This window comes from Schistocerca cancellata, chromosome 8 (assembly GCF_023864275.1).
Source record: "Schistocerca cancellata isolate TAMUIC-IGC-003103 chromosome 8, iqSchCanc2.1, whole genome shotgun sequence".
Lineage (NCBI taxonomy): Eukaryota > Metazoa > Arthropoda > Insecta > Orthoptera > Acrididae > Schistocerca > Schistocerca cancellata.
The window spans coordinates 152,545,409-153,698,841 of NC_064633.1; the positions used below are offsets into that span (position 1 = coordinate 152,545,409).

The window sequence follows — 1,153,433 nt, forward strand, 5'->3', positions numbered from 1 at the left end:
AGTGGAGGTGTGGGCTGACACAGGTCACTATAATGTATATTGCAGAAGTGAAGCATTGTGTTCCAACAACAGTTAGTCCCACGACAAACAGAAACTGATCGTTGCAGCAGTTTTCATACATTTGGTGCAGTGTACTAACACAAGATGTCAGGCATAGACAGAGGTGGTAATACGTATTGCTAAAAGCTTTTGCATACCCTTAAGTTGGTGGTAAAAATGCTTCTCAAGGACTACAAATGAAAGTTTATTTTTATGGCAAGTATACTTCTCAAGCCCCTTCCAGAAACTAATTTGGTGGTAGCCATGCTTACCAAGAACCATTAAAACATGGATGTTTGGTGGGATATATACTTCCCACAAGTCCTGAAGGTTATATTTCGCAACAAACAGAAACTACGTTTACATCTACATCTACATGGCTACTCTGCAATTCACACTTAAGTGCCTGGCAGAGGGTTCATCGAACCATTTTCATACTACTTCTCTACCATTCCGCTCTCAAATGGCGCGTTTGAAAAAGGAACAATTAAATCTTTCGTTCGAGCTCTGATTTATTTTATTATGATGATCATTTCTCCCCACGTAGGTGGGTGTCAACAAAATATCTTCGCATTCGAAAGAGAAAGTTGGCGATTGAAATTTCGTAAATAGATATCGCCCCACAGAAAACCGCAAATCGCGTAGCATATCAGTGACACTCTCATCCCTATTGCGCGATAACATACAACGAGCTGCCCTTCTTTGCACTTTTTTGATGTCCTCCGTCAATCCTACTTGGTAAGGATTCCATACCGCGCAGGAATATTCCAGTAGAGGATGGACAAGTCTAATGTAGGCTGTCTCTTTAGTGGTTTTGTCGCATCTTCTAAGTGTTCTGCCAACAAAGCACAGTCTTTGTTTCACCTTCCCCATAATATTACCTATGTGGTCGTTCCAATTTAAGTTGCTCGTAATTATAGTTCCCAGGTTTTAGTCGAATTGACAGCCCTTAGATTTGTGCGATTTATCGTATACCCGAAATTTATCGGATTTCTTTTAGTACACATGTGGATGACCTCGCACTTTTCTTTGTTTAGTGCCAATTGCCACTTCCGCGCCAACAGAAGATCTCTCTATATGATTTTGTAATTGGAACTGATCGCCTGATAATTTTACTAGACAGTAAATTACAGCGTCATCTGCAAACAATCGAAGGGTGCTGCTCAGATTATCACCTAGATCATTTATGTAAATCAGAAACAGCAAAGGGCCTATGACACTACCTTGCTGAACGCCAGATATCACTTCTGTTCTACTCGATGATTTACCGTCTATCACTACGAACTGTGACCTCTGGGGCAGCGGACAGCCACTAGATGCCAGGAGCGTACAGAAGTGGTAACACGTATTCCTTTAAACGCTGGAAAGTAATACATTTTGTGAGAAGTATATTCCTCATGACACGCGAAAAGATTTTATCATTTCAATTCTATTGTCATTCTGAACTCTACGTTTGTTACAGCAAATACTGAGCCACTATGACTTGCTCGCTAGCTTGTCCTGTATGTATCAGTTCTGGTGCATTTCTAATCCCTCCTTATTATAGTGGGCACGTTACTTTGTGCTTCTAAAATAGCGTGCACACCTCGAACTAATTTATGAGCATAACATGATGTCATAGGAGCAACGACGCATATGACATAATCTGTTACCAAAAAATCATCCATAAAATACTTGAAAATGACCTAAGGCCGAAATTGTACAATCGTACAGGAATTAAAGAAAATGGCAGCTAAAGGCAGCAAAAATCACTCAAAAAAAATACGTGTACTACTTGTGAGACAGTTTAACACTTCACATATTTCTCGTTATTTTTGAACTAAGATGTTCGCCATATTGAGTTTTTCACCTATGAGTAGATCTTTTAACGTAAATGTATAGTAGTCGAATTCTTCTACATATGATTTGTAGACTAGCGAAAGCTGTAAGCCATACTTATACCTGAGAGACATTTTTTTTCTTTTGGCAGTACCGTGGTACAAACCTTCTTTTAAATAACTGATAATTTCTGGTTAGCCTAAAGGCCATAGAATATATTCCTTTATTTTGTGTTATTCATTGAAGCTTAGGCATCTGATGACCTTTGTATTCACTCATTAGTTGAAGCAAACAACAACAGCCTACTTAGTTCCTCCCAACATAGTATCAGATAGGTTTCAAAGCAACTCAGTGCAACCGTACAAAGAAGGAAGGAAAAATTAAACAGTGGGTTTCTATTCGTAAATTGCATTCGGCTGTTGATCAAATAGAAAAGGACTAGGACCATGACCCATCGGGCCCCCCTTTATCGATACTGCTGCTCGCATTGCTCGGAAGTCCCCGACTGTCAAGAGTATATGGGATCTAAGGTTCCAGGAGGACCACATTCATCTCTATACAGGATCTGAACGGCCCCGTGCAAATAGCTGCGTGTGTGGAACCTGCCAAGGAATGGTTCGTGATTGTAATTTTTATCGTCATATGGGTCCAGCAACTGCCTTGTTGTGGGCGATGGTTGTATTGTAACCCGTAAGGTACCCGATACAAGCACCTTTCGTTTAAATGGTTCCAATGGCTCTGATCACTATGGGATTTAACATCTGAGGTCATCAGTCCCCTAGAACTTACAACTACTTAAACCTAACTAACCTAAAGACATCACACACATCCATGCCCGAGGCAGTATTCGAACCTGCGACCGTAGCGGTCGCGCAGTTCCAGACTGAAGCGCCTAGAACCGCTCGGTCACACGGGCCGGCCATTTTATTTATGTAGTCATTTTCTTGGATAGCAGATGTACATTTCTGATATTGGCTCTACCCTACCTCAGAGGCCTACATGATGTAAGCTTTCAACAAGACGATGCGAGACAATCTGCTGTCCGTGCTGAAGTGATACACCACAATACAGTGGATGGCTCAAATGGTTCAAATGGCTCTGAGCACTATGGGACTCAACTTCTGAGGTTACTAGTCCCCTAGAACTTAGAACTAGTTAAACCTAACTAACCTAAGGACATCACACACATCCATGCCCGAGGCAGGATTCGAACCTGCGACCGTAGCGGTCTCGCGGTTCCAGACCGCAGCGCCTAGAACCGCACGGCCACTTCGGCCGGCTACAGTGGATGGTCGAGGGGTATCCTAGCTAGCACGTTCTCAATAACTCTCACCTTTTGAAAACATCTAGTCATGCCTTAAATAAACACTAGCCCGCCAGTAGCTGACAGCTTCTAAGTAGCTCTGTTATTGTGTTAAAAAAAAAAAAAGCACTCCGTCTTCAGGCCACGAGTGGCCTACTTTGAGCATCCGACCTCCGTGTCTTCCTCCGAGGAGGATGCAGCTAGGAGGGGCGTGGGGTCAGCACACCGCTCTCCCGGTCATAAGATGGTATTCTTGACCGAAGTCGCTACTATTCGGTCGAGTAGTCCCTCAACTGCCATCAAGAGGCAGAGTGCACCCCGAAAAATGGCAACAGCGCATGGCGGCTGGATGGTCACCCATCCAAGCGCCGGCCACGCCCAACAGCGCATAACGTCAGTGATTTCACAGGAACCGGTGTTTCCACTGCGGCAAGGCCGTTGCCCGTTATTGTGTTAAAACAGCACGGAAAAACATACCCGTTGCATTTACCGGCGTACTTGCAATACTGAGCGGGTTATTCAATAGCATTAAGGTTTGTACAGCAGTTACGACAGAAACACGTGGCAGCAAGAAGCGGCTCCGCAATCACCATCTGAGCCTGACATTACAACGGAACACCGCCCGGAGCGCTTCGAGTGTTTAAACGCCACTGCGCAGATCGGCTGCGTGCACAAGGAACAGTCTGCAGTCGCAGCTCTGTTACGGCCATCGTGTTACCAGTCAGTAAGTAACAATCAGCAGCGGACGCGCCTCATTGGAGTGAAGCGAGTGACGGCGCCGTTGTGTCCGCGCGATTGCGCCGTGGCCCATGCCGCGGCCGCCGTTCGTGCCTCGCGCCAGTTGCACGCCTCGTGCGAGCCGCCGCCGGCGCCAACGCCAACGCTTCCGGCCCAGAGGCCGTGCGGCCGCGATTCCTTTCCCCGCCATGAATTCCGTATTAGCGGCGCGCTGCACCAGCTGCGGCGCATTAATTGCGTCGCGCTCGCTGTAATCCGCTCCTCGGCCCGGCTCGGCCGGCTATTATGTGGACACAGCCGCGTGGGACACGCCATCCCGCCTCGTAATGGCGGCCTGCAACGCCCCACTGGTGGACGAAACGGCGCCGCCGCAGCCGCAGTCGCTGTCGGGGCAGGTGGCGGGCGGCCGGGGGTCGCATCGCCACAGCGCTATCTCAACGTGGCTGAACCCCCCCCCCCCCCCCCCCCCAAGGCAGGGACCCAGCAGGCCAACTGTCTGAAGAGTTGAAGCCAATTTTTGTTTCCAGCAGAGGATCAAATAGGTAAAAAGACGAGGTCTAGTAGAAATTCGTGGGTAACAGAAGATATATTGAAGTTAATTGATGAAAGGAGAAAATATAAAAATGCAGTAACTGAAGCAGGCAAAAAGGAATACAAACGTCCCAAACATGAGAACGACAGCAAGTGCAAAATGGCTAAGCAGGCATGGCTAGAGGACAAATGTAAGGATGTAGAGGCATATGTCACTAGAGGTAAGATAGATACTGCCTACAGGAAAATTATAGAGACTTTTGGAGAAAAGAGAACCACTTGTATGAATAACAAGAGCTAAGATGGAAATCAACTACTAAACAAAGAAGAGAAAGCAGAAAGTTGGAAGGAGTATATAGAGGGTCTGTGCAAGGGTGATGTACTTGAGGACAATATTATGGAAATGGAAGAGGATGTGGATGAAGATGAAATGGGAGATATGATACTGCGTGAAGAGTTTGACAGAGCACTGAAAGACCTAAGCCGAAACAAGGTCCCGGGAGTAGACAACATTCCATTAGAACTACTGATAGCCTTGGGAGACCCAGTCCTAATAAAACTCTACCATCTAGTGAGCAAGATGTATGAGACAGGCGAAATACCCTCAGTCTTCAAGAAGAATATAATAATTCCAATCCCAAAGAAAGCAGGTGTTGATATATGTGAAAATTACCGAACTACCAGTTTAATAAGCCACGGCTGCAAAATACTAACACGAATTCTTTACAGACGAATGGAAAAACTGCTAGATACCGACCTCGGGGAAGATTAGTTTGGATTCCGTAGAAATGGTGGAATACATGAGGCAATACTGACCCTACGACTTATTTCAGAAAATAGACTAAGGAAAGGCAAACCTACGTTTGTAGCATTTGTAGACTTAGAGAAAGCTTTTGACAGTGATATCTCGAATACTCCCTTTCAAATTCTGAGGGTGGCAGGGGTAAAACACAGGGAGTGAGAGGCTATTTACAATTTGTACAGAAACCAGATGTCAGTTATAAGAGTCGAGGGACACGAAAGGGAAGCAAGGGTTGGGAAGGAAGTGAGAAATGGTTGTAGCCTATCACCGATGTTATTCAATCTGTATATTGAGCAAGCAGTAAAGGAAACAAAAGAAAAATGCGGAGTAGGAATTAAAATCCATGGAGAAGAATTAAAAACTTTCAGGTTCGCCGATAACTTTGTAATTCTGTCAGAGACAGCAAAGGACCTGGAAGAGCAGTTGAACGGAATGGACAGTGTCTTGAAAGGAGGCTATAAGATGAACATAAACAAAAGCAAAACGAGGTTAATGGAATGTAGTCGAATTAAATCGGATGATGCTGAGGCAATTAGTTTAGGAAATTAGACGCTTAATGTAGTAAATGAGTTTTGCTATTTGGGGAGCAAAATAACCGATAATGGTCAAAGTAGAGAGGATATAAAAAGTAGGCTGCCAATGGCAAGGAAAGCGTTTCTGAAGAAGAGAAACTTGTTAACATCGAGTATAGATTTAAGTGTCAGGAAGTCGTTTCTGGAAGTATTTGTATGGTGTGTTGCCATGTATGGAAGTGAAACGTGGACGATCAATAGTTTAGACAAGAAGAGAATAGATGTTTTCGAAATGTGGTGCTACAGAAGAATACTGAAGATTAGACGGGTTTATCACATAATTAATGAGGAGGTACTGAATAGAATTGGGGAGAAGAAGAGTTCGTGGCACAACTTGACTAGAAGAAGGGATCGGTTGGTGGGATATGTTCTGAGGCATCAAGGGATCACCAATTTAGTATTGGAGGACAGCGTGGAGGGTAAAAATCGTAGAGGGGGACCAAGAGAGTAATACACTAAGCATATTCGGAAGGATATAGGTTGCAGTAGGTACTAGGAGATGAAGAAACTTGCATAGGATAGAGTAGCATGGACAGCTGCATCAAACCAGTCTCTGGACTGAAGACCACAATAACGATAGTTATTATTTCGCTCTCCTCGCCTCATACATGTGGTTGTTTGTGGGCTGTCAGCGGTACAAAATTCCACTCTTCAGGTAAGAGCTTAAAAAAAATACAACAAACACGAACTAAATATCAATTCCTATATACCTCGTTATTATAATTAAACTTTCTCTACTTAACATGTTATAGCAAGGAAATTAATTACTGTACGAGTACCACACTTGGTAGCATTAACGTCCAGAGTATTAGGTGCATGATTTCAATGCGTCACATCGCCACCGTCCAATTCCGACAATGGGGGCCAGGTGCCGCAATCAGTCATCGTGATTCATAGTCTCACACACACACTTGACCATTCGCAGTGCACCTGGACAAAAGGAGTAGGGCATTATTGGCGAAGCTCTATTATCAAAACAGCAGTGATGCTGCAGCCGCACTTCGAGGTTATCGCCGACTGAAAGGATTACTAAAGGGTCCTCTTTCTCCATCTGCTGTGTGGAGCATGATGAAGAATATTATACTCCAATTACACTATTACAAATTTTAGCATAGAATTTTAAATTTCGTTACAGTTATCACAGTAAACGTTATATAATTATTATGTTTGACTAACATGAAGACAAATAATACCACGGAATGAATGTTTTTCTGACGTCAGTCAGCCCAGTGAAAAAACATTTAATTTTGTTAAGGAAGGGAATCATTTAAGCAAATATTTACGTGTTACTTGAAATAGTCTGTTAACAGTGGAAACGTTTTGAAGAAATCTACACCTTGTCATTCAGCAACTGATTTCCCTACAATTTCATAGCTTCATTACACTGTGTCTCGATATTAATCAACACATAAAGTGCCACATACTCGTTTGTGGTAATTAACAACGAAAAATAACTTTTCCTTCTTTAATGTATTTTTAGCAAGACGATTCAGCACCTTCGCAAGAACAGACAAACGCAGTATCAAATCTCATAGCTGTATCACGTGACTTCTATCGTTTGATGCTGGCGACTTGCCTGCGCTACGCACAGATACTCGTATTCCGTAATTGTGACCACGGATATCAGACAACTTCAGAAGCAGAAAATGAAAGATGCCAGCGTACGTGGGTCGTCAGGATGCGCCACGCAACAGAATGGGCGAGTCTAGCATGCGAAGTTCTACGAGAGGTTAACAACGTGCTCTGTGGAAATCAACGCGGCGCTGTTTTAATGAGGGCGTTCCACGCTTGCTACAGAGCAGAAGGACGTGGCTTTGAAAACTACGGCATCGAAAAACTAGTGACAAAACAGGTCGACTTTTGACGTGACGTCATTGAGCAGCTCTCATTGCGAATGCGATATTACTTTTGATAAAATCATATAGGTACACTGGGTCTGTGCTAAAAATAAGTCGTATGAATGGATACCAATCACTAAAATATTTCGAATATATAAAGAGTGTCCGCCTACAAAGCTGACAGATGATATATATTATTCTACAAATCCACAGCAAGAAATTCTCTAAAATGCGAAAATTCAATCCAGTATTTTCGTTTACAGGTCGTAAGCAGCTAACAGAAATCCGTGTTGATCCAGCTTGTGTCTTGCGCACTTTCGTTCAGCTTCGTATAAATTAAGGGTGAAAACATTACTGACAGTGCCTCGTTATGAATGCTGAGAACTGTCTCTTCTACGGATTACTTTAGGCACAAAAAATGGGGAATTCGAACTAAGATTTCAGAAATGGAATAGAAACGGAACTGGAATGCGTACCAGTGATTAGCTACACAACTGACATAACCCTTCCGCTTGCAACTACGCAAGATTTAAAAAAAAGACAAATGATGAACAAATTGGGAAAAATACTTAGGACAGAATACTAATTAAAATGAGCAAACCCAGGAGGTGAGCGATGGAAAATAATAGATAAGAGCGTAGATCAAATGTTGTGGTTCAGGTCTCGAACACCGTATAGCTGCACAACAATATTTATTTTTTTAACAACTGGATCCCTTTCGAGTATCGTATTGTTCCATTAGGACGGAATAAAGTGTGTGTTTCTTTCACAAAAACGTGAGCTTTATAAAGACACTTAGGTTATACAAGGTGTTTGAAAAAACTGTCGCATAATCCTGCAGGAGATAGTACAGGTTAAAACTGGAAGAAAAGTTCCTATACTGGATGTCCGGAAACCAATATCTGTTGACAGTTGGAACAGGCCATTCCCTCATTACCATCAGTCTGATATGTGGAAGGAGACACTATAGGCACGGCTGCATATGGTTATCACACATTCTGACACATCTTTAAGCCCTTCTTTGCACTATTTCAAGAACACCTCGCTCCATTCGGAATGCACCACGTGCATTGGCCGCGAGCGTCTGTAACATCTCCACATTGTAGATGAGTTAGGCATACTCCAGTGCCTATAAATGTCCCGCTAGGCCGAAATCTAATTGATTCAAGTACTATGAACTGTGAGGTCATGCTGCCGCACCTCCCCGCTCAAGCCATCGCCTATGAAACGTGCCAGAGCGGTACTGACGCACAATCAGTAGAGAATGGTGTGGTGCACTGTCGTGTTTCTTACGTTGTGTTTATGTGTCACCTAATGATGAAAAAGAATATTTATATCAGAATTAAGGGGTCTCTCTGCAGTATTTAAAATCTGTAATTCCAGTGCCATATTACAATGTTGTTGTTGTAGTGGTCTTCTGTCCAAAGACTGGTTTGACGCAGCTCTCCATGCTACTCTATCCTGTGTAAGACTGTTCATCTCCGAGTAACTACTGCAACCAACATCCCTCTGAATCTGCTTGCTGTATTCATCTCCCGGTCTCCCTCTACGATTTTCACTCCCCACGCTTCCTTCCAGTACTAAATTGGTGATCTCTTGATGTCTCAGAATGCGTCCTACTAACCGATCCCTTCTTTTAGTTAGGTTTTACCAAACATTTCTCTTCACCTAATTCTATTCAGTACCTCCTCACCACTTAAACATCTAATCTTCAGCATTCTTCTGTAGTACCCATTTCAAAAGCTTCTATTCTCATCTTGTATAAACTGTTTATTGTCCATGTTTCACTTCCATGTAAGGCTACACTCCATAGAAATACTTTCAGAAAGGACTTCCTGATCTATAAGTGATGTTAACAAATTTGTCTTCTTCAGAGATGCTTTGCTTCCAATTGCCAGTATACGTTTTTTATCCTCCCTATTTTGACCATCACTAGTTATTTTGCTTCCCAAATAGCAAAACTGATTTACAGCTTTAAGTGACACATTTCCTAATCAGATTCCCTCAGCATCACTTGATTAAACGCGACTACATTCCATTATCTTCGTTTTGCTTTTGTTGATGTTCATCTTATATCCTCCTTTCCAAAGATACTATCCATTCCGTTCAACTACTCTTCCAAGCTCTTTGCTGTCTGTGGCCGAATTACAATATCACAAAAAGCACTCCATCTCCAGGCCACGAGTGGCCTACCGGGACCATCCGACCACCGTGTCATCCTCAGTGGAGGATGTGCTTAGGAGCCGCGTGGGGTCAGCACACTGCTCTCCCAGACGTTATGATGGGATTCTTGTCCAAAGCCGCTACTATTCGGTCGAGTAGCTCCTCAATTGACAACACGAGACTGAGTGCACCCCGAAAAATGGCAACAACGCAAGGTGGCCTGAATGGTCACCCATCCAAGTGCCGACCACGCCTGACAGCGCTTGACTTCGTTGATCTCACGGGAACTGGTGTATCCACTGCGGCAATGCCATTGCCCACAATATTGTAAGCAAACCTTAAAGTTTTCATTTCGTCTCCCTGGACTTTCATTCCTACTCCAAATATTTCTTTTGTTTCCTTTACTGCTTGCTCAATATACAGATTGAATAACATCAGGGATAGGCCACCACCCCTTCTCAACCACCGCTTCCCCTTCGTGCCCCTCGACTCTTATAACCGCCATCTGGTTCCTATACAAATTGTAAATAGTTTTTCGCTCCTGTATTTTGCTCCTGCCATATTTAGAATTTGAAAGAGAGTATTCCAGTCAACATTTTCAAAAGCTTTCTCTAAGTTTACAATTGCTATAAACGTAGGTTTGTCTCTCCTTACATCTACATCTACATCTACATCTACATGATTACTCTGCAATTCACATTTAAGTGCTTGGCAGAGGGTTCATCGAACCACAACCATACTATCTCTCTACCATTCCACTCCCGAACAGCGCGCGGGAAAAACGAACACCTAAACCTTTCTGTTCGAGCTCTTATTTCTCTTATTTTATTTTGATTATCATTTCTACCTATGTAGGTTGGGCTCAAAAAAATATTTTCGCATTCGGAAGGGAAAGTTGGTGACTGAAATTTCGTAAATAGATCTCGCCGCGACGAAAAACGTCTTTGCTTTAATGACTTGCATCCCAACTCGCGTATCATATCTGCCACACTCTCTCCCCCTTAACGTGATAATACAAAACGAACTGCCCTTTTTTGCACCCTTTCGATGTCCTCCGTCAATCCCACCTGGTAAGGATCCCACACCGCGCAGTAATATTCTAACAAAGGACGAACGAGTGTAGTGTAAGCTGTCTCTTTAGTGGACTTGTTGCATCTACTAAGTGTCCTGCCAATGAAACGCAACCTTTGGCTCGCCTTCCCCACAATATTATCTATGTGGCCTTCCCAACTGAAGTTGTTCGTAATTCTAACACCCAGGTACTTAGTTGAATTGACAGCCTTGAGAATTGTACTATTTATCGAGTAATCGAACTCCAACGGATTTCTTTTGGAACTCATGTGGATCACCTCACACTTTTCGTTATTTAGCGTCAACTGCCACCTGCCACACCATACAGCAATCGTTTCTAAATCGCTTTGCAACTGATACTGGTCTTCGGATGACCTTACTAGACGGTAAATTACAGCATCATCTGCGAACAACCTAAGAGAACTGCTCAGATTGTCACCCAGGTCATTTATATAGATCGGGAGCGGCAGAGGCCCCAGGACGCTTCCCTGGCGAACACCTGATATCACTTCAGTTTTACTCGATGATTTGCCGTCTATTACTACGAACTGCGACCTTCCTGACAGGAAATCACGAATCCATTTGCACAACTGAGACGATACCCCACAGGCCCGCAGCCTGATTAGAAGTAGCTTGTGAGGAACGGTGTCAAAAGCTTTCCAGAAATCCAGAAATACGGAATCAACTTGAGATCCCCTGTCGATAGCGGCCATTACTTCGCGCGAATAAAGAGCTAGCTGCGTTGCACAAGAACGATGTTTTCTGAAACCATGCTGATTACGTATCAACACATCGTTCCCTTCGAGGTGATTCATAATGTTTGAATACAGTATATGCTCCAAAACCCTACTGCAAACCGACGTCAATGATATAGGTCTGTAGTTCGTTGGATTACTCCTACTACCCTTCTTAAACACTGGTGCGACCTGCGCAATTTTCCAATCTGTAGGTGCAGATCTATCGGTGAGCGAGCGTTTGTATATGATTGCTAAGTAGGGAGCTATTGTATCAGCGTAATCTGAAAGGAACCTAGTCGGTATACAATCTGGACCTGAAGACTTGCCCGTATCAAGCGATTTGAGTTGCTTCGCAACCCATAAGGTATCTTCCATTCGTCTTCCCTGGTGAAGGAATTTCGGAAAACTGCGTTCAATAACTCCGCTTTAGCGGCACAGTCGTCGGTAACAGTACCATCGGCACTGCGCAGCGAAGGTATTGACTGCGTCTTGCCGCTTGTGTACATTACATACGACCAGAATTTCTTCGGATTTTCTACCAAATTTCGAGACAATGTTTCGTTGTGGAACCTATTTAAGGCATCTCGCATTGAAGTCCGTGCCAAATTTCGCGCGTCTGTAAATTTTAGCCAATCTTCAGGATTTCGCGTTCTTCTGAACTTCGCATGCTTTTTCCGTGGCCTCTGCAGAAGCGTTCGGACCTGTTTTGTGTACCATGGGGGATCAGCTCCATCTCTTACCAATTTATGAGGTATGAATTTCTCAATTGCTGTTGCTACTATATCTTTGAGTTTGAGCCACATCTCGTCTACATTTGCGTAGTCAGTTCGGAAGGAATGGAGATTGTCTCTTAGGAAGGCTTCTAGTGACACTTCATCAGCTTTTTTAAATAATATTATTTTGCGTTTGTTTCTGGTGGATTTGGAAGAAACGGTATTGAGCCTAGCTACAACCACCTTGTGATCACTAATCCCTTTATCTGTCATGATACACTCTATTAGCTCTGGATTGTTTGTGGCTAAGAGGTCAAGTGTGTTTTCGCAAGCATTTACAATTCGCGTGGGTTCGTGGACTAACTGCTTGAAATAATTTTCGGAGAAAGCATTTAGGACAATCTCGGAAGATGTTTTCTGCCTACCACCGGTTTTGAACAAGTATTTTTTCCAACTTACCCTATCTTCTATGAGAAGCCGTACGGTCAGTATTGCCTCGCCTGTTTTTACATTTCTCCGGAATAGAAACTGATCTTCTCTACCAGTTTTTCCATTTTTCTGTAAAGGATTCGCATCTGTATTTTGCAGCTGTGCTGAGAGTTTGGTAATTTGCACACCTGGAATTTTCACACCTGTTTTCTTTATAATTGGGGTTCTATTCTTCTTGAAGTCAGAGGTTATTTCTCGTGTCTCATACATCCTGCTCAGCAGATGGAAGAGTTTTGTCATGGATGGCTCTCCGAAGGTTATTAGTAATTCTAACGGAATGTTGTCTACTCCCGGATCCTTGTTTCGACTTAATTCTTTCAGTGCTCTGTCACATTCTTCACGCTGTATCATATCTCCCTTCTCAGCTTCTCCTATGTCTTCTTGGGTTTCGATAACACTGCCCTCAAGTACATCTGCCTTGCACAGACCATCTATACATGGTGGTTCATTGATCGTGACCGGGCCTAATATCTCAAGAAATAAGCAGCAAACTAAAAACCTACAAAGAACGAAACTTGTCTAGCTTGAAGGGGAAAACCAGATGGCGCTATGATTGGCCCGCTAGATGGCGCTGCCATAGGTCAAACAGATATCAGCTGTGTTTTTTTTAAATAGGAACCCTAATTTTTTATTACATATTCGCGTAGTACGTAAAGAAATATGAATGTTTTAGTTAAACCACTTTTTTCGCTTTGTGATAGATGGCGCTGTAATAGTCACAAACATATGGCTCACAATTTTAGACGAACAGTTGGTATCAGGTAGGTTTCTTAAATTAAAATACAGAACGTAGATACGTTTCAACATTTTATTTCGATTGTTCGAATGTGATACATGTAACTTTGTGAACTTAACATTTCTGAGAACGCATACTGTTACAGCGTGATTACCTGTAAATATCACATTAATGCAATAAATGCTCAAAATTATATCCGTCAACCTCAATGCATTAGGCAATACGTGTAACGACATTCCTCTCAACAGCGAGTAGTTCGCCTTCCGTAATGTTCGCAGTTGCATTGACAATGCGCTGACGGATGTTGTCAGGTGTTGTCGGTGGATCACGATAGCCAATATCCTTCATCTTTCCCCACAGAAAGAAATCCGGGGACGTCAGATGCGGTGAACGTGCGGGCCATGGTATGGTGCTTCGACGACCAATCCACTTGTCATGAAATATGCTATTCAATACCACTTCAACCGCACGCGAGCTATTTGCCGGACATTCATCATGCTGGAAGTACATCGCCATTCTGTCACGCAGTGAAACATCTTGTAGTAACATCGGTAGGACGTTACGTAGGAAATCAGCATATATTGCACCATTTAGATTGCCATCGATAAAATGGGGGCCAATTATCCTTCCTCAAATAATGCCGCACCATACATTAACCCGCCAAGGTCGCTGATGTTCCACTTGTCGCAGCCATCGTGGATTTTCCGTTGCCCAATAGTGCATATTGTGCCGGTTTACGTTACCGCTGTTGGTGAATGACGCTTCGTCGCTAAACAGAACGCGTGCAAAAAATCTGTCATCGTCCCGTAATTTCTCTTGTGCCCAATGGCAGAACTGCGCACGACATTCAAAGTCATCGCCATGCAATTCCTGGTGCATAAAAATATGGTACGGGTGCAATCGATGTTGATGTAGCATTCCTGACACCGACGTTTTTGAGATTCTCGAGCAATTTGTCTACTACTGATGTGCGGATTAGCCACGACAGCTACTAAAACACCTACTTGGGCATCATCATATGTTGCAGGTCGTGGTTGACGTTTCACATGTGGCTGAACATTTCCTGTTTCCTTAAATAACGTAACTATCCGGCGAACGGTCCCGACACTTAGATGATGTCGTCCAGGATACCGAGCAGCATACATAGCACACGCCCGTTGGGCATTTTGATCACAATAGCCATACATCAACACGATATCGATCTTTTCCGCTACTGGTAAACGGGCCATTTTAACACGGGTAATGTATCATGAAGCAAATACCGTCCGCACTGGCGAAATGTTACGTGATACCACGTACTTATACGTTTGTGGCCATTACAGCGCCATCTGTCACAAAGCGAAAAAAGTGGTTTAACTAAAACATTCATATTTCTTTACGTACTACACGAATATGTAATAAAAATGGGGGTTCCTATTTAAAGAAACGCAGTTGATATCTGTTTGACCTATGGCAGCGCCATCTGGTTTCCCCCTTCAAGCTAGACGAGTTTTTTCGTTTGATGCTTATTTCGTGAGATATTTGACCCGGTCACTATCAATGGACCACCCTGCATATCTCTCTGCTTTCCCTTCTCTGCAAAATTATTAGCTGAGACTGTTGTAGCGCTAACTGATTTACACTCTTATACTGCGAGCCGATGCACGAATAAATCAAGCAAGATGGACAAGCGTTTAATGGGTGACTGTAAAGACCAACGAAACTGCGTTAGCCATTCTTCGAGGAATATATAAGGGACAACTGTTGAGCTACGTAAGTCATAGGGTAACACGGAAGAGTTGTATTCACACAGGGTTTCTGTGATTTACCAAAATTATTCATTTGCCTCACATTCGAGCGACAGTTAATAAACAACTTCTGCATACGTACCCCTTCCATCAGACTTCACATATGCAAAATTTGGTTTTTGGCCCTTTGGTGTATGTTTCTAAAATATGAGAACTTGAGCGTAGCAACTGGAAGAAAAGTAGTCGGTGGTTTTTTGTCAGTTTGTTGATGTCACTATAAAATAATATGCTAACATGTTCTTTGCGGCGTATTAATCAAAACATCCCAATAAAATGTGTCAAATTGTTCTCTTCACTGCAGCTGTGGTAGGCTCAAGATACAAAAAACCAAGATTTTATGAGTTTGGCACCAAAGCGACGCCACATTCGCTGAAGCGGTTGCATAGCTGGATACTCGAAGGCAGGAAGGGGTAAATGCTGTCAGAGACGCATGTCACGAGAAACGAGATTTGCTCGACCACTTTCCAACGGACCAGGTTTTTCTTTCCTAATCTACCATGTCTTAAGACATATGATTAAACTTTAGAACTCAAAGTCCTACATGGCTTATTATAAGCCTCTTCACTCAGAAAATCGGTCTAAAAGTCCTTACCAACTTCCTTATATTCGCAGTGAGACTGACATTAATGTTATCTTGCTTGCAACCAAGTAATTAGTATTTTATTCTTACGTTAATTACTTACTCTCATTTATTTTAAACGCACCGTTGCTTTAACAAAACGGTTTGGAAGACACACGTTGTTGGATAACAGGAAACAATTCAGTTGATTATTTCTGGTTATGAACTGAATCTAAAGACGCGGGAGTGTCTCTTTTGGTTTACGGTACCTAATCAGCTAACAAATAATTACAGTGTGCTTTGGCCTATGTAATTCACAGGTAGTCTGATCCGAAAACATAAAAGACGCAGCAAATGACCGTTAATCTACAGCGCTACTGCCTGCCTGACTTTGCTTCTTTTGTAATATGCATTGGGGCAGTATAGTACATACACTTAAGATGAGAGACAACACTTAGAGTTGCAGTTTCCTTCTGAGAGAGTGATGAAGTTAAAAGCACTGTGAAAATTCTTGGTTTCAGAGTACTAGCTGTGACAGAATCAGGTTATATAAGTTAATTTTAATTCTGAAAAGTATTGCCAATACTACGTAAATAAGTAACTTTGGAGAACTGTAATGGTTTCTTAAACTACGGGAAAACAGTGTTACTGTAATTTTGATTTCCACTCTAATCAACTGAAATAGTGTGCACATTTTACTGTCATGTCTCAAAATAAATTTACTAAACTTCTAGCATTTGTTCCGCTGTGTAGTTACTGACAATGTAGAATCTGAGCAACAACAACAGTTAAACTTTTTTTTTTTTAGACAGAGAATACCTACAACCTCTCTAACCCAAGCATAGCTACAGTTGCCTGTCAACTTTTTATATGGGCATGTACAGTAACTTTAATACGAGTAGGCATATGACTTCGTAGACTCACTGAAAGACAACTAATTCTCTATGGTGTTAGGTTTCAAAAATTAGACGCTGTATATCAGATACTACTACATTTAGCTAGTTAACCAGACATGTGTCTTAAATTTAATTATCTTTCATAGACACGAAACTAATTACTTTTTCTGTTAGATACTTTCAGCAAATTCCTTATTACGTTACTTGCTGTCTCAGCAAGTAAGAGCTGTGTGAAAATAACTACTTTTTACTTTAATGATTTACAATAAGTGTTGTCCTACTAAAAGGCTGAAGACCTTTAGTTTAAGAGTCGTGGAATCATACAGGTTCAGATAATCACTCAAAAATTTGCACACTATTCTCAATCGCTGTTAAGCAATACTAACATTTTATTCGTTATTTACATATATAAAGTTCGGTGTAATTAGATGCAGGGTTGTATGAATTTTCATTAAATAAAGAACATTGACGACCTTTATGTTTTACATTATTAAGGTAAGCAAATCATTGAGGAAATCTTGATAAATTTTTTTTGTACATATCAGCTGCATAAATTGAAACGTCCCCTTAGAACAATTTCTGAATTACTGTGCTGATAAACCTCTTACACTATTTGCTTTTCAAACAGCTGAGCAAAACTGAACGTACTCAAACATTCACTAAAGTGACACACAATATTTTTTAGCGCAACGCAATCTGACTTTCAAAAATCCCTACAAAAGAATGGCCCTGGCTAACATTAACAGGTTTTGTTTTATTGCAGTATTTTGCAAACAAAACTTTCTTTGCTTCTTGGAGATCTCCCTTCATTCATCATTATTCCCAAAAAGACCTATATATACTTTCTTCCTGTATTCTATTCATATTTCTTTCAAAATAATTATTTCTGATTGTACAATACTCATTTTGGCCCAAATCTTTTTCATATAACTTCGCATTGCATTCTTTACCTATTCTCCATAGTCAGTTTCTTATATAGTCTACCCCTCTTAAGCTAACTTAAATCTACTGAGCTCAGATGCTAAACTAAGGGATGAGGCAATGCAGCAGCACAAAACAATTAACGCAAACATCAATGAAAAAAATGCAGATTTGTGAAGCAAGCAGCATTATAGAAATTAGCAAAGCAATTGCAATATTACAACTAATATAAGGCAATGTGCAGCAAACAAGAAAAATAAGTCCATAGTAAAACTGGTTTAACAGTGTAATACAATGTCAAATTCAGTAACATTATGCCTGGCAAACAGCAGCAGCAAATGAAATAACTTATATCTAAACATGACATAGCTCAAGCAGAAAAAAATATTACACTAAAGACAATAATGCAGATAAGGGAAATGTATATTCACATCTTAATGTCTATGTAATGAAAGTGGTGCACCACAAGAAGTTACTCTACCAAAAAAATTACCAAGTAGTTGAAAAGAAACTTCCGTATGCAATGCCTGTGAAGGGAAATGTCTTTTTATGCTCCTTAGTTTTTTTTAATAGATCATAAATTTATAATTGAGTGGATCTGTAGGCATGAAATAACTATATTAGTACATCTATTAAATTTTATTTTAACCAATGCTGCAGTGCAGCTAGAAACTAGATATTAAACGAAATGAGCAAATATGTACAAAGGAAGGCATGAAACATCATTCATTAGCCATATGGCATTTCATAAGGTAGTAAAAAAAATCTCTCAACTAGAAAGACAGTAGTCATAATCAGGTGTATAGACATAAAATATTTCTCGTCATTTTATTAGACATTTCAGTAAATATAATAAATTAAGAGCTCCACAGTGTTATCATATGTTTTCAAGTTTGAGCGTGTCGTATTTAGGATGCTTTCTACAAAGAAATGTCAATAGCGAGGATAATGGCCTCCTTTTTTTTTGTCCACCTGAGCCTCTGAAAGGCACACACTAATGGCTTTTTTCCAGGTGACTGTCGCGCAGCTGTCCACGTAATGCATCTTGCCCACGACGGATTACGTGAAGGTCACTTAACTTTCTTGCCAAAATATTTATGACACCAGTTTCCGCTACAGTGACAGTCTCATATAAAAATATTTCACAGGTCAAGAATTTGCGTTACAAATCTGTAGAAACAAAATGCTATTGATATAACAGTGTCCAAAAAATTTTCGTCGGCATTGTAATACATTCACGCATGTACATACATTTCATAACTCTTAAAGTACGATTCTTGGTTTCCAACAATCTTTTTCACAAACCAGAGTCCCTAAACACTACTCATTATTCCTTACCTTATTTTTCGACACTTCTTCAATATTTCATCATAACAGATATGTAGCATAATCAAATAACTCATATAGCATCAGCTTATTGATCATAAACATACCGCAACAGCATAATACACATAGTCATCGTAATAATAACATCATAACACCTCAGTCAACTCTCAAAATCGTCGTAGCTTCCTCCAATAAATTCAAAACCTAAAAAAATTCACTGCTCATGTCAAAAGTGTCATCTACCTCAAACGTACTTTAAAAATCATGATCTCATACCAAATACATCATTCAAAGCTCTCATAATATCACAATGGTTCTGAAAAAAATATGAACAGTTCACAAAGTACAGACAAAATACAATTTTGTAAGTGTGAAGTTACCCAACTGTGTAATTGCGTAAACATGTGTCACTGATGTAGTAAAAAAAATGTTTATCTCTCAGTTAAATGATCAAATAGGTGTGTAATTTGTGTGTTAGAGAAATATGGTACCGATGTGTAAAGTTGTATAAGCAAATACCATATTAGCTAGGGCTCCTTGTGCTTGCCAAACGCATGGTACACAAAGTAAGCGTGTACCCCCCTGAGGATTAATGTAATTATACCCTCAGGTGTTACAGATAACAGCAATGGAATGAAATGTATCACAGAAAGCTTTCTTTGCAATTCAAAAATCTTGAAAAATAAATGGTTTAAGTACAAAATTAAGCACTCAAATGTGTGTCCTGTAGCGCTAAATGTGCGTCTTGCTGTAAGACAATTCTGTTGAAGTGTCGTGGTTATCGTCCTCTGAAAGCAAAGTTCTGCTGAAGTCAATGTACTTACTTCATCATAAACGAAAGTGAAATGCTTTGCGTATAGATATCTTACTTATTACGCTTATTGCCGTGATGAAGAAAGTACTGTGCTGTAACGTATTGTTGTGCTACGGAAAAGGCTGTCTCCTTGTAGCTATACCACAAAAGTTACTACTAAAACATGTTTTACTTTACAGAAGAATTCAGAAAAACTGTGCAGATATAAAACAGATACACCGCAAAAGCAACATTGTAAATTGTCACTCATTAGTAACGTCGTGATATAATCGTGTAGCTGTCATATAAACTAACCACTGTGTCATCTGGTATCTCTCAGAAAGTACTTTAAATCCAGAATGTATTTTCAAGTAAACCAAAATGTTGCATTAAAATCTCGTTAGCAGTACAGGTACATGTTCTAAGTATGTCAGCCATATGGTTGTTACGTAATCGTGCAACTAACAAGCAAGAATGTACACACACAATAACATTGTGTCGTCTGTTCACTGTAACAATGCACTCGTAAATACTGTCTAAATATGTTCCTCAGTGCTTTTCGTCAGTGAATTTGCACCGGCAACATTCTCATTTTGAGAAGCGGAAAATGTGTCTTGACTCATTTGAGAAAACGGTGACAACCCAAAACCTTTGTCTACAGTATTTGCAATATTGTGTTCTGTCATTCCCGATTCCTGAGGCGAGCTGTTGCCGACCGATCGATCGATAATGCTTCCCTGTTCACTACCTGTTTCACTGTCTACACCATTATTTGACGCCCGCTCCATTTCCCTATACACAGTTACCAAATTACTACTTTGAAATTTAATTCATTACATGGTGGCGTTAACACACTGCTTTTGTTCTCACTGTTATTTCTCAGTTTACTTTGGAGCCTAGTATTAAGTTTTTCACACGCCATTATAGTCACAATATTTCACACGACAATACAGAAAAACACAATTTGAAGAGCAAAAATAAGGGAACACATTAACATAGCACTGAAAATAATATCTAGTTAATTGTAAGCGCATTTGCGAAATACTTGGTGCAAATCTACATGCATGCCACAACTGTTTTACTGTACAAGAATGAAAAACTACAACTACAAAGGAAATTCTCTCTACAATTACGCGCTAGCAATAAACAAAGGCTGCACTAATTGCACAAACTACAAGAAGAAATCAGAAGATTCCAGTGAGGTATCCTCAGCTAAGGGTCGACGTATGAAACGTCCCCTTAGAACAATTTCTGAATTACTGTGCTGATAAACCTCTTACACTATTTGCTTTTCAAACAGCTGAGCAAAACTGAACGTACTCAAACATTCACTAAAGTGACACACAATATTTTTTAGCGCAACGCAATCTGACTTTCAAAAATCCCTACAAAAGAATGGCCCTGGCTAACATTAACATATACCTTTCACAAATCACTTACCTCCCAAAAACCTCGTTACTCAAGCTACAGCAATAGAGCGAGCGCCACTACTGCCAGCTAAATAACAGATTCAAACTACGGAAGGCACTAACTACTGATAGGCATAGTTAGCAAATGAAAGATTTTAATAGAGAACAAACAATGTATTTACCTCAATAGTGTTCAAAAGTCATAATGTATATAGCAGTTCATGATATCCAGTATTACAAATTTCAAAACTCCGCCATCTCTCTCCTCAAATCCACCACTGCTGGCGGCTCACCTACAACTGTGCAACGCTACGCTCTGTTCACATCCAGCTGCCCAACACTACAATGGCAGACAACAATGCAAACTAGCCACAGACTGCACACATCACAGCCAGTAATTTTCATACAGAGCGCTGCGTGGCGTTACCAATATAAAAACCTGAACAGCCTACTTACAAAATATACAATTTACTGGTGCACTGATAACCGGTTTCGGACTGATTCACCCATTCTGAAGCCATGCACCCTACTATTAACCGTAACTAGTTATGCAACGTAGGGACCGATGACCTTTGCAGTCTGGTCCCTTCAACCCCACAAACCAACCAACCAGTTATGTAACGTGGCGCCAACTTACACGAATAGCTTTCTACAAGGAAGTCAAACAGTGAGCAACTAATACTCTCACTAATAAGAAAGCCTATGTGGCTACTGTTACACCTGAATGGGGCAAATAACTGGTTGTGTCGTTCAGGTGTTCATGGAGTTTTACTCCATGAATAGCGAAAATATGGTAAGCAATAAGCTTTTTTCTTGCCATTATTTTGTGGTGGGAGCGGGGGGGGGGTGTAATTTTTTTTGGAAAGTGCTCTAATTCCCAAAATCTGGATGAAAATAGGCTAGGTAATTTGCGCGCCGTGAGTTGCGCTGCCTCAGAAAAACGCAGTTTTCCTTTTTCATTTGTAACTTATTGTGGTAAATGTTAAACGTAAGATTATCCCTTTTAATGTGTGCGTCTTAACAGTGGTATAAATTTTAATTTCTCTCAATAATTAAACGAAATATTAAAAGTAAAATTTGTGTTGCCCCCGGAAGCCCTTAACTGGAACTAAACGACCGCGTGATCGATTTAGCCGTTTGGTAGCACAAGAGTACACAGTCCACTAAAAAAGAAAGTGAAGCACCAAGATGACGTTGAATGTCAGAGGAACTTCGCACAGTTACACATCGTTCACATGTCACTCCACCAGCAGCCATAATGAGCATAACATCGAAACCTGGATGGTAGGTACTCAGAGAGCGCACAGGATAAGGCTACGATTGTGGATGGGGCCGTAAACAGTTACTGTGAGTTGCACAATCAAACACACAACTTTATTTTTCTAAGAACCACTTATTTACACATTGCTTTAAAAGATCACAATTAGACAATACCGCTGAAGGCCTACTAGAGATGTTAACACTACACGTCTGACGGACAGCTATAATTAAAACACGCCAATAAACAATTTTTTCTAAGAAAGATAGTTATATTTAAACTTATAACTGAATGACCGAAAATCTAATTAAAGAAATATTAACTTATTGTACGGCTGAAGGCAACAAACAAAAACCGCAGGACTGCTATGGTCGCAGGTTCGAATCCTGCCTCGGGCATGGGTGTGTGTGATGTCCTTAGGTTAGTTACGTTTAAGTAGTTCTAAGTCCTAGGGGACTTACGACCTAAGATGTTGAGTCCCATAGTGCTCAGAGCCATTTGAACCATTTGAACCAACAAACTAATTTGAAACAACGGCTGAAGACCTGAACAACAAGTCAGACAACCGTTTAAAATAAACCACTTCCTTCTTATAAAAAAATTTACCTTTAAAGAATACACATGGCTGAAGGCCTTATTAAAAGGGGTTCACGTAAATTCTCAGCACTTAAATCCTCCACACATAACATATCAGACAACTATCGGCTTAGGGCCTGAATTATAAACAACTTCAGACAGAACAAATTTTAAGGAAAAAATATTTTTTTTAGTAAAACCAATCTTCAAAATTTTAATTTAACACAGCTGAAGGCCTTTATGAAAAATTTAAACAGAACTGAACTAATAACGGCCGGAGTCCTCACGCAATACTTCAAACTAAAATGAAAATCGCAATCTAAAACAAACAGAACAATTGGTGCTCAGAAGTGTTCTGAGGGTTGACCTGTGACGGTAGCTCAACCATGAGTTGAGATAAGACAGGCAGCCAAGAGCTGAAGTTAAATAATCGGATGGCAACCCAATCTGTGCATGGCCCAAGGACCGACCAACAATTTAACTGATTTCCTTCCATCCGACCAACGGGACAAAGACGGAAAATATCGGCAGAGGACGAGGATACGAACGGACGAGGATACGAACGACACTATGTCTTCAGAGACTGGAGTCTAAAACCAGCCAAGGGAACAATAACCACTCTAAGCAAAACATGAACCAAACAACTTAAAAGGCTGCCAAACTACATGCTGCGCCAGACAGCATCAACATGACGAGGAAAGGCACACTGCCAGAAAACTACACTAACGACTGGGGCAGGTAACTGTTACGATAACGGCTACAGGGCAGAAAATACCGCTGGTGCACTTCGCTGGCAAGGGACAGTCAATCTAATAATTAATTACAATATAGGAAGATGGATGCAAGATTTCGCCAACTCCAACACATCATACATTGCTGCTAGGGGCAGGGTGCCCAGGGAGCAACAACCCGCAAATGAACGAAGAGATGTCACAATAGTTGAGGTTTCATAAGAGGTTAACTGATCACTCAACTTCAGCGTCCACGTTCGGTGGGCAACGAACTTTGTAGCTCTCGCAGCTAGCGCCTCAATATCCGACAGCGCGCACGCCGTCAGCGGTTCCAACCTAGCCTCGCGCTGCGGAGACTTCCTCGCTGCTCCGTCTCAACCGACTAACTACCACACACACTACCACCAACACCCAGAAATACTAGCGGTCTCAACCAAGATAGTACGAAAGTATTAGTATCGATAAGTGCTGCTGCTGCCACTCAAGGAAGCAAGCCAGTAACTACGTTACGAAAAGTAATTGAGGAAGAAACAAGACGCCACTCGATGTGGCAAAATGCAAAGAACAAACAACATGAACGCGAGCCGCACACGAGTCATCCATCGTACTTTTTAATTATTCTTACACCTATTTTAGACGTTTTAGCCATATTTTTCATCCCTCTATACGGAATATGTATTACTACTGTTTGCAGCGGAGAAATACTGAAGATGGTCTCAGGAACGGGCCGAAACCACTCGCTAACAAATGAAAAATTTGAAAACGTGATCGAGACTTTTTATTTGGTTGGATAGCATTTTGTACAGGTCGCTGTGCTCCAGTTATAGATATTTTAAAATTTTAAATGGACAGTTGTAATTCTCTGCGACAGGTAGAACGGTCGCCAGAGTACATTGTTATTTGTGTTTATTATTGTAACTAGGCCTCATTGGGTACATAAGTGTCGTGAACAGTGTCAGATGTTGAGCAATCATTGTGAAGGACACGGAGATACCGCGTACTGGAGTGAGATAGCGTTACCAGCAACTGCTAGAGTTTACATGGAGCCTCATTCTGGGTTTCCATATGGCTACAAAAGAGGATCGCCGTATTGTGCACCAAGCACATCGTAGCCCGTTCACATCCACACGTGCTATCGGAGAACAAGTAATGGAGTCCCTGAATCATTAAGTGGCATACGTCACCATTGGTCGGCGACTGGTAACACTTAGATTACGGAAGTAGCGTCTCAGGTGTAGACTGCCTCGCGTTTGGAGTAGTGTCGTGGTCGGGAAGCATGGATTGCTGACGAATAGTATCGCCTAGTGCTCAGTGATGAATGACAGTTCTGTGCTGTCCTAGATGACCATCGTCGTTATGGAGGCGATATGGAGAGGTACGATTCGTCCAATGTTTTGGAGAGGTACAGCGGTGTAACTCTTGGCGTTATGATCTGAGGAGCCATCGAGTATTACTTCAAATGACGGCTCACAGTGGGTGAGGGAACCCTGACGGCAAAACGATACCTCAGCGACGACCTGTGACCTCAGTGCGTTACTTCTCATGCGACGGTTTCCTGGTGTTATTTTTCAGCAGTACAGTGCTCGTCTGTACATGGGATGTATCTCTAAGAACTTCCCGTGTGATGGAAGATGTACATCTACATCTACTCTGCTATTCACAATGAAGTGCCTGGCAGAGGGTACAATGAACCACCTTCATGCTGTCTCTCTGCCATTCCACTCTCGAACGGCATGCGGGAAAAACGAGCACTTAAATTTTCCCGTGCGAGCCCTGATTTCTCTTATTTTATCGTGATGATCATTTCTCCCTATGTAGGTGGGTGCCAATAGAATGTTTTCGAAATCGGAGGAGAAAACTGGTGATTGAAATTTTATGACCCCTTCGCAACGAAAACGCCTTTGTTTTAATGATCGCCACTCCAATTCACGTATCATGTCTGTGACACTATCTCCCCAATTTCGCGATAATACAAAACGAGCTGTCCTTCTTTGTACTTTTTCGATGTCATCCGTCAGTCCCACTTAATGCGGATCCCACACCGCACAGCAGTACTCCAGAACAGGGCGGACGAGCGCAGTGTAAGCAGTCTCTTTGGTAGACTTGTTGCACCTTCTAAGTGTTCTGCCAGTGAATCGCAGTCTTTGGTTTCCTCTACCCACAATATTATCTATGTGATCGTTCCAATTTAGGTTATTTGTAATTGTAATCCCTAAGTATTTAGTTGAATTTACAGCCCTCAGATTTGTGTGACTTACCGCGTAATCGAAATTTAGCTGATTTCTTTTAGTACTCATGTGAATAACTTCGCACGTTTCTTTATTCAGGGTCAATTGCCACTTTTCTCACCGTACAGATATCTTATGTAAATCATTTTGCAAGACATTTTGATCATCTGATGACTTTACAAAACGGTAAACGACAGCAGCATCTGCAAACAATCTAAGACGGCTTCTCAGATCGTCTCCTATGTCATTAATATAGATCAGGAACAATAGAGGGCCTCTAACACTTCCTCGGGGAACGCCGGATATTACTTCGGTTTTACTCCATGACTTTCCGTCTATTACTACGAAGTGTCACCTTTCTGACAGGAAATCACCAATCCAGTCGCACAACTGAGGCGAGGTTCCGAAGGCACGCCGTTTGGTTAGAAGACGCTTGTGACGAACGGTGTCGAAAGCCTTCTGGAAATGTAAAAGTATGGAATCAATTTGACATCCCCTGTCGATAGCACTTATTACTTCATGAGTATAAAGAGCTAGATGTGTTTCACAAGAACGATATTTACTGAATCCCTGCTGACTATATGTCAATAAATTACCAGGTGAGTCCCCGACAGAATATGAGTGGGACCTGTCGCAGTGCCAACAACCAAGGACGTCACGGGGCAGTACCAGCACAGGCAGTGTTTACTCAAATACAAGGGCTTGCTGAAAAGTATTGCTTACGAATTTCTTATGTGAAAACCCTTAAAGCTTTTTAAGTAAAGCGTCCTGTATTAACAGTCTACATCTGCATTCCTGCAGTTTGTTCATGCCGTGACGGTGGTAAGTTTAACTTTGTTGATGGAGCCACAATGTCACCTCTGCTTGCAGCGCTTCATCAATACCAAAGTGAAGTCCTCGAAGGTGTCCTTAACGTTTTGGAAATAGCTGAAAATTGGATGAAGCCAAGTCGGGACTGTATGGAGAATGATTATGACAGTGAACTCAAGTCGTCGAAGTGATGTAGATGTCGCAGCGCTGTCTGGCATTGTCATGTTAAAGGAGAGGATGATGCTCCATGTGGGACGAATGTTTCCTGCGGTTAGAAAATTGTTTACGGCAAGTTGCTTCTCACACACCGACGTACTAAAGTTACACACTGTCATGTTACAGGCTCGATTGACAGAGGGTTGCTAATTGCATCAGAGAGACGGGAAAGTCGACCGCGTAATATGCATGACATGTAATACCGCAACCGATAATGAAAACGGAATAAAAATATAGGAGGCGTCACTTTTCAGCACGCTCTCGTACATAACGTAATACAAAAATACCAAACACATAACGTTCCTAGACAGGTCTAACCTAATATGAATAACATTTTTCTCTCACTATAATCAAATGAGGATCTCTAAATACAGCTGAAGACAAGAGTAACCTTCCTGTATACGACTCTAAAGCACACTACTGGCCATTAAAATTGCTACACCTAGAAGAAATGCAGATGATAAACGGGTATTCATACTACTAGAATCATACTAGAACTGACATGTGATTACATTTTCACGCAATTTGGGTCCATAGATCCTGAGAAATCAGTACCCAGAACAACCACCTCTAGCCGTAATAACGTCATTGATACGCCTGGGCATTGAGTCAAACAGAGCTCGAATGGCGTGTACAGGTACAGCTGCCCATGCAGCTTCAACGTGATACCAGAGTTCATGAAGAGTAGTGACTGGCATATTGCGACGAGCCAGTTGCACGGCCACCATTGACCAGAAGTTTTCAGTCGGCAAGAGATCTGGAGAATGTGCTGGCCAGGGCAGCAGTCGAACATTTTTTGTATCCAGAAAGGCCCGTACAAGACCTGCAACATTCGGTCGTGCATTATCTTGCTGAAATGTAGGGTTTCGGAGGGAACGAATGAAGGATAGAGCCACGGGTCGTAACACATCTGAAATGTAACGTCCACTGTTCAAAGTGCCGTCAATGCGAACAAAAGGTGATCGAGACGTGTAACTAATGGCATCCCATACCATCACGCCGGGTGATACGCCAAGATGGCGATGACGAACACACGCTTTCCAATGTGCCTTCACCGCGATGTCACCAAACACGGATGTGACCATCATGATGCTGTAAACTGAACCTGGATTCATCCGAAAAAATGACGTTTTGTCATTCGTGCACCCAGGTTCGTCGTTGAGTACACCATCGCTAGCGCTCCTGTCTGTGATGCAGCGTCAAGGGTAACCGAAGCCATGGTCTCCGAGCTGACAGTCCATGCTGCTGCAGACGTCGTCGAACTGTTCCTGCAGATGGTTGTCGTCTTGCAAACGTCCCCATCTGTTGATTCAGGGATCGAGACGTGGCTGCGCGATCCGTTACAGCCATGCGGATAAGATGCCTGTCGACTCCTACTGATACGAGGCCGTTGGGATCCAGCACGGCGTTCCGTATTACCCTCCTGAACCCACCGATTCTATATTCTGCTAACAGTAATTTGATCAATGTCGCGATACGATAAACCGCAATCGCGATAGGCTACAATCCGACCTTTATCAAAGTCGGAAACGTGATGGTACGCATTTCTGCCCCTTAAACGTGGCATCACAACAACGTTTCACCAGGCAACCCTGGTCAACTGCTGTTTGTGTAAGAGAGATCGGTTGGAAACTTCCCTCATGTCATCACGTTGTACATGTCGCCAACGGCGCTAACATTATGTGAATGCTCTGAAAAGCTAATCATTTGCATATCACGGCATCTTCTCCCTGTCGGTTAAATTTCGCGTCTGTAGCACGTCATATTCGTGGTGTAGCAATTTTAAAGGTCAGTACAGTAAGTGGAGCTAACGCGTTGCTACCTTCACCGTGTCGGAGCGAACACAATTTCAAACTTTTCCTGCACCTGAGCTGTAAGTGCACAACTGCAGAAGACTACCCCCGTGGAATATCTTTGAGTTCTGCAAGTTCTGTTTCTCTTACGGAGAAAGTCCCAGTTCTTTTTAACTGTTCCGGAAATTTCCCTCTGTGTGACGTCAAGGTACAGCATGGCTTAATAGCTAATAAAAGCGCCTTTCCAGTTGCCTGGCTATGTGTTCATTTACCGCCTGCTTGGATCGCTTTCGTGTCCCGTTATAAATCAGTCTGTTTGATGTGTGTCTCTTTTCAACCACCAGTAACTCTGATAATTAGTTTGCGGTTCTTTCTCAGAGGGCAGAGCGCAACTGGAAACTTGGAGCGAAAGCATTTGATGTCGTAAAATTCACCAATTGGAACTGAAACGCTTACTTGTGTACAATTATACAATGTAGATCATTATTAACTGGAAAGATACAGTGTGTCGAGTACAGCAGAAAATGTTTATTACTGTTGCCAAATTTACGTCTGTTGTTAATACTAGTACCGCCAGAAACCAATAAGCTGATTTTTTGTTTGTAATCAACATCACATATTCTGTAAAACACGGAATTGTACCAGTTACGGGGATTTCTTCCTGTTCCGTTCTCGTAAGAAACGTGAGAAGAATGATTGCTAAATATCTCTTTATGCCGCATAACTGCCCTAATCTGTACGTTAGCGTTTTCTACTTGATGCATACGTACGACTCTGAAGTATATTGCTAGGTTCTTCAATCTACTCTTTCTTGAAACTTTCTAAATAAACTCACACGGGAGAATTGATATTTACCTTCATTCCTCGGCAAATTGAGGTATTTTTTATAAAGTCGGTGGCGCTCTCCCATGAATCAAACAAACGTGTGACCATTTGTGATGCCCTTCTTTGAGTATGCTCAGTATCCTCTGTTAGTCATATTTCGTACGGGTTCCACACACTTGAGCGGTATTCTGAAATGGGAAGCAAAAGTGTTGGTTAAGCTGACATTTTTGTAGACCGACTGCTGTTTTCCAATATCCTGACGTCTTTTTCGACAGCTATTTAGTCAGTGTTATCATTCAGTTACACATCCGTGCGCGTTTCTATACCAAGATTTTTGTAATAGTAGACTGATTAGAACTGTAACTCATTGATATTGTTGTCATGGGATACTACTTTTCACCATCTTCGACGTTTCAAACAAACTGACAATTTGTGCGTTACTCGGAAATCTGATCAAGATCTGATAATATTCGTGTAGTTTATTTCACACAGTACTTCGTTATAAACAAAAGTCTGTGGTTACTATTAAATTGGCTACCAACCCACTGACGTACAAAATGAACAGTAAGGGGTGGATTACACAACCCTGCGATGCGCCAGAAATTACAGAAATTACTTCTACTTGCTCATCACCAGGCAGACCGTTGATGATGCGAATCTTGTCTTACAGCGTGGGAAAGAGGAAGACGCGCTGTAAGTGTCTTCGTACGCAGTACTTTTTCTCAGACTGTAAACCGTTCGTGGAAAAAGGATGGTGGACATTTCTCCAGATTTCGGCTTACTTGACAGACCAATCCCAGCTAGCCACAGAAGTGTTAAATGTGCCCTGGTCACACAATTTCTTTTTAAGGATAGTAAGTCACATCAAATCTATAAGTTGTTCTACAAAGCTTTTATAACAGAACTTTCATGTATAGCCATCACAAAGCCGTTAATATCTTTATTGCCCTTCCACTAGTTTTAGCAGTATATCATCGTCTGGCAAACTCAACAACTAAGTTCTGTTCTGGGATAGATCATGCCTTACCATACTGCAGGCCCACTTACTTCCACGGGACTAAATAAAATCCTTTAAAATTATAGCCTTGTGGTATCCTACATTTTAAAAAATTTAGTCTTCCAGACGACGAAATACTGTCGAAACTTGTTGCAATACATAAAGAGTTCATTGGCATTGTGATAGGTATACGTAAAAAACGTCCATGAAAGCAAACGTTTACTACATTATGTTGGAATTATTTCAAGCGTTCAAAAGTTGTGCATTACTTACTGCTACCGGCACTCCCACAACTAGAACTTAAATATCATCAAGACACTATTCAGCCTAGCGATCCCTAATACTATACATTTGTCAGCAATATAATTCGTTGTCAGTTCTTTGTACAGTTGACACGTGAAAGAACGACGTCTTACCTGTATCGATGCTAAGTACATAGGGTGAACATGAATAAAACCGACGAACTGTGGGGCCACATTCCTGACTGGAAGTTGAGGAAAGAAGGTCCTATGGACATGTGCCCGGAAATGCATCGTTGCCACGGTAGATGGTGCTGATGAATCAGTCTCTCCTTCGACGTGCCGTGTGTTTCCCGTATGTTGCTGGCTGTGTGATTGACGTAGCAAACTATGAGCAGCAAATGGTCTGGTATACATTCGGAAACAAGCAGAGATCGAGCTTGTGCATGACTAAGCAGCTGGAAACAGTGGAGGGGCAAATGGCTCTGAGCACTATGCGACTTAACTTCTGAGGTCATCAGTCGCCTAGAACTTAGAACTAATTAAACCTAACTAACCTAAGGACATCACACACATCCATGCCCGAGGCAGGATTCGAACCTGCGACCGTAGCGGTCACGCGGTTTCAGACTGAAGCGCCTTTAACCGCACGGCCACACCGGCCGGCAGTGGAGGGGCAGCGTCGCTATACCAAAGCAAGTACCATTACAGACGCCAACAACATCACGCAACGTTTCAAGCCCTTTTTGGTCGTTGGATTCTTTCAAGTAGAAGAACGGGGGAGGCAACTGGATGTGCAAACATGAGATCTGGAGGAGCGGATACTACAGGATATAGGACGAACCGTAGTACAAGCTCCAAGCAAATGACCCGCCGACTTGGTGTATGCCAACGTGCGATTATGTATACACTGCATTACCACCGCTACTATCTCTATCACAGGCAACAAGTACGACGATTATTAGCAGCGGAAAGCGTTTTGTCGATGATTCTTGCACCAGACCATAACAATCATGAGGTTTCGGTCATCAGTCGTCTTTATCGACGAAGCAACCTTTACTAGAACTGGCGTCTTCAGTCCGCATAATTGTCATCTGTGGCTACAGACACGGCACATGCTCAGAGGTACTTTCATTCGTCAGTCAGCGCCATATATATGGTGGCAATGATGCATTTCCGTACACATGTTCATAGAAGCTTTCTACTTCCATTTCCAGCCAGAAATCTGTCTTTGTACTTTGTAGGTTTTATTAATATTTACCCTGTACTTCATGTCGATAACATTTTTTTCTCGTATACTATGTCGAATGTTGCATGGGGGCTTAATTATGTAAAATGCAAATATTTTTAGTAGCTGTCTGTCCGATTACGCAAGTCTCGTAAACGGATGGCCCTGACTAGTATTATTACGCAATCTGACTGCTTAGAATGACAACAAAGAATGTAAGAAAATTTTCGTTAACACAGTTAATTAATTAAGTCCCCAGAAACTATAAAATCTACGAAGCCAACATAGCACAAGTGTAGCTGTTCTGTGTGTGGTAGTGTGACTCAACGCACATCTGGCACGGTTCTTCTTCAACAAAACAAGAATTTTTAAATACCAATTATACTGACGTGATAAAAGAAAATTAGAAATACTATAATTGCGCAAGAAAATCAGAATTACACTAATACAAGAACACACGCCAGATGCTTTGTTGACTGAACCTGTAATGAAGCATTATTCAGGACACACAAATAATAAGAAAATAAAAAACAGTAGTTAGTTACCTTAATTTATATTGACGAAAAGCACTCAGATCATTACAATATCTCCATTGGAACAACATCTGCTATCTCTCCCATCAGATAACTGCATAAACATGGAACAACACTCTCCACTACCGCATCTCACTCTGACTTCAGCTACAACCAGTGTCCACCACAACTTCTCGGCAAGAACTGCTTGCCACTACCTCTCAATGAGCACTGCCAGTGGAGGCGGCGGAACAATACTCTCTCTGGCGCGATTTTTGGCGCTGTGGCTCAGTGTAGCCACCTTTCATATGCCCTTCCTCCACGGGCTAGAATTTGATGGTATTTTTGCCAGCATTGGTGGTGAAAATACCACCAAATTCGTCAAAAAAAAAATACAGACAAAATAAAAGATAATATTAATACGTAAATATCATATAACTAGATAAAATTTTGGCTTTGCACTGACCTTTCAATAGCCTAATATATAAAATACACTAAGCAATACAAATTCTTTCATACATGTGACTTTACATAATAGTTTACAGAAATATCATGTGGTTAAACAATTCAATCGATAACGTCAGCAATGACGAATATGAGCAAGTAAGAGTCTTATAACTTTTCACAAACAGTAATACACAAAAAATCAGTTCATGTGGTTAAACAATTCAATCGATAACGTCAGCAATGACGAATATGAGCAGGTAAGAGTCTTATAACTTTTCACAAACAGTAACACACAAAAAATCAGTTAATACAAATATTCACAACAAGTAGTTCACAGTTCCAGCAGTAGCACCCAGCACTGTTGAATAGGTGCTGACAGCAACAAGTGACATCATCTCAGTAGAAGCAGTCCATCAGTGGCACCCAGCATTGTGGAGTAGGTTCAGACTCCAACGGGTGACATCATTTCAGTAGAAGCAGTTCATCAGTGGCACCCAGCATTGTGGAGTAGGTTCAGACTCCAACAGGTGACATTATTTCAGTAGAAGCAGTCCATCAGTGGCACCCAGCATTGTGGAACAGGTGCAGACTCCAACAGGTGACATTATTTCAATAGATGCAGTCCATCAGTGGCACCCAGCATTGTGGAACAGGTGCAAACAGCAACAGGTGACATCATCTCAGTAGAATCATTCCATCAGTGGCACCCAGCATTGTGGAACAGGTGCAGACTCCAACGGGTGACATCATTTCAGTAGAAGCAGTTCATCAGTGGCACCTAGCATTGTGGAGTAGGTTCAGACTCCAACAGGTGACATCATTTCAGTAGAAGCAGTCCATCAGTGGTACCCAGCAATGTTGAACAGGTGCTACAGCAACAAGTGACACCATTTCAGTAGAAGCAGTCCATCAGTGGCACCCAGCATTGTTGAGTAGGTGCAGACAGCAAGAAGTAACATCATTTCAGTAGAAGCAGTCCATCAATGGCACCCAGCAATGTTGAGTAGGTGCAGACAGCAAGAAGTAACATAATTTCAGTAGAAGCAGTCCATCAATGGCACCCAGCAATGTTGAGTAGGTGCAGACACCGACAAATGACATTAAACAACTATCACTGATTACACTGTTCCTCAGCACAAATTAAACATGTCCTAGTGGCACCAATCATGTAGAAACAGTACAAGTAACAGTCCATAATTTCATCACTACTCAGACAGTTCAAGCATGAACAATAGTTTGAATACAGTTACAAATGCTTTTACAATGCTCTTACACTAAACATACAAATCATAACAAACACACAAATGATATCAGATAATTGTTATATTACTATTACAAATACACAAACATCAGTAAACCTATAATATTTATGGGTGTCACTGCAAGCCACTACAAACAAATAAAATGATATTTAGGAGATAGGTGGGTAGGATTAGGAAAGGAAAACACACAAAACACACTCACTCATCTTTCATCCACATTAAGTACTACTGTGTAATTGTATAGTGTTAACTGTCTGAATCCACTTCTGTCAAATTTCATGTTCATCATGTGTATCAAGTAGTAGTAACAGCAATGTATAACAGTCAATAATAGTTAAGTCAACGTCATAGTCATCATGTCAAGACCAATGTTTGCCAAGCCAGATCAAAATGTATGGTTGCTGAACAACTGTCAGTGTGCCAAGATATGCAATGCTTCCTCTCTCCAAAAAAAAGTACATTCTGCTTAGTGATTTAACAAAGTGTGTGTAGACAATCTTCCTTCCATTTTAGTGTTCTAGTCTGCTATCTTCATCCTCCTTGTTCCATATAGACCAACAACAAAAAAAATATGCACCTCACTTACTTTACCTCTTATCCACCAAAGCTCCAATCAACTTCATATAATCTCAATACCTCAATAATACCTCTTCAATACGTCGACATATAAACCTTAGCACCAATATCATTTCATTTCCATAACAACTCTTTCCTCAAGTCAGTCTCCTCGAATAAGTACAGATAAAATCCTAATGCAAACCTCCTCATCCCATACAATCCGAAGACACACTGTCAACACACAACCTCTGTGTAATCCATCTGACCAAAATCTTCTACTCATTATGAATTATAAACAAAGAATGCATACATGACCTCTAACAGACTTAGTTCGAATAACTCTCAGTAATTAAGTACGATTACGGAGTGTGAATGATGCTAATATTTCACAGTGTGTACACCACTTCAAGAATTGTGGCAAACAGAAGCAAACATGTGGAGTATTTCTTGTGTCAAGTGTCACTTCCTATTTCAATAGCTCACGAAAAATGCAGTGTAATAACTGTGTTGGTACGTCATGTCGTTAGCTTCCTTCCTATTGGCATACATTTATACAGCTTTCATAAAACCTCTAGCTCATGTGACTTCTATGACGTTTCTTGTACTAAAGTCGCTCGTCGAATTACTGCAGTTCATTTTCTTATGTTAAAAATATAAGGCACTGAGCGTAAGCAAAACAAGCTGCAGCGAGTAAATATACCAGTAGAGAACAGAATGTCAACAAGTGGATGCAGCACAATTCTTACAACGAGGCTCTGCCAAGCGAACAATCTGTAACTAGTACCATAGTGTAACCTAAACTCTATGTCCGTACACTGTACATCAGCATTGCTATATACCAAATTAAAGTATAATTATGACAACAAGCAGAAATGTGTAAATGTGCAATCCATACGCATAGCAGTAAACATATATCTTACGTACTAAACAGGTCATTAGCATCGTATCTTAATAAGTAAACATGAAGGCGCAAGCAGATAAATCACAAAGTATAACTTACATACCTAACCACATCAGCACAATTAATCAGGTGACAATTATAATTTAAATAAATAGGCACAGCAGGCACATAATTGAAAATATGACATCAGTGAAAAAGTAGTGCAGCCAAGCGATGCATAATATACACAAGTAACAATCCAGTTCATTAATAATTATTGTCAAAATCAGTTAACGTACGCAAGCACGTCGCTTCACAAGTAATTTCATAGAACATGAAATTAACACAAAGTATGAATCACGTAATCGCGCAGCAAATTACGTCTAAGGTACGTACCTAAGTGGAAATATGTTACCTGAAAAATAAACTCAATTAATAATTACCTTTTTAGTTTATTACTTTCTTCTTCGAAATGACATTTTTCCTGAAATTTTCTCGATAGCAAGTCGTCTCAACGTCGGACACGCACAGAATTTACCTGAAGTTCTTAAATACCTTATAGAACCGTATCCTGAAAAATACTGAATGTTAATAACAGAATTTATCAAGTCACTATAGCTTTATACTGATTTTATTCGGAGAAATTAGACTGTGTATTTATTTACGGCTGTCAGTGCATTCGCACTGAGCGCTCGATCAGCTGTAGGCGCGTGACGTAGGAAGTGATTGTTTGCGGTCAACGACTGCCCTGTGCGGCGCGCAGACTTGACTGTTGCTTTGAGTATATGCCGCCGCCAAAACACAGCGCGGTGTCCTTGTACTCTCCGCATGTTTACATGTAGCTGTTAGTTTCTCACCCCGCATGTTTACATGTAGCTGTTAGTTTCTCACCAGTATGTCATTCTACAAAAATTTTTCAAAAGTATATCATTCCACAAAAATTTTAACGTTTGATATATGATGTATTCCTTTAGAGCGTCGTGACTTAAGGGTTTCTACTTCAACAGTGTTATCATGAATAATTTTGCGAATTCTATTTGGGCCGTTATAAAGCAAAAAAAATTTCCGACACAAGCCTTTTCCTTTGTGAGACAAACGATGAGACTTAATTAACACCTTCTGACCAACTGACAAGATTTTTGAACGACCAGGACGCTTAGCTGATTTCTCCCTTCTAGCAGCCGCAGATGCAATATTTTGTAGAGCCAGTTTGACAACTTCAGAATGCCGCAGTTTCCATGTAGGCGGAAAAGGAACGATTTCAGAAATGCGATTTGTCGGTGCTTTGTTTTTTAATATCAGTATAGGTGGTAAAGAAGTTGAATCATTAAGGAGTTCATTCAGAATGTTTTGAAAAATATGAAGATACTGATCCCACGTTCTGTGATTCTGATGACAATAAAGACGACACAATTTATTGATTTCCTTCATCCATCTCTCTGAAGCGTTAGATTGGGGGTGAAAAAGTGAAATGAAAATTGGTTTAATTTTACGACGCCGTAGAGTACGAAGCCAAATTTTAGAACGAAACTGTGATCGATTATCTGATATAACCTTATCAACATGACCCACTTCTTTAAGAAAATGGTTAATGAAAGCATTAGTTTGCTTAGAATGACAACAAAGAATGTAAGCAACTATAAAATCTACGAAGCCAACATAGCACAAGTGTAGCTGTTCTGTGTGTGGTAGTGTGACTCAACGCACATCTGGCACGGTTCTTCTTCAACAAAACAAGAATTTTTAAATACCAATTATACTGACGTGATAAAAGAAAATTAGAAATACTATAATTGCGCAAGAAAATCAGAATTACACTCTAATACAAGAACACACGCCAGATACTTTGTTGACTGAACCTGTAATGAAGCATTATTCAGGACACACAAATAATAAGAAAATAAAAAACAGTAGTTAGTTACCTTAATTTATATTGACGAAAAGCACTCAGATCATTACAATATCTCCATTGGAACAACATCTGCTATCTCTCCCATCAGATAACTGCATAAACATGGAACAACACTCTCCACTACCGCATCTCACTCTGACTTCAGCTACAATCAGTGTCCACCACAACTTCTCGGCAAGAACTGCTTGCCACTACCTCTCAATGAGCACTGCCAGTGGAGGCGGCGGAACAATACTCTCTCTGGCGCGATTTTTGGCGCTGTGGCTCAGTGTAGCCACCTTTCAATGTGTACCAAGTTGGTCTTAAACTGCTGCGGAATGATGCTTAGATGTCTCCACCAGCACATCCCACACACAACTCTACCTCCCGAAACACACTCACACACACACACACACACACACACACACACACACACACACACACGCATCATTATGGTGCTTAGTAATCATAAACTAGTTATAAGGGTTCTATGCACACAAGCATATCGTGTATTTAGAACATTCACTGATTCGCAGTACACTTCGTTGACTAGAGTAGTAAAAATATTACACCTTTACAGTGAAAGTTGTCTGTTAAAATCACAACTTTCAGTATTGAAATGCTTCTGCATAAGAAATCGCAGTACTGGGCAAAGCTGTATGCTGTCCCGAGCGAGTGGTCACTGACATCATGACTGTCTTTTACACACACAGAAGAATGCTAGTGGGAATCTCTTTGACGCACCAGATTCCATGATTAGTTGGGAAACGTTCGTTTTGAGGAGATACGAAGGTTAGATTTGTGCAAGGGGACGGAAGATTTGTACGAGTATGATAAGACGCCGCAAATTTGGGTACAATTATAATATGTTGCGCCACCACCCAGCTGGTGAAGCAGCAGAGACCTGTGATTGTCTCAGTAAAAAGAAGTCACAATAGGATGGCTCAGGAATTCTCAGTACTAGGTATTCTTGCACATGAAAACATATTCAGCACGATGACATTGCGGCTGTCGTTACCCGGGGTTTCTGAAAGGAGAAGCTGCGACACCATTACGGCGCTTCTAAGGCTCTAAACTTGCTGATACGATGGGAAATCGTGGGCACGGTTGCTCAATGGACGCGTTATCACATCGATATCGTTAATACTTAGAGAACAAAAGCACTGCATTCTGAACGACAGTAGCAGACCAGGGTTGCATAACCGCTAAATTCAGACAGGCATTCTCAGTTATTGCCACTTGCTACTCTCAAGTGTAGGCCAATGCCAGTTTATGAGCCGAGACGAGTAGCAAGCTGCAACCACCAGACTCTTCTTCATTAGCTGCAAGCCGCTGCCTAAGCTAAGTGGTTCAAATGGCTCTGAGCACTATGGGACTCAACTTCTGAGGTCATTAGTCCCCTAGAACTTAGAACTAGTTAAACCTAACTAACCTAAGGACATCACAAACATCCATGCCCGAGGCAGGATTCGAACCTGCGACCGTACCGGTCTTGTGGTTCCAGACTGCAGCGCCTTTAACCGCACGGCCACTTCGGCCGGCGCCTAAGCTAAGTCTGAATGTGGCCAAATTAGTGCCGTTCCACCAGGGGACCACCTGCTGGCTGCTGTCACCTGCCGTGGCTATCTGTTGGAGGATGGCTCGGGTTGGAAACAACTAGCTGCCCAGCCATCACTACCCTGAGTGAGCAACCACTGTCATTGTTCATTTTTCTGAGCAGCTACATGCAACATTGTGAGCTGCCAGCATCACACTTTGTAGTCGAAACTTCTGACACCAAATAACAGCAACAACGAATGTAGTGGGAAGAAGAAGACACCGTATTAAAACTCGTCCAAGATTTCCAAGTGATTTATTGTTTACAACTACGGTGCCTCATCCCCCTCGGTTTGCGTCACTGGGTCCCGCAATGTTGAGGACACCACTTCATTGTCTGTGAAATGGCTTGGCGCAGAATGGCTGCCTCAGCGCCCCGTGCTACGACCCGCTGTGTGTCGGCCTTGGACGGCCGCGGAGCTGCGTCGACCTCAGGATGCGCCAGCGGCCGACTCAGAGGCCTTAAGCCGTCGGCACACGGACCTTGCTGCCGAACGTTAACGTTGAGCGTGCCAAGTTCAACGTGCTGCTGAACGCTCAGGAACGGTGCGACTTGTGCATACGGTACGTGGGCCCCAGCGTGGTATACGGTATCGCGACGCACTCTACCGGCAGTTGTAGGATGTTTCCAGTTCGTAAATCACACTGTTTACTTAACGCGCGCGCGTAAAATTCCCACGTTAGCTCTGTTAAAACGTACATTTCCTGCATCGTCCACGAAAAGGAAAGTACCATGTCCAATAAATAACGACACAGGCTTGTAAAAGTTCCATTACAAACAGTGCGGTACTAATTTGGTTCTTGGTTATTTCATCATTCCCACATTTTAGTAAAACCCCAAGGTCAGTCTTACATGAGGACTGTTCCTATCCCCCAGTTTCAGAGTCTTTGCAACATGTGAATTACGAAGCGTAAAAGAAAAAGGAGCAAAATATCTTTATACAAGTAGCGCAAACTGCCCTGTAGATTTAGCCAATCGAACAAAGTCACCCCTCAAAAAATGGTTTACAGAACATCAAATATTCTAATATATATTTATATTAAGCTAATAATAAAGTATCAGAACCCAATTAAAACGCTAATGTTAAGAAAAAAAAATACGGAAGCGTCGAAACGCGAACCGCAGCCCCAATTAACACATCACCACACGACACTGACGCTACTCATTGCGCTACACGAACAACATCCGGCAATAGTTCCGTTATTTTACGTTAAGCGTTGCTGAAAACCTTAATCGTAGATATGTTACTAACTGAAATTTAATCATAGGAAGTTGTACCAAGAACAATGCGTTTTCGGTGGATCTTCAGTGCGTCCCTGCCCTCAAATAGCCTGCTCTAATAATACGCAAATTACACTACTTTTTTGCCACGAATATGATGTTTGTCATTATTTTATTGGAACGAATCACGCAGTTAACAACGGGTTTTGCAGTGATTCTCAATTTGCTGGTTCCCAGAAACGGCATATATACATATAGGCTTGAAATGGATGCTAATATAGCGCCTCACAACTCTGTACTGAAGGGAGACGGCGTGCGTGTGACGTAGGTGGCGTTGTGCCATCTCATTGGTCAACGCTCAGACGCACGCTCAGAATATCTGACATGCCAGATATTGCTCTGCACGTTCGGAAAGAATCCCGAACGTGCTATTCCACGCTATGGCGTCAGAAACTCGGCAGGCTCAACGTGTGCCGACGGCTTTAGCCTCTGCCACCTCGGCGCCACCTGCTGCAAGGCGACCCACGGCGCGCTCCCTCGCCGGAATGGCTAAGAATGGGGCTTCCGAATCTGCGGCCCTCGCCCTGGATGTCTCCGGTGCCTGTTGGGAGCTAAGACAACTGCCCGCATAGCGAGCCGTGGACTGCCGCTGGCTGGCTACGGACCGCTTGTCGGTCTCAGAGGGTCGAACCAGCTACCCGCCGGGGACTGGAACACTGGCACCCCATCTGCTGCTGTGTGTAGCCAGTGGTGTGACACGCCCCACCATCCAGGAGAGCTGCCATAATTGAATGCTTAATCAGTGAGCAGGCACCTACTTATACGTGGCTGTGCACCTCTGTTTTGCTAAACGTGCTGCTCTGTGTCACATGCTCATAACACTTAGGTTGGCCAATGGGTCCCCTTCTGCTTGTGATGTGCGCCAGGAAAACCGCTGCGTGTACTTTTTCCGGCGGTTGTACGCCCCTGTTGCCTCTGTTTTACTTCGCAACTGCTGGTGAGCGTAACTCGCTGTAAACTGGCCTGTGCCTGGCTGTAAATTGTGCGCTCCGAAATATTGCACCAAAACTGACCTTTCCTATCCCAAACGGTAATACCATTACATACTATAACCACTGCGCTGATGCATGCCTCTGTGAATTCTGCCATAATTTGTGGGAAGATGCCACACACTAACTGTGTGATGGGTTGCTGCTGAAACCACCACTCGTTAACTGGCAAATTCCAGCTTGTATCACTGACTGACTCTCAGTACAGTTGTCGCTGTGTAGTTTGTTATGGAGTAAATAGATTATTTGACAATATTATTGTCATGACAGACCATCGGACAACCATCTGCACCAGATTCACTACTGCAGCTATGGTCAGAGTGGTGAGCTGCACTCATCGCCCGTTCCACTACAGGAGATGTCAGAAGTGCAGCATAGAGAAACACCATTCATGCGTGAGGAAGTTGTCTCTGACACTGCTACAAGTGGTGAAAGTCGTTTTGAATCCCATGGGCTGCTGTATCGTTGACGTCATCGTCAGTTCCAGCATGCAGCTTCTAAAATGCGGTGTGATGAATGAACTTTTCCTCTGCAGTTCGTGTCCAAGAGGAACGGTGGAGAAGAAAGAGTAAAATAGAAACCTGAGGGTGTCATCTGTGAGGCTTGAAGTACCCACTGGTCTTTCACAGGTCCGTGGAAACTGTACGCGAGAGTGGCACGTGGCCAGTGTGGTGTACACAGTACCATCTATTCGGCCACAGCACGTCATGTGTGGAGTCAGCACCAGTTAAAAGTCACGTGTGCAGTCATTATGATTACTGTGCTGAGCAGCTTACAAATTAACATGGTTTATGGAGTAGCAGTGTGTTGCTATAGGGTGGGGCAAAAAAGAGTGGCCTGGAGAACAGAGTTGCAGCAAACAAAGGAACACATCAAAGATCAAAGGAAACGAACTACAGTGCCAACATGCCTATACGAGATGTTGAAAGTGACTATATTCGAACAGGGTGGAGCAACGGTCCACACCCTGGCCAAACCATGGAGCCCATTTACACAATCTTTATGCCTGACTGAATTCTCAACAGAGGTCAGTCTGGTCGTGGCCTTAGCTGGCCACCCAGGTCACCTGACGTGTGCGGTTGATTCGTCCAGTTTAAACAGTCCTTCGTTAGACTCGACTATCTCCAATTTGGTTAACCTCTCCACAGGCAAGAAAATGAACAATAAGTTGGCATTCACTGGTGACCCAGAAGCAGCTGTGAGGATGCGTTTGACGACAGATGAACAACTGTCACAGCTGACCAAGTTGTGCTTAATGTGTGGAGTAAAGATTTAAGTGACGTAGCACGAAGACTTAAGGAATGCGCGTACAATCGAGCAGATTAAGGAAGGGCTCGTGTAGCGTTACTAGAAACCAAACAGTACCAGATTACTTCATGAAAAGCCGAATGGATTGTCACAAAGGCGAAATGAATCGTTAAAAAGCTTCTCGACAGGATAGGGAAGAGGTGACAGGGAATGACAAAGCGAAAGAAGTTACTCTTCAGAAGACGGAGCATTCGGCATAGGGCGCTTTCCTAAGGAGGATTCTACTTAACGTGTCGAGAAGGATACGTAGAGAAATCCCGAAGGACCTGGTGCCGTCAGCAGGGCGACCGTAGATCTAGATGATACACACATAGTGACAGTGGTACAGGGAAAAGGATGTATCTTCTCTGAGGGCGTAAGACGTTATAGGAACGTTGGCATTCGAGCCAAATTCACAGGCAATGTCGCCGAGTACAATATAGAATACGAGGAATGGTTGGCCACCAAGACTAGGATTACAGAAACAGAAATCGAAATGGGAAAGGATGAGGTCGATAACAACTCCAAATCAGCTGGAGAGTTTTCTTAGCAAGTTTCAAATTATGAAGTCATTTTCAGAGGCGGTGAGCTGCTTGATTGGCGTGAGTGACGCTAGAGAGAGGAGGACAGGAGTTATTGGTGGACACAGAGGATCACAAGTCTTTAGTGTGTCTCTTGGGTACGAGGAGTTTAAATCACCCCCATCATACGTTATGTGGGACAGGAAATAACGATGTGGACTCGTTATGTTTAGCGATGTTGTGAAGGGAGCAAAAAGTATGTTTTCTCGATACTCCAACATATGGTCAAGTGGGATTCGTGAAGGTTGTAGACAGACACAAACGCAGTTAGCACTGGAAAGGTGTCTATCGATTCGTTAGGCACTAAGTGATTCACTGTGACGAATGCCAAAAAACTACATGTAGCAATAACCTCAGGGACAACTGGTACCAATCCCAGTTGCAATTGCGGCATTCCACCAAATTGGAACCCACTCTTGGGTTATGTTCTCGAAGTCAAAAAAAAAAAAAAAAGGTTCAAATGGCTCTGAGCACTATGGGACTTAACTTCTGAGGTCATCAGTCCCCTAGAACTTAGAACTACTTAAACCTAACTAACCTAAGGACATCACACACATCCATGCCCGAGGCAGGATTCGAACCTGCGACCGTAGCAGTCCCGCGGTTCCGGACTGAGCGCCTAGAACCGCTCGACCACCGCGGCCGGCTTCTCGAAGTCCACAAACTGGAATCTATGGATGGTGTGCACTGATTACTTCACCTTCTGTGCTGTCAGTAAAGCTCTGCCAACTAATGAAGCTCCATAAATTGCTGTGTTCCTTGATAAACATCATTTAGAAGCATGGAGTAAAAGTGTAGATCTCTAGTCATGGAAAAGTTATCCAGTCGAGACTAACACGAAAGATAATTTGACGCTGCAATGTCATCCACTTCCTATCCAATCATCCACAGACGAATGGCTTCACAGAATGTTTTAATAAGACGTTGGCAGGTATGCTGTCGATGTACACTGACGTCGAAGAGAGAGTTTGGTATACAATGCCTCCCGTCGGGACACTCGAATACAACACAGTGAAGTAAGATACTACAAGCTTCACTCGGTTCTTGTTGTTATAAGTTCGCGAGGCAGAGATGAAAATGGACGATAATAACGTCATGAAGCTCGTCACAAGGGTCGAAGAAGCAAGGGCACTGGCTCGGAGGAAGAGTGTGGACGCACAAGAGAAAAAGAATCAGCAGTCAGTAAGCTGCAGCCCAAGAGGACTGATACGGATTTTTATCTTTGTGGGGGATGTAGGACTGTTAGAAAAGTTACTAAACCGATGGTTTTGGTAGTATTGTATCGTTCGCCTCTTGTTGGATGTCACATATTAAATCGAGGACTATGGTCCTTCATCTAGAAGACAAAAGCGTACAGACGTATTGCTTGTCCTTCGTATGAAGGCTTGCCACAGTCCAGAAGGTCAGACAGACGAAAGGAGTTTCTAGGAAACTGAAAATCCACCTGACAATCGCGAAGCTTCAACGGGAGGAGTCACCTCTGATGCTCATCATAGTGAAGAGGGTTTAACAACACGAACAGCGCCACCAAGAGGACCATTAACAATATTTACATTTGGGGTGCTGTAGTCGACTGCCGGCCGGAGTGCCCGTGCGGTTCTAGGCGCTACAATCTGGAGCCGAGCGACCGCTACGATCGCAGGTTCGAATCCTGCCTCGGGCATGGTTGTGTGTGATGTCCTTAGGTGAGTTAGGTGTAATTAGTTCTAATTTCTAGGCGACTGATGACCTCAGAAGTTAAGTCGCATAGTACTCAGAGCCATTTTAACCATCTGTAGTCGACTTCGGTGAGATCATCTGAGACAGCAGGTCGTTATTTCTCCGGGACTGGGAGTAATGCAAAGTTTCTGGTGTACGCATTGCGGCGTAGGGGTTACTTTCGCTGCTTGGCGTGCTGCAATTCGCCGTTTTAAACCCGACCACTATCATTCGTTTCTTATTTATTGTTCATCATATCTGAAAGGTTCTTGAAATATTTTATGTGTGTAATGTTTGTATATTGTGGAATATTCGGTTTTGTATAAATAGCAGCATTTTCAAGTATTCGATGTCTGTATAAGTGGCTGCACTTACCGACAAGGAGTACAATTCAGTTCTGGCTGTATGATGGTGTTCATAATGAACATACTTCCTGTTCTAAATAATGTACTTAATTGAAAACTCTGTGTGACTATGACGTGACAATATCTTACGATGAGGTGAAATAAGTACTATCAAATTATTTTTACTAATGGCATTTTTCATTACATTGTATATCTTTTTCAGACCAACAGTACAGTTCATGTAATAGCTACTGTGAATATGAATAATCTTCACAAGGATTTGAAGTCACTTACTTTGGTCTAGAAAGGTGTCCGTTAGGTGTCTATTACTGACGAACACACTTTTTGGATAACTTACCAGGATCGTTAAAAATTTAACCGCTACTAAAGTTCAGTGTGAATGTCCGTAAGTCACTTACAGTACCAAATAATGCGAGTACTAGAACAATCTGAGTGCTGTATGAATTCAGCGCAGTAATGCAATCGTTGTAAACTCGTGTCCTAGAACGATTTTTCTGTTTGATGATATTTTAGTACAGTAGCCTAAGAATTATCATATGCACCTCAGTGTACTGAAAATTTACATGTTTAGTGACAATTTATATCTTATCTTTTAAAGGAATATATGTTAAAGATATTTTTGACCTATTCCACGACTATGAGGGCCATTTAACTTGGTATCTCTGGGAGATCCGTTAGCATATTTGCTTTTTCTTTGTAAATATTTAGTGCATAATCATGTTCTTCTGACTTGTTCATCATCCTGGAGGATTTCTTTTCTGTGGATCTGTTGGAACGGAAAGTATGTCCAGTCCAATATTTGTAAATAGAGAACATTTTTTTGTTTTATTTTGTTTGTAACTGTGAGGTGAATTTAGTGTTTTGAAGTGTAATGTGGAAAGCTGTATTGAAATACTCACTACAAAATTTTCATTATATCAAAAAGTTAGTGAAACATTCCATAAATTAGATGCATTTAATAGTCTTGAATCTACAGCGTTTAAAAGTTGCTTCGCTGACTCATTCGAGTTGGAGTTGTGTCAGTGCAGTTGAGTATTCCTGCGCAGTTGCAGTCTATCTTTAGTCAGTTAGTAATTGTAGTACCTTTAATGAAATTCATTATACCGAGTTTTTCTGGCTGTTGCCACAGACAGTTTAATTACAATGGTAACAGGAGCAACCTTGTTTCCCAGTTCAATAATTGCAGTCAGCTGCGTTGACAAGTTGCGATTTGGTACAGTGAAGTAGAGTGAACCCTCGTTAATGCTGCTCTCGAGTGATATTTGAATACAATTTGGGGTCGAAACATTTTCACATATCTTTAGTGTGTTAAATACAGTGCTATAGCCATGTTAACGTCTCAGAAATTTATTTATTCAGGAGAAACGTATACTGGAAACTTGTGACATAAAAATTGACCCCTGGATTCTGAAATGCTTCATGTTAATTTTATTGATTGTTTATTGCTTGTAGCCGGCCGCGGTGGTCTAGCAGTTCTAGGTGCGCAGTCCGGAACCGCGCGACTGTTACGGTCGCAGGTTCGAATCCTGTCTCGGGCATGGATGTGTGTGATGTCCTTAGGTTAGTTATGTTTAAGTAGTTCTAAGTTCTAGGGGACTGATGACCACAGATGTTAAGTCCCATAGTGCTCAGAGCCATTTGAACCATTTATTGTTTGTAAACAATCATATAGGTTTGTAAATTCATTCTTTGTTGTGAAATATACTAATGATTCCACAGGGACAATACTGAGTGTTGGTCTTATGGTGCTACAAAAGTTTTTGTGACATAGTGGAAGATTATTTCTACATTGTCAGCTGTTTGTTTTATGCTTAGGGTGTTTGTGTGTAATTCAGTGTGATATTCGTACAGAAGACTGGTTATTATCTTAGTTCTTTCCGTATCCATAAATAGATGAAATTATTAAAAATCAGAGCAAGATAAGGAACAGTAGGTTAGGAAGGACATTGGATAGGGTTGGGAGATCTAGGTTGGTGGTGGAGTGTGGCTATAGTGATATATTGTTTCTGCTGCTGCTCAAGAGCTTATGTATCTGTGATTTTTTTTTGGGGGGGGGGGGGGCTTTAGGTAATCAAGAGGAAGTGCTGTATGTAATACTGATTTTGTAACATAGGAAGCAGACACCGAAGGTGTGAGTTGAGGGGCAGGTGATTCTGTTATGGTGTTACCAGTTGAATCCATTAGTAGCTGTAATGTTTTACCGAATAATTTTGACACTCTTACTGCCTAACATGTTCTAGTTGAATAGCAAAATGCCATTTCAGCTCAAAAAATAACCTTCTTTTGATCAGGGATTAATAGTGTAAACATACTGAAAGGAGGCTACTGTGATGTGGCACCTGAATATGCTAATAATACTAATGTAAACTAAAATGAGACTATTATATTATAAACGATTTAAGTCTCTGATAGGCTCTATAAAGCGGATCGCTGACTGTGCGCGATCGCAGAGCCAAAGATACTGCTTCTTGTCTGACATAGTGCGAAAGAGGTTGAAGGAGGCAGTTTTTTGTGGTGTGCTCTATGAAACCACCAAGTGTTAGATTATATTGTGAAATTGCTAGTACAAGTATTCCTGGAAATAGAAACGTCGAAGCAGAAGTCTTCTCGCATGCAAGGTAAAGACTCTCGTTTTGCCATTGCGTTAGTGTAGATGAGTTGGCTGATAATTTGTAATTGTTGAGTATCCCCACAATGTACGTAAAAAGATGTTATGTTTCTAAGATTTCTTAACACATGTATACCTCATTTGACGGCCTGTAATTGCGCTCTTTTAATGACGTTAAACTATACTTGCTGCATAAATCTCATTGTTGTGATTCAGTTACTAAAGAGGACGTAAATTTACTGAGTAATGTAATTTCACTTGTCAGATGTTTGGAAACCCAAACTTAACTTCGAATACAATTTCACTACTGAAAAGTCAGTGTTAGTAATTCCCCCGAATCAGTACCGCCTTCCTATCCAGGTCATATGTTTTTCAAATAGATTGAATTTTTTTAAATGTTTTCGTTTATCAGCCAAAAGAATTTCATGTACATTTCAAAGTATTACGACCAACATTGCACACCAATGAGTCTATAGCTAGAATTTTTTTTTTCAAGACAGACCAGAATATATCGCGTTCCACCGTTGCTGCTTCAGAGGTAAGCTAATTTAATTTATTTCTTATGCGCGGAGCGACCAAAGTTATCAATTTTTAACAGGGAGAGGGCTCAGTGCCAAGAATGTATTTTGCAGTGACTGTATTCTTTTATTGGTACTGGGAGTTGCATCGCCCAGTCAGTTCATGTAAAGTTTCTGCTAACAATAAAACAGAGTTAGTACACCACTTGCAGTTTCAGGACGCTACACGATAACTTCAATTTTGTATCCATTCCGCAGTCACGCATTCATTCAACCATTTATATCAACGTTACAATATTAATATGCGGAAACTATTGACAGCATTTCAGTGTGTTTGAGAGTGTGTAGCTCTGTCAGTATATGCACGAATAAAAGTCAAAAGGGCACATTGTATGGAGTCTGGTAAAAGACTTTCTACCTAACGTTGCTCCTGTGACTTTTTTGTTGATACCGTTTCATACTGAATTACACAGCTTAACATTTTGACTCGGGATAATGAGATGAAACCGTTCCACAGCTTCCCATAAGAGGAACTCCACTACTGTGGAGGTAAACGCTAGACTATCCAACAGAGGGTGTTCAGGACCATTCTTAATGGGTAATAATAGCAAACATATAATGTGTGTAAAACGTTTCGTTAATGTTAACTCAGGGGTGAAACATTGCTAGAACAAATATTTCCAATGCTAATTTTTCTTGTTTTCAATCAGAGGAAAATATTTCATCACACGCTTCTTTGCCGTAGAAAATTATAAAATGAATTAACTTCCTCTTGTGACAGGTATTGACACACTTGCATTAACATAAAAATTTTACAGTTCATTTAATATTTATAATAAATTTATAAAAGTAGAAAATCGTCCCGTATGCCACCGCTCGTACTTCTTCTCCTCACCCCTACCATTGCAAAGCTATTTTATACTTGTATTTTGAAATCATTTCCAAGTAAATTAAGGTATCACTGTATAGTTCTGCTGCTGAACCTGTAATAACTGAGCTGGCATCGAAATAGACGTCTAATGCGTCATTTTATTATGGTAATGTGTTTTCTACCCACAACGCTGGGCAGTCACTGCAGGTTCAGCTTTCTCCAGTCCTACCGGTTATGTGCCATAGTCTTCGTAGCTGTAAAGATGCTTTTACATTGATGTCGTCATTCAGATAATATGTTCTTCCTCTGATCCTACTTTTGCCAGTCGCCATTCCTTCTAGTACATCCTGTATTATTCAGTTTTCTTTCTCATACACACAATTTGCTCAAATGGTTCAAATGGCTCTGAGCACTATGGGAGCTAATATCTGAGGTCATCAGTCCCCTATAACTTAGAACTACTTAAGCCTAACTAACCTAAGGACACCACACACATCCATGCCCGAGGCAGGATTCACACCTGCAACCGTAGCGGTCATGCGGTTCCAGATTGCAGCGCCTAGAACCGCTCGGCCGGACAGGCCGGCCACACAATTTGCATATGGTTTAAATCGGGCCGGGATTATCTTGGAGAAGAAAATTAAAAATGACAAAAAGAAGAATACACTATCAGCAATTAATGTGGCCTGCAACAATACCTTGAAAACCTACAATAATAATAATAATGGAGCTAGCAGTAAATGCCATGCATTAATTCTTTTCAAGGAGAAAATTTCGTTCGCGGATTGTTTGCAGTGCCCCTTCTACCGCCACAGCAGCTCTTATATCTGCAGCCAGGGGCTAAAACATAGCGCCTCTCTTGTCTTCATTAAATTCACAGATGAGTGGAATATTATTGAAATAAACAGAGGGCATTGCTCTCCGCCCATTTTCCTGTCCTCTTCTCCGCGCATATTAGCCCTGTCACCGGTTCTCCCTTTCAAGGAACAGGACGCTTGTTCTTGGAGGAGAACCGTCCCCTCCCTATTCTTGCTCCGTTCGCCTCTCGCCATCTTCCACCCTCCGTCCCATTCGTTCCGACGCAACGCAGCGGCGCAGACGGCCTGGATCGGCAGGTTTGTCCGCGCGAAGTCGACAAACGTCATTACTTTCTTCCACACAAAAAGAGGCAGATGAAAGCCGTACATGGGACCTTACATACAAGTGGCAGTAAATTAATATTTACGCCCCGTGGTGTGGAAGACGGATGGACGAGAATGAGGAGCTATTGAAAGAGAGAGAAAGACTGCGAGGAAAAACAGGGAGGTGAATGGAAATAAAGCGGAGGGGGTGCAGCAGACTGTCTGCGGGCTTTCCCCACGCCTTCTCGCTCCTACACTACGGGCAGCGCCTCTGACCACAAACAGGGTTCCGTGCGCCTCACAGCGCTCCAGCCACTCTGCAAACCGCGGCCTCGTAAACGCTCGTTTCTTTTGTTCAGGCGGGTGAGAGAGCTTAATGAAGGACGCGGGCGGCCGCCGGCTCTGAACGGGGCGGCCCTCCAGAGGAAAGCTGCACTCCGTTTCTTGTTTAAATTCTTCCGTCCTGTGAAAGGCGCCGCTGTTACTGTACTTTTTTTCTGCGAAACAAGCGTTATAATCGCGCAACATACTTGTCTAGCTCCCGTGAAAGCAACATAGAAAATGACGTTAAAATTAAAAGGAACGACGTGGTCGAGAGAAAGAACTCATTTTCTTGCAAAACTGCGTTTGATATTGCGGGGAAAGAAAATGGAACAATGTCCTTTGCCACGGCGACTATAAACGTATATCGTATATCGTTGAGATAATCGTCTGCCTTGGCAAAACAAGTAACGTACATGCGCTCGGAAACTTAATTGAAGTGCGTATGCCGGCCGCGGTGGTCTAGCGGTTCAGGCGCTCAGTCCGGAACCGCGAGACTGCTACGGTCGCAGGTTCAAATCCTGCCTCGGGCATGGATGTGTGTGGTGTCCTTAGGTTAGTTAGGTTTAAGTAGTTCTAAGTTCTAGGGGACTGATGACCACAGAAGTTAAGTCCCATAGTGCTCAGAGCCATTTGAACCATTTTTTTTAAGTGCGTTATTAACACGCCAGCAATGAAAGTTGTAGGACAGTTGTAGTTTTACTAGTCTGTGTCTCACAATTCGCCAAGGTAATACAGACTGGTGTATCTGACAGGGGCCCCATGTCTGGTGTATCTGAAAGGGCCCCATGTCTGGTACCCAACAGACAAACAATTTACCGTTTTCTTGTAAAAAACCGAATACAAACTAGTAAATTATTTTTGTGGAAAACAACGTACTGAGCATTTAGTAGGTCCATAATTCACAAGAGATGCTGAAAATGTTCATCACAAACTTCGATAAACAACTGAGCACGTCTCAACATGTTTCTGGAAGTTTTTTTTCCAGTTCGCTTAATGTCATTCTCGCATTGCATTACGAATGTTTGTTTTCAGCTCTTCAGTTGGGTGCGGGGTGTCACTGCAGACTTTACCCTTAAATTACCCCACCAACAAAAATCACATCTGCATCTACATCTACATCTATATTTATACTCCGTAAGCCACCCAAAGGTCTGTGGCGGAGGGCACTTTACGTACCACTGTTATTACCTCCCTTTCCTGTTCCAGTCGCCTATGGTTCGCGGGAAGAACGACTGCCGGAAAGCCTCCGTGCGCCCTCCAATCTCTCTAATTTTATATTCGTGATCTCCTCGGAAGGTATAAGTAGGGGGAACCAATATATTAGATAACTCATCCAGAGACGCACCCTCCCGAAACCTGGACAGCAAGCTATACCGCGATGCAGAACGCCTCTCTTGCAGAGTCTGCCACTTGAGGTTGCTAAACATCTCCGTAACGCTATCACGCTTACCAAATAACCCTGTGACGAAACGCGCCGCTCTTCTTTGGATCTTCTCTATCTCCTCTGTCAACCCGACTTGGTACGAATCCCACACTGATGAGCAATACTCAAGTAAAGGTCGAACGAGTGTTATGTAAACCACCTCCTTTGTTGATGGACTACATCTTCTAAGGACTCTCCCAATGAATCTCAACCTGGCACCCGCCTTACCAAAAATTAATTTTATATGATCATTCCACTTCAAATCGTTCCGTACGCATACTCCCAGATATTTTACAGAAGTAACTGCTACTAGTGTTTGATCCGTTATCATATAATCATACAATAAAGCATCCTTCATTCTATGTATTCGCAATACATTACATTTGTCTATGTAAAGGGTCAGTTGCCACTCCCTGCACCAAGTGCCTATCCGCTGCAGATCTTTCTGCACTTCGCTGCAATTTTCTAATGCTGCAACTTCTCTGAATACTACAGCATAATCCGCGAAAAGCCGCATGGAACTTCCGACACTATCTACTAGGTCATTTATGTATATTGTGAAAAGCAATGGTCCCATAACACCCCCTGTGGCACGCCAGAGGTTACTTTAACGTCTGTAGGCGTCTCTCCATTGAGAACAACATGCTGTGTTCTGTTTGCTAAAAACTCTTCAATCCAGCCACACAGCTGGTCTGATATTCCGTAAGCTCTTACTTTGTTTATCAGGCGACAGTGCGGTACTGTATCGAACGCCTTCCGGAAGTCAAGGAAAATGGCATCTACCTGATAGCTTGTATATAATATTTTCTGGGTCTCACACGAGCGCTGTTTCCGGAAGCCATGTTGATTCCTACAGAGTAGATTCTGGTTTTCCAGAGCAAGAAACATGTTTTAAAATTCTACAACACATCGATGTCATAGATATAGGCCTATAGTTTTGTGCATCTGCTCGACGACCCTTCTTGAAAACTGGGACTACTTGTGTTCTTTTCCAATCATTTTGAACCTACCGTTCCTCTAGAGACTGGCGGTACACTGCTGTTAGAAGGGGGGCAAGTTCTTTCGCGTACTCTGTGTAGAATCGAATTGGTATCCCGTCAGGTCCAGTGGACTTTCCTCTGTTGAGTGATTTCAGTTGCTTTTCTATTCCTTGGACACTTATTTCGATGTCAGCCATATTTTCGTTCGTGCGAGGATTTAGAGAAGGAACTGCAGTGTGTTCGTCCTCTGTGAAACAGCTTTGGAAAAAGGTGTTCAGTATTTCCGCTTTACGCGTGTCATGCTCTGTTTCAATGTCATCATCATCCCAGAGTGTCTGGATATGCTGTTTCGATCCACTTACTGATTTAACGTAAGACCAGAACTTCCTAGGATTTTCTGTCAAGTCGGTACATAGAATTTTACTTTCCAATTCACTGAACGCTTCACGCATAGCCCTCCTTACGCTAACTTTGACATCGTTTAGCTTCTGTTTGTTTGAGAGGTTTTGGCTGCGTCTAAACTTGCAGTGAGGCTCTCTTTGCTTTCGCAGTAGTTTCCTAACTTTGTTGTTAATCACGGTAGGTTTTTCCCGCCCCTCACAGTTTTACTCGACACTTACCTGTCTAAAACGCATTTTACGATTGCCTTGAACTTTTTCCATAAACACTCAACATTGTCAATGTCGGAACAGAATATTTCGTTTTGATCTGTTAGGTAGTCTGAAATCTGCCTCCTATTACTCTTTCTAAACAGATAAACCTCCCTCCCTTTTTTTATATTCCTATTCACTTCCATATTCAGGGATGCTGCAACGACCTTATGATCACTGATTTCCTGTTCTGCGCTTACAGACTCAAAAAGTTCCGGTCTGTTTGTTATCAGTAAGTCCAAGATGTTATCTCTCCGAGTCGGTTCTCTGTTTAATTTGTAAGTAGGCTGTTTATGTTTTCTTATTGGTAAAGAATATGTAAGTAAGCTGTTTATGTTTTCTTATTGGTAAAGAATAAGCGCTCTGTATGAAAATCACTGGCTGTGCTCTTTGCAGTCTGTGGTTAGTTTGCATTGTTGTCTGCCATTGTAGTGTTGGGCAGCTGGATGTTAACAGCGCATAGCGTTGCGCAGTTGGAGGTGAGCCGCCAGCAGTGGTGGATGTGGGGAGAGAGATGGCGGAGTTTTGAAATTTGTCATGAACTGCTATATATATTATGACTATTAAGGTAAATACATTGTTTGTTCTCTATTAAAATCTTTCATTTGCTAACTATGCCTATCAGTAGTTAGTGCCTTCAGTAGTTTGAATCTTTTATTTAGCTGGCAGTAGTGGCGCTCGCCGTATTGCAGTAGTTCGAGTAACGAATATTTGTGAGGTAAGTGATTTGTGAAAGGTATAGGTTAATGTTAGTCAGGGCCATTGTTTTGTAGGGATTTTTTAAAGTCAGATTGCGTTGCGCTAAAAATATCGTGTGTCAGTTTAAGCACAGTCTTGTATAAATTATTCAAAGGGGACGTTTCATATGTCGACCCTTAGCCTAATATACCTCACTGGAATCTTCTGATTTTTTCTTGTAGTTTGTGTATTTAGTGTAGCTTTTGTTTATTGCTAGCGCGTAATTATAGAGAGAATTTCCTTGGTAGTTGTGGTTTTTCATTGTTGCACAGTAAAACAGTAGTGGCATGCATGTAGATTTGCACCAAGTATTTCGCAGCTGCGCTTGCAATTAACTAGATATTATTTTCAGTTCTATGTTAATGTGTTCTCTTATTTTCGCTCTTCAAATTGTGTTTTTTTGTGTTGTCGTGTGAAATATTGTGACAATAATGGCGTGTGAAAAACGTAATACTAGGCTCCAAAATAAACTGAGAAATGTTCAAAGTAGTAATTTGGTAATTGTACATAGGGAAATGGAGCGGGCTGCAAACAATGGTGTAGACAGTGAAACAATTAGTGAACAGGGAAGCATTATCGATCGATCGGTCGGCAACAGCTTGCCTCACGAATCCGAAATCACAGGACACAATCTTGCAAATACTGTAGATTCAGGTTTTGCGTCCTCACCGTTTTCTCAAATGAATCAAGACACATTTTCTGCTTTTCAAAATGCGAATATTGCCGGTTCAAATGCACTGCCGAATAGCACTGAGGAACACGTTTCAGACACCAGTGCACTGTTATTACAGTTAATGCAACAAATGGGACAAAGGCTACAATAGTTAGACACAACGCTTGAACAAAATCAGAAACAAATGGGACAAAATCTTCAAAAGTTAGACACAATGGAACAAAATCTTCAAAAGTTAGACACAATGGAACAAAATCAGAGACAAACACAGCAAAAGCTTCAAAAGTTAGACACAATGGAACAACACCAGAGACAAACACAGCAACAGTTAGACACAATGGAACAAAATCTTCGGAAGTTAGACACCACACTTGAATAAACACGTGAAGATTTAACTACTGAGTTACATAACATTGAATCGAAATGTCAAAAAGTCTGTAATGACGTAAAAACACAAATTTGTAGGCATTTTCAACCTATTTTTTCGCGGCATGAAAATGCATTACAGAATCACGAAGCAGCCATAAAAGAACTGCAAACTATTGTTCATGAAAATCATGAGACCCTGAAAGCTAAAATTGACTCAGTTGCATCTACCGATTCGGTTATGCAACTTGCAAAAACTCAAGAAAACTTAAAGGATACAGTAGATACTCTGAAAATTGGTTCAGAAAGACACACTGAGGAAATGTGTTCACTATCGGAGAAAGTAGCCGAACTTTCGGTTCAGGTCACTAACTTAACTACGAAGGTAGATGATAATCTGAATGACACAAAACCGGTAGTCTTTAATGACACAGAAGAGTGCGAACAAATTAGGAAACTGAAACAAAATCTGAATCAAATTAATACGCAACACCAAAGAGAAATCCGGGAAGTACAAGATCAGCTGACACAGGTAATACAAGAATTATGTATTTCAGAGGACACTCGCGCTCCAATACGGGAAGAGGGACATAGAAATACGGAACAGCCACAAAATTATAACACAGGGCACTTCGGAAATTATGAAAGAAATTGGCAAGGTACACCGAATTTTGAGATGGAACCGCCGAAACGACGTAACAATGACCGACATGCGACTCGCCAACATCATGATTTTGATTATAAGCTGTTTATTACTACACGTAAATTCAAAACGTTTAAGAATTCTGAAAACGACATTCATCCACAAGCGTGGCTCCATCAATTCTCTCATTGTTTTCCTCCCAACTGGTCATTGGAGCACAGATTAGAATTTATGTGTGGCTACTTGGAGAATGAACCAGCTGTAAGAATGCGATCAGTCATTCACGATTGTCACAGTGAAGGAGAATTTTATCATGCCTTCCTCTCAGCGTATTGGTCTCAAGCTACACAAGACCGAGTAAAACATAGCACCATAATGATGAAACGTTTCAAACAATCTGAATTTTCCAGTCTTATGAAATATTTTTAAGACATGTTGCATAAGAATCAGTATCTTTCAAACCCATACAGCCCCTCAGAACTCATCCGCATTTGCTTAATCAAACTGCCTGAACATTTACGACATATTATTTTAGCAGGACGTTGCAAAGACGACATTGAAGTTTTTCAGGGACTGTTACAAGAACAGGAAATTGACACTGACAATCGCGGAACGCGAAAACAGGAGTACAACAATTACAGGTCACATCTGTCACAATTCCGCGATGACAGAAATAATACACAACAAGGCAATTCTTATAACGTAAATCGTGACCAAAGCAGACACCACCCGTATGACAACCGTTGGCAGAGTAGTAATAATTACAGGGAAAGATCACCTCTCTGCAGTAGTGACTATCTCAGAGACAATCAGAGAAACAGGCAATATGGGAACCAAAATAATTATTATCAAGGGAGACAGAATAACTTTAGACGCAACGGTCCAGCGCGCAGTTAGGACTCAGGGAGAAATTCTCCACCACGTGACCGACAAGAAAGAAACTATGGAATCTACCGACATGACGACAGACGATATGATCGTAACGACAGACCTGAACTGCATCAGAACTGGCGGGATTTAAACAGAGCAGGGCCCTCTCGTCACGGTGAATTTGTAGAAGTCAGGTCTCCAAATCCCAATAATGACGCGCGCCAACAGAGAGACCATAGGCAATGACTCATACCGCTGGCAGCCACAAAACGTACGTATGAAACTGACGACGCCGCTGCTGTAGCTAGTAATTACGTAAGAATGGAAGACATTAGAGACATCTTACTCCAGGAACACGATGTAAAACATAACAACATTGCATATCCTGTGATTCACATCACAGTAAATGACGTAAAATTTACGGCAGTACTTGACTCTGGCAGTCCCATTTCAGTAATTAGTGAAACAGCTTTTAGCAAGTGCAACAAATCGAACGATTGCCCCACACTTCCGTTACGTAAGATTAAATACAAGGTGCAATCTTTGGAAAAAGTGTAGATGTACGCCAACAAACCAACTTAGAATTCTTTTGTCAAAGCCGCAGCTTCTCTATGAACTTCCTTATTGTTCCATTATTGTCGACGGAAATTATATTGGGAGTAGACTTTTCGAATGAATACAAAGCAATCTTAAACTTTCACAATGCTGAAATAAGTTTAGAGAAAAAAGATAAGTCAATAGCTTTGAAATTTGAAGATTGGCTCTCAAACCATGACGAGGAAATTAATCGGCTTTACCTTCTGTTAGACAACAGTTCGGAATTTTCTACGGAACTAGACACTCTGCAAGTGCTGACAGGGATGATATCGACGGCATATTTGAAATTAATGAGTTAATTCAGAATAAAACTCAAACAACTGAGAATTGTAATGACACTGATAGGCAGGACCTTTTTGAGATTTTACAAGCACATTCCACAGTTTTTACTCACAAAACAGGAACAATCAAGGGATTTCAATACCAATTTCGTGTTCGTGAGCATACTAAATTTTGTGTTAGACCATACGTAATTCCAGCACATTATAGGGACCATGTTAGAACATAAATACGATCTATGCTTGATGAGGGCATTATTGAGCCTGCAGTAAGCTCATACAACAATCCGTTACATGTTGTTGAGAAGAAAAATGGATCGATCAGGCTTGTCTTAGATTCGAGACAAATCAATACTATCATTATTCCTGAAACAGACAGGCCGCAGACGATGGAAGAACTTCTTCAAAATTTTATTGGTGTAAAAGTGTTGTCTTCCATTGATCTCAGATCCAGCTTTTATCAGATCGAACTTCATCCAGAATGTAGAAAATACACAGCTTTTCTTTGTTTCGGCGTTTGTTATCAGTTTCGAAAACTTCCTTTGGGTTTGAATATTTCTTCGGCAGCATTCATTCGCGGGCTAAATTCTATATTACCTGAGTTCTTAAAACGTCACAGCACCTTATATGTGGACGATATTCTGATAGCAGAGGCCTCATGGGAACAACACAATCGCATCCTCAACAGCGTGTTACGTATTTTTGCAAAATCTGGAATTAATGTTAACTTGGAAAAGTCTGAATTCGGTAGGTCAAAGGTGAAGTTTTTGGGACATATTATTTCTTCTGAAGGCATTCAGCCGCATCCTGAAAAGTTAGAAGCAATCAGAGCCATTCCAGTTCCATCCACAAAAAAACAAGTCCGCAGTTTTCTAGGTCTCGTAAATTTTTACCGTCGTTTTCTGAATATGCAAATTCTTGTTACACCAAAACTTTGTTCTCTCACTGGAAAAAATACTATTTGGAACTGGGACGAACAAGCACAGTTGGAATTCAATTCTTTGAAAGAAGCGTTACTTAATGCGCCAATACTAGCTCATCCAGATCTGTCACAAGATTTCTGCCTTAGCACGGATTCTTCTAAAGTCGGTCTTGGTGCCCATTTATTTCAAGAAGCCACAGAAAATGACACTCCTGTTCAGAATACCATTGCTTTTGGTAGCCGAGTGCTAACGAAATCTGAAAAAAATTATTCCGTTGCTGAATTAGAAGCTTTAGCTATCGTTTGGGCATTTAACAAATTCCGTTTCTTTCTTTCTGGTAAGCACGTAAAAGCATACAGTGATCATCGTGCATTACAATTTCTTATGTCTTCAAAATTAAATCATGACAGGTTAAAACGTTGGGCATTGTTTCTGCAAGAATTCCGCTTCACAATAGTCTACATTCCCGGCAAGGAGAACATTGTTGCGGACGCGCTGTCACGCGTACCGGCTGGGCTTGCGAAAAGTAACACAGAAGGCAACCTCGAGAAAAATTTCAGTATTCTTTACATTCAGAAAATCGCCTTTGAAAACTTCATCACCACATCTTTAAAGGACATTGCTCATGAACAAGATAAAGATCCGATTTGGAAAGGCATCAAAAGTAAATGGCATGAAAAGACACACACTCAGATTCGGCATTATTATCTCGTTAGAAACAACATACTGTTCAAACGCTGCACTGTTGATGACAAGCTATGGGTACTTTGTATTCCTGACGATTTTGTTAATAAGCTCATTTGGTACATTCATTTCAGCTACGCACATTTTGGCCCACGAAAATGTTATCATATTCTTCGAACGACTTGTTATTTTAACAATATGGAAAAGCGAATTCGAAGAGTCTTGTCTATATGTAAACTTTGTCAAAAGGCGAAACCATCTACTATCTCCCATCGTGCTCCGCTGTTTCCTATCATTCCTTCTAAATTAAAAGAATTTGCTGCTGTTGATCTCTTGGGACCGCTTGTCAGAACATCTAATGGATTTGCGTACGTTCTAGTCGCTGTTGAACTTACTTCAAAATTTGTTTCTTTCACTCCGTTACGTAAAGCCACTGGACGGTCTGTATCCAACGCCTTTGTTAAAAATTTCTTACGTGAAGTTGGCCACGTTGCTAAAGTCATTTCAGATAACTGACCGCAATTCAGATCTGCTGTTTGGTCACGCATGCTTCGGAATCATAAAATCAAACCTGTTTTTATTTCATTGTACTCACCACATTGTAACCCATCTGAACGGATTATGAAAGAAATCAATAAGCTTTGCAGACTTTATTGTCACAGAAATCATCAGCATTGGGACAGATATTTACACTTATTTCAAAATGTGCTGAATGAAATGCCTCATGATTCCACTGATTTACCACCTACTCTTGTACTAAAGGATGAATAACCACCAAACAGAATCAGAGAGCTTGTACCTTTCCCGAATACACGTAAACTTCGACACAAAGACATAATTGATTTGGCTCTTAAAAATATAAAATCTGCAGCAGACAAAAGGAGAAAACTACACGGTAAAGCAAATGCAAAGAAATTATATATTGGTCAGAAAGTTCTCATTAAAGCTCATTCATTGTCACATAAGAAGAAACACTTGAGTCACAAATTCTTTCTAGTTTACAATGGACCTTACTGAATCCGACGTATACCACATGATAATTGCGTTGAAGTTGAAACTCTGCGTACTAGGAAGAGTACAGGTTTACACCACATTTCACATGTAAAACCGTTTATTGAAAGATAATCTGCTTTTTAACTTTGTCTTTGCCATAAAACGTTTCACTATGCATTGTCACACTTTGAAACTGTTATCATGCTACAATGTTTGAAGTTAAATATCCAGTCAAGAACCAAGGGAACTAATTTAAATAGAAATTACGAACGCATTGTTATTGTGAACAGACGTCACAGTGTTATTGTGTGTGTGCATTCTTGCTTGTTAGTTGCCCGATTACGTAACGACTATAAGGCTCACATACTTAGAACATTTACCAGTACTGCTAATGAGATTCTAATGCAACATTTTGGTTTACTTGAAAATACATTCTGGATTTAAGGTACTTTCTGTGAGATACCAGATGAGACAATGGTTAGTTTATGTGACAGCTACACGATTTTATCACGACGCTACTAATGAGTGACAATTTACAATGTTGCTTTTGCGGTGTTTCTGTTTTATATCAGCACAGTTTTTCTGTATTATTCTGGAAAGTAAAACATGTTTTAGTAGTAACTTTTGTGGTATAGCTACAATGAGACAGCCTTTTCCGTAGCACAACAATACGTTACAGCACAGTAATTTCTTCATCACAACAATAAGTGTAATAACTAAGATATCTATACGCAAAGTATTTCACTTTTGTTTATCATGAGGTAAGAACATTGACTTCTGAAGAACTTAGCTTTCGGAGGACAATAACTACGACACTTCCACAGAGATTATCTTACAGCAAGAAGCACATTTAGCGCTACAGGACACGTATTTGAGTGATTAATTTTGTACTTAAATCATTTATTTTTAAAGATATTTGAAGTACAATGATACAAAGGTTTTCCGTAATACATTTAATTCCATTCTTGTAATATGTAACACCTGAGGGTATAATTACATTGATCCTCAGCGGGGTACATGCTTACTTTGAGTACCATGTGTGTGGCAAGCACTAGGAGCCCTAGCTAATATGGTATTTGCTTATACAACTTTACACATCGGTACCATATTTCTCCAACACAGAATTACACAGCTACCTGATTATTTAACAGAGAAACAAACATTTTTTTACTACATCAGTGGCACATGTTTACGCAATTACACCGTTGGGTAACTTCACACTTACGAAATTGTATTTTGTCTGTACTTTGTGAACTCTTTATATTTTTTCGGACCCATTGTGATATTATGAGAGCTTTGAATGATAAATTTGGTATGGGATCACGATTTTTAAAGTACGTTTGAGGCAGATGACACTTTTGACATGAGCAGAGAATTTTTTTAGGTTTTGAAACTATTGGAGGAAGCTATGACGAATTTGAGATTTGACTGAGGTGTTATGATGTTATTATTACGACGACGATGTGTATTATGCTGCTCAGGTATGTTTATGATTAATAGGCTGATGCTATATGAGTTATTTGATCATGCTACGTATCTCTTATGATGAAATATTGAAGAAGTGTCGACGAATATGTATATGTATAATGAGGTAAGGAATAATGAGTAGTGGTTAGGGACTCTGGTTTGTGAATAAGGATGTTGGAAACCAAGAATCGTACTTTAAGAGTTATGAAATGTATGTAAATGCATGAATGTATTACAATGCCGACGAAAATTTTTTGGACACTGTTATATTCATAAGATTTTGTTTCTACACATTTGCAATGCAAATTCTCGACCTGTGAAATTTTGTATATGAGACTGTCACTGTAGCGGATACCGCTGTCGTAAATATTTGCGTAAGAAAGTTAAGTGACCACCTGCACGTAATGCGTTGGGGGCACCCAGCTGTGTCAGACGCCTGGAGAAAAAGCCGTTAGGGTGTGCCTTCCCAGAGTCACAGGTAAAAAAAGGGGGGGAGGCCATTATCCTCGCTGTTGACATTCCTTTGTAGTAAGCATCGCAAATACGACACTCTCATTACTTGGAAAGCTACTTACATCTGCACACCTGATTATGACAAGCGTCTTTCTACGAGAGTTGAGAGAATTTCTACTAACTTATGAAATGTCATATGACTATTGAATGATATTTTTATGCTTTGCTTTTCATAGTTGCTTATTTCATTTGATATCTAGTTTACAGCTGTGTTGCAGCATTGGTTTTATAAAATAAAATAAAATGCATTTGCTAATGTGAACACTTTCTGTCAACAGATCTATTAAATAATAATTTTGTGATCCACATTCTTAAAAAAAGGAGCACTTGGAAAGGAAAGGACAATAAGAAGGGACTAGTAACAGTAACTGCATACATAATATTCTTTTCAAGTACATGGTAATATTTTTTTTACAATATGTTGTTGTGGTGCACCACTTTAATTACATAGACATTAAGATGTGAATATACATTTCCCTTATCTGCATTGTTGTTTTTACTGTAATATTTTTCTGCTTGAGCTATGTCATGTTTAGGTATAAGTTACTGCTGTTTGCCAGGCATAGTGTTACTGAATTTGACTTCGTGTTACTCTTCTAAGCTAGTTTTACTACTGATTTATTTTTCTTGTTTGCTGCACAGTGCCTTATATTAGTTGTAGTACTGCAATTGCTTTGCCTATTTAAAATTTTTGTCCTTGATGTTTGTGTTAATTGTCTTGTCTTGTATAAATTATTCAGAGGGGACATTTCAAATTGCTTGAGGTAATTTTCGGATAGTGCACTCAGTATAATTTCACTTGATGCTCTGTCCCTACCACCCGTCCTAAACATCTGAGGGTCCCAGTCTATATCTGGTAAATTGAAATCTCCATCTAAGACTTTAAAATGCTGAGGAAATTTATGTGAAATGTATTCCAGATTTTCTCTCAGTTGTTCTGCCATTAATGCTGTTGAGTCGGGAGGTCGGTAAAAGGATCCAATTATTAACCTTGTCGGTTGTTGAATATAACCTCCATCCATAATAATTCCGAGGAACTATCCACTTCTATTTCACTACAGGATAAACTACTACTAACAGCGACAAACACGTCACCACCGGTTGCATGCAATCTATCCTTTCTAAACACCGTCTGTGCCTTTGTAAAAATTTCGGCAGAATTTATCTCTGGCTTCAGCCAGCTTTCCGTACCTATAACGATTTCTGCTTCGGTGCTTTCTATCAGCACTTGAAGTTCCGGTACTTTACCAACGCAGCTTCGACAGTTTACAATTACAATACCGATTGCTTCTTGGTCCCCGCATGTCCTGACTTTGCCTCGCACCCTTTGAGGCTGTTGCCCTTTCTGTACTTGCCCGAGGTCATCTAACCTAAAAAACCACCCAGTCCACGCCACACAACCCCTGCTACCCGTGTAGCCGCCTGTTGTATGTAGTGGACTCCTGACCTATCCAGCGGAACCCGAAACCCCACCACCCTATGGCGTAATCACAGGTGGACGGGTCGGGCGATCTGGGATGCCATATACAATTGATAAGTGCACATTCTTTCTCGAAGCTTCATGGACGTACGACATTGGAAACCATGAAGTACACGCCGTAGCGTCATCTTGCTGGAAAAATGCATACTCTCGTTCTTGCTCTGGTAGCTGCGCTAACATTTCCGTTGTATACACTTGAGAGTTCCCTGGGATTGTCTGTTGACGAATAGCGTGTGTTTTGAGATTTGACGTACCAACTAAGCTGAAACCATGCTTCTTCCGAGTTGTAGTAGGGATTTCGACCCAGATAATCATCAGCGTCAAGGGTGGGTAACCATTGACAATAGTGTTTTCCTTGCGCATAATCCGTAGGTTTTAATGTTTGCATGCGAAATTGCTTCAACGTGTTCTGACATATCGTTCGTTCGATTTTTAGTTTGGAGGATAGACGGCTAGGTGATTTCCGTGGACATCTTAACATTGTCTCGTGAACACGTTCAGTATTTTCCGCAAACAAACCTTGTTTACACTTTACGTCTGGCGTCAGTGGCTCAACCTGTTGCTCTAAATTTAGTGATCAATTTCTGCACAACTCTTTTTGCAGGAGCAGCTGTCTCTGTAAATTTTATTGTGAACCTTAAGCGTTTTAAACGATTTATGGACAAAAAAGTTTCAATAATAAACACTCTTCTTTCCATTTAAATTGACTAAGATTACCGGTAACAGTGACGGCCGCGTGAGCGCGTATACCAACCGCGTGAGCCACGCGAATTCCACACGCCTTCAACTCACTTGCACACAGGCTGCGTATTTGCACTGTGCGCATCCGCGATGCGCATCGCTTAGCACCACAAATTTGAGTAAATCACGAATAGAAAACACAAATATAAATTACTATCTGCTGTGCGTGAATAACAAATCTTATTCGAAACATTATTCACTTGTACGAATAAAAACACTTATTCGTCATCTGTGAACGAAAAGCGTTAAGAATAACAAATATCTCTGAAATCAAATTGCATTTATACCTCCAATTCCTTGTCATTTATTAAGCGAATGCACTTTAGTTCCTTTAAATTAGTCTTCAGAACAACTCTTTCTTTGAAACGTCCTGTCAGCATCAGAAACTTTATTTGATTTTGGAGATTTACCTGTGACACTAAAGAAAATAGGTTCTACGGATGCAATGCACTTCTGAATTCGTCTTTAATCATGACTTCAGTTTATGATTTTAAGCTCACAATCTTCTCCAGCAAAAATTGAGAAATTGCCAGTTCCACTGTAATTTTTGCCAAATAACTCGTGATCCGATTTCTTAGACATTTCTTTGGCTACTATATATCTGAAGTTTATCGTAGGCCTAACTTGTTCATGGACAGCAACAGTGGTGAGTTACCTCGTTTTAAATCGTAAGAAAGACTTTGCTGCAAAAATTGCAACTGGAAGAAGACGAAAAACGTGTACCAGTCGTCTGCTGACACTTTCGCGATACACAAGTTGCAAGTACGCTGTAATATTACGGACTCTTCTCTGTACCCGAACCCAGTGCCTCTATATAACCAAACAGATGGACGTCGGGTCAAAAAACTATTCCAAATTCTAACGGAAAGCTCACTCAGAGTTAATCGTAAAACTCTTTGGATGACTCTGCACATCCACCAGCATTCCATTAACGTTTTAGGAGCCTTTTGATTAAAAATCTGGTGATGTTAATCGTTAGGAACCACTTGCTTGGTTCACTCATTTTGTAGCACTACAACAACGACTTGCGTAATTATACTAAGGAGACGCGCGTATCCGATAGTGTTATCAACCTAAGGTTTTGAAGATTGAGAGCTTTTGTCGGCTGCGTTCTCATTGTGGCTGCTTATGTATAGTTCTTGCGCCATGCCAGCAGTTTGAAGTGAAGACCTATTGGCAGCTGCAGAGACAAATGAAGGGGGCCGGCTTGGCAGTGTAGTAGCGTTGTAAAGGACTACGCAAGCCACTTGCGACAGCCAATAAAAAACTGACGCACAACGTAGCCCCTGTTACTCTGCCACTGCGACAGCCAGCTGGCTCCGCGCTGCCATTTCTGAGCAAACTGTCTCGTGGAGAACTTATATTGCTATCTTCACTCTCTGTGCACTTGTCGAAGAAGCCAGGCCTTCCTTACATCCTGAAACAATTTCATAATGGCTTTCGAAAGCGTGTAGGATCTGGAGGAATTTGCTGTTCTGGATGGACGTACAACATCTTCACATTTAGAGTCATCCCTTTCCGGTGCATTATTTCGTAAAACACAGCATATATTTACTACGGCAGTTATAATTTTGCGAGGTGGCGGGGTGGAGAAGAGTTTGTACCTCTTTAATTTAGACGAATTTTGCATGAGAACGAGACATGCACTCGGCCTCCTCCTTATCTACCAGCTAATTAATTATGCGCACAACGGTAACGGAAGGAAATGATGGTGGACACTGCTAGTTGGTAAAATAAGGAGTGCACACTCACAATAATCTAATAAAAATTGTAATCTACTCAAAAAAAGAGAACTTCATCAAAATAAACAGCAGGAAATGGGATTCTGCATATATCTACGAAATGATATGCGGATTAAATAGTACAATGAGATTTATTATACATCAGAACATAAATGCACACAAACAGTAGGTTAAAGGAAAGGGTATACTGAAATACTATGAGAATAAGAGTTGGCTCCAGACCAAGGGGTTCCTACTCTCTGTGATGCAATAGATTGACGATAATGACTGGAGGTCCTCATGAATCAAATATTAATTTTCCGACTACATAGCAGCATCGTAATCAGTAGCGAGAGCTGAAATGGGATCACACGGAGAAACAAGCAAGGTGGACTTGTAGCAAAGTAAGCGCGCATGCTGCTGAGGGATTCAGTATAAAATTGATAAGGTCCTACAATGCAAGAGCCACAAAATACTGTACCAGTACCGAAATCTGCAGCACGTCGTCGATGGGCAGCGTCCTGATGATGTAGGCGCCGACTTCTGCCGTGCAGCAACTCTGTGTCAACCCCTGGCCTCGAAGGCTGTCCAAGAATTTTAAGTTCTTCCGAAAAAGAGCGACCAAGTCGCAAGATCGTCCGACTCCAACGAAGATCAGGTCCCGAATCCCCCTGCGTCAGCGCAATGCAAGAGTGAAACTAACATTGCTCAACTCCCTATTCTCGAAAACCGCGAATCAGCATTCAGTTCTGATTCCAAAATTCCCCCACACTGTCTCACAACATCATTCGCGCCAATAGCGACCGTTCCCTCCAATTTCTAGCAGGGTTTTATGACGTCGCCTCAGTTTATGTTGACCAGTCATGCCTCTGCTATTCAGCTGAGGCCACTGAACTTGCTGTTTGACCGGCTCTGAAAACAACCTGCCTAGACCACCTCTCATCCGGCGCCAGACAGTCGCACCCAGCAGGGAGTGGTCCACAAGTATTCTCAGAATCAAGAGGACAATGCTGTCAGTCGGTGCAAGTGTTCTTCGTTCCGGACGCGCCGGAACGGTAAACACAGAAACTGCGGCGACACTCAGACGTCTCGCAGGTCGTTTCGCCCTGCATACAGTAGGCGAAACTCGACCGACGTCAGTTGTTCCGCCAGGCTCTTAAGCCTATCGTATGAAACCCTCAGAATTCAAGGAAGTGCAGCCCCCAACCGGAAATGCAGTGTGCTGCGTCCTCCGATGCTTGCCTCGCACAAGCCACCCAGGGAAGTAACCCAACATGCACAGGAATCAAGTGAAAAGTATTTTTTGATTTCTCAGTACACTTTCATTACAATAACCTTATTTGGTCTGTTACTACCGTGCAATGACATAGAACATTAATAAAATTTATGAAAATGAGAGGCGACATGCAAAAGAGGGCATGGAACCTCTCAAATTTATCTCGAATATCCAGTGGGTTATAAAAAAGTCTCTATTTGTATGCTAGAGTTCTTTCTTCAACCGCCTAGTTCGAGACTCCTTTCTCCATAAGGACACATTATACTTTCATATATACCAAATGCCTCGTCTTCCGCAATGACGCATGGCATCGGTACTCCCTTCTTTGATTGGGGGCTTTTGTCTGATATTTGAAAATATTTACTAATGAGATTTTCATGCAAAACTGATTGCATAAAAATAGATGAGTCAGAGTATTTTCCGTAAGTTTCAACATCTGTATAAGTGAACTTACAATCAGCAACCCATAAAGCAAGTAAACCAACTGAAAAATAATTTTTATATTAATAGTAAATTATGTTAGTTATGAGAAAAAAGGCATAACATATTCCACGTCCATCTCGCTGAGCTGACTGGTCACGACTGACTGTCAGCTGGCTGACTAAATTGTCTTCTGAACATTGCTGATGCCTAGTGAGTTATAGCACAAACTACTGAGGCCATCCGCCAATAAGCATTTCTGTGTTTCATTTGTTACACTGTAAAACAAGAAAAGCTGTGCTCAACTTGAAGGATGGTTTCAGCACTGCAGTTGCTTGACTAGGCGTAGTGCTGTGCCCTTGACTTCCTCTCATATCTGAACAGATACAACCAATTAGAGGGGGACCTACATTTCAACATTTACTCCGAAATACGGTGAAACTTGACATGGCATTATTGTCATTTTCACCCTGCAGCGGAGTGTGCGCTGATATGAAACTTCCTGACAGATTAAAACTGTGTGCCGGACCGAGACTCGAGCTCGGGACCTTTGACTTTCGCGGACAAGTGCTCTACCAACTGAGCTACCCAAGCACGACTCACGCCCCGTCGTCACAGATTTACTTCTGGCAAAGGTCCGGCACACAGTTTTAATCTGTCATGAAGTTTCATTATTGTTATTGTTAAGGGTGAAAGAAGAACAGAAAAAACCTTAGGAGCAACAGGGGATGGAACCCTAAGCCCACGTTTTGCAATCTGGAACTAATGTAACTGAGCCACAAAGGCACATTTCTGGAGATACCACCAATAAGTTATTTATAAAACAGAAACTGCACTGAGCCAGGTGAACAAATACTAACTCTGTACAAGAGGTTACCAAAGAAAATATAGTGAGATTAGCGTTATTCGTTATTTAACCTACAGATAATTTATTGGAGAATAAATTTTTGTTTGGATGATGCACTTATTCGGATAATTATCCAGAAAGAAATCTGTTCCAATAATATCCATCTCTTTTCACCTCTACACCTTACGCTTCCTTTCTCTTTCTGTTCGTATTATCAAATGTGATGAAACCTATTAGTTCATTTGCTCGATTTAGCCACGAGCGCCGATGGTGTAACCTAATTGAAGTTATTCGCTAATTGTAAATAAAGTTGACAATTATAGTCTCTTTTCACAATCTCAACTTAAATCTTTTTACTTTGTTCTGTACATAATTTGTCTAAAAGTCAGTGCGATTTTAGTAGCTGACTGAAAGCCAACATTAATTTGTAGACTATTATTTCATGGAAATACACAGTTTCGCAACTGAAACAATGACCTCCAATAACATTCAGTTTTCACTTTAATTTTCGTTGTACTGTTGTAACACTAGGTGAATTTCAGGTATACAGCGCACACCTTCTCCATAGAAAACATGGAAAATCGACAGCTAAAAAGAAATTCTAATTGTAATTGCATTTGAACACTTTCCGGGCCCACTAGTGTGATTACGTTGTGTCGATGCTGTGTAGGTAAAGTCTACGTTTCCTTACCCTCATGACAAGGCCAGGTGGCACTTGCTCGTCACTCAGTGAGTGAGGACCGCGTGGTAACCGAGTGAGTGAACTGCTGCCGCATGGTTCCGCGTGCGCGTGCATAGCGAGTGATGTAGACAAGCGCTACTGATGCGCATTCGCCACGCGGCTGCAGTGCTCTACTATGTGATCGGCCCGTTCCATATACCCACAAATTGTTACACTCGGGTATTTTATGAGCTGACTGATTCCAGTATTGCAACTATAGGACACAACTTTCCTGTTTTTTCTTGTGAACTACACATTTCTACATTTCTGAACATTTAACACATTGCAAAACTTTGAGCTCTTATGAAATCTGAGCAAGACCAGACAGATTTTTTATGTAGTTTTTATGGTGTCGCAAGCACAGCACGCACCACCAGCCAGCACCACAGCCGTCGACAGGTCGACAACCAACTCAATAGTCGGTGTGTAGCCCAGCGACTGCCGCATCAAGAAATCGCAGTGGTGACACCGCCAGAGAAGTGGTATGCCGCGCCACCAAATCAGCTCGATTACCGAGCAGACCGCCTTCTACTTGTGTACACCGCGCCGTATCGTCTGCTTCTAACGAGTCCAGGCCAACACGTCTTTAGTGATCATTTTAGTGGAACAAGGACGGTTTACTGCCTAGCCTTAGCCCCTGTAATAGTAGTTGAGCTTCAGGATCTACTGCCTGAGCGCTACGGTCGCAGGTTCGAATCCTGCCTAGGGCTTGGATGTGTGTGATGTCCTTAGGTTAGTTAGGTTTAAGTAGTTCTAAGTTCTAGGGGACTGATGACCTCAGTTGTTAAGTCCCATAGTGCTCAGAGCCATTTGAAGCCATACTGCCTGAGGCGATTTGTAAAAAGCTATTCGTCAATAAATGTATGTCTTTTTGTCACTAGTCATTATGTTTCAGTATTCTCTTCATTCTCGTCTCATACTGTTTCCCTAAGCGTACCATAAATAGCTGAAGCTGAGTAAAATCTGCTTCTGTGATTGTATCAAAAGTATGACAACACAGCTGGCGATGAGGAGGGAGCTATAGGTGGCACAAATCAACGATTTTCTGACTGGCCACGCCCCAGCGGTCCTTGAAAACGCATACACATTAATTTTGCTGCACCTTTCTGGAACGCACAATGGCTTATTGTATTGGACGCCTTTGGTCAGAACCTTTGTGATTCCGATGGACTCTGAGGTCAAACAGTAGTGTCGGAACACTTACTGCAATATTTTCCATCGACAGCTTCCTGGAAGTGTTAGTGTCTGACAACGGACAGCAGTTCACCTCACAGAAATTTGAACACTTTTGCTCTGCCAACAGTATTGTTGAACCTGTGACCAAAGCGCCATTCCACCCATAATCAAATTGTGAAGCTGAACGTTTCGTGTGATCATTCAAGATGGTCAGATGAGTAAGTTCCGTGGAACTCACGGGAGCAGGCCTTGCAACTGTTCCTGTCTAACTACCGTGCGCTGCCGCGAAATGGACCTTCCGTGGTCGAACTCCTGCACGGCTGCCTGCATCTCACCCTGCTTCACCTGTTGCACGCAGCCACAAGGAGTACTGGTCAGTACAAAGATTCTCATTTACAGATCCACGACGCAATACCTTTCAGGGCCTTCTGGCCGGTACAGCAACGGAAACAGGGGACACTTTCATGTGTCCTTGGACACATCATATGCTTGGTTTCTTCTCCCAGAAGGTCTGTGACCGAAAGGTATACCGGAACTATATTCCCCCTCTGAGACTCAGTGATCCTGCCGTTGCGTTTCGTTCAACAGATTCAGCAAGCAGTCAGGAGCCAGGGCCGCGCCTGTCTATCGCCGACAGACGGCATCGCAGCCCGAGGCGCTTCCCATGGAGGTGGACGCGCCTTCATAAACGATGCCGACCCCGGGTGTAGGCGCGCACCCTCACGGCGGTTTGCCAGGCATTTCCGCGGGTCTGCAGCTCGTGGTCGTGCGGTAGCGTTCTCGCTTCCCGCACCCGGGTTCCCGGGTTCGATTCCCGGCGGGGTCAGGGATTTTCTCTGCCTCGTGATGACTGGGTGCTGTGTGCTGTCCTTAGGTCAGTTAGATTTAAGTAGTTCTAAGTTCTAGGGGACTGATGACCATAGATGTTAAGTCCCATAGTACTCAGAGCCATTTTGAACCATTTCCGCGATGCCTCAGAGCGAATGCTGGGGCGCTGATTGGAGCCTGTCACCGGTTTCAGTCCCGGCTCCCTCCACATCTGCTGCGCCTGCACCCAGACCATCCCCTTGCCTCGGTTCGTGCACAGTACGCACCACTACTGAGCAGCACGGGCGTCGATAGGTCGATAGCCCATTCCAGAGATGGTGTACAGACCAGCGATTACCGCACCAAGAAGTCACAGCTGTGATGCAACCGGAGAGGTGACACAGCTCCACGCCAGAGGCGTCAGTTCCAAGTCAAACCAATTACCGTGGAGACCGCCTTCTAGTTGTTTGCTTCGCACACCATCGTCTATCTCTAGCGAGTCCACACCAAACTGTCTTCAGCGAACATTCCAGTGGGACAAGAATTGTTTACTATCCAGCCTTAGCATCTGGAATAGTAGTTGAACTACACGATCTGCTGCCTGAGATGATTTGTCACAGCAGACTATTCGTCAGTAAATACACTCCTGGAAATTGAAATAAGAACACCGTGAATTCATTGTCCCAGGAAGGGGAAACTTTATTGACACATTCCTGGGGTCAGATACATCACATGATCACATTGACAGAACCACAGGCACATAGACACAGGCAACAGAGTATGCACAATGTCGGCACCAGTACTGTGTATATCCACCTTTCGAAGCAATGCAGGCTGCTATTCTTCCATGGAGACGATCGTAGAGATGCTGGATGTAGTCCTGTGGAACGGCTTGCCATGCCATTTCCACCTGGCGCCTCAGTTGGACCAGCGTTCGTGCTGGACGTGCAGACCGCGTGAGACGACGCTTCATCCAGTCCCAAACATGCTCAATGGGGGACAGATCCGGAGATCTTGCTGGCCAGGGTAATTGACTTACACCTTCTAGAGCACGTTGGGTGGCACGGGATACATGCGGACGTGCATTGTCCTGTTGGAACAGCAAGTTCCCTTGCCGGTCTAGGAATGGTAGAACGATGGGTTCGATGACGGTTTGGATGTACCGTGCACTATTCAGTGTCCCCTCGACGATCACCAGTGGTGTACGGCCAGTGTAGGAGATCGCTCCCCACACCATGATGCCGGGTGTTGGCCCTGTGTGCCTCGGTCGTATGCAGTCCTGATTGTGGCGCTCACCTGCACGGCGCCAAACACGCATACGACCATCATTGGCAGAAGCGACTCTCATCGCTGAAGACGACACGTCTCCATTCGTCCCTCCATTCACGCCTGTCGCGACACCACTGGAGGCGGGCTGCACGATGTTGGGGCGTGAGCGGAAGACGGCCTAACGGTGTGCGGGACCGTAGCCCAGCTTCATGGAGACGGTTGCGAATGGTCCTCGCCGATACCCCAGGAGCAACAGTGTCCCTAATTTGCTGGGAAGTGGCGGTGCGGTCCCCTACGGCACTGCGTAGGATCCTACGGTCTTGGCGTGCATCCGTGAGTCGCTGCGGTCCGGTCCCAGGTCGACGGGCACGTGCACCTTCCGCCGACCACTGGCGACAACATCGATGTACTGTGGAGACCTCACGCCCCACGTGTTGAGCAGTTCGGCGGTACGTCCACCCGGCCTCCCGCATGCCCACTATACGCCCTCGCTCAAAGTCCGTCAACTGCACATACGGTTCACGTCCACGCTGTCGCGGCATGCTACCAGTGTTAAAGACTGCGATGGAGCTCCGTATGCCACGGCAAACTGGCTGACACTGACGGCGGCGGTGCACAAATGCTGCGCAGCTAGCGCCATTCGACGGCCAACACCGCGGTTCCTGGTGTGTCCGCTGTGCCGTGCGTGTGATCATTGCTTGTACAGCCCTCTCGCAGTGTCCGGAGCAAGTATGGTCGGTCTGACACACCGGTGTCAATGTGTTCTTTTTTCCATTTCCAGGAGTGTATGTGTGGTTCAAATGGTTCAAATGGCTCTGAGCACTATGGGACTTAACAGCTGTGGTCATCAGTCCCCTAGAACCTAGAACTACTTAAACCTAACTAACCTAAGGACATCACACACATCCATGCCCGTGGCAGGATTCGAACCTGCGACCGTAGCAGTCGCGCGGTTCCGGACTGCGCGCCTAGAACCGCGAGACCACCACGGCCGGCTAAATGTGTGTGTTCTTGTCACAAATCACTATCAGTGTTACAGTGTTAGTGTTTCAGTGTCCTCCTCGTTCTCCTCTCGAAGTACACTACTGGCCATTAAAATTGCTACACCACGAAAATGACGTGCTACAAACGCGAAATTAAACCGACACGAAGAAGATGCTGTGATATGCAAATTATTAGCTTTTCAGAGCATTCACATAAGTTTGGCGCCGGTGGCGACGCCTACAACGTACTCACATGAGGAAACTTTCCAACCGATTTGTCATACACGAACAGCAGTTGACCGGCGTTGCCTGGTGAAACGTTGTTGTGATGCCTCGTCTAAGGAGGAGAAATGCGTACCATCACGTTTCCGACTTTGATAAAGGTCGAATTGTAGCCTATCGCGATTGCGGTTTATTGTATCACGACATTGCTGCTCGCGTTGGTCGTGATCCAGTGACTGTTAGCAGAATATGGAATCGGTGGGTTCAGGAGGGTAATGCGGTACGCCGTGCTGTATCCCAACGGCCTCGTATCACTAGCAGTCGAGATGACAGGCATCTTATCCGCATGGCTGTAACGGATCGTGCAGCCACGTCTCGATCCCTGAGTCAACAGATGGGGACGTTTGCAAGGCAACAACCATCTGCACGAACAGTTCGACGACGTTTGCAGCAGCATGGACTATCAGCTCGGAGACCATGGCTGCGGTTACACTTGACGCTGCATCACACTCAGGGACGCCTTCGATGGTGTACTCAACGACGAACCTGGGTGCACGAATGGCAAAACATCATTTTTTCGGATGAATCCAGGTTCTGTTTACAGCATCATGATGGTCGCATCCGTGTTTGGCGACATCGCGGTGAACGCACATTGGAAACGTGTATTCGGCCTTGTCATATCGGCGTATCACCCGGCGTGATGGTATCAGGCGCCATTGGATACACGTCTCGGTCACCTCTTGCTCGCATTGACGGCACTTTGAACAGTGTACATTTCAGATGTGCTACGACCCGTGGCTCTACCCTTCATTCGTTACCTGTGAAACCCTACATTTCAGCAGGATAATGCACGACCACATGTTGAAGATCCTGCATGGGCTTTTCTGGATACAGAAAATGTTCTACTGCTGTCCTGGCCAGCACATTCTCCAGATCTCTCACCAATTGAAAACGTCCGGTGAATGGTGGCCGAGCAACTTGCTCGTCACATTACGTCAGTCACTACTCCTGATGAACTGTGGTATCATGTTGAAGGTGCATGGGCAGCTGTACCTATGCACGTCGTCCACGTTCGACTCAATGCCCAGGCGTATCAAGGCCGTTATTACAGCCATAGGTGGTTGTTCTGGGTACTGACTTCTCAGGATCCATGCATCCAAATTGCGTGAAAATGTGATCACGTGTCAGTTCTAGTGTAATATATTTGTCCAATGTATACCCCTTTATCATCTGCATTTCTTCCTAGTTTAACAATTTTAATGGCCAGTAGTGTATTTCCCTCAGGGTATTATAAATGGTTTAAGCTGGCAATGAGTAAAATCTGCATCTGTGGTTTTATCAAAATTACAATACAACAGTTTTTTTCAAGTAGTAGCTAATTATAAGTAACTGCATCATCAGCAATAATTATGACGTTACTCGTAACATTGCCTTGCCACACAGTAATTCACAACATGAACAGTTAGCCGTGGCGACTCAATCCGGTCGATCGTCGACGTTTGATCTTTGCCTGCTTTCGTGAGCGGTAGGCAGGTGGCGCCCGCGTTGAGACAGTTCTGCTGTGGCGTGCGTAGAGAGTCATTAGGCTTTGTCGACGGCGAGCTCTTGAGTGTTGAGCTGCTCGGCAAGTGATTGGTCGCTCTGGAAGTGTGCTAGCCTCCATTGCTGTTGTCGCCCTGGCCATGGTTAAAGATTAGTGGTGCTGGGCCTCCCTGATGGCGGAAAATTAATTTTATCGTTGCTTTTGCGTTGTGGATGGAACTTAAATGGTGGAGCTTTCCTTTGGTACTCTTTAATGGCCATGATAGTTTGCTATCTGCCAAGTTCCAATGACCATCTTCTGAATTTTTGTTGCCGTAAAAGATAACGGAATTACCATTAGAGTTGCCAGGTGCTTGAGTCACGTTTCTCGTAATTTACATTTTGGGAGTTTTATGTAGCTTTTCCTCACAAACGAATGGATCTCCAATTTGGCATGCAATTGGTAATAATATAGCGAAACATTCTTGGATTGGCAAATAGGATTTTAAATCCTGTGTTTAATATTAATCAAATCTTGTAGGAAAATTTTTGAGTTGTGTTGTACCTAGTGGAATGTGTGGTTTTAAGTTGTTTTAGTTATTGTCAAGCTTTGACGACACAAGGATATAATGTGACTTCATACATGGGTCGTTGTGGACCTGTATAATAGTTGTCGCTTACACCAGTTGGGATTGGCAGTCTTGTTACACATGCCAAATTGTAAGCTGCTATTAGACCTTTGGTAATATGCATCCTAGGCGTTAGCGTAACCTTACTTTATTTCATTCTCATTCGTTGTTTAGTTTTTGCTAATCTTAGCAGACTACGGACTCTATAGAGGCAAAGATTTGATCAAGGAGCTTTGACACTGTCGATATTGAAGGAAATCGGTAACAGGAGTATCCGTGCAGCTGAAATTATTGTTACTCAGTTTGAAAATCAGGTTAACCTAAGAGGCCAAGCAAAGTAAAAATTGCTTGAGGACGTAGAGGAGAATGCATATGGTTTGCACTACTTCACCCAGAGAAGGTAAGGCCTAATATAAACACTGTCATATCTTTGAGTCAGAATGGAGTTCGTTGGGTTGTTTGGGGTAAGAGACCAAACAGGTCATCGGTCTCATCGGATTAGGGAAGGACGGAGAAGGAAGTCGGCCGTGCCCATTCAAGGGAACCATCCAGGCATTTGCCTGGAGCTATTTTGGGGAAATCACGGAAAACCTAAATCAGGATTGCCGGACCCGGGATTGAACCGTCGTCCTCCAGAATGCGAGTCCAGTGTGCTAACCACTGCGCCACCTCGCTCGGTTTTGAGTCAGGTTTCTGGTACTTTTCATTTTGATAGTTTGATGTAGCTTTTCCTCACAAACGACTGGGACTCAAAATTCGCATGCAGTTGGCAATAATATAGCGGAACGTTTTGTGGAAGGAATTTAATTTACTACAGTAGTAAAGCATTTATGTAAGGGAAAAGCCCTAACATTTGGTACTTGTTTTCCAGATATTTGGAGAGCTGTAAAAATCCAGAAAAAGAAAATACTAGTTTTCTTTCCACAAACATTTTTAAACGCGGTATATCAAAATTTGTACAAAATACATTAATTTCATTCTGACATATTTTTCAAAATAGAAACATTTGCACTCAATTTGTTGAAAAAAATTCAGTTGTTTAAAATTTCAATTATTTAACACCATATACCTTCAATAGGCATGAAAACGTACGTACGAGTGTTCCAACTTAAATAGTGGAAACTATTTATTCACAACCGATACAAAAGAGTTACATGTCTGCACCTGTTACTGTTCTTCAAAGTAGTCACCAGCGTTGTGTCGAGCGGTTCTAGGCGCTCAGTCCGGAACCGCGCGACTGCTACGGTGGCAGGTTCGATTCCTGTCTCGAGCATGGATGTGTGCAATGTCCTTAGCTTAGTTAGGTTTAAGAAGTTCTAAGTTCTAGGGGACTGATGACCACAGCTGTTAAGTCCCATAGAGTTCAGAGCCATTTGAACCATTTGAACCATTTGAACCAGCGTTGTGTGGAACCCGTTGCCAGCGATGTGGAAGGCGTAGTATACCGTTAGCAGGCCCGTTCTGTTGATGGTGCGAATGGAGCGGTCTAAAATTATGATGATTCTCGTGTATGGCTGTGATGGTGTTATCTTAACGCATTACGTTCCTCCACGGCATTCATGGTCATCAATGCACAGTATTACTGTTCGTTTTTGGAGCATCACCTGTGACCAGCTTTGCGAAAGAAGCGGCGGCACTTTCTGCGCAACCCACCCATCATTTTGCACAACAATGCGCGGGCGCATACAGCTCAAGTTGTGGCCGCTCTGTTCGGTCGACGGGAAAGGAAAATACTGTACCATCCACCGTACTCCCCGGACTTAAGTCCCTGTGACTTTGATTTGACTTCGAAGATGAAGGAACCACTTCGTGGCATTCGCTTCACAACTGTTCCAGAGATTCGACAGGCAGTAGACCGCTCCATTCGCACCATCAACAGGCTCTGCTAACGGTATTCTCCGCCTTCCACATCGGTGGCAACAGGTTCAACACAACGCTGATGACTGCTTTGAAGGACAGTAACTGGTTGTAAATAAACAGTTGCCACTATTTAAGTTCCGACCCTCGTATGTACCGAACTACTTTCTTTAAGAACTGCGCCAAATTTAGTTTGCTTTGAAAGCTTTAGACTTTACAAGGGTTTTTTAAAGTGTTACAATTTCGCATACGCGACCCCTTAACCTAGTTCGTGCTTAAGTTCTTCACGTATTGCTGTTCTGAATTAATTGCGATGCTGAAGAAACAGAGCTGTACAATCAAATACTTTAAAGGCTACGATAACTCCGAGCCAAATGAAGTTTGTTCTCTCTAGTGCGTCGCCTGATTTCTACACGTAAAAACACGTCTGAGAAAATGTCGGTCAACCGAAGATAGTGCTTAAATCGACAGCTGGCGACCTCAACGCGATATGGAGAGACAACAGCGAATCCGCAGTAATCCTTACGAAGCAGCGAAATCCCTGAAGAGCTGAACGTTTCTCGTCTAGCAGTTCTGCTACCTCCGATCTGCCCCGAAATACGGTGCTATGGTTCGCAAAAGTGGAAAGTGTAAGCAAGTTTCTGCTAGGCTGGAATTACAACTGAAGTGACAAAGTCTGCACTCGGGTTGCAGCGTCGCAAGAAGACTGGATATCATAAGTACTTACCCTGAAAGCTACAGATCGAAAACACTCACATTACTAGTGACATCTTAGTAGCAGAGTGGACACTAGTTCCGTTCTCGTCGATCCGTTACGTATACTGTGGGGCAGCAGGTTATCACAGCAGTTGAAGACAATAGAAGTGTGACAGGACATACCGTTAGAAGCACGTGGCGGAGCACGACGTCCGGATTCAGAAGGCCATCATTCCAACACAGGTCAGTGCAGCTACAGCACAGTGCAACAATACATCGTCACATTGAGTCTGTAGCGCGCGCAGACAACGATGCACTAGAAACAAAAGTGGAGCCATTGTGCATACAGGTCAGCACTTTTTTGTCTCAAGGCGTCTCGCAGCGATCAGTGGTCATGTTGGTACCATCGACGATTAGGCGATCAAGCAAAGAAATGTACAGCTCAATATAGCTACCCAAATGCCAGTGGCGGTCGGTCCAAGGTACAGCCAACCGTTCATCGTTACTTAAGCACCTGTTTATCAGCCGACGTGCTCTGGTCTGAAGGTCCTCATCGATACTGGTTCCGATTTAAGCATTCTTCCATGATTCTCAACGTGCCCCTGCAGGCCGCTATAGCCAAATACGGAGCGGAGGACATGGAGTAGAACCTAGGATTACATGGTCCGTTCACCTGGTGTTTTACCGTCGCCGGAGTCACAGTGGTGATAGTCGCAGCGGATGTATTGGCCTACTATAATATCCTCCCAAACATGGGCAACACTCGACTGGTGAAAGACATCAGCGGGCTAGCTGCTGCTGGGTTTCGATACAGTACCATCTGTCACAGTGGGAAGCTGATACAGGCGCATGAAGGTGAGTACGCTGTTCTGCTGAAAAACTTCCCGAACCTGACAAGACACCAGCTCCCCATAACAGATTCAATGTACACTACTGGCCATTGAAATTGCTACACCAAGAAGAAATGCAGATGATAAACCGGTATTCGTTGGACAAATATATTACATTAGAAATTACATGTGATTACATTTTCACGCAATTTGGGTGCATAGATCCTGAGAAATCAGTTCCCAGAATAACCATCTCTGTCCGCAATAACGGCCTTGATACGCCTGGGCATTGAGTAAAACAGAGATTGGATGACGTGTACAGGTATAGCTGCCCATGCAGCTTCAACACGATACCACAGAGACGCGTATTGTGACGAGCCAGTTGCTCGGCCACCATTGACCAGACGTTTTCAGTTGGTGAGAGATCTGGAAAATGTGCTGGCCAGGGCGGCAGTCGAACATTTTCTATGTCCATTCAGGCCCGTACAGGACCTGCAACATGTGGTCGTGCATTATCCTGCTGAAATGTAGGGTTCCCAGGGACCGAATGAAGGGTAGAGCCACGGGTCGTAACACATTTGAATGTAATGTCCACTGTTCAAAATGCCGTCAATGCGAACAAGAGGTGACCGAGACGTGTAACCAATGGCACCCCATACCATCACGCCAGATGATACGCCAGTATGGCGATGACGAATACACGCTTCCTATATGCGTTCACCGCGATGTAGCCGAACACGGATGCGACCATCATGATGCTGTAAACAGAACCTGGATTCATCCGAAAAAAATGACGTTTTGCTATTCGTGCACCCAGGTTCGTCGTTGAGTGCACCATCGCTGGCGCTCCTGTCTGTGATGAAGCGTCAAGGGTAACCGCAGCCATGGTCTCCGAGCTGATAGTCCATGCTGCTGTAAACGTCGTCGAACTGTTCGCGAAGATGGTTCTTGTCTTGCAAACGTCCCCATCTGTTGACTCGGGGTTCGAGACGTGGCTGCACGATCCGTTACAGCCATGCGGATAAGATGCCTGTCATCTCGACTGCTAGTGATACGAGGCCGTTGGGATCCAGCACGGCGTTCCGTATTACTCTCCTGAACCCACCGATTCCATATTCTGCTTGGATCTCGACCAACTAGAGTAGCAACGTCGCGATACGATAAACTGCAATCGCGATAGGCTACAATCCGACCTTTATCAAAGACGGAAACGTGATGGTACGCATTTCTCCTCCTTACACGACGCATCACAACAACGTTTCACCAGGCAACGCCGGTCAACTGCAGTTTGTGTATGAGAAATCGGTTGGAAACTTTCCTCATGTCAGCACGTTGTAGGTGTCGCCACCGGCGCCAACCTTGTGTGAATGCTCTGAAAAGCTAATCATTGGCATATCACAGCATCTTCTACCTGTTGGTTAAATGTCGCGTCTGTAGCAAGTCATCTTCGTGGTGTAGCAATTTTAATGGCGAGTAGTGTAATAATATGCATCATACTGAGACAAACAACGGACCACCTGTCTTGTGCAGATCAAGATGTCTAGTGCTTGATCGCCTTTCCGTTACTGTAGCAGAGTTCGACACTACGATGCGCGAAGGCATGATTAGACCCATGGTCCTTTGCCTTGCACTTTGTGCCCAAAAAGAACGAAACTTGCCACCCTTTTGGAGGTAACTGCGACCTCAGCGCGAGAACAGTACTTGATAGGTAGCCGGTGTCGTTACATGGAGACGATAACCATGCTCTGGAGGTGCGACCATTTTCCGCGCCTTGGATTGCACGTAGATGTAGGCGCAAATACCCGTGGCCGAGGATGATATTCCGAAGACAGCAATAATAACGCCTTTCGAACTTTTTGAATGTATGTTTGTGACATTCGGACTGAGGAACGCGACGCAAATTTGGCAGAGGTTTGTGGTTTGGCTCCTGCAAGGTCTTCCATCCCGCTTCGAATATTTGGATGCGGTGCACGTGTTCTCAGCTGACAAGAAAAGCACTGCCAACACCTGCGAGAGTATTTACCCACCTAGAACATAATTATGTTGTTCTAAATACAGCTAAATTTGTTTTCGGCTGTCTGAAGTTACCTTCTCGGGACACAAAATCTCCTCAGACCGTTCTTTACCGCTGACTGAGAAATTTGAGGCATACTTCTGGTACTGATAATATAGTAACAGACAGTCTTTTGCACAATACCTATATCGCTGTACTCCTTTTACGGTATATCTTTTATATTCATCACATAAAAGCAGTGTATCCAACTTCTCCTAATTCGTGTACATGTCTGCATGCAACATAGGTCGGAGCAGAAATGAGCGGCCTACAGTGCTGACTAGTAAACAGGCAAATACGTTGACTGCACCGCTAATACCGATTCCGGCATCAGCGTCCTCACATTTAGGACATTTCTTGAATTTTTTTACGACTAGTTCCAAGGTAAGGATTAACAAACGCTATATGACTGAATTTGTCTTCTCAAGACGCGTCTAATGCAGTTACAAAAAGTATATGTTTCCACTTGAGAAAACGTACTTGCTTTGATACCTCCGTTGACGCCAGCGCTAGAAACGTTAACCAAACAAGATGTGCCCCTCGAAGGCTCTAACATTTGCTGAGTATTAGATCACGTCATTTGGAACAATTTTTGATGAAGAAGTATTTGATGACGCTTCATGACGACACTGAGGGTCGTTTCAAAATTGACAGGTGAAGGAGCATACACGTTCAATGTAGTTGATACGTTTAATGTAATCCTGTTATTTACGCTGAGTGAAAAGTGGTAGGCTGAGCAAAACTGAAGTTCCTAATTCGCTTCTAAAGTATCTTGCTCCGCTTAAAGACGCCCATTCTGTTTCTTGTTGAAAATCTATCAGTTTACTGGTGTAGCTAGTACACTGCATACCTGGTTAGTAGACACTGTTGGTCCGGTTAAATATCGTCGTTCCAAATCCGGTGAATACTAAAGGAGTATTAGGGTCTCTGAGACGCTTCAGTGAACATTTCTTTTCGAACGAAAGTTGCTGCCCCTGACGTGTTCTACGACCCCCAGACATCCGTCTCAAATACTTTGATTTAGCTATCTTTCATCTTTTCTTTGAATTTTTGCTAACAAATAACCCTTTCTTGTCATCTGCATACAGGGTTATTTTTCCCATCGTGTACGATTCCAGGATTTGATCGATGAGAGGAGACGGAACAAGAAAGCTCTAATGATCTCATGTCCGGGAATCCGTGGTTACCATGCTAGAGCCCATTTATTCAATAATACTTTGTTACAGAGACTGCGGTCTAATAAACGCTTGCCATAATGCCACAGTTACAGTGTTGTTATGATCTTCAGTCCTGAGACTGGTTTGATGCAGCTCTCCATGCTACTCTATCCTGTGCAGGCTTCTTCATCTCCCAGTACCTGCTGCAACCTACATCCTTCTGAATCTGCTTAATGTATTCATCTCTTGGTCTCCCTCTACGATTGTTACCCTCCAACGCTGCCCTTCAATACTAAATCGGTGATCCCTTGATGCCTCAGAAAATGTCCACAAACCGATCCCTTCTTCTAGTCAAGTTGTGCCACAAACTCTTCTTCTTCCCAATTCTTTTCAATACCTCCTCATTAGTTATGTGATCTACCCATCTAATCATCAGCATTCTTCTGTAGCACCACATTTCGAAAGCTTCTATTCTCTTCTTGTCCAAACTATTTATAGTCCATGTTTCACTTCCATACATGGCTACACTCCATACAAATACTTTCAGAACCGACTTGTTGACACTTAAATCTATACTCGATGTTAACAAATTTCTCTTCTTCAGAAACGCTTTCCTTGCCATTGCCAGTCTACATTTTATATCCTCTCTATTTCGACCATAATCAGTTATTTTGCTTCCCAAATAGCATAACTCCTTTACTACTTTTAGTGTCTCATTTCCTAATCTAATTCCCTCAGCATCAGCCGACTTAATTCGACTACATTCCATTATCCTAGTTTTGCTTTTGTTGATTTTCATCTTACATCATCCTTTTAAGACACTGTCCATTCCGTTCAACTGCTCTTCCAAGTCCTTTGCTATCTCTGATAGAATTATAATGTCATCGGCGAACCTCAAAGTATTTATTTCTTCCCAATGGATTTTAATGCCTGTTCCGAATTTTTCTTTTGTTTACTTTATTTCTAGCTCAATACACAGATTGAATAACATCGGGGAGAGGCTACAACCCTGTCTCACTCCCTTCCCAACCATTGCTTCCCTTTCAGGTCCCTCGACTCTTATACCTGCCATCTGGTTTCTGTACAAATTGTAAATAGCCTTTCGCTCCCTGTATTTTACCCTTGCCACCTTCAGAATTTGAAAGAGAGTATTCCAGTCAACATTGTCAAAAGCTTTCTCTAAGTGTACAAATGCTAGAAACGTAGGTTTGTCTTTCCTTATTCTTTCTTCTAAGATAAGTCGTAGGGTCAGTATTGCCTCACGTGTTCCAATATTTCTACGAAATCCAAACTGATCTTCCACGAAGTCGGCTTCTACCAGTTTTTCCATTCGTCTGTAGAGAATTCGCGTTAGTAATTTGCAGCTGTGACTTATTAAACTGATAGTTCGGTAATTTTCACATCTGTCAACACCTGCTTTCTTTGGGATTGGAATTATTATATTCTTCTTGAAGTCTGAGGGTATTTCGCCTGTTTCATACATCTTGCTCACCATATGATACAGTTACAGTAAGTGTCGTTTTCTGCTAGAGGGTGGTACTGTTCCTCATACGTCATGGTTCAAAAAATTGGTCCATATGTGAGCACTATGGTACTTAACTTCTGAGGTCATCAGTCCCCTAAAACTTAGAACTACTTAAACCTAACTAACCTAAGAACATCACACACATCCAAGCCCGAGGCAGGATTCTAACCTGCGACCATAGCCGTCGCGGGGTTCCAGACTGTAGCGCCTAGAACCGATCGACCACCTCGACCAGCTAGATCATGGTCTAACGCCCTCTTCTGCAATAGAATCTGGTAATGCTGTGACGTGTTGACTTCTCTTGCTGACTCACCTTATAGTGGATGTGATACAGCGTTGTACAGAACGGCTCCGTATTCGAATTGATAGCTTGCCGACATGGTGTTTACTTACGGCAACGCAAATGCAAACGGGCGGCGAGCAGCAAGGCTGTGTCAGGAGACCTATTCCCAGCAACAACCACAGCATTCAATCTTTGCAACAGTGTTGTGTTTCGCCGTTTGCCTGATAAAGGGTTGTTTCAGGCAGCAGGAAATCACGAAGAATGTGCCCGACATGTTCGAACACCAGGTTTGGTGGATTAACGCTGTGGAAGGTGACGCCGTGTCAGTAACAAGCAGTTGGTCGGCCAGTACAGGGTAACACAGACAACCGTGTGAAACATTCTCCATGACGATTGTTACTACCCTTCATCACTTACAGCGTGTACAGGGCTTACTAGCGAAAGACTTTCCACGTTGGGAGCAGTTTTGTCATTGCTTTCTTCACCAGGCAACCGCGATTCCCAGATTTGTGTCATCCATCCTATTCACAGACGAGGTCACATTTACGTTGAGTGCTATCTTCAACTTTCATGACAGTCATCTGTGGGATAGTGTGCAGAATCCCCGTGATGACAGCGAATTATCAGCATCGGTACAGCTGGAATGTGAGGCCGGGGTAACTGGCGACCGTATTTTGTGACCATTCCATCCACACCACCCAACAGGCCGGAACTATCGGCGTTTCTTTGCGAGTGACTTTGGCTTCCCTGTTGGCAGACGAGAGATGGTTGATTATAAAGGTTATGTGACTGCTACGTTATGGTGCTCCAGTCCACTTCGCCCTTAACGTCCGGACGCATCTCAATCGTGTTTTCCTGGTCGATGTATCGGTCGAGGGGGTCCAGTTGCATGGCCTGCTCGTTCATCGGATCTCAAGCAGTACGGTTTGTGGTTATGGGGACATCTCAAAAGTATCCAGATGTGGAGACACTGGGTCAGTACATTCATGCTTCCTTTGACACTGTTCGGATGTAGCCTGGCCGGCATAAACGCATGAGACAAAACATGCTACGGCGCGTACACGCACGCTGTGAGGCATATGGAAACTATTTTCAACAACTGGCTGCATGGTACAGCGCGTATTAGACCGCAGTCTCTGTAAGAATGGGTGACTGAATAAATGGTCTCTAGCATGGAGACCATGCATTTCCGGACATAAGTTCATTAACTTTTTTTGTTCCGTATCCTCTCCTCGACCAAATCCTGAAGTCTGTATACGGTGGAAAAAATCACCCTGTATAGTCATAATCGACCATCTCCTGACCTGGGAATTTTCTGGTACCTGTTTCCCTACAATTTTTGGTCTTGATATAAATACCTGATATTTCATCAGCGTATACACACATATAAAACACTGGAACTAAGTATATTACTGGAAATAAGTATGGAGGATAACAACGTCGTAAGGTAACAATTGATTACATTTTTTCAAGTTTTAGTTTAATGCAAAAAGATTTATTTAGAATACAACGGGGAAATTTAGTATTCATTTTATGTTTTGTGAGTCAACCTGAATATCAAGTCAAACACAAACGTGTACAGTAAAGGAAAAGTATGCTGTTTAGCCGGCCGGTGTGGCCGTGCGGTTAAAGGCGCTTCAGTCTAGAACCGCGTGACCGCTACGGTCGCAGGTTCGAATCCTGCCTCGGGCATGGATGTGTGTGATGTCCTTAGGTTAGTTAGGTTTAATTAGTTCTAAGTTCTAGGCGACTGATGACCTCAGAAGTTAAGTCGCATAGTGCTCAGAGCCATATGCTGTTTATGTATACCATTCAAGACTACTCACAATGAAAGTCAAAACTGAGAAGTACGCCACTTTTGTTAAGTCCTGAGTATAAAACCAATAAATGAACCACTTTCCAGGTAAATACAATCATTTTTAATACTAACAGTCTACTTTGCAAAAACTGAATAGCCGCGCGGAGTGGCCGCGCGGTTAGAGGCGCCGTGCCACAAACTGCGCGGTTTCTCCAGCCGGAGGTTCGAGTCCTTCCTCGGACATGAGTGTGTGTGTGTATTGTCCTTTGCATAAATTAGTTTAAGCAGTGTGTAAGTCTACAGACTGATGACCTCAGCCGTTGGGTCTCTTAGGAATTCACACACATTTGAACATTTTTGAAAAACCTAATACTTTTAGACAGTGCGTAGTGTGTACTGTTTACTTCTACATTGGTGTTTCATGTAGAATGTATAGATAACTGATAATACTTTAACTCTCTTTGAGTGAGTACTGAATTGTTGTTGTTTACTCTAACACCAGTCAATACTTCCTATAGCGATACTGAGGTATTGATACATCTCTGCGAGCTTACCGAACTAGTGGTATCGACAGTGATACCATGAGTATTGAAAAAAAGTATCATTACTTACTCAGATCAGTAGCACCAAAATGTCTCTCTTTCCTCTTGCTACTCTTAGTAACATTTAAGTTTTCTCTCGCTATTTTTTTCCGTTCAATGGGTCCACAAATTTCATGCAAACAATTAAAAATTTGTACAAACTTGCTAATATAGCTCTCTTTACTACCTTTCCAATAGCCACAGCTTATCGAAATAAATACTTTCGTACGAGTGAGGGTCAACGACTGTCATCACTTCAGTTCTAGTCGTCTTCGGGTAGGCAGTGCCGCTTAGTACGCTCGCTAGCCGCAAGACGGCACCATTCTCTTGACATGTGACAGTTTTCAGCATTGTCACAACGGTTCTCTTTTGCCCTTTTACGATGTTAACATAGCAGCGTCACATTCCGTTTTCATAAACGAAGAACAGCATTCAGTAACCCCTTTTGTTCGTTTTCTGAAAGTAAGTAAGGATTACACGTGTTCTGAAATCTACAGGGTGTTACAAAAAGGTACGGCCAAACTTTCAGGAAACATTCCCCACACACAAATAAAGAAAAATGTTATGTGGACATGTGTCCGGAAACGCTTAATTTCCATGTTAGAGCTCATTTTAGTTTCGTCAGTATGTACTGTACTTCCTCGATTCACTGCCAGTTGGCCCAATTGAAGGAAGGTAATGTTCACTTCGGTGCTTGTGTTGACATGCGACTCATTACTCTACAGTACTAGCATCAAGCACATCAGTACGTAGCATCAACAGGTTAGTGTTCATCACGAACGTGGTTTCGCAGTCAGTCCAATGTTTACAAATGCGGAGTTTGCAGATGCCCATTTCATGTATGGATTAGCAGGGGGCAATAGCCGTGGCGCGGTACGTTCGTATCGAGACAGATTTCCAGAACGAAGGTGTCCCGACAGGAAGACGTTCGAAGCAATTGATCGGCGTCTTAGGGACCACGAAACATTCCAGCCTATGACTTGCGACTGGGGAAGACCTAGAACGACGAGGACACCTGCAATAGACGAGGCAATTCTTCGTGCAGTTGACGATAACCCTAATGTCAGCGTCAGAGAAGTTGCTGCTGTACAAGGTAACGTTGACCACGTCACTGTATGGAGAGTGCTACGGGATTACCAGTTGTTTTCTTACCATGTACAGCGTGTGCAGGCACTATCAGCAGCTGATTGGCCTCCTCGGGTACACTTCTGCGAATGGTTCATCCAACAATGTGTCAATCTTCATTTCAGTGCAAATGTTCTCTTGACGGATGAGGCTTCATTCCAACGTGATCAAATTGTAAATTTTCACAATCAACATGTGTGGGCTGACGAGAATCCGCACGCAGTTGTGCAATCACGTCATCAACACAGATTTTCTGTGAACGTTTGGGCAGGCATTGTTGGTGATGTCTTGATTGGGCCCCATGTTCTTCCACCTACGCTCAATGGAGCACGTTATCATGATTTCATACGGGATACTCTACCTGTGCTGCTAGAACATGTGCCTTTACAAGTACGACACAACATGTGGTTCATGCACGATGGAGCTCCTGCACATTTCAGTCGAAGTGTTCGTACGCTTCTCAACAACAGATTCGGTGACCGATGGATTCGTAGAGGCGGACCAATTCCATGGCCTCCACGTTCTCCTGACCTCAACCCTCTTGACTTTCATTTATGGGGGCATTTGAAAGCTCTTGTCTACGCAACCCCGGTACCAAATGTAGAGACTCTTCGTGCGCGTATTGTCGACGGCTGTGATACAATACGCCATTCACCAGGGCTGCATCAGCGCGTCAGGTATTCCATGCGACGGAGGGTGGCTGCATGTATCCTCGCTAACGGAGGACATTTTGAACATTTCCTGTAACAAAGTGTTTGAAGTTACGCTGGTACGTTCTGTTGCTGTGTGTTTCCATTCCATGATTAATGTGATTTGAAGAGAAGTAATAAAATGAGCTCTAACATGGAAAGTAAGCGTTTTCGGACACATGTCCACATAACATATTTTCTTTCTTTGTGTGTGAGGAATGTTTCCTGAAAGTTTGGCCGTTCCTTTTTGTAACACCCTGTATACAAGGGTTTTAGCGTTATACGGGAACAATACTTTACCACGGCAAAGTGTTTATGATTGAAGTGAAGTGTTCAAAAGCGGCAGAACAAGCGTAAAGGACGAGAAAAAAAGGAGAATCCACTACTAATGCCCACACTGAGAATTTACCTATTAGTCACGCTTCTGCATATGACAGCCGTATTAAGCTCAAATTTGATTTTGTGCTAGATGCAACATGAAACAACTGAATGAAGAACATGAGCGCAGTACTGGTGCGAATGTCAGCAATGACTAGACCGGCATGCTGTTTTCGGAGTTAAGATGAAACGAATCATCAGTGAAGATGAAATGTAAGCACGTTGCTTTGAATTATAGAACAAACGCCAAACTATTGTTTCCAGTCAAACACAAATTCGAGAGTGAATCTTATGTGGGAAAAGTCATGCTCACAGTTTTTTGGGATGCATATGGGCCAGTTCTGCAATATTATCAGGAAAAGTAGTCAACAGTAAATACCAATCGTTACTCTAACAAGTTTCGCTAAGAGCTGGAAACTGAGAAGGTGGCAGGGACAAAATACAGGGAGGGAAAGCTATTTACAATTTGTACAGAAACCAGATGGCAGTTATAAGAGTCCGGGGGCATGAAAGGGAAGCAGTGGTTGGGAAGGGAGTGAGACTGGGTTGTAACCTATCCCCGATGTTACTCAATTTGTATATTGAGCAAGCAATAAAGGAAACAAAAGAAAAATTCGGAGTAGGAATTAAAATCCAAGGGGAAAAAATAAAATCTTTGATGTTCACCGATGACATTGTAATTCTGTCAGAGACAGAAAAGGACCTAGAAGAGCAGCTGAACGGAATGGAAAGTGTCTTGAAAGGAGGATATAAGATGAACATCAACAAAATCAAAACGAGGATAATGGAATGTAGTCGTATTAAATCGGGCGATGGTGCGGGAATTAGATTAGGAAATGAGACGCTTAAAGTAGTAAATTAGTTTTGCTATTTGGGGAGCAAAATAACTGATGATGGTCGAAGTAGATAGGATATTAAACGTAGACTGGCGATGGCAAGGTATGCGTTTCTGAAGAAGAGAAATTTGTTAACATCGAGTATAGATTTAAGTGTCAGGAAGTCGTTTCTGAAAGTATTTGTATGGAGTGTAGCCATGTATGAAAGTGAAACATGGACTATAAATAGTTTGGACAAGAAGAGAATAGAAGCTCTCGAAATTTGGTGCTACAGAAGAATGCTGAAGATTAGATGGGCAGATTACATAACTAATGAGATGGTATTGAATAGAATTGGAGAGAAGAGGAATTTGTGGCACAACTTGACTAGAAGAAGTAATCGGTTGATAGGGCATATTCTGAGGCATCAAGGGATCACCAATTTAGTATTGGAGGGCATCGTGGAAGGTATAAATGGTACAGGGACACCAAGAAACGAATCCACTAAACAGATCCAGAAGGATGTAGGTTGCAGTAGGTACTGGGAGATGATGAAGCTTGCACAGGATAGAGTAGCATGGAGAGCTGCATCAAAGCAGTCTCTGGAGACCACAACAACAAGAGTAATAATAGTAATAAAAGCCACCGGGGTTTAATGTAAAACAGCGCTCTGTCTTTGCATTAGAAAACCATCCACATATCACCGCCCTCACAGTTCACGCTCTTCAAAAGATTCATTTCAAGGTGTTGGATCATCTCGCACAAAGACCTGATCTTGCCCCATCAGATTTAATTTCTGTGGTCCACGTAAAGAAGGTTTTATTCACAGTCAGTTCATCTCCACTGTGGAGGTGGAGGGAAGAATATGTGGCTTGCTACTCAAATGATACACGCTTGAGAGTTATGGAAAGCTTGTATTAAGATTCAGCTAGTGCATTGAAAAGTAGTGAAACTATGTTGATAACTGATGTCATTGCAAATTTTGTATTGTAGCTGTAATAAATTAGAGATGTACTGTGCAGACTTTGACTTACCCTCGTAGATTATACAAATGCTTCATGAGATACGAGCTGTAGACACATGTAGAAGGTGTACATCTTCGAAGTCGTAGACGTTTTGTATTCCATATCTCCCACCGGCCGTACCAATGGCATCACAGAGTTTCGTACAGTTTCAGCTGACAAATCGACTTGATTAGTCGACGGATGACGAAGCCGCTTCGCAGTTATGGGACTGCATCCACAACCAGCGCCACCTGCAGGGTCACCCACGGCCCACGTTTCCGCCACCACTCCCAGGAGCGGGCGTGCTGCGCCACAAACAGAGCCAACCCCTATCCGAACTCGCTCGCCGCCGAGTCATAAAAATAATGTATGGCGAGGGTCCCACCATTTGTCAGGCGCGTTCGACAAGAGTTTCAGCGGCCATAGATATAATTCTTCTTTAGAGTGTGCCGACTGTAGTGGGCCCGTGTTTGGTCGGCAAGCAACTGGCCTGTGAGGGATGAGTTGCCGGGCCGAGGTGAAGGGGGCTACACCCACCGCTGCGGGGAACTGAGCCATCTAAGGAGGACTACCAGAGGCGTGAAGACATTTTTAACGACTGCATTTTCTAATTCATTTTGCACACTTTAATGTGGAGGTAAACGACAAATGATTGTGTGGGGACAAAATAATTATCGAAAAAGAAGGAAGGCAATTATCTTTTGCACATAGTAGATTTCGTCTGTATAGACTGCTACTAGAGCTTATTCTGAATCTTTCCATTTATTTCTATGTCTTTCTATATTCCTCCGTCCTGTCCGTTCGCATTTGTGTAGAATTTATGGTAGTTTATCCTCCAACATAATAACGCGCTCCTTACATTTCCTTCTGTAGTCTTCTACATTTATAGACAGAAATCCTAACTTCGCCGTTATTTCTGCATTGCTATATGTCCCCGTATACATCTACACACATACTCTCCAAACCACAGTGGAGTGCAACACTGGCGGTATGTCCCATTGACCCTTTTCCAACTATGTTCAGGTATGGAGTGTGACAAGAATGTATAAACGCCTATGTGCGTTCTGTAATTTATCATATCTTGTCCCCACGATATCTACGTGAGCGGTACATACAGCGTTGTATAATATCCCTAGATTCGTCATTAGAGCCGGTTCTTCACACTTTGTGAGCAGACTTTCTCGAGATTGTTTACTTCTATTTTTAAGGGTCTGCCATTTCAATTCTTTCAACACCTCTGTGACACTCAAACTCACCTGTGACTGTTCGAGCTGTCATGCTCCATATACGTAAATTGTCCATTATTGGGTACGGGTCCCATACACTTGAGCAATACTGTAGGACATGTTGCACGACTGATTTGTAAGCAGTCTCCTTGGCACACTGATTCCATTTCCCTCGTATTCAACCAATAATCCTATTTTACCTACGGCTGAGACCATGTGATCCTTGTATTTGATGTACCTATAAAGCGGTAGATCCAGGCATTTTTATGAGTTGACCGATTCTAAATACGACTCATATGATACTACCTATTTTTTGGTCGGTGATGTGCGCAGTTTCACTTTCCCGAACATTTAAACTTGTGCAGAAGGATATAAACGTGTATGAAAAAAAAATTTAATCAGAAACTTGATAAAATCCCAAAAGAAAAGCTCAAATATTTTATAAGCACTTTAACCCAAATTGTTCCATTTTAAGTTTGATCTATTCATTTAAAAATGAAATCTACTCTTCCCATTTTATTTTGCGCTAAAAGACCAGTAATTTTCTCCTTTATTTATAAATGACAACTGAGGAAATTTTTCTCCATTGGAAGCACTGCTGGCGCCAGTGTTATTTTGTTCGTGCTGTGGAACCCGCTCCTTCGTATTGTGGACGTGATATGAGTAAGTGGTCGTAATTGTGTTTTGTTGACCGATGCACTCAGAGGCAGTTAAATTTTATTATTATGGTGAGACTTTTATCGTCGAACTATAAGATGGTGTGGAAGAGTTCAGCTGGCCTAGTTAAATGGTGTCCGTTATTTTAAAGCTTTCTCAGAAGTTTTGCTAGTGTTCTGTGTTTCTTGTAATCAAATGATTTTATGTTGGCGTTTTCAAAGCCTGCAATCTATTAATACAGTTTTCCATGTGTAAAATGCTTAAGGCCAAAGTTGCGAATTTGTCAGTAGAGTGACATGTTCCTTTACACGCTTACCCATATACCTAATCAAAGGTTCAGTCGAGTGTTTCTATGTTTCAGAGTTATTGGGATGTCTTTGCGATTCGCACAAAGACCTTTGATTGTGCCAGCGCCTTGGCGGGGAGTGAAATGTCATACGACGTCTAGGCCTGGCAGTGTTTAAGAACTGGCCAAATTGTTCTAATGGCTCTGAGCACTATGGGACTTAACTGCTGTGGTCATCAGTATCCTAAAACTTAGAACTACTTAAACCTAACTAACCTAAGGACATCACACACATCCATGCCCGAGGCAGGATTCGAACCTGCGACCGTAGCGACTGTAGAGCCTAGAACCGCTCGGCCACTCCGACCGGCAAGAACTGGCCACTACCGGAAGTTGTTCACATACCGCCTTCCAAAGTTTACTATTTATCTTCCTCCCGCCAAGGCAGCTTAAGCTGGTAGATATATGAATATATATTATATGTAACCTGTTCTTATACGAACCTTTATCCTTAAATATTAGCGACTGGCAAATGGCTCAACATTTAATGGCATAGCATCTGCTGAGTTCCTTGCGCAGCTATTTCTAGTAGTCTCTTATTAATACGTCTGAGCACGTGAACATTCATTTTTAAAGATCAATCTTTCTGTTGTAGTTTTGTACGCAAGTGTTTCCATCATGTTATGTAATTGTATCGTAGCTTGTCACTAGTGTTGAAGTGTCATTAAGTCACCCTTTATTGGTAACTGTTTTCACTGTATGTGTTTTGAGGGAAATCCTATATGGAAGTTTGAATTTCTGAAAATTGTCAGTAATTCTGTTTTCTTAATAAGGGAAAATAAAGCGAGGGGTATTAGTGCCTAGCAACATTTCGCATGTAATTGAACTCTTAACAAATGCTTCTTTAACGGATTGAAATAATAAGTTTCTAAGGGTATTTTAGTGAAGAATGTTTTAAGTGTGGCCACCTTAACGCAATAACTGGTTTCAAGGAGTCTGATGAAGTAGCTATCTGAAGTATTTGATAATTCCTATGCTTAAGATTTCTATAAATGCCTGGTACATAAAGTTTTGTATAACTTTCTCTTAAGGGACTGTTTACTTGAGTACAGAGTACGTTGGGTTTCTATCTGTATTTGCAAAGCTTTATCTAGTGGCTCGTCCAATTTAAAAGGCGTAATGTCAATAAACTGTCTTAATTATGAATTGTGTATACCAACCATTAATTCATCCCGTTTCCTCTTTTATGGTATCTAAGATATGGTGGGTAAGTGTCGTATGAACAACGGAATCCACGTACCACGCATTTCAAACGTGAGTGTGAATTCCTAAGGCACCAAACTGCTAAGATCATCGGTCCCTAGGTCTACACACTACTTAAACTAACTTACTGTAAGGACAACACAAACACGCACACACACACACACACACACACACACACACACACATACACACACATGCCCGAGGGAGGACTCGAACATCCGGCGAGAGGGACCCAGCGATCTGTGACTTGGCACCTTAAACCGCGTGGCCACTCCTCGCGGCGCAAGTTCGTTTCATTTGCCGAATTCGTAGTGTATCGTACAAATGCTTTTTTTTTTTTCTTTTCAGTATTGCAAAGCATTATTCTACTTCCGATGTAGTCGTGGGAGATGGTATGAGGATTTTTATCAGCTTCATTTCACCAAGGATATTCTACAGATTATTTTTCAACGTAAATTTCAGGAGGTCAATTAATTTGCAATAACCCTGAGTATCAGACCTACAGCCGACTACTTTAAGTTCGGTTTGGAACTTTTCTTTGTCACTCATTGGGTAAGTTTCAGTGATCAGTACTAATCCCTCGTACCATGTTCATTCTTAAAACTAGTGAAGCATTTCATGTTGAACTATGTAGAAGGTACTGTTTAGTGGCAGAATATCTGTCCACGAAATATTTCACACTTTATTGGCTTCTGCCACGAGTGTCTTTGAAGGATTCTCTCAGTACTTTGTGTTTCTGAATTCTAAAATAACTGTTTTGAAGGTTGTCACATATTAACTAACGTTAGACACACTAATTTCTCGAGATTTTGTTTGGTTGCAAATTATTTCAACATGAGCCAACCTGATGAAACAGCTCAAACTAAAAGTATCACCATTCAGTTATTTTGAAATTTTTCTTGCATCTGGAAACACTTGACCTGCTTTTTATTTTTGTATCTTTTCAGATATTGGTGGATAGCTACTGATTTTAAGCTTCTGGGTTCCATTTTATTCAAATGTAAAGAAATAATGAAAGATAAGATGTTATCGATAATATGAAGTGGAAACAGGTGGCGCTGTACATGAAACGCCATTGATCTGTATATTGCCTCTATTTTTTTCTGTTAAAGTTATAGTCGTAGTTTATTCATCAATTTCAAAATAACTTCGTTTATATAGATATTAAAAAGTACAGGTGATAAACTGAACACTTGTCTTACACCTACAATGAAGCTCTCATCAATTACTCTCCATGCACTCTCTTTATGGCTTCTATTACACATTTATTGAAATCCCTGTCGTCTGTATATTTGTGTGGAACAACTTACCTCTTTCTTAATGACATCTATAAGGATTACATGTGTCCCTATACTGTAGCCTGTGTATTTTCAACGATATGTCGTTTTTATATATTTTTTTCATTAACATTTGTAAATTCATATGCCTTTCTGTTTTGCAAGAAACTCAGTGTTGTATAATAAATACATAAGAAATTTATAACTTAATATCAAAAATATGACTAATTAAAGACATTTTTATGACGCAAAATATTGAAAACATCTAAATTTCCAAAAAGTGAATAGTGAAATAAAAGTTCCATTTTGTCCTCTTTTGGTACCAACATTGTCGAGGTGTATGGCCGCACAGTTGTTCGTAGTTAGCATCGCCTTCTAAGAACAGAATGGCTGGTGTGGTCCAACCAGTATACATGATATCAAAAATACAAATTGAAACTAAGAAAAATTAAATTGATGATGTTTTGATTAAAATCAACTCACTGAATCGATAGGTATTTGCCACGAAATATCTGAATTGTGGATCTGCAACCACAGTACAATAAACTTATAAACAATAATATTCGCATCCAGCTAAATCACAAACAAATAAAAATTATTTGACGCCTATTCCAAATCAGTCTGCAGTGCATTAACATTTGTTCCCTTCTGAAAATAATGAAGAAAAGAATTTTAGTTTCGTTACATTGCAAGAACAAGGCACTTAGAACGGTTTCTTGTATAAATCGCGATAAACTGAAGAAGTCCATTGCGTTTTGGCTCACAAGAAATGACATACCACACCCAAATACTCTGCAACCGAATTAAGCGGCTATCTATCACTAGCTAATTCGCATCGTTTCGGTAATAATTTCATCATTTATTCCCTCGAAACTAGGCAGCATGCTGGCAAATTAGAATTCGTGCGATGTGATCAATAGTGCCCAGTAGGAACTCTTGCCCAGTTCTCTGTAACCGAACACTGACGTTAACCCGCAAAAAAGTAATGTGAAAATATTTTTAAAAATATATTAACAGTATTGCTTTCGCAAGCTAAAACCTATTGATAGCGAAAGCTGCTAACCCTTAGATGTTTCAGGAGTATCAGACTATTTCCTGTGTCTTTTCATACCAACTTCAAGGAGTGGATGAGAACAGCATTTTTCATTCAATGGCTCTGAAAGCTCCGTAAACACAGAAGAAATCAAAGCAAAAATGTCTGATTTTTTCTGGATAGTTGCACACCTGGCACAGCTAAACACTTTGGAACATAACTTGTCTCGTGTAATATCACCTCAAAATTGCAATCATTTCCCCAAGCACTAATTCACAGTTTTGAAATTTGATGCCGTAAAGAATTTGTAACGATGGTTTTGGGTACCAATGAAATTGCTTAGAGGATTAACGTGACAGCATTTGCATCGATCAACATGGCTGATAAAGCATTAACCAATATCACCCAGACGACATTTATGAATAGTTTCAAGACATATGGATTCGTCATGGAGGAACAGCGTCATCTGCCGCTACAGTTGAACAGAATACTGGACTTGGTCTTCCACGATACATGGTGACTTCCTCTTGATTTAAGACAAAATCTGACATTTTGATGATGATGTACACGCCTGTTGTGCCCTGACTGACAGAAGCAAAGTTGACTCCATGCAAATAAAATCATCTTTGTAAACTTAGCGTTTGTGCATTCAGTAAACGGAAGGAGATTAGAATGTATTTTTAGCTGCACATGACGAAGCATGTCACTAAAGCAGATATGGGCCACTGATATTTTACTTTATTTCATTGTAAAATGATGCACTAAGTACTAAAAGGTTTAATATACAACTGTGTCTTTCATAACAAAAACCAACAGAAATATTTAAGATCATACAGATTTAAGTGATACATCTTCACAACAACCATGTCCTTTACACAAAAAATATTCAGCATCAAATAGGGAAAGACATTATTTATGTAATACGAAGCATTTTTTTTTAATTTTTTAATTTTATGACTACAATAGGTTATACTATCTCTCATTACTCCCTATCTCGCTTTCATTCCTCGTGTAAAATGAAGGAAAAATGATAAGTAAAGAAAATGTGATTAATAGTGGGTAAAGAAGTTCTTCGCACTATACCCAATAAACGTTGATTGGAAATTCCTGTTTCACTTATACGATAGAGCTATGTATTCGCAACATGGTAGAAAACTACACATAACAGCTAGCAAACTTACGGTTTAGGAACAAGGAATGACTTGCAGAAGGTGTAGCCTAAATTACGATAATGGCTGTAACTGGAACTGCGACGTGAGATACACTCTGTACCACAGACAGTGTGGTTGTCCAGCAAACCGAAACAAAGGAATCCCATCTGTTAGAGCTCTGGATCGACAAAACAGGAGATCTTTGAATTATATTATAAACCTAAAGATAACGTGGATTACACTTCCAGTCACGACAAGGGAAATGGGAAAATTTCTTCTCTCTCTTATCGAGTACCATATGGTAGCCTTATCATTGACAACAAAGAGAAGACCCATACATAATGGAAAATCAGAATCAGTGAAACGTAATACTTGCACCAAATGATAGAACCAAGCTGTGAAGCAAATATTGGGAAGTCTGAATCCTAAAGAATGTTCAACCCCATCACTTGGAACTCCGTGACATAACGAAACGTCTTTCAGATATGGGTCAATTACACCAACTAGCGCAGATAAATGACAATAAAGAATCTAAGCAAATAAAAATCAATAACCACGTGAAACAGGTAACTGACGAGGCTACTGAACATAAGGATATATTCCTCCCAGTACTGACTACTTAGGAACACTACAACTGCTCAACCAGGAGCATGCACAGACTACCTACTGCACACAGACAGTCCAAAGTTACACTCACACAAACTCAAATTTAACATTGACATAAAGTGGTTTCTGGTCATTCAAAGATTTTTCGTTACCGCGATTGATATGGTTCTAAGGGAGAGAGATAAATCTTAGTATCTTAAATGAAGGCGACGAAATGAATGAAACAGGCTTATTTCTGATTGGAACGTCTTTAAACTGAATTCTCAGTAATTCGAACCGTTATTCAGGTGCCATAACTTGAGTTTAACGAGAGTCTACTATACTAAATAATTCGTACATTTCTGTAGTTATTTGGCAGTTATCAGCTGCCTTCCAAGATATAATGGAGCCGTTTATGGTCTCGTGTGCCTCCTATCAACTGAAATCGTGCACGTCTTAACTTAGCAAAGAATGCTACAGTGTAGCGCTAGAGAGCGCGGCACGGCCCACCTACCAGATTTAAGAGCAAGTCTGCGCTCTGTCAACTTGAGGCACACGGCTGATGTTTCGACCTTCACACGCGTTGGAGGAGCCGAACAATCTATAGTCTGAAGGATCGGCTAGCGGCAGACTGATGGCAGTTGCGCGTAAAATGCTAAAAGTTTTCTACTCCGATCCCGGCAGCCCGAGTGGAGCAGGGAAGAAAATTTGATGTGGTGAGAAACACATTAAAACAAAACGGTCGTTGCTAGGATGACCGCAGTTAACATTTTTGGTTTAACTTTCGTAGCTTCATTTGCTGCTTCAGTGTCATTGTAGTTTGGCTCTGGTTGTGTTTTCTATTATAAAGGAACGTTAAAAATATTTCTGTGAGTTACTTTGTGTGGATTACATGGACATGTTATTACAAGCCGGTGTTCTCCCAATGTTTGCTCTGACTCGGTTTAAGAAGAGTTTATTTGAAATCTCGTTTTTTCAAAGTGTTACTGGAGTCAGCCCAAACAAATCTTGCTCATCACTTCTTTCATACCACACCTAGCGTCCGCGAAAAACATCGGTTTATTTCCCATTACCAAAAAAAAATAAAAATAAAAAATAAAGAAAAACAAAAAATAAAAAATTTAAATAACTTAAATCCGAATTTGACGTCCCCATTCAATAGAGCGATCCAAAATTACTCTAGTGCGCCATTCTTTCATCAGTATGTATTAACAGGAGCAGTAAAACACGAAGAATAATCAGCACATCAGCAGCGACTGAGTAGAACATCTGCGTTGGGGTAGCAGTCAACGCTAACCAGGGCAGCGCTGTCGCTGCTGGAATATTGGTTATTCTTCGTATTTTACTGCCTCTATTAATACATATCGACAAAACAACTATCGCAGGAGACAAATTTGGAGCAGGTCAGTCGAACGGACGCGTAAAATTCGACTTTAAAAATCATGTTGTTTGTAATGGCAAAGAAATCTACGCTATCCATTGGCGGTGGGCTCCGCATGTCTTTCTGTGTGTGTGTGTGTGTGTGTGTGTGTGTGTGTGTGTGTGCGTGGTGCGCGCGAACGTTCGTAACTCTAATTCCCAGTAGCACGTCCTCTGTCATTGATGCATACCTGTATTCGTCGTGGCATACTATCCACGCGTTCATCAAGGCACTGTTGTTCCAGATTGTCCCACTCCTCAACGACGATTCGGCGTAGATTCCTCAGAGTGGTTGGTGCGTCACGTCGTCCATAAACAACTGCCAGCCTTGTGGCCGAGCGGTTCTAGGCGCTTCGGTCCGGAACCGCGCTGCTGCCACGGGCATGGATATGTGTGATGTCCTTAGGTTAGTTAGGTATAAGTAGTTCTAAGTCTAAGGGACTGATGACCTCAGATGTTAAGTCCCATAGTGCTAGAACCCATTTAAATTTTTCGTCCATAAACAAACATTTTCAGTCCACCCCAGGCATGTTCGATAGGGTTCATGTTTGGAGAACATGCTGGCCACTATTGTCATTCACAAGATTAGCACGATGAAGGCGCTAATTGTTGTCCATGAAGACGAATGCCTCGCCAACATGCATCAGATACGGTTGCACTATCGGTCGGAGGATGGCATTCACGTATCGTACAGCCGTTACTGTGCCTTCCATGACCACCAGCGGCGTACTTCGGCCCCACATAATGCCACCCCAAAGCAGCAGGGAACCTCCAACTTGCTGCACTCGCTGGACAATGTGTCTAAGGCGTTCAGCATGACCGGGTTGCCTCCAGACACGTCTCCGACGATTGTCTGGTTGAAGGCATATGCGACACTCATCAGTGAATAGAACGTGATGCCAATCCTGAGCGGTCCATTCGGCATGATGTTGGACCCATCTGTACCGCGTTGCATGGTGTCGTGGTTGCAAAGATGGACCTCGCCATGGACATCGGGAGTGAGGTTGCGCATCATGAAGATTGAGTCGTAACACGACGTCCTGTGGCTGCACGAAAATCATTATTCAACGTGGTGGATTTGCTGTTATGGTTCCTCCGAGGCACAATCCGTAGGTAGAGGTCATCCACTGCAGTAGTAGTCCTTGGGTGGTATGAGAGAGGTATGTCATCGACATTTCCTGTCTCTCTGTATCTCCTCCATGTCCGAACAACATCGCTTTGGTTCACTCCAAGACGCCTGGACACTTCCCTTGTTGACAGCCCTTCCTGGTACAAGTTAACAGTGCAGACGCGATCAGAACGTGGACCGTCTCGGCATGGTTGAACTACAGACAACACGAGCCGTGTATCTCCTTCCTGGTAGAATGACGGGAGCTGATCGGCTTTCTGACCCCCTCCGTCTAATAGGCGCTGCTCATACATGGTTGTTTACATCTTTGGGCGGGTTTAGTGACATCCCTGAATATTCAAAGGGACTGTGTCTGTCATACAATATCCACAGTCAACGTCTGTCTTCACGATCTCAGGGAAGAGGGGTGATGCAAAACTTTTTTTGACGTGTGTGCATACAAATTAGTTTGTGCGCTGATCTGGTTAGGTTTCTTGTGTTAGCATTGATAACTATAGGTGGCTATTCTACAGTGCATCATTTACAGTTAGTCCCTTTGGTGGCCACAGTTTTTCAACGTGAAGGTGTATAATGTCAATAGACTGACGGAAAAAAAAAATAGCAACATAACGCATGAACTGTGCAAGATAAACAGAAGTTGATAGTCATCTTGTGGTGCAGTTCTTCTTGTTGTCTCCGTGCTTGCTAAGAAAATGGGATGAGTAGTTCCGCCTTATGCAAGACACCTTTTTTCTTTTGTTTCACCCATACATGTTTCAGCACTTTTGTGTTATCGTCAGTTGGTTCTATTTTATCATTTGTGTTGTTTACAACATTATGTGAAAGTTGCATTGATAACTTAATTGGCGAAAAGTGGGTGTAAGCATAAGTAACATACCTTACATGATGTTATTGTCCATTTATTTTGGTAGCTGTTCTGCTGCACAATATACGACTTGTCATCTGCAAACAGCAAAACGGAATTTATTTTCTGGTTGTTATACATTTACGAACGGAAAAAAGACTGTATCACGTTTTCTTTTTGTAACTTACAGTTTTGCAGTTGTGGTGCGTTCTCCTGTGTTGTTGGCGAAGTAAATAGGCTTACTTCTTTGCCTGTGCTCGAGTGGCAATGCACTTTTTCTGATTACTCAAAACATAGGCGGAGTTTTCGCTCCCATTACGTGTTGTTGTGGCTGTGTGGCGTTCATTTGTTTCGTAGCGTGTTCTGCTGGGTGAGGCGCACGAGTTTGAATTGTATTTGGCGTTAGTGGTGTGTGGTTTGTGTGGGTTTGCGTGTGTGTAATGTGTCTGTTGAGTACTGGGGCAGAGAGAGAGACAGAAAGAAAGAAAGTTGATAGGTATGTTTCCACATCTGGAAGATGATGTCTAATCAAATTTCGTGCCAGTCACGTAAACGTTCCGGCAGTGGCGCCACTACGAAGATACAAATCAGGTTTTCTTTTAATGGTGCAACGGTCGAGAACGTTAGTTACCTTCGTGATTGGACGAGGTGACATAATGTCAGTCAAAAATGCCTTAAAGGCGACAAAGACGCCGTTATCAGCACCACATTGACTTTGAAGAAGATTATGTAATAGGGCTGCAGGAAGCTGGATGTTTCTTCGGTGATACTGTAGAAAGACTTGGCAGGATTAAAGACACTGTACACGATTGCTGGCAGCGGTGGTCACGGAAATATACGGTCGCAAGAAGACCGGGCTCCAGTCGGCCCCCTGAGGGAAGGCGATCATGTTCGGCGTATAGCTGTGTGTCATCTTATTGCATCTGCAGCAGATATTTTAAGCCGCAGTCGGCACCGGAGTAACACAGCAAATTGTTGCAAATCGGTTACAACTCCGAACCAAATTAGTTACAACTCCGAACCATTCCACTGATTCAAAATCATCGCGAATAACTACGTCAGTGGTGGCAACCGAGAGCTCATTGGAGGGCAGTGTGGAGATCCGTGGTGTTTTCTGATGATCTCTGGTTCTGCCTATGTGTCAGTGACGACCGCGATTGGTTAGAAGCAGGCCGTTGAAGGCCTGCAAACAACCTGTCTGTGTCCTTGACACACTGAACCTAAAAATGTAATTATGGTCTGAGGTGCGATTTGATATGACGGCAGGAGCACCCTCGTGGTTCTCCCACGTACGCTGACTGCAAATTTGTGAGTCAGTCTGGTGATTCGAACTGTTGTGCTGTCAATCGTGGACAGCATTCCAGGCGCTGTTTTCCAACTGGAGAACGTTCGCCCACACACGACTGTTGTTACCCAACATGCTCTGCAGACTGTCGACACGTTGCCTCGGCCTGCTCGATCAGCAGATCTGTCTCTAACAGAGCACATATGGCACATCGTCGGACGACAACTCCAGCGTCATCCACAACCAGCATTAACCGCCCTTGTATTGACCGACCAAGTGCAACAGGGGTATAAATCAGGCCCACAAACTGACACCTTTATAACATAATGCATGGATATTGTATGTTTGCATTCAACATTCTGTCAGTTACAGAGGTCATTATTGTACCAGAATTTCACATTTACAATGGCTTTTCTCGCGCTTCATTAACCTGTGATCATTGAATGTTAATCACTTAAATATGTTACGTGGTCAAATATATTCTACAAATTTAATGTCTCCATATTAATTATTTATTGGTGTTGCGATTTTTTTAAGTCTAGCTATTCTAGTTAACATTAGCAGCTCTTTAGGATTAACCCATTTTTATTCGTCATTCTCAAAGGCTTTTTGTAGATACAGCTACTCTCCTAAGAATTCTCTGTGTGATAGTCTGTACTAGTCTGCTTTTGTGTGTGTTTTATCTGCTTCCATGTTTCACGAGAGTATTTCAGATATTTTAGTTGCCATTTATGGACATTTAAAGCCATTGAAAAATTGTAAAATGTGTCATCTGATCAGACGTGATGCACATCAAATCTTGTAAAAAAATGGGGTGCACTAATTGTTGTTTGAAACATTCTTTTAGCGTCCATGGAGCACGTGAATCTGCTTTTTATGTACTTGTGTTAAATCTGACGTCAATGAACCTGCATAAATTCTAATGTTTTCTGTAAATAGCAGCACTGACCTTGAAGTAATCAAACTACTTTTTTCCTAAGCTATCGGTCATAGAATCGTCTGTGTAGCACATTTGTTTCCTACGGCTGAAATATACATAGAATCTGTCCACACTAATGCAACTGAATATGCCTAGGCCATGCAACTAAGATAATACATAATGACTTTACACTAATACTTGTAATATGAAATAAATATTAATATGTGTCACGAAATATATATATTTCTCTGTAGCATACTGCAAATGCCAATCTCTACCCTTTCATTACAAATTTCCTCCTCGCCAACGTTGTGGGGAAAATGTACCGTTTGTCGCGTTGACATACAAACATCTTTGAGATCTTTGTGATCTCTCAAAGTCCTTTGACTGTGTAAATCATGGAATTCTTTCAGATAAGCTAAATCATTATGGTTTGGTGTGGCAGTGCACAAATGGTTTACTTCATACTTAACTGGAAGAATGCAGAAAGTTGAAATAAGTGGTTCATGTAATGTTAAAACAACAGCTGAATCCTCAAACTGGGGGGCTATCAAGTACAGGGTCCCACAGGGTTCGGTCTTAGGTCCTTTACTGTTCTTGATATACATTAATGACTTACCAGTCCACAATGAAGAAGATGCAAAGTTAGTTCTTTTTGCTAATGATACAAGTATAGTAATAACATCCAAAAACCAAGAACTAAGTGATGTAATTGTAAACGATGTTTTTCACAAAATTATTAAGTAGTTCTCAGCAAACGGACTCTCTTTAAATTTTGATAAAACGTAATATATACAGTTCTGTACAGTAAATGGCACAACTCCAGTAATAAATATAGACTTTGAACAGAAGTCTGTAGCTAAGGTACAATTTTCAAAATTTTTAGGTGTGTCCATTGATGAGAGGTTAAACTGGAAGCAACACACTGATGGTCTGCTGAAACGTCTGAGTTCAGCTACGTATGCTATTAGGGTTATTGCAAATATTGGTGATAAGAATCTCAGTAAATTAGCTTACTATGCCTACTTTCATTCACTGCTTTCGTATGGCATCATATTTTGGGGTAATTCATCGTTGAGCAGAAAAGTAATCATTGCTCAAAAACGTGTAATCAGAATAATTGCTGGAGCCCACCCACGGTCATCCAGCAGACATCTATTTAAGGATCTAGGGATCCTCACAGTATATATATTTACTTGTGAAATTTGTTGTTAATAATCCAACCCAGTTAAAAAGTAATAGCAGTGCGCATAGATATAACACCAGGAGAAAGGATGATCTTCACTATGCAGGGTTAAATCTGACTTTGGCACAGAAAGGGGTAAATTATGCTGCCACAAAAGTCTTTGGTCACCTACCAAACAGCATCAAAAGCATGACAGATAGACAACTAACATTTAGAAATAAATTAAAAGAATTTCTAGATGACAACTCCTTCTACTCATTGGCTGAATTTTTAGATATAAATTAATGGAAAAAAATTAAACATTAGTGTCATGCAATATTTTTTGTAATGTAATATCTTGTATAGACATCTTTTATTAACCTGACACGTTCCACATCATTACGAAGTGTCGTATTCATGATCTATGGAACAAGTATTAATCTAATCTAATCTGTGACAATAGAATTCACATTGACATTGCATTCTGGCTACGTCAGAATTGGTAAACCGCGGGCTTCGTCGTTCGTCTTTCGGGAGCTTGCCAAGTTTCGCACTCCTGACAGGCATGGCTGTTGAGTGGAGTGAAGCTGCAAGTGCAGAGCGCCAAGCTGAATTCCTTTGTTCAAAGTGTTGCTTTCTATTGTTCATAAGAGCTACTCATACTAAAGGCCTTCCAGTTCTTTTGAAACTGAATCTCTGTGTTTATATAATAACTTTTGAACCTGATTTCTGCCCTCGAATACACCCCACACGCTGAACATGACCCATTAATACCGCAGTCGGACTACTAATGTGAAGTTCTGGAGATGACAGACACTTCCGCAAAGCGCATCGAAAACAGGGGCGTTACTCAGAAGTGACATATCTGAGACTGGAATTAGTACATTGGCTGCAAGCACCGCACTACAGTGTCTGAAAGTGAAATAAATTGTGCCATATAGGTGAATTTGTGCAACACTGATGTCTTTGTCATTTGTGTCCTACACTGCCTACTAACCTGAAATACTATGGTGTTTCGTAGTGGGAGAAACAAGTGCCGATGACGCCACCTCTGCCACCGTTTGTCTCGAAGTACTGGTCACGTTACCTGGACTGCTGTGAAGTTCTTATTAAAAACAGCTGTAAGTGCAACTTCTTTGCAGATACTAATATCAGTGAACGGAACATATCTTACGAAGAAAGTCATATTAATTCACAGGTGGAGGTGTGGGGCACATGGTGGACTTCGTGAATAAAGGAAGAGGTGACAGTCAGTGTGATACCGTGTTTCTCCAGTGATACTTACATGTATGGTTCAGGCTGGTGCATAGTATTTCCGTACACCAGACGACTTCCTTTGTCGCCATTTCTACATACCTTGTCGAAAGAGAGCACATATGTGTGTAAATAGTGTACTGTACATGTGTGAACGATATTCATATTAATATCTTTACACGCTATAAGAAAAAGAGGGCTGTAATGGAAGTAAATTATATTACCCTATGGTTCAGACAGAAGGACCTGTCGCCACTTGTGGCACATCACCCAACATATACACAAAAACTGATACAAAATGTGTTATTTTCACAACAGTCATAACCTCGTTTCTCCAGGAAATACATTTATTCAAAACTGACAAATCAGTCAATTAAAAAACTCATTAACGTTGTTTATTGTACTGATCATTTCTGTTACAGATATGAAAATACAGTCATACAAAATACAACTTTCTAGAAATTTTCTCGTATAAAGGTACACACACATCTCAAGTGTAACTTAGAAAAGGTAGACAATGTCTTTTAAAGGAAAACAGAAGAGAGAGATAAAAGTTCACGTCGAAGATGGGTAGATAATATGAAATATCGCTGTCAGAGTGGTGCCTAAGGCGGATATTTGGATGCCAACACATTAAGTTGAAATGTTTATTGTACATCATAGAAAGTCTTCTTTGATTCTTTTTAATATCATCTCCCTTCTCCACTTAGCATTTTCTTTTATTGTGCTGAGAAGCTGCTTGAGAACAATCAGCAGTTATGCCTTAGTGGCACATGCGAACTTACAATGCGAGGAAGTCTGTAGAAGCACTAAACGTTACACAATGACTCAACAGTTGTTTTCGTTCTACTGAACAAAATTTTCAAAAGAGTTTTTGATAGAGACATACTCTTCATTTCGTAAGGAATCTACTTCAGTTCTCACTAGTGTCGTATTTAAACTCTAGTGTACCACACTACAGCTCAAGAACTACGAGGCCCGTTCAATAAGTAATGCAACATTTTATTTCTCAGCCAATGTCAGCTGAAAAAATGCGGAATTTGCTGTGGCATCAGGGAATATTCCTACTTCAGCCCCTGTAGTTTCATGAAGATCCGACAGGTGAAAGCGCTGTACGTAGCCATCAAAATGGCGTCTGTAACGTATTTGCGTGACAAGCAGAGAGCTGTCTATGAGCTTATTTTGTCGGAAAACTAGAGCATCGCAGATATTCATAAGCGCTTGCAGAGTATCTAGGGACACCTGGAAACAATGTCGAGCCAAGTTCTCCAGTCTTCCACCTGAAGTCCAGCCGCACACAGCTGTGACTCCTGCAATGTTGGAACGTGCGGACACTCTCATTCTATGTGGTCGACGAATCACAATCAAACACTTCGTTGCTGAACTGGCCGTGTCTGTTGGTAGTACTGACACTGTTATACTCCATTTGCGTTACTCATACGTGTATGCCCGATGGGTTCTCGCCACCCAACATAAGGTCATAAAGAGCAACGAAGGAACATCTGTGTGGAGATGCTTGCGCGTCACGAGGCTGACAGCGACCATTTTCGATGCAGTTATTGATGCAGCCCAAGGCTGGGTCTGACGCTGACTAGTAGAGTGGCAACACGCAGGCATATAGGTCCTCCTAATGATGTAGAGTAAGACCGTCGCACTTAACGGAGATTATGTTGAAAAATAGGATTTGGAGCCAAAAGAGTGGGGAATAATGTAATGTACTGGAATCCTGAACGAAACCAACCTGCTTTCAAGAAAAAAAAGAAGTGTAGCATTACTTATTGAACGAACGTGGTATGTTATTTAAATTGCTTATCTGTATGCAGAACTGAATGTTTTCAGAATATGACTTTGGCAAGCAGTTGCATGTTTCCAAAACAATTAAAACGCCTAGGATTGTGAACTAGAGCATCTGCTAATTGGAATTACTCTCATAGCAGAATGCAGTGCATTTATGTACTCGTATAATAATGCTACTCGTATTGTGGTAATGATTTTGAGAACATGCCATAGATATCAAGAAGCTGGAACAAGAATAAACTACGACGTAAATATTTTGGAAGCGAAACTCATTCAGAAAGGCAACATTCTAGGTAGAATTTTAAACACTCCAGATAGCAAAAAATTCTGCACAGTGTTCGTACTTATTTGATGGGCTCTTTTCAAATCACCAGACTACCATTAACACAAAGCATCGTTGAAGATACCACAGATGATACGAATTATGTGAGTCTGTAAATTTATTGTAGATTCTGAATTCTGCCGTAGGTACTATCTGTTACCGTCTCAGTGGCGGACAGCTCGTTTCGTTCCAAAAAATAGTGGTCTATGATCTGTGACTTGTACAAGATAGGTTTAGTATACAGATATTAGTTTCGAAACAATCACCACAGTGTAGAGGAATTTTCAGGACGATCAAATACACTTTCTAACACAAGTATCCGTTTCGTAACGCCTTCTGCACTGCCACTACGCAGACTGTATCTAAAATAAATGCTAGGAACTATTTTTGTAGCAATGCCTTGGCTGGTCATTATATAATTATGTTCTTTTATTTTTATGTTTTCATGAGGAAATTGCATGATTACTTTGTTTCAATAGGTTTCGACTAACCGGTAGTCATCAACAGACTGTCAACCGGTAATCATAAACAGACTGTCAATAGATAAAAAGAGGTAACAAAAAAAACGATTACACTATCTGTAAAATCTGCGAAGTAACTATCTACTTAATTTTTCATCTTTTGGGCCAGCAACGTAATATATTTGTGATAATGACATGTGCTCGTAATAAGTAATTTTTATCTACGACAGGCTGTTTCAGTTTTATCGGCATTTTCAAGTGCGTCTAGATTGATGTGACGTCCACTTATGTTGTTAGTGGACTGTCTTATAACTCTCACTGTGTGAATAAGATGGTAAATGATGTCAATATGTTGAAAACATACAACATCGCCAGAATGGAACTGTCAAACTACTGTCACATTGTAATTAACATTTGATTTTCAACATATCGACATCATTTACTTCTTAATCAAACAATGACAGTTATGACAGTCCACTAACGACATAATATGGACGTCACATCAATGCAGACATACTTGAAAATGGCAAACAGCCGAAACGGTCTGTCGTAAATAAAGATTACTTATTATAAGCAGCTATCTGATGCACCGGCTTTAGTAGTCATGTCGCTATTTACGTAATGATAAGAAAGAATAAAATCACAACTGAAGACACATGTTACAAGCGGTTTCCGTTGCGTTGTCAGCAACCCTGAAGGCAACGGTAGGTAAAGCTCGAGGTTTTTTTAGGAGGTGTGAAATCGTCTCGTTGTCTACTGGTATGTGCCTTCATTCGTAAAAGGAATATTTCAGTCGGCACATTTTATATTTACATCTTATTCTGCAGTTAAATGATGTGATTGTGTCATAAAAAGCTGTAGAAGATAAAAGAACGTAATCGGTCTCTTAATCTCTATTCAGTATGTCATATTTCCTCAAATTCTAGAATTATAATTCAGTTTTGCACTAACACTTACAGACCACTGTTATTAACATGCTGTGCCATGGTTAATAAAGACTGTAATGAATTGCGAGGATAAATTTGTAGGTATTATCAAATGCGAATGCAACTAAATAACGCGAAAGAAGTCTGCCAATAGATCGGGAAGCCAGTGTTGCCTAACAGCCAAACTATTCCGCCACTGATACAATTTTCTAGGAATTTACGTGTACAAAGGTCTCAACGAAGCTGTAATCTACATGGCAGATCATGTCTTTCAATAGTGAATAAAAAGAGGGAGGCATGTATATCATCAAGACGCTTCGATTCCGCGACATACCGCAGTCACCTTAGCACCTTAACTGTGTTGTTTACATGTACAAGGTTATCTTGACAAGTTAATTTGACATGAGCGAATTTCTTCCTTCACTTTTTTCTCGTTATCGTACTGACAGACACCTGCTCAACAACCAATATTTAAGCCTTAGATTCATATGTTTACACAGAAATAAGTTGCGAAACAATCACCACAATGCAGAGTATTTCCGAAAAGGATCATATATATGTTGGTTTTTATTTCGTAATGAATTTTTAACTGTCAATATGCAAATCTTGTCTGCACTTAAAGCCAGTATCAATTTCTGTAGCAGGTCATTCTAGAATTGCAAATCAACTTTTTTGCACTGTTACAAATGACTGTTATCAACGTGTTGCGGAGGCAGTTAAGAAATATACCAGCGAACTGCGATGCTAGTGTTTCAGTCATGTCGCACGCGAGAAGTCAAGTAAAGGACATGACAGAGATCTGTCATAGACGGTGAAGTCAGTGATGGCTAGCTGGCAAAAAATATTCCACCAGCAGTGTCTTTCACAGTAAGTCAGCGCCGAGCATCCACTCCAAGTCACTGTATGTATCAGGCCGACTCAGCGGGACGTTGGTGCAGACTTCGACGTCTCAGGAGGCTGTGGCTATCGCCCAGGAGCGCCACCAGCAGGAAACGGCGACGCCGAGAAGCGCAGAGGCCGGCTGCCCCCACAGCCGGACAGCGAATGACGTCGACCCGGCGCCCTGCATCGCTTCTGTGTGCTCACCTGCAACATCAGCAGCAACGGTTAAATGTGACGTGATCAGAGAGAGGGATACATCTATCCAGTATTTAAAATTCCTAGAATTTTGTCTCAACGATCTTTCCCATTTGAGTCAGTTTCGATCTACAAGATCAACATCAGACACTATGTGATCAAACGTATCCGGACATCTGGCCGAAAATGATTTACAAGTTTGTGAGGCCCTTCATCCGTAATGCTGGAATTCAATATGGTGTTGGCCCACCATTAGCCTTGATGACAGCTTCCACTCAATCAGGTGCTGGGAGCTTTCTTGGGGAATGGTAGCCCATTCTTCTTGGAATGCTGCATTGAGGAGAGGTATTGATGTAGGTCGGTGAAGTATGGCACGAAGTCGGTATTACAAAACATCCCAAAGGTGCTGTACAGGATTCAGTTCAGGACTCTGAGCAGGCCAGTCCATTACAGGGGTGTTATTGTCGTGTAACCACTCCACCATAGCCCGTGCACTACGAACAGGTGCTCCATCTTGTTGAAAGATGTAATCGCCATCCCCGAATTGCTCTTCAACAGTGGGAAGCAAGAAGGTGATTAAAAATTAGTGTACGCCTGTGCTATGATAGTGCCACGAAAAACAACAAGGGTGTAAGCCCCCTCCATGAAGAACACGACCGCATAACACTACCGCCTCCAAATTTTACTGTTGGTTCAAATGGTTCAAATGGATCTGAGCACTATAGGACTTAACATCTGAGGTCATAATTACCATAGAACTTAGAACTATTTAAATCTAACTAACCTAAGGACATCACACACATTAATTCCCGAGGCAGGATTCGAACCTGCGACCGTGGCGAACGGGCTGTTCCAGACTAAAGCGCCTAGAAACGCTCGGCTACTCCGGCCGGCTTTACTCTTGGCACTACACACGCTGGTAGATGACGTTCACCGGGCATTCGCCATACCCACACCCTGCCATCAGATCGCCACATTGTGTACTGCGATTCATCACTCCACACATCGTTTTTCCACTGTTCAAACGTCCCATGTTAACGCTTCTTACACCAAGCGAGGCCTCGTTTGGCGTTTACCGGCGTGATGTGTGGCTTATGAGCAACCTCTCGACCATGAAATCCAAGTTTTCTCACCTCCCGCCTACTTGTCATAGTACTTACAGTGGATCCTGATGCATTTTGGAATTCCTGCGTGATGGTCTGGATAGTTGTCTGCCTATTACACATTACGACCCTCAACTGTCGGCGGTCTCTGTCAGTCAACAGACGAGGTCGGCCTGTACGCTTTTCTGCTGTACATGTCCCTTAAGCTTTCCACCTCACTATCACATCGGAAACAGTGGACCTAGGGATGTTTAGAAATGTGTAAATCTCGCGTAGAGACGTATTAAACAAGTGACACCCAATCACCTGCCACGTTCGAAGTCCGTGAGTTCCATGCAGCGCCGCATTTTGCTGTCTCACGATGTCTAATGACTACTGAGGTCGCTGATATGGAGTACCTGGTAGTAGGTGGCAGCACAGTGCACCTTATATGAGAAACGCATGTTTTTGGGAGTGTCCGGATACTTTTGATCACATAGTGTATCTGCCTTACTAGACCAGTATATAAAATGTAAAATATTGTAGCCAAGATGGTGTAACATGACAGCCTATTGTAAAGGGAAGCGACACTCCATTCAATAAAAAAAAAAAACATGAGACCGCGAAAGCACAGGCGGCGGCTAAGATCGTGCCATATTGGTGTTGACAGCTGAAATCAGCTTGACAGGAGCAAGTGGTGGGCCAGTTTCACACTGTGCTCTACAGATGGGGTTTCACAGACCGCTAAGATGACCGCGTAACTTGGAAAACCCTACCGTTGAGCAGCACAATGGTTGCTATGGCTGCTTTTCGTGTCTAGTGCAAAATTGAAGCTTACCTCAAAATTAATCATTGTTGAAACATATGTGTCACTGAAGAGCCGGTAGGCTCAACTGAAGCGGAAAAGATGGATGATTACGCGTGTGAGCACGCGCCTTCGATATCCGCATTAGTTTATAAGTTATTACACTCCTGGAAATTGAAATAAGAACACCGTGAATTCATTGTCCCAGGAAGGGGAAACTTTATTGACACATTCCTGGGGTCAGATACATCACATGATCACACTGACAGAACCACAGGCACATAGACACAGGCAACAGAGCATGCACAATGTCGGCACTAGTACAGTGTATATCCACCTTTCGCAGCAATGCAGGCTGCTGTTCTCCCATGGAGACGATCGTAGAGATGCTGGATGTAGTCCTGTGGAACGGCTTGCCATGCCATTTCCACCTGACGCCTCAGTTGGACCAGCGTTCGTGCTGGACGTGCAGACCGCGTGAGACGACGCTTCATCCAGTCCCAAACATGCTCAATGGGGGACAGATCCGGAGATCTTGCTGGCCAGGGTAGTTGACTTACACCTTCTAGAGCACGTTGGGTGGCACGGGATACATGCGGACGTGCATTGTCCTGTTGGAACAGCAAGTTCCCTTGCCGGTCTAGGAATGGTAGAACGATGGGTTCGATGACGGTTTGGATGTACCGTGCACTATTCAGTGTCCCCTCGACGATCACCAGTGGTGTACGGCCAGTGTAGGAGATCGCTCCCCATACCATGATGCCGGGTGTTGGCCCTGTGTGCCTCGGTCGTACGCAGTCCTGATTGTGGCGCTCACCTGCACGGCGCCAAACACGCATACGACCATCATTGGCACCAAGGCAGAAGCGACTCTCATCGCTGAAGACGACACGTCTCCATTCGTCCCTCCATTCACGCCTGTCGCGACACCACTGGAGGCGGGCTGCACGATGTTGGGGCGTGAGCGGAAGACGGCCTGACGGTGTGCGGGACCGTAGCCCAGCTTCATGGAGACGGTTGCGAATGGTCCACGCCGATACCCCAGGAGCAACAGTGTCCCTAATTTGCTGGGAAGTGGCGGTGCGGTCCCCTACGGCACTGAGTAGGATCCTACAGTCTTGGCGTGCATCCGTGCGTCGCTGCGGTCCGGTCCCAGGTCGACGGGCACGTGCACCTTCCGCCGACCACTGGCGACAACATCGATGTACTGTGGAGACCTCACGCCCCACGTGTTGAGCAATTCGGCGGTACGTCCACCCGGCCTCCCGCATGCCCACTATACGCCCTCGCTCAAAGTCCGTCAACTGCACATACGGTTCACGTCCACGCTGTCGCGGCATGCTACCAGTGTTAAAGACTGCGATGGAGCTCCGTATGCCACGGCAAACTGGCTGACACTGACGGCGGCGGTGCACAAATGCTGCGCAGCTAGCGCCATTCGACGGCCAACACCGCGGTTCCTGGTGTGTCCGCTGTGCCGTGCGTGTGATCATTGCTTGTACAGCCCTCTCGCAGTGTCCGGAGCAAGTATGGTGAGTCTGACACACCGGTGTCAATGTGTTCTTTTTTCCATTTCCAGGAGTGTATAAGTTAAATTACTGAATTGTAAAAGTGAATATCCACCAATGTATTATACGATTGCAACAAACGAGGAGTCTATGGATACATCTCGTAAACCTGTATCGCACTGTGATGATCGATTCATTGAAATTATTTACATATTAAATTGAGAGGGCGAATAGTGGATTTGCACAATTTAAAACAGCTTTCCTTACTAAACAAATAGAGACACATTAAAAATAGCAGCACTACTGCAAACTCTAGGTATATAGAAATTACTGAATGTATAATTTAAATTGTTTGTTAATATTTACACTTATAAATCCGGAAACGAAGGAAAACCATAAAAATTATTGTTTATAAATAAAATATGTTAGACAAAAGAAAACTGATAACAGCATAATATTTCTCGGAAAACTTCCGTGTGATTGATGTATCTTATGTGTCTATACATCGTCAAAAGACTAGTAGAACTGTATGATACACAAACATAAATGACCTGTACTATAGGGTCACCATCACTATACTTTGCTCGCTGTTGATGATCATGTACACTGTCGCAAAAGAAAACTGGTACTACTTTTAGAGGTTTCCAATTAACTCAGAAGATAATATTGCAAGATATGGAGTACATCAAATGATTGCATCTACAAATCAACAGCGCAAGCGGTTCTGAGGTACAAGGTATCTACCCATGCTGGAACATGCATTTTAGTATATGGTGCTGACTTTGGCATCCTCTCGACAATAAAAATGCCAAATACTAATCTGGAATACGCTATGCCACGCCTGCTAGACCCGATCACGCAGTTCTATAAAAGATGTTGGTTAACTAATGACGCAAGTCACTTCTCGTCCATTATTTCTCCCCACTTCATCGACTGGGGACAAGTTCAGAGATCGGGCTGGCCATGGAGGTTACTGCGAGTCTTGCAAAGCAGGTTGGGTTTCACTGAAACATCACATCACCTTCCCGTTGCAAGAACGGCAAAAGAACGCGTCTAACAACATTCTGCACGTACCGAAGGCTGGATATTGTCCCCTCCAGAAACAACAAAGGTGAACGAGAGTCGTATTTTATCGAACGCCATACCAGAAGGCCTAGGAAGGGATCAGATGGGGCCAGTTTGTCTTGGATTAATGAACTCTACTAAACAGCGCTCAGTAGGTGAACATCATACGTGCAAAAGACCATCGCTTGCAGGCAAAATCTGCTTTCATCGCTGAAGAACACGGCGCGCCATTCCATCTTCCAAGAGGTCCTCTGACGGCACCAGTCGAGCAGTGCACGTCGATGCTGTGGCCTGCTTGGAAGACGGGACCCATTCCTAATAACCAGTTTGCAACAGTTCATGTTGACACGTCTGGATTCACAAGCCCTCTTATCTGTACTGTGGTAGCTGCACGATCTGCCACTAGTGCCCTTAAAATACGACAATACTACGGGCGTGAGAATGTACACGTGACCACTGATAGCAGCGTCGTTGCACGACTGACACAGCGAGTCCAACTTGTGTGACAGTTCTTCGAAAGGATCGTCCTGCAACTTGGAAAGCCACGATCAGACCCTTTTCAAACTCAATGGTTTGACTGTAGGACGTAGAAGTCTGTCTCCATGGCATGGTTCTCCGGTTTGCTTCACACGCCTGCACCGCACCAAGTCTTCTGGCTTTGAGCATTCCCCATTAAGGGGAAGACAAAGATGGCATTCGGGTAACTCTGCCATTACGCTACCTGTTGAAGAGTGATGCTGCAACCATTATCAGTACATCCACTAAGTGGCACATATCGTCATCGAGTCAGATTCGATGTCGTACTTCCATGTTTACCAGCAATGTAGATCTAAACCGATTATAAATTTTTTTTAAAAATTGCTGCTAAAGACTGTTTTATACTCTGCAGAGGGATTGGATCCAATAAGGTTCTACATCTGCACCCTTATTTTAGCTATATGGTGGAGGGAATATCCTACACCATTTACCTTTCGCCCCTTCCCCGTCCCCTTCTCTAATGGAGCGTGGTGACGTATCATGAATATAGTTAGACCAAATGCTGGGGGCCATTAAAGTGTGCTTCCTATAAACAGATCAATACGCTTACATGTACATTTAAGTAGTTGTCATTTGTGTGCTGATTGAGTGCTGGATACCAGATACCTCGGAATGGCATTAGTAAAATGATCTCTCCCTGCAACATTAGCCGACTCCTGTTGCTGTCGGCCACATGACATACACACCTCTCATCCCTTAGTAACTACATGACCTTAAACACTACTACAGGAGCTAGCCTGTCAAATTTCCTTTTTTAATAACACTGGTGGAAAGATATGGGTTCAGTTAACCTTGTGTGGCATTCCCACCGTTTTGGTGAAGCGTTTGCTACAACATTTCATACAAGTAATTCTATAACCATACCTCCACTCACGAAATTATTGATACTGGTTATCACATATTTCCGAGGTAAAATGATAACACTGGATAAAGCCGATAGGGCTAAACAATATCTGACGTAAGTAAAACATCTAGAAATTGATATAAAACCGTCTTAACAATGCCCCAAATAAACTCCGTCACCCTGATGCACCTCATCATGTTTTTTTTCGCTATCCAAAACTCAGAAGCGAAACGTCTTTAAGCAGAAACCGAACACTAACACCATATAACATGAAGGAGCACGATATACCATAATTTACAAGCTAGTTACAGTTTAATAATTGAATTAGCCGGTTAATAGATACAATAATGAAAAGCCATCTGATCTGAATAAGGTCTCTATTGAAAAATTCATTTTGGGCTTCAAATGTAAAATCGTTTGTACTCCAGTCAACTAGCCCAAAAGTAATTTACCTTCTCTATACCATTAATACCTGTTTATAGGGTCGCTGTTTTTCAGAAGTACGCAAATATCAATTTATTTTATAGGTGGTAGAGATACTTCATAGCTATTAACTTCGTTGGGTACTGATTGTAAATATGGAAAGTTTTATATCCTGTTGAAATATGTTTACAACTTAATTTTTTGTTCTACGAGATAAACGGAAACTGTATACGAGTCAGAACAAGTAAAGATCCATTGTAGTTTGCATTCTGTAAAAAATACTGACATATTCTAAGGAAAGTTAGGGAATGTCCAGAAATATGATACACGAGGGATGGAACTTTAATAGTGGCAACTATTTATTTACAGCTCGTACAAAATAGACACGTGATTCAAAGTCTTACTGGCCTTCAAAGTAGTCACCAGCATTGCGTATAACTCGTGGCCAGCGATGTGGAAGTCTAGGACACTCTTAGCAGTGCCAGTTGTGTTAACAGTTCGAGCGGCGCGGTCTTTTGACCGACGTATTTGTAGCAGGTCTGAAGCGAATGACCGACGAATTCCATTTTTGGAACACAACCTAGGACCAGCTCAGAGAGAGAAGTGATGACACCTTCTGCAGGACCTGACCATCATTTTACCGGACAATGCTCAAGCACGTACAGTGCAAGCTGTTGCTCACATGTTTGCCTGATGGGGCTACTAAGTGCACCTATACCACCTACTGCACTCCCCTGACTTAAACCCTCGTGAGATCAACTCGATTACTAAACTGAAGGAAACACGTCACGGCATTCTCTTCCGAACTGCTACAAATTCGCCGGACAATAGACCGCGCAACTCGAACTGTCAACACAATTGGCACTGCTAAGAGTATCCAACGACTTCCACATCGCTTGAAACGGGTTATACACAATGCTGATGACTACTATGAAAGTCAGTAAAACTTTGAAACACGTATCTATTTTGTACGAGCTATAAATAAATAGTTGCCACTATTAAAGTTCCAATCCTCGTTAATTCAGACTGCAGATAATCATATGGATATTATTATTATATGGAATATTGTGAAACAGAATAAAGGACAACCAGTCGTTGCACAAGATACAATTAAATTAAAAAACAATGTTTTCACTGATGACTCACAAGCTGTGAGTATTTTTAATAATCACTTTCTAAAAGTAGCACAAAAATAGGATTAAATGGTAAAATGAAGAAGCAACAGAATACATTATAAATGTTATTCCACAAAACTGTGAACAACTATAAGTATCACCAACATCCTTAAGTGAAATTAATAGAATTAAAGAAGTTCTCAACAAAGCTCGTGTGGTGTTGATTGAATTTCCAATAGCCTTCTTAAGATCTGTTCTAAGTAATGTTCTTAATTAAACACATAATGTATCACTGGCACAGGCAATTTTTTCCAGACAAATTAAAATATGACATTGTTAAGCCTCTGGCCGGCCGGAGTGGCCGATCGGCTCTAGGTGCTACAGTCTGGAACCGCGCGACTGCTACGGTCGGAGGTTCGAATCCTGCCTCGGGCATGGATGTGTGTGATGTCCTTAGGTTAGTTAGGTTTAATTAGTTCTAAATTCTAGGGGACTGATGACCTCAGAAGTTAAGTCCTATAGTGCTCAGAGGCATTTGAAGCATTTGTAAAGCCTCTTAATAAGAAAAACAACAAATAAAATTTAAATAATTACCACTCACTTCCTTTACTGACGTCTTTTTCCTTTATTGACGTCTTTTTCCAAAATATTCGAGAACGTAATGCGCTTAAGACTGGACTGACATGTGACTTGAAAGAATTTACTTAGCAATCACGTTCTGGATCTCAGAAGGGTGGCTCGACTGAGAACGCTATTTATACATACACTCACCAAACATTATAAGCATTACACAATAAAGCATCGGCGATTTGTATTTTTTGTGATATTTCCTAGACGTTTAACTACAAAGATCACGTGACATAAGTTTTAGAGAATTGATGGCTTTGGAAACAGCTGCTGTAAATCACACTTGACATACAGAATGCAAAAATAATAATTGAAACCGTATTGGAAGGAGAGCAAAATTTTAATGGCTGGTAAGAAATCATGAACCGAGTCCCAAAAGGTGTAAACTTGGATAATCTCCTATTTATTATTTATATATATTATCCAACTGACATCTGTCAAGCAGAATTGACACTTTTTTCGACGTTAATGTTGTTGTAATATCATTTCCCCAATAACGAGAAATTTCTGAGAAGTGGTAAAGCAGGCTTTAAATCTAACCTAAATTGATTTAATGTGGACAACTCCTTATACTCCATACATTAGGTTTTATTTAAGACAGGGGTGGCAGCTACAGCTGAAGGAATCGGTTTTCGATTATCTAGGGTTTTTTTCGTGCCAGTTTTAACCTCTTGAAACCACTCAAAATAACCGTTTTGAGAAATAACCGACTTTCACTGTTTTATTCCTGTTATTTCCTAAAGTGAACGTAGAAAGCGAACAAAGATCGAAAAATTTTGATTCTCTCAGTTTTAAGATAATTAGAATCGAAACATTAAATGAAATACACAAATAAAAGAAAACGCACTCCGTCCGCCACAGGCTGCTTTTCTCGAAAAATGAAAGGTGGTTGAATATAACCAAAAAATTATCAGAATTTTCCTACTGATTCTAATTTCCTGAAATTCTGCTAAAAAATAATATAGTAATCGGGAATCATACCACTATTTGGGCATTACGAATAGTTAGTGCGAAAGGGTGAAAACTGAGGTTGAAGATCTATTTCTCGTGTTAACGTGTACGTTTTCGGTGGCTACAAACATACAAAGGCATATTGCGTAGACACAGGCAGCAGATCAGTTACTTCCTGTTTTTATTGTATACTATGAACGAATTGTTGTTACATTTTTAATTTATTAATGTAACCATAATTTCCTTCCCCTTTTATTATTTCGTAGGTACGTCACTTCGGCAACGACAGAGAGAGACTACAGTATAGATCAAATTGGGGGGGGGGGGGCAAGTCTTGCACGCTGCACATAGAGACATACATTAAGCAACGACACACTGCAATAAAGACATTATTGTCTCAGTAATTCTGGATGAATTTTTATCATGTGTGTTTGTTGCTCTTTTCTGACGGTATTGTTATTAAAATACCACGGATCGCTTTTCCCATTTCCTATAATACCGCAATATTTCAAACAAATGTGAATTATACGAATAAAAATTTTTAAAAAATGTCTGTTTAAAAATGATAAACCGTACCACTAGTGCTATGGCTAATTTATAGTTCTGTTTTTTGCGCGGCTACTAGAAAAAAATAAAAAACACCTGTTGCAACTGAGACCAAACAAATACTGAAAACTAGCGGTTATTCAGAACTGAAATACCAGCATTGGTTTGAACCGGTCGGTTTTTCCCATCCCTAACTTAAAATTTGTCAGCCTTTGGGTAAGGAAACAAGTTTCTAAGTAACTTTACATGAGTAGGAATGGAAAACACATATGTATGTTAATGTTAAAATTAATCATGTATACACTTCCTGTCAACTAACTTATTCCACGCCATTCCGATAAAAAAAATAAAATAAAATAAAATAAAATAAACTCATTCAGATAATCTATGGAGCATATAACTAATTAAATTTCGACAAGCCAAGTTACCTTAGAATTTTCAGAAGAAAGAACTGTGTGCTCTCTAGTCATGATACTACGTAATAGTTTACCAATAGTTCGCCGAGATCCGTGTTGCAGACCTTCCTCCTCATTATGTTAGATTTAAAAAAATTTTACTGAACAACAGTCATTTTATAGTGAAACAAAGTTATTGCCAATTAGTGTAATCACAATGTATTTCATTAAATTTTTAAAGGACAATGCATTGGTGTGTTTTTTAGAACGTGTAATTATGTTGTGTCCTATATTTTATAAGTTGCGAGGACGTATGAGGTTGTACAAATACGAATTTGTTTTAGCTTTTCCGGTGGGTCTCTTTTATGAGTATTAGTTTCCACGTCGCTTATTTCTTAAATATTTATTGAAATGAAAATAATACTGCTAATATGTGAAAGAAGGAAACATGTCTGATTGCAGTTGTGTTCAATGATTTTCAGAAAAAATATGTTAGTGATTAACATAGGTACATCAAAACGCAATCAAAAATTACTCGAGTGTAGGCATTAAGAGTCTCCTTGCAACTGGCGGACGTAAATGCCTAAACTAGAAGTTTTCTCTAATACAGCGATCGGGGACGGATATTTTGAGGGTAAGAAAAGTTTTTCGTATACAATGATTTCAAGTTTTCTCTCGATTTCGTTTTAGAGAAAGAAGAGTTCAGTTTAAAATGCCGTCGAAATGGCGGCAATTAAGGACAGGAGACGCTCAAAATAGCAATGAACAGGTGGAACTAGAAGATCACCTTGTTAGCTTGAAGTAAGAAAGGAAAGCACGAAGATCTAAATTCAGGTTTTTGGACTGGGCTTCGAACAATGCCCCTGTCGACAGTGTCTTTGTGTAAGCCACTACACAAGTTTGTAGGGTGGTTGCTTCGTTTAGATAGACTGAATCGACAATACAGGACAGGAAGAACTACCTAAAGCTTGCACCTCTTTTATTTCGTGAACGGTTCAAGATATCGTAAAGAGGTTTACGGTAAAAGATAATGCAGAGAGGTAAGTAATTTTTTAACGGAATTCAAAATCTCTTAAAATTGAGTGCAATACTACAACGTTTGTTAGTGTTCATAGACTGAGTCGGCAGTACAGGACAACAATAACTATCTAAAGCTTGCACCTCGTTTATTTCGTGAGCGGTACATGATATTGAAAATAGGTTTACAGTGAACGATAATGCAGGGAAGTACGTAATTTCGTGGTGTGGGTAATACTCTTAATTCTTGAGTCGACCGAGATACTCAAGTACGTTTGATTTATTTACATAAAACGATGTCCTTTTTTAACGGCATTCAAAATCTCTTGAAGAAACGAGTGCAATAATACAATGTTTGACGATGTTCACGTAGAAACGTTTCCAAAAGAGAGAGCCTCTAAAGCGGAAAGTCAAGACAACCGAAATTTGCTATTGCAGTGTAAACGCAAACAAGGGGGTTTCTCATGCATGGTTGCTTCGTGAAAAGCTGTGAACAGATAGGCCTATGCTACAAAGATAAAACGTATTTTTTCTAAGCTTGTTTTATACAACAGAGAATAGTGATATACACTCCTGGAAATTGAAATAAGAACACCGTGAATTCATTGTCCCAGGAACGGGAAACTTTATTGACACATTCCTGGGGTCAGATACATCACATGATCACACTGACAGAACCACAGGCACATAGACACAGGCAATAGAGCATGCACAATGTCGGCACTAGTACAGTGTATATCCACCTTTCGCAGCAATGCAGGCTGCTATTCTCCCATGGAGACGATCGTAGAGATGCTGGATGTAGTCCTGTGGAACGGCTTGCCATGCCATTTCCACCTGGCGCCTCAGTTGGACCAGCGTTCGTGCTGGACGTGCAGACCGCGTGAGACGACGCTTCATCCAGTCCCAAACATGCTCAATGGGGGACAGATCCGGAGATCTTGCTGGCCAGGGTAGTTGACTTACACCTTCTAGAGCACGTTGGGTGGCACGGGATACATGCGGACGTGCATTGTCCTGTTGGAACAGCAAGTTCCCTTGCCGGTATAGGAATGGTAGAACGATGGGTTCGAGGACGGTTTGGATGTACCGTGCACTATTCAGTGTCCCCTCGACGATCACCAGTGGTGTACGGCCAGTGTAGGATATCGCTCCCCACACCATGATGCCGGGTGTTGGCCCTGTGTGCCTCGGTCATATGCAGTCTTGATTGTGGCGCTCACCTGCACGGCGCCAAACACGCATACGACCATCATTGGCACCAAGGCAGAAGCGACTCTCATCGCTGAAGACGACACGTCTCCATTCGTCCCTCCATTCACGCCTGTCGCGACACCACTGGAGGCGGGCTGCACGATGTTGGGGCGTGAGCGGAAGACGGCCTAACGGTGTGCGGGACCGTAGCCCAGCTTCATGGAGACGGTTGCGAATGGTCCTCGCCGATACCCCAGGAGCAACAGTGTCCCTAATTTGCTGGGAAGTGGCGGTGCGGTCCCCTACGGCACTGCGTAGGATCCTACGGTCTTGGCGTGCATCCGTGCGTCGCTGCGGTCTGGTCCCAGGTCGACGGGCACGTGCACCTTCCGCCGACCACTGGCGACAACATCGATGTACTGTGGAGACCTCACGCCCCACGTGTTGAGCAATTCGGCGGTACGTCCACCCGGCCTCCCGCATGCCCACTATACGCCCTGGCTCAAAGTCCGTCAACTGCACATACGGTTCACGTCCACGCTGTCGCGGCATGCTACCAGTGTTAAAGACTGCGATGGAGCTCCGTATGCCACGGCAAACTGGCTGACACTGACGGCGGCGGTGCACAAATGCTGCGCAGCTAGCGCCATTCGACGGCCAACACCGCGGTTCCTGGTGTGTCCGCTGTGCCGTGCGTGTGATCATTGCTTGTACAGCCCTCTCGCAGTGTCCGGTGCAAGTATGGTGGGTCTGACACACCGGTGTCAATGTGTTCTTTTTTCCATTTCCAGGAGTGTAGAAGAGTCAACTATGACTGTCGTAAATAGAATTTTATGCTATCATCTAGAGTTCAGAATTGGTTTAGAAATCTATTTAATCTATTTTTTTACGTACTCACCTTTATATGCACTGCTTCTAAGGACTTTGCCTTGAACTATATCCCGTTTTCGTATCCCAAATATGATTGAGAATTATCGGAAATTTTTAGAGGGTTTCCTCCTCCCTCAATCTGTTTTTCCTTTTTGTTTACTACAGACATTCACCTTTATAAAGTGATTGTTAATTTTCTTAGGACTATATGGAAAAATTTGTAGGTTTTGTTTGTATATTTTCATTTTTATGTATTGCTTATGACTAAATTTTAGTCTTAGTGTGAAATGATCAATCGAGAAAGCTACTTTACTTGTGATTGTTCAAAGATTTGTTAAGTATCAGACTCAGCAGGCTCAACTTTTATAGCTGTATTCATGCATTTATGTATTCTATTTTTCTTCTGATTTCCACCAATAACACCTCCTGCAGAAATACATCACACTTTCTTTAAAAAGCATCCTGCATTTATGGAGAATCGAAGCCTGTTAAGTCATTCGAGAATTGGGCCAAGCTGGCTTCATCGTCCTTGCTTACCCTTTCAAAGAAACCTCTATAGAGAAAAGAAACTGACAGATTATTGGATTAACGTTTACAAGGATGCCTTAAAACAAATAAAAATGTGTGTGGTAACTTCCAGTACAATTGTTCTCGAGGCATCATTTGCTGTACGATATACAGTATTATAAATATTCTTCAGGTTCATGCTGCAATTGACATCTTATTAACACGATATATATTCATCACAACAGGACTCGTTTAGGGCATTTTTTGGAATTTTTAAGTGCTCCTGCAATGACTGTACAATTTTTATAATATTATACAATAAAAATATATTGTTTTACGCGTATGTTGGTTGGTGTTCGTTATAGAACTTACGCTACAATTTACTATTATGCTATAACTATATATGGCGTATTTATATATGAATGGATGTTCACGTTTCAGTCTATTATGAAACAAACGTATATGACGTACAAATATGTTCGATGGGGATGGCTTGTGCTACGCGTTCTTCTCCGCGGATGAACATGCTGTCGTCCTTTATAAAATACCTTACAGCAGGGTACAATGTTGTCACAGTAACATTTAATGCGCGTCACGTTCTGCGTAGCAGTCCATCAAGACTTGATGAAGTGGATAACAGCTGCACACAGAAGCCGTTTGCTGTCAGTCAGATCAGAGCCGTTGATCACACAGAGCGAAAAGTCGTGCGATGAAACTGACATGACAGCTGCGTGGCCTTAACGATAGAGGCAGAGGTTCCCTTTGTCATGCCAAACAAGTTGCTGAACGACATACAAGCGTGTTACCAAGCTCGTGCCACTGCACCGTCCGGAAGCGATTACTGACAGAAAACCGTTTCGGAGAGACCTTATTGTCAGCAAACATGCGAGGTTGCAGCAACGTCACATGTACTAGGTCCTGGGGTGCACTTCAGGCAAAGCCAGTTGCCGTAAAGAACAAGGAGCTGTAGCAGGGGACTTAATGTGTCGTCCAGACAGATGTGCGGGGCTACATTCTCTTCACTTCTCTCTCCAGCAATCACACGCCTTTATTTACACAGGTGTGGCGTAACACAACACATTTCTCTGTACAGCTTCTACTAGAACGCAGTCCTGCATCTACATCAGAGACAAAGTAATAAAATAGTCAGGGAACTAGGGCAGGGAAGAAGACGCAGGACTTCTTCACCGCAGCTCAAAGCAAGGTCGTTAGTGGATGTGGTTTGTCAGTGCCTTCCTCCGACCAGTTATGAAGCGTCAAGTGAGTATCTGTGTCATCTGAATGACTATAATGAGTGCTTGGGTCTGTGTGATTGTGGATCAAGAGAAGGGAGAGCGGGAAACCCGGTGACTGTTTCTCTCGAGTAGCACTAATAGAGCTGCCGAGCTTAAAACTCCCCATCCTATGGACAATCATCAGCAGTGACACATGATTTCACTTCAAGAGACACTGCGGGGATGTTTGTAGATTAATCCAGGACGTTGACACATGAATTTTATGCCACCACCCCTGTTCCGCTTGCTGGCGAATCGCGGAGAAAATTTTCCGCTACCAGGATTCGAAATGGCTTATTTCCGAGTTCCGAGTCGGGTGTCGTCGCGCAGGCTTGCGTTAACGACCTCGGCTACGGACTCCGATCTGGACCTACCCACATACTTTGCAAATAATTGTGAACTGCACGGCAGAGGGCACGTAGCTCATGTTTTTCTCTTCTCGTTAAGTCGCCTACGGAGGTCGGGAAAAATGACTCCACGAATACCTCTTTGCATGCTATAAATATGTTACGTCCACAGGATGCTTCTATTCTTCTGCACAAGAACAGAAGCGTGGTAACAAAAGCGCTTACCCAAAACTCAGTGCAAAGAAATGTCAGCAGGCATGTGGGCTCTCGTGCCCAATCTATACCTTATTGTTCTATGGAGACGATAATTTATGGATTATAGCGCTCCACAGTGAGGTCATCAGCGCCCTTGCTTTGATTTAAATAGAGAAAAGCTTGGTGAAATTCTATTAAAAACTAACAATAAATTGGAAAACTCAAATTGTATACACACACAAGAACTGAAAATACAACCCTGAGCTGATGAAATTCATAATAGCCATCGGCAGTTTTTGCTGCGTTTATTGTGATGATAGAAGGCACAAAAATAAAACAAAAGATGACTGAGGGTAAAATAACATCTAAATAACAGAGGTACTACGGGAATTGCGAGAAATAAAGTGACGGAGACGTTTTGTTTGCAAATTTCAGTGGAGTGTCACAGGAAAATTACAATTTTTTTCTTGGGAAACTTAGAACTTGGCTCGCTAGGCAAAATAATGTAATGCTTAATGCAATTTCTACAGCGATAAGGCTGGTAATTACGTTAGCTGACAATTGACGATCATATACCTATTGAGCTATTCATTTCGTATTTCAAAACAAAGCACGCCAGGAAGTAGGGGTTGATAAGCAGTGTTATTGGCGGTTATGTAAAGCTTAGTTAGCTTTCATTACGTTATTTATGTGTTTCTTCTCTTCAAGTGATGGACGTATTCAGTAGTGCCACGTTAACTTCTGACTGTATCTGTTAGGTGAAGAAAGATTTATTGTAAAGGACAGAAAAAATGAATGTGCTGTATATAACGTAAGGTGATAATAATACAAAATTTGATTTATGTTACTATTTTTGGAGAGAAAAACTGGAGCTGGATGGTCGGAATGATTATTGTCGGCTAGTTAACTTGCTCAGAGCTGAGAGGAAGACCACCCGCTTCCCTAAGTCATGCGTTAAGATATCAACTGATTAGGCTGTTTGGTTTTTATAGGCATTCCCTGCCAACACTGTACCATTTTCAAATCATTGTCCACTTTGTTAAGCATAGTATTGTTCAAAACAATGTTATGCGTGAAGATCACGCAAATTTTACTCTGTCTTTTTGAATATACACTATATTTCATTCTCATATTGTTGACTTGGAATATATTCCATAGCAACAGTTTCTCTCCACATCCCCCTGCTTAAAGCAGGTTTATCATTACGCATTACCACGTTGCATAGTATTTTATGCAATAGGTTGAATACTGTTTGGAAATTTTATTTAAAAACAGAAATCTAACTTAGCCGCTACCTGCTTACTGTTTGGTCTTGCGCTGTCGAGAAATCTGCAACGATGTTCGCAAGACACGAAGTAAGTCAGGTAATTGTTTTGCTTCATTTGTTCACTTACTATAAAGAAAAGTTGTATTTAACCAGCTGCAGTTCAATTCATATTAGGTTCTGTGTAGTCAAAGGTTAGCATACGATTGTATGTAGGAAAACAGTTTGTGGGTACATAGTTTGGTAATATCTACATTGTTTATACAGTGGAAGGTAAAGTTGGGCTAAATTTCATATTGAAACACATAATTAGAACGTCACTCAGAGAAGATAATAGATCAACATCTACAGATTTAACAAATTGTCAATGTCATATGGCCAAGAATCCACTGTCATGGAGGTTTTATCATCCAAATTTGTAATTTTTTCTCAGTCTTTAGTTACCTTCATTTCAGTTTTAAGTAGTCTGCTGAGAAGATGTAACTGTGCCATCCTTTCCAATGGCTAACACGTCGGGCTCCTCAGTTGTTGAGGTATTAAGTAGCCAAAGCATGAATATTCGTCCACAGTTCATACGCACTTTTCAGAAATTCATGGCCAGTTTATTCTCTTTTTTCCAACTTCGAGACTCATGTTGTTGTTTGCACTTTAATTTTATTTTTAGTTCTCACCTAGTCAAACACGTACTAGGTGCTCAGGGCCTCACGTCTCAAATTTTTGCCCAAACAATCTGTAGCACTTTGTACACCAAGCCCGAGCATAGCTCTGGCCACAACTTTATGTTACAAAGACCGCGTCCGAGTATAGGTCGCGCTGCCATTTTGTAGACGCACGAGCGAAAACTGGACGTATTGCACATGACAAAAATGTGCGGACGTGTCGATATTTGTCCCTTGACTGGTGTTGTCGTCTATTGCAATCTCTAGAATTAATCCGAAAGAAACTTCAGCGAACGTAACAGGTGTTGGCGGCAATGGCTGAGAAAAATTTGATCTAATTGACATAATTTCATATGGGTACGCGTTAGGTTCTGCAGATTTCCGCAATTTTATTTCAAATACGTCTTGTCTGTTGAGTGAGCAACAAGTTTTGGTAGCTCAAGTAGGAATAAATGGATCAGTAACTCACATTGCATCTTTTTTGGAAGGATATTATATTTTCATCATTATTTTAAAATTTATACTCTATCAAAGAACTGAAGGTAATATGAAAAATAAATACTGAAGATTGGTATTTTTAATATATGAAAAATAAATACTCAAGCATGTTATCTTTAGTATGTATTATTCCTGATATAGCAATTCTACATGTGCCAATAAAGCTTTAAGTAACGGCATAAAGCTCCGGTTTACTGAGCACAATATTCTTCTAAGCGACTGGTCTTCAAAGCGCTGGCAGTGGAATTCCGTGTTTCCTTTATCTCTGTAATCGTCTATAAACTTCAGCGAAATTTTTTTATACTCAACAGACATCTTTGCTCATAAATCGCCTTAACGCAAGACCACAACACACTACACGGCCGAACAAACAAGTGCACCAGTTTCCAGTCGTCTGCTATGCAGCGCAGTAGATTCCTACCAAACCCGGAAAGCAAACCACTATTACATCTGCCATTTCGAACAAATTATTTGTACATGCTTGCGATCTGAGATATATAAGCGCATGCGCAGCGTTGAACAGGTAAATGCCATCGAGTGCGCGCACCTTTAATCTAATCTTATCCACACGATCCCTATGGAAGCGTAAGTCTGCATCTGAGGAGTGTAATCTGGTCAAAAGTTTCCGGATACCTATTAGTGGACTTTAATGTGGGGCGTGTCTGGGTGTTTTAATTTTTATGGAGGAATGGCAAACCACGGCTCCCCAATAGCCGAAACCAGAGATAGTAGTGACGTTGGACTCGGGGACCTGTATCGAAGTCGACCTTGTAACTCATCCCAAAGGTGTTACATGGGATTCACGCCGGGACTCGGTGCAGGCTAGCCCATTTCAATAATGTTACTGTCCACAAATTACTGCCTCATAGGTGCTGCTCTTTGATAGTGTCCAATTTCTTGCCCATATAAACAATCTTAATCTCCAAACTGTTCCAGTACTGTGGGCAGTACACAACGCTGTAAAACGTATTATATCCTTCCGCCTTAAGTGTTTTCGTAAGCGCAATAAGGGAACCACATCCCAACTACGAGAAACGACTTCATACCGTAACACCACCTTCTCCATACTTCACTGTTGACACTACACGCTGGTGAGCCAAAACATTATGACCATTTGTTTAATAGCTTATTTGTCCGTTTTTGGAACTAATCACTAATTCTGCATATCAGGCATCAGACAGTTTGTTGGTAAGCGTGAGGAGGTATGTGGGGTTGATCATGTAACTCGAGTAAATAACGGGCCGCTGATGTGCGTAAGCGGTGATGGCGCCCGACAGCAACCCAGATAGTTCGATAGGACTCACATCAGACGATTTTGTTTGCCGAGGCATCAAAGAGAGTTCACTACAATGTTGGTCAAATCACTTTAGTACGTTTCCGGCTCAGAGACATGGACAATTATACTGCTGTATAGTCGTCGTGGAAGATATCAAGCACGAAGGGATGCAGGTCGTTCGCAGCTGCCAGTATGCCTTCGATTACTACCTCAGGTCCCATGCAAGCGCAGGAAAATGTCTCCCTTAAGATAATACTGCTCCCATCAGCAGGCGTCCGTAGCGCGCTGCACGTTTCGAGCCGCCGTTCGCCTCGATGACGGCGTTTGTGAAGACAACTATCGACCTAGTGTAACAAAACTGTAATTCACCCAAAGACCCGACACGTTTCCGTTGACCGATGGTTGAATCCCTTTGATCCCGTACCCACTGCAATCGTAACTGACGATGTCTTTGGGTTAACATGTGGTCTGCGGCGGAGCTCCAACAACGTAGCACGCACCAGCCTTGCGCTCTTTCGGCAGATATGACACATATCACCACGTATCCTATTTTACCGAGAAGGCTAGACCCCGAACCGCACGTTCTGTGAAGAGTCGTAGACGTCCGGTAATTTAGCACCTAGTGGTAGTTTCACTGACCTATCTCTTCCCGTAGATGCTCACCACAATAGCAGGTTAACATCCGACCAGCTTCTCTGTTTTTGAGATACACGTTCACAGGCTATGCGTAATAATAATATGCCCTTTGCTAAACTCACTTGTTGTTCTTGTTGTGGTCTTCAGTCGTCTCCATGCTACTCTATCCTGTGCAAGCTTCTTCATCTCCCAGTACCTACTGCAACTTTCATCCTTCTGAATCTGCTTAGTGTATTCATCTCTTGGTCTCCCTCTACGATTTTTACCCTCCACGCTGCCCTCCAATACTAAGTTAGTGAACCTTTGATGCCTCAGAAAATGTCCTGCCAACCGATCCCTTCTTCTAGTCAAGTTGTGCCACAAACTTCTCTTCTCCCCAATCCTGTTCAATACCTCCTCATTAGTTACGTGATCTCCCAACCTTATCTTCAGCATTCTTCTGTAGCACCACATTTCGAAAGCTTCTATTCTCTTCTTGTCCAAACTAGTTATCGTCCATGTTTCACTTCCATACATGGCTACACTCCATACAAATACTTTTAGAAACGACTTCCTGACACCTAAATCTATGCTTGATGTTAACAAATTCCTCTTCTTGAGAAACGCTTTCCTTGCCATTGCCAGTCTACATTTTATATCCTCTCTACTTCGACCATCATCGGTTATTTTACTCCCTAAATAGCAAAACTCCTTTACTACTTTAAGTGTCTCATTTCCTAATCTAATTCCCTCAGCATCACCCGACTTAATTTGACTACATTCCATTATCCTCATTTTGCTTTTGTTGATGTTCATCTTATATCCTCCTTTCAAGACACTGTCCATTCCGTTCAACTGCTCTTCCAAGTCCTTTGCTGTCTCTGACAGAATTACAATGTCATCGGCAAACCTCAAAGTTTTTACTTCTTCTCCATGAATTTTAATACCTACTCCGAATTTTTCTTTTGTTTCCTTTACTGCTTGCTCAATATACAGATTGAATAACATCGGGGAGAGGCTACAACCCTGTCTTACTCCTTTCCCAACCACTGCTTCACTTTCATGCCCCTCGACTCTTATAACTGCCATCTGGTTTCTGTACAAACTGTAAATAGCCTTTCGCTCCCTGTATTTTACCCCTGCCACCTTCAGAATTTGAAAGAGGGTATTCCAGTTAACATTGTCAAAAGCTTTCTCTAAGTCTACAAATGCTAGAAACGTAGGTTTGCCTTTTCTTAATCTTTCTTCTAAGATAAGTCGTAAGGTCAGTATTGCCTCACGTGTTCCAACATTTCTACGGAATCCAAACTGATCTTCCCCGAGGTCGGCTTCTACCAGTTTTTCCATTCGTCTGTAAAGAATTCGCGTAAGTATTTTGCAGCTGTGACTTATTAAACTGATAGTTCGGTAATTTTCACATCTGTCAACACCTGCTTTCTTTGGGATTGGAATTATTATATTCTTCTTGAAGTCTGAGGGTATTTCGCCTGTCTCATACATCGTGCTCACCAGATGGTAGAGTTTTTTCATGACTGGCTCTCCCGAGGCCATCAGTAGTTCAAATGGAATGTTGTCTACTCCCGGGGCCTTGTTTCGACTCAGGTCTTTCAGTGCTCTGTCAAACTCTTCACGCAGTATCTTATCTCCCATTTCGTCTTCATCTACATCCTCTTCCATTTCCATAATATTGTCCTCAAGTACATCGCCCTTGTATAAACCCTCTATATACTCCTTCCACCTTTCTGCCTTCCCATCTTTGCTTAGAACTGGGTTGCCATCTGAGCTCTTGATATTCATACAAGTGGTTCTCATCTCTCCAAAGGTCTCTTTAATTTTCCTGTAGGCAGTATCTATCTTACCCCTAGTGAGACAAGCCTCTACATCCTTGCATTTGTCCTCTAGCCATCCCTGCTTAGCCATTTTGCACTTCCTGTCGATATCATTTTTGAGACGTTTGTATTCCTTTTTGCCTGCTTCATTTACTGCATTTTTATATTTTCTCCTTTCATCAATTAAATTCAATATTTCTTCTGTTACCCAAGGATTTCTATTAGCCCTCGTCTTTTTACCTACTTGATCCTCTGCTGCCTTCACTACTTCATCCCTCAGAGCTACCCATTCTTCTTCTACTGTATTTCTTTCCCCCATTCCTGTCAATTGTTCCTTTATGCTCTCCCTGAAACTCTCTACAACCTCTGGTTCTTTCAGTTTATCCAGGTCCCATCTCCTTAAATTCCCACCTTTTTGCAGTTTCTTCAGTTTCAATCTGCAGTTCATAACCAATAGATTGTGGTCAGAATCCACATCTGCCCCAGGAAATGTCTTACAATTTAAAACCTGGTTCCTAAATCTCTGTCTTACCATTATATAATCTATCTGATACCTTTTAGTATGTCCAGGATTCTTCCAGGTATACAATCTTCTTTTATGATTCTTGAACCAAGTGTTGACTATGATTAAGTTATGCTCTGTGCAAAATTCTACAAGGCGGCTTCCTCTTTCATTCCTTCCCCCCAATCCATATTCACCTACTATGTTTCCTTTTCTCCCTTTTCCTACTGACGAATTCCAGTCACCCATGACTATTAAATTTTCGTCTCCCTTCACTACCTGAATAATTTCTTTTATCTCGTCATACATTTCATCTATTTCTTCATCGTCTGCAGAGGTAGTTGGCATATAAACTTGTACTACTGTAGTAGGCATGGGCTTTGTGTCTATATTGGCCACCATAATGCGTTCACTATGCTGTTTGTAGTAGCTAACCCGCACTCCTATTTTTTTATTCATTATTAAACCTACTCCTGCATTACCCCTATTTGATTTTGTATTTATAACCCTGTAATCACCTGACCAAAAGTCTTGTTCCTCCTGCCACCGAACTTCACTAATTCCCACTATATCTAACTTTAACCTATCCATTTCCCTTTTTAAATTTTCTAACCTACCTGCCCGATTAAGGGATCTGACATTCCACGCTCCGATCCGTAGAACGCCAGTTTTCTTTCTCCTGATAACGACGTCCTCCTGAGTAGTCCCCGCCCGGAGATCCGAATGGGGGACTATTTTACCTCCGGAATATTTTACCCAAGAGGACGCCATCATCATTTAATCATACAGTAGAGCTGCATGTCCTCGGGAAAAATTACGGCCGTAGTTTCCCCTTGCTTTCAGCCGTTCGCAGTACCAGCACAGCAAGGCCGTTTTGGTTAATGTTACAAGGCCAGATCAGTCAATCATCCAGACTGTTGCCCCTGCAACTACTGAAAAGGCTGATGCCCCTCTTCAGGAACCACATGTTTGTCTGGCCTCTCAACAGATACCCCTCCGTTGTGGTTGCACCTACGGTACGGCCATCTGTATCGCTGAGGCACGCAAGCCTCCCCACCAACGGCAAGGTCCATGGTTCATGGTCCCTCACCATCACCAGACTTAATTCGACTACATTCCATTATCGTCGTTTTGCTTTTGTTGATGTTCATCTTATACCTGCCTTTCAAGTCAGTCCATTCCGTTCAACTGCTCTTCCAAGTCCTTTGCTGTCTCTGACAGAATTACAATGTCATCGGCGAACCTCAATGTTTTTATTTCATCTCCATGGATTTTAATACCTACTCCGATTTTTTCTTATGTTTCCTTTACCGCTTGCTCAATATACAGACTGAATAAAATCGGGGAGAGGCTACAACCCTGTCTCACTCCCATCCCAACTGCTGCTTCCCTTTCATGCCCCCCGACTCATATAACTGCCATCTGGTTTCTGTAAAAATTGTAAATAGCCTTTGCTCCCTGTATTTTACCCCTGCCACCTTCAGAATTTCAAAGAGAGCATTGCAGTCAACATTGTCAAAAGCTTTCGCTAAGTCTACAAATGCTAGAAACGTAGGTTTGCCTTTCTTTAATCTATTTTCTAAGATAAGTCGTAGGGTCAGTATTGCCTCACGTGTTCCAACATTTCCACGGAATCCAAACTGGTCTTCCCCGAGGTTCAAATGGCTCTGAGCACTATGGGACTTAACATCTGAGGTCATCAGTCCCCTAGAACTTAGAACTACTTAGACCTAACTATCCTAAGGACATCACACACATCCATGCCCGAGGCAGGATTCGAACCTGCAACCGTAGCGGTCGCGCGGTTCCAGGCTGAAGCGCCTTTAACCGCGTGGCCACACTGGCCGGCCTCTTCCCCGAGGTCGGCTTCTATAAGTGTTTCCATTCCTCTGTAAAGAATTCGCGTTAGTGTTTTGCAGCCGTGACTTATTAAACTGATCCTATCTCAATGGATTTCCCCATTTGCAGCCCATATTTTGGCTGGGGTGATGACCCATTTGTGTCTGCTCCGCTGACATATTTCCGTTACCGGGTCACGTGCCGGCAAAGGCACCAAGGGACATCCAGCATCGCGATGGGCAGTAGTCTTAATGTTTTATCTGATCATTGTACGTGATGATAGGTAACTGTCTACAGGAATTCGCCAAACTCAAACCTTTCCATCGTATTGTCACAGGATATAGTGGTACTCATCCTTCCACAACACTCTTGGTAGCCTTTGAACGGTTGAAGCCCACACTGGCCGTCTCTGAGCTCTCCTGATCTACACGTTCGGCTGTTAATGCATCTCTACTGCCAACACAATACTCCCCGCCTCCTTTTATAGTGGACATCAAGTGGTCAATTCCGCATTCATAAGGGGTATCTGGATACGTTTGTCCATGTAGTGTATTTTCAGTTAATACTGTTTCTCATAAATTTGTTAGCAGTCCTTAGGGGGATAACTGGCGCCTAACTTCATCTACCAACTCAGCTTCTTCAACATTTTCGTGACAATCTCCCATGAGTCAAAAAAGCCTGTGACCTACACGGACGCTCATAGGTTAGATATATTTATACAGTATGTATCATACTAGACAATGGAATCTTAGGCGAAATTATCGATGTGGCGAGAATCTCTATGTTGTAACGGTGACCGTAACAGTCGCGGGGTTGCAGTGAGGAGAACTCGGCGGGACCCGCGGAGCGGCCCGCGAACAACAACACAACGGTAGAGGACGGACACGACCAACGAAGGACCTAACTACACAACAAGAACGGACAACAGAGTCACGAAAACCAAAAAAGACAACTACGTCCACTCGAAAAGGAAACACGAAAGTCAATACGCTGTCTAATGTGAGCTGGTATGTCCTGAGACATACGCTCGGTTAGACTGGCAGGCTGAGTTTCTTTTTTTTTTCCTTTATTGATTTTTCAATTCCCCCCGAAGGGGGCGGGCTGACAACAGCTTAGTACGCTGCTCTACAGCCTACAGACTTTTATTTTAAAAAACGGAATAAGAAAAGAAACAAGAAAAACAGGCGATAAAACGGTGAAGTCAAGTGTAAAATGGCGGAAAAATGCGGAAAGTTAAAACAGAAAGCAAAAGGGGTTGGCAACGTTAATAAAAGACACAGGAATCAGACAAGTAACATAGTACACAATTAAAAAACACGGCGACAGTCTGGTTTCTGTTTGCAAGAGATAAAAGGCACACCCAGCGACAGTATGATGGCCGTTCGCAACACTTCCCTAAAAACACAACACGGAACACTCACTGTAAAATACTCACTGTAGAACACTCAATGTAGAACACTGCACAAAGATGACACTCCCGAGCCAAAGGCAAATGGGGGGGGGGGGGGGACCTGGAGGAGGGGGAAGAACAAGGAGGGAGGAAGGGAAAAAACGAAAAAAAGGGGGGGGGAACAAGGAGGGAGAGGACTACTAAAGGGGGAGAAGGGCAGACGCGAGAGGGAATGAGAGGAGGCATGTTTTTTGCTCGAGTATCATGTTGTTTTTGGAAACCCAGAATCTACTATGTAGGAATCAACATGGATTCCGGAAACAGAGATCGTGTGAGACCCAACTCGCTTTATTTGCTCATGAGACCCAGAAAATATTAGATACAGGCTCCCAGGTAGATGCTATTTTTCTTGACTTCCGGAAGGCGTTCGATACAGTTCCGCATTGTCGCCTGATAAACAAAGTAAGAGCCTACGGAATATCAGACCAGCTGTGTGGCTGGATTGAAGAGTTTTTAGCAAACAGAACACAGCATGTTGTTATCGACGGAGAGACGTCTACAGACGTTAAAGTAACCTCTGATGTGCCACAGGGGAGTGTGATGGGACCATTGCTTTTCACAATATATATAAATGACCTAGTAGATAGTGTCGGAAGTTCCATGCGGCTTTTCGCGGATGATGCTGTAATATACAGAGAAGTTGCAGCATTAGAAAATTGTAGAGAAAAGCAGGAAGATCTGCAGCGGATAGGCACTTGGTGCAGGGAGTGGCAACCGACCCTTAACATAGACAAATGTAATGTATTGCGAATACATAGAAAGAAGGATCCTTTATTGTATGATTATATGATAGCGGAACAAACACTGGAAGCAGTTACTTCTGTAAAATATCTGGGAGTATGCGTGCGGAACGATTTGAAGTGGAATGATCATATAAAATTAATTGTTGTTAAGGCAGGTACCAGGTTGAGATTCATTGGGAGAGTCCTTAGAAAATGTAGTTCATCAACAAAGAAGGTGGCTTACAAAACACTCGTTCGACCTATACTTGAGTTTTGCTCGTCAGTGTGGGATCCGTACCAGATCGGGTTGACGGAGGAGATAGAGAAGATCCAAAGAAGAGCGGCGCGTTTCGTCACAGGATTATTTGGTAACCGTGATAGCGTTACGGAAATGTTTAACAAACTCAAGTGGCAGACTCTGCAAGAGAGGCGCTCTGCATCGCGGTGTAGCTTGCTCGCCAGGTTTCGTGAGGGTGCGTTTCTCGATGAGGTATCGAATATATTGCTTCCCCCTACTTATACCTCCCGAGGAGATCACGAATGTAATATTAGAGAGATTAGAGCGCGCACGGAGGCTTTCAGACAGTCGTTCTTCCCGCGAAACATACGCGACTGGAACAGGAAAGGGAGGTAATGACAGTGGCACATAAAGTGCCCTCCGCCACACACCGTTGGGTAGCTTGCGGAGTATAAATGTAGATGCAGATGTAGATGTAGGCAGAGGAGGGAAATGTAAAAGGACTCGGGGGATAGAAGGGGGCAAAAGAGGGGAGGTGGGGAAGAAAGAGGATGGAAGGGGGGGAGAGGGAGCCCTGGAAAAGGACAGAGGAAAGGAGGGGGAGTGAGGATCAGAGTTGATAGGAGGGATAAATGGAGGGAGAGAGGGCACCATCGAAAGGAGATTTTGGGTGTAGAGATGGAGGGTAGGGGGGACACAACAGTGAAGACGTGGCATGGGCGGGGATGGGAGAGGAGAGGAGCAACCAGGAATGAGGGGGTTCAAGGCGGCGGGAGGTGTAGAGGATGCGGATATGTTCGAGGAATAGGAGCAGATGTGGGAAAGGAATGAGATCATAGAGGATCCGCGTGGGGGACGGGAGGCGTATACGGAAGGCGAAGCGGAGTGCATGACGCTCAAGGATGGGGGGGGGGGGGGGGGGCAGATATCCAGGCAGGACTGGCATAACACAGGATGGGACGGATTAAGGATTTGTAGGTGTGGAGGATGGTACAGGGGTGCAACCCCCGCAGGCTGAGTGACAGGCAGGCGCTTACGTACTCGATCGGGGACGCCGCTATTGACCGCTGCAACCACGTGTTCCCTCACTCTAAATGCGGCCCAGGATTTCTAGGGGTCTTCGACGTCCGTCACGTCTGGCGGGGATTCAAATTCAGCGGCGCGCGGTACCAGACTCTGTATACTATATTGTATCATCTTTGTTTCGTCTTGTGATGGGAAATCAACTTTTAGTCGTTAGTATGCACAGTGCCTCCACAGGGGAAAAATTAATAGTACAGTGTTGGTTTATTTTACTACTGACTATGTAGTGTGTTTTATTGTGGATGTATGAATACATCCTGTTTAATCATTTCGTTATACTTTTGTGTCATTTGACGACACAGTTTTAATACTATCTTGTAGGCTGTTACAGTTAACAGTAAGTGAGTATCCAACACTATACTATGACTTTTTCCGCGAACATTTACATCACTCAGCGTTGTAGTGATAGTTAAGTAGCAACGTAATTAACCTGCTCCACAAAGTAAAATTGTATGAGGAATAAGATAACTATTTTTTTACAATCTACATTAGCTAGAGGAGTACTTTTTTACAGTTTATCCTCATATGTATCTTCTAGGTGTTGAAAAAACGAAATTTCTAAATCTTTTTTGTTTGCTCGAATATTAATTTTTTTCTGTATGAACCACATTAAAAAAATTCTTCCTTTTATTGCCAATAAATAGACTCACGCACTTTCAGTACAGAGTTTGTAGCACTTGCACTGAGTGACATTTGTACGGAGTGGGATTGTGTTGACATTTGCACGGAACCGAGGGCAGTGTAGGCGGTGGACAGGGTGTTCCAGAAGTAGGATACACCCGTCTGTCCCTCGCTACCTGCGACGTGTTCTGGGAAAGGCCAAAGCCGATTTGCTGCACAGAGTTCCCTCTCCCCGTAGCAGTCTTCAATTTTCAGAAAAAAAATTTCTACTCACAGTCTTCTTGGGGAGGTGCAGCTGCAGGGATATCTGATTGTAAGCCAATGCCTATCTTCTTGGAGCTTGGAGCTTGTTGAGCGTACTGAACAGGACTTTATGTATTTCCTAAATTTATGTTTACACAGTCAACAGGCAAAGTAATTGATTTCCAGCTACTGGTTGTCAATTGTTTCGCTTCAATTTTCCTGGAAATCTTGCAACTTGTTTTCCCATTCTGAGTTTATGCCACGTTCGGAGTAAAGATGTTTTTGTTTGATGGTGACGGAAATCAAAAATTATCTGCGGCATATTTCACTGTGCCATAGGTCGTTGTACAGTCGAGATTTCAGACAGTTAGACGTACCTGTGATTCGTATACAGCGAAACCGTTTTGCTATCTAAGAGTAAACACTACAAAGATCTGAAAGAGCCACTTATTTTTTTAAAATGAATTTAAATTTTAGGTTGGAATCTTCCCTGAAATTGGAGAGTAGCTGTTTCTGCGGGGATGAAAAATAGCATGGTGGTCTTATTAGGAACTTCAAAGCGGTCAGACACTTCAACATCGAAGTATCGGTGCAAGATGCCTAGTCTATATGTTTACTGCATGCGATGGTGTCATGTACATTACAGTTCTACTAATCTACTTCAATACTTTGTACACAACGAAAAAATCCAGTTTACAGCAACATTATAAGAGACTTCATGCAAAAGATTATGGACATCTAGAAGGCGAACAGCGGGAAGCCGATGTAGAAAAATTAAAAACCTTTAAGAAAGTATTCATCGAATGGGAGCAAAGAAGTAAACGTGTCAATAATTTTCCCAACATTTTCATTATGAAAATACATTTTTGTTTTCAGGAGGAACTCTCAACGAATGAATCTATAGTTACATCGAGTTACCATACTGTTTTTCAGCTTGAAAACGGTTGCGCAGTTTCACTGATTTTCGGGTTATATTGACTGTGTGGAAACTCTGATACAGCTGGAACTTGCAAACTTACACACTTAGAGTGTGACGTTTGCGTTATTAGTTTCATAGTAAAACTAATCTTGTTGACTTCTGTTGCCTCAGTGTAAATTTTCACGACTTTCCAAGACTGCATCGACCATTACGGCGATGTTTAGTCTTACATGTACAAGCTGTTCTTTTTCACAATGAAGAGGACAAAATCCATCCACAGAAGCTTACTGGCAGGTTTCACCTAAAGAGGTTGTCTTCTTATTTGCATTACTCGGTAAGTGGTGCCAGACATTGATCTTTCAGTGAAAAGCAAAATAAGCAGTATTCATTAACATTCTGTGTTTTTATATTTAACATTTAAATAAAATGGTAGCGAAGTATAAATTTATCAATTTTTATTTCGTTCTAAACCAGTAGTCACAATAAGGCTACAAGAGTCGTAAGAAATACCATGTTTCTCCCTTAGCTGCCCGTCGTTCTTTTGCGTCATCAAAATGTTAAAAGAGATGTCGAATGTCATTCTCAGTTCTTATTATGATGGATATCATTGTCAGTTCTCATCAATACCACAGTCTTGAAAATAAATTTGCCACGAAACGCGCTAATGCGTTACCCTGACGCGATACATGGTTGCTCATCACTGTGGTGTGAGCGCGAGCCAGCTCGCGGAGCAAGTGCACTGAACTGCTAAACTCCTTAGTGTACCTCTACCTGTGAAAATCCGCTTAGCCTGACAGCAGCCCCTGGCCACGTGTACGCGTCACTTCGTGCAAATGTCACTCCGCGCAAGTGTTCCAACCCCTTCAGGACCTACATATTAACTGTTTAATCAGTTATAAAATGTATGAGAGCTCTAATTTTAGTGGAAATTAGAAACGGTACATTAAAATGCGAAAACGAAGCTTTCGGTAAACTGACTTCAAAGTTAAAACAGCCCCGCTTCATAGCTAAGGTCTTAATCTTCAAGTGCGTCCTGGAACCTTCTCACAGCGCCTCTCTTCGCCTGGAGTAATTCCTTTACTGAACATTCGATACAGTAGACTAAATTTTGTAGGATAGCCTGATCTAAGTCCAACATGGCACTTACCCTTTGGGAGGTACCAGGAAACTGCGTTATCTCAAGACCCTAGCAGCTTGTAATTTTGTATTGTTGAAAAGATGCCACAGAATCATACAAATCAAAATGAACTATTTTAATACCCCCAAACATTATTTTTGGGAGAGTTTCTCTCATTACACTTCTAAGATTAACATCAGACAGATCGCTGAAAAGAGGTTTAATTTCTTCCATTACAACTGATGATATGCTGTTATGATAACTGCAATTATGTTGTCTTTCTCCTGTTATACTGATGCCAGATGATCTCACCATAAAGACATAGTCCTTCACTCGGGTGCTCACTTTGCAGAGGCCTTGTCAATAAAAGTGTCCATAGTATTTTCCTCATAGGTTTCACCACATTTGTGATTTGTTTGATTGTTAGACCACAACAGTTCTGAATTTATTCTATTACAGCGTCTGTCATATTCCCTTTACTCTCTCATTTTTTTGCATGACAGCTTTTTTTTTTTCTTCCATTGTCATATTCAGCTATCTAAGTCTAGCTCCCATTCTTTTTTGACTCACCTCACACACTCAAGCTTCTGTATCCCAAAACTGTTTTCATCTGGTTTGCTTTCTAAAACTAAAGCTTTTGAACCACCTTCCCCCCAAAACTGTAAATAACGTACATAATTCCACCGAGAAGAGTAATCACATTTATTCTCTACATAAGAAACCTCCATACCACCACCCCTGCCTTACCCGAGTAATTTGGTACACACATGTCACCATGTTCATTATCCAGTTTGATAGAACAGTGGCAGTATTTTAACATAACTACCTTTCCAGTTATAACACTTGTAGCTGTAATAATACCATTGATGGATGTGTAATCCCTTTATCTACCATGTACCATCGAAAACGAATGGGAGGATGCAGATATTGTCATTTTTTAAATGCCCTGCTACATATTCATGTATAGTTTTTGGACTATACTCTCAGCTGCAGTGCTTAATGCATAGTACACGTCGATTTTGATGGTAGTGTAGGGAGATTCATTACGTGCACCATACAAGACAGCTGCTGCTATTCTTCCCTTACGGATACCTGGAAGTCCCTAATTCTAACCTTATACTCGTACTACATAAACTTCAGTGCCACTGATTATCACTGAATCAGAACTAGAAAACATTTAATTATCTTTACATTCATAGCAGACCGATATGTCTTTCAAACCGAAGAGAAAGCATTGCATTATAAGACTTGTCTGAACACAATATTCAAGAACTTCAGATAATTTACTTATGTTGATTATTTCGAAAACTTCCTTGTCCTGGCCAAGCATTTTATACATATTTTCAGCATCTTCAAGCTTTCTACTACAAGCACTAGTACAAGAGTAAGGTGTACAACTTACACTGGGGTTCTGTGGACCAGCTACGTTGGCACATCTTGGTTCTTCCGCTGTTGAATACATTGAACATTGTTTCCCATTGACTTTAAGCTGTTCTTCACTTTCTCCCCGCAATTCACAAGTTTTGAATAAATTTCCAATGGCCCTAGTCATCCAACACTAGCCCTAGTCATCCAACATGCAAACAATAAACGAGAAGGTCCTCTAAATACTACTCACATACACCATATTTAAACAAACACTGATGTCAGAGACGTAAACCGAAAACTAGAGATCATCTTTTATACGCTGGCTAATACTGAAATTTCGTATGTATCACATACCACACAAACATATTATTGGAAAGTATGAGTCTTGAAATAACGTTGAAAGAATGTTATCCAGCCAAACACGAGAGTCTGCAAGCCATGAAAGCGTGCTTCACCTCGGAAAAGTTGTAAATTAATTATTATAATTCAAGTAAAACCATGTGCAATACATTTTAAAGAGGAAATCCCTCAAAATGTTCCCTGTCAACGAAAATCCGATTCCAGATACCCTGTAGACTTTTACGCACAAATCACAGCTATATTTGACAGTAAGTAGAGTGCATCCACAGGGAAAAGTGGCACGTGATTGGTACAAGTAGACGAAGATCAAAAGTGTTGGTATATTTTACTGTAGACTATGTACACTCCTGGAAATTGAAATAAGAACACCGTGAATTCATTGTCCCAGAAAGGGGAAACTTTATTGACACATTCCTGGGGTCAGATACATCACATGATCACACTGACAAAACCACAGGCACATAGACACAGGCAACAGAGCATGCACAATGTCGGCACTAGTACAGTGTATATCCACCTTTCGCAGCAATGCAGGCTGCTATTCTCCCATGGAGACGATCGTAGAGATGCTGGATGTAGTCCTGTGGAACGGCTTGCCATTCCATTTCCACCTGGCGCCTCAGTTGGACCAGCGTTCGTGCTGGACGTGCAGACCGCGTGAGACGACGCTTCATCCAGTCCCAAACATGCTCAATGGGGGACAGATACGGAGATCTTGCTGGCCAGGGTAGTTGACTTACACCTTCTAGAGCACGTTGGGTGGCACGGGATACATGCGGACGTGCATTGTCCTGTTGAAACAGCAAGTTTCCTTGCCGGTCTAGGAATGGTAGAACGACGAGTTCGATGACGGTTTGGATGTACCGTGCACTATTCAGTGTCCCCTCGACGATCACCAGTGGTGTACGGCCAGTGTAGGAGATCGCTCCCCACACCATGATGCCGGGTGTTGGCCCTGTGTGCCTCGGTCGTATGCAGTCCTGATTGTGGCGCTCACCTGCACGGCGCCAAACACGCATACGACCATCATTGGCACCAAGGCAGAAGCGACTCTCATCGCTGAAGACGACACGTCTCCATTCGTCCCTCCATTCACGCCTGTCGCGACACCACTGGAGGCGGGCTGCACGATGTTGGGGCGTGAGCGGAAGACGGCCTAACGGTGTGCGGGACCGTAGCCCAGCTTCATGGAGACGGTTGCGAATGGTCCTCGCCGATACCCCAGGAGCAACAGTGTCCCTAATTTGCTGGGAAGTGGCGGTGCGGTTCCCTACGGCACTGCGTAGGATCCTACGGTCTTGGCATGCATCCGTGCGTCGCTGCGGTCTGGTCCCAGGTCGACGGGCACGTGCACCTTCCGCCGACCACTGGCGACAACATCGATGTACTGTGGAGACCTCACGCCCCACGTGTTGAGCAATTCGGCGGTACGTCCACCCGGCCTCCCGCATGCCCACTATACGCCCTCGCTCAAAGTCCGTCAACTGCACATACGGTTCACGTCCACGCTGTCGCGGCATGCTACCAGTGTTAAAGACTGTGATGGAGCTCCGTATGCCATGGCAAACTGGCTGACACTGACGGCGGCGGTGCACAAATGCTACGCAGCTAGCGCCATTCGACGGCCAACACCGCGGTTCCTGGTGTGTCCGCTGTGCCTTGCGTGTGATCATTGCTTGTACAGCCCTCTCGCAGTGTCCGGAGCAAGTATGGTGGGTCTGACACACCGGTGTCAATGTGTTCTTTTTTCCATTTCCAGGAGTGTATTATGTATTGGTATTCACGGCAGGTGATACTGCTGCATACTAATGCTTCTCTTTTAAATATTTTGTTACACTTTTATGTTCTGTACTTTTCTGTAAATTGGATTTTTTGTCCTTTGACACCACACTTATTAGTGTCATGTAAGCTGTTACCTAAGTAACTTTAAGTGAGGATACGAAATTGTATTTGAATTTTTTTAGCAGTTTATGGGCGCTCAGCGCTGAGGTTATCAGTGCACACTTACATTTTTCACAATATATGCGTTACATGGCATTTTAGTGACAGTCAATATCAAACTTATTTCGCATGTTCTCTCCCTTGGTAAACTGGACACTCCAACGAAGTTGAGCTGAAGATCGAAAACTTTGCTAATATCGAATTATTTATCAAGAGCACTCGACGGTTGAAATATGACGTTTTTAAATACTTATGGCCTATGGGGCCCCCCACCTTCACATATTCATTCTATACGTTTAATAACCTGTTAGTCCCATATGGTATTTAGCATTCTCCTTTCAGGACTCAGTGTATTTTCCCAGCGTCCTGCCAATGGAACAAAAACTGCTACTGCCAGCGACTACGTGATCATTCTGTTTCATATCTATACAGATTGTTCTACCCATTGTGATAGGAATTGTGACTCACTGATGATGAATTCATAGGCATACTTCCTATTTTTCGTTTTGTGAAATGCATAATTTTACCCTGAACATTTAAAGTAAGTTACCAATCTTTGTACTACTCAGAAATTTATCAACTTCTAAGTGGATATTTGTGCAGCTTTTTTCAGTGTACGAGTAGATAACTGAACCGTCTACGAAACGTCTGGGGTTACTATTAATATTGTCTGCCGCGGTATTACTACAGAGCATGGACAGGAAAACTCCCAGCCCACTTCATTGGGGCGTTACTGAATTTACTTCCACTTAGGTGATAAATTTTGCTTCGCTCTACGCGCAGAGATCTGTCGCAATAGTCAGCACAACTTTCCACCGTAAATATTTGGCGCTGGGATTTGAGGGACGACCAATCATGCATCCAACAGACATTACAAGATGCTTGAAACCATCACTGGCTCACTGCACGTGTTAAGTCTCAGGAGAATGTTTGATTAATCGTACGACATCGTGCTCGACGACGCATGATTTATGCTTGTGGCTACAAGTATGTGCGTTCAGTTTAGTTCAGTTGCATCTTTTTTGGATTCATGATGAGAGGTACATCTGTAGACTGTTGAGATGTTTTCTACCTTTTGCTGCTATCATGTTCCTTAGATCAAGTTCGACCTAGCTCTACTTACACCATTCGCGGTCTTAACCTGATCAACGATGGATGACTTCTTGGATGTCGAGCCATTTCCTCCTCTGGCGATATTATCTTTAATGGTTATACTTCGAGGTAAGACTTACGGTAAGCGACTTACCGTACCAGCTCGAATTCGTGCTACAAAGCGAGTCTCTTGCCAGTTTGTTTTAAGTAATCAGTCTTTCGACTGGTCTGATGCTGTCTTTCATCTTTCTCTCCCTCGTGCAAATCTTTTAATTTCTACTTAACTATTTCATCTAGCACCCTCTACAACCTGTTCTACGTACACTTGATGTGCATCTACTGCCTCTCTATCACACCTTATAACTCTAGGTAAACTATTCCTAAATACCGTAGCAGATATTCCACTCACTTATACTTTTGAGTATTTCTTCATTTCGTACTTTACCTGCCCACCCAATGTTTAACCTTCTTCGATAGCTCCCTATTTCTAATGATCCTAGCATGTTTCTCTTCTGTAGATTGAAACACGGCTTCTGCCTGTGTTGCCTTGTTTCATAATTGTGCGTTCAGGCGCTACATACCAGACATCGTGTCTTTACAGAGTCAGGGCACTGTCATTTCAGAATGCCAGCAGGTGTATCTTTGCCCTGCATGTGTATCTCGGTCGCTCTCGAATCTTTGACTTCTGTCAGCCAGTCAGGACGCTGGCCGCCAAAATTCAATGACAGAGCGGCACGTTGAAGAACAAAGCCGCACTCCCACTTCCACTTTTTGTTCGAATGGGTGTAACATAGACGCTTGTTTTGTGTGGATAGAGATGGCTGCTTTCGATATGCTGTTTCAAAGAACTTAATGAAATAGCTGCAAGCGTTGTGCATTCAAGTTTCACTTACGTTGCTGGAATTTTACATGTGCTTTAAAGCTATGCTTACTCAAAATACATTCTCCTGTTGCGTGTTCATTTTCTTTACTGAGGGAACTTAATATTCTTTTATCGTCAGTTCGATTTCACATGAGCCAGTATCCAGTGAGAGCTCACCCATCCATGCACACAAATGACTTGTAATCTCTCTCTCTCTCTCTCTCTCTCTCTCTCTTTCTATCTCTTTCTTTCTCTCCTGTAAAAGCACAGCAAACATTTTTCTAATATTATTTTGTTGGTTTGGTGAACAATTATGTAAACATCTGACTTTTCATATCAGTATGATGCGTCATATTCGCCCATGATGTGTTGAAGATTCCGTATAATTATTTCGATCATAGTAATGCTTATCGCGCACTCTTGGCATATGTGAATTCGTAGCTTGATTGACTTTCCTTTGTCTGTACTTATGTCCACGTGCCCCCACCTGTTAGCATTTACATTACAGTTGTTTCTGGAAACCAGATCACTTTATCACGTACTGTGTTGCTCTGATGGGCAACACAATGTTATTATGCACCGCTTTCACTATTGTCTTCCTTAAAAATTTTTCAGCATAAACTCAAGGCTACCAGATGCGTTTTACGAGGTATTTATGTAGTTGTACAAGTGGCAACAAAAAACTTCAGATCGAAAAGCATGCCAGATCATTTATTGCTAGATTTTTTCATGCCCTAAATAATACAGGTGGGAAGCACATTTGCTCTACACAAGCTGATGGTATGCGGAGGTTCCACCATATCACAAATGTTGTTGTGGAATCTATTCTCGTTTCCAGGAGTCCGTGATAGGTAATTCTGGGAGTGTTTTGAGAGAATAAAACGTGTTCAGAACTTCTCTTGAACATTGAGTTTCAGATTTCCAAGATACGGTAGTCTTTCATGATTTCTGACGTTGAGCACCACACGTACACTTACTGCAACTTCCTCCTCATTTCAGTATCAGTATCTGATACACGTACAGCTATAGCATTTTAAAAAGCTTTCTTTGTCTATTCCAGAGCACTTCAGATATCTTACCTACAATACTACGTAATCTTGCTCTCAATATAGGAGATTTTTTCACTTCTCCCGCAGCTGGTCCGTATAAGTAATTCTTTATTTGCTTTTAACCTATCTTCGGTGCCTTAAGTCATCGATCTGTTTATCCTTATAAGCATTTTCATGCTAAATAAACACTACAATTACAGCTGCTAACCAGATCTACAGTAACATTTTCACCGTAAATTTGAACGTGAGGTATTCTCGGAAGAACTTTCAAACATGCAATGCTAGGAGGCTACTGAAGCCTAAATTTTCTGGCTCTTAAAGCAACCTGTAATAGCTTCGACGTCGGTGGGATGTTAAACCACAGTCTTGCAATTAAATATCCTGATGTGTATAACACCTTTGTGAAATATGGTTTCATGTCATGGTTTTCAGTTTTTGACTCTTCAACTGCTGTCTCGCGTTTCACAAAGATGTTTGGGAGACATTTTACATCACTCATAGAAGAGTGGTCGAAAAGATTGGAAGCTTTCGAAATGTGGTGCTACAGAAGAATGCTGAAGATTAGATGGGTATGTCACGTAACTAATGAGGAGGTACTGAAAAGCACTGGGGAGAAAAGGCCTCTGTGGCACAACCTAACCAGAGGAAAGGATCGGTTGTTAGGACACGTTCTGAGACAGCAATGCATCACCAATGTAGTACTGGAGGGAAGTGTGGGAGGTAAAAATCGTGGTGGGAGGCCAAGAGATGAATACAGTAAGCATATGATGTAGGCTGCAGTAGATATTCGGTGATTATGAGGCTTGCACAGGATAGAGTGGCATGGAGAGCTACTGAAGACCAAACAACAACAACAAATGATGAAAAACGCCTCATACAAAAGTATAACGCAGATGTTGCTACTGTCTCTAGGTATGTCAAAAATTTGTTCTTAATTTTAACTAGGGCCCGAGTTAGGTTTCTTCTTGAAATAAGCGAATTTTCGTTCCAGAAGTTGCAATTACAATGTTTTTATGAGAGGAAATGGCAACACGCGGGGGGACGAGAAAGCTGGATTCCCATTAGCGTATTTCCGGCGGAAATAGTCCAATTCACTCTATGTCAAAAGCCAAATAATTTAAATAGACTACATAGCGTATAGGTAGAGATTGTGAGGGGGTCACCGTCTGTCGTTGGGCTCCTTGCGGTTCTCCTCTCACCAACAAGATGGGATAATGATGACTTCTACACGAGTAATACAACTAGGGTCTTCCTTGGACTGACGAACACGCTTTATCAGAATAATTAATGGTTGCTGATGTCTTTCGTATGAACTATTTTGGCTCTAAACCATAAATTACACCCAACTTTTCTAGTTACATATCGATTAGCTAACCTAATCAGTATGCGTCAGCATGTATAACACTTCACATACTGACGCGAAGCTCAACAAGGAGACAAATGACTCGCTGCAGACGCTACGTTATAGCAATAATAAAATAGCCATTTGCTACGAGTGGACTTCTAAAATACAGTTAAAATTTTTATGACAGGCCAAGTTACTTTTATTGAATGCTGGAATTTAATTTTAAGTTGCACAGGTACATGGGATTGTATTTCAGTCGGCCGGGGTTACCGTGCGGTTCTAGGCGCTACAGTCTGGAGCCGGGCTACCGCTACGGTCGCAGGTTCGAATCGTGCCTCGGGCATGGATGTGTTTGATGTCCTTAGGTTAGTTAGGTTCCATTAGTTCTAACCTCTAGGTGACTGATGACGTCAGAAGTTAAGTAGCATAGTGCTCAGAGCCATTTTTGATTGTATTTCAACATAACCAACGAGTCTCTATAAACAACGATCGGAGCATTTTACCAGTCTTTGAATCCTCAACATGGAATTCTGCTTCTTACACACGTAGTCATTTGAGAATCACTGCGCAGCTGTCCTCATCGTTGGAAAATCCCTTTCCCCCCAGGTGTTCCCGAAAAGATGGACATTGCGCAGTCCACGGTGTGGTGGATGGTTCCAAACCTCCCATTGTCGTGAAGGAGAACAATAACTTCGCTTGATATTCCAATCCCCTTGTTCTTATAAGCCGTAATGCATGCCGCTTGTGTAACAGTGATCGCGGAATCCATTGTCAGCACAATTCCCGTTACTGTAGTACCCGGCCGGACTGGCCGTGCGTTTCTGGGCGCTACAGTCTCGAACCGAGCGACCGCTACGGTCGCAAGTTCGAATCCTGCCTCGGGCATGGATGTGTGTGATAGGTTAGTTAGGTTTAATTAGTTCTAAGTTCTAGGCGACTGATGACCTCAGAAGTTAAGTCGCATAGTGATCAGAGCCATTTGAACCATTTGAACCTGTTACTGTAGATGATCATGGACGATGGAACGACTCCCGTCTATTGCGACGTACACCTGGTGATCAACGTCGGCTATAGTTACTCTGCCACTGCCTGGAATCAGTTCTACGATTAGCTGTCCACTGTCGCTTGTGGTCGGTGTCGATGGTTTTCCTTTCTGATTAGCGTCGTCACGTCCGTGTGGCCTTGCTCCTGTTGTTGCCATCATTTCACAATGGCTTAAAGCTACATTACGTTTGGCCCATATACCACGAGAATTCCGCTATGAACCTGTGTGAAATTTAAACGTTTAGCCTACAAGGATCGTACTCCCTCACGCACTTCTCCTTTGGAGTATATTTGCAGCTACCGCGCTATTTCATTCACACACACCGATGCACTGTGACTGCTGGAAACGCGGAACATGTATTCCCTCCCGACAAAGTTCCAGTCTCGTTGCGCAATGCTCTTAGAGAGGGGACGACATGTGTAGCCTATGTTCTGAGGTCCCAACATACATTGCCATGTTGTTACAGTTACTCATAAGCAATAATGGTACAATATTTTAACGATTATTTCATTTTTAATGGGTTTGGCCTACTAAGAATCAAATTAAATAACTTATGTCTTCTTTCTTTTCTAGTTCCTTTCTTTACAGTAATTTTTCATTCTTTCCAGATGTTTTTCTCTTCTTCTTTCTCTCCATACTGCACCTGTCGTTTTCTTTATTTTCTCCTGGAAGCCTTTGAAATCTTTTACTTTTGCCCTGAGCCTTTCTCGTTCTCCTATTTCTTCCTCCATTATTTAGATTTCACTCAGGTTTGCTTTAACTTATTTTATTTGCGTCACTGATGTTCTGGAGCTTCTGTCAAAGAAGTTAAAAGTTCTTTTTTTTAATCCTGTTTTCATCAATCCCTTTTAGGTGTCCACAGAATGCGTCTCTTCTCTTCCTCATCGTGTCTATTATTTTTTATATGAACTGCTTTATTACTTCTTCATTTCCATTTTCATTTCCATTCTCACATATTGGTCCCAAGATTTTCCTCTCATTGTTCTCTACTTTACCTGATTGGTTGTGTTTAACGGAAGGCATTGTGATGCACAAAGGCATTCTAATTTAAAGACAGTATTGCCATGCCGAAGTTTGGCGTTTATACAGATACACTACCGGCCATTAAAATTGCTACGCCACGAGGATGACGTGCTACAGACGCGAAATTTAACCGACAGGAAGAAGATGCTGTGATATGCAAATGATTAGCTTTTCAAAGCATTCACACAAGGTTGGCGCCGGTGGCGACACCTACAACATGCTGACATGAGGACAGTTTCCAAACGATTTCTCATACACAAACAGCAGTTGACCGGCGTTGCCTGGAGAAACGTTGTGATGCCTCGTGTAAGGAGGAGAAATGCGTACCATCACGTTTCCGACTTTGAAAAAGGTCGGATTGTAGCCTATCGCGACAATGCTTCTCGCGTTGGTTGAGATCCAATGATTGTTAGCAGAATATGGAATCGGTGGGTTCAGGAGGGTAATACGCAACGCCGTGCTGGATCGCAACGGCCTCGTATCACTGGCAGTCGAGATGACAGGCATCTTACCCGCATGGCTGTAACGGATCGTGCAGCCACGTCTCGATCCCTGAGTCAACAGTTGGGGACGTTTGCAAGACAACAACCATCTGCACGAACAGTTCGACGACGTTTGCAGCAGCATGGACTGTCAGTTCGGAGACCATGGCTACGGTTACCCTTGGCGCTGCATCACAGACAGGAGCGCCTGCGATGGTGTACTCAATGACGAACCAGAGTGCACGAATGGCAAAACGTCATTTTTTCGGATGAATCCAGGTTCTGTTTACAGCATCATGATGGTTGCAACCGTGTTTGGCGTCATCGCGGTGAACGCGCATTGGAAGCGTGTATTCGTCATCGCCATACTGGCGTATCACCCGGCGTGATGGTATCGGGTGCCATTGGTTATATGTCTCGGCTACCTCTTGTTCGCATTGACGGCACTTTGAACAGTGGACGTTACATTTCAGATGTGTTACGACCCGTGGCTCTACCCTTCATTCGATCCCTGCGAAACCCTACGTTTCAGCAGGATAATGCACGACCGCGTGTTGCAGGTCCTGTACGGGCCTCTCTGGATACAGAAAATGTTCTACTGCTGCCCTGGCCAGCACATTCTCCAGATCTCTCACCAATTGAAAACGTCCGGTGAATGGTGGCCGAGCAACTGGCTCGTCACAATACGCCAGTCACTGCTCTTGATGAACTGTGGTATCGTGTTGAAGCTGCATGGGCAGCTATACCTGTGCACGCCATCTAAGCTCTGTTTGACTCAGTGCCTAGGCGTATCAAGGCCGTTATTACGGGCAGAGGTGGTTGTTAAGGATACTGATTTCTCGGGATCTATACACCCAAATTGCGTGAAAATGTGATCACATGTCAGTTCTAGTATAATATATCAGTCCAATGAATACCCGTTTATCATCTGCATTTCTTCTTGGTGTAGCAATTTTAATGGCCAGAAGAGTAGATTTCTCGTTACACAGGTGTTTTGTTAGTTGAAAAGCCATGTCCATTTGCCTTGCCCTTGCTGGTTACCTTCTTTGTCTAAACCATTTAGATGTATTATTTCAGCTAAAATATTTAAATTTTGTAGCCATTTCTATTTTACCATAAGCAGTTTCCACATATTCTCAAAAGCCCTAGAGTTTCGCCTACAAGTTAAATTTTGCGTTTTGTATTTCTTAGTGTGTCTTCTATGATTGCCACTGATTTATTGTCAGCTCCAAGCTCTTTCAAGGTGCTCAGTAATGTTTTATTTTCATATAATTAACTCACATAAAAATACTGACCTAACAATTATGAACATGCAAATGTAATGTTTAGTAGTAGGATGGCATACAGTCTGAACCCCAGCCCTATCGACAAAATTGTGGGGTTATTTGGGATGTTTTTTGAGTGCCCTAGTTCAAGGGCTCCGAAGATTTTGGTGGCTCGTTAAAGAGAAACTGTATTTCGTTTGATTTCTTACCTCCATTTACATGTGTATCTGTACTGAACTGAAAATATCTGCACAACAGAACAACTGTCGACGGTAAGGGTTGTGTGTCTGCACTGCCTCTTCTTTCATTAACTCAGTTTACTTGGTGTAAACAACAATAATGGCCACTTTACTTTTCATCCTCAAGCTTGCATTCAATACTGCCTTGTTCAGTGCCGGACTGGTTTTTCCAGAAATGTTAGCTCTATTTTAACAATGATACACTCCTGGAAATGGAAAAAAGAACACATTGACACCGGTGTGTCAGACCCACCATACTTGCTCCGGACACTGCGAGAGGGCTGTACAAGCAATGATCACACGCACGGCACAGCGGACACACCAGGAACAGCGGTGTTGGCCGTCGAATGGCGCTAGCTGCGCAGCATTTGTGCACCGCCGCTGTCAGCGTCAGCCAGTTTGCCGTGGCATACGGAGCTCCATCGCAGTCTTTAACACTGGTAGCATGCTGCGACAGCGTGGACGTGAACCGTATGTGCAGTTGACGGACTTTGAGCGAGGGCGTATAGTGGGCATGCGGGAGGCCGGGTGGACGTACCGCCGAATTGCTCAACACGTGGGGCGTGAGGTCTCCACAGTACATCGATGTTGTCGCCAGTGGTCGGCGGAAGGTGCACGTGCCCGTCGACCTGGGACCGGACCGCAGCGACGCACGGATGCACGCCAAGACCGAAGGATCCTACGCAGTGCCGTAGGGGACCGCACCGCCACTTCCCAGCAAATTAGGGACACTGTTGCTCCTGGGGTATCGGCGAGGACCATTCGCAACCGTCTCCATGAAGCTGGGCTACGGTCCCACACACCGTTAGGCCGTCTTCCGCTCACGCCCCAACATCGTGCAGCCCGCCTCCAGTGGTGTCGCAACAGGCGTGAATGGAGGGACGAATGGAGACGTGTCGTCTTCAGCGATGGGAGTCGCTTCTGCCTTGGTGCCAATGATGGTCGTATGCGTGTTTGGCGCCGTGCAGGTGAGCGCCACAATCAGGACTGCATACGACCGAGGCACACAGGGCCAACACCCGGCATCATGGTGTGGGGAGCGATCTCCTACACTGGCCGTACACCACTGGTGATCGTCGAGGGGACACTGAATAGTGCACGGTACATCCAAACCGTCATCGAACCCATCGTTCTACCATTCCTAGACCGGCAAGGGAACTTGCTGTTCCAACAGGACAATGCACGTCCGCATGTATCCCGTGCCACCCAACGTGCTCTAGAAGGTGTAAGTCAACTACCCTGGCCAGCAAGATCTCCGGATCTGTCCCCCATTGAGCATGTTTGGGACTGGATGAAGCGTCGTCTCACGCGGTCTGCACGTCCAGCACGAACGCTGGTCCAACTGAGGCGCCAGGTGGAAATGGCATGGCAAGCCGTTCCACAGGACTACATCCAGCATCTCTACGATCGTCTCCATGGGAGAATAGCAGCCTGCATTGCTGCGAAAGGTGGATATACACTGTACTAGTGCCGACATTGTGCATGCTCTGTTGCCTGTGTCTATGTGCCTGTGGTTTTGTCAGTGTGATCATGTGATGTATCTGACCCCAGGAATGTGTCAATAAAGTTTCCCCTTCCTGGGACAATGAATTCACGGTGTTCTTATTTCAATTTCCAGGAGTGTATATAACAGTATATATGGGTTTAGTGATGAAGAGAATATGCACCTTGTGTGTGGAATCATTGAGCGCAATGGAAGAGCGACCGAATGTGCCAGCATCCGTATCACAGCACCTTTGCTTTTGTAACATAGGCGTCTTCGACAAACCGGATCTGTCCATGTTAGAGTGATTGCTTATTCCAGACCTATTTCGCTGCAGTCATGGTATTTTCAGATTAAAATGGTAACTGGGGCTGCAAACCTAATAAATTTAAATTACGTCATTACAAGCTAAAGGGCCACCGTAGACCACGAGCATCTTATAAAAAATGTTCAAAAAATATCCCTGGATAGCCTCCACATTTTTGTCACTGGAGTCCTAAGAACGGTGTGCTCTACTGCCACATGGATGAATTCATATTTATTACACTGTCCAGAAACTAAAGGCGTCTATTTCGCTTCCGCTTCCATGGTGACTGTGATGTTTCCGAGTCTGCTGTTGAGGTGTTGCAGAAATTAATTCAAATATTTTATTGTCTGCTTCGTCGTTTGACCGGACGGCGAACAAAATTTGATGCAGTTCCTGTGACACCTCTTCAGTATACATGGAAACTTTAAATTCACGATGAAAGTTGATAAATTTCATTGTTAACTTTCCTTAAAAATCAGGAAATCTAAGGAAAAACTTCCCACATTAAGCGCATCTCTAAGACGTAATTTTCGTGTAAAGTGTTTACGCACTGTCAAAGATCACTCTGCATCGTACCGTGGAATGCGGAGCATTTAAGATGCGTTCGCACCGAAGAGACACACGACTGACTCTCATTAGCAGAACCGACGAACAAGAGATGTTCAGTTTATAACAGATAGAAGTGCTGTATACTATCGATGGGTCAACGGATGCTACGATCAAACAAGTGATGGTAACAATGATACATGAAGGTCTCATCAAGCATTACAGCGATTACCGGTAAGTTCTATGTAGGGATACGACAGTTAAGGCCCAGAACGATGTAGAGAACGCACATTATAGACAGCACTAGGAATCCGCGCCTGAGGTCGCTACTATCACGGCTCCACAACTGATGGGATACAACTTGTAAAATACGAAATTTCATAACAAATATGGGAGTGACTATTGACTACTTCTACTGGATGGTGGCCAACGTCCTTAACGCAGTCGTAACACCTCTTCCCATCAGATCACTGAAGTTAAGCGCTGTAGAGATTGGCAGGCATTTGGATGTGTGAGCGTCCGGCACTGTTGAACGCTGTTGGTGAAGGGGATGCACTAAGCCGTTTGAAGATCAATTGAGGAGCTATTTGATTGAGAAGTAGCGACTCAGAATCATGAAAACTGCCAACGGACAGGAGAGCGATGTGCTGGCTACATATCCCTCCGATCTCCACACCCAGCAACGCCTTTTGGCTGAGGATGACACGGCGGTCGAACGGTACCGTTGGGCCTACCGTGGGCTGTTCCTATGGAGCGTTTTCTACCGGATGGTGAATGTTGCAGGGTAAGGAATGTAACATCGGTTATGCCGCAAGGAAGCATAATGGGACCTCTAAGTTATTACACCAATCAAATGGGATCCCAAATAATACCACGTTCTCTAACAATCACGGAATCAGATCTGTCTTTAGACAAATTACGCACATGACGAGTACAAACACATACAAGTTTATCAATAAAATTACATCCTTGGGCGTAGCAATTTCAGTTTGAGTAATCGTAAACGTCCTACATAATACCACATCTCGACGAGGAAATCTGCACAAACTCGTAGCTAACGAATGTAGTGGAGAATCAACATGGACAATAGCAACAGTAAGCCGTGCTTCACCAGGTACAATCAGAGCATCAGTTAAAGCAAGATCAACTCGACCACCACGGATTACACTCTGGCCGTGCAAAACATTAATAATCATCGACGGTGAAACGGTAGTTTCGTTTTCGGAGGAAAGCAATTGCACCTAAGGTCAAGAGGAGATTACGCCCTCGCTACCATGCCCGAAGGACTTCCAGTCGTCAGATACGTCGGAAAAGTAAATTTACAGAATATGAGAAAAGGTTACGTTCAGTGTTGTATGCTGTTAAAACTATTAATTTTCCCTTCTCTGTAGTCTTTAGTTACGACGGTGGTAAATTTTCTGATTCAATTCAGAAATTATGGTGCGAATAGAACTGCTAATAACGAAACGAGAGTCCGAAATATCTGTACAACCAAAAGGGCTCAGGCGATGCCTCCCTTTTTTTGTGCCATCAGTCTTCCGACTGGTATGATGCGGCCCGCCACGAATTCCTCTCCTGTGCCAACCTCTTCATCTCAGAGTAGCACTTGCAACCTACGTCCTCAACTTTTTGGTGGATGTATTCCAATCTGTGTCTTCTCTAGAGTTTTACCCTCCACAGCTCCCTCTAGTACCATGGAAGTGAGTCCCTGACATCTTAACAGATGACGTATTATCCTGTCCCTTCTCCTTGTAAGTGTTTTCCACATATTCGTTTCCTCTCCGATTCTGTGCAGAACCTTCTCATTCCTTACCTTATCAGTCCATCTAATTTTCAACATTCGTCTGTAGCACCACACCTCAAATGTTTCGATTATCTTCTGTTCCGGTTTTCCCACAGTACATCCTCAGAAATTTCTTTCACAAATTAAGACCTATGTTTGACGCTAGTAGACTTCTCTTGGCCAGGAATGCCCTTTTTGCCAGTGCTAGTCTGGTTCTGACGTCCTCCTTGACCCGTCCGTCATGGGTTATTTTACTGCCTAGGTAGCAGAATTCCTTGACATCAACTACTTCGTGACCATCAATCATGATTATATTTTAACTAAAGTTCAGTCTTGATCACAACACTTATGTCTCAATAACACAGGTGACCGGTTTCATTTATACCTTCAGACCCATGGTTTCCTTGGAGGATGGTAGGCGGAGCTCTCCTCAGCTGCTACGAAGTCAACTGACTTCGTAGCAGCTGAGGAGAGCTCCGCCTACCATCCTCCAAGGAAACCATGAGTCTGAAGATATAAATGAAACCGGTCACCTGTGTTATTGAGACATAAGTATTGTGATCAAGACTGAACTTAAGTTAAAATATAATAATCTATTAATCACTGTATTCCAAAAAATGTTTACCAAAATTGATCAATCATGATGTTCAGTATCTCGCTGTTCTCATTGCTGCTACTTCTCATTACTTTCATCTTTCTTCGATTTACTCTCAATCCATATTCTGTACCCATCAGACGGTTCATTCAGTTCAGCAGATCATGTAATTCTTCTTCACTTTCACTCAGGATAGTAATGTCATCAGCAAATCGTATGATTGACACCCTTTCTCCTTGAATTTTAATTCCTCTCCTGCACCTTTCTTTTATTTCCATCATTGCTTCTTCGATGTACAGATTCAACAGTAGTGGCGAAAGCCTACATCCTTGTCTTACACGCTTTTTAGTAAGAGAATTTCGTTGTTGGCCGTCCACTCTTATTTTTCCCTCTTGGTTCTTGTACATAATGTATATTATCCGCCTCTCCCTATAGCTTAACCCTATTTCTCTCAGAATTTAGAACATCTTGGACCATTTTACAGTGTCGAACGCTTTTCCAGGTCGACAAATCCTATGAGCGTTTCTTTATTTTTCTTTAGTCTTGCTTTAATTATTAACTGCAACGTCAGAATTGGCCCTCTCGTGCCTTTGCCTTTCCTAAAGCCAAAATGATCGTCATCTAACACATCCTCAATTTTCTGTTCCATCCTTCTGTTTATTATTCTTGTCAGCAACTTGGATGCACTAGCTGTTAAGCTGATTATGCGATAGTTCTCGCGCTTGTCTACTCGTGTACTGATCGGAAGTGTGTGGATGATATTTTTCGGAAAGTCAGACGGTATACTGCCAGACTCTTACATTCTACGCACCAACGTGAATAGCTGGTTTGTTGCCACTTTCCCTAATGATTTTAGAAATTCTGATGGAATGTTATCGATCCCTTCTGCCTTATTTGATTTTCAGTCTTTCAAAGCTCTTTTAAATTCTGATTCTAATACTGGATAACATATCTCTTGTTCTATCACATCAGACAAATTTTCTCCCTCACAGAGACCTTCAATGTACTCTTTCCACCTATCCGCTTTCTCCTCTGCATGTAACAATGGAATTCCGGTCGCACTCTTACTGTTACCACACTTGGTTTTAATTTCACCGAAGACTGCTTTGACTTTCCTATATGCTGAGTCAGTCCTTCCGACTATCATTTCGTTTTCGATTTCTTCACATTATCATACAGCCATTTCCTCTTAGCTTCCCTGCACTTTCTATTTATTTTATTCTTCAGCGACTTCTATTTCTGTAGTCCTGAATTTCCCTGAACATTTTTGGGCTTCCATCTTTCATCAGTCAGATGAAGTATTTCTCTGTTACCGACGGTTTCTTTACAGTTGACTTCTTTGTACCTCCGTTTTTCTTTCTTTCTTTTGTGATTGCGCATTTTAGAGATGCCCATTCCTCTTCAACTATACTGCCTACTGGACTATTGCTGTATCTACAGCCTTAGAGAACTTCAAGCGTAACTCGTCTTTCTTTAGCACTTTCGTATCTCACTTTTTTGCGTATGTATTCTTCCTGACTTATCTCTTAAACTTCAGCCTACTCTTCATCACTACTATATTGTGATTTGAGTCTATACCTGCTGCTGGCTACGGCTTACAATCGAGAATCTGATTTCGGAATGTCTGTCTGACCATGATGTAATCTAGATGAAATCTTCTCGTATCACCCGGTCTTTTCCGAGTACATCTCCTTCTCTTGTGATTCTTGAACAGAGTCTTTCCTATTACTAATTGAAATTTATAACAGAACTCAATTAGTCTTTCTCCTCTCTCATTCCTTGTCCCAAGCCCGTATGCTCCAGTAACCTTTTCCTACTCCTTCCCCCTCTACTCCAGTCCCCCATGACTGTTAGATTTTCATCTCCCTTTGCGTTTTGTATCACCGTTTCAATATCCTCGTATACTTTATCTCTCCATCTTCAGCTTGCGACATCGGCATGTATACCCGTACTATCGATGTCCGAGTTTGTTTGCTGTCGATTCTGATAACAATAACCCTATCACCGAATTGTTCACTGCATCACACACCCTGTCCTACCTACCTATTAATAACGAATCCTACTTCTATTATACCATTTTCTCCAGCTGCTGTTGATATTACTCTATACTCATCTGTTCAGATATCCTTGTCTTCTTTCTATTTCACTTCTCTATGCCCTATTATATATAGACTGAGCCTTTGCATCTTCCTTTTCAGATTTTCTAGCTTCCCTACCACATTCAAGCTTCTGACATTCCACGCCCCCACTAGTAGAACGTTATCCTTTCGTTGCTTATTCGTGTTTTTTCTCATGGTCATCGCTCCCTTGGAAGTCCCCTCCCAGAAATCCGAATGGGAGACTGTTCCGGAATCTTTTGCCCATGGAGAGATCATCACGACACTTTTTCCGTTACAGGCCACATGTCCTGTGGATACACGTTATGTGTCTTTCATGCACTTATTTCCATTGCCTTCTGAATCCTCATGCCGTCGATCATTGCTGATTCTTCCGCCTTTACGGGAATTTCCCACCCCAAGGGCAAGGCAATGCCTCTGTCCGCCCCATCGCCCTTTTTGACAAGGCCGTTAGCAGAGTGTCACTTCTTATGCCAGAAGTCTTCGAACGCCTATGCTGATTATTAATCAAAATTTGAGTGGTGGCGGGTTTCGAACACGGGACCGTGGGCTTTATGATTTCGAATCAAAAATACTAATCCTAGACCGAGATGACATAGTCAGACAGTATTTGTCACAGCACGTTACTTAGATGCGAGGGTTGCCCTTGAAACTGTTTTCAGTATACAGTACGTCAACGATTTATCTGACAGGATAAGCAGCAGTTTAAGAGAAAAGTATCTTCGTTGGACGATCGTAAGAAACTTCAGGAAAACTGGACAATATTTCCATTTGGTATAATGAATAACAAACAGGTCCTTATAAATATGGACAAATTTACGACGTCGCGCAGAAAAGTAATGCTTCCAATTTTTTTATCCTGTTCTCAGTACCGGTTGAAGTGTTACGTGCCCTGCGTATTGCGCGACTTTCCCGCTTCGCTGACCCAAGTTACAAATCTCGTCCGCAACAGGGCTCCGAATTGAACCGTGTAACATGGAGATGTGTAACATAACTATTACAGAGCTTGAGAAAAAGAATGCTGTGATTGAATTTGACTACTGATAACGTTCCTGCTATTGAAATCTGTGGAAGAATAAAACCTGTGTACAGTGACGATTATATCAAAATGGTTCAAATGGCTCTGAGCACTATGGGACTTAACATCTGTGGTCATCAGTCCCATAGTACTTAGAACTACTTAAACCTAACTAACCTAAGGACATCACACACATCCATGCCCGAGGCAGGATTCGAACCTGCGACCGTAGCGGTCACGCGGTTCCAGACTGAAGCGCCTAGAACCGCACGGCCACACCGGCTGGCCGACGATAATATCAATAGTAATGGTTGGTTGGTTGATTCGGGTGAAGGGAACAAACAGCGAGGTCATCCGTCCCATCGGGTCAGAGAAGGATGGGGAGGAAGTCGGCCGTGCCCTGTCAAAGGAACCGTCCAGGAATTTTAGTGAATCGATTTAGGGAAATCACAGAAAACCTAAATCAGAACGGTTGGACGCGGGTTTGAACCGTAGTCCTCCGTAATAGAAGTTCAGTGTGCTGAGCTCTGCGTCACCTCCGTCGGGGACAACAGCAGCGTACGACGCTGGTGATGCTAACCTCAACGCATGTGACAAGAGCTCGGAGTGGACGATAGCGTACGGCAATTGACGAGGCTCTTCGGAATCAGGTTGATGAAATCATCAGAGAAAATTGTCGGATTCCACAGATATAACTCAAAGATGTGTGTGCCATATCACGAGAGTATGTACATGCCATCACTGTGGAACTGTGGCACAGAAAAATGCGCCCCCTTTGGTGCCTCGCGTGCTTATTTCTGAAGTGAAATGGAGGTGATTGGAAATATGTCAACAGTTTCTTTTGCATGAGGGTGATGGGTTCTTTACAAACATTGCGACAAAAGATGACAACTGGGATTATCATCTGACGCCGAAAACAAGAGAGCATCAACGGAGCTCCACCACAAAGGATCACTAATTCCAAAAGAGTTCACGACCATAACATTAGAAGGCAAACGCATACTCACAGTGCTCTGGGGTGTTCATGGTGTGGCACATTTTGAATTCATGCGTAAAGGCGTTGCCATAAACAGTGTAAGGCGGCGTGAAACCCTCAGGAAATTGAGAAGACGAATTCGAAGAGAATGTACCACCCTCTCGTTCAGCAAGATAAAGCCAGATCATACACGAATGCTACGACATCTGCAACAATCCGACGCCTCGGTTTTAATGTCATCGATCATCCTACATACAAGAACGTCTGGATCTCGTCCGATTTTCATCTATTTCCAGAACTTAACGTACACCCACATGAAGCGATGCCAGCAAAGGTGAGGTCGTGGCTCCGTTGGCATAGTCAAACATTCTACAGTGACGATATCAACAAATTGGTTTCTCTTTGGGAGAAATGTGTTAGTCGCCTGGGTGATTATGATGAGAAATAATTATGTAAACATGAAGAATAAGGGTTCTGGATATTAAGAAATTTTTTTTATTTAAAAAGCGTTGAGAGGTTTCACATACAAAATTGGGAGGAATTACTTTTCAGCACAGCGTCTTAAAATAACCTCTGTAACAAAGAAGAGAATCCAGCAGTATTTTGACTACAAGATTAGTAGAGAACATAACATCGTATAATTATTTAGATAGGATAGTAAGAAGCGATACTCAATGGGACTGCCACATAAAGTCGGTATTACGGATGGTGAACTGAGGTGTTCTGCAAAAGTATGGTGTGTCTGTAAAGGAAATCGCATACAAGACGCTGGAACAGCTCCATCAGGAACTCTTGATGAAATTATACGGTAATCCTTGCAAGAAAGATGACTTAGTTTTCCGGAAAACCATTGGGCAGATTTTGGTAACACGTATTTCAAGAAGGTAGCGTGACCATTACGCTGTCATCAACATATATCTCGCGTAACTATAGCGAGAAAGAGATATGAGCGATTAGGACAAGCTCTGAGGGATATAGGCAGTAATTATTCCCTCGTACAGTACGCGAGCAGAACAAGAAAGAAAATAGATAGTATGGTTGCCCTTCGCCACGCACTACGCAATGGCTTACGGCTTGTAGTTGCAGACGTTCAGTCGTTAGAGGACTGTCGTTCCAGAAGAAGTAAAAGGCAGCTTCCGGAAAGAACACGGAACTTATCCTGAAAATAACAAACAGAGAAAGTGTGAAACATACCGACAAAATTACGCTTCTTCTCGGCTTATAACACGATAAGATTTCATTAGTGTGTTGAGTCTGCACTAACCTTCCGTTTGGATACAGAAACATCGCCTCTTCCTCAATAAGTCTGAAAGATTAAACAGAACTGGAGCACTTGTGTGAAATGTAATCGACAGCTACAACGCTAGCTGCTGACGGAAACTACACGATCTGTGTGGCATGAAGACAATCGTTAAGTACCCGCCAACTGAATAAAAGAGTGGTTAACAGTGATCGATGTCGTGACAGTTGATGAGAAATGTTTGAAAGTAGAAGCATAAACTCTCCAGATCCGATGAGCGTTCGTTTAGACGAATTGAAGACCTCTCGCATTTGAAACAAACATAGCGCACGCAGCAGAAAGTTCATCGTCTGCAGAGAGAGAACAAGCGAGGTTATAACTACCACAGTATATCGCCACTGTTTTCCCGACGTATCATGTTGCATGGCCACTGTGTACTAGGAAAGACGGAGGTTGGTGTTTCAATGTGAGACTGCCACTAAATTACTAGACAGCCTTGAATTTTAGTATATGTTCCTACTGAAGCATTCGGTAGTTAATCGAATGTGGTCCTAGAATTAAAAACGAATAAGCCTTGTAAATGTTGTATGCAGGTGAGATGAATGTTATGCGAGAATTAAAGATGAATCAGCCATGCAAATGTTGCATATAACTGACATGAAAGCTAGTTTTAGGAATATTTTCATCGTATAACATAGGAGGGTAATTAACGCGGTTTTGATTAAGACAGATGCAGACTTTTCACGTATTATTCAAAGAATTTTGACAGTAAGAGCAGAAGAAAACGGGATGCGGAACAATAACATTGCTTTCATCTTTCAATGAATTTTGGTAAATTTTCCGGAATTTAGTACCATGACAACCAATTTCCCTCAGTAAGTGTAATTCTAGATCTAAGAATAATTTACATGATAAATAAATTTTTGATAAGGCCATTTTTATGTAAATTGTACTGTACCCGAATTTTGGTTGCAATAGACGTGATCTACGTAGAGAATTATGTTCTCAAGTGCAACACAAAGCCTACATACTTCTCTTCTACCGAAACGTGTTATAGCTAATGATGGCATTAATTGCCAGGTGGTTCGCAAATCAGCTGACAAAGAGCAACCTAAAAAGAAATTGTAAACACAGTCCACCTCTTAGTGTCTCACCGGATGAATGTATTGTAATATTAACTAAACGTGAATGACCAAGAACTGCTATGTTAACAACAAAACAGCACAGATCTATCTGATGACTTTATGTCGATGTATCGATGGTTATCAAAGCACGGAAAATACATAGGTTACTGTTTTATGAATCCCTGCAATTACTTCTCTGAGTGGAAATAAATCACCAAACACTTGATAATGCCAAGAGAAGTGGAGATATTAATGTCTTAACGACACTGAGACAAAATTCTCTCAACTATGTTACTGTAAGCTAATAAGATATCCCTCACTTTTCAACCACTTCTTCTGTTATCGTTGCTAGGAGCTGACTGTGGTAACAGATGCTCTATTGGCGTTTTGTATGCAACACTCGACCTGATTATGTTTTGGTAGCGTCTTGCGGGGCCAAGCTGTTTACATTTGCTTCCAGAGATAATGTCAGCACCCCTGATGATAAAATGTGAGCAGTCTCCGAACATGTTTGAAAATAAATATCTCGCTGTTGTTATCTCTTGCGTCTCAGTATGGAATACCCCTTCCACGCTACACTGAATGATTACTCGATGCCCCAGCTAAACTTGCTGTGAAGTAACAGAATCTCAGTGATTTAATTGACTACATAATACTAGTAGCAAAGATCCACGGGACAAGAATTTTGTTTCATGAAACTGAATTCTATTGAGCTGCTTCCGTTATGAGGGCGCATTTCTGAGAAGGCAGTGCTACCAAATTCTTTTTACATCCATCGAAAAGTGTATGGGATATGATACGCCCATAAAAGATAACATTTGGTCTCAGGGTTCTTCAGATTTGTAATACTCCTTATCTGTGTTGCCGAGTGGCAAATTTAAAATATCAGCATAATATAAGTTAAAATGTAAATTACTTAAGTCAGCTCTTGACACTTACCTTGGAGAAAGTCGTCTAAAGCTTGGATGTTATTTAAAACTTGCAGTAAATGAGAGCTAGATTCGAGTTACGAAGGAACTAACAAAATCATATTCAGAGCCACCTGCGAAGATGCGAGAAAGTTATTCTGACACTGTTATATACTCACTGCATTCGGTTGACTCACGTCTTCTTGTTCCGGACCAAGGACTTGACTGTACACAAGGCTTCTTACACAACATACAATAAAGCTTATACTTTAAATTTTGTGTGCTCACTTTTCAAATAACAGTTTTTTACGGGCGCTAGTAACCTCGACGTACAGCTACCTGAGTCGCTTCAACAACAGTAACAACTAAACAAGACGGGGGGAAATACAATTAGTTTCACAACATACAGAACTCTGAAAAGTAATTCCAAATTAATAAGTAAATCTTTCGTGATATATCTAATGAATCACTGACAAAGGGAATTTTCCAGACAGATTAAAATATGCATCTGTTCAATTTTTATATAAGAAATCTGACAAGAGCAACTTAAATAATTATCGACCTCTTTCCTTACTGACACTTTTTTCTCAAATTACTTGAAAAAGCAATGTAGTCAATAACAGTCTCACATTCAGGTAGAAACAATTTATTTAACGTATCATAGGAGTTCAGAGGAGTTACTCGATTAAATATTCTGTTTGTAGATCCACTCACCAAATATTACAAGACTTAAATAACAAAATATCGCCAGTCGGTGTTTTTGTGGTCTTCCCAACTTGTTTGATTGTGTAAATCATGTTACGATCTTAGAAAACATGTCCTAATGAGCTGATGTCCTTACACACAAATGATCTGAATTATACTTAACGAAGAGAATGTAACAAGTTTGAGAATAATTTAAAGGAAGACCCACAGAGTTCCATTTTGGGCCACTCCTATTTCTTATAAATGTGAAGGAGCTACTATTTAGCATTCTACAAGTAATACTGGCACTTTTTGTAGACGATTCTAGTGTTATAAATAGTCCCATTACACAGAAAGCTACAGAAGAGATCGTTACATACGTTTTTCAAAGCATTATTAAGTGGGTGTCTGAAAAAGGGATCCAAATTTAGGGGATAACACTATATTCAGCGCTGTACAACAAAATAATACAGCTGTTCCACAAACTGATGTAGTACATGAACAGGAGTCACTAAATAAGACAAATGCAGCAAATTATTTGCTGAACACATTGTTGAAACTTAAACAAGAAGAAGTATATTACCGAGCTTCTCCAACAATTGAGTTTAGCCAGTTTTGCTCTTCGTATAATTGTTTGTTTCGGAAAGAAACGAATAAACCTCTTGATATACAGGGTGTTTCAGAATTCATGTTACACACTTCTATAGGTTGTAGAGGGGACTTAGTAGATCAATTTTAGGACCCCATGACCGGAAACGTTATCCAACGAAGCTACAGAGCGGCAAAGTTACAGATATCGGCGTCTGTAGATGTACGCATATAGGGGGACATTCCGTGATGATGTTCTAACTTTCAAGGATGATGGAGACGGATAAATGTATCAATTTGAGGTCAGGGTACCTGGCCGGCTAACGAATGTGTCGAAAGTTACAAGCGAAAATCTTTCTGATATCTCTGACTGTAGAATGTATGTAAGAGTATTGTTATCGCTAAGAATGTAGGGTATGCCACTTTAAAAGGTGGCAGTATGGGCGAAGACAAGGAAAAATGTACAGTAAACATGGGCTCGAAATGAATAGCTGAGAAGCTATGAGTAGTTGTTCATCTACGCTAGCTTGAAACACTTCTCCTGTATTGAACAGGTGATCATAGCACTTTTAAGGCATGCATTTTAGAACGCATGTTCAATGGACATTTTTTCTGGTTTTGGTCCGTACTACCACCTATGAATGTTGCTTATCCTACAATCATAGCGACAACGGTACCGGTACATGTATTCCACCGTCAGGGCTATCAGAACGAGCCGGCCGTTATGGCCGAGCGGTTCTAGGCGCTTCAGTCTGGAACCGCGCGACCGCTACGGTCGCAGGTTCGAATCCTGCCTCTGGCATGTATGTGTGTGATGTCCTTAGGTTAGTTAGGTTTAAGTAGTTCTAAGTTCTAGGGGACTGATGACCTCAGATGTTTAGTCCCATAGTGCTCAGAGTCGTTTGAAACTTTTTTTTTATCAGAACGGTTTCCACTTACCTTATCCTTTTCAATCATCCTTGGAAGATTGTAACTTCATCGCAGAATCACCCTGCACGTACATACATACATTTATTTTTTATAATTTTATTACCCGTTATTAAAACTGTCAGTTGCTTCGAAAGGAGTTTGATATGCAGCAACAAAAATATGTGATCATTTATCTGACAACACGAAATGTCCGACTGGAAGCAAATCAAGGTTTAAATATAATCTAAAATCATTTCTCCTGGAGAGTTTCTTCTGTTCGTGGACGAATTTCTGTTTCAAAACCGGTAGCCCAAAGAAAAACATCAACCTTCTTTTTTAAGTTCAGTTGTGTACACTGAAGCGCCGAAGAGACCGGTATAGGCATACGTATTCAAATACAGAGATATGCAAGCAGGTAGAATCCGGCGTTGAGATCAACAACGCCCATACAAGACAACACGTATCTGGCGCAGTTGTTAGATCGGTTACGGCAGCTCCAATGGCGGGTTAACAAGATTTAAATGAGTTTGAACGTGGTGTTATAGACGGCCCACGAGCGATGGGACACTGCATCTCCGAGGTAGCGATGAAGTGGAGATTATCCCGTACTACCATTTCAGCGATGGGACACTACATCTCCGAAATAACGATGAAGTGGGGATTATCCCGTACTACCATTTCAGCGATGGGACACTGCATCTTCTAAATAGAGATGAAATTGGGTTATCCCGTACTACCATTTCACGAGTGTACCGTGAATATCAGGAATCCGATGAAACACCAAATCTCCGACATCGCTGCGGCCGGAGAAAGATCCTGCAAGAACGGGACCAACGACGATTGACGAGAATCGTTCAGAAGTGTAACACTTCCGCAAATTGCTGCAGATTTCAATCCCAGGCTATCTACAAGTGTCAGCATATAAACCATTCAACGAAACATCATCGATATGGGCTTTCGGAGCCGAAGGCCACTCGTGTACCCTTGATGACTGCACGACACAAAGCTTTACGCATCGCCTTGGCCCGTCAACACGACATTGGACTGTTGATGACTGGAAATATGTTGGCTGGTCGGACAAATCACGTTTCAAATTGTATCGAGCGGATGGACGCGTACGGGTATGGATACAACCTCGTGAATCGGGACCCTGCATGTCAGCAGGGAACTCTTGAAGCTGGTGGAGTCTCTACAACAGTGTGGAGCGTGTGCAGTTGGTGATATGGAACCGTCGATACATCTAGATACGACTCTGACAGGTAACACGTACGTAAGCATATTGTCTGATCACCTGAATCTGTTCATGTCCATTTTTATTCCGACGGACTTCCAGCAGGACAATGAGATACCCCACACGTCCAGAATTGGAAACACTCTTCTGAGTTTAAACACTTCCGCTGGTCACCAAAGTCCCCTGGCATCAACAATCTTGACCTTCCCTGGGATACCTTGCAACATGCTGTTCAGAATAGATCTCCACCCCCTCGTACTCTCACGGACTGTAGACATCACAGCAGGATTCATGGTGTCGCTTCCCCTCCAGCACTACTTCAGTAATTTGTCGAGTCCATGCCACGTCGTGCTGCGGCACTTCTGCGTGCTCACGGAGTTCCTACATGATCTTAGGCAGGTGTACGAGTTTCTTTCGGTCTTCAGCGTAATTGTACGAGTAGGGCTGAGAAATTAAGTGTTCATTAATCTTAACTCTAACCATGTATTCTTATATCCGTAAATTGACTTGTTCCACATTATCTCCAAATGATCTGCGGCACATGTAACTGACTAACTTGAAGATGAAATTTGGGACACACAGCTTACATTTACAGGACGTCACTTGTCACTGTGTAAGAAAAGGGTGTGTATAATTATGGAATTGTGTGATGATCGTCCCAACACGTTTTCGGTTTGAGCTCCGTAGTAGGAATCATTCGATACTTCCAGATCTGATGGCTGACCAGAGGAACAGCGTGTGGAACCGGCCACGTATAGTGAAGCTGCCTCAGATGTTACGCACGCTCATTTTCCCGCACTGATTGACACGTTTTTAATGTCACACGGTCCGTTTGATGTGGCGTGGACTGCGGGGACGATCGGCGACACAAAAGTTACGGTCCCAGACCGGGAAGGACGCAGCGCATCCTTTTTATGAATGGCTCGCGCCGCGGGTTGCCAGCTCGATAAAGCAACTCCCGCACTGACTGATGAACTTAGAGACCGCAGCGCACACTGCAAAGCCCCATATTTCTCCGCGTGCGGCGGCCTAATTTATCGTAGTTTATTGCTCATTCGGTTCTCGTAGCGGCCGGAATGAGAGCGAAATACGATCGCCTGCGCAGTAAATGATTTATAACCTGCCGCGCTCGCGGGCTCTCCTTCATTTTTCTCCTCGTCTCCGCCTCGTCCCCTCCTCGCCTCCTTCACTCGCTTCTTGTTTTCCGCTAGAGACTAGTTATGAAGTATCCACATCTTTCGTGGGGAGGACACGGGGGGGCGGTCGATGTGCGGTGAAAATTCAAGAAGGCGGAAAGATATATGTGCACACATTTTGTTACGAGGGCGCATTATTTAAATTTGAGGAGCGCTAGCGGTTACCACGTTGCTAAAGACAATAAAAAAAAGCGCTCTCGAGCGGAAGAGCAGATGAAAGACAAAAAAAAATTAAAAAAATAAAGGGTTGCCGCATCCCGGGGCCATGGAATTCGCGTATTAAAATCTCCTCTCCGTCGTTCCATGATGCAAGATAAAGACTGACTGCAAGATATTGGTATTCAGGTTCCGTAAGTTATGTCACGCTTCAGATTGCATGATGGTTCATAAATCGTCTGGTAGGACTGGAATCACTAGCAATATGATACTTGGCACAGTGTCTACCAGTTTCATTTGTGGCTATGAAAAATAAAAGTCATGGATCATATTTACGGAATCAGTGTATTTATTCATAATAGTCTTTCTCTGAATCAAAACTTAGCTGAAATGGTTTTAAAAGTATTTTGAAACAGTGAGTTGCATTTAGTACTGCAGTACGATTTTCTTGGATCTCCTTAATTACGTCAAAACTGTGTCCTTTCACTGCCAACTTTAATCTGGGGAACAACCAAAAATCGGCTGGGGTCAAATCCGGGAATACGGTGGATGATTCAGGACTGTGATTCATCCACTGTCCAAAACTCGCGCACAGTCACCGCTTTGTGGGCTGGGGTTTCGTCCTGGAGGAGCAAACAGGAACCTTCCTCTCGGGATTCGGGTCGAATTCGAGGAATTCTTGCCCACAAACGTTGGAGGACCCAAAAAACTTGATGTTGTGATAGTACTCCATTGGCATTTTCCGACGAGTGTCAGGCACATAGTGTTACATTCGTTGTCAGGATGCGTGCTGCAGCAGCGCTTTGATTTTCCGAATCTTTTAAGGATCGTTAACTCCGCAACTCGCCACGAGATGGCAGTGCAGTTTGGAGCTGGGACACTGTGTAGTTAACTGCAATGGGAACTGCTGCTCGTTGGTCGATGCTGCTGTCCGTAGGTATGCACGATGACTTGAAAGGGCTCTCCAATTGATGCAGGGAGTCACAGCTGACCTTGTGACCTTGAGTGTAAAGAATCTTAACTCTTCCCACATGAAGTATGGTATCGGTAAGAAATCTCCATAAAGAGTAACAAACGTAAAATAATAGGAACACTCGTCGAGAACAACTTCAAATAAAGTGTGTACATAAAACTAATTGTAGGAAAAGTAAATACGTAGGGCCTCCACAAAGTATATTACACATGTCGTCCGACGTTAAGACCAGTGCCTAACAAGGGTGGCACATTGTGAGAAGAGAGTACACGTTCCTGGTTTCCTGTAGACATAATTCTGCTGCGATTACAGATAAAATGTGCCTCACGGACTGGAAATCTAAATGGCGTGGCAGCTGGAAACGTATTCCAAAGTTAAATGCGCAGGACAGTATGATAGCTGGATGCCACATGTCCAATTTGCATACTTATTCACCGTGAAACACTGGTGATATTTGAAGTAAATGAAATATCGCATCCAGCCATAATGAAGTGGTGCCAACAATAGGACCAAGGCTGCACATACAAGAGTGATCTTCATTGGTAAGTCCACATCTTGCACCATTTTCTGCTAGCTGAAAGAACGCCTGGCTGAAGGACGGTTGGGGGGGATGGGAGTTGGGGGTGTGATGTGGAGAATGGCTGGCTGAAAGAACGGTTGGGTGGGGGGGGGGGGGGGACTGAGAGGTGAGGGAGTGGCGGGTGAGAGGGTAGAGATTATCCAACGAAGAGGACTAACACGCAGCGACCCTCGCATAATTCCGTGTGCAAGGAGGGGATTTCCGTCGTCGAGGAATTGAAAGACTGATCGTTATAGACACTTGAGGAGTATATTGAAAAATAAGGTGACGTATGTGTTTCATTTAGAATTGTAGTGCAGTATTCAAGACAAGTTACTTAACCTGGCTTCATAATGTGTAAATTACTTTGGAAGTTCTCTCTTATTAGGCTGAGCCCCACTCCCGCAACAGTCCTCCCACCTCCCCACCCCCCAGCCGTACTTTCAGCTAGCAGAAAATGGTGCAAGATCTGGACTTTCAAATCAACATCATTTAGTGGTGCAGTTACGACCGTGCATAAAACATCAGGTAGTAAATTTTGTGATGTGTTTGGGGAAAGACTGTTTGATGCACAGAAAAAAAAAGTGGCACACTGATGTGCGTAAATATTGAAACATCAAATATAAAAATATCTATACGCACTTCTACTCGTTACACCGTGTCAAACGAGAACTGAGCACGGCGAGAATATCGGAGAAATGACAGCTCGTACAGAGGGTTACCGAAAATCTTACTTTCACATGCAATGTTCACGAATGGAACAGAGAAGGGATGAGGTCGGTAGGGGCCTAGGTGGAAGTTGAATGATGTTTCTGTTGTGGTCTTCAGTCCTGAGACTGGTTTGATGCAGCTCTCCATGCTACCCTAACCTGTGCAAGCTTTTTCATCTCCCAGTACGTACTGCAGCCTACATCCATCTGAATCTGCTTAGTGTATTCATCTCTTGGTCTTCCTCTACGATTTTTACCCTCCACGCTGCCCTCCAATACTAAATTGGTGATCCTTTGATGCCTCAGAACATGTCCTACCAACCGATCCCTTCTTCTAGTTAAGTTGTGCCACAAACTTCTCCCCAATCGTATTCAGTACCTCCTCATTAGTTATGTGATCTACCCATCTAATCTTCAGGATTCTTCTGTAGTACCACATGTCGAAAACTTCAATTCTCTTCTTGTCTAAACTATTTATCGTCCATGTTTCACTTCCATACATGGCTACACTCCATACAAATACTTTCAGAAACGACTTCCTGACACTTAAATCTATACTCGATGTTAACAAATTCCTCTTCTTCAGAAACGCTTTCCTTGCCATTGCCAGTCTACATTTTATATCTTCGCTACTTCAACCATCATCAGTTATTTTGCTCCCCAAATAGCAAAACTCCTTTACTACTTTAAGTGTCTCATTTCCTAAGCTAATTCCCGCAGCATCACCCGACTTAATTCGACCACATTCCATTATCCTCGTTTCGCTTTCGCTTATACCCTCCTTTCAAGACACTGTCCACTCCGTTCAACTGCTCTTCCAGGTCCTTTGCTGTCTCTGACAGAATTACAATGTCATCGGCGAACCTCAAAGTTTTTATTTCTTCTCCATGGATTTTAATACCTACTCCGAACTTTTCTTTTGTTTCCTTTACTGCTGGTTCGATATACACATTGAACAACATCGGGGACAGGCTACAACCCTGTCTCACTCCCTTCCCAACCACTGCTTCCCTTTCATGCCCCTCGACTCTTAAAACTGCTATCCAGTTTCTGTACAAATTGTAAATAGCCTTTGGCTCCCTGTATTTTACCCCTGCCACCTTCAGAATTTGAAAGAGAGTATTCCAGTCAACATTGTCAAAAGCTTTCTCTAAGTCTACAAATTCTAGAAACGTAGGTTTGCCTTTTCTTCATCTTTTGTAAATAAGTCGTAGGGTGAGTATTGCCTCACGTGTTCTCACATTTCTACGGAATCCAAACTGATCTTCCCCGAGGTCGGCTTCTACCAGTTTTACCATTCGTCTGTAAAGAATTCGCGTTAGTATTTTGCAGCTGTGACTTATTAAACTGATAGTTCAGTAATTTTCACATCTGTCAACGCCTGCTTTCTTTGGGATTGGAATTATTATATTCTTCTTGAAGTCTGAAGGTATTTCGCCTGGCTCATACGTTTTGCTCACCAGGTGGTAGAGTTTTGTCAGGACTGGCTCTCCCAAGGCCGTAAGTAGTTCTAATGGAATGTTGTCTATTCCCGGGGCCTTGTTTCGACTTAGGTCTTTCAGTGCTCTGTCAAACTCTTCACGCAGTATCATATCTCCCATTTCATCTTCATCTACTTCCTCGTCCATTCCTATAACATTGCCCTCAAGTACATCGCCCTTGTACAAACACTATATATACTCCTTCCACCTCACTGCTTTCCCTACTTTGCTTAGAACTGGGTTTCCATCTGAGCTCTTGATATTCATACAAGTGGTTCTCTTTTCTCCAAAGGTCTCTTTAATTTTCCTGTAGGCAATATCTATCTTACCCGTAGTGAGATAAGCCTCTACATCCTTACATTTGTCCTCTAGCCATGCCTGCTTAGCCATTTTGCACTACCTGTCGATCTCATTTTTGAGACTTTTGTATTGCTTTTTGCCTGCTTCATTTACTGCATTTTTATATTTTTTTCCTTTCGTCAGTTAAATTCAATATTTCTTCTGTCTCCCAAGGATTTCTACTAGCCCTCGTCTTTTTACCTACTTGATCCTCTGCTGCCTTCACTCCTTCATCCCTCAAAGCTACCCATTCTTCTTCTACTGTATTTCTTTCCCCCATTCTTGTCAATTGTTCCCTTATACTCTCCCTGAAACTCTGTACAACTTCTGGCTAAGTCAGTTTATCCAGGTCCCATCTCCTTTAAATCCCACCTTTTTGCAATTTCTTCAGTTTTAATCTACAGTTCGTAACCAATAGATTGTGATTGTGGTCAGAGTCCACATCTGCCCCTGGAAATGTCTTACAATTTAAAACCTTGCTCCTAAATCTCTCTCTTACCATTATATAATCTATCTGAAACCTGATAGTGGTACCGTAAGTTCCCTCCGCGACACACCATAAGGTGGCTTGCGGTGTACAGATGTAGATGTGCGATGGTTAAGACAGGATTCATATTCGAAAGGACCCAGTTCCCTTCACATTGATTCAGATTCCCCGTTGTTGCCGTAAATCGCTTTAGAAAGCTTCTTTCTCCCTCTTTCTCTCACTCCCCCCCCCCTCTCTCTCTCTCTCTCTCTCTCTCTCTCTCTCTCTCTGCCTCTCTTCCAAGTTCATTGCTAAAAGCGCACCGTCTCTTCTGAACATGACGTCCAGAGGGTGACCTTGGACCTTCCCTTATCATTCTTTTGTCACAGAGAACCCTTGCTATACCCTACATACGCGGCTATGTATGTACTCCGTAAGCCACATTGTGGTGTGTGGAGGAGGTTACTTTGTGTACCGCTGTCACTTAACCCCTTTACTGTTCAGTCGCCTAGAGTGCGCGGGAAGAGCTCTGCCTCCGTGACATCTCCAAATCTAAAATTCTACTTTCACGGCCTTTTCGTGAGACTAAGCAGTACACTAGTTTTCTCTTCAATGATCGTACGCTCCCGAATTTGGACAATAAGCGGCACTGCGACACACGGCTCCTCTGCTGGAGTAGGATGAGGAAGATCATGATGGTTTCGCGCTTACTAATCGAGCATGCGACAAAACGTGCTGCTCTTCTTTGGATCTCTATAAAAGAAGCTTTCATTAGGTGATTACGAGAGTACTGTCAAAATAGTAGCATCAAGATTCTGCACAAGACAGTGAATGTGAAACTTACCCTTCAAAAATTAAGAATGACTGCTGGTAATCTTCTACGTTATTTGATTTTCAAATAGCTGATCAAAACTGAACGTACTCAGTTCTCTCTTTACTTATTCTGATTAACACTAAACTGACACACAATATTTTATAGCGCAACACAATCTGAATTTCAATAATCCCTACAAAACAATGGCCCTGACTAACAATAACCTATTCCTTTCATGAATCATTTAACTCACAAAAATCGTTACCCGAACTATTGCAATAAAGCGAGAGCCAATACTGCCAGCTAAATAAATGATTCTAACTACGGAAGGCACTAACTACTGATAGGCATAGTTAGCAAATGAAAGATTTTGATAGAGAACAATCAATGTATTTACCTTAATAGTGTTCAAAAGTCATAATACATATATCAGTTCATGACATAATGCCTTACAGATTTCCTTTTTCTGGGGACACACTTCCAGATCGTCCGCTCTTAAAACTCGACATCTCTCTCCCCACATCCACCACTGCTGGCGGCTCAGCTGCAACTGCCCAACGCTACGCGCTGTTCACATCTGCTCAACATTACTCAAGCGAATATTCAAACAATGAGTCGAAGCAGCCACAGACTGCACACAGCGCAGTCAGCGATTTTCATACACAGCAGTACGTGGCATTACCAACATAAAAACCTACACAGCCTACTTAAAAATGTCGCAAGAAAATTTTTACATCTTATCGTCTGTCCTAATAATTTAGAACTTTCCTTCTACAATATTTCATCACATAGCGATAATAAAATGTAGTTTTTTGGAATATACTTAAAGGAAGAAGGGAAATTAGTAGTTAATCTGTTGTTGATGACGAGGTAACTGTAGACGGGACCAGAGTTGCGTGTGATATTGTAAGGACTGCGATTTGCTAAGCAAAACTCCTTTCTCTGTAAGCAAGAACTGATGATGCAACCTACCCTGTTGATTGAAACATTCTCCTCCCATTTTACGTCCTTCACAATATATTTACAAGGCGATCACAGGTGTGCAGACACTAAGTGGACGCACCATGAAGGAGTTACGCAGATTGGCCACAAATTGATATTCATACAGTTATCGACGGAAAACGCAAAAACTTTGGCGGCCGATGGATGGACGTGTAACGCTGCAGCGCTGTTTCATCGCACAGCTGGCAAGGATACTAAATAGGGTACAAAAGTTTTCCCAGTTTCATTTCGTGCACTTAGTTATTCAGTAACTATGCTTAGTAGACAGGCGCGTGAACCATATATGCAGATGTCAGCACTTGAGAGAGTACCTGTAGCTGGTCTCACAGGAGACGGTTGGAGTAATCGGCGAATCGCTCGACATGAGAATAGTAGCGAAGTCACTATGCGACGATGTTAGCTGAAAGGGTGGAACCCAGTTTGTAGCGGTGTCGGGCACATTCGGCATGGAATCTCATTGACTGAATCAGATTTTCAGTGATGAGTCTCGCTTCGAGCTGAGCCCCAAGGGCAGCGAAGATGTGCCTGACGGCACCATGGAGACTAGTGAGATACCAACTTCACAGTCACCCGCCTTACGGCGGGACAGTTGAGTGATGGTCTGGGGGCCATTTATTTTCATAGAAGGACCCAATTTGGTTTTCATCAGCGGCAGCCTCGCATCATAGCGGTACTTGGCGACGTTCTATGTTTCGTGAAAAGTCATCCTGGGCTTAAATTTCAGCAAGAAAATGCCCACGTGCTCAGGACGAGTGTTTCTGCTGCTTTTCTTTGTGCTCACCAAACCCTACCTTAGCCACCAAGGTCACCGGACCTCTCCCCAACTGAAAAAGTTTCGAGCATTACGGGCAAAGCCCTCCTACCAGCTATAGATTTTGACGATCTAGCGCATCAGTTAGGGTATGTTGATAGTTATTACTTTGGCTCCGTTTGACTACAGCTGAATGAAACAAATTTTGTGCTATAATTGCGTCACCTTTATTCTTTGCAAGGCACCTTCAATGGCTTTCAGCGACAATTTGTTTTTCTAATTCCAGGCCACTGAAGATGTCTTGCAAAGAATAAAGACGAACCGCATATGGCACAAAAATTGTGTTTCATTCAGCTGCAATCAGACGGTCGCAAAGGGAAACTTATCAACATACCGTAATATTGCCTTGATTTGTCTGTTAGTGTGGGAAGTTACGTTGCGATGTCGCGAAATGTGGAGCACCGTACGTTCGCTTTCCGAAAAAAATGTCTGTGACGCAGACACAACGTGGATTTCGTACCCATTTTAATATTCCGGTCCACTGACATGTTACAGATCACCGCATCGTTTTTACATAAGTTGAAATCTTATGTAAACATATTCCTGTCATCACAGTATGCACGCCCAAAAACATCGAGCGTGTTAGCGCATCTACGATACAGAGCCCTAAACGGTCAGTTTGTGTGCATGCTTTGACTTTAGGGATTAACGAGTCAACACAAAACTCAGGTATGTCAGCAGCTTAGTAAAGGTCATTATGAACACCATGGCATCTCTTATTAAACCATGCTTGAAACCATAGTTAATTATGGGAACGTAATACTTCTCACCTCGTTAGCAAACAAAACTGTACGTGCTGGTGTGACAATTAGATCAGAGAGCTATGTTATGGTTCCCAAAACTCCTACGTCACAGGTGAGCAACAGAAGAATATGTTTCCAACAAGATCGTGCAACTACACACACAGCTCGTAATTCAATGGCTTACTTACGGGATCAGTTTACAGGCCACCTTATATCCATATATAAAAATCTTCACTGGCCTTCACGCTCCCCTGATCTAAGCTTATGTGACTTATTTTTGCGGGGATATCGCACATCCCGCACACTGTTAACAGTCCACATTGCCTTGAAGATCGTAAGTCGACAATAAACGAGGAAATCGGTTTGTAACCCACGTCCGATGTTAACTGACGTTAATCGGAGTTTTTGGAACGGACTATAATCTTGTATAAACATAAATACTCAGCGACTCAGCCAAGTGGTCTTCACAGCATAAGAGAAACCATAAAATTCCCAACCTATACTGTGTATTTTTGTACCAATGACTAAGCATGTCTTACATGAAAACTATGTGCAATTCCCATGGAAAATCCTGTATTATCGACATGAAATGTAGTCATGGATAATTCCGCAAAATAACTCTTACTGTCAATGTGGCCATGTAAAGAGAATATCCTTTACACGTAGACTATATGAATACCACAAAAATGACTTCTTACAACGTTTAATCTGATATTATTCAATGGTATTGCAATTCTCTTTCAACAAAGAAATATATGTATGTTGAAAATAATTGTGAAGTTTTTCAATGAATGTAGCCTTGCCCTACAAAGTGCGTGAAATAATGACCTGCAATCATAAACACAACAAAATTACGTTTAGAAAAAGCGCGTCAGGTATTATGTAAGGTCAGACACTTATATTTTTCGATCACAGTTACAGGAAGAGGCCAGTAGCGTACACGAAAAAATGAATGCCTTGTGCAAACGTAACAAACTAACAAAATCAGTTAATAAAACGCTGTACATCCAAAAGTAAATTACAAGGGCACATAACTATTAAATTACATGCATGTGTGTGAAATCTTATGGACTTAACTGCTAAGGTAATCAGTACTTAACCTTACACACTACTTAACCTACATTATCCTAAGGACAAACACACACACCCATGCCCGAGGGAGGACTCGAACCTTCGCCGGGAGCAGCCGCACAGTCCATGACTGCATCGCCGTAGACCGCTCGGCTAATCCCGCGCGGCTACTATTAAATTAGGGAACCGAAATTTCACAGGGAGATCGACAATTAGATATTCAGCAGTGATCGTAGATGATCGACTTTCGCCGGCCGAAGTGGCCGTGCGGTTAAAGGCGCTGCAGTCTGGAACCGCAAGACCGCTACGGTCGCAGGTTCGAATCCTGCCTCGGGCATGGATGTTTGTGATGTCCTTAGGTTAGTTAGGTTTAACTAGTTCTAAGTTATAGGGGACTAATGACCTCAGAAGTTGAGTCCCATAGTGCTCAGAGCCATTTGAACCATTTGATCGACTTTCAACCACCACATGAAGTGGCTGATGATAGAGTGGAACTTCTTTTAGCATACTTCTGAAACAAACTCAGCAGAATTTAGGCTGCCTCTAGACCGCATGAGAAAGAACAGTTGCTCACTGTCTGTGTTGATTGCTCGTTTCGTGGCAAGCGTAAGACGCGCTCAAGGAGAGAAAAAGCGGAAAAAGTGGAGTTCTTGTGAGATAGACAGGGACTTTGAAACACGTATGTAACATAGCAGCGATGGTGAGGCACGTTAAAATCTTTGACCAGAGAGCCTACAATCGTGGTTAGTCTGCGCTTGACCGCGCGAGTGTTGCGAGCAGTATGCTAGTAGTCGTCGTGCTGTACGCTAGTAATCGTCATGCAGAGCAGTCGGTCAGTAGTAGCAGCCCAGTGCGATTGTGTGATGTAGTCTGTCGGCAAGACTGGTCAAGATGCTGAATGAGGTATATTGTTAATTAAGGTAATCATCAGATAATGTAAAGTTTATTTATTGTAATTAATTTCCAACAAGTGCCCCAATAATAATTTTGATTTCAAAAGCAATTTTACAAAAAAATTTATTTAATTGAATTAACGATTTCATTCCACTTCCCTTAAAGAAAAGTTTCAGTTAAATTTAAAAAAAAAGGAATATTATTATTTGAAATGCAGTTCCTCCAAGCTGTGCGCAAGAATAAGAGCAGAAATTTGACTAGCAGTTACAATGAGGTAAGAATTTAATTCGGATTTGCACAGGGCCAAAGACCGATATTTCGGTTTAGTTGAATTTTCATTATCACTGAGATTTTCTTATCACTGAATCGACTTTCATTTTTTTGTGAGGAGCTTATACTTGTGTCAGATTGCTAATTTTTGTTTAATTGTCATTGTCAGTAAATTTATTTGCTGGGAGATTACGTTAGGTTGTATTCTTGTTAACATTCAAACTATTGTCCGGTCAACATTTTTGTGGCAAGGTTTCTCTTGGCTCCATTTTTATTAAATATTGTCATACGAAATTTTCTGGGGAGGTTACAACTTTCAGCACCACATCGGTAGGATCACGTTCCATGGTGCTGGAAATCTATACTGTAGATATCAGAGTTACATACAGTACTGCAGTCTATTGGTTGATACTGGGAAAGCCCATAGCAGGAAGGAATATACGCCACAAAAGCCAGCTGGGAAGATGGGAGGTGAATGCCGGGCACAGGGAATTGGACAACAGTGACAAAGGCCGTAAAGTATATCATTCCCCATCATCCGAGAGTAGCTATAGATGGGCAGCGTGGCGTATAAATCTCAGTCAAAGACAAAAATTCACTTGCGGGGAAGTGAGATCCCCTGAACACACAGTACTAGACTGTAGATTGTTTGTACGCGTGAGACATACTGGAGAAACACACGACAACTTACACAACACGCTTATGGACACAGTACGGTGAACTTACGTAAATAATGCAGTCTCAAACACAGTTGATAACGAGTGCATGAAGGTTCTGCTTTACAGATGACGAAATAGAAGGGCGCGAATGAATAAAGCAGACACTTAGGATGTAAACTTAGTGTAGATAGTTAGTCGTCGGATTTTAGCCAGAACTGCACATATTAACTCCCTAATGAATACAGCATACATGTACGTCTTCAGTACTAGACTGCAGATGGCTGTACACCTAATTTTCATTACACAAATAATATTGGAACACCATATTTAGATTTACACATGAACAATTGGTGATAACGTTTCTTCTGTTAAACATTGTATGCATTATAGATGTGGAACAGTACGACTCTGATAAACTTTTTCAGAAATGAGTTCAGTCATCCTCCTTTGATGATGGTAGAATTTTCGTTTTCTCAGTACGGTCTGAAGTCGTCTAGCGACACGTCATCGGATGGTACACTTTTTAGTAATGGTTCCAAGCGTTGTGGTGCTCGTCGAGTACAGTTATTTGATTCCATACGACTACTCTTAGTGCACAAATCATTTTACAAAGCATTGTTTAATCCTTTCATGGTTACAATTATTTTGCATATACTTGATAAATAAACGATCAAAACTACCTTTCTTCGTGATAAATAATACACTTTCACTACTAAAATATTTTTAAGCTGACTGATCTTGAAAACCGGTGAAGTGGGACACATTGTCGCACGTACCTAATTACATCCATGTTTTCATGTGAACCTAGAATTTTCAGAGTTAAGTACTTAATTTGTGAACGATTTTACGAAATCACATTTATTCTTCTAAAATGAAAAACATTAAATATTGCACACAGTTGTGCATCATCACATTTGGAGATGGCTTTGACAGACTACATACCAATGTTTTCTACATTTATGTAGTTTTGAGTGGCATGTACATCCCACTACTTACAATTACGTGCAAGTCAACAGCAATAGTGAGGTATATAGTAATGTTTCAAAACAATGCCTATGATTAATAAGAAAACACAAGTAGTTACTTCAAATATTCCAGGAATGGAAAAGAGAGGAATTAGAACTCTTTTTCGTGAATCAGACGCAATGTGCCATCTCTAAGCACACGCGGGCCTATTTGATCCCCTGCAGCTTACTGTATATGCATATCATGGTGCGAAGTATTTTTTCCATGTTACGAAAGCATCTCGATTCATGTTAGCACAAGACAGATATAATTTGTAGACGTCCAAACGCTCAAAACTGCAAATTACTTTAGTGGAACATATCTGCCCAATCAAAAACGGGGGAGTTAAGTCCGCTGGTTACGTTAATCAAACAATATTTCACGTTTTGCCACTTAATACGCAGAAAACAAACAAATAGAACTGTTTTGGTTTCTTTATAGTGTGTAAAGTACATGAGAGTTGTGACAAAGCTTGTGAGGTAGCGTTCAATTAACATAACTGGCATACATAAACAATGTTTCCTAAAATAATTTATGAACTAGACGTAGAAAATACCCACCCCCCACAGCCGATTCCTTTAAGAATAGAACTTTCACGGCTTCATACGTCTGATTACCTTACAAATGAGTTAATGTGCTGAATAATTGACATCAAATCTGTGAAAACTTTATGGTTGAAGACGCAGTATCCTTATTATATTGGTTTTGTTAGTTTCAAATTTGTAACCATTGAGTAATGAAAATGTTTATAAATGGTTTGTAATTAAGTTTAAATTTTCTTGAAAGTCGCTAAGTGTTCTCATTGTCAAACAATGGATGACTACAGTCTGAGTAATCTGGGTTCCGCTTTAAGAAAAGTTTAGTTTATCACGCATCACAGTGTTTATGTCGTCATATTTCCTGAATTATTTGTTGTACAATGATAATTACAGTGGTGTACGTGGAAGCTGTTTGCAAAACATGCGTGAACATAATTAGTAATAAAGAAGAAATAAATTAAAACGTCGTGTCTGATGCAAAAGGTTTCGAAGTATGTGTAACGTTTGTTGTAAATGGATAATCTGCGCACTTTGAGTAATGTTGCCTCAAGATATAGACATTGTTCAATACTTAACTAACAGCGTTAATCCTTTAAGGCAAGAGTAAATCTCTTATTAGTGGATTACGACAACGTTTTAAATTTTTAAATTCGGTCAATATTTATAAGAAATAAGGAAAAACATTTTTATTGTCTCCGAAAGCCGACATATGGGCAGCTTGCAACTGGTCTTGAGCACCGTCTTATGCGTTTAGTGATATAGATAGTGAGCCAGAAACACTTTCATTCGTAGGACACTAACCACACGGCACTGTAGTACTACGCGCCATGTTGTCGGGAGTTAAGTTGTGATGGGGCAGTGTTCTGTGTATCACCGAATTGCGACGATAGAGGTACACTCCTGGAAATGGAAAAAAGAACACATTGACACCGGTGTGTCAGACCCACCATACTTGCTCCGGACACTGCGAGAGGGCTGTACAAGCAATGATCACACGCACGGCACAGCGGACACACCAGGAACCGCGGTGTTGGCCGTCGAATGGCGCTGGCTACGCAGCATTTGTGCACCGCCGCCGTCAGTGTCAGCCAGTTTGCCGTGGCATACGGAGCTCCATCGCAGTCTTTAACACTGGTAGCATGCCGCGACAGCGTGGACGTGAGTGAACCGTATGTGCAGTTGACGGACTTTGAGCGAGGGCGTATAGTGGGCATGCGGGAGGCCGGGTGGACGTACCGCCGAATTGCTCAACACGTGGGGCGTGAGGTCTCCACAGTACATCGATGTTGTCGCCAGTGGTCGGCGGAAGGTGCACGTGCCCGTCGACCTGGGACCGGACCGCAGCGACGCACGGATGCACGCCAAGACCGTAGGATCCTACGCAGTGCCGTAGGGGACCGCACCGCCACTTCCCAGCAAATTAGGGACACTGTTGCTCCTGGGGTATCGGCGAGGACCATTCGCAACCGTCTCCATGAAGCTGGGCTACTGTCCCGCACACCGTTAGGCCGTCTTCCGCTCACGCCCCAACATCGTGCAGCCCGCCTCCAGTGGTGTCGCGACAGGCGTGAATGGAGGGACGAATGGAGACGTGTCGTCTTCAGCGATGAGAGTCGCTTCTGCCTTGGTGCCAATGATGGTCGTATGCGTGTTTGGCGCCGTGCAGGTGAGCGCCACAATCAGGACTGCATACGACCGAGGCACACAGGGCCAACACCCGGCATCATGGTGTGGGGAGCGATCTCCTACACTGGCCGTACACCACTGGTGATCGTCGAGGGGACACTGAATAGTGCACGGTACATCCAAACCGTCATCGAACCCATCGTTCTACCATTCCTAGACCGGCAAGGGAACTTGCTGTTCCAACAGGACAATGCACGTCCGCATGTGTCCCGTGCCACCCAACGTGCTCTAGAAGGTGTAAGTCAACTACCCTGGCCAGCAAGATCTCCGGATCTGTCCCCCATTGAGCATGTTTGGGACTGGATGAAGCGTCGTCTCACGCGGTCTGCACGTCCAGCACGAACGCTGGTCCAACTGAGGCGCCAGGTGGAAATGGCATGGCAAGCCGTTCCACAGGACTACATCCAGCATCTCTACGATCGTCTCCATGGGAGAATAGCAGCCTGCATTGCTGCGAAAGGTGGACATACACTGTACTAGTGCCGACATTGTGCATGCTCTGTTGCCTGTGTCTATGTGCCTGTGGTTCTGTCAGTGTGATCATGTGATGTATCTGACCCCAGGAATGTGTCAATAAAGTTTCCCCTTCCTGGGACAATGAATTCACGGTGTTCTTATTTCAATTTCCAGGAGTGTATTTACAAAGACAGACCCTATGACAGCTTCACTACGCAACTTTCGCCGGAGGTCTGGTCTACGTGACGCTCTTAGCTGCAGTAGTCTGTTGCTATAGGTATCGAAACGGCATCAAAACGAACTATGGAGGACAGAAAACCTGTGCCATATCTCCGAGCACATTGTCGGTCGGTATTTTTTTCAAAATGGTGGCCACTCTGCAACAGTAAATTCTGAGAGATACACTGACATTGCAGACATTTCTGCATTATGAAGTCAGTCTCCATCGTTACCAGTGGTTCCAGCAAGATGGCGCCACAATCCAAACGGCACGTCTTCTCATGAAATCTTCTATTAAATGTTTCCTCGTTTTTCGCTTTGGGACCATATCTGTTCTGGTCGTTCTCGTGACCTGACAGCACCCCATTATTTTTCATGGGACTATCTTAAACAGAAAGTTAATGAGCAACGCCCAATCAGTACCGACGAGCTAAAAGTTCAAATTCGTGAGTGCATTCGAGAAATTCCAGACGACATGTTGCTACGAGCTATGTTACCTCTTCCACACAGGCTACAACAGTGTGTTATTGACACGCTGAACATTTACCAAATGTTATTTTCAAGAAACAGCAATACACAGTTTCTCCATATAAAAGAGTGTATATCTTTATCTACAAATAAATATTTAGAATTTCCTGTGAAATTTTGTTTCATTTTCAAACCTTTAGGTGTTTCTGGCATGCTCTGTACATACTATGGGATCAAAAAGCCGTATATCCCTTGAAAATAAATTTAGAATATCATAAGGTTAACTTTATATTGGAAAGCAACGATAGTGTTGGAGAGCATAAACACGATAAAGCTCACAGCATTGCATGCACTCACATGCTATTAGCCAATAAATCCATAAATAAATCCATAAATAAATCAGAACAGTTTTGGCCCCTGGATATCACATAGTAAAAAATAACAACTAATAAAAAAGTAAATAACGGTTAAGTTAGTGAGATGTGGTTCGTCAAAAAGAAGGAAACGCATATGGCACAATAAAAGCAACCTTTCATTTATTTGCAAGAGATGAAGCACGTAGCAAAACTACATTGGATAATTCAGTGATGATGTCACAAACTTCCAGGAATGGTGGAGAGGAGTATATGTACCATTTTGAGGTAAGGGACCCTGGTCCGGAATCGTCTGAGTGGAAAGTTATAAGCGAAAATCGTTCTTATACCTCTAACAGTGGAATACATACACTGCTGCTGTTCAAAAAAATGGTTCAAATGGCTCTGAGCACTATGGGACTCAACTGCTGTGGTCATAAGTCCCCTAGAACTTAGAACTACTTAAACCTAACTAACCTAAGGACAGCACACAACACCCAGCCATCACGAGGCAGAGAAAATCCCTGACCCCGCCGGGAATCGAACCCGGGAACCCGGGCGTGGAAAGCGAGAACGCTACAGCACGACCACGAGATGCGGGCACTGCTGCTGTTGTTGCTAAGATTGTAGGGTAGTCAATCCCGACAAGCACTCAGGTGCAGAGGCTGGCATATATTGTAATTCAGCTAATGGCGTTCTGTGTATGACATGAGCATTCCTGATGTATAATGTCTATACTGCAGTAGACTGCAGACTGTGAGACTGTGTTTACAAGCTGGGGTATGGAATGAAATTTCCACTCTGCAGCGAAGTGTGCGCTGACATGAAACTGCCTGGCAGATTAAAACTGTGTGCCGGACCGAGACTCGAACTCTGGACCTTTTCCTTTCGCGGGCATGTGAACTACCAACTGAGCTACCCAAACACGACTCACGCCCCGTCCTCGCAGCTTTAATTCCGCCAGTAACTCGTCTCCTAAATTCCAAACTTCGCAGAAGCTCTCCTGCATACCTTGCAGAACTAGCACTCCTGGAAGAAAGCTGAAGTACTATCATCGACCAGCCCTAAAGGAATGTAGGTGTACCCGGTGACGGAACTTGCAGTAATGATTTTCGTGCATGGGCATGTAGATGAAAGCAGCAGAGGAGCAGAAAGGTTATAGATGACCAAATATTCGCGTAGGCGACATACAGCTCATCATGACTACAAGACAGTTGAAAAGATTACGTGAAACACGGACGGAGGAGGAGGACGAACTACATGGACTCCTGACTCAGAAAACGCAGCGCTTTCTCGAGTGAATGAGGCGCCTGCAATAACCATTCAATCACTTGCACGTGAAATGAATGTTTCGCAAAGTACTGTGCAGCTACCTCCCTGCCATGTCTAGAAAGTGTGTGCTTTGACTCCTGCTGGCTTTGGACTTCGTGTCGTGTGGAGCCAGTGGTTCGTACTGCGACGTACAGTCGATCCTCACTTTCGTGCATATATACTTTTCACGGATGAAGGCTGTTTCACTACAGAGGGAATGCTAAATAGTCGCAAAAGTCATGTTTTGGGGATTAGAATCCCCATGTTACAGCTGTGAAGAGTCAGTAACACAGATTGTTATGCAATTTTTGGGCAGGCATAATCAATTCTTACGTACTAGGCCCGTTTCTTTTCCCTCCCCACTCAAATGCGCCAGTGTACACAGTGATTATCGGAAGTACTACCTCGGTTCCTGTAACATATTTCACTTCTTATTAATAAACGGTTGTGGTTAGAACGCGATGGAGCCTCACTTCTCCTTGTACTGACGGGTCGTGGACATCTTCGGTTCAGACATACCTTGAAAAACGAGTTCTCGCCCCACTTGATTTCTTCTCATGGGACCATTTGAAAAGTCTTGTATACTACACCCCTGTCGAGACTGGAGACGATCTCCTTTCAGTAATTCTAGCTGCCTGCCTCACTGTTCAATCGACACCGTGGGTGTTAGAACGGGTACCTTTGTGAGACGATGCCATGTCTGCACTTGTACAGGGAGATTCCATTTTTAACAACTGTTGTGTATGCAGCAGCTTGTGAAACTTCACTAGGTAACTGGAATTCAATATTATTGTTTCTTAGGATTTTCGGTCCCTTTGACAACACATTAGGTGCACCGTTACTATTCCGTCAACAGGGATATTGGGGAGAATTTAGAGGAAGTCCTGTATGTTCTGATCAGGTTGACACCCTTAGTTTGAGCGCTGCGCGAGTCTAAGACGGAAATTGAGTAGATTTTCACTTATTGCTTGCGATTCGGTCGTTTCCGGGCTGGGGTCCCTTACTTCAAAATGACACATTTACTCTTCTCCAAGTTCTCTGAAAGATTACAACATCATCACGGAACCAGCCTGTAGAAGCAGCTAACTAGGGAAATTTCTCGGCTCGAATATGAATTTGTGTTTAAACATTTGCATACAGACCCATCGCACATTTATAACCAAGCTTGCAACAACGGGTGACTGTGTTGCTCTTCGCTTGTTCAAAATAGCGCTTGCAATTTTGGAGGAAGGGTTAGCATGCTAGTAAACCAGTTAAGTCAGAAAGTGGTTGAAGTGTTTAATACGCGTGTGTCTGTATTGCCATACATATATAGTAAAACTGAATGAAACCATTAATATTTGGAATATTTTAATTATTGTGGCATCCAAGTTAAGAAGGTGTTATCCAACGGAGAAGGTGTATGGCAGAATTATTACACTTTTGCAAGGTTTCCGGTGGATCTGATTATCCAGAAACATTAATATTCATTTGACTGCTCAACTGAATTTACATTGAATAGCATAGTTGATGAAGAAAAGAGCTTTACAGACAATAATCCGATTAATGCTCAAGATTGTTACTGGCAGTGGCGGAAACAGTACTCCACAAAGAGAAGGAAGGAGTTCTGATGAATCTGAACATCCACCAGGAATGAAATCCGATATTGTTAGAATTTTATAAAGTTTTCGGAGACACGTCTTGGACGTATTTACGGTTATCATACAGCTCCACGTAAAGTTGAGAATTACAGCCCGTTATTGGAGAGGCATCCATGTGTAAAAAGTTTATCAAACATGAAAATATTATGAAATCCATTTCGAGGAAACAAGGCAATAAAGAACTGGAGGTATAGCAACACGTTCTATCCCAACTTTACATAAGAAGAAATGAAGGAAAATGTGTCTGTTACTAGCACTTGAAATTTAGGGCAATGTAGAAAGTAAGAGGAACTGGGCACAAAAGTTTAAATGTTCTGCATTTTCCATAGCAGGTCTCAAGAAAGAATACCGAATGTTCCGCACACAAAGCACTCACAGGTAGACCAAGATAAACGCCGTTCTCAGGTCCGTTTTAAAGAAGAATTAAAACAGAAAATTACCTATTTCGCAATACAACATCTGATCAGTTTGGGTTTGGTTAGGAAATAACTTCTGGTGTCACACTCTCTTAAAAAAGAAATAGATCAATAACTGCCTTGGTCCAGTGTGCACACAATACAGTTCACAGTTACACAGTAGATGTTTGACCTTGAATGAGTGGACATCTAACAGGAAACTGTATATTTATCTTCAGGAAAAAGCATTCGGCTCGAAAGTTAAAAGGGCTATTAAAAATAATCTTCCAAAAAACAGACATTTAGAGGCTATCACAACTGAGAAAATGTCGAAAGACCATTTAAAATCCTTTCCCGTGAATGTTGTTAATGTCGTAAACAACAAGAAGTGTCGAATACTTTGGCGCCGACCGCGGTGGCCACGCGGTTTAGGCGCTGCAGTCCGGAACCGCGCGACTGCTACGGTCGCAGGTTCGAATCCTGCCCCGGGCATGGATGTGTGTGATGTCCTTAGGTTAGTTAGGTTTAAGTAGTTCTAAGTTCTAGGGGACTGATGACCTTAGATGTTAAGTCCTATAGTGCTCAGAGCCATTTGAACCATTTGAATACTTTGGCACTCTTGGAATGCTCACAGGAACACAACAACATTTAGGAGTAAAGGCTCTAAATGCAAGATCATTCCGCCAAAAATAACAAAATACGTACAACCTTTGGATGTATATTTCTTCTGGCGATATAAAATATATGCAAGAAGGATAACAGATTCTATAACGACTTTCTTCACTGACGTCGACATTAAATTAAGAAATGGAATTCTCATAATGATAATAGATTCTAAATGTTACAACCATGTGTCTGCTCCAGTATGTCAGCCTATGCTTCAATATTCCTGGTAAGCGGGTGGGTACAGTACTCCCATACATGTTGCTGAATTCAGGAAAGTGATTCAAATGGCATTTGATTTTGCGGCTCACGAATGTGATTCTTAGGACTGTCCAGATATCGCTTTCGTCAAATGTGCCTATCATGATTCAGTATTTTGTTTCATGCATTTTGTTGAGGAACCTTACGTACATTTTTAAAGTCCTATTGAGGGGAAACTAACAGTAACAGAGTCTGATGTTTCAATCATCCGAACCACAAACGTAGAGCTTTTGAAAACTAAGTGCAAAACACCACGGTGTCTCGATGCGAAATCGTACCGGAATAATGGAACTGCCCAGACTCCGTCACACACCCATTAAGATTGGATGTTAAATTTTAATTGCCCAGTGGGATAGGTGTCTCAGAAATGACCCTAAGATGGGGCATTGCCATAAAACCCTACCGAATTGGTGTTTTCACTCGATCGAAAAATAATAATAATAATTATTATTATTATCTGAAGGAAACTACAAGTTACTTTAAATGGAACAGAATTAAAACTAAACTGATGTTTCATTGTCTTCAAAACAATGACATAGCATAAGATTCAGTGAGGTGCCAAACAGAAAAAGTGATTGCGATAAAGGTATGAGACAATTGTGGGAGTACTACCGTCTCATAGCTGCACAATCAATCACTAATACGAATGCAACCCACCAAATGTTTTAGTTACTCCAGTGGATGACTGAATAGTAAATGAAAGCGATACTAACACTGGTATGAGAATTAACGGTGTGTCCCCTTTTGCGAACATGAACGGCCACCTATCGTCGATGATGAAGCATATTCTCACCCACCAATCTGCTGTTCCGGAAAGTCGGCCGTGGTTAGTCGCATGTGAAGAACCACAATCACCCTCGTCGGGACGACGACACCGTGAAGTCCCATCCAACGTCTGAAGTTACAGTTCTCGGTTTCTAAAACCAGCAACCTTTAATCTCCTATTTCCGAGCCCAGGGTGTCCGTTTTCACCTGTTCCTGCTCCCGACTCGGCTGGTTACTTTCCCCGTCAACAGCGTGAAATTCCCAACACAGAATATCTCTATACGCGCCAGCTGGTTGTAGAAATTTCCGTCTGACGTCGGTAGGCGATGGGGGAATCAAAGAGTTGTCTACACACTTCTGAATATCCAGAAGCCTAAACAATGTGACGTGAACTCTGTGAGGTTTCTCTTTCCAATGCGTAAGCCCAGACATTCCAAGGCTTGCGATTTCTCACCATAAACTATCGGGTGGCAGCCAGTACTTGAGACTATCTTCCACAGAGCCGAACCGTGCGGAATACCGTGAACCCCGTTGACGGAGGACTTCCGGACGCGCGCAAGCCGAAACAAAGCCTACGAATGAATTTAACTGAAGTTAAAATCTTCCGGGTTATTAGGCTGCGTCATGTTTCTTCTAAAATGTTCGGCGTTTCGACCCCCCTGCTGGGATCTTCCTCAGGATCTTTTGGTGTCCACTACTGCTAGAACACTGTCAGAGACGAGTGTCGCGTCCACTTATAAAGGGGGAATTTTTTTGCGTTCGTGCTGGAGAAGTGATAGTATTGGTTAAAATACATGTGGCTACCATTGGTGGGCCATAGTAATAGGCTAATACAAAAAAAGGGGCGTTGGTAGCTCATCTCCTGTGGATACCATTGGCGGTCATCGTCATTGAATAGATAGGCACTGTTCCACACTTATGCTGGAGAAGGGTTATTGGTTGAAATGCCTGCTACCGCTATTGGTTGGTCGTCATCAGTGGCTAGATTCAAACGGACAGAGCAAGATAGGGGGAATGTTTACCCAAAATATTATTGTCAGTCGAGGTGACTTGCAGCGCGTTGATTATGCCGCTCACACACCGCGTCCGCGTGTTTACTTCCTTGATGGCAGGGAGCCACGATGCCGGAAGCCTATAGCCGTCCTCTCTATTGAAATTAGATGCATTCTTAGAAATTTCAACCGTGTGAGCGGCATAAACAACGCGCTGCAAGTAACCTCGGCGGATAATAATATTTTGGGTAAACATTCCCCCCTCTCTTGGTCTGTGCGTTTCGAATCTAGCCACTTATGACGACCAACCAAGAGCGGTAGCAGGCTTTTCAACCAATAACCCTTCTCCAGCGCAAGTGTGGAATAGTGCCTTTCTGTGCAATGACGATGACCGCCGATGGTATCCACAGGAGATGAGCTACCAACGCCTCTTCTTCTGCATTAGCCTACGACTATGGCGCACCAATGGTAGCCATATGAATTTTAACCAATACTATCACTACTCCAGCACGAACGCCAGAAACTTCCACCCCCCCCCCCTTTTATGAGTGGACGCGACACTCGTCTCTGACAGTGTTCTAGCAGTAGTGGACACCAAAATATCCTGACGAAGATCCCAGCAGAGGGGTCGAAACGTCGAACATTTTAGAAGAAACTTGACGCGGCCTAATAACCCAGAAGATTTCAACTCCAGTGACAACGGCCACGAAAGCCTGCAGACTTACATAAAGCCTACGAATGCCGAGTGGTCTCCCGTGTCGCTCTCTTTGTTCTGTACTAACTGAACGGCTCTTACGCATTCTTAGAATCGAACTACAAGCCTCGACCGACAACCACTGCTCTTTTATAAAACACATTCCCCAATATTAAATAACGTCATGAAATTTTCAACACGATGAAACATAAGTGCCCTGTCTCGCAGCAGTCGTGACAAGGTGCAGACGAATTTAGCATATAAATGGAAGGAGGCAAGCCAGATGGCTTGTAACCTTCTAATTGGAACACCAGATTCCTGTTAGAGCCGACAGAGTTCCCTTGTAAGGGCGACTTAAAACACGACAGAATAGTGAGTGAGTAGTTGAGGTGTTGAGGACGCACCCAGCATGACGGTGAGGGAGACGGTGGCGGGCCGCGCTCCGGGCGGGCGACACGTGTAGCGGCCGCTGTCCGCCTCGGTGACGCCGGCCACCGTCAGCCGGCTCGTCACCAGCGTCGGGCCGCGCTCCGTCTCCAGGCTGAAGCCGCCGCGCTGCGCCTGCCAAAGGAACGACACCGTCACTCGTCTGCAGTCGGATCTCGCATCGACGACGAAGTCAGCGTACCTACACACCTCAAGAGAGCTGGCAAGAATCTCAATACCGTGCTGTGTGCACTGTCACTATGAGGACAGGATATAACGTTAGGGTCAAGCCATCAAAAACCAAAGCTGTATTAGTGGGTCATTCTAGACTCTTCATCAACAAATATCGGAAATCTTTAACCCTAACTGGTACAAATATAAAGTACGCCCCTTCAGCAAAGAATCTAGCAACCATAATACACTACTGGCCATTAAAATTGCTACACCGAGAGGAAATGCAGATGATAAACGGGTATTCATTGCACAAATATATTATACTAGAGCTGACATGTGATTATATTTTCACGCTATTTGGGTGCATACATCTTGAGAAATCAGTACCCTGAACAACCACCTCTGGCCGTTATAACGGCCTTGATACGCCTGGCCATTGAGTCAAACAGAGCTTGAATGGCGTGTACAGCTACAGCTGCCCATGCAGCTTCAACACGATACCAGAGTTCATAACTGGCGTATTGAGACGAGCCAGTTGCTCGGCCACCATTCACCAGACGTTTTCAGTTGCTGAGAGATCTGGAGAATGTGCTGGTCAGGGCAGCAGTCGAACATTTTCTGTATGCAGAAAGGCCCGTACAGCACCTGCAGCATGCGGTCGAGCACTATCCTGCTGAAATGTAGGGTTACGGAGGGGTCGAATGAAGGGTAGATCCACGGGTCGTAACACGTCTGAAATGTAACGTCCACTGTTCAAAGTGCCGCCAATGCAAACAAGAGGTGACCGAGGCGTGTAACCAATGGCACCCCATACCACCACGCCAGGTGATGCGCCAGTATGGCGATGACGAATACACGCTTCCAATGTGCGTTCACCGCGATGTTGTCAAACACGGATGCGACCATAATGATGCTTTAAACAGAACCTGGATTCATCCGAAACAATGACGTTTTACCATTCGTGCACCCAGGTTCGTCGTTGAGTACACTATCGCAGGCGCTCCTGTTTGTGATGCAGCGTCATGGGTAACCGCAGCCATGGTCTCCTAGCTGATAGTCCGTGCTGCTGCAAACGTCGTCGAACTGTTCGTGCAGATGGTTGCAGTCTTGCAAACGTCCTCATCTCTTGACTCAAGGATAGAGGCGAGGCTGCACGATCCGTTACAGCCATGCGGATAAGATGCCTGTCATCTCGACTGCTAGTGATACGAGGCCGTTGGGATCCAGCACGGCGTTCCGTATTACCCTCCTGATCTCACCGATTCCATATTCTGCTAACAATCATTGGATATCGACCAACGCGAGTAGCAATGTCGCGATTCGATAAACCGCGATCGCGATAGGCTACAATCCGACCTTTATTAAAGTCGGAAACGTGATGGTAAGCATTTCTCCTCCTCACACGAGGCATCACGACAACGTTTCACCATGCAACGCCGGTCAACTGCTGTTTGTATATGAGAAATCGGTTGAAAACTTTCCTCATGTCAGCACGTTGTAGGTGTCGCCACCAGTGCCCACCTTGTGTGAATGAAAAGCTAATCATTTGCATATCACAGCATCTTCTTCCTGTCGGTTAAATTTCGCGTCTGTAGCACGTCATCTTCGTGGTGTAGCAATTTTAAGGGCCAGTAGTATAGATGAAAATCTAAATTGGACTTAGCACGTAACTGTATTGTGCTAGAAGGCGTCAGTATCTCTCTGTGCCCTAGAAAAATATAACAAGCTCTTTCCTCTTGACCTGAAAAAGAAACTTAATAAGGATTTATACCACCAGTTGATGATTACAGCAACGTTATCTTGCAAGACTTTTCTCAGGAAAGCTCAAGGCGCCTGGAATTGCTTATGAGTGCCTTTGTTTATGATACCTGTGATGTTTGACTTTTAAATCACACTTCACCGTAACATACACATCTATCCCGGCAGCCTCCAGACAAGCGCAAAAATTTCGGAACTATCTGCGTTCTCTTCTGTCTCATCAATGCTCTGCTCGACTTTAAGAACACAGCGGAAACAACCGTTCCCATCAGAACCAAATCCTTTCTGTCAAACTCCATCGTTCAGTCACCTTCTAAACGTCCTTCTCAGCAGCGGGATTACGACTCTGGAATAACATCCTACATTATGTTAGAGAACTAAGTAACTTCCCCAGCTTCAGAAGACAGGCAATGACCTACCTACTAAATCAACAATAACGCTCACAATTCCCTATACGCACACGTTACCCTTCGTACACCCCATATTGCAATATAATCTTCCTCATTTCCCAGTATTCTTAGGAGATGAAGTCTCGTAGAACTTCCCTTTCCCTGAACTCGCTATTTCAGAAAGTATCTATTTCGTAGACATATAAATTCTCTATTTATTTGCCACTATCATTATTGTTATTAACGTCACAATTATTGTCATTTTATTATCACCATCATTATTAGCTGCTGCAGTTGCAGTATACAAGTAATGCCAGTATTAACTTTGTCAGTACATAGTCAGTATAATTTATTCACACTGCCAAGGCAGACACCGAATGGTTCTAATCCTAAATATCATACAAAAACTGTTATGTTCTTAGATACTATGATATACTATAAACAGTGGGTGTGGAATCCTGGCCCGATGTAAGGGAGGCCCTAATGACCCTGATCAGATTAGGTTAAATTAATAAATAAGTATGCGGAGAGAGCACAAACACTGATTTCGCTGGTGTGTACTAGGAACAAGTACTTACATATCCGGCTGCTAGGGTCGCTGGTTCGACTCCTGCCTTGGGCATGAATGTGTGTGATGTCCTTAGGTTAGTTAGGTTTAAGTAGTTCTAAGTCTAGGAGATTGATGACTTCAGATGTTTAGTCCCATAGTGCTTAGAGATATTTGAACCATCTTACATATCCCGGAATGGGACATGAATAAGAAGTGACATTTCAAGGAAACACCCAACATCTGCAACTGCTATACTGCTTTGGGGATCACAAGCACCAAATATGGGCACAGTTTTCAAAATACGGAAAAGTACCATGAAAAGGATGACTATAAATTGCTGTTGCGGATTATAGCGACGCCAAGAAAATTCTGAACAGGGCATTCCACTTAACATCCTGAAGTCATGCGGTTGATGCCACATCAGGCCAGCAAATGCCACACGTATTATGTCAATGCCACGTCATGCCAGCAAATGCCACACGTATTATGTCAATGTGTTGGGAAGACGATGGTATGAACTCGTCGACGCAACTTTACGCCAACCAGCGGTGCATGCCCTCACTGCCAAACAGCTTATACGTAAACACGGCTTTACTTATATCCACCTACGAAGCCATCGGGCACATTCGAGATAGTGACCGCAATCAGACGGCCACCCTGACGTTGGACTCTTTAGCATACGCTTCGCAGTCCGCTGTTCATACTCCGAGGTCCAGTGTTCGATTCGCTGTGCCTTCCCGTCCCCACGCTGCACACCTCTGCCTCACACCGCCGGCTACGCCGACCACAGTCGTTACGTCCTGCAGTAATGCCACGCTTCGTTTAGCTGGCCAAAGACTCTATGCAGAGGCTAATCAGTATGCTGTATCCTATCAGCATACTTAACCTTTGGTGGCGTCCACCGCCTCTACTATACCATTACGGAGAGATCATCGATCGATGTGAGATAGAGGTCAGAAATGAGTTCCATATAAACGCTTTCAACTCACTAGTGAGTAATGCACCGTCACCAACAAACTCACCGTCTCCGCGTGCCGTAGACTCGACTCATGAGTCTGCGCTGCAACGCACTCGTAACCTGAGTCTGTTTTCGGGTTCAAGTGGTCTCGACTCACTCAGAAAGGAGAACGAGTACACGAGTTCGCAAGTACAACCATGAACTAACGGCATGCCAGCTACATACGTAACCGTTTTGAAAGAAAAAATTCCACCATTAAATTGTAAATTACTGTTCATTTATTTCACACATTCATGATTTCGGTTTTATGACTATTCTCAACCGCAAGTTGAAATGTCACAAAATGCCCGACGTTTCTAAACGACATAAGCAACTACAGGACATGATGATCATTACATGCGAATTAATGATTGATAGGTTAGCAGTGAATGTTGGTCTCTTAGTACGAGGTGCATTCAAGTTCTAAGGCCTCCGATTTTTTTTTCTCCGGACTGGAAAGAGATAGAAACATGCGCATTGTTTTAAAATGAAGGCAGAACATCGTGTGACGACAAACCGAAACAACCTCGGGCTCGCACAAGCCGGTCTGACGACATGATCGAGAAAGTGGAGAGAATTATTTTGGGGGATCGCCGAATGACTGTTGAACAGATCGCCTCCAGAGTTGGCATTTCTGTGAGTTTTGTGCACACAATCCTGCATGACGACCTCTAAATGCGAAAAGTGTCATCCAGGTGGGTGCCACGAATGCTGACGGACGACCACATGGCTGCCCGTGTGGCATGTTGCCAAGCAATGTTGATGCGCAACGACAGCATGAATGGGACTTTCTTTTCGTCGGTTGTGACAATGGATGAGACGTGGATGCCATTTTTCAATCCAGAAACAAAGCGCCTGTCAGCTCAATGGAGGCACACAGATTCACCGCCACCAAAAAAATTTCAGGTAACCACCAGTGCTGAAAAAATGATGGTGTCCATGTTCTGGGACAGCGAGGGCGTAATCCTTACCCAAAGGGCACTACGGTAACAGGTGCATCCTACGAAAATGTTTTGAAGAACAAATTCCTTCCTGCACTGCAACAAAAACGTCCGGGAAGGGCTGCGCGTGTGCTGTTTCACCAAGACAACGCACCCGCACATCGAGCTAACGTTACGCAACAGTTTCTTCGTGATAACTTTGAAGTGATTCCTCATGCTCCCTACTCACCTGACCTGGCTCCTAGTGACTTTTGACTTTTTCCAACAATGAAAGACACTCTCCTTGGCCGCACATTCACCAGCCGTGCTGCTATTGCCTCAGCGACTTTCCAGTGGTCAAAACAGACTCCTAAAGAAGCCTTCGCCGCTGCCATGGAATCATGTCGTCAGCGTTGTGAAAAATGTGTACGTCTGCAGGGTGATTACGTCGAGAAGTAACGCCAGTTTCATCGATTTCGGGTGAGTAGTTAATTAGAAAAAAAATCGGAGGCCTTAGAACTTGAATGCACCTCGTATATGATGATCAGGTCCCATACTCCGAGGAGCGTAGGGAACGATGCGGGAGACCCGCTCGGCCGACTAGGCAAGGTCCTAGCGGAGGTGGTTTGCCATTGCCTTCCTCCGACCGTAATGGGGATGAATGATTATGATGATGAATACGACACAACAACACCCAGTCATCTCGAGGCAGGGAGAATCACTGACCCCGCCGGGAATCGAACCCGGGACCTCGTGCCCGGGAAGCGAGAACGCTACCGCAAGACCACGAGCCGCGGTTTGTTTGTAGATACGTTTACGTAAATTAAACGTATTTAGAAGACAGCTGTAAACTTGTTTTAATATGAAGTATCTATTCAGAGAATCGTAACATTAATACATTAACAAGAAAACTGAAGAGCCGATTTTTAATATTAATTACCCAAGAAGGCCAATGAAACTTACATAATTCGAAAGACTCTTTGCCACAGATCTTCACAAATTATTTGTGTACGTAGCCGCTAACAGTGGTGAAAGGAAATAGATGTTTCTATATTCGTATGTCTGAAGATATCCTTCTATCATGCATTTAAATATCCAATACGTGTACGTTGACAGCTGAAGTGCTACAAAGTTCTGCCCAGCATACCGATGAGGTGGTATGGTAGAAATAACACACAGGAGTAACAATGTTTCATGGAATCACATTATAGCGATGTTGATGTTTGTGTGGTTAATTTGCAGTTAACATACACATACCGGGTAGCTACAATGCGGCAGTTGCTAGGTCCATGATGTTATTAGCGGTGGAAATCAAAATATCGTAGTAATGAAGCATGTAAATAACGTTGTATATTGACGTAGTTGTTACGCTTACTTTCATGCAAGAGAAATGTTGTGGTTATTTGCCACCATTACCATAAAATTCGATGTAGGTTCCTAATTTTTAGTTTCTTCATTCTGGATGACTTCAGACTTACCTTATTTTACGGAAGCTATGTTTGTTTTATGCTATGACTAGAAGGAGAACGCTAACAGGTCGGAAAGAAAGACTCAGAGCCAGACAGACACAAATTTTGCATAGAGAAAGGAAGAGTAATGCGGACATTTATAATGATAATTCATTGTTTTATTGAACAATCATAATATTAACATATGAACTCCGAAAATTGGAGTACCGGTTTTTGAAATTAATTATACAAGAAGCTGAATGAAATTTATACAATTTGAAAGTTACTTTGCCATAGATGTGCAAAAAATTCATGTGTGTACGTAGCCGTTAAGAGAGGTAAAACGCAGACACATGAGAAAAGAGAAAGTTTTCCTCTGTCTCTCACCTTGCTACCAACTTTTACCACGCGTACCAGTCGGGTGCAATGCTACAGACAACACACTAAAGTAACAACGTTTCGTGAAATCGCATTCTAGGGACTCTCATGATTTCATGTTGTAGATGGTTCATTTGCAATAACACACATATAATGGCAGCTAAAATGCCGCAACTCCTATTTCGTTGATGTTTTCTGCAGTGGGAAACGAAATTTAGTAACGAAGTCGTCGGGGGCAACAAACGTTGTTTATTAGCGTCGTTTTTTCCCCTTACTTCGGCCTAACAGTAAACAGAACTGATTTTGTGTTCGTTTGCCACCGTCACCACAGAATCCCAATTTTCAGTTTCTTCATTCTGAATAGCTACTACTTCCCCTATTATACGGGAATTATATCTGTTTTAGGCTATACCTCGAAGAAGAACACTAACGGGTCGTACAGAAAGACTAAGAGCTAGAGAGACACAATAAAATTTCACAGTTTTACGTGGAGTGTATCACTTTCAGACATGATTATATTATCATAGATCAGGTCCACTGACTCTATTGGTCGAATTTCTGGCACAGGCGATTCTAGTATCTAACAATTACTTTGACATATACACACTTCCAAAGCGTTACTTTCAAAGTACCAGAAAGCACAACGTGAGGATGAAGTGTGATTAATTATTAAAATAAATTTAAAAAATAAAACTTGACAGAAACATCAAAGAATGAACCAACCATTAACAATTGTTTAATAAACAAAGAGGGATCACGAAACAGTCATAAATGAATAACGTAACCATAAGAATTTAAAAAATCATTACCATGAGATCGAATTATTGAAACTAAAATAGAAAGACACAAAGCACCCTCACAAACAGAAAAAAAACTAGAAAAACAGGAAAAAGTAATCATAATCGAAATTAAGTAAGAAAATATTAATTAACATTATAAATGAACAATAAGCTGCACAACACGCTGTTAGTCCATAAACACAAGTTCCTATGACCAAATAAATACAGACGCGCTGTTTTGTCACGTGGTTATAACACTTACGTTGGTCTGTGCCCAGTTTACGCTTCACGCAGCACATATGTTTTCTCATGGTGGAGGAGGAATAAACAAGAAGCCCCTTATTGTGTTTCCACTGGACGAAATTTGTACTTTTTCGTCTAAAGCATGGACTATGTCACGAAATTTATTCCAGATAAAATTTCTTCTGTAATAGAACACGTCTGCATTTGTATATTTTGCATCAATAAGTTTTCGTCTTATACCCTTTACACTCTTACAAGACGCAGATTCGTTAAGGGCCATCTGATCCCTGCAATCGGTCATTTCGCGTTGTCACTGATGAAAGGGTCCTGTAGCCACCTTTCATTGCCAACTCTCGTAGTGGTCAAGTCGGCAAAGAGGTTTCCGCTACTTGGGAGAAATCCACCTGCGTTAAGTTGGTGGCGGAAATGGCATCCTGGGGTTTTCCGGTCCACGCGGAGCGTGGAAGAGGCTGGAGAAGCGGGAGGCAGTCTGCCGCCGGTACGGGAAGCGTACACAGCTGTGCTCCAGTTGAAGAAGGGTGAGTTGGACTGACCGCGTGGCGCGTTGTCACATAGAGAGGGGAGCTTTTAGCTTTTGGTCACGAATTTCGTCTTATAAAGATTTACTTGCTGGGTTGCAGCAGGGAATGCAAGGCTTTTGTAGACTTTCAGTTTGATTCCCAATGCAGTCTTGACTTTGATCCGTGAGAGGAACGCAGCACAAGGGAGTTGCATATGTTGAAGTGCCCTCGGTTCAGTGTGAATGTTTATGTGCCTACAACTGTGTGTGTATGCTTCTAATCTTTTCCAGATCTTGGTAATTTTTGTGTATTTGTGAATTTTCTATGTCTCATGTGATTAAAATTTGGCCACGGTCCATAGAAATTGTCTCCGCGGACCGAGTGGACACGCGAGTCTGTTATGAAACGTGTAGTATTTCACAAGCAATTGTACACAGTTAGCATGCAACAGCAGTCTATAGATGCACTACATCAATGTTTTAAGGAATAAATAATTTTGCCTTCAATCTTATCTTGTGTACCGATGTTACGTCGCCGTTACCTTCGCCATTTACCTCGTAGTTTTCCTTGTTGGCCCACCTATAGCGTTTCCATGTGCACAGGTGTAGTGATTAGTGTCCCTTTTTTTATCTGAAACAAATGCTCTGGAATAGATCGTGTTTTCACGAATCTTGCTGCAGGCTGCACTTACGCATGGTGTTCACGCCCTTTTTACTTTACTCAATATTTGATTCACGGGAAGAATGCCTGGATCATATTAATAACTACATCCCATTCTTTATCAATGACTTTACAATGAATGTTCTTTTGTGAGTTTTTCTTATTAATAAATTAAGTAATTCTCCGACTCAGTGCTACTTCTTCTTTGTCGTGTGGCTAGAGTTGGTGGCGACCCTATCTTTTATATTGATTTCAGTGTCAAGTAGCATTTTCTTATTCAAAGTGCGCGTGGCTCTTTTAGCTATCACGATACATTCAAAGGGCGCTTCATGCTTCTTGCACATAGCGTCATTTTATTCACGCTACTTATATTCACGCTACTTACACATGGCTTACCCTGCTCACGGATTTCGGTAAACCAGGGAATCTTCTGATGCGCAGTGAGGATTAGTTATTTTCGGTTGGATGTGCTAATTGGTATATTGTCTTTCTGCACCACAGAATTTGTTTGAATTTAAGACATAGGTGTGCATTTTCTTCCATGTTTTATTTTGTTTATGTATTACGGTATAGATATTGTGATTTAGTATTCAATTGTGTTACAAGTGTGGGTTGACTCTTGTCCTGTGGCGTGTATCGGTGTCATATAGTAAATCTTGGGTGCTTTGTGGGAACTGTGAGTCCATTAGGAGACTTTGGCATTATTCTTGTTGTATTTTGGAGCACGGAGTAACTACCCTTATGATGGAGACGCGTAGCTGTTCAGGGAGCCGATATCGGAAAAACCTGCCAGACAATAACCCTGAACAAGGACGAGGTCAAAACGTCGAGTCCGACCGGGAACGAAAGGCGGAAAACGCAAGTACAAGTGTTGTCCATCCTGAGCCCGCCGTAGTGATTTCGAATCATTCGATAGATGCAAATTCATTACAGACTATGCTACGGCAATTACTAGACAGTAATAAAAGGGATATCGAGGAAGCAAATAAAAGATTGAGTAGTGAAATAGTACAGGGTGTTGGGGAGAAACTGGCGATCATTGACCAACGCATCTCCGCTTTAGAAGAGGGGCAGCAAGTCATTAGCAAGCGGTTGATGGAGCAAGAAGAAAGGTTCGCTGGGAATATATGTATGGTAGCAGAACAATGCCAGAGTGAACAAGCGGCTCTTGAGTCCCGAGTAGGACAAAATTCCGCCAGGGATCTCCGGGCGTTAGCAGAACAATGCCAGAGTGACCACGCGGCTCTTGTGTCCCGAATAGAGGACACTGCGGCTAAGTGCCCGGTCCACCTTAGCGCGCAGGTAGAAACCCTCAGCCAGGCGATAATAGCTCTCAAGCGAGAGCAAGGGCTTACGCAAACAAAACAAGACACGGCCCACCGAGAGACGCGAAAAGAAATAGCCAGGATCTCAGAGGCAGTGGCGCGTAAGTCTGACAATAATAGGGAAACGATTACCTCGTCATCAGCGGATGCAGACGAAATACGGTCGATAACAAAATGTCGGGGTGGACAGTGTGAAATAAACATACAACAAGGAGGGGTTACCGAGGGAATATGTGAGCGCATTGCCCGTTTAGAACTTCACCTAAAAGGGTTAAAGGCCCATGAAGTTGAAAGAAATGAACGAAAGGGCCATTATTCCGACGATGATTCCGGGAACGATGGCGAATTTGATCATCGTCATGATCACGGATCTCGTACCCGGTGGGAACGGCGCGGATCCCCTCAGGAACGTTCGTCAGCGGAAACTCACGAATTTGACTTTAAACATTTTCTGACCGTGAGGAAGTTTAAAGTCTTCCGTAACTCGGCTACGGGGATTCACCCGCGGGCCTGGTTACAGCAGTTCGAGTTCTCCCTCCCTCCTACGTGGCCCAGTGCGCACAAAATAGAGTATATGTGCGGCTACCTCGAAGGTGAGCCAGCGGCGCGGATGAGGTCAATTGCACGCAATTGCTACACTGTTGGGGAGTTTCGTCATCACTTCCTGTCGATATATTGGTCAGTGGCAGCGCAAAGTCGTGTAAAACACGGACTCATTATGCTACCAGAGTTAAACAGGTCAAAATTCTCCAGCCCTGTGCAGATGTTCGAGCACATGCTGCAGGCGAATGAACATCTTGACGATCCTTATGGACCTGCAGAAATTATTCGTATTTGCCTGGGAAAGTTTCCAATGCAGTTGCGGCACGTTATCCTTGCAGGGCGATGTAAGGATGACGTAGAGGGTTTTCGCCATCTTCTTTTAGAGCTTGAGTGCGATGCGAATGGCACCACGCAGAATTACGGTCAGAGCGCCTACGAGCAGCGGCCGCGCAAGCGAAGCCGCAGCCGTAGAGACAGGTGGCAATACAGACGTAATGGGTCGCCTGAGAGTTACAGAATGCGCGAGCGTTGGCAGCGTCGCGACTCCTCATGGAACGCGGGCAGAACGAACTATGCCAATGGTCATCATTCGCCTAGAGGAAATCAAAGACACCCGTGGGAGTATAGAAGATATGGTAATGAGCAGAGATTTAGGCGCAATTACAGCGGACCTAGGAACGGTAGTAGTGACCGGCCACAGAATAATTATCGAACAAGCAACAACAGGGGTGCCGTAAACAGTACGGGTGGTCCGCCAGTGGGTGTTGAAATTCGTCCCGCAAACCCGCGGCACAATCCGACAAATGCCTCTAATCAAAGGGATCAATGACTGTTGGCTGGCTCGGTTGGCGTCAAACTTAATGAGGACCGGTGCTATTGTTGATACTGATGTGCATTTGAAAAAGGAAGACGTTGTTATGGAAGATTTGTTGAGGGAGGGCCACAGTATTGGTGTGCCTGCGGTAAACCCAGTCGTGTCTGTTTAATACATTTACAGTGCATATTTTCCAATGTTTTGATTCACTCTGGTGTGATTAAAATTAAAGTGTATATTTTCTATTAGTTGTAAAGGGTCCCCAATATGTGTGTAGTTAATTGTTATTCTCAGCAGAAAGGAGTAGTGTTGTGCAGCTTCAAAACGTCTGAATGTGAATGATTATGAGGCTCAGATGAAGCGTTTCCTATTACAGTAAGATGGCTTTTGTTTTTGATGACTAAAAAGGTATCGGGCGTATTGACGTGGCGAGTCATTGGAAGTAAGGTAATTCTTGATGATAAATTACAGTTTTAGCGTTCTTATTCCCCTTAGGTGAGCATGATTCAGTGAGATTTGTTCAAATGTACTGCGATGTTAATGAAGCAACTTGGTGACTTGTAGGTGAAGGACTTGTGTATGAAGGGAGATTAATAGTGTTTGATTTTCAGAGTTGCCATCTTATAAGATATTTGGAAAGTGTAACTTGCCGTCACATACTACTAGGTACGGTTGAAGACACCAGGGTGTGAAACCCCAGAAGATGTATATGGAAACAGCTTATAAACTCAAGCAGCTTGATATTTAATAGAGAATCAATGCAACTACCTCCAAGCTAAAATAACATGACGGTAGGTGAGGACCCCTGGGGACATGTGGTGAGTAAGTGTGTAATCATTATGAGTATCTTATGATAGCAGTAAGTTGGGTACTCATGGCCCTGGACAATGGATTTCTTTTGACAGTATTTTTTAATGTACTTATAGGACGAAGTGTTTATGTGTTTGCTAATAGGATAGGATGATTTTTATTTTCATTTTTATGCCCACTGATCTTTTGCATTAGTCTGATGAATAGATGTTGAAACATTTACCATTCCAGATGTGACTTGAATGAACCTTCTGTGTCTCATTAATCATAACTTTTATTATGCAATGTCCATAGAAAAGAAGTCTCGGAAATTTTTCATAGATCAGCAAACACGTTCTGCAAACCTTGGAGGAGCAGTCAATGAACAACGATATGGGTATTGGTGTTGAAAGGAATATTTTGTTTATATGTGGGAATTGTAGTCGGGCTATATAGTGATGGTGACTAGTACGAGCTGTGTAGATTGTGTGTGAGAGCGTAGTTAGGAGCAGGTAGAGTTTTGTGTCTGTAGCTAGCAGCGGCGCCAAATCCTATCCAAATCCTGACCAAACCTTGTACAAGATCTACCCTGAATGATTGACAGCAGATGTAATGCTGGAACTATATTTTATAAAAAGGATTTTTTGTTTGTTTGAGTATTGATTATTTAATTTTCTTCATTGTTTTTTTATTAGTAATGTTAAGAAGGCCCTTTTTGTCAAGTTAATTTTGGGCACTATTCCATGTATTGATAAGGAGTGAGAAACTCCGAAGATTTTGTGGTAATCTGTACACATGATATTTTGTAACGATCCCTGTGAGCGCAGTTCTTAAGTGGGTGCAAGGCCGCCTAGGGAGCCTCCGCATCAGAAAGCACAGGGCTTGGTCCACCGGAGGCGTTGCCGAACCCTGGTATCAACGGCGAAGCAGTGATGCGGCGAGCGGTCACAGCTGTTTCCCCGTCAGAGGGGAGGGGACGCTGGTCTTCTCCCAGGCGCAGGCTCACACTGGAGTCCGCAGGCGTGTCACCACGGCAGCGCCAGCTGATGGCCGGCGTTCCACCCCATGCGCTAGTCATCTGACAAGCGAAAGGGAAAGTATGACGCACACCAGGCGAGGCCGCCGATCCCTGAGCGCCGCTAGTCCAGACGGCTGCTGCGGTGAGGTAACGCCCACTGCCCGGAGGGACACGGGTCCCACCACTGACGCATCAGCTGAGACGGTGCAAAGAGGTGATAAGCGGGTCTCGAGCCCGACACCCGCACGAGTTTACGTCGACCTCGATGCGACGCAGAAGAGCGCGTGTCTCTCCATTGACACGACAGGAACGGGGACGTGTGTCGGTAAAACACATTCCTCCACAACACACGGACGACGACCGCCAAGCCGCCTTCTCGATGATGAGGCAGGGCCCACAAGTGGCGATGTCCTGCAAATCTGCAACGCAGAACCATCCCACAGTATGGACGCAGAGGGTGGAAACGGGCACGAGGCAACGTCGCGGGGTGCTGTCTAGGATGAACAACCTGGGTTACAACGGACGTTACAATCAACGCCGCTGCGAACTCCCCAGTTCAGTGTTGTGGTCCCCTAGTAGCTTATCCTCCAAGTCGCCTTTAGAAGAGACGCCCACCCCAGCACCTAAAGAGAATACCCAGTGAAACAACCATGTGGCGAAACTGAAAAATGACAGCGTGTCAACGAGTTGATTTCTGGATGTGTTTTTGTACTCATGTCTTATTTTCCATAGGTGATTATTTACCAGCTGTCATACCACTGGGTTCATTAATGATTTTGTATCACAGTATTTGTTGTGAATATTGTATTTTGCACTTTCACTTGCATGTCTTTATATATGTCAGCACCAGATGATACTGCTTTGGTTCGTGATAATGATTTTGCATCATTGTATTTGTTTATATATTTATATATATTATGTACCTGTTCACCTATGTCTCTATGTTAACTTTTGATAGTTGGTTAAAGCAATTTTAAAATAATATCTCATGGTTGTGGTCGTAATAGGTCAGATGACATGATGTTAGCGTAGTATATCACGCTTAATTTAATTTGTTCTGTTTGCTTTGCGGACCGCATGAGGTCACAATTATTGACTAAGGTCAGATAAAGCTCACTTGGATATAAGAGATTAATCAACTCCTTTGTACTGCTGTTTACTGTTGCAATTGTTACTCGTTAGGGTATGTTTGTTTCGAAGACTGTTGGCGAATCTCCTAGCATGGCGAGAAAATTCGCGGCACAGTCTTCTCCGGGACGTTTGGGGTGATGAAAGGGTCCTGTAGCCACCTTTCATTGCCAACTCTCGTAGTGGTGAAGTCGGCAAAGAGGTTTCCGCTACTTGGGAGAAATCCACCTGCGTTAAGTTGGTGGCGGAAATGGCATCCTGGGGTTTTCCGGTCCACGCGGAGCGTGGAAGAGGCTGGAGAAGCGGGAGGCAGTCTGCCGCCGGTACGGGAAGCGTACACAGCTGTGCTCCAGTTGAAGAAGGGTGAGTTGGACTGACCGCGTGGCGCGTTGTCACATAGAGAGGGGAGCTTTAAGCTTTTGGTCACGAATTTCGTCTTATAAAGATTTACTTGCTGGGTTGCAGCAGGGAATGCAAGGCTTTTGTAGACTTTCAGTTTGATTCCCAATGCAGTCTTGACTTTGATCCGTGAGAGGAACGCAGCACAAGGGAGTTGCATATGTTGAAGTGCCCTCGGTTCAGTGTGAATGTTTATGTGCCTACAACTGTGTGTGTATGCTTCTCATCTTTTCCAGATCTTGGTAATTTTTGTGTATTTGTGAATTTTCTTTGTCGCATGTGATTAAAATTTGGCCACGGTCCATAGAAATTGTCTCCGCGGACCGAGTGGACACGCGAGTCTGTTATGAAACGTGTAGTATTTCACAAGCAATTGTACACAGTTAGCATGCAACAGCAGTCTATAGATGCACTACATCAATGTTTTAAGGAATAAATAATTTTGCCTTCAATCTTATCTTGTGTACCGATGTTACGTCGCCGTTACCTTCGCCATTTACCTCGTAGTTTTCCTTGTTGGCCCACCTATAGCGTTTCCATGTGCACAGGTGTAGTGATTAGTGTCCCTTTTTTTATCTGAAACAAATGCTCTGGAATAGATCGTGTTTTCACGAATCTTGCTGCAGGCTGCACTTACGCATGGTGTTCACGCCCTTTTTACTTTACTCAATATTTGATTCACGGGAAGAATGCCTGGATCATATTAATAACTACATCCCATTCTTTATCAATGACTTTACAATGAATGTTCTTTTGTGAGTTTTTCTTATTAATAAATTAAGTAATTCTCCGACTCAGTGCTACTTCTTCTTTGTCGTGTGGCTAGAGTTGGTGGCGACCCTATCTTTTATATTGATTTCAGTGTCAAGTAGCATTTTCTTATTCAAAGTGCGCGTGGCTCTTTTAGCTATCACGATACATTCAAAGGGCGCTTCATGCTTCTTGCACATAGCGTCATTTTATTCACGCTACTTATTTTCACGCTACTTACACATGTTAAAGTTAATGTGGCAAGAGAGTGAGTTAAAGCCAATGATGCAAGCTGAAAATAATTTTCCTAGTAAAACTGCTTATTAATGTGTTGTTGCCAACTTCAAATTCATCCGAAACAATGACGTTTTACCATTCGTGCACCCAGGTTCGTCGTTGAGTATACTATCGCAGGCGCTCCTGTCTGTGATGCAGCGTCATGGGTAACCGCAGCCATGGTCTCCTAGCTGATAGTCCGTGCTGCTGCTAACGTCGTCGAACTGTTCGTGCAGACGGTTGCAGTCTTGCAAACGTCCCCATCTCTTGACTCATGGATAGAGCCGTGGCTGCACGATCCGTTACAGCCATGGGGATAGGATGCCTGTCATCTCGACTGCTAGTGATACGAGGCCGTTGGGATCCAGTACAGCGTTCCGTATTACCCTCCTGAACTCACCGATTCCATATTCTGCTAACAGTCATTGGATCTCGACCAACGCGAGCAGCAATGTCGCGATACGACAAACCGCAATCGCTATAAGCTACAATCCGACCTTTATCAAAGTCTGAAACGTGATGGTACGCATTTCTCCTCCCTACACGAGGCATCACAACAACGTTTCACCATGCAACGCTGGTCAACTGCTGTTTGTATATGAGAAATCGGTTGAAAACTTTCCTCATGTCAGCACGTTGTGTCGCCACCAGCGCAAACCTTGTGTGAATGAAAAGCTAATCATTTGCATATCACAGCATCTTCTTCCTGTCGGTTAAATTTCGCGTCTGTAGCACGTCATCTTCGTGATGTAGCAATTTTAAGGGCCAGTAGTGTAGATGAAAATCTAAATTGGACTTAGCACATAACTGTATTGTGCTAGAAGGCGTCAGCATCTCTCTGTGCTCTACAAAAATATAACAAGCTCTTTCCTCTTGACCTGAAAAAGAAACTTAATAAAGATTCATACCACCAGATGATGATTACAGCAACGTTATCTTGCAAGACTTTTCTCAGGAAAGCTCAAGGCGCCTGGAATTGCTTATGAGTGCCTTTGTTTATGATACCTGTGATGTTTGACTTTTAAATCACACTTCACCGTAACATACACAACTATCCCGGCAGCGTCCAGACATGCGCACCAATTTCGGAACTATCAGCGTTCTCTTCTGTCTCATCAGTGCTCTGCTCGACTTTATGAACACAGCGGAAAAAACCGTTCCCATCAGAACCAAATCCTTTCTGTCAAACTCCATCGTTCAGTCACCTTCTAGACGTCCTTCTCAGCAGCGGGATTACGACTCTGGAATAACATCCTACGTTATGTTAGAGAACTAAGTAACTTCCCCAGCTTCAGAAGACAGGCAATGACCTACCTACTAAATCAACAATGACGCTCACAATTCCCTATACAGACACGTTACCCTTCGTACACCCCATATTCCAATATGATCTTCCTCATTTCCCAGTATTCTTAGGAGATCAAGTCTCGTAGAATTTCCCTTTCCCTGAACTCGCTATTTCAGAAAGCTTATATTTCGTAGACATATAAATTATCCATTTATTTGCCACTATCATTATTGTTATTAACGTCACAATTATTGTCATTTTATAATTACCATCATTATTAGCTGCTGCAGTTGCAGTATACAAGTAATGCCAGTATTAACTTTGTCAGTACATAGTCAGTATAATTTATTCACACTGCCAAGGCAGACACCGAATGGTTCTAATCCTAAATGTCATACAAAAACTGTTATGTTCTTAGATAACTATGATATACTATAAACAGTGGGTGTGGAATCCTGGTCTGATGTAAGGGAGGCCCTAATGACCCTGATCAGATTAGGTTAAATTAATAAATAAGTATGCGGAGAGAGCATAAACACTGATTTGGCTGGTGTGTATTAGGAACAAGTACTTAGATATCCGGCTGCTAGGGTCGCAGGTTCGACTCCTGCCTTGGGCATGGATGTGTGTGATGTCCTTAGGTTAGTTAGGTTTAAGTAGTTCTAAGTCTAGGAGATTGATGACTTCAGATGTTTAGTCCCATAGTGCTTAGAGATGTTTGAACCATCTGAACTTACATATCCTGGGATGGGACATGAATAAGAAGTGACATTTCAAGGAAACACTCAACATCTGCAACTGCTATACTGCTTTGGGGATCACAAGCACCAAATATGGGCACAGTTTTCAAAATACGGTAAAGTACCTTAAAAAGGATGACTATAAATTGCTGTTGCGGATTATAGCGACGCCAAGAAAATTCTGAACAGGGCATTCCACTTAACATCCTGAAGTCATGCGGTTGATGCCACATCAGGCCAGCAAATGCCACACGTATTATGTCAATGCCACATCATGCCAGCAAATGCCACACGTATTATGTCAATGTGTTGGGAAGACGATGGTATGAACTCGTCGACGCAACTTTACGCCAGCCAGCGGTGCATGCCTTCACTGCCAAACAGCTTATACGTAAACACGGCTTTACTTATATCCACCTACGAAGCCATCGGGCACATTCGAGATAGTGACCGCAATCAGACGGCCACCCTGACGTTGGACTCTTTAGCATACGCTTCGCAGTCCGCTGTTCATACTCCGAGGTCCAGTGTTCGATTCGCTGTGCCTTCCCGTCCCCACGCTGCACACCTCTGCCTCACACCGCCGGCTACGCCGACCACAGTCGTTACGTCCTGCAGTAATGCCACGCTTCGTTTAGCTGGCCAAAGACTCTATGCAGAGGCTAATCAGTATGCTGTATCCTATCAGCATACTTAACCTTTGGTGGCGTCCACCGCCTCTACTATACCATTACGGAGAGATCATCGATCGATGTGAGATAGAGGTCAGAAATGAGTTCCATATAAACGCTTTCAACTCACTAGTGAGTAATGCACCGTCACCAACAAACTCACCGTCTCCGCGTGCCGTAGACTCGACTCATGAGTCTGCGCTGCAACGCACTCGTAACCTGAGTCTGTTTTCGGGTTCAAGTGGTCTCGACTCACTCAGAAAGGAGAACGAGTACACGAGTTCGCAAGTACAACCATGAACTAACGGCATGCCAGCTACATACGTAACCGTTTTGAAAGAAAAAATTCCACCATTAAATTGTAAATTACTGTTCATTTATTTCACACATTCATGATTTCGGTTTTATGACTATTCTCAACCGCAAGTTGAAATGTCACAAAATGCCCGACGTTTCTAAACGACATAAGCAACTACAGGACATGATGATCATTACATGCGAATTAATGATTGATAGGTTAGCAGTGAATGTTGGTCTCTTAGTACGAGGTGCATTCAAGTTCTAAGGCCTCCGATTTTTTTTTCTCCGGACTGGAAAGAGATAGAAACATGCGCATTGTTTTAAAATGAAGGCAGAACATCGTGTGACGACAAACCGAAACAACCTCGGGCTCGCACAAGCCGGTCTGACGACATGATCGAGAAAGTGGAGAGAATTATTTTGGGGGATCGCCGAATGACTGTTGAACAGATCGCCTCCAGAGTTGGCATTTCTGTGAGTTTTGTGCACACAATCCTGCATGACGACCTCTAAATGCGAAAAGTGTCATCCAGGTGGGTGCCACGAATGCTGACGGACGACCACATGGCTGCCCGTGTGGCATGTTGCCAAGCAATGTTGATGCGCAACGACAGCATGAATGGGACTTTCTTTTCGTCGGTTGTGACAATGGATGAGACGTGGATGCCATTTTTCAATCCAGAAACAAAGCGCCAGTCAGCTCAATGGAGGCACACAGATTCACCGCCACCAAAAAAATTTCGGGTAACCACCAGTGCTGAAAAAATGATGGTGTCCATGTTCTGGGACAGCGAGGGCGTAATCCTTACCCAAAGGGCACTACGGTAACAGGTGCATCCTACGAAAATGTTTTGAAGAACAAATTCCTTCCTGCACTGCAACAAAAACGTCCGGGAAGGGCTGCGCGTGTGCTGTTTCACCAAGACAACGCACCCGCACATCGAGCTAACGTTACGCAACAGTTTCTTCGTGATAACTTTGAAGTGATTCCTCATGCTCCCTACTCACCTGACCTGGCTCCTAGTGACTTTTGACTTTTTCCAACAATGAAAGACACTCTCCTTGGCCGCACATTCACCAGCCGTGCTGCTATTGCCTCAGCGACTTTCCAGTGGTCAAAACAGACTCCTAAAGAAGCCTTCGCCGCTGCCATGGAATCATGTCGTCAGCGTTGTGAAAAATGTGTACGTCTGCAGGGTGATTACGTCGAGAAGTAACGCCAGTTTCATCGATTTCGGGTGAGTAGTTAATTAGAAAAAAATCGGAGGCCTTAGAACTTGAATGCACCTCGTATATGATGATCAGGTCCCATACTCCGAGGAGCGTAGGGAACGATGCGGGAGACCCGCTCGGCCGACTAGGCAAGGTCCTAGCGGAGGTGGTTTGCCATTGCCTTCCTCCGACCGTAATGGGGATGAATGATTATGATGATGAATACGACACAACAACACCCAGTCATCTCGAGGCAGGGAGAATCACTGACCCCGCCGGGAATCGAACCCGGGACCTCGTGCCCGGGAAGCGAGAACGCTACCGCAAGACCACGAGCCGCGGTTTGTTTGTAGATACGTTTACGTAAATTAAACGTATTTAGAAGACAGCTGTAAACTTGTTTTAATATGAAGTATCTATTCAGAGAATCGTAACATTAATACATTAACAAGAAAACTGAAGAGCCGATTTTTAATATTAATTACCCAAGAAGGCCAATGAAACTTACATAATTCGAAAGACTCTTTGCCACAGATCTTCACAAATTATTTGTGTACGTAGCCGCTAACAGTGGTGAAAGGAAATAGATGTTTCTATATTCGTATGTCTGAAGATATCCTTCTATCATGCATTTAAATATCCAATACGTGTACGTTGACAGCTGAAGTGCTACAAAGTTCTGCCCAGCATACCGATGAGGTGGTATGGTAGAAATAACACACAGGAGTAGCAATGTTTCATGGAATCACATTATAGCGATGTTGATGTTTGTGTGGTTAATTTGCAGTTAACATACACATACCGGGTAGCTACAATGCGGCAGTTGCTAGGTCCATGATGTTATTAGCGGTGGAAATCAAAATATCGTAGTAATGAAGCATGTAAATAACGTTGTATATTGACGTAGTTGTTACGCTTACTTTCATGCAAGAGAAATGTTGTGGTTATTTGCCACCATTACCATAAAATTCGATGTAGGTTCCTAATTTTTAGTTTCTTCATTCTGGATGACTTCAGACTTACCTTATTTTACGGAAGCTATGTTTGTTTTATGCTATGACTAGAAGGAGAACGCTAACAGGTCGGAAAGAAAGACTCAGAGCCAGACAGACACAAATTTTGCATAGAGAAAGGAAGAGTAATGCGGACATTTATAATGATAATTCATTGTTTTATTGAACAATCATAATATTAACATATGAACTCCGAAAATTGGAGTACCGGTTTTTGAAATTAATTATACAAGAAGCTGAATGAAATTTATACAATTTGAAAGTTACTTTGCCATAGATGTGCAAAAAATTCATGTGTGTACGTAGCCGTTAAGAGAGGTAAAACGCAGACACATGAGAAAAGAGAAAGTTTTCCTCTGTCTCTCACCTTGCTACCAACTTTTACCACGCGTACCAGTCGGGTGCAATGCTACAGACAACACACTAAAGTAACAACGTTTCGTGAAATCGCATTCTAGGGACTCTCATGATTTCATGTTGTAGATGGTTCATTTGCAATAACACACATATAATGGCAGCTAAAATGCCGCAACTCCTATTTCGTTGATGTTTTCTGCAGTGGGAAACGAAATTTAGTAACGAAGTCGTCGGGGGCAACAAACGTTGTTTATTAGCGTCGTTTTTTCCCCTTACTTCGGCCTAACAGTAAACAGAACTGATTTTGTGTTCGTTTGCCACCGTCACCACAGAATCCCAATTTTCAGTTTCTTCATTCTGAATAGCTACTACTTCCCCTATTATACGGGAATTATATCTGTTTTAGGCTATACCTCGAAGAAGAACACTAACGGGTCGTACAGAAAGACTAAGAGCTAGAGAGACACAATAAAATTTCACAGTTTTACGTGGAGTGTATCACTTTCAGACATGATTATATTATCATAGATCAGGTCCACTGACTCTATTGGTCGAATTTCTGGCACAGGCGATTCTAGTATCTAACAATTACTTTGACATATACACACTTCCAAAGCGTTACTTTCAAAGTACCAGAAAGCACAACGTGAGGATGAAGTGTGATTAATTATTAAAATAAATTTAAAAAATAAAACTTGACAGAAACATCAAAGAATGAACCAACCATTAACAATTGTTTAATAAACAAAGAGGGATCACGAAACAGTCATAAATGAATAACGTAACCATAAGAATTTAAAAAATCATTACCATGAGATCGAATTATTGAAACTAAAATAGAAAGACACAAAGCACCCTCACAAACAGAAAAAAAACTAGAAAAACAGGAAAAAGTAATCATAATCGAAATTAAGTAAGAAAATATTAATTAACATTATAAATGAACAATAAGCTGCACAACACGCTGTTAGTCCATAAACACAAGTTCCTATGACCAAATAAATACAGACGCGCTGTTTTGTCACGTGGTTATAACACTTACGTTGGTCTGTGCCCAGTTTACGCTTCACGCAGCACATATGTTTTCTCATGGTGGAGGAGGAATAAACAAGAAGCCCCTTATTGTGTTTCCACTGGACGAAATTTGTACTTTTTCGTCTAAAGCATGGACTATGTCACGAAATTTATTCCAGATAAAATTTCTTCTGTAATAGAACACGTCTGCATTTGTATATTTTGCATCAATAAGTTTTCGTCTTATACCCTTTACACTCTTACAAGACGCAGATTCGTTAAGGGCCATCTGATCCCTGCAATCGGTCATTTCGCGTTGTCACTGATGAAAGGGTCCTGTAGCCACCTTTCATTGCCAACTCTCGTAGTGGTCAAGTCGGCAAAGAGGTTTCCGCTACTTGGGAGAAATCCACCTGCGTTAAGTTGGTGGCGGAAATGGCATCCTGGGGTTTTCCGGTCCACGCGGAGCGTGGAAGAGGCTGGAGAAGCGGGAGGCAGTCTGCCGCCGGTACGGGAAGCGTACACAGCTGTGCTCCAGTTGAAGAAGGGTGAGTTGGACTGACCGCGTGGCGCGTTGTCACATAGAGAGGGGAGCTTTAAGCTTTTGGTCACGAATTTCGTCTTATAAAGATTTACTTGCTGGGTTGCAGCAGGGAATGCAAGGTTTTTGTAGACTTTCAGTTTGATTCCCAATGCAGTCTTGACTTTGATCCGTGAGAGGAACGCAGCACAAGGGAGTTGCATATGTTGAAGTGCCCTCGGTTCAGTGTGAATGTTTATGTGCCTACAACTGTGTGTGTATGCTTCTCATCTTTTCCAGATCTTGGTAATTTTTGTGTATTTGTGAATTTTCTTTGTCTCATGTGATTAAAATTTGGCCACGGTCCATAGAAATTGTCTCCGCGGACCGAGTGGACACGCGAGTCTGTTATGAAACGTGTAGTATTTCACAAGCAATTGTACACAGTTAGCATGCAACAGCAGTCTATAGATGCACTACATCAATTTTTTAAGGAATAAATAATTTTGCCTTCAATCTTATCTTGTGTACCGATGTTACGTCGCCGTTACCTTCGCCATTTACCTCGTAGTTTTCCTTGTTGGCCCACCTATAGCGTTTCCATGTGCACAGGTGTAGTGATTAGTGTCCCTTTTTTTATCTGAAACAAATGCTCTGGAATAGATCGTGTTTTCACGAATCTTGCTGCAGGCTGCACTTACGCATGGTGTTCACGCCCTTTTTACTTTACTCAATATTTGATTCACGGGAAGAATGCCTGGATCATATTAATAACTACATCCCATTCTTTATCAATGACTTTACAATGAATGTTCTTTTGTGAGTTTTTCTTATTAATAAATTAAGTAATTCTCCGACTCAGTGCTACTTCTTCTTTGTCGTGTGGCTAGAGTTGGTGGCGACCCTATCTTTTATATTGATTTCAGTGTCAAGTAGCATTTTCTTATTCAAAGTGCGCGTGGCTCTTTTAGCTATCACGATACATTCAAAGGGCGCTTCATGCTTCTTGCACATAGCGTCATTTTATTCACGCTACTTATATTCACGCTACTTACACTGTTCCTTTACAGCAGGTCGTGTACCGTCTTAACAGTAAGTTACAACTAGCATTACACTCGTGCATGCTTGATCAAGAGACAACGAGACGACGAGTATGCCGTGACAGCAGCGCCACAATTTTCATACTTGTCATACACATGGAACTACCGCCGGTATGAAGAAAGCCCGTTAGCACTGATGTAACAGCGGTACCATGATTTTTCAAGTATGCAAGCTGCAACATGAGACTCGTACTCGCTACGTTACTCATCTCTACCGCGAAGCTGCGCCACCGAACGAGGTCATGTATACGTATCCGCTCTCGCTTGTTGAACGATAAAGAGTTTCTACGAATGCTGCAACAACCTTCACCTCCGACGGATTCCTGCAGTCTCTCGGCGGCCCGTGAAACCCACAGCGCAAAGGTGCGACAGCCGAATGCTGTCCTGACAAACAAGAAGAACGCCTCCTCCCTCACCCACCGTACTCGTCAATACATACCATGCACCTACACCACGTTCAAAGTATTGTAAATACGAGTAATTATTATTATGTCAGCTCTTGGAACAAAAGTCACATGTTACTTAGTTTACCTGTCAAAATATACCTGAGACGCCCTGCTAAACCCGCAGGACAGGTAGTTGGAACTGTGGAAAGGGGCCAAAAAGGGCCTCTGTCATTTACGTTCGAACACATATAACTTTATTTGACCAAACATTACAGTAAAAATTCTTGAACTTAATTATCGGCGGAATGCTCCCACTATCTTATGCCTTAAGGGCACAACCACTTTAGTTAGAAATAAAAAAGGCTAAAAGCCATTAACTAAAAATTCAGATGCCAAAGACAATATTTACAATATTTAGAAGGCAGAAGCACTCGCATAAATTCTATAATTTGGCTGAAGGCCCCAAAATCTAACACTTGAAAAACAGCAACCTTAATTTAAAGACAACTGAAGGCCCATGATTTAAGGTAAAATTAAATTAAATTAAAAAAAAAGGCAGAAGGCCTCCTTCAATTAGGCTAGGGCCCCAAACAGTCATGCTCGAAAGACAAGGATCTTCAATTTTAAAACGGCTGAAGGCCCATGACTTATAATAAAACTAAAAACTTTTAGTACGCAGAAGGCCCAAGCAATATATTTTAATCAGGATGAAGGTCCTAACAGTCTAACACCTGACAAGCAAGGAAATTTAACCTTAAAGCGGCTGATGGCCCAAAACTAAAAACACCACTAAAAACAATTCAACTTTAATTCAAATCCTCGGCTATGAGCCATACAAATACACACAACAGAAAATAAGAAAAGGCAGTGCAGCTAACGGCGCTCAGAAGTTTCGGGGGTCGGGCAGCTCTTGAAATACTAACGATCACTAAAGTGAGACAGGCACTGGCTCCAACCATTCACGATCCGACGACAACGCAACCAACAGACAGTCAACGGACCAACCGAGAAGGTAACTTGCATTCCACTCGACCAGCACATGACTGGGAATTCAATGCAAAACGTAGAAGGCATGGCTGCCCACAACCAAGCATCCATTAAGCTGTCAACCTACACACCATGCTGGACAGCGACAACACGGAGAGGAAATGACAGTGCCTGAATTTACGTCAACGGGCAGGGCAAGTCACTGGAACGTTAACGGCCACACGGCAGAAAATTCCGCTGGTGCACTTCAATTGCAAATAACCAAACACAGTTAGACTCCACCAGACGGTGTCTAAACCTTCGCCAACTCGAACACACACGTTGTTGGTCGTGGGAATGTCCCAGCAGCCAACTACGAAAACCAAACGGCACAATGTGAACAGTCCTGACTTGCTGGTAAATTAAATCCAAACTCAACTTTCGTGTCCAGGGTTGGTGATCCAAGGACCTCGTAGCAATGGGAACAGCACCACACACTCCGACACTGGGTAGAGACTGCCAGCGGGCTCGGCCAAACCACGCCCCGTGGAGATTTCCTCGCTGCTCCACGCCAATCGACCGACTGTCACACATCAACACGGAGACAGCACTACAGTAAGTGAGCAGTCGACACCATGAGCTACACATAGTTTCACGAACACTTGCACGAAGAACTAGACAATACTAACGGCAGCGACTGTGCAATAACAAGGACGAATCACGAGTCGGCACACGCAGGCAACCCATAAACGATCGCCGGCCAACAAACATGTCGTCCTACAAGACGACCGACCGACGACCAACCAAGGTGGTCCGCACTCAAGTGATACGTATCGGTAGCTGCTGGGCGAGTCATGGCTGTCCGGACCTCGCAGCCCCGCCCGACTGAACTCCTGCCGAGTCCTAAGTCAAACACTGCCACGTCCGAACTGCAGTGCTAGCGCCTCCCAACTCACTGGCAGATCCGAACTACGAACACACGACAACAGGGAAGTAATAGCAGTCAGCAAAGATAATATGCAAGGCTCATATCGAAAAGCGCCGCTGCTGCCACTCACGGGCAAGCAAGGCGGCAACTGAGTTACACCAATAATTGAAATTAACATAACGAGGTGGTAGTAAAGTAGAAACAGGATGTCAAATGAGACTTGGCACGGACACGAGCCAAGCACGGCTCAATACTGCTGTACAAAACTTAAGGATGAAAGTAACTTTCCCATGATGTGTCGCTGTCAAGTAGCATAGAGCAAAGAAACTTGTACAGTACACAGAAAGAAGTGCAGCAGTACAGTACAGAAGGTAACCCGGAGAAATACAGAATGAAACAAACGGAAATGGCAAAAATGGGTCAAATGGTTCTGAGCACTTTGGTACTAACATCTATGGTCATCAGCCCCCGAGAACTTAGAACTACTTAAACCTAACTAACCTTAGGACATCACACAACACCCAGTCATCACGAGGCAGAGAAAATCCCTGACCCCACCGGGAATCGAACCCGGGAACCCGGGCATGGTAAGCGAGAACCCTACCGCACGACCACGAGCTGCGGACTACGGAATAGCAATGTCATTCAAAGAAAATAATTACAGTGATGTTACTGCGATTCGTGATAGTCTCCTCGGCATTATCGACGGTGGGACATGCTTCTTAACGGGGTTTTTCATCACCACAGATGGAAATCATGCTCCGCATGCTCCCACGCTGGCCTCAAAGTTGTTAAGGAGTTGTTGCGGTAGGGGGTTACGCTCCTTCAACGGAGCTGTTGACAAGTAGTGTATGGTTGTTAGTGCATATATAAGTGCTAATTCTTCTTCTCAACGCGTCCCATACGTGCTCCATTGGATTTAAGGTGACGGAACGGGCAGGATACTCTATTAACGGAATATCCTCGCGTTGTTCCTAGAATTGCTACGGTCGCAGGTTCGAATCCTGCCTCGGGCATGGATGTGTGTGATGTCCTTAGGTTAGTTAGGTTTAAGTAGTTCTAAGTTCTAGGTGACTGATGACCACAGATGTTAAGTCCCATAGTGCTCAGAGCCATTTGAACCATTTTTTCTGGCCGTAATAACGGCCTTGATACGCCTGGGCATTGTCAAACAGAGCTTGGATGTCGTGTACAGGTACAGCTGCCCATGAAGCTTCAACACGATACCACACTTCATCAAGAGTAGTGACTGGCGTATTGTGACGAGCCAGTTGCTCGCCCACCATTGACCAGACGTTTTCAATTGGTGAGAGATCTGGAGAATATGCTGGCCAGGGCAGCAGTTGGACATTCTTTGTATCCAGAAACGCCTGTACAGGACCTGCAACTTGCGGTCGTGCATTGTCCTGCTGAAATGTGGGGTTTCGCAGGGATCGAATGAAGGGTACAGCGCCGCGCGGGATTAGACGAGTTGTCTCAGGCGTTGCTGTCATGGCCTCTGCGGCTGGTCCCGGCGGAGGTTCGAGTCCTCCCTCGGGCATGGGTGTGTGTTTGTCCGTAGGATAATTTAGGTTAAGTAGTGTGTAAGCTTAGGGATTGATGACCTTAGCAGTAAAGTCCCATAAGATTTCACACACATTTGAACATTTCTCAAGGGTAGAGCCACGTGTCGTAACACATCTGAAATGTAACTTCCACTGTTCAAAGTGTCGTCAATGCGAGCAAGAGGTGACCGAGACGTGTAACCAATGGCAGGCCGGCTCATAAGCCAGTATGACGATGACGAATACACGCTTCCAATGTGCGTTCACCGTGATGTCGCCAAACACGGATGCGACCATCATGAATCTGTAAACAGAACCAGGATTCATCCGAAAAAATGACGTTTTGCCATTCGTGCACCCAAGTTCGTCGTTGAGTACACCATCGCAGGCACTCCTGTCTGCGATGCAGCATCAAGGGTAACCGCAAGCACGAACTCCGAGCTGATAGTCCATGCTGCTGCAAACGTCGTCGAACTGTTCGTGCAGATGGTTGTTGTCTTGCAAACGTCCCCATCTGTTGCTCAGACGTGGCTGCACGATCAGTTACAGTCATGCGGATAAGATGCCTGTCATCTCGACTGCTAGTGATACGAGGCCGTTGGCATCCATCACGGCGTTCCGTATTACCCTCCTGAACCCACCGATTCCATATTCTGCTAACAGTCATTGGATCTCGACCAACGAGAGCAACAATGTCGCGATACGATTAACCGCAATCGCGATAGGCTACAATCCGACCTTTATCAAAGTCGGAATCGTGATGGTACGCATTTCTCCTCCTTACACGAGGCATCACAACAACGTTTCACCAGGCAACGCCGGTCAGCTGGTAATTGTGTATGAGAAATCAGTAGGAAACTTTCCTCATGTCAGCATGTTGTAGGTGTCGCCACTGGCGCCAACCTTGTATGAATGCTCTGAAAAGCTAATAATTAGCATGTCACAGCATCTTCTTCCTGCGGTTAAATTTCACGTCTGTAGCACATCATCTTCGTGGTGTAGCACTTTTAATGGCCAGTAGCGTATTCTTGTCTCCGTCTTCCTCCGCAGTTTTTATCCTTTATAGCTCCCTCTAACACAATGGAAGTTATTCCTTGATGTCTTAACAGTTATTCTAGTATCCTATCCCTTCTTCTTGTCAGCGTTTTCCATATACTGCTGTCTTCACCGATTCTCTGGAGAACCTACTCATTCCTTGGTTTATCAGTCCACCTAATTTTCAACATTCTTCTGTAACACTACTTCTCCGGTTTTCGCACAGTCCATCTTTCACTACCACACAATATTGTGCTACGAACGTACGTTCTCAGAAATTTCTCCCTTAAAATAAGGCCTATATTTGACACTAGTACAATTCTTTTGGCAATGAATGTCCTTTTTGAGAATGTGTGCTTTTTATGTCCTCCTTGCTCCGTCCGTCGTGGGCTCCTTTTCTGCCTAAGCAGCACAATTCATTAACATCATCTGCTTCGTGATCACCAATCCTGATGTTAAGTTTCTCGCTGTACTCATTTCTGCTAGTTCTCGATACTTTCGTCTTTCTTAGATTCACTCTCATTTTAGTACTTCATTCTTTCCGGTGAGCTGGCCAATCTGTGTATGGTTTTGAGGTGGTTTTCCATTTGCCTCGTCGAATACGGGTTGGTTTCCGTTATTCCGCCTCAGTTACACTATATCGGTAATTGATGCGCCAACAAGTTCTCCACGTACGCGTACACCACCATTAATCTACCACACAAACATAGGGGTTACACTCGTCCTGTGTTAGACGTTCCCTGGTTCCCGGGAGTCGAACCGCACAATAACCCTGAAAGAGTGGTTCGGTGTGGGGCAGCGGAGAGGTGAAGTATAGTGTGTCAGTCATCATGGGACCACTGCGGTGGGGACGGAGCCTCTCCGTCGTTTCTTGTCCCCTGGTTAACATAATATACAATACACATAAGTAACAAGGCAACAAATGAGAAACGTAACGCATCCAGGAACATTGTCGAACATTATCCTGTTGGTGATCCACGTGTTATGGTGAGGGCTGCACCGGCGTACTGACGCCCAAATCTTTGAACACGGTACACTCACCTGTCAGTGATGTTTTGACACTGTACTTCTTCGCCATGTGCGTATTTTCAAGGACGCATCCAGCACTGTGTTCATTGTCGCGGATGAAAAGGCATGACCGCGTCAAACAACGCAGGTGGAGTATCACTTGAAACGAGAGGATATTCGGTGATTGTACTGGCCTTCCCGTTTTCCCTGTTTACAACCCGTGGAGCACTAGAGGGACGCCTTAGCGAGACGTACCGTAACACATCGACATTCACCAAAGGTCATTCAGCGGTTGTCAAACGAGCTGGTAGAGGAATCGATCACTCTACCTCAATAACTTATCACCAACTTCGTGGCCAGCATGGAATCACGTTGTAGAACATGTATTGCCGTTCTAGGCAATCAAGAATAGTGTCTCGCGTTTTGTAATGTCCAGCGGACCGTCGTAAAACGCGGTGGCTTCATTGTTCTTAAATGTCTTTTAAATGAAAGTGTCATTTCTGTTCGTCTCAATGTGTATTTCTTCCAGTTACCTTACGTAATGCACTGTGCTGTACTGCAGCAATCATCTCTATGTATGGTCCAAGTTTCGTGAAGATATGTTGCTTCGGACTGATACATTATAAGAAATTTACTTTCGTTCTTAACTTTTGCACACAAGTGTAGCACTAAGAGAATGCCCGCTGCATAATGACGCCCACGTCGAAACTGGTCACGATCGATATAGTTATGATGAAGTGACAGCCCTATGCGAAAAAGATCACTGACAAATAATATCGATAAGAACAACATCTACGAGTTAACTGTATCCTTTACTGGTATTTAATGACTCCATTCCTCTTTGAATTTAATCTTGTAACGATCGTCACTTACGCTCGTTCACGAAAGTGTCTACATGTTGCAGCAAAAATGGTTCAGTGGTGTTGAATGAGGTATATAACGATCCAGATTTCAAATTTGTGAGATACATTTCCATGGTAAACAGTGTTTGTTTTGAGGAACAAGAATCAGGAGTATTATATGTATTACTACAATAATTCGGGAATATCAGATATGTTTAAGAATGGATGAAATGCGTACAAATGCATTTCATTAGTTAATAGTAACATTTATGTTTACTTTGTGCCTTAAGAGTAGCTAACTGCAGTCGGTATATGCCTCCTAGAGTGGCGCCTGCTCGTCGCCAGCTTCAGCAGACTGCCGTGGAGTGAGCGGTCTGATGATGACCAGAACAATAGTCGAAACCGGTTACCAGTAAACAAATAAAAATCTTTATGCAGTTTGTACTGTTTTCTTAAATAAAAAACATTTAACGTAATAGCTGACTTTCGAGTAGAAACAAGATAAAATGTTTCAAAACATTTTGTATTCTAAATGATTTCAAGTTCTCTCTCTTTGGTCTATGTCTTATCCACAATAATATCGTATATCATGTCCTAAGTTATGAAATTTCTGTTCCCAACAGTTCTTATTGTCCACGAAGAAACGATCATTTACGATCAACGCTTACTGCTCCCTGTGGTGCCAGTCTGTTCTTTTATATCGATTACATGATGACTGAATGAAATATTAGAGACTCTGTATTGATTCACGGTTGAAGCTAGACGTGAATGTAAATTTGAGCACAGAGTTTCTCATCTTTATTCTTAAAATATTTCATCGTGATTTGTGGACTATAGTAGAAGTTGCCAACCAGTGCCTACATCAGGTACTTCTGATAATTAAATCTGTATCACAGGTCCGTGTAATTACTCTTGGATTGGATGATTACCTATGTTTTCCCTTTCAAAATTAAATTTTATGCCATGTTTCACGTTGGCAGTTAACGATGCGGCAATACAGAGAGGCTGCAGTTCGGTGACGAGAATAATTCAGTTATTATTACTAACGATTTTTGAATTTTATCCACGCCAACAGCTACCTGCACAGCCTAGCGAACTTTGTACTAAAGAACAAATAAAGTTCATTTAATTTCAGATTAAAGTACTATTGTCTACTACGATAAATTCTTACTTATATTCTTTAACAGCCTCTCGGTTTCGCACATCCTACGACGCTTAACATTGTTTTAGAATTAATCTAAATCCAAGACTGTATTAATTCATCAGTTGCTGCGAACTGAATCGGAATTGAACCTTGCAACACTCCTTCACTATTTCTTTTTTTAGGAGTATCACAGGTATGACATGTGAAAATGTATCATGTTTCGCTTATCTTCCTTTGAATGACCAGTGGCTGTACGACACACTACTATGCAAGACATAAGCATAGTCAAGGATTCAGATAATATTTTCTTATAAGGAAGACGAAATTTGTCACATGAAGCTATCCAAAACATGCAATAAATAAGATTCGAAACCTCGTCAAAGTAAACATAATATCGAAACCGAGAAAAATTTTCCACAGGCACAGAGAGTTAGCAACGGATACGGTTGCATCTAAAGGAGAAACGCTCTCGTCAGACACACGGCTCTTGTGTAGGATAGTTCAAGATCGTTCGTAGTTCTGCCCTCTTTCCACATCGTGCCTATTATTGTTCTGGCATCCACTTTGCCTCCTGACTAATGTGCGATTAGAATCATTCTCTGAGTTTTTGTCTCTAATTAGAAAACAGCTAATCGTAATTTAAGGTGACACGCAATTGTATAGGCTCTCAGTAGTAAAGGACCTACATTGTCCAACCGCATTAATGTGACCACCCCTTCAAAAACCGAATAACCATCTTTTCGAGCGAGACTTGAAGGAAGAGAATCAATGACATTTTGCAAGGTACTGGCAGGGTGATGGATCCATGCCGATTCCAATGAAGTGGCCAGCTCCGATAGGTTTCTCGGTTGAGGATCCACGGCGCAAACAGTGCGATCGGTATGGTCTCAAAGATTCTCGACTGTATTTAAATCCGGGGGGTCTGGTGGTCAAGTGAGTCCGGTAAACTCATATTGGTTCTCTTCGAAACAACGCACGTACAATGCGAACTGTGTGACTCGGTGCATTGTCCTGGTGGTAGATACCAATGTACCGGGAAAAATGAAACTGCATGTAGAAGTGCACGGTCCCCAAGGATAGATGCATACTTGTGTTGATCCATTGTGGCTTCCGTAATGACGAGATCAACCACTAAATGCCACGAAAATATTCCCCAGACCATAACACAGGCAGGATGTTTGCTTTCGGGGCAGTACAGGCCAGCTGTCATGTGTCCGATGGAGGATTCATTTGTAAAGAACAGTTGTGGTCCTGGCGTGCAAATTTGAGCCTTCGTTGCAAATGAACTGCAATCAGCATTGGTGCATGAGCCAAGCGTTTCTAGAAGGAATAGTAATTTCATGGTTCATTCCTTATCTCTCTACATTTTGGGTTAAACTAGCCACAAAGATTAATTTTAATATCCTCAAAATGTAAAAATGAAGAAGTAATACAAATTAATGGAACATATCTCAAGCATCTCTGAAATGCTAGTGGTAATTAATGAGGCGCTATCTCTGACAAGACTTTGTGTAGAGCATCACCAGTCCTCCTCCAACACAGCTCACGGGTTCATGCTGTCTTCCAGCATTTCGATATCTTATCTTTCAGCGGCGGTGGGATACCACATTTGCCGTCCGCTATACTGGATTTTTCGAAATTATATTACTGTGTTACGATTATACTTCTGCCACCAATGGCAGTTTAAGGAGCAGGCATTTTTACTTCGTCTGTTAGAGAATTATGTAAATTATATTCCGTATACTTTCGTTTATCGGTTTATGAAGGTGGTTTGATAAATCTGATTAAAAAAAAAAAAAACAAGAAGAAATGCTTGACTCGTAAACAACTCACCTTAATTCTCGACATAGCCTCCTTTGAGGGATATATACTTTGTCCAACGATCCTCCACCTCTTTCATCCCATCAAAAAATAGGTTCTGTCAGATTCTGCAAAATACAGATTGATTCCAACTACCACTTTTTGATGAAAATTTCTTCCCAGCAAGCCTAAGGTTCAATTTCGGAATCAGGTAAATGTCATTCGGAACTACGTCTTGTGAATGGGTGGGTGAAGGACCAATTCAAAACCCAGTTCATGCATATTCACCATTGTCATCGCTTATGTTTGGTGCATCATCCTGGTGCTAGAGCACATTTTTGCGTGCCAACCTTGGTTTCTTTCAGCCAACGCAATTTTCAAACGGTTTATAATAGGGTCCAGTTATGGTTATGCCCTTTTCCAGGTAATCTATCACGATTATTCCTTGGAAATCCCGAAAGCAATGGCCATCGCCTTACCATTTACAAACTGGTCTTTTCCTTCTTCGCTACAGTCATTGCTCATTATTCTGACGGCCGTTTTGACACTAGTGTGCACTGATGGAGCCAGGTTTCATCACAGTCCCAAATAGTCGCAAAAAGTCTTGCGGATGATGATTAAACATCGCGAAACACTGTTCTAAATGTTGTGCCGGACGCGCTTTTGGTCGGCTGGGGGAATCGCGGCTCCATTCTGCACATAGCTTCCTCATAGCCAATTCTACATGCACGATTTTTATGCACTTGCTCATTTGAGATGCCTAGTCTCAAAAGTCTCACGAATTTCTCTTCGATGGTCTTGCATTACCATAACGTGGGTTCTGTCAATGGTTTGCTTTGTAGTTATCTAATTGTACTGCCGGATTCCGTGGTCTAGTGGCGCCGGCACGGTAGCTCAGCGTGTTCGGTCAGAGGGTTAGCAGCCCTCTGTAATAAAAAAAACTGAGCTAATCGATCAACAACGAACTTAAACGGATGTCTTACGACATCCGCCCCGAGCATATTCAACGAACGAAAACGAACAAAATGAGATTAAAAAAAAAAAAAGTGGCTAGCGTTGCTGACTCTGGATCACGGAGTCTCGGGTTCGATTCCCGGGCCGGGTGAGGGATTTTCTAAGCCCGGGGACTGGGTGTTTGTGTTGTCCTCATCATCTCATCTTCATCATCATCATTCACGTCACGGGATGGTGACAGGAAGGGCATCCTGGTACCTCTTACATTAAGCATGCCAAATCCGCCATTAACCATGCCGACCCAGCACACATGTGGGACAAAGGCACTAGGAAAAGAAGAAGAACCCTAAAGTAAACAGTCTTTAATGACACTGCAGAGTCTGCGTGAATTTCGTCAATTTCTTCACTCCAACCCTTCAAATGAAAATGTTTGATAACAGCACGAAACTCGATTTTCGGCATTTTAAATCGCAGTCAACATACTGACAAATACAGACGGCTGTCAACAATGAACTGTACACCTTCAATAGAATAATCAAGCTTACCAACCATGAAGGCACAAGAAAAATGTTCCATTATTCCTGGGAAATTTACCAGACTTATCAAACATCATCGTATGTTTTGTATTTTTGATACAGAGTTGTAAAGTTTGCTCTTATTTACGTAGGTACAGACTAACTAAGATAAAAGATAAGATGGAAGATACAGTGTCCTTAAGCCTTTCTGGACGTTTCTAGCATGTGAGTTAACACATTAAGCTCTTCTGCGTAGACTACAGTTTCCGGTGTCCGAATCTACCTCACGAATCGTAACATAGCACGTTAAACGGAAATGTAGAAAGCAGAATTACAACTTATAAGTTTCCCCAAGACGACCAAATGTAAAGGTGGGGTACTTTACTGCCTGATTAATTTACAACTATATGAAAATAAGATGAAGATGTTTCTTTTTCACAAATGTCTCTTCACCTGATCCGTTCTTAATAAGTAGGGAATATTAGTACCTAGTTCTTCATACCGACGCGGAAAATTACTTTCGTCGTATTAGAAGTGTGAAAAATAGTTTAAATATTCCAACGTATCCTGTAGACCTGGAAACTGTGCAGAAAAATACAGGATGGATGTCTCTATAGGCAAACATACCTCGTATGGAAGAGATGCTAGCAGTAAAAACATCGCTTGTATGAACTATATATTTGTACTGGAATGTCACGTATGCATCTCCTCGAGGTTTATAAAACGAACGGAATGTAATAACGAACGTACTAGAAACATTCACGTACCTTTACAGGCGCTGTATCTTTAACCTGTCGAGTTCTCTTTTGTTGATATGAAACGTAACTTGTAAGCCCCATATTGCTCTGCTTTTTTTCTAATGGATGTGACACATAAATACCTCTCGGACAAAGATATTATTATTTGAGCTGACATATGTTTTACCTTACAGCAGCCAGATACTCTGACGTCATTTATGAACTCAGCATGTCAACACAGAGAAATGGCCAGCAACATTTATATAGCAAACAGAAAGCTCGCAGGCGCTTGCTATACGATTCCACAAATAAGCAAAATTTACAGAATGGGACGCACTGAGGCAAGTTCACAATCCTGCATAATATCACTTCTGTGTATACGTAATATACGTCGCAATATCTGTTAGCAAACAACATTGGTTAAGAGAACTTATTAAAACTTGTTGTCCTATCTTCACACAATAACGTAGGAGGTTAATGTGACCACAGCGGTGTTAATTAACGTCAACTGAGCAGTGTCACTTGCAACAGCAAGCGGTGGTGAGACTAGGTTTCACACACTCAGTGTGGGAGGAAAGCAGTTCTCCATACAGTGGAAGCGAATCTTTGCACGGAAGGTGAAGTTACTCTGGCAGTATGTTGTTGGATCTATCTAGAAAACCGGTATTCAATGAACGCTGTGCAAGAAGGAATCGAACAATTATTGTTCAGCACCAGAGCAAAATTAATCAGCATAATAGCGTTTCTTTGGTTACATAATAGATTATGATGAGCAATACCTCTCTTTCAAACAGCACACTATGTTTTTTATTCCGTAATCCATTTCCTGCCCTCAAGATCTATTCAGAAACTCATAACAGTGAACCGTTCACGAAAATACGTTATTAAAAACGTAACTCAAATCTGATGTTGACTCTGCAGGTATTCGGGGTAACGTATTCCTTCCACTTCCTGGAGCTGACAGTAAACAAATGGAAACGCAACGAAAATATTCGCCGGTTACGCAGACAACCGTCTTCAGTTGAAGGTCTGTGTGAATACAATGTAGACCAACAAGGAGAAGGTCGAAATGCTACTCACTTGTGGAACACGCAGGCGTAAGTTAGACGAAAAGTAATGCAATACTGTTTTCTTATTTACAAAACGGGTACAACTAGTTCAGTACTGTCGTACTTTTAAACTATGTAGTGTGTACACTAACGGCAGTCCTTGATTAAAAGCTGTGTTCTCATTAGTTGAAAATTTTCGTTTCCTGAAGCTTCGTAACAATAGTCGGGAAGGCAGACATTCCGTACAGTTGTTTTATTGATGGTATTTAATTCACATGATCGACTGTGAAATTGTAGAATTTCATTTTCAGACGTAAAATACGCAAAACATATAACAACATTGAATATAAACCCACTAGCGTCCGCTGATTCGATCGTGTAGACAGTGTGGTCTGCATGGATATTTTTCTTTTTTTTTTCTTGTAATCGAATTTTTATATTATTCAGCAAGTGCAACACCTTCTAAGCTTTTCACGCTAAATAAGTTCACAGAAGCACAGTCTTTGCCGGATAAACCTCTGACTAAAAAGCGATTCAGGTAGCTGGAGTCCAAGATTTTTCTTAATCATGCCTTTTGTGTTCTTTTGGTGGTATTTCCATAGAAACTTAAACTGCTAGTACATATTTCTTAATATCTAACCGAGAAGTGAAATACCAATTTTCATATGCAATAATTCAATTTTTTTTAAATGTAATGAAACTTTTCATAAAAAATTTCATTCCCTATTTTACCACATTGGTGGCTAAATTATCAAAAATGCTGAACACGTACTTTTTTATTTCTGACTGGGAAAAGCAAACAGCAGTGTCGCAGTTCTATCTTGAAACTTACCTTCATAGCGACGTGTTTTGAAAAGCCGTTCATCCCCTATTTCACACTCTTAGCAGTGTTATTTCGAACAATCCCTTCTTAAATGATAAAATCAATACCCGCTCCAAATTTCAAGTTTCTCTCCTTAGCGGATTGCGCCGGCCAGTGATGAATCAATCTGGCCCTATTCCACCGCCTAAGGGATTGAATTTTCAAAACCAGTGAGAAAAGGTATTTTTTTATTTCTGAGAATTCAAATACCAGTTGTCAATGATGCAGCTTTAAAAATGTTTTCGCTATGAAATATTTTCATAAAACATTTCATGCCCCTATTCCCCCCCCCCCCCCCCTTAGCGACTGAGTATCGAAAAACAGTGAAATGTGTATTTTTTATTTCTGACAAAAGAGCCAAAAACAAATTTTCATAGAATAACTTCAAAAATGCTTGTATAATGAAATATTTACATAAATATTTTAATCCCCTATTTTGCCCCCATAGGGATGTCATTTCCAAAAACAGTGAAATCTCTATTTTTTATTTCCGACCCGGAAGCCAGATTCAAGTTTTCATAGAGTTAACTTTAAAAATGCTTTCACAATGAAAAGTTTCAAGAACCCCACTTAGGAGTTGAATTTCCAAAAGCACTGAAATACTTACATTTAATTTCTAAACGGGAAATCAAATACCAATTTCCATAGATCTAGGTTTAATACTACTTTAGTATTTATTTAATAATGATTCGTTTTCAAAGAATCATTCACCAACTTCTTTACCCCCATAGAAGCTAAATTTCAAAAAGATGCTCAAACACGTATTTATTTATTTCTGACAGCTACCAGATAACGATTTTTGTACACCTAGCTTCACAATTGTCTTTATAGCTACATGTCTTCTAAAAATTTGCCATCCTCTGTCTCACCGCCTTAGGTATGAATTAAGAAAAATTTCTTCTTAAGCGGCTCCTATAGTAATAAGATCAACACCCCCGGCAAATTTCAAATTACTATCCTCAGTGGCTTGGCCTAGGCGATGATGAATTTGTCCGTGAGTCTGTCAGTCGGGATACTGTCCTTTATATATAGATATTGCACTGTAAAACATCATCACAAATGTGTGCAACCAAAACGATTTATTTATTTTGATTTTAAGAAAATGTATTTGTGGTTCGAATATGTACAGGGTGGTCAGACACAGTCTGAATAGCTTCTAAGGGTGTTGCACGTTGTACTGAGAAATATTAGTTAAGAAAAAAATTCGATATGTTGCGGCGACTCCCATTTAATTAGTACTGACGATGGACAATCTGGTCGTTGCGCACGCAAATTCAAACAGTTGCACCCAGTAAAATGCTGTAGTGCACAGACATCTGTTGTTCCGTGAGTTAACACTAGTTGAAGTGCGCATTGCGAGTTAAAATGTGCCTTATCTCGCAAGTGGTAAATTTAAGCACGCTAAGTAAAAGCTACGTTGTTCAGTTTGGGAGAACTAAACAAGGAACACGTTTGGCGACACTGTCTGTGGTAGACCTGACTTGTTAACTTCAATGTTAATTAAATCGGAAACGGAGCAATGTATCGATTTTTTTCTTAACAACTTTTTCTCAGCCCCACCTTCCCTACACCACCTTTACAAGCTTTCCAGACTGTTTCTGGCTACTCTGTAAAGGAATTAACCACATTATGTTACATTCAGCCGGCCGCGGTGGTCTAGCGGTTCTAGGCGCGCAGTCCGGAACCGCGCGACTGCTACGGTCGCAGGTTCGAATCCTGCCTCGGGCATGGATGTGTGTGATGTCCTTAAGTTAGTTAGGTTTAAGTAGTTCTAAGTTCTATGGGACTGATGACCACAGATGTTAAGTCCCATAGTGCTCAGAGCCATTTGAACCATTTGATGTCACATTCCCTCACTAAGCGAACAAGCAAGAAACCAATGAAACTAAAAGTCTGTTGTTCTTTCTACAGGAACACAATCAAAACATAGGTCTCTTATCATAAAAGGAGAAACATATGTTGTCATGTCGATATGTGTTCAAAAAATGGTTCAAATGGCTCTGAGCACTATGGGACTTAACATCAGAGGTCATCAGTCCCCTAGAACTTAGAACTACTTAAACCTAACTAACCTAAGGACATCACACACATCCATGCCCGAGGCAGGATTCGAACCTGCGACCGCAGCAGTCGCGCGGTTCTGGACTGACGCGCCTGGAACCGCTCGGCCACCGCGGCCGGCCCCTTGATATGTGTACAGTGACAGCCATGGAGCAGTCACAGCATTAATAGAAGAATGTATCGGTAAAGTAGTGGTTTAAAATGTATTATCAAACATCGAAAGTATCCCGATTTGTCTGCCATCTATGTCGTACCAGGCAATGTGCCCAAAAAAAGACTACAAGTGTTACCAGATACAGGAACCGAAAGATACTAAATATCCACACGTGTGGGCTGTTCACTGCGTTCAGCACATGTTGTTCTTGTTGTTGTTGTTGTCTTTATTCGTAGTTTGATGTAATTCTCTAGGGTGGTCTGTCCTGGTAAGTCTCATGATCTCTGCGGAACTACTGCAACCTATATCCAATTGAAACTGCTTGCTGTAGCAATAATTTCGATTCCCTCTACAATTTTTATGCCCTTTAATTCCCTCCTTTACGGAATTAATTGTTTCCAGATGTCTCCCAACGTGTCCTATCCATTGATGCCTTTTTCTAGTCAAATTGTGCCACGAAGTTCTTTTCTCCACAATTCGATTTATTACTTCTTCACTGCTTACTTAATTCAACCATCTAATCTTAAGCATTATACGGTAGAACCGCTGTTCAAAAGCTTTCATTCACGTAATTCATTTAAAAACGGTAGTTACAAACTCAACGCATATTCAGTGTTTACAAGGTTTGTGTGTGTGTGTGTGTGTGTGTGTGTGTGTGTAAGTTTGAGGGTTCTGGCATAAAATGTTAGTGACAAAGACATTCATATCTTCGTCTTGTCTACAAAGCTGCTGTAGTTCCTCGGTGACACTGTGTGCTAGATCTTCTAGGACCTAATTAGTGAATGACAGTAACACCCCGACGGTCCTACATGTCTCACTTTGGACTGGAGGACTTAATTTCTTCAGCTCTTCTACAGAGTATGGAAATTCGGAGCCCCTTCCACAAAGCCTTTTATTTGACGAGAGGTAAATTAACTCTTAGAGCGCCCACCCACATGCTGGGAGGTATTTTTGGGGCTTGTAATTGGCTGTTTCTGAGCCTCTTGTGTATGCCGTGTGGAACGTACCAGACTTAAAAGCGTCGGCGTACGGGTGGGTGAGTCTCGCCCACTGGACCTTGCTTTTTCTAGGTCCTTCTACTCCCTCGGCTTGTTCAGTTGCGATGTGGTCGCTGTTCAGCCTCTCTGTTCGCACACTGGTACAAAGTACAATGCCCTAACACTGTGTGATTTCTTCTTCTTAGTGCCATAGACTTGTAGTGCGTCGGCTGCTCACAGACGGCGTTCCCTTGCTTCTTAAACCAGATCTTCAAAGTTGTTGATGCCAGTCCATGTCTTGATATTCTGTGACCATGATTGCTTGCTTCTACCTGGTAGGCGCTTTCCTTTTATTCTGACTTCTAGAATTAATTGCAGAAGTTAGTATTTTTTTCCTCTCATAATGTGTCCCAGGTACGAAGTCTTTGTTCTTTTAACTTTCCCTATTAGTTCTCTATCCACTCCGTCTCTACGCAGCACTTCAGCTCTGCTCACGTTCTCAATCCATGGTATTTTTAGTAATCGGCGCAAGAACCACATTTCTGTTGATCCAGTCTCTTTACAGAAGCTGCTTTTATTGACCGTGTTTCCGCTCCATAGAGTAGGACGGGGATAACATAGCATTGTACCACACGTATTTTCAGATGAAGCTGCATGTCTGTGTATATCAGCACATTTCGTAGCTTTCGGGACGTTTCTCTGGCAATCCCACAGCGAATCTTAATTTCGTCATCACAGTCAAGTTTCGAGTTTATCACAGATCCTAGATATTTATATTTGGTTACTTTCTCGATTTTACTACCATTAATGACTAGGGACTCGTTTCGACCAGGGGTTCCATCATCTGACATTCATTTAGTTTTCTTGGCATTTATTTTGACACCAAAATGCTGACGAGCTTTATCTATTTCTGTAAGTATTTTCTGTAGCTCGACTACGGATGGCGCAAACGTGTGACTACACGAGACAATAATCGAAGACAGAACCAAAGTAAATAAGGTACAACGAGTAACATAATATGTACTTTTTACATTTTGGCGCTGCCTTTATCTGTTGCCATTGCGACACTACTAGAATCCGCTTCACTTCTCATCTCCCTTTAGTTATAATTATTGCTTGTAAGTACCTCTTGAATTAGGAGAGCTGAGTTTTGCCTGTTGTATACAACGTTCAAATACACTCCTGGAAATTGAAATAAGAACACCGTGAATTCATTGTCCCAGGAAGGGGAAACTTTATTGACACATTCCTGGGGTCAGATACATCACATGATCACACTGACAGAACCACAGGCACATAGACACAGGCAACAGAGCATGCACAATGTCGGCACTAGTACAGTGTATATCCACCTTTCGCAGCAATGCAGGCTGCTATTCTCCCATGGAGACGATCGTAGAGATGATGGATGTAGTCCTGTGGAACGGCTTGCCATGCCATTTCCATCTGGCGCCTCAGTTGGACCAGCGTTCGTGCTGGACGTGCAGACCGCGTGAGACGACGCTTCATCCAGTCCGAAACATGCTCAATGGGGGACAGATCCGGAGATATTGCTGGCCAGGGTAGTTGACTTACACCTTCTAGAGCACGTTGGGTGGCACGGGATACATGCGGACGTGCATTGTCCTGTTGGAACAGCAAGTTCCCTTGCCGGTCTAGGAATGGTAGAACGATGGGTTCGAGGACGGTTTGGATGTACCGTGCACTATTCAGTGTCCCCTCGACGATCACCAGTGGTGTACGGCCAGTGTAGGAGATCGCTCCCCACACCATGATGCCGGGTGTTGGCCCTGTGTGCCTCGGTCGTATGCAGTCCTGATTGTGGTGCTCACCTGCACGGCGCCAAACACGCATACGACCATCATTGGCACCAAGGCAGAAGCGACTCTCATCGCTGAAGACGACACGTCTCCATTCGTCCCTCCATTCACGCCTGTCGCGACACCACTGGAGGCGGGCTGCACGATGTTGGGGCGTGAGCGGAAGACGGCCTAACGGTGTGCGGGACCGTAGCCCAGCTTCATGGAGACGGTTGCGAATGGTCCTCGCCGATACCCCAGGAGCAACAGTGTCCCTAATTTGCTGGGAAGTGGCGGTGTGGTCCCCTACGGCACTGCGTAGGATCCTACGGTCTTGGCGTGCATCCGTGCGTCGCTGCGGTCCGGTCCCAGGTCGACGGGCACGTGCATCTTCCGCCGACCACTGGCGACAACATCAATGTACTGTGGAGACATCACGCCCCACGTGTTGAGCAATTCGGCGGTACGTCCACCCGGCCTCCCGCATGCCCACTATACGCCCTCGCTCAAAGTCCTTCAACTGCACATACGGTTCACGTCCACGCTGTCGCGGCATGCTACCAGTGTTAAAGACTTAGATGGAGCTCCGTATGCCACGGCAAACTGGCTGACACTGACGGCGGCGGTGCACAAATGCTGCGCAGCTAGCGCCATTCGACGGCCAACACCGCGGTTCCTGGTGTGTCCGCTGTGCCGTGCGTGTGATCATTGCTTGTACAGCCCTCTCGCAGTGTCCGGAGCAGGTATGGTGGGTCTGACACACCGGTGTCAATGTGTTCTTTTTTCCATTTCCAGGAGTGTGTATACACACACCTCAAAGACAAAATGAGTAAATATAAGCAGCTAAAGATTTATTATTTAATGAAATTAACTGTATTCGATTTACAATTTAATCATGCCACTGATATTGAACAATAGCGCATGTACTGTATATACACTACGTGATCAAAAGTATTCAGACACCTGACTGAAAATTACTTACAAGTTCGTGGCGCACTCCATCGGTAATTCTGGAATTGAACATGCTGTTGGCCCACCCTGAACCATAATGACAGATTCCACTCTCGCAGGCATACGTTCAGTCAGGTGCCAGGTTTATTGGGGAATGGCAGCCCATTCTTCACAGAGTGCTGCACTGAGGAGAGTTATCGATGTCGGTCGGTGAGGTCTGGGAAGAAGCCGGCGTTCCAAAACATCCAGAATGGGTTCTCTGTGCTTTAGGTCAGGACTCTGTGCAGGCCAGTCTATTACAGGGTTTTACAGACGTGTAATCACTCCGCCACAGACCGTGCATTATGAAGAGGTGCTCGTGTTGAAAGATGCATTCGCCATCCCCGAATTGCTCTCCAACTGTTGGAAGCAAGGATTTTACTGTTGACAGATGACGTTCACCAGGCATTTTTCATACCCAAACCCTGTCATCGGATCGCCACATTGTGTACCGTGATTCGTGACTCCACACAGAGTTTTTCCACTGTTCAATCGTCCAATGTTTACGTTCCTTACACCAACCGAGGCGTCGTTTGGCATTTAACGACGTAATGTGTGGCTTATGAGATCCCGCTCGAGCGTAAAATCCAAGTTTTTTCACCTCCCGCCTAACTGTCATAATACTTGCAGTGGATCCTGATGCAGTTTGGAATTACTGTGTGTTGGTCTGGAGAATAAACTTGGTACTAATGGCACTGCACAAAGTGTCATACTAAATGGACCTATTTTTCCGTGGATGTCGAGTTAATTTCAGTCTTGATGCTGGTCTAGATTGAGACTTAGCATCTATTCCACATTTCCAGGTCTTGTAAGCGATGACATCTCGGCCGGCGAACGATTCCAATCCAGGCATTCTCACATCGGACAATAGCTAGAGTAAACCATCCACTTCCAGTACTCCCTGTGCCAGCATCAAGACTGAAACTAACCCGACATCCACAGAAAAAAATATGTCCATTTAGTATGACACTCTGTGCAGTGCCATTAGTACCAATTTTATTCTCCAGGCTTATTATGTGTTTGTAGACTGGCATGCGATGGTGACGTTGACGATAAACACGTAGACGAGGCATAGTGCTTCAATTCTGTTGCAGATAGATCTCACAGCGGAATGATTCCGCTGGCTTGCACTGCCCGCTTATATTCCTATTTTTATTCTCGAGGCTTATTATGTGTTTTGTAGACTGGTGTGCGATGACGACGTTGACGATAAACACGTCGACGAGGCATATTGCTTCAATGCTGTTGCAGATAGAGCTCACAGCGGACTGATTCCGCTGGCGTGCACTGCCCGCTTACATAGCGACAGAGTGACCTTGGTGTATATACACTTTAACATTGTCAGCTTTAAATTACAAAGAAAATAACGCATGACAGTTGTGTTAATAATTAAATAGCACCCCGTTACTTCCTAAATGAGTCAATCATTGGTTTCATCCTTTTACAGTGCATTTGTAAATCTCAACATATGAATGAGATGAAAAGAGGTCTCTGATATGAGCTACAGTATAGAAACCCCTCTCCTTCACATAATGGACAAAGCCTGTTACCAATGTTAAGACCTGACGAAACTACAATCATCCAGTGTAAATTTGGGTTCTTTTATTGATCTGGGAGATGATGGAGTGGAACAGTAATACATGAAATTTTAGCAGACTTTATTATAAGAAAGATAAAAAGCTATACTTTACACAATCCTGTCTTCGAATATTAACGCATCCTTTCATTCATAAATTTCTTCTCTCGATGTACGAAGTTCAATTAGTTCAGAATGGCAGTTCAGTCTCAGAGAAGAGTAACACATGTGCTCTACCCAGACAATGTTGTCTGTTGAATGTGAGGTCACGAAATGGGCAGGGCCTACTTCTGCTCGTCTGCATTTCAACCGCCTTGCGGTGACGCTGCAGAGATGGAAGAAAGGGTGTGGCTTTATCAGCACCTGCTATTCGTCGTTGCGATACATCGATATCTTCTGAGGTATTGATGCGAGTTGCCGACTTTGATATGGCACCACGGTCTTTGTAACACACCGCAAACAATGTCACAGTAGTACTTCACATACCTCTAACTCAGTCCGACGTGCAGTACTTCGCACTTGGACATCAAGCGGCAGCAGTGGGACGGAGGGAGTGACAAGCAAGCAGTGCGCGCGAAACTTAAAATCTGTACCTTCGGAAGGTCGTAAATTATCACTGTCAGCATTATGGACCAAATTTTGGTGCGGAGCCGATTGCTGGGGCTGATATCTTGCACGTATGGTCTTTTGCCCTTAAAATATGAAGTCGAGTCGGAGATGTTTACTTGGAAGTAGCGACCATACCCTTTATCGATTTCTAATATTACCGAGTTGTACCATCTCAGATCGGCGATACAATGTTTCAAGTAGACGGCTGCTTCGATTCTACCGAACCCCATGTGAAGCTCAGAACTGAAAACTTGTCCACGCTCATGAAATACACCACTAGCCCTTAAAAAGGCAACGACATTAAGATGGCTTGCAACAAAGGTATAATGGGCAAAAGCGTGCTATGTGCTTCGAAATGTTAACACAACAAAACTTTTTTTTCTTTTGAGAGAGAGAGAGAGAGAGAGAGAGAGATAGCTTTTGGACGTTGGTTGTCTGTGACAAGATCGTATGTCTCGTGCAGTCATGCGATAAGGGTACCACAATGTTTCAGAAGCCGACTGTCCGACATTATATGAGTGGAATCTATAGGTTCGCGAGTGCCATACTGACCGTCAAACAGGATATTTATGACCCCACGCCACTAGCGCCCGGGAAGAAAAAAATATTGTCCACAGGGCCGTGTAGGGTCGTTTAGCCACGTCACTTATTTTGAGTCGACAAAGCAAGGCACGTATCCACGCCGACAGAGCGGCGACGTCTGGAGCGCCACGGGATGTCAGCAAGACTGCCATTGTTGTGGATTCCTTGGCAACAGCAATACTGTGCGCGACAACAATAGACACGAGAGTCGCGCCACTTCGCCTTTCCGGAAGGAGACTGACTCCTGTTCATCACGATGGATGTATCCGTGTCTGAGGATCCGAGCAAAATACACTACTAGTCATTAAAATTGATACACCGAGAAGAAATGCAGATGATAAACGAGTATTCATAGGATAAATATATTACACTAGAACTGACATGTGATTACATTTACACGCAATTTGGGTGCATAGATCCTGAGAAATCAGTACCCAGAACAACCACCTCTGGACGTAATAACGGCCTTGATACGCCTGGGCATTGAGTCAAATAGAGCTTGGATGGCGTGTACAGGTACAGCTGCCCATGCAGATTCAACATGATACCACAGTTCATCAAGAGTAGTGACTGACGTATTGTGACGAGCCAGTTGCTCGGCCATCATTGACCAGACGTTACCAATTGGTGAGAGATCTGGAGAATGTGCTGGCCAGGGCAGGAGGTCAACATTTTCTGTATCCAGAAAGGCCCGTACAGGACTTGCAACATGCGGTAGTGCATTATCCTGCTGAAATGATACAACTCGATAATATTACAAATCGATAAATGGTATGTTCGCTACTTCCAAGTAAACATCTCCGACTCGACTTCATATTTTAAGGGCAAAAGACCATACGTGCAAGATATCAGCCCCAGCAATCGGCTCCGCACCAAAATTTGGTCCATAATGCTAACAGTGATAATTTACGACCTTCCGAAGGTACAAATTTTAAATTTCGCGCGCACTGCTTGCTTGTCACTCCCTCCGTCCCACTGCAGCCGCTTGATGTCCAAGTGCGAAGTACTGCACATCGGACTGAGTTAGAGGTATGTGAAGTACTACTGTGACATTGTTTGCGGTGTGTTACAAAGACCGTGGTGCCATAACAAAGTCAGCAACTCGCATCAATACCTCTGAAGATATCGATGTACCGCAACGACGAATAGCAGGTGCTGATAAAGCCACACCCTTTCTTCCATCTCTGCAGCGTCACCGCAAGGCGGTTGAAATGCAGACGAGCAGAAGTAGGCCCTGCCCATTTCGTGACCTCACATTCAACAGACAACATTGTCTAGGTAGAACACATGTGTTACTCTTCTCTGAGACTGAACTGCCATTCTGAACTATTTGAACTTTGTGCATTGAGAGAAGAAATTTGTGAATGAAAGGATGCGTTAATATTCGAAGACAGGATTGTATAAAGTATAGCTTTTTATCTTTCTTGTAATAAAGTCTGCTAAAATTTCATGTATTACTGTTCCACTCCATCATCTCCCAGATCAATAAAAGAACCCAAATTTACACTGGATGATTGTAGTTTCGTCAGGTTGTTCAAAGTGCCGTCAGTGCGAACAAGCGGTGACCGAAACGCATAATCAATGGCAACCCATACCATCACGCCGGGTGATACGCTAGTATGGCGATGACGAATACACACTTCTAATGCGCGATCACCGCGATGTCGCCAAACACGAATGCGACCATTATGATGCTGTAAACAGAACCTAGACTCATCCGAAAAAATGACGTTTTGCCATTCGTGCACCCAAATTCGTCATTGAGCTCACTATCGCAGGCGCCCCTTTCTGTGATGCAGCGTCAAGGGTAACCGTAGCCATGGTCTCCGAGCTGATAGTCCATGCTGCTGCAAACGTCGTCGAACTGTTGGTGCAAATGGCTGTTGTCTTGCAAACGTCCCCATCTGTCAACTCAGGGACCGAGACGTGGCTGCACGATCCGTTACAGCCATGCGGATAAGATACCTGTCATCTCGACTGCTGGTGATACGAGGCCGTTGAGATCTAGCACAGCGTTCCATATTACCCTCCTGAGTCCACCGATTCCATATTCTGCTAACAGTCTTTGGATCTCGACCAACGCGAGGAGCAATGTTCCGATACGATAAATCGCAATCGCTATAGGCTACAATCCGACCTTTATCAAAGTCGGAAACGTGATGGTAAGCATTTCTCCTCCTCACACGAGGCATCACGACAACATTTCACCACGCAACGCCGGTCACCTGCTGTTTGTGTATGAGAAATCGGTTGGAAACTTTCCTCATGTCAGCACGTTGTTGGTGTCACCACCGGCTCCAGCCTTGTGTGAATGCTCTGAAAAGTTAATCATTTGCGTATCACAGCATCTTCTTCCTGTCGGTTAATTTTCGCGTTTGCAGCACATCATCTTCGTGGTGTAACATTTTTAATGATCAGTAGTGTAAACTTTACCTCACTGCTTTCGTCATCGTCATACGGGCCTAGCACTTGGCGTAATAGCATCTGCTGACAATATATACACAACACCATAATGTCTGCTTGTCGTAGACGGTAATTTGGACAGCAGCCACTGTATTTCTGACACGTTGAGGTTGAGAACTGTGCCTTCTCTTGGAGGCTTTCGTGATGAATTTTCTCAACATGATAACTTAACACTGTATATTATCTGTTGTTTGTAGACGCTGATGTAGAAGGTCTTTGACACTTGCCCTGCCAGTACTTCTTTCAGATAACCCACGGACAAAACAGCAGGTCACTGGTGGCCAATAGGCTGGCACAGCGACACTCACAGTCAGTAAGATTGATTAACTCTGGCACGGAGCAGAAGCAGCGTGGTAGGACGACGCACTCGTGTCTCTCATCCAAGCTCGATTACCAGCGGAGGTGTCAGAGATGGTAGCTCTGTAAACTAGCAACCCACAAAATCACCAAAAGGTTTAATCATGCATTCTTCCATAAGTAAGGCAGTATATTTTCTTTCTGAAAGCAGGTTAGTTGTATTAAGGATTCCTATACACCATATTTATCCCCTCTCTTTTGACTACTTGCCCCTATTTTTTAACATAATCTTCGTCCAATATGACGGGCTTGCGCTACCTTCCTGGGAGGACCAGTGTCCCCGCATAGTGCCACTGTATTAGTCAACGTCAGATACAATGTCCTGCTGCTTCAGTAACCTCCCCATCATCCATGTACTGATTTCCGTGGAGTGTATTTAACTGGGCCAAACAGATGGAAGCTGGAAGGTGCAAGATCCGGGCTATAAATTGGATGAAGAAGAACACTCTAATGAAGTATTGTGAACTCATCTCAAGTGCGCAGACTTGCGTGAGGTCTTACATAATCACTAAGAAGCAAAGTTCGTTTGCACTTTTGTGGCGACGAAGAAGCTGAAGTCTTTTTTTCAATCTCTTGAGGATAGCACAGCTATGTGCGGCCGGCCGCCACGCGGGATATCGAACAGGTTTACACGATCTTGTGCTGACGATGACACAGGCATCGCCCAACGACTCACCCTGCTTTTGTTCACTGACTGGTCTGCGTAGACGTTCTACAAGAGCCTATGAATATTTACGAGGATCTGATTTTACTCCGAAAGAAACTCAATGACACATCTATGCTTGGAACGCACCTCCGTTACAGATGACATTTTGAAGGCGTCGTCACCTGTCGGAAGTTAATGAAACTGTAGGGGCTGAAGCAGGAACATTGCACATGTCCCACAACAAATTCAGCACGTTTTCAACTGAAATTGTCTGAAAAAAAATGTGACGCATTACTTACTGAACCCCTCTCGTACATTGTATACGCGAAGTAAATAGTATTTCGTTATTTTCTATCCTTATTGTTGCTGAAATTTTAATGAGCTCCATTTTTAAGCATTTCCGCTCTAGAGAAACAGACTTGTGTCATTTGACATGTTCTAGATGTCTACAGAACCAGTCAGCTGACTCACGCTTCTGAATTACGAAGTCTATGCTACTTGGAGGGTTGGGCACCCCGAAACACCTGTCGAGCTGCTACTCCTTTCGAAGTAAAGAGTTGGTTTTGTATTAGATTTCTTTTTAAAACAAATGTTGAGTATAGTCTATTGAAGTAACTTGTAAAAGTCACATTTCCACACTGCTAGATATTAGAACTGTAGCAAATAATGAAATTGTACATACAAAGTACAAAGAAAATTGTGAAAATAAATGATAAAATTTGTAGGTAATTTAGGAGACTACAGAATGCGGAAGTTGCACTGAAGAGCCAACGAAACTGGTACACCTACTTAATATAGTGTAGGGCCCCGCAAGCACGCAGAAGTGCCGCAAGACGACGTGGCATGAACTCGGCCAACGTCGGAACTACTGCTGGAGGGAATTGACACCATGAATCCTGCTGGACAGTCCATAAATCCTTAATAGCACGAGGGGGTGGAGATCTCTTCTGAACAGCATGTTGCAAGGGATCAGATATGTTCAATAATTTTCGTGTCTGGAAAGTCTGGTGGCCAGCGGAGGTGTTTAAACTAAGAAGAGTGTTCCTGGGGCCACTGTGTAGCACTACTGTACGTGTGGGGTGTCGCATTGTCCTGCTGGAATTGCCCATGTCCGTCGGAATGCAAAATGGATATGAATGGATGCAGGTGAGCAGACAGGATGCTTACGTACGTGTCACCTGTCACAGTCGTATCTAGACGTATCAGGGATCACATATCACTCTAAGTGCACACGTCCCACACCATTACCGAGCCTCCAGCTTCAATATTCCCCTGCTGACATGCAGGGTCCATGGGGTAATGAGGTTGTCTCTATACCCGTACACGTTCATGCACCAGATACAATTTGAAACAAGACCTTACTCTTGTACCAGCTTGAATGCATGAGCTGTTACGCTGGCTGTACGATAGTTCTCTTGCGGTCGTCGGAATTGTGTGGATGACAGTACTCTGACAATCTGATGGTAAGTCGCCAGTCTCATAAATTCAACATAACATCTCGAATATGCCCTTGGTTCCCACTTCCGCTGCGGATGTTGGGAATGCCGAAGGAAAGTTACCTGCCCCTTGAGCCTTTTTGATCTTAGGTCTTCCAAAGATGTTTGAAACTCTGCGTCTAATACAGATCTTCGATACTGATTCCCGTTCCTCCTCCTATCACGTCAACACATAAATCCTCTGCTCTTTTTCCCACGTTTAACAGTGGAATTCGCACTGAACTCACAGTGTTGCCACCCTTACTTTTAATTTCACCAAAGGCTATTTTGACTTTTGTGCATGCTGAGTCAGTCTTCAAATTTTTCGTGCAAATATTTCGCCTTAGTTTCCTTATACTTCCTGTTTATTTCATTCCTAAATGATACTGCGGTATTTTAGGCTCTCTCTGAACATTTCTCTACTCCTTTGTCTCTCCGATCAATTGAAGCATTTCTTCTTAACCAAGGTTTGTCCGTAGTTATCTTCCTTGTACCTATGTTCGTCTGTCCAGTACCATGATTGCCGTTTTTAGAGATATCTCCTCGTCTTTGACTGAACTCTCCAGCGGGATGTTACTTATTGGATCCACATCCTTAGAGAACTTTAGAGACGGTGCATCATTCTTCAGTACTTCACTGAGGAATGATTGGCCGTGTTTGATGTTCCCTACTGATACTTCCACACGATTCTACTAAACTTCAGTCTACCCTTCATCAACACTAAATTGTCATCAGAGTACGCATCTGCTCCCGAGTATGCCTTACAATACGATGTCTCATTTCGGAATCTCTGTCTGACCATAATCCAGCTGGTATCTCCTCGTGTTTCCGGGCCATTTCCAGGTATACTTCCTATTGTGATATTTTAACAAAAGATTCGCTGGTATTGGTTCAACTCAATTAGTCTTCCTCCTCTCGCATTCCTACTACCCAGTCTTTATTGTCCCGAAAGCTCTCTTCTATTCCTTCCCTACAATCGTGTTCCAATCCCTCATGAGTAATAGATTAGCATACCACTACATACTTAATTACCATTTCATCTTCTGCTTGCGACGTCGCCATGTACACCTGAACCACTGTCGTCAGCGTTGGTTTGCCGTCAGGTCTGATTAAAGCAACCCTATCATTGAACTCTTCACAGTAACTCATTCTTTGTGCTGTATTCCTGTTCATAAAGAATCCTCTCTTTGTACCATTTCCTTATGATGGTCTTACCGGAAATCCTTATCTTCTTATGTAAGTCGACTCTTTCAAAGAAAAAGACAGCAACCAGCCTTAATTAACAATGCTATTTATTTAATTAAATGGTCCCGTAACCGGTTTTGAACTGACAGGTTCATCTTCAGGCGGCTCTTCACAAGATGGACATTTGTTTGAAGTTTACATAAACTTTTTGCTCTTTATTCTACCTTTTCGTGAAAGATTCTTGTTGTAGGTGGTGCCCTACGGTTGAAAAAACGTCAGAAACCACGTATTTAAACGTAACTACCCTTTACAACAAGAGAACACAATGTAAACAAATATTTAAGACTGCACACACACACACACACACACACACACACACACACCGAAAAGTTTTTTCCGTATGAAGTCAACACATTCAGCAACCACTTCCTCAGGAAATGTTACGTAAACGATATTTTGTAAGAATTGTGGTACACAGTGAACACATTATTGATGAGAAACAAATATATGTTACGACAGTAGAAATTATATTAACTTATAACATCTATTTGAAAGTTTGCATAAATTTAGCAAATGTATTTATGTGAGACTGATCAGGCTGCTATGTTTTAGTGTCGTGTTTTGTTGGATTACTTTTATTGAATTAATGGCGGCATGTTGTTGTGAAAAGGAGCAATGTTTATTTGTGTTTTAAATTGCGGTATATGTGAGTGAAGTTTTGTAGAAACGCTATGTGGGCTAACTCTGTCTGTTCATTGAGGAGATGACGCTGTGATTTGCGTTAATGTATATATACTTCTATCCATTCGAGAAGATTCATATGGCTACCTTTCTCAGCATGATGCATTATTTGGATTTGGTTTTCAATGCTTTTTACTGCATGCATGTTGAGAGTCGTGTGCATTGCTAATGTAGATTTTGACAAGTTGTTCAAATGAATGGCACATAAATGTTCTTTGAACATAATCTCAAAGATTCTCCCAGTTTGTACTACGAATGAACAAAAGGAGGGGCAATTCTGTCAACTGATTTTATATATACATGATCTTTGTGTTGCAGGTTGTTATTCCTTAAGCTGTGAATGGCTAGCTACTGACGTTTATAATTCATGTGGAAGTTATATTTGTGTTTGTGTTTTTAAACATATTTATTTTGTAAGATATCCTTCTTAAAAAAGGAGCTGAGACATATGTTCTGTTGCTGTCTACCGTCTTTTGTGTTAACTGCATAGGTGTCTGATATGAAGCTTTGTTGTTTGATGTTTTTTTGGATTTTTTGTGATAGTTCATCAATCGTGTGAGAGTGAAATCCATTGTTTGAAGCTATGGTTTTGATTATATTAATTTACGTTTTTCAGCTTGTTTAAGAGGAATTTTATGTCGTCGATTCAATGTGGACGTAAAATCTGTCATTTTATGCTGGTCTTGATGGAAAAGTGAGCTATTGATGTACACATCTATGACTGTTCCTAAATTCTGTAAACTTCAAAACTGTGTTTCTGGCTTTTGCTGCTGATTTTTGATTATAAGAAATTGGTGCTGTTACTAGATTCATGCTCAACACTAAATTTAAAATTATTATGCATGCTGCTCGGCTTTGTTGCTAATGTGTCAATTTCCTCATTCGTATTGTACCATGGAAAAGAATAATGGTGTCATCCATGTACCGTTTTAGTAGATGATTTTGTTGTTGATGTGACAGTTAGCTTTGAAAAAGTTTACTCTGAGTGGTTTACATAAATCTCTGCTAACTACCCAGCTACACTATTACACACTCCCAACCCATAGTTCTATTCGTATATTTTGTTATTAAAACTGAAGTTGTTATCTGACAGCACCAATGTAAGTAACTCAATGAGATCATAGATTTCTGCCATGCTCAGTTTCTTACGTTCCTGATCATATTTATGGTGTTCAAAAAATGGCTCTGTGCACCATTGGACTTAACTTCTGAGGACATCAGTCCCCCCTAGAACTTAGAACTACTTAAACCTAACTAACCTAAGGACATCACACACACATCCATGCCCGAGGCAGGATTCGAACCTGCAACCGCAGCGGTCACGCGGTTCCAGACTGTAGAGCCTAGAACCGCACGGCCACTTCTGCCGGCTCGTGAATACAAGGCAGCAACATTCCAACAAGTAACGAGGGGTTTTCGACGTACGTACTACAATGTGTCTGATCGTTATGAAGGATAGTTACATTGTGTCTGATCGTTATGGAGGATAGTTACTTTAAAATAAGTCTTTACTAACATCGATTTTTTAACGTAGACTACAACAATCCCAAGACTCTTTCACCAGAAGTGGGAACAAAGTGCGTAAAACTAATATAAACTTTGTCCACATGTGCCTCTTGTGAAGAGCCGTCTGAACATGAGCCTGTCGGTTCGAAACCAGTTACGGCGCCATTTTCTTAAATAAACATCATTATAAATAGTGGATGGTTGCTGTCATTATCTTTGAATGAATCAGCCTATATTTTGTCCACAGTCATAGCCTCAAAATGTCAATTTGCGACAAAATATCCCTATCTCTTATTCATTTCTCTTCAAGGAGCTACGGTATACCTTGACTAACCATTTTCATTTCCGTTTTCCGATTTTCTAGCTTCCCTACCACGTAAAAACTTCTGACATTCCACCCTTGGAGTAGTACAAAGTTACACTCTCGTTGATTATTTCATCTTTTTCTCACTATCACTTAGCTGTCCCCTCCCAGAAATCGAAATGGGACACCAATCAGGAAGTTAAAATATGTGCACTTATTAGAAGGATGAGCCCACACCCATCTATATTCCTGGCAGCGAATTTAAGCTCCAAACAGACCAGTAGTGATAAATGAAGAATGTATTTTAGTAACTTGGTGGAGACGATTTTTGTCTTTGAATTTATGGAGTCAGTGGTGCTGCTCAGACGAAATCAACTGTCTTACGTAAAAGTGTAAACACCAATCACGGATTGTGGAGGATTACGAGGAAGCACTAGGAGAGACCTATGATCTTGAGACACGTGATGAGTATGTCTAGCTGTTATAGCCAAGAGATGATGCTGATGATGGTACTGATTCTTCCTTCAAGCAGCTCCTCATTTAGCCTCACGATTCTGAGTGAACCCCATTCCAAACCCTCCTTTCGATCCAAGGAGGCATCGGGAATCGAACACTTCTACAGTGAAGGCAGTGACATTAACAGTGCAGCTACGGAGACAGTCTTGTCCTAATGTAGAACATAATTTCTTGCGTATTTTGATGCTTGTTGGTATGAATTTTGTCGTAACTTGCCACTGCCTTTTACAATGACGCTCTTCAGTTGGTAGATGTTATGTACACATTTTTCTTACCTGTGAAGTAAGCTCCAGTAATTTTCCTTCTCTCTCGACTAAGAATGAAAATTTTACTCAGTATTATTTTTAACCTTTAACTGTGCTGGTGGGGCCTGTAAAACCACATGATATTTTGTTTTATAATACTACTCGAGTTAAACACCAGGTATCGTTGAGGATTTTCGTGATCTTGGTATACATTATAATTTAACCGTTGCAGAAAGTGGTGTACATTGTTGCTGCTCAAAGGTGATACATCGCAACTTTTAATCGTTTGGGTTCCACCAGCATGCATGTGTAAGATGTTTTTCTGTTACTAGTTAAGTAAATCTTTCAAAATGTTAACTTTAGTTTGATGATTTATCTCGGTATAAATATTTAGCCAGCTGCTTTTTTTTTAATTTTAGATGCAATTTTTTGTACCATTAACAAGTTTCCAAGGCACTGCAGGTTGATTATCAGATGGAGGTGTTACAGGTACATTATATCGAGGACCAAGTGTAACTGGTGACGCTGTGGTGATGTGGATCGGGTGTGCAAATGTAGTATTTAGCAGCACTTGGCTTCACAGCTATTCACTGAGTGAAACCACTGGATGTAAATAAAATGAATATGTATACAATAAATCTTTGGCCTGAGATGCACAACACTACAAAATAAATATTTACAAATACAGATAATGTGTTTAACAGAATCCTGCTAACTGCATTTGCTTTCCTGTATCGATAATATACAAGGAATATGGCTTACAAAGGTACACGAAAGATAAACAGTGAACTGTTTACTGTGTAATGAAAGAGTGAATGAGTTACACAATGAATGAGTCACAGAATATAATAGTTGTTACAAGACTGAAAGACCTGATTTATGCAGGAGGATCAATATTTCTTATTATTACCTTTCTTAGTGTTTTGGCTCGAGGAAGTCTTGGAAATTTTGGAAGAAAGAGTTCTATTATTGATTCTGTTTGTTTGTTAAGCACTTTTTGAAGTGACTGTAAATGTAAATCTCTAATTGTTCAAGGGGTAAATCTGTAACGCTATTCCAGCATTGTGTAGAACAGAAAGCTTGTCACTGATATCACTAACAGAGTGTTTGTGATGAGCAACGTGTGATGAAAAGCTGGACTTATCTAAGTTTTCAAGTCGAAGGGAATCCATATATTTTTTCTAGTGGATTAAAAAATTTCTGCCTGTTTGTCCTATACAGAAGCAAGAACTTGAACACATCAGCACAGATAAGGGCTAAGGAAATCCGTGTAAACAGTCTTAAATAATTAATCGTTGTTGTTGTTGAGAGATATGATTTGATATAAAATAATTAAGTTTCATTTACTTTTTTTTACTACTGTCGGGAGTTCACTTGATTGTATGAGTTCCTTTTGTGAGAAATAAAAGGGAATTTTTGCTTTATATTAGATCGGTCAAGACGGAGAATATTGAAGATACGATGCGATGACTGAGTCTAAACCGAAGAAGTAATTAGATCAGGAGACACAAATGACCACTAGAAACTGTAACTCAATAATTCCACTATTCATCTTAGTTCACCACTCCGGTGGAGGGAAAAATGAGAGAAGGAGGACAATCGAGAGAGAAGTTCACAGTTGAAGTTAAGGTTGCAGGAGGCACGAGATTACGAAAAGTATAACAAACAAAAGAAGAAAAGACATGCAGGGAATGCAGAGTGAACGTTCAGGGAATATTAATTGCATCTGTCGTTCACCTGCTGTTCATAAGACTAGCTTAAAGTTGTAATGATGTAGTTACAATCTATTTTTTATTCTCTGCAATAACACTAATTTCAGAAATAAGTGACAAGAATATTTAATTTAAAATTGTTACTGAGTGATGGGAGAATGACAACACATGGGGAAAAGTTATACTATTAATATTTTTGAAAAAAACATATTTCATGCTAAGAACTTCTGAAGTGCCACCTAGCTTCGAGTTAGGGGTATGTAGTACACAGATGACTCTTGTGGTTTAGATGCAGAACAATCACCTAAGAGGCAGGGAAACTGCAACATGCATCAGTCTGTGAGGAGCAGCATGAAACTGAATCATGCATCATCAGCCTTCTATCCAGACTGACATGTTTATATTTGGGCCAAGTGAGGACCTCACGACTGACATATTTTAAAGAGCTGTTGGGGAGTTAATATTACCGCCACAGGTAATAGATAATGATACTCATGATATCATCTGATTTTCAGTTCAGTGATCAATAGCTCATGGATAGAGTGAATACGTATGATAGTGCAGATATTTACTTGCAATAAATTGCAGTGAGTCACCATTACCTGAGAAGGCCGTGGCAGAGTCATCCAATGTCATGCAGAGCAGATAAGAGTTGATGAGGCGCTGAGCTGACAGTGTAAGGTGTCAGGCAAATCCAACACCTTCCATTAAAACCCTGACATGATAAGCAAATCCAGTAGTATGTCACATAGCTCCGAATAAATCGTGACATTAAATTAACCAAAGTAGTACGAGCAACGAGTGAGCAAATGGAATACCACAGACTAACACAAGAATGCCTAAATGCATGTCATACCTTCCCACCATGAGACAGACGCAGTTCCGAGGGGAGAAACGAGAACAGAAGCCGAGAGCAGAACCGTGTTAAGCTGGAGGGCCCTACGATAAGGGACGGACGGACACCCACGTCGCCAGCTAACCGCTAGGACCACACCACCTGCAAGTTTTAGCGTGAGACTTTTTCGCGTCTCTGTTACGTCAGGACCACCCCCCAGCCAATGTTAAAAGCTAGAGCCCTCCAGAAGAACAGTATAGATCTTACGATAACACAAAAAGGGCTACACCACCCGCAAGTTTTAGCATGAGACTTTTTCGCGTCTCTGTTACGTCAGGACCACCCCCAGCCCATGTTAAAAGATAGAGCCCTCCAGAAGAACAGTATAGATCTTACGATAACGCTAAAAGGACCACACCAGATGCAAGTTTTAGCATGAGACTTTTTCGCGTCTCTGTTACGTTGCAAACTTTAAAAACATTTCCCCACCACGAAAAGTATAATGTTTCTCATTGGATAGACAGAATTTTTGTAGGCGGAGCTTAAGGTTAACACTGAGACCCTGATTGGTCAGATGAAAACACAGCCAGATAGTTTTTTTTTTAAACCAACTTCGGTAAATTGTAGTAAGGGTAAGTTAGGACAGGTTGCTTCGGAGACAGCGAGCTGGACGGAGCTGTGCCGGCCATCGCCCCCTGACGAACACCGACAAGGTAATGAAGGCACGCGATGCCGCATAACAGCGCATAAAGCTTCACTGAGAACTGCAGAAGTCTCATCTGTTACACCCCCTTTTTGCGTAATACTAGTGTCGATCGTCAATTAAAGCTCATGGTGTTCACATTTGCCACTTGAAGGAAAAATCTGAAACGCGATGATTTTTCTGTTATATAGTTATTGAGAAGTCACATCAGCCTCTGTAATTTACGACAAGTTAGATAAGTAATTAAAGATAATTGAGGGTCACTCTAGACCATTTTGATAGTTTTCTCTCTTGTGAAACTTAATTTAAACCTAGATTATAGATGTGATATGGCATAGGTCATCCTTCGATCCAGTGTAGAACTTGGAAACCCACTCAGGGAATATTCGTTCACATTTTTGTTGAACGCAGTTGTTTTATACCATCCTGTATTAAAACATTTCCTTTTATCAATAGTGCAATTTATAAACAATGTTTTGTGAGTAGAATAAAATTTCCAATGGTAAAATTAACTGCTTTTTCGACGTTATTTTACCAGCTAACTAAAAATAGGAAAGCCTTGAACCCCTTCCACTAAATTTAGTTAGTATTAAGATTCTTTTACAGGGAGTGCAGTGGAGCTGACGCTGAAATCATTAAGTATTTGGTTATATCATCGCTAGTCTCACTGAACTCTTCTGAATTCTACATGTCATGTGTGGTCTGACGTCTCCTTACCATCAACAGGTCCCAGGTTCAAACTAGTCAATTCCCTAAAAAAACACGCTCAGAGCGTCGTTGCGTGAAAGTGGTAGGGACACACGATATAGAACAAACAGACACCACGCAGAATTTTAGAACAGAACCGAGGTGCATGACCAGCAGTTTTTCTCAAACAATTTTACAGAACCTGTTCAGTAACAAAAATTGATTTCTACAATACTTGTAGTTTTAGATGACAGCCTCATTGTGTAGTGCCCCTCATCTCGCTAATGGCCACACTTTTTGTGATATTCACATTTAAGTAAGACAATGCACGAAATTCTACTACTTACCAATGAAATTCTACAAATTGCCGAATTTTCCATTTGGTTCACATTACGCCACATGTTACTTTTTACAAAATTAAGCTAACAATTTGAACTTTTCTTTAGTCCTGTGAGGAGGACTCTGTCTCCCTACAACTTCGATAAAATGAATTTTACGTTGTGTGTTCTTCCAGTCGCATATTCCTCATACTTAGTAAACCAAGAGATAATGAATCCAGATTTTGGCAAATGATAGCACATAAAATGGATAGTATTTTGCCATATGGTCAACAACGGAACCTTCTTATCTATCGCGATATAACAGAAGCTACAGTTTTTATTCTATTGTTTTTAAGCCAGTACCGCAATTTCTGAAGAGTCATCGACAACTAATGAAAAGAGAATTTTCTAAAATGAAAAACATGAAATTCCTCCTCTTATATGACTTTAAACTGACACTCTGGAGTTTTATGTAAGTTATTGGCCTCTCTGATCGTCAATTGCTTGGTTAATAAAACATCCAGTTTCAGGATTATCTCGCAATAGTCACTGCAAGGTGATTTTGTGCAAATTGTAGTGTGTTTTAGCAAAAGTAGCAAAATTAATCATGTCAAGAAGAGAAATGTAGCCCTTACTGATAACTAATAATGCTTTTTCAAATGAGAAAAGACTAATATTTCAGACAACAATAAATGACCAATTCTCTTATAGTTATGGCAGGAATCCTGTAAAACACTATATTTTTAATAGTGAACAACTGAGACTAGAACATACCAAATCCTGGAGCTCTTACCACACACTTCGATGACTTACTGTAACTTCCCAGCAATTCGTCAAAGAAAATATGACTAATGAATTAAGATACATTTGTAGTATATCCTCTCCTTCACTCTGCAAGAGATAAGTAAGGAAAGATTATACACTATCTGCTGCAGGTTTTTCATATGTCAAAGATAACTGAAGTGCAGATATAAAATCCTTTGATAAGTTCCAGTCCCAGTTGTTCACCATTAAAAATATGATGAGTTACAGGATTCTGCCAAAACTGCAACAGAATTGTCGATTTGTTCTTGTCTGGAAAGTTAATCTTTTCTTATTTGAGGAAGAATTATCATTTACGGATATTGGTTAATTTCTCTCGTTGACAGGTACAGTCTTACTTTTTTGCCAAAACGCAGTACTCGTATAATTTGCACAACTCCATCTTACAGTAGCTATTGCGATGGACGCCTCAACAGAAATGCTTATTAAAATGGTAAATGGCGATCAGAGAGGTCAATAACTTACGGAAAATTTCATTGTGGCGGTAAAAGTAATGATGAAGTTTCAGTTTTTCGTACCAGCAGTTCTCGATTCGTTAGCTGTCGAAGACTTAAAAAATTTCGGTACTGATTTGAAAATAAATAAATAAATAAAGACAATAGCTTCTGCTACATCGTCGTAGATGAGAAAGTTTTCAGTTCAACCATTGGCAAAATACTATCCTCTTTAAATTCTACTACTCATAACAAATGTCGTTTCTATGTCTCGAATGGCTTACAAGAGATTATGAACTTTATGAATATTTCATTATAATACAAGTGCATTCGAAAGTGAATGCCCTACATAAAATCCATTTTCTTAAGATTGGAGATAGATAGAGACCTCCTCTCAAATGTAAAGAAGAAGTAACATATGGTGTAATATACACGAAACTAAAAATCATAGGAACCTCTATTTACCAATGCAAATTTCCAGAATTTAGCACAGTGTCTTGTTTAAATGTATCACAATAACTATGACCATTAGCGAGATGATGGGCACTTTACCACACAGTTGATATCTAAAGCTTCCAGTGACACAGAAATCTTTTTTTTTTGTGTTACTGAATGTATTCTGTAAAATAGTTTGAGAAAGATTGCAGGGCATGCATCTTGACTCCGTAAGCATAGCACCTCACCAACTCTGGCCCTCACCGCATGACATCACACAGCCACACCATGGGCTTCTCTTTAGGTAACGTTGAGTGAGTGCAGTTTCCTGTTATAAATTTCTGTGTGCAGCTGATGACTTTCATTTACTCTTTAGTTTTTCTTTTTAGTATTCTTTGGAGCTTAGTAGCACATGGAACAGTGGACCGTTATTGTAGTATGCAGAAGCGAATTCTAGTGCTCCAGTTATGACTTTTATACTGCCAACTCAGAATTTTTAGGGGATTTTTATTTTAGCCCCCCTAGAACGGCGGCTCACCTGAGACAAACAATAAAAACCTTAGAGTTCGGGAATCAAACCGTTTTTAATTTTCAGCACCAAATTAAGTTTTTTGGGTAGGTAGCTGCCGCAATGTTCTGTATGGCTCCATCTTAATTAGGCGCTTATAGAGAAACTATATACTTTCCACAGGAACCCGACACTGTTATTCCATGAACATTCCAATTTTTTGATTTGCATATCAGATAAAGGTCTTAACTAGTGCAACTTCATGTATTAAAGGAATTGATATGCCGCGAATAACAAGAGTGATTTTTTAATGCATGTGTTTAAATACTCAGTTACTTGTGTTGTAGATTCTGTTCAATATCTTGACTAAACGAGTTACTGCCACCATTAATCAAATCAAAAAAATGTTCAAATGTGTGTAAGATCTTATGGGACTCAACTGCTAAGGTTATCAGTTCCTAAGCTTACACACTACTTAACCTAAATTATCCTAAGGACAAACACACACACCTATGCCCGAGGGAGGACTCGAACTTCCGCCGGGACCACCATTAATCGACGGCACTTACATTTGTAGGCCATAAAGCAGGGTTGTCTAGAATGATCCTGTTCTTGATAAAAACAGGACAGTTGTAGTACTAAGTAGCATGAAATGCTGATGTTAATGGTAATGTGAGCATGGAGCTTAATAGCAGCTTACTACAGTATATCAAAAGACAAAGAGTGAAAGTGTTCCAAATTAAAGTATATTGCAGTGTACATGGGGCCTCTCAAACCCATCTTTTGCGTAAATAAACATTTTCACCCCATGATCGCTTTATATTTCAGTGTCATTGTGCTACACTTCATCAAGGTCATAACCGAATATGTCCTTGTAAGAATGAGCGCTGAGAATAGCTTGTGGAAAGCTACAGGAAGGAGTACAGATTCTTGACCATCTATCGAGACATGAAGGATTTCTGTGTAGGGTTTGTCAATCGATAAAACCTATAGTATATGATAATTTACGTACAGAAACTAAATTGTAATTCATGTCTGCTGTAAGGGCAACATAGCAGAAATATGCAAAGAATAGAAATTTATTGCTAACTAGGCTGTCAGCAATCATAACATTGAACCACTTGTTTGCTGCATAGCACAGGAAAATACATACGTATATTTTTTTATTATCTATCTATCTAATTCTTTTATATCGATTCCCTCTATTCATAGAATACGTCGTGTTTTTGACATATTTTGAAGTTGTTACAGGTTGTAACTGATTACGTAGATACCACACCAGACCAACAATAACAATAACATTCATAACAATAATAATTAATTAATGGTAAATAAATAATAATGACGCTGTTTGTGGATAAATAAATGTATGTCTATAGACTCAAATTATATAGCACGTTATCGTTCAGCCTCATACGCAAAAATCAGTTTTTTTGTCTTTTAAAACTCTTAGGAAAGATTCGCAACATTGTACAGTTCATTCATGCACCCTGTAATATACCGATACGCTCCCGCCCGTCCTTTCACTAATTAAGCGGAGTACCATGACGTCACTGCAGGTTGTACGTGGCACAGTTCAGGAGAAACATACGAAACGCGCTACCACTCACCGATTGCCGTGTAACACCATTCAGCCCGCCCTCAATCCCCCGCCTCCCTCACTCTTCCCCCTGCTACTCCCGTGACCCACCATAACAGTCCCTCAAGTTGCCAGAGACAGTTGCCACCGAGCTTCCAACTCCACCGGTTTACAATCTAATTGCCGTATAAATTTCCAGAGCCCGGAGCGACAAATAACGCAATCTACGGGCGTGATAAAAAGTTTTACAGCCCCGCCGTGACGAAGGCGGTCCTAGCCTATTTATTGCGTTATCGGGCAGCGCCGCCATTAACGACCCGGCCGCGGCCAGTGTCTCGCGAACTCCTCTCGCCGGGCCACAGCCCCGGGCGCCGGCCGATAACATTCGATAATGGGGGAGCGCGCATTATTTTTCATCCGTGGCCCTCCAGCCTCGCACCGCGGGGCGAGGAACACTTATTGCAGGAAATTAAATTACGTGATCCGATAAACTAGCGCTAGGTAAATTAAGTAAATCGCATTTCGTGTACGTGATCCCACCATGGTTTTTTTTTATTTTTATTCCCGCGAGATAAAAAGATCATTGATTGTGTGACCTGGAGAGGTGCGAAGTCCTGGAGAAGTGAATTAAGGCAGTGAGTTCGTGTGGAATTTCCAGTCAGTCGCTGCACTTTCATTTAGAGGTCCTGATTAACTGAGAATGAGCCCACTCAGGAATGGATATTTAAGCCGTCTGTATCTGAAAGCTCATATAACGGTGCCTGTGGCTGGCAGTCGAAAGGAGAAAAGACTGGGGTCTGACATCCCGTCGCCGGCAGGGTCATTAGAGACGGAGTACAAGCTCGAGCTACGAGAGAAAGGTGGACATGTCGTCATCTTTATCTACATGACTACTATGGAAATCAAATTTACGTGTTTGACAGAGCACTCACAGAACTACTTTCAGACTGTTCGACCATTCAATTCTCGAATAGCACTTAGGGTAAGTGAGCACGAGAATACTTCCGTGCGAGCTCTGAATTATTTATTTAGGATGGTCAGTTCTCCCTGTGTAGGTGGGGGACAGCAAAATATTTTCGCATTCGGAGGAGATAGCTGGCCACTGAAATTCTGTGAATGCATTTGCGCCAATGATTCTAACCCCAAATCGCGTATCATATTCGTGACACTCTGTTTCGCGAAAATATGCAACGGGCTGTCATTCTCTGAAATACTGAGATGTCCTCCGTCAATCCTATCTGAAAGGGCCCGTACTGCACAACACTACCCCAGAACAGTCCGCCCCCGGGAGCTGAGTGGATTTGCCGGCACGGCAACTCAGCGTGTTCGGTCAGAGGGTTAGCTGCCCTCTGTAATTAAAAAAAAATGGGTTAATGAATCAACGACGAACTCAAACAGGTGTCTCGCGACGTCCGCCCCGAGCAAATACAACGAACTAAAAAGCGAACAAAATAAGAATAAAAAGAAAAAAGTGGTCATATCAACATAATGTCAATCCTAAGCGCCCGGGTTCGATTCCCGACTGGGTCGGAGATTTTCTCCGCTCAGGGACTGAGTGTTGTGCTGTCCTAATGATCATCATTTCATCCCCATCGACGCCCAAGTTGCGAAAGTGACGTCAAATCGAAAGACTTACACCCGGCGAACGGTACACCCGACGGGAGTCCCTAGTCACATGATATTTATTTTTACCCCAAAACAGGATAGCTTTAGCAGAATTGTTCATTCTTCTAAGTGATAGGGCCGCTATTATTTTATATATACATAAATGATCTGCCACTGTGAGCAGCAATCTACGGTTGCTTCCTGATGACGTTGTGGTATTCGGGAAGATTCGTCGTTGAGTGACTGTAAGAACATACAGGATGACTTAGATGTACTTTGTACTTTGTGTGATGAATGGCAGCCACTTCTACATATAGAATGTAAGTTAATCCAGATAAGTAGGAGAAATAAACCCGTAACGTTCGATTACTCAGTCACGTTGCTTAAGCCTAGAACATTGAAGGAGGGGGGTTCGGGGAAGTGTTACCTTGCTGCTAAGCCATCTTAAATCTTACGACTCAACATTTCATCCAAAGGAAGTCATAATTTACAGTTTAACCACTACTTATCTCCAATTATAAGGTCTCCAACGGCGCAGCACATAAAAAATGAGTACAAACTGTCCTGTTTTACACCCTATACTGATAATACCACATTGGCGGGAAACCCATATTATTAACAACTGCATTCGTAAATTTTACGATGGTTTAGTAATCTAGCCCTTAGGTTCGCAAATTATTTTTTTGTCACCCATTGACCCAGGTGTGGTATAAAAGAACACTATATTTAAATAACCATAAAAATTGCATTCAGCAGTTTCAGTGGAACAGTTCAGTTTGGCATCTAAAGGGTTACATTAATGTCACGTAAAAATATATACAAACATGCTTTAAACATCATTTTTACGGAAAGACACATTTAAACGGAAACTGCACAAATGAACATAATATTACGTATAATGTTAATGCTATGAAACCTCAAATACCCTGCATTCTGAATTTTACTTTTGCTACATTTTTATTGTTTATTATACATGTAATAGTATAAACGTAAGAAACTCCCACAAAGCATTCAAAAAATTAAATCTACACTAGCACATTTTACGTTTCTTCGTTTCCTTCTTGCAGTGGGCGAACACTGGTGCGCACCGGCTCCATAGTACGACGACGTCGCAAACATCTGAGGCGATACAGCTCACGTTTCAGCGGGTCATCATACAGGTAGGTGGTGGAGCTTTGGAGATTAATTAGGAGAACAATACTTTCCAGTCATATTTCAGGTGGCGCCTCTCTTCAGCAAAATAATGCATCAGCCTATAGCTGATGAACTGTTTGAGCAACACTCCATAAACATGAGAGTCCCACTGCCCTCACTTCCCCTCCCCTCTTGCTCCTCCTTCTCCGGTTACCTGACCTCGACCTACTTAGTACGGCTGAGGCGCCAACAAGCGATACGTACGCAACTTGCGGCCTGATCTTTATGAGCTGCGATTGGCAAATAGACAGTCAAGGTTCATGATGGCTACCCAAACGCTTTTGGTTTTTAGTGCACGTTTATGCCACGACATATCGCTGTCGCCATCAGCTCGATAGGGAGAACAGTAGCATGTACCTACTAGGTAGGTCTAACTCATTTTCTCATAAGAATTAATTATCAGCGCCCACTTAATTATTTAAGCTGTGTATTCCTGTTCAAAATCTCCGTGATGGTAGTCAATGTAGAAATGAGTGAAGTTTATCTTACATTTAGAACGATATTGTGAAAACAACAAAGGGAGCAAGTTTATGCTAATTAGCATATTCATGTACATCCCTACCGCATTTAAAACTAAATCATGATACATCAATAAATGTCGCCTTGCGGTATGTGGTGGAGGGACTACCACAGATCATAGCTCTTTCCTCTTAGCCATACACTCCGATACTACTGCTTATTAAGACCTTTATCAGGCGTACGACTCTCTCCAGCACACAGCAGAGATTGTTTTAAACTCTCTCACGGTAATTTTAATGATAAACACTAACTATAAAGTAATTTTACTATCATGAACATAAAAAAATTCAATAACTTAAAACACTTTTAAAAAACTATTTTTAACATTTTACGTAATGTTCCATATTTTGAAACTGTTTGGCTGAATAGTGAACAGCTGGAGTGTTGCCAGACTGCCCTCTCAGTTCTGCAGAAGGAAATATCAGGAAAGAGAAAAAATAACGCCAGGAGACAGTGCACTCCGAGCAATAGTGTATAAGTATATCGTTCTTCAGCTAGCTGTCTGCTCGCTGTCACTACTGAATCAGACACCGTGTTCTGATGCGCTTGGTTCTACATCTACGTGATTGCTCTGCTATTCACAATAGAGTGCATGGCAGAGGGTTCAATGAACCACTTTCAAGCTGTCTCTCTACCGTTCCACTCTCGAATGGCACGCGGGAAAAACGAGCACTTAAATTTTTCTCTGCGAGCCCTGATTTCTCTTATTTTATCGTAATGATCATTTCTCTCTATTTAGGTGGGTGCCAACAGAATGTTTTCGCGATCGGAGGAAAAAACTGGTGATGGTAACTTCATGATAAGATCCCGTCTCAACGAAAAACGCCTTTGTTTTAATGATTGCCACTCCAATTCACGTATCATGTCTGTGGCACTAATACAAAACGAGCTATCCTTCTTTGTACTTTTTCGATGTCATCGGTCAGTCCCACCTGATGCGGATTCCACACCGCACAGCAGTACTCCAGAATAGGGCGGCAAGCGTAGTTTAAACAGTCTCTTTAGTAGACCTGTTGCACCTTCTAAGTGTTCTGCCAATGAATCGCAGTCTTTGGTTTGCTCTACCCATAATATTATCTATGTGATCGTCCCAATTTAGGTTGTTTGTAATTGTAATCCCTAAGTATTTAGTTGAATTTACAGCACTCAGATTTGTGTGACGTATTGCGTAATCGAAATTTAGCTGATTTCTTTTAGTACTCATGTGAATAACTTCACACTTTTCCTTATTCAAGGTCAATTGCCACTTTTCGCGCCATACAGATATCTTATCTAAGTCATTTTGCAAGTCGTTTTGATCATCTCATGACTTTGCAAGACGGTAAATGACAGTATCATCTGCAAACAATCTAAGACGGCTACTCAGATTGTCTCCTATACCGTTAATATAGATTAGGAACCATAGAGGGCCTATAATACTTCCTTGGAGAACGCCAGATATTACTTCTGTTTTACTCGATGGCTTTCCGTCTACGAACTGTGACCTTTCCGTCTACGAACTGTGACCTTTCTGACACGAAATCACGAATCCTGTCCTACAACTGAAGTGATACTCCGTAGGCACATAGTTTGCTTAGAAGACGCTTGAGAGGAACGTTGTCGAAAGTCTTCTGGAAATCTAAAAATATGGAAGAAATTTGACAGCCCCGGTCAATACCACTCATTACTTCAAGAGTATAAAGAGCTAGTTGTGTTTCGCAACAACGATTTTTTCTGAATCTGTGCTGACTATGTGTCAATAAATCGTTTTCTTCGAGGTACTTCATAATGTTCGAATACAGTATATGTTCCAAAACCCTACTGAAAATCGACGTTAGTGATATAGGCCTGTAATTCAGCGGATTACTCCTACTTGTATTAGTGTGACTTGACCAGTTTTCCAGTCTTTAGATACGGATCTTTCTGTGAGCGAGTGGTTGTATATAATTGCTAAATATGGAGCCGTTTTATCAGCATACTCTGAGAGGAACCTGACTGGTATACAATCTGGACCGGAGGCCTTGCCTTTATTAAGTGATTTAAGTTGCTTCGTTACTCCGAGGATATCTACTTCTATGTTTCTCATCTTGGCAATTGTTCTTGACTGGAATTCAGGAATATTTACTTCGTCTTCTTTGGTGAAAGAGTTTCGGAAAACCGTGTTTAATAACTCTGATTTAGTGGCACTGACATCAGTGACTTCACCGCTTTTATCGCGCAGTGAAGGTACTGATTGCGTCTTGCCACTGGTGTGCTTTATGTATGACCAGAATCTTTTTGGCGTTTCTGCCAGATTTGATTGTGGAAATTATTAAAAGCATCTCGCATTGAAGTACGCGCCATATCTACTGTCACTGAATGTGGCTTTCACTGAACTTGCAAGAAATGGACAAAAATGTGGAAACACCAAGAGGCACAACATATTATCATGCGTAATACGGTAAAGGGAAACCAGTGAAGTTCAAAACAGCCTAGAGTCACCTACACGTCCTGTACGGTTTTCAACGAACCTCCTGCAAAGGAATGGCAAGTTCATTTAACGATGATGGAGGTGGATCACGATCAAGCGCCGTTCTCTCCGAAGTCGACCACACGCGCTCAGTAACTATGAGGTCTGGTAACTGCGGTGGGCAAGGGGGATGCGACAATCCGCGTGCTCACGAAAGCAAGCCTGAACGATGTCGTCTAGGAACACAGCATCACCATTGAGGAACAAAGCTTGTACCATGGGAATCAGCCAAAATGGTCACATAATCCTTGACAGTAATGTGATCTTGTAGAGTAATCATTTAGCACACGGAATAACACGATATGGCTGCCCAAACCAATATCAAAACCCTGCCATATTTCACTCCCGGGGGCTAAACTTAGCCAGAAGTTGGAAACACCGTGAAAAAGACTCATTCGACCAAATTTCATACTTTCGTTGGTCCACAGGTCAGGTTTTACGTCTCCGGCACTATGTTTTTCTGTTACAGGCATTTGCATGACTGATACATGGTTTTGGAATTACTGTTCATCCTGATATTCGCAGGTAATGGAGTTACCTTCGCAAGTGCGACATTCACATCTTCAGTGGCTTTTGCAGCTATTGGCCTCTTAGTTTTCGTTGCAATCCTCTTAAATGACTGTCACGTTCATTCAAAACATACTTTCGCCTATGTTGTGATTTAGCTCATGACGTTTTTCCACTTCCGCTGCATGCAGTACTAATTTCGACACGATGCCTCTGAAACACCGAACACTTCGACTACCTTGCTTACGTACACATCCACCATACGTGCGCCAGCAATAGGCCAAACCTTTGAATTCACTTAGCTCCAACATAATGCACTCCCAGTTACAAAGAACACAGTTCTGACGACAAATGAAACTTGAACGTGCTGTGGACATTACACAGGAGCAGTTAGTGGTCAGATACAACAGCACAAACCACAGGCTTAGCTAGCATCTGTATTCACATTCAGGCATGCGTTAGAGATTTACCACTTATTTCTCTTGGGGGTCATTGAAAGATAACATATAATTCTTATAGCGAATATTTGCTGTAAATTTAATGAAAAAGTAGTATGCGGAGATTCAAACCAGACGTGTAACACCTGACAGATACATGGAGGATTTTAGCGAAACTTTATTTATTTTTTAAACAATCAGGTAAGTTGGCACGCTTGTGAAATTATATGCTAATTGGCAGTTACAAGAAAATATAATTTACTCAACAGTGATAAAACTGACATTCACTGAGGTGAGAAAAGTCACGATATAGCGATATGCACATATACAGATAGCAAAATCACGTACTCAAGGCATGAAACGTTACGGAATTCACTACTCTTAGATCCACAATGTCAAGAGTGTGTCGAGATTACCAAATTTCAGGCATTATCTCTCACCTCGGACAACACAGTGGCCCATGGCGTTCACTTAACGACTGAAACAAGCGGCGCTAGCGTAGAGTTGTCAGTGCTAACAGACAAGGAATACTGCGTGAAATAACAGCAGAAATCAACGTAGGACGTACGACGAATGTGTCTGTTAGGACAGTGCCTCGAAATGTGGCGTTAACGAGCTATGGTAGCAGACGGCCCATGATAATGCTTTTTATAACAACAGATGACAGACGTTAAGGCCTTTGCTAATAGCACGACATCGCCTTAAGCGCCTCTCCTGGACTCGTGACCTTGTAGGTTGGACTCCAGACGACTGGAAAACCGTGACATGGTCAGAAGAACACCCATTCTAGTTTGTAACAGCTGATCGTAGGGTTCAAGTGTGACGTAGACCCCTCGAAGCCATGGACCTAAGTTGTCAAAAAGGCATTGTGCAGACTGGTGGTGACTTATGGTGTGAAGTGGGTCCTCTGATCCAACGGAACCGACCATTGACTGTAAAATGGTTGTGTACGGATACCTGAAGACCATTTACAGCTGTTCATGGACTTCATCTTTTCAAACAACGATAAGGTTTTTATGGATTACAATCCACCATGTCACCGAGGGACAACTGTTCGCGACTGGCTTGAGATGAACATTTTGGATAACTCGAGCAAATGATTTGCCTACCCCGATCACCCGATATGAAACCCGTCGAACATTTATGGGACATAATCGAGAGGTATTTCGTGCATAGTATCTTCACCGGTAACACTTCCGCAATTATGGACGACTGTAGAGGCAGCATGGGCCAATATTTCTGCAGGGGACAGCCAAAGACTCGTTGAGAACAGGCCATGTCGAGTTGGTGTACTACGCTAGGCAAAAGGAGGTCCGACACGGTATTAGGAGATATCCTATGCCTTTTTTGTCACCTCACTGCTACTGCTCACACGGTTTTTCGTTGATGCAATTCGGCTCTCATATCTGTAATATTAAACCGTTCGCAACAGAGACAATATTGAGTAACGTACTCCCTGACACGGAAAAGTAGACGAGAAGGGGTTGCGAGACTCATGCTGCTCCCTAGTTTTCTGACAAAATGAATATGTTCGCATCTGTGAGAATACCACGACAAACGGAGTGTTTAGCTTCACCAGAATAATGAGAACTCAATATTACACGAGGCGTCCAACAAGGAGGTTCTGCATCACTGAAATTATTCCCAATAAGGAAATGTTTATTTTACAGTAACGCTTTTGCATTGCCATATTATAAGTTACCTGCTTTGGCTGCCTGGCGGTAGGAATAAAGTATAATCTGTCAGATTACTTGGGAAATAGTTGAATCGCTATATATAAAAGAAAGGTTCCCAAGGCAGAACACACTGTCATGAAATAGGTGTGGGACGCACTGTGGCTGTACATCCATTACAATTTTATCTGAATCATTTTCTATTAAATATGAAGAGAAGGTCTACTTCACAAGCTACAGAGGATAATGATTTGATTTATGGCCTGCAACAGAAACGACTTGGCTTTTAGTTCAAGTTTCTGACGATAGCGCTCCGATAGTTTGCTTGAATGATCGTCGGCAAGCATATATCAGTTTTACTGTACCAGAATCAAATATACTCAAATAATTCGGAATTCAGCATTCAAATTCTTACACTGCGATAGTAAATGGGTTAGGGAATCGTTATTTAGAGTTCCGTAATTATCATTCGTATTTCGAAACGGTACATCAGACCATCAACATTAAATAACACAAAACTGGCTCCTGCTAATAATTTACCGTGAAACAATGTTGTATTAGCGAAACGTACATGTCATCATTTTTATATACGAGCGTGGCCAATACCGCTAGCATTATCCGGGTACTGGGACTAGGGGCATATAAAAATAGCACGTTCGCTTACATATTCTGTGAATCACTCAGGACAAACACTCCCTTATAGTTCTGCGGCATGCAGGGATTTGAAACGATACCAGCAAAGGGGAAGTTGTAAGTTCTCGAAAACTGTTATGTTTCAGAAAACACTGAGTTTAAACATTTCCTACTATTGCACACAACTGATTAATAAATGCGTGAGGGAATCCCATTCCACCACTGGTATTACAGATGCCGACGGATTGTCTGAAGGCCATGTGGCCGTTCATCACTGCACTATCACAAACAAACCAACTAAAATTCCGATACTTGTTGCCCTACCGTTCGTACTGTACCCATAATTTGAGTGACTGAAAGTCCATCTAACATAATTATCTTCATCCAGTAAAATCCGTGCTGTGGTACACTTTACCCCAGCGATCGTACAAAGGTACGAAGACTCCGAATTTCTAATTCGGCAATATAAAAGCAGACTATAGATTGCAAACCCATGTGAAGTGCGTTAGTTTGCGTTGATTATTCCCATAAACTGTGAAACGGTTTATTGCAAAAGTGTTAGTTAAGCGCGCCCAACGGTTCAGTACGCAATGCAATGGCACAAATAAATTAAAAGTTCTGATCCACACACATCTCTATACTGAAACATCGACTAATATCTAATCGCTGAAAGAAAAATTATTAAGCAACCTAACAGCGCAGTAAAGTAAGAATTCGAATATCTTCATCATACCAAATAAAGAGTGGAGCGTATCTGTGCATCTGTATTTTGTAACATACCTATCAAGTAAGTTACAAAATTGACATTGTAACATTTGTAAGAAATTGTATCGTCGAATTGCAGCATAGCGAGTTTGCTTTCATAAGCTATATTAGCGGTGCTAAAGCCTAAAATACACAGTTGAACGCTGTGGACTATTCGCCAAAACGGTTTTACGTTAACTTATAAAGGGGTTATCACTCTTTCGGTTTACCAGTTTTAGTTATGATTTTTTTCATTACTTTAAGGATCAATAGTCTGAAACTAATAAAGTATACATAATTAGGCTTTTGAGTTTTAATTAATCATGTTTGACTTTCTTAAAAACAAATATTTAACTATTTATTCATTTGTGAAGTAATCGGACGCTTCAGGCTGTTTTATACATGGAAGAACCATTATGTAAAGGGTAAGAGGAAAGGTAGGAGGGGTGTCACAACCACTAAAATAAACTGGAAGTGGGTGAGACATGCAGACAGCTGAATGAATCGAAGCTGAACCACTGAATTTCTGTGCCGGACACCTCGAGAAAAGCGACTACACCGTGACAGGTGGGTGGATGACATTATAGACTGAAGCGACAAACGTCATGATAACTCCCCACATCATGTCGCTCTGCGTTTTGCTCAGTGTAGGCCAGCAGCTCGAAGTCCCATGCAGAAATATTGACTATGCTGCCTCTTTAACTGTCCGTAATTGCGAAAGTCTTGACGGCGCAGGATTTTCTGCACGAAGTGACCTCTTGACTATGTCAAGTAAATGTTCAATCGGGTTCACGTCGGGCGTTCTGAGTGGCCAAATTGTTTGCTGGAACTGTCTGCAATGGTCTACAAACTAACCGCGAACAGCTGACATGGTGCATGGTCATCCATAGAAATTCCATCGTCGTTTGGGTAGATGAGGTCCGTGGATTGCTGAATATGCTCTCCAAGCCTAGCCAAACATCATCATTTCCAGTCAAAGATCGGTTCAGTTGGGCAACAGCTCAGCCCAGACTATTATGGAGCCACAACCAGCTTGCACATTGCATTACTGAGAACATAGGTCCATGGCTCCTTCGAAGTCTGTGCCGCACTAGACCCCTATCATCAGCTCTTACCAACTGAAATCGGGACTCGCGTGAACATTCCATGGTTTCCCAGTCGTCTAAGGCCCAAAAGGTATGGTCATGACCCCAGGAGAGGTGCCGCAGACGACGATATGCTGTTAGCAAAGTCACTCGCGCCGGTCGTCTGCTGTCATTGACCATTAAGGCAAAATTTTGCCGCACTGTCCAACGTCCCATGTTGATTCCTGCGGTTATTTCATGCAGTCTGCTTGTGCGTTAGCATTAACAACTCTACGCAAGCGACACTGCTCTCGGTCGTTAAGCCATCGGTCACTGCAATCTCCGTGGTGAGAGGTAATGCCTGAAGTTTGGTATTATCGGCATGTTCTTGACACTGTGGATCTCGGAATATCGAATTCTCCAACTAAGTCTAGAATGGAATGTCCCATGCGTTTAGCTCCAACTGCTATTCTGCTTTCAAAGTCTGTTACTTGCCATCGAGCAGCCATAATAAACCATTTCAAGTGAATCACTATAGTACAAATAACATCTCCGCCATGTACGCGATACCACCAACATTTGTATATGGGCATATCAATATCCCATGCTTTCCGTCATTTCTGTGTAATACGTACAGCCATTAAAATTGCTACACCAAGAAGAAATGCAGATGATAAACGGGTATTCATTGGACAAATATATTATACTAGAACAGACATGCGATTACATTTTCACGCAATTTAGGTGCATAGATCCTGAGAAATCAGTACCCAGAACAACAACCTCTGGCCGTAACAACGGCCTTGATACGCCTGGGCATTGAGTCAAACAGAGCTTGGATGGCGTGTACAGGTACAGCTGACCATGCAGCTTCAACACGATACCACAGTTCATCAAGAGTAGTGACTGGCGTATTGTGACGAGCCAGTTGCTCGGCCATCATTCACCAGACGTTTTCAATTGGTGAGAGATCTGGAGAATGTGCTGGCCAGGGCGGCAGTCGAACATCTTCTGTATCCAGAAAGGCCCGTACAGGACCTGCAACTTGCGGTCGTGCATTTTCCTGCTGAAATGCAGGGTTTCGCAGGGATCGAATGAAGGGTAGAGCCACGGGTCGTAACACATCTGAAATGTAACGTCCACTGTTCAAAGTGCCGTCAATGCGAACAAGAGGTGACCGAAACGTGTAACCAATGGCACCACATACCATCACGCCAGTATGGCGATGGCGAATACACGCTTCCAGTGTGCCAAACACGGATGCGACCATCATGATGCTGTAAACAGAACCTGGATTCATCCGAAGAAATGACGTTTTGCCATTCGTGCACCCAGGTTCGTCGTTGAGTACACCATCGCAGGCGCTCCTGCTGTGACGCAGCATCAAGGGTAACCGCAGCCATAGTCTCCGAGCTGATAGTCCATGCTGCTGCAAACGTAATCGAACTGTTCGTGCAGATGGTTGTAGTCTTGCAAACGTCTCCATCTGTTGACTCAGGGTTCGGGACGTGGCTGCAGGATCTGTTACAGCCATGCGGATAAGATGCCTGTCATCTCGACTGCTAGTGATACAAGGCCGTTGGGATCCAGCACGGCGTTCCGTATTACCCTCCTGAACCCACCGATTCCATATTCTGCTAACAGTCATGGGATATCGACCAACGCGAGCAGCAATGTCGCGATACGATAAACTGCAATCAATCCGACCTTTATCAAAGTCGGAAACGTGATGGTACGCATTTCTTCTCCTTACACGAGGCATCACAACAACGTTTCACCAGGCAACGCCGGTCAACTGCTGTTTGTGTATGAGAAATCGGTTGGAAACTTTCCTGATGTCAGCACGTTGTTTGTGTCGCCACTGGCGCCAACCTTGTGTGAATGCTCTGAAAAGCTAATCATTTGCATATAACAGCATCTTCTTCCTGTCGGTTAAATTTCGCGTCTGTAGCACGTCATCTTCGTGGTGTAGCAATTTTAATGGCCAGTAGTGTAGATCCGTATTCCTCAAGTGAAATGGCTGATGATGGTGTTGTCGGTGGTGGTGACAGCAAGTGTGTACAGTGAGGCCTCACCTGCAGACTGATGAGCCGGCCGTCGTGCAGCCAGTGGAGTGGCGCGGCGCCCGGAGAAGGCGTGGACAGGGCGGCCGCCTCGCAGGTGAAGGTGACGGTGCTGCCCTCGCGAACCACCTGCTCCGTGGGGCCCAGGATGCGGGACTCCGCCGCGCCTGCGCAGTAGTAAAGAGTAAGGAAGGCCATGTGCTGAAGTTACTTATTGGGATGCATGCGAAAGCATGCGTATCTACTATGTTTCAAAACGCCGCTTATGAAAACGGGAGTTTCCGCAGCTCATACCTCGGGTTCTGTTGGTGACAAAAGACAGGGGTCTAGTGTTTTGAATAGACCTTGAACTAGGGACTGTTTGTATCTTAGTACCATTACCTTACAGTACAGGGACAAATTTGAATCTTGTGAACTTCCTCCTGCTTTGGCGAGTGGAGGAAATCGTTTGTCTCTTTTTGCGTTGAATCTGGTCTACAGCGGGCTTTACGGGTCTTGTAGAGACACCATTAGTTCAAGGGCGGTTTCTCGTAAAACTCCACAAAAACGGATTTTTACCGTATTTTCGCCGTCATCATCGGACCAAAACCCAGCCGATGATTCCAATATGGCTATGCACACAAAATGGCTGAAATTTTTACGATATCCCCATAACATCCCAATCTCGAGCAACCTTGAAAATTTTCTTAACGTCTTTATCCATTTCCAAAAAACGGAGGTTCAAAAGTTAACCTACTTCTATATGTAAAATCCGTTATGTAGCGAAATAATAAAACATCGCAACAATTCCACAAAATTTAACAGTATAATCTCTGAGAATTTGTTTAGAAAATACATCTTACCGTTTAAAAAAATCTTTATCCGTTATCGAGAAACATCTCCAAAAGTGGTTTTTATTCTAACAAATCCCAGCACCTGATACCGAGGCAGCTGTACACAGAAAATGGCTGTAATTTTTACCATGCATTCCTAAGATCCCAATTTCGAATGACGTTGAATATATTTTGGTGTCTTAATCCGTTTCTGAGATACAGAGGTTCAAATTTACCCTAAATGCACACTTAAATACGTATGTAAAGTGCGGTGTGAGGCGAAAACGTAGTTTATAAATTCACGTAGCACTGAGAGTTATACCGAGCGGGGTGGCGCAGTGGTTAGACACTGGACTCGCATTCGGGAGGACGACGGTTCAATCCCGCGTCCGGCCATCCTGATTTAGGTTTTCCGTGATTTCCCTAAATCACTCCAGGCAAATGCCGGGATGGTTCCTCTGAAAGGGCACGGCCGACTTCCTTCCCAATCCTTCCCTAATCCGATGAGACCGATGACCACGCTGTCTGGTCTCCTTCCCCAAACCAACCAACCAACTGAGAGTTATGGTGTAAAGTGTCTCTTTTATCAAAGTAGTTATCAAAGTCTGTTATCAATGGAAGTAGGTTACGGTACGCTTGTTCGCCCACTGCTTGAATATTGCTCACCAGTGTGGGATCCGTACCAGATATAGAGTTGATAGAAGAGATAGAGAGGATCCAACGGAGAGCAGCGCGCTTCGTTACAGGATCATTAATAATCGCGAAAGCATTACGGAAATGATAGATAAACTCTAGTGGAAGACTCTGCAAGAGAGACGCTCAGTAGCTCGGTTCGGGCTTTTGTTGAAGTTACGAGAACATACCTTCACCGAGGAGATAAGCAGTATATTGCTCCCACCTACGTATATCTCGCGAATAGACCATGAGGATAAAATCAGAGAGATTAGAGTCCACACAGAGGCATACCGACACTCTTTCTCTCCACGAGCAATACGAAACTGGAATAGAAGGGAGAACCGATAGAGGTACTGAAAGCACCCTCCGCCGCACACCGTCAGGTGGCTTGCGGAGTGTGGATGTAGATGCAGACGTAGATCAGGGAACCCCACGTTGTGGTACTAATGGACTTGCAAAAATCCGGTCAGAGATGCGAAATTAGTTTTGAATTATTTTAGAAAATGCGAATATGTTCGTGACTCTCCCTGTACAGAGGGGTTCCAGCTGCTTAATTCTATCTTTCTCAGCGTCTTTAAAATTTTCGCAAAAATTTTGGTATACTAATATATCCGAGCTTTTTTCATACTGAAGGAGAAGAGGACACTGTCAGTGACAAAGAGAGGGAAAAGTAATATGTAGGGTGTCCCATTTATCTTGACCACCCTAAATAACTGTTTGCCCAGATGCAAATTACAAAATGTTTCAAGCAAATGTTCTTTAGCCGTCAGAGGAACATCAAGCAGCACGATTGCCTTCGTTGTAGCTTTGTTTTTTACAAAGATGTGAACAGCGATATGACTTTTTTAAACGGCACCCAGCAGTTTTTATTCGGTATTTCATTTCCTCTCCTAAAGATCTATTCACAAATGTAGCATAGTGTACCATTCACTGAGACACAACATTATTAGTTGCATAACACAACAGTGACGTTGACGTTCCCAGCGCTTAGGGCAGGTACTCGGGGTAATGGAACACATCCACGTGCTGACCTTGACAGAGGACAAATGTATACATAAGTAGATTGCACACCCGTCATTCCGTCAACTATCGTCAGTTGAAGAGTTGTGTCAGTAGAATGTACACCAGCGAAGAAAAGGTAGAAAAGCTACTCATCTATGGAGAATGTAAGTCAGCAGAACAGCAAGTAATTGCAATACTGTTTTCTTATGTACAGGTACATTTAGTACAGCAGTTTAGTCCTTTTAAATACTGTTGTGTAGAGTAGGCATTCCGTAAAGGCTGTCCTTTCTACAAGCTGCGTCGACATAACATTTCTTTTATGGTTGTTGTTGTTGTTGTTGTTGTTGTTGAAGGTAGGCGAAACGCTACGCAGGCAGCGAAGGTGTACAGAGAGCGATATCCTGACAAGAACCCACCTTCCCGATGGATGTTTTCTCGTCTCGTTGCGACGCTTCAGGAAACGGGAAGTTTCAACCTACGACAACACATCGTCGTAGCACTCGCACAGACGAAGCTGCCGCTGTTACTGTTCTTGCTTCGGTTGCTATGAATCCACGAATCTACATGTGAGTACACGACAGCTCGAACACGAGATTGGCATTCCTGAAACTAGTGTACATGGTATTCTTACACGTCACCGGTTCCATCCTTACTATGTACCCTTACATAAAGAATTGCATGGGAATGATTTCCAGAATGGACACAGCAGCAAATCCTCGCCAAACCCAACTTCTTCTCCAATGCTCTATTTACCGATGAATGTTCCTTCTTAAACAAAGGACAGGTAAATACAAGGAACATGGATTATTCGTCCAGCGACAAGCCACGATGGCTTAGACAGGTGGAACATCAGCGTCAATGGAGGGTTAACGTCTGGTGTGGGATGCTCGGTACTACAATTATTGGCCCTTATTTCATCAATCTTAACCTAAACAGCACAGCGTATGCCAACTTCCTCAAACGAATTCTTCCTGCTCTTCAGGATGAGGTGTTGCTAAGAACCAGAATGCTTATGTAGTATCAACGCGATGAATGTGCAGTACATAATGCATTGCGTGCACGTTGTGTTCTGAACAGAAGATATCCTGCCACATGGATTGGTCGAGGAGGAACAGTTACTTGGCCTGCTAGGTCTCCTGATTTCAGTCCTCTGGACTTTTTTCTTTAGGGATGCATTAAAGTCTTTGTCTATCGCAATACTCCAACAACTCCAGAGGATATGCAGGAAGGTATCGTGCTTCCTTGTAATTCTCTTCAACAGGCAACACTAGAAGCAGTAAATAATCATTCAACGAGTGCACCAGTGTATCGGTGCCCAGGATCACCACTTTCAGCACCTTTGAATGGTCTACTCCTGAGCAATGGTACAGGAGAGTCAAAGTCTCTTTTGTGTTATGGTTTTACTTGGTTTTCATTTGCTTTCTGACAACTCTAGCAAGTGGACGAGTTTGTGATCCCAGGCTCAAAGCCAATGTTGTGTTATGTAATTAATAACGTTGTGTTTCAGTGAATGGTACACTGTGATACATTTTTGAGTAAGTCTTCAGGAGAGGAAATGAATAACCGAATAAAAAATACAGAGTGCGATTTAAAAAAGTCATACCGCTGTTCATATCTTTGTAAAAAACAAAGCTACAATGCTGATTGATGTCCCCCTGACGGCTTAAGACCATTTGCTCGAAACATTTTGTAATTTTCATCTGGACAAACAGTTATTTAGGATGGTCAAAATAAATGGGACACCCTGTATACTGGAAGATAGTGGGGAGTGATTTTGTTATACGAAGAGCGAAGAAAACAGTGGCATTTTGGGAGAAAGAAAGGGTCACAGGGGCTCTGCAACACAGTTGACAGTGGCATAACTGTGGTGTCACCGCCAGACACCACACTTGCTAGGTGGTAGCCTTTAAATCGGCCGCGGTCCGTTAGTATACGTCGGACCCGCATGTCGCCACTAACAGTGATTGCAGACTGAGCGCCGCCACACGGCAGGTCTAGAGAGACTTCCTAGCACTCGCCCCAGTTGTACAGCCGACGTTGCTAGCGATGGTTCACTGACAAAATACGCTCTCATTTGCAGAGACGATAGTTAGCATAGCCTTCAGCTACGTCATTTGCTACGACCTAGCAAGGCGCCATTACCAGTTACTATTGAGATTATGAATAATGTACCATCAAGAGCGATGTTCACCATTTATGGATTAAAGTTAAGTATTCCAGCAGTAACGTACGTTTTTTTGCTAAAGTCTAATTTCCTTGTCCTGTTCCGGACCTCACGCCAGTCTGCGTGAGCTAAAACGCGTGCCTTTCGGCTTCCTCTAGTATACCGGGTTGGCTCTCTTGCCAACCCACAACAATAACAGTGCTAGGAAAACAGTGGAGGAGTCAGTACCTGGGGTATGGGGGAAGAGGGAGGAATAAAGGAAAGAGAAAGTGGGTAAAAGCCAGTGATGATAAGAGAGAGTATATGACAATGACACCAAGGAAGAGAGAGATAGTAACCGTGAGAAAGACGGCAACCGTATTAAGGAAGGATTGAGATAGCAGCAGTTACAGAGGGCAAGAGGGAAACAGTGGCAGTGAGACGAGACTTCAGTATTAGGACAGAACGAAGGAGACTGTCCATGACGCACCATACAGTGACAGAGAGACACAAATAGATAATAAGTTGGGTTGAGTGAGTGAGTGAGAAAGTGTAATTGAGAATGGGTGGGTATGAGGAACTTATAGCGATAAACCAGTGGGTGTGAGTGAGTTAGAGTTAGGGGAGCTTGTGGGAGTTTGAGATCAACTTCATGTTAAGGAAAAGGGATAATATGTTCGTGTGCCAAAATATTAAGGAAAACTTTTAAAGGTGCTGAAGAATGTAAAATTTCGCAGTTGGTACCCTACATTTCAGTCAGAGACTTTTACATTTTTGCAGTTTTTGTGCTCCGATGGGAACGTTTTTCGGCTGGTCGTGAATATGCGTAAGTGTCTATGTAGTATGGCTTAGACCGGAAAAAGACAAGCGAACGAACATGAGCCAACAAGAATTATCTCCTAGGGGGAAACGGTCAGCGAGCGCTAGCAAACGGCATTCGATCACGTTCGGTTCGAAATCACTGGTGGTCGCTCATGTTCCGCCGGTGCTCGGTGTTTTAACGATCCATCAAAGGAAGTTAGTGTCCTCTCCGTTTCGGTGTTATCAGCACAGACAGCTGTCGAATTGCGTACGAAAGCTACTTGGTTGCTGTTGAGGTGAGGTGTGTGAGCAGTGGACTCATGTGAAAAGACTATAATGTTGATGACGGAAGAATGGAAATGTCATAGGTGCTTGTGGGTTCCAGGGGTCCAAGAGATCCACAGACAAACGCCGAAGAAAAAGAAATATGGTTGGTAGAGAAATGTCGATCACTCGAAGATCCAAGTTGGTACGCGTGAAAGACGATAAAATTGCATTGATTCCATCAGATGGGACGAATTAATAAGCACAAGGTTAGAATCTCATTTTGTTAAAGGAGAGGAGCAACAAGTTTCCTTGAAAACAAACTAGTACAAATTAGCGTCTCTCATTCTGACTAAAATAGAAAATTTGCGAAGGACCTAATCAATTTCGTTGCTTACACATTTGGTAGCAATAATTACATGTTGATTTATCACTGTAATTATAAAAGTTTTCTACGCAATAACAAAATAAATAAATATAGTTTTGCCCGCGATGAAGCTATTTACACTCTACCAAACAATATAATTTATTTTATCACGTAGTCTGTGTGATAGCTTACGTGTATATTTCACCTCTCATTAATCACGCTCTATTGGCATTATCTTCTTTATATGTACGTTAATCAAATTCTTGATGTATTTCGCGCATGCTACTGCTAAAGTAGCTGTTTAAATGGCATACAGTCAGTAAATATTTCCAGTTGCTAATAACCAATGTGTAAATGCCGAACTTTCTTCACGATCCACGATCGGCTCTAGTCGCTCCGTCTGCGTCTACAATCGTCTGAGACGTGCCCCTTTCGGTCCGGCGCGCCTGGCAGCAAGCTGATGTCCCGTTTTCCGTCTGGTGCACCTGGTGCTCAGTCTAGGATTCGCTCCCCCTGTCCACATTCTCAGTTCCTCATTTTGTTGAGTTCTACTGCTGCAGCCACTGTACTTCAGCAACTCCAGTGCCGAATCCCAGACTTCGCTGAGTCGCCATCCACTGTCACGATTAATGAGATTTTCTACCACCCACATCTCTATCGCCTCTCTGTTCCAGTATACAGGAGTCTGTGCCAAAATCATCTTTTCTTCGTACATCACTGCACGCTTAAGTTTCAGACAGTGCTCGACAACAGACACTTTCGTTGTCTCCCTCACAACGAATCCCTTGAGTGCGAGATCGCAAGTTCAATCTTTAAACAGTCTCAGCGGAAAGTGTTTTGTTAACAGTTATCACAGGATAAACATTAGATGGTTATGACTCCACCATATGTATCACGAGGACGACAGAAATTGAGTGTCCGGGAGGTGCTACGGGATATAGTTCGCCTGCTTAGCTGGGTGGTAACGTGCTTGCCTCCCATGCAGCGGACCCGGGTTCGATTCCCGGCCGGGTTGGAGATTTTCTCCACTGGTGGACTGGGTGTTGTGTTGTCCTTATCATCCTCAGCACCGGGACGCAATTAGCCTAATGTGGCGTCGTCTGCAATAAGACTTGCACTTGGTGGCCGAACTTCCACAGATGGGGCCTCCCGGCCATCAACGCCATACGCTCATTTCATTTCATTATGGGATACGTGTATGACACTTCACAAAATGGACATCGTCGACATTCAAGAAATATTCAAAACAAAACATTAACTTGCACCATGAACCCCGAATGAAAAGTGGCGTGCCACAGTGATCGCAAAGGTTGGCATCTTCAAGATCGAGTTACAAACCGTGCAGGACATTCCGCTACGTATCCTCTCTTAAACGATGCATACAGAACCACATTTCTGTAATGGGGTGATGAGAACTAATGGAACGTGACGGTGTGAAACCTAATGCGAAACAGTGTCTCGTGGTGCTTATCGTGAAACTGGCTGTCCTTTAAGGCGAAACTGCTGTTAGAGCGATAATATGTTTCATAGGCACGGAAAAAATAAACATCCATAGGCAGAATTTGTCCAGTGGTGCCAAGTGGCATGAATTGCAATGACCACACTTTTCAGGAGCGGTAGTTTGCTCTAAATGAGTATGGTTTTTATACGCGGACCAGGAATCAAGCAAAAACAAATTATTTTGACCAACTATTGGGCAGAAGCAGTGCTCATACCATGGCTGTAGTTGTCTTACACCCATTTTCCCATGTTGCTTGCTGTGACGTAAATGTCCCCTCCAAGATCGCGCACACGAGAAAGAATCGCACGGGGCAGAGCACCTCCAAATTCTGTCAGTACAATAAATAACTATCCAACCAGTTTACCATCCACATTAATAGTCGACATAATTTTATACGAATATATTGAGGCTTTGATGTTAGTTGATCTTTATACAAGTCTCTTAGTACCTCTAATTTCCAGATTCCTTTAACATACATTTCCTCTTCAATTTCAAATTGGTCGGAGTTGAATACAATTTCCTTACTGAACGTTTGGATCAGTTTGTTTACGTTATCTACAAATTTTCGGGCGGATCCCACAGTTTGCTGTGCATAGTCAAGTGAAGCTTTGTTTGAAATTTCGTTACCTTACGTCTTAGTATTCTGTAGCACTGGTTTAAGTTATACATCGATCGACTGCTTCCTTTGAAATCACTGTACATAGGGCGAGCGAGCATCCTTTAAACACGCAAAAACCAGTGTTTGCAACAAGTGCCCCGTGTCCTCCCTTGATTATTCGTAGTTTTTCTGATGCACTACATAGTTATATTGCTGCGGAATTATTCGAAACATGTTCTTTTTTTTAATATGCTGCGGATGACCTTCCATGTACGTAATTATGTTTAGTACTAGCACCTTGGACAACGATTGCCTTTACTACGTTTCATTGGGGACGGGATTTGTTGCTTCTTATCCAACATGGTTGATGGACGATGGGGCTCGACACCTCTTTCAGTATCGTTATCAATGTACTCCTCATGCACTCTGTCCGCCCAGTCGAGCGTTATGACACCACACATTCCACTAACTCATCTTGCAGAAACGTTAATATTTCATCTGCCACTTCTTTCGCATACTGTGAAATTCTTTGGATTCCTTTCTGACGAAATGTCAACATTGGAAACTGTTATTGTAGATATTATTCAATGTTTGCTGGTTTATCGTTGCCACTAGTCTGCTTTGTATCAACACCACTAGCACTGCAGCAGTTATTCGTCGAACAAGCAGTTCAACTACGTTCCGTAGCCTCATGCTGTGATCATCATTGGGTACCTCCAGTCCCACATCCCGTTCCCATTAACAGCCAATATTGTGATTGCATGGCAGATAATTATGTGGGGCGTCGGATGACGTAAACGTCATTTGCCTTTAACTATATCTCGCTCAAGCGATTCAAGGGGTTCCTTGTCAGCCGGCTATGCCTCTGATGTTCTTCGTTTGTGATGTCCACTGTCCTAGTTGTTTGGACAAATCCACTACATGCCATATTGGCCAGGTATATTATAAATTCCTGGTTTTCGTAAACAAAGGTCATCTTCAACATATCCCAGTGTACCTACCAGAGATTTCTAACAGATCACAGGGCAAACCCGAAGAAGGCCACCTCAGTTACGAATAATGAGGGTAAACAAGGTATGTGTGTGGTTGGAAGACTTCTTAAATAATAGGACCCAGTATGTTGTCCTCGACGGCGAGTGTTCATCGGATGCAAGACTATCGTCAGGAGTGTCCCAGGGGAGTGTGATAGTACAGCTGTTGTTCTCTATACACGTAAATCATTTAGCCGACAGGGTGGGCAGCAATCTGTGGTAAATTGTAGGTGATGCCGTGGTGTACGCTAAGATGTTGAAAATCAGTGACTTTAGGAAGATACAAGACGACTTAGACAAAATTTCCATTTGGTGTGATGAATGGCAGCTAGCCCTAAACGTGGAAAAATTTGAGTTAATGCGGATGAGTAGGATCAAACTTGCAATGTTCGGGTACAGTATTACTAGTGTCCTTCTTGACACAGTCAAGTCTTTTAAATATGTGGGGGTAACATTGCAAAGCGATATGAGGTGGAACAAACATATGAAAAATGTGGTAGGGAAAGCGAATGGTCGACTTCGGTTTACTGGGCGAGTTTTAGGAAAGAGTGCTTCACCTGTAAAGGACACCTCATATAGGACGCTGGTGCGACCTATACTTGATTGTAAACTGTCGAAGCTGCGTTGGTAAAGTACCGGAACTTCAAGCGCTGATGGAAAGCACCGAAGCTGAAATCGTTATAGGTACAGAAAGCTGGCTGAAGCCAGAGATAAATTCTGCCGAAATGTTTACAAAAGTACAGACGGTATTTAGAAAGGATAGATTGCATGCAACCGGTGGTGGAGTGTTCGTCGCTGTTAGTAGTAGTTTATCCTGTAGTGAAGTAGAAGTGGATAGTTCCTGTGAATTGTTATGGGTGCAGGTTACACTCAACAACCGAACTAGGTTAATAATTGGCTCCTTTTACCGACCTCCCGACTCAGCAGCGTTAGTGGCAGAACAACTGAGAGAAAATTTGGAATACATTTCACATAAATTTTCTCAGCATGTTATAGTCTTAGGTGGAGATTTCAATTTACCAGATATAGACTGCGACACTCAGATGTTTAGGACGGGTGGTAGGGACAGAGCATCGAGTGACATTATACTGAGTGCACTATCCGAAAATTACCTCAAGCAATTAAACAGAGAAGCGACTCGTGGAGATAACATCTTGGACCTACTGATAACAAACAGACCCATACTTTTCGACTCTGTATGTGCAGAACAGGGAATCAGTGATCATAAGGCCGTTGCAGCATCCCTGAATATAGAAGTTAATAGGAATATAAAAAAAGGGAGGAAGGTTTATCTGTTTAGCAAGAGTAATAGAAGGCAGATTTCAGACTACCTAACAGATCAAAACGAAAACTTCTGTTCCGACACTGATAATGTTGAGTGTTTATGGAAAAAGTTCAAGGCAATCGTAAAATGCGTTTTAGACAGGTACGTGCCCAGTAAAACTGTGAGGGACGGGAAAAACCCAACGTGGTACAACAACAAAGATAGGAAACTACTGCGAAAGCAAAGAGAGCTTCACTCGAAGTTTAAACGCAGCCAAAACCTCTCAGACAGGCCGGCCAAAGTGGCCGTGCGGTTCTAGGCGCTGCAGTCTAGAACCGCGAGACCGCTATGGTCGCAGGTTCGAATCCTGCCTCGAGCATGGATGTGTGTGATGTCCTTAGGTTAGTTAGGTTTAACTAGTTCTAAGTTCTAGGGGACTAATGACCTCAGAAGTTGAGACCCATAGTGCTCAGAGCCATTTTTTTGAACCTCTCAGACAAACAGAAGCTAAACGATGACAAAGCGTAAGGAGGGCTATGCGTGAAGCGTTCAGTGAATTCGAAAGTAAAATTCTATGTACCGACTTGACAGAAAATCCTAGGAAGTTCTGGTCTTACGTTAAATCAGTAAGTGGCTCGAAACAGCATATCGAGACACTCGGGGATGATGAAGGCATTGAAACAGAGGTTGACACGCGTAAAGCTGAAATACTAAACAACTTTTTCCAAAGCTGTTTCACAGAGGAAGACCGCACTGCTGTTCCTTCTCTAAATCCTTGCACAAACGAAAAAATGGCTGACATCGAAATAAGTGTCCAAGGAATAGAAAAGCAACTGGAATCAGTCAACAGAGGAAAGTCCATTGGAGCTGACGGGATACCAATTCGATTCTAAACAGAGTACGCGAAAGAACTTGCCCCCCTTCTAACAGCCGTGTACCGCAAGTCTCTAGAGGAACGGAAGGTTCCAAATGATTGGAAAAGAGCACAGGTAGTCCCAGTCTTCAAGAAGGGTCGTCGAGCAGATGCGCAAAACTATAGACCTATATCTCTGACGTCGATCTGTTGTAGAATATTAGAACATGTTTTTTGCTCGAGTATCATGTCGTTTTTGGAAACCCAGAATCTACTATGTAGGAATCAACATGGATTCCGGAAACAGCGATCGTGTGAAACCCAACTCGCTTTATTTGTTCATGAGACCCAGAAAATATTAGATACACTCTCCCAGGTAGATGCTACACTCCTGGAAATTGAAATAAGAACACCGTGAATTCATTGTCCCAGGAAGGGGAAACTTTATTGACACATTCCTGGGGTCAGATACATCACATGATCACACTGACAGAACCACAGGCACGTAGACACAGGCAACAGAGCATGCACAATGTCGGCACTAGTACAGTGTATATCCACCTTTCACAGCAATGCAGGCTGCTATTCTCCCATGAAGACGATCGTAGAGATGCTGGATGTAGTCCTGTGGAACGGCTTGCCATGCCATTTCCACCTGGCGCCTCAGTTGGACCAGCGTTCGTGCTGGATGTGCAGACCGCGTGAGACGACGCTTCATCCAGTCCCAAACATGCTCAATGGGGGACAGATCCGGAGATCTTGCTGGCCAGGGTAGTTGACTTACACCTTCTAGAGCACGTTGGGTGGCACGGGATACATGCGGACGTGCATTGTCCTGTTGGAACAGCAAGTTCCCTTGCTGGTCTAGGAATGGTAGAACGATGGGTTCGATGACGGTTTGGATGTACCATGCACTATTCAGTGTCCCCTTGACGATCACCAGTGGTGTACGGCCAGTGTAGGAGATCGCTCCCCTCACCATGATGCCGGGTGTTGGCCCTGTGTGCCTCGGTCGTATGCAGTCCTGATTGTGGCGCTCACCTGCACGGCGCCAAACACGCATACGACCATCATTGGCACCAAGGCAGAAGCGACTCTCATCGCTGAAGACGACACGTCTCCATTCGTCCCTCCATTCACGCCTGTCGCGACACCACTGGAGGCGGGCTGCACGATGTTGGGGCGTGAGCGGAAGACGGCCTAACGGTGTGCGGGACCGTAGCCCAGCTTCATGGAGACGGTTGCGAATGGTCCTCGCCGATACCCCAGGAGCAACAGTGTCCCTAATTTGCTGGGAAGTGGCGGTGCGGTCCCCTACGGCACTGCGTAGGATCCTACGGTCTTGGCGTGCATCCGTGCGTCGCTGCGGTCCGGTCCCAGGTCGACGGGCACGTGCACCTTCCGCCGACCACTGGCGACAACATCGATGTACTGTGGAGACCTCACGCCCCACGTGTTGAGCAATTCGGCGGTACGTCCACCCGGCCTCCCGCATGCCCACTATACGCCCTCGCTCAAAGTCCGTCAACTGCACATACGGTTCACGTCCACGCTGTCGCGGCATGCTACCAGTGTTAAAGACTGCGATGGAGCTCCGTATGCCACGACAAACTGGCTGACACTGACGGCGGCGGTGCACAAATGCTGCGCAGCTAGCGCCATTCGACGGCCAACACCGCGGTTCCTGGTGTGTCCGCTGTGCCGTGCGTGTGATCATTGCTTGTACAGCCCTCTCGCAGTGTCCGGAGCAAGTATGGTGGGTCTGACACACCGGTGTCAATGTGTTCTTTTTTCCATTTCCAGGAGTGTATTTTCCTTGACTTCCGGAAGGCGTTCGATACAGTTCTGCACTGTCGCCTGATAAACAAAGTAAGAGCCTACGGAATATCAGTCCAGCTGTGTGGCTGGATTGAAGAGTTTTTAGCAAACAGAACACAGCATGTTGTTATCAATGGAGAGACGTCTACAGACGTTAAAGAAACCTCTGGCGTGCCACAGGGGAGTGTTATGGGAGCATTGCTTTTCACAATACATATAAATGACCTAGTATATAGTCCCCCCCCCCCCCCCCAACCATGGACCTTGCCGTTTGTGGGGAGGCTTGCGTGCCTCAGCGATACAGATGGCCGTACCGTAGGTACAACCACAACGGAGGGGTATGTGTTGAGAGGCCAGACAAACGTGTGGTTCCTGAAGAGGGGCAGCAGCCTTTTCATTAGTTGCAAGGGCAACAGTCTGGATGATTGACTGATCTGGCCTTGTAACAATAACCAATAACTGGTACTGCGAACGGCTGAAAGCAAGGGGAAACTACGGCCGTAATTTTTCCCGAGGACATGCAGCTTTACTGTATGATTAAATGATGATGGCGTCCTCTTGGGTAAAATATTCCGGAGGTAAAATAGTCCCCCATTCGGATCTCCGGGCGGGGACTACTCAAGAGGATGTCGTTATCAGGAGAAAGAAAACTGGCGTCCTACGGATCGGAGCGTGGAATGTCAGATCCCTTAATCGGGCAGGTAGGTTAGAAAATTTAAAAATGGAAATGGATAGGTTAAAGTTAGATATAGTGGGAATTAGTGAAGTTCGGTGGCAGGAGGAACAAGACTTCTGGTCAGGTGACTACAGGGTTATAAACACAAAGTCAAATAGGGGTAATGCAGGAGTTGTTGTTGTTGTGGTCTTCAGTCCTGAGACTGGTTTGATGCAGCTCTCCATGCTACTCTATCCTGTGCAAGCTTCTTCATCTCCCAGTACCTACTGCAACCTACATCCTTCTGAATCTGCTTAGTGTATTCACCTCTTGGTCTCCCTCTACGATTTTTACCCTCCACGCTGCCCTCCAATGCTAAATTGGTGATCCCTTGATGCCTCAGAACATGTCCTACCAACCGATCCCTTCTTCTGGTCAAGTTGTGCCACAAACTTCTCTTCTCCCCAATCCTATTCAATACTTCCTCATTAGTTATGTGATCTACCCATCTAATCTTCAGCATTCTTCTGTAGCACCAAATTTCAAAAGCTTCTATTCTCTTCTTGTCCAAACTATTTACCGTCCATGTTTCACTTCCATACATGGCTACACTCCATACAAATACTTTCAGAAATGACTTCCTGACACTTAAATCTATACTCGATGTTAACAAATTTCTCTTCTTTAGAAACGCTTTCCTTGCCATTGCCAGTCTACATTTTATATCCTCTCTACTTCGTCCATCATCAGTTATTTTGCTCCCCAAATAGCAAAACTCCTTTACTACTTTAAGTGTCTCATTTCCTAATCTAATACCCTCAGCATCACCCGACTTAATTCGACTACATTCCATTATCCTCGTTTTGCTTTTGTTGATGTTCATCTTATATCCTACCTTCAAGACACCATCCATTCCGTTCAACTGCTCTTCCAAGTCCTTTGCTGTCTCTGACAGAATTACAATGTCATCGGCGAACCTCAAAGTTTTTATTTCTTCTCCATGGATTTTAATACCTACTCCAAATTTTTCTTTTGTTTCCTTTACTGCTTGCTCAATATACAGATTGAATAACATCGGGGAGAGACTACAACCCTGTCTTACTCCCTTCCCAACCACTGCTTCCCTTTCATGTCCCTCAACTCTTATAACTGCCATCTGGTTTCTGTACAAGTTGTAAATAGCCTTTCGCTCCCTGTATTTTACCCCTGCCACCTTTAGAATTTGAAAGAGAGTATTCCAGTCAACATTATCAAAAGCTTTCTCTAAGTCTACAAATGCTAGAAATGTAGGTTTGCCTTTCCTTAATCTTTCTTCCAAGATAAGTCGTAAGGTCAGTATTGCCTCACGTGTTCCAATATTTCTACGGAATCCAAACTGATCTTCCCCGAGGTCGGCTTCTACTACTTTTTCCATTCGTCTGTAAAGAATTCGTGTTAGTATTTTGCAGCTGTGGCTTATTAAACTGATTGTTCGGTAATTTTCACATCTGTCAACACCTGCAGGAGTAGGTTTACTAATGAATAGGAAAATAGGAATGCGGGTAAGCTACTACAAACAGCATAGTGAACGCATTATTGTGGCCAAGATAAACACGAAGCCAACGCCTACTACAGTAGTACAAGTTTATATGCCAACTAGCTCTGCAGACGACGAAGAAATTGAAGAAATGTATGATTATATAAAAGAAATTATTCAGATAGTGAAGGGAGACGAAAATTTAATAGTCATGGGTGACTGGAATTCGAGTGTAGGAAAAGGGAGAGAAGGAAACGTAGTAGGTGAATATGGATTGGGGTTAAGAAATGAAAGAGGAAGCCACCTGGTAGAATTTTGCACAGAGCACAACTTAATTATAGCTAACACTTGGTTTAAGAATCATGATAGAAGGTTGTATACATGGAAGAACCCTGGAGATACTAAAAGGTATCAGATAGATTATATAATGGTAAGACAGAGATTTAGGAACCAGGTTTTAAATTGTAAGACATTTCCAGGGGCAGACGTGGACTCTGACCACAATCTATTGGTTATGACCTGTAGATTAAAACTGAAGAAACTGCAAAAAGGTGGGACTTTAAGGAGATGGGACCTGGATAAACTGAAAGAACCAGAGGTTGTACAGAGTTTAAGGGAGAGCATAAGGGAGCAATTGACAGGAATGGGGGAAAGAAATACAGTAGAAGAAGAATGGGTAGCTTTGAGGGATGAAGTAGTGAAGGCAGCAGAGGATCAAGTAGGTAAAAAGACCAGGGCTCTTAGAAATCCTTGGGTAACAGAAGAAATATTGAATTTTATTGATGAAAGGAGAAAATATAAAAATGCAGTTAATGAAGCAGGCAAAATGGAATACAAACGTCTCAAAAATGAGATCAACAGGAAGTGCAAAATGGCTGAGCAGGGATGGCTAGAGGACAAATGTAAGGATGTAGAGGCTTATTTCACTAGGGGTAAGATAGATACTGCCTACAGGAAAATTAAAGAGACCTTTAGAGATAAGAGAACCACTTGTATGAACATCAAGAGCTCAGATGGAAACCCAGTTCTAAGCAAAGAAGGGAAAGCAGAAAGGTGGAAGAAGTATATAGAGGGTCTATACAAGGGCGATGTACTTGAGGACAATATTATGGAAATGGAAGAGGATGTAGATGAAGATGAAATGGGAGATAAGATACTGCGTGAAGAGTTTGACAGAGCACTCAAAGACCTGAGTCGAAACAAGGCCCCCGGAGTAGACAACATTCCATTGGAACTACTGACGGCCTTGGGAGAGCCAGTCCTGACAAAACTCTACCATCTGGTGAGCACGATGTATGAGACAGGCGAAATACCCTCCGACTTCAAGAAGAATATAATAATTCCAGTCCCAAAGAAAGCAGGTGTTGACAGATGTGAAAATTACCGAACAATCAGTTTAATAAGCCACAGCTGCAAAATACTAACACGAATTCTTTACAGACGAATGGAAAAACTAGTAGAAGCGGACCTCGGGGAAGCTCTGTTTCGATTCTGTAGAAATACTGGAACACGTGAGACAATACTGACCTTACGACTTATCGCAGAAGAAAGATTAAGGAAAGGCAAACCTATATTTCTAGCATTTGTAGACTTAGAGAACGCTTTTGACAATGTTGACTGGAATACTCTCTTTCAAATTCTAAAGGTGGCAGGGGTAAAATACAGGGAGCGAAAGGCTATTTACAATTTGTACAGAAACCAGATGGCAGTTATAAGAGTCGAGGGACATGAAAGGGAAGCAGTGGTTGGGAAGGGAGTAAGACAGGGTTGTAGCCTCTCCCCGATGTTATTCAATCTGTATATTGAACAAGCAGTAAAGGAAACAAAAGAAAAATTTGGAGTAGGTATTAAAATCCATGGAGAAGAAATAAAAACCTTGAGGTTTGCCGATGACATTGTAATTCTGTCAGAGACAGCAAAGGACTTGGAAGAGCAGTTGAACGGAATGGACAGTGTCTTGAAAGGACGATATAAGATGAACATCAACAAAAGCAAAACGAGGATAATGGAATGTAGTCGAATTAAGTCGGGTGATGCTGAGGGAATTAGATTAGGAAATGACACCTTTAAAAGTAAAGGAGTTTTGCTATTTGGGGAGCAAAATAACTGATGATGGTCGAAGTACAGAGGATATAAAATGTAGACTAGCAATGGCAAGGAAAGCGCTTCTGAAGAAGAGAAATTTGTTAACATCGAGTATAGATTTAAGTGTCAGGAAGTCATTTCTGAAAGTATTTGTATGGAGTGTAGCCTTGTATGGAAGTGAAACATGGATGGTAAATAGTTTGGACAAGAAGAGAATAGAAGCTTTCGAAATGTGGTGCTACAGAAGAATGCTGAAGATTAGATGGGTAGATCACATAACTAATGAGGAAGTATTGAATAGGATTGGGGAGAAGAGAAGTTTGTGGCACAACTTGACCAGAAGAAGGGATCGGTTGGTAGGACATGTTCTGAGGCATCAAGGGATCACCAATTTAGTATTGGAGGGCAACGTGGAGGGTAAAAATCGTAGGGGGAGACCAAGAGATGAATACACTAAGCAGATTCAGAAGGATGTAGGTCGCAGTAGGTACTGGGAGATGAAGAAGCTTGCACAAGATAGAGTAGCATGGCGAGCTGCATCAAACCAGTCTCAGGACTGAAGACCACAACAACAACAGTATATAGCGTCGGAAGTTCCATGCGGCTTTTAGCGGATGATGCTGTAGTATACAGAGAAGTTGCAGCATTAGAAAATTGTAGCGAAATGCAGGAAGATCTGCAGCGGATAGGCACTTGGTGCAGGGAGTGGCAACTGACCCTTAACATACACAAATGTAATGTATTGCGAATACATAGCAAGAAGGATCCTTTATTGTATGATTATATGATAGCGTAACAAACACTGGTAGCAGTTACTTCTGTAAAATATCTGGGAGTATGGGTGCGGAACGATTTGAAGTGGAATGATCATATAAAATTAATTGTTGGTAAGGCGGGTACCAGGTTGAGATTCATTGGGAGAGTCCTTAGAAAATGTAGTCCATCAACAAAGGAGGTGGCTTACAAAACACTCGTTCGACCTATACTTGAGTATTGCTCATCAGTGATGGATCCGTACCAGATAGGGTTGACGGAGGAGATAGAGAAGATCCAAAGAAGAGCGGCGCGTTTCGTCACAGGTTTATTTGGTAACCGTGATAGCGTTAGGAGATGTTTAACAAACTCAAGTGGCAGACTCTGCAAGAGAGGCGCTCTGCATCGCGGTGTAGCTTGTTCGCCAGGTTTCGAGAGGGTGCGTTTCTGGATGAGGTATCGAATATATTGCTTCCCCCTACTTATACCTCCCGAGGAGATCACGAATGTAAAATTAGAGAGATTAGAGCGCGCACGGAGGCTTTCAGACAGTCGTTCTTCCCGCGAACCATACGCGACTGGAACAGGAAATGGAGGTAATGACAGTGGCACGTAAAGTGCCCTCCGCCACACACCGTTGGGAGGCTTGCGGAGTATAAATGTAGATGTAGATGTAGAGTTTGGGATCTGTACCAGGTCGGATTGAAGGAAGACATGGAAGCAATTCGGAGATGGGCTGCTATATTTATTATCGGTAGGTTCGAACAACACTTAAGTGCTACTGAGATGCTTCGGGAACTCAAATGGAAATCCTAGGAGGAAGGCAACGTTCTTTTAGAAAAACACTACTGAGAAAATTCTACTGCCGCCAACACACATTGCTCATAAGGATCACGAAGATAAGGTATAAGAAATTAGGACTCATATCAAGGCACATAGGCAGTCGTTTATCCCTCGCTCTGTCAGCGAGTGGAACAGGAAAGGAAATTACAAGCAGTTATACAGCTTATCCTTCGCCACGCATCGTACGGTAGCTTGCGGAGTATCTGTATAGGTGTAGACGTGGATAGCATTGATTCATTAACTGTACGTAAATGACTAATTACAAATACATGAAAAGAGCTGTAACTGACAGCTGAGACTTATCTTTCTGAATTGCATATTTATTATTTTTTCTTTCGGATTTATTTGTTTTCAGAAAAGCAAACTCATTGGCTATGTCACTGATATTAAATTTAGCAGCTGTGTCGTATTCTGTAGACAAGATGGCTCAATTTGACAACCTGTTTCCACTCTTATTCAACCCTACATATCAGTTTTTAGTTCTGTGTAAACTTAAATGAAATGTGATGCGTTCACAACATGTTGCGGTCACTGGCACTGTCATAAATGATCTACAAGCTATTTCGATTTTTGGATAAGTATCTTTTAACGCATACTGTGAAAAATGTTCCCAATATCACAATGGGAAGCCGAGTCAATGATCTTCAGTAGCTCATTCGTCTGGAGCTTAGAAGCAGATATTTCTTTAACTAGCTCCAATATATCGATATCTTACTATATATGGCACCAAAATCAGCTGCACATTTTTAAAGACAAATACAGAGCCTTCATTGAAACCATTCTCTGACAGCTGATACAGTGATATATATATATATATATATATATATATATATATATATATATATATATATATATATATATATATATATATATATAGGACACCTGCTTTCCACTTCGTTTATCATTCTGTCAAATACTCTGTGCACTCTGTCTAGAAACAGTATCGTTCCAGCCATCAGCTGGCATAAATCGAAAGCCTTCGGTCCAATGGCATATTTGCATATTTGCTTAAACATCCGCTCGCTGACCACTGAGACCCTTAACACCACAGCGAAATAAGAGAAAGAACTCCGTTGGTGAATACGAGCGAGTTGTGCAGGCGGTAAACGTGTCGCCACATAAACCATGTTAGCAGTATACAATGGTGCGCAAAACTTAAGGACGAAAGTAGCTTTCGCATGATGTGCAACTGCCAAGTAATGGTAAAAGATCTGACGCTGTTCAACACCGTTACATGCTCTACCAGGTGTGGAGAACAACATTGAAAACGAACAGCACTAATGAACTCTCGTGGCCGTTCTACCTGTTACAGCGAATCGACACTAATCATTCATACCCGCTAGAGGTTTATCTGTATACCAAGGTACACTGATATTAATTTTCTTTGTATTAGTGCGCACTATATTTTCTCTGTTAACAGTGAAACTACAGCTGCCACACCTCGTCGTTTACATCTCATGATGATGTGCCCAAAGGATCGTAATGCACTGCACTGTAAGGACCGCAAGGTGTTTGGTGTACCTCTATTAGACCTAACATTCAGCTAACATTCAGGCGAATGAAATTTGCTGCAATGTACTCTGCTATTCTGGTGCATAAGTATAAGAATAAAGGGTAAAATATTTTTAAAGTCACTATATTTTCATAATATTAAAGAATAACACCTTCATCGTGCCATTCCTGTTGTAGTCCCTAGGTGTCTGCTGCATTACGTTTCTGCGGCTAACTACCCCTTTACTATAATTTATGACTGTGTGTAGCTCGTGTAGCTCTGCAGTCTGAGACCAACCAATCAGCAGCTTGTTTTCTTGGATATCTGTAGCTGTCTCGAGCAAAGAGTATTATTTCGCAGTTTTTTAATTGCGTTCTTTATGTGTGTAGAAACTTGGTAGGGTAATGAGTGCCACTGTTATTTACCATGACAGGTGGACCATTAATCGCAGTAATTCATCCACTTTTGACAGACTTCTGGTTTGTCTAGTCCCGTTATTCGTAACGCAGAAGTAGAATAAGGTACTTTGTTGAAGCTGTGTCATGTGGAGTAATTGAACGTAAACAAAAAAATCACGAGAATAAGAGACATAGCATGCAATTTCGTGTCACCATGACATATGTTACACACAGTTGTTCAATTAAGTATTCGAAGCAACCAGTCGAGTACAGAAACGCAATTAAGTGCAAAACCAATTTAATGAAATCGGAAGTAATGTAACACTAAAAATTTCATCCGTTGTCTTAAATTCTTGGATAAATGTTAAATACCAGAAATTAATGCGCCTTAACGGTATAAACAATTGTATTACGATATAAACAATTGTATTTCATGCAATGTACTATAGCTACCTGCTTAGCTTTTGATGTAGATTTTCTGGCAATATAATTTTAGCTCTCAACTGCAAAAAGCGTTCTTCTTAGTTTAAGAGGTTTCCCTTGGCGCTGTTATTCTGAAAATATTTTGCTCTGAAGCTCTTTTGTTTACTTAAAGTTTTTCTCCGCATCTTCCAAGAAGTGCGATATTGTGTTTACAATGCGTCTCATGTATACAAGACAGCTTCTTCGTCAGTTAGTTTTTCTTGCACAGTCAAAGGGCCAGTCCACAAATTCATTATTCTTTTCATACTGGGTGTGTTCTCAAAAGAGTGAACAGTGGAATTGTTAATGTTGTGAACAGTCCTTAAACTGGATGACAGTAGAAAAAACGTAGTCTTACGTTTAATTAATTTTTAAAATTTCTATTCGTTTCTCTGTTTTCAAACTTCTTACTGGGTAAATTTCTAGCGAATTCAATTATTGGAAGCTGTCGGGAGGAAAATTGAGCAGTTTCCTTAATGTTCAGTTAGCTTTTTTTCTATTGTATACGACAGAACTGTGTATCCCTAATCGCCGTTATGAAATTTCGTAGGTTCATGTGCAAACAGGGACTGCAACATTTGATCAAATGTCGTACTGTATAAAGTTTCTGATATGATCCTGGTTGCTTTGAAAGTTATCAATCGTAATCAAATAGTTCATGTTCATATGGTAAAACTACTTCATTGCACATTGCTGTACAGGGCAACACATTCCAACTCCTACGTTCAGGTTCGACCCGTTATTGGTGGAGAGCAGCAGCGAGCAACTTACTTTCGACAATACCGTTATTGCATTCAAATACTTGCGGAAAATCTTCGCTTTTGACAGATACCAGAAGATTCCGGCAGTAGTCTTATACAAATGGTGACTCCCTGAATATTCTGAAGCAGCCGTGTGCTGTCGATAAAGGTATGGTTGTTGTAGCTAATCATAGCTTAAAGTCCAGAGTTAAAAGGTACAGCGAAAATATTTCACTGTCGGAAACCCTACATGCTCATGAAACGGTAGGAGAGAAATAATAAGAAAAGATGTAGTCAAAAGACTCATATCAATAAAATAGCGAAAGCCTTTGCAACCGCAATGTCTTTGCAGAAGTTATTGCAATAACACATAAAGTCTGAAAAAACTATCGAAAAGACTTCTCACCTGTGTGCGTACCCGGCTTCCACGTCCATCCGGTGTCTGATGAATACGGAGAATCACCTTGATTTTGATTTGGTTCTGTAACAGAAATGAAATGACAGCGTTAAGTGAGATCTCTTACAGTAATTATTGGTGATCATAAATTAGAGCGACGATTCCTGTGAAATAAAGACTTCATTTTATACAACGCAAATGCTTAAAACAGCCTGAAAGCTCTCAAACGTGTAATCCATACACATACTGAAATTAAGGTATTTCTATGAAACAATGAGTTAGCATAACGACATTTGAAATAATCTGAACAACTTTGGAATTTGTACTGTAGCTGCTGTATCGATAGTGCCATTTCCAGCCTAGTAGCTGAATGCAGTCCATTTCACTTAAATACGGTATGTTAACAGGGGTATTAAGGGAAGTAAGTGCACGTACATACTTAGGTGCGAAGAGCCATCGACAATATCTCATGTGGTTGGAACTCAGAAATTATTCATGTAGGTGACTGTTTTTCAGATGTGGCAGAAGATTTTTAGAAAACTATCGCTGATCACTTCATCAGAAGGTTGAAAGAAGCTTAGTTTGCTAGTTGTTTTCGTTCATCATCAGTAGGATATATCACAATAAACTGGGACAAATTATTTTACACTCTGTTTAGTACAGTTCATATTGGCTACCTGCTGTCATTTACAAATCAGTACAAATAACAATTAAACCATTTAGCTTAGTCACAGCAGTATATCGAATCATGTAAGTTAAAAGTTGCTAAATAACAAATCTTCTATAGGACAATATCGGCTGTCAAGAAGATTGATTTTCATCTCGATTTCGAGATTTATGGAAATAACTTTGGCAACAGCAGTATCCAGCCCATTTTGTCGTGAAGTCAGGTCTAATGAAGACAATTTATACTTTTCAGACGAATTACAGACGCTGTAATTTTTGTACTTAGGAACATAACCATGATCGCACCTGAACGTTGCAAGGAACTTATTTGAGGTAGGAAAACATTCTTAACGATGAATTATCTCAGAATGTTGTTCTGTAAGATACTACCGTATGAAAATAAGCAAAGTGCGTCTATACATTGGTTTGTTGCTCTACTAGGCTTGTAATTACTTCAAAAGAAAATGTGAGTGAACTTATTTATTTAGGAAACTCCATAAAGTAGTTTTAAGTGTGAAACCTCATGAATAGGTCCACTCAAAAAAGATTTTGCCCCAGTTACTAAATCGAGTATTTGTGCTACGTTTATCAGTGGTGTTGCATTATTGTAGCAAATTAGAGCTTATGATCCTGAGTCATATTTTAATCATTGAGCACCTGTTGTGTGATGAACGTCTCCACGAGTTAAATTAATGTCGGATTGGTGCTTAATGGTGCACACTTTCAGTTCCCGTAAGTGTACTTTTGACACTGTTGTGTGGCAAACGCATTGAGAATAAATACTGCTTTAGTCTCCAGCCTTTGGAGTATCCTGAAACTTCCTGACAGGCTAAAACTTTGTGCCCGACCGAAACTCGAACCTGGAAATTTTGTCTTTCGCGAGCGAGTGCTCACTCAGCTGCAGATTTAAAATACATTCTGGAAATTATTTCCAGTATCCTGTTCAAGAAATAAGCTCTTGATTAACTTTTCCGGAACCGCGCGACTGCTACGGTCACAGGTTCGAATCCTGCCTCGGGCATGGATGTGTGTGATGTCCTCAGGTTAGTTAGGTTTAAGTAGTTCTATGTTCTAGGGGACTGATGACCACAGATGTTAAGTCCCATAGTGCTCAGAGCCATTTGAACCATTTTTTTGCTCAGAGCCATTTGAACCATTTGATTAACTTTGGTGGAATAGTGTATGCATGCATAGTGGAAGTACACATATTCTACTGCTAGTTACAAGACCAGTTTATTCCCTAGCGCTCTGATTTCTCTACAGCTAGTGTAGACACTCCATGCAAGATCGAGCAGTGGTTAAATAATTTTTAACATCTACAGGAAAAGTGAGGACTGTGGTTTCACTAAAGTACTAGAGAGTCACCATACTGTTTCCTCCCGTTATTAATTTCCACCATTCAATAGTGGTGAAAGTGTATGAACAATACATGTTAAAACTGAAGTTATTATTCTAACACACCAGAATGAATAAAAAACTGGTTTCAATCAAATTCGGTATTTATGAAATTAAAATTCTCTCAAAAATTCGTTGTCCCTGCCAACCTTCCAGCAGATAAAGAGAAAACATTCGTTGAGTTGTTAGAAGGCCATGACCAAAATGTTTCCATGTGTAGTACTCGAGGTCGTTTACAAGAAACCATTAGGCCTTTCTACCCTTTCTTCAATCGAGTTTATTGGTTAACATTTGTCACTTGAAAAACAGAAAATTCAACAGTAATTTTTAATGAAGTTAGTAGCTTATAATCTAATTACTCATTAATAATCTAAGCTTCCAAAGTATCAACATGGAACGCTACAGTCATTGTAGTGACACGTGGACATTTAGTAAAAAAACAGCTTAGGTTGCCCAGTGGGCAATACAGAGATACATAATGGGAATTATAATGAAAGACACGAAATAATCGGATGAGCCATTGAATAGAAAGGAATCGGTGTCGTATTTACATGTATGTGGATAGTGAAATGAAAATAGGGTTATCATGTTACCACGTGAATTGGTGGTAGGCAGACCAAGTAAGTACTTTGCTGAACTCCAAGACCAAGGACAGAACCTGGTTGAAGTTGAGGGGATAGCTTTAGGTAAAACGACGGGGCAACATGGCGGCTCCTAGGTGAAACACTCTCAGCGACATTGACTTCCGTTTGACCTTGGCTGCAATCAAAACGTAGCTAGATTTTGATATCATTTGCCAGACATACACAGTTATATTAATTCAAGTGTTCCTATTGATTGTATGGGTACAGCACAATGCATTTCGATTTTTCGTTCATCATTCGATATCTTGTTTGCTCATGTCTATCAAAAAGACATGTATACGTTCTGTAACGAAATGAAACCTATCCTTACTGCAATTAACAACACACTCCTCCTTCAAAGTCCATAGAAATCAAATTAACACACACACACACACACATACATACATACATACATACACAAACACACACACATGTACCTCATTATCATCACCACTGGAAAACTCACATTCACCAGGTGAGTTGTGAGAATCAGAAGACAGCTCCGACAATTCCGTTATCATCACATCCGATAGTCCTCTTCTCCGTAGCATTTTCAGTTTGTAGAACAGACAACTGTTATAAAATAATGCACCAAACCAAACATGTGCTTATCACAAGGAGGACCGTTGAAAACTGAAGAATAACAGTGCGAGTCAATAATGGCAAATGACGTAAGAGACGCAGCGCAGACAGACATCCGGTTGTTGAAAAATTGCTTTTGACCGCACGAACATGCGATGCCCTTATGGAAGGAAACTTTACCACAAAACCATAGGTTAATTTTAAAAAAAAATTTCCAAAATTATTACCAACTTGACAAATTAGGAATAGTCGTAATATTTAATTAAAATAAAATTTATAGTTACTAGTAGAGAATATATTAAACATCACCCAATGGTAGGTAAAGGGTTGAGCCACACCACAGTTTCACATTCTGGTTGTCACTTATCTGCCGTACTTCGAAAAGTGGTTTCGACGACTCCCAGAACCAGATATTATTCCTTATTTACTTTACCGAAGACGTGAAAAGTTGCTTCACCGAAAAAATAAATTGTGTGAAGGCAATCACAGTCTGCATTCACTCATTCCAGAGTGTTTCTGGAAAACAGCAATTTTGGCTGCAAATCTTGCAAGAGTTGCACTTCGTACGCGAAGAAATAAATACTTTTTGTGTAAATTTTCACGATAGTGCTCTGTGGTATGCGTGTTTCTCTTGAAACATAACGCGTCCATCTCTGTGGACTGCGTTGAAATGCTCTACTCACAGTGTCAACAGTGCCTTCACTCACTCCCGGGGTACCGCTTCTTTCTTTGTCAACAACTCACACGCTTCTCGCATCAAATGGCTCTGAGCGCTACGCGACTTCTGAGGTTATCAGTCGCCTAGAACTTAGAACTAATTAAACCTAACTAACCTAAGGACATCACACACATCCATGCCCGAGGCAGGATTCGAACCTGCGAACGGAGCGGTCGCTCGGCTCCAGACTGTAGCGCCTAGAACCGCACGGCCACTCCGGCCGGCCTTCTCGCATCCTTTGATGCTCTTCACACCTGGCAGATCTCGACCACAGGGACTTTGGAACTGTCGCTGAGCTGTGATAGGCGAGCTTGTTTCATAAAGCTACAAAACAAATTGCGCTTTCCCTGCATAGACGCCATTGTGACAACAGCACCACTAAATTACGATACCCGTAACAAGAGAGGGAATACACTAAGCAGATTCAGAAGGATGTAGGTTGCAGTAGGTACTGGGATATGAAGAAGCTTGCACAGGATAGAGTAGCATGGAGAGCTGCATCAAACCAGTTCAAATGGCTCTGAGCACTATGGGACTTAACATCTGTGGTCATCAGTCCCCTAGGACTTAGAACTACTTAAACCTAACTCACCTAAGGACATCACACGCATCCATGCCCAAGGCAGGATTCGAACCTGCGACCGTAGCAGTCGCGCGGTTCCGGACTGAGCGCCTAGAAACGCTAGACCACCGCGGCCGGCCATCAAACCAGTCTCTGGACTGAAGACCACAACAACAACAACAAGAGATGCGGAGAAAAGAAATAATATACTGCGAAAGGTGGAAATAAATCAATAAAAACCTAAAGAAGGAAGGTACCATTCGGAAAAATTCGCGGGGACAAGTGCAATTGAACCCATAAAAAACTTAATGCATTAATCTACCACTTGCATCAACTCGCATAGCCATATAGCCCACAAGTAATGTTGTGTGATCTCTCAGAGTGCGGGAGAATTTTCGGACTCGCTCTCCAAGGTCAATTCGGCCGGAATGTTTCTGTACCCCACACCCTTCCCTAAATCACCAAACCATCAATGTTTTACTGTCGGTTACATTATCGCCCTATTTGTTTCTTTGTTGTTGTGACGTGTCGGGATTTCCGAGACTGCGCCACATGAACTGCGAACCTGTTTTATTCAGGGTAGTACCGTAAACCCGTCTTGAGTCGACCGCTCTCTTTCGTATTTTTGACACTACATCACAGACAAAGCGACCTGAATTTTCACTGAAAACAGTGCCTAATATCTCACAGCTAAGGGATCGTTTCCTGTTTGTTGTTTTCTTTTCATTAATGTCCACGGCCACTGAGGAAAACACATTTTAAGCTCCAATCGACTCAACCCAGTACTGTATGTTAAGTCGACCACCATATTAAAACTACACGTAAAAGAACGTTCGCACACATTTCGGTCGATATCGGCCTCCCTATTTGATTATTTGTTTATTTATTTGTATTGCTTAAAAGGACCTTTAGGAACATAAAATGTGGACAAATACATTTTGTTACGTGCATACATTACAAAGGTTGTCCGCCCCGTTAGCTGAATGGTCAGCGTGACGGATTGCCGTCCTACGGGCCCGGGTTCGATTCCCGACTGCATCGGGGATTTTCTCCGCTCAGGGCCTGGGTGTTGTGGTGTCTTCATCATCATTTCATCCCCATCCGGCGCGCAGGTCGCCCAGTGTGGCGCGGAATGTAATAAGACCCGCACCAAGGCGGCCGGACCTGCCCCGCAAGGGGCCTCCCGGCCAATGACGCCAAACGCGCATTTCCATTTTTACATTACACACCTTCATGTTCATTAATTTAACAGAAAATATTTAATTAATTCACAGACATAATATTACGTCAACCTAAACACAGAGTTATCACAATTATTAATGAACTAATTAATATAAAAACACTCAAAAATACAGTAAATGTGGTTTACATTTCTGTAAATACCTAATTAATATCATTGCCCAGCAAAGTAACAGCAAATTTTAAAACTTCCATAACAGCGACACTTTCTTTTCTTTTTGTTTGATCATACTCAGTAACAGTCACATGCTCTGCCTCAGGATAACTGAGCTGGAATGCAACCAACATTTTTTTTTTTTACCTAAAATCTTCAATATACGCAAATCCCCAGGTTTTGGGTCATCGAAATTGTCGCTAATTGTCTTCCTCTTGAACCCATTCATCCGACAAATCTTCAATGGAATGCTGTCCGTCTTCATTGTCGCCAAATGTCTTCCTCTTGAACCCATTCATCCGACAAATCTTCAATGGAATGCTGTCTGTCTTCATCACTATCACTGGAACCATGGGACGCTGTGAGTTTTTTTGTATATATATATATATATATATATATATATATATATATATATATATATATATAGATTTTTTTTTTTGCATGTTGTTTCAGTGACTTTCTTTCCACTTAGCTTCTCAGCTGACTCAGTACAGAAGATTTCTTCATTTGATTAAGATATTCTACCTTCAGTACTGGTACTGGCAACACTATTTCCTTCAACGCTATTTCTTCGTTCCATTTCAACTTTTCTTTTCGTGGCAAGACAACAATGGTTTTCGAGACAGAACGTAACCACTGGAGCTGTTCTGCCTTATCAGATGCCTGGTCGACTTTGTACTGGAAATTTAAATTTAAGAGTAATTTCAATAACATGAGGAAAAATTTTTGCTGTAATATTTTGTTGAGCTAAACTCATTCAATAGAAATACAATGGTTTCGTATTTCAGTAGAGCTTAAAAAGGTTAAGACATAGTACTTTTTCATTATTTTTACGGTTTGTGACTGCGTTATAAATCATAAAGGACACACAATATGTTCCGCGGCATCTTGCAAGGTCAAAGAGGAGATAAAATTTCTTCAATTCCATCGTTGTTGCTGATGCAGCAACCAGTGTCAGATTTGGGATAAAAATACAATCTTCGTAACGGAGGTTTTTATTTTCAAATTTCGATGAGGCGTTTCGCTTGTGGTAGGCATCTTCAGATTATATAAACTGGTCACAGCGCACACCGTCAACAAAAACAATTACACGATGCGAATACAAAGGCAAAATGAGATTACGACATCTAACAGCTGAAAATCCCCAGTGACTTTCGAATGGGTTGCCATGCTTAGAAGACGCCGCACAGTTTAGGAACAGATGGGCAGTAGAACTTTATGGAGCGAGAGTGCATGTATGAGCGGTCCCGTTGACAAACATAGAATGCTATGTGATTGAAATTACAAAACAAAATCATCCGCAGGCAAGTCTATTTTTATCTCAAATAGGAGATCTTATCAGTTAGCTAGCAACCAGCAGCGATGACTTTTAGCTTATTGTGTTGGTATAAACAAGTGAATTTACCAACTGTAGACAGTGATCGAATCTAGAACCACTCCTGCCCCCTCCAGGACGTCTCCAGATAGCTCTATGGTGCAAAGTGTCGATTTCAACAATCTTAAGTTTACTGAAACTTTGTCGGTGGTTGGTGGAATATATCAGTAATACGGATCAACGATTTTGTAATAGCCGGCGGCCACAACTCTTGTAGCGTACAAAAGGATCATTCAGAGAAAGAACTTCAGATTAACGGTGGTGGAGCCGTTTATCCAGTAAAATACTTAAAGTGTTATTTAAAATCAAATGTGTTTAGAGTGGTGGTGGAGAAAAATGTAGCACAGGATATCAATTCTGCAGACTTTATTTTTGTAGATGGAGTGCAGTAAATGTGCAAGTTTAGTTTTATATGAAAATTCACTTTCTACGGAGCTACTATAATTTTTTGGGATGTTAAAGTCGGTTCTCCAACTGCTTAAAAAACTGAATAAAATGTTGTGAATTTCTATGATACTTTAGTAAGTAAAATACTGCTTTATTTAGTGCAATAAAATCAACAAGAAGTATTTAAACAAAATGTTCAAATGTGTGCGAAATCTTACGGAACTTAACTGCTATGTCATCAGTCCCAAAGCTTACACACTACTTAACCTAAATTATCCTAAGGACAAACACACACACCCATCCATGCCCGAGGGAGGACTCGAACCTCCGCCGGGACCAGCCGCACAGTCCATTATTGCAGCGCCTGAGACCGCTCGGCTAATCCCGTGCGGCAATATTTAAACAACGCTTAAATAACTGAACAAATAAATTTTATGTAACCTAAATAAAAATTTTCAAATGATTGACATCTTAAATCTCAGTTAAACAAGGGGACTCAGAGACAACACCTCATACTACATATTACAGGAAAGTCACGTGAGTTAAGGCCTCGCACAGTATCTTATAAATAATATTTGCAATCAGGGAAAAACTTTATGCTCATCCTATACTTCTCGTTTCAAATAATCGCAATGAATACTTGACAAATGCTTGACATTTTACGTTTGTAAGAAGATAATAAGTATATTTATGTTTTTCTCTTTAGCTTCCACTTGATTAAAAAATATACTGCTCGTTATATTTAATCATAAATTTGCGTTTTCCTCTTTTCTATTTTTCTTTTTTGTTCTGATGGTGACCATTATGGCCGAAACAAACTGACTGTAATACGCTTGCCACGTGCGACCAACACATATGTGATTATTTTGATTCCGTGTGGATCCGTAGCCTCGACGTGTTTAATAAAAGAATACATTGAGCGTTGTAGGCTGAACTATGCTTTACTAAAATCTTGCTTACAGCTGACTTCTGCTGTGAGCCATTATCAAGCACTTTTACTATGTCTTGTATTACAAACCGTGCAGCCATCGTAACATACCGTAAGTGCCGCAGCCTGACACTCAGTATGTTACGATGGGGTACGACTTCTGGTTTTATGTATGTGACGCAAAGCAATGTGAATTGCACGATGTGTAATACATGACATCATAAATGTGCTCCATAATGGCTCACGGTTGAAATTAGCTAATAGCACGATTTTAATAAAGCGCAATACAGCCTAGAACGGACAACGTATTCTTTTATATAACATTTGTGTATGAAAGAGACCATACGTTTACACTAGCAATATTGTGGACTTCCTCCCAACACATCCCACTTTGTACAATGCTCTCGTAACAGAGAGAGGAGAACAGTGAGCGTTAGGGGAGGCCAGCAAGAAAACGCGGCTCCACGGCTGCGGATGATGCCCGCCGGCGAGAGGCAAATCGCATTACGACGTCGAACGAGCGGCTGGACCCGGCGGCCACCTCGTGGTGGCCGATAAATATCAATATCACGGCGACGCAGGCCTACTCGCACGTACTCCAGTTCAAATTATATTACACTCCGCATTTCCATAATGTTCTGCCCTGTTCGCAGTCAGCAAATCTACAGAGAAGCTCCCACTAGCACCTCATCCTAATATTTCTCGCCCTCACACTCATCACTCTCTCTGTCTCCCCTACTCTTTCTTCGCTCCGCATCTCTCTCTCTCTCTCTCTCTCTCTCTCTCTCTGCTGCTCTGAAATGCTCTCTTCTCGCCCTTACGGAGCATCCGCAGCCGCCGTCTTCGCCAAATATACGACACTGTGTCGTAAAAATAAGCGTAGAGGAGAAGGGTGGTGGGGGGGGGGGGGGGAGGTGGAGGCAGCCAGTTGCTGCAACTTGGCCATTGCTCAAGCTTACAAAGTCAACAAGATTGCCGCCCAGAACTGCTTCCTAGGCCCTGCCCCCACGCGAGGAGCATTTCCCTATTCCTCCGTCCTAGGCCTGACCCGAACTCCTGCGCTCTAAAAGGAATGATAGGCTGTTAGCGCCCTCGTAAAACTTTTTACCTCCTCTTTTTTTTCCCCCTTTGGACGCCTCCAGACTTGTTTTTCGCCCTTCAGCGAAACCTTTCCGGTCCTAAGTCGCGAGCACTTTTATTACGAAAGGATTTTTTTCCCCTCCTTGCGCTTTAATTTACTCACTCCTCGGGAGACCAATCTGCTTTTATTACTTCAGCGCTGAATAAAGGCGATAGGCTCGCAGCGCTTTCAATTAAAATTATTATTTCCTTATGAGCACCCAGTTGTCTTTTTCCGGAGTCTTACAAAGGCTTTGTTTTTAAGCCAGACGCATATTACGTTTTACTTCTGTCACACTTTTGTAGCGAAATATGTAACTTGTGCAATTAAATACGTTTTTATCAACCCTACAGCATTAATTTAATATGAAAAGGAAAATAAATGCATGAAACTTTCCTGGGAGATTAAAACTGTGTGCCGGACCGAGACTCGAACTCGGGATCTTGCCTTCCGTAGGCAAGTGCTCTACCAACTTTTTTTTTTTCATTTTGTTCGTTACTGATCGTTGTATTTCGTCGTTGCGGACGTCACATGACATCCGTTTAAGTTCGTTTGTTGATCCTTCCACTCACTTTTTTTTTTTTTTTTTTTTTTTTTACAGAGGCCAGCCAGCTCTCTGACCGGACGCGCTGAGCTATCGTGCCGGCGCCAACTGAGCTACCATGACTCACGCCCCGCCCTCACAGCTTTACTTCTCCAAGTACCTCCTCTCCTACTTTCCAAACTTTACAGAAGGTCTCCTGCGAACCTGGTCCCGAGTTCGATGAAGATAATAGTTGCTATGACAGTATTTGCCATAGTATTAATCTGCGAACGGGTAACATTACAAGGTTTCGGACGATTGAGATTCCGCAGTAAGCTGACCATCCATAAATACAATTTTTTTTTCTGTAAGACCGACGTCGAGGAAGAAAACAAAACAGCACATTGTTGTATATACGACATTTGTTTAAAAGTATATGTGAGGAAAAAGAATATATACGGGAGAAACGATTTAATTAATGGTTTACATGCCTTGCTCTCATAGTTAAAACTTACTGCGAGAAGGAAAAAGAAATCGCACATTTTTACAGCACAGCACAGCATTTTCTTTCCCGCAGTCAGTTGTAACAGAAAACGGGTACATTACCAGTTTAAATATTTACACGCTTCCTCCTCACCACCCCACGGTACGGGTCTACAAGTCCCACCGCCACACCTTCACCTGCCCATGTTAGGCAAAATTTTCTGCCTGACTCATGTGGTACTATCACCGTCAGAGGGTGGTACGGGACTACAAGTCCCACCGCCACACCTCCAAAGTGAATTGCAGTGACGCAATCACTGCCCTGTGGAAATTTACTGCCTCACCAACACAGTTAGACCGCAATAGACCGGTGATGCTGTATTGTAACATATCACCCCGGACTACAAGTCCATTTAAAAAAAAAAAAAAAAATACACGCTTCATCCAGTACAATTGTTTATCAGAATATCGTGTAAATATCTGACTTATATTGAACAAGTAGCTTTCCAGTCTTTGGTCACAAAGGGTTGTCATAAAGTAGTAGCATAAATACAGATTATTCAAGCTTCTGGGGAAACTGGTTCTGTTTGCCGCAGTACCTGTAACATTACTGGAATAATACTTCATGTTTTTGATTCAGTGAGAAATGGTTAATTTTATGGAGTGAACTGATATGTAAATTTGTTCGTTTTATTTCCAGTCACTTTCGGTAGTCTGCAGTTTCAAACCGCTGCGTGAAGATGCAACAGTTATAGGAACAGCTATTATTAATTCAATTGTTCCGTTAGCAGCAAGGCAACAGAGCGTCGGAACTCTTTTAATGGAGTCAGGTGGTAATCTGGGGCCCCAGTTTTCCCTGGGTAGCTTTAACAAAGCCCCTTAATGTGGAGGTTCACCCGAGCCAAATAATACAAAAGCAAACTTAGTTTTTGCTAGGCTATAGCCCTCGGGATTCTAGACTATCCAAATACGTTCAAGTAGGAGCCGCCTCTCTTTGTGTGTCTCTCACTCTCTCTCCATTTTTTTCCAAGGAACCGCCACATTTTAGAACAGATGGTATAACAAATATATGCAGATGCGCATTTTCTTCTTTTTAAATGAATGAAACTGTATTACTATTCATTTGTTTTATTTATTCACAATTATAATAAAATATTTAATTCTCAGAAATATTTCATAAAACCATCTTGTGGCAACATCTCGACGAAGCAACCCGTGCTCATGCAAATCGGCTAATATGACATTAGGCTCGGAGGAAACTGAAAGTAAATTGTCCAATTAATGACTGATCATCGTGAAATCAGTTAGTAAAGGATAGACCGCTGAAGGAAACCGCAGAATGACGGAAAAGAGGACTTCACATCTACTGTGGAATTTGGAAGCAAGCATTTCATGACTTGCAAGATAAATCGTTACAGTGAAGCTTTAAGATGTTAAAAATGTGAACAGATATGACTCTCCCTACATCTCATGCAGACATAGATCGGTCTTACCACATTGTAGCTGTTGGTGGCAAAAGCGCTGCACTCTCACTCTACTATAGCACCAGAGTATTTCCTTTTAAGTTGACGTCGTTAAGTTGAAGAAATGCAAAGGAGCTCTACCATGCGACCAGGAGGCAAGAACAGTCAGATGAATTGTCTGACTACTGTGCGACGGCATCCGTCAAAGAAGTCTTGCTTTATGGCGTTTTTCGTTACGAGCTAGCCCTGACTTGATGGACTCTAATGCTTATGAGCCCTGACCACTAAAAAGACGTCTCTGAGAGAACAGGCCCCCTTCCTTAGATTATGCGTAACTTGGTTAAGCAGTTAAATTCTTCCTAACAGTTTCCTCGGAATAAAGTCGTTTCTCACTCTTCCTGTCTCTTTCTTCAGCCAATAGTGAAGCTTCCTTCCGGCATTACAATGCTCTCAGTCACTGTGGGAAAATTTTCCATATGAAACAACGTCTATTTTTCTTGTATTCATAAACAAATTTTTGTGTAAGAGCTGCGCATTCAGCGTCTTCCCACAGTTTTCAAAGACTCGGGGCTTTCTCTTCACCTGCGGGGAATTACTGCTTTCTGGTGTCCGGCCCGAAAGCCATTTCTACGTTTGACGGACAATAGCGCTTTCTGCTAACGTTCCTCCTCATTCCATCTCATAAAACATTTTCGCAAGTGGTCGCAATAGGAGGCTCTCTCTTTTGCGGAATTCATACGGCGGCGCCGCTGGCGTCAGGGAAGAGCCTGGTGAAGCTGGCACCCGATTTTCAAGTTACGCACTTTTTTCTCGGATTCTTAGTATGTATGCCATAGTTCTAGCGCTCTCTGTACGAAATTTGAATAGTGAATTTAACGAAGAAAACAATAGTAACTGGAAAAATGTTGATCTTGTAAAAAAAACTGTCACATTAGCGCAAAAAAAAATCAGATTTTAAAATAGCTCCGGAGGAGATCCACCAGGAATGGTAATGACTTTTTGTGCAAATAATAGTTTATGAGATATCTGCAATAATGAGGGACCCATTTCCACAACATGTGAATATACAATTTTTTCAGAGTTCTTCGTACGTATGCTACGGGTCTAGAGTTCTCAATTAAAATTATTAAGAGTTCTGAGGAATTTTGCCAAAAAAAAATACGATTACATTTCTGAATAGCTCAGTAGTTCTGAAGTTCACAAACGATTTTCGAGGAATATAAATTTTTTTCAGAGTTTCTAGAATGAAATTTTCACCCTGCAGTGGAGTGTGCGCTGACATAAAAATTCCTGGCGGATTAAAAGTATGTGCCGGACCGAGACTCGAACTCGGAACCATTGCCTTTCGCGGGCAAGTGCTCTACCATCTAAGCTACCCAAGCACGACTCACGCCCCGTCCCCACAGCTTTAATTCCGCCAGTACTTCGTCTCCTACCTTCCAAACTTCACAGCAGCTCTCCTGCGAACCATGCGGAACTAGCGCTCCTGGAAGAACGGATATTGCGGAGACATGGCTTAGCCACAGACTGGGGGTTGTTTCTAGAATGAGATTTTCACTCTACAGCGGAGTGGTGGAATTAAAGCTGTGGGGACGGGGCGTGAGTCGTCCTTGGGCAGCTCAGTTGGTAGAACACTTGCCCGCGAAAGGCAAAGGTTCCGAGTTCGAGCCTCGGTCCGGCACACAGTTTTAATTCGCCAGGAAGTTTCATATCAGCTTCCACACAAGCTGTGTGAGGACAAGATATCTAATAAATATCGTTGCCCCTTAATTGGACAGAGAAAGAAAATACAGATGAATTTCGGAAATGGTTGGAGGACATTTGGCGGATAGGGTGCAAAAAGAAGGAAAAAAGAAGACGACGGCGTCTGTGCACTCAACGGTGTGGCCCATACATCTGGAAAAACAATCAAGTGAATCATTCCAATTACGACCAACATGAGCGGCAGTCTTCTAAACAAGGGATAGAGGGCAATCAATATTGACGTTGTGACGATAGATGTGCTCAGGTCCTGTCGGGAGGGGGAGAGGGGGAGCGGGGGGGGGGGGGGCGCCACCAAGAGCAGGTAAGAAACACGGAATCTTTGGTAGAAAGGAGAAAGGAGAGAGCAGCTTGCTGTTTCAGGATTAGATATAGTGAATAATTAAGTGATATAAGCGATACGGTGTACGAAAGTTTACCTCTCACACTGTTTTGTTTATAATTATTGTAAGTAGATTATTCAAAGCCACCAGCACTTGTGTACGATTAGTTGTCGATGATGGTTTGTGTGCGAGTATTGTGTGTTTCATTCTTACGTTTCCAGGCATCTATTCATCTATCATTTTGTCTAATTGTAGCGTAAGTGTATTTGGTAAGAGTATCGGTGAGAAGGCAGCCGAGAGCTATGCTGGGTGACAAAAAAATTGTTCAAATGCCTCCAAGCACTATGGGACTTAACATCTGAGGTCATCAGTCCCCTAGAAGGTAGAACTACATAAACCTAACCAACCTAAGGACATCACACACATCCATCCCCGAGACAGCATTCGAACCTGCGACCGTAACGGTCGCGCGGTCCTAGGCTGAAGCGCCTAAAACCTCTCGGCTACAACTGCCGGCGCTGGGTGACATTTGGGAATAATTAGGTATTTTGTGTTCGTAATTAAATTCACGAAAGAGAAGGAGATACGGTAGGGAATTGTGTGTTGATGTCACTCACCAATGTCTGGGGCATATGAACATGATAGATCATTATGAGCTATATCGAGTATTTGCATCATGTCAGATGGCTGCTGCAAAGGATACAATACGGATACTGATCCTCAAGTTCCGCTTCGTACTTCCTAGTCGTTATAACTGCCTGGTCATAGAATAATGATAGTGTTGGATTATGTGCTCTTTCACTCCGTCAGTTCCGACGAGCGTTGAAGACGATAACTTATGCATAGGTATTGATGTCATCACCAACGATGCGAGTGGGCGTGAATATCTTGAGTTGTACGTGTCTGGAGTCGTTTGAAGTCAGCGAACGTCCGAACGACATGTTGTTCAGTGTGAACAGTTGTTTGTGTTTTTATAGATGCAAGGGTGATGCATGTTGAGGTGGCTAATGAGGTTGTTTGCCAGGCGACGTATGATACGGACGATCGATGACTACGGGAATAGCTGTTGCGCTGCAGATCATCCAGATGTTCACCAGACTGCAACCATTCGGTCTCCAGCGACAGCTTGTGACAAAATACCAGGTATAGTGCTTCTTAAATTTGTTTTGTTTGTTTAATAGCTTATGGGAGAGGATCACAGAGAACCATAGAGAGTGTAGGATGCATTGCATACCAAAGAAATGATGAAGTACATATATGGTGGTCATACTACACGTATTGGGCCTAGAGTTGCATTGACTGGAGTATAATTGTCTTCAGTAATGAGTCCCTATGACTAGCGAAGACGTGTCTGGATACGCTCCGAACAGCGCTGGGATACCAACCCGAGTGTTACCCTTCAAACGTCCCCAACCAGGAGTAATAGTCTGAGGTACCGTTTATTTTCATAACAGAACCCCTTCGACGGTCATCCCTTACAGTACAGTGGTACGTCGACGATATTCTACGCACCGTTTTGTTGTCCTTCATTGTAAGCAATCCTGGGTTTACATTTCAGCAAGAAAATACCCGCCCGCACAGGGGGACAGTTTCTACTGCTTGTTTTCGTGCTTTTCAAACCCTGCCATGCCCAGAAAGGTCGCCATACCTCTGGAGCATTATGGATAATGTTCTCCACCAGTTAGGGATTCTGACGATCCAAGGCGGTCCATTCGACAGAATTTGGTATACTGTTCCTCAGGGGAACATCCAAGTCTATGTACTAATCCCAAGGCGAATAACTGCTTGCATAAGGGTCAGAGGTGGACCACTGCGTTTGTCCAATTTGAATAAATCGTCCAATTTTTCAGAAATTGTTATCTTTGTCCACACATGTAAGTCACATCTATCGATTTCCCTCCTGTTCGCATAATTACCTTTATATATATATATATATATATATATATATATATATATATATATATATATATATGTGTGTGTGTGTGTGTGTGTGTGTGTGTTGTTGTTGTGGTCTTCAGTCCTGAGGCTGGTCTGATGGAGCTCTCCATGCTACCCTATTCTGTACAAGCGTCTACATCTCCCAGTACTTACTGCAACCTACATCCTTCTGAATCTGCTTAGTGTATTCATCTCTTGGTCTCCCTCTACGATTTTTACCCTCCACGCTGCCCTCCAATGCTAAATTTGCGATGCCTTGATGCCTCAGAACATGTCCTACCGGTCCCTTCTTCTTGTCAAGTTGTGCCACAAACTCCTCTTCTCCCCAATTCTATTCAATACCTCCTCATATGTTATGTGATTTACCCATCTAATCTTCATAATTCTTCTGTAGCACCACATTTCAAAAGCTTCTATTCTCTTCTTGTCCATCGTCCATGTTTCACTCCCATACATGGCTACACTCCATACAAATACTTTCAAAAACGACTTTCTAACACGTAAATCTATACTCGACGTTAACAAATTTCTCTTCTTCAGAAACGCTTTCCTTGCCATTGCCAGTCTACATTTTACACTCTCTCTACTTCGACCTTCATCAGTTATTTTACTCCCCAAATAGCTAAACTCCTTAACTACTTTAAGTGCCTCATTTCCTAATCTAAATCCCTCAGTATCACCCGACTTAATTCGACTACATTCCATTATCCTCGTTTTGCTTTTGTTGATGTTCATCTTATATCCTCCTTTCAAGACACTGTCCATTCCGGTCAACTGCTCTTCCAAGTCCTTTGCTGTCTCTGACAGAATTACAATGTCATCGGCAAACCTCAAATTTTTTATTTCTTCTCCATGGATTTTAATACATACTCCGAATTTTTCTTTTGTTTCCTTTACTCGGGGGGAGGCTACAACCCTGTCTCACTCCCTTCCCAACCACTGCTTCCCTTTCATGTCCCTCGACAATTCTAACTGCCATCTGGTTTCTGTACAAATTGTAAATAGCCTTTCGCTCCCTGCATTTACCACTGCCATCTTTAGAATTTGAAAGAGAGCATTCCAGTCAACATTGTCAAAAGCTTTCTCTAAGTCTACAAACGCTAGAAACGTAGGTTTGCCTTTCCTTAATCTTTCTTCTGCGATAAGTCGTAAGTCAGTATTGCCTCACGTGTTCCAACATTTCTACCGAATCCAAACTAATCTTCCCCGAGGTCGGCTACTACCAAATTTTCCATTCGTCTGTAAAGAATTCGCGTTAGCATTATGCATTTGCATCCGTGACTTATTAAACTGATTGTTCGGTAATTTTCACATCTGTCAGCAGCTGCTTCCTTTGGGATTGGAATTATTATATTCTTCTTGAAGTCTGAGGGTATTTCGTCGGTCTCTACATCTTGCTTACCAGAAGGTAGATTTTTGTCAGGACTGGCTCTCCCAAGGCCATCAGTAGTTCTAATGGAGTGTTGTCTACTCCTGGGGCCTTGTTTCGACTCAGGTCTTCCAGTGCTCTGTCAAACTCTTCATGCACTATTGTATCTCCCATTTCATCTTCATCTACATCCTTTTCCATTTCCATAGTACTGTCCTCAAGTACATCGCCCTTGTATAGACCCTCTATATACGCCTTCCACCTTTCTGCTTTCCCTTCTTTGCTTAGAACTGGGTTTCCATCTGAGCTCTTGATATTCATACAAGTGGCTCTCTTTTCTCCAAAGGTCTCTTTAATTTTCCTGTAGGCAGTATCTATCTTACCCCTAGCGAGATAAGCATCTACATCCTTACATTTGTCCTCTACCCATCCCTGCTTAGCCATTTTGCACTTCCTGTAGATCTCATTTTTGAGACGTTTGTATTCCTTTTTGCCTGCTTCATTTACTGCATTTTTATATTTTTTCCTTTCATCAATTAAATTCAATATTTCTTCTGTTACCCAAGGATTTCTACTAGCCCTCGTCTTTTTACCTGCTTGATCGTCTGCTGTCTTCACTACTTCATCCCTCAGAACTACCCATTCTTCTTCTATTGTATTACTTTCCCCCATTCCTGTCAATTGTTCTCTTACGCTCTCTCTGAAAATCTGTACAACCTCTGGTTTAGTCAGTTTATCCAGGTCCCATCTCCTTAAATTCCCATCTTTTTGCAGTTTCTTTAGTTTTAATCTACAGTTCATAACTAATAGGTTGTGGTCAGAGTCTACATCTGCCCCTGGAAATGTCTTACAATTTAAAATCTGGTTCCTAAATCTCTGTCTTAGCATTATATAATCTATCTGATACCTTCTAGTATCTCCAGGATTCTTCCATGTATACAACCTTCTTTCATGAATCTTGAACCAAGTGTTAGCTATGATTAAGTTATGCTCTATGCAAAATTCTACCACATGGCTTCCTCTTTCATTTCTTACCCCCAATCCATATTCACCTACTACGTTTCCTGCTCTCCCTTTTCCTACTGACAAATTCCAGTCACCCATGACTATTAAATTTTCATCTCCCTTCACTACCTGAATAATTTATTTTATTTCATCATACATTTCCTCAATTTCTTCGTCATCTGCAGAGCTAGTTGGCATATAAACTTGTACTACTGTGGTAGGCGTGGGCTTCGTATCTATCTTGGCCACAATAAAGCGTTCACTATGCTGTTTGTAGTAGCTTACCCGCATTCCTATTTTCCTATTCATTATTAAACCTACTCCTGCATTACCCCTATTTGATTTTGTGTTAATAACTCTGTAGTCACCGGACCAGAAGTCTTGTTCCTCCTGCCACCGAACTTCACTAATTCCAACTATATCTAACTTTAACCTATCCATTTCCCTTTTTAAATTTTCTAACCTACCTGCCCGATTAAGGGATCTGACATTCCATGCTCCGATCCGTAGAACGCCAGTTTTCTTTCTTCTGATAACGACGTCCCCTTGAGTAGTCCCCGCCCGGAGATACGAATGGGGGACTATTTTACCTCCGGAATATTTTACCCAAGAGGACGCCATCATCATTTAACCATACAGAAAAGCTGCATGCCCTCGGGAAAAATTACGGCCGTAGTTTCCCCTTGTTTTCAGCCGTTGGTAGTACCAGCACAGCAAGGCCGTTTTGGTTAGTATTACAAGGCCAGATCAGTCAATAATGCAGACTGTTGCCCCTGCAACTACTGAAAAGGTTGCTGTCCCTCTTCAGGAACCACATGTTTGTCTGGCCTCCGTTGTGGTTGCACCTACGGTACGCCCATATGTATATATATACTGAGCTCTTTCTATCTTCATTTCCTCTCAGTTAGTAAGGTGCTGATGTCATGTTTTTTGGTATTGTTTTGTGTGTTTTGGAAGGCACAGCGCGCTGGATTTCGGACTGAAAGGGTAGTGATGTAGTAAAAAGCGACTATTTTGCTGCCAGCCGAGGCTGAAGATGCAAGTGTTTTTTTCGCGGGAAGTCGGATGCCGGAGCCGGCCGAGGAGGGTAGCAAACCACTGTGCGTTTAACAGCCGGGCGCTGGCAAAGTAGCCGGACTGAAGACGGAGGCGACTCTAGCTTCAGGAGAGCGGCAGTTTCTCTTTTTTTTTTTTTTTTTTTTTTTTTTTGCAGATAGCATTTTGAAGATCAGCATCTTACGGCTTTGAAAGAAACACGATTTGCCCAAAATAACTGCCTAGCCACGTGAGCAGTTTTCTAATTTCGGAGTACTTCTGATGCGAGGCTCATTGCTGGATGCGAAAACCGCGCTAATGGTAAATTTGTCCGTGACTCACGGAGACGAAGCTGAAACAGCAGTTTCTTAGATGTAGAAATGTGTTGTGTAATGTGATTGGCATTTTATAGCGACATGCTGTCTTTGCGGGATTTTGTCCGCCCAAAGCAACACCTCTATTGGGAAGCCGTGCATTAATTTTCCGCTACGGGCGGACGTGTAAGGTTTGGCGGGAAGAAATAGCCGGGCGTAAGATCTTCCAAAAAATTTGAGAGTCAGTGGCTACACATGAAATGGAGAGGATTTGAGTCCTTGGGCAGGCGCGCTAGTGAATGCGTGTTTAGAGTTTTTCCAAGACGTAGAGTTGTGTGCATCGTGAACCTATCAGCCACATGCGATGGAGACAGACAGCAGCGCGCATCCTAGCAGACGCGTGGGGTCCAGAGTTGTTGCATCGTGGTGCGCCGCCCGGCCTCTACCGCCGCAGAACCATTCGCACGATGGCAGCGTTCTGTACGGCCGTCAGCTGGTGAATAATTACAGTGAGCATAATTAGCAGCACCGGCGTCATAGGGCAGTTTCTTGCTCCGCACTTGTGGAAATCAGTGCGATCAGTGTCTAGGGTACAGCATTGCTGTGGTGGATGTATGAGTTTTTCAGCTGCTAGCTAATCAACAGTCACTGCTTCTCGTTAAGGGCTAACAAGATTCGAGAGTAAATTTCAGACCGCCATTAGCATCAGACGGGCATTTTCTTGTTGGTCAAACTAACTTTGCAAATGAACATATCCATCTAGAGTTTGCATAAACATTTTGTAAAGCATTTCACATTCCATTCATGATCTCTGCCAATAATTACGTTTTTATTGATTAAACTAGCTTAGCGCCCGCTGCAATACTTCTAAGATTTCACACTAAATAATGCCACATTATCATGGACTTTTCCGAATGTACTTCTGACCAAGAAGCGATTCTGTCAGCTGGAGTCCAAAGTTTTTGTTAATCATGCCTTTTGCGTTCTTGTGGAGATATTTCCATAGCAAACATTTTTTAATATCTAACGGAGAATTGAAATACCCATTTTCATAAATGTAGCAGTAATTTTTTAATATAATTAAATATTTTCTTAAAAATTTTCATACCCTATTGCACTCCCTTAGGCGTTGAATATCCAGAAACACTGAAACACATAATTTTTATTTATGACCGAGAAGTCAAACACCAATTATAAAAGATTTAGCCTTAAAAATTGTTTAGTAATTATTTATTTTCAAAAAACGTTCACCAACTATTTTACCCCCTCAATGACTGAATTTCCAAAAATGCTAAGCACATACGTATCTTCTTATTTCCTGACTGAGAAACCAAATACCAATTTTCGTCGTTCTGGCTTCAAAATTCCCTCAATAGCGACATACTTTCATCCTCTATTTCACACACCCGAGTCGAATTCCGAGCAATCACTTCTTAAACGACTCCTGCAGAAAAAGATCCACACCCTTTCCAAACTCCAAAATTCTATCCTTAGCATTTTCAGCTGGGCGATGATGAGTTAGTCAATCGGTCTGACCCTGTTACACCCCTTTAGGAGTTGAATTTCCAAACACAGAGAAACATTTACTTTTTCATCTCTAGCCGAGAAGCCAAACACAATTTTTCAAAGACTTAGCTTTAAAAATGCTTTCGCAATGAAATATTTCCATAGAACGTTTCACCCCCTGAGCGGTTGAATTTCCCAAAACAGTGACATGCCTATGTTTTATTTTTAACAGAGAAGCCAAGTACTAATTTTCATAGACTTAGCTTAAAAAATGCTTGCACAATGAAACATTTTCCTAAAAAATTTCATCCCCAGTTTCATATCCATAGGGGTTGAATTATTACTAACTGAGAAGACCAATTTAAATTTTCGTTGATTTAGCTTTAAAATGCTTTTATAATAAAATACTTCAATAAAAAATCACATTCCTCGTTTCAAAAACAATGGTTCAAATGGCTCTGAGCACTATGGGACTCAACTGCTGAGGTCATAAGTCCCCTAGAACTTAGAACTACTTAAACCTAACTAACCTAAGGACAGCACACAACACCCAGCCATCACGAGGCAGAGATAATCCCTGACCCCGCCGGGAATCGAACCCGGGAACCCGGGCGTGGGAAGCGAGAACGCTACCGCACGACCACGAGATGCGGGCTTCCAAAAACACTGAAACGCGTTTTTTTTCCATTTGTAACCCAAATACTAATTTTCGTAGATATAGCTTTACTTTAGTTGTTCTTCAATAATGATAAATTTTCAAAGACAAGCTTTCACCCAGTATTTCAGCCCCACAGGGTTAACTTTCCAGAAATGATGAAACAAGCATTTCTTTATTTCTGACTGAGAATCCAAATACCAATATTCGAAGGTCAATTTTCAAAAAAGTCCTTCATCCCCTATTTCATCCCCTTAGCGTTTGAATTTCGAAAAGTTCCTTCTTCAGCGACGCCTACAATATACGATCCACAGCTTCTCCAAATATCAAGTTTTCATCCTTAGCGGTTACGGCTGGGTGATGATGAGTCAGTGAGTCAGTCAGTCAGATCATTGCCTTTTATATACAGAGATTACAGTCTTAATCGTGAGACCACCATTCATATTAAATAATTCATCTGTGCAAACCTCCACTTTAGGTTCTACGGCCAGTGCCTTTAATAATTAGCTTTATCCATTAACGTTGTGCTTACCAATTTGTAGTTTACACTTAAAGGCGTGTTCTAGTATTATTTAGTTTCCTGGGTCAGGGCACGGTTACACGCGGACGATTCACATGTGGACAAGCTTTCCAGCACGCTCTGCAAAAATGTTGCCGCCAATGAACTGAAATGCGTCTGCACTTTGTCTTGGAGCTCATCTTTGATTTGGAATGTTTGTCCTCCTAGACATTTATTCAGTTCAGAGAACAGATGGAAGCTACTCTGCGCTAGTTCAGGCCTGTACAGTGGGTGATCAAAAAGTCCCACTGAAATTGCTTAAGGAGGCGTTGGGTTGCGCCAGCAACGTGAGGACGGGCGCTGACATGGATCAGAACAATTTCAGGGTCAGCACGCGTCTTAAGTTGTTTTCAACGTATTTACACAAACGTCGTTAAGTTTCACAATAAACAGCTGTACTAAGCGTAATCTGGCCTGCATGATTTCAGCAAACATCATATCGTTTTGATCTCAAAACACGGTGGCCATAGACTTTCGAATTTTAATTTTTTATTTGAACTTCTGTTGCTTATTTGATGAATTTGAGCGTCTATTGTAGCTGAGGTATGGTTTCGCGTGTATCTTATGGAATTTCTGTTGTGCTATTCCCTTCTGCCTACAGGAAACGAAACACGCTTCTCTATTTACATTTGGTGTGAGAATCAACTAAAGAGGCCAGGTACTAATGCAGCTAACAATAAGCCATACAGCTGAGCACATAATGATTTTGAATCCTGGAGTGACAGAGCGCGTGGGGTGGGAGAAGTACAGTCGCTTACTGCTCACATCAGCCTCCTCCGTTTGTTCGGAGTTCATGCTCTGAGATTGGGAACTGAAAAAAATGACCCTCGTAAGTTTACTACTCTTTACTCTTTATGTTCATAAAATGAACGAGGTGAAGGAAGCACCCTAAATTAAGGAGATTATGTTGTTAACAGTCTTTTAATGACTGTATCGGTCATAAGAAATACATACTATGAAAAAATCTGACGAACGAATCTGTGTCTTCTAGTAGTTGGAGACCTGAAATGACAAATCAACGATACCGGAATGAACACTGAAAAGGCGGTGTTGGTCGAGAAAGTTATTGACCTTCCATTTAACTTCCAACAAGCAGAATTGGTACCTTTGCAGACAATATTAGTGTTACAGTAAAGCCCATTAGAGAGATTCCTTCGTCTAGACAGGTTGTGCCACAAATTCCCTTTTTCCCAGTTGTATTCAGTACCTCCTCATTACTTACTTGATCTGGCCATCTAATCTCGAGCATCCATCTGTAGCACCACATTTCAAAAGCATTTGTTCACTTCTTGTATAAACTGCTTGTAGTCCGTGTTTCACTTTCGTACGTTGCTACACTACTTACAAATGTATTCAGAAAAGATTCCTTACACAAATCAATATTCGATGTTAAAATATTTCTCGTCTTCAAAAACGATTATCTTGCCCTTGCCAGCCGGCTGCTGTGGCCGAGCGGTTCTAGGCGCTTCAGTCCGGAACCACGCTGCTGCTGCGGTCGCAGGTTTGAATCCTGCCTCGAGCATGGATATGTGTGATATCCTTAGGCTAGTTAGGTTTAAGTAGTTCTAAGGGACTGATGACACCAGATGTTAAGTCCCATAGTTCTTAGAGCCATTTGAACCATTTTTGCCATTGCCAGTCTATACTTTGTATCCTCTTTGCATCGAACAGCATTATTTATTTTGCTGCCCAAATAGCAAACCTCATCTACTAGTTTAAGTGTGTCGTTTTTCAATGTAATTCTGTCAGCATCACCTGATTTAATTCGACTAAATTCCATTTTCCTTGTTTTTTCTTGTTAATGTACATCTTGTATCCCGCCATCAAGACAATGTCCATTCCGTTAAACTGCTCTACTAAATACTTTGCTGTGTCTGACAAAATTACGACGTCATTAGCAAACCTCAAAGATGTTATTTTTTCTCCGTGAACTTTAATTTATATTCCGAATTTTACTTTGGTTTCCTTTGCTACTTGCTCAACATACTGACTGAAAAAGAGCAAAAGTACCTAAAATTAATTTTTTGTGTAGCCCAAGAATACACTTCTTCGATTTCAAGTTTTCATCCATACGTAGACCCAAGAATTTGGAGCAATCCGTTTTTTTACTGACTCTCGTTCGTGTGGAACATCACTTGTTGGTATGACTATTTCTTGTACATAAATGAATAGAGTGCGTTTTCTCAAACCTTAGGGGAAGTCATTTACCCTAGGCTGAGCTTACCACAGTCACGCCTGTGCATAGTATTTAAGTTTGCAATATACATGCCGTGTTGTGGAATAAGTTCGATGGGTGAATACTGGACTACCACTGTCTCCGGCGGTCGCTAGCTGCACAGACAATGCGAGGGGAGCGTGCTTGTAACGAATTCATCTTAGGCTTGCATGTGTAAGATAAATTGAGATACTTGCGTGTGGAATATTTTCTAGGCGGACTAGCTCTGTTTAAGAATGGGTAACTAAACCACTGTTTCGGGTGGATCTCGTGGTCGTGGTTGCAAGAATAATGAGGTGTAAGGCTGCTTGTACCATATTCATGTTAGGTTTGCGTGTGTACTGATTAGTTACAATATCTTGCTAGTGATAGGGTGAAATATTCTTTTGGTTTGTGTGTAGTAGTTAATTACAATATTTTGTAAGTGATCGTGTGAATTATTTGTCTCTATCGCCCAGGAACGTTCCAACGCGAGTAATTACGCCACTGCTCTCACTGCCAGGAGACGGGCAATGCGCGAGCAATGTACACACCGTTCCTGAGGAATGCAAATAAATATAGGAAATGCGTGAATGTATAGCTATTAAGATAATAATCGTGTAGAATTTATTGAGTCAGGGTGGCAAGAAGGTGAGTGAAAGATAGCACTGAATTTGTCTGTTGGTTATCGCACTAGAGTATGCGTGAGGTATGTGCGAGGGCTCCACCCCTGTCTGTGTGTGTAATACAGCATAATGCGTGTGAACGGGTTTGTTTGGATGAGAATAGACGTTGGGTAACTTATTTTATTTATGGGATTAATTTTCTTGTGGAGTCACCTCTTGTGATATTTGGGTGTTCTTCGTAATCAATGCTGTCTTGCTACGTTTAATCAGTATCGTTAAATTAGAGGAAATTTCATTGTATTTTATTCTGAGTATGCGAGAATGTGTGGGATCGTAGAGTTGAGACAAAAATCGTCCCAGTCACTAAGTAATGAGGGCACATCCAGACCCATATTTTCCTGTGCAGTTCACATATTCGTAGCAGACCATTTAGACTTAATTTGAGAGGAATTGATAACGATTGATTAGAAAACTGTGAGGTCTGTTTCATGGGTAGTATCATGTTACGTTCAGTAGCATGGAATCATTTCACATACATGTTGATTTCCCTCCAAAAGTAGGCCTTTAGTGTGAGTAAATAGCCATGTCGTTCAAAGAACATGAGTTGGAGCGTCAATATTCTTTTTCCACCATTTCACATGGGTCCGTTCCCACCATTATGCCGTGGCGTACCGTCATTATTCAGAATTTCTATGATTCATTTAGCACTTTGGAATATCTTCGATGTGTAAATGGGATTTGGACCAGGCAAAGGCTACATTCACTAAGTGGCTCGCTGAGAATTGCCTTCATTATTATTTAATTAATTATTTGCGTTACTCGTGGCCTAGTTCAATTATAATCCATCAAAAGGAAGTGAATTTGTCATTAGTCAGAATTTATGATTCCATCGGCGTACTCACCTCTCAGTGTAATGAGGTGAAGAATATATGCCGTTGTGCTTCAATTACAAACTGTGACTTGTGACTAGTATATGATGGAAGGTCAAGCTGAACAGTTCTGGTTCATTTATGACCTAAAATCACTACGAGAAAGTAGCAGTTCCTTCACTCAGTAGCCGCGAGAGCACTCTTTGATTTTACTTTTGCGTACTGTGAGTTACGACTATTTTCGCTGGACTCTTCTTACAGATTGCAGAGCGACAAGTGAGGGCTTGTTAACGATTATTAGAATAGGAATAATTACGGGGATTTTAGTCAAAGCTCCATTATTGTGTGGTTTTGTCTTTGGGTCGGTAATGGGTTCTTGAAGCACTCAAGTTTCCTCAGGACAGTCCGCTTATTAAAAACCTGCTCCGGAAGAACATAAAAACTGGAGGATAGGAGAAATGCCACAAGAGGCTACAAGAGAGCCGTTCTACATTACGAAATTTCGAGAGAGTACTTACCGGGAAGAGTCGGACAACATACTACTTCCACATATGTCCCGCGAAATAAACATAACGAGAAAATTCGAGAAATTATAACTAATACAGAAGTTTACCGACAGCCAATCTTCCCACACGCCATTCACGAATTTGGGGGATTATTTAGTGACACGAGAAGTACATAGGTGTAGATGTAAATGGGAAGGCATTGTCTTGTTACAAGAAGCTTGGTTGCCATCTATATAAAAGAGTTACGTATTGGAATACGCCACGTGAGACAAAGTATTGTGTCAAACATTTATAGTGTTTGTAATATTAATGCTTACGTTTACTCGTTCCAGTAGCACGTCTGTTCACCTAACGTAAACGTGCAAATTCACCTGTGAGCCAGTGGTTCATGAGAGTCTGACACATGGAGATTCAGAATGCAGGACCAGCCTTATAAAATGAACCCATATCGAAGAACACCTTTTCGTATCAAATCGCCAAAAAGAACTTCGTACATATGGAGAATCGTTACATATTTTTCCATCATAAGCGCATTCGAGCTTATCACAAATGAAGGTCATTCTTTTAATTTAATTGTAGTTTCAATTTGGAGTGTCTTCTCCATTTGTTTTTCAGAACAGTAGCCAGCCGCGGTGGCCGTGCGGTTCTAGGCACGTCAGTCCGGAACCGCGTGACTGCTACGGTCGCAGGTTCGAATCCTGCCTCGGGCATGGATGTGTGTGATGTCCTTAGGTTAGTTAGGTTTAATTAGTTCTAAGTTCTAGGGGACTGATGACCTCGGATATTGAGTCCCATAGTGCTCAGAACCATTTGAACCATTTTTCAGAGCAGTATAAACAAATAATCTGAAATTACTGCAACTCCAGTACAGTAATGCTTGTTATGGTTCTGAGCGAATGAAATATAAACAACAGCTTACATTCCGACATACAGTATGAATTGACCAAGAAACATTTTGTTTGAAAAAGTTGAGTAGATTCGTTTTTAGCATTGTCAGTATTACTTGACAACGTCGAAGAAAGTTAAATCTACAGTAGTCAGCTTACAAATATAACGCACCATAATTTACGTAATGTAGTAAGTACTGAGTCAACAATTCACCATTGTATGTGTCGATTTGTGTAAAATAAGGCACATTTTCTTTCGGGTAGTTTTACTTAGAAAACACAATGTGAGAATAATAAAGCTGCCCCAAAAGGGTTTTCCGCAATTTGTGACAAAATAATAAAATGAGCAAAGAGACGCGAAATTGCACCGTTCGCTCGCTGTGACACTGGAAATAGAAAGATCGTTGCGGCAAAAATTTATAATAAAGTCTTTCGGCTCTTTACTCACACACATTTTCTGTTGTGCCTTAGTTAAGCTTCTATGCTAACTTGAGCATGTTCAATCCTATTGTTGGTTTCTAAAATAAGCGACATTTTCAATGCGTGCTCACGATATTTATCTCTAAAATTGAAATGCGACAAGCAGTCATGCAAGTAACATGTTACCTCGGATATCTGAGAGGAACCGACTGCCGCCTGAAGCATACTTTACCTAAAATTACTGAAGCCGTTTCCCGCAGAGATGGTGCAAGGCAATCTGTTGTTTTGATACCTGTCCTGAGTTTTGACAAGAAACGAAATACAAACACAGCTGGTGAAACAATCAACAAAGGGCTAAGGCAAACAGCGAAAAAACTGGAGCAGCTCGCCATGACTGTTTTCGGCAGAAAAAAAAGAGAAGTCTGAGAGGGAAAAAATGCCGTATTCATTCACTCTGATTTTTCTGCGGTTTCCTGGATTTTGAACAAATAGAAAACAGCACTCCCTTTATGCATATGCCTGATTAAAATTTCCCTCTTGATATAGGCTAAATGCCATAAATTTAGTTGAAAATCTTTGCATTCCCACTGTCAACAAATGCTGTTTGTTAACTCAATGAATGCGATCTAAAATATAGGTAAATAGTGAAGCGTAAACTCCTTTTCATTTTAAACTGTTCATTTACTAGGGGGTTCCATTAATTCGAATTTTGGTGTATTAACTTCTTCACCTATAGATATATCCCCCGCTCTTTTATTTAGTTTGGGTCATTACGTGGTTCAATATTCAAGAAGAGAATTAGCCTATACCACTGGACAGAGAAATGAAGCTCATTCCTCATTAGTCTCACTTATGGTAAGGATGTAACTTCAGCCTGCCGGGGTGGCCGAGCGGTCTTAGGCGCTACAGTCTGGAAACGCGCGACCACTACGGTCGCAGGTTCGAATCCTGCCTCGGGCATGGGTGTGTGTGATGCCCTTAGGTTAGTTGGGTTTAAGTAGTTTTAAGTTCTAGGGGACTGATGACCTCAGAAGTTAAGTCCCATAGTGCTCACAGCCATTTGAACCATGTAACTTCAGACAGTGTCTAATTTTATTAGAGCCAGCATACTCGTCTTGAGAAATACAGCAACAGTATTCATATTAACGATAATTCTCATTTATTGTTCAGGGTCAACTGCTCATTTTTAATTATATTTAATGCTTCGATCACTCTGGATCATCTTCAGATCCAAGCTAAGTAAAACTAAATATGTACCACATAAACGAAAAACTTTCAAAATAATTTTTATTTTTATATTTTCGAAGAAGACCTTATGACTTTACACTTTCTCACTTTCAATATCTTAAGATACTAATTTAGTATTCGTTACTTTAGTTTTAAATTTTATAATCCATTATTTTATCCCGATTTTATTGTTTTGCGCATCCATTTTGGTATTTTTTAACTTAATTGACTTTTTGCAAGTTTTTTAAAAGACTTTCTCTTATTAAACCCATAGCATGCTTTCCAGTGCCCCTTCCCCCTTTCCTTGCCTTTTTTTCCCGTCTCTTAATCCCTCTCACACCATTTGGCAGTTTAACTATTTTATGCCGTTTACAATTTACATACCCATTTTTCTACGCTATTAGTGTTTCAACGAGAATTTCACATAATTACACGTTCTATAATGTTAGCACGGCCCCTCCTGTTAAACTCATGACACCCCTACAATCCCCTCCTGCTTCCTTTCCCCTGTCCCAATCACCCTCACTCCATTTCCCCGACCACACCCACCCCCTCTCCACTACCTTCAACATACGATTACTTAAAGCACTGACCGCGATTGCAAAACACAGTGCTGTGATATGTGGTTCTGAATAGAAAAGACGGGTTGCTGACGTAAATATTTAGATCACGTCTACATTTATGTACAACTTTTTTCCTTTTTACTTGTTGTAAAATATTAGATCATACATATTTATTTTTACATTTTTTTAGATCTAAAGATGATGCAGAGAGATAGAAACGTGTAATCTAATATAAAATGTGAACCGAGACGGACCAATAAACGAAAATAATTTTAAAACTAATTACACATTTAAAGTCAGGAGCGGATGAACGGGCTGGCAGAAGTGGAGCAGTGATTAACACACTGCACTCAAAATTGGGAAGACGATGGTTCAAATGCTCCTCCGCACTTCATAATTTAGATTTTCCTTGGTATCCATAAAACGCTCCAGGCAAACACTGGGATGATTCCTTTGAAAGGGCATGGCTGATTTCCTTGTGTCCTCTCTCGTGTTTGAAATTATCCGAGTTTGTGTTTCGTCTCTAATGATATCGATGTCAACTATAAGTTAAACCCAAATCTTCCTTCCTTCTTTCCGGATGAAAAGTGGCGGAAGGTGGGGTGTCATGGGGGTCACCTGGAATCTACAGCTGGTCTCGATGAACTGCAAGCCACAATTTTGTGTTACATCTACATATACATCAATACTCCGCAAGCCACCTTACGGTGTGTGGCGGAGGGTACCCTGAGTACCTCTATCGGTTCTCCCTTCTATTCCAGTCTCGTATTGTTCGTGGAAAGAAGGATTGTCGGTATGCTTCTGTGTGGGCTCTAATCTCTCTGATTTTATCCTCATGGTCTCTTCGCGAGATATACGTAGGAGGGAGCAATACACTGCTTAACTCTTCGGTGAAGGTATGTTTTCGAAACTTTGACAAAAGCCCGTACCGAGCTACTGAGCGTCTCTCCTGCAGAGTCTTCCACTGGAGTTTATCTATCATCTCCGTAACGCTTTCGCGATTACTAAATGATCCGGTAACGAAGCGCGCTGCTCTCCGTTGGATCTTCTCTATCTCTTCTATCAACCCTACCTGGTACGAATGCCACACTGCTGAGCAGTATTCAAGCAGTGGGCGAACAAGCGTACTGTAACCTACTTCCTTTGTTTTCGGAATGCATCTCCTTAGGATTCTTCCAATGAATCTCAGTCTGGCATCTGATTTACCGACGATCAACTTTATATGATCATCCCATTTTAAATCACTCCTAATGCGTGCTCCCAGGTAATTTATGGAATTAACTGCTCCCAGTTGCTGACCTGCTATTTTGTAGCTAAATGATAAGGGATCTATCTTTCTATGTATTCGCAGCACATTACACTTGTCTACATTGAGATTCAATTGCCATTCCCTGCACTATGCGTCAATTCGCTGCAGATCCTCCAGCATTTCAGTACAATTTTCCATTGCTACAACCTCTCGATACACCACAGCATTATCTGCAAAAAGCCTCAGTGAACTTCCGACGTCATCCACAAGGTCATTTATGTATATTGTGAATAGCAACGGTCCTATGACACTCCCCTGCGGCACACCTGAAATCACTCTTACTTCGGAAGACTTCTCTCCATTGAGAATGACATGCTGCGTTCTGTTATCTAGGAACTCTTCAGTCCAATCACACAATTGGTCTGATAGTCCATGTGCTCTTACTTTGTTCATTAAACGACTGTGGGGAACTGTATCGAACGCCTTGTGGATGTCAAGAAACACGGCATCTACCTGTTAACCCGTGTCTATGGCCCTCTGAGTCTCGTGGACGAATAGCGGGAGCTGGGTTTCACATGACCGTCTTTTTCGAAACCCATGCTGATTCCTACAGAGTAGATTTCTAGTCTCCAGAAAAGTCATTATACTCGAACATAATACGTGTTCCAAAATTCTACAACTGATCGACGTTAGAGATATAGGTCTATAGTTCTGCACATCTGTTCGACGTTCCTTCTTGAAAACGGGGATGACCTCTGCCCTTTTCCAATCCTTTGGAACGCTAAGCTCTTCTAGAGATCTACGGTACACCGCTGCAAGAAGGGGGGCAAGTTCCTTCGCGTACTCTGTGTAAAATCGAACTGGTATCCCATCAGGTCCAGCGGCCTTTCCTCTTTCGAGCGATTTTAAATGTTTCTCTATCCCTCTGTCGTCTATTTCGATATCTACCATTTTGTCATCTGTACGACAGTCTAGAGAAGGAACTACAGTGCAGTCTTCCTCTGTGAAACAGCTTTGGAAAAAGACATTTAGTATTTCGGCCTTTAGTCTGTCATCCCCTGTTTCAGTACCATTTTGGTCACAGAGTGTCTGGACATTTTGTTTTGATCCACCTACTGTTTTGACATAAGACCAAAATTTCTTAGGATTTTCTGCCAGTCAGTACATTACGCGTGGTAATTGTCCAAATACTCGATAAAGATAAAGCTTCATCGGAGATTCCGTATCAAACTCCTCCTGGTCACTGTCCATAAAATTTCTTAAGTAAGTCGCCAAAGTACGCCTGAAACTGACAGTGTGTAAATAAGCCACCCGACATTAATTCTGGGTCTGAGACCTACGGTTGTGTGATTTTGTAACGTAGGGACTTTGTCAAGTACATAACGCACTTGGTGAGACCACATCTGTCCTGACCCGTCCCCACCACAAAGGAAGAGAGGGGAAAAAAATTAATCCATTACCTCTGACCACAGATTCGGCTCCCAACGAAATTCCGAGTAAACTGATACCGAACAGAGACCACTCGGTCAAGTAATTAACTAGTCGTCAATCTTAATTACGCAGTTAGTGCTATTAAACTAATTTTCCCATGTCCGCAGACACTAACGAGGTATTGTCTGCATAGATGATCATCGATTCAAAGTGACAGGTTAATTCTGACATCATCGTTTATGTAAAATAGGAAACGCTTAAGACGGCGAAATCTAGCTTGGTTCCCTGGCCGTTATATCGGATCGTCGTTGAGGCTACGCGGTGGCGGAAACATAGAAAGTCTCCCGCTTTCTGGGAATCCGTTAATTTTGGCCAACCCAACTTGAATGTACGAACTTGGCCGCTCCAGTTGACCAGAACGGCAGGAACGGCAGAACTGTTAGGTGGCTACAAGGCCGTTCTGTATACTGCGGAGGTGCACAGTAATTCAGAGATCAGTCGAGTGCATGCCACGTCGTGTTGCGGCACTTCTGTGTGCTCGTGCGGGCCCTACGCTATATAAGGCAGGTATACCAGTTTCTTTGGCTCTTCAGTGTATAAACTGTGCTATAACCAAGCACAGTTTATTATTTGTTATGATGACGACGAACGAGTCGTCGCCAGTGGTGACTGGTGGCCAATGCTAAATAGAAACATACAAATCACAGCAGGTTTGTCAATAACGTCAATAAGGTGCTGGCTGCATGGTCTGGGTCTACAACGACTAAAATAATTAGAAGTTGTTGGTAAAAAATAATATATATTGTACTTAACTGGTTGTACAGCACTCTTCTTGGCTGCATACATATAATTATAAAAAATAGCTATTAAGGCCTCACTTAGGCCTTGTTAGAGGTTACTTCCTATCAGCTGAAGGCTATGCTACTTTGCTACTAGACGTCCAGAGCAAGAGTGGACAAGAGCTCGCTAGAAACTTGATTCAAGCCGCGGATCGGCGTTAGGGGCGCTGGTCGCGACTCGCGGGTCCAACGATACGAATACCGACCGCGGTCGATAACTGCAACCCCTAACAAGTGTGGTATCGAACGTGGTACCATATAATTGTCCAAGTAAATTTTATTTTTATATGACACCAGTGACAAACTGATGGTGTTATTATCTGTCATCATGATTTTGTGTTCAGTTCATAGTGTTAATATCTGTTGTCACGATTTTAAGTTTACCTATTATAATGGTGTAAATTCTTTTAAGAACTTTGTGATGGTTCGCCGACCGAAACTAGTTGGTAAGTAAAGTAGTGTATCAGCAGTTTGAGGTGGTTATCATGACATTTTTTAAGCTCATAGAAAATGTGGGGGACTGCTTGCAACAGCGACACAGCAACCAAGAAACCCACCTCTTGGTAGCTATTGGGTACCTAATCTTAAATGAGAGGCTTCATCCTGAGATGGTGTGCCTGCAGAACTGTGAGACGTCTTCCCTAGCGAAAGTGAGGCTATAATCAGCACACAGTATGAGCATGATGTCTCATGGGGTTGTCTGATTTTTAGTTCAGTGCCCTTACGTAATTAGTTTTACAGTAATTAGGTGCTGACTGTACTTTATTTCAGTTTTGCTGCAATTCAGCTTCAGCTTCGTCGCACTTGCTCCTCCAAAATTTGCAGAATCTTTTCTGGTCCCGAAGCAAACAAAATAATGTCATTGAACCGTGGTAAAAATTGCTGTTTTGAAGAGCGCGCCGCAGCGCGTAGTGTGAAGCAGTCGCCCTCCGTTTCTGGCGGTGGCGCCGCTGTGGCAATCGCAGCTTTGGTGTCTCCCTCTAGCAGGAAGGGGGAAAGGTTGCCTGTTCACGTGCATCTAAGGGGCGCCAGTCGGTCAGTCTGGGTCAGTCTCTCGTCCCCAGCTTGCTAGTCTGTCTCTCGTCCGCATTTGTTAGGCAGTTAGTGTCTGTCGTTCGGATCAACCTTTAAAGCCATCAAAATGAGAGTCTTTCCACTCCGCCAGTAAGAGACTTCAGCGAGTGGTCGCCCGGTCGGCGCTTAGTTCCTTCATATGAGTCTGCGCGTTAGGCCGCCAGTCTGCTAGAGTTTGCTCAGGCAGTGGTCATTGGCGGTTGGATCGTTCGGTTGGTCGGTCGCGCACTGAGACACAAGATGACTTGTCCGTCTTGAGCGACGGTGCATGTGAGGTCGCCACGTGAGTGCATTGGGCCGCGGCATATAGCGAGGGGTAGTGGCTTCGCGGTCGACACGAGAGACAACCCACGAAATCAGTCTGGCCGGTGCGAGCTGCGACGCCGTGAGACGGGAGATCGGCGCACCTTCCTGCGTCCGTTGAAGCGGCTACCAGCGGACGGTTCGGGAGAGAGATTTAGGGGTGCTGCGCCAGGTCTTCTAGAGAAATCGCAGTTTATTAGAAGTTAAGTAATTGGTGATATCTTGTTTGATTTATTGTTAAATTGTACTTGTTTTCTTGGTGAGGTCACCAGCCGTTTTGCTTTGGGGTCGTCCGACCATTCTCCGTTTGCTCACTCGCGGGAAGGTGGTTTTTTATAAATAGGGTGGTCCGTTTTTCCCTTGTGGAGTAGGGGTGGGTTAGGGCAACCTGCAGTTCTGGTTGTTCGGTAATCTCCCTATCAATCTACCGTACGTTAGTAGCTGCCTCTGGCATGTTTGTCGGATTTGGTGTGTTCACGAATTTATTACTTGTAGTGTAACGGCCTAATACCTGAAATATGTTTTGATCTTTGGAAACTTTGATATTATTGCCTATGATCTTGAGAGGTGGTATCTGTTTACTGTAGAGCATCTTAACTATTGTTTGGGCTACCTTGTAGAATTTTGTATAAGGTTGCATTTCATGGGTTTTTATTTAAAAGATCATTTTAGTATATAAAGTTGCCACCCTTTCACCGTAAGATTTTTTCTTAGAAGTTAAAATCAAGTTGCACCTACGGTGGCAAGGTTAATATTTTAATTGTTAGTGTTTTGTACCATTTCCGTCCCTCCTACGGGGGGTGCATAGTTTGTGTGCTTGTATTAATTGTTAAAACTCTTAGTTTAAAGTTATCTGGTGTGTTGCAGATTTGCACCAGTGTAGTCTTTCAGAGGCTGTTGTGAGCGGTCGTAACTACGGCCGTGTCAAAAGGGAGGGGGAAGGTTCTCTGCCCGAAAGCTCATACAGTCAAAACTTGTTTCTTTCTGCCTCGGAATAAATTGTAACTTTGATATGTAGAGGGTGCTTTCTGATTATAATCTTAAATCTGTTTCTTTTAAAAAATGCTTTTAGGCACTCTTAAAGTGAATAAAATTCCCATTTGTTAAAAGGAATTTGGTTATGATTTCATCAGTTACTCCTTGGCAACTACTTCCATGCTTATATAGTGTGATTAAATGTGTTAATGTTCTTTATGAATCGCTAGTAAATAAAATAACTTTTTTAAGGGGCTCCGGAACGCCCTATACTTGCAATGTTAAAATAACGCTTATAAATTACATCTTCCCTCACAAAGTATTTGAGGTAGGAAGTTGAACTTTTTACAGATTATTTATTGGAATATGGGCTACAACTTAACACAGGGATTTTACAAAATTTTAGTTCAGTTATTAAAGATGATTTTTTTCAGTTGTAATGAAAATTCACAACATTTTTTTGCAATTCTTTACTTATATATTCAAAAATATACAGTTTTTTGGAAAAAGGCTGTGTTAAATTATACAGAAGGTACTGTGTAACATTTTTTTCAATTGTAATGAAAATTCACAACATTTTTTTGCAATTTTTTATTTATATATTCAAAAATATACAGTTTTTTGGAAAAAGGCTGTGTTAAATTATACAGAAGGTACTGTGTAACATTTACTGAAAGTTTGAAACAAATATGTTTGGAAGATCCTTAGAAAACATGTAATTAGTATGAGAAAATAAAAGTTTTGGGAATCGAGCGACAAAGATTGGATTAACTTTTTAGTGCATTCCAGGTCCATAGGATGGATTATCTTCATCCTCTGCAAACTCCTCCTCCAGCTTCCTCTTGTTCCTCCTCCTGTTTACTCTTGCTTGTATTTCTAAACTCTTTACAGCCCTGTCTGCAGCCCGAAGGCGTTCCTTGTCTAAAGCAAGTATCGCTCGTACCATGTTAGAACCTATCTTCATTCCCATATTTCTAAATACCTTGCACCTTACAATGTTGCCATCCTTCAGAGGATTTCTAATAACTTTACTTTTACTTATTATTATACTTCAACAAAACAGAGACTCAAGAAACAGAATTAATTACGAATATTTTCGAGATAACGACAGAGTAAATAAACATGAAACAATCGACAATCACACCATCGATATATATTGAACCATCACAGGTTAGCCACAACGCATACTTTATCTGACATCACTAAAATGTACCTGATGAACACGGACTTTAATAATAACACCATTTGACAGCAGTTTAACAGCGCCACAGTGGGTCACGCTCATGTAGAACACATTTCAAAAAAAATTTAAAAATAGTTGTAGTCTTCGGAATTGAATAAATTATATATCTACTAAAAGGTAATAGTCTGCAGATTCAGAAAACGCAAAAAAGTAAAAATTGAACTTTTCATGATTTTGAGCCTTTCCGGAGCCCCTTAAGAATATTCTGTGAAAATAAATGACAGTTCAGTCATCTGCAAACGGAAGGGCAGACACGCGTGCCGCGCGCCTACCTCTGACGTGCAGGTGCACGGGCAGGCTGAGCTTGGGGTCGGTGTTGACCTGGCACTCGTAGCGGCCGCCGTCCTCGTGCCGGACGCCCACCAGCCGCAGCGTCCACGAGTCCGGCTCGGAGCCGTGCAGCACCTCGAACCGCGAGTCCGACGTGTACGTCAGCACGCCGGACGTCAGGATGTGCAGGTCCCGCGACCGGATCCACGACACCTGCAAGCAGCAACAAACCAGCACTGAGAAGTGAGAGGCGCCAGACATACAGTGAACTTCTGGTGGTAATTACATGATGTTAGAGATTATTTAAACTTCCACATTCGCTCTAGCCAGCTTCGGAATTCTGAACTTTCTCTTTCCTGAGTAATCTGTGCATGCGTTGTAGACATACCACGTGGCTTACGTCAATGCGGTCATGCGAGACACAGCTGGCCCTCTTTGTGCACGATATACAACAGGCTCTAGACACCGGCTCCCAGGTTGTCAGCTCCAAGCATTCACCGCGGGACACAAAGATATTGAGCATCTTTGGTCGGAATTTAAAGGTATTGTCCACCATGTGCTAGAGAATTATGCTGACAGTTCAGGTAACGTAACTGATGATGAGAAACAGAAGGCCGAAATTCTAAACCTAGCTTTCAAAAACTCGTTTACGATAGACGACTGCAATACCATTCCCCCTTTCAATTATCGAACAAACGAAAGGATGGCTGCATAGTGTTTAGTGTAGCTGAGATTGTAAAACAGTTAAGATCCTCATACGCCAGGATGGCATCTGGCCCAGACGGTAACCCCGTAAGATTTTATCTTCACTATGCTACAAATACAGCACCATTCTTATCCGTCATCTGTCAGAGATCATTGGAACGGCGGAAAGTTCCACGAGACTGGAAGAAGGCAATCTAAAAAAGGGTAGAAAATCGGATGCACTTAATTACCGGCCACTTTCACTGACATCGATTTGTTGTAGTATCATGGAACATATTTTGTGTTCAGACATAATGACCTTTCTAGACTCTGAGAAGCTCATCTGCAGAAACCAGCTCGGTTTTAGGAAACAGTGGTCATGTGAGACACAGCTGGCCCTCTTTGTGCATGATATACAACAGGCTCTACATACCGGCTCTCAGGTTGATGCCATATTTCTCGAATTTCGAAAGGCGTTCTACTCAGTTCCGCACTGTCGCTTGCTCCAAAAAGTGAGCGCTTACGGTCTATCCGATGACATTTGCGTTTGAATAGAAAGTTTCTAACAGGCAGAGACCATTATGTCGTCCTGAATGGGGTGACTGCAACAAAAAGATACGTAACTTCAGGTGTGCCTCAGGGCAGCATAGTAGGTCCACTGCTTTCTACGGCTTACATAAACGATCTGGTTGATGGCATTGACAGCTCCATTAGACAGTTTGCCGATGATGCCGTAGTCTACAGGAAAGTAGTATCACACGAAAGTTGTGAACAAATCAATGAGGGTTTTCAGAAAATCAATGCGTGGTGTAATGACTGGCAGTTATCAAATCGTTCAAATGGCTCTGAGCACTATGGGACTTGACATCTGAGGTCATCAGCCCCCTAGAACTTAGAACTACTTAAACCTAACTAACCTAAAGACATCACACAGATCCATGCCCGAGGTAGGATTCGTACCTGCGACCGTAGCAGTCGCGTGGCTCCACACTGAAGCGCCTAGAACAGCTCGGCCACAACGGCCGGCTGGCCGTTATCTCCCAATATTAGTAAGTGTAACTTACTGCTTATAACAAAGCGAAAATCCCCATTAATGTACGAGTACAAACGCCCAGTCTGTGAAAGCAGTAACAACCGTCAAGTATCTGGGTGTGACTATTCGAAATGATGTCAAATGGAATGATCGGATTACACAAGTAACTGGAGTAACTGGCAAGGCGAAGTCTAGATTGCCGTTTATTGGTAGAATCCTGAAGCGATGCAGTCCTTCAACAAAGGAAATTGCTTACAATACGTTAGTTCGTCCAGTCTTAGAATATTGATCGTCTTACCTGTTGGGTCTGATTCAGGAGACTGAGAAGGTCCTAAGAAGAGCGCCAAGATTCGTGACTGGTACATTTAACCATAGCGAGGGCGTTACAAATCTCATAAAAAGTTTGAAGTGGGCACAGCTGCAGGTAGACGACGCGCTAAAAGGAAGGGGCTGCTCACTAAATTCCGAAATCCGATCTTCGCCGAGGATGTAAACCATATATTATTACCACCAACTTTTAAATCGCGCAATGATCATCATAAGGGAAATTAGAGCTCGTACTGAGGCGTCCAGAAGTCGTTTTACCCTCGCGCGAACCGCGAGTGGAACAGAGGGAGGTAAATATGACTTTGGCGCGAATTGTGCCCTCCGCCACACACCGCTTAGTGGCTAGCGGAGTATACATGTAGATGTAGAATTAAAATGACCAGTCGACCCGATGAGGGGTCAGATCGTAGTCCAACCTAACTATAATAATATAGTTCGGCAACTAACCTTGCTAGTAGTCAAATCGTGGTGCATAAGTTCGTAGCGTTTTTTTTCTTCCTTTTTTTTGGCATGTTGGTATTCCGGTTACAATGGGCTCATTTATCGACTATCATTTCTTGTTTTTAGTTCACTGTTAATGTTTAAGTTTCCATATTGTCATTTTGTCATTTGGAGATAACGGATGGAGATATGGTCGCTGGAAAACAGAGTGACATGTGTAGAAATCGGAATATTACAGACATATTCTTCTGTTTGAGTTCAGTAGAGGGGTGGCAGCAGCAGAGGGTGCCAGAGACATTTGCGATGACTGCAATAAAATGGTCTTCTCTTTTTAACGAGGTTGGTTTTGACATTAGTGACGCTCCATGTTCAGGAAGAAATTCTTTTAAACGCATTAACTGACAATGATCCAATTCAGTGTGCTCGAGAATTGGCAGATCTGATGAACTGTGATCATTCCATCATCGTTCGACTATTTCATGCAATGTGGAAGGTTCAAAAATCATTGTATAAGGGTAACGCATGCTCTAAGCCAAAATCACAAAAATCAGCGTGTGGCCGTAAGTGCATATCTGCTTGTTTGTCATAAACTGGCTCGTGAACAACGCCGACCATTCCTATTCTGTATCACTATTGGTGACTAGAAGTGGTATCTGTACGCTAATGTAAGGGAAAGAAGAATGGCTGTGCCCAAACAAAACAGCAGCTCCCCGTACAAAGAACTGCGCTCATGCACAAAAAATAATGTTACGAATATGGCGAAACAGTGACGGTGTGGTATACTACGAATTCCTTCCCTGAGGTGTAACCATCACTGCTGACATTTATTGCCAACATTAGATCCAAGAACAACGCCCAGGAAGACTGCCTGAAGCGGTGCTACTGTGCGATAACGCCCACCCGCATTCTGCTACACTGGCAAAAAAGCACTATATAGGGGTTCAGCAGGGAAGTCATTCCACACCATACTTATTCACCAGCCGGCCGCTGTGACCGAGCGGTTCTAGGCCCTTCAGTCCGGAACTGCCCTGCTGCTACGGTCGCAGGTTCGAATCCTGCCTCGAGCATGGATGAGTGTGATGTCCTTAGGTTAGTTAGGTTTAAGTAGGGTACTGGTGACCTCTGGAGCCGTTTGACCTTATTCAGCAGATCTTTCGCCTTCAAGTTTTCACCTTTTCCGCTCTCTACCGAGCAACTTCCAAGGAATTTCCTTTTCGGACGAAAATGCGCTCCTCAACATCGCTCGACGACTTCTTCGCCTCAAAACCAGGTGATTTCTACATTCACAGAACCGAAAACTTACCCCAGCTTTGGCAAACTGTTGTAAATAGTGAAGGAGAAGATATTATTGTTGATTAAATTCTCTGTTATGTATTTCTGTTATGTTTACTAGTCTCATGGAAAAACGCTAAGAACGTGCGCACCAGCTACATAAGGTCATGTCCCTGAGGGCTAGATGTGTTGGCGGACTATGCTGCGCTCGAATACGTCTGCGCCCATAAACGCCCCCCCCCCCCCCCGAATACGTCTGTGAATACCTTCCTAGCTCAGCGGTAGACAGAGTTCACATCTGTGAAGGCGCCGAGTACAACTAACGTTAAAGGAGAAATCCTGCTCTTAATTTTACGACACAAACATCTCAGTAAACTTCCACACTAAATTGGTCAGAAATAGCTCCCACTGGTATTTGTATACAGTCAGTACTTATTGCTATAATGCTAGTTCATATTTCCATAAAGTCACTTGTTATCACTGTAAACCAATTTTGAAAGAGTCGAAAAATATCAAAGAGTACCGTAAATTATGGAAAAGTTATGGAAATATCGAAAAATATCTGAGGTACTGAAAGAATGCGACAAGTATCGAAACAACAGAAAATTATTGAACAATATGAAGGTACCGAAAAGTATCAGTATTACTGAAAATATTATAAAGAATTGGAAACTATAGGTGCAATACGTCGAAATACTGTTTGTTGCATCAAGTCACACAGCTCACAGACGGCGACGTAAGTGCTTCTCGCATGCAAGTTGACTCAGCAAAATATAACATGCTTGGAAATTGCATCAGCAATTCCTTGAACGCATATGTGTAGACGTTAGCGGGTGAGTAACAACTAAAATTATAGAACGATCTTTTCTCAATTTAGAAGCTTTCCAAAATTGCTACTCTGGTTGAGCGGTAAAGGAAACTAGGAAATTTTTGGAAGATGACTGCCAACAGCCGTTAAGTAATGTATAAAACACATATTTGAACCAACAGCTGTTTTTTTAGCCCAAAATCTACCGGTTTCGGTCTTGGACAATCTTCACAGTTGCTATCCAAAGATAAAAATAATTTTATGTAGGTTACAGGAATTGTTAAAAGCTTTTTATAACGAAGTGCAAAATAACATGAATATTTACAAGGGTTGAAGTGCTTTATTCCACTACATTGCATTAGCCATTACTTAGAAGTGTAGTGTATGCCATGAATGTAAATATTTGAGACAGGACTTTCACAGCAAACATCCAAATTCTAAATCTATACAGGGCAGTACTATAGATAAGATCAGGACTGTAAGTATTACTTATACAAAATATTGAGAAGCTGGTCAAAGATCTTTAAACGAATATTTTCGCCATGTGGTATAAAAATATCTCGATGACAAGATAGTTGGTAATGTAGAAGACTAGACTATCTTTGGTGAATATCTTTGGTACAGTGTCATATGTAAACAGAAAACGAAGTTGCTATGCCCAAGCTATAAGATAACATAGATGTTACAACACAAGGTAGTAAACATTATAAAATCCTAATGTTACGCGATATCCTATTCATTGCATGTACCTGATGAAATGTATACAAACAGAGGTGAATTGTATCATAAATGTAATGGACATCGCATTGCAACATTAAAACAAGCTAAAACACAGTGTTCAGAAACGGGATTAACTGTCCCTCAGTGTTTACATGCTTCTAAGCTATAGTGGTGAAACAATTACTGTTACATATCGCCCATATTTAAAGGAAATCATCATACATAAATAAGATTTCGTTGCTGTTCTTAACTGGAACCTTAGTGTGTGAGTAATGCCAGCATCTTAAAGACGAGGAGAGGAGTAAATAACAACAGCATAACCAACTGTGCACTTAAATTTGCCTTTAAGGAGTGCTGATAATACATATACATAGTAGTGGTAGTGATGAGTAATATTCTTTAAACAGTGTAAAACTTTAGCTAGAGGCATTAGAGGCTTAGCCATTGAGTATACATGTGTAGTACTTATTTGTCTGCGTGCATATGGACGATTGTGGGGGTGTGTAAAAATAGTACGAGGAAAAAGACATTAAAGTGTCTCAAAACATCATAAACATCTGCCTTTCGAAACTGTTTTCCGGAATTTACTCCACAATACTTTTTTCTCTGGGTAGCAGCAAAATATGTAGTGCCTCATAATCGCCCACACTCGCTTTATGACTTATAAACTGAAGTAACTCCTTACTTTAAAAGCACATCACAATCTGATCGACAGAAAAGTGTTTTCCAATACAGCCAGGCGGGTTCAGACTTGTAAGGTCGCCCGTCTATGTCATTTCCAAAATATGTTGACCAACTTTTCTGACACCCTCTACACAATTTGCTAAAACTATCACATTGAAACATCAGTGTGACATAAAATTTCGATTTACATATTCTTCCATCATATAGCACGCTCTCTAGAAAGAAGTTTCTCATGTTTAAAGCTTCATGAGTTGGAAATAACAAGAAAACATTTCCCCGACAATGTATAGTTTAATTTGGTCAATACCAAAAGCGCGTTTCCATATCAGACTGTAACCCACTAAACCGATTTGTTGAATGAACATTTGTTATCAACTGAAACATTCGAAAGCTTGATGACCGATGGAACAATAAAGAATTTGAATAACAAAGGGTGTGCGAGGTGTGGTGTTTATTTAAATATAAGACATTGGAAGATTACTCAGACTTACACTTCAAAACCGATGTCTCGCTATCGGCCGATGTCTCTGTGAATTTCAGTCCACTTTGTCTCAAAGGTACGAACTCATTGAGTGACTTGACCCGGTTTAACGTGGGTGCTTTGATAAGAGTTGTTAATTTAAGTTGCAACTTATTATGGAAACAAAACAATTGCACTTCTTTTGCGTGGCTTATTCGTGGATTTGTTCACTGTTCGGTACTGTTCACTGTTCACACTGATGCGCTGTTGCAAACAATTGGTTCATGGCTCTGTAGCGGCACCAACGTTCAGAATAGGGAGAGTTAGTTTTGTGCGATATTCTGAGCACAAGTTACTGCCAGGTGCGGGCCAGGTGGCAGTGAGTTACGCATACAAACAGTTGCGAAGTAGAATAGAGACCACAGGGCCATCAAATAGTTTAAAGAGTATACGTAGCAGTTTTGCATGTCACAAGTCACAGGCAGAAGGGGCCCACTGGCCAACCTAGCGTGTTATGAGTACGTGACACGAAGCGGCGCACTTGGCAAAACAGAGGCGCACAGCCAGGTATAAATAGGTGCCGTTTTCTAACAAGATTCATTCAAGTGTGGCAGCTCTCCTGGACAGCGGGGCGTGTTACACCACTGGCTACACGCAGCAGCAGACGGGGCGCCAGCGTTCCAGTCCACTTTGCTCGTTGCTATGACAATAATGTACAGCTCGATGTTAACAGGCTACAGTTGGGGAATACTTACCACTCTCAGATTCTGTATGGATGTCTGTGGACAATCTTGATGTAAAGAGAGTACCAGAGGGATAAGATATAGTTTACGAGTACATTTAGAATTAGGTCTTGAGTATCCAGAAAACAGCCATGAAATTCACTCCAATCTACGATTACGCCCAGAGAAAACGATACCACAACTAAGCACAACAAGCCAGTATTTCCACAAAAGGTGATTTCCACATCATATTAAAAAATTATGAATGCAAAAAGCGATTTCGAAAGGCTTATGCAATAATGTGCGCTATGTGCTCCTACCAAAATAGTTTGAGAGACCACTCACAGATAATTTCATAATTTCTTTATGGCCTCCACTCCAGTTCTGTCCTCAGCAGCGTTATTCCTCATCGTAATCCAACTGCAGCACATCCATCATGTTAATAGAAATGTTTCAAGTAGATGTCTAAACTCGAGGAAAGTGTCCACCTTTGCTAACAAGTTGAGAGCACTTCGTTCAATATGACACCCCTGTGGTAGCTATGATAAAATATTTCCTTCTGATAGCTGCAATTATATGGTCCCAGTGCACAGTCAATCGTCTGACGCTGTCATGTAGCTGGCATCTCTTCCAACTTGTGAGTCCACGTGGTTTGTTTCGATTAGCCCAGCATGATTCACTTAACGTCCAACACTAGGTATTCGGAACCCGTCCACAATTCGATATATAAACGAGAAGCGATCCTTTTCCATCCCAATAGTCAGCAGCAGTTTGCCAGCGTGAAGCTGAAGTTCTTAGTTACCAAGTGGTTATAATTAAACTTTCCCTATTTAACATGTTATGACATGGAAATTATACGAATGCCACATTTGGTAGCATTAATTTTCACAGTATGGGGTGCGTATTTCCATGCGTCAGAGCGACACCGTCCAGTTCCAAGCATTGCCACCAGCTGCCGTGATCAATCATTGCGATTCATTGTCTCACACGCCTGACCTGTCGCAATGCACCTGCTGACGTGTCACCATGAGCTCGGATAAAAGGAGCAGGGCATTATTGGTGAAGCTCTATTAAAAAACAACACTAATGGTTCAAATGGCTCTGAGCACTATGGGACTTAACATCTATGGTCATCAGTCCACTAGAACTTAGAACTACTTAAACCTAACTAACCTAAGGACATCACACAACACCCAGTCATCACGAGGCAGAGAAAATCCCTGACCTCGCCGGGAATCGAACCCGGGAATCCGGGCGCGGGAAGCGAGAACGCTACCGCACGACCACGACAACAGTAATGCTGCAGCTGCACTTCGAGAATATCGCCGGCTGAAAGGATCATTGAAGCGTTCTCTTTCTCCACCTCCTGTGCAGAATATGATGAAGCAGTTCGAAACAAACGGAGAACTGGGCGTCGCTCCGGGAAGGGACCGACGACTGGTTGCACGGCAGGTGGTTGATGAAATCGCTGTTGCTATGGCAGACAGCCGGCCGGTGTGGCCGTGAGGTTCTAGGCGCTTCAGTCTGGAACCGCGTGACCGCTACGGTCGCAGATTCGAATCCTGTCTCGGGCATGGATGTGTGTGATGTCCTTAGGTTAGTTAGGTTTAAGTAGTTTTAAGTTCTAGGGGACTGATGAGCACAGATGTTAAGTCCCATAGTGCTCAGAGCCATTTGAACTATTTGAGTTATGACAGACAACGCTGCGCGCAATTCCCGATCGTCAGGCAGTGCGCGTGCTGTGTCACGATAGTTGAACATCCCGTGGTCCATTGTAAGGACGATGCTTCGAACCGTTCTCAAATGGTATCCGTACAAGATTGAGGTCGTACAGGAGCTTGCACCACAAGACGCACAACGACATGTTGACTTCACCCTTTACTTTCTCGCAAAGATTGAAGTTGGCGAGTGCTGGCCCTGACCATTCTATGGGCAAACAAAGCTCATATTTCTCCGGCGGGTGAGGTAGCCACATAGAACTGCCGAGTGTGGGCATCTTCACCTCCAATCACTGTGCATGAAGTTCCTCTGTATGGTGAACGTGTTACCGTATGGTGTGGCTTCACGGCTACGTTCACCATTGGATCATTCTTTTTTGAACAGGCTGGCGCTCAAGAGCCAAAGACGTGCACTGTGAGAGGCCAGCGTTACTGCGATGTGCTTCCCCAGCATGTCATACCCGTCCTATAGGAGAGAAACGCATTGAACTCAACAGCTTTCATGCAAGATGGGGCCCCACCGCACATCGCTCGTGAAGTTCGCCTGCTTCTCCGAAACACATTGGGAAACGATGGAATTATCAGCCGATCGTTTCCAAACTTGGCCAGCACGATCAGCTGGTCTGACTCTGTGTGAGTTCTGGCTACAACAGTAATGGTAGCGCTATGTAATGGTATGATGTACCGTAGCAGTACATTAAAAGCGATTCAATTGAATTGATTCTGCATTATTTCTCCTCCCCATGTCCTTGACATTAATGGTACCAAGTTTAGTCCTCGTACGGTAGTTATTTTCCGTCTAACAACGTGTTAAATAGGAAATGTTTAATTATAACCACCCGGTAGCAGATTTGCCTGACAGCAGAATTCCACTGATCGCTGCTAATCGATAACTATGGCGAGCGATGCAGTTTCCATTGCCCATCAGACCGCAAGCCACGAAATTGTCCTATTTTTGTATTACAGCTCTACAGCTATTACAGGTACCCTCTGAGCTCACTTGCATATTATTGCAATCCCGCTTCTCATGTCTAGTGGGTTGCGATGCATTATGCTGACAGTGGTAACAACGGCAGTGCCACTAACTCTGGAAAAACAGCCGTAATCGCCGTGTTATTCGATTCGTATTGGTATTCTTTGCCTATACTCTACGTCGCTACAGCAGCTGCAAAGCTATCCTGTTACTGCCAACAGCGGGGAAACGTCCTTCACCATCCTCGAACTTCAATACTCCACACAATACGGCTCATTTTATCTTGGTCGTTATTTAAGACATAAAATGTTATGGCTGCAGCAGCGTACTTAATCATGTTGTCTCTAGTATTCTATAGAATCGTGTCGTATTGTGTTAGAACATTATATCTTTTATGGACGAGTGCTGTACTTCACTAAAGCTTCCTTACGGCACTACGTGGGAGCGTCTTAACTATTACTAGAAGACTTACTTCCAATATCTCAACTGATGAACCGATAAAACTATTTCGGTAGCCAGCTTTTTATTTGACATCCAGAGATATAACAGTATGAAACATTTCGAATTTTAACGTTTGGTCTTCGGGTACTTGTACTTGTCAGTGATATTCACCCAACGATTCGACACCAAACTCTATAATTACGAAATTAAGTGAAACAGTATGACATTTTTAACACATTGATAGAAATTTAGCGTAACTGTATTTAATTCATTGCTAAACAAATGAAAATAGATAAATATTACCACATTCGCGCAGCATTTGTTGTACGTTTGGTGAAACCTGTCCTGCTTGGTGTTCCACTTTTCACAAATGATGATGCTGTAGCAGAGTGTTGGCTGTTGCTACAGTATAATGCCGGCCAGTACGTTGCGTTTGTCCGTTTACCTGTACAATCAACTGCCACCGTGTCCTACATATCTTCGAGTCTGTCCTCTGTCCCTGGTTATTTTATGCCAAAAAATTTGTGAAACGTTGCTGTTTGTGGACAAGTATTTCGCAGGCCTCAGAAAGACGCATACGAGAGGAGTCCAACAGTAAGCCTATGGCATAAACGTGCCAAAACCAGTCTACCCAAGTGGAAATGCTCGTTTAATGAAGATTGAGATTCAAGTATCAGAACACTGTTTAAAAAATTATAGTCAGTGGTCTAATGACGCCGACCGAAACGTAATGGAAATTTGGAAATTTGTGGTAAGGTCTTCTGGGACCAAACTGCTGAGGTCATCGGTCGCTAAGCTTACACACTACTTAATCTAAGTTACGCTAAGGACGACACACACATCCATGCGCGAGGGAGGACTCGACCCTCTGACGGGGCAGAGCCGCACGTACCGTGACAAGACGCCCTAAACTGCGCGGCTATCCCGCGCGGCCAAACGTAATGTATTAAAGTAGTTAACAGCAGTACAAATACTTCACGACATCAGAATCCCCCCTCCTCTCCACCCCACAACATGAACTAAAAGTCGGTTATTTTAGAATTTCACATATTTCATACGATGACGCCGCTATACACTCAGAAAGAGTTTAATGAAATTAAGAGAGCAAGTAGTCAAGTACACTTTGAAACTGTATCTAGTAAGACTAAGATAGCGTATTGTCAATAAATCTAAATGAAAACTGAATAAATTAACTATGGTGTCATAGACCGAGTCCACGAGGATTTATATTGCGGCAGCTGAAGACAATCAGTGGAAGAACAGAATGAGAAATAAACAAAACACTAAAGTACATGAAATGAGTGACGATAATGAAAATGAATGCCCAACCAGGACTCGAACCCAGATTTCCCGCTTTACGCGAGCGGTCTCATTAACATCTTTGCCTGCCAGTGCACAACTCATGACCAGAGCCAAAATTTCATATGTCGTCGTTATTGCGTCATAACCAGTACTCGTACACACACTATGTAATGCCCATACAGGGGAGGACATTTTAATTTAAAGCTGCTGCCCTGTATCGGCGGATAAATAGGATACTGCATGCATGCCCGAAGCAATACTGCATCGTTCTTCTTAACAACACAGGCACTGCAATATCGAAGACACTAGAAGTTGCCGGCAGTGCTTTTGGACAACTAATTAGAGTTTAAAAGTAATCCTCCGCTATGTATGAGGCAGAAGTTTTGTAAACACAATATATTATAGTTTTCGTTTGGAGCAGTGATTCCTAAGCTTAAAAAGCTTAATATTTCCTGAGCAGGTAATGCAGAGAATCATGTGAAGAATTACTCGGATAGACAGGAAAACAAACTAGTAAATATGGAACAAGCTGGAGGGCAATATGTAACTGTTTTTGATGCTGCTTTCTGCGCTAGTCTATCCTGAAGAAGTCTCACCATTTCTGCTACCTAAATGCCCTTGAACCTGCTTACTGTATTCAACCCTTGACCACAGACAGTTTTTCCCACGCACACTTACCTCCATTACCTACTACATTATTCCTTGATGTCTCTGGATTTGTTCTATGCCTTCTTTCAGTCAATTTCTGTCGTCAGTTTCCTTCCTCCACGGATAGATTCAGTACTACACAGTTTTCGTCGTAAATACCCAACCTAATTATTTTCATTTTCTGTAACATTACAATTCTAAAGCTGCTAATCTTTACTGTTTATAATCCACATGTCACTTCCAGGTACGGCAACATCCAAACAAATTCTGTAAGAAAAACACTTCCTACTACTTAATTTAATAGCAGAAAACCTTTTCCAGCCATTGCCGACCTGAGTTTTGTGTACTGTTTAGTTTTATATCATTGCTGCCCGACCAACAAAAACTATCTAATAAAAAAATGGTTCAAATGGCTCTGAGCACAATGGGACTTAACTTCTGAGGTCATCAGTCCCCTAGAACTTAGAAATACTTAAACCTAACTAACCTAAGGACATCAAACACAACCATACCCGAGGCAGGATTCGAACCTGCGACCGTAGCGGTCGCGTGGTTCCAGTCTGTAGCGCCTAGAACCGCTCGGCCACTCCGGCCGGCACTATCTAATACTATCTAATACATCCCACAGCACCACGTTATATAATTTGTACTTCTGTTTCATAAAATTTGGCTCTTTGAACTATAGTTTATTCTCTATACACGTATACTTTTGACCCAATCTATCTCCAGATGAGCGCGTATAAATGGTTAACCTTAACCAGACGTACGCAAACATCGCAGTACCTACAACCTGCGACACCTCACTTTAGTGAAAACTAACCCTTATGCAGAGATGGCAGTATACCTTTTGAGTTGGCCATCATACCGGCGTGGGCGTGGAGGGGCTCCACCCTTAAAAAAAAATCTCTACAAGTTTTAGATAACTTTACTACCTGTACTTTATTGCGGGTAGCCTAATAATTAGAAACCATCAATTCTTCGCCACACTTTTCAAAAGCTTCTGTCTAATCTAAAGATACTGAAAATATTACTTTGTCCTTCTTCCAAGATATTGTCTTGATATCGCTACATCTTTCTGCAACCAGCATTTGTCTTCCCCCAGGCTGGCTTCTACCAGTTTTTCCATTATTGAATGGAAAATCCGTATTAGTGTTTTGTAACCATGACTTCTAAACAGATGGTTTGGTAATACGTAATTATCACTGTAGTTACGCTGATGGCCATTAAATTTGCAACACCATGAAGACGGCATTCAATAAACATCAATTTGACGTGACGTACAGTCCACGCTTGGATAGGCAGCTGGTTAGCAGTTCAGTGCTACAGCACAAAGTAGAGTAGTACCGTTGTGACCAGAGGAAACTACTTTCGTCCGACCATAACTGTGATTTCTTTGACTGCTTGGTGAAGTGGCTCATAGGAACTGTAACTTATGAAATATTATTTCAATTTATTATATTAATTAATAAAAGATTTACTTAACTTTGACACATGTCTATGATATAGGAGTACTGGATAGTTTACAGCTGTCATTGACTAGCAAAGCATTACTTGACGTATTAATTAACAAACTGTTCTCTTGGGTACAAAATTCAACATTTATGAAATTACTTTTTCATCAGGAAACTTCAACTCTCACTATATTACAAGATGATGTTCACTGCTGTTGATGTGGTCACGAACTGGACCGAGCACTTCGGTGCTTTTCTCTACATTGACCTCCGGTGCGAGGGCGCTGCTGTGCTACGAAGGGAGGCGTGATCTCTAGGAGCGCCTCCCATACGTCACTGCGGATTGCTGCGAAATCTCGCTAACGTCTGTGGTATCGATTCACGCTGCAGACTTTGGTGTAGCATCATGGTCTCTGAACAATACCACACAGACAACCTACATTCAGTGCATAATAAAATACATACAGTGAGTTTCCCAAACAGAAGTAGAATTTTAAAAGTTCGGTTTTTCTCAGATTATTCTGTTGTGCCCCAGGTTAAGAACTAGAAACTTCTGGCTTTATTGCTCAGACTTCGACACTGACAATATCATATCGGGACTGTGGTTTATCATTGCACAATATTGATTCTCAAATTCCTCAGAATTCCGTGATCGTCATGCATACATAATATATATGGACTAATAACGGTCTTACTCAGTGCCATGCAGGATCTCAGTGGTCTTGCGCGACTAGCTTCCAAGGGGAGAGAAGTATTGTACAATCGGCCATGTACACTCCTGGAAATTGAAATAAGAACACCGTGAATTCATTGTCCCAGGAAGGGAAACTTTATTGACACATTCCTGGGGTCAGATACATCACATGATCACACTGACAGAACCACAGGCACATAGACACAGGCAACAGAGCATGCACAATGTCGGCACTAGTACAGTGTATATCCACCTTTCGCAGCAATGCAGGCTGCTATTCTCCCATGGAGACGATCGTAGAGATGCTGGATGTAGTCCTGTGGAACGGCTTGCCATGCCATTTCCACCTGGCGCCTCAGTTGGACCAGCGTTCGTGTTGGACGCGCAGACCGCGTGAGACGACGCTTCATCCAGTCCCAAACATGCTCAATGGGGGACAGATCCGGAGATCTTGCTGGCCAGGGTAGTTGACTTACACCTTCTAGAGCACGTTGGGTGGCACGGGATACATGCGGACGTGCATTGTCCTGTTGGAACAGCAAGTTCCCTTGCCGGTCTAGGAATGGTAGAACGATGGGTTCGATGACGGTTTGGATGTACCGTGCACTATTCAGTGTCCCCTCGACGATCACCAGTGGTGTACGGCCAGTGTAGGAGATCGCTCCCCACACCATGATGCCGGGTGTTGGCCCTGTGTGCCTCGGTCGTATGCAGTCCTGATTGTGGCGCTCACCTGCACGGCGCCAAACACGCATACGACCATCATTGGCACCAAGCCAGAAGCGACTCTCATCGCTGAAGACGACACGTCTCCATTCGTCCCTCGCTTCACGCCTGTCGCGACACCACTGGAGGTGGGCTGCACGATGTTGGGGCGTGAGCGGAAGACGGCCTAACGGTGTGCGGGACCGTAGCCCAGCTTCATGGAGACGGTTGCGAATGGTCCTCGCCGATACCCCAGGAGCAACAGTGTCCCTAATTTTCTGGGAAGTGGCGGTGCGGTCCCCTACGGCACTGCGTAGGATCCTACGGTCTTGGCGTGCATCCGTGCGTCGCTGCGGTCCGGTCCCAGGTTGACGGGCACGTGCACCTTCCGCCGACCACTGGCAACAACATCGATGTACTGTGGAGACCTCACGCCCCACGTGTTGAGCAGTTCGGCGGTACGTCCACCCGGCCTCCGCATGCCCACTATACGCCCTCGCTCAAAGTCCGTCAACTGCACGTACGGTTCACGTCCACGCTGTCGCGGCATGCTACCAGTGTTAAAGACTGCGATGGAGCTCCGTATGCCACGGCAAACTGGCTGACACTGACGGCGGCGGTGCACAAATGCTGCGCAGCTAGCGCCATTCGACGGCCAACACCGCGGTTCCTGGTGTGTCCGCTGTGCCGTGCGTGTGATCATTGCTTGTACAGCCCTCTCGCAGTGTCCGGAGCAAGTATGGTGGGTCTGACACACCGGTGTCAATGTGTTCTTTTTTCCATTTCCAGGAGTGTATGATGACACACCCACCTCACGTTCCTTTATTCATGAAAACGACTTGCTTGCAGCAAGACAAGTATCCACATGGACACTTACATGACGTCTGCAGCACCATGGTTCGTCAGCATGGAGACTGTTGTTGGCGCTCCTCTTGATGCAATACCAGAGAGTGACAGACTGACGGTAGTGTGTCAAACGACAACACTCCTCGCATGAAAACCATCACATAGTAATTTCCCACGATTATGATTCTGTGTACTGCATCATCCATGTGAGGGGGCCCCTAGGTGAACAAACGTTGCCAGATTCCTCTCGTCTTTGTCATGTAGGCACACCACCACGCATGTTGGCATGGGGTGCCCTTGAGTTTGCGGTGTCATCACTTCCGGCTCGTATAGCTGGGAATTTGAACAGCAGATAATATACCTCATTCGTATTCGTAAACGTCTCTGAGATGAATACAAACGGTGTATCATATGGTCCAGCTGTGCAGCCAGAGTTAGCATAAGTCCATTCCTATACTGACAAAATACATAGAGAGAGACTGATTTCCTGTAGAAAATGGATCATTCTGCACAAGGGTACAATGTACTTCTCTCACACTGGGAAAGATCAAATACACTGCTGGCCATTAAAATTGCTACACCAAGATGCAGATGATAAACGGGTATTCATTGGACAAATATATTATACTAGAACTGACATGTGATTACATTTTCACGTAATTTGGGTTCATAGGTCCTGAGAAATCAGTACCCAGAACAACCACCTATGACCGTAATAACGGCCTTGATACGCCTGGGCATTGAGTCGGACAGAGCTTGGTTGGCGTGTACAGGTACAGATGCCCATGCAGCTACAACACGATACAACAGTTCATCACGAGAAGTGACCAGCGTATTGTGACGAGCCAGTTGCTCGGCCACCATTGACCAGAAGTTTTCACTTGGTGAGAGATCTGGAGAATGTGCTGGCCAGGGCAGCAGTCGAACATTTTCTGTATCCAGGAAGGCCCGTGCAGGATCTGTAACATGCGGTCGTGCACGGGTCGTAACACATCTGAAATGTAACGTCCACTGTTCAAAGTGCCATCAATGCGAACAAGAGGTGACCGAGATGTGTAACCAATGGCGCCCCATACCATCACGCCAGTATGGCGATGACGAATACACACTTCCAATTCGCCGCGATGTCGCCAAACACGGGTGCGACCATCATAATGCTGTAAATAGAATCTGGATTCATCCGAAAAAATGACGTTTTGCCATTCGTGCACCCAGGTTCGTCGTTGAATACACCATCGCAGGCGCTCCTGTCTGTGATGAAGCGTGAAGGGCATCCGTAGCAATGGTCTCCGAGCTGATAGTCCATGCTGCTGCAAACGTCGTCGAACTGTTCGTGCAGATGGTTGTTGTCTTGCAAGCGTCCCCACCTGTTGCCTCAGGGATCGAGACGTGGTTGCACGATTCGTTACAGCAATGCAGATAAGATGCCTGTCATCTCGACTGCTAGTGGTACGAGGCCGTTGGGATCCAGCACGGCATTCCGTATTACCCTCCTGATCCCACCGATTCCATATTCTGCTAACAGTTATTGGATCTCAACCAACGCGAGCAGCAATGTCGCGATACGATAAACCGCAATCGCGATAGGCTACAATCCGACATTTATCAAAGTCGGAAACGTGATGGTACGCATTTTTCCTCCTTACACGATGCATCACAACAACGTTTCACCAGGCAACGCCGATCAACTGTTTGTGTATGAGAAATCGGTTGGAAACTTTCCTCGTGTCAGCACGTTGTAGGTGTCGCCACCGGCGCCATTCTTGTGTGAATGCTCTGAAAACCCAATCGTTCACATATCACAGCATCTTCTTCCTGTCGGTTAAATTTCCTGTCTGTAGCACGTCATCTTCGTGGTGTAGCAATTTTAATGGCCAGTAGTGTAGATGCGTCGTCCTGTTGTACCTGCATCCAAATTTCCTGCAATTCTCGAACTGTCCGCGTTCTTCCTTAGTGTGAAAGATGGCAGGCACTTCTTGGTGTGTACGGGTCGTGTGGGTAGAAGAGCTGAAACACATCTGGTTTTGGTGCTCTGAGGTGGGCAGAGGAACTCTGACACTTCAAAGAAATTAGTGACCACAAATAAACACGTTATTGCACTGCAATGCTTAACTAAATGATAATTAAATCAAGACCCTAAGCTGTCGACAGGCGTTGATATACATCAACGGGGACAGTTGAAAATGTGTGCCCCGACCGGGACTCGAACTCGATATCTCCTGCTTACATGAGCCACCGAGGGCACAGAGGATAGTGCAACTTCAGGGATTTATCCCTTGCATGCTCCCCGTGAGACCCACATTCCCAACTTAATGTCGCACACTACAATCGTAGTGCCCCTGCCCATTACACTCATTACTCACGGCAGACAATCCTACCGAGTCCCGTAAGAGTTGGGGCAGTATGTGTGCATCCACCACAGAAGAAGAAGGTCAATGGCAGACACGTCTGAAAAAATAGATACCGTCTTCATATACACTTGACTAAGGTTGTACAGCAACTCGTTGGACGCGCTTACTGACAGATACAACTAAGCAGTGGCCTGTCAAGGTTTACATTACTGAAGACAATGTCAACAAGACTCTGTCCACCCTGGGCGCCATACTGTCAATCACAATAGCAAACACTTGTCCCTATGAGCAGGCTATAGGCTACTCCACTTGTAGACTAAGTCTGTCACGCTGATCTCCACTATGGACTGTAGTTACGAACTATAACTTTGAAACTCCAACTAGAATTGTCGTACGCCAACCCGAACATGAACCCCATTGCTGCCTGTGGATGCCGCGTATCACAACGCGGAAGTCCACCTCATTAGTGGCGGCGCGGAGATTGCTGATTGGGCCGCGCCTTTGGTTGACGACAAACTTCAAAGCGTCGCCCGTGGCGCCAGACGGAAACTGTGTTAGCGTGCCATCTCCGGTTGCGTCCATTACCGGAGCCACAAGACTTCTGGCCCGTCCATCTCCCCCGACAGAAGGCCCTTTCATTTTATTGATTATGCAAAGTTCAGTTATGGGTTGAAGGCTAGTCTTTTACATGCAGATACGAGTAGAATAACTGAGCACTATGTACTCGAATAACGTGATATTCCAATTACTTCAGGTTGTGGAACTCTCTTCTTTCAGATACTTCTGTCTGCCTTCTGTTTCGAGGCCACTTGGTACAGCTGAGGCACGCAGCTAAGGGGTACGTTAGCGAATCGAGTGAGTCGTACCATTTCTTGGAAGGGCGGGGGTGGGGACGGACAATAGCGAATATTCTGGGCACTGAGGTAACCACTGCACGGGGATGGCCAATGGCCGATGGACTGGTGACTGCAGGCGTTGCCTCGCAGCAGCTGTTGTATGATGTCTGAGAGCATGTGGCTCACTTTCTAGTTTGTTCCGGCCGAGTCACCCAGTTGCCTTCTCTGAAAGACATTTCCGGTGGCGTGTTCTGATGTTCAAATGGTGCTTCTGTGCGAAATGACGAGACTTCAGCTATAACGCCAGCACGTTTTCTTTGCTGGTCTTCCTAGAACTGTATATGCATCCCTGCAGGATATATGACCCTATGGCACGACACAGAGGCTGCCTTCTTTACACATTGTGTTGGCGGATTTCCTTGCATACGGTTTCCTGCGCGTGAAATCTATGCTCTCGGTGATTGGTGGGCTAGCTGTGGCGTCAGCTCACGTTTTCAGGCTTCGTTTACTCTCTAGCAGGAAGCTACTCAATTGGAGGGTTTTGCTTAACTACACGGGTGATGGGAGTCCAGTGCACTAGTTTCGGAGATGTTCCTTGCTTGGTTTGCTGTTCAAACAAGATTGGTATTTATGGGCTTTTGGCGGTCTCAGCACCATGCGTTTTGGTGGATGGGAAGTTCTCTTTTGAAGTGAGTGAGTAAATACACTCCTGGAAATTGAAATAAGAACACCGTGAATTCATTGTCCCAGGAAGGGGAAACTTTATTGACACATTCCTGGGGTCAGATACATCACATGATCACACTGACAGAACCACAGGCACATAGACACAGGCAACAGAGCATGCACAATGTCGGCACTAGTACAGTGTATATCCACCTTTCGCAGCAATGCAGGCTGCTATTCTCCCATGGAGACGATCGTAGAGATGCTGGATGTAGTCCTGTGGAACGGCTTGCCATGCCATTTCCACCTGGCGCCTCAGTTGGACCAGCGTTCGTGCTGGACGTGCAGACCGCGTGAGACGACGCTTCATCCAGTCCCAAACATGCTCAATGGGGGACAGATCCGGAGATCTTGCTGGCCAGGGTAGTTGACTTACACCTTCTAGAGCACGTTGGGTGGCACGGGATACATGCGGACGTGCATTGTCCTGTTGGAACAGCAAGTTCCCTTGCCGGTCTAGGAATGGTAGAACGATGGGTTCGATGACGGTTTGGATGTACCGTGCACTATTCAGTGTCCCCTCGACGATCACCAGTGGTGTACGGCCAGTGTAGGAGATCGCTCCCCACACCATGATGCCGGGTGTTGGCCCTGTGTGCCTCGGTCATATGCAGTCCTGATTGTGGCGCTCACCTGCACAGCGCCAAACACGCATACGACCATCATTGGCACCAAGGCAGAAGCGACCCTCATCGCTGAAGACGACACGTCTCCATTCGTCCCTCCATTCACGCCTGCCGCGACACCACTGGAGGCGGGCTGCACGATGTTGGGGCGTGAGCGGAAGACGGCCTAACGGTGTGCGGGACCGTAGCCCAGCTTCATGGAGACGGTTGCGAATGGTCCTCGCCGATACCCCAGGAGCAACAGTGTCCCTAATTTGATGGGAAGTGGCTGTGCGGTCCCCTACGGCACTGCGTAGGATCCTACGGTCTTGGCGTGCATCCGTGCGTCGCTGCGGTCCGGTCCCAGGTCGACGGGCACGTGCACCTTCCGCCGACCACTGGCGACAACATCGATGTACTGTGGAGACCTCACGCCCCACGTGTTGAGCAATTCGGCGGTACGTCCACCCGGCCTCCCGCATGCCCACTATACGCCCTCGCTCAAAGTCCGTCAACTGCACATACGGTTCACGTCCACGCTGTCGCGGCATGCTACCAGTGTTAAAGACTGCGATGGAGCTCCGTATGCCACGGCAAACTGGCTGACACTGACGGCGGCGGTGCACAAATGCTGCGCAGCTAGCGCCATTCGACGGCCAACACCGCGGTTCCTGGTGTGTCCGCTGTGCCGTGCGTGTGATCATTGCTTGTACAGCCCTCTCGCAGTGTCCGGAGCAAGTATGGTGGGTCTGACACACCGGTGTCAATGTGTTCTTTTTTCCATTTCCAGGAGTGTAGTTCAGGCATAATCTGGAAATTTCGTGGACGTGCTTCTTTCGAAGACTTCACTCTAGAGTCCTTTGATCGACCTGCTGCACAGCTGGCGTGATCACAGCATTGGCTTCCATCTGGTGCAGCCATCACCAACATGCATGGCGGCAACAGTAGTGACAATATGCGCAGCTCTGGCATTTAGGGAATTAATAGGGCGTTCAAACACTCCTTCTGTAGCAGACTCAACAGTACCAAGGCTGCAGTATGAGTCAATTGTGTGCGTTCCAAAGTAGTCATTTCCGAGTGATCCGTTACTGGTGCGTAGTAAGGTAATTCAGGTCTGATCTTGTTCCCCTCAAATACACACTAGGTTGCACAGTAATTCACAGAGAGCAGTAGGGGCCCGTGGTGAATCCTGACAACCATACAACCTCGGATTTCACTTGTACTTGAAGTTTAAGACTAATGATCATTAAATATTCGAGCGTGCACTCACTATTCACATTAATGCACCTGATTTAAATAAATCTTACTGCGATGGAAAGACTTTATGCAACTTCAGTACTGAAACATAGTTTCTATACCTGCACCCTAATCACAGATTTTAGCAGATATCAATTAATTTTTCTAATAAATATTATTGTGAACTTGGTACAACTCAAGCAGCGTTGCATGAAGCCAGCAACTAAATTCATGTCTTCAAATACTTGTGTAAAGTGCGCGTCATTTATGTTGGCGGCCGAGTTTAGGTTCGTTAGCGTAACGGTTAAGGTATTGGGCTGCTATGCGAAAGATTACGAGTTCAAACCTTGCGCTTAGTATTTTCATTATTTAAAAACAATATCGAAGTGCCTTACTTCACGAATTATATTCGTTTGAATGCAATTTTTTGAAATTTGATTTTTACACGTCTTCTTGACTGATACCTTCCCCCCATAAATGACTTAATTTTGTTTCGATGTTCAAAAAATGGTTCAAATGGCTCTGAGCACTATGGGACTCAACATCTTGGGTCATAAGTCCCCTAGAACGTAGAACTACTTAAACCTAACTAACCTAAGGACAGCACACACACCCATGCCCGAGGCAGGATTCGAACCTGCGACCGTAGCAGCCTCGCGGTTCCAGACTGCAGCGCCAGAACCGCACGGCCATCGCGTTCGATGTTCAACGCAGTTATTATGCTGCATTAAATGTGGTAAACCATTTCACGAAATTTTGAAGAGTTTGCAAAGGTAGATGTCCATAGCATATACTTTCCTTATGGTCGATTTTAGTTGCCACAATGTTGAGAATGAAATGTGGACATATACCTAAATTTCATATAAAATTTACTGCATAACAATATCTCATTTAATTTAAGTACGACATAGGTGTCTACTGAAATATATTCCTCTTCTGCAACTGTAATAAGGGACTTATTTAGACCAGACGCGTTTCTCTCTTTTGAAGCATCTTCAGTGGACATTATTTTGTCTCCTCCATTGCCAAGTCACCTTTCGTAGTTTTGTGCTGCGGTAACACAATATTCAACGTTTGTGTTGGCTGATCAGTGTTTTAGCAAATAAATGATGTTTGTGTGTGTCACACACAAAAATTATATTTGACATAGCTCAGAGCACTTCACTGATAGACGGTATATTCAAGTCCTAATGTTTTTGTAAGTGCACAGTTTTATTTAATGTATTTTGTCTACTTCCTTTTGATTGATTGAAGTGCTTTAAAATAAAGCCAAACGCGCTCAGTGTAAATAAAACTTTTGTTACAGTCGCGAAAGACGGAAAATTTCTCAATATTGCATACGACACCTATGTGGTACTTAAATGAGCTATTGTTATACAGTAAATTTTATATGAAATTTAGGTATCTTGTCCACATTTCATTCTCAACATTGTGGCAACTAAAATCGACCGTACGGAAAGTATACTCTATGGACTTTTACCTGTGCAAACTCTTCAAAATTTCGTGCAATGGTTTACTATATTTAATGCTGCATAGTATCTGCGTTGAACATCGAAACAAAATTAAGTCATTTATGGGGGGAAGGTATCAATCAAGAAGATGTGTAAAAATCTAATTTTTGGGCCAAATAGTTTTTGTGGAATCGATTAATAAGAGTGTCAAAGCAGTCGGATCACGATGTGTCTGCACAGGCGAGCAGTGCAGTGACAAAATCGCGCACAGCGCGGAATGCAGGGAGCACGTCTCTGTAGCAGCGGAAGGGTTAATGCGGCCGTGGTGGCTTTACTTCATGAACTGCGCGCTCCCCCCTACACGTAAGCTTGCGAACTATGCTATACTATGGCGCTGCTTCTATTGGCGCGTGCGTCGTGTGCAACTGGCAACGCAGCAATCTCCTGCGTATGGGCGGGCATGCGCGAGCCGCCAAGATAAAAGAATTGGACTATGGTCTATTCATCTCAGACAGACTCAGGCTCCTTCCTTGCGCTTACTTTCTCCTCTAATATCACTCTCTCTGTGTGTCACCCCTTCGTAAGTAGGACTGTGGTCCATTATGATTATGTCTTGAATGACTACACTCTTCGAGTCCACCTACACCAGTTCGATGACCTATAGTACTTGCGTTTTTTTTTTTCTTATAATCCTGAAGATCATCACGCGTCATTAGGTACTATAGGCGATTCTCTGACGAACAGTCAATCTGTGGACGTTGATGTTGCGGCTTGACTGAAAGGTGAACTAGAGTTGAGCGTGCTCGTAGTCCCACTGCCAGTGATTGGTTCAAAACCATTTTATATTGACTCTTGTGTGGGTACATTTGGTCTTTTCTGTGCTGTAGAAGCTGCTGATTCCGTCTAAATACCACGTCTCTGCTGCGTGGACATCCAGAAGCTCGTCTACGAATGTGAAAATGGTCTCGTGTCAGATGTTGCCAGCATCGATTCACAAGTAACTTGGTATGTCCAACTTGTGTGAAAATTCTCCGAGAGCGACATCGAGACACTCGAAAGGCCACAATGTGAATTTTCTGAAACTCGTTCAGTTGGCTGCCGGAAGCTCGAGTGCGTCTCTGTGGTATGGTTCCCGCTGGCTCCGCACCGTTGTCACTGCAATGTAACTGATAGTACGAGGGCAGTTCAATAAGTAATGCAACACATTTTGTTTCTGAAACAGGGGTTGTTTTATTCAGCATTGAAATACACCAGGTTATTCCCCAATCTTTTAGCTACACAACACTAGTTTTCAATGTAATCTCCATTCAATGCTACGGCCTTACGCCACCTTGAAATGAGGGCCTGTATGCCTGCACGGTACCATTCCACTGGTCGATGTCGGAGCCAACGTCGTACTGCATCAATAACTTCTTCATCATCCGCGTAGTGCCTCCCACGGATTGCGTCCTTCATTGGGCCAAACGTATGGAAATCCGACGGTGCGAGATCGGGGCTGTAGGGTGCATGAGGAAGAACAGTCCACTGAAGTTTTGTGAGCTCCTCTCGGGTGCGAAGACTTGTGTGAGGTCTTGCGTTGTCATGAAGAAGGAGAAGTTCGTTCAGATTTTTGTGCCTACGAACACGCTGAAGTCGATTCTTCAATTTCTGAAGAGTAGCACAATACACTTCAGAGTTGATCGTTTGACCATGGGGAAGGACATCGAACAGAATAACCCCTTCAGCGTCCCAGAAGACTGTAACCATGACTTTACCGGCTGAGGGTATGGCTTTAAACTTTTTCTTGGTAGGGGAGTGGGTGTGGCGCCACTCCATTGATTGCCGTTTTGTTTCAGGTTCGAAGTGATGAACCCATGTTTCATCGCCTGTAACAATCTTTGACAAGAAATTGTCACCCTCAGCCACATGACGAGGAAGCAATTCCGCACAGATGGTTCTCCTTTGCTCTTTATGGTGTTCGGTTAGACAACGAGGGACCCAGCGGGAACAAACCTTTGAATATCCCAACTGGTGAACAATTGTGACAGCACTACCAACAGAGATGTCCAAGTTGAGCACTGAGTTGTTTGATGGTGATCCGTCGATCATCTCGAACGAGTGTGTTCGCACGCTCCGCCATTGCAGGAGTCACAGCTGTGCACGGCCGGCCCGCACGCGGGAGATCAGACAGTCTTGCATGACCTTGCGGCGATGATGACATAGGCTTTGCCCAACGACTCACCGTGCTTTTGTCCACTGCCAGATCACCGTAAACATTCTGCAAGCGCCTATGAATATCTGAGATGCCCTGGTTTTCCGCCAAAAGAAACTCGATCACTGCCCGTTGTTTGCAACGCACATCCGTTACAGACACTATTTTAACAGCTCCGTACAGCGCTTCCACCTGTCGGAAGTCAATGAAACTATACGAGACGAAGCGGGAATGTTTGAAAATATTCCACAAGAAATTTCCGATTTTTTCAACCAAAATTGGCCGAGAAAAAAATGTGTTGCATTACTTATTGAACTGCCCTCGTAGTACCGGATTTGAGATGCATCACTAACTCTTGCGGGTTTCTCCTGCAACCAAGCTCTGTATGCACACATCAAAAAATTTCAGAATTCTAAATTTATGATTGTGCTTACATGCTTTCTTGTACCAATTTACACGTTCTTGCTTCATAATAATATAAAGACTACATCGTTCCCACAGCGGCAGGTCTTATTCTGCAGCAACCTCAGCATTTTCTTTTAAAGCGTAGAAACGAGGTACTATCCAAAATACGAAAATATCCCAACAAAAATCAGAAATATTAGTTCTTAAATTCCAGCATCACCTATGAAATAGTGCTTCTATGCAATGTTTCCAACGATTTTCATGGTGTTAGAAGCAGCGCTGGAAGTCTGCTGGTTGACATTAATTACGATTCGGCTTGGATCTCTTCTACGGAGTCTTTGAACTTCATTTTCGGGAAAGGAAAACATGGCAAGGCGCTAGATCAGGCAAATAGGGTAGTTGAGGAGCAATTGTAATGTTACTGAATGCCAGGGACTCCCTGAAGTGCATGACCACAATGCAGCAACTAGTCTTTGCTCTCCCATCTCTCAGGCCTTTAGTGTCTGATATACTCTTCTGTCTCCTCAAGACGTCGCAGTCTGATCATACGGAAGAAATTCCTTATGGGCACTTGAATGACTTTCATGCTGCGAACTTCACATGCTTTTCTGGAAGGCGGAGAGGATTATGTCTTGCTCTAAGAAGATTGCTGTTCGCTCTTTTGTTTGAGGGTCATAACCCTGCGCCCATGATTCACCAGCTGTTATGGCTGTGGACAGGAAATAGTGATCCTCTCGAAATGTTGTTTGCAGTTCCAAGTACACTTGAACACGATGGTCTCGTTGGTCGACGTTTTAAAATGAGGAATGACGTCGCTGGATTCGAGTCATGCTCATTTCATCAGCTAGAATCAATTCAATGTCCCTTATGAAACCCAACTTTGCCACAAACATAATGAAATGTCTGACTTCTGTTCCTTTGGATCACTTCACGCACTTTCACTATCGTTTCCGGAGTTGTGTACCGTAACGTTCGCTCACGAAAGTTTTGTCATCCTTCACAGCCTCCCTGCTTTTTTTAAATGGCTTAAGCCACTCAGATATTCTTGTTTTGCTCAAAGCTTGCTCACCAAGGTCCGTCTCAGAGTGCAGTGGCTTTCAGCGTCAATTTCGTGGAGCTTGGCACAAAACTGAAACGAGATTTCTTTCATTCAAATCGGACATTTCGGAATTTGCAGGTACAATTGACCACGGTGAAAGAAACCAACGAAAACGTTCACACCGATGCACTTACAAAGACGCTAAGTGCCAGAGGCGACTGTCGGCGAAATTTCGTGATACTAAATGTTTGGGCGCAATATTCAGTACCTCGACGTCTGAGGTAGCACCTCGTACAGAGAATACTATCATCCATTGCCAGACGACATTGAATCCATTGCCAGTAGACCCACTATCAACCAGGTGGAATACGCTTCCATCAGTTATTCAAAATGACAATGACAATCGCATTATTTATTTTGCCACCAACCGGTTTCAACCCGCGATGGGGTCATCTTCAGGGCAATTTACGCCATTTGGTCGCTCGCTGGACTCGTCACTCTGCCTGTGCACGGTTGGTAACTATCATAGTTGGTAACTATGATAATCATTCTCATATATGTCAAAAAATAATATATTACAAACGATATGTTGACGATATTTTAATATTATTTGACGGCACAACAGAAGAAATAAATAACTTGACAGAAATAATGAACAGTATAAATCCAAAACTTATGTTTACAGTGGAACACGAACAACATAGAAGTATTAATTATCTGGATCTAACGATTTATAACGATAATGGACAGCATACCTCATACATCGTAAACCGACCACTACTGATACAATAATCCATGCCAAATCATGCCACCCAATGAGATATAAAAAAGCATTTCTGTATACGATGATAAATCGGTTAAATAAGATACCATTAATGCCAGAGCAGAGACAAAAAGAAATCAACATTTCAAAACAAATAGCTATATCCAGTGAATACGATGTGAATGTAGTAGAGACAATACAAAAGAAAATACAGGCACAGCGGCCCAAAATACCAGAAAAAAATTTTCTCGATATCCGATAAAATAAATAGACTATTTAAGGAATCAGACATTACGATAACCTTTTCCTCGAACATTCTAGCAAATAACAGGAGATTCTTTACATCGGGCGTCGACAACTAACCTGCAAAGACTGTAAAAAAAAATCTACATTGGACAGACAGGGAGAAATTTTAAAACTAGGTTCAAAGAACATACCACGGTATATATGGTAGTTACCAACTATGATAGTTATCAACCGTGCACAGGCATGGTGACGACTCCAGTTAGCGACCAAATGGAGTTAATTGCCCTGAAGATGACCCCATCAAGTGTTGAAACCGGTCGGCGGAAAAATAAATAATGCGATTGTAACTCTCAAAAAAATGGCTCTGAGCACTATGGGACTCAACATCTTAGGTCATAAGTCCCCTAGAACTTAGAACTACTTAAACCTAAGGACATCACACACACCCACGCCCGAGGCAGGATTCGAACCTGCGACCGTAGCAGTCCCGCGGTTCCGGACTGCAGCGCCAGAACCGCTAGACCACCGCGGCCGGCTGTAACTCTCATTCTGAATAATTGATTATAAGTAAATTAATCGCTGTCTATCTCCATACAACTATGTTGTCTTAAAATTTATACGTTGCCATCATTTCTAAACTGGCATCGCTTCAACTGGTATTAAATAGCTTGTTTTCTGGCGGTGTTTTGTCGAGATTTCGTCGGGACCTAGATAAATCGATGAAACGTGAAGGGTGGAAGGTGTCGCTGGACCTGTGACTGAAGGAACGGGCGGGCTGCGCTGCGGCCTGTCCCACTGAACAGCTGCGCAGAGCCGGCGCGGCGGGCTGCAGACCGCGGCACCGGGGTAGGGCCTTTGTCACCCAGGCCCGCGGCCGCACAAAGGTGCCGTGGCGCGCATCTGCGGAAGACTGATGCGGGCTCTTTGTGGCCGCTGGCGGTGGGCGGTGGTGGGCGGCGGGGTCGGCACCCTGACTGATAGCTGCGCTAATTGCCGCCCACGCCGCGAGCTCTCTGCCGGGTAAGCCGCGGCGGCACCTGTGGTTACGAAATCCACGGGGAGTCTACTAGCGGCAGATTCGACGTACAGCAACTGTCGGGCAGAAAATTGAACCTCTTTGCTAGTCCACCACAATCTTGGAATGATGAATTCTGACGATAACTTTAGTCCAAAGACCAACTTTCGGTGTGTGGCGAAGAGTACTTTAGGTACTATTATCTCTCCACTCGCACCCCTAAATCCCTGTTCTCTTCGTGAATTAACCTCAGAGTGAGCTCTAATTCGCTGTAAATCATGGTACTTCCTGTAGACGACAAACAGTTTGAAAAATTAAGCCGGCCGGTGTGGCCGAGCGGTTATAGGTGCTACAGTCTGGAACCGCGCGACCGCTACGGTCGCAGGTTCGAATCCTGCCTCGGGCATGGATGTGTGTGATGTCCTTGGGTTGGTTAGGTTTAAGTAGTTCTAACTTCTAGGGGACTGATGACCACAGCAGTTAAGTCCCATAGTGCTCAGAGCCATTTGAACAATTTTTTGAAAAATTAAACTCTTGGAATAAGACACGCCTAACAGCCTTACCAGTGAGGGTCTCACGTAAAAATAAGCTAAAAATGAAGCGATAAGTCTCGAATCGACAGTTTTAGCTGTGGTGATTGATGACAATCCTGTTGACATTTGGTAACCAGGTGTGTGGGCTGGTGGCAGGAAGAGGCGAAATGAGAAGAAGGCTCTGGACCACTTGGAGAAATGTCAACCGAACTAGACGCACACATAACTTATTCTACGGAAAATATTATCTTGGGAATGGTATACAATTAGCGCTCCTACGCTTAGCAATGGCAAGGACACGATATGTTAGCATAATTCTGGAAAGCGTTTAAAAATTTCAAAAAAAATTCGTAACTGCAAAGGAAATCATTATTTCATGGGGTGCTTGTCTTTATTTTTAAATAATTATTTATTTCGTTAATAGTACGCAGCTGATTTCACCCTCTTCGGCATTATTAATACACTGACGTGACAAAAGCTATAGGATAGAAATATGCACACACAGATGCCGGTAGTATGGCGTACGTACGGTATAAAAGGGCAGTTCATTGGCGGAGCTATTATTTGTTCTGTGATAATCCACATTAAAATGTCTCCGACGTGATTACGACCACACCATGGGAATTAACAAACTCTGAACCCGGAATGAAATATTCCATCTGGGAAATCATTAGGAAACAGAATATTCCGAAGTTCGTAATGTCAAGAGTGTGCCGAGAACACCAAATTTCAGGCGTTACCTCTCGCTGCGGACAACGCAGTAGCCGACGGCATTCATCTTACAACCCAGAGCAGCAGCATTTGCGTAGAGTTGTCAGATCCAACAAAGAAGGAACACTGAGTGAAAAAACCCTCAGAAGTAACTGTGGGGCGTACGACGAAGTAACCGTTAGGACATTACGACGGAATTTGCCGTTAACGGTCTACGTCTGCAGACTACCTACGCGAGTGTATTAGCTAACAGAAGTCCCTCCGATGGGCTAGAGATCACATCGGTTGGGCCATAGACGACTGGTCAGATGACTCACTATTGGGTGGTGAGAGCTGACATTAGCCTTCGAGGGTGGTACAGACCCCACGAAGCCATGGACCTAATTTGTCAAATAGGCACTGTGCAAGACAGTGGTGAATCCATGATGATGTGGGCTGGCTTTAGATCCAATGGACTGGGGTCCTCTAGCTCAAATGAGCTGAACATTGACTGGAAATGGCTATGTTCGGTTACTTCGAGACCACTAGCACTCATTTATGGACTTCCTACTCCCAATGAACGGTGAATTGCACAATCCGAGCGAATGGCTTGGCCACCCAGATCGTCCGACATGAATCTCCTCGAAGATTTATGGGGCTTCACAGAGAGGTCAGCTCATGCACAAAATTCTGCACGGGCAAGGCTTTTGCTATTATGGATGGCAATAGATGCAGTGCGGCTCAGTATTTCATCATGGAGAATACAACGACTTGTTGAGTCCATGACACGTCGAGTTGCTCCACTACGCCGGACAAAAGGAGGTCCAACACGATTTTGGGAGGTATCCCCTCACTTTTGTCTCCCCAGTGTAATAAATAAGTTATCACACTGGTACAACGACAAAACCAGAACTTGCGTTGCGTTGCACTTTTTTCATTTTACATACGGATTTCAGATTCACGGTAGCCCGTACCTCATACAGTGTTGTGTTCCTTCTCAAAATGTTTTCATTAAAATTACAATTGATATAGTTCAATCGCTGAGAGCGCAAATTTGACCTCTGCCAGCCACCCTGACTAAATGAGTACCATATGACTGAAAACTTTAAAATGAAAGCTTTCGTCAATCGGAAACTTGGCTTCAGCACCGCAGTGCTTTTCTAGGCATGGGCGTTATTGGAGACGGTATGCCGTTGTCTTCCTCCAACTTCGAACTGACATACAGCTAACTGTCTGGGCACCTATATTTCAACGAGGATGCCGAACCTTAGTGCAGTGCCAGGGGGAGCAAAATCAGCTAACTGATAATAATACGGAATTAACTAATTGAAAATAATGATTTGAAGTGTTAAATTCAGCCGGCCGTGGTGGCCTGGCGGTTCTAGGCGCATCAGTCCGGAACACCCGGCTGCTACGGTCGCAGTTTCCAATACTGCCTCGGACATGGATGTGTGTGATGCCCTTAGGTTAGTTAGGCTTAAGTAGTTCTAAGTCCAGGTGACTGATGACCTCACATGTTAGGTCCCATAGTGCTGAGAGCCATTGGAACCATCGTTTAATTCAAAATAAAAGAACGAGCAATGCAGAAAAAATTATTTATTTTAAGAAATTTACAACTGCTGTCAATCGATACGTACAAAAGAACTTCGAAACGTATGGCTTATTATCTACGACAAAATTTTTTGGCTGTAGAGCACCTTTCGGTCTTCTATTTTAGGTGCTGACTGTGGAAGTGGTGACGTTTTAGTATAAGTCTGTAACGTCTGGAGCAATTTCAACTAATCTTGGTGCGTATATGACTTAATATCTGGAAAATAAATTACGGTTCATTAAGATACCTTAAGGGTGGTGCGCGGGTGTGAAATGATGACCAGCGACGAATTAGGTTCATGAGGGTGATGGGAGCGTTTGGAGCGGAGAGGAAGGTGGAAGAGGAATGTTAAATGTAGTTGTGGAATAACGAAAAACTAATTTAAAGTGACTAATATTAATAGTGTGTCCACAACCTACGGGGTCGTTCGCCGATTTGTGGCAGCTGTCATTAGATTTCACAGCCACTGCAGGGTAGGTCTGCGAAAGATAATTATAAAGCGAAAGATGAGGGTACGTTTGAAGGAGGAGAGTGCTAAAATTTTCTCTTTCAAACAGTTTGAGGTTGGAGAAGCTAATTTCACGCTCTAGTTCTTTTGAAAAATAAAACTGCCTTTCAAAATGTTCAAATGTGTATGAAATCTTATGGAACTTCTGCTAAGGTCATCAGTCCCTAAGCTTACACACTAATTAACCTAAATTATTCTAAAGACAAACACACACACCCATGCCCGAGGGAGGACTCGAAACTCCGCCGGCACCAGCCGCATAGTCCATGACTGCAGCGCCCTAGACCGCTCGGCTAATCCCGCGCGGCAACTGCCTTTCAATTTTCGCAAAGTTACTACATGCAGGCTACCAAAGTTTGAACTGCTTGCGTGAGTGAGCCTTTCTCGTAGCTACATATGAAGATGTCCACAAAATAAACAATTTCATACTAACCATGCTGCTAGATGTAGTCACTGAATGCAAGCCTATCGTCACTGGAGCAGATTCTGATTAGGTCATTGGTTTCTCAGCCGATTCCCTAACAATGCTTAACTCTGTTTTATTACCACACGCCGTCATTTACTGAAAGTGGGATTTTCGACTCAGATATCGCAGTAGCACAAAACTATGTATAAAGAAAGCACTGTCCAATTTAACTGAAGCGACAATCGTAACATGAGAGGAAGAGGATGAAGAAGTCTTTTTTCTCACAGATACTAGTCCTCCCCACCGAAGTCTTATCTTTAAGAGATCACTTCATAGTGACTGGTTTCATAAGTAACATGGTGTAAATCTGACATCGCCATGTTTCTCGCACGGATAAATTTATTTTGCTTGCTTAAAAGAAGATTCACACAATAATTTAGTCTCGCACCTGGAGAGGTAATCTTATTATATAGTTTATATTCAAGTTTTGTCTCACGTTAATATTATAATGAATCGGAAAATATTCTCCTTTTTTAATTTTTATTGTTTAGTTATACTTCAAAATATTTAACTAAATTCATTTCAGTTTTAAAAAATAGGCGCGTCTCCATTTCTTCTCGCGTAATACGGCACCATGATGCGTAAGTAACAATGCTACGCCAACGCTAGGATCGTCCATTCCTCTAACAAAGCGACGAGGGCCTGGTACCTCATAATAGCGGAATCTTCTGACTGAAAAAGAAGGAATTCTGGAACCGGCAAAAACAGGAGCTAATAAATCAGAGGAATTAACCGTGAACGCAGAGGTCCGAGATAGCAACCTCATTTAACGTCAGTAGCGCAAAACTTGCATTGTGTCTACGAACCAGCGACCATTTCTGCGATTCGCTAAGATACTTTTAATGGTACGTTACCTGAGCAAAACAAAAGCCTCACTTCGTGAGTGAGAGAGAAAGAGGCACAAAATGAGTGACCGGGAGAGCAAGACAGCGGGAGAGAGAAAAAGAGAGAGAGTAAATCGTAATGACAAATCGCGTTGTGGCCGGGGCTAAACGTTCTCATTATCTTCCAGATATACGAACTTTCCCGGTATTCCTGAGCGTGGGATTTCATCAGAACAATAAAAGCATTCGGTATTTCCAACAGGTTGCGCAGTTCCCTGCAGACAAAATTCAAAGCACTGCTAGGCACTAAAAACTTGCAATCTTTCTTCCTGCTTCTCCCCCCGTCGTTAAATATCGCTGGTGGCCAATGAAATGTTGAATCTCAGGTCTAAGAGACAGAGGCAGGTTTAAATTAAAACCAACCCAGAAGTCGTGTACCTATCCTACGAAGCACGATCTAAGGATATTAATAAAGAAAAGGAAGTGAGAAGAACTTTCGCAATTTGGAAATAAAAATTGCAAAATCGACTCGATAATTGTAGGAACGGATCAAAAGTCCAAAAGAAATGAGATAAACTGCGTTGTTTTTACAGACGATTTTTCAATGTTTTATGACACTCTAACAGCAGCACTCTATGAAACCTTTAGAATAAGAAAAGCCAATACAATTTCAGAAGTGGAAAAATATTCATCACAAATATAAATATTTACTAAAACACTTGAAAACAGAAGTAAAGAACTAGGGCGAGTTACTAGCAATTTAACGAATCCATACATCAGAATGAACTATACAGCTATACAACAGATGTAAGAACAGGTAAAGTCGAAAGAGAATAAGATTTAACTAATAACATCAACAACAAATATACTACTGTAGAAATACATAACTAAAATATTATATTTAACTAATAACATCAACAACAAAAATACTACTTTAAAAATACATAACTAAAATATTATATCTCGGTGGTGAGACTGGAATATTCATATGCATGTTGATGATTAACGATCAACTATAAGCTGGAGGAAGTAAGCCACGCGGAATGGCCGCGCGGTTTAGGGCGCCATGTTACGAACTGCGCGATCCCTCCCGCCGGAGGCTCGAGTCCTTTCTCGGGTGTGGGTGTGTGTGTGTTGTTCTTAGCATAAGTTAATTTAAGTAGTGTGTAAGTGTAGGAACCGATGACCTCAGTAGCTTGGTTCCATAGGAATTCACACACATTTGAAGATTCGAGAAAGTAACGAGACCTGAAAGACAGGTTAGCAGAAAAATAATGAGTACAATAAAAGTAACAGACTGTAAAAATGAGAAGAAATGAGGATATCTATCAAAATACCAGAATGAATGACTATGTGAAGATTAACCTTCTTTGCGCACTTCTACCGAATTAATGAGAAAAGGTAAAGAAAGGGAATATTTCTGTGTATCTGGAAAAAGTAGTCATAAACAGCATGAATTACCTTTATAAGAAAAGAAATGGAAAGAAGCGAAGTCCAAGAATCGGATAAGGAAATACATTACCTGGAAAATCAGCACCGAAACAGCCGTAAGCTTCAACAAGAGATGGAATACGGGAGACTTTACAGGTATCTCACGCCAAATACCCGGTAGTTATAATTAAAGTGCAGCTACTCACAGGGGTCCATTGTGGGCTGTAATAATCATATGGCAGCGAAACTTGGTAGATATGCTAACGAGTTATGCTGGGAAACAAATTAGTTCCAACTGTGACCACCAAGAACAAATCTGGCGCTGTACACTGTTTGTATGACGGTATGACACCCAAGCCTGTAATTTGACGAACCATTACGTGAGTGAACACTATGGCTGTTTTATGTGAACGGCAGCAATTGCAGTGCTGCATTGAGAGAATATGACGTACCGGTACTGAAAGGTCTGAGGAGAGGCCAGATTTCATTACATGGTTTAAAGCAAATGATAAATTCGAAAATGCATGTGAGCTTGGTGGGGCACATGGAAGAGCAAGGCCACCTATTCCGGTGGAAGTTCGTGTTGCTGTTGCGTAACTGAGCATGCAGTACGTGCCCGGATAGTGTTAGAGCTCGTACAGTGCCAGGGAAATTGTTCACCCTATGGTCAAAATTAGGGAAAGCTTTGCTGTACATCCAATCGGTGCAGCTGAAACCTCATGATCAGGAGATTTGCTCTTTCTGGCACAGATAGAAGTTGATGACACGTGGTCTGGACTGACAAGGCACATTTTACACTACAGGGTGCAGTGAATGCACAGAACTGCCGAATCTGGGGTAATGTTTGCCCACAACGAGCCATTGCATTCGCCGTATGTGTCTCTGTGGTGCGGATTCACAGTCAGCTTTACCTTTATTCTCGGTTCGTGTTTCTTTGAAGAGATTAACCGGGGGGTTCTGTCACATGCACGGTGACGTCTGCACGTTACGGAGACCTCCTTGTACAGCATGTGAGGGCTGCTTTGGAAAAGCGCAGCTGTGTGAAGACCACTGTTTTCATGCATGACGCAACACCACGTGTCGCTCGCCCAGTGAAAGATCTCCTTAATGCAAACTTCCACAAACGTGTGGTCTCCAGAAGTATTACAGGTGCATGGCCTGAAAGTTACATGATCTGAGTTCTACATCTACATCTACATCCATTCTCCGCCAGACACCTGACGGTGTGTGGCAGAGGGTACCTTGAGCACCTCTATCGGTTCTCTCTTCTGTACCAGTCTCGTATTGTTCGTGGAAAGAAGGATTGTTGGTATGCCTCTGTGTGGGCTCTAATCTCTCTGATTTTATCCTAATTGTCTCTTAGCGAGATATACGTAGGAGGGAGCAATATACTGCTTGACTCCTCGGTGAAGGTATGTTCTCGAAACTTCAACAAAAGCCCGTACCGAGCTACTGAGCGTCTCTCCTGCAGAGTCTACCATTGGAGTTTATCTATCACCTCCGTAACGCTTTCGCGAGTACTAAATGATCCTGTAACGAAGCGCGCTACTCTCCGTTGGATCTTCTCTATCTCATCTATCAACCCTATCTGGTACAGCGCCCACACTGGTGAGCAGTATTCAAGCAGTGGGCGAACAAGCGTACTGTAACCTACTTCCTTTCGGATTACATTTCCTTAGGATTCTTCCAATAAATCTCAGTCTGACATCTGCTTTACCGACGATCAACTTTATATGATCATTCCATTTTAAATCACTCCTGATGCCTACTCCGAGATAATTTATGGAATTAACTGCTTCCAGTTGCTGATCTGCTTTATTTTAGCTAAATGATAAGGGATCTTTCTTTCTATGTTTTCGCAACACATTACACATGTCTACATTGAGATTCAATTGCCATTTCCTGCACCATGCGTCAATTCGTTGCAGATCATCCTGCATTCCAGTACAATTTTCCATTGTTACAACCTGTCGATATACCACAGCATCATCCGCAAAAAGCCTCAGTGAATTTCCTATGTTATCCACAAGGTCATTTATGTATATTGTGAACAGCAACGGTCCTACGACACTCCCCTGCGGCACACCTGAAATCAATCTTACTTCGGAAGACTTCTCTTCATTGAGAATGACGTGCTGCGTTCTGTTATGTAGGAACTCTTCAATACAATCACACAATTCGTCTGATAGTCCATATGCTCTTACTTTGTTCATTAAACGACTGTGAGGAACAGTATCGAACGCCTTGCGGAAGTCAAGTTCATGTGACTTTTGGCTCTGGGGATATCTAAAAGCACGCGTTTACCAGGGACACTTTCGATATCTACCTGATCTGAAATCCAGTATACAGGAACGCATGTTCTCAGATTCCACCGGAACTGGTGCGAGCGGCTGTTGATCGCGTCGTTTTGAGGATGCAGTATCTTACCGACGTCTGCGGTTCTGACGCTGAACAAATTGTGTAGGCGTTGGATAGTAACAAAATCAACAATATACCTTTCTTAATTGTTTGTCCTTTTCTGCCCACGTCCAGTTTCTAATCCATTACATATGGAAACATTTTATACGTCTTTGTTGCATTCGCAGCGCCACATCTGTACCTGGTGGCCAAAACTGGAACACACTTTTCTTCAGCCTAGATCGGTTCTGCATTAACTCATTAGAATATCTGCCAAGTTTCGCAGTGATACGATTATTACAGCCCATACTGGATCTCCATCAGTAGCTGCTCTTTAATTACAACAGTAGCGCGAATATAGAAAGAGCCACGAAACTTCAAATGTCATTCAAAAATACATGGAAGCAGTACAACAAACAGTGCATAGTGCAAAGCGAAACTGCGAGACTTCTTTTACCAGAAGCGCTTTACAGGATGTTTCACAGTCCCTATTGAAGGCTTCTAGGGGCTGTAGAGGGAACTTTGTAGATAAAGTTTTGTTAAGGATCCATGTCCGTAAATACAGGGTGTACATGAAGTCTGGGAACACTTTCAATCAGTTATTGCACAAGAACTATGTCATACATATTGCATTTTGAAGAAAAACTCTGAAAGGTCTTTTTTTTTTTTTTTACAGACATTCGATATCTGAACAATGAGTGACCTGGCAGACGTCAATACTGTAATCGTATTCTTGCCATACCCATCCCAGTGTGGCATCGTCGGCTGTGGCAGTCGCTTCCCGTATTCTCGCCCAGAGCTCTGCTACATCACGTGGTAGAGGCGGTACATACACCAGATCATTAACGTGTACCCACAGAAAAAAGTCCCGCGGAGTGAGATCTGGTGATCGGGGAGGCCATGCTATGAAACTGCTGCCCCTTTCTGTAGCACGGCCACGATTCATCGATGGAGCAGCTCCGCGTTCAGGTTCTCACGATCTTCACGATGTAAATGGGGTGGAACCCCATCCTGCTGAAAGATGAACGAGGAGTCCGATTGCATTTTAGGCATCAGCCATTGCTGCAACATGTCCAGTGAAAGTGTTCGCGGCGAAGAAGAAAGGCCCGTACAGTTTTAGACGTGACAAGGCACAAAGAACATTTACTTTTAGGGAATCTCGCTCAAATTCAATGCATTCGTGTGGATTCTTTGCACCCCAGTGACTTCGCCGCTAAAAACTAAGCGATCAACAATGCCATCCTCATTCAATTGTTGCAACTGCGAACAAAACTCAGTACGCTTGTCATCAGTAAACACTTCCGGGCTAAGTTGCCGTGGTCGATCTGTAGAACTTCTTCTCCCTGACGTTTCGTTCTCAACTACGGAGAACATCTTCCGAGGTGAGTCGACAACTGGCTGCTAGGAGTTGGGGCCGCCGCTTATATGGAGATCGTATAGGGCGCCACCTAACGTCACGTGGCGTCGATGTGTAGCTATCTCTGGCTATCGTCTGTTCCCTCGATTGCAGGCAATCGATTGTCACGTGATTGATGCAACGTCGACCGCCATATCTTGTCCAATTTTAATCCTTCTTCTTTAAGATTAAAATTGCATTGATGTTTGTGGATTTCAATTGCCTCTCTATACACACGTGGGTAATAATGCGACGTCCTCGCTAGCACGCTTGTCTCACCAAATTTTATTTCGTGATCTCCATCCTTAAAAACATGTTCCGCTACTGCCGATTTGTCGATATGTCCCAAGCGGCAGTTTCTTTTGTGCTCCGTCAACCGTGTATTGATGCTTCTTTTTGTAGTTCCTATGTAAACCCTGCCACAAATACACAGAATTTTATATACCCCAGGGGTGGCTAGGGGGTGACGAGCCAGTCGTCGACTCACCTCGGAAGATGTTCTCCGTAGTTGAGAACGAAACGTCAGGGAGAAGAAGTTCTACAGATCGACCACGGCAACTTAGCCCGGAAGTGTTTACTGATGAAGACGCCGGCCGCGAAAGCCTACATGGGATGATTCAGTACGCTTGTCTTTGTCGTCGTCATTGAGCTTCTGCACTAGCTCCAATCTGAATGTTTCATAGACAGCTTTTGTCGCAGGACTTCCCACACTGCCACTGGAGCCATTTCGAGTTCATGGGGTGCACAACGCACCGATTTATTTGGACTCCTTATGAATGTCTCTCGAAAGCGCACCACATTCACTTCACTCACAATGGGACGTCCGCTTCTCTTTGCCGGGCACAGGCAACCCGTCGTAACGAATCTGTTGTGCCAGTGGTAAATGGCCTTCCTTTTTGGTGGCTTCTTACTATACTTGGTTCTAAACATCCGTTGAACAGCTGTAGTATACTTGTTTTTGTAGAACTCCACAGAAAGCTCGCTCCGCACCTGAACTCGCCATGTTTGCGACTAGCGCTGACTATCGGCAAATTACCAAACTACGCTGTGGCAGTATACATGAAAAAAAAAGAGCCTTTCAGGGTTTCTCTTCAGATTGGCGTATGTATGATATCTGTACAATGTTTGGTTCTTGTGCAATAAATAATGGAATGTGTTCCCAGGCTTTATGTACACCCTGTACACTGTTTCAACGTTTAATAATTGTGAAGGGCCGATCACTATCTAATCTCCCGTTTCATGGTACGCACACGCGCGCGTAACAGACAACGACCTCTGACCGGTGTGCCCTACAGGAGCCCATGGCATGGGCAATCCTTCGAGTACTCGACGTCGTTCCTAGGGTACCGGTTTCTCGCAGCTGTTGCTATTGTCAAAAAGAAGAAAAAAAAAACGCTGTGTGGTGTAATTACAACAGCGACTATCGACGGCGCCCTCTTCCCACTTTGTGTGTACGTACCGTCAAAGGTCAGATTTGAAAGTGATCCAATGTTCAAATTATTTTGCATCCAAACGACAAGTTTCTGGACTTGGGCTTTTCATCAAAGTTTTATGTACCAAATTGCCCTTGCTTCTCACAGTAATTACAAGTGACCCTGTACAATAACTGTTGGAGGGCATCGAAAAGTTGCATCCAGGTAGTGAAGTGCACAATACTCCAGGAAACAAGACGCTTCTAAAGCTAGTACGCAAAGGAAAGTGGACATAGTATACCTGAGCCACTGCAATTACTTAAGGTTACTTAGAAACTGTCTAGTACTTGTCGCCTGCTCCACTTTCTTCCGTAATAATGAAAAATGTCTTTCTTTCTTCATTCCATCTACTCCCCTCTGTCTCACTTTCTATTGTTCTTATTTCTCACTATTACTATTATTATCTTTCTGTAATACTACGTGGAGCTGTTTAATGAGTTGCTGTAAAGTATTAATTCTTTCTTCCATGTATTCCGATTCTCTCACTTTCTATTGTTCTTACTTCTCTCTCATTACTACCATTAGTTTCTTACTGTAATATTACGTGGAGCTGTTTAATGGATAGTTGCATGCATTAATTAATAATAAGGTATTTACCTTATAGCTAGTTCTTAAAAGAAATAATTGTAGCGTAGTACGGCAAGTAACAAGGTCACTAGTGTAACTTACGTAATCTCGGAAATAACAGGGAAAATGTATGTGTTTATTTGTACAAATTTGTTTCACAATGTAAAGCATAAAAATGGTCTTTAGCTAGGTGATGGACCAACAACGAAGAAAAAAGAATGTGGTATGAGAGGCACAACCTCACGTGTCTCTCCTCACCATACATCAAAGGGCACAGAAATTACACCGGCCCGTTGGCCGAGTGGTTCTAAGCGCTTCAGTCCGGAAACGCGCGACTGCTACGGTCGCAGGTTCCAATCCTGCCTCGGGCATGGAAGTGTGTGATGTCCTTAGGTTAGTTAGCTTTAAGTAGTTCTAAGTTCTAGGAGACTGATGACCTCAGATGTTAAGTCCCATAGTGCTCAGAGCCATTTGAACAGAAATTTCCTAGACGCAGGTCTACCAGTATTCTACACGTGAGCTATGCAGATAGGTCAGCTGAACATGCGAGTAGCGGTACACGTTGATATACATCCACTAAAGAGAAAAAGTACATAGAAAATCGCAGCAAACGTCGCATTCCGCTTCCCCATGTGGCTCAGGATTTGGGTGGAGTGGAGTTTGACTGCGGGTTTGTACAAGCGAGCGCTTATAATTAAAATCTCCTGCATTATGTAATGTAAAAGGTGTACAAATTTGCTTCCGCCGTTTACCGATAGGTGGCAACAACGGGAAGTAGCGATCCAAATAAATAGATCGCAGACGTCAGACAGTTAGCTGGGACCTCCGTCAACATAACCTCTTTCAAACACTAGTCGATTTGTGTATACATTGTAAAGTTTTTCTTGATTGAAAATGTCAGTTTACGAACTTGTATCTCGTCACTTACTGGAGATGTTACTGTTTTGTTTCAGTATGAATAAAACAGCGGCTGAGTCTCATCGAATGCTCTCAAGTACGTATGGTAAGGACGCTATTAGTGAAAGAACGTGTCGTGAATGGTGGAAGAGAGAATGTTTTCGAAGATGCAGAATTGGAGACATTGCTGAGTGAAGAATTGGTACGAATAGTAGGTGTGACACAGAAAACTATTTCAAAACGTCTCAAGGCAATGGGCATGATTCAGAAAGAAGAAACGTGGGTCCTGTGTGAGCTGAAACCAAGAGACGTTGCCCTGCGTTTGTGAAATTGTGAACAGTTGCTTCAGAGTCAAAAACTCAAGGGATTTCTGCATCGCATTGTGACCGGGGACGAAAAATGGGTTTATTACGATAACACTAAACGCAAAAAATCATCGGGATATCCCGGCCATGCTTCCACGGCGACGGCCAAACCGAATATTCACGGCTCCAAGGTCATGCTCTGCATTTGGTGGGACCAGCTCGGCGTCGTGTACTACGAGGTGTTAAAACCAAATGAAAGAAGCACAGGTGCTCGTTATCGAACGAAGTTAATGCGTTTGAGCAGAGCATTCCCTCTGACCATCACCTGTTCAGATCAATGGCGCATGGCCTGGCTGACCAACACTTCCGATCTCAGAAAGAAGTCCCAAATTGTATCGATTCGTGGATCGCTTCAAAGGTTGAACAATTTTTTCGACGCGGGATTCGTACACTGCCCGAAAGATGGGAGAAAGTAGTGGACAGCGATGGAAAATACTTTGAATGTAACCAATTTGTTTCATTAAAGCCTCAAATGTTGGGGAAAAAACTGTGGAAGCAAAGTTGTACACCTGTATAACAAATTTAGAGCGCATACGACTATTAAGCCTTTGCCTTTAATTTCAGTGTCAAGAACGACAATTTCAGAAATCTAATTATAATAAAGATCAGAGCAATACGCATGTCCAACAGAAATACAATAAGCTTATCTCACGATGACAAGCAACAATATACGACAGCACATATTCTAAAATATATCCATACGTTATATGGATAAAATAATCCTGCTCGGTCCATTGTTTCATTAAAGCCTCAAATGTTGGGGAAAAAACTGTGGAAGCAAAGTTGTACACCTGTATAACAAATTTAGAGCGCATACGACTATTAAGCCTTTGCCTTTAATTTCAGTGTCAAGAACGACAATTTCAGAAATCTAATTATAATAAAGATCAGAGCAATACGCATGTCCAACAGAAATACAATAAGCTTATCTCACGATGACAAGCAACAATATACGACAGCACATATTCTAAAATATATCCATACGTTATATGGATAAAATAATCCTGCTCGGTCCAGAATGACTGTACAAGAGAACTCCTAAAAAAATTACAGCATGTTTCTGCCCATGATTAAGTTTACAAATGGGCACCAAAAACAAAAACAAACTAGCTTCTGCCGATTAATAACTCTACTAGAGCGCACTGAAATTAACAAGGTAAATTAATATTTTGCGAGCCACCGCAAACTACCAGAACACTCATCTCCAGCGGCGGTGAAATCAATTGTGACGCAATACATGGCATACCCACACGGAGCCACTGAGGTAGCCGCTTGTAATGTCGTGTGGGGTATATTGAGGAAGAATAAAACAGGTCTCTTGAAAATCGGTAGTCGTCTGTCATGGGCGAAAAGTTTTTCCAGGTCGCCTGACCTCCATACTGCTGGATGCAAGAGGGACGCTATCCTGCCTTGAATCTAGCTTCGACCAGTATCTGCCAGCTGGCAGGTAAAATGGATCCCTAACGCTTTCGATTTATTGCAGAGTCCCTGACACCACTCGTTACCACAGTTATCACGGTGAAGGTACTGCTATACATTCCTCGGCTGGCCTCTCAGGGCTGTAAAATAAAGTGTACAGAAATTCGAATACCCACCGAATAAACTCGAGCACATGCTTCAGTTTCACTAATAACTAAAGTGCTGTTTCTTCTTCTTTCCCCTCTTCTGTGTGCCTGTTTGGTAGTTGTCCTGTCTTCTTATTCTCCCAGAATCTCTTCATGAATTCACTACGTTTTTCCTTTCAGTCTTCTGATCGTTTCTAGCACGTATTCTGTTCGGCTTCTCCGTAAATCTGGTGTTCCAAAGGCTCGACCTTTTCTCTGTAATGTTCATATCTAGTAAAACTTCCCTAGATTTTCATAACCAGCTGCTTTGACATTCTTTGGATTAGAATAGATATAATTACAAGAATCTGAGTATGGAGTTTTTGAAGTTAGTTTTTTTCGTTTTGCCGGCTGTGGTGGCCGTGCGGTTCTAGGCGCTGCAGTCCGGAGCCGCGCTGCTGCTACGGTCGCAAGCTCGAATCCTGCCTTGCGCATGGGTGTGTGTGATGTCCTAAGGTTAGTTAGGTTTAAGTAGTTCTAAGTTCTAGGGGACTTATGACCACCGCAGTTGAGTCCCATAGTGCTCAGAGCCTTTTGAACCATTTTTTTTTTTCGTTTTCATGCAATGGCATGCTGTTGTTCTCTTCACGCAAATTCAATTTCATTGTGTGGGGTAACATTCACAAGGGCGCAAAACGTAAGGACGAAAGTAGCTTTGTCATGGTGAACCACTGTCAAATAACATTGTTCAACGAAACTTTGACCATGCATAGAAAAAATGCTACAGTATGGCACAGTGGGTAACTGGAAGAAACACGCAATGAGACGGACAGAAATGCCAAGTCTATTCAAAGACAATAATTACGCAGAAGTTTACGTGATTTATGATGGTCGCTTGGACATTACAAAAGTGTAAACTGGTTCTTAGTAGGGTGCCTGATTATTACGCACAGCAGTGCATGCTCTGCTGACCAAAATGTTTATAAGGAGTTCATGTGGTAGGGCGATCCGTGCTCCATCAGCGTGGTTTACAACTACTGGATGGTCACTGGAGCATTTGGACGTGGCTGCAATACGTTTCCTCAACGCATCCCAAACGTGCTCAACGGGATTTAAGTCGGGCGAACGGACGGGCCAATCCATCCGCCGTGTGTCCTCTCGCTTCAAGAGTTCTTCCATCTGCACTGTTCGATGCTGCAGCGCATTTTCGTTCATAAAAATGGAGTAAGGGGTGAATGCACTGCTGAACAGACACACAAGGGAAAGGAATACAGCGTCACGATAATTTTGATCATCGAATGTGCCGAGTTTAAAGATATTCAGGTCAGTACACTCATGTAACATTATGTCCCTCAGCACCATACATAGCACCTAGACCCCCAAGCGATCACGTTCGACAATATTCCAGTGAATATTACTTGTTCCTATCTCTCGCCATACTAGGGTACGTACAGAATCAGACTGAATTTGCTTTCATCCGAGAAGAGCGTTGACACCAATTCTCGCAGGTGCAGTCTCTATGCTCCTGACAACCACTGAAAACATTCCTCCCGATGGGTGGGTGTCAGCGGATAACAACGCACTGGTCGTCGGACACAGAGACTGCCCCCACGCACTCGCCGCGCCACTGTGCAGAGTTACATTAGGTGCCTTCCGGTCATGTTAAATGCGGCTGCAATTCCACTCACCGTTTGATGTTGGTCCGTTCTTACTTGGTTCACAATGCTTCAGTCATATGCAGCTGTAGTTTACCGTGTTTGTCCATCAACTTTCCTTCGGGCAGCAGTGCCTGCGGTTCGGAAGCTCATCACGTACGAGGGTAGTCAACAAAGTAAGTTCCGTTTCTATTTCTATCCGCGGCAGCCCTACGGTTGCAGTTACGAGCATGCGTGGATGTTATCCTGGCTCGAGGTGAAGACTTGTACGCCATTTTCAGATCGCTGCTGCCGACGTGTGCTTTGTAGTGCTTCTTTATAATGTCAGCCGTAATTGAAAACGCCGCCGCGTGTGAAATCAGAACTGTGATTCGTTTTCTAAATGCAAAGAAAGTTAAACCAAAGGAAATTCATCGGCAAATCTGTGAGATTTACGGACAAAATGCTATGAGTGATTCAATGGTTAGAACATCGGTCAGACCGTTCACTGGAGGACGTGATCAAGTGCATGATGAAGAACGAAGTGGACGCCCGTTTGTGGTTACTGATGAAATGGTTCACACAATTGAAGAGAAGATTAAGCACAGCCGCAAGTTTACACTTAGTGCCCTTGCTATTGAAGTTCCGCAAATCTCACGAACACTAATTCATGAAATTGTTACAAAAAAACTGAAATTTCGAAAACGTTGCTCACGTTGGATACCCAAAATTCTTACTGAACAACACAAAAAACAACGGATGGGCAGTGCACCTCAGTTTTTGACACGTTCTTCCTCGGATAGTCACGGGTGATGAAACTTGGGTATTGTACGACACCCCTGAAACAAAGTGGCAATCAATGGAATGGAGGCACACTTCATCCTCAGCGATGATTAAGCCAAAGCAAATCTTGACACCTCGAAAAGTCATGTGCGCCGTTTTTTGGGACAGAAAAGGCATTTTGCTGATTGATTTCTTACTACGGGGCCAAACAATCAATGCACAAATGCACATGGTTAATGCGAGCCCATTAAGAAATTGCGCCGCGCAATACACAACAAGCGTCGAGGATTACTGTGAAAAGGTGTATTTTTTTCCACGATAATGCCCGACCTCACACGGAGAATGTGGCCAAAGAATTCTTACGAGAATTCCACTGAGACGCGTTTGATCATCCTCCGTACGGCCCGGACCTCTCTCCTAGCGACTTTCATCTCTTCTTACACCTAAAATCTGTCCTTGTTGGTCAACAGTTCAACGATGACGAAGAGCTGAAAGAACATGTTAACACATGGTTGAATACACAGGCGGCAACCTTCTATGAAGAAGGCATACAAAAACTTGTGCTACGCTATGACAAGTGCCTACAAAATTTCGGAAGCTATGTAGAAAAGTAGTTTAACGGTTCATTTTTGTGCAATAAATATTTTTTCTGTATCTGTACACATTTGTTTCATACAACCAAACGGAACTTACTCTGTGGACGTACCTCGTAGAATGCTGTGAGCAATAGCAAACTCCTCAGCAACACTCGTCACACTTAGTTCTCGTTCCAGTTTCCCGATGCTCCTTCCCCGTGTGAAGTCATCCAGATGCTGTCTCTAGACTGTCTCTAGACCGTGTTGTAATGAGGAAGACCACCGCAGAGCTGATAGATACATACTTCCACCATTCCGTCAACTGCCTCGTGTTGCGGGGTCAGTCGCCTTTGGCGCTACAGTCAGGCGGAACGTAACGCCATATGATGTCCAGCTTTCTGAACATGCAGTGTCCGTTCCAGATTCGACTTCGGATCAGAAGACAAATGAAGTTTGGAAACGAAGGGAAGCTGACGGTTCATTGGGCTCAGTTACGTTCACTCCTTTCCAGGTTTTGAACGGTTCTTCTCCTCCAGGGCATGTCACATCCTTCTGCTCTCGGCAAGTTGTGGGTTGGTCCACATGCCATCTTTTGGATGTGTGTGAGAAGAATGATTCTATTACCTTCTAAAAAGGCGAATATCAGATTACACTTATCCTCGTAGACAGGAGCGCCCTGAAACTCTTGGCTCCATTTTGCCGTGAAGAACTCCTACGAGGGTTATGTCAAAAGCTTTTGGCACAAATTCAGAAATATTTGTAAACTGGACATTCCTGTAGAAGGTGACGGTGTGTAGCCTACCTACAGCTCCACAATCACACATGGGTTGCTCTTGTTTCCAGAATTCAATATGGATAATACAAATACGGACGGTGTTGCGCCAGACAGTGTACAAGAAAACAGGCTGGTTCTACAGCTTTGCAGGTTATCGTTACCCAGCACTGGACTGGCTAGTTAGATGTACTGTCGCCCGCTTGTTACAACACTTGGCTATTGCGACTGCTGTCTACATTAGCCTGCCCAAGGCAATTCAGTCAGGCAGCAGCTGTGTTCCTTGCAGTTTACACTTTAACTACGCGCTTAACATGGCGGCCTCATGACTTTTAGGGTAGGCAGTCCAATACACTGGGCCACAAGCAACTGTACAAATATTGTGAGACTTGCCTCACTTGTGCTTTTTGACATCCCACTCACACCACGTGTCCAACTATTCCACTCGTTGTGAGGAGGGCGCTGACTGCAAAACAGACGATATCGCTCAATCAGTTCAATGGAATCTGACATTGTCAATAGTGTCTACAGCGAGGTTTTAACGATGAGAATTCCACCTCACATTTCTGCGACATAAAAATCAGTAATTCAAATACACTGACGTTGTCGTCTACAGAAAAAACAGCATTGATGTCGTTAAAACATTTTAGGCTGTCGCTCGTAGTGATGCAGAGGCATTCGCTCAGTTGCCTGTACTTCGAATGGTCTATGCACTTTAGTCTTTATGCACTCATTTGATAATGTACAAAACGGAATTGTGAGTTAAATTATGCTATTTGGTTGTTAAATATAAAAGTAAAATGAGCGCAAGAAATAGCTGTGACATTAAATGGTTTTTTTCTCTCGTTAAGTAGCCGACTCTTGAATTTTAGCGTGATCACTTTCCCATTAAAAATGATGGCAGATATGAAGTCCAGGAACCTATTCGATTCTATCGTGTCAAGCATTTACGATATCGTACTCGACGATCGTCGAGTGAAGCTACACGCATTAGTTGACATTGCAAAGCCCTGGGAAGGGTGTGTCCCTTAAATGTCGATCCAGTATTCTACGAATTGTTAAGGATTATTTAGAGTCATTTAATAGAAATCTCAAGAAACGTGTTTTTGACTAACCACACTCGCAATTCGCAGTTTTGTATTTAGGCAAAAGATAAGCATGCAGGTGAGGCCAGATACAACGAAATAACTGTAAGTAAAGGCAAAATATAGCAATGAAATATTTTAGCGCAACAAAATTACGTTTATACACCGTTCATTTGCTACATCTTCAACCAAACTACGAAATTAATTTTGTTGCAAACGGCAAAGCACACGTTAATGTAAATAAAGGTTTACATAAACCGACGTTCTGGAAAATAAGATAATAGTCACAACAGACATAAACCGTAGTTTCGTACAATGACTAGTAGTTAAAAATACATTTACATTTTACTCTACCGTACTGGATACATGCACCCACTTATGATGATACAATGGTGTTGCAATATGTTGGAGCATTTAAAGGGACTTTTTTGCAGATAATGAAAACCTGAGATCCCTTAACGTAGTCTACAAACACGGATTCAAAAGTATACGACGATTATCGTTTCTGACCGTATGGGCCACTCATCGCGTACGTATATCGTTTTTGGGACTTTTCTAATAACATATTCCGGATGAGGTTGTATGCAAATGTCTAGGCAATTAGCTCTATGTTCGTTTGTAATCCTTTCTAGAAAGTACTCAGAATATAATACCTCATTTCTATATTACGTTTACCTTTGAGTCACTGGTTTTTAAAATGTGCGCTAGGATGTATTTCTGGGATGGTACAGGGAGATCTCCACTACAGCGTTGCTCTCGGCACCATAATGGCCTCCGTGTGTCCTCACCGAGAACGTACAATTTTTTAGGATGCAAGTACCAATAAAAACACATCAAGAGAGATATTTTCAGAATAATGTTGTTTCATCGCCCAAAGGACCTTCAATGATATTTGCAAACCTACCAACTTCTCGATGTGTGTTCTACTGTTTATTACATTTATTGTGGAATATGTATTGTGATACAGACAGAAATTTCACTTATACAAATGTCTTCAGGGTAGCAGTCTGCTGTTGCACCTCCGCATGATATTTTTCCGTCCTTAAAATAGAAAGGAAGGGAAAATGTTGCTTCGTGTTTGGCTTTACGTTCATTAGTCCAGTCGTAGGATAATTTCTATAATATCGATATCGCCCGCAGCGTGTTTTTCAGAAATTGACCTTTCAACATTCTAAGGAAGAGTTGATTCATCGAGCCTGAATAGTCGTGTACGGTTCTGAAATTATTCTTTCTTCAACATCTAAGAGCAATGAGTTAAAATAATTTTAAAATTTAGGAGATACGGCGGAATAATGAAATGTCTCGCGGGAAGGAATTCACAAAGTCGACGTCGAGATCGTTAAAGCCAAAACTTGGTCTCATTTGGAAGAGTAAGATAGAAAGCAGCAGCTTTGCACTTATTAAGAAAATTTTACGTCATTCAGTCACGCCGATAGGTCAATCATCAACTACCCTATGCCTTCACAATAAAGACAAAAGAAACCATTTTGAATTGCGTTGTTACGGCGTAACAGGTCACCTTGTTGTCCCATTGCAGAAAATAATATCAGCGGCGGTTTCTTTAATTTTTTTACCACTGTTTTTATTTTCCATTGGAACGGAAATACTGTTGTCTATAGCGGTGGTTTGTCGAAATTTTCTATCGAATGCCCGTACATATACAAGTTAGCAGTATATTTATTGTGCTAATTAAGATAATGTGATAACGTAGCACTGAGGCTTGGAAAAACTGTTTTATATGTACTTGCACGTGAGCTTCATCTCAACATCACCTACGCGTGCTTTTCGGATTTCGCCGACGCCCTATTTCACGTACATCTACATCTACATCCTGCATTTCACAGTTTAGTGCCTGACAGAGTGTTCGTCAAACCAGCTTTAAGCTACTTCTCTACCGTTCCACTCTCCAACAGAGCGTGTGAGCTCTAATTACTCTTATTTTATTATGATGATCATTTCTCTCTATGCAGGTGCGCGCTAACAAAATATTTTCACACTCTGAGAAGGAAGATGGTGACTGAGATTTCATGGTAAGACCCTGCCGCAGTGAAAAACGCTGTTGTTTTAATGACTGCCACCCTAATTCGTGTATCGTATTTGTGACACTCTCTCCCCTATTGCCAGATAAAATAAAGCCAACTGCTCTTCCTGCGTCAGTCCAACCTGATGCGGGTCCCTTACCGCACAGCAGCATTCCAGAAGAGGGCAAACAAGCTTAGTGTAAGCAGTCTCTTTACTGAACCTGTTAAATTTTCTAAGTGTTCTGCCAATAAATCGCACTATTTGGTTTGCTTTCTCCACAACATTATATATGTGATCGTTTCAGTGGGAGATATTCGTAATTGTAATCCCTAAGCATTTAGCTGAGCTTACAGCCTTTAGATTTGCGTGATTTAACGTTTAACTGAAATTTAGTTTACTCTTTTTAGTGTTCTTATGGATGACTTCACACTTTTCATCTTTTAGAGCCAATTGCCACTTTTTCTCCGCTAAATATCTTGTCTAAATCATTTCGCAATTTTTTCGATCATCTGATGACATTACTTGACGATAAATAACAGCATCATCTGCAAATAATCTAAGAGGACTACTCAGTTTGTCTCCTAAATCATTTATGTACATCAGGGACAATATAGGCCTGGGGAACGTCAGATATTACTTCTGTTACGCTCGATGACTTTCCGTCAGTTATTACCAACAGTGACCTTTTTGAAAGGAAAACACGAATCCAGGCACACAACTGAGAGGTTACGCTATAGGTACGTAAATTAATTAGAAGTCTTTTGTGAGAATCGGTGTCAAAAACCGTCAGGAAATCTCTAAACATGGAATCAATTTAATGTCATTCATTATCTCGGGAGGAAAAGGTGCCAGTTGTGGATCACGAGAACGATATTTTACGAATGCTTGTTGGCTATTTCTCAACAAAACGTTCTCTTCGAGGTGATTCAAAATGTTCGAGCACAGTATACATTATAAAATCTTGCTGCAAATCAACGTTAGCGATATGTGTCTGTAATTCAGGTGATTACTCCTGTTTCCTTTCTTGGATATTGGAGTGAGTTGGGCAACTTTCCAGTCTCTGTATACGGATCTTCCTAAGAGAGAATTGTTGTATATGGCTGCTAAGCAAGTAGCTATTGTACCAGTATACTCTGAACGGAATTTGACGGCATACATTCCAGACAGGAAGCCGTAAGTGTTTTAAGCTGCTTCGTTGCAACAGGGGTGCTTCTAAGTTCCTCATTTGACAGTTGTTCTTGATCCGAGTTCTGCAATATTTTCTTCGTCTTCTTGTCAAAAGAAATTACGGAAAACCGTGTTTTGAGTTGTATGGATCCTTTTAGAATTAGGGAGCAGGAGAACTAATGTCTGACGAAACTATTGCATGAGAGCCTTCTTCACCAACACAGTTATGAATGGCATGCATGCTCACGCAAGAAAACACGTTTCCCACAAAACAGAGGCTCATATTCGGACCTATGATTCCAAAATGGCGCTCTACGAATAATCTTACGCTCGTTACATACGTGGTGGTCATATAATAGCTCCTACTTTAACCTAGCTATAAACTTGGATGTAGGAGTCTCGTTGACTGAACAATTACAACAGAAGACGCCTGTTTTTCAGTAAAGCACTTAATATTATGGCTGAACATGGGCTAATTGTATGAGCTTTCCTCTGTAACTGCTGTGAGTACTCGGGTACAGCTCTTGCGGAAAAGATAAATGTGGTATGGTAGGCACATTTTCGACAGCACACGTGCTGTAATTCTAACAACTGGTTAACGACTAACGACCACAGACACACATTAATTACCACGGAATCAAATTTTGTAGTGTTTAGTGCAGACTTAAACCAAACACTGTTTAAATAACGTATACTCCCTGTTGTGTTACATTCTGTGCGTAATTTTCCGCAAACAATCCAGTACGCATGGATGCATTACTTAGGTGACCAAACTGACATGTGCGCTAAGCGTGTTACATAATCACAGGTTTGTAGGCGCACTCGTCCTTAACGCTCAACGGTTACGTTTTATGCTTTACAGTGAAGCTTACCTTCCTTCATATGTTGCACAGTTCTACGTTAGTTTTTAGATCCTATCGTTTCAATGACGTGACCGTACTGGTTTAGCAGATAGAGCTCTGGACAGCGATCCTGGAGGTTCAGGGCTCTACCCTAGTCCCAGGGACTAGAGGTTATTTCTCGTTCCAGTCCCTCCAGGACAGCCCCAGGACAACTTAGCCTGGTGTCACAATGAGTGCCGTGTATTTTTCCTCCTGAGTAAAAGGTGGCCGGGACGAGGGAACCACGTATCCTCTCCCTCTTAGTGTCGCATCGAGTAGAAAGGGTGCACCCTGCCATCAGTCAAGACGGTAACATACTCACAGGTTGCTCCACAAACGTTTAGTTATCGTTTCACAAGCAAATAACGTGCAAATAACGTGCAAATAACGTGTCTTTTAGGTTGTTTTAGGTCTATCTACCGTCTTTGATACGCTTTCCTTTTTTTTTTTAATTCTTGGAAATAACATAGGTCATTTGCACATACAAAGTGTATTTTCAATGTGCCACTTCAACACATAACTGAATAACGCTCTAATATGTCTCTTCAGATTATACCTCGTACGGCAGTCGTCTGATCTGCTGATTTCCAACGTTCAACACGTTGGCAATACTGAAAGAGTTTCTGGAACACCCTTATAGATGTCACCATACGGCTAAGCCTAAAGAAATCGCGTCTAGTTAATGCTTTTTTGTAGTATATAGAGAGAAAAACGAACTTCTGAAGTATATACACGGTGGTATGTAGCGTCCCAAAGACTGTATTAACATACACTAGATAGCAAGGTACGAAACGTTTTTGTCATTTTAAGAGGACAGGCGGTTTAAGGTATTAGACTGTAGGAAAAAATGTTGTCCGTCGAGATCAGTACTACTATAGGTGGTGATTCCTGATTAGTTTTGTAAACAATTCCCCAGCACCTGGAGTAGATTCAAAGAATCAAACTACATAAATGAGATGACAGAGACTGTGATATGCCAAACGTGTAAGTTTACAGGAGTCGTGCAAAGAACCCGGGACAGTTACAAAATAAAACCGGGATCTGTTATCACCAAAAACGTAAATGGTGTAATTTCTGCAGCACATAATGACTGTTCTCGCAAAATAAGAACAATCTAAAAAAATTTCACTTTAAACAGATCTCAGAGAAATAGAATAATACCGAAGTCATGTATCAGGATTACATTCAGTAAATTCAAAGGTTTGCTTTTATTCGACGATATATCGCACCGATGGCCTTGAAAAAAATGATTAATGTTGGACCCGGACCATATATGCCAAACAAGATGCGCTGACGTACATTGCCTTTAGGGCTGAGTAGAAGTAATAGTTACTCTGGCAGTAACACGATATCGGTAAATACCGTCACCAACACTCCGCATAATCTGTTTCACATATTCTGATCATGGCTTTCCGCTACAATTTTTTCTTTCTACCACTGCTTATACACTCCTGGAAATTGAAATAAGAACACCGTGAATTCATTGTCCCAGGAAGGGGAAACGTTATTGACACATTCCTGGGGTCAGATACATCACATGATCACACTGACAGAACCACAGGCACATAGACACAGGCAACAGAGCATGCACAATGTCGGCACTAGTACAGTGTATATCCACCTTTCGCAGCAATGCAGGCTGCTATTCTCCCATGGAGACGATCGTAGAGATGCTGGATGTAGTCCTGTGGAACGGCTTGCCATGGCATTTCCACCTGGCGCCTCAGTTGGACCAGCGTTCGTGCTGGACGCGCTGACCGCGTGAGACGACGCTTCATCCAGTCCCAAACATGCTCAATGGGGGACAGATCCGGAGATCTTGCTGGCCAGGGTAGTTGACTTACACCTTCTAGAGCACGTTGGGTGGCACGGGATACCTGCGGACGTGCATTGTCCTGTTGGAACAGCAAGTTCCCTTGCCGGTCTAGGAATGGTAGAACAATGGGTTCGATGACGGTTTGGATGTACCGTGCACTATTCAGTATCCCCTCGACGATCACCAGTGGTGTACGGCCAGTGTAGGAGATCGCTCCCTACACCATGATGCCGGGTGTTGGCCCTGTGTGCCTCGGTCGTATGCAGTCCTGATTGTGGCGCTCACCTGCACGGCGCCAAACACGCATACGACCATCATTGGCACCAAGGCAGAAGCGACTCTCATCGCTGAAGACGACACGTCTCCATTAGTCCCTCCATTCACGCCTGTCGCGACACCACTGGAGGCGGGCTGCACGATGTTGGGGCGTGAGCAGAAGACGGCCTAACGGCGTGCGGGACCGTAGCCCAGCTTCATGGAGACAGTTGCGAATGGTCCTCGCCGATACCCCAGGAGCAACAGTGTCCCTAATTTGCTGGGAAGTGGCGGTGGGGTCCCCTACGGCACTGCGTAGGATCCTACGGTCTTGGCGTGCATCCGTGCGTCGCTGTGGTCCGGTCCCAGGTCGATGGGCACGTGCACCTTCCGCCGACCACTGGCGACAACATCGATGTACTGTGGAGACCTCACGCACCAAGTGTTGAGCAATTCGGCGGTACGTCCACCCGGCCTCCCGCATTCCCACTATACGCCCTCGCTTAAAGTCCGTCAACTGCACATACGGTTCACGTCCACGCTGTCGCGGCATGCTACCAGTGTTAAAGACTGCGATGGAGCTCCGTATGCCACTGCAAACTGGCTGACACTGACGGCGGCGGTGCACAAATGCTGCGCAGCTAGCGCCATTTGACGGCCAACACCGCGGTTCCTGGTGTGTCCGCTGTGCCGTGTGTGTGATCATTGCTTGTACAGCCCTCTCGCAGTGTCCGGAGCAAGTATGGTGGGTCTGACACACCGGTGTCAATGTGTTCTTTTTTCCATTTCCAGGAGTGTATTACCAAGTTAACTGTTTCTGAATACTGTAGCAGACGTCAAACTCTTTTCCTTCATCTTCATACATTTTCGCCCCAGTACCTGTTTGTTTCACACGTTTACTGTAAGCATTGGTAATGTGACACTGCAGAAGAATATCAAGAAAATAAGTCAATATGTACAATAAGCACAAATAAGTCCATATGACGCAAAAGATATTACCAGAAAGTACCACAGAAGTGTGGGATATATACGGAATCTAGAAATAGTCAACAACGGGAGAAACGGGAAGATATTGCTTTATCTGTTGGACCATTAATAAGCAGAACTTTTTGAACTTGACAAAAAAACTGACGCTGCAAATTCCAAAAGCAAACTGGTCGATTCAGTACAGTATATATAAAAAATACTTGTTAAATATTACAAGAACTTAGTTAATGATGCGGCATATTACGAATCTTAAATTATTTGACACAATTTCAAACGCTATCAGTAAAATACAGTTGTGTCGAGACGAGATATGGAGCAACCCAGTAAGTTCTGACTTTAACTCTCGAGTTTTCACTCAAAAGCTCATCGTATACAGAAATAATAGTAATGTAAAAGTACATCTGAACGACAGCTTTCTCCATTGTGACAATCCTCCAGCCAACCGATCCGGGAGAGTGAAATATTTGCTTGCGCAGTCTCAAAATATGAGATCCACCACACAACGTTCTCAAAAATTTCTCAGTTTACAAACACGCCCATACACATTAATCGAATGTGTCCAGAGTGTAAACATGCATCTGTTGCCACGCCAATCGTACTGCTTCGGCGAGTAACGGTGAAGAGCTGTATAATTCCCTTCTCTGCTCAGTTGTGTTCTAATGCATGCGTAGTGGCAGTTTTCGAGAGTCGCGGTGTCTTTTGAAATGTTGCCCCTTTGACAATTACACGAAGCATTACTCAAGCTAGGGCCGACTTGATCAAAAATATAGCTTGAATAAAATAACCTTGCGATAGACGTCTGTGGAGAGCTGTTACCAGTAACGTACAAATCACTCCGAGGTTTGGCTCTTAACCCCTCCAGCGGATGTATTCTTGCCTCGCCTGGCAAGGCACTGCATGCACATGGATCCTGAGAATCACCTGAGGTTGGCTACTTTCTCACCCTTGCGCCTTCACCTGCTTTAATGTCAGTCACAAAGATATCTTCAAATGTGTGTGAAATCTTATGGGACTCAACAGCTTAGGTCATCAGTCCCTAAGCTTACACACTATGTAAGTAGGCTGTTTAGGTTTTTATATTGGTAACGCCACCTAGCGTTCTGTATGAAAATCACTGGCTGTGCTGTGTGCAGTCTGTGGCTGGGTGGCATTGTTGTAATATTCCCTATTGTAGTGTTGGGCAGTTGGCTGTTAACAGCGCGTAGCATTGCGCAGTTGGAGGTGAGCCGCCAGCAGTGGTGGATGTGGAGAGTGAGATGGCGGAGTTTTGAGAGCGGGTGATATGGACAGAGACAGTAAATTTGTAAGACTGGATGTCATGAACTGATATATATATATATATATATATATATATATATATATATATTATGACTTTTGAACACTATTGAGGTAAATACATTGTTTGCTCTCTATCAAAATCTTTCATTTGCTCACTATGCCTATCAGTAGTTAGTGCCTTCAGTAGTCTGAATCTTCTATTTAGCTGGCACTAGTGGCGCTCGCTGTATTGCAGTAGTTCGAATAACGAAGATTTTTGTGAGGTAAGTGATTTGTGAAAGGTGTAGGTTAATGTTAGTCAGGGCCATTCTTTTGTAGTGATTATTGAAAGTCAAATTGCGTTGCGCTAAAAAATATTGTGTATCAGTTTAAGCACAGTCATTTATAATTTTTCCAAGGGGACGTTTCAACTACTTAACCTAAATTATCCTAACGACAAAGACACACACCCATGCCCGAGGGAGGACTCGACCTCCGCCAGGACCAGCCGCACAGTCTATGGCTGTAGCGCCTCAGACCGCTCGGCTAATCCCGCGTGGCAGTCACAAAAGATATTTTGAGTACACACTGATTAGCCAGAACATTATGACCCCCTACTTAATATCCGGTACATTCACCCATGGCACGAATAACAGCAGCGACGTCGTCGTGGCTTGGAAGCAATGAGCCCCGTAAATTTCGGAGAGGGGGCCACGATCTCTGACGCCATTTCCAGTCACATCCCAGATGTTTCCGATCTGGTTCAGGTGTAAGTTGGGGGTAGGGGGCAGCACATGAATTGGAACTTGCCACTATGTTCCTCGAACCACTCCATCATGCATGATCTTCTTGAAAAATGGTGCTACCGTTGGGAAACATGATCCTTATGAAGTGGGTGTAGGTGGTCTGCAATCAATGTACGACACGCCTTGACCATCATGGAGCCTTGCAGAAGATCCATTGGACCGATGGATGCCCGCGTGGCCGGCCGCGGTGACCGAGCGGTTCTAGGCGTTTCAGTCCAGAACCGCGCGACTGCTATGGTCGCAGGTTCGAATCCTGCCTCGGGCATGGATGTGTGTGATGTCCTTAGGTTAGTTAGGTTTAAGTAGTTCTAAGTTCTAGGGGACTGATAACCTCAGATGTTGAGTCCCATAGTGCTCAGAGCCATTTGAACCATTTTTTTGATGCCCAGGCGACTGTTCCACAGAACATAATGGAGCCGCCGCCAACTTGTCTCTGTCCCGCAGAACATGTGTCAAGGAGCTGTACTCCTGGAAGACGACAGGTACGCTCCCTCCCGTTGGCATGATGAAGAAGGTATCGGGATTCATAAGACCATGCAATACTTTGCCACTGTACCAACGTCCAGTGCCGATGGCCACGTACCCATTTCAGTCGTAGTTGCCAACGTCATGTTGTTATCATTGGAACATGCACGGGTCGTCGGCTGTGGAGTCCCGTCGTTAGGAGTGTTCGATTCTCTGTGTGTTCAGACACATTTGTTCTCCGTCCAGCATTAAAGTCTGATGTTAGTTCGACTTCTATTAGCCGCCTGTCCTGTTTTACCAGTCTGCCCAGCCTACGACGTTCGACATCTGTAATGAGTGGTGGCCGCCCAAATCCACGATGTATCGGCGTGGTTTCACCACGTGATGAAAACACTCACCACAACACTGTTCGATTACCCGTGAAGTCCTGCAATTTCTGAAATGTTTGTGCCGAGTCTCTGGGCCATCACAATCTGCCCTCGGTCATAGCCAGATAGATAACGTGCCTTCCCATTTCCTCACACGGACAGCACACTCACTGATACTACATGTACCATGCGTGTGTCTCACTAGCAGTCAGTCAGGTGACGCTGCTGTCACTTGGATGCGTTTATATGGATAGTAGATCGGTGCTCATAATGTTCTGGCTGATCATTGTACAAGTATAGCCATGCACAGTGAAGTACGTGGAACAATTTGAGCATAGAACAAATGAACATATTCGTATTTTTGTCATGTATGCAGATTGCTGTACCTCATTAAGTGCAGTCATGAAGGAAGTAACACGACGACGACGAGCAACGAGTCCAATATCTGGAGCTGCTCTGAAATATCTGTAACGGCCTGGGCTGGATGGCCACTACAGTGGATGATGGAAGTGAGCTAGTAGCGTCGGGAGCCCGTAGTTCAACACCCTAATCGGGGTAGCGGTATGCATTTTATTAGTTAACACAATAAAAGAAGAGTAATGACTGCAGTGGCAATGCTACTCAGGCGTTTGCTGCAGGAGGTAGATATGGTTGAGGTGAGATAAGCACACGGCCTGCGGCATCCACGGTCTATGAGGACGCCAGAGGCTCAGTGGGAATGCTGATGCGATGTGCGTGTAGCTGTGTCTGCCTCGAGGACCCCGAAGAGGAAGGGTACTCTCAGTAGCAGTGCCTCCCCTTGCAGACAGAGACGGACAGCGACAATATTCCCGTACAGGTGAAGGTGGCTGAGTGGTTACTGTGTCCTTGTCTTGAACAGTAGCTCTCCGGGATAGGGGGCTGGTAGCAACTGGAAGTATGCGCGGAGGTAGTCCCACAGGCTGGAAGGAGCTAAATGCACAACATCGGACTCAGAGCCAACACTGGACCTGCAGTTACTGGAGACCATGTCTCATGGTGGTTGTCTGTAGATTCATGTCGACTCATAGACCTGCTTGGACTTCTACTCGAAGCTTGTGGCTCCCAGACTGCTAGCATTTGTCCAAGAATCTGCGGTATTTATACGACATGAAACCGACCAAAGATAGTTATACACATGTGGCAGAAACTGCCACCACGAGGCCCATCGACTGCCACCACCACTGGGCCAGACGAGGGGCCAGTGTCGTAGTAGTAGTTACACGACAGAAAGATAAAGCCACTGCGGCGCGGTGGCCTGATTACTTCACGCTCGGGCTGTAGGCTCTGTTGGGACTATGCGACGAGAATCTGTTCCTTGGCACAACCGTGGTCACGCCGACCAGCATCGTGGCCTCTCGTGCGATGTCGTCGAGTATCAAGTGCGATGTCTTCGAGTATCAAGAGCTACGCAAGAAATATCGACCACTGCAGAGATACTGCACACTAAAGTGGAATCACGATGAGGAAGCCATGTCTTACGTAATTTCGAGGCGCCACCGTCAAGCCTCCACCCTGAAATAGCGTCGCCAAAGGCAAGGAGGACAGTTTTGTTAGAGGTCGGATCCTGTCCACTTCAAGGAAGTTCCTATCGGAGCCGCATTCGGGAGGACGGCGGTTCAATCCCGTCTCCGGCCATCCTGATTTAGGTTTTCCGTGATTTCTCTAAATCGCTTCAGGCAAATGCCGGGATGGTTCCTTTGAAAGGGCACGGCCGATTTCTTTCCCCATCCTTCCCTCACCCGAGCTTGCGCTCCGTCTCTAATGACCTCGTTGTCGACGGGACGTTAAACACTACTATCCTCCTCCTCTTTTTTTTTCCTATCGGAGCAGCATCATTGTGCTTGTAAGTAGGCTGTTTAGGTTTTCTTATTGGTAACGCCACGTAGCGCTCTGTATGAAAATCACTAGCTGTGCTGTGTGCAGTCTGTGGCTAGGTTGAATTGTTGTCTGCCATTGTAGTGTTGTGCAGCTGGATGTTAACAGTGCGTAGCGTTGCGCAGTTGGAGGTGAGCCGCCAGCAGTGGTGGATGTGGGGAGAGAAATCGTGGAGTTTTGAAATTTGTAAGACTGGATGTCATGAACTGCTATGTATATTATGATTTTTCAACACTATTAAGGTAAATACATCGTTTGTTCTCTATTAAAATCTTTCATTTGCTAACTATGCCTATTAGTAGTTAGTGCCTTCCGTAGTTTGAATCTTTTATCTAGCTGGCAGTAGTGGCGCTCGCTGTATTGCAGTAGTTCGAGTAACGAAGATTTTTGTGAGGTAAGTGATTTGTGAAAGGTATAGGTTAATGTTAGTCAGGGCCATTCTTTTGTAGGGATTATTAAAAGTCAGATTGCGTTGCGCTAAAAAAATATAGTGTGTCAGTTTAAGCACAGTCATGTATAATTTTTCTAAGGGGACGTTTCACATGTCGACCCTTAACCGTGGATAACTCACTGGAATCTTCTGATTTTTTCTTGTAGTTTGTGTAATTAGTGTAGATTTTGTTTATTGCTAGCGCGTAGTTGTAAAGAGAATCTCCTTTGTAGTTGCAGTCTTTCATTGTTGTACAGTAAAACAGGTGTGGCACGGATGTAAATTTGCACCAAGTATTTCGCAGCTGCGCTTGCAATTAACTAGATATTATTTTCAGTCCTATGTTAATGTGTTTTCTTATTTTTGCTCTTCAAATTCTGCTTTTCTGTGTTATCGTGTGAAATATTGTGACAATAATGGCGTGTGAAAAACGTAACACTAGGCTCCAAAGTAAACTGAGAAATAATAGTGACGACGAGCGTAGCTTACCAGCACCACTGTGTAACGAATTAACTAATGTTCAAAGTAGTAATTTGGTAATTGTGCATAGGGAAATGGAGCGGGCTGCAAATAATGGCAGACAACAATGCAACCTAGCCACAGACTGCACACAGCACGCTGCCCATTCGCCGTGACACAGCCCGTGTAAACCGTCGGGGAATGAAGAGACTACACCTCCCGTGAATTGTGCCTAGGTGCCAATAGTATCAGTACTGTGTCAACAACTGTCGACGAATCTGTGTTTCCTAGTGAGAGTAGTGAAGCCAGAGTATGGTCAATAGGAATGTGTATGAATTTGCCACTCATAGTCGTGGCTCATTTATTGAACCGCAAGTTTATGTGTGCAGTTTCATAGCTAAATGCGAGCCTCGAGAGCAAAGATAAGTGTTGTTGTAACTAATAAAGTATTACATATGCAGAATGTTGCAATTAACTGTATTGTTACTAGCGATGTCGGTGTACAAGAAGACTGACACAACATCTTGTATTAGCCACAGTTGTATCATTATTTTATTCAGCCATGCCAAAAAATAGTGGCGACGCTCCACATCTAATTTTTGCCTTTTATTCGAGATAGTGTTTAGTAGCATCTAGCAAGATGGCGCTATATAGTGATAGTTAAGGGGGCATATTAACAAGGGGTTACAGGAAATTATGAGAGACATGTTTTGATGAAAATTAGCACTGAGAATCTCCACCGAACAAAAATTTTCCCTACTTTGGCTTCACATCAACGATCCATACTTTCCAGCAAAATTGACTTAGATTTCCACGTCTATTCAGTGAATAGAATTATAATCATTTGGTGAATCAATCCAGTCACCGAGTCATGAATGCGTCCTAGTGAGGACATGACGATTCGGGACGGTACCTAGAATTTGGCCGGCCGCGGTGGTCTAGCGGTTCTAGGCGCTCAGTCCGGAACCGCGCGACTGCTACGGTCGCAGGTTCGAATCCTGCCTCAGGCATGGATGTGTGTGATGTCCTTAGGTTAGTTAGGTTTAAGTAGTTCTAAGTTCTAGGGGACTGATGACCACAGATGTTAAGTCCCATAGTGCTCAGAGCCATTTGAACCATTTTTGAACCTAGAATTTGACTAAACGCGTTTTCCTATGCAAAGATTGAATTAAAAGATAGAAGTCAGCCGAACGATAGGGAGAACCGGATGACAGATCAGATTCGATAAGAATCTTCTCACAGGTTAATAGTTATTTCCCCATATTAATTTCTAGCGACCAAGTGTCGCATGCTTATTCTGTTTAGCTCCCAGACCATCTAGCTTAATCACATACGTCCTGACTCCATGCCACCATACCAAGTACGCTCTGGTTGGTGCGAATATTTCGTTGTGATGCATTCGTTACACTGAGGGTGACACACGAAGTGATTCGTGGCTCCTTAGTATATCAATTGTTCTAAACAAACTAACCTAAAATCATGGTCTAAATACTTCATGAATGTCCAGTACTGAACGGGTCTCTCAAGATATTTTGGAGTATATCTGAAGATTAATCACTACTAGTTAACCCGACACATGATATTCTGTCCCACCTTCCATTAATTGGTTTGTGATCATTTTGTGAATTTGTGAAAAGTTATCGGAAAAACATGGACAAAGCAAAAATTAGAAAAAAGATGTTTCTAAGTGATCATTGTATCTATTAACAGCAGTGGCCATCGATATTCAGTTTGTGGAGGAAACCTGGCGCTGAACGTGTTTGTGACAATCGACTTTGTTCAATTTCATTCCGCTCTTCGCGTTGCTCTGCAGTTTGATTAGATCGAAAACTCGTTTGGTTCGTAGCCTTGCGAGATATAGGACCTACATTGCACTGTCTTGTTGGTAGCATTGTAATGCAACTCAATTGTCATTTCAGTTCAATTACGATAATATGTACGATGCGGATAATAACAATTCAACTGGACAACTGATTCACTTTGTTGTTACTGTATAACCGCTTGCAACTGGCATAGAAATAAAATAACTACATTTGCTGAACGAATCGCGAAACAACAAGAAACTGAAAACAACTATAATTTTATTTTACTTTAGGCTGGAATGATTTTTGAATATTTTTCTCTGGAACTTTTTTCAATCGAAGACATTCAGTTAAGTTATTTCCATCCCAGGAGCATAACAAACAACTCAAAAGAAGAAACAACCAAATATGTCATTCCCATTGTCGATTATTTTCGAGAGTTCATTACAAAATCATGATTTTCGCACTTTGTCCGAATTTTTCACATTCCTTTATAGCTGTCTCTTATTTCTTTCCTGAAAACTTGTCTATGATCTTAACAGCCAAAAACAGTTACGCATATCCATCGTTCAAGTTGTGAATTATGGTTTTGAATTCATACAAAAATCTCATAGAAAAACTATTTCTGGTTTTCTCGAATTTTCCAATTTTCCGGGAAACTTTTCCAGTTTTTCTACCACTAAAAACCGTATTCCGAGAAAAGAAGTAAACCAGATAGTTCCAGCATTCTCAGTTGATGCTCTTAGCAAAGAACAGCATTTCTTTTTTTGTTTCTGTAGATTAATAAATGAAAATAATCTTGATTGGGGGTCAGACAAGAGGACAGTCCCCTCTAGTTTTTTCACCGAGCGAAGTGGCGTAGTGGTTAGCACAGTGGACTCGCAGACGGGAGGAAGACAGTTCACACCCGCGTCAATCCATCCAGATATAGGTTTTCCGTGATTTCCATAAAATCGCAGGGACTGCTACGGTCGCAGGTTCGAATCCTGCCTCGGGCATGGGTGTGTGTGATGTCCTTAGGTTGGTTAGGTTTAAGTAGTTCTAAGTTCTAGGGGACTTATGACCTAAGATGTTGAGTCCCATAGTGCTCAGAGCCATTTGAACCATTTTGAGCCATAAAATCGCAGATGCCGGGATGGTTCCTGTGAAAGGGCACGGCCGCTTTCCTTCCCCATCTTTGACACAATCAGATCTTGTGCTCCGCCTCTAATGACCTCGATGTCGACGGGACGTTAAACCCTAATCTTCCTTTGTTTACTTCCCTCTAGCTTCCACTATAGTAGACAGCTAGGGGGCAAGTACACGTACCTCCTGTCAGAGCAATTTCTCACGATTGCTGCATCATTCCAGCGACAACTGTACTAGCTGCGTCATCCTACGTGTGACGTCATACATCTGATATTGGAGACTCGCCCGACTGTAGGAATAAAGTAACCGCTCCAAGAGCCAGTAACGCAACAGTACAAACCGGCGTAACAAAAGGAGCCGTGGTAAGTAAGCGAGTATAGGAACGCGGACTTCACAAGAGGAAAGAAAGGGAACAGATAGGGGCCGGAGAAGTCGACGTTCGCGGAGCGGGAGCTGCAGCCGGTGAGTGAATTACCGGGAGCGGGGGCTGCTCTAGGAATGTGACAAATGGAATACTGCGAGGATCTCGCGAGAGCCGGGGGAAGCCGCCGGCTGGCATTTTTATTCGGCGCGGTGCCGCGCGTCAGCCGCAGCTGCCAGTGTCGCTCTCTCCGCAGCCGCAGCAGCAGCCGCTGGCTTCGCCCGTTTCCCTCCACTGCGCTTCCGGCTGACGCTGCCTCCAATTCACGATGTGTGCGCCGCGCCATTTCTCCACGGGCTTCTCCTGCGCGCGCTGGAGCGACGGCTCGGTGCGCGCCGAAAATGCCGCGACCCAACCCCAAACCACTCCCGCGAATAACGGCCACTGCCGTCACCTCACTGCATCACGAGATCGAGTAGTGACTGATTCCAACATACCAGGCGCTTCGTCCCGCCGTTCGTACAGGATAATGCACATCTACAGGGTGTTTCCGTATGGGCGTGCATAAAGGTAACAGGACATAGAGGATGCTGCACTGAACTCTTTGACGTGGGTAACCTGAGGTCGGAGAAGCCAACTTAAGGATATAATAGGAATCAGATTACTGTGTAATTTTTTTCTACGTTAGTTGCAGTTACCTGCAAATACCACCATTCATACAATGAACGCACAAAATTTTGCATTAGTTGCAGTTACCTGCAAATACCATCATTAATACAGTGAACGCACCGTTTGTAATGTATCCCAAAATGTGCTGAAACTCACGACCATCAACCTCAGTGCAAGCATCCTGACAAATATCCCTGGTATGTTTAGAATCTTATCAAAGGCAGCTACAATTCTGATAACTAATTCCATCTACGTATCCACGGGGGTCTCATACACAAGTGACTTTATATATCCCCACAGGAAATAATCAAGGGGATCCGGATAGGTGACCTCGCAGGTCATGGAATAGGACCTCCCCTTCCGATCCAGCGACAATGAAATACAGCACTGAGATGTGAGACGCCCTGCTAAAACCTGCAGGATAGGACAAGTAGTAGGAATTGGGGAAGGGGGCCAGAATGAGCGGCTGTCAGTTACACTCCAAACATAACACTTTAGTTGTCCAAACATTACAGCGCAACTTCTAAGCTTGACTATCGATAGAAAAGGGCTGAAGGTCCATGAATTAAATACCACTGCCAAAAATACTCATTTTTGAGTCAGAAGGCTTTAACCTTAAACAGTATTTAGGGCCTAGCGATGTAAGATTAAGTTTTTTAAACGCGGCTGAAGGCCGATATCTTTAAACAACGTAAGTACAATAACCTTTCAATAGGCAGAAGGCCCAAGCTTTATGACCAATAAGAAACCTTACTCAAAAACGGCTGAAGGCCTTTATTAAAAAAGAAAAAACCTGCAACCAATTTTCCAACGCAGAAGGCCCAAAGCTTTTAACCTTCGATAGTATTTAATCCCAGGTGATGTAAGGCTTGATAAGTAAGAATCCAAAATTTTAAAGCGGGTGAAGGCCATTATTTTAAGAACAATACAACTACGATAAATTTTCAACAGGCAGAAGGCCCACAGCTTTATCCTGAATGAATGTAATACTAGATAAGTAAGAATCTTAAATCTTACAGCATCTAAGGGCCGATGCTTAAAAAAAAAAAAAAAAAAAAAAAAAAAAAAAAAAAAAAAAAACAATACAACTACAGTAAATTTTCAACAGGCAGAAAGCCCAAAACTTTATCTTCCAAAATGTAATACTTGATAAGTAGGATCCTTAAAACTTAAAGCGCCTGAAGGTCGATGCTTTAAAACAATACAATAAATTTTCAACAGGCAGGAGGCCCAAGCTTTATCTTCAGACAATGTAAGACTTGACCAATTAAGAAAAACTCACTTTTAAAACGATTGAAGGCCTTTCATGGCTTACTGCATCATGACTTCTTAATAATCAAGCTCGTCCTCCTTGTTTTCTTCCAGTAAATAAAGAGTGTACATGCAAATAAACAGCACAATACTTGTGAATTTGTACGCATGTTAGTTGTAAATAAGCTGAAAAACAGTAAGGCTAGACAAAGCGGTGGAAAAGTTTACTTCCATATCTCTTTAAGCTGGATTCACTTACCCAGGTACCCTACCTCACACAATGTAGGCTTTCACGACCGGATGGTACTGTTGTTGATAATTCTTCCGGGTTATATGGCCGTGGTCCATGGAATACTTCCATGGACCACGGCCATATAACCCGGAAAAATTCTCAAGAACAGTCCCTACCTCATACTGTTCAGTGGGGCATCCTCTATGTCCTGTAACATTTTTGCTCGCTCTTACGTAAACACCCTGCATATTACTCAAGGCAAAGGTAAAGGTAAAGGCTGCAGAGAGACAGTTCTGACGTTGCGGCTAGCAGTGCGAGCGAGACTGATGAAAAATGTAGACACGTTCATAGCATTTGCAGCGCTGTGAGACGTTCAAAATTCTGAGAAAAACAGGATAACGTATTGGGAAAGAGGGATAACGTAGAATATGTACAAGAACCAAAAAGGAACACTAAGAGTCCTAGACCAGGAACGAAATGCTCGGATTGAAAGGTGTGTGGGACAGGGATGAGTCTTTCGCCCCTGCAACTTATACACCGAAAAGCAATTATGGAAACAAAATAAAATTTTAGTGTCATTAAAATTCACGGTGAATGGATATGAATGATAATATTTCGCCGATTGGTATCCTGAGTGAAAGTGATAAAGTACTATAGGATCTGTTGAATGGATAAGCTTAAGTGTTGTGGTACGAGTGGGACAGTGCACAAATGGTTTAATTCATACATACTTAACTGGAAGAAAACAGAATGTTGAAATAAACAGAACAGATAGTCTACAAAAACCAGCAGAACACTCTGACTGGGGAGGTATCAAGAATGGTGTCCCACAGGGCTCAGTCTTGGGTCCCTTATTGTTCTTAATACACTCCTGGAAATTGAAATAAGAACACCGTGAATTCATTGTCCCAGGAAGGGGAAACTTTATTGACACATTCCTGGGGTCAGATACATCACATGATCACACTGACAGAACCACAGGCACATAGACACAGGCAACAGAGCATGCACAATGTCGGCACTAGTACAGTGTATATCCACCTTTCGCAGCAATGCAGGCTGCTATTCTCCCATGGAGACGATCGTAGAGATGCTGGATGTAGTCCTGTGGAGCGGCTTGCCATGCCATTTCCACCTGGCGCCTCAGTTGGACCAGCGTTCGTGCTGGACGCGCAGACCGCGTGAGACGACGCTTCATCCAGTCCCAAACATGCTCAATGGGGGACAGATCCGGAGATCTTGCTGGCCAGGGTAGTTGACTTACACCTTCTAGAGCACGTTGGGTGGCACGGGATACATGCGGACGTGCATTGTCCTGTTGGAACAGCAAGTTCCCTTGCCGGTCTAGGAATGGTAGAACGATGGGTTCGATGACGGTTTGGATGTACCGTGCACTATTCAGTGTCCCCTCGACGATCACCAGTGGTGTACGGCCAGTGTAGGAGATCGCTCCCCACACCATGATGCCGGGTGTTGGCCCTGTGTGCCTCGGTCGTATGCAGTCCTGACTGTGGCGCTCACCTGCACGGCGCCAAACACGCATACGACCATCATTGGCACCAAGGCAGAAGCGACTCTCATCGCTAAAGACGACACGTCTCCATTCGTCCCCCCATTCACGCCTGTCGCGACACCACTGGAGGCGGGCTGCTCGATGTTGGGGCGTGAGCGGAAGACGGCCTAACGGTGTGCGGGACCGTAGCCCAGCTTCATGGAGACGGTTGCGAATGGTCCTCGCCGATACCCCAGGAGCAACAGTGTCCCTAATTTGCTGGGAAGTGGCGGTGCGGTCCCCTACGGCACTCCGTAGGATCCTACGGTCTTGGCGTGCATCCGTGCGTCGCTGCGGTCCGGTCCCAGGTCGACGGGCACGTGCACCTTCCGCCGACCAATGGCGACAACATCGATGTACTGTGGAGACCTCACGCCCCACGTGTTGAGCAATTCGGCGGTACGTCCACCCGGCCTCCCGCATGCCCACTATACGCCCTCGCTCAAAGTCCGTCAACTGCACATACGGTTCACGTCCACGCTGTCGCGGCATGCTACCAGTGTTAAAGACTGCGATGGAGCTCCGTATGCCACGGCAAACTGGCTGACACTGACGGCGGCGGTGCACAAATGCTGCGCAGCTAGCGCCATTCGACGGCCAACACCGCGGTTCCTGGTGTGTCCGCTGTGCCGTGCGTGTGATCGTTGCTTGTACAGCCCTCTCGCAGTGTCCGGAGCAAGTATGGTGGGTCTGACACACCGGTGTCAATGTGTTCTTTTTTCCGTTTCCAGGAGTGTATATATTAACGACTTGCCACTTTATATTCATGAAGATGCAAAGTTAGTTCTTTTTTGCTCATGATACAAGTATAGTAATCACACCCAAGAAGCAAGAATCAGCTGAGGAAATGCAAATAATGTCTTTCAGAAAATTATTAAGTGGTTCTCTGCAAATGGACTCTCACTAAATTTTGAGAAAACACAGTTTATACAATTCTGTACAGTAAATTGCGTAACACCATTGATATATATAGACTATGAACGGAAATCTGTTGCTGAAGTAGAATACTCAAAATTCCTGGGTGTGTGCATTGATGAGAAATTGAATTGGAAGAAACACATCGATGATCTGCTGAAACAGATAGGTTCAGCTCGTTTTTCTATTAGGGTTACTGCAAATTTTGGTGATAAACATATCAGTAAATTATCCTACTATGCCTATTTTTATTCACTGTTTTCATATGGCATCATATTTTGGGGCAATTCGTCATTAAGAGAGAAAGTATTCATTACACAAAAGGGTATAATCAGAATAATAGCTGGAGCCCACCCAAGATCACATTGCAGACATTTATTTAAGGAAGTCGTGATATTCACAGTACCTTCGCAATACATATATTCAAATATGAATTTTGTCATTAATAACCCAACCCGATTCAAAAATAACGCGAAGTGCATAGCTACAACACTACAAGAATGGATGATATTCACTATTTTGGATTAAATCTCACTTTGGCACAGAAAGGGGCGAATTATGCTGCCACAAAAACCTTCGGTCATTTGCACAAATAGTATTAAAAGTCTGACAGATAGCCAACCAACATTTACAAGCAAAATAAAATAATTTCTGAATGACAGCTCCTTCTACTCAGTAGATGAATTCTTAGATAAGAAGTAGTAACTGCAAAAAAATGTTGTTGTTGTTGTGGTCTTCAGTCCTGAGACTGGTTTGATGCAGCTCTCCATGCTACTCTATCCTGTGCAAGCCTCTTCATCTCCCAGTCCCTACCGCAGCCTACATCCTACTGAATCTGCTTAGTGTATTCATCTCTTGGTCTCCCTCTACGATTTTTACCCTCCACGCTGCCCTCCAATACTAAATTGGTGATCCCTTGATGCCTCAGAACATGTCCTACCAACCGATCCCTTGGCTCAAAAAAATGGCGCTGAGCACTATGGGACTCAACATCTTAGGTCATAAGTCCCCTAGAACTTAGAACTACTTAAACCTAACTAACCTAAGGACATCACACACACCCATGCCCGAGGCAGGATTCGAACCTGCGACTGTAGCAGTCCCGCGGTTCCGGACTGCAGCGCCAGAACCGCTAGACCACCGCGGCCGGCACGGATCCCTTCTTCTAGTCAAGTTGTGCCACATACGTCTCTTCTCCCCAATCCTATTCAATACTTCCTCATTAGTTACGTGATCTACCCTTCTAATCTTCAGCATTCTTCTGTAGCACCACATTTCGGAAGCTTCTATTCTCTTCTTGTCCAAACTATTTATCGTCCATGTTTCACTTCCATACATGGCTACACTCCATACAAATACTTTCAGAAAAGACTTCCTGACACTTAAATCTATACTCGATGTTAACAAATTTCTCTTCTTGAGACACGCTTTCCTTGCCATTGCCAGTCTACATTTTATATCCTCTCTACTTCGACCATCATCAGTTATTTTGCTCCCCAAATAGCAAAACTCCTTTACTACTTTAAGTGTCTCAATTCCTAATCTAATTACCTCAGCATCACCCGACTTTTGTTTCCTTCACTGCTTGCTCAATATACAGATTGAGTAATATCGGGGATAGGCTACAGCCCTGTCTCACTCCCTTCCCAACCACTGCTTTCCTATCATGCCCCTCGATTCTTATAACTGCCATCTGGTTTCTGTACAAATTGTAAATACCCTTTCGCTCCCTGTATTTTACCCCTGCCACCTTCAGAATTTGAAAGAGAGTACTCAAGTCAACATTGTCAAAAACTTTCTCTAAGTCTACAAATGCTAGAAACGTAGGTTTGCCCTTCCTTAATCTAGATTCTAAGATGAGTCGTAGGGTCAGTATTGCCGCACGTGTTCCAACATTTCTACGAAATCCAAACTGATCTTCCCAGAGGTCGGCTTCTACTAGTTTTTCCATTCTTCTGTAAAAAATTCGCGTTAGCATTTTGCAGTTGTGCCTTATTAAACTGATAGTCGGTAATTTTCACATCTGTCAACACCTGCTTCCTTTGGGATTGGAATTATTATATTCTTCTCGAAGTCTGAGGGTATTTCGCCTGTTTCATACATCTTGCTCACCAGAAGGTAGAATTTTGTCAGGACTGGCTCTCCCAAGGCCATCAGTAGTTCTAATGGAGTGTTGTCTACTCCTGGGGCCTTCTTTCGACTCAGCTTTCAGTGCTCTGTAAAACTCTTCATGCACTATTGTATCTCCCATTTCATCTTCATCTACATCCTCTTCCATTTCCATAGTTTTGTCCTCAAGTACATCGCCCTTGTATAGACCCTCTATATACTCCTTCCACCTTTCTGCTTTCCCTTCTTTGCTTAGACCTGGGTTTCCATCTGAGCTCTTGATGTTCATGCAAGTGGTTCTGTTATTTCCAAAGGTCTCTTTAATCTTCCTGTAGGCAGTATCTGTCTTACCCTAGTGAGGTAAGCCTCTACATCCTTACATTTGTCCTCTAGCCATCCCGGCTTAGCCATTTTGCACTTCCTGTCGATCTCATTTTTGAGACGTTTGTATTCCTTTTTGCCTGCTTCATTTACTGCATTTTAATATTTTCTCCTTTCATCAATTAAATTCGATATATCTTCTGTTACCCAAGGATTTCTACTAGCCCTCGTCTTTTTACCTACTTGATCGTCTGCTGCCTTCACTATTTCATCCCTCAAAGCTACCCATTCTTCTTCTACTGTATTTCTTTCCCTCATTCCTGTCAATTGTTCCCTTATGCTCTCCCTGAAAGACTGTACAACCTCTGGTTCTTTCAGTTTATCCAGGTCCCACCTCCTTAAATTCCCACCTTTTTGCAGTTTCTTCAGTTTTAATCTACAGGTCTTAACCAATAGATTGTGGTCAGAGTCCACTTCTGCCCCTGGAAATGTCTTACAATTAAAACCTAGTTCCTAAATCTCTGTCTTACCATTATATAATCTATCTGATACCTTTTAGTATCTCCAGGGTTCTTCCATGTATACAGCCTTCTTTTATGATTCTTGAACCAAGTGTTAGCTATGATCTAGTTATGCTCTGTGCAAAATTCTACCAGGCGGCTTCCTCTTTCATTTCTTAGCCCCAATCCATATTCACCTACTATGTTTCCTTCTCTCCCTTTTCCTACTACCGAATTCCAGTCACCCATGACTATTAAATTTTCGTCACCCTTCACTATCTGAATAATTTCTTTTATTTCATCATACATTTCTTCAATTTCTTCGTCATCTGCAGAGCTAGTTGGCATATAAACTTGTACTACTGTAGTAGGTGTGGGCTTCGTATCTATCTTGGCCACAATAATGCGTTCACTATGCTGTTTGTAGTAGCTTAGCCGCATTCCTATTTTCCTATTCATTATTAAACCTACTCCTGCATTACCCCTATTTCATTTTGTATTTATAACCCTGTAGTCACCTGACCAGAAGTCTTGTTCCTCCTGCCACCGAACTTCACTAATTCCCACTATATCTAACTTTAACCTATCCATTTCCCATTTTAAATTTTCTAAACTACCTGCCCGATTAAGGGATCTGACATTCCGATCCGTAGAACGCCAGTTTTATTTATCCTGATAAGGACATCCTCTTGAGTAGTCTCCGCCCGGAGATCCGAATGAGGGACTATTTTAGCTCCGGAATATTTTACCCAAGAGGACGCCATCATCATTTAACCATACAGTAAAGCTGCATGCCCTCGGGAAAAATTACGGCCATAGTTTCCCCTTGCTTTCAGCCGTTCGCAGTACCAACACAGCAAGGCCGTTTCGGTTAGTGTTGCAAGACCAGATCAGTCAATCATCCAGACTGTTGCCCCTGCAACTACTGAAAAGGCTGCTGCCCCTCTTCAGGAACCACACGTTTGTCTGGCCTCTCCACAGATACCCCCCCGTTGTGGTTGTACCTTCGGTACGGCTATCTGTATCGCTGAGGCACGCAAGCCTCCCCACCAACGGCAAGGTCCATGGTTCATGGGGGGGGGGGGGGTAAAAAAATGATTATTATTATTTTTATTTTGCGTAAATAAAACTTATGTTAAAGTGACACATTCCACATGATTACGAAATGTCGTATTCATGAGCTATGGAACAAGGATTAATGTATATATGTATGTATGTATGGAACAAGCAAGCTGGATGTGGACTGAGAGTAAATAGAGTAAATCGAAGAAAGGCGAAAGTAATGAGAAGTAACACAAATGATAATCTCGAGAAACTTAACATCATATTTGGCTCGCACGAAATAGATGAACTGATGGAATTATACTGCCTAGGAAGCAAAGTAACCCTTTAAGGACGAAGCAAGGTGGATGGAAGATGCAGACTGGCACTGGCAAAAACGGCATTGCTGGCCAAGAGAAAACTGCTCATATCAAACATAGGCCTTAATTTGAGGAAGAAATTTCTGCGAATATACGTTTAGAGCACAGAAGATATTGGTAGTGAAACATGGGCTACTGGATAACAGGAACAGAAGAGAATCGAAATGTTGAGACGTGTTGCTGCAGAAGAAGGTTAAAAATTAGATGGACTGATAAGGGAATGGGGATGCTCTCCGCAGAATCGGCGTGCAAAGGAATATCTAGAAAACACTGACAAGAAGAGACAGGATGACAGGACATCTGTTAAGAGATCAGACAATAACGTCCAAGGTACTAGAGGGTAGCTGTAAACAGAGAGGATGGATTATATTCAGCAAATGATTCACATCGTAGACTGCAAGTACGACTCTGATACGAAAAGGTTGCTACTGGAGAGCAATTCGTGGCGGACTGCATCAAACGAGGATGACTCAAAAATAAATAAATAAATAAACGACTATGATCCGCCATGATTCGAATTCTGTGTTATAAAGGCCAAGAGAACTACACTATAAATTAAAACGTAGCCATAGATTCGCAGACAAGCAAAAACCAAACAGAATCAAAATGAGTTTGAAGCGTTCAACAAATCCTAAAACATTTTGGCCTTATGTTAAATCAGTAAACGGATCGAAGCCATCTCTCCAAGCATTCTGTAACCATAACGATTAAGAAACAGGGGATGACACAAGAAAGGTCGAAATGCTAGACGTCTTTTTCCAGCACTGTTTCACAGAAGAAGATTGGACTGTACTTCCTCCTTCAAAACGTAGCGCGAACGACAGAATGACAGATATATAAATAAGCGACCAACGGGTAGAAATTCAACTGAAATCGCTCAACAGAAGAAAGGGCATTGGACCTGACGGGATACCAATTCGATTCTATAAGATGCGATAAAAAAGTTTCCGTTTGAGGGCGTTGCTAGATCGACACCGATGGCGGTGTATAAGCACCAACATACAGGCAAGGGATTAGCTGAAAACCAACGTTGTGAATTGGTGCGACAAGTTCCGACCTGGGAGATCAGCCTCATCCAATACGGACAACAGGTGGGCGGTTGATGATGCGACCAGGGCCGACAGGTACATAACCATTCGTATGCTGACAAAGGATCTAGGTATTAGCTTGGGTAGCGTGCATTACGTTAACTGGCATGAGTTAAGCTACCGTAAGGACTGCAGCCAGTGGGTACCCCGGCGTAGAATGCTGCAAACAGGTTGGCTGTTTGCCTGAGGCAGCTGTTGAGTTTCACTGTTGAAGGCAACACGTTCCTTGAGGGAATTGTTGCAGGCAACAAAAGCTGGTGTCACCACAGGGAAAATCCGCAGCTCGTCGTTTAGTGGCTAGCGTTGCTGCCTCTGGATCACGGGGTCCCGGATGCGATTCCCAGCTAGGTTGGGGATTTGCTCTGCCCAGGGACTGGATGTTCCTGTTGTCTTCATCATTTCAACATCATCGTCATTCGTGGCAGTGGCTAGTTTGGCTGCATAAAAATTGGATTGTGAAAATATTGGGAATTTGTATGGGCGCTGGTGACCATGAATTTGAGCGCCTCTCAAACCAAACACCATCATCATCACCAAAGGGAAAGGGAGTCGAAATCGTCGACGATGCAGTGGCGTCATCCATCGTTCTCTTGTCCCAATAAGTTCAAAAGCCAGCCTTCTTTTGGAATGGAGATGCTGACCTTCTTCTTTTATTACCGGGAGCCATTTCTTATTGCTTCATGATAACGTCCATCACCATACCGCTAATGTCGTAACATAGAAGCTACGTCAACGCAAGTGGGAGACATTCGAACATCCTCCCTATAATGCTGATCTCAACCCTTTGGTCCCCTAAAGAAGGTCTTGAAGGGTCGACGATTCCTGTCGGACGAGGATAATCAGTAGGCAGTTATGGACTTCTTCACACAGCAGGACTGGTGCTTTACCATATGATTCGTCGTGAGATGACTGCCTCAACTCTCACGGCGATTTTGCCTAATAGGCACACCGATTCTGGACTGCGTAGTCTTCGAACGGAAAATTTTTTATCGCTACTTATTTATAGAGTATGCGACAGGACCTGACTCTCTTCTAGCAGCAGTAAGCGTAGATCTCTGGAGGAGTGCAGCGTTCCTAATGATCGGAAAAACGTACAGGTCATTCCAGTTTTCAAAAGAGGTCGTCGAACAGACGCACGAAACTACGGGCCTATTTGTCTCACCCTCGCGTATTATGACATTTCTTGAGACCGAAAAATCCTCTGTAGAAATCTACATGGATTCCGGAAACAACGACCTTGAGAAACACGGTCCAGTCTGTTGGTCCACGAGACCCGAAAGCAGTAGATGCCGTGTTCCTTGACTTCCAGAATTCGTTCAATACAGATTCGCAGAGATGCCTAATCAACAAAATACGAGCGTACTGAATATCAGACCAACTGTGTGACTCACCAAAATGCTGTCATAATCTGCTCATTAAGAGGTATAACGCACGTTAAACACCAGGTGAAGTATGTCTGGCAGCAGCGTAACTCACAGCGTGCAATTTATCCAGACTATATACATTCATTGTTTGAGAATTAGAGCACTTAGCGACTTTCTACTAACTGTAAACATAATTTCAAACCCTTTTGAAACTTTTTCTTGTTAACACACCTCACAAAATAATGACAGGAAACAAATATGTTACTTAGTACATTTTCGTTCATCATGTTGTAACACTTCAGCAAGACGTTTTAATTTTTTACTTTTTAAGAAGTAATTTCACTGACAGTATATATACATTTCATTGAATGTACTTGTAAAGTTACATCATTAAGAGGAACAGTTCAGGTGGTATGACGTTTTCAGTGGTCATCAAACTTTTTCACTATAGAGACGACAAAGATATTGTGCGGCGGCAACTGGGACCGCATATGTACCGATCTTATTGTTAATAGTTAACCTACTTAAATTAGTACGTTATGAGACCCCAATAGACTAGCTACAGGAAGGGCGCGATATCTTGGGCACGATATCTTGGCCGCCGCCCCCAAGTACTGATCGTTAAAAGTCGTCACTGTTCGGAAGATTTCTCTCTGCGATTGTCCGTTTCAGACTGCTGCCACCGTCAGCGATCCCAACGTTGTGACATAGTATTTGCTGATGATGAGACATCATCATCAATATTTGCAAAATGTTTTGCACGTCCTTTCTTTATCCACTGCACAGTATTGCAACAGTTTTAGTTAATTTAATGTTCCTTGCTACAAATAAGTAACGCATTTGAGGTATGACTGTCTCTGTAATGCGCATTCACAAATCCTGGTTACTTTCGTGTTAAACGTAATACCATATCAGATGTTTGTAACAAGTCGCGAACGTCCATGAATTGTCAGTATCGGAAGACAAACAATAAAACATATCACCTCACATCCTCTAATCCCGCAGTGCCGCTCTACTTTACCTACTGCCCCGGAGGTAAGCAGTCAGCCTTACATAGCTCACGGCCGAAATCACCAACGTCAATTAAAATTAAGCACATCTTAAAATATTACGTATTAAAATATTAGCAACTGAGCAGGAAGACAACGCTCTCAAGAATCTATTAACGTTTGCTGACATTTTTGGGTTGGGCTGTTAGTTGCTGGATGCATGTTGTTACAAAATACGAGTGAGAACTGCGGACAGCACGAATACTTACTTGATTCGGGCCGCATGTGGCCGGCGGGGCGCAGTTTGACGACACTGCTCTTAACTATCGTGAGTGGGGCTTATTGTTATTTACCAATGTGCCTTGGGTAAGAAGAACCTTGTCAGATCTGCTTTTATCTAGATTCGCACCTGTACGTATCGACCGCCACGCAGCGTCAGTGCCGGCCGCGGTGGCCGTGCGGTTCTAGGCGCTTCAGTCCGGAAGGGCGTGACTGCTACGGTCGCAGGTTCGAATCCTGCCTCGGGCATGGATGTGTGTGATGTTCTTAGGTTAGTTAGGTTTAAGTAGTTCTAAGTTCTAGGGGACTGATGACCTAAGATGTTAAGTCCCATAGTGCTCAGAGCCATTTGAACCATTTGAACTTTTTTGAGCAGCGTCAGAAAGCCGGCTGAAAATACGAGAGTTAGATGAAAATTCAAGTCAGAATCGGGTCGTCTGGAGTATGAGCACACCAATAAAACATATGATTACACGCATTAATGTTTATTACATCAACATTACTAACAGCCTAGAACAGGATTAGTATAGCACTGCAAAAGTTACAACATCTCTAATACGTTGCTAGTTTTAATACATTGCTCATATTAATTCTATCAATAAAAATCTGAAAACTGTAAACGAAACATAAATTAGCTGTACATTTTGTGGCCAGAAACGAGCTTCAGCACCGCCACCAACTACCAAGAAGGCGTACCACTCCTCTTCTTTCATTTCACCATATCTTCATGAGAAATGCAAGCTAGCAAACCCCCTGTGCATGCGAACATACCACGTAGCTCTGGGATGTGAGGGAGAATCCTGAGCAGATGGCACATTTGGTAGGTTGGCAATCCTTAAGAAGCGTCAGCCCATCGCAGGTGGCCAACCTCCCACCCTTTGCACGCCGTCAACTTTTTCTATCACTTTCTACTATCAGCTTATACTCAGTTCTACTTTGTATGTCTCAATCAGACTAAAGGTGCCACTTCTCTCAATTAAACGTTAGTTTTAATCAATGGTGTATTACTGTTATTTCTTTCGTGTGAGTTACTGAGAAAGAACTTGGCGTGAAGTTATTGCCCACTGGGAGAGCCGGAGAACCGTTAGGTGCCGTTGCTGCGCGTGTAAATCTGCTTACATCAATGTTCTGGCTTCCAAGGTAGACATTTCCGAGAATCAGCGGTCTCTTTGATCCGCTAGTGGTTGCGACAGCCGCTTGCCGCACCTCCGCCTAGCACGTAATACCCGAGGCAGAGAATCCCTTCACCTAGGTTCTTTCATTCACTTTAATTGTAGAATGAGCGAGTTTAATTGTGACAGTATCCATGAAAGAGTATATCCACTAATAAAGACGCAGACCGAAGAATTTTTTTTTAATTTTTTTCGTTTGGGGATTGTCGGTCTTCCGAGTGTTATCATGCGACACACCATGAATTCCTTTCCCGCGCAAATCCCTTCAACAAAGTGTGTCGCTTGCTCTCGACGTCCTCGAATTACACTGCCAGAAAAAATTTGAACACCTGAAAAGAAGATGCCGATTTTTATACGATGACGGCGGGTGCCACAGTAGGGGACAGTAGATATACTGATAATGGTTGCAACGTCGTCCGCCAAGTGTAGTAGCATAGCTACCAGAGCGCCATCTGTGTCTACTCTTTGTTACGGAATGCTGACAGCCAGAATGTTTAGCGCTGTAGTGCAGCCATGCTTCTTACAGCCGACTGAGCGAGTATGAAACAGGTCAGACTGTGGCCGGATGGTCCTTTCAGAAAAGTGCACACAAATCTGACGTGCTACGTCAGTTGTGCAACGATACTGGTATCAGTGATCACGTGAACATTCTCACGCCCATAGACGAGGTTCTGGATGTCCACACAGAACAGGCGCCAGCCAGGATCGTCGTATTGCAAGGGAAGCAGCGGCAAATCGTGAAGCTACCACAGCAGATGAGAGAGGTTGTGAGCCCAGAAGTGTCAAAACGAACTGTTGCGAATTAGTTATTAGCAGTAACACTACGGGCACGCACACCTCTAGCCCGTCTTCCATTCAAGTCACGACATCGACGTGAACAGCTCGAAGGGCGCCGTTAGAGGATCACTTGGGAGATGGAATGGCATGCCGCAGTCTTCAGCGATGAAAGCAGATACTGCTTGCCTGCGAGTACAACGTAAACCTGGTGAGAGCTTGTAACAACAACGACGTTGTACTATTGTACATATAAATAATATTTTTTTTCCATCTGATGTTTCGATAAATTAGTGTAATCGATGTTCTGATTTCAATTTCTTTTTGTTTCATGTCATTGTGTTAAGAAAACTGTAAACGATTTTCAATGTGAATAGTAATGTTTATGTCAAATTTCAAGCAATATTGTAATACAATTGAAAGGTAACAAATGTTGAAACTGTTGTAACATGTTTAAAGTTGTAATTGTGCGTCTGGTCCATACGTAGGCAATGTATTAGGATATGTAGAATGCAAAACCTCGGGTGAATACCCTGTCTGTAAGGGAGCGGTTAAAGGTGGGTGGCAGGCGAGCGCGGGAAAATGCGCACGGGCGCTGCACGGCATAACGGGCTCAGCAGTGGTAGTCGGAGTTGGGCATTGGTCTGAGCAACACGTTCTGGAGCGAAGAGGCTCTCCTGGAAGACGCAGTTTCATTGAGCCTCGGATGTGCCGTTCCTACGCCCATACAGCATGGCAAAATTCCATAGGCACTAAATGGAAAGCATTGCGACGCTAAGAAGAATTGAAGTGCCGATACATCAAAAGCCATAGGAGTGAGTGTATGTATGCTCTGTGCCTCGCCATCTCGCCGCCTACCAACCGCCGCATCGATACGAACGGGTTGAAACTTTTAGTACTGTATTCGTATGGACGAGTGTTACTTTTGTTCCATATTGTTCAATAACAACTTAAATTTTACCAGAACTGTCCTATCATGTAATTATCCTCACAACTAACCTTGACAGGGTCCTTTCCAAATGTTGTGCAATCCGAGGGTCCCGAAATGAAAAATTAGAGGTTGTGTTAATAATAATTACCTGCAGACCTAGCTATGTTAGAATGATGTTTAAAGAACTGTTTTGTTAATGAACCTATAGATGAATTACGAAGATCTGACAAAGTTGGAAGATAATTTTGATATTGATTTAGTAATGAAGTTTAATTATTTCGAGACAGATATAATGGTATGTAAATGAGCAGCAAATAAGATAAAAAGAGTAGTAAATAATATATTGGAAATCTTGAGCACATAATGATTTCAATAATCAAATTTTTTAATACAGTGATCTTAACAGTTTCAGGGTCCCCCCCACCTTTTTTTATTAATTTGAAATTCTGAAGTGTTCTACACTGATTTGACCAGCAAAGCTAAAGTCAACATAAAAACCAAAATTTATCAGTGTTTTATCTTTATTAAAATTGACATTTTGTTTGTGGGTCGAAATTGCTATTTCTGGGGTAACCTATGCCTGATTTTAATCAGATCAATAGACAGTACGAAGTTTTGTAGTAAACATTATAGTGTAGTGTTATGTATTTACGGTTTATCCATAACAGTACAGAAAGTGAAATCATCAGTTCAATAGATTTTCGGTGCTAAAATTTGCCATATTATGCAGTGTTATTACGTGTCGTTTTGCATGAACGTACATCAACTTGTACAGGGAAGAAACTCAGTTAATGCCTAATTAGGCTGGCGACCGTATTATTAACAATTTGGTAGCATCTTCTGTGTTGTTTCTTGTCCGTCCTGACGTGTAGTTGCATTTCGGACTTGCTTGACGTATCATTGTTATTACTGAGTGGGTGTAAGTCTGATTTGCCACCATTCAGGTACACGCGTTCAATATCTATACGAAAATCCTTTATCATAAGGTGAAGCCCTTCAACTTACCATAGTACAGACTTTAATAAGTATCGTGTGCCCCGTGCGCGCGTTACAAGCTGTTCCGTAGAGTGGATTCGTCCATGACACACTGGCCCCATCCGTGGCCTTATTGTGTGCGGTGTGATACGCAATAACTCTCGTTCATCTTTGGTGGTTCTGGAGACGATCTAACCAGCGCTCGGAACGTGCAGAATGTTTTCAAACCCGCTCTTTTGCTTTTCATTCAACAGGAAGATGATATGTTGCTCCGACAGGATAATGCGCCACGACACACTGCCCGTGAAACACCACGTGATCTGCAAGACGTGCAGAACTTCCCTCACAAGCAATATCTCCGAACTTGTCTCCGATCTATCACGTGAGGGATATGATGGGACGAGAAGTGGACTTGTGGATTCACTCTTACAGAACCATGTAAACACGTCGAGCCGGCCAGGTACATCGTACCCCACAACAGTATTAGCCATTTGTAAGATCGACTGGATGTCCACCACAGATCCGCTTGTGCTGTTGATCTGTAAGTGTAATGATTTCATGTACTCCATATGCACTGTTGCAACAATCTTGAATAAAATGGGAACGTTTTTCGGCAGTGTATTTCTTGGGTGTGTTCCAGTATCGGTCTCCTCCTACAATTTTTAACTCTCTACAGCCCCCTCCAGTACCACGGAAGTTGCATCTCATCACATCTATCATCCTGTCCCTTCTTCGTGCTAGTATTTTCAACGATAATGCGGAGAACCTCCTCATTCTTATCAGCCTACCTAATTTTCAGTATCCTTCTATGGCACCACATCTCAATCGCCTCGATTCTCTTCTGTTCCCGTTTTCCCACAGTCCATCATTCACTTTCATCCGACGATGTGCTCCAAACATTCATAAATAGAAATTTCTTGTTCAAATCAAGGACGATATTTGATACTGTAGGCTTCTTTTGGTCAAGAATGCCCTCTTTCCCTGTGCTAGTCTCCTTTTTATATTCGTTGCGCTGTTTTGCTTCCAAGGCAGCAGAATTTCTTAGCTCTGTCTGTTCCTTGATGGTATCTTTCTCATTTATCTCTGATACTTCTCATTACGCTGATCTTTCTTCGGTTTTGTTTGCAGCTCTCGGCGCTATTTTATCTTAAGCAAGCCGTGATGTGTTATTCCTTTCGACACATCGAAATTAAACCCATAACCAGTTTTTAGTTGCCATACACTTCTTTATTACAAACACATGCTCTTAATGAAAATAACAGTAACAACGATTATAATAAAAGGTGCCTGCCCTACAGAACCACCAAGAGGTCTCAGATTAAGTTAATCCGTTTAAGTCTGATAGACACAGACTTTCAAGAATTACTCAACAAATTTTCACTAATTAAAACAATGTTCATAAAACGACCCTTAATCAAATTTAACTGACATAACGGAATCACACAAACCTTTTGACATGCTTCATGACTTACGTAGAAACAGACTTCCACATAACTCATATAAAATTCTAAACCTGTTTCCAACAACTAAGACATTTTCCATGGACTGATCTTAAGCAATTCTAACAAATTAAAAGTATTATCAGATTAATACACTCAACTAGCCTTCTCTTTAGTATTACTTACAGGTACGAGGTTCACATTTCATCCCCAGAATATAATAATAGCATATTAAATAGTCTTAAAATGTGACCGTTTCAATATTATGTTGTAAATTAGCGATGGACGCGAGCAGACAGAAAGGTTCTAGATACAGGAGATTCTCAGACCAGAAGGTGAAGTAGAACTACACTCAACTTTGAGCTACAACTAAGCTTCCAGAAAACCACAACGCTCCACCGGAAAGATGGAATTGCAGGACACTAACAATGTAACTATAGACACCGATCCAGTTCCTTAAATTTCCCTCTTCCACCGTGATACCCCAATCGGAGTTTGCTCGCGTCGACCACTGCCGATTATCTGAAACATAAACACATCAGCGGCAGACAATATTCTGGCGCATCAGGTACACAAGACATATCTGCCAGCCGGCCGGGGTGGCCGAGCGGTTCTAGGCGCTAAAATCTGGAACCGCGCGACCGCTACGGTCGCAAGTTCGAATCCTGCTTCGGGCATGGATGTATGTGCTGTCCTTAGGTTAGTTAGGTTTAAGTAGTTCTAAGTTCTAGGGGACTGATGACCTTAGAAGTGAAGTCCCATAGTGCTCAGACCCATTTTTGAACATATCTGCCCAACTGTTTATAAACATATCTGCCCAAATGGTTATACACGGCACAAAATGAACCCCAGGCAGAACTAACCTACGTGACCACTTGCCAAGTAACGGCTCTTAAAATCTGATTAGCCAGTTCTCTAGAACAAACAAATAAAATAATAATATAGAAAAAGGAAATAAGGAAAACTATTTCGGCCCGCTCTCGAGCGCCAGGTACAGACTTACGCACTGCTTGGTACGACCTCTAGATACGCATTAAGCGCGGTTTCATGTCTAATTGTTGAGTGTAGCTAGCACTCCCTTAAATGCCGTCACCATATCAAGCGGCCAGACCAAATACAGTGACAAGTAACTGAAACAATCATGAGAGTCTTCAGTGCACTCGGGTATTCAATTAGCAAGAACAGTACCCACCAAGGAACAATTGGGCGACTCCAGTTCATTCGCGTTGAGTAACATGTAACAGACGCGAAGGAAATCTGTTCTTCAAATCTCAAGGAAATCCCAATCACCGTCGGCAGCGGATCTGCATTCCAAAGGCTAAACACGCCGCAGTAGCTGCCCACGCTCCTCCGTCGTACCGACTCGGCCACTCGCCACCCTGCATACATCCACAGCCCACACGTCACTGTCGCTCACACAGCTGATACCCGAACTCAAGCCCCGCCAGAGCGCGCGCGTCACAGCTAAATAGCCATCCGCCAAGGATGCGAAGAAGACAAGCACGCATCGAAAATCGACTCACAACGATCGGGATGACAATCGATGGAGACTGGCGCTAGCAGCGCGCCAGCTCAAGTCGTTTCATGTCTGCCTTACTACTACTACTACCTACGTCCACATGAACCTGCGTACAGTAAACAAAGCCTTGGCCTCTTCCTACAATTAATATTCACCACTCCTTTCTCTGTTACCAGATTAATTATTCATTGAAACCCTGTAAGTATCTTGTCAACGCATCCCGTCTTATAGTCACATTGTATCTTAAGTTTCTACTCTCCCTACTTACATTCCTCCACTAAGCGTACCAGTTTAGATTCTAGTATCACATGTTGAAATACTTTGATGTCCTCGGCCAGGCAGATTTTGTAAGGAGGAAACAGTGGAGCACTCCTCGAAAATAGGTGGGAATAGTGTCTAACATGCAGTTTTTGTGACAGTGAGCTCTGTAGTGCTATTTCCAGAGTATTCGGGAAGACGATAGTGCTGGCCTCCAAATTTCTCTAAGCCTTAACGCAATTTCCGGGATGGTTCCTTCAAAAGGGCAAGGCCTTCGTTTTCTCCTTTCTATAATCCTAACATACGTAAGTCACGTATGCGCATACCGTGCTCGCCGAATTCATACTGAAAGACGTCAACCGATATATATATATATATTTTTTTTTGGATTAATAGAGTTTGAAGATGGCAGCTTGGTGTCGAAACCAGTGATGAGAATATCATATATTTTAAGTGACTGTGACTTAATAGATTATTATACAAACAATTTTTATTGTATAATGCACTACACTTAAAAGTGATACAAGTAGATGACACTATTCTTCAACATAGTTATAAGTCTCTGTAAGCAAGTCTCACTTGCATAATTCTTCTGACAAAGTGCTAATATTTTTTTGCGTAATGGCTTGGAGTGGAAGGATTTTCCGCGCAAGATATATACCAGCTTATAATGATCATTGTTTTGCTCCTGAATATGGCCATGATAAGGATACTTTAAATTGTTCACAAACTGTAAATATTCGATTACTCAACGATAGAAATCTACTCTTTGGTCATGAAGCCATAAAATAACTGCTGTGTATACGTCTGGATCGTAGAAAAAAAATCTCATTCGCCCAGATGTTTCTTCAGCTTGCCGAAAAGATGGAAACTGCATACTGCAATACAGGATCAGAATCACCTAAATCTGTGGGCCTTGGTCGAGCTGTTGGCACTATGTGACTACGGCTGGACGCGGCACTGCATCTGGTCCGTATACTGCCATAATTTCACTGTGAACCTGTGTGCAATTTAGATGTTTTCCCCACAAGAATAGTACTGTCCCTCCTACTTTGAAGTAAGTTTGCTGATGCCGTGCCATTCCGCTCGCACATAATGTCACACCTGTTATTCTTACTCTTCATCCCTACAACCGGAACATGTACTCTCATCCGTCAAAACGCTACTCTTGTTGTGTATTGACATGGCGTGGTAGGACATGTGTAATTTACTTTCCGCGTAACACGTATGCAGGCAAATAAAGCTCTTTGTTTTGCTGCTGAAAATAGCCGTGATGCGAATGCTTTAATCCGTTCGCGAACTGCAATCAACGGTGTGTCTGTTTGTGTGTGCGCGTTCGTGCGTGAGTGGGTGTGGGTGTTGTATTTTTACATTTGTAAATTTTATTAAACATGTCAAACTTGATTCCGGTTATGCCTCAACCAAATGAAAGTAAACAGGAAAAAGATAATGTGCAAGTTATAGTTATTCATCCACAGAATTAATTTCCAGTTCCAATACGCAGTTAACAAGAAAACACTAATTTTATATTTCACAATGCTCGTATGCATCTGCTTCTAGAAGTTTACTCTGCAAACCACTGTCAAATGCCTGTCAGAGAGCAGTTCCCGTAGTACCACGTATTATGTTTCCTTGCCACTCCATACGTCTATCGAGCGCGGCAAGAATAACTGGGCGCCCTGCGAACCATGTAGCCCAATCTTGTCTGCGCTGGCCCCTACAGTAACAATATATAGTGTGCCGTAGTTTACTCCTGGATCTCCCTCTTGACTGTGGGTCTTGGAGCTTTCTAAGTAAGCTTTCTTTGGATATATGGCGTGTTTCTTCAATCATATAGTAGTTCAGGTTACAATGAACCTTGACTCCGCGGAACCTTCGCATGTTAACTAAAATGTTCGATTCCATACTTATTGAGTGCAGACTTGATTAAAATTGTTACTTAAATTATATATTTCTCACCTGAAGATATTTCTGAACATATTTTAGTAACAAAAAACTATTTTTCTGATGATATATTTTTATTATTCATATCAATCCACTTCGTAATATCGATCTTGTACCACGAAAATTAGTAATCAGAGTTGTCAACTTAAATGATCGAGAAGCAAATTTATTGTCAAGATAACATTGTTACGCTTCAATTTACATGCAAACAATCTTTCTGCCTTTGTTTATAATTTGCTTTGGGCACATATTGCTCACTGATCGATTATGTTCTTAGTATGATTCAAGGAAGTTGAACAGTGTATAGTATTTGAAATGTGTCAAATATGTGTTGGTACATTATGTTTCAAGAACATGCAACTAAAAAGAAGAAAACGATTAAAGCCAACATAATGTGTCAGCAGCTTGTCATTTAAACGACCCTGGACAAAATATTTTCAGTGGGTTGTACAGGAACAAAGAACCCGTCCTGACACTGAGACCAACATTCCAAGATAAGTACTATAAATACTGCACATATAATGCATTCGCTTTCACTATCCATTTTAACGTTGTTTAAACTATGAGACAGTTATTCCAACCTAATACTTGTGCTTCGTAATATATGGGCTATAGGTAAGCTAGTGCATTACAACATTTTCTAAAAATTTGGGCGACGCTCTCCCATGGATCGTACCAGCGAAGTTTTTGAAAAACGTAGAGCAATGCACTCAGATCAAACATAAGTTTGCGGGTTTAGCACCTTCACAAGTTCATATTTGCAGATGGACCCTGAAGCAGCAACCATAAACGTGTGACTGGGAGAAAGTACAAATCATGTTTAGTAATAATAAGGAAAAGAGAACGAATACATGGAACTGTGTACGATATTCCTTGACGTCAATATTTTGGAACGCTAGAACACATTCTGAGCTCGACTATTATCACACTCTTGGAAGACGCTTCCCTTATGGAGTCAGCACGGGTTCAGAAGATACCAGTCATGTGAAACAGAGACAGGAGTGTTAACATACGACATCTGATAAGCAAAAAAGGCAGGCGAGTAGGGATATTGGACCTGCCTGTGGATCTAAAACACGTTCAACACTACATGACATTGTCGGCATATAACTAAGGCACTATGGTGTATGTTCAGAAATGATGTGATATTCTCGAACATTGTCTAACTGATGACGTCCAGCACACTAGAATGAACAGGGAGTTTTCAACAGAAACAAATGTAATGTTTCGTGTGCCCGAGGAAGCCTATATGACGCCCAATGTCCTAAGTACAGTATCCATAAATTGCGAGCTGTTACACATTCAATACTTTCTTCCACTGTATCGTTAGAGTATATTGTCAAGAAAATGTAGCAGGACCTCTTAGTGTACTGAAGGACAGAAGTCTTTGAGCGTCAACAAACGCCCGTGTGACAGAGCGGAAACCCGATAGCATCCGATTACTACGCTACAGGTAAATTTCCAGCGCCTTTTACATTATTTGAATATACTTGGGTTATACGAGGGTCACTCCAAAAGAAATGCACACTATTTTTTAAAATACATCTTTTATTCTACATGTTTGAAAGTTTTACAGTGTGTAGAGACATCCTTTAGGAACAATATTTTCATTCCTCTACATAATTTCCACCCCTCTCAACTGCCTTACGCCATCTTGGAACCAGCGCCTGTATACCCGCACGGTACAATTCTGGACCAACCTGTTGGAGCCACTGTTTGGCAGCATGCAGAAGGGAGTCATCATCTTCAAACCTTGTTCCACGGAGAGAGTCTTTCACTTTCCCAAGGAGACGATAGTCACATGGAGCCGGGTCAGGACTGTAAGGCGGGTGTTTCAGTGTTGTCCATCAGAGTTTTGTGATCGCTTCCATGGTTTTTTGACTGATATGAAGCCGTGCATTGTCGTACAACAGTAAAACATGCTGTTTTTGCCGATGTGGTCGAACACGACTCAGTCGAGCTTGAAGATTCTTCAGTGTCATCACATATGCATCACAGTTTATGGTGGTTCCACTTGACATGATGTCCACAAGCAAGAGTCCTTCGGAATCGAAAAACACTGTAGCCATAAATTTTCCAGCAGAAGGTGTGGTTTTGAATTTTTTTTTTTTTGGTGAATTTGCATGATGCCACTCCAATGATTGCCTCTTCGTCTCTGGTGAAAAATGATGGAGCCATGTTTCATCACCTGTCACAATTTTTCCAAGAAATTCATCTCCACCATTCTCGTACTGTTCCAAAAGTTCGCTGCATACAGTTTTTCTTGTTTCTTTGTGAGCCATTGTCAACATCCTGGGAACCCACCCTGCAAAAACCTTTTTTAACGCCAACACTTTCAGTATTCTGCAAACACTTCCCTCCCCTATCCCAACGTAGCGTGACAATTCGTTCACTGTGATGCGTCTGTCAGCAGTCACCAATTCGTTAACTCTCTACACATCGTCTGGAGTGTGTGCAGTACGAGGCCTGCCGCTGTGAGGACAATCCTCAATACTGCCGTTTTCATCACGTAACCTGCTTGCCCACCGACTAACTGTACTGCGATCGACAGCAGCATCTCCATACACCTTTTTCAACCTCTTGTGGATGATTCCCACTGTATTGTTTTCACAGCACAGGAATTCTATGACAGCACGTTGCTTCTGACGAACGTCAAGTGTAGCAGCCATCTTGAAGACATGCTGTAATGGCGCCACACACGGGAACAGGTTGAACTATGTTTGATAACAAGCGGGAAGGATGTATCTACACACTGGAGAACTTTCACACATGCAGAATGAAAACTGTATTTTTACAAAAATAGTGTGCATTTCTTTGGGACTGACTCTCGTACTACGAAGAGATTTGAAGCGAAATGAACATACGAATCAGTAGCAGATAAGACGAATGAAACACCGAAATGTTGGAAGAGTACTGCGAAATTACAGTGTATCTATTGACGAACTGGCTAGTGGAAAAAATCTGTAGTATTGCTCCAAAACTCGGAGTTCTTACCAGTTACACTTGACAGTGTACATCCAAGGTATTCAAAGATGTGCTGCGTAGATCTAACTCTTATGACAGTACTGGGTGCTACCCGTAGGACGCTGCGCGGAAACCAATACGCCCGTGGGCACACTTCGGTCACTTTTTTCAGACTGTGCGTCAAATAGGGTATGAGTTTCAAGCTATAAGAATAAGGGAGGCCTTGGGATGAAGACGAAAATTCAGTGTGCCGTTTAGCAATTCAGGCTGTTGTGCCAGTAGCTCTGATGAAACTCAAGTCTTCCAAAGTTATGGTAATGCAGTGCTTGACCAGTTCAGTCACTGCTGCGCATTGTCTGTACTGCAGTTGGTTATTGCAGTCTTTGCATGATGACAGATGGATCCTGAAACACTCATTTTTTCTGATGAAAGGTCACTGCATTTATCAGGGTGCGTGAGCCCAAAGAACAATCGACGCAGCAGTTCCGAAGAATCTCAGTACTTAACAACAAGAGCCTCTACATCTCATAAAAACTGCAGTTTGTGTGGCATTAGTGATACACGAGTTACTGTACCGATCTTTGTCATCATCTCACAGCCTATGATAGGTTGTTGTTGTTGTTGTTGCTGCTGCTGCTGCTGCTGCCGCTCTTGTGGTCCTCAGTCCGAAGACTGGTGTGATTCAGCTCCGCAAGTTAGTCTATCCTGTGGAAGAAACTTTGAATAACTGCCGACACCTACATCCATTCTTACTTGATCACTACATTCTCACCTTCGTCTCCCTGTGCAAATTTTACTCCCCACACTTTGCTCCAGTACCAAACTCACAACTGCTTGATGCATCAGAACGTGTCGTATTAACCAGTCTCTTATTTTAGTCAGCTTATAGTATAAATATCTTTTGTTCCCCTCCTTTTGTTACCCGATACACCCATCTGATCTTCAACATTTTTCTTCATCTGGATTCGCAATGGCGAAAAATAATTTTTTTTTATATCTATTAATATATTTTGCACCTGGCGCTGTCAATGTTATTGTTATTCTTCGTCAGTACTACTTATTCACATTGTCTCTAGAAACATTCAGATCGTTTTTAATCGTTTTTAGTTATGTCAATGCTGTTTTACTACTGTCGTATTAAAATTATTATTATTGCTTAGTTAATTACGAGGGTCGTCCAATAAGTAACAACCCAGATATTTTTTAAAAATCCATTAATATGCATAGGCAAACGTCCTTGTTGGTGCTCCACATTTGATGTTTGCTCTGTGCGCCGGTGAAGTTTCGAACCGTTCTGGCAGATTGCAGAACCGTAGTACAGGGTGAAAACGGCGCCTGCATACGACTCACGTTACAGGCAGCGTGCTGTTATTGAATTCTCGTGTGCAGGAAAAGAAACGGTGGTGAACATCCATAAATGTTTGTGTGCAGTTATGGCGATACTGCAATTGATAGGAGTACAGTGGGCGATGGGTAAAGAACGTTACAGCCTCAGGAAATGCAGGAACAGAGCTTTATGATCAGCCACTCACGGGATGTCCTGTCAGAGCCACTGCAGCAGACATGCTGAATCGTGCGGATTTCTTTGGTCTGCTTGAAGATTCTGTACGGAGTACACACTTTGAAGATGGCGAGAGTGTCAGCCATGCAATGAAAGCATTGCTACGCCTACAGAACAAGAGCTTTTACCAGCAAGGAATATCTGCTCTTCCACAAAAGTGGTTTACGGCCATAGAACGTGACGGAGACTACATAGAAAAAATAGGACATGGACAAGACATGTTGATGTATATTGTCACAAAATTCTGACTCTTAACATTAAATATGTTCTGAGAAAAAAATGTGGGGTATTACTTATTGAATGACCTTCGTATGATGTAAAATAACGTATGTGCGTGAAACTAGGTCCGACTTAGGAGAGCGCCCGAGAGCGCTGATCTGACCAGGTTAAATAAATAAATAAAAATAAGAGCTTTTTTCTGTAGCAACACATTTCAAATGTTTCTATTCTCTTCTTGTCTGAACTGAATATCCTCCACGTTTACCTCTGTACAACGCAACACTCCAGACAAGCAGGTTTACAAAAAAAATTCTTAACACTTATATTAGATGCTAACATTTTGTTTCAGGAAAGCTCTCCTTGCAATAGGCAATAGGTACTTTATGTTCTATCTAACTTCAACCAGTTACTTTGCCAAAATACAAAAATGCGTGTCCTGTTTTTTGTGCCTCATTTCCAAATCTGTTTCCTGATAGATACCAGAATGTGTCTACTATTTTTAGTGTCTCATTTCCGACTCCATTTCTATCAGCATCGCTTGATTTAATTCCGCTGTATTGCCCTTGTTCTTCTGTTATTCATGCTCACCTTATAACCTCTTTTCAAGACACTGTCCTTTCCGTATATCTACATCGATATGACTGCTCTGCCATTAAAGCTTAAATGTCTGGCAGAGGGTTCATTGAAACACCTTCAGACTACTTCTCTACCCTTCCTCTCTCGAATACTGCGTCGAAAAAATGAACACTTACATCCTTCCGTACGAGCTCTCATTTCTCATATTTTATTACACTGCCATTTTCTCGCTGTGTATATTGGCGTCAATAAAATATTTTCGCATTCAGAGGAGAAAGTTGGTAATTGAAACTTCGTGAAAAGATCTCGCAACACTGAAAACCGCGTTTGCTTTATCGGCTGCCACAGCAACTCTCCTATCATATCCGTGGTAGTCCCTCCCCTATTTCATGATAATACAAAACGAGCTGCCGTCCTTTCAAATTTTTCGATATCCTCCGTCAGTCCTATCTGGTAAGCAAAACTCCAGCAGAGGACGGACAAACATAGGCAGTTCTTTAGTAAACCTGCTACATCTTCTAAGTGCTCAGTCAATAAAACGCACTTTCTGGTTTGCGTTCCCCAGGACATTACCTATGCGATCATCCCAATTTAAGTTATTCGTAATTCATATGCTCTCCCGAGTCCTTTTCTGTCTCTGATAGAATTGCAATATCAACGAGACCCCTCAAAGTTTTTAGCTCTTCTCCGTTAACTTTAATTCCTTCTCCAAAATTTTCTTTGATTTCTTTTAGTGACTGCTCAGTGTGCAAAATGGAACAATATCGGAGCTATCTGCAACCCTGTTTGACTCCATTTTCAACCACTGCTTCCCTTTCAGGTCCTTAGATTCTTGTAACTGGAGTACGGTTTCTGTGCAAACCGCACATAACTTTTCACGCCCTAAATTTATCCTTACTATCTCTAGCATTTCTAGGAGTCTACTCCAGTCAACACAACCAGAAACTTTCTCTAAATCTACCTTCCATCTAACTTCAGAGATACGCCTGACGCATTTCTAGGTTTCTCCGAAACGCGAACTGATCTTCCTCGAGGTAGGCCTCTAAAGTTTTTCCATTCTTCTGTAAATAATTTGAATCCCAGTTTTTGTAACCATGACTTATTACACTAGAAGTTAGGCAATATTCATTAGGCAATATTCACACTTGTCAGTACCTGCTTTATTCGGACTGGAATTGTTACATTCTTTTTAATGTCAGCGTGTATGGCTGTCTCTCCCAAGAATTTGAAAAATTCTGAGGGGATATCGTCGATTTCAGCGGCCTAGTTCCGACACAGATCGTTCACTACTATGTCATTGTCTGATAGGTGTGTGACTGATGTATTATGTTGGAAGCTTTTTAGAGACAACTAATAAAAAGAGTTACGATAATCCTACTGCAATGTGTTTTTGATCATAGGATTTTTCCAGGTTCAACTTCTTTATCAAATGCACACTGCAGTAGATAGCGAATTACTGACGTGGAGCGCCTGTCATTTGTCATTCGATGCCCCACACGTATGTCTGTGCAGTTCTGTTAGCAGATGCTATCTGCACATCAGTCTATAGTGCTAAACGTCGCTACGATTTTCTCCGACTTCTTTCCAACGCCGCTCCTAAATTGTATAACATACATTTGCGCAAGTTAACGAGCATAACAAACGAGAGAAGTGGTCTATACGGACGCTTCTAGACAATAATATTTCCCGCACTCCATTAGCGAATGGAATGACACCGTGGGTGGCTAATATTGGGCACTAATAACTGTTCATCCTGTTTCAGAGAATATATTTAGGTTCAGATCACATTTAAAGTTTCAACTGGAAATAAAATGTGTTACTTAGTGTATTCTGAGTGAGCTGGAATAATTAAATACAACTCGTGAAGAGTTACAAGAATTGGCTGCAGAATAACAGATTGTTAGCGTCTCACAAAAAAAAAAAATATTTTGATTTGTCGAGCTACGAGTCGTCATAGCGACGACAGAAAGAGAAAAAAAATGACCTTGTGCATGCGCAATACATCCAATGAAGTCCTGTGGCAGACATCAACCGACTCATTGTTACTCTGTAATAGTAGTGTGGTAAGTGAGCCACTGCTGGTAATTCAGGCTGTAGCTACCATGACAAAAAGGTACTGCGACTTTTCCTGGTGCGCCGATGGTACACGACGAAGAAAAGAAATTACGTCCACATAGAAGCTGTGGCAATTCCGGTTTCCTTTTGCCTAATTTCGTATACAAACAACGTAACGAGAGGCGTTTATTTATTCTTGATCAGATATCTTGTCTCATAGGTAGTAGGTAGTCATTAACTAGCGGCGTGTATCAAAAGGGAGTGGGAAGGGTCGGAATTTGACTCGTATCCGTTCCTCCTATCGTCCTTATCTCGGTAGATCGAGTCACACCTAAAAAAACGTTGAAGGTGTTTATGTAAATAGCAACGGCATCTGAGAATCGGACAGCAGCGCTGGTGGCTGCAGTCCTATTGTTTCTTCTCTGTGGACAGCACTTCGGAGCTGATTTTAGTGGTTTTTGACGTTGCCGCACTTGATGGATTCTAATTATTCCTCATTTCAGTAAGAGAACCACAAACCCTTAGGAACATACGACCATGAGAGAGTTGCAAAGTCTTTGATTGTTACAAGTACCTTATGACTGCCAGCTGAGGAAAGGATTAGTGAATTTCCTTTGTGGTTGTAGTCGAATCTAAATTTACATGAACGTCTATGCTTCGCACGACACCGTGCGCTGCGTAGTGCAGAGTACTCAATACTAGTATTATCGAGTTTGTTCCTACGTTCCTGTACGGAAAGAAGGTAAAAATGTCCGTCTTTATGTCTCGTTACGCTCCCTAATTTATCTTAAATTCAAAGATCCTTACGTGAGATAAAGAATCGCGGCATCAGAATTTTAGCACACGAGTTCACGAATAGTTTCCCTAAATTCTACCAGTTGCGTTTCGAAATTTTCTTAGAGAGCATCTCTGTTACGGCGTACTGGCTTCAGTGATATGCTATGATTCCAGTAGCTCGACTCTAAATTTGTTCCATGCCTGTTTGTTTGAGAGAGGCTGCAAGCGCTTGACGACACAAATTGGACCTACTAATAATCCGTATGTGAGTTTCTCTATAAATGAACTTCACTTTCTCGGAACATTCCCTTAAAGTTAAGAGTCCCAACCGCTTTCCCTACTTCTGATGTTTCGTGCCTGTCCATTTTCGAATTACTTTTTACTGTTACCCAGAAGTTTACGATTATCTACTGGTAATAGGATGTTATCTGGCACATCCTACTTGTCACGAAGATAGGATGCAACGTCAGAGCTACGAGTACATAAAAGACAGTGATACTCAACATAGAATTAGTGGCGAATATACAGTTTAAGACCACCTTTTATTGACTATGTGTTTGACTTAGCCAAACTAAAGACCTTAAAGACAACAAGTATTTGGGACCAAACCCCCACCTGTGTCTATTTCCCTTCCTCTGTTACAATTATATTTCTTTATACTATAGTCATATAACCAGAATGCTTTAATATTGTGGGTATTTCATTGTATACTGTTTTAGCATTATTCAGTTTGTAAATGTAATTCAATATTCTTGCACATGTGCACTGTTGTTAGTTTATCATCAGCCGCCGTGGTGGCCGAGCGGTTCTAGGCGCTACAGTTGGAACCGCATGACCGCTGCGGTCGCAGGTTCGAATCCTGCCTGGGACATGGATCTGTGTGATGACCGTAGATTAGGTAGATTTAAGTAGTCCTAAGTTCTAGGGGACTGATGACCTCAGAAGTTAAGTCCCATAGTGCTCAGAGCCATTTACCCATTTTTTTATCACCAGCCTGCATTATAAATAGCGATCTGTGACTTACTACAGCAAAAACCTACAACAATAATTTTGTGTTAATGTCAACCTTGCATTATCGTGTGATGTTTCGTACTGAAATGTATTTCTCATACAGTGGCATCTGTTTAAATTGCAAATTTATCCACTCCCAACTTCTCTCTCTATACAGTAATACCACACAGTACCAAGTAAAATCCACTAACTATTGTAACATATATATGATATGCAAGTTTCTAAGGTGCCATTCTTTGCATACTAGGCTCTTTTGTGGTTGCTAGACAGTTGCTATCTGTTAGTGGCCTAGAAATTTGAAAACAACATTCTAATTTTTTTTAAGTGCTACACAAACAAAACGCATTTTCTTTGCTTCTCATCTGTAAAAAACTTGCAGTCCTATATAATGAAGAGGATGGCAGACAGTATTTGTTGAATGAAACACTAGAAAAGATTTCTATTCCCATCCTCTGTGTTTGCACGCACAAAGGAAGCATACAAGTACGGACGCCAGAAACACAAAAATAAATAAATAAGTAAAAGTGGTATGTTTTTCTGGTACGCCACAGAGCCCTTTATCCATAAAACTCAACATTTCGCACAATCTATGTTTGAATAATATCGATTCTACTGACTATATAAACAAATGTCGCTGAAGAAACTATTCCGTGTAACAGATTGTTTTGATCATCTGATTCACAATACTCATAAACGACGTATCATTTAGCACAGAGCTAAACAGCTGCTGTACACGATATCCCTACTAGTAATAAATCTACGAAACCAACGAATCTGATTGAACACGCCTCTCGAAAACTGCTAGCCGAATTTTCCTTGAGTTTTCGCGGGCACCTAGAATACAGCTTGGGGTACCGTATAGGCTTAATTTCATCAAAATTTGATCACGGAAAAAATATCTATAAGTATTATAAAAGAGTATGTATGTATGTTCCACATCTCCTCCGAAACCACCAGACCGATTTCAACCAAACTTGGCACACAAATCACATACTGTCTGAAAAGAACCGCCGAGGGGGAAAGAAGCACTTACCTATCCAAGGGTCGGGGCGGGGAGTGAAGAACAAAAACAAGTGTAGGCCACGTGGCGCGAACAGTCATAATTTATCCATCCAGTATTTGAGAACAAAAACACTTAGTCACTTGCAACAAGATTTTCACATAATTGAGAATCTTTATGCAAATTACTCTCGCTGACATCCCCCACAAAATAATGAAAGAAAAAAAGTTTATCGCTTACTACATTTCCGCCATTCATTCTCGCATCAGGCAAAACGATTTAATTTATTGCTTTTTTGATACTAACTGTATTCCCGACATATTTTGCAGGCAGTGTTCACATACACTGCTGAACATGCCTTCAAAATTATATCACTGTCCGACACTAGTGCAAGCTATATGACGTCAAAAACACTGAGATGCGTGAAAATCTGCCCCATCACGCGTGACGTTTAAATTTATTATAACGAATCCGCTAAACTCGTTTCCTTGAAATTTAGTAAGGAGCTAGGCTCATTCCTGAGGAAGAATATGGGCTACCTTACGCAGTGTACAGTACAAGATAATTATTGACTTGAAGAGTACTAGGCGGATTAGGGAAAATAATTTACTCTTTGAAAAAGCGTTCACCTTTAGGCTTTTGAACTTTATCACGCTTGTGAAAATGCTTTTATTTGTTGATAGGTGCTGCGCGATACGATTGAAAGTAATGAATAGAATGCCTGTTGAGTCTTCAGTGTTTTTAATACGTACTTCCACACTATTTGTTGCACAGAGTACACGTTGTATAACGTTTAGCTACTTCAGTAGCACGATGCATAGAACCGCGCTCCCGCCCCTGCCCCTCTGTATGCACTGTTAGGTTGCATGTGAAACATGTCGTGGCAGAGAACAGCGTTATACTGTCACTTTGACTTTACGGATTGGACTAATGCAGTGTGAATACACCGAAAATTATGAAGTCTGTCCACATGTCGCCCTTCACGAGTGTACATACTGCTCCATTCCTTGAAAATCTACTTTTCGATGACGAATAAAGGAACAACGAACGACCACATAGCAACGTCTATTTTGGGAACTATAGCTCTGTAAGTACTTCATGTGCTGCTTCAAGCAAATGAGTAGCTTTTCACCAAATAATACCTCGTTTATGATCCTTGTGGGTCTACAGGTCGTAGCTTTCTGGTACATAGCACTGCTTTCTCTGCGAACTGTGTTCGTGTAATCTTCAGATTCTTTAAACTCCGAACATCGGTTGTGCACAGATGCAGAGTTTTACGGCTAAATGATATTGATGAGTCGTGGAACAGAAACATCTCCGTATTTTAAAATCATTTTTATTCGATTTTAGCCGTTCTAGATGGGATACTTCAGTTGTGAGAGATACTGCAGCAATTTGTTGTAAGAATTCGTACCAAAACTGACGTGTTTTCAAGATATCACCAATGTGCCGGTGCCTTGAAACACCTCATTTTCAGAACTGCTAAACTTTAGCAGAAAAACCACCAGACACAGCTCTTCAGCTTTGTAAACTGTATACCGGTATGGCAATGCTCAGTGCAGCGGGCGACGTACAAAGTGCTCTGGCATCTCACAGGTTACCGTTTCAAACCACATGAATGCTTTGCAAGGTTAAATTGAATGTTGTGACAACCTAAATCCCGTCCCGGTGTGAATATGACTTCACTATCTGTCACTTAAGACTGCTACTAACAAAAATGGTTCAAATGGCTCTGAGCACTATGGGACTTAACATCTATGGTCATCATTCCCCTAGAACTTAGAACTACTTAAACCTAACTAACCTAAGGACAGCACACAACACCCAGCCATCACGAGGCAGAGAAAATCCCTGAATCGAACCCGGGAACTGCTGTTGAGGAATTCAGTATAAAATTGATAGGTCGTACAATGCCGGGCCGCAAAATACTTTATCAGTCCTAAAATCTGTGGCAGGTCATCGGTAGGCAGCGCGTTCTGATGATGTAACCCGGGAACCCGGGCGTGGGAAGCGAGAACGCTACCGCACGACCACGAGATGCGGGCTGCTACTAACAGTCATTGTCAAGTGACGTACATGGTAAACATTAATAATTCCGATAAACTGTAGGGACGGATTCCTGCCTGGAAGTGGAAGAAGAAAGTCCTATAGACATGTGTCTAGAAATGATGTAGTGCTATATGCTGCTGTAGAATGAAAGTTCGTCTGACCAAATGCCGTGTGGTCCTCGTGTTTTTCAGGCTGTGTGACTGACGGAGCGTACTGTAAGTAGCAGAATAAGCATCCTCACACATGTCAACGACATCACACAAAATCTCAAACCGTTTTTGGGCGTTTCTGCTCTCATGGGTCCTTTCAGATAGACGAACGTGAAGGGAGACGGTGGACTGTGCATACACCAAATTTGGAGAACCAGGTTCTACAGAATATTTAGACAAACCCTAGTACAAATTCCAAATAATTGGACCACCAAACTGCTGTAAGCCGAAATACAATTTTTTATACCCTGCATGACAACCGCTACTATCCCTGTCACCTGCAACGACTACAAGGATTATCAGCAGCGGATTTCCCTCTACAGAAAGGATTTTGTCGGTGGTTTTTGCTTCAGACTATCACAATTATGGGATTTCTGTCAACAGTCCTCTTTACCGACGAAGTAATCTTTACCAGAACTGGCATCGTCTATCCGCATAACCCTCCTCTGTGGGCTACAGACGATACGCGGGGAATGGTTGAAATGTCTCATCAGTATCGCTTCAACAACAATGTGTGGGCACTACCACATACTGGGACCGGTTACTATTGCACAACGCCTCGACCGTAGAACCTACCTGGACTTTCTGCCGAACATTCCGCCTGGGGTGCTTGAGGATGTGCTTTTGCCAATACGACAGGTTATGTGGTTCGTGCATGGTGGAGCACCACCCAGCTTCGCATTACAGTTCGCGGTCACCTCAACGACATCTTCCACGAACGCTGGATAGTACGCGGATTCCGTGTAGCATGGCCTGCTAGATGATCTGATTTAAACCCCCTCGATTTTTACTTCTGGGGCCATCTGAAGAGCGTTGTGTACGCTGAACAGTTCATGACGCGCACACCCTTCGTCAGCGTCTTCGCCGGGACGTGCGAAAGAGTCTGGCAATGCATGATGCAATGTGTGTACACATGTATAGCATTCCATTGACGCCAATTTGAACATCTATTGTGGCGTGAACGCGATGCTCCTCTGTACACTGTTCCGGGGCGATTTGTTGTTGTACGCACGCCGTACACTTAAGGACACATGTTCATAGAACCTTTCTTCCTCTGTTTCCGGCGAGGAATCCGTTCCTGCAGTTTATCGGTTTTATTAATGTTCATCTTGTATTATTGACCATCTACTAGTGACTAAAATAACGGCATATTAGAGATCACACAGTAATAAAAGGAAGAAAAAGTGTCTACATCAGGTGCCCGTAGTTGACAATTGGGAAACATTAGGTTTAGAGTTGGTGTTTCAATGCCTTAATCTCTTCTCGCACAAGCCATTTCAGCATACTTCTATCTCTGTGACAGGGCGGTTGCGTCTTACTGCCATTAGAACCGGTACTGGACAAGAAAGATAGTCACGATGACATGAGTTTGAATAATGGACTCACCATCAAATCTAACGAGGGAGCCTATCAAAAGGATTAATAGTCACAAGGAAAACTATGATGCTCAGAATGCTACTGCCCACCATGCGATCATCCATTGGGGTTTTATTGGCCGGTTTTTTTTCTCTCATATCTCTTGTCAGCAACACCCAGATATCAAAAGGTCATGTGAAACAGAGAACGCTTCATTTCCAAGAAGGCGAACAACTGCAGCAGTGGAGCAGAGTCAGACCATTCCTGACGATTCACCATGGTCAGTACGGATCGAAACCCCCTTTGCCTCTTTCACATGTTCAAATGTGAGTGAAATCTTTGGGACTTAACTGCTAAGGTCATCAGTCCATAAGCTTACACACTACTTAACCTAAATTATCCTAAGGACAAACACACACATCCATGCCCGAGGGAGAACTCGAACCTCCGTCGGGACCAGCCGCACAGTCCAAGACTGCAGCGCCCAAGACCGCTCGGCTAAACCCGCGCGGCTTTGCCGCTTTAAGAGACCTATAAGCAGCGGGTTTTTTTAACCATTGTTATAGTTGTGTTAGTTGCACCAGTAGTAACAGTAGTAGTAGTAGTAGTAGTAGTAATAACTTTCTGTCTGGTATCGATGGCTACGATGCCACAATGTAAGTGCGCTCTCGTAGGTTGGCACTACGAGAGAGGACGAACAACGCCGACCACAGCGCCCTCTATCCGGCTCTGTGCAGCTCTACGAGCGCCGCTCCAGATTCAACCCATTTGATCACGAGCAGACGACCGACCAACATTGTCTCATTTACATAGTGGGCGAGCCACTACATACACTCCTGGAAATTGAAATAAGAACACCGTGAATTCATTGTCCCAGGAAGGGGAAACTTTATTGACACATTCCTGGGGTCAGATACATCACATGATCACACTGACAGAACCACAGGCACATAGACACAGGCAACAGAGCACGGACAATGTCGGCACTAGTACAGTGTATATCCACCTTTCGCAGCAATGCAGGCTGCTATTCTCCCATGGAGACGATCGTAGAGATGCTGGATGTAGTCCTGTGGAACGGCTTGCCATGCCATTTCCACCTGGCGCCTCAGTTGGACCAGCGTTCGTGCTGGACGTGCAGACCGCGTGAGACGACGCTTCATCCAGTCCCAAACATGCTCAATGGGGGACAGATCCGGAGATCTTGCTGGCCAGGGTAGTTGACTTACACCTTCTAGAGCACGTTGGGTGGCACGGGATACATGCGGACGTGCATTGTCCTGTTGGAACAGCAAGTTCCCTTGTCGGTCTAGGAATGGTAGAACGATGGGTTCGATGACGGTTTGGATGTACCGTGCACTATTCAGTGTCCCCTCGACGATCACCAGTGGTGTACGGCCAGTGTAGGAGATCGCTCCCCACACCATGATGCCGGGTGTTGGCCCTGTGTGCCTCGGTCGTATGCAGTCCTGATTGTGGCGCTCACCTGCACGGCGCCAAACACGCATACGACCATCATTGGCTCCAAGGCAGAAGCGACTCTCATCGCTGAAGACGACACGTCTCCATTCGTCCCTCCATTCACGCCTGTCGCGACACCACTGGAGGCGGGCTGCACGATGTTGCGGCGTGAGCGGAAGACGGCCTAACGGTGTGCGGGACCGTAGCCCAGCTTCATGGAGACGGTTGCGAATGGTCCTCGCCGATACCCCAGGAGCAACAGTGTCCCTAATTTGCTGGGAAGTGGCGGTGCGGTCCCCTACGGCACTGCGTAGGATCCTACGGTCTTGGCGTGCATCCGTGCGTCGCTGCGGTCCGGTCCCAGGTCGACGGGCACGTGCACCTTCCGCCGACCACTGGCGACAACATCGATGTACTGTGGAGACCTCACGCCCCACGTGTTGAGCAATTCGGCGGTACGTCCACCCGGCCTCCCGCATGCCCACTATACGCCCTCGCTCAAAGTCCGTCAACTGCACATACGGTTCACGTCCATACTGTCGCGGCATGCTACCAGTGTTAAAGACTGCGATGGAGCTCCGTATGCCACGGCAAACTGGCTGACACTGACGGCGGCGGTGCACAAATGCTGCGCAGCTAGCGCCATTCGACGGCCAACACCGCGGTTCCTGGTGTGTCCGCTGTGCCGTGCGTGTGATCATTGCTTGTACAGCCCTCTCGCAGTGTCCGGAGCAAGTATGGTGGGTCTGACACACCGGTGTCAATGTGTTCTTTTTTCCATTTCCAGGAGTGTATTTTGCCTGTTTAACTTCTGTGAGCTTTCATACATCCGGCTTCGCACCTACGTGCTCCTCAGTGCACAGTTAGGTATTCACGTTATTAGTTTGTTGAGATATAGTAAAACCACTTTTAAGTTAATTACAGTACCGAGAATTTTACCTCACCCGCTCCTACTCGCTTCCTACATGCGGCCTACTCTTCAGTTATCAGGAGCAGACCCACGTGCGCACCTTCGAACTAAACTTTCGACTCAGAAGTCAATGAACTGTGGAGCTTCGGAGATCCCTCAACTAAAATTTACAATATTGATAACAACAGTCCATCGACGGTTTACTTTCACCACTGAGACACGTGCACCACTCGGAAACTTCGATGTTTACAAAGGTTTTGGCTGATTAAAACCGTATACCGGATTGAGACTCGAACCTGGAAGCTTTACCTTTCGCTGGAAAACGCTCTACCGATTGATCTACCCTTGCACGACATACGAGCCTCCCCTCACACCTTTATTTTCACCAGTACCTCACTTCTTCCTTCCAAACTTCCTCTACACCTTGTGGAACTAGCTAGCACTCCTTAAAAAAAGGTCGATCTGCTTGCCTTTTACCAACTAACTTTTTTTAAGGGTTAGGAGCTATGAATTTAGATGTCACACAGAGGCAGTGGTTGTTATGATGCACATCTTCAATTTCCTGCCTGCTATTTGGCGCGCGAAGCTCTAACACAACATCTGTGGTGGAACTCTCAGAAATATTTCACAGAAAAGATTTGCACTTTATTGACATCATTCGACGTGCAGGAGAACTAACGACCTTTGTCATACCTTACTAATACCAGCGAAATTGGCGTTCTTTCTGACGAGAGGATGGGCGGTGACACATATCTGCAAAAATGGTATACACTGGGGGAACCTTACTCTCACAACATTGTTGCGGCTTTCATTGTGACATACTACCTGTTAGTTTCCATGTTTCATTGATTTTTATGCCCTTGTTGCAGCACTAGTCGTTATCATAGTGAAAGATTCAACCCCATTCCTGGTAGCACACGAGATGAGAACACATTTCCTTGCTCGACGTCTGTTCGCTACCAACAAAGAACGGTGAATCTTTGACAATGTCATCCACTCGTACTGGCGCGACGTCAGAAACAGAATTTTACAAACATCGGCTGAAGATACCGATACGATAAAAAACAGGCAGTACGTTAACACTAGCCTCGATTCTCATGCCGTGTTTTCTTATTTCCGTAGCATGGCAGTTGCTCGCGTTCTTAGCGAGCTGAATTTGTCCTGAATTTCCTGCGTTCTTAGCGAGCTGAATTTTCCCTCGGGTCGTTTCAACAAACGCCCAGCGATTGCTACTATCTGACCAATAATGTGAATGCAGAGAGGGTCAAAAAGATCGAATTTTGGTTCGCACACAATTACCTGAGTAGTCCTTCAAGAAAAGCTGTGAGTGGATCTTTGTGGAAACTGGTTTCTAGACGTTAAAAGGGAACTGAAGTGCGAATTAAGATCTTGATTTGCCGTTTAGCGAGAGAGAGACTGCACTTTAGGAGATAAATGTCTCTGCTGTCCTCAGTGTCTTCTGCAGCGAGACAACGCCCCAACGAGTCGCCTGACAACCAGTGACGGCATGCACTTCATTGTGTTGCAGGCTTCCCGCAGTTTACACCGGTCAAAAGGTGAGCAATGTGTACGAGACACGTAGTGAAAGGGGCTATAGGGATTGGACAGAATTATGGAAACCCTGCGAGAAGTTCATGACCTAAAATGAATGCCGATGCTAATCAAGCCTGCAGGTTTCGTCGTTGTATTTGATCACGGTCGACACTTGTGTTATGTCCACAGCCCTTTACTAGAGTCAGTCGTGTTCTGAACAATTTTCTGTGGGGTTATGAGTGCAATACATTGGAGCTGAGAGAATGCTGACATGCGAAATTCATACGTTCTCGTACTGTGAGTCCTTCGGCAAGCAAGGGAGACATCATACCAAAGATATACACCGCATACAAAGCGGAAAAAGCATCATCAGCTAAGTAGGAATTCGGGTAAAAGAGAGTGTTGAGTGATCGTCACACACTGTCATTCAGGAGGCTCTGAGCACTATGGGACTTAACTTCTAAGGTCATCAGTCCCCTAGAACTTAGAACTACTTAAACCTAACTAACCTAAGGACATCACACACATCCATGCCCGAGGCAGGATTCGAACCTGCGACCGTAGCGGTCACGCGGTTCCAGACTGAAGCGCCTAGAACCGCACGGCCACATCGGCCGGCTCATTCAGGAGGATTGTGACGGTAGGTAAGAGGACGACTGCTGCAAAAGACGCTGGAGACCTGAATGTCACAAACGCGAATGCTGTCAGCACCCAAAATAATACGAAGGGAGCTCCATAAGCAGAGAATTATAGCATGAGTTGGAATTCCAAAACCACTTATTAGTGATGCAAATGCCCGCAACAGGAAAACTTTGTGCCAATGCCACAAAACTTGGGCTATGGAACTGTGAAAGAAAGTCATTTGGTAGAGTTATTCTTGTTCCACGCTGTTTCCATCTTCTGACAAAGTTTATTTCCCACGAATGAAACTTCGCGGCGTTCAGTGATGATTTGGGTACCGATACTGTTGTATTCTATGGGACCTATAATTATTCTACAAGGTCCCATTATTGCTATTTTTGCTGATCAGGTCGATCTCATGTTACAATGTTTGTTCCCCAATGACGATGCTGTGTTCCAAGATGACAAGGCCCCTCTTCACGAAACTCCCATCGTTCAGGCCCGGTTTTGTGAGCACGAGTTTGAATTTATTCATCTTCACTGGCCACCACAGTCACCATATCTCAATGTTACTGAGCCAATATGGCCTGACTTGGCGAGAAGGGTTGGTAATCGCTATCCATCTCCATCACCGTTATGTGAACGTGCCACTGATTTGCAGGGAATATGATATAATACACTACTGGCCATTAAAATTGCTACACCAAGTAGAAATGCAGATGATAAACGGGTATTCATTGGACAAATATATTATACTAGGACTGACATGTGACTACATTTTCACTCAATTTGAGTGCATAGATCCTGAGAAATCAGTACCCAGAACAACCACCTCTGGCCGTATTAACGGCCTTGATACGCCTGGGCATTGAGTCAAACAGAGCTTGGATGGAGTGTACAGGTACAGCTGCCCATGCAGCTTCAACACGATACCACAGTTCATAAAGAGTAGTAACTGGCGTACTGTGGCGAGCCAATTGCTCGGCCACCATTGACCAGACGTTTTCAATTGGTGAGAGATCTGGAGAATGTGCTGGCCAGGGCAGCAGTCGAACAGTTTCTGTATCCAGAAAGGCCCGCACAGGACCTGCAACATGCGGTCGTGCATTATCCTGCTGAAATGTAGGGTTTCGCAGGGATCGAATGATGGGTGCAGCCACGGGTCGTAACACATCTGAAATGTAACGTCCACTGTTCAAAGTGCCGTCATTGCGAACAAGAGGTGACCGAGACGTGTAACCAATGGCACCCCATACCATCACGCCGGGTGATACGCCAGTATGCCGATGACGAATACACGCTTCCAATGTGCGTTCACCGCGATGTCGCCAAACTCGCATACGACCATCATGATGCTGTAAACAGAACCTGGATTCATCCGAAAAATTGACGTTTTGGCATTCGTGCAGCAAGGTTCGTCGTTGAGTACACCATCGCAGGAGCTCCTGTCTGTGATGCAGCGTCAAGGGTAACCGCAGCCATGGTCTCCGAGCTGATAGTCCATGCTGCTGCAAACGTCGTCGAACTGCACGTGCAGATGGTTGTTGTCTTGCAAACGTCCCCATCTGGTGACTCAGGGATCGAGACGTGGCTGCACGATCCGTTACAGCCATGCGGATAAGATGCCTGTCATCTCGACTTCCGTTGGGATCCAGCACGGCGTTCCATATTACTCCCCTGAACCCGCCGATTCCATATTCTCCTAACGGTCATTGGATCTCGACCAGCGCGAGCAGCAATGTCGCGATACGATAAACCGCAATCGCGATAGGCTACAATCCGACCTTTATCAAAGTCGGAAACGTGATGGTACGCATTTCTCCTCCTTACACGAGACATCACAACAACGTTTCACCAGGCAACGCCGGTCAACTGCTGTTTGTGTATGAGAAGTCGGTTGGAAACATTCCTCATGTCAGCACGTTGCAGGTGTCGCCACCGGCGCCAACCATGTGTGAATGCTCTGAAAAGCTAATCATTTGCATATCACAACATCTTCTTCCTGTCGTTAAATTTCGCGTGCGTAGCACGTCGTCTTCATGGTGTAGCAATTTTAATGGCCAGCCATGTAATTTCTTTGAAACCACACGAGATCTGTATTTATCAATTACGAGACGGGTACAAGCTGTTCTGAAAGCTAACGGTCTTCCTACACCGAACTGGGCATGTTAATGTGTTCTGTCTGTGGTGTTTCCGTATGTTTGCCTCTCCCTATATGTCTGCACCAGCATAACAATTAAACTAAGGTTTCCCGCTTTCATTCTGCCGTGGTAACGACCCCTAGCGACCCTCAATGTAGCGCAAGCGAATATTTCCAAATTCGTGACTGTTCGACAAGTTTTGCTACTATTAATTGAAAATTTGCTTTTATCTACTTTCATTTAAAGAGGCATATGCTTTTGGTGTCTACTAGAGTGTACTTTCGTGATATTGTCTTAAACAAGTGATGTTGATTACCTACAAAAATTAATTCCTTATCATTTTTGTTAATCGATACAAGTAACCCTCCCCCTCTGCTCCAACGTTCACTAAATGTCTGCTTTCTAATTAGGTCAGTAGTGTCTTACTGTAGACTCTGTGCTGCAGGATTCCGTTGTCGAACCACTGTCTGCAGTGATCTCGTAAGTTTTGCTGTTTCAGGGCAGCACACAATAGCGCTACGCTGGAACAACGGAAGTTCGAATGAGAGACAGCACCACATATTAACTGCAATTATAACAAACCTTAATCGCAGTTCCAGTGCGAACTTCTTCATGCATAAATCCCGCGGTGTTCTACTACTTGACAGTTACCAGGGCACAATCGTGTATTACGTAGTAGCGTTTCTAAACTTGCGTACTGTGGATTAAAAGAGCATACGAATGAGTCACATTTGTTCTCTTTCAGACTGTTACCGATCAGCGAAGACCCACAATAAAAATCTAAATGGATTTAGAGCTAATAATTCATGTGATGTCAGAGATCTCGGCGAATTTCACTGACAAATTCTTCTCGCGACGTCAGCTGAGTAAACATGTCGATGTGTTACGATGTTTCGCGAAGGTTCTTCAACTGGCAAATGAGGAAAGTACCGAGACATCGTTACGCCTCGACCAGATTACTCAAACGGTTACCAGAAATGAACTAGTTAATAATGAGATGGTGTTAATGAGTTTCATAAATGGAAGCAGCAGCCGATTTATTAGGTAGGTCAGAAAAAAGATAACAGGGTCGCTTTAGAGCGCTGTACATGGTGAAGTACCATGTGGTTATGTGATCTTACTATGTTGATGTAACTCATGCCAGTGATGTGGTTTGAGTGTGTGTGCCAATAGGTTCTGTGCAATTAGCGCAGTAAGATGGGACGATGTAGACCCGTGACGCTGTGAAGGAAAAGAGTTACTGTGCTTCTACGTGCCCACGAAGTGAAAGCGAAGAAGAATTACCTGATCTGTTGAATGGAACGAACAGTCTAATGAGTACAGAATATGGATTGAGAGTAAATCGAAGAAAGACGAAAGTATGAAAAGTAGCAGAAATGAAGACAGCGAAAAACTTGACATAAGGATTGATGGTGACGAAGTAGGTAAACTTAAGGTATTCTGCTACCTAGGCAGGAAAATAACCAATGCCGGACGGAGCAAAGAGGGTATCAAAAGCAGACTAGCACTGGAACAAAGGGCATTCCTGACACAGAAAAGTCTACTAGTATCAGACATACAGGTCTTATTATGAGGAAGAAATTTTTTGAGAATGTACGTTTGGTGCACAGCATTACGTGGTAGTCAAGCATGGACTCTGGGAAAACCGGAACAGAAGAGAATCTAAAAATATGAGATGTGGTGCTACATGAGCGGTCTGAGGCGTCTTGTCATGGTCCGCGGGGCTTCCCCCGTCGGAGGCCCGAATCCTCCCTCGGGCATGGGTGTGTGTGTCGTTCTTAGCGTAAGTTAGTTTAAGATAGATTAAGTAGTGTCTAAGCTTAAGGACCGATGACCTCAGCAGTTTGGTCCCATAAAACCTTACCACAAATTTCCAATTTGTGGTGCTACAGACCAATGTTGAAAAATAGGTGGACTGATAAGGTAAGGAATGAGGAGGTTCTGCACAGATTCGGAGAGAAAAGTAATATGTGGAAAAACACTGACAGGAAGAAGCGACAAGAAGATAGGACATCTGTTAAGACATCGGGGAATGACTTCCATGGTACTAGAGGGAGTTGTAGAGGGCAAAAACTGTAGCGAAAGTCAGAGGTTGGAATACATCCAGCAAATAACTGAGGACGTAGGTTGCATGTGCTACTCTGAGATGAAGGAGAGGAATTCGTGGCGGGCTGCATCAAATCAGTCAAAAGACTGATGACTCAAAAAAAAAAAAAAAATGTACCCATGTGTTGTACGTGGCCACATCTTATCGATGACAATCGGCCTCAAATTCTGCTGTCAGTGAGTATAGGTTCGTCTCGATCAGTTTCCGAGAGAATACAATGAAGAGAGTTGCATGCAATGTATTGTTGGGTACAGCGCAAAAACCCGTCGCTGACACTGGCACATAGAGCCTCACGTTTTCTGTGGGCCAAAGGACTTGTGATTTTGCCTCTTTTCATACAACACAAGGTTTCGTGTGTTCGGATGGCCTAACGATGCGCACCTGCCGTGGTTCGATGGTGTAATTTAAGTCGTAGAGGTCTCTGCTACCTTGAATTGGAATCACTTATTGAGGTTACCGTAAACGTGAAATAGGATGCTTACTTCAACATTCCGTTCTATATTTTCATGACGAGTCTGCTGTGGACATTTTCCAAGAGAACAACAGCTATTTTGAAAGGTCTGTTCGCATATGTTTTTTGGTTGAACACCCAAGAACTAATCAAACTCCAACTGTCAACCTAAATCACCCGTAGAAAATATCTGGGACCATGTGGAAAAGCGGGTGAAATGGCACAGTCAGAATCAGTAGAGTTTGGCGTCTCTACGGAATGTTACCATTAGTGAGTGGCTTCAGCTGAATATAGCTTAATGAAGGCACTTCTGGATTCCTGTCGTCGCCGTATTGAGGCCATTATCAATGCTGTCGTGATGTCTTCTGCAGGTGACAATCTTTAGTACTGCCAGGCTTCTTTCCACTACTTGCATGTCTAATAGCAGAAAGGTTGGGTATATGTTCAAGATGTGAAAGTTGCCATCATCCTCCTATAGCCCTCTTTTGTATGTACGAGGTGTGACTGTAAAACAACGGAACTGATGCTGTCACAGAGAAAGTACGCATGCACCAAAGAGGAACAACCAAAAGCCTTCAAGTGTAAAGCCTTTTCTGTCGAATGGGAATTCTGTGGTATATGTAGACAAATCATTGTGGCGGTGGCCTTCGTTTGTGTGAAATCTGTTATTTTGTTCTGCCGGAGTAATGATAAGTGTAATAACCAAACAACGAATTATCGTGTATTTTTCACATGAAACTTTGAAAAACTACTACTGGAACCTATCCATAACTAAAAGAAGTGTATGCTGAAGACTGTTTACCACGTACGAGAGTTTTTGAGTGCTTCAAGCGTTTCCAAGATGACCGAGAAGACGTAGGAGATGACTCACGTCCGGGACGCCCCTGACAAGCAAAAAAATGATGAAAATATCTAAAAAGTAGGTAATCTGATTGATCTGACCGTCGACTGATCAAAGTGTGGGAACTGACAAAGAATGCGGAAGGCAAATTTTACATAACCATTATTATCAGAAAAGTGTAAATCTGTTGGTGAAAATTCTCACAATAGAACAGAAGGAAACTCGTTAAAATGTTTGTATTGGCACTTTGAATGACGTTCAAAATGATCATAATTTTTGTGACAATGATAGCATGTGACGAATTTCGGTTTTTCAGTTATGAGCCAGAAACTAAGCGCCAATCTATGTATTAGAAGAGCTGAACTTCAACAAGAGCGGAAAAAGCTCGAATGAGCAAGTCAAAATTCAAAGCGATGATGATTTTTTTTGACAGTCTTAGAATTGTTTATCTTCACAAACTATTATTCAGCACTGCTGCCCTAATGGTCTTGCGCATCTCTGTGAAACAATGAGAAAAAAACGACCCGAACTGTGGAAGAACAAGTCATGCGTTGCTCATCAAGGCAATACATGAGCTCATAACGAATTTTGTGTTAAGAGGCATTTAGAGAAGAGTAGCATCCCATTGTTAGACCAGTCACCTTATTCGCCTGACCTAGAACCATGTGACTTGCGTATTTCCCAAGGTCAAATCTGCATTATAAGAAACAAGCTTTCAGTATTTCTAGCAGTGGAAGGAAAAGTGGCACGCGTCGATAAGGAAATCACAGAGGAAGGCTTGCAGCAAAGTTTCCATCAATGGAAAATTAGCAGGGAGCGTTGTAGGGATAGTGGAGACAAGTATATTGAGGATGACAATAACTAAATAATATGTTTTTGAAATAAAATTTTTAACAACAGTAGTCCCGTTAGTTTATAGACATACCTAATATGCGTCCGCAGCCGATTCAAAGTTTCTACAATCGTTTGATTACATGGTGGATCTATAAGACTCAGCGACAGCACATAAATGATGAAACTATCGCCTGCGGAAAGTAGAACTGTGAAAAAAGAAGCATAATAGAAGCAGTGAATGGTCCAAGCAAAAGACGTATAACGTCGAGCGTCCTTGAATAGCAGTGGCATCGTGGTTGTGTCGCCACGGTGTGGGATTTCGAAGGGGAGATACGTATTCAAATGTCCCTCCTATCCTATTTTTCCACAAAATTATAAAATACCCGTCCGGTAATTGATGTGGCTGTTCGCCGTATTCAAATTTGTGTCTGCGTCATGGTGTAACGTCGGTTTGCAACAGCGAAGTGTACGGAAAGAACCTCTAGATGTGCGTTTCTCCTAAGTGTTCTACACAAGTACCACATGTTATGTATGACTCCTGTGTTCCGTTTTCTAAGTTTTGACTCTTTAATTTCTTTGTTCATACTCGTTTGTTCGTTGTTTTCATTTCCGTGAGAGGTCTATGCGGAATCTCGACTGCTCTCACTATTCATCACATTTACTTGTAACGGAAATATATTCTTACCACATGGCCCGTATCCTATAACCAGTATACAGCATGTCAATTGCCAGTACTATAGACGGAGAACAGGCACGTCACTGACCGGACGAAAGTTCATAATTTTGTGAAAAAAAATTTAGGCACGGGAGAGATTTGAACATGGATTTCCCGCTTAAGTCCGACATCATGACCACACAACCACGACAGTGCTGTTCTTACATTTCACTCTATGTTCATATCTTGAGATTGGAGCATTCACTGTTTCTATTTTGGTTCGTTTTTCACAGTTCTGTATACCTTTTTCCCGTTTTCATGCTTGACTTATGTTCACTTTTTGACGGGCTCCGCTGGTTCATTTTACCACTAAATCTGAGGGGCTTGGGGTGGAGAGTTACCCTTGCTAGCACCTTCAAGAATAAGTAAGCAAAATTGTACTACACACGTATGACGACGTGTCTTAGTATTGTCAGGAGTCGAAGACAATGTCAGTAGATTCCATCCTCCCTATAAATCAATACGAAACAGGTCACAGATACCCAACTAGACATTTTAATATCTATATTATAACAAATAAGTCCTCGTTCACAAATATTAAGTCAAAATTGACCAGGTTTCGACGCTAGTATGAGCGTCGTCTTCAGAATTAAACTAACTGTTCTATAACATAACAGGTATATAAGACATTAGTTTAGTGTGTACTGACTGGAAAGAGATGCAGTACTTACAAGTCACATTCTAAAAAAAATCTAAGCCGGAAAGGCGACGTCATGAAAAGTTTTAAATAAGATAAGATGGCGAGCCTCTAAGGGCTACTCGTACCTGAGTGAACACGTGTTGCAACAAAACTGAGGTGCCCACGTTAGAAAGTGTGGGCAAGTAAACATGGTGTTGCTACGAGCTCCATCTAGTAGCCGCAGGAACAACTAGGCTACTGTAGATTCAAAATTAGATACATGAAATTGTAATGAAGCTGATTCAGGCATAAGGTAATCACTAATAAAAATAAGATGAAGTTACATATTTATCTGCTTTAAACAGAGGTACACTTTGTAACGTAAAAAAAAAGTCAGTTATGACACACAAGAAAACAGCAAAGACGTAACAGGAAAATAACATTTCGGCAAACTGCATGAGGAAATCTGAATCAAAGATCAAGTAACGGCTTTATGTAGTCGAAAATGTTTTTATTTCGCAGCTGCAGCTGTTCGTTGAGAACGAGGCCATCATGACGAGATAGATGTTTGAAAATCTCCAATTCCTCTAAAACATCTAACCTACGCCCCTTCTTTTCGGTATGCAGAATATTGCTATCACCAATGACTTTAGGCGCGTGTCCAGTAATTGCGAGATGATCAGCAAAGGATGAATTTAGGGGAATGGTGCCGTTCTTTCTCAAAAGATGTTCTTTACATCTGATGGTAAAATCACGTCCAATTTGCCCTATATAATAGGAGGAGCAGGTATCACAGATGATCTTATAAACGCCAGAATTTTCTGTAGGGGAGCGAATCGATTTCAAATTATGAATGAAGTTTCTCTTCAGATTGTTATTAGTAGAGAAGGCAACATTGCAGTTGTATTTGTTGCGAAGCATGCGCTGAATGTGATAGGAAATGGGTCCTACGAAGGGAATACAAAAACGTTATTTTGGGTTAACTTCAGCGAATGAGGTGTTGAGCGTAGTAGTTCTTGCAGTTTTCTTTTTGAGGATATCGTCCACTATGTTAGGCTCAAAAATGGCTCTGAGAACTATGCGACTTAACTTCTGAGGTCATCAGTCGCCTAGAACCTAGAACTAATTAAACCTAACTAACCTAAGGACATCACACACATCCATGCCCGAGGCAGGATTCGAACCTGCGACCGTAGCGGTCGCTCGGTTCCAGACTGCAGCGCCTAGAACCGCACGGCCACTCTGGCCGACACTATGTTAGGCGTATATTCATTTTTGACTGCTATGGTTTTAAGTAAATTAATCTCCTCATTAAACTTTTCTGTTGAAGGTGGTATAGAGGTGGCTCGGTGGACGGCAGAGTGAAAAAAGGCCATTTTTTGAGACTGTGGATGAAAAGAGGAAGCAGGCACGATTTGGTCAGTATACGTTTCTCTTCGAAAAATATTGAAAGTGATGATATTGTCTTCTATTGCAAGCGTGTAAATAATGTAATTGACGGTTTTCGTTTTCGAGTTCAATAGTGAAAGAAGTTTTTTCATGGAGGTCGTTAAAAAGTTTAAATATGTGATCAATGCTATCGGCGGGTCCGCTATAGATGACTAGAATATCATCAACGTATCTTGTGTAAGAAAGGATACCTAGTGAAGCAGCTGAGAAACTTTTCATGACGTCGCCTTTCCGGCTTAGATTTTTTTTAGAATGTGCTTGTAAGTACTGCATCCCTTTCCAGTCAGTACACACTTTAGTTTATTAATGTCTTATATACCTATTATGTTTTAGAACAGTTAGTTTAATTCTGAAGACGACGCTCATAGTGGCGTCCAAACCTGGTCAATTTTGACTTCATATTTGTGACCTAGGGCTTCTTTGTTCTAATATAATTCTGACATGGACACTGAACCTTAGCAGCTATGTTCAAAGTTTTTTTATTTTAATATCTATTCTGAGCGAATCAAATTTATTTGGAATAGCTGTTCCACTTTCTGTTCTTAAAAATTACTTTTCAGCTGATTGGGTGCCACAGGGCGAGGGGTGAAGGTGGACGCAGCTGGCGCTGTTCACGAAAGGACACGCCCACCTCTCCATGCGGGCAATAAATTTCGTAGCAGAGCGGAACTGTTGTTGTGGTAACACTGCTGCCTCCCACCCTTTTTAGCCCTTTTATTTTTTGGTTCTCCCCGTCCCCCATCCCGCTGCCGACCGGTATTGGAAATGTCCTCGCAAGCAGTCGCGTTGCGTTCCTGGACGGCAGGATCGACGCTTTCCAACAGTCGCCAAGCGCATGGGGGAGTGGCAGAGGGGAAGTTAGAATTTGCGAGAAGCAGCCAGATTTGGCGCAGGGTGAGGGGTCGTAGTCCTGGAGCTGCCCGATGGGCTGCGAATTGAATATGTGTCAGCGGCTAAGGGTGTCACAGCCGAAGAGTAGGTGCGAGCAGAGCGTCAGAAATACGGACGAAAACAAGACACAGAGGAGGGAACGGGAGAAACGGAACTGCCTCTCTCACTCAACGCAAGTACCGTATCCGCTCACAACATACGATTTCTGGTCAACACATGCGGTAAAACGTCGCACCCGCGTGCATCCAACGAACGATTTCCCCTCTGCGTCATGCGTCACCTCACTCACACGTGTGTCCAACCGAAATTTTCCTGTTCATACAATGTCTCCCCTTTCCGACGACACAATTTACTTGGGGCGCCACTCGCAATAAACTTGCAGTTTGCGGAATGAACTGTGGGAGGATACGGACGGAAATGTGTGTAAGGGTAGGAGCGGAGAAAAATATATTCTGGCGAGCTCGGTCTTTACCGGAGTTACGAATAACATAGCCACACCCAGTTGAGAGGCATATGTTTTTCTCTTTTCATCCATTTCGGTCACACAGAACGAAAGAGAAACGCAGCGTTCTTGCAGTATTTCCAGAAGAATGCGAAGCAACATTTAGAAGTCACGTGGCTGAATGAAGAGAGCAGTAATTTACACATCAATATGGCCACCATCTATGTTGGAAGTCTACATGCAATAACCACTCATAGGTGGCAGGATGCAGCACTAGTAGTGAGGAGTACAGTCGTAGACATAAAACCTGGCCGGCAAGCAAGAGTCCTTCAAAAAACACCATAGCCATAACTTTTCCAGCAGAAGGTGTGGTTTTGAATTTTTTTTTTCCTTGGGTGAATTTGCATGATGCCACTGCATTGATTGCCTCTTCGTCTCTGGTGAAAAATGATGGAGCCATGTTTCATCACCTGTCACAATTCTTCCAAGAGATTCTTCTCCACCATTCTCGTACTGTTCCAAAAATTCGCTGCATACCGTTTTTCCTGTTTCTTTGTGAGCCACTGTCAACATCCTGGGAACCCACCTGGCACAAACCTTTTTTACGCCAACACTTTCAGTATTCTGCAAACATTTCCTTCCCCTATCCCAACGCAGCGTCACAATTCGTTCACTGTGATGCGTCTGTCAGCAGTCACCAATTCGTTAACTCTCTGCACACTGTCTGGAGTGTGTGCAGTACGAGGCCTGCCGGTGCGAGGACAATCCTCAATATTGCCGCGCGCTCTTTCACCACGTAACCTACTTGCCCACCGACTAACTGTACTGCGATCGACAGCAGAATCTCCATACACCTTTTTCAACCTCTTGTGGATGTTTCCCACTGTCTCGTTTTCACAGCACAGGAATTCTATGACAGCACGTTGCTTCTGACGAACGTCAAGTGTAGCAGCCATCTTGAAGACACGCTGTGACGGCGCCACTCACGGGAACAGGTTGAACTAAGTTCGAAAACAAGCGGGAGGGATGTATCTACACACTGTAAAACTTTCACACATGCAGAATGAAAACCGTATTTTTACAAAAATAGTGTGCATTTCTTTTGGTGTGACCCTCGTATGAAGTGCCCTAACAACCCAGAAGATTTTAACATCGGTGGTAACGGCCACGAATGCCTGCAGCCTTGAAGCTGCGGCTGTTGTTCGAGAGATGAAGTCGGTGATTTTGTTTCCCAGCATGCTGTGAAGTTAACGACGCCTCACGCTCTCCTGGCCTGCCTGGGAAGTGCGCAGGACAGACTCTGCGGCCAGCTGCCCGGCTCGCCTAGGCGTGATGTGCAGACTGCAGCGCTGAGGCCGTAGTTTCCAACTCCGGCGCTATTCGACCGCAGGGGGCACCTCTGTCTGCTCCAGGCCGCCACTAGGGTCGTGCGCGCGACAGCTTACGGCCGTCCGGGTCGCGGCGACGACCGCACGTGGGTTTTTCTTCCGCCGCGCCGCCGGGTAAACGAGCGAGGACCTTTAACTTCCCCACTCCGTATTTCTTCTCGCAGGGAAGCTACCACCCCATTCCTTTGCACTACTAACTTTTAATCAAGTTGCACAGTCCACAAGTAGAAATGGTTATGGCGCTGAAGAAATGATGATGAGTTTCAATTTCACGGAAAAAAATCGTTTTTGTTATTGTTTTCTGTTCCGAGCTTCAGATCAATGATTCTCTAGCTGCTGTAATAGGTTACTAGGATAAACCTGCCGCATTCTACTTTTAAAAATCAATTATGTTTAGTATTTCCATCACTCGTATACTCCAGGACGAACTTTTCGTTGTTGTTTATCTTATATGTTTGAGAAATTTCATAAGAAATAAAAGTTGGAGAGTATTTAAAATCAACTATTTCTTTTTTTCTAACTGGGACGTAAAACAGTACAGAACATACGTGTTCTCAGTAATAATGCTAGATGAGAAACAATGTAGTTTGTATAAGAAGATGAGTGAAAACTACAGCTACTAGTTAGAAGTTATTTTCATGAATTATTATTAGACTATTAGATTGCCGCACGGGATTAGCCGAGCGGTCTAAGGCGCTGAAGTCATGGACTGTGCGGCTGGTCCCGGCGGAGGTTCGAGTCCTCCCTTGGGCATGGGTGTGCGTGTTTGTCCTTACGATATTTTATGTTAAGTAGTGTGTAAGCTTAGGGACTGATGACCTTATCAGTTAAGTCCCATAAGATTTCACACACATTTGAACATTTTTAAGCCGGCCGTGGTGGCCGAACGGTTCTAGGCGCTACAGTCTGGAACCGCGCGATCACTACGGTCGCAGGTTCGAATCCTGCCTCGGGCATGAATGTGTGTGATGTCTTTAGGTTAGTTAGGTTTAGGTAGTTCTAAGTTCTAGGGGACTGATGACCTCAGATGTGAAGTCCCATAGTGCTCAGAGCCATTTGAACCGTTTGACTATTAGATTAACTCCTGCATTACAGCTATTTGATTTTGTTTTGGTAACCCTCTATTTCACTTAACTGCCACTGAATTACACTATTTGTCACGATATCTGGCGTTATTCTAGCCATTACTCTTCCGAATATGTCTAACTACACGATTAAATTCCACGCTCCAAACTACAGAACGCGAGTTTTTTTTTTTCATTATTTTGTGACGAACCCTATTTTCATGAGTAGTTCACGGTCGGAGACTTAAAAGGTGGACTGTTTGAACTTCGAAATATTTTAGCCAAGAGAATGCCATCTTCATTAAACCGTACAGTAGAGCTGTATGTCACTGAGGAAGATAAAAGAGTTTTAGTTTGCCACTGCTGTCAGCAGTGCCTCAGTATCAACATAGAGTGGCCATGTTATCTTGTGTTACAAGGCCGCATCACTCAATCATTTGACTGACAGTCCTGCAATTACTTACAAGCTTCCTGTCTCACTACAGCAGTCACACATCAATCTGAGCTCTCCACAAACAAAAAGAGAATAAAAGTGTGTGGAATTTGGTTTTCAATGAGAACGTTGATCGCAGTGGGAAGATGGAATTGTAGAGGAAGACTAAGGGTTAGCTACAATAAACTGGTTTAAATGCAGTAGTTATGAAGAGATGAAGACACTTGCACAGAGTAGATAGCGTGGAACAAACGAGTCTTCAGACGGAAGAGCACAGCTACAACAAATTCTTAGGTAGCCCTTTTCGGTATCGTGTTTACCCTCATCTGCTGAAGGCGACATGCGTCTCTTGTGACATTATTGTGGATGGTATTGATGTTATCGTGTCAACTGATCGCAGTAGAGATAGAATTCAGGCTCTGTATGTAACTTACTTTCGATTGTAGGGTGGGACGAATTCTTCTTCCACTGAGGCACTCAGCAGTCAGTTATTATTGCAGATTTAAGAAACAGACATTATTTGATGATCTCCAGAAATTAACGTTAAAGAACATATGTCCGTATAACAAATAATTTTTTTCACTGTTATCCTGAACTCAGCGTACAGTTTCGTAAGTAGTATTACCGTTCGCCTCTGCGCTTTGACTTAGCACTGAAATCCTGTTTTCAGCTGGAACTGTTCCTCGGTGACAACGATGTTGAGTTGTTACTCTGTTTCAGTCTTTGGTTCTGTAACAACCTGTCTTCGTACATGTACGCCTCCAGTTTCCAATCTCCGACGCTACCCCCACGATCTTTGATGCTGACTGTGACCTTCTATCTAACATTAACAGTCATAGATTGTAACTGACATACTCGAGACTTAAGTAAACCGTATTACAATATGAGAAGTACCAGGTGCATTAAAACGTAGACATAGCCAGAAACACTAAGTCTCACAAAGATAACCGTTTTGTAACCACAAACACAATTTTGATCCTTCTACTGGCACCAAAGTCGGTGGTAATAATTGAAGGTACAGTCGCATTAGTTACAGTTTTCTGCTACACTAAGGTCCAAAAAGATCCCTTCTGTGTTGCCTACCGCTGACGGACACAATTTTGTAACTCAATAAGATAAATAAGGCGGTTCTCAGTGGATTCGTCGAGAAAAGGAATATGCGAAATAAAATTACTAGACAAAGGCACAGGATAATAGGACAAGTGTTAAAAAGTTATTATGTAAAGAGAATTGTAGTGTAATAGGGTTATAAGAGAGAAGAGAAATTAGAATGTGTGTAACTAAACTGAAGATGCTGGGCTTAGGTGCTTCTGTGAAATGTGAGATTCGCACATGAAGTTGAAACGAGCCGCATCTACCCAGACGGAAGGTAGATACACGCTCTCTACAAAAGCATTCTACTCAGGAACAAAATCTTACTGGAAACAGTTTTTATATTCATATAACAGAAACAATCTGGATCCTGAACAAACGAATATTTGTAAATCCACGTAATTATTTTGAGGCCCGAAACGTCGTGCTCAAATGTGCACTAAAATGTTGATCCATGTTTGATGCATGTGAACGGATTCGTATCAGTGCTGCTGCACGCTGCTTATTTCTTCCACAAAGACAATGATTTTTCAGAATAATCATATCTTGCACGTTGTACAAAACATCATTGTGGACTCACATTTCTTACTGAGACCTCACAATACTTCTGACACACATATACTGGAATCATGTGCGCCGTCCATTGTGATACGCATTGATATTAGTAGATAAAGTAAACGAATATATATATATATATATATATATATATATATATATATATATATATATATATATATATTTTAAACTATGATACAAATTGGCTACATGATTATCCATATTACTTTGTCTTCTGTACTGATCTAGTTTTTAGTCATCAGTCTTCTGGCTGTTTTGATGCGGCCCGCCACGAATTCCTCTCCTGTGCCAGCCTCTTCATCTCAGAGTAGCACTTTCACGCTACGTCCTCAATTATTTGCTGGATAAAGTCCATTCCCTGTCTTCCCGTACAGTTTCTTCCCACTACAGCTCCATCTTTCGCCACAAAAGCTATCAAAAATGGTTCAAATGGCTCTGAGCACTATGGGACTTAACATCTATGGTCATCAGTCCCCTAGAACTTAGAACTACTTAAACCTAACTAACCTAAGGACATCACACAACACCCAGTCACCACGAGGCAAAAGCTATCCCCTGATGTCTCAAGACATGTCGTATCATCTTGACCCTTCTTCTCTTTCCTTATATTATCTGTCCATGTAATTTCGATGATTCTTCTGCTGCAAGAAATCTCAAATGCTTAAATTGTCTTCTGCTCCTATTTTCGCACTGTCCATGATTCATTACCATACAGTGCTGTGCTTCCTCAAAATAAGACCGATACGGGATCTGGAGTTCAACTACTATGTTTCTTGACTTCTTTCGAAAAGATTGTCATGGCTGTCGACCAAAGGTGAAGGAAAATTCTTATCTCAGTTTATTATCAGTAAGTTAATAACTCAACAAAAATATGGCACTGTCCTAGTCTCAAAGCGTCGTGAATCAATGATACCGAAGGCAGGCAATTTTTAAAGTGCTTTGGTGTGATACTGAGCCGTCAGAAAAGCCGCTACCACGCAAATTTAATAATCAGTTTTAACGTCCTGAAGACTCGTTACGTACTGCTAATTATTCCACAGTCCGAGAGACGTAACGAGAAAAACACGGCAGTTGCGTATATTAGCCGCTGGCAGAAATATTTCCGGCCAGTTCAACCTGTAATTAACAAAGCGAGGGTACAGAAAATCAATGTCGATTTTGGACCATGAAAACACTCCAATTTTTGAAACCGTCTTATTGTCAAAACTTTCTGAAACACCACTTTTTTCCCTTCCACAAAGATACTTACACATACAGCTATAGTGATAATCGCATCGAAAAATTAATTCCCCCGGCAGACGACGAAACGTTCCACAGCAGTCAGTAAAACTGCAGAATAAAGATAAGAAAATGATTATAATTTTATCATCTGAACTTTGCTCGTCACTAGAGCAATATTAATTAGACGTTAAGGTAGCTACACCGAAACTTTATTTCAAGGTAATGTAATCGGATAGTAACTATTGACAAGTCCACGTTTGCTTTCTGTTTTTGTACTCCACAGGCCACCAAATGATGGTTCAAATGGCACTATGAGCACTATGGGACTCAACTGCTGTGGTCATAAGTCCCCTAGAACTTAGAACTACTTAAACTTAACTAACCTAAGGACATCACACACATCCATGCCCGAGGCAGGATTCGAACCTGCGACCGTAGCGGTCGTGCGGTTCCAGACTGTAGCGCCTTTAACCGCTCGGTCACTCCGGCCGGCCACCACCAAATGATGTTTGGCAGATTGTAGCTTATGTGATAGAGACACTGTGGTTTCTCTGTATTCCCTTCGTGGAAAGATGCTATCGGTGAGCCTTATCAGGTCGTATTTCTCTGAGGTTACCGTCGGTGAATCATGGCAGATGTATAGAGGCGAGAGTAATACGTTTATCGTATTGTACCGGAACATGCGCTTTCAGTATTTAAATCCTCTGTACAAGGAAATACTGACCCGACGACTTATCTTAGAAAATAGATTATGGAAGGGCAAACCTACGTTTCTAGCATTTGCAGACTTAGAGAAAGTTTTTGACAATGTTGACTGGAATACTCTTTTTCAAATTCTGAAGGTGGCAGGGGTAAAATAGAGCGAGCGAAAGGCTATTTACAATTTGTACAGAAACCAGATGGCAGTTATAAGAGTCGATGGACATGAAAGAGAAGCAGTGGTTGGGAAGGGAGTGAGACAGGGTTGTAGCCTCTCCCTGATGTTATTCAATCTGTATACTGAGCAAGCAGTAAAGGAAACAAAATAAAAATTTGGAGTAGAAATTAAAATCCATGGAGAAGAAATAAAAACTTTGAGGATGGCCGATGACATTGTAATTCTGCCAGAGACAGCAAAGGACTTGGAAGAGCAGCTGAACGGAATGGACGATGTCTTGAAAGGAGGATATAAGATGAACATCAACAAAAGCAAAACGAGGATGATGGTATGTAGACGAATTAAATCGGGTGATGCTGCGGGAATTAGATTAAGAAAGGAGACGCTTAAAGTAGTAAATGAGTTTTGCTATTTGGGGAGCAAAATAACTGATGATGGTCGAAGTAGAAAGGAAATAAAATGTAGATTGGCAATGGCAAGTAAAGCGTTTCTGAAGAAGAGAAATTTGTTAACATCGAGTATAGATTTAAGTGTCAGGAAGTCGTTTCTGAAAGTATTTCTAGGGAGTGTAGTCATGTATGGAAGCGAAACGTGGACGATAAATAGTTTAGACACGAAGATAATAGAAGCTTTCGAAATGTGGTGCTACAGAAGAATGCTGAAGATTCGATGGGTAGATCACATAACTAATGAGGAGGTATTGAATAGAATTGAAGAGAAATTTGTGGCACAACTTGACTAGAAGAAGGGATCGGTTGGTAGGACATTCTGAGGCATCAAGGGATCACCAATTTAGTATTGGACGGCAGCGTGGAGGGTAAAAGTCGTAGAAGGAGGCCAAGAGAAGAATACACTAAACAGATTCAGAAGGATGTAGGTTGCAGTAGGTACTGGGAGAGGAAGCTAGCACAGGATAGAGTAGTATGAAGAGCTGCATCAAACCAGTCTCTGGACTGAAGACAACAACAACAACGTCAACAAGTAAATACACAAAGTTTCATTGCAGCATGTACCATTGTAGTTTGTTGGACACTTCTGTAAAACTCTCACTTTAACTAAAAAAATTTGGTGGGTTAGAGTGGCTCTTCTTTGAATGTTCACTGTTACAGCATGTTTATATATGGCAGTATATTGCTGGAATGACACGTGTCATGTTTTATTGTCATACTTAGTCGCTGAGTGGTTGGAATGGCAAAGGATCTTCATTGACGTCAATTCTCTCACCATATACTGGAGGTAGTTGCGTGCAGATCTTTCTCTAACTTTCGTGAATAGTGAATCCCAGATAGCGCCAATGACCGGGAACCTAGTTTGTGAAAAAGTGAATCGCAGTCTCGTATTGTACTCAGGATCGACCACACTGTTAATTCAATGACCAGGCATACTGACTAAGCAGCTGATCCCGCGGCATTATTTGGAGTCTTGCGCACGTTCTGCTGTTAAACTCACTGTCGTCCGAGAGCTGTATTTCCACACAGAATGTGTGGTCCGGTAGCCTACACTAAAAAATCAGATAACAGAGGCACAGAGGGCTTGAGTACGGCCGACTTGGAGAGCTTAGCAAGCCAGGGCAACTGAGAGTAACTGTTTGACAAATCAATTTTGATGTCGGGAGGCAAAGTCCTTCACAGAAGTGAGTGATATGAGGCAGCAGACTACCTGCGGCTCCGAGAAACGTAGCGGCCCTGCTCTTCATGTGAGATAGCTCACCATTTCTCACAAATTTTGGAACGACACCTCTTACTGGTTAATAGCAATAATTTAAGAGAGGGGAGGAGCTGAGAGCTGGGTTCCAGATAATACACAACATGGAGCCAGTGGTTTGGCTGGAGGGACAACTCGATAGCAGAGTGGGGAAGTCAGGTAGGCTTAACAACGTCAGCCAGTTCTTAAAAAATTGAGTCCTTCCACAGGTTTACATTGCAATCTCGGAAATGGTTTATTTACGACCGTACCGTTGGCCAGAGTATTGTAAAATCATCTTACTGGCGCACGGAAAGTTGTGCAGGTGAAGAAGCGAGATTTAGTCTAGAGAACGAGTTGAATCCACTTGTTTTTCAGCGGGCAAACCAGGAACCTTCCTTCCTCAGTAGCACCGAAGGACTTCACTTCCACCAGCAGCACTTAGTAGCAGATCATGGTACACGCCGTCTTCTGCTCAGCGGCTGGTATAGTTTGGTGAAATTCCACGAGCTTAGGCAAACGGGTGAAGGACTCAGAAATTATGTGTAGACGCAATGATGGGAGTGAATAACAGTTTAGAATCTTGTTTTTTTTATGGTGAGTTTGAGGCTACATTCAGTTTGATTTAGTATGCATGCTTAAGTTGTTGATTTTTTTTTCGATTTATTCACCCAGTGACTGAACACGCACAATGAGTTCATATTTTCACATATAATCTATGAGATGACGACCTCATATACTCCCTTATATTCTGGCCTTGTTTCATGTGAAACGCTCGTTTACCCTGTGTGTTTGCTGTTTCTGATCCCCAATCAGATCTTATAATTTAATTTATCATAAAATAGTAAGACATCCTGTTTCATTTAGTAATTAGACGATCTACTTGGCATCAATTATATGGTGTATAAGGGGTACAAGTACACATATTTTTGTGTATAGTACCTTAATATGGACGCACTCTTAATATGGACGCACTCAGTGTGTTTTCAGTTTTCTTTTCTCTCACCGAACAACCGAACAGTCCTCCCTCAAACACCTCACAAACCTTACGGGCTCGTGTTTTCTGCACGGGCATAACTGATTCCGCCTGTCAGTATAGACTAACCATTTTGCGTCCACGTGTCCACACTTGAACACCTGACCTGCTACCCAGGGGAAATACAGGGTGATTCACGAAGATATGCAAATATTTTAATATGGTATTCTACAAGTAAAACTAAAGAAAAAAGTTCATAAACATTGACCAGCAAATTTTTAGTTACGGAGTTACGGCTAATAAAAGATTTTACCTGCATTTAGCAACTTCGCTAATATAAAACCATCTCAAAACTGTACGAGGTTAAACTAAAGCACGATTTTCCTTTATTTTGTTGTTATTGGTCTGGTGAATCTATCAGCATTACTTGCTCGCATTGTGAATGCAATAGAGGAAATTAAGAAAACCGTGTGAAACTGAAAGAGCAATAAAATCTGTTCATACACGTGCAGCTAAATGCGTTGAACTCGGTGGAGTCATTTTTGAACATTTATTGTGAATGTATTGTGAAATTGTATGTACACTGTACAACTTACCTAACACTGAGCTTTGTTCTCTCCCGTTTAACATGATTTCACGTGTGCTATTGTATTAATAAAAAACAGATTATCTGACACATTCATACAGTTTCAGTTAACGTTATTACCATCATTTTTCGAAAAATAAATTCTCTACAATTTCTGTTGAAAACTTTGTGCAATTGTCTGGAATTTGAAAAATAAATTGGGCCAAGTAGTTGATAAATTAAAAATATTACGGAATTACTTCTTTGCTTCTCTGGATGTTCTGGATAGCTAATGCAGATACACGTCTGGGACATGTTTTATTAGATTCACCAGATCAGTAACAACAAAATAAATGGAAATAGTTCTTCACTTTAACCTCGTACAGTTTTGCGATGGCTTCATACTATCTAAGTTACGAAATCTGGGGCAAAAATTTTTTCTTAGCCCTAACTCCGTATCTAAACATTTGCGGACCTATGTTTATATGAACTTCTTTCTTTAGGTTTACTTCTAGAATAAAATATATAAATATTTGCATATCTTCGTGAATTACCCTGTAGAAGCACTAATGAATTGTTTTCTTTTTCACATGTATTTGGAGGTACTAACCATCCTAACAACATATACCTTGTAATAGCTGTAATTATTAGTCTGAAAATGATGTAAATACTGATGTAATGTTGTTCAGTGCAGCGTCCTGTGTCACCAGCAGAAAAATCTGCACTTACATCCGTTACAAAATGTGTGTATTACCAGACGGTCAATCCTTGACGCTTGTTTCATTAGGGCCACACTTTTTAAACTAATTTTATCCGTTTGGCGTAGTTCATTCAAATTACATGAGGCTATGGCTGATTAATACACAAAATAACCTCCTTATCACTAGTAATATAATTCGCTGGTCGCCGATGTGCGCTAGCCCTGTTCCCTATTGGAACCGCCATAGCCAGTATCTGATGACAGGCAAAAGAGGCTTTTCGTTCGGCCTGAAGAAAATGAGTTGGATTTTTCCCAGTACTCTTAAGTGGATGCTGGTCTGAGCATATGATGCCGCCTCGAGGTCGAGTAAAGTATCGACATCGCCCGGTAGTTTCCTACGTTGCACAGAAACTAATGAGAGTCCTGCAGGAGGGCAGCCCCTTACAGAAGCACAGTTATCTGAAACACGAAATGGTCAATGCGAATGCCTACTTTTCTGTCCATGATTCTCACTTGCATAAACACCTATGTGTTAATTACCTAGTGCAGTGGCTTTGAAGACAGCAGAATCGAGGCAGCTTTCGTGGCTTTTGACTTGGCAAGAGGTGAATCCTCTTGGGCGGAGTGTTTTTATGTGGTTAGCACCTCGGAAGTCTGAAGTTATTGATGCTTCATGAACAAAAACGTCCTAGAGAGGACTCTAAAGTGCGTTCCCATGGGCGGACGTCATAATACTGCTTAACCAATTTGCTTGTTTTTCTCTGCGAGCATTTTGAATTAGTGAGTGTGGACTCGTTCGGTAGAAAGAGGCCTCGGAGCAGAGGGTAGAGATATTAGATAAATGGAGATGGTGTTTGTAGTAACCAAAACCCACCGCGGGAACGCCTTGGGCTGCGGATCGGAGCCGCCAGGGGGGCAAACCGCCGCCGGTGGAGCGCGCACCACCGGGTAAACAAGACGAGTCGGACGACAGACCAACGACAACTGACAACAACTGAGCACGACCGAATATGACCGACACAACAAGGAAGAGATAAACAACAGAGACTTGTGGAAACCACAACACCAAACACCAACAGTAAATCCACTCGGAACCAGAGCCAGAGCCAGAGCCAGGCAAATGTCAACACCGAACAACGACCAGAACGCAGTACCGCCGAGATAGAAACGTAATCCAGAGCGAGTACCACACTGACTGGACTAGGGCAGAGCGGGTCCCTATATACGACACCGTGAGGAGCGGCTATTGGCCGCTGTCTGCACGTGGCGTAGCGGTGGCGCCCTCGCTACGCGGAATAGCCGCCGCGGACGCGGAGCCCTCTATGGGCTGACAATGTCCATTTGTTCTGGCGCGTGTTAGACTTCCGCGGTGGGAGGTACTAGATCCCTCCCCCCCGAAATTGGTGCACAGGGGCGGAAATGCCCCAGACGATGCCGAGCCGGGCGCAAGAAGGGCACGGGTTGTGAGACGTCCGGAGGGACCACTGGGGGAGGGGAGGGCAGACTGGCTGCGGCATCCATCAAGGTGTCAGCAGAGTGCGTCTCTAGACACTGGCGAGGCGGAAGGGGCGTCTGCAGAGCCGACGAGGAGATGGAGGTTGAAGAGAAGGGCTCCACCTTGAGAAATGTGTCCGCACCCAGGAGCGGGGAAGGCGGTGGGGAAGGAATCAAGGCAGGGGCCCGAGGGTGGAGCTGGTTATGGTGACGACGCTCAAGCCCCCTGTGTGTCTGTACGGTCGTCACACGCCGCCCATGAGCCGCCGTCACCATAGTGGGCGTCCATGCTGGTGTGCTGCCATAGGAGTGGGCCCACACAGCCCTGCCTGGGGCGTAGCGCTGGGAGGGGCGACAGTGGGGCCCAGAAGGAGATGGTGTCAGAAGGTGGAGGAGGGTCCGAGGTTGTCGCCCGTGAAGGAGTTCGGCAGGACTATGACCGGCCACCGGCGTAGTGTGGTAGGTGCTGAGAAACAAGGTGAGGGCCGAGGTGGTGGCCGACGGCTCCACTGATTTCATCAGCTGTTGTTTTAAAGTGCATACCAGGCGTTCCGCCACGCCATTGGATGAAGGATGGAAGGGGGAGAGCGAATGTGTTTGATACCGTTAGCGGAGCAGAAGTTCTGGAAGGAGGATGCCGTGAATTGGGGCCCGTTATCTGTGACCCACATGTGAAGAAGGCCTTCAATGGCCAACACACGGGCCAAGGCGGTGAGGGTGGCGTCAGCGGTGGTGGACGCCATGGGGACCACATATGAGTATTTGGAATAGGCATCAATGGTGAGCAGCCACATGGAGCCTAAGAAGGGGCCTGTAAAATCTGGATGGATCCTGTCCCAGGGTTGGCTGGGTGTTGGCCAGGGTGCGAAAGATTGTGGAGGACTAGCCTGATGACACGCACACACTGTGCAACCATGGACCAGGTGCTCAATGTCTCCATCGATCCCTGGCCAATAGACATGTCGTCGAGCCAACGCCTTCATGCGAGACATCCCCCAGTGTCCGCAGTGTAGTAAGTGCAGGACACGGTGGCGTAAGTCCGGAGGGATGACCACCCGATGGGCGTCCGAGTCCATGGACAACAAGACGTCCTCGATCACCGAAAGTCTGTGGGAGACGTGACGCCACGGGCTGAAGTCAGTTTTCAAATGCCGGGTAAGATAGGGAGGCCAACCATGGGTCACATAGTGGAGGACTTGCCGCAGAATGGGGTACCTGCGCGTGGAAGCAGCGATTTGCGGAGCCGTCAGAGGAAACCCATCGAGAGTCTCCCGGCGGGCAGAGTCGATGTGGAAGCACAGGACTTTCTGCTGGTCGAACGCCGGATCGGGTCCTGCTGGGAGACGTGACAAGGCATCTGCATTAGTGTATTGACCGGTGGGCTTATAGCGGATGATGTAAGTGTAATTACACAAGAACAACGCCCAGTGCTGAAGACGCTCAGCCGTCCATTCCAGGAGGTGCGAATGGGGCCCGAAAAGCGACACTAAGGGCTTGTGATCCGTGAGGAGGGTGAACTGCGCCCCAAACAGGTAAATGTGAAATTTCTGAACTGCAAAAATAATGGCAAGAGCCTCCTTTTCGATCTGAGAGTAATTCCTTTTGCGCAGGGGTTACCGTCTTGGATGCATATGCCACAGTTTGCTCCGACCCATCCTCTTTCCTATGTGCCAGGACTGCCCCAATCCCATATGCTGAGGCATCGGCCGCCGTCACCAAAGGACGATCCGGAGAGAAAGGCGTAAGGCAAGGGGCAGATTTCTGCGTCGTCTTCAGGCGGGTGAAAGCCTGATCACAGGCAGAAGTCCACGTGTAAGGTACCCCTTTGCGACGCAGGCGATTTAGGGGATGCGCCACGTGGGCAGCTTGGGGTAAGAACTTTAAGTAATAATTGACTTTCCCCAAAAATACCTGGAGTTTGGATAATTTTTGTGGATGGGGAAGGGCATCGATGGCTGCGACATTGCGGTCCGAAGGGCGAATGGCATCTTTACTGAGCCAATGTCCTAAGTACTCCACTTCCGGTTGAAAAAACTGCACTTCTCCAGCCGACAACGTAAACCCGCAGCCTGCAGGGCGTGAAATAAGGTACTAAGGTTGCCCAGATGTTCCTGGCACGTGCTCCCCATGACTAAGATATCATCGAGGTAATTGACACAAGCCGGTATGGGCTGCCTAAGTTGCTCGAGATACCGCTGGAAAATCGCAGGGGCAGAGGAAATACCAAACGGAAGACGCTTGTATTTATAGAGACCGAAAGGCGTGTTGATGACGACGATGGCCTGCGATTCCTCATCCAACGGCAATTGCTGATAGGCTTCTGCCAGATCAATCTTAGAAAAGTACTCGCCACCTGCCAGTTTAGCGAGAAGGTCTTCCTGTCGAGGAATGGGGTAAGTTTCGACCAAAGACTGAGCGTTGACCGTATCCCCAAAATCCCCACAAAGATGAAGCGATCCATTGGGTTTCTTGATGACCACTAAGGGTGTTGCCCAGGCGCTCTAGTGTAGTGGCTCGATAACCCCCGCAGCCTGGAGCCGATCGAGTTCCTGCTTGACGGCCGCACGCAAAGCTATCGGAATAGGCCGAGCCCGACAAAAGCGAGGCCGTGCGTTCGGCAGTAAAGTGATGTGTGCCTGGAAATCGGAAGCGCAGCCCAGGTCTGCCGAAAACAGGGAGGAAAAGGACGCACACAGATCGTCTAGGTCCTGAAATGGAACCGTAGTTGAAACGAACTGCACTTAGTCTTCAATGGAAAAGCCAACCTGTGTAAACGCATCTAGTCCAAAAATGTCCGAAGAAGACGGGTGGTCCACCACAAATAGGGTAAGGGGCCGCGGAACGTTTTTGTAGATGGCCATAACAGAAAACTGCCCACGGAGAGGGATGGAACCGTCGCCGTATGCGACCAACCTCCGAGAGGGTGGGGACAATTCTGGAGACCCAAGACGTGCATATGTCGTCAGATTGACCAAAGAAACTGTGGCCCCCGATCGACCTGGAAACGGACGTCCTCGTTAAAGATGCGTAGGGTGAGGAATAACATTGGAGCCAATGTGTCAGTCCAAGGGGCGACTGTGTGTAAAGCATGGACGGCTTCCTGTTGGCCCGCAGGGGGCCCGAGAAGCACTGGGGGCGTGACTGGAGGGGGCCTCGCGGCCGACGTCGAGGGGCGACTGGCGGTTCGGACGCCATAGAGACGTCAGACAGCAAGGAATCTCGACGGTGGTGCCCTCTGGAAACAGCGCCCCTTCGACGACGGGAAGGAGTGGAGCGGGAAGTGGACTCGACCGCTGCCACCTGGGGCCGCGCCATCAGACGTTCGTTAGCCGCCTGAGCAATTTCGAAGCAATGGGCAATACGCAGAATGTCTTCCAACGAGGGGTTGTCCAACTTTAACGCCGCAGTGCGGACCTCTGGATCGGGAGCCAGTTGAACGACCACATCCCGAATTAACGAATCTGCATATGACGCCTTGCACTGCTGATTGGTACACGTGAAGTTGCATTTGCGGCTGAGGCCTTGCAAATCCGTCACCCAGGAACGGTAGGACTGATCTGGCTGCTTGTGGTATTGATGGAATTCCAAGCGAGACGCAACCACATGGTATCGCTGGGAATAATGGCTCGTTAGCAACATACAGACCTCGTGAAAGGAGAGAGCCATGGGGTCGGCCAATGGTGCCAACTTGCGGAGCAAGAAAAACGTGTCCGGAGAGGCCCAAGACAAGAATAAAGACCTCTGCAGAGTCATCCAACACATGAAAGGCCGTGAAATGTTGCTTCAGACGATGCAGGTACGTTTCCCAATCCTCTTTGGCGTCGTTGAACGGTGGGAACGACGTGGGAACGTGTCTGAAAGCGGGGCACCTGAGACAAGAAATGGGAGGGAATCCCGCTTATCGACCCTGTCCGAGAGCAACTGCACGGACGTCTGTAAGACCTCCAACTGCTGCTGCTGTCGCATGAGCTGCTGCTGTTGTTCTAAGAGAGTGAGTAATTTCTCTTCCATACTCCTATGTCCCGTTTACCTCGTCGCCAATGTAGTAACCAAAACCCACCACAGGAACGCCTTGGCCTGCGGATCGTAGCCGCCAGGCGGGGAAGCTGCCGCCGGTGGAGCGCGCACCACCGGGTAAACACAAGGACGAGTCGGACGACAGACCAACGACAACTGACAACAACCGACTATGACCGACACAACAAGGAAGAGATAAACAACAGAGGCTTGTGGAAACCACACCACCAAACACCAACAGTAAACCCACTCGGAACCGGAGCCAGGTAAATGTCAACACCGAACAACGACCAGAACGCAGTACCGCAGAGATAGAAACGTAATCCAGAGCGAGTACCAGACTGAATGGACTAGGGTTTTTTTCCTTCTTTATTGTCATTTTGAAACCTGTATACAGGCAGGCCTGCAGCAGCATACTACGCCGCTCTTTGGGCGTAGAGAAACACAAAGATACAATGAAGACAAGTAGAGAAAAAAGATGGTGGACATATAAACGGAGACAAACACTTTTTGAAATACAAGGTGCCGTTCACGGGTGTAGAGTCCAAGATAAAATTGTTCAGACACTTGGACACAGACAGAAATGAAAATTGTCACACGTGAACGTAGGTACACAAAACGAATAACACTGAACCACTGAAGCACAAAACGACGGCACACACAGAACACGAGGCGTTGATCTCCGGCGCGCGAATGTTCACTAACCGTGTACGAGTCCGGGGACCTGCCAAGAGAGGAGGAGGGGGGGTGGGAGAGGAGAGAGCAGATGCCATGGGCAGGGGAGACAGGGGGAAGGGAGGAAGGGGGAGGGGAAGCCCTGGGGAAGAGAGGTGGAGGGAGGGGATGGGGGAAAAGGAAAAGGAAGGGAGGGAGGGTTCCTAAAGGAAAGGACACAGGAAGTGGGAGGGGGGAGGATCAAAGTTGATAGGAGGGGTAGATGGAGGGGAGGAGGACATCATCAGGGAGGGGGAGCTGGCGGAAGCCACCTGGACTAGGGTTTTTTTTTCTCTATTGAATTTCAATTCCCCCTGTATGGGCGGGCTGGCAGCAGCCTAGTATGCCGCTCTTCAGCCTACAGACTTTGTTAGAAAGATGAAGAGAATAAATAATAAAAACAGGCGATAAAATCGGAGACTTACAGAGTAACATGGCGAAAAGAAATTGTGGAACTTAAATCAAAGAACAGAGGGATGATGATGCGAAAAAAATACATACGAATGAGACAGGTAAAACAATAGACAGACAATAAAAAAAAACACAGCGACAGTCTGGTTTCTGTTCGCAAAAAGACATGAAATTCGCACCCAGCGACAGCATGGTTTCTGTTCGCAAAACGAGAAAGACGAACAACACTGAACAGTCACTGGAACACTGCACTAAAAAGTTGGCAAATATGACATACCACAGCCGAGAGCAGGTGGGGGAAACTGGACAGATGTTGGGAAAATAAAAAAGGGGGGAAATGAGAGTAAAAGCGAAGGGGGGGACCTGGGAAAGGAGCTGATGGAGGATGAGGACCCATAAGAGGGGTGGGGGGGGGGGGGCGCTGGGCAGACGTGACAGGGATTGGGGTAGGCAGAGGAGAGGAATACAGAAGGACTTGGGGGGGGGGGGAGAAGGGAGGTAGGGAGAGGTTTCTGTGGGGAGAAAACAGGATGGAAGGGGGGAAGAGGGAGCCCAGGGAAAGGACAGTGGAAAGGAGGGGGAGTGAGGATCAGAGTTGATAGGAGGGATAAATGGAGGGAGAGAGGGCATCATCCGGGAGGGGGAGTTGATGGAAGCCACCTTGGGAAAGGAGATGTAGGGTGTAGAGATGGAGGGTAGGGGGGACACAACAGTGAAGATGTGGCAGGGGGCAGGGAAGGGAGAGGAGAGGAGCAACCAGGGGGTGAGGGGGTTCAAGACGGCGGGAGGTGTAGAGGATGCGGATATGTTCGAGGAATAGGAGCAGATGGGGGAAAGGAATGAGATCATAGGGGATCTGTGTGGGGGACGGTAGGCGTATACAGAAGGCGAGGTGGAGTGCATGACGCTCAAGGATCTGGAGGGACTTAAAGAATTTGGAGGGGGCAGATATTCAGGCAGGACTGGCGTAACAGAGGATGGGACGGATTAAGGATTTGTAGGTGTGGAGGATGGTAGAGGGGTGCAACCCCCATGTCCAGCCAGAGAGGAGTTTGAGGAGTCGGAGGCTGTTGTGGGCTTTGGATTGGATGGAGTGGAGATGAGGGATCCAGGTGAGGTGAAGGTCAATGGTGAGGCCAAGGTAGGTGAGGGTGGGGGTGAGGTGGAGGGTGAGGTGGACAGGACGGGCCCAGACAGTAAGGGAGAAATCCAGGAGCTGGAAGGAATGAGTGGTACGATATACGATGATTGCCTGGGTCTTGGAAGGGTTGAGTTTCAGGAGCCACTGGATACACCATGCAGCAAAAAGGTCAAGGTGATTCTGAAGAAGGCGTTGGGGCTGTTGGAGGGTAGGAGCAAGGGCGAGGAATGTGGTGTCATCAGCATATTGCAAGAGCTGTACTGTTGGGGGGGGGGGGGGGGGTTGGGACATATCTGCCATGTACAGGAGGTAGAGGAGAGGGGAGAGGACAGAGCCCTGGGGCACACCTGCAGAGGTGTAGAAGGTGTAGGAATTGGCATTACGGATGGTAACATAGGAGGGGCGGTGGAAGGAGGCCACCAGACGGATGTAGTTGATAGGAAGGGCGTAGGTTTGGAGTTTAAACAGGAGACCGGGATTCCAGACATGGTCGTAGGCCTTTTCAAGGTCAAAGGAGACAAAAATGGCGGAGCGACGGGAGTTAAGCTGGAGGGAGAGGAGATGAGTGAGGCGGAGGAGTTGGTCATCAGCAGAGAAGGAAGGTCGAAAGCCACATTGGGTGCTTGGGAGGAGGCTGTTTTGGTGGAGGTGGTGATGGATGCGCCGGGAAAGGATGGATTCCAAGAGCTTGCTGAACACCGATGTGAGACAGATAGGATGATAGGAAGAGGCATCAGATGGAGGCTTGTTGGGTTTGGAGAACATCAGGATACGGGAGGTTTTCCACAGGTTGGGATAGAAGCCAGTGGCAAGGATGACGACATTGTAGAGGGTGGCAAGGATTGAAAGGAAGGAGGGAGGGCAGTGTTTGAGGTGGCGGTAGTTAACGCAGTCGTGACCAGGAGCAGTGTTGCGTTTAGTGCGGAGTGTGAGGCTGATGTCCTGTGTAGTGATGGGAGTCTTAAGTTCAGATGGTGGAGTGTGGCCCAAGTACTGGAAGCTAGGAGCAAGGGGAGGAACAGAGATATTCGTATGCTCCATGACATCAGGGAAGAGGGAATAATCAAAGCGGGGATTATCTGGGATGGAAAGAAACATGAGAGAGGTGGGAGGCAAAGTGGTTGGCCTTACTGAGATTGTCAGGAAAGGGACGGTCATTAAGGAGGAGAGGGTACTGGGGGGTGGGGCGGTTCCCGGTAAGGCGGTGGAAAGCAGACCAATACTTGGAAGAGTTTATGGGGAGCGTGGTGTTGAGTTGTGTACATGTCTGGCGCCAGGCATGGCGTTTCTTTGCAGTAAGCAGGTTGCGGATGTGTCGTTGTAATTGCTGGTGGCAGGTAAGTGTATCCCGGTCACGAGTGCAGAGAAAAGAGCGGTAGAGGCGGTGGAACTCTCGAAGGAGAAGGACGGCCTGTGGAGGCAGGGCGGGGCGGTGAGGGTGGATGGCTTTGGTGGGGATATGGGTGGAGACGGCGTTAGACAAGGTCTGGTGCTGTAAGGCAGCAGTGCAAGAGATGTCATCAGGAGATTGGAGGGTAAGGTCGTGGCCGTCAACCTGAGTGTGAATGGAGTCCCGGTAGGCATCCCAGTTAGCACGGGAGTAATCATGGGCAAGTTTAGGAGGGACGTCAGGGCGAGGAGCGTCAGGGGGATGGCGACCATTACAGATAGTGAGGAGAACATGAGCATGGTCACTGCCAATGAGGTCAATGACATCTGTGGTGATGCGCCCAAGGAGGTTGGGAGAAGCAAGGACCACATCAGGGTGGTGTTGGATTCGGGTCGGGTGTGCTGAGGCAGGGGAACCAGGTCGCCCTGGAGAGTGGTGAGAAACTGATTCCACCGCTGGAGGTCGGCAGGGTCACGGCTGTGTATATTGAGGTCGGCGGCAATCACGTAGGTGGAGAAGGTGCGGTCAATGTGGGCCAGGAAATCGTAGAGGATGGGGGTGCGAGGGCGGACATAAATGGTGGCACAGGTGATGGTAAGGGTGGGGAAGAAGAGGCTGAGGGTGAGATGCTTGGCAGGATTGTTAAGGAGAGGTTGGGGCCAGACAGGGAGGTTCTAGAGGTGGCCTATAGTAACTCCGCCACGCGCCAGAGTGTACGGGTTATCGGTGTGGTGTAGGGTGTAAGGAGCCATGGAGACGGAGATATGGGGTTGAAGGAAGGTTTCATTTAGGATGAAGGCATCCATGCAGTGCTGACGGAGGGTGTGGAGGAAGAGGAGTTTGTGGGTGGGCAGGGAGCGAATGTTGTGGTACAGGAGATGGTAGGGTTGTTGTACCTTGGCAGGGGAGAGTTAAACGAGGGTGGTGAAGGGGGTGAAGGTGAAGTGGGCCTGGTTGTGGGAGTATGTGGCATAAGTGGTAAAATGGAACGGGCAGCGAGGGCGATTTGGGAAAGAGTGTGTGAGTGCTGGAAGGGGTGGATGTTTTGGAGCACAATGGTGGTGAAACAAATGATGTCCTCGGCAGTAGGGGGAGGGCGGAGCGAGTTGTTGGGGTGGATGGGGTCATCAACAGGACGGATAGAGACGGTGAGCTCAGGGGTGACTGGTGGAGGTTTCGCTTTACACTTCGAGGAGTAGGTAGGATGTGGTTCGTTGTAAGTGTTGCAGGAGGGGGGAGAGGTGAGGTTGGGGCAATTCTTGAGGAAGTGTGAAGCTTTGCAGTGGGGACAAGTAGGGGGATTCTTGCAGGCAGAGGATATGTGGTTGTTGTAGGTGAGACAGCGTTGGCAGTGGTAGGATTGGACTGGGGAACGGGAGGGGTCCACCTTATGACGGCGATTGTAGATTAGGGCTCCCTCGGTGAGGAGGCGGTCAATGGAGGAGGAGGATTCGGTGAATATCCGCATGAGAAAAGTCGGCCCGGCATCATTGAAGATGCGACGGGCCGAGCGGATTTCAATGTCGGTCCAGGAGTTGAGTTCCGCCAACACCTCAGCCTCTGTGATCACAAGGCTAAGCTTCGTGATCACAGCGGTGAAGGTTGGTGGACATCGGGGAGGTTGAGGCTGATGGGGAGAGGATGGGGTGTGGTAGGGGCTGAGGGTTGCACATTGGCCAAATTGGATACGGGGGATGCAGGAGAGGAGATTGGTGAGGAAGGAAGCATTGGGGGATTTAATGAGGACCGAGTCCTTGCGAGGAATCAAAAGGGAGATGGTGGCATTGGGGTAGTATTTCCGGATGGCGAGGGTGAGGGAGCGGGCATCAAGGAATTGAGGGTCAGGATTGGAGAGGAAAAAGGTGTGGGTGGCAGGCGTGGCGGGGGCGGGGGGCGGGGCCGCGTCCATGGGGGTGTGTGGGTCACGGGGAGTGGGGTTTTTTTTGGAGGAGACTGCGGGGGAAGGGTCAACATTCGGGCGCTTTGAAGGTTTCGTGGTCACGACCGGGTGGAGAGGGGGCAGGGGGACGGGTTGGAGGGGGAGATGGCGGGGGGCAGGACCACCCTGAGCAGCGGATGACGCAGACGGAGGGGGCGTGGGTGTCACAGAGACTGTGGAACGTCGAGCCGAAATCCATGCTGGCTTGGAGCCCGTCGAGGCGGTGCAGGGAGCGGCGGAAAGTCAGTAGCTATCGATGGGGCAACAGTGATAGGGGAGGAGGAGTTGGGGGTGGTTACAGCCGAAAGTGGCGCAGGGGTGGGGTGGACAGGGAGAGAAGGAAGGACGGGAAGTGGGGTGGAGGATGAGCTCCATGTGATGGTGGTTGGAGCAGCGGAGGGAGAGGTGAAAATGATAGTGGTGGTGGTGGTGGTGGGTTGGGACATGGTGGCGGCGCGCGAGAAGGGCGGCGGCGGCGACCAGATGGCGGCGGCGGCGAGCACCGGCAGGCGGCGGCGGCGGCGGCGGCGGAGGACCGGACGGCGAGCAGTAGTGACGGCGAGCAGACAGCACGGCAAGGAAACGGTGGGGCTCTTCGATGTCGAAGATACACCCTGAGAGTAGCCCAGGCAGTGCGAGTCCTCGATGAAGAAGTAAAGGAATCCAACCCTCGAATGTGCTGGACTAGGGCAGAGCGGGGTCCCTATATACGACACCGTGAGGAGCGGCTATTGGCCGCTGTCTGCACGTGGCGTAGCTGTGGAGAGCCGCTGCGCGGAATAGCCGCCGCGGACGTGGAGCCCTCTATGGGCTGACCATGTACATTTGTTCTGGCGCGTGTTCTACTTTCGCGGCGGGAGGTACTAGAGTGTTAGATAAAAATAACGGTCTATTTACAGCCAGTCGATTTTATGGTGTAAATAATTTCTGATACCTCGCTAAATTCAAGGCTTACCTATTTCGTTTTCTCTATCTTACTACTGTTACACGACCCACAAAATGCTACAAACAACTATTAGAAGTGTGCACCATCTGATGATAGATCATAGTCATGGTATAGTAAAAACAGAACTATCACAAAAAGGCAAGTGGTCGGTGTTGTTTCTGAAAACCTTTATTCATCACAGTCACAGTGTTCCACATCCATAATAGAGAAAATTCTAGTTTTGTGATTGTCAGCTACGCTCTTACTTCGCTTTCTCGTCCCCATGTGCTGTAACATCTCTGGATGTGTTCTGACGAACATAGTCTGTAGCCTCGGTGGTGATGATCTACCGCCATCTCTACTAGACAATCAATCGGCACCCTATCAGTTGTTACTTCAATGCCAAAAGTCGTAAATCTATTGGCCATATCCACAGTTAATACACTCCTGGAAATGGAAAAAAGAACACATTGACACCGGTGTGTCAGACCCACCATACTTGCTCCGGACACTGCGAGAGGGCTGTACAAGCTAATGATCACACGCACGGCACAGCGGACACACCAGGAACCGCGGTGTTGGCCGTCGAATGGCGCTAGCTGCGCAGCATTTGTGCACCACCGCCGTCAGTGTCAGCCAGTTTGCCGTGGCATACGGAGCTCCATCGCAGTCTTTAACACTGGTAGCATGCCGCGACAGCGTGGACGTGAACCGTATGTGCAGTTGACGGACTTTGAGCGAGGGCGTATAGTGGGCATGCGGGAGGCCGGGTGGACGTACCGCCGAATTGCTCAACACGTGGGGCGTGAGGTCTCCACAGTACATCGATGTTGTCGCCAGTGGTCGGCGGAAGGTGCACGTGCCCGTCGACCTGGGACCGGACCGCAGCGACGCACGGATGCACGCCAAGACCGTAGGATCCTACGCAGTGCCGTAGGGGACCGCACCGCCACTTCCCAGCAAATTAGGGACACTGTTGCTCCTGGGGTATCGGCGAGGACCATTCGCAACCGTCTCCATGAAGCTGGGCTACGGTCCCGCACACCGTTAGGCCGTCTTCCGCTCACGCCCCAACATCGTGCAGCCCGCCTCCAGTGGTGTCGCGACAGGCGTGAATGGAGGGACGAATGGAGACGTGTCGTCTTCAGCGATGAGATTCGCTTCTGCCTTGGTGCCAATGATGGTCGTATGCGTGTTTGGCGCCGTGCAGGTGAGCGCCACAATCAGGACTGCATACGACAGAGGCACACAGGGCCAACACCCGGCATCATGGTGTGGGGAGCGATCTCCTACACTGGCCGTATACCACTGGTGATCGTCGAGGGGACACTGAATAGTGCACGGTACATCCAAACCGTCATCGAACCCATCGTTCTACCATTCCTAGACCGGCAAGGGAACTTGCTGTTCCAACAAGACAATGCACGTCCGCATGTATCCCGTGCCACCCAACGTGCTCTAGAAGGTGTAAGCCAACTACCCTGGCCAGCAAGATCTCCGGATCTGTCCCCCATTGAGCATGTTTGGGACTGGATGAAGCGTCGTCTCACGCGGTCTGCACGTCCAGCACGAACGATGGTCCAACTGAGGCGCCAGGTGGAAATGGCACGGCAAGCCGTTCCACAGGACTACATCCAGCATCTCTACGATCGTCTCCATGGGAGAATAGCAGCCTGCATTGCTGCGAAAGGTGGATATACACTGTACTAGTGCCGACATTGTGCATGCTCTGTTGCCTGTGTCTATGTGCCTGTGGTTCTGTCAGTGTGATCATGTGATGTATCTGACCCCAGAAATGTGTCAATAAAGTTTCCCCTTCCTGGGACAATGAATTCACGGTGTTCTTATTTCAATTTCCAGGAGTGTACATTAGTTGTCATGACAGCATGCACGTGGATAAGCAGCTAACGAGATGGTAACTGAAGACCTCTACGTGGGGGGATGTTGAAACAGAACACTGTGAAAACGAAAAGGGCAGCCCTTACAAGAGTCTAGAGGAAGATCAAACGTGTACACTGGAAAGACAAAGTAAGGGATGTGGAAGCACTATCGGTGACTAGCCGATGAAACAGGACGGTTTTATTTTATTTGACGTCACAGTTGCCATACATACTGCTGTAAATGATTTTATGATACGATTATTAGACGATTGAAACCGATAGTTAATGAAGTATTTATTCCATCAGCAGCTCTTAGCTGATATGAAGTACTGCTTTTTTTAATTTGTAGTTGTTATTGTATTCCAGCTGTATGAAGTAGGCATTCCTTGCCACCTGTTTAAATGCATATAAACTGTAGAATCGATGTGTTTTATTTGTATGATCTTTAAAGATCACTATATAAAAGTTTTATGGAAGTATGTGTACGACTCTCATATGACTAGTAAACATTCTTCTACATTATCATTGTAAGTGTAGCACTAATAATGTCGACATTGGTTACACAGAAATTCTGGATCTAATTTCATTAAGTGACATATGATGCCTCTGTCATTGTGAGGTGGCCAGGAAGTTCCTCATTTACATCAGAAAAATGAGTACAAGTTAGAGAACTACGGATAATCTGCCAAAGCGCAGAATCCCGTTTCACAGGCTCTGCCTATCAGAGCGACCAATGGGCGACATAAGTGCTCCACCTGTCCTCAGTTTCTAGTATTACAGTTAACGGGACGTCAAGCTCTAATCTGCCTTCCTGATACTGCAAGACGATTTATATTCACACCATACACAAATGTCAGGAAGCCGCTGGAGACTCGGCTATGAAGAAAACCCACCATTTTCATCACGTATGTCATATCTAGCTGAAAGAACACGTCGTTGATTACATATCGTAGAGGTGCAAAATTGGGTGTTTGTTGAATGCTGTGTTTTACGCGCTGTTCCATAAAGCCCTAGACATTTTCAATTGGATTAAGATCAGGTAACACAGCGGGTCAGTCGCGGAGCAACACCGTTATGTGTATGTATGTACGTGTGTGTGTGTGTGTGTGTGTTCTTCAAATCAGGATCGTATGCAGGAACACGGCTGTTGTCATTTTGGGAATGTCCACAGCACACCCACCACGACGATTAAGAAGAAACGTCTCGTCAGCGAAAATTTTAAAATAAACATCCGGGTTCATGTTCAAGGTAAGCTGAATGGAACAGACATCCAAAGCATCGCAGAACCACCGTGATCGATGGCCTATTACGAGGTTGGTGGCTACGCAAGTCCTTTACATGCAGTTCGTTTCTCAAAGTGCGAGGTGCCGGGGCTAGCAGTGTATGTAACACTAAATTCTTCTAGAATCTTCATATGGAAATGATGCTCAAAGCTCCCCCTTTTCTAACTCCGACTTTTGCTGTTGCACATGGGTTAAGAAGAGACGCGAACTGACTCTAATCGACCCTGAAAGTGGGGTAGGAAAGAGTTTGGCACCTGCAATAATTTAAGTTGATAAATGAGCTTCATTAACGTGGTGAGCAGTGAAAGGGTTGCTCTACCGATCTACATAATGAAAGTTCTGCCCAAAATAACAATTTGATTTATTATGACTAAACTCACAATAATAAACACAACAAATAGAACATTTAAAATACGTCAAATTGGATACTCAAATAAATGCTGCGAAGGTGAAGTTGTCCGTAAACTAGCTTGTGACGTTTATGACCAAGTGGTATGTGGAATCAATTCCTTGCAACTCAAATCTTAAGAGAAACACACAGCCAACCCAACATTAACTGCTGTTACAGCAGTGAGAACTCAGACAATGAACACCCAAGACGGAACCACGTAAGAAAAGATGGGAACAGGCGCGCCCTGCTGAGCTTTGATTACCACAGAGCAAAATTCCCAAATCTGCCGGTGCTGCGGACACGCATTGCCATGCTGTCTTCTTAACTGCAAGAAAACGATCTGGCGTACTGGAAGCGATGGCTGATTGCTTCGACGTCCCGTCGTGGTGATGATAATGTCACGAGTATAGCCCGAAACAAATTATCCTGGTCTGGTTGTTCCAGACTAAAGACTTCCTATCAATACAAACGCGCCTCTGAGGAAGACGAAGGAGGCTCGCCACACAATCACTGACGGTACAGTGATTGATTTTAACAAGCGAAGTCCCACAGTAACTCCGATACAGTCGACTTTAGCCAAAACTGCTCAAGACAGACAACATTGGCCGCTTGTACGCTGAACGCTCAATTGCCAACTGTACTTGGAAAGTTACGTTGAAGTGGAAACTTCAGCAACTTCGTCAAACAGTTACAATTAACTGAAAGTATATTAGACAGCCAACGGAAGGCAGGCTGCCCAGAGCAGCGAGAGCTCAGTCTTGTAACGTACTCAGACCAAAAGGCGAGAGCCGACCCCTCAAGAGCAACCGTACAAGCCGAACACAGAACATTCGCGCCCCCCGACAGTGGTCGTGGTTAAACGTTCCAATCAGCAACTCGAAAACCGGCGGAAATTTCTCCTCTATTGCCGACGCAGTACGATTCCACCAATGGAGATACTTGGCGCCAATTTCTGCGCCGATTTTGCTACGTCACGGAGCTATTCCCTGAGCAAGCCAATCACGGTTATGATTTTGCAGAAAACGCGGGAATTTGCCCGCCAAGACTGCCTGGGAACACAAGTCGTTCCTGTGGTGTCACCGCCAGACACCACACTTGCTAGGTGGTAGCCTTTAAATCGGCCGCGGTCCGTTAGTATACGTGGGACCCGCGTGTCGTCACTATCAGTGATTGCAGACCGAGCGCAGCCACGCGGCAGGTCTAGAGAGACTTCCTAGCACTCGCCCCAGTTGTACGGCCGACTTTGCTAGCGATGGTTCACTGACAAAATACGCTCTCATTTGCCGAGACAATAGTTGGCATGGCCTTCAGCTGCGTCATTTGCTGCGACCTAGCAGGGCGCCATTACCAGTTACTATTGATACTGAGTCATGTACAGTCAAGAGCGACGCTCATCATTAATGGATTAAAGTTAAGTATTCCACCAGCTACGTCTGTTTTTCTAAAGTCTAATTTCCGGGTCCTGTCCCAGACCTCACGCCAGCCTGCGTGAGCTAAAACGCGTGCCTTTCGGCTTCCTCTGATAATACAGTGTTGGCTCTCCTGCCAACCCACAACAATTCCCACACCTCGCTGGTAGCCCGCCAGAAAGTGTTTTCACTAAGTTTCTGCGAAGTAACGGAATCTCTAGCCCAGCCGCTCCTTCAGGCCCCTGTGGTCGTGTCGCTCCCGCTCTTATGACAATGTCGGCGTCTGTAAAGCATCCACTCGACTCCCTCACACCCGTCGGCTTAACCCTCTCAAGATCAGCAATGCCCGCCTGTCACTGGACCACCCAGGTGACGAGAGACGCTGCGTGGGAAGTCCGCGTGTGAAGGAATAGCAACTTTTCACCGCATGCAATTAGAGAGGAAAATCGAATTACTCAGAGTAAGATGGAAATATGAGAGCGAGCTCATGCCACCTCTCAAAAGTTCGCTGGAAAACTGGTTAAGATTAACTTGCAGCAATACCTGTGTCGACTGTAAATTGGGCAGTTGCATTCATGGTGCTGTCATGGGCACATGCAAGCGTGACAGCTGCTTTCTGTCACACTGTCGTTCCTGCATGTCTACTCATCTTACTGCACTGATTCTATACAGGCGTCCGGTACATATATACCACAAAACTGTCATGGCTTATGTCAGCGGTGGAGGGTGTAAAGTACCCTGACACAGGCCAGTATAATATAATGAAGAGATTGATAACACTTTTTGTTTCGTATCACTCGATACCATTTAAGTTTTTTAATGCATGATGCATGTTTTCTCTTTAAGTAAGTGATACATTTGATCTCATACAGCAACAATAATTTTCTTATCTGAAAATAATGAGTAAGGACATTCCTGCTAGTCGCGAGAGTACTAAAACTAAACTCCGTCCGAACAGGTGTCGGAAGGCCCAATGGTACCGACCGACCGCCGTGTCATCCTCAGCCGACAGGCGTTACTGGATGCGGATATGAAGAGCCATGAGGTCAGCAAACCGCTCTCCCTGCCGTTGTCAGATTTAGTGACCGGTGACGCTACTCTTCAATTAAGTAGTTCCTCAATTGGCCTCACACCGACTTAGTGCACATCGTTTACCAACAGCACTCGGCAGACCCGGACTGCCACCCACCCAAGTATTAACAAAGCCTACCAGTGCTTATCTTCCGTAAGCCGACGAGAATCGGCGTCACCATTGCGCAAGAGCGTAGGCAGTCGCGAGTGTAAATAACTCCTAAAAATAGTATTTTTCAAACTCGTCATTTCACTTCAAAACAGTAGTAATGTCGCGTCCTACGTAAGCGACAGAAGCGACCGACAGCGCACGACAGATTCAGCGGACAAAACGCAATCGAAGACTGGCCATTACATTTGCTACACCACGAAGATGACGTGCTAAGAGACGCGAAATTTAACCGACAGGAAGAAGATGCTGCGATATGCAAATGATTAGCTTTTCAGAGCATTCACACAAGGTTGGCGCCGGTGGCGACACCTACAACGCCGGCCGAAGTGGCCGTGCGGTTCTAGGTGCTGCAGTCTGGAACCGCGAGACCGCTACGGTCGCAGGTTCGAATCCTGCCTCGGGCATGGGTGTGTGTGATGCCCTTAGGTTAGTTAGGTTTAACTAGTTCTAAGTTCTAGGGGACTAATGACCTCAGAAGTTGAGTCCCATAGTGCTCAGAGCCATTTGAACCATTTGACACCTACAACGTGCTGACATGAGGAAAGTTTCCAACCGATTTCTCATACACAAACAGCAGTTGACCGGTGTTGCCTGGTGAAACGTTGTTGTGATGCCTCGTGTAAGGAGGAGAAATGCGTACCATCACGTTTCAGACTTTGATAAAGGTCGGATTGTAGCCTACCGCGATTGCGGTTTATCGTATCGTGACATTACTGCTCGCGTTGGTCGAGATCCAATGACTGTTAGCAGAATATGGAATCGGTGGATTCAGGGAACGCCGTGCTGGATCCCAACGGCCTCGTATCACTAGCGGTCGAAATGACAGGCATCTTATCCGCATGGCTGTAACGGATCGTGCAGCCACGTCTCGATCCCTGAGTCAACAGATCGGGACGTTTGCAAGACAACAACGATCTGGACGAACAGTTCGACGACGTTTGCAGCAGCATGGACTATCAGCTCGGTGATCATGGCTGTGGTTAGCCTTGACGGTGCATCACAGACAGGAGCGCCTGCAATAGTGTACTCAACGACGTACCTGGTTGCACGAATGGCAAAACGTCATTTTTTCGGATCAATCCAGGTTCTGTTTACAGTATCATGATGGTCGCCCCGGCCGGTGTGCCCGTGCGTTTCTAGGCGCTTCAGTCTGGAACAGCGCGACCGCTACGGTCGCAGGTTCGAATCCTCCCTCGTGCATGGTTGTGTGTGCTGTCCTTAGGTTAGTTAGGTTTAAGGAGTTCTAAGTTCTAGGGGACTGATGACCTCGGATGTTAAGTCCCATAGTGCTCAGAGCCATTTGAACATTTTTTTTTCTGCATGTGATTGGTCATAAAAAGTCTGAGACGATCTATTATTTTGTGTAATTGTGATCTAAAGTGACGTGGAGTATGTGTAGTTTCACGTACTACATTGCTTGAAACCTACTTGCACACATCAGGTTGTACAATATTATATGATATCTGTCCACTTCTCGATGCGTCACTAGTTTCCTGAATATCATTATCACATTCACTCACATCGACTTCATCTCCGACCTGTATAGCATCCTCTATCGTAGCTACAGGGTGTTCCACAATTCATGTTCATCTTTGCTAGTGTGAGAAACTTCTCCTCTATCGTACAAGTACTCATAGCTCCTCAGGTATGTATTTTAGAGCCCAAGGTTATCAGACATTTTTTCTTATTTTGGTCCATATTCCAACCGCTGAAAGTAGCCTACCCTACGATCATATCAAGAACAGTAGCGGTACACGTATTCCACTGTTACAGGTATCATAACGGTTTTCCGTTATCACTTTGGATTCGCTCGTTTCCGGTACAGAAAGCCTTACCTCAAATTGGTACATTTATCCTTCGCCTTCATCCTTGAAGGTTTGTAACATCGTCACGGAATCACCCTGTATATTCATACATTCGTAGGCGCTGGCGCCTGTAACTTTCACGCTCTGTAGAATCACTGCATGACATTTCCGAACATGGGTTCCTGTGTAAGACTTGATCTGCTAAGTCCACTCTAGAACATCTAAAACGTGTCACATGAATTGTGAAAAACCTTGCACATCAACGTCACTCTCATCCTCTTTTCCCAAAAGCTGATTACTTACCAGTATCACTCTTCTGCAAATCTGCTTAAGTCTACTCCAGACTGAAGACCCTTTCAAAGCATATCATCATCAATGACGAATAAAATATAACACCGTGTCTTCGACAAAACGTAGTTCCTAATTATGAATCTGTCGTAACAATGCACGTTTATGTGTTTTCTACGAACTGTTGACAACAATGGATATATAAATGTCATTTTAGAACATGTATTCTTGCCAAGCTTTCATTTTCGTAATAAAGTTGAAATGCAGCATCGAAAATCACATATCGTATTCTTGGCGTAGTTCCCGATGCCACTTCGGAAATTTCAAATTATTGTAATACAAAACGTGGTATAACCATGCATATTTTATCCAGTTACTCTAAGAAGGCCATAAAAATCATATCTGGAGGATGAAAAGTCCCGTATTACAAATATTTCTTTGTAGTTAAACGAGCCTTGGGATCTAAAGGGGCGCCAGACACCATGCGAGGATTAATGGGGTGACGATATTTTCACCGGAGTAATCGTCCCAGTATTACGACCTTGGCTCCATACACAGCGCATCTCTTTGCCCTTGTTTCGCAGTGCGTTTGGACTGTGTGATTCGTGCAGACGGAATTGATATAACTAGTGGCAGCGGGCCCTTTTATCAGTGACTTATCTCGCTGGTCCTATTCGCTCGCGGCCTCAGAAGTCCGCCGGCGGCGGCGAGGAGGGAACTGGTAGCCCGCATGTCTGGCTCCTAGACCCTCCCTCCCCCACCCCTGCCTCCACCCCCAAAACCCTCCTTCCGCGACTGGAGCGCCAGCCAGTGCACGCCACAAAAGACGGCCCTCCTCGCCGGGACTTTATCTCCTCGCCACAAACAAGAGCGCGCTCTCAGAATGAACGTTCGCGGCGCGCACAAAAGAGACGTAACTGCGGTATTAGAGATGCGAGATCCTCTATAAACATTCTGCTGCCGTTCTCCGCGAGCGGCTCTGCTCGACAGGCGGGGCTACCTGGCGACGGTGTAAGCTCTCCTCTGTCTGCCAAAGAGCGCACCAGTGTCAAGTGGGTTTACGGTCGCAGCGGGTAGCCTGCTGTTTACGCGCCGCCTTGGCGGACGCAGAGGCTGCTGGGGAATTTAAATGATGGTGGCCTTTTACCTAGTATTCTGCAGACACCATGCTCCCCCCACGTCGATTACATTTGAGTGATTTTTTTCTCTTTTTTTTTTATTAACGACAGTAATCGTAAGACAGTGACACAAACAGAGATCAACAAAGCGTGGCAGTACCGCGGCAGCCTTTCGACGTCTGCAGAACACCTCAAGACCGTAGACTATCCTTCTATCGCAAATCGACATAAAAGTTGTGGGTTTTTACTAAAAGAACAACATTTCCAAATAGGGTTGCCACGTTTTGCAGAATAGTTTATCGATAGTTTCTTTGAAAATCCAGAATTATACTTTTCGTTAATTTGTCGCCCCTTGCATTATGCCTCACGCCAGTTTGTCTACTGTTCGAAATAGTAAAATGCTTGCTACTGGAAGTACAAAACGCTTGACTCTGCTTTGGTCCTGCCTTAATCCACGAAAATATATCTCTCCGTCTCTACCTCTTGCTCTTACTGATAATATCTCATTCCTACGTTTTGGAACATAGTAGGTACGCCTGGTGCCACATGCACATCGAATTTCAGTATAATATACAGGAAGTAAGATAATAAATCCGAGGTGGTTGACGGAATGTTTGTAAGCGGTTTTTCTGCGTTTAGTCTTGAACGTTACGTGTAACAGCTGGACCATTTATTTATATCACGGCTTAGGTGGTTTCCACTAATCATTAAAATTTCGGCGAACTTCCAGTTTTGGAGAATTATTTCGTATACATTACGTAAATAATTTAGCGAGTTCCTTTAGTTTTTCTTTGTCTCCAGTATCAAACATTTACACTGAAAAACCACCAGTTCTATTAACATATGCTGTACTAGTAGTATTTTTGGCGTCTGTTGACGCTTCCCGACGAAGTGAAAACCGTGAGAAGTTCGGACTAAGAGGACTCGGTAAGACGAGGTCGTTCGCATTTGCTTCACTAGCAGCAGTACGTTCGGGCGGTGTGTCGGTACGTATCGCATATTGCGTTACGGTCGTCGGCGACGCAGCAAACCTGGTTTGAGAGCCGGCGTAGCACGTGCGGCTGTGCGGGTAACTGCAGGCACCGCGCCGTGACACGTGGCCGCTCATTGAGTTACCGGCTGCGGCTGCGGCTGCGGCTTGCCAGTCGGCGTGGCCCAGCACGCCGCCGTAGGGCCCGCGGCGTCCCCCCAACACCTGCGTCACTGGCGGCTCCAGACCAGCCACGGGCACACGCCGTTCGCGTGCTGACGGGGCGGCCATGTTTTTTGCCACTCATCAACAAAAGTATAGCAAGGTTTCCCAGAACTACAAAATCCTCTTTTCACGTCCCACACAGCACGGAAGTGCTCAACACGCGGACCATCTCTTTCTGTTTACTGTGTTCACAGTCTAGCAATATTTTAGAGATGGCACTGTGTTCCGATTGGAATGTTATTTAACGTATTGATTCATAATCGCCATTCTCATGTGACAGCTCATTTTGAAGTATATCAATGCATAATGGTCTCTTGTAAAAAGGACTTTGTCCTTGTGGTAAACATGGTAACATACGCCGTAGAAAAAAAAAAAAAAAAGAAAAATAGCCACCCCACGTGTTATGTCAGTTGCTGACAGATTAATATTCGAACAGATATCGATGGAAAATGCAAAACTGTAAACATTTGCAGCCGATGGGTGAATGTGTGACGCTGCAGAGCAATTTCACCGCACAGCTCGCGAGGATAGTAAGTACCAGCTTCACATAACCAAACAGAAAGACTGGATTTGATGAAAGCTCAAAAAGTTGTACAACTGTTTCACCCAGTGAAAGTAAAATTATTTTCTACTACATTTTCAAAAGAAAAATTTCAAGTATTTAACGAACATTGCGAAAAAATGTAATAGAAAATAAAAACATCTGCCCCCGATATTGCCACATACATATCGATATATTGAGGTAACACTATCGTCGGTGTATGTCGATATTCTTTGAAAAAATATCGTTATATTGATATCTTTACCAACAGCATTAGTGCGGACGCGAAGTCTGTTCCAATTGAGAGGTAGCGTTGAGGATTTACACTGCAGATGCCGTTCGACAGGTGCACAAGACCGTCGATATCAACGATTTTTGAGTCAAAGCAACCATGAGCTGAGCGCTCCAGGAATGAATTCGGCGTACAGGACGACTTGTATCGTATTGAATTGTTAGGAGACGATTGCATGATGCAAATCTCCATTCCCAATGACCATGGCGTCGTACACCACAACACCATGGGCTCCGTCAGCAGATGGGCTAGAAATCATGCAGAACGGACGCCCCAGATTGGCGTTGGGTGTTGTTTACGGACGAAACTCGGATATATTTGTACCCTGATAACACTACCCAACAGTCATTTCGCATTTTATGATTTATTTTCCATATTTCGATCTTTTCTGTTCTTTATTTAGGTGCATAATTCTTTAACTTTTATGTTTTTTCTACAGGTGTGTTAAATGATCCACAAATCGTCATAGATCGCTGCAGTCATAATGAAACGGCAAACAAAAGAAGAGTATCGGTCTCAAAAAAATTGGAAATTTGTGGTAAGGTCTTATGGGACCAAAAAGGCTGAGGTCATCGTTCCCGACGCTTACACACTACTTAATCTAACTTAAACTAACTTACGCTAGGGACGACACACACACCCATGCCTGAGGGAGGACTCGAACCTGCGACGGGGCAGCCGAGCGGACCGTGACAAGACGATCTTCCGAATACCGAAGATGATAAAAGATGAATGTATATTGTGAACTAATTTAGACATTATGTTGGCGTCATGACCATAAATACATGTTAAATAGAACTGCGTTCTAAAGTTGTGAACATGTATTTATTTATTGTTTTAATTCTGTCAGTATTCGCCAGTATTCTGTGTTTGATTCTGCTGTGCATCTAGGAAATTTGGCGTGATAGAGAACAGCAGATTTCAGCAGTGAACGCGGAAACAAAAAATTAGGTACAACTAATCACTCACGAACCAGATGCCGACAAAAAGTTAAATTTTTTTGGCTAATGTCATCGCAGACAACGTGTCTGGAGAAAGCCCCGTAGTATCGGACACCTCCAACACTACGAGGTGCATTCAAGTTCTAAGGCCTCCAATTTTTTTTCTAATTAACTACTCACCCGAAATAGATTTAACTGGCGTTACTTCTCGACGTAATCGCCCTGCAGACGTACACATTTTTCACAACGCTGACGCCATGATTCCATGGCAGCGGCGAAGGCTTCTTTAGGAGTCTGTTTTGACCACTGGAAAATCGCTGAGGCAATAGCAGCACGGCTGGTGAATGTGCGGCCACGGAGAGTGTCTTTCATTGTTGGAAAAAGCCAAAAGTCACTAGGAGCCAGGTCAGGTGAGCAGGGAGCATGAGGAATCACTTCAAAGTTGTTATCACGAAGAAACTGCGTAACGTTAGCTCGAGGTGCGGGAGCGTTGTCTTGGTGAAACAGCACACGCGCAGCCCTTCCCGGACGTTTTTGTTGCAGTGGAGGAAGGAATTTGTTCTTCAAAACATTTTCGTAGGATGTACCTGTTACCGTAGTGCCCTTTGGAACGCAATGGGTAAGGATTACGCCCTCGCTGTCCCAGAACATGGGCACCATTATTTTTTCAGCACTGGCGGTTACCCGAAATATTTTTGGTGGCGGTGAATCTGTGTGCTTCCATTGAGATGACTGGCGCTTTGTTTCTGCATTGAAAAATGGCATCCACGTCTCATCCATTGTCACAACCGACGAAAAGAAAGTCCCATTCATGCTGTCGTTGCGCGTCAGCATTGCTTGGCAACATGCCACACGGGCAGCCATGTGGTCGTTCGTCAGCATTCGTGGCACCCACCTGGATGACACTTTTCGCATTTTCAGGCCGTCATGCAGGATTGTGTGCACAGAACCCACAGGAATGCCAACTCTGGAGGCGATCTGTTCAACAGTCATTCGGCGATCCCCCAAAACAATTCTCTCCACCTTTTCGATAATGTCGTCAGACCGGCTTGTGCGAGCCCGAGGTTGTTTCGGTTTGTTGTCACACGATGTTCTGCCTTCATTAAACTGTCGCACCCACGAACGCACTTTCGACACATCCATAACTCCATCACCACATTTCTCCTTCAACGCGCCGGCCGGAGTGGCCGAGCGGTTAAAGGCGCTACAGTCTGGAACCGCACGACCGCTACGGTCGCAGGTTCGAATCCTGCCTCTGGTATGGATGTGTGTGATGTCCTTAGGTTAGTTAGGTTTAAGTAGTTCTAAGTTCTAGGGGACTTATGACCACAGCAGTTGAGTCCCATAGTGCTCAGAGCCATTTGAACCATTTTCTCCTTCAACTGTCGATGAATTTCAATTGGTTTCACACCACGCAAATTCAGAAAACGAATGATTGCTCGCTGTTCAAGTAAGGAAAACGTCGCCACTTTAAGTATTTAAAACAGTTCTCATTCTCGCCGCTGGCGGTAAAATTCCATCTGCCGTACGGTGCTGCCATCTCTGGGACGTATTGACAATGAACGCGGCCTCATTTTAAAACAATGCGCATGTTTCTATCTCTTTCCAGCCCGGAGAAAAAAAATCGGAGGCCTTAGAACTTGAATGCACCTCGTATCTCCCACATATGCAACAACGTTGTGGCAGAGTGATGTTCTGGGGTGGCATTACATGGGGCCATCGTACACCTCTCGTTGTTGTTGAATAAAGCCGTACTAATGCACGGTGTAGGGACAAAAATCTACTACCAATAGTGGGACCTTATTGCCAATACTTCGGTGACAATTTCATTTGAGTCTCATTTCAAACAGGCCTCCCACTCATACAATTATAGTCGGTGGCGACTTCAATCTACCCTCGATATGCTGGAAAAATTATACGTTTAATGCAGGCAACAGGCATAAAACGTCATCCGAAAATGTACTGAATGGTTTCTCAGAAAATTATTTTGAACGATTAGTTCATGAGCCCACTCGAAGCGTAAATGGTTGCGAAAGCATACTTGACTTCTTACCAACAAATGATGATGGACAAAGAGGGAGTATCATGACGAATACAGGGATTAGCGACCACAAGGCAGTTGCTGCTAGGCTGAATACCGTAACACCCACAACCACCAAAAAGAAACGCAAAGTACAACTGTTTATTAAAAAAAACTGATAAAAATGCTTTTTAGGGGACAGTCTCCACTCCTTCCGATCTGATCACGAAAGCGTAGGAAAGATCTGGAATGATTTCAAAGAGATATTATCGACGGTAATTGAGAGATATATAACATATAAATTAATCAGTGATGGTACTGATCCCCCATGGTACCCAACACGGGTCACATCGGTGTTACAGAAGCAACGAAAAACGCATACCAAATTTAAAAGAACGCAAAATCCCCAAGATTGGCGCAGTTTTGCGGAAGTTTGAAACATAGAGCGTGCTTCAATGCGAGATGCTGTTAATAATTTCCACGACCGAGCTCTATCTCGGAATCTAGCACAAAACCCAAAGAGATTCTATAAAGAACACCAGTGGCAAGACGCAATCAATACCTTCACTGCGCGATAACAACGGTGAAGTCACTGCCACTAAAGCAGAGTTATTAAACACGGTTTTCCGAAATTCCTTCACCAAATAAGAATTCCAATCAAGAAGAGAAACAGGGAAGTAGATATCCTCGGTGTAGCAAAGCAGATTAAATCACTTACTAAAGGCAAGGCCTACGGTCCAGGTTGTATACCAGTCAGGTTCCTTTCGGAGTATGCTGATAAAATATTTCCATGTTTAGCAATTATATACAACCGCTCGCTCACAGGAAGTTCCCTACCTAAAGACTGGAAAATTGCTCAAGTCACACCAATACCCAAAAAGAGAAATAGGAGTAACCCGCTGAATTATAGGCCCATACCACTACAGTCGATTTGCAGTAGAGTTTTGGAACGTATACTGTGTTCGAACATTATCAATTACCTCGAATAAAACGATTTAAAAAATGGCTCTGAGCACTATGGGACTTAACAGCTGAGGTCATCAGTCCCCTAGAACTTAGTACTACTTAAACCTAACTAACACACATCCATACCCGAGGCAGGATTCGAACCTGCGATCGTAGCAGTCGCGCGGTTCCGGACTGAAGCGCCTAGAGCCGCACGGGCATAGCGGCCGGCTAGGAAACGATTTATTGACACATAGTCAGCACGGATTCAGAAAACATCGTTCTTGCAAAACAGAGCTAGCTCTTTACACGCGTAATATCGACAGGGGATGTCAAATTGATTCTAAATTCTTAGATTTCTAGAAAGCTTTCGACACGGTTCCTCACAAGCGTCTTCTAACCAAACTATGTACCTATGGAATATCGCCACGCTTGTACTACTGCATTCGTGATTTCCTGTCAGAAAGGTCACAGTTCGTAGTAATAGACGGAAGGTCATCAAGTAAAACAGAAGTAATATCCGAAGTTCCCCAGGGAAATGTTATTGGCCCTCTATTGTTCCTGATCTGTATTAACGAAATAGGAGACAATCTGAGTAGAACTCTTAGATTATTTGCAGACGATGCTGTCATTTACTGTCTTGTAAAGTCATCAGATGACCAAAACGATTTTCAAAAAGGTTTAGATACGATATCTGTGTGGTACAAAAAGTGGCAATTGACCCTGAATAAATAAAAGTGTGAAGTTATTCACAAGAGTACTAAAAGGAATCCGCTAAATTTCGATTACGCGGTAAGTCACATAAATCTGAAGTCTGTAAATTCATCATAATACTTCGGGATTACAATTACAAATAACCTAAATTGGAAGGATCACATAGACAATGTTGTGGGTAGAGCAAATCAAAGGCTGCGATTCATTGGCAGAACACTTAGAAGGCGCAACAGATCTACTAAAGAGGCTGCTTACACTACACTTGTCCGCCCTATTCTAGAATATTGCTATGCGGTGTGGGATCCGCATCAGGTGGGACTGACGGATGGCACCGAAAAAGTTCAAAGAAGGGCGGCTCGTTTTTTTTTTTTTATCGCGAAATAGGAGAGATAGTGCCATAGACATGATATCATTAAAACAAAGGCGTTTTTTGCTGTGATATGATCTTCTCATGAAATTTCAATCACCAGTTTTCTTTTCCGATTGCGACAACATTCTGCAGGCACCCGCCTACAAAGGGGAAATGATCATCACGGTAAAATAAATGAAATCAGGGCTCGCACAGAAAAATTTAAGTGCTCGTTTTTCCCGCGCGCCGTTCGAGAGTGGAACGCTAGAGAGACAGCTTGAAGGTGGTTCACTGAACCCTCTGTCAGGCACTTAATTGTGAATATCAGAGCAATCACTTAGACGCAGATGTAGATGCACATCTTGATGGACGACAACTCGCGTGGTCATTGTGCTTTACTCGTGAACACAATCCCTCTACGTCCTAGAATCAGAAGAATTGCCCGTCCAGACGAGAACCCAATCGCACATTTGTGAAACAGATATAGACTGAAACGAGCTGTTTTTGGACGACGACAACTACAACGTCCTCCTCGCGTCTTACGCAGAATCGCCACGGACAGTGGAACAGTTTTGATCAGGACTGGCTTGATGATATTATCGATGGTATGCCACGACGAGCAAAGGGACGTTGGACCACATACTGTCATGTTGTGAAAACCCTTCCATGGGATAAAGACGATTTTTTTTGTGATCTGGACAAATCTCAGACGAATTTACTGGCATGCTTCAGAGTCATTTTTTGTCTTCTGTGTCACGAATTTCGAAATGAAGGTGTTATGCAAAACGTTTTGTTCATATATGTAGATGGGACGTGTTTGTTAGTCCATGGCTTACTGCATTCTCGTAGCATACGTTCGACGTTACGATAGAAACTTTGAACTTGCTTTTCATTCTTTTCCGTTCTTATACGTATACTGTTATCCATTAAATACACTGAAGTGCCAAAGAAATTGGTATAGGCATGCGTATTCAAATTCATAAATGCGTAAACAGGCAGAATGCGGCGCTGCGATCGGAAAAACCTATATAAATATATCAAGTGTCTGGCGCACTTGGTATATCTGTTACTGCTGCTACCATGGCAGGTTATCAAGATTGAAGTGAGTCTGAACTTGGTGTTATAGTCGGCGCACGAGCGATGGAGCACAGCATCTCCGAGGTAGAAATGAAGTCGGTGTTTTCCTGTACGACCACTTCACGAGTGTACCGCCAATATCAGGGATCCGGCAAAACATCAAATCTTCGACCTCGCTGCGGCCGGAGAAAGATGCTGCATGAACGGGACCAACGACGACTGAAGCGAATCGTTCAACGTGACAGAAGAGCCATCCTTCCGCAAACTGCTGCAGATTTCAAGACTGGGCCATCAAAAAGTAGAGTGCGAACCATTCAACTAAACATCATCGATATGGGCTTTCAGAGCCGAAGGCCCACCCGTTTACTCTTGCTGACTAGACTACGCAAAGCTTTACACCTCGCCTGGGCCCGTCATCCCCGACAATGGACTGTTGATGACTGGAAACATGTTGTCTGGTCGTATGAGTCTCATTTCAAATTGCATCGATCGGATGGACGTGTACAGGTACGGAGACATAAATCCATGGCCCCTGCAAGGGGCTGTTGAATCTGGTGGAGGCTCTGTAATGGTGTGCGGTTGGTGTGATATGGGACGCCTAATACGTCTAGACCCGACTCTGACAGGTGACACGTACATAAGCATCATGTCTGATCACCTATATCCATTCATGTCCATTGTGCATTGCGACGGACTAGGGCAATTCCAGCAGGACAATGCGACACCATACACGCCCAGAATTGATACAGAGTGTCTCTAGTAACACTCTTCTGGGTTTAAACACTGTCGGTGGCCACCAAACTCCCAGATATGAACGTTACTAAGCATGTAAGTCTGCAGACTTTGGTGGCCCTTGTCACTGAAGTTAAAATCTTCTGGGTTATTAGGCAGCGTCATGTTTCTTCTAAAATGATCGACGTTTCGACCCATCTGCTGGGATCTTCCTCAGGATCTTCTGGTGTCCACTACTGCTAGAACACTGTCAGAGACGAGTGTCGCGTCCTCTTATAAAGAGGGAGTTTTCACGCGTTCGTGTTGGAGAAGTGAATAGTATTGGTTAATATTCATATGGCTACCACTGGTAGGCCATCGTCATTGGCTAATATTCCCGCTCTGATGCAGAAGATGGGGCGTTGGTAGCTCATCTCCTGTGGATGCCATTGACGACCCATCGTCATTGGATAGAAAGGCACTATTCCGCAATTATGCTGGAGAAGGGATATTGGTTGAAATGCCTGCTACCGCCTAGGTGACTTGCAGCGCTTTGTTTATGCCGTTCACACATCGCGGCGGCGTATTTACTCTTTGATGGAAGGGAGCCACGATGCCGGAAGCCTATAGCCGTCCTCTCTATTGAAATTAGATGCATTTCTAGAAATTTCAGCAGCTTCTCGAACCTTTCTTCTATAAATGTTTGCTTCTTTAGCCAGTACACGTACGTTTTTAAAGTTGATGTCAGAGCCACAGTTTTCATGATGTTGCGCTGCTGCCGATTTTGCACTTTGTTTTAGCCGCATGTGCCGTTCGTGTTCCTTAATGCGTTCTTTATCTTTCCGTTTCGGCTATACACACTTTGCCGCAGCCACATGTCACTTGATAGACGCCTGCATTGTGGAGGCAATGACTATGGCCCACCAATGGTAGCCATATGAATATTAACCAATACTGTCACTTCTCCAACACGAACGCGTGAAAACTCCCCCTTTATAAGAGGACGCGACACTCGTCTCTGACAGTGTTCTAGCAGTAGTGGACACCTGAAGATCCTGAGGAAGATCCCAGCAGAGGGGTCGAAACGTCGATCATTTTAGAAGAAACATGACGCGGCCTAATAACCCAGAACATTTTCAGTTACTGAGCATGTTTGGAATGACTTGCAACGTGCTGTTCACTTATCTGCACCCACTAGTACTCTTACGGATTTATGGACAGCCCTGCAGTATTAATGGTGTCATTTCCCTCCAGCACTACTTCAGACATTAGTCGAGTCCACGCCACGTTATGTTGCGGCACTTCTGCATGCTCGCGGATGCCCTACGCAATATTAGGTAGTTGTACCAGTTTCTTTGGCTCTTTAGTGTAGTTATAGCCGTTTCTAATCTGCGCATTCCTTTGGAATTGCTTTTTTTGATCTAGGGGTACAGAAACACTGTACTAAACGACCGCTGTATTACAAAGCAGAAGAGTAGTCAGAATACGAGGGCAGTTCAATAAGTAATGCAACACATTTTTTTTCTGAAACAGGGGTTGTTTTATTCAGCATTGAAATACACCAGGTTATTCCCCAATCTTTTAGCTACGCAACACTATTTTTCAACGTAATCTCCATTCAATGCTACGGCCTTACCCCACCTTGAAATGAGGGCCTGTATGCCTGCACGGTACCATTCCACTGGTCGATGTCGGAGCCAACGTCGTACTGCATCAATAACTTCTTCATCATCCGCATAGTGCCTCCCACGGATTGCGTCCTTCATTGGGCCAAACATATGGAAATCCGACGGTGCGAGATCGAGGCTGTCGGGTGCATGAGGAAGAACAGTCCACTGAAGTTTTGTGAGCTCCTCTCGGGTGCGAAGACTTGTGTGAGGTCTTGCATTGTCATGAAGAAGGAGAAGTTCGTTCAGATTTTTGTGCCTACGAACACGCTGATGTCGTTTCTTCAATTTATAAAGAGTAGCACAATACACTTCAGAGTCGATCGTTTGACCATGGGGAAGGACATCGAACAGAATAACCCCTTCAGCGTCCCAGAAGACTGTAACCATGACTTTACCGGCTGAGGGTATGGCTTTAAACTTTTTCTTGGTAGGGGAGTGGGTGTGGCGCCACTCCATTGATTGCCGTTTTGTTTCAGGTTCGAAGTGATGAGCCCATGTTTCATCGCCTGTAACAATCTTTGACAAGAAATTGTCACCCTCAGCCACATGACGAGCAAGCAATTCCGCACAGATGGTTCTCCTTTGCTCTTTATGGTGTTCGGTTAGACAACGAGGTACCCAGCGGGAACAAACCTTTGAATATCCCAACTGGTGAACAATTGTGACAGCACTACCAACAGAGATGTCAAGTTGGAGCACTGAGTTGTTTGATGGTGATCCGTCGATCATCTCGAACGAGTGTGTTCGCACGCTCCGCCATTGCAGGAGTCACAGCTGTGCACGGCCGGCCCGCACGCGGGAGATCAGACAGTCTTGCTTGATCTTGCGGCGATGATGACACACGCTTTGCCCAACGACTCACCGTGCTTTTGTCCACTGCCAGATCACCGTAGACATTCTGCAAGCGCCTATGAATATCTGAGATGCCCTGGTTTTCCGCCAAAATAAACTCGATCACTGCCCATTGTTTGCAACGCACATCCGTTACAGACGCCATTTTAACAGCTCCGTACAGCGCTGCCACCTGTCGGAAGTAAATGAAACTATACGAGACGAAGCGGGAATGTTTGAAAATATTCCACAAGAAATTTCCGGTTTTTTCATCCAAAATTGGCCGAGAAAAAAAAAGTGTTGCATTACTTATTGAACTGCCCTCGTATTTCGGCTGACCGTCGACTTCCAGTAGAGAGCGAGGTCACTATGGACTCTAGGTGGTGGGGCCTGGTGTCCGGTGCGTTCACAGCGAGGCGCTCAGCTCGTTCCCACAGCGCCGGCTGGCCATATCCCGCCACTGCAGGTTTCGCGCACGGTTCGCCGCGCCGCTTAATGGCTGCCGCGGCGTTGTTTGCTTAAAGGCCGGTTCCCACTAGAGCGCGGCAGCGCGGCGTGCGGAAACGGCAGCGGCAAGCGTTTTCCGCGTTGACGCGGCGGCTCGCGGAATTGGCGTTCCCATCTGGAAGCGGCAGACGTTAGCGGTAGCCAATGACGGACAGCCACTGAGGTACGGGGCAGGACCCACTGAAACGCGCGGTGCGTTTGAAAAACTATATCTAGTTGGGTGAAGACATACCAATTTTTCATTTTCTGTACAATGTACTCTTTCACATATTCCATTATGCATGTTTTCTCGTTTCACCATAAACAGATTTCTTGACTACCGTTCATCATTGTTCACTATCTAGCATATTGCTTAAGAATCATGAAAGAATAATACATATTTGAAACAAAGTTTTCGAAACCAGATTTGAAATTATAAGACATTTCCCGGTGCAGACGCAAACCTACAGTACTTTATTAGTTACGAGCTGCAGTTTACAACTAAAGAGACAGTAAACGGTAGCAAATTAAGGAAATTGAACTTGAATAAGTCAATACCCACAGTTTTTCGATAATCTTAAAGTTAGCGTAATGCAACAACTGACTGAAACAGAGGAAGGAATCCGCTAGAATACGAATGGATATCTTTGAGAGAAGAAGTGGTGAATGCAGCAGAGTATGAGAACGGGAAGAAGGTACAGTAGAAATCGTTAGATAAAACGTGGAATATTAAATCTGACAAGAGGGAAAAATATAAAAATGCAGCAAATAAAGTAGGCCATTGGAAATAGAAATGTCTAAACATGACGTTGACAGAAAGTCCAAAATTGCAACGTGATTTTGCACTTGGAAAACATAAGGGAATGAAAATGAGAAAGAACAAAGAAAACTTTGCTCAAAGGAGAAGCAACTGTCAAGAACTCATTTTGCAAGCCAGAACTAAGCAAATAAGAGAAGGCTACATAGTGGAAGGAATATGTAGACAGGAGAGGGGGAGGGGTTGTACAAACTAACATAAGTACAATGTTAGATTCCTGTGAGATGTCTGAACACGCAAGGCAATTCTGATCCTACCACTTAACTAAGTAGACACACTGAAGAACAGCAAAACTGTGTTTATAGCATTTGCATGTTTAGAGAAAGGTTTTGACAATCTTAATTAAAACATTCTTTGAAGCTCTGGAGATGTCATCGATAAAACACAGGGACACAAGATTATCTACAACTTGTACAGAAACCAAACTGCATTTCTAAGACTTCAATGACTTGAAAGGGAAGCAGTAATTGAGAAGGCAGAAGTAGAGAGGATATAAAATGAAGACTGTGAATAACAAGAAAAGCGTTCTGAAAAAGAAAATTTGTTGACATCGAATATAAATTCTAATGGTTGGGTACTATTTTCCAAAGGTATTTGTGTGGAGTGCAGCCTTGTAAGTGAAACGTGGGCGATGAACAGTTCTGTCGAGAAGACAATGGACGCTTTCGAAACGTGGTGATCAATAAGAATGCTGAGGATTAGATATGAGGATCGTGTAACTAAAGAAGAGGTACGGAATTAAATAGAGTAGGAAGAGGAAATTACGGCACAACTTTGACTACAAGAGGGGTAAGTTGACAGGTCATATTATGAGGCGTCAAAGAGTGAGGACAAAGGGATTGGGTGATAGTATTCTGATAATAATCATTTGTTCAAACGCTATTCTACTATTTTATCTGTTAATGTAAGCAGTGAATTTAGTCTTCCATGCACTCCTCCACAAAACATTTAAACCAAAACTGAAATCAGCTGAACACCAAACCTTTTAACCACTGTCTGACAACTACTGCATTCACTTTCAACTTTCTATAACTATCACAGGCTAGCCCCACACATATACAGATATAAGGAGAACAGAAATAAACAAACAATTTCAGCATATAATTCTTTAGGTTGGCAACATGTACATAAACAAACCAAACAGGAAGGGGCATGAGGTGAACACACTGTAGTTACGACTTCAAATCAGTGTTTTCGGTAAAATGTCTACAGCTAGTGACAGAAGAAAAAAGAGCGAACATGAAAATGTGCTTATGTTCTATAATATAAGTTTTAGTTCAACCTCCAGCATGTGACGAGGTGAGGGGAAACGTATATGTCCCCAAAAACTCGATTCACTGTAAGTAATCAGTTATGCATTTAAAACAAAACTGAATCATTCTAGATTCCACCGAAAATGCCTTAAAGTAAAAGGCGAAACGCGTCTTGAACCAATAAAGTACACTCGATAAAGAAAAAAAAACGTTTGTTACTTACCAAAGGAAATAATCAATAGCTGTAGATACTTAGCAAATTACATCTTATGACATACCAGCAAATTAGTTTCTGTTTAACTTCTCATACCACAGGCTATTAAATGCTGTTTAAAATAAATCATCTATCCCTTCTGAAAAACTGTAGTTTCTTTCATATCTCGGTAGATAAACAGATTTTGGATATTTATCATGCGACGAAATATATGACTTTTTACAAGTTATCGTTTGCAAAAAACGCTTTTAGATTTCTTGAACCGTTTACGAAATTTGCAGTTGATACAACCACATGGTTTACAACGAGCAGGACGAAGTATCGGTCGCGTCGCGAGCGACCCACGCGCGGTCACCGCACAGCCCGTCCGCCGACATACCATTCAATATCTCGAGAACGGTGATAGCTATCGATCTGCTCTCAGCTTTAAAAACAATTTCGATATGTTGACTAAATTTCATACGCAATAATGTATTACCTAAAATGAACTGTACGCAAAGTCCACGCAATGCGTTTTTACCTCTGCACACTCATTAAAATTTCGTGTAAAGGTTTACGTAAATGCGATACAGCAAGTAACCACGATGAATATCGGAAAGAAATTCGTCCCTTTATCGAGAGAAGATATCAGGCTGTAACATGCCCAAGAATCAAATTTTTCTACCGAATAGTTTCCTTGGAATCGGATGATAAGTATTTCATAGCTGCCGCCGCGTCCGCGCCAGCGGTTCGGCGAAAGTTCTTGTGGCCCGGGGTTGCGTACCTGACGTCACGCTGAGCGCGGTCTGTGATTGGCGGCGCGCACCTGGGGCGCGTCACGCGGCAGCGGAAGCGGTTCGACATGGTCAAACCGCGACGCAGAGCCCGCCGCGCCTTGCCGCTGACGCCGTTTCCATGGCAACCACGCCGCTGACGCGCGGTTTTGACGCGCGGCAGCCCTAGTGGGAACCGGCCTTAAGCCGACGCGAGCGCCAGAGCCATAAGCACGCGCCGGCTCCTCCGCCTCTTTGCACGCCATTAATCCTGGCCGCCTGGGCGGTCTACCCCGGGGGGCGGGACACACGTGGCTCCGACCCTAACGACGCAAGGAAAGCCACCTGCGGCGGCAGGCCGGACTGCGCTCGCCGCCTCAGCTCGGCGTCGCCTGCCTGTCCCAATCTGTAACGAGAACGTGGCCGGAAGCCGGTTGCTTGTTTCCAGTCGGGCGAGCAACGCGAATAACTCCGCGCCTCCCTGCGAAGCGCACGAAAACAAACCGCGCCGGCCCGGCAGACGTCCGCTTCAGGGATCGCCGAAGGCTGCTTGTCTGCCGGCGTGAGAGAGATTAATTGCTCCGGGAGCCGACGCGGTACACAATAGTCAGTTCTAAAGCACGGGAAACAAATGGTCCTCAGCTGCAGCGCCGATACCGGCGCAAGCGCGTCTAAAGAGGGAATGCTGGGCGTTCTTGTGGCGCCAGAAAACAATGCGTCTCTTAATTCACTGCGTATGTACCATCAATCAGCGGGTAGCACTCCGTAAGCTCCGCGGCTACTTCCCTATTCAGAGTCCATTCATTCTTGGCAAATTATTTATAAACAACATATGTCCCATTACGAATGAGGGTAGCCGCAACATTTCTTTCAGCTGAATTAGGCTGCTTAAAGCTGTTTCCTCCTGCCTCTCTACAGAAGCTATACAGTTTTATTTTATCTATTTGTTTAGGATCCGTTGTGTCTAACACAGTAACGCGTTTTAATTTATTAACTGTTCCTTTATTTAAAAAAAAAGAATGAACATCCATTTTTGTGTTTCTCCATCTGTTCTTCTGCCTATCGTGTAGCTTATCGGAGGAGTGTTGTATGGTGCCAGGACATGGGCTCTTACACGTTAGCTTACCAACATTAGTATTAATAATAAAGGGACTGGCAAGGGCATCAGATCATGACTATTGAAGTATGATAAATATGAGGCACTCTCGAGCAGTATTCCTTGCATGTCTGCATGATTAAGTCACTAACTTAAAGCGTTGGTGAAAAGTGTCGGAAGTTGAGAATTGTGGAATATAAAGACTGCAGATGGCCGTAGCTCGCCGGGCCGCCGTGGGCGGCAGGTAGCGGTCACCGGAAACGCGGGACAATACGGCGCTTTTGGGGATAGCCTGCCATGCGGAGCCACCTGTGCTGGCAACACGTGACGAAGACGGGAATTTCGTTTGCTTAGGGGCGTTATGACCAACTCGATCATTGGGTAGATCTCAGAAAGCCCGTTGGAGGGATTTCGGCGATGATTGAGGGTTCGACATTGGCCGAAACTGAGTATTCTTCCGCCTCGTTTTCGTACGCGTGGGAGACGGGAGAACTGTGGAGAGAGAGGACTTCGCCTTCAGCCATCGAGCGGTACGGACTTGGAGACGGCGTCTTGGCCATCGTCTTCGAAGGGCGATATACGGTCTGTATCGCAGCACAGCACCAACGCGTATTCCGTGCACAGTTCTGCGGTTAGAGCTCTTTGTGTGCTCACAAGGGAACCTCCCCATCGCATCCCCCTCAGATTTAGTTATAAATTGGCACAGTGGATAGACCTTGAAAAACTTAACACATATCAATCGAGATAACAGGAAGAAGTTGTGTGGAACTATGAAAAAAATAAGCAAAATATACGAACTGAGTAGTCCATTTGCAACATAGGGAACATAAAGGAGTGTGAAAGCCCACGAGCTCCGTGGTCTCGTGGTTAGCGTGACCAGCTGCGGAACGAGAAGACCTTGTTTCAAGTCTTCCCTCGAGAGAAAAATTTAACTTTTTATTTTCAGTTTATGTGACAAACTCTTATGTTTTCATCACTTTTTTGGGGGTGATTATCACATCCACAAGAAAACCTAAATCGGGCAAGGTAGAACAATCTTTGTACCCATTCGCTAAGTGTACAAGTTAGGTGGGTCGAGAACATATTCCTGTCATGTGACGCACATGCTGTCACCAGTGTCGTATAGAATATATCAGACGTGTTTTCCTGTGGAGGAATCGGTTACCTATGACCTTGAGATCAAATGTTTTCGGTTCCCATTGGAGAGGCACGTCCTTTCGTCTACTAATCGCACGGTTTTGCGGTGCGGTCGCAAAACACAGACACTAAACTTATTACAGTGAACAGAGACGTCAATGAACGAACGGACAGATCATAACTTTGCGAAAATAAAGAAGCAAACTTTTAGCTCGAGGAAGACGTGAACCAAAGACTTCTCGCTCCGCAGTCGCTCACCCTAAACACGGGACCACAGCGCTCCTGAACTCACGTTCTCCTGTATGTTGCATATGTTACGCATGAACTACTCAGTTTGTATATTTTTCTAAATTTTTTCATAGTTCCACACAACTTCTTCCTGTTTTCTCGATTGACCTGTGTTCAGTTTTTCAAGGCCTATCCACTGTGCGAACTTATAACTAAATCTGAGGGGGGTGCGAAGGGGAAGTTCCCTCGTCAGAAGCGAGATTTTCACCAACGCTTAACCACTTCCAACAACTTACCTAATATTCTTGATCTGGTAGTTATCCTTGCGAGGTGCCGAGTACTTATCAACGTAGCTGCCGATAATAGGGTTGCGTAATTGCAAATTGTTAATGCGCCATTCTCAAGAGTGTGTGGGTGGACAAAGAAATTCACATTTCTTTGTAAATTTTGTTAGTTGTGGGGGATATCAAATTAAAATGCCAGTATTACAATTGAATTATCGACTTCATTGTAGCTAGCATTTACCCTGTCCGAGTAAGCTTTACATGTATTCTAGTCACTGCAGAGCTTGCCAAGACGGGAAGGAAAGGAAGTTTGCGGTCTTCTATGTCAGCGACGGACAAATAAGTTTACAGTGTCTCAGTAGATTTGGCATATAACAACTGTGTGTCTGAGCAGGATTCGTAATCAGAACCTTACCTCTCAAGGGCAATACCTTTGAGCACTGAGATCATTCTTTTCTATTTTTAACTGCTGCTTGAAGAACATTTCGTCTGTGTTATGCTGATGTATTGCTTCAAATGGTTTAGATGTAAATTAGAGAAATCAAACAGCAGAACTGATAGACTGCCAAATAATGTATGTTATCCTAAAACATTAAAAAAACTGCATTTTTAACCATCAGTTGTACAAAGAAACGTTTATTCTCTACCGGTTTCGCTCTCATCTACATCTACTTCTACACTCCGCAAAATCACATTTAAGTGCCTGGCAGAGGGTTCATCGGACCACCTTCACAATAATTCTCTACTATTCCAATCTCGGATATCGCGCGGAAGAAACGAACACCTATATTTTTCCGTGCTAGCTCTTATTTCCCTTATTTTATTATGATAAATGTAAATGTCGTGTGACTAGGGCTTCCCGTCGGGTAGACCGTTCGCCGGGTGCAAGTCTTCGCCACTTCGGCGACTTGCGCGACGATGCGAATGAAATGATGATGACTAGGACAACACAGCGCCCAATCTCTGAGCGGAGGAAATCTCCGACCCAGCCGGGAATGGAACCCGGGCCCTTAGGAATGATATTCTGTCGCGGTGGCCACCGGAGGAGGAATTTATAACGATGATCGTTTCATCCTATGTAGGTCATCTCAACAAAATATTTTTGCATTCGGAGGAGAAAGTTGGTGATTGTAATTTCGTGAGAAAATTCCGCCGCAACGAGAAACGCCTTTGTTTTAATGATGTCCACCCCAAATCCTGTATCATTGCAGTGACACTCTCACCCCTATTTCGTGATAGTACAAAACATGCTGCCCTTCTTGGAACTTTCTCGATGTACTCCGTCAAACTATCTGGTAAGGATCCCACACCGCACAGCAGTAGTCTAAAAGAGGACGGACAAGCGTAGCGTAGGCGGTCTCTTTAGTAGGTCTGTTACGTTTTCTAAATGTTTTGCCAATAAAACACCGACTATGGCTCACTTCCCCACAACATTATCTATGTGTTGCTTCCAATTTAAGTTGTTAGTGATTGTAATTCCTAGGTATTTAGTTGAACTTACGGCCTTTGGATTTGACATTTGTCTTGTAATCGAAGTTTAACGGATTCCTTTTAGCACTCATGTGGACGACCTTAAACTTTTCGTTATTTAGGGTCAATTGCGAATTTTTACATCATACAGATATCTTTTCTAATTCGTTTCTCAAATTGCTTTGATCATCTGATGAATTTATTAGCGGATAAACGACAGCATCATTTGCAAGCAACCTAAGACGGCTGCTCAGATTGTCTCCTACATCGTTTATGCAGATGAGGAACAGCAAAGGGCATACGACACTACACGATTGGACCGCTCAGGATTGGTGTCACGTTTTCTTCACCGATGAGTGTCGCATATGCCTTCAACCAGACAATCGTCGGAGTCGTGTTTGGAGGCAACCCGGTGAGGCTGAACGCCTTAGACACACTGTCCAGCGAGTGCAGTAACGTGGAGGTTCTTTGCTGTTTTGGGGTGGCATTATGTGGGGTCGTCGTACGTCGCTGGTGATCATGGTACGTGAATGCCATCCTCCGACCGGTAGTGCAACCATATCGGCAGCATATTGGCGAGGCATTCGTCTTTATGGACGACAACTCGCGCCCCCATCGTGCACATCTTGTAAATGACTTCCTTCAGGATAACGACATCGCTCGACCAGGGTAGCCAGCATGTTCTTCAGACATGAACCCTATCGAACATGTCTGGGATAGATTGACCCACCAACCACTATGAGGGATCTACTCCGAATCGCCGTTGAGGAGCGGAACAATCTGGACCAAGAGTGCCGTGATGAACTTGTGGATAGTATGCCACGACGAATACAGGCATGCAATAATGCAAGAGGACGTACTGCTGGATATTAGAGGTACCGGTGTGGACAGCAATCTGGACCACCACCTCTGAACGTCTCGCTGTATGGTGGTACAACATGCAATGTGTGGTTTTCATGAGCAATAAAAAAGGCGGTAATGATGTTTATGTTGATCTTTATTCCAGTTTCCTGTGCAGGTTCCCGAACTCTCGGAACCGAGATGATGCAAAACGTTTTTATGATGTGTGGATTTGCTAACGAGATTAAAAGTTGTTTTTTTCCAGTGTATAACATATTCCAGTTGCAGTTTAATTAAACCAGTGTCTAAGTCCCATGTATATGACGAGAGCCGCGTGTTTTGAAGCGCCATGTCAAGGATTGCGCGTCCCCTCCAGCCGGAGGTTCGAGTCCTACCTCGAGCATGCGTGCGTGTGTTGTTCTTCGCATAAGTTAGTTTAAGTTATATTAAGTAGTGTGTAAGTCTAGGGACCGATGAACTCAGTAGTTTGGACCTTTAGGAATTCACACAAATTTATATGAGGGACTGTCTGTACCGAAGAAATCCATGTAGTGTTGCACCTGTAAAAGGGAAGCATGTCATATATACTTTCTATGCTGTAGAATTACTGGACGTGACAGCGGCAGTGACGCGTGTTGCAACAGAAGGGAAATATTATTTTGTATTAATTATAGATTTCTATGTTTCTGTGAATAATACTGTAAAAGATGTTCAGCTCCTATGTTCTAACCTGGATCGAAACACCAGTGGGTTCCATAATTATGCTTTGTTCGGAAAGGGGACAAATCAAGATGATTGTATTACGGTTTTGTAAAAATAATAATTTTAGAGTTTTGATATGTTGTTTTCCAGGACTCTTGTGTTAATAACATCTTTTCAAATCTTTGTTTATCAGAAACTATATTGCGAAGAAATTTTCGAAGTTGCTTTTTGATACCACTTTGTTTGCAGAAATTAAATTTTTAGTTGTTTTATTCTGTTAGTCATTCTTATATTAAGTTGTAGTCATTACGCTTTTATTGTTATGCTAGTGTCGCACTATTGTGTAATTTGATCAATGAATTTAAGCTTGTATTGAATACACGGTGAATCAATTCCGCGACTAACTATTTTGGGCCCAACTCCCTGCTTCTACTACAGTGTAGAGAGTCGATGATTGGTAAGGGCACTGAAGCGTGACCTACAACGGAATGAAGTGTAACATTCCGTGCGAAATTTGGAGAAGAAACCCAGTACCTGCGTAGGCTTCGGCGGCCAGAGTCAGTCGACTAAACCCAGTATCGTTCAACCCGTGAAAGATCACTGTAAAGGCCAGTTACGTAAAATACCTAGGGTAAACAGTGTGGAGTGGTTTAAAGTGGAATGACCACCTGAAACTACTTGTAGGACAGGCAGTTGCTAGATAGAGATTTACGGAAAGAATCTTAAGAAAATGTACACTACTGACCATTAAAATTGCTACACCACAAAGATGACGTGCTACAAACGCGTAATTTACCCGACACGAAGAAGATGCTGTGATATGCAAATGATTAGCTTTTCAGAGCATTCACACAAGGTTGGCGCCGGTGGCGACACCTACAACGTGCTGACATGGGGAAAGTTTCCAACCGATTTCTCATACACAAACAGCAGTTGACCGGCGTTGCCTGGTGAAACGTTAATGTTATGCCTCGTGTAAGGAGGAGAAATGCGTACCATCACGTTTCAGACTTTGATAAAGATAGTATTGTAGCCTATCGCGATTGCGGTTTATCGTATCGCGACATTGCTGCTTTCCTTGGTCGAGATTCAATGACTGTTAGCAGAATATGGAATCGGTGGGTTCAGGAAGGAAATACGGAACGCCGTGCTGGATCCCAACGGCCTCGTATCACTAGCAGTTGAGATGACAGGCATCTTACCCGCATGGCTGTAACGGATCGTGCAGCCACGTCTTGATACATGAGTCAACAGATGGGGACGTTTGCAAGACAACAACCATCTGCACGAACAGTCGACGACGGTTGCAGCAGCGTGGACTATCAGCTCGGAGACCATGGTTGTGGTTACCCTTGACGCTGCATCACAGACAGGAGCGCATGCGATGGTGTACTCAACGACGAACCTGGGTGCACGAATGGCAAAACGTCATTTTTTCGGATGAATCCAGGTCCTGTTCACAGCATCATGAGGGTCGCATCCATGTTTGGCGACATCGCTGTGAACGCACATTGGAAGCGTGTTCTCATCATCGCCATACTGGTGTATCACCCGGCGTGATGGTATGGGGTGCCATTGGTTACACGTCTCGGTCACCTCTTGTTCGCACTGACGGCACTTTGAACAGTGGACGTTACATTTCAGATGTGTTACGACCCGTGGCTCTACCCTTCATTCGATCCCTGCGAAACCCTACATTTCAGCAGGATAATGCACGACTGCATGTTGCAGGTCCTGTACGGGCCTTTCTGGATACAGAAAATGTTCGACTGCTGCCCTGGCCTGCACATTCTCCTGATCTCTCACCAATTGAAAACGCCTGCTCAATAGTGGCCGAGCAATCGGCTCGTCACAATACGCCAATCACTACTCTTGATGAACTGTGGTATCGTTTTGAAGTTGCATGGGCAGCTGTACCTGTACACGCCATCTAAGCTCTGTTTGACTCAATGCCCAGGCGTATCAAGGTCGTTATTACGGCCAGAGGCGGTTGTTCTGGGTACTGATTTCTCAGGATCTATGCACCCAAATTGTGTGAAAATGTAATCACATGTCAGTTCTGGTATAATATATTTGTCCAATGAATACCCGTTTATCATCTGAATTTCTTCTTGGTGTAGCAATTTTAATGGCCGGTAGTGTAATTCACCTGTGGAAGAAGTCGCTCACAAAACGTTGGCTGGAGCGATTGTTGAGCACTGTTCATCAGTTTAGGACCTTTAAAAAGTATTGTTATCATGAGAGACACGAAGATCCAACGATGGCCCCTACACTCTATCTCTGGATGGTTTGGAAAGCGCCAGAGCGTTAGGGAGATCCTCAACAAACACCGGCGGCAAAGTTACAACAGAGGCGTTGTTTACATTTTGTGAATAAAACCGTCTAGATCGCGTAATATGGATCTTCACTTATAACATCCTTTCGGCTACTGTCATCATCAGATCAAAACATACAACAAAGTTCAGTGTCAGAATCAATTAAATATATCAACTGGCAGGAGACAAAAGGACGTTAAAAATGAAGACATACAGGATGTTCCAGTAATGGATTCCTCGTGTAACAAGAAGAAAAGGGTCTGGAAAAGATGGGCTCTAAAATGTATATCTTAAGAGCTATGAGTCCATCTTTATCGTCAATACTGTGAAACGAATCTCTTTAGTGCACTCTCTTTGATTTCTATATTTTGGGAGGAGGTCGTATGGACGAAAACAAGACAAGAAGTCCAGTGTACATGGGCTCTAAAATGTATACCATGATAGCTAAGAGCTCTTGTGTACAGTAAGAGATGTGTTTCACTGTACCGAAGATGAACAAGTGCTCATGGCTGGTACTAGATTTTCTTTAAATTCTTGTTAGATGAGGAATCCTATCCTGAAGTTCTGCCATCCACTTTTTGGAACATAGTGTATGTTAACAGATCTATAAAAAAAATAAAACTTCATTCACCGAAACAAGACACGTACTGTAAACACGGCAAGGCGCGTGACCACAGCGCTGCCGTCAAGGGGTGTACAAGGCAGGGGCGTCAGAAATTAAAAAATGAAAGTCGTGTTTTTTATAATTTGACACCTCAACATGATAAAGTGATCTGAGAACTACCTTCCGACACTTTTTTTACATTACATTAAAATTTATTGTCACTGAAAAAGAGAAATATTTAAGCTTTCAGGAAAAGTTGTTTTTTCGCGTTACTCTTCGTTTATCACGCCATATCTCCTAAACTGTATGTCGCACAGCAAAATAATTTTATAATTGCCTTTAGTACTATATATTGATGACGTCTGCAAATTTTCTGCCGAATAGAGTCAGTAATAGCGAAGTAATAAATTAAAATCTCACGTCTGATGCAGAACTTTTACCAAATCATCATCCGAAATATAGTAAGCGACAAACTTTTCCCCTTTAAATTTTTTTGTGGGGGTGTAAGCGAGAAAAGTTTCAGAAAAGTTTGAATTTAGTTTTGTAGTTTGTTCGAATGCGATGGGTGCAACCGTTTGTCCTTTATGAGCGATGCCTTGTGCGGTTCGCAGACGCGGCGCTCAGTCAGTGTGGCCGTCTCAGTTACAGGTGTGAGCACGTTAGTGGGTGTTGTACAGCGGCGATTTCAGGATATCTTACGTTCATCTGTAAAGACGCTTGAAAGACTTGTTGTTGATTATTAGAGTAAGTATATGTGTTTGCAGTCACGCTGAGAATTCACTGTTTATGTGCGCATCCAATAGCATGGTTTCTTATTTTATATATTCACTTATTTCATTAGCATCACATACGGCTGTCCTCATTATGTCATCCACGGATTCGGCGAGCGTGGTCGACGTGTCAGTTCTGAGTCCACCAAAGAAGCGAGCAAAGAAGAAATCATTAAGTTCTTCTGAGAAGCACATGGTGCTTAATGCGTATAAAACAGAACTGTTACATCCAGAACAGTCGATGAGTGACATTGTTTCGAAAACAGCTGCAGCTACGGGTGTTGGACGTTCTTCAGTGTATCGTGTGATAAGTGAGTACAAGGCCACACACTCTTTGAAGTCTCCCAAGAAAGGAAAATCACGACAGAACCTTTCTGAAAGTGTTGATGACTTCCATAGAAACGCGATACGAAGTACACGAATTTTTTTTTTTTTCGTAACGAATTGCCAAGAATTGACAAAGTGCTTACAGTCGTGAACGAAGATGCACATCTGGGCAATTTTCGGAGAACTACATTTTATAAGTTATTGAGAGGAATGAATTTCAAATACGTCCGGCGTGGGCGAGATAGCACGCTAATAGGGATGACATCATTTTATGGAGGCGGCGTTATCTTAGAACCATTAAACGGTTGAGAGATGAAGGCAGACCCATTTACTATTTGGACGAGACGTGGGTGAATGCAGGACGTACCCAAAGTTACGTCTGGGTAGATGACACTATAAATTCCTCAAAATAAACGTTTGTGTCCGGATTATCCACCGGAAGCAAGGGCCCGTCAGGTAAAGGGAAACGTCTGATTATCGAACACATTGGCAGCAAAGCAGGGCTCGTTGAAGGATGTTTGTGGACTTCCGAATCCAAGAAAAGTGGAGATTATCATGAGGAGATGTGCGCCGAAACCTTCGAGAAGTGGTTTCAAGATGTTCTTCCTCGGCTTCAGAAAAATGCAGTTATTGTTCTTGATAATGCGCCGTACCATTCTCGGAGAAAAGAAAAAGTTCCCAATGCGAATTTAAATAAGCACGAAATATCAGAGTGGCTAAAATCTAAAAACATCGATTTCGAAGACGGTATGTTGAAAAAAGAACATTTAGATATAGTTAAAAATCACAGAACAGCGCACAACGAATACGCAATAGATGAAATAGCGAAGAATGCAGGGAGAACTGTTCTCAGAATTCCTCCGCACTACTGTGAATTACACGCCATGGAGTTAGTGTGGGCCAGAATCAAAGGCTATGTTGCAGCGAAAAACAAAACATACAAAATTCCGGTAAGTTAAGGTACTGCTAGAAGAAGCAGTAAGGACAGTGACTGCAGAGGATTGGAACAAGTGCGTCCTCCATGTCGTAGAAAACGTGGAAACTCAAATCTGGAAATTAGACTGCATTATAGAGGAGAGAGAGGAGCGGTTTGTTATAAACCTCAATGAAAATATCCCTAAATCGTTTCAGGCAAATGCCGGGATGGTTCCTTTGAAAGGGCACGGCCGATTTCCTTTCCAATCCATCCCTCACCCGAGCTTGCGCTCCGTCTCTAATGACCATGTTGTCGACGGGACGTTAAACACTAACCACCACCACCACCAATGAAAATAGTCCAAGTTCGACAGAGTGAACCTTGTTTCGTCCTTTATCATTATTATTACTGGTATCGTTATTAAAATTAACAATTAATTGTGTTTGAATGGAGCGTTTTGTTAGCAACCTGAATGAAAATAAATCTGCTTCAACAGAATGAACTCATTATAACATTATTGTTGAATTTATTTCGTACATTGTTGCCCAGGTTTCTCACGGTCCGCTGTGACAGCTCGGCAGCCAGCCGAATGCCGCCAGCTGCAAAGCGTGCCCCAAGGGTTTTCCACTAGAGATGGGCAAAACTGTTCTTTTCAGAGATTGGATCAGAACTGTTCACTCCCTGAAATGAATTAGCTCTTTTTCATGACTCACCACTCATTTACAATAGAAAATAAATGGAAGGCACATTGCCCTTTAAACTTGGTTTATTCCAGTACTATACCTGTATTTTGGTCTTATTTGATCCTATTTTGAAGTAACACAGATAATGAGTAAGAATTTTGTATTGTTTATTGAAATTTCCACGATATGACAAAGTTTTTGATTATTGATTTATTTTGCACTATCGTGGTTTTTTGGGTGATCGGAAAATGTTATAACTTGAGATTTACATTAACAATATATTTGGCTATAATGTATTAAAATTTCATTAACCTCATACAAATACATCGCAAGCCATATATTTTTAAAGTGAACGTTTCCTTCCGAAGACGCCTAAAATCGCAAAATCCGTACCAGAATAAGAAAAAAAAATATAAATTTGACTGTAAAACGAAAGTGCTGCATATAGCCTTACGCAGAATAAAACAAGGAAAATATTGGTGTATCACATTTTGCGATACGTTTATCGGTTCGCTCATAACTGAAGTGTAAATTCGAGTGTCCATAATAAAAATCCTATAGTAAGAGGAGTCGTCAGGAACCTAATCTGATCAGTTTAAACAAATAAAAATAAAATAAAAATAAATGATGTATACATAACATAATAATGTAATATACATAGCGGTATTACTACGAAGAACAATATCCAGTAGAGACGAACTCCGATGCAGAAGCACTGAGTCGAGCAGGTCGAGCTGCGAGCTGTATTACTGCGTGAGCTAAGACCGCAGAGACCAGAGTGACACCTGAGTTGCTTTGCTCAACGCTCTGGCTAGAGTCGAGAACGGTGGGGTGAGCGATGAGCGAGCGAGTTCCGAGGGTGGGGGGAGCGGTGAACGGCCACCACTCACCCGCTCCGAGACAAATCGTCCGTTCCCTTGCGAGCAGGTTGTTGCAAGTAGTTCCTATGTTATCCGCTAGGTGGCTCTCTGTCCTGTTGCTCGCATCAACTGCCCAGAGGGCAGGACGTGCGACTGAAACGATCGCCGACAGAGTGCGATGCGAAGTTAAGCTGCGCCAGACACTGCACGCGGCAGACGACGCACAGAGACGGCACGGCATATGTGAAACACAAAATCCAATGGGGCACTGCACAATGCAGGCAGCCAAGGTAGAAGCAGGGCAGAGGTCGGTGCTGGCTGTGTTGTGTGGTGTGCACTGTGCTGTGACCAGCAGAGGCGCTGCTGATATGCTCCCTCTCTCTCTCTCTCTCTCTCTCTCTCTCTCTCTCTCTCTCTCTGCCGTGGGAAACGTTTGGAGCTACCGTTCTGTTTTTCTGAATCACTGATTGTTCACTCCTTTGAAAGATTCAACTCTATGAATCAGTTCAAGAGCGGATCCCCCATCTCTATTTTCCACACCCCTACGTATCACGTGAACAACGAATGCTTTCTCTGGAAACGAGCGTAGTCGCTCACGTGACACTGTTTACGTTTCGTCCCAGCTCTCGGTGAATAGACTTGAGATGGTTTTCTTCACAAAACGTTCGCAGTAAGCGCGAATTCGTACTGGGAATTCACTTCCTTTATTAATAAGATGTGTAGTCCGCCCGGCTAGCTGCTCGGTATAACGCACTGCTTCCCGAATGGGAGGGTGTAACGGTCCTAGGCACGAATCCCTCCGGCAGTGTCGGTGTGGACGGTTTTTAGGCGGTTTTCCATCTGCCTCGGCGAATGCGGACCGGTTCCCCTTAGTCCGCCTCAGTTACACTATGTCGGCAATTGCTGCACAAACATTGTCTCCACGTACGCCTACACCATAATTACTCTACCAGGCAAACATTTGGGGTACACTCATCTGGTATGACACGTTACGAACCGCATAATAACCATGGTTTCGGTGTGGGGCGGCGGTGCGGTGGGTGGACTGCCGTGGCCTAGGAGCCGCGTGACCGCTACGGTCGCAGGTTCGAATCCTGCCTCGGGCATGGATGTGTGTGATGTCCTTAGGTTGTACTTGGAAGGAGAGACAGGATTGGTCGTATTTTTTTGTTTTATTGACCGCAAAATCGATTTTCGGTCACTTAGTGACCATCCTCAGTGCTGTAATATACCATTTAAATTGGTAGGCACTGGTGTCAACAAGCTTAGAGCGATCACATAAACTCTTGATATGTGATCGCTCTAAGCTTGTTGACACCAGTGCCTACCAAATTAAATGGTATATTACAGCACTGAGGATTGTCACTAAGTGACCGAAAATCGATTTTGCGGTTAATAAAACAAAAAAATTACGACCAATGCTGTCTCTCCTTCCAAATATATCCATTATCTGGTCGTGGTGCACAGGACACTTTCATGGAGTCGCCAATCAAGTCCTTAGTTAGGTTTAAGTAGTTCTAAGTTCTAGCGGAGCGATGACCTCATAAGTTAAGTCCCATAGTGCTCAGAGCCATTTGAACCATTTTTTAGGAAAATCAGAGAAATTAGAGCTGATAGGGAAAGTTATTAACGATCGTTCTTCCCACACGTGACTTGCTTATGGAACATGGAAGAGGGCTAAAGATTACTGTCGATCACGCCCCGTAAGGTGAACTGTGACGTATGGATACGTAGAAATATGAAGAAAAATGTGCTTTTTCCTTTCTTTGACTTCAGAAACTCGTCACGCAGCACGCCGACGTCCCAACTCCTGCCCGTATGAAGACGGCTCCACAATTTCCACCTCGCGTTGTTAGCTTTCGCAGTGAAGAAGAATATGAGAACTCTGTAGTGTGTGATCTGCAGCTCCCGAGCCTCAGCCTCGCAGTTTCTGGGTCCCAACTCGTTGCTTACAGAGCCCTCGAGATTTCAGGTCATTTGCAGCCCAGACAAGCCAGAGGTGCTGACAGGGGTTTGGGGTGTCCGCCCCCGCCCCCCTCCAGCTCCTCGAACTGGAACGGTAACGGAGCGACGTGGACGCCATTAAAATGCAGAAAGCCTCCGCGCGTTCGTCAGGGACCGGTAGGCTGCAGGAGGGGTGGCCGCGCGGGGTGGGGAGAGGTGGTGTTACCCCAGAGCCCAGAGGTCGAACGGCCTGGCCGTGGTCGCTGCAGCGAGTAATGAGACAACTGGAATCACAAAGTTTTGAGCGGCCACGGGACACAAAGCTGAGCTACGCTCCCTGCCCCGGCCGCTGCACCAGCCAGACACACTAATGAGGGAGCCTTGCTGTCGCCCCACCCTCGGCCGAGCACCGCCCCCGCCCTGCCGCTGCCAGCTCCACAGCAGTTGCCCCCCTCCGCCGGCCTTCCAACTTTTAATATTAAACTGTTGTATAATAGAGGCAGAGGCGCCCACGGCGTGGAAGGCCGACGGTCATTTCCCTAATGGTTTTATAACCGGCTGGCTGGGGGGACGGCCGCTTCGCGTCGCCTCGTAGGAATAACCGACGAGGCCCGACGTACGTTCCGCCACGCCAGCCAGCATCGCCCACTGCAGGCCGCGTCCTGTTTGCTTTCTTGTGTTACACTTCATTAGGCAGCGGTGCCCAGTCCCTCTGCAGCGCCACGTCTGCAATCGGCGTCGTCCTGCGCACACACACACACACACACACACACACACACACACACACACATATGCACAGTCGCGGGTGTCCACTCGAACGCGCACTAACTGAAATGTGCTATAGCTTTTAAATTATTCCTGCTGCTGCACTGCCGCCCAGCACAGAATAAAACGAAGTTTCGTCCTTCCCCCCCACCCCCCACCCCTCCTCTCACCCCTCTCTTTTTCCCGCCCGCCTGTCCCAGCTTCTATTAAAAACCGCTTAAAAAATAAATCCGAAATAAATCACAGTTTCCTGATACTGCAATCGCACGATTTGATTTTTAATATTTGCAAAGCTGCCAAAAAATAATCCGATTTCTAAAAAAGATTAATTGAAATTTCTCTCTGAATGAATTACCGGATCTGTTTCAAATAATATGGTTGACAGTTTGTTGTGGAACTTAAAAAGGCTGAAAGCTGCGGATAGGGGAACTGGGGTAGAGGAAAGAGAGAATACTCACACAGGGCTTAATTTTAATCGTCGCACAGTTTTTTAAAAAAAATAGTTATTTATTCGTTACGAATGCTTTTTTAGCGCAGATGACTGTATTCAGTGTCAAAAGCTGAAGGAATATTCAGCGTCATCCATTCATGTAGATTTGAGTAGTTACAGTATAAATTTAAACGTGTGTAATCCCCAATGCGTGCGTTAAAATGTGAAACGACGGGAAAAACAGAAATGCGGATTAAACTCCAGTGACCTGTTGGATTTCTACAATTTTCTTAACGGTAATGTTCACCGCACCCGAGAGTAGGACACGAAAATGTATCGCAAAGAACACACTAGATAAGAAGGGAGACAACCTCCGTGACACTGAGATAGTTAAATTTCGCATTCCCGCAACTGCAAAGAACAACTTGTCCTTGATTCTGCCTTATGCAGTTATTCGTTTTTAGTCCAACATACGTGTTTTAGTACCGTGTGTACTATGATGAGTGAGTTCTTAATCCACCGTCCCATTGTTTGACGAATACAACGATCTTTGAAATCTGAATAAAATTACAGCGCCAGCTGCATGTTTCTTTTTATTTAAAAAAATACCGTTTACGGCCCCCAGTGACACTATCCAGTGGCATATGCCAAGCTACCTGAGAGAACTCAGTCCTACTACAGTTTCGAAACCTGTATGAAAGTGCTCCACATACTTGACAAGAAATTACTCTTTGAAACGTCGAAAAATGGCGTACCAGCTATTTTATAATGCTGGACTATAGATCAATTCTTTTATCTTGGCGGTTCGCGCATGCCCGCCCAGACGCGGGAGATTGCTGCGTTGCCAGTTGCACGTGCCAAGAGAAGCAGCGCCATAGTATAGTTCGCAAACTTAACGTTTAGGGGGGGAGCGCGCAGTTTATGAAGTAAAGCCACCACGGCCGCATTAACCCTTTCGCTGCTACAGAGACGTGCTCCCCGCATTCCGCGCTGTGCGCGATTTTGTCATCACTGCACTCCTCGCCTGTGCAGACACATGGTGTTTCGACTGCTTTCACACACTTTATCATTCGATTTCACAAAAACTATTTGGCCCAATAATTTGATTTTTACACATCTTCTTTAGTAATACCTTCCCCCCATAAATGACTTAATTTTGTTTCGATGTTCAACGCAGTTGTTGTGCAACATTAGATGTAGTAAACCACTGCACGAAATTTTGAAGAATTTGCATAGGTAAAAGTCCATAGCGTATACTTTCCGTATGGTCGAGTTTAGTTGCCACTAGAAATTTCAAAAATTACAATCATACGAATAAAATTTATGAAGTAATACACTTCGATATTGTTTTTAAGTAAAGAAAATATATTAAGCAACAAATAAGGATTGAACTCAGAACCTTTCACTTAGTAACCAAACACTATAACCATTGTGCTAACGCAGCTCGTCATTTAATTGATCTTCCAAAGTACTTTAATATAGCATGCAAAATACCAACAAACACTGTTGGTATGACTATGAATTATTCACGTTTCGTCGAAGTACAATAGGAAAGATACAATTACTGCTGTTCTTTATTGCAAATAAGCGGTTTGTAAGAATGATACAAACACCTTTCCTTGCTATCGCCTGAATTAGGAGGTTTATTGCTTGTTTGGTTCAATTAATTAATAGAATATGAAGCAACTGGTATAAGAATGCTTTTTCCAAACTTTCTATAAAAAAAAGTCTGCTATCAAGACATTGCTTTTGTTCAATTACTTTATTTATGATTGAACGTTTCTAAAACTGAAGACACTCGTCCGTGCTCTGCACTGCAGCCGAGCTCTGGCAACGTCGTTCTCTGTTCATTGGCTGACTGTGTTTTGTGACGTCAGATGCACAGAACGAACCTAAACTCGGCCGCCGTCGTAAATGACGCGCACTTTAGTTCCTGTAGTTACCCTCCTGAGGCATCTCTAATTCCTCTGAAACATGTTTTGCAATTTATCTGTGGTGTTCTAGAACTCTTACATCCTGGGTGGCATCAGCTGGCCAGTAGTCGGTACGGGTAAGTGTGGCTGCATTTCTTGTATACTTCATTGCCAGACGTCACCAGGTTTCATCTGAAAGTGAACGTCCAGACACAGTACCTAGCTCTTCTCTCCAGCCTCCATCATCAATTAGATGTTTTTATTAATCTGTTTTAGTGTCTTTTATGCGCTGCTCTCATAAACTGGACTTGTTTCCTAATCTTAAACTTTCAAGTATGTCTCCGCTGAGTGTGAACCTGAAATATGCAATTGGTGTGATTATGTAAAAAGCTGTCTGTTAAAAGGAGTCGCCAAAACTATCTGAAACTCTGTAAATGCACTTGAATTAACTTTTAGAAAACGTAAAGCATATACTGTCTTGCAAAATTCTGTGCAGTACACTGCAGTGAACAGTGACACAATGCGTGACGTCACAGTGCGTGACTTGCAGTTCAAATACACAAAAGTTACAGAATAAAAATTGCACATAAAATTAAAAATTGATTTTCGAACGAATAAATCTCCAACATGCTTCATTTAAAATGCCCTGTACACTTACGTATGAAAACTGACTAAATAATATATCATCAAACATGATACACGCGAAAATAACACTGATCCTCAAGAAAAAAATGGTTGAAATGGCTCTGAGCACTATGGGACTTAACATCTATGGTCATCAGTCCCATAGACCTTAGAACTACTTAAACCTAACTAACCTAAGGACATCACACACATCTATGCCCGAGGCAGGATTCGAACCTGCGACCGTAGCAGTCGCCTCCTCAAGAATTAAACTGTCTGACAAAGAAATGAAACGGAATGAACCTTACCTAAACTGAATATTATAACGATTTTGAAATGCGAAGCTTAACTCTGAATGATCTTTCCGTGTCCTGACTGATGTCAGACTGCGCAAGTGGAATGGAAGTACTTGCAGCTATGTCAATCACGTTAAGCTTTAGTTTTAATCGCCGTGTTCCGTGTAAGGCGATGCGGCGACACTCTATTATAAAACAGAATATTCGTGAGGAGACGGTGCTATAAGTTCTACTTATTAAATGATTTAAAGAGACTATCATTCAAAACTATATTGCAAAACTCATTCTTTAATAATAACGACCACCTTTGCAAAAATTACTTCTTAGCAAAAAAAAAAAAATATTTCTCTGCCTTGAAATTAGTTACTGAAATGGTAAAGGAATGGTACATTTACAACTCTGAGTGCAAGCTACGTGAACAGACAATTTTACTGATTTTCCTCTCGACCATCAAACTAACTGACCCGAAACAACAAAGAAAAATCACCGAAAACTTGCCTTTCACAAACTCATAACGAAATACGTGCAAGCAAGCAATGCAGCGATAGAGTTACCTGAAAATCTGTACACTTCTCATATCAATCTTAACGAAATCGTATTTCCAGAATTCAACGTGGTCTGCAGTTGTTTCTCAGTGCCTTGCTATTTCCAGACCTGCTAAGTATCGTAACCAGCATCCAACTCATTCACTTACTTTTCACTGAATGTATCTGTCAACGATAATGCTTCTGCAATCAGAGATCACATTGCTTGTACACAGAACCTCTGTAGCGTAACATATCGACCAATAAAGACTTCCGTTAGAAAAAACCAGTGTGCAAATACGAAATATGATACATCGAATAAAAGGAGAGCTCGTATCACTTGCACTGAAGACCATGGAATAGCTAGAAAGATTACAAGGTGGCATTTGTACCGATAATCAGTACCGTGTGTGGTGCTTTTGACCACAACAGAAAAATCTTTACTTTACCTGTTTCTGTCTCGTCTCCTCCCCCCCCCCCCCCCCCCTCTCTCTCTGTCTCTTTCTCGCTCCAGGTATCTTCCCATGTATATATTTGCCTTACACCTCGGTCTGGAGCCTTTGTTGCATTATATCTATCATCTATGGAACAAGATGCAATTAGCCTAAGAGGGAAGAACATGATGGAGATACGTGTGGATGCATTTCCTGTATAATCCATGGCCCAGATAGGACATGGGATAAGGAGTCGTTAGCCTAAAAGGGAAGAACATAATGGATGCTGACTTCTTGAACTGTACTTACGTGACAACCTCTTTATATTCAATGCCGATTGTGGGAAGGCAGTAATACATAAATGAGTGAAAGTATCAAAGTAATTTGACAATTCAACTAAAAATCTAAAAATCTATAGTGTGGCACATTTGGGACTCATTTTAAAAAGTAAGAGCGAAAGTTTGTGACAATACTGTGTTGACATTCAGAGCATTGCAAGGTCTCGAGCTGTGGGCGTGCTAGAAGAACTCACGATTTTTATACTTACGGATTCTACTCATGTGTACGAATAGGATCAGTCTGAAAGACTAATCATCTGACACACCTCAACCTTGCGGCAGTCTGAAGAGTAACCTACGCTTTACAACTCATCTTGGACCTCATAAAAGAATTTAGGCAACAATTTTAAAAAGTCTGGAAGCTATCATGTACTACAAAAATCAGGAGAGGTGGATTGAGCAAAACACTCCAAAGAGAATGACACTGAAAAATCTGGTCGCTAACGGAAAACTGAGAGGTTGCATGCCTTCTTATGCATGTCACCTCTCATTTTCATCAATTTTATTAAAGTTTTATGTCACTGCACGGTGGTAACAGGCCGAATAAGATTATTGTAATATTATTTGTACTGAGAGCTCAAAATGCTTTTCACCTGATTCCTAGGCATGTTGGTTTACTTCCCTCGGTGACCTGTGCGAGGCGAGCACCGGAGGACGCGGCACACTGCGTTTCCGGTTAGGGGCTGCACTTCTGCGAATACTGAGAGGGTCGTACATCAGTGGGCTTAAGCGCCTGGCGGAACGACTGACGTCGCTCGAGTTTCGCCTATTGTATGCAGGGCGAAATGACCTGCGAGACCTCTGTGTGTCACCACAGTTTATGTGTTTACCGTTTCGGCGCGTCTGGAACGAAGAACACTGGCACCGCCTGACTGCGTTGTCCTCAATATTCTGAGAATACTTGTGGACAACTCCCTGCTGGGTGCGACTGTCTGGCACCAGATGGTCGCTACTCTAGGCATATTTGTTTTCGTAGCCGGTCAAATGGCAAGTTCAGTGTCCTCCGCTGAATAGAAGAGGCATGATTGGTCAACTTAAACTGAGGTTAAAAAATGGTTCAAATGGCTCTGAGCACTATGGGACTTAACATCTGAGGTCATCAGTCCCCTAGAACTTAGAACTACTTAAACCTACTTACCTAAGGACGTCACACACATCCATGCCCGAGGCAGGATTCGAACCTGCGACCGTAGCGGTCGCGCGGTTCCAGACTAAAGAGCTTAGAACCGCTCGGCCACACCAGCCGGCTAAACTGGAGTTAGTTGAGGTCATAAAGCCCTGCTCGAAATTTTAGGGAAAGGTCTCTATTGGCGCAAATGATGTTCTGAGACAGTGTGGGGGAGTGCTGATTCGCGGTTTTCGAGGACAGTAGGGAGTTGAGCAATGTTGTCTTCGCTCTTTCGTTGCGCGGCGCAGGGCATTCGAGATCTTATCTTCGTTGGAACTGGACGGTCTTGCGACTTAGTCGCACTTTTCCGGCATAACTTAGAATTCTCGGACAGCCTTCGAGGCCACGGGTTGAAACACAGAGTTGCTGCACAGCTTAAGTCGACGCCTACATCATCCGAACGCGCTGCCTACCGATGACCTGCCACAGATTTTAGGATTGGTAAAGTATTTTGCGACTCCGGCGTTGTACGACCTATCAGTTTTATACTGAATTCCTCAACAGCACCCGCGCTTGCGTTGCTACAGGTCCACCTTGCTTGTTACTCCAAGTGATCTCATTTGAGCTCTCATTACTAATCGCGATACCGCAATATAGTCGGGAGAGTGTAAGTAGGCTGTTTAGGTTTTCTTATTGGTAACGCCACGTAGCGCTCTGTATGAAAATCACTGGCTGCGCTGTCTGCAGACTTTGGCTAGTTTGCATTGTTGTCTGCCATTGTAGTGTTGGGCAGCTGGATGTTAACAGCGCGTAGCGTTGCGCAGTTGGAGGTGAGCCGCCAGCAGTGGTGGATGTGGGGAGAGAAATGGCGGAGTTTTGAAATTTGTAAGATTGGATGTCATGAACTGCTATGTATATTATGATTTTTCAACACTATTAAGGTAAATACAGGGCTATTACAAATGATTGAAGCGATTTCATACATTCACTGTAGCTCCATTCATTGACATATGGTCACGACACACTACAGATACGTAGAAAAACTCATAAAGTTTTGTTCCGCTGAAGCTGCACTTCAGGTTTCTGCCGTCAGAGCGCTCGAGAGCGCAGTGAGACAAAACGGCGACAGGGGCCGAGAAAGCGTATTTCGTGCTTGAAATGCACTCACATCAGTCGGTCATAACAGTGCAACGACACTTCAGGACGAAGTTCAACAAAGATCCACCAACTGCTAACTCCATTCGGCGATGGTATGCGCAGTTTAAAGCTTCGGGATGCCTTTGTAAGGGGAAATCAACGGGTCGGCCTGCAGTGAGCGAAGACACGGTTGAACGCGTGCGGGCAAGTTTCACGCGTAGCCCGCGGAAAATTGGCTCATGCCACAACTGGAGACCGACAGCGCCGACTTCATCTTTCAACAGGATGGTGCTCCACCGCACTTCCATCATGATGTTCGCCATTTCTTAAACAGGAGATTGGAAAACCGATGGATCGGTCGTGGTGGAGATAATGATCAGCAATTCATGTCATGTCCTCCACGCTCTCCTGACTTAACCCCATGCGATTTCTTTCTGTGGGGTTATGTGAAAGATTCAGTGTTTAAACCTCCTCTACCAAGAAACGTGCCAGAACTGCGAGCTCGCATCAACGATGCTTTCGAACTCATTGATGGGGACATGCTGCGCCGAGTGTGGGAGGAACTTGACTATCGGCTTGATGTCTGCCGAATCACTAAAGGGGCACATATCGAACATTTGTGAATGCCTAAAAAAACTTTTTGAGTTTTTGTGTGTGTGTGTAAAGCATTTTGAAAATATCTCAAATAATAAAGTTATTGTAGAGCTGTGAAATCGCTTCAATCATTTGTAATAACCCTGTACATTGTTTGTTCTCTATTAAAATCTTTCATCTGCTAACTATGCCTATCAGTAGTTAGTGCCTTCCGTAGTTTAAATCTTTTATTTAGCTGGCAGTAGTGGCGCTCGCTGTATTGCAGTAGTTCGAGTAACGAAGATTTTTGTGAGGTAAGTGATTTGTGAAAGGTGGTTAATGGTAGTCAGGGCCACGCTTTTGTAGGGATTATTGAAAGTCAGATTGCGTTGCGCTAAAAATATTGTGTGTCAGTTTAAACACAGTCATGTATACGTGTAACGCCGGAAATGCATATCTTCCCATTTCCATCTGTTGTACTATAATATTTTTTCCTTATTTTGTTACCTGAAGATATAAAATTTCTGTGTCTTTGTATATTGTAATTGTTTTACTATTTGTATATATATATTCATTTATGTCGATGTATAATTGGTTTGTTTCGTAAATATTATTTGTATTTTTACGCTGGGTCTTGCCTAGGGAAAACTGCTATCGAACGATTACATCGATAGGTCGTGTGAAGAATCAAAGTGTGTAGGATCTTTGGTAGTGTTAACTCTTGCCGCGTGGAGCGCGGGCTGAGGAGAGAGGGAGTCTTGGCTGGAGTAGCGAGTGGAGCAGGTGTGTTGTGTGAAGCTCCCGCGAGTTGCCGTGCTTTGGGGGTTTGGCAGCATGTAATTGCGCTCGACTTGCGATGATAGTTTCTGACATGGTGTCGCGGACGGGAAGCATTAGCTGGCGCCCATCAAGAGCCCGTTTCGTCTGGTGACCGTGTCGAGAAGAAGGCGCGCCGACATCCAGCTTCTGCAACAGCGACGGCCGACAATGAGTGACTGTCGCCACCACCTCGATCGACGGCTTCAAACCTTCAATCAACCAACAAGGAAGACAGGAAGCACGTAAAGTTTTAGAACTGTATGGCAGACCTCAGCTTTTCAAACTTTTAAAATTGTTGCATCACAAAATTACAGCAACTTAGCATGAACCTTTGTTGCTCATTGTCCCAATTGCATTGCCAAGCAAGGGTCCCTTCCTTTTCCGAAATGAACCCGAGTGTCGTTGAAATTCAAACGCCAGCATTAAAGTAACATAATTCAATTTCGCTGCTTTAATTTCAAAGTTCAGTTCAAGTATTCATAGCTGTCTACAATATCTAGATTACACAAGCACAAATTAAGAGTGCGAGTTTTGTTACCGTATTTTAGCTTACCTGTGACTGCAGCTCAGCTTGGTACGTACTAAATTTTACTATTGTTAATTGTTCTGAATCATTTAATTCAAGTTCAAAGTTAAATCTCTTATTTCTAAATTGCGTAGATTCAAGTAGCTTTTGAAATGGTTGTTGAGGCAGTCCAAGACTAACCGTATTTTACTGAATTTCGGTGTGCTTCAGAAAGAAAGCTCACTATTAACTTCAGTCACTAAATTAACTTTCGATTTTTCGGTTTTATTAATTCTTTTGCCAAATTAAGTCAGAGTGTAGCGAAATTTATTACTTCTGACAAACTTTCAGTTTTCACACTATACGTGTCAACCTTCAGTTGCCACGCTTCTAGTGCTAATTATATGTGTAATAACCTTTCTTTTTCAGTTACTAATAGTAATTGTCCTTAGGACTGGCGACCGTAATTTCCCCCAAATCTCAAATATGTAATTAGCGCCAATTAATTGTTAATGTGACACTGCACATTTACTTTCTTTATTAACTTTACCCCTTTTTAAAATTAATTTCCACCAGTTTCATTTGCATTTTCCCTTTCATTTAGATGTAGCCCTTTCGTCCCACTTTGCCGACAGATTAACTTCGGTGACGATTGCTTTTCCCAAATTTCCATTAGGTACACGCGGTTTAATTTTTCACTGTCATTAGGGTCGATAAGTGAGGGGGAGGTTACAGTACGACCTATCAATTTTATACTGAATTCCTCAACAGCACCCGCGCTTGCGTTGCTACAGGTCCACCTTGCTTGTTACTCCAAGTGATCTTATTTGAGCTCTCATTACTAATCGCGATACCGCAATATAGTCGGGAGAGTGTAAGTAGGCTGTTTAGGTCTTGTTGGTAACGCCACGTAGCGCTCTGTATGAAAATCACTGGCTGCGCTGTGTGCAGTCTTTGGCTAGTTTGCATTGTTGTCTGCCATTGTAGTGTTGGGCAGCTGGATGTTAACAGCGCGTAGCGTTGCGCAGTTGGAGGTGAGCCGCCAGCAGTGGTGGATGTGGGGAGAGAAATGGCGGAGTTTTGAAATTTGTAAGACTGGATGTCATGAACTGCTATGTATATTATGATTTTTCAACACTATTAAGGTAAATACATTGTTTGTTCTCTATTAAAATCTTTCATTTGCTAACTATGCCTATCAGTAGTTAGTGCCTTCCGTAGTTTGAATCTTTTATTTAGCTGGCAGTAGTGGCGCTCGCTGTATTGCAGTAGTTCGAGTAACGAAGATTTTTGTGAGGTAAGTGATTTGTGAAAGGTATAGGTTAATGTTAGTCAGGGCCACTCTTTTGTAGGGATTATTGAAAGTCAGATTGCGTTGCGCTAAATATATTTTGTGTCAGTTTAAACACAGTCCTGTATAATTTTTCAAAGTGGACGTTTCATATGTCGACCCTTAGCCGAGGGTACCTCACTGGAATCTTCTAATTTTTTTTTCTTGTAGTTTGTGTAATTAGTGTAGCTATTGTTTATTGCTAGCGCGTAGTTGTAGAGAGAATCTCCTTTGTAGTTGCTTTTTGTTGTGGCACGGATGTAAATTTGCACCAAGTATTTCGCAGCTGCGCTTGCAGTTAACTAGATATTATTTTCAGTGCTATGTTAATGTGTTCTCTTATTTTTGCTCTTCAAATTGTGTTTTCCTGTGTTGTGGTGTGAAATATTGTGACAATAATTGCGTGTGAAAAACGTAATACTAGGCTCCAAAGTAAACTGAGACATGACAGTGAAGACGAAAGCAGTGTGTTAGCGCCACCATCTAATGAATTAACTAATGTTCAAAGTAGTAATTTGGTAATTGTGTGTAGGGAAATGGAGCGGGCTGCAAATAATGGTGTAGGCAGTGAAATAATTAGTGAACAGGGAAGCATTATCGATCGATCGGTCGGCAACAGCTTGCCTTAGGAAACCGAAAGGACAGGACACAATCTCGCAAATACTGTAGATTCAGGTTTTGGGTCCTCACCGTTTTCTCAAATAAGTCAAAACACATTTTCTGCTTGTCAAAATGTGAAAGTTGCCGGTGCAAATTCACTGCCGAAAAGCACTGAGGAACCTGTTTCAGACACCAGTGCATTGTTATTACAATTAATACAACAAATGGGACAAACACAGCAAAAGCTTCAAAAGTTAGACACAATGGAACAAAATCTTCAAAAGTTAGACACAATGGAACCAAATCTACAAAAGTTACACACAATGGAACAACACCAGAGACAAACACAGAAACAGTTAGACGCAATGGAACAAAATCTTCACACCACACTTGAACAAACACGTGAAGATTTAACTACTGAGTTACATAAAATAGAATCGAAATGTCAAAAAGTCTGTAATGACGTAAAAACACAAATTTGTGAGCATTTCCAACCTATTTTTTCACCTCATGAAAATGCATTACCGAATCACGAAGCAGCCATAAAAGAACTGCAAACCATTGTTCATGAAAATCATGAGACCTTGCAAGCTAAAATTGACTCAGTTGCATCTACCGATTCGGTTACGCAACTTGCAAAAACTCAGGAAAACTTAAAGGACACAGTAGAAAGACACATGGGGGAAATTAGTTCATTATCAGAGAAAGTAGTTGAACTTTCGGATCAGTTAAATAATTTATCTACGAAGGTAGATGATAACCTGAATGACGCAAAACCGGTAGTCTTTAATGACACAGAAGAGTGCGAACAAATTAGGAAATTCAAACAAAATCAGAATCAAATTAATACGCAACACCAAGTAGAAATCCGGGAACTACAAGATCAGCTGACACAGGTAATACAAGAATTACGTATTTCAGAGGACACTCGCGCTCCAATACAGGATGAGGGACATAGAAATACGGAACAGCCACAAAATAGTAACTCAGGCCACTTCGGAAATTATGAAAGAAATTGGCAAGGTAAACCGAATTTTGAGATGGAACCGCCGAGTAACAATGACCGACATGCGACTCGCCGACATGATGATTTTGACTATAAGCTGTTCATTACTACACATAAATTCAAAACATTTAAGAATTCTGCCAACGACATTCATCCACAAGCATAGCTCCATCAATTCTCTCATTGTTTTCCTCCCAACTGGTCCTTAGAGCACAGATTAGAATTTATGTGCGGCTATTTAGAGAATGAACCAGCTGTAAGAATGTGATCAGTCATTCACGATTGCCACAGTGAAGAAGAATTTTAACATGCCTTCCTCTCAGCATATTGGTCTCAAGCTACACAAGACTGAGTAAAACATAGCATTATAATGATGAAACATTTTGAACAATCTGAATTTTCCAGTCTTGTGAAATATTTTGAAGACATGTTGCACAAGAATCAGTACCTGTCAAACCTATACAGCCCCTCAGAACTCATCCGCATTTGCTTAATCAAATTACATGAACATTTACGACATATTATTTTGGCAGGACGTTGCAAAGACGACATTGAAGCTTTTCAGGGACTCTTACAAGAATTAGAAATTGACACTGACAATCGCGGAACGCGAAAACAGGAACACAAGAATTACAGGTCACATCCGTCGCAATTCTGCGATGAAGGAAATAATAACTGTACACGACAAGGCTATTCTGACAACACAAATCGTGACCAAAACAGACACCACCCGTATGACAACCGTTGGCAGAGTAGTAATAATTACAGGGAAAGATCACCTCTCCGTGGTAGTGACTATCACAGAGACAATCAGAGAAACAGACAATTTAGGAGCCAAAATAATTATTATCAAGGGAGACAGAATAACTTCAGACGCAACAGTTCAGCGCGCAGTTACGATTCCGGGAGAAATTCTCCACCACATGACCGACAAACAAGGAACTATGTAAACTACTGACTAAACGACAGACCTGAATTCCATCAGAACTGGCGGGATTCAAACTGAGCAGGGCACTCTCGTGAAGGTGAATTTGTAGAAGTTAAGTCTCCTAATCCCAATAATGACGCACGCCAACAAAGAGACAGACAATGACTCGCATCGCAGGCAGCCACGTGCGCCGGCTGGCTCAGGGAAAAATTACATAGATGCTAACCTTGAGAAAAATTTTTGTATTCTTTACCGATGTACCATATACCACATGATAATTCCACTGAAGCTGAAACTCTGCATACTAGGAAGAGTACATTTCACATGTAAAACCGTTTATTGAAAGATAATCTGCTTTTTAACTTTGTCTTTGCCATATAACTTTTCACTTTACATTGCTAGTATGCTTTGTCAGACTTAGAATCTGTTAACATGGAACAATGTTTGAAGTTAAATATCCAGCCAAGAACCAAGAGAACTTATTTAAACGGAAATTACGAATGTATTGTTATTGTGAACAGACGACAAGTGTTATTGTGTGTGTACATTCTTGCTTGTTAGTTGCACGATTACGTAATGACTATAAGGCTGACATACTTAGAACTTGTACCTGTACTGCTAACGAGATTTTAATGCAACATTTTGGTTTACTTGAAAATACATTCTGGATTTGAAGTACTTTCAGTGAAATACCAGATGACACAGTGGTTAGTTTATGTGACAGCTACACGATTTTATCACGACGCTAATAATGAGTGACAATTTACAATGTTGCTTTTGCAGTGTTTCTGTTTTATATCTGCACAGTTTTTCTGTATTATTCTGGAAAGTAAAACATGTTTTAGTAGTAACTTTTGTGGTATAGCTACAATGAGACTGCCTTTTCCATAGCACAACAATACGTTACAGCACAGTACTTTCTTCATCATGGCAATAAGCGTAATAACTAAGATATCTATACGCAAAGCATTTCACTTTTGTTTATCATGAGGTATGTACATTGGCTTCTGCAGAACTTAGCTTTTGAAGGACGATAACTACGACACTTCCACAGAGATTATCTTACAACAAGACGCACAGTTTAGTGCTACAGTACACGTATTTCAGTGATTAATTTTGTACTTAAATAATTTATTTTTAAAGATATTTGAAGTACAATGATACAAAGGTTTTCCGTGGTACATTTCATTCTATAGCTGTAATCTGTAACAGCTGAGGGTATAATTACATTAATCCTCAGGGGGTACATGCTTACTTTGTGTATCATGTGTTTGGCAAGCACAAGGAGCCCTAGCTAATTTGGTATTTGCTTACACAACTTTACACATCGGTACCATATTTCTCTAACACATAATTACATAGCTCTCTGATCATTTAACTGAGAGAGACAAACTTCTTTACTACGGCACTGACAGATGTTTACGCAATTACAGAATTGGATTACTTCACACTTACGAAATTGTATTTTGTCTGTACTTTGTGAACTGTTCATATTTTTTCAGAACCATTGTGATACTATGAGAGCTTTGAATGATGTATTTGGTATGGGGTCATGATTTTTCAAGTACGTTGGAGGTAGATGACACTATTGAAATGAGCAGAGAATTTTTTTTATTTTTTGACATTATTGCAGAAAGCTACGCCTTTTTTGAGATTTGGCTGAGGTTTTATGATGTTATGATGACGATGTGTATTACGCTGTTGCGGTATGTTTATGATCAATAAGCTGATGCTATATGAGGAATTTGATAATGCTACATATTTATTATGATGAAATATTGAAGAAGTATCGAAGAATATGTATATGTGTAATAAGGTAAGGAATAATGAGTAGTGGTTAGGGACTCTGACTTGTGAAAAAGTATGTTGGAAACCAAGAATCGTAAGTTAAGGGTTATCAAATGTGTCTAAATGCGTGAATGTATCACAATACCGACGAATATTTTTTGGACACTGTTATATTTATAGGATTTTGTTTCTACAGATTTGCAACGCAAATTCTCGAACTGTGAAATTTTTATATGAGACTGTCACAGTAGTGCAAACTGGTGTCATAAATATTTCGGTAAGAAAGCCAAGTGACCTTGACGTAATGCATCTTGAGCAGCCAGCTGCGTCAGACGCCTGGAGAAAAAGCCATTAGTGTGTCCCTTGTCCCTTTTCAGAGGCACAGGTAAAAAAAATAGGGAGTCCATTATCCTCGCTATTGACATTTCTTTGTAGAAAGCATCGCAAATATGACACACTCAAACTTGAAAACATATGATTACACTGTGGAGCTCTTAATTTATGATATTTACTGAAATTCCTAATGAAATGATGAGAAACATTTTACATTTATTGTCTTTCTAGTTGAGAGATTCTTTTGCCTTTGGAGACGCTATCTGCCTAGTGAATGACGTTTCATGCATTGCTCTATATAGGCTATATATATTTGCTCATTTCGTTTAATATCTAGTTTCTAGCTGCACTGCAGCATTGGTTATTATAAAATTTAATAGATGTACTAATATCACTATTTTCTGTCTACAGACACAGGAAAGAATACATTTATGATGTACTTTCTTAGAAAAGATAGCACAAATAGACATTTCGCTTCACAGGAACTGCATAAATAATTTTTTAAACGATTTGGTAACTTGTCTGCTACAGTAACTTATCGTGATGCACCACTCTAGTGTTAAGGTGTGACATAGGTATTAAACATGGCCATTTTTACTGTAATATTTTTTCTGCTTGAGCTTTCTCATGTTTAGATATAAGTTATTGCATTTGCTGTGGCTGTTTGCCAGGCATAGTGCTACAAAATTTCACTTTGTATTACTCTGTTAAGCTAGTTTTACTACTGATTTATTTTTCTTGTTGCTGCACATTGGCTCATATTAGTTGTAATGTTGCATTGCTTGGTAATTTAGATTTATTGCAGCTTGCTTTGACAATTTCCATTTTTTTCATTGCTGTTTGTATTAACTGTTTTGTGCTGCTGCATTGCCTCGTCCCTTAGTTTAGCATCTGAGCTCAGTAGATTTAAGTTAGCTTAAGTGGGGGTGGACTACATAAGAGAATGAGTTATGATGAATTGGAAGAAATGCATTGAGAAGCTATCAGAAAATGGTTTGGCCAAAAAAGTAGTGTAATAGTGAAAAACTATTTTTGAAAGAGGATGTGAACAGAATACAGAAAGCAAGCTCGGATAGAATTTTTTTGGTGGAAACAAATGTTGAAATAAGAGGAAAGATATATAGAATGAAGTTTTGGGGTGGACTGCAGTACCAAATGTCACACTGAAAACAAACCCTGTCCTGTATTTTTGTGTTAGTACACTATGTGAATTTGTATTTTTCCTGTCTTAATATGTTTAGCTAATAAGAGTTATGTTGTAGAATTTTTCTGATAATATATTACCTTCTTTGTAAAGATGTTTAGACATTATTTATTCTGTTTTGTTTTAATGTTCATGTGTGAAGTTGATGTTTCAAAAGTTATTCTGATCTTTTATGTATTTATTTATGTCATAATTCCTGTAACACTGATGTATATGTTATTTTGATTCTTCTGTAAAGCCTGCATTACCACAAATGTTGTCTGTATTGTTACGTTTTTTAATGATGTATTTTGTACCTTTGTTATTGTATTCTTATGTTACAAAATTGTAATTGACACCAGTCCATCAAATTAAGTAACTTGTAAGTTCCATTTCACTGCACACGTTTCTGTTGGTCATAGTATATGGACAATATGTGAGAAGTAGGGACTGTTAGTGTTTGGACGTGTGTTGATAATTCAGCAAGGGACTGGTTAACAGCATTGCTGGTTCTCAAGGCAATTCAAAAACTTTGTGAGTGCACAAGTGGTGGTTTATGGACTTGCTATATTCTCCGCAAGACTCTTCAATGGTGATTGTGCACCTGCACAGTCACAACAGATGGCTGCTGGCCATCTCTACAAGAACTACAGTGGGACTGCATCTTTGATGACCCACCAGTACCATTATTTCTACAAGGACTGCAGTGGGTCTGCACCTCTGGTGGCCCACCAATACCGTAATCCCTACCAGGACTACAGTGGGTCTACTCTGTGATGACCTACCTACCAATATTCTTCAAAACTTCGAATGACTCTGCTGTGGGTTTGCTCTGTTGTGACCCATTACCTGTCTGCATGTCAAGAGTCAGCATTGTCTTTCTGTTGGAAGGACAACACTACTTCTTCAAGACTGCATGGAAATCCACTACTTCCTTGTACATTAGCTTTTACTGCTCAGACTTTGAGAAAAGAAACAGCAGTTTTACTGTGATGAATGATCAGGACTGTCTTTATGGACTGCATTTGATATCTTTCTCACTGTAATTATGACAAATTTTTTCAAATCTGTATTGGCCAGTGCCCAAAAGAATTTGTAAAATTTTTTGAGGGGAGCATGGGGGCTATGTAAGTAGGCTGTTTAGGTTTTCTTATTGGTAACGCCATGTAGCGCTCTGTATGAAAATCACTGGCTGCACTGTGTGCAGTCTTTGGCTAGTTTGCATTGTTGTCTACCATTGTAGTGTTGGGCAGCTGGATGTTAACAGCGCGTAACGTTGCGCAGTTGAAGGCGAGCCGCCAGCAGTGGTGGATGTGGGGACAGAAATGGCGGAGTTTTGAAATTTGTAAGACTGGATGTCATGAACTGCTATGTATATTATGATTTTTCAACACTATTAAGGTAAATGCATTGTTTGTTCTCTATTAAAATCTTTCATTTGCTAACTATGCCTATCAGTAGTTAGTGCCTTCCGTAGTTTGGATCTTTTATTTAGCTGGCAGTAGTGGCGCTCGCTGTATTGCAGTAGTTCGAGTAACGAAGATTTTTGTGAGGTAAGTGATTTGTGAAAGGTATAGGTTAATGTTAATCAGGGCCACTCTTTTGTAGGGATTATTGAAAGTCAGATTGCGTTGCGCTAAAAATATTGTGTGTCAGTTTAAACACAGTCATGTATAATTTTTCAAAGGGGACGTTTCATAAGAGTAATATTTGTTTCATTGGAACCTCCAGCCATTATCTTCAATGTATTGCATCACAGAGCCCCTTGTTCTCGAGCCAACTCTTATTCTCATAATAGTTCAGTATACCCTATCCTTTAACATACAGTTTGCGTCGATCATCATATGGTTTGTAAGTAGGCTGTTTAGATTTTTATATTGGTAATGCCACGTAGCGCTCTGTATGAAAATCACTGGCTGTGCTGTGTGCAGCCTGTGGCTAGTTTGCATTGTTGTCTGCCATTGTTGTCATGAACTGCTATAGCTGGATGTGAACAGCGCGTAGCGTTGCGCAGTTCGAGGTGAGCCGCCAGCAGTGGTGGATGTGGGGTGAGAGATGGTGGAGTTTTGATAATTTGTCATACTGGATGTCAATTATGAATATTAAGGTAAATACATTGTTTGTTCTCTATTAATATCTTTCATTTGCTAACTATCCCTATCAGTAGATAGTGCCTTCAGTTGTTTGAATCTTTTATTTAGCTGGCAGTAGTGGCGCTCGCTGTATTGCAGTAGTTCGAGTAACGAAGATTTTTGTGAGGTAAGTGATTTCTGAAAGGTATAGTTTAATGTTACTCAGGGCCATTCTTTTGCAGGGATTTTTGATAGTCAGATTGCGTTGCGCTAAAAAACATTGTGTGTCGGGTTAAGCACAGTCTTGTATAAATTGTTCTAAGGGGACGTTTCAAGTAAGTAGGCTGTTTAGATTTTTATATTGGTAATGCCACGTAGCGCTCTGTATGAAAATCACTGGCTGTGCTGTGTGCAGCCTGTGGCTAGTTTGCATTGTTGTCTGCCATTGTTGTCATTAACTGCTATAGCTGGATGTGAATAGCGCGTAGCGTTGCGCAGTTGGAGGTGAGCCGCCAGCAGTGGTGGATGTGGGGTGAGAGATGGCGGAGTTTTGATAATTTGTAATACTGGATGTCAATTATGAATATTAAGGTAAATACATTGTTTGTTCTCTATTAATATCTTTCATTTGCTAACTATCCCTATCAGTAGTTAATGCCTTCAGTAGTTTGAATCTTTTATTTAGCTGGCAGTAGTGGCGCTCGCTGTATTGCTGTAGTTCGAGTAACGAAGATTTTTGTGAGGTAAGTGATTTCCGAAAGGTATAGTTTAATGTTACTCAGGGCCATTCTTTTGCAGGGATTTTTGATAGTCAGATTGCGTTGCGCTAAAATTATTGCGTGTCAGGTTAAGTACAGTCTTGTATAAATTGTTCTAAGGGGACGTTTCAGGTTCAAACGGCTCTGAGCACTATGCGACTTAACTTCTGAGATCATCAGTCGCCTAGAACTTAGAACTAATTAAACCTAACTAACCTAAGGACATCACACACATCCATGCCCGAGGCAGGATTCGAACCTGCGACCGTAGCAGTCCCGCGGTTCCGGACTGCGCGCTTAGAACCACTAGACCACCGCGGCCGGCGATCATCATATGCCTTTAGGTTCTGATGTATAATGAATCTCATTGTAATATTTAATCCGCATATCATGTCGTAGATATATGCAGAATCTCATTTCCTGTTGTTTATTTTGATAAAGTTCTCTTTATCTTCTCTGAGTATATTACAGTTTTTATTAAATTATTGTGAGTGTGCACTCCCTATTTTACCAGCTAGCAGGGTCCGTCATCCTTTCCTTTCGTTACATCTGTGCGCATAATTAATTAGGTGTTACGTAAGGAGGCGGTCGAGTGCATGTCTCTTTCTCATCCAAAATTCGTCAGGTACAAACTCTTTTCCACACCGGCACCTCGCAAAACCAGCGCGCACATAGTGTTAATGCGCTCAGACAAATCAAATGGCATCTAACGAGCTAAGCTGAGTATTGACGTGAACAAATCTGACGATCACAGTGTAAAGGGGGTGGGCTCAGACCTATTGGACCAATTTTGCATAACCGAAAAGGAGGTAAGGGCTCAGTTTTCTTAGAAGACTGTCAGGGAAATGGCCTAAAAGCTGATAGAACGAGTGATAATTGGCTTCTGGACTGCGTAACACATGATTAGCTAGTTCTAAGACATTTAACTCTTTCCTGTTATTAACCATTAACTTAGTATTTCCTCAGTTTCAGGTTGTTATGCGTTCTTTATTGCAGCGTGTTACTTTTCCTACTCAGACATTGCTTTAATTGCATGTTTAGTGATTGTCCAATGCTATTAATCAGTCTCGTCACTCAGCTTTCATTCTTTCATAACAGTGTGACATACAATTTCTTTGACATCGTAGTGATACTCTGTATATCCTTGACCATACACTAACGCCCATGTAGTTATGTGTATACAAATTTGAAGACGTAAGTCTTTAAGCGAGAAATATATACTGAAGTAGAGAAGTCGTTTTTATGTCGTGACCAAAATGTAATAAAAATTATTATTTCTAATACCGATAAATTAGATATACTTGCGTCGATGATACAAAATTGAAAAAAAAATCTCATAAATTGAGTGAAGAGAGAAGCAAGCGATGCTGATACGATTTGAATATCAGAATGAATCTTGGACATTCTTCTCCGATCAATTATGCGTCGAAATTGTTTTTTTTTTACGTTAATGTTAAATATCATGAAATATTTATTATGTTGCTTAACTTTACATTTATCGTTTGATACTACCTAACTGTTCCCTGTAATAGGTTATCTCACGAGCTTCGCCGCAAAGCAATGCATCGAAGTTAGCTTCTGGATTTCGTGAAAATGATTTCCTATGTGTATATGCAGTTAAAACTGAAGGTGTCGGCTGTCACAACAGCACAATTCCATTATTTTCAAATGTTATGCTGTTATTTACTCCGTCATACTGTTACTAGTTATACACACAATCACAGGACATGTCACTACTTTTCCACACCTGACATGTTGCGAACCTTGGCTACAGGCCAACAGGTCGATTCGGTATGCCTATATTTCAGATTGCTGTAATGCGCCCTACTCTATGTCACACTGAAAGCTGTGAAGGACGGTCCGAGTATACGGAATTAATTTTAAAATACGCGACAGGTTTTAAGACATTCGAGCGATTTGATCTGCTACATACGCGATAGTGTCATCGGCATCGTTGAGCGAATATAGGGATTCAGGGCAAAGCACAAGAAATCTTATTTGGTGCGAATAATGACAACTTTCTAAAAATGTGAATAAATTTAAATTAATATGGCGGGGTAGGAAGAAACAATCCTGTAATGTTGTTAATGATACGTTGCTTGAAAAAATATCGGGACGTAACGTCGCGAAACGACATGAAACGGTTATCTGTGGTGAGGCCGTCGTATAACTGTTTCATGAATCTATACAGATAATGTAATGCACTAGTCGTCAAACGTATTAGTTTTTACCGTAACATATCGTCCATTATTAAGTACTATAAATCAAGGACACAAATCAATACATCGTAGTCCCACAAGTACCATATAAAAATATTTATATCGTCCTGTAGCATAACATACCTTAAGGCACTGTCAAAAGTAATAACCTAGCAACAAACATGCACTGTCTCCCTAAAGCAGCACATGTTGACATATTATACTCTCAACGCACAGTTGGAAACTCGCATCCTTCGGGGTTTTCTCTAAGTAAAACTCCTAGATGCTACAGACCAGCTGGAATAGTAGTTTGGTCGCCACTTCCCAGAATTATTTTAGCAATTCCGAAGGAATATTCCCTATCCCTCCCCTCGTTTGATCTCAAATCTTTAAAAGCTCTGACTCTAATAATTGTTTCCCTATATCTTCCATATCGACTCCCATTTCTTCCTCTATCAATTTAGTAGACAAGTCCCAATCCTCGTACATGCATTCATTGCTCTTACTCACACGTCTGTTCTCTGTCTTGCCTTTAACACTGGAATCACAATTGCATTCTTAATGTTACCACCCTTGTTTTTCATTTCATCCGAGGTTGTTTTGACTTTACAAAATGCTGAATAATCCTTCCGATGACCATTTCCTGTTCGATTTCCTCGCATTTTCCCTGAAGCCATTTCGCATTCACTTCCATGTACTCCCGAACTATTTCATTTCTACGTGACTCGTATTGCTGTATCCCTGTCGTTTCCTGAACATTTTGTAGTTTATTTCTTCGTCGAACAACTGAATTCTTCGTATTTACTTTCCTTGCACGCATATTTCAAAAAAAAGTTGGCTCTGAGCACTATGGGACTTAACATCTATGGTCATCAGTCCCCTAGAACTTAGAACTACTTAAACCTTAACTAACCTAAGGACAGCACACAACACCCAGTCATCACAAGGCAGAGAAAATCCCTGATCCCGCCGGGAATCGAACCCGGAAACCCGGGCGTGGGAAGCGAGAACGCTACCGCACGACACACATATTTGTCTGTCCAACATTTATTATCTTCCTTTTCAGACATGTCCAGTCATTTTCAACTAACTGCAGGCTGTGATGGTAATTATCGCAGTATCTACAGCCATAACTGAGCTTAAAATGCCGCTCATCATTCCTCATTACTTCAGTACCCCATTTCACTCCACACTGACCCTCTCGAACCATTCTCTTTTGTCTTCTCTTCGGCATTACAACATTGTGATGTGAGTCAGTATCTGCTCTTGGGTACCCCTTACAACCCAATATCTGATTTCGAAATCTCTGTCTAACCATCATTCAGCATAAATATTCTCGAGTTTCCAGGCCTTTTCCTGGTATACCTACTCCTCTTGTGATTCTTGAATGGTGTATTCATTATTATTGACTGAAAATCATTGGAGAACACAATTACTCTTTACTACCTGTCATCCCGAATACAGTTAGCCTCATGGGAGATTCCTTGGCCGGCATAAAAGGACGTCATGTACGTCGATCATTAAGGCACTTTTTCGAATGAGTTGACAAACACATTAAAAATCTGTGGGATCTTTAGTGCCTATGCATATTATTCTCAGCCTTCTGTAAAATATTTACAATCTGACGAGAATATGCGCATGAATTTTCCTCAGTACTTGCATATGAACGAGAAATAAATATTTTTATGTTAATATTCCCTATCGATTAAATAAATCACGACCACCGTTCAGCCTAGCCTCGATTGTCCCATGATGTTTTCATCTGTTTTTTTCTCTCTGGGTCGACTAATATCATATCGCACAGTATTAGCCGGTGAGTTAATAAGAGACAGTTATGTGTGACACTCCGAATCTAATTCCGTTCTACTCTTTGAAACACTGTTGGTTGGTTCGCTGAGATTCAGACTACTCTCTCTCCTTTCTTTTATGTTGTTTACAGTTTCGAGTTCCTCACCTTAAGACTTCGTTTATAGCCTCAAAACACTTGCACCTGTCATACACAATTCATACCATATAACGCATGACACTTTTTGGGAAATAAATGTTAATATCAGGTGTTTTTCCTTACAACTAGAGTTCTCCCGCGTCTTAAACATCCTTCATGCTAGGTGTGAGATTTTGCAACGTTTGACGACTTCATCAGTTACGAGTGCCTCGATACACATAAAATTCGCGCCTGCTAATCATGACTAACACAGTTCATTTGTAGGCAGCAATATATCACCCATCTTATGTTCTTATTCTAGAATATGCTTACGATCGTTGTGGGTGCGTGAGAGCAAAGGAACACTTCCACACCTCACAACATTGAACATCTGCATCGGTTGGCCTCTTTAGGAGCGAATGGCAGTAGAGCAGCAACATAAATGGAATGTAGCAGCAATTTAGGAATACTTCGTTAATCTTATAATTTAGCATCCATTCACGAACGTGGCGTTGGTAAATTACAAATTATATTAAACAGAAAACACCTCCTGGTGCTCTGCAAAATTATTTTTATTTGGTCACGTAGCAACTGAAAGTCGCAGACAGAGATACGCTGACGTGTGACTTACACAGAGGATACAAAAGATACGTAAACGATGACATGTAGAGTGATTAAGTAGGAAAATATTGCATTTTTTGTCTCGCAGAAATGATTTAATTATCTAAAAAAGGAAGCGAAGTTTTTTGTGGAGGTGCATACAACAATGGATGAAAAATAATTTTTAGTTTACAGTTTAAATCTATTATTCGTAACTAAAACTTAATTTAGGAGAGGGGAGAAAGGAAGCTGAACTTGACCAATTACTACTAAGCTGGCATTCTGTGCCATATGTTTGTTGGTTTCCAATATCTCGAGTAGAGTCGTTCTACTTTTCTTTACAGAACGGAGTGTAAAACCTCACATTGTACGTTATATGAGTAGCTTTCTGTAAAAAGATGAGCGGCAAATGTTGAATATTTCTTACTTAATCTCCAGCTTCTTCTCTAATCTAATTCACAGAGCTCTGCCATTTTTTCCCCCCAAGCCGGTCTAGTCTTTCCAACTGTCGTTGTGTGCTTCCTCTTCATCTCCTTTACGACTTCGTACTTTCGGTCCATCCCAATAAAAAGTTTTCGTTTCCAGTTTTCCATTTGTTCTTCCTCTGTATTGTTTTTCCTTCAGCTTCCAAATAGTTTTTCCTGTTGATAAATTTCTTTACACTCTCTACAAAGTCAATATTAGGAAGAGACATTGGAAGGTTTGGTACCACAGATAATGACGATGACGTGCTGGGAGTTCTAGCAACCACAACCAGTCCGTCCGATGTCATTTCCAAGGTCCCTGGAAAAGCTACCTGTTTATCTTGTGGTTTTGGAAATGTTTCGGCTGTAGGGCATTGGAAAACTTCCTGTTGTGGCTCATTGGCTTGATGTAGATCATCTTGAAATGTCTCAGCTATAGTTATTTCGTCTAGTGCTAGTGGTGTTTTGCCTCGTGCTTCTCGTCTCTTCTTGAAAGTGCGCAGAAAAACCGGGTTGTTTTGCATTTTTATTAGTACAGTAGTTCCATTGTGATGTCAGAAAAGAGGGGGGAGGATATTTTCTTCCTCCAATGGGTAACTTATTTTGCGGGGATTGTTGGGAACAGGATGGTAATCATCTTACAGACACGAGAAACATCTGAAAACTTTTGCCCGAACTGCTGGTATTGCCACCGTGTATCTGTTTTTTTTTCACGATACTAAACTGAAAGAAAAATGGCGTTAGAAAGTTAGCATTAACATTATGTTTTTAATATAAAGGTTGATATATTTAGGGAATGATGTTTAGTAAAATTAATTACTTACCTCTTTCTTGTCAGCTAATATTTCTTTTCAAGATATTGCTACTCGATGATGCGCCAACATGGGAGAAAATTCCAGCAATAACATTATGTAAATGTAGAAGGCAAAGGAACAGCCATCCGACAACGACAGTCGTCTACAATTTGCCGAAATGGCGACGCTAGTCGTTTCGACCGTTATCAGACCAATACCAGCAACTGTCACAGGGATCTGGACGTACCCGGTTTCACCTGCATAGAAGATTTTATCCTGCTTTCCCCCAGTGCTTCGCTGTGATACATATGCTTACCGGACGGTAGTGACGTGGGACATCGAGAAAGTTCAAACAAAGTCATCTCGTGTTGTACTACCACTAACTAAGGTAAAGAATGTCACGGGTATCATTTTCGACCTGTAGCAACAATCTTAAGGGGATCACACCCTGCCTACGTAACCCATGTTAATGTAGGCAAGTATTTGACCCATTTATGAAAAAACTATTTGATGCAGGACCTTAATATTTTTACTGAATGTTACATGATGCTAATAGAGTCAACTCTACTAAAATCTACTTCATCCATTTTATAGTTTTTAAGAAATACTTTTTTAAATTTATTAATAAAAAATATTAAGTTTTTCTGCAGCAAATATTTTTTTGTGAACTTCCTAATTGGCGAATATTAACGAATGTAGTTCCAGAGGTGGTTTTTTATGTTATGCAGAGTCTCTGAAAATTTCATTCATTTATCTATGATAGTTTCTGATATAATGGGGCATATGTACTGAAAATTTTAGTCTGCGGGAAATTGAATTTAAAGAAAAACTTTTGAAATTTGTTACTTACAGTTAATTAAAACTGACCTGCTGCATATGTTGGCCCTTCTTTGGCCTCTAGAAGGTCTTCCAGCTTCTTTTTCACCTTCCTGGATGTTTGTCTTGCTTTCTTGGCCATATTAGATGCAGACCTGTCTGCATCGGCTCTCCTCATTTTATCGCAATGTTGCAGCCCAGTGATAATATTTTCACCAGGATTAATCCCCAGCTTTTTCAGTACCCAACACTCCTTATTCCACCCATCTCTGCTGCCTGTACTGTGCTTCCCTGCTGCTCCCTCAGGATCCTTCCTTCTGCACCGTATGTTGTTATAATTTCCATTACTGTTTGAATAATACTCTGATTTGTTTCTTTTGATAACGCCCGGTTTAGCGGTTTAATTGCTCCTCTTGCCGGCAGGATCCTGCGTTCCACATCTGCTTCACAGCTTCCCGAGGAATGGATAATCGATCCCAAGTGTTTTGATTCTGCTTTACACCTTTTAATTGTTGGTTGCGGCAGTACTATACCCAAATCTCTTCCGATTACTAGAGATTCTGTTCTGCTCGTATTTATTCTAAGCCCGCTTCGTCCAAATGCTTCCATTAACTTCTTAAGCATACATTTGACATCCTCTGTACGTTGCGCTAGCAGTAGTTGATCAATGGCAAATAACAATAAGTTGATAGTACAATGTTAGGAAGCAATCCCCGTACCTCCGCATGACCGATACCACTGTTCCAACACATAATGCTGATATATTTTAAACAGAGTCAGCGACATTCTGTAGCCCTGTCTAAGTTCTTGCGATGCTTGGAATTTCTCACTCAACTTTTTCCCTACTTTAAGTTTTGCGTACGATTAGAGGTGTATTCTCCGAATTAGGGATATTTGTTGGCTTCTTTACCTAGATACTTCATCGCTTTCCGTAGAGTGCAGAGCCAACGCCTAAATCCAGGAACATTAGGTCTATCTCCTGACCCTTATAATGCGCCTTCTCGCTTATTTATCTAACGCTAAAACATGAGCCATACAAAATCGTCCAACTGTAAGTAAAACCTGCCTGTTCCTCTCGCGTCTTTTCCTTCACCTCATTCTCCAACCTGTTTTGCACTACTGCGCTAAAATGTCTGCTGAAACATGCCATAACGCTAATTCTCCAATAATTATTTGGATACTTCTTGTTTCTTTTTTTATAAATAGTGGATAGGTGTGATACACATCACCGTTTTGGTATTTCCTCTTCTTACACGAACTGGCTGAACAATTCACACAGAAGTCACACAATTTAAGGGGGTCCATACTTCCACAGTTCCGTCACAACTCATCCTGGACAACTTGCCGTTCCACTTCTTGTCTTTTTCAGCATCTCTTTTATTTCTCTCTCTAGTATATGTTCTGTATTAACTAACCTTCATTTGGCACAGACTGAAATATCGTGGAGAAAAAAATATTAAGATAGTCATAATAGATGTACACGGTCACTTGAACAATGTTACATGCATTTTTTTTTCAAAACCCAGTGTCTGAAACTAATTATCAACAACAGCATGGGTGCTACAAAATAAATGCTACAGTGTTGTTCCTGTGAACGAAAAAATAGTTACGTTTCATGTGATATGAGGGCTGTAAATTCATCTAAATATTTAGGGATTACAGTTACAAATAACCAAAATTGGAACGATCACACAGATAATACTGTGGGTAGAGCAAACCAAAGACAGCGATTCATTGGAAGAACACGGTGCAACAGGTCTACCAAGAGACTGCTTACACTACGCTTGTCCGCCCTATTCTGGAGTACTGCTGTGCGGTGTGGGATCCGCATCAGATGGGACTGACGGATGACATCGAAGAAGTACAAACGAGGGCAGCTCGATTTGTATTATCGCGAAATAGAGGGGATAGTGTCACAGACATGATACGTGAATTAGAGTGGCAATCATTAAAACAAAGGATTACTTTTGAATGCATTACGGGAACAGCAGCGATGAATGTCTTGTAAATAATTACTATTAAAAACAGTCTTGATCACGATTTATTTAACAAGGTGACCGGTTTCGACCACTACTGTGGTCATCTTCAGAGCATTGAGTAGGAACCCCTTTCTGTTGGAGAATCACAGAGTTGTGATTCTCCAACAGAAAGGGGTTCCTACTCAATGGTCTGAAGATGACCACAATAGTGGTCGAAACCGGTCACCTTGTTAAATAAATCGTGATCAAGACTGTTTTTAATAGTAATTATTAAAACAAAGGAGCTTTTCGTTGCGATGGGATCCTCTAATGAAATTTCAATCACCAGTTTTCTCCTCCGATTGCGAAAACTTTCTGTTGGCACACACCTACATAGGGAGAAATGATCATCACGATAAAATAAGAGAAATCAGGGCTCGCACGCAAAAATGTAAGTGCTCGTTTTTGCCGCGTGCCGTTCGAGAGTGGAACGGCAGGGAGATAGCATGAAGGTGGTTCATTAAAGCCTCTGCCAGGCACTTTATTGTGAATAGCAGAGTAATCACGTAGATGTAGAGGTGTAGATGTGATATATCTTAAAACACTTCCTTTTGGTACAAAGCACGGAACTATTCTATATTTTTCACATTTCACAAAGCCTATACCTTCTTTTTTAGCTCCCGTATTCTGGCCAGTGACGAAAACTCTAAGATCGTACGTAATTCACTGGATCAGGAGCTGCTGATGCCTTTTTATTCTTATCTTGTTGTCCATCCAGTATTCAAAGGCAGGCTTCCTCCTCCTAGGAAAGATCAGTCCATCTGTTATGTCCAAGGTAAGAATTCGCTGACACAGTTCTGTAATAATTCCTCTTTTTCGTTTACAAGCAGATATCACTGTATAAGAAAACACAGAGTCATGAGATAGGAGAAAATTGCTACTCCGGTAACATACCGGGTGATCAAGAAGTCAGTATAAATTTGAAAACTTAATAAACCACGTAATAATGTAGATAGAGAGGTAAAAATTGACATACATGCTTGGAATGACATAGGGTTTTATTAGAACAAAAAAAAATTCACAAAATTTCCGACAGATGGCGCTGGACAACAAAAGTCAGTAACTGCTACCGTGACGGGTGAGAGGTACGCCGATATGTTACAGATTCGCATGATCCACAGCCTGGTTGATAAACACCTGCTGGAACGTACGTACGATGTATATGCAGGATGGCGCTCCACCCCATATTGCTAGACGCGTGAAAGATCTCTTGTGCGCATCGTTTGGTGATGATCGTGTGCTCAGCCGCACTTTCGTCATGCTTGGCCTCCCAGGTCCCCAGACCTCAGTCCGTGCGATTATTGGCTTTGGGGTTACCTGAAGTCGGAAGTGTATCGTGATCGACTGACATCTCTAGGGATGCTGAAAGATAACATCCGACGCCAATGCATCACCATACCTCCGGGCATGCTTTACAGTGCTGTTCACAACATTATTCCTCGACAGCAGCTATTGATGAGGAATGATGGTGGACACATTGAGCATTTCGTGCAAAGAACACCATCTTTGCTTTATCTTACATTGTTGTGCTAATTATTGCTGTTCTGATCAGATGAAGCGCCATCTGTCGGACATTTTTGAACTTTTGTAGTTTTGGGTTCGAATAAAACCCCATGCCATTCCAAGCATGTGTGTCAGTTTGTACCTCTCTATCTACATTATTCCGTGATTTATTCGGTTTTCAAATTTATACTAACTTTTTGATGACCCAGTACATGAATTTCCACGGTCTGCTATAGTTGCACACTATTCAGAACAGAGACAACAGAATATCGCTGTTACGCCACTGCCCAACCAAAGACGAAACTTTAAACATGTTGCAGAAAACAGTGTGGGACTTTGATGTTGCTTGAGGGCAGCATATGCCAAATAAAGGGCTGTACTGCTTTTGTAGTAGACATCACGTGGCCTCTTTTTTTTTTCTACCGTAACTGGTGAAGTGTTTATTTGTTGCTGTAGACAACAGCGCCCTCGCACAGCTTTTGCTCGAATCGCTCCTTGATCATCACGGTAGAAACCGCGTTTCACCTCTATACACGGTGTGGCTTGGGAATTCTGGGAATTCCAATACTCTGCGCCGGGACAGAGTTTATGGCGTCCGGAGAGGATCGCAAGTGACCGCGCTGTAAGCGACACGGGGCTGCGCGTAGGCGGACAGCGGTGGAGTGAGAGCGTCGGGAGACCAAACAATAGGGACGAGAGTCGAGCTGCTCGGGGGAGGCGGCGTGCTCCGCTTGAGGATGCGTCCCCGCACACGAGCACACACACACACACACACACACACACACACACACACAGAGTCGCGATTGATTCAATCAGCGCGATTAGTTCGCATCAGCGGTCTGCAAACCGGCGACCCTCGGTGCACGCCTGCGCGACGCTTCTGCAAACTCGACCCGCTCGCCACCTGACAGAAGACCGCCTCGCGCTTGCTGGCACACAATACACGCCGGGCTGCGGGGTCGCCCAGCAGCACATCCGATGCGCTGCGCCCAGAAGCTCGTCTCTCCGAAGGCCTCGCTGACGTCTGTTCCGTCTGTCGTGCTCCCCGAATGCACATATGAATGCGGCAGGAGGAGAACCCCTACTGCCGAGTACTCGCTGTTACGAGATAGCTTCCTACCACGCAGTGTACCGTCACCTGGAAAAATTCTATTAAACGTGTGGTGTTCCAAGAACAAAGTCCAACAACGAAAGAGAACGAAAAACAGCATGTTAATCTAAAAACACCGATTGATTACCCATAGTTGTAAATAAATTTGATACTGCAGAAAGCGAAAGAAGGCAGAAATTTAATTAATACTCCTTACGAAAAAGTAAATGTAATCATGTGTTAATCAATTATTCAAAATGACAGTCACAATCGCATTATTTATTTTGCCGCCAACCGGTTTCAACTCGCAATGTGGTCATCTTCAGGGCACTTTGATAGTTACCAACCGTGCACAGGCAGGATGACGAATCCAGCAAGCAACCAAACCAAATGGTGTAAATTTCCCTGAAGATGACCCAACATTAAGTTGGAAGCATTGATTATTTACTGGCTAAACCCGAAGAGATAGGCAGAGCAATTAACTCTGAACAGTTCTGCTTCATAATTGAGTCAGGCTAATTACAGTTTGAATTTAAGTGAGAATAAATTTCAAACCTCTAAAAACAGCTTTCCTCAACGAGATTGAGATGCCAGGTTCCATTAACACCTTACATTAATTTTTATTAAGTCACTGAAAAGCATTTCGTCGTTAAAACCAAGTTAGAAAAGGATGTTACTATTGATTTGTAAATAATAGATTTCACCTATCACTGGTCCTTTTTAAATTTTATTGGCAGATCTATATTTCACCTAGAAACTAGCCATTCTCAATGCTAATAATACAAGAGGTACATAGTTAGATGATGTCATAAAAAATTGCAATTAATGGCTTAACTCATATGGTTTGTATATTACATTCCACTATCACTTTTGATGAATGCATGACGTGTTACTACCAAGTAACACAGCTCGATGAAACTTAGAACGTATACACAAAGAATTACTACAGTATGGTGTAGTACAGCATAGTATAATATAGAAAGCAACTGAAACAAAAACACAGTGAGACGAACAGACTGCCGTTTTCATTTCAGAAATGGTTCAAATGGCTCTGAGCACTATGGGACCTAACTTCTGAGGTCATCAGTCCCCTAGAACTTAGACCTACTTAAACCTAACTGACCTAAGGACGTCACACACATCCATGCCCGAGGCAGGACCGTAGCGGTCGCGCGGTTACAGACTGCAGCGCCTTGAGCCGCTCGGCCACCCTGGCCGGCGCCATTTTCATTCAAAAACAGTAATCACATTGAAGTCAACGAGGCTTATGATGTTCTCCTGGGTATTACAAAAGGCGGGACATGGTTCTTAATAGGGTGTGTGATCACCGCCAACTGCAATGCAGGCTCTGTGCAACAGGCTCCCATGCAGGCCACGAGACTGTCACGGAGTTCTTGTGGCAGGGCGTTGCATTCCTCCACCTGTGCTGGATGATTCTTGGTGCATAAGGACATGATGCAGTGCTTCGCCCCAACGCACCCCGCACGTGATCGATGGCATTGTAGTCGGGGGAACGGAGCAGCCCAGTCCATTCGCCGAAAATCCTCTCATTCCCAAAGCTCCTCCATCTTCGCTGTGCGATGTGGTCGCTCACTGTCATCCATAAAAGCCGGACAAATGCTGAAAGGTCTCTGTTGGATTCCTTTCATGATAATTTCAGAAATATGTTGCCATTTACGGCATAAATTCCTCTTCTAAATTTACTGTGGCGTTTCTGACTATCTTGGAGGAGACTGAGTAGTGGAACGTGTTACTGTTACACATAAACAAGAACGATCTGTCACACTACTACACTTTAAAACACAGTTTATATGTAATTCATGTCACACAGTCTCATACGGAACATACATCCGCTTTCTTTTATATACTGTATATGATAAGATACTGTCATCCCCCTTCCCTTCTGTGTGAGAGGATGAATGAGTAAATGTATTTCTAGTTGCATGCTTGAGGGTAGCAGACAAGCCTGTCTGCTAGAGAACAGTAGGACCAACGTCGGAACAGGTAGCTACGCTTTCTAAAAGCAGAGAGGTTTCTATCCTTAGTACGGTCCTGTCCGTCCCTTGTCATGTTGGTATAGGAAGCTGCCCCTCTGGCCACTTCCGTTTGTATTTGGGAGCCACCCTCAGAAAGGGACCAGGGCAGTCTGTCCGTGGCGAGCGTCTGAAGTGGTAAGATCTCCGGCCAAGCGCGTGTCTGCTAAGTCCGTAGGACAATGGATTTCTTAAGTTCAGCCTAACTGAAAATTTAATCACCTTTATTTCAGGTTTAGTTTTAAAATATCTAATGTTATCTTAAATTGCAACGCAGTGTAATTCGAGTGTGAAGTTCAGAATATATTACGGTAGTTGCTTTGTCACTACTTTGTGAGTAAAGTGGAACCACGTGTTGATCAGTAACTCTAAGTTCATCAATCTTAAATGCAAATGTGCGTGAGATTATAACGTCTCGTCTTGACAATATTTTTCAATATAGCAACTTTTCTTTATGTTCAACCCATGTGGGGTGTACTTTGTGAGACCAGTACCACGTGCTTATACAATTGTTTGACCCATCAGGTTAATAGTAAGACGATAGTAGCCAGTTCGAGGTTTTTCTTTTGTAAATTGCTTTTCGATCTAATTTATTTTAATTATCAAAATTAGTGTGGAATTACACTCTTTGTGTAAACCAACTTGACCACGTGAAGCATGTGGTGTAACCATCAAAGTAGCCCTCAGCTATTCTTTTTGGGAAGATTTCACAGAGAGTTAGTATGAATTTAGAATACCAGTGTGTGGTAATTACATGACGGACAGGATTGTGCTACGAACGTAACTTCTTTGGGTGAAAATTGAATCGGTTAGTTGTGGTTAATTTCCTCTTGCATATGTTTCAACGTTCTTCGTGTGTTATTTTATGAATGCAGTGTTGTATGCAGTCTCCCAATCTTGGCTCCATATTTGATGTTTTCTGTAAGATTACAAACTCACATTTTCCACAATCCTAAATAAGGCACCAGTTTAGTTATGAATCAGATTTGATATGCTGAAATTTCAATGTTCACTGTTAAAATAAGTTTCCAAATATAAACTGATTTATTTCTTTTTATTTAAATTCTCTTTATATATATATATATATATATATATATATATATATATATATATATATATATATATCACCGGTTGTCGTATGACTATTAAAAGATTATAATTAATGTTAGTCTGGTTGGGAATTTGGTAAGCTAGACTGGATACCTGGTGAAACAGTTGCGCAGTAATGCAAGATTAACTTCCCCAGACAGCTCACAGCTTTTAACCCGCTTTTATTGTCTATCAGTTCCGCTTACACCACAAAATAAAGCAGCAACGTTATAATGCGAATAGTATCCGTGCTTGGAGCATACGGTACAACCCTAACAGTGTATACAGCTAGTTCACCTATAGGTTTTGTTGAGTGAGTTTCCGAGTACCAAAATATGTGACCTAATTGACCCTGTCTTCAAATTGCACTGACGTAGAAGCTTAAATGTTTTACACTGCCAAGGGACCGTACACCATACTATCTGATATAAATTTCAACTTGATATAGCTACTCCTTCCTGAGAAAAACGGGTCTTAACAGACGGAGAACAAAGTGATCCTGTATGGGTTCTTTTTTCACCGAGTGAGGTCCGGAACCCTAAAATGAAATCAGTGCCGAATGCACCCCTTGATACGCTCACATGGGGAAGGAGGACAGTCACAATAACGTTTACCGGTTAGTGTATCGTGTTGAAACATTCAAAGATGATTGTTTGGAAAAGTCTGTAACATGATCGTTTTGGGGGGCCAAGGTGTTATGATGTGGGGAGCTACATGGATGCAAAGGTGTACTGACCACCACATCCTTGAACACGGTGCCCTCACTGGCTAACGTTGCAGTGACACAGCACCCTTTTCCCATATGAGTCCTCTCAGGCGTGCATTCGGTCCTGACTTCATTTTTATAGTGAAAATTGTCAGCCGCACCCAATAAAACGGGTACACAGGGGTAATATCGTGTAGGACCGGCGCGACGGCGCCGAGAAGTGGCAAGTAGTGCTGGAGGGCACTGACACCATGAATCCTGCAGGGCTGTTCATAAATCCGTAAGAGTGCGAGAGAGTGGAGATCTCTTCTCAACAGCACGTTGCAAGACATCCCAGATAAACTCAATAATGTTCATGTCTGGGGAATCTGAGGGCCAGCGGAAGTGTTTCAACTCAGAAGAGTGTTCCTGGAGCCACGCTGTAGCAATTCTGGACGTGTGGGGTGTCACATTGCACAGCTGGAATTGCCTAAGTCGGTCGGAATGCACAGTGGACATGAATGGATGCAGGTGATCAGAGAGGATGCTTACGTAGTGTCACCTGTCTAGAAACGTATCTAGACGTATCACCCATATCACTCCAACTGCACACGTCCCACACCATTAAAGAGCCTCCACTAGCTTCAACAGCCCCTTGCTTACATGCAGGGTCCATGGATTTATGAGGTTGTCTCCATACCCGTAAACGTCCATCCGCTCAGTACAATTTGAAATGAGACTCGTCCGACCAGACAACATGTTTCCTCGCCCAGGCGAGGCGTAAAGCTTTGTGCCGTGCAGTCGTCAAGGGTACACGACTGGGCCTGCGGCTCCGAAAGCCCATATCGATGATGTTTCGTTGAATGGTTCGCACACTACTTGTTGATGGCCCAGCACTGAAATCTGCAGCAATTTGCATAAGGATTGCACTTCTGTCATGTCGAACGAGTCTCTTCAGTCGTCGTTGTTCCCGATCTTGCAGCATCTTTCTTCGGCCTCAGCGATGTCGGAGATTTGATGTTTTACCGGATTCCTGATATTGGCGGTACACTCGTGAAATTGTCGTACGGGAACATAGCCACTCCATTTCTACCTTGTAGATGTTGTGTCCCATCGCCCGTGCATCGACTATAACACCACGTTCTGACTCACTTAAATCTTGATAACCAGTCATTGTAGCAGCAGTAACCGACCTAACAACTGCGCCAGACACTTGTCATATATAGGCGTTGCTGACTCAGCGCCGCATTCTGCTTGTTTAAATATCTCTGTATTTGAATACGCATGTCTGTATCAGTGTCTTTGGCGCTTAAGTGTAGAATGTGTGGGACACATCGTGGAGACATATTACAAGACGTCTACATGCACCAACGACCATCAGCTGTTGTCATCAACATCCGAGTTGATGGAGGAATGCAACGCCTTACCACAAGAACTCCTTACCAATCGTGTTGTCAGCGTGAGAGTGTGATGCGCAGGGTATGTATTGCTGTCTGTGATCATCACATACCCTATTAAAGACACTGTCTCACGATCCATAATGGCCAGGGGATCATCATGGTTCAAATGGTTCAAATCGCTCTGAGCACTATGGGACTTAACATCTATGGTCATCAGTCCCCTAGAACTTAGAACTACTTAAACCTAAGTAACCTAAGGACATCACACAACACCCAGTCATCACGAGGCAGAGAAAATCCCAGACCCCGCCGGGAATCGAACCCGGGAACCCGGGCGTGGGAAGCGACAACGCTACCGCACGACCACGAGCTGCGGACAGGTGTCATCATGAATCGTGGTGTCATTGTAATTGTGGTGGTGAACAAACCTGCTATTCTGTTCATCTCATGGCACATTCCTTTCAGTAACGTTTTGTACTTTACTGTAGCAGTTCTTTACATCTATGGTCCAAGTCTTGGCAGAGGTACGTGATACGAAAGTTACTTTCGTTGTTTTCCACACCAGTATAGATCAATGTTCACATGCTGTGACCTGTCTTTCGTAATACACAGTTTGACTTCTTGGCAGCGACTGTAAATGAGTCGTGAGACACTGTCTTGAGGTACTCTCTTTAGGTACAGTCCTGAGGAGTCAACTATCTGCTGACTCGCGCGGTGTCTCCTTACGTACACATTTACTGAATGCAGGTTCTTACACTGCTGCTCTCTATTTCCATTGTTCCGAAGTTTGTTGATAGTTAACTGCATTTCTTCACCTACTTTTATAGCTGTCTAAATGCGTAGTTACACAGTGCGAGAAACAGCAAATTTCTGTTCGTCTCATTGAGTATTTCTTTCAGTTACGCTCTATACTATACTATACTATACTATACCATAGCAGTTCTTTCCATATACGCTCAAAGTTTCATCGAGCAATATTACTTAGCAGTGATGCATCATGCGGAAATTACTTTCGTGCTTAACTTTTGCGCACCACTGTATATACTATTAACTTGTGCGTACCAGTGTGCATATTATTCCGAATTCGTAGGAATCGAAATTTAATTGACCAACTAAAACTAGATGTAGGGAACGGATTAATCGGTAAAACTGAGGACATACAAACCATCCGAGAAATAGCTTAGCAAATTCTCGTTCGAGCGATTCGTTTGTACTGTTTGTCAGTCTGGGACCCATACCAGGTTGGATTAAGACAGGAGAAAGAGAAGATTCAAATCAGAGCAAAGCATTTCATCAGGAGTTTATATGGCAGAGATACAGAAATATGGTCATCAACTCAGGCGAGAAATATACATGGGGTGTGTTGTACAATTTCAAAACATCTAACTTCAACTTTCCAGATATACGTTGCCACAACAGTCAGTCAACGCATTACCAACCCGGAAACACATCTCGCAAAGTGACAAAGAAAGGAAAGCCAGAACACATCTGAAGCTTCCAGACAATTACTGTTGTGGAGCACGATTCGCAGGTGGAACCAAAAAAGGCAGGACGTGACAGTATTACTCCAAGTACCAACCAACGCATGCTATTAGATAGCTTGCGGAGTAATATGTATGTATGTAGAGAAATGAAGATATTTCTACAGGGTGCTTAAATATGCATGCGATCTAGACTGTACAATGCTAAAAATCTACAATTTTTATTCCATAATATGTGTTACAAAGTTCGTAGCTTCACACCAGAGTTTTATAACGGTAGTCTCTTGGTTCCTTTTCCAAGTTGCGTTCAAAATGTTTCTATATCCTGATCATCTTTTCTGTACCTCCTTTAGAATATGGATATCATATTTGAGCATGACTTTAGTTACTAAATTGTTTTCCGAAGTGAGTTCGAGTGTTGCAGAAAATATTGCATAGTTCTAGACCGGTTTATTTCGATTTAGTCTCCTTCTTATTTCTGCCTTTTGCTTTAACATCCTAATTTCAATAACCATTCTACCATCGTCCTACTGATATTTACGTTACTGCAATAATATGTTCTTTATTTTCACATTTAACTGAATGTTTTATTTGAATATCATATAACCGTTAAGTTTATCATATATTTTAATTAATAAATAACATGCTGCATTTAAAGCATAGCAAAACAAAAACAAATTTTCGTTGATGATATTAAACTGTGCCTTGCCTTAGCCTTCTCGTGTGATCGTTTCTTTAACTTTCTGCGCTTTCAGATTTCAGCTGGGCTGTTTTCACCGTTGATACAACTTTCATGTTCGATACTCTGTGTTTTAGGGTAAATGATAGAATCACATTGTATTAAAAATAAACAGTAATACTTGCTGTACAAGTAAAACACGTTTTCATTATTCTTTTTCTGAATTCGTACACAGTTCAGTATATCAGCCATACTGTGTTGATTTCTGATGGAAGCAAGTAACCATGAAATGTAGTATAGTCACAGAATGTCGAGTTCCCTTGTAAACATTCAGACATCACATGTGATGTGTCGTGCCCGCAAAAGTAAAAGGTCAGAAACATTCGCCTATTGTTATGCTGCCCCACCGGACAGAAAAGGTTCTTTCATAAACGTAAATCGTCTGTTTTTACTAACATCGCTATAACCTAACAGAATATATAGAGACATAGAGTGACGGGAAGTTGTTGTTGAGGCCTAAATATATATTCTGATAATAGAAATGCAAAATTTTGTTCGTACCGGTAGTCGGTCATCGGGGCTTATAACGACTAACTCTAGCTCCTTCTTACATCAGGAATTACAAAATTAAGTCAAGGAGAATGTCAGTTCGTCTCTCATGAGAACAGTCTCCTTGCGTTTGGCTGCCATCATGTCACACCGATAACAGGAAGTGTGAAGCATCTGTGAGTAAAAAATGTGTTTGCTCTCGTAATGGAATTTCACATTATGCGTTTCCTCTTTCACACTCCCTCTCTCATGCGACAGCGAGTTACTGCCTACTGTCTGCGTTATATCAGCTGGTGTACACTGTAACTTCATCCATTTATTTCAATATGCAGCTTCAATATTGAGAGCTATAGACCCGAATTAACATATCATTAGATGCTTCTTAGAACGAAGGAGTTGTCATGATTTTAATCACATCTGAAGCGGCTCTGTTGCTGAGGTTATTTTACCAAACTCCAATTTTTCCCGCTTACATCTTCTTTATTTAATTGTAAGCTCTGCTAGCATTTTCACGTGCAGTAATGCGACTCAGATGTACAGGGTGGTTATAATTAAACATTCGCTACCTGTGAGAGATCCCATAACAGATGAGTGATCGTGAAAGAACGAAACTTCGTGGAAACATTCACAGCGGCATATAGAAGAGAAATAACACATAAATCATTGAAATAAACACATTTTAATTTCTTTGTCAGAGGCTAACATTTATTAATTGCGTACCATATTTACGTTCCAGGTTACAAACGTTGCTCCACTTGGAAACCATCTGCATCAACAACAACCTGGAACCGAACAAGAGATGGCTCCAGTACTGCCCGAAAGAACGCTGGACCCTGGAATGTTCCGGTGCCGTGACACAGTTAGTGTGCTCCTTGAAGATCGCACATTGCCTCCAGCATTGGCAGCCACGGCAACGGTAACTTCTTCAACAATTTGTGGTGCAATTGGACGCCAGGCTGTCACAGAAGCAGTTCCCACATCACCAGTTAATTCGAACTTCCGAATCACGTTCCTCAACAGCGGTGCCGAAAGAGGACCTCCTCGTATTCCTCTATGCGTCGATATTCGCGAAGAGTAGCATCAGTGCTGCTATAGTTTTTGTAAACAGCCTCTATGAGTAAAGCCCTGGACACCGTGTCCAGATCCATATTGACTGTCTGCAACTGTAATGAAAACTGATCCTTGTGTTTCAATCATATGTCACCGTACGGCAAGACATGACGTTCACGCTACATTCACACTACTAAGAACAGAAATCCTGTCGCGCACAGACTGAACGTCATTCCTGTAAAGTTATGTACCCATACTAGTTTGCATCCCCTGTGGCTCGTCATTCTATAATCTCAAACATTCAGGAAATATTTTATTTTATTTTATTTTATTTTTTTGCGACAAGGACAATTGATCAAGGACTTTGGACCCATACCAGGACGGTAGAAAAGATGCAAATAATTCCGCGAATGCCTTCTTAAAAAATGCAGAATCCAGAGATATTCTTCAGCTGTACCGGTATGGCTGCCGTAGGGACCGTGATAACAAGACAGGACTTATTGCAGCACGGAAGAGGTAGCTAGCAGCTCAAAAATGGCTCTGAGCACTATGGGACTTAACTTCTAAGGTCATCAGTCCCCTAAAACTCAGAACTACTTAAACCTAACTAACCTTAACGACATCACACACATCCATGCCCGAGGCAGGATTCGATCCTGCGACCGTAGCGGTCGCGCGGCTCCAGACTGTAGCTCCTAGAACCGCTCGGCCATCCCGACCGGCTAGCTAGCAGCCATCCTATCTAACGTCCACATGTGTTTGGAATAGGAAGAAACGCTAAGATATGGTAGTATGCCAAGTACCCTCTGCTGTGCTCTTCGCAGTGGTTTTCAGGATATGTACGTTGATGAGAAGCCTCAAGCGTCCACTATCCGCTGCAGGTATATCGTTGACGACGATGAACGCTGCCGAGACGTACGAATCGTGCGCTTTTCTCGGAATGCGACCTTCACAGCGTATTACCTACTGAGCTGACTACGCAGATTTTGCATCCGAGGGCTTGTACATCCCGCCGTCATGTGCAGGAGGAGTGGAGACGCGACTCTGCGGAGAGCTGCGACGGGAGGGCGTGGGTGGGGCCGCGAGGCGGCGACACCTCCCCCGCGCGACGCCTGTGGCCGGCGGCGCCGTGATGGAGTGCATTCGCCGCCGCCCCGTGCAAACAAGCCCTCGACACGGCGGTACACAGGCGCCGCCGCACCTGGGCCAAGTGCTGGGAAAACACCCGCCGCCACACACCGCACCACTTGCCTCGCCGAGGCCATCGACCGGGCGCCGTCGCCTCGCGGTGTGCCGCGGAGCCAACAGCTGTTTGTTCTGCGGTAACCCGCCTCACGCCGCCGTCTCACCAACGTCTGTGTCGCGCGGCGTCACTTCTCCAAGCTACCGCTCAACTGTTGATTCAGAATTGTGCCCGGCAAAGGAAACATACATTTGTGAAAACTTCACCTCCTCAACAAACCTGCCGTTGGGCAAAGTACCCCCAGACATACTGGGTCTCCCTTAAAACATCACCTTTAAAATTCAAATGTGGCCGAGGATCAGATAAATAAACACTCCTACACCCCAAGGAAATAATTAATTGTAGTAAGTAATTATGAAGTACTATATAAGATCACCGAAGTTAAGCGGCGTGGCCGGCACCCATCCGGGCCGCCATGCGCTGTTGCCATTTTTCCGGGTGCACTCAGCCTCGTGATGCCAATTGAGGAGCTACTCGACCAAACAGTAGCGGCTCCGGTCAAAAAAACCATCGTAAAGACCGGGTGAGCGGCGTGCAGACGCCCCTCCTATTCGCATTCTCAGCTGAGGATAACACGGCGATCGAATGGACCCGATGGGCCACTTGTGGCCTAATGATGGAGTGCTTTTTTTTTATAAGCTCCTTGAAATTATTGTTCAAAAACTCATGACACTGAAATGCATCAGCCGGATTTTATCATTAACTTGTAGTAGTATCTTGTATATGCCATTTACTGGTATAGGCTTGCGTATCCAAATACAGAGAGATGTGAACAGGTAGAATACGGCACTGCGCTCGGCAAAGCCTATATAAGACAACAAGAGTGTGGCGCAGTTGTTACATCGGTTACTGCTGCTAAAATGGCAGATTATCAAGATTTAATTGAGTTTGGATGTTATAGTCGGGATACGAGCGATGATGATGTTTGGTTTGTGGGGCGCTCAACTGCGTGGTTATCAGCGCCCGTACAATTTCCCAACCTTTGCTCAGTCCAATTTCGCCACTGTCCTGGATGATGATGAAATGATGAGGACAACACAAACACCCAGTCATCTCGAGGCAGGGGAAAATCCCTGACCCCGCCGGGAATCGAACCCGGGACCCCGTGCTCGGGAAGCGAGAACGCTACCGCGAGGCCACGAGCGGCGGTCGTGGGGATACGAGCGATGGGACACAGCATCTACGAGGCAGAGAAGCAGTGGGGATTTTCCCGTACGGCCATTTCACGAGTGTAGCGTGAATATCACGAATACTGTTAAACATCAAGTCTCCGACATCGCGGCGGCCGGAAAAAGATAATGAAGAACGGGACCAACGAATCGTTCAATGTGACAGAAGTGCAGCCCTTCCGCAATGTGCTGCAGACTTCATTGCTGGGCCATCAACAAATTTCAGCGTGCGAACCATTCAACGAAACATGATCGACATGGGCTATCGGAGACGAAGGCCCAGTCGTGTACCCTCGATGACTGCACGACTAAAAGATTTGTACCTCGCCTGGGCCCATCAACACCGACATTGGACTGTTGATCGCTGGAAAAATGTTGCCTGGTGGGACTAGTCTCCTTTCAAATTGTATCGAGTAGATGGACATGTACGAGTGTGGAGACAACCTCATGAATCCACGGACCGTGCATGTCAGCAGGGGACTGCTCAATCTGATGGATGCTCTGTAATGGTGTGGGGCGTGTGCAGGGAGTGATATGGGACCCCAAATACGTCTAGTAACGACTCTTGCAGAGGACATGTACGTAAGCATCATGTCTAATCACCTGCATCCATTCATGTCCACTGTGCATACAGATGGACTTGGGCAATTTCAACAGGGCAGTGCGACATCCCACAAGTCCAGAATTGGTACAGATTGGCTCCAGGAACATTCTTCTGAGTTTAAACACTCCCGCTGGCCAGAAAACTCCCAAGACATGAACGTTATTGAGCGTATCTGGAATGTCTCGCAATGTGCTGTTCAGAAGAGATCTCCAACCCCTCGTACTGTTAACAGATTTATGGACAGCCCTGCAGGATTCATGGTGTCTGTCCAGCTCTACTTCAGACGTCGGTCGAGTTTATACCACGTCGTGTTGCGTCGCTTCTGCGTGCTCGCGGGGCCCTACACGATAATCCTTGGATCTTCAGCGTACATCATCAGCATGTTACGTAGAGCTGGGAAGGCTTATGGACAGGATATGTAATGACTTGGATGAGCCACACTATTACAAGATCTCACCTTATCCAGTCACTAACTTTAAGTATGTGATTGTTATTGGATCATTTTTATGTGAGGTCTCGTTTTTGTTTTAGACTGTACTATAATTTGTACAGTACTGTAATACTGTAAGTTATACAATGTTACATTCCCAGCCTTTCGTGACACGGTAACTCTGACCTTCTATGCTTTTCAGTATGTCTTTTTCCGTGTGCGAGATTAGCATGATTGTACTATAAAAAAATACAGTGCTACGTGACGATAGTGGAGGTAAGATTTAGCTTTCTTTACATTATTTGTCACTTTTTAATTTAATGATGTATATACTGATATATTTTCGTAGGTACATCTTCAGCATAATGGGATCTTTGGGCTGTGATGCTAAGTCACTTCGTATTTGTTATTATGATCTCATATCAATAAGACGATTGCTGCACTTCTAAATGCTATGAATGAGTTTTTATTACGTGTTTCATGTCGATTAAAATATTCAATGCTTCATGTTTGAAAACAATGACAAATGAATTGTGATTCTCGTAAGTATATTACAATGTGATTGCTAGGCGCCAGTTTGTGCTGTCTTGACATTTTTCTACAAATTGAAATGTTGTTAAGTACCAGATGATTGCTTACGGCCGAAAAAAGAAATCGTTAATGCAGTTCAGTGTCATGAGTTTTCTGAAACATATATTGATTACTGAAAATTGCCTGAAAAAAAATCCTGGAAATTAATTTATTTCATCGCCGGGAAGGTTCTCATTACATTGCAGTTTAGTTAACAGCGTTAGATGTTATCTATTCAGAGCAAATCCAGATTCAGTTCATTGTCTTGAATGCTCCTGATTTGACTCCTCCTTGCATGTCGTTGAAAATTCAATACTCCCTGCCTACAACTGTAAGACAGTAATTAATGGAGCAGATGCAGATCGCCGCCGGTTGCCTGTAAACTTCTGGAAACATTTGGAACTTCGTGTATAACTTTTGGAAACTGATGCAATGCAGTTTATTTATCTATTGGTTCGACGACGGGACAGCAGATCACTTCAGTCATTCGTTAAGGCACTCCCTAGTGTATCCTAAGACCGTGATACAGATTTGCCAGCAAACATCCCAAACCAAATGTCCCAACGACTTACAGATGCCTTGCACACATTTTCACTCTTGGAAATGCACCATTTATAAAATAAAAATTGTTTAATAAATTTTCAACACTCTAATATATCCTTGAGGAGAATTAAAGTCACTTCTCATCAGTACTTTTACAACATTCGTCATAATAGGAAAGTAAAATAAAATTGCATTTAATTGCGGACAACAGTGAGCTACAATTCCGTTCATGATTTGACGCCTATTCTCGATCGCACACCATAACAGTGTGTGTCGTTTATGTCTAGTGTTTGCTTTAGATTTATGTCACCACAGACCACTAAAAGTCCATAGAGTAAACATATCTCTCTCGCAGGTAGAATGCTGCACATAGCTGCATTTCAAGATTTAATGTTAACAGATGATTCTTGAATTACACAGTATGCGCTAGTAAAATTGTGGGGGCAGGGGTTGTACGGTATAGACAAAGTGCTGATGTCCCCAAGTTTGATGAGTATACAATTGATGCAGGAGGAAACGGAACGCAATTTTCGTTTTGTTGACCGTACATCAGTTGTAGCAGCTCTTGCACTAAGGCAAGGAAGTTCCACATGGGATGGGAAAAATTAGTTTGTAATTTTCCTGAGGCAAGAAACCGCATAAAAAGCAAAATAACATCGGTTACTAGCTGTCATGAAATAAATGTTCAATATGCTGTTTACCGTTTTCTGCCATAACATGAAATCGAGAGACAGCATGTTTCACAGTAGACCGGCGTGTCTTGGGGAGGGAGGGCGGGGGCAGGGGGGAGAGGGCTCATATTCAGAATATGTGTCTCCAGTTCAGTTAAGTTCGTATTTGGAGCTCTGAACACAACATCTTTCAGATAACCTCACAGCCCGAAGTCACACGAACTACGGTCAGGTATACAGGACGAAATAACGGCTGATAATTCTAGCATTTCTGAAGTGCCTCTATAACAGCCGCTCCACTGGCTGAGCAATGTGCAGACAAGCACCATCTAGCATAAAAATGATCCTACCGACACTTCCACGAGTTGAAGGGCTGGAATGACATTGATGCGCAAACTACTCTCAGAGTGAAACTTCCTGGCAGATTAAAACTGTGTGCCCGACCGAGACTCGAACTCGGGACCTTTGCCTCTCGCGGGCAACCAGGAGAGCTTCTGTAAAGTTTGGAAGGTAGGAGACGAGATACTGGCAGAAGTAAAGCTGTGAGGACCGGGCGTGAGTCGTGCTTCGGTAGCTCAGATGGTAGAGCACTTGCCCGCGAGAGGCAAAGGTCCCGAGTTCGAGTCTCGGTCGGGCACACAGTTTTAATCTGCCAGGAAGTTTCATATCAGCGCACACTCCGCTGCAGAGTGAAAATCTCATTCTGGATACTCTCAGAGTGTTTATCAGTGACGGTACAGATTACAGGAGCCGCAGGACTCATCTCCTGGAACAAATACGGCCCTACGATAAACCATGCCGTCAACACTCATGCCTGTCGCCTTTGCAGAATGAAGTGATACTGGTTGATGTCCGTGTGGATTTGTCGTAGCCAATTTTCTGGAATTTTGCGTATTGACATGTCCTTGGAGTTGGAAATGGGCTTCGTCTGTCCACATGGGCATTCATTATCCACTTCTTCGCGAGCAAGAAATTCCGGAGCGATCGTTTGTCTCGCTGGCAGATCAGCAAGAAGCAACTTCTCAACAGGGGAGATTTTCTGTCGATAGCAAAGCAGGGCATTTCGTAGGATTTTATGCACCGTGCTCATAGGTATATCCGACGTTCGGGCAATTCCCTGTGTACTGCATGTTTGCACACCACCGCTGTACTCCTCCTGCAATGCTGTGGCCACATCTTCGACAGAAGTCGCATCAATTGCTTTCCTCCCTCCGCCTCACTGCACTTCAATAGACCTGTCTTTTCGAATTTTGTTATCATTTTCTCCAGATCCTTAACAGGCGTTGGACCAGTGCCTTTTTTCATACCCGTGAATGTCTGCAGCTTCTTCAGGGCTACTGGCGCAAAGTCACAGTCCTTGTAAAGGGTCCTTATCTGCAGAACAGAGATGTTGGGCGTCACGGTCTCAAACGGAGGATCAGCAGTGTGGCGTGCGTCTGTTGGTGTACATGTTCTGACGCTTACAGCGCCAGCTATTGATCAAATTTCGCTTTTTTTTCTCAATGACGTTTCCTCTTGCGCCAATAATATGGTACTCAAATCTGACGTCATTCTGAGCAGTGGTTTTCTTTCTACAGCGTTTTGGAATTAAAACTTTAATTACGGACAACCTGTACATAAAAAGCTGAAAATCTATCGGTTCCGACTTATATTTCCAGAGGTTTTCCTTGGCTCGAAGGTAAATACGAAACTGGTAATCTCTCACCACGAACTCTCATAGTGTTTGGTTGAAAAAACAACCGAGCATCTATTATGAGCCGGATCCCAAAAACCCCCTTATATAGAGCCCCCCGCAGTTCGTTCCGTGGTCCATTTCTTCTCTCGTTGTATGTAAATGATACTTCATCTCTGCTAGCATTCACGGGCAGAAGACTTGCAGGTGTATCTAAATGTCACGCTCTAAGTACAATGCTGATGATGTGTCAGGTATAAATGACGACCCATGTTCAATATCACGAATACATCCATAAGAAGTCAAATGTCATCCTCAAACAACACCGAAAATGGATCACCGAACATTTTTCTAAAGTATTTCCACCGATACATTTTCATGCTATCCGACCGAAGATAAGGCAGTTTCACCAAGGACTCACATCTTACAACGTTTGACGAGTTGCCGTCAAGTGGCCTTACTCTTCAGCTGTCGGCACACGGACCGTGCTGTCGAATGTCAACGTTGAGCGTGCCGACTTCAACGTGCTGCTGAGCGCTCAGGAACGATGCGACTTGTGCAGACGGTACGTGGGCCCCAACGTGGTATACGCGATCACAGCGCACTCCAGCGGCAGTTGCGGAATGTTTCTAGCTCGTAAATCATACTGTTTACTAAACGGGTCGCGTAAAATTCCCACATTAACTCTATCAAAGCGCACATTTCCTCCTTTGCCCATAGGCTAGTCACGTTGTTCTATATGTAATATACACAAATAAAAACTTCAATATCCATGTACATGTTTTAAGACGAAAAAGGAAGTACCATGTCCAATACGTAAGGACACAGCCTTGGAAAAATTCTATTACAAACAGTGCGATACAAATTTGCAATAGTTCTCCACATAACATAAGCATTGTTTCAGCATTCCCACATTTTAGTAAAACCCTAAGGTCATTCTCACTTGATCACTGTTCCTGCCCAGTAGCAGAATTTTGCAACATGTGAATTACGAAATATAAAAGAAAAAGGAACAAAATATCGTTTAACAAGTAGCGCAAGCTGTCCTGTAGATAAATCCAATCGAACAAACTCATTCCTCAAAAAAAGAAAAAAAAAAAGAAAGATGAACTTATATTTACATAACATCAAATACTATAGTATATACTTACATTAAACTAATAATAATGCGTTACAACCTATTACGCGAACGTTAAGAAAAAAAAATTAGACGTGGCGAGATGAGGAGCATTTCATGCATTTTAGTATAACTCGGTAACGATACTCACTACGCTAAATTGACAACAGACCATTTACAGCCAGTTCTAATGTATTACCACTTGCTAAAAGTTTTAATCGTAGCTATGTTACTAATTGAAATTTAACTATAACAAATTGTGCCAAGAAAAATTCGTTTTTGGTGGCTCCTCAGTGTGTCGTTGCCTTCATATAGCATACTCTCATAACACGGAAGTTACAATAACACTTTTGCAAATAATAAGATCTTTCTCATTATTGTTCGCAACGAATCACACAGTTAAAAACGGGTTTTCGAGTAATTCTCAATTTTCTGGTGCTCAGAAACGGCATATTTACGTATAGGCTTGAAATGAATGCCAATACGGCGCCTCACAATTCTGTGGTGAAGGGAGATGGCGTGCATGTGACGTAGATGGTGGTGTGCCATCTCATTGGTCAAAGCTCAGACGCACGCTCAGAATATCTGACCTGCTGGATCAGGGCTTAACAACTGGCCGGTTCTGAGCGCGAGTACTCGCGTCTGCTCAGGCACGTGTTCGCGAGCAGGTGCAAGGTCGTGGAGCAGGGAGGGAGGGGAAATGCGCTCACACGTTTGAATAGGGCCGCAGCGTGCCTATTGAATTCGCGCCGACTGTGTAACGTTTAAAGTACTACGATCAGCTCTAACAGTCACTTCGCTGTTTAAAAATCATGCCAAGTCGCCGTTGTGTAACCCCAACCATGCTTTCGCAGTTCAACCCCCATTGGGAGGAATTGTATCTGTTTACAAAAAAGATGGTGTTGCAAAATGTTTAGTATGTCACAAAACGCTCAATTCTTTTAGGAAATTTAATTTGCAGCGACATTATATGTCGTACCAGGCGAAAGACTACGGAAGTGGAAAATGTGATGGACCAGATCGTGCACAGGACGTTATTAAACTTAAAAGGAAGTTATCCGAAGAAGATCAGGACGACGAAGAAAAATCAACTGAGGCTGCTCTCCGAGTGAGTTACAAAATTGCTTTGCTTTTAGTAAAATCCCTGCGCCCTTTCATTGATGGCTATTTAATAAAAGAATGTTTGGTAGTTGCAGAGGAACATTTATGTTGATCTCAAGTTGAGCAGTTTCAGATTGTGCCATTATCTAATATGACCATTATGCGTCGCATACAGGACATGGCAGACGACGTCCAGAGCCAGCTTGCAAATATCTGTAAAGATTTTATGGCGTATTCTCTAGCTCTGGACGGAAGTGTTGATATCACAGGAACAGCGCAGCTTGCCATATTTATTAGTGGTGTTAATAGAGATCTTCAGGTGAGGGAGGAGCTCCTCGATGTAGTAGCCATGAAGAACACTACAACTGGATGTGATACTTTAAGTAGTGTTGAAGAAAGTGTTGAAAATATAGGATTGTCGTGGAATCCTTTAGTTTCAGTGTCTATAGACGGTGCACCAGCGATGACAGGGAAAAATTCAGGTTTCGTTGCGCTGTTGAAGAAGAAAATGCAAAACCTGACCGTGCCGAATGAAATAAGGGGCGTTCACTGTGTGATCCACCAGGAAAACTTATGTGCAAAGAGTATCACTGTAAAAAATGTGATGAGTGTTGTTGTTCGTACAACCAATTATATAAGGAAGCATGGGCTACAACACAGGCAATTTAAAAGCTTTCTTGAGGATGTAGAAAGCCAGTATGGTAGCCTGCCTTATTACAGCGAGGTCCGCTGGCTTAGTCGTGGCGAATTATTAAATCGATTTTTTTGCCTATTAGATGAGATAAATATGTTCATGGAAATAAATAACATGCGTGTTCCTGAATTGAAAAAGCCTTCATGGAAATGTGATCTCGCGTTCTTAGCAGATTTAACTAGCCATTTGAATGCTTTGAACATTTCACTACATGGTAAAGATCTGTTAATTACTCATTTCATAGCAGCTTTTAAAATGAAATTGACACTTTGTGTGAGTCAGCTGGAAACGGGAAATCTAGCTCATTTTCCTAAATTATCATCCATGCAAGATGATCACAAAGACTGTGAACGTTATTCACATAGTTTAATTGCCCTTAAGGAAGAATTTGATCAATGCTTTCAAGATCTGACAGCACTAGACAGTGATTTTGATCTGTTCTCCTCTCCGTATTCAGCGAGTATTGAAGAGATTCGTCCTGAGCTGCAACTAGAAATTATTGACCTGCAGTGTGACAGAGAATACAGAGACAAATTTCAGAACAAGAAAAACATTTTGGAATTCTACAGACACTTCCCTCCGGATAGATTTCCTCGTTTGCACAAACTGGCGGCTACAATAATATCAATGTTCGGTTCTACGTATGTTTGTGAACAACTGTTCTCTGCAAGGAAATGTAACAAAACGCGCCTGAGAAACGCATTGTCTGATCGAAATAAACTGCTCGCTGCGCCTGCAATGCACAAGAACAATTACTCCGAACATAGACGCAATTGTAAAGGGCAAAAAGTACAAGATAACGGAGAATCCCACACTTCAGTGACACCTTTTATTGTGTAACAGTTCACAAATTAATGCGAATGTAGAGGCATACACTAAGCTAATAATATTATGTGGCACGTGTACATTCTCCTTTATTTGTCGCAGTAATAATTCGCGAGTGATATCCCTGCAGGTAGCCGCGGATTTACATTGACTGGCGGCAGCTGTTGTGTGCCCCACGTGACTCTCCCCACTGTCCGTTCAGGTCCGGTAGTGGGGGTAGCGTGCTCGCGTTGCTCCGTGCTCGCGCCTTGCTGCTCACAGCTTGCTCCGCGAGCACGTATGTCGTGAAGCCCTGTGCTAGTTATTGCCCTTCACGTTTGGGAAGACTCCCGAATGTGCTATTCCACGCTATGACGTCAGAAATTCGGCACGCCCAGCGCTCGACGTACGGATGCACGGTCCGTGTGCGGACGGCTTTACCGATGTTTATGTTGGCGCAGTTGTACGGACCAGAAGGTGTAGCCAGGAAATTTGTACCCGACTTGTCCTACCGCTTTCTTGAAGTAGAAGAAACTTTTGACATCGCACTACATCCGGCTTGGCTGCCAGCGATCCTTCAAGCGAACAGCATAAAGCAAGTGCTACATGATCTGACACAAAACTGATCAATGTCATTGACATTGATGCAGAGGCCAGTGAAAAAAGTCCATAACGCCACAAATATTTGGTATAGCGTATGATCTGTTCCCAACCTGGACACCACAATATCAGTGACCACCAGATGGCAACACGAATTAACGATAATTCGGTGGTCAGTTAGAGGTGGTACTCCGTCACCTCCAAAGGTCCGAGGCATTTTGCTCTGATTATTGCCAGCATCATATTTAAAGTACCAGGGAAGCAGGTTGCTAGCCTTACTTGCCCCGAGTCCCATTGGGTTTTACCCGTAACGGCTGAGGGACTAACCGGTGGATTTGGTAGTCTTTGCCGTATGAGCACAAAGGTGACCACGACTCAGAATATGTCCGAGATGCCCAGCCTTATTCCAAAGTAACTGGTATCCCGACTGTCGGGACCACTTACTTGGCCACTCATACGTTGCCCGTGGTTCATGAACTAGGACATGACTACAGGAACCCACACCATGAACCACCCTTTCGGTGGTTGATGTGGCAAATCTTTTCTCCTCCGGAAACCGTCTATACCGGGAAGAAGACCTGGGACTACCAATTCCATCCGACGTCAGAGCAACAATGATTCTGTTGACCGAATTACACCTGTCACAATGAGGTACCTATAACGACTATGTCCACGATAGCGTTAATCACCTTTTACGATACAGTCTCTTGTACCCACTCATTTTGCTCACATACAACAGATTCCAAGATGAGTAATACTACTACGGAAGGATGTCCATCAGCGCTAAAGGAGACGGGGAATATTGTGTTGTCAGAAGAGAAGCAGTAACAGCATAATGTGTCGGTCATTACAGGTCAGGGACTTCGAAATTGCATATTACCTGAGTAATCTGGCGTCCCTTCCCTCCTTCTTCAATCGTCGGGAGAACGCACGACTCGTAGTAATGTTCGTCCCCGTCAGTATGACGTGGAACAGAACCTGTACCTCTCGCAAAACACAGTTCCTCGCGTAGTTAAGAAATATTCTATTGTTCGTCCGTAACAGTCTCATCAGTTTGTGTTAACTGATCAATTGTTTATCTTTTATCTTATGCCCGGTTAGTTTCGTTGAGCAGTGAAATCTTGGTTCTTAATCCTATCATTACGGTCGTTTTTCACGTCATCCTTAGCGAGGATTAATAATTTCTGTTCGTAATTCCGTTGCTATGCCGTTCCTACGTTAAATTATTAACAACGGTCCAACGTAACTCCAGAGATCCCTTATGTTGAAGTAACGTCCTTGTAACACGCCGTAATGCCGATTTTTATGTTATTCACCTTTCACTGTCTGTAATTCCTGTCTTCACACAGTCACTTACAATGTTTAAAAGACTCAACTACTAGCATGAACATACGTAATATTATTCCTTGAATCATGTAGGCGACACATCTGATTTATCTCTTGACTAATAGTTTATTAATCTTTTTGTTATTAATTGTTTGTCCCTATCACGCACGCGTCATTAGAGATTAACTTCTTATCATGCCAGTAATCGTGACGTTGACAATAACTTTTGATTGAACGGCGTATTGGTTTTTCTTCACGACTACGAATAGTTTTCGTGTCACTGATCCATTACTGTCAAGTTCGCAACTGTTCTTCAGTCCAAAGGTTAAGTCTTGTAAATCTCTGTCACTCAATTAAAATCACCAGCGCGTTGATAACGGTTAAGATTACTTTATTCAGTCGAATGACTGAGTATGGCTTTAGTCTCTCTCTCACGAACTATCGAACTTTTACAATTGAAACGATCTAATAGCGTTTGCTTCCAGAAGACTATCGCAATACTACTCTAGAGCGACTCAAGAGCAATTAACTCAACATTTCCATATCCAAGTTGCATTGTAGGCGCATTGAATTTCCTTTTCGATGAGCCTACAACCCTCTTTCATGGTAAATGTTATCTTTGACCGAATTACCTCCTTGGATTTAACCTTCGTTCATATGAATTTAAATTTATTCTATAGATGGTTAAAACATAATGCATGACAACCCTTTCCTTTTATCTCCTCATTTGTATGTTACTCTCAGTATTTAAGTGTTATAGTGTAAGTAGGCTGTTTAGGTTAATTATGTTGGTAACGCCATGTAGCGCTCTATATGAAAATCACTGACTATGCTGTGTGCAGTCTGTGGCTGGTTTGAATTGCTGGAATTTGCTGTTGTAGCGTAGGGCACTTGGCTGTTAACAGCGCTTAGCGTTGCGCAGTTGGAGGTGAGACGCCAGCAGTGGTGGATGTGGGGAGAGAGATGGCGCAGTTTTGAGAGCGGATGATCTGGATGTGTGTCCATCAGGGACAGTAAATTTGTAAGACCGGATGTCATGAATTGATATGTACAGGGTGTTACAAAAAGGTACGGCCAAACTTTCAGGAAACATTCCTCACACACAAATAAAGAAAACATGTTATGTGGACATGTGTCCGGAAACGCTTAATTTCCATGTTAGAGCTCATTTTAGTTTCGTCAGTATGTACTGTACTTCCTCGATTCACCGCCAGTTGGTCCAATTGAGGGAAGGTAATGTTGACTTCGGTGCTTGTGTTGACATGCGACTCATTGCTCTACAGTACTAACATCAAGCGCATCAGTACGTAGCATCAACAGGTTAGTGTTCATCACGAACGTGGTTTTGCAGTCAGTGCAATGTTTACAAATGCGGAGTTGGCAGATGCCCATTTGATGTATGGATTAGCACGGGGGAATAGCCGTGGCGCGGTACGTTTGTATCGAGACAGATTTCCAGAACGAAGGTGTCCAGACAGGAAGACGTTCGAAGCAATTGATCGGCGTCTTAGGGAGCACGGAACATTCCAGCCTATGACTCAGGACTGGGGATGACCTAGTGACGAGGACACCGGCAATCGACGAGGCAATTCTTCGTGCAGTTGACGATAACCCTAATGTCAGAGTCAGAGAAGTTGCTGCTGTACAAGGTAACGTTGACCACGTCACTGTATGGAGAGTGCTACGGGAGAACCGGTTGTTTCCGTACCATGTACAGCGTGTGCAGGCACTATCAGCAGCTGATTGGCCTCCACGGGTACACTTCTGCAAATGGTTCATCCAACAATGTGCCAATCCTCATTTCAGTGCAAATGTTCTCTTTACGGATGAGGCTTCATTCCAACGTGATCAAATTGTAAATTTTCACAATCAACATGTATGGGCTGACGAGAATCCGCACGCAATTGTGCAATCACGTCATCAACACAGATTTTCTGTGAACGTTTGGGCAGGCATTGTTGGTGATGTCTTGATTGGGCCCCATGTTCTTCTACCTACGCTCAATGGAGCACGTTATCATGATTTCATACGGGATACTCTACCTGTGGTGCTAGAACATGTGCCTTTACAAGTACGACACAACATGTGGTTCATGTACGATGGAGCTCCTGCACATTTCAGTCGAAGTGTTCGTACGCTTCTCAACAACAAATTCAGTGACTGATGGATTGGTAGAGGCGGACCAATTCCATGGCCTCCACGCTCTCCTGACCTCAACCCTCTTGACTTTCATTTATCGGGGCATTTGAAAGCTCTTGTCTACGCAACCCCGGTACCAAATGTAGAGACTCTTCGTGCTCGTATTGTGGACGGCTGTGATACAATACGCCATTCTCCAGGGCTGCATCAGCGCATCAGGCATTGCATGCGACGGAGGGTGGATGCATGTATCCTCGCTGACGGAGGACATTTTGAACATTTCCTGTAACAAAGTGTTTGAAGTCACGCTGGTACGTTCTGTTGCTGTGTGCTTCCATTCCATGATTAATGTGATTTGAAGAGAAGTAATAAAATGAGCTCTAACATGGAAAGTAAGCGTTTCCGGACACATGTCCACATAACATATTTTATTTATTTGTGTGTGAGGAATGCTTCCTGAAAGTTTGGCCGTACCTTTTTGTAACACCCTGTATATATGTATTATGACTTTTGAACACTATTAAGGTAAATACATTGTTTGTTCTCTATCAAAATCTTTCATTTGCTAACTATGCCTATCAGTAGTTAGTGCCTTCAGTAGTTTGAATCTTTTATTCAGCTGGCAGTATTGGCGCACGCTGTATTGCAGTAGTTTGAGTAACGAAGAATTTCGTGAGGTAAGTGATTCATGAAAGGTATAGGTTATTGTTAGTCAGGGCCATTCTTTTGTAGGGATTATTGAAAGTCAGATTGCGTTGCGCTAAAAATATTGTGTGTCGGTTTAAGCACAGTCATCTATAATTTTTCTAAGGGGACGTTTCAATAGTTGTTAAACAAAACATTATAGTGTTATTAATTTTTTTATCGCCAATAGTTGTTGTCACTTTCAAGATAACTCACTTCCCTACTTTAAGTTTTCACAAAGTTTGGTAATTGGGGTTTTCTGTCCTTGTGGCGTTACAGTAACAGATCCCTCATGGATATAGCATCTCTCCTAAAACTGCCCAAGTCGGCTGTTGGTAACGTGATTGTGAAGTGAAATTGTGAAGGAAAACCCACAGCAAAAGAAGACCATACAGACCTCATATACTGACAGACAACGACAGTCAATCATTGCGAAGGGGGGCAAAAAGAGCGACGCCATTGGCCATTGGGTGATTTGGATGGCTGGGAACGAGTTATTTGGAGCGATAAATCATGCTGTACTCTGTGACAATTCGATGAAAGGCTCTGGGTTTGGCGAGGTGCCTGGAGAATGTTACCTGACACCATGTGTAACGCCAAAAGTAAATTACTATGGAGTGGTGTTACGGTATGGGAATATATATCCTGGTGCAGAAAACGCTAATTGTACAGCATACTTTACTATGTGTACTAGACGAACAGTACAGAGAGTATGGTTATTTGTATCATCATGAAAATGCACTCTGCCATAAAGTAACATCTGTGAGCCAATGGTTTGTGGGTAATAACAGTTCTGAGGTATATTGGCCTGCCCAGAGTCTCCTCTTCACCCAGTGGAACACTTTGGGATGTCGAGAATGAGATTTTCACTCTGCAGAGGAGAGTGAGCTGATATGAAACTTCCTGGCAGATTAAAACTGTGTGCCGGTCCGAGATTCGAACTCGGGACCTTTGCCTTTAGCAGGCAAGTGCTCTACCATCTGAGCTACCCAAACACCACTCACGCTCCGTCCTCACACTGGCAGAAGAAAAGCTGTTGGGTCGAGGCGTGAGTCGTGCTTGGGTAGCTCAGATGGTAGAGCACTTGCCCGCGAAAGGCAAAGGTCCCGAGTTCAAATCCCGGTCTGGCACACAGTTTTAATCTGCCAGGAAGTTTCACTCGGGGACGTGTGAGAAAGTCGCCTTCGTTCCGGCCTCCAGAGTCCGACGTCATAACTTTCTCTGGTTTCGGCTCTTGATGAAGAATAGGCTCCCATTTCTCCACAGACACTCAGCCACCTCACTGAAAGTATCGCCAGCAGCGTTAAAGGTGTCATAAGAGTGAAGGGAAGCGAGGTCCCACATTATTAATTTGGTGCATAAGTTCGCATCGTTTTTGTTCTGCATGTAGGTATTCTGGTTCCTATGTGTTTAGTTATAAATTGTCATTTTTATTTGTAGTTCACTGTTGCAATTTGAATTCACATACTGACATTTTGTCATTTGGAGATAGTGAATGGAGCAGTGGACACTAGAAAATGGAGTGCTAAATGGAGAAATGGGAAGATTTCCAACATATTCTTGTATCTGAGTTCAGTACATGGCTGACAGCAGCGGAGGCATCCACAAACACTAGCGCCGTGTATGGGGTTAATGCCACTGGACAGACCACGACAAGTAAGTGTTTTTTGCGTCTTAAGGGGAATCGTTTTGGCATTAGTGACACTCCGCGTTCAGAAATACCTTCAGGGTTTGATGAGGGTTGTTTAAAAGCATTAATCCACAATGCTCCACGTCAGCGTACTCGAGAACTGCCAAAATGTGATGAACTATCTTCATTCCACTACCGTGCGACATATGCGTTACAGTGAGCAACGTGTGTATGGGTATCGCATTCTCGAAGCCAAGATCACAAAAATCAGCTGGTGGCCATACGTGCATTTAAGTCTGTTGTTGTTGTTTTGGTCTTCAGTACTGAGACTGGTTTGATGCAGCTCTCCATGCTACTCTATCCTGTGCAAGCTTCTTCATCTCCCAATACGTACTGCAGCCTACATCCTTCTGAATCTGTTTAGTGTATTCATCTCTTGGTCTCCCTCTACGATTTTTACCCTCCACGCTGCCCTCCAATACTAAATTGGTGATCCCTTGATGCCTCAGAACATGTCCTACCAATCGATCCCTTCTTCTATTCAAGTTGTGCCACAAACTCCTCTTCTCCCCAATCCTATTCAATACTTCCTCATTAGTTATGTGATCTACCCATCTAATCTTCAGCAGTCTTCTGTAGCACCACATTTCGAAAGCTTCTATTTTCTTCTTGTCCAAACTATTTATCGTCCATGTTTCACTTCTATACATGGCTACACTCCATAGAAATACTTTCAGAAACGACTTCCTGACACTTAAATCTATACTTTATGTTAACAAATTTCTCTTCTTCGGAAACGCTTTCCTTGCCATTGCCAGTCTACATTTTATATCCTCTCTACTTCGACCATCATCAGTTATTTTGATCCCCAAATAGCAAAACTCCTTTACTACTTTAAGTGTCTCATTTCCTAATCTAATTCCCTCAGCATCACCAGACTTAATTCGACTACATTCCATCATCCTCGTTTTGCTTTTGTTGATGTTCAACTTATATCCTCCCTTCAAGACACTGCCCATTCCGTTCAACTGCTCTTCCAAGTCCTTTGCTGTCTCTGACAGAATTAAAATCTCATCGGCGAACCTTAAAGTTTTTATTTCTTCTCCATGGATTTTAATGCCTACTCCGAATTTTTCTTTTGTTTCCTTTACTGCTTGCTCAATATACAGATTGAATAACATCTGGGAGAGGCTATACCCCTGTCTCACTCCCTTCCCAACCACTGCTTCCCTTTCATGTCCCTCGACTCTTGTAACTGCCATTTGGTTTCTGTACAAATTGTAAATAGCCTTTCGCGCCCTGTAGTTTACCCCTGCCATCTTCAGAATTTGAAAGAGAGTATTCCAGTCAACATTGTCAAAGCTTTCTCTAAGTCTACAAATGCTAGAAACGTAGGTTTGCCTCTCCTTACTCTTTCTTCTAAGATAAGTCGCAGGGTCAGTATTGCCTCACGTGTTCCCATATTTCTTCGGAATCGAAACTGATCTTCCCCGTGGTCGGCTTCCACCAGTTTTTCCATTCGTCTCTAAAGAATTCGCGTCAGTATTTTGCAGCCGTGACTTATTAAACTGATAGTTCGGTAATTTTCACATCTGTCAACACCTGCTTTCTTTGGGATAGGAATTATTATATTCTTCTTGAAGTCTGAGGGTATTTCAGCTGTCTCATACATTTTGCTCACCAGATGGTAGAGTTTTGTCAGGACTGGCTCTCCCAAGGATGTCAGTAGTATTTAAGTCTGGTCGTCTTCAATTGATTCGTGAACAACGCCGAGCATTCTTATCTGTATCATTACTGGTGGCGACAAAGGGTATCTTTATGCTAACGGAAGGAAAAGAAAGGAAAGGCTGAGCCCAAACAAGCAGCAACTTCACGTACAAAGACCTGCGGGCATCCACAAAAGACAGTGTTATGCATCTGGTGCAAAAGCGACTGTGTGGTGTACTACAAGTTGCTTCTCCGAGGTGTAGCCATCACTGGCGACACTAATTGCCAACAATTGAGACTACTGCACACGTAATTCAGGAATAACGACCAGGAAGACTGCTTGAAGTGATGCTAATCCACCAAAACACCCAACGGCATTCTGCTAGGTGGCAAAAAACGCTATACATTAGTTAGTTTATGAAGTTACACCACACCCACCTTATTTACATCATCTCGCGACCTCACATTTTCACCTTTTCCACTCGCTATTGAACAACCTAGAAGTAACTTTCTTTCCGGATAAAAATGTGCTGCGAACATGGCTTGATGGGTTCTTTGCCTCGAAACCAAGTGATTCCTGCTGTCACGGAACCGTAAACTATCCCAAACATTGGCAGACTGTTGTAAATAGTGAAGAAGAATACATATCTATGACTAAAGCCCCTGTTAGGTGTTGTATTTGTTAGACTTATGGGAAAACGCTACGTGGTTGGGGGCCAAAATGAAAACGTCTGCTATTCTTGTACTATGGTCACTCCCCTTGTTTAACAAACTGGCACTGGGACTTTAATTTATAGGATAACTTATGAGGTAGTTTTTGCTGGAGGGTTCGATTCGTTCATTAAGGGAACACCGTCGCTGGTGTTTTGAAATGCAAAATGTAAGCGTACTTGTCCTACAGATATCGCCGCTTACGGGTTGGACGCAACTCTGATCAGGTAGTGTACATCGCTTTCAAAAACAGTCTTTGCCAGCCATTTTCAGCTAGTGTGTTCCGGCAATCTTTGGTGTAGAATAAGCTAATGTAATTTACGTCCTCTGTTTTCTTTGTTTGACGATATCATTCGCCGAATATTTCAAACTCCTTTAGTGTATCGTTTTCTGTTGGTTCGTGTAAATTTAATAGTATTAAAGTTATTTTGGAGTTGTATGGAGCACACTGGTTCTTACGGTAATTTACGGTGCCGGCGAGCGCTTCTGTGTCGGGAGAAGGACGAATCTGGCTGCAAGCGGCGAGGCGTGCTGTGTGACAGCGTTCCAATTAGTGGAGAGCCTCTCTTACTTGCTCTGCTGCGTGACTCACGAGCGTTTAATTGGCCATGAATAATTAGCCTGGCACAAGGTGCTTATGGAATATTTCATGGTAGACAACCAACGGCACCGGCGGCCAATCGTTAGACGGAGTGCACGAGAAATGAACTTTGACCTAGTCACTGGAATATTTCACAATGGGTTGTCGAGAGAAGTCGAGTGCCACGATATTTCTGCCCAAGGCGTATGGCACTTTGAAATGAGTTGTATTGCTGCTTTTACACAGGCTCGCCCTAAATTAACTTTACAACTTTAGACCTTAGTAACTTTAAAACGATGCTTGGTGAAAAACTGAACCCCACGGGAGAAAGCGTGGTGGGTACACACATCTGTATGCCTTCTTTATTACTATAAAAAAAAGAAAAAAGAAAGGCGGCCGGAGTGGCCGTGCAGTTCTAGGCGCTGCAGTCTGGTACCGCGAGACCGCTACGGTCGCAGGTTTGAATCCTGCCTCGGGCATGGATGTGTGTGATGTCCTTAGGTTAGTTAGGTTTAATTGGTTCTAAGTTCTAGGCGACTGATGACCTCAGAAGTTAAGTCGCGTAGTGCTCAGAGCCAATAAAAAAAAATAGAAAATGAAGACACCTTGCCGATGATAAGCATGCAGGAATATTTACAATATAATTTCTGATGTTAATATAAAATTACTCGTTCCACAATATTACGGTTTATCGTGCAAATGATCCATGTAAAATGAAACTAACTAAACTAAACCAACCGGTTAACAGTGCACAAGGTCTTGCATAAGGGGTGACATCCTTATGCCTCCAATATGAATCTGATTCAGGCATTAAAACTGAAGTACAAACCTCAGAGCGAATAGCTTGCAGCGCACATGTTAGCCAAGACTGCGAATTTTTGCAGTAAGCATTGTGACCTTATCTCACGATGTCCGCCATTTTGTCTCCACGGTCGTAATGCAGTGTTGACCTTCGTTGACGGTGGAGACGTTAGTGGGCTGCCGCGGGTGTGGGCTATTTGAGTCGAGAGTTCGACAGTGTCTTGTTAGTTCTTCATTGGTGGTCCTACTGTCAAGTGACCGAAACTGCCTCAGACTGTAATGAGCGAGTGAACGCCGTCGCTGGTGTTTTGAACGGCAAAATGTAAGCCTACTTGTCCTACAGATATCGCCGCTTACGAGTTGGACACAACTCTGCTGATCGCATTCCGGCAGTCAGTATTACTGTGGAGCACTGGCAGGGAGTGATCTGGGAGCCACTGGATGGAACCTTCCAGCTTGTCATTTCTCGCCACAAGCGTGGTAGGGGGCCAAGATGGTAACGTCTGTTATTTTGTACTATGGTCACTCCCCTGATTTAATGAACTGGCACTGCGAATTAAATTTATAGGATAATTTATGAGGTAGTTTTTGCTGGAGGGTTCAATTCGTTCATTGATTTGGTGCCACGTTGTTACCACAAGTCATTGAAAATGCGCTACACATGGCATTCAGTCCAGAAAAAAAATCAAGAAATTGGTGTGCATTAAAGGGAATATATGTTGCCAAATAGATTTAGTGAACCACTAAAAATGAGCATTAACAGTGCAATAAAATCCTTATAACGAATAACTAACTCAGAAAAAACAAATATTGTCCAGTCCCTCACAATTAATTTTCACCCTGGGAGTTTTATTTCGGTTACTATTAGAGGCAGCTATTTTATGGCGTAACAAGTTCTTGTCTACAATCTGAAGACACGTGAAAAGGCCGAGGATTAACAGGAAGGTAGCAACGGATCAACATCGAACGATACCATTACTAGCAGTGTGTGAATAAGACAACAGATGTTGACAAAGTTACGATCTATAAGTGAGGTGTGTTGAATCAATCAAGACTGTCAGAACAGCTCTCTGCACCCAAGTGTTACTCTCCCACACACGAACAGAGCTCTCCCAACTTCTACTGAACAGCATTCTGCCCCAAAGTGTTCTCCCGCCCTTAAAATCCCTTTCCACTGGTTTTCTCACACTGGCTCTTCCCTTGAATGTCCAGGCAATGGGGCGAGGTGTCACCATCTCATGCCTTCAACTGCCAACTGAATTCCATTAGAAACGTGCTACAATCTTTTCCCACTTTTGGCTGCCTCGTGCTCCTGACCAAGGGAAGTCTTCTCTAGGATGGACAATTTCCCTTTTAGTCACTTTTTCGTAGAGGCTTCTTTGTTGCGTTTGTGCTGCACATCGGTAGTTGCTCTCCATAGGTCGACGTTTCCCATGCCCAAGTGGAGGGCCTGCGGCTTAGAGAAGGATCGAAACAATCTGCTTACAAAACATCTAGCGTAATATTCAAGAATACCTCTTCATCTTATGCCTACCTCAAATCACACGAATGTACAATTACCCGACTATTAATTCACTCTACTCCTACTACAAAACATAAGCACCTGGGACAATACGTTTCTTGTGGGCAAAACAGACTCACCGTGAAATTCAGGCAATATGTGGACCACACGCAATCCCGAGTCCAGCCGTACTGAAATGGTACCAGTAATTTGAACAAGGAAGCGCAGATTCGGGTGATGCTCGTAGGGTAGGAAGGAAGGCAGGAACATCTTGCACATTTTCCACCAGCTGAAAGAATGCCTAGAGGAAAAACATTTTCCAACGATTAGCACGTTCACACAAGAGATCTTTAATGACTCCGTGGTCGAGGAGCGGTTTTGTATCGCCGAGGAATTGATCATTCGTTTCTTACAGAGACTTGGTGACTATGTTGAAAAATTAGGGTCATGTATGTGTGTCATTTTGGTGTGTAATGCAGCATTCAATGAAAACTGCTTCGCGTGCTGTAGTAATACGTAACGTACTTTTTTAAGTCCCCTCGCACATCTCAGAGGTTTAAGTGGCCTAAGAACTGATACTCTTTCAGACTACTCCACATGTCACATTTGAGCAGAAAAATACCTGGTGAGGAATGCGCGAGCTTTCCTCAAAAAATGATAACTAAGACCTATTACGTCGTTTGTACATTCGCCTCAGACGTGGTCAACAAAAGAGGTTTTAGGTATGGATCATTAGTTGCGTTTTCGTCATTCACATCCAGCAACCAATGTTGCAGACTTTTGGAGCCGCATTCAAACAACGAAATAATTTATCACGAACTTAATTAATGCCATACTCCACGTCATACGGATTCTCAAGGTCAGAGATTGCGTACTGATCTCATATCGCAGTAATACACTATGTGACAAAAGTATCCTGTCACCCCCCAAAATATACGTTTTTCATATTAGGTGCATTGTGCTGCCACCTACTCAATATCAGCGACCTCAGTAGTCATTAGGTATCGTGAGAGAGCAGAATGGGGCGCTCCGCGGGATTCACAGACTTCGAAAGTGGTCAGGTGATTGGAGGTCTCTTGTGTCATACGTCTGTAAGCGAGATTTCCACACTTATAAACATCCCTAGGTCCACTGTTTCCGATGTGATAGTGAAGTGGAAACGTGAAGGGACACATACAGCACAAAAGCGTACAGACTGACCTCGCCTGTTGACTGACAGGGACCGCCGCCAGTTAAAGAGGGTCGTAACGTCTAATAGACAGACATCTATCCAGAACATCACACAGGAATTCCAAAATGCATCTGGATCCGCTGCAAGTACTATGACGGTTAGGCGAGAGGTGAGAAAACTGGGATTTCATGGACAAGCAGCTGCTCATAAGCCATACATCACGCCGGTAAGTGCCAAACGACTCCTCACTTGGTGTAAGGAGCGTAAACATTGGACGATTGAGCAGTGGAAAAACGTTGTGTGGAGTGACTAATCACGGTACACAATGTGGCGATCCGATGGCAGATAGTGGGTATGGTGAATCCCCGGCGAACGCCATCTGCCAGTGTGTGTAGTGCCAACAGTAAAATTCGGAGACGGTGGTGTTATGGTCTGGTCGTGTTTTTCATGGAGGGGGATTGCACCCCTTATTGTTTGGCGTGGCACTATCACAGCAGAGGCCTACATTGCTGTTTTAAGCACCTCCTTGATTCCCACTGTTGAAGAGCAATTCGGGGATGGCGATTGCATCTTTCAACACGATCGAGCACATGTTCATAATGCACGACAATAACATCCCTGTAATGGACTGACCGGCACAAAGTCCTGGCCTGAATCCTGTTGAACACCTTTGGGATGCTTTGGAACGCCGACTTCGTACCAGGCCCCTCCGACTGACATCGATACCTCTCCTCAGTGCAGCACTCCATGAAGAATGGGCTGCTATTCCCCAAGAAATCTTCCAGCTAATGTTTTTTTTTATTCCAATCTTTGATCACAATATAAATTCCTTTGACGATGACCGGTTTCAGTCAGTAATAACCATTTTCAGATCTGTTCTACACCATGTCTTAATGTGATAAGGACATGGTGTAGAACAGATCTGAAGATGGTCATTACTGACTGAAACCGGTCACCGTCAGAGGAATTTATATTGTGATCAAAGACTGGAATAAAAAAAATTTGACAGTATTGGATCACTGTTCATATTTGCGACTATGTCGCAGCTGAGCTGGTGAAACCTTCCAGCACCTGACTGAACGTATGCCTGCGAGAGTGGAAGACAGAGATGGGGCCCCTCCACCCCCGCACCAACGTGGTGACCAAACCAAAAGTTCTACTGTCACCTCCGTCAACGTGTTAGTTATTTAGTAAGTGGATCACAGGATGCTGGGCTGTGATGTTATCTGTGTGTCTGGGTAGTTGCGAGAGTGGAAGCTGTCATCAAGGCTAAGGGTGGGCCAATATCATATTGAATTTGAGCATTACCGATGCAGGGCGCCACGGACTTGTAAGTCCGGACACGTTTCATCATATAGTGTATGTGTATCGTAGTATATGCAACTTGTGTCATAACATTTATTTGCAATGTGTACCCATCTTAGGTCCCATATTTTCGCAGTTATAATTGAAAAATCTTCAGGTAATGGTGAGATTACAGCTACGTTTCTTCACTGAAGGTACTTTCTCAGGAACGAGGCTTTCGATACGGCGATGGTATGTATTTCTTTTGCGATATTACTACTGTCACTGTCTTGTCTGCAGTTACTTGTACATTAGGAGAAATATAAAAGAGAATACAAAGGGCTATTAGTTCTGAAAAAACACGTCTTGTAGCAGAGTTTCACTTTTCATTTGTAAATGTGTCTTTCATATTACCAATCCATTACCTAATAACAATGATCAATTCTGTCTTTTTAATAAAAAAAAACATGTAATACTATTTCCTCTCAGTCGCGAATATTTACATCAGATCTTGAATCCGGAATAATTTTATGTAAATGACAAGTGATTAATTTACCGTGACAGTTCAAAATTTGTGCCACATCGACTTTTGATTGACCTAGAAATTCAATATCACTATTATTTCCCTCATATTACGTCGGAACATTAAATCAAAAGGTCTCTCTCTGAGTATTTGTGAGTGGCTATACTGTAAGCATTGTAATAAAAGTAGACATCATTTACCGTGGTATTATTCATGTGTCTGTTCGCTATAAATAGAAATCCACGGCCGAATGCTGCTCTGGCAGAACTTTTCAGATGTCATGATAGATCAATAACATCCAATCATCGGCGCAAGAGAACTGATTTAATTAGTTTCGATCTATATTTGGAAATAGGTCCTAAGCGCTTAGGTAAAATGAGGGAAGTGAAAGTACGATCTAACGACCAGCCCATGGAGAGATTACAAGTGGCAGAGCTTCTCGTCGAAATGACCATAAATAGGAACGGAACAAAGAATGTATCAGATAATCCAAATGAGAATCGAGTAACACTTATTCGGGCAAATGTGTTGGTGAGAAGATGTATGAAAATGTAAATAATATACATAGCAAAATAGCAACAGTAGCAAAAGAATTCCGTTACATTACTGCATGAAAAAAAAGGAGGCCAGTGGTTCCATTTTACCTACAGGTTACAAGATGACTCTCCTAAGGATATGAAGGCAGCCTTCATTTCATCTGTCAGAGACAGATACGGTCCGTTTCGAACATTTAATCTTTTTTGTTTGTGTTCTGAACAATCGGGATGAATAACGTGGTTGGGCCTGTAGTCAGTATCGCTACTCCGAGAATCAGAAGTGGAACATACAACAGTACTAGGACGTTGTTATTAATAGGATTCGAAACGCATTCTGTGAGCAATTTCATCTGGAAATTACGGTTTTAACAGCTCAGCGATTAACTAACTCACTATTTCATGACTTCTAGCTCGGCGTTCACACGTGACATTCTTTATTAACACGACTACGTTTCAACAAGGTAACCACTCATGCAGGACGGTTTATGAGAAATAATAACTACTTAAGGAGGGATTCTTTTTCGAGGTGGGGGGGGGAGGGGAGGTGAGAGGGAGTTTCTTCAGGCTTCTGACATGTCTTCATCTCCTGCGCCAGCTTAATCTGAACAGTCTAGTGCAATAGTAGTTTTTCCTTGATGTCTTAACATATAACCTATTATTTTCGACGTTTTTCGTATGTTCCTCTCCTCAGAACACCGCCTAACGTCTTATCAATCTACCCAATTTTCAACACCGTTCTGTAGCACCTCGTCTCACAGGTTTCGATTTTCCTCTTTTCCGGTTTCCCCGCAGTTCATGAGTCACATACATACAATGCTGTGTTCCAATCATACATTCTCAGAAATTTATTCCTCAATAAGGGCGGATGTTTCACACAAGGAGGAATTTCCTTTTTTCCTTCTTATGCCGGCCTTGATTCTGCCGCCAAGCGCGATTTCGCTTCCAAAATAGCCGAATTCATTCTCTTCCGTTACTCCTCAATTTTGTACACAAGTTAACTTAAAAACTCGCTTCTGCCTGCTTTGTACACAAAAATCTCCCTCACTCTGTTGACCTACAGGCTCGATTGCTGCCATACTTCGCGTATTTTAGATTAACTTGAAAAAATTGTTTATTCTACAGAAGCGTGCAATAAAAATAGTGTGTAAAGTTGGTAACCGGTCGTCTTGGAGAAACCTCTTCAGGGATTTAGCAATACTTTGTACTGGAGTTTGTGGTTAATAATAAAGGTGAATTTAGGATAAAGTAAGGAATTCACAATCGCAAACTAAAAGTAGTAGTGATTTCTGTGTGGGCTATGCCCACGTTTATCCACCTTTTTTTCCTTTTGGGACACACCAAAGCACATTTCAAATTTTCGAAACACCCGACCATGTAATTCTTTTTCCCGTATGCAAAAAAAGCAACATATTTATTACTACCCGTATATTCACGTACGATAATGGGCGATTTCTTGCAAAGTTGGCTACTCCGTGAAATAATTTCGCGATAAATTTTTTATGTTCAAGATATTTTATCTGCAGAAGATAATCTCGCGACACATCTGACACGAATTCGCGACACACCAATGTGTCGCGGCATGGCGGTTGAGAATCACTGGTTTACGCTTTTCACAGACAGATGGTGTACACATTTATTGTTCAAGACAGGTGACGTTTGTGACGACCGCAACACGCCCCTTCCAGCCAGTGAGTTTCAAGAACGGAATTCATGCATATCCTTTACCCAATTGCTGCTGTCACTGAATTTTATTAAAGATAGGACCACCCCCTCAAGGTTGGCTAAAGCTTGCTTCTTTCAGAGAACGGTAACAGTCTCTAGAGTTTATTGTGACCAAGGGAGATGAAATGATACGTTAAACTAATATTTTTGCACTTTCATTTGTCATCTTGTAAAGATCAAAAAATCTGAGCAATTATATTCAGATATAGATCTCAATCTACATTTCTCTTTTATGTAATATGTGAGGGATGCACAAAATTATGCAAACACCGCGAGAAATGCATGCTTGAAAGCAGATGTTGATGCTAGACAAGATTGCAGATTGCACTGTTTGACAACGAACGGCACGTGTCCAGCGTCATCAATACCTTGGGAGTGTCACTCGGGGCCATAAAAGAGTTCAGTGTAGCTGTGAGTGCATTGTGTCGGAGCTCAGTGCATTCCAACGTGCGAAAACTGTTGATGCTCGTATGGTGAACGCTTCCACACCCAAGGGAACTCACGTGTTTGGTGTTTAAGGAGGCATGGTACCTAGGATTTACACTGCACGCAGGGAAAGCGGAATAACATCATTCGCTAAGCCACAATGTGGGCGAAAGTATGTGTCGAATTATCGTGACACACGGTCACTGAAGAGAATTGTGACAGAAACTAAGAGGAAGACAGCTGAAAAAGTCATTGCAGAGCTCAATGTCGCATTGGACAAAAAAAAAAAAAAAAAATGAAAGGAGCTCCATAAGCAGCGAGCTGGAATTCCAGAACCACTCGTCAGTGATACAAAAAACTTGGAGTATGGAGCAAGGGGAGAACGTCATTGTGTCGGCTGAGTCATGTTTCACACTGTTTCCAACTTCTGGCCGAATATACGTCCCTTGAGTGGAACATGGTTGGGGTTCGGTGATGGTCTCGGCGGCCACATTCCATGACCCCCATAGGTACTCTGAAAGGCCGCATCGACGCCAAGGATTTTGTGACCATTTTGGCTGATTGGGACCTTTCTGTGAGCACGAGGATGGACTGTCGCATCTCCCCTGTCAATATTATTTAGCCTTTGTGGTCCACATTGGAGAAGTGGTGCGCTGTCGCTATTCTGTTCCATCATAGTTACCAGTACTCGCCACATTTTTCAGGAAGAATAGCATGATATTACCTTAAAAAACCATAACCTGTATTTATCCATTTAGAGACGACGGTAATCTGTTCTGAATGCCAACGCTTTTCTTACACTGTATTAGGCATGGTAATGTGCTGTGATTTTGTTGTTTCGATATTTTTGTCCACCCCTCCTTTACGGGTATGTCACTTTAAACAATGATGATTGGATGAAAGTTTTCTACTCATCTTGGGAATATTTGGTGCCGGGAGCAACAGGAATTAAGAGCAGGAGCGTTAGACGGATCAGTACTGGACGCCAGATTTATTATTAGACAAAACGTTACTCTGTGCTGCATAATCTAAAAGTATGCAGCTTTCAGTTAGGTTGTTTCTAGTGACTTACGAGCCAGCAGCATGTACACAGTACACCCAAGGCAAACACATACGACCTTTTCCTCCCCTGCCCCCTTGATCTATCACACTTTTCCTTCGTCTAGTACACCTGCTTGGTTACTACTAGCAACAGTGACCTGTCATACATGTCGTACTTAATTAGGATGAGAAACTGAAGTAACGAGTTACAGTTACTTGGTCAGTTTTGTGGAGTGGTGGGGATCTATAGTGCCGAAAAGCCCGACTCCTGACAAACTGTGACACCAAGCGATGTCTTCAGTGGAAGAATTATAACCTCCTTCCACGGAGTCGCGGACACATAATAGAAGAAGTGTTGTATTTCCTTCATTTTAGAAGGAACGGAGGGGGGAGGGAGTTCTTTTCGTTATATGAATTCGATCTAATATCATCGGTGAGAAAAAGTGTCTGTCCATGAGATCTATAGAAATCCAGGGTCACAGTTGTCCACCATAAAAGATATACACTGGGGTAATGTCTTTGTTCAGCTACATTTCTCTGAGGAATTTGAAGCTAGGGAGAACGTCTTATTATTAAGATGTACTGAATATTGAAGAGGATTATGTATGGCAGTCATAAATCGTCGTGGTTCACCTGGCAGGGTTTCGTTTGACCCCTGATAGCACGGCGGGGGAAGGCAACGTGTGAAACGGACGCGTAACGCCGCAGCTCGACGGACAGCTTTCATACCTGACAGCGCACGCATGAATAATTCATCCTCAGTTTGCCGCCACTAAACAAGCCGCATTCAGAAAGGTGCCGGTTAATGAACGCCTCTCAAATTACGCCCATCTGTTGCTCTCATAACATTTGCTTTGCGTCACACGTAATTCACTGCTTCTATACATGATAAAATTATATCATGGTGAGAAAAATCTAAATTGGCCAGGTACTGACAGTGTCCCGTCAGTTTGTCTGATGAAACGATAAACAATTTGTTGAACTTCAGAAAAATATTTATTTTCATTAGCGTGTAGAGCTGTGGCAAGGATAATTCCGTACGTAACCCGGCGAAATTCTTATGAATGTTGCACAACAGGTGCTATTCAGTTTTGCAGTAGTATTTCGTTTGAATCTAGTGCATACAAATCAATCGCTCAGAAGCATGATTGTAGCCTAATTGCAACATATGTTTAAGAAATATTTAGAAATCAGCAGATGTAGCGAAAGCAATTTGGAAAGCAAAAATTTAGGATTTCATGTTCCGTTGATGACGTAGCTATTAATCCACATGTTCGCACTGAATGAGGACTAGTGTTAGGAGAGTAGTAATTAGGGTTGCGAAATTTACTTGTGGCATGCTTCATCAGTATCACTTTCCAAGGTAGTGTAAGTATTTAACTAACAATACTTATTTAGAAGAAAGATGATTAATAGATTAACGAGAAATATGGACAGTCTACCAATTCGATATGACATGTTTGGAGTACTGATCTTTGCTGGAAAACTTCGAAGTCAGCGAGAGGAAGATTAAAATTTGAATTAGCTGGAATTAATTAAATGAAATGTAAAGTATAAAAGAAGGACTCAAACAAAACTAACGCAGTCAAATAATTTTTATATGGTTCACTACTTTTTACCCGTCTGCGAATACCTCAGTAATATCCGGCCTGTGAATTTGTACGATATAGTGTTAATGATTGAAGTTACGTTATGTAATTTAAACACGGTCCACACCATGATGGAGCCACCACCACGTTGAACAGTGCCTTGTTGACAACTAGGGTCCATGCCTTGGTGGGGTATGCGCCACACTCTAAAGCCGTCGGCACAAGGACCGTGCATCCGAACGTTGAGCAATGAGCGTGCCGAGTTTCTGACTTCATAGCGTGGAATTGCACGTTCGGGAGTCTTTCCGAAAGTGCAGAGCAGTATCTGGCATGTCAGATATTGTGAGCGTGCGTCTGAGCGTTGACGAATGAGATGGCACAACGCCACCTACGTCACACGCACGCCGTCTCCCTTCAGTACAGAGTTGTGAGGCGTCATATTGGCATTCATTTCAAGCCTATATGTATATATGCCGTTTCTGAGCACCAGCAAATTGAGAATCACTGGCAAGCCCGTTGTTAGGTGTGTTATTCTTTCCAATAAAATAATGAGAAAGATCACATTCGTGGCAAAAGAATTATTGTAACTTGAGTATTATGAGAGTATGTTATTTGAAGTCAGCGACACACTGAAGATCCACCAAAAACGCATTGTTCTTGGTTCAATTAGTTATAATTAAATTTCAATTAGTAAATAATTACCTACGATTAACGTTTTTAGCACGGATAATACAATATGGCTAAGTTCAAAGACCGTGTTGTTGGTTTAGCGTAATGAGTAGAGTTTCTATTCAGGAATGAGTCTTTGTTGGGGCGGTGGTTTACGTTTTAACACATCCAATTTTTTTTCCTAACATTCGCGTTTTTATTAGGTTCTGATACTTTGTTATTAGTTTAATATAAGTATATGTTATAATATCTGATGTTATGTAAATATAAGCTCATCTTTTTTTGAGGGGTGACTTTGTTCGATTGGCTTAATCTGCAGGACAGCTTGCGCTACTTGTATAAAAATATTTTGCTCCTTTTTTCTTTTACGCTTCGTAAATCACATGTTGCAAATATTCTGCTACTGGGTAGGAGCAATGATCGAGTAAAACTGACCTAAGGGTTTTACTAAAATGTGGGAATGATGAAATAATGTTTATCTTATGCGGAGAAGTATTCCAAATTTGTACTGCACTGTTTGTAATGGAACTTTTATAAGCCTGTGTCCTTACTGACTGGACGTGGTACTTTCCTTTTCGTGGACGATGAAGGAAATGTGCGTTTTGACAGAGCTAACGTGGGAATTTTACTTGTTTCCGTTGAGTAATCAGTGTTATTTACGAACTAGAAACATCCCTCAACCGCCGCTGGAGTGCGTTGCGATCGCGTGTACCACATTGGGGCCCACGTACCGTATGCACAAGTCGCATCGTTCCTGAGCGTTCAGTAGCACGTTGAACTCGACACGCTCAACGTTAACGTTCGACAGCACGGTCCGTGTGCCGACGGCCGTGCGCCGACGGCTTAACCCTGCCATCAGCTCTCACGAAGCAGGCCGCGGTTTCCCAGGTTCCAACCGAGCCCAGAAGAGGCGCTGCAGGCGATGTCACGCAGTTAGCAAAGGCACACGCGACGGTCGTCTGCTGCCATAACCAAATAACGCAATATTTCGCCTCACTGTCCTAACGGATGCGTTCGTCGTACGTCCCACATTGATTTCTCCGGTTCTTGAACACTGTATTGCTTGTCTGACAACTGTAAAGAAACGTCGCTGCCCTCGGTCGTTAAGCGAAGGCCTTTTGCCAGCCTGCTGTCCGAGATGAGGAGTAATGCCTGAAATTTGGTAGTCTCGGCACGCTCTTGACACTGTGGATCACGGAATATTGAATGACCTACAACAATTGCGAAATGGTCTGTCACATGCGCCCAACTCCAAGTACCATTCCGCGTTCAAGGTGTGTTAATTCCCGTCTTGCGCCGACAGTCAAGTGGGAAATATTTTCACAAGAATAAACTGCGGACGAATTACTACCCTCTTATGCCCTGTGTAAGCGATGCTACCGCCGTCTGTGGATGTGCATATTGCTATCCCATGACTTTTGACTCTTCATTGTATATTCGTAATACCATTTCACCTGACGGAGACGACGTATTACGTGAACGTGATGTCAGAACTAAAAGTCGGTGAGCAAACCGCACGGCAGGCGGGACGGCAGCAGGCTGGGGCTCGGCACGTGCGTGTGACCGAGCGGCCGGGAGGCAAAGGTTGCAGTGGGCCGGCCCTGGGGAGGCGCGCTGATCCGGTGTTTACGGGCCGCCTCGGCGCTAGGGCCCCCCTGGGCGCCACTCGCGCGACGTGACCGCGACGCCACGCGACGCCCGCCCCCGCAGCCCCCGACCGCCCGCGCCACCCCCACGCCTGCTGCCCCCGGGGGCCCGCGGCACCGTAATTGCCTCCGGCGCGATTAGGACCTGCGTGTAACTCACGGCCGAGCCGCCGTGACTCGCTGCGGAGCCAGTTCAGTTCCTCTGGCCGCGCAGTCCGGCTGCCTCGTCCCCCCAAGAAGACGCGCCGACCGGTGCCTGCGTCTTTGTAGTCGCACGTTCTCCCGGCTCCTCATCTTGTGCTCCGGTGCAGAAGCACTCGTGCCACCTGCTCTCTCTTCTATTCTCTGACTCTTACGTAAGAAAAAAAACGTAGTTTTCCAAAATGCCTTCGATAATGTGCCACATAATCGACTACAGATAAGGTGACGATCGCACTCAGAATCTTTGGAAATATGTGAGGGTTCGAAGAACATTTGTCGAATATAACATAACACGTAATAACATTCCCGTTAGGTGGCAGGTATGTGGGTACCTCTAATGAAGTTCTGCATCTAAATATTTCTGTGACACAGCACCACCCCTGAGTTACACTAACGAAAAATTAAATGCAACGGAATCAAAACACAAATGACAAAAGTATTTGGCCCTGAGCAGTGAAACTGAAGCTGACAGGGTGAATTCAGTTCTAAGACTACTTCTATCGTTTCTCATACAAATTAATGAAATTAATAAACGTGACTGGAGCGAAATAATGTACCAGACAACATTCAGCGTAACGAGATACTTATTTCAATAAGAAAATTAAATGTGTACTCATGTACGGTTGACAGAGTTGGAAAGAGGGTGGAAAAATAGACTACAACCTCTACTGTACATATCATTAACGTTATCTGACTGTAAGTAAATTGTTTGACGGTGATTGTGAACTGCTTATGGGGAAACTACCTCAATATGGTTAAATCGGTTAGTAACTGCAACTATTGTAAGAACATTCAGCAGTTGGTGAAATTCATATTAAAAATCCCTAACGCTAATACTACGAAATGATAACTGTACACCTGTAGCTGTCTAGAATGTGGTGAGCAGGCCGCGGTGGCCGAGCGGTTCTAGGCGCTTCCATCGGAAGCCGCGCGACTGCTACGGTCGTAGGTTCGAATCCTGCCTCGGGCATGGATGTGTGTGATGTCCTTAGGTTAGTTAGGTTTAAGTAGTTCTAAGTTCTAGGGGACTGATGATCTCAGATGTTAAGTCCCATAGTGCTCAGAGCCATTTGCACCATTTTTGAAGAATGTGGTGACCAGTGCACCTCTGCGTCAGCTCGAACGGTGGACCTTTGTGTTCTTTTCTCATTCAGACCCATCGTCACGCCGTGAGTGTGAATCTAGTCTTCAACACTCCTCTCTCCTTCACGGCCACTGTGCGACTTCTAACCTCGTCTCATTCCAATCAGATTCGCAAAATACTCCACGGCGAGTGTACACCAAAAAGAAAAATCGCCATTCGGAATCGATAGTGCTCTCATGTACCAATCACATATCTGTCTGCGTACTGTACAGCCTGCCTCCACAAGACGGGCAAAATCCGTTCCAACATTCCTATCTCATGGCATGGAACAAGCGTTCACCGGTAAATTTTCTTATGTCACAGCCAGCTCCCCGATCAAAACACTTTCACTCTGCGCACGTGGGAATCAGCGTAGATCGGTGCCTACGTGAACCTAGAGAAATGCAAGAGCTGTCCCGGCGACATAGCGTCGGACAGCCTGCAGTGCCGGCCCATTTCGGGTGCTGAGCGAAATGTTTTTCCACAAGCCTAACAGATACTGATCTCGCACGACGTTCCACAAGGAAACATCATGCCCTGCAGAATCAGCGAAATGCACGCTGCTTAGCCGAGAGCAATTAACGAAGGACTCTGTCTGCCTCTGAGACAGAGCATCGTAGTCCACTACGAGTTCTCCTCCGCCTGTGGCTAGTGGATCCACTGCGGCTCAAGCCATGTCCTCCACCTTGCCTTTCGTTTCGAAAAAGCACCAGCCCAAGCCTCCCTTGGTTCGCCCGATATACCTGCTCCCGTGACCCTCTTTGTTCTCCGAAATGTCCGCCCCAATAGCTGAATGGTCAGCGTGACGGACTGCCGTCCTAAGGGGCCTGGGTTCGATTCCCGACAGGGTCAGGGATTTTTCTCCACTCAGGGATCATCATTTCATCATCATCCGGCGCACAGGTTGACCAATGTGGCGCCGAATGTAATAAGACCAGCACTAAGGTGGCCGGACCTGCCCCGTAAGGGGCCTCCAAGCCAATGACGCCAAACGCTCATTTCCATTTCCATTCTCCGAAATGGGACCAATAGGCGGTCCAGCGGCAGCTGTCACATTCCGACGAAACATACACTCAGTGGTTCAAAATGGCTCTGAGCACTATGGGACTTAACATCTTAGGTCATCAGTCCACTAGAACTTAGAACTACTTAAACCTAACTAACCTAAGGACATCACACACATCCATGCCCGAGGCAGGATTCGAACCTGCGACCGTAGCAGTCCCTCGGTTCCGGACTGCAGCGCCTAGAACCGCACAGCCACCGCGGCCGGCCATACACTCAGAGCCTGAATTCCTTCATACAACTAGCCTTCATTGACTTCAGTATGAGAACCACTGTCAACCCTCTTCAATAAGCATCACTGATAACAGAAATTGCTCACTTGATGCCCTAATTATATGTCTGGCAGACTAAATGCACTACTGGCCATTAAAATTGCTACATCAAGAAGAAATGCAGATGATAAACGGGTATTCATTGGACACATATATTATACTAGAACTGACACGTGATCACATTTTCACACAATTTGGGTGCATAGATCCTGAGAAATCAGTACCCACAACAACCACCTCTGGCCGTAATAACGGCCTTGATACGCCTGAGCATTGAGTCAAACAGAGCTTGGATGGCGTGTACAGGTACAGCTGCCCATGCAGCTTCAACACAATATCACAGTTCATCAAGAGTAGTGACTAGCGTATTGAGACGAGCCAGTTGCTCGGCCACCATTGACCAGACGTTTTCAATTGGTGAGAGACATGGAGAATGTGCTGGCCAGGGCAGCAGTCGAACATTTTCTGTATCCAGAAAGGCCCGTACAGGACCTGCAACATGCTGTCCTGCATTATCGTGCTGAAATGTAGAGTTTCGCAGGGATCGAATGAAGGATAGAGCCACGGGTCGTAACACATCTGAAATGTAACGTCCACTGTTCAAAGTGCCGTCAATGCGAACAAGAGGTGACCGAGACGTGTAACCAGTGGCACCCCATACCATCACGCCGGGTGATACGCCAGTATGGCGATGACGAATACACGCTTCCAATGTGCGTTCACCGCGATGTCGCCAAACACCATCATGATGCTGAAAACAGAATCTGGATTCATCCGAGAAAGTGAAGGTTTGTCATTCATGCACCCAGGTTCGTCGATGAGTACACCTTCGCAGGCGCTCCTGTCAGTGATGCAGCGTCAAGGGTAACCGCAGCCATGGTCTCCGAGCTGGTAGTCCATGCTGCTGCGAACGTCGTCGAACAGTTCGTGCAGATGGTTGTTGTCTTACAAACGTCCCCATCTGTTGATTCAGGGATCGAGACGTGGCTGCACGATCCGTTACAGCCATGCGGATAAGATGCCTGTCATCTCGACTGCTAGTGATACGAACCCTTTGCGGTTGGGAATCTCATCAAGGATTGCCTGGTGGACACGGCGGATTGTATTTTCGCCTCAAATTGTTGCGCGCCGAGTCGAAGATATGGCCTCAGATATGGAGCAGTAATTAATGGAGAGAGCGGCAAAATTCTTTTCTTTTTCTATCGCTCTGGATGAGTCCACGGACGTTGCGCACGTATCTCAGCTCGTCATATTCATTAGGGGTTTCGACGACAATCTGCGTTCACCGAAAAATTTCTCGACCTTGTACCATTAAAAGACACAATCACGGGTTTGAATATTTTTCTAGCCGTGGAAAACGTGTTCAGGTCAATGGGTTTAAAATGGGAACGCCTGACCAGTCTAACAACGCACCTTATTCTTTGTGGGATACGCACTGGGTTCCTGGGTTACGTCAAGTCAAAATTGGCTGAAGTCGGCTGTTCCTGATTCACTGCAATCCATTGTCTGATACATCAGGAGGCAATTTGTACGAAGATTGTCAACATAAAAAATTTTGTGGAGACAGTTGTTCGAACGGTTAGTTATCTTCGCTCGCATGGACTCACACATTGTCAGTTTAAAGAATTTCTGGCTGATATTGAAGCGGATTACCCAGACATCCCCTACCACGCCGAAGTAAGATGGCTTGAGTGGAGAGAAGGTGCTTCATCGGTTTTTCTCCTTGAGGGGCGAAATCATTACCTTTTTAGAAATGAAACTACGTCCAGAAGAATTACTTCTTGATCCTAAGTGGGTGGCGAATTTGGCTTTTTTGAGTGATCTAACTGGTTATTTGAATACTTTGAACACTTCACTCCAAGGTGAAAATCACTCTGTTATTGATTTAGTGCAGACGATTCAAGCATTTCAAAAAAACTTATTTTGTGGGAAAAACACTAGCAGGAGGAGAATTGTGGACACTTAGCTGCATTAGACAGCGTTAAAGAAGATGCATTTTTATGTTCAAATCATTTGCGAATTACAAGAAGAGTTTGAAAACAGATTTTTGGAGATAAGTGAGCTTCAACCGGCATTAGATATATTTGTTCACCCGTTTTCCTTTCGGACAGAGGATGTCTCACAAGTGTTTCAAGTGATGCTGATTGACCTGCAGTGCGATATCCGCCGGAAGGACCGCTTTCTTATGTGTAAAACTTTGGATGACTTTTACAGCTGTTTTCCACGAGAGAAGTATCCTCTTTTGCGCAAGCACACGGCCAAAGTTCTCTCAATGTTTGGTTCCACGTATATTTGTGAGCGCTTTTTCTCCCTTTTAAAGCTTGTTAAGACTAAGAACCGTTCACTACTTAGCGATAAAAATTTGACTAATTCTTTGAGGTTAGCCGTCTCCCGGAATATTATACCAAACCTAGACAAAATCATATCCTCGAAAAAGAAAAACGTGCTAATTTTAATTGTCTTCTTTTACAATGTTGTCTGTAAGGATTAAAGGTATTTATACCTTAATTATATTTTTTCTCGTATGTTTTCAAACTTGGTCAAACAAAATCATTGCGTACAAAACAGCAAACCAAGGATCCGATGTCTAAACTCTGAAAAGGGATACAAAAAAGCTGTAGCATGGAATACAACACAAATATTTACTTGTAACTACTAACAGTAAGAATGAGACTCTATATCCCTCACGTAAAATTACTTCTAAAATAGAATATTTATGATACTATCTAATTTAAGAAATTGATATATCTTACAGAATACGCCTACTGTACATAGGACGAGTGTGCATGTGCAATACTAACAGGATCAAACTGTGGGTCAGAAAACTACTAAGTTGTCCTTCGATTGTTGTATTGGATATTGTCTTCTAAAGCTTTGCGTAGTAATTCTGCCACACGAACACTAATTGTTCCGTAAACAGCAAGTGGTTTGCTTGTTTTACCGCTCATCGACCACTTTTACAGAGCTGCGCTTCACCGGCCACTGTGGCCGAGCGGTTCTAGGTGCTTCAGTCTGGAACCGCGCTGCTGCTACGGTTGCAGGTTCGAATCCTGCCTCGGGCATGGATGTGTGTGATGTCCTTAGGTTAGTTAGGTTTAAGTAGTTCTAAGTCTAAGGGACTGATGACCTCAGATTTTAAGTCCCGTGCCCGCATCTCGTGGTCGTGCGGTAGCGTTCTCGCTTCCCACGCCCGGGTTCCCGGGTTCGATTCCCGGCGGGGTCAGGGATTTTCTCTGCCTCGTGATGGCTGGGTGTTGTGTGCTGACCTTAGGTTAGTTAGGTTTAAGTAGTTCTAAGTTCTAGGGGACTGATGACCATCGATGTTAAGTCCCATAGTCCTCAGAGCCATTTAAGTCCCGTAGCGCTTAGAGCCATTTGAACCATTTTGGAGCTGCACTCCCTCTGTTATTTTGTTTTCGTTGGCTCTGACCGCGGGACAGTCCAGCACAGAGCAGTGCTGTGCGGTCTCACTCGCTCCGCAGCTACCTCTCTCGCTCCTGTGCCGGCACTAGCGACACAGTGTCGCGTACGGGGCGCTGAACTGCGCGGCCGCGCCCGCCGGGCAAAATTCTTGGCTGAGCCTGGCGTAGGTCGCCTAATGTTCTCAATACATACTATATAAACAGTCCATCGGATAGGATCACCAGTGCTATCAGATTGATCCCTGATGAGGCTGTTGTTCTTAGTAAAGTATCGTCATTGGACAATCATACGGAATTGCAGAAAGACTTGGACAAAATTTTTACTTGCAATAATTAATGTCAGTTTTAATTAAATATGTATGTCTGTAACAAGGAGAAACACCACAATTGTATCCGATTACGAAATTAGTGGCTAACATATTTAGCACATCAAATGCTGTAAGTATTTGAGAGTAATACCAATATGAAATTCGAAAATCACGTAAAATTAGTATTAGAGAATGGAAGACTGAGATTTTTTAGGAGTGTACTACGACCATGATCTTCCTCTTGAAATTAAATCGGATGTTAAACGCCTGTTCTACAGTATTTTTGCCTTACGTATAGACCCGGAGAAATTAAATGGGAAACTAAATTTGAAGAATAATGACGTAGCTTTCAGGAAACCCATTTGGTGCGACGATTATGCTGGCACCATACAACATCTCGACTAGGGATTGTGAGAATAGGGTAAGATAGAACAGGGCACTTAACAGAGACTGATATTGGCCTCCCACCGTTTGAGAAAGCAATAGGAAAGAAAATCGATGATAATGGTTCAGTGTACCCTCAGCCAGGCACAGTATAGTGGTTCAAAATGGTTCAAATGGCGCTGAACACTATGGGACTCAACATCTTAGGTCATAAGTCCCCTAGAACTGAGAACTACTTAAACCTAACTAACCTAAGGACATCACACACACCCATGCCCGAGGCAGGATTCGAACATGCGACCGTAGCAGTCCCGCGGTTCCGGACTGCAGCGCCATAACCGCACGGCCACCGCGGCCGGCACAGTATAGTGGCTCGCAGAGTACACATGTAGAGGTACAAGTACAAACACAGTTCTGCTGACAAAAGTGAGTGTAATATTGTAGTAAGAGATAGCAGTTATGCTCTGTCAGTAATGACTGGTAGCATCCTATTACTTCAGCTGTACTTCACACTTATAGCAAACCGTTTCGAGAGACAATACCTTCATAGCCAGGTTGTCGATTCTCTGCTCATATGATTTAAAATACTGCGACAAAGTACTTGAAATAACAGACGACCAAACGACGCTTTTAAGACCTTTTTCCACTTCTTTCAATGTAGACCAACAGGTGAAGCATTCAGTACTTTTTCTGTCTAGCAGATACAAGTACTCATCGTAAATGTCACCAGAGGACCGCGCACAAATTGAAGGATCTGACAGAGGAATCAAAATACAATAATCTTCGGATAGGATCTTGAGCCAGCGAAAGTATTGGATTGGCAGGAATTACAGGTACAGTCACTGCACACTTGCCTTAGGTTCAGCAAAGACAACTGCACCCCAGGCTCTGGATCTGGAGGGGAGGTCCAATTGCATAGTCATCTCACTCCACGCATCTGACAGCTCATGATTTTTATAAAACATTATATACTTATTTATTTATTTTAGGCATAGTATCAGAAGACTCGTGTACATGACACCAGTTCGCAACGAAGAAAGATTTTTCGCAAGAATACTTGCATCATCTAATGAGATGCGACAGCTGGGGTACTCTGAAGAATGCGCCAGAATTTTCGACGAAGATGTTGTACGTGTGTTGAATATAACGGTAGCCATTTTGAACTCATTCTGTTGTGCACAACACTGTTGAGTAAAAAATGCATTATCTTTGCTTTGAGGTGCGTATGTATCGTTTGAGCTTGTTATTCCTGACTTTCCAGAGTTTTCACCGGCTCAGGATTACTTCTGAGGCGTTACATCGTCTTCCAAAGTTGTTGTGCATCGACTCTCTATAAAATGTTCAAATGTGTGTGATTTCCCAAGGGACCAAACTGCTAAGGTCAGCGGTCCCTAAACTTACACATTACTTAAACTAACTTATGCTAAGAACAACACACACACCCATGCCCGAGGGAGGACTCGAACCTCCTACGAGAGGGGCCGCGCAGTCCGTGACATCTCGCCTCAAAGCGCGCGGCCACACGGCGATTCGACTCCTCCATCAACCCGTCCACTCCGAGCGCAACCATTGGAACCATGCTGTATGTTCGGATTTCAGGGAAGAGTAGGTAGCCCCTGGAGTAACAATGTGATTCACTAAGTAGGTAAGCATACACGATGATATCTTTGACATAGTAGCTTGCTAGCTCACAACTACGTGACGAGACCAAGACAAGCATCCACTCGATACTCTTATAGCGCATTGTTCATGAAGATGACACGGCCAGCTGCAAAGGACAGAAGTGGATGATTCTAATGTACGACGATAGGACTCATAAGCCAGTGAGTTTTATCTAAATTTATGAACAGCACTAAAGTGTTATTGAGATTTTAGCGTTTCAATTGTAAGATGGCAAGAAGTATTCCCCTTACATGAAATCATTAAAGATCACCTAACTCACGTTGAGCGAACAGTAGGGCTGAACAAAATGACTGACAAAGCACAATGCATCTTGTAGAGGGTATAGTATGGACATAGTGGAATAAATAATGTCAGGTGATGGTTTTAAAGTAATTCACACGACATGAAAATTTTGTGGAAAAGAGTCGATTTACTGGACGCTAGTTTACACCAGGGAAGCATTTAGAGTTGACCGTGGCCAGCCGGGGGAGCGGCTAAGGGAAGCGACAATAGGCAGTTTAGGGCGGCTCAAGCTCTGAGAAAGCGGTAACGGTGCGCGGCCTCCAGCCGCCTTAAGATGAGTGACAGTGAGTGGGTGGTTGACCCCGACTCCATGCTGCTGTACCGGGAAACAGACGGAGAACTTTACGCATGTTGGTAAATGTTCGTCATCCCGTTTTCTGTGAAACATGCAAGAAAGCTGCGCAAAGCTACGGTGGAGCGGTGAACATAGGTCAAAATATGCGTGTTCGTGACTATAGCAACTTCATGGTGAATTCACGGTCCACAGAGCCTGAAGTAAATCAGGTGAAGAGCGACAGCATGAAATACGCCGGCCTCCAATGGGAACGTAGGACCAAGGAATTTGAAGTACTCTCCTGGGAGTCAGAATTGCGGAAAAATTGGTGTTTGTGCAGACACTAACCTTGATGGGTGGCCTGGGGGGAGCTAAATAGAGGAAGTTGAGAGGAAGGGAAATTTTGTGGGAATTTGTTCACTTCCCAGAGCAGGCATTGGTCGGCGCTGGGAAGCGACGCATAATTAACGCGACTTGCGCTGCAATTGCCGTAAGTGATTTTGCTGGGGGGGGGAAACCGAGGCGAAGAGTGGACTGTGAGAAGTCTCCGTGGAGGTCTTCCGTTCCCAGCTTGCCTAGAGTGCGGACATGGCGTTCTTTACTCAGCTTGCCTGAGAAAGAGTGAGCATCTCTACAGTTTAGGACTTACCAAATGGAACGATTCAGATTGGAGATAGAAAATTTTGGTTCAGCTATGTACTGAGCAAGATAGCTAGGAGTGAATAGACGAGCGCAGCCTTGCAGCACCACGAGGTCGGCCGACGTCCACACAACGACGCCGCTCCGCCACGCTGTATTCGGTGATATTGCACCCGCTCCAACCACTGATTAATTTGTTGGATCACGACGGCAAAGTTTCCACGAGGGTTTCATGGGCCGTGTACTGTAGAATTCTTCTCACACTTCGCATTACGCCTGGGTCAGTCGATAGGATTTAATTTTGAGTTATCGAGCTTTACTCCACGCAAACGCAATTTATTACTACTCCCTGATAGGAGAGTCATGTAATGTGATGATTGAAGGTCGTGAGTTAAAATAAATTTGTGATAATCGACTGCATCTGTTTTCAAACAAGTAGTTGAAATCCCAAGTCACTTCCTCAATTAATTTTAACTTCAACATTTGCATCTGGTGTTCAATAGCTGCATATAACATCAATGTGCACCCCTTTTTAATTAAAAGTGATCAATTCTGAATCAATTAATGACAACACTGTCACCGCAGTTCAATCAGGAGTCACAGGGCCTTATTACTTTCTTTGCGTTATCCGATATTGCGGCAGTTTTGCACTCTCCGTTGATCTGTTAGTCAATTAGCTGGGGTGGACACACGCCAAAACCAGATAAGTGACGGGTGGGGTGTTACACTATCACATGCACCGTCAACATGCTGAATATGAGAGCATTGCTATCGGAAAGTGTTATACAAAATGGTTCAAATGGCTCTGAGCACTGTGGGACTTAACTTCTGAGGTCATCAGTCTCCTAGAACTTACAACTACTTAAACCTAACTAACCTAAGGACATCACACACATCCATGCCCGAGGTAGGATTCGAACCCGCGACCGTAGCGGTCGCGCGGTTCCATACTGTAGCGCCCAGAACCGCTGGGCCACTCCAGCCGGCAGAGTGTTATACAGGGTAAGCCCAGTTGACGTGGTCGAATACTACCGAGTATTAATGGTAAAAGCGAAATTTGAAGTACACCAAAAGGTATCCAACAACACTTTAATATTACCACCAATAAACAAGCCAGAGCAGTATTCCATTTACACTGGAGGAGGTTTAGCATCGTCAAGTATAAATTTAAACACAAAATTATAACAGGTGTTATTAAGAGCTTAATAGAATTTTCCTATTTGGTCTAGCAGTAGTACGTTACGTACCAGAGACGCCTATTAAGTTTATAAAAACAACCACTAGATGGCACTATTCAGGTGTAATACGGCGTACTGTGTCACAGTATTCGCCTATACTATATGCGTGGTGTCTCTTCTTCTTCCCTCCCCCCCTCCCCCCACCCACACACACACACACACGAAAAAGTTTTCTCCACCTCGCTTCCGAGAGTTCCGAATCCTGCACAGAAAATTGGAATAGAGATCAACATAAACATCATTTCTGCCCTTTTTATTCCTCATGAAACCACACATTGCATGCTGTACCACCATACAGCGAGACCTTGACAGGTGGTGGTCCAAATTGCTGCACACACCGGTATCTATAACACCCAGCAGCACGTCCTCTTGCATTATTGCATGCCTGTATTCATCGTAGCGTACTATCCACAAGTTTATCAATGCACTGTTGGTCCAGATTGCCCCACTCCTCAACGGCGATTCTACATAGATCCCTCAGAGTGGTTCGTGGGTCACGTCGTCCATAAACAGCCCTTTTAAATCTGTCCCAGGTATATTCGATAGGGTTCATACCTGGAGAACATGCTGGCCACTATAGTCGAGCGATGTCGTTATCCTGAAAGAAGTCCACGAAGACGATTGCCTCGCCAATATGCTGCCGACATGGTTGCACTATCGGTCGGAGGATGGCATTCACGCATCGTACAGCCGTTACGGCGCCTTCCATGTCCACCAGCGGTGTACGCCCGCCCCACATAATGCCACCCCAGCACAACAGGGATCCTCCTCCTTGCTGCACTCGCTGGACAGTGTGTCTAAGGCGTTCAGGTTTGCCTGCAAACACGTCTCCGACGTCTGGTGGAAGGCATATGCGACACTCATCGGTGAAGAGAATGTGATGCCAGGCCTGAGCGGCCCATTAGGCATGTTTTTGGGCTTATCTGTATCGCGCTGCATGGTGTCGTGTTTGCGAAGATGGACCTCGCCATGGACCTTGGGAGCGAAGCTGCGCATCATGCAGTCTACTGTGCACAGTTTTAGCCGTAACACGACGTCCTGTGGCTGCACGGAAAGCATTATTCAACATGGTGGCATTTCGGTCAGGGTTCCTCCGATCCATAATCCGTAGGTAGCGGTCATCCACTGCAGTAGTAGCTCTTGGGCGGCCTGAGCGAGGCATGTCATCGACAGTTCCTGTCTCTCTGCTCCATGTCCGAACAATAACACATTGGTTCACTCCGAGGCGCCTGGACACTTCCCTTGTTGAGAGCCCTTCCTGGTACAAAGCAACAATCCGGACGCTATCGAAACGTGGTATTCACCGTATATGCATGGTTGAACTACAGACAACACGAACCATGTAGCTCCTTCCTGGTGGAATGACGGGAACTGATCGGCTGACGGACCCGCTCCGTCTAATAGGTATGCTCATGCGTGGTTGTTTACATCTTTGGCCGGGTTTAGTGGTTGGTTGGTTTGTGGGATTGAAGGGACCGGACTGCTACGGCCATCAGTCCCGGGTTTAGTGACATCTCTGAACAGCCAAAGGGACTGTTCCTTTGATGCAATTTTCACAGTGAATGTCTATCTGCAGGAGTTCTGGGGACTGGGGTGATGCAAAACATTTTTTGATATATATAATGTTTTGCATCACCCCAGTCCCCAGAACTCCTGAAGGCAGACGTTGACTGTGGATATTGTGTTAGAGGAACGGTCCATTTATCGTGACCGGTCCAAATATCTCACGAAATAAGCGTCAAATGGAAAAACAACAGAGAACGAAACTTCTCTAGCTTGAAGGGGGAAACTAGATGGCACTATGGTTGGCCCGCTAGATGGCGCTGCCATAGTTCAAACGGATATCAACTGCGTTTTTTAAAATAGGAACCCCCATTATTTATTACATATTCGTGTAGTACATAAAGAAATATGAATGTTTTAGTTGGATGACTTTTTTCGCTTTGTGATAGATGGCGCTGTAATAGTCACAGACGTATAAGTACGTGGTATCACGTAACATTCCGCCAGTGCGGACGATATTTGTTAAAATGGACCGTTTACCAAATGCCGAAAAGGTCGATATCGTGTTGATGTATGGCTATTGTTGTGCGAGCACCGTCCGCGTGCTTAGCTGAGTGGTAACGTGCTATTTTCTTATTTAAGCGGGCCCGGGTTCGATTCCCCGCCAGACTGGACATTTTCTGTACTCGGGGACTAGGTGTTGTGTTGTCCTCATCATCATTTCATCCTCATCAGCGACGCGCAAGTCACCCAGTGTGGTGCCGAATGAAATAAAACTTGCACTTGGCGGCCGAACTTCTTCAAATGGGGCCTCCCTGCCGTGGATGCCATACGCTGATTTCATTTTTTTGTGCGAGCACCTCCGCGACTCTTTCACTCAAAGACCACTTGGGAAAACACGCTGCTCTTCTGTCTACTTTGTTTCCTCCGTCAGTCCTATCTGGTGAAGGTCTCTTGCGGCTGGGCGCACTACTTGCTCTCTGATTTTTACCGATACGCAGCAGGTCGCTACATTCTTTCAATCACCATTCTGATCTCCATCTTCGCATTGAACGCGGGCACCAAATTGCGCGGCTCGGCTGAAGCAGCTTATTAAATATCCATTATTCAACAGGAGGGGCCTTTCCCAGCCCAAGTGCGTCGCGCCGTGGCGGCGCCATTTTGCCTCGGCCGCCGTGTGTACGGCCTCGGTTATCGACGGCCGGCCGGAAGCGGCGTGAAATGCGGTAATGGCGGAGCGCGGATCCGTCGCGGCCAGAAGTATGCAATTACACTGCAGCCGCATCGCCGCCTGCCGTATAGCGCCTGCTCTCCGCAGATATTGGAGGCGCGAGGGCACCGGCCTATTACTATAGGACGGGGTGTCTGCCGACGCTATGGCAGTCAAGGGCGGCGCACCGCCGTTGACCCGAGTCTTGCGCTCTTGTCTGGGCTCGCAGATTACGGCTTGTGAGGACAACTCCATTGGTCACAAGAATTCAACCAATAGTGATACTGAGATTAAAAGACGTTTGCTCGTAAGTGTATCAATATCAAGTTTTTATACACTACTGGCCAATAAAATTGCTACACAAAGAAGAAATGCAGATGATAAACGGGTATTCATTGGACAAATATATTATACTAGAACTGACATGTGACTACATTTTCACGCAATTTGGGTGTATAGATCCTGAGAAATCAATACCGAGAACAACCACCTCTGGCCGTAATAAAGGCCTTGATACGCCTGGGCATTGAGTCAAACAGAGCTTGGATGGCATGTACAGGTACAGCTGCCCATGCAGCTTCAACACAATATCACAGTTCATCAAGAGTAGTGACTGGCGTATTGAGACGAGCCAGTTGCTCGGCCACTATTGACCAGACGTTTTAAATTGGCGAGAGATCTGAAGAATGTGCTGGCCAGGGCAGCAGTCGACCATTTTCTGTATCCAGAAAGGCCCATACAGGATCTGCAACATGCGGTCGTGCATTATCCTGCTGAAATGTAGGGTTTCGCAGGGATCGAATGAAGGGTAGAGCCACGGGTCGTAACACATCTGAAATGTAACGTCCACTGTTCAAAGTGCAGTCAATGCGAACAAGAGGTGCTTGCTGCAGTATCGGCACTCGAAAGCACACGTTGTGGGACTGTGCGCTCTACCGAGATGTAGCAGACAATGGTCGTCAGACATTAAGGACGCACGATACAAAAGCGGCACTGAGGAAAGAATCGAACTGGCGCATCTTGTACGACACAGCAGCTACAGTATCCATCCGGCCAAGAAAGACTTCAGAGTCATTCATTCACACGTCAGCATTCTGCCATTCTGACAAGGCAATGGAGAGAGAGCAGTTGAATGTGACGGTTTTCAAGACTTCCCATCCCCTTGGAGCAACTGAGTACAGAAATGTGTATAATAAGCCATTAGAGCAAGGCAGGACACGGCGTGCCAAACTTCACGCGTGCGGCATGTGCGGGCCGAGACACGAGCTGTCATTCGGCTTTGCTCGGTCTTTGTTGGAAGCACCCGGAACAGCGCACGATTTCATTCAGCACTGTGGTGCGGCATTTTGTGATCGACACAACTCTCTGCCTTCGGCAAATCAAACCAAAGTCTAGAAATAAACCAAGGATTACACAAGAAATAAAATACTGAATCAAGTAATCCAAAAATCTAAGCAACTTTATTATGAGAAAAACATAATTACATTAGGCAAAAAAATAAAAAATGTAAGGCATATAGTGAAGGCAGAGAAAGGTGGGGCCAGAAAGGAAGAGAAACAGATAGCATTAAAATAAATGAAACATCGGAGAGAAGTTCATGTAGTGTTGCAAGTCTCTTAAATAAGTACTTTGTTTCTGTTACTGACTGCTTGCGGTTATCAGGTTCAGTAAACAGTGCAATGTAATATGTGAGACCAGCCTCTACAAATTACACTTGTAAAATGAAAATGGCACTCACTTCTACGAAAGAAATAGTATTCATTATAAAATCCTTCAAATCAAAGTACTCTAATGGTTATGATATATTGAAAGGTCTCTGTTGGATTCCTTTCATGTTTAATTTCTTAAATCTGTTGCCATTTATGGAATAAATTCCTCTTCTAAATGTACTGTGGCGTTTCTGACTATCTGGGAGGAGACTGAGCAGTGGAACGTGTTACTTTTACACATAAACAAGAACGATCTGTCACACTACTACACTTTAAAGCACAGTTTATATGTAATTCTTATATGTAATTCATGTCACACAGTCTCATACGGAACCTACATCCGCTTTCTTTTATATACTGTATATGATAAGATACTGTCATCCCCCTTCCCTTTTGTGTGAGAGGATGAATGAGCATATGTATTTCTAGTTGCATGCTTGAGGGTAGCAGACAAGGCTGTCTGCTAGAGAACAGTAGGACCAACGTCGGAACAGGTAGCTACGCTTCCTAAAAGCAAAGAGGTTTCTATCCTTAGTATGGTCCTGTCCGTCCGTTGTCATGTTGGTATAGGAAGCTGCCCCTCTGGCCACTTCCGTTGGTCTTTGTGAGACCGAGGAAGCACGCTGGGCAGTAGGCAGTTGCAGTGTGGCCGTGGCGAGCGTCTGAAGTGGTAAGATCTCCGGCTAAGTCCGTAGGACAATGGATTTCTTAAGTTCAGCCTAACTGAAAATTTAATCACCTTTATTTCGGGTTTAGGTCTAAAATATCCGATGTTATCTTAAATTGCAGCGCAGTATTATTCTCGTGTGAAGTTCAGATTAGTTTCCGGTAGTTGCTTTGTTACTACTTTGTGAGTAAAGTGGAACCACGTGTTGATCAGTAACTCTAACTAAGTTCATCAATCTTAAATCCGAATGTGCGTGAGATTATAACGTCTCGTCTTGAGAATATTTTTTTAATATAGCAACTTTTCTTTATGCTTTTCCTTATGTTCAACCCACGTGGGGTGTACTTTGCGAGACCAGTACCACGTGCTTATATAACTGTTTGACCCATCAGGTTAATAGTAAGACGTTAGTAACCAGTTCAAGGTTTTTCTTTTGTCAATTGCTTTTCGATCTAATGTATTTTAATTATCAAAATTATTGTGGAGTTGTACGCTTTGTGTAAACCAAGTTGACCACGTGGAGCATGTGGTGTAATCATCAAAGTAGCCCTCAGCTATTCTTTTTGCGAAGACTTCACAAAGAGTTAATATGAATTTAGTATACCAGTGTGTGGTAATTACATGACGGACAGGATTGTGGTATGAACGTAATTTCTTTGGGTAAAAACTGAATCTGTTGGTTGTGGTTAATTTCTTCTTGCTTATGTTTCAATGTTCTTCGTGTGTGATTTTATGAATGCAGTGTTGTATACAGTCTCCCAATCTTGGCCCCATATTTTATGTGTTCCGTAAGATTACAATCTCACATTCTTTTCAATCGTAAATAAGGCACCAGCTCAGTTATAACTCACGTATAATATGCTGAAATTTCAATGAACAATCTTAAAATAAATTTCCAAGTATAAACTGATTTCTTTCTTTTTATTTAAATTCTCCTTTATATATATATATTTTACCGGTTTTGTATGACTATTAAAAGATTATCATTAGTGTTAGTCTGCTAAATATCTGATGAAACAGTTGCCCAGTAATCCACGGTTAATGTCCCCAGACAGATCACGGCTTTTAACCCACTTTCATTGTCTATTAGCTCCGATTTCAGTATACCAAAATTAAAGTAACAATATTACATTTCAGCATACAAAATTAAAGTTGCAACATTACACATGGCGACCCTGTTCTGTGATTCCGCTAGACTCTGGAATCTCTGAAATGTTAGATTGCGAGCGTGTTATAATCTTAATTTTTTTCCCTACAGCGCTCAAACAACTTCTGCGTTGTTTCCGAGCAGACTTTCAAAAGATTCACGGCGTTGTTGATCGGCGTTGCGTTGTTTGTCTTGTTTTGTTTTTTATATTTGTGTGTTTTATATGTCTGTGTGTTTTTTATTCTCGCTTGTAAATTCCACTGTTTCGATCTAAGATAAAAATTTGTTTTGCGTGTAAAAAAGTGCGTACTAGATTGGGTATCTTTCGTGTGACTGTCGTAATTTTTGTGGGACACATTTATTTTGATTAGTGTGTCGCATACCGGTTATAAATTGCACTAATGCAGACACGTAACCAAACTAAAAGTAAGCGGTCCGACAACCTAACCAACATGGACCAAGGGGATAATTTAATTTCGAATGTTAACGGGTCGGGCGGTTCCGAAAATGCAATGGGGAATACTTCAGACGAAATGCAAGACAGGACGAACGGGCTCACATCAGAGCCACAAATTAGTTTGCCTCCAACTAACCAAATTGACTTGGCAGAACTCATGAAAGCCTTATTGCAACAAAATAAAGAATCATTTGAAAAATCGTTCCGAGAACAAAAAGAATCATCAGAAAAATCGTTCCGAGAACAAAAAGAATCATCCGAAAAATCGATCCGTGAGCTAGGCGAACAAATGACGCAGAAATCTGAAAAATCGATCCGAGAGCTAGGCGAACAAATAGACGAAAAACTAATCCAGCAGACAAATAAAGTCGACAAGTCGATGCAGAGAGTGTCCGATGATATCTCACAAAGAATAAACAATCTGGCAAGTGAGATAAAAAGTGATATTATGAAAGAATTCGGCCGTACATTTGAACAAATCGATGATCGTCTGCAAGCTTTAGAACAGAGCAAGCGGAGGGGCGATACCGAATCTAAAGAAAGCGAAGAACGGCTACTTAGGAATTTTGAAGAGCTGAGGGAAGAATGCCAAAGGGAACACCAGCAGGTAATCTCGAGGGTCCAGCAGGCGGAAACGCACTGTCCCACGTCCGTTAGCAACACAATAGCGGACAACAGTTTAGCGATCCACGCGTTGGAACAGCAAATAGAACAATTGAAGCAGACTGGGGCGGAGGACAAGAGACAAATTGATGATAAGATTGCGGCATTAGCGGACACTGTAGGCACGATGAAGCTGACGGAAAGCGAGAACAATACTACACCGGTAGCGGCCGCAGAGACCGAAGAAGTGCGTTCGCTTCTTAGATTTCAGAAGGGACAGTTTGAAGTGAACAGACAACACAAAGCTGTAACAGGCGAATTACAAGAACGCGTGGCGCATCTGGAAAACCGCATGGCGTGTGATTCCGAACTCGCCAATAGCACTAAAAATAGCCGGATGAACAGTGCAGAGAGGGACTCCGGCCACGAGGGAGATTTTGACGACAGGGAAGAATGTAATTTAAGGGGCAGACATGAGAGAAACAGAAACATTCAAGGGCCTCGCCAGGAGGAAATGCGGGGATTTGATTTCAAACATTTCCTTACGGTGAGAAAGTTTGAAATATTCCGAAATTCGCAAAAAGGAATACATCCACGAGCATGGCTCGAGCAATTTGAGTTCTGTCTTCCTCCCGACTGGGCAAGTTCACATAAGATAGAATATATGTGTGGCTATTTGGAAGGCGAACCGGCGATTCGCATGAGGTCGGCAGCGCGTCACTGCAACTCCACTCGGAAGTTTCGACAAGCCTTTCTGTCCGCCTATTGGTCGGAAGCGGCACAAGATAGGGTCAAACATGGCATAATTATGCTGCCAAATTTGAACCAGTCTGGTTTCGGCAGCCCTGCACGCCTATTCGACCACATGCTGCAGGCAAATCAATTCCTATACGACCCATACGGGCCTGCGGAACTAATTAGGATATGCATCACCAAATTGCCGATGCACTTGCGGCACGTCATTCTTGCGGGACGATGCAAAGAGGACGTGGAAACGTTTAAAACACTTCTCCAAGAGTTGGAATACAATACAGCAGAATGCCCGCCTAATCAGGCACAAAGTTATTACGGGGCACAGCAGCGCGATCGCAGTCGTGGCCGTAGTACTAATCAACGGCGTGACTGGTCGTCGCGACGCGAACGGAACAATAATCGGGACAGGCCGTAAAGAAACTGGGGTAACAGTCGCGAACACAGGTGGAACAACAGAAATGATCGAGGACGTGGACAGAATCGTGAACGGAACAGTTACGGCAACCAGAATCGATATCACGGTGAATACGGTGGGAATAGGACTGTAGGCGGAGCACCTCATGATGTTGAAATTCGGCCGGCTAACCCTAGACATAATCCAGCAAATGGAAATGAACGAAACCGGCAATGACAAACGATCAGCGCAGAAGGCGCCCAATCGGAACAAATGAGCGACATGGCAAATGAGTAGAAAGGACAGTGAGAAGTAGAGAGGACGGTGAGGAGAAAGAATTGATTAGTTTAAATTTGTGACGTATGCATTTTGAATAATATGTTAGTAAAAATAATGATAAAGCTGTTTCTATGTGATTGATTGAAGTGACGTTTTTAGTTATTTTTCTTTCCTTGTGCAATTAGGATTTAGGTTGGTTCAAATGTGAACATAAAAGGTTTCTTTGTGAACGAGTGAAATGTTGTTTATGTTTTTTTGTGTGTAAATCGAAAAGAGCCGCTCCTGAGAGAAGCAATATCTGCGTTGAATTAATACAAAACTCAGGGGAATATCCGATCTGTGGGTATTATGGGTCTGGCAAACCCAGGTCCCCAGCTGTTAGTAGCCTTGTTTCCGATTTTCTGCTTTCAGTGCTACTATCTATCTATTACTATTCTATATCTGTCAGTATAAATGAGGATCTCTTACTATAGTATGCGTGCTGTATGAATATTTTAAGATAGGAGAACTCTGAGAAAGGAATGAGTAAGTTTGGAATCTTGAAAACAGGATGCGATAATACGATTGTTGAACCATTGGCTTCCAATATGCGATGATATGTTAATATTGATGATATATGTCTTTTTTGCTCTTTATAGCTGAGTACGTAAAGTGCTGTCTGTGGATTTCGTAAGTATATTGATTCCCTTCAAGGTGAAAGAAGAATTGTGGTTTGTGTAATTTACGTGGCTCTGAAATATTATTGTGGTAGTCAAATACGAGCAGCTTTTCAGCAAATGGAGAATGGAACGGAAATATGGATCCTTTTTGTAGTCTTGATTGATGTTGAGCCAAAGCCTAAAAAAAAAATTATTCTGCGTTAATACTTGTCCTAGAAAAGCGACGTTTATGTGTTTTGCTGATGCTGTGAGCATTACAGCTTACTGTTTTCGCTGGTGCGGGATGCACTGCAGCCTATATGATTTGTACTGAGGAAATTTCCCTCTTGAAGGTAGAGGATGATTAAATAATTTTGATTATGGGAACGAAGGAAAGCTTGGTTTAAAGTAATAAGGATAAAGCAAAACATTTGTCATTTAAACTACAGGAGGATTCGGATATTTTGTGTCTGTTGTAAGTTCAATATGTTAAGATGATACTGCTTTACAGAATAGAGGTGACCACAATTTTGCCATTCATGAGAAATGAATCCAGAATAACCACCACAGGCGAAATAACTGATTTGGAAGCGAAAGGTAACGTAAAGAAGGAACGAAATCGCAGCAAAATGGGTAAGAAAATGTAATATAACCTGTATAATGCAAATATTTTTAACGTCTCAGAGTCATCTGCGTGATTAATTGTTGTGATAACGTAATTTTAGGTGAAATTTTCTTACTGTTTTATGTGTGAATGTATGAGTATGATAAATGCATAATTGCGAGTCTCTTTTCAGGTGTGCGAACTGGTATAAATGTTTTGGCGCGTAAATAACCATTGTTCTTTTTAATGTGTATGTTTAAGGAAAGTTCTCCATATTTATCATGTGACAAGACGTATGCCGCGAGCGTCAAGAAGAATGTTGTAGTGGTATATACACGGTGTTGAAATAGCATTGAAGTAGCTTATTGGCTTAACTAGTAGTGGATAGAAGTAGAATATTGAGTAATGCATGTTTATGGGTAGTTAGTTTGTAGAATAGACAACAGGTGTGCATGTATGTGTGTGTAAATAACATGTGAACCCTATGCTGTCCTGACCTATACTTGCACAAGGCATAATCCTATTCATTTTAGTGAATTAATAAATAGCATTTGATTTATTAAAACGTAAGTGAACCACATTAGTGATGTGGATTTAAATATTATATTGTCAGTTCATTTAAATTTTTATTTTTATACTGTCAAGTCATTTCACTTTTATTTTTTTTACATTGTCAAGTCATTTAAATTTTATTTTATATTGTCGATTCATCTAATATTTTTATTTAAAAAAAAATATTAAGTCTCACTTTGTTCTTAAAAATTATGAAAGACAATACTAAGTGGTATTATGTATGACATTGTGTAATCACATAAGGATGATGAAAAATTTCTGTGAATGCAGTTGAGAACCTGAAAGCGAACCGGCAAAACTCTTAAGAGACAGCGGGAGCAGCCGGACTAGTTGTAAACTGGCGGGTTTCCCAGCGGGACACGCTGTCATCCGGGCCACTTTGGGAGCGCGGCCGACAACAAAAGGAGAGTAAGCGGCAAACACTTTCCCTTGTACCTGGAGCTAATGGGCGGCCGCCCCGGGCGACCTTTCCTCGAGGCGATGACCTGAGATGGGCGAGCGGTCCACCGCGCGGAAATCCATCTGCTGGCAACGCACCACACGCACGCGACCGTGACGAGACGGCCGCGGTGAAACAACACAAGGGGCGTGGAGCCTTTTGACAGGTACTGCCCAGAGAAACTTGCAGACGTCAACGACGCCTATCGACATTTCCTGATGGATGCCTACTGTCAAGCGACAGTAAATCATGGTTCGATGTTCTCTGGTCGCTAAGGGTGGCACAAAAGATGAGCCATTAAGTGTCATCCTTGCCCGAGAATATCAACCTGGCGTATCAAACGAGGGTACCGCACGAATTTGACAATACAAACATGGAACCAAATCGAGATGTACGTGACACGAGAGAAACTTCATGAGAGGGCAGAGACGGCGGGATCGCACGCAACAGATGGACAAAAATCCCTACTGACAGCTGCGGCGACGAACCCCCCCCCCCCCCCCCTTTACCTTATATTGTGCCTCGGAACAGTGGAACTACTGAGTGTGTCAGTGAACAGTGATTATACGGTTCTTAGTCCAGTGCATATACGTGTGTTTCTGTCAGAGAAACTCTGACTCGTGTGTTTTGCAGGAGTTCGATTTATTGGTGTTTATTAGACTGACTCTTGTATTTTGCAGGTGTTCTATTTATCTTTTTTAGACTTTGACTCTTGTATTTTGCAGGTGTTTTATTTATAGGTGTTTTTTTTTGTTTTAGATGTTGACTATTGTACTGTTTTATTTATCAATGTTTGTTTTTGTGTGATGTAATAGATTTGTGATATTTTGTTTCGTAAATTCATTGCTGTGGCATTGCTTCGTTTATCAGTCAGATAGCTTTTTATTCTCATTGAACTGTGATCGATTAGCCTTTGCATGGGGCATATTTACTGTGAGGAACCCCTTAAGGGTAACAATCACATAATTATTGTAGTTTCAGTATAATGACACAGTGCTCATTGTTTGCTAGCTAATTGAAATATAGTAGAGTGATTAAATGAGTGCCACATAGTTATTTTAATTCTACAAATTATTAGTTTTATACGATATAGAATTTTTTTGCGATAACCACTTTGTAAAACATGTTTTTTTCTCTTATCGTTTTGTTGCTTTTGCAGATTGTGCATTGTTATGTTCTGCTTTTTAATACCGATGTTATTTGATGTTCTTTTTTTAATTGCTGTGGCACCTTTGCTATTTTCATAAATTTTGCTTGTTAATAAACAGTCATAAATTTTCCTGTGATCAGTTGGCTCTTGCAATGAGCAAATACTGGTGAACTCCATAAGGGTAACAACCAGAATTTGTTTTCATATTAATGACACAGGAACTATTGTTTTTACTTGCTGATCGAATTAGGTCTACACTACCTTTTAAATAGGTGTCACAGATTGTGTTCTTTGTTTTCTGTTTGAAATTGGTAGATTCTAAAGATGTGTTGAAATTATTGTGTTTTAGCAAGTAGCTGGTGTCCTTTTGCGTTTTCTTTTACACTTTTGGTTTAAGTAGGGTGTGAGAAGCCTGCTTGGGAATGTCCTAGCATGGCCAGAAAATTCCCTGCACAGTCTTTTCCCGGAGCGTTGGGGTTATGAAAGGTCTCTGTTGGATTCCTTTCATGTTTAATTTCTTAAATCTGTTGCCATTTATGGAATAAATTCCTCTTCTAAATGTACTGTGTCGTTTCTGACTATCTGGGAGGAGACTGAGCAGTGGAACGTGTTACTTTTACACATAAACAAGAACGATCTGTCACACTACTACACTTTAAAGCACAGTTTATATGTAATTCTTATATGTAATTCATGTCACACAGTCTCATACGGAACCTACATCCGCTTTCTTTTATATACTGTATATGATAAGATACTGTCATTAGGACAATGGATTTCTTAAGTTCAGCCTAACTGAAAATTTAATCACCTTTATTTCGGGTTTAGGTCTAAAATATCCGATGTTATCTTAAATTGCAGCGCAGTATTATTCTCGTGTGAAGTTCAGATTAGTTTCCGGTAGTTGCTTTGTTACTACTTTGTGAGTAAAGTGGAACCACGTGTTGATCAGTAACTCTAACTAAGTTCATCAATCTTAAATCCGAATGTGCGTGAGATTATAACGTCTCGTCTTGAGAATATTTTTTTAATATAGCAACTTTTCTTTATGCTTTTCCTTATGTTCAACCCACGTGGGGTGTACTTTGCGAGACCAGTACCACGTGCTTATATAACTGTTTGACCCATCAGGTTAATAGTAAGACGTTAGTAACCAGTTCAAGGTTTTTCTTCTGTCAATTGCTTTTCGATCTAATGTATTTTAATTATCAAAATTATTGTGGAGTTGTACGCTTTGTGTAAACCAAGTTGACCACGTGGAGCATGTGGTGTAATCATCAAAGTAGCCCTCAGCTATTCTTTTTGCGAAGACTTCACAAAGAGTTAATATGAATTTAGTATACCAGTGTGTGGTAATTACATGACGGACAGGATTGTGGTATGAACGTAATTTCTTTGGGTAAAAACTGAATCTGTTGGTTGTGGTTAATTTCTTCTTGCTTATGTTTCAATGTTCTTCGTGTGTGATTTTATGAATGCAGTGTTGTATACAGTCTCCCAATCTTGGCCCCATATTTTATGTGTTCCGTAAGATTACAATCTCACATTCTTTTCAATCGTAAATAAGGCACCAGCTCAGTTATAACTCACGTATAATATGCTGAAATTTCAATGAACAATCTTAAAATAAATTTCCAAGTATAAACTGATTTCTTTCTTTTTATTTAAATTCTCCTTTATATATATATATTTTACCGGTTTTGTATGACTATTAAAAGATTATCATTAGTGTTAGTCTGCTAAATATCTGATGAAACAGTTGCCCAGTAATCCACGGTTAATGTCCCCAGACAGATCACGGCTTTTAACCCACTTTCATTGTCTATTAGCTCCGATTTCAGTATACCAAAATTAAAGTAACAATATTACATTTCAGCATACAAAATTAAAGTTACAACGTTACAATATCAATGAAGTTAATCAATGAGTTTTCATGGGAGTTGAGTTATATCTTAAGTTATTTATGTAATCAATCTTTTATCAGCGGAACATTTCCAGACTGGCTAAAATATGCTGACGTTAAGCCTCTTTACAAGAAGAGGGGTAAAGAGATACCATCAAACTATCGAACAGTTTCACTTTTGCCAGTTTTTTCAAAAACATTTGGAAAGGTTGTGTTCAAGCGTCTTCTTACGCATATGACTGTAAACAATGTAACCCAAGTCACAGTTCGGGTTCCTTAAGGGTTCCGATATAGAGAGGACTATTTACGCGTACAGTGCGAATGTATTTAGTTCATTAGATAACAAATTAGAGGCTACTGACATATTCCGTGACCTCTCAAAAGTCTTTGAATTTGTGAATCACAGCATTGTCTTCAGAAAATTAGAATTTTATCATGTCACTGGCAGTGACAAATTGGTTCGAGTCTTACGAAACTAACAGAGAACAAAGTATGTCCTTGCGAAATACCTGTGGAATAAGCAATCAGTCTTCATCTAATTGGAAATTAATTACATGTAGTGTTCTTCAAAGTTCCATCTTTGTTCCGTTGCTCTTGAAAGGTGGCTACACTGAGCCACAGCGCCAGAGATTGCGCCAGAGAGTATTATTTAGCCGCCTCCACAGGCAGTAGTCGTTCAGATGCGGTGGTAGACAGTGCTTGTCGAGATGTCGTAGTGGAGAGTAGTTGTTCAGATGCGGTGGTAGACAGTGCTTGTCGAGAGGTGGTAGTGGAGAGTTGTTGTGAAGTCGTGGTGGAGAGTGCTTGTTCAATGTTTTATGCAGTTTTGATGGGCTAGACAGCAGATTTTGTTCGAATGGAGATATTGTAACTATCAGAGTGCTTTTCGTCAATATATATGAGGTAAAAAATTCACTTTTCCTTTTATTATTTCAATGTCTTAAATAATGTGTCATTACAGGTTCAGTCAACAAAGCATCTGGCTTGTGTTCTTGTATTAGAGTGTAATTCTGGTTTCCTTGCGCAATTATAGTATTCCTATTCTTTTAATTACTTCAATATAAATGGTACTTAAAATTTCTTGTCTTATTGAAGAAGAACCGTGCCAGATGTGTACGTTGAATCACACTTCCACACACAGAACAGTTACACTTGTGCTTTGGCTTCGTACGTTTTTAATTAATTGTGTTAACGGAAATTTTCTTTCATTCTTTGTTGTTATTCTATGCAGTCAGATTGCGTACTAAAACTAGTCAGGGCCAACCGGTTACGAGACAGCGTAACCGGACAGTCAGCTACTAAAAAATTAAAAATATTTGCATAATCATAAAAATTTAATTAAGCCCCCATGCACTCTTTCTTGTATACATTAATGACATCTTGTCTGTTACACTGCCAGACGCAATGTCTGTTCCACTTTCAAATGACACAAACATTGCAATAAATAGCAAGTCAAGCAGAGATTTATAAATGGCTGATAATAAAGCTTTCACTGACTTAAACAAATGGTTTGAAGCTAATTCACTATTATTAAACTTTGGAAAGACCCACTATATGCAGTTCAGGACCTGTAGGAGATTTTCTTTCAGCCTGTGAAAACATGCAGGTAGACGAGGTTGACAGTGTTAAATTTCCGGGGCTACAACTCGATCATCAATTCAGATGGGAAGGACATAGCACAGAACTGCTGAAGCCCGTAAACGAATCTGTATTTGCAGTGCGAATGATAACAGATGTAAGAGATATACCGGGTGATCAAAAAGTCAGTATAAATATGAAAACTGAATAAATCACGGAATAATGTAGATAGAGAGGTACAAATTGACACACATGCTTGGAATGACATGGGGTTTCATTAGAACCAAAAAAATACAAAAGTTCAACAAATGTCCGACAGATGGTGCTTCATCTGATCATAATAGCAATAATTAGCATAACAAAGTAAGACAAAGCAAAGATGATGTTCTTTACAGGAAATGCTCAATATGTCCACCATCATTCCTCAACAATAGCTGTAGTCGAGAAACAATGTTGTGAACAGCACTATAGAGCATGTCCGGAGTTATGGTGAGGCATTGGCGTCGGATGTTGTCTTTCAGCATCCCTAGAGATGTCGGTCGATCACGATACACTTGCGACTTCAGGTAACCCCAAAGCCAATAATCGCACGGACTGAGGTCTGGGGACCTGGGAGGCCAAGCATGACGAAAGTGGCGGCTAAGCACACGATCATCACCAAACGACGCGCGCAAGAGATCTTTCACGCGTCTAGCTATATTGGGTGGAGCGCCATCCTGCATAAACATCGTACGTTCCAGCAGGTGTTTATCAGGCAGGCTGGGGATGATATGATTCTGTAACATATCGGCGTACCTCTCACCCGTCACGGTAGCAGTTACAAATCCAGAATCACGCACTTCCTCGAAGAAAAAAGGCCCGATAATGGTAGATGTGGTAAATCCAACCCATACCGTGACTTTCTCGTCGCGCAATGGAGTTTCCACGACAGTTCTAGGATTTTCGGTAGCCAAATTCTGCAATTGTGGACGTTGACAGACCCTCGGAGCGTGAAATGAGCATCGTCGGTCCACAACACATAACTCAACCAATCGTCATCTTCCGCCATCTTTTGAAACGCCCACACCGAAAATGCCCTCCGCTTCACTAAATCGCCAGGTAACAGTTCATGATACCGATGGATTTTGTACGGATAGCATCGGAGGGTACGCCTAAGTGTCAACCAAACAGTAGTGTATGGAATGCCGGTGCGACGTGCGACTGCACGAGCGCTGACTTCCCCGTGCATAGACGAACCCGCTACAGTCTCCATTTCTTCCTGAACTGTCTTAGCAGCATTAAGCCTTGTGCTCGGTCGGCCACTACGGGGTCTTTCGTCTAAACGACCCGTGGCCTCGAACTTCGAAATCATTCTCGTCTAGCTGCATTTGTCAACGGACCTTTACCCGTTCGAATCCCCTTCCTATGGCGATAAGATCGTAACGCTGAACTAGCACATTCCCCATTCTGATAATACAGCTTCGCTAAAAGCGCCTTTTCAGGTAAAGTCAACACGCTGCGACTGCTGGCGCATCTGATTCTCTCTCTCGTTACAGCTCCTTTTATACACGATTGTTATGCGCAGTCACTGAATTTTGCTATCCAGCGCCATCTGTCGGACATTTTGTGAACTTTTTTTTTTCTAAGAAAACCCCATGTCATTCCAAGCATGTGTGTCAATTTTTACCTCTCTATCTACATTATTCCGTGGTTTATTAAATTTTCAAATTTATACTTACTTTTTGATCACCCAGAACATAAAAAATACCTTGCAAAAACGAGCGAGGTGGCGCAGTGGTTAGCACAATGGACTCGCATTCTGGTGGATTTAGGTTTTCCGTGATTCCTAGACTGCTTCAGACAAATGCTGGGATGGTTCCTTTGCAAGGGCACTGCCGATTTCCTTCCCCATCCTTCCCTAATGCGACGGGACCCATGACCTCTCTGTTTCGTGCCATTCCTCCAAATCAAACAACCAACCAAACTTGCGAACTTTGGTTACTGTCATTCTGTTATGTCAAATAGGATCATATTTAGGAGTTACTCGTCAAACCGAGCAAAAGTTTGTAGAGTGCAAAAGTATGCAATAAGACTCATCTGTGGTGTAAATTCCAGAACATCATGTAGAAACTAATTCAGGGAACTGGGTATTCTAATCACTGCTTCTCAATATACACTCCTGGAAATGGAAAAAAGAACACATTGACACCGGTGTGTCAGACCCACCATACTTGCTCCGGACACTGCGAGAGGGCTGTACAAGCAATGATCACACGCACGGCACAGCGGACACACCAGGAACCGCGGTGTTGGCCGTCGAATGGCGCTAGCTGCGCAGCATTTGTGCACCGCCGCCGTCAGTGTCAGCCAGTTTGCCGTGGCATACGGAGCTCCATCGCAGTCTTTAACACTGGTACCATGCCGCGACAGCGTGGACGTGAACCGTATGTGCAGTTGACGGACTTTGAGCGAGGGCGTATAGTGGGCATGCGGGAGGCCGGGTGGACGTACCACCGAATTGCTCAACACGTGGGGCGTGAGGTCTCCACAGTACATCGATGTTGTCGCCAGTGGTCGGCGGAAGGTGCACGTGCCCGTCGACCTGGGACCGGACCGCAGCGACGCACGGATGCACGCCAAGACCGTAGGATCCTACGCAGTGCCGTAGGGGACCGCACCGCCACTTCCCAGCAAATTAGGGACACTGTTGCTCCTGGGGTATCGGCGAGGACCATTCGCAACCGTCTCCATGAAGCTGGGCTACGGTCCCGCACACCGTTAGGCCGTCTTCCGCTCACGCCCCAACATCGTGCAGCCCGCCTCCAGTGGTGTCGCGACAGGCGTGAATGGAGGGACGAATGGAGACGTGTCGTCTTCAGCGATGAGAGTCGCTTCTGCCTTGGTGCCAATGATGGTCGTATGCGTGTTTGGCGCCGTGCAGGTGAGCGCCACAATCAGGACTGCATACGACCGAGGCACACAGGGCCAACACCCAGCATCATGGTGTGGGGAGCGATCTCCTACACTGGCCGTACACCACTGGTGATCGTCGAGGGGACACTGAATAGTGCACGGTACATCCAAACCGTCATCGAACCCATCGTTCTACCATTCCTAGACCGGCAAGGGAACTTGCTGTTCCAACAGGACAATGCACGTCCGCATGTATCCCGTGCCACCCAACGTGCTCTAGAAGGTGTAAGTCAACTACCCTGGCCAGCAAGATCTCCGGATCTGTCCCCCATTGAGCATGTTTGGGACTGGATGAAGCGTCGTCTCACGCGGTCTGCACGTCCAGCACGAACGCTGGTCCAACTGAGGCGCCAGGTGGAAATGGCATGGCAAGCCGTTCCACAGGACTACATCCAGCATCTCTACGATCGTCTCCATGGGAGAATAGCAGCCTGCATTGCTGCGAAAGGTGGATATACACTGTCCTAGTGCCGACATTGTGCATGCTCTGTTGCCTGTGTCTATGTGCCTGTGGTTCTGTCAGTGTGATCATGTGATGTATCTGACCCCAGGAATGTGTCAATAAAGTTTCCCCTTCCTGGGACAATGAATTCACGGTGTTCTTATTTCAATTTCCAGGAGTGTATTTATTCCTTAATGAAATGTGTTGCAAATAATATGTCTCTAATTCCAACCTGTACCTCAATACATAGTATAAATATCAGGAATTACAACAATCTACATAAAGACCTAAAATCTCTTACCTTGGTCCAAAAAGGGGTCCAATATTCAGAAACAAATAGTTTCAATAAATTTCCAGCAATCATTAAAACCTTGGTTTCAGATAAGCACCGTATAAGGAGAGTCTGAAAGACTTGTTGGTAGGCAACTCCTGCTCTACAGATGAATATCTTATCAGGGACTCTTAGACCAGCTTAAAGAAAAATGTGTGTTAGATTTCAGTTTTGACAGCACTTGCTCACAACAGTCAAGATTCTGTACTTTGTTTATGAGAAATTTGTTGAAAGTGCATAACTGTATTTCATTCTGACAGTTTCTTAATACTTCAAATATTATCAGTTTCAGTTTACAGTAATGTATTCACATGTCTTGACTATCTCCTGACAAATGATCAGTGAAGTGAGTGTAATATTCGAATGTCCAGTGTTATACTTTCTGACCTGTTCCACATACACGAAAATCATCTCCTTTTTGGGTCTACAGAACGAGAACTGAATAGAATCTAATCTATGAAGGAGAAAAGAGGGCAAAATGGTTAAAATGGCTCAAAGCACTATGGGACTTAACATCTGAGGTCATCAGTCCCCTAGACTTAGAACTACTTAAACCTAACTTAGGACATCACACACATCCATGCCCGAGGCAGGATTCGAACCTGCGACCATAGCAGCTGCGTGGTTCCGGAATGAAGCGCCTAGAACCGCTCGGTCACAGAGGCCGGCTAAGGAGGGCAGAAACGAAAATTATACCATCCGGAATAAATTGCAGACTTCACATGTTACGTGAACTTGACTGCACTCTGCTCACCATAAGACATTGCAAGCTAACGTCTTTCTAATTTGACTTTGATGCACTTAAAAAGAAAATAACGTTGTAGAAGGGACACATTCCGACAAAGACAACCAAATTCCCTAAGATCACTGGCATTGAAGGAAGTGCGAGGTCCGAAGAATTCATTGTGACCTTGCAAGAATTACAACGACAGTTTTATAATGGTTTTGAGGACACTGTTAGCCTTACATCTGTTTTCGAGGTCATTTGCCGCTTCAGTTAGAAGCACCATCGAGCATGTGCAGATGTAACTGATTGATCTGCAAGGTAATTCTAATTTTAATTACAAATATTTTTACGTTAAAACTGTCCAGGACTTCTACGTTGTTTTTCACAGGTACATTTTCCAAGTCTCCATAATGAGACTGCCAAAGTGCTACAAAATTTTGATCGACTTTTTTCGATTACGAAACTAAATAAGTCTCGACTACGTGGCAACCTGAATGCGAAACTGTGAAATTGTCTGCATATGTATGTATGAAGACAGCTGGTACCAGATAAAAATTATACTACGTCTTCAGTGCGCCAAAAATAGTTAATTAACACTGAAAATTTGTTTTCTGTGATTTATGTTGCTGAATAAAGTTAAATATGAAAAAGTCGTATGCAGTACGACCGAAATGCCATTTAAATGCGGCTCTTTCGCTGTTTTTCCCTCTTCCCCCTCCTCGCATTCAGACAGCGAAGCGCAGCCGTGGCAGAAATATGAAGCGGGGCTGAGCGTTTTCGAACTCGGACCCGAGCATGGCCGGCGAGCCGAAATCTTGGCCATCCTTGGCCGATTGTCATAGTGGAAATGTTGCTGTCGTGTTGTCCTACTCCCAAGGAATACAGCAGACTACGGATGCTGGCTGCGATAGTTTGAGAGCTGATCCCGTAGCGGAAACAACTGTCTTCATTTTTGATGTTGCCTAATAAATGGACTTTAAAATTGCCACGAATTTACTCACAGACTCTATAGTAATAATAGTTGGGTAACTGCTGAACAGTTCTGAAATAGTCCTCTAATTGTAGAAAGTAGTTTTGTGCCTTTATCGTCTGTTAGTTGTAACTTACAACTTTTTGTTCAAAAATGGTTCAAATGGCTCTGAGCACTATGGGACTCAACATCTGAGGTTATCAGTCCCCTAGAACGTAGAACTACTTAAACCTAACTAACCTAAGGACATCACACACATCCACGCCCGAGGCAGGATTCGAACCTGCGACCGTAGCAGTCACGCGGTTCCGGACTGAAGTGCCTAGAACCACACGGCCACCGCGGCCGGCGAACTTTTTGTAATATGTTTTTTTCGTAATGTTTGTAAGTATCAGATTAAATAATAAATACTTATTTTTAGTTTTTCTTGTTTAAAAATGTGTATTGTTTGGCGTATATTAGCGTATCAAATTACAGGCTGTAAATATGAGTAAATAATGTGACAAAAAATAAATAAACTTTTAAAATAAACTAATCTTCAGAGATTTAACCTCTCCATCGATAGCGTCTCTGAGGTATGCAGTCACTATTTATTTCATTATGTGAGCGATTACACACTTTCTTGATATGCGCTTTATTGATATTGATTGTCCATTTAACATATGTGGTCCATTTTGGAATTCTCATTACGTCATCACATACCTCTAGAAAACCAGTCAGCGATTCAATGACGTACGTCCATGCATGGATACCTCTACCCTCTCGTATCCTACCATATTAACACATATGAAACCGAACTTACATCATGGAGCGTACCAACCAAAGTCGGATACATATTTTTTTTTTTTTTTAATGAAGTTTGCAGCTGTCTTCTTCTGGGCCTAGACCGTGGCCGAAACGTTGGTTTTCTCCAGCAGTAGTTTTAAGCAATATAACACGGTATCACACCCAGAAAACTTTTATGTCCACGACAAACGCTGTTTATCACAGTTTTCCCAAATATAAGTACTTTCAACATGAATTAATAGTTTGATGCTAATGGAACTCAAAAATTTAAAGTACAGACACAATGCCACAAGTATTATTTTATATTACGTGATTTCTCAGCATTTTAGTGTAAACTCATGGACTGCAGACTCGTAGTTGACGCAGCAAACATGTGCTGCAGGTTAGCTCTCACCATGAGCTCAGAGAAAAGCTTTTTTATGTTCAGATACCACCGTTTCGTCATTTCAGTAAGTAGCTCCATATTATAGAAACTGCATAAACGTGTACTGAAAGGAAGGTTGTCTAGAAGCGACCTCCGTCACACCAAGAATCGACGATATTTGCAACCATGTCATTTCACTTATTCCCCATGTTGTACTAACTAATCATCTAGTCAGTAGCGTTCTCTCATAATATTGCCAGAAAATAGGCTGTCATCAGTAACATTTAATTCTTTTTGTTTGTTTGAGTAGTTAGTATAAAATATTTGGGTTTCATGGCTTTGGCTTTCAAGTTTGGGACCGAAATATCGACTGAATACTATTTAGAGTAATGACGGTATAATCTACAGTACTCTGCCGGCACCAAAGTCTGGAATGCACTCTTTTGGGATAAGCATGCGGCGTTTTAAGGAGAGCGACGTATATCTCGGCGCCACGAAAAACCTAGTAGAGATTGTCGGGAACAGAATTCGAACCATCGACCTTCTCGTGAAATGTTGTACGTATGTCGTACAGGTTCTCACGAGAAGGAGTCGGGCGCGAGCCAGCGTGCTACGGAGAGAGCCGCATGAAACATGACCGCTCTCAAAGAACGCTGTGCAAACACTGAGTGTCCGTGAGTGGGAAGGTCATTACGACCACTGAAGTTGAAGGGATGCACCCCAGCCTAGTGTTATCGCTTTCTTGGCGCCGTAACAAAGGCGGCCACTGAGCTGTGCCGAATGATAGCATCGCCAGCTGCCCAAGGGCGCGAGCCCTCTGCTGGGGTGCGGCTCGTTAGGGCTGCGGCCCTTTGCGCGTTCTCGTGTATCAATTACTGGCGAGCGCCCGCGGCCGGCTTGCGCCACTCCGTCACTAAGATGATGTGAACAGAGAACCCTGGCGCCACGCACAAGACAAACACTACTTTATAGTGGCGAAGACACTGGTCAAGACAAAAGAAGACTTTAATCATCTGTTACAAAACACGAATTTATTACTGAAGAGACTTAGTCTCAGATAAAAACCGGTGTAATTCACTGGTGTCGTGCTGCGTCAAAACAGTATCGATTTCAATAATGAGCTATTACCGTTGTAAAGAGAAGAGGTAAATATACTAAATGTCTTTTTCCAAAGTTGTTTCACGGAGGAAGACTGCACTGTAGTTCCTTCTCTAGATTGTCGCACAGATGACAAAATGGTAGATATCGAAATAGACGACAGAGGGATAGAGAAACAATTAAAATCGCTCAAAAGAGGAAAGGCCTCAGGACCTGGGACCTGATGGGATACCAGTTCGATTTTACACAGAGTACGCGAGGGAACTTGCCCCCCTTCTTGCAGCGGTGTACCGTAGGTCTCTAGAAGAGCGTAGCGTTCCAAAGGATTGGAAAAGGGCACAGGTCATCCCCGTTTTCAAGAAGGGACGTCGAACAGATGTGCAGAACTATAGACCTATATCCCTAACGTCGATCAGTTGTAGAATTTTGGAACACGTATTGTGTTCGAGTATAATGAATTTTCTGGAGACTAGAAATCTATTGTGTAGGAATCGTGAAACTCAGCTCGCGCTATTCGTCCACGAGACTCAGAGGACCATAGACACGGGTTCACAGGTAGATGTCGTGTTTCTTGACTTGCGCAAGGCGTTCGATACAGTTCCCCACAGTCGTTTAAAGAACAAAGTAAGAGCATATGGACTATCAGACCAATTGTGTGATTGGATTGAGGAGTTCCTAGATAACAGGACGCAGCATGTCATTCTCAATGGAGAGAAGTCTTCCGAAGTAAGAGTGATTTCAGGTGTGCCGCAGGGGAGTGTCATAGGACCGTTGCTATTCACAATATACATAAATGACCTGGTGGATGACAACAGAAGTTCACTGAGGCTTTTTGCAGATGATGCTGTGGTGTATCGAGAGGTTGTAACAATGGAAAATTATACTGAAATGCAGGAGGATCTGCAGCGTATTGAGGCATGGTGCAGGGAATGGCAATTGAATCTCAATGTAGATAAGTGTAATGTAGAGAAGATCCAACGGAGAGCAGCGCGCTTCGTTACAGGATCATTTAGTAATCGCGAAAGCGTTACGGAGATGATAGATAAACTCCAGTGGAAGACTCTGCAGGAGAGACGCTCAGTAGCTCGGTACGGGCTTTTGTTAAAGTTTCAAGAACATACCTTCACCGAAGAGTCAAGCAGTATATTGCTACCTCCTACGTATATCTCCCGAAGAGACCATGAGGATAAAATCAGAGAGATTAGAGCCCACACTGAGGCATACAGACAATCCTTCTTTCCACGAACAATACGAGACTGGAATAGAAGGGAGAACCGATAGAGGTACTCAAGGTACCCTCCGCCACACACCGTCAGGTGGCTTGCGGAGTATGGATGTAGATGTAGATGTAGATGAGGTAAACATGGCAAGGAATCTCAGTACGACCTGTTCGTAAGAAAAGAATATTGTATCTGCAGGAATCAGTATTAGAATATTTCAATAAGTTCGACGCAGCTCTAAGTTCTGTCTGGGAAACCGTGAAAGTGAAGGAGAACTTCTCATGAGGAACACCAAATTTCAGTTTTATTGTTAAAATTGCATTTACCTGACATAGTTACAGTTACATTACTTACATTTCTTTTATTTTTGAAAGTTAAGATTTTCAGTGGTGGTTGAGTATAGCAACAAATGTAAGATTTTGAATTCCAAAAGGCACTCCTCACGGATCACACCGTCTGTCACTTCATCGACCATATGTAAATAATTCTGAATAGCATAATTTTCCCAACCGGAATTTTTTGTGTTTTGTCAGTGCAGATCACAAAATTCTTTTGGAGAAAATTCTTCGGTTTTCAGCGCACAGTGACTAAGTGGTTCACTTCATATTTAACTGATAGGGATCTTAAGTTCATATTAAATCGGTCACATAGTTTTCACCGTGGAACCTCTTCTGACTGCCGACGAATTACTACCAGTGAAGCACGTAATTCCATACTGGGATTGCTATTGATCCTGGACATGTTTAAATGATATACTGATACTGATACTGATATATACACTGATATAGCAAAAATATTGCTCTTTGCTGAGATGCTACAACATAAGGGGCAATAAATGAAATATCCGGATATGGTTGGTTCTCGCTAAGTGGTTTACCACGTAAGGCAAAAAGACGAACACGTGTCATCCAGTTCTTTATAACTCAATTTATATCACTCTTAACAACGGAGCACGAGGGAAAGGAAATATATAAATCGGAAAGGCGAAAACCCAAAATCACATACTATCGACAGTCTGAAACGATTAAGCGAGACAACAATTATCATCATTCACATACTTCCACTTGTTAATGTCGTATGGAATAATTTTCTGGGGCAATTCCACAATTTCACGTAAGGCATTCATTGCACAGAAAAATGTCGCAAGAATAATACGTGGCCTCCGTCATCGAAACTCACGTTGGTGAAAAAGAATTGGATACTAACAACAGCTTCCCAGTACATTGACTCTCTAATGATGTCTGTTTTTATGACGAATCAGTCGGAATCAGGAAAGAAAAGCAGCAATCATAAATACAACATTCAAAATCAAAATGATCTCATTTTTCACAATGTAAGATTACTTCTGCACAGAAGGAGCGAGGTATCCATCTCCCCTGTCAACTGAAGATGATAACGGAAAATGAAATCACATTTCAAAATAGATTGAAATCAGTTCTGCTCAACAACGCATTCTGTTCCTTAGATGAATTCCAGAAAAGTTTATCAAGTATTACTGTCGGTTTAAAGTAAAAATCAAATTATGTAGCCAATATATACACGTAAACATTCTGACACGTTCGACACTGTATCGAGCCGTGTAACTACTTTGCCCATGTTGTGTATCACGGCTGATAGAAAGCATATGGGGATCAAAGTTACCATAAAACCACTCCAATAGACTTAAATATTTATTTTCAACTCCATAAAAGATTTACATATCCCGTAATATCTTCATGTCCTCTACCATACGAGCTCCTTGTCCAGGCCCTGAAGGCCCAAGAAATGTCGACCGACCGCCGTGTCATCCTCTGCCATTCAGCGTCATGCCGGTGTGGATTTGGGGAGGGGGGGGGGGGAGCATGTGGTCGGCCCACTTCTCTTCCGGTCGTTTTGTCGAATTTCCGGGGTCGCTGCTCCTCAATCAAGCCATCATTCGGCACCAAGAGAGTTAGAGCGTCGCATATCAAGCCTCCAATCTAGAAAAAATCGTTGGGCGTACCGAGAATAGAAGCCGAGTCCTCGGCATAGCAGCCATCTACGGTGAACACTAAGCAACGCAATCGGACCTCAGACCATACGGCGTCAGTTAAAAAAATTCAAAGCGCCATGGGTGGTTTGTGCATTTGCAACAATCAATTCAGAAGAGAATGAATCTTTCGTTAGGAGTTTTCTTTGAATTTTAATGTGTTTCAATTGTTCTTTCGTTCTTCTTGCCTGCCCAGAAAACAAACAGTAAGATCCTGAAGACAGAAACGAAGTAAAAAAATAAGGAGAACATACTACTCTGATTACTGAAGTGTGACACAAGGAAAATTAAAGACTCTAGAGAGCCAGTCCTGATATTGCAGTCGATAAAGGAAGCAAGACTAAATAAAAATCAAGGCACGTTTATAGGATCTGTCGACATGGAAAAAGCTTTTGACACTGTGAATTGCTGTGAGATATTCGAAATTCTGGGAAAAATAGGGGTAAGATATAGGAAAAGACGGGTAATATACAATATGTACAAAAGCCAAGAAGTAACAATTAGACTGGAGGATCAAGAACGAAGTTCTCGGATTAAAAAGGGTGTAAGACGGGGATGTAGTCTTTCGCCCCTACTGTTCAATCTATACATCAATGAAGCAATGATGAACGTGGAATTAAAGTACAAGGTGATACGATGTCAGTGATAAGATTCGCCGATGACACTGCTATACTTAGTGACACTGACGAAGAATTATAGGATCTGCTGAATGCAATGAACGTTTTAATGAGTTCAGAATACGTGGAATTAAAGTACAAGGTGATACGATGTCAGTGATAAGATTCGCCGATGACACTGCTATACTTAGTGACACTGACGAAGAATTATAGGATCTGCTGAATGCAATGAACGTTTTAATGAGTTCAGAATACGGATTGAGAGTAAACAGAAGAACGACGAAGGGTAATGAGAAGTAGCAGTAATGAGAACAGCGAGGAACTTAACATAAGGATTGGTGATCGTAAATTAGATGAAGTTAAGGAATTTTGCTACCTAGTCAGCAAAATAACCTATGCCTGACGGAGCTACGAGGACACAAAAAGCAGATAAGCACAGGGAAAGAGGGCATTCCTGGCCAATAGAAGTCTACTAGTATCAAACATAGGTCTTAAACTGATTTTGTGATAATCTACGTCTGGAGCACAGCATCATATGGTAGTGAAACATATATTGTCGGAAAACCGGAGAATAAGAAAATCGAAGCATCTGAGATGCTGTGCTACAGAAAAATGTTGAAAGTTAGATGGACTGACAAGGAAAGGAATGAAGAAGTTCTTCGGAAAATCGGTGAGGAAATAAATATTTGGGAAACACTGACAAGAAGAAGGGGCGGGATGGTAGGACGTCTGTTAAGACATCACGGAATAACTTCCATGGTACTAGAGGGAGCTGCAGAGGGTAAAAACTGTAGAGGAAGGCAGAGACTGAAATAAATCCAGCAAAGAGTTGAGGACGTAGGTGGCAAGTGCTACTCTGAGATAAAGAAATTAGCACAGAAGAGGAATTCGTGACGGGGCGCATCAAACTAGTCAGAGGACCGATGTCTGAAAAAATAAAATACTAACGTACACGAATCTTCTCATTGCGTTATTGGAACATAATGATAGAGTCAGTGGGCTTGACACTGAAAAGAATAACGGTACGATTGTGAGGAATATCATTTAACGTCAATGGAAAAAGGGTAGTATAAGAGAATCAGAGGTGAGAATCTGAATTCGAAGCCTTGGATTAATATCGAAAGATCAGCGGTAAATTTATTGGACAAATTTTAATTAGTTTTACGTCGGAATGCCAAATATATTCAATAACATTCCCTGAAACTGTACAGGAAAATGTATCTCTTTCCTACTGAAAGACTTGATCTTCAGCTGGACGAATAGGGTTTGCCTTTCGTAACGTAGTTACAAACGCATTTGAATCTCAGAATCGGTGGCAGCTGTGATCAACTTAACACCACATCCGCAAGTTTCACGAATCTCTACCCCTCTTCATTCAAGCAATATTTTAACAGACAATCACCTGATATGCATACCAACTACTTTTACAACCTGGAGAACATCGGAAAAAGCTGAGATGGAGCGTAAAAAATATTTGTACGTTATCAACTTTTGTAATAGCTTCTCAGACGTAAATCACTCACAACAGCCGTAAAATTTTCTCATAAGCTCTAAGAGAATGTGTTTCTATTATTGATTAAAAATGGCAATGTATTCTTTGAAGAGATAAAGGGATGGAACAGAATGAACAATTTGTATACAGAGCACTGAAATCCCGTGGTCTTTCATCAAACTACAAAAGCTTTTTAACTGAAGGTCTCACTATCGAAAACTTGGCGTTCTTTGCTTCTTTGTGGAAGTATGTTAATGAAGGCACTGCAAATGATATAATTATAATGAAAGAGAGAAAAATAGTGAAAGATTTGAACCATGACAGTAAATCGCACACGAAAATTAAAGAGCAGTTGTATTTAAGAAGGAAAACAGAGAGCTGGCAGTTATTTCATTTTTAAATATTAACGATTTGTCGGACAATGGAAAGAAAACCTTAATGCAATCAGAGTTTTAAAGCAACTGTCAGTAATCCGCATTCTTCCATAATTAAATAACGAAGGGATAAACACATTTTTGCAACTTGTTTTACCAATTATTTATTTTTGTGACCTAGTAGTATGCACAATAATACTTTTGGCAGTAAAACTAGATCGCAAAAATAACTACATAGTGAAAAAACTTTTATGAAAGTGCGATTTCTCCCTGTAGTCATATTTCACCAAGTATAGTGAAATTCGAAAGAAATTTATTATAATAGGATGTAGTGTGTAAGGAGGATATGGAGCTATGCCCAAAGGCAGTTTTCATTCAAGTGCAGCACAGATGTGAAGAAACGCATTTTGCAACTATTAAAACAAATACTCCTTGAAGAATACGAAAAATAACCAAAAGCTTAAAAGAATATCTCACAAGTACAACAAATTTAAAAACCAGTCGCAGGTTCCGGACTGAAGCGCCTAGAACCGCGCGGCCACCCCGGCCGTCCCATTAGCTGTGTATCCGCTACCATCCCTCCAACACTACTTCAGACATTAGTCGAGATCATGCCACGTTGTGTTGCATCACTTACGCGTGCTCGCGGTGTCCCTACAAGATATTAAGCAGGTGTACCAATTTCTTTGGCTCTTCATTGTATTTACGATTAGAAGTGTATCCGCTACTTGGATGTTTATTACAGCACCTCCAGTGGATCCACCGGGGCAAGTATCCGGCCGCGAACGCAGAAGTCGATAGACGAGGTCCAGACAATGTTGCGTTACATGGGTTGTTCCCAGCGATGACGAAGGGAGAAGCAGTCGAAAAATCGAGTCCTTGCTCGTAAATCAGTAGAGCGAAGGCGAAGAACATTTTATTCAAGGAAGAGCTCAATAAAAATTCCATTCTCCGTTATGTTCCCACTTTCAGTGTCCGCTGCCGTGGGCGAGTCTCTGCGGTCAGGCAGAGACCAGTAGTGGGCCGTAGGAGTAACGAGGCGCCGTGTCCGCCCCGGCAGCCGATGCGGGCTTGGGCGCCACCGCCGCCGCCGCCGCCGCCGCCGCCGCTGCTGCTGGGGCCCTCCTCTTGTAATTCATGCGCTGCCCGCGTCGACCGTTCATTAGCCCTTGTTAGGGCCGGCGGTAATTTCGATGCCTCGATTCTGTTAGCGACCGCCGCCGCCGCCGCCGCTGCTGCTGCTGTTGCGCTGTCGTTCCCACAGGTCGCGGTAACTATTCATTTCCCCCCGTCTTCGGCAAACGAGTTAATGCACTTCGTGATGCTGCCGGCGTGCTATGGAAAGTGGGTCGATACGTGTAGTGAGAGGAAACTGAATGCCACAGCGCCTACAGCCCATTTTCACTCACATATTCCTGTGAGCCGCTTGAATACATAAAATACCTATTTCCTAAACTCATACCTGCATGAAAATAATTACTAACTTGGCGCATAAATTCGTACCGTGTTTGTTTGTCATGTTGGTATTTCGTTTGCTGTCTATTTATCGATCATCATTTTTCGACTGTCATTTGCTGTTGCTATTTGAGCTAAGATATTGTCATTTTGTCATTTGCATACACTGATTGGTGTTGTGGAATCTAGAAAATGGAGCGCCAACTGTAGAAATAGTAACATTACCCACTTATACTTCTGTTTCTGTATCTACTTCTACATCTACATCCATACCCCGCAAGCCACCTGACGGTGTGTGGCGGAGGGTACTTTGAGTCCCTCTATCGGTTCTCCCTTCTATTCCAGTCTCGTATTGTTCGTGGAAAGAAAGATTGTCGGTATGCCTCTGTGTGGTCCCCAATCTCTCTGATTTTATCTTCATGGTCTCTTCGCGAGATATACGTAGGAGGGAGCAATATACTGCTTGACTCCACGGTGAAGGTATGTTCTCGAAACTTCAACAAAAGCCCGTACCGAGCTACTGAGCATCTCTCCTGCAGAGTCTTCCACTGGAGTTTATCTATCATCTCCGTAACGCTTTCGCGATTGCTAAATGATCCTGTAACGATGCGCGCTGCTCACCGTTGATCTTCTCTAACTCTTCTATCAACCCTATCTGGTACGGATCCCACACTGGTGAGCTGTATTCAAGCAGTGGGCGAACAAGTGTACTCTAAGCTACTTCCTTTGTTTTCGGATTGCATTTCCTTAGGATTCTTCCAATGAATCTCAGTCTGGCATCTGCTTTACCGACGATCAACTTTATATGATTATTCCATTTTAAATCACTCCTAATGCCTACTCCCAGATAATTTATGGAATTAACTGCTTCCATTTGCTGACCTGCTATATTGTAGCTAAATGATAAAGGATCTTTCTTTCTATGTATTCGCAGCACATTACACTTGTCTACATTGAGATTAAATTTCCAGTCCCTGCACAATGAGTCAATTCGTTGCAGATCCTCCTGCATTTCAGCACAATTTTCCATTGTTACAACCTCTCAATATACTACAGCATCATCCGTAAAAAGCCTCAGTGAACTTCCGATGTTATCCACAAGGTCATTTATATATAATGTGAATAGCAACGGTCCTACGATACTCCCCTGCGGCACACCTGAAATCTCTTCGGAAGACTTCTCTCCATTGAGAATGACATGCTGCGTTCTGTTATCTAGGAACTCTTCAATCCAATCACAAAATTGGTCTGATTGTCCATGTGCTCTTACTTTGTTCAATAGAAGGGTGACAGCTGACGTGGCAGCCAGAAACATTTGCGCTGTGTATGGGGGTAATGCCATTCGACAGAGCACGACAGAAAATGGTTTTATCTTTTAAGAATGATCGTTTTGGCATTACTCACTCCCCACATTCAGGAAGACCGGCGGTCTTTGATGAAGATCGTTTAAACGCATTAATTCACAATGATCCACGTCATTGTAAACGAGAACTGGCAATGTAATGAAATATGATCATTCCAGTATAGTGAGACATCTGCACGCAATGCTGAAGGTTCCAAAATCGGGTGTATGTGTACCCCATGCTCTAAGCTAAAATCCCAAAAATCAGCGGGTCGACGTATGTGCATCTCTGCTGGCTCGTCATCAATTGGTCCGTGAACAACACCGACAGATCTTATCCAGTAGTGTTACTGGTCAAGATAAATGCTTTTTTTACGCTAAGATAAGGAAAAGAGAGGAATGGTTCAGTCCAAAGCATCATTTACCCGTATAAAGGCATGTGCTCATCCGAGATAGATGTTGTTGATGTGGTCTTCTGTCCAAAGACTGGTTTGACGCAGCTCTCCATGATACTCTATCCTGTGCAAGCTTCTTCATCTCCGAGTACATACTGCAACCTACATCTTTCTGAATTTGCTTATTGCACTTATCTCTTGGCCTCCCTATGTGACATTTACCATCCACACTTCCATCCGATACTACATAGGAGATCCCTTGATGCCTCAGAATGTGTCCTAGCAACTGAGCCCTTCTTCTAGTCAAGTTGTGCCACAAATTCCTCTTCTCCCCAAGTCTATTCAGTACCTCCTCATCAGTTATGTGATCGACTCATCTGATCTTCAGAATTTTTCTGTAGCACCACATTTAAAAATGTTCAATTCTTTTCTTGTCTAAACTATTTATCTTCTATATTTCACTTCCACACATGGTTACAGTCCATACATATACTTTCAGAGAAGACTTCCTGGCACTTTAATCTACACTCCTGGAAATTGAAATAAGAACACCGTGAATTCATTGTCCCAGGAAGGGGAAACTTTATTGACACATTCCTGGGGTCAGATACATCACCTGATCACACTGACAGAACCACAGGCACATAGACACAGGCAACAGAGCATGCACAATGTCGGCACTAGTACAGTGTATATCCACCTTTCGCAGCAATGCAGGCTGCTATTCTCCCATGGAGACGATCGTAGAGATGCTGGATGTAGTCCTGTGGAACGGCATGCCATGCCATTTCCACCTGGCGCCTCAGTTGGACCAGCGTTCGTGCTGGACGTGCAGACCGCGTGAGACGACGCTTCATCCAGTCCCAAACATGCTCAATGGGGGACAGATCCGGAGATCTTACTGGCCAGGGTAGTTGACTTACACCTTCTAGAGCACGTTGGGTGGCACGGTATACATGCGGACGTGCATTGTCCTGTTGGAACAGCAAGTTCCCTTGCCGGTCTAGGAATGGTAGAACGATGGGTTCGATGACGGTTTGGATGTACCGTGCACTATTCAGTGTCCCCTCGACGATCACCAGTGGTGTACGGCCAGTGTAGGAGATCGCTCCCCACACCATGATGCCGGGTGTTGGCCCTGTGTGCCTCGGTCGTATGCAGTCCTGATTGTGGCGCTCACCTGCACGGCGCCAAACACGCATACGACCATCATTGGCACCAAGGCAGAAGCGACTCTCATCGCTGAAGACGACACGTCTCCATTCGTCCCTCCATTCACGCCTGTCGCGACACCACTGGAGGCGGGCTGCACGATGTTGGGGCGTGAGCGGAAGACGGCCTAACGGTGTGCGGGACCGTAGCCCAGCTTCATGGAGACGGTTGCGAATGGTCCTCGCCGATACCCCAGGAGCAACAGTGTCCTTAATTTGCTGGGAAGTGGCGGTGCGGTCCCCTACGGCACTGCGTAGGATCCTACGGTCTTGGCGTGCATCCGTGCGTCGCTGCGGTCCGGTCCCAGGTCGACGGGCACGTGCACCTTCTGCCGACCACTGGCGACAACATCGATGTACTGTGGAGACCTCACGCCCCACGTGTTGAGCAATTCGGCGGTACGTCCACCCGGCCTCCCACATGCTCACTATACGCCCTCGCTCAAAGTCCGTCAACTGCACATACGGTTCACGTCCACGCTGTCGCGGCATGCTACCAGTGTTAAAGACTGCGATGGAGCTCCGTATGCCACGGCAAACTGGCTGACACTGACGGCGGCGGTGCACAAATGCTGCGCAGCTAGCGCCATTCGACGGCCAACACCGCGGTTCCTGGTGTGTCCGCTGTGCCGTGCGTGTGATCATTGCTTGTACAGCCCTCTCGCAGTGTCCGGAGCAAGTATGGTGGGTCTGACACACCGGTGTCAATGTGTTCTTTTTTCCATATCCAGGAGTGTATAATCGATGTTAACAAATTTCTTTTCTCCAGAAACGCTCTCCTTTGCAACGTCAGTCAATATTTTATATCTTCTCTACTTCGAGCATCATCAGTTATTTTGCTGCCCAAATAGCAAACTCATGTAATACTTTAAGCATCTCATTTCCTAATCTAATTCTCTCAGCATCACCCGATTTAATTCGAATACATTCCAATTCTCGTTTTGCTTTTGTTGATGTTCATTTTATATCATCCTTTCAAGATACTATTCGTTTCGTTCGACTGCTCTTCCAAGTCCATTGCTGCCTCTGACAGAATGACAATGTCATCGGCAAATTTCAAATTTTTATTTCTTCTCTCTGGATTTTAATTCCTACTCCAAATGTTTCTTTTGTTTCCTTTACTGATTGCTCAGTACAGAGATTGAATAGCATCGGGGATTGCCTACGACCCTGTCTCAATCCCTTCTCAACCACTGCTTCCCTTTCATGCCCGTCGGCTCTTATAACTGCCATCTGGTTTCTGTACAAATTGTAAATAGCCTTTCGCTCCCTGTATTTTACCCCTGTCACCTTTAAGATTTGAAAGAGAGTATTCCAGTCAACATTGTCAAAAGGTTTCTCTAAGCCTACAAATGTTATAAACGTAGTTTTGCCTTTCCTTAACCTATCTTCTACGAGAAGCAGCATGTCAGTATTGCCTCGCGAGTTCCTACATTTCTACGGAATCGAAACTGGTTCTCTCCGAGGTCGGCATCTATCAGTTATTCCATTCTACTGTAAAGAATTCGTGTTAGTATTTTCCAGCCATAATTTATTAAACCGACAGTTCGGTTATGTTTACACCTGCCAGCACCTGCTTTCTTCGGAACAGGTATTACTATATTCTTCTTTAAGTCTGAGGGTATTTCGCCTGTCTCATACAATTTGCTCACCAGATGGAAGAATTTTGTCATGGCTGGCTCTCCCAAGGCATCAGTAGTTCTAACCGAATGTTGGCTACTCCCGGAGCCTTGTTTCGGCTTAGATCTCTCACTGTTGTGTCAAATTCCTCAAGTAGTATCGTAACTCCCATCTCATCGTCTACGTCCTCTTCCATTTCCATAATATTGTCCTGGAGTACATCTCCCTTATGTAGGCCCTCTACATACAATTCTCCCACCTTCTTTCTTTATCTTCTTTGCTCACCTTTTGTCTTTATCTTCTTTGCTTAGGACCGGTTTTGCATCTGAGCTGCTGATATTCATACAGGTGGTTGGTCCTCTTGTCTCCAAGTGTCTTTAATTTTCCTGTAGGCGGCACCTATCTGGCCGCTAATGATATATGCTTCTACATCCTTATATTTGTCCTCTAGCCATTCCTGCTTAACCATTATCTACTTCCTGTCCATCTCATTTCTGAGACTTTCGTATTTTCTCTTGACCACTTCATTTACTGCATTTTTATATTTTCTCCTTTCATCAGTTAAATTCAATACATCTTCCGTTACCCAAGGATTTCTACTAGCCCTCGTCTTCTTACCTACTTGATCCTCTGCTGATTTCATTATTTCGTCTCTCGAAGCTACCAATTCTCTCTCTACTGTATTTCTTTCCCCCGTTCTTGCCAATTGTTCACTAATGCTTTCTCTGAAACTCTTGACAACCTATGGTTCTTTCAATTTATCCACGTCCCATCTCCCTAAATTCCCACCTTTTTGCAATTTCTTCAGTTTTAATCTACAGATCATAACCAATAGATTGTGGTCAGAGTCCACATCTGCCCCAGGAAATGTCTTACAACTTAAATCCTGACTCCTAAATCTCTATCATACCATTATATAACCTATCTGACACCTTTCGGTGTCTCCAGGCCTCCTCCAAGTGTGGAAGCGACAGTGTAGTGTACTACGAATTGTTTCCCCGAGGTGTAAAAATCACTGCTGACATTTATGTCAAGAAATGAGACGTCTTTTAAGCGCAATCGAACATCAGCGTCCGGCAAGACTGTGTGAACTGATGCTACTCCACGATAATACCAGCCCGCATTTTGCTACACTGACAAAAAGCGTCATTCAGGAGCTGCGTTGGACTCATTCCAAACCCACCTTATTCACCTGATCTTGCACGCTCAGGTTTTCGCCTTTTCCGGTCTCTATCGAACACCTTTCAAGCTACTTCCTTTACGGACAAAAACGAGCTACGAACATGGCTCGACGAGTTCGTCGCCTAAAAACCACGTGATTTCTATAGTCGCCGAATCGAAAAGTTACGCCAGGCTGTGTCGAGCGTATCTGTTGTGTTTACTGCACTTATGGAAAAAACGCTACAAACTCATACACCTACCAACACAAACGTCTGTACAAAAAAAAAAAAAAAAAAAAAAAAAATAATAATCAAAATGGTAACAAAATGGAACATATATAGACTAATGTAGTTCAAGAAACAATACAAAAACTTCGGCGCAAAATTGAACAACATAACTTGGTAACTATCAAGAATTATCTACCGAAGTCAATAATCAATAATGCAGCAATGGAAAAGCTTTTTGACGCACAAAAGTAAAAAATAAAAAGGCGTTGTGGATTGACGTTTGGGAAGAAACAATAACAGTAAGAACAGACACACGGAAAACATATAAATATTCTGAAAACAGTGAATACTATCAACAGATTAAGAAAAGTAAGAGCAAAGACTTCTCAGTGGAATAAAAAAAATTGTGAACAATTCCTATTTACAGAAATGACATATATATTTATAAAAAGACAGTCTCAAAATCTCTGTCGAAACTCTTAGACCTAATCAAGGTGCTTCCAAGCACAAAGCATTTGCTTCACAGATGCGAATGACAGAATTGGCTTCAACAACGCTAACAATAGAGAAATATTTACAAAACACTTTGCTCAGTCTCTCAGCTACCCACAACCAACAGCAAGACCGTACGTCCAGCAGAAGAATGTTTACCATACATTATTCATGAAAATAGGCAAGTACATGTAGCGGGAGGAAACAAAGCCACAGCACCTAATGCCCATTTACACTCATATTCCTGTGTGCCGTCTGCATACGTTTCTTTCCTCAAAATCTGTTGATGTGAAACAAATTTGGAAGGAACAAATTTGTGGGTACAATTAAAATAACCCAATATGATACCTGACAAGAACTACCTAACGAAATCAATAACGCAATTTCCTCAGCACAGCCTTTTTAAATTCGACGGCACTCAGTTGCCTTTTTTTCTAATGATGATGCTCATATTGTAGCCTCTTTTTAAGGCACTACTCATTCCACTCAGATGGTCATCTACGTCCTTTGCCTCTCTAACTGAATTACAGCATCATGAGGAAACTTCTCCTCCCTCAACTTCAATTCCCTTTCCAAATTTGTCCTTAATATCGTTTACTGCTTGATCAGTGTAAAGATTGAGTAACATGATGGATAAACTACAAATCTTTCTCATTATCTCCTCAACTACGGTTTGCCTTTCATGTTCTTCAACTGTTCTAACTGTGTTGTGTACATAGTTCCGCGTAGTCAGCGCGTACACAACTTTCCCAATAGAGCGCGCCCCGCTAAGCACAACAGCGCAGGCGCAGCGCTCGTCCGTCTCCGCTGTAAGAGATGGCGCTGCCATAAAGACGGACCAAATTCTGCTTCCGCCGATCCGCGTATTAATATGTAATGCAGCCAATGAGATTGCTGCTAACGTAGAACCTTTCTCCTCGCGGATCACACTGAACGCGCCCCCCTACTCCCCCTCCATCTCTTGTGCCTCCTTTCAGTGTCTCGCAGGTTGGATTCCTGCCTCGGGCATGGATATGTATGACGTCCTTAGGTTAGTTAGGTTTAAGTAGTTCTAAGTTCTAGGGGACTGATGACCACTGCAGTTAAGTCCCATAGTGCTCAGAGCCCTTTCAGTGTCTCTGCGCTCCCTCCTGCCCTGTCTTCCATTTTCCTCTCCCGCCCCACGTGTCTCCTGCCTCTTCGTGAACCCACGGTTGCCCCTCCTCTCTTCATCCCGCCGCTTCCTCAGCTGCCCCATGCTCTCCCCTCCTTTTCCATCCTCTCTGACCTTTCCCTCGGCAGGTCCCACCTGGTAGTTTTACTCTTCATCGTGTGTGCTGCTAGTGGGTTTTAAGTGTGTTGTTTCGGAGTGTTTTTAATACTGTGGCCAAATTTTAACCTGTGCATGCGCATTCAGTGTCTTGTCTGTGTTTCAAGCATCGCCAACTGTGTTTTTTAACTTTCTGGTGACTTTTTTAACTGTCCCCCATGAACGTCTACATGTCCATGTCTTTTTACCTCCATTTTCTCCCCTTACTCTGCTTTATGTTCCCCTTTTTTTATCTCCTTATGTATGCATCATTTTATTCTTGTTTTAGTTGTCGTGTCTCTCGGCTGAAGAGCGGCGGATTGTGCCGCTGACAGCCCTCCCCTGCCCATATGGTGCAGGGGAATGAAATCACATTAAAGAAAAAAAAACCTGAACGCGCCAGGTATTATAACGAGAGTACAGACCTCCGATTAATCAGTCTGCATTAGTCTGCACCAGTCTATAGTCAAGTTTCAGTCTGCACCTAATAAGATTATCATATTCCTGTACACAACCATGAAGATAAATGTGTAGACACTTTGTCAAGTGTCTGAGATACATGAGAATAAGAGTAACATATCAGGACTGAAGGAACTTCAGATTGTCAGTTGTAAACAGCATCCAGAATCAAGTTACGTAATATCTATGATTTTTATTATTTTAATAAATGTGTGTGAAAATTAATCAAGTTCTTTTTAAAGTTGGTCACCGTCAATCTGCTACTCTAAGCGTGCAACTGGCATTTCTATCGTCTGACTTAACGGCAGAAGATAAACACGCCACGATAAGACCACGAGACATATTGCTGACGCTCGCCTACTTCGTTAGAGCGACAAGTCAAATAATCTGATGGTGTGTGTACCGAAGGTCTTACAGTACGCACACCACAAACTGCAGTAGGGTCTCCGCCCAAGTTGTAGATAATCTTTCGCATCCTATGTTTTATATCTGATATCTTCAGAGTTTCAATGATACGTCATAAGGCCAGTATTGCCTTCCGTATTCCAACATTTCCCCGGAATACAAACTCATCTTCCCCATGGCCAGCTTCTACGACTCTTTTGGTTCTTCTGTGAATAGTTAGTACCAGTATTTTGCAACCATAGCATACCAAAACTTACCTTCCTTGGAACTGGTTTTATTACATTCTTCTTTAAGTGCGAGTGTATTTCACACGTGTCATAAGTCTTGCTCACCTAGTGGAATGAGTTTGTCATGGCGAACCTATAATTATCTTATATAATTGCGTGGGCTTAAAATAAGAACTGAAGTATCACTGTTACTGGTTCTGACCGGAATCTTTGACAAATATCGCTTAACGAAGCCTTTTCTTTGTCGACCGCGAGATCTGGGACAGCGTGCGCATAATAACCGTAAATCCTGCACCGAAGCACATCATTCACACGGTTCCCAAGTTTTGATTTAGCGATATCCGTGGGTGCTTGCTCTTATGCGATTGTGTACCCTGGAGCTTAGCCATTCATTGGGAATCCAATCTTCCACAACTTGCAAACGATGAGCTTTGCAGAAGATAGAGCATTCGCATAATGACACGCCGTAGGCAACGTCATCGGAAATAGCTTGCTAACAATGAGCGAGAGACAGAGGGAGAGGCACGATCGATTAGGAGAGAAAGAGCGATAGCAACGGACTGGTGGCTGGGTGCGTTAGCCGGCGTGTATGTTTCACCTGGAATCAACGCGGCCGGAAACAATCTCAGCGCACACATCGCGAGCGTTACGCAGTGAAACTGGAATTTATGGCGAACGACACTCTCACCCACACAAGCACGCAAACAGTAGTCGCGAGATTCACGCGCGTGTTACCAGCTTTCACGCACTGAGTAATGCTCCCAACACAAGGCTAAATTACTGCGCCGGCTAAATTCGCGATAGCTTATTTACGTATTGTGAATATTACGACCAGCCAATGATGCACAGAACAGTTATTTCTAAGCCAGCTTCAGAATGGAGTGTTAATACTACAAGAATAGAACAAATCTATTAACGTAATTAAATTAGTAATCATTCAGTTTCTTTAACAATTTAGGTATAAAGTACAGTAACATGGGATGAGTACTAATCAAACGTACAAAGTAGAAGAGCCTCCAATAATCGTTATGCCTTGGGAAACGTAAGTGTATTGCGTGCTTAGTGCTATCAATGCAGTTTTTAGACAGTAATAACTATTACATTGCTCCTGTTTTATTGTTTTTGACGAAAGAACCTTTCATATAATAGTTTTAGGGTTTTAGGAGACATTAACTGTCATCCCTGCTATCGAGGCGAAAACATTTTATAAGTAGTAGCTGAAACGAGAACATAGCATAGTGTTTGTCAACTGTCATGAAATAAGCTATCAGAGCACCAGCAATCGCGTAACAGGTAATAACGTAAGTAATGGAGCGTCCGTTAAGGCGTTGTTCTTATTCGTGTCGACATAAAGATGGTCATTAGAAACGAGGGATGTGGAAGCTGAAAGATCACAACATATCTCATTATTGTTGTTGTTGCTGTTGTGATCTTTAGTCCGAAGACTGGTTTGATGCTGCTCTCCATCCTAGTCTTTACTGTGCAAGCCTCTTCATCTCCGAATAACTATTGCAACCAAAATCCTTTTGAAACTGCCTATTGTATTCATCTCTTGGTCTCCTACTGCGAATTTTGTCCTCTCCCCCCCCCCCCCCCGACACACACACGCACATACATACACACACACACACACACACACACACACGCACACACACTCTCTCTCTCTCTCTCTCTCTCTCTCTCTCTCACACACACACACACACACACACACTTTCCTCTAGTACAAAACTGGTGTTGTGCAACAAATTTATTGACTCCCCAATTCTGTTTAGTACATCCTTACTAGTTATGTGAGTTGTCGATCTAATCTTCAGCGTTTTCTGTAGCGTCTCATCTCAAAAGCTTGTATTCTCTTCTTGTCTAAGCTATTTATCGTCGATGTTTCACTTCCATACATGGCGACACTGCATACATTCAGAAAAGACTTCGAAACTCTTAAATCTGTTGGATGTGAGGTCCGCCAGTTCTGCAAAACACCTTTTTCTCTCAGTACCCATCCATGTCTCGGCACCACAGTGCCATCATCAGTGGGTTTTCGTTTCTATTTAATCTGTAATCTGATCATTTTTGTTAAATGATTATAAAATTATGTGGATGTTTAGTTCAAACAAGAGATCGTTTCTTTTTGTAAATACCTTTACATTAGCTGTGCATGAATTTTCCGGATCTCTTTTGTGTTAATTACTACACGTAGCTCGTCATTTGCAACCAAACCATGTTGATGAGAAAGTTTTTGCTGGGAGTTAACCTATCTTCTAGAATGTAATTTAGTTTGTCGCTACGTTTTCGCGTGTGGCAAGCACTTTCTTTCTCGCACCATGGAGGCGTGTTGTGATGCACACGTAACTATAACAAGTATTTTCCACAAATAACGTAGTAAAACACTTTTCACTTCACCAAAACACAGTGTGATTGTGGTTTGTTGTGTGTCCCATCCCAGTCAGTGTTCATTTGTTCACCAGAGAGATTGGCGGCAAATTTGAATTTGGTTGGCAGTTTATCTTTGTGTATGTGTGTGTGTGTGTGTTTTCTGTACGCTTCTTAGCTGTGTGTGTTGTCTTTTATATGGTATTCCTTTTGTGTGTAAATGGTGCGTCTTTGCAGATTTTCGTGTATCTATTTTTCGGATGTGTGTGGGCGCAAGCGCAAGCGCGCGAGCGTTTGTGCATGCGTGCGTGTGTGTGTGTGTGTGTGTGTGTGTGTGTGTGTGTCTATGTGTGTCTGTGTAGACTTTATCTGTTTGTGCTGTTTTTATTTGTAAAGTTCCTTTAATGTGTTAAATAGTGTGCTCTGAATAATGTTTTGCATAACTGGCGGACATCACATCCAACAATTTTAACTGCAAATACGGCCAATACAAGGAGCTACAAATCAAAATGATGAACACTTGAATCTGCTTTCTGCGTTAACAAACTTCTCTTCTTCACAAACGCTTTTCTTGCCATTGCCCGTCTAAATTTTATATCCTCTCTCCTGGAGGAGCACTTTGGGGACTGCATTCTGGCTTTGGGGTACTCAGAGGCCTGTGGCATGGACGTCGATTGGCCATCATATTCTCAGGATCTGAACACATGCGACTCCTTTATGTGGGGCTATATTAAAGACAAGGTGTACAGCAATAACTCCAAAACCATTGGCAAGGTGAAACAGCATTTCAGGAGGTCATCGACAGCATCGATGTTCCGACACTTCAGCGGGTTATGCAGAATTTCGATATTCGTATACACCACATCATCGCAAATCATAGCAGGGATGTTGAACATGTCATAACCTGAATCTGAATATTTGTAGTGACGTTTACATGTTGAATATAGTGTGTGCACGGCGCTGTTTGTAACTTATTTAGGTTTCCTTTCATATAGTTCAATAATTGTGACCCTGTAATCAGAGTACTGATGTAAGCGTCATGCCTTGTAATTTTGCCTTCTTGTTTATGTGTTCTTTCTTTTCTTAATGTTGTACGCAATTATGATCCTCTTCTTTGCAGCTATCTTCGAAAATGGCATAACAGCCGAAATTGGCAACAATGGAAAATAAACAAATGTTGTCAAAAGAAATTTTTTTTCATTTCACAGGTTTCGTATGACTACGCACCGGCCCAAAGAAAAATAAGAGTAGTTTGGTTCAATTGAAAATACATTTTACTGTAGGCAGTAAAATTTATTATTATTGGCATTACGCATTTAAGAGGATACATAATTAGATGCTTTTATGACAGTAAGTCATTAAAGGTTTGTATGCAGTTATTTTATGTGATCTGTGACATTCTCTTGCAGCAGTCACATTCTGCTCGACAGTTTTAATTACGTTACATTTGTAACTAACCAAATGAATTACCCATAAAGACATATACAGATGGAGGCAGTATGGCGTACACGATGTATAAAAGGCAATGCATTGGCGGAAATGTCATTTATACTCACGTGATTCCTGTGAAAAGGTTACCTACGTGATTTTGGCCACACGACGAGAATTAACAGACTTTGAACGCAGAATGATAGTTGGAGCTAGACGCATGGGACTTCCCCGGCAAACGCCCAAGAGACGTGCCGTTCGCCTAGATTTGTCAGTGGTAACAGAGAAGCAGCACTGCATAAAATAATAAAACAAATCAATGTGAGACGTATGACATATTCATTAAGACAGTGCGGCGAAATTTGACGTTAATGGGCTACGGCAGCAGATGACCGACGGGAATGCCTTCGTTCACAGTACGACATCGTCTGCAGCGGCTCTCCTGGGCTCGTGACCATATCGGATGGATTCTAGACAACTGGAAAACCGTAACCTGGTCAGATGAGTCCCGAGTTCAGCTGCTAAGGGCTGTTGCTAGGGTTCGAGTATGACGCAGACCCCACGAAGCCATGGACCCAAGCTATCAACAAGACACTGTGCATGTTTGTATGGCCCAATAATGGCGTAAGTTGTGTTTATACGGGATGGGCTGGGTCTTCTGGCCCACCTGAACCAATCATTGACTGGAGATGGTTATGTTCCGATACTTAGAGACCATCTGCAACCATTCATGTACTTCACGTTCCCAAACGATGATGGAACTTCTATGGATGACCATGCGCCATGTCACTCGGCCACAGTTGTTCACGGCTGGTTTGAAGAACATTCTGGACACTTCGAGGGAATGAGTTGGCCATGTATATCATCCGGCTTGAATCCCATCTTACATTTATGTGACGTAATTGAGGGGTCAGTTAGTGCACAAAATCCTGCACTGCCAACATTTTCGCCTCTTAGAGGCAGCATGGCTCAATATTTCTGCTCGAGGCTCGCAAGACTTGTTGAGACAACACCACATCGAGTTTCTGCTCTACACCGGGCAACAGGAGGTCCGACATAGTATTAGGATGTACGCCATGAGTTTTGTCACCTCAGTGTACTTCTTATACGAGGGCAGTTCAATAAGTAATGCAACACATTTTTTTTCTCGGCCAATTTTGGTTGAAAAAACCGGAAATTTCTTGTGGAATATTTTCAAACATTCCCGCTTCGTCTCGTATAGTTTCATTGACTTCCGACAGGTGGCAGCGCTGTACGGAGCTGTTAAAATGGCGTCTGTAACGGATGTGCGTTGCAAACAACGGGCAGTGATCGAGTTTCTTTTGGCGGAAAACCAGGGCATCTCAGATATTCATAGGCGCTTGCAGAATGTCTACGGTGATCTGGCAGTGGACAAAAGCACGGTGAGTCGTTGGGCAAAGCGTGTGTCATCATCGCCGCAAGGTCAAGCAAGACTGTCTGATCTCCCGCGTGCGGGCCGGCCGTGCACAGCTGTGACTCCTGCAATGGCGGAGCGTGCGAACACACTCGTTCGAGATGATCGACGGATCACCATCAAACAACTCAGTGCTCAACTTGACATCTCTGTTGGTAGTGCTGTCACAATTGTTCACCAGTTGGGATATTCAAAGGTTTGTTCCCGCTGGTTCCCGCGTTGTCTAACCGAACACCATAAAGAGCAAAGGAGAACCATCTGTGCGGAATTGCTTGCTCGTCATGTGGCTGAGGGTGACAATTTCCTGTCAAAGATTGTTACAGGCGATGAAACATGGGTTCATCACTTCGAACCTGAAACAAAACGGCAATCAATGGAGTGGCGCCACACCCAATCCCCTACCAAGAAAAAGTTTAAAGCCATACCCTCAGCCGGTAAAGTCATGGTTACAGTCTTCTGGGACGTTGAAGGGGTTATTCTGTTCGATGTCCTTCCCCATGGTCAAACGATCAACTCTGAAGTGCATTGTGCTACTCTTCAGAAATTGAAGAAACGACTTCAGCGTGTTCGTAGGCACAAAAATCTGAACGAACTTCTCCTTCTTCATGACAACGCAAGACCTCACACAAGTCTTCGCACCCGAGAGGAGCTCACAAAACTTCAGTGGACTGTTCTTCCTCATGCACCCTACAGCCCCGATCTCGCACCGTCGGATTTCCATATGTTTGGCCCAATGAAGGACGCAATCCGTGGGAGGCACTAGGCGGATGATGAAGAAGTTATTGATGCAGTACGACGTTGGCTCCGACATCGACCAGTGGAATGGTATCGTGCAGGCATACAGGCCCTCATTTCAAGGTGGCGTAAGGCCGTAGCATTGAATGGAGATTACGTTGAAAAATAGTGTTGTGTAGCTAAAAGATTGGGGAATAACCTGGTGTATTTCAATGCTGAATAAAACAACCCCCGTTTCAGAAAAAAAGTGTTGCATTACTTATTGAACTGCCCTCGTATTTCAAACGAGAAGTACAGTTTCGGTTCTCTACGGTAGAAGTTACGTGCTCTGCGGACGACGTAAAATCCCATGTGTTGAGCGTCGCCAGCGTCGTCAAAGGCTTACAGATTTCGATGCCCAGTGCTGCATTTGAGTGGGTTGTTGTGGCTGATGAAGGGGGAAGGAAGAGGGGGGGGGGGGGGAGCGTGGCAACTGGACGTAACTTAGTAGTGACGAATGAAACACACGTTTGACAACTCAAACGCCACGCCGCGCCAGAATAACGAAATCTGGCTCCCGGGAAAAATGAAACAGCGTTGCCAATAATTATGGAGGAACCTAACTCATGGCGCTCGTATTGCAAATCAACCGCAAAGCCACCAATTATGAATGCATGAGTGTAGCGACACAACACCGTGTTCTGTCTGATAATTTATAAACCACAGACACTGAAACGAAAGTTATTAGCTGTTGCCCGTTACAGCAGTTTTGAAAACGTGACCGCAAAAAATATATGTAACAGCTAACGCCCGGTCGTCCTCCGCTGTCAATATTGTGAATTTATCACGACGCGCCATTGCTGTATGAAAGTGTCATTGTGTTCCAGATTGCAGGACAAAAAATGTAATCGCGACTTATGTATATTTCATTAATAATCGTAACGGTGTTTGGTACGCAACGAATTGATTTGATTAGGAAAAAGTTATTTGGCGAAATTTGTGAAGATCTCGATCGATGACGTGATTTACATTTAATCCAGCACACAGAATATTTCTAAATTACTATGACGGATTTTGAGAGATTGCAGTTTTAACGGGAAGTCAGTTTGTAAATCTACTATCTCTGTGATAGCAGATTGAAACATGGAAACAATGTATCTCAGTTTTCAGTATCTGTTCTGAAAAAAGTGTTACTAATTGACTTTAATTATTTCATTCCTATCCAACTAATGTAGTAACAATGTCAAATGCTAGCACACAAACGAAACTTTTACCAGCCCCGTCATATTGCACTCTGAATGTACTTTCTTTCTCTTGTGGTTTACTACAGTTACCACATTAACTGGTTAAAAATTTACAGATTAAAAGCGTCACAGTTACTGCATGAGAGCATATGCAAGATACCGGAAAACATTCTCTCTCCTTCCGAACAGGCCTCGGAAGCTCCAACGGTACCAATCGACCGCCGTGTCATCCTCACCCGATAGGTGTCATGGGATGTGTATATGGAGAGGTACGTGGCCAGCACATCGCTTTTCCGGTCGTTGTTGGTTTTCGTTACCTGAACCGCTACTTTTCATTCAAGTAGGTCCTCATCTCGCCTTACGAGGTTTGACTGCAGCCCAATTGCCAAAATAACTCGTCCGACTCGGAAGGTTCACCAATCCAAGTACTAGCCCAGCTCGACAGCGCTCAACTTCGGTGATGTGACTGGACTTCGTATTACCACTAAGACAAGACCGTTGGCACTGGAATACATAATTTCACTATTTAGTCCCACAGTCTCGTATCTTTATGTTAATGGATAAAAATCCCTATTCAGAACATCACGACTGGACTCTGCTGCAGGTACTCGATCAGTAATGTAAATTTAGGAATACTTTATAGTGATAAATGTAACATTGCTTTGAACATGTGTAAAATCTCACAAGGAGTATTTCTTGAGAATGTAGACGCTATTCGATATCAGTCAAGATTTAAATAATATGAAGCAAGAGCAACTGATCTAAGTTGTTCATGATTCTGAGTCATTCTCAGGGCTCGAACCTCTAACTTCTTTGTTCTAACAGAAAAATCTGCGAATTATTCGTTTCTTCACTTACATGGAGAGGACACGGCACACAAATTTTTGTGTTTTATAGTTATGTTACCTCAAGCTCAGAACTCAAATGTCTATCATCTACATTAGTTGGATGCATCTCCCGAAAATTCTTGGGAAAATCGACGTTGATGATTTCTGAACGTCTTTAATACGCAAAGGGAAGAGAGTGTATCTGACGAGCCTCTTAGCTTTGTGGTAGAATGCTCCCTAGCCCGTGAGTAGCCTAGATTCCGTTCCTGGCAGTGCTAAAACCTTAAACGAAGGTGCATATCCAGTGAACATGTCTGTGAAGCGTAAAACACATTACCATGAAAAAGCTTATATCATAATTTTGTTTAAATTTAAACAATCGTTAATAAGAATCTTTTATAAAATATCAGTAAATAGAGATACATATTTCAAAGGAAAACTGGATTTTAGTGTGCTATATGTAATTAGAAATAAGAATATGAGCGATTTTCATAAAAATGGCGATTATATTGGTGTTAATTAGCATATATTTGATGAATTTCATATTTAAATGAGGTAGGTATTCGAACTGGACGGAAAGAAACGAAAAGATATAATGACCTAAACGAGAATAGAACCAGCGCTTTCCAGTCTCTAACGGTGCTGATTTTTTTCCATGTTTATGTATTTCATGTGTCGCAGAAACGCTACGAACATGCACCGCTTATTAAAAATTTCCATCGGCCAAGGCCCGAAAAATGCCATGAGCGGCATGGCCAGAGCAGTGGTGAGGCTGAAGCGAGCTAACTGTCACAAAACTTGGTAATTGTTTGCGAGCATTGTCTGCGACAAACTCTGCAGCCACACTCCACTTTTTTTATTAACCTCTGAAAAGTATATTATGAAAACGGTGGATTCACACAGTGCCATGAGCAGAAAAAAAATAAAGGGAGAATCAATTCGTGATGATAAAAAGATTATTAGAAGTGAAGGGAAACCTTACGTAAACAGAATAACTTGTCGGTAGAAGCAAAAACTGAGCCTACATAAGAGGTGTATAATAAATGTTCAGAGGATCTCTTCACTATGGCTCAACTGGAACGAAAAAATGCATCTACTAATGCCTAATGCTATTATGTAACATATGATTGTTTTGTGGAAATTTTACAAGGGAATTATTTATCTGTTCGACTTCTAGCCCGTGTGGTGATTAAATAAATCTACACCTTGTCTTGTTTCAGTTCAGCTTCAAATACAAACATTCGTGTGTTTGTGTACCCTATACACAAAGAAAAGCTGTTTTCCAGGACTGTCATTAAACATTATATGCAGCAAAACTCCTATTCAGTCGTTTCGATGGTCGTTAAGTGTGTGAACAGAAAGCGTCGTCGTCGGTATTATGACAACCTGTCAGTTGTAAAGAAAAGGGATCTGCAAAAGATAGATATCGTATTTGATAGTGGGTATTAGAACCTCTTTCGAATGGTTAATCAATCAAAATTTCTTTGTGCTCTATAAAATTAGAAGGAGAATTACGAGTAAAAACCATTTAATCACATGGTAGTGTATCTGTAAAATGAATCTGTGAATGTTTATTATTAAAAACTGATAATTGCTCGAAATTTCTTACATTGGCACTTAACTTGTTTTAGCCGCCAACTGTATGGCATTTAGCACGTCCTGCGTATTTGTGATTGAAATACTTATTTTCATTGACAAAAGGAAGTGAACTTAAAATGTTTTGCAATAAATATATGACTCTTACTGAACAAAAGGAAGTTAACTTAAAATGTTTTGCTATAAATGTAGACTCTTACTGTAAACAATCATTAAAAAATATTGTTCATGTTTCTTCATTAAAATATTTTTATCAAAACAAAAAAAAAAATGAATAACTTGGATTCAGTGTTGTGGCCCTTAGGCCTTTATTTATTTCCACTCTACAATTGTAAATATGTTTCATTCCATATTAGTGGCGATTTAAATGGTGAAGAAAAGATGCATTTTTTGTAGCTGCACAGATATATTATAAATAAGCTTAACAATTGCAAAACTACTACGGACATAACGGGCCAAGAAACTACCATCCACTCTATTTCACCGATCTTTCAAGCCTTTTGGCATCTCTGACAGTTTTTACAATGTGATCGGAAAGTTTTTATCTCTGCTCCAAGATTATTAAATAGCTTTTCAAGGTTATCTTTAGTTTCCTTTACTTCCTTGTCAGTACACAGCTTGAATAGCACTCCCTTCTCAACTGCTGCCTCCCTTTGACGAGAATGCCTAACATTCACAGAAAAGAAGCCAAGCACCCACAGCATCGGCAAAAAAAGACCATAGCATTATATTCCAAATGAAAAAAAAACACTGCACACCAAACTTGGTAAAATGAATTGTGAATCACGCGACTTACTATGATCGACGTGACAGCTACCGTTCGGGAGAACAGGAGTCTTAACCTTTTCATCCTAAGTGGTTTCGTAAAGTGGCCTCTGTAATAGTTTGATTTTTTCCCTACTATAATGGTAGTGTCACACTGGTTCCACCTCGTTATTGTTAATTCGTGCAGTCCTCCTGCGGCAAAACAAAAACTTCGTTCTCTAGGCACATGCAGAATTACCTGAAAGAACTGGGTGTCAAGGTAAAATTTATGGTGTTTCAGTTCATTGATAGTGTTGGAATAATCGTGTGTTTTCGTTATTAAGGTGAGACCTTTTTTGTTTTATATATTCGTCAGTACTGACAGTTTCTAAATATTATATAATATTACATTTTGCTAGGGAAAGCTTACTTTCATATTGGCGATTTCAGTCGAAAACAACAAGCCGTGAATCATTTTCGATGTTGAGGTTATGTATGTCGTGAATCTCTGAAAACAAAATTCATTATTGAACAGCTTTATAAATCGGTGCTCTAATTGTGAAATACTCTTATACATAGAATGAAACTTTCACTCTGCGGCGGAGTGTGCGCTGGTATGAAACTTCCTGGCAGATCAAAAAAGAAAAAAAAAATGGTTCAAATGGCTCTGAGCACTATGGGACTTAACTGCTGAGGTCATCAGTTCCCTAGAACTTAGAACTACTTAAACCTAACTAACCTAAGGACATCACACACATCCATGCCCGAGGCAGGATTCGAACCTGCGACCGTAGCGGTAGCGCGGTTCCAGACTAGCGCCTAGAGCCGCTCGGCCACTCCGGCCGGCCTGGCAGATCAAACCTGTGTGCCGGACCGAGAATCGAACTCGGGACCTTTGCCTTTCGTGGGCAAGTGCACTACCATTCTTTTTTTTATCTCATTTTGTTCATTATTGTTCGTTCTTTTTGTTCGTGACGGACGTCCCATGACGTTAGTTCAAGTTCGTCGTTGATGCATTAATTAAATTTTTTTTATTACAGAGGGCAGCTAACCCTCTGACCGTAAACACTGAGCTACGGTGCGGATAACCTCTGGGCTACCCAATCACGACTCACGACCCGTCTTCACAGCTTTAATTCCGCCAGTACCTTCTACCTCCACAGAAAGTTAAGTCTGGAAGGTAGGAGACGAGTTACTGGCGGAATTAAAGCTGTGAAGACGGGTCGTGAGTCGTGCTTGGGTAGCTCAGATGAAGAGCACTTGTCCGCGAAAGGCAAGAGTCCCGAGTTCGAGTCTCAGTCCAGCACGCAGTTTTAATCTGCCAGGAAGCTTCACTCATATACATAATTTGTTTTTTAAATTACTATGACGTTTAATTCATGAAGTAAATAAATAAAAGCGACAGTGAAGGGATATAGACGTAACATTACAGTTTTACCAAGAGACAGCGACCTCGAAAGACGTAAAATTGCAGAGATAACGTTGTTTCATGTCTCAAGTGTAAAGGCTGTGTCACACTATTGTAAACAGACGCTGTGAACAGAAAAGAAATGAAAAAGATGTGAGCATATCTAGAATCAAATGTCACTGAAGTCAGTACTGTGAACATTTACATGTTATATAAACTTTCCAGCAAGTTATCCAGATTGTCACTGAAATCTTTCAGGTGTGAGGTAGCTACATGTTTTCACCCACTTTGACTAGGAGGAGGTCAGATAGTCCAAGAAATCACTTCACGCCCTACGCCTCGAAGACATTGCTTACTGATGAGGCAGCACGCATGCCTGTGAAGAGCATTTCTCCTCGTAAACATTGTTGCTACTGCAGCAGCAAGCAAAATATCAAACGAACAAAGTGCAGGTGTTCCACGCTCGATGGTGGATTATATGTGATAAAGGGAGGAGAGTGCATTTAGCGGTACAGTAAGTAATGATTTTGAAACTTCCTGGCAGATTAAAACTGTGTGCCAGACCGAGACTCGAAACTTTAACTTATGGGAAACCGAATCAATGTTCCGACTGTGTTTTTATAATGCCTGTGGTTGACTTTTGAGAGTAAATGATATATTTCCACGTATTACATTATGTTTACACTCGCATGCATTGTTATCAGATTCACTAAGACATGAAGAATGGAATACTAAACTAAGTTGAAAATAAAGAATAACACAACACACAGAATTGTACATGTCGCGGAATATTTATGCACGCATTACTGAGCTTGTCGTCGTGGTATGATGCTCTACAGGCCTTACCTTCTGTGGGTGATATAGTTCAAATCAAATGCGTACTCCTCTTCATCCCCAAGCACTGTTTTCTTTAGGAGTCTTCTTTGGTTAATTTGATTTTCAAGCTGAATAGCAATAATGTCAGCAGCAGTTCTCCTGTTACCATTTCCTTTATTGTCGACAACGTGAAAACGTGAAAACTCATGGAGCAAATCCTAGCCCCTGTAGATATCTGCCAATATTATTAAAGTGTAGTGATTATACTTTATTGGAACGAGGAATGCTGCAGATTGTAATGAGAGGTTCACACAAATTTCGTAAACTTTACTATCTTACAATTATTTGTAAACAAACACCATAAGCCAAGGAATACAAAATCAATGCCAGTGATGCTATTCCACGGCCTTCTTGATGTGCTACAAAAACATTCCCTGCGCGGCGATTGCATATAAGTGAAAGAATTGCCGCATGATTAAATAACACACCGAAGTGCCAAAGAAACTGGTATGAGCTTGCGTATTCAAATACAGATATATCTAAACAGACAGAATACGGCGCTGCGGTCGGCAAAGCCTGTATAAGGCAACAAGTGTATGGCACAGTTGTTAGATCGGTTGCTGCTGCTACAATGGCAGATTATCAAGATTTAAGTTAGTCTGAAAATGACAAAGCAAGAGCAATGGGACACACCATCTGCGAGGTAGCGATGAAGTGGAGACTTTCCCGTATGACTATATCACGAAAGAACCGTGAACATCAGGAATCCGGTAGAACATCAAATCTCCAACACCGCTGCGGCCGGAAAGAGATCCTGCAAGAACAGAACCAACGACGACTGAAGAGAATCGTTCAAGGTGACGTAAGTGCAACCCTTCCGCAAATTACGGCAGACTTCAATGCTGGGCCATCAAGATGTGTCAGCGTTTGAAGCCGAAGGCATACTCTTGTAGCCTTGATGACCGCATTGCACAAACCCTTACGCCTCGCCTGGGCGCGCCACTATCGACATTGGACTGTTGAAGACTGGAAACATGAAGCCTGGTAAGACGAGTCTCGTTTCAAATTGTATTGAGCGGATGGAAATGTACGGGTATGGAGACAATCTCATAAATCCATGAACCCTGCATGTCAGCAGGGGGCTGTTCAAGCTGGTAGAGGCTCTGTAATGGTGTGGGGCGTGTGCGGTTGGAGTGTATGGGACCCCTGACAGGTCTAGATACGACCCTGACAGGTGACAAGAACGTGAGTTTCCTGTCTGATCACCGGCATCCATTCATGTCAGTTGTGCATTCAGAGGGACTTGGGCAATCCAGTAGGACTATTCGACACCCGAAACGTCCATAATTGCTACAGATTGGCTTCACGAACGCTCTTCTGAGTTCAAATACTTCCGCTGGTCAGCAAACTCCCCAGGCATGATCATTATTGAGCGTATCTGGATGCCTTGCAACGTGCTGTTCAGAAGTGATCTCCACCCCCTTGTAATCTTACGGATTTATGGACAGCCTTGGAGATTTCAGGGTGTCAGTTCCCTCCAGCAATACTTCCACGCGCCACATCGTCCTGCGGCACTTCTGCGTGCTTGCGGGGACCCTACGGGATATTAGGCAAGTGTAACAGTTTCTTTGGCTCTTCAGCGTATGAGGAAATACGAAACAAGACTGGAGCGTGGGCCCGAGCAAGCTTTTGCCAATTTCCATTTGTATCACACTAAGAATTGGAACTGGAACGTAATCTTCATGATTTGAAATTTCAATACCTTGTAGTAAATGAAGAGACAATAAAAAGTTTCTGCACAGTTCGGTTTCTTTCACCTGTGTCACCCCTTGAAGTCCAAAGTACTAAAATCTTTTTTTCGGACGTAAAGCTGCCGACGAGAGCGCTTAAATTCCAGGAATTCAGCAGCACATTACTGTTCCTTCCAGGAACACATTTCAGAGCCTTAAATAAGCGGGCCGCCCGTCCGGCGAGACATAACGCCGTCATACTACTTGGACTCAGCGTGATGGAGACGTCAGCACCCGGCGGGTGGTCGGCCTACGCGCCTACCTGCGCCCGTGACCTCTGACCCGCAAGTTGGCCGCCGTCGCTTTCCACAATCTCCGCCCGCTCCGCCCCCGCCTCCCAAGGGGCCGCGGCCTTCGGCACCCTTGTAACTTTCAGCGGGAAACATTCCCCGGCGCTATAAATCTCGGGCCAGAAACAAATCCCAACTTAGCCTCTTAAAACAGCCCCCGCCTCGCTGCCCTCCCCGCGGCGCACCGGGCCTTTACAAACATTCCGAGCCCAGAGCCAAGCCGCGCACCTCCACCAGCCTCCCCCCCTGCGCCGTTCTACCTGACGTCACTAACAACTGACGCGAGCTGCTGCCGACAGCACACAGCTTCGTACACTTGCTCTGCTAGCACTAAATACATAAGCTCTCCTCTCTTCATACTAGAGCTGTGTTTTTGTGCACCGAGTGGATGTACACTGCTAGCCGTTAAAACTATAGCGCCATGGGGGCGACGTTCAAGTCGTCGCTAAAACTGTCACCTGGGCGCCATTTCCTAGTTTCAAGTTGCTGCACAACAGTTTCCAAGGGCAATAAATTTAATATTCAGTATTTCACATACTTTTTTCTTTATTGTTATTTCATCCCACTGTGCCCCACATGAGCAGAGGGGTAGACTGTCAGCAGTACAGGCAATCCGCTCTTCAGCCAATGAACAATAAAAAAGATTAAAGACAAGAAACAGATAGAGTAAAGATACAAGTATCGTTGCCACCTTGTAGAAACTGATTCATTTCAATAATACAATTTTTTTCGTAACTTGTTATTACGACTATGAGCCGTGCATAGATGGATAACAATATATAGAAGGCAGTGAGGTGTTAGAGCAAGCATGGTATGCTTTTGCCACCTAGCGGTAACAGTGATAAAATGTGCTCACCTATCACCGTACGGTGCTGCCACCAGACAGATAAAGGAGAAATCCTAAAGCGTAGATATGATGTTTTTAACTTCACTGTTTAAATCATGACTTGTGTATTGTTATACGTATTTTGTAAAACTGCTTTCATCATTGTAATTGTCATGGACATAAGTAAATACAAATTTACGAGGTCATGACTTTAGTTTTAAGATATAATCAGTAGGGACTTCCCCCGGAAGCGTATTGGCGGCAGCTTTACTCTGTAGAAGTGGAAGACAGTCTCGGGTTACGAGCGAAATGGCGAACAAGTATATTACGTTGCGGTGGGTAAAATTGAGCGAAATTGTTACATAAGTCTCGGATGGACGGGATAAAGTTGCTATTATTAATTCTGCAGTGTTGTAAGCAGCTTTTATCCAAGAAAGAAGAGGTGGCTATATATTTTTGTGGGCCAGTTTGAGGTTGTTGTGCCGGCCGGTGTGGCCGTGCGGTCTAGGCGTTTCAGTCTGGAACCGCGTGACCGCTCCGGTCGCAGGTTCGAATCCTGCCTCGGGCATGGATGTGTGTGATGTCCTTAGGTTAGTTAGGTAAAAGTAGTTCTAAGTTCTAGGGGACTGATGACCACAGATGTTAAAGTCCCATAGTGGTCAGAGCCATTTTTGAGGTTGTTGTGTGCTGACTTACGACGTGCATTACATTGCAGCAAGATCTACTGTGCTGGCCAAGTTTGACGGTAAAACGTACTGCGACATCTAAGCCACAGCTGAAAGCTGCAAATTTATAGCACTGTAGCAATGCTCGTTAGAGGGTATAAGCATTACTCACCACCTGAAAAAAGACGAAAGTATATTTTTTATTGCTGCAGTTAACTGTATCAGTGTGTAACGGTTTTCATTCTCGTAGGACGCCAAATTGTCGAAGTAGTGACCTCATCTCTCTGTAAAGATATGTGAGCAGGTGCCGAATATAACAAGTTCTAAATTTCTATTCCTGGCATCACTGAGTAAAACAACGTAGTGTTACCAAAGAAACTGAAAAATGATTGTATTATAAATATTACTACAAATTGAAATCAGTGTTGCAGAACAAGACATCGAAAGGTACTGGGTAATTTTTCTTACGTACAACAGAAAATTGATGTAGTGGCATTTCAACGTAAACGATTTCATAAATTCGTTTGCATGTGACGAAAGTAACTTATAGTCTGTTGAAGTGCAGGGTACACTGCTTTTCTGATTACTGAAAATCTAATGGCTTTTATCGACTTAAAGAGTAATGTTTTAACAACAATACGAAGCACGTGAGTGATCAGATATTGTGAAGTAATACAAAAGTAATGATTGCTAGGTACACCACTAATAAAAGCACCATCTCACTAACTAAGCACTTCACTGCTTAGCACATTATGTTCACTGATTATTTCACAGCACATTTAATTATAAGTGTATAAAGTTTACAACAGATGTGTTTTGTGCATATGAAAGTATTCGTTTTCCTGCTAATTAACTCAGCACATGTAGTGTCCATAATAATCATTTGCAGTGTAACACCGTCATCTCAAAGTGTTTCCAGTTAATATTTATGCTCTCCTCTTCAGTGTTTTTAATAACGCCTTTTTCGGTTCCTTTAATCAGAATTCTAATTGTGTGGTAAGACAGAAGCTCTGCATTCTGGAGAGAAGTCAGTAAACTGAAAGCTAATTTCTTACTACGCGCGAATGTCTGCTCACAAGTATATAAGAATCCGATCGCCGCTCATAGACAATTAAAGGGAATACACATCCATATTATGATAAACATGGGTGGGGCATCGCAATAGCGGAGATATATACACTGAATTTAAAACCTCTTATAGGTAAAAAATAAAATGGAAGTTTTGAGATATACGACTTTTCGCAGTGGTAGCTAAAAACAACAATAATAAAGGGTAAAATGAAATACAAGAAGAGTACGTTTAAAACATGTTGCCGAAACACATTCCTGTTCCTAGAGACTGTAAGGACTTGCCATGAGATAAGGAGTTAATTGTTGAAGGGAAAAGGTTGACCAGTGAAAAGGGTAGGAATGTGGTGGCATAAGGATGGAGGACTGGTGCATTGCAGCAATGGGGCAGGAGTGTAAGTTGTGCAAAAGATGGAGTGGAGTAGAGGAGGAAATGGAGACACTAACAGTTGTTGGGAAAAAGAGAGATGGGAAAGAAAGGCATAATAGGGAAAAGGAGGGTAAGGAAATGTGTAGTTGGGAGGGAAAAAAAGCCCTGATAAGGTAGATTGGGTGCAGTGGGCCTATGGGTGGTACGATGGGTAAATTTCAGGGTAGAGTTCATGATTTGGGAGGGGAAGATGGTTGAAGTTTCGATGGGAGGGCACGGGGAGGGTGTGTAAGTGGACGGTTAGTGGGATGTGTTGGTAAAGACACGGCAGCATATGAGGATTATGGAGTAGAGAGGGAAACGATGACATTGTTAGAGTCGAAGTATTACGTATAAATATCGACCGAATTTAAAACGCTGTAATGATCAACTCATTAAGAGGGATAATATTAAGTTAAAGGTTTAAAACAACAAATAAGTAGTATCATAGCGTTTAGAGGCTCTCATTAAGTCTCCACGGGCCTGCCGCTAGGCGTCTCTACCATCACTTAGCGCTGGGCAACGAACTTTTCAATGTACGTACTAGTCGGATCTCACACAATTTTGAAACGCTGTATATGATAAGATTAAGACAAGTGAACTATGCAATCTGCATTCAAAATGTAAAACGTTGACGTACTTTGAGGCAATTACGAAACATAGGGTCACGTATAATAAGCCAATAAAATACACTGACGAAAATCAAATACAGCTTATTATACAAAAAAAATCATCTATTGGGGCACATACCAATCAATAATACAGACTAAAACATAGGAAATAAAAGATAATATAAACTCACCCATATAATTTGTAGGTGTTAATTAACTTCGGAAAGCTTGCCTGACGACTTCGCAGTCTTCGCTGACAGGAGCTGTTTGTTGACTTCTTTCGTGCGATAGAAAAAGCGGCACTTCATGAAATGAAAAATTAATTTAACGGCAAGGCCAAGATTATGTTCCACACAATAACCTACAGCCTCTTTTCCGTATTCAATTTCCTCAGTGCTGTCTAAACACTCATAAAATATATCACCCCATTGATTTGAGATGGAAGGCAGTTTCTTTTCAAGAACTACTTCAACCTGTAAAAGAATGATGAAAACGCTTTCGGACGAGTAAGTTAAATAACAAATGCCGTTTACTGAGCCGAAGTCCTTTATGGTAGTGAAGGTTGCAGCTATTGTCTCAGACGACAGTTCACTCACAAGGGTTTCAACACACTTCTCACAGCCGCCCTGTTTATTAAGTTTTTTGACAATTTAACCTGCTATCTAATAAACTAAACATTGTTTTGGAATGTTGTTTGTATACGAAATAGCAAGATCATTTTTCCAGTCCGCTATTACCATGTAGTCCTTATGACGTAAGAGGTCGTTCTACATCTGAAGATGCAGGTATAACCATGTTAACGGGGACATACACACAATGTGACATATGTAGTAGCAGAAAACCTACAGCTGATGGATGGTCATCACGATTTATAGACCTCAAAATTCCAAAATAACGTCCCAGAAGGTCTTGGTTGAATTTTCCTGTCATTACGTACTTAAAACCATTGGATCATAAATACTGCGAAACTTCCATTGTACTCTGAGAGATTTCATCGTTCTGACTGAGGAAAACGTGTTGTTTTATGAGCAGATGGTTTCGTAAAAGTCAGTTGATATTTTGTGTAAAGCGAATCTTTGCGGTGTGAGTTATGTGGTATTCTAGAGATGAGCGCATCTGAAGCATTATTAATATCCCTCGTGAATAGTTGAGTGGTTTCACTGCTGCCGGCCGTTGTGACCGAGAGGTTCTACGCGCTTCAGTCCGGAGCCGCTCTGCTGCTACGGTAGCAGGTTCGAATCCTGCGTCGGGCATGGATGTATGTGATGTCATTAGGTTAGTTAGGTTTAAGTAGTTCTAAGCCTAGGGGACTTATGACCTCAGATGTTAAGTCCCATAGTGCTTAGAAGCATTTGAACCATTTTTCACTGCCACTAAAACTCTTTGGATTAGTTTTGAGGAAAATTTTAATTGCATTTGCAGTTGAATTTCTGAATAATTGAAAAGCCGACTTCGCATTCGTTTTTTGGAAAGACGTAGGGTCAATACGGGAAGAAGTCAATTTTAGCCAAGCTCAGAGGCCTGAAAATTCATGGGACGGTCCGAAGTTCACCTGTCTACAGAAATTAAAAACTATTTCTTGAATTTTGTACAGCAATCTATTCTTATCGTGAGAATAGTTCCTTACACATTTTTATATGTGTACTTTGGCAAAGCCCAATATTTTCTATACTGATTAACATTTAATATTTCCTGGTTTTCTGACAATTCCTATGTTAATCCAAGCCTTTTCGTATGACTGACTTCCATCACTTGTGAAACCTATCACTCTTGCTCCATCTTGTTCCAACAGTATCATTATCTGCATCAATATTTTAGCTGAGATATCCGCACACTTTGCATTTTTCCTTGCATAAACGGCAGCTTGTTGGACGGAGCTATAAAGGAATAAACATGAATACCAAAGCACGGTTCTCCAAAGTATTCCTTTTTTTCTTCTGGAGTTAAATCACCTATACCTACAAAGCCATCCACTTAGAGTGAGCAAAAATTAAACCGAATGTCTTCCCTTAATTTAACTTAATCGAAAATTACAACGCTTAAATGGGTATTTTCGCCACGTTAGTTTTTAAATACAGATCTGATAGCATTTATGGCACTTTAGTTGACACCATATGAGCATTTAAATCCCTTTCATAGCTTTCTCAAATGATCTGCAGAAGGCAGAGGAAGTTAAGCCGTTCTTTCGACAATGCCTGTAGCCTTTAGGTGAAGCAAGCTTTCCGAAATTATTTCACCACTATATGGAATACCAGGTGGGGTTTCCTGGCACTTTTTAAGCATAGTGTCTTATGAGTGACTTCTGTTTTTTACTCGGGAAATTCGGCATACTACAAGCAAATGACTTAAATTGCGTTAGAGCACAAACTTTCTTTTCAAACAAAATTACTCTCTCCCTCTCTCACACAGTCAGTAGCTGATTCTGTGTTCTCACTACCATTCTTGTAAGATTTTTGGCTTTACGTTTGAGACTATCTATAATTTTTGTTGCATGAGCCTCACTATATGCTACGTTGGAAGCACATGGTACTGCAACTAGTACACAAATAGCTGAAGTTTTTGTACATAATGGGACTTTTTACTATTCTCTTTGGAGGAGATTTGCATTCTTGCAAGTGAGTTGTTATATAGCTTGGCAAGTTTGGAAACATATGAGGTTCTGATCCTGGCTTTGAATTCCATCTTGTTCTCGGTATTTCAACCCCGTTTCCTTCTGTAAAGAATGAGTCCAATTTAACAAGCAATTCATCTGCGAAATGTTTGTCACATACGTGTGATTTATTTGTTAATTGAATGGCCTTCCTCGGAATAGCTTTAGCCCTTTTAGCGAAACTACTGGCGATCTTTGGGGGTGTAAAAAGGTGCGTACTTGTTGCAGATGACTTGTCGTATCCTGATCGACACCGGGGAAGGAAACCTCGGCATAGTCACTAATGCAGTTTTCTTTGTCGGATAGCAATAATTCAGTACACCACACAAATTATTAGAAACGCTTAACAAGTCTACAAACACACATGTAAATATTAATTCAGTGTTACATTTTGATAAAATATTCTTTTAACAGCACGAAACAAAAGTAATCACGACAACAATTCTGGAAGGATCTTACGAGACGCACTGTTAGAAATCTCTTCCAATATGTGGCATACAGCAAACCAGTGATTAACAGTATTGGCTAAAACAGTCTTGGTTGCAATTTTAGTATTTTATTTTCCATAGACGCGTTTCGCCTTATTTAGGCATCTTCAGGTTATCTTTTCAAGATGGACGCGAGAGACACCAAGATTTGCATAACGCGTTCGCGTTCACAGGAGCGAGTAGCAATATTTTTATTCTGTTTTGCAAATCTTGGTGTCTCTCGCGTCCATCTTGAAAAGATAACCTGAAGATACCTAAATAAGGCGAAACGCGTCTGTGGAAAATAAAATACTGAAATTGCAACCAAGACTGTTTTTAACCAATACAGTTAGAAATCTACACTCCTGGAAATGGAAAAAAGAACACATTGACACCGGTGTGTCAGACCCACCGTACTTGCTCCAGACACTGCGAGAGGGCTGTACAAGCAATGATCACACGCACGGCACAGCGGACACACCAGGAACCGCGGTGTTGGCCGTCGAATGGCGCTAGCTGCGCAGCATTTGTACACCGCCGCCGTCAGTGTCAGCCAGTTTGCCGTGGCATACGGAGCTCCATCGCAGTCTTTAACACTGGTAGCATGCCGCGACAGCGTGGACGTGAACCGTATGTGCAGTTGACGGACTTTGAGCGAGGGCGTATAGTGGGCATGCGGGAGGCCGGGTGGACGTACCGCCGAATTGCTCAACACGTGGGGCGTGAGGTCTCCACAGTACATCGATGTTGTCGCCAGTGGTCGGCGGAAGGTGCACGTGCCCGTCGACCTGGGACCGGACCGCAGCGACGCACGGATGCACGCCAAGACCGTAGGATCCTACGCAGTGCCGTAGGGGACCGCACCGCCACTTCCCAGCAAATTAGGGACACTGTTGCTCCTGGGGTATCGGCGAGGACCATTCGCAACCGTCTCCATGAAGCTGGGCTACGGTCCCGCACACCGTTAGGCCGTCTTCCGCTCACGCCACAACATCGTGCAGCCCGCCTCCAGTGGTGTCGCGACAGGCGTGAATGGAGGGACGAATGTGTCGTCTTCAGCGATGAGAGTCGCTTCTGCCTTGGTGCCAATGATGGTCGTATGCGTGTTTGGCGCCGTGCAGGTGAGCGCCACAATCAGGACTGCATACGACCGAGGCACACAGGGCCAACACCCGGCATCATGGTGTGGGGAGCGATCTCCTACACTGGCCGTACACCACTGGTGATCGTCGAGGGGACACTGAATAGTGCACGGTACATCCAAACCGTCATCAGCAAGATCTCCGGATCTGTCCCCCATTGAGCATGTTTGGGACTGGATGAAGTGTCGTCTCACGCGGTCTGCACGTCCAGCACGAACGCTGGTCCAACTGAGGCGCCAGGTGGAAATGGCATGGCAAGCCGTTCCACAGGACTACATCCAGCATCTCTACGATCGTCTCCATGGGAGAATAGCAGCCTGCATTGCTGCGAAAGGTGGATATACACTGTACTAGTGCCGACATTGTGCATGCTCTGTTGCCTGTGTCTATGTGCCTGTGGTTCTGTCAGTGTGATCATGTGATGTATCTGACCCCAGGAATGTGTCAATAAAGTTTCCCCTTCCTGGGACAATGAATTCACGGTGTTCTTATTTCAATTTCCAGGAGTGTACTTTAGCTAGCCACAAGCGGCCGCTGTGCGGTCTGTCGGAGGGCGCAGCAAGTACTGTTGTAAAAGATACGACGAAAACAGAAGTAACGACACTCGGTAGTATTGAAGCTAGAAACTGTGTGAAAGGTGTTCATATTACATTTTCAATTTCAAAACGCTGTAGGAAGAGAATCACTCTTCAGAGTGACGTCAAATTCGAACAGCATATCCTTGACATTAGGGGAAACGTCTTGGGAAAAAAACCAAAATGTGACCAATAGATGGCGCTGTAAGCGTCATAATATGTACACCAACAGTTGTGCGACACAGGACTGTTCCTCAGTTTGCGTTCGAGACACCCCACACGACATTACAGACTCCATGAAGAATTGCACGCTGCTGGTAACGCTCTATTACAAGGGCATTAATTTGCGCCACTAGCCCGGCTAAAGTTCCAAGTAGTCTGGGTATGAAAAAAGGCATTGATCAGGTGTCTGCTAAGGGTAAGGAAAAAATAATGACAAAATTAGAGGAGAGAGGTTCTTCTGAAGTGCAGTGTGGCGGAGGCTGATAAGTAGTCGATTAACTGAGCAGACGTGTGTCAAAGGTGCGGCCACAGGTTTGCAGGAGGGGCCGAGCGGTTAAATGCAAGCACGCAGTGCAAGGGGAAATTGTCCGAGCGTTGGACATACCTGAGAACGCGTGCGTAAAATCCTACGAATTATACAGAACCAGCCATGTTCAAAGTTCCTTTCTGCTGACCTGCCAGCAAGACAAACGTTTGCTCTGCAATTTCTTGCTCGCATGGAAGTGGACAGTGATTGGCCATGGAACATTCTGTGGACGGACGAAGCCCATATCCAAGGACATGCCATTGCACAGAGCTGCAGAAAAATGGGTAACGGTAAGTCCGCACGCACATCAGGTAGTACCACTTCATTCTGGATAGTGTTACGTTATATATATATATATATATATATATATATATATATATATATATATATATATACATATGTGTGTATGTATATATACAGGGTGAGTCACCTAACGTTGCCGCTGGATATATTTCGTAAACCACATCAAATACTGACGAACCGATTCCACAGACCGAACGTGAGGAGAGGGGCTAGTGTATCTGTTTAATACAAACCATACAAAAATGCACGGAAGTATGTTTTTTAACACAAACCTACGTTTTTTTAAATGGAACCACGTTAGTTTCGTTAGCACATCTGAACATATAAACAAATACATAATCAGTGCCGTTTGTTGCATTGTAAAATGTTAATTACATCCGGAGATATTGTAACCTAAAGTTGACGCTTGAAACCTCCGACGTTCAGTTGCGTGTTGTAACAAACACAACATACATCGCGTTTCTACAGAATGATCTGCCAATTTGCTGGAAAATGTCCCAATGGAAACGCGTCGACGTATGTGGTATCAGCATGATGCACATTCCGCAATTAACACTAGGCTGACCCTTGACAGGATGTTCGATGGGTGTTTCAGAGGACGTGGAGAACGCATAAATTGGCCAGCCCGTTCTCCTGATCTTACACCTCTGGACTTCTTTCTGTGGGGTACGTTAAAGGAGAATGTGTACCGTGATGTGCCTGCAACCCCAGAGGATATGAAACAACATATTGTGGCAGCCTGCGGCGACATTACACCAGATGTACTGCGGCGTGTACGACACTCATTACGCCAGACATTGCAATTGTGTGCAGCGAATGATGGCCACCACATTGAACATCTACTGGCCTGACATGTCGGGACACACTCTATTCCACTCCGTAATTGAAAACGGAAACCACGTGTGAACGTGTACCTCACCCCTCATGGTAATGTACATGTGCGTCAGTGAAAAAGACCAATAAAAAGGTGTTAGCATGTGGACGTAATGTGCTGTTCCAGTCTCTTCTGTACCTAAGGTCCATCACCGTTCCCTTTGGATCCTTACGTAATTCGGTGCTCTCCGATACACACGATCGAACAGCGGAGGAGTGGTACCCAAGCGTCAAATTTAGCTTACAATATCTCCGGATGTAATTAACATTTAACAATGCAACAAACGGCACTGATTACGTATTTGTTTATATGTTCAGATGTGCTAACAAAACTAACGGGGTTCCATCTAAAAAAAACGTAGGTTTGTGTTAAAAAACATACTTTCGTGCATTTTTTTATGGTTTGTATTAACCAATTACACTAGCCCCTCTCCTCACGTTCGGTATGTGGAATTGATTCGCCAGTATTTGATGTGGTTTACGAAATATATCCAGCGGTAATGTTAGGTGACTCACCCTGTATATATAATGGGTTCTTGGAAGGCCGCTGTTATTCATGTACAAACTTTAGATTTTAACCGTGATGACTAAAATATAGTTGCCATTAACAGAATTGAATGTAATTTTGTTAATTTCTATTTACTGATTGCAAAGCAAGGCCCGAGAGAATTTCGATTGTTGCCGTGGAGCGGTCAAGATAAAACTTACTGAACTCATGGAATCTGCATAATTTTTAAAAAAATGAACTTTAACGTTAAATTTATTATCTGTTGCAATTCAGAAAGGTTCTTACAACGAAATCTCTCGCATTTACAGTTACTGTTAACACTTCGAAATATACATTAATACTTCGGCGCGTAATGGCCGACCAGAGGCTGCATCGGAAGATGAGGTTCCCGCACCGCAAATTACTGAAAAAAAATGCTTATTAAAAATAATTAGCCGCTGCGACCATTTGAGGTGACAACTATTACACAGAAATTCATTTTGTGATATGAATAATTAGTACTTTATGGTACACACACTGTTTTGTTTCGCGATACGGAAGGCAGCCATTGAGCGGATACACATATTTTATGTAAGTTATTTTGTATTCTGCTAAAATAGTCAGTCCTCCTCGGCCGTACAATCGCGTCTCTTAGCGATCGTTTTTTATTTTCGTAGACTTGTTTTAAATAAAGATGCTATTTTTAAATTATCGCTGCATATTAGCTTTTTTTTTCAAGAGCGTTAAATGTGTCTTTTATACTAATTATGTTCATAAAATGCGTTAGGTGTTTACAAATAATTTTTAGTTCACCCTTAACACTTCACAATATTGTTCACTGCTTACAAACGCTAAAAATGTCAATATTTATGTGGCGTACCGTCACAATAGGTGCATGTGTCGTGTGGATTGATGGAATCGTAGGGTCGTATTTTTTTCATGGAGATGAGTCCTGCGGTTCCTGCTAACTGTTCCGTCACTGGTAAACGCTGTGAGCGTCTTTTGCGCACCAGCCTCTTTCCAGTCCTTAGGTAGCGTGGATGTGTGGTTGGGATCACTTTTATGCACATGGCGCTCCTCCGCGCACTGCAGAGCCAGTGGAGCGACTACTGTCTGCATTACGGAAATGACAGCGTTATCAGCCGTTATGTCCCTACAGCTCGGCCGTCCAGTCACCTGGCCTTAATCCGTGTGACTTCTGGCTGTGTGATTATCTGAAAGAAGTTGTGTTCAGTGAACCAACTACGAACGTAGCTGAATTGACGCTAACATGCCGCAACACATTCTGAACGTGACCCACGATACACTCCGAACATGCTGTTCTTCGATTTCTGTTTCCGGCAAAAATGATGGACATCATATTGAAAATGTCTTGCGCCAGTCCCGCGATTAAACGAAACCAATGCCATTTTACTTTTTGTGCGGGTTTTGGCCTCAGGTGAATTAAAAATCGATTTTTGCCATCCGATATGTTGCGACCTTGGCGTATTGGATGGCTTTACCTAAATAACAGTGTCACAACTGTTGCCTGCCGAACTATTGCAGTCATGCACATTGAACCGTAGACCCAACGAATGGTGTAACGTACAACTCAAACTATAATCGTCATATGGAGGAGATTCATGTTTATGTTAAGACGCTTACAGCGTATTCTGTTGGTAAAATTTTCGTTAATTTTTTTTGTTTACTGATCTTTCCGATGAGTCAGTAATATGCTATTCAAATTTGATGTCAATCTGAGCAGTAGTTCTTTTTCTACAGTTTTCTGAAACTGGAACTTCAATTAAGGACACCCTTCGTACACCTTGACGCAGCGTAGCTCATGACGCACAAATTACCCAAACTATATTCACCCAGCGCCCAACTCCATGGCTGAATGATCAGTGCAGCTTACTGCCATGTTTCCATACAGAAAATGGTATGTACCAAGATTTTGGATGAAATCGGCTAATGGTTTAGGAGGAGATGTGCAAAACACACACACACACACACACACACACACACACACATAGGTACATCCATTTTTATAATTTATATGGATTTGAGCTGGATGGCTTAATGATTATGGGACCCTCTATCCCCTAGGATACAATACTCATTAAGTAATACAGTTTCCCATGCAGATATCCAGGAGGGAGCTACTGTGAAGGGTGTCGCCGCTCATTCTACAGATCGGAGCGTCGAACGTTACATACCTTCATCGAGTACATTGGTAAGAGTATATGAAAAGAGAAGTAAGGTAGTCTAATTATTAAAGTGATTTTTAGATAGGACAGGATTTCTGTCCAGCTAAGTACAGGGCTGTCAACGCAAAATCAAATGGCAGGAAGGCAGATGCTGGACTAATAATAAATAAGAACACCATAGCGTACAGATTATAACAGGGTAGCTTGCGGAGTACAGATGTAGATGGTTGTTTCTTGTGTTGTGCTTCGTGAGAGAACGTAATTCAAAGGTGCTCAACCCGCGGCCTGCAGCGGGCATGCGGCCTAATGTAAGTAACAATGTGGACCAAGAAGTGAGCATCCATCACACAATCTGTAAAAGAAAAAGGACCATATAATTTCCTTTACTTAAAGTTATGATAGACTGAATATCCCCCATATGATGCTGTTCTTTCATTGGGCGTCCCAAGAATGGTCGTTTTGTTCCAATGTGGTTTAGGTAAGCTAAGATGTTGGACAAACCTGACGTAATTCGACAGGCTTACTGAGACTGCAGTTTGTAGTTCTGCGATACTGCTGTTCACGTTGCTTGGAATCGATCATTTTTATGCGAATGTGGAACCGATGGGTTCACGGGATGATACTCGACCTCTTCACGATATCATCGTTTCCATGTGACTAGAGCGCGAGAGGACTGAAATATTGTTCGCTCATCCGCGCAAGGTAGCACAGGCACTTCGTGCAACTTGTGTCAGTACCTGAGCTTGTTGGAAACCAGGAGAAGTATCCACACAAAAAGGCGACGATGTCCAGAGTAACCAGGACAGTCAGTGAAGCGACCATTGATGCGGCTTCCTTTGGGGTGGCAACATAGGAAGGTATCCCGACCACTCCCCTCCCCCCTCCCCCCCCCCCCCCCAACAACTACACGGACATAAGAGTGCCACCTGTCGTCTTTTCACTCGAATCCAGGTTCTTAGTACAGTATCACGAAGGACGCATATTCTGAGGGGAAAAACACTGCCACATTCCATAAGCCGTCAGTCATATGGGTCCAACAACTGACGTGGTCGTCTGGGATGCCATTGCGTACACAACAGCATCACCTGCGGTTCGCATACTCTGTAATTCGGGCAGCAGGCCTGAGATGTTACGGCCAGTGTCCGTAGCCTAACTTCGCGGTCTCCGGTACCTTAGCTTTCAACACGATAACGCAAGACGCCAGGTTGGCTGTGCTGTCCTGTCGTATATTGCTTGTTGCTGTGGCCAGCAAGTTCTCCACATCTCTCAGTCGCTGAGTACATCGGGCCATGTATTGCCTAGAAACTAGAACATCGACGTTCGCCACGCACTATGATGGATGGTTAAGCTAAAGCAGCACAATAAGTAAAATTTCTTTATTTGCTATTCTCCCTGGTCCTCCAATTTTAATGGTTAGCAAAGTAACTGTTCTCGTAACTCTCCATTCAAAACCATACTTCTGAAAGCTAACAATTCGACGAGAGCAGTGTCACACGTGTCTCGTCAAACTACTAAATACCGAAAGTGTTATTATTATAAAGCGTGTTCGGAAATTCCCGTTACATATTTCTAGGACTTGTAGATGAGAGTGAGTACACAGTATTACTGAACAGGAACTCATGTCCGGAAACGTACCGTTTCCGTTCTAAGACGGTTTCAGTTCAGATGTCTAATGCGTCCACGTCTGCTGAGGGAAAGAGAAAATTCTCGGAATTGCTTGTCGTCGTATACAGTAGGGTAGAGAGGATGACGCGGACTACTTCTTGTGGGGGCCGTACGCAAACTTTAATTTACGGGATTCCTGTAGAGATGCTACGAGCTCTGGCCGCTGTACTACACTACAGGCCTTTAAAAGTGCTACACCAAAAAGAAATGCAGATGATAAACGGGTATTCATTGGACAAATATATTATACTAGAACTGATATGTGATTACATTTTCACGCAATTTGTGTGCATAGATCCTGAGAAATCAGTACCCATAACAACCACCTCTGGCCGTAATAACTGCCTTGATACGCCTGGGCATGAAGTCAGAGCTTGGATGGCGTGTACAGGTACAGCTGCCCATGCAGCTTCAACACGATAACACAGTTCATCAAGAGTAGTGACTGGCGTATTTTGACGAGCCAGTTGCTCGGCCACCATTGACCAGACGTTTTCAATTGGTGAGAAATCTGGAGAATGTACTGGCCAGGGCAGCAGTCAAACATTTTCTGTATCCAGAAAGGCCCGTACAGGACCTGCAACGTCGTGCATTATCCTGCTGAAACGTAGGTAGAGCCACGGGTCGTAACACATCTGAAATGTACGTCCACTGTTCAAAGTGCCGTCAATGCGAACAAGAGGTGACCGAGACGTGTAACCAATGTCACCCCATAATGGCCACGCCGAGTGATACGCCAGTATGGCGATGACGAAAACACGCTTCCATTGTGCGTCCACCGCGATGTCGCCAAACACGGATGCGACCATCATTATGCTGTAAACAGAACCTGGATTCATCCGAAAAAATGACGTTTTGCCATTCATGCACCCAGGTTCGTCGTTGAGTACACCATCGTACGCGATCCTGTCTGTTCAAAAATGGTTCAAATGGCTCTGAGCACTATGGGACTTAACATCTATGGTCATCAGTCCCCTAGAACTTAGAACTACTTAAACCTAACTAACCTAAGGACATCACACACGTCCATACCCGAGACAGGATTCGAACCTACGACCGCCGCGGTCGCGCGGTTCCAGACTGAAGCGCCTAGAACCGCTCGGCCACCAGCGGCCGGCTTAAGCTTTACAAGTCCTACAAGTTTATAACGGGAATTCCCGAACACCCTGTAGATAAACATGCAGTGAGCAGGTTACAAGAAAAAAAAGCAGGGAAACGTTTAGACAAAGTAGGTTCGAAAGTGGTTCTTGCACATTTAGGCGCCCCAAAGGCGTTGATATGAAGTGTGTTTTTAATAACGAATTGGTAACTGATTCTGTCCCAGCAACGAAAATTCGTCTGGGATCATGAACTTTGGAATAATATATACTTTATTCTTACCACAATAGGACCTAATAGTCCATCTGTACAAATGGACGATACACCTATAACCTTACAAGGGAGTTCTCATACTTTTACGTTGAAGTAACAGCACATCTAGCTATACCTCTTCAAAGAGGACGCAAAACAATGAGTGCTCTTGGTTTTCTTCGTTTTGAGCGTCGTTCTTGAACGTGTGTACAAATATAAATTTGTTGTAATCATTAAATGTACTATGTATGTAATTTGGTTCTGTCTGTGAAGTGCGTAAACAAAAAGCAGAAACAAACAAATTAAACAGTTATTAATAACTATAATGATACGCTGTTGTGCACATACAAACACACATGGTCTTAGAGGCATGTTGTTTTCCCATCACTAGACACAATTTCCTAGCTACGGCTTTCTCTACAACATAGATTACTCTCTAACTGGGTGGGAGAATTTAACTGGCGGTTTGTGTCCTTTCTCATAAGGCAGTTTCTAGCTAATGGCTCCTAAAGACAACTGAATTAAACTCGTTGAAATGAAATGAATTGAATCGGCAACGACACTACCACTCAAATGGGACATGATCAGAAAAGCAGACCTTGGAACACACACATACACACACACACACACACACACACACACACACACACACACACACACATGCATACACACACGAATATATATACGCCAAACTGGTTTTCGAATTCGTATCACCTGTTTATCGCAACGGAAGCAGATTTCAGTGATGTTATTGATTGGAACCATTCAATGGATTTAAATCGATCGATCTGTACTTCAGTTGAAAGGTTATTCATTCCTCTTGTGATGTTATACCCTGACGGCAGATTCTGGAAAAATTGGAGCAAAACATGAATGATAACGTTTCGTTCAACCCAGGAGGCGTGATTGGATGGCCTAATTTCTGTATGTGACTGATCCCGACAGTTGGATCCTAGTTCGAAGCGACAAGACACGTTCATTACGTTTGTGATATTCGTAACTAACATTAGGTACAATGTAGGGCACGAACTGCCTTACAATTACTCGCTATACCTCGTCTGATGTTTCGCTTCCGTAATGGTTTAGACTGCTGCTAACTGAAAATAACATGAGGTTCATTTCATAACTAAATAGCGGTTCAGTTGTCTACATATAAGCACCTTGAGAACAAGTGAGCACGATCTAAACTTGCGGTAGCTTTACTTATCATATATGGGCTGTATTTCTAATTACTGACAGCGGAATAAAATTTCTATCAGTTAAATTATTAAACACTTCGATATTTGGAAATATTTACGTAACAGTCGGACGCTCGCTGTTGCCGTACCAGCGAAAAAAAGTTTAATTAAAACTGAGTTTTTCCTGTATATTAATTGCTAAACGATTATAATAATTAGCTTTTGCTCACCGTTTTGGTGACTGAATTTGTTTCACGCGCCAATAAATCCGTACCTTCCTGTAGGGAACTATATTGCTGTAGGTACAAAATGCAGTCTTCTTCTTCGGTTATCAACCCACAGGTTGGTTGGCAGCAGCACGCCATTCCGTTCTTTTGTCAACTTTCTTCTTCATATCTGCATAGGTCTGGCACCCGATGTCATTTATTACTTGTTGAATGTAGGTTAATCTAGGTCGTCCTCGGCGAGTTCTTCCTTCAATGATTCCTTCTAATATTCTCTTAATGAAATTGTTATGCCGTAAAATGTGACCTATGAAGGTTATTCTTCTTTTCTGTATATTTCGCCAAAGAGATCTGTTTTCTTTCACTCTTCTGAGGACATCTTCGTTTGTAGCCTTGTCTCGCCAGCTGATTTTTTCCATTCTCCGGTAGCACCACATTTCGAATGCCTCTAATCTTCTCTTTTCTTCTTTTCCACAAGTCCAAGTTTCACATCCGTAAAGGGCTGTACTCCACACATAGGTTTTCATGACTCTCTTTCTTACGTCTAAACTAACATTTCTACTCGTCAGTAAGTTTCTTTTTCCATTGAATGCTATTTTGGCAAGTTGTATTCTGTTTTTAATGTCACTTTTGCTCCTTCCATCTGCTGTTATTTTGCTACCTAAGTAGTTAAATTCTGTAACCTGCCCTAGTTTCTCTCCCTTTATTGTTATTCGTATGGGTTCATTGTAGTTCAGGGCGCCACTCACCATCACTTTAGTCTTTTTCTTATTTATTTTCATTCCATACTGTTCTTTTAAGGTGTTTTCCATTTCATTGAGTGCGGCTTCTAAGTCTTCTTTCCTTTCTGTAATTATGGCGATATCATCTGCATATCGCAACATATCTATTTTCATTCCGTTAAGTTTTATTCCTACTTCAATATTCTCTCTTATTTTGTCTATTGCTTCTTGGATATATGCGTTGAAAATTACTGGAGATAGTGGGCATCCCTGTCTCACTCCTTTCCTTATTCTTGCTGTTTCTTCTTTGTTTTCCTTCTTAACTAAGGCTGTTTCATTTTGGTATATTTTAAAGATTATCCTTCTATCATTATATTTCAGACCAGCCTTCTTCAGAATTCTAAACATTTCTGGCCATACAACATTGTCAAATGCCTTTTCGAGGTCTACGAAGGCTATAAATACTTGTTTGTTTTTGGAAATTTGTTTCTCAATTATTAGTCTTAAAGATAAGATTGCTTCCCTCGTCCCTACACCGCTTCTAAAACCGAATTGGTCTTCACTTAGAGTGCTATTCAATTGGTTTTCAACTCTTTTCAAAATTATTCTTATTAGAATTTTTGATGCGTGTGAAAGAAGACTGAGTGTTCGATGGTTTTCACAGTCCATAGTAGATGCTTTCTTAGGTATGGGGAATATGATGCATTTCTGATAGTCTTCAGGAACTTCACCTGTTTTGTATATTTTCTGTATGAGTTGCAGTAATGTAGCTTTCATTTTGTCTCCTGATTTCTTAATTAGTTCAGAAGGTATATCATCAACACCTGCCGCTTTCTTATCTGGTAGTTCTTTTAGTGCTTTTTCAAATTCATCTTTCAGAATTGTGTCCCCTAGTTCTTCTTTCTCTACTTCTTCGCTTAATTCTATCATATTATCTGTTAGAGGGTCTCCTTGATATAGCTCTTCAATGTATTCTTGCCATCTCTTCAGCGTGTCATATCCAAATAGTACCTTGCCCTCTTTGTTCTTTATAGTTCCTGAAGATTTTACTTTCCGTTTAGCAAAGTTTTGTTTTATTGTTCTGTAGGCCAAGTCAGTTTTTCCTTTAACCATGTTTTCCTCCACCTCTTTACAAATGCTGTTGAGGTAATTTTCTTTTGCTTTCCTAGATTCTCTGTTTATTTGGTTTCTAAGCTTTCTATATTTGTTTTCGCTTTGCTCGTCAAAGGCATTTTTGTATAGTCTTCTTTCTTCCATTAGACAAATTATTTCAGGTGTTATCCACTCTTTCCTGTTTACAGGTTTGGCTTTCCCAATAAATTCTTCTGCTGCTTTATGTATGCCTTCTTTGATTTGTTTCCACTCCTCGTTAGTACTCCCGGGAATAATGTTTGATGCCATCTCATCAGTTTTCCGTGCATAAGGGATCACTAGTTCTTCAGACTTTAGGTTATCTCTGTTCCATACTTTGTTCGTTTTTCTCTCTAATCGCTTGAGTTTGAGTAAGCATTTCATCATTACAAGGTTGTGATCACTATTAATATCCGCAGACGGGTAGCTTCTGCAGTCCTTGATTTGGTTTTTAAAACGCGATTTTACTAATATATAGTCGATTTGGTGTCTTCTAGTATCTCCTGGGGCTTTCCACGTGTACCTTCTTCTTTTATGGTGGTTGAAAAGGGAGTTCGCTATGACCAACTTGTTTTTGGCACAAAATTCAATTAGCCGGCTTCCTCTTTCGTTTCTATCTCCTAGACCATATTTCCCTACAATTCCGTCAACTTCCTCTTCTCCAACACTAGCATTCCAATCTCCCATTATAATTAAGTTCTCTTCACCTTTAACATAATTTATAACTTTGTTGATGTCTTCATACACTGTTTCTATTACATCGTCTTCTTCTGCCGATGTCGGCATATAGACTTGTACTATTACCGTGTTCTTTGGTTTGGTTCCAATTTTGACTAGTATTATCCTAGAGTTAAATTGCACATATCCTGTGACTAGATTCCCGAGTTTTCCTTTTAGAATTATTCCAACTCCACCGATTCCAGTTGTTCCTTGGTTAGTACCTGTATGAATGATACGATAATTTCCTGATCTGAAGTCTCCTGGTTCAGGCCATCGCATCTCAGATATTCCTATTATGTCTGTTCCCATTCTGTCCATCTCTAGTTTGAGGTTCTCTAATTTCCCGCATTGGAGGAGTGTTCTTACATTCCATGTTGCTATTTTTAGTGTATTCTTCAACTTTGCCTGACCTTCCATTGTCCCCACCCGGAGATCCGATTGGGGGACTATTACTCCGGATTTATGTTTAACAGAAGATTCTGGCATGGTGCGCTACTGATTCTTGGGATATCTTGAGTGATCTTTAATGGAGTGGTTTCCCGTTGCCTTCTCCATCCTATGCCGTTGACTGTGAAGTTCTTCCGCCTTTAGGAGCAATTTCTCACTCCAAGGACAAGAGAGTGCCCTGCCTCTATCCGCTCATCCGCTCTCTTTGAGACCGTTGGCACTTGATAGGGGGCGTTTCCTTATCCCGGGAAATGCAGTACATTAAATAAAAACTATTTTACGGGTTACCCTAGGCAACTGGAATTTAATTGGTACAATTATTTCCGAGTGTTTGACAACGGAAGACAATAAATGGTTGGAAGATAAACTAATTACAGTATTTTACAATGTTTCGTTTGTTGAATGCCAAACGAATAATTACAACGTAATTATAGCTTTCCAATACATTTAAGATGAACTTGCTTTTTCTCTTAGCCCTTCGTCTTCGATGATAACTTTCGTAAAATGCAGGTAGCCGTGTACATTTGACAGGATACTAGAACCTAATATGTTTGGAGTGGATGCGTTTCAATACTTGTACAATGCTGGCCATATTTAGTATGTAGTTCTCTGTTTGACTCTGAAAACAAAATCAGATAGATCTGAGCCTATACGACGGCTAACCGACAATCGTTCTCCTCCCCCCCCCCCCCCCAACGAAGTACCCCCACCACACACCTTCTAATGGCTCCCTGTGTCTAAGGTTGCTCTCCCTGCTTCCAAACTATTTTTTTGTCGTTATAAGTGGTGTTGAGCGGCATAAACATATAACAGTCATTGAGAGGAATCAGCAACTACTAAACAACCACAGTGCGTCATACAGGAACTTTGGATGATTATATATAGCTTTCGAGGCTTGCAGCGCTGTACCAGCACAAAAATAGTGATAAGAAATTATAGAAATGCTGTTTCGTCATTTTGTCTGCGGCATAAGGATCTCGGTAATCCATGCCAGCCATATTTAAAGTTTGTCATCAGACAATTGGAATCCCAGCCGGGCTTTTATAGCACATCAGTTCACATGAATTACTATGCACAGAAGTAAGGTATCGCCTTTGTCTGATGTGGAACGGACTGGTGCCAGCTTCTCGAAAGAGTCGATACGATTATTTACAATGAACGCGGAGCAAAACTTGGAAGTTGCCACTACATCGCGTATGTCTCATCATGATCCGGTTGACAGACTTTCCGGTCACATAAAGCAACACCAACTAATAGGCCTACGTATTTCCAAAACGAATAAACGAAAACGAATAAACTTCTATGTATGTTCCAAAAACAGAAAAAAAGAACAACAAACTTAATGTGCAAGTCTTGTGGAGTTGCGTGACATCTTGGAGACTGTTCTGCTGCATATCATATGAAAGAGAAATACTAACAAGGGAACCTCTCTATCACACCACCCTCAGATTTAGTTGTAAGTTGGCACAGTGGACAGGCCTTGAAAAGCTGAACACAGACCAATCGAGAAAACAGGAAGAAGTTGTGTGGAATTATGAAAAAAATAAGCAAAATATACAAACTGAGTAGTCCATGCGCAACATAGGCAACACAAAGGAAAATGTGAGCTCAGGAGCGCCGTGCTCCCGTGGTAAGCGTGAGCAGCTGTGGAACGAGAGGTCCTTCGTTCAGCTCTTCCCTCGAGTGAATTAATTTTTTATTTTCAGACAATTATCAAAGTTCAGGGACTCACAGATATTCAACTTCGCTCTCCAAAATTCCAGGACATGTTCAGATTTGCTTGGACATATGCAGGATTTGACGGTCTACACACGGAAAAATTGAAAACATTAAAAACATATGTTTTGACAGAGCACAGGGAAAACTGTGCGACTGTGAAAGTGTGCATTCATTTGTTGCAGTTTATGTGACAAACTCTTATGTTTTCATCATTTTTTGGGATTGATTATCACATCCACAAGAAAACCTAAATGAGGCAAGGTAGACGAATCTTTTTACCCATTCGCCAAGTGTACAAGTTAGGTGGGTCGACAGCATATTCCTGTCATGTGACGCACATGCCGTCACCAGCGTCGTATAGAATATATCAGACGTGTTTTCCTGTGGAGGAATCGGTTGACCTATGACCTTGCGATCAAATGCTTTCGCTTCCCATTGCAGAGGCACGTCCCTTCGTCTACTAATCGCACGGTTTTGCGGTGCGGTCGCAAAACACAGACACTAAACTTATTACAGTGAACAGATACGTCAGTGAACGAACGGACAGATCATAACTTTGCGAAAATAAAGAAAGTAAACTTTCCACACAAGGGAAGACTTGAACCAAGGATCTCTCGTTCCGCAGCTGCTCACGCTAACCACAGGTCCACGGCGCTCCTGAGCTCACATTATCCTTGATATTGCCTATCTTACGCATGGACTACTCAGTTTGTATATTTTGCTTATTTTTTCATAGTTCCACATAACTTCTTCCTGTTTTCTCGATTGACATGTGTTCAGTTTTTCAAGGCCTATCCACTGTCCCAACTTATAACCAAATCTGAAGGGGGTGCGATAGTGAGGTTCCCTTGTAAGTACCAAATAAACAAATATATAGAACGAATGTTGTATTTATTCACGCATGTATATCTTCGAAATTTCATGAAAGTAGGGAAACAGGGTTGCGAACTTATGAGAACTAACGGTGAGATTAGTAAAACGTAACAATTTATAATCTCCCGATAATGTCAAGAACGGCCGGCGACAAGCCAAGAAATCCGAATTAGCGCTGCCGGAGCCAAGCGAATAAATTTGTACGAGATGTGGGAACGGCAAAGTGTTAAGTACTGTCAGGCGTGGCCAGTACTTGGGTAGGTGACTTTCCCTTTGCGGCAGAGGGGAAAGGCAGTGTGGTGGCGTTAGGTCCGTGATCACAATTCTTTGCGGCCATGTCCTGGACTCCATTCCAAACCTCTCCGCAGTGTCTCATGAAGTGAGGGCATCCGATATTGTTGATGGTGGTCCAAGCGTCGGATGGAGACCGTAAGCTCGGCGGTGCCCTTGATGTGCTGCGAGAGAAGCAGGCTATGTGCCGACAACGAGTTTCGCCCTCTCTCTTCTCTCATTATCTCCAACACGAACGTAATACTACTCTACACACACCCCCATTACCGTTAGCAACACTTAACAGATACAGTTACGCACACGGCCTTCACGCTTCGCGCCGGCCGGAGTGGCCGAGCGGTTAAAGGCGCTACAGTCTGGAACCGCACGACCGCTACGGTCGCAGGTTCGAATCCTGCCTCGGGCATGGATGTGTGTGATGTCCTTAGGTTAGTTAGGTTTAAGTAGTTCTAAGTTCTAGGGGACTCATGACCATAGCAGTTGAGTCCCATAGTGCTCAGAGCCATTTGAACCATTTGAACGCTTCGCGAAGGGGAGGAGGTGCCCGCGCGCATGTTTCCAATTACGCTGCTGGACCTGCCCTTCGGGGTCTCCTAGTCATTCATAACAGACGAACTTGCTTTTTTCCCTATTTCGTTAAGAATTTTAGGATTAGTCTATCTACAACAAATTTCGCCTTTACTTATTCCGAAGTGTTTTCGTGGGTGTGTAAAACTGTATAGGGGGAACATTAATCGAACCGACAAACTGCGGGGACAGGCTCCTGACTGAGGAAAAAAAGTCGTATGGACATTGGTCCGGAAATGCATCGTTGCCACGGTGGATGGCATTGTCGAATCATAGCTCCTCTGACCAAGTGCCGCTAGTTCCTTCTGTGTTGAACGTTGTGGGATTGACGCAGCATACTGTAAGCAGCAGAACGGTCCGGTTTTCATGTCGGAAGCAAGACGAGATGGCGTTTGTGTATTCCTAAGCACATGGAAACGATTGAAAGGCAACAGGACTATACCAAAACAAGTACCCTCGCAGACATCAACCACATCACACAGCATTTCAAGCTATTTTTGAGTATTTCTGCGACAGACGAACGTGAGATGAGGCGACGGAATGGGCGTACACCAGACCTGGAAGACTAGGTTCTACAGGACATTGAGACGAACACTAGTACAAGCTCCAGGCAAGAAGCCCGCCCACATAGTATATCCTGCATGGCAACCGCTACTATCCCCATCACCTGCAATCCCATGGAGGCCATTTTGAACGTCTGTTGTGAAGTGAATGCATGCAGCACCGTAAGTATTTTGGGACGATTTGCAGTCGTTGCACACAAACTGTCTATTTCCAAATTCATGTTTTATAGGAGTGTCTTTCCTCCATTTCCAATCAGGAAACCGTCCCTGCAGTTTGTCAGTTTTAGTAATGTTCACCCTCTGTATTTATGTATGTGAAATGTTCCTTTCCGTTTGGGTCTCGCTATTTCCATAGCTTTGATGAAAATCCACTCGCGCCAGCGGTTAGAGTCACCACACCCTTGGCACATATTGCTCCGTAGACTTCCTCCCTTCTTGGTGGGCCCGGATTACTTCAATGCTCTGCTACAAGCAAAGTGCAAGCTCAGTAAGGACCACCAGCGTTGATGTGACCTGTGAGAGGGTTAAAATAGTCACTTCAAGTATATCACTAATCAGTGCCTTGCAGCAATCCAGTTACTGTCAAAGGACTCGCGCATTTGACCATTACGCTGGGGAACGAGCACTCCGAATAGTCACTACATCATTACTAGCCGTTTTTTGCCTTTTCCTTTATAAACAACAATGGATGCAGTACCAATCCAAAGAGGATAAGAACATACATATGAACTTTCCCAATTAAAAGAAAAGAATACGTCTCTTACAAGGGCACCTGTATTACATTGGAAGCACCGTCACAGTGAGACTGAAATCAAGTTGTCTTCAGTAATACTAATTTATTTACTCTCAATCAATACTGTTCAAGTTGAAGTTGGATTGATTTACAGTTAATTTCATCAAAAACTGTGAAGAGCAAAACTGTAAGGTTTTTATAAACAACTAGTTGGATAATGTTCAAATTTATAAACGCTGCATCTGTTAAGAAAGCATCCAAATGTTCTCTGGGTGACTGTAAATTGGGATTCAAATCACTTTCCAAGGTCTCACAAAGGGAGCATATACTGAATAGCATCGACTTTTGATCACAGTAGTGTAGAGAACTAACGACAAAAAGCAATCATAAGCAATAAAACAGATTTTGAGCTATTCAGTGCAAAGACAACACTAAATGCAACATTTGCTCCATAACAGTTAAAGCTGCGCCAAGCTGATCCGGGGTACTGAACAGCGACTCTCCAATGACGAGACACGAATTGCCGTCATGTGCTCGCCCCAAGATCGACATCTCACTGTCAGATCTGACACGTTTCTCAACATTACCAAAGGAGGGGAGGAAATCATAAGTTCTGCGACAGTGGCAGCTGTAAATCTGCCTCTCTTTTCCTGCATGCAGGGAAAGCTTGCAGAATTTCTTCCTCCGGCACTTGTTATATCCTCTGTCAAGAAACTAAAAGTTGCAGTGTATTGGCCCTAACCTTACGATTGGCGACCGATGTCTGGGCATGTAAATGCATCTCGCTTCCCACGTTCCTTGTGTAAACATAGAGGTGACTGTGTTTTCTGATTCCACTTTTAGGACAATACGCTCACTTTTGTTGAAATATCTCGGAAGCTCAAATGTCTCACACAGCTTTCAAACGTACGTTTCAAGTACTCTGGCTTAAGAGATACCCAAAGTGGCTTACTCGCGTGACCACTGCTCGTGGGAGTTCCTGGGAGGAAACCTCTCAGATTCCCGCCATTGTCTATCCATTACCTAAAACTTGCAGGTGGTATGTCTCGTCGCATTACAACAAATGGGAAAAACAGGGGCTAAAATGAAAAATTCACAATCGCTGTTCTTTCACACAGCAAGTTTACGAAAATGCAACAGTATTCGCTTAGAGAATAAGGATGCACACGAGAACTCCACACATCAAACTTCCATTGGAGCAAAACGGAATATATTATCTTCTGCTAACCTTCGCAACTCCAAGAGATAACACCTAGGTTCGCCACGCTCTGCTAGGCGGCCTCTTCCTAAACAGTACGTGTACACTCGCTAAAGAGCAACACCCACCTTGACACAGACAAACGACTAAATCAGTTCAACCCCGGGGCGAGGACGTTCAGTCGCGAACTATTTCGACCCTTTCTGCAGAGGGACAACCACTTCATTCGTCACTGACTACCGACTTCCAAAATACACTCCTCAGCAACATTACCTCTGCCCCAGAGACCAGAAATTTAGCTTCGTACCCTCCACAAGGTCTGCCAACTTACACCTCGATTTCACCAGTTCAAAACCAGCCACGCAATTATTTTGGCATGCAGGCATTTGGGCTGATCGGCCTCTACAGCAGAATGTTGGCACTTCGTTTGGCCGTTTCTCTTTACGCTCATAGTAAGGCTATAAGGCGCTGCTGTCTGCCGGCACTTTCAAAAATTTGTTCCCAAAGGGTATTAGGAAACACCATATGTCCTGAGAAAGTCACTCGACTCTGAATACACCCGGGTCAGACAAGACCACCACCATTTAGTTGGTTTAGTGAAAAAACAGCCGTTTACCACCAGACTGGAGAACAGACCCTGTCCTGCTGAAACCAGTGTAGCCCACAATAACGACCAGCATTAGCCGCGGTCCAGACCTGGAACTGATCTAGGGGTGGTTTGGTAATTCTGGTAAAAAAGCAAGGGAAAATGTCTGTTCATTAAACAGTTCACTTTACTTCTTGACATTGTCTTCTCCGAGGGATCCTCCAGCATTTTCATCCCATTGGAAAAAAAGTTTTTGTAAAATCCTGAAAAATACTCATTGGTTGCACATCCTCGTTTGATGAAAATGCCTTCCCACCAAGTCAGAGCTTTTAAGATAGGGAATAGGAAAAGTCACTTTGGGCTAATTCTGGTAAATAGGGTAGACAAGGAACCAGTTCAAAGCCCAACTGATGCACTTCCGCCTTTTCCGCCCTTGTTATCACCGATGTATGGGATGGTGCATTATCCTCGTGAAAAGCACTACTTCGCGTCCAAACCTTGGTCTTGTTTCAGCCAACTCAAGTTTCAAGCGATCCAACAATGCTAAGAGGGTCCAGCTACGTTTGTGCGATTTTTCAAATAATCTATGAGGATTATTCCTTGGGAATCCCAAAAAACAGTGGCGATCACCTTAGCAGCTGAAAAAATGGTCTTTGCCTTCTTCGAAGCACTTTCACAAGTATTTGTCCTTTATTTTGAATGTCGTTTTGGATCTGGTATATAATGATGGATCAAGGTTTCATCAACAGCCACAAATCGGAACAGGAAGTCTTGCGGATTGCGATTAGGCATCATCAGACATTGTGTTGAAATGTTGTGCCGGAAGCACTTTTGGTAGACTGTGAGCGATCGCGGCACCCACCAAGCCGACAGATTCTTCATAGCCAATTCCCCGCGCAGGGTATTGTGCACTCACTCAGTTGAGATGCCTACAGTCTCAGCAATCTCACAATTTTTTATTTCTCCGACACTTATGAAATGTATTGCTTCTGTTCTATATACAGTAAGTGTTTGCTTAATGCATCTAGAGCAGGCTGCAACGCATACAGCGTGACATTAATCATGTGGACCAGTAATTCGACAAATATTAGTTCTTCAGTACAGTACCGGTAACTAAAGATAAAACTCAACAAAATCTGTCCCACCATATGCAACCAGCAGGGTATTTCATAAAAATGGGGTTAAAATGTACCATAGAAAACATCTTCGCTTATTATGACATTGACAGCGTAAAACAAAGAACAGAGGTCACATGAAAGTTATGTATAAGTCCCATGACAAACTGTTTTGTAATAGTACCCAAAAATGTGAAGGTCTTCTTCATCAACGTCTTTCAGAGGCAGTAAAGCATTGACAGTACTTGCAGTTCTGATTTCGCCAACCTTATTTATTCTCCTAAATGTGCAATGCAATAATTAGCGGTTCCTGCAACCTCCTCAAACACAGTTTATAATGAGGTTTATTCTTACTCATTTGCCTCTTCTGGGATAAATTTAATGGTGTAGCATTTAAACAGACGTGTCCGTTTATGAACAGCTTTCGGTGTACTTACGGAACGTGAGACAGCAGTGCCATGCTATGAGGGGGAAAAAGCAACAAGAACGCTTGTTGTCGTGTAGTAAGCGAAAGGTAACCGCTCAGGACGAAAATGTGTTTCTGCACAAGTGCCACCTTATTATATGTTAGATTTATATGTATTATTATTTATTTTTCTATTTTTTTTTATTCTACCACATGGAAACAGGCTGGCTGACGATGATATCCAGCTGTTGAAAAAATAAGAAAATATTTTCAGTGGGCGATGGAGGAGCTGTGTTAGATCTTCCCACATCGGTAGTAGCATTTCGTTGTGACCTGGGATGCTGTTAGTTGAGGAGAAGTGATATGTTACCGAACAGACATGATGATTCGGTAAATATTTGAACAGAGCAAGAGGGAACTGGGATGCAAAACTGAACCAGCGTGTCTGCACCAGGAACAGGCTTGTGATCTAAAATTCTGGTGTGTACAGTTTAAGTGGTACTTTGCCGTGTACAATATAAAATACTTTACTGTGAATCCTTTTACGGCTAACGTTCGTGATCCTAAATGTAACTGACGCAATGCTAGATACTTCACTGTAAAGTATGTTATGGAGCGGCAGTGGGGGAAGGAATACTAAGTTCGCAAGGGACCCGGTACATCTTATCTTAGTTGGGGAACCTAGCAACAGATGAAAAAATGAAGAGGAAGAGATGGAAGGATTTCCCAGTACCAAATTGGATGTCAACTTGCGTGTTCCAACTCAGTTTATCGGTTTATTCTATCTTTTATATATACTAGCGTCGTGCACAAAGTAAGTTCCGTTCCTATTTCCATCTATGGCAGCGCTACGATGGCAGTTCCGAGCATGCGCGGCAGTTACTCTGACTCAAGGAGAAGACATGTACGCCATTTTCCGATCGCTGCTGCCGACGTGTGCTTTGTAGTGCTTCTTTATAATGTCAGCCGTAATTGAAAATGCCGCCGCGTGTGAAATCAGATCTGTGATTCGTTTTCTAAATGCAAAGAAAGTTAAACCAAAGGAAATTCATCGACAAATCTGCGAGGGTTACGGACAAAATGCTATGAGTGATTCAGTGGTTAGAAGATTGGTCAGACTGTTCAGTGAAGGACGTGGTCAAGTGCACGACGAAGAACGAAGTGGACGCCCGTCTGTGGTTACTGATAAACTGGTTCACACAACTGAAGAGAAGATTAAGCACAAGCGTAAGTTTACACTTAGTGCCCTTGCTATGGAAGCTCCGCAAATCTCACGATCACTAATTCATGAAATTGTTACTGAAAACCTGAAATTTCGAAAACTTTGCTCACGTTGGGTACCAAAAATTCTTATTGATCAACACGAAAAGCTACGGATGGGCAGTGCACTTCAGTTTTTGACACGCTACAATGAAGGAGGCGATGGTTTTCTTTCTCGGATAGTCACGGGGGAAGAAACGTGGGTATCGTACGACACCCCTGAAACAAAACGGCAGTCAGTGGAATGGAGGCACACTTCATCCTCAACGAAGGTTAAGCCTAAGCAAATCTTGACGCCTCGAAAAGTCATGTGCACAGTTTTTTGGGACAGAAAAGGCATTCTGCAGATTGATTTATTATCACGAGGCCAAACAATCAATACACCTGGTTACTGCGAGACCATTAAGAAATTGCGCCGCAAGGCGCCATTTTCAACTACTGCTGACGTGTTCTATCCTCCTTAAGATTCGCAACACCAAGGGGGTACATCGTGTCCCCTCTTTGAAAATATTTTAATCTAGTCAGGTACCTTAAATTTTAAATTTCTGAGAGAATATTTGTTGTTTGATTCCATAAATGTTTCAAATTTTTCATTTTTGAACTTAACCCATAATTTTAAGTCTCAACAGTAAATGTGACTTTTCACAATAAATGTCGTATGCAATATTTTCAGGTTCGAGACCCTACTTACATATCAATATTCCTTTAAAAAGTATGTTGTGCATAAAAGTCAGCAATAACTAATTAACATTGTAAGTTTATTTTGTGGTAGACACTAAGTAGCCCCACGCCCTCTCGGCAGTACACGTTACTGGTAGTTCCTTGGTATTTTTAAGAGTGTGCTAAAATATTTTTTTCAAGTTCTCTACCATACTTAAACACCAATACCTCGCAAAAATTCTGTTATTAATATAAGTGAACATCAATTAAGAAATGTTGTACTTTTTACATTTTTTCATGGTGGACATAAAGTACTCCCTCTGCCCCCCTCTTCTCCTTGGTTATACACGTTATTGAAAATACGTTGGTTGGGTTGTTTGGGGGAGGAGACCAGATAGCGAGGTCATCGGTCTCATCGGATTAGGGAAGAATCTTCTTTATCGAGCTTGAGTTGAAACTATTAATTGATGTTATAATTGCTTTGGGCTCAAAGACAATGTTTTCTAACAACTGGTGAGTAAGAATTGTTGTTAATAAATTTGTTTTGAAGTACGTCGTAATTCATTTTCGCTCTGCACCTTACCACTCCTTCACAGCTCCTGCCATACCAGTTGCCTTTCCTTAAGCTCTTTCTAAAAACTCTAAAAGATGACCTAATTCTAATTATTTTGGAAATTGACTGTTGTCTCTTATAAAATAAGTGATGCCGTACATAGACATTTCTCTACAAAAAAAAAAAAAAAATAAAATAAAATAAATAAAAAATAAAATTTCTGAACAATGTTCTTGTGGTAAGTATCAAAAACAGAAAAAATTCCTTTCCATTTAAGATAGTTCCTGACAGCTTTAAAAGCTATTTGTGAAGGCAGAAAGAATAGACCTATTCGATTTTCTAATTTTAAAAAAAATGTGCTTTCTATTAAACTGAACATTAAAACTGGAAATCCAAAGTATATGTTCTTTTTAAGTTTAATACATACAGGAACTTTTACCCCTATAACCTACAGATTATTTCAGTTGTACCCGCAGAAGTTGAACAAAAAAAAAAAAACAAAAAAAAAGGAATTCGATGTTATACTGCCATGTTTATCTCCGAAAGTTGTATGATACATGTCAATAAAACTCATTAGTAAGCAGTTAAATTTTAGAAAATTTGTCATTAATGTGGCTGAAACTGACAAAAATTGTCATAATTTTTACTTATGCCATTGGAAAGGAAAACACAAATTTTTGTATGAATCTACTACTCTTGCCACGAAATATAATCGTGATCACGAGTTTTAAGTTACCGCTCTCTTCATTCCAAAATGATATTTCATTAATACTGTACAGTGTTTATCACACACATCCTCCCACCTATATTCACTTTACATGTTTTCCGGTTACACTCTTGGTGACTGGTGCTTGACAAGGAATTTAGTAGCAGGTACGTTCTGCCGCCTGCTAGCTATTTCACTCTCATCTCCACAATACGTACTCCATCACTGACAGCCTTCGTATAGCATTCTTCATTATTTTATGTTCGTTCCCCTCGAATAAATTCTCGAGAATTGTGAGAGCGTTGCTTATTAAAAGACCGTGCTTGGTTCTTTTGCAAAGCCCTCTAGCGAGCACGAATGCTCCGTCCCTAATAACTTCGTATCTGGTGAAAAAAAAATTACGAAGAAAGAGTAATAAATGGAAACACAGTAAAAGAAAAAGTACGCAAACAAATCTGTGCCATTTTTTCATTAATATCGCTCTTCGAGATGTATTTTCGACTTTTATAAGGCAGTGCACTCGATGCGAGTTGATGCAGCTCATTAACTCAACAAACAGATATCGAATTACCGTTCGTACATCTTCTCGAACACTCCTAAACACGAGTAGCGTAGAACACGCATTTCCCCACAGCAGCAAAATATTTTTGTCTGTTTCGACTGATTTAGATGTTATGTATTCCAGAACTGGTTTCTTACGTTTAGTAGTTAATCCCTTATATAAAAAAAGGGACATATTGTTTGGAACTGAAATTACTGTTATAAAAAGTCGCCGTTTTTTGCTCTGATACGTTGTAAAAAATAAACTTTGTCGACCTATCAAAGGACATCATGCGCCGCTGATAGTAATTACAGCATTTAGCGATTCACTGTATACACAGAACTGCCACTAAAGACAATAAAGAAGGCGTTTTGTAACGGAGTTAAAGTTCTGTATAAGTAACAAAAACTTAAAGGTTAACGATGACAATACAGTCCTGTCAGAGATGTTTATAAGAAGAACATTATTAACCGTAATAGAAGAGTGATAGAGTGTATGCGCATTAAATCAAGTGTTGCTGAGGAAACGAGATACTGAAAGGACTGGGCGAGTTCTGCTGTTGATGGAACAAAATGTTTGACCAAGGCAAAAGTATGTACTAAGGAAAGCTTGTCTGAACGAGAGAAATACATCTACATTTACATCTACGTTATTACTCTGCTATTCACAATAAAGTGCCTGGTAGAAAGGCACGTGGGAAAAACGAGCACTTAAATTTTTTTGCGTGAGCCCTCATTTCTCTTATTTTATCGTGATGATCATTTCTCCCTATGTAGGTGGTTGCCAACAGAATGTTTTCGCAATCGGAGGAGAAAACTGGTGATTGAAATTTCATGAGAAGATCCCGTCTCAATGAAAAGCATCTTTGTTTTAATGATTGCCAGTCCAATTAACGTATCATGTCTGTGATATACTATCTCCCCGATAATACAAAACGAGCTGCCCTTCTTTAGACTTTTTCTCAGTCATCCGTCAGTCCCACCTGATGCGGATCGAACACCGCACAGCAATACTCCAGAATAGGGCGGACAAGCGTGGTGTAGGCAGTCTCTTTAGTAGACCTGTTGCACCTTCTAAGTATTCTGCCAATGAATCGCAGTCTTTGGTTTGCTCTACCCACAATATTATCTATGTGGTCGTTCCAATTTAGGTTATTTGTAATTGTAATCCCTAAGTATTTAGATGAATTTACAGCCTTCAGATTTGTGTGATTTACCGCGTAATCGAAATTTAGCTGATTTATTTTAGTACTCATGTGAATAACTTCACATTTTTCCTTATTCAGGGTCAATTGCCACTTTTCGCACTATACAGATATCTTATCCAAATCATTTTGCAAGTCTTTTTGATCGTTTGATGATTTTACAAGGCGGTAAATGACAGCATCACCTGCAAACAATCTAAGACGGCTACTCAGATTGTGTCCTATGTCGTTAATGTAGGTCAGGAACAATATAGGCCCTATAACACTTCCTTGGGGAACGCCGGATATTACTTCTGATTTACTCGATGACTTTCCGTCTATTACTACGAACTGTGACCTTTCTGACAGGAAATCACGAATCCAGTCGCACATTTGAGGCTATACTCCATAGGCACGCAGTTGGGTTAGAAGGCGTTTGTGAGGAACGATGTCGAAAGCCTTCTGTAAATCTAAAAACATGGAATCAATTTGACATCCCCTGTCGATAGCTCTTATAACTTCATGAGTATAAAGAGCTAGTTGTGTTTCACAAGAACGATATTTTCTGAAACCGTGCTGACTATGTGTTAATAAATCGTTTTCTTCGAGGTACTTCATAATGTTCGAATACAGTATATGTTCCAAAACCCTACTGCAAATCGACGCTAGTGATATAGGCCTGTAATTCAGCGGATTACTCTTACTTCCCTTTTTGGGTATTGGTGTGACTTGAGCAATTTTCCAGTCTTTAGGTACGGATATTCATGTGAGCGTGTGGTTGTATATAACTGCTAAATATGGAGCTATTTTATCAGCGTACTCTGAGAGGAACCTGACTGGTATACAATCTGGTCCCGAGGCCTTGCTTTATTATTTAAGCTGCTTCGTTACTCCAAGGATATCTACTTCAATGTTTCTCATCTTGGCCGTTGTTCTTGATTGGAATTCAGGAATACTTACTTCGTCTTCTTTGCTGAAGGAGTTTCGGAAAACCGTGTTTAATAACTCTGCTTTACTGGCACTGTCATCAGTGACTTCACCGTTGTTATCGCGCAGTGAAGGTATTGATTGCGTCTTGCCACTGGTGTGCTTTATGTATGACCAGAACCTCTTTGGGTTTTCTGCCAGATTTCGAGACAGAATTTCGTTGTGGAAATTATTAAAAGCATCTCGCATTGAAGCACGCGCCATATTTCGAACTTCTGTAAAACTTTGCCAATTTTGGGGTTTTTGCGTTCTTTTAAATTTGCCATGCTTTTTTCGTTGCTTCTGCAACAGCGATCTGACCCGTTTTGCGTACCATGGAGGATCAGTACCGTCACTTATTAATTTATGTGGTATATATCTCTCAATTATTGTCGATACTGTCTCTTTGAAAACATTCCACAACTTTTCTACACTTACATGATCAGTGGCACAGGAGTGAAGACTGTCTCTTAAAAAGGCGTTAAGAGCATTTTTATTAGCTTTTTTTTTAAATATGTTTACAATGAATATAAATTCAAGTGTTTTTGAAAACAATTGTGTGTAATGTAGCATTAAGTGAAAGCGAAACGTAAACTTCGAGAAATCAAACAAGAAGAGAATGTGTTTCTGTTATGGTTAGACCATGTAAATAACGAAGTACTGAATCCAAATGAGGAGAAAAGACATTTTCCTTAAAATTTAACTAATAGGAGGGATAGGCTGAAAGTACACGTCCTTACGCATCAAGGAAGAATTATTTTGGTAATGGCGAGACAAGGGTTGCCGGTCAAATAGTAGGAGATCAAGGCTTGAATACAATAAGCATATTTCATTTAATGTAGAATGCAATAAATGTGCAAAGGTTCTGAGATATTCAGAACACCGACTAGCGTGGTCAGTGCTATGATAACTAACGCACTGTTTCCAACTTCTGGTCGATTTTACGTCTCAAGAGTGAAAAATGGGGGGAGGAGGTTTCGGTCACCTGGGCAACCGGATCCTGGTATTTCGTTGGCCTCATGGTTAGTCTGCAAAATCATACTCCCGTCAAAGATTAGGTGACCATTTTGGCTGATTAGGTTCATTCCAAGGTTCAATGTTTGTTCCACATTGGTGATGCGTTCTTCCAAGGTGACGGGGCCCCTGTTCATACAGCATCGTCCAAGACAGGCTTTTTTCAGCACGAGGACGCCCCAATGTCGCATCTTTCCTGGCCACCACAGTGATCATATGTCAATATCATTGAGTCATGGTGGTCTCCCTTGGAGAGAAAGGTGCATGATCGCTATCCACCCCCATTACCATTAGCTTGCCACTATTTTGAGGGAAGTATGGTCTAGTAGTCCCTTGAGTACCGTACATAACGTGTATTTATCCATTACGAAACGACGAGAAGCTGTTTTGAATGTCAGTGATTTTCCTACAGCGTATTAGACATGGTATAATGTTGTGTTTCTGGTATTTCCATATTTTAGTCCACCTCTTGTACATAAGGGCTGTTGTAGCTAGCTGACATCTGGAAACATTCAAGATAACGAAATTGAGCCACAGTGAAGAGCTGCAGTTATAATTACGGTAACAGCATGCGCAGGAAAAAAATTCATTCAAATAGTTTATGTAGACTGTCGATACTAGAATAATAAAATCTACTGTGGCTTACGGCAGTTCAGAGACTTCCATTTAAATTCGCCCGTGATTATCTGAAGCGTTTCTCATTTGGATTCATGACACTTAGTGAGCCCATTCTTTTGTTTTCGTCGGTCTTCTGCCTTATTTGAGGTAACCCGACACAGTTTAATCCGCCAGGTTAATCTCTTGACTTCAGAATAGCAGTTATACTCAACATTGTCCACTGTTTGTTGGTTTCATCACGTACGCCATTTCCAGCTGAACACACACATAGACGATGTGTCCCACACACTTGCGTAATATTGTAAGAAGGGGCACACTAGGATTTTGTAAGCAGTCTCCTTTGCAGGCTATCAGCTGAAACACGTATGTAACATAGCAGCGATGGTGAGGCATGTTAAAATCTTTGACCAGAGAGCCTATAATCGTAGTTAGTCTGCGCTTGACCGCGCGAGTGTTGCGAGCAGTACTCAGTCAGTAGTCGTTGAGAGCAGTTCGGTTGTAGTCGTTGAGAGCAGTTCAGTAGTGGTCTGGTCCTGTCACGGTCGCGAGCGGGACGCAGTCGGGGAGCGTCGATATGGCATTCTGGTCAAGATGCTCAATGAGGTATATTGTTAATTAAGGTAATCATCAGATAATGTAAAGTTTATTTATTGTAATTAATTTCCAACAAGTGCCCCAATAATAATTTTGATTTCAAAAGCAATTTTAGAAAAAAAAATTTATTTAATTGAATTAACGATTTTATTCCACTTCCCTTAAAGACAAATTTCAGTTAAATTACAAAAAAAAAGAATATTATTATTTGCAATGCAGTTCCTCCAAGCTGTGCGCAAGAATAAGAGCAGAAATGTGACTAGCAGTTACAATGAGGTAAGAATTTAATTCTGATTTGCACAGGGCCAAAGACCGATATTTCGGTTTAATTGAATTTTCATTGTCACAGAAGTTTTATTAGCACTGAAATGTTTTTCATTATTTTTGCGGAAGCTTACACCAGAGTCAGATTCCGAATTTCTGTTTAATTGTCATTGTCAGTAAATTTATCTGCTGGGAGATTACGTTAGGTTGTATTCTTGTTAACATTCAAATTATAGTCTTTCAACATTTTGTGGGAAACTTTCACTTGGCTCCATTTATATTAAATAATTGTCTTTTAAAATTTTTGTGGGGAGGTTACACTTGGCGACACCCAGTCCAGGATCGTATTTCGTTGAGAGTCTTTTGAAAAACAGTCAGATATCTGCTCTTATTTGCTTAAGTATAATTAGGATTTGGCGCTCCGCTTTTACTAATCTTGTGACTTTCTTTCTACAGGTCAACGGCAATTCTTTGCTCTGTTGTATTTGTGTGTTGTTTTTGCATTTGTGCTTATTGTTTTGTGAATAATTGTGACTATCGTAAAAATGCCGCGAAAGACTGTGAATAGTGTATCGCGAGGTATTATGAACGAAATTACTGACTTAAACAACGTGACTGATAGGACATGTGACACGCAGTGTAATGATGTCAATCCTGCGTTCACTGACAATCAATGCGTTCCAACCATTAATAATGATGTAGACCTTAATGATGAACAAACGAACTCGATTGTGTCTTGTGTTGATTTGGCGACAATTGATGACGATGGGCGCACTATTGCAATGAACGCTGCCCAGCTTAATACAACCGGTTTACTAAATTCACGTGACGAGCAGACAAATTTGTCTAATGAAAATGAAAAGGATACAGAAAGTACGCCGGAGTTATTTAATTCCGAAATAGTGAATGAGAGTGTACATTTGACAGGGACAGCTTTTTGTGAACCAAAGAATGACCAAATGGTCACACAAAACGCAACAATTGCATGTACTCCATCACAGAGTACTGAGAATGCAACAGCTACTTTAAGTTTGGATCAATTTATGACAATAATGCTACAGTTTAAGAACGATCTTGGTGTAAATATCAAACAACAGAGTGAGAAAATAGACAACAATTTCAGACAACTTAGAGAACAGAACAGACAAGATAATGAAAATCTCAAACAACACTTTAATGAAAAACAAGACAGCCTTAACGAAAAATTAGACGACAATTCCAGACAGTTAAATGAAAAATTAGACGACAATTCCAGACAGCTTAGTGAACAAATTAGAGCTGTTGCCGCGCAGTGTCATGACACTAAGGAACAGTTGCGCGTGGAAATTGAGGCTTGTTCACGAAAAAATAGCGAAGAAATTAAGTCTGTTGCGCAAGAATTAAGGGAAATGCAAACAGCCGCAACAGAAACACTCAGAGAGGAAATTAGCGGAGTCGCTAAACAATGCTCTGAAAAAGCTACACAATTACGCGACGAGTTTAAAGCAATGACAGCAGAACTTTCGCGCACAATGGATGAAAAGATCGACGCGAAATTCGAACAACAAAATACTCAGATTGACGAACGCTTTAATCACCACATAGAAAACAGTAATACACGTTTCCGCAAATTTATTCAAGATCAAAATAAAGTCAAACGTCAAGTCATGGAAACAATCACTGCACAGAGACAGGAAGACAAACGTAAAATGTTCGCGAAAGCGAAGACGTATGTAGACAATAATATTACTACAGTGTCCGACAAAATTAATACCATAGAACAGTTGAACGCGGAATTACGGGATGAAATTTCTGATCTTAAATCAAAAACAGATACACACACAGTAAATATTCAGACAGTGACAGACAGATTCGAACAATTAGAACTAACACAGGATTGCGATGTCATCAAAGCTGATGTTAAAAAACTGAGCGAAACTACGCGTAAGTTGCAAAAACAGATTAATGCGTCCGATTCTAAAACCGATGATAAGGCAAAAATACTGACTGAAAAATATGAAGAATTGGCCAGTCGTATTGATGCTATTGAAAGTAGTAATGTTAATAAATCAGACGATACTGCACCGATTTCATTTAACCAAACACCTGAATTTCAAAATTTGCAGCAGAAAATTAATGAGATCGACTCGTCTAACAACACGTTGCGTAGAAAACTGTCGAGTTTACAGCAAGAAGTAACAGAGATGAAAAATATTTCAGTTAATAACACATCACAGCAGACGCCACTTTGCGAACATTTGTCAGACTCGCGCAGCGCGTGTAATTTAAGTAATCAACAGAGAGTACACGACTTAGATTCCGAAATGACACAGACAAACAGATTCTCACACAAACCTGAACGTGTTCACAAATTCAGTGGAGGGAACATTGATTACGAGCAATTTTTATCCGTAAGAAAAACTAAGGAATTTAATAATGACAGAGCACAGATACACGATTTGAACTGTATACGACGATTTATTTTTGTACTTTCACCGCTATTACCTGTAACGCAGAAACTAGCTTTGAACTGGATACGACAATTTGCTCTTAAATTTTTACCAACATTTCGTGTAATGCAGAAACTTGAATTAGCATGGATACAGCAATTTGTTTCTGAATTTTTACCGGCATTGCCTGTAATGCAAAAGCTAAAATTTATTTGTAGTGCGTAATTGACCTCAGGGGATTCATTACGCTTTAATGAATATGTGCCGTAGCGAGCATAGGGCCCCGAGCTGTAGTAGTGCTGTTTCATCTTTAGTTTTCTGCACTGCTGCCTTCTCTTCTACTATCCTTTATATCTATCAAAACCGCTCTTTAACTATTGCGCTATTTAGAATTAAGAATATGTAAAGAAAACCGGATTTGGCAAGTTATACCGAAAGTGACAATTTTTATTAGGCACTCCACAACTACCAGCGTAATTTTAATAACTGACAAAATCTTAATCATCAGTACGTGTAAAATTATCAGTAACAGTAAACACATTTTTGTAACAATAGACGTTTTTCACCACAACAGCATGAAAGTCAGCCGGTTAGCATTCCTAACCAACAATGCAGTCTACAAGGTCAACCAAGCTTTAATGTTTCGCCGCGTGCACGTATAGTCCCAGCTACAACAAATAGTAACGCATAGCCACGAGGAAATAACTACGTACAGAAAAAACAGTATTTCAATCTCTATCGCAATGCGCCGTATGGAAATGACTATCACGACATACGTAAAATTAATTAGCACAATTTTCAGCGTACATTCAATAACACGTCAAATAGAATATGATTAAATACAGTACAGGTTGCATATTCCAATAATGTAAGCAATACTTTTGAATCACAGAATCTTATTCACGAAAATGTTATTTGAAACACGCTTTGTTGAATGCTCCACTTTTATCGCACCCAGACCTTACCAGAAATTTTTCCATTGCCACCGACAGTTCTAACACCGCTTTAGGCGTACACATTTTCCAGGAAATTGAAGAAGATGGTTCGATAGTAATTAAAAACATCGCATTTGCAAGCCGCATTTTGTCACCTGCTGAACGAAATTATTCCGTTACAGAATTGGAAACATTATGTGTTGTATGGGCTTTTACGAGATTTCGGCACTTTCTTTATGGCAGACATACCACAGTTTACACAGACCACAGAGCGATACAATTTTTACTTTCGGCCAAATTCACGCACGACAGGTTAAGCAGATGGAAACTATATTTACAGGAATTTAATTTTACAATAGTTCACATTCCCGGTACGCAAAATGTTATAGCAGACTCACTATCGCGTTCTCTCGGCAACAATCAGCAAGACGTAGCAACCAACTTCTGCAAAACAAATTTCAGTGTCATGTACATTCAGCAAGTGGCATTTGAAAATTTTATTTCACCGTCATTACAGGACATAGCACAAGAACAAAATAAAGACAATGTGTGGAAAGAAATTAAACACCTTTGGCAAGATAGGAAAAATGTTACGATTAGGAACCACTACACTGTACGCAATGACATTCTGTTTCGCCGTTCTCATCCTGACAGCAACAATTGGTTATTATGCATTCCTGACGAACTTGTTAACAAATTAATCTGGTACACTCATTTAAGTTACGCACATTACGGAGCAAGAAAATGTTTTCTTATACTGAGACAGAACTGTTATTTTACCAACATGGAGAAACGTATACGACGAGTTTTAGCGTCTTGTAAAATTTTGCCAGAAAGCTAAATCAGACACCACTTCACATATTCCTCCTTTATATCCCATTGTACCTCTTAAATTAAGACACATGGCCGCAGTAGATATTTTTGGTCCGATTCCGAGAACTAACAGAGGTTTTTGCTACATCTTTGTCGCTGTTGAGCTCACTTCAAAATTTGTTACTTTCACTCCGTTACGCAAAGCTACTGCTAAAACTGTTTCGAAAGCATTTGTAAAACATTTTCTATTTCATGTAGGGCATGTGATGAAAGTAATTTCTGACAATGGATCTCAATTTCGTAGTAGCGTATGGACACGCATGTTACGAGCCAGAAACATTTCTCCGATCTATATATCCAAGTACCACGCTTCTTCGAACCCCTGTGAACGGTTAATGAAAGAAATTGGTAAGCTGTGCCGAATATACTGCCACAAAAGACATATTGATTGGGATACACACATACTCTCATTCCAAGATGTAATTAATTCCATTCCAAATGAATCCACTATGCTATCTCCGTCTGTTATACTGAAAAACGTTGAACCACCAAACAAAATTAAAGAATTTGTAAATTTTCCTACATCTCGTCGCTTACGACACCACGAAATAATTGACATTGCGCTGAACAACATCAAACGTGCCGCAGAGCGCCGGAGAAGACAGCAAAAACAGGTTTGTACACGCCGAGACTTTCACGTTGGACAGAAAATATTAGTACGTACACACTATTTATCCAGCAAATTAAAAGGTAAGTGCAGTAAATTTGAACTTCTATACGCAGGTCCATATCGGATTCGCAGCATCCCTCACCCCAATGTTGTACACGTCGAAACTTTGAGAACCAGAAAATCGAAAGGCAATCACCATATCTCAAACATTAAACCGTTTATTGAATGAAATCACTTTATGATGTAAATGCTATGATGCCATTTACTAATGCAATTATTTCACCTGACTAATTACTGATGATTATCGTATTTTTTCTGGCCAAGTGCCCGGCAAGGTAAGGTTAGCAGGTCGCTTTTCTTGTCGTTACACATCAGACCATACACATTTTCCACTTTTTTATGTACGATTGTATTCCAGTTTTGTCTATATGCACTGTGAAATAGTTAAGATATAAAACACACCAGTCGACTTTGACATTTTTTTTTAGCCTTATGACATCTCAACATCGTGACTTTTACATTTTTTTTGCTGCTGCATTGTATTATTCTGTGTACATTTTTGCATCTGAACACTGTCAATGTCTTTGACACATTACGTTTTCTGTCATGTTAGGCTGTATGCTTAAGTATGTTACCATAAACCAGTCATTGTTTAGTGGGTATATGATTTAAATGCAAGACGTTAATCTCTGTTCATCAATTTCAGAAAGAAATGATGCGTGTAAGAAATAAATTCAACAGAAATGGGAATTTCACCTACGAAATAAACGATAGAAGATGCAATAACTTTATGAGGAAGAGTAAATGGATCAGGATTAACAAGCATTAACAAGAATATACTATACTCATCGTAGAATAGCAGTCTTAACTAATTTTTTCTTTCAGAATACAAGGTGATTGATGCAGGCTGTCGGACAGAACTACACATCTTAGTTTTAGTGATGAAATATGCTAGAGATAAGGAATAGTTGTGTAATGAGTAATGAAGTGATTTTTTGCAGATGATAATGAGTGATGATGAATAATGATGAAGAGTGTGCTACTATGGATAATGAAGTTTTTCTTTACAGGTGATGATAATGATGGAGTTATGAATAATGAAGTGATGAATAATGAAGTTTTTTTTTCTTTACAGATGAGGATAATGTTGAAGTTATGTATTTATGCTACATAGTTATTTAAGTATTTGTTGCAGTTTGTTTTGACAGCAGGTGTTATATTGCATAGTAGGATGACGGAAAGTTTTGGAAAGGACAGCTATGGAACACATGTTTATACACATTTCACTACTTGTTAATTCGAAGTTCACTACTTTTCAGCATAGTGTGCGTTTCTTCTTTCAAGTCAATAATCCATTTTGTATTTTTTCCAGGAGAAGTTTTTCATGATACTTACTAAACTTGTTACTTATTATACCTGTTCTAGTACTTGCATTTTTATTTTTTAACCCATTTGTGTTTATCATTTATACATGTGATCACATTACTGCCTTGTTTCACAACCTTGCTACAGCTGACTCATGACGAATGACGTTACACATTTTTCATTTACAGGAACAACCCAGAACCAATTTTTTTTTTTCTTTTTCTCTTCTTGCTTTCCCTTATAATAACTCCACTGTTTATTGTAATGAGACTACTTATAATGTGTATGATTATTAATGCTATGACTGTAATTAGCTGATTTTTAATAAGGACTTCATAATGATCTGAATGTCACTCAATGAATTGTTATTACTTCTTAATGATCTGAATAATACTGAATGAGGAACAATGTTTTATACTATTCAATACTTGATGGCCACTGAGTGCCAATAATTAATGTCACTCAATGAATTATGTTATTAATTATGCCATTAATTAGCTCTTGTTTTCAATGTTGATACTTTGTAACTGGAAAAGAATATGATTCTTACTATATTGAAATGACAAATGATTAACTATGCTTTATAATTGGGAAAGAATGTGATTGTTTAATAATGCTTTGTAATTAGGAGAAGGCTAATGATTATTACTATTGAAATAACAAATAATTAATTAACGATGCCATACTTTGTAACTGGAAAAGAATGCGATTGCTTCATAATGCTTTGTAATTAGGAGAAGGCTAATGATTATTACTATATTGGAATGACACATAATTAATTAACTATGCTATACTTTGTAACTGGAAAAGAATGCGATTATTTAATAATGCTTTGTAACTAGGAAAAGAAGGTTACTGATTCTATGTAAAACAATTAATGAACATTTTTCTGTAATACTACATACTTGGTACAGAAATGTTCAATCGCTGGGCTACGAATGCCCCAAACTACTAATGAAGACTGTAATTGTCAATATTATGTGACTTAATGTCCTTCACCTCATGAGCTAACTACCCTGAATTACTGCAATGTCCATTTGTCCTGTCTATCCTAGTGATCATGGAGCACTATCTTTGGTTTTGCACTAATTCTACGTTGGTGTGCCTTGTAAGAGCGTGGTGTTGACACGACATGCTGTCCACCACCGTGGGCGATGAAGACGTTATTATGGTCCCACTGTTTGGTGTACCTAATGTACTGCCAAAATGAGAACATGGAACATTAGTACGACAGTTCAGTGTCTTGGCTACACTGGTAAATTCTGATGGGAAAAGAACTTCAAATTGTGTCACTTGGTGTTGTACTTCTGTGGAAAGATATGGACTTTCAGAACAGCTGTGTGCAATCTAAAGTGCTACAACCATGATGCAATCCTTGCCTTTCCTATCCTAATTCTTGTCACATAGTGAAAATCATTTTTTTGCTAACATTATTTATGTTCATGGGTTATACATTTTTTTTGATTCGCTGAACTCCAGTGCGAGTACACTTATGTCACTTGTCGATATGATTTTTGCCATTATGTTTATTTATTGCAAAAATGCCTAAGACATTTTTTCGATTTGTTCTCAAGTACAGTATGTGCACTCTTGTCTTTTATATTGTATATAAATTTTTTTTATTTATTATTTTATTTTAATGATATGTTCTGAACTACAGTGCATGTGCACTTATGTTGTGTGTTAATAGGTTTTCTACTGAACTTCAGTGCCTGTGCACTTTTCTCATTTTTCAATATGATTTGTACTCATTCTGTATATTCAATACTTCAGTGCGTATGCACTTATGTCATTTGTTACTCATTGTATATACATTTCGTAAATTGTTAATATGTTCTCAACTCCAGTGCGAGTACACTCATGTCACTTATCAACACGATTTTCTGCCATTCTGTTTATTTGTTCTGAAAATGCTAAAGAATTTTTTCAGTGCGTGTGCACTTTGCTATCTGTCAAATAATTTGTATATACAGTTTTCTGATTTACTACTATGTTTTGTACTCACATCCTGTCTTTGTCTGATATATTTTGTACTCGGTGCATGTGCACAACATTTAATTTATGTACTGAATTTGAATATTCTGTAAATTGTAAAAATTTCTTGCGATGGCAAGTCCAAATGACTCACCATCGCTGCCAAATTTTTGCCCCCCCAGTGGAGGGTTATGAAACACGTATGTAACATAGCAGCGATGGTGAGGCATGTTAAAATCTTTGACCAGAGAGCCTATAATCGTAGTTAGTCTGCGCTTGACCGCGCGAGTGTTGCGAGCAGTACTCAGTCAGTAGTCGTTGAGAGCAGTTCGGTTGTAGTCGTTGAGAGCAGTTCAGTAGTGGTCTGGTCCTGTCACGGTCGCGAGCGGGACGCAGTCGGGGAGCGTCGATATGGCATTCTGGTCAAGATGCTCAATGAGGTATATTGTTAATTAAGGTAATCATCAGATAATGTAAAGTTTATTTATTGTAATTAATTTCCAACAAGTGTCCCAATAATAATTTTGATTTCAAAAGCAATTTTAGAAAAAAAATTTATTTAATTGAATTAACGATTTTATTCCACTTCCCTTAAAGACAAATTTCAGTTAAATTACAAAAAAAAAGAATATTATTATTTGCAATGCAGTTCCTCCAAGCTGTGCGCAAGAATAAGAGCAGAAATGTGACTAGCAGTTACAATGAGGTAAGAATTTAATTCTGATTTGCACAGGGCCAAAGACCGATATTTCGGTTTAATTGAATTTTCATTGTCACAGAAGTTTTATTAGCACTGAAATGTTTTTCATTATTTTTGCGGAAGCTTACACCAGAGTCAGATTCCGAATTTCTGTTTAATTGTCATTGTCAGTAAATTTATCTGCTGGGAGATTACGTTAGGTTGTATTCTTGTTAACATTCAAATTATAGTCTTTCAACATTTTGTGGGAAACTTTCACTTGGCTCCATTTATATTAAATAATTGTCTTTTAAAATTTTTGTGGGGAGGTTACACAGCATTTTCACAGAATCCTTCCAAAAAAGGAAGGAAGATTAAGAGTTCAACGTTCCCGTAAACAGAATGGTCACGGTCAGTGGAGATAGAGTGAAGGGTCTCTACATGAGCCTCTTCATGATTTTTCCACACCACACGGCTTCATTTCTTTGCCTCTGGCACCTCAATTATTGCTGTAAATGGTCTATTACTCTAGATGCAAAGAAAAAAAGGGAAAGACTGAATAGCTGAGTGTGTTTGTGGTGGATACAGTATACTATTCATATTTCGTTTTAACATTTCATTAATTTATTGGTACTTGTCGGAGCCCTACACGCATGTTTTATTCATTTAAGTGCCATATTTTAATCTATCTATTCTTCCCTCTTCCTGTCCGATCAGTTGAATGTATGAATGAGAGTGTGCAAAGATTTCAGTGTGTAGATCCGTGGGAGTGTAGTAGTCTGCCGCTGTGTGAGAAAAGCCAACTGTAGGAAACACGTACCAGGTAGCAAAGAGGTTTCTGTTTGCCTCGGACGAACCTTTTGTATAGGTTGGCACCACAATAGGGGTTCCTCTGGCCACTTCCGTAGGTACGGAGAGCGGGTTCTGTTGGAGAGCAAATGCTCGTGGAGTGTTCCGTGGGACGCGAGACGGGTGAGACATACTGGGTGTATGTGGGCCATTTCGATGAGAAGTTCACGTTGAATTTTGTATAAGTTTTTCAAAACTAGTCAAAGCAAATGATTCCTTTCATCATTCATAGTTTATTATCGTATATGACAAATTTTACTTGCTAATTCACGAGTGTTTAATGCTGTAAAATCCAGGGAATTGTTAATAAAACACTTGGAGCCCTGTTGAGTTTCTTGTGCTTCAGTTCATTTTGTTTAGTATCCCTTTCGCGAGAGCATGTATATTGCGTATGATTTCCGTGATTGTATGACTGAATTTTGTGCAGTTCGTCTCACCTGATAACTTTCTTTTTGCATGCTTTTGTTTACGAGGACCACATGGTCGTGATATAATGTCTACAATGCCAAGGCTACAGTGATCTTCCGCTGTAGAATATTCGAATTAATTGTGATTCTTATTTGTGTTTCGTTTTTATAGCATATCACTTTAATAGAAATTTTATTCATTTATACCACATGTTAAAATCAAGGGAACAGCCCCTCTTGCTACCCACGTGTGCTGTGGTGAAGGTTTTTAGTTCTTTTCCTTCCTGTTAGTCTCTCAAGTGCGTGTGAATGCAAGTGTTCGTGATTAAACCATGCTTTAATCATTCCTCTTTCATATATCATAGATCTTGCAGGGGATTCCGAAGTAAAGTTCTAGATTTAATTAATATGCGACGTAATAGATTGCAGGCAACAGCAACCATCATATTATTCACTATACATATTCATGTGTGCAATTAAATTTACCAGTCTAATAAATATTAAACTTCCTGGCAGATTAAAACTGCGTGCCCGACCGAGACTCGAACTCGGGACCTTTGCCTTCTGCCTTCTACTGGCAGAAGTAAAGCTGTGAGTAATGGGCGTGAGTCGTGCTTCGGTAGCTCAGTTGGTAGAGCACTTGCCCGTGAAAGGCAAAGGTCCCGAGTTCGAGTCTCGGTCGGGCACGCAGTTTTAATCTGCCAGGAAGTTTCATATCAGCGCACACTCCGCTGCAGAGTGAAAATCTCATTCTAATAAATATTCTTTAGCCAGAGTTTTTGTTTACGCTCTCACTGCTAAAATTCCACTCCATGCTTCATTCAGCTCTGATGTACGGCACATACAACTGCATTCCGTTTGCGCGACAGTTGTATTGAGGCCATACATTACCCCCCCCCCCCCCACCATATTCAGATTAATTGTGAAAATACCCCGTAATTGTAAAGATACCTTTCAAGAGCGCAAGCTTGGATTATGAAAGTATGGGGAGAAAGACTTCCACATCCTTTTCGAAGGAAACATCCCGTCATTTGCCTGCAGTTATTTAGGAAAACCGAAATCTGGAAGGCCGGAGAGGGATTTGAGTCGTCGTTCTCCCGTATGCGAGTACATTGTGCTATCTACGCGCCCCATCGTTCGATGTCCTGTCAATGAACCGATGTCTGCCACCTGCTTCGTCTGCCATTTGGTCCATCAAACATCTCCGGACACGTCACTGAATATCAACGTTGTAAGAGGTCCATGCCCAAGGAATTTATTGCTAGCGCACTCGAGCAGGTGTAATTTCGATGGATTGCTCACGCGCTGCCTGCGGTATGTAAGCTACAATAGAATCGCAGACCAGAGAGCAGCGTCGGCTGCAGTAGGAGCTGTGTCGGCAGTAGTGGTGGTAGCTCGCAGTCGGGCGGTTGGGCAGGTCGTGCCTGAGCGATGTGGTGTAAGGTAAAAACAGCCGCGCGCGTATCTGATTTCTTACAACTAAATTTGCACTATTGTTATATCAACTCCCATGTAAATGTTTTAAAGAAATCTTTTAGTAATAATATTTTTTATAAAATTAACTTTTTGACAATCATTCATCTGAATTTAAAGAATTTACTAATATCTGCAATGGTCATGGTCATCCCGGTTATCGTAAAGAAAAATCAGTTTGCGAGGTGCCGGGGCAAGCAGTGTATTTAACACTAAATTCTTCTAGGAGCTACATATGTACATGATGCGCTAAGCCCCCCCCCCCCCCCCCTGTTCTAACTCCGACTTTTGCTGTTGCACAAGGATTAAAAAAATACGCGAACTGACTCTAATCAACCCTGCCAGTGGACTAGAAGAGAGTTTGGCACCTGCAATAATTTAATTTGATAAATAAGTTAAATAAACGAAGGTCTCATTAACATAGTGAGGAATGATAGGGTTGCTCTACCGATTAACAGAATGAAAGTTCTGTCCAAAATAACAATATGATTTATTAAGACTAAACACAAAATAATAAACAAAAACACATGAAATATTTACAATACATCAAATTGGCTGAAATTGGATACTCAAACAAATGCTGTGAATGTGAAGTTGTCCCTAAACTAGATTGTGAGGATTATGATGAAGTGGTATGTGCAGCCAATTTCTTGCAACTAAAATCTTAGAGAAAACACATAGCCAACCCAACATTAATTGCTGCTACCCAAGACAGAACAAAGTTAGAAAAAAGACGAACAGGCGCGTTCTGCTGAGCTCTGATTATCACCTAGGAAAATCCCTATCTGCCGGTGCTGCGGACATACATTACCAAACTGTCTTCTTGACTGCCAGGACACGATCTGGCGTACCGGAGCCTTTGGCTGGTTGCTTCAACGTCCTCGACCGAAAGGCGAGAGCCGACTCCCCACAAGAGCACCGGTACCAAACCGAACACAGAACATTCCCGCCCCCACGACAGTGGACGTAGTTAAACGTTCCAATCAGCAACTCGAAAACCGGCGGAAAATTCCACTCCATTGCCGGAACGCTACCATTCCACCAATGGAGATTCTTGGCGCCAATTTCTGCGCCGATCTTGCTACGTCACGGAGCTATGCCCTGAGCAACCCAATCACAGTTACTATTTTGCAGAAAGCGCGGGAATTTTCCCGCCACAGCTGCCTGGGTACACAAGTCATTCCCACGCCTCGCTGGTAGCCCGCCAGAAAGTGTTTTCGCTAAGTTTCTGCGAAGTAACGGAACCTCTAGCCCAGCCGCTACTTCAGGTCCTGCGGGCGTGCCTCTTGACAATGTCGGCGTCTGGAAAGCATTCACTCGACTCCCTCACACCTGTCGGCTTACCCTTTCAAAGTCAAACAGAGCCCGCCTGTCACTGGACCACCCGGGTGACGAGAGACGCTGCGTGGGAAGTCCACGTGTGAAGGAATAGCAACTTTCCACCACATGCAATTAGAGAGGAGAATCGTAAGATAGAAATATGAGAGGGGGCTCATGCCACCTCTCAAGTTGCTTTTTTTTATACATGACAAATCTAGCAGACAGCATTGCACTGGGCTGTGTCAGAAAAATTTCTTCATAGGAGCAGATATATACGCGTTATCCGGCGACTTCATTGAGGTAAGAATTTTCAGTTTATTCAGAATGATCTTTCAGGGCCATGACGCAGCACTGCTGACGTCCATATTTACCAGTTTAGATTCACAGTCAGTTAATTATTGAAAGGTTGTGTATGAGTCACATTTTTTTTATTGGGAGGTTAGTCATTTTATTATTGCGAGGTTACGGAGAGAATTTAACTGTTGGGAGGTTACACTGAATGTGAATGTTATAAATAATTTTTTTTGTTGGGAGCTTGGTGAAATGTGTGTGAAATCTTATGGGACTTATCTGCTAAGATCATCAGTCCCGTGGAGCTTGGTTAGTGCGTTTATAGTGACTTGAACTCTCCTGGAGACACATTTCAGTGCCGAGCGGTTCTAGAACCTACAGTCTGGAACCGCGCGACCCCTACAGTCGCAGGTTCGAATCATTCCTCGGGCATGGATGTGTGTGATGTCCTTAGGTTAGTTAGGTTTAAGTAGTTTTAAGTTCTAGGGGACTGATGACCTCAGAAGTTAAGTCCCATAGTGCTCAGAGCCATTTGAACACTTTCAGTGAGGTGTCCGGCTGTGGAGGTATTGTAGCCCTGACTTCCACAAGAGCAGAAACCAGAAGACGTAATGATGTTGGACGCTGTTGCCTGAAGCGAAGACGACGCTCTAACTCATGACAAGGGTGTTTCATTGGGTTCAGCCCGTGACCCTAGGCAAGCCAGTGCGTTACAGAAACCTTATTGTCCACCAGCCATCGCTTCATAAGTGTAAATTTCTGGTGATGTCTTCTGGGACCAAACTGCTGAGGTCATCGGTCCCTAAGCTTACACACTACTTAATCTAACTTAAACTAACTTACGCTATGGACAACACACAATAATGCCCGAGGGAGGGCGCCGCGCGAACCGTGACAAGGCGCCCTAGACCGTGCGGCTAATCCGCGCGGCCGTCGCTTCAGAGATGCTGCTTCACGACAGTGTGCATTGTAATACTGATAACAACAATCATCGTCTTCGGCCTGCTACTTCACTGAGCGCAGTAGACAACGCTGTAAAAAGTGTTCATACCCCATCGCATTTAGCGTTTTCTTAAGCGGTATAACAGGATCACAATCTTCCATAAACACCACAACCGTAACTCCAAGCACTCCGTACCTCACTGTTAGCACTACACATAATGGCAGGTAACGTTTTCGAGGCATTCACCAAACTCAAACCCTTCTATCGGATTGCCACAACTACAGCGTGACTCATCACTCCAGATCACTAGTTCCAGCCATTCACCGTCCAGTAGAGTCGCTCAAAAATGGTTGAAATGGCTCGCATTATGGGACTTAACATCAGAGGTCATCAGTCACCTGCACTTAGAACTACTTAAAACTACTTAAACCTAACCAACCTAAGGACATCACCCACATCCACGCCCCAGGCAGGATTCGAACCTGCGATCGTAGCAGCAGCGCGGTTCCGGACTGAAGCGCCTAGAACCGCTCGGCGATGGCGGCCGGCAGTAGTTTCGCTCTTTACACTAACTCATGTATCGCGTACCACTGACTATAGAAATGTGCAACTTATGAGGAGCTATTAGACGATTGTACCCTAATCCTTTTAACTCTCTACGTACACTCGTTGTTTTGAACCTCGCGAGGGATTCCTTCAGCTGATTTCATGAGATTTCTTACAACCGTCCTCTGCAGTGCTGGACGGTTCTGCTTAGGGTTAAACAAATACTCTGTTTATTGTGCATCAGTCTTTGTATTACAAATCTCTGACAATTAACGTAAATAAAGCTGCAAGAACGATGAGTGTGGTTCTGACAGTCATTATACGATACGTAAAATGACGCCGAAACCCAGGACGCTGTGACTGGTAGCGAAGGAATTCCAAGACGGAGAAGGAAATAACGAAACGACGTCGGCTTGTTTCACGTCCTCGAAACGAGGTAAGAGCGGAGACAACCTATAGCAGGGCAGCCTGTAATAACGTTACTTCATCCCCCGCATTTGACTAGTACGTTTTCCTTGGCAGGTGCATGTTAATGAACGCGCATATTAACAAAAAAGGGGACGTTGATGAAAAACACACACTATTTCAAAAATGAACCAAATCCACAGTTTTGGAGACATGCAATGAAATTTTTGTACCACGCTTTACATGAAAGTAACACATTTACGTATAAAAGTCTTTGATTATACGTATTGAACGTTTTTTGAAAGAAATTTGAAGTTTTATTTTCAAAAAATAATGTATATTCCTTTTTCGCAGAAAGTATTCAAGAGATTTCTACAAAAATTTCTCTGTTTCATCTCTTTATATGTTGTAAGCTTCTGTCATAAGGTTTTTGGAATAGGTCAAATAGAAGAATGTTCATAATTTTTTAATTTTAATTTCACAAGTACAATTTTAAATTCATGCAAAATTCCAAGCAATTTGCCCCATATCTCAGCTTGCAATCAGAATTTCAAAATTTGTCCTTGAGGCAACGTTTATTAGGTTTACAGAAATATGTGTACAAAATTTCATAATTTTTATCATTCATAAAATCTGAGTAAAAGGTACATAAACTTTAAAAAACAAATTTTTCAGGAAACGCAATTCAAATTTCAAACTAACTGTTTCCTTATGTCACTTCTTCCCAAGGCACCACATTTGTACTCTGGGTCAACTTTCCCTTCCAGGCTTCTCTTCTGGTTTCTTGTTGTCTGTCTTCTTTTCTTTACCAGGTCTTCAACTGACTTCTCAGCTGCAGAGACGCGCTGTAAATCTCTTTTTCTCAGGCTGTCTTGAGTAAAATTTCCTGTCTTGAAGCCCATTCTTTCTAATACCTTCATCCTCTCGACTTTCCCATCATTGAATACTATAACTGCATCATAAGTTGCAATACTGACAACTGTAGCAGATGCAAATGTGTTTCTAGAGCATCGTTTCCATATGAGTGAATTTAGAGACTCATTTGGATTTTGGGTTTTGCCATGAACACACTTTTTGAGAAGTGCAGGATCGGCCAAAGATGATCTATAAAACCAAAGAGTATGTATCACGGCCTTCTAGATGTATCCCGCACACGTTTGGATGAAATACCCAGAATCGTTGTTCACTGAGCTGGTATTGAAGTGCTACTTCAAAACGTGGGCGTGGCAAGGAGGCCGCGTCACACATTTAATTAATTTTCAGGCACTTCGGATGCGATTTTAACATTGAAACTTTGGGAACTTAATGTCCCCGAGTTGTACTAACAAATAAAAACAAATCGAAAATTGACAGTTTGGTCAATTTCATCAACGTCCCCCCTTACACAGATGGGTGTTACTTGCAACGATACTGAGTAGTGACAGTTTTTACGTTATATATTGGAGCTCAAAGAGCGCTGTCTATTGATCTTTGTGCAACAATATTCGTACGGTGACGGAGACATAGAGAAATACGTTTAAGCAACTTGAAAAGGAATCGAAAACCTGAAACAACAATCGTAACACGTTTCAGTATGGCAAATGATGAAGGCGATACACGAGAAGATACAGATTATAAGTACTTTCGGATGCGACTGCATGAGACAGTGGATAGTTTGAGAATGCTTGACGATGCAATTCGGGATTTGTTTTTCGACACAGATTGACGCCGATGTCAGTAGGTGCGAGGAATGTGTAGACGTCGCTAGGAAGGCAATTCTGAAGGCTTCTACAAAGGCTAAAATCAGTTTGCCGTCATCAGTTACAAACCCGTCACCAGCTTCAGCCACGGCAGAAGCTCTGACACCTGTGACACATACGGCCAAATTCCAAGCATCAAATTAGTTATTTTCAGGCGAAATGCAGAAGTGGTCTCGGTTTGGGGAACAGTTCCAGTCACCCGTTGACAAAAATCTTCGATTTCTACTACAGACAAGCACGTGTGTTCCTCCGGGGTAAGTAAAAAACGAGCTAAAGAATTTGGTTGATGGCATTCACATCACTGCGGATTCGTATGAGGAAACGAAACCTACACTTGTATCTTGCTGTGGAGAAAGGAACTGTATAATTCAGACTCATCTCGATTACCTTGACACTATGAAACTGATGTCACATGCGTCAACAGAAACACTGAACGCTACACATATCAAATGCAACAAACGCCTTACGAGCGTTAGGGGAAAATGTAGATTATTATGGACGCATGTTAGCACCCAAATTTCTGCGTGCGTTTCCAGAAGATATAGTCTTACGCCATCTATCACAAAAAGAAAAAAGTGGTGCAACTAAAATATTCGTATTTCTTTACGCGCTACACGAATATGTAATAAAAAATGTGGGTTCCTATTTTTAAAAAATGCAGTTGATATCCGTTTGACCTACGGTAGCTACGGTCGCAGGTTCGAATCCTGCCTCGGGCATAGATGTATGTGATGTCCTTAGGTTAGTTAGGTTTAAGTAGTTCTAAGTTCTAGGGGACGAATGACCTCAGAAGTTAAGTCCCATAGTGCTCAGAGCCATTTGAACCATTTTGAACATACGGCAGTGCCATCTAGCGGGCCAACCATAGCGCCATCTGGTTTCCCCCTTCAAGCTAGACAAGTTTCGTTCTTTGTAGTTTTTTCGTTCGATGCTTATTTCGTGAGATATTTGGCCCGGTCACTATCAATGGACCACCCCGTATAATGTAACGCGTCCAGAAAATATAGAAGGTAAATTCTCTGCGCATGAACTACACTCATGAAAAGTAAATTGGATACGGATAGCCCAGCTTTCCAGCGGAATATCACGCGCTTAAAAACAAGACTGTTTACAGCGAAATCAAAGATAGAACGTTGCAATCTGTTTCTTCAGGGTGGACTCATACGACTTGTAGTACGACTTCACTTTGCGGACTTGAATATACTGGAAAAGCATCGACTACCAGGGGTGGAGATCTCTTCTGAATATCATGTTGCAAGACATTCCAGATATGCTCAATAACGTTCATATAAGGGGAGTTTGGCCAGAGGAAAAGTTTAAACTCAGAAGAGTGTTCCCTGAGCCACTCTGTAGCAATTCTGGACGTTTGGGGTGTCGCATTGTCCTCCTAGAATTGCCCAAGCCTGTCGGAATGCACAATGGACATGAATGGCTGCAGGTGATCAGACAGAACGCTTACGTACGTGTCACCTGTCAGAGTCGTATCTAGACGTATCAGTGCACCCATATCACTCCATCTGCACACGCCCCACACCATTACAGAACCTCCACCAGCTTCAACAGTCCCCTGCTGACATGCACGGTCCATGGATTAATGAGGTTGTTTCCATACCCGTGCACCTCCATACGCTCGATACAATTTGATCGAGGCACGTCCGACCAGGCAACAAGTTTCCAATCAACAGTCCAATGTCGGTGTTGACGGGCCAGGCGAGGCGTAAATCTTAGTGTCGTGCAGTCATCAAGGATACACAAGTGAGTCTTCGACTCCGAAAGCCCATATCGATGATGTTTTGATGAATGGTTCGCACTTTGACACTTGTTGATGGCCCAGCATTGAAATCTGCAGCAATTTTCGGAAGGGTTGCACTTCTTTCACGTTGAACGATTCTCTTCAGTCGTTGATAGTCCTGTTCTTGCAGGATCTTTTTCCGCCCGCAGCCATATCGGAGATTTGAAGTTTTGCTGGATTCCTGATATACACGGAACTCTCGTGAAATGTTCGAAGGGGAAAATCCCATCTCATCACTACCTCGGAAATGCTGTCTTCCATCGCTCGTGCACCGACTATAACACAATGTTAAAACTCACTTAAATCTTGATAACCCGCCATTGTATCAGCAGTAACCGATCTAACAACTGCGCCAGACACTTATTGTCTTGTATAGGCGTTGCCGACTGCAGCGCCGTATTCTGCCTGTTTACATACTCTGTATTTGATGACGCATGCCTGTTTCAGTTCCTTTGGCGCTTTGACGGGGAAAGATGTTTGTGTGACGCAAAAATCAAAGACTACTCACGTAAGGAGTTACAATCAAGCCTTCGTATCTGCAAGTTATGCAAATTTATAAATATAATGTCCCAGAAAACAAATAGAAAACGCTATTCGACCACTGAAATTCAATAGAAATAGCCACACATGCGCGCGCTTTCCTAAATTCAGCGCAACTGAGAAAAAATGCGCTACCGTGCTTAATACTTGTGTATTGTGCAGTGAGTGGTGAATGGTGACTCGTGAAGGCAGTAAACCAAACTAATTGTGTTAGCTTTCTGCTTACAGAGCTAGCTGTTATCATCTATATGATGTGCAAAAATAATTAAGTCATGTGACTGAGTATTAAATCCTATCAATCATTCTTACGTAACATTTTAACAGTGGGCGTCTCACAGCGCTTAACAAACAGCAATCAGCCAAAAAACACACGTCTACATCTACATCTACATTTCTACTCCACAGGCCACCCAACGGTGAGTGGCGGAGGGCACTTTGCTTGGCACTGTCATTAACTCCCTTTCCTGTTCCAGTCGCGTATGGTTCGCGGGAAGAACGACTGCCGGAAAGCCTCCGTGCGCGCTCGAATCTCTCTAATTTTACATTCGTGATCTTCTCGGGAGGTATAAGTAGGGGGAAGCAATATTCGATACCTCATCCAGAAACGCACCCTCTCGAAACCTGGACAGCAAGCTACACCGCAATGCAGAGCGCCTCTCTTACAGAGTCTGCCACTTGAGTTTGCTAAACATCTCCGTAACGCTGTCACGGTTACCAAATAACCCTGTGACGAAACGCGCCGCTCTTCTTTGGATCTTCTCTATCTCCCCTGTCAACCCGACTTGGTACGGATCCCACACTGATGAGCAATAAATGGTTCAAATGGCTCAGAGCACTATGGGACTCAACATCTGTGGTCATCAGTCCCATAGAACTTAGAACTACTTAAACCTAACTAACCTAAGGGCATCACAACACCCAGTCATCACCAGGCAGAGAAGATGAGCAATACTCAAGTATAGGTCGAAGGAGTGTTTTGTAAGCGACCTCCTTTGTTGATGGACCTGCCTTTATCAGCACATGGAAATTAAAAGAATGCAAAGAAGAAGTGTCGGTAATATCTATGTCTTATCAGAGTTCAGAGACTGATTACCGATATAGCTCGAGTGTTTGTTGATCGTAAAGCGATACTACAGGTTTCAAAAAGATGGTGCCCATCTCCCTCTAGTGCCTGAATATACTGGATGATAGCGTGTACTGCCAATAAAATTCGAAAGAAGTAGATTGCTAAACAATTAAATTGTCACTGAATACAATGGAATACAATGCAATGACAGCCCCGCTGGCATATTCAAACTTACATGTAAGGAATTTAGGTTTACGATAAGTAAAAGAAACATCATTTTGTCATCTCTCAGATCTTGAATAAACGGAACTATTTTCTACTTAAGGAAAGGGCAACCACTTCGATTTTACAGTACGATAAAGCGGAAAATTAATACACGACGCTGTTATCAGCTTCCATTCAACTAAGGATTAGCAACCTGTGAGATCCCATTTTACTTCGCGCAAGCACTCGGCCCATTTCCACTTCCAGAATTGATCTCAATCTAATAATGCCAATACAACCTCGCAACAATAACCGAGTTTCACCACGGGAAGCAGATTGAAATAGTCTCGCCCTAACTTTTATTCATTGTAGAATATCCACAACAGCATGGGCCTACACCAGGCAAAAGCAGTCGTATCTGCAAATGCAGCTCTACGAACAAACATCCAATCGAACCGGAACAGCACACACACTCGAGTAGAAAATAGTACCGTAATGGGGAATCTCCTCCAAAAATGAGAGTCCACATGGGCTACAAACCGCGATCGATTCCCACTGGTCGAATGCAAACAGACTCACCAAAACCGTGAAATTACGGCAATGACCAAGCAAAGAGGTTAATAGAGAGCCTGTATCGATGAATCGAAACTTATTATAGCTGACTCAAGTAACGCAAAGATAAACATAGCGAACTATACAATGACATATGATGTGAAGAAAATGAAAGTGCACAACCAACAGGCACACTTCAAATGGATTTGTAATTCCGTGTTAAGAATTGCCACAGCGCCGTGTGCGGGGTAACTGACGGAACGTCATCCAGTGAAACGGAAGTTTTGCATTATCGCGAAATAAAGGAGAGTGTGTCATGAATATGAGCTAGATGAGGTGCATATCGTTGTAACAAATGCATTCATCGTTACGGTAAGATCTTTTCACAACTTTCAATCATCGGCTTTCCCCTCTGAATGCGAAAATTTGGTGCATAAATTCGTAGCATTTATCCGTAAGTTTAATAAACACGACAGATGTACGTAATAGAATCTTTAGTCATCAATAACATATTCTCCTTCACTACTTACAAAAGTCTGGTAACGCTGGAGTAACTTTTCGATTCGGCGGCTGTAGAAATCAAGTGGTTTCGAGGCGAAGAACTCGTCATGCCATGTTCGGAGATCATTTTCATCCGGAAATAGAGAGCGGAAAAGGTGAAAATATGAGGACACTAGATCAGGTGAATAAGGTAGTGGAGTATGATTTCCTAACCCCAGTCCTATACAGTGTTTTTAGCCAGCCTAGCAGAATGCGGACGTTATCAAAAATGGTTCAAATAGCTCTGAGCACTATGGGACTTAACTGCTGAGGTCATCAGTCCCCTAGAACTTAGAACTACTTAAACATAACTAAGGACATCACACACATCCATGCCCGAGGCAGGATTCGAACCTGCGACCGTAGCGGTCGCGCGGTTCCAGACTGTAGCGCCTAGAACCGCTCGGCCACTACGGCCGGCTACGGACGTTATCATGGAGTACCATCACTTCACAGAACACCTTGGTCGTTGTTCTAGAATTGCGTCTGCAAGACGTCTCAGTTGTTGACAACTGAGACTATTGGTTACAAGTGGATGAAGCAATTCGTGGAACACCACACCGTCGCTGTTACAAATTAATAACGTTATCTTCCGTGGATGCGTGCAAATCTTTGTGCGGGGTGCTGCTTTGTTTGGATTCGACCATTCCTTTCTTTTCCTTATGTTAGCATAAAGACACAATCTCTCGTCACCAATAACGGTACAGGATAGCAATGGTCGGTGTTATTCACGAGCCAACTGGCGACGAGCAAGCACGAATTCACAAATGGCCACCCGCTCATTTTTATGGTTTCATCGTGGAGCATGCGGTACCCTTACACCCGATTTTTGAGCCTTCAAACTGCACGCAAATGTCACGCCATAGGGGAATGATCACATTTGCCACTAGTCGAGTACAGTGACGTAGATCGTTGCGGATTAATGCATTTAAACGAGCTTTGTCAAACGCCGTAGGTCTTCCTGACCGTGGAGATTCACTAACGTGAGATTCACTGATGTCAACACGATCCTCCCTAAAACGAAAAAACTATTTTATTGCACAGCAAGGTATAATGGCGTTATCCCCACACATGGCGCAAATGTTTCTGGCTTTCTCCGTTGCTGTCACCCATCTACTGAATTCAAAAAGAAGAATATGTCGAAAATATTCCGATTTCGCGACTTTGACTACATTTTCTAGAATGAGATTTTCACTCTGCAGCGGAGTGTGCGCTGATAAGAAACTTCCTGGCGGATTAAAACTGTGTGCCGGACCGAGACTCGAACTCGAGATCTTTGCCTTTCGCAGGAGAGCCTGTGTAAAGTTTGGAAGGTAGGATGCGAGATACCGGCGGAAGTAAAGCTGTGAGGACGGGGCGTGAGTCGTGCTTGGGTTGCTCAGTTGATAGCCGACACAGTAGCTCAGCGTGTTCGGTCAGAGGGTTAGCAGCCCTCTGTAATAAAAAAACTGAGTTAATCGATCAACAACGAAATTAAACGGATGTCTTACGACGTCCGCCCCGAGCAGATGCAACGAACAAAACGAGATTAAAAAAAAAAAAAATAAGTTGGTAGAACACTTGCCCGCGAAAGGCAAAGGTCCCGAGTTCGAGTCTCGGTCCGGCATACATTTTCTAGTTTCCACAGCTCCACTCACTATCTCCAAATCACAAAATGACAAGACGTAGACTCAAATATTCCAACACTGAACTACAAACAAAATATGACAATAGACAAATAAACCCACAACAAACGTAATACCAACGTGCAAAACAAAAGCGCTATGAACTTAAGCGCCAACGTAAGAGTTCGTTGACTCTCACCTACATAGGTATAAATGATCATCGTAGTAAAATGCGAAATATTAGAGCTCGCACAAAATAATTTTCGTGTTCGTTTTCCTCCCCTGCTATTCGAGAGTGGAACGGTCGAGAAATCGTGGTTCTGTGGAGCACTTACGTGACAACTGCAGAGTACTCATGTCTCAGTAGACTCCTTGACGAAGATGTAGGTGGCGTTAAACTACCTACAATTTTTTCTGAGGTTAAAAGATGAAAATACCTGAGTGGTAATAGACATGAATCAAATAAGGAAGCGGAGCAAAGTGAAACGGAAAAGACCGAATCGGATAGGCACACACACAGAAAACCCACGAAATGGTGTTGGGATAACAAGCAATTGGTGGTTGGCAGCACGAGCAAGGGAGAGCCACGCCGCCGCCACGGCGGCGTAGCGTGCCGCACTAACGAGGGGACGTCGTCCGCGTTTAGCAGCAATTTGTTTGCCGCTCGTTTCCCAAATTACATCCGACACAGGCGCGCACCCACACGCGCGCGCGCGCAGGTACAATATTTATTATTTATTATTTCAAAGTTAGCGCGCGCCCTTCGTGCTCGTCCGCCATTGTCTGCCTCGCCCTCGACCGAAAATGGCGCGGCGCCCGGCCCAATTATAATTTCATTACACGGGGACAACGTAACGACTACATTAGGTCGGCGCGAGGCGGCTGCATTTTCGCTGCCGGCGTGCAGTACCTGCGAGCGCCGCGCCTCCGCAACTTGCGGGACAGTTAGCGGAAATGGTGCGGTCAGCGCCGCCAACCGTGCGCCAAGAAACTTTCCCCAAACTGCAATATCCATTCAAACCAAATTTGGTGGCGTAGCGAGCAGACTCGAGCAAGTGCGAGCAGAAGAGAGAGAGAGAGAGAGAGCGGGCAGGCATTGCCGTGGAAGAGAGACGGGAATGCGCGGCCTAGGAACCGCGGTGCGAGTTTACAAAGCTCGGTCTCGCGACGGTGGCGCTACTGGTGCGCGGATGAGGCACTAAAGCCGCCGCGGCCGGTGAATTAAAACGCTCCGCTGCAGTTGCAACTCGCGGAATTCGGCGCGAGGCGAGGAAGGGAGGTATTCACAAAGTACCCCCTGCCTCGCTTCTCCCGTTCCCGCGCTCCAACCCAGTAACACTGCGCAATTTCCGGTCAGAACGGCAAACTCGTTCGTGTATCAGGTTTACATTCTTGTGTAAGCTGTCTATAAAAAATTTGTCTATATGTGTAAACTGAAAATTCATTTTCGAAAGCTTTATCCTCGTGTACTGTGTACTTCTGATTTCGCATTAAACTGCTGAGCAGTACTGAATGTTGGTCGACCCTGTGTTGCGTGTGTGGTGTGAACTGTGTCGTGAAACAGAACTTTAAACTTAACGAAATGCAGAATTTGAAATAATCAAAATGAATATAATTAACTGCCAAAAGAAACTAATTGTGTGCTAAAAAGCAACTATATAACCGAAACTCAATACCAAAGTACATTATGATAGTTGCGTGATATGACGTGCAATCTTTCACTTGGAATAACCTCCCGGTCTACAGGACACAAGTGGCCCATCGGGGCCATCCGACCGCCGTGTCATCCTCTGAGGAGGATGCGGATAGGAGGGGCGTGGGGTCAGCACACCGCTCTCCCGGTCGTTATGCTGGTATTCTTGACCGAAGCCGCTACTATTCGGCCGAGGAGCTCCTCAATTGGCATCACGAGGCTGAGTGCACCCCTAAAAATGGCAACAGCGCATGGTGGGCTGGATGGTCACACATCCAAGTGCCGACCACGCCCGACGGCGCTTAACTTCGGTGATCTCATGGGAACCGGTGTATCCACTGCGGCAAGGCCGTTGCCGCTTAGAATAACCAAAAACTTAAATTACTGCACTACTAAGAAAAGTAACTGTATTGCATTACCAACACCGTTCACTGAAAAAAATCTGCTTGTTTACCACAACATCTTAACACCTGATAATTCTATAATTCTGACTACATACTGCAAGGTGAAGCAAATACAAATCAGTAAATGCAGCAGCTAAATAAAATTAATCTACTTTTTTTCCATGTCGGAAACATTCTATTGCTGCATGTGGCGTGAAGTGCAATGCACTGACGACAAAATGGTTCAAATGGCTCTGAGCACTATGGGACTTAATTTCCGAGGTCATCGGTCCCCTAGAACGCAGAACTACTTAAACCTAACTAACCTAAGGACATCACACACACACATCCATGCCCGAGGCAGGATTCGAAACTGCGACCGCAGCGGTCGCACGGTTCCAGACTGTAGCGCCTAGGAACGCTCGGCCACTCCGGCCGACCACTGACGACAAAATATTCAAAAGTTTACTGATGGAGTTGGTTTTTACTTAAGAGAAAAATCGTTCTTGAGAATTAGACTGTTATTACTGACAAAAAGAATTGTACACCATAATAACACTCCAACAACTCAAAAATTCTCTCAGTATAAAAATTACAGGCGTCTCAGCCAATTGCGTAGTTTGTAGCATAATGAAAACAAAGAAATCAAATTAACAATACTGATATATATTATTAGTTATTTGAGGGACAAAGATTTCCTTCTGTTAATAGTTCTGACAGACAATCATCTTATTCCTGTACATGTATGGACCACCTTTACCAATTCTTCCAAAAACCTTTTCCATTAATACGAAGAACTAAATAGTTTTATAAATAAGTATTCATCTCCACAATAAAGTATTCTAGTTAATTTCTCCCAGATTCACCAATAACAGTTCTCATTCTCTGAAAAACTCAACCGCTTGTTATTATGCCTCAGATAAGACTGCTCCCAGCAATGCATAACTGACTGACTAGTATGTGAATCACAACTATAACTAAACACAGAGTCAAGGATATTACTCACAACTTGCGCAGTGCGCTCATTCGTCTTTGTCTAAGTACAGTGAAGGTGAACATATGAAAACCTTATAATTCTATTTATCTTATTATATGCTGTTTCTACATAGGGCGTGCACTACAGGCGCTAGTGCAGGCTGTATTTCATGATATATTTTGTTCAGGTGGCACCTCAAAGTTCCTAAATAACTGCAATATTTGAGAACCAACACGGGCTGCCTACGAAATAGTGCTTCATTCATTCTATCTTCGACGAACCGATCAAGAGATTAGACGCAAGAATGATAGCCCACTAACACCGATTCGTATCTACGATCATCAGATTTTCATCAACCGCCACAAACTGTGATAGTGCTTAAGACATACATAACTTAAACAGTCTCAGATCAAGATAATTTGCCTAAAAAGTTCGCCCTCTTGCAGCCAGCGTTTAGAGTAATGGATATTCCACCTGCCAGATTAACAAGGCACTATCACTTAAAGCCAAGAACCAGGAAATGGACAATGATGTACGCCGTCAAAATCTATAGCATCTGCTTGTTGGTAATATTTCGTGTAAAGGCCCCCATGCACGGGCCAAGCGGACGACCGAGCTGCTCGCCAAACGAGCCTGCCCGAACTCGTTCGCCTTTGTGTGTGGACGATGGGTTCCTTGCCGGATCCGTAGTGGAGTGTGTTGATTCCAGTGACCAACCGCTTGCCGGCCGGTGTGGCCGAGCGGTCCTAGGCGCTTCACTCTGGAATCCTGCATCGGGCATAGATGTATGTGATTTCTGTAGGTTAGTTAGGTTTAAGTAGTTCTAAGTTCTAGGGGACTTATGACCTCAGATGTTAAGTCCCATAGTGCTCAGAGCCATTTGAACCATTTGATCGAACCGCTTCCTACATACTCAGACCGCTACCTGCCAATCAACACTCTGAAGTACAGGGTCCGCTTCAGTGTTGTTCCCCGATAGCAGGTAGAGACCCCCCCCCCCCCCCAGATGGATGTTTGTAGCGACGTACGGGCAAATGGGTCGCGGCTGTGGATGAGATGATATCTCTTTCATTGACTTTCGGGACGTGGTCATTCAGCTGTTTCAAAAGCCAGCGGATAAAACCTCCAACCCTGACGGGAATCGAACCTGGGCCCCTTCAGTAAGCAAGCAGGATGGGGTGGTTCGTGCGCACAGTTCCTGCTTTCCGTAAGCCCCGTCTCATGTAGTTAAAACCAACTGCGAGAAAGAAAAAAAATGGCACCCACTCATAGCAGAGCGAAGCACAGCGTTTTCTTTCTCACAATCACATTCGACAGAAAACCTGTACATTGTTGTTTTGAAAGGGTACAGTACCGCCCGACATTGAAAATGGGTACAACATTCTTCGTTATTCTTGTCAGTACAACATATTTTTTCTAATAACAACTCAATTTCAATTAATACACCGAAGCCGGATACCAGTGTGGGAAAGAATGACAATTTATTTATTTAATTGATCACATGTGCACTCCTACAAAATAAATCCCTACATCCAGTTCGGTGAGATCTGTGAAATGAATGAATGTATGGTCGTCTGCTAACCGCAGATAGTGAATGTGAATATATGATCATCTTTGAGACGATCTTTTGGTCACCTTTTGGTGGAACCAAAGAGATGAAATTTACCGGAGCTTTGAGCGCCTGAAATGTGGCTGACCAAGGGGTAGCATGGTCTTCCCCCACCTCGACGGAGGTGCGAGACGACCTGAAGAACGGCCATGTGTCAGTACTCTGCCGCTGGATCTAGTGTTGGTAAGACCTATCTTAGGTGTGCTCCGTAAAGACAAAAGAGTGGAGACATGGTATGCATGTGAAATACTTAAGAGTAGTTTGGAATAATAATTTCTCTATTTCACGAACTTTTGTGGGGAGAATCAAATGTCAGGCAGGTAATACTAAGGGGATCGTAGCAATCTTCGGAAGTGACCAACGGTCACAATGAAACCACGTGTAGCAATAAGTTGAAATACTTCCAAGTGCTTAAGTTAAGCTGAATTACTAGCGTGTGTACTATAAGTTGGAAATATTTAAGAAATGGCGTGTGCAGGACCTGAAATTAGAGACGAGTACTTCCACGTGGTGAGTACTGTGTGAGTCTCAATCTGTGTATGAGACAAAGGATAAAGAGAAGTACTCGTCCATGATATCAGTTGAGGACTTGCGTGTGTGATGAATATGTTCTTAATATTACTTTGCGTGTTATGTTTCTGTGTGACGCTTGATTCAAACTATAATACTCTGAGAGAGAAGCAAGGTGAGTCAGCTGTCTATCCAGCAACGCCACTTGGCTTGCATTGCACAGGAAGACGTGCATATATCCTCCAGAGTTCATAGTAGGAAAGAAAAATTACGAAGTGGGGCAGTGTCGTGTGAAACTGGGATAAATACTAATTGAAGTGGGAAAGCTGAAAGTGATGTGATTATAACGTTGTGACTATTCTTTGTATTGTATGTTGCCAGTATGATGTATTTCATGAAATTTAAGTAAGTGTGGTTGGCATGGGAGAGTAACAAGATAGCTTCAGAGGCAGTGGGTTATGCATGTTCCTTTTTGTACCGCTCAGTCTGGAGGAAATTTTCGTAATGATGGGTGTGAGAGTCGAAGTGTGAGATATAGCAAAAGATCCACCATCCTATCCAGAATGTGCAATGTAGCGTTAAATAATTACGAGACCATATGACAGAGAATCACCAATGTAAAGCCTTGCACACTGGGCGGAATTTCTCATGTGTTATTGTTGTAGGTTATAGTATTTGTGTGTTAAGGTTATAGAATTTATCGGAATAAATAAGATAGTGAAAAGAAAAAGATTGGTGGCCTTTTCCGTCGAATAGCATGTTGTCATGATACCCAGAATTTATAATGTGTGCGCCATTCATATTCAGTGCGATGGCCACGTGTGGATCAAATCCGTTAAATAAGAAAGAAAATGTGGTATTGCCAGTGCGTAGTGAACAGTCAGAGTTATGTAAATTACCAATAGTCAGATGTGCGTTTCCGTTGCGTAATATCCAAAAAGGAGAATAACTTGTGAGTACTAGAGTTCATGTTGCTCGATAAATAAGAAGGAATCCACTCGCTTGGCAGACCACTCATCTTGCAGGCCTGACTGCTTGATGCCACAGTATGAGCAAGGCATGTGGGTGCCTCTCAGTTTAAAAACATATACAGCCAATATCCATGGTATTATTCATTGAAGTGTGCTGTGAAAACTTTAAGTAAATCGATCAAGAAATTTTCGAAATATTTGCTTTTTTTTTCTTTATTGTATTTCAATTCCCCATCGGGGCGGGCTGGCAGCAGCATATGCGCTGCTCTTCAGCCGGAAGACATAGAACAAACAATAGAAGACATTTAAAAAGAACAAAGGAGAGAATATGGTGAACATAGATATAAAAAAGGGGGATCATCATGGAAGGCAATATACAAAAAACGGGGTGACTGTAATATGGAGATAAAAACTGTTAAAACTGTTTAAAAGTAGCACACACAAAAAGCCACACACTGCGACAATTAAAAGAACACAAGGCACAGTATGACTGGAGCATGAAAGGTATCGACGGATGGTGTAGCACATAACAAACACTGATGGCGAACCTCAAGGCAGTACACAATTAAAATCCCACCTCTTGACGCACAGGAGAAACAGCACTAAACACAACACTGATGTGGCACACTGACGATGATCAAGACAGAGGATCTGCCAGGCGCAAGGAGATGAGGAGACTGGAAGAAGGGAGGGAGGGGAAGAGATGGGGGAGATGAGCGAGGGGGCGCGCTGAAGAGGGGGGGGTAGGGAGGGACGTGGGAAGGAAAGAGGCAAGTATGGGGTGCAGGGTCTCAGGGGGAGGGGGGAGGAAGGAGGAAAATCCGCTCTAGGAGAAGGAGGGAAGAGGAAAAAAGGGAGCCCTGGGGAGGGGGGGGGGAACAAGGCCAGGTTATAGTTGGAAGGAAGGGTACATGTCACGGCGAAGTTCGTCATCCGGGAGGGGGAGGCGCTGGAAATTGCCCTGATGAAGGAGATGAAGGGTGTGGAGGTGGAGAGAGGGAGGGATACAGCGATAGAGGCGTGGCAACGGGCGTGGGCTGGAGAGGAAAGAGGAAACCAGAGGGTGGGGGAGATCAAGCCTGCGGACAATGTAAAGGATGCGGAGATGTTGGAGGAACAGGAGGAGGTGGGGGAAAGGGATCAGTTCATACAGGAGCCGTGTGGGGGAAGGAAGGCGGATACGGAAGGCAAGGCAGAGCGCATGGCGTTCAAGGATTTGGAGGGCCTTGTAAAAGCGGGTGGGGGCGGAGATCCAGGCAATGCTGGCATAACAGAGGATAGGACAGATGAGGGATTTGTAGTTGTGGAGGATGGTAGAAGGATGCAATCCCCATGTCCGGCCAGACAGGAGTTTCAGAAGGCGGAGGCGGGAATGGGCTTTCTGCTGGATGGTCTGGAGATGAGGGGTCTAGGTGAGGTGTCGGTCGAGGGTGAGGCCAAGGTATTGCAGGGTGGGGGTGAGCTGGATGGGACGACCATAAAGGGTGAGGTAGAAATCATGGAGGCGAAAGGAGCGAGTGGTGCGGCCTACGATGATTGCCTGGGTTTTGGAGGGGTTGAGACGGAGGAACCACTGGTTACACCAAGTGGTGAACTGGTTAAGGTGGATTTGGAGGATACGTTGAGACCATTGAAGGGTAGGATAGAGAGCCAGGAAGGCAGTGTCATCAGCATACTGGAGAAGGTGGACTGGTGGGGGTGGCTTTGGCATATCAGCTGTGTACAAGAGATAAAGGAGAGGGGAGAGGACAGAACCCTGGGGGACGCCAGCTGTGGGATAAAAGATACGGGACTTGGTGTTGTGGAGGGTGACATAGGAAGGAAGGTGCGAGAGGAAGGAAGCGACCAGACGGACAAAATTGATAGGCAAGGCGTAGGTTTGGAGTTTAAAGAGGAGACCGGGATGCCATACACGGTCATAGGCATTTTGGAGGTCAAGGGAAACAAAGATGGCGGAGCGACGGGAGTTGAGCTGGAGGGACAGAAGGTGAACAAGGTTGAGGAGTTGGTCTTCAGCAGAGAAGGAGGGTCGGAAGCCACACTGGGTAAGGGGGAGGAGGTGGTGTTGAGCAAGGTGCTGATGGATATGGCGGGAGAGGATGGATTCAAGGACCTTAACGAAGACGGAGGTGAGGCAGATGGGACGATAGGAAGAGGTGGCAGAAGGAGGTTTGTTGGGTTTGAGGAATAAGAGGATGCGGGAGGTCTTCCACAGGTCAGGGTAGAAGTCAGTAGAGAGGATGACATTATAGAGCTGGGCGACGACAGTCAGGAAGGAATAGGGGCTTTCTCGAAGGTGACGGTAGGTGACACAGTCGTGACCAGGGGCCGTGTTGCGTTTGGACCAGAGGATAAGTTTAATGTCTTGTGCTGTGATGGGAGTGTTTATGTTGGAGGGGGGCAACTGCCCCAAGTACTGGAGACTAGGAGCAAGTGGAGCGACTGAGGTATCGGCACGGTCCATTACGGTGGGGAAAAGAGAATAATCAAAGTGGGGAAATGTTTGCTAACAATATTTGCCTAATATATATTATATCGGTCGAGAAATTTTCAAGATTTCTGGTTAAAACTTTTCACCCTTATATATTACATGCATATTATTTGCTACATACATCAGAAAACATATACAGTGTGGTCCGTTGATAGTGACCGGGCCAAATATCTCACGGCATAAGCGTCAAACGGAAAAACTACAAAGAACGAAACTTGTCTAGCTTGAAGAGGGAAATCAGATGGCGCTGTGGTTGGTCCGCTAGATGGCGCTGCCATAGGTCAAACGGATGTCAACTGCGTTTTTTTAAATAGGAACCCCCATTTTATTACATATTCGTGTAGTACGTAGAGAAATATGTATGTTTTAGTTGGACCACTTTTTTCGCTTTGTGATAGATGGCGCTTAATAGTCACAAACATATGGCTCACAATTTTAGACGAGCAGTTGGTAACAGGTAAGTTTTTTAAATTAAAATACAGAACGTAGGTACGTTTGAACATTTTATTTAGGTTGTTTCAATGTGATACACGTACCTTTGTGAACTTATCATTTCTGAGAACGCATGCTGTTACAGCCTGATTACCTGTAAATTATCTGGGAGTACGCATTAGGAGTGATTTAAAATGGAATGATCATATAATGTTGATCGTCGGTAAAGCAGATGCCAGACTGAGATTCATTGGAAGAATCCTAAGGAAATGCAATCCGAAAACAAAGGAAGTAGGTTACAGTACGCTTGTTCGCCCACTGCTTGAATACTGCTCAGCAGTGTGGGATCCGTACCAGATAGGGTTGATAGAAGAGATAGAGAAGATCCAACGGAGAGCAGCGCGCTTCGTTACAGGATCATTTAGTAATCGCGAAAGTGTTACGGAGATGATAGATAAGCTCCAGTGGAAGACTCTGCAGGAGAGACGCTCAGTAGCTCGGTACGGGCTTTTATTGAAGTTTCGAGAACATACCTTCACCGAAGAGTCAAGCAGTATATTGCTCCCTCCTACGTATATCCTGCGAAGAGACCATGAGGATAAAATCAGAGAGATTAGAGCCCACACAGAGGCATACCGACAATCCTTCTTTCCACGAACAATACGAGACTGGAATAGAAGGGAGAACCGATAGAGGTACTGAAGGTACCCTCCGCCACACACCGTCAGGTGGCTTGCGGAGTATGGATGTAGATGTAGATGTAGAAATACCACATTAAAGCAATAAATGCTCAAAATGATGTCCGTCAACCTCAATGCGTTTGGCAATACGTATAACGACATTCCTCTCAACAGCGAGTAGTTCGCCTTCCGCAGTGTTCGCACATGCACTGACAATGTCGTCAGGCATTGTCGGTGGATCACGATAGCAAATATCCTTCAACTTTCCCCACAGCAAGAAATCCGGGGACGTCAGATCCGGTGAACGTGCGGGCCATGGTGCTTCGACGACCAATGCACCTGTCATGAAATAAGCTATTCAATAAAGCTTCAACCGCACGCGAGCTATGTGCCGGACGTCCATCATGTTGGAAGTACATCGCCATTCTGTCATGCAGTGAAACATCTTGAAGTAACATCTGTAGAACATTACGCAGGAAATCAGCATACATTGCACCATTTAGATTGCCATTGATAAATGGGGACCAATTATCCTTCCCCCCATATTGCCGCACCATACATTAACCCGCCAAAGTCGCTGATGTTCCACTTGTCGCAGTCATCGTGGATTTTCCGTTGTTCAACAGTGAATATTATGCCGGTTTACGTTACCGCTGTTGGTGAATGACGCTTCGTCGCTAAATAGAACGCGTGCAAAAAAACTGTCATCGTCCCGTAATTTCTCTTGTGCCCAGTGGCAGAACTGTACACGATGTTCAAAGTCGTCGCCATTTAATTCCTGGTGTATATAAGTATGGTACGGGTGCAATCGATGTTGATTTAGCATTCTCAACACCAACGTTTTTGAGATTCCTGATTCTCACGAAATTTGTCTGCTACTGATGTGCGGATTAGCCGCGACAGCAGCTAAAACACCTACTTGCTCATCATCATTTGTTGCAGGTCGTGGTTGACGTTTCACATGTGGCTGAATACTTGCTGTTTTCTTAAATAACGTAACTGTCCGGCGAATGGTTCGGACCGTTGGATGATGTCGTCCAGGACACCGACCAGCATCAATAGCATCGCCCGTTGGGCATTTTGATCACAATAGCCATACATCAACACGATATCGACCTTTTCAGCAACTGGTAAACGGTCCATTTTAACACGGGTAATGTATCACGAAGCTAATACCTTCCGCACTGCCGGAATGTAGCGTGATACCACGTACTTATACGTTTGTGACTATTACAGCGCCATCTATCACAAAGCGAAAAAAGAAGTCCAACTAAAACGTTCATATTTCTTTACGTACTACACGAATATGTAATAAAAACGGGAGTTCCTATTTTTAAAAACGCAATTGATATCCGTTTGACCTATAGCAGCGCCATCTAGCGGGCCAATCTTAGCGCCATCTGGTTTCCCCCTTGAAGCTAGACGAGTTTCGTTCTTTGTAGTTTTTTCGTTTGATGCTTGTTTCGTGAGATATTTGGCCCGCTCACTATCAATGGACCACCCTGTAATGCCTATGTCCATCAGAATGTCCGTTTGAGTATCACGTAAAAGTATGAAGGAAATCGGCCAAGATTTTATATATAAAGTATCGAGCAAAAGTCTGAAGTAAATCGATCGACTACCCTTCGATGTTTATGGTTATAAAGTTTCCCGTTTCTGTATTAGATATGTATTTATACAGTATATTACTAGCGACCCGGCCCGGTTTCGCACGAGTGGCCGTGAATATCTATTCCAGACAACTAGAGTGACGTTGCATATTTTATTTTCAGACCACTGCGCAGAGGACAGAATAAATTTCAGAGAATATCATTACTTTCGTATAACACAGCAGGACAATGTCTGTATTCTACAGTGTTCTTATAGTTTGATACACTTTTCCTTCGGCCATGCATACTGACGATTGACAGCCGTATTAAATTATGAAACGCAGTCTCAAATTGCGAATACGATTGCACAACAGCTAGCTAGCTTACTAGTGACATAAGAAAATTCGTGCCGGGCCAGTACTCGTCGAAACCGGAGTTCGTGCTTAACGTGAGCAGCCACGTGGACTGTTTCGGCCTCCGATCAACCCTCCAGGACCGAACCGGACATCTGTATGTCACTGTGCGTCTACGTTCCGTACATCGCAATTGCTGTATTTCTCGCGTAGGGAGTCACGTTATTTTACTCGTTAGATTGCCTTACTTTGGCATGAAATACAGTAGAGTAGGATAGTGTCTGTATTTTAGAGTGGCTGTACAGTTCGATGCTGTGTTATTTCGGATATGGATGAGAGTGACGTAATGTCTCTTCCTGTTCGGGAATCACACTATTTGTGTCCGAGCACTATGACACTTAGACACTATGACGTATGGAAAGTTGGGTCGATACTGGAGGCGTGCGCGAATGACTAAGGAGGCAGTGAAGGTGACCGTTCGCGTAAAAGCGGCAGATACCGGTTCGAGTCCCGGCTGGGCACAAATTCTTATATGTTGCGGGTAAATCGTACAGCTGTTGTACAATCATGTTCACAATTTTGGAATGCATTTCATACTTTCATATAATTTAACGCAATGTAAGTAGCGTACGGCAGTAAAGTTGTCTGGAGTCATGAATGTTATGTGTTCCATACTGAAATGGCGTTTGATGTGACAGCTCAGGGCAATGATCCAAACACATCTTGATGTATGTAATATGCTCACAACCAGTGTAAATCTGTACGCAACTCGTGTGTGTGTGTGAATGATTCAATATGTATCGGAAGCTGGCTGAGATTACACAAACAAAAGAAAACATAAGAAACACGCATAATGTACATGCTTAGCTAAAAGTGTGACAGCACTCCTCTTGTGAAGCTCAGTACGCGCTGTTATGCATTGTTGAGACTCATTGCCGCAACTAAAGCTGAGTCATCTGTTGCACTGCTGAAATAATGCACTACACGTTAACTTAATAAGTTATTGAAGTATTTTTCCGGAAATCGTTTTACTGGAGGAGTGAAAATAAAACACCATTTTTTTGATTCGCACTTTGTTTTCTATGCAACTATTCTCAAACCATTGCAGGGACACCATCGGTTAAAAATACTCGACTGTTTTAAATTGTAAGTCTCGCATCACAGCCTGAAGAATATGTGGTTATTATTCCGTTACTGATGAAACTTATTACGGTACTCCAAAGCTGAGTGTCTCACGGTCCGTTCTTTGAAGAATTTACAATTAATTCAGAGTCTGATTTGCGACTTGTAATCCGAGGGAAGCATAAACTGGCAGTCTGTAATTGTTGTCATATTTCGAAATGCGTACCTCCACGTCACTGAGATGTGAATGCTAGGTTAAAAGGCAGAGTGAAAGAAAATCACCCAGGTGGGCTTCGATCCCACAACTTTTCGGTTTCCAGCCAAATGCACGACCACTACAAGAACACACCAGATGCGAATCATATCATTCCTGCTGCCATCTCGAGACACTACTGTTCTCTCGAGTTTTGGAGGTTGTTCGCTAGGTGTCAATGGCTTCGTTTTCATGACTTAGCTTTTAACTAGACACAATTAAGACAGTTTGTACGAAATATTTACAAATTCTATCAAAACCTTCCTCATGAGTCAGTGTATCTATTAGTCAAAGTCCCTGTCGCAGTACCTGAGATTTGCCCTTTGTCTGGAAAGACATGAGCAAGGGACTTCAGATACAGAAAAAAGTCATAGTGTGGCATTGTTGGCCTGAGGCCCATTCGGGGGAGTTCAGCCACCTGGTGCAAGTTTCATCTCAGGTGACGCCACATTAAGCGAACTGCACGTCGGTGATGATGAGGACAACACAACACCCAGCCCCGAGCGGAGTACACCTCCATCCCGGCCGGGAATTGAACCCGGGATCGCTACATGGTAGGCAAGCACGTAAACACTCAGCTGACCCTCCAGTGGGATCTAAAAACAGGCACGTATTTACATTCAATGCTGCGTAAAAATTTCAAAGCAACTCGCGAAAAACTTTCGGAGATTTTAAGATTATTAACAAACGAACATCTACATTTTTATTTACGTACATGTGAGCAATGGCCTTTTACCAGGCAACTACGTAATTCCATATGTCTCTTGCACGTAGTTCCCTTTGTAAAGTTCGGTCGGAAACTGGATGCGAAGTATCTGCATAGACTGAAAGTAGCAATTCCATCCTGGTTTTAAACCATTTATCATTGACAAGGAGTGGCACTCATCGCCGGGCCTACTGGTCGGGCTGTTCTGACACCGTACTACACGGGTGCCGATGGCACACCATTCCTTGTAGACATGTTGCAAATTCAGGCGTGATGGACTAACAACTCGCGCTATGTCTTTCATGGTGGTGGCTACGCCACGCCCAACGATAGCTCCTTTCTGGCATTCTGTCACGCCCTCATGTCGACCTGGTGAACTGCCTGATTCCATAAAATCGACTACTATATAAACGCAAGAGACGTACGGCCACATATAAATACAACCATCCACTTCCTCACTTTCGAAAATGTAGAAGCTAACTCCAATATTCGACAATTAAAATTAATTAGCGCTGCCGCGCAAACCGCCAAATTTATGTGTTTTACACGCAGCGCGACTGCCTTGAAAATCTGTGTTAAGAATACAGTCCTCCAGATCAGCTTGGCACTTAGATTATTCTGCCGCAAGATCTCAGTGAAGTATTTTCTCCTTGCCTTTCTACATCACACGGTGCTTAGTAAAAAAGTGAAACTGCAAACTGTCTGTCAAAAAACTGCTGTAAAGGTCAACAAGTATGCTCCTGTTAGTTTTAGAATGTTTTATGGCTGTTCTATCGCCGCTATGCATCGTCTGTAGGTCCAAGAATCAAATGGGAGATAAAAGTGCGAAGAGGACGAAGGGTAGCAGAAGCGCTGAATGGAAACATTACGGACACTAGATAGACAAGCGAAGCAGGGAACAGCGTGAAACATCCTCTTTGTGTGTCATATCTACGCCAGAGCTGCTATATGACAGATTTAGTATGCGCGACTCGAACTGCAGGGAAAAGAAAATATCGTGGTTAAGCGAAGAGAAAGCACTCCACTGTTCTTGCTCCACTTCGCGTAACGCGTAGTGAAAATAACAAAAGGATATGAAACGCTCCATTTTCCAGCGGAGTACAGACAAAAAGATTATCCGACAGTTCTAATTTGACTTACCTCCGCCTGCATCATGAAGACTTTTTTTCTCCTTAGTACCTTCAGGGCAGAATGTCACACATGTCTGAGTACACTTCGTAATCCAGGTCCACCCTCTTTTATCGCTCTCTGGTCTCATTCCGCTCGGTGAAAAGCAGCCTTCTGACGCAGCGTATGAGTCAAAAGACAGGAGATTCGGATGTCACAAAGAAATGAAACGAAGTACACCACACCACTTTTTAAAATTCTGTACTTGCGCTTCATGCAAAATTTTTTAAATTTCATGGGGAGTGTTTCTGTGAATGGATTTAATTAGAGTTATTATACCTGTATCAGAGAGACAACTGTTGAATTATAATCTTACTAGGAAACCCGGCAATGCTTTGCAACGCCTAAGTACACTAAGCGATTAACAGTATCCGGAAACCTGGCTGAAAATGACTTATAAGTTCGTGGCTCCATCTATCGGTAATGCTGGAATTCGATATGAAGTTGGCCCATTCTTAGCCTTGATGACAGCTTCCACTCTCGCAGGCATACGTTCGATCAGATGCTGGAAGGTTTCTTGAGGAATGGCATCCCATTCTTCAGCAGTGCTGCACTGAGGAGAGGTATCGATGTAGGTCGGTGAGGCCTGATACGAAGTTGGCGTTCCAAAACATCCCACAGGTGTTCTATAAGATTCAGGTAAGGACTCTGTGTAGGCCAGTCCATTACAGGGCTGTTATTGTCGTGTAACCACTCCGCCACAGGCCGTGTATTACGAACAGGTGCTCGATGGCGTTGAAAGATGCAATCGCCATCCCCGAAGTGCTCTTCAACAGTTGGAAGCAAGAAGGTGCTTAAAACGTCAATGTAGGCATGTGCTGTGATAGACCACGCAAAACCACAAGGAGTGCAAGCCCTCTCCACGAAAAACACGACCACACCATACAACAACTGCCTCCGAATTTTACTGTTGGCACTACGCACGCTGGCAGATGACGTTCACCGGGCATCCGCCATACCCACACCCTACCATCGGATCGTCATGTTGGGTATCGTCATTCGTCACTCCACAAAACGTTCTTCCACTGTTCCCGTCCAATGTTTACGCTCTTCAGACTAAGCGAGGCGTCGTTTGACATTCACCGGCGTGTTGTGTGGCTTATGAGCAGCGGCTGAACCATGAAATCCAAGTTTTCTCACCTCCCGCCTAACTTGCAGTGGAATTCCTGTGTGATGGTCTGGACAGATGTCTCCCTATAACGCATTACGACCCTCTTCAACTGTCGGAGGTCTCTGTCAGTCAACAGACGAGGTCGGCCTGTACGCTTTTGTGGTGCAAGTGTCAATTCACGTTTCCACTTCACTATCTCATCAGAAACAGTGTATCTAAGCATGTTTAGGAGTGTAGAAATCTCGCTTACAGTCGTATCACAAAAGTGACACCCAATCACCTGACCACGTTCGAAGTCCGTGAGTTCCGCGGAGCGCCCCATTCTGCTCTTTCACGATGTCTGATGACTACTGAGATCGCTGATATGGAGTACCTGGGTATAGGTGGCACCGCAATGCACCTAATAAGAAAAAGGTTTGTATTTGGGGGTGTTTCAAATGGCTCTGAGCACTATGGCACTTAATTTCTGAAGCCATCAGTCCCCTATAACTTAGAACTACTTAAACCTCACTAACCTAAGAACATCAGACACACATCCATGCCGGAGGTAGGATTCGTACCTGCGACCCTAACGGGTGCACGGTTGCGCACTGTAGCGCCTAGAACCGCTCGGCCACCCCGGCCGGCTTTGGGGGTGTCCGGATACTTTTGATCACATAGTGTATGTATGGGTACTGAATATACATCCCATTCTCTTCCTCCTCTCTGTGTCCACCTCCTACTTCATCCTTGTCAATCTCCCCGTCACAGGCGTCTCTCTGTCCATATCCTCCTCCTTCCCACCTCCCTCCATCTCCTCGTCCCCATTCTCTCCGTCCCTCTCCTCCAACCCCCTCTGTACGTCCATTTCCTACGCCCGTCCCTGTCAATCTCCTCTTTCCACTGCTTTCAGACTTTAAACTTTGCTTATTGTCACTGCCAAAGAAATCTTGATTGGAAAGTCGCTAAAAGTGAGCGCGTAAATCGGTTGGGATGATTGGTTGCTGGATCTTTAGGGTGGTAGCTTCAATGACTGTATTTCGCATAGCTCTCGTCTGTCAACGGGTTGGGTTACAAATTTTCGGAGCAATATTCCAATAATAAGCAAATAAACTGTAAATACAACCTACCTATTTCCCGTTAAAACCAACTGTGATGAAGAACAAAAACAAGCTATGCTTCTATATACGACATTTGTTCACAGTAACGTGTAAGAAAAGAAATACATATGGGAGGAGCAAAATTAGTCTAATGATGAAAGAAAAATTCCGACATTAGCTGCACTCGGACACTGAAATACATCGAAAGCGACAAGTGGAAATTTATGCTGGACCGGGAATCAAACAAAAATTTCCCGCTTATCACGACAGGTCGCCTTAACCACTTCGGCTATCCAAGAACGCTTCCCGCCCAGCTTAAATTCCCGCTACATACAATGCACGCTACATACGTAGTGTCCCCTGTCTAACATCCTCACTGCTGACAGCCTCATCTGATCCCTGCACGAAGTTGAACGACGAGTGGGTGCGCACTGAAGGTATCATTATTTGCCATCACAGCACACGTATGTATATGTATGGCGTCTGCTGTTTCAGACATGTGCGAGAGAACAAACTCCTTTCACGATCCTGCAGCCCTGTATACATGACGACAAACAAATTCCGAGATCAGCTGCAATGAAATAAATCCCGTGGTGACAAGTGAAAATTTCTGCCGGGCTGGAACTTGAACCCAAATTTCTCGCTTATTGTGAGTGGTCGCCTTCACAACTTCGTTTATCAGACTAAGCTTCCCATCCAACCCTAATTCCCATATGTCACATTCTACATTATGCTGACTGCTCGCAGCCTCACCTGATACTCATAAGAGGTCGAATGAAGTGCGCGTCCACTGCTTGCAGCCTCGCTGATTCCCTCAAGATATCGAATGAAGAGTGCTTCCGAAATGAAGGTGTTTTCCGTTAAGGCGCGTATATTTATGTATATTGGTTTAGGTGAAAGCTTGCTATAATCCAGACATCTCGATACGAGTTCTTGTGTGGCACACTCCACACCCATAAATTAGTCTAAATGTTTAAATGCCCTGCTGTTGTACTTAAACCTGACTGCGAGAAAGAAGACGAGACGCACAGTTTTCAGCACAGCATTTTCTCTTTCCTAGACGATTTCAACAGAAAACCTGTATATTGTTGTCTAAAGAAATATTCAGCCAATGGTCGACTGAATGTTTAGTACAGTGTCATGTGAAAATCTGAAGTAATTCAGGCAAGAAATGTTCGAAATTGTAGCTGACACCTTTTGCTTAATGTACAGAGTGAACAATAATAACACCAACAAACTGAAAGAACAAGTTCGTGATTGGAAATGGTCGAAAAAAGGTCGTATGGTCACGTGTCCTTAAATGCACTGTTGCCATGGTAGATGGAGCTGACGAATGACACTTCCTCTTGTAAGATGCCAAGAACTATGCCCCTTACATGAAGTCATTAAATATCACCTAACTCACGTTGAGCGAACAGTAGGGCTGAACAAAAATGACTGACAAGGCACAATGCATTTTGTAGAGGGTATAGTATGGACGTATTGGAATAATTAATATCGGGTGATGGTTTTAAAGTAATTCACACGACATGAAAACTTTGTGGAAATGCGTTGATTTACTGGAGGCTAGTTTATTCCAGGGAAGTATTCAGAGTTGACCGTGGCTGGCTGGGGAGCGGCGAAGGGAAGCGACAATAGGCAGTTTATGGAGGCTCAAGCTCTGAGAAAGCAGTAACGGGGAGTGGCCTCCAGCTGCCTTAAGATGAGTGACAGTGAGTGGGTGGTTGACCCCATGCTGGTGTACTGGGAAGCAGACAGAGAACTTGTACGCCTGTTGATAAATGTCCGTCGTCCCATTTTCAGTGAAACCTGCGAGAAAGCCGCGCAAAGCTACGGTGGAATGGTCAACAGAGGCCAAAATATGCATGTTTGTGACCATAGCAACTTCACGCTGAATTCACGGTCTGTGGAGTCTGAAGAAAATTAGGTGAAGAGCGACAGAATGAAATATGCCGGCCTCCGATGGGAATGTAGGACCACTGAATTTGAAGTACTCTCCTGGGATTCAGAATTCCGGAAAAATTGGGGTTTTGTGCAGATGCTAAACTTGATGGGTGGCCTGGGAGGAGCTAAATAGCAGAAATTGAGAGGAAGGGAAATTTTGTGGGAATTTGTTCACTTCCCAGAGCAGGCATTGGTCGGCGCTGGGAAGCATCGCATGATTAACGCGACTTGCACTGCAATTGGCGTAAGTGATTTTGCTGGAGGGGAAACCGAGGCAAAGAGCAGACTGAGAGGAGTGTCCGTAAGGGTCTTCCATTCCCAGCTTGCCTAGAGTGCGGACGTGGCGTTTCTTACTCAGCTTCCCTGAGAAAGAGTGAGCACCTCTGCAGTTTAGGACTTAGCAAATGGAACGATTGAGCTTGGAGATAGAAAGTTTTGGTTCAGTATGTACTGAGCTGGATAATTAGGAGTGAATGGACGAGCGCAACCTTGCAGCACCACGAGGCCGGCCGACGTCCTCACAACAACGCCGCCCCGCCACACTGAATTGGGTGATATTGCACCCGCTCCAGCTTGAATTAGGCCACTGATTAATTTGTTGGATCACGTCGGCAAAGTTTCCACGAGGGTTTCATGGGCCGTGTATTGTGGAACTCTTCTCCCACTTCACATTACGCCTGGGTCAGTCGACAGGAATTAATTTTGATTTATCGCGCTTTACTCCTCATAAACGCAATTTATTACGACTGCCTGTTAGGAGAGTCATGTAATGTAATGATTGAAGGTCGGGAGTTAAAATAAATTTGTGCTAATCGACTGCATCTGTTTTCATTCAAGTAGTTGAAATCCCAAGTCACTTTCTTAATTAATTTTATGTTCAACATTTGCATCTGGAGTTCAATAGCTGAATATAACATCAATGTGAGCCCCTTTTTAATTAAAAGTGATCAATTCTGAATCAATTAATGTCAACACTCCCACTGCAGTTCAGTCAGGAGTCACAGGGCCTTATTACTTTCTTTGCGTTATCCGATATTGCGGCAGTTTTGCACTCTCTGTTGATCTGTTTGTCAATTAGCTGGGGTGAACACACACCAAAACCAGATGTGATGGGTGGGGTGTTACACTCTGACCACGTGCCATGTGTTCCTTGTGTGTTTCAACCTCTATGACTGGCGCAGCGTAGTGTAAGCAGCAGAATGTAAAACCAACTGATTTGTATATAAGTACAACATAACTTCTGCACAATTTCAGTGCAGTAATGTGTTCACTGAAAATTTGTGTGTCTGTGTGTGTGTGTGTGTGTGTGTGTGTGTGTAAGTATAATCTAACTTCTGCACCATTTCAGTGCAGTAATGTGTTCATTGTAAATAAGTATTACAGTAGTTGTGTTACATGTTTATTACCTTATAAATAAATAAATAACTTTTTTATTTTAAATTCAGTGCATTAGTATTTGTAAAATGACTCTTAGTGTTCATTAAAAAATGACGATCATTCCACTTGGGACCTGTGGAATGGTACATTAGCTTATTTGTTTTAGTTGTAAATATTTGTCATGTATTATTGTTTTTCTGACATGTTCCACATACTGGAGGACCTCCTCACTACGGATCAATTGGAATGAAAGTAAATCTAATCTAATCTAATCACACCGGGAACAGGCTGAGATGGTGTTTGTGTTCGGCCAATCAGACACAACCGGCCGATAGGCAGCGCGGTTATACCAAACCAAGTATTCTCACAGACGTCAACCACATCACACATTTCAAGCCGTTTTTGTGAGTTTGCGTGCTCATGGGTCCTTTCAGACAGACGAACATGCAGTGAAGTGGCGGACTGTGCGTACACCATATTTGGAGGACCAAGTTCTACAGGGTATTGAGACTAACGCTGGTACACTTGCCAGGTAGGTAACAGACAACGTGGTGTAAGCCAAAATACGGTTATGTGTGTCCTGCATGACAACACCTGCTGTCTCTACCACCTGCAATCCCGTGGAGGCCACCTTCAACGTCTGTTGCGCCATGGATGCGATATAGCACTGTACTTTATTCTGGGATGATTTTTTGTCGTTGAACGTGCAACGTCCATTTCCAAACACATGTTCATAGGATATCTTCTACTCCATTCCAGTCAGGAATCCGTACCTGCAGTTTGTTGGTTTTATTAATGTTCACATTTATAAGTGCCGATATTTTTCGTGGTGACTGAGGACGGTGTGCTGTAAAACATTACATCAGTAATTATGTCATTTATAGAGTAATAATTATAGCTATTATGAGATGTACGTTTTCAAGTTGGTTAGTGCTATACAGCTAGAGAAGGCCGAAATGCACGCGTTTAACTCAAGCGGCTGGCGTGAGGTCTGAAACAGGATACGGAATGAATGCTATAAAGAAAAGTACGTAGCTGCTGGAATACTTAACTTTAATCCATCATTTGTATACAGCGTTCTTGATGATACAAGTGAGACTCTCTCTAGAAATGGTTAATGGCGCCTTGCTAGGTCGTAGCCATGGACTTAGCTGAAGGCTATTCTAACTATCTCTCGGCAAATGAGAGAAAGGCTTCGTCAGTGTAGTCGCTAGCAAAGTCGTCGTACAACTGGGGCGAGTGCTAGTAAGTCTCTCAAGACCTGTCGTGTGGTGGCGCTCGGTCTGCAATTACTGACACTGGCGACACGCGGGTCCGACATGTGCTAATGGACCGCGGCCGATTTAAAGCTACCACCTAGCAAGTGTGGTGTCTGGCGGTGACACCACAGTTAGTGTCACCAAATTTTAATGCAAGCCAGATTATGAAGTGTGGACATGTGGATGCGAAATGTTTAATCTATACTGACCGGTGCAGTCAACTTAGTGGTGCAGTTATGACCATACAGAAAATATTAGGTCGTAGAGATTGTGATATTTTTGTGGGAAGACTGCCAGGAACAGAGGAAAACAGGAAAAACACATTTTGTGAGTACATATTAAGGCACGACGCATAAAAATATCTGGAATTACATCTGTTGTATATTAGGGTATCAAATATATTACCTTATATATATCGACGGGAAAAATAACACAATACCAAGGAGATACAGCATTCCAGAGTGTGTTTTCCAACAGGATAACGCTCAACCACATACCGCTTTTGTAACCCAACACGCTCTACAGAGTGTTGACATGTTGCCTTGGCCTATTCGATCACTAGATCTATCTCCAATCGAGCACATGTGGGACATCATAGGACATCCCCAGCGTCGCCCACAAACAGCATTAACCGTCCCTGTACTGACCTATCAACTTCAACATGCATGGAAATCCATCATACAAAGTGACAGCCAGCACATGTACAACACAATGCATGCACATTTACATTCTTGCATTCAACATTCTGGCGTCTATACTGGTTATTAATGTACAAGCAATACACACTTACAATAACTTATTTAGGGCTTATATTAACTTGTGTTCTTGCAAAGTTAATCACTTTAATATGTTACATAGGAAAATGTATTCCATAACGTTCATTACACTACATTAATATTTTTTTTTTTTTTTGGTGCTGCGATTTATTTTCAGTCAGTGTGCGCATGTGCTGTATAGAAATATAAGGAGTAGCGGGTATAGTGGACATACCTCTATTGGTGACTGCGCACAGTGCAATGAACAACATTACGTCAGTATTTACGTCATTTGCAGTCTAGTAATTATAGCTATTACAAGTGATATGTTTTTAGATTTGGTATTACCGCTAAGTACATGTTGCAAGAGCAAGCTAGTAATGTTTATTTTTTCCTGGGCAGCAGGTCAGGTGTTGAAGTGTAGGTAGATGGACTCATGTCAATAATGAAAGAGGAGTGCACTTAGTCGAACAGCAACGACTCTGCAGAAAACATCAGATAGCACATTATGAGACGTGTCTACAGGAAGATTCTTCGACGCAGAGAAGAAAACACCGATGTGTGTACGTACTAAAAACCACTTATGAAAATGTCTATACTTATACCCATTACACGCTGCATATTAAACAAAAAGTTGCCTCGGTACGTCCAAACGTTTATTCGAGTGTCATAAAGAAATTTGAAGTAAATCGCTCAAGAACTTTTCGAGATTTTTGTCATCAACCTTATTGGCCTTACATAGTCATTACAGTATGATTAGTGGCAGCTGCTGCTTCACCTGACAGGAAAAGTTGTGACTTCACGTCTCAGTAACATCTTTGCATTCGTCTAACGTACTTGACAGTAGCTCGAAATCGGAACTCTTTTCGGCGAGTATTCTACAGATGTTTTTTTTATACACAGGGACAGCAGTTTGGTCTTCAAAAGACAGTTCCATATGGTGTATAAACTTTAAATAGTCACAAAAATGTCTGAGTTATTCATCACCGGCTTCAACCTTGTAGACATCGTCACACAGCTTTATTCTTCTCTATCTCTGACATTGACGTCATATTGCAAAGATATTCTTGAATGGTACTGTAGGTGCTCGGTATATTGGGAAATCGTGAAAATTGAAAGTCTCTTTCTATACACGGATTAGTCGACGCGTGACACAAACGATCAGATTTGGGAGAAAGTCTGTGCCTACTTCCTATTCAGTTATTTTCAGCGCATTTTTTCGAAATCGAATTGTGGTACGACATTCGAATTGTGGCTACAAAACTGTAAAGCATTAGTTGACCTTCGTACTGAAATATCAGCTACAAAAACATTCTTCACTAAAAACTGAGACACAATCAAAACCTGGCATTAAAAAATTCACTCTATCATTTTTCGTCTTCTCGTGTTCTCTTAGTTGTTATTTATTTTCAGTGCTGTATAGTCTGAAAATGTGTCTCATCACTGACTGCTTTTCCGCATACTTAGCAACAAAGAGTTTTTGCATCCGGCTTTGTTATCTTTCCTTCACATCTCCGCTTATAGTAATGTATTATTTACTACTTTTAGCATAATACGCAAATGTAACGGACAACTCAAATTCCAGTATGAAATAGATGATGAGGAAGTCTTCCGAAAACCGATGAATTCTATTCTATTAAAACAACTCGTGTTTAACTGTAAACACAAAAAGAAACATAATTCCACTTTATCCTATCAAACACGCCGTGGACATGATAGAGCTGGGGAAACTCCAGTCAGATCGTACTGAATCAGTTGTCGCATGTGATTCCTTGAATGCGAAGTATTTAGTACTTTTTGTCTGCTGTGCAGATTTTAAAACAGACCATATTTTGCTAATAAAGTTGTTTATATAAAGCATACTTACAAAAATTGCGTGTGTGAGAACATGTAGCAACGTATAAAAGCAGTCCAAACTCCAAATCAGGGGGCAAGGGAGAGAGTAGACAAATTAAAAACCTGAGAACAATGAGCAACATGAATCACAATATAAAAATTAAAAATATGAGAAAATAAATTAGGGTGCATAATATGCAGAATGTAACTAAAACTGCTCGAGAGTAATTATCTAATTAACGTATGAAATTTGTGCACGTTTTCAGTATAGAACCAGAATAAAACCATAAGGAAAGTAATCAGAACATACATGCAATAACGCATAGTTTTCGACTACAGGAGAATAACAATAGATCTGCATTAAAATCCTGTAACTGCACATTAGTTGGTTTAAATATATTTACCACAGTTATTATGTATGTATCATCTTACACTCAGGAGACACGAAGAAAAGGGGGGGGGATACAATTTTCTTTTTTTACCTAGTTGAACGCGTGCCATGGAACATCTTGACACATGAACTACCATTCAAACTATTACCTAGCTGCTTTCTATAGCCATACGATTTTATACTGATAATTCAGAAATATCACGTAAAATTAATACAGTACGTATTTCATCAAAGGCAGAAGTTCCCCTTCCTATTGTGTAACGTTCGAACTTATGCGGTCGCGATGACTTTGGTTTTCCCTTTGCGGCACTTTGTGTCCGTTAATGAACACACACATGGGAAACGTGAAAAAAAATCGCCCTGTGTCGTTCTGGGAATGCATTTCTGAGACAGAAAGTCTCGGTTTTCATGTCCCCCTTCTCTTTTTTGGCAGTCAAGCCGTTTGAGGTGTGCGCTGTGGCTGGGACCACCGGCCCGCACTCGCACTCGAGCTGATCCTGAGAGACGCCGGTAGTGTTAATTACGGGACTCATTTACGACTCTCTTCAGAAGGGCCGCAGAGCCCACTCAGCGGTCCCTCGGGAGACGACGCCGACGGCGTCCGCGTAATCACCGACGTGGCCGTTCCACGAAAAGAACCGCAGAAAGACTTCCTGTCTGAGAAGAGCGCCAGAGTCCTCTGGGGTCGGCTTCGGCTGCGTGGAGCCAGTCTGCATCAACGAAGCGGCCCCGCTCCCCAAATCCTCTCCCCACTCCCTCCCACCCCCCTCAACACACACACACACACGCACTACCGCTTCCCATCCTTCCACCTCGCTCGTACTCCTTTCACTAAACAGTTCAGGTACAACGAAAGCGTTCCGTGCTCCGAACTCTATTTCAAGCGCGGAATTGCGTGCCTCTTCCAGTTTATGCATACTTTAAGAGGGAAGATTAAGAAGTTGTGAGCACGATATCTATTTCTGAATCGACGCCGTTTTATGCGCTGCGCCAACACACGAAATCGGTTCGGTTTCTGCCGAACAGCTGAGGACATTTCGTAGGCGAGCGGACTTTCCGGCGGCCTTCGATTCGCCATTCCATTACTACTCTAAGGCGAAAAAACAACTGTACAAATTTACGTATGTCTGCTATGAGGAGGGAGCAACGCCAATGGAACTAATAAAAAGTAAATCAATTAAGAAAGAAAATGCGATGTTCAAATTACAAATCCTTGGCATTACTATACGATGATTAAAAAATTATAGAGAAATAAAGTCTACAGATTGAAGTTAAACAACATTTAGGAGAAGATCAATTTGGATTTAGGGAAGGAAATGAACCAGGGGAGCTATAGTGGCACTACGAATAATGTTATAAAGAAGTGACACGTCCCCTTAGAAAAATTATAAATGACTGTGCTTAAACTGACACACAATATTTTTAGCGCAACGCAATCTGACTTTTAATAATCCCTTCAAAATAATGGCCCCGACTAACATTAACCTATACCTTTCACAAATCACTTACCTCACAAAAATCTTCGTTATTCGAACTACTGCAATACAGCGAGCGCCACTACTGACAGATAAATAAAAGATTCAAACTACTGAAGTCACTAACTACTGATAGGAGTAGTTAGCAAAATGAAAGATTTTGATAAAGAACAAACAATGTATTTACCTTAATAGTGTTCAAAAGTCATAATATATATAGCAGTTCATGACATCCAGTCTTACAAATTTACTGTCTCTGATGGACACACGTCCAGATCATCCGCTCTCAAAACTCCGCCATCTGTCCCCCCACATCCACCACTGCTGGCGGCTCACCTCCAACTGCGCAACGCTACGCGCTGGTAACAGCCAACTGCCCAACATTACAATAGCAAATTCCAACAATGCAAACCGGCCACGGACTTCACACAGCACAGGCAGTGATTTTCATACAGAGCGCTACGTGGCGTTACCAACATAAAACCTAAACAGCCTACTTACAGAAGGACTGAGACGAACGGGAGTACACATGCCGTATTCATTAAGCCGGAAAAGGCTTTCGACAGAGTGAACTGGAAGACACTGCTAGCAAAACTGAAAATAACCGTAATAGACTGGAGAGATAAAAGACTGATTCTCAGTCTAAACAAAAACAGAGCACAGAAATAGACATCAAAGGTACTGAGAAACAGATTGAGATGAGAAGAAGAGTCCGACAAGTCTGTCATGTCTCTCCCTATACATGTTATTTATTTTTAAATAAAGTGCAGTACAAACAATGAAAAGCAGCATCAAAGAGATCATAACTAATGGATAACAAATACAATGTGTCCAATTTGCTGATGATACGCCAGGACATGGGTTATTTCTTAAGAATTCTGTCTGATGCCTTAGATAACCACAAACAGAAAATAAATGCTAACAAGACGAAAATAACGGTGGTACATAAATAGAACAGCAAAACAGGGACAAAAAATGGCTCTGGGCACTATGGGACTTAACATATGAGGTCATCAGTCCCCTAGAACTTAGAACTACTTAAACCTAACTAATGTAAGGACATCACACACATCCATGCCCGAGGAAGGATTCGAACTTGCGACAAAACAGGGACATATTAAAATAAAAAATAAAATACTAATGCAAGTAAATGAATCCTGCTGCTTTGAAAGTACAGCAACAGATATTAACAGAAGCATTCGGAAAGAACAGAATTCGATTAACAAACAATCTTCTTAATGCGAAAAAACAATCAAAACATATACTTTGATAATTTGAAACTAATTTTGTAAAGGATGGGCTCTGGGGAAACGAGAAAAGAAAAAATTAGAAGCAACAGTGGTGTGAATATGGAGAGGAGCCATGAAAAGACCCTGGACTGAATTCTGACCAACAGTCAGTAAAAGAAGTTCGTCTTCAGGCCACGAGTGGCCTACCGGGACCATCCGACCGCCGTGTCATCCTCAGTGGTGGATTGAGATAGGAGGGGCGTGGGGTCAGTCCACCGCTCTCCCGGTCGTTGTGATGGTATTCTTGACCGAAGCCGCTACTATTCGGTCGAGTAGCTCCTCAATTGGCAGCACGAGGCTGAGTGCACCCCGAAAAATGGCAGCAGCGCATGGCGGCTGGATGGTCACCCATCGAAATGCCGGCTTCGCCCAACAGCGCTTAACTTCGGTGATACCACGGGAACCGGTGTATCCACTGCGGCAAGGCCGTTTCACATAAAAGAAGTTAAATATAACGTAATATTGACACCATTCAGAGAAGACAAACTAAATTAATTCAACACCTAGTTCGATGTAAGAGATTCACAAAAATGACCTTGGAAGGAAAAATCCTGAAGTAGAGAAGCGCGGCCGGGACACCCGTATTACACAGTGTCATCAGAGTAATGAACTGCAGAAATTACAACAAATGGTACAGATGGCGAGGGGGAGAGGAGAAAGGTTCCTCCTACGAAGCATTCCCTTTGCTGTCTGATGGTGACATACGATGCCATGTAATTGTAGTAAAAAAAGGTAGTATAGTCAAAAATCTCCATATAGCGTTTTTGTACTCTTCAATTATAATTTGATTGTATTAATTTTGACCTCTGTTTCACCCAAGATATAAGATCACACGATACCCTTTTTGTGCATAACTTTTTAAGAGTAATAGAGATCGCTTTAAAAAAGTCGTATTTCAGGACTACCAGGAGCTGTCGTTGAATTGAAGCTTTATTGAACATCTGTTTCGATTAACTGAACATCTTAATGTAATGTTGCTAGACACTTGCTACTGAATACATCTACATCTATATTTCGCAAGCCACTGCTTGCTGTATTGCGGAAGGTACATTATGTACCAGTATTACTTCCCCTTTTTTCCTGTTCCAATCGCGAGTGGTTCGCGGGAATATCGATTGCTCGTAAGCCTGTGTGTGGGGTCGCATCTCTGTAATTTTATCTTCATGGTTCAAATGGCTCTGAGCACTATGCGACTTAACTTTTGAGGTCATCGGTCGCCTAGAACTTAGAACTAATTAAACCTAACTAACCTAAGGACATCACAAACATCCATGCCCTAGGGAGGTTGAAAATGGTTCAAATGGCTCTGAGCACTATGGGACTTAACATCTGTGGTCATCAGTCCCCTAGAACTTAGAACTACTTAAACCTAACTAACCTAAGGACATCACACACATCCATGCCCGAGGCTGGATTCAAACCTGCGACCGTAGCGGTCACACGAATCCAAACCGAAGCGCCTAGAACCACACGGCCACACCGGCCGGCCCCGAGGCAGGATTCGAACCTGCGACCGTAGCTATCTTCATGGTCTCCATTCGAGATGTATATTGGAGGAAGCAATATTTTGGTTGACTCTTCGCGGAATACAGGTTCGTTTCATCAGCAGCTCTTCACGGCTCTTAGACAAGAATGTCTACTAGTATTTAAGAGCTGTGGGCAACCACCTGCACAAAATATGACAGTGATCGATTTATAAGTAAAACTGTACTAAAAACTGTAGTCGAAATTAACCGATATTGACAGTTTCATTTAACCCGATTTCATTATCCGAGGCTCTTAAGAATGAAGGTATAAGAACTGAGTTCGTGGAATGCAATGGGCACACAGCTGCAATCATTATTTACGTAAAACTGGTGGGCCCATCGGTACCGACCGACTGCCGTGTCTTTCTCTGCCAATGGCATCACTGGATGCGGTATGAGGGAGCTTTGGGTCACAACACCGCTCTTCTCCCGACCGTTGTTAGTTTTCGTCACCTAGAGCCACTACTACTCGGTCAGGTAATTGCGCAATTAACACTACGAGACATTAAGAGGAAAAATTCCTTGCAATTCGGGGAGTAGAACATGGATTCTCTGCATGACAGGCAGCCGCGCTGATCACACAGCTACAGAGGTGGATTTTAGGTTTCTAATGTTTGGAGGTAACAGAGTACCCAGTCCTTTCGTCCCATATTCAGTTCCACTGAAAACAGAGCAGTAACACTGCGAAGACGCTATATGAAATAAACATATTTGGCAGTCCTCATACAACGAAGGTAGATGAGTACGAAAACTCACCTCACCATAACATTGATTTACTTACTCAATATGACAATCCGGGTCCTGTTGAAATATCTTGAACAGCAGGAAATTTTCGGATACATTCACTTTTTATTACTACATTAGTTTCCCTGCAAAAAATGGTTCAAATGGCTCTGAGCACTATGGGACTTAACTTCTGAGGTCATCAGTCCCCTAGAACTTAGAACTACTTAAACATAACTAAGGACATCACACACATCCATGCCCGAGGCAGGATTCGAACCTGCGACCGTAGCGGTCGCGCAGTTCCAGACTGTAGCGCCTAGAACCGCTTGGCCACACCGGCCGGCAGTTTCCCTGCATACATGAAGAGCTTTAAAGGGATGGAAACGAACAGCTTGTTACAAACTCATCAACGTTTAATGCTGAGCAGATATCCGTATTCTGTTGCATATCTTGTTCGATATGTAGCACAACAAGATACGTAAGATGAATGCCCAGGTGCAGGGCGCCGAACCATAAACACATCAAAGATATACAAATATCTCAGGTGGTAACTAGTTCCAGAGAATACGAAGACAGTGTTTATTGGTTTGTTATTTCACTTCAGAGACCGCAAATATACTTTGCAGGTGAAGGTACCGTAGGTTGTTTTCACTAAAATTTTACATGGACGTCATCACCGAGCAAAGCTGACGTTGTAGGTCATCCCTCGGATGTTCCATTGGGTTAAGATCGGGACTCTGGGCAGAACGCTCGAATTATAGGACGTTATTGTCCACATATCATTACTACACAGATGCTGCTTTATAACAGGTTGCATATACAAAGTAGACCATTTTCATTCATAATAGGGAATAACTCGGGATAGAGATGAGATGGAGCAAAACGTTTCTGATAAAATTTGGTGAGGAAGAGGGTCACGCATTGCTACTAATGGCCGTGACCTTGAATGTGATTTTAAGGGTGATTTAGAAGTTAAAGCGATGTTTTAAAATGGGTAATCAAATATCTAACTTGATATTTGGAAAGCGCGCCAAATTTTAGGTACAAAACGACACATTATTTAAAGTCGTGGCAAGGTTCAATGAAGATCAAATAAGCAAATATGTTTTCAGATCTTGTAGAGGTTAACTTGGTATAGAGGACGGATACAGCAAAATACAATGTTAGATACCAACTGGAAGGAGTATAATGGGTCACATATCACAACCAATAACCATAATCTTAAAGTTAATTATTGAAGGTCACTCGAAACTTGAGTTTTCTGACGTCGGATGTGGAAAAAGGGAAGACATATTTGAACTTTAAGTTTTAAATAATGTGTTTATGGGCAAAACTAAATATGTCACAAAGTATTAATGTTATTTTGACATTTGCATCACAGAAGTAACGTAAATACGAGTAAGACGTAGAACACTGTTTTACATGTCGCTGAGTGAGTCCCCTCGCCTCTAATTACTAGAGATGACCCTTCCAGTTTGTATCTAACATCGTATTTTGCTGTTACCCACTCTACACCGTGTTAACCCCTAGTAGATCTTAAAATGTATTTGCTTATTTGACCTTCATTGAACCTTGCCATGAATTTGAATAGTTTGTCATTTTATACGTAAATTTTGCCACTCTTTTCAAATCTTAAATAAAATATCAGTATTCTCATTTTAAAAAATCACTTTACTTTCCAAATCACCATAAAAATCACGTTCAAGGTCACAACCATTAGTGGCAATGAGTGAGCCTCTTTTCCACCTACAACTTTTATCTAAAACGTTTTGTTGTATCTCGACTCAGTCGCGAGTTATTCTCCATTAAGGATTAAAATGGTCCGCCCTGTATATTGACAGGTTGCAACTGTTTTGTATTATATCGTCAGACATTAGCGAAATTGACAACTTGAAGTAAAAATTAATTTCGTATGTGGAGTTTGCTACCCTGTCTAGGAGCCACAATGAAGTTTTATACCATGGTGCAAAAGTCTCTAAATTGTTGCAGAAAAACATATGGAAGGAAACGGGAAATTCCCATATAGAAAAAAAAAGTAGAAGAATACCTCTTAATCAATAGTCCCGCCTGACTACTTGTTCTAAATTATATGTTTGCCCGCCTTATACTGGTGGTTAGGCAGCTTAATAGCTTGTCATCTTGCACATAAATATGAGAATGCTATAATATCTGAAATTAGCCAATAGTTTATAACAAACAATAATTACAGCCGATGACGGAAACGTCGTCACTTCTGAAATTTTACGTAAGTTTGGTGCCAGCGCAAAGAAATGTTTCTTTTGGACTGTATACTATGCCTGCGACTTCTCGCCCTTTTAACTGTTTTTAAAAGTGGCCAGATAGAGCGAAAAGGTCTTGTCCTACAGCGGATATTTGACAGTTTAAAGGAAGACCTACCTTCCCCTGGTGAAAGTATCCCGACACCTCTTAGTGGACGTTAATTTTTAGTGTATCCCCCCTTCGCCTTAACGACGCTTGAACTCTTCTGGGAACACTATGGATGAGTGTGTGGAGGTCAGTGGAGTAATTGCAGCCCATACTTCCTCCAGAGCCGAAACCGCAGTTATGTAGTGATTTTGGACGCTGAGATCTGGAGCCAAGTCAACGTTTTAACTCACCCCTCAGGTATTCCATTGGGTTCAGATTGCGACTTTGGGCAGGGCATTCCATTTCAGGAACGTTGTTGTCCACAAACCATGGCCTCACTGCTTTATAAGAGGGCGCATTGTTATGCTGATACAAACGATCATCGTCTCCGAAATGTTTCTCTGCTGTACACAGTACGCAACACTCTAAAATGCGTTCATATCATACCGAATTTAGAGTTTTCTTAAGCGTAGTTATGAACGGGAATCGAACCCGGGCCCTTAGGATTGATATTCTGTCATGCTGACCACTCAGCTAGCAGGGGCGGGCACTCAAAGGTGAAACAACTGGAACGAATTTGAAAAGTAATGAAATTTTTTATATTTAGTTTTAAGTATGTAGCAACCCGATTTGGTTTTGGCTAATTTTTATAGTACTGGCCCTTGAATGTAGGGACCAAGTATTTTCCATCAGGTTTAATGTATAGGTTCATTAGGTATAAGCAATTTGTAATATTTTGTGTGTTTTGTAATCTTGATACAGAGAAGTGAAATTTTGGAATCTATTTTGACAAACCACGTCAAGACTGTTTGTCATGTAACGATCCAAGTGTTTAAAAATTACGACAGTAAGTGAGAATAGTATAACAGTTGAGAAGTTCACTGATTTTGAAGTTAATGTAAAATGTTTCATACCAGATTTTGTGAAGGAGAAATTTTATTTTGAATATAATTTTCAAACTGAAGCATTTCGTCTAAAGATATTCCCTTATCAGTACCTCATCCTCTTCAATGTCGTGTTTATTTTAACCCAATGAAAATTTTTTAAAGAAATCATTTTTCAATCAGAGTCAAAAAAATATTAATGTGCTAGAATCTGAAAAGTTTAATGTTTGTAATAGCTTCAATGCGGGCAGCATTGCACAGCGCTGAGCTAGTATCCAGTATTTTCACTGAACATTTGCAAGGTTATTCATTTATCAACCAATCTGCTGATATTGTTTGTATGAAGCTATTTTACGGCCAGCACTCCACTTCGCAGTGCCAGGACTGGATATTTTCTATGTCTACTGTGGAGAGAACATAATACCAAGAGATTACATCCGTTGCGACACTATAGGAAAGTTTATTTGATTGTTTATTTGCACAAGGACTTTTATCAATTTATTGCACAGGGCCCTAGAACTCGGTGCTCACGAGACTGGGTAAATTTTAGAGGGATTGATTTTATTATATATATTATTTATTATATATAGAATATTAACCCGAGGGGGAACCTGTTCCCCTACCGGGCGCGTCCCCAGGTGGCGGATAGGGGAAAGCTCTACAGATATGTAGGGTAGGTGGGAAATAAAATACCACCCGTGGACCAACACAGGACCAGAAATCCAAAGGCGACTGTCTCACATTGGGCGGTCTTTCGTCAGCGTCTGTTCCCCAGGTTAGGGGCGGCTGGGAAAAACCTCCAGGGCTAACAACCGTGGTTGTAAATTTGTGGCTCGAAGAGTCACCCCTTACATAATACTATCAATCATGGAAGAGTGTAATGTGAAACAAATTACCCCAGGTGGGCAATCCACCGCACCAAGGTGCGCAAGCAGACTATCGGATTCTGGGGAGTCTGCAGCATTGCACAGAGATGAATCGGGACATGATAAGACAACAAGCAAATTGAAATGTAAAAAAACAAGTTACATAGCTACTTTCAATGTAAACTCTCTTTTAAAAACAGGAAAATTAAAACATCTTACAGATACCCTCAAACATCATAGAATACTCATAACATCACTACAAGAAACTCGATACATAGATGAAAACAATTTTGATTCCGGAGGTTTCAGAATATACAAAGGAAAGGTAGGCAAAAGAATAATGAAAAACACACCCCACCTCGGAACGGGCTTTATAATAGATAAAAGTATTTTAGACTCCATTATCAGCTTTCAATCACAATCGGAAAGACTCTCCACACTCACTTTTAAATCTGCTAATAGAGTATACACAATTGTGAATGCACATGCCCCCATAAATGAAGACAATAGGAAAAATAAGGAAAAGGTGGAACGTTTTTGGGAACAACTAGATGACGCAGTGCAAAAGATCCCAGACAAACACAACATCATACTTACGGGGGACTTCAATGCTCAAGTAGGAAAAGAGAAGAAATACAAAAATATTGTTGGAAACTACCCAGCGCACAATAGAACTAACCAAAATGGAGTCAGATTAGTAGAACTCTGCCAAGCGCATGGCTTGATCCTGAAATCCACAGCCTTTAAGAGACTACCCAGAAAACAGAAGACATGGACCTCACCAAACCCACACTTGGGTGAATTTCAACTTGATCATGTGGCGATAAAATGGAAACACCATACAGAAATACAAAATGTCAAAGTACTCAGAGGAGCAAACTTGGATTCTGATCACTATCTTTCTAAAATAAAACTCAAAATTATCCCCAAAAGGAAAGATAGAAACAGTAAACCCAAAAGCAGAAGATACGATCCAGAAAAGATAATGAATTCGAAGGAGTTTCCCCTCGCGACTCAAGATATAAGGAACCAAAATTGGGATCAAATGAAGGAAAGCCTACTAACCAAAGCTGAACAAATAGCACCTATAACCAAAATCAAAAAACACGCATGGTGGACAGAGGAATGTGACAAACTTATTGAGCAAAGAAAGAAAGCATGGCAACAGATGCAATCTCAGAAAAATGAATATAATAGGCAAAATTTCCTGAGTGTAAGAAAAGTAGTGAGTAAAAACCTCAAAAGAATTAAAAAAGCACAAGAAGATCAACTCCTTTTGCAGATCAACGAAGACTTCAACAAAAACAAGACTAGGAGCTTTTACAGAACTTTTAAACAAAAAATAACCAAGTACAGCCCACCGACACTCCAATTACAAGATAAAAATGGTAATATTGCACACAACAACAGGGATAATTGCAAAATTTTGAGGGAATATTTCAGAAACCTTCTCAACTGTAAAGAACCAATTGAAAAAATGGATTTCAGCAACTCAACTTCAACAAGTCCTAACTCAGAACCACCCACCGTCGAGGAACTACAATCATTTTGAATCTCAAAAACTATAAGGCTTCGGGAGAGAACCAAATTACAGCTGAACTGTGGAAAAATGTCAATAGAAATGCCATAGAATCTCTCCAAAACATATTTGAAGAAATATGGAAAACAGAAAGAATTCCGGATGAATGGAAGATGGCCCTCATTCACCCAATTCATAAGAGGGGATCCAGAACAGACCCCAACAATTACAGAGGGATTTCGCTCCTTGACGTAACATACAAAATACTGTCTAAAGTCTTTTTGAACAGAGCAGAACCCCAGCTAGACTGTCAACTTGGAGAATACCAGGCAGGCTTCAGAAAGGGAAGATCCTGCCCAGAACAAATTCTAAACCTCAAAAATCTTATGGCCTACCAAAAATCGAGAGCAAAAGCGTATGTCATCACATTCATTGACTTTCAAAAGGCGTACGACTCCATAGACAGGGAATCTCTAATCTTCATATTAAAAGAATTGAACCTAGACAATAAAACTACAAACCTAATTAGAGAAACCATCACCAACACATACTCCAAAATTAAATTTATGGGAGAACTCTCAGACCTATTTGAGATAAAAACTGGAGTACGACAAGGTGATGGACTCTCTCCATTGTTATTTAACTGTGCCCTAGAAAAAATAGTAAGAGAATGGAACAAGAAAATCAATAGTGGAATCCGACTAGGAACAAAAAACAAAGGCATCAAGGTTAATTGCCTAGCATTTGCAGATGATATGGCCCTACTAGCTGAAACATGGGAAGAAGCCAAAGAACAGATCCTCGAATTACAGAAACAAGCAGAGAAAATAGGCCTTAAAATTTCTTTTGAAAAAACCAAAATAATCACAAATATGAAAAAGCCAATGAAATATCTTAAAGTAAGAGACCAAAAGATCGAAATTGTTAAAGAATTCAAATATCTTGGTGAATGGATTAGCTGGAACGCCCTTGAGAAAAAAGCAATAGAATTAAGAAGAAACAAAGTTGAACTAGCCTTTCAGCTTACTAAAAATACTTATAATAAAAAGTCCCTCTCATGGAATTCAAAAATAAAACATTACAACACTGTCATTAAACCAGAAGCACTATATGCAGCTGAGACATAATCTATCACTAACCATGGCCCAATTGAAAGGCTAGAGATCAAAGAAAGAAAAATATTGAGAAAAATTTTAGGCCCCAAATTTCATAACGACAAACTAATTCATACCAAAAATGAAACACTCTACAAAACCACAGAAAAACTTTCGGATACAATGAGGAAAAGAAGAATTGAGTTTTATGGGCACATTCTCAGAATGAACCCAAATAGACTTACAAAAAGAATGTTTGACTACTTCAGGAATAAAAAATCCAAACCAAATTGGTTTATCCAAACAGAGAAAGACTTAAGAGAACTACACATCACAGAAAAAATGCTCACAGACAGGACCGCAAAAATGATAAGCAAAGACAGAAAAGAGGGATTCCAGCTCCAAAATAGAAAGAAAAGAACGATTGTCATCTCTGATGAGGAAAGAAAAGCAAGATCAGAAAGAATGAAACAGTACTGGGCGAAAAGAAAGGCACAGAACACACAGAAGTGATTGATTCAACGTACCCCAAAGTTGGGTGAAACGAAGAAGAAGAAGAAGAATATTAAATTGTTTAACTTTTTGGATAACAGGAAAACTGATTAAGCACACCATCTGCTCAACAACACAAACATTACGCATTACATATTCATTGGCAAACAGAAACATAAACAAAACTTTTTTAAAAAAGAACGTTACACTATAAATCGTTTGTACTGGAACAACTACATAGTCAAATACAATGAAAACTTTCGAAAAGAAAAATCATGAGATACGACAAAAAGGTTAAGCGCATTAGGAAGCAAGAAAGCAAACCGTGTCCAAGGCTCTCGATATGATATTAGAGATTAGCGCATTAGGAAGCAAGGAAGCAAACCGTGTCCAAGGCTCTCGATGTGATATTAGAGATTGTGGTGCCACTGTATTATTGAGAAGTAAAGGGACTGTAACTGTTAACTAATACCAGTGCAGAAGTATGAAGCCGGAATTCCCCTACAGACGGTGCTAGCCTTCAGTGCAGGGTCCGTGGGATAGCGTCTGCAGCGCCATCTGCTTCCTGTAACAGCTGATGACAAATGTCAACACACACAGGAACCCAAGCTCCATGCATCGGTGTCTGTTTTCAAACCGGTAAACATTTTGAGTTTTGTCCCTACGAACTACGATTTGCGAACAGCATTGGTTTTCTGCTATTATTTGAAGAAAACTGCTGCAGAATCACATCGAATGCTTGTCGAAGCTTTCGGCGAACATGATCTTGAGAAAACGCAGTGTTTCCAGTGGTTCACAAAATTTAAAAGTGATGATTTTGACTTAAGAAACGAAACCACCAAAGGAGATCGAAGACAACGAAACGCAGGCGTTATTGGATGAAGATGATACTCGAACTCAACAGGAACTCGTGGAACGATTGAATGTGACGCAGAAAGATCTTTCTCTAGGACAGGAAAGAACTCGTGAAGTGCTGCGCGCCAGACACAAAAGAAAGTCGTTTCTCCATCGAATAGTGACAGGTGATGAAAAATTGATATATTTTGAGAATCCTAAGCCCCGTAAATCATGGGTGAATCCAGGCAAACGATCGACATCCACTGCAAGACCAAATCGCTTTGGAAAGAAGACAATGCTCTGTGTTTGGTGGGCTCAGGAGGGTGTCATCTATTATGAGCATTTAAAACGTGGTGGAACCGTTAACACGATTGATTTAAATCGAGCACTACATGAGAAACGACCGGAATATGGAAAAAAGCAATACAAAGTCATATTACTCCACGATAACGCTCCATCACACACAGAAAAACGCGTCAGGGAAACGATCCAGGCGTTCGGTTTGGAAATACTACGGCATGCGGCTTATCCGCCAGATTTGGCTCCGTCCGACTACCATCTACTTACATCACTGGGACACGCTCTCTCTGAGCAACGCTTCAGTTCGCATGAAAATATTCGAAAATGGCTCACTGAGTGGTTCGCTTTAAAAGAAGAACTAGTTTTTTTTGCGTGTGATTGACAGCCTGCCGGAGAGGTGGGAGAAATGTATAAATAGCAATGGAGATTATTTTGAATATAATATTGTTTATCAGTTTCTAACAACAGACGTGTAATTATTGCAACCAAATTCCGGTTTCATACTTCTGCACCTGGTAATCTCATCGGTATGTTGGCTTTGATAATGGGGAAATTTCTAGGTTGCCATAACAATATAGCCTTCTTAGCTAGTTCATATAATTTTTTTCATAATGTGAAGATCGTTTCTATGTGATAGTTATTGTATAACGGAGAGTACTCAATTATGTTTTTTCATTTTTATGTCAGAATTAGTAATGTCCTTGCCAAATACAATGTTTACAATGCACTCGTGAAATCTATAGCAAGAATGGATAGTACAGAGCGATGAAAACAATGCATGGTTGGCTGGGTAATATGGAGGCGCACGTAGCATGTGCAGCGTAGTGTAGAGTATATCTTTTCTTCTGTGATTCGTCGGACTGAAAACGTTCTATTTTGTATTTGTGCTCTGACCACAGCCTAAGGTGCATTGCTAACTTACGTATTTTCGCTAGCAGATTGGTGGCGTGAAGCTTCCATCACTACGATGAGAGGAAACTTGCAGGAAATTTGGGTGTGGTGGACGAACAGATAATGTGGAGCAGGAACGGGCGCATGCTTGTTCTCTCGGTATTATTATGGACAGACACATTGTCGAATCAGCACAACGGAACCCAGCCACAAGGTAACACGCCACATTACTGTAAGTCGGAAGCAACGAACTTTTAACATTCTCACTCGTATGTTTTCTAAATGTGTGCTGTCAGAGACTGAGTAGATTTGTGCCGTATATATTTTGGAAATCTACATACATTGTTGGCTAAAGTAGTAGTCCAAACGTAAGGGAAGTTGGGAACGATAAGCAAACGCTGTGGTATCGCCTCTTCCGCATATCGTATAAAATGGTGTCCAACGTCACAGATGAAAAAAACGGAAGAACTCCACAGAATTTTTTCGCACAGCCTTGTACCTTGCTGTAGGTAACGTCGTAATGAATGTTATCGGACGCAATTCTGTCGTTGGTTTCGTCATCTTATGAGAGAGTCAACATCATCCCACTGTCAACTGCTAGCCCATAATCCGCTTATTTCTCCAAAAAAAGGGTCATCCTTAGTGTATGAAACTGCGACTTCTACGATTTTAGGAGTAACACTTCTTACCCACACTCGATGTTTAATGAAGCTTTCTAACTGCATGTGTAAAAAACGTGTTCATTGTGAATGCCGATACGCATATACGCTTTTCTCGTGCAAAAATCTTTAGAGTTAAAATTATTTCTAAAGTATAAGTTCATTTAAAATTATGTGTTCGACTATATTATTTGGTTTCCGTTCATTATAATATATTCCGCTACACAGTGCATCAATATGAAAAATAACGTTGTTATTGGAACTTCCCGGCAGATTAAAACGGTTGGAAATCGTAGTAATTTATTTGAATCTTAATTACATTGCGTTTTTTGCGGTAGTGTCGACAACGGTTATCTCTCGTGGGAAAAGATCTCCCTAGCTTTCTGGAATTCATCGATTAACTTTACTTTCCGTATGGATAGATTACATCATTAAGGAAGCTTACCATTGCTGAACTGTACCACATATCGTCGTTGTAATTAACATAATTTACAAGTACGAAATGAAAACACCAAAGTGAAGCGAGAAAACGTGGAGAAAAGAAAACATGCAAAAGAATTGAAAATTTCTTACTCGTTGCCAGTGGAGGTGGCTCAACAATCAGGAAGATTCAAGGAAGAATATTGTTACGTTCACAAGTAGGCTTTTTTTAAATGTTGTGCTGCAACATATGTGAACCCGGATAACACCAAACAAAGCAGAAAACAACAATGACCTCCTGGTGTATTTAATAGAGTTAATCGAGTTCGCTAACAATATTCCGGTAACCATGGCTTGTGGGCAGCAGCTTCGGTTCTGTAGCATCTTTGAGATGCACATTGTGTTTCTTCTTAAACAAATCCAAATTGTAATCGAAGGCAGTCTTGAACGAAATGAAACGATACGGTTAAATCTTTAATCCTTCTTTCTTTACGAAAGACAGCAACTGACAAAAGCAGGAGTTACAATGCGATTTTTTATTCCTGAAAGTGATCAAAAAACGTAATTTTCGCTGCATTAAATATAGTACATATTACATGAATCCGTCGTTTCGTGCTCACAGTTGTTTTTGCATATTATAATACCGTGCTGGAGACAGATCAGCATAACTTGAACATCATTCCAGAATTGTTCTTCATCTACCACTGTGTTCACATCTCTTCCGCTCCTTTATACCACTTTGTTTCGTTCCACTTGGCGTCAAATTCGCTGAATTTCAGCTGTCCTAGATGACAGAGATAACACAAAACTTAGATCTCAAATTCGTCACTGCAAGTTGTCTTGATCCAAGTCACTACTTGGTGATCGATGGTAGTCTCCTAGTCACGTTATAGTCTCTGTTTACGAAATATAAAACTTGGCTATACATTCCTGCGACGTTCCCTGTTGAATAAAATATAGTCATTGGCTATCTTTATGTATTTCTGAGGCCGTATTATGGTCTGACCACATTTTATCTACAACATTTCATTTGGTTTATTATGGACTCTGACCGACTCAGGTTTCATTTTAGTTGCTGTTCCTTCATCACTCGGCCCAAAAACTGTTTGTCGGGAATCAAGTTGACTGACATTCTCGTTATCTTTTGGCTCGTATGTGAAACACACACACAGTTAGATAATTAACGACAAAAGCAACGAGAAGTGTGCGATGAACTGAGAACTGGCTGCTTGTGTGTGTGTGTGTGTGTGTGTGTGTGTGTGTGTGTAAAAGAGAGAGAGAGAGAGAGGATTATAAAAATATACTTATGTGAATCTACCTCATATATGGACGGTTTTAGCAAATTACGACGTATATTTTTAAATAATGCATGTAACTGGAAACACTCCCAGCATTAAATGCCAGTTGGCAGTTACAGGAAAATTTAATTTACTTAACAGCAATAAAACGCACAATCTGAGACCCGAGTTCCTCCTGGCGTATACATTGTTTCACCCGGCTGCATTCCCGAAGTTATTTGAACTTAATACAGCTGATTGCGATGTCTCTCGTAGCTCTCGTTTGCTTTCACGCCTGTAGTAACGCACCGTTTACGACAGCGACGACACAGAGAAACGTACTCCCTGGCACAGAAAGGTGGTTCCGAAACTAATGTTAGTCTCTAGCTTTCCGAGAAAATAAAGGCTTTTACATCTGTCGTAACACTGCGAGTAACGGAGTGCTGAGGTCGGTATACATTAACGAAATCCTCGCGTCATTACTTGCGTAAACTGTTCCAGAACTTCAGGTATTTCGTTACTTGTACATTACACATCTCGTGGATCGTGATTCGGAATAATGAACAATGGCTGGCACGATCCTCAGACAGATTCATTTCCAGTCTACGCAAAGCACTGTAAACTTATAAGAATCCAAAAAAAGGCACTGATTTTAAAAATATAAATTCTAATGAATTCAAACAATGTATTAGGGCATAAATCTCGATTTGTTGTCGTCATCTGTCAGACTCGAATTTTCAGTAGTCTGTTCACACGCTGCGGCGGTGGATGGATTTAAGTATTCTTAAGGCTGTGCCTACTTTTCTTGTTTTATGGTGAGCCATAAAGTGATCGGCACATGAGGATTGTGAGCTGTTGCTTTTTAGGGCTCTGAGGCACCTAAAGATCTTTTAAGTTCTGAATGGTGGGCTTCATATGGTTCCCAAGTTGTGAAGCGACCGCAAACCATAAAATTACCAAATAAGCAACAACCAGTCGCAAGATCATGTTTTCTTTATTTACTTTTGCAAATCTATTTCAACTGATTAACAGCCATCATCGGTGCTTTCAACGTGTATGTTCCCTGAGTAGTAACACTGTCTTAAGCCGAAGTCAAAGAAAACTTTGTTATTTTTGTTATTGTTATTATTACAAATTTTTTGTTACGTGGACAAAGCTATTTTCGTAAAAAGCACTATTCTGCAGTATTTTCTGATATGTTATTATTCGGCATAGCATCGCTTACATAGCCGACCCCGGACAAAGACGTCGAAAACCCGGGACATTTGGGTGAAATAGGATTATTTTCCAGAGTACACAAGTCTTCCGGCTGCTTCTCATAGTTATCAATAAACAAATATGGAAAATATGAGCAAAGGAGAAAGCAAGATTTATTGAAATCTATTTGTTTCCAGTTAATCACATTTCTTTAGACACAAACGAGGACCGGGTTTTGTATAAGAAGACCATCCTCCCTCCACTCAGGAAAGCCTCTGACGCCCTCAAAACTAGAACAAATACCGGAAAACGCGGACATATGGCAACCTTAGTTATAACGTATTTTCGCTCTGTTTTTTACTTTTTTTATCAGGGTTCCTTTTTCTGTCGGCTAACGCTTGTGTAATAATATCTTGATTTATAAATTTTTTTCATACCAACTGTTTAGTGTACATTTGCTACCGCCAGATACAAGTTAGTCAATCGCGGATCGCATAGACAGCTGCGCGTCCTCTATTCTGTTTCTAGTGCGCATCTAACTTACCTGCTCCAGTACTTACATAATTTTTTACTAGTTTTCTCTTTGAGATGGCCTATCACAATCGGTTTTACAATTTGAATTTTCTTTATCTTATATCTGTGAGCTAACAATTGCAAGTTTATATTATTACGCTGTCAACTATAACATTCAGTTCTAACAATCAAAGCGTAACAATCATAGCGTAGACGTGTTTACATTATGAGTGCCTTTCCGGGGATATCAACTGACGATTTACTGTGTAATGTACGAGTATACATGTACGTATGATTGTGTACAGTAATTAATTTAGGTTGATATTTTATTTCCTAGTATTTTTTACTATAACTCGTTCTTTCTTCTTAAGCCTAACATCCGACGGTGATCTGGTAATGAGAAGAAACCAGTAATGATACCTGATATGTAACCTGAGGCTGAAATAGATACGTACAATTTGAAAAAGTTGCTATTACAGTAAGTGATAACGTCCCATTTTGGTGTAGTTCGCAACGGGTGAGGGGTGGTGGCGGGGGAAGGCCGGATTCCTTTTCGGCTGTTTGATATGTGTCATCCCCGGTTTTCAGGTTTCGCATGTTTGGTATATACATGATGTTATTTCATTGTTTATTGCGTGAATTTGAAAAAAAGCAAGTGTCTATCGATTGCTGGTTTTATAAATTATGTAAGGCTATTTGAATCTAAAAATAACATGTTTGTATTTTATTGGACAGCTGACTGGTTGTGAGGTGATGATACATTGGGTTTTTGGCAAATGGTGAAATATAAAATCAGAAGTGAAAAAAGCGGTAGCTCTCAAACAAAATAAAAAAAAAATGGTTCAAATGGCTGTGAGAACTATGGGACTTAACATCGGAGGTCATCAGTCGCCTAGAACTTAGAACTACTTACACATAACTAACCTAATGACATCACACACATCCATGCCCGAGGCAGGATTCGAACCTGCGACCGTAGCAGTCGCACGGTCCCACATTGAAGCACCTAGAACCGCTTGGACACAGCGGCCGGCAGCTCTCAATCCACATATGCCGAACATACGATGGCCCCCCAAACGAGAGGGGGGGGGGGGGCGGTGGGATAGGGAAAGTTCGATGAGGTGTGGCCGACTTAGTAGTGAGATGGGAAAGTCGAAGAGACAGTCTCAATCACAATCACAATCTGGAGCAAAATCTCATCACTGACGAAATTTTCTGCGTATAGAAGACAGTGGCACAAATGTAACAGGTTTTAAATCAATAGACAACACTATGCAACGGAATTTCTATGCAGCGAAGTACATGATTTACACAGGAACATTATTACAGAAAATATAGCTGAGGTTATATTTCGTTTTACTAAACCATAAAAATAAAATATAGATCTGGTAAAGGATTTTCGTACTTTTTTGCCCAAGTAACTGCATAGCGTGTTTGTGTAGAGAAAAGGGTGAGAACGAGATGGGGGGGGGGGGCGGGGGGTTACTGGAAGTGCGATGAGGTGTGGGCGACGTTGTAGTGAGATGGGAAAGGCGAGGAGGCAGTCTCGTAGGAAGGTCCATGAGCCTCACTTCAGATTCTAGCGTCAGGACCCCAAAGATAACCAACGTTTCGGCCACTATAGCTCGTCTACTTCATCGGGGTAGTGTAAAAACAATATGATGACGGGCTCGCATTCCCAAAAAAGTTTTTATCCAAGATGATGACAATTGAGGAAGCATACGGTTCGCATAAATTTAACTAGAGTCGACTATAATGATCTTTCGTACCGTTGCCATCCCATTACGGTTCCTTCACTCTAACTTCTGAGGGAAGTGAAGACGCGAAAGAGAATTGCCGCAACCCGTAGCAATACACGAAATCTTACATTTCATTCAGCTCACCCAAACTCGCCAACTATTCAGTGTACAAAGATAGATTTGACGCCAGTTTGTTCTTGAAGAACTAATCTCGGTTTTCATTTTAGCTTTATTTACGTGAGTAATTTTTTAAGCTAATTTACGGAAAGTTTACGAAAATATATTTCTTGACAGCGTTACCGAATTTTCGACGTACGAGTAACATTTTTGTTAATGAATTCAAGCGAACAAATTACAGGAACAAAATCTTAAGAATAACTCACATTTTCATCGTCTTCAAAGCAGGACCCTGTTATTGATCACTGATACGAAATAATATGAGTTAAATGTTCAGTTTCATTTCAAAGGACACATCACTAGGTTTATAAATATCGTGGTATTGTCACACAACGAACAAAGTATCCCTCAAATAAAACTAATTTTCTGCAACCGTTATAAATGAAAATAAACAAGATTACAGCGGAAGATCACACAGGACAGCAAGATGACTGGAACTGAAGCATAGTGTAAGGGGGAGGTGTACTTATGGGGGTAAAAGTGTGGCAACTGCTGGAGAAGTTGTTTGGTTGTGGGCCTCGTGTAGTTGGCTGTATGTCGCATGAGTGTCACACCGCCATTTCCTCCACAGCTGACAGTCTTCAGGTAATTCAGAGCACAGTTGCTTCGGTTATATCAAATCATTTATCTTTGCAATATTCTATATAATTCTTTCGTTTGTTGTGAGTTTCTCTCTCCCAGTTTTTCTTCTCATTAACTCACCTTTTCGCGAGCAATTCTCTATTTCGTTTTTTCAGTTTTTAGTTATGACAGTTTCTTGAGTATCAATGAAATCTATGGTCGGCTCATTAATGTGGTCTTTTAAGGTGGACCGTATCCGCGAACATTCAACTCACGAGTGTGTTCGAAAGTGCGTTTCATGTAGTTCCCAAATACCAGGTTTCCCAGAGGCCAAGAGACGGACACTTCCCCAAAATTCTTCATCAGAACCAGACGTCATAAAGTGGAGGGAAGCAGCAGGATAGTGAAAAGCGAGCGTTTTAAATGTTCCCCGGCAGCGTCGTGCCTTTCAAAGCCATAAAGGTTATTACATTCTAATCCCCGCAAATAGAATTAAATATTTCATTTCACCGGCAGTTAAAAACCTTAATGAAATACTTTATTTCCACGTTGGTTTAGAGCTGCGGAGATTTCGCGGAAGGCTCAGCGAGAAGGGAAACACAGAGTTTATGCGGTTACCGGGCGTGCAAAGTGTAATGAATGCGGCCGCCGGCGCGATGGCGTAGCGCAGAGGTGCCCAGTGGACGTACTATACTGCCTGTTCTCACCGAACAAGTTTGGTGAAGGCGCTGCAGGGGATGTTCTTTCCGGAACTTTCGTTATTTACCAGTCACTGTTGCCTCACAGAAAACTGACAGAGTTATTCCCCAACAAGTGTTACAAAAGCGAAATTATTATTCTTTAACAGAATCATCAACTATGGTTTTTTTCATACTCCGTCACTGTTCCACCTGACTAGTGTTCACACTAAAATAATTGTCACGCAGATCAGTTAAATAATGCGCCTCATCACTGGCTATATCCGTCTCACAAACACGCACTGACTACCGGTATTTAGTAATATTCCAGCACCATCCATAAGAAGATCACAGTCACTGCTAAGCGTTTGGACAAGAATAAAGAACAACCCACAATTTCCAGTTCATACAGAAATTTCATTCTGAGGTTCCCGGGGACTGAGGCTAGAAAACTTTCGTGTTGCACTGCTATCTGCCTGCAGGACTGTAACAACAACGACTCTGTCCTATTGTACATATAATATTTTTTCTTCTGATTTTTCGATAAACTTGTGTAATTAATTTTCTGCTTTCATTTCTTTTTGTTTCATGCCATTGTGTTAAGAAATCTGTAAACAAGTTTCAATGTGAATATTAATGTTTATGTCAAATGTCAAGCAATATTGTAATAGAATAGAAATGTAACAAATGTTGAGACTATTGTAAGAGTTTAAAATTGTAACTGTGCGTCTGGTCCATACGTATGCAATGTGTTAAGATATGTAGAATGCAAAACCTCGGGTGAATACCCTGTCTGTAAGGGAGCGGTAAAAGGTGGATGGCGGGCGAGCGCGGGAAAATGCACGCGGGCGTTGTACGGCACAACGGGCTCAGCAGTAGTAGTAGTAGTTGGAGTTTGGCATTGGTCTGAGCAACACCTTCTGGAGCGAGGAGGCTCTCCTGGAAGGCGTAGTTTCTCTGAGCCTCGGGTATGCTGTTCCAACACCCACACAGCATGGCAAAATTCCATAGGCACTAAATGGAGAAGTATTACGACGCTAAGAAGAATTAAAGTGCCGATACGGCAAGAGCCATAGCTGTGGTTGTATGTGTGCTCTGTGCCTCGCCATCTCGCCGCCTGCCAACCACCGCATCGATACAAGCAGGTTGAAACTTTTAGTACTGTATTCGTATGGACCAGAGAGTGAACGGTTCAATAATAACCTAAATTTGACCAGAACTTTGCCCTCATTTAATTATCCTCACAAATAACCTAGGCAGGGTCCTTTCCAAATGTTGTGCAATCCGAGTGTCCCGAAATAAAAAATTAAATTTTGTGTTAATAATAATTACTTGCAGACCTAGTTATGTTAGAATGGTGTTTAAAGAACTGTTTTGTTAATGAACCAGTAAATGAATAACGAAGGACTAACTAAGTTGAAAGATAACTTTAATATTGATATAGTAATGAAGTTTAATTAGTTCGAGATAGATATAAAGGTATTTAAATGAGAAGTAAATAGGATAAAAAGAGTAGTAACTCATATACTGGAAATCTTGAACGCATGATAATTTCAGTAATCAATTTTTTTTAATATAGTGATCATAACAGTTTCAGGGTCCCCCCCTCCCCTTTTTATTCATTTGAATTCTGAAGTGTTCCACATTGGTTTGACCAGCAAAAGTTAAAGTCAATATATAACTAAAAATTTATCAGTGTTTTATCTTTATCAAGATTGACATTTTGTGTGTGGCTCGAAAGTGCTATTTCTAAGGTAACCTATGCCCGATTTTAATCAGATCAATAGACAGTACGAAGCTTTGTAGTATACATTATAGTGTAGTGTTATGTGTTCATGGTTTTTCCATATCAGTACAGAACGTGAAATTATCAGTTCAATAGATTTTCTGGTTCTAAAATTTTACTATACTACGCAGTGTTACTACGTGTTGTTATGCGTGAATATACATCAACTTGTACAGGGAAGAAACTCAGTTAATGCCTAATTAAGCTGGCGACCGTATTATTATCAAATTGGTAGCATCTTCAGTGTTGCTTTTGGTACATACTGACATGTAATTGCATTTTGAACTTACTTGACGGATCATTGTTATTACAGAGTGGGTGTAAGTCTAATTTGCCACCATTCAGGTACATGCGGTCAATATCTATACGAAAATCCTGTCTCGTAAGGTGAACCCCGCTCACTTATCATAGTACTGGCTTTAATGACTATTGTGTGCCCCACGCGCACGTTACAGGATGTTAACTACAACGTGCATGAAGCCTGGAACCATCAATGACATGAGTAATCTTGCACGAAGCAGCTCCAACTAATCAAGGTGTTTACCACTGAGTCGTCTAATTTCTGCACATATTTCAGTTTTTTTCTCTAGCGACCTACTAAACCCTCATCGCTTCCGTGCCACGACGCGTCACTGCTGTTACCTGTGCCAAGGGTGGACATACCGTCTACTAGGTAGGTGGTCATAATGTTCTGGCTGATCAGTCTACATATGTGTAGCCAATACGTCAGAGCACTGTCTTAATAGTAAGACAAAGTCTCAGTCTCAGGAATTTCGTTACTGGGTTCGATTCCCGGCGAGGTCAGGGATTTTCTCTGCCTCGTGATGACTGGGTGTTGTGTGATGTCCTTAGGTTAGTTAGGTTTATGTAGTTCTAAGTTCTAGGGGACTGATGACCATAGATGTTAAGTCCCATAGTGCTCAGAGCCATTTGAACCATCAAGGAATTTAAGTGATCAAGATTTAAGTTTGCATATCGCAGATTCTGTCACCAACTTTTTTTTTTTTTTTTTTTTTTTTGCAGTCAGATTACATCGTATGAACTGATATAAAAATCTGTTGTGCAGTTAGTTTCTCGTGAATACAATATGACACTTCCACATCGTAATACAATTGAAACGCAAGTGCCAATACATTATTTCTGTTCCCGTGTGCCAGAATTTTAAGATACACGAATAGTAAAAACAGTTGTTACGAAAATGTAGGTTGTAGCTATAGAAGAATACGAGAGAAGTTCTCCAGGGCTTCGTGTGCTTTGTGGTGTTTTCTGTGGAAACGTTCCTGGCTGGATCCTTTTCTACGGAAGAGAGTTGCAGATCTGACTGCTTCCATGATCCTGAGAATATTCTGCAGATTTAAATTTTCAACAGGACGGAGCACTACCGCATTGGCACCTGTATTTCTTGACGATTAGCTACTCAACGAAGGATCCACCGTAATTCGCGTAAGAATATCTCATTACGTCTTGGCCTTCAAAACCGCTCGATTTTGCAGTATGTGATTTTGTAAAAAGTGGGTTTTGTGAAAGACGCAATCAGTATACCTCTTCAACTACGGGGCCGGCCGCTGTGGTCGAGCGGCTCTAGGCGCTTCAGTCCGGAACCACGCGCTTGCTACGGTCGCAGGTTCGAATCCTGCCTCGGGCATGGATGTGTGTGATGTCCTTAGGTTAGTTAGGTTTAAGTAGTTCTAAGTTCTAGGGGACTGATGACCTCAGATGTTAAGTCCTGTAGTGCTTAGAGCCCTCTGAACAACTTCAATCAACTCGGGTGTTCTTCGACGTAACATAACAACAGCAGTGGCTGCGTTAACTCTAGAAAGACTGTCAAGAATATGTGACAAATTTAGAGGGCATATTGAACATTTGTGGTAAGCAAATTAAAAAAGCAAATTAAAACACTTATACACCGATCAGCCGGAACATAACGACCGTCTACCTAACAGACGGCATGTCCATATCCAGCACGGATAACAGCGGCGACGTGTCGTCCCATGGAAGCCATGACGCTATGGTAGGTCGCTGGAGGGAGCTGGCACCACATCTAAGCACACGTCAACTAATGCCTGTAAATTCCGGGGAGGAGGGCATTGAGCTCTGTCGCCACGTTCCAACACATCCTATGTGTGTTGGATGTCGTTCAGTTTTGGCTCGTAGGGGGACCAGTAAATCAATTGGAATTCACCACTGTGTTCCCCGAAGCATTCCATTACACTCCTGGCCTTGTGACATGACTCATTATCTTGATGAAAAATGCCGTTGCCGTCGGAAAACATGATCGTCACGTAGTGGTGTACGTGGTCTGCAAACAGTGTACGATTCTCCTTGGCTCTCGTGGTGCCTTGCACGAGTTCCCCTAAACCGATAGATGCCCACGTGAATGTTCCCTAGAGCATAGTGGAGCCGCCGCCAGCTTGTCTCCATTCCACAGTACGGGTGTCAAGGAGCAGTTCCCCTGGAAGACGTCGGATTCGCGCCTTCCCATCGGCATGATGAAGAAGGTACTGGAATTCATCAGCCCTTGCAATGCTCTGCCACTACGGCAACGTCCTATGCCGCTGGACGAAGAAATAACACACAAGTTGCGTTAAAAAAATTTTTTTTACCGCAATTGGTGAGCTATTTTTTCATATTGGAAATTTTGTTCAAAAAATGGTTCAAATGGCTCTGAGCACTATGGGACTCAACTTCTGAGGTCATTAGTCCCCTAGAACTTAGAACTAGTTAAACCTAACTAATCTAAGGACATCACCAACATCCATGCCCGAGGCAGGATTCGAACCTGCGACCGTAGTGGTCTTGCGGTTCCAGACTGCAGCGCCTTTAACCACACGGCCACTTCGGCCGGCAGGAAATTTTGTTATTCCATTCACACTGCCGTCCCTCAGTGGAATCGGAATTCTTCTTTGTACCTCCTATACTTGGTTAACACAGTCAAAGACAAAGACGGGACGTGATGAAAGCTGAATAAGTAGTAACATTCCTTCGCACATTCAAATAAATTTCTGTTCTAATACAATGTCAATAGTAGAATTTCAAATATTTACTGAAAACTATGAAAAAATATAAAAGATAAATATCGTTACACGATATTGCCATTTCGATACTGGCATATCGAGAGTTAAATATCGTCGATGTACATCATAACTTTTTGAAAATATATCGATATATCGTTATTTTACTATCAGCCGTATTCCTTACCAATGATGGGACTGCGAATGATGCCATTTATTGCCCCACTTTGGAAAAGTTGGAAAAGGCGACTTGAAGGAAGGCGATTTTCGACCATTAAAGAAACCTAATGCGTTAGTATATATGCTGCTTCACTGCTCGGTCTTTGACATGACTGTCTGTCGAACTTTCTTTAATTCCTTACTATGTGCTAAAGCTTAGTGACGACCCTGTTATCCCACAGTTAATTTGTTTGTTATGTATTCCAGAGTCACCAGTAGCCTCGTAACAGGACCTCTTTGAACTATTAGGATGCACAAGCTGTGTGACAACGTGCAAATGAGAGAGGAGGTAAGGTAACAAAGGATCTCGTGCTGTGGAGGAGAACCTATCAAAGCCATCCAGGTAATATGACTAACCTCACATCTACGTATTTATTTTCGTGAACGTGTGCAAATGTTCCTGAAACTTTCGTCCCTGGAGCATGGTGGGAACTAGGATCTTGATATTTTCAGTTATTTTACTCCATAAGTGTAACAAATTACACATTTCTTAGAGCCGCTCTGCCACGCGTGGTAGCCGTGCTATCTAGGGCGCCTTGCCACGGTTCGCGCGGCTTCCCCTGTCGGAGGTTCGAGTCCTCCCTTTGGCATAGGTGCGTGTGTTGTCCTTAGCGTAAGTTAGTTTACGTTAGAGTAAATAGTATGTAAGCCTAGGGGCCGGTGACTTTAGCAGTTTGGTCCCATACAACTTACGACTAATTTCCAATTTAGAGCCGCTCTAATTCAAATATCGAGAAGAAGTGTTCCGTAACCCACTAGTTGAGACAGTCTGTTTTTCTGTACCACAAAATAGTGCGTGAACACTGGAAACCAGTTCAGCCCTACTGTGATCTACACAACTAGTACTAATAATTAATAAATTTCCATTTCAATCTTACACAAATGAAGGTGGGATTACTGTCATTTGCGACAGTAAACTGTCTAGTCCTACTTCGATTCGGTTTTCTTAGGAACCCATTCGTTGGTTACGATCCATGCAGGCGCACAGCCACACGGTTTAGAGTTAGCCTATTTTGCTTAGAATGGTTCAAATGGCTCTGAGCACTATGGGACTTAACATCTGAGGTCATCAGTCCCCTAGAACTTAGAACTACTTAAACCTAAGTAACCGAAGGACATCACACACAACCATTCCCGAGGCAGGATTCGAACCTGCGATCGTAGCGGTCGCGCGGTTCCAGACTTTAGCGCCTAGAACCGCTCGACCACCCCGGCCGACTATTTTGCTTACAAGGGAACCTCCCCATCGCACCCCCCTCAGATTTAGTTATAAATTGGCACAGTGGATAGGTCTTGAAAAACTGAACACCGATCAATCGAGAAAACAGGAAGAAGTTGTGTGGAACTATGAAAAAAATTAGTAAGATATACAAACTGAGTAGTCCATTCGAACATAGGCAACATCAAGGACAGTGGGAGTCAAGGAGCGCCGTGGTCCCGTGGTTAGCGAGAGCAGCTACGGAACGAGAGGCCCTAGATTCAAGTCTTCCCTCGAGTGAAGAGTTTAATTTATTATTTTCAGTTTATGTGACAAACTCTTATGTTTTCATCACTTTTTTGTGAGTGATTATCACATCCACAAGAAAACCTAAATCGGGCAAGGTAGAAGAATCTTTTTACCCATTCGCTAAGTGTACAAGTTAGGTGGGCCGACAACATATTCCTGTCATGTGACATACATGCCGTCTCCAGTGTCGTATAGAATATACCGAACGTGTTTTCCTGTGGAGCAGTCGGTTGACCTATGACCTTGCGGTCAAATGTTTTCGGTTCCCATTGGAGAGGCACGTCCTTTCGTCTACTAATCGCACGATTTTGCGGTGCGGTCGTAAAACACAGCCACTAAACTTATTACAGTGAACAGAGACGTCAATGAACGAACGGACAGATCAAAACTTTGCGTAAATAAAGAAAGTAAAATTTTTAGTCAAGGGAAAACTTGAACCAAGGACGTCACGTGCCGCAGCTACTCACGCTAACCACGGGACCACTGCGCTGCTTAGCTCACATTCTCCTTGATGTTGCCTATGTTGCGCATGGACTACTCAGTTTGTATATTTTATTAGTTTTTTTCGTAGTTCCACACAACTTCTTCCTGTTTTCTCGATTGATCTGTGTTCAGTTTTTCAAGGCCTATCCACTGTGCCAACTTATAACTAAATCTGAGGGGGGTGCGATGGGGAGATTCCCTTGTTAGAAACTACAGTCAAAATTGGAAGCGTCGTCAACAACAGGCGTTCAACAGTCCTTTCGAAAAAAAAAAACTCAGTCAAATAGTAGCATGAAGCGGGCTTCACATGTCATGTTTTACGTTTCCGTCTGTACTTTGCAAACCAAGTCACGATGTGGGCAGGACGGCACAGTTGTGGAGGCACTATCCGCCATGTTAGCCGTGCGTCTGTCCAATGGTAATCGTTTAATGCACCTGAATTCAACACTTAACAGAGGCGCGTCAGTAGTCGCGCGAAAGCAGGGACATCGTTAGAGCTTCTATTGGGTTACTTGAATGTCTGCTTAGTCAATCAAATGAAGATATAAATAAGTTAAAGTTATACAATATAGAAAGGAATTCACAGACGAGAAGACAGAGACTGCAAAGTAAAATTGACAACAGCGAATTTCTCGGATAAGCGCCTTTTTGCAGTGCCAACCAATTTGGAGAGTTCAATGGCCGATCTACCAGCAACAACAACAGAGTCATTTTTTGATGTTTTCCGTCGTTCCTTCATTACTTCTATAGTTTTGGAAATGTAGTCCACATATGCAGGTAACTAAAAGACCGATAGCATTTTGTCGTACGTGTTTCGCTTCTTTTTAATTTTGAAGAATGTTCCGTGGCCTGTAATATCTGTTAGTTGCTCGTGTATAATAAATGATCTATACAACGATTCCAGATATGCTGCTGTTTTACAGTTACTTGGGTTTATTATCTTATCGTTAGGTGAGAAACCACATTTGCGGCTCAGTGTTCGTAATGTTAAATTACTATTTTGTTCTGCTTACGATGTTTTGATCTTATTTTTCAATTTTTTATTGTCCTGTAGCTATACTTACTAAGATATCACACGGCAATCGGATTTTTGTAGTTTTTTATATTTATGGGACGAGGAGTTCAGAACTCAAGTGTCAATCAGCAAAAGGAACTCCATGCAACTATCAAAAATCTGGAAAAGATCTACGTAGGAGCTTTCCGAGACTGTTTAATAAACTAAAGTAAGGTTGAGTTTTTCGACGGACAGTGTGGCTGACACGTGAGGACCCCAAGTTCTGTTACTAGACGACAGAGATTATTAAATAAACGTGTATGTTCCACTATCAGTACTTCCACACAGCGTAAAATACACAAAAAGATGGAATAAAAAATCGTTAGCGCTCTGAAATGGTAATCGTTCGGTCAGTTCTCTCTTCAGTCATTATTTTTTTGTTTGTTTTTCGTTCAGTTCGAATACTTACGTCACTTAAACATAAAATTCATCAAATATATGCTAATTAAATCATATTCAATTTTAATTTGTATGGGAAACGAAGGTTTTTTTCATTTCTAATTGAATATTGTGCACAAAAAACCAGTTTTCATTGGTAACATAAATTCTTTAAAATTGTTTAAATTAAAAATTTATATTTTAATTTTTTTTCGTTTTTATGTACTTCACGCTTCACGGAAATGCTTGTAGAACAAACATCTTTGTTTAAAAATTTACTTCATGGAATCGAACCCAGGCCACCTATGTGACAGGTAAACATTCTACCACAGAGGCACACGGTCAGCTGAAAAAAACGTTCTTACTTTAGTATATTAAAGAAACTGGAAAAACTTTGAAACTGAATTTCTGGAGGATTTTTGAAAGATGTCGAACAGCTTTGACTAATATTTGAGTCCTGAACTTCACGTACAGTATGTCGATTGCGAAAAAAGCACGTAGTGTTAAGTGTTAACTCAGGTTTCGGCGTAGATAACTACACCTTCTTCAGAACAACAATAAAACCCACAAGAGCCTAAGAAGCCCTTTGTCAATGATTATAAGAACACCATAGCTATATATTTATAAACGAAAAAGAAAGGAAACACAAACAGTTCATATGTACAAAGTCAAAACTACTACTTAACTTAATGGTGTGAAGCGTACACCATTACGTTAAGTAGTGGTTTTGACTTTGTACATATGTACTGTTTGTGTTTCCTTTCTTTTTCGTTTATAAATGTATAGCTATGGTGTTCTTTTAATCATTGACAAAGGTCTTCTTAGGCACTTGTGGGTTTTATTGTTGTTCTGAAGAAGGTGTAGTTACCTACGCCGAAACCTGCGTTAACACTTCACACTAGGTGCTTTTTTCGCAACCGAGGCGGGCTTTTTAGTTTTTTAATATACTTCAGAAAACGGCTTCCATAGTACCATAGGTGTCGCAGGGGCCAAAGAAATTTGGCTGAGACAGAAATTGGAATATATACGACAACCATTGTAAACTTAGAGTGAAAATACTACTTTGATATTGAGATAAGTGCGCGGAGAGGAATTCGTACAGGACCAAATCAAACCAGTTGGGAGGCAGATTAAAAGAAATTCAATAATCTGAACCGCCTGAGCGAGTCCTAGCTGTTAGGAACGCAGTATAGAAAGGCCTCAAAAATAAGAGAATTTGCCACCCCATAGCTTACGCAGCAGCCAATTAAATACCCAAAAACTGGCTTTAATTAGTATAAAATATACTTGGTAGTGGTTAAATGAAGAGACTGATCTGCCGCTAATGTTGTTTTATTCATGTTATTCACAGAATTGCTGGCCGTTATGCCAGATATCTGTATAAGAGTAACTCTCGTCGGTGTCAGTGAAACGGCTTGGGCGACAAATAAAAACCAGATTCTACAGTCGTGATTTAATCACTTAATTAAGCCGCTAGTCCCGCTAAGGATTTAAGTCACGTGCTAAGTGCTGCTTAAGCCGTGACATTTAATCTGCATAAAGCCTACGGCTTAGGGTCTGGATAGCTAGCGGAGTACCCAACAGGCGGGTGAGGGATTTCACAGCTAACTTAGAGCAGCGAGCGGGTAGATTAGATGCGGCAAGCGCCCGATGCGACCACCGTATGCAATCTCAGACACTCTAGGTGGAGGGATTTAATGGCACCTAAATCGAGACGTTACTCAGGCGGTATGCGTGCGGGTTGACCGCAGAGGGATGGTCCCACTGTTTATGGGGACGCAACGGGTCGCACCATTAGCTGCCGGACTTAAAGAGACCACAATTTATTGTCAGCCCTTAAACTTTGCATTTCTCCTTAGACAAGTGAAGGCTCGTTCGCTGGCACTGCTAATTTTACCGGGTGCTCTGCTGCTTACATCCCAGTGCGGTTATCTCCTTTCGTTTGGCGTAGGACAGAAATTAAAACATACACACCAGGTTCCCACCCATACGTCTAGCTTATTATCCGCACAAACCTTGACGATTTTTGAAAACAAAATGGGAAACGCAGCCTGAAATATCTTGCTAGAACGAATACTTTCGTTTAGAATGCACCTGTGACTCATCTTTTACCACAGTAAACCGGTGCGAGCCCCGATCTGCAAGCTGATAACAGGGAGCTCTCTGTATGTATAAATCATGTAGTGTGTTCCTTGGTAGACGAAGAGAATGAGGATCAGGCGACCGAGGAACTAGTGACCACGCACACAAACCACACAAATGCATTGATTTGCTGTTAGAGTATAGAAATGAAATCGACTACATTCATGGTTTGGCTCTCTGGGAATTAAGAACCGCCGTCAGAAAATGTTGCTGTTGTTGTGGTCTTCAATCCAGAGACTGGTTTGATGCAGATCTCCATGCTAAGCAATCGTGTGCAAGCCTCTTCATCTCCGAGTAACTACTGCAACTTACATCCTTCTGAATCTGCTTAGTGTATTCACCTCTTGGTCTCCCTCTACGATTTTTATCCTCCACATCTCCATCCAGTACTACATTTGTGATCCGTTTATGCTGCAGATTGTGTCCTCCCAACTGATCCCTTCTTCTAGTCATGCCACAAATTACCCTTCTCCCCAGTTCTGTTCCGTACCACTTCATTAGTTACGTGATCTACCCATCTAATCTTCAGCATTCTTCTGTAGCACCACAATTCGAAAGCTTCTATTATCCTCTTGTCTAAACTGTTTATCGTCCATGCTTCACTCAAATGTTCAAATGTGTGTGAATTTCTAAGGGACCAAACTGCTTAGGTCATCGATCCCGCCTCAAACCGCGCGGCCAGTCCGCGCGTCCGTGCTTCACTTCCATACACAGACACACTCTGTACCAATACTTTCAGAAAGGACTTCCTGACACTTAAACCTATACTCAATGTTAACAAATGTCTCTTCTTCAGAAACGCTTTCCTTGCCATAGCCAGTCTACATTTTATATCCTCTCTACTTCAAGCATCATCAGTTATTTTACTGCCGAAGTAGCAAAACCCATCATTTCCTAATCTAATTCCCTCAGCACACTTGATTTAATACGACCACTTTCCATTACCCTCATTTTGCTTTTGTTGATGTTCATCTTATATCCCCCTTTCAAGATATTGTCCGTTCCGTTTAGACGCTCTTCCAAGGTCTTCACTGTGTCTGAGAGAATTATAATGTCGTCGGCAAACTTCAAAGTTTTTATTTCATCTCCATGGACTTTTTTTTTGCTACTCCAAATTTTTCTTTTGTTTCCTTTATGCTTGCTCAATATACAGATTGAATAACTTCGGGGCTAGGCTACAACCCCGTGTCACGCCCTTCTCAGTCACTGCTTCAATTTCGTGCCCCTCGACTCTTCTAACTGACATTTGGTTTCTGTACAAATTGTAAATAGCCGTTCGCTCCCCGTATTTTACCCCTGCGAAGTACAGAATTTGAAAGAGTATTCCAGTCAACGTTGCCAAAAGCTTTCTCTAAGTCTGCAAATGCTAGAAACGTAGATTTGTCTTTCGTTGACCTACTTTCTAAGAAACGTCGTAGGGTCAGTATTGCCTTGCGTGTTCCAACATTTCTACCGAATCAAAACTGATCTTCCCCGAGGTCGGCTTCTACCAGTTTATCAACTCGTCTGTAAAGAATTCGTGTTCGTATATTGCAACTGTGAATTATTAAACTGATAGTTCGATATTTTTGACAACTTCTTTCTTTGGAATTAGAATTATCATATTGTTCTTGAAGTCTGTATTTCGTCTCTCTCATACATTTTGCTCACCAAATGGAAGAGTTTTGTCATAGCTAACTCACCTAAGCCTATCAGTAGTTCCAATGGAATATTTTCTACTCCTGGACCCTTCTTTCGACGTAGAAAATAGTGAATGTAAAACAGAAACAGCAAATACTGGACGATGAAACGGTGCTTACATTTCTGTTTCATACGATCTGCCGTTTGGCATATCCAAGCGCGTTATGAGTACGTCAGTAACACTAAACCTTATTCTTACTCTGGAGGAATTATGAGCGGAATAATGCTTTTTTTTTTATCACATGCTGGAAATTCCTAAAATATCTTCCATCCTGTTCCCTGGACAAGTCGAATTAGTCTGTTTTAAAAATACCTCATGGACCAGAGACTCAACCGCAGCCTGCACGAGCTGTGACAGCGTTTTAGTATTTTGATAGTAGGAGGATTAGGGGAAAACGCAAGGCATGTCAGCGACGTTCAGTTGCTCCTAACCACGCTGCCCAGCAGCTGACAAGATAGGTAATGGTACTTTTTATGTCATCTCGTTCTCTCTGTGGAGTTGTACCGTGGGAGTAAGGAGAGGATGTTGTTTGGTGGCCGGTATCCTCTTTCTATAAAACAAACTGCATGCCATAGATTAACTGGGTTCGTTATTCATGAGAATGGAAAGTTTACTTAACTCAAGAAATTCGTTGTGGTACAAGCTCTTCTGTATAGTTCACGCTAGCCTCACTGCTGGTGAAGTACAAAGTCCGCAATGTACACTGCTATGGTTGCTATGTGCTGCCTGTCTCTGAGTTCGTGGGGGAGCTAGCTCCTACTGCGATTCCCGTGGGCTGCCACAGATGACACTGGAGCTCGGTGCGACAGACTGGAACACGCACGCCTTCCGGTCCCCAGTGGCGATGTAAATACTGGCGGCCGAGAGGGCATTGGCGGTGCGTTTCCTGCGATCCGTTGTTGTCCTCTATCTATCGTCTCGCAACCTCTATGCCGCATGGTGCGCAGGCGCCGCTGACGCCAGCACAGTACTAGTCATCCCCGGGTCGACAGAAGCGTCCGATCCCACGCGTCGGCTTTGACCCGTGACGTAAGGGTGTTGTCGTGTGTGACGTCATGACGGCGCGGAGTTTGGTTTGAGTGTGGCTGTCTCTAGTTCTGTTTTATCTTATTTTATTTACTTTTCTGATCTGTTCTATCTCGTGAGATTTTTTTTAAATTTAAAAACGCTTATTACTTATTTTAATTATCTGTTCCCTCCAATTTCTGTTTTAGTTTATTATATTTATCTTTCTGATCTGTTCGTTCTATCCCGTGAGATATTTTTTTTAAAAAAGACAAAAAACACTAATCAGCTACTGAAGCATCTTTATCTTCTATGGGTTGCAGGGGTTACGACCCCTGGGGAGGTGGGTGGGTATTCATGCATGGCTGTCTTCACTTACACGTTGTAGCTACGCAAGGCGTCTAAATTTGTTTATATTTAGTTTGCCCCCCCCCCCATCCAAAACACCCCATTTCCCGCGCTTGTCCCGTTAGTGTCATTAGGCTTCTTGTGGAAAGTGTGTGTGTTTGTTTTTATTTCCGCCATATTTGTGACGTCATGGGTCAAAGCAGACGGGCGGGATCGGACGCTTCCGTATTTCCTCATCCCCTACCCTGAGCGCGAACACGCCTGCCAAAATCTGCGCACCCACTGGCACTTTTCTAGTGGTCGTCGCTCTGTAAGAATGTAAGATTCTTCCTTGAGTTTGTTCCAATAGTCTGGAGTTAAGCTTCGAGACGTTATTTGGTCATATATTAACTTTTAATCAGTTTTCATCGTAGTACTGCAATTCAGTAGATATTTTTATGGTTATGTTTTTTGTTATATTTACTAATTACAAGAAGTCTTGGTGAGGTAGCCACTGTGCGTGAGGAAGTGCTTTCACATGTACTTGAAGATAAAAGAATTTACTGTTTCGTGCTTTAGTTTGTCTACAATTAATTGTACGTTTATTCATAAAGCTTCTAAAATCTCTTGTATCCAAATTCCTAAGATTTTAGTATTTTCATTAGTGACCTAGTGTTGATCCTTTTGTTGGTGACCACGCCACGTGCCACAGCAGTCAATGAAAGCTAATCGTGAGGTGTTTAAATGAATGCATTATCGCTTTAAGCGATTTCGTCGAATCTTTTTGTGGCCGACTTTCTGGAAATATTTGTATCCACTCTAAGGGAATGTCGTTCGATGTTTGTCACAGGCAGCATCTGACACGTACCCTTCAGCTGGCATCAGACAAGCAATGCTATACCTCACGTTGTCGCACATAAAACTATGAACTGAACGAGTACAGGCATGTTTAATTTCTCCTCGTTTGGCATTTACTGAATTTAGTGTGTTTTCTCACTTGTTCGGTGTCTGACCAGTGACATGCCTGTGTTCAACAGGCTTTCATCCTACCCGGTTTCAATGTATTGTAGTAACCGAGCACCTATAAGTCTTTAGATATTTTTTATGTCTGAATCGTAACATAAATTTTTTCGTGAGTCTGAATGGATGTTTCCGTTTCATTGTTCTGTGTAACTCTCCTTACCCAACATGCATATAAAAACGAGCTACGTCTGCGGTAGCATCCCTTTGTTATTTAATGTGAATTGTCAATTAGTTTAGAGAACTATGTAATTATATCATTTTCCTTGTTGTCCATGTTTCATAAACTGAAGACGTTCTCAGTGGTCTCTCATTGTAAAGATCGGTGGCCATGTTATGTATTAAGAGAATTAATACCTATTAATTGTTTGACTTGCTGTCTTTCATTAATGAACCGCAAAGATCCAAACTTAATCCATTCCCGAAAACTAACTTGGCACCTCCACATAATGGGCACTAGAGAGGCAAATGAAATAAATTAGTGAAATGTAGATAAAATTTCTCCTCTCACCATCTCGTATTCTTGAGTTCGTGTGACAATGAAAGTTTCCGTTGCTCAGAAAATCGATTTTAATGATAACATAGACCAAATGAAATTGAGATAGTTTCAGATCCTTTGCTTATGCACTTGACTCACACAAACCCATTGACATGCAGGTAGCCTGGTCTAAATTTATGTTAATTAGCGACAACCATTAACATCGCACTGCACCATGGGCAACGACCTCTTGTTAACAAAGCAGAGTTAAAATTGATGAGACATCCCCTTTATAATCAGATGTTCTGAAAGCACTTGATGCTAATTATAATGTGTTTATGTTTAATATTGTAAATAAGGCGTCAATTTTCAGAGAGTTTCACGTGATGAATGCAATGGACTTTCAGATGTGACAGTTAGCATGCTTTCTTACCAAAACAAGCAAGATATTTTAAGGTAACCATTCTAGCAGAAATCCTCAATCAGTACCTTTACTATCGATTTTAAATGAGTTGAAAATTATCGACCTTTAGCTCCATTGGAAAGAAACCAGCCATGGACATTTCTCTGAAAATGAAATGGGAAACAACGAAAAAATATTTCTGACGTCCGACGGAATTGGTCCCCGCACTGTCTTTCGGAGGTAAAACATGGGTCATCTTCATGAATGAAATTTTCACTCTACAGCGGAGTGTGCGCTGATATGAAACTTCCTGGCAGATTAAAACTGTGTGCCGGACCGAGACTCGAACTCGGGACCTTTGCCTTTCGCGGGCAAGTGCTCTACCGACTGAGCTACCCAAGCACGACTCACGCCCCCTCCCCACAGCTTTAATTCCGCCAGTACCTCGTCTCCTACCTTCTTGGTAGCTTGGGTAGCTCAGTCGGTAGAGCACTTGCCCGTGAAAGGCAAAGGTCCCGAGTTCGAGTCTCGGTCCGGCACACAGTTTTAATCTGCCAGGAAGTTTCATATCAGCGCACACTCCGCTGTAGAGTGAAAATTTCATTCTAGAAACAACCCCAAGGCTGTGGCTAAGCCATGTCTCCGCAATACCCTTTCTTCCAGGAGTGCTAGTTCTGCAAGGTTCGCAGGAGAGCTTCTTTGAAGTTTGGAAGGTAGGAGACGAGGTACTGGCGGAATTAAAGCTGTGAGGAGGGGGCGTGAGTCGTGCTTGGGTAGCTCTGTCGGTAGAGCACTTGCCCGCGAAAGGCAAAGGTCCCGAGTTCGAGTCTCGGTCCGGCACACAGTTTTAATCTGCCAGGAAGTTTCATGGGTCATCTTCATAGTGGTGTGCTGAAAACAAAAAAAATCCCTTTAATTTTAACAGAATACTTAGGTTTCATTTTCTTTTTCAAAAACTGCCGAGCTAGAGGCGGATAGACCGCACATTGCAGAGCGAAACAAGATAAATTATATATCCTAATATTTCGAACGCCACGTCACGGAATATGTAAGTCGAGGTGCCTAAATTGTTCACCTCAAAAACTTCCTGATTTGTAACATATTTTGAAGGTGGAACGAAAGTCACCAGGAGATTTTGAGAGGCGTACGTTTTTCCGAAACTTCTTTAATCTCCCAGATAGTGAATTAACTTAATTTTATTTCATGGAACTCAAGTATTTTCTGAGTCTGAATAGAAAATCTATACCAGCCGAACTCAGTGATATGACTCTTCTGTACTTCTCACAAGAACATTACGGGATTGCAGAACATGTTAGCTCCTGTGTTGTTGTTGTTGTTGTTGTTGTGTGTTACGGTCGTTTGAATGAGAGCTAAAAGTTAAATTTTCATGAAAATTTGTACCGAAGGTTTTAAACGTGAAGTCATAACGTTTGAGCTTTTGACTTTACCATAGAGTAGAAACTATTGTTTAGTCTCACTGAGTACAGCATTTGCCGTCAACATAAAATGGGGAATGACATGTGACTAATAGCTCAACGCTGTTGTTAACATTTTACTCCTAGACCGAAACTATAATACTACACGTATTTGTTCTGTTTTTATTCCTTTGTTTACTTGTGATAGCAGTGGAGAATATTGTTGCTGCTACGAATGTAAGTCGTAATACTTGGAAGGACGAACTGTATGATGATGTTAGTATTTCGTAACCTCAAAAGATTAACCGCATACAATCGGCCTTCGTCCGTGAAACTAGCTAACAAGGGGATCGCACTACTCGTCGTCACCGATTTCGTCCAGTTTTGTCGTATATATAGGGCTTGACCAGAAATGAAAGTGACAGAAATGGTAGCTCCAGTTGGTCTATGATTTAGAAAAAATGACACACATGACGTGGGTCAAGGGATTTGAGTCACTTACGCCACCACAGTTTTCAGGCCGCGCTTGACGCAGCGGAGAGAGTACAAACGGTATTCCGAGGTTCCTGGGGTCGAGTCCCTATGAGGAAACTTCTTTACTTTTCAGTTTTTACGTCATCTACTCTGGAAATAAACCGAAATAATGCTCTGTACATTATATTTATTAGTATTTGCATGAAAGGCACGGACAAGAAGACAATGGAAAATTTGAGATTGCAAGCAAATATCCAGGAGGGGATTATTAGGTGCACATGAACACGTCATGTAGAAAATTAAATACTACTGTTATTTTACAGTTGATGATTAGCACAATTTGGGATGTTATCATCGAAAAACAGGAGAAGCAATAATTTCCTCAGTATGTTGCCTACGCTATAAATTCCCTTATTGCAGAATCTTCGTGGATGCCTAAGTACTGTCCTTAGAAATTTATTTGCACTCCACAGTTTTACTTTGTCTATTCTTTTCATGCTTTTTATGAAAATATTAGTCAATAAAATATATTAAGCAAATGTTATTTGCTGCGTAAGTGACATAAAAATTTAAAATTAAAAAAGAATATGTAGGGAGTCAACCCCACGACCCTCTGATAACAAATCTGTACTATTTTCGCTGCGCCAATCACTGCCTGGAAACTACGCCAAAATATGCGACTCATACCTCGCCCGGCCGACATGAAAAATGCTCCTGTTTCTAAACGCATGGCCATCTGGAACTCCCACGTCTGTCCCTTTCATATGCACGTACCATAAATTTGGACGAAATAGGTGATGACGAACAGGCGCTGTCCCCTTGTAAGTACTGCTCAGCGTAAGTAGAGTAACTGAAAATCATCAATACTGTCCTCAAAATACCCGTGGCAAATACATTTGTACCTGTAATCAATGTGCTGTCTCTGATAATGAAATTCAAATTGAAGCAAAATAATAATAGTAATCACTGAAACAGGTACTGAAATGTGATACGCAAGTGGAGACACAACTTCTGCTAAGCCTTTTTTCGAAAGAAAGGTTCGCAGATGTACCCCTGTGATTGCTTAATAGAGAAAAAATAATTTGTGTTCATGAACTTTCAAAATATTCAGATATCAGAAAAGTGTGTCGATGCTCTGTTTTGACAGGAAAGAGTCAGTAGCCATCGTCTTTCCTGTAAATGTGGCAGAATCTTAAACCACCTCTGGGACAATACAAAATAACGATCGCTACAAACATCATCGTCTGAAAACAGTTGTATCCACAAATCTGTTTCTCACTGCAGCAAAACTATTCGTAGCAGAGTACTTCTCAGATGCATTCTGCAAGGAAACTCCTTTTCAATCTCCACCAACATAGCTTTCAGCCACATTAAACCTCATTCTATATACAGTTCCAGAAAATTAGTTCGTTGGATAGTCAGTCAGCAATATGGTGGCGGGGAGGGGGGGGGGGGGGGACGGAGAAGTCAAATCGCATAAAACTGAATATCAACACTTTGTGGAATAGAGTTGTAATTAAAAATTATTCGTATGGAATAGAGTTGTAGTTAAAAATTATTCGAAACAGTTTCCCCCCCATGAATGTCAAAATAGTTACAGTTTCCAACGCGCTACAGACACACATGTTAGAAAGTTGAACGTTACAGTAACAGTTTCACTAAAGCTTTCGCGCTCACTAATTACGTTTCTGGTTGATGCACGTGTTCTGTGCAGCTCCCATTACTTTTTTCCAAGGCGTTCTGTCACGCAGGTAGATTGTACTGGCATCGCTTTATCGGAGATTGAGTTTAAAGAAAGAAAAGTGTGAACATTAATTTCCTCTGCGTTAATTTTTACGTAGACGAAACTTTTTTCTTCCTTATAATTTATCGTATGTGGAGACAATATCTGCACATACTGAATTAGAGCGACTCATTCTGCCATCGAATTTTCCAAAATTATCTACAAAAAGATTCCAGGAAAGACTATTACCTTACGTCAGTTACTTTTCTCAGATAACTACCACAAAGCCATTGGGGCTTGCAGGTAAAATACCGAAAGGAAAAATCTTGTTCTGAATACCTCAATGCTCGATCCACAGTTATACCTATTGTTTGTTCTTAAGCAAATTTTTATGTCAGATAGAGTGGACTGACTAAACGTCGATTTCACTACAGTTCCGTCAGACACACCAAACTAAAATACACAATTGGTGGAGTGCCTCCAATCTCGACGAACACAGGTTTCCATCGAAAGTGGCGTAAACGTGACGAAGGTTGAGAAGTCCAAGCTCGCTTAACAGTGTTTCAGCGAAGTTTACACTCTGCGGCATTATGCCCGGAACTGATTGTAACGTCCTAGTTCTGAGTCGACTATACGGCGTGAACCACAGACTTCGAAACTGGGCTGCGACTTCTGGGAATTCAGCCCTAAATGGGTCATATGTGCACTGCACAGCCCGCATCTCGTGGTCGTGCGGTAGCGTTCTCGCTTCCCACGCCCGGGTTCCCGGGTTCGATTCCCGGCGGGGTCAGGGATTTTCTCTGCCTCGTGATGGCTGGGTGTTGTGTGCTGTCCTTAGGTTAGTTAGGTTTAAGTAGTTCTAAGTTCTAGGGGACTTATGACCACAGCAGTTGAGTCCCATAGTGCTCAGAGCCATTTGAACCATTTTTTGCACTGCACATAGAAAGCTGTGTATGACAATGTATGCGGTGCATAAAAGAGATTTTTAGATTAGCTGACTCTCTATCCATTGCTGATAGCTACAGGAAACCCATAAATATGAGTGTAAGATCCAAAGAAACGTACTCCCGACCCCCTCCAGCTGCGTCCTAGGTCTTCTCGTTCACGAGGGTCTGCCGGCACCGCTCTCGTTATTCTTCCCCCCTCCCCCGAAGTCGGTACACTCTGGGAAATATCCTTTCCTTTCTCCTTGAACCTGGCGCCTGAGCGCTGCTACTGTGACGAGGGACAACCGAAGCAGCAGGACACCAGGTTAGTAATAAAGAAACCAGAGATGGAAGGCGGAGTCGCTTCTTTCTTGTTACAATGCCACACATAAGCAGGAGGGCATTGAAATATGCAGACTGAAACGGGATTCGAACCTGGGTCTCCTGCTCACCAGGCAGACGTGCTAACCACTGTAGTGGTCGTACTTTTGCTTGGTGAACAGGAGACCAGGGTTCGAATCCCGCCCGGCCTTGGTACAAATTTTCCTTTGTCGGTTCAGTATGCGTATATACACGCCATGGCTTTAATGGCCGTTAGTGGACTCGACTGCTGATCCTGATTGTTACTTGCGACGCGACTAATTTGGAGTTGGTCTGCCTCCTACGGTCGCTTCACGCGTCACACCCGCGTATCACGAGCCGCAGCCTGTTGCGGTTCCTTCCGCGTCCTCTTTACGCCAGCGCTGAGTGCCCGCTCATGTGCGGCGTGGCGGCCAGTACAGCTCAGGGAACGGCCATCAGACTGCAGCGGCAGGAACCCGTGTTCCCGCGCGCCGTAATACAGCCGGTCACTTCTCCGCTCCGCGGCTCAATAAATTTTTACGGCCTTATTTACAGCATCGGGCGCACAGTGGCGGGACACGGGGCCCGCCAGTCGAGTGGACTCGAGGCAATCCGGGCCGGTGCGGGTCGAATATTGGAAAGGGCGCGCCCGGCGTCCGCTTCCCGAGGGCCGGCGCGCGCAACTTTTACGCGCCCCCGCCGTTTCTTCCTCCTTTTTCTACGTTTCCGTTCGGCCGGCACCTCTCCATTTTTATTTTCCTCTCATTCTGGCCCTCGAGAGCCGCGGCATTTTACGGCCCGCTCGACCGCGCGCTCGCCCGCCGGCCAGGAATCCCTCCAACTGAGCCGTTAAGCCCGCGCATCACTCTCCACGAGGTTAAAAACAAACGGAGCGAAATAAATTGCTTTTCATCATAGAGGCGGGTCACGGCTGGCGCGGCCAGTCTGTCCGACATGAGGCGTTCCGGGCTCCACACACAGATTAAAATGCGGCCGCTGGCGCTACGGTCGCGGAGGTTGCGACGGTCGGTACCGTGCGACTCAGAATGTAATGCATCTCAGTCACCCGTCACTCTCTGCAGAAATCGTTGTTTTTTAAAGGAAGCTATTATCTAAACAGAATTATGTTCCTGTGAGGGGGGGTCCACGCCTCCATATGTTTTAAGAAAGGAAACATGGTCCAAACAGGCTGTAACACACTGAAGCGCCAAAGAAACTGGTATAGGCATGCGCATTTACTACACTACTGGCCATTAAAATTGCTACACCGTGAAGATGACGTGCTACAGACGGGAAATTTAACCGACAGGAAGAAGATGCTGTGATATGCAAATGATTAGCTTTTCAGAGCATTCACACAAGGTTGGCGCCATTGGCGACACCTACAACGTGCTGACACGAGGAAAGTTTCCAACCGATTTCTCATACACAAACAGCAGTTGACCGCACGTTGCCTGGTGAAACGTTGTTGTGATGCCTCGTGTAAGGAGGAGAAATGCGTACCATCACGTTTCCGACTTTGATAAAGGTCGGACTGTAGCCTATCGCGATTGCGGTTTATCGTATGGCGACATTGCTGCTCGCGTTGGTCGAGATCCAATGACTGTTAGCAGAATATGGAAACGGTGGATTCAGAAGGGTAGTACGGAACGCCGTGATGGACCCCAACGGTCTCGTATCACTAGCAGTCGAGATGACAGGCATCTTATCCGCATGGCTGTAACGGATCGTGCAGCCACGTCTCGATCCCTGAGTCAACAGATGGGGACGTTTGCAAGACCACAGCCATCTGCACGAACAGTTGACGTTTGCAGCAGCATAGACTATCAGCTCGGAGACCGTGGCTGCGGTTAACCTTGACGCTGTAACACAGACAGGAGCGCCTACGATGGTTTACTCATCGACGAACCTGGGTGCACGAATGGCAAAAGTCTTTTTTCGGAGCTTCTGTTTACAGCATCACGATGGTCGCATCCGTGTTTGGCGACATCGAGGTGAACGCACATTGAAAGTGTGTATTCATCATCGCCATACTGGCGTATCACCCGGCTTGATGGTATGGGGTGCCATTGGTTACGTGTCTCGGTCAAAAAAAATTGGTTCAAATGGCTCTGAGCACTATGGGACTTAACATCTTAGGTCATCAGTCCCCTAGAACTTAGAACTACTTAAACGTAGCTAACCTAAGGACATCACACACATCCATGCCCGAGACAGGATTCGAACCTGCGACCGTAGCAGTCCCACGGTTCCGGACTGAAGCGCCTAGAACCGCACGGCCACCGCGGCCGGCTGTCTCGGTCACCTCTTGTTCGCATTGACGGCACTTTGAACAGTGGACGTTATATTTCAGATGTGTTACGTCCCGTGTCTCTACCCTTCATTCGATCCCTGCGAAACCCTACATTTCAGGACGATAATCCACCCCGTATGTTGCAGGCCCTGTACGGGCCTTTCTGGATACAGAAAATGTTCGACTGCTGCCCTGGCCAGCAGTTTCTCCATATCTCTCACCAACTGAAAGCATCTGGTCAATGGTGGCCGAGCAACTAGCTCGTCACAATATGCCAGTCACTACTCTTGATGAACTGTGGTATCGTGTTGAAGCTGCATGGGCAGCTGTACCTGTAGACGCCATCCAAGCTCTGTTTGACTCAATGCCCAGGCGTATCAATGCCGTTATTACGGCCATAGGTGATTGTTCTGGGTGAAAATGTAATAACATGTCAGTTCTAGTGTAATATATTTGTCCAATGAATACATGTTTATCATCTGCATTTCTTCTTGGTGTAGCAAGTTTAAAGCCAGTAGTGTAAGTAAACAGGCAGAATACGGCGCTGCGGTCGGCATCGCCTATACAACAAGCGTCCGGCGCAGTTGTTACTTAGGTTATTGCTGCTGTAATGGCGTGCTATCAAGATTTAAGTGAGTTTGACCGTGGTGTTATAGTCGGCGCACGATCGGTGGGATACAGCATCTCCGAGGTAGCGGTGAAGCGGAGATTTTCCCGTACGACAATTTCAGGAGTGTATCGTGAATATCAGGAATCGGGTAAAACATCAAAATCTCCGACATCGCTGTGGTCGGAAAAAGATCTTGCAACAACGGGACCAACGACGACTGAACAGAACCGTTCAACGTGACGGAAGTGCCACTCTCCCGCAATTTTCTGCAGATTTCAGTGCTGGGCCATCTGCAAGTGTCAGCGTGCGAACCATTCAACGTAACATCATCGATAAGGGCTAACGGAGCCGAAGGTCCAATCGTGTACTGTTGATGGGTGCACGACAAAAAACTTCATGCCTCGCCTTGCCCGTCGACACCGACATAGGGCTGTTAATAATTGGAAACAATGTGCCTGGTCGGACGTCTCTCGTTTCTAATTGTATCGAGCGGATGAACGTGTACAGGTATGGAGACAATCTCATGAATCCATGGACCTCGCATGCCAGCAAGGGTCTGTTCAAGCTGTGTAATGGTGTGGGGTGTATGCAATTACAGTGATACAGGACCCCTGATACGTCTAGATACGACTCTGACAGTTGACACGTACGTAAGCATCCTGTCTGATCACCTGCATCCATTCATGTCCATTGTGCATTCCCACGTACTTACGCAGTTACATCAGGACAATGCGACACTTCACACGTCCAGAACTGCTGCAGAGTGGCTTCAGGAACACTCTTCTGAGTTTAAACACATCCGTTGGCCACCAAACTCCCCAAACATCAACAGTATGGAGCATATCTGCGATGCCTTGCAACGTGATGTTCAGAAGAGATTTCCATCCCTGGTAGTCCTACGGATTTATGGACAGCCCTACAGGATTCATCGTGTCAGTTCTCTCCAGCATTACTTCAGACATTAGTCGAGTCCATGCCACGTCTTGTCGCGGCACTTCTGCGTGCTTGCAGGGGCCGTACACGATATTAGGCAGGTGTACCAGTTTCTTTGACCCTTCAGTGTATTTTTATCCGTGCTAGTAGCTAATTTATTTTCCTGCACTTACCACAAGTCTCAAACTTGACCCCCCCAAAACAGTCAGTACATACATCATTTAAATTTGCCTATGTGGCACAAATATAGTCCAATAGACATTAATTGACATTTAGTTTCTTATTCCACTCTCAAATACAGTGAGGGAAAGAATTCTGCCTATATGCCTCCGTATGTGCCCAATTTCTCGTATCTTATCACTGTGGTCTTTCAGCGAAATGTACGTTGGCGAAAGAAGAATCGTTCTGCAGACAACTTCAAACGCCAGTTTTCTAGGTTTTCTCAGTAGTGTTCCTAGGAAAGAATGTCACCTTCCCTCCAGGGACTCCCATTTCAGTTCCAGAAGCATTTCCATAACACTTGTGTGTTTCGAACCGTGGAATATCTAGCGGCCGGCTTTCGAAATGCTTCGATGTCTTTGCTCTAATGCGGTATCGTACGGGTCCCAAACACTTGAGCAGTACTCATGAACAGGTTGCACATGCGTCCAGTATGCGGCCTCCCTTACAGATGAGACACTTTTTCAGATTTCTTCCAACAATCCGAAGTCGACTATTCAGCTTCCCCACAGCAATCGTCACATGCTCCTTCCATTTCATATCGCTTTGCAGCGTTACGCTGAAATATTTAATCGATGTGACTGTGTCAAACAGGATACTGCTCTTGCTGTATCCGAACAAAACAGGATTGTCTTTCCTACGGATCTGCATTAAACTACATTTTTCTAGATTTAGAGCCAATTCCCATCCATTCCACTAATTAGAAATTTTGTCTAAGTCATCTTGTATCCTCCTACAATCACTCAACTTCAACACCTTACCGTACACAGTAGCATCATCAGCAAACAACCGCAGATCATGTTTGTATATAGAAAATAATATCGGTCTTATCACTCTTCCCTGGGGCACTCCTGAACATACCTTCTGTTTCTGAGGAACGCTCGCCGTCTAGGACAACATACTGGCTTTTATTACTGCAGACGTGTTCGAGTCACTCACATACCTGGCGAAAAAAAACTTCTGTGTTCTGCCTTACGGCAGGTCGCGTGATGGGGGAAGCCTCGTCAGAGAGGTCCACCGCATGAGCGTCTAGTGAAGTTCAAGTGGTTCATATAGCTCTGAGCACTATGGGACTCAACATCTGAGGTCATCAATCCCCTACAACTTAGAACTACTTAAAACTAACGACATCACACACATGCCCGAAGCGGGATTCGAACCTGCGACCGTAGCAGTCACGCGGTTCCGGACCGAAGTGCCTAGAACCGCACGGCCACGGAAGCCGGCTCTAGGGAAGTGATTCCATTGCTGGTTTCCCGTTGCCTTCCACTGATGATGATAAAATCATAATGAGAACAACACAACACCCAGTCCCTGAGCGGAGAAAATCTCCAACCCAGCCGGAAATCGAACCCGGGCCCCTTGGCGTGACAAACCGCCGACCGCCGCACTGACCACTTTTTTTTTTCTTGATCTCATTTTCTTCTATATTGTTCGTTGTGTATGTTCGGGGCGGACGTCCCATGACACCCTTTCAGGTTGTTCGTTGAGCTGGTCACTCAGTTCTTTATTACAGAGGGCAGCTAACCCTCTGACCGAACACGCTGAGTTACCGTGCCGGCTTCCACTCAGCTATCAGACTTGGAAGTAATTCAATATTTTTGTACCTTCGTTAATGTCTGCAGTGGGGCAACGTGTCAAATGCTTTCCGGAAATCTGCCTGTGTATTATTAATGGACGTAATCTTGTGAACTGCTGGACTGTATCCGTGCTACAAACGCACATGAAAATGTGTGATGTGAAGCTTGAGGCTTGTGAAAAGTGCTTGAAAATGACCGATGGTCGAAATTAGGTAATAGTATGAACAATAAATGTATTACAGCGTATTTGCACCATTTGTTTCTTTCTTAAATCATCTAAATACGTTACGGAAATGCAAAGTGATCTTTAGTTTATTTCAGACACAAGCTGTGGCTCCAATACCATTTTCGGCCTACATTGGTAATCTTCTGATGATACAAGAGGAAATCCTATATATGTATCTATTAAAATTTGTAAAAAAAAAAGTTTTCCAGCCTACTTGTGAGTTGCGAAAAGTAAACTTGAAATGGAGGGCTATTTAGCTGGGTTATTCACTTTAAATAATTCCCGAGCCGTTCAAGATATCGTAATTCTGTTTTTACCCAGACGAATTGTGAAAAAGCACTCAGAACATGACGTATAGTCTTTGTTCATAGCTATATCAGCTACAGAGACGCCAACGGCCTAGCCACAGCTGTAACACTGGCACCAGTCAGGTCACCGAAGCGCTGTCTGCCTTGGTTTGCAGTTGGGTGGGTGGGGGGTGGGGGAGGGAGGGGGGAGTCTGGGTCTGCCGAACACTGTTGGCGAGAGGGGTGCACCCAGCCATTGTTAGGCCAATTGAGGAGCTACTTCATTGAAAAGCAGCTGCTCTGATCACGAAAACTGACAAAGGCCGGGGGAGCGGTGTCCTGACCACCTTCCATATCCTCATCCTATCGGCTGAGGATGACACAGCGGTCGGTCGGTACCATTGGACCTTTCGAGACCTGTTCAGACGGAGTGTATTAGCTGTAGAGGTATCGGTATCAACTTCGCGTTTTCAAATGAAACTGTAGTCATTTCTGCTGCTGCTTTTTTATTTATCGTATGGTTATATACACAAATAAGACAATATACTGTATATAAAGAACATGTCACTGATAAAAGACAAAAAATGTAATATCAAAAAAATAAAACACAGGCGTAACGGTAAATATTAATATCTAATCTCTCTGTAACAGCTGAGAATAATTTAAGCAGTTCTGTCTCCTCGATAGGCCAGTTTTTGGCACCCTCGTTCTGTATGGAAGATTGTCTGGCGATCCATTCCACAGTGATTTTGAGGTGAAGATAGTTTACATGAGTTAAACAGTAAATCCGTACTCTTGCCAAAGCCTGTAAGCATATTCTGTTGGCTGTTTTCCAGACTTTACACGGCAAGTCAAATCTGTTAGGTTTATTAGCTAGGCCATTATCGCCATTAATAGTTGATGCCACTACGTTGCTTCATACCTCTGACCACTCTCGTCGGACGTTAAAATTGGTGAGTGTTGATTCTTAGCTACCCTGAGTGTAGGGTACGCATTCACGTACCAAGCACTCACGATAGCGGAATTGTTGCTGAGTGTTGGTAGTCAGTTAGTAGGAGTAGCTTTAATTCAGCCACTGATGATTCTCAATGTTATGGTATCTGGTTAACTAACATGGTGGCTGTTGAGGCATAGTGATGCGCCATATACCGCTGAGCTATACACTAATTACTATACCGAAGGCCGAGCATTGTCGAATTGTCACTGATGCACCCATGTCGATCCGCAGAGCTTCTGTATTATCTTGGTTCTTGAGACGACCTGTCTAGCTGTATTAAGTAAGCGCTGTTTGCAGTTGAGAGTTCTGCCCAGTGTAATACGTAAATATTTTGTGCAAGGGTTGTATCTGATTGCAGTTTACAAGTAAACATCTTGTTGTTCAACTTGAAAGGTGAACATTCCGTATTGCTTGCATTTGGGATCGGTCTTCGTTTTCTGCAGTATTGTTCAGGGGTTGGAAGGTCATTTGATAGTAGTAATTAATGGATGTAAGAGAAAGAAGGAAACGAAGCTGGATTGGAGATATATTGAGAATGAAGGAGGGGCTATGAAAACAGTTTTCGAAGGATATGTGGAAGGTAATAGGAGGCCTAGGAGGAAGAGATTTTTAATTATCGATGACCTGATGGTTTTCGAAGGATATGTGGAAAGGAAGAGGAGGCCTAGAAGGAAAAGATTTCTGATTATCGATGACCTGATGGACGACAGCACATGCACTGGCATTAAGAAGCAAGCAATGGATCGCACGAAATGTAGACGCAGAGGGCCCGCTAATGTTGCAGAAAACTGATGATAATGATGATTCTTTGAAATGCAGTTTGAAAGAAAAGTCGAGGAGAAATAATCATTTGGTGACAGAAAACTTCAGCTACGTTTCAGTGCAAACGTGTGTACATTTATTTCTGTGGTACAATTGGCAGTTAAGATACAATATTAGAACTTACGACTTGAAAACGATCGCTGGTTCTCGCTGCATGGGTTTCCACACATTTTGTTCCACCACGTCGGTAGAGTGAACGTCAGGAGTCTCGTAAATGAGACCGCTGTGTGCTTACGTTTCAGTAAACTGTCCAGGAATACCCCGTGAGTTGCTACCTCAACTTCTGTTTGATGTTCAACAAGTACGCCGTTCTAAAAACGTGCAGGCGTCGTAAGGGGAACAAACATTTCCTAGAAAAATCTGGCATTCGGTTAGCATGTGTATTGTCTCCTGTATTTCCAGCTGTGTGTAAATTGTAAAGCAACGACGCTTCTCATTGGACTTTTACAGAAGTTGAACTCTGCACAAGTAATGAAAAGGTATGCCCGGTGTACCACAGAAAAGTTAGCTTTGCATATATTTCATTAACGGTTCAAGCCCCCAATACGCGACGGTTTGCAAACACATTTTGCAGTACCTCTTTATACCAGAAACTTTTGTATTTACCTAGATACAGAAAGCATGATTCTTTCCAATAGAAAATGCACTTTCTTTAGGAATAGTCGATGGACGTGGAATAGAAAAAGTTCTTTTTTACAACTTTTGTTAGTGTTTGGAGAGAAATACACTCCTGGAAATTGAAATAAGAACACCGTGAATTCATTGTCCCGGGAAGGGGAAACTTTATTGACACATTCCTGGGGTCAGATACATCACATGATCACACTGACAGAACCACAGGCACATAGACACAGGCAACAGAGCATGCACAATGTCGGCACTAGTACAGTGTATATCCACCTTTCGCAGCAATGCAGGCTGCTATTCTCCCATGGAGACGATCGTAGAGATGCTGGATGTAGCCCTGTGGAACGGCTTGCCATGCCATTTCCACCTCGCGCCTCAGTTGGACCAGCGTTCGTGCTGGACGTGCAGACCGCGTGAGACGACGCTTCATCCAGTCCCAAACATGCTCAATGGGGGACAGATCCGGAGATCTTGCTGGCCAGGGTAGTTGACTTACACCTTCTAGAGCACGTTGGGTGGCACGGGATACATGCGGACGTGCATTGTCCTGTTGGAACAGCACGTTCCCTTGCCGGTCTAGGAATGGTAGAACGATGGGTTCGATGACGGTTTGGATGTACCGTGCACTATTCAGTGTCCCCTCGGCGATCACCAGTGGTGTACGGCCAGTGTAGGAGATCGCTCCCCACACCATGATGCCGGGTGTTGGCCCTGTGTGCCTCGGTCGTATGCAGTCCTGATTGTGGCGCTCACCTGCACGGCGCCAAACACGCATACGACCATCATTGGCACCAAGGCAGAAGCGACTCTCATCGCTGAAGACGACACGTCTCCATTCGTCCCTCCATTCACGCCTGTCGCGACACCACTGGAGGCGGGCTGCACGATGTTGGGGCGTGAGCGGAAGACGGCCTAACGGTGTGCGGGACCGTAGCCCAGCTTCATGGAGACGGTTGCGAATGGTCCTCGCCGTTACCCCAGGAGCAACAGTGTCCCTAATTTGCTGGGAAGTGGCGGTGCGGTCCCCTACGGCACTGCGTAGGATCCTACGGTCTTGGCGTGCATCCGTGCGTCGCTGCGGTCCGGTCCCAGGTCGACGGGCACGTGCACCTTCCGCCGACCACTGGCGACAACATCGATGTACTGTGGAGACCTCACGCCCCACGTGTTGAGCAATTCGGCGGTACGTCCACCCGGCCTCCCGCATGCCCACTATACGCCCTCGCTCAAAGTCCGTCAACTGCACATACGGTTCACGTCCACGCTGTCGCGGCATGCTACCAGTGTTAAAGACTGCGATGGAGCTCCGTATGCCACGGCAAACTGGCTGACACTGACGGCGGCGGTGCACAAATGCTGCGCAGCTAGCGCCATTCGACGGCCAACACCGCGGTTCCTGGTGTGTCCGCTGTGCCGTGCGTGTGATCATTGCTTGTACAGCCCTCTCGCAGTGTCCGGAGCAAGTATGGTGGGTCTGACACACCGGTGTCAATGTGTTCTTTTTTCCATTTCCAGGAGTGTAATTGGAAAAATACAGCTGGACGATGAGACTCGACCACCACAACGTATTTTCACCTCCATTTGCTTGTAAACATCGCAGAGCTGCAGTTAACTTCCGTCTGCCGGCGGACATTGTTCTGAAATTTATATTTTTCAGTTACTTTCATGCAGTTAAGAATACTTGTGTGCGTTATATGAATGTGTTGGCTTTACAACAAACGTTCCTCCACTAATTAGGCTTTGAGAAAAAGCACAAGTTCCCCTTTCTCACGTTTTTCCAAGTACACTCACGTTACAAAAGTCATGGGATACCTCCTAATGTCGTGTCGTCCTCCGTTTTCCTGTCGTAGTTCAGCGACTCGACGTGGCATGGACGCAACAAGCCTTTGGAAGCCCTCTGCAGATATACTGACCCATGCTGCCTCTATGGCCGCCCATAATTGTGAAAATGTTGCCTGTGGAAGATTTTTTGCACGAACTGACCTCTCCATTATGTCCCGTAAATGTTCGATGGGATTCATGTTGGGCTACCTGCGTGGCCAAATCATTCTCTCGAATTGTCCAGAATGTCCGGCAAAGCAATCACGAACAATTCTGGCCTCAGTGATATGGCGCGTTGTTGTTTGGGAACATAAAGTCCATGAATAGCTACAAATGGTCTCCAAATAGCCGAACATAACTATTACGAGGTGCATTCAAGTTCTCCGGACTGGAAAGAGATAGAAACATGCGCATTGTTTTAAAATGAGGCCGCGTTCATTGTCAATACGTCCTAGAGATGGCAGCACCGTACGGCAGATGGAATTTTACCGCGAGCGGCGAGAATGAGAACTGTTTTAAATACTTAAAATGGCGACGTTTTCCTTACTTGAACAGCGTGCAATCATTCGTTTTCTGAATTTGCGTGGTGTGAAAGCAATTGGAATTCATCGACAGTTGAAGGAGACATGTGGTGATGGAGTTGTGGATGTGTCGAAAGTGCGTTCGTGGGTGTGACAGTTTAATGAAGGCAGAACATCATGTGACAACAATCCGAAACAACCTCGGGCTCGCACAAGCCGGTCTGACGACATGATCGAGAAAGTGGAGAGAATTGTTTTGGGGGATCGCCGAATGACTGTTGAACAGATCGCCTCCGGAGCTGGCATTTCTGTGGGTTCTGTGCACACAGTCCTGCATGACGACCTGAAACTGCGGAAAGTGTCATCCAGGTGGGTGCCACGAATGCTGACGGACGACCACATGGCTGCCCGTGTGGCATGTTGCCAAGCAATGTTGATGCGCAACGACAGCACGAATGGGACTTTCTTTTCGTCGGTTGTGACGATGGATGAGACGTGGATGCCATTTTTCAATCCAGAAACAAAGCGACAACCAGCTTAATGGAAGCACACAGATTCACCGCCACCAAAAAAATTTCGGGTAACCGCCAGTGCTGAAAAAATGATGGTGTCCATGTTCTGGGACAGCGAGGGCGTAATCCTTACCAATTGCGTTCCAAAGGGCACTACTGTAACAGGTGCATCCTACGAAAATGAAGAACAAATTCCTTCCTGCACTACAACAAAAACGTCCGGGAAGGGCTGCGCGTGTGCTGGTTCACCAATACAATGCACCCGCACGTCGAGCTAACGTTACGCAACAGTTTCTTCGTGATAACAAGTTTGAAGTGATTCCTCATGCTCCCTACTCACCTGACCTGCCTCCTAGTGACTTTTGGCTTTTTCCAACAATGAAAGACACTCTCCGTGGCCGCACATTCACAAGCCGTGCTGCTATTGCCTCAGCGATTTTCCAGTGGTCAAAACAGACTCCTAAAGAAGCCTTCGCCGCTGCCATGGAATCATGGCGTCAGCGTTGTGAAAAATGTGTACGTCCACAGGGCGATTACGTCGAGAAGTAACGCCAGTTTCATCGATTTCGGGTGAGTAGTTAATTAGAAAAAAAATCGGAGGCCTTAGAACTTGAATGTACCTCGTACTAGTCAATGACTGGTTCAGTTGGACGATAGGACCAAGTCCATTCCTTATAAACACAGCCCACGCCATTATGGAGCCACCACAAGTCTGAACAGTGCCTTGTTGACCACTTGTGTCCATGACTTCGTGGAATTTGTGCCACAGTCGAACCCTACCGTCAGCTCTTTCCAATTGAGATCGTGACTCATCTGACCAGACCACTGTTATACGATACGGTCACGAGTCCAGGAGAGGCGCTGCGGGTGATGCCGAGCTGTCAGCAAAGCCACTCGCGTCGGTCAGCTGCTCCCATAGCCCATTAACGCCAAATTTCACCGCACTGTCCTAATGGAGACGTTTTCTTACGTCCCACATTGATTTCAGCGCTCATTTCACGCAGTGTTGGTCCGTAATTGCGAAAATACTGCAGGTGCAGGATTCTGTGCACGAACTGACCCCTTGATTATTCCCATAAATTTCCGATTGGATTCACGTCGGGCGATCTGGATGGCCAAATCATTCGCTCCAATTGTTTAGAATGTCCTTCAAATCAATCACGAACAAAACGTGTGCGTGTAACAAGGCGCACAGTCATCCATAAATATTCCATCCCTGTTTGGGAACATGAAGTCGATGAATGGCTGAAAACGGTCTCCAAGTAGCCGAACATAGACATTTCCCGTGAATGATAGGTTCAGTTACACCAGTGGATCCAGTCCAGTCCACGTAAACTCATCACACACCACTAGGGAGCCGCAGACAGCTTGCATATTGCGCAGTTGACAACTTGGGTCCATGGCTTCGTGGGGTCTGGGCCACACTCGAACCCTACCATCAGTTCTTACTAGCTGAAATCGGGACTCATCTGACCAGGTCACGATTTTCCAGTAGTCTAGGGTCGAACCGATATGGTCACGAGCCCAGGAGAGGAGCTGAGGGCGATGTCGTACTGTTAGCAATGGAACTTGCGTTGGTCGTCGGCTGTCATAGCACATTAACACCAGATTTCGCTGACTGTCGCATGTCCCACATTGATTTCTGTGGCTATTTCACGCAGTGTTGCTTGTCAGTTAGCACTGACAACTCTATGCAAATGTGGCTTCTCTGGGTCGATTAGTGAAGGCCGTCGGCCACTGCGTTGTCCATGGTGAGATGTAATACTAATACCTGGAATTTGGCATTCTCGGCACACTCTTGACACTTCCCGGAATGTTCAATTCCCTAACAATTTCGGAAATGGAATATCCGATTCTTCTAGTTGCAACAACCATTCCTCACTCAAAGTCTGTTAATTCCTGTTGTGCGGGCATAATGACGTCGGAAACCTAATCACATGAATCAACTGAGTACAAGTGACCGCTCTGTCAGTGTACTGGCTGTTTATACTTGTGTACGCGATACTACCACTACCTGTATATGTGCATATCGCTATCCCATGACTTGTCACCTCAGTGTATGCTGCACTGCCGGGTCACCCTTTTTTTTTTCAGCAAAGCATGCATTTGGTTATTTTTCTGGTCGTGTGCTATGTGAAGTACAGATAACACTTTTGTACAGTACGTCACATGCAGCATTTCTACACAACTGTTATTGCAGGAGTGTGTACTTCTTTGCAGATATACTATTTTGCTCAGGTTTTGTAAGTAGGCTGTTTAGGTTTTCTTATTGGTAACGCCACGTAGTGCTCTGTATGAAAATAACTGGCTGTGCTGTGTGCAGTCTGTGGCTAGTTTGCATTGTTGTCTGCCATTGTAGTGTTGGGCAGCTGGATGTTAATAGCGCATAGCGTTGCGCAGTTGGAGGTGAGCCGCCAGCAGTGGTGGATGTGGGGAGAGAAATGGCGGAATTTTGAGAGCGGATGATCTGGACGTGTGTCTATCAGACGCTACAATCTGGAACCGCGCGACCGCTACGATCGCAGGTTCGAATCCTGCCTCGAGCATGGATGTGTGTGATGTCCTTAGGTTAGTTAGGTTTAAGTAGTTCTAAGTTCTAGAGGACTGATGACCTCAGATGTTAAGTCCGATAGTGCTCAGAGCCATTTTGAACACTTTTAAGGTAAATACATTGTCTGTTCTCTATCAAAATCTTTCATTTGCTAACTATGCCTATCAGTAGTTAGTGCCTTCAGTAGTTTGAATCTTTTATTTAGCTAGCAGTATTGGCGCTCGCTGTATTGCCGTAGTTTGAGTAACGACGATTTTTGTGAGGTAAGTAATTTGTGAAACGTATAGGTTAATTTAGTCAGGACCGTTCTCTTGTAGGGATTATTGAAAGTCAGATTGCGTTGCGCAAAAAAATATTGTGTGTCAGTTTAAGCACAGTCATGTATAATTTTTCTAAGGGAACCTTTCATAGTTTCTACGATCATTCCAAAATTTGTACTTTTGCCGTCTTTCTTGTAGCAGTGCGTCTTCTACTTGCGGTGATGTATGCGTTGTCCTCTGATAACTACGAGGTGTGTTTTTTAAGTAAGTACCGTTATGAAATTTAAAAAAAGACGTGCTAAGATATCTCAATAATTTTATTTTTACATGAAAGCCTGTACCTTAATCTACTTTTCTACATAATTTCCGCCAATATTGAGGCACTTGTCATAACTTTGTACCAGTTTTTGAATATCCTCCTGATAGAAGTCTGCCGCCTGACTTGTTAACCACTGCATCACCACTATTTTGACTTCGTCATCGTCTTGAAGACGCTGACCGCCCAGGTGTTTCTTCAAGTGCAGGAACAGATGGTAGTCACTGGGCGCAAGATCGGGGCTGTACGGAGGATGATCTAAAATTTCTCATTGAAAAGATGTGATGATATTTTTGGTCTGATTCGCCACATGTGGACGGGCATTGTCTTGCAGCAAAACGATGCCTTTGCTCAACTTCCATGGACTGTTGCTTTGATACTGGTGTGACGTAGGACACCCATGTTTCGTCGCCCGTAACAATTTGGCTTAAGAAATCATCACCGTCGTTGTGGTACCGCTCAAGGAAAGTCAATGCACGGTCTAAACGTTTGGTTTTGTGCACATACGTCAACATTTTCGGTACCCAACGTGAGCACAATTTTCGGTAATTCAAGTGCTCAGTCACAATTCCATACAAAACACTATGAGAAACATTAGGAAAGTCATCCCGCAATTCCATACAAAACACTATGAGAAACATTAGGAAAGTCATCCCGCAAGGAGGAAATCGTAAAGCGTCTGTTTTCTCTCACCTTATTGTCCACTTCCTGCACCAAACTTTCATTAACGACCGAAGGACGCCCACTCCGTTGTTCATCATGCACATTTGTGCGGTCATCTTTAAATGCTCTCACCCACTTTCTTACCATTCCATCACTCATAATGTTTTCTCCGTAAACTGCACAGATCTCACGATGAATATCGATCGCTTTTAGGCCTTTAGCACTGAGAAATCTTATAGCAACCCGTACTTCACAGTAGGCGGGATTCACGATTATCGAAGACATCTTAAACACTCAGTATACAACGTAAATAAGGAAGTATCAGACTGTAATGACGTCAATGCGTAGATTAAGATACAGGCTTTCATGTAAAAATAAAATTATTGAGATTTCTTAGCACGTATTTTTTAAATTTCAAAACGGTTCTTACTTTAAAAACACGCCTCGTATTACAAAGAGCGACAAAAGGTCATATTCCCAAACGATCGTGATAACGCGAGCAAAGACGCATTTTTTTTTCTAAATTAACATGATTATATAAACAGTATGGTATGATGGATTGTACTAAATAATCAAACAGCTATAAGATAAACAAATTTTATGCTACAAGAATGTCGTTTGGCGTAAAATTACCCGAACATGTATGTTAAAACTAAGAAAGGAGACGTTCTCGCATTGAAAAGCATGATAGTTTCTTCATTGTCTCAGTAAATAACAAAGCCAAGAGGACTAAAAGTATCTGCCCTTTGTGCAACATCATTAGCAGAATTCTTTTTATTTATTTCATTACCAAGAATTTATTACAGAGTCTTAGGGAACACCTGGCTTCGTGAAACCCACGTGTACTAAAACATTTAGCGAGCTGCTTGAGCCTTCACAACGCAGTATATTACTTATTCGTAAAGGGAAGATATTGGATACAAATATTCTGTGTGATTTTTCATTGGTCTTTACAGTTAACCTCTTTAAACCTGTAAGATGTTAAAGAAATTAGTCTTAGACAAAATGTTATTGTCTGATTGACAGTTTTATTTTTTATCTTAGACCTATCAAAAACATGCAAAACGGGCACTGAAGACGTAAGACTTTAACACAGTAGCAATAGCAGTAACGAATTTGAACTATCTTTAATCGAAAGATGAACAGAAGCCGACTCAATTATATATCTATCTGCATTTTCTCAGAATTTTATTCTACCTACTGTTCAAATGTTCAAATGTGTGTTAAATCTTATGGGACGTAACTGGTACGGTCATCAGTCCCTAAGTTTACACACTACTTAACCTAAATTATCCTTAGGACAAACACACACACACCCATGGCCGAGGGAGGACTCTAACCTCCGCCAGGACCAGCCGCACAGTCCATGACTGCAGCGCCCTAGACCGCTCGGCTACAACCTACTGTGTTTAAATAACAATCATATTTTCTGACTACGATGCATTTTAGATATTCTCCTAAGTCCAAAAGTTTATTTAACTTGGTCAGTATGTCGCTCGACGTATGTAAGCCGAGTTTGCACAACGATTTCAAAAGACACCCGATTCGAGTCTCTCCGCAAACGTCCTCAACGACGTCATATCCTTTCGCAGCGAACATGTATAGTTTACCTGCCCCGTTAGTAATTTGTGACTCACACATTCTAAGTTTCTGAGGCATATCTGGCAGCTTACAGAGAAAAAATTCAGCTTATACACATTGCATGCTACTGACACGGGTTATCAGTTGAGGTCAGATAAACGAACATCCTTACAACGTTAATAATGAAACTGATATCATCCCTATTTAATATATTGTTTTGATAAACTTCCCTATAGTTTTTCAGAAACTAATCACTAATTGTTATGGAAAAAAGGGTCTATTCCTGGTTTATTTGATTTCAATGTTGTTGTTAGAGAAAGCAGTAACCAATTATACAAATGACGTTTTCGCCGTGCAATACTGTACATAAATCGTACAGCAAATGCAATAGATATCTATGAACAGCCATATTAACCAGTGGTATAAGCCGTTTATGGCAGGGAAGTATTATTTCCCGTAGAAGTCACCAACGGTTGTGGATAGAAACAATAGTTTCATTTACTTTGGAAACGAAGTTCGCTAGTGCTATTCACCTTACGAGTCGATGATCAGTAAAAGAATGTTCTTTAAAGACTAATGCATCTTCCGTTTCCCATTTACAGCAAGTTAATTTGCATCTTATCTCACTTTCGAGCACGACAATCGCTGTGGAGGATAATGAATTATCCGCCCCTCTGTTCTCTCTCTCTCTCTCTCTCTCTCTCTCTCTCTCTCTCTCTCACTCACTCACTCACTTTCTCTCTCCCCCCTCCCTCTCTGTCTATCTATGTATCTACCTATCTCTTACTCTTCTTCTCTCTGTCTTTCATTTGCTCCTTCGAAAACTTTATGCTTTCCGCTTAGCGATTTTATCTTATCGGTAATTTCGAGATTCTATTTACGGGTGACCTCTTTTACATCTGTTGTTTTCTCATGGTGTAAAACGAGTTGGATTCACGATCCACTCTTCACTAAGTTTCATTTGTTTTACACCGCAAAATAGTAGATTATTAGGTTCTTCTTGAAAGGGTGCATGGTGGATAGATGCAACTAGTCCCCTGGTTCGAGTAAATTCTGTATCTCAATGTTGTGAAGATAAAAACTACCGCCAGGAACTATCACTCTATCTGTTCTGCGCAAAGATGTCTGAATGCAAAAGAATCCAATTGACCCTGTCTTTAGTGACAATTCATGGGATGTAGGTGCAGTAGATTCCAGTTTGGGTCGATAATTACTAAATTTAGAGCGAAATTTAATATCACGAGTAGATTTACTGATGAAAAGCACAAATGGATCCAGTCTTCATATGTTACGACTATACGAAATTACCGATATTCGAATACCTGACAGGTATAACAAGTTTCCGTGGATAATTATTTGGCAAAGTTGATGTAGGAGCCCATCAAATGTCTGTAGTTCCCTTTGCTCTACCGTGAGTGGGCTGATTATCCTAATAGTTTGCTAATTCGCTAAATTGTGGTGCAGTGATCGTGTAACAGTACTCATTTGTAGAATCCCACATGCATGGTAGATCTGTTTTGGGTTTAGGCGTGGTACTGGGGGCATTAAAATAACTGACTGAGTCCCTACTTTGCCGGAGCTACCAGATACTTTACCAAACGCAATGCTCGACACGTGTGGAGTCAGTTATCAGCGATGGGCTGCACTGCAGGTTGCAATCAGGACACATGACCATCCTGACGGGCTGGTGCCGTGGATGACGCTCAGTTAAGTCACGATACCGAACCAGAATTATGAAGATCAGCGGTCCATGTCAACACCTACAAAAAATCTATCCGGGCTATCGACACACTGAATACTCTTGGCTCGATCAATCTCCGGCCTCTACTTGTCGTCTTCTCTCTGCGGCGGTCCAGAATAAGAGTTCCCGGGAGAAATTCTGTTACCTCACAAACTCCGAAAAAATTTAGATGCACCGTGTCCGCCGAACTGGATAGCTGCCGATGGTGTCTGATCGCGGATCTTAGCGCCAGTCTCAAGTGTGCAAATCGCTGCAGACAACCCCTCGCAAACACCACGAAAAATCGTATCAATTGAGAGACTTACTGCCAAAAATTAGCAGTGCCTTGTTACGTCTGCAGTTGTCACCAGTTACTTGCTACTCAGCTTGCTCTTCTAAAGTTCACATGGGAAAACCGCGACGTTAGAACCACAACCGACTCAGCAAAATATTGTGCCTACATGAGGAGCCGGCTTGATGGACGCCCTAGTGTCACTGAGCGGTAATTCTAAGAATGCGACGAACGATAGAAGTCGGACCGCCCTGGCGCAGGCGCCACTGCATCACTCTGGCAGATTCCACAAAATCCTCGTTGCCTTCCCTCTAGTTGAGAGAAAACCAAGGATGCCTGTGGAAGAGAGTACCCCCAACCACCCCTGTTGTCACCTATGCCGACGTTCCTGGTAGCGGGCAGACACGACTGCACACAATTCCCATGTCCCATACCCCTCTCCCACACAGAATGTTCACTAATAGATTTTGGAAAATATAGCAAGTGGCGTAGGACCCATCACCTGATTTAATTTGAGCAGAGAGCAGTGACAGCCCTCGATACCCAATCACCATGCTATTGACAACCCTTAAGAGGGCGGCTAAAAAAAGAAAAGTCAAGGGACAAGCCAAAAGTGTTTGGCATCTTCTTCTTCTCCTTTTTTCGGAGTTCCCTGTGTCAACCACTAATTAATTACTGAGTCTGCAGATTCTCAGTAACAATATTCGGTTGTGAAACTGTAACACGTGCAACGCAACATCAAGTGCAGACACATACAGTGTATTTAATGTAGAGAATTTTCCCTGTCATTTTTAAAATATAGATGATAGGAGTAATGAAACCACGAAAAAAACGAAAAGACTGTTTAGAAAACAATAGCAGAAATCTTATGTATGTATGAGTCAGAAATTTGGAAGATGAGGGAGAAAAATATCAAGTTTTAGCCACAGAAATGGATTACTGGAGACAAGGTGCTGGACTCTGCAGATAATTTCACATCAAAAACGAAGAAATTAGAAAAATAATAGAAATGTAGAAATGGAAGAGAACATGATGTAAACTATTAAGTGGAAGAGGTTACTGTGGTACAGTCGTTTAGAATGAGTAGATGACAACAGATGGTCGAAGATGTTACGCAGTGGATTCCAGAGGGAAAAGGGAAACTGCCAAGAAGATGAATGACAGACGTTAACGAAACTGTGGAATCTGGGCATTTCAAAGAGTGTGGTTGGGAAGACCACAAACTATGCGGTTTGTACGCTGAACTGTAAACAACTCACAATATAATTGTGTAAGATGTGTCAAAGTTTTTGCATCCAACCTCTAGGAGCTGTAGATCACGTAATGGGGAATAACTTCCGTTAGAGAAAAATTGTTCACTGACGCCTCCTGGAAACACTAGGCGTCCTTTAGCGTTCATTGCCGTGGAACAACATGATTTCACCGAAGTAGGAATGTCTGCTAGCTAGGTATGCTGTATACTACCTGCCAGAGTAGGTAGTATAGAAAGAATAGTTTCCAAAAAGAACGAATGTCTCTAACCGAATAAAATTTTAGAAGCAAACCAGAAACTTTAAATTTGCTTAGCCCAACCTGTTTCACATGGAGCAGATGACTGGCCTGCAGGCAACACACGTTGTATATGTTCATAGCTGAGTGCCCACGCCTTGCCACCTCTGAGGGGCGTAACCAATACAACAGGATTACTAGTGTTGCACAGTAGCACCATCGCCGGCCGGGGTGGCCGTGCGGTTCTAGGCGCTACAGTCTGGAACCGAGCGACCGCTACGGTCGCAGGTTCGAATCCTGCCTCGGGATGGACGTGTGTGATGTCCTTAGGTTAGTTAGGATTAAGTAGTTCTAAGTTCTAGGGGACTGATGACCTCAGAAGTTAAGTCGCATAGTGCTCAGAGCCATTTGAACCATTTAGTAGCACCATCGAACCTTTTCTCTCTGACAATACTTGTTTGCCGAGGCCTGATCTACCACTTCTACAAGTTTTATGCAACGACTTTGAAACACCCTATACAGGGCGTTCCCGTAAGAGCGTGCAAAAATGTAACAGGACATAGAGAATGCTCCCCTGAACAATTTAAGGTAGGGAACGTGGGACCGGAGAAGCCAGCTTAAGGACTTATGCAAGTAAAGGTGTCTAACGCTTTGTCTAGCATTACTGTTTTCCAGCATATTTACAAGAAACATGTGTATAAATTTACACGTACTGTGCTGTTTATTTACGTGTACATTCTTTATTTTCTTGGAGGAAAAAAAGAGGACGAGCCTGACTACTTGGATATGATGGAGGTATTTTTCACTTTACTTGTACATAGGGTGGCTCTGTTGTAGCGTATTTCATTGTCCCACGACAGAATATGCTGTGAATCAACTACAGGCCCATTCATTACTCATTGGTATTCAGAGACGTATAGTGCAGTACGATGGAGCAGTACCGTTTCTCAGAACTCACTGACATGCACCTCGTTTATTGGGAAATATGTTGCAGTGCTCTCGCTGCTGAAAGGCTCTACAGGGAATGACTTCCTAACAGGCATCATCCGTCGCGATGAGTGTTTATTTCTCTCGAACGACGAATGCGGGAGAATGGTTCATAGAAATGAAGAAACTAGGGACCTGGCAACATGAGGACCACTCGAACACTCGATTTTGAAGAGGAAGTGCTGCAACGTGTTGCAGCGGATCCCACTACAAGTACTCGTCGTATTACACGTGAAATGGACTCTACACATACTAGCATGTGGCGAGTACTCCACGAACAACAATTATTCCCATATCATCCACAACGAGTCTATGCAATGTGTGTAACTGACTTTGCACCAAAGATTGCACTGTGCCACTGGTTGCTCCAACAATGGATTGATCGACCAGATTTCCTCCAAATTTCCTTCATGGTGTCAGTGATGGTATTAGCAGTTTACTGCAACTAATGTAAATAAAAAGAACGCAGTATTTTAATTTTATTCCTATTATCTCCTTAAGATGGCTTCTCCGACCACAGGTTTCCTACTTCAAATTATTCAGTCGAGCATTCTTTATGTTCTGTTAAATCTTGCACGCTCTCACGGAAAGACCCTATATACAGGGTGGAGATACTTCAATTGGTGACTGAGGACGGTGTACTGAACAACTTTATATCAGTATTTACATCATTTCCTGACTAATGATTACAGCCGTTACAAGTCATATGTTTTTAGATTATTTAGTACCTCAACGTACATGTGAAACAAGAAGCCTTAATGCTTATTTTCCCTGGTTAGCAGGTCTGGTGTGGAGTGTGGACGCAGTACGGTAAGTCTGTACCAGCGGCTGCCAAACTACATACATCCCACAGGCCACATGCGTTCCGAGTCAAGTATTCGTACAATCCAGGCTTCTCAGCCATATTTTATAATAATAAGCATGTAGCAAGTAACAGCCAAATCCAGAAACGTGAACTAACGTTAAAGCCTTCTTATGAGTGTATAGCTCCCGGTTCAGTAACAAACAAAAAAGCTGACAGACATTAATATTTTAATTGACATTAATGAATTCGGCTGTGAACTAAGTATATCTGACAGCTTACCTCAAGGGCAGAGGGGTAAGAAGTACGCGTGGGGGAAACGTTTTATTGTTTGTCTTCCAGTATTGACAATTCATGAGTGTTGGCGACTGGAAGCAGCCAGCTTCTGTGGTATAAATTTGATACGGAAGCAAAGACATTATAGAGACATCATCTAATGTAGCAAGGAACATTAATTTAATAAAGGTAATACAACGATCTCGCCGGCCGCGGTGGTCTAGCGGTTCTAGGCGCTCAGTCCGGAACCGCGCGACTGCTACGGTCGCAGGTTCGAATCCTGCCTCGGGCATGGATGTGTGTGATGTCCTTAGGTTAGTTAGGTTTAAGTAGTTCTAAGTTTAGGGGACTGATGACCTCAGCTGTTAAGTCCCATAGTGCTTTGAGCCATTTGAACCATTTGATTGAAAAGATGCCGGTCGTGGTCAAATATAATAACTCAACCTGCATTCTTGGGTAGATGTTAAGTCCCATAGTGCTCAGAGCAGAGCACATTTGTGATTGTGTCTCATATTGTAATTGCATTTTAGTATAAGTGCAGTTACTTATCAATCAATTAATACTCTACTCACACATATAACACAACAACACTTCATCATTCAGTTACAGTGTCACAGCACTGGGCTCGCTGAGGGTGGCAGTAATCCGAAACAAAGGACAGTCGCACGAAGTGTTCCGAATGGTGCCGACTTTTAACGATCAGTACTTCGGAGCCAGCAGCCAACTTATCGCGCACTTAATATAGTTCTTCTGTTGGGGGCTCATAACATCCTAATTTATATATTTATTTTATTTTATTTATTTATTTTATAACAGTTGTAAATTGTCGTAGCTGTGTTGTGCAAGTACCAGAGCTCCAAGCGCTAACAGAAAACACTGATGCTCAAATCGTTACAGACACTGAAAGCTGGCTAAAGCCGGAGATAAGTTCAGCCGCAGTTTTTGCGAAGAACCTCATGGTGTTCCCAAAGTATCGGCTAAACACAGTTTGCGGTGTCGTGTTTGTTGCTGTTAGAATTAGTTTAGCTTGTAGCGAACTTTAAGCAGATAGTTTCTGTTAGTATGGACAGAGGTCATTCTTGGCAACGAGAGCAAAGTAATAATCGCATCCTTCTAACAACCTCCGAACTTGGATGATACAGCTGCTGAAACGTTCAAATAAAATTTGAGTTTCATTTCAAACATGTATCCAACTCATAGGGTTATAGCTGGTGGTGGCTAATTTACCCTCGATATGTTGCCGAAAATACACGTTTAAATCCGGAAGTAGGCATAAAACATCTTCCGAAATCGTGCTAAACGCATTCTCTGAAAGTTATTTCGAGCAGTTAGTTGATAAGCCCACTCGAATAGTAAACAGTTGTGAAAACATATCTCATCTCTTAGCAACAAATAAACTTGAACTAATAACGAACATCAAAACGAATGCAAGGATAAGTGAGCACAGGGATGTCGAAGCGAGACTGAATATTGTAGCCCCCAAATCCTCCAAAAATAAACGAAAAATATACCTACTTTAAAAAACAGATAAAAATACGCTTAACGTCTTGCTGAGAAACAATCACCACTCCTTCCCGATTTACAGTAAAAGTGTAGGCCAGGTGCATCTTGAATTCAAAGAAATAGAATCGACAGTAGAGAGACTTATATCACCTCAATTAACAAACGACAGAGCTGATCCCCCTTGGCACTAAGACTGGCGGCGATTTTTTACACGAGCTCGAAATCTAGCGCGGACATCACCGCGAGGTCCTTATAACAGTTTCCACAACGAAAATTTATCTCGAAATCTGGCAGAAAATCCAGAGAGACTCTAGTCGTATGTAAAGTATGTTAGCGGCAAAGCACTGTCAACGCCTTCTCTGCGCTGTAGCAATGGAAATACTATCGACGACAGTGCTGCCAAAGCAGAGTTACTAAACACAGCCTTTCGAAATTCCTTCACCAAAGAACACGAAGTAAATATTCTGGAATTCGGATCAAGAACAGCTAACAACATGAGTAACTTAACAGTAGTAGTAAAGCAACTTCAATCATTTATTAAAATAAAGTCTTCTGGTCTAAGCTGTATACCAATTAGTTTGTTTCAGAACAATCGTACACAGGCGCTGGCTTGACGGAAGATCCGTACCCAAAGACTGGAAAGTTGCAAAGGTCACACCAATATTCAAGAAAGGTAGTACTAGTAATCCACTAAATTACAGGCCCATACCGTTAACAGCGATATGCAGCAGGATTTTGGAACATATACGGTGTTCTAACATTATGAATTACCTCGAAGAGAACTGTCTATTGACACACAGTCAACACGCATTTAGAAAACATTGATCTCGTGAAACACAACTCTAGCTCTTTACATTCACGAAGTTTTGAGTCTATTGACAATTGATTTTAAATTAATGCCGTATTTCTAGATTTCCAAAAGATTTTTAAGACTGTACCACACAAGCGGCTTGTAGTGAAATTGCGTGCTTATGGAATATCGGCCAATTTATGTGACTGGATTCACGATTTCCTGTCAGAGAGGTCATAGTTCATAGTAATTGACGGAAAGTCATCGAGTGAAACAGAAGTGATTCCTGACGTTTCCAAAGGTAGTGTTATAGGCCCTCTGCTGTTCCTTATCTATATAAACGATTTAGGAGGCAATCTGAGCAGTCATCTCAGGATGTTTGCAGATGATGCTGTCGTTTATCATCTAGTAAACACATCAGAAGTCAAAACAAATTAGAAAAGACATCTGAATGGCAAGAAAATTGGTAATTGATCCTAAATAATGAAAAGTATGAGGTCATCCTCATGAGTGCCAAAAGGAATCCGTTAAACTTCGGTTACACGATAAATCAGTCAAATATATAAATAAGTGTCGCAACACGACGTGGCATGGACTCGACTAATGTTTTGAATAGTGCTGGATGGAATTGACACCATTAATCCTGTAGGATTGTCCATCAATTAGTAAGAGTACGAGAGGGTGGAGATCTCTTCTGAACAACACGTTGCATGTCATCCCAGACATGCTCAATAATGTTGCTGCCTGGAGAGTTTGGTGGCCAGTGGAAGTGTTTAAACTCAGAAGATTGTTGCTGGAGCCACACTGTAGCAATTCTGGACGTATGGTGTGTCGCATTGTCCTGCTGGAATTGTCGAAGTTCTTCGAAATGAACAATGGACATGAATGTATGCAGTTGATCAGACAGGATGCTTCCGTACGTGTCACCTACAGAGTCGTATCTCGACGGATCAGGGGTCTCATATCACTCCAACTGCACACGCCTCACACTTCGGAATGAACAATGGATATGAACTGATGCAGTTGATCAGACAGGATGCTTCCGTACGTGTCACCTACAGAGTCGTATATAGACGGATCAGGGGTCCCATATCACTCCAACTGCACACGCCTCGCATCAGTACAGAGCCTCCACCTGCTTGAAAAGCAGCTGACATGTAGCGTCCATGGATTCACGAGGTTGTCTCCATAACGGTACAAATCCATCCGCTAGATGCAATTTGAACGAGACACGTCCCACCAGGCAACATGTTCACAGTCATCAGCAGTCCAATGTCGGTGTTGACAGGTCCAGGCGAGACGTGAAGCTTTGTGTCATGCGGGCATCAAGGGTACAAGAGTGGGCCTTTGGCTCCGAAAGCCCGTGTCGATGTTTCGTTGAATGATTTGCACGCTGACATTTGTTGATGGCCCATTACTGAAATCTGCAGCAATTTGCGGAAGGGTTGCACTTCTGTCACGTTGAACGATTCTCTTTAGCCGCTGTTGGTTCCGTTCTTGCAGGGTCTTTTTCCGGCCACGGCGATGTTGGAGAGTTCAAGTTTTGCCGGAATCCTGATATTCACGGTAAACTCGTGAAATGGTCGTACAGGGAAGTCCCCACTTCATAGCTACCTCGGAGGTGCTGTATCCCATCGTTCGTGGGCAGAGTGTAACACGATGTTCACATTCACTTAAATTTTCATAACCTGCCATTGGAGCAGCAGGATTGGATCTAACAACTGCTCCAGACACTTGTCATATAGGTGTTGCCGACCGCAGCGCCGTATTCTCCCTATTTATATACCTCTGTATTTGATTACGCATGCCTATGTCAGTTTCTTTGGATCTTCAGTCTATAATGCCGTCTGTTCTCAATTTGGAAACACCACTCCCCACCTCATTCATTGTTCACCCATGCTTCATTAGTTCCTCATTCGTATATTGTGGCTTATTCGTCCTTTGTTAAGGAGACCATTGAAGCACTCATGTCAAAAAAATGGCTTAATGTCGTTTTCGCAATAGCTACTTCATTTATATTTCGTCACCATAAGACAGTGGCAGATGTTTCCATACTGTGATAAAACGAACTGCGAGCTAACTCCTTTACCCTTAACTGCCTGAATTTTTTAAAATTGGATATTTAAATTTATTTTCAATTTTTTACTTCTTGTGCATCTAAGTAGTGCATATAAGATATTATTTGACTCTTTTCTGTCTTAGTTTGTCTGTACCATAACGTGTCCATATGGACACGCTGGGCACTCAGATGCATATTTGAAATATTTTCTGTGATATTGAAATACATTTGAAGATATGTTTTATTAATCAGATTTTTAATACAAGTAAGGCAAAATTTGAACAAAATAATTCTTACAAACCAATTTGTAACACCATGCACAAAATAATTCACAATCATTTGTTTTACTTTCATGGTACACTTCAAAGCATTCTAGACACAGTCCTACATCACATTTCCCACATTTTGAGCGAAGAGCTGATGATTTCTGTTTCCAGTACAAACCTACACATCTTCTCTTCTTCTTAGTTTTATTGATATACTGCTTTATACCATCATATCTGATATCACTTGGAACACGCGATTTGTATCCACACATAGGACTGATAGACGGCCTGCCTGCTCCTCTTACGGGATTCGTATATCTTTTTAGGTAAACTTGTACAATTTCTCTTTTGAATTCAAGTTGAGTAGTCCTAGATCCTGTTCGTTTCTTCAGCTTATGTACAGATCAGCCAAGAAAGTAAAGCCCAGTACCACTTCTTGTTTCGAATGTTTATTCTGCACATGGCAATGTTTTTATACATCCTATCCACTCCTCCCATGTGTTTATTATAGGCTGTGATAATTTGAGGGCATTGAACTGTCTTCTTCTCCTTTGCGGAATATCTTTTTACAAATGATACAGGTTCAACTCCTTCACAGGTAGAAGCTACAGTAACCACTGAATTTTCCACCCATTTTGTGACTATAACACCATAATCCTTGCAAAGTGAAGATTCAAAATACCCTCTTTCCTTTTTAACTAGCGCTTTCTTTGAGGAAATTGGGCACGATTTGGGAGCTCTGTTTTCTCTGATAGTGCCTGTTGCTCCATAGCCCTTTTCTCTCAGGTATGACAGAACAGAAAAGCTTGTAAATAGGTTGTCAAAGAAAAAATGGAATGGCAGTAGCTTTACATCCAGTGTCAAATCATCTATCATCTGAACGAGTGGGGCAGTAGCATTACCAAACTGTGCTTCATACACTGTATTTGAATCGGGTGATTTTCCTTGATAAAAGGAAAAATTTACCAGATATCCAGAAGTAGTGCATAAACAACGTGCTTTATATCCAAATCGTATTGGTTTCCCACTAATAAATTGCTTGCAAGAGTGTCTCCCAAAATATTTTATCATTGATTCATCGTAAGACAGATGTTGCTGAGGAACAAACACTTTATTACATCTGTCTCTAACTATTTCAATATAGGGTCTAATTTTCCACACCTTGTCCTTTTCATCAAATTTGTTATTGTCGTTACAGTGCAGAAATCTAAGAATTTGTTCAAAACGATTTCTCCTCATGGCATTGCATACAAAATCGTTTCGTGTGTCTAAATTGTAATCCCAGTATAACCTCTTATTAGGGAGAGAGTTATAAGTACTTAGAATGAGGATCCCCAGAAAACACCTCATTTCTTCACAAGTTATATTAGGATTTCGAAAGTTCTTGAAAAGTGCATAGTTGTTTGACTCATCAACTAGGAATTGTATCAGACCATCATCAAAGAAGAATTCGAAAATTTCCACTGCAGACTTATCAACATACGTGTCAAAGCATGGATCAGGAAAAGACTTCAAATTTGAAATTAGTGCACCATGAACCCAGGTTTTTTTACATATTTCTGTTCCCGTAATCTATATTTCTGAAATCTGTTTCTGTGTGTGTGTCTGTTAATCTTATTTGTGCTTTAGCCCTGAGTGGTCTAGGATTGAGATTATCTGCTGTTCCTCCTTCATCCTCATCACCTGAATCCTCATCCGTGAGCACTGCTGGATCAGGGGGCGTGGTGTAAATTCCATCAGCCTGAGGAGCATTTGAATCCTCAAACAGGATGTCTAAAACATCCTGCACAGTCAAACCAGGGTCTAAAGATTCTGCCAGACCTCTTTTATGATATGAAAAGAGAAAAAGAAACGAAATCATTTTTGACCCTGCAACTGCCCAGCGTGTCCATACGGACACGGCTGAAATAATCACTTCATAAACAGAAAGTGAATCGATGGATAACAACTTTTCTCAAATGAAAATCTCTATAAATATATTTAGATATACTGCAAACAGTTTCAAATGCCAGGAGGAAGAAGTTCTTTACGAAACATTACTTACTTTACATCAACATGCTCCATTGCGGACGTCAAAGCACTCCCTGAAATACAGGCTGTCACAATCACAGTGTAAATAGTAACAATGAAGTGTTTACACACTGTACGTAAAATTCAAACCCTCCCTGAAAACTATGTGACCGCCAACGCTAAATATAATTGTAAGCCAACAATGAAGTAAAAACAAAACTAGTCAACAATTGTGTCCATATGGACACACTGGGAAGTTATGGGGATGTTTCCATACTGTGATAAAACGAACTGCAAACCTTTCTGTTAACTCCTTAAAGATTTTGAACTTCCGTCGCCCTAGAGACCTAGTTGGGGAAGCAAGACAACGTTGCGCACCGTCCTAACCCTCGGGATACGTAGCTAACGCTGTACTGCATTATGAACACGGACCAGGGATTAAACAGCCAAGCAACAGTTGCCTTGCCGTCGCCTCTTTAAACAGAAGTAACACGCTGTGTGTAAATGTAAACTGGTACACTAGGGCCACTTAAGGTCATTAACTGTCTGTCCAAACAAAGAGGTACTTGTTACTCATTGTATTTACTGTCCAAACAAACAGACTTGGCCTTCTTGTTAATTCAAGCAGACACTAGCTGCAGTTGCAATCAGACATCCATAATTAACACACTATTCTTTTAAGGTTTCTTACTGCTTCTCGTTCTTTTACGAAAATAATAGGAAAGCGTTTTCACTGGGAATAGCCACGAGTGAAATATTACAGGTATAGTAAGGCGTTGGGGATAAAAGCTGTTCTCTCTCTAGTTTTCAGGTTATCAGTTCGGCCTTTAATTTTATTTAACCGGCCATTAATGTCAAGTAGTTTCAAAGAAACTTTTGCTCGATCGGATCGATTTAACTTCTCACTGCTCTTCTAACATTCATCTCATGTCCCTGCTGCCGTTCCAGTCATCAGATCATTTAGCTTCGAGGTAATATTTCTTGACACGCTGTTGAAAGCAGTACAGCAAGTTTACTTCACGAAATCACGGAAAATGTCAACTAATCGCATTGGTAAATAAATACTTCCATCTATGGTAAACTGAATCCCTTTGGGGGCCGAGGCTGGAAGCCGAACAGTATTCTGTAGGCAATAGTCACGAAATTTAGCTACCCGAAGTGGACTGACTCAATGATGCAAGCTACCGCTAATTACGCCCAGTTTCTGTGAAACGGGATCATGGTGATGTTTCCAGTCTACCTTTAGGCAGCATCTCTTTGGAGGTGGACTGCTGAGTAATTTACTGTCAGATACAAACAACAACTTATTCTAAATGAAATTCCAATCGAATGAAGAAGGAAGGCTGCTAGAAGAACCTATCTAGAGTGATTGTTTCTAAGCCAGAACGCGAAAGAAAGTGAAAGGAAGACAACGTTTTGTGAGAAACTCTGTATCTTCAGTATAAGAAGGTATTCTTTGTGATACTTTATGTCGATCGTAGACTTTTCCAGAGCGTTTTAGACTCACGTTGGTGAGGCCAAGTCAACTATTACAACCGTCCCACTCAAAGAAAGGGCACGTCATAATATGATTCCGATCACACACTTCCACAGCTAACGAAATTACGAATAGAATGACCGTAATCACGGGTAGTGTTGTGTTGACAGAAGAGCCAACACCGTATTAGGAATGGAGGCCGAAATGCACGCGTTTTAGCTCACGCAGGCTGGCGTGAGGAGAGAAGAACTATACTGACGTGAGGTCTGTAACTTGACAAGGAATTAGAATTCAGAAAGTGGACGTAATTAGTTTCATACTTAATTTTAATCCATTAATGATGAACGTCGCTCTTGACGCTACATGATTCACAATATTATCTGTTCAGAATAGTAACTGAATATGGCGCCTTGCTAGGTCGTAGCAAATGACGTAGCTGTAGGCTATGCTAAACCGTCGTCTCGGCAAATCAGACAGACAGTGAGCCATGGCTAGCAAAGTCGGCTGTACAACTGGGGCGAGTGCTAGGGAGTCTCTCTATACCTGCGCTCGGTCTGCCATCACTGACAGCGGCGACACGCGGGTCCGACGTATACTAACGGACCGCGACCGATTTAAAGGCTACCACCAACAAGTGTGGTCTCTGGCGGTGACACCACAGGTTGACTACATCTGTATTAACCAAGTACACAAACTTGATAATCAAATCTCTTCCAAAAAATTACTTCAAAGGAGACGATTAACTGAAAAACATTTAGCAGGGATTCAGGAAACATAATAGCTCTTTATTCTCTCGAATATAGCAGTATTATCCGCAAGGAATGTCAAATTGATAACGTATTTTTAGATTTTTAACAGACTTTTGACACCGTTCCTCACAAGCGACTTCTAATGAAACTGCGTGCCTATGGAGTAACGCCTCAGATGTGCGTCTGGATTTGCGAGTTCCTGTCGGATGGGTCACAATTGGTAGTAACTGATGGATGGTTATCGAGTAAAACAGAAGTCATGTCTGGCGCTCCCGAAGAAAGCATTAAAGGCATCTATTGTTCCTCATCTACATAAGCGACGTAGGAGACAATTTGAGCAGACCTCTTAGATTATTCGCAGATTATGCTGTCCGTCTTGTAAAGTCATCAGATAACGAAAGCTAATTGCAAAATGATTTATAATAGATACCTGTATGGTGCAATCAGTGGCATTTGACTTTAAATCATTAGAAGTGTCAAGTCATCCGCATACGTGTTAAAAGGAATGCTCTAAATTTCGGTTACACATTAAATCACAGAAATCTAAAAACTGAAAATACACCTATTTACTTAGGGGTTACAATTAAGAATAACTTAAACTGGAACCATCACAATGTTATGGGGAAAGCAAACCAAAGACTATTTGTTGGCAGAACCCTTAGAAAATGCAACAGGTCTGCTAACGAGGCTGCCTACACTACGCCTGTCCGCATTTTTCTGGGGTACTACTGTGAGGCTTGTGACCCGCGTCAGATTCGAATGACAGAGGACAGGAAAAAAGTTCAGGAAAGGGCAGCTCGTTTTGTATTATCGCGAAATAGGAGAGTGCCGTAGATATGATAAGTGAATTGTGGTGGCAATCACGAAAACAAACGCTTCTTTCTTCGCGGCAGGATCTCCTCGTGCCGGCCGTTGTGGCCGAGCGGTTCTAGGCGCTTCAGTTTGGAACCGCACGACCGCTACGGTCGCAGGTTCGAATCCTGCCTCGGGCATGGATGTGTGTGATGTCCTTAGGTTAGTTAGGTTTAAGTAGTTCTAAGTTCTAGGGGACTGATGACCTCAGATGTTAAGTCCCATAGTGCTCAGAGCCATTTGAACCATTTGATCTCCTCGTGAAATTTCAATCGCCAACTTTCTCCTGCGAATGCGAAAATATTCTGCTCACGTCCACCTGCATAGGGAGAAACGATCATAACTCTAAAATATGAGAAATCAGAGCTCCCACAGAGAGCATTAAGTGTTCGTTTTTCCCGCATGCCGTTCGAGAACGGAACGGTGGAGAAGTAGCTTGAAGGTTGCTCGATGAAAAATCTGCCAGGCATTCAGTTGTGAATCGCAGAATCTTGTAGAAATCAGCAATGCGCAAAATTCTGAAAGTACCACAGTGTTATGGACGGATAGTGGACCTACTGTCAAACAATGATGTCCGAATAATTAAGTGATTCCCATAAATCACTTTTGTTAAATATCATAATACGGCGTTGACTGTCAGTAAAAGCCGTTTTCGGTCAAATTCTTTCGTGGCACGTGCGGTCACGTAGACATTTCTCGTCCACGTGTTGGCACCACGAGAAGAGGGCAACCCTAGAGCTGAAAATGCCCTCGCCTCCGCCGTCAAGACGTAACAGGTTGTAACGCCGCTTCCTTTGGACGAAAAGTGAGGAATATTAAAATAGTATCCCAAAGCCCAAAAGTCACAAAAATCAAGTTCCAAATTTCATAAAAAAAGAGAAAAAATGTCCCTCTTGGAATAATGTTGCTTGAATAGTAGCACAAAGATAGAAAAGAAATTCAGTACCAAGTAGCTTAGTTTCAAAATAAAATCATAGTAGATCGCAAAGTACCGTAATTAGAAATCACGGAGTAGGACGAACGATCTCAAAGAATACTCCTCATGAGTACCCTTTGAGAAGCGTGTGTAATACCTAAGAAAGAGCCACGCACTGTTACTGTGTTACGAGAGTTTGCCGGAGCAAGTCGTACCTCAGCGTGTGCTCGTATACGTGGGGTGCGACGAGATTGTTTTTTGAACGCTAAAGATTTGTGACCTACTACGACGCACTGAACTTGTAAGAAGCAAATCAGCAACTTCAAATAGCATATCACGTAGAATCCAGATAGTGAAAGATTATAAATTTTCTTAAATTGAATATTTCCTATAAAAGACTGGACACTACCCAAAATTAGAAACTATTAATAATGGACATAATATCTTAGACTGAAGTATACGTCATTAATCCCACCCAGACAGGAAAAGCTACTTCCTTACGGCAATGTTAGGATGTGAAAACAGTGCAACAAACCAGCATTCAGTGTTATTACTGCTTTAATAACTTCTTTCAATCCATTCAATATTGTGTACTCAGTGAATAATTATCTGTGCGACGACATTGATTGTCCAAGGAACGCGGCGTGCATAAGTACTCTTTGCCGCATTAACAAATTATCGCTCTGTTACGAACTATCAGGCTCTAGTAAACTGAAAAACGTTAGTGGAGATATTGGTGTTGTGCATATAATGAAGCTATGATTAATACCGGAATAGGAACTGATATATCCCTACGTGTAGCTGTGTTTAAAAACGCCATGGAGCACGTAATTGCTTGACTTGATCAAGACAAATAATACGCACTCCGTGGGATTTCAGCGCAGCCCAAATAGATTTTTTATGTAACGTCCGTATATACAGCTGTACCGCTAGTTAGCCAGACTGCGACGTTATAGGGTGTACGTCAGCACACCTTCCCTGTAGGGTTGGCGACGTGGACTTTGTTTTAGCTGTCGACGCTCACCATCCAGGTTGTAAGACGGCCAGAGCCACCACTCTCCGCCTCATTCGCTGCTCAGTTGTATCTCATTAGTTTCTCTTTCACTCACCGAGGCTTATCCGCTCTTTGACAATGTGAGCACTGGCACAGGAGTCTGACACCAAAACAGAAAACGACATGTTCGCTTCCATTACCTTGGAGACGGAATGGTAGAGTATAATCTTGCCAACAATTTAGTCGTGTCGCGAGAACTGGGATCGACGGACGCCAGAACTGAACTGCCTCAAACCTGTGGCCTCCGACCTACATTCTGTCGATAAGCTGGTAGGCGCTACGATCTATGCCGTCCCATGCAACGAATCTCTAAAACTCACATTCTTAGTGAACAACTCGTATTCTCTCTGTGTGTAGTTTACCACTTACTGCATTTGAAATTCGAAATATTTCCTTCGATTTTTACGCAATTATGTAGTTACTTTGTCTCCTGCCATCTTGTCGTTTCTTCTGTGGCACGTCTTCTGTCGGGTGGCAGTGACTAACCTTGGACGATCCATCAAAAGATCTCTCCGAACTTGGAAGCACTCACGTGTTGTCATCGACCCACGAAAATCCCCCGCAAGAGAGGCTTTAACTACATGCTCTTATGAAGCGCTATTCTCAAGTAGCTTATAAGCCCGGAATTATAAAGCACTAGCTGAGCACCTGGCGTTGCCCGGGCATGTTTATACTCCAATCTTCTATTAGTCCATCTCCTTCTCCCCCTCTCCTTCTCTGTCAATCTGCTCGTCCCCCCTCTGTTCATCTGCTCCATCCTCCTCTGCCGAGTCGTCCTTCTCCCCGTGTCCATCTCTTCCTCCCCCTCTGGCAGTTCGCGCTCTCCTCCCAACTCTATCTGTTCATCTCTTCCTCTTTCCTTACTCTGCCCATCTCCTGCTTTCCGTTCTCTCTATTTCCGCCTCACTCTCTCTCTCTGACCATCTCTTCCTCCCCCTGTCTGCACCCATCTCTTATGCTCACCTCGTAATCCATCTCCTCCTGTTTCCTTCTCTATTCATCTCCTCCCCTTCTCTCTCCACGTTCTCAGCACCACTAATATACGGGTCTCTCACCCCCACAGTATTTCTTTCCACACTGTAACTAATATATGCACCAAATTTGACTGAAATCGTTCCTGGGGTTCAGGATGAACTTTTTCCCCATGGCTTTGCTTACGTCCAGCCAACGGCCTTGCCGCAGTGGTAACACAGGTTCCCGTCAGATCACCGAAGTTAAGCGCTGTTGGGCTCGGCTAACACTTGGATGGGTGATCATCCGGTCTGCCGAGCGCTGTTGGCTAGCGGGGTCCGCTCAGCCCATGTGAGGCAAACTGAGGAGTTACTTGATTGAGAAGTAGTGACTCTGGTCTCGTAAACTGACATACGGCCAGGAGAGCGGTGTGCCTGTTCGGACGGAGTTTTAGTTGCCTGCGTCCACATATGTCAAATATTTCAAACGTATTTGTGCACATATTTCACCTGCACCTCTAACGAATTTTTCCCTGTAGTTCCATAGTTATGAAACCATATCTCCTGAATTACGTGTCGTACAGTGACAGAATCTTGCAGGTACACCCAGTGTTGTATGAGTCTGCTGTCAGCGAAATGTGTTGTGAATTTACTTACTGATGAAGTAGTAATAAATTAAAACGTCAAGTTTGATATGGCAATTTTTCACTAATCTCAGTTTTTATGAAGTCGTATATCCGTGTTGTACAATGATATATTTTAGTATGTGCATTCAGCGACTTATGTGAACATTTTCTGGGGAATGTGTTTCGATTAGAATTAGTAGAGAACACTTAATAACCTTAAATGCAGCGCGTGATGAGGCAGTTTCCCCAGCACCTTCGATAAATGGTTCAAATGGCTCTGAGCACTATGGGACTTAACATATATGGTCGTAAGTCCCCTGGAACTTAGAACTACTTAAACCTAACTAACCTAAGGACATCGCACCTTCGATAAGAAAGTTGTGTTCAGCCCAGAGCGATTCTTTCCAGACAGTAAGTGATACGAGTTGGTTGAAGTCGGTCCAGTGGTTTATGAGGAGATATGGAACACACATACATACATACATACATACATTTTTATAATATGTATAGATGTGACTCCGAGGATGAGTGTAGAGAAATCTCGCAACTACGGCGATTGCAAAAATTCGCCATCTCCACAAAGTTTCTAGCTTCTCCTAAGAGTAAACAATCAGTCACGTCTTCATAAAGGATTCTAAATTACAACTGAACTAAAAGTACGCAGTCCTAAATTTCCACACAGCATACCTAATAATAAAGTCACCTTAATAAAGGCAGTCTCCCAATACCAAATCACAAATTATAGCTTTAACACAATTCCAGTTCTTTACATGTAGGCGCCATTTGAGTCCCTGGCTATCATTAGATCACGTAAGTACATTATAAAAAAATACCAATGATATCTTTTCGGGCGCTGAATAGTTTACAACAGAGCAGTTCATACAAGACCCTTAATTAGCGATATAATTATAGTTTTTCAATCTGCACCCGGCACAGACGTGTTTTCTGTGACACCTCCCGCAGTTATCGCCTTGCGGTCGTTTGATCGTTGGAAGTGGCTGACTGCTAGTCCACCGGTTGTATCGGTGGCACCGGAGATCAGTCAGTGAGTGTTCTGTAGCATTCCCAACACAGTTAATACACAGGAAGTCCCCCAAGCCGGCACTTTGTTGATCTCTCAGAAGATGCTTTATTCAACACAGTCTGGGAACTAAATCGCGAGGTCACCTATCAGAATAAATCAGGACGGTGGCAATTCGCGATCCGTCACATCTTTTAACATGCTATAGGGTGGAGTTAGCGAGAACGTCTGTCTGTTTAATACTTTTCCAATTAAGATTTTTTTCCATACGGAACTGGGGTATTTACACTGATTCCCGGCACTGTGGATTAGTGGTTTTCATAACGAAAAGGCTGCCTCGTATTTCATTTTCGGTGAAGAATATGGTTAGATACGCTGTTTGTTGTCGTCTCATCGCACCAGTATATTCACAAAGCCAAGTTCCGTCAGAAACACATCCATTTAAACAAGAAATACGATAGTATCACTGTCATGATGACGAGAATTTCTCTGGGGGTAAGCAATGGTTATCTGAGAGCTACGGAAGTGTAATCCGAAGAGTCAAACTACAACTGCAGGACTATCTTGATGATGATATAAACACGCGAAATTAACTTTTATAATGCTTATAACCTACAATGTACTTTAATAACGAGAACTTTAATACAAATGAACTGAAATAATCTAGCAAATGTTTGTCCTAAAAACTTGTGTGTTTCGGAGTACTCTGCTTCTCGGTTAAACAGCGTTCGCGTAAATGGAATTCTATTGAGGTTTTCGTATTTTAGCTGCACGTCTCATGTCCTGGAACGAAGTAAAAGAATTTAGGAGCAGATTAATAATCAGATACATGGACTTCGTCTTTTCGATCTTTGAAAACAGTGAAAATACATATTTCTAGTAAAGTCGCTGTTAAACTACAAACGAAATACAGCGTTAAAGCTGCTGAAAAAACGTTAACCGGTTGCAGAATGGAATATAATTATTACTAACTTACTAGCAATAGCATTATGACTAGCCAATGACGCTGATTCTCATTCCACCGAGTAGCTCGCTTGACGACTTGTATTTTCATAGGAAGACGAAATATCTTACATGCTCAGAAACGACGCCAGAGACATGATTATTATCCACCTTTATGTGGCTGAATTAACGGTGACAATTAAACGGGTCTGAAACAACGACATCCTATGTTAACAACCTCTCGCATTTAGCAATGGCTACATCGCCAAACGAGGCGAAATCACTGCAGTGGACGAACGATTATCTGAATCGATTCTTACCCCGCGGGGTGGTAGTAAAGATCAGCGGACTCCATTGTGTGTTCGTCGTCGTTCTCTCACGATCCAACGTTGCACGAGTCATGACGAAGAGCTGAGTGGCACTCATCGCCACAATAACAAAGCAAAAGAAAGAAAGACCCCTGAAAGACCTGTTCACAAACTCTCGCGAGAATTGGCTGGAATCAAATTCCAAGAGCTTTCACGGCAGCGATTTAATGCATCTGTTAACTTCCCTATACGGCAAGCGCATCGAAGCCCTGTCTAGAGCTCATATACAGTATTTCAGAAGGAGGCGTAAATAATAGGGGAGTTGACTATGTCGATGTTTTAAAAAAGTGTTGCTTAAGTTGTCGAAGAAGAGAAGAACGGAAGAAAATTTCGAAACAGAAATAAGTGAAAGCGAAAGTGAAATCATTGCCAAATTTCACAGATATCACTGTCTTTGTTTTTCGACATAGACGCAGAACTTTTCTCCAAAAAGTCAAAACGTTCTAACTACATAACAAGAAATTAAGAAAAATGTGCTGCAACAAGTTATCTGAAACCGTTAAGTACTTTAAGTTAGTAGCGAAAAGGAAATTCAACCTGGTGATTCAAGTTTTTGGAAACCGAAAATTTACTTCCTAAAAATCAACATGGATTGCTCAAACATAGATCTTACGAGACTCAGCTCGCTCTATTCCTAAGCCAGATGCACGGTTTTGTAGGCGTAGGCACACAGGTAGACGCTGTTACTTTAATTCAGAAAGGCATTCGACACCGTTCGTCGCTGCCGTTAAGTGAAAAAAATAAGAGCTTCTTGAGTTTCAGACCAGATTTGCGAGTGGATTCAAGACTTTCTTGCTGACAGAGCTTAACACTTCGCGCTTAACGGAACAAAATCGACAGACGTAAAAGTAATTTCCGCAGTACCTCAAGGAAGCGTGATAAGACCGATAGCGTTTACAGTGGATACAAATAATCTAGTAAAATGTGTCGTTCTTTAAGCTTGCTTCCAGATGGCGCTGTTGCCTGTAAGTTCGTAGGAACACCAGAAGACAGTATCGATTTGCAGAGTTCAGATTGATGAATGGTGCAGGATCTGACAGTTGATCCTGAATGTAACATTTTGCCAATGCATAGGAAAAGAAATACACCACTGTACAACTATACCCCTGAAGAAAAATTTCTGAAACACTATCTACCGTAAAACATCTCGGAAAATCTTACTGAAATATAACTTACCCATGAAATAAATGGCTGACAAGAAAGTGTCTGACCGATTCTTGAGTACTGCTCATCACTCTAGGACCCTTATTAGACAGGTCTAACTGGAGGAGACAGAGAAGATTCAAACTAAGAGCGGCGCCATTCGCCGCGGGATCTTGTGGCAGACGCTACAAGAGAGGCGTTGGACTGGTTTACTATCGTTATTCCGAGATAATACGTTCCGGAAAGAGTGGCAACGAAATACTCTGTGGTGTCACCGCCAGACACCACACTTGCTAGGTGGTAGCCTTTAAATCGGCCGCGGTCTGTTAGTATACGTCGGACCCGCGTGTCGCCACTATCAGTGATTGCTGACCGAGCGCCGCCACACGGCAGGGAGACTTCCTAGCACTCGCCCCAGTTGTACAACCGACTTTGCTAGCGATGGTTCACTGACAAAATACGCTCTCAGTTGCCGAGACGATAGTTAGCATAGCCTTCAGCTACGTCATTTGCTACGACCTAGCAAGGCGCCATTACCAGTTACTATTGAGATTATGAATAATGTACTGTCAAGAGCGATGTTCACCATTTATGGATTAAAGTTAAGTATTCCACCAGCTACGTCCGTTTTTTCTGAAGTCTAATTTCCTTGTCCTGTTCCAGACCTCACGCCAGCCTGCGTGAGCTAAAACGCATGCCTTTCGGCTTCCTCTAGTAAACAGGTGTTGGCTCTCCCGCCAATCCACAACATACTCCTTCCCACATGCGTTTCACAAAATAACCACAACTTGAATATCCGAGAAATCAGAGCTAAAACAGATGTTTACCGACAAACATAACTTTCCACGCGCCATCCACGAGTGGAACAGGGAAGGGGGAGTATGTTGGTGATACCAGACGTACCCTCCGCCGCACATCGTCAGGTGGCTTGCGGAGTACTGATGTAGCTGTAATCTTGACTTGTAAGTGGGAGAGAAGGGAGTGAAATAGGGTTACATTAATGTTTCCCTGATTATTTAATCTGCACAATGAGCAAGGAATGAAGAAAACTACTAGAGATTTGTGAAAGAAATTAAAGTTAAAAGAAATGAAATAATAGTTTTGAAGTGAACCCAGTGACGTTGCAGTTCTGTTAGAGATGGCAAAGAATTAGGTTGATCAGTAAAGCGGGATGGATAGTCAAAAAAGTTTCGGGATTCGTCGTCTTTCACTTCACTGCACGGTATTTTGTCTGGACGCTCTGAGATAAGACATTGACGACCGCCTAATAATTCGCCAGACCCGTAGTTTATTAGCAAGCTGTGTGTATTTCGCGCATCGCAGTGACCGATGACTGCAGTACTGCATCCGTGTGCCGAAGCTCCGTGAACGATGTTTGTTCCCCAGCACTCGCTTTGCACGTATTGTTGTGCGGAAACAGGCGGCCCGCAGTTGGCTCTGTCGTCCTCTTCCGAACGATCACTCGCTGCCCCACGCGGCTAAGGAAACATGGATTCTATACAGTTTCCTCACAATTTAGCGGTCCCAACGTTCCTGGCGACCGATGGAAACCATTCATGAGCTAGTGCGTAAGATAGTAGCGTTTTTCCAGAAATTTAATAAACACAACAGATACACATAACACAGATTTTAGTGATGACATATTCTGCTTCACTATTTACAACTGTTTGCCAATGCTCGGGTAAGTTTACGAGTCCGCGGCTGTAGAAATTACGCGGTTGAAGCCGAAGAACTCATCGAGCCACGTTCGGAGCGCATTTGCATCCGCAAAGGGCGTACTTTGATGCTGTTCGATAGACAGCAGAAAAGGTGAAGATCATACGGCGCAAGATCATGTGAATAAGGAGAGTGCGTAATGACTTCCCAACCCAACTCCTGTACAGTATTTTTTGTGTTTTGTCAGTCTAGCAGAATGCGGGTGGGTGTTACAGTGGATTAGCACCACCAGTAACGATACAATTCGTAGTACACCGTACCGTCGCTGTTCCACAAGATGCTTGACATTGTCTTTTCTGGATGCGCGCAAGTCTTTGTGTGTGGAGAGCTGCTGCTCTTTTTTTTTTCATTTTGCTCAACCACTCCTTCCTTCCCTGATGTTAGCATAAAGACACCATTTCTCGTCATCTGTAATGATACTGGATAGGAATGGACGGTGTTGTTCACCAGCCAACTGATGATGCACAAGCAGAGACGCACATATGGCCACCCGCAGATTTTTGTGATTTTGTCTTAGAGCATGCGGTACACATGTACCCGCATTTTGAACCTTCCTCACCGCATGCAAATGTAGCACGTTGGTGGAATATTCATAGTTCATCACATCTGCCTTTTTTCGAGTGCAGTGACGTGGATCATTGTGGATTATTGCGTTTCAACGAGCTTCATCAAGTCCCGAAATTCTTTCTGAGCGTGGAGAGTCACTCATGTCAAAACAACTCTCCTTAAAACGAGAAAATAATTTTCTTGCCGTGCACTGTCCAATGGCGTTATCCTCATTTTTTGAGCGAGATGGCGCAGTGGTTAGCACACTGGACTCGCATTTGACAGGTCGACGGTTCAACACCGCGATAGGCGATCCTGATTTAGTTTTCCGTGATTTCCCTAAATCGCTTCAGGCAAATGCCGCAACGGTTCCTTTGAAAAGGCACCGCCGGCTTTCTTCTCCATCCTTCCCTAACCCGATGGAACCGATGACCTCCTTGTTTGGTCTCTTTCACCAAATCAACCAACCAGCCAACCCATTTCTTTTTTCAGTCATCAGCCTTCTGACCGGTTTGATGCGGCCCGCCACAAATTCCCCTCCTATGCCAACCTCTCCGTCTCGTAGCAACACTTGCAACCTACTTCCTCAATTATTTGCTGGATGTATTTCAACCTCTGTCTTCATCTAAGGTTTTTGCCCTATACAGCTCCTTCTAATGCCATGGAAATCATTCTCTGGCACCTTAACAGATCTCCTATCGTCCTGTCCCGTCGCCTTGTCAGTGTTTTCCACACATCCTTTTTCTCTCCGGATCTGCCCAGAAAAGCCTCATTCCTTACCTTATCAGTCCACCATGTTTTCAATACTCGTCTGTAGCGCCATATCTCAAATGTTTCCATTCTCTTCTGTTCCTTTTCCCACAGTCCATGTTTCACTACCATACGATGCTGTGCTCCAAACGTACATTCTGATATATTTCGTCCTCAAATTAAGGTCTATATTTGATACTAACAGACTTCTCTGGCCAGGAATGCTCTTTTTGTCAGTGTTAGTCTGTTTTTGATGTCGTCCTTGCTCTGTCCATCGTTGGTTATTTTTCTGAACAGGAAAAATAGAATTCCTTAACATTATCTACTTCGTGACCATCAATCCTGATAAGTTTCTCGCTATTCTCATTTCTGCTACTTGTCATTCTTTCATCTTTCTTCGAATTACTCTCAATCCATATTCTGTACTCATTAGACTGTTCGTTCCTTTCAGCAGATTATGTAATTCAGCTTCACTTTCATTCAGGATAGCAATGTCATCGGCGAATTGTATCATTGATACCCTTTCGCCATGAATGTTAATCCCACTCCTGAACCTTTGTTTTATTTACATCATTGCTTCTTCGATGTACAGATTGAACAGTAGTGGCGAAAGACTACATCCCTGTCTTACACTCTTCTTAATCCGAGCACTTTGTTCTCTTCTTAATCCGAGCACTTTGTTCTTGGTCGTCCATTCTAATTATTCCCTCCTGGCTCTTAAACATGTTGTATATTACCTGTCTCTCCCTATAGCTTACTCCTATTTTTCTCAGCATTTCGAACATCCCGCACCGTTTTACACTGTGGAACCTTTTTCTAGGTCGACAAAGCCTATAAACGTGTCCTGATGTTTCTATAGTCTTGCTTCCATTATCAACTCTAACGTCAAAATTACCTCTCTGGTGCCTTTACCTTTCCGAAAGCCAAACTGATCGTCACCTAACACACCCACAATTTTCTTTTCCATCCTTCTGTATATTATTATTGTCAGATTATTGGATGGTTCAAATGGCTCTGAGCACTATGGGACTCAACATCTTAGGTCATAAGTCCCCTAGAACTTAGAACTACGTAAACCTAACTAACCTAAGGACATCACACACACCCATGCCCGAGGCAGGATTCGAACCTGCGACCGTAGCAGTCCTGCGGTTCCGGACTGCAGCGCCAGAACCGCTAGACCACCGCGGCCGGCGATTATTGGATGAGCTGATAAGATGATTGTGCGATAATTCTCGCACTTGTCAGCTTTTGCAATCTTCGGAATTGTGTGGATGATATTTTTCCGAAAGTCAGATGGTATGTCGCCAAAATCATAAATTTTACACATGAATGTGAATAGTTGTTTTCTTGCCATTTGCCCTAATGATTTTAGAGATTCTGATGGAATGTTATGTATCACCTCTGCCTTATTTGATCTTAAGTCCTCCAAAGTTCCTTTAAATTCTGCTTCTAATACTGGATGCCCTCTCTCTTCCAAATCGACTCGTCTTTCTTCTTCTGTCACCTCAGACAAATCTTCTCCCTCATAGAGAGCTTCAATGTGCTCTTTACACCTATCCAATGTCTCCCTTGCACTTAACAGTGGAATGCCCGTTTCACCACCCCTGCTTTTCATTTCACCGCAGGTCCTTTGACTTTCGTATATGCTGAGTCAGTCCTTCCGACAATCATTTCTTTTTCGATATCCTCGCATTTCGTGTTGGCTTCCCTGTACTTCCTATTTATTTCATCCGCAGTGACTTATTTCTGTATTCCTGAATTTCCCTGAACATTTTAGTACTTCTTTCTTTCAACGATCAACTGAAGTGTTTCTTCTGCTATCCATGATTTCATCGAAGTTACTTTCTTTGTGCCTATGATTTATTTTCCCCTTCTGTGATTGCCCTTTTTAGAGATGTCCATTCCTCTTCTACAATACTGTCTACTGAGCTATACCTTATTGCTATTCCATAGCCTTAGAGAAGTTCAAGCGTATCTCTTCATTCCTTAGTACATTCGCACCCACTTCTTTGCGTATTGATTCTTCCCGACTAATGTCTTAAACTTCAGCCTACTATTCATCACTACTACATTGTGATCTAAGTCTATATCTGCTCCTGGGTACGCCTTACAATACACTATCTGATTTCGGAGTCTCTACATGACCTTGATGTAATATAGCTGAAATCTTCCCACATCACCCGACACTTTTCCAAGTGTACCTCCTCCTCTTGTGATTCTTGAACAGAGTATTCGCTATTACAAGCTCAACTTTATTACAGAACTCAATTAGCCTTTCTCCTCTCTCATTACTTGTCCCAAGCAAATATTCTTCTGTAACCATTTCTTCTACTCCTTCCCCCACAACTGCATTCCTGTCCCCAATGGATATTAGATTTTCATCTCTCTTTACGTGCTGTATTACCCTTTCAGTATCCTGATATACTTTCTCTATCTCTTCATCTTCGGCTTCCGACGTCGACATATGCACTTGAACTACTGTTGTCGGTGTTGATTTGCTGTCGATTATGATAAGCACAACCCTGTCACTGATCTGTTCACATTAACACACTATTTGCCTTACCTTCCTATTCATAACGAATTCTACTCCCGTTACTACTGTCGATATTACCCTACACTCATCTGACCAGAAATCCTTGGCTTCTTTCCCTTTCACTTCACTAGCCTCTACTACATCTAGATTGAGCCTTGCATTTCCCTTTTCAGATTTTCTAGCTTCCCTACCACGTTCAAGCTTCTGACATTCCACTCACCGACGCCACAACGTTCGCTTTCCGTTGGTTGTTCAATCTTTTTCTCATGGTCACCTCCCCCTTGGCAATCCCGTCCCAAATACCCGAATGGCGAACTATTCTGGAATTATTTGCCATTGGAGACATCATCATGACACCTTTTCAAGAGCAAGCCACATATCCTGTGGATACGCGTTATGTGTCCTTAATGTAGTGGTTTCCCTCGCCTTCTGCATCCTCATGCGTTCATCACTGCCTGTTCTTCGGCCTGGGTAGCTTTGAGGGATGAAGTAGTGAAGGCAGCAGAGGATCAACTAGGTAAAAAGACGAGGGCTAATGGAAATCCTTGGGTAACAGAAGAAATATTGAATTTAATTGATGAAAGGAGAAAATATAAAAATGCAGTAAATGAAGCAGGCAAAAAGGAATACAAACGTCTCAAAAATGAGATCGACAGGAAGTGCAAAATGGCTAAGCAGACATGGCTAGAGGACAAATGTAAGGATGTAGAGGCTTATCTCACTTGGGGTAAGATAGATACTGCCTACAGGAAAATTAAAGAGACCTTTGGAGATAAGAGAACTACTTGTATGAAGATCAAGAGCTCAGATGGAAACATAGTTCTAAGCAAAGAAGGTAAAGCAGAAAGGTGGAAGGAGTATATAGAGGGTGTATACAAGGGCGATGTACCTGAGGACAATATTATGGAAATGGAAGAGGATGTAGATGAAGATGAAATGGGAGATACGATACTGCGTGAAGAGTTTGACAGAGCACTGAAAGACCTGAGTCGAAACAAGGCCCCCGGAGTAGACAACATTCCATTGGAACTACTGACGGCCTTGGGAGAGCCAGTCCTGACAAAACTCTACCATCTGGTGAGCAAGATGTATGAAACAGGCGAAATACCCTCAGACTTCAAGAAGAATATAATAATTCCAATCCCAAAGAAAGCAGGAGTTGACAGATGTGAAAATTACCGAACAATCAGTTTAATAAGCCACAGTTGCAAAATACTAACACGAATTCTTTACAGACGAATGGAAAAACTAGTAGAAGCCGACCTCGGGGAAGATCAGTTTGGATTCCGTAGAAATACTGGAACACGTGAGGCAATACTGACCTTACGACTTATCTTAGAAGAAAGATTAAGGAAAGGCAAACCTACGTTTCTAGCATTTGTAGACTTAGAGAAAGCTTTTGACAATGTTGACTGGAATACTCTCTTTCAAATTATAAAGGTGGCAGGGGTAAAATACAGGGAGGGAAAGGCTATTTACAATTTGTACAGAAACCAGATGGCAGTTATAAGAGTCGAGGGACATGAAAGGGAAGCAGTGGTTGGGAAGGGAGTAAGACAGGGTTGTAGCCTCTCCCCGATGTTATTCAACCTGTATATTGAGCAAGCAGTAAAGGAAACAAAAGAAAAATTCGGTGTAGGTATTAAAATCCATGGAGAAGAAATAAAAACTTTGAGGTTCGCCGATGACATTGTAATTCTGTCAGAGACAGCAAAGGACTTGGAAGAGCAGTTGAAAGGAATGGATGGTGTCTTGAAGGGAGGATATAAGATGAACATCAACAAAAGCAAAACGAGGATAATGGAATGTAATCGAATTAAGTCGGGTGATGTTGAGGGTATTAGATTAGGAAATGAGACACTTAAAGTAGTAAAGGAGTTTTGCTATTTGGGGAGCAAAATAACTGATGATGGTCGAAGTAGAGAGGATATAAAATGTAGACTGGCAATGGCAAGGAAAGCGTTTCTGAAGAAGAGAAATTTGTTAACATCGAGTATAGATTTAAGTGTCAGGAAGTCATTTCTGAAAGTATTTGTATGGAGTGTAGCCATGTATGGAAGTGAAACATGGACGGTAAATACTGTAGTTTGGACAAGAAGAGAATAGAAGCTTTCGAAATGTGGTGCTACAGAAGAATGGTGAAGATTAGATGGGTAGAACACATAACTAATGAGGAAGTATTGAATAGGATTGTGGAGAAGAGAAGTTTGTGGCACAACTTGACCAGAAGAAGGGATCGGTTGTTAGGACATGTTCTGAGGCATCAAGGGATCACCAATTTAGTATTGGAGGGCAGCGTGGAGGATAAAAATCGTAGGGGGAGACCAAGAGATAAATATACTAAGCAGATTCAGAAGGATGTAGGTTGCAGTAGGTACTGGGAGATGAAGAAGCTTGCACAGGATAGAGTAGCATGGAGAGCTGCATCAAACCAGTCTCGGGACTGAAGACCACAACAACAACAACAACATGAACCCATGTTCTTAACAATGTTACGCCGAATTAAATGATCAATTGCTTTTGAAATATCTGATTTATATATTTCCATATTCTTCTGTTCCTGCAGGCGTTGCCCAATGAATTATGATGTGCCGAATACAACTCATTGATACCTTACAATACACTGAAGTACAAGCGGCAGTTAAATAAACATGAGACAGGAAAAATAAGTCCCGATACCCGTGAATATGGCTTATCTCTTTGTGAGACAAGACGGTCAATGCCCACAATGAAATACTGTATATTGCAAGTCGTTACTTGCTTTAATCATACATATATTTCTGAATGATGCTAAATGTTATCATTTTGACATAAAGAAAGTCATTACCTTCTTAATAACCATCAAATTTAATATATATATATATATATATATTGTTCCCTATACCTGTGGTCGAATTCACAACTCAAATTAATTAATTTAATAAGAGTGAAACTTAAATTGCTGGCGTACGTATGTACCTCCATAATATAATAAAAACAGTGAATAGCTGAGAGTGTGAATGACAACAGTTTACAAAGTAATGACAAATTTTATTAAGCCTTTTGTAACCACAACTATCTGATAAATTTACACAAAAATGACAATACCAATTCACAAAAGGAATGCTGTTTGGTTGACAATACATACATTTGGGTGGAAGCTATCGAAATTCTACTCTGAATTAATCCCTATTAAAATACACTTTGTTTTTCATGAATCCACTATGAGGCCCAACTCAATTCAAATGGAACCAACTACGACCAAGTATACCACAAACTACGCTTCACCTGAGAATAGGGAGCTGTGAATATCGTTTAACAGCCCTACGCCGTTGCAGAAGTATTTTACGTTTTCACCTTGATTCAGGCAGCAGCAGAAAACGGCAAGCTGTTGACGAGGAGCGATGCCCTGCGGCAGCTGTAATGTTCTGACGAGTCCACAAAAATTTGCAAACTACGCCGTCCGACGCTCTGATTATCAGAACGCGGGAAACTTCTCTATAAGAGCCCTAAAATCCAGACATATTTCACTGTGGGATGCACCTGTTCGCTGGTCTAGCCAGACCAATTTGACTCACAGGCACTTCGTTGCATGCTGGAATTGTCAAATGTCAGACAGGCGCTGGATTTTATTCCATCACAAGATGCAGACCAGAAGTCTCACTCACTAGGGAAAGACCTAAAGTTCTCCACCAGAGGGGGACCAAAAGATGAAGAAAGGCCAAGAATCACAACCACTTTCCGCCAAGCCTCAGTATTGGAGCTGAATTAACAAAAACGAACCCCCCCCCCCCCCAACTGCACAAGCCAATCAAACTATCCTCTACTCGCGCTGGGGAAGCAATATTCTGCTTTGCATATCCTGAGAGCAGCGTCCAAACCTCTTTTGTCTGAAAAAAGATTTTAGACTAGGGAAGTGCCGTTCTCACAGTAAGCATGGCCATGTTCTGGCAAAAAACATCTACCTAGACGGGACCACAGTCCCTCGTTTCGGAGAGATCTAATCTTTCTTGGCCGAGCATTTCCAATTTCTGAAAGAAGGCTGTTAAGCTTCCCAGGCAGTCGTGCCCCCTATGTTTCTGCCGCTTGCTAAAATAGCCTAGCGACTTCCTGGCGTCAGAGAGGGTTACAGTATTGCCTCCACTAAACACCTACATCAGCACTTTCTCCATATCGTCCCAGCTTCTAATATGAGAATGCACAGAGTCTTATGACCTTTCCACCGTTTTCATAAAAGCTCCCTTTACAGCAGTCTCCCTTAAATGGCTTCGTCACCCACTTTCTGCAACTGGCCGCCTTCGCGATGGACTGCCACCTGGTCCAGGTGAAATCTTTTGTTGATCAGCGACCTCCTGTCCGACCTCTGAGCGCTGCTTCTCAGAATCATTCAACCAGCCAGATCATTGCACTCAGCATTTATGGCCCCCTATTCATCTCTCTCCCTGTTCTACATCACCTCCGCTACGGTACCTAGAGGACAAATTCTCTACAGGTTACATATGCTGTTCTAAGAACATTCTGCCCACCATTTCCCCGTGTAAAAAAGTCATAAACCACACATACAAAATGTAATACTAGGGAACACCGAGATAATGACCTAAAATAAGGAAGTTAATTTGACTGACAATGTTCTTAAAGTGAGAGAGTGGCATGCCACCTCTCAATATTTGCCGTTACCTATCGAACCATGATAGTATCTCGTTCTCTAAAGGAAACTGACGGCCACTAATGTCTTTCTTCCGGGTCCAAAAATACGAAAATTGCATGGGAGAGATCAGGACCGTACGAAGGACGTGTAAGGGCTTCCCAGCCAAACATCTGCAGCATAGTCAAAACAAGTTTGGCATCATGAGGGCAGGCATTTTGTTGGCAGGTAGTTCGACTATGTTACAGAAGTTTCGCTGGGAAGCTCTTACACTTCCTGCATACAGTTCCGGTCTCTTCCCAAGCTATTTCCATATTTTTGGAGCGTTGAAGGAAGACATTCGCAGCTGCCAATTTACTTCAGATGAAGAGGTCCAAGCTTCGGTGCAATCACGGTCCTGTAGGTAATTACAAACATTTCCCCCTGAGGGCATTCAGCGTCTAGTCTCATAATGGGATAAATGTATTAACAGCTATGGCGATTATTTTTGAAATAATAAACAGTTTCCTTACATTATTTCATCTGACTCGTTTTCATTTGACGGCCCTAAATAGTGTTTTTATTTTACTCACCTTTTATAGGCTGAATAGATTACCTGAAGTATAAATTCTTGACATGTGATGAATCCTTGAATCACCTATGTAGTTTATGGAATGTTGATACACTCATTCACAAGAAGGAAAAGTTATTGAAATATATGCGAGACACATCACATCCATGCCTTTCAAGGTAGCTTCTGTGCCTTGCATGCCATCCACGACAGCAGCTGGATAAAAGTGAAACTGTTAAGGCGGCATGCTGTGTACATGATACCTTTCAAACATCTGCCAGACAAGTGTGAAATGGGCCTTAATGTGCCAGTTAGAACATCCATTTTCTCTGAACATGTCCACTCTTCAGCTGTAGGTAACAAGCGTAGCCACTTTAATGGTCGTGGTACGACCCCGTATATATAGCTTATACAGACGTATACAGAATGCCCTAGAAATTATGCAATAGCTTTGAGGGTTGTAGAGGGTGTCTTGCGAAAAAAATGGACGATACGAACCTATCTCTGGAAACACCATCCAACACTGCTGCAGAGCGTCCAAGTTAGAGGCGCCGGCACCTGCTACTAAGCTATCCCTTCAGCAGCAAACTTGACTTTGTTCGCTGATGGGTCTTAAAAGCAACATTTCGCATTGTTGTTTGTTGTTCTATGATTGTCGCAATCGCCAGTGGAGAAGATGGATCTAGCTGCCATGTAGGTCTCCTATGACTGCAAAGCTCTGCTGCCTCAGTCGATGACAGGCTACAGTTTATTTTTCCACTGGAATCTTCTAAAATCTTCAAAGTTTTTCGATATACATGAGAAAAATGAAATGCAGATGGCAATCCATGTCCAAACTGTCATCTGCAAGGTAACAGAGCATCGCATTCATAGGGGACAAGTCCTTTCTACGCAGCAGCTATCTCAATCTTCTCCAATAGCGATTGTGGCAGTCAGCCGCGGTCACTGAATAACAAACGACTCTGTGAGACATTCAGCCTACAATCTGTCAGCATACAAAGTCACGTTTGCTGCCAAAGGGGTCGCCTACTGGCAGGCGCCAGCGACTATAACTTCAACACTCCATAGTCATTGGATGGTGTTTCCTGACACAGGTTCCCATCCTCGATTTGTTTCTCAAGACATACACTAGAACCCCTCGAAGTTTGCCGCAACATTTCTCAGACGTGAAACTTCCTGGCAGATTAAAACTGTGTGCCCGACCGAGACTCGAACTCGGGGCATTTGCCTTTTGCGGGCAAGTGCTCTACCAACTGAGCTACCGAAGCACGACTCACGCCCGGTACTCACAGCTTTCATATCAGCTTCATATCAGCGCACACTCCGCTGCAGAGTGAAAATCTCATTCTGGAAACATCCCCGAGGCTGTGGCTAAGCCATGTCTCCGCAATATCCTTTCTTTCAGGAGTGCTGGTTCTGCAAGGTTCGCAGGAGAGCTTCTGTAAAGTTTGGAAGGTAGGAGACGAGGTACTGGCTGAAGTAAAGCTGTGAGTACGGGGCGTCAGTCGTGCTTCGGTAGCTCAGTTGGTAGAGCACTTGCCCGCGAAAGGCAAAGGTCCCGAGTTCGAGTCTCGGTCGGGCACACAGTTTTAATCTGCCAGGAAGTTTCATATCAGCGCACACTCCGCTGCAGAGTGAAAATCTCATTCTGGATTTCTCAGACACACTGTATCTCTAAAGATGTTATTTGGCCAACCTCTAGCTATTATATCCTTGAAATACTGAGCACTTGTAACTATATATCTACATTAAGATAAACTTGAAGGAGAGGACATGGCCTGCTGTGCAGCTAGATGGTGTGTGAAGTGAACGATTTTGTGTGAGATCCATACTCGATGAGTTTTTATTTAATTTAAAACGGTACAAGCTAATGTCTACAAACGGATGATGAAAACATTGTCCCTTCAAAGGCGCTGTTGAACTGAACTATTCTAGTGACAGAATGCAACTAATTATTGCTGATGAAGTATAACAATAGACGCGTCACATTCGAAAAATGGTTAACATTAAAATGAATATATAGGTCTGGAAACTATTTCAGTTGTTAATATCAATGCCGATGTAAAGTGAGTCAGTTTGCAGAGCATTAGTTTGGGTGCTCTTGGCGTTTTTAAAAGGAGGATTTTCAGCTCTGTGTGAATGCTGCGATTTAAAGCCTCATTTGGTTAAAAAAAAAAAAAAGTATCACGGTTGCAGCCGAATGGTGTTGGCAGCAGCTGTATGCACCGTGTTCTCATTGGCCCTTGAGGTGGAGAGCCCGCACGAGAAGCCACTCATCCGGCGATGCCGAGTGCCCCTGAAAGGGAATCTCGCACAGACGGAATTTGTTGCGTCAGTCTGACGCGCTACTTATATTAGACGGAAATGTCGCTGCTGAAAGGGGTGCGAGCGCACGCGACACGTCCGCAGCGTACGCACCACCAGTGACGGGGGTGCGAGGGGGAGGGGGTGCAGCTCGGGCTTCCGCTCTGCTTGTTAATACGCGCTACGAACGAGCAATAACTCGGCGCCAGCGGCATTCCGGGCACGCACCGCCGATGCGCGCCACGCGTGACCGCCCGCCCAACTTATGAGAAAACGTACGCACTGAATTTAAATGGCCGCCCATTTGGGCTGCCGCCGCGGCAAGTAGGTGTAAAATTATCCTTACGGGGGCGCCTGTTTTGCTCTGATCTGAATCGCCATTTCGCACCCGTCGCTTCTGACGTAGGCGTGAGGCGCTAGAATTTAACATTCATAGATGCCACCTCACCAGCAACGAACTGGGTTCTCTGAGAACGCTACCTGTCACAGCCTTTTGTTAATTTCCCTAATTTATTTAATGTCGCAACACGTTCCGAGGTATAACTTCATCGTCTGGCTGAAATGACAATACAAAATCTTTTATCGTAAGCATACATAGTGTTTTTATGTTATCACTGGTAACATTAGTCATTTACTTTCTATCTTATTGTAACATACACTGCCGGAAAGAAATTAATACACGCCTGGAAAGACGACGTCGATTTTGATCCGATGACGCTGTATGACACCTGGAGGATAATAAAGAGCACTCCGCCTTCAGGCCACAAGTGGCCCATCGGGGCCATCCGACCGCCGTGTCATCCTTAGTTGACGATGCGGATAGGAGGGACGTGTGGTCAGCACACCGTTCTCCCGGTCGTTATGATGGTTTTCTGTGACCGGAGCCGCAACTATTCGGTCGAGTAGCTCCTCAATTGGCATCACGAGGCTGAACGCACCCCGAAAAATAGCAACAGCGCATGGCGGCCTCGATGGTCATCCATCCAAGTGCCGTCCACGCCCGACAGCGCTTAAGTTCGGTGATCTCACGGGAACCGGTGTATCCACTGCGGGTAGGCCGTTGCCCCTGGAGGAAAACAGATGTACTGATAATGGTTTTTACGTCGTCTGCAACAGACAGCGTAGTGGCATAGCGCCATCTTTGTGCGCAATTGTGTGCTTCACCCGTTTCCACCACAGTTAGATCTTTCTTTAATAAGGAGTGCTCTGATTATTTTGCGGATGTGTGATGCAAGCAGGAAGCCATGCCACAGAAGCACACTCGTCATTCCTACAGCCCACTGGGCGAGTTTGAAAGGACTTAAATGGTGGTCTTACGAGTGGCGGGACCGTCGTTGGAGAGAACTGCCACACAAGTTGGACGTACTGCGTCAGTTATGCAACGATGCTGGTATCAGTGGTCAAGTGAACATTCTCGCACCCATGGATGAGGTTCTGGACGTCCATGATTTGCAGACGCCCCCAGGATCGTCGTGTTGTAATGGCAGCAGCAGCGTGTCGTGCAGCCCCCACAGGACAAGAGGGCTTATAAGCCCAGACGTGTCCACACGAACTGTTGCGAAATGGTTATTAGCAATGAGACTAAGGTATGCACGCCTCTAGACCGTCTTCCACTCACCACAGCATCGACGTGCACTGCCCGAGTGGTGCCGTTGGAGGATCACTTGGAAGCTGGAATGGCGCGGTCTGGTCTTCATCGATGAAAGCAGATTCTACGCACACAAAAGTGATGATTGTGTGTGCATACGACGTAGACCTAATGAGCGCTAAAATGAAGGTAGGAGACGAGATACTGGCAGAAGTAAAGCTGTGAGTACCGGGCGTGAGTCGTGCTTCGGTAGCTCAGATGGTAGAGCACTTGCCCGCGAAAGGCAAAGGTCCCGAGTTCGAGTCTCGGTCGGGCGCACAGTTTTAATCTGCCAGGAAGTTTCATATCAGCGCACACTCCGCTGCAGAGTGAAAATCTCATTCTGGAAACATCCCCCAGGCTGTGGCTAAGCCATGTCTCCGCAGTATCCTTTCTTTCAGGAGTGCTAGTTCTGCAAGGTTCGCAGGAGGGCTTCTGTAAAGTTTGGAAGGTAGGAGACGAGATATTGGCAGAAGTAAAGCTGTGAGTACCGGGCGAGAGTCGTGCTTTGTTAGCTCAGATGGTAGAGCACTTGTCCGCGAAAGGCAAAGGTCCCGAGTTCGAGTCTCGGTCGGGCGCACAGTTTTAATCTGCCAGGAAGTTTCATATCAGCGCACACTCCGCTGCAGAGTGAAAATCTCATTCTGCTAATGAGCGCTGTCTCGCAGAGTGCATTCGTCGAAGACACACTGGCCTTATAGTCTGGGGGGCGATAAGTTACAATAACTTTCGTTCACTTTTGGTGTTTCTGGAGAGGACGCTAACCAGCGTTCGGTACGTGCAGAATGTTGTTAGACCAGTTCTTTAGCCGTTCTCGGAACAGGAAGATGATGTGTTGTTCCACAGGATAATGCTCGCCCACACACTGCTCATGAATCTCAATGTGCTCTGCAAGACGTACAGCAAATTCCATTGCCAGTACGATCTATGTACTTGTCTCCGTTCGAACACGTGTGGGATGTGATGGGACAAGAAGTGACTCGTGCGACTCTTTAACCAACAGCTAGTACAGAACTACATGAATAGGTCGTGGAGGGGTGGCATGGCGTATCGCAGAACAGTATTTGCCCTTTGTAGGATCGACTGGTGCCAGAGTCAGCGCCTGAATTTTGGCCGCCTGTGGTGGCTACAACCCATAGTAATATGGTATCTCAGAAACGCTTGTGATATTGACCTGTAAACCTAACTATTTCATGCACTCACTACGCACTGTTGCACCAATAAATCTCGAGTGAATTGGAAACCTCTGGAAGGAGTGTACTAATGTTTTTCCGACAGTGTATTTCGTACACCAACAAAAAATATTACTACATAGTGTACAGAAGACATTACATAGCGACAGATAACACCAGGATCGACATATGATAATAAAGTGGAACCCAAAGTTTGTTTTGACAGCCATCTCGTTTCTGCTGCACATTATTAATATTGTTGTTATAGTAGTAGTAGTAGTAGTAGTAGTAGTAGTAGTTCTATTCATCTGCAGAACACTTTTAGATGGACACTGGTCATGTCATGGTATTACAATTTAAGAACAAAAAATAACGTTATTCATACATACAGACTGTTACATACATACAGGTCTAGCTTGACAACGATGGGACAGGTAGTTGGCTGTGGCCTTATAGTATCTGCCTGAAGTAATTTATGAAACAGCTGAGAACCTAAATCGGGATGGTCAGGTGAAGATTTGAGCCTCCACCATCACGAATACAAGGCCAGTCTGTTCAAAACAACGGTGCCACTTTCGGTTTGTCCCTAGTGTGCAATATTGTTTTACAAAAAAGGTATTTAATAATGTAAAAGGCTAGTGCTACACTGATCATTCATTTCTCATTCCTACTCATTGTACACACTGCACACTGTCCTCTTCAGTCCCGAGGTATCATATATGATACCTCCAGATTTTATTTTTTTATCAGGTGCCTAAGCAGCTGAACTATTTCTGGTCTGTTGTTTCATGTACGCACATGCAGCAGTTTACTTGTTTGGTCTTCTACCGTGCACCATGAGGGTCTCAGCATTGGCTGGAAACGCTGGATTGTGTAACTGCACCTCACGTCTCGGCGAAATAAACGTAACGACACATCGTTTGCTAATTAAATGTGTTTTGACATTTTTAATATACATAATACGTGTAATATAACTGTACAGACATCCCGCAGATAATTATAAATTAACATTACAACGCATTTATAAGCTTTAATCATTTGGGTATCACATATGATACCTCCGGGCTCAATGCCCACTTTGTTCACGTCAGAGGAACTGTGGTTATATTTTTTTTTCCTTTTGATTACCAGGCTTGATTGATGAAGAGGTCATTGATTTGGTTAACAGAATTAAACCAGGTGAGTCTGACATAGAGTTTGAGGAATCTGATGATGAAAATGACACTTTGACACAAAGAGATCAAGAGCATCAGAAGAGGAAAGTGTTGCTTTTGCTCAGAATCGGAGAAGAAAAGAAATCTGGAGGCGTAAAAGTAATATGTGTTTCATAAGAAAGAATTGTTGTCTTGTTCTGAAATTCTGAAGGTAGCAGGGTTAAAATACAGGGAGCGAAAGGTTATTTACAACCTGTACAGAAACCAGAAGGCAATATTAAGAGTGGAAGGGCACGAAAGGGAAGCGTTGGTGGAAAAGTGTGTGGGACAGGATTGTAATCTATACCCAGAGCTATAAATCTGTGAAGGAAAGCAAGGAGAAATTTGGAACGGGAATTAAAGTTCAGGGATAAGAAACAACAACTTTTAGTTTTTTCGACATCTTCGTAATTGTGACAGAGGCAGCGAAAGAATTGCAGAGCAGTTAAACTTAATGGACAATATCTTGAAAGGAGGATACAAGACAAACGTTAACAAAAGCAAAGCAAGTGTAATGGAATGTAGTTGAATTTAATCAGGCGACGCTAAGGGAGTTAATGTACGAAACGAAACAATAAAAGTTGTAGATGAGGTCTGCCATTTGGGCAGTAAAATAACTGATGTTGGCCGAAGTCATGGGGATATAAAATATGGATTGGCAGTGGCAAGAAAAGCGTTTCTAAAGAAGAGAATTTTTTTACACAAAATGCATATTTGTGTTAGGTCTTTTCTTCAGATATTCCTCTGGACTGTAGCCTTGTACGAAAGTGAAAAACGGATGATAAACAGGACACACAAGATGAGAGCAGGAGCTTTTGAAATGTGGTGCTACAGAAGAATGCTCTAGATTAGATGGGTAGATCCTGTAGCCAACGAAGAAGTATTGGAAAGAAATATGGAGAAAATGAATTTATGGCATAAGTTTAGTAAAAGAAGGGGTCAGGTGACAGGACACATTCTGAGACATCAAGGGTTCACAAATTTAGTACTGAAGTTAAGATTGAGGGATAAAAATGGTAGAGGAAGAACAAGAGACAAGTACAATAAGCAGGATCAGAAGGATATAAGTTGCAACAGTTATTGGGAGATGCACAGTATAGATTTGCATGGAGACCTCCTTCAGATCAGTCATAGGACTGAAGACCACAACAAAAGAAAATAGTTTCGGTCCAGTAACAGCCATGTGACTTTAAATAAGTTGTTTTTAATTTTTCTGTTTAGAGGAGAAAAATCTATCTAGAAATAAAATATTACGTGTAATAGTAAATACATGTATCGTTTTCTAAGCCAAATCTTTTCTTTTAAATACAGAGAATATATTTTGAATACCGAACAGTGTCAATGAAGCAGGCAAAAAGGAACACAAACGTCTCAAAAATGAGATCGACAGGAAGTGTAAAATAGCTAAGCAGGGATGGCTAGAGGACACATGTAAGGATGTAGAGGCTTATCTCACTAGGGGTAAGATAGATACTGCCTACAGGAAAATTAAAGAGACCTTTGGAGATAAGAGAACCACTTGTATGAACATCAAGAGCTCAGATGGAAACCCAGTTCTAAGCAAAGAAGGGAAAGCAGAAAGGTGGAAGGAGTATATAGAGGGTCTATACAAGGGCGATGCACTTGAGGACAATATTATGGAAATGGAAGAGGATGTAGATGAAGATGAAATGGGAGATACGATACTGCGTGAAGAGTTTGACAGAGCACTGAGAGACCTGAGTCGAAACAAGGCCCCCGGCGTAGATAACATTCCATTGGAACCACTGACGGCCCTGGGAGAGCCAGTCCTGACAAAACTCTACCATCTGGTGAGCAAGATGTATGAAACAGGCGAAATACCCTCAGACTTCAAGAAGTCGAGGGACATGAAAGGGAAGCAGTGGTTGGGAAGGGAGTGAGACAGGGTTGTAGCCTATCCCCGATGTTATTCAATCTGTATATTGAGCAAGCAATAAAGGAAACAAAAGCAAAATTCGGTGTAGGTATTAAAATCCATGGAGAAGAAATAAAAACTTTGAGGTTCGCCGATGACATTGTAATTCTGTCAGAGACAGCAAAGGACTTGGAAGAGCAGTTGAACGGAATGGATGGTGTCTTGAAGGGAGGATATAAGATGAACATCAACAAAAGCAAAAGGAGGATAATGGACTGTAGTCGAATTAAGTCGGGTGATGTTGAGGGTATTAGATTAGGAAATGAGACACTTAAAGTAGTAAAGGAGTTTTGCTATTTGGGCAGCAAAATAACTGATGATGGTCGAAGTAGAGAGGCTATAAAATGTAGACTGGCAATGGCAAGGAAAGCATTTCTGAAGAAGAGAAATTTGTTAACATCGAGTATAGATTTAAGTGTCAGGAAGTCATTTCTGAAAGTATTTGTATGGAGTGTAGCCATGTATGGAAGTGAAACATGGATGGTAAATAGTTTGGACAAGAAGAGAATAGAAGCTTTCGAAATGTGGTGCTACAGAAGAATGCTGAAGATTAGATGGATAGATCACATAACTAATGAGGAAGTATTCAATAGGATTGGGGAGAAGAGAAGTTTGTGGCACAACTTGACAAGAAGAAGGGATCGGTTGGTAGGACATGTTCTGAGGCATCAAGGGATCACCAATTTAGTATTGGAGGGCAGCGTGGAGGGTAGAAATCGTAGGGGGAGACCAAGAGATGAATACACTAAGCAGATTCAGAAGGATGTAGGTTGCAGTAGGTACTGGGAGATGAAGAAGCTTGCACAGGATAGAGTAGCATGGAGAACTGCATCAAACCAGTCTCAGGACTGAAGACAATAACAACAACAACCGAACAGTACATGTTATTGTGGTCCACTGCCATGACTGAAGTGTACACTCTAGGATGTTATGAAAGTAGGAGGGATAAATACAGAGAGCAAACCTCATTCATTTTTGCAAGCGTGTCATGTTGAAGTTTAACATTAATCCATCCAGTAATTCCGCCTACTGCGCACATTACTGCCTTAATTTTTTTATTATGTCCATAGTCATCTACTATCACTTGTCGTGCTGTATGAAACACCCTACTAAATTCCTGTCAGCTTCAAGCTACCACTATCACGTCATCAGTGAACCATATAATGCCTGTTTTCTATCCAAATGAAATGACACCCGTATCAAGTTAGACCTTCTGTACAATTGTTAATGCCAGTAGTGACAGTCAGCAATGCTGCATTACGCCTTTGAGGGTTTTGGAGTCTTGGGACGTTGGTCAGTGCTGACTACCACAAACTTCTTCGTACCCAGAAAATAACTTACTATTCGATACCTGTAGCTGATATGAAACAGTCTATAACTGACAGAGCCAGAGCAAAAACATAGACGGGATTTCTGAGTTGTGGCGAAGCACGAAAGGCGCTGATAATTCATGCAAAATGAGAAAATCTAGTTTTTATCTGATACCCATGTATCAGTATATTGTAGTGTAGTATTGTATATTATAGTGTAATCTAGAATTATAAATCACATAATTGCCGATGTAGCACGTAGTACTATAGACCAGTAACATGTGCTTTCAAATGGTTCAAATGGCTCTTAGCACTATTGGATTTAACAACTGAGGTCATCAGTCCCCTAGAACTTAGTACTACTTAAACCTAACCAACCTAACGGCATCACACACATCCATGCCCGAGGCAGGATTCGAACCTGCGACCGTAGCAGTCGCGCGGTTCCGGACTGAAGCGCCTAGAACCGCTCGGACACCACGGCCGGCTAACATTTGCCTTCTGGATTCAAGTTTAACATATTCTGGTGACCCAAAACATTATGACCCCTGTTTAATAGCTTGTTTGTCCGTCCTTGGAACGAAATACGTAACTGATTCTTCATGTGGGGGATCCGACAGTTTGTTGGCAGGTTTGTGGAGGTATGTGGCATTAGATGTCTAGGCATATGTCACGTAATTGGCATAAATAATGGGCCGCTGATTTGCGTACGCCGTGATGGCGCCCGGTAGCGACCCAGATGGGTTCCATAAGATTTACATCCGGCGAATTTGGTCGCTGAGGCATCAACGAGAGTTCCCTATAATGCTCCTCAAAGCACAGCAGCACGGTTCTGGCTCCGGGACAGAATTATACAGCTGAAATATAATGTCACCGTCGTGGAAACCATCAAGCATGAAGGGATGCAGGTGTTTCGCAGCTGTCAACGTGTCTTCAATTACCACCATAGGTTCCATGCAAGCGCAGGAGAATGTCTCCCACAACATAATACTGCTCCCACCAGCCTGCGTCTCGTGGCGCGCTGCATGCTTCGAGCCGCTTTTTACCTCGATGACGGCGTTTGTGGAGACGACCACCAACCTAATGTAGCAAAAATATGACTCACCCGAAGAGTCGACAGGTTTCCCATGATCGACGGTTGAATCCCGATGGTCCCGTGCCCACTGAAGTCGTAATGGATGTTGTCGTTGGGTCAACACGTGAACGCCTAGGGGTGGTGTGTTGCAGAGCTCCATGTACAACTACAATGAACGGTGTACTCCGAAACATGTGTACGTGTGCCAGTATTAAGCTGTTTCGGCAGAGATACTACATATCACCATCTATTCTACTTTACAGAGCAGATAAGCCTCCAAACTACACGTTCTGTAGAGATTCGTGCACGTCCAACCATTTAGCGCCTGGTGGTACTTTCACTTTTCTTCTACGTCTTTCCGCAGATGATCACGAGGGTAGCACGTGAGCATCCGACCAGCTTCGCCGCTTTCGAAATATTCGTTCACAGGCTCTGCACCAGAATAATCAGTCCTTTGTCAATGTCACTTATCTCAATGGATTTCCCCTTCCCCCGTCCTTGTCTGCTCCGTTTACATATTTTTGGTGTCGCATCACGTGCCAACAACGCCACCAAGTGGCATCCAACGTCGCGGTGAGCAGTGGACCTAAAGTTTTGGCTTATCAGTGTATATCTGTGCACCAAATGGTAGATTTTTTGAATTATTTACATATTTTAAAGCAGATATTTTTGTAGATATTTTTACCTGGAACGCCCTAGTGTTTACTTGTACTAACACAATTGAAATTATGTTAAAATATTTTGTGTTATATTCATATATACTAGCCAGTCTACAAACTTCCGTCACCCCGTACTTCGCACTGTTTATACGGACCTATGCTGCCGACGGAACCAGGATCTGTTGATTGATTTTCCACTGTGTAGTTTCCAGGGCAGTGGCCGACTGGCCTCATTTGTGCCCGTCGGCTTAGCGCACGAATGACCTCTGTTTAGCCGCCTGGAAAGGTCGTAATCCCAAATTTCCAGGTGCGTGGTTTTGGCGTTATGTAAAAACTGTCGTCACCGCTGGGCAGTGCAGGGACCGGGCCACGGCCTACGCTGCCTCTTTCAGCTGAGGGGCTACGTAATTCGTTATTACACCATACAGTGGCCTCCGAAAAACGTACGCGTCGCTCTACTGATGCCTGAGCCACGCATACTTAATGAACCCGCCTTTTTTAATCTTTTGATTTTTTTCGCTCTAGTACTCCACTGTCCTTTTATTAACGTCTGTTTGATACGTTGCTATGTTTGCATGCGCCAGGTTAAAACGGACCTAGATACAAATCCTTATATTGCCTTCTGAGCATCCTCACGGATCAACTCAATGGCGATATTGGAGTACCGTTTCATCTGTGCTACTTTGTTCTTGATTTCCTGCCAAATAGCTCACAATTCGTAATATTACAAGAGAAGTCTTCTAGTGAAGCCGAAATTATACCTACGGTTCCCCAAGGCGATCTTCAATACTCCCTGATGATCTCACTCCGATAAGGGGCAGTCAAAAGAATACACCAATGGTAAAAAAGTAAGTAATATTTATTGGTTCAAATGGCTCTGAGCACTATGGGACTCAACTTCTCAGGTCATTAGTCCCCTAGAACTTAGAACCAGTTAAACCTAACTAACCTAAGGACATCACACACATCCATGCCCGAGGCAGGATTCGAACCTGCGACCGTAGCGGTCTCGCGGTTCCAGACTGCAGCGCCTAGAACCGCACGACCACTTCGGCCGGCAATATTTATTATTTCAAAAATAAGCTCCATGACCATTAATACACTGTGAAACAAGACGACCAGTGTCTTCAGACGACTAGTGTCTTCATGAAAAATGTTTGCGGTTGCCTACGGAGTAATGATTGCATCAAACCGTGCATCTCTACGGAAGAAGCCACGAATGTCTTTCTCCAGGGCTCCAAAATTATGGAAACCGCATAGGAAGACATCGGGACCGTATGACAGATGTGTAAGAGCTTTCCAGCGAAGCTTGTGCAGAGTAGTAGAAACAGTCGGCAAAAAAATGCTCACCCGTATGTTGCCAAGCTTGTTTCGAGTATGCTACAGAAGTTTCGCTGGGAAACCCTTACACATCCTCTATGCTGTCCCGAGATCTCCCCACGTGATTTCCGCATTCTGGGAACCCTGAAGAAATACTTTCGTGGCCGTCGACTTCCTTCGGAAGAAAAGTTGAACGCCCGAGTTACAGGCAACAAATATTTTGCCATGAAGGCCTTGACCGTCTTGTTTGACAGTGTGATAAATGTGGCCGGCCGCTGTGGTCGACCGATTCTGGGCGCTTCAGTCCGGAACGACGCCGTTGCTACGGTCGCAGGTTTGAAACCTGCCTGGGGCATGGATGTGTATAATGTACTTAGGTTGGTTAGGTTTAAGTAGTTCTAAGTCTAGGGGACTGATGACCTCAGATGTTAAGTCTCATAGTGCTTAGAGCCATTTGAACCATTAGGATAAATGTATTTGGAGGTTACTTTTGAAATAATAGTTTATTTACTTTTTTTTACATCTATCTCGTTTGAATTTGATTGCTCATCACATACAGTGCCCCGTCACTTAAGGTGAGCCTGTCAAAAGCCTCAATAACTGCCTTTTGCAGCGCGGACCGTCGCGAGACGTTCAGCAAGAGATTCAGTGAGAACCTGCAAGATACCGAGAGCGATGTTTAGGCATGCCGACCCTAGTGCTGCGCTGGGTTTCTAGGTGGTCCCTCAGATTCTCGATTGGGTTTAAATCCTTGGAGTTTAATGGCCACGGGAGTACGGTAAACTCATCCTGGCGCTCTTCGAACCACGCACGTACACTGCGAGTTGTGCGACAGATTGCACTGTCCTGCTGGTAGATGCCATCGCTACGAGAAAAAACGAAGTGCGTGTAGGGGTGGACATGGTCCCCAAGGACAGATGTATACTTGTGTTGATCCATTGTGCTTTCCATAGTGACGGTATCACCCAATGAATGCCACGAAAATATTCCACAGGAGCTCCCACCTTCGCCCTGGGCCCTTCGCTTTCAGAAGTTCACAACGTACACGCAGCACGGAGCGTCATTCGCTATGCGAACGTCGAGGAGTGCGGAAGCTTACCTCTTGGCGTTCACTGAGCGTTGGCTTGCTACGTTCACTGTGTGTAAACGTACCTTATCAATGCCTCTGCGACGTGGATACCGTCGTCGCTGGCGGCGCATTGCACCGATTTACAAGACATTGAGGGCGATTGAAATTGATCTGGCTCGACAGGTTAATAAGCAACAACTGATGGGTAGTCCTAATGTGTTTTGTGGACTACGAATGCAGTTTACGTGTGATGTTCAAGCTGTGTTTGGAGGCAGTACATGGCTTACTTTGGCAGTAGTGTGGGGCAACCAAGCAGATTGTGGTGGTCTTGAAGCTTTTCCTAGTATCTTGACTTGTAAGACTTGTAGTATAGCAGAGAGTCCAGGACTGCTTGCTGAGGTTCCTTATGTGACGATGGTGTCAGATAAGCCCTTTACTCTGTCTATAAGAAGAAAGAAGAAGCTGAATGCAGACGAGTATCTCTTCATATGGGCCAAAGTAGGCAATAATAATTGTAAAATAAAGATCACTGGTGACTGTATGTGGATCAATGTTTTTGTTTAAAAAAAAACAATTCACGGGACATAAGGAAAGGAGATAAGGAACTTTATTGTCTATAGTAGAATATACAGTCATCAGAAACAATGTGATCCGGACACCTGACTGAAAATTACATACAAGTTTGTGGCGCCCTCCATCGGTAATGCTGGAATTCAATATGGTGTTGACCCATCCTTAGCCTTGATGACAGCTTACACTCTCGCAGGCATACGTTCAATCAGGTGCTGCAAGGTTCAGCCCATTCTTCACGGAGTGCTGCACTGAGGACAGGTATCGATGTGGGTCGGTGAAGCCTGGCACGAAGTCGGCGTTGCAAAACATCCCAAAGGTGTTCTACGTATAGGATTCAGGTCAGGACTCTGTGAAGGCCAGTCCATTACAGGGATGTTATTGTGTAACCACTCCGCCACAATCTGTGCATTATGAACAGGTGTTTGATCATACTGAAAGGTGCAGTCACCAACCCCGAATTGCTCTTCAACAGCGGGAAGCAAGCAGGTGCTTAAAACAGCAATGTAGGCCTGTGCTGTGATAGTGCCACGCAAAACAACAAGGGGTGCAAGCTCCTTCATGTAAAACACGACCACACCACATCACCCCCTCCGAATTTTACTGTTGGCAATACACACGCTGGCAGATGACTTTCACAGGGCATTTGCCATACCCACAAGCTGACAGCTGATCGCCACATTGTCTGCCGTGATTCATCACTTCACACAACGTTTTTACACTGTTCAATCGTCCAATGTTTGCGCTCCTTACACCAAGCGAGACGTCGTTTGGCTTTTACCGGCGTCATGTGTGGCTTATGAGCACCCGCTCGACCATGAAATCCAACTTTTCTCATCTCCCGCCTAACTATCATAGTACTTGCAGTGATTCCTGATGCAGTTTGGAATTCCTGTTTGATGGTCTGTATAGATGTCTGCTTATTACACATTACGGCCCTCTTGCACTGTCCGCTATCTCTGTCAGTCAACAGACGAGGTTGGCCTGTACGCTTTTGTTCTGGCCTTTTCCCTTCACGTTTCCATTTCACTATCGCATCGGAAACTGTGGACCTAGCGATCTTTAGGAGTGTGGGAATCTCTCATACACACGTATAACACAAGTGACACCCATTTGCCTGACCACATTCGAAGTCCGTGAGTTCCGCGGAGCGCCCCATTCCGCTCTCTCACGATGTCTGATGACGACTGAGGTCGCTGATATGGAGTACGTGGAAGCAGGTGGCAGCACAATGCGCCTAATATGAAAAACGTATGTTTTTGGGGGGGTGTCAATACTTTTGATCACATTATATCCTAAGAGCACTGAACGTGATTCATCTGGAAAGGTCGCCTCTCGCCGTTCAATGGAGGTCCAGTCGCGGTATTGCTGTGGAAATTCCAGTCTTTGTCGCCTATAAACAGCAGCCAGTATTCGTGCATGAACCAGGCTCCTGCTAAGGACGTCCATACTCGGAAAAGTTCGCTGAATGGTTGTTGAGGTGACACTGTTGGTAGCTCCTTGGTTTATTGCGCGGTCAACCGCTTCAACAATTGCTCGTCTATTCGCCCCTAGACATCTCCGCAGCCGATGTTCATCCCTGTCACCTACGGCCTGTGGTGCATTACATTTTCCTCGGTGCCGGTTTTGGGTAGCACCGTTCTTCCGTGTATGGTATACTTTAACCACAGCAGCACACAAACAGTTCACAAACATAGCCGCTTAGGAAATGCTTCCACGTTTGTCCCGAAAGCCAATTATCATGCCCTTTTGGATGTCAGATGAATCGCTCCATTTCCGCACCACGGCAACTACCGCGCTGTTGTCCGATTCTCCCCGACACGGCTTACATACCTTCCACAGCTCGTGCTGCCACCTGCTGTCTGCGAATACTAATTGCACGTTGATGTCGAAAACAGGCAGTGGTCACGTTTGTGTGACTGGACTGTGTATAAACTATTTAGGAGACTATCTGAGCAGCTCTCTTACATTGTTTGCAGTTGATGCTGTAGTTTATCGTCTAACAAAGTCATCAAAAAACCAAAATTAATAACAAAACAATTTAGTCAAGATATCAGTATGGTGAGAAAAGTAGGAAACGGCCTTTACTAATTTACTTGTATTATTTGTTGGTATTATTTATGAACGAGGTCCTCCACGAGAGTACTAAAAAAATTCACTAAATTCTAGTTACGCGGTAGATCACACAATTCAAAGGTTGTCTATTCAACTCACCAGCCAGAGATTACAAATATGAAAACTTAAGTTGGACCACCACACAGAAGGAAGGCGAAGGAAAGACTGCATCTTATTGCGAGAACTCTTATGAGGTGCAACACAGAAGATTCCCTAAACTCCTTCTCCGGTCTGGTTCGGCATCCTTAGCAGATAGGACTGCCGGATAAGATCGAAAAAGGTCAAAGATGGTCGTTAGAGTATTATCATTTATACTATAAGCTAATTATGGTGGCAATCAAGACAAAGGCGTTCTTCGTTACGGCGAGATCTTTTCATTAAAGTTCAGTTACCATTTTCTCCTCGGATTGTTAAACCATTTTGTTGACTCCTTCTTACGCAGGGAGAAATGACCATCATAACAAAATAACAGAAATTACAGCTCGGACTGAAAGACGAAGATGTTCATTTTCTCACGTGTTATTTGAGAGTGCAATGGTTGAGAAAGACTTTGCAAGTGGGTACTAAGCATCCCCTGCCAAACACTTAAATGGGAATTGCAGAGTAATGCTGTACATGTATGTGTTTCCATCTTCGGGAAATACAACGTGACTGTGGACCGAAATATGAGGTAACCGATGGAATTTCTGGAACAAGGGAATCAATGTGACATTTGTGTTAGTGAGGTTCATTGGATCAAAGTTTTACAGGCGTTGAAGAGGAATTTCTTAAGTGATAAATCCCCACGATCGACCGAACGTTTGTTTTAATAGTTCCCTTGTTGTGATTTCTCCCAGAGAACGAAAATTATTTTAGTGTGTCGTTGATTTGCATACAGTGATGGTAAATTATGCGGTAGAAACACGGGGGCGCATTTGATTCGTTAAGTAAGTCATGCGTAAGATTCTGAATGGCTTACACTAAAGAGATAATGCTTACGCCAAGAAATAAAATTAGTACGTTGTATCTGGAACCATCGTTGTTACTTCCTGTAGGCAGTTAGGTTTCTAGGAAAGAAGTGTCGTCTGTAAGTCTTTTCTTCTTTTTTTAATCTTGCCGATCACTGGTAATCAGCCGGTCAGTATTCATAAGTTGTCGTACGTCTTTGATGTTGCCGAGCGGTTCTAGGCGCTTCAGTCCGGAACTGCGCGACTACTACGGTCGCAGGTTCGAATCCTGCCTCGGGCATGGATGTGTGTGATGCCCTTAAGTTAGTTAGGTTTAAGTAGTTCTAAGTTCTAGGGGACTGATGACCTCAGATGTTAATAAAGTCCCATAGTGCTCAGAGCCTTTTTTTTTTTTTGATGTTGCTGAGCAACACTCATGCAGTATTTTTTTAAGTGAAGACACCGCCATTTGACTTGTTTGTTTAAGTACAACTCAGGTTTCGGCCCTTTTTGCCATTTTCATAAAATCAAATACTTGAAAATGGCATCAAAGGCCGAAACCTGGGTTGTACTTAAATGAAAATAGTCAAATGGCGGTGTGTTCCTTCAAAAAATGTCGTTCGTGTGCTTCTCTAAGCGCCAGGTTTCAGAGATAAAACTATAGTGCTATGGATGTACAAAGATAATCAAATACTTTTATTTTTTGAAGGACTACTCAAAAATTTCATAACTGGTAGCGCCCGCTGCACCATCAAGGCCGCAATTTCGTAGATGAACGAAAATACAAGGTCAGCGTATGAATGTTATCTTTGTATCTGGCTATGTGTAACGCCAAATACCATTAATTTTAGTGATATCACCGTTGCTAGTGACGTAATAATTTTAGTTGGAAAAATGAAATTGCACAATTATGGCTTTTAATGTAGTACAATCACCGTAAAATCAAAGCTCCACAAAGTATGTGTTTAGTCTTGTTTGTGATCGGTATATTACTTCCGATTCATCACGCGATGCAACGCACTACTGGGATTTTAGCCTTTAACCACAGAAGCGTCCGGCAGCACAGTCATTGCCCACAGTGCACGCCCGTAAGGCCCTTCTTTGGCTTTCAGCAGGGGCACCCGAAGCGCCGCATTCCTCCAACTGCGAACGTCTTCCCGCGCACGCGTATTGCCTGCTCCCGGTCTAATAAATTTCAACGCCACCGTGCGATTAACATCAGTCGCACCTTGCGTCAATGACAGCAGCAACTACCACCACCTGATGATGTCGAGCTGTCGCATTGCTGAAATATTGTGCAAGTTACACAGTACGATCCGGCGACAAACCCGAACACATCATCATTTATTTGCAACACGTACCAGGGCTTTCTACTGAACACCTATTTTACTCGCTGAAAATGACGAAATGTCTGAACAAAGCCCCATCTGCTATTTTGCCACTGTTCTCGATGAATACTTGCTGTTCTAAAAAAATGGACTTTACTTCTGGCGATAGCTTATGTTCCCACTGTTATACAAATATTAATGACTCTCAGCTCATTAAAAATCTGGTAATAGAAAAAATAGAAAAATTGTTTCTGGTGTCCCTGATCACAGCTTATTAAATGTAAGGACACACTTACGTCCTTAGATCAAGTCAAATACGTGTGCTTTTTAGCGGCTCTCAGTGTGAAATGGGGTGAAATGAAAGTGTTTTTCGCTACATCTCATTTACAACAAAAAAAAACTCATCCTCGTCTTAAAATTTCGCCCGCAGTCTCGATAAGGAGTTCATAGTTGTTCTCACTTTTTCTGGAACCAGACATAGTTTTCGCTCGCTGTTTCGGCTCATCTGACGGTGTGCACCCCAGGGTGGTCGCTTTTCAACGTCGCCAATCCTTGCTAACACACTGACTAGTTATTATATGCAAAATTAAAACGCGTCAGTCTGTTGGTGCTGCATAAAAATTATTCGCTACTTGTTACAATGAGCCGGACTTATAAAACGTACTTGTTTTTAATAACTTTATCAAAATGTGGCCATACATGTTGAGCTGCGGAAGGACCTACGTTTGGGTATCTCGCCAAAACCAGAGGATATGTGGGAATTACAAACCCTTGATGCATAAACACAGTGTGGTATATGAAGTTGTAATTGTTAATTAAGTAGTCCTGGTACCTTTCAGTAAAGACAAAAATAACTTCATAAGCACTGTAAGGTTCAAATGACGCTCTATGATGAAGTGCAGTGAACTGTGGATTCATAACATTACATTGTATTAGGCCCAACCTAAGGACAGATTACGATTAGGTGCACACTTTAAAAATCGAAGCGCATCCTATTATAAAGGTATTGTATTTTGTACAAGTAACTCTATACTGCTGATCCAACAATGCTCTTTTTGGGCGTGGTTTGCCGAAAACGTAGATGGTTCGGTAAACGTCACTAGACATTCCCAGTCTCACAGTGTAAAGGTTACCCATCACTTCTACTTGGTTTTGTAGCAGAGAATCTGGAGGATGTTTCCGGTTCCATTGTTCTGCCACAACTGTGCGCTGCAATGTATAATAGAAATTCTCTGGCAACTATTCTCGATATTGACGGATCTATTTCACTTCAGTTCACAGTTGCACCAAGTTCTCAAAATTTTCCAGTGATGTTTTAGTTAGTAATGTGGTCCTGCCAACTGGTTGCTTATAGGGTGCCTAAAGGATGCTGCTTTCTCGGATAGTTATGCACCAATTCAAGCAAATCAGATTAATAGTGAAAATTTTTAGGGAAAATTTTATGTTGATCAATCAGGTACAGGTACAGGTATAACTACTACACTGAACATGAAAGGAACTGCAGACTGGAAAAGAATGAATCCAGCTTTGCTGAACATGCTCTGAATGTCATTATTATATTAAATGTGAAGTTCTTCGTAGAGAAAATAAAGGTAGAAAACCAACAGTACTAAAATGTCCGGCTATGAACAAATACCAGCCACACAGTTCTGACTTAATCCCTAGCGATCAAATACACTTCCAATATTCACCTTCGAAAAGCAGCAGCATCCAGTTAGTATTATTCTCACTATAAGATAATATATTTCTTGTAAACAGTATAACCGTTCCCCACGCACATTCCATTGACTATCTCCTCCTCTATGCCCAACCTCCTCCTTTTTGCCTGTTCGTCGCTTTCACCACTTATGTTGTCCGTATAACGTAGTAGCTACTACTCACATGTGCACTGTTTTGGCCTCTACATTATTACACTTTTAATCTTCGTGTAAAATGTAATACAAGGTCTACTTGTTCATGGATTTTTATGTACTAAAATGTGCTTGTTTTTTTTGTAGATATAAAATCTTTCAAAAAACTATGTTTGTACAGTTATAAGCTCTCACTGATGTATCGACTGCTTGTTTAATCGTAAGTCATCTGAGGATTGCCTAGAAAGCCGAAAGCCGGTTCACAATTAACTATAAAATAATTATTATTGTGGAACATCAACGCTGTTTATTTCAGTTTTTCATTTACGTGTAAATCCGACGAGCCAGTACTGAGATACTTTAACAAAATTGGACGTAATACATGATAAAGAACATAAAATCTAAGACAAAATATGGCATTCAGGAAAACTCTCAAATTAAGATTCTTGGGTCGGAAATTAAGGGACAAGCGGGACATCCACGCTGCAAAGGCTAATCATTCGAACGAACATCGACAAATACAGTTGGAAGGTACAACTGGTGTAACAGACATGTGAATACTTCCGTTAACTAGCTGCTGCTTTCAATATTGGTTGGAGCCCACCGTGATAGTTGTGATTTTATTAAAGAGCTCTCCCGGAGTACAAAAGACGCAGTAAATATTGCCTGTATTGCATAGAATACTTTATATTACTTTCATTTATAATTTCAGAAATGTGACACCATATGTCTGTACTACCATAAACATGGTTAATTGCTGGTACATGATACATTGTTTCACAACTAGCCGATAGCTCGAGGCATCTGCAGCATCTTCGAACTGTCAGTCACAGAAATCCTGAGGTGACATTAGCACGTCGGGCTACAGTGTTGATTGGCTACAGTTGCAGCAAGACTCACCACTTTGTCACCGAGGTGCGCCACTCTGCACGGCAGGTACACCGTCTGCCCAGCGAGCGCCGTGATGCTGGTGTCCGTGGGTTCGAAGCTAGGTGGGGGCAGTCCGTGCGGCTCCGGAGTCCTCCAGTCGCGACTGGGCGTGCCCCACGAGTAGCCTGGAAAGTTAACACCCTACATAAGGTACTGTCTCATCATAACACGTCACAATATCTCAAGCAGGAGGGGCGTTCAACAAGAAATGCAACACATTTTGTCCTAAAAGCGGTTTGGTTTTATTTAGGATTCAAATGTAAGATATTACTCCCCACTCTTTTGGTTAAAGAATCCTATTTTTCAACACAATCAATGCTCAGTGTCCGCCCCTGGTAACTGAGTGGTCAGCGCGACGGGATGTCATACCTAATGGCCCGAGTTCGATTCCCGGCTGGGTCGGAGATTTTCTACGCTCAGGGACTGGGTGTTGTGCTGTCCTTATCATCATCACTTCATCCCAATCGACACTCAAGGCGCCGAAGTGGCGTCAACTCGAAAAACTTGCACCAGGCGACCGGTCTACCCGACGGGAGGTCCTAGCCACACGGCATTTCCATTTCCAATATTCAGTGTGACGGCCTTACGCACCTTACTTTTGAGGGCTTGTATGCCCGCACTGTACCACTCTGCTGGTTGACGTTGGAGCCGAAGTCTTGCCGCATCCATAACCTCCCCACATCCACGTACTGCTTCCCTCAGAGTACATCATTCATTGTGCCAAACGGATGGAAGTCGTAAGGTACTAGATCCGAGGATGGATGAGGAAGACTTGTCCAATAACGGTTTGTGAGCTTCTCTCGGGTGTGCAGAATTGTGTGTGGCCTTGCATTGTCATGGAGAAGTTCGTTTCCTTTTTCGTGAAGCTGAAGTCTTTTCTTCATTTTCCCGCGGGTAGCACAATTCAGCACTGATCGTTGTACCATGAGGGAGAACATTAAACATAATAACGCTTTCAGAGTCCCAGAAGACCGTCGCATTCACTTTACCCGCTAAAGTTGTAGCTTTGAACTTCTTCCGAGGATAGATCGTGTGGCAGCACTAAGAGGAGTGCCGTTTTGTTATCGGTTCGAAGTGATGAAGTTTGATCGCTTGTGACGATGTTTGATAAAAATTGTCACTATCAGCCTCGTGACGCGCAAGCAATTCTTCAGTTAGGCGGCGAGGAATCCTGTGGAGCCGGCCGTTGTGGTCGAGCGGTTCTAGGCGCTTCAGTCCAGAACCGCACCGCTGCTACGGTCGCAGATTCGAATCCTCCCTCGGGCGTGGATGTGTGTGATGTCCTTAGGTTATTTAGATTTAAGTAGTTCTAAGTCTAGGGGACTGATGACCTCCGATGCTAAGTCCCATAGTGCTGAAAGCCATTTTTGAATCCAGTGGACACACACCTTTGAGCACCGCTATGGTGGAGTGTGTCAACACTACGAAAAGTGAAGTCCAGTTAAGCTTTGAGCTGTTTGACAGTGTTCCGTTTGTCAACTCGAATGAGAGTGTTCGCACGTTCCAACATGGCAGTAGTCACATCTGTGTGCTAGCACACTGGACTCGCATTCGGGAGGACGACGGTTCAATCCCGCGTCCGGCCATACTGATTTAGGTTTTCCGTGACCTCCCTAAATCGCTCCAGGCAAATGCCGGGATCGTTCCTTTGAAAGGGCACGGCCGACATCCTTCCCTGTCCTTCCCTAATTCAATGAGACCGAAGACCTCGCTGCCTGGTCTCCTCCCCCAAACAACCCAACCCAACCCAACCCAACAGCTGTGTGCGGCCGGCTGGCATGCGGGAAATCGGACAGGTGTGGGCGACCTTGTTGCGATAATCACGGACGCCTCGCCCAACGATTCACTGACAGGTCTCCGTAGACGTCCTGCAAGCGCCCATGAATATCTGTAATGCTCTGGTTTTCCACCAAAATAAACTCAACCACACCTCTCTGTTTGGAACGCACCTTCTTTGCAGACGACATTTTGAAGGCAATGTATAGCGCCGCCATCTGTCGGCAATTCATGAAACTCTATGGACTGAAACGAGAATATTCCACGATGCCCCACAACGAATTCCACTTTTTTAACCTAAATCGCTCGAGAAAAAAAAATGTGTTGTATTACTTACAGAACGCCCCTCGTATATCGATGTGGCTGCGTATAAAAGAACAATATATATGTTGCGTTAAAGTCAAGTATAAGAAATAACACACACACACACACACACACACACACACACACACATATATATATATATATATATATATATATATATATATATATATATAATTAGTGAAACGAGAAGTATACTACTGTATCAGCTCGTTACATATAACAGTTTACTCGCATTAGGATACAGTACTGCGCTTATCTCACTAGTACGTTACGAGTTCTTTCAGACAACTCCAGATCATTCCTTAGATCTTGATGAGATTGAGCAGTTCGCTACTGCTCCTCTTCCTCACCAGTATCAACGGGAATACCGTATACTTCATTTCTGAGATGGCGCAGACAAAAATCCCGATGATTGCGGTCACTTGATCTTTCTCCCACTCATCTGAAGCACACAGCTGGTTTAGGTCGTTAGAAGGTTTTCCCTGCCAATGTAGTGTTCGTAGACCAAGAGTAAGCGTTTTACTCGTTTCCCCTCGATCGCACGCCTGTAAATTGAATTTTCAGGTATCAGCGCAACATTCCCAGTCTATTCAGTTCCCTTATATTTTCACAATGTTCGTAATCCGATGTCCTCACATCATCAGGGATATAGACGAGGAAAAGTTTTATACAGGTACCAAAGTCACCAATTGCGAAGTGGAAATAACAAAAATTAATTAAGATGGAGATTTGAAATACCAGTTAGAAACAGAGTGTGTTAAATCTTCTTGGGAGAAGTTTCCTGCAACGATTCTAACTTATTTCCATGTTATTTTTTATTTGCGTGCTACAGCATTTCGACTATGTAGCAACTCTCAAGTAAAATGTTTAATCCATTAACTACATAGGTTTTGGGTTACAGTAATTTTCATGTGTAACTGTTCAGTATTACCTCACATCAGTATATCACATAGTTTGTGTGCTACTAGTTGTACTGTCCCAAATATAGTGGCGACACACCAGTCGAACCACAGACCCATCATGAAAATGATAACCCAAAACATATACAGGGTTTTAGGGGTATAAATAGAGATAATATCATTGATGATTGAGTGCAGTGTAGTAAACAACACTATATCAGTATTTACTCATTTGCAGTCTAATAATTATAGGTATGGTTTTAGGTTTGTTACTGCCTCAAAGTACATACGGAAAGAACAAGCTATTAATGATTATTTTCCCCTGGGAAGCGGGTCAGGTGTTGAATTGTGGACGCGTGAACGCTAAACGGCTTATCTATACAGACAGATGTAGTCGACTTAGTTGTGCAACTACGACCGTGCAGAAAACATCAGGTCAGTCGAGTGCGCGATGCCACGCTGGACGGAACGAAGTGCGCGCTCTGCAGAGGTTGCGCAAGACTTGGCCGATCGCTGTCAGCAGGGCCCCATCTGCCGCTTTGCTTACGATGACCCTGGCGACGGCGGACGGGCAAAGGTTGATGACGAACCGAACAACGGACACGGTACGCAAAGGAGTAGCTCGCGCAGAGGACAACAGATGGATAGGACCCCGAATTAGGGAGATCGGCCCTCGCCCTCTCAGACATAGGTCGCGGTCGGGAATCCTGCAGGCGGAATCAAGCAGGATCGTTACACTAGACACACACACTCCTCCTTCCTATACAATTCAAGGGCTGTCTATGGATTCAACAACTGTTTGTGTGTGAATTCGCCGGCCGCGGTGGTCTAGCGGTTCTAGGCCCTCAGTCCGGTACCGCGCGACTGCTACGGTCGCAGGTTCGAATCCTGCCTCGGGCATGGATGTGTGTGATGTCCTTGGGTTAGTTAGGTTTAAGTAGTTCTAAGTTCTAGGGGACTGATGACCACAGATGTTAAGTCCCATAGTGCTTAGAGAATTTTTTTGAATCTGGCGGATCGCTTGAATTTGCGCGAGCAATGAACTAATCGGCTAATCCATTCACAAATCTGGTCCGATACTCGGTACGCTCGTATTTTATTAACTAGACAGTGTAGGATGCCTTATGGAAATCTAGGCGCCTTTGACTACAGCGCTCAGGGCTTCATGGAAGATCTGAGAGGGGTGTGCTGCAAAAGGTACTAGATTACCGAATCCATCTTATTTATTACAGAGACGATTTTCGTTTTACAGAAATGTTATGATGTCTGAGAACATAAAATGTTCCATAATTCTACAACATACAGATATCAGTGATACAGACATATTACACCTTGGCAAGAACAGTAACATAGCTGAACAATGCAATACTTGGGGTAAATCGGCCTAAAGAATTCTATAAAACTGATAATGAAATGCTATAAGCCTTCTTTAATTTTCAGGTAAGTAATTTTGAAAGTAATATGGACGTATAGTTCTGTTCTAGTCCAATATGTGGCCTTATCTGGTATTTGTTAATTAATTCCTTGAGTTGTGTCACTGTTCCTAAAAAAACTATTTTGTTTTTGTTGTGGCCCTTCATGTAATGCTCTTGCCACTTTTCCACCCCAAATGTATACACCGGCTGATCAAAAAGTCAGTATAAATTTGAAAACCTAATAAACCACGGAATAATGTAGATAGAGAGGTAAAAATTGACACACATGCTTGTAATGACATGGGGCTTTATTAGAACAAAAAAAAAACAAAGTTCACAAAATGTCCGACTGATGGCTCTGGACAGCAAAACGTCAGTGACTGCGCATGACAATCGTGTGTAAAAGGAGCTGTAATGACAGAGAGAATCAGATGCGCCAGCAGGCGCAGCACGTTGACGTTACCTGAAAAGGCGCTTTTAGTGAAGCTGTATTATCAGAATGGGGAATGTGCTATTTCAGCGTTACGATCCTATCGCCATAGGAAGGGGATTCGAACGGGTGAAGGTCCGCTGACAAATGCAGCTGTGGCGAGAATAAGTTCGAAGCCACGGGTTGTTTAGACGATAGACCCTGTAGTGGCCGACCGAGCACAAGGCGTAATGCTGCTGGGACAGTTCAGGAAGAAATGGAGACTGCAGCGGGTTCGTCTACGCACGGGGAAGTCAGCGCTCGTGCAGTCGCACGTTGAACCGCCATTCCATACACTACTGTTTGGTTGGCACTGAGGCGTACCCTCAGATGCTATCCGTACAAAATCCATCGGCACTATGACCTGTTTGTTACCTGGCGATTTAGTGAAGCGGAGGGCATTTGCGGTGTGGGTGTTTCAAAATGTGGCGGAAGATGACAATTGGTTGAGTAACGTGTTGTGAACCGACGAAGCTCATTTCACGCTCCGAGGGTCTGTCAACGTCCACAACCGCAGAATTTGGGCTACCGAAAATCCTAGAACTGTCGTGGAAACACCATTGCACGACGAGAAAGTCACGGTATCGGTCGGATTTACCACATCCACCGTTATCGGGCCTTTTTTCTTCGAGGAAATGCGTGATGCTGATTTTGTAACTGCTACCGTGACGGATGAGAGGTACGCCGATATGTTACAGAATCGCATCATCCCCAGCCTGGCTGATAAACACCTGCTGGAACGTACGATGTTTATGCAGGATGGCGCTCCAACCCATATTGCTAGACGCGTGAAAGATCTCTTGCGCGCGTCGTTTGGTGATGATCGTGTGCCTCGCAGGTCACAAGACCTCAGTCCGTACGATTAATGGCTTTGGGGTTACCTCGAAAGTGTATAGTGATCGACCGACATGTCTAGGGATGTTGAAAGACAACATCCGACGCCAATGCCTCACCATAACTCCGGACATGTTTTAGAGTGCTGTTCACAACATTATTCCTCGACTACAGCTATTGTTGAGGAATGATGGTGTACATATTGAGCATTTCCTGTAAAGAACATCATCTCTGCTTTGTCTTACTTTGTTATGCTAATTATTGCTGTTCTGATTAGATGAAGCGCCATCTTGTCGGACATTGAACTTCTGTATTTTTTTTTTTTTTTTTTTGTTCTAGTAAAACCCCATGTCATTCCAAGCATGTGTGTCAATGTGTACCTCTCTCTCCGTGATTTATTCAGTTTTCAAATTTATACTGACTGTTTGATCACCCAGTATATATATATATACTGTAATAAAATATGAGATTCGAAATTCTCTCAGGCAAAATTAGTGTTTAATTGTAAAAGAAATTGAAATTGTTGTATTATAAAAATATAAAATCCAAAATTATAATTCATGAAAAATAAATACCACTTAATAAGGAACCTCAATTAGGTACAATTTAAGAAACACAGTTTACGAATACGTAGTATCGTTCATGGGCTTATGTAATGTAGGGATACTTGTCCCGAAAAAAGGTATTCAATAAGTGCTTTTTTATAGTAGAAATGCCAATTCTTTTTCTTGTTCGCTGCAATGCGCGAAATTTCGTAAAAATACAACAGCTGTAATTTTCAAAACATTGACATCGTAATGCAAGATACAGACATTTGTGTTATATACTTCAACTATTGCAGTAACCTATAATGTGGTGTCACTCTTTGCAGTAACCTATAATATGGTGTTCGAAAGGAGTTGATCGCGTCAGGAGTGCGTTGTGTTATATTTCACTTTTTGAAGAAATTTTTAATCTACTTGTGTTATATTTTAGTAACCTTTAATGGTATATTTGAGAGCAGTTGATTATAAATGAGGGCATTATCGAAAAATATTCGTGATACTACCACTGCAAATACGTGGCGTTGACGTAAACCGTAGAGGCATGATATCAAACGGTATCTCCGCACACAAAATGAAAACAAGCTTGGTGGATGTGTATATTTGTGTAGCAAGCAAGCTTTCCGGCCGAAGACGGTGCGTTCTCGGAAATATTGCAGATGAATAATTGTCTAATATGTGCCCGACACCTACGACTTCTGCGCGGTGATCCAACCATTTCTCGCGACGGATGCGAACTGTTCTCATTCACAGACGAGGAAAAATTTTACTTCGTTTTCGCTTGCTGAACAGATATTCTGTAATGATGAAAGTGTGAAAAAGATGGAAAAAAAGACTTTGGTTTGGATGTGGGATCCATTCACACTAAATAACACGCGGTCTATGAAAGACATTTGTATGCAACGAAAAAGACCAGCATGGAGGCCGTGCCTACTACTTATCCCCGATTTCGCCCAAATTTATGACATATGCAGAGCTTGGCCAGAAATTAAAGTGACAGGAGATCCAGATGATTAAGGCTTTAGAAAAAACATCATTTCTGGCGCAGCGCGAGCGAGGCATTTATGTTAGCGTAGTTTCAAGGCAGTGGCTGGAGCGTCGGGAAGAGGACAGGTTGGTAAACCGAAGTTCGCGGTACCGAATCTCTCAATGAAACTTTCTTACTTTCGATTTTTACATTACGTACACTGCAAATAAACCGAAATAATTCTCAATACGTTATAGCAATTTTGTCAAATAAGGACATGTTTCGAAATTATGGCTGTTACGTGAAATAAATTGTATTTATTAACACGTACTGCGACAAAATCAAGGCAAATTTAAACGGACGCAAAATCTCCGAGATTGGCAGTCTTTTACACAAACTCGGAATTTAGCGCAGACTTCATTGCGAAATGCTTATAATAGTTTCCAAAACGAAACTTTGTCTCGAAATCTGGCAGGAAATCCAAAGAGAGTCAAGTCGTGTGTAAAGTACGCTAGCGGCTAGACAAAATTAATGCCTTCGCTGAGCGACAGCAATAAAAATACTATCGACGCCACTGCTGCCAAAGCAGAGCTACTGAACACAGCCTTCTGAAATTGCTTCACCAAAGAAGACGAAACAAATATTCCATAATTCGAATCAAGAACAGCTGCCAACATGAGTAACTTAGAACTAGATATCCTCGGAGTACTGAAACAACTTAAATAACTTAACAAAAGCAAATCTTCCGGTCCAAACTGTGTACCACTTAGGTTCCTTTCAGAGTATGCTGATACAATAGCTTCTTAACAATCATATACAACCGCTGCCTCGATGAAAGATCCGCAACCCAAGACTGCATAGTGGCACAAGTCACACCAGTATTCAAGAAAGGTAGTAGCAGAAATCCACTAAATTACAGGCTCATATCATTAACGTCGATATGCATCAGGATTTTGGAACATATATTGTGTTAGAAGACTATGAATTACCTCGAAGAAAATGGTCTATTGACACACAGTCAACACGGATTCAGAAAACATAGTTTTTGTGAAACAGAGCCAGCTCTTTACTCACACGAAGTGTTTGGAGTGCTATTGACAAGGGATTTCAAACTGATTCCGTATTTCTGCATTTCCAGAAGGCTTTTGACACTACATCACACAAGCGGCTTTTACTGAAATTGCGTGGTTTGTAATATGTCTCAGTTATGTGGCTCTGATCAGTATGGGACTTAACATCTAAGGACATCAGTCCCCTAGAACTTAGAACTAGTTAAACCTAACTAACCTAAGATATTCACACACATTCATAACCGAGGCAGGATTCGAACCTGCGACGGTAGCAGTCTCACAGTTCCGGACTGAAGCGCCTAGAACCGCTCGGCTACAACGGCCGGGAAAACAGAAGTCATTTCTGGCATTCGCCAAGGTAGTGTTATAGGCCCTTTGCTGTTCCTTATCTATACAAACGATTTAGGAGACAATGTGAGCAGCCGTCTTAGATTGTTTGCAGATGACGCTGTCGTTTATCAACTATTAAAGTCATCAGAAGGTCAAAACAAATTGCAAAACGTTTTAGAGAAGATATCTGTATGGGCGCAAATTGACAAATGATCCTAAATAATGAAAAGTGTGAAGTCATCCACATGAGTGCTGAAAGGAATCCGCTCACCTTCGGTTACACGATAAATCACTTATATCTAAAGGGCGTGTATTCAACTAAATACCTAAAATTACAGACATTAACAACTTAAATTGGAAAGAACACATAGAAAATGTTGTGGGAAAGGCTAACCAAAGACTGCGTTTTATTGGTAGGACACTTAGAAAACGTTACAGATCTACTAAGGAGACTGCCTACATTACGCTTGTCCTCTTCTACAATACTGCAGTGCGGTATGGGACCTTTACCAGATAGGATTGACGGAGTACATCGAAAAAGCTCAAAGAAGGGCAGCACGTTTTGTTTTATCGCGAAATATGGGAGAGAGCGTCACTGAAATGATACAGGATTTGGGCTGGACATCATTAAAAGAAAGGCTTTTTCGTTGCGACGGAATCTTCTCACGAAATTCCAATCACCAATTTTCTCCTTCGAGTGCGAAAATATTTTGTTGACACTGTCCTATATTGGGAAAAACAATCACCATAATAAAATAAGGGACATCAGAGGTCGCACCGAAAGATATAGGTGTTAGTCTTTTCCGTGCGCTGTACGAGAGTGGAATAATAAAGAATTATTGCGAAGGTGGTTCAGTGAACCCTCTGCCAGGAAATTAAATGTGAACGGTCTACGTATTCTTACAAGAGAGTACTGACTCTTTTGGATCGAGGATTCTAAAATAAAAATGGTGGATGAATACGCAGGAAATTGTAGAAATGTCGTCTTTGCTTCATGGAAATCTGGGAAACATAAAACAGCCACGTACTGAAATATATTGACTGATGTATGAAGACCCACTTGCAGGAGAATATATTTCTTTTGTTAGTTGACTCGTGGCGAGAAGAAAGAAATCCACAGTTATACGACGAGATTCCTAAAGATGAAGAAGGATTGTCATATTTGGCGAAATGATGCGTTACACATGGTTTGCTGCTAAACCCGACAGCAACAATAAAAGTACCAAGTAGTTCTACAGATGTGGCGTTTGTAACGCGACCAAGATGCCGGGAAAATTAATGCTTTCCCAGCAAGTCTAAATCGTCAACTGTAAAATCCCTTCCTGGAAATTTATTTGCATTCCCGGATTTTCCTTTGCTTTCCCTTTTCATGCCTTTAATGAAAATATTAATAAGTGCAAAACACTGAGCATTATTTCGGTTTATTTGCAGTGTAGCTAACGTAAAAATTGAAAATAAAAAAAATGTACTGCATAGGGAATCATTCCCACGGCATTCCGATTACCATTCTGTATTCTTTCCGCTTCCCCTTCCACTGTCTGGAAACTAAGCTAAAATAAATGACTCATGACCCTCCGACACGCGTTTTTTTCCAAACGCTTGGCCATCTGGAGTTCCCACTTCTGCAGGTTTCATTTCTGGCCAAGCCTTGTATAACATAAACTTGGACGAAGTCGGTGGTGACGAATAGGAGCGGTTACCCTGTATTATTATTATTGTTGCTGCGAACTTCGTCTGGACAGGCGTAAGTCTCGTGTCCATGATTATGCGTAGTGTATGCGTATGACGATGTCGTGACTACAGTTCACCTCCAAGACGTACTTAAAAGGTGAAAGCACGGCCGTTGGAGTCAAGGCCTGTGCTTTCACGGTTTTAAGTACATATTGGAGGTGAACTGTAGTCACTGACAAGTGGTTTGTACCATACTGTGTTGTAATGTCTTCCAGACAATGGCGGTACGTCGAAACTAGCAGCAACATGATAAAGAAATACTTCACATCAGCTTTTCGTTTTTGGTACAACATATTGCAATTGCGTAGTACAATTTCTACATATAAATCTACACTCCGGAAGCTAAGTTACCGTGTGTGACGGAGGATATTGTGTAACACTGTCACTCCCCCGTCCCGTTCTGTTCATGTTTTCCGGGAATAACGTCTGTTATTAAGCCTTCGTGTGGGATTGAATCTCTTTTATTTTACTTTTATGGCCCTTTAGCGAAATATACGTCGGAGGAGGCAGTATATCGGTTGACTATTCTAGGAATGTACGCTGCCGGAATTTTAGCAGAACCGGTAAACTATATTAAGCTGCTGAAAGCCTCTTTTACAGCTTCTGCCACTGGAGTTGCATGAAGATCTCCGTGACGCTTTTGTGACAATTAAATGAACCTGTAACGGAACACTCAGCTATTCCTTGGGTCTTCTGTACTTCTCCCAGTAACCCTATGTGGTACAGATGAGCAATATTCAAGCGTTGGTAGAAAGAGTATTTTGTAAGCTACCGCATTTGTTGAGATTTCCTGAGGAGTCTTATAGTGTATTTCAGTCTGGTATCTGCCTTACCTGCGATTAGTTTTATGTGCTCGTTCCACTTTAAATCGCTCCGTACGCATAGTCCTGGATACTGTGTGGGCACGGAACCATCGGAAGCAAACACATCTGCTCCGGATGAATGTTCTATAATCGTGTAATCATACAGTAATGGCTCATTCTGCTTATTTATGCGGAATACATTTCAATAAGAAAAGGAGGATCAGCATTGGTCGTTGAAGCAAAAGTCTTTATTTCACTTTCAAATCGATTTCAGTCACTGTGCGACTATCATCAGTGCTGTATATAAAGCAACAATAAAATAATCAAATTGCACTATAAGGCACTACATCTGCCCAAGTATAGAAGTAAGAAAATATAGAAGAGATCGTTTTCATCAACATACCTAGTATTAATCCCCTGTGGACTCATAAATGCAAGCAATAAAACTGCGATATCTGCAAATATCAATGAAGAGTACTTGTCCGACCAAAGGCACAGATGCACCTGGGCTAGCTGCTTACAGGGTCCTTCGTAGCTATTCTCATTACCAATACCGGACGCTACAGTGCCCTCTTTATAATCATTATTACAAGATCTTTTATTCATGAAAATAGAAGACATAACGAAATATAGTGTCTAATCCATGCAAACATCAAGAACCTAAAACATAAAAATCTTAGTACTACATTGTAAAGACCGTGCTCACGGGTTCTGGCTTGTGTTTCGGGAACCAGGTCCCAAAGTACACTCCTGCAAATTGAAATAAGAACACCGTGAATTCATTGTCCCAGGAAGGGGAAACTCTATTGACACATTCCTGGGGTCAGATACATCACATGATCACACTGACAGAACCACAGGCACATTGACACAGGCAACAGAGCATGCACAATGTCGGCACTAGTACAGTGTATATCCACCTTTCGCAGCAATGCAGGCTGCTATTCTCCCATGGAGACGATCGTAGAGATGCTGGATGTAGTCCTGTGGAACGGCTTGCAATGCCATTTCCACCTGGCGCCTCAGTTGGACCAGCGTTCGTGCTGGACGTGCAGACCGCGTGAGACGACGCTTCATCCAGTCCCAAACATGCTCAATGGGGGACTGATCCGGAGATCTTGCTGGCCAGGGTAGTTGACTTACACCTTCTAGAGCACGTTGGGTGGCACGGGATACATGCGGACGTGCATTGTCCTGTTGGAACAGCAAGTTCCCTTGCCGGTCTAGGAATGATAGAACGATGGGTTCGATGACGGTTTGGATGTACCGTGCACTATTCAGTGTCCCCTCGACGATCACCAGTGGTGTACGGCCAGTGTAGGAGATCGCTCCCCACACCATGATGCCGGGTGTTGGCCCTGTGTGCCTCGGTCGTATGCAGTCCTGATTGTGGTGCTCACCTGCACGGCGCCAAACACGCATACGACCATCATTGGCACCAAGGCAGAAGCGACTCTCATCGCTGAAGACGACACGTCTCCATTCGTCCCTCCATTCACGCCTGTCGCGACACCACTGGAGGCGGGCTGCACGATGTTGGGGCGTGAGCGGAAGACGGCCTAACGGTGTGCGGGACCGTAGCCCAGCTTCATGGAGACGGTTGCGAATGGTCCTCGCCGATACCCCAGGAGCAACAGTGTCCCTAATTTGCTGGGAAGTGGCGGTGCGGTCCCCTACGGCACTGCGTAGGATCCTACGGTCTTGGCGTGCATCCGTGCGTCGCTGCGGTCCGGTCCCAGGTCGACGGGCACGTGCACCTTCCGCCGACCACTGGCGACAACATCGATGTACTGTGGAGACCTCACGCCCCACGTGTTGAGCAATTCGGCGGTACGTCCACCCGGCCTCCCGCATGCCCACTATACGCCCTCGCTCAAAGTCCGTCAACTGCACATACGGTTCACGTCCACGCTGTCGCGGCATGCTACCAGTGTTAAAGACTGCGATGGAGCTCCGTATGCCACGGCAAACTGGCTGACACTGACGGCGGCGGTGCACAAATGCTGCGCAGCTAGCGCCATTCGACGGCCAACACCGCGGTTCCTGGTGTGTCCGCTGTGCCGTGCGTGTGATCATTGCTTGTACAGCCCTCTCGCAGTGTCCGGAGCAAGTATGGTGGGTCTGACACACCGGTGTCAATGTGTTCTTTTTTCCATTTCCAGGAGTGTATGTGGTGTAGCATGAATCACACTATAACGCAGCACTGCAACCATTATATTAACGTAATACTGAAATAATTCCAGCTAAACCAAAAGAACTGGGTTATTCTATTATGCCCTTTGACATTAATTTTTATGAGAATACATTTCCAAATGTTTTTGGTTAGCACACTGGACTCGTATTCGGGAAGACGACGGTTCAAACCCGCGTCCAGCCATCCTCATTTAAGTATTCCGTGATTTCGCTAAATCGCTTATGGCAAAAGCCGGAATGGTTCCTTCGAAAAGGGCACGGCCGGTTTCTTTCTCCATCCGTCCCGTATTCGAGCTTTTATTGTCACTAATGACCTCGTTGTCGACAGGAAGTTAAATACTAATCTCCTCCTCCTCCAAAAGCCTTTTTGACAGACGATGTTTAAAATGAAATATAGTGTAAAAATACACAGCACCGTGTAAAAATTTTAAAAAATCAAGATACAAATTCGTCTTTGTTCATACTTGGGTAGAGTGACTGTACGACAAGAATAAAATAATCCGACTGCACTGTAAAATGCTAAATCTGCCCAACAAAAATTCTGTTTGGAAGGACTGTAGACACGTTAGTCTTTGTCCCTATTTGTGTCTAGATAAAAAGATTTTCATAACAGCGAACTGTCGTGTAATATTTTAGACTAAGCCTCAGTTGCAGTCAAGTGGAGTAAATCATTCTTCAGATTTAAATGTCAAGAGCACTTTATGACAGTATATGACGTCACTGTCACTCTATCTAAATAAGGTTATGAGCGTTTTGTACGCTCTCTTTGTTTTAGATAATGTTGTGTATATGTTTCTATCTACACTGTTTTTATACGTTATTAAAAATGTATGAATGTGAAAATTAATGTCAGAGAGTGTGCGTACAGCACGTTTCACTAGAGGATTAGCTCATAGAAAACATTATAAAATAAATTGGGGGAGAAACACGGGTAATGTATCACGAAGAAAATAACGTCCGCACTGTCGGAATATTACGTGATACCACGTACTTATACATTTGTCACTATTACAGCGCCATCTATCACAAAGCGAAAAAAATGGTCCAACTGAAACATTCACATTTCTTTATGTACTACACGAATATGTGATAAAAAATGGGGGTTCCTATTTAAAAAAAAAAGAAAACGCATTTGATATACGTTTGACCTCTGGCAGCGCCATCTAGCGGCCCAACCATAGCGCCATCTGGTTTCCCCCTTCGGGCTAGACAAGTTTCGTTCTTTGTAGTTTTTTCGCTTGACGCTTATTTCGTGAGATATTTGGCCCGGTCACGATCAATGGACCACCCTGTATATCGTACATACACTTTCCAAGGCGCTGTCAATTCCCTTCAGCTGTCCTACAAAGTCCTTCACCGACTGTAACGGAATTACAATGGCGTCGATAAATATCAAAGTTTTTATTTCCACTTCATGAACTGAAAGCTAGTATTTACATATCGACAAATATCAGCCGACAGTTGGTTCCTAAGACACGTAAGAATTTAGAAGACTTATCGAGAAATTCAATAAGTAGACGAAATAATTAGGCCAGCCAGACATGAAAACATTGCAGTTATGAAGCTGAAAAACGTACTATGGAGGAACTACAACACCTTAAAGGGTGCATTTTTACTTGCTGTTTAGAACAAAAATACAATACGCCGAGAAGCTGATCACCACGCTCTGATCTACACCTATACTCTACATATTTTGAAGTCGAAGAATAACAGAGCTTTTAAAATCAGCAGTGGTTATTTTACCACCTTCAACATGAAGACGTTAATAAATGGTTCAAATGTCTCTGAGCACAATGGGACTTAACTTCTGAGGTCATCAGTCTCCTAGAACTTAGAACTACTTAAACCTAACTAGCCTAAGGACATCACACACATCCATGCCCGAGGCAGGATTCGAACCTGCGACCGTAGCGGTCGCGCGGTTCCAGACTGTAGCGCCTAGAACCGCTCGGCCACTCCGGCCGGCAGACGTTAATACATCAGTTAAGAAACGATGTCGGGAAGGGTCGCTGAACATGTAACGGAGGCGACAGTCTCCCTTGTGACAAATACGCTGGTGATGAGTCACCTCAGCGAGGTTGCGTTCGTCACCGTAACGTTAGAGCGACTAAAAGCTCTCCCGAGGCGATTAGGTTACTTGTCTGTAAACAGGGAGTTGTGTAAATTATTTGTAGAGAGAGAGAGGGCCGCATTCCACGGTCTGGGGGCTTTCGTTCTGGAGCTGGAACGCGCCTCTGTACCAGTTAATGGCCCTCGGTGACAGCTGGAGGAGTCGCAGCTGCCGCCACTGGACGAGTGAAGTGTCGCCTGGTGAGCATGCCAGCTGTGCGCATCACAGGGACCTACAAATACACTGGAGACAACCGAGCAGAAAACTGCCTTATGACTCGAAGTTGACAATCAGTGTCGTAACCCAGCGGGGATCGAAACATACTCACGTGAATCCCTTCGTCGGATAGGAAGCGATGTGGGATTTTTCAAGTCTACCGACTGTTTGGCACGTGACCGGCGTCGTGCAAGGGAATAAGTGGCCGACAGCGTCTAGCTGAGGTTTGTCGGGTCTCTGACGCTGGAGAGGGTACAAAAAAATTCGGGTGTCAGGCTAGAGAGACAGAAATGAAGAAACGAGCTTCTGGGTTGGTATCTTGGTCTGATTTTATTGCTTCTTCCCGAGTTTACATGAACTTCTCCAAGAGCTAGGTCATAATTTCAATGAGCGTAGAACACAGATGAGGATTACTAGACACTCAAATTATTAGAACAAATAGACTGTCTGGCCTGTCACTTTGACTCGAATAATGGAAGGGAATCAGTTTCTTATTGCTCAAATCGAATAACCAGGTTCCGTTACACGTCACACTGTAAGCGATAGTCAGTCGTAGGTGCAAGTAAGCCATGATAGACTGACTACCCACAGACTAGAGTAGTGTACAGACAATAAGTCCTTCTTAGTTCCAAGGCTAACTGAACAGATTATTTCACTCACATGATTTTCTGATGTCGGCTCATGGACACTCGAGGCTCGTATGCTGGCCGGAACTCTTGTACTGTTGCACTCTGCCCTGTTGGTCAACTGGTGGTCTATTTCTTTTAAATGTTAATTGTGTTTACATTTAGTACTTATTTAGCCGGTCGAAGTGGCCGAGCGGTTCAAGGTGCTACAGTCTGGAGCCGCGCGAACGCTACGGTCGCAGATTCTAATCCTGCCTCGGGCATGGATGTGTGTGATGTCTTTAGGTTAGTTAGGTTTAAGTAGTTCTAAGTTCTAGGGGACTAATGACCTTAGAAGTTAAGTCCCATTGTGCTCAGAGCCATTTGAACCATTTTGAACTTATTTAAATATGTATTTGGGGTGGTTTGCTTGTAGATGCTACGTAGCCGCATTCGCAATCAGCCAGCTTGAAATCAGCGGTTTCTCAATGCTCGCGACCTCATATTGGTCTGGCAAAGGATCCAGCACTGTACGTCTCCATCTAGATTTCCAGGCTCTACTTGTTAAAATTTTTACCAAGATAACTTTTTGTTGTTGTTGGAAATCACTTCATGATTCGGTCTTTACAACAACGAGGCACTTGTTTCGATCAGGACACGTAGCCCATTCGGCAGTCACAGTAATGAAAATTCAGATATAAACAAGCCGAAAATGAAATGTCCCACTACAAAGAAATTTCATTTTGCTTGTTATAACCTTACACAACCGCCTTAGAACGGTGGTCGCTCACGAGAGCTGAAAATGGTGTAGATCTGGTACCAGACGATTAGAAGATTGCCGACGTAGGTAATGACAGTGAAGTGATATGCACGAGCCATTTGGTTGCCTGTAGTCAGCGCAGTAACATGAGTCAACAAGAAGACGTGTAGTGGGAGATGCTACAAGAAACGCATAGCGGCTTTAACCTGGGTACATTTCATATCCCGAAATTAAGTCGCGATTTCGAATGACAAAATTGTCTGCGTGGATGTCGCCATAATCAAGCGAAAGCTTGACGCAAGTAATAATTAGAGTTTGGATAAATATTTGAATGTTATCGATTCTTTTGCGAACCGGTGCACACGTCAGCACAGCGAGCTGGCAATAGCAACCCGAATTCGTGAAGGAGAAGCAGTAATCATCAAAAAAGGAATAAAGAATGTCTTCTTTGTGAGATTCTACTGCTATTAAAGAAACAATCTTGATCATTTTAAGCTAGCTGGTTCGTGTTAACACTAATAAAAAGCCGTCACAGCTATATTGATACACATTTGTTATTTCAAGACCGATTACGTTTGAAAGAACATGGTTTGTGTTTTACGTAAACCTACCGTTATTTTTCCATTCTTGCTTTTATTCACGTAACATAAGTTGTGCAACATTCTTCTTAATGTACTTTGATATATTTTGCAAATCTAAGTTTTATTCTTCGTTATTTCAGGAAATTTAATCTTTTTCTGTTTCATGTAATGGTGGTACAACAATGAGGTAATGCTTCTTCATGCCCAACACCCACTCTTGCTACACGACTAAAACTATTCAACTCTCCAAGTGCTCATAGATCAGTCTGGTTATTACCCTGGTCCTCAGATTTGGTTGCTTGCTCTAGTTCAATGGAATTTCACCGTACTGTGATTTTTTAACGTCCTTCCAGTTTGGTTTTAATTTTGTCAACAAAATATGCTTGAAACCGTAACACTTAGTTACTTATCTCTTTTACGTGTTCAATGACATTGATTTTTGTAGTCAGTTTTATTCATTACTTACCAGCGTTCTGAGTAACCACCCTGAGACATTTTCCTTTCATAGTGTATATAACTACTTTACAATCTCAATCCTACTGTCTTATTTATCTACTGACGATACTACAACTTTGTGCAAGCATTGAAAATTGTTCCTTTTTAATATGAATAATTGTATTGTTTTCTTTTTTAATGTATTTCTGCAAATTTCTTTATCACCTCTGTGGTATCTTTTACACTTTAATACCATTTCTGTAATTAAGATTATTGTCTATTTTTAACGACTATGATATCCCACGATCGATACTTCACACCCAGTAGACGCCAAACAGTATGTTTACTTGTTTATTTCTCTCCCAGAGCGCCATGCCTGGACAGTCTAGCGCACACAGCATGCCATATTGTTTTGCACTCACTGCTCGCCGTGCTTCTGCTATTCGGTCGACGGAGTGTTTACATGACTGCCACAATCCAGACTTTTCTTTAATATAGCAATGCGTAATATAGCTAAGGTTCTTAAGGGACGTTATTGTCACTTCTCCGTGATGATTTGTTATGAGAGCTGCCTGTGTAGTTGGATATTATTTATACGTGTAAGTTACTGTAGATTTTTATCCTGATTATTGTTTTATTCAGCTGCAAGTGACTGATGATGTTCTTTTGGAAAAAACCTTCATACGTAATAAATGTGCATCAATATAGCTGTGTTGGTTTTCTATTAATGTTAACAAAGACGCTACGGCATACGTCCTTTTGTGCGGTTATAGTTTTGAGCTTTTACGATATGATTAAAAGTCTGTAAAACATATATGACAAGCGAAAACTAAGTTTCTTTTTATGTCTTACTGAGAGCGAAAAGTGAAGAAGGTGTGACAGTCGTAATAATTCGTATACTGAAAAATGTTCATTACTTCACAAGTATGGAAACCAGAAACTAAAAATCATATCCTTGTAGTTCTATTTTCGATCAAGTTTGTGCTAAACGAAACAAAAAGTGTATGCCTTTCTAGCTATATTCACAAAGTTTAAACTGCTTACGTTCTAAAACAAATAAAGAAACATGTTCCTTCCACCAACAGACATTTCGAGTAAAGACCATGACAGTAAAACAAGAGACAATTGGGATCATTCAGAGAAGACCAACAATCATTCTACCGCCTACTATACATGAATGGAGCAGGAAAATTTTTAGGGGAGGAATAATATGGTACAATATTTACTCTCCGCCACTACCCACTTATGTGATTATCGTACTGGAGACTTAGGTGTGGAGGTATGCGACTGTCACGGAGTACGTGGTTTCGGTTTCAAGTTCCGTCAAGGAGTTACGTTCCTAGAGTAAATGGCACGGTACGGTGTATAATAATTTATTACGTCACAACTGCTTAGACAAAAAATATTCACATTATCTGTTTTCATATATATTTTGTATACTTAAGCAATCATTACGTAGTAAATAATTATACAAACATTTAGAAAGGTTGCAAATGTTTAATTAGTAATAGGTTATTTTTTTTAAAAAGAAAGGTGTTGTATGCTGTTTTCGCTTGTTGTTGTTGTGGTCATCAGTCCTGAGTCTGGTTTGATGCAGCTCTCCATGCTACTCTATGCTGTGCAAGCTTCTTCATCTCCCAGTACTTACTGCAACCTACATTCTTCTGAATCTGCTTAGCGTATTCATCTCTTGGTCTCCCTCTATGATTTTTACCCTCCACGCTGCCCTTCAATGCTGAATTTGTGATCCCTTGATGCCTCAGAACATATCCTACCAACCGGTCCCTTCTTCTTGTCAAGTTGTGCCACAAACTCCTCCCCAATTCCATTCAATACCTCCTCATTAGTTATGAGATCTACCCACCTAATCTTTAGCATTCTTCTGTAGCACCACATGTCGAAAGCTTCTATTCTCTTCTTGTCCAAACTATTTATCGTCCATGTTTCACTTCCATACATGGCTACAGTCCGTACAAATACTTTCAGAAACGACTTCCTGACACTTAAATCTATACTCGATGTTAACAAATTTCTCTTCTTTAGAAACGCTTTCCTTGCCGTTGCCAGTCCACATTTTATATCCTCTCTACTTCGACCATCATCAGTTATTTTGCTTCCCAAATAGCAGAACTCCCTTACTAATTTAAGTGTCTCATTTCCTAATCTAACTCCCCCAGCATCACCCGAGTTAATTCGACTACATTCCATTATCCTCGTTCTGCTTTTGTTGATGTTCATCTTATATCCTCCTTTCAAGACACTGTCCATTCCGTTCAACTGATCTTCCAAGTCCTTTGCTGTCTCTGACAGAATTACAATGTCATCGGCGAACCTCAAAGTTTTTATTTCTTCTCCATGGATTTTAATACCTACTCCGAATTTTTCTTTTGTTTCCTTTACTGCTTGCTCAGTATACAGATTGAATAACATTGGGGAGAGGCAACAACCCCGTCTCACTCCCTTCCCAACCACTGCTTCCCTTTCATGCCCCTCGACTCTTATAACTGCCAACTGCTTTCTGTACAAATTGTAAATAGCCTTTCGCTCCCTGTATTTTACCCCTGCCACCTTTAGAATTTGAAAGAGAGTATTCCAGTCAACATTGTCAAAAGCTTACTCTAAGTCTACAAATGCTAGAAACGTAGGTTTGCCTTTCCTTAATCTTTCTTCTAAAATAAGTCGTAAGGTTAGTATTGCCTCACGTGATCCAACATTTCTACGGAATCCAAACTGATCTTCTCCGAGGTCGGCTTCTACCAGTTTTTCCATTCGTCTGTAAAGAATTCGTGTTAGTATTTTGCAGCTGTGACTTATTAAACTGATAGTTCTGTAATTTTCACATCTGTCAACTCCTGCTTTCTTTGGGACTGGAATTATTATATTCTTCTTGACGTCTGAGGGTATTTCGCCTGTCTCATACATATTGCTCACCAAATGGTAGTTTTGTCAGGATTGGCTCTCCCAAGGCCGTTTTCGGTAGTCTGCAGTAATAGTTGGCATACTGTAAAATACCATTTATATTTTCTGTGCATTCATTTTTTTCCCAGGCATAGCGTTAACTCAAAATGTGTCACTGAAATGATGGTTAGAAAACGTTTGCAGAGTGATGGGGTAAAGGCTGCAACAGGAGGAAAATCATTTTATTAATTGCTTTTGGAATTTTTTTACAAGTTGTCGACGACTATTAGGGTGTACGGGCAGCCACGCAGCATCTTAACCGCGGGGGAATGAGTGCTTGGACGGAGACTGCACGAGCGGTGGAAACGAGCGGCTAGTTAGACGGAGGGCATAGAGTTTACAGGATCTGTTACCGTGTCAGAAGAAGATCTGATTATAATTATGTATACGCCAGACGTTGTTCTGTGTGTGTTTGTGAACAGTGTTAATTTTTTATTGCTCCGGGCAATATTAATTTAATTTTAAACTTGAGTAATTCTCATTTGAATACAGATAATTATTACGAGACGCAGTATCTGTAAATGTGCCTTCAGAATATATTCAGGATATATTTTGTTTAAGCATTTCGTCGTTTTTATTTTATGTATATACGTAAGGTGGTCAGAAACAGTCTGAAAAGCTTGTAGGGGTGTTTCTGGCTAGTGTGTGTTGAGATATAACTGGGAAGAAAAAAATTCGATACGTTACAGCGTTTCCGAGGTAATTAACATTGAATTTAGCCAGTCAGTACGATATTGCAGCGCCTGTGTTGTTCAGAAATACGATGCAAAATCCCGTCAGACACGCATGCATGTCCCAAGGAACATTGCATCGTATCTCTGAGCGCCACTTGCACTGCAGTATCGTATTTATCCGCTGACAACGGGAAAGCAACTTTCAATTAAAACGTCTCCCCTGCACGGGAATCTACACAGTGATTGTTCAGGCTGTTGACACATGGTTGACAACTTATGGGAATTTGGGCCAACCGTGAGTAGTGCTGGGATAGCGTAAAGGTAAGGCGACCGCTAGCGATAAGCGGGAAATCCGGGTTCGGCTACCGGCCAGGCACAAATTTCACTGTCGTCCTTCCATTCTACAGCTGATCGTTTTCCATATTCGCAACTGCGAATGAGTGTTATGTAAATCGTTTCTTCGTTTGGTTTCCTAAAACCGAATAACAGACGGGTTCGATTCCCGGCGGGATCAGGGATTTTCTCTGCCTCGTGATGACTGGGTGTTGTGTGATGTCCTTAGGTTAGTTAGGTTTAAGTAGTTCTAAGTTCTAGGGGACTGATGACCATAGATGTTAAGTCCCATAGTGCTCAGAGCCATTTGAACCATTTTTCGAATAACAGAGCGATACAAAAATTGAACATGGGGCGGTAGTAAGGATCGAACTCGAGCCGAAGAGTGAGCAGTTCCGCGCGCTGTCAACTAAACTACGAGAACAACTGTCACTAATTGGATCTGGCGAGCCGGCCGCTGTGGCCGAGCGATTCTAGGCCCTTCAGTCTGGAACGACGCGGCTGCTACGGTCGCAGGTTCGAATACTGCCTCGGGCATGGATGTGTGTGATGTCCTTAGGATAGTCAGGTTTAAGTAGTTCTAAGTCTAGGGGACTGATGACCTCAGATGTTAAGTCCCATAATGCTTAGAGCCATTTTTTGAATCTGGCGGATCGCTTGAATTTGCGCGAGCAATGAACTAATCGGCTAACTTGAATCCTAATTAACTCGGAAACGACGTAACATATCGAATTGTTTCATAACGGTTACTTCTCAGCTCGAACTACGTTGTAACACCATTACAAGCTTTTCATGCTGTTGTGAACGTCCTGTATACTGAGAGGGTATGAGTAACTATGTGAACTTTTATTTTCATTTGAGTAGTGCAGTTTCCCTTTTACTGACGACTGTTACAAGAGTAAGGGAAAACAATTTTTCTTTTGAATTACGGCGGAGTACTGCTTGGATTTTTTTTCACGTCCAGAGTGTCGGAACTATATTGTCGTAGGAAATAGGACATTCATTTGCAATCAGAGCGCATATATTATTTACCAAGTGTGAGTATTGTACTGGAACAGTGACAATAGTGAGTGATTCCTACGTTATGCCGCTGTTACGGTCGGTTCACGAGAACCAAATTAGCAGAATTGATATTACTACGAAAAGTTAGCGCTCTGGAACTCCAGGTTGGAATTCTCTCATTTAAAACCAATTATTAAGCAAATATAGCAGAACTGCTACAGTATCTATCCGCTACTGCAGCGGAGGTTTCGCGCCTGTCAGTGCTCTCTCCGGTTTCTCTTGTTGAACAATGCGAATTTCCGTGTGAGCTGACTGTTGTCATCTGCGTCGTAGATCACTACTCCGGATTCAGTGCCTAATTAAAAGCTACACAAGAGACTGACTAACGGTATTAATGAATTCGTCATTAGCACTGTATCCTGAATGAGGTTCTCATGTATTTTCTTTGTAAACTATTGAACGATGGTTGGCAAAGTTAACATATAGAGAAGTGGAATTTGGTAACATCTTCCGATCCTGAGAGCTCAATCGAAAAGTAATAATAACTTCCAAACACCAGGTCCTCCTACAACACGACGCTGCATTATGTGAACGTGGCTGGCTGTCAACATAGGCGCACCTATTAATTCTGTTTTGCAGACCCAAACGTCAAACTCCCCCAAAGTAGCCTCCAAAGTCGAGAGTCCTCTTCAAGTTACTGTCACAAGTTTTTATACATCGGTATACAAGAATCTTCAGCAGTGGCAAGCGGGTCTTTGCAACCAGCCGAGTACTATTCAGGTCAGTAGCAGTCGAAATTCTGCAGCTGGTCGTTCCAAAAGTGCTAGCAGAAGCTGTCGTCAAGCTGGCAGAATTCAGCAATGCAGCGTCCTGTTGACGTTACCTGGTCATATTGTTACATGGTGTAGCTCAGTCAAGTATGTCACCGCAGCATAGATACTCCTGGTTCAGCTGACAAAATGGTTGTGCATCGTACATACGACCAGCGCATTTCCCTTGTTAGTTACCGGTCAAATGTGTGCCTATATCACACCAGCCTTGACCGAGCAGTATCGTCTACTACCTGGAGCCACTGGTCTACAAGCCTTCAGCCATCTCTGACAGTCGTCGGTTACGCCCGACGCCGATCCTTTATTTGGATCTCACATCGACGTTACGGAAGGCTGCTTATCACTGTGAATGGCATGTCTTTCAGCACTCTTAAGGGTGGTCGCCTGGCACCCATACAACGGAACAGCTCTTCTCGACCACGGTTTGCCTCGGTGCAGCTTCGTAGACGTCATGTGACTTCTATCTTTCGCATGAGGCCGGGACAGGGGTGTTACCCCGCGCGCCTATATCGGTTGAAGGTTCAATTGGCTCTTAGCACTATGGGACGTAATATCTGAGGTCATCAGTCCCCTAGAACTTATCATCATCATCATCATCATCATCATTTAAGACTGATTATGCCTTTCAGCGTTCAGTCTGGAGCATAGCCCCCTAGAACTTAGAACTACTTAAACCCAACTAACCCAAGGACATCACACACACCCATGCCCGAGGCAGCATTCGAACCTGCGACCATAGCGGTCGCGCGGTTCCAGATCGAAGCGCATAGAATCGCTCGGTCACACCGGCCGGCATATCGGTTGAAGATCGTCGCGTGTAGACACTGCGATAAGGACACAACGGCAGTAGCGGGTCTTAACCATATCATATTGGCATGTCCCAAGTACACGACTGCACAATCAGACTTGTATAAGAAATTGGTTGCGAGAGGTTATCACTCCCCACCAGTGTTCCGGGATTACTCCGCCGTTCTGATAAATATAACTTGCTCACAGACTATTTGAAAAGCACCGGCATCCAAATTTATGAATTGCCGAGGTACTCATCTTCACGTAACTTCAGCCCTCTTCGTAATCGTATTTTAATTTGCGTACAGACCTCTATTTGTGCATTAAATTTCCATTATTGCTCTCGTGTGCATTTTATGTCAGTGTTCTACTAGCACTATTGTACATACCGTTGGTTGTAATGTGTTTGACACTTTGGCTTTTTCTTTTATTTTAAGTACGTCTGTCAGCACGCTACGCGTCTCACATTATTTGAAATTTTGTTGTTCTGCTGTTGTTGTACTTCTTGTATAATGTACGGTGTTTGCCCATTCATGTTCTGTTTTACTACATATAAGAGCAATTTGCATGTTTTTCATAATGTTGCTGTATAGTGCTGTTTCTAATTCTGCTCCAATTTCATTGTCATCACTGCCACTCCCGATTATGTTTCTTTGGCACTTTATATCCATTGCTGGTTGTATGGTTCTTGTATCCCAAAGCAAAAAAAAAAAAAAAAAAAAAAATAAAATAAAATAAAATAAAATAAAATAAAATAATTAAATGGACACCCTAGCTGCAAACAGGCGTTGATGTACTTCATTGGGGACATGTTGTAAACGTGTGCCCCGACCGGGACTCGAACCCGGGATGTCCTGCTTACATGGCAGACGCTCTATCCATCTGAGCCATCGCGGGCACAGAGGATAGTGCGTCTGCAGGGACTTATCCCTTGCACGTTCCCCGTGAGATCCACATTCCCAACATGTCCACACCACTACATTCGTAGTGCGCCTAATAGATGTTTGCCCATCATACTCATTACTCGTGGCAGATTAATCTACCAAGTCCCGTACGAGTTTGGGCATAGCGTGTGCGTTCGCACAAGAAGGTCAATGGCCGGGAAGCCGTATTTTAACTATATATGACGGTAGTATCTGTTCCCGAAAGAACAGTTACCGTGGATGACCATGCAGCTTTGCTAGAAATGAAATGATAATTAAATGGACACCCTAGCTGCAAATAGGCGTTGATGTACTTCATTGGGGACATGTTGAAAATGTGTGCCCCGACCGAAACTCGAACCAGGGATCTCCTGCTTACATGGCAGACGCTTTATACATTCGTAGTGCGCCTAATAGATGCGTCTGCCATGTAAGCAGGAGATTTCGGGTTCGAGTTCCGGTAGGGGCACACATTTTCAACATCTCCCCAATGAAGTACATCAACACCTGTTTGCAGCTAGGGTGTCCATTTAATTATCATTTCATTTCTAGCAAAGCTGCATGGTCATCCACAGTAACTGTTCTTTCGGGAACAGATACTACCGTCATATATAGATAAAATAAAATAAAATAAAATAAAATAAATCTCTGACGGTCCCGGGTTTCACACGGAATCCACTAGCATGAGGAAAATCAGTGTCTGACATTACCTGACACACCGGCTGGAAATTTGTGGTAAGGTCTTATGGAACCAAACTGCTGAGGTCGTCTGTCCCTAAGTCTACACACTATGGCTGTTTGCGAGTCAGGATGGCTTACACTATGGACAACACACACACACACACACACACACACACACACACACACACACACACACACACACACACACACACACATGCCCGAGGGAGGACTCGAACCTCCGACGTGGGGAGCTGCACGGACCGTGACAAGACGCCTCAGACCACGCGGCTACCCAGCACGGTCCCTGACACACCGGCTACCATCCGAAGATCGTGGGTTGGACTAAGAGTGCCTGTACGCCATCTGGTAGCCCTCACAGGGCCGCTGGCAGTACGCGCCGCCTGCCTCGCCTTGTGCCACCTGGGCTGACGCGCCACTTGTTCAACAAAGAAGCCGACGCCGTCAACCACAATCAGGTTGCAGGTTCAGCTTTCCGCCACAAGGGTGTCTGTCATACACCGTCTCTGACATACGGCCGCTACCACTGTATTTACGGTATGTAAGACATCGCTACCTAAATGAAACACGAACTGCTGCACCCCCGCGGTGGTAGAAAACCCATCCTGCACATCCAACACTGGTGTCAGAAGCAGCTTAAAGGAACAAAGAGACTGATGGCATGGTATGCCGATTTCGAAAGTCTACATTAAAGGGCGCCATAGCTATCCTACAGCGCCTTTTTTTCTCACACTGTAGTGTTCTAACCACTTCATTCGAAATCTCTGGTTGAACAGGAAGCGTGGAAACGCCAAGTAGCTGGATCCTGCTGACGGCCTTAATTTACCAAGTTTTTGTGCGTTTGTATAAAATTATCTTCAGACTTTGTTCATTATGTGTGCTTGAGGGAAATTCGAAATTCAAAGAAGAATTTTTTTTTGTAAATTATTGCTATTTTTTCAACGTTTTGGAATGGAACGTCGATTTCATAGCACTGAACTCTGTATAAAACTGACCTGATCATACAATGCAGACTTTCATCCGGTCATTTTTGTCTTACGAGCATTAGGTCGTGGTCCGAGACATACATCTTTGCTAACGTTTCGTCTCCCAGTGCCGGAGTCACCTTCAGAGGTTATAATGAATCATCCAGCTGTTACTCAAACAACCACAGCATCTGATGATGTTCCAGCAATGGAAGGCGAAACTTTTGTCACAGGAGTATGACATGGCTTAGACCTTAACGTCCGTAAAACAAAAATCACCAAAAATTTGACGTTTGCTAAGAAATAAAGTGATATTTTTGTGTGAGGCGAAGAAACTGTTGCAGATGAGTGGAACGATATGTTGTATGTTGTTCATGACTGAATTTAAACTAGGTTGGAGAGTGTCAGATTTGTCATCAGAAGCAGGAAAAAATCACTCACATGGTAGTCAGCAAAGCATGTAATTAAGAACACCAAAATAAGTACTTTCTTTTGTGACAACAACTTCACAGTCATTAAAAGCAAAGTAATTCATAACTATCTGTCGTTGGCGTTATGAAAAAAAAATGAAATTTTAAGTCCTCTGACTGACACACATCTCGTTTCCCAACAAGAAACTCAACACGATTCACAGCAAACACGTCTGCCTTATGTGTCACACCTGTGTCCTCCGGAAGATACGGAACACAGCTACACACAGAGAACCGCCGAGCTGCCTACTACCCAGGTGCAGCCGAGCTAAGGCTAACCTCCAATAGGGAGAGCGAAAGGCAAGGCCTATTTAATGCTGTAAGTACACGGGTGATTCCAAACGCGGATGTAAGAGGAGATACAGCACCACTCAGGCAGTACCGTATCGCACAGTGTCAACAGTATCTCAAGACAGCATCAGGATGGCGCCTACTGTCGCCGCTAAGAAAGGCCCACCGGACATTCTTGTCACGTGAAGTGTGCTAAACCTTTTTATCTGTAAATTACCGATTCTTCAGCTTCATGATCGCCTGCTGTGATATTGCAGCAAACAGCCATTCCGGGCCGGCGAGCCTCTGATTTTTACCTGGCTGGTGGTACAGGAGATAACCAGAGGAGGCCCACTGGTAGAAACCTCCTATTTACTCGTCAGTTAACCTAGTCTGATGATTTCGTCTACTACGTTCTAATAATACCCCAGCCTAATTAGATAGGCAGCGTGTGGCTTCCCTTTCATGATGGCTGAGTGTAGGCACCGAGCGAAGTGGCGTAGCGGTTCGCACAGCGGACTCGCATTCAAGAGGACGACGTTTCAAATACACGTCTGGCCATTCTGACCTAGATTTTCTGTGATTTCCCTAAAACGCTTAAGGCAAATGTAGGGATGGTTCCTTTGAAAAAGGGCACAGCCAGTTTCCTACCACATCCATCCCTAATCCGACCTTGTGCTCCGTCTTCAATGACTTCGTTGTTGACAGGACGTTCAACACTAATCTCCTCCTCCTCCTCCTCTTAGTGAAAAATCTGAAGAATTTCTACGCTGCCTTCCTTCTGAACTACACTCAAATGTTCATACAGGACTATGAACGCTGTTTATGCCCTGAAACACACACCTACACAGTGAAAGTCACCCACTGATCTCAGATAACTAGCAACTGTAGATGGCAAACTACGCAAAGTGCAACGAAAAGGAGGCAAGTTACTCGGAAGTAACACAATCGAATATTGAACATGTTGTGGGTTGGCAGGAGAGCCAACACCGGTATGAGAGGAAGCCGAAAGGCACGCGTTTTAGCTCACTCAGGCTGGCGTGAGGTCTGTAACAGGACAAGGAAATTAGACTGTAAAAAAAAAACTGACGTAGCTGGTGGAATACTTAACTTTAATCCATAAATGGTTCAAAATGGCTCTGAGTACTATGGGACTTAACATCTATGGTCATCAGTCCCCTAGAACTTAGAACTACTTAAACCTAACTAACCTAAGGACAGCACACAACACCCAGCCATCACGAGGCAGAGAAAATCTCTGACCCCGCCGGGAATCGAACCCGGGAACCCGGGCGTGGGAAGCGAGAACGCTACCGCACGACCACGTGATGCGGGCCCATAAATGGTGAACGTCGCTCTTGACGGTACATGTTTTACAGCATCAATAGTAACTGGTAATGGCGCCTTGCTAGATCGTAGCAAATGACGTAGCTGAAGGCTAAGCTAACTATCTTCTCGGCAAATGAGAGCGTAATTTGTCAGCGAACCACTGCTAGCAAAGTCGGCTGTACAACTGTGGCGAGTGCTAGGAAGTCTCTCTAGACCTGCCGTGTGGCGGCGCTCGGTCTGCAATTACTGATAGTGGCGGCACGCGGGTCCGACGTATACTAACGGACCGCGGCCGATTTAAAGGCTACCACCTAGCAAGTGTGGTGTCTGGCGGTGACACCAAAGAACACGTACGTAATCTGCAAACCATATGTTACACGGTCTCAAAGTGAGGTAAATCACACATTACAAGTTAGTTGTTTGCAAGGGCAAAAACATTGGCCTGTCTTTTAAGCTACAGACGGCCTAAAACAAACTACCAAACGAACACCATCCGAACACGCCTTGAAGGTCCAACGGTTCTGACCGGCCGCATTGTCATCCTCAACCCTAAGACGCCACCGGATGCGGATACGGAGGGGCATGTGGCAAGCACACTGCTCTCCCTGCCGCTGTGAGCTTTTGTGAGCGGTGTCGCTACTTCTCAGTCATGTGCCTCCTCAATTGGCATCACAAGGGCTGAGCGCACCCCCCTAGCCAACAGCACTCGGCTGTCCCGGACGGTGACCCATCCAACTGCTAGCCTCGCCCGGTAGCACTTTAACTTTGGTGATCTGGCGGGAACCGGCGTTACCACTGCGAGAAGGCCGTCCGTCTGTTGCCTGTATTGCGTAATAACGTGAAAACGTTGAAATTGTGCGGTGAATACGATGAATTGGAATTACATCACCTAAGCGGCAGGATTAGAGGGGCACGCAAGTACAATAGAACCACTGATCGAATGCAACATACGTGTAAGAAACACGCTTCATGTTCTTTTCCTTTTACCTTTTCCCGTTTTTCTATGAGGTCGACATTCTTAAACATGTTTTAAGAGTGTTATGGGCATTTGGTAGCCAGATGCTCTTCCAGATATCAGCACTCCCTTCTGGAGAGTATCTGTGTATACGATATATCTGCGTCTAGTGTAGATCTCATGTTCAAACGTGATATTTCACTGAGTGTTGATGTAGAGTGTGCCTGAGGGGAGAAGTCGGTACCAGCCATGTATTTATTCACAACGAGGCTGACCTGTGCACCAGCCGCGAGGCAGATCCAGACTGGACTAGCTCGCCTCCCTGTGTCCCGGAAGCGAGAGCGGTAGCGCTCTCCGTTATAGGGAGTGTATTGTAAGAAACATCTACCCCATGAAAATAGGCTTAAAGACTCCAACGTGGAGGCATATACAGAACCGCTCGGCCACTCTCGGCCGGCCATTATTTATAAGCAGGGTGTGTATACAGTTATAACCCATGGCGGCAATCAAAAAACACTGAATCGCTAGTTCCAGGAAAAAGGTATGGGCTATAGAAATCGCGAAGCTGAAATGTATCAGAGCAAAACCATTATTTACAAAACGGTTCAAATGGCTCAAAGCACTATGGGACTTAAACTTCTGAGGTCATCAGTCCCCTAGAACTTAAAACTACTTGAACCTAACTAACCTAAGGACATCACACACATCCATGCCCGAGGCAGGGTTCGAACCTGCGACCGTAGCGGTCGCGCGGTTCCACACTGAAGCGCCTAGAACCGCCCGACAACTCCGGCCGGCCATTATTTACAAGCAGGATGTGTATACAGTTATAACACATGGCGGCAATCAAAAACCACTGAACCAGACTATCAACACTGCTTCCAAACAGCAGCTCCGAGTCGCAAAAACATAACGTTACAAATCGCTGGAAAACAGTCGTGACCGAGAGAAGCTGCTTGTAAGTCACTTCAATTTACAGATGGCTAGCATAGGAATATATCACGATCGCCACGTGTTCTGAGGCAACTCAAAACAGGGAACACGGCGCAGTATCCTGCATGTGAAATCAGCATGTACAGGACAACGCGAAAAAGACACTAATGTACCTAATTTCACTGTTAACACAGATCCTAATCATATGAATGCAACTAAAGCGCTCACGGCTTTCTACGGTCTCACCATTACGTCGTTTCATGCGGCTTTTCGCGGATGATGCTGTTGTTTACAGAGAAGTTGCAGCATTAGAAAATATCAGTGAGATGCAGGAAGATCTGCAGCGGATAGGCACTTGGTGCAGGGAGTGGCAGATGACATAGACAAATGTAATGTTTTGCGAATACATAGAAAGAAGGATCCTTTATTGTATGATTATATGATAGCGGAACAAACACTGGTAGCAATTACTTCCGTAAAATATCTGGGAGTATGCGTACGGAACGATTTGAAGTGGAATGATCATATAAAATTAATTGTTGGTAAGGCGGGTACCAGGTTGAGGTTCATTAGGAGAGTCCTTAGAAAATGTAGTCCATCAACAAAGAAGGTGGCTCACAAAACACTCGTTCGACCTATACTTCAGTATTGCTCATCAAGGTGGGATCCGTAACAGGTCGGGTTGACAGAGGAGATGGAGAAGATCCAAAGAAGAGCGGCGCGTTTCGTCACAGGGTTATTTGGTAAGCGTAATGGCGTTACGGAGATGTTTAGCAAACTCAAGTGGCAGACTCTGCAAGACAGGCGCTCTGCATCGCGGTGTAGCCTGCTGTCCAGGTTTCGAGATGGTGCGTTTCTAGATGAGGTATCGAATATATTGCTTCCCCCTACTTATACCTCCCGAGGAGATCACGAATGTAAAATTAGAGAGATTCGAGCGCGCACGGAGGCTTTCCGGCAGTCATTCTTCCCACGAACCATACGCGACTGGAACAGGAAAGGGAGGTAATGACAGGGGCACGTAAAGTGCCCTCCGCCACACACCGTTGGGTGGCTTGTGGAGTATAAATGTAGATGTAGAAGAATGCTGGTTGAAGCCTTCCACATCAGATACAAGACAGATGTCTGAAATACCGCTTGCTACTGCATGCTAGCCGGCGGAAAACAGGCGAGACTACTTTCGAGATTCCAAACACAAGATGGCACTGCAAGCGAAGTCTGGCGCGTAGCGTCCCCATTGGCTGGCTCTGATCAAAGCTTCGGCTTCGTGGTAAGACGAATCAGCAGTCGTTACAGAGCAGTCACCTTTTGAATTTCGCTTATCATAAAACTGCGTCAATAGTTTATTTCATAACGTCTTTAGCAAGGATGTTCTTCTTCTTAATGTTATTTTATCCACGCCAGAGCTTAAGGAACTCTTCTTTTTAGAGTTTAGAGTGGCGCACACAAACTTCTCGTGAAGACTATCGCCCGTTCAGGATTCGAAGAACAGTGAATGGCTGTTGATAGATGTACAGGGGTATTATAAATGATTGAAGCGATTTCATAAATTCACTGTAGCTCCATTCATTGACATATGGTCACGACACACTACAGATACGTAAAAAAACTCATAAAGTTTTGTTCGGCTGAAGCCGCACTTCAGGTTTCTGCCGCCAGAGCGCTCGAGAGCGCAGTGAGACAAAATGGCGACAGAAGCCGAGAAAGCGTATGTCGTGCTTGAAATGCACTTACATCAGTCACTCATAACAGTGCAACGACACTTCAGGACGAAGTTCAACAAAGATCCACCAACTGCTAACTCCATTCGGCGATGGTATGCGCAGTTTAAAGCTTCTGGATGCCTCTGTAAGGGGAAATCAACGGGTCGGGCTGCAGTGAGCGAAGAAACGGTTGAACGCGTGCGGGCAAGTTTCACGCGTAACCCGCGGAAGTCGACGAATAAAGCAAGCAGGGAGCTAAACGTACCACAGCCGACGGTTTGGAAAATCTTACGGAAAAGGCTAAAGCAGAAGCCTTACCGTTTACAATTGCTACAAGCCCTGACACCCGGTGACAAAGTCAAACGCTTTGAATTTTCGGCGCGGTTGCAACAGCTCATGGAAGAGGTTGCGTTCAGTGTGAAACTTGTTTTCAGTGATGAAGCAACATTTTTTCTTAATGGTGAAGTGAACAGACACAATGTGCGAATCTGGGCGGTAGAGAATCCTCACGCATTCGTGCAGCAAATTCGCAATTCACCAAAAGTTAACGTGTTTTGTGCAATCTCACGGTTTAAAGTTTACGGCCCCTTTTTCTTCTGCGAAGAAAACGTTACAGGACACGTGTATCTGGACATGCTGGAAAATTGGCTCATGCCACAACTGGAGACCGACAGCGCCGACTTCATCTTTCAACAGGATGGTGCTCCACCGCACTTCCATCATGATGTTCGGCATTTCTTAAACAAGAGATGGGAAAACCGATGGTTCGGTCGTGGTGAAGATCATGATCAGCAATTCATGTCATGGCCTCCACGCTCTCCCGACTTAACCCCATGCGATTTCTTTCTGTGGGGTTATGTGAAAGATTCAGTGTTTAAACCTCCTCTACCAAGAAACGTGCCAGACCTGCGAGCTGGCATCAACGATGCTTTCGAACTCACTGATGGGGACATGCTGCGCCGAGTGTGGGAGGAACTTGATTATCGGCTTGATGTCTGCCGAATCACTAAAGGGGCACATATCGAACATTTGTGAATGCCTAAAAAATTTTTTGAGTTTTTGTATGTGTGTGCAAAGCATTGTGAAAATATCTCAAATAATAAAGTTATTGTAGAGCTGTGAAATCGCTTCAATCATTTGTAATAACCCTGTATTCATCATTTTAAGAAGAAGCCTCTTCGTAAGGACGAGTGTGGCCCGTTGCGCCGCGCCCTTCCCAGGAGCCTCTGAGAACCAGTGGGCGAGGAGTGAGGAGCGCTGGCTGCCCGCGTTGCCGGCCGTGTTTACTGCGTGGCGCAGGTCTAAGAATACGGCGATTGTGCGCTGGCGGTGGTGGGATTCCTGGTCGCTCCTGACGCCACGTGCAAGCCGCACTACCGGCCGTTGTGGACGCGTAAAAGAAGCGAGGAAGATCACCGCGTAACTTCCGCAGTCCAGCTAGCAAGATATTTAGGACTACATCTAGATGAACGGCTCTCCTTCAAAGAACATATAAAACTTACTGTAGACAAAGCTGCTAAAATTGTGTATAAACGTGCTAGATTACATTCAGTGCAGTTTCGATTACCACTAATGACGATGCGGATGTATCACACAGCACTATTTGAGTCCATTGCATGTTTTGCAGCTAGTGCCTGGGCACATCGTCTATGTCTAGTGACTTACAAATAGAGAGGAGATGACAAAGAAGTGTACTACTCAGGATGTCGGGAGCGTTTAGCACAACACCAGTTGAGGCCCTGTATGTGGTTCTACGAACGTGCCCAATAGACCTCACTATTCGCTGTAGAGCTGCCTCATATTGGTTGAAGAATGATGACTTCGGAACGGTATTTCAAATAACAGGAGAAAACATACAAACTAAACAACAGCTACACAAATGGAAATTAGACACGTGGCAAAGAGAATGGGAGACATCAGATAAAGGGCGGCGTGTCTTCTCCTTTTTTCCAAATGTATCTGAGAGGCTAAAACTAAAACATGTAGCTCCAAGTCGTGGCATGGTTCACTACTTGCCTGGGCACGGTATGGGAGTAAGGCAAACCGAGATTTGCCCATGTAGCGTTCTTGGAATGCCTGAACATGTTGTGTTGACGTGTAACTTACTCAACCACGCACGACCTGCTGTAAGAGACGACGCGGTCAGAGCGGTTCTTCGAGACCCAGATAAATGGAGCACCTTAAATAGCCTGGCTGACTCAGTGTCAACGACACTGCTTGACAGATACAAAAATCAACATCCTACTGCCAGAACAAGAACACAGACAGTAACAGAACCTCATCACATTACTTGGGCAGATACAAGCTCCGACACAGACACTAGAACAGACAGTGATTAATATTGACAGAAGGTGTAGAACGGCTGTGAAATAGATATTAATACTATATGGATGTAGGTGGGCCAAACTTAAAATGACTGTGTCACACAACTGATGATGTACTTCATTAGACATATAATGTAGGCTCCCAGTTTTGGCTCACAGTATATCAGAGATTTCATTGGACATTCATGCAGATTCCCCTTCCTGGCTCACAACCTTGTCACGTGTCGCCACGTGTACTGAATTTAGTTGTAATCAATTTAAGTAACTTTACACTTGAATTATCACATTTAAGACTTTTATGTAACTTAATTTTTGATTTGTCTACTATAGACACTTCTAGCTTTTAAGATATATTAACATTTTTTTTTCTGCTTTAGTAATCTACTGTCCCAAATAAAATTTTGTATAGAGGAATTGATTATGTACAACCTTCAGCTACCTGAATATTTTTGTATTTTTATTTGTTTCAGGGAGAACTTTGGTATCAGTTATGATTAATAGCCTGCAAAAGGTATAATTGTATTGTTGTATGTTAATATTCATATTGTTTTATTATTCATGTGAAATTTGAAACCTTATTTATAATCGCATATAGAGAAATCTAGTTATGTTCAACCTAAAGGCACATACACACCCTCCACACTCAGGAATTGCACGAGTGAGAATCTGGTTTTAGGAGACACCATACATTTTAAAAATTCACTGTTTATACTCATTTTATTTTACACTTAGTATAATTATATTCTTTTTATTAATTATACTAACTTTGGGGGCCACTTGTTTCTAACAATTGATGATTTGTAATGTTGTCTCATCTTTCAATTTAATTTTTAAACTTTGAATAGAGGAATCTTGTTATGTTTAACTGCAGCTACCTGTGTACTTCCTGCATCTAAGATTGTTTATGCTAGAATTTCGGCTTCAGTTTTTTATTAATAGAATTGAAATTTTAACTTAAACCTATATCATTATATCTTCATATTCATTATCCTCTTACGTTTCATGCGAAATTTTAATATCATTTATAATCTGATATAGAGAAATCTAGTTCAGTTCAATTTTAGTGCACATGTACAGCCTTGCACTCTGGAATTGCATCAGTGAGAACTTAGTTCTTGATTGATACCGTATAGTTTAGAATTCCTTTTCTTTTTTGTGTGTATATTTTTATTTCTATTTTGTTTTACTTTATACTTACATAATTATATTGGTTTTATTAATTATTTTGTATTAAAACATCACTTACTGTATTACATAGTGTACAAACACACAGAGAGACAGCCAGGGTAGAAATATTAGAAAAAGGTACGCCCCCCCCCCCCCGTGGCAAGGACGGTAACGGAATGGGTGCTTGTCAAGCTAACCTAACTTGTGAGCAGCCATTACGTCTAAGAGACCTACTCGCTGGCTGGCTTGTTACTTGTCTTAAGTACCACTCGGCCCACCTTAGTGGGCTACTCTGTAGTGTTTAAACGAAAAAAAACTCAAGTCGCATCGATCTGACGAGAAGAACACGGCAAGTGCTATCACTTGAATTCCCAGAAACTTCGCGCAGAGGACGAGAAACCAAAATAGACGATACGTGTCTGAGCTTAGCAGTAGATTCTCGAAAGAGTACTAGAAAGAGTAATATTTACGTTCGAATCTCTGCTAATTATTTATCAGAGGTGAGCACTCGTTTTCGACATAATTTAGACGCCTTTTATTGGGCGATAATGTCAGCCGAATTGGTGACTTAATGGCTAGCGGCCTTTCACTTTTGCGCCCCGTGTTCGAAGTCCAAGTATTGTTTTTACATGTTTCATTTTATTCTAATTTTTTTCTTTTATCTTACCCCCCCCCCCCCCCCGCCCCCTGCAGAACGCTACTCCACAGATGTCTCTATTCAGGTTATGAAATACAAGGGTGGTACATTAATTGTAAAATTACAAATAGGTTTCACAATAAGTGCCATACATTTAGCCGGCCGTTGTGGCCGAGCGGTTCTAGGCGCTTCAGTCTGGAACTGACATCCATGCCCGAGGCAGGATTCGAACCTGCGACCGTAGCGTTCGTGCAGTTCCAGACTGAAGCGCCTAGAACCGCTCGGCCACAACGGCCGGCGAGAGAAGCTGGGTTCAAGTTGCCGTTCAGCCATCAGACTTTCTTAACTTACTACTTCTGAATGTCGGCATAGTTCCTTCAAAGTTCCTCGTGAAATGAGAGCTTATGATCCGTCTGCAATAACCTCAATATTGACGGAACGTTAAATATTGATGTTTTGGAACTTCATTTGCTTCATCTGAAAAATCATTACTCATATATGTAAAAGACATCTCTGTTACCATCGAGTGAAGTTTAACTTCATTCTGAAATGAGTGGTAGATAAGGAAACTGTACGGACCGTGATCTATTTAAACGTGTAAAAGTCTGTACGGAAGATTAACGAGCTTTGACCATATAGAAAAACACATCTGAGTTTGAAAATTTTCCTTCAGATTTCGGGACTGCAGCCAGATGAAATCAATATCTTTCCACTGTATTTCGTCTGGTAACTAGGCAGTAACCTTCAGGTACGTTTTCACAGGAGATGGCTGGTGCACGTCACTACGCTGATACCTAAAATGAGAGCAGTAGCGCTTGAGCAAGTGCATACATTTTTGCTCCATGGCTGCCTTCTGTCAAGTTAGCATCCTCTGTTGAATATTGCCCCATCTGAGGCGTACAGATGTATGTGTAACAGTACTACTGTATGAAGACCATCATCTTCTTTTTCTTCTATGCCTAGGTAAACTAAAGTCCTCTGAGGTGGTTCTGCCTGTTTGTTCTAGCTAACCTCTGGAAAAACTGTGGGGATGCGGATACGGTTTTCACAATTAGATAGACTGATTTACGAAGAAGGTATGTGTTATAATTTATAGTTTTTTGTGCTAACTGGTTGTACTCTGTTGAAATAAATCTCTGCCATCACTGTGAAGATGGTGCCATTGGCAGCTAACAGTGTATGGTAGAACTCCTCGGCCTCGCGGTTGATCGCGCGGTTTTTCGTGGCGAATGCGAGTTACGTGGCAGAGGGTGCTTTGCACCAACATTACGTGGCGAATGATGCTTCTTACCAATGTTACATGCCAGAGGGGACTCCTTACCAACGTTGCATGCTAGAGGGTGCTTCTTACCAAACTAACTTGGCAGAGGGTACAATCTACCAATGTTGTGTGGCAGAGTGGGCCTTTTACCGATGGTGTGTGGCAGAGGGTACTTCACTGCAGTGTTACGTGGCAGAGGGCACTTCGAAGCAATGTCACACTGCAGAGGGTGCTTCGGTGCCAAAGTTGCGAGGCGAAGGGAATCTTTCCAGTGTGATGTGGTACAGGGTCCCCAGCACCGATGTTCCCTGACCGACAGCGCTTCGTACCGGGTGATCAAAAAGGCAGTATAAATTTGAAAACTGAATAAATCACGGAATAACATAGATAGAGAGGTATAAATTGACAGACATGCTTGGAATGACATGGGGTTTAGTAGAAACAAAAAAATACAAAAGTTCAAAAAATGTCCGACAGATGGCGCTACATCTGATCAGAATAGCAATAATTAGCATAACAAATGGTTCAAATGGCTCTGAGCACTATGAGACTTAACTTCTGAGGTCATCAGTCCCCTAGAAGTTAGAACTACTTAAACTTAACTAACCTAAGGACATCACACACATCCATCCCCGAGGCGGGCACCGTAGCGGTCGCGCGGTTCCAGACTGTAGCGCCTAGAAACGCTCGGCCACTCCGGCCGGCAATTAGCATAACAAAGTAAGACAAAGCAATGATGAAGTTCTTTACAGTAAATGCTAAGTATGTCCACCATCATTCCTCAACAATAGCTGTAGTCGAGGAATTATGTTGTGAACAGCACTGTAAAGCATGTCCGGAGCCATGGTGAGGCATTGGCGTCGGATGTTGTCTTTCAGCATCCCTAGAGATGTCAGTCGATCACGATACACTTGCGACTTCAGGTAACCCCAAAGCCAATAGTCGCACGGACTGAAGTCTGGGGACCTGGGAGGCCAATGACGAAAGTGGCGGCTGAGCACACGATCATCACTAAACGATGCGCGCAAGAGGTCTTTCACACGTCTAGCAATGTGGGGTGGTTCTAATAAAACCCCATGCCATTCCAAGCATGTGTGTCAATTTAATGCTGAAGATTAGATGGGTAGATCACATAACGAATGAGGAAGTATTGAATAGGATTGGGGAGAAGAGGCACAACTTGACCAGAAGAAGGGATCGGTTGGTAGGACATGTTCTGAGGCATCAAGGGATCACCAGTTTAGTATGGGAGGGCAGCGTGGAGGGTAAAAATCGTAGGGGGGAGACCAAGAGATGAATACACTAAGCAGATTCAGAAGGATGTATGTTGCAGTAGGTACTGGGAGATGAAGAAGCTTGCACAGGATAGAGTAGCATGGAGAGCTGCATCAAACCAGTCTCAGGACTGAAGACCACAACAACAACAACATCTACATTATTCCGTTGTTTATTATGTTTTTAAATTTATAATGACTTTTTGATCACTCGGTATGTGTGCTGCGTGCAAAGGTTGTTTCACATCGATGTTACATGGTGGAGGGTGCTCCGTACGAGTTTCGCATGGTGGAGTTTGCTCCATACCGAATGCGCGTGGCAGAGTGTGCTTCGTTCTAATGTTGCTTGGCAGAGGGTACCTCGTACCAGTATGCGTGGCATGGGGAGCCTTCTAACATGTTCTGAAGTGAAAGGTGCTCCGCACCAATCATGTGTTGCAGAGGATGCTTCATAATAGTGTTACAAGCAGAGGGTTCTTCATACCAATGATTCATGGCAGAGGGTGCATCCTACCGATGTTGTGTGGCAGGCAGTGCTTCGCAGAAATGTTAGGTTTGAAAATACTGCAAAAAGATCACGCAGGAATCATAGTACACGGTGGATTGGCGCTGGAATCAGGTGGCCGTCAAGTTCATAATAAACTGGCATTGCTGTGGGCGGATCAGGCGGCTCAGTAGATCGCTTCTCTCATCATTTCCATGTGGCGTCACTACAAATGCCAGTTAAATATAGTACGGTAACCGTCATGCCTCATGCGAACTTTCCTGACGTGCGCTACTTAAACCATTTCTCACATGCAAGGGATGATATTCAACTATTTAACGTGTTTCTTTGAGTTTTTATCATACTCTGCAAAGTGGCCTGTCAAAAAAATTAAGCCAGACAAATCGGCTGGCGGTAGACACAGCGGTTCACATGAGAAGCCAGTAGAGGGGTGGGAGGGGGCAAACGGGGGGTGGGGAGAGGGTTGCTAGTGTGGTTCATTAGACACTTGGTAATTCTGACACACAACTTGGTATAAGAATGATGTCACGAGCTACAAAAGTAGAAGAAACCAAAACAGATGAGCGATATTGCAGTGCCTATGCTATTCTGATTACGACGCGAAGTGCCTTTCGACAAGCATGCATGTCCAAAGGAAAGGGCACTGCGGCTACTACAGTCATTATAAAATATTACCGTTCGCCATGAGCGGGAAATCCGGGTTCGAGTCCCGGTCCGACACACATTTTCGATGTCATTCCATTCTACAGCTAATGATTGTCTTCATTCGCAATTGCGAATATTTATAATATAAACCATAAGAAGCGATTCTAGAGAGTGTTAAGTGAGTTAGGCCAATTACTAGCTGAGCAAGAGGGCAACACTTTTCAGATGATTCGATTTCAGTTAACAGTCTGTTGGCTACAACGACGACATTCCACATTGAAGTTGGGATATATTTCTGTTGTTTGATAATAATGAACAAAAGTCACGCACAGTCTTTTTGTTGTTCTTAAATTTAAAATCCCCTCGGATAAGATATGAAAACTTGGACCTAAACCTTGGAGAAGCCGAAGCCCACAAGATGCAGATATGCACGGGTGTGTGTATTCTAGATTCTCCTTATGGAGGCTCGCATTTTATAAAAGAAGCAATGGATCAGCACCATCTTCTCTACACCCGAGTAGCAGGGAGTGAAGGTAGCAATGACAAACACTACAGTACAGTTACAAGTGGAGCGCTATGACAGGCTATATATAAGCTCTACTGGATGAAGTGCTTATTTAGAACAGATGCTGCAATATATCTCACACTAACTGCTGAGGACGCTTCGCTAATTGAATCCGTGAAACTACTTCGCTGGAGCGGTCATTTTTCGCATCATTGACTGTTGACCTGTCCTTTGCTTTTTTTTTTTTATCCGAGATGATAATGCCGACTCTTCGTTCGAAACTACTCTGGTTTTATGATAGTTTCCGTTTCCTCAACCGTCACAGTATCTCTCATCCAGTAACGAACATAGACTTCTTTGGAGTGCTATATGGCTTTTCTAGTCTTCTAATAACACAATGCGGAAACTAATATCACTTCCGCACAGACGGTTTGACTGCGTGGGCCAGTGGTTAGTGTTTTATGCTCGCGACACCTAGGTCCTGGGTTCACTCCCCTTCGACCACTTCAGTTTCTCTTCTGGGGAAACAGTCTGCAAAAGTGTCCATTTCGGCTTGTCATTTCGACTGGAAAGCTACTTGAATATAAAAGCAGCGAAACTGACGCGCAAGTTAACGAAATAGTGTTCTAGAAAAAGGTTTGCACCAGCAAACCCTTTTATTTATGATCAGGAGAAGTATCAGTTATTTTTTCAAGCTCGAGAGTGAGATGATTGACATATCAAACCTACGAATCTTATTCTTTGGAAGATAACAGACGAGTTATATAGGATTTAGGTCTCGACGGTATGGTGGCAGCAGGAGGAGAATTATTTAGTTGCAGAATTTTGTCACTGGAATAATTAGGAGAAGGTAGGTTATCCTTGATTAACGCCAAAAGTTCGGCTTTCCTTGTCCGTACGAATTTGTAAATTTTCCCTGTTCATTTTTACATGATAGCCCTAAGTGTTCCCGTAACAGTCGTAGAAGAGAAATGACCACGAAACTAAATTCTCCATTAACAATAATTAAACGTTACCTGGTATTCTTATTTGACAATAATCGTCGGACTCTGTCACGTGTCAACATTTATTCAGAGTGTAGTCTGTACGAAAAATAAATAATGACTCCTTTATTTAGTCACCTTTTACAATCAAATCCTATAAAGGGAACAGTTTCTCTCAGAGTTTCTTTGCTATTAATTGTGACAAAGTCACGCAGGAAGAATGCGACTATATTGCATGTCAGTAGGAGTTTTGCACAATTGCTGTACTGGTCATTACATAAGAAGCCACCAACCGATAAAACAATGACTTTATTTTCCTCAAATTGTCATGAACATCTTGGTGATCAAATATACAATGACAATACGTAACAAACAAACTTGCAATACTCCTGTTATTTTTGCTAGCCTCATCCAGCCTTGTGTGACAAAAAATGGTTCAAATGGCTCTGAGCACTATGGGATTTAACATCAGTGGTCATCAGTCCCCTAGAACTTAGAACTACTTAAACTTAACTAACCTAAGGACATCACACACATCCATGCCCGAGGCAGGATTCGAACCTGCGACCGTAGCAGTCGCGCAGCTCCGGACTGAGCGCCTAGAACCGCGAGACCACCGCGGCCGGCCTTATGTGACAAAACCTGTACACGAGTAGCAGGGGTTGTGTGGCGTGGACTGGGCGGTTTTTTAGGTTGGATGGACTTGGGCAAGTACAGAAAGGGCAACAGCCTCAAAGGTTGGGGGGCAATGTCAGGACATGCGGGGACCAAGCAGCAACCGGTATTGTAATTGTAATCTGTCGAAGCTGCATTGGTAAAATACCGCAACTTACAAGCGCTGATAGAAAGCACCGAAGCTGAAATCGTTATAGGTACAGAAAGCTGGCTGAAGCCAGAGATGACTTCTGCCGAAATTTTTACAAAGGCACAGACAGTGTTTAGAAAGGATAGATTGCATGCAACCGGTGGTGGCGTGTTTGTCGCTGTTAGTAGTAGTTTATCCTGTAGTGAAGTAGAAGTGGATAGTTCCTGTGAATTATTATCGGTGGAGGTTACACTCAACATCCGAGCTAGGTTAATAATTGGCTCCTTTTACCGACCTCCCGACTCAGCAGCATTAGTGGCAAAAATACATTTCACATAAATTTCCTCAGCATATATAGTTTTAGGCGGAGATTTCAATTTACCAGATATAGACTGGGACACTCAGATGTTTAGGGACAGAGCATCGAGTGATATTATACTGAGTGCACTATCCGAAAATTACCTTGAGCAGTTAAACAGAGAACCGACTCGTGGAGATTACATCTTGGACCTACTGATAACAAACAGACCCTAACTTTTCGACTCTGTAAGCGCAGAACAGGAAATAACTGATCATAAGGCCGTTGCAGCATCCCTGAATATGGTAGTTAATAGGAATACAAAAAAAGGGAGGAAGGTTTATCTGTTTAGCAAGAGTAATAGAAGGCAGATTTCAGACTACCTAACAGATCAAAACGAAAATTTCCGTTCCGACACAGACAATGTTGAGTGTTTATGGAGAAAGTTCAAGTCAATCGTAAAATGCGTTTAAGACAGGTACGTGCCGAGTAAAACTGTGAAGGACGGGAAAAACCCACTGTGGTTCAACAACAAAGTTAGGAAACTACTGCGAAAGCAAGGGAAGCTTTACTGCAAATTTAAACGCAGCCAAAACCTCTCAGACAAACAGAAGCTAAACGATGTCAACGTTAGAATAAGGAGGGCTATACGTGAAGCGTTCAGTGAATTCGAAAATAAAATTCTATGTACCGACTTGACAGAAAATCCTAGGAAGTTCTGGTCTTACGTTAAATCAGTAAGTGGCTCGAAACAGCATGTCCAGACACTCCGGGATGATGATGGCACTGAAACATAGGATGTCACGCGTAAAGCTGAAATACTAAACACCTTTTTCCAAAGCTGTTTCACAGAGGAAGACCGCACTGCAGTTCCTTCTCTAAATCCTCGCACAAACGAAAAAATGGCTGACATCGAAAATAAGTGTCCAAGGATTAGAAAAGCAACTGGAATCACTCAACAGAGGAAAGTCCACTGGACCTGACGGGATACCAATTCGATTCTACACAGATTACGCGAAAGAACTTGCCCCCCTTCTAAGAGCCGTGTACCGCAAGTCTAGAGGAACGGAAGGTTCCAAATGACTGGAAAACAGCACAGGTAGTCCCAGTCTTCAAGAAGGGTCGTCGAGCAGATGCGCAAAACTATAGACCTATATCTCTGACGTCGATTTGTTGTGGAATTTTAGAACACGTTTTTTGCTCGTCGTTTCTGGAAACCCAGAATCTACTCTGTAGGAATCAACATGGATTCCGGAAACAGCGATCGTGTGAGACCCAACTCGCTTTATTTGTTCATGAGACCCAGAAAATATTAGATACAGGCTCCCAGGTAGATGCCATTTTCCTTGACTTCCGGAAGGCGTCCGATACAGTTCCGCACTGTCGCCTGATAAAGTAAGAGCCTACGCAATATCATATCAGCTGTGTGGCTGGATTGAAGAGTTTTTAGCAAACAGAACACAGCATGTTGTTCTCAATGGAGAGACGTCTACAGACGTTAAAGTAACCTCTGACGTGCCACAGGGGAGTGTTATGGGACCATTGCTTTTCACAATATATATAAATGACCTAGTAGATAGTGTCGGAAGTTCCATGCCACTTTTCGCGGATGATGCTGCGGTACACAGAGAAGTTGCAGCATTAGAAAATTGCTGAGAAATGCAGGAAGATCTGCAGCGGATAGGCACTTGGTGCAGGGTGTGGCAACTGACCCTTAACACAGACAAATGTAATGTATTTCGAATACATACAAAGAAGGATCCTTTATTGTATGATTATATGATAGCGGCACAAACACTAGTAGCAGTTACGTCTGTAAAATATCTGGGATTATGCGTACGGAACGATTTGAAATGGAATAATCATATAAAATTAATTATTGGTAAGGCGGGTGCCAGGTTGAGATTCATTGGGAGAGTCCTTAGAAAATGTAGTCCATCAACAAAGGAAGTGACTTACAAAACACTCGTTCGACCTATATTTAAGTATTGCTCATCAGTGTGGGATCCGTACCAGTTCGGGTTGACAGAGGAGATAGAGGAGATCCAAAGAAGAGCGGCGCGTTTCGTCGCAGAGTTATTTGGTAAGCGTGATAGCGTTTCGGAGATGTTTAGCAAACTCAAGTGGCAGACTCAGCGAGAGAGGCGCTCTGCATCGCGGTGTAGCTTGCTATCCAGGTTTCGGAGGGTGCGTTTCTGGATGAGGTATCGAATATATTGCTTCCCCCTACTTATACCTCCCGAGGAGATCACGAATGTAAAATTAGAGAGATTTGAGCGCGCTCGGAGGCTTTCCGGCAGTGGTTCTTCCCGCGAACCATACGCGACTAGAACAGCAAAGGGCGGTAATGACAGTGGCACGGAAAGTGCCCTCCGCCACACACCGTTGGGTGGCTTGCGGAGAATAAATGTAGATGTAGATGTAGAACGCGTATTCATATCTCTATAGACGGCTAATGTTTCCGACCACAGCTGTTCGCGCTTCGCATTTGAAAGCCGTCAAAAGCGCTCCAGGTGTCAGAGATTTCCTTAAGCTGACTCGGCTGTCGGGGCGTTTTGGTAGTAGATGTATTAAAACTTCATGCATGATGCGGTAGTTCCTCACGCATTTCAGTGTCTATGACGTCATATCTCTTGATCTATATGCCATACAATAACGTAATTTTGTAGGTACACAGAGACACTTATGTGAATACTGTCTGCAAAAGTGTTGCTGATAGATTTAGTAACGAAGACGTAATAATCCTGGGCCTAATCTTAATTAGGAATCGCCTCAGGAGAGAATGGCAGCGTACCAGGCGTCAGTACTTCAAACGGCACACTAACAGGCTACAGGGCATCGTACACGACAAAATACAAACACATAGAATACAACAGTGGAAACCAAAAACTCGAAGGGCCGGACACCGCGCGACCTGTCGTGTGGCAACTAGCCCGACACTTCACCAGGGAGAAAATATATACCCCAACGCTTCAAGGGCCTGACGGACCTGCATACTCAGCGGAAGAGAAAGCAGAACTAATGGCCCGCACACTCGCAACGTCATTCACACCGAACCTGGTATCATCAGATCCAGTGTTCACACTTGCTACTGACCAGGAGGTTACACGCATTTTAGCCCAAACATCGCGCGACGACATTCCACATGCTAGTACAGCCGAAGTCTCCTGGGCTATAATACATTCCGCTGCTAGGAAAGGCCCTGGTCATGATGGCATTCAAAACCGTGTCCTCCAGGAGTTCACGGATAAAGCCACTGAATACCTAACACACATAACGAATGCCATAAAAACACCAAAACTTCCCCGGCTTTTGGAAGACGGCCAAGGTCCTGACGTTCAGGAAGCCGGGGAAAGACCACAACCTCACACAAAGTTACCGACCCATCAGCTTCCTGAGCTCGCTCAGCAAGATTGTTGAGAAGATGATTCTCAAACGCATCACTAGGCACTGCATAGCAAATAACATCATGAGACCGGAACAATTCGGCTTCAGGAATCACCACTCCACAACACAAACAAAGCAACAGGGGCGGTGTTCCTGAACATCGAAAAGGCTTTCGACAATCTATGGCGCAACGGCCTCATTCGCAAACTCAGCGACGCGGGGTTCCCCGACGGGCTGGTGCTTCTCATGCACTCATACCTCACAGACATGAGTTTCAACACTGACGTGCAGGGAAACAATCAATACGACACGATATACACGCGGGAGTACCCCAGGGAAGCATCCTTGGGCCCCTGCTGTTTAACCTCTACAAAACGATCTCCCAACCACACACAACACAACGATGACAATCTACGCAGATGACACAGCCATCCTCGTGCAAGATTGGAAACCATCAAACATTAAGTCACGCTTACAGACCGCACTCAGAGTGGCTGAGCCTTGGTTAGAGAAACGGCGTGTTAGAGTAAACGTCGACAAGTGCGAAGCCGCTCTGTTCACTAGAAGACCGAAGCAACTGCGCAAACACCGCTACTGCAGACCAATAACTCTACGTGCACGCCCAATACGTTTCCGCGAGAAAGTCAAATACCTCGGTGTCTGGCTGGACCGGAAATTACTCTGGGGGGACCACATACAACGCATGACCAACAGAGCAAGCGCGAGGCTCAACCCTATGCTCAACAGGCGTAGCACACTGAACAGAAGGGTGTCGAGGTCCATGTACATGACACTTATTCGACCCCTGATGACGTACGCAGCCACTGTCTGTGGATACGCTGCACCCACACGCCTGGGTCGTCTGCAGATCATACAAAACAAAGTACTCAAAATCATAAGCAATGCTCCACGATACATCGCGAACCTTCGCCGGGAATACCTACTTGAGACTCTCACGGAGGTAATCCACAGACTCACAACAAGACTGTACAGAAACTCCAGACATTCGCAGAACCCGTTTATTTTGAATCTGGGGAACTACGACCACAACCATAGATGGTAACATAAAATACCAAAAGACATACTTGTAAGGACCTAACATCTATGGCCAAGTTCACGCAAACACAACGGTACAGGTGAGCCCCTGTTAAACAGCCACCATTACTGGATATCCAGTTGGAACACACTTGCCATACCGTACACTACATGCAGACAAACTCCACACACCAAAGTGAGATGATCTATGGCCGATCTCGCACTAATACATAACGATCCTGATTGTTCCAGGAATGCAGCAGCTGCTGCAAACTCGGATACATCGCCATCGCTTGCCACGGTAACGATGCATGATACCCATACTAACAAACCCAACCTTGCGTGAACTATCACAGCCAGTAAGCCACTACTGCTCTTACTACCCGTCTCACTGTCGCAGAGGCTTTTTCCCACGGCACGAGCCTTGGCACTTTTTTCCCTCTGCTCTTCAAATTGCTACCCTCATTCGCGCTTCGTACACTATCTATCACCTGATGGACCGTGTTAATGCGTAGTCTTAGCCAGACGCACGGATAACATCACAGCCCAGCATCCGGTGATTCACCTCTTAGATAACTAACATGTTGACGGAGGTGACAGTAGAACTTTTGCTTTGGTCATCACGTTGGTGCGGGCGTGGAGGGGCCCCATCCCAAAAAAAATCTACCTAATCACGTGAACAGTTTAGTTCCTGATACGGCCAGGGTACTGCTTTGCGCTGCCGAGTAATAGACCTCAAGGTTATAATCATAATAGACTTATTTTTGGATCCAATAATTATTACTGAAAACGTGTTTCCATTTCACAGATCTGAATGAAAGTACCCGCTGATGATAGCATAAACACCCCTCTATGGACAAAATTATGAAGCGCCAAAGACAACAATTTCTAAAAGCTATATTTGTGTTACTTAAATGTCAGGCAATAAACATATACTGACAAAAACAAATTACGTGATCTTTATGTATCATACACACATCAAAAAGAGTTTTGCATCACCTCGGTTCCGAGTGCTCCGGAACCTGTACAGAAAATTGGAATAGCGATCAACTTAAACATCATTTCCGCCCTTTTTATTGCTCATGAAAACCACACATTGCATGTTTTACCACCATACAGACTGCTGTACACACCGGTACCTCTAATAGCCAGTAGCACATCCTCTTGCATACTATTCATCAAGGCACTGTTGGTCCAGATTGTCCCACTCCTCAACGGCGATTCGGCGCAGATCCCTCGGAGTGGTTGGCGAGTCACGTCGTCCATAGACAGCCCTTTTCGATCTATCCCAGGCATGCTCGATAGGGTTCATGTGTGGAGAACATGCTGGCCACTCTCGTAGAGCGATGTCGTTATCCTGAAGGAAGTCATTCACAAGATGTGCAAGATGGGGGCACGAGTTGTCGTCCATGAAGACGATTACGTCGCCAATATGCTGCCGATATGGTTGTATTATCGGTAGGAGGACGGCATTCACGTATCGTACAGCCGTTACGGGGCCTTCCGTGACCACCAGAAGCGTAATTGGCCCCAAATAATGTCGCCCCAAAACTGCAGGTATCCTCCACCTTTCTGCACTCGCTGGACAGTGTGTCTAAGGCGTTCAGCCTGACCAGGTTGCCTCCAAACACGTCTCCAGCGATTGTCTGGTTGAAAGCATACGTGACACTCATCGCTGAAGAGAACGTGATGCCAATCCTGAGCGGTCCATTTGGCATGTTGTTGGGCCCATCTATACCATGTTCCATGGTGTCGTGGTTGCAAAGATGGACCTCGCCATGGACGTCGGGAGTGAAGCAGCGCATAATGCAGCCTATTGCGCACAGTTTGAGTCGTAACAAGACGTCCTGTGGCTGCACAAAAAGCAGTATTCAGCATGGTGGCATTGCTGTCAGGGTTCCTCCGAGCCATAATCCGTAGGTAGCAGTCATCCACTGCAGTAGTAGCCCTTGGGCGGCTTGAGCGAGGCATGTCATCGACAGTTCCTGTCTCTCTGCATCTTCTCCATGTGGGAACAACAACACATTGGTTCACTCCGAGACGCCTGAACACTTCCCTTGTTGAGAGCCCTTCCTGGCATAAAGTGACAATGAGCATGCTATCAACGGCAGTATTGATCGTCTAGGCATAGTTGAACTACAGACAACACGAGCCATGTACCTCCTTCCTGGTGGAATGACTGGAACCGATCGTCTGTCAGCCCCCTCTGTCTAATAGGCGCCGTTCATGCATGGTTGTTTACATCTTTGGGCAGGTTTAGTGACAAAATTCAAATGGCTCTGAGCACAATGGGACTTAACTTCTGAGGTCATCAGTCCCCTAGAACTTATAACTACTTAAACCTAACTAACCTAAGGACATCACATTCATCCATGCCGCAGGGAGGATTCGAACCTGCGACCGTAGCGGTCACGCGGTTCCAGAGTAGCGCCTAGAACCGCTCGGCCACCCCGGCCAGCGGTTAGTGACATCTCTGAACAGTCGAAGGGACTGTGTCTGTGATACAATATCCACAGTCAACATCTATCTTCAGTAGTTCTGGGAAGTGGGGTGATACAAAAGTTTTTTTGATGTGTGTATTTTGCAGTTTCACATATTTGTTACGATTGACATTTAAGGATACGAAACAATTAAATTTTGGCTTGTGAATAATGACATGTATACTTTTCTGACGTATTTAAGACTCTGAAATTTTTGGCACAAACTATTTTTATTCTCTTCGAAATTCCAGAAGACAGTGTCTCTTTTTCTTGATGCACAAATTAACATGGCACGTCTGTCAGATAATTGACGTAGTTCCTTTCCAGTTTGGTATGTTGCATCCATCTCTCTTCGCAGACACAATTGGCTAATCTCTAACACTGTCCTGACGAACAACCTTATTCTCTACTTCATTGCATATTCAGTATCTACACTTGAAGAAGGTCTTTCGTCCATTCTGCACTAGGCTTAAGCTATGAACTGACAAAGTGGCCTCTCTTTATTTTTGGGTACAGCATGAGAATCACAGTCCCTCCTGTGCAATATTGGTGGATTAACTACCACATATCAAGGAAGTGAAAAAATAGCCGACAGGAGAACTTCTTCATTCTGATGTTAATTCTGCACAAGGCAACTATGAAATTTAAAGCAACCACTTCTCCCATAGACTTGTTATAGAGAAGAATAATTGATGGACACCCAACTTCTAGCCTTTCTTTGACCTTCTTTTCCAACTGGTTCACCTTACTTTCAAGGGAAACTCCCAGTCGCATCCCTCTCAGATTTAGTTGTAAAAGCATGCAATCCGTCAAAAAATGAACACAAATCAAGCATGAAAACAGGAAGGAGATATACTGAAATGTGATAAAAGGAACAAATAGAACTAGCGAACAGTCCACGCTCAAGATGTGCAACATCAGTGAACTGCAAGAATTACGGCGTCATGGCGTGTGGTCACGGTGTTGGATTGTAAAGCGGGAGATCCGTGTTCCATCCTCCATCGTGCCCCTCTTTCTTATCACAAACTTATGAACTTCCCGTCCGGTAACTGACGTGTCTATTCTCCTTCTCTGGGTGTTGTGTGATGTCCTTAGATTAGTTAGGTTTAAGTAGTTCTAAGTTCTAGGGGACTGATGACCATCGATATTAAGTCCCTGAGTACTCAGAGCCATTTGAACTATTTCTCCTTCTCTAGTGTTGAAAATTGTGATACTATACATCGGTTATAGAATGTGAGTCACATGGTAAGAATATACTACCGTTACAGGTAAATATGATGAATAGCGAGAACAGGCCAGACCTCTCACAGAAATGAAAACAACAAATAAATGAGTGGGGACTATGTTACAACAAAGAAATTCAAACGTTCCAAAATGGAACTCAAGAGTCATAACACGTGGTACTTGTGTAGAACAAATAGGATGTACGTATGTCTGACGGTCGCTTCCTTTCATCCCGCTGATACAAACGAACGTTACACCACGTCAGATACACAAATTTGAATACAGCAGACACGTCAGTGACCGGACGGATAGATCATAATTCTGTGAAAAAAAAAAATTGGGATCACGTGGGAAATCTGAACATGGATATCCTGCTTCGCAGTCTAACACAGGGACCACATAATCACGACTGCGGGGGCTATTTAAATTCGCTCGATGTTGCATGTCTTGAGGTTGGACTGTACAGTATTTCTGTTTTGCTTCTTTTTTCACAGTTCAGTTTGCCTTCCTCCTCTTTTCGTGCTTGATCTGTGTTCATTTGGCGGACTATCCACTGGGTCATCGGAGGGGGGGGGGGGGGGAAGGGGGAGGGGGAAGGAGGGAAGATGGGGAGCTTCCTTTGTTAATGGTATCACTAGAAGAATCACTAATGAACAGTCATCACTGCCTCTACCAGTCTCAAGAGCGACAACACTCATCGTCTTTCAATAAAACACTGCAGGATTCATTACCTAAAACAGAACAGTTTGCTGGCGAAGGCCACTTTGACAAATTTTCAGCGTTTAAATATAGGCTCAGAAATTCTAGAAATAGTATTTACCATAATTTTTATCGAGATATATCTCGAAATTACCCTCATCATGTAATTTTAAGTTGATGACTTATGTTTTTAGTATCATTAACAATAAAAAATGTCAGCAGCTGAAATACACGCGTCTCGCTACCCAGAATACCCAAGATGTAACTGTTCAAGTAGCTGAAGAATTTCTCACAGCGCAGCCTAACATCATACACTTTTAGTATGAAGCGTTACATATCTGCTACGCACGGGGGACTTCGATCAAATGCTGTTCGTTATGCAGATACAGCCACGTATTTTAAGCGTTACAAATATGTGGAGCTCGTCCATAGGGGGATATGGTGAAACATGTTTCTGCATTAAAAATAATGTTTATGTGATAGACAGACCTGGATTCCCATAAGTAAGATGAAATTAAAAATGGTTCTGATCGTGTGTTGTAGTTACCACTATTGACTGATTCACCACATTGTACTAACAGACAAGACAGCGAGTGTGATCGCCAGCGAGAGCGGAGCGGCAGATATGAGTGGAACGGCCTCCACTCGTGAGGTCGCAGCAGGCTGTTCCCCGGACCGCAGTAGCAGGTCGTTGCTCACCGTAGGTCGACCTGCCATGGAAATGAGTCGGCAGAGCGGCGCCGGAATTAGGACTGAATTCATAAGGAAGGAGGCGGAACCGCGCGCCGGCACGGGAAATGACTGTTGAACTGTCGGCGGGCGGAGAATTTCATAAAGGAGTCGGAGAGGTGAAGTTTACCGGGGAGCGGAGGAGGGCGGCGCGGGGGCGAGGGGAAGGGGGAAATAAAAAGGGCGAGGCGTCCGGAGGAGAAAAATTATCAAGTTCTGGCGACGGCAGAAGAGCTCCAATCAGTTTTGTGTGCGAGCGTCGTCTGCACACCTTGACGGAGAGGCCGCAGGGCCGCAAGATGCCAGGAGACGCGGTGAAAGGCCGCGGGGGTGGGGCGAAAACGCGCAGCATGTCGGCGGAAGCGGCGACAGGCCGCCACGCAGCCACCTTCCGGCCCGGAAGGCCCGGTCGCGGAATGCGGTTCGCTTTTCCAGCGGCGGCAGCGGGAGTTACGTGGCTCGCATTGCAGCAACCGAAAGGCGGGTGGAGAGAGAGAAAGAGAAAGAGAGAGAGAGAGAGAGAGAGAGAGAGAGGGACGGAGGGGAGAAATTGTGGGAGGGGAAGGAAAGGAGTGTTTCCTGGCAGTCTTGTCAAGGAAGGTACAGTGTTGCTACGTTACTATCCGGAATACAAGGAAACTGTGCTTCAGAATATTCCCCTGGCACGCCAGAAGCACTAGTCCACAGCACACTACTGCTGAACGTAGGAAGTATGATGATATTGTCGCGTCCCAAGACAGCATCCCAGGTGAACACTAAAAATGCATTAAACTTCTTCACTGGTGACGCCAGATGTTAAACCACTGGGTAAATGACCAGCTGACTACCAGCTAGGGTGAAATGCTGAACAGGTTGAGGTGAACACGAAAGCGATTGGAACATGCAGCAGAAAGATACCATCATATTGATGACAGAATAGAGTGTTACCCGAAGGCCCAAATACAACGCAAGAGGAACTACACTCCTGGAAATGGAAAAAAGAACACATTGACACCGGTGTGTCAGACCCACCATACTTGCTCCGGACACTGCGAGAGGGCTGTACAAGCAATGATCACACGCACGGCACAGCGGACACACCAGGAACCGCGGTGTTGGCCGTCGAATGGCGCTAGCTGCGCAGCATTTGTGCACCGCCGCCGTCAGTGTCAGCCAGTTTGCCGTGGCATACGGAGCACCATCGCAGTCTTTAACACTGGTAGCATGCCGCGACAGCGTGGACGTGAACCGTATGTGCAGTTGACGGACTTTGAGCGAGGGCGTATAGTGGGCATGCGGGAGACCGGGTGGACGTACCGCCGAATTGCTCAACACGTGGGGCGTGAGGTCTCCACAGTACATCGATGTTGTCGCCAGTGGTCAGCAGAAGGTGCACGTGCCCGTCGACCTGGGACCGGACCGCAGCGACGCACGGATGCACGCCAAGACCGTAGGATCCTACGCAGTGCCGTAGGGGACCGCACCGCCACTTCCCAGCAAATTAGGGACACTGTTGCTCCTGGGGTATCGGCGAGGACCATTCGCAACCGTCTCCATGAAGCTGGGCTACGGTCCCGCACACCGTTAGACCGTCTTCCGCTCACGTCCCAACATCGTGCAGCCCGCCTCCAGTGGTGTCGTGACAGGCGTGAATGGAGGGACGAATGGAGACGTGTCGTCTTCAGCGATGAGAGTCGCTTCTGCCTTGGTGCCAATGATGGTCGTATTCGTGTTTGGCGCCGTGCAGGTGAGCGCCACAATCAGGACTGCATACGACCGAGGCACACAGGGCCAACACCCGGCATCATGGTGTGGGGAGCGATCTCCTACACTGGCCGTACACCACTGGTGATCGTCGAGGGGACACTGAATAGTGCACGGTACATCCAAACCGTCATCGAACCCATCGTTCTACCATTCCTAGATCGGCAAGGGAACTTGCTGTTCCAACAGGACAATGCACGTCCGCATGTATCCCGTGCCACCCAACGTGCTCTAGAAGTTGTAAGTCAACTACCCTGGCCAGCAAGATCTCCGGATCTGTCCCCCATTGAGCATGTTTGGGACTGGATGAAGCGTCGTCTCACGCGGTCTGCACGTCCAGCACGAACGCTGGTCCAACTGAGGCGCCAGGTGGAAATGGCATGGCAAGCCGTTCCACAGGACTACATCCAGCATCTCTACGATCGTCTCCATGGGAGAATAGCAGCCTGCATTGCTGCGAAAGGTGGATATACACTGTACTAGTGCCGACATTGTGCATGCTCTGTTGCCTGTGTCTATGTGCCTATGGTTCTGTCAGTGTGATCATGTGATGTATCTGACCCCAGGAATGTGTCAATAAAGTTTCCCCTTCCTGGGACAATGAATTCACGGTGTTCTTATTTCAATTTCCAAGAATGTATTTATCCACTGAGGCAACAGAAGAGAGCATCTGAAAGACTAAGTTACGAAAGTCTGAAGCCACCAGAAGAACTGACCACATGGAAAAATTAGTACACGCAACGTGTTGCTACCCGTACCACAGCAGAGCACATAGTAAGTGCCAGAGTAAGTAGCTGGTGATCAAAAAGTCAGTATAACCTTGAAAACTTAATAAACCACCGAATAATGTAGATAGAGAGGTAAAAATTGACACACATGCTTGGACTGACATGGGGTTTTACTAAAACAAAACAAAAAGTTCACAAAATGTCCGACAGATGGCCCTGGACAGCAAAACGTCAGTGACTGCGCATGACAATTGCGTATAAAAGTGATTTAGTGAAGCGGAGGGCATTTGCGGTGTGGGCGTTTCAAAAGATGGTGGAAGATGACGATTGGTTAAGTAACGTGTTGTGGACCGACGACGCTCATTTCACGCTCCGAGGGTCTGTCAACGCCCACAACTGCAGAATTTGGGCTACCGAAAATCCTAGAACTGTCGTGGAAACTCCATTGCACGACGAGAAAGTCACGGTATGGGTTGTATTTACCACATCTACCATTATCGGGCCTTCTTTCTTCGAGGAAAAGCGTGATTCTGGTTTTTTAACTGCTACCGTGACGGGTGAGAGGTACACCGATAACTTACAGAATCGCATCATCCCCAGCCTGGCTGATAAATACCTGCTGGAACGTACGATGTTTATGCAGGATGGCGCTCCACCCCATATTGCTAGACGCGTGAAAGATCTCTTGCGCGCGTCGTTTGGTGATGATCGTGTGCTCAGCCGCCACTTCCGTCATGCTTGGCCTCCCAGGTCCCCAGACCTCAGTCCGTGCGATTATTGGCTTTGGGGTTACCTGAAGTCGCAAGTGTATCGTGATCGACCGACATCTCTAGGGATGCTGAATGACAATATCCGACGCCAATGCCTCACCATAACTCCGGATATGCTTTACAGTGCTGTTAACAACATTATTCCTCGACTACAGCTATTGTTGAGGAATGATGGTGGACATACTGAGCATTTCCTGTAAAGAACATCATCTTTGCTTTATCTTACTTTGTTATGCTAATTATTGCTATTCTGATCAGATGAAGCGGCATCTGTCGGACATTTTTTGAACTTTTGTATTTTTTTAGTTCTAATAAAACCCCAAGCCATTCCAGTTTGTACCTTTTTATCTACATTATTCCGTGATTTATTCAGTTTTCAAATTTATACTGACTTTTTGATCACCCAGTACTATGACGTGGTTAATTAATGGTCTCATTTGCAGCTGTTCTGTGGAGGAGGGAGGCTATGTCAGTCGACACTCTGCACAACTAGTAGTCTACGATCATCTACAGAACCACAAGTCTTGCTGGAGAGACTTGGCCACTCCACACTAATGTGTCAACGTCCAGGTGCAGAGACTGTCATCAACCTGCTGGCCTACTGGAGGCCTGACAAGTGGTGCGAATAAGCTGTTCGCCATCCTCAGGGCCAGTCACTGTTGCTGCTCATCCTGTTTCTGCTGACACTGATGCTGCAGGACTCTACCTGCAAACTAGAGGCTGTAGGTCTAAATCTGCATGACAGTGAGTACATCAGTTTGGGCTGGGGAGGGAAAGTCTTTTGGGTGCAGATCTTCAACATCAAAGAGAGCACTTATCAACTGGCATCATCGCCCAGTGTGGGAAGCACTGGCTCCAACACAGGGGGGACTGACCTGCAATAACGTAACGGGTATCACATGAGCCATCCACTACAAAGCAGTACTGCCAGCAGACACATGCCCTCTACTGCTGAAGGGTCCACACACCACTTGCCTAACTCAGCTGCCAGCATGCTAGCAAGACCTGTATTTCTGAACAATAAATATGTCAGTATCAATAATTCTTCTTGGCGCTCTCGAGGGTACACAGATCCTCCTCACTAGACGCGGGTCAACACAAACCTGACAACTAGAGAGATATTGGACCAGACCCTTATACTACACTCCCAAAATTGGCAGATGTTGCAGTTAAAAATTGCGTTGGGGTCAGAGGAAAATCTTGAAAGAGTTACTGCACCAATGGTTATACTGGTGATCAAGAAAGGGCGTAAGGTGGATCTAAAAGGCTACAGTGTGGCAGGTTTATTGCACAGAAGTCGTTTATTAGGAGTTAAAGCTGGGTGCTCAGATCCCTGACTGGCACTGGGCAGTGGGTTTAAGATTATGCCATTCTAGATGCTTGATGAACGAACTGTAACATTGTCTTTCATTGTCCGAAGGGTAGAGTTGGCTAATAGTCGATACAACAAGGAAGGGTATGATCCGAATGTTGAAAGCGGAACCATCTTGATCAGTCTAGCTGAGTCAGCAGAAACCAGGAGCTATCATCTTAACGATGGAGATCAGCCTTCAGAAGGTGTCCTGCAGATATCTGTGATATGATCCTACTCAAGTCTGGATTTATCGGTAAGTAGGAGTGGGACTGGGATGGAAAGGGCAAGTTCCGGGGGATCGAGCAAGATAGCGAGTGGCGCGCCTCATAATAGGCAACTCTTTCAACCACAATACGCGCCCGAGGTACAGGGTACAGGGTCACGATTGGGTGCGGAGCATTGGAAACCAATGTCGGCCCTGCAGTGATCGTAAATACAGACGTTCCTTGTCTTCCCATACTTTAAGTCGGAAGAATGTATATAAAAGGACATACCAAAATTATGTTCACTACGCAATCAATCCAAAAATTGGGGCACAATTCTCAATAATGATAGGTTAATTCTCAGACCTGTTGCGACCAAACATATATATATGATTTAATCAGTACGTATGTACATAAAACGGGGGGCTAACTTACCAACACCAGGTGCTCCCCTGGTCACATGGGCGTTAAAGTTACATACAGAAGTCCGATCCCCTACCTTTATTCGGACCGGGATCCTACCAAGGTTACAGCTCAGTTTGCTGGAGGTGTAATCAACCAAGCTAGAAGCCCAGAATACTACAGCTGATGGCCGTAAGCTACCAGGTAAACCTGCTACAGGTAAGACTATTAAATGCCTAGAATTATTTTACCTTTTAAATATTAACAGACACAGATAAACGACTACAACAAGATAATCGTTGAAGCAACATGTAGCAGGTGTTACTAACAACAGTAATGCTTAGTCGCCAGACCTGCTGCGACCCGACAAACACATACATAAAAGGGGTTTAAACATATATGTATTAAAAAACTAGAACTATGTAATCAACCAAGTCACAAGCCCAGATTACAACTGCTAGTGGCTGCAAAACATTTAAACATGTGATAATAACAGTATTTTCAACTGTACGCTGATTGAGCACTCAACGGCGCTCTGTCGCAAGGCTCTTCTTGTGGCTTGCCGTTAAACAAATTGTCATTCAACGGTGCACGTTAACAATAGGAAAATTCGGGGTACACTACAAGAAAGCCACAATACGAATTCGCAAGATGCAAACTTGCAGACCAAGTTGACAATCTACCATTTAGCCGGCCGGGGTGGCCGAGCGGTTCTAGGCGCTACAGTCAGGAACCGCGCAACCGCTGCGGTCGCAGGTTCGAATCCTGCCTCGGGCATCGATGTGTGTGATGTCCTTAGGTTAGTTAGGTTTAAGTAGTCCTAAGTTCTACGGGAAGTTCAGCAGTTAAGTCCCACAGTGCTCAGAGCTATTTGAACCATTTTTCTACCATTTAACGGTAAACACACACGCGACCATAGGCAGATTCAAACTGTGAAACAGTGAGCGTCGCTCTACCCGGAGGGAATCTCGCCGGTGAAACCCTGAGGGCAGCAAAATAAATAGCAAATAACCGGCACGTACTAGCAACCAAGAGTCTAGTCTGCGTGAGGCAGCTTCGAATACCAACGTCCACAATTTCACAGACCAACAACCACAGTTTAAACCACCAAATCCTCTTTAAGGGAGAGGGGGGGGGGGGTACAATGCATAATGAAAGAGCAATCTTAGCACATGAAGCCGGTAACTCGATAATACAAACGGCAGAACACCATGCCTCCAGGCACATCGCCTCACCGCCCCTCTGGATGAGTCGCAACACAAACGGTGACGCGGCGTGGCTTCCGACTTCAAACCAGCTCATCGTATAAAAAATGAAATGTCGTGTGGCTAAGGCCCCCCGTCGGGTAGACCGTTCGCCCGGTGCAGGTCTTTCGATTTGACGCCACTTCGGCGACCTGCGCGTCGATGAAATGATGATGATGAGGACAACACAACACCCAGTCCCTGAGCGGAGAAAATGTTCGACCCAGCCGGGAACCGAACCCGGAACCTTACGATTGACATTCCGTCACGCTGACCACTCAGCTACCGGGGCCGGAAGCTCATCGTGTGATACAATACCACTCCCGTAACACGGTCGTCCACGCGGGCCACCTACCACAAACTGCCCGTACGCTAGTACGTCCTCTCTCTCCGAAAGCCGCCAGCGATCGTATGCTAAGGACTGTGACCCCTCTAGCTCTGCGCCAGAGGAAGGAGAGCACGGCTCAATCTGGTCAACTGCTACACAGCATTTCTTAAAGATAGGTGCACAATCTTGACAGAAAAATTAAACGCATGGTATTCTGAAAGCATGTGTTCATTCTCATTTGACCGATAACCTAAATTACGACACTCCTATGGCCACTCAGCGCCATTTCCTAGTTGCCTGTGTAAAGGCTTCCAGGGGCAGCAAAAATTTTGTTTTCAGTATTTTCCATAATTATCGACCTAATTCAAAAATTTCAAAATGCTGTCATGATCTACTCATTAAGAGGTTTAACACCATAAGATAAGTACTGAAATTAGGAACTGAGTATACCCCTTGAGAAAGCGTAATTTACGACGTGCAAATTACCCAGAGTGTATCCATAGAGGATATAACAGTGAGAGCACTTGGCGACTGCCAACAAACATTACACTCAATTTAAAATTTTTACCAAAAATATTCTCGATGACATCGCCACAAAATAATGGAAGATAAAATGTTTATCGCTTACTACATTTTCGATGTTCATGGAGCAGAACTTCAGCATCAAGCATTACGTCCTAATTTACTACTTGTTTACTACTAAATCCATTCGCAACTCATTTAGCAGACAGTATTCACATATACCACTGAATTAATGGCCAAATTGTATCATTATACACCACATAGTTCAGGAGATATGACGTAATAAATATTGAGATGCTTGAAACACTAGCTTTTCTTAGAATGGAGCACAGATTACCCAGACTGCACTCGCATTCAGTGTTCGGTGATGTGTTAAGTAATAAGATGTTTGAAGTGGCTTTATTCATGGGATTTCGATTATTTAAAGAAGTAAATGGTGGAGGGCATATGGGTATCTGGGCAACGGCATTGCCGCAGTGGATACACCGGTTGCCGTCAGATCACAGAAGTTAAGCGCTGTCGGGCGTGGCCGGCACTTTAATTGGTGGCCATCTGGGCCGCCATGCGCTGTTGCCATTTTTCAGGGTGCACTCAGCCTGGTGATGCCAATTGAGGAACTACTCAAACTGAGTAGTAGCGGCTCCGGCCAAAGAAAACCGTCGTAACGACTGGGAGACCAGTGTGCTGACCACACGCCCCTCCTATCCTCAGTGAGGATGACATGGCGGTCGGATGGTCCCGATGGGCCACTTGTGGCCTGAAGACGGAGTGCTTGCTTATTTGGGTATATATGTGGAAGTTCACACACTTAAAGGGCGTTGACTGTGACATCATGTATATAGCCATAATATTAAAAATAGGAAAAAATGTTCAAATGTGTGTGAAATCTTATAAGACTTAACTGCTAAGGTCATCAGTCCCTAAGCTTACACACTACTTAACCTAAATTATCCTAAGGACAAACACACACACCCATGCCCGAGGGAGGACTCGAACCTCCGCCCGGACCAGCTGCACAGTCCATGACTGCAGCGCCCAAGACCGCTCGGCTAATCCCGCGTGACTTAAAAATAAGACAGCTCTTTTCTCTAGAATGTATGGAACATTACACAGCACACTAGGAAGGCACTTCAGAAGAATAATAAAACTGAAATCTTTCGAAATAACATCAGATGTCAACTCTACAATATGGGGATGAAGCGCAAAGATGAAATCCTAAATCCATTTACCAGACACGTTGCTTCTATCAGCAGTAAAGGCTACCCCAAAAGTGATCGTATAAGAAAGATCAGAAGCTGCCTTCCATTATATACCTATCTACGGTAATCGGTTACAAGGCAAAAACCTTGTTCTTCAGATATACTGTCGAATTTTTATGACCAGCTGCTGGTTTCCTTAACTTGTACTGTAGTAGGACTAGCTCGGATTAACAATTAGCAGATGATAGCTGTCCTTGGTTACGGACAGTCATCCTGACTCACAGTTGTTGGACAGAACGCGGTGGAGAAAGGCTGCAACGAATATGACAGCTGAGGTGGTAGAATGCCGTAGAAATGTTCAGCCGATTTTAGAACGTGATGTTGTGAAGCTCCGGGAATTCTTTGGGCTCAACATTAATGTCGTAGAGTTCCAACCGTTTGCCACTCACAGTCATGTGACATATTCCTCCAGAGAAGAAAATTATAAGCACATGGCCGGATGTGCTGCCAGAGCACGAACATCTAATACATTCGCTCAAGATTACTTTCTATATGGGTTAGTGACTACCAGTAACCCAGTAACCGAAGCGATCTTATATCTCTACATTTATGACGTCATATCATCTGAACTATGTGTCGTAAAACGGTATAATTTTGGTGGCATATGGATACTGTCTGCGAAATGAGTTACAAATAGAGATAGTAGTAAAGGAGTAATTTTATAGAAGGAGAGGGGCGATTAATGTCAGCGAGAAAACGGTTCGAAGTGGTTTGAAGTTATTTGTAAAGTTTATGCTCTCATTGTCACGAAAAGAAACTGGATGATCATAGACTGCGTTATATGCGCACCACGTGTTATTCTGCCTCAAGACATGTCCACAGTTTCTAACTTTAATGCTATTATTATTGTGTTAAGCCTTTAAAGTAAGATTACATTTCTTAATGAGCAGATGAAGATAGGATTTTAAATTTTTAAATTCATCATTAAATATCTGCGACATTGAAATTCATATTCTTGTTTGCATCTGGAAGCCTTTAGATAGGCAACCTGCAGGAGTTAACAGGTGACTGGATGCCTGTTTAAGCTGTACTGTAACATACATTGCGCAACGCAATTAAAGGATCACTTTTTCGAAGCATCGTAATTGTCCCCCATTACCTCAAAACTGACTGCAGCGCTCTCTGAAATGATGAAAATTCTTGGTGCCCTGTGTCGTCAGCCCCCCCCCCCCTACTTCCCCTCACCCCCCCCCCCCCCACCCGCCCAAGGCTCGGCGACGATTCGAGCAGCAAGGTATTGACACATGGAAAATAAAAAGCCAGAGCTCGATGATCATGTGAGGTATAAGTCGGATTAATGATGTCATATTGGCACCAAATTTCATACAATTTTGCCCCACACGATAGGAAGTTTGTCAACGCTTCTCTTACCTAAATTTCACACCTTATTTTGACGCCTCTGCGATAGAGGTCAGAAACGGGACGTCCAGCATTGAAATTACGCGGTTTTTTTTAATGACTGGCTGAGGATAAAAACTCAGTCACACTGTCATTGAAAATCGACACGGAAAGGCCTCACAGGGTGACATAAACGACGTCAATGAAACCAGTCCTTATCTTGGAATGTTAATTCCCACACATTCCGCAGTCGAAAATGAAAGTTTGCCATGTGATGAGCATCAGGACGACGTTGTTACTGGCAATCTTTGACACTCTTGACACCTTCTGGGCGATTCAAACCTTCCCGACGTCCATCATGGGGCTTCAACCACACTGAACGTGATTTTAAAAATTTGCCTTTACAGAGAAACTGTGTGAAGTATCCAAGCGCTTGCAGGTAGGTAACAACTTGGCACTCCATCGACGCCAGTTTGTTCCTTCCAGGCGCCCTGGACTTACCCACAGGTTTTCTCTGTAATGGCACATTTTTAACATTCACAGTATACGCGAGCAAGTGCCACTGAGTGTATTGTCGAATTGGGTGACCTTAGAGGGACCATCTGCCGTTGGTTTCACGCAAGTGTCAGTGACATAACCCTCTGTGATCACGCCATAGGTGTGTGTGAAAAAGAAGTATTGAAAAATCGTTAGCAACTCTTGCTGAGTAGTATCCTGTTCAAATTTCATGGAATCGTTTTTAACGGATCCTAGTGGCTCCACCATGTAACCAAGCAAAAACTGTGGTCGTACTGCACTCCAAAAGGGATCGCTCTTTTGGAGTGCAGTGAGAAATTTTCTTTCACCACTGGGACTAAATAGTACAGAAAGACAAAAGAAAACTGACCTGGTGAATATTTCTGACAGATTCTGTATTGATCCTTATTAATGTCAGGAGAACCGCCCACCATAGAAAATTCTGGAAACCGTTATGTGGATGCATCAGTCAGTTACTGTTACTCTTGCATGCTCCGTGCGGAATATTTAGATTTGCCATCAGGTTTAAGTGAGTGAGAGGAGCATAGGTGTTTACGACAAGTTGAATGTAACACAAAGTAGTGCTCACGATAAAACAGTGCGCGATCATTGTCGACTGTTATTAGAAGAACAATTCGTCGAAAACCTGTACGGAACTGTTTGCACGAGAGTTAAGACTCGAGTTTTTGGTAAAACGTATAGTAAAGTCAGCAAGGCTTCGCGCGAAAAGAGATCTGAAGCGAATAAAAACGCCAGGTAGCCGAAAAGAGTTCGAATTCCAAGAAACGATGTTCGACTGAAGGAAGCCTGGAGCAAACTACGACGAAAGCTCAACTCTCATATTCTGAGCAAGTGGGAATTATGAGATCGTCATGTGGAAACATTGTGATGTAGAGTACTAAGGAACAGATAGATGATTAAATAGAGCATTGACAGATTTTCTCGATTGCAACGCTTTCAAGTTTCAATCGAAATTTTTTCCTAGGTACATGACCATGTTGTACCTTGGGAGAGGTTTTCACATTTGGAAAAACCTTAATTTTACGGAGCAAATTTTGTAATTTCAGAACAAGGCTATAGCACATAAAAACTGAATGTCACCATTTAAAAATGGAACAAGAAAAATAAATAAAACCACTAATACATGGCTGGCCAGAGGCGAAATTCTGAAAAGAATACCAAGCAATAACACTCCCCCTACCTTCTAAAGAATTTATTCACCTTCCTTACTGTAGGAACCAATCGCGATCGAATATAACAGGTAATTTGTGTCACGACTGTCACAACATCTCTTACGACTTTATATCTAAGAAAAATGTGAATATGGCAATTGCAAATCAGGGCTACAAAGGTAATGTTTATTTTATTTACTCTTGATTGGTTTATCCGAAAAATATACTGCAGAGTTTCATCTTTTAAAAAGACAGTGCTGTGTCAGTTTGTATACCATGAGCTTCTCATGACAACATTAAATATGTGTATGTATTTAAGGAAATACTTCCTGCATCAATAGCTATATTTTCATTTATTTGAGCAAACAGTTCCTGTATGAATAGCTGTATTTTTATTACGTGCCTTTTATGTGAAGCACTCACGCGGTATAATTTCCTCTGAGAAGGAACGAGAATGCAGCATGCGTCACGCTATGGTTCAACGGAAAGTTTCATGACAAAAACACAGCATATTCCGACAAAACGCGAAACGAAAATTTTTTTCGTATCTCAGTTCTTCTTCACCCAGTCGTAGTACGTAAAAATTAGCAAAAGATGTTGTGTAAGGAAGAACTTAGCCATTGCTGTCATTAAGAAAAAGTAAGCAGTGACGAAATACTGTGAAATTAAATGTGGGAATAGTGTCTTAGATAAGTGCAGTATTAGGCAAAGCCAACAGCAAAACTGCATGCCCCAAAAATTAATCCTGTGCATAATATCAGTTTCGAATAGCCATCTCCTTATACAGCAGTGCACAGGGCAGGTAAAACAACAGCAAAAGAATATTGTAATTGGAATCTGTCGAAGATGTGGTTCCTCTGTCTTCACTTGCTGAACAACTCTAAGAAATGGTAAAAGGGATCAAAACTATTGGTAAAATTATGGCACGAAATAACGAAAACAATAGTTTATGAATGACTAAAAATAATTCTGACTGGAGAAAAACTGGCATATATGCAAGACTTTAAATGCTTACAATGTACGTCAGAAAGCATGGAGATGCAGCGCAAATTGTAAAGCTCGCATAGTAATCCCAAAATTGGCATTCTCTAAGACGAGGAGGTTATTTTGGCGCGGTAGTCAGATTAAGATAAAGCTTATGTTCTGTCTAGATTGTTCTGCTATAAGATGCCAAGCCGGCCGGTGTGGCCGTGCGGTTCTAGGCGCTTCAGTCTGCAACCGCGTTACCGCTATGGTCGCAGGTTCGAATCCTGCCTCGGGCATGGATGTGTGTGATGTCCTTAGGTTAGTTGGGTTTAAGTAGTTCTAAGTTCTAGGGGACTGATGACCACAGATGTTAAGTCCCATAGTGCTCAGAGCCATTTGAACTATTTTTTTATAAGGTCCCAAACTTTGGATCATGGAAGGGAAGGCAAAATGGTTGGAGGCTTTTGAAATGTGGATATAGTGGAGAAAGAAATTTAAAAAAAGGTAGACAGAGTGACAAACGAAGAGGTGCTAAAAAGAATAGGAGAAGAAAAGCATTGAATGAATTTAATTCAGTGCAGAAAAATAGATCGAACTGGGAATGTGCAATGAAGCATGACGAAAGGTTATACATTGTTATGTGCACGGAAAGATAAGGCAAGGAAAAGGATTGAGACTGTGTACTATGTGCGTAACACAATTAAATACAGTAAACTGAAGAAAGAAGTGATAAACCACAAAAAACGAGAGAACTAAGACCAGCTAAATTAGCAGAAAATTAATTCTGGTGATATACATAAATTCTCTGGAAACCAATACTCTGTGCACTCTTGTACCACTGTTAATTATTCAATTTCCTCTTCGTCTCGGAAATGGAGCGAGGAAAAAACGACTCTCCTCATGTCTTCGCATGAGCCATAATTTTTCTTGTCTTGTCTTCGCGGTCCTTCTCCCACATTTACAGCAAACTGTCATTCATCATACCGAACATAAATTCTGTCCAAGTCTTCGTGTATCCTATAGTCTCTCAAAGACGACGTTTTAGCGTACAGGTTCCAATCCTGCCTTGGACATGGATGTGTGTGATGTCCTTAGGTTAGTTATGTTTAAGTGGTTCTAAGTTCTAGGGAACTGATGACCTCAGAAGTTCAGTCCCATAGTGCTCAGAGCTACTTTTTTAGCATACACTACAGTGTCATTAGCAAACAATCACAGATTTAGTGCAGTGCCGGATAGATATCACCCTTGCTTCTCTTTTTTGATGCGATATTTCCCGACATTTTAAATCAGCACCACAACTATGTAGCTATACTCACCGATGAATCTAGACAGAGGGACTCCGTTGAATGCTCTGTTGTTTTCCCGGATCGTGTCCTCAAGCCCGAATTATCCTCAATCTAGAGGGCGCTGGAGCACATAAGATGTGAAGTGCCTGCTAAAATTTCTCGTAATGCCCTTCAATCTCAGCAACGCTTATATCCAGCCGAGACATCCAGGACGCCATTCTCCACAAAGAAAGACTAAGGAATGAGCTGTCTTCTGCTAGGTGCCAGGGCACATGGTTATTTCGGGGAACGAAAAGGCAGGTGTAGCAGCCATGGAGGCGTGTCGTTATCCTCAGTTAGTTCAATGTGCCATTCCGCTGCATGCTATCGTCTCGCTGTTGACATACAGAGTCATCCGTGGACTAGTAGGTGGGTTGCTGGAAGTCACAGACAATAAGCACCGTTTAGTAAAGCCCACAACACGGCGGTGGTGGATCTCCTTCCAGCCACGCTGGTGGTTCTCCTTACTCGTCTCCGCATAGGCCACAGCTCTATGACGCGTGGCTTCTTGCTCCGACGAGAGGACCTTTCAATGTACGGTGCTTGTGGCGTACAGATCACTATGCTCCACATTTCTTAGACTGTGTTTTGTTTTCAGACTAGAAGGCAGCGTGAGATTTGTCGACGGATCTGTCCTCTATCTTACGTACCGTTCAGACGAATGTGGTGAGTGTGTTAAGGTTTTGTGGTTTCTCCAACGTGTTTCCTAAAATCATACGGAGATGTTCCTAATGTGTTAACAGGGTGGCTGGATCAACTTTGTTTTTTTTTTCTTTTTTTCCAAGTGGTCAGCCAGTGACATTTACCTCTGTCGTTTCACATCTGCTTTCATCCCGGGTCGGGTTGACAGAGGAGATAGAGATGATCCAAAGAAGAGCGGCGTGTTTCGTCACAGGGTTATTTGGTAAGCGTGATAGCATTACGGATATGTTTAGCAAACTCACGTGGCAGACTCTGCAAGAGAGGCGTTTCCGTTACTGGAAAATCCAGCTTTTATGCGGACATGTTATGTGGACATGTGTCTGGAAACGATTAATGTCCATGTTAGAGCTCATTTTAGTTTCGTCAGTATGTACTGTACTTCCTCGATTCACCGCCAGTTGACCCAATTGAAGGAAGGTAATGTTGACTTCCGTGCTTGTGTTGACATGCGACTCATTGCTCTACAGTACTAGCTCTACTTCTCTTCAAATCACATTAATCATGGAATGGAAGCACACCGCAACAGAACGTACCAGCCTGACTTCAAACACGTTAGTGTTCATCACGAACGTGGTTTTGCAGTCAGTGCAATGTTTACAGATGCGGAGTTGGCAGATGCCCATTTGATGTATGGATTAGCACGGGGCAATAGCCGTGGCGCGGTACGTTTGTATCGAGACAGATTTCCAGAACGAAGGTGGCCCGACAGGAAGACGTTCGAAGCAATTGATCGGCGTCTTAGGGAGCACGGAATATTCCAGCCTATGACTCGCGACTGGGTAAGACCTAGAACGACGAGGACATCTGCAATGGACGAGGCAATTCTTCGTGCAGTTGACGATAACCCTAATGTCAGCGTCAGAGAAGTTGCTGCTGTACAAGGTAACGTTGAGCACGTCACTGTATGGAGAGTGCTACGGGAGAACCAGTTGTTTCCGTACCATGTACAGCGTGTGCAGGCACTATCAGCAGCTGGTTGACCTCCACGGGTACACTTCTTCGAATGGTTCATCCAACAATGTGTCAATCCTGATTTCAGTGCAAATTTTCTCTTTACGGATAGGGCTTCATTCCAACGTGATCAAATTGTAAATTTTCACAATCAACATGTGGGGGCTGACGAGAATCCGCACGCAATTGTGTAATCACATCATCAACACAGATTTTCTGTAAACGTTTGGGCAGGCATTGTTGGTGATGTCTTGATTGGGCCCCATGTTCTTCCACCTACTCTCAATGGAGCACGGTATCATGATTTCATACGGGATACTGTACCTGTGCTGCTAGAACATGTGCCTTTACAAGTACGACACAACATGTGGTTCATGCACGATGGAGCTTCTGCACATTTCAGTCGAAGTGTTCGTACGCTTCTCAACAACAGATTCGGTGACCGATGGATTGGTAGAGGCGGACCAATTCCATGGCCTCCACGCTCTCCTGACCTCTATTGACTTTCATTTATGGGGGCATTTGAAAACTCTTGTCTACGCAACCCCAGTACCAAATGTAGAGACTCTTAGTGCTCGTATTGTGGACGGCTATGATACAATACGCCATTCTCCAGGGCTGCATCAGCGCATCAGGGATTCCATGCGACGGAGGGTGGATGCATGTATCCTCGCTAACGGATGACATTTTGAACATTTCCTGTAACAAAGTGTTTGAAGTCAGGCTGGTACGTTCTGTTACTGTGTGCTTCCATTCCATGATTAATGTGATTTGAAGAGAAGTAATAACATGAGCTCTAACATGGAAAGTAAGCGTTTCCGGACACATGTCCACATAACATATTTTCTTTCTTTGTGTGTGAGGAATGTTTCCTGAAAGTTTGGCCGTACGTTTTTGTAACACTCTGTATATTGAGGTACCTCCCAGTGTTTCGTTAACACTTAACAGTGTTACATCAATACCAACCCATGGTACGTGTACTCAGTTTGCAAGTAAACCCACTGACCAATTTTTAGGAATAAAATTTTGTGAAGAACGTATCATTTTAAAAACATGTCGCTGCTTTAGATTTATTCATAAGAAATGTTTATTTTGAGTCGACAATCTTCTGACTGGTTTGGAGCAACCCGTCTCCATTTCCTCTCCTGTGCTAACCCTTTCATCTCAGAGTATCAGTTGCAATCTAAGACCACAATTATTTGCTGGATGTATTCCAATCTCTGTCTTCCTCTACAGTTTTTACCCTCTACAGCTCTTTCTCGTATCATGGAAGTTATTCCATGATGTCTTACCATCTTGTCCCTACTTTTTTTCAGTGGTTTCCATAAATTAATTTCCTCTCCGATTCGTCACAGAACTTCCTCAGGCTTCATCTTACAAGTCCCTTCAGTTTCCAACATTCGTCTGTAGCACCATATCTCAGATATTTCGATTCTCTTATGAATAAACACATCAGTTTGCATGTAATTATAATACATTATTTACGAGATTTCATAAAAACTTTAGTGTGCAGCTTCTCTAAATAACCATCCCGTCGCTTACCGAGGTCTTCATTCCACTTTAAACTCTTTCAGCTGCCTTTCAACGCCAGGTACGCTTATTTCGAAGTCCTTCATACGAGGTTGTGCAAAGGTCAGACGATAGTATATCTGCACAACCCTCCTGCGTGAATGGTATCTTAAACGTGAGATTTAAAACTTCAGTCAAAAATACGATATGGTAATTGGTCCTTTATAGCATGGTGCTAATTGAGGAAGAGACATGCAAAAGCGAACATGCGCACAATTTAAAACAGATGAGATATAAAATTGCACAATACATACAAGATGAGCTGAATCTAAATACATCATGCAATTTAAGCAAAATCGAACATGGCCCATTAAATAAGCCTGTGAAAATACATGGTTCTGAATGAACACAAACCTGTCACCGTATACATTTCGTGCAAAAAGAAACGAGTCCATTATGGCCAATAGGAGGCGCTGATTCCAATCTCGTGATTTACATTCAAAACACGGCCGGACGTTCCCTCGTACATCAGTTGCTAGCATCAGTTTGTGCTTCTGTGTTCCCTCGTACTTAGTACATAGTACTAATATTAATAATTATTGTTGTGAGGACATGGTTACTTACCTGATGACTGCGTTTTCCGTAGAGTAGAGAGACTTACAAGAAAAGGGCAATTGTAACAAAAGAGGACTATAATGAGGTCTACCAGTCAGTGGGTGAAGTAAGGTCTATACTGGAGAGTGATAGACGTGAAATCCCTCTCTAAAGGTCTACGAAGATCACATATATGTAATGAAACGAATTGTCATATACAAGTACGAAGATACGGAAAATACTCATATTGATATGGAGGCAGCTGCATTCTACAGATCCAAGCAAGGTGTACAGGAGCTGAAATTTCTTCTGAACGTGGATGGACTATTACGAAACTCTTTTCATAACCGCGAACTGAAGTACTTCTCAGCCATTCAGTCTCAGATTACAGGAAGGAAGATGTTCGTGTTCCACTGTAAACTACTTTTCGCGAAGACTGGCAGAATCAAGAAGACTCACGTTGATATCCATCCACCGTTGACGATATACCCCTGTTGTTCAAGAAAGAGGTGGAGGACATTGCTTATGAACTTTTAGAAAATGATTCTGGTTTATATATTTAAGTGTAATACTTACCGCCAAGAACCCTTCTACTAAAAGGTAATTACGTCATTGTATTCTGTCATGATGATTTGAAATATTTTAAATAATTGTGAATCAACAATAAAATCAGAGCTTTCGCTAAAACACTGTAAAGCAATATCAGTGTTACAGTTGCCCATCTGTTATTTTTTTTCCATGATACCACATACTAAATTGTTATAAATACAGGGTGTACATAAAGTCCGGGAACACTTTCAATTATTTATTGCACAAGAACCAAACATTGTACAGATATCAAACATATGTCAGTTTTAAAGAGAAACCCTGAAAGATTTTTTTTCATGCATACCGCCAGAGCGCAGTTTGGTAGTTTCGTGGGTACCTGAACACGAATCTGCCGCATCGATGGATCGGCCGTGCTACAAAAGGGAACATCTGTTTCATGAAATGACCTCCCCGATCCCCAGATCTCACTGTGTGTGACTTTTTTCTGTGGGGACACATTAAAAAAATGGTTCAAATGGCTCTGAGCACTATAGGACTTAACTGCTGTGGTCATCAGTCCCCTAGAACTTAGAACCACTTAAACCTAACTAACCTAAGGACATCACACACATCCACGCCCGAGGCAGGATTCGAACCTGCAACCGTAGCGGTCACGCGGTTCCAGACTGCAGCGCCTAGCCGGCCGCGGTGGTCTAGCGGTTCTGGCGCTGCCGTCCGGAACCGCGGGACTGCTACGGTCGCAGGTTCGAATCCTGCCTCGGGCATGGGTGTGTGTGATGTCCTTAGGTTAGTTAGGTTTAAGTAGTTCTAAGTTCTAGGGGACTTATGACCTAAGATGTTGAGTCCCATAGTGCTCAGAGCCATTTGAACCATTTTTTTTGCAGCGCCTAGAACCGCATGGCCACTCCAGCCGGCGACACATTGAAGATCTGATGCATGTACCGCCTCTACCACGTGATGTAGCAGAGCTCCGACGATGCCATGCTGGGACGGGTATGGCAAGAATTCAATTACCGTATTGTCGTCTGCCAGGTCACTCATGGCTCGCATATCGAATGTTTGAAAAGAAAAAAAAAGAAAAGACGTATGTATGACATTTCAACAATTTTTCATTCTTGTGCAATAAATAATTGAAAGTGTTCCCGGGCTTAATGTACACCCTGTACATAATATGACATAGGTTAAGTTATTTTTTTAAAATATTTACTTTGGAAAAATCATTCAGAGACGAACATGTCCAATTTGTACATGCAAATGGGAACATGTCCATACTTAAACGCATTTTTAAAGGTCTATTTTCATGATATCATTATAGATTTGATTTACAGAAATGAAGCCGGCGGGTGCGGCCGAGCGGTTCTAGGCGCTTCAGTGCGGAACCGCGCTGCTGCTGCTGCGGTCGCAGGTTCGAATCTGCCTCGGGCATGGATGTGTGTGATGTTCTTAGGTTAGTTAGGTTTAAGTAGTTCTAAGTTCTATGGGACTGATGTCCTCAGATGTTAAGTCCCATTTGAACCATCTGAACAGAAATGAAGTGCCTTTAGGCACAAAAATAAAAGCGTTTGCATTGCAATAAGTCATTATCATACATACGTGTGCTTGAAATACGTTTTATTATGATTGTGAAAAACTGCATATACTGTACATGCTCGCCTTTTCATGTTACCTCCTGAGCTTATAACGGTACGACGTTTATTAATGACTGGCAACGAGTTCTACTATGACAGTAAGAAGACGAAGAAGTAACTGGTAACGTTCATATGTGACGTTTGCTGAAGGACATATTTCTCCAGTAAGGAAAGCAAGGTGCGCGACGGCGCCTCGGCTCTGCAAAGTGCTTCTGCGGAGCTTAGCAACACCACAGGTATCCCGACTGGTAGCGTACATTTTTTATGACAACGGAAGTGAGGGGCAACTCCGGCATGCATTATTACTGGCGCTTCTGACGACTGGACCCGACATCCCGCCGGGAATCTCGAGCAGAAAAAGGGAAGCGCCGAAAGGAAACAGAAGGAGCAGCGAGAACCGGGCAGAAGCGAGGGGGCTGCGGGCTGCAAAGGCCGGTTCGCCGTAACAGAGCGAACCGCAGCCGGGGCTACCTGTCAGCGGTTACCAGCACTCAGCCGCCCCTGGCATTCTTGCCTTCTGCAAATTACTGCAAGACCAGCCGTACGCCAAACAGCGCCATTTACGGCTGCTACAACTAAACTTTACGCAGCTAAGAGTAGAAAAACTGATGATTCGAAGGTAATCTGATAATTTAATGTAATTTAGATTTTTTAAATACGCACATATTCCCAAAATTTTGTTACCGTTTTGATGTACAAGAACCGACTTTTATTTAATCAGAGTGTTTGGGTTTTCCTCTTTCTGTTCACTGTTCCAGCGGACCGGTCGGCCCGCTATTAAAAGTGTGGCGGTGACTTCGTAAGCCGTTTCTACAGCGAAGTGTTTGGCGCTACGAACGCCGCCACAAAACGAGAAGTCTGTGGTAACTACAATATTGTTCGCAAGGTCATTACTATACTTTAACATGAGGGGTCCACACACACTTCCGCTGGGCACAGCCCAAGTTCCTTCCACATCTGTTGTTGACTCTCCAGCCACGACAACTTGCTGCGTCCTGTCTAACTATAAATCCTCATCCAGTGACAATTTTCACCTGATGCCATACGAGGGCACTTTTGACAGTAAGCGTAAAAATGGAAATGAGCGTCTGGCGTCATTGACCGGAAGGCCCCTTGCGGGGCAGGTCCGGCCGCCTAGGTGCAGGTCTTACTACATTCGACGCCACACTGGGCTACCTGCGCGCCGTATGGGGATAAATGATGAAGACAACACGCAGTCATTGAGCGGAGAAAATCTCCGACCTAGCCGGAAGTCGAACCCGGGCCCGCCGACCGCGGTGGTCTAGCGGTTCTAGGCGCTCAGTCAGGAACCGCGCGACTGCTACGGTCGCAGGTTCGAATCCTGCCTCGGGCATGGATGTGTGTGATGTCCTTAGGTTAGTTAGGTTTAAGTAGTTCTAAGTTCTAGGGGACTGATGACCACAGATGTTAAGTCCCATAGTGCTCAGAGTCATTTTTCGAACCCGGGCCCGTAGGACGGCAATCCGTCACGCTGAACACTCAGCTGACGGGGCGGACACACAGTAAGCGTAGATATGGTACGAAGTCAAATGCTTTTCGTACGTGGAGAAATACTGCATCTACTAGACTGCCTTGATCTATGGCTTTCAGGGAGTCAGGTGAAAAAACTGCAAGTTGTATTTCATGTGGTCAGTGTTTCAGAATACACGCTGTCTGGCATGGAGGAGACACCGCATTACATCTGAGATCATAATATGTTCTAATATTCTACAAAAAATGGATCTCAAGAATATTGGATGTCAGATTTACGGTACACTCTTGATACGCTTCTTGTGTTTGGGTGTGACCTGAGCTTTTTTCAAACCACTGTGCACCGTTTTTTGTTCCAGGGATCTGTGATAGATTATGATTAAAAGGGAGCTGACTGCGACGGATATATGGTGTACAATCTGAGTGGGACTGCATCGGGTGCTGAAGATTTGTTACATTTTAGCGTTTTCATCTGTTCTTCAACACCACTGACAATAACAGTTGTATCATTTCTTCTTGCAGTGGTGCTAGAATTATGTAAGAGCCGTATTCCTGGATAATTCTACAGATCATTATGAAATTCTATACTAAGTCCTATGCAATTAGAGAACAGAATATTTATCACAACTTACGTAACCTCATAACTTGCCTAAAAAGAACAAAAATTTTTCGAGGTGATAAAGCAGAACGATTTTTCATGATGGGAGAGAGTACGTATGGTAATGTTACCAACGACAATGCCACTAGCTACTAAATAAGGTTTTCCGAAATTCCTTCACCAAAGAAGACGAAGTAAATAGTGCATAATTCGAACCAACAACTGCTGCGAGCATGACTAAGTTAGAAATAACATAGAGAAGGAACATAAATCACTTAAAGGAAAGTCGTCCGGTTCAGATCGTTATGTTCCTCTCAGAGTATGCTGATAATCGAGAGATCAGTTCGTGCACAAAATCCTGCACCTGCAATACCTTCGCACATCATCTATAACCGCCCGATCGACGAAAAATCTGTACCAAAAAACAGGAAAGTTGCACAGGTCACACCAGCACTCAAGAAAGGAAACAGGAGTTATCCACTGAATTACACACCCATGTCACGAACGTCGCTTTACAGAAGGATTTTGGAACATAATTATACTGCGTTCGAAAATTTTGAATTACCTCCAGGAAAACGATTTATTGATCCATAGTCACCACGGATTCAGAATAATCGTCCTTGTGAAATACAACTAGCTCTTCACTATAATGAAGGAATGAGTGTTATCGACAGGACATTTCAGTTCCTAGATTTCCAGAAGGCTTCAGATACTGCTCCTCGCAAGCGACTTCCAATCAGGTTTCGTGCCTATGGAGTATCATCTTAGTTATGCGAATGGATTTGTGATTTGCAGTCAGAAAGGTCATATTTCGTACTGATTGATGGAGAACCATCGAGTAAATCAGAAGTGATACCTGGCGTTCGCCTGGGGAGTGTTGTAGGCGCTCTGCTGTTGCTAATATACACACATCAAAAAAAGTTTTGCATCAGCTCGGTTCCGAGAGTTCCGGAAACGGTACAGAAAATTGGAATAGAGATCAACATGAACATCATTCCCGCCCTTTTTATTGCTCATGAAAACCACACATTGTATGTTGTACCACCATACAGCGAGACCTAAAGAGGTTGTGGTCCAGATTGCTGCGGACTTCGGTACCACTAATACCCAGTATCACGTCCTCTTGCATTGATGCATGCCTGTATTCGTCGTGACATGCTGTCCACAAATTCATCAAGGCACTGTTGGTCCAGATTGTCCCACTTCTCAACGGCGATTCGGCATAGATCTCTCAGAGTGGTTGGTGGATCACTTCGTTCATAAACATCTCTTTTCAATCCATCCCAGACATGCTCGATAGGGTTCGTGTCTGGAGAACATGCTGGCCACTCTAGTCGAGCGATGTCGTTTCCATCGAGGAATTCATTCACAAGATGTGCATGACGAGGGTGCGAATTTTCGTCCATGAAGACGAAAGCCTCGCCAATATGCTGCCGATATGGTTGCACTACCGATTGGAGGATGGCATTCACGTATCGTACAGCCGTTACGGTGCCTTCCACGACCACCAGCGGCATACGTCGGCCCCACATAATGCCACCCCAAAACCGCACGGAACCACCACCTTGCTGCACTCGATGGACAGTGTGTCTAAGGCGTTCAGCCTGGCCGGATTGCCTCCAAACACGTCTCCTACGATTGTCTGGTTGAAGGTATATGCGACACTCACTGGAAGGAAAACCAAAGACTGCGTTTTATTGTCAGAATAGAAGATGCAACAGGTCTACCTAATAAATTCCGTACACTAAGCTTGTCCGTCCTCTGCTAGAATATTGCTTTGCGTTATGGGATCCTTACTAAATAGGATTGACGGAGAACACTGGGAAAGTCCAGAGAAGGGTAGCACATTTTGTATTATTGCGAAACAGGGGGGAGGGTCACGGGAGTTGGGATGGCGATCGTTAAAAGAAAGACGTTCTTTATTGCGTTCTTCAAAGAAATTTTAGTCTCCAGCTTTCTTGTCCTACTGCCAATATATTTCGTTGAGAACTGATCATCGTAATACAGTAAGAGAAATCAAGGCTTGTACGAAAAGACTTAGGTGTTCGTCTTTCCCGTTCGGGAGTGGAACTGTAGAGAAAGTGGTTCGATGAACCCTCTACCAGGCACTGAAGTGTGATTTGCACAGTAGTCATGTAGATGTAGATATGTATCATAAAAGAAGGAGAGAAGGATATGAACGTCAAAACAATTAAAACCAGTGTCATATGCGCATATAAGGGAGAATATCGTAGAGCGTTATGTTGTCAGTTGGTGGCATCCTCGCTCTTGTTCCGACAGTAGAATATTTTGTTCACGTTGTTCATTTGCACGGCGGCGTCGACGGAGCTCGGATAGGGTCGCGCCGCAACCCACTGCGGCCACAGGGTGAGGGCGAGCGAGGACTCGGGGCTGTGACGTAGTGAGCAGGTAGTTTCCAGGTAAACTGGGTGCTAGTTTTACAGATTTCTAGTTGGTTGTAAATATCGCTGTTTGCAAGTTCCATACGTCCATTTTCATCGCTTCTGCAATTGCTGCCATATCTGACCTTTGATTCTAAGTGCCTTTCTCACAGTCTGCCTGTCATTAGCAAGTTACTCCGTTATATCTCTGAAAAAGGGTGGGACGTGGCTAGACGGATGGGGTAGCCACCTCTAAAAATATAAGTAACGTGAGAACTGAAGATTATGGAGATGTAGTAGGACTTCATCCCTCGACCAATTCTGAAGAACTCCATGCTGAAGTACATTACTGGCCATTAAAATTGCTACACCACGAAGATTACGTGCTACAGACGCTAAATTTAACCGACAGGAAGAGGATTCTGTGATATGCAAATGATTAGCTTTTCAGAGCACTTACACAAGGTTGGCGCCGGTGGCGACACCTACAACGTGCTGACATGAGGCATGCTTCCAACCGATTTCCCATACACAAACAGCAGTTGACGGGCGTTAAACGTTGTTGTGATGCCTCGTGTAAGGAGGAAAAATGCGTACCATCACGTTCCCGACTTTGATAAAGGCCGGATTGTAGCCTATAGCGATTGCGGTTTATCGTATCTCGACATTGCTGCTCGCTTTGGTCGAGATCCAATGACTGTTAGCAGTATATGGAATCGGCCTCGTATCACTAGCAGTGGAGATGACAGACATCTTATCCGCATGGCTGTAACGGATCGTGCAGCCACGTCTCGATCCCTGAGTCAACAGATGGGGATGTTTGCAAGACAACAACCATCTGCACGAACAGTTCGATGACGTTTGCAGCAGCATGGACTATCAGCTCGGAGACCATGGCTGCGGTTACCCTTGACGCTGCATCACAGACACAACCGTCCGCACCCGGTGGCTGAGTGGTCAGCGCGACGGACTGTCAATCCTAAGGGGGCCGGGTTAGATTCCCGGCTGGGTCGGAGATTTTCTCCGCTCAGGGACTGGGTGTTGTGTTGTCCTAATTACCGTCATTTCATCCAAATCGATGCGCAAGTCGCCGAAGTGGCGTCAAATCGAAAGACTTTCACTCGGCGAACGGCCACCCGGCAGGATTCCCTAGTCATACGACATTACTATTATTACAGACAGGAGCGCCTGCGATGGCGTACTCAACGACGAACCTGGGTGCAGGAACGGCAAAACGTCATTTTTTCGGAAGAATCCAGGTTCTATTTGCAGCATCATGATGGTCGCATCCGTGTTTGGCGACATCGCAGTGAACGCACATTGGAAGCGTGTATTCGTCATCGCCATACTGGCGTATCACCCGGCGTGACGGTATGGGGTGCCATTGGTTACACGCCTCGGTCACCTCTTGTTCGCATTGACGGCACTTTGAACAGTGGACGTTACATTTCAGATGAGGTACGACCCGTGGCTCTACCCTTAATTCGATCCTTGCCAAACCCTACGTTTCAGCAGGATAATGCACGACCGCATGTTGCAGGTCCTGTACGGGCCTTTCTGGATACAGAAAATGTTCGAATGCTGCCCTGGCCAGCACATTCTCCAGATCTCTCACCCACTGAAAACCTCTGGCCAATGGTGGCCGAGCAACTGGCTCGTCACAATATGCCAGTCACTACTCTTGATGATCTGTGGTATCGTGTTGAAGCTGCATGGGCAGCTGTACCTGTACACGCCATCCAAGCTCTGTTTGACGGATTGTCCAGGGGTATCAAGGCCGTTATTACGGCCAGAGGTGATTGTTTTGGGAACTGATTTCTCAGGATCTATGCCCCCAAATTGCGTGAAAATGTAATCAAATGTCAATTCTAGTATAATATATTTGTGCAATGAGTATCCGTTTATCATCTGCATTTCTTCTTGGTGTAGCAATTTTAATGGCCAGTAGTGTATTTTCCGGCTGAATGTTTACGCTTATTGTAGAGATAATAGTATGCACTTAACCTTTGTTTTCCTCTCGCTCTTCTTGTGTCTGCCTTAACAATAGAAATTCATTAATGTTTTACAGTGGCTTATATACACGGGCTGGCCAGTGGAAAGCAGAACGTCTTCATCTGATTATTATGAAGTTTAGCGTATATTTACAGCACTCTAACTCATTTACGGGCCCCATTTCCTGTAGCCCCACGTTACTGAAACGATATAAGGTTTAGATGGCTTTTTCCTTGATGCTGTGGAAAGAAGAGACGGTTAATCACGAATGAATACCGACCATGACTGACTCTCACGTTCAAGCCGTTGTTGTCTCTAAGAAAATATGGAGCGAGGTTTCCTGTGGCCTGAACAATAGCACAACAGACGACGACCTCTCGGATATCCTGTGCCTTTCCACTTCATATCTGCGGGTTTGTTTCCGAGTAATATCGGAAGTTTTGTCTATCGACAAACCCATTCGGATGAAAGTTTGCTTCATCAGACATCACAAGAGTTAACAGAAATACGTCATTTTCGTCGAGTAATGTTGTGCGGAAGTTGCGCCCTTTCACTCCATCTCCTGGACCTAAACGTTGACCCACTTGCAGCGTACAAGTATAAAATTTTTAATCCCTTTTCCAACCCTCTGCCAACACGTATGACGGATTTGTAATGTACTGCACTGGCTACGGAGAGATTGCTCTTGTGACACCAACTGGTGGCCGAGTGTTTAGCACTACCAACACAGACGTCCAGTTGCGCAGTGAGGTATCTGAGTGTATTCCAACGTTCCAGCATTGCAGGTATCACAGTTGTGTGCGGCTGGCCGGCAAATGGGAGATCGGACGGGCGAACGCGACCGTGTTGCGATGATGACAAGCACCTCGCCCAACGACTCACAGTGATTTTGTTAACTGCCACATCTCCGTAGACATTCTTCAAGCGCCTACGATTATCTGCGATACTCTGTTTCTCCGCCAAAAGAAAGTCAGTCAGCTCTCTGCTTGGAACATACCTCCGTAATAGACACCATTTTAGGGTTATGTACAGCGCCGCCACCTGTCGGAAGGTCCTGAAACTATAACGGCTGAAGAGGGAATATTCCATGATGCTCCACAACACGTTCGGGATTTTTTCGGCGCGCTGGCCTGGGGGCGACATCGCTCTGCTCGCAGCCACAGCAGGACAGGTTTCTGGGGAACGGTGGCGGAATCCTGGCTGTGAAAGATCTGAAGAGTAAAACACGGGTAGAAAATTGCGCGTGCGTCTTATGATCCACAACACGTTCGGGATTTTTTCAACCAAAATTGGCTGAGAAAAAAATGTGTTGCATTACTTATAGAAAGCTTCCCGTCAATCTCTAGTGTACCAATCTGCAGGAGCTTAATGACACACTGTTGTATAAATACTGCAATAAAAGATTAAGCAGCTAACCACACGTTTTCCTTAAATGGGTAGTCTTACGCGAAACTCCCTTACTTGAGTAAGAATTTTAGGTCTGACAACGATCTGTGGAAGTGAAGCTGAATCTGCAAATGAGCCTCTCAGCGAGGAATGACGTCCTCACCGCAGTAGCAGAAGCCCGTCTGTATCCGGCAGGCAGCCTAATTATGGTGGCAAGACATTGTGCGCGCATGCGCAGCCGCTGGCACGGGAGAAGACAAGCGACCCGCTGTTCTGTCTGCAGCCTAGCGACGCCCGCGGCGGGAGATACGAGGAGCAGGTGGGCCTCCGCGGGGACAGGGGGAGGGACGAGAGGACAGGGGGGGGGAGGCTGGGTTCCGCGGCTTTGTTTTTACCGCTGTGCCGCTCCGCGAGGCAGCTGTCGGCCGTACGTCTTCCTAAACCTGCGGCGGGCGCGACGCCAGGGAGAACGCCCCCTGCGCTCGGCGTGCTGGACTGGAAGCGACGTCGCTCCGCTCGCGGCCTCAGCGGGACAGGTTTCTGGGGAACGGTGGCGGAATACGGGCAGTGAAAGATCTGAAGAGTAAAGCACGGGTAGAAAATTGCGCGTACGTCTTATGATTTACAGCACGGGAGAAAAACCGAAGTTATAGTTTTATGTTTGTGCTTCGTTAATCAAATAGCTGAGTATCCACGTGGCCCGCTTGTGTAATTATTCCAGTCGTCTACTAGTCGATCTCTTCCCTCCACGTCTATCTCCTCCTTCACCTACTATCTCCTCATCACCCTCTCATAGTCTGACTTCTGCTACCCTTTCCCTCTGTCCGTCTCCCATCCCTTCTTTTCCTGCCCATTTCCTCCAGCCTCTTCTCTCTGTCTTTGTCTCAGAAGATGCAACAAGTCTACTAAAGAGACAGCTTACACTACACTCGTTCGTCCTCTGTTAGAATATTGCTGCGCGGTGTGGGATCCTTACCAGGTGGGATTGACGGAGCACATCGAAAGGGTGCAAAAAAGGGCAGCTCGTTTTGTATACTCACGAAATAGGGGAGAGAGTGTGGCAGGTATGATACGCGAGTTGGGATGGAAGTCATTAAAGCAAAGACGTTTTTCGTCGCGGCGAGATCTATTTACGAAATTTCAGTCACCAACTTTGTCTTCCGAAAGCGAAAATATTTTGTTGAGCCCAACCTACATAAGTAGGAATGATCATCAAAATAAAATAAGAGAAACCAGAGCTCGAACAGAAAGGTTTAGGTGTTCGTTTTTCCCGCGCGCTCTTCGGGAGTGGAATGGTAGAGAGATAGTATGATTGTGGTGAACTGCAGAGTAATCATGCAGATGTAGATGTAGATCTCCTTTTCTCCTTCCCCCTCTCTTTCTTGCTGCCCCCCTCACTGTTTGAGATGCCTGGGTTAGCAGGACAGAACGGATTAGGTGGTGGAAAGGGGCCAAAATAAGTTGCTGTCAGTTGCACTCAACATACAAACTTATTTATCAACACACAATATTACAACAAGCCTGCAAAACACTCAAAACCTTAATCGACCTCCTTTGATTAACTTTAAATCGGCTGAAGGCCACACTCAAAATCCGACACACAAGGACTTAGCAAGAAATTGAAACACAAGGTTCTTCTGGAGGTTTCACCCACGAATATTTTCTAAATCTTTTGTCTAAACAGGCTGAAGGCCTTAGCAATTTAATTTTAATGGAATTTGGCTTTAGGCCGCACATTAAGCAATAAGAAGAGTTTCAATCAAAAGGCAGAAGGCCTTGTCTTAAAACATTTCATGCAAAATTCGGCTGAAGGCCCCATACAAAAGCATAACAATCTTATGCCTTAAGGGCAAGACAAGAACATTTATTTAAGGGATATTAAAACTAGGCTGAAGGCCGCAAATCAGCAAATAATTTAATGGCTTAAGCCCTAGAAACAAGAGTTTCAATTTTAAAAGGGAAAATGCTGTATCTTAAAACATTTCATATAAAATTCTGCTGAAGGCTCCTATAAAGAATAACAAGTAACCGGAACGTCAACGGCCACAAGACAGCAGATACCGCTGGTCAACTTCAATAATAGGGAATAAATTAAGTTAAACTCCACAGGAAGACAGCTGGAATCTTGGCCGACTTGAATACACACATGTTGCTGCTCATGGAAATGTCCCAAAAGCGACAACCAGGATCAAACGAAGAAATGTAAACAGTTGAAGCTCGATAGTAAGTTAAGTGAGAACTTTCTTGACCAAGATCGTTGGGCGATGAACTTCGTAGCACTCGCAAGCAGCACCTCACACTGCAACCCCGTGTGCACATCGCCAGCGGCCCCGACCAGAGTACGCGCGACGGAGACTTCCTTGCTGCTCCATGGGACGACCGATTGCCCAGGCCCGGAAACGGTGAAAGGACCAAATATACGTCGGCCGATGAGACGACCAACCGAACGACCACCCAACGGTCGTCCCATTCCAATCTCCCTCCATAAGACAGTTCATGTGTGTCGCCAGCGGTCGGCGACCACTGGCCGTCCGCGCCTCACCGGCGCTCCGTCCCCGACTTCACTGCTGCTGCGTCCCGACTGCACTGCTGGTCCGTCTCCAACTGACTGTCAGACACACGACGACCCGGCAATACTATTGGTCGCTCCAGAGACGGTACGACAGTGCACTTACTGATACACGCCGCTGCTGCTGCTGCTCCCGGGCAAATAATGCAGGAAGTTAGTGACGCTAGTAAATGGAATAAGAAAACGAGGCGGCGGTACCGCAATAGAAGATGACAAACAATAAATGGCTTGAACACGAGCTGTGCACAGCTCACTGTCCATCTCATCTTCTGCCCTTTCTCTGCCCATTCCAGCCCAACACTCTCTGTTCATCTCCTTCCGGCTCTGTGTCCATCTCCTTATTTGCCCTCTTTGTCTATCTCCTCTTCATCGTCCTCCCTTCTCTCCCTATTCTCTATGGTCATTATCACCCCCACCCCAATAGGATGTGCTGTTTCTTACTCCCACAGCATTTCTTTCCAGATAATAAGTGATATGTATGCCAAGTATGGCTGATATAGATCCAAAGGTTGAGGAGGAGATTTTTACAAGCACCTTAGTACGCATACACAAATGTCACATACACTTGAGGTATTTCACACATATTTGTACATATTTCCCATGCATCAATAGCGCATGTTGCCCTGTACTTTCGTTACTAAGCAGCTCAGTGTTTATTACGTCATATTTCCTGACCTACAGTATGTGCCGTATAATGACGTAATTTTGTAGATAAATTCAGTGCTACATGTGGATACAGTTTGGGAAATGTGTGGTGAGTAGAATTAGTAGTAAAGAAGTAACACATTAAGACATCATGCCTCATGAGAAAGTTTTAGTGCATGAACAATGAATTTGTAATAAGTGATAACGTTTTTGCTTTCATCGATTTGGGCGGGGTGTCAGACAGAGAAAGCATCTCAAAGGTTTTAATTGTGCATGAAGTTAGTTGCAAATAGCTAAGTGGTGTCTTTCTCAAGTAGTAGATTAATAGATTCTGACTATTTGCGCGTGGTGAACAACACTTCCTTTTCAGCTCCACTGCCAGCACTTTGAGAGGTAAGTAGTTCTTACCGCCTCAGTGGTTCTCACCAGACAGTAAGTGACGCGTGCAGTTGAATTCGGTACAGAGGTTTAGGAGGAGACGAGGGACATACGTACGTAAATACTTACGTATATACACTTTGTATGGATTTACGGCGGCACTGAAGCGCGCTGCGCGACATTTAAGACTAAAAAATTAATTCGTTGATCACATAAGCGTGAAAACAACAGATGAATCTGATTATATGATTATTTTACTGAGATATTAGATGCCAAACAGATTACCTTCCGGAAACGTAAAGGCACCAGACGGGCAGTTCTGACGAAGCGATTCTTAATGGAAGCAAGTCTGAAGAAAAATCGAGACACGTTCATAGGATTTGTCGACCTTGAAAAAGGGCTCTACAGCGTGCAAGATGTTCGAAATTCAAAAGAAAATAGTAGTAAGCTATAATAAAGGATGGATAATATAAAATACACTACTGGCCATTAAAATTGCTACAACAAGAAGAAATGCAGATGATAAACGGGTATTCATTGGACAAATATATTATACGAGAACTGACATGTGATTACATTTTCACGCAATTTGGGTGCATAGATCCTGAGAAATCAGTACCCACAACAACCACCTCTGGCCGTAATAATGGCCATGATACGCCTGTGCATTGAGTGAAACAGAGCTTAGATGGCTTGTACAGGTACAGCTGCCCATGCAACTTCAACACGATACCATTGTTCATCAAGAGTAGTGACTGGCGTATTGTGACGAGCCAGTTGCTCGGCCACCATTGACCAGGCGTTTTCAATTGGTGAGAGATCTGAAAATGTGCTGGCCAGGGCAGCAGTCGAACATTTTCTGTATCCAGAAAGGCCCGTACAGGACCTGCAACATGCGGGTGCGCATTATCCTACTGAAATGTGGGGTTTCGCAGGGATCGAATGAAGGGTAGAGCCACGGGTCGTAACTCACCTGAAATGTAACGTCCACTGTTCAAAGCGCCGTCAATGCGAACAAGAGGTAACCGAGACGTGTAACCGATGGCACCCCATACCATCACGCCGGGTGATACGCCAGTATGGCGATGACGAATACACGCTTCCAATGTGCGTTCACCGCGATGTCGCCAAACACGGATGCGACCATCATGATTCTGTAAACAGAACCTGGATTCATCCGAAAAAATGACGTTTTGCCATTCGCGCACCCAGGTTCGTCGTTGAATTATAGGTGCTAAGGCACACTGCAAGGTTTTTTTAAGAAAATGATTAAGTTCTCATAGTTTCTACATGAAGAGCCTCTTATAACAGCCGTTTGTACAGCCTTTTCTGCCAGTGCGCGAATCGGCGAATAAACAGACCCAGCCCTGACAAGAGAACGTAGCGCCGCATAGAGCCAAGTCCGAAGTGCACACACGTGAATATTAAGCACTGACACTATACCAAAAAATACCTCAAATCATTAATTTTTTTGAATAACTTGGAGTTCATATCGCAGCTGAATTATTGCAGACGTGACTGTTGCACTAGTGACTAGTAGAGGAAAGAAAATCAAGGCAATGTATGATGTTACACTGCACGCGACTTCCATAAACCATGACTTTAATCTGTTGACCTGAAACATTTTATATCAATTCCTGTAGTACAGTTCCTGTGGTAATTTTTAAATACTATCTAGTTTACTAACAATAAAACAGTTCTTTGTTTATTACCTGCAGTCGTTAGTAAACTACGAAGTGTCTATTGTGTTACACCATGCACACCTAATAGAAGAAAACTTAATGCATTAAAGCAATTCATAGCAGTTACTAGTTGCATATAGAAGAAATGGAGGAAGCAATGGTCGTGGCTGTTGTTTGTTCTGCATACTGTTCTGCGTACCAGGCACACTTGATCAAATTCGTAAAACGTGGTGAAGCAAACGAAAATTTGGAGATGTCTGAAGTTTAACAATACTCTTCTGTTGCTAAACTCGAAATGACAAATTATGTTGTTCGACAATTTTCTGAAAAATACTTTACACTGTAGAAAAATTTCCTTATCGAGAAGCTGAATCACACTATTTAACTGTGGGTGAAATCCTAGTTATATTAACAGTCTATTCGTAATGTCCAAAAGACAGGCCACAAACAAAAACAACGAATTATTTTCAGCAACTGGTAAAAAGGCATTTCGAAATTAAAATTGAAATTTATTCTGTTCCATTTTTCAACACTTTGCTGCATTGATAGCAAGATGTTCGCAGCTAAAGTTTTTTTTCTTTAATTTTGGCGGTCATAGAGTGCGAAGCGACTGGGCCTTTCTTCGCTCGAAATACTATAAAGTGCGGTCTGCACACAGATCTTCAACGAAAACCGACTGACAGCCTTTACTCACAGCATTTTAGGGGATGAACAACAAGCTTTATCTTACTTCAGCTTTGAATTTGTTCATTGTATTAGCTATGAATGACATCTCTTCTCATTTTCTTGAAGTGAATTTCGAAATTTTGCGACTTCCGTTTCCGTATAATTTCCTGTATCTGCTTAACAGTCGAAATAGCCTGGAAGTTAGAAATGTTCAAGTGGTTCAAATGGCTCTGAGCACTATGGGACTTAACATCTGAGGTCATCAGTCCCCTAGAACTTAGGACTACTTAAACCTAACTAACCTAAGGACATCACACACATCCATGCCCAAGGCAGGATTCGAACCTACGACCGTAGCGGTCGCGCGGTTCCAGACTGAAGCGCCTAGAACCGCTCGCCCTAAACGGCCGGCAGCAATGTTCATGTTACTTGTAATTCAGTAGACCATCTCTCGTAGATCCAGTAACGGTGATTTGACATTCACGAGCAGTTCTAAACCTTTAGAATAGATTCTTTTTCATACTGCTGAGAGCTTCATTTCGGCGACTATTTTATAATTAATTTAAATCTTTCTTCCATTTATGCACGCAACGTTCAGATTTGAAAAAAGGAAACCGGCTATGCACATTGCTTAACTATAAGCTTTTTCTTCCTCCTTCATTTAACCATAGTACAGCGTATATAAAAAAGAATGACCCAATTTAAAAAAAATCATAACCATTACGTTATTTGAGATATGCGTGTGAACAACGTTTACTGCTGGGAGGAGCAAACCCTCGCCAGTTGGCCATTTCTAGTAAAAGTGGTGTAGGGGCAACAGAAAGCGTTTTGTGATCTACGTTTTGCGCTGTGCGGGTCAGTAATAACTGTTCAGCATGACTTTCGTACTAGGTATGGTGTGGATCCCCTTACGACACAGAACGCTAGACGATGGCATGAACAACTCCGAGAAACAGGTTGTTTGTGTCCAGGCAAATCTCCGGGCCGTTCCCCAGTGTCTGTCACAGCAGTTGAACGCATCCTCCAGAGTTTCAGAAGGGGTCCACAGAAATCCGTTAGCCGTACAGCTCAACAGCACAACATGCACCCGATGACAGTCTGGCGTGTGTTGCGTCGACACATGAAACCACACAAAATTCAGCTACTGCAAAGCTCTTCCTGAAGGTGACAAACAACAATGTGTGGAGTTCTGTAATTTCGTTCTTGGCAAGATGTAGGATGACAGTTTTCTTCCACGCTTGGTGTTTAGTAACTAGGCAACATTCTGTTTAAATATAATATAAGAATATGGAGTACGGAACAAACACATGAAGTTGTACAACATGAGAGACACTATCCAAAATTTAATGTGTTTTGTGCAGTTTCACGGGAAAAGGTTGAGAGGTGGCATGAGCCCCCTCTCATATTTCTATCTTACGATTCTCCTCTCTAATTGCATGCGGTGGAAAGTTGCTATTCCTTCACACGCGGACTTCCCACGCAGCGTCTCTCGTCACCCGGGTGGTCCGGTGACAGGCGGGCTCTGCTGATCTGGAAAGCTTTAAGCCGACGGGTGTGAGGAAGTCGAGTGAATGCTTTGCAGACGCCGACATTGTCAAGAGGCACGCCCGCAGGGCCTGAAGTAGCGGCTGGGCTAGAGGTTCCGTTACTTCGCAGAAACTTAGCGAAAACACTTTCTGGCGGGCTACCAGCGAGGCGTGGGAATGACTTGTGTACCCAGGCAGCTGTGGCGGGAAAATTCCCGCACTTTCTGCAAAACAGTAACTGTGATTGGCTTGCTCAGGGCATAGCTCCGTGACGTAGCAAGATCGGCGCAGAAATTGGCGCCAAGAATCTCCATTGGTGGAATGGTAGCGTTCCGGCAATGGAGTGGAATTTTCCGCCGGTTTTCGAGTTGCTGATTGGAACGTTTAACCACGGCCACTATCGTGGGGGCGGGAATGTTCTGTGTTCGGTTTTGTACGGGTGCTCTTGTAGGTAGTCGGCTCTCGCCTTTCGGTCGAGGACGTCGAAGCAACCAGCCAACAGCTCCGGTACGCCAGATCGTGTCCTGGCAGTCAAGAAGACAGTTTGGTAATGTATGTCCGCAGCACCGGCAGATAGGGATTTTCCTAGGTGATAATCAGAGCTCAGCAGAGCGCGCCTGTTCGTCTTTTTTCTAACCTTGTTCTGTCATGGGTAGCAGCAATTAATGTTGGGTTGGCTATGTGTTTTCTCTAAGATTTGAGTTGGAAGGAATTGGCTGCACATACCACTTCGTCATAATCCTCGCAATCTAATTTAGGGACAACTTCACATTCACAGCGTTTGTTTGAGTATCCAATTTGAGCCAATTTGATGTATTGTAAATGTTCGTGTGTCTTTGTTTATTATTTTGTGTTTAGTCTTAATAAATCATATTGTTATTTTGGACAGAACTTTCATTCTGTTAATCAGTAGAGCAACCCCATCATTCCTCACTATGTTAATGAAACCTTCGTTTATGTAACTTATTTATCAAATTAAATTATTGCAGGTGCCAAACTCTCTTCTACTCCACTGGTAGGGTTGATTAGAGTCAGTTCGCGTATTTTTTTTATCCTTGTGCAACAGCAAAAGTTGGAGTTAGAATAGGGGGGGCTTAGAGCATCATGTACACATGTAGATTCTAGAAGAATTGAGTGTTAAATACACTGCTAGCCCCGGCACCTCGCAAGGTGTATGGTCCATTTTTCCTTGCTGAGAACACTGTAACAGGAAGCACATATCTCGATATGCTTGAGAACTTTCTTTTCCCTCTGATTCGAACGACTTCATTTACCAACAGGATGCGACACCGCCGCACTGCCATCTGGAAGTGCAGGAATTTTTAAATCAAAGGATTACTGAACGCTGGATGGGCCGCACTGGACCAAATGATTCAATCTTATATTGCTGGCCTGCAAGGTCACCGACCCTGACTGTATGTGATTATTTCTTGTGGGGGTTTTTAAAAGACTCTATGTGGCTCTGTTGCCAACAGCAATGAATGAACTGAGATATCGCATACCAGCAGCTGTGGAAGCTGTAACTGAAGACATCCTCGCTGCAGTGTGGGAACAATCTGAATACCGCATTGACATATACCGTGTATCTCATGGGGAGCATATGAAAGGTATAGAAAAAAAATCTTTTTGAGTTCCCCGTTCATCAAATAACAAATTTTTTTTATACGTTTCTGTTTCAGAAATATAGACATGCCAAATCGGATGATTCTTTTTTATACTCCCTGTATATACAGGCTTTTTGCCACTCTAATCTATTACTGTAATGTTTTCTTTTGGGCTACGAAGGTAAGCTATTTTTATTCTGGACGTTAACTAACACAAAAATCATTGTTCGAACCACAGTTTGCGGAATTAGTTCCTGTTTCTTGTAATGATTCCACAATTTCTAACTAAACGTCGACATCATTAGAATGAATGTCCAAGATATTAACTACTAAATAACACACCAGTTGGTCTTCAGGAGAAGTAGGTGGTATCAACTGTATAGTGCGTTCTTATTATTTTATCTCTGCAAGGTTGAAAATATTAACTGGATTCCACTTTATTGTGGAAGTCTGGAACCTGCACAAAGACAGATGCTACTAGCAAGGATATACGAAGAAAACACAAAGAAAATTAATTCAGTTTTATCTCCATTGGCAACACTTAGCGATATAGCAAAGGCAACTACTACTTAATATGGATATTAAATGAGTTGCAAATTCGAGTGAATAGTAACTGTGAGCGCATGTGTCAGAGAAGCTACCAACGGAAACTGAAATTGCCATCGCGTTGTGTCGTGTTATATGTTTACCGAGTCGCCGTCAACCAAGGCTACGAACCTCCCGTGTTGTACATGCGCTGTCTGCTACAGCTGCCGGAGGGGTGTACATATTTCCAGCCGCCTGGGGAGCTGCGAATTTGAGAGTTGTCAACATTAAAAAAAAATGTATATTTGCAGTGTGTCGTAGCACCTAAAATTACATTGTGTATTCTTCATTTATAAAAAATTTCAGGACAGCTTTCGAGATGTCGGACTGGACTGTTCCGTTGTAAGTCACAATGCGAACGAAAATGTGTTTTGCACGACCGTGACAGACGTTCACTGAAGGAGACTGTAATGGAAAATAAAGAGGACGACAGTTGAAAATATCACTGCACACTAAAATGTCGCACACGCGAACCCTGTCAGCACCGAAACAAGAACAGGGGCGCTCCGTATGCATGGAATTGTACGGCGAGCTGGAATTTCAGAACCACACTGAGCCGTGTTGCGACTCGCGTTGGTGCCATTGATAGGCTGGCGTATCGTTTTCTTGTTATGTTTACTGGCGCCACTACGTTGGCTAGCGTTGTCTGTCCACGAGTGACAGCAGCAGCGGTTATCTATACCTAGTTCCGGGGTACTATCTTTGGGAGTACGTCAAGTTTTTCCAGGACGGAGTGTGTTGAGGAGTTCAGTTGGGACAGAGCTACAGTGAGGTCCGGCAGCGCCAGGACATGCCGGGGCTGCTGGCGGCGCGCAGGCACTGCCGGGTCCCGGGTTCGATTCCCGGCGGGGTCAGGGATTTTCACCTGCCTCGAGATGACTGGGTGTTTGTGTTGTCCTCATCATTTCATCATCATCCAGGAAAGTGGCGAAATTGGACTGAGCAAAGGTTGGGAAATTGTACGGGCGCTGATAACCACGCAGTTGAGCGCCCCACAAACCAAACATCATCATCATCATCAGGCACTGCCGGATCGAGGGGCTGTAGTGGTGATGGCCACAACCTCGTGTCTTCTCCCGCACCCAGCACGTTTGACAGGGTGTTTACGTGGACAAGGAAAAAAAAAAGTTCCCGGATTTCTCCCGGAATTCCCGGTTAAAAATACTTTCTCCCCAGTGAAAATACACATTTTTCCCGTGTTAAGGGACAGTGTCCTTTTCCTCGGAACTGTAAAACTTATCAATTTATCGAGATTGCAACTCGATTTTGTAAGCCAGTCGTAGCTCATGTCACGTGATCTCGCTAGCCGATACAGCGGATATTCAAAGCATAGGACACGTCACGTCGTCAACCAATCTCGACGCTGAGATGGAACATCTCCACAATGCACTAATGAAGAACGGATATTCGTCCGCCGAAATAAAACGTGCGTTGAGGCAGCCACGCAGAAATCATACTGGCGTACAGGCTACTGCAAAATCTAAGGTTTTCCTGCCGCTTGTTAAAAATGTAACGGAAAGAATAGGGAGGATCTTGACGAAGCGGAATATTACCGTAATTTACAAGCCTACCAGGAAGATACAGGAATACCGTAAGCCTGCCAAGGACGCTCGCAAATCACTGGAAAAAGCTGGAGTGTATAGGATCCCATGCAGCTTTGGTGATGTTTATGTGGGTACCACTAAAAGAACTGTTTCTAAACGTTTGGAAGAGCATAAGGGAAATTGCAGAAGAGGAGAAACGGGACGATCAGCTGTTGCGGAGAATGCTTTCCAGCCAGGGAACCACAATACTCGTTTCGAGGAGACGCAAGTACTAGCGGCCACGAGCGGATATTGCGAAAGGCTCTACAGGGAGGCAATCGAAATCGCTAAACACTCAAATAATTTCAACCGTAAGGAGGAGGGTGTGAAATTAAACGGCATATGGATGCCGGTGTTAAAGAAGATGTGTACCACCCGTCCACTACTGGGTGATGGCAACGGCGATCGACGGCGACGGACAGCGGCCAATTGCACTGACGTTTTCAAAACACGTGACGTCACGCCGCGGCGTGGGAGCGCGCGGACACGGAATTTAGCGGCAGTAAGTAGCGAGCCAGTGGGTGTGTTGGACCTTCCATTGAGCTACGGACCCCTTGAAGATGTCTCCCGCAGTCGGAGACGAAACGTTGGGAATCGACACAGAATTCATCAACCGACCACGGCATAACAGCCCGGATAATTATAATGGACAACCAATAGCATTATCACTGTTAAGTTGCGCGTACACACAAATAGGAAATGTTAACGGTTTAAATTGATATCCATAGGGCTGCTACAAGGAAAGCAAAGCTTTCACATACAGTATTGGTATCAACGATTAATAAGCTGCAAGAGAAGCTAAACTTTCACGTATAACGTTGATCTTTGCGCGCATTACACTTTAAGATACACCACACGAAAGTGCAAGTAAAATTTTTAATAACGACAAAAATGTCTGATCTGGGCTCGGAATTTTTCTTAATGCTCATCTTCAAAGAGTTGATTTTTAAATGAGAGTCAAACGTTCTGTGATTAAAGAAATTCTTCGCACATAGTTCATCTTGCGAAAAACGAAATTTACTTTGAAAGAAACGCTTTTCAGTCAATCATTCACAATATTTTCCCGTGACCTGTTAGAAAGAGGTTCGTTTCAGAAGTTGCCAGAGAGCGCCAGATAACAGGCGTCACAGCGCTTGCGCAGCTACGATGACGCAAGAAGCCAGCATGTTCGTACGTGTAAAACATTAAAAGATCTTACGTTAAGTCATAAAAGAAACAAGACATCAGAGGATATTCCAAGACCACCGGAACTTCGTGAACTATAATAACATGCATTTTCGGTTTAAAGTGCACATTCGTACGTCCAGATTCCGTTGCAAATTTTCTTGGAGCACCAGTACTGTATCATTTCATTTTTGGTTCTTTATTATGGCACAATGCCATACTTGCAAGAAGACGAAAACATGCTCTTTTGAAATGCAGAGAACACTTGAAACTATCCAATAGTGAGGAATTAAACGTTTCGTTACAAATAAATTGACTGCCTGATCGGAAAAGATTAATAAAAACCACATTTCCTTAGCAAACCGACAAAAATAATTTCATTTTTGTGCAAGGCGATTAATGCTTGGCTGAAATTGCCGCCCGGGACAGATACCCCGGTTCGCTCCCAGTGAATATGGCGGCTTGCACGCGACAGTAACATTTTTCCGAGTAGCATCTTGCTGCTTCTGCTTATACAGCTAACAGCCACACTATTGTAGCCAGAAACGGGAGAAGGTACTACACATGGGTGACTCAACTGCGCATGCGCATGGGCCCGCACGCAACTGCTCACACGAATCTAATGTAAACAGTTGTGACGTCACGCTCATCGGAGGCAATTTGTTGTTATGAAGCATTGCATAGTCTTCCTAAAGCCTTTGGCACTTTTTGCTGCTGACGGATGCTTGTATGAGCACTGTGTTTTGTTGTACATGGCGCATTTCCTTTGCAACAAGTTTTATTTTAGTTTTTTTCTCTCGTTCATGTTTTATTGCTGCAGTATTATTCTGCACTAGCGGGATACAGTAATATCCTTTGTTTGAATATTATTTCTTACCAGTCAAAATAACAAAAATTTAATTGAAAACTAAAACAATAAAATCCCGGAATTCTAAAAAATTCCCGGGTTTTTCCAGGTTTTCTCCCGGGTGAAAAATTCCCGGGTTTTTCCCCGATCTCCCGGTTGTCCCGGGTTGTATACACCCTGTTTGAGTTGAGTGAACATTAACCCAGTAATGAAACCTCCACCATTTTGAGTTCACACCGTTTCTTCGCGCGTTGCTGCTCACAGGGTCGCTGAGACGAAGAGCAACGAGTGGAGTGTTTGCAGTAGGCGAAATTAGTTAGCCGTCCTTCGCTTCTTATTTAATCATTGAATTCCTTGTGTTTATTGGTGAAGTTCAACCAGCGGTATTTTTCTGTCTAGTGGCCACTAACGCGCCAGTTACCTGTGGTTCGGATATTTTGTTTCTTTTGGACTACTTTGGTCGTAGTGTGTCCTTCTGCTTCTGGATGTTTTAAACACCGGATTATGAAGACGCAGTGCTGTCCGTGGGTTCTGCCTTGCCTGGGTTATTCAGTCGTTGTAATGGTTATCAGACGTTAGGTAGATTTTGCAAGAGTGTGGGTCTGCGTAAACTGTCTGTAGTTTGAGCTGCAATCGGGTTAAGTGAATACAACTCTTGGCTGCCTGTCTCATCGGTTATGAGTTGAGCGATCTTCCCAGGCCGACCCTTGGAGAACTGTCTGTGGCCCACTTCTCTCTTGGTTTGATCAGGTTGAGATGATTTAAAAAAATATATATTTAATTTTTGAGTTACTATTATTGCGGCCTCCACCCGACGAATGATTCGAATTTCTTGTCAATAAGGCCTTCAGCCATGAATGCAATTTGTCTTAAGAATTTTTAATTAGATATTGTCTCTTAATAGTGAAATTTTGATGATTGTCTTTTTTAAAAAAAAATTTTAGCAACTCTTGGAGAAATGTAACTGTTCTTAAGAATTTGCTATCCAGGCCTTCAGCCGTCAAATTGTTTTATTACTATTGGGGCGTTCAGCCGACAAATAATTTGAATTTCTGGTCAATAAGGCCTTCAGCCGTGAGCGCAACTTGCTTAACAATTTTTTTTTATTAGACATTGTGTCTTAACAGTCAAATTTGATAACAGTTCCTTATTGTCAACCTAATTTGCTATTGGTTCCAAATAAAGTGCACATCATTTAAATAAAAAAACTGAGCAACCAACGGTAACTCAGTAAGGTCCCGTCCACACCGAATCCTGCCTTTCCCTAAGTACCACGTCTCACACACATCAATGGTGCAAATGGCCATAACAGGAAAACGTGGTGCAGTGGAAGAAAGTCTTTGGTTCAGATGACTCTTTTGTCTCGCTGTTCCCAATTTCTGTCCAGTGAAACATCACGGAGGTTCGGTAATGCTTTGGGTGAACCTACTCTGGTACTCGATGGGCTCCTATGTAACTCTTACATGTCTTATTAGTGCTACGGATTATATTACTACTTTGACTGGTCAGGTGCATGCCATGGTACAGCACACGGAGGTGACAAAAGCCGTTGGATACCTCATAATATAGTGTCGGACCTGTTTTTTCCCGGGGTAATGTAGCAACACAACTTGGGATGGGCTCAAGAATTCGTTGGAAATAGTGTCCAGAAATATGGAACCATAGTTCAAAATGGCTCTGAGCACTATGGAACTTAACATCTGTGGTCATCAGTCCCCTAGAACTTAGAACTACTTAAACCTAACAAACCTAAGGACATCACACACATCCATGCCCGAGGCAGGATTCGAACCTGCGACCGTAGCGGTCACGCGGTTCCAGACTGAAGCGCCAGAACCGCACGGCCACACCGGCCGGCTGGAACCATGGTGCCTCTATAGCCGTCCGTAACTGTGAACTGTTGCCGGTGTAGGATTTTGTGCACTAACTGACCTCTCGCTACGTCTCAAGGCTCTCAGCCACTCTCGAACCCCGCCATCACCTTATGCCAACTGGAATCGGGACTCACCTGACCGCGCCACTGTTTTCGAGTCGTCCACCGTTCAGACGATAGGGTCACGAGTCTAAGAGAGACGCTTCAGGCGAAGCTGTGCTGTTAGCAAAGTCACTCGCATCGGCCGTCTGCTTCCATAGCCAATTATGTACGTAGCACTTTGATTTCTGTGGTTATTTCGCGCAGTGTTGAGTGTATGTTAGCACTGCTGGCCATTGTGTTGTCCGTAGTCAGAGATAATTCCTGAAATTTGGTATTTTCGACACATTCTTGACATTGGGGATCTCAGAATACTGAATTCCCTAAAAATTCCCGAAACGGAATGTCCCATGCGTCTATCCCGCACTACCATTCCGCATGTTAATTATCGTCGTGCGGTCGTAGCCACGTCGGAAATCTTTTCAAAATTGAATGGTTCAAGTGGCTCTGAGCACTATGGCACTTAACATCTGAGGTCATCAGTCCCCTAGACTTACAACTACTTAAACCTAACTGACGAACGTAAGGACATCACACAGATCCATGCCCGAGACAGGATTCGAACCTGCGACTGTAGCAGCAGTACGGCTCCAGACTGAAACGCCTACAACCGCTCGGCCACGACGGCTGGCAAATCTTTTCAATGAATCACCTGCGTACAAATGACAACACCGCCAGTCCGCTCCCCTTTTGTACCTTGTATACTACCGCCACGTGTGTTAATGCATATCGCTGTCATACGACTTTTTTTTTTGTCACCTGTGTGCATCTGTTCCTCAGTGGTGACCCCCTGTACGAATACGACAGGATCCCTATCCACACATAGTTCGGATCGTCGGGGACTGGTTTTGTGAGGGCATTAGGATGAACTGTCGGCTATACCCTGGCCGCCACAGTCACCAGACGTCAATATTGTTGGGCCATTGAGGTCTGCTTTGTAAGAAAGGGTGAGTGATCGCTATACACCTTCATCAACGCTAACCGACCTTGCCACTATTTTGCTGGATGAATGGTATAATACTCAACCTCGTCCGAACAGGCCTCAGAAGGCCCAATGTTACCGACCGGTCGCCGTGTCATCCTCAACCCATAGGCGTCACTGGATGCGGATATGGAGGGGCGTGTGGTGAGCACACCGCTCTCCGGATATAAATTTACGAGTTCGGAGCCGATACTTCGCAATCAAGAGTGCAGCCCGCTTGCCAACAGCGCTCGGTGGACCGGATGGTCACCCATCCAAGTGCTAGTCCAGCCCGACAGCGCTTAACTTCGAAGACCTGACGGGAACCGGTGTTACCACTGCGGCAAGGCTATTGGCATGAATGGAATAATATCGACTATCACTATTCCGAAACGATTGTAAGATGTTTTCAATGCCAGTGGTTTTCCTATATCGTATTAGGTATGTTAATGTGTTGTATTTTGGTGTTTCCATAGTTTTGTCGTTTCCCTGTATAAGATAACGTTTGTAATAAAGAAACCAATGTATCTAATTGCGAAATCAGCAGTGAACATGTTGAGTACGTCTCATAATATAAGTATTTGGGGGTAAACAAGGAAGCGATGTGGAGTTGGGCCATCATGATAAATCAGTTTTAGGGAAAGCAAATGAAGCTTCAACCTTGTTAGAATGGTTCTGGGAAAGTGCATCTCATCTGTAAAGGAAAAGGTGAGCTATTCTATTATTCCGGTGTTTGGAGTCCTCATCAATTACGGCGTGACAACAGACATCTAACGGATTCAGTAACACTCTGCTAGGATCGTAACAGGTCGCTACAGTCCATACGGAAGTGTAACAGAAGTACTGGGGGAAGGTGAATGGGAATCACTGGAAGAAAGATGAAGTTCTCCCGAAATCTTGTTGGGTAATTGTAGTTTAACTGTATTCCAAGGATATTTTGCCACCATTCTTCTGCCAGTATCGTACATCTCGCGAAGGTATAATGAGACTATGATAATAGGGCGTTTGAGGAGCCAAATAGACAGCAATATTTCCCTCGTTCAGTATGCGAAAAGATGTCGCCACATTCCACGTTACACACTAAGTCCCGTTTCCCCGGTTGGACGACTGGGGTTGTAAGGTGTCAGGTAACTCCAACACCTTCCATGAAAACCCTGACATGATAAGCAAATCCAGTAGTATGTCACATAGCTCCGAATAAATCGTGACATTAAATTAACCAAAGTAATACGAGTAACGAGTGAGCAAATGGAATACCACAGACTAACACAAGAATGCCTAAATGCATGTCATACCTTCCCACCGTGAGACAGACGCAGTTCCGAGGGGAGAAACGAGAACAGAAGCCGAGAGCAGAACCGTGTTAAGCGAGAAGGCCCTACGATAAGGGACGCACACCCACGTCGCCAGCTAACCGCTTGGACCACCCCCCAGCCCATGTTAAAAGCAAGAGCCCCCCAGAATAACAGTATAGATCTTACGATAACCCAAAAAGGGCTACCCCAGCCGCAAGTTTTAGCGTGAGACTTTTTCGCGTCTCTGTTACGTCAGAACCACCCCCTAACCCATGTTAAAAGATAGAGACCTCCAGAAGAACAGTATAGATCTTACGATAACACTAAAAGGATCACACCAGCTGCAAGTTTTAGCGTGAGACGTTTTCGCGTCTCTGTTTCGTAGCAAACTTTAAAAACATTGCCCCACCACGAAAAGTATAACGTTTCTCATTGGGTAGACAGAATTTTTTAGGTGGAGCTTAAGGTTAACATTGAGACCCCGATTGGTCAAATGAAGACACAGCCAGATAGTTTTTTAAACCAACTGCGGTAAATTGTAGTAAGGAGAAGTTAGGAGAGAGTTGCTTCCGAGACGGCGAAGTGAGGGGAGCTGTGCTGCCCGCCGCCCCCTTACGAACACCGACAAGGTAATGAACGCATGCGATGCCGCATAACAGCGCATAAAGCTTCACTCAGAACTGCAGAAGTCTTATCTGTTACATCCCCTTTTTGCGTAATACTAGTGTCGATCGTCAATTAAAGCTCATGGTGCTCACATTTTCCACTTTAAGTCAAAATCTGAAATGCAATGATTTTTCTGTTATATAGTTATTGAGAAGCCACATCAGCCACTGTAATTTACGACAAGTTAAATAAGTAATTAAAGATAATTGAGGCTCACTGTAAACCATTTTGATAGTTTTCTCTTTTGTGAAACTTAATTTAAACCTAGATTATAGATGTGATATGGCATAGGTCATCCTTCGATCCATTGTAGAACTTGGAAACCCATTCAAGGAATATTCGTTCACATTTTTGTTGAACACAGTTGGTTTTTACCATCCTGTATTAAAACATTTCCTTTTATCAATAGTGCAATTTATAAACAATGTTTTGTGAGTAGAATAAAATTTCCAATGTTAAACTTAACTGCTTTTTCGACGTTATTTTACCAGCTAACTAAAAATAGGAAAGCCTTGAACCCCTTCCACTAAATTTAGTTAGTATTAAGATTCTTTTACAGTGAGTGCAGTGGAGCTGATGCTGAAATCATTATGTATTTGGTTATATCATCGCTAGTCTCACTGAACTCTTCTGAACTCTACATGTCGTGTGTGGTCTGACGTCTCCTTACCAGCAACAGGTCCCAGGTTCAAACTAGTCAATTCCCTAAAAAACACGCTCAGAGCGTCGTTGCGCGAAAGTGGTAGGGAGACACGATATAGAACAAACAGACACCACGCAGAATGTTAGAGGGTATGTTAAGGACACGCAAATTGTCCAGTTTGAAGACTTGCACCAGGCCATTGAGCCGCACGAAAATAATAATTGGTTTAAAGTGTTCTGTGGGATATCTACCTTACTCTGATGCTCATACCCAGCACTCCAGAAACCACGTTCACGAGTTACGAGGCGATTTCTGAGAAAGTGTATCTGAAAAGCATTCAGAGCGGGTAAAAGATTGTCGACATGTAATGTCAAAGACGGTCTAATAGGTATTTAAAGGAAATTATGAAGGCTCTCTAACCTGAGATCGGACCAGCCTATTACAATTTCTGCCTAAAAGCGAACGAAAATCGTAGCGTGTCGAGCGAGCATAGCAGCGAATGACAGAAACTGCCAAAGAGGCCCGCAGGACCACCGTGATCTCGAAGAAGATAGAGAAGGACCTCCTTTTGAGTATGGAAGGACTGCTGTAAGGTCCAGGAATCGCTCATTAGAGGTATGTACAAAAAAGGAACAAAAAATTTAATCCAAACCTTTAAAGTCGTTTTTCTCGATCCGATATTTTTCAGATTGGCGGGAAACATAATCTGAGAACGTTACATACGATTTTGATCGGAATATGATGCCGCCATTGTAAATAAAATTCCTTATCAGCGTACGTAGACTTTAGCGATATGTTCAGAAGTTTATTTTCGGTGCACGCTTTTGTCTCGATTTTGAGCCAAAATGAAACCGACACTTTTTTCAACATGTCACGCGTCACGTCTTTTGAGACGAGCCGGCCGGGGTGTCCGAGCCATTCTAGGCGCTACAGTCCGGAACCACGCGACGGTAACGGTCGCAGGTTCGAATCCTGCCTCGGGCATGGATGTGTGTGACGTCCTTAGGTTGGTTACGTTTAAGTAATTCTAAGTTCTAGGGAACTGATGGCCTCAGCAGTTAAGTCCCACAGTGCTCAGAGCCATTTGAACCATTTTTTTAGACGAGTCTCGTTTCAGCCTACAGCATAACGATCGCCGTACCTGGTTGTGGACTCTACTGGGGGAACGAACGTTTCCAGATGGCATTCGTCATCCTCATATGGGCCCATCACCTTATAACAAAAACACAGCAGACATGTTCACAGTATCGTCTGCCACAAGATGTCCACGGGAACGCACAATGTTGCTATGTTGCTACGTGCGTCTGCTGCGTGCCTCCCCCCCCCCCCCCCCCCCTCCTCACGCTGCCCCACCAATTCATGTAACCATATAACCATGTAGCCAGCTTGTTTGCGTCGCGTCTTGTGAACGTTGTTCCAATTGATTTCTTCTCCATCAGTCGTGAGCTGTATTGCTTGTTGTACAATAAACAGTACTTAATAATATGGAAGTGGGTAGATATAAACATTAGGATGCCAACTTATTTTCTGCCGGCCGTAGTGGCCGTGCGGTTCTAGGCGCTACAGTCTGGAGCCGAGCAGGTTCGAATCCTGCCTCGGGCATGGCTGTGTGTGATGTCCTTAGGTTAGTTAGGTTTAATTAGTTCTAAGTTCTAGGCGACTGATGACCTCAGAAGTTAAGTCGCATAGTGCTCAGAGCCATTTTTTGAACTAATTTTCTTTTATTGATCGATCCAACTGCAAAATTAGTAAACCGATTTCTAGGCCAGTCTATCACATCATTCATATAATATCGCACAAATATGTTTACCAAGGCAACTTCAACAATTAATTCCATCTTTGCGCGGAGTTACACTTCACACAATAGTTCGCATGTTGCCACCCCGAAAACTGATCATAAGACTGCCTTGGATTAACACGACATCGCACAAGTACCTCATGCGAGGCGATAATCCAACAAGTTGTTCCGCCTTTTTATGAAATCAGATTTTATAAATAGATTCACGTAATACCTCCTCGGAAACCGATCGTAGACTACTAGTGAACTGTCTTAGCAATCCTTTCGCCTGCCCTCTCAGGATGCATTGTGATTGGTCCATCCATTCCATCAATAAGCGCTCACAGTAACTACAATTTGTAATTGACATTTCCCGATGAACTGAGTGATACTGAAATTATTATTAACAAGTTCTCAGTGCAAGTAACGCCATCAGCACGGTTGGAGCTGTATATTAATATTTTAATTGCAAATTCAGATAATAAAACATTAGCTGCTTGGCTCCCAGCATTGTAAGTGAATTCTCATTATCTGTTGGTCGCCCGGCCGTTCTCAAGCTGTGTGACACTCTGGCACATCGAGTCTGCCTTGTGATCCTACTACTCGCTAACCTCCCGTAATTATATCTTCCTATAGTATGTATTAAAACAAGTAATAAACGTGGGCAGGGATGTGCATAAACGCCATAACCTATTAGATGACATGGATAGCCACTGGGTACGCTACACTATCACTTCCGTTTCGCATAGCCGGTAATTTGAAAAGCAGGCAGCATGTTTTGACGTGTTGTGGCCAGTGGGTGTGCCCTAGGTCCGAGGTCTCCGAAATGTTATCTTTCAACAAGATAACAGCATGTTGCCCTGTTGTTCTGACCTACATTGATACACAGGGTATTTGACTTCTGACCTGGCCATAAGGTTCACCAGATATGATAACCATTGAAAACATGTTGTCATGAACTACATAGTAGCAACTACTGTCGATGAGGTCTGATATAGTTGTGAACCGGCGTAGATGGATGCTCCTGCATTTCTCACCATGTTCAGAATGACTCCATGCCCAAGTTTAAACCCCCAATGCAAACAGAGGGGTGTGTGTTAATAGTTTAACGTGTCTACCTGTGTATCTGTCTGTGGCATTGTAGCTCCCAAACGAAATGTTTGATTTTAATGCAATACTTTTTTTTTATTTGAAAGTTGTTTTGATCGGGATCGTTTTCAGCTATGTTGCATGAAAATTTGTTCAGTTGTTTGAATTTCATCAGTTATATGAACTAAAAATGCTTCTGTCAGCACTCTCTCTTAATATACGCTGTATAAAACATAAGAGCTACATCAAGTTTCGTGGTACCAGAATGTATAGCTCAAAAAGATCTACATAAAAGGCCACGAGAACATGTGTTTATCTGTCACGGTTGACTAACAAGATGATTTTTTACTTTTGAAGTAGGCCGTTTCAGTACCTATGAAGCAGAGAAAGGAAGATTATGACTCAACTGTAAAAGATAAACATATGCTCACGTAGACTTTTTTGTAGTTCTGGGTCTACAATTCAGTACTGAATCAAATGATATGCCACCTGTTACACGAGAACGCAGTGGCAGCCCACTTTCTTCTAACTTGATTTAGAATCATCGCCTCTGCTTGTTACTTATGTTACCAAAATTAGCTAAATAAATACTAAAACACTGTTAACGAATACATGTGAGAATTAAAAAAAGAAACACGTAAATCGCATAAGTGAAAAATATCTCGTGTCGATGGTTCGTCTTTCGTGCCGGAAAGTATATGTGTGAATGTAGGGGATAGAGTGGCGATCGTACCGTGTATACTATTAAATTACATAGAAGCACCAAAGAAACTGGTATAAACATGTGTATTCAAATACAAAGATATGTAAACAGGTAGAATACGCCGCTACGGTCGGCATAGCCCATATATCACAACAAGTGTTTGGCGTAGTTGTTAGTTGGTTATTGCTGCTACAATGGCAGATTACCAAGATTTTAGTGAGTTTCAACGTGGTGTTATAGTCGGCGCACGAGCGATGGAACACAGCATCTTCGAGGTGGCGATGAAGTGGGGATTTTCGGGTACGACCATTTCACGAGTGTGTCGTGAATATCAGGAATCCGGTAAAACATCAAATCTCCGACATCGCTGCGGCCGGAAAAAGAACGTGCAAGGACGGGACCAACGACGACTAAAGAGAATCGTTCAACGGGACAGAAGCGCAACCCTTCTGCTAATCGCTGCTGATTTCAGTGTTGGGCCAACAAGTGTCAGCGTGCGAACGACTCAACGAAACATCAGCGATATGGGCTTTCGGAGCCGAAGGCCCACTCGTCTACTCTTGATGACTGCACGGCATAAAGCTACACGCCTCGCCTGGGCCCGTCAACACCGACATTGGGCAGTTAATGACTGGAAACATGTTGCCTGGTCGAACAAGTCTCGTTTCAGATTGTATCGAGTGGATGGACGTGTATGGATATGGAGAAAACGTCGCGAATCCATGGACCCTACATGCCAGCAAGGGACTGTTAAAGCTCGAGGAGGCTCTGTAATGGTTTGGGGCGTGTGCAGTTGGAGGGATATGGTACCCCTGATACATCTAGATACAACTCTCACAGGTGAAACGTACGTAAGCATTCTATCTGATCAGCTGCATCCATTCACGTCCATTGTGCATTCCGACGAACTTGGGCAATTCCAGAAGGACAATGTGACACCCCACACGTACAGAATTGCTACAGAGTGACACCAGGAAGACTCTTCTGCGTTTAAACACTTCCGCTGGCCACCAAGCTCCCCAGACATGAACACTATTGAGCTTATCTGGGATGCCTTGCAACGTGATTTTCAGAAGAAAAAAAATGGCTCTGAGCACTATGGGACTTAACATCTGTGGTCATCAGTCCCCTAGAACTTAGAACTACTTAAACCTAACTAACCTAAGGACATCACACACATCCATGCCCGAGGCAGGATTCGAACCTGCGACCGTAGCGGTCGCGCGGCTCCGGACTGAGCGCCTAGAACCGCGAGACCACCGCGGCCGGCTTTTCAGAAGAGATCTCCATCCTGGAGATCTCAATCCCCTCGTACTCATGCGGATATATTGTCAGCCCTGTAGGATTCATGGTGTCCATTCCCTCCAGCGTTACTTCAGACAGTCGTCGAGTTCATGCCACGCCGTGATGCGTCACTTCTGCCTGCTCGCAGAGGCCCTACACGATTTTAGGCAGGTGTACCATTTTCCTTAGCTATTCAGTGAATAAAGGTTAAAAGGCATGAAATAACACCTACGCTAAGATCCCTGACACAAGAAAACCTCTGAAAAGTAAATAAAACAAAAACAGAATACATCTAAAATAATAGAGTACAGTATGAAATTTACAGGGTGTTTCAAAAATGACCGGTATATTTGAAACGGCAATAAAAACTAAACGAGCAGCGATAGAAATACACCGTTTGTTGCAATATGCTTGGGACCACAGTACATTTTCAGGCGGACAAACTTTCGAAATTACAGTAGTTACAATTTTCAACAACAGTTCAAGTGATGTGAAAGATATAGAAGACAACGCAGTCTGTGGATGCGCCATTCTGTACGTCGTCTTTCTGCTGAAAGCGTGTGCTGTTCACAACGTGCAAGTGTGCTGTAGAGAACATAGTTTATTCCTTAGAACAGAGGATTTTTCTGGTGTTGGAATTCCACCGCCTAGAACACAGTGTTGTTGCAACACGACGAAGTTTTCAACGGAGGTTTAATGTAACCAAAGGACCGAAAAGTGATACAATAAAGGATCTGTTTGAAAAATTTCAATGGATTGGGAACGTGACGGATGAACGTGCTGGAAAGGTAGGGCGACCGCGTATGGCAACCACAGAGGGCAACGCGCAGCTAGTGCAGCAGGTGATCCAACAGCGGCCTCGGGTTTCCGTTCGCCGTGTTGCAGCTGCGGTCCAAATGACGCCAACGTCCACGTATCGTCTCATGCGCGAGAGTTTACACCTCTATCTATACAAAATTCAAACGCGGCAAACCCTCAGCGCCGCTACCATTGCTGCACGAGAGACATTCGCTAACGATATAGTGCACAGGATTGATGACGGCGATATGCATGTGGGCAGCATTTGGTTTACTGACGAAGCTTATTTTTACCTGGACGGCTTCGTCAATAAACAGAACTGGCGCATATGGGGAACCGAAAAGCCCCATGTTGCAGTCCCATCGTCCCTGCATCCTCAAAAAGTACTGGTCTGGGCCGCCATTTCTTCCAAAGGAATCATTGGCCCATTTTTCAGATCCGAAACGATTACTGCATCACGCTATCTGGACATTCTTCGTGAATTTGTGGCGGTACAAACTGCCTTAGACGACACTGCGAACACCTCGTGGTTTATGCAAGATGGTGCCCGGCCACATCGCACGGCCGACGTCTTTAATTTCCTGAATGAATATTTCGATGATCGTGTGATTGCTTTGGGCTATCCGAAACATACAGGAGGCGGCGTGGATTGGCCTCCCTATTCGCCAGACATGAACCCCTGTGACTTCTTTCTGTGGGGACACTTGAAAGACCAGGTGTACCGCCAGAATCCAGAAACAATTGAACAGCTGAAGCAGTACATCTCATCTGCATGTGAAGCCATTCCGCCAGACACGTTGTCAAAGGTTTCGGGTAATTTCATTCAGAGACTACGCCATATTATTGCTACGCATGGTGGATATGTGGAAAATATCGTACTATAGAGTTTCCCAGACCGCAGCGCCATCTGTTGTTGAAAATCGTAACTACTGTAATTTCGAAAGTTTGTCTGTCTGAAAATGTACTGTTGTCCCAAGCATATTGCAACAAGCGGTGTATTTCTATCGCTGCTCGTTTAGTTTTTATTGCCGTTTCAAATATACCGGTCATTTTTGAAACACCCTGTAAGTACAAGTAGGCACTTAGGTAACGTAGGTAAATATCAAAATAACAATATAAGACTTAATTAATTTACTCCGAAAAATTCGCGGTATAGACACAACCGTGAGCGACGCCTGCCCACACGCGACTGCCCGATCGGGTCGCCGCACTTGCTAACGCCCCGCGCGCCACATACCGCGCACCGTGGGACTGCCGGTGGCGGTTTAATGAAGCGTGAGATAGCACGCTATTATCGAGCCACTGCAGGACATAGACCGCGTAAGACAGATTACAGCATGAAACTAAGTTCGTACTTAATTACGTAAAAATGCGATGTCAAATAAATAGGTAACTCTATTCCTTAACATGGTTAGACTAATTAAAGATGTATTGGTTTTCATTTTCATACAATAAATAATTATAACTTCAATAGCTATTTTGTGGTGTGGACGCAGAACGCGCAGGACTCGAAGAAATGAAATGACGTGTTCATATGCCATTTTTGGCTGGGAGGACCCATTTGGGAGCTTGGCAGCTGGGTTCCAAATCTTATTTCAGGTCACGTCATACTAGACGACTTGGGTGTCAGTGATCATGAAAGCATGATGAGAACAGCACAACACCCAGTGGACGAGCAGAGAAAATCTCCAAGCAGGTCATAATAGAGCCCGGGCACGCTGCATTGTAGGCAAACATGTTACCACTCAGCTAAACCGGCGAACAGAAATGGAAGAGATGATGTCAAGCAGAAGGTGTTTATACCCAGCAATAAAGTAAGTATGCTGCTCTAGAAAAATTAACTGTTGTCATCTTCTTTTTTTATTATCTGCTTAGCGGGCCACCAACGTGCGACGCTTGGATTAAAATACTAATAATTATACAGAGTGCTTCAAAAACGAGTTTACAACTTAATTAATAGAAAGGAGATATAGGGCTAGGTTTAGTGTTATTTTGTAGGGAAACACGTCACTTTTTTTTTAACTTGAAGTTAAAGATGTATGTGGCTTCTGTTGGTTACTCTGTACACCTCCCATCGGAAGTCAATTTCTTCTCAAACTCGCTGCAGCATTGCAGGTGTAACTTGCCCAGTGGTGGCATAAAACACTGCTGTAAGTTCAGGTAGAGAAACCGGCTCAGGAGACGCAAACACAATATCGTTGATGAAACCACGAGAAAAAAATAGAGCCGCATCAGGTCTGGGGAACGTGAGGGCCATGCAGTTGCAGCATCACAGGCAGTCCACTGACGTGAAAAGCGTTCACTGAGAAAATCTAGGACGTCAGGCAGGTAGTCGGGTGGTGCACCATCTTGTATGAAGTAAACATTTCGTTCTTGGTCATCCTCATCGATCTGTGGTATCAAAAATTTTTGTAACATATCCAGACACACTACCCCGTTGATAGTTCCCTCAGGGGCTGTGGCTTTGTGCTTACTAATTACACAAAAAAAGTTCAGTTAAGGGCTATCAGGAACAGGTTGCATTGTTTGGTGTGAATTTTTCTGCCCGAAATCCTACACTTATGTGTGTCAACCTTGCCACTTAGGTGAAAAATCAACTCAGCAGAAATGATTTTGTTGAAGATACGTTCATCCTTACATAATCGCGCCCCGGGTCGATTTCGTAGAGCTGTTGACAAAATGTTGCCTCACCCGTTCAATGACCTTGTCAGATGTGCTTGGACGACCTGACGATTTCCCATGTCTTACCGAGCACCCTGTTTCTACAAAACATTTATGCCACTGATAAACTGCAGGCCTTTTAGGAGGATCTTTAGCGTACTTGGTGCGGAAATTACACCGAAATATTGGCGCCGAATTCGATTATTCTTCAAACCAAAACACACAGCTAGCACGTCGGACTCCAGTGAGGGCAGCTATCTTTAACGCACTACCGCTCCTTACGGTGCGATTCGGCACTAGCGAACCACGCGAGACAAAACTTGGCGTATTTCCCCACAAATTTACACTACAATCACCTCTGTAGGTACTATGAATTAATTTGTTTGAATTTTAAATGTTGTCGTTTTTGAAATATCATGTATTAAACTTTAAGGGACGATACAAATTTGTTTTACTTTTTAGAATTTATCGTGTCAGGGGTATTTAAATTTTTAATTTAAGTCTTATGAGAGCCACCACTGTTGGTGCCAGATGTGGCAGACCTTTGTGCTAAATCCCGCGTCAACTACACACCCGAATAACCCACAAATTTAATCTTCTTGCTACTGTACTACACTACTGGTCATTAAAATTGCTACACCACGAAGATGACGTGCGACAGACGCGAAATTTAACCGACAGGAAGAAGATGCTGTGATATGCAATTGATTAGCTTTTCAGAGCATTCACACAAAGTTGGCGCTGGGGGCGACACCTACAACGTGCTGACGTGAAGGAAAGTTTCCAACCGATTTCTCATACACAAACAGCAGTTGACTGGCGTTGCCTAGTGAAACGTTCTCCGGGGCTTCGTGTAAGGAGGAGAAATGCGTACCATCACGTTTCCGACTTTGATAAAGGTCGGATTGTAGACTATCGCGATTGCGGTTTATCGTATCGCGACATTGCTGCTCGCGTTGGTCGAGATCCTATGATTGTTAGCAGAATATGAAATCAGTGGGTTCAGGAGGGTAATACGAACGCCGTGCTGGGTCCCAACGGCCTCGCCTCACTAGCAATCGAGATGACAGCCATCTTATCCGCATGGCTGTAACGGATCGTGCAGCCACGTCTCGATTCCTGAGTCAACAGATGGGGACGTTTGCAAGACAGTAACCATCTGCACGAACAGTTCGATGACGTTTGCAGCAGCATGGACTATCAGCTCGGAGACCATGGCTGCGGTTACCCTTGACGCTGCATGACAGATAGGAGCGCCTGCGATGGTGTACTCAACGACGAACCTGGGTGCACGAATGGCAAAAGGTCATTTTTTCGGTTGAATCCAGGTTCTGTTTACAGCATCATGATGGTCGCATCCGTGTTTGGCGTAATCGCGGTGAACGCACATTGGAAGCGTGAATTCGTCATCGCCATACCGGCGTATTACCCGACGCGATGGTGTGGGGTGCCATTGGTTACACGTCTCGGTCACCTCTTGTTCGAGTTGACGGCACTTTGAACAGTGGATGTTACATTTCAGATGTGTTACGACCCGTGGCTCTACCATTCATTCGATCCCAGCGAAACCCTACATTTCAGCAGATAATGCACGACCGCACGTTGCAGGTCCTGTACGGGCCTTTCTGGATACAGAAGATGTTCGACTGATGCCCTGGCCAGCACATTCTCCAGATCTCTCACCAGCTGAAAACTTCTGGTCAATGGTGGCCGAGCAACTGGCTCGTCACAATACGTCAGTCACTACTCTTGATGAACTGTGGTATCGTGTTGAAGCTGTACCTCTACACGCCATCCAAGCTCTGTTTGACTCAATGCCTAGGCGCAATCAAGGCCGTTATTACGGCCAGAGGTGGTTGTCCTGGGTACTGATTTCTCAGGATATATGCACCCAAACTGCGTGAAAATGTAATCACATGGCAGTTCTAGTATAATATATTTGTCCAATGAATACTCATTTATCATCTGTTTTTCTTCTTGGTGTAGCAATTTTAATGTCCAGTAGTGTATATACGACAACAAGTAACTTGCTGTCCACCTCGATGTTTCAATTTCACTGGCCAGCAGTGTACAAGACGTACGAAACGACTGCTGGAGTTTAGGTCTTTTATAGTTGTGGGAACAGTTCGCAAAGACGGCGTCTCACAACAGCTTTCTCTGAAAGGGTTTGTAACCAACAATCAAAAGAGGCAGCAGCAGAGGGAAGTGCGTCAGCACGAACTGCAACCTCCGGAGACGGAGTGAGCAGCGGTCGTCGACAAGTAGGCCGCGCCGCGCCGCGTCCCGGTTTAGGGCCGGGAAAAGGCCGACCACGAGGAGAGCGCGGCGTGCCCCGGGCGCTCGTAAAGGGACCGCCCCCCGCATCGCGGGGGGACTGTTTTACGAGAACACCGCGGCGTTCAGCTCCCGCACGGGGGTAATGGCCTCGATGGCCACCGCAAGCCTAGCCGGCGGCGGTCGCCAGCCCCATCTGGCAGTGACGCACGTGACGTCAGCAGCAACAGGCGCCGCACGCCGTCTGCTTCCCTTTCCCTGGGGCCGCCCTTCCCAGTTCCACTGCAGATGACTGTGTCCTCAGACCTCCTTCCGTCTCCCTCAACCCTAACACCGCCCCCTTCTGCATGGTACTCGCGAGTAACCGATTTCTCCCCTTCCTCACTCCAAATCAAAACATCGAAATATAATTCATACGCTTATACAAAATGATCAAATGTGTGTGAAATCTTATGGGACCTAACTGCTAAGCTGATCAGTCCCTAAGCTTACACACTACTTAACCTAAATATCCTAAGGACGAACACACACATCCACGCCCGAGGGAGGATTCGAACCTCCTGCAGGACCAGCCGCATAGCTCATGACTGCAGCGCCTTAGACCGACGCTCATACAAGGAATTATGTGGGCAACGACTGGGGTTGTCTCCTTTCCCGATGCTTCGGGACCGTCATGGACCTTCTTGTCCCGCCATCCCGATAAGCTTCAGTTTTGCAGAATACTGCTATGGGCTTGGCTCAAGTACTGAAGCAACGCCATCTGTTAGCGCTACATATAAATGCAGCCTCTGTTAGTTTTATTTATATCGCAAGTTTGTGTTGACAAGGTCGTCTCGCGGATGGCGTTATATGTTGCGAATCTTGTATCGACGATGCAAACACATTCTAGATCTAGTGCCATCATTCGTGAAAATACCAAACTTCTTCAGTAGCAAAGGACTGGAACTGCAGGGTGATTCAAAAAGAATACCACAACTTTAAAAATGTGTATTTAATGAAAGAAACATAATATAACCTTCTGTTATACATCATTACAAAGAGTATTTAAAAAGGTTTTTTTTCACTCAAAAACAAGTTCAGAGATGTTCAATATGGCCCCCTCCAGACACTCGAGCAATATCAACCCGATACTCCAAGTCGTTCCACACTCTCTGTAGCATATCAGGCGTAACAGTTTGGATAGCTGCCGTTATTTCTCGTTTCAAATCATCAATGGTGGCTGGGAGAGGTGGCCGAAACACCATATCCTTAACATACCCCCATAAGAAAAAATCGCAGGTGGTAAGATCAGGGCTTCTTGGAGGCCAGTGATGAAGTGCTCTGTCACGGGCTGCCTGGCGGCCGACCCATCGCCTTTTTCGTAGGACTCTCCATACAGTTGGTTGTGGAATTTGCAGCTCTCTGCTAGCTCTGCGAGTCGATTTTCCTGGGCTGCGAACAAATGCTTGCTGGATGCGTGCTACATTTTCATCACTCGTTCTCGGCCGTCCAGAACTTTTCCCTTTGCACAAACACCCATTCTCTGTAAACTGTTTATACCAACGTTTAATACACCACCTATCAGGAGGGTTAACACCATACTTCGTTCGAAATGCACGCTGAACAACTGTCGTCGATTCACTTCTGCCGTACTCAATAACACAAAAAGCTTTCTGTTGAGCGGTCGCCATCTCAGCCTAGTTAACAGCGCCTCAAGCGAACAAATGTACATCTAAATGAAACTTTATAGCTCCCTTAATTCGCCGACAGATAGTGCTTAGCTCTGCCTTTTGTCGTTGCAGAGTTTTAAATTCCTAAAGTTGTGGTATTCTTTTTGAATCATCCTGTATTTTTCACTTCATTTCTACACCCTAATCTCAGAGTGTGCTAGGTAGACATGGCAAACTTAGTCACGACCCTTCATTTATCACGCTTTAGTGAAGACGTTCCTCTTTTAACATTTTTGTAAATTTCTAGATTTGTCAGCTACCTTTTAGAGAGGAAAATTGCACAACTATCAATTAATTCGCTGATTGTCATTAACGTTGCAATGGCATGTAGGATAGCAAAAAAATGTTCAGATGTGTGTGTAATCGTATGGGACTTAACTGCTCAGGTCATCAGTCCCTAAGCTTACACACTACTTAACCTAAATTATTCTAAGGACAAACACACACACCCATGCCCGAGGGAGGATTCGAAGCTCCGCCGGGATAGCAAATAACTAAACTTTAGAGTCCGCACAAAATACAGTGGCTTATGCACAGTGACTAATTTTCATCCAGAGTGCTGGACGAGTTCATTCGTTTGTTCGAAGGGGAGGTCGACAGTGTCTTACACCCCTGGGCGGTCGCAGCCCTGCAATCTGTCTCAAACGATTTTACAGACACTATTCGGAAAAAAAATAGTCTTTGCTGTTCTTGTAGTTTTCATGTTAGCTTCTTGATGATGTGACATTCATTTCGTTAATGGTCACAGTTATTGTATATCTACATGTAAGTAAGACACTGCGCGAAATTCGAGAAGGTTGTCAATGAAAAATATGGGCCGCTATGATTTTGCGTTTGGAACATGTAACATAATATGTTGCTATGTTTAAAATTTAGCCACGGTAACATACTAAATTTTTCTTTATACTTGGGCGGAGATCCCTATCTGCCACCAATCTCGAGAAAGTTGAACTGATGTAGCACACTCATTTGTGATAGCGCACGCCAGGGATAAAGTCAGAGCGAAAAATCCACAACATTCCTCATATTTCACAAACCGTGTGATATATCGAATAGAGATTTTGGAAAATGATAGCACGCAAATTTCCTTGTGTTATAAAAAAAACTTCGTTATCTCCCATATTATTCCACTAACTACGGTCCTTTTCCATCAAATGATGTAATTTTTAAGGGCCATCAATAGCTGGTGAAACCATAATTGCTGTTGATTTTGGAACGGGACAAGCGAAGGCATTACAAGTTTACTTTTGAAATGATGTGCTTTGCAATACGCTATTGATCTTACTTTTCCTCTGTTTCTCACTTAATAAACCACTGTTTCAAAATTGACTTGCAGTCGTGTCTGCCCAACACATTAGTGAGGTGACAAGTGTATACTATGCTGTGTTTTTGCAAAATAAGCAAATTTTGGAGCCAGAGTAAAGTACGTATTACTAAAATCCGCCACTCATGACGCTTCTCTGAAAGTTATCAAGAAGGCGAAAATAAATCGCTGCTTTTGTTGCATTTCATCGGAATTATTTTTAGATATTAACCAAATCACAGATTTTTCACTGGTCACCACGCCAGTATGGGCGTGGAGGGGCTCCGCTCAGTATTTACAACAACAGAAAGTGAGCGTAGGTTTCAGTTTAGAACGGCATTCGGCATTTTCCTTCCAGTTCTCTCTTTTCCCTACAGCGCCCGCCCATATCCCCCACCGTTAACGCTCTTCCCACGTGTGCCCCGCCAATTCCGCATCTACAGGCCATGTTATTCTGCATGCCCTCTGCTTATGGTGCAGGAAGTAGACCTAACTTTCAGATTTTTTAAATTTACTCATGTCCGAAGCATGCTATATGTATGCTTGCTTACATATACCTCACATGTATATGTACATAGGTTACTAAAAATGAAATTAAGCATGACCAAACCAACATTCACATAACATTTCTCCAAAACTGAGCCACATCTCACACGTTGAGCATCCTCACTCATAAGCAATAGATGTTCAGAGCATGAAAATGGGCAGAGGCGGCATTGAAACAGAAGGCTGGCTGTTTGTTCTTGGGCACATTCGCACTTGATGTCCTCTGATGTGAAGCACCTCTAGCTGACAACGGTTCTTATTCGGTTCAGGGACCACCAGACATTGTAGCTAGACAGAAATGTTCATGTGGTTCCATCCAGTCCTGGTGCTTAGCATTTCTACGATGAAGGGCTTGCCTTACGTGGAGGTGCTTCCAAAGGATTTGATATCTAGAGGAAACTTTTCCTTGACTTCAGCCTAGGGTGAGACTGCTGATGGCCAAACCGTGGGTTCTCGAACTTATTTCGCTCTTAATCAGAAGTGACTTCTTCATGGAAATGGAAATGAGCGTTTGGCGTCATTGGCCGGGAGGCCCCTTACGGGGCAGGTCCGGCGGCCTTGGTGCAGGTCTTATTACATTCGACGCCACATTGGGCGACCTGCGCGCCGAATGGGGATGAAGTGATGATGAAGACAACACAACACCCAGTCCCTGAGCGGAGAAAATCCCCGACCCCACCGGGAATCGAACAAGGGCCCTTTACGACGGCATTCCGTCACGTGGACCATTCAGTTATCGGGGCGGACGCTTTTTGATGAATATTTGGAAGTGGTGAGAGTTTCTCTCTCTCTCTCTCTCTCTCTCTCTCTCTCTCTGTGTGTGTGTGTGTGTGTGTGTGTGTGTGTGTCTGTGTGTGTGTGTGTGTGTGTGTGACGAAGCATTCATCACTTTATATAGTGTCACATATGCCCTGAGAGTTTGAAGATGCATGAAACGTAATTTTCTAAAGCCCAAGAGAGCTTAATAAGACAATCTAACTGGAAAATAAGAAGATAAATTGCCACAAAGCAAGAAATTTCACAAATTCAGGGCAACCAAAATATCTGAAGACCTGCATATCTAAAATGCGTAAGTAGCACATAAATGAATAGGATTGTGAATACAAGAGACAACTCTGATCACGTGTTTGCTTTTCGCTTATAGCTTCCAGCTGTGTCCTGCTATGTTTACACAAATGCAGAACGCAGAAAATAGTTCTAAACGAGGTCAATTGCAACCCTAATTGGCTTCTTACATAGCACTGCATTAGATGAATGAGACAACACAATACGATGCCTGTGTTCAGGCGTAAATTCAAGCGCCGACTCGCCGGTCGGGAACGTTAGAGTGGAGAGGGCTGTGAAGAACGCATCAGCCAATTGCACGCGGACCGTCCCTCTCTAGGACAACCCGACGGCAGCGCCCTCGACACCCAGAGGACATAAGCGCCGTGCCGTCCGGCCGCGGCCCACTCGAAGTTTGCTAACTTCCACAGCGCCGTGAAGAATAGGCCTGTGTATAGCAGCGACTTAGAAACCGTATTACTTTTCTTACATTACGAATTCTATACACGAGTAATGAAGACACTTCTTATTTGTCTGTCCCCATTTGCTTGCGACACGTTATTGTAAATTCTCAAAGGTAAGTATTGTCATTTAATTTTCTGTAGTAAAACTCACTAATCCGATCTGCTTGAACTGTTGTCTAGCGATCCGAGAAGCAGTTTTCCTAGGCACCCCATATTTGATGAGAAGGCGGGACGCAATAGGCTGATGGCAACAGACAGCAGCCCAGCATACGACGACGAAACGTTTTCTTGACAACTGAAATTTAATTACCATACAGAGTGATTATACTTACTATCCATATATTTTGTAAAAATACATATATATTCACATCCACTCCTGATCCACTGGACCGATTTGAACCCAACTTTGCCGGCCGGGGTGGCCGAGCGGTTCTCGGCGCTACAGTCTGGAACCGCGCGACCGCTACGGTCGCAGGTTCGAATCTTGCCTCGGGCATAGAGGTGGGTGATGTCCTGAGGTTAGTTAGGTTTAAGTAGTTCTAAGTTCTAGGGGACTGATGACCTCAGAAGTTAAGTCCCATAGTGCTCAGAACCATTTGAACAACTTTTCTGAACCAAACTTTGTAGACGTATCACTTGTCTAGAGGGAACTGCTGTGGAGGTAAGAACCACCCACTTATCAAAGGGGTGGGGTTGAAAAAATGTGTAGTTCACGACACGCGAATTTGCAAACTTTATTCATCCAGTGTTTGAGAAAGAGAGCACTTTGTGGCTTGGAACAAACTTTACATAAAATTTCAAACCTTTATCAACCGTTTTTCTCGCTGACAACGCCCATAAAATGTAAAATGCAATGATTTTATCATTTACTGCATTTTCGCTGTTCAAGCAGTGAAACTACCGTATCAAGCGGGACTTAGTTTATAACTTCTTTTCTACTATCTTTATTAACGACAGATTCAGCAAGACCGTATTCAAATATGCCAAATTATATCATTATACGGCATGGCGTCATAAACATGAAATGTGTGAAAACTGCAGCGTAATGCATGGCGTTTAAATTTACTTAGTCTATTCGCAACACGTTTAGCATAAGTATCTTCATATGCCGCTGAATTTATGTCATTGTACGTCATGTAGTTGAGGACACGTGATATAATAAGGACTGCTACGCATGTTTGTACAAATATGTGTGAAATTCGTTAAATATTTGTGAAATATATGCGACAGATGCGTATTCCGACAAACCGACGCTAAAATTCTCCTCATACTCCCCTTTATCGATTATACCAAAGGTGGTATACATATTAATATCTGGATAGAAATATAGTGGGGATACGAACCAGCAACATCCTATTAGGATGGGGAGAGAAAAGGGGGCAGGAAGATATGGCAGACAGAGAGAGGGAAGGAGCATATGAACACAAATATGAGGGAGGATGAAGTGGACACAGTCATGAAAGGGGGAAACGGATAGAGAAAGGGGAATAGGAGGAGGTGAGCAGACAGAGCAGAAGCAGGCGGGCAAAGGAAGCAAAGAAGAGGGATGGACAGAGAGAGGTGGGAGGAGTAGATGGACTAAGAGAGGGTGGAGTTGAGCAGAGAGCTGGGAGGGACGTAGTAAAAAGAGAAAGGGAAGAGAACAGAGAGAGTGGCAGGAGAGGAAGAAATACACAGATAGATGAGGGTGTAGCAGATGGACAGAGCGGGGACAGAGGAGACAGACAATAGTGGATGGAGGAGGTGGACAGAGAAAGGAGGGACAAGTATATGGGTTAACAGAATTGGAATAAATACATACCTGGGCAACGTCAGGTACTCAGCTACTTATTTATAATCCTCAAAGCCAGCGATTTACTTGAGTGGTGATACGTTAGAGGCCTTTGAATCTCGCAATTAGCTACCGTAACACAAAAAACGGTGACCCACAAACGGGGCACGTTAAATTAGACCAAGTGCAAAGAATCATATGGTTATGACAAACTAATTCATAAGACGTGACTTTAGCAAAGAATATACTGACTTTAAAGGCAACAGAAAAAGCAATGAACCTAGGTTCAGTGATGGCGAGCCACCCCGTTGGCACAGTTACCAGGTGTTTTCAGTGTGTGAGAGACCTGGAGAACGTGCTGGCCAGAGTATCGCCGTGAATAGCACATTCTCTGTATCGTGGTAGATCATAACAGCAGGGGCAACATGCGTGGTTGTGTTATCATATTGAAAGATAGCGTCCTAGGAGCCTGAAAAGTAAGGGTGAAATGTAGCAGCTACTGGCATAATCACCACCTATACGAACCAGAAGCGATCGTCTTGTGTGTTCAGTGTTGTCTTCGGACGCACCATTGACAGCGGGCCGTTCTCTGCTCTCAGGTGTATGGCATTCATCACTATATATTAATACCTGATAACGAAATAGAACGGAGAATCCTGCAAAATTCTGTGTCCTCTTTTTAGACTTTATCTGGCGCCTCAGCTAAGTAATTACTTTCGTGATCGGGTGGAAGTCTTTTCACCTTCATTAACTTAAGCAGTTAAACGAAACAGAAAAGTACTTGTATGTTACGAATATTTTGACTGGTATAGTAAGTAATTAGGACAGCTGCTGCTACATTTGAGCCCTACCTTTCAGGATATTAAGACGTTATCATTCAGTAAGTTTATGCAACTCCGCGTTTTGCCTCTGCTATTCTGACCTTCTTCGATACAGAGGGAGTTCGACTGATGTCGATGCTCTGGCCAGCACATTCCCTGCATCTCTCACCCACTGAAAACATCTGTTCATGGCGTGCCGAGACACTGGCACTCAATCACTCGCCAACCAGTATGATTTATATGTCCGCAGCTCGTGGTCGTGCGGTAGCGTTCTCGTTTCCCACGCCCGGGTTCCCGGGTTCGATTCCCGGTGGGGTCAGGGATTTTCTCTCCCTCGTGATGACTGGGTGTTGTGTGACGTCCTTAGGTTATTTAGGTTTAAGTCGTTCTAAGTTCTAGATAAGATGTTAAGTCCCATAGTGCTCAGAGCCATTTGAACCATTTGAAGTATGATTTATGATGAACACAATACAGAACTCAGGATGAAACGCAATGTGTTTACAGACGTAATTTTTTTATCGGTCAGTGAAATAAGCGGGAGATGTATGAGGAACAGCATGGCGCTACACATGATCCGTCTAGCAGAAGTATTCCTGGCGAACGAAAAAGCGATAAAAGAAAAAAATAAATTCGTACAAAATAGAAGGTCGCTAGCGCACGCCAGTGCGGTGGCGCTCGACTCGGAGGTAAACCAGTTCGAGTCCTCGTGGACTGTCAGTATTTGGCCGACAGTTGAAGGGAGGCATGAGCGTAAACTTTCTATTCACCAGTCTCTGTGCCAATGTCCTGGGCTAACTCCCAAGCCTGTCAGCTGTATTTCATGAACTGAGGGCATGTGACACTCCTAACGGTGATCCGTCCGTCGGATGCGGATGTTGGGTTCAGCGGGCCGCCACGGTGCTTGCTTTTTGAGAGGAGTAGGCTATGTTCCGGCACAGAGTGTCACACACTTCCTTCGCTCATCATATCCATCACAAACATGACATAACACTACAAACGTACCCATCGCGGTCATCTACACCTAACAGCTACACTCCACTTACACCACATACTTCGCGGAGGAAAGGTGTATGTGGGCAAGAAAGATGGCAGAAACCTTTCCAATTAGGCGGCTAAACCTGCCGTTCTGGGTCTCCCAGCCATTCATGCCATACGGCATGAACTTTTAACGGCAAATGGCTCAGACTTACGAGCCCAAAGAATATTGCAGTATGGTCGCTTCTTGGGACAGGAAGTGAAAGCGAGACCGTTAAATACAGACACAGTGGAGAAGGGAAAGATAACATCAGTCACATGCCACACGCAAAATCGATCTTATGGGTAATTTAATGTAGATAAGTATCTCTGTGTGGGAGTTCCGTGCCTGAAACACCAACTGGATTGGCAACATGGGAGGAGCTATTTCAGGAGGTCCTCTGAAGTCAACGGTTTTCTTGGTGGGACGCGAGGTCACTTCTAGACGGGCAGCGTTTGAGAGAAAACGTTTCGAGCTGGTGTCTCCGATAAAGGTGAACCTCTGCTTCTGACACCGGGTCCACTCAACACTAAGGTCACTGTCACCACTGCAAACCCCGTTGCAGTATTCAGGTAAAATATCTGTGCATACAAAAACCCTGGTGCAACTGTTCCTCTGATTTCTCTCACGCTCGTCTTATCGTGTGCAGTGAATAGTCGTAAGAATATACGCAGTCCCTACCAGTATCAAGTGTTCATAACCGAGTGTGCTGTTATTCCCAGTCATCTTGCAGCTCCAGGGTCACAACATTGCTGACCTTTGATCCGGAGCATTTAAGTTTAGATTCATGTGCGCGGTTGCTCTTTCAGCGGACTTTGTCAAGTAACATCAATCTAATGACAATCTTTTATTCATTTAATCAAACAGCGATACACACACATTTGGTCGAAGACTCGACGTAATCAATAAGTCATGGGCTGTTAATTAATCCCAGGTGGAGACTGGACTGCTGGGGCTCTACCACTTACTGTAATACAAGAGGCAACCGAAATTCCATTAAAGGATTCTAGAAATTCTGTGAAAGAAAGAGCAGGACACATAGTAAATCATCTCATCGCAGCCGTAGTGACTAGTCTCGGGCAACCGACGAGGTAACATAAGTGGAATACTTAATAATAAAATCCATCTACCGCCTTCGCAGCAATTTTAATTCCATTGTACGAAGGGGATTCAGTAAGTAATGCAACAGTTCTTTTCCGAAAGCAGGTTTATTTTGTTCAGGATTCCAACACAGCTATTATCCCCCATTCGTCTGGATACAAACCGAATTTCTTAACATAATCTGCATTCAATGCGAGGGCCTTTCGTCACACAACTGGGAGGGCCTGATGTCCGCATGACCACTCTGCTACTGACGTAAGAACAGACGTCTTGCTGCAGCAGTAACCTCCCCATCACCCACGTACTGTTACCGTGGACTGCATCCTCCATTGGGCCAAACGGACTGAGGTCAAAAGTTGCGAGACCCAGGCTGTATCTTTGATTACCCCAACTGGCGGACGAGTGTGTCAGTACTATCAACAAAGACGTCCAGTTGGGCAGTGAGGTGTTTGATTGCGATCCGCATGTTTCAGCATTGTAGTTGTCACAGCTGAATGTGGCCGGCCGACACGTGGGAGATCGGACAGGTTCGCAAGGTCTTGTTGCGATGATGACAGACGGACCGCCCAAAAACTCACCGTGCTTTTGTTCACTGCGAATTCGCCGTAGACATTCTGATAGCACCTATGCACATCTGCGATGCTATGGTTTTCCGCCGCAAGGAATTCAGTGACAGCTGTCTGCTTGGTACTCACCTTTGTTAGAAACGCCATTTTGAAGGTTACGTATAGCGACACCACCAAACGAAACTTTGTAAGTAGGCTGTTTGGGTTCTTGTGTTGGTAACGCCACGTAGTGCTCCCAGTGAAAATCACTGACTGTGCTGTGTGCAGTCTGTGGCTGGTTGGACTCAAAATGTTCAAATGTTCAAATGTGTGTGAAATCTTATGGGACTTAACTGCTAAGGTCATCAGTCCCTAAGCTTATACACTACTTAACCTAAATTATCCTAAAGACAAACACACACGCCGATGCCCGAGGGAGGACTCGAACCTCCGCCGGAACCAGCCTCACAGTCCATGACTGCACCGCCTCAGACCGCTCGGCTAATCCCCCGCGGCTGGTTGGACTCATTGTTGGAATATTCGCTATTGTAGTGTTGGGCAGTTGGATGCGAACAACGCGTAGCGTTGGGCAGTTGGAGGTGAGTCGCCAGCAGTGGTGGATGTGGAGAGAGAACTGCCAGAGTTTGATCCTGTGTCCGCCAGAAAAACGAAATATATATATATATATATATATATATATATATATATATATATATATATATGTGTGTGTGTGTGTGTGTGTGTGTGTGTGTGTGTGTGTGTGTGCTCGCTGTATTGCAGTATTTCGAGTAACGAAGATTTTTGTGAGGTAAGTGATTCATGAACGGTATAGGTTATTGTTAGTCAGGGCCATTCTTTTGTAGCGATTATTGAAAGTCAGATTGCATTGCGCTAAATAAATATTGTGTGTCAGTTTAATGATGATTAGAATAAGTAAAGAGAAAACTGAGTACGTTCAGTTTTACTCAGCTGTGTCTGTATCAAATAACGTAGAAGTTTATCAGCACAATCATTCATAATTTTCCAAAGGGGACGTTTCAACTTCATGAAACTATAGGAGTTAAAGTAATAATATTCCACGACGTCCCAAACACTGTGCATTTTTTCAACCGAAATTGACCAAGAACAAAAGTGTTGCGTTGCTGAATACCTTCGTACATTTAGAACTCGCAGCTTCATCATTTCAGCTTTTGGTATTACGTAAGGTGCGACGTCAACGCGCCACAAACACATATCTGTGATTTTCATTTTTAACATTTATGCGTGACGTTTCAATGAAGAACCTACCAGAATTTCAACATGCACATACGAGAGCTGTCTCATTGAGGAGCCCTTTACGAAAGACATCAAAGAAATTCTCAGATTCGCGTTTCTGGCTTGTTGACATTGTAGTGAAGATTCCTACATAACAAGAAATCCGCTGATGATGTAGTTCTGACTTCTAAATGTACATTGCTGTTATAACTGTCATAGAAGCAGTGGATGGATTTTGTTATTACGTTTTCCAAAGTAGCTCAGTCTCAAAATGAACAAAATACTACACACCGTAGAAACAAGCATGTACAGGAGAAGACCGATAGTTAACGTGGTCCGTAGCTGCAGTGATCGGAAGCATATAATGCGCAGGAAGAAGAAGAAAGAGTCGAAGGCACGGCCGACTAATTTAAAATGCCGGCTACCTGAATTCTATGCGCTGAATGTGGTTTGCAAGGAAAGCAAGGATATGTAGGACTCGCCCTTCGACTAGGACACTTTATTCCACCGCTAGACAGCTGGCGAGCCGAGGCGATGCGAACTCACTGCCTGCTGTCCATTATTTTCGTAACGGCGTCCGCGGCGACGGCTGGTCTTCAGACGACTTCTGCGCCGACCGGCCGATCTTAAGGGCTCGCATAATGGGTGGTCCTCGGAGTTTTTGTAGGTCCCCAGTTTAGTCTTCTCCTCTCTTTTCGCGTCCGTTCGCGCTCCGCACTCGCTTCGTCGTCGGACCCTCCCTAGCCTCGACGCAAAGCGTAGCTTACGCATAAATAGCACTCTGACGCGGGGGCGGTACGTGGCGGAACGGCTTCCGCGGCGTTTTATTTTAATAAATTCAGCTCCGAGCTCGTTCGTGCGTGCTAGGCTCTGATGCCGTCTTATTCACGGCGGGGAAGGACACCACGCACGGCCGTCACCTGTCGGGATGAGCAACTCATCACCGCGATGACGATTAAAGCCTGCCTGCGAGACCCATAAATCCCGCGCCGCCAGGTCGTTTACCCTTCCTCGTTCCCCCTGTAGCTTGTTTACGAGTTTTTAATTGCCCGGATGTCGCAGTAAAACTGGTTTACGCAACTCATCCGACATGCAGCGTATTTTCCTCTGACTCTGCGGAGGTACTAACGTAGTGTAATTTTGCTTCAAATACGAGAATTAAGGCGGATTGCAAGCTAATTAAAACGTAATAATGCCAACAGTTTGGACACGAAAATTCCAGTCTTAAGAGAAGTATAAATTTAACAGTTTTTTGTGATATAGATGTTACGGTATACCGCCTGCTAACGACTACTGTTAAACGAAGGTCACTAGGACTTGGGTTTCACAAATACGAGTGCTTTCTGTGCTTTTTTGGGCTTTCCCGACGTAAGAGTCGCTTGGAAAGTTGTCCGGAATTTAGTCGAATGGTGTTGTAATGCATATGTGCATTCCCTTCACGTGTTTAAGCCAAGTATTATGCATATTTATGCGATCGGGAATGCTCAGTAGCAGCTGGGTTACATGTACATTTGACAATTAAGCATCAGCAAGGAGCATTAGTGATGAAATCATAGAAGGCAATGTTGTGCAACCTTAGTAGGGACAAGATACGACTATTCGGGAGTAGGATTTTATAATATGAGACAGTGTTCCGAGACAAACTTCCGTCACAATGTCCGCAAAGGTGACGTCAGATCCGCCTAGCAACAACGATCTGAACGCCCATTGGCTGAAAGTTTGGATATATATATATACGTAGGGAACGAGAGAAGTGTCCTGATTGGCTGAGGGAGAAAGGTGGGGGTGGTCTCTCTTGTCCTTCGGGAAGGCAGGGCGAGTTACTTGCGAGGAACCACGCAGAACGCGCACGGTCGAGTAACCGCGGGACGGCTCTAAAAGCACGGTCGCGAGCGCATATTTCAGATGTTAAGCAAGATATAAAGTGAAGTTATTAGTTATAAGGACACCACGTGTAATGTCCCCACAGCAAATACCCTCTACCACGCACCAATTAATCATTTTCGATCAAACCATCCACATTCTTTCACTTTGGAAAAGTTATCTGATCTGATTTTCTCGTAATATATGCGGCGACAGCTCGCCGACGCCAAAGTACACTCCTGGAAATTGAAATAAGAACACCGTGAATTCATTGTCCCAGGAAGGGAAAACTTTATTGACACATTCCTGGGGTCAGATACATCACATGATCACACTGACAGAACCACAGGCACATAGACACAGGCAACAGAGCATGCACAATGTCGGCACTAGTACAGTGTATATCCACCTTTCGCAGCAATGCAGGCTGCTATTCTCCCACGGAGACGATCGTAGAGATGCTGGATGTAGTCCTGTGGAACGGCTTGCCATGCCATTTCCACCTGGCGCCTCAGTTGGACCAGCGTTCGTGCTGGACGTGCAGACCGCGTGAGACGACGCTTCATCCAGTCTCAAATATGCTCAATGGGGGACAGATCCGGAGATCTTGCTGGCCAGGGTAGTTGACTTACACCTTCTAGAGCACGTTGGGTGGCACGGGATACATGCGGACGTGCATTGTCCTGTTGGAACAGCAAGTTCCCTTGCCGGTCTAGGAATGGTAGAACGATGGGTTCGATGACGGTTTGGATGTACCGTGCACTATTCAGTGTCCCCTCGACGATCACCAGTGGTGTACGGCCAGTGTAGGAGATCGCTCCCCACACCATGACGCCGGGTGTTGGCCCTGTGTGCCTCGGTCGTATGCAGTCCTGATTGTGGCGCTCACCTGCACGGCGCCAAACACGCATACGACCATCATTGGCACCAAGGCAGAAGCGACTCTCATCGCTGAAGACGACACGTCTCCATTCGTCCCTCCATTCACGCCTGTCGCGACACCACTGGAGGCGGGCTGCACGATGTTGGGGCGTGAGCGGAAGACGGCCTAACGGTGTGCGGGACCGTAGCCCAGCTTCATGGAGACGGTTGCGAATGGTCCTCGCCGATACCCCAGGAGCAACAGTGTCCCTAATTTGCTGGGAAGTGGCGGTGCGGTCCCCTACGGCACTGCGTAGGATCCTACGGTCTTGGCGTGCATCCGTGCGTCGCTGCGGTCCGGTCCCAGGTCGACGGGCACGTGCACCTTCCGCCGACCACTGGCGACAACATCGATGTACTGTGGAGACCTCACGCCCCACGTGTTGAGCAATTCGGCGGTACGTCCACCCGGCCTCCCGCATGCCCACTATACGCCCTCGCTCAAAGTCCGTCAACTGCACATACGGTTCACGTCCACGCTGTCGCGGCATGCTACCAGTGTTAAAGACTGCGATGGAGCTCCGTATGCCACGGCAAACTGGCTGACACTGACGGCGGCGGTGCACAAATGCTGCGCAGCTAGCGCCATTCGACGGCCAACACCGCGGTTCCTGGTGTGTCCGCTGTGCCGTGCGTGTGATCATTGCTTGTACAGCCCTCTCGCAGTGTCCAGAGCAAGTATGGTTGGTCTGACACACCGGTGTCAATGTGTTCTTTTTTGCATTTCCAAGAGTGTATTTTCTAGTGCGTTTATTCTTTGAAATAACAGAGATGCATATATGCATTCTCCATGGTTGTGAGAGTGGTAACTAGGACAGCTTCTGGAGTATCTGTTGAGGGATTGACGTTTTGGGTCTAGTGCAGCAGGGGATACAACCCGTCGGCTTTGAACAATGACGCCATTCCTTAGTCATAGATCGTAATGTCTTCACTTCGAGGCATAGAAAATAGCAATCGCTTGATATTCGGTACATCATTAAACGTGTGATTTAATTAACTTAATTGTTTGTTTTTTATTCGGCCGGTACTTAATATTTTTCGTAATGATATTGAGGTAATGTGGATTGTGTTTTTTGGCTTTTGAAAAAAAAGTCTCACGAGATAAAATAAACTGATCCTACTTTATTAAGCAATCAATAAAAAAACTAAACTAAAACATAACAGCTTTTGCTATTATGTTTCAATTTCGTTTTTTTACTGATTGCTTAATAAAGTAGGACCAGTTTATTCTATCTCGTGAGTTTTTTTTAAAAAAAAAAGCCAAAAAACACTTTATCACCTACTGAAGGCAGCTACAACACTGCGAAGAATCGCTTCTCGGCTTTTGACAAGATATTGCTTAATAAAGTAGAATCAGTTTATTCTGTCTCGTGAGATTTTTTTTAAAAAGCCAAAAAAACACTATTGCTTAATAAAGTAGGATCAGTTTATTCTATCTCGTGAGATTTTTTTTTAAAAAGCCAAAAAAACACTTATTAGCTACTGAAGGGAGCTACAACACTAAGAAGAATCGCTTCTCCGCTTTTGACAAGATCAATGTTTATCTCTCTCGCATTCCTTTGTTTCTCAACATTCTCCTCAGCTCTTTCATCTTTGTAATACATGCTCTCTGGCGACTTGTGACGTCATTGTTCAAAGCCGACGGGTTGTATCCCCTGCTGCACTAGACCCGACGATTTTCTGAGAGATACATATTCTGCTTTTCTTCTCGCTAAAGCGAGCCAATTAACATTTGTGCCGCTAGCTGCTTGTTTGAAGAGAAAGAGACTGTAAACGGAAAGTAATTAAGGTGTGGAATCACAGGAGATCTGGATATGTAATGGAGATGGATTTAATACACAATTTCCTCCATAAATAAGGTTTTGACTTTTTTGTTCTGGAGTGAATGAACGAATGAGTTTTTTTCTGAATCATCTGTTGATCACGTTGGCCCTGTAATTAGTGGGGAAGTTTTAGCTGTGTTGAAGAGAGCCTGCAATCACTGAGTCTGTGTTAAATCGTCCAAAAAGGCTTCGTACACGTCTGGAATTCGCAATCTTTCGTAAAAGGAACAAATTGTCCAAACGATTGATTCTCCCGACTGACTGCAGTGTTTAACGGTAATAATAAATGTAAAGATCTCTTACAGCAAGCCAGCCGCTGATTACCAAGACGAAGGACTCCACCAAAGATTCTATTTGGCTGATTCTTTTTATCACGTAATGAAATCTTACATTAAAAACTATACATAGATAAAGGAGAGAAAGAGAAAGAGCGAATGAAAATAGAGATAATACTAATAATCCTCCTTTAGTCTAATTTTTCGTCTGTCTTATCACGGATCAGCCAAGAAATGGGAGGGCCTTACTTTACTGTATAGACTTAAGTGTGAAGGTGAAGGGATCTTAAAGACAACAGATACACGTCTGTACAGACAAGACATTACACAGAGATAGCGGCTAGCTGCATTGATCATCTATTCTTAGATTAAAGAGACGGCAACTTATTATCCGAAGATTTAAAATGTTAAACACCTGTCGTGGGCAGTGTCTATCATTATGTAAAGTCAGAAAACGGGATAAATGTGTGTAAAGGGTCGAATATAATGGCGTAGTCCAGAACCGCCATATTGCAAATGCTGATTCTGTGACGTGTGTGACAAAGCAATCTCTGTATTAAAAGAAGTATAGTATAAACGTTGTTGACGATTAACAACTGGCATCCCTAAACACTCCAACTGAGCAGGATCACCACCTACATGGAACCTGGCCACTGAGCGCTACTTCTGTGCTACGAGGGACTTACCGAAGCAGCAAGACACCAGGTTAGTGATACCGCCCAGAGAAGCACTCCCTTCTCCCTACAATGCCACTGAGGCTATTGTAGTGTCGCGGGAACTGCACACTGTTTTCACGAGATTCATTATCTCATCTTATGTGGAGTAGCAGCGACGTTGAAACGCCCGAGAACCTTTCGAACATTCGAGTAGTTATTATACAGGGTGTTAAAAAACTATCCAGTATTTCAGGGGATGATAGTATGCATCAAAACAAGGCAAAAATGTCTTATGATAATGGATCCTAGAGAGCCTACTTTCTGACATGTAACACCTGTTCATAAGAGGTACTCTTGTGACGTCATCCATGGCATTGCATTACTTGTCCTACTGCAGACGACTACCCGATAATTAACGTTAATTACAACCCTTGGCATGCAATACTGCGAGATGGGAACGCATCACGAAGATGTGGTTGCGAATATGAGCACCGTTGTTGCATTGGCGCTCCGTGTCATGTCAGGGTCAACAGCGTGCTGGGATACTGCCGTGCAGAATCGATGAAAATATTAGTTGGCTCAGTGGTCTGCAGAGAGTTATTCCGTTTATGTTGTGTGATTTGTCCTGTAGTCTTGTCGCATCTGTTTGCGTTCGCGTACATTTCTTCTAACTCCGGGTGCGTACTATGATGTTTGGCTTACTTACAGTCACGTTTAAAGTACATGTTATTGTGCGTTTGTGGTGCGGTGCAACATGTTTTTTTCTTTCGCAGATACTCTCACACAACCTCGCAAAGGATGCGTTTTATTCCACAGGGCAAATAGCTGATACGATTTACTACTGTGGTTCAGCAGACGGAGTTAATCTGAGAGCCCATAACCTGTACACTGAACGATTTACGTCACGAAGGTTATGATCTGTTAAGCTGTTCAATCTTTTGTTTCAGCGTCTTGGGTAAACACGTTCCGTAGCACCAAACAAAATAGGCAATGGAAGTCCTCTTTCAGTTCCCACGCCTGAAATGGAGGAGCGTGTGCTAGGTGCAGTGGACGACAATTGTGGAACCAGTGTGTGAAGAATAGGATCGAAAATGATTCAAATGGCTCTAAGCACTATGGGACTTAACATCGAAGGTCATTAGGCCCCCAGACTTAGAATTATGTAAACCTAACTAACCTCAATACATCACAAACATCCATACCCGAGGCAAGATTCGAACCTGCGACCGTAGCAGTAGTGCGGTTCGGGACTGAAGCGCCTAGACCCGGTCGGCCACCGCGGTTGGCGAATAGGATCAGCTGAAGGTGATAGTCATCCTCTAATCTGGGTGGTACTTCACGAGCAGTTGTTGTATCCGTACCATATTCGGCGCGTCCAGGCCCTTAGACTATCCTGACACAGCGCAGTTCTGCAAATGGCTCTTGCGGCAGTGAGGTGCAGACCCACACTTTGCCTCCAACATTTTGTTTACTGGTGAAGCAGGGTTTCCATGAGATTCTATTGCAAATTTCCATAATCAGCATATGTGGGCCGATGGAAGAAACAAGGCATCACGATCGATTCTCAATCAATGTATTGGTAGTCGTTCTTGGCGATAGATTAGTAGAGCCATAAGTGCTACCACAGAGATAGGCCGGGGTCCGCTATCACCGTTTTCTGAAGACCGTACTGCTTATCTTGCTGAAGGATGTGCCGTATCAGGACGGACTACAGATGTGATTCATGCATGACGGCGCACCAGCACATTTTCTATGCACTGTTTGTCGGCACCTGGGGAGGACATTTTAAAACCGGTGGAGTGGCCGGGAAGGTCCGATACATTGGCCTGATCGTCCCTGCACCTGGATCCACTAGATTTCTGATTGTGGGGGACACATGAAATAACTGGTCCACGCGATTCCAATAAACGATGTGCAGACACTACATAATTCTGTCTTTCGCGCGTCAGAGCACACCAAGAATCATCCAAGAATCAACCAGGGCGGTTTCAAAGAGTGCGTGAGTTCTTAAACGAAAGGCAAAGGCATGAACTGCGATGAATGGACATCATGTTTTTTTAACACCCTGTATATCTTCCACAGAGGCAGTCGCTAGCTGCAGGAGTCAGTTAACATGCGATGGAGTCTGAATGCGACGGTTAATAAGAGGCCAGCTCTTCATTTCCAGATTTTGACGGGTCTGTACAAGACTGTACGAGGTGCGACAATAAAGTAATGAGAGTGATGTGAAAAAAAATGTTGCTTACTGTTTTAGTCTTGTCTCCTTCAAAGTAGTTCCCTTCTGATTGCACAAACTTCTTCCAGCGCTTCTGTCATTGATGGTAACATTTCTGGAACTCATCTTCTGTAATATCCTCCATGACCCTCGTCACTGCATTTTGTGTTGTTTGAAAATGGTGTCCCTTGACCGCCGTTTTGGTTCTTGGAAATAGAAAAAAAGTCGCACGGAGCGATATCTGGTGAACAAGGTGGCTGTGGTAGTACTTAAAAATTGCTGTACTGACAGAGCAGTATGGGATAGCTCATTATCACGATGCAGATGCAGACTCGAATCTTTCTCATACCAAGATCTTCAGTTATCGTTAGACGAACCGTTTCTCGATTGATGTTCAGTTCTTCTGCAATCATTTTCATGGATAATCCTTGATCAGCTCGTACGAGTTCACGCACCCTGTCCAAGTTGACATCCGTCCGTAAGGTTCATGGGTGTCCACTGTGATCTTCATCTTCAACATTCGTTCTGCCTTCACTAAACATTTTATGCCAACGGAAAACTTGAGCTCTTGACATAATCTCCTCAAAAAACTTTCTCAAGCTCACTATAAGATATCGTCGCGTTTTCACCCAGTTTAACGCAAAAAGAAATGGCATACCGTTGCGCAATATTATGCAGTTCCATTTCCGTCACGAGAGACACAAACACGTGTTAACTTATTACAGCACAACTCAACGACTGAGCAGTTGCATCGATGTCCCACTTGGACTAGAAGCAGCTTACAGACCAAGGTCAAAGATACTGTGCCTACACGAGCCTGCAGGGTTGCCATATCTTGCAAAGAAAATCAGTATCATTACTTTATTGTCGCACATCGTATGAAGACGATCATTTACTAATGTGACCTTAGCCTCGAAACGTTGTTGGCTTCCTTATGGCGTTCAGTCCGAAGAGTGGACAGGTAAAGCTCTCCATGTTGGTCTGTCCTGTGGAAGACTCATCATCACTGTATTACTACGGTTACCTACATCAAGAAACTACTTGCTGTACCCAAACATTGATCTCTGTCCTCCTCCCGAACAGGCCATGAGAGCCCAACGCTACCGACCGGCCGCCGTGTCATCCTCAGCCCATAGGCGTCAGTGGATGCGGATATGGAGGGCATGTGGTCAGCACACCGCTCTCCCGGCCGCATGTCAGTTTCCGAGACCGGAGCCGCTACTTCTCAATCAAGTTAACTCCGCAGTTTGCCTCACAAGGGCTGAGTGCACCCCGCTTGCCAACAGTCACGGTCACCAATCCAAGTGTTACCATTCCGGCAAGGCCGTTGGCATTCGTCTCTCTCTCAAAAAAAAAAAAAAAAAAAAAAACCTTCCCTCCATCATCAGAACGATGACTGCTTGCTGTCTTTGGATGTGTCCTATCACCCGATCCTTTCTTTCAGTTATTTTGTGCCACACATTTCTTTGCTCCCCAGTTCGATTCAGTTAGAGATAAAGCTAAAGCTTCCTCTACTGACCTGTCGACTCCTCAGTAAAGCCCAATCGCCACGTCTTCTTCTACCTGTGGCGTCATGCGGATGGACTATTATTCCACCCGTAACTTTTCGTTAGTTACCCAATATACGCATCTAATCTTCCTCTGTAGCACCACATTGCAAATGCATCTGTTTTCTTCTTGTCTGTAAGTTCTGCAAATTAAACTCTTACTGCTAGTTAGAAATGATAATACTTGGACGAAACCACGGACGGAAACGTAACGATATGAACGCTGAAAAGTTCCGTCCAGAATATTTACATTCTTGTTTCAAATTGGCATTTGCAACTCACAACATGACAATTTGCACATTTTTATCAGAAGTTCCAACTCATTATACACGCCCAGTAACATTAACGTGACCGCCTGTCAAAACCCTGGATAACCACCTTCTGCAGCGCGGTCGAGTGCGAGATGTGCAGGAAGACAGTCAGTGAGGTTCCCTTAGGAACCGACAGGGGTGTGGAGCAGTGCCGAGTGCGCTAGGTTTCTCGGATGAGGATCCATGACGCGAACAGCCCGATCTAGGTGGGCCCACCGATAATCGATTGACTTTAAATCCGGGAAGTCTGGTGGCCAGGAGAGAACGGTAACTTGATCCTGGTGCTCTTCGATCCATGCACGTACACTATAAGCCGAGTGACACGTTCCATTGCTATGCTGGTAGATACCACCGTGCCGAGGAGGAAAAACAAACGGCGTTTCGGGGTGGACGTGTTCCCCAAGAATAGATGCAGACTTGCGTTGATACACTGCGCTTTCCAGAATTATGATATCGCCCAGGGAATGCCTCCCGCCTAGATGCTTCCACGGATTGTTGCAGGATGTTTGCTTTGAGACGTTTCACGCCGTAAACGCCAACGGCCATCTGTTCGATGGTCATAAAACGGATTCGTCTGGAGAGCCCATCTGTAGCCACTTAGTGGACGTCCACTTGCAAGTTCCATCCTTGGTCGTCAATGAACAGCAGTGCACATGGGTGCATGAGCAAGGTGTCTGCTGCAGAGGCTCATATGCTGCAGCGTTGGTTGAACGGTCATTAAGGAGACACTATCGGTAGCCCCTTGTTTCATCTCGGCGGTCATTTGTTGAACAGTTGCACGTCGGTTCGGCCGTACATATCTGCGCAGCCGTCGAACACCCCTGTCATCAATGGCCTGTGGAGCACCACTGTTACATCAGGGCCGGTTTTGAATAGTGTCTATTTGCCTTGCAAGATATACTTTAACCACAGCGGCATGCGAACAGTTGGCAAAGTTTGCCGTTTAGTAAATGCCTACATCTTTGGCCCGAAAGCCAACGACCATGCCCTTTTGGACGTCAGACAAACCGTTCCGTTTCCGCTTTATGACAATGATTGCATTATTTTCCGCACCTCCCCGACACGCTTTCTAAGCCCTCCACTGCTAGAGCTGCCACGTGCCGTCTGTGAGTGATAATTGCACGATGATGCCGGATGTATGGGGTGGTCGCATTAATGTGACTGTACTGGGTACATTTAGTAACTTTCGGTAATTATGTGCAAGGTAGTTCTCGGAGAAAAGTAAGCATAATGTTTTGTCATCACAAATGACCATTCTTCTGATGGGATAAGGTTTTCTTTCCATTCTTTAGTGTCGACGAGGCAAACGCTTCACTGCTTCAAATGGCTCTAAGCACTATGGGACTTAATATCTGAGGTCATCAGAGCTACACTACTAGACATTAAAATTGCTACACCAAGAAGAAATGCAAATGATAAACGGGTATTAATTGGACAAATATATTGTACTAGAACTGAAATGTGATTACATTTTCACGCAGTTTGGGTGCACAGATCCTGATTAATCAGTACCCAGAACAAACACCTCTGGCCGTAATAACGGCCTTGATACGCCTGGGCATTGAGTCAAACAGAGCTTGGATGGCGTGTACAGGTACAGCTGCCCATGCAGCTTCAACACGATACCACAGTTTATCAAGAGTAGTGACTGGCGTATTGTGACGAGCCAGTTTTTCGGCCACCATTGACCAGACGTTTTCAGTTGGTGAAAGATCTGGAGAATGTGCTGGCCAGGGCAGCAGTCGAACATTTTATGTATCCAGAAAGGCCGTACAGGACCTGCAACATGCGGTCGTGCATTATCCTGCTAAATGTAGGATTTCACAGGGATCGAATGAGGGGTAGAGCCACGGGTCGTAACACATCTGAAATGTAACGTCCACTGTTCAAAGTGCCGTCAATGCGAACAAGAGGAGACCGAGACGTATAACCATTGGCACCCCATACCATCACGCCAGTATGGCGATGACGAATACACGCTTCCAATGTCCGTTTACCGCGATGTCGCCAAACACGGATGTGACCATCATGATGCTGTAAACAGAACCTGGATTCATCCGAAAAAAATGACCTTTTGCCAGTCGTGCACACAGGGTCGTCGTTGAGTACACCATCGCAGGCGCTCCTGTCTGTGATACAGCGTCAAGGGTAACCACAGCCATGGTCTCTGATCTGATAGTCCATGTTGCTACAAACGTCGTCGAACTGTTCGTGCGGATGGTTGTTGTCTTGCAAACGTCCCCATCTGTTGACTCATGGATCGAGACGTGGCTGCACGATCCGTTACAGCCATGCGGATAAGATGCCTGTCATCTCGACTGCTAGTGATGCGAGGCCATTGGGATCCAGCACGACGTTCCGTATTACCATCCTCAACCCACCGATTCTTTATTCTGCTAACAGTTATTGGATCTCGACCAACGCGAGCAGCAATGTCGCGATACGATAAACCTCAATCGCGATAGGCTACAATCCGACCTTTATCAAAGTGGGAAACGTGGTGGTACGCATTTCTCCTCCTTACACGAGGCATTACAACAACGTTTCACCAGGCAACGCCGCTCAACTGCTGTTTGTGTATGAGAAATCGGGTGGAGACTTTCCTGATGTCAGAACGTTGCAGGTGTCGCCACCGGCGCCAACCTTGTGTGAATGCTCTGAAAAGCCAATCATTTGCACATCACGACATCTACTTCCTGTCGGTTAAATTTCGCGTCTGTAGCACGTCATCTTCGTGGTGTAGCAATTTTAATGGCCAGTAGTGTTCTTAAACCTAACTAACCTAAGGACATCACATACATCCATGCCCGAGGCAGGATTCGAACCTGCGACCGTAGCAGCAGCGCGGTTCCGAACTGAAGCGCCTAGAATCGCTCGGCCACCGCGGCCGGCACTAAATGTAGCGAGTCGACTGGTGTGTTACCGAATGCGTGCTTGCAGCGAACGGCTTTTTGCGCAGATTGTGTCGCTTCTTTTTCGTCCGCATATCGGTCGAATGCGGCGCACTTGTTTAGCGGAGGGCCCGTTGATTGATCGAGGCGTGATAGCGTGCCTGCGACGGCCGTCACGCCTAGCGCCGACAGGACAATGGCGATGGAAGTGGCGCCCTGCGCCCGACGGCGATCTCTATCAAAGTATGATTATTCAAAACGTCAGCCATTTAATGGCCGCGGGGACAGTATGACAGATAACTGGGAATTAACAAAGGCCTCGCGGCGGCGCCGAGCCGAATGTGACCAAATAAACCCACGCTGCTCCAAAATTGCACCAACTTTTTCTATCGCTTATTTCCCCGACAAGTTTTATACTTGTTGCCTCTGAGGCTATAAGTGGCTTTGTATCAGCAGCATCTGAATTCTGTCGCTTAATTTTGAAGCAGTTTTCTACGTTCTTGTACTACATAATTTTGCTCTGCTTACAAGGACAACCAACTGCATTAACTGGTTGACTCGAACGTACAGATCAATAAAAATAACAATTACTGGATCAACGTGAGAAATCAACAATAGTATTAAACCTATGCCCATGCAGGAGGTTGGGTGAACGCGGAATGTTACAGGAAAATCAAGAAGGCTTTTTAAAATTAATCAGTGCAATGATATATTTGCAAACGAATAATATCGTTAGATAAAATAGGCTCTTATTTCTATTGAAGAACTGTTGTAGTCTGACATCAGTACCGGTTATCATGACCGCTATCTATTTTCAAGCTTAAAAAACTAAACTCCTCCCGAACAGGCCATGAAGGCCCATCGCGACCAACCGGCCGTCGTGTCGTCCTCAGCCCACAGGCTTTGCTGGGTGCGGATATGGAGGGGCATGTCGTCATTACACCGCTCTCCCGGCTGTATGTCAGTTTCCGAGAACAGAGCCGCTACTTCTCAATCAAGTAGCTCCTCAATTTCCCTCACAAAGGCTGAGTGCACCCCGCTTGCCAACAGACCGGATGGTCACCCATCCGAGTGCTAGCCCAGCCCGACAGCGCTTAACTTCGGTTTCCTCACGGTAAACGGTGTTACCACTGCGGCAAAGCCGTTGGCTATTGTCAAGCTTACTGTAGATTAAAATCAAGTTCCTAAAGGATAATCGGAGGAGGTTCCTAGTTTCGTTGGCAATTTTCTTACTGTTAATCATTCAAACATAGCCCGTTTGCTAATAAAATATTAATCTGCAACAAGTTTCATATAGCCATATTGTTGCATTAAATTATAGTTTTGATCGATATATCACTAGATAAAGACTTGTAAGTTGACTGGGCTAAAATAATTACGGTAATGGCGACGGAGAATTAAATTCAAGAGCTTGTAAATGACCTGAATTGAGTTGGTAGTCAGTTTAATAGTTCTGAATCTCGTTTCCTCTTTACACGATACTGGGAGATCTCACCAGTGTGTAGTGACGAGGAAAATTTCGATTTTAATCTACAGTTTGCCGAGAGCAGAGGTTGAGTTTATTAGAAGAAAATGAAAGAGCGACAGGGTTTAAAATCTTAATGAACATGTACGCTCTCTGCTTTCGAGGTGAACTGTCCGTACCACGTGGACCCGTTGGTAATTCATTATGGCCAACGTGCATGACTCGCAAGGCTGTTAGTTAATCCAGATTCAGAAAAAAAGCCTTTTAGCGAGTGACGAGAAATAGTATTACAAATCGTTTCTTCAGTCTAAAGCGAGATGTAGATAATTCACGTATGTTGTCAGACATTTAATGTGTATGCTGTGAATATATGGCTTGTGAGTAATACCGTTTCGACAATAAAGTCTGTTTACCGGTCGGTGACCATCGTCACTGCTTATACATCCTGTAAGATCAATGGTCATGTTCATATTACGTACAACACCGCGAGCGAAAGTCTGTTGACACAACGTGCAAACTTCCAAGAAAGAAACATTTACATTCCCTTCCGCGGGGAGTAACAGACTCCGACGGGTACTGATCAATGCCCGGATATAAATCAGCGCCAGAAGCAACAGTGCTGATCTTTTTCAGAGGACGCCAGATATTTGGCAGGAATCCTCGAGTCATGAGCAAAAATAGCCTAAGCAAACAAGAAAAAAAGGCTAAAATAGATTCAAATTCGCAATTTTAGAAGAGTAGTTAACACAAACAAAATTGGTTCCTACTTCGGTAATGCAATTTTTAATGATACAAGTGCATATTTATGACGATTATATTCGTATCCTCTTCTTCACGTCAGCAGAAACGATTTCTACACGGCTGGTGACGGGCGCCTGTGTGTTTCTACTAAAGGCGCCCAGCCGTCTGAGTTACAGCTAACTGTGAAAACTACTACTTTCTAATTCAATGATTGATTTACAGGGTTTTTGACAAATCATTTCATCCTTGATGTACATCTCTTCGGGGAGCAAATGGTTTCATGGGTCCATAGTTTGTACAAATTGCGACACCAGAGAGCAAGGCTATTGAGCTCTTTGAGTTTCTTACTGAAGTGCCGGGATCATGGAGTTGTCCGAAAATTTGCAAGGTTGGTTCACTTTGTTAAGAACGCTCCAGTAAATAGAATTTTACATAGGGCTGGTTATGCTATTGTCAGAGGAAGAATTCGCTTTACTCGTCAGAAGTCGGACATTGTTTCTGAACAACTGTATCATCTGCATTTGAAGGTAGCAGCTGTTTTATCTCCTGACTCATGGGACTGGATTGATGGCACGACAAGGGCTAATTCTGACTGGGTTCGCAAAGTCGCCACAAAAAGACATTACCAAGTACAGCCGATTGGACCAGTCTTCTCATGTGGACTATTATTCGACGTCCTGCCATAAATTTGACGGGTGGGGAATTGGAGGAAGCTACGTTGTCTGTCTTAAGCAAAGGGCTAAATTTTTCTCCTACGCCAAAGACTTTGCCTATATCATCTTTCATCAGTGCTATTGAAGAATCTGAAGAAATCACACGAAAAACCTGTCGAGCAATTACGAAGCATTGTCCACAAAGAAGCAACGTCTCCAAGGAAGGAAGATGTGCGATACGAAAGCTGCGTCAGGATACTGACACAGTCGCCCTACGTGCTGATAAAGGTAATGCTACCGTCCTTTTGCCTCAGCAAGTCTACAAGGAAAAGATACGTGGTCTGCTTAGTTCTGGTGCATACCGTAAGATTAACAAAGATCTCACTAACAAGGTGACAATAAGGACTGCTGCCTTTTGAACGCTTCATCACTATCGAAGGAAGTCATAAGAAGTTTAAAAGTACGAGGTGCAGTACCACCGAGATCTTATGGTCATCCTAAAGTTCGCAAGATGGGTATGGATGGGCGTCTAGAGGACTTGTCTATGAGACCTATAACGAGCGCTATTGGTTCACCAACATATTTTTCTGCGAAATATTTAGCTTCCTTATTGAAAGCATTAGTAGGAAAATGTAGTCACCACGTTCGTAATTCTATGGATTTTATTCAGAGACTCAGCAGTGTCAGGCTAAATAGTACGGATGTGCTTGTTAATTTTGACGTGGTATCATTATAAACCAATATACCTTTAAAGGACTCTTTATCTCTTATCAGCCAACATTTTGATAAGAACATTACGGCCTTATTCGAACATATGCTTTTATCATCTTATTTTCAGTTTAATGGTGAATTTTCTGAGCAGATTGATTGCTTTGCCTTCTCCCCTCTGGTAACTAATTTATTCATGGAAGACTTCGAGGACAAGCCACTGGGCTCAGCAAGTTTTAAGCCAACGGTCTTCTGGAGGTGCGTGGACGACACATTTGTGCTGTTTCCGCAAGGGATGGATGAATTATATCCATTTCTTGAGCATTTGAATTCCATCCATGCTAGCATCAAATTTACTATGGAAATAGAAAAAGACGAGTGCCTCCCCTTTTTGGATGATGACACATTAGGACATGCCGTATATCGGAAATCAACACAAACAAATATGTATCTTCATGCCAGTAGCTGCCATCACCCTTCACAGATGATATGTGTTCTTAAGACTTTAGTGCATAGGGCGCACTGTATATCCGATAAAGACAATTTGCAAGAAGATCTCACATACCTCAAGAGCATTTTTAAATCGAATGGATTTTGTTCGCAACAAATTCGTAGAGCATTCATTGCAAAATCTAGAATGCAGGTATGTGATGGGGAAGAAGATAGTAATTCCTTCAGATCTAGCGCGTTTTTGCCCTATGTGCGTGCTCTTTCCTCTAAGATAAGCCGTATTCTTGAGAAACACTCTGTTAAGGTGATCTTCCGGCCCCCCACGAAGATGGCAGCTTTACTCGGCTCTGTGAAGGACGAATTACGGTTTCGTAAAGCGGGTGTGTATCAGATTCCTTGCGGAAATTGTTGAGAAGTCGTACACAGGTCAAACCATACGCACCGTTCATGAGAGATGTGTGGAGCACCGAAGATACACACGCTTATTACAGCCAGATAAGTCAGCTGTGGCTGAACATTTTATTGGTACATCGCATTCCATGAATTACAGTGATGTGAAAATTTTACATCCACCTCTTCCTTTTGGTAATCTGTCTTCAAGGAAGCTATAGAGATTATATTAGCCAATAATTTAATAAACAGAGATAATGGTTTTAATTCGGACAAAGCTTGGAATCCGGTTCTTGGGGTAATTAAACTGCAGAGTAGTCGTCATGGTGTCACCGCCGCCGATCATACATCGATAAGTGAATCGAATGTCTGTACGCCTTCGCCACAGGCGGCGCAAGCGTAAGGGTATTTCTTTGCCGCCGACCAGCATCTGTGACCCGAATGCGGAGTACTGCCGCGGTGGAGCATATAGGCCGTGCTTGGCATCTTGTCGTCAGTCTTGTGACTCACTCTGGGGATGGCCGGACGATACACGGCCGAAATACCAGTGGATGAAATTTTCTTTGCGCGGCTGCATGTCCGAAATTTAATGGACATTTCATCCTTGTTCGAACTTTCAAAACTTTCTGGGCGATGTACGAGGGCTATCCACAAAGTACCTTACGTTTTGGAATTAAAAATAAATAAAGTGTTGGAAATTTTTTTTATTATATACAGATGAAAGCCACACTTAAATAATACTTTTCTACATAGTTGCCATTTAACTTAAAGCACTTATCGTAGCGATGGACGAGCTTGGAAATTCATTCGTCGTAAAATTCGGCCGCCTCCGCGTTCAACCACGTAATGACTGTCTTTTGGGACAGAAAAGGTATGATTTTTGTGAATTTCCTGGAAAGAGGCACTACAATAAACTCTCAAAGGTATTGCCAAACTCTGCACAACCTCAGAAGAGCAATACAAAACAAGCGCAAGGGAAAGTTGGGCTCAAAGATCTTGCTGATTCACGACAACGCCCGGGCCCACACGGCTAATGCCACTCGTTAAGTTCTCGAATCTTTTAAGTGGGAGTTGTTTCCTCATCCGTCGTTCAGTCCCGACCTGGCACCGAGCGACTTCCACTTATTCCCAGCAATGAAGAAGTGGTTGGCTATGCAGCGTTTTGATGACGACGCACAGCTTCAAGAAGAGGTAACCAAGTGGTTAAAGGCGCAGGCGGCCGAATTATACGACGAAGGAATTTCCAAGCTCGTCCATCGCCACGATAAGTGCCTTAATTTAAATGGCAACTATGTAGAAAAGTAGTATTTAAGTGTGGCTTTCATCTGTATATGATAAAAAAAAATTTACAATACTTTATTTATTTTTAATTCCAAAACGTAATGTACTTTGTGGATAGCCCTCGTAGTATGCCTTGCACTTATTGAATTTCAATATAGTGGTTTTTCAGCATCACATATGAGAATTTACGCTTCTGACAGCACGTATACTGCTCGTCCAGAACATTGTCACCAACGATCTACTATCTATAAAAGACCCGTCCAGGTGATAGCAGCATCACCTGACGAGGAATGACTGCCGGTCAGATATGAGCACGGTGCTTGTAGTACCAGTGACCGCGCTGCCCGTGTGTACCGTGTGTGGAGTGGGGAAGTTCGAGTGAAGACAGACAGTGATGGCCCGGAGGCTCCGGAGGAGCGTTTCGGAAACTGCACAACTTGTCGAGTGCTCGAGGAGTGTCTTAAAAAAGTGGCGAAACCAAGGTGAAACCATGTCCAGACGTCGTGGAGTTGGGCGGCCAGCCCTCATCACAGATGTCGGACGTCGTAGGCTGAGCAGACTGGTGAAACAGAAGAGGAGCCGAACTGTGACACTACCGTCTGAACACACAGTACACCGACCACTTCTAACAATGGTCCTCCGCAGCCGATGAACACTGCATGTGCCAACGTTAACACCACTACGTCGGCAACTACGGTTTAAATAGGCACCTGGCCATCGGCACTGGATGTTGGCGCAGTGGCAGAGCTTTGGGCGGTCTGATGAAGCCCGATACCTTCTTCGTCATGCCCATGGGAAGGTGCGAATCCGTCGTCTTCCAGGGGAACAGCTCGTTGACACTGTACTGCAGGCGGCGGTTCCATTATGGTCTGAGGAATATCCGCGTAGACTTCCACGGGTGCAGTGGAACTCGTGATAGGCACCATGATGGCTAAGGAGCATCGTAAACTGGCTGCAGGCCACGTACACCGCCTTATGACGATGGCGTTTCCTGATGGCAGTCGTATTTTTCAACTGCATAATGCGGCATGTCAGAGTGGCGAGTTCTAATTGATGTGCTGGCTCCCCAACTAGCTAGATCTGAACCCGATCGGAAACATCTGAGATACGATTGAACATGGTGCCAGAGGTCATCGCCTCTGTCCCCGGAATTTACGGGATTTATGTGACCTGTGTGGACAGGCGTGGTGCTAGTTACCTCCAGCGAACTATCAAGGCCTCATTGCTCCCATGCCACTACGCGTCGCCGCTGTTACCCATGCCAAAGGTGGCCATATCCATGCTATTAGGTAGCTGGTCATAATTTTCTAGCTGATCAGTACAGATAGAACATTGATAGCAATTTGTAAGTTAAGCAGAAATTGTAAAACGTACCTTTAAGAAGAACTGCAAGTTTTCTCGTATGCCAAAAAATCTGTGGGAAACAGCTTTTAAAAAAATGAAAACAGAGCGTTTTTAAAAAATTTCATTGGCAGTTAGCAGCTAGATGGTACTGTCGTATCTACTGTTAACTGCGGAAAGTAACAAAATCTGGAGTCATCAACCATATCTTCACTCGATTTATAAAATATTTATTTATTAAGTACTGGAAAATAAACAAGATAGTGCAAGGAACTTCTATAAAAATCTACACCTACATTTACGTGATTACTCTGCAATTCACAAGTAAGCACTAGGAAGTTGGCTCATCGAACCACTTTCAGTCTGAAACTGCGCGGCCGCTACGGTTGCAGGTTCGAATCCTGCCTCGGGCATGGTTGTGTGTGATGTCCTAAGGGTTAGTTAGGTTTAAGTAGTTCTAAGTTCTAGGGGACTAATGACCTCAGAAGTTAAGTCCCATAATGCTCAGAGCCATTTGAACCATCTGAACCACTTTCAAGTTATTTCTCTGCCGTTCCTCTCGAACAGTGCGCGGGAAAAACCAACACTTAATTATTTCTGTGTGTGCTCTGATTTCTCTTATTTTTTTATGATAACCATTCCTCCCTACGTAGCTGGTCGCCAACAAAATATTTTAATACTCTGAAGAGAAAGTCGATGACTGAATCTTCATGAGAAGATCAGGTCGCAACGAAAACGCCTTTGTTTTAATGATTCCCACTCCAACTCGCGTATCATATCAGTGATGCTCTCTCCCCTATTTCGCGAATGTACTAAACGAGGTACCATTCTTTGAACTTTTCCCATGTCCTCCGTCAATCCTATCTGACGGGGAGTCCACACGGCACAGCAATCTCCAAAGGAGGACGCCCAAACGTTGTAGGCAGTCTCTTTAGTAGACAAGTTGCATTTTCTCAGTGTTCAGGAGATAAATCGCAGTCTTTGGTTTGATTTACCCACAACATTATCTATATGATCGTTTCAACTTTAGTTACTGGTTACTGCAACCCATAAGTACTTAGTTGAGTGTACAGCCTTTACATTTATCGTGTAACTGAAATTTAGTGGATTCATTTTGGTACTCATATGCATAATTTCACACTTTCCATTATTTAGAGTCAGTAGCCACTTGTCGTACGACACAGATAATTATCTTGTCTCCATCGTTTTGCTATTATTTTGATCATCTGATGATTTTACAGGAAGGTAAATGACAGGGTCAACTGCAGGAAATCTAAGAGGGCTGCTCAGATTGTCTTCTAAATCGTTTATGTAGATCAGCAATAGGAAAGGGCCTTGGGGAACGCCAGATATTACTTCTGTTTTACTCGATGACTTTCCACTATTTCTACGGTCTGTGACCTTCCTGACGAGAAATACGATGATCTATGTGAGACTGATCTTCATTTTTAATTGATACGTACTCGTTACGTCTCAAATCCTGATTTTTAGCTAATGACACAGTCTATGAATGATTTTTTGATGTGTACTTATTGTTTAAAATACGTAAATCTGGAAATGGCTTACAACATTTTATCACTGTTTCTATCAAATGACATCAGTTGCATATTCTGAATTGTGTGTGGCACATGCTAACCGCTATTGATATGTAAAATTAAATGCGACACCGGCAACTAGACGCTTCCATAAGGAAAAAAAGTCTACAGGACAATATTTAACCACCTGTTAATGATGAGCGATGAATTAACTGAAACGATAGTATTAAAAATTATTTATCTAAAGTAGTAAACGTTGGTATTTGCAACTGTTATTTCGTTTCTTTTTCGTCTCAAACACGCTGAAAAAAGAGGGATTTGTCAATATCTTAGAAGGAAAAACTTGTAATGTTTCATAAACAGTCGTTCTTTGCAAATCTAACACTCATTGTATCATGTTAAAAATTCTGTTCTTAAGCGTCTCCATCGTGGGAACATTAGTGGACAATAAATATGCAATTTCATTTTGGTCACAAACTAAGTTATTTATGGTGGTGGTGGAGAGTTCACAATATGAAATTCTCCCTACTGACAGTGTTAGATTTCTAAATTGCGGAGGGTGGATGTTGAGAATTACCTGTCGCGCGCCTCTAACGAAGAGACAGAAACAACGAAGGTGGAGCTAATAACATGCCTCACGCCAGCAAAACGTGAAATATTTGGTAAACAGGCACATACTGAGACGCTTCGCCGCTACCTTTTCGCAAGGAGACGAGAACCACTTCAAAGCATCGAGGGAAGCGCCGCATCTTGCCAGGTCCTTGATGACACAACCACGAGTAGAAAGTCTATGGACGATTGGCTTCTTTGAAGTCGTTCACGGTCTTGGAAGACTGTTTTTGTGAATGAATTTTCTCGCTGTTTACGCTTAGAAATCTGACAAGATTGCACTGCCGTAGAGGAACCGGCACCCTGGATCTAAATTAATTTCAGCGTACATTTTCTTCACTCACGGGCAGCAAAGGCGCTCCTCATCGAACCGCATGAAAAGGAGACGCTAACAGTCTTCCCATTACTCCGCACAAAGCAATATTTTCTGCAGCTGAATCGAGAGCTATTGCAATGTCACCTGACTCTGGCACAACGGAAATACGATGCACTGGCCACCGAAAAAATAAGTCTACTACTTGTTTTCGGTTTATCAGATTGAGTTTTAATTAAAATAATTAATCACACATCTTACGGGCATGACATCTTGAATGGACTGAAGAAAGAATTTTTCAGAAATGCTAAGTTTAATTTTTTGGTTGTGGAAACAGCTAACTAATCAGTTTTAACTATTTTTTTAATTCTGAGGTTGTTAGCTTTGCATATGTGACACCTACAACATTTTAAAAACTCATAAGTGAAGAGCACTGGAGATGGAACTTGTACGCGGAAAACTAATATGTAGGGCGGACTGTGGACTTACTTATGATGTTGATGTGAAGTATAATATAACGGTACACTAAAATAAACAATTATGATAGGTGAGTACTAAATATTAATCAATAGGATTACTTACGATAGTTGTAGTTTCACGGAAATTTGACTTACAACACTATATCGAGGACTCTTATGGAGACCGGAATACTTTTATATTGAGTGAATAGTTTACTGCAGATTAATGCAGCTATAGCGCAAGCAACTGAATCATACTGAATCTTCCTTAAACACACAACCGAGACAGATAAAATCTAAACACGAAGATAACTGCCAACATTGAGTTCGACGAATAACTGCATATGCGCATTTACTTCGGAACGATTTGCGAAACATTGCGTGCATTCATACGAGAACAAATAAGACACGTTCTTGCTCCTTAAGAAATTTTTCAACTTTTCTTACAGTGGGTAATCAATGTTACCACTTACCAAATCACATGTGTAGAGTTATCGCCAAAGAGCAAGACAGACTTTAACCTTAGTATGAAAATGGAATATGGAAAATATGTTTTAGTTGTTCTGAAATTATTTTCGTTTATTTAAAATGCGTCGATTTTAGTTATATTAAAAGTCGACTTGGTTATGTGTACGAAAATCTAAGTATCAGTTAAACATGCTAACAGAAGTATGCACAATCATAGAGATTTGGAAAGCTTTTTGTCGGGAAACATTTTTTTGCAAGTCCTCTGCTGATCCCAGAAAATCACTATAAGACATTTACATAACTGTTTCGTGGAGGTTCAAGTAAACCTGTATTCTAAGCATAGCTGAGAAGAGAGCGTGTGCCATGTAATGCGACGTGAGAAATGAGAAATGTTACTCTGCGTCGGTTTCTTGAATGTATTTCAATTATAACTTGACAGCGTGCTGTCGCGTTTCCATCACAGCTTCTTTTGAAAGCTCATTCTTTTTGACTATGCATTGTTGACACTGCAAAATGTTGCTGATTCGCGTCATTCGAAGAGGAATGAGTTGAGCAAGGAAAATTTATTTCTTTACAAATGATACTTACCATAAGCTATCGTAATATAAACTAGTTGTTGATTTTTGTTTGGTGCGACGACAAACAACGATAATATTTATTCTGGCCTTCAGCTAAACTCTTCACTATCAGTACAGTCTGAAGGGCCCATACACGAGCGAAAGATCGAAGCGATCCGTCGCATGGGCGACCGATCGCTTCGTAGATCGCACGTGTGTGGGCAAATCGCAGCGATCAATCGTTGATCGCTAGGTCGCATGGAAATGCCAAGCAGTCTAGCAGTATGGCTGTCTGACTCGTTAGCAACGGTGTGGGGCAATATGGCTCTGACACGTTTCTTTGCTTATTTAGCATGACTGTGCAGTTTTGTTTCATTTATAGTTATCCAGGCAATACGAATTATTCTGGGGAGCGAAGTGGAGCCGCAGTTGCCATCTATATATTAAGAAGTAATAGAAAAGACACCCTACGACTCTACAGTGATTCGTATTTTCAATCTTGTGCTAAAGAAGTAGAATTGCTGGAAGTTCGTAGTAATAGTAGTGATGCAGTGGGCTCCATCTTATGCTTTCCGAGCTATTTATGAACTAATTATACACATTATGAAAGTATTTAACTCCTGAACTGGATGACATACGTACATCCTGTAATGTTAAGAGAACATTTCAATTTACGTGACCATGGCAAATCTGTTGTGCAGTTATACTCAAGTCGCTTGTCATTTCATATAACCCAACTCTGCCTCATACAGTTTATAACGAGAGTTACTGTTATCAGTAGTGCTGCTACTGACATCTATATGGACGCATCGTGTAAACTGTGTAAGTGCTATTAGAGTAATGAATAAAAAAGCAATTGTGGAATCATAATCATACACTACTGGCCATTCAAATTGCTACACCACGACGATGACGTGCTACAGACGCGAAATTTAATCGACAGAAAGAAGATGTGTGAGACCATGGCTGCGGTTACCCTTGACGCTGCATCACAGACAGGAGCGCCTGCGATGGTGTACTCAACGACGAACCTGGGTGCACGAATGGCAAAACGTCATTTTTTTCGGATGAATCCAGGTTCTGTTTGCAGCATCATGATGGTCGCATCCGTGTTTGGCGACATCGCGGTAAACTGACATTGGAAGCATGTATTCGTCAGCGCCATACTGGCGTGTCACCCGGCGTGATGGTATGGCGTGCCATTGGTTACACGTCTCGGTCACCTCTTGTTCGCATTGACGGCACTTTGAACAGTGAACGTTACATTTCAGATGTGTTACGACCCGTGGCTCTACCCTTCATTCAATCCTTTCGAAACCCTACATTTCAGCAGGATAATGCACGACCGCATGTTGCAGGTCCTTTCTGAATACAGAAAATGTTGGACTGCTGCCCTGGCCAGCACATTCTCCAGCTCTCTCCAATTGAAAACGTCTGGTCAATGGTGGCCGAACAACTGGCTCGTCACAATACGCCAGTCACTACTCTTGACGAACAGTGGTGTCGTGTTGAAGCTGCATGGGCAGCTGCACCTGTACACGCCATCCACGCTCTGTTTGACTCAATGCCCAAGCGGATCAAGGCCGTTATTACGGCCAGAGGTGCTTGTTCTGGGTACTGATTTCTCAGGATCTATGCACTCAAATTGCGTAAAAATGTAATCACATGTCAGTTCTAGTATAATATATTTGTCCATTGAATACCAGTTTATTTCGAAACCCTACATTTCAGCAGGATAATGCACGACCGCATGTTACAGGTCCTGTACGGGCCTTTCTGAATACAGAAAATGTTCGACTGCTGCCCTGGCCAGCACATTCTCCAGCTCTCTCCAATTGAAAACGTCTGGTCAATGGTGGCCGAACAACTGGCTCGTCACAATACGCCAGTCACTACTCTTGACGAACTGTGGTATCGTGTTGAAGCTGCATGGGCAGCTGCACCTGTACGCGCCATCCACGCTCTGTTTGACTCAATGCCCAAGCGGATCAAGGCCGTTATTACGGCCAGAGGTGGTTGTTCTGGGTACTGATTTCTCAGGATCTATGCACCCAAATTGCGTGAAAATGTAATCACATGTCAGTTCTAGTATAATATATTTTTCCATTGAATACCCGTTTATCATCGGCATTTCTTCTTGGTGGAGCAATTATAATGGCCAGTATTGTATTTACTGATTTTGTTTGGTGCGAAGACAAACACCAATAATATTTATTCTGGCGTTCAGCTAAACTCTAGGAATCATTGGTTTCTTAGGTATTAGTAGAGTCTAAAGGGCCCATACACGAGCGAAAGATCGCAGCGATCCGTCGCATGGGCGACCGATCGCTTCGTAGATTGCACGTGTGTGGGCAAATCGCAGCGATCAATCGCTGATCGCTGGTCGCATGGAAATGCCAAGCAGTCTAGCAGTATGGTTGTCTGACTCGTTAGTCGCATGGAACTTCCGACACCATCTACTATGTCATTTGTATATATTGTGAAAACCAATGGTCCCATAACACTCCCCTGTGGCCAACCAGGAGGTCACTTTAACGTCTGTAGACATCTCTCCATTGAGAACAACAAGCTGTGTTCTGTCTGCTAAAAACTCCTCAATCCAGCCACACAGCTGGTTTGATATTCAGTTCCAGACTGAAGCGCCTAGAACCGCTCGGCCACCACGGCTGGCCTCGACCCGCCCGCATCTCGTGGTCGTGCGGTAGCGTTCTCGCTTCCCACGCCCGGGTTCCCGGGTTCGATTCCCGGCGGGGTCAGGGATTTTCTCAGCCTCGTGATGGCTGGGTGTTGTGTGCTATCCTTAGGTTAGTTAGGTTTAAGTAGTTCTAAGTTCTAGGGGACTTATGACCACAGCAGTTGAGTCCCATAGTGCTCAGAGCCATTTGATCCATGGCCTCGATCCGGTAACGTTCATACTGCTGATTGAAACTGCTTGGCAAACGTTCGTCTGTGGGATGACGAGGCGTGAGGCCGACTGCATAAAGTATCGCATTCGACGAATCGCTGCTATCCGTCGCTCGTGTGTGGGCCCTTTGCACATACAACCACGATACTACTACTCTTAGTGCTCCAAGCGGACAGACGGCTACACTTCTGCATACGACATCGAATATTAGTGCGAATAGTATCGTTTATCTTGATTTGTAACACAGTTTTTATAATAGGGAGCGTATGAAAATCGACGCTGGCTAAAATATGACACCACATGATCTACTTTCTGTTTCATAACGACTCTAGGAGAAATGAAATGGTACATTACGTGGCAGTTGATTAATGATTCTCTTGTAATCTAGAGACTTTTAATAAAGAATGTCGTTTTTTTAAGAAAAACTAAACTCCTCCCGAACAGGCCATGAAGGCCCAATGGTACTGACCCGCCGTGTCCTCCTCAGCCCACAGGCATCACTGAATGCTGATATGGAGGGGCATGAGTGGTCAGCATACCGCTCTCCCGGCCATTTTGTCAGTTCACGTCGTTTTCTTTTATGAACGAAAATATGGCTAGAAAACACCGGGATACCTGACTTTTTCCAGACGGGCGTCGTATATGTACACAATAACGTGAAGTTTTCTTTACTACACTTCCAGCCGCGCGGAGTGGCTGCGCGGTTTGAGGGGGCATGTACGGATTGCGCGGCCCCTCCCGCTGGAGGTTCAAGTCCTCCCTCGGGCATGTGTGTGTGTGTGTGTGTTGTCCTTAGCATAAGTTAGTTTAAGTAGTGTGTAAGTCTAGGGACCGATGACCTCAGCAGTTTGGTCCCTTAGGAATTCACACACATTTGCACATTTGAAATAAATTAGTAAATGTGAACATCGCGAATGTGTATGGATTGCGATACCCACATTGTTTTACGTATCAAATAAGCCATCACAATTGTAACTGAAGAGAAAACCACACAGCTGTGTTATCAAAACATCAAATGCAACAAAATTCTACCAAGAGCTGGAGAAACCGATTCGACAATTGTTGTTACATAATGGCAAGAATCTCGAACACATTGACTTTTCCAACAAACTCAATTACATTTAGAAAAATATTCGTGTATTACTTTGTAGAAATTCGAGTGAAGTGTACCAATGTGCGAATCATGAACTCTGTACAGTACTGTAACGTGTCGAGAAAAGTGCCTATCATAACATCACGGACAACAACAGAAATAAGTGCTTCCCGTGTTTGGAAATATGTGTTTATATTCTCCTGCATTCAGTGGAGAACGCTGCAAATTATACGTATATTCGAAAGTTTGTTTAAGTGGCCATTCTCCGCTGCAAGCAGCGAAGTATTTGCTTTGTAAGTAAAACCGCCTTTTCTTGCTGCAAATGCGAGAAAAGGGGGTTTTGTTTACAAAACAAATATTCGAAACTCGTTTCTTCATGAATAAGTTATAGCTTACTTCACTAAATCAGAGAGATCCGGGTGTTTGTACATTTATTTCACGATCATACGTGCCTCTTGATTACTAACTAATACTTGGATAGCAAACTTATAACTGTTTAATTAATTAAATAGAAAAATAATCAAACGTTAATCTTGTGGAAGGCTTTCTCGTCGTTAGGGGCTCTAGTGACCAAATTAAACAGTCTGTTGATCCATCACAGACAGGGGCCATCAGCTGGTTAAGTAATTGTCAATATCAACGAAATTCTCCAACAGCCGCCTAATTAAGATGTTATTTTATTTCATTCTGACGAAAACTAGTTTCCGCATTCCACTATGCCATCTTCAGGCCCCGATGCATTCCTAAGAATAAACGATAATGCCATACAGTGTCATATATTCCTGGATTTCGTGAGTTCAAACCGTTTCATAAGTGGTACATTCGAAGACTCGGTAGCAAATGCCAACAGTCGACGTAGTGAAAGAGCTGAACTTGTATCCAGAATGTTTCCACGAGTTTCACAGAATGTCTCAAAAGTGTTACTATATTCCGTTAGACAAAGTGAAGGACAGCATTCAGAGAAAAGTAACAAAACTAGAATGTTTTGATCATAATTAATATTTTTCATATGATTTTTATTGGAGAGTAAGCCTAAATGTTCCAGATTTTGTGAGATATGTTCATACGAGAATTTTCCAAATTCTTATCATCCGTGAATATTCCACTACTGTAGATCAGAAATTCCTCGTTTCAGAGCATAGTTTCCTACAATGTGGTAGAGATTTTGCCCTTGCAGAGAGGAATACAATAGTCTTTGATCAAGAAAATTGGATTTCAGTCATTGCCAACACCAAGTACACACACGATTCCGAAAACAGTGTTTTTGTTTTTAATTTTTCTCGTGAAAAGTAGAAGTTTTACTCAGCATCTACCTGTATCAGGAAAGCCCAAATATGTAAGCATAAAACAGGTAAGGAAATACGTAAGCATAAAAATCCAGAACGCAGAATGCTTTGGTTATATCAATAGCAAAATCCTATTTCTCATTCATTGCTCCCTGGAAAACATGCCCTTTCTTCGACAATAAGTGGATGAAATAGTTATTGAATGTTTCGTGGATGAAACTCGTTAGTGTAAACAAAAAGAATTTACACATACAGAATATAGCTAACTCTGCCTGTGCATTTGCGATTGTCTGCCTCCAGAAATGGTTCAAATGGCTCTGAGCACTATGGGACTTAACATCTGAGGTCATCAGTCCCCTAGGACTTAGAAATACTTAAACCTAACTAAGCTAAGGACATCACATACATCCATGCCCGAGGCAGGATTCGAACCTGCGACCGTAGATGTCGCGCGGTTACAGACTGAAGCGCCTAGAACTGCTCGGCCACCACGGCCGGCTCTGCCTCCCGTTTTAAAATAAAAATAACGCAATATTAACCTAATATGTGACTGTAACGGCCTTCATAAACCACAACGAAAGACAAACACGAGCCAAAATAGCGCATGGCCATAACGTCGAGTGCCGTGCGTCGTACCTCGTCGCGGCCAAACGTCGTGATACGAGTATATTACTTGTTTACTCGGCGCAGGAAAGAGGTAACGGTCTCATTCCATCTAAATTGTTTTTGATATGTTAGCTGTATTTCGCGTGCAGCAACCTACGTCCTAAGACCCACTAAACATAAGCTGACCAGCGTCTACGTTCTTCACTGTGAGCTTTCCAAAATATGCCCGCTGGTTTACTTATTTGGGAAGTGCGCAGTAACTACGATCTATAACGAAAATAAAACCTGTTCACCATCAAGCTGTGGCGTCATACTATAAGATGTCGTAATATCATTTTACGAGGGTGAGTCAAATGAAATCCTTAAATTTGTAATAACAAATCGAAATTTCGCGCCGTTATCCTGTAAGTTGGTAAACGTGCTACAAACAGCGTGCAGAATGACCTGTAGGTGGCAGCACAGTGCAGGTGCATACATACCGCCGCAGTATCAGTATAAAGGTAGCCGCCCCACTTGCGACTTGCACCAGGGAAGAACAGCGTTCTGTTGTTCGGTTTTTGCGTAGCGAAGGTGTGAAACCTATTGAAAATCATCGACGAATGACGGTTCAGTACGGTGATGCATGTTTGTCACAGCAGCAAGTCTACGAATGGAGCAGGAAGTTCGCAAATGGTGTGATTCTATGGAAGATGCTTCTCGTTCAGATCAGGCACAACGAGTAGTGACTCCACAGAACATTGCAGCAGTTGAAGCCATAGTGAAGGAAAACCGCCGAGTGACACTGAATGACATTGCAGCATGTTTACACATTATTCATGGGTCAGCACACCACACTGTACATGATGTGCTCCAGTTTCACAAAGTGTCTGCAAGATGGGTGCCACGGCAGTTGACTCCTGAAATGAGAGAACGACGTGTTGATGATTGTGAAGACCTTCTTTGAACGAGAAGGTGATGGCTTCCTTGCAAGAATCGTTACTGGGGACGAAACCCGGGTTCACTTTCACCAACCGGCAACGAAGAGAACGAGCAAGGAATGGCGCTATTTCTCATCACCAAAACCAAAGAAGTTTCGAACAGAGCCATCAGCAGGGAAGGATATGCTGACTCTCTTTTGGGACGAAAAAGGCGTTATTTTGGAGCATTACATGCCTAGAGGGACCACTGTCACCAGTGCATCATACACAGATCTCCTAAAAAATCATCTGCGGCCTGCAATCAAATCAAAGCGACGTGGATTGCTGTCAGCAGGTGTCCTTTTGCAGCATGACAATGCACGGCCCCACACTGCCCGTACAACACTTGCAACAATCACAGACCTGCATTTTGTCTTCCTCATCCACCATACTCACCAGACCTTGCCCCAAGTGTTTTCCATATGTTTGGAACACTCAAAGACGCAATGGGAGGAAAGAAGTTCCGTTCTGATGGAGAGGTACGCCACGCGATGCATGAGTGGTTGCGCGGACTACCAAAAGAATGTTTTTCTAAAGGAATTTATGCACTTTGTAAGCGCCGGAGAACTTTCATTGAGCGTGGGGGAGATTATTTTGAAAACTGATACAGCTTTGTTCCACTTCTGCACAATAAATAATATTTAAAAAAATATTTAAGGTTTTCATTTGACTCGCCCTCGTATTTTGCCGAACAGTTTCCTCAATATCGAATGAGAAAGACTGCAGAGAGGAGACACGTGCGAATTCGAAAACAGTGTTACTAGCTTTTTACGCCGAAATGAAAAGTTTTAAGGAGAAACTATCTAGAGAGACGGATGTAGCTTTGCTTCATCTACAAAAAACAATTCTTTGGCATACCGAATGACTTCAAATTACTGAAAACAATTGCGCGCCACTTGGGCGTCTCTGCCACGCCTCTCTTTGTTGCACCACTCGTGGCGACAAACGCAGTTGGTGTGAGCTGCGAAGTGCGCCATGCCAACTCTGCCCGAATTGTTTCATTTGTTAACATGATGATAGCGTATAACAGTGCCACGTCCCCGCAAGACATCCGCGTCACGTAATTTCTGCGTGAATTGTAGTTGGGAGGGCTTTGTCGACCCAGACAGTGCACAACCTCTCTACAGTTAGGTAGTCCTCTAGGAACGGCAGTACAAACCCACGCCGTGCCCCCAACACTGCGATGCGCGAGGAAGGTGCACAAGGTAAAGTGTGGAATGGAATGTGAGTCTCCAATGACGCCTGATAGTCGTATAAGAAACGAATATTGTTTTCGTCTGCAGCCGCTTGCACTTCGTAATTGAAGACTGGAAACCATGCGGCCAGTGAGAGTGATCATCTTTCGCCGAATCTACTGTAGCTTCTTAAATCGTTCGAGAAGCACTGCAGAGCAGACGGCGTAATGGTACTACTGCACCTACACTGGTGGCATAGCTAGAGTTGCCGGTGTGCTCTTGCAGGCACAGGTGCAGGCAACTGCGCTATACTGGGAGTCTAGCGCTTTCTTTGTGCTCTCACAATAATGTACGATCCCCGTTTGTTACTAGGATGTTTCCCGGCTATGAACGTGACTGTCACCCGGGCAGTGAATTGTGAAAAATCGTATTTGCTCTGATCCGTGCTAGCTGAACAGTTTTGAGCAGTACTTGCGTTAGTATCGAAAGCTGACATTTATCACACTTCTCTGTACTTTGTTTCATCGTAAAACGGTTCGCCAGCATTGCGCCACAGACAGCGTAGCCGCTCGCCAAGGAGATTTAACTGCACTCTCTGCTGGGGAAGTTTTTTCTTGCTGTTTCGTGTGGTAACTTTAGTTGTTCACCGAGGACGGAGGTCCGTTTCGTCATGTTATGGGTGGTCACGCATAACTGTGAAAAGTGTGCCTAAGACATTCAAAGAATTACTGCTTCCCGCCGCCTTGCCGGTCACGAGTTCGTGCCTTCAGAGTTAGCACATTTGTTATTTCTACTGCTTCGGCTTGTAGATACCTGGCTGCTAGTACTTACTATACACCCAAGGACTGGCATAGAAATGAATGGTTGAGTGAAGGGCGATTCCTAGGTTTATACAAGCTGGTCACATTATGTCAAAGACTCATTCTTAACGAAATGTATTTGTTTTCAGCTCTTTGAATTGTTATTTGATACTGTTAATGCTTTCTTTGTTCATATATGAACTGGGCATTTTAACTGTCTGTTGAATAACGCAAAATTGTCTAGGAACACAAAAATTCCGTTAATATTCATTCAGTCAGTGTTTATGGGATTTAAAACCCATATGTGCAAAATTTTAAAATTTTCCTTATGTTTAAAAGAATGACTTGAAGTGTCGTTATGCTTGCGTGATTCACTAACTTCAAGTTGGCTGTTAAGACACCTGTTTTGGAAGAAGGCAAAATAGAATAGTTAGTACTAATTGAAATGTTATCTTTCCGTGGAATTCAATTGCTCATAATTGTCAACATTGTTTGAATACTGCTAAGGCGAATAAATTTTGTAAAAAGCCTTTATTCTTTCGGGGTATGCTGAATCACCTTACGACTCCAAGCTCCGTGCTACATGGGACTTCAACTTCCTGATCTAATAGATCGGAAGGCACTTCTGTTATCAGAATGCTCCTTATCGAGTTACCGAATCGAACTCGCTGCTCACAGCATCACACACATCACACAGCCAGCCATGTTATACCATATTGAAAGAAGATACTTGTTCAACAAGTCATTTCAGCGATGTCAAGACCCCATCTTCTGACGTTCATTTTCTGCAGAAATTTTCGCTCGGCAAAATTGTGATACAGGTATTTCTGCGCTACTAATGGGCAAGAATTGAGCTATGAAGCCAAGTGAGTGAATATTTCTCCATCCAGTATACGTGCATAATTAAAGTGGAATAATCAGAGAGATATTTCCTATCTGAATTAGTGGAGAGAATAAATTTACAATGATTAAATGTCTCAGATTAAAGAAGTAACTAGATATTTTCAAAAGCATATTTTAGTGCCGTGGTTAAAATTTCGAAAAAAATTGCTGTATTTATTTAGTTATTTCCATGCTCTATGGATTTTATTTTCTATTTCTCTCTATGATGGGGAAAATGACAGATTTTTCAAATGTAGTTTGTTCCTTCAGTGAAAAATGTAGCAAGAAGCTGATAATTACATGATTGTCTCTTGAGTTAATCTTAATCGTCATTCAATAGTTTCATTATGATGATTAATGATTAAGTCTCTACCTTTCTCCACACACACACACACACACACACACACGCACGCACACACACACAATTACACACACACACACACACACACATACACACACACACACACAATGCAGGCCGTTGTGGGCGAGCGGTTCTAGGCGCTTCAGTCCGGAACCGCGTGACCGCTACAGTCACCAGTTCGAAACTTGCCTCGGGTATGGATGTGTGTGATGTCCTTAGGTTAGTTAGGTTTAAATAGTTCTAAGTTCTAGGGGACTGATGACCTTAGCAGTTAAGTCCCATAGTGTTCAGAGCCATTTTCAGCCATAAATCGTATTACTTGGTTGAAATCTCATTCCTTTCCGTACACAGGTAAGTAATAATGGACAATCTGTGATGACTGATACGTTCATTGATAGCCAGAGTACATACCTAACGATTGTTTCTTCAAGTTTCCGCCAGTTGGCCACTATGACTTAGATTTCTACTTATATGAATTAATTCCATCGTACTTTTTAAACAAATTGATCCGAATTTGATGCCGGCATTGTAAATCAAAATCCTTATCAGCGTACGTAGAGAAAAATGTTCAAATGTGTGTGAAATCTTATGGGACTTAACTGCTAAGGTCATCAGTCCCTAAGCTTACACACTACTTAGCCTAAATTATCCTAAGGACAAACACACACACCCATGCCCGAGGGAGGACTCGAACCTCCGCCGGTATCAGCCGCACAGTCCACGTACTTTTTATTCAGCTATTACGTTCATAACTGGTTGCATCTATAAAGCTGTGACTCCCAATTCAGCTTTGAATACAATAGTTATCTACGATAGTGTCTGATTACTTACGCCTTTCGGTGCAAAACCATTAAAAAATGGTTGACATGGCTCTGAGCACTATGGGACTTAACTTCTGATGTCATCAGTCCCCTAGAACGTAGAACTACTTAAACCTAACTAAACTAAGGACATCACACACATCCATGCCCGAGCCAGGATTCGAACCTGCGACCGCAGCGGTTCAAGACTGTAGCGCAAAACCATTAAATCCTTTACTAATCACACCGAGATTATGATAATGTAATTTCCCCTCCCCTCCTCCCAAAATCTGTGCAGGTGAGAAATTGCCTAGTGTGATAAAAAAGTTACTGAATCACGCAGAATACTGTTTTATGTGACTTTATTTGCAGATACGAGCATTTATCTGTAGACTGACGAGGCAAAAAACGCACAGAAAACTACGAGACTGCTATTTTTAGAAACTGCTTCACGTGTGAAATAGAGAGCACAGTATACACACAGAAAACTATTCAGGAGGGAGAATTTTTATTGATGTATTGGAAAAATGGCGTACAAATTTCCATATCTCGTTCTCTGGTCGGAAGTGTATTTTACGACTTTGCATTTGAAACATCGTTGCAAGCAGACGAATAAAGCCATTACCCAGAAGTGACGAATCGCATTCGGCGGTATTATTCACATCGACGCCGAGCAAACTACATACATCTACGTGAAGAATGGGACTCGCATCGGTGCGCTGCCTCGCCCGCGACAACCGAGGCGGTAAAGCGACTAGAAATGCGCTTGTCATTTAAGTGTGGGCCTTTTGATGCCTGTTGGTCAGGCGAGTCACCGCCTCAAATTGTATACACTGCATGCAGCTGTGACTCCCCACACGAGATGTTGCAGCGCGCCTTTTCACCAGCCTCCTCGTGTAGCGACGGATATTCTAGCGCATTCCAACAGCAAAAATAACGAACAACTTGTGAGGATACGTACAAGAAGCTGCTTTCCTTTTGTGGGTTTGAAGGCCTTTAGGTTCCTGTGCACGTTCTTATAATGAGGCGAAGACTACTTTCTGGACAGATATATTCGGTTCAGGACATTCCTTCTATTTGTTTTGCCACGAAAATTTTTGCCAAGAGTGTTTGTTATACAGACGATCGGAACCAGCCGCTTTGTACATTTGTTATTTCATTAGTTGACTCTGCACATCTGGCTTCGATCTTTAACGAAGTTACAACGAAAATTTAAGCATCAGTAGAAGTCACGCAGTTTTTAGCAGGACTTTCCATATTAAATAACAATTTATTTTTTCCTCATCTGTCATAGTGCGTCTTTTGACTCTTCATTACAGCAGCAGGGATGTAGTACATTGGTCTAACAGTAGGTTCAAATGGTTCAAAAATGGTTCAAATGGCTCTGAGCACTATGGGACTCATCATCTTAGGTCATAAGTCCCCTAGAACTTAGAACTACTTAAACCTAACTAACCTAAGGACATCACACACATCCATGCCCGAGGCAGGATTCGAACCTGCGACCGTAGCGGTCGCGCGGTTCCGTCAAATGGTTCAAATGGCTCGAAGCACAATGGGACTTAACATCTGAGGTCATCAGTCCCCTAGACTTAGAACTACTTAAACCTAAGTAACCTAAGGACATCACACACATCCATGCCCGAGGCAGGATTCGAACCTGCGACCGTAGCAGCAGCGCGGTTCCGGACTGAAGCGCCTAGAACCGCTCGGCCACAGTGGACGGCCTGACAATAGGTGACAGAACAATCAATAGAAGTGTAATCCCTGCACAGTACAGCTCATTTTCCCAACCGCTATCATTACCTGAGCGGGTACCATGGAGAGTGATCATTAAGGACAGCGTTGGAAGAAATGGTTTCTGTGGAACAAGAGTGTAAACAGTGGATTTTTTCACAGGTGATTTATGGCAGTTTAAGGAGAGTGTGCAGCATCACGAAAAAGTGTTGTTGCAACACGACAACACTTGCCTTCATAACGAATCGGGAAACCACGCTTGTGCCGGCCGGTGTGGCCGGCGGTTCTAGGCGCTTCAGTCTGGAACCGCGCGACCGCTACGGTCGCAGGTTCGAATACTGCCTCGGGCGTGGTTGTGTGTGATGTCCTTAGGTTAGTTAGGTTTAAGTAGTTCTAAGTTCTAGGGGACTGATGACCATAGATGTTAAGTCCCGTAATGCTCAGACCCATTTGAACCAACATTAGTTGGGAAAATGGGCTGTACTATAAGTTATTAAACTTCTAGTAATTGTGCTACCGCCTACCGTTAGACCGAAGTACTAAATACTTGCAACTGTAATGATGAGTCAAGTGGCACACCACGATTGATGGGATAAAATAAAGTGTAAATCAATATGGAAGGCCCTTCGTATAAATGCCAGACAACAGCAAAATGGGACACTGATTTCTTGCACAACAGAAAATGTGCTTTTAAAAGCTTCTTTGAACTTCAACATACAACCAAGAAAATGTATCCTGCGCCTATAGGTAGGTCACGCTTGGGGCAGGCGATGTAGTTTGGGTTGCCTATCGTATAGAGCATGAAATGTTTTGGGCCAGGTTTACTTTGCCATTCTGTTAAAGTGGTCTACACATCGATGCTGTAAGCCAATGCGTGACTAGTATGTCTTAATGTCTATAAAATTATTGAATTTTATGATTTTCGTTAGGCAGGGTTAGGCCCACCCCCACTTCGAACTAAATCATTCTACCTTTATTTTGGAAACTTCGTAAAGCATCAAAGCAGTGTGCCATGCCACTGCTACTATCCAGAACATTTGAATTTAGCGAGCAAATGCTACACCATCTGAGCAATCCATACACGAATCACGGCTCGTTACCTCCATTATGTCTCTCCTACCTTCCTAAATTCCGTGTGTCGTGTATGTGTTGTTTAATCGGTAGAGCATTTGGCAGCGGTAGTCTGAGGTTCCTGTTTCTAGTCCCAGTCCGGCACACAGCATTAGCCTTCCAGGTAGTAAATCACAGTACACTACACTGTCAAGCCGACATTCATTCTGGAAACTTTTTCTATTGATTTTTTTTCTTTTATCGAATCGATTAGAAAACTCATTTGATCTATAATCAGTGCGGCCAAATTCATTTCCAATTTTCACTCTAAAAGCAAAACAACGAAATGACACTGGAACGCCACTGTTTCGAGTGAGATTGCTTTTACGTAAGTAAATTACAAACGCCGCCTTTGTCAAGGCGAATGCTGCAAGAACTAGAAATTGTGGAAATATTTACGTATAATGAACATGGTGATAGCAAAGTTTCAGTTCTGGTGTGGGACATGCCTTTTATATCGGTAGAGTTGACTCTTCCCTGGATGGATTAATTGGTTTGTACTGTAAATTGGTGAAACTGAATCTACAGTAGCAACAATTGCAGAAATGTCTCATACGATTTGCGTTTCAGACACGAATTCTCCCATTATCGTACAACCACTCCAGAGATAAGTTGCTAAAGCTGTTCTCCGCCCTACACTTTTGGAGGGTCACTTGTTCAGTGACTGTAGGCATTATTGGTTTGGAACTGGGATAGAATTTGTAGCGCAAGGTGTCGCCCCCCTGTGCTCATAGTATATCTCTGGCGAACATTTCAATGAAATCTCCAGGGCATTCAATCTGAGTCACATCTTGATATTAAATTTAACCAAAAACGTGTAAATAATAGCTTTAATTGACAAATGTTGACCCTCAGCTCCTCAGACATCAACATCAGAGACAATCAACGACGGCGCACTAGGTCAATGTTGACTATTCTAATACTTCCCGATATTTGATCCAAAAATGACATGTAATATGCAGTAGTTTCCATGCCGCTTCAAAACGGCTGAAATCCATCGTGAACCAACTGGCCTCTGACTGTCCCTGTTCCATATACAGGGTGTTTCAAAAATGACCGGTATATTTGAAACGGCAATAAAAACTAAACGAGCAGCGATAGAAATACACCGTTTGTTGCAATATGCTTGGGACAACAGTACATTTTCAGGCGGACAAACTTTCGAAATTACAGTAGTTACAATTTTCAAAAACAGATGGCGCTGCGGTCTGGGAAACTCTATAGTACGATATTTTCCACATATCCACCATGCGTAGCAATAATATGGCGTAGTCTCTGAATGAAATTACCCGAAACCTTTGACAACGTGTCTGGCGGAATGGCTTCACATGCAGATGAGATGTACTGCTTCAGCTGTTCAATTGTTTCTGGATTCTGGCGGTACACCTGGTCTTTCAAGTGTCCCCACAGAAAGAAGTGACAGGGGTTCATGTCTGGCGAATAGGGAGGCCAATCCACGCCGCCTCCTGTATGTTTCGGATAGCACAAAGCAATCACACGATCATCGAAATATTCATTCAGGAAATTAAAGACGTCGGCCGTGCGATGTGGCCGGGCACCATCTTGCATAAACCACGAGGTGTTCGCAGTGTCGTCTAAGGCAGTTTGTACCGCCACAAATTCACGAAGAATGTCCCGATAGCGTGATGCAGTAATCGTTTCGGATCTGAAAAATGGGCCAATGATTCCTTTGGAAGAAATGGCGGCCCAGACCAGTACTTTTTGAGGATGCAGGGACGATGGGACTGCAACATGGGGCTTTTCGGTTCCCCATATGCGCCAGTTCTGTTTATTGACGAAGCCGTCCAGGTAAAAATAAGCTTCGTGAGTAAACCAAATGCTGCCCACATGCATATTGCCGTCATCAATCCTGTGCACTATATCGTTAGCGAATGTCTCTCGTGCAGCAATGGTAGCGGCGCTGAGGGGTTGCCGCGTTTGAATTTAGTATGGATAGAGGTGTAAACTCTGGCGCATGAGACGATACGTGGACGTTGGCGTCATTTGGACCGCAGCTGCAACACGGCGAACGGAAACCCAAGGCCGCTGTTGGATCACCTGCTGCACTAGCTGTGCGTTGCCCTCTGTGGTTGCCGTACGCGGTCGCCCTACCTTTCCAGCACGTTCATCCGTCACGTTCCCAGTCCGTTGAAATTTTTCAAACAGATCCTTTATTGTATCGCTTTCCGGTCCTTTGGTTACATTAAACCTCCGTTGAAAACTTCGTCTTGTTGCAACAACACAGTGTTCTACGCGGTGGAATTCCAACACCAGAAAAATCCTCTGTTCTAAGGAATAAACCATGTTGTCTACAGCACACTTGCACGTTGTGAACAGCACACGCTTACAGCAGAAAGACGACGTACAGAATGGCGCACCCACAGACTGCGTTGTCTTCTATATCTTTCACATCACTTGCAGCGCCATCTGTTGTTGAAAATTGTAACTACTGTAATTTCGAAAGTTTGTCCGCCTGAAAATGTACTGTTGTCCCAAGCATATTGCAACAAACGGTGTATTTCTATCGCTGCTCGTTTAGTTTTTATTGCCGTTTCAAATATACCGGTCATTTTTGAAACACCCTGTATCTGCGCCAATATCGCTAAAGCATCTATCACTATTGTGCTCATTTACTAACAAAACCTGATGTTTAGTATTTGCTCGTTAACAGTGTGACACCAGGCTTGACAGTCAATTTGCTTGACTAGCCACAGCAAATAACAGCACTTCAGCTTAGTATCTCCAGTGCCATGTAGTGGTTCTAGTGATAGCACGTTGTGCCCGTTTTTACACACAGTAATATTCAGATGTTGGTCTATTCACCAGCTGTTAAAATGTGGCTTGCAATTTTACAGAGGGTACCATTCAGATATTGTTCCATTCACCAACTTATCAGATGCATCTGGCCGTGTCACTACCTCAGATTTTTTTGTCACACTTCAGTTTTGTGTTTACCGTAAAATTCTTAACTGACTTAAAATTTAGTATTCCTTTGTAAGGTGGCAGATTAAATGAAGGTCAGATTCGCACCTTACTGAGAGCTTTACACATCGCAACTTGGCGCTTATGAGCAGACTTGTTTATCAGTATGTAATGCAAAAAGGGACGACACTCCATCGACGGTAATTAACACACCATTCCTATACAGGGTAAGTCAACAGATATATTTCTTAAACCACATCAAATACTGACGAATCGATTCCACAGACCGAACGTGAGGAGAGGGGCTAGTGTAATTGGTTAATACAAACCATAAAAAAATGCACGGAAGTATGTTTTTTAACACAAACCTACGTTTTTTTAAATGGAACCCCGTTAGTTTTGTTAGCACATCTGAACATATAAACAAATACGTAATCAGTGCCGTTTGTTGCATTGCAAAATGTTAATTACATCTGGAGATATTGTAACCTAAAGTTGACGCTTGAGTACCACTCCTCCGCTGTTCTATCGTGCGTATCGGAGAGCACCGAATTACGTAGGGATCCAAAGGGAACGGTGATGGACCTTAGGTACAGAAGAGACTGGAACAGCACATTACGTCCACATGATAACACCCTTTTATTGGTATTTTTCACTGACGCACATGTACATTACCACGAGGGGTGAGGTACACGTACACACGTGGTTTCCGTTTTCAATTACAGATTGGAATAGAGTGTGTCCCGACATGTCAGGCCTATAGATGTTCAATGTGGTGGCCATCATTTGCTGCACACAATAGCAATCTCTGGCGTAATGAATGTCGTACACGCCGCAGTACATCTGATGTAATGTCGCCGCAGGCTGCCACAATACGTTGTTTCATATCCTCTAGGATTGTAGGCACATCACGAAACACATTCTCCTTTAACGTACCCCACAGAAAGAAGTCCAGAGGTGTAAGATCAGGAGAACGGGATGGCCAATTTATGCGTCCTCCACGTCCTATGAAACGCCCGTCGAACGTGTACCTCACCCCTCATGGTAATGTACATGTGCGTCAGTGAAAAAGACCAATAAAAGGGTGTTAGCATGTGGACGTAATGTGCTGTTCCAGTCTCTTCTGTACCTAAGGTCCATCACCGTTCCCTTTGGATCCCTACGTAATTCGGTGCTCTCCCATACACACGATCGAACAGCGGAGGAATGGTACTCAAGCGTCAACTTTAGGTTACAATATCTCCGGATGTAATTAACATTTTACAATGCAACAAACGGCACTGATTACGTATTTGTTTATATGTTCAGATGTGCTAACAAAACTAACGGGGTTCCATTTAAAAAAACGTAGGTTTGTGTTAAAAAACATACTTCCGTGCATTTTTTTATGGTTTATATTAACCAGTTACACTAGCCCCTCTCCTCACGTTCGGTCTGTGGAATCGATTCGTCAGTATTTGATGTGGTTCACGAAATATATCCAGCGGTAATGTTAGGTGACTCACCCGTATAATGCATGTCTATGACCAAAAGGTGCAACAAGCAGCGAGAGGTGTTTTAAATTGGAATTCAGAGGGGCAAGAGCAGAGGAAAGGCTGTGCCACAGAAGATACAATATGGATATCACTTAAAGGGGCGTCCCAAGCTACGTGAACGACCGACCAGGTGACTCGGAAAGGGAGAGCAAGTTAATGGACCATCTGAGGGAGGACAGGAAAGAAAACTCTCAAAAGACTGCGATTCAGAATTCCAAATGGATGCTAACAAGACCAGTGATGCATTTTCGGTGACGTGTCCAGCGAGTACTACACACATGAAAGACAATGTACACATTTTTTACGTCTGGCGTGCGCACACAACATCCGATTGGCGGAAACGCACTAAGAAGGAGGAAAGAGCCGAGTTTTCGACACAGTTTAATAGTAGGGCCCTTGCAATTGGTATAGACAGTTTCAACAAAATAAAAGGAACGTTCCTATTGGTCAAAAAAAGGTGTGACGTGAAGAAGGAAAGAACCCAGGTGGAGAGACATGTCGGCTATGAGAAACAGAAGATGGAAATTTTGGGGGACTGTTCTCCGAACTGGCGTCTAGCGCAGAATGGAGTGCAAAGTGCCCTGTACGTCGCAGAGGCGTAATTTGTGTGAGCACTGCGTTCACAGCGGCTGACATCCAGCTACAAATTAGCTGTAGCATCGTTTAGCTCCAACTGTGGAGAAACGAACCAGCCAATTAGTTAACTGTTCTTGCGAGAACTGAGATGGCATAATATGCACGTTGCTCCAGCCAAGGGCATTTATTGTAAGACTAAGGATGAGTACAAGTTTTCTTGCATAGCGAGAAACATAGGGAGAGTTTATCCCGAAAAAAGTCAGCAAAGATTTTAATTAGTTTTATAGGAATTTCAGAGGAGAGAGCGGCCTAGCAGACGGCAGCTCATCGCAGCTTGAGGTAAATATCGCGTGCAGAGGCGTAAACTTCCTGGTTCACCAGCCTGCATCCACTGTAAACTCGAGCGACCTTGGGTAATCTTTTGCTCAATTTGTCACATTACTAACCATCCACCGTAGATTTGATTGTCATCCTAAAAATAGTACCGAACTTTGAACCGGAAACGTATGATTTATCGTAGTACTGACCGACATCATAACGAAATCGTAAGAATTATTTTGTAAAGAAGCTTATAGTTAAACTACAATATTGTCGTGTTTAGGATAAGTTGTTGAGGATTACTAATTAATATTGTTATGTTTAGGATTATTTCACTTTTTGATGTTGACGAGATGCGTTATCCTGATAACAATTTTAACATTGCCACATTGTAAACTGTGTAAAAGCGTGTATTTCTATGTAAATATTGCGACATTAAACAAGTCAATACAGCTCACACAGTTGTGTTCAATCCTCGAGTAAGCAAACCTAATATATCACCTTACAAATCGGACCGCCGGCCGGAGTGGCCGAACGTTTCTAGGCGCTACAGTCTGGAACCGCACGACCGCTACGGTCGCAGGTTCGAATTCTGCCTCGGGCATGGATGTGTGTGATGTCCTTAGGTTAGTTAGGTTTAAGAAGTTCTAAGTTATAGGGAACCGTGCCAGGATGGCAATTGGTCTGCCTGGATGGCAATTACTCAAATTAGTAAGAAATTAAAAACATTGAATTTTGAAAAATATTCTTTTTGTGTTGTTTTGTGACGAGGTTAACCAGTGTATAGTGGACAGAATACAGTAAATGTTTGCCTAAAGTGTAGAAAAGTTGTATTAGCAAATTAGAAGAACATTTGTGATTGTGTAAAAGTAGCTTGTGCATGACCTTCCTGGCATGCGCCAAGTTATTCACGGCGTTGTTGATATGGGTTGAAATTCCACAAACAGTGAACGGCGTTGCTAATGATGTGTACATAATCTAAGAATCTTTCTATGATATTTAGGAAACGGGTAAGATCATACAACTCTATTTTGACGAGAGCGCAAGCTCGCGCAATACGAGAAAGGCAGATGTTTGTTAAAGGATCGGAGATGGCGGAAGAACAGAGAGTATCGCAGATAGGCCAAACTGTAGATCTTGACAGGAATGAGACTGATGTAGAACAAAAAGCATCAAGTACGAGTCACGGAACGGAACGTAGTGATAGTGCAGAGGGAATTGTAGCAGTTTCACGATTGGTATCACAGTCGGAGAACGCACGAAAACGAACTAATGACTGATCTAGTGGATCAGAAATAGAATCAGAGGACGAGTAACTTCGATACGTTTAACCAAATACAGTAATTCTGAGCCAAACGGGACGGTTTTCAACAGAAAGAATGTATGTAAGTGCGTCTGCACTATGCACAGAAGTCGGTGAAACGCCACGTGAAAGACGCGAACGGCAAAATTTTTATCAAATGGTGACAGGTGACGATGGCGGAGAGTCAGATAGTGTGTTCGCGTTATTGAAAAAAACTCACTATTTTCGTAAAGCAAATAAGTGAAACAACAATAGCAAGGTTAGAAGATTTAAAAGCCAAAACGGCGAATTTAAAAACAGAGACAAATGCTGCATTAAATAGTCTCCAATTTGAAACCTACGCTGGGTTCCAAGTAGTCCGCGAAGATGAGAAAAAATCACGAACAGAAGTCAATGAACAGTTTACTGAAATCCGGAGAGAGGTGGGAGACACGCGCGAGCTTATACAATCGTTTACGGCTGATCAGAAAAAGATGCATTCTGACGTTGACCAGGTGCTGGATGTAGTGTCTAACGTTAATCAAAGAATGGATAAGTCAGCACGTAAGACGTCTGATAAGGCGCACCAAATCGTAGAAGATTCGACAGAAAGATTCGACACACGCATTGAAAACATAGTCTCGAAAAATCAGAAACAGTATGAAGACCTTCGTACAGAACTGAAGCAGTGTATCGAGAATCGTACAGAAAATAGTAGTGAGGTGACGGAATCGGTTGTGTCAGCCGACATTGTGGTGGACAGAAATCCAGAAGTAAACAAATCTGTTGTTCAATCTTCCGTAGTAATAGCGGAAACACGAAAAAGGCAAAATCAAACAGGAAAAGAACAGCTAACACAGGTGAGCGAAGCAGATAGTGTGCGGTCACAGCAGACAAGGGTATACGCGCACATTCCACCAGAGCGCCAGCCGACCCTCCGAACGTACGCGAGTGACGCGAGAAAAGAGCAAGTTGCGGCGACACATGTACCAATTGCGCAATTTCCAAATTACAGTACAACAGGTTATAGACCCCAAGACAATATGAATCTAATAGAAATGCAAAACACTGAACCATTAACGGGAAATGTAAACGAATCCGATGCACGAGGAACGGTACCGTGTAGATAACTGAACACCACTGCGTAGATACGATACTAGATGGGACATAAATATGTCAGCTCAAGACCCTCATGTAGTAGAACAATAAAAGAAAACATTACAGTCCAAGGGAACGAGTAATGTTGTGGAAACACAAACGTCGTATGGTGGATGAGAAAAATTTGACAATGATCACTTTTTGACAGTCAGAAAATTCCAACATTACAAAGAATGCGGGAACGGGTTACATCCACGCACATTTATAAATCAATTTCAGATCGGTTTACCAGAGCATTGGTCACTTAGCCATAAACTTGACTTCATTTGTAGGTATATGAACGACTCAATAGCGGAAACCATGAAAAGGGTAGCTTTAAACTGTCCGTCATATGAGCAATTTAAATCCGCATTCTTGGAGCGATACTGGTCCACAGAAACACAAAATAAAATAAAATATGAGTTATTACAGAAAGAGTAGTTCGAAGATTCATGAGAAAAGAAACCAGTTCGATTTTTCGAAGAAATAACAAATCAAAATCTGTGTTTAGGTAATCCATACAGTGATGGGGAACTGATAAGGATGTGCACAATGAAGTTACCGTTACTTTATCAGCAGTCATTGCCTGGTAAGGCAGGGGAGAATATACAAGCATTTAAAGGAATGCTAAGGGAACTCTAATTCATTTTCACTGAAGGTGGCGCGAAGAAACAACGTATAGTGAGAGAAAACAGTAGTAGGGGGGATAACAGCAACCGATCATGCGTTAATAATAATTACAATGACGATAGTAACGTAGGAAACGGTAATTTTTTTGGAAGGATTGATAATCGTCCAGAGGATAACAATAATAACTACGGTTTTGGAAATACACAGAGGTCAAATAACAGCTATGGTTTTGGTGGGCCGCGGAATTACAATGGTGGATTTGGTCCTAGAAACTACGGTGGTAACTATTATCCAAGATATAATGACCGTGCAAACGTCGCAGGAAGGTTTAGAGGTTTTCAACAACAAAATGCAAGTTATTCGGGTGGAAATGGAATGGCCAGAACACAGAAAGGTTGGGAAAATAAAGCTTCAGCTGGGCAAAACAAGCGAAATGAAACGGTAGAGAAGGCCGAGTTGAGACGGCCAAACCCAGGTAAAAGACAGAATTGACCAGATGAACGGTACGAAGACACGTCACAAGTGATTCGATCGAATAATGAAGTTAACTGCACAATCAAACACGTAAATAGACTTAGTTTTTATCAGTAAGATTATGAAGTAGGTTTAGGGGGAGATCTATTATAGACACCAGCATGCTGGGATTCAACTGACTGGGAATTGGCCAATGTTGATGAGGAACAGGAGTTATTAACGGTGAATACAGACAATAATACAAAATCTGATGAGGACCAAATGGTAAAAGATGTAGCGTATTTATACGAAACGGAGGGAGAAATAGTAGGGCATGAGGATAAGGCACCATTGATGACACCTCTAGTGATGCCTAAGTTAGAAGTAAATTCCCACCAGTACCCCGAGTACAGCATCAGCATTTAGTAAAATTACCCCTGAGCAATTTGAAAGCTGCTGCGTTAAAGAGAAAGAACATTACCATGAGGGGTGAGGTACACGTACACACGTGGTTTCCGTTTTAAATTAAGGAGTGGAATAGAGTGTGTCCCGACATGTCAGGCCAATAGATGTTCAATGTGGTGGCCATCATTTGCTGCACACAATTGCAATATCTGGCGTAATGACTGTCGTACACGCGGCAGTACATCTTGAGTAATGTCGCCGCAGGCTGCCACAATACGATGTTTCATATCCTTTGGGGTTGTAGGCACATCACGGTACACATTCTCCTTTAACGTACCCCAACAGAAAGAAGTCCAGAGGTGTAAGATTAGGAGAACGGGCTGGCCAATTCATGCGTCCTCCACGTCATGGTAATGTACATGTGCATCAGTGAAAAAGACCAATAAAAAGGTGTTAGCATGTGGACGTAATGTGCTGTTCCAGTCTCTTCTGTACCTATGGTCCATCACGTTCCCTTTGGATCCCTACGTAATTCTGTGCTCTCCAATACACACGATCGAACAGCGGAGGAGTGGCACTCAAGCGTCAACTTTAGGTTACAATATCTCCGGATGTAATTAACATTTTACAATGCAACAAACGGCACTGATTACATATTTGTTTATATGTTCAGATGTGCTAACAAAACTAACGTGGTTCCATTTAAAAAAAACGTAGGTTTGTGGTAAAAAACAGACTTCCGTGCATTTTTGTATGGTTTGTATTAAACGATTACACTAGCCCCTCTCCTCATGTTCGGTCTGTGGAATCGGTTTGTCAGTATTTGATGTGGTTTACGAAATATATCCAGCGGTAACGTTAGGTGACTCACCCTGTATATCATCTTAAGCGTTTTTATTGATAAAAAGGCCTTAAAACTAAGACTTATGACACTAATTCTATCAATTAAAGGTGAACTTGGCAATAAATGAAGAAAATGTTAGCGGCTGAAGAGAGAAGCGGTAAGGAGAGGTGGGTAAAGTAGTTATTATGTTGCGAAGAAGCTCATATGATCGGGTCGAAACATGTGAGTAATATTACCTACGAGGTTGAACCTGTTTCATCGTGTTTTCTGCGCTACTAGGAATAAATATAAACAACCTACTGTTGTATACGATCAAATTGCAACAAGCTAAATAAATTCAGTATCTCGATGGCTGTCTTACGCTACGCTCAGTTTATATCCAGTATTCGAACGATACTGTGTTCGTGTTTTTATTTCTGGAACATGGCTCACAGAGATTGTGTAATATCTCCCGACTGCTTCTGTTACATCTGTGGTGAATACTCAGTGAAAAGTTAACAGAGAGACACACGTGAGTATGTAGAGTATATTTTCATGTTACCAATTGGGACTTTGAGATCAAGGCAAAGCATGATCACTGCATAAGGTGATACTGTGGTGTCCTGCCCACTCGTCTCATGATGGGTGCCTAAAGGGTGCAGCTTTCTCGGATAGCTATAGAACAATCCAAGCAAATCACATTAATGGTTTTTATTACAATAAAGTAGATTGGCAGAACTTAACTTCAGGTCGCAAGCAATTGGCGACATGAAAATAACCGATGTCCTTCGATATACAGGGTGTTGCAAAAAGGTAAGGCCGAACTTTCAGGAAACATTCCTCACACACAAAGAAAGAAAATGTTATGAGGACATGTGTCCGGAAACGCTTACTTTCCATGTTAGAGCTCATTTTATTACTTCTCTTCAAATCACATTAATCATGGAATGGAAACACACAGCAACAGTACTTACCAGCGTGACTTCAAACACTTTGTTACAGGAAATGTTCAAAATGTCCTCCGTTAACGAGGATACACGCATCCACCGTTGCATGGAATCCCTGATGCGCTGATGCAGCCCTGGAGAATGGCGTATTGTATCACCGCCGTCAACAATATGAGCACGAAGAGTCTCTATATTTGGTACCGGGTTTGCGTAGACAAGAGCTTTCAAATGCCCCATAAATGAAAGTCAAGAGGGTTGAGGTCAGGAAAGAGTGGAGGCCATGGAATTGGTCCGCCTCTACCAATCCATCGGTCACCGAATCTGTTGTTGAGAAGCGTACGAACACTTCGACTGAAATGTGCAGGAGCTCCATTGTGCATGAACCACATGTTGTGTCGTACTTGTGAAGACACATGTTCTAGCAGCACAGGTAGAGTATCCCGTATGAAATCATGATAACGAGCTCCATTGAGCATAGGTGGAAGAACATGGGGCCCAATCAAGACATTACCAAGAATGCCTGTGTTGATGACGTAATTGTACAATTGCGTGCGGATTCTCGTCTGCCCACACATGTTGATTGTGAAAATTTACAATTTGACCACGTTGTAATGAAGCCTCATCCGTAAAGAGAACATTTGCACTGAAATGAGGATTGACACATTGTTTGACGAACCATTCGCAGAAGTGTACCCGTGGAGGCCAATCAGCGGCTGATAGTGCCTGCACACGCTGTACATGATACGAAAACAACTGGTTCTCCGGTAGTACTCTCCATACAGTGACGTGGTCAACGTTACCTTGTACAGCAGCAACTTCTCTGACGCTGACATTAGGGTTATCGTCAACTGCACGAAGAATTGCCTCGTCCATTGCAGGTGTCCTCATCATTCTAGGTCATCCCCAGTCGCGAGTCATAGGCTGGAATGTTTCGTGCTCCCTAAGACGCTGATCAATTGCTGCTAACGTCTTCCTGTCGGGACACCTTCGTTCTGGAAATCCGTCTCGATACAAACGTACCGCGCCACGGCTATTGCCCCGTGCTAATCCATACATCAAATGGGCATCTGCCAACTCCGCATTTGTAAACATTGCACTGACTGCAAAACCACGTTCGTGATGAACAGTGACCTGTTGATGCTACGTACTGATGTGCTTGCTGCTAGTACTGTAGAGCAACGAGTCGCATGTCGACACAAGCACCGAAGTCAACATTACCTTCCTTCAATTGGGCCAACTGGCGGTGAATCGAGAAAGTACAGTACATACTGACGAAACTAAAATGAGCTCTAAGATGGAAATTAATCGTTTCCGGACACATGTCCACATAACATGTTTTCTTTATTTGTGTGTGAGGAATGTTTCCTGAAAGTTTGGCCGTACCTTTTTGTAACACCCTGTATACATTGTCCATACAAGTAATTCACACAAGTTCCTATGAATCGCTAATAACGGCTGTTCTACTGCCCCTCTTCTAGTACGTGGTTTCTAGTCCTGGTCAGCTAGTACCGGCATGGTAGTGTGGTAGTGCCCGTCTTCTACTGTCCGCCCGAGCGTGGCTTATATTCTCTTCGGATAGAGGCAGCTCCTGTCGCGGTGCGTTCCTAGTCAGCGTAACAAATGGCTGACGTCGTCTCCGGCTTTCTCAGCGCTTGTGTTCTTCATCTCCCTGCCGGAAATTATAGTTACGCCGAAACAGATACCATCTTTTTGAAAACAATGGGAGAAAAGGAAAAATAAGCATGGGACTCCTTCAAAAATGAAGTACACAAATTTTTGGGGAATACTAAGGACCCTGACCACAAAACCAGAGTACAACGCATGCTGGCAGCGTATGAAGCTGAAGGAGTTCATTTCTTACACTCGCAAACAGACTGTTTTCCAGAAGGCTTTGGAGCCCACAGCGAGGACCGGAGTGAAAGGCTTCAGGAGGATGTCCGTGGTATCGAGAGACGTTACCAAGGAAGGTGGGACGTCATTATTTTGCTTCAATACTGCTGGAGAAACGAGAGAAGGAATTCAGAAACGACTTCGGAGAAGCATCAAAGAGAGGAAGAAAAGGTTTCGCAAGAAAAAAGTGTAGACCTAAAATTGTGTATAAATCGGAAATGAGTTTTTTTATTAGTTCTAGGAAAATATGTTAATTCACTGTAACAAATACATTTTTTATCAAAAACTTGTTTTTAATTTTGCAATAAACAAATACGTGATGGAATGTTACGGAAGACATTTTAAGTATCTGCGAACTTTAATATACATAATTTAAAATAATATTCACGCAGCTGGACTTCTTTTTCAGATCTGTGGTATCAACTTGAGGATATTATATGAATTGGTACACTTCACTCACAGCCGGAGCAACTCAAATGCACTCGAGTTAGACAATGCTAAGTTAAGAAGACTGTATCAATAGGAGTGTTTCTTCATCATAAAACGAAGGAAGTACTTTTTCAAGTCTTACGGCTGATTTACTAGTATTAAGATATGTTTCTATCTCGTTTTCCTCTCTAACCAAAAACCTGTATTCTTTTCTTTAATCGTATGGCTAGAGCCCCCCGTCGGGCAGGCCGTTCGCCGGGTGCCGGTCTTTCAATCTGACGCCACTTCGGCGACCTGCAGTCGATCAGGATGATAGGATGATGATGAGGACAGCACAACACCCAGTCCCTGGGAGGAGAAAATTCCCCGACCCAGCCGGGAATAGAACCCGGGCCCAGAGGATTGACAATGCGTCACGCTGACCATTCAGCTACCGGGGGCGGACACCTGTATACTAACAGTATTTTGTTGAATCTGGTTCTTCCTTCATTGACAACAGATCCACTGAGTTAAAAAAAAACGTCGATTCGTCCTAACAGTAAGTCTCTTAGTTCCCCTAATTAGTTCATACAAACACCAGTATGGTCCTGCCGACGAGACAACTTATTATTTACTCGCTTGTTCGGCACCATTTAGTTTGAATTAAGACATCTCCCTTCTTTCCGTTCCCAATATCACTATTAACACCAGCGTGTGCTAAGCTGCTTCCTGTCTACAGTGTAGTATGCATGATACCATCATAGTGTCCTCCTATCTCTCTTTTATGACTTTGAAAAATTAGCGTGCTACAATACTTAGGTCCAACTCCTAAACTACTTTCCTCGTTCTTTTCATTAATTTTATCCGTACATTTATTTATTTATAGAAAAAGTCTCGTTAGTTCTCCCGCCTAACATAAAAGCCCGCTCTTCACTTATCTCCTCAGTTCACGACCTAGTTAGTAAAACGACTATCCACTTCAAATAATCAGCTGTCAATGAAAACATTTATGTGTATTCGTCACGATATGTTTCGGAGCCATTTTAAACCGAAAATCTTTCACTTAAGTTGTCAACGTGGTTGGCATAAAACGAATGTCGCTCTGTAGTCGTGTTCCACATACCGTACATAGTCTGTTACACCTTTATCCTAGAGATCGAGCTGCTCACTCGAATATGGAACTACACTCCTGGAAATTGAAATAAGAACACCGTGAATTCATTGTCCCAGGAAGGGGAAACTTTATTGACACATTCCTGGGGTCAGATACATCACATGATCACACTGACAGAACCACAGGCACATAGACACAGGCAACAGAGCATGCACAATGTCGGCACTAGTACAGTGTATATCCACCTTTCGCAGCAATGCAGGCTGCTATTCTCCCATGGAGACGATCGTAGAGATGCTGGATGTAGTCCTGTGGAACGGCTTGCCATGCCATTTCCACCTGGCGCCTCAGATGGACCAGCGTTCGTGCTGGACGTGTACCGCGTGAGACGACGCTTCATCCAGTCCCAAACATGCTCAATGGGGGACAGATCCGGAGATCTTGCTGGCCAAGGTAGTTGACTTACACCTTCTAGAGCACGTTGGGTGGCACGGGATACATGCGGACGTGCATTGTCCTGTTGGAACAGCAAGTTCCCTTGCCGGTCTAGGAATGGTAGAACGATGGGTTCGATGACGGTTTGGATGTACCGTGCACTATTCAGTGTCCCCTCGACGATCACCAGTGGTGTACGGCCAGTGTAGGAGATCGCTCCCCACACCATGATGCCGGGTGTTGGCCCTGTGTGCCTCGGTCGTATGCAGTCCTGATTGTGGCGCTCACCTGCACGGCGCCAAACACGCATACGACCATCATTGGCACCAAGGCAGAAGCGACTCTCATCGCTGAAGACGACACGTCTCCATTCGTCCCTCCATTCACGCCTGTCGCGACACCACTGGAGGCGGGCTGCACGATGTTGGGGCGTGAGCGGAAGACGGCCTAACGGTGTGCGGGACCGTAGCCCAGCTTCATGGAGACGGTTGCGAATGGTCCTCGCCGATACCCCAGGAGCAACAGTGTCCCTAATTTGCTGGGCAGTGGCGGTGCGGTCCCCTACGGCACTGCGTAGGATCCTACGGTCTTGGCGTGCATCCGTGCGTCGCTGCGGTCCGGTCCCAGGTCGACGGGCACGTGCACCTTCCGCCGACTACTGGCGACAACATCGATGTACTGTGGAGACCTCACGCCCCACGTGTTGAGCAATTCGGCGGTACGTCCACCCGGCCTCCCGCATGCCCACTATGCGCCCTCGCTCAAAGTCCGTCAACTGCACATACGGTTCACGTCCACGCTGTCGCGGCATGCTACCAGTGTTAAAGACTGCGATGGAGCTCCGTATGCCACGGCCAACTGGCTGACACTGACGGCGGCGGTGCACAAATGCTGCGCAGCTAGCGCCATTCGACGGCCAACACCGCGGTTCCTGGTGTGTCCGCTGTGCCGTGCGTGTGATCATTGCTTGTACAGCCCTCTCGCAGTGTCCGGAGCAAGTATGGTGGGTCTGACACACCGGTGTCAATGTGTTCTTTTTTCCATTTCCAGGAGTGTATGTCTGTGGAAAGGTTCGGTGACTGATTTCATAGTTTTTCTCGTTTTTGCCGTTCAACAGACAGTTACTGACACAGTTTATGGTTATGCATAGAAAGCTATTGGACCAACGGCCTTGCCGCAGCGTTAACACCGGTTCCCGTAAGATCACCGAAGTTAGCGCTGAGGGGCTGGGCTAGCACTTGGATGGGCTACCATCCAGTCTGCCGAGCGCTGTTGGCAAGCGGGGTGCCTTCAGCCCTTGTGAGGCAAACTGACGAGCTACTTGATTGAGAAGTAGCGGCTCCAGTCTCATAAACCGACATACGCCTCCATATCCTCATCCAGTGACGCCTGTGGGCTGAGGATGACACGGCGGCCGGTCGGTACTATTGGGCCTCCAATGCTTGTTCGGGTGGAATTTAGTTTAGTTATAAAAAGATAATCGTATATGAACGCCACTTCATATTCGAGTGTTCATCAGTCCTGTTCAGAACTCCCAACGGGTTTCCGTAAAATTACTGCTAAATTTCACGTGTTATATGGATAAAAGTTTTGTTTCTTTAATGTCTTCGTTTTCAGCTTCTTCATGCCGTTGCGCATTCGTTACCTTTAAAGGCAGTTTCACGCTTTTACTAGCCAAGGCAAATGGGACAGTAATTGTCTGTTCCAGTACCCATTTTGGAAAGGGTATTTAGCAGGATGAATGTTGTTGAAAACGTAAAGCTGTTGTCATTATTTACTAGAACACTCCGGTTTTGAACTTTAAATCATTTTCTACCGCGGGGTGTAAATGTGAAAGGGTGAGTGTGACGTCTTGCACGTGACTGTCTAGTTTATGAGACTGACATTTCGAAGGTAATGAAACATTTATATTTAACAAGGTTCGTGTATATATACGAGGGCAGTTCAATAAGTAATGCAACACATTTTTTTTCTGAAACAGGAGTTGATTTATTCAGCAATGAAATACACCAGGTTATTCCCCAATTTTTTAGCTACACAACACTATTTTTCAACGTAATCTCCATTCAATGCTACGGCCTTACGCCACCTTGAAATGAGGGCCTGTATGCCTGCACGGTACCATTCCACTGGTCGATGTCGGAGCCAACGGTGTACTGCATCAATAACTTCTTCATCATCTGCGTAGTGCCTCCCACGGATTGCGTCCTTCATTCGGCCAAACATATGGAAATCCGACGGTGCGAGAGTGGGGCTGTAGGGTGCATGAAGAAGAACACTCCACTGAAGTTTTGTGAGCTCCTCTCGGGTGCGAAGACTTGTGTGAAGTCTTGCGTTGTCATGAAGAAGGAGAAGTTCGTTCAGATTTTTGTGCCTACGAACACGCTGAAGTCGTTTCTTCAATTTCTGAAGAGTAGCACAATACACTTCAGAGTTGATCGTTTGACCATGGGGAAGGGCATCGAACAGAATAACCCCTTCAGCGTCCCAGAAGACTGTAACCATGACTTTACCGGCTGAGGGTATGGCTTTAAACTTTTTCTTGGTAGGGGAGTGGGTGTGGCGCCACTCCATTGATTGCCGTTTTGTTTCAGGTTCGAAGTGATGAACCCATGTTTCATCGCCTGTAACAATCTTTGACAAGAAATTGTCACCCTCAGCCACATGACGAGCAAGCAATTCCGCACAGATGGTTCTCCTTTGCTCTTTATGGTGTTCGGTTAGACAACGACGGACCCAGCGGGAACAAACCTTTGAATATCCCAACTGGTGAACAATTGTGACAGCACTACCAACAGAGATGTCAAGTTAAGCACTGAGTTGTTTGATGGTGATCCGTCGACCATCTCGAACGAGTGTGTTCGCACGCTCCGCCATTGCAGGAGTCACAGCTGTGCACGGCCGGCCCGCACGCGGGAGATCAGACAGTCTTGCTTGACCTTGCGGCGATGATGACACACGCTTTGTCCAACGACTCACCGTCCTTTTGTCCACTGCCAGATCACCGTAGACATTCTGCAAGCGCCTATGAATATCTGAGATGCCCTGGTTTTCCGCCAAAAGAAACTCGATCACTGCCCGTTGTTTGCAACGCACATCCGTTACAGACGCCATTTTAACAGCTCCGTACAGCGCTGCCACCTGTCGGAAGTCAATGAAACTATACGAGACGAAGCGGGAATGTTTGAAAATATTCCACAAGAAATTTCCGGTTTTTTCAACCAAAATTGGCCGAGAAAAAAAATGTGTTGCATTACTTATTGAACTGCCCTCGTACCTAATATAGTTCATTGAACTTAGAAATCTAAAATTAATGTGAAACATAAATTGTAAGATGTTGTCATGATTTTTTTTTTTAATTCTCTCTCTACCGTAGCAGATTCATGTAACAGTCCTGTCCAGGAAATAACCGTGCCAGCAATTAATGGCCCTGTGTTGGATAAATTAATTACATGTAGTCGTTTATCTTTCGTGGTCGGAGTCCCCAGACATCTAATATTGTGTGGTCTGCTAAATTTGTGCAGAAATTAGGTACGTATGCGTAAAAGCATTACTTAATCAAAAGGGACATCTGTGTCCTTCGAGGATGTTTAGTGCAGATGAAAGATACGACGAGATGAAATTCTATTTCAAATAAATCACTAATGACTGCAAGAAAATAAAAAAAAGGATGAGCCTATATCTAAGTAGACATTCAGAATCAAGACGAAAATGTTTTTCTGCGGCGGAACAATTTTATGAAGATTACTGAGCATTTAGTCTACTTTTTTTTGGTAAATTTTGTAGTTCGCAAGCATCAATATACCACAGTTGCGAAATATTCAGAAGTGAAAGAACAGTATTAATTCTTAAATTACTCGAAGTCTGTCGCACTTTTGAACATTATTACTGTTTGAGACTTGTAGGAATTTGCAATTAAGCATCTCAAACTTAAGGCAATAATCAGTTGAAGGCGATTTTTTATACGGTCTGAATGGGAAAGCCACTGAATAAGCAGTCGGTTGATGTGTTCTTCTACCAGGGAGTATGGTCTGCACACTTTTATTATAGAAGACTGATTATCAAGTTTTGATAACAGCAGCGTTTACAAGCTATGTCGCTGCAATTACACAAGAATACTGTAGTTAAAAAGAACTAGATGAACGAATGGCCTGCGATCGGCAGCCGTATTAGTCCTCCTCTATATTGGTCGAGACGCCGTGTGGAAGCTCCCTTTTTTTTAAAAAAAATGAGGTTTGATTTTAATTAAATGTTATTCAGTCCCTGGCGCTAAAGTACGCACAATTCAGCTAGGGTGTACCACCGCAATAAGGGGCCTGAGTAAAAAATCCCATGGGAAAATTAATTTACCAGTATAAAAATTATAAACGCAGCCCTAGAATTCGCATCTGACTGCATTCAATAGTTGTTCCGCCGCTACTGGGGCCGCTAACAAAACCAAAGGGTATCAAATGATAAATCAAAAAGTTTTTCTCAGCTTCAGGCAGTACTGTGAGCCCACTATCTAAAATAAACAATTGCTCACTGAACTAAACTCACAATACATTCCTTAAGCTGACTGACAAATGTGTTGCCTGGAGTTTCGTATGCAGGGAATTTATTTTTTACTTGCAAAGCTTCTTTGTATACACCGTTTGATGTAGTACGATTGGGGACATAAACGAAGAGCTTGTTTGCTTTACTAGCACGGGAGAGAGCTATGTAGAGCTGGCAGTGCGAAAAGCATCTAACACCGAGGTACACTCCTGCTACAAGCAGCGTTCGTGCTTGTTCGTTGTTTATGGTCATGGCGTAACTTAAGCTCACCGAGAACTGTACTTGTTTAAAACGAAATGTAGGTTTGTAGAATTTAGCAGCGTTTGGGGAATGAAAACTCGCCAGCCTTTGCCACGTTCCATCAAAATTTGCGCTTCTGTAATGTTACGTTGGAGAAAAGTAACTTTACGCTTCCTTGAGTGAAGGGTTCTGAGGAGGGAGATGATGCATGACTCTCTCCATCAGTTACCTTGCGCCTCACTGCTAGAAGAGTTTCCAAAGAGCGAGTTAAAGGCTGTGTTCTCAAGTTGCAGAGTCTCGACTCACGATTTTCGCTTGATTCTTGAGATCACATAGTCCTCGTCTAACAGCTGGTCTAGTGTACTCAGAGACCCAGAATTTTTATTCGTAAGCAAATCTAAGTTTAAAAATGTAATTATTAGAGGCACAAATCACAAGCTTTTCCTAGCGAAGCATATACGAAAAACCAATCGAAAGAAGAGAAGCAATCTCGTTAAGATTTCAATACAGAAATCGAAATCAGCAAATACGTACATCCTAGCCATGTAAACTCACTATTAGTTTGTATGCACAAAGAAAGAACTACAGCACTTAATTCTGTCACTCCCGTAAACTTTAGAAAATACATGTGTCACAGAGTTAAGTAAACTAACAGTGCCGTCTATTGGTTCTTTGGTGTAGCTACTACGAAACTAACACCGCCGTCTACTGGTTATTCGGTGTACTATGGCGTGTGACAAATCATCCGAATTGGTGAACTCAGCAGACGACTTCAGATAAAACTGTAAACTGCGGTATATTGTTTTCCTTGTGATCAGACTTTGATGAAACAAATCCTCTCATAACTTTTTTGTTTCTTGCGGACGCCCTGCCTCTTAAACCATACTTACGCGCCTCCACCACATTCACATCAGTCTCCCGGGACTGCACACCCTGGAAGTCAGAGCTGGGTGGCTGCTCAGACGTTCTTTGCAGATTACGTGGAACAATTGCTTTCCGTATTACTGATAAAATGATTTCCCCTCTTGTCGTCCTTCTCCCAACAAACAGCGACAGCAGTTCAATAATGATTTCTCCTGTGATGTATTTGAAATTAATAGTTTAAAAGTCAATGAAGAAACGTATTACACTGGACCGTTAGAGTCGTTGACTCTAGTTTGTATAGAGATAAACAGATAATTCTACGTTCTGTAGGCTTTCTGTACTGCCTTGGAAATTAATTGAAATTAGCACCCATTTCTTTGTTCCAATCATGATTTTCGGGAGGTTTCCCTTGGTTGTAAGTGAAATGCCATAACTGTAAATCTCCTCCCAAAACTTCACAATTGCATGTTCCAGTACCAGTTCTGCCGATAAAAATTCGCCGTTAAAAGTATCAAATCTCCAACTGTTCGCTTTATCCTTTAGGGTTGAAAAAATTGAAAAAGAAAGCATAGAAGTACAGGCCTCTTAGGTATATATCCTCATCACCGCCGTCTTTTTTTCTTTACAAACACACACACACACACACACACACACACACACACACAGGCGAAAGAACTGGAACCCCATTCCCAAATATTCCTAATTAGGAATGCCTGTATACTCTCCTAGGCTGTTGAGACATTTCGATCCCTCAGCTCTGACCATGGTATTGGGTCGAATTCCGGAACTAGAAATTACCTCCCAAGGGTTCTGCATCACGAATTTCTCTACAACTTTCCAGGCTGCTAGGCCATTTAGATGAAAGTACCTAACTTCTAAAACAAGCCCTCTTGCTATATAAATAAAAGATTTTTTTAAAAAAAACGACATAAATCTAAAACAGTCAGATCTAAAAAAGTCATGAATGCTATTCTCCATAGTAGCTGTATTTACTTGTGTTGTTTTTCTTGTTTATGGTCATTTGAGACCACGTCAAGTAACTACAAGGCATTTCTGGAAACCCTTCTTGCAACACCATTCTTGCTCTGGCCACCTAACTTATCTACAAAGCCGCTGTTCTGATTTTGCTCATCGTGGAAGCCATTAACGATGTTGTTGAGCGATCTGTACTTTCATTGCTTAACTAGGTGGGGGGTTTTCCACTGAACTAAACCTTCATGAAACACTGATGTGGAGGCGTTCAACCTCCGCAGGGTGCGCCCCAAAATGTCTGATTGGTGACGCTCTTGTAGTAATAAAGTACGTATAAATCCTAGTCAGATAACGACCCGTGGATTGACTGAGGTGGACAAGACATCAGTGAATATCCTATTCGGCAAAGATGAACATTCGAAACGACAACGGTTGGCTTGGAAGAACCGGCTGTATGACTTGCACCCTTAGTTCTAGCAATGGACAGAGATGTCTGCCCTCCTCCCCCCCCCCCCCCCCCCGGCAAAAAAAATACTGAAACGCCAAAGAAACTGGTACAGGATTGCATATTCCAATGCAGAGATATGTGAACAGGCAGAATAAGGCGCTGCGGTCGGCAACGCCTATACAAGACAACATGGTGTTACAGCGGATCACGAGCGATGGGACACAGCATCTACGATGTAGCTATGAAGAAGGGAATTTCCCGTACGACCATTTCACGAGTGTACCGTGAATATCAAGAATACGGTAAAACATCAAATCTCCGACATCGTAGTGACCGGAAGAAGATCCTGCAAGAATGGGGCCAACGACGACTGAAGAGAATCGTAAAATGTGACTGAAGCGCAACCCTTCCGCAAATTGCTGCAGATTTCAGTGCTGGGCCATCGGCAAGTGTCAGCGTGCGAACCATCCATCGAAACATCATCGATATAGGCTTTCGGAGCCGAAGGTCCATCGTGTACGCCTGATGACAGCACGACACAAAGCTTTTCGCCTCCCCTGGGTTCGTCAACACCGACACTGGACTGTCGATGATTGGAAACATATTGCCTGGTTGGACGAGTTTCGTTTCAAATTGTATCGAGCGGGTGGACGTGTACGAGTATGGAGACAACCTCTTGAATTTATGGACTGAGAATGTCAGCAGGGGACTGTTTAAGCTGGTGGAGGCTCTGTAATGGTTTGGGGAGTGTATAGTTGGAGTCATATGGGGCCCCTGATACGTCTAGATACGACTCTGACGGGTGACACGTACGGAAGCATCCTGTCTGATCACCTGCGTGCATTCATCTCCTCTGCGCATTCCGATCTACTTGGGCAATTCCAGCAGGGTAAAGCTACACCTCACACATTCAGAACTGCCACGGAGTGGCTCCAGTAACACTCTTCTGAGTTTAAACACTTTCGATGGCCACCTAACTCCCAGATATGAACATTATTTAGCATATCTGGGATACTTCGCAACGTGCTGTTCGAAAGAGATCTCCACCCCGACGTACTCTTATAGATTTATGGACAGCCCTGCAGGATTCATGGTGTCATTTCCCTGCAGCACTACTTCAGACATTAGTCGAGTCCATGCCATGTCGTGTTTCGCCACTTCTGCGTGATCTCGGAGGCCCTACACGATATTACACAGGTGTACCAGTTTCTTTGGCTCTTCAAAACATATGTATCATTTTGTGAAAGTTAACGGTTCTATAAACTAAAACTTCGTGAATACATCGAAATGCATTTTTGGACAACGTTGCTAGTTAAAGAACTTTGAAGAACAGTTTCGAAAATGATTTGTAGCACTGAATGAACTGCGAACACTTCAGTTTAGAACATGACGATTGATGAACAATTTTCTGTTCAAAGTGAACTCTTTGACATTGCTGTAGTAGAGATAAAATGTGTTTTCAGAAGTCCGTGGTTTTGCTTTTGGGCAATCATAAGAAGATTTCTGCGTTGACTGGCGACGTTGATGGCTTTTGTGTTGGATAACGACATCAACATTCTCCTAAATTGGTTGTTAGGTTAAGAGTTAGTATGGCATCGAGTTATTAGGCATGACCGTGCGGTAGTCATGTTATCTGTCATTTGGCATGGAACTATTTTGTTAAGATCGACTTATGTTAGTCACTAACAGCACCCACCTGGTGGACACGATACAGTTATTGAAAGACTTTATTGAACAACAGATGTAGCATTGATGAACGCATCTCATATTTTGATATTATTCAGAATGAAATCAGTACTGAACTTTCAGCTTCTTCAGATCTGAACACCACCTTAAGCAACACAAATCGCTACACCACTTTAAGAGCCGACCCTTACCATTATAATACCAGCGTATATCACAGTATCATTTTTGTTTTGTTCATAACGATGACAGAGGGAAGGAACAGAGTGTGAACTGTTGCTAGCACACAGGCATATGCACTCAAAGAGAACCGAGGTGTAATGGGGATTAATCACTCCCATCGTTCTTAAGTTTTACTGTCAACTACCTCGTCACTCCAGGTGAGACTGTGAAAATGTTTTGGGATTTCACTCAGGATATTATCGGAAAGTCTGGTGATCCAGAACAGAATACAATCTCTTGTCCAGCTGCTGATGACGAAATTTTATTTGTACAGTTGCAGGATTCGAACCCGCTACATCAGAGAGTAGCTACTAGCGTGCATTGGTGATCTTAACGATGGAGTCTGAGGTAGACAAATTCTGTTCTTCAACTAAAATTTTAGCTATGCTTAAGATTGAAGATAAACCCCCTATTGAATTAAAATTCTTCGTCATTACCCACTAGACTACACTGATATGACTCGATATCGTTGTAAATCTTTAGATATCTCAGGCTCTTTTATTGTGTTGGATTAAAGAAAAGAGGGGAGAGAGAGAGAGACATAAATTATCTTCACTAAAACACAGTGGATACCCCTTCCCAAATGTTGTGGTATCGTTCCTGGGTGTAAACTGATAGTTCGATGGTAAAATTCCAGATTGGTTATCCAAATGTTACAGGTTTTATCCCCGGTCGATCTCAAGATATTTATTAGTCGCTTACGACTTCTGTCAGCTCTGGTGAAGTTTGTTAACGTGGCTCAAAGCCTATATTAAACAGCAGCTCCTATAACTGGCTGGGTAAGTCAGTTCAAAGGTTGAAGAGGCAAAGACATACATCCTCCAGTACAAGAGAACTTCGTAAGTACTGTGGTGTTCAAAACAATTTCCGGATTGATGAAAGTTTTATCACTTCTTTCTTCATTCGTTAGCAACTGCGTCCATCGTTGCTTTACAGTTGTTCAAGATATTTTAAAGGGGAAGGTAAAGTTATCACACAGTAAAGTTAGGGGACATTGTAATTTTTGTTCCTCAAAAATATGAAAGGTAATTCCATGCAATAAATTATGTGAAGAAATACCTGTACAGACAACGAGAAAGGCTGACGGTTGGATTGATAACTAGCTTACGATGTTGCAATTACCAGTTAAAATGTAACCCTGCAACAATGTTGGTATTCATGTTTTCCTTGATAACTCAGTTTATTTTCATTGGGATTTACAGGTGTAATACATAGATAGAACTTTCACTAGGATCATCAAGTCACTCCTTGCGGAAACTGTTTGATGATAAACTCAGTTCTTAAATACTTTTTGTATCGTATTTTCACCCATTAAATATTCATAGGTCAAAAGGTTTCTATCTTCAGCACAAATTCTGATGTATATTATAGACCATCATAAGTGGAGTATCCTTCAAAAATTATAAGATGAATCATGCGTTAGAAAAAGTTACTGTTCTGTAAATAAACAAACAGAGAAAATCAGCTTGAAAGTTTGAAAAATGCCTTGCTGTAAGCTAGGATGACTATTGTAAATTAAAACTTCACAGGTGAAAGGCATACTCCCTACTCTTCTACTCCATTCCGTTCAGCTGCTCTTCCAGATCATTTGCTGTCTCTGACAGAATTACAATGTCGTCGGCGCAAACTTCAAAATTATAATTTCCTCACCATGGATTTTGTTTACTACTCCAAATTTTTCTTTTGTTTCCTTTACTGCTTGCTCAATATACAGATTGAATAACATCGGGGAGAGGATACAACCTTGTCTCACTCCCTTCCCAACCACTCCTTCCCTTTCATGAACCTCGACTCTTGTAACTGCCATCTGGTTTCTGTACAAATTGTAAATAGCCTTTCGCTCTCTGTAGTTTACCCCTGCCACCTTCAGAATTTGAAAGAGAGTATTCCAGTCAACATTGTCAAAAGCTTTCTCTAAGTCTACAAATGCTACAAACGTAGGTTTGCCTTTCCTTAATCTTTCTTCTAAGATAAGTCGTAGGGTCAGTATTGCCTCACGTGTTCCCATTTTTCTTCGGAATCGAAACTGATCTTCCCCGTGGTCGGCTTCTACCAGTTTTTCCATTCGTCTGTAAAGAATTCGCGTTAGTATTTTATAGCCGTGACTTATTAAACTGATAGTTCGGTAATTTTCACATTTGTCAACACCTGCTTTCTTTTGGATTGGAATTACTATATTCTTCTTGAAGTCTGTCTCATACATCTTGCTCACAAGATGGTAGAGTTTTGTCAGGGCTGGCACTCCCAAGGCTGCCAGTAGTTCTAATGGATTGTTGTCTACTCCCGGGGCCTTGTTTCGACTTAGGTCTTTTAGTGCTCTGTCAAATTCTCCACGCAGTATCATATCTCCCATTTCATCTTCCTCTATATCCTCTTCCATTTCCATAATATTGTCCTTAAGTACATCGCTGTTGTATAGACCCTCTATATACTCCTTCCACCTTTCTGCTTTCCCTTCTTTGCTTACAACTTGGTTTCCATCTGAGCTCTTGATATTTATACAAGTGGTTCTCTTTTCTCCAAAGGTCGCTTTAATTTTCCCGTTGGCAGTATCTATCTCACCTCTAATGAGATATGCCTCAACATCTTAACATTTTTCCTCTAGCTATCCCTGCTTAGCCATTTTGCACTTCCTGTCGATCTCATTTTTGAGACGTTTGCATTCCTTTTTGCCTGATTCATTTACTGCAGTTTTATATTTTCTCCTTTCATCAATTACATTCAATATTTCTTCTGTTACCCAAGCATTTCCACTAGCCCTCGCCTTTTTTACTTACTTCATCCTCTGCTGCCTTCACTATTTCATCCATCAAAGCTACACATTCTTCTTCTTCTGTATTTCTGTGTCCCATTCCTGTCAGTCGTTCCCTTATGCTCTCCCCGAAACTCTCTACAACTTCTTGTCCTGTCAGTTTATCCAGGTCCTATCTCCTTAAATTCCCACCTTTTTGCAGTTTCTTCAGTTTTAATCTACAGTTCATAACCAATAGATTGTGGTCAGAGTCCACATCTGCTGCCGGAAATGCCTTAAAATTTAAAACCTGGTTCCTAAATCTCTGTCTTACCATTATATAATCTATCTGAAACCTTCCAGTATCTCCGAGCTTCTTCCGTGTATACAACCTTCTTTCATGATTCTTGAACCAAGTGTTAGCTATGATTAAGTTATGCTCTATGCAAAGTTCTACCAGGCGGTTCCTCTTTTATTTCTTACCCCCATTACATATTCATCTACTACGTTTCCTTCCCTTCCTTTTCCTACTATTGAATTCCAGTCACCCATGACTATTAAATTTTCGTCTTCCTTCACTACCTGTGTTGTGTACATAGTTCCGCGTAGTCAGCGCGTACACAACTTTCCCTCTAGAGCGCGCCCGCTAAGCACAACAGCACAGGCGCAGCGCTCGTCCGTCTCCGCTCTACGAGATGGCGTTGCCATGAAGACGGACCAAATTCTGCTTCCGCCGATCCGCGTATTAATATGTAACGCAGCCAATGAGATTGCTGCTAACGTAGAACCTTTTCTTCTCGCGGATCACACTCGCGCAGTGATACCTGAACGCGCAAGATATTATAACGAGTGTACAGACCTCCGATCAGTCAGTCTGCATTTGTCTGCACCAGTCTGTACCTGTATTAGTCTGTACCAGTCTATAGTCAAGTTTCAGTCTGCACCCAATAAGATTACCATATTCCTGTACATAGCCATGAAGATAAATGAATAGACAAGATTAACGTACCAAGACCAAAGGAACTTCAGATTGACAATTGTAAACAGCATCCAGAATCAAGTTACGTAATGTCTATCCTTTTTATTATTTTAATAAATGTGTGTGAAAATTAATCAAGTTCTGTTTAATGTTGGTCACCGTCAATCTGCTACTCTAAACGTGCAAGTGGCATTTCTATCGTTTGACCTAACGGCAGAAGATACACACGCCACGATAAGACCAAGAGACATATTGCTGACACTCGCCTACTTCGTTAGAGCGACAAGACAAATAAGCTGATGGTGTGTGTACCGAAGGTCTTACAGTACGCACACCACAAACTGAATAAATTCTTTTACCTCATCATAAACTTCATCAATCTCTTCGCCATCTGCAGAACTAATTGGCATTTAAACTTGTACTACTGCGGAAGGCGTGGGCTTCGTGTCTATTTTGGCCACTATAATGCGTTCACTATGCTGTTTGTAGTAGCTTACCCGCACTTCTATTTTCTTTATTCATTACTAAACCTGCTCCAGCATTACCCCTGTAAGTAGGCTGTTTATGTTTTCTTATTGGCAAAGTTACGTAGCGCTCTGTATGAAAATCACTGGCTGTGCTGTGTGCAGTCTATGGCTAGTTTGCATTGTCTGCCATTGTAGTGTTGGGCAGCGGCAGCTGGATGTGAACAGCGCGTAGTGTTGCGCAGTTGGAGGTGATACGCCAGCAGTGGTGGATGTGGGGAGTGAGATGGCGGAGTTTTGAAATTTGTAAGACTGGATGTCATGAACTGCTATATATATTATGACTATTAAGGTAAATACATTGTTTGTTCTCTATTAAAATCTTTCATTTGCTAACTATCCCTATCAGTAGTTAGTGCCTTCCGTAGTTTGAATCTTTTATTTAGCTGCCAGTAGTGGCGCTCACTGTATTGCAGTAGTTCGAGTAATGAAGATTTTTGTGAGGTACGTGATTTGTGAAAGGTATAGGTTAATGTTAGTCAGGGCCATTCTTTTGTAGGGATTTTTGAAAGTCAGATTGCGTTGCGCTAAAAATATTGTGTGTCAGTTTAAGCACAGTCGTATATAATTGTTCAAAGGGGACGTTTCATATGTCGACCCTTAGCCGAGGATACCTCACTGGAATCTTCTGATTTTTTTCTTGCACTTTGTGCAATTAGTGCAGCCTTTGTTTATTGCTAGCGCGTAATTGTAGAGAGAATTTCCTTTGTAGTTGTAGTTTTTCATTCTTGTACAGTAAGACAGTTGTGGCCTGCATGTAGATTTCGCTTGCAATTAACTAGATATTATTTTCAGTGCTATGTTAATGTGTTCCCATATTTTTGCTCTTCAAATTGTGTTTTTCTGTGTTGTCGTGTGAAATATTGTGACAATAATGGCGTGTGAAAAACGTAATACTAGGCTCCAAAGTAAACTGAGAAATGACAGTGAAGACGAAAGCAGTGTGTCAGCGCCACCGTGTAATGAATTAACTAACGTTCAACATAGTAATTTGGTAATTGTGCATAGGGAAATGGAGCAGGCGGCAAACAATGGCGTAGGCAGTGAAACAATTAGTGAACAGGGAAGCATTATCGATCGATCGCTCGGCAACAGCTCGCCTCAGGAATCCGAAATGACAGGACACAATTTTACAAATACTGTAGATTCAGGTTTTGCGTCCTCACCGTTTTCTCAAATAAGTCAAGACACATTTTGTGCTTGTCAAAATGTGAATGTTGCCGGTGCAAATGCACTGCCGAAAAGCGTAGAGGAACAGATTCCAGACACTATGCATTGTTATTACAGCTAATGCAACAAATGGAACAAAATCAGAGACAAACACTGTGATGTCACCGCCAGACACCACACTTGCTAGGTGGTAGCTTTTAAATCGGCTGCGGTCCGCTAGTATACGTCAGACCCGCGTGTCGCTACTGTCAGTGATTGCAGCCACACGGCAGGTATAGAGACAGATCCTAGCACTCGCCCGAGTTGTACAGCCGACTTAGCCAGAGATGTATCACTGACAACTACGCTCTCATTTGCCGAGACGATAGTTAGCATACCCTTCAGCTACGTCATTTGCTACTACGTAGCAAGGCGCCATAGCATTTGATTATTGAGATTATAACATGTACCGTCAAGCGCGATGTACACCAATTGCGGAATAAATTTAAGTATTATATCAACTACGTACTTTATTTGCTACTATTAATTCCCTTAACTGTTCCAGACCTCACGCCAGTCAGCGTGTAATTAAACGCATGCATTTCGACCTCCTCTAGCAACACAGTGTTGGCTCTTCCGCCAACACTTCAAACACAGCAAAAGCTTCAAAAGTTAGACACAATGGAACAACACCAGAGACAAACACAGCAAAAGCTTCAGAAGTTAGACATAATGGAACAAAATCTTCAAAAGTTAGACACAATGGAACAACACCAGAGACAAACACAGCAAAAGCTTCAGAAGTTAGACACAATGGAACAAAATCTTCAAAAGTTAGACACAATGGAACAACACCAGAGACAAACACAGCAACAGTTAGACGCAATGGAACAAAATCTTCAAACGTTAGACATCACACTTGAACAAACACGTGAAGATTTAACTACTGAGTTACATAAAATCGAATCGAAATGTCAAAAAGTCTGTAATGACGTAAAAACATAAATTTGTGATCATTTCCTACCTACTTTTTCGCGTCATGAAAATGCATTACAGAATCACGAAGCAGCCATAAAAGAACTGCAAACTATTGTTCATGAAAATCACGAAACCTTGCAAGCTAAAATTGACTCAGTTGCATCTACCGATTCGGTTATGCAACTTGCAAAAACTCAGGAAAACTTAAAGGTCACAGTAGATACGATTTCAACAGAAATGGACACTCTGAAACTTGGTTCAGAAAAACACACAGAGGAAATAATTTCACTGACGGATAAAGTAGCCGACTTTCAGATCAGTTCACTAACTTATCTACAAAGGTAGATGATGATCTGAATGACACAAGACCTGTAGCCATCACTGACACAGAAGAGTATGAACAAATTAAGAAATTCAAACAAAATCAGAATCAAATTAATACGCAACACAAAACAGAAATCCGGGAAGTACAAGATCAGTTGGCACAAGTAATACAAAAATTACATATTTCAGAGGACACTTGCGCTCCAGTACGGGAAGAGGGACTTAGAAATACGGAACAACCACAAAATAATAACACAGGACACTTCGGATATTATGAAAGAAACTGGCAAGGCACATCGAATTTTGAGATGGAACCGCCGAAACGACGTAACAATGACCGACATGTGACCCGCCGACATGATGATTTTGACTATAAGCTGTTCACAACTACACGTAAATTCAAAACATTTAAGAATTCTGGCAACGACATTCATTCACAAGCATGGCTCCATCAATTCTCTCATTGTTTTCCTCCCAACTGGTCGTTAGAGCACAGATTAGAATTTATGTGTGGCTACTTAGAGAATGAACCAGCTGAAAGAATGCGATCGGTCATTCACGATTGTCACAGTGAAGGAGAATTTTACCATGCGTTCCTCTCAGAATATTGGTCTCAAGCTACACAAGACCGAGTAAAACATAGCATCATGATGATGAAACACTTTGAACAATCTGAATTTTCCAGTCTTGTCAAATATTTTGAAGACATGTTGCACAAGAATCAGCACCTGTCAAACCCATACAGCACCTCAGAACTCATCCGCATTTGATTAATGAAATTGCCTGAACATTTACGACATATTATTTTGGCAGGACGTTGCAAAGACGACATTGAAGCTTATCAGGGGCTTTTACAAGAACTGGAAATTGACACTGACAATCGTGGAACGCGAAAACAGGAGCACAACAATTACAGGTCACATCTGTCACAACTCCACAATGACAGAAATAATAACTGGACGCGACAAGGCCATTCTTACAACGTAAATCGTGACCAAAACAGACACCTCCCGTATGAAAACCACTGGCAGAGTAATAGTTACAGAGAAAGATCGCATTTCCGTAGTAATGAATATGACAGAGACAATCATAGAAACAGACAATTTGGCAACCAGAACTATTATTATCACGGGAGACAGAATAACTTCAGACGCAACAGTCCATCGTGCAGTGATAATTCAGGGAGAAATTCTCCACCACTTAACCGACAAGAAAGAAACTACAGGAACTACCGATATGACGACAGACGATATAATCATAACGACAGACGTGAATTTCATCAGAACTGGCGGGATTCTAACAGGGCTGGGCCCTCTCGGCATGGCGAATTTGTAGAAGTTTGGTCTCCTAATCCCAGTAACGACACGCGCCAACAAAGAAACAATGTCTCGCACCGCAGGCAGCCACGTGCGCCCGCTGGCTCAGGGAAAAATAACATAGACGCTAACCTTGAGAAAAATTCCAGTATTCTTTACCGACATATACCACATGATAAATGCGTTAAAGTTGAAACTCTGCATACTAGGAAGAGCAAAGGGTTACACCACATTTCACATGTAAAACCGCTTATTGAAAGATAATCTGCTTTTTAACTTTGTCTTTGCCATAAAACTTTTCACTTCACATTTCTAGTATGCATTGTCAGACTTAAAAACTGTTACCATGCAACAATGTTTGAAGTTAAATATCCAATCAAGAACCAAGAGAACTTATTTAAACAGAAATCACGAATGCATTGTTATTGTGAACAGATGACACAGTGTTATTGTGTGTGTGCATTCTTGCTTCTTAGTTGCACGATTACGTAACGACTATAAGGCTCACATACTTAGAACATTTACCAGTACTGCTAATGAGATTTTAATGCAACATTTTGGGTTACTTGAAAATACATTCTGGATTTAAAGTACTTTCTGTGAGATACCAGATGACACAGTGGTTAGTTTATGTGACAGCTACACGATTTTATCATGACGCTATTAATGAGTGATAATTTACAATGTTGCTTTTGCGGTGTTTCTGTTTTATATCTGCACAGTTTTTCTGAATTATTCTGGAAAGTAAAACATGTTTTAGTAGTAACTTTTGTGGTATAGCTACAATGAGACAGCCTTTCCCGTAGCACAACAATACGTTACAGCACAGTACTTTCTTCATCAAGGCAATAAACGTAATAACTACGATATCTATACGCAAAGCATTTCACTTTTGTTTATCATGAGGTAAGTACATTGGCTTCTGCAGAACTTAGCTTTCGGAGGACGATAACTACGACACTTCCACAGAGATTATCTTACAACAAGACACACAGTTTAGCTCTACAGTACATGTATTTGATTGATTAATTTTGTACTTAAAACATCTATTTTTAAAGATATATGAAGTACAATGATACAAAGGTCTTCCGTGATACATTTCATTCCATTGCTGTAATTTGTAACACCTGAGGGTATAATTACATTAATCCTCAGGGGGGTACACGCCTACTTTGTGTATCATGTGTTTGGCAAGCACAAGGAGCCCTAGCTAATATGGTATTTGCTTATACAACATTACACATCGGTACCATATTTCTCCAACACAAAATACACAGCTACCTGATCATTTAACTGAGAGAGACTAACATTTATTTTACTACATCAGTGACAGATGTTTACGTAATTACACCATTGGATAACTTCACACTTACGAAATTGTATTTTGTCTGTACTTTGTGAACTATTCATATTTTTTCAGAACCATTGTGATACTATGAGAGCTTTGAATGATGTATTTGGTATGGCGTCATGATTTTTCAAGTACGTTGGAGGTAGATGACATTATTGAAATGAGCAGAGAATTTTTTTTATTTTTTGACATTATTGCAGAATGCTACACCTTTTTTGAGATTTGGCTGAAGTTTTATGATGTTATGATGATGATGTGTATTACTCTGTTGCGGTATGTTTATGATCAATAAGCTGATGCTATATGAGGGATTTGATTATGCTATGTATTTATTATGATGAAATATTGAAGAAGTGTCGATGAATATGTACATGTGTAATAAGGTATGGAATAATGAGTAGTGGTTAGGGACTCTGACTTGTGAAAAAGTGTGTTGGAAACCAAGAATTGTACTTTAAGAGTTATGTAATGTGTCTAAATGCGTGAATGTATCACAATGCCGACGAATATTTTTTGGACTCTGTTATATTTATAAGATCTTGTTTCTACAGATTTGCAACGAAAATTCTCGAGCTGTGAAATTTTTATATGAGACTGTCACAGTAGTGCCAACTGGTGTCGTAAATATTTCGGTAAGAAAGCCAAGTGACCTTGACATAATGCGTCTTGAGTGGCCAGCTGTGTCAGATGCCTGGCGAAAAAGCCATTAGTGTCTGCCTTTTCAGAGGCACAGGTAAAAAAAAAGAGGAGGTCATTATCCTCGCTATTGACATTTCTTTGTAGAAAGCATCGCAAATACGCACGCTCAAACTTGAAAACATATGATTATACTGTGGAGCTCTTAATTTATGATATTTACTAAAATGCCTAATGAAATGATGAGAAACATTTCGTGTCTATTGTCTTGCTAGTTGAAAGATTGTTTACTGCATTATGAAATGCCATATGGCTGGTGAACGACGTTTCACGCCTTGCTTTGCCTATTTTGTTTAATATCTAGTTCCTAGCTGCACTGCCGCACTGGTTAAAATAAAATTTTATAGATATACTAATAGAAATATTTTATGCCTACAGATCCAGAAAAAAATAACTTTATGATGGATGTACTCCAAAAAAATGAGGGAGCACAATAAGACATTTCCACTTCACAGCAATTGCATACATAATTTTTGTCAGTGACTTGGTAACTTGTCTGCTAGAGCAAGTTACAGTGATGCATCACTCTAGTGTTAAGATGTGACATAGGTATTAAACATGGCCGTTTTTACTGTAATGTTTTTTCTGCTTGAGCTTTGTCATGTTTAGATATAAGTTCTAGCATTTGCTGCTGCTGTTTGCCAGGCATAATGTTACTGAATTTGACTTTGTATTACGCTGTTAAGCCAGTTTTACTACGGATTTATTTTTCTTGTTTGCTGCACAGTGCCTTATATTAGTTGTAATATTGCAATTGCTTTGCGAATTTCCATTTTTTTGTCATTGCTGTTTGTGTTAATTGTTTTGTGCTGCTGCATTGCCTTGTCCCTTAGTTTATGCATCTGAGCTCAGTAGATTTAAGTTAGCTTAAGAGGGGGTAGCCTATAAGAGAATGAGTTGCGATGAATTTGAAGAAATGCACTGAGAGGTTATACGAGAAAAGTACAGAAAGCAGGTATAGATAGGACTTTTTGGAAATAATGAAGAACAAAGGGCGACCTCCGAGAAGTAAATAAAGTTTTGTTTGCAAAATACTGCAGTAAAGCAAACCCTGTCCTTTCCTTGTGTTATCCCACTATGTGTTTGTGTACCCTTGTGTATTTATGTTCTTCCTGTCTTTATATGTTTATCTGATAAGTGTTATGTTGTAGAATTTTTCTAATACTCAGCTACATGAACTATGATGAGGAATACTGTTATCCTCAAATATAATTTGCATTAATAATATGTTATTTAATTTGTAAAGATGTTAGACATTATTAATTGTGTTTTGTTTTAATGCCCAAGTGTGAAGTTGATGTCTCAATAATTATTCTGATCTTTTATGTATGTACTTATGTCATAATTCCTGTAACACTGATGTATCTGTTTATTTATGTTCTTTTGTAAAGCCTGTACTACTAAAAATTTATCTGTATTGTTATGTTCTTTAATGATGTATCTTGTACCTCTGTAATTGTATTCTTATGTTATAAAATTGTAATTGACACCAGTTCATCATATTATTAACTTGTAAGTTACATTTCACTACACAAATTTCTGTTGGTCATAGTATATGGACAATATGTGAGAAGTAGGGACTGTTAATGTTTGCACGTGTGTTAATAATTCAGCAAGGGACTGGATAACAGCATTGCTAGTTCTAAGGACAATTCCAAAAACTTTGTGAGTGCACAAGTGGTGGTTATGGACTTGCTATATTATCTGCAAGACTCTTCAATGGTGATTGTGCACCCGCACAGTCACAACAGATGGCTGCTGGCCATCTCTACAAGGACTGCAGTGGCTCTGCATCACTGATAGCCCACCAATATCATTATTTCTACAAGGACTGCAGTGGGTCTGCACCTCTGGTGGCCCACCAATACCATACTCTCTACCAGGACTACAGTGGGTCTGCTCTGTGATGACCTACCTACCAATATTCTTCAAAACTTCGACTGACTGCTGTGGGTTTGGTCTGTTGTGGCCCATTCCCTGTCTGCATGTCAAGAGTCAGCACCGTCTTTCCGTTGGAAGGACAACACTACTTCTTCAAGACTGCATGGAAATCCACTACTTCTGTGTGCATTCTCTTTTACTGCTCAGACTTTGAGAAAAAACACTGCTATTTTAATGTAATGAATGATCTTTATGGACTGTGAGAAAATTTTAGCCTTTGACCAACATTGTATTGATAAGTGTGTGCATTTGATTTCTTTGTTATTGTAATTATGAAATTTTTTTTCAAATCTGTATTGGCCACTGCCCAAAACAATTTGTAAAATTTTTTGTGGGGAGCATGGGGGCTATGTAAGTAGGCTGTTTATGTTTTCTTATTGGCAAAGTTACGTAGCGCTCTGTATGAAAATCACTGGCTGTGCTGTGTGCAGTCTGCAGCTAGTTTGCATTGTAGTGTTGGGCACCTGGATGTTAACAGCGTGTAGCGTTGCGCAGTTGGAGGTGAGAAGCCAGCAGTGGTGGATGTGGGGAGTGAGATGGCGGAGTTTTGAAATTTGTAAGACTGGATGTCATGAACTGCTATATATATTATGACTATTAAGGTAAATACATTGTTTGTTCTCTATTAAAATCTTTCATTTGCTAACTATCCCTATCAGTAGTTAGTGCCTTCCGTAGTTTGAATCTTTCATTTAGCTGGCAGTAGTGGCGCTCGCTGTATTGCAGTAGTTCGAGTAATGAAGATTTTTGTGAGGTAAGTGATTTGTGAAAGGTATAGGTTAATGTTAGTCAGGTCCATTGTTTTGTAGGGATTTTTGAAAGTCAGCTTGCGTTGCGCTAAAAATATTGTGTGTCAGTTTAAGCACAGTCGTATATAATTGTTCAAAGGGGACGTTTCACCCCTATTTGATTTTTTATTTATAACATTGTATTCACCTGACTAAAAGTCTTGTTCCTCCTGCCACCGAACATCACTAATTCCCACTACATCTAACTTTAACCTATCCATTTCCCTTCCTAAATTATCTAACCTACCTGCCCGATTAAGGGATCTGACATACCACGCTCCGATCCGTAGAACGCCATTTTTCTTTCTCCTGATAACGACGTCCTCCTGAGTAGTCCCCGCCCGGAGATCCGAATGGGGGACTATTTTACCTCCGGAATATTTTATCCCAAGAGGACGCCATCATCATTTAACCATACAGTAAAGCTGCATGCCCTCGGGAAAAATTATGGCTGTAGTTTCCCCTTGCTTTCAGCCGGCCGGCCGCGGTGGCCGTGCGGTTCTGGCACTGCAGTCCGGAACCGCGGGACTGCTACGGTCGCAGGTTCGAATCCTGCCTCGGGCATGGATGTGTGTAATGTCCTTAAGTTAGTTAGGTTTAAGTAGTTCTAAGTTCTAGGGAACTTATGACCTAAGATGTTGAGCCCCATAGTGCTCAGAGTCATTTGAACCATTTTTTTGCTTTCAGCCGTTCGCCGTACCAGCATAGCAAGGCCGTTCTGGTTAGTGTTACAGGCCAGATCAGTCGATCATCCAGACTGTTGCCCTGCAGCTACTCGAAAGGCGGGTGCCCCTCTTCAGGAACCACAAGTTTGTCTGGACTCTCAGCAGATACCCCTCCGTTGTGGCTGCACCTGCGGTACGGCTATCTGTATTTGGAAGACTTCTAGTGGCTACGTCTGCCGGTTGTGGCTACAGAACTCACTTCCAAAGTGGGATTACTGAGCCACAGATATCGGCACTTGTTGCACTTATTTGGTGAGTGAGTTAATGTGTACGCTGTGTACATACAATTATTCGGAGCTATCTGCTGTCCCATAGGTTTCTTTAAACTATATCTGTTGTATTGTTTTCGGTTTAAGTTAAGCCCATTTTTATTTAGTGACTTTACTGGTTCATTATGGCTAACTTGCAGTTCTAAAATTGTTTATGGAATAGTTATTCGAGACGTGTTGTTTATGTCCTGTGTATCAGATCTGAGCCCCGACGGCAGTTGAATATTATTTGTGCTCGTTTTATGTAATGTTTTTGCTATTCAGGTACATGTTAATTCAGTCTTACTGTCTGCTGTTTAAGTCCTGCAGGCGTTTCTGTTTACATTTTATTTACACATTCCTTTATAGAGCTGTAACTTAGAACCAAGCTATATACATTAGAGCATTCTCTCTTGGATCAGTTTTTTATTTGTTTGTAATTTCGGGATCTTTAAGAAAACAACTGCTACCAATTTATAAAGAGTTCAATCTTCTTCTGCACGACGAAAAAGGTTAATTTTCTATTGTTTTTACTGTTACTCATTGCTTTTCGTGATCTGGTGTGTTACAGGTGTTAACTGATGTGTTAACCGAATGTTTATTCATAATTTATATACTATTCTGGAATATCTGTTAACTGAAATGTTTTCGGTCTGTTCTAGAAGTACCTGAATTCCTACTGCGCTTTATTGTATTTCATTTACGACAAAGCCATCTAAGAGAAGTGAACGTCTAGGCGAGTTCATTATTTTAAATTTTAAATTAATAATCGTCAAATCTGAAGTACTAAATCTTTGTTGCTGATTATTTTGCATAGTTATAAACAATTATATTCATCTGCTTACCAAATTCCATGTGATAAAAAAAGATCCTTAATAATAACAGTTTGCACAACCTGTTAAATAAAATCAATTGATCTTTCCTGCGTGACAAGTTATGTTTTTTTGCGGCCTGGTACTTTACCGCTCCCAGCTCCTGGCTTGCTATTTCACTGTATTTGTATTCTGCATGTCATATGTTCAAACCCAAGTACCACCATCCTAATTTACAGTTTCCGTGCTGTTACCTGAAGGAGTCAACGCGAATTCTGGTACGATTCCTTTATGAAGGACAGGGTTGATAGTTTGCCCTTTACTGACCTAACCCAGCTTGTGATCCGCCACCCAAAACATTGTCGTTGACCGGACATTAAATTACACTCTAAGACAAAAAAATACGCGCCACGAACGAATTATCAGAATGGGACAGAAACTGACATATGTGGTGTACGTGTACAGACAGACATATGACTGCAACTTCAGAAAAAAAAAATCAATGATTTATTCAAGAGAAAGAGCTTCAGAAACTGAACGTCAATAAGGCGTTGGTCCAACTCTGGCCATAATGCAAGCATTTATACGGTCTGGTACTGATTGATTGTTGGATGTCCTCGTGAGGGATATCTTGGAGGCATTATCTTGCTGAAATGTAAGTCCAGGATGGCTTGACATGAAGGGCAGCAAGACAGGACGTAGAATATCGTTGACGTACCGTTGTGCTGTAAGGGAGCAGCTAATGACAACCAGAGGGGTCCTGGTATGAAAAGAAACGGCACACCAGCCACAAACAAGAGGGTTGCCATGCTCCACAGCCTCCGGCAGACATTCATGGTCTGAAGATGATCTGATAAAAAGATCGAAACCGGTCACCATATTAAAAAAGTTAAGCGATCAAGACTGCTTCCAGTTTATTCACTTCTAAGGGGGATTGATCACTGAAGACACTTCTACGCCAGTCGATGAGATTCCAGGCCGAAGGAGAGTCTGCAGAAGCCGTAGACAGCGGTGGGGTACCAACCTAACTGTTACTTTTTTTTGTTGGACCCCTGTTGTGTCATCCGCGGCACACTAATAGCACAGCTGTACGTCGACGATTATACGCCCCGTCTTGTTGCCCTCCATCGCAAGCCATCCTGGACTTCCATTTCAGCAAGATAATGCCCACCCCATACGGCGAGAGTTCCTACTGCTTGTCTTTGTGCTTTCCAAACACTACCTCCGCCAGAAAGATCGTAGTGTTCCCTTTCCAATTGAGAACGTTTGGAGCGTGCAACCAGTTCGGAATTTTGACGATATGGTGCGCCAATTGGACAAAATTCTGCGCGATATCGCTCAGGAGGACATCTAACAACGCTGTCAATCTCTGTGAAGCCTGACAACTTATTGACTTGCTCAGTTTGTGAAACACTTTCTCTTGAATAACTCTTCCACTTTCCCTGAAATTGTGCGTCACATCTTTCAATGTCCGTTACATTCGGGTAATTTCCTTGTGATTCGACTTTTTTCTATCATTGTACATTTTTTCCTTCTTTCGTTCCGTGATCAACGTCCAAAAATTTTACATTATTTCTATTAACATGCTTTATAGTACGAAATGTCTTCACTAGAACAATTATTACAGGCATAGCGAAGTACAGGCGAATTCACATGACTATATCTCCTTTATGAGCGAAGATAGAAAGTAGAAGTAAATAACTTACGAATCTGAGCTGAAGGTTTGCCGAGGCGCCAGTAGTAAGTTGTGGTTGCCAGTACAGGTGCAACTCGTCAATACCGAATGAGCACTGATCCGAGATGCCGATAAGGCAGCCATAAAAATGTGTTAAAATGCATCGTTCAACCGGACGCTGAACCATCAAGTTGGCACCTGCATGTAAAAGCATTTCTTAGTAAAGTGCTGTCTCAGCTATGTATTGGCGGTATGGTGTGCACGGATTTGGCTTTGCCCAATTCGTCGCTAGGTATCCTGATATGATGGTATGATATCTTTTATTTTTGTGAGGATTTGTGGAAAACTCAGTCGATGTGCTTTTGGGGACGCTGCGCAGCAACCGAGGTGAATATAGTAAGTCCAGACGTGCTCGTACAAGTGTGGGACAAGACTGACTCCCGTTCAGTTGTTCGTCGCGGATGCCACTCTGAACATTTAAATCAGTGGTTTTGAAAAAGGCATCACTCACATTTTTATAAGAAAATGAAGTTAGGAGTTCCTTACGACTGTATCTGTTAGTTTTCACTGAAAAGGGCACCAGTCCATCGCATACTGTCATCCTTGCCATGGTTTGGAAATTCCGTACGTTTTGAAAAGGGGCATCAGTCCATGGCTGATGCCGTATTTAAAACAACTATACTAGCGCTCTCGTGTAATCAGCCTGCGAAACTCTTGCTATTTCCATAATTATTTGCTGTTAATATTGTTGCTATTTTTATTTTAGTTAGATTCTTTAATCATCCTGGAAAGATGAGTTCTGAATTTGATTCTCAAGACAAAATAATTCCCAAAAACCATAATAGAGGTAATAAAATTCCTGAGAGCTATAATCAAATTGCGATAAAAAAAGTGAAAAATTAAAAGACTTTAACATGTACAATACAGTGATAAGACACTGAAACCGAGAACTACTGCTTCTGATAGCAAGGAAGTTGATAAACTTACACAGTATGCAAAAATGTTGTTGGAGGCTTTACAAGTGTATTTCACGAGGAAACTGATTTCAAAACTGGTGGAAGAAATTTCATAAGAGAAAAGTTTTATCTACTGAATCATTAGGGAAGGATATCCGAAAGAAGAAAACGAACAGTTCTGTAAATCAAAATACTACATATTTAACGCAAGAGGCACAAGAGTGGAGTATTGAAAACTTATGACTTTATCGACCGATCCAGCTCTCGTAGTTTTAAGTTGGAACAGTGTGGAAATATATCATTGCCTACAGAAAAGGTGTACTTGAAGAAGTGTCCGAGTGTCTCAAAAAAAGCGGAAGACATTACAAAAGTCCAGCAATTATTTCAGGAGGACATACAGTACCTTTCTATGAGTGATCTGTGAATGGCCAAGAAAGGCGGAAAAGAAGCTGATTAGAAGGCACTGCGTCAAACCCTATGGGGCTAAATGTCGTATATAAATGCATTGCTTATGTAAATATGTCTTACATGTCTGTATTGGTGTTCAGTTACCTAACATTATACTACTTTGAGTTGTATTAAGGCTGTTCTAAATTAATTTCTTTACCTTCATTTAGAAATGGGCATCAGTCTCCATTTCTTTTTTGTTTTCTATCTCAACAAAATTGTCAGAAATAAGAAGATTCGGTAGAATATTTCTTTCCACAATAAATAACTATGAAAAGAAAGTAAATTACAACCCTAATGTGGAAATTTTTTTCGCAATTTTTTCCTTTTTGTATATTTTAGCATGGTGCAGCAGAGTCAGCAACTATAAAATGCAATTATATTAAATTTGAGACTCGAATTGCATAAGCAAAGAAACTTAACCTAGGTTTCGACTATAATAATTTAGCCTTCTTCAGAAATGTCACAGTATAAAATTAAAATTAAAACATTCCAGATATTGGCCTTGTCAAATTTAAAATATTAGTACTACATAGTCTGACTGCGTTACTTCTACTAATGTATTGCCGAAAGGCCACACAAACGGGCCTTTTCTTTTTTAAATGCTGTAAACACCTGTTTACAAAATTACCTGTACCGATTGCCCTAGTTATTACATAGGTCAGACAGGAAGAGCTTTATCGGCTAGATAAAAGAGCATTTACCCACTAAAAGCGGAGATGGCACCCGTGGCTTGACATTTGCAGAACATCTAATCCAAATGGCCCATGCCCCTAACCCACTTATAAACATAGAGCTCTTAAACCAAGAAGCTAAGGATGCAGGATAGATACACTCGAAGAAATGAAAATTTTCAAACACCTCCTTTATGATAAAGACAACTTGCTTAATGACCAATTGCAGTTGAAAAGTAAGAACTTCTTCGAAGGATATCAGCCCTTGCTTCGTCTACCATGATGACGCGGGACTTCCTATGTCCCCCGCTTATCTTTATGTTTACATACACATTTCACGTAATCGTTATTTTCTATAAGTTAAAGGCTTTTTCATAATTGATACACGTCAAATGGTGTATCTCTAATCATGAGCTTCGTAAAGTTAGCATACAACTGACTTCTTATAACTGCCTTTATAATAACTTGTGGCGTGGTACGTCCCTACGTACTGCTTATTAACCCGTCAAATCTAATACTGTATACTGCTTATTACCCACGCCAATACCTGGCTACGACATACAGCCTTTTTGTTCTTATTAGTAGCTTCGGGTATTCCCCGATTATACACTGCATGTTTAATACATTAACCTATGTTCAATGCTGTTTCACAATTTGTTACACATGAAATGGTGTATTTATATTTAAGAGCTGCATAAAGTTTGCATATAACTCCATTGCCTATAATGTATTTATAATGTTTTGTGGCGTTGTACGCACCTATTATCCGATAAATCCATTACTTTGTATGACCTTCTACCTACATCAGTAGCTGGCTATGACATACAGCCTACTGGTTTTCACATGCATCAATTGCTGATCACATATTTGTATATCTAGCCGCTAAGCTGTATGAGACAATTGTCCTTATTATCATTTACAGGCGTTAATTCTTAGCTAAGGTCCACATATTTCAGGCACTGATAACCTTAACTTATGGCCTTTTCTTATTAAAAGGTTCCTTTACGCTGTATAATGTCAGTTGCCTCTGATAGAAGTGTAACTTCAGTTATTATGGTTTATTTGCCACTAACATTTTTAGCTGTTATAACAAATAATGTTATCAATTAATGTTTATTCTTACTTACGTACAATACAATTGTTATATGTGTTTTGCCTTTTATGGAGATTCCGCGGCCCACCTGTCTGGCCCGTTTGTGAGGCCTATCGGCAATACATTAGTAGAAGTGACGCAGTCTTATGACTATGTGCTGTACTACTAACGTTTTAAGTTTGACAAGGCCAATATCTGGCATGTTTTAAATTTAATTTTATATTGTGACATTTCTGAAGAAGGCTACATTATTATAGCCGAAACCTACGTAAAGTTTCTTTGCTTATGCAACTGGAGGCTGAAATTTAATATAATTTTTCCTTTTTAGTTTTTACGAAGCCAGCGTTCGCGGACTCATGCCCATTTCAAACGACTGAATCCGTTTTGTGAAAGGTAGGTGAAAACTATTATATCAAGCGAGAATGAAGAAAAGAGCACAAACTTGTTCTTGTATGCGTGTAAAAGATAAACGCTCACAAAATCACTTTTTCTTTTCTAAAACGAAAACTGTTAGTCCTAAGTGTAAGATAAAATTTTACTATAGCTTCTATAGGTATTCATGTAGAAGATACAGTCTTGCGAAGGCTGTAACAACCACACAGAAAGTTCTGGAGAAGTATGAAGGTACAGAATTTCTATAGCTGACATTTCCGTATTCCAGAAGTCCCCTCTGAATGCATGGCCGGTTTCTTTCCCCTTACCGCATCTTCCGCTACTCAATCGCCTGCCCAATCGCTCTCTCGCCGTGAGGAGAAGTTTGTATCCACAGGCTGAGCCCCGTTAAAGAGAATCCAATCGACGTGAAGATTCCCTCCAATATTCAGCGCAATTAATTTTTTACTCTTTTGGCAGGGAGGAGCAAGGAAAGGGGCCCGGTCTTTTTCTGGGTTCCGGGACGATATTAAACCACTCCCTTGGCGGCCGTACATTTTTAATCTGGATTCCGCCGCCCGCCTACGACCGCCGAGTTTTCGCCCTGACGGTTCTTACTTTGCAGCATTCGACCCCCCTTGCCCCGTTATACCCCTAAAGTGACGTCTGCGGCCGCAACTCGTCGTTGAGCAGAGTATTTCCGCAAAGATTCACATGTAATTCTACTCATAGCTGCTACGAAGTCGTTTGCTTTGGATATAAAGTGCGAATATCAAACACATAACCGTTCCTTAAAGTTATTTTTCTTCTTCATTACTCTGTTCTTCCATGGTAGGTCAGGGGTATCGGGGAATGGGGATGCGAGAGAATTAACGTCATGATTTGTAATAATAATATACTCTAAAGTATAACCCCGTGGCACATGACGTCCAGTAAAGTGGGCAGCTGTTAACAGCAGCTTCTTTGGCGTTTCCAACCAGACCTGAACTCTTCAGTGTGCACAGTCGACTGCAGTGGGCACTGACAGCTGACGTTATGCCATGCATGCTTTTGCAACCTCACGACAGATTCGAAACGCCAGAGGAATGACAGTTAAAAACTGTCAACACAGTGAAACTCATGCGCCACTGGGTTAACTCTACTCCCATCCTACTAGGTGCAGAATTTCCTAATCTTACTGCACCCAATTCTCAATAAAAACAAAGTCGTCTGGTATGGGACGTTCCCGAGGGGATCCATTGAGGGCCGAAACGCACAATAATCCTGGGTTCGGTGTGGAGCTGTGATGCAGTGGGTGGACTGCTGTGGCCTATTGCGGGGTTGTGAAGCCTCTCTGTCCTTTTTAGGTCCCCAGTACAATACATACATACATATTATTACGAAGACGTATTTTAACCCGCCAGGTTAGCCGAGCGCACTATCGCACTGGAATCGGGTAGGCGCGACGGCCCCGGATCGAACCCGCCCGGCGGATTAACGACGAGGGCCGGTGTGCCGCCCACCCTGGATGTGGTTTTTAGGCGGTTTTCTACATCCCCCTAGGTGAATACCGGGATGGTCCCCACGTCCCGCCTCAGTTACACGGCTCGCAGACATCTGAGCACTTTCGCTCTATTCCATGGATTACCCTTGTCGCAGACACTTGTGGTACACTAATTCCTTCCCAGGGGGTACGGGGTGGCGGCAGGAAGGGCATCCGGCCACCCCTTCAACTGACTGCCACATCTGCTTAACCATGCCGATCCTGTGTATTCGCGGGAGAAACGGCACCAGCAAAAGAAAAAATTATCAAGACGTGCTTTAATAATATCAACTATCAGGGCCTCACATAATGGGTAGAAATGCACAATCCATGAAGTAAACAAACATCACTTTCAACACAAAGTTACGTTTATTAAAATGCAACATGTGTGTTTTTTTCTACAGAAATGACAAGCAGAGGTACAGTTTTAGTGACAAGAAGTGGTCCTAGTGTCCTAGACACAATTATCAATGGCTTATGGCCTATAGAAACCTCAACTTTATGCGTGACATCCAGCAAGGAAGACGCACTCACAACTAACCTATCTACATCTACATGGATACTCTGAAAATCACATTTAAGTGCCTGGCAGAGGGTTCATCGAACCACCTTCACAATTCTCTATTATTCCAATCTCGTATAGCGCGTGGAAAGAATGAACACCTGTATCCTTCCGTACGAGCTCTGATTTCCCTTATTTTATCTTGGTGATCGTTCCTCCCTATGTAAGTCGGTGTCAACAAAATATTTTCCCATTCGGAGGAGAAAGTTCGTGATTGGAATTTCGTGAGAATATTCCGTCGCAACGAAAAACGCGTTTCTTTTAATGATGTCCAGCCCAAATCCTGTATCATTTCTGTGACACTCTCTCCCATATTTCGCGATAATACAAAACGTGCTGCCTTTCTTTGAAGTTTTCCGACGCACTCCGTCAGTCCTATCTGGTAAGGATCCCACACCGCACAACAGTACTCTAAAAGAGGACGGCCAAGCGTAGTGTAGGCAATCTCCTTAGTAGGTCTGTTACATTTTCTAAGTGTCCTGCCAATAAAACGCAGTATTTGGTTGGCCTTCCCCACAATATTTATAACGTCATGTCCGATGACCCTGCATCACATCAACAGATGTTCGAAGTATCTTCCGCTTGCGTCTGTACACTTGTGGAGACAGTGAACAAGCCAACGTTACACAGATTGTAGCGTTTCCGTAGCTATTGCCACACATGCAGCGATAATACATTGATGCTATCTTCTGGCATCAATGGGACTCCGTGGTACACACATTATTTCGCTGCCACCCACAGCAAGAAGTCTAACGGTGTCAAGTCCTGGGACCGGACGTGCCGCTCACAAGACCTCTCCGTCATACCTACCCAATGGGAAAAACTCCGTCCACAACTTCATTGAAAACATGTAGTGCGCAGGGCAGCGAACATGCTGGGACCACATCGACAGATGAGTTTCCTATCCGATGTCGTCCATGAGAAGCGGTTGGGTGTCTTTGAGAAACGAAGCACATAGCCGTCGAGTTAACCTTCCCTGATAAAAATAGGTTCCTACAATAGGGGCATCGATGACGCCGCACCAAACATTTATAGCCGCGCGGGGTAGCCTAGAGATCTAAGGTGACTTGTCACGGTCCACGCTGCCCCCCCCCCCCCCCGGTCCCCTCGGACGTTCGAGTAATCCCTCGGGCATGGGTGTGTGTGTTGTCCTTAGTTTAAGTTAGATTAACTAGTGCGTAAGCTTAGGGACCGATTACCTCACAACAGTTTGGTGCCGTAACACCTTGCGACAAATTTCCAAACATTTACGCACCACTGACGTTGACAAGCAACCGTGCGAAGCCTGTGGGGACTTTGCGCGGACCATCTTCTGCAGATTCCCATGACCATGATTTGTGAACGAAGCTTCATCCGTAAACAATGAATCACGTAGGAAGTCAGGATGACCTTGCAACCGCCGAAGTGCGAAACAGCGGAATTCATTGCGGCATTCAAAGTCCTTCTCGTACAGTTCTTGGTGAAGTGAGGTATGATACGGATGAAGTGTATCACTCTGCAAAATGCTCCACACACTATTATGATTTATTCCAGACCCGCATGCAATCCGTAGCACAGTCACCTAATGTCTGTGCGCTACAGCAACTAGAACAGCAATTTCGTTGTTAGTTGCTGTGTTTGTGTGGTGACGCTTTCTTGTGGCCCAGCTGCCTGTTTCCAAGAGACTTGGGCAGATGTTGTAAATGGTACGACGTGAAGGACTCCGTTAATCTGGGTAGCGTTCAGCGTACACTTCTGCAGCTATGATTGCATTTCAGTGACATTCTCCGTAAATTTACATTGTATCTAGTTTCTCTTCATTACTGAAGACCGGCATATCGACGAGCTGACCACAGATGTCATGTCCATACAGGGAAAGTACTGCGAGAAACGTACGTGAAATGCGTCACAGTGTATTTTCCTCCTTGACATCGACAGCAGTACTGAATCCCAACCAGGAGACGTTAGTAGACTGTATAGTGTAGGTAGAAGGTACGTACCGATAGTGGTCTGTTTACAGATGATTGCAGGACAGTGCAGGCAACCCTTGCCTTGCACATTACCGTAGAAACATTGGCGCCTTATTCATCCTTTAAAGTCTGATATTTCAGAATGTATGAGATTTAGAACAGCGAAACCAAGTCTTCCATGATTGATTGTACCTCTAGTTTTCATTTCTGTAGAAAAACAGACAACTGCCCACACTTTATCGCCAAAGAAACTGGTATAGACATGCCTATTCAAATACAGAGATGTGTATACACGCAGAATACGACGCTGCGGTCGGCAACGCCTATATAAGACAACAAGTGTCTAGCGCAGTTAGATCGGCTACTACTGCTTCAATGGCAGGTTATCAATATGTGAGTTGGAACGTGGTGTTATAGTCAGCATACTAGCGATGAGACACAGCATCTCCGAGGTAGCGCTGAAGTGTGGATTTTCCCGAACGACCATTTCACGAGTGTACCGTGAATATCTGGAATCCAGTAAAACATCAAACCTCTGACAGCGCTGCGACCGGAAAACAATGCTACAAGAACGGGACCAACGACGACTGAAAAGAATCGTCCAACGTGACAGAAGTGCAAGCCTTCCGCAAACTGCTGCAGATTTCAATCCTGGGCCATCACGAAGTGTCAGCGTGCGATCCACTCAAGGAAACATCATCGATATGGGATATCGGAAACGAAGGCACACTCGTGTACCCTTCATGACTGCGCGACACAAAGCCTTACGCCTCGCCTGGGCCCGTCAACACCGAAATTTAGCTGTTGACGACTGAAAACATGTTGCTTGGTTGGACGAGTCTCGTTTCAAGTTGTATCGACCGGGTGGACGTGTACGGTTATGGAATCAACCTCATGAATCCATGGGCTCTGCATGTCAGCAGGGGACTGTTCATGCTGTTGAAGGCCCTGTAATTATGTGGAGCGTGTTCATTTGGAGTGATGTGGGTCCCCTGGTACGTCTAGAGACGACTCTGACTGGTGACACGTGCATAAGCATCCTGTCTGATCACGTGCATTCCGACTGACTTGGGCAATACCAGCAGGACAATGCGACACCCCACACGTCCACAATTGCTACAGAGTGGCTCCAGGTACACTCTTCTGAGTTTAAAAACTTCCGCTGGCTACCGAACTCCCCAAACATGAACATTATTGAGCATGACAGGGATGCCTTGTAACGTGCTGTTCAGAAGAGATTTCCACCCCCTCGTACTCCCACGGACATATGACAGCCCTGTAAGATTCAAGGTGTCAATTCCCTCCAGCAATACTTTAGACACTGGTCGAGTCCATGCCACGTCGTATTGCTGCTCTTCTGCGTGCTCGCGGGGGCCCTAAGTGTAAAAAAAAACGTACATTTGTGTTGAAAGTAGTGTTCGTTGGCCTTTATGGATTATGTATTCCTGTCCATTGTATGATCTCTGACATAGGTGCATACCTGGCATTTATCGTGTTTTGTTTCTTTTCGGAAAGACATGACGTGACAGAGTTAGGTCGGACACCCTGTGTACTGTGAAGTGTGAAGGTCCTACTTCCCCCGGGCTCGCCCGAAGACACATAACAAGAGAGCATATGCAATTCGATTGTGTTCCAAACTTGATGTACGAACCTGTTAGTGTATATGGAAAGGTAATTGTCCGAAACGGACGCAGACGAACTTAGGAGTGTGTGGAGATACAAAATGACACTTTTTCTTATTTTATTATGGTCGTCACATAATTTGGCTCTGAATAGCTTGTGGCGCTACAGAGTGGCTCCAGGAACACTCTTCTGAGTTTAAACACTTCCGCTGGCTACCGAACTCCTCAAACAGAAACATTATTGAGCATGTCTGGGATCGCCGGCCGAAGTGGCCGTGCGGTTAAAGGCGCTGCAGTCTGGAACCGCAAGACCGCCACGGTCGCAGGTTCGAATCCTGCCTCGGGCATGGATGTATGTGATGTCCTTAGGTTAGTTAGGTTTAACTAGCTCTAAGTTCTAGGGGACTAATGACCTCAGCAGTTGAGTCCCATAGTGCTCAGAGCCATTTGAACCATTTTTTTGTCTGGGATGCCTTACAGCGTGCTGTTCAGAAGAGTGCCTCTCTTTGTTAATTAGGGTGCATAATATTAATTGCTTCCCAGGAATCGATGTGAAAAGCCAATGATATTAAATAATTTACACTAACACACTGTTTACATTGTGTGTTAATGTTTATATTGTTCCAGAACATTTGTACAATGCACTGCTCAAAGAAACTGGCTTTACAGATCATCTACTCGAACTTAATGATAATAACTGCCACTCTGATGCCACTCCACTGTCACTCTACCGCCACCCCGAGCTCTTAGGCTCATTGCTTGTATAGTTTCTTAACAATAGACCTTCTTCGAAAGTACTGTTCAACAAAGCCACATTAATTGACTTACAATTAAAATCGGTTGTTTCATAAGAAATTACAGCTAGTGTTGAAGCCAGTAAAGGACTGATTGTAACAAATGTGTATATCTGTAATTGCTTTTCAAATTTAATGTCACAGTTCTGCTTGAGAAACATGATTAACAATATTTGATACCAGATAGTTAATATCTTGTTAATTACAACATGAATTTTGATGCTAACATACTTTCCATAATGCGGAAATAGATTTTGAGGTTCAGTTTCACGCAATAATCTCGTTTCGACTAAATAATCTAAATAATACCTTGTTCATTACAGAAAGATCTAGAACTCGTAATGACAGAACTTATTACAATAAATTTGATTAGAGTTTTTATACAGACATAATCTCTTGGTATTGAACGTAACTTCTAGTGCATGAGTTATCTAGAAATCTGCCCAAAACATTAATTTTCACATTTTATGAAATAATCTAATTTTGACAATTAATTTTGCATTCAATGACAACTGCATGTAACATCAAAATTTGTACATGGTTTTGTCTGACAGTTACAAAGATGAAATAATTAGTTTTTCTCCAAATTTGGTAAAACTGATGATTACAATAAGATACTTCGCCACTAATTAAAGATCCCTATAATTGTATTTAAATGTGCTGCAGTTGACTGAATGGGTGTGTTACATTTTATACATCTCGTGTACAGTGCCATTTGATACAGCACAGAGCACCAAAAGTTGTATTTTAACATTTGCTGTACTGTGAAATGTGTATCACATAATATATAAAAGTGTGATAATAAATACTTCATATACAGTTCCAAGTAGTATGTTCTGTCACACTATCCAGAACAAAAATGTTCCCTAGGTTACCTGGCACTTTGTATATCTTTCACTCATTTTCTAGACGTTTCGACACTTTCTGTTTTCAGGGGAATCTTGTAACACACTGATCTCATATGCAAAGAAAGCGATCGTTATGAGGTAACGCCCGAGAGATATGCAACACTCCTAACATACAGGTAAGGCGAACACGACCTTAACTGATCAAAGCTACTTACGATGGTTTGCAGTAGCCTAAGGCAGTTTTACAACTCTGCTATTGGTGAATGTTGAAACTATTTAGAGTACATGTCTAGTTGTCGTAAGTGTTGCACTGACTGATACTACAACTTTAAGACACGCATTTAATGAATGCTGTAGAGGATGTATTTTGCTCATACTCATAGGAAAAATACTTTGTACCAAAGAGACCTGGCCATGGTCCTCGACAAGGAAATGTTCTCACCATAAGATCGGAAGAGATGGTACTGGACCATTGGGGGGGGGGGGGGAGGGGGGAATCACTAAGAGCTTGTCGCCTTCACTGTGAAATTTACACTTGTAAAAGTACAGTGTAGAGATTAATGGTGTAGCAGCAACTATACCATGATCATAAACGTCAGGTACAACAACGAACCAGTAATTTGGGCCCATTTTGATTCATTCAGTGGACTGTCCACTGTAATTCAGGCATTGTCGTGTGACTACGACCTCTCGCCGGGTAGACCTTTCACGAGGTGCAAGTCTTTCGATTTTACGCCACTTCGGCGACTTGTGCGTCGATGGGGGTGAAATGATGATGATTGGAACAACACAACACCCAATCCCTGAGCGGAGATAATCTTCGACCCAGCTGGGAATCGAATCCGGACCCTTAGGTAGCTGAGCATTCAGCTACCGGGGGTGGATAATGCACGCATTGAGACTGATGTTTGTAACAGCTGTAGTAAGCTTAAATAACTGCTATAATGTTAAAGTTATTTGTGTAAATCAAATAATTAAATATTCCACAAAGTGCTCAGTTAAATGCCCTTTATCATATGCGTAAAAGTAAAGCTTTTTGGAAACTTTGAAAATGTGACAAATGTATTATACTGTATAATATATGACGAATAGTTATTTTATTCGGATGATGAATGTGTCTACATTTCATTATAAAGCTGAACTATGCAATTTCTGAATTCTTTGTCATTCTCGTCACTGTGAAACCAGAGAATTTTAAGAGACACATATGATACTGCGTGAAGAGTTTGACAGAGCACTGAAAGACCTGAGTCGGAACAGGGCCCCCGGAGTAGACAACATTCCATTGGGAATATTGACGGCCTTGGGAGAGCCAGTCCTGTCAAAACTCTACCATATGGTGAGCAAGATGTATGAAACAGGCGATATACCCTCAGACTTCAAGAAGAATATAATAATTCCAATCCCAAAGAAAGCAGGTGCTTACAGATGTGAAAATTACCGAACAATCAGTTTAATAAGCCACAGCTGCAAAATACTAACACGAATTCTTTACAGACGAATGGAAAAACTAGTAGAAGCCGACCTCGGGGAAGATCAGTTTGGATTCCGTAGAAACACTGGAACACGTGAGGCAATACTCACCTTACGACTTATCTTAGAAGAAAGATTAAGGAAAGGCAAACCTACGTTTCTAGCATTTGTAGACTTAGAGAAAGCTTTCGACAATGTTGATTGGAATACTCTCTTTCAAATTCTAAGGGTGACAGGGGTAAAATACAGGGAGCGAAAGGCTATTTACAATTTGTACAGAAACCAGATGGCAGTTATAAGAGTCGAGGGACATGAAAGGGAAACAGTGGTTGGGAAGGGAGTAAGACAGGGTTGTAGCCTCTCCCCGATGTTATTCAATCTGTATATTGAGCAAGCAGTAAAGGAAACAAAAGAAAAATTTGGAGTAGGTATTAAAATCCATGGAGAAGAAATAAAAACTTTGAGGTTCGCCGATGACATTGTAATTCTGTCAGAGACAGCAAAGGACATGGAAGAGTAGTTGAATGGAATGGACAGGGTCTTGAAAGGAGGATATAAGATGAACATCAACAAAAGCAAAACGAGGATAATGGAATGTAGTCGAATTAAGTCGGGTGATGCTGAGGGAATTAGATTAGGAAATGAGACACTTAAAGTAGTAAAGGGGTTTTGCTATTTGGGGAGCAAAATAACTGATGACGGTCGAAGTAGAGAGGATATAAAATGTAGACTGGCAATGGCAAGGAAAGCGTTTCTGAAAAAGAGAAATTTGTTAACATCGAGTATAGATTTAAGTGTCAGGAAGTCATTTCTGAAAGTATTTGTATGGAGTGTAGCCATGTATGGAAGTGAAACATGGACGATAAATAGTTTGGACAAGAAGAGAATAGAAGCTTTCGAAATGTGGTGCTACAGAAGAATGCTGAAGATTAGATTGGTAGATCACATAACTAATGAGGAAGTATTGAATAGGATTGGGGAGAAGAGAAGTTTGTCGCACAACTTGACCAGAAGAAGTGATCGGTTGGTAAGACATGTTCTGAGGCATCAAGGGATCACCAATTTAGTATTGGAGGGTAGCGTGGAGGGTAAAAATCGTAGAGGGAGACCAAGAGATGAATACACTAAGCAGATTCAGAAGGATGTAAGTTGCAGTAGGTACTGGGATATGAAGAAGCTTGCACAGGATAGAGTAGCATGGAGAGCTGCATCAAACCAGTCTCAGGACTGAAGACCACAACAACAACAACAAGTGAAGTTGTATGTGATGTTCTAGGGAATTCTTTCACCGAGGAGTAGAATCCGTCTGTACTCGTAATTGCTAACTGAGACGGACATAATAGAAGAGATGAACTCTGAAGATTGATTTGCTATGACCTTGATGGGCGCAGTCATTGGTCTCTTAAGGAGGAACTGGCCAACCAGAACTACTGCAGCATCAACTACATAAACGCGTGCATCCATTTTACATGGAGGAGGGAAGATGTACGCAGCATTTCAAGGATGTGCGAGGGTGATAATGCCATGTGTGCAACTAGACCACAACCATTTAAGGACAACTTTAGATTTTTGGAATATGTTGTTTATTTGTGTGAAGAATGTGATTGCAGTGAATCACTGATCTGTTTCCTCAGTTGGCACGTAAGTAATTCAGAAATTGCCATAACTGACGATAATACTTTTGAAACTATCAGCTAATGGCACATCCTGAAGAATGCATATGCAAATTTCAAGCATACCGTAAAATGAACAGAACAGATTTGGCTTTAAAGGGAAAAATTGATAATTTTCAAAAGAAATTTGAAGTAGCATTAACCATTTTTTCTGTTTCTTGGTATTTGGCGGTGAGGGGGGGGGGGGGGAGGGGAATCGTGTGATGCCAAAATGTGTCTGGGTCTAGAAGAATAAGGATCAAAATTTATTTGGTTCAAAAGAAGTTGTACCCAATACAAAAACTAAAATATTTAATGAATTGTAGTTTGTCATTGTGTTGTACAAATAAAATTTATTGTGTAACTAAATGCTTTATTGTAAGATTACATTGATGAACTTCGTTTGTTTGTAAAGTACATTAAGCCACTGACACCATGTTTAAAAATGATGTCTTTTGAATGGTAGTTCCAGACGTAACGATGAGCTTTCAAAAGACATCTCAGTGACTAAAAAATGACTCTAAATCTGTTAAAATTAACGCTTTTAATCAACGTTGTTTCTTCTGAATGCGAACATCAACATAGCTTTTATCCTCTAAATGACAACTTTTACATGCTTACAATGTAAATGACTGCTTACTTTTTCCATATACTTTAATCACAGCATACTGTCTTGAGTTGAGAACAGACCACGTGGTTCTTAATTTCCGTCAAATTCTTGGTCTTCTTTTGAAGACCCACTGACGATTACTGTTTCTATTCACCCCACAAATTCCTAAAACACAAACCTGCACTTTTGAAACACAGGTTAAGTATACTTCAATCCTTAACTTTTAGTTAATGAAACGGAACTGCAGATTTTCTTGCCATATACTTAAATCGAAAAAGCATCATTTAGTTTCGTACCCTCAGATAAAAGCTCGAAGTAAGTAAATTCAGCTCTATATCCGATGTTAGTCACAGAGTGAACAAACCATTACCAGACAGTATCAACAAGTTTGAAATTCATAATTTTCCTCTCATATTCGTTCACTACCAACCTAGACAAACAAATGTTTGAATGATTTTCCCATTTGTCTTCGACGCGATTGCATAGAACGCGTTTGGAACCTGTTCACCCCAACTGTTTCTATTTAACCCACTTTATGGTAATTATTGCACTGAACGTACGTATCTGTTAGACAGGTTTGATTTTATTTGTTATAGCCACGCTGCGCAACAGTGGCCTTTTCATTCCTGCTAATTTAATTGTTACTGTTAATTGAAAGCGCTGTTCTGATAAGCGCTACGGCAATAGTAGCAATTCACGTTTTTGTAAACGTGTGTGTGCAAAGTGGGGGCTGATATGAATGTGTAAGTTATTTATTTTCAGCATTTGCATCGTTGACTAACGTAAGTTGCGTTGCGGCAAACCAGTGTCGTAAAAAATCACAGTTATCACAATGTGTGTGAAAATTGTTATTTCAAGTAAGCATCATTTACCAGAATAAAATGTAGGTGAGATTTAAACTGAATTTGTACTGGACTTGAAGTTTGGATTTTTTGTTACTCTGAACATATCTCTCTCTACCGTTGATGTAACAGACCGAGGTATAGTTAATGGTGAATGGTGTACAGAATTTGACTGCCAAAAGTCATCGCTGAAATCATGAAAAATAACGGCCAACTTTGCACCGCTCTTCATCATGGCAATGCCAGCTGCCACCCAAAACCTCAAATTATAGATTATTTCGCGGAGAAAAACATCGAATCAGTATTCACATTAGTTTTCGTTTGGGACTTGTTTTTATTCGCTTTTGCCAAAGCAAAAATGTGTGGAAGGCCATTTTCATCTTCTCAAGAAGCTGTAGAATACTTCCGGAACCATATATTTGAGGTATCAACATCGGTGGGGAAAAAATATTTCGGGATCCCTATCAGTTCGAACAAATGCCATAGAATGTCAGCATGAAAAGCAAGTATTTTCCGCAACAAAACTACGATTTGTATCAAACAAAATGTTTTCTTTTCATTTTTGTTGTGTTCTTTAATCAAAAGACTATTTTGACGCTGCTCCCCACGTTAGTCTCTCCTGTGCGAGTCTATTCATCTCAGCATAACAACTGCAACCCACATTCACTTTACCTTATAACTGTAGTCGAGAGTTGGACTCCGTCTTCAATTTTGATTCTTACAGGTCTTTCCATTACCAAAATTGAATTGAAAATTTAACCTACATTCACTTTACCTGATAACTGTAGTCGAGTGTTGGACTCCGTCTTCAATTTTTATTCTTACAGGTCGTTCCATTACCAAAATTGAAATGACAATTTCTTGAAGCCTCGAGACGTTGCCCGTCAATAGCTCCCCTCTTTTACTTAAGCTGTCCCGTACATTTCTTTTTTTCTCCAATTCGTCCAGTACACGAGCAAATATCCGACTTCCCTCATCCCCTCTTTAGTTTTCTCACTTAGCACTACATATCAAAAGCCTCTACCCTCTTCTTGTTTGACTGTTTATCGATCACATTCCACTTTCTTAAAGGGCTACACTCTACACATTTATCTTCAGTAAAGTGTCGTACAATCTCGAAAGGATGCGCTTATATTCATCACAGACTTTGGGAATATAACTTGCCAGTGACAAACATCATAATCTTAAGTACACTGAGGAGAGAAAATTCATGGAACAGTGATATGTACATATACAGATCGTTGTAGTATTGCGTACACAATGTGTAAAAGGGTGATTCGTGTGAAAAGATTTCCGACGTGATTATGACCGCACGACGGGAATTAACGCGGAATAGCGGTTGGGAATGTACGTATTGAACATTCCATTTCGGACATCGTTAGGGAATTCAGATCCACAGTGTCCAGAGCATTTCGAGAATACTCAATTTCAGGCTTTACCTCTAACCACGGTCAACGCAGTGGCCGACAGCCTTCACTTACAAGACCGAGAACAGCAGCTGTTGCGTAGACTTGTCAGTGCTGACTGACAAGCAACACTGCGTGAAACAAACGCAGAAATCAGTGTGGGACGTACGACGAAACTGTCCTTTATGACAATGCGGCGAAATTTGGCGTTAATGGGCTGTGGCAGCAGACGACTGAAGCTAGTGTCTTTGCTAACTGCGCCACATCGCCTGCAGCGTTTCTACTAAGCTCATGATTATGTCGACTAGACCGTGGTCTGGTCAGATGAGTCCCATTTTAGTTGGTAAGAGCTGATGGTACGGTACTGTCGTCGCGCAGACTCCACGAAACCATGGATTCAGTTTGTCAACAAGGCAGAATGTAAGATGGCGGTGAGTCCATAATGGCCCGGGCTGTGTTTACATGGAATGGCCTGAGTCCTCTGGCCTAACTGAACTGAACCGATCATTTACTGAAAATGGTTATTTTCGGCTACCTGGAGATCATCTGCAGCCATTCATGGACTTCCTGTTCCCTAACAACGATGGAATTTTTATGGATGATAATGCGTCGTGTCACTGGACCAAAGTCGTTCACAGTTGGTCTGGAGAACAATCTAGACAATTCGGGCTCACATCGCCCGACATGAATCGCATCGAACATTTCTAGGACACAACCGAGAGGGTAGTTCATGCAAAACTTTCGCGGTTATGGATTAATATACGTATTGTCGGCATGTCTCGATATTTCTGCAGGAGGCTTCCAACGACTTGATTAGTCCACGCCACGACAAGATGCCGCAGTACGCCGAGCGAAAGGTGTTCGGAGACGGTATTAGGAGCTATCCCATAGCTTTTTTGAGTGTATGTTATAGGTGATAAAGGTGCTTTTTCTTTTTTTCATTCATACACGTTACAACGTTACGTAAGCTTACATTCGATTTTCTAAACAGTCCTTCAGTGAATGGTATGTACTATTAAGGAGGTGTAATTTAATGGACTTTTAGCTGGGTTAAAGCTTTAACCGACTGCAGCTGTATAGCTGCTTGTATGTTGTATGTACCCACATCTCACATACCTTAATTGCTTAAATATATGGCAGTAATGTTGTGTATACAAACGCAAAGGACAGATAATGAATGTATAGCTCATTGTAATGAATATCTGAACGCAATGGATAATTTACTGTTATTGAAACCTAAATGCACACTTTGTTAATGTTTTTAACTCCATCAAAGACATCCATACTGTCTGCTCTAGAATTCCGTATCCAACGAAGCACTGTGGAGTTAGCGGACAGCCGGCAGTTACCTGTGATCTTGATCAAAACTTGCGTCATATCGGAACAGAAAGCCGAAATAATACGATTCTGCGGTACACCATGTATCAGTAGTCGTGCAATGGAGCGCGTGTTCATCCCAACTTTCGCTTCTTCTAGTGCATATCATCTTGTATTAACTGTTTGGACATAACATCTCATTATTCAGACCGAAGGTTTTCTTAACAAAAAGGAATCCAAGCTGCGGACACAGGCAGCATGTGAAGAACAAGTGAGAAACAAATCTTGTATTCAGGCTAATAAACCAGGAGCAGGAAAATAAAAATGCATAATTCACACACAACAAAATTTATTTCCGAATTCGTTTGAACGTACACGTCTTCATCATATCTCTCACAGTTTCCCCCAGGACAAAAGCTTTCAGAAATAGGGGAACTTCCTAAACAAAGCTCACAAAATCTGTTTTCACTTAGATCATGTATTTTAAAAGGCAAATTAACAACGGGTCTATCTTACATAATGTAGAGATAATACCCATCACACTTTGTCGCATTGTACACTCATTCTCTGTGAGGACTTCTGATTCCCATAAAGAACAAAATAAAAACATCTTCGACGCAGATTAAAAAAAAAAGTTTCCGATATAATATGAGACAGTGTTCCATTAAAAACGGCGTTAACTCTGGCTCCATTAATCAGTATCTGATAAGACAAACGACTAGGGACTCACAAGCCACGATGTGGTACGCTAAATCTCAAATTTACGAAGAATTTTCTGTCCGAGAAGTTGTGAGTACACCACACATTCCTCTGTAACAAATTTCGAAATAGTTACCAACTACGTCGCCGAGAAGCGACCACAATAACAGCATGCGAAGTCACACAATGGTACATGGCAAGAAAGACCAACCAACGTCTTTGCACGCTAATTTTCAAAACATTGCTCGTACGAAACCACATAATACATTGCAAGATAAACAATTTATGTAATAAACGAGCGAAGTGATATTAAAACAGACTACAGCCGAGACGACATAGGATGAGCCGAGACAAACCGCAGAGCTGTCGTCAACTTTCAAGAGGGAAGCGCTAACGGCTGCAGGCGAAAACAATAGCCCGCTACAGAGTTGTGACAACTACGAGGCGTTGTCAGGGAGACGTTTACAAAATCGCGTTACTTTACTGGTTGAGATGGACCCGAGGGGCTTCCGCGGCAGACTCACTGCAACTGTCAGGGATCAACTTACACTTACTCAACTATAGTTACTGATCGGCACTAAGACACTCACTCAAAAGATTGTAGTTACTAGTTTTATCAATGAATTGACTGCATTAATTAAGCTGAGATGAAATATGTAACGACAAAAGCGAACATAGACTCTCGCGCAAGAATCATACCACTACAACGTACTACTACGACCGCTGCGGCAGCAAAATGTAGTACAGGCAGCACCAACAATCCAAGTGTCTCCACTAGATTATGTCTGTAGGCCTCCGTCTATCTGTTCCCGCTGACTCCTTTACCTGATCTTAAAATATCGCACTTGAGCAGTGGTCACAGATCGTGTTCACCTCGACAGTCACATGTTTTACTAACCACACCAAACTTAATACAATACTGGCCATTAAAATTGCTACACCAAGAAGAATATTATACTAGAACTGACATCTGATTACACTTTCACGCAATTTGGGTGCATAGATCCCGAGAAATCAGTACCCAGAACAACCACCTCTGGCCGTAATATCGGCCTTGATACACCTGGGCATTGAGTCAAACAGAGTTTGGATGGCGTGTACAGCTACAGTTGCCCATGCAGCTTCAACACGATACCACAGTTCATAAAGAGTAGTGACTGGCGTATTGTGACGACCAGTTGCTCGGCCACCATTGACGAGACGTTTTCAATTGGTGAGAGATCTAGAGAACGTGCTGGCCAGGGCAGCAGTCGAACATTTTCTGTATCCAGAAAGGCCCGTACAGGACCTGCAACATGCCGTCGTACATTACCCTGCTGAAATGTAGGATTTCGCAGGGATCGAATGAAGCGTAGAGCCACGGGTCGTAACAAATCTGAAATGTCACGTCCACTGTTCAAAGTGCCGTCAATGCGAACAAGAGGTGACCGAGACGTGTAGCCAATGGCACCCCTTACCATCACGCCGGGTGATACACCAGTATGGCGATGATGAATACACGCTTGCAATGTGCGTTCACCGCGATGTCGCCAAACACGGATTCGACCATCATGATGCTGTAAACAGAACCTCGATTCATCCGAAAAAATGAAGTTTTGCCATTCGTGCACCCAGGTTCGTCGTTGAGTACACCATCGCAGGCGCTCCTGTCTGTGATGCAGCGTCAAGGGTAACCGCAGCCATGGTCTCCGAGCTGAGGTCCATGCTACTGCAAAAGTCGTCGAACTGTTCGTGCAGTTGGTTGTTGTCTTGCAAACGTCCCCATCTGTTACCTCAGGGATCGAGACGTGGCTGCACGATCCGTTACAGCATTGCTAGTGATACGAGGCCGTTGGGATCCTGCATGACGTTCCATATTACCCTCCTGAACCCACCGATTCCATATTCTGCTAACAGTCATTGGATCTCGACCAACGCGAGCAGCAATATCGCGATACGATAAACCTCAATCACGATAGGCTGCAATCCGACCCTTATCAAAGTCGGAAACGTGATGGTACGCATTTGTCCTCCTTACAAAAGGCATCGCAACAACGTTTCACCAGGCAACGCCGCTCAACTGCTGTTTGTGTATGAGAAATCAGTTGGAAACTTTCCTCATGTCAGCACATTGTAGGTGTCGCCACTGGCGCTAACCTTGTGTGATTGCTCTGAAAAGCTAATCATTTGCATATCACAGCATCTTCTTCCTGTCGGTTAAATTTCGCGTGTGTAGCACGTCATCTTCGTGGTGTAGCAATTTTAATGGCCAGTAGTGTAGCTTTGGTCAATACGAAAGCCAGTGTACATATGAGAAATGAATGCTTATGATAACAGAGTAATCTTCCTCTCAGCTCTTGCATGCCAAATATACATGTTACTTATATTAAAAGAGATGCGAGTAAAATTGTGCTCAATGATTGGATGAGTGCATGAGTTTGCTTTCAAAGTTCTGTGGGCATCTAGAGAATTAGCCAATGTATGTGCGAGGTCTGCCAACCTTACAGTGCTCTCGTAGTCACAAGAGCAGCAGTGAATTCAACTTAAACCAGATGTCTAATGTTTTCACCTCTGAGCAGGGTATGGCATGAGGTAACAGGTCAGTTTCCCCCACCACTTCTCGTTAGAAAGTCATGGGTGAAAATCGCCAACTGACAAGCACTCTTGTTCAGACGAGCGAGTAAACTTGGTGCTCTCTAGAGCTTACTTTACATTTTTGGACTTAGCGGTTTGAGTTATTACAACACGTAGCGAGGCTTGATCTGTTTCTTTCAGCAGTGTAATTTGACAGAGTTTTTCACGATTTCGTTTAATTTTTACATGTATAGTGCAGTTTCATCTGAAAGTGTCTGTCCTTTGCAAAATGAACCACGTGAATCTGTGGATCGTCGTGTTTAGTCTCTCATGAGTCGCTCAGTTTCTAATTCATAAATGTATTTGTTTACGAGGCTTACGGAAATAATTCTTGCGCAATTTTCGTCAACCTTAACACATTATATTTTAGACCTGAGGCTGCCACATAGTCAGTCTAAATTCATTCTGAATTGATTAATTTTCGAGTCTAGCTCCCTCACCGATGTAATTTTATCTTGCGACCCGTCCACTTCGACATATTCTACGCGAGTTCTGATGTTTTCCTCAGTGTTGGACCTAGCTTTGCCGGGAAGTCCATGCCAGGTGTCTCTTGTCTTATATCCATGAAATAATGCCTTCATGTAATATGTGAAATTAGTTGTAGGACTACCAATACGTTAAGAATTCTTTTTTGTTTCTGATTTACAGACTTTAATGCACTTACGCGACCACGGCACCTGTGTTCTCTCTGCTTGCGCAGGTTAAATGTAATGACATTTAATACCACACGTAGCATCCTAGCCTACGTGACTATGAGAATATTTGCAAGTAATTCATATTGTCTTTATTCTGTCCCATCCGTTTCACATTAGTCTGTCTGAGGCGTCTTGTCACAGTCCGAGCGGATACCCTCGTCGGAAGTTGGAGTCCTCCCTCGGGCATGGGTATGGTTGCCGTCCTTAGTGTAAACTAGTTTAAGTTAGATTAAGTAGAGTGTAAGCTTAGGGACCGATGACCTCAGCAGTTTGTTCCCATAAGAGCTTAACACAAATTTCCACTTTCACATCAGTCTCAAACAGGAGGTTAGCGCTGTTATTGATTGTCCTTCCGTATCCATCCATCTTGTTGTGTTTTCTGTATTAAGGGACTCTTCAGTTAATTAAATACACTGGGAGTTTGTATGGATTACATTACCGTCTTTTGTAAATTATGTGCAAATGTTGGAAGTTTATCTACCTTCCTTGTTAATATCTTCGACGGTCTCATGTTTTTAATCGTAGATGAGATGCCATTACTTGTAGTTATCAGTTGCATGTTTCCTATCCTTGACACAGTTTCAAATCTGATCGAGTTCCATAAGCTTAAGCCGCCACAATTACATTATGTGTTAGGAAGGTTGTAAAACTGGTTTGTAATAACGAACCCCAGGTCAATCATTAAGCTGTCATTTATCACTGAGCTTGTGAGATAACATATCCGTATTATCCGTTGCACTTGTAATTAGCATTAACACTTTTATTGAGCCCGTGTAATCTCATAAATTTAAAGTATCCACGCAAGTCCAGTTGATCGTGAACGTTACGTAAGAAGAGAGATTAATTCGTGTCCTCGCCGAGACGTCCTTGTCTAACATTTAATTTGTTATTATCCACAGCATATTCTCATTAAGTGTGTGTGAAAGAACATCCTGAAATCAGGCGCTCTGACGTAGTGGACCGATCAGACTTCAAAAGAGGACGTATGTTCCGAAGTAACTCCCTAGCAAGACTGGGACTAACATGCAACTTGCAGCTGTCGTCTTCTGCTCGTGCACGGTTACATCAGCGCGTGTGTCTCTTCGTGGTGACGCTGCTGCTCCAGGAGGGCGTGATTCTCGCGGACAGTGTGATCGGTTTGCGTGCAGCGACATCCGAACTGCGGACGGACGTCCATTGTACTTCTCGTACCAATCGTCGCAAACTCTTCTCTGAGTACACCACCCCAGTCCTGACATTTGCGTGAACTTTGTAAGAGGTCCAAGCAGATGTAATTTTATGTAAGAGGTCCGAGCAGATGTAATTTCGATGTATTGCTCATGCGCTGTCTGCGATATGCAAGGTGTAAGAGAATCGCTGACCAGAGAGCAGTGTTGACTGCAGTAGGAACTGTGTATCTGTAGCAGTAAGTTGTTGCTAGTCTGCGCTTGTCTGGTGTGGAGTCTGTTCTGGTGTGGTATAGTGTATCATGTTGGCTGGGCCGGTCGCGGTGCAGCGATGCCGGAGCCTGAGTATTATTGTATAAGGTAAAAAGCAGCCTCGCGCATATCTGTCAATGTTATGTGAACTCCCACGTAAATCTTAAAAAAAAATGTCCTAATAATAATCTTTGTGATATAAAGTAATTTCTAACAAGCATTCATTTCAATTTAAAGAATTTACTAATTTCTTCACTCCATGATCATTCCTATTTTTGCAAAAGAAAAATCAATTGCTTCCTTTCATAAATGACAAATCTATCGGCCAGCATTGCACAGAGCTGTACCGGAAAAATTTTAGGTAAGAGCAGATAAATTCGCCGTTTTTATTGAGGTAAGAATTTTTTTCTTTTTTATTCAGAATGATCTTACAGGGCCATGACGCAGCACTGCTGTCGTCCAAAATTTACCAGGTTACTGAATTTATTTTTTATTACGAGGTTTAGGAATTTTTCTGTTTCGAGCTTACATTAAATGAGAAAAGAATTTAGTGGGTACATTAAATGTGAATGCATTTCTGTAGGGAGGTTATACATGGGAACCAATTTTGTTCTGAGGTTACACTAAATTAGAATCATTATTCATATTATTTATTTCTTTTAATATTTTTTGTGGGGAGGTTACACAAAAAATAGAATCATATTATTATTATTAATACTTATTAAATTTTGTGGGGAGGTTACACTTTTTTAATGCTTATTAAAAATTACTTTATATCACAAAGATTATTATTAGGACTTTTTTTTTAAGATTTACATGGGAGTTCACAAAGCATTACTCGATATGCGCGAGGCTGCTTTTTACCTTATACAATAATACTCAGGCTCCGGCATCGCTGCACCGCGACCGGCCCAGCCAACATGATACACTATACCAGAGCGGACTGCAGACAAGCGCAGACTAGCAACAACTTACTGCTACAGCTACACAGTTCCTACTGCAGTCAACACTGCTCTCTGGTCAGCGATTCTCTTATACCTTGCATATCGCAGGCAGCGCATGAGCAATACATCGAAATTACATCTGCTCGGACCTCTTACATAAAATTACATCTGCTTGGACCTCTTACAACTTCAATTTAAATATTCTTGTTCTAGACTGTTGCTAATATTACGTCCCGAGTATAAAATTCTTGTGTACAGTTGCCAGAAAGAGAGAGTGTGTTGCATGGGGGCTTAATTAAATAAATAAGAATGCAAATAATTTTTAATTTTTCGTAGCTGTCTGTCCGATTACGGAGTCTCGTAAACGGTTGGCCCTGACTAGTATTATTACGCAATCTGACTGCATAGAACAACAACAATGAATGAAATAAAATTTCCGTTAACACAATTAATTAATTAAGTCCCCAGCAACTGTAAAACGCACGAAACCAAAGCACAAGTGTAACTGTTCTGTGTGTGGAAGTGTGATTCAACGTACACATCTGGCACGGTTCTTCTTCAATAAGAAAAGAAATTTTAAATATCATTTATACTGAAGTAATAAAAAAAATAGAAATACTATAATTGCCCAAGAAAACCAGAATTACACTCTAATACAAGAACACAAGCCAGATGCTTTGTTGACTGAACCTTTAATGACGCATTATTCAAGACATTGAAATAATGAAAAAAAGGTAGTCTTTTTACCTTCATATATATTGACGAAAAGCACTCTAATCATTACAATATCTCCATTGGAACAACATGTGCTGCCTAGCCCATCAAACAACTGCATAAAATATGGAACAAGCACTCACTACTACAACATCTCCACAAGCACTCCCTACCTCGACCTCTCGACAAGCACTGTGCACTACGACTTCTCGACAAGAACTGCCCACCGCTACTTGTCAATAATCACTGCCAGTGGAGGCGGCGGAGCAAAACTCTCTGGCGCTGTGGCTCACTGTAGCCACCTTTCAGTGTATGTGTGAGGGCGATCAGTATGAACAGGAGAGCAGGAAGAATTAGGTTTGAATAAACGAAATTCCACTGTGAAAGGAAAACAGGTACGGGCTCGCTAGGAGTTGATGAAGCAGTTCGCTCAGGACTAGGCCACGGGGTGTGTGTGCGCCGGGGGCACTCGAGCAGCCCGAGCAGTTGCGGGGCCTCCATCGGAACTTGTCGGCCGAACACATTTTTATGCGTGTAGCGCGCGCGGCCGGCCCATAAATTGCCCAAGTTCGCCGCCAACTCGGGCCAAGTGAGCGCGGGTCCGCCCACAGGGCCCGCAGACAAGCGCGGCGCGGCGCGGCCCCACTGTTTCGCGATAGCGGCGACGGCCCGGACCCGGGGGTCGCGGCCACTGGCGGCGCGCCGTTCCGCGCTACGACTTGTTTTCCACAACTTGTGCCCCCACCGCGTTTATATATATAGAGCGCGCCCGCTGCCGGCTGCCCGCCGACCGCATATCGTTCTCGTCGTCGGCTGGGCGGCCCCATATGAATACCCTATGCGCTGCCGGCAAAGTTGGCCGCCCCTGCCGGCGGCAACGACGCAGCCGATGTCTCAAGTACATTGTTCCACATCGCTATAGCCTGCTATGGACCCGTCCAGCTTTGCACGCATAGCACTCAGCTATCTACATCTACATCTACATCCATACTCCGCAAGCCACCTGACGGTGTGTGGCGGAGAGGGCCTTGAGTACCTCTATCGGTTCTCCCTTCTATTCCAGTCTCGTATTGTTCGTGGATAGAAGGGTTGTCGGTATGCCTCCATGTGGGCTCTAATCTCTCTGATTTTATCCTCATGATCTCTTCGCGAGATATACGTAGGAGGGAGCAATATACTGCTTGACCCCTCGGTGAAGGTATGTTCTCGAAACTTCAACAAAAGCCCGTACCGAGCTATTGAGCGTCTCTCCTACAGAGTCTTCCACTGCAGTTTATCATCTCCGTAACGCTTTGGCGATTACTAAATGATCCTGTAAGGAAGCGCGCTGCTCTCCGTTGGATCTTCTCTATCTCTTCTATCAACCCTATCTGCTGTAACCTACTTCCTTTGTTTTCCGATTGCATTTCCTTAGGATTCTTCCAATGAATCTCAGTCTGGCATCTGCTTTACCAACGATCAACTTTAAATGATCATTCCATTTTAAATCACTCCTAATGCGTACTCCCAGATAATTGATGGAATTAACTGCTTCCAGTTGCTGACCTGCTATTTTGTAGCTAAATGACAAAGGATCTTTCTTTCTATGTATTCGCAGCACATTACACTTATCTACATTGAGATTCAATTGCCATTCCCTGCACCATGCCTCAATACGCTGCAGATCCTCCTGCATTTCAGTATAATTTTCCATTGTTACAACCTCTCGATACACCACAGCATCATCTGCAAAAAGCCTCAGTGAACTTCCGATGTCATCCACAAGGTCATTTATGTATATCGTGAATAGCAACGGTCCTACGACACTTCCCTGCGGCACACCTGAAATCACTCTTTCTTCGGAAGACTTCTCTCCATTGAGAGTGACATGCTGCGTTCTGTTATCTAGGAACTCTTCAATCCAATCACACAATTGGTCTGATAGTCCATATGCTCTTACTTTGTTCATTAAACGACTGTGGGGAACTGTATCGAACGCCTCGCGGAAGTCAAGAAACACGGCATCCACCTGGGAACCCGTGTCTATGGCCCTCCGAGTCTCGTGGACGAATGGCGCGAACTGGGTTTCACACGATCGTCTTTTTCGAAACCCATGCTGATTCCTACAGAGTAGATTTCTAGTCTCTAGAAAAGTCATTATACTCGAACATAATACGTGTTCCAAAATTCTACAACTGATCGACGTTAGAGATATAGGTCTATAGTTCTGCACATCTGTTCGCCGTCCCTTCTTGAAAACGGGGATGACCTGTGCTCTTTTCCAATCCTTTGGAACGCTACGCTCTTCTAGAGACCTACGGTACACCGCTGCAAGAAGGGGGGCAAGTTCCTTCGCGTACTCTGTGTAAAATCCAACTGCTAGCCCATCAGGACCAGCGGCCTTTCCTCTTTTGAGCGATTTTAATTGTTTCTCTATCGCTCTGTCGGAGGACTTGTCTGGCGTAGAGGTAATAAACTGTATATTTAGTTTCCACGTGAGTCAGTCTATTAGTGAATACCGTGTAAAAATGCCTGCAGTTCTTCCTGAATTTAGTCGTCAACTACAGACGAAAAATTGCGGTGGGGACTTATTTATAATATGCATGGATTCTGGTTATAATAATTTTTTCGACTCAGTGGTCCTTCAATTGGTCAGCACATTGGTTATTTGCCTCTCCCTGACCTATACCAATTATTGAAATGGGGAAAGAGTGGGCACCTATAGCTTAACGCGGAATCCGAAGCACTGAGAGGTTTAAACGTAGGCTGAAAAAACTGTGGTCTCACGTCTTCGAAGGTCATCGGGGCTCATCACGGAAGACTACCTTGCTTCAGTCAGTGACAACTGAAGACGTGTCTGGAGACGGCCCCAGACAGCGATGAGGTACCAACCTGGAGTGATGGTCTGGGGTGCCATTTCTTTTGACTGCAGGACCCCTCTGGTCGTCATCCACGACACCTTAACAGCACAGCTGTACGTCGACGACATTCTACACCCAGTTTTGTTGCCCATTATGGTAAGCCATCGTGGACTTACATCTGAATCTACACGGATACTCTACAAATCACATTCAAGCACCTGGCAGAGGGTTCATCAAACCACCTTCACAATTCTCTATTATTCCAATCTCGTGCAGCGCGCGGAAAGAATGAACACCTATATCTTCCGTACGAGTTCTGATTTCCCTTATTTCATCGTGGTGATCGTTCCTCCCTATGTAAGTCGGTGTCAACAAAATATTTTCCCATTTGGAGGAGAAAGTTGATGATTGTAATTTCGTGAGAAGATTCCATCGCAACGAAAAACGCCTTTCTTTTAATCATCTCCAGCCAAAATCCTGTATCATTTCTGTGACACTCTCTCCCATATTTCGCGATAATACGAAACGTGCTGCCTTTATTTGAACGTTTTCGATGTACTCCGTCAGTCCTATCTGGTAAGGATCCCACACTGTGCAGCAGTATTCTAAAAGAGGATGGACAAGCGTAGTGTAGGCAGTCTCCTTAGTGGGTCTGTTACATTTTCTAAGTGTCCTGCCAATAAAACGCAGTCTTTCCCCACAACATTTTCTGTGTGTTCCCTCCAATATAAGTTGTTCGTAATTGTAATGCCTAGGTATTTAGTTGAATTTATGGCTTTTAGATTAGACCGATTTATCGTCTAACCGACGTTTAGCGAGTTCCTTTTAGCACTCATGTGGATGACCTCATACTTTTCGTTATTTAGGGCCAACTGCCAATTTTCGCACCATTCAGATATCATTTCTAAATCATTTTGCAGTTTGTGTTGATCTTCTGATGACTTTATTAGTCGATAGACGACAGCGTCATCTGCAAACAACCGAAGACGGCTACTCAGATTGTCTCCAAAATCGTTTATATAGATAAAGAACAGCAAAGGGCCTATGACACTACCTTGGTGAACGCCAGAAATCACTTCTGTTTTGCTCGATGACTTTCCGTCAATTTCTACGAACTGTGACCTCGCTGACAGGAAATTACAAATCCAGTCACATAACTGAGACGATATTCCATAACCACGCAATTTCACTACGAGCCGCTTGTGTGGTACAGTGTCAAAAGCCTTTCAGAAATCCAGAAATACGGAATCGATCTGAAATCCCTTGCCAATAGCTCTCAACACTTCATGTGAATACAGAGCTGGTTGTGTTTTCTAAACCCTTGTTGACTGTGTGTCAATAGACCGTTTTATTCGAGGTAATTCATAATGTTCTAACACAATATATGTTCTAAACTCCTGCTGCATATCGACGTTAACGATATGAGCCTGTAATTTAGTGGATTACTCCCACTATCTTTCTTGAATATTGGTGTGACCTGTGCAACTTTCCAGTTTTTGGGTAGGGATCTTTCGTCGAGCGAACGGCTGTATATGTTTGTTAAGTATGCAGCTAATGCATCAGCATACTCCGGAAGGAACCTAATTGGTATACAGTCTGAGCCAGAAGACTTGCTTTTATTAAGTGATTTAAGTTGCTTCACTACTCCGATGATATTTACTTGTACATTACTCGTTTTGGCAACTGTTCTCGATTCGATTTCCGAAATATTTACTTAGTCTTCTTTTGTGAAGGCATTTCGGGACTGTGTTTAGTAACTCTGCTTTGGCAGCACTGTCTTCGATAGTACCTCCATTGCTATCGCGCAGAGAAGGCATTGGTTGTTTCTTACCGCTAATATGCTTCACATACGAACAGAACCTCTTTGGATTTTCTGCCAGGTTTCGAGACAAAGTTTCGTTGTGGTAACTGTTACAGGCATCTAGCATTGAAGTCCGAACTAAATTTCGAAAAGATATGCCCGCTGCAGACGGCGACGGTTTCTACTGGTTTTCTTCGTGCTTGTGAATTCTACGTTGGCCAGCAAGGTCGCCAGATCTCTCCCCAACCGAGAGCATTTGGAGCATTATGGAAAGGGCGCTCCAACCACCTCGAAATTTTGACCATCTAACTCGATAGTTTAACAAAAATGGTTCAAATGGCTCAGAGCAATATGGGACTTAACATCTGAGGTCACCAGTCCCCTAGAACTTAGAACCACTTAAACCTAACTAACCTAAGGATAACGCACACATCCATGTACGAGGCAGGATCCGAACCTGCTACCATAACGGTCGTGCGGTTCCAGACTCGCCTAGAACCGCTCGGTCACACTGGCTGGCTCATAATTTAACAGAATTTGACACCAGAATGAGATTTTCACTCTGCAGCGGAGTGTGCGCTGATATGAAACTTCCTGGCAGATTAAAACTGTGTGCCGGACCGAGACTCGAACTCGGGACCTTTGCCTTTCGCGGGCAAGTGCTCTACCATCTGAGCTGCCGAAGCACGACTCACGCCCGGTACTCACAGCTTTACTTCTGCCAGTACCTCGTCTCCTACCTTCCAAACTTTACAGAAGCTCTCCTGCGAACCTTGCAGAACTAGCACTCCGCTATATCCTTTCTTTCGGGAGTGCTAGTTCTGCAAGGTTAGCAGGAGAGCTTCTGTAAAGTTTGGATAGTAGGAGACGAGATACTGGCAGAAGTAAAGCTGTGAGTACCGGGCGTGAGTCGTGCTTCGGTAGCTCAGATGGTAGAGCACTTGCCCGCTAAAGGCAAAGGTCCCGAGTTCGTGTCTCGGTCGGGCACACAGTTTTAATCTGCTAGGAAGTTTCATATCAGCGCACACTCCGCTGCAGAGTGAAAATCTCATTCTGGAAACATCCCCCAGGCTGTGGCTAAGCCATGTCTCCGCTGTATCCTTTCTTTCGGGAGTGCTAGTTCTGCAAGGTTCGCAGGAGAGCTTCTGTAAAGTTTGGAAGGTAGGAGACGAGGTACTGGCAGAAGTAAAGCTGTGAGTACCGGGCGTGAGTCGTGCTTCGGCAGCTCAGATGGTAGTGCACTTGCCCGCGAAAGGCAGAGGTCCCGAGTTCGAGTCTCGGTCGGGCACACAGTTTTAATCTGCCAGAATTTGACACGTTATCCTTCAGGAGGACGTCCAACAACTCAGTCATTCAATGTCGATCCGAATAATTGCTTGCATAAGGGCCAGAATGGACCAACGCTTTATCCGTTTGCTCAATTTGTGAAGCTCTTGCTCTTGAATAATTTACCTGTTTGTCCCTGAAATTGTAACAATTTCTTTGTCTGTACGTTTATATCATATCTACCCATTTCCGTGCCATTCGGATAATTCCTTCGTAGTAAGTCGTTTTTTTCTTTTTGTCTTAGAGTGCACATGAAGTTGTCGGTGATCTCCGACGACTTGCTGTTAACGCCTTCAATTTTACTGACGATAACAAGATGAAAGGTGTGTTAGTACCGAGGGAAATGACGACGGAAGATCCAATTATATGCTGTCAGGCAATAAGTAAACCGGTTGTTTGCAACTATGAAGTGGAACAGGACGAGTGTAGGATTAAAGTATCTGCCCTAAAGCAGAATAAGTAAAAGCACCCAGTTAAATATATGGGATTTGCTTTTAAAACGTGCCGGAACGAACGAGTCATTATGTGCTGCCGAAAGAAGATTTACGGAACAATGAAGAAACAGAATATGCACTACGCTGCGAATAAATATTGCAAAGCGTCGACGTGCGAAGAGTACCGACAACAACAATGACAGCGTTTTATGTTGTGAATTGAGAATTTGTTTGGTCCCAACTTCCCCTTCATCACTGTGGCAGGAAATCTTCGGACTGTCATGGAGCAATACAGAGCAAAAAATTAAAAATACGCAGAGACAGGAAAAGCCAAACTTTTGGCATTAATTAAGGAACACCAACTTTCTCATCTTTATTTCGTTGTCAAAATTGTGGAAGAAAATGATTCTCTGGCAATTGCTGTCATACAATGTTGACGGGATTTTGCAAAGAATAAGATCCGTAGTCGTAATACATCAACTGTCTCTCTCTGTAACCAGGAAAAAAAAATGGCTGGCGGCCGTTTGTCTCCTTCCCTGACGCTGATCTTTCGACGTAAAACGCTACATCGGCGAGATGCAGGTAAATTTCACTGGTTTTACGTTCAAGCGGATTTTGTTTCATTCGTTACTAGTTTTGCTCATTAGTGGCGGACGTCTTCAGATTTTCATGTTTAAAGCTACGCACGGCATCACCGTCAGCATGTCCATCGAAATTGGCTGAAGCCTTCAACCAGAGAACTATCCCACTGAAAGACCTCACATAAAAACCGACGCACAATCGGCCATAAGTTACGGATGTCAGTGGCAACAAAGGTAGCACTCAGCCTCTCTTTGTTGACAGAAAAATTGGGGGGGGGGGGGGGGGGGAGGAGAGCATAAGCACAAACGCTTAACTTCTTTCCCAAATGTTCATTTACAATGGAATAACCATGAATACTGCTCCAATTGAACTCTCGCATCACTTCAGTGATGAGTAATGTAATTGTTAGTGTCAGTGGTTGAAGTCACTATAATTTCTAAAAATTCCGGGATCGTACTGGAGTCCTGTCAAATTATTCTATGCAGGAATTTCAGATGGGGTATCATCTATCTTAAGCAAAATACCATATTTTCGGTCTATAGGAAGGATAACAGAAGTGCTCCACAAAACAAGTGTCACGTATCATTGACGCTCTGGACACTTAGTAAAGCCGGCCGCAGTGGTTGAGCGGTTCTAGGCGCTTCAGTCCGGAACCGCGCGACTGCTACGGTCGCAGGTTCGAATCCTGCCTCGGGCATGGATGTGTGTGATGTCCTGAGGTTTAAGTAGTTCTAAGTCTAGGGGACAGATGACCTCAGATGTTAAGTCCCTTAGTGCTCAGAACCATTTGAACCATTTGACATTTAGAAGATGGAGGCAATCTACAAAGGAATTTGCTTACAAAATAATCGGGCGACCAGTGCTAGAATATTGATTAAGTTTGTAGGAGGCATATCGAATAGGATTAAGTGAGATACTGAACGGTCACAAGCAAGAGGAGCGAAGATGGTGTTTCATTCGCTGAACAAAAATGGTGGAAAGGAGGCAGAACTGGCACAAATGGCTCTGAGCCCTATGGGACTTAACATCTGTGGTCATCAGTCCCATAGAACTTAGAACCACTTAAACCTAACTAATCTAAGGACATCACACACATCCATGCCCGAGGCAGGATTCGAACCTGCGACCGTAGCAGTCGCGCGGTTCCGGACTGCGCGCCTAGAACCGCTAGACCACCGCGGCCGGCAGAACTGGCACACACTTGGCGATAGATTCCAACATTCTCCGAAAATCTGCTTGGAAAGTTTTAAAGTGAAGAGTAGGAACATAAGATTGGCGTTCAATAAGTGATGCAACACATTTTTTTCTTGGCCAATTTTGGTGTAAAATATGGGGGAATTTTTAATGGGTCATCGTGGAATATTCCCGCTTCAGATCTTTCCGATAGCTGGCGGCGCTGTACATAGCCTTGTAAATGGCTTCTGTAACGAAGGTGCGTTCCAAGTTGAGAGCTGTCATTGAGGTTCTTTCGGCGGAAAACCAGAGCATCGTAGATATTCATAGGCGCCTGCAGAATGTCTACGGCGATCTGACAGTAAATGAAAGCAGGATGAGTGGCTGGGCGAGCTGTCTCTCATCGTCGCAGCGAGGTCGCGCAAACCTGTGCGATCTCCCGCGTGCCTGCCGGCCGCACACAGCTGTCACTCCCGCAACATTGGAACGTGCGGACACTCTCATTCGATGTGATGGACGGATCACAGTCAAACACTGCATGGGGGCTTAATTTTTATATATATAATAAGAATGCAAATATTTTTAGTAGCTGTAAGTCCGATTACGCAAGTCTCGTAAACGGCTGGACCTGACTAGTATTAGTACGCAATCTGACTGCATAAAACAACCACAAAGAATGAAATGAAAATTTCAGTTAATACAATTAATTAATTAAGTCCCCAGCAACTATAAAACCTACGAAACCAACAAAGCACAAGTGTAGCTGTTCTGTATGTGGTAGTATAACTCAACGCACATCTGGCACGGTTCTTCTTCAACAAGACAAGAATTTTTAAATACAAATTTTACTGACGTGATAAAAGAAAATTAGAAATACTATAATTGTGCAAGAAAACCAAAATTACACTCTAATACAAGAACACAAGCCAGATGCTTTGTTGACTGAACCTGTAATGATGCATTACTTAGGTCACTGAAATAATGAGAGCGAAAAATAAAAGTAGTTTGTTACCTTAATTTATATTGACGAAATGCACTCTGATCATTACAATGTCTCCATTAGAATAACATCTGCTATCTCTCCCATCAAATAGCTGCATAAAACATGGAACAAACACTCACTACTACCCCATCTCACTCCAACTTCAGCTACAAGCAGTGTCCACCACAACTTCTCGGCAAGAACTGCCTGTCGCTACGTCTCAATAATCACTGCCAGTGGAGGCGGCGGAACAATACTCTCTGGCGCGATTTCTGGCGCTGTGGCTCAGTGTAGCCACCTTTCAACACCTCACTGCAAATCTGACGCATTTGTCCAGTAGTTGGGGTATTCAACAGTTTATTCTCCTGGGTTTCTCGCGAAAGACCATAAAGAGCAACGATGGACCATCTGTGCAGAGTTTGTTGCGCGTTACGAAGCTTAGCGTGTTTTTTTGCCAACCATGGTCACAAGCGATGAAATAAGGTTTCATCACTTCGAACCGGAAACAAAACGGCAGTCAATGGAGTGGCGCCACAACACCTCACCTCCGAAGAAAACGTTCAAAGCCGCAGCCTTGGCCTCTAAAATCCCCCTCATGGTGCAAAAATCAACTACGTACTGTGCTACCCACAGGAAATTAAAGAAACGACTTCAGCGTGTTCGTTGTTACAAAAATGCAAACGCACTTCTTCTCCATGACAACACAAGGCCTCACAGAAGTCTGTGCACCCGAGAGAAGCTCACAAAACTTCATTGGACTGTTTCTCCTCATCCATCCTACAGCCTGGACCTCGAAACTTTAGACTTCCATCTGTTTGGTCCAATGGATAATGCACTCCGCGGGAAGCAGTTCGTGGTTGATAGCGGGGCCAACGTTGCAGCAGAACGTAGGCTTCGACGTCGACCAGTAGATTGGTACCATGCGGACAACCAAGCCCTCCCAGTAAGGTGGCGTATGCCCATCCCAATGAACGGAGATTATGTTAATGGATAGGATTTTGTAGGTAAAAGAATAGGGAATAGTATGAAACATTGAAATTCTGAATAAAACCAACGTAGCTTCTGCGAAAAGTGTTGCGTAACTTATTTAACTCCCTTCGCACTGTAGTTTCCACAATATCAGCGCATTGGAACCATGAGGTCAAGGTAAGACTGCATGCAGCACGCACAGAGACATTTACGCAGACATTTTCCCGTGCTCCATATGTGATGTAAAGGCTCCTATCGATGAGTTGTATTGCACCAGACACATGGTGGTGCGTCATCAAGTGACTGATACTACGCGGTGTCCCGACAGTGCCGTGCTACCCCCTCTCGGTTCGTATTCTTGGCAGTGATTGCTTGGTCTCATCTGTGAAGCTGTAGTTGTGCTTCGGATGTACGAGGTGCATTCAAGTTCTAAGGCCTCCGATTTTTTTTCTAATTAACGACTCGCCCGAAATCGATGAAACTGGCGTTACTTCTCGACGTAATCGCCCTCCAGACGTACACATTTCTCACAACGCTGACGCCATGATTCCATGGCAGTGGCGAAGGCCTCTTTAGGAGTCTGTTTTGACCATTGGAAAATCGCTGAGGCAATAGCAGCACGGCTGGTGAATGTGCGGCCACGGAGAGTGTCTTTCATTGTTGGAATAAGCCAAAAGTCACTAGGAGCCAGGTCAGGTGAGTAGGGAGCATGAGGAATCACTTCAAAGTTGCTATCACGAAGAAACTGTTGCGTAACGTTAGCTCGATGTGCGGGTGCGTTGTCTTGGTGAAACAGCACACGCGCAGCCCTTCCCGGACGTTTTTGTTGGAGTGCAGGAAGGAATTTGTTCTTCAAAACATTTTCGTAGGATGCACCTGTTACCGTAGTGCTCTTTGGAATGCAATGGGTAAGGATTACCCCCTCGCTGTCTCAGAACATGGACACCATCATTTTTTCAGCACTGGTGGTTACCCGAAATTTTTTTCGTGGCGGTGAATCTGTGTGCTTCCATTGAACTGACTGGCGCTTTGTTTCTGGATTGAAAAATGGCATCCACGTCTCATACATTGTCACAACCGACGAAAAGGATGTCCCATTCATGCTGTCGTTGCGCGTCAACATTGCTTGGCAACATGACACACGGGCAGCCATGTGGTCGTCCGTCAGCATTCGTGGCACCCACCTGGATGACACTTTTCGCATTTTCAGGTCGTCATGCAGAATTGTGTGCACAGAACCCACAGAAATGCCAACTCCAGAGGTGATCTGTTCAACAGTCATTCGGCGATCCCCCAAAACAATTCTCTCCACTTTCTCGATCATGTCGTCAGACCGGCTTGTGCGAGCCCGAGGTTGTTTCGGTTTGTTGTCACAGGATGTTCTGCCTTCATTAAACTGTCGCACCCACGAACGCACTTTCGACACATCCATAACTCCATCACCACATGTCTCCTTCAAATGTCGATGAATTTCAATTGGTTTCACACCACGCGAATTCATAAAACGAGTGATTGCACGCTGTTCAATAAGAAAAACGTCACCATTTTGTATTTAAAACAGTTCTAATTCTCGCCGCTGGCGGTAAAATTCCATCTGCCGTATGGTGCTGCCATCTCTGGGACGTATTGAAAATGAACGCGGCCTCATTTTAAAACAATGCGCATGTTTCTATCTCTTTCCAGTCCGGAGAAAAAAAAATCGGAGGCCTTAGAACTTGAATGCGCCTCGTATTGTAACAAGTGTTTATGACACATGTGAGGCTGCGTGATGTCTTCGGTTGTAGTTCGTTTGACTGGAGGTGACGGCTACAATGGTGCAGTGTTTCACTCAGCCATAATCGTTCGCTGTGGGTGGTGCGTGGTCAGCCGACGGAAGTTTTACCGCCGAGCTTGTTTCAGACCCTTGGCCTGGGGTTACAGAGGCAAGCAACGTGGGTGGTCGGCGCACTGTGTGGCGATTGGTGAACTGGATTTATTTCCATAGATGTAGTACACAAATTTCGGAATTGCACTGGAAACGTCTTGAATATGGTGAGCCTGAATTTTATTAAACTTGAACTAGTTGTGAATGATTCGCTAGAGAGCCACTTTCTGGTAAATGTCCTGGCCGGGCTTTGGGGGTGGAACTGAAAACTGCATACAAGAGAAAGAAATTGAAAGATGACAAAGGATTACATGGTAAGAATAGGCTAACAGATTCTGTCATAGATAAATTAATAACTGTACTGGCATGGCCATCAGGTAAAAATTTAGTAGCCTAGAAAATACGAAAAAGTTGTTTGGGTCCTTTCGTTTGACTCACCCATTGGTTTCGCTATCCAGGAAGTGGTTCATGGTGCAAATACAACAGAGAACAGCAAAATGGTGAGAAATTTATCCACAAACTAGCTAATCCTCCTGCCATAGTGGAGGTCTTGTAACAAACTTTCAAAGATTTGTCTCATGTAACTATCGAAGATATGTTTTCATGGCCGCACCCAGAATCCTAATGAGTTCATCAACAGCTTAATCTGGGCCAGAATTCCAACGACAGTGTTTGTGTTAATTAGTATATTGCGTTTTCGTGTCTCCGACGCAGTGGTGACGTTTAGTGAAGGGAATGTTGCAAAGTATGGAGCCCTGAAAAGATTGGTACACACTGTTGGTCGTTTCGCAATGAAACAAACATTATATTTAGATAAAGGAAAACACAGGGCATCGGAGAGAGCTGGTACAGACCTTGAAAAGGAGAAGACAGAACACTTGAGGAGGAAAAAGGAAACTGCAAGATGAGATGGAACAGACTGCAGACAACCCATCGTAAGGAGCTGGGGTGTATTGACAACATTAATGGTTGTTTTCGTAAGTTAAATGAGTAAAGTGTACTTTCTCACAGTTCTACTTCCTAGAATTTGTTCAGACCGACGGTTTATACTCAATTGAGTATTGTGCATATTTTAACACAGGGGTTCTCTTATTCCGTAAATCTCAAATACGCTAGAGCCTTACATAAACAGACTTCTTTTTATTTTTATGTGCACTGTTTACAAAAATAAAAATTATTATCGTAAATCTAATCAATGCTTAAGTGGTTAGAAATATGTATCCAAGCCATTTTTATTTCCATTAGTTTCTGAGAAATCGAACGACAAACAAATTTTATGCATGTTACTGCATTTACTAATGTTTGCGTAATATCTGCAGAATGAAACAAGGCTAATTATGAAAAACATAAAACCCATATCAAACCTTATATATAAAATTCTCGTATCACAGTGTTAGTTGTCATACTTCCCCGAACAGCTCGATCGATTCTGATGAAATTTTACATGTATATTCGGTAGGACTAAGAATCGGTTGTAGTCTGTTTTTCATACCCCTAAGTGACAAGTGTGGTCCACCCCAAAATGTTTTTTCTTTATGGACAGAACTTTTTATTTTTATTTTTTTATGATGTGGCATCAAAAAATACACACAATCCTAAATTTTCAACCCCGGTCGATAACTGATCAATTATCACTTGATCAACGGCTCGATCGATTCTGATGAAACTTTACATGTATATTCGGTACATCTGAGAATCGGTCGAAATCTATTTTTCATACCCCTAAGTGATAAGGGTTGCCCACCCCAAAAAGTTTTTTTGTCGACAGAACTTTTTATCTTTATTTTTTATTATGTGGCATTAAAAAATACACACAACCCTAAATTTTCACCCTTCTATTACCAACCCCTATTTTTAATACCTGTTTTAGTAATTTAATAACTTTCAACCCCGGCCGATAACTGATCAATTATCTGACGGTGATAGTCTTTCACTATTCGATAGATAGATAATTGAAGAAAACGTACCAGAGGCAACGACTCGAATATCTCAACGACTCAAATATCTCTCTTTGAATCGATGAAACTAGACCGAGAAGTTTATCTAGGTAGCACGCATCATTCGCCAAACCGACATTAAGGCCTAGCGCACACGCATCGATTTTTATCGCACGGAAATATATGGTACGATCAAATTCTTTTAGTAGAACAAAGAAGTTCCGATACACTCCTTTGTTCCTCTAAAAGAATTTAATCGTACAATATTTTTACGTACGATAAAAACCGATGCGTGTGCGCTTGGCGTTATTCATTATGCTGGGGATCACGTTTCGACACGAAATTGCCGCTTTGTTTGCAATCTCATGGACGAGCCGTGTATCGGCTGTAATTGTTAAATCCACGCGATCTACCGTGGAAACGCTAGAAGTAATAGTGGCCGATACTGCCGGACTTCCCCCTAAGCCTTTTCTCACTCCCTACACAGTTTTCGGCCATTATTATTGTGTCACGAGCTCCCGCCAACAACGGCTATTGTGTTACTCGTATACATTGTGTTACACGTATACATTATTGTTATAGAGTAGAAATAATTTATATGGCAAAACAACTTTTTCCGGGTCATCTACAACATGTAAAGATTTTCAGAGGCGGAACCAAGTTCACCGGGTATAGCTAGTTCCTCTATACAAATCAGCATAGTGCGCTATACAAGAATAAAAGAAGAACATGATTAACTTCGACTTCTTCGTAATTCAGTAGGCTACGTCAGTACCATAGAGGACCCGACTCGAATTAAAGTAGTTAAAATTATATAATGAAAGGAATATAAAGTTTTAAAACAATAACCCATTTCTGAAGGACCTTTCCTCAAGCAGTTAAGTTAACACGAAAGACTGACTCGAATTAAACTCTCACTTGACGTTCATTCTGTTATGAGTGAATAATCTTTCGTAACAACAGGGTGCTGTTAAATGGAAGCAGCGAAGCGGCTACATCAGAATTCTTTTAAACGAGCGACAGCGTCGGAGCACAACTTTCTTCTGGCGGCAAAGTCTGAAAAGCGCGGAATGGGGAATTTCTTTGGACGAATGAAAACACTAGAATTACGTAACAGTCTAAGTGCCCCGTCGCAAGGAGGACGAATATTTTCCCAGCTCTCACGAAGCAATTTACAATAGAGGCACCGGTGACTCTCTGCGGGCATTCGCCTTATTATCATTATTATGGTAAAACATCGACTGGCGTCGAATTCTGGAGTTCGCTTACGAAGAGAAGTCTTGAAATCATACTCCGCCATTCTGTTATAGTCTTTCGATGTAATGCCCGTTATTTTCATTTTATAAATCTTTCCCTTTTCTAGCATATAGGGTGGACAGTAATAAAACTGACAAACTGCAGGGACGGAATCACGACTGGAAATGGAGGGGGAAAGGTCCTGTGTACACGTGTCCAGAAATGGGCGGTTGCATGCAACAACAAAACATCCAGGAACACAGTACAGAGCTACATCGTATCCACGCGGTAACATAGTTCAAAGTGGCATCCATAGGATGCAATGCTCGCGTTCACATTTCGCATCATGGGTTGCTGCACTCTAGAATGAGATTTTCACTCTGCAGTGGAGTGTGCGCTGGTATGAAACTCCCTGGCAGATTAAAACTTTGTGCCGGACCGAGACTCGAACTCAGGACCACTGTCTTTTGCGATTGCAGAGCACTTGCCCGCGAAAGGCAAAGGTCCCGAGTTCGAGTCTCCGTCCGGCACAGAGTTTTAATCTGGCAGGAAATTTCATATCAGCGCACACTCCGCTGCAGAGTGAAAAGAGTGAAAATCTCATTCTGGAACCATCCCTCAAGCTGTGGTTAAGCCATGTGTCCGCAATATCCTTTCATCCAGGAGTGCTATTTCTGCAAGGTTGGCAGAAGAGCTTCTGTGAAGTTTGGAAGGTAGGAGACGAGGTACTGGCAGAATTGAAGCTGTGAGGGCGGGTCGTGAGTCGTGCTTGGGTAGCTCAGATGGCAGAGCACTTGCCCGCGAAAGGCAAAGGTCCCTAGTTCGAGTCTCGGTCCGGCACACTACAGCACTCTTTCGCACGTTCCAGCCTCCCTCCGAATGGCGGCACAGGTGTCATAAACATGCTGTTGAAAGCACTGCACAACACGAAGTGATTTAGCATAGACAACGCTTTTTAGATGCCCCAGAGGTAACAATCAGGGTTATTAAGTATGGTGATGTAGCAGGCCATGCTAAATGGTCTCCGCGTCCTGTCCGTTGTCTGGGGAAGATGATGTTGAAGTGTCGGCTAACTGTAATGCGGAACTGACTGACGTGCTGCTCCGCAATGCAGAAAACTTAGAATCTGTCGTAGCCGGCCGGTGTGGCCGTGCGGTTCAGTTTGGAACCGCGAGACCGCTACGGTCGCAGGTTCCAATCATGCCTCGGGCATGGATGTGTGTGATGTCCTTAGGTTAGTTAGGTTCAAGTAGTTCTAAGTTCAAGGGGACTGATGACCTCAGAAGTTAAGGCCCATAGTGCTGAGAGCCATTTTTTTCTGTCGCATTCCACAGGTACATTCGTAAGCAGCGCAGGCAAAGCATTTCGCAGGAAGGCGATATACGTTCCTCCTTCGAGGCGATATGGAGTAATAATCGGACCAAGTACGTGGTCGCCAGGAATCACTGTCCATACATTTATGCTGAACCGATGCTAATGACGTACCTCAACCATTGCACGGGGATTGTCTAGAGCTCCTCAGATGGTGATCACAAAGACTGGTGATGCCAGTTCTGATAAAGGTTGCTTCGCCGGTAAAAAGTATTGAGATGACAGTAATCTCATAATTGTGATGGTCTGATGCAAAAGCCATTGACAAAATTCTCCCGTAGAGGAAAATCCACCGCTGATAATCCTTGCACTAGTTGCATGTGATAGGGGTTATAGATGTTGCATGGGGGCTTAATTATAATAAAGATATAAGAATGCAATGCAAATACTTTTTAATTTTCTGTCGCTGTATGTCCGATTACGCTGTTTCGTAAACGGCTGGCCCTGACTGCATAGAACAACAACAAAGAATGAAATGAAAATTTCAATTAATACAATTAATTAATTAAGTCCCCAGCAACTATAAAACCTACGAAACTAACAAAGCACAAGTGTAGCTGTTCTGTATGTGGTAGTATGACTCAACGCACATCTGGCACGGTTCTTCTTCAACAAGACAAGAATTTTTAAATACGAATTATACTGACGTGATAAAAGAAAATTAGAAATACTATAATTGTGCAAGAAAACCAAAATTACACTCTAATACAAGAACACAAGCCAGATGCTTTGTTGACTGAACCTGTAATGATGCACTATTTAGGTCACTGAAATAATGAGAGAGAAAAATAAAAGTAGTTTGTTACCTTAATTTATATTGACGAAATGCACTCTGATCATTACAATGTCTCCATTAGAATAACATCTGCTATCTCTCCCATCAAATAGCTGCATAAAACATGGAACAAACACTCACTACTACCCCATCTCACTCCAACTTCAGCGACAAGCAGTGTCCACCACAACTTCTCGGCAAGAACTGCTTGCCGCTACGTCTCAATAATCACTGCCAGTGGAGGCGGCGGAACAATACTCTCTGGCGCGATCTTTGGCGCTGTGGCTCAGTGTAGCCACCTTTCAATGTTGGCATGTGGGATACACATAATCGTACTTTGGCTTACAGCATGTCTGCGGACCACTTGCCTGGAGCTTGTACTAGTATTCGTCTCAGTATCCTGAAGAAACTGGTCGTCCGAATCCGGAGTCGCACAGACCGCTGCCCCCTGCAAGTTCTTTTGTCTGAAAGGACTCATAATCACACAAACACACAAAAAGAACTTGAACTGTTGTGTGATAGGGTTCGTGGCTGCGAGGGTACTTGTTTTGGTGTAGCCTTGCTGCCTCTCGACCGTTTTTATCAGCCTGGCCGTACACAAATACCATCTCGGCTTGTTCCCGACCTGAATATCGGACCATTCTGCTGCTTACGCTACGCTACGTCGCTCAGCTTGTAACACACAGGGAACATACAGCACATCATCAGAGGAACCTAAATTCGTAAACACCATCTACTGTGGCAACGATGCGTTTCCAGATACATGTTCATACCACCTTTTTCCAGTCAGGAATCCGGCCTTGCAGTTTTTTGATTTTGTTAATGTTCACCCTATATATGACAGATGTTGCACTCCCACCTTTCCAACTATGGCAACAACTATATGTCAAGTTACATTTTTTTGTAGTTTAAAAACCACCAGCATTTACTCACACAAGGCCGGTGACATAAAGTTCCTATTTGATTTGGTGAACAACGCCAAGCACTGAACGTATACTTCCGGGTGTCGTCTCGTTGCATTCTCATATTGAAATGACAGCAACGCATCGAGTACGAAGCGGTAGGGCTAGGCCAAAAAATATAAAATTCTTTCCAAATCTTGCGTGATTTTTTTTTTTTTTTTTGGTCATCAGTCTACTGACTGGTTTGATGCGGCCCACCACGAATTCCTTTCCTGTGCTAACCTCTTCATCTCAGAGTAGCACTTGCAACCTACGTCCTCAATTATTTGCTTGACGTATTCCAATCTCTGCCTTCCTCTACAGTTTTTGCACTCTACAGCTCCCTCTAGTACCATGGAAGTCATTCCCTCATGTCTTAGCAGATGTCCTATCATCTTGTCCCTTCTCCTTATCAGTGTTTTCCACATATTCCTTTCCTCTCCGAGTCTGCGTAGAACCTCCTCATTCCTTACCTTATCAGTCCACCTAATTTTCAACATTCGTCTATAGCACCACATCTCAAATGCTTCGATTCTCTTCTGTTCCGGTTTTCCCACAGTCCATGTTTCACTACCATACAATGCTGTACTCCAGACGTACATCCTCAGAAATTTCTTCCTCAAATTAAGGCCGGTATTTGATATTAGTAGACTTCTCTTGGCCAGAAATGCCTTTTTTGCCATAGCGAGTCTGCTTTTGATGTCCTCCTTGCTCCGTCCGTCATTGGTTATTTTACTGATTAGGTAGCAGAATTTCTTCATTGACTTCGTGACCATCAATCCTGATGTTAAGTTTCTCGCTCTTCTCATTTCTACTACTTCCCATTACCTTCGTCTTTCTCCGATTTACTCTCGAACCATACGGTGTACTCATTAGACTGTTCATTCCGTTCAGCAGATCATTTAATTCTTCTTCACTTTCACTCAGGATAGCAATGTCATCAGCGAATCGTATCATTGATATCCTTTCACCTCGTATTTTAATTCCACTCCTGAACCTTTCTTTTATTTCCATCATTGCTTCCTCGATGTACAGATTGAAGAGTAGGGGCGAAAGGCTACAGCCTTGTCTTACACCCTTCTTAATACGAGCACTTCGTTCTTGATCGTCCACTCTTATTATTCCCTCTTGGTTGTTGTACATATTGTATATGACCCGTCTCTCCCTATAGCTTACCCCTACTTTTTTCAGAATCTCGAACAGCTTGCACCATTTTATATTGTCGAACGCTTTTTCCATGTCGACAAATCCTATGAAAGTGTCTTGATTTTCCTTTAGCCTTGCTTCCATTATTAGCCGTAACGTCAGAATTGCCTCTCTCGTCCCTTTACTTTTCCTAAAGCCAAACTGATCGTCACCTAGCGCATTCTCAATTTTCTTTTCCATTCTTCTGTATATTATTCTTGTAAGCAGCTTCGATGCATGAGCTGTTAAGCTGATTGTGCGATAATACCATTAATGCTCTTACTACTGGGATTTGTTTTGCCTCATTGAGTCCCACTGGGGTCAAATGGCTCTGAGCACTACGGGACTTAACATCTGAGGTCCCCTTGAACTTAGAACTACTTAAACCTAACTAACCTAAGGACGTCACACACATCCATGCCCGAGGCAGGATCCGAACCTGCGACCGTAGCGGTCGCGCGGTTCCAGACTGAAGCGCCTTTAACCGCGTGGCCACACTGGCCGGCCCACTGGGGTCACATAGACCCCATGTAATTTACGATCAATACATAGGCCGTATTTTAATGAACTAACATAAAAACATACATTTCAGTTGTTCAGTACAACAGTTGATTCTGCTTCAAAAATATTATGTACAGAAGACGAAAAGAAATTTAGATTGGGGTCATATTGACCCCAGTGTTACTCAGTGCAAGTAATGAATAAATTTTAATGAATTGTAAATACAAAATGGCTGGCTCTGAGCACTATGGGACTCAACATCTTAGGTCATAAGTCCCCTAGAACTTAGAACTACTTAAACCTAACTAACCTAAGGACATCACACACACCCATGCCCGAGGCAGGATTCGAACCTGCGACCGTAGCAGTCCCGCGGTTCCGGACTGCAGCGCCAGAACCGCTAGACCACCGCGGCCGGCAATTGTAAATACAAAAATGAACAAAGCATCACTGGATGCAGCTGAGTCAGAAAGAGAATGTCACATATTCTAAAAAAATATCTTTGAAAACAAAGGAGATGTGATACTCCAATGTGTTTACGGGATCATATAAAACCCAGTGATACTAGGACGTTACAACAGCTGATGCAAGATACCGTAACAAAGGTTTAATATTTTCGCTGTTACAGATGTTTCTTATAACTGCTGTTCAATATAAAACTCATCATTTTATTTCCATAAATGTTACATTAAAGAAACAAACAAACAGTTTAAATTGGGATCATCTTCATCCCAGTGATCCCCAGTGCAAAAGCAATGAAAGTACTTTAACGTGTTGTAAATATAAAAAAAGAAACATCATGGGATAGTATTGACTCAGAGGGAGCAAGTAATATATTTTGAAAATAGCAATTTTGAAAACAAGGGTTATAAATATTTCCATTGTGCTCATAGGATCCTATTGACCTCATTGGTACTTGGAGGGTTAAAAAATATAATTAAATCTCAGCAAATGAACTTCAAACACTTTAGAATCAGAATATAGCATCGAATAAATTTCAACACAATAATTTCAAATTACTCTTTGATTATTTTCACATTTACCAAGTAATAGGAACATTTCAGTCATTAAAGCAAAATCTCCTTTCCTGAAGTAAGCACAGCGATCCTACAGCTTGGTATATAATCTTGAAACGGCTTCTCAAACATGATCATATGATTTGTTAATTCAGTTACGAAAGCAACTCATACCGGCAGCCAAAATTACTGCAACATACGGAAGCAGAGTTACAGTCACGTAGTATAAATCGTTACATAAAGCGAAACACACACAGTTGATGAGAACGCTTATTAGGAATGGAAACGAAATCCATGCCGAAAAGAATTGTTACAGCCTTCAAGATACACCAACGGTCTATATAAAAGCGCATTGTAGGTTTACATGAATAAACAATATTCGGCACAGAACTGGACATGTAAACTACTCTGTTTATTAAAATGTATATATTCCAATGATTTAAGTCATATAAACCTAAGACTCACTTCAGTTATTCAGTGACACACTTGGTCACAGCTTTTGAAAGATCTTATAGGTTTCAGAAGTACACCTTAATACAACTTACATAAAATAACGAGATTATTTTCAGCACATAAAAAATCCTTTTAATAACATGGTAATGTCCTGTAGTATCCTCTACTCCCAAAATTAACAGACAAAACGCTACATGGGGTTACGAGGCACAGAAGTAACAAGATTCACTTAATTTTATTTTTAAATTTTGCATTGATTTTGATCGGGATATTCCGTCCTGTCCGGAGCCTTTCAAGGAAGGGAAATCATTACGACATTCAACATGATTTGTTGACACCAGTGTGAACAACTATATTTTTAAACATATGAACGAAAATTTGAGATTCATGCCAATGCAAAGATAATTATTACAATTAAAAAACTGCCACAATTAACACGAGCAAAAACATATTTTGATGTATACGATTTTTTTAAACGAATTGAACTTCAGAATTTTCCGTTAAAATGGTTATGGTAACCTTGTGAACTTGCCGTGACGTTGCGTGTCATTAAACTATTCAAGAGTTCAAACAACGCGATGTGACGATAGGAAATAAAAACAGAAATTTGGGTCCTGATTTAAATTGAATGCAGTATAGAACAAATCGGCGTTTCACCGATTTGATGTCACTTCATACTGCTTGAATTGCGGCAGCTATTGTTTTAACAATCTTGGCCATTTTCCTAAATGAAGCGTAACGTGTTCGACCGGGCGCCAGTGGGAATTTGACGCGAGAGAGTGTGGGATCTACGAAGGTAATGGTAATTTAAGTCATATCACTGGACACTGAAAAACTCAGCCGAGTAAACCCACACAAAATAATTTAGTTTACGGCCGTTTACGATTAAAATATGGCCCTTACCACAGTATTACAACAATTGTGTTCAAACAAATTACGGGAGTGCAGCTCGGCAACGTCTTCGACAGCCGCTGATGTACACTGCCGGAAAAAAATTAGTTCAACATTTCATAGGTTTCCAATTCAGTCAAGATTTATTGTTGCAGCAGTGCTTATGGAGTACTGAAAGGATTACATTTAAAGATCAACAGCAAAAGCGGCTATAAGGTAGCAGATACCGACCCATGCAAAACACCCATACCAGTACGTGGTGTCGCCTCGGCGCTGCCTGGCTCTGGCATCCAGTCGATCGCACACATGGCGCATGCTATCCTGGGATCCGTTAAGCCATGCCTGCTCTACCTGTTCACGTAGTTCTTTGAGAGTTGTTGGTAGATGAGTCGCACGACTCATTTCTCGTGTCGGCATATCCCACATGTGCTCCATTGAAGGAAAGTCCGAAGATGGTACTGGCTAGAGAAGTTGGTGCACGTCTTGCAGAGTCTGTTATTCCGGAACCACGCGCCTGCTACGGTTTCAGGTTCGAATCCTGCCTCGGCAATGGATGTGTGTGATGTCCTTAGGTTAGTTAGGTTTATGTAGTTCTAAGTCTACCGGACTGATGACCTCATATGTCAAGTCCAATTGTGCTTAGAGCCATTTGAACCATTTGTAGAGTACGCTGAGTTCCACGGGAAGTTTGTGAACGATCGTTATCCTGTTGGAACAACACATCACCTTTCTGTCGCAAGAACAACGAAAGAACGGGTCTCACAACAGTCTGCACTGAGCGAAGCGAGCACTGGTTGGCGTCCTCTCCAGAAACAACAACGGTGAACGAGAGTTGTATCTTACTGTACTCTAAGAGACAGCGCTCACCAGTCTGACGTCGTATGGGCAAACGACCGTCAGTTGCGTGCAGGCAGAATGTCCCTTCATCGCTGAAGTCCATGGAGTACCATTCCAAGTGATCCTCTGACGGCACCAGTTCAGCGTGCACTTGGATGCTGAGGAGTGAATCAGAGACGTGCGTCTCCGTAGTCCCACTGCTAAGAGTCGGATCGCAGTACGAGGTGCATTCAAGTTCTAAGACCTCCGATTTTTTTTCTCCGGACTGGAAAGAGATAGAAACATGCGCATTGTTTTAAAATGAGGCCGCGTTCATTGTCAATAAGTCCCAGAGATGGCAGCACCGTACGGTAGATGGAATTTTACCGCCAGCGGAGAGAATGAGAACTGTTTTAAATACTTAAAATGGTGACGTTTTCCTTACTTGAACAGCGTGCAATCATTCGTTTTCTGAATTTGCGTGGTGTGAAACCAATTGAAATTCATCGACAGTTGAAGGAGACATGTGGTGATGGAGTTACGGATGTGTCGAAAGTGCGTTCGTGAGTGCGAAAGTTTAATGAAGGCAGAACATCGTGTGACAACAAACCGAAACAACCTCGGGCTCGCACAAGCCGGTCTGACGACATGATCGAGAAAGCGGAGAGAATTGTTTTGGGGGATCGCCGAATGACTGTTGAACAGATCACCTCTGGAGTTGGCATTTCTGTGGGTTCTGTGCACACAATCCTGCATGACGACCTAAAAATGCGAAAAGTGTCATCCAGGTGGGTGCCACGAATGCTGATGGACGACCACACGACTGCCCGTGTGGCATGTTGCCAAGCAATGTTGACGCGCAACGACAGAACGAATGGGACTTTCTTTTCGTCGGTTGTGACAATGGATGAGACGTGGATGCCATTTTTCAATCCAGGAACAAAGCGCCAGTCAGTTCAATGGAAGCACCGCCACCAAAAAAATTTCGGGTAACCGCCAGTGATGAAAAAATGATGGTGTCCATGTTCTGGGACAGCGAGGGCGTAATTCTTACCCATTGCGTTCCAAAGAGCACTACGGTAACAGGTGCATCCTACGAAAATGTTTTGAAGAACAAATTCCTTCCTGCACTGCAACAAAAACGTCCGGGAAGGGCTGCGCGTGTGCTGTTTCACCAAGACAACGCACCCGCACATCGAGCTAACGTTACGCAACAGTTTCTTCGTGATAACAACTTTGAAGTGATTCCTCATGCTCCCTACTTACCTGACCTGGCTCCTAGTGACTTTTGGCTTTTTCCAACAATGAAAGACACTCCCCGTGGCCGCACATTCACCAGGCGTGCTGCTATTGCCTCAGCGATTTTCCAGTGGTCAAAACAGACTCCTAAATAAGCCTTCGCCGCTGCCATGGAATCATGGCGTCAGCGTTGTGAAAAATGTGTACGTCTGCAGAGCGATTACGTCGAAAAGTAACGCCAGTTTCATCGATTTCGGGTGAGTAGTTAATTAGAAAAAAAATCGGAGGCCTTAGAACTTGAATGCACCTCGTAGTTTGTGTTGACACGTGTAGGTTCTGTGCTGTGGTAGCTGTACGATCTGCCATTGCCATCCTTACAATACGACGATCCGGGCGGACAGCCATGCTGCATGGACTTCAAGAACCTCGTCTACTGTTGTGGAAATGTTCACGTGACCACTGATACCAACATCATTGCACAGTTGGCGTAGCACGTACAGCCTTTGTGGCAATTCTCCAAAAGGACGATCCCGCCACTCGGAAGGCCAGAATTCATTCCTTTCAGACTCACCATGGTTCAAAATGGTTCAAATGGCTCTATGGGACTTAACTTCTTAGGTCATCAGTCCCCTAGAACGTACAACTACTTAAACCTAACTAACCTAAGGACATCACACACATCCATGCCCGAATCAGGATTCGAACCGGCGACGGTAGCGGTCGCGCGGCTCCAGACTGTAGCGCCTAGAACCGATCGGCCCCCCCGGCCGGCTCAGACTCACCATGCTGGCTGTAGGAAGCGGAGGTCCTCTGTATCATGGATGTCTGCTTTCTTCACACGTTCGGACCACATTGATCCCTCTGGGTGTGACCATTCCCTATTAAAGAGTGGATACAGATGGCACTCTGTCAGCTATGTCACTACGTTATATTTTGGCGACCGACATTGAAACGATTATCAGTACATCGATTATCCCCTAGGTGACATATGCCATTACCGGATCAAAATCGAGGTCGTCGTGCCAGGTGTACAGTTTTTTTCTTTAATTTTTTCCTCAGTGCATATTAGAACAGCTGAACAACCTGTCATTTCCAAGGACAAAATTAAACGGTAGAACTTTCTGCGTAGCAGCTTAAGCCCTCGCTGTGCGGGGGTGCAATCAAGATGCGAAAGACGGTGTATGTTGAAAGGTAGCACACGCTGTAAACAACTGTCTCCCTCCAGACTGCCAAAAGGGACAACCACTACACATTATCGATAGTGAAATATTTATTAAGAGCGGACGAGCAAGTATAGCTCACTGTGTCCCTCTGTTGTTTGAGCAGAGGGAGAGTAGGACTGCAGGCAGAGCTTAATCAAAATCTCCGTTTCCATTTTTAAGGTAATTTGTTAGTTTAATCTTAATAACAGTATCCTGGTACCTGACATTACGTATCAGAATCTCTATTGTTACTGCTCGGCTGTTGTAAGCGTTTATGACTCCTATGCTCAATACAACGGTCCTCCGCGGTCTGACCAGCGTATGACACGCCGAAACCGCAAGGGATACTGTAGACACCGTCTGGCCCAAACGAAGATCATCCTTTACAGTCTGTAAAACAGTGTAATCTTAGATGGTTGCCACAAAACACATTTCACACCGCGTTTCGTCAGAATATGACCAATCCAATCAGAAATATTGTATACATAAGGTAAGAAAGTTGTAGACGTAGCGGCAACATCGTTACACTTATCACTCACCGCATTCCTGGTTGCTGTATAGCGCAAGGCGCGACTGATCTCGCGGCTGGTCTGCCTTTCGCTGTACCGAATCAAGTGAAAGGTAATCTCGAGGGGGGATAACTCACGGACAAACTTTCAGGGTCTCTAATGACTCGGGCCGTATGAAGTAAGGTACGAAGTACACCTCCGCGCTGAGACTTGGGGATTAAGTTGTCACGCACAGCACTTTCCCGTTTGAGCTGAGCTTTGAAAATTACGAGATGTTCATCTGTCAAAATGTGGGTGGTTGTCGAGAAGCGTACCAGATTGCACTCTCCTATCTGAACATTCAATTTGCTGGGAAAACTCAGGTTTTATATTTAAAATTTTTGCTGTGCGATCCAGTTTCCGGTGTGGGATACCAGGCAGCAGCATAGATTAAGTATGTACTTGACAAATCATCGATACTGATTTCGATATCATCATTGATGTCTATACACCAACGGCCGGAGTTTTTACTATCGATTTGGTATGTACGAAACATTCTCGGAGTTCTTGCCGCGTCAGTTCAGAGTAAAACCTTGAGCTTTCGACGATCACCTCCATCGTCTTTGTCAGAAGCAATAGACTGTCTAAACTGCTATTGTGATGGCCTTATATAGCCCATAGAAAGCTTGTGATTGGTCGGTAATTACGTAATGCTGTCACAGATAGTATCAACGTCTACTCTGATGACGCCGCCGCTACCGTAACCGGCCATCCTGATTTAGGTTTTCCGTGATTTCCCTAAATCGCTCCAGGCAAATGCCGGGATGGTTCCTTTCAAAGGGCTTGGCCGCCTTCCTTCCCCGTCCTTCCCTAATCCGATGAGACCGATGACCTCGCTGTCTGGTCTCCTTCCCCAAAAACAACAACAACAACAACAGCTACCGTAACAGGGTAAACATTGCGACGAATGTCTGTAGCTCTTCTCTATATCGAGAGCTCGCTTCCATGCACCGCTAAGATTTTATCTGCTGTTACGACTGAAGTTCATCTTATCTCATTTCTATTGCCTCTTTAACTTCAGAATCCCTTTCTGTAGGAGACTCGGGCAGAACTTCTGTTTCGTCAAACAGTATTTTTTGTCGGTTTGTAAGGCTGTTCTCAGAAACTGCACAGTTCTCCCGTTCTCGGTTTTTAATATGCCGTTGATGTTCTTCTTAGCGATACGGAGCGTTACGGATGCACAGACAGATGTAATTCAAAAATGGCTCTGAGCACTATGGGACTTAACATCTATGGTCATCAGTCCCCTAGAACTTAGAACTACTTAAACCTAACTAACCTAAGGACAGCACACAACACCCAGCCATCACGAGGCAGAGAAAATCCCTGACCCCGCCGGGAATCGAACCCGGGAACCCGGGCGTGGGAAGCGAGAACGCTACCGCACGACCACGAGATGCGGGCAGACAGATGTAATTGCTTGCGCATTCACAAGGTATGTTATAAATCCCTATGAATCTCTGACTCTGCCTATTTTGCTGTATATAGCGCCTAAGAAAGGAAGGAGCATAACTGATGACTCATCATGTTAATCTTCACTATCTTCACGTCTTCGTTTCTTGGAGAACACTTTATGTCAAGTGAATCATAACCACTCTTTGAGATCACCTACTTCTGATAACTAATTTTCTCATCCAAGTGGTCACCTTTAGTTTTTGCTCTGTCTACCAAAGTATTTAAAACTGCTCTTTTCTGGAGTGGATTATGGAAGTTCTGGGCGCTAAGATCTAAATCAGTGCACGTCGTCTTGTGGTACACTGAGTGACGGAGACGCCCAGATGATTTCCGTTGTACCAAAGCTTCTAAAATGGCAGGCTTCCTTCTTTCTCTGTCTCGATAGTAAACTAGATGTTTGGGCGCATATTCAAGAAAGCTTCAAGTGCTTCCACGCCGCGTGGCACTACGATAAACGAGTCGTCAACATACCGATAAAATGAAGATGGACGAAGGAGAGCCAAATTTTATGCACTTTCCTCAAAATGTTTTATAAACAAGTTGGCCCTTGCATGGAGACATTTTGAAGAGAGCGAAAAAGTTGAACGTGACGAGCCATCAGTTGCATTCCTTTCTTTGCGCTGCTAAATAGGCAAAGTCCTGGGAAGACGAGGTATAAAACCTATTTTCGACCTCCTAAGAAGATGAAGGCGATGTTACATCCTGGTCAGGACAGTCTCGTCCTCAGGATTCCGGGGATTTGTAGCATCCCTTGCAAGTCCGAAAGGAAGTACCTTGGACCTTCCATCCGTACCGTTTCCCACCGCTATTCAGAACATCAATGGCATATTAAAAACTGAGAACTGGAGAAATCTGCAGTTGCTGAGAACAATCTTGAAAAACACACACAAAATATTGCATGGTGAAAGAAAAATGTTGTCTCAGGCACCTACCAGCTGTGTTTCTGTGGTTAAAGAGACTGTAGAAATGAAAAAGTGTGAGAAGAACTCCAATAATGTTAGTGGTGCGTGGAAACGAGCTCTCGATGCAGAGAAGAGGCAGAGATACTCGTTGCAATGTTTACCTTACTACGGGAGCGGTTACGACACCAGCGCACACGTTGACACCATATGCGACAGCATTATGTAATTAACGACCGTAATAGTCTATGGATTATATAAGGGCACCACGCAGCAGTCTAGTCAGTGTATTGCTCTTGCCCAAGCCGACAGAGGTAATCGTGGAGAGCTCGAGGTTTCGCTTTGAACTGACGCGGCAAGAAGTCCGAGAATGTTTTATACAACAGTGCCGTCGCGTAGCGTTCTCATCGATTTTATATGATGAATATATAGATTAGCTTAAAAAGCATGACGTGGGGACTTGTGAATGAAGGTAAGTGTGGTGTCACCGCCAGACACCACACTTGCTAGGTGGTAGCCTTTAAATCGGCCGCGGTCTGCTAGTATACGACGGACCCGCGTGTCGCCACTGTCAGTGATTGCAGACCGAGCGCCGCCACACGGCAGGTCTGGAGAGACTTCCTAGCACTCGCCCCAGTTGTACAGCCGACTTTGATAGAGATAGAACTGACAAATTACGCTCTCATTTGCCGAGACGATAGTTAGCATAGCCTTCAGCTACGTCATTTGCTACGACCTAGCAAGGCGCCAATATCAATTGTTATTAATCTTGTGATGCATGTACCGTCAAGAGAGATGTTCACCAATTGTGGATTAAAGTTAAGTATTCTACCAGTTACCTCCTTTTTTTACTAGACTCAACTCCTATAACTGTTCCAGACCTCACGCCAGCCTGCGTGAGCTTAAACGCGTGCCTTTCGGCTACCAGTCATAGTGGATTGGCTGTCGGGCCAGTTCACTGCCGTAAGTACCATTGAGAAACAAGGGTGGCGCATTTTCAGAAGTGAGTACATATTTCAGGTTGCCTGCAGACAGAGTTCTGCTGCGGTTCGGATAACAGGTGCAGCACAGTGGGGGATTAAAATGGCGTCGCAACCTGCTCTGGAGTTGAAATACGCAGGACAGTACGATTCTTGTACGGAAAAGTCTAAACTGCATACACATTCACTATGAAATTATGGGCGTATATGGACCAAATGCAATGTCGCGTCCAGCCGTAATGAAATAGTGCAAACAATTTGACTGAGGCCGCACAGCCGTGGGTGATGCTGAGCGGCAAGTACACATCTTGTACCTTGCGATTTTCACCTTTTCGGCAACCTAAAAGAACATATGAATAGAGAGAGATTTTTCAACGACGAGGACGTTCACTCAGATCTCGATTTGCTCCGTGGCCAAGGAGAGGATAGAACGTTACGATCGTTCTTCGCAGAGATTTGGTGAATAAGTTGAAAAATATTGTCATGTGTATGAGTCGCTTTAGTGGTGCCATCAATGAACGTTACTTGGGGTGCGTGAGCTGTGCTGCGGCTCGCGTTGGTACTGTTTGTAGGTTTCTGTCCTCTTTTGGAGCCCAGACCATATCGTTTAGCTGACATGGTTGCGGCCGGCCGGAGTGGCCGAGCGGTTCTAGGCACTACAGTCTGGAACCTCGTGACCGCTACGGTCGCAGGTTCGAATCCTGCCTCGGGCATGGATGTGTGTGATGTCCTTAGGTTAGTTAGGTTTAAGTAGTTCTAAGTTCTAGGGGACTGATGACCTCAGAAGTTAAGTCTCATAATGCTCAGAGCTATTTTTTTTTATTTTTGACATGGTTGCAGTTGCGTGTCTTCTTCTCGTGTTGACTGGCGCCACTTGGTTTTCCAACCGTTGCCTGTCCGCTAGTGGCCGCAGAGGTGGTTCTCGATATGTAGTAACAGTGGCTCTATCTTTGGGGCGACGTCGTTGTTCTTCCGGGTCGTGTCAGTGTGCTATTCAGTAGGGGACTCAGGAGGAGCCATGTCCGCGCAGTATGAGAACACGCCGCGACTGCTGGCGGCGCGCATGGGCTGCTAGGTCAACGGCCTGTGGTCACGACGGTGCACAATCTCGTCGTAAACCGGATCCTGCAAGCTTTAGTTGAGTGCATTTGGATTCAAGTACAGAAATCTCCACCGTTGCCGTAGACACTGGCGAGCAGATTGATGCCGTATTCCTGGACTTCAGGAAGGCATTTGATACGGTTCCGCACTTACGTTTAGTGAAAAAAATACGAGCTTACGGAATATCGGACCAGGTTTGTGATTGGATTCAGGATTTCCTAGAAGAAAGAACACAACATGTCATTGTTAACGGTTCAAAATCTGCAGATGTAGAGGTAATTTCGGGAGTACCGCAAGGAAGCGTGATAGGACCTTTATTGTTTACAATATGCATAAATGACTTAGTTGACAACATCGGTAGCTCCGTGAGGCTATTTGCAGATGACACGGTTGTCTACAAGAAAGTAGCAACATCAGAAGACTCGTACGTACTCCAGGAAGACCTGCAGAGGATTAATGCATGGTGCGACAGCTGGCAGCTTTCCCTAAACGTAGATAAATGTAATATAATGCGCATACATAGGGGCAGAAATCCATTCCAGTACGATTATGCCATAGGTGGTAAATCATTGGAAGCGGTAACGACCGTAAAATACTTAGGAGTTACTATCCGGAGCGATCTGAAGTGGAATGATCACATAAAACAAATAGTGGGAAAAGCAGGCGCCAGGTTGAGATTCATAGGAAGAATTCTAAGAAAATGTGACTCATCGACGAAAGAAGTAGCTTACAAAACGCTTGTTCGTCCGATTCTTGAGTAGTGCTCATCAGTATGGGATCCTTACCAGGTTGGATTAATAGAAGAGATAGACATGATCCAGCGAAAAGCAGCGCGATTCGTCATGGGGACATTTAGTCAGCGCGAGAGCGTTACGGAGATGCTGAACAAGCTCCAGTGGCGGACACTTCAAGAAAGGCGTGACGCAATACGGAGAGGTTTATTATCGAAATTACGAGAGAGCACATTCCGGGAAGAGATGGGCAACATATTACTACCGCCCACATATATCTCGCGTAATGATCACAACGAAAAGATCCGAGAAATTAGAGCAAATACGGAGACTTACAAGCAGTCGTTCTTCTCACGCACAATTCGCGAATGGAACAGGGAAGGGGGGATCAGATAGTGGTACAATAAGTACCCTCCGCCACACACCGTAAGGTGGCTCGCGGAGTATAGATGTAGATGTAGATGTAGATTGCGAGATCTTGCGATTCTCCAGTGTTGCTGCTCGTAGTGTTGCCAAGGTGAAGAGCAGCGAGTGGAGTGCTTGGCGAAGACCGATCTGACTAGCTTTCCTGGTATTCTAATTACTATTTATTGCATTTAGTTTGTTACTATTTGATAAGTTCAACCGGCGGTATTTTTCTTGCCTTGTGGCCCTAATTACCTGCCCTGGAGGTTAGTGTATGTAACGGCAGTATACGTTTCCTCACCTTGCTACTGCTGTCCGGTGAGGCATGTAGTTTTGACAGCTTTTTTGATTGTAGGTTGGTTGGCGATTCTTCTACTCTGGTGCTAGTGATTCCTTTTTCGTTCCGGGCACTCAAAGGACAGTATTCCGCGGGCGGAGTCCAACCGCCTGGTCCAGCTTTGGCGTATTTTTACCTCTTTGCATTGGGTTTACTGGACGTCAGGTGGCCTCAGCAAGATTTTCATTAGTCATTCGTTAGACTGCCACTAGTCTGAGTTATGATCTTGTGAAGTGAATGCAACTTTTGGCTGACTATTTCATCGCTCACGAAGGTGTTTTTTGCTGGACCTACTCAGAGGTCGATTCCTGGTGCACTGTCTGTGACTGGCCCTTGTGTTTTATTATTGTATTTGCTGTTTTATTGTATGTTTCCAATTTTTTTTATATAATTGCCATTCTTGGCGTTACAGCAGGTTTAAATGAGTGTGCAACAAAGTTTACCATCATTTTGTCTCACCTGTTTGGTGATCAGTTGCTTGGCCTTTTAAATTAACGTTTGCTGTTGTATTTGCTGTTTTACAGTACGTTTGTTAAATTTTTAATAATTAACGTTGTTGGCGTTAAAGGCCTTCAGCCATGACTGTGGTTACTTGCCTTAAAATTCTATTTGGGGTCACATTGGCTTGTTTTTAAAATATTATTTGCTGTGTCTCTATTTTATGCTCATTTGGTTAATTGTAACGCGCTGAAAGCACTATTAAGTACACAGTTGTTTATTCCTTAATTAATAACGTGTGATATCTTGATTTATTGCCAAGTCTAGAATTACCGTTTTAAAATAAATTTGTGTAAGTGTAAAAGGGAACCAATAGTAACTGATTACGGCCCCGTCCACAATCGTAGCCGAATCCTGCCTTCCTTGTCTACCAGGTTTCAGTGCGTTAATAATATTTAACTAACCTTTTGGAGTTCTATTTATTAATCAATATACATTACATATTCTACAACTATCTGTCCAATGCTTGTAATAATTTTTTAAGATGTGTGTGACTCTTACTGCTCACTCCACTGTGCTGTGGTGAGTGTCTTCAACACGTGGCAAAACCGAGGTGAAACCACGTCCAGACGTTTTGGGGTTAGGCGACCAGCCCTCATTACAGATGTTGGGCGTCGGTGGCTGGGCAGACTGGTGAAACAAGATAGGCGGCGAACTGTGGCGGAACTAATATCAGACTTTAATGCTGGGCAGAGTACAAGTGTGTCTGAACACACTATGCTCCGAACCTACTAACGATGCGCCTCCGCAGCCGACGACCTATGCATGTGGCAACGTTACCACCACGACATGGGCGACTACTACAGAAATGGGCACGTGACCATCGGCACTGGACGTTGGCGCAGTGGCAGAGCGTTGTATGGTCTGATGAATCGGGATACCTTCTTCATGATGGTGATGGGAGGGTGCGAATACGTCGTCTTACGGGGGAACAGCTCCTCGACATGTGTACTGAGAGACGGAGACAATTTGGCGTCGGTTTCACTATGCCGTGGGGAACATTCAAATGGGCATCCCTGGGTCCAGTGGTGCTCGTGCCAGGCACCATGAAGGACAAGAAGTATCGTACACTGGATGCATACCACGACGATGACGATCATGTTTAGCGAAAGCAGTGGCATTTTTAAACAAGTTAATGCGCCATTTCACAAGGCCAGGAGTGTGATGGAGTGGTTCAAAGAACATAGTGGCGAGTTTCAGTTGATGTGCTGGCCCCCCAACTCGCCACATTTTAACCCGGTCGAACACACCTGGTACGTGACTGAATGTTACGTCAGAGCTCATAGCACCCCTCCCGGAATTTACGGGAATTAGGTGACTTGTTTGTGCAGATGTTGTGCCACTTCCCTCCAGCTACCTATCAAGACCTCACTGCTTCCATGCCACTGCATGTGACCGCTTATCCGTGACGAAGGTTGACATACCTGCTGTTAGGTTGGTGGCCATAATGTTCTGGCTGATCATTCTACGTTCACAAAACGATTCGTTTGAAAGACTAAAAAAATATTCGCAGTGGTGACAAGTAACATGGTATTTTTGCAGACATCGAAAATTAATATTTTGTAGATAACATCGACGTTCCAAAGGTGCCATTATCGATGATGAAATATAGGTTTATAGACTAATATCGATGCTGTATCCATGCTTTGACGGCCTTAAGCCGTAATTATAATAAAGAGTGAACTTTGATTAAAATATTTAAGTAGTAGTTATAAAAAGGAATACAATATAACCCTAAGAGGGTGAAGGAGTAAGAATGCTCCTGGATGGAATTCGTTTGGTTGTATTAATCTATAAGTAATAGAGACAACAGTGTCTCGCTCTCATTTTCTTCAGATCATTCGGTTAGATCAGTTAGCTCATTTTGGTTCGATCACCTTGTTTCCTCACTGAGAGTTATTTCGGCTCGGTATTAGGTCGTGTGAGCGATACGTATATTGAGTTGTGAAAATACATGAGATAAAGAGCATCGATAAACTATAATGGCTGAAAAATACCCGACTTATTCTATGAAGACGTGGTATGCGAAACAGTTAGCTTAGAAAGAGTTTCAGCTTTATTTAAAGTTAAGTTCAAGACTAGCTCTGTGAAAAATCAGTTTCATTAATCGTGAGTGATTCATTTTGAATCTGTACTGAGGAAAGGTAACTGTTAAATCGCTTCGTAGTGCAGCGCAGCGATATGCCATTCTTCGATAATCGTCCAATTGTGACTATCAGCTTAGCATCTCTGATGGCTGTAGAAAGCACGCACTGAAATCATTTTTACTACGAAAACGTAGTTTTAAAATTTGACCAAAGTACGTTTCAGTTTGCTAGGCCTAAGGCTGTAAAAACAGATAATGAGAAACATTTTTTATATGAGATTTATTTCTGCAGGGAAGTAAATCATTGACGTATAGTTCACAATAAAAGTAAACTGTATTTAACCTGCGTCCAGGGTAGATTTGTCTTCTTCCACATCCCTGAGAGACATCGATGAGTGCTTCATAATAAAATTTACTGCTAGAAATTATCAAGAAATAAGCTAAGTAAGCACATCAAACTTTTAGTAGGACCATCAATAAAAAGCAAAAGGCCAGGAGAACACCAGAGTAACTACAATGATCATCGAACGAATATCCCTAGTCTAGCCTGCGTGTAAATATGGTTCTGTTCACGTACGTCCCACAGAATACGAACATACTTCTAGTGGTATGTGGGATCTAAGGATACTAAATGATACAAAAGAAGCTAACTGTACACATCTCCTCGCTAAACGCTACTTAGCATTCTGCGAACGCACTCCACTGACAGTTATGTAGCCAGCCTCAGAGTTTCGTCACGTTTGTCGATGGCACCGCGAAATTTGCGCTCGGCTGGAGACGGAGCGACGTCGCCGCGGGGAATACCTGCTAATTAACGCGCCGGCTGTCGCAGGAGACGGCTGCTGCGCGGGTTGCTGATCGTTAGGGACAGCCGGCGCAGTCCCAGACGCGGGACGGGACAGGAGCATCTGCTACACGCTGACCCCGCACCCCTAATCTGTCGCCACCCCACTACTGTTACCCTCATAAATCTTCCTGGCCCCCATCCAGGGTCGCACTTTACACCAGCTATCCTAAAATTAATGTACAATATTTCTTATAGCATTTGTACTGCAAAGTTAATTTTCTCGTGTGAAGGAAATGTTCGACACGATGCATTGGTAGTTTTTCTTTAGATAACAAATCTATTGTACAAGGAAAATAGAAAACTTGAGTTAGCTCCGATGTTGATAGTTCAGATGGGAAATTTTTGTGCCCAGCGACAAGTAGTAGAGAGCAGTTGTCCACCCCTCTCCCCTTCCCCTTAGAAAAAGACATTCTGATCTTTGAAAACAAAATCACATCCTGCCTTGCTATGCAGACATACACATCATTTCAACATTAAGGGAGCCAGAAAATATAGCCTACCCAGAGCCGTTTGTCGTGAATATTACTTCGCTATTCACAGCCATCGGAACCGATCAGTAATGCCACATGTGTTTTGTACAGTTTCAGAAGAAATGCTCACGTATTTTGATAAACAATGCACACAATTTTTGATTTTCCGAAAGTGTAGAACAATGATCATCAACAAGCGCACTTTAACATGCAAATCAAAGCAGTAATTCCTCTTCGGTTTTTTACTATTATAGAAGAAATCTTTACGTATTTTGATAAAAAAAGAATAATTTTAAGCACTATTTTATTATAGTGCAAAGATAGTATTTTTGCAGATCAAAGTTTCCTCTGAATGGAGCGTTGCCAATCTAAGCTAACCCTCAGCCGATCATAAAGAAACCGAGCAATGTTTACAAAGCTAACATATAACACTTAGTGTTTATCAAAGTTATACTTGCGTATAGCAGCTGAGGTGATATACTGTGTTAAAGGTCTGTCCAAAATACATCAGCTTTAGTGTGCTTTGATGTGCTGAAGTATTGGAAAATGTGACGTCCGTGGGTAAACATGCTACTTATGTCGGTTTTCTTTACTTATTGATTATGGACATACAGTCTGTGAAACTTTTAGAGACCCTTGGCACCTTATTTCCTATCCGTAAATATAACAGCCTTCCTCGACAGGTTTTGCACAGCAGTGGAACAAAGATAGTTCCGAGATCTGAAGTAATATAAAAATATATATATTAGCCAGCAATAAGATGGATGGGAAAAGACCTAGAGGGCGCCCAAGAACACAGTGGAAAATGAGAGTGAGAATATCTGTTGAAAGGAGAGGTGTGACCCGGCAGCAAGTGGAGGAAGAAAGTAGTGGGAGGACCGAGCCAAATGGAGAGGACTTGTCAGCACCCAGACCTGGCAGTAGCTGGAGCGGGATTCGGATATAAATAGATATAGATAGATATTTTTCAGGTGTTAAATATGATGCATCAACTTGTTCTCCCCTGAAAACTAAGAGTATCTGTCAACTGTCAGTGCCTTACTGTTCTGTATAGGAAAAAAACAATAACACAGACAAATTTAGGTATGGAAATATTTAATTTGGGGTCCATTCTGTCTTGCACAAAGGGTGGTACAAATGATGAACTTTGTTTATTTTCATAAATAATACAGATATATCTTATGCAGAAATATATTAAATGTAGAAATACTGTAAGTTACACAGTATTGTCAATATCAATAATCATATTAAATACTGAAAGTAAAATTTTTGTTGCCCCTGGAAGTCGTAGATAGGCAACCTGCAACTGGAAATGTTGACCATGAACCAACAATGACTCAGGTTGGTGATACAGATACTGCAAGGTACAACAGTACTGTCAACATCTGTATGTATTTTTAATAAATAATTAATGTCGTTTGAGCAACACGATGCAAATTTAAAGAAGATATCTTGCATTATGACATCAGAGGGATAGCAAACCATTACTGTGCTAGTTCCACCATATTGTTTTTTATCATAATCTCCTGTTTCCACGAACTGGGCTGGATCTGCCAATTTACATTTCTGAATTTCCCACAACAATCCTTTTCTATGCCGCTATCTTGGATTCTGATGTACCTGCCCTACCCCTGCATATAGGCAACGCTCGTGTGTGGTGTCACAGCACCATGAGGATGACGTCACGAAATGCACCAGATGGTCGGTAGCCGCACTAATGGCTTGTACTGCATTTTTGTTCATTCTCTTTTTATGAATTCTCGTATATAGTTTATTACCCGTTGGCAAGAGATTCCTTGTGCTTCTCTCTCATGTTCAAATTGAAAGTAACAACAATTGTGTAATTAATGGTGACTGGCTTCTGTAATACAGGAAGGTTGTTCATTGTTCTGCAGCATCGTAGCATACACAGTTTATTTCATGTACATCACTTTCTTATTGTGTTGTGTCTTGCGACATCCTGTTCAGCACTTTCAAAACCTCCATCTTCCGAATGAAACGTATGAATATTCCTTAGTCACCTGGCATTTCACGCCTGTAGTTGCCAACAGGGCAAGTTTCAGCTACTAATACGTCGCGTGGGCGCATATTGGGATTCTTCCTACGACCATGCGTGAAAGGAAAGGAAGAAACTGTTTTATACAGTGTATTTAAATGTAATCATTGTAGTGATTTACCTAGATTATAAAGTTCGCAGGGGATCCTGAACTCATTATTTCCAGATACCAGACCAGTGACCTGACATTAACAACATAAACCGTATAAAAGAAAAATTGAAACTGGTGTTGATTTTCCCAGGAGACGACCGCCATTGCATTACAGTACCTCATTAATTTTTTCTGCATTCTCTCAAAGCCCTGTTGTATGTTGTAAGTACAATGGGCCAGGCATTGGCGTATCTGCAAACACCATCACGACACTGGTTTCTACGAGAACTCACTTGTACCATATGGGTTGTAAAGTTGCTCGTTTCAGATTTTTGATGGAAAAGGGAACAATTGTCTTCAGCCCAGTAGAAGAATTTATATTAGAATACTTACTAAACTGTTTCGTTAATTAAGACAACTTTAGCGTCAAATTACTGGAAAACTGTTTTTTAACTCCATTACAAAACGTAGCCAGAATGGTACTCACAATGTGTAGCTGTCCGAAATAACTAATTTTGGCCAGCGGCTATCGCTAGATTTAACTTTTATCTTCCAACACAAGACGTCTCGCCACATGTACGATAAAATTACTATGCTCATTCACCTGTATTATGCATGCAACGAAGTACTTCGTATCGCAACATTGACAATCTAATGTTGGGTACTGCCCTAAGCGGGTCTTTTGACGAAGTTATAAAATATAGTTGCATTCTTGACTGTAAATTATAGTAAAGTGATATTATAACAATAATAGCGTCCTGTGTTCTGGACATACTGTTTTCGAGTGCTAATATGCAAGAAAATTTGTTATCACTGTCATAAGAAGAGTATCAGCACATCAGAAAAATCGATGAAATGTAAATACGAGTTACTCTACAAATAAACTACGCAGAATAAAAATTACATGCGCGGACCGCGCAGCGCCGCCGGAAAGTGTATTTTCACTAAAAATACAGTTCCCAATGAGCCGTAGCGCCGCTGGGGATCGTATTTTCCAGCGAACTGGCTGCCAAATTCTGACGTGGCTGGTGTTTTGCTGCTGGATCTGAAAGTTGGTACAAAAATAAATGGCAGGCCGTAAATGGTATGCTGAACACACACTCATCTGGTTCATCCAGTTTTACTGGATCGTTGGCTACTTTGATTTTCCACCCGATTTACAAAACTGACGTTGAATATTCGAGAGCTAACGAAAGATGAACAGAACGAGGCTGTACCCATGTGTAAGCAAGGTTCAGTCAACCGATATTCTACTGGACACGCCGAGGACACTCGGTATTACAAAGCTGTTCAAGTTTTCTTGACCACTTGGTGGATTTTGTATCGGTATCTTTGGCAGTCACTAGCAGTTGAGGAAGAACCTTTGACATTGCCAGTCACTCGCGCTGGTGAAACATCAGAAATATTGTAAAACAAACGCCGGTCGAAGATCCTGACACAAAAGTCAACCGGCAGTCCCTCATGTTCGATATCTTTTTCGTACTACTGGTATTGAGTTATGCACATATTGGTTGAGTTCCCCAACCATCCGGTTCTGAAACTGCTGTTTGTGACGTTCAGACCGAAATTATGCCTCCATCAGCCACATACAGCGCATTGTTTCTAAGAGTATAAGAAATAACTATGCGAAGGTTTCTCATAGAAACAGCTTGCCGGACCAGGAATCGAATTCAGATCTTTGATTTTCGTTAGCAGTGCTCTTGCTGACTGATCTATCCAGCCGGCCGGAGTGGCCGTGCGGTTCTAGGCGCTACAGTCTGGAGCCGAGCGACCGCTCTGGTCGCAGGTTCGAATCCTGCCTCGGGCAAGGATGTGTGTGATGTCCTTAGGTTAGTTAGGTTTAATTATTACTACGTTATAGAGGACTGATGACCTCAGAAGTTAAGTCGCATAGTTCTCAGAGCCATTTGAACCATTTAATCTGTCCAGACAATCATTTAAGCCTGGTCTTAGATCTTCAGTTTTCGGATGTCTGTATTTTTCTTTTGTCAGCATTCTCAGACGCTATGCTTTCCTAGGTCAACTCCATCGATAAAATGTCAGTGTTGTTCAGGAATATTTTATTAGTAGTTTTGTACACGGACCCTCTAGTCTCCGGTGACTTATACAGTGTAATTATATTTGCTTTGATTTCTTACGCGCATTTCTCTTTTGGCCTGCATTACGCTGAAAATATCTGCGCAACAGAGCAAATGGGGACAGTATGGCCGGCCGCTGTGGTCGAGCGGTTCTAGGCGCTCAGTCCGGGACCGCGTGACTGCTACGGTCGCAGGTTCGAATCCTGCCTCGGGCATGGATGTGTGTGATGTCCTTAGGTTAGTTAGGTTTAAGTAGTTCTAAGTTGTAGGGGACTGATGACCACAGATGTTAAGTCCCATAGTGCTCAGAGCCGTTTGAACCATTTGCGACAGTATGCCCAGTGTGCCATGTTCGGAATTGTCACTGGTTGAGTCGTGCAGCAGAGTCGGACTGGAGCCGCTGGCGGCGTGAAGGCGCGGTTGGAGTGTGAGGTGCTGTTTCCGAGAGCTACGAAGTTCGTTACCCACCGACCTTGAACATGAAAGTTGAGTCCTCACTTAACTTACTATCGAGCCTCAACTGTTTACATTTCTTCGTTTGATCCTGGTTGTCGCTTTTGGGACATTCCGGTAAGCAACAACGTGTGTGGATTTAAGTAGGCTAAGATTCCAGCAGCCTTCCTGTGAAATTTAACTTAGTTTATTCCCTGTTATGGAAGTTCACCAGCAGTATCTTCTGCCTTGTGGCCGTTGACATTCCGATTACCTGCCCTGGTTGCTGACGTAATTTTAGGCAGTATATTTTCCTCGTCGTGTTAGTGCTGTCCAGCGCGGTGTGTAATTCGACAGCTGGGGTGTTGTTGGTCGTTGTGGGCGCTAATATTCTGTGTGCCGTGTATTGTAATCTTGTGGTCGATTTGCTGATTGCGTAGAGCGGAACTGATTTGGTTGGTTGGTCGGTCGGCTGTCTGTCGGTTGGGTTGACTCCAGATTAAGAAGTCGTTGGACAGTCTGCCTGTCTCACCTAAACGGGCGTTAGTGTTACAATCCCAGGCTACCCTTGGAAACTTCTGAGCGCCGTTCCTTGTGTGTTATGTAGTAATTTCCCTGTGTGGAGTTTAGTCATTTGGTTGAAGTGTGGCTTTCAGCCGAGTATCAATATCTCTTAAATTAATGTTCTTGTCTTGCCCTTAAGGCATGAGATTGTTATATTTTTGTATGGGGCCTTCAGCCGAATTTTACTGGAGAGGTTTTAAGATAAGGCCTTCTGCCTTTTAGATTAAATCTCGTTTTAGGCCTTAAGCCGTTAAACATATTTTGTTGACATTTGGCCTTCAATCGAGTATTAATATCTCTTAAATTAATCTTCTTCTCTTGCCCTTATCGCATAAGATTGTTATGCTTTTGAATGGGGCCTTCAGCCCAATTTGCATGAAATGTTTTAAGATAAGGCCTTCTGCGTTTTGACTGAAACTCCTCTTATTGTTTAATATGCAACCTCCAGCCTAGTTCCAGCCTTCAGCCGATTAGATTGAAGATTTAGAAAATATTCTTTGGTGAAACCTCCAGAAGAAACTTGGTCTTTCAATTTTGCTTAAGCCTTCTGTCTTGGATTTTGAATGTGGCCTTCAGTCGAACTAAAGTTAATCAAAGGAGGCCGATTAAAGTTGTGAGTGTTTTGAATCCTTGTGTGTAATAGTGTGTGTTGATAAATAAAGTTTGTATGTTTGGTTCAACTGACAGGAACTCATTTTAGTCCCTTTCCACAACCTAATCCGCTCTGTCCTGCTAGCCCAGGCATTCCATGATAGTGATAATGCCTTCCTTGCTCATATACCGCAGGACTGCATTCAGTAAAACTCGGTTCTGTCTCAAGTTTCTTTTTCCAGCATAACGAGTTGTGCCTCAGTAGTGATAGCAGTATGGATACGTTTGTTGTTGAAGAGCCGCCTGCAGGGACGGTTTAAGGCAAAAGCAGTATAAGTCCCGCTGGGGCGGGACGTCGGAGACTTCACAGTTGTAGGATTTCTCTATATAGAGGTTTCATAATTAGTAGCGACGTTTGTGGCGCCAGGGTTAGTGGTGCGCCAGGGGCGTAAAAGTGCAGTATTAGCGTAAAGTGTGTACCACAGTTAGAGGTGAAAACTGACACAGGCGAAAATGTAAGACTAAAACAGTAAGATGGGGGGGGGGGGAGGGGGAGGGGCGTTGGCGCAAAATTATAAGTGGCTTGTGTGGAAAACTGTTTTCGAACCAGCCCTGCATTGTCGGTATGAACCTCGTATGTGGGTTAACCGGATACAGTGAAAGAGCGGTACAACTACTGTACGCTGGGCTGTTCCTGCAGCGAAGGCAAACAAATAACAACAATTTTGTACTTTTTGTGAAGATTTTTACATTACTCGGTGTTTTTTGTTGCACGAATTGGTGACTGAATATCACGGGCTGTTTCACAGTTATGAATGCATTGTCAGAAAACCAAGAGTAACTGGTGTAGCAGACCGAGTGAATTAGAATTACGTTAGTACACTGTAACTAGCCGCCGGTAACGTCGGGTTTCTAATACCAAAATAGTAAATATGTCTGGGAAAAGAAGTCTCTCAGTATGAAACATAGGTCTTAATTTGTGAAAAAAGCTTGTGAGACAGCACGTTAGCAGCCCAGCAGTGTATGGTACTGAAACATGGACTACGGGGAAACGGGAACAGATGAAAATAGAAGCATTAGAGATGTGGTGTTACAGAAGGGTGTCGAAAATTAGATAGACTGATAAAGTAAAGAATGAGGAAGTTTTCTGCAGAATCTGCGAGGAAAGGAGTAATGGAAAATACTGACAAGAAGATGATAGGTCATCTGTTAAGACATGAGGGAATAACTTCCATGGTACTAGAGGGAGACGTAGAGCGTAAAAGCTGTAAAGGAAAACGGAGATTGGAATACATCGAGAAAATAATTGAGGACATGCGTTGCAAGTGAGAGATGGAAAGGTTGACACAGGAAAGGAATTTGTGGGGGGCCGCATCAAACCAGTCAGAACAGTCAGTAGACGGACGACACAAACTTTTTTCGAGATTACCCTATATACCAGTTCGGAGTATCTTACCCGGCGACGTTTACAGGAGGGCCTCTAATGAGTTGTAAAATAAAGGTATTCACATGTTGAAATTTGGATGACGTCTTGAGGCGTGCTAGAAAAGAAACATTTTTTGTAGGATTGTAACTGAAAATCTAAAAACGAGCTTTAAACGTAGCTAACTCAAATTTTAGCTCATGTGTGAAATAGATGTTTCAAACATAACTGAGGAAATAAAAATTATAGCGGCACTCATTTCTGAAGCTGAAAATTCACGTCCGATATTAACCACACGTAGACACTCTATTCAGAAGGATGAAAGTAATTTACAGTACTGTCGGCACAATAGTTTCTGACCAGATGTGTCACATAGAAAAAGATTTAGTTTTAGGGGGGGGGACTTTAAAAATAAAGTTACGCATTCTTACGACCGGGCAAGTAATTTTCATTGAATGTTGCACTATTCTTCATAGTTATACTGATGCAAGACACTATTTATAGTCACCAAATGTGTGTAAGCAACGATCGGGACATTTCCACTTATCGTTCATTTACTCAACGAAAGAAATCCACCTAAAAGACCACCGAGTCGTTCGAAAATCTTTATCTTTGGAAAAATCTCTTTCGTCCCAGATAATCTTCCAGTTTATGGAAAAGATGGAACGGATGGTGCAAGATACGAAGTTTCAGCATCACACAAGTCTGCGCGGCCTTGGCCAAACTGTTGGCACCATTCCACAACGGCTGAACGAAACACTGCATTTCGTCTAAATAACGCCAGAATTTCATTATGAATCTGTATGCAGTTCAAAAGTTTTTCCCACGTACTTTACCTTTGGAGCACATTGCAAGTTGCAGTGGCATTTCAGTTGGACACTGCGATATCCCTGTTATCTGTACCGTAGCAAAACTCTGTCTGCAGGAAGCCCAAAACTTGTACTCTCTTCTGCATGGCGCCACGGTTGTTACGCAATGATGGGTTACTTGGTTGACTGAGGTAAGGAAGTCGGACGTGCCCTTTCAAAGGAACCATCCCGGCATTTGCCTGAGGCGATTTAGAGAAATCACGGAAAACCTAAATCAGGATGGCTGGACTCGGGTTTACGCAATGGTAACAGCGTGGTCTGACATGTATAACCTACCTTCTGAAGTCCGTACCTAGTACATAAGGTACACGAGTAACATCAAAGTGTTTTTCATTCAAATGTAAAGCAAAGTAATGGCATTAAGGCCTCTGGAATACAATAATTAAAAAAAGGTACAGCATCTGGGGAATCAAAACCTTCCACTCTGAAGGTGAACTATTAAAATTAACTAATAAATTAGTGGAATATTCACGGGAAATTACATCAGTAGGTATTAGGGCTAAAACAAGGGACTATATGAATCGAAATAGACACGATGAAATCAATTAGTTGCGATGCGGAAAAATATTTTTTCTGTGTTTGCTTTACAGCTTATTGTTTGGGTCTCGGTACGAATCTATAACACGAAGGTAAGTCTTGCTTTTGCCAATACGTATGTATTGCAATTGAGCATAAGGGCTATTTAAGTTACTTATCGCCTCCTTGACTCTTCATACACATACACTCTTAAGACAAAAGAGCCGATGCACCACAGAGGAATTGTTCGAATGAAACAAAATTCGGTAGATGTGCTGTACAGATAAACAGATGATTACGATGTCAGAAAAAGTGGATGAGAGAGTGGAGAGTCAAGAGAAACTGAGCAAGTCAGTAACGCTTTGTTCCGCCTCTGGCCCTTAAACAAGCGGTTATTCGGCTTGACATTGGTTGGCAGAATTGTTGGCTGTAATCCTGAGGAATATTGTGCCAAATTCTGTCCAACTGGCGCATCAAATGGTCAAATACCAGAGATGGTTGGAGGACCCGGCCGAAAATACTCCAAACATTCTCAGTTGGGAAGAGATGGGGCGACCTTGCTGGCCTAGGTAGGGTTTGGCAAGCATGAAGAAACGATCTCCGCGTGAAAGCGGGTACCATCTCTCCCTGGATGGTTTGCCATGAATGCTGCAAAATGGGGCGTAGAATATTGTCGACGAACCACTGTAATATACGGGTACCGCGGATGACAGCCAAAGAGTTATTGATATGAAAAGAAATGGCATCCCAGACCCATCACCCCTGTTGTTGTGCCGTACGGCAACCGACAGTCAGGTTGATATCCCACCATTCTCCAGGGCGTGTCCGGACAAGTTTGCAGTCCGCAGTCTCATTGACTGGAGTGTAATTGTCTTCAGTGATGCCTCCCGCTTCGAGTTGAGCTCGGATGACTATCGAATATGCGTCTCGAGATGCCCTGAGCAGCAGTGGGATTCTGGTCGCCTTACTCTTACATTTTCACCTGTGTCAGTTTTCACTTCTAACTGTGATACACACTGTACACTGATATTGCACTTATATGCTCCTGTCGCCTCTCTACCGTGCCGCCCGAAGTGCTGCTACTAATTGTGAAACCTGCTGTATACAAATCCTACAGCTATGGCGTCCCTAGCGGGATGCCCCAAACGGAGCGTGTGCCGCTTAAACAGGCCATGCGGACAGGTCTTCAACAACAAACATATCCATACTGCTGTGTTTATAACTATAAACGTACCACAGGTCTCTCAGATATCCGAGCAGTCACTAAATTTTCTCAATAGTGTTTCTCGAAAAGAAGTCGCCTCCCATCCAGGGATTCCCATTTAGGACAAGTTCCCGAAGCATCTCCGTAGCATTGTTCAAACCTATCGGTAACAAACACAGCAGCCCAGCTCTGAACTGCTTCAATGTCTTCACTCAATCCGACCTGATAAGGATCCCAAACATTCAAGCAGTACTCAACAGTAGGTCGCACGAGCGTCCTATATGCCTCGCTACAACAGTTAGTACAAGCTAGTTCCATTTCATATCGCTTTGCAACGTTATGCCCAGATATTTAAACGACTTGAGGACACTAATAATACTGTATCCGTGCATTACAAGTTTGTCCTCCCTACTCATTCCCATTTACTTACATGTTTCCACATTTAGAGCTAGCTGCCATTCTTCACACCAACTGGAAATTTTGTCTGAATCGACTTGTAGCTTCCTACAGTCATTCGACTTCGACACTTTAAAGTACACCACAGCATCATCAGCAAAAAACCGCAGATTGCTGTCCACCCTGTCCGCCAAAACATTTATGTATACAGGCACAGATGAATTTATGTATATAGAGAACTATAACAGCCCTCTCACACCTGCCTGCGGCACTCCTGACGATACCTATGTCTCTGATGAACAATCGACGTCGAGGAAAAAATACTGGGTTCTATTACTTAAGACGTCTTCCAGCCACTCACATATCACTGAAATCATTCCATATGCTCTTTCCTTCTTTAATAGCCTGCAGTGGGGCACCGTGACAAAGCTTTCCGAAAATCTAGAAATACTGAATCTGCCTGCTGCCTTTCATCCACTGTTCGCAGTATATCATGAGAGAAAGGGCAAGGTGAGTTTCGCACAAGCAATGCTTTCTAAAACCATGGTGATTCGTAAACATTGGCTTCTCAGTCTCAAGAAAGTTTGATGTATTCGAACTTACGATACGCTCAAATATTCTTCAACAAACCGAAGTTAGGAATATTGACCTGTAGTTTTGCGGACCCGTTCTTCTACCCTTCTCATATGCTGGAGTCACCTACGCTTTTTTTCAATCACTTGGGACTTCGAGCTGGTTGAGAGATTCGCAATAAATGCAGGCCAGGTAAGTGGGCGACAGCATAGAGACTTTTTGGAAAACCGATTTGGGATTCCATCCGGACCTAGTGATTTATTTGGTTCCAAATCTTTCAGTTGCTTCTCTACGGCAGGGATGCTTATTACTATGTCCTGCGTACGGGAGTCTGTCTGGTGGTCAAATGACGGTGTGTTTGCAGAATCTCCTCTGTGAACGATTTCTTGACTGTGAAACTTAAAACTTCGGCGGTCATTTTGTTGTGGGTTGGCAGGAGAGCCAACACCGGGTTACTAGAGGAAGCCGAAAGGCACGCGTTTTAGCTCACGTAGGCTGGCGTGAGATCTGGAACAGGACAAGGAAATTAGACTGTAGAAAAAAACTGACGTAGCTGGTGGAATACTTAACTTTAATCCATAAATGGTGAACGTCGCTCTTGACGATACATGTTTTACAGCATCAATAGTAACTGGTAATGGCGCCTTGCTAGGTCGTAGCAAATGACGTAGCTGAAGGCTATGCTAACTATCGTCTCGGCAAATGAGAGCGTATTTTGTCAGTGAACCATCGCTAGCAAAGTCGGTTGTACCACTGGGCGAGTGCTACGAAGTCTCTCTAGACCTGCCGTGTGGCGGCGCTCGGTCTGCAATCACTGATAGTGGCGACACGCGGGTCCGACGTATACTAACGGACCGCGGCCGATTTAAAGGCTACCACCTAGCAAGTGTGGTGTCTGACGATGACACCACACATTTTGTTATTTTCAGCTGCCACAGGAGACTGGTCAACAAGGGACTGAATGGAAACCTTGGAGCCGCTTAACGATTTTACCCAAGACCAGAATTTTTTTGGGTTCTCTGCCAGATCTTTTGCTAAGAAGTATCTTCTCCGAGTTGTGATTAGTGAAAAGTGAGCGGCAAATAGTTTGCTATTTTCGCATAGCCTTGATGACTGCCGTAGTGGAATGAGATACGCAGTCGGTAAGGTTACAATTTGTGTGAGAGTACTCAATTCGACACCCCTTACGAGAAGTGAAGTGAATCAAATGGAAATGCTAAGCGTAGATAACGTAAATACCGCAGGGATGTTGCGGCCATACCACGATGCTCCGATTGATCATCACTAAACCAATCTGAGATCATCGTTACAATAAAATACTGTCTGAAAAATCGGTCAAGGAATTGTTATACACTCATTGTAGAATATAACATTAGTTATTACTTACGTATCTCCGTTTAACATCAGCATCAAATATTCAAATACCCGACTTCTTAGCCCATTAAATTATGGTCTTCTCGCGAATGTCCAATAGACAGAGTCGACGTGCAACAGCAGGAAGTAAAGTACCTGAAACAGAGGGACTCCAATTAATATAACAAAACTGTGGGGACAATCGAAAAGTAACAACAACTTTTTTAAAAAAATAAACTGTTTATTGCGGAAACAACTTTGCAAGTAATTTCATTTCTAAGTGTAGTAACACACAATGTCAGCTAACGAACAACGTCAGTGCATTTTGTCCATCCTGGAAGAGTCTTTATGACATCGTAGGCATCCAATCATTCGCCGCCTCCATAGCCTTGTCAATAGGCGACAGTATGGATACACGCAGGTGCTCCTTCATCGGATCAAAACGATGTATGTCATTTTAAGAGAAGGACAGTAATGTGGAGGATCCAGCAGTTCTAAACCAAGATAACTGAATGCACTGGATTGTATTCGTAACCGTATGAGTCATGGATCTATCTTCAAGCAAAACATCACACGTTTTCAAAGCTTTTCAATTCTGTTCGTTTTAGATTGGGTTTCAGATTTCGCAGTAACTCACGGTAGATACGATTATCCAGATTAGGAGTGTAAATAATCTGCCCTGTTCCATTCATATCCCAAATACAGTCATCATTAATCAGAAGCTGGCCTTCTAAACTTTTTCGCTGTAGGCAAAGATGCTTGTTTCCACACCACTCTCCGGCACTTACTCTGTGGTGCGTAGTGGTGTTTGCACGTCTCGCCAACGGATACTGTGTAAACGAAAATTCTTCTCCTTCCTTTTCAAAATGCCTTACTTGTAATTTCTGCTGTTCCAAAATGTGCTGGATGTGTTGCTTTGTCAGGTGACGTGGTACCCAACAAGCACAAACTTTTCGATAGTTAACAAATTCGTTGACGATTGAAAACGCTGAAGCGTGCCTAGTGTTAATTTGATGCCCCATATCATCACTTCTGATCAGATGAAACCCGTTCATTGCCAAGAAATGTTCCTTGCTTTATTCCGGCAAGGGCGTAAAAAGTTCTCTAAAATCACTACGAATAGGGATATTCACTGAAACAACACACATAACTCGACAACTCTGACGTCAAGACTTGTCGTTAAATCAGCGATCTGAATCCACGGTGCGAATAAATAAAACAGCTTTTAAGTCGTGACTTGCTATCGTGCATAAAATGGTATTACGGCCTTTTCAATGGAAAATTGAATCTTGTTTGAAATAACGCAGTAATTTACTACCCGTGCTCGTGAACAACGAAGATTCTTCAACGTATTCTAAAATTTCCTTTAATATCCTGCACGAAACGATACTATGAACCTATTTCTCTGTTGGCTAGAGCGTTTGAGGCATTTATTTTCCGGCGCAACGTAATCTGACAGCTGCCTGGCAGTGGTACAGAAAATGTGGGCGCTGCAGAACTAATTTTTCTCGTGACGCAGCTAAAGTGTGGATGAATCGTAAGTTCTATGGAAGGGAGACGTATACGTCTTCCGAAATCTCTGTTGACAGATATTGCAGAAATGACATTTGATAAATAGCCTAAATAAAGTTTTAGGGAAACTTTACTATTAAAATTTATACAGCTAACAGCGATATTCCAGCTTCATACAAAGTCCCTCGCGCTTATCTGGAGGAAGATGCTAGAGGTAAACTGTTAGACAAACGTTGCGCTTATTTCAATTACGAACAACGTACACTGGAAGGAACACATAGAAAATGTTTTGGGGAAGACTAACCAAAGACTGCGTTTTATTGGCAGGACACTCGGAAAATGTAACCGATCTACTTAGGAGACTGCCTACACTACGTTTGTCCGTCCTCTTTTAGGATGCTGCTGCGCGGTGCGGGATCCTTACCAGATAGGACTGACGGAGTGCAACGAAAAAGTTCATAGAAGGGCAACACGTTTTGTGTTATCGCGAAATATGGGAGAGAGTGTCACTGAAGTGATACAGGATTTGGGCTGGACATCATTAAAAGAAAGGCGTTTTACGTTGCAACGGAATCTTCTCATGAAATTCCAATCACCAACTTTCTCCCTCGAATGCGAAAATATTATGTTGACACCGACCTACATAGGAAGAAACGATCACCACGATAAAATGAGGGAAATCAGAGCTCGTACTGAAAGATATAGGTGTTAGTTCTTTCCGCGCGCTATACGAGATTGGAATAATAGATAATTGTGAAGGTGGTTCGACGAACCCTCTGCCAGACACTTACATGTGATTTGCAGAGTATCCATGTAGATGTAGATGTAGATGTAGAGGTACTACTCTCCGGCAACTTGCTCGAAATTCATCACAGCCTGCATCGTAGCTGGAGAATATTGCAAGCTATAAGTAAGTTCAGCAAAATGAACGGCTACTTCTTCGTCAACTTGAGAATAAAGATACAGCTGAAAGATATCTTAATTTCGAGGCTGTTTCATGGTTTCGGTATAGACGTACAGATAGTATTCAGACACATTCTTCACGATCGTAGCTGTATCACCGCTCCGAAGAATACCTTCGTACAGGGGGCGTTCACTAAGTAATGGAACACATTTTTTCTCTGCAAATTTCGGTTAAAAATGGGGAATTTGTTGTGAGACGTCGTGGAATATTCTCGCTTCAGCCGCTTTAGTTTGACGAAGTTCCGAGTGGTGGCGATGCTAATGTGCCTTCAAAATGCCATCTGTAACGGAGGTATGTTCAAAGCATGAGAGCTGTCATTGACTGTTAAGGCTTTCGTGGCCACTTATTGACAAATTGCCCATTGGCTTCTATATCGGGTTCTTCATCTAATGATTTTACTGATGTTTCGCCAGCGCTAGTGGCTGGCATTGTCAAAGCTTCACCCTCCATTGCCGGTGGTGAACTGGAGCCCAGCTCGCGGCCGCGGACTATATGTACCTGGCGCGCCGACGTCCGAGGGCTTCTCTGCGGTCATTTCAGGTGCGGTTCTCCTCTTGCTACCTGCGACGGTCGTTCGCTGCAGTACGGGAAGCCAGGATCCGTTTACCTTAAGGCTTTCCTCCTTCTTGTTGAAACTGTTCGCGTGTTTTTGTATTTCTACAGCTTCTCTGAACAAGCGCGTGCGATAATGCTTCTCTACAGCCAGAACTTCCGTATCGGCGAATTTTATTACGTGGTCAGTCTCACTCAGTGGGTGCTCTGCCACGGCTGATTCTTCCACCTGTCACGACCTGCAATGTCGCTTATGTTATTTGATCCTGGTGTTGATTGATCGCCCAGTCATTCCGACATAAACTTTTCCGCATGTGCATGGTATACGGTATATTCCCGACATTGCAAGTGGGGACCCTTTTCTCCTTTGGCGATCTAGGACACACTTTGATCTTCCTTGTCGGTTGAAAATCGTCTTTACGCCGTGTTTGCGCAATAAACGGCCGATTCTGTCCGTCACTCTGGGAATGTATGGCAGAAAAGCCGTACCCGACATTTCTTTTTCTGATTCCTTACTTTGCCGAGTGTTTGCCTCTGTTACACTTCTAATATAATTTGTGGAATACCCATTGCTCCTCAGAATACTTTCCAGGTGTTGCATTTCGCGTCTGAGGTGCTGCGGCTCACATATTCGTCCTGATCGCGTTAAGAGCGTATTAATCATGCCTCTTTTCTGGCTCGGGTGGTGATCTGATAGTTTGTGCAGGTATCGGTCCGTGTGTGTAGGTTTTAGATACACGCTGTGTCCCAGATTTTCACTATCCATTGTGACCATCAGATCTAGGAATGGCAGTTTTCTACTTCCATAGTAAATTTTATGTTGGCATGGAGGCTGTTCAAGCGTCTTAGGAACTCATCGAGCTGTTCTTCACCATGGCCCCACACAACGAAAATATCATCGACGTACCTGTACCACAGGTTTGCAAGTCGCCAACTCCAGTGCCTGTGTTTCGAATTGTTCGATGAAGAAGTTGGCCACCACTGGGCTAAGAGAACTATCCATGGCGACGCCTTCCAGCTGTTCGAAGAAATCGCCATTCCACACGAAATAGCTCGTGGTGAGACAGGCATGTATGAGCTTTGTGATGTCTTGCGGGAAAATGGAACCTATGTGCTCCAGAGCGTCACTGAGTGACACTTTCGTAAAAAGAGAAACAACATCGAAGCTGACAAGGATGTCGTTTGGTGCAAGTTTCAGCTTCTGAATGAAATGTCATGAGTCCTTTATATATGTGTTGGTCTTCCCCACGTTTGGCTGGAGCAGAGAGGCCAAGTGTTTTACCAGTTTATACGTTGGTGATCCAAGAGCGCTAACAATCGGTCTTAGTGGAACGTTGTTCTTACGGATCTTGGGTAATCCATACAGCCGAGGTGGTAGGGCTTCTGTGTTGTGCAGGTTTCTCTCTATGTCCGCCGGCAGAGAAGACGCCTTGATTAATCGATTCGTATTCCGTGTGACACGCTTCGTCGGATCTGCGCTTAGTTTTCGGTACGGAAGTTCTGGATGTAGAGAAGCACTATCACACGCGCTTGTTCAGAGAAGCTGTAGAAATACAAAAGCACGCCAACAGTTTCGTCAAGAAAGAGGAAAGCCTTAAGGTAAACGGATCCTGGCTTCCCGTACTGAAGCGAACGACCGCCGCAGGTAGCAAGAGGAGAACCGCACCGGAAATTACCGCGGAGAAGCCCTCGGACGTCGGCGCGCCAGGTACATATTGTAAGTAGGCTGTTTATATTTTCTTATTGGCAACGTTACGTAGCGCTCTGTATGAAAATCACTGGCTGTGCTGTGTGCAGCCTGTGGCTAGTTTGCATTCTTGTCTGCCATTGTAGTGTTGGGCAGCGGCAGCTGGATGTGAACAGCGCGTAACGTTGCGCAGTTGGAGGTGAGCCGCCAGCAGTGGTGGATGTGGGGAGAGAGATGGCGGAGTTTTGTAATTTGTCATGAACTGCTATATATATTATGACTATTAAGGTAAATACATTGTTTGTTCTCTATTAATATCTTTCATTTGCTAACTATCCCTATCAGTACTTAGTGCCTTCTGTAGTTTGAATCTTTTATTTAGCTGGCAGTAGTGGCGCTCGCTGTATTGCAGTAGTTCGAGTAACGAAGATTTTTGTGAGGTAAGTGATTTGTGAAAGGTATAGGTTAATGTTAGTCGGGGCTATTCTTTTGTTGGGATTTTTGAAAGTCAGATTGCGTTGCGCTAAAAATATTGTGTGTCAGGTTAAGCACAGTCGTGTATAATTGTTGAAAGGGGTCGTTTCAATATAGTCTGCGGCCGCGAGCTGGGCTCCAGTTCATCACCGGCAATGGAGGGTGAAGCTTTGACAATGCCAGCCACTCGTGCTGGCGAAACGTCAGTAAAATCATTAGATGAACGTCGACCGAAGAACCCGATACTGAAGCCAATAGGCAGTTTGTCAGCTGTCATTGACTTTCTTTTGGTGCAAAACCATAGCATCGTGGAATTTTATAGGAGCTTGCAAGATGGTTTCAGAGAGACTTGGCACAGTGAACAAAACAATGCGTAGTCGTTGGGCGATGCGTCTGTCACCATTGCAACAAGTTCGCGCCAACCTTCGGCCGCGCACAGCTGTGACTCGCGCATTGTCGGAACATGCGGAGACTCATCCGAAGTGATCGACGGATCACAATCAAACACCACGCTGCTAAGCTGCAAGTCTCTGTTGGTATTGCTGACACAATTGTCCACCCTGTGGGATATTCAGAGGTGTGTGCCCGCTGAGTTCCTCGCCGTGTAACGGAAGACCATAAAGATCAAGGACGAACAATCTGCGTGGAACTGCTTGCGCGTTACGAGACTCATCGCGACAATTTTTTGTCGATTATTGTCACAGGCGATGAAATATGGGTTCATCACTGAGAATCGGAAACAAAACTACAGTCCATGGAGTGGCACCACACCACGTCTCCTCCAAAGAAGAAGTCCAAAGCCGCACGCTCAGTAGGTAAAGTTATGGCGACAGTGTTGGTGAACTACGAAGGGGTTATTCTGTTCAACGTCCTCCCTCATGATGCAACGATTAACTCAAAACTGTATTGGGCTACCTTCAGGAAATTGAATAAACGATTCCAGCGTCGCCAAAAAAAGGCAAACTAACTTCTCCTTCTCTCTGTCAACGCAAGACCCAACACAATTCAGTGTACCCGACAGGAGCTCACAAAACGTCAGTGGATTGTTCTTTCTCATACACCTCCAGTCCGAACGTTGCACCTTCGGACTTCCATCCATTTGACCCAATCTAGTATGCACTCCACGGGAAGCAATACGTTGATGATGGGGAGGTTATAGACGCTGCAAGACTAGTACCATGCGAGCATACAGGGCTTCGCAGTAAGGTGGCGTGAGGCTGTCGCACCGAGCGGAGTTTATGTCGAAAAATAGGGTTTTGTAGCCAAAAGAGTGGGAAATCATATGGTGTATTGCAATCCAGTATAAAATCAATCTGCTTTCAGAAAAAATGTGTTTCAGGCTCGTGTCTGTTGCTTGCTGGTATTTGCAGAACGAAGTGATGGAGTGAGGGAGGGACATTGGACCCACATTCGAGAGGAGCTGGGTCGGATCCCCGTATGGCCATCCAGATTTTGATTTTCCGTTGATTCCCTAAATCCCTGAAGGGTTCTAGTACGCGAATAAGTGTCAGAAATCGATTTTTTTTATTTTTTGTCGTAAAACCTTCTCTGTAGTTTCAATACGATGTCCCCAAGTCATGCAGACAGCTCTGCTAAAACCAGAATTTTGTCCTGACTTGTTTGTTTTTTACGAATTTTTAGTCTTCAGTGCCTTTACTGACACAAGATTATTAGAGACGTAACTACATGATAGGGCTCAAACGGGTACCAAAAGCTGTTCTGGTAGGATTGAATACTGTGGAAATTGTTGTGCTGCATGCTCTGCTATGTTTCAGTGATAGTGCAGTGTCGAGATTTAAGGTGCAAAGAGTTTTCACTGCCATTGACCACAGGAGACTCTTTGAAGCAGATAAATCAGTGTTGGAAGCCACCAAAGAAGCAAGAAGAATTCTGGAAAAGTAAACGGAGGGAGGACAACACCAAAACAAGATGAATATGGACCTGGGATGCACTTGTGTTATGCAGGACAGGTAGACAAACATTATTTAAATTTAACTTGAATATCTCGTAAGTTCACTTTTTTGTATTCCGATACGCATTGGTTATAAACTATTAAGGATCATCATCATCATCATCATCATCATTTAAGACTGATTATGCCTTTCAGCGTTCAGTCTGGAGCATAGCCCCCCTTATACAGTTCCTCCATGATCCACTATTCAGTGCTAACATTGGTGCCTCTTCTGATGTTAAGCCTATTACTTCAAAATCATTCTTAACCGAATCCAGGTACCTTCTCCTCGGTCTGCCCCGACTCCTCCTACCCTCTACTGCTGAATCCATGAGTCTCTTGGGTAACCTTGCTTCTCCCATGTGTGTAACATGACCCCACCATCTAAGCCTGTTCGCCCTGACTGCTACATCTGTAGAGTTCATTCCCAGTTTTTCTTTGATTTCCTCATTGTGGACATCCTCCTGCCATTGTTCCCATCTACTAGTACCTGCAATCATCCTAGCTACTTTCATATCCGTAACCTCAACCTTGTTGATAAGGTAACCGAATCCACCCAGCTTTCGCTCCCATACAACAAAGTTGGTTGAAAGATTGAACGGTGCACAGATAACTTAGTCTTGGTACTGACTTCCTTCTTGCAGAAGAGAATAGATCGTAGCTGAGCACTCACTGCATTAGCTTTGCTACACCTCGCTTCCTGATCTTTCACTATGTTGCCATCCTGTGAGAATATGCATCCTAAGTACTTGAAACCGTCCACCTGTTCTAACTTTGTTCCTCCTATTTGGCACTCAATCCGTTTATATTTCTTTCCCACTGACATTACTTTTGTTTTGGAGATGCTAATCTTCATACCATAGTCCTTACATTTCTGATCTAGCTCTGAAATATTACTTTGCAAACTTTCAATCGAATCTGCCATCACAACTAAGTCATCCGCATATGCAAGACTGCTTATTTTGTGTTCACATATCTTAATCTCACCCAGCCAGTCTATTGTTTTCAACATATGATCCATAAATAATATGAACAACAGTGGAGACAGGTTGCAGCCTTGTCTTACCCCTGAAACTACTCTGAACCATGAACTCAATTTACCGTGAACTCTAACTGCTGCCTGACTATCCATGTAAAGTCCTTTAATTGCTTGCAAAAGTTTGCCTCCTATTCCATAATCTTGTAGAACAGACAATAACTTCCTCCTAGGAACCCGGTCATATGCCTTTTCTAGATCTATAAAGCATAGATACAATTCCCTGTTCCACTCATAACACTTCTCCATTATTTGCCGTAAGCTAAAGATCTGGTCCTGACAACCTCTAAGAGGCGTAAACCCACACTTATTTTCATACAATTGGTCCTCAACTGATACTCGCACTTTCCTTTCAACAATACCTGAGAATATTTTACCCACAACGCTGATTAAAGAGATACCTCTGTAGTTGTTACAATCTTTTCTGTTTCCATGTTTAAAGATTGGTGTGATTACTGCTTTTGTCCAGTCTGATGGAACCTGGTTCATGGTGTGGGTTCCTGTAGTCATGTCCTAGTTCATGAACCACGGGCAACGTATGAGTGGCCAAGTAAGTGGTCCCGACAGTCGGGATACCAGTTACTTTGGAACAAGGCTGGGCATCTCGGACATATTCTGAGTCGTGGTCACCTTTGTGCTCATACGGCAAAGACTACCAAATCCACCGGTTAGTCCCTCAGCCGTTAAGGGTAAAACCCAATGGGACTCGGGGCAAGTAAGGCTAGCAACCTGCTTCCCTGGTATTTTAAATATGATGCTGGCAACAATCAGAACTATTAAGGATAGAAGTCTGAAATTTTTTATACTGTCGTAAAACACACTTAACTAGAAAGTAGACTTTTCTTACGACTTACATTTGAAAATTAAAGATTTTTTAAGAAAAAATTATGAAGTAATTACTGAAATTCTTGATAATCAGCATTAAACACTTTTGAAGCATAATTTACGACAGTACATCTTTTAAAAGTCTATTTTAAATAGGAACCTCAAAAAAGAAAATCAAGCTTCTGTTTTGTTTTTATTTCGAGGTACATGTACCTCAGCTGTACATAAATACAACCTCAGACAAAAAAAAAAAAAGACCGACGCACCACGAAGGAATTATCCAAATGGAACAGAAATCATTACATGTGATGTATATATACAGACAAACAAACGATTATAGTTCCATAAAAAAATGGATGTTTCAGTCAAGAGAAAGAACTTCACAAACCGAGAAAGTCAGTAGCGCGTTGGTCCACCTCTATGCAAGCGATTATTTAGCTTGGCATAGATTGATGGGGTTGCTGGATGTCCTCGTGAGAGATAGGCGTGCCATATTCTGTCCAATTGGCGGGTTGTATCGTCAAAATCGCGGGATGGTTGGAGCTCTGTGTTCGATACTAGTAGACTTCTCTTTGCCAGGAGTGCCCTTTCAGGCGGTGCTAGTCTGCTTTTGATGTCGTCCTTACTCCGCTCGTCATTAGACACCGTATCGTTCACTACTCTGCGCAACGCAATTATAGGGTCACTTCATCGAAACCCGTGTAATTTTCTCACATTACGACACAGATTTTTGAAATCTGGCTCAAATGTGACTACAGTCCTCTTCTGTAACGACGCAAAAGCATGGCGTTTTCCGACGTCACCCGCGGGCTCGGTTCCGCGTCAAACAGCACTTGTTTCGACACACGTGTAAAAAGGCAGGCGCTCAGTATTTCGTGTGAGGTGTAACGTAGGTTGATGACATCACATTGGCACCACATTCACCACAATTTCGCCCAATGCCACCGTGAAGGTATCGCACTATGGGAACGTCGCACCGCCTCTTATCCACATTTCACGCCTCCCCTCGACGCCTCTGCGATGGAGGTTAAAACCGCGACACCAAACTTTCAAATCAGACGGTGTTCACACGGACACTCAGAATAGCCACGAATTGGCTTCAGGGGGCGTCAATAAAATCACCCCATCATTTGGGCCACTGATTCCCACATATTCCGTGGTCGAAGACGACAATTCGCAGTGCAGTGAAGAACAGGGCTACGTTTTTAACAACCCTCCACACAGCTGACTCAGCCCTTTTCTACGGACATCATGTGGCTGCAGCCACATTAAACGTGGCCTTATCCCTTTGGAATGTAGCGAGACCACGGTTTCTGCAGCGGTATAAAGTATGGCCTTTCAAAACTATTTGACGCAATTTGAACGTGATTCCAAGCAAAAAAGGGTGTTTACGCTTTTTCAGCCCTCCTGTACAGCACCCAACCTTGGCGTGATCACGAAAGGGTGCGACAGTGACACGTTCGTGAATAAAACGACAACTGATCCCTCTAAGATCGCTGTTTAGCAAAATGGTTCAAATGGCTCTGAGCACTATGCGACTTAACTTCTGAGTTCATCATCCGCCTAGAACTTAGAACTAATTAAACCTAACTAACCAAAGGGCATCACATACATCCATTCCCGAGGCAGGATTCGAACCTGCGACCGTAGCGGTCGCTCGGTTCCAGACTGTAGCGCCTAGAACCGCACGGCCACTCCGGCCGGCCCAGTTTAGCAACTCGCTTGGTGCCACACGCCGCCTTTCTTGGACACTTTACAAACGTTCCTAGAGAGAGACAGCCGTTCACTGATTCCTAGGTACTGGGGTGCGGGCATCCATTTCGACAGCCCTTTGACTCTGCATGTGGCCAGTGGGAGTTAGTCACACGGGCTCCCAACAACCAGTGAATGATTGTTCCTGTATAGCAACATTTTTAAAGTCCCCAACAAAGGCGCACGAGTGTTACCAAGAGCGTTGTCAAAGTGCGGTGTCCTAGAAGTACCCTTTGCCGTTTTGTTCTCGCCTCCCTCCCCGCCCCTATGATCGATAGGAAAGCGCGAAACAGGAAGGTCAGAAAGCACAAACACACTTAGCTGCTTCGTACCACGTTCAAATTTAGTCGAATGGTTTGGGAAACTCCTTAGTGCTTCCACCCTGTATATCAGAGCAAAAACTGATTCGTACTGCATCCCAATGCCGTCAGATCACTAGCGTCAGTGAACGGCGCAACCGGATTGTAGTGGAATTGCGTGCTTATGAAATATCAATTATGTGACTACATCTGTGACTCCCTGACAGAAAGGTCAAACTTAGTACTATTTGGCAGAAAATCATCGACTAAAACACAAGTGATTTTCGGCGTTACCCAAGGTAGTGTTATAGGCCCTCTGCTGTACCTTACTTGTATAAACGATTTAGGAGACAATCTGATCAGCCATCCGTTGTTTACGGATGATGCTGTCGTTTATCGTCTATTAAAATCATCATTAGCCGGCTGATGTGGCCGAGCGTTTCTAGGCGCTTCAGTCTGGTACCGCACGACCACCACGGTCCCAGGTTCGAATCCTGCCTTGGGCATTTCCTTAGGTTAGTTAGGTTTAACTAGTTCTAAGTTCTAGGGGACTGATGACCTCAGATGTTAAGTCCCATAGTGCTCAGAGCCATCTGAAACATTTTTTTGAAAATCATCATAAGATCAGAACAAATTGCAAAATGACATAGAAATCTAAATGGTGCAAAACTTGGCAACTGACCTTAAATAATGAAAAATGTAATTTCATCCACGTGAATGCTAAAATGATTCCGTTAAGCTTCGGTTACACGATAAAGTCAAATCTAAAGGCAGTAAATTCAACTAAATATCTACAAATTACAATCCAAACTATTTAAATTAGAAAGAACACATGGAAAATGTTGTGGGGAAGGCAAACTGAAGACTGCGTTTTATTCTCAGAATGCTTAGAAAACGTGACAGATGTCTAAAGAGACTTCATACGCTACCCTTGTCCGTCTTCTTTTGGAGTACTATTGCGCGGGGTGGGATGGTTACCCGATTGGTTTAACGGAGTACATCGAGATAGTTGGAAGAAGAACAGCACGTTTTGTACTATCGCGAAATAGGAACAGAGAGCGTCACGGACATTATACAGAATTTGAGGCGTTCTGGGACGTTTTTCGTGCGGTGGAATCTTCTCATGAAGTTTTAATCACCAAGTTTCTCCTCCGAATGTGAAAATATTTTGTTGACGCCGACCTACATCTACGTGATTACTCTGTTATTCACAGTAAAGTGCCTGGTACAGGGTACAATGAACCACCTTTCAAGCTGTCTCTCTACCGTCCCACTCTCGAATGGCGCGCAGGAAAAACGAGCATTTAAATTTTTCTGTGCGAGCCCTGATTTCTCTTATTTTATCGTCATGATCATTTCTCCATATGTAGGTGGGTGCCAACACAATGTTTTCGCAATCGGAGGAGAAAACTGGTCATTTAAATTTCATGAGAACGTCCCGTAGCAAGAAAAAGCCTTTGTTTTAATGATTGCCACTCCAATTCACGTATCATGTCTGTGGCAGTATCTCCCCTATTTCGCAAAAATACAAAACGACCCGCCCTTCTTTGAACTTTTTTGGTGTCATCCGTCAGTCTCACTTGATACGTATTCCACACCGCACAGCTATACTCCAAAATAAAGTGGACAAGCGTGGTGTAAGTAATCTCTTTAGTAGACCTGTTGCACCTGCTAAGAGTTCTGCCGAGAATCGCAGTCTTTGGTTTGCTCTACCTACAACGTTATCTATGTTATCGTTCCAATTTAGGTTATTTGTAATTGTAAACCCTAAGAAGTTAGTTGAATTTACAGTCTTCATATATGAGTGACTTATAGCGTAATCGAAATTTGGTGGTTTTTTTAGTACCCATGTGAATAACTTCACACTTTTCTTTATTCAGGGTCAACTGCCACTTTTCGCACTATACAGATTTCTTAATTAAATCAATTTGCATATTTATTTTGGTCGTCCAATGACTGCAAGACGGCAAATGACAGCACCATCAGCAAACAATCTATTAGGACTATTCAGATTGTCTCCTATGTCGTTAATATACGTAGATCAGGAACAATAGAGGGCCTATAACACTTCCTTGGGGAACGCCGGACATTACTTCTGTTTCACTCGATAACTTTCCGTCTATTACTACTATTAGTACCACATGGGGAGAAACTATCATGATAAGAAAATAAAGGAAATAAGAGCTAGCATGGAATGATATAGATGTTCGTTTTTTCGAGGCGCTGTTCGAGATTGGCATAACAGAGAATTATTGTGAAGATGTTTCGATGAACCTTGTGCCAAGAACAGAGTGATTTACAGAGTATCCATGTAGATGCAGAAGTAGATGAATAGGGTCGCAGCCCCACAATATCCTTACAGAAGGATTTAATCGCGTGGGGGTGGGGGGTTCCAGCAGTGTCAGAGGTTATCAAGAACGTCGTCCTGTTGCCCTTCCCAGTGCGACCTGTCGTTTTCGACGGCAAGATACACTCCTGGAAATTGAAATAAGAACACCGTGAATTCATTGTCCCAGGAAGGGGAAACTTTATTGACACATTCCTGGGGTCAGATACATCACATGATCACACTGACAGAACCACAGGCACATAGACACAGGCAACAGAGCATGCACAATGTCGGCACTAGTACAGTGTATATCCACCTTTCGCAGCAATGCAGGCTGCTATTCTCCCATGGAGACGATCGTAGAGATGCTGGATGTAGTCCTGTGGAACGGCTTGCCATGCCATTTCCACCTGGCGCCTCAGTTGGACCAGCGTTCATGCTGGAGGTGCAGACCGCGTGAGACGACGCTTCATCCAGTCCCAAACATGCTCAATGGGGGACAGATCCGGAGATCTTGCTGGCCAGGGTAGTTGACTTACACCTCCTAGAGCACGCTGGGTGGCACGGGATACATGCGGACGTGCATTGTCCTGTTGGAACAGCAAGTTCCCTTGCCGGTCTAGGAATGGTAGAACGATGGGTTCGATGACGGTTTGGATGTACCGTGCACTATTCAGTGTCCCCTCGACGATCACCAGTGGTGTACGGCCAGTGTAGGAGATCGCTCCCCACACCATGATGCCGGGTGTTGGCCCTGTGTGCCTCGGTCGTATGCAGTCCTGATTGTGGCGCTCACCTGCACGGCGCCAAACACGCATACGACCATCATTGGCACCAAGGCAGAAGCGACTCTCATCGCTGAAGACGACACGTCTCCATTCGTCCCTCCATTCACGCCTGTCGCGACACCACTGGAGGCGGGCTGCACGATGTTGGGGCGTGAGCGGAAGACGGCCTAACGGTGTGCGGGACCGTAGCCCAGTTTCATGGAGACGGTTGCGAATGGTCCTCGCCGATACCCCAGGAGCAACAGTGTCCCTAATTTGCTGGGAAGTGGCGATGCGGTCCCCTACGGCACTGCGTAGGAATCTACGGTCTTGGCGTGCATCCGTGCGTCGCTGCGGTCCGGTCCCAGGTCGACGGGCACGTACACCTTCCGCCGACCACTGGCGACAACATCGATGTACTGTGGAGACCTCACGCCCTACGTGTTGAGCAATTCGGCGGTACGTCCACCCGGCCTCCCGCATGCCCACTATACGCCCTCGCTCAAAGTCCGTCAACTGCACATACGGTTCACGTCCACGCTGTCGCGGCATGCTACCAGTGTTAAAGACTGCGATGGAGCTCCGTATGCCACGGCAAACTGGCTGACACTGACGGCGGCGGTGCACAAATGCTGCGCAGCTAGCGCCATTCGACGGCCAACACCGCGGTTCCTGGTGTTTCCGCTGTGCCGTGCGTGTGATCATTGCTTGTACAGCCCTCTCGCAGTGTCCGGAGCAAGTATGGTGGGTCTGACACACCGGTGTCAATGTGTTCTTTTTTCCATTTCCAGGAGTGTATGTGGCAATCAATGCCCCAAGGGAAGGCACGATTTCTTTGACTTCTTTTATGCTACCCCCTGAGGCCTTTTTGAGCCTATTGTACGCAGCCATGAGTCTCAATATTTTCTTCGGCCACCCATCACCCATATGAATATCGCGTGATGTCACTGCTGGGTGTCACGGTTTTGAGCTCTATCGCAGAGGCGTCAAGAGGAGGGGTGAAGTTTCGGTAAGAGGGGAGAGTGAGGACGTTCCCATTGCGTGCCACGTCCGCTGTGGCGTTCGGTGGAATTGTGGTGAAATTTGCTACCAGTGTGACATCATTTCAAAAATGGTTCAACTGGCCCCGAGCACTATGGGACTTAACATCTGAGGTCATGAGTCCCCTAGAACTTAGAACTACTTAAACCTAACTAACCTAAGGATATCACACACCCATGCCCGAGGCAGGATTAGAACCTGTGACCGTAGCGGTCGCGCGGTTCCAGACAGAAGCGCCTAGAACCGCTCGGCCACATCGGCCGGCTGACATCCTTTATCCACGTTACACTGCACATGAACTTCTGAGCTCTGGCCTTTTTTCGTATGTGTCGACGACACCTTGCTGTTTGAAGCGTGTCCGAGTCTAAGAGTGACGTCGTGTGTGTGGGGGGGGGGGGGGGGAGGAGGCGCCAGGGGGGGGGGTCGCCATGCTTTCGCACCACGCACCATTACAGAGCATGGTTGTAGCTACATTTGAGTTAAACTTGAAACTTTTGCGTTGCAATGGGAGACAATTACGGGTCTTTCGAAAAATTTATGTGCACAGGATACATGTTTCACCGAGCCACTTATGATAATGACAGAGACAACATGCACAGCACAGACGGCTTCTTAACATGGCGTATTAATTCCATGGCTATGAACAGAGCACCTTCCTTGGCGGATACAGATTATCATTTGCATAGCATTGTTCATAATATTGATTTTACAAGCATCGCGATGTCATACATCATAAGATGCCATTTTTCGTGTGTCCAAAACAAATTAGTAGCAGATACCGCAACGCTTACCTCCCATTCTTGCTTTCAGAGTGGGCATAAGTCACGAAGACGCAATTCACAAGCTTCACAGTTAACAACTGTTCTGTAACAATACAAGAAGCATTTGAAATATTTCCGTTATTTTCGCTAGAGTGGTTATGATTTGCTGAAATTATTAAAGTAAAAACGTTAGTATCCCTAAAGTACTTCTCGTAAATCGTAAAACATCGAAATCAGTGAGTCAATAAAACAAAACGTTAGTGAGAACCAAGGAAGTCAAACGAAATACTGTAACACAGATACTGAAACTTAAGTATGGACGATCAACTACGGGTAAATGTATGAATGTTCAGCTTGACACGAATATTGTCATACGCAGTGTAAAATTTGGAACCCGTTTAACGACTTTGAGAGCGGTATTGATAACAGAAAGGCTAGAAGAAGCGGAACGAAGTGGCATAATATTCAGTGCAGTGCCAACACTAATAACAACGTGGCAGTGTATAACGTAACATAATGAGAATGCTAAGGATCACAAGTATTAGTATTGTACGCTGCTTTTCGAATTTATATCACTGTGTCATAAGTCGGAAAATGTTTGGCGGAAAAACTAATCCCTATGTGATGCGAACTTTTTGTGGTATGCCACGTTCTCCAAATCCTTGTAATAACCTCCTGATATAAGCACTGTATCTACACTCGTAATTGAAATGGAATTAAATTTCAATAATGCTAACGACCATAATACGGGAATAATAAGTACTGCTAAACCTCCGTCGTAAAACCCAACAGTGTTTAGTGCAGCGCGTGTTGGCAGATTCAGTTTCGAATACATTTACTGCTAACGTAAATACAACAAGATTCATCTGCTATTTAGCCGAGTATATTGCCAACTTTTTCGTTGGCAAACTGTCATTATATCTGCGTTTGAAACAGTGATCAAAAAGTCTTATTTATTTATTTCTCTGTGTGTCACATGATGAATTCAGTGGTACCGTTTTATGTTTTTAACCCACTGACCATTACAAATTTTCCGGCATAGGCACGAACTGCAGAATTCCACTTCATAATCGCATACATCTTTTAAGAGAAGTGTAAAACGTCTCCATATTATTTATTCTTACTTAGTTCTTGTTGCATATGCTGATTTGTTACTTTGAGTGCACGCCAACAGCTGAGATATGTTAAAAAATAAAAATGGGCAAAATTCCTTGGAATCTCGTCTGAACCGTGTTCGCAGGTGCGAATGAAGGTAAGTACACAACAGTCGACATGCACAGTGTAGTCAGAAACAGTCTGAAAACTTGTAAGGGTGTTGCAGCTTAGGTTGTGCTGAGAGATGATACGGCGCGAGTCTATCCAGTCTGTGGCTCGAATTACATCCTTACAGCCGTCCCATATCTAGTTTTCGTATCGCGCTCATGGTCGGTTTTGGGAAAGCAAACGATGGACGACGTCTCTGGGGGACCGCTTGAATTTTCATGGGCAACAGCCTGACTGACTAACTTCAATGCTAATCAACTCGGAAAGGGCTCAACTTCCCGAATTTTTTTTTCTTAACCATTATTTCTCAGCACAGACTACCCTGCAATACACTTACAAGCTTTTCAATAGCTTCTGACCACATTGTATGGTACTGAAAGTAAGGCGTATTAGGGATCCATCGATTAAAATAAATTAGTAGAAGGCATACAGCCAACTGGTGTTTAGGTGTGCACCTGGACGAACATTAGATATTCAACACAGCACCAAGTCCCTGAGCGGAGAAAATCTCCGACCCTGCCGGGAATCGAACCGGGCCTTTAGGATTGACATTCTGCCGCGCTGAACACTCAGCTACCGGGGGCGGACATACAGAAGGAAAGGAGAATGGAAATCAAACTTCACGGGATTTTACCGTACGTGATATGATGTGATTACAAAATTGAGTAAAGTTTACAAAGTATCAGTATGATCCCACTTCTCAGTACGACGCTGCACTCCCACTGGCCTGGTAGCGTGCACTGATTCGGTTTTGAAGGGTGCCATAAAGCCACTATTCTCTGCAGAGATAAGCTGATCCACAACTATTGTCACTGATCCTTGAGATCTTGGATACTGACACTGTGACGGAGTTGATATTGGAGTATGTCTCTTACGTTCTATCGGAGACCTTGCTGTCTGCGGGAGAACAACATCACGCGGACGCTTAACAGAGACACGTGCCTCGTGCGGGTGACCATCGTTCTGTTCAGTAACGTCACACTGGACTACCGCTTTAGAGGTAACCCACAGGGATGCAGTATATCTGTGACGTACCGTCGGAATTCCTTTTATTACTTTCAGCTGCTATATGAAGTCATACACGATGGTCCCTTATGCCGCGACTCCAGGAGTTTCATCGCTATGCCTCTCCAAGACATTGGGAGAATAGGACCAGTCACCAGTCCGCCGCCATACTCGCCGACGGTGATCATCCGAGGTCGTGCAGAGCCGGGATTCATCGCTCAGCACAACGTGACGCCATTCATCAGCATTCTGTGCTTGGCAGCCACGGCACAACTCCAAACGCAGCCATTTGGGTTGTGGTGTTAACGGCAGCCTACGGATGGGACGCCAGTTATTTAGTCTGTCTGCTGCTAGTCTCTGACCAATGGCACGCGATGACATAGAATGCTACAAGGAGTCCATTACCTGTTCTTGGATGACAGGCGCTGATGTGAAGGGGTCATGATGTCCCTGGTATACAATACGAGGTCGATCGTAATCTTGACAAAGAGTACGACTTACCTCATTTTCCAATATCCGACCACTGTCACATCTGGAGACACCATAACTCTGGATATTGCACGATTCGATCAGCTGAAACAATTGGAAACTTACAATGAGGCCCCTTTCTAAACCTGTCAGCTGCTGACGCTGTCTCACACAACTACGTAGCATCTCCGTGCCCTTCACAGTGATCACTCAACATCTGACGCTGTTTACCCTACCACTCCTGCTAACCGCACTAAACATGAATAACAAATGTTCAAATCTGTGAAAATTCCTAAGGGACCAAACTGCTGAGGTCATCGGTCCCTAGACTTACGCACTACTTAAACTAGCTTAAATTAACTTATGCTAATAACAGCACACACACCCATGGCCGAGAGAGAACGCTAACGCAATTACTGACATGGCGCCTCTAACCGTGCAGCCACTCAGCGCGGCCACGAACGACATTAACGCACTCTGGTGGCCATCCATTCTACCTGGAACCAAGATTTTTTTTTTTTTTTTTTTTTGGTCATCAGTCTACTGATTGGTTTGATGCGGCCCGCCACGAATTCCTTTCCTGTGCTAACCTCTTCATCCCAGAGTAGCACTTGCAACCTACGTCCTCAATTATTTAATTGACGTATTCCAATCTCTGTCTTCCTCTACAGTTTTTGCCCTCTACAGCTCCCTCTAGTACCATGGAAGTCATTCCCTCATGTCTTAGCAGATGTCCTATCATCCTGTCCCTTCTCCTTATCAGTGTTTTCCACATATTCCTTTCCTCTCCGATTCTGCGTAGAACCTCCTCATTCCTTACCTTATCAGTCCACCTAATTTTCAACATTCGTCTATAGCACCACATCTCAAATGCTTCGATTCTCTTCTGTTCCGGTTTTCCCACAGTCAATGTTTCACTACCATACAATGCTGTACTCCAGACGTACATCCTCAGAAATTTCTTCCTCAAATTAAGGCCAGTATTTGATATTAGTAGACTTCTCTAGGCCAGAAATGCCTTTTTTGCCATAGCGAGTCTGCTTTTGATGTCCTCCTTGCTCCGTCCGTCATTGGTTATTTTACTGCCTAGGTAGCAGAATACCTTAACTTCACTGACTTCGTGACCATCAATCCTGATGTTAAGTTTCTCACTGTTCTCATTTCTACTACTTCTCATTACCTTCGTCTTTCTCCGATTTACTCTCAAACTCATACTGTGTACTCATTAGACTGGTCATTCCGTTCAGCAGATCATTTAATTCTTCTTCACTTTCACTCAGGATGGCAATGTCATCAGCGAATCGTATCATTGATATCCTTTCACCTTGTATTTTAATTCCACTCCTGAACCTTTCTTTTATTTCCATCATTGCTTCCTCGATGTACAGATTGAAGAGTAGGGGCGAAAGGCTACAGCCTTGTCTTACACCCTTCTTAATACGAGCACTTCGTTCTTGATCGTCCACTCTTATTATTCCCTCTTGGTTGTTGTACATATTGTATACGACCCGTCTCTCCCTATAGCTTGCCCCTACTTTTTTCAGAATCTCGAACAGCTTGCACCATTTTATATTGTCGAACGCTTTTTCCAGGTCGACAAATCCTATGAAAGTATCTTGATTTTTCTTTAGCCTTGCTTCCATTATTAGCCGTAACGTCAGAATTGCCTCTCTCGTCCCTTTACTTTTCCTAAAGCCAAACTGATCGTCACCTAGCGCATTCTCAATTTTCTTTTCCATTCTTCTGTATATTATTCTTGTAAGCAGCTTCGATGCATGAGCTGGTAAGCTGATTGTGCGATAATTCTCGCACTTGTCAGCTCTTGCCGTCTTCGGAATTGTGTGCATGATGCTTTTCCGAAAGTCAGATGGTATATCGCCAGACTCATATGTTCTACACACCAACGTGAATATTCGTTTTGTTGCCACTTCCCCCAATGATTTTAGAAATTCTGATGGAATGTTATCCATCCCTTCTGCCTTATTTGACCGTAAGTCCTCCAAAGATCTTTTAAATTCCGATTCTAATACTGGATCCCCTATCTCTTCTAAATGGACTCCTGTTTCTTCTTCTATCACATCAGACAAATCTTCACCCTCATAGAGGCTTTCAATGTATTCTTTCCACCTATCTGCTCTCTCCTCTGCATTTAACAGTGGAATTCCCGTTGCACTCTTAATGTTACTACCGTTGCTTTTAATGTCACCAAAGATTGTTTTGACTTTCCTGTATGCTGAGTCTGTCCTTCCGACAATCATATCTTTTTCGATGTCTTCACATTTTTCCTGCAGCCATTTCGTCTTAGCTTCCCTGCACTTCCTATTTATTTCATTCCTCAGCGACTTGTATTTCTGTATTCCTGATTTTCCTGGAACATGTTTGCACTTCCTACTTTCATCAATCAACTGAAGTATTTCTTCTGTTACCCATGGTTTCTTCACAGCTACCTTCTTTGTACCTATGTTTTCCTTCCCAACTTCCGTGACGGCCCTTTTTAGAGATGTCCATTCCTCTTCAACTGTACTGCCTACTGCGCTATTCCTTCTTGCTGTATCTATAGCGTTAGAGAACTTCAAACGTATCTCGTCATTCCTTAGTACTTCCGTATCCCACTTCTTTGCGTATTGATTCTTCCTGACTAATGTCTTGAACTTCAGCCTACTCTTCATCACTACTGTATTGTAATATGAGTCTATATCTGCTCCTGGGTACGCCTTACAATCCACTATCTGATTTCGGAATCTCTGTCTGACCATGATGTAATCTAAATGAAATCTTCCCGTATCTACCCGGCCTTTTCCAAGTATACCTCCTCCTCTTGTGATTCTCGAACAGGGTATTCGCTATTACTAGCTGAAACTTGTTACAGAACTCAATTAGTCTTTCTCCTCTTTCATTCCTTATCCCAAGCCCATATTCTCCTGTAACCTTTTCTTCTACTCTTTCCCCTACAACTGCATTCCAGTCGCCCATGATTATTAGATTTTCGTCCCCCTTTACATACTGCATTACCTTTTCAATATCCTCATACACTTTCTATATCTGTTCATCTTCAGCTTGCGACGTCTGTATGTATACCTGAACTATCGTTGTCGGTGTTGGTCTGCTGTCGATTGTGATTAGAACAACCCGATCACTGAACTGTTCACAGTAACACACCCTCTGCCCTACCTTCCTATTCATAACGAATCCTACACCTGTTACAGCATTTTCTGCTGCTGTTGATATTATCCGATACTCATCTTGTTGTGGCGTAGCAAAACAGCCACGCCACTTTGAGGTAGCCGAAAGGCACGCGTACACACACGCCGGCTGGCGTGAGTTCTGGAACAGGATACTTAATTAATGCTATAAGAAAAGTATGCAGCTCCTTGAATACTTAACTTTAATGCATCCTTGTGGTACATCGCTATTGACGATACAAATGAGACTATCTCCAGATACGGTTAATTACAATCACTGTAAGGCTAATGGCGCCTTGCTAGGTCGTAGTCATGGACTTAGCTGAAGGCTATTCTAACTGTCTCTCGGCAAATGAGAGCAAGGCTTCGTCAGCGTAGTCGCTAGCAAAGTCGTCGTACAACTGGGGCGAGTGCTAGTCCGTCTTTCTAGACCTGCCATGTGGTGGCGCTAGGTCTGCAAGTACTGACAGTGGCGACACGCGGGTCCGACACGTACTAATGGACCGCGGCCGATTTAAGCTACCACCTAGCAAGTGTGGTGTCTGGCGGTGACACCACACATCTGACCAGAAATCCTTGTCTTCCTTCACTTCACTGACCCCTACTGTATCTAGATTGAGCCTTTGCATTTCCCTTTTCAGATTTTCTAGTTTCCCTACCACGTTCAAGCTTCTGATATTCCACGCCCCGACTCGTAGAACGTTATCCTTTCGTTGATTATTCAATCTTTTTCTCATGGTAACCTCTCATGGTAACCAAGAATTACAATTTTAATAATCTACATACTCACCTATCGTGTGTACTGTAGACAGACCTACATATTCCTCGAATTATGTTCCTCCCGAAGGCGCATGTTGCTTCTTCAGTTATTGCAGATATTGCCTACTTTTCGCAACCAATATAAAGGTATCGGCCGCAGTAGTGTAATACACGGCTGAATTTTCACTTCTACACTCAGGCAGCAAGGAAAGTCATGCGTATTCAAATGCAGGGATATGTAAACAGGCAGAATGTGGCGCTGCGGTCGACAACGCCTATATAACACAAGTGTCTGGCGCAGTTGTTAGATCGGTACCGCTGCTACAATGGCAGGTTATCAAGATTTAGGTGAGTTTGGACGTGGTGTTACAGTCGGCGCTCGAACGATGGGACACAGCATCTCCGAGGTACCACTGAAGTGGGGATTTTCCAGCACGACCAGTTCATGAGTGTAACAAGAATATTAGGAATCCGGTAAAATACCAAATCTCCGACATCGCTGCGGCCGGAAAAAGATCCTGCAAGAACGGGACCAGCGACGACTGAAGAGAACCGTGCAATGTGACAGAAGTGCATTCCTTCCGCAAATTTCTGCAGATTTCAGTGCGGGACCATCAACAAGTGTCAGCGTGCATAATCGACATGGGCTTTCGTTGACGAATGCCTACTCGTGACTGCACGACAAAAAGCTTTATGCCTCGCCTTGGCCCGTCAACACCGACATAGGACTGTTGATGACTAAAAACATGTTTCCTGGTCGGACGAGTCTCGTTTTAAATTGTATCGAGTGGATGGATGTGTGTGGTTATGGAGACAGCGTCATGAATCCTTGGACCCTGCATGTCAGCAGCGGACTCTTAAAGCTGGTAGAGACTGTGCAGTGGTGTTGGGAGTGTGCAGTTGGAATGATATGCGACCCCTGATACGTCTAGATACGACTCTGACAGGTGAAACGTACGTTAAGTATCCTGTCTGATAACCTGCATCCATTCATGTCGATTATGCATTCCAACGGACTTGGGCAATTGCAGTAGGACTTTGCGACACCCCACACTTCTAGAATTGCTACAGAGTGGCTCCAGGAACACTCTTCTGAGTTTAAACACTTCCACTGACCACGAAACTCCCCAGACATGAACATTATTGAGCGTTTCTGAAATGCTTTGCAACGTGCTGTTCAGAAGAGATCTCCACTGCCCCGTACTCTTAGCCCTGGAGGATTCATGATGTCACTTCCCTCCAGCACTACTTGATACATTAGTAGAGTCCATGCCACGTCGTGCTCACTAGGGCTCTACATGATATTAGGCAGGTGTACCAGTTTCTTTGGCTCTTCATTGTATAATATCAGTAGTGATTTGAATAAATTCTTCAGACTAGAGAAAATGCGATTCCCGTTTACTATTCGTTAATGCAGTTCATTCATCACTTCACATGAATCATGAATAGTAAATTATTCCATGCAAATACTCAACTTTCTGTTACACATTTTTGTGAACCCCCTATAAGAAGATGAGAAGGAAGAGACTTTTCATGAATGGGTCAAAAATTTGGGTAGGGGATGGTAAGCGGTTTCGTTAATGAAGAGGGAGCTCATGACGTCGCAACTCGGTTAAAATATTGACTATGTTGCTGCGGAACAGTCACAGACGCATGCATAAATACACTACAGGCCATTAAAATTTCTACACCATGAAGAAATGCAGATGATAAACGGGTATTCGTTGTACAAATATACTAGAACTGACATGTGATTACATTTTCAGGCAGTTTGGGTGCATAGATCCTGAGAAACCACCTCTGGCCGTAATAACGGCCTTGATACGACAGGGCATTGAGTCAGAGCTTGGATGGCGTGTACAGGTACAGCTGCCCATGTAGCTTTAACACGATACCACACTTCATCAAGAGTAGTGACTGGCGTATTGTGACGAGCCAGTTGCTCGGCCACCATTGACCAGACGTTTTCAGTTGGTGAGAGATCTGGAGAATGTGCTGGCCAGGGCAGCAGTCGAACATTTTCTGTATCCAGAAAATTCCGTGCAGGACCTGCAACATGCGGTCGTGCATTATCCTGCTGAAACGTAAGGTTTCGCAGGGCTCGAATGAAGGGTAGAGCCACGGGTCATAACACATCTGAAATGTTACGTCCACTGTTCAATGTTCCGTTAGTGCGAACAAGAGGTGACCGAGACGTGTAACCAATAGCACCCAATACCATCACGCCTGGTGATATGCCAGTATGGCGATGACGAATACACGCTTCCAATGTGCGTTCACTGCGATGTCGCCAAACACGGATGCTGTGGGTCGGCAGGTGGAATTTAATTGGTTTATAAATGTAGAATGTAGAAAAGATGCATTTCCCAGCCGATTAACCATATGTGGGGCGGCGGGTGGAATTAATTATTGTTAAATGTTCCTATTATTTATGCAGTCTTTTGCCGTTCTCAACACTGGCTCTCTAACTACAATACTGGCAACCGGAAAGTGATTAACAAAACGTGAAGCCTGTAATTAGAATTCCTATTGCCCACTTCATCTGAGAAATACATTTATAGCTACAGCTTATAGCTCTGAGGAATTAGGAGATTGTCTGGGATTCATAATAAAAAAAACGATTCTCTCTAAAATGTTCACTATATTCTGAAAGTCACAGACCAAAAAGAATCCACACAATCCAACTAACAGAGCAGTTCAGAGTCCAATGCGCTGATGCAACTATAACTGTTCAAATTAACTGTTTAAGTGAATGCTCGCCATAATTTGATGATAACGTTCATCAAACGCCACGCTGTATAATGGTAGAATGTCTGTCTCGCAACGGCACGTGCAAATACGACAGACGCAAACTGAAGATAGATCATTAAAGTCATCCCAGAATTAACACTTCACTCGAAAATGATTTCATGGTTACGCGTATCCCGAGTAACTTATTACGGCATCCCAGGCTGTTTATAGCAATGATACCGACGCGACGCGACTCCCGGCACACGCGGTGTGCTAATCAGCGTCTGGAGAGAACTGGGGCCTTCCTTCTCTCGCGCAGCGTTCTTATATATAAAGCCGCGGTGCGGACGGCTAAGGGAACGCCTGATCAATTCCGCTCTACCGACTAGCCGCTGGACTAGTAATACACTACTTTAAGTTACTGAATAAATCATCGCTTCCTTTGCTGATGCCCGATGAAGCTCTCAATTTAAATGTGCATTCAGCACACAGGTAAGTATTCATAATAAAAGTCTGATGTGGCTAAGTCAAATATTTTGGGCGAGAGACTTAATTTAATTACACTACACGCAGTAGACGAGCTCTGAACTTGCCCTTTGGAGATACGCTATCGCTATAGTTTTATAGTTATTCAATTGAAACTTCTCACATCTTTATGATTATACCGAATCTCCCTTCTACTTAAATTTAAACATCCTAGCCTTGTTTATTCGCCTGCTTAATCTATCTTGCTTCCTTAATTTTTAAGACAAAAACCAGAAAATCATGAATTTCAATTAAAATTTTAATTTGTGAGATACATAATACTGTTTCTACTAAATTATTATGAAAAAGGAATCCACATATAAATTTTTAAGTTTCTAGCTCTTTTCTGTTGCGCCAATGATTTTTACAGAAAAACGTCCAAATTTCGAAAATGATTAAAGTTATTGAACTGATATTCAACACATATTGATTTGGTATTACTGCTGACATGCTAGAAACGTTTCAGGTTTTTTACTTGATTTTGAAAGTATTGCGCAACATTTATGACGTCAGAGCTAGTTACAGCGGACTAGGCTGGCACACAATGGAAAGACTGATGAGAATTTTATACGGCGTGATTAGGTTGCTTCCGTACAATGCGACCATCATGATGCTGTAAACAGAACCTGGATTCATCTGAAACAATGACGTTTTGCCATTCGTGCACCCAGGTTCGTCGTTGAGTACACCATCGCAAGCGCTCCTCTCTGTGATGCAGCGTTAAGGGTAACCGCAGCCATGGTCTCCGAGCTGATAGTCCATGCTGCTGTAAACGTCGTCGAACTGTTCGCGCAGATGGTGGTTGCCTTGCAAACGCTTCCATCTGTTGACACAGCCATGCGGATAAGATGCCTATTATCTCGACTGCTAGTGATATGAGGCCGTTGGGATCCAGCACGGCGTTCCGTATTACCCTCCTGAGCCCACCGACTCCATATTCTGCTAACAGTCATTGGATCTCGACCAACGCGAGCAGCAATGTCGCGATACGATAAGCCGCAATCGCGATAGGCTACAATCCGAGGTATATCAAAGTCGGAAACGTGATGGTACGCATTTCTCCTCCTTACACGAGGCATCACAACAAAGTTTCACCAGGCAACACCGGTCAACAGCAGTTTGTGTATGAGAAATAGGTTGGAAACTTTCCTCATGTCAGCACGTTGTAGGTGTCGCCACCGGCGCCAGCCTTGTGTAAATGCTCTGAAAAGCTAATCATTTGCATATCACACCATCTTCTTCCTGTCGGTTGAATTTCGCGTCTGTTACATGTCATCTTCGTAGTGTAGCAATTTTAATGGCCAGTAGTGTATTTTGCTACTAGCTATTAATGGCTCTGAGCACTATGGAACTTAACAGCTATGGTCATCAGTCCCCTAGAACTTAGAATTACTTAAACCTAACTAACCTAAGGACAGCACACAACACCCAGTCATCACGAGGCAGAGAAAATCCCTGACCCCGCCGGGAATCGAACCCGGGAACCCGGGCGTGGGAAGCGAGAACTCTACCGCACGTACTAGCTATTAAACGTTAAAATATATCATTAGAGCAATTCTAGACTTATAAATACCAGTGATAGTAGTGTCAAGAGGCGATTATCGTAACCACACAGAGAACTGTCAGTTGCAGCAGAGAAGAAACGTGTGTGTGGTGCGCTGGCGGCCAGCGCTGGCGGCGGCGGCTGCGCTAACCTTACGGCTGCGGGATGCGGGCCGGCCGCATGTGGGACACATTTCACGGCGCGGCTTCAAAGGACGCCAAGTTCGCCGGCGCTGGGTGCGGGGCGCGGCTCGCTCTGGCGCAACTTTCGCCCGTTCCGCGCCGGGGCTCTTGCGCGCCGCTGTGCTATTAACTCTACGTAAAGACCACGGCTGCGCTTCTGGCACTGTCCGCGCGAGGGAAGCGCCCGCCTCGTGTGCAGTCTGCCATTTATACTCCGCAGGCATTACATGGCACCCTGTGCGATACGACTTGTAGTGAAACGGAGCATGAAGCTTTCGGATATAAGCAAGCTCACCTACGCGGAGATACACTACCCGATTAAAAACATTCGGACGTCTCTGTGGCCCGCCTTGTGGCTGCGCGGTTCTAGGCGCTTTAGTCCGGAACCGCGCTGCTGCTACGGTCGCAGTCTGAAATCCTGCCTCGGGCATGGACGCGTGTGATGTCCTTAGGTTAGGTAGGTTTAAGTAGTTCTAAGTCTAGGGGACTAATGACCTCAGATGTTATGTCCCATAGTGCTTAGAGCCATTTGAACCATTTTTGAACGTCTCTGTGTAATGCAGAACTGACCAATAAGTGTCACGAAAGGCGTACCGCCGCTCCCAGTACAAAAGGAGGCGCTGAATATTCTGTTGTCAACAGATAATCAGCAACAGCAGAATACAATGAGGCGAAAAAAGTCATGGGATACGTCCTACTAACGTGTCGGACCTCCTTTTGACTACATAGTGTAGCAACTCGACGTAGCGTGGACTCAACAAGTCGTTGGAAGTCCCCTGCAGAAATTTGATCCATGCTTCCTCTGTAGTCGGCCATAACTGCGAACGCGTTGCCGGTGCAGGATTTCGTGCACGAACTGACCTCTCGATGATGTCTCATAACTTTTCGGTGGGATTCATGTGGGGCGATCTGGGTGGCCAGATCATTTGCTCGAAGTGTCCAGAATGTTCTTCAAACCAGTCGCGAACGACCGCGGCCCTGTGAAATGGCGCATGGCACCCACAAAAATTCCATCCTTGCTTGGGAACATGAAGTCCATGAATGGACGCAAATGGTCTCCATGTACCCAAACATAACCATTTCCACCAGAGGAACCTGTCCATTCCATGTAAATAGAGCCCACACTACTATGGAGCCACTATCAACGTATACAGTGCCTTGTTGACAACTTGGGTCCATGGTTTCGTGGGATCTGCACCACATTCGGACTGTATCATCAGCTCTTACCAGCTGAAATGGGGAGTCATCTGACCAGCCCATGGGTTTACGGTCGTCAATGGTCCAACCGTTATGGTCACTAGTCCAGAAAAGGCGCTGCTGGCGATGTCGTGCTCTTAGCAAAGGCATTCGCGTCGGTCGTCTGCTGTAGTAACCAAATTTCGCCGCATTGATTCAAATTGCTCTAAGCACTACGGGACTTAACTTCTGAGGTCATCAGTCCCCTAGAACTTGGAGCTACTTAAACCTAACTATCCTAAGGGCATCACACACATCCATACTTATACAGTGCCTTGTTGACAACTTGGGTCCATGGTTTCGTGGGATCTGCACCACATTCGGACTGTATCATCAGCTCTTACCAGCTGAAATGGGGAGTCATCTGACCAGCCCATGGGTTTACGGTCGTCAAGCGTCCAACCGTTATGGTCACTAGCCCAGAAGAGGCGCTGCTGGAGATGTCGTGCTCTTAGCAAAGGCATTCGCGTCGGTCGTCTGCTGTCGTAACCAAATTTCGCCGCATTGATTCAAATTGCTCTAAGCACTATGGGGCTTAACTTATGAGGTCATCAGTCCCCTAGAACTTGGAACTACTTAAACCTAACTATCCTAAGGGCATCACACACATCCATGTCCGAGGCAGGATTCGAACCTGCGACCGTAGCTGTCGCGCGATTCCAGACTGTAGCGCCTTGAACCGCTCGGCCACCCCGGCCGGCTTTCGCCGCATTCTCCTGAGGAATACGTTCGTCGTACGTCCAACATAGATTTCTACGGTTATTTCACGCAGTGTTGCTTGTGTGTTAGCACTGACAACTCTACGCAAACTCCGTTGCTCTCCGTCGTGAAGTGAAGGGTGTCGGCGACTGCCTTGTCTGTGGTGAGAGGTAATGCCTGAAATTGGATATATTCGGCGGACTCTTGACACAATAGTGTGTCTAGTTCCAACTGCCATTCCGCGTTCAGAGTCTGTTAACTCCTGTTGTGCAAACACAATCACGTCGGTAAATCCCGCTCACTGACTTCGAACTGGACTAGTTACCTGAGTAACAAATCCTTCAGATTTCAGCTGTTCTGGATCTGTCCAAGACTACTGTTGGTGATGCGACTGAGAAGTGGAGCCGCGAATGAATAACCACAGTTAAACCAAAACCAGACATATCTCAAGTACTGTCAAGAGACTGTCGAGCATTATGGATACTGGTTATAAGAAACGGCATGAAATAAGAGGCTGGAATCATTAGACAGTTCCAGATGGCTACCATCAGTCCAGCTAGCACAATGACTGAATGACTGTGTGTAGACAGTTAAAAAGAATGAGGTACAGTGATCGAGCAGCTCTAAGTCACATATTTATGTAGTCAGTACTGAGTGAAACGTGAGGTGGCGTGAAGGGTGACGTCATTGGACAGTGGATGGTTGAAAACGAGTGATTTGGAATGATGGATCACGTTATACCCTGTGACAGTCCGATGGAATGGTTTTGGTTTGCGACTGCCTGGAGAATCCCACCTGCCATCACGTGCAGAATCACCATTCAAGTACGAATGAGGTGATGTTACAGCTTGGGAGGTGTTTTTCGTGGTTTCTGGGCCCCCATAGCGCTTACAGAAGCGCTTAAAGGACATGAACTCGTTTTACAGCACTGTGTACTGTGTACAGTAGAGAAACAGTTCGTTGATGATGACTGAATTAGCATGACAAAGCAGTCTATCGTACGGCAGTAAGTGTCAGGCAGTAGTTTGACAGTAACATTTTGCAATGGGTTACTGGGTTCTATTGCTTCGAATCACACACATGGTAACCTATTCCGTAGGCTCTGACCTGAAGGAGGCCGTCGTATTAAACTACAGCGAGATCCATAAATCAAAGTGAATGTTTGCTAGTCGCCGTTACAGAGGTTCCGGAAGGAATCAAGGGAGAAAGAATTGTGTTTAACGATCCTTCGACGCCGATGACATCGGAGACGGAGCGCAGTCTCTTTTTCGACAAAGATAGATGACGACGTCGGCTGTGTCCTTAACAGTAGTCTTCAGTGACAGGAAAACCGTTTATCTGGATGTCGACAAGGGGATTTGTCTCAAGACGTCCATAATACGAGTCCAGTGGCTATCCACTTCACCATAGCCTACTGCTGTCTATGATGGTGTTTTGATGTAGCGAATTATTTCGAATCTTGTACACGTCACAGCGAAAGTGTCTTACCATGCAGAAGGGAGGGGAACGGGTTATTTTGTTCTCACATCAGTACAGCTGTTGCTGACCGCTGGGGATGCGTGAGCTGTATACCGTGCGTATGATTTCATTACGCACACTCGCTACGAATCTAAAGAAATAGCATAAACTTTATTTTATCTTTTTCACGCTCTGTATACCGACTTGTATTGACAATACAGCTGTATTGTAGAAATCTCAGCTCATTATCTTCAATAGTTTCAGAGACATAAAATTTTATGTAAGACTCATAATGATAAAACAGAGCAAAAGCGTATAACATATTCACTTATAACCTAATCTGAAACTATAAATAAAAAGATACAGTTCATATAAATTGTTTTTCTGGAATTTTCTTGCTTTCATTCTAGTAGCTTCTGATGTAATAGCAACCTACTTTCAGAATTATTATTTAATTATGTTCTGCTGTATGTATGATGTGGGGAGAATGAGACAATATATGGAGGGCATACGTAAAGTATGGATGCTTTAATGTGTGGAAAAGTTGTTGTTCAATCATGAATAGTGTGACGTATGTCCCAGTGCGTATGCTTTTGTGAAAAAAAAAAGAAAAGGAGCAGCCAGAAGAAAAGTTAGACGTCAAATCAATTATTATCTCATTTCTAGGAATAATTCGTATTTTGCTTCTTTCATAAATTGCATTCTGTAATTCTATTGGGATGCTTAGGAATTGCTGCTACTACTGGATTACCGGAGCTTTACCGGCTGGCTCCCTAAATCACCAGCCGATAGGAACTAAGCGAGTTGCGCGCTTTGCGTAGTGCTTCGTGATACTGTTCTGAGTTTCTAGGAGTCGCTCGGGAATTGTCTTACGGTACAGTTCAATGTGGGACAGCGCCACACGAATCTTCGTTTATATGAAGAAAATCCTACGTTCTGTCGGTTATGTTATCGGAATTGGGAATTGTGAAGGGACTTTAGCTTTGAAGATTATAGTGAAAGTCTGGAAATTTTAAGAGGATTTGTTTGGGAGTTATTTGCTTGTGAACTTTCTTGTCGTACTTAAATTCCATTGGCATGTTTCGTCAGTATCTCGGAATATCCTTGCGAGCTCTTCTTTCAAAGAAGAGTAATGAACGATTTGATCTGTTAACTTGCGAGTAGCTGTGGGTAAGTAACTGTATAAAACGTTAAAATTATTCGGCTTGTAAGTAGGCTGTTTAGGTTTTTATGTTGGTAACGCGACGTAACGCTCTATATGAAAATCACTGACTGTGCTGTGTGCAGTCTGTGGCTGGGTGGCATTGTTGCAATACTGCTATTGTAGTGTTGGGCAGCTGGATGTTAACAGCGCGTAGCGTTGCGCAGTTGGAGGTGAGCCGCCAGCAGTGGTGGATGTGGGGAAGTGAGATGGCGGATTTTTGAGAATGCATAATCTGGAGGTGTGTCCATCAGAAACAGTACATTTGTAAGAATGGATGTCGTGAACTGCTATATATATTATGACTATTAAGGTAAATACATTGTCTGTTCTCTATTAAAATCTTTCATTTGCTAACTATGCCTATCAGTAGTTAGTGCCTTCCGTAGTTTGAATCTTTTATTTAGCTGGCAGTAGTGGCGCTCGCTGTATTGCAGTAGTTCGAGTAACGAAGATTTTTGTGAGGTAAGTGATTTGTGAAAGGTATAGGTTAATGTTAATCAGGGCCATTCTTTTGTAGGGATTATTGAAAGTCAGATTGCGTTGCGCTAAAAAAATATTGTGTGTCAGTTTAAGCACAGTCAAGTATAATTTTTCTAAGGGGACGTTCCAGGGTCGGACTGATAACCTTCTGGTTGCTTTCAGGTTTAACAGTAAATACGTACTTGATAGCCATGAACAATATATTTTGGAGGCAATAAACGCTAATTAGTTGAATTTTAAACATTTTCAAGCTAATTGTTTAATATCCCGAACGCCTAAAATTTTAGCGAACTTACAGATGCTACCCCCAAGCTCGCGTTACGCGACCTTTGATTGGTAGGTATTTAGTCGATTTTTCTTGAACGCTGCTTTTATCTACTGAAACAGGACCTGTCATGTCAGAGTGAAGGGGAAGGACAAGAAGAAGCTTACCGAGGTGAGTGGACTGTAACGTCGGATAGCGATGAGAAGCTATAAGCCGCCCCACCGCACTGTGGATATAGCTTTTTGATAATCTCTACCTAAGAATCTCTGACAATATCGTGTATTCTGCGCTGCAAATAAAACTGATGCAGTGTTGGAATGACAATGACTTATGTCTTTAACACGTAGCGTATACTGTAGTAAACATATAAACGAAGTTTACGAAGGGACCATAACATCAAAACAAGCGGAAAGGGCGTGATAAAGTATGTCTGACAAGTTTTTTGGTGAAATGTTACTTAACGTGCTGTCATTCTCCTTGCTCATAATCACATTTCATCATAGATTGTGGCGTGACGCAATGAAGACACATTTACACTTGTCGCAGCAATATATTTGTTACTGCCTTGCGTAGCTTTGTTAATATCCTCAACACACCTTCTATATCACGTTTTAAATATCTATATCTAGGCGCGCAGTCCGGAACCGTGCGACTGCTACGGTCGCAGGTTCGAATACTGCCTCGGGCATGGATGTGTCCGATGTCCTTAGGTTAGTTAGGTTTAAGTAGTTCTAAGTTCTAGGGGACTGATGACCACAGCTGTTAAGTCCCATAGTGCTCAGAGCCATTTGAACCATTTTTAAATATCTATACGGAGGATACTCAGCCAGATTTGTTACAAAACATATGCCTGATGCTACTAAGGATAGGTGATGGGACCCCAACACATTTTAAACAAATCCAATTGACTTTAGCCCGGGCGACTATTCGTTCCTTTGAATACGAAATGGTCATTGTAAACAGCTCAAGTGGTGTTGTAGAATGTTTCTCAACAATAACCAAAAGAAAGTAAATACCCAGTTTATTCGCTTAAGAATTCAGGTTATAATGAGAAATACACAAAAAGGTAAAATCTATGTTTCAAACATTGCTAGCACTTAGTAGAGTGATGATACTTTTTATGAAGCAGGGCTGTAAGCAGAAATTCACCTGTCGTTTCCGGAACAACTCCTATCTTCAAATCGGGCCGCACCAGATGAAGACACACAGAAATTAATCTTTTGGGACCACACATTTTGCATGGCTGTGAAATTTTAACGATAAGCCTAGAATGCAGAAATCAGTGAGCGAATTACGGCATTGGGGGCGCGGAAGTTATCACAACTGCAATAAAAGAGGAAGTGGCGCACAAAGAAATCGTCTCTGGCCATCGGTGTGAACGGACGCTTTCGATCACAGCCGCAGACCATTATGGACTGGCTGCTCTGATACGCGCAGTTCGTCGCCTCTGGACGGCTCTGTGAAAGCGCACCATTCCTCCATTTTCCCCACTCAGCTTTTGAATATGGATTGCACGGGAGCTGGAGGTATGACGGGGACGCGGCAGGGAGAAAAGTGCGAACCAACGACGCAATACACGCATCTGCAATATTACGGCCATTATTAGTGAGCCACACGCGCATATGAAAAGCGAGTAGTCTCTCGTGTCTGTTCCGGCGCATTTCTCTAGGAGCTCTACTCAGAGCTGCTAACTAAACCTCTATAATACGTGCGCATGAATTCTGCAATAGCTCTTCTTTTTATCAGAAGTGTAACAGAAGCATGTGGAAGGTACAGGCACGACCTGTCAACGATTTTGAAATAAACAACAATAAATTTTTTCTAGCTTCTACACTACCGTAGGGAAGACTCGTAGGATAGTATGAAGTTTCACATTTGTGGTTCTTTATGCATCCTCACTGAGATGATCCTCGTGGATCAGAGATATATTTTGTCTGAGAAATGTAACTCTGAACACGTATTTTAGAGAGGGATTGTGTTGTGTACATATTTCCGCGTAGTCAGCGCGTACACAACTTTCCCACTAGAGCGCACCCCGCTAAGCACAACAGCGCAGGCGCAGCGCTCGTCCGTCTCCGCACTACGAGATGGCGCTGTCTTAGAGACGGACCAAATTCTGCTTCCGCCGATCCGCGTATTAATATGTAACGCAGCCAATGAGATTGCTGCTAACGTAGAACCTTTTCTCCTCGCGGATCACACTCGGCAGTGATACCTGAACGTGCGAGGTATTATGATGAGTGTACAAACCTCCGATTAGTTAGTCTGCATTAGTCTGTACGAGTCTGCATTTGTCTGCACCAGTCTGGACGAGTCTGCATTAGTCTGTACCAGTCTATAGTCAAGTTTCAGTCTGTGCCTAATAAGATTACCATATTCCTATACACAGCCATGAAGATAAATGTATAGACACTTTTGTCAAGTATCAGAGATATGTGAGAATAAGATTAAAGTACCAAGACCAAAGGAACTTCAGAATGCCAATTGTAAACAGCATTCAGAATCAAGTTACGTAATGTCTATCATTTTTATTATTTTAATAAATGTGTGTGAAAATTAATCAAGTTCTGTTTAATGTTGGTCACCGTCAATCTGCAACTCTAAGTGTGCAAGTGGCATTTCTATTGTCTGACCTAACAGCTGAAGATACACGCGCCACAATAAGACCACGAGACATATTGCTGACACTCGCCTACTTCGTTAGAGCGACAAGTCAAATAATCTGATAGTGTGTGTACCGAAGGTCTTACAGTACGCACACCACAGATTGTTACGACTGCATTTATGTTCGTTCCATTGAGCTTATGTGAGTGGCCGTCAGGAATGTAATACAGGATTTAAAAATCGAAGTTCATTTTTATTTACAGATTAACGTGTTCGAAGAGCACATAAAATGTACACCTACCAAGGCACATTACATATAGTAGCATGTGTAGCCAAACATCTTTAAGGGAAGAAACATTTTTTGCTACTGCAGGTAGTGTTTCGGACTTGTTGTACGCTCAAATATTACACAAAATTCTCATTAAATTATGTATCGTTATAAATATAAGTTGCAACTGGTCCTGCAAAGTTCGATCGAGGTCGTTTATTCATGTTTAATTGATCAAATTGCAATGTCTATTCTGCCTCTACCTATGGTGTCTGGTCCTTACTTAGTGAACCGTGCACAGCCCGTGTTCATGTAGTTTATTGTTTGACATCTTCTCTTACGGTACTGCCGCCTTGTTTCCTTATTCCTTTTACTGACGTCATTAACTTCCTGCCTTACCTGCCCGTGGGTGTTAGCAGCAGCGCTTATCGATAAGTGCACAGTCGTACCATATCTGGAGCGACCGATTTCCGGGTCGTCGTGTGTCTGGAGTGCAGTTTGGAACTCAGTCGGGACGGAGCAGCAGTGAAGTCGCGGACGGAGCGCCGGTGAGGCGCGGACAGCCAGTGCTCGCCGACCGCTGGCGACACATATGAACTGTCCGGTGGAAGGAGACTGGAGCGGGAACGACCATTGGTTGGTCGTTCGGTCGGTCATCTTATCGGCCGACGTTTACTTGATCTTTTGACCGTTTCCGGGTGTTGGGCAGTTGGTCGGTTGACGCAGAGCAGCGAGGAAGTCTTCGTGGCGCGTGGTCAGGCTGGAGCTGCTGGCGGTGTGCACATGTGGTTGGAGTTGTGAGGCGCTTCTTGGGAGAGTTGCGAAGTTCGTCGCCCACCGATCCTGGACACTAAAGTTGCGTCTTCACTTAGCCTACTACCAAGCCTCAACTGCTATCACATCTCTTCGCTTGATCCTGGTTGTGGCCTTCTGGGAGATTCCTGCGAGCAACAACGTGTGTGCATTGAAGTCGGCTATAATTGCAGCCGTCTTACTGTGTGGTGTTCAGCTTAATTTAAATCATTCCTTCATTAATGAAGTACACCAACGGTATCTTCTGCCTTGCGGCCGCTGACGTTCCGGTTACCTGCCCTTATCGTTGACGTAGTTTTCGGCAGTATATTTTCCTCGTTGATGCTGTCCAGCTTGGCGTGTAGTTTGACAGCTGAGGTGTTGCTGGTAGTTTTGGGCGTTTTTCCTGACTTGGCTGGACTGGGTACCAGGACGCAGAACGTTGTGCTATTGTCATCTTGTTGTCGTTTTGCTGGTCGGGTGAAGCAGAACTGATCTTGTTGGTTCGTTCGTCGGCTGGCTTTCGGTTGGGTTGCCTTCCGATTAAGAGGTTGTCGGTCTGGCTGCCTGTCTCACCTAAACGTGGTTTAGTGATACCTTCCCAGGTCGACCTTTCGAACCTTTTCAGCGCCGCTCCTTGTGTTATACGTAGTGATTTCCTTTCTAGTGTTAAGTACTTTGTGTGTGTTCTTCAGCTTTTTGCTTATTAAAGTTGCGAGGCTTTTCTTCTTAGTCCTTAATCAATAAAAAAATTTGTTTCTTGTTTTCTATGTGGCCTTCAGCCGAGTTTTCAGCTTTTTCAAAATCAAAAGTTAAAAAATTTTGTCTAGGCCTTAACCCATAAGAAATTTTTCCAAGTTTGTATGTGGCCTTCAGCCGAGTTTTCCAGCTTAAATTAAAAATTTGAATTTTTGTCTGGGCTTTAAGCCGTGAGATTGTTAGGGTTTCGTATGTGGCCTGCAGCCGAGTTTTATGTGAAGCGTTTTAGGATAAAGCCTTTAACATATTTTAGTTAAAATTCAGAAGCACTTCCATTTAGGCCTTAAAGGGAGGTCTACTATCTTTTGGTTCAGACAATCGATTTTTTTAATTGCATTTTTGGATCCATAGAAGTGCTTAGAATATACCCCTGAAACCGTTTTTCCGAAAACGGAACGGAAAGGTTTGTTATTCGCGATTGAACAAAAAAATGCACGTGCCTGAAATCGGCCTTTTCCACACACCAGTTTTTTCGGGAATTTCGACTTTGTAGCCGCGAAAAATTATTATATGTGCTTGTCCATCACTAAAACTGATAAAGTGATCAACGAGCTTTCGACGTACTACGGCTTGGCAATCCGATGGTATTCCACTTCGGTGGAACAGATGACGAAGGCAATTTGGGCAATGTACTTCCACAAGTGTTCGACGGATGACCACCCACAACACCAAAATTGTCCGGCTGGAGAAAGTAGTTGGTGCAAGTGGCACATTGCAGAGGCTACCGGACATCTGGACGAATATCAACACGACCAGCCGCTCTCCAAAGAAGTTCAAAGTGATTCATCCGATCTACGAGGCCCTTTCGGAGGACGAGTTATTGTACCGGTGCTTGCGAGGAAACACAAAAAATTCAAATGAATGTTTGAACGCGTGTGTTTTGAAGTTCTCCCTCAAGCATTTGCATTCTGGTACGAAGACTGCGGAGATTGCAACTTTCCTGGCAGTGAGCAGCTTCAACGAAGGGTATTCAGCAATTCTGAAGACCGTGACAACGATGGACCTCACACTGGGACTCTATTCGACGCAGTTCACCAAGCAATTGGATGAGCACCGGATTCAAGCGGCCGAAAACCGCTTATCACCGACTGTACGAGCGGCTCTGGAGCAGCGCAGGATGGCCCAGATCGAGCAGAACACCTTCTAGGAGGAAGAGGAAGGGCTAGTTTATGGGCCCGGAATAGTAGATTGAAAATAAGTTACATAACATTGCTTTTATATGTAGTCAAAACTTCAAACGCGTATATCTCGAAATGACTTTTTTTAATCGCGCGGTATGGTAACTTCAAATCTACTGAACCGATTGGCATGATTCTTTGTTTTCGACGAAGCTAACTAAATTGTGTAGGAGTTGTACCACTTTTTCCGATCCATCAACTATAAATGTTTTTATTTGGCCGACAAGTCCAAAAATCGGCCAAAAAAACACTATTTTGTTTCCTATGGTCCAAATAACTTAAGCGAGATACAACTCCTAAATAATCTTATATGCTTCGCTAACGTCAACTCAATTTTGATTTCAAACGAGCCGGCTGACCTGTGACATACCGCGCATGGAGGTCTACATCGAAATTTTGTTTCCTTCCAACGGCACTTCTGCCTTTGCTCTTCGACATTTCCGGTCGAAAAAATTCCAGTTTGTAGAGGAAATATCAATAAACATTTTGACCAAATTTGACATTGATTAACACATCCCGAGAAAAAAATTCTCAAAGAACATGCTTCTTTATGGCCCAAGATAGTAAATCTCCCCTTAAGCCGTAAAATTGTTTTCTGCTTGGTGTGTGGTCTTCAGCCGAGTTTTAATCTCTCTTATATTTCACGCTGAAGGGCCTAGAACCGCTTGCCACATCGGCCGGCGCGAAATAGTTTCTGACGGTGTTTAATGGAACACACTGCTTGAAATTCTGAAATTATCAGGGATAAAAGTGAAAGAATGAGAGGTTATACGCAATTTGCACGGAACCTAAATCCAGTTATATAAGTTGAAAGACATAAAAGAGATGTTGCACTAGAGAAGGGAAATGGTTCAAATCGCTCTGAGCACTATGGGACTTAACTGCTGAGGTCATAAGTCCCCTAGAACTACTTAAACCTAACTAACCTAAGGACATCACACACATCCCTGCCCGAGGCAGGATTCGAACCGTAGCAGTCGCGCGGGTCCATACTGTAGCGCCTAGAACCGCTCGGCCACTCCGGCCGGCTAGGCAAGGGAGTGGCACATTGTTCTAGCCTCTCCGCTGTCATTCATCGTATAAATAGAACAAGCTGCAAAGGAAAGCAAGAGGAAAATTGAGATAGGAATTAAAATTCAGAGAAAAGAAACAAAAGCTCTGAGTTTTAGATAACATTATTGGGATCAGCGTCTTCTCATGAACGTAAAATGAATAAAAACAGTGTTAATCGGTTTCGGCCTCTAGTAGAGGGCTATCTCCAGGTAATGCAACATCTGGCTGACGATGATGACGATGGGAACAGCTGTGCTGACCCCAGCCGCAGAAATGCAGCCAGATAGGGCATTATTTTAAGCTGTCCTATTATTAGAGGTCGAAGCCTGTCATATTTTTAATAAAGACTGTGATATCGAGACTTTTTTATTAATAATAAATAAAAAGCTGTAGGGTTTGCGAATGATAAGGTAATTCTGTCAGAAACGACAACGGAAATGAAATGGTCGTATGGCATTGTTGGCCGGGAGGCCCAATGTGGCGGAGTTCGGCCGCCGTATTGCAAGTCCTTTTTAGTTGACGTCAGTAAACGTCGTTTGCTGCTCGGGTAGGAAAAGAACTGTCACAGAAATAAAGATATAAGGGACAGTCAAACGAAAACGAGATAGATGGAAAATTAAGTGCCGCGCGGAGTGACCGCGTGGTTAGAGGCGCCACGTCACTGACTGCGCGGTCACTCCCGCAGGAGTTTCGAGTCCTCCCTCGGGCATTGGTATGTGTGTTGTTCTTAGTATACCGGTAAGTTTAAGTAGTGTGTAAGTCTAGGGACCGATGACCTCAGCAGTTTGGTCCCTTAGGAATTCACACCCATTTGAACATTTGAAAATTAAGTAAACTG

At 43.1% G+C, this 1,153,433-nt stretch overlaps 1 protein-coding gene, 2 non-coding genes and 2 pseudogenes across 3 annotated transcripts; 2 read left to right on the plus strand and 3 right to left on the minus strand.

Moving 5' to 3' along the window:
* Nucleotides 1-109,610: 109,610 nt before the first annotated feature.
* On the minus strand, nt 109,611-841,159 carry LOC126095433 (lachesin-like; the record flags this gene model as incomplete). The annotated part of the gene is made up of 6 exons (XM_049910227.1): nt 109,611-111,419; nt 193,163-193,319; nt 270,189-270,343; nt 292,656-292,730; nt 330,008-330,218; nt 840,998-841,159. Coding segments are annotated over 6 exons (897 nt in total), but the record flags the coding sequence as incomplete, so codon positions are not given.
* On the plus strand, nt 690,863-690,939 carry Trnas-uga (transfer RNA serine (anticodon UGA)). Its single transcript has one exon. It is a non-coding gene; the product is annotated as a tRNA-Ser (tRNA).
* On the plus strand, nt 805,035-805,152 carry LOC126095967 (5S ribosomal RNA; annotated as a pseudogene).
* A 25,337-nt stretch (nt 841,160-866,496) lies between the features above and the next one.
* Trnat-ugu (transfer RNA threonine (anticodon UGU)) lies at nt 866,497-866,571 on the minus strand. The gene has a single exon. It is a non-coding gene; the product is annotated as a tRNA-Thr (tRNA).
* Nucleotides 866,572-937,950: 71,379 nt separating this feature from the next.
* LOC126096079 (5S ribosomal RNA) lies at nt 937,951-938,068 on the minus strand (annotated as a pseudogene).
* Between the last annotated feature and the right edge of the window lie 215,365 nt (nt 938,069-1,153,433).